Source organism: Diabrotica virgifera, chromosome 7, assembly GCF_917563875.1.
Source record: "Diabrotica virgifera virgifera chromosome 7, PGI_DIABVI_V3a".
Taxonomy (NCBI): Eukaryota; Metazoa; Arthropoda; class Insecta; order Coleoptera; family Chrysomelidae; genus Diabrotica; species Diabrotica virgifera.
Genome location: NC_065449.1, coordinates 53,527,191 through 54,680,623, shown reverse-complemented (window position 1 = coordinate 54,680,623; position 1,153,433 = coordinate 53,527,191). Strand labels below are relative to the sequence as shown.

The 1,153,433-nt window shown below is 32.7% G+C and overlaps 1 protein-coding gene across 4 annotated transcripts; it reads left to right on the top strand.

Moving 5' to 3' along the window:
• The first annotated feature begins 185,317 nt into the window (after nucleotides 1–185,317).
• Nucleotides 185,318–888,247, top strand: LOC114334647 (uncharacterized). 4 transcript variants are annotated; one of them, XM_028284740.2, is made up of 7 exons: nucleotides 185,318–185,413; nucleotides 371,246–371,296; nucleotides 750,763–750,792; nucleotides 840,641–840,689; nucleotides 856,876–857,023; nucleotides 869,642–869,793; nucleotides 878,554–888,247. In XM_028284740.2, the coding sequence occupies exons 1-7, from the start codon at nucleotides 185,397–185,399 to the stop codon at nucleotides 878,872–878,874; spliced, it is 768 nt and encodes a 255-aa protein (XP_028140541.1). In that variant the 5' UTR covers nucleotides 185,318–185,396; the 3' UTR covers nucleotides 878,875–888,247. The 4 variants fall into 4 exon arrangements, with proteins under 4 accessions (XP_028140541.1, XP_028140556.1, XP_028140562.1 ...); XM_028284755.2 differs by lacking the exons at nucleotides 185,318–185,413; nucleotides 371,246–371,296 and adding an exon at nucleotides 526,386–526,731; XM_028284761.2 differs by lacking the exons at nucleotides 185,318–185,413; nucleotides 371,246–371,296 and adding an exon at nucleotides 526,386–526,735.
• The last annotated feature ends 265,186 nt before the right edge of the window (nucleotides 888,248–1,153,433 follow it).

Genomic DNA, 1,153,433 nt, shown 5'->3' with positions numbered 1-1,153,433 from the left:
TCGGCAAAACCCACTTTTTACATTCCAAAACTTTAATTTTTATTAGAATGCTGCCATTTGATAAATTTCTCCTAGTTTTCTGTACAAATAATAAATGTTAGTTCATAATATGAATATGGTATGTCTCTTCTCACAGCTTCCATGAATCCATTCCATCCTAAAATACCGAGAATGTCTCTGCTTTTCCCTTAGAGCCACATGAGATCAGGCACAGATATGAAGTCACAGTTTCAGTTGGTGTTAACATTCCCTTCGGATCTTGAAACCTTGAGGTTTTGTCCTTTGAAAATGTATTAGTTGAACAGCTCTCTGACTTCCATAAACCTCAGGTGCGGGTTTAGTTTTTAGCCGAGGAATGGATTAGTTAGGAGCTATTGCATGTTTTGGTACAATACAAAAAATGCCACCCATGACGTAAACAGTGTGGTATCCGTCGGTTTTATGTACGTTAACCCTTTTTGTCCCAATGCTGCATATTATATATGTTTTTGAAAAAGTGGGTCTGTATTCCCAGCCGCCTTATATATATTATACGTTCAAGGTGTTATGGTCTCAATTTACCAAAGCCGAAAATATGCGTTGCTTATAAAATTTTAGACTCATTGGTGTCCCAATCCCACAGAAATATGTCCGAAAATGTTAGATTATTGTTCCCAAAGCCTCAAAATGTTGGCACCTAAGACAGGTCATGCGGACCCATTGCCGTATATATTTGTTCACATATTTTAGATATATGCTATATTGTAGCACTGGTGGCAACGCTTATAGGTAGCTGCTAGAAGGTGAAGCGTTTGTAGCCACAGAAAAGACCAGAAAAAAAGAAGCAAATCGAGATACATGTGTTTAAGATGCGAAGTTGGCCTTATCGTAGTGTCATGTTTTGAGGAGTTTTCGTACACCTGTTGTGTAAAGCACGGCTGGTCAATTTTCTGCGGATCGCCTGCGATTGCTGACACTTCCAGATAAGCAACGCGCTTGCTCAAAGTCTTGTAGCGACAGTAATGCCCAAATAGTTAGTCTCACCGTTCTTTGAAGGGCTAGCCGTTTTTTCTATAAAAAGTACGGCTCAAGAAAATAGGTTGATGTAGTTTCCTCTTTGGGGTTTTGTTCATCCTATATAGGAGCTGTTCGCCTGGAAGTGTCAGCATTCGCAGGCGATCCGCAGAAAATTGACCTGCCGTGCTTTACACAGCAGGTGTACGATAAACGCTGATTTTAACGTACATATAATCGACGAATGCCACACTTTTCATCTCATATGTGGCATTTCTTGTATTGCACCAAAACATGCAGTAGCTCCTAAGTAATCCATTCCTCGGATAAAAAAGAAACCCGCGCCTGAGGTTTATGGAAGTCAGGGAGCTGTTCAACTAATTCATTTTAAAAGGACAAAACCTCAAGGTTTATCAGAAATCAAGATAACAGATCCGAAGGAAATGTTCACACCAACTAAAACTGTGACTCCATCTGTGCCTGATCTTCTGTGGCTCTAAGGGAAAAGCAGAGATATTCCCGGCCTCTTAGGACGGAATGGACTCATGGAAGCTGTCACAAGAGAGATACCATACCTATGAACTAACATTTATTATTTGTACAGAAAACTAGGAGAAATTTATCAAATGACAGCATTCTAATAAAAAATAAAGTTTTGGAATGTAAAAAGTGGGTTTTGCAGAGACCGTAAAAAATTGGCAATTTTCAACTTGTACTTTAGACCGAACGGTTCGTCTGAAAAAAAAGTAAGTAGTGATATTTGTAGATAATTTTAAGTACTTTAATTTCTGTTAACAAACCATTTACTAAAAGTAAATAGTTTTCAAGATTTGAGCAAAAAAGCGGAAAAAAGCTGAAATTTTTCGCTTTTTTCGCGATTTTTTCAATGTTCCGGCAAGAAATTTTGTCCGAAAACCTCATATTCGGATTCAGCAGCCCAAAATCCATATATAATGAAAGAAATCAGAACTACCCCAAAACTTTCCCAGTAAAAACACAATTTTACTGCATCACTATGAATGAAATAATCTTAAAAATTACACTTGTTATTTAAAATTATCACTTATATGTTTGTCTTAGTATTTACCTAGAACCTTCTACAAAAGCTAAATATAAATGTTTGGACCCCCGCGGAGTTTAAACGACCTAACAAATTTCGGCGGCAGAATACCGATCGCGTTTTATCTCTCTACCGTATTGGAATGCGTGAAACACAGGTACACTCACCTGCAAAATTGATTTCAATGTGTTTGTTTAACTTTTAATTAGAACAGACGACAAAAGGACGACGGAGAGAATGTTACCTGGTCTGTTTGAGGAACAAATAAATATCTTTTTAATTTAGTCTGTCATATTAAGGATGGGTAGGTATAAAACAAATTATTTTACGATTTATGCCCTTTCTTAGGAAACTCATTTATTGTATTAGAAATTTTTCAACCAGCACGTGCGTTGTCTCCTCGGTCTTCTTTTTCGATCTAATGTGTCGTATGCGTTAAGTTTGTGATGTAAATCTGTGATTAGAGATTTACACCTTCAAACGTAAAGGTACGTATCCATACAAGGGTGAACCCCGCTCCGTGTAGCTGCTCGAATGGATACGGCATGCGCTCCCCTAGGAGAGATATGCCTGAGGTGGCATACTTTTTTTTAAATGTTTTGTAATCGATAATCGATAGAGTTAGACATGTAATAAAAATCAAAGTCAGTGCTAGGGCCATTTACATAATTATAACATTAAAATCAATGGGAAAATCCCAATATTTGGCTGTATACCATAGTTTAAAAAACTCATACAGAAGTAAAAATTTCAAATTGTATTCTGGTATAAAATCGTTTATTAAAAACTATCTAAAAAGTCATCCAAATGGATTGTTAAACGTTTTCGTTCTAATTCAGAACATCTTCTGTGCATTCTGCAGAGTAGTTTGAAACTAGCACACTATTTAAAGTGGTAACCACATAATATATGGTTTACATATTATATATTAATAGAATATGTTGACTACAAGTCGATGTTGTTAGATATAATAGAATACATGCCTAAAGGGCAACATGCTTCCCTGCTCGAAAATGCTAGATACTTGCCAGTTCAATGGGCACAGACCAACTTGCCAGTTCAATGGGCACAGAGTTGGTCTGTGCCCATTGAACTGGCAAGTACCTAGCATTTTCGAGCAGGGAAGCGTGTTGTCCTTTAGGCATGTATTCTATTATATCTAACAACATCGACTTGTAGTCAACATATTCTATTAATATATAATATGTAAACCATATATTATGGGGTTACCACTTTAAATAGTGAGCTAGTTTCAAACTACTCTGCAGAATGCACTGAAGATGTTCTGAATTAGAACGAAAACGTTTTACAATCCATTTGGATGACTTTTTAGATAATTTTTAATAAACGATTTTATACCAGAATACAATTTGAAGTTTTTACTTCTGTATGAGAAATATAACATGAGAAAAAATAAATTGTAAAGTATTACATGTACCATCTCACCCACATACATGTGCGTAAGATGGCATACTATTGAAATAAAGGCACTAATCTCGACATAAGTCACAAATAAATTTTTTTGCAGTCTTGGGTACACCGGCATATTCGGAATATGACCACTTGCCACAAATTTGGCATCTCAGTCAGGTTTCTTGAGAACGAGCTAATGAAAAGAGTCACTCGTCACTTGTCTCAACTTCGATGGAATCGATTTTGTCGGTTCGAATTCCTCTTAAAACGACCCATAAGTGTAACGATAAAATCCAATCATATAACAAAATTAATGCAGTGTAAAAACGCATAAGGGTGAGATGGCATAACTATGCCATCTAATCCACCTACTTACTATGCCACCTTAGGCAACATTGCAATCAGGCCAATCAGACCGTTTTTTAACCTAATTTTTCTTAAGCACATTTTTAAGATATAAATCGATGCAGGCGTGATAGGCATGAGGTAAAAGAACATCACAAAATTTAAAAATATAACTTAAGTGTAAAGACTCGCGAATTATAATGTAATACAAAAACAGCCAATAAATATATTGTCCTACTTATTAAGCATTCCAAAGGCTACTGCTGTCATAATAAAACTAACAGCAATATTGACAAATTCTAACTTGAGGAACTAAAAACTGTCACACTAGGCACCAAATTTGAAATAGTTTAAGAAAAACGCATGATATGCCATCTCTGCCAGTATGCCGTCTCAGGGATATCTCCCCTACATATAAACCGCAATCCGTTTGAATCGAAGAGGGTGAGCGCCGAGTGGAGTTCATCTATGTATCCACTACGTGGAGCTGCTACACGGAGCGGAGTTCACCCTTGTATGGATACGTACCTTAACACCTCTTCAGAACATGGTGTTTTTTTGACTGGGGACACTGGGATGCCGTTCGCTGAACCACTGGCGATATCTAGATTTTAGGGGCGTTACTGGAGGAGCCAGCTTCCAGAGCCGTCAAAGGAGAAAGGCTTATGGTGAATATACGATATTACTTATTACTATAGTTTAAATTAATGAATTTAATTTTCAAAATCGCGTTGAGGGCTTCTGTGGCTGAATCCTCCCTATGGATACGTATAATTTGCAAGTATGGTTGGGAAACCAAGAAACACCGACTTCTCCCTGACTTTGGCAAAGCTCGAAGTGAGCTATTTAATCTAACGATTTATGCGATAATAAAGTAGAGTAGCCTCCAGGATATCAATGTATTGATCAGGGACAATGGTCAGCAATTTAGTCGGTAGGTGTGGTAGTTTGCTTTTTGGTTTTCTGATGAATACATTACCAAAGGCCAAAGAATGAGCAGGTAGTTTTAAGGACGTTTTGGGCTCTGAAGTTTTGGCCGTTTATGATTTTTGTAGTGTATCTCCTACTCAGAGAGGCGATCCTCTTATGTATGGACTGAATTTGTTTGATAGTTTATGTACCTATGTGTAGTTTACTTTACGCAGTATGTTCGCATGGTAGTGACTGAGTAGGGCATACACGTTAGCCCTATATGCAATCAACGGCCGTATAAATGTTTTGTATAGTATTTTTACTACAAAAGCGATATTACGTAGGTCAAAATTTTTGACGTAAGAGAGCTGTCAAAACATTAGAATGTGACTTTTCATTATTGCCATGTTTATAATAAACATGGCAATAATGAAAAGTCACCTTCTAATGTTTTGACAGTTCTCTTACGTCAAAAATTTTGACCTACGTAATATCGCTTTTGTAGTAAAAATACTATATGTGTGTAAAACTGTACGAGTATGCGTCCGGCCGAATTTTCTACAGAGACTGTTGAGTAAACCAACTCTCCGTCTGACCTTGTTAAAGGGTTTCGATCAGATCTTGATTCTAGCTTAGTATTTTGGCAAATACCACGGAGTTTGAGTCAGTCAGTCTAAGGTCAGGTCAATTTTTTCTTCGGCCTCTTTCTCCTTTCACTTTCGCTTGTATAACCAATCACATCAACTCATATTTTTCATTTCTTAGTATGTTACCAAAGTAGCTCATTTTTCATTATTTCATAGTGTTCAGTATTTCTTTTTCTTTTTTCATTTTTCTTAATATCTCCGTGTTTGGTACGCGTTGTGTCCATGATATTTTCCACATTCTTCATGAACACCACATCTCAAAGCTGGCAAGTCTTTTTTCAGTTGCGTCCCGAATTGTCCAAGCTTCAAGTCCATATAAAAGGACAGATCATACGTAGCATCTTAATACTCTAGTTAATTTCTATTTCCAGTTTTCCATTCCGAATTTCATGGAAGAACCTGAGAGAATGGTTTGGATGCAGCTCAAAACAACTATTTAGAGCCACTGCCTCAAAAATTAAAGTAGCTATGATGATTGCCAACCTCCGTAGCGGAGATGGCACCTGAAGAAGAAGAAAAAGAAGAAGTTTTCCACTGCATAATACTGTTTTCATCTTATTGAAAGCACTTCTGGCCATCTCAATGCGTCGTTTTATTTCGAGGCTGCGGTCCCATTGTGCATTTAGCTCACGTCCCAAATAATTGCATCTAGGTACTTTCTCTAAAGCTTTTACAGGAGCGGGACACCCTCAAAAAAGCGCTTAGTTTTCGAGATACTGACCACGGACGGGTGAATGGCTAATTTTATTCATACTTTATATTTTCGAGGGTGCTGAAAACGAAAATGAAGTTTATTTTGAATTTTATGTTGGGGAACATTGTCAAAATCGCAATTTTAACCTAAAAATAAAAAAAATGAAATCACTTTTTTTGCGTTTACCGCTACAACTCTGTTCGATTTTAATATTTTTTTCTGAAATTTTTACAGTATATAGCACTAACATTTCTGAAGACAATGGTACCTCAAGCATTCATAAGCTTGAAAACCTCAATGGTTTTCAAGAATAAAGAACAAAGAATAAACAAAGAACTAACAAAGAATACAAAAGTAGAACTAGAAAGAGAAGTTAATTTGGATAACACATGGAGAGCCATAGAGGAAACAATGACGGATACAGTTAAAAAAGAATTAGGTTATAAACAAAAACTACAAAAGAAAAGTTGGATGACTGACGAAATCCTGGCAATGTTCGAAGAAAGAAGAAAACATAAAAACCAAGGGAACCGAGACAAATATCGAGAACAACAACAACGCATAAGAAGAGAGATAAGAACGGCAAAAAATAAGTGGCTAAAGAAACAGTGTGAGGAAATGGAACAGTTACAAAAACTACATGATGACCACAACCTACATAAGAAACTAAAGGAGGTAGCTGGAATATACAGAAAAAAGAAATTTTCTAACTTAGAAAATGAACAAGGAAAAATGGCACAAGATGATAGAGAGAGAAAACTCATATGGGAAAAATACATCAAAAATCTCTTTGCAGACGAGAGGCCTGAGATAGAAGTCGTTCAGGAACAAGTGATAGATATTAACAACCTATCTGGTCCCGAGATCACAATTGAAGAAATTACTAGAGCAATAAATACCTCGAAAGACAGGAAAGCAGTTGGACCTGATAAAATTCCTGTTGAGTTACTCAGATTGTTAGATGAAGAGGGAATTACGATACTCCAAAGATTTTTCAACAAAATCTATAAAAAAGGAAAATTCCCTGTCCAATGGCTTGTATCTACCTTTATCCCTTTGCCAAAAAAGAACAACGCAACAAAGTGTCAAGAGCACCGACTGATAAGTCTGATGAGCCATTCTTTAAAAATATTCCTCAAAGTTCTTCACTACAGAATCTCCACAAAATGCGATAAGGTTATTGGTTGCTCACAATTTGGATTTCGAAAAGGCCTGGGTACCAGGGAAGCACTAGTTGCAACCCAAGTGCTAGCTCAGAACTGCTACGATCAAAGGAAAGATGTAATGATGTGCTTTATAGATTATGAAAAAGCCTTCGATCGAGTACAACATCATAAACTCGTACATATACTGAAACAACTCGACATAGATCAAAAAGACATTCGTTGCATAGAGGCTCTTTACTGGAATCAAACAGCTGTCGTCAAGGTGGACAATGAAACAACGCAAGCTCAAAAAATTCTCAGAGGTGTAAGACAGGGATGCATTCTCTCCCCACTACTGTTCAATCTATATTCAGAAAGTATCTTCCAGGAAGCTCTTGAGGAATGCGAAAGCGGCATCAAAGTGAATGGTACCTGGGTCAATAATATACGATATGCGGATGATTCGGTCTTAATAGCAGACAATATAGAAGACCTCCAAAACCTTCTTAATAAAATTGGAGAGCATAGCGAGAACATGGGACTTAGCATCAACATAAAAAAGACAAAGTTCCTTATAATCAGCCGTCAATTATGTCAACATCAAAATGCAAGACTAGCATATAACAACCAAGATGTAGAGCGCGTAAGAAAGTTTAAGTACCTGGGAACCTGGCTATGTGAAGACTGGATGTCGGATATGGAAATTAAATGTCGGATAGAAAGAGCCAGAAGTGCATTCATGAAATTCAGAAACGTCTTTACGAACTCTGACTTTGACCTAAACCTAAGATTAAGATTCACAAAATGCTATATATGGTCGGTGCTTCTATATGGCATGGAAGGATGGACTTTAAAAATAAACACAATGAATAAGCTAGAGGCATTTGAGATGTGGATCTATCGACGAATCCTTAAAGTTGCCTGGACCGCAAGAATAACAAATGAAGAAATCCTGAGAAGAATTGGTACAGAACGACAACTGATGTGCACAATTAAACAGAGAAAAACGGCATACCTGGGACACATAATTAGAAATGAAAGATATCAGTTTCTGCAAACTTTAATTGAAGGAAAGATCGAAGGAAGAAGGGGAGTGGGCAGGAAGAAAATGTCATGGCTCCGTAATGTCAAACAATGGACAGGACTAAAAAACATAGGAGACCTAATACATACTGCAAGGGATAGAGAAAAATGGTCAAACGTGATCGCGAACATCCATTAGTGGATTGCATAAGAAGAAGAAGAAGAGAGTACAAAGAAGTTTTCTGGTTTCAGATCAAATTGTTTTATAAAAAAAAAAATAGTGCAACTTTTAATGTCGACATTAGAAATCCCCAATATACGCTTATTTTTCGAGATAATGACCATGGGTAGAGAATGGCTAATTTTGGTCTTAGATTATGTTTTTGACCGTGATAAAAACGAAAATGAAATTTATTTTAAATTTTAGGTGGGGGAATATTGTCAAAATTGCAATTGTACCCTAAAAATAATAAAAAAAATTAAATCACGTTTTTTTGCGTTTAGTTCGCTACAACTCTGGTCCGTTTTAATATTTTTTTCTAAAGTTTGTACACTATAATATATCGCTCACTTTTTTGAAGATAATGGTTTCTGCTTTAAGCTTTAGTCTTATTCTAGTAAAAGTTATGAATCTTTTAAAGTACAAGATGCAGATTCGTGAATTGCAGCGGTCCCATTGTGCATTTAGCTCACGTTCCAAATAATTGCATCTAGGTACTTTCTCTAAAGCTTTTACACGAGCGGGACACCCTCAAAAAAGCGCTTAGTTTTCGAGGTACTGACCACGGACGGGTGAATGGCTAATTTTATTCATACTTTATATTTTCGAGGGTGCTGAAAACGAAAATGAAATTTATTTTGAATTTTATGTTGGGGGAACATTGTCAAAATCGCAATTTTAACCTAAAAATAAAAAAAATGAAATCACTTTTTTTGCGTTTACCGCTACAACTCTGTTCGATTTTAATATTTTTTTCTGAAATTTTTACAGTATATAGCACTAACATTTCTGAAGACAATGGTACCTCAAGCATTCATAAGCTTGAAAACCTCAATGGTTTTCAAGCTTATGAATTTTTCAAAGGAAAAGGTGCGGATTTGTGCATTGCAAAGTTTAATCGCAAAAGTTGTGTGACGAAGTTTAAAATTTAGCTTCTATCACGTTTATGTTAAAGTAGAGAGCACAAAGAAGTTTTCTGGTTTCAGATCAAATTGTTTTATAAAAAAAAAATAGTGCAACTTTTAATGTCGACATTAGAAATCCCCAATATACGCTTATTTTTCGAGATAATGACCATGGGTAGAGAATGGCTAATTTTGGTCTTAGATTATGTTTTTGACCGTGATGAAAACGAAATTGAAATTTATTTTAAATTTTAGGTGGGGGAATATTGTCAAAATTGCAATTGTACCCTAAAAATAAAAAAAAAATTAAATCACGTTTTTTTGCGTTTAGTTCGCTACAACTCTGGTCCGTTTTAATATTTTTTTCTAAAGTTTGTACACTATAATATATCGCTCACTTTTTTGAAGATAATGGTTTCTGCTTTAAGCTTTTAGTCTTATTCTAGTAAAAGTTATGAATATTTTAAAGTACAAGATGCAGATTCGTGAATTGCAGCGGTCCCATTGTGCATTTAGCTCACGTCCCAAATAATTGCATCTAGGTACTTTCTCTAAAGCTTTTACACGAGCGGGACACCCTCAAAAAAGCGCTTAGTTTTCGAAATACTGACCACGGAGCGGTGAATGGCTAATTTTATTCATACTTTATATTTTCGAGGGTGCTGAAAACGAAAATGAAGTTTATTTTGAATGTTATGTTGGGGAACATTGTTAAAATCGCAATTTTAACCTAAAAATAAAAAAGAAATGAAATCACGTTTTTTTGCGTTTACCTCGCTACAACTCTGTTCGGTTTTAATATTTTTTTCTGAAATTTTTACAATATATAGCTCTAACAGGTCTAAAGACAACGGTACCTGTTTCAAGCTTTTATTCTTATCCTGATAAAGGTTATGAATTTTTCAAAGGTAAAGATGCGGCTTTGTGCATTGCAAAGCTTAATCGCAAAAGTTGTGTGACGAAGTTTAAAATTCAGCTTCTTAATCACGTTTATGTTAAAATACAGAGTACAAAGAAGTTTTCTGGTAAGTTTTAGATCAAAATGTTTTGTAGAAAAAAAAATAGTGCAACTTTTAATGTCGACATTAAAAATCCCCAATATACGCTTATTTTTCGAGATATTGACCATGGGTGGAAAATGGCTAATTTTGGTCTTAGATTATGTTTTTGACCGCGATGAAAATGAAAATGAAATTTATTTTAAATTTTAGGTGGGGGAATATTGTCAAAATTGCAATTGTACCCTAAAAAAAAATTAAATCACGTTTTTTTGCGTTTAGCTCGTTACAACTCTGGTCCTTTTAATATTTTTTTTCCAAAGTTTGTACACTATATATCGCTCACTTTTTTAAAGACAATTGTTTCTGCTTTAGGCTTTTAGTTTTATTCTAGTAAAAGTTATGAATCTTTTAAATTAAATGGGTTTTAAGGTGCAGATTCGTGAATTGCAAAGTTTAATCGCAAAATTTGACTGACAAATTTGAAATATAGCTTTTAATTCAAATTCAAAAATAAAACATGAGTACAAAGAAGTTTTCTGGAAAATTTTTGGATTAAAATGTTTTATAGAAAACAAATGGTGCAACGTTTAACATCTACGTTATAAATCCCAAAATAACGCTAATTTTTCGAGATACTGATCATTGGTGGTGAATGGCTAATTTTATTGGAATAAGTAGTGGATAGTCCATGAATCAAAATCTTTATGATGCCGATAGGCGCTTTTACCATAAGGGTGGTTGCCACCCCTTCTCGGGGTGGAAATTTTTTATTATATTTTGACCACAAGAGTTGGTAACAACATTCATTATAAGCAAACAATGTTCTATACAATTTTTGATAAAATTAATAGTTTTTGATTTATTCGCTATCGAAAGTGTTAGTTTTATATCTAAAAAATCAATGTTTTTCGATGGTATACTCATTTACGATTCACTAAATTTTTGCCGTAGAACAAATTTTATCAAACCAAGTTTTTGGGAATTAAATTACCTATAATTTCATATTTGAACATTTTTTCGTATCTCCGATGTTAATCTTTCTATTCTGAAGATAATGAAATTTTTACCAAATTTGCAAACATTCGTTATTCGCTTTAATCTTCAGTTTTTTTAAAACTAATCACTCTAAGCCAGTCAAACTTCTAGATTCTATTAATAATACCTAAATAAAGAAGAATTAATAAGGCCAATGACTAAAAACATCGCTAATTTACATTATTATGCTTCCAATTGGATTTCTCCTTTTTTTTTTCAAAAAAATATATTGATTTTTGAACCGTAACTTTTTTATTTTTTATCTTATAAAGCTCGTTAAAGAATAATTTTGTAGGTTTTTACAAGATCTATAAGACTATTAATATAAAATCCTTTTAAAATTCTCAGTCACAAAAAAAGGTGGCATTAAAAGGATTGGTAAAGATGGTTTTTGCATGATATTGTAAGTTTTAATTGTCAATAGCTCACTCAATTTTTACCGTAAAAAATTTTTTGCAAACCAAGTTCATGGGAATTAAGTAGGCTACAATTTCATATTTAAATATTTTTTCGTATCTCTGATGCTAATCTTTCTGTTGTGAAGGAAAGGGCATTTTTTACCAAACTACAAAACCTCGTTATTCGCTTTTAACTCCATTTTTTTAAAAACTAATCATTCTAAGCCGATCAAACTTCTAGAACCTATTAACAATACATAAATCAACAAAAACCAAATCAGGTCAATGACAAATTTTAATCAGGGTGGTGATTAGGAGGTTGTTTACGATCACTTTTTTGCTGAAAAAAAAATAGGGACTGGCATTCTTTTCATCATAAGTCACTTAATTTTTTTAGCTAGAGATTTTTTATTTCTGGAGATAAATATATTAAAATACTTTAAATTAGTTTCAATAAGTTATCTTCGAAAAATGCATAATGTTCCCGTCCTTTGACTTTGAAACTACAATATTTAGTATTTGACGAAGATGAGCCAACATATAATAAAGTATACCTCGATTATCTTATTGATCTTAAAGCAAATAAAAAAAGCGGTTTTGTTTATTTTTTCAAAAGGTACATTTTTGTTAGGTAAAGTTGTTTTGATAAAACGAAAACTTTTTGAGTTATTAGCAGAAAACTGATTAAGAACATTGATTTTTTCGATATAAAACTAACACTTTCGATAGCGAATAAATCGAAAACTATTAATTTTATCAAAAATTGTATAGAACATTGTTTGCTTATAATGAATGTTGTTACCAACTCTTGTGGTCAAAATATAATAAAAATTTCCACCCCCGAAATGGGGCTGCAACCACCCCCATGGTAAAAGCGCCTTTTGGCATGATATAGATTTTGATCCTTGGACTATCCACTACTTATTTTCAAATTTTCAAGCAAATCGATTCATTCTGTAAAAATTGCGAGGTTTCGACCTATTTTAAGCTTCATTACTTGGACTAATGTTAATTTGTATTATTTTAAGTTATTTTGTATGGCAAGTTATTTATTCAATTATGTCTTTTAATAGCTAAAAACAGTATTAAGTATAATGAATAAACATTTAATTCTGGTTATTTTTTTTATTTTAATCTTGACGAGTAGGAAACAAAGCAATATTTACTGCATAGGAATAATAAAGTAATAAAATATGATAATCCTGACTTGTTCCTCGACATTTTCACACTCCCACATTATCTTAAAAATTGTTGTCCATTGAATAAAAAATGTACATATATCATAAAAATGTGATATGGAGTTAGGGGTAATTAGGTAAGGACAGATAACAATCTTGTTGATAATTAAATACCTTATGTTTTAGTTGTTATTAGTCTCATATCCATTTCTTGGTCCATATTTACTCATTATTGAATTTCTATCCACATTTACGTTAAAGTTGTTAAAAATCAATATCGTCCCTTAGCTTACAACACCGCTCAAGTCGAAAATTAACGGTTTTGATATATACATACCGTTGGATAGGTCTGCTCATTGCGCATCTAACCATTTGTCACATGATTTAGATTTCAATCAGATGCCGTAATTCAAAAAGTAGTGACACCGCGCAAGTCGTCAACACCTGTATCATGGTCAACACCGCACAAGTCGCTCTGTGATTATATGTTTGTACGTGAGTTTTACTGCTGAAAAGTCTAGTATCTATCCAAGAAGTTTTTATAGAAGATTAAGAGGTAAGCTATATAATAAAGTAATGTTTATTCATTTACGCTTATTAATATAGAAAGAAATGATAATAAAATAACGTAAGCGGTGTTTACTAACGGTATTTTTTTAACTTAGGCGGTGTTTCAAAAAGTAGTTTTTTTCGTCTCCTGTAAAGTTGGTAAAAATGACTTATGCGGTGTTGTTAGCTAAGGGACGATATTGGATTTTGATGTGCTTATAAGGCCCAGAAGGCGCAGAGTATATCTCACAGTGGTTGAAATTGCTAAGACAATAACTTTAATTAATTACGCTGTACGTCGCCGCCGTACAGCAGAAATGTTAAATGTTAGTCGTGCTGCGATAAATAGAGTATGGGCCAGATATGAAATGAGATTATAATCATCGTGCAAGGTCGACTACAGTTAGAGAGCATCGACTTTTACAACTATTGTCAATCAGAGATCGTCAAAGTATTGTTCGAACGCTACAAAAGCGAGCGCTTTTTGGATTCCACAATTCAAGCAACTCAGGCTTTTGGCGGAGGTTCGATTATGGTCTGACTTGGTACTAGTTAGGCCGATGCCACATTATGCGTTTTGACCGGATGCGGAGAAGACGCATCCGTTTCCAACGCAACCGGACCGACCTGTCACACTATGCGTTTAGTCTGGTGCAGTTTGTAAGCGCGTACCGATGACTCAAAACGCATCCGTTTCCAACGCAACCGGACCGATCTGTCACACTATGCGTTTTCACCGGATGCGGCGGAAACGCATCCGGTCAAAACGCATAATGTGGCATCGGCCTTATTCAGCGAGTGACGATGACAGCAGAGCGGTACATAAACGAAGCTCTTCAACAACATGTCTTATTTTATCCGTTAGAATTTCTGAATGCTTAATTAATTCCATTACAGAAGCCAGTGGAGAGTCCAGATTTAAATTTTTAAATCATTTTTAAACAAAATTCATGTAAGTCTCACTTTCCGCCAACACCGTACTTATGCCCATAAATTTTATTTCTTTTTATTATAACTATAAGATAGCTTAATTGTTCTTCTTTCATGTCCATTTTGTAAAATTTCATTTGATGCATTACTTAAAGAATTATATTAAAATAACTCAACCGTGCGCGCTTCGCCGAACGCTAGTGTTATATACAGTGCGCCAATGTTTGTGAGAAGGGTGACTTTAGCATTATAAATAAAAAAATTATAGAAGCTATAGATTTAATTTTAGAAAAATCTTTATAAGATAAGGTTTTTTGTGTAGAATATTCTGAATTTTTTAGTGGTCGATATGGGGGACATGAAAGGAGCCTCCACGTAGATTGTGATCACTTGTGAATACAATCGGGCGTCCCCTGGAAACGAGTAATGTCGGCTATTCCTTTCAACACCGGTGCACCAACAACACAGATGCAATCAAAATCAAAACGGTCTTTATCAAGGCCATTTTTGATGACGACCTCAATTAATATTGAAGGACTATCAGCAGATAAAGAAGACCTATTGTCTAATATGTGCAGAGAACATGGTGTCGATGTTCTACTGGTTCAAGAAACCCATAGAGGTACTGCAAGCCGCAGACCAAGGATTCGGGGTATGAAACTCATACTGGAGAGACCACACGACCAATATGGTAGCGCAGTCTTCGTCAGACCAGATATCGACGTAGCATCCACATCTCTAACAGATCAAAATGACATCGAGATCCTCACAGTGGAGATAAACTCCTGTACAGTAACGTCAATCTACAAACCACCAAACGCTGACTTTGCTTTTGAGGAACCGAATAACTTTCAATCACAGCAAATCAAATTCGTACTGGGTGACTTCAACTGTCACAGTGTCGCGTGGGGTTACAACGAAACAGATTCCAATGGCGAAGAACTAGAAAAATGGGCTGAAAGCATGAACCTAAAACTTATTCACGATCCAAAGCAGCCTGCGTCGTTCAACAGCGGAAGATGGCGCAGAGGTTACAACCCAGACAATATATTTGTCAGCGACAGAATTGGAGACCAGGTGACAAAAATCGTTGGAAGCGCCCTCCCAAAGACACAGCACAGACCAATAATTTGTCTTTCCAACGCGGCAATCAGATACGAAATTGTTCCTTTCAAGAGAAGGTTCAACTTTACTAAAGCAAAATGGGAAAAATTCTCTGAAACATTGGATCAAGAAGTTTCCCAGCTAGAACCTTGCCCTGATTCATACGATAAATTTGTAGAAATCGTAAAGCAAGTATCACGGAAATTTATCCCTAGAGGTTGTCGAACTGAGTACATAGCGGGGCTCAATGAAGAATCTAAACCCCTACTTAAAAGATACGAACAGCTATATGAAGAAGACCCTTTCTCGGAAGCGATAATACAGGCTGGGGACGAAATGTTACATGCGATATCCGCCAACAGAACGGAAAGGTGGTGCAAGCTGGTCACGAGTCTGGACATGAAACAAAACAGCAGACGTGCCTGGAAGCTGATTCGGAATCTTGGCAACGATCCCGCTGCTCCGGCAGTCAACATGACAGAAGTCACACCCGATCAGATAGCCCATCATCTTCTAATGAACGGTAAGACGACATCAAGAAAGAACAAGGTGAGAGCTCAACGGAATATCGACGAAGAAAGAGATGTTCTAGGTACCTCTTTTTGTCTAGAGGAGATGAGAGGCGCGATCCATCAAATGAAAGATAATAAAGCGGCTGGCCTGGACGACATACGAACAGAGCAAATAAAGAACTTTGGACTAAAAACCGTAGAGTGGCTCGTAAAAATGATGAATTGCTGCATCCGTACATTACAAATCCCCAAAATCTGGAGAAAAGCTAGAGTGGTAGCCCTCTTAAAACCAGGGAAGGATCCGGCGGATACAAAGAGTCTTAGACCTGTATCTCTCTTGTGCCACCTTTTCAAGGCCTTTGAAAGAATGATACTGAACCGGATCGCAGAATATGTGGAGACTAAAATTATTCCAGAACAAGTAGGATTCAGGCCCGGAAAGTGCTGCTGCAGTCAAATTCTTAATCTCACCCAACATATTGAAGATGGTTTTGAACGGAAGGAAATAACAGGAGTAGCGTTCATAGACCTAACTGCCGCCTATGATACAGTTAACCATCAACGGCTACTCGCAAAACTCTACGAAACTACAAAGGATTTCCGACTAACAAGGTTAGTGAAATGTCTCCTCCAGAATAGACGCTTCTACGTAACGCTCCAGTCCAAGAACAGTCGGTGGAGGGACCAAAAAAATGGGCTACCACAGGGAAGTGTCCTCGCGCCGATTCTATACAACATATACACCAACGACCAACCCATACACCAACAAACAAGGCAATTTATTTACGCTGATGATACAGCGGTGGCAGCTCAGGGAAGAACCTTCAATGAAGTCGAAGTGAAACTGACAGATGTCCTGGGAGACTTAGCTCTATACTATGATAAAAACCATCTGAAACCCAATCCCACAAAAACCCAGGTATGTGCTTTCCACCTGAGAAACAAGCATGCCCGAAGGTCGCTGGAGGTGGAATGGCGTGGTCAGATGCTGGAACACAACAAGACGCCAAAATACCTTGGCGTCCGTCTGGATAGAACTCTGTCTTACCGATACCACTGTCAAGATGCCAAGAAGAAAATAAGTGCCAGAAATAATATCATCCGCAAGCTAACTAATACAAAATGGGGAGCACAACCACACACTCTCCGCACTTCTGCCTTGGCATTATGTTTTTCGGCCGCGGAGTTTGGAGCACCAGTATGGGCAAACTCTGCTCACGCAAAGAACGTCGACGTGGCTCTAAATGAAACGGTCCGTATATTATCGGGCTGCCTGAAACCGACACCTATCGAAGAGGTATACCCCATTGCTGGAATTGCTCCACCACCTATCAGGAGGAAGGTCACGTCAGAGGTAGAACGAAAAAAGCAGGAGACGGACCGAAGACACCCCTTATATGACCACCAAACTCAGCCAAGCAGACTAAGATCTCGGAAAAGCTTCCTGAAAACATCAAGATCCATCCCCGAAGCGCCAGAGACGCGCCGAATACACCTATGGCAAGCGTCAGCTACCACGACACATTTTCCTCCCTCAGAGGAAATGGCTGCTGGACACAATTTACCGTATCCGACTTGGAAAGCGCTAAACAGACTAAGAACCGGCGTTTCACGTTGTGCTAGTAACCTGAAAAAATGGGGATACCAGGAGGACGATACCTGCGACTGTGGCGCGGTTCAGACCAGCCGGCATCTGCTATCATGCACAGAGATGAGAGAGACCTGCACAGAACAAGACTTAATTATAGCAAATGACAGGGCCATCTATGTGGCCAACCATTGGAAATACAGAATTTAAAGTTGTTGGTGTTCCGGACACGGAAAGTAAGTAAGTAAGTGGTCGATATAGTTTCTTTCTAAGATTTATATTTTCGTAAATATTAAAAAAAACACTAATTTCGCAGTTCATTTGTTTAATAAAAAATGATGCACCCACTTCTGGATTAGAACTTTTTGATATGTTGTTTATTGAACATTTTTAATCAAATTACAAAAATTCATCTTGTTTGATTTTTTCCGTAGTCAAAATCTCTATTGACTCACTCACCTATGTAGATAAATTTGTCACAAGAATTTGTTATTGACGCCACTTGCCCCCAACAAAAAAGATAAAAACACGAAAGTTTCAATGATCTTTATGTGTATTTACCGAAGTACCCGGTGCACTATTTATTTAGTCAAACATCTTTTTTTCGAATGTTTACATATGCACTTATAGAAGTTCACTGTACTGGCTGCTTAAATAGGACAGGTTGTTTGTACCTTTAGTTAAATCGATGTATGTCGATATAATAAAAAAATGCTCCATGTACTATAAATAACAATTTTCTATATTCTGAAAAATCGTTTGAAAATTAAATAAAATTATAGAAAATTAAAATCGTTATAAAATATAAATAATATTTGTAGTCGGTAAGATTTTTTGTAGGTCTTGGGCCCACACTTAAAAACAATAATTACCTCCCTCATATGCTTTTTCTGATGAGGATCTTTCAGTGCGTCACAGTTTTTCGATTTCTTTCCAACGCGTTAAATTGCATGTGACAGGAAAAAACGCACGTCGGTGATTATATTTCGTCGGTGACATTTATAACATTTATTCTAGTTGTCAATAGATGGCTCTATGATCGAAATAATAGCTATTTGTATAACAAGGGAGGAAAGTGCTTCTTTTCCTCCCGAGAATGAAGTTTACTGTCCGACGCGTAGCGGAGGGCAGTAATCATTCAAGGGAGGAAAAGGAACTTTACTCCCATGTTATACATATGGTTTTTCCACCTTCCTCAAATAACAAGTCATTTTAGCATTTTTACTTAATTTATTTATGTAACTAACCAACAAAATTTATTAGAACTAAAACTAGCAAGTAGGTACAATAAAACTGTCAACTGTCAAATATAAGTCAAATTATTAATGTAAACATTGTTAAATCAGAATAACAATTTTACTGTTTTTTACCATTCTGCAAAATACAGAGTGTTTTTAAATAAACGTTAAAATGTATAGATACTTACGTAATAGAAAATAGATATTGTACAGGGCGTCAATAAGTTATATTTCATGAATGAAATACCATGACGTCACTTTTACTTTTCCTCCCTAGGGAGGAAAAGTACAACTTTGCTCCCTACAATCAGGTCCGGAAAAGTATACTTTTGGTAGAGGTAGGAGGAAAAAATTATTTTCGAATTATATAATATATCTACGAATATAATCTGTACATAAGACTATACAAATCAAAGAAAATACCATTTTATAAATGCAATAAACAGAATTGATTTGTTTTTATTCCAAATTGCAAATAAAATTTGACAACTGTCAGATTTAACTAAAGTGTCATGCCACTAAAATGTATATTATCACGGACTTACCTTTTTTTCTATCATTTGTGACGCACTGAAAAATGCTCATGAAAAGAAGCATAATACTTTTTTATTCAGTTATTTATGTCGCGTCGTACTAATTCGTTGGTTATTAATTGCTTCATCTTCCTCAGGAACAAATTACCAAATTAACTAACAATTGGGTACAAAGTTGAGTTTCACAATATGTATTATAACTTACGAAATGCTGTATTTTATTTCATGAAGTATAATATGAATTATATAGGAAAGACTCCAGTGATTTTCCATTTTCTTTATACCGTCCGAATACTATGATTCTGGAAGTTATGTAAAATAGGCGTTTGTTTCGTCAATTATCTCTTTGTTCGAGCTGATTTTTTATTCGCGAGCCAAGTCGTTAGATTTGGGAACACATAATAGCCGGAGATCAAAAAATAAGGAAAAAGAAGAAGTCGGATGGAAAAGAAGTTCGAAGCAACTCATGAATTGTTCCCACCATCACAATGCTTGTGAGCCAGTAAGTTGTTTGTAGAAACAACTCTTTTTTTCTTCTGCGTATGAACTCGTTTCTCTCACCGTGTACCTGCTTTAGCAAACCACACAAAATAGCAGCATGGTATTAGTAGACAATGTATATAGGTTGATAGGTAAGGATAAACTTTAACTCGAGAGGAATACATTGTTAAGTCCCTGTTTAGGATTGTGGTCCTCTTCAGGGTATGCGTTGAATGATTGGTGTAGGCAGCAAAAGCAAACAGTCCGAAAAAGCGCTGGAGCAAGATGTCTGGGTGGCTTGCAGGATGCTAGACGGTGTTTTCCAGCTGACTGTGAGAAACCAGAGAAGAGAGAGCGATTTGGAAGATGGTGTTCTTTCCAGAGATGACAGTCCATGCTTTGACCTCGGCCACAGTCCCTATAAACCATTATACATTGGACAGGCAAGCCTGCAGTCTTCGTCGACGGTTAGAAGGTGGCTTTGGACACTGCATGGTCAGTGAGCGTTCGAGTGTGAGAAAATAGTTCCGACTATTTCCTCGGGGCGAACAGGTATAATTGTGCAATGAAGTTGTTAAACCGCAAAAAACCACCTTCTCCCTGTTCGGGAAAAGCAGTATGGAATGGCCGTGGACTTTTATAGCCGTGCAAAGAGATTATTCGGGAGAAGATACTTGAACGAACCGTTATTTCTATGAATGGTAATTCTGAGCCAACGAGGGCCTTCATACAACTACTTCGGGATATTTCCGCATTTTTTCGGCAAGCTTTTTTTGAATTTTTGTAATATTTACAATCTGTCGTTAACTAAGAACAATAGGTAAATTATTTGACAGAAATTCAAAATTTGGCCTATAGAGCAGGGCTTCCCAAACTTATTTGTACTGTGACGCCCTTGGGACTTTGCTATTTTTTGCGACGCCCCTCAACCCGACCACCAATAATATTTACAAATTTTAGTACTAGCCTAGTAACAGGTTATACGAGTAGTTATAACAATAACACTATTTGAACATTTATAATTTTTATTAGAAATTAAGAACGAAATCAAAACATAGGCACAAAAATAAAAAGGGATATTTATTTATGTAACTGGCTGGTTAATGTGAGGGTTGTGCTTGCTTTTTTGAGTACAGCTTATGAAACCGGGGCTTCAGTTTGGAAATTGCCACTCTCATTTCTTTTCTACGTTTATGTTTGACCTGTACTTGTTTTTAATTATTACTGCAACTGCCCGTTTCGCAGAGATACGAAATCGCAAATGGTAATAAAACCTTTAATGCAGAAGTACTGATGGCATGATATTCATGAGAAACTGAGCTACAAAAGCTTTAGGCTAGAATCACAGGACAATTCTGTCAGTTGTTCTTTTTCCTCTGTTGAAAGTGTCGATTATGTGGATGACTGGAAAGGGTTTCTGACCCAGTCATATTGTTCCAGATCTTCGGCAAAATATTTCTCAAAGTGTTCGCTCAATGATGACATGTGTTGCGTAAACATATTTTTTAAAGAGGGGTCGAGGATTTCTATCGATTTTTCTTGTAGAATACCTTGTAAAGCAAGGAAATAGTCAATTTTTTGATATTCTAATTTTCTCTTCCATAAGAGCAACTTCTGAAACCCAGTAATTTTATCTGCCAATTGCAGGATATGAGTATTGTTTACCTGTAAAGACTTATTAAGCTCATTTAATTTTGCCGTCACTTGCCGTCATTCTTTCAACATGTAAACAAGTCAAATCCACATCTCAGATGTTACCTAGGGCAGATTAGCTAAATATTTTAAACATCCATATTTAATGTAGCTTTTTAAACCAATGTTTCCTTGATGGACTTCTTTTACTGGGCTTTGACCCACATATTTTTATTAAATACTATCTTGGTGGTTAGCATGTACATTGCACGCAAGCACTGATGATGACTGGTAAACCAGTCGAAAACTAGTTATGTGATTTTGATATGGCCCTTTTGAGGGTTTTTAAATATACCTTTTATACAGGATTTTAATGTTTTTTTGTATTACATTGTATACAGCCAACCACAGGAAAACTTTTTCCTTGTGAATTTTTATCATCTAATTTCTTAAATATGTCCAGAGGTACCTATGCTAATTTTATTATAAACTCTGAATTAATAAAGTTTTGCGCAATATTATGCGATTCTGTATGTATGTAGATATGTGTAAAATTAATTTCTTAATTCGTATACATGTGCGAGTACGTTTCCTTTGGACAGCCAACGAGAGTTGCATTAATAAATTAAAGGTATTTCTTCACAAAGTTCTTGGAAAGTCTTGTTTTCACGGGTCGTGTGTAGTTCACCACTTTAATAATGCTATCCATCACAACACTTAATTCAGGTGTAATCAGTCCATTTTACACTTGGAGCCTTGGTTTTGATGAGAGCTTGTAGTCCTCCATACTATCCAGGCATCGCTCGGGCACCATCCATTCACACGTCTACACAGTTATCCCAGTTAATATTATTTTCAATCATAAATAAGTTTAAAATATCGAATAGTCCGCGCTGACACGCGACGCCCCTGGAACAAAGCCGCGACGCCCCAGGGCGTCGCGACGCACAGTTTGGGAAGCCCTGCTATAGAGGAAGAAACAGCGATCACTCTATTTATATAAATTAAATTAAAACAAGTTTAATTATTACTATAAATTATTCGACTCTTCTTGCTAGGTCCAATATTTTGAATCTTTTCAAGCGTCGTACATAATTATGATCATCAGTGAGGTTGCGGGCTAATTTGTTTGGATGCGATTATAGTCTGATTCTAAATATTCTATTATTACTGTTTTTATGGATGGTACATTGACGTCTTGCTCTATCACATATTTTGTCACGTACCAAGCGGCATTCAGCATTGTTTTAAGGACTTTGTTCTGGAATCCCTGCAGTATTTCTAGGTTTGTTTGACTGGCTGTCCCCCAAAGATGGGTGTCACAGGTCCACACTGGTTTTAATATAGCTTTATACAGGGTGTCCCGAAAAGATTGGTCGTAAATTATACCACACATTCTGGGGTCAAAAATAGTTCGATTGAACCTAACTTACCTTAGTACAAATGTGCTCATAAAAAAAGTTACAGCCCTTTAAAATTACAAAATGAAAATCGATTGTTTTCAATATATCGAAAACTATTAGAGATTTTTCATTGAAAATGGACATCTATCATTCTTATAGCAGGAGCATCTTAAAAAAAAAATATAGTGAAGTTTGTCCACCCCATCAAAATTTTATGGGGGTTTTGTTCCCTTAAATCCCCCCAAACTTTTGTGTACGTTTCAATTAATTCATTATTGTGATTCCATTAGTTAAACACAACGTTTTTAAAACTTTTTTGTCTCTTAGTATTTTTTCGATAATCCAGTTTTTATCGAGATGCGGCTTCTTTTTTAATATATTTACATAAAAATTTTCTGGGGGTTTTGTTCTTTGAAAGCCCCCCAATGTTTGTGTACGTTCCAATTAAACTATTATTGTGGTACCATTAGTTAAACACAGTGTTTTTAAAAATTTTTGCTTCCTAGTCTTTTTTTGACAAGTCACCTTTTATCGAGATATGGCTTCTTTTTCAAAATATACCTAAAAATTCAAAGTATAAATAAATTTTCAGATTATTAACAGGTCTCTATAATCGTACTTAACCATACACAAATATGTGGTGGATTCGACAAATATTCAAAATATGTCGATAAACACTGGCTTATCGAAAAAGTACTGAGAGGTAAAAAAGTTTTAAAAACATTGTGTTTAACTAATGGTGCCACAATAATAATTTAATTGGAACGTACACAAAAGTTTGGGGGGGTTTAAAGAAACAAAACCCCGATAAAATTTTTATGGGGAGCACAAATTTCACTTTAATTTTTTTTTTAAGATTTTGCTGCCATAAGAATGCCACGTGTCCATTTTCAATACAAAATCTTTAAGAGTTTTCGATATATGAAAAAAAATCGATTTTCATTTTGTAACTTCAAAGGGCTGTAACTTTTTTTGTGTGCACTATTGTATATAGCTAATAGGTCTGGATCCCGCGTATGAAAAAAAAGTTGATTAATAGCAAGCTGAAAATTTGTTAATAGCTTAAGGGTGTCTAGTCGGATAAACTTTGATATATGGGAACACTGTAACAGGGGCAGTTTTAATTGTGGAACAGGTTAAAAATTTGGAACGGTCAGAACACGAAAATGGCACATTTATTTTGTCCGACAGAACAGACATAAACTCTCCGAACAGAGATTAAACTCTCATGCAAAAATCAGACTGCTATTTATCACCTGTCATAATTCCTGTCATTTGACATATTCTACATGTTCCACTCATTAAAACGCCAATTTGGTGATAAATAGCAGTCTGATTTTTGCATGAGAGTTTAATCTGTGTTCGGAGAGTTTAAGTCTGTTCTGTCGGACAAAATAAATGTGCCATTTTCGTGTTCTGACCGTTCCAAATTTTTAACCTGTTCCACAGTTAAAACTTCCCCTGTTCCAGTGTTCCCATATATTAATGTTTGTCCGACTAGACACCCTTAAGCTAATAACAAATTTTCAGCTTGCTATTAATCAACTTTTTTTTCATACGCGGGATCCAGACCTATAAGTAAGGTTCAATCAACATATTTTTGACCTCAGAATCTGTGGTATAATTTATGACCAATCTTTTCGGGACACCCTGTATATCAGCAAATTATTTTCAAGAGATTGTTGAGGTTTACGACCGATGATCCAGTACATTTCTCGGAATTATATTCCTAGTTGTTTTCTTTTTGTGAAAATGTGCTTTTGCCAAGTTAATCTCCTATCAAGGTGGATTCCTAGTAGTCGAGGAAATGAAGCATTTTGGCTCGCAATTTTTTCGTCCAGCATGGATCTACTTGAAATTTTCACATAAGGTAGGGAATAGTCCAAGGATCATTTTATATATCATGCCGCTGTACGCTAAAACCTTGGGGGGTGGTGGCCACCCCATCTCGGGGGCGGGAATTTTTTATTACATTTCAACCATGCAAATCGATGTAAAAAGTAATTATAAGAAAAAAATGTTTTTTACATTTTCTTCGTAAAACTAATATTTTTCGAGTTATTCGCGTTTGAAAGTAACAGTTTTTCGATGAAAAAATCCTCGAGGTTTTTTGAGAATACCTCGAAAAATATGCATTTAATCAAAAAAACTGTAGATGTGAAAATTGTATCTTTTAGTAAGACAAATCAAATTCTTTTTCTGAAATATCTTTAAGACCAATACAAACCGAGATACGGCATGTTAAAAGTTAGCTTTTTTCGTCAAATGCATAATTTGAAATATGCAACTTTGGATTTTTCTAGGAAAACTTAAATCATCTTTTTTCAAGTATACAGTTAGGACTTTCCAAAAATAATAATAAAAAGTTTCTAGCCTCAAAATTAAGCGACTTATGATTAAAAAAAAGGTCGGTACCTGCTTTTCTCTATGAAAAAAATCAGTGAAAACAACCCTCTAACTACCCTCCTAATTAAAAATTGGTCAACTTTCTGTAATTCCTTTTATATTTATATTATCAATACACCCAAGAAGTTTGACCTATTTACAGGGTCTAATTCTAGAAAAATTGGAGTTTAAAGAAAAATTAATTTTTTGGAATTTCCCATTTTTTACATTTTACTTCAAAATATCTCCGAAAATACTGGAGATACGAAAAAAATGATGGATTACTAAATTGTAGCCTTTCAAATAACTAAAATTTCATTGTGCATATATATTTATTACTGTAAACAGTTAGCGAGATATAGCTGTTTAAAACCTCTATTTACGAGCAAACACCCCCTTATCAGAGCCCTTTAAACCCACCCTAACTAAGAACTAAGGGATCTTATGGAATTTAGTTTACACAGTCTTATAAATCTTCAAAAATCCTACAAAGTCATTTTTGAAAAGACTTTTTATCGCCAAAAATGAAGGAGCTATGTTTATAAAACGAATTTTTTTTTTCGAAAAATTCGGATAGTCCGCTTATGGATAATTTTCAATGTATGTATAATACCACAGAACCGGTTTGTATACTGGAAGATGACTAAAAAACTATTTGTATTTGTATTTGTACATATTTGTAAATTCGTATTTTTGTGTAAATAAATGTTTTTGTAATTCTTTAATTCTACTTTTTTTCTGTATAGATCTATTAAAATATCTACTTATAAAAACTGTAATGTTATTAATGGTCGTTTTTAAGGGTTGAAATATTATGATATTATATCCTAAAGTATAAAACAATCATTATTTAACCAATCAAAACCAAATTTTACCCATATAAAATTATTTTATCCATATATTAAAGTTTAAAATGTTTTTATATAATTTTTGACAATAAGGGGTAGTTTATACCCCTAAAAATAATAAACGCCCTTAAGCATGATATAGAATGTTAAGTACAGGGTGAGATGATCCTAATCCCAAATTTTTATGTAAATCGATGCAAGCCGAAATTATTCTTTTAGTATTTAGAATTTAGAAGTAAATTTTTTATATATAGCTCCAACAAGGTTGGTTTTAAGGGTTGAAATATTATGATAGTATATCTTAAAGCATAAATCAATCATTATGTAACTAGTAAGAACCAAATGTTGACAATATTAAAGTTTAAAATGGTATTTTATAATTTTTTACAATTAGGGGTAGTTTTCACCCTTAAAAAACCAAAAGCGCACAACGGCTCAATATAGAAAATAAACTAGACGGTGTAATTAGCCTAATCCCAAATTTTTGTACAAATCGATGCTGGACGAAAAAATTGCGAGGTTTTGCCATTTTTTCAGCTTCATTTCCTCGACTATAGGTATTTGACAGTATCGGTTTGTGGGAGTTGTGTTTTGTTCAGAGTTACAGATGGACATGTTTGTTTTTTCATGGTGAATGTTACATGGGTGGATTTACTCTTATTTGTCTTTATATTTCATTTTTTAATCCATCATTGGATATTGTTAAGGCTTTTTGAAGGGTTTTGGATGCTGTTATTGGAACATGTGCGGCTGGTACAGCGGTATCATCAGCAAAATTTGCACATGTTGTTCTTCTACTTGTAGGTAGGTCAGCAATGTAGAGCATGTACAATATCGGTCTCAAGATATCGGCAACAGTAATAAAAAAATTCTTGAACTTATGCAGATGCATGCCTTGGTACACTTGTTCAACAGCATTATTAAAGCAGAAATCATATCACGAGAATAAACCTTTGGCTTAACCTTTGTAATGTAAACCAAGAAAAGAAATGCAAGAGTGGTTTTGTGAAAATTGTAACGGAATATACAAAGACCGCAAGTCCTGTTCATCTTTCTAATCCTAACTCTCTTCCCCCTTATTTCCTGTTTCTCTCTTTTTAATTTCCAATTTTCATATTTATTTACAACTTACATTTGTAAAATAATTGCTGTTACTGTTACCAAATTACGCAGAGCATTACATACATAAGATTTTCATAAATCATACCTAAATATGTTTTAAACAGTGCATAAATAATAATGTAATATCTACCAGAACTTGTATAACCCGCAGAGTTCATGCTCATTTCGACCATGGTGAAATAGTCCAGATCAATTACAGAAAATCAATTGATTCTCCGTGTGTAACTAGTTATAACGGTTAAGCTGTAATAAATGTGTTGCTTACTGACAAGTAACTTGGGACCCCGTGGTGATATCTACAATCAGGTTGAATATCAACGAGCTATCAAACGATCGATTGTCAACGAATCTTGGGAGGCCGCGGCCGTGTCAACAATTGTTTGCCACCCACAAATGACTGACAGTTATAATGGACATCAAAAGTTTAATTGAAATATTATTGTTTAGAACGGAGTCGATTACATTTATATATGAAAAGTATATTTGATCTTTCAGTACGAGGAATGTAACTGTCCCAAGTTTGGTATTATTTTCATAACGGTACTTTGTTCTATCGAATTTAATTACATATATCATACATTTTAAAACTAATATTCTATTTATTTTATTTTTTTGTATCAGAGACTGAATGTCGCTAATCCCTGTCCATTGCCTTATATTTCGGAGCCAGGACATTTTCTTGCGTCCTATTCCTCTCTTGCCTTCAATTTTACCCTGGATTATAAGTTGAAGGAACTGGTATTTTTGGTTTCGCATGATGTGACCTAGATACGCTGTCTTCCTTTTCTTAATGGTTTCGAAAAGTTGGCGCTCTTGGTTGATTCTTTTAAGGACATTTACATTTGTGACTTTCACCGTCCATGGTATCTTTAGGATACGGCGATAAAGCCACATTTCGAAGGCTTCTAATTTGTTTATATCCCTCGTTTTGAGTGTCCATCCCTCTACTCCAGGGGTGGGCAAAAGCCTGCCCTTTTGCTTATTTTATCCGGCCCATTAAGAAATCCTGCAAGCAATTTTTTAAGAGCGTAGGCGCAATGTTTTTTAAATGCATTCATATTTTTCGATTTCTGAGAAAACTAATAAATATTTTTGAACAATTTAAATGCAGAATGAAATATTACATTATTACTGAGGGCCGAAAGTCCCTGAAAACTTCTATAATGTTTATCACAGAGGTGAAAAAAAAAAGAGAACTTACGTTATCATTTCCAAGTATATTCCCTTTCTCCTTGCTGTCTTTCTCCTTTTAATGATGGTCAAAAGTTCTCTGTTCCTTTTCCATTCTGTGCAACACCATTTCGTTCGTAATATGATCGGTCCATGGTATTTTCACAATTCCCCTAAAAAGCCACATCTTAAAAGCTTGCAGTTTTTTCATTAAGTCTCAGCATTAACAATCCAATAAAGAAGAATAGAGTGGACATAACATTTGTATTATTATCTCTGTTATTTATAGCGTTCTCCGCCTTCCGGATGCCAGTTTCCAGCTTCGTTCGTCATTGCATTCGTCAGGGTGAAGGTTCCTTTCCGACATTGCCTTCTGAATACCGCCTAGCCAGGATTGTTTTGACGTTCCTTTCTTCTTTCTTGTCCTTGGCGTCCATTTTAAAATTTGTTTTGGCAGCCTGTGGTCATCCATTGACGTCATACATGAACATACCAGATCAGTTGTTGCCTCCTTTGAATTTCATCTATGATGGTTGATTTGACATAACATTTTACCATCCGATATCAGATTTGCAGATTGAATCTTTGGTTACTCAAAAATTTCCTCATCTTCAAAAAGGCTGTTCTTGATTACTCTATTCTTGATCGAATTTCTGAAGTTCATTTTTTATCTGGATCCTTGTTATGGCTTAATATAAATGGACCATATTAAAAATTTCGTAATTTTACTGGGAACAAATTGTTCGCATGTACATACCAGAAAGACAATTTATTATTATTAACATTCAAATGTCTTTCTCCAAATTCTTTAAAATGATACTTATAGTATTTTTGCCAAAAAAATTTCTTGGGCAGAGAAAAACCTCCACCAAAAACATTAGCGAACATACTGGGTATAGTCCTCCGGCCCGGGAGACATTTTGAAAATTTCATTTTGCCCCGTGCTTAAAAGTCCCACCCCTGCTCTACGAGTACTCCATATAGCAGCACCGACTATACGTAACACTTAGTAAACCTTAATCTCAGTTGAAGATCGAACTCTGAACAGGTCAGTACCTTCCTGAATTTTACGAATGCTTGTCGAGCTTGCTCAATGCGACATTCTACTTCCCTGTCCGATGACCAGTCTTCAAAAAGCCACGTTTCCAGGTATTTAAATTTGCTCACTCGTCCGATAGATTTGGTATTCAGTGTTACGGTAGGGTTTTCAAGTGCATCCAGGTTTCTGGAGATGATCATGAATTTGGTTTTTTGGTATTAATCTCTAATCCCATTCGCTTACTGTATTCTCCGATTATAGTGACAAGTTGTTAAATATCGTCTATGTTATCACAAATTAAGACACCGTCATCAGCATATCTTATGTTGTTGATCAATACTTCATTCACTTTGATTCCCATCTCTGCATCTTCCAAAGACTCTTGAAATATGGCTTCCCAATAAGTAAAAGAGGAGAAAGCACACAGCCCTATCGAACACCCCTTCTTATATGTATGGATTTGGATATAGAATTGTCTATTTTTAATTGTGCCGTTTGAACCAGTACAAGTTTTCAATGCATATTATGTCTTTTTGGTATATATTAAGTTTTTTGAGGATCTACATTAGCTTGTGGTAATGGACACGATCAAACGCTTTTTCGTAATTTAAAAAGCATAGAAGCACGTCCTTCCTCTGGTTGTAACAATTTTGGACCAGCACCTGTGTTGCTACTATTGCTTCTCTTGTTCCTAAACCTTGGCAAATCCCGAACTGAGAATCACTAATATCCTATTCACATTTTTTGTATAATCTTTGATGTAGTATTTTTAAGAATATCTTTAAGGTGATACAGTAGCGATCAACAGGTAGCCAAAACGCGTTCCAATATTGCGGCTGTAATTTTGAATATTTTTTCGAGATATTTGGCACACGTATTCGTAATATAATAAAGAATGGCGGTACAGAGCCCAATTTAAAAAATATATTATTATGTAGAAATTACTCTGTAATTAAATACAATATTAAAAAAACGAGACAGTACCGCCATTAAGAAGATAAAAAAATACACTTTCTTCAAATAAACTTTTTTATCCGATGCCTAGATTTTGTGTCATTTTGGAACTACTAATGAAATAAGAAATTTTAGTAGTTCCAAAATGACACAAAATCTAGACATCGGATAAAAAGTTTATTTGAAGAAAGTGTATTTTTTGTTCTTCTTAATGGCGGTACAGGCTCGTTTTTTTAATATTGTATTTAATTACAGAGTAATTTCCACATAATAATATATTTTTCAAATTGGGCTCTGTACCGCCATTCTTTATTATATTACGAATAAGTGTGCCAAATATCTCGAAAAAATATTCAAAATTACAGCCGCAATCTTGGAACGCGTTTTCGCTACCTGTTGATCGCTACTGTTTTCTCTTAAAGTGTGACTTATTAGGGTAATGAGTCTGTGATCCTCACCTTTTTGCATTGATTTTCTTGGGTAAGGGAATAAAGGTAGAGCGTAACCACTGTTGAGGATACCAACCAGTTTCATAATAGTTATTTATGATATAAGTGTTAAAAGTACAATTTTAAGGCACGCATGTGAAAGTTTGCAGAATGAGCGAAGCGAATTCCGCAATTTACATGAGTGCCTTAAAAATGTACTTTTTAACACGTGTATCATTCAATATTTTTTCTACAAACGTTATTTTATAAAATACAATATTTTTGTTAATTGCTGAAACCATGAAACCTATGACGTTGTAAAAGGTAGAACTGGTTGTCTACACTCGAGGGGAATGTCTAAAAATTCTTAGCGAAAATATTATACTGTTACATAAACTTGTTTTTTCTAGAAACGCGTTAAAAATGCAATAATACAGTTTTAATTAAATTTTAAAAAATCTTTTAAACCACCTTTTTCAAATTGCACAAGTTGTACTATTAATATTAATGTTAATAAATGAAATATAAATATTTTGACGTTTCACAATTTGACAATTCACTTTTAACTGAAGTGCCTTAAAAATTTTAAAGCACTAGTGCTTTAAAGTAGCATTTTTAACGCTCTTATGGAGTGCTGGAAAATTGCATTTTTAACACGGTTGTAGAAAAATAAAATTAAATATTTTGTGTAGTGCTGAAATTCTCCTTTAATATTGCCTTTTCTATATCCTCTTTAGTGATTGACAGGCCAGTAAGCTGGTCGTTGGTATAAACTTCACCCATGGGTCTTTCTTCATGGAAGAGCTCCTGTATATATTTTCCCCATATATGAATTTTCTCCTTTTCACCCAGCACTATCTGGTTATCGTGATTAACTATGGTAGGATTTTTCTCAAAAGTGGCTTATTCTCGAAAAAATAAATTTATTCTGTAATTTTGAACCTCTCTATATTTATATACCTACGTGTGCATCCACTCATGGTATGTAGCAACTAACACTCCTGATGCGGATCCGCACACACTTAATGTTGCATTCTGCTTTAGCGGCAATGTAAATTAATTACCAGCAATTATAAATATCCAGTTAATTGCTCTTCATGCTTGTTTAACTATTAGTACAACATCTTTAAATGTTATCTCATCATTGAACAACTTTATCTTTTAAATCTTGAGTAATATCTTATTCATCAGTGACATATATTACGTTAACAATAAAATTAATACTAATATGTACATACGTATATACCATCTTTAAGGTTCCTTGATGGTTTTGATTCAATGAATACTTATGAGTTCAATGTTTATGAAAGGTCCGTTATAAGATGAAGATCCAATAGAAAATAATTAGGCATACTGTGTCCACTAAAAGAAAGCAAACGCGGACCCGGAAGAAGAAGACATTCAAGAAGTCTTCACTCCTATTTCGATCTCTCAGCGTATTTGCTGTAATTTTTCTCGGTACTCTCATCTCTACCGTTTCCAGTAGTCTTTATGAAAATCATATAGGCATCACTCTACTCAATTTAGCATATAAAGTACTGTCCAACATATTGTACAAAACAATAGTCCCATACGTCGAACGAATAGTATCTTTACATTGTGACAGAATCTTGAGAAAAGTAGATGGCGTCGACACCCATCAGATATTCGTGGATTTCAAAGCCGCATACGACTCAGTAACTACATACTGTTATATTTCTATTTGATATGAAAATTAAATTTTGATAATTATAAACAAAATTCAATTTAATATAAAATATTTTCAATTTTCTCAACCACGGGCATATAAATTTAGAACAACCTGTATACAACAAATTGTTATATTTAATTTTAAGAAGTGATTAAACGAAACTCGGGACAATGCGCTTAGAACAAACAAAGTGAATGGCGCGTACCATTATCGTTGTTCGCGGAAGGTTCGATCATTAGCCTATGCTAAATAAAACTCAAGTGAAATCGATAATAGGTCATTATCGTTGTTCGCGGAAGGTTCGATCATTAGCTTATGCTAAATAAGACTCAGTTGAAGTAGATAATAGATCATTAAATTTTGTAATTAGTAGAAAGTAATTTTAGAATGGGAATTAACTATTTTTCTTTTGAAATCCATTAAGCATATTTAGAAAGATTAAAAATTGGTTTTGAGGAATACTGCGAATGAGAGTTGGTGGTGGAAGTTTGATTTGTGAATCTGGAAGGGCTATTTAGAAAGTAGGGGAATGAATGACAAATAGAGATCAGAATGTTTTGAGCTGTCGAGAAGTGAAGTCCAGTAGTAGACGGTAGTGTACGGAGAGTGAGAAAGCCGGTGTAGTTCCGTGAGTGTGGAGTATCTATCGTGGAACGAGAGGTAGGCCAGGTTGAGAGTAAAAGAACCTCCTTGAGCCAAGAGTTCCCGGTAGCTGATTGCAGTTTCGAAAAAGGTAGAACACAGCATCACGACAGAAGCAGGAAACGAGAGCTATACGAGCTAGTTTCAGAGGAGAACATTACTGGAAGCCAGGACGAGGTTTTGATTGCAGCCAAGGATAGCAGGAAACGGGTTTTGTGTGAAGACATTCTCAGTTCACCAGAAAAAGGTCAGTCTCATTTGTTTGGACATGAATGTATGGGTTTTTCGTATTAAATACCACATTTAAAATTGAAGAAACATAATCAATAATATCAGAAAAGCTTCATCAAACTTAAATAGAATTGTTGCTAATAAATCATAATAGTTAAATGTTAATAAAAACTTTCAATTGGAAACCAAAAGGAAATAAGATTCCCATGTGTAAATGTTATGTTTAAGAATAATAAGATATAGCAAATATTAAGCAGTGATTGCCATTTAAATAAAATAAACAATATTTTGATTACAATTGTAACCCATATGTGTTATTATTTTACTCTTTTCTTTCCTATCCCGATTAGGAACCATTGAGAAATACTTAGAAGCCACGTAAGTAAGTAATTAATTTTATAAAAAGCCCTGAGATTGAAAACATATTGATATGTGATCTGGTAAATTAATTAGATTATTATTAATGCATTGATTAAATTAAATGACATATAAAAATATTATCTCATATCAATAATCAAGATCACATCAATACATATAAAGTTCTCCTGACTATGGTAGAATTCCAAATACCGCTTACTGGAGTTGTCATGAGACTGAATAGCTCATGAATGTAAAGTCCTGTGTCATAGACCACTTAAAGTGATTGTTGACAGAGCGATGACACATGACATGGGCACGAGGCTTCATGGCAGAGTAGTAGCTTAAGAACCAGACCATTGTTATGTTATATTATTATAAAGTTATTATCATTTTAATAAAGTACGTACTACAACAATAGACATTAAATGTTATTACTTGGCGCAGTCTTGTGGTACACGAAACCAATATGGAGTTTAGATTCCCTTAACAATTATCCTTTGAAGGTAACGTGGCTGAGAATTTTTGACGATTCAAGCAGACATCTGAAATTTATCTCGTGGCGAGTGGCAAGTCGGAGAAGGAAGACACAATAAAAATTGCTCTGCTCTTAAATTTCTTGGGAGATGAAGGGCTTGATGTGTTTAACACCTTAAAGTTAACTGATGTGCAGAGAAAATCATATGATACAGTATTAGTCCAGAGAAATAAGGTTTTTCTCGTGACACATCCCCCTCCAGGCCGAAACCAAATTTTTTGAGTAGTATGGACATCTATATTATTAACCTATATGTTTCCTGCAGCCGATTTTGATGATATACATAGTTATAAACAAATGAAGATCGAAAAACGGTAAATTATCGCTTTTTTCGTCTATTACCAAAAAGTTAAGCACTTTAAACAAATTTGAGAGTAAGAAACTCATAAATCGTATAAAAAACTTCAATATGGCATTCGCTGAATATGTCCAACCTTATTGGTTGCTTAGAAAATTGCAAAATAAATCATAAATATTGAGTTTTTATAAATATTCGTAACTTAGGTAAAAATTTACTTAGAATCTTCTTATTACACGGAATGCCGAGACTTCTTGTACTTAAATTATATTTTAAATTTCAAAGCAATTGGTCAAATAGTTTAAACGTTATTTAATTTATTTTTCCCAAATTCATTTTTTTTGCAACACTATAAGTCAGAAAATTATGAGGTTACAATAATACTTCGGACAGTTTAAGAAAGAAGAACATCTATACTATTACCATAATTAAAAATAAATGACAAAAAATAATTTTAAACAGTGTAAAATTATTTTGCAAAAACGTCCATTTTTTGCTTACTTATAAACAATTAGAATAACTTTTTAACCGTTACCCGTAGAAAAATTATTTTTTCATATTTAGAAAGACTGAATTTTTATACACATTTAGAAAGAAAAACAACTGTTCTAGGACAGTTAAAGACAAATTTAGCCCCCCCATTTTCTCAATTCACATGTTTTTGCAAAATTATTTTGCAATATCTATAATTATTTTTTGTCATTTTTTTTAAATTAAATTAATACTGTAAATTTTCTTTTTTCATAAACTATCCAAAATATTACTGTAACTTCATCATTTTCTGACTTACAGTGTTGCAAAAAAAATTAATTTTAGATAAACAAATTAAATAACTTTTAAACTATTTGACCAATTGCTTTGGAATTTAGGTTATAATTTCAGCACCATAAGTCTCAGCATTCCATGTAATAAGAAGGTTCTAAGTTAATTTTTACATAAGTTATGAATATTTATAAAAACTTAAAATTTATGATTTATTTGGCAATTTTCTAAATAACCAATAAGGATAGACATATTCAGCGAACGCCATATTGAAGTTTTTTATACGGTTTATGAGTTTATTACTCTCAAATTTGTTTAAAATGCCCAATTTTTTAGTAAGAGACGAAAAAAGCGAAAATTTACTGTTTTTTGATCTTCATTTGTTTATAACTATGTATATCATCAAAATCGGCTGCAGGAAACATATAGGTTATTATTGTAGATGACCATATTACTCGAAAAATTTGGTTTCAGCCTGGAGGGGGATGTGTCACCAACACGATATTTTTTTTCCTTATTTCTCTGAACTATATTAACTGAATTAGAGAAGTACTTCACCCCTAAAAAGAATGTGATTTACGAAAGATTTTTGTTTTACAATAGAAAACAAGAGGAAGGGGAGCTATTTGATACTTACCTAACTGACTTAAATAAATTGGCAAAAAATTGTGAATTTGGAGATGTTTTAGACTCAATGATCAGAGAGGACTAGTTTTGGGAACAATTAATAAAGATCTACAAGAAAACATGTTGCAGAACCATGAGTTAACTTTACAAAAGGCAGTAGATATACACTGTGTCCGTAAAGTATGGAACAAATTCTTTTTTAGCTAAACAGAGCATTTTAAGAAATAATCCTGAAACACTTCGATTTTTGATTTTAATTTACCGTATTTTAAAACAATATTCTAATATATAGGGTGAATTACTTTCGAGTAATGACGTCACCGTCATTTTTTTTAAATAGAACACCCCCATTTTGTCTCAATTTTCGGATTACTCTAGCTGAGCTGATTCCAAAAATGTATCACATGTTGATTCAAATTGGTACAGGGTGGACAAAAATACAATAGATTTGTGTGTGTTCATACAGTAACGCGTTAGTTAAATTAACAATATTTTCAAAAATACTTATTTTATTTTTGATATTTTAATTATATTTTAATTTTAATTAAGTTTTGATATTGTTTAGTTGAATATTTTAATTTAATATCAAAAATTAATTAAACTTTAATAATATGAGCATACACAAAACTATTGTATTTTTGTCCACCCTGTACCAATTTGAATCAATATGTGATACATTTTTGGAATCAGCTCAGCTAGAGTAATCCGAAAATTGAGACAAAATGGGGGTGTTCCATTAAAAAAAAATGACGGTGACGTCATTACTTGAAAGTAATTCACCCTGTATATCAGAATATTATTTTAAAACACTGTAAATTAAAATCAAAAATCGAAGTGTTTCAGGATTATTTCTTAAACTGCTCTGTTTAGCTAAAAAAGAATTTGTTCCATACTTTACGGACACAGTGTATGTAGGGCATATGAAATTTCAAAAAGTCAGTTCAAAGACGTTCAGTCAAGTCAAACACTTAATATTCATTCTGTAAAAGGGAGAAATGGTAATCAAATGACAAGGGGAAAAGCTTCAAATAACAACTTTAATGCTGGAAGAAACGGAAGATGGGAACAAGAGAAGAACTCAAGGAAAAATAGTCAGTGCGGGAAATGTGGTCGTGCTCATGAGTTCCGAAAGTGCCGGCATTTGGTAAAAGGTGTAATAAGTGTTCGTATTATAACCATTTCGGGAAAATGTGTAACAACAGAGTTGTACGGGAGGTTCAGGAGTTTCAAGAAGTAAATATGGAATGTGAACAAGAAAGAATGGTGGTAACTTCAATTGAGATAAACGAAATCAAAGAAAATAAGGAGTGGTCTGAAAAGTTAGTAGTTGAAGAATATGGAATAGACTTTAAAGTAGATACAGGTTCACAGGTAAACATTATTTCAGTCTACTACTTAAATAAAATCAATAAAAAGAATGAGATGTCAGTGCAAATTGAGGTTAGAAGCTTATGGGGGATTTAAAATAAGACCTCTTGGTACCATTACACTAAAATGTTTGTTTAAAGGAAAAATATTTCAACTAGAATTTGTTGTAGTTAAAGATAACCTTATGCCAATTTTAGGTTTAAAATCATGTTTAGATTAAATTTAATACAAAGAGTAGATAACATTGACTTGAACATAACAAAAAGTGAATTCATTAAGCAAAATAGTGATGTATTCATTGGATTAGGTAAATGTCCTCAAAAATGTAAACTAAAACTTAAAGATAATTGTGTTCCTGTAGCTAAACCACCACGAAGGGTCCCTTTAGCCATTAAAAAGAGATTAGAAAATAAACTTTTAGATTTAGAAAAACAGGGCATCATATCTAAATGTGAGGGTCCTACGGAGTGGTTGAGCAATTTAGTTATCGTTGAAAAGCCTGATAAAACGTTAAGAATTTGTTTGGATCCTAAAGATTTAAACCAAGCGCTTGAAAAGGAATATTGCTTAATACCTACTATTGAAGAGATATGCAATAAGTTAAAAAACAAATGTTATTTTTCTGTTTTGGACTTTAAAGAGGGATTCTATCAGGTTCAGTTAGATGAAGAGTCCAGTAGAGTTTGTGCATTTGGAACTCCCTTTGGAATTTGGAAATTTGATAGACTTCCATTTGGACTAAATATTGCCCCCGAATTTTTTCAAAGAATTAACTTAGAGAACTTTGGTGATATTGATGGATGTCTAATATATTTTGATGATCTTTTGATATTTGCGGATAGTCTTAAAGAACATGATGGAATCCTTAATAAAGTATTAGAACGTGCTAGAAATATTAGAGTAAAATTTAATTCTAATAAGATACAATATAGAATGTCTGAAGTTAAATATTTGGGAAATATATTTGATAAAAATGGTATGAGACCTGACTTAGATAAAATAAAACCTATTTTTAATTTAAAAGAACCCAATAATAAAAAAGAGTTACAAAAAATACTGGGCATGATCATTTACCATCGCAGTTTTATACCAAACTTATCGAATGTATCAGCCCCATTAAGAGAATTGTTAAAAAAGAATACACTTTGGGTGTGGACTAAAAATCACACAGACTCATTAAATTTAATAAAAAAGTTAATTTGCTCACCACCAGTTCTTGCAAATTTTGATGAAAATAAGTCAATAATAATTCAAACAGATTCAAGTCAAAAGGGCGTTGGATGTGTATTACTACATAATCATAAACCTGTATCTTTTGCTTCTAGATCTTTAACTGATTGTGAAACTAGATTTAGCCAGATTGAAAAGATTTTCTTGTACTAAATTTCATAATTATATTTATGGTAGAGAAGTTAAGGTATTCACAGATCATAAGCCATTGATATCGATAATGAAGAAAGGCATAGCCGAAGTGGATTCTCCTAGACTACAACGTATGAAGGTAAAATTATTAAAATATGACTGAACTGTGGAATATATGCCAGACAAGGAAATGCTAATAGCTGATTTGTTGTCTCGGAATTTTGTGAAGGAAAATGTAGAAGATGATGCTTTTGTAACAGAAATAGTGCATACAGTAAATATAACAGATGAAAGGAGAGAGGAATTTATAGCTGAAACTAAACAGGATAAAAAACTTCAATTGATTAAAGATTTTTGTGAAAAAGGATGGCCGCCATGCTCTTCGAGGGTACCTTATGTAGTAAAAGATTATTTTAGTATTAGGCATGACATCTACACATTGAATGATTTGATATTTTATAGGGACAGAGTTATAGTTCCGGATTCTTTGCGGCCTAGGATGTTAAAGTTGCTTCATGAAACACACTTTGGGGTTACAAAGACACAGCAAAGAGCAAGGCAAGTGTTGTTCTGGCCAAATATGAATAAGGACATAGTGGATTTGGTTAGAAATTGTGTTCATTGTGAGAGATATCACAGAAGTAATGTTAAAGAGCCGTTAATATTAAGAGAAATTCCAGAACTGCCATTTCAAATGCTAGCGGCTGATATTTGTGAATTTGGAGGAGCATTATATTTAATTGTAATGGATTATCTCACAAAGTGGATTGAAATTGCTCCGTTGCCATCCAAAACATCCCAGTCCATAATAAAATCATTTAAGACCATGTTTGCCACTCATGGGATTCCTTTGGAAGTCGTATCGGATAATATGCCTTTTGGCTCTAAGGAATATAGAGAATTCTCTAAAAAATGGAATTTTAAATTTGTGACATCTAGTCCTAGATATCTTAGAGCAAATGGGCAGGTTGAACGAGCTGTTCAGATAGCTAAAAATATTCTCAGAAAATGTAGTGATGTTCAGTTAGCCTTATTAGAATATAGAAACACACCACTGTTAGGATCAGATAAGTCCCCAGCACAACTCTTGAATAGTCGTAGACTTAGAAGCAAATTTCCAGTATTACAGGAAACATATTTACCAGAACAGGTAGACCTAAAAAGTGAAAATAATAAATTGGATAACAAAAGAAAATTGTACAAGCACTACTATAATAGAAATACAGTTGTAAGAGAAGAATTAAGCGAAGGCGATAACGTGGTTATAAGAGAAGATGGGCAATGGAAACCTGCTGTGGTCAGACAATGTTTACAAGAGCCAAGGTCATATGTGGTTGAGAAAGAAAATGGAACATTGGTAAGAAGAAATAAATATCACTTGAGACCATCGAGTAATATGCCTAAACATCATATTAACTTAGAAGATGATTTTGATCATAATCAGAGTAACAGACCGTCAACATCAACGACCTGTAAGAGTGAAGTACCGAATCAGTTTCCTACCAGAAGTAAAATAGTAATTAAACCCCCATCTCGATATAATGATTTCGAGATGTACTAGTTTTTTAATCAGTCAGTATTATTATTAGTCAAAGGTAGTATTAGTATTTTGTAATAATTTTTTTCTGGGTTCATTGCTGTAAGTTCTTTGTTTTATTGGAAGGGAAAGATGTCATGAGACTGAATAGCTCATGAATGTAAAGTCCTGTGTGATAGACCACTTAAAGTGATTGTTGACAGAGCGATGACACAGGACATGGGCACGAGGCTTCATGGCAGAGTAGTAGCTTAAGATCCAGACCATTGTTATGTTATATTATTATAAAGTTATTATCACTTTAATAAAGTACGTACTACAACAATAGACATTAAATGTTATTACTGAGTGAAGTTACACTCACAGGTGAGACGCATGGTCAGAGAATATACAGGAATAAAAGGGTTTGTGGGACAGCCGTTGCAACTTTAAGTTGTATAGAAGTTTCAGGGAACCTCTCTCTCTCCTGTCGTTTCCCCATTACTGAGGATCGTGATTTCTTCCAATATTCCTAACAATGTTTCTCCATTGGTCTCTATCTTCAGCTGCTCTAAGAGCTTCGCAGAATTAGTTTCCAGCTGAATGCTTTATTTGGTCAGACCATCTAGTTGGTGATCGTCCTCTTGATCTTCTTCCCGGAACGATTCCAGAAACAATTAATCTCTCCAAACTGTCGTCACCTCTGCGAACCACGTGACCAAAGAATTTCAGAATTCGTTGCAGACATATTGTGGACAGCCTTTTTTTAATATTGAGTTGGTTTAGAATGGAAACGTTTGTCCTATGAGCTGTCCAAGGTATGCGCAGCATTCTTCTCCAGCACCACATCTCAAAGGCATCAATTTTTTGGCGTTCGCATACGCGAAGAGTCCAAGTGAACCTGAAGTTGTAAAATTCATTAAGGTTGCACGTCTTAGCTTGATAGGGTATGTAACCAGACGAGAGGAACGTGAAACAGACAGAAAAGCTTTTGACCGAATCATAAACCATAAATGACCGCGTCGCATCGGGTTGTCCCATCGCGATGGGACAACGAGCCAGAAGGTCAGAAGGCCGTGACCTCGGTATTAAGACAACTTAGAGGACGATTTGAAATTTATTGGAGTTAGAGCACGGAGAAGGGTTGCTAGAGACAGTGGTGAATGGAAAATTGTTCTGATGAATTCTTTGGCTAATAACGAGTTCTTTGCCACTGATGATGACGACGATAATTTTCATGTGTAAAATCTGTTGATTAGGATTGACAGGTAAATAAATTCTATTAAATCGTTTTTAGTTATTGGGGGTTCTTGTTATACACGTATTCGTATTTTTGGGTTTCACTATTGATCATTATCAGTTTTCCGTTAAATCTCTGGATGGGTACGTCGATGGCAGATTATTGAGTTAGTTTTTTTAAAGTAATATAATATTTGGAACATAATATAAAATAAATTATAAATGATAAAAATTTCGATATATAGTATTTTTATATTCTGTTTTATTAAAATGGAGCATTCACTATAGAAAACTAATCCTTAATACATATGCCAGATTTGAATATCGCAATGGTATGCCCAGTATGAGTTTACATACTTTGTATTAATTTGTTACTGATTGGTCAAACCATTAAAAGTCTATCATGTGAAAAATAGTTAGAACATTAAATTTGGTAATAAATAATTATTGTCAAAGCAACCGTGTATTGTGAGCAGAAAAAACCTTATTTACAATTCAAAATTTATTTCAGAAATGAATGTCTAGAATCTAGACCAAGAAAACACAGTTAGGGCCTAATTCAAAGATTTCGAATTGAAAAACAAAAAAGAAATGAATATGAAGACTTTCTGACAGACATTTGCAGCATAAACGAAATAAGTATTACTAATAAATGTTCCCTTACAAAGAGCAATACAAATACACTTTTGAAAACACTAGAGGACAAAGATCTATCTATCTAATCAGCCCTAAAGATCCATCCTTGATTATAGGTCTCCTCTTACTTCTCTCATGCCTCTCTATCTTGGGCAATTTGCATCCATTTTGACCCAGTGTGCTTCTTCAGGATATCTGACCATCGCATCTTTGGCCTTCCCCTTTTTCGTTTGTGGTTCCATGGTCTCCAATATATAATCGTCTTAGTCCATATTTCATCCTTCTGCCGTAGGATGGGTTCGGCGAACTTCCATTAAGCTTTGCTACTTGGATTGAGACATCTTTAACTTTTGTTTTGTTATCGATCCATTCGTTTCCTTTCCTGTCTGATAATTTAATGTTCAGAATTTGTCTTGTCATGGATCTTTCTATCTTTGCTATTTTGTCCATATTTTCCTTTGCAAACGTCCATGTCTGAGAGCCATATATGAGGATATATCCTAGATATATATACTCTTTTACTTTTTCTATTCTTGTCTGTGCGACTGTAATTATCAGTTCTTCTTGTTGATTACTTAGGTAACTTTTTGAAAGAATGCTATATAATAGAATTAGCCAAACAATACTTCAACATATACCTGTGGAACAAGCAGGATTTCTCATAAAAAATCTTTTAAATTAAATGAAAAGCTTACAATATATACTGCAGAATTAATCGCCATATTAGAAGCTCCTGTATATAAGTAATATGAAAATTACAGCAGAATCATTTGCAATTTGTTCTGATAGTAAAAGTGCTATTATGAAAATAAAAAATATCCACCAAGTCAGTAGTAATTATATTTTGACCAATATAATTATTAAACTTCATGAATTACAAACAAGAAAAATCAATGTATCATTAGTTTGGACTAAAGGACATTGTGGAATAAAAGAGAATGAAGAAGTGGACGAAGATGCTATAAAGGAAGTAGAACAGGAGAGCTTTTAAGCTATAAGTGTCCCTACAGTGAAATTGCCTGAATACCCATAATACTAGCAGAATGGACAGAAATGTATAGTAACAGTCCCAAAGGAAAATTTTATAAAAACATAGTTACCAAGCCTCTTGGCCAGTCTTGGTTCTCAAGACTGTCGGGAAGTGTTTTCGGGACTTCTCTGTTTTGTGCACGTTAAGGTTTAACCATGTTTTAACTCCCCAGTACAAATTTAAAATAAAATTTAGTGATTCTCCTAATTGTTCATGTGAAGAAGAAGGTACAGCGGAGCACATGATCTTAGGCTGTTTTAAAATAATAAATGAGGTTAAAGTATTAAATGAAGAAATGGCCAAAATACCCAAAATCACCAGACCATATAAGCTAACTCAACTATTAAGAGCAGAAGATTACAATATTTATCAAATTTTGTACAAACATATTTTATGTATTAGATTAAGTTTATAACCTATAGTTTTTTTCCCTTCGTGTTAAGCCCTATGTCTATCCGAGTTCCACCTGTCTCGTCCAAATGCTCTGATCGACCCTGAGCGTCAAATTGTGTCCTAGTCTAATATCCCAATTTATATTGGAAAAAGACAATAAAAAAATGAAAAATAAAAAATTAAAAATAATAATAATAAAAAAAAATGAGTAAATAAACAAATAAACAAAAAATAAAAAAAAAAATACAACGAAAGGTAATAATTCCAAATAGAAATAAAAATCATAGAAAAATTAGATATAGGTATATAAAACGGTTCTTTGTAACATTGGAGCAGGATTGTAATTGGATACCTACCTAAACAAACCAGTAGAAAGCAGGAAGCACTCCTTTAGAGCTTCCGCATAAATAATACAAACAATTCCAAAAAGGTAAGATGGCGATTGGACATTGACTCCGAAGCCAATAATGCTCAAACACAAACACACACACACACACACACACAAGCAGGATTTCGACCAAGCCGCAGCTGCACAGACCAAGTCCTAGCGCTGACTGACTATATAGAAACAGGCTTTCAAAAATAACTAAGAATATCTACTGTTTTCATTGATTTATCAGCAGCGTACGATACCGTGTGGAGACAAGGTGTAATATATGAATTAATGCGAGCGATTCCATGCAGAACGATTACTGATGTCATTAATACAATGCTATGCAATAGAAGTTTTCAAGTCATCATGGGCGATAAGACCAGTACCCAAATGTAACTGAACAATGGGTCTCCCGCATGGATCGGTGCTGGCCTCTCTACTATTTAGCCTTTATATAGCAGACATGCCTGGAACCACATCAAAGAAGTTCGGGTATGCAGATGACTGGGCACTTGCTACGAGCCATGAAGAATTGGAAACTACTGAGCAAATATTAACAAATGACCAGGTTACCCTCGGGAGATATTTACGTCACTGGAGATAACAGCCCAATACCTCCAAGACGGAAGTATCATGCTTTCATTTAAACAACAGATTGGCTAATTACCAATTAAAAATCCATTTTGAAGACAGACTCCTCAATCATACTAAATACCCAAAATATCTAGGTGTGACACTCGATAGAACGCTAAGCTTTAAAGAACATCTTACAAAAGACGACTGCAAAACTTAGAACACGCAACAATATTCTACAAATGTTATGCGGTACCACAGGAGGTTCCTCAGCGACTACACTTAGGTCGACAGCGCTGAGACTCGTGTATCCCGTTGCAGAGTACTGTGCATCGGTATGGCTCAACAGCTCACACACCAAACGTGCTGATGCCCTACTAAACCAGACTTTGCGTATTATATCAGGTAAAATCAAGTCCACGCCAACGTATTGGCTACCAGCACTAAGCCACATAGCCCCCTCACACATCCGTCGAGAACATGCCCTTGTCAGTGAGTATAGAAAAATTAACGCCCATCCTGTGCTCCCCTTTCACGTTGGTATTAACGACAGAGTAAGGCTACGGCTCCACGGGCGATAAATTTACGCTAGCAGTCAACGACGGATCCAGAAACCTTACAAGGAGGGGGCAATGAAATAAAAATTTTCTCGTCACTCGCGTACGCAGGATTCTTTTTCGGAATGGGCTGTTACTTTATTTTTCTTCATGTAACATGTCCTTTCAGAACGTTGGTTACTGTCATAGCTATCTTAATTTTATTCACTGTCACCCTAAATCAACCACGAAGTGTTTCTTCGTCCTGCACTGCTTTTGCCTTCTATTTTCATTTGCATAATATTTTGTAGCAACCTATATTTGAAACTTTTCATTACATGTCCAAAATACTTCACTTTTCTCTTCTTGATGCCTTCTATAATCTCAATAGTCTTGCTGAGACGTTCTAGTATTGTGGAGTTTCGAATCTTCTTCACCCAAGATACTTTTAAAATTCTTCTATAGAACCACATTTCGAAAGCCTCAAGGCGATTTAGGTAAGTAGATCTATTTTATTCACAGTCCGAGACTCGACACCATACAGTAAGACCGAGAACACATACTTTGGAGAAGAAATTCTGTTTTATGTTTCAATCCGTTATTCAGTTATCAACAGGACACAAAACCCACTATTTATTTTTAATTGTAATTATTTCTTTCTTAAAAAAAGGCGGCACCAGGCGAAGTCTCAAGGAGGGGGCAATTGACCCCATTGACCCCCCCTTGGATCCGCGCCTGCTAGCAGTAGCCGTAAAACTAACTTAAGGTTCCGCGGAACGGATTAGGAATAGCCGAACTGAACCGACTACGCACAAGTCCTGTAGTCGGTTCAGTTCGGCTATTCCTATTCCGTTCCGCGGAACCTTAAGTTCGTTTTACGGCTACTGCTAGCGTAAATTTGTCGCCCGTGGAGCCGTAGCCTAAGAAGATTAAAAAATGATCACTGGGGAAGTTTTTAGAAAGAAATGGAACATGATATATATGGTCTGCAAAAGGAAATATGGCGCTTTATAAGAGGTCAAAGAACGGACGTAAAGGAACTTATAGAACCAAAATACATAGAAAAGGATACATGCATTGACTATCACTATCTAAAGCTCTATGCAGACGAAGAACAAATGACGCTAGAACCGGAAACATCAGAAATTACCACAAATGAAAAAGTTAATGTAAGTACACAGGAAGATCGAAAAACACTTGAAAATCTGAAGAACTAAAAAACTGCAGCTAAAGACGGAATACCAAACAAATTACTGAAATATTGTGGAGCAACAATGACAGAACATGTGTGATGGATATACCAACACCAGCGTGAAACTATTTTTGGCTTCCGAAGGACTACCTACCAAGACTGAGGAACTAAGAAAAATTCTTATAGAATTTAATGATGCCTATGGAATTAGTCCAGCTGAGGTGGAAGCTGATCTTGTTGCTTATAGGTCCTTTCTAAGTCCAGAAAGAGTCATACATCTACAAAAATCAAGGTAATGTCACCGAAATTATTATTCTACTAGCCCTCCAAGACGAAATTTTTAAATAACACGACGTGTTCTGAGGAACTAGAAACCTCGAATAATTTTAGTGATGACAACTTTAGTATGGTTCTGATTAATATTCGTTCTATAAGAAATAAAACTGACGAATTATTTTTGTTTCTGGAAGAATTAGGATTCCCCCGATAGTTGCGGTTACAGAGCACTGGCTTGAAGTCAACGAGCCTTTTTTTGTAGAAAAATATACCACAATTGCTAGGTATGATCGTCCAAGTTCAGCTCATGGAGGCACCCTAATTCTTTCTAGAAATAATGATTTTTCTCTGATTACAAAATATGACTTTCTGTTAAATGAAGCCTTCTTTGAGCTTTCCCTAGTTTATAATAAAAATCTTAATCTTTACATTATTTGCATCTATAGATCACCTGACTCCCCTGTGGAACTATTTTTTCAGAACCTGCTAAATTTGTTAGATGACTTGCCTCATAGAAGCAGAAAAATTCTATGCGGGGACTTCAACATTAATTATGATGCTGCTTGTGCTACCCAAATGTCCTTGGTCAACATATTTGAATCATATGGTCTCTCAATGCACGTTAATTCTCCTACAAGGATTACAGTATTTACGAAGTTTAACATCTTCAGCAAACCCTCCTCGAAAACCCGACGTTTAGGTAGGATTTTTTCCGCTCGGAATTTTCATAAATTTCAAAATTTATGCTTAACTTCTGAGTGGCATTTTCCTTCTGCGAACGTGGACTATAATTTCAACGATTTTATAGAAAAGCTTGTCTCTATCTTCAATAATGCATTTCCTTTAATTTCAATTAAGCCAAAGCATCACAAACCCTGGGCTTCCAAAGGTGTCCGCATATCAGCCAAAAATATGCGCTCACTATTGTATATCAAGAAATTTGCTACCAACATCTCTGTCACTCAATATATCACCAAGTACAGGGTAACCTATCTAAAACTCATCAAATCAGCTAAAAAAGCCTACTATCAAAATCGTATGGAAAGCTCTAAAAGTGTTGCAAAAGAAACTTGGTCCATAATAAACGATCTTCGAAATAGAACTCACGCAGTTCAAACATTTGCCCTTCCAGACCCGGAAAATCTAAACGAATATTTCGTTAATGTGAGTAAAAATATAACTTCTACTATTTTGCCACAAAAAGATCCCATTTCCTATCTCCCCAATTCAGGAGTGTTCTCGAATTCATTCTTTTTAAGACCAATCGATATATCTGAACTGATCCAAACTATCAATAGTATCAAAAGCAAATCATCCTGTAGTACTGATGGACTATCCATAAAAATCTTCTCAAATCTCACAGAAAATGTGTTGGAAATCCTCGTCTCACTAATTAATGATTCCTTTGAAAGAGGCAAATTCCCAGAGTGCCCAAAGATAGCCATTATTATTCCCCTTCATAAGGGTGGTGAAAAATCTAATGCTTGCAACTATAGACCTATTCCCTTACTACCGGTACTTTCAAAAATTCTCATAAAAACCCGTCTTATGTCCTTTCTCATTGATAACAACATCTTATCACAAAATCAGTTCGGCTTTTTAACTAATAAATGTACCACCGATGCCTTGTTTTCTGTGCTTCATGAGGTTTACCAAGCACTAAACAATAATCTTTATACTGCCACTGTTTTCTGTGACTATGCCAAAGCTTTTGATTGTGTAAATCACATTTTGATTAAAAAACTAAATTTCTATGGGATTCGAGGTATTTCTTTGAATTGGTTCCAATCTTACTTGAATAATAGGAAACAACTAGTTAGAGCAAATGATACTGACTCTAGTCTCAAAAACATTGTATGTGGAGTACCACAAGGTTCAGTATTGGGTCCTCTACTGTTCCTTATCTTTATAAATTACATCACTAACTTAAAAATCGATGGAAAAATTTTTCTTTTTGCTGATGATACCAGTATCACTTGGAGCAACTCAACTATTGCATCTCTTCATGATAAAAGCCTGGTCTGACTCTAATTTACTCTCTTTTAACGTGGATAAGACAGTAGCATTATCCTATAAAAGTGCTCTTCAACCCCTGCTTGTTAATAACAGCCAGATCTCTACCGTTGATTCTGTAAAATTTCTTGGTATTTTTTTAGACAGCAACCTCAAATGGTCCCTTCATATCGATTTGTTAAGTAAGAAACTCGCCTCAGCCTCCTATGCTATAAGATCTGTTTCGAAAGAACTCAATTTAGCATCTTCTAAACTAACATATTTTTCTTTGTTCGAGTCTCATCTTCGATATGGTCTTCCTTTTTGGGGTTCTAGTACAGCTGCCCAATTAGATGTTATTTTTAAATTACAAAAAAGAGCAATAAGGTATCTGTTTGGCCTCAGAAGAACAACACATTGCAGAAGTTACTTCAAAGATCACGGCATTTTAACCCTTACATCTTTATATATTTTATAAACTGTTTGCTTAATTCGTAAACACATGCATGTCTTTCCAGCAAGGTCTCGTCATGACTACTCCACCAGAAATTCAAATTTTGATGTCTATTTACCGATCCCGTCCTCTGAGTTAGTAAAGAAATCTATATTATAATCCGCAAAAAAACTATACAACAATCTTCCTTTACAACTCAAATCTGCAACATCTTTCCCCAAGTTCCGTAAAATGACAAAAGCTCATCTATCTAAAAGACCATATTATTCAGTAGAAGAGTTTCTTAATGACTAACTAAGAAATTACCGTAATGTACAAGTAACCAAACTTATCTATATTTGGGTGTCACATGCAGCAGCTTAAACTTATTAGTTCCTATGTCTATAAATAGTTTACTTTGTTGTACTTATATTCACTTTGCAATTTCTATAAATTGTTGCAATATATCGATTTTGTTTTTTTTTCTTTACTTTATTAACTTATTATATTTTGTATTTATGTATATTTTTTTATATTGACAATTTATCAAATTTCAGAAAATTGTATTTGTTATTGTTATTGTTAGATGTTATTTATTTATTTTTTTCTGACTTTAATTAAGCTTTGTCCATAAAATTTGTATTTTCAGTGACAATAAAGCATATTTCTATTCTATTCTATTCTAACAACTAATAACAACCTGCAGAAACTGTTCTATCCCAGTGGTCGGCAAAGTGCGGCTCCGGAGCCGCATGTGGCTCTTTTCGGTTCTACATATCAACATTTAAAAAAAAATTGGATTTTGCACCAAAAATTTTGTAAAAAATACAGTGTTGTAGGAAATAAAACCCTACAAAACGAAAGAAAATAGAAGTTTATACGATAATTAGAAACGAAGGTATATGTCGCCAAAAAATGAAAAAACACATTTTAATTTTTTGGGGGGCTATGGATGGGACTAGGAGTTTAAACATTTTTTTGGTCAAATACTTTTTGATGTAGAACATGTGGTTCTTTTATTTTTGGAATATCGCTGGAAGCATTTTTTCAATATCTTAATCGACTGACTAGACGCTTTAGTTTTATTTCCCGTAATAAAAGGTTGCTGAACAAGCAGATTTGGCTCACAATTTTTTTTAAATTGTTGTAATGTTCATATTTGACTCTTTGGCTAAAAAGTTTACCGACCACTGTTCTATCCCAAGGACAGTGAAGCAAATTCTGATTCATTGCCACTACTATTACGAAGGAAAAGAAGAACATATGGGACATCATATAACATAAAACCAGCTTAACTATAAACACCAAAAGATATTAAATTATTTAAAAGATTTTACTCTGGGCTAATTAGCAAAATACAAGGAAAAGTTATTTACCAGCAATTTTATTGCTGGAGTCGAATCTTATTATTGTATGTATTAATAATATAGATATGCAAAGTCCGCAGATAGTGTGCTACTTTTTTTATAAACAAAATGGTGTCCGAAAATCGTGTTTTTTTTTTTTCAATTTTTGCTCAATAACTCCAAAGATTTTAACTTTAGACCAAAAACACTCAAATAAAAATTCACCGCAATTAAATTCTGCATAGAGACGTGTTTTTTCCGATTTACTTCGATGAAAACTTTCCCCGGAAAAAGCGGGTTTTCCAACAAAATCTTTAATTTTCAACTAAACTTTTAGATAAGTAGTTGTTAATAAATAATTAAATAACTTGGAAACGTAAAAGCTCTTTCCGTATGTATTATAGTTCCAGAAGTCTATGGAAATTGAATGAACAGTTTAGCAACAATTAAAATGTTAATTAAAAATTTACGGTCGCTATAATAACGACAATAATTATGATGCATAAAAATAACTATGATTTTTTCATAAAAAGACACTATACCTATCTAATGTACTTTACAGAATTGAAATTGGACTATCTAAGCGGCCTCAGGAATATTTTAAAATTATAAACAATTTTTTGGTTTAAAAACAAATAGAATATCTCGGGAAATATTAAACTAAATTAAATTGTGAAAACGGTATTCGAAAGACAGCGGCAAAACTCTTCTTTTAAAAGAAAAAACGTTTAATTATAACGAGTGGTTCCTGAGATACAACCGGTCAAAGTTGACCGGAAGTTACGGCAAAGATATAAAAAAGAGTATCATAATTTTCAAACCATTACCGTTTTATTTTTGTCCTCTTTCTCCACACCAATCTTCATATCTTTAAAATCCTCATAACATATATTATTATAATAAAAACTATCAATAATACGTGTGAAAATTGCCAAAAATAGCAAAATTCCAATCAAAATTTAGGTTGGAGAAAATGTAACCCTCAAAGTTCAAAATCGGTATACGTTAACAAAATGCATTTTCTCGGCTTCCCATGGAGCAATTTCCTTCATTCTTTTTTTGTTCCTTAATAACTCGAGTAGAGCCATCGAACTAACGCATTATTAAATGTCAAGCTTGCTTTTGTTTTGTTATAATAGATTAATTTATTTATAAGAACAGAAAATTACATATTTTTTCCAGTTGTAGGCTTTTTTTAGATAAACTTACTACAAGTGTACCTTTTAAAGTTAAAAACATAAATATTCTCATTTGAAAGCTGTATAATTATTTAAACAAGTTTTATTTAAACAAATTAAAATATTGTGTTATAATAAATAAATTAATTTATTATAACAAAACTATTATAACAAAAAAAGCAAGTTTGACATTTAATAATGCGTTAGTTCGATGGCTCTACTCGAGTTACTTAAGAACAAAAAAAGAATGAAGGAAATTGCTCCATGGGAAGCCGAGAAAATGTATTTTTTTTAACGTATACCGATTTTGAACTTTGAGGGTTACATTTTCTCTAACCTAATTGTTGATTGGAATTTTGCTATTTTTGGCAATTTTCACACGTATTATCGATAGTTTTTATTATAATAATATATGTTATGAGGATTTTAAAGATATGAAAATTGGTGTGGAGAAAGAGAACAAAAATAAAAAGGTGATGGTTTGAAAATTATGATCCTATTGTTTATATCTTTGCCGTAAATTTCGGTCAACTTTGACCGGTTGTATCTCAGGAACCACTCGTCATAATTAAATATTTTTTCCTTTAAAAGAAGAGTCCTGCCACTGACTTTTGAATACCGTTTTCACAATTTAATTTAGTTTAGTATTTCCCGAGATATTCTATTCGTTTATAAGCCAAAAAATTGTTTATAATTTTAAAATATTCCTGAGGCCGCTTAGATAGTCCAATTTCAATTCTGTAAAGTACATTAGATAGGTATAGTATCTTTTTATGAAAAAATCATAGTTATTCTTATGCATCATAATTATTGTCGTTATTATAGCCACCGTAAATTTTTAATTAACATTTCAATTGTTGCTAAATTATTCATTCAATTTCCATCGGCTTCTGGAATTATAATACACACGAAAAGGGCTTTTACGTTACCAAATTATTTAATTATTGATTAACAACTAGGTACTTATATAAAAGTTTAGTTGAAAATTAAAGATTTTGTTCGAAAAACCCGCTTTTTCCGGGGAAAGTTTTCGTCGAAGTAAATCGGAAAGAACACGTCTCTATGCAGAATTTAATTTCGGTGAATTTTTATTTGAGTGTTTTTGGTCTAAAGTTAAAATATTTGGAGTTATAAAGCAAAAATTGAAAAAAAACACGATTTTCGGACGCCATTTTGTTTATAAAAAAAGTAGCACACTATCTGCGGACTTTGCATATCTATATTATTAATATATACAATCATAAGATTCGATTCCAGCAATAAAATTGCTGGTAAATAACTTTTCCTAAAAATGGCCTATTCTCCGATAATCAGCCCAGACTATTTATGTTTATATACATTTATTGATGGGGATTGTATGCTTCTAACTAAATAAAAAAAATATATAAATATACTACACAACTTATAAGAATTGTGCCAACCATCTATTAGTCCTATATTGCTCCATTTTAAATTGTCGTTTTTATTGTAATTTCAGAAAGCTTTTACGCTCAATTGGACGTATAATAAATGGATATGTGTGTGACTGGGTATTGAAGTCTTAAAGGCAATGGGTTCGATTACCATTTCGCCTCAGACCATATAAATTTTCACGCAAATGCTTCATCTGATACGCTAAACGCCTGTAAATTTGCATACACGATGTATATAAATTAAATCTTTTAGCATTTTATGAGATTTATTAAAGTAACGTTATCGTTCCACACGACATATTTTATTTAACACCACTCAACAAGCTCTTCTTCTTAAAAATATATAATTACATGCAGTTCCTTCGTTTCGTAAATCATGGCTAATCAACAAGTTATAGAATGGTTTATTAATGTTTTCGTGTATCCATATCCATGTTAACACGATATAAGCCGACAGAAAAGAAATACATTATTTTTTAAATCTCTTTCAAATTTTTGTTTCTGCGAAAGGTATCTAGGTGTCCATTTCCCTAAACTTACTTAAAAAACCGCATAAGTTTTGCACCATCAAAAATTATACTAGTAATTCTATTATACTTGTCTTCACACTTTTAATACTTATAACATCAATACTGTGCTGGTTACTGTCTTCTTCTGCGTCGTTTTGAATTGAAATCGCTTTGAAAACATTTGTATTTTTTCTCATTGTGAATAAGTCCTTCGTGCTGCATTTTGTCAAATGCCTTACTAATGCCTAGGAATTCAGTAGCAGTGTATTTCTTCTGTTTTAGCCGCTCTGTGATGTGTTCGGTCAACAAGCGCGTGATACACACGCAATCTTTAAGTACGCGGGTTTAAAGATCGCGGACTCACTCGGCTCGCCGTCGGTGATACACGGCAGACTTAAAGTACGCGGTTTTAAAGATCGCGGTCGCCGTCGGTAGCAAAAAATTTAGAAACTGTCCTCGTGGTTAAATTTTTTATTTTATGTGTACCTAATTTTGCTGAAATCTTATGTTTTTTAGTAGAGTTTGATTATTTTTTTTATCAGGTTTTGTTAAATAGAAGAATAATTTGATTTTTTTTAAGCGTGGTAAGCTGTCAAAATCATGATGTGAAGTATAACACTTGTAATCAAGTATATTCAAATGGGAAATAAGCCACAATTTTACCTAAAAATGATTTTATTAACGTTTCGACGCCCAAGTCGGGTGTCGTTGTCAAAATACAAAATAATACTAAATAAATAAAAATGTTGTTGCTTAGTAAAAAATTCTTCTAATAATTTATTTAATCTGACTCATTTATATCGGCAATTCAGACACGTATTATACATTTTAAAGTAGACGACTTTAAAATGATATTGCCAATATTGATGAGTTGCGTTCCTGGGACGACTTTACTAAAAGATAGTTCATTCGATTACATGAAATCAATCCCAACTCAAGAATATCCGTCACAAAAAATCATAGCATGTAATCTGTCTTTAAAAAGACAACCAAATGCAACGGTGGCACTGAAATTCTCGCGTTAGAGATTCCATAGTAAATCACGAGGGAAAACCAGGAAAAACCTCGTGATACTATCCCGACATCGTAAGTATTTGGGTTTACATTTAGTTTACTCTCAAAACTAATACCAAATTCTGACTTGATATTTTAAATTTTAAATAATACTAAAATACTAAATATGTACTAACTCGATATGTTACTGATTTACTAATTGTGGTATTTTCTTTCTATTGACTTCCTCCTTTAATATGGGTAACCACATCCTACTGCATTCTACCGAGGAATTTGCGACACAATTGGTTTCATTTAGCATAATTAGAGCCGCTTCTTTGATTTTTCTCTTTTTACTATCTGCTTCTTTTAGGACTATACTTGAATCTCTCCACTGAACTCTATGTTCATTATCCCATGCGTGTTGACATATTTGAGATCTATCAAATTCTCTATTTTTTATATAAGACTGATGTTCATTTACTCTAACGTCTATTGGTCTTGACGTATCACCTATATAAAATTGTTCGCATTCACAAGGTATTTTATAAATACAATTCTTTGTTCTTTCTTGTTCACTGTTAGGTTTAGTTTTAGATAGAATAAATCTCAAAGTGTTTGTTGTTTTGAATGTTGTTGATATGTTGAATTTATTTCTTATTGTTTTAAGTTTCTCGGATAGTCCTTTTACATATGGTATTGATATTTTCCTCGTATTATTTCTTGTGAATGTTGTAGGGTCCCGTTTTAAGTTGTTCTGTTCCATTCGATCCAATCTTGACAATTCCTTATTTATAAACGATATGGGATAATCATTTTTTAATAAAACAGATGTTAACAATTGTTTTTCTTCTAAAAATGAATTTTCGTTAGAACAAGTAATTTTGGCTCTATCATATAAGGATTTAATGATTCCCTTTTTAACGTTGATGTTATGATTTGATTTGTAATTGAGATATCTGTTGGTGTGTGTTGGTTTTCTATACACTTGAGTCTCATATCCAGTATCCTTCTTTGAGACCAAAACATCGAGGAAAGGTAGGGTGTTATTGTATTCCTTTTCCATTGTAAATTTTATTGTCTCTTCTTGATCGTTTATAATATTCAGGAACGTATCCAACAATTCCGATCTATGAGGCCATATGGAAAACACATCATCTACATATCTCCACCATACTGTGGGTTTTAAATTTTGTTTAGAAATGATATTAGTTTCGAAATCCTCCATAAATATATTAGCCAATAATGGAGATAAAGAAGAGCCCATTGCGAGACCAAAATTTTGTTTATAGAATTCATTATTTAGTTGAAAATAGGTATTATTAGTACATAATGTCAATAACTCCATTATAGCTGATACATTTAGTCTTGTCCTAGTTGTTAATGTATTATCATTTTCTAATTTCGTTTTGATTAAGTTTAAAGTTTTATCTAATGGCACATTTGTAAATAAACTGTTTATGTCAAAACTTACTAAAATAGTATTTGGATTAAATTCAATATTTGATAATTTGTTTAAAGAATGTTGTGTATCTTTTATAAATGTGTCATTATTATTTGCAAATGGTTTTATAATATTTAATAAAAATTTTGATAGTTCACTACAAGGAGAATTGATGGTACTACAAATAGGTCTAAGTGGAATATTTGCTTTGTGAATTTTCGGTACTCCATAAAAATGTGGTGTCTTACTGTAATGAGGTGTCATTAATTTTCTTTGATAGTACGTTAGGTCATTTTTAATAGTCATTTTCTTAGGTAAAATTGTGGCTTATTTCCCATTTGAATATACTTGATTATAAAAATGCCACAAGAAAATAGCTTCAGAACAACATTATAGCACTTGTTTTTGATCTATTTTAATTTAATACAAGGTAGGCATATACAAACAAAATATCATAGATAAGATGGGAATATTTTCATCAGGAGGATAAAACAGCCTATAAATAATTAGGTTTACTCAAAAACAAATAATCAAAATAATTTAGTATAGCTTAAAATAGTGTTTAACAGTTTTCTCAAAACTTATAAAATGTAACTTGTCTCCTTTCAACAATAAACGATTGAATTATTTCTAGGCAATTTGCTTAATTAGTGAAAATATAAGTGTAACTTTAAACGCAATAACATGATGGCTCGAGGCTCGTGGCTCGTGGCTCGTGGCAGTGATACACGTACGGGTTACGAGTAAGATTTCAAACTTGTTGGATCGACGGCGTACTTACTCGGCGGACTTAAAGTACGCGTACTTGCGGTGATACACGCGCGAAAAAGTTCGCGAGCCATAAGTTCGCGTACTTACTCGCGTGTGTATCACCCCATAATACTTGTAGCTCAATATAGTGTTCAGTTCTAAAACCAAATTTTGCTTCCGGTATCATGCCTATTGTTTCAGGCTCTTCAAATTATGCTTCCTGTATCGTGCCTATTGTATCAGACTCTTCTTGTTTTAACCTAGTCAGTATTACCCTCTCTGTAAAATTGTTTATTGATGACGAAATGTTCCAATTTTTTCCTGGTTTCGAAGCAGTACCACTTGTGCTTATTTCCATTTCTTAGGAAATCTTCTTAGTCCGGGCATCGCAATTATGATTTGGGTGATGTAAACGATTAATTTCCTTGGAAGATTTTTTAGTGCCCTCTTCGTGACCCTATCTGATTCTGGTGATTTTTTGCTTTTAGGTATTTAATTAATTTAATTATTCTTTTGATTTCTTCTAGGAAGGTGAGTAATGCCCATCTCTCCTGGGATTTTTGATAATATTCTGTGACTACGTTCCACTTCTTCTATGAAATATATAACTTCATCCTAATGATAGCTTAGCCTGAATTGTCTTTCAAGGGCTTTTGTTATTACATCGGCTTTTTCTTCTGTTGTTTACAATATCCCATTTTCTCCGTCTAGCAGTGGAATAGGTTTGTTTTCATTTCTTAGCATCTTTGAGATCTTCCTTATAGCCGGCTTGTTTGAGTCTAAATGTTGAACAAACTTATCCCAGCATTTGCTCCTATATTCTTGTAGCTGTTTTCTCACCCCCTGTTTGGTTGGTTTGCTTCTCGTCTTACTTCTGGATTAATAGTTCTCTTTGCTCTTTTTCGTAGTACCTATGTCCTGGTTTTTTATATATTCTATTGACCCTTCGGTTGCAATTACGAAGTTTGTAGGGTAGCCTGTATATGATCTGTGTGGGTAGTCCTGTATTACAGTGGCGTGCGGTGACATTTTCGGAAGAGGAAGCGATTCAATAAGGGTTTAACAAATATTTTCTTACGAGGGTCGAGATCAAAACATATACCTACTTAATAGGTGTATACCTAATGTATTACCTGTTAACTTATATCGACTAAAAACAAGAACTACAAAAAATTAGGTATAGTGTTTAACCCAGTCTGAGAGACATGCACACGCCTTGAGAATGAGATTCGGGTGATAAAAATTCATTGAGGCAAGGAGGATTTACTCTTATAAGCGGGCGTCACTCCATCCCGCCCCAATGCTTCATACTATCCACTTCCCCTCCGATAGCACTCTGATGCGCTATATGGGCTCTCTATCAGCAAAGTGCTTATTATGTGGGAGTCCTGAATACAAGGACTCACAAACGAAATCCTACCCCGATCAATGCAGGTTAGTGACTCTAGTGACTTAGTATATCGTATATCTAATGACTTATCATCGATCTGTACTGCTTGCTCAGGGTCGAGTCCCTGCTCCAGGCTTGGTTTCTTTAAACTTAAAAAGAAGAGTTCTATTCAAAATTGTTTTTATATTCAGATTTCGAATCACCTTCCATAACACACAACTTTCAACAATATGACACTTATTTACTTATACTTGAGTCATATTCTCTTAACAACCAATGCAAATTTTTTGTCGATAACATCGTCGTAAAATTTTGGATTTTCTGATAATTGTTTAATAAATGCATTCAATGGATAATAGGGCTAACTTGGAAAGTCTGTCTTCACTTGTAAAATTTATTGTAAAACTTTTGATGCGTTTTAATACTGAAAAACTTCGTTCAACTGATGCACTTGTAGCTGGGATAGTTAGTACCTACTACTTAATTCACACAACTTGCCCACTTCACACAGAGACTGATTTAAACCAGTAGTATTAAAAAAAATCAACCGATTCCTAAGTATTTCTTTATCACTAATTTCAGGTGTTTTATAAATGACATTTAACTGAGAATGCAAAGCTAGATTATCAAAAAAAATCATAATTTAATCGTACTGAATTAAATAGGTACATACCTCTGTGGGAGATTTTAATGAATTATAATTAGACATATTAAAATTACATAATTCTACATATTTTATTTCTTTAAAATTTTCAAAGTGATAATTCATTTGTTGTAGAATATTATCAAAAATTTCGATGTATAATCGTCGATAGGTCTCTCTTTCGCCGACAATATCAATCATCATTATTTTTCTTTTAGGTTCGAAGCCCATATTTTCAGCTTTATCCCAAATATTTTTAAACAGCTCATTTTTTTAATCATCATAAGTCATCAAATTGTCTTACACAAAATGCAATGTCACTTGACTTCGTCTGTAAAATGTCGTAGGTACTATAAAATATCAGTAAAAGGAAAAATCTCAAAATGTCAAAAAAATATTAGTAAAAATATTAAGCAAAAAATTGAAATCGAGCCATTTGTACCTAAATACCTACCCCTTATAGCAGCAGTAACAGACTCCGCATCTCGTTTTCGAATCGGAAGCGGTCGGACGAGCGCTTCCAGGCGTATCAAAATTCGCGTGAAAGGAACATGACTAGCGAGTGAGGTTATTAAACCCTGACCAATTTTTGAACGGGACAAATGCATGACAAGCAGCGGTTTTGACATGCGCTTCCGTCAGGACCGGACTGAATCGTTGAATTGTGTGCTTATTTCAGACCGTTCGTATGCGTTCAAATTTTAATAATGTTTCAATGCCTATTAGTTACATAATAGATTACTTAGATTAGGGAAACATTGTTGATAATTAAATACTAATTAATAATATATGTATTTTCTTATATGGAAGTAATAGGGAAGCGGTGCTTCCCCCGCTTCCATGGACCGCACGCCTCTGCTGTATTATGTGTCTGACCGTCTGACTTGCAACGCTGTAGTCACAAGAAGGCAAGGGAAGATTACTTATCTGTAGAGTAGTGTAGAGGGAGTTGGCGCATCTTCCACAGTTTGTTATTTTTTTATATTTTAACAAATTGCGGCTATTACAAACAGCATGAACTAATGATCCGATACAATACGAAGAAATAACATACCTATTCTGTTTTTATATTCCCCAGAAGTTACTTTTAAGTGTATAAAGTTACAATAAGACAAAACAATGCGCATTAAAAGGTAATATAAAAATATTACAAGTAATTCTATTATACTTGTCTTCATACTTTTATTAGTCGTAACATCAATACTGCGCCGTCTACCGTCTTCTTCTGCCAGTCGTTTCGAGTTGAAATCGCTTTGAAAGCATTTGCATTTTTTCTCGTTACTACATAAAATCAATTGTAGACTTAACAATGCGAATATGTTTTTAATTTAAACGGTATTGTTCGTAGTCGTTGCTGTACGTGTCATTCGGTAAGCCACGGTGTTAACTTTCTTTGAAATCTCCGTATTGGCTCAAGATGGCTGACTTTGTTAGAAAATCGACTGAGTAATTAGGGTTTTATTTTACACCGTCTTCTTCTGTGTTTGCGTTGGAACGAAGACCAAGTATGTAAACGTTATGTAATAGCTGGGAGTTTGCTGTAGGTCAGTTAGGTTAAAGAATTTATTTGTTTTTTGTTTTTCTGTTTGGATATTTATCTTCGATTTTATTAATCTTGGCAGTTTTTAAAACATAGAAAATTCAGAAATGGGTAATCGAAATTTATCAAATGGAAAGCACGGTATGTTTGAAGTAAATAACATAACGGCAGGCGGTAGGTACCATTTCCTCAAGTTTCGTATCTGTGCTAGCTGTTCTGGACTAATAGTCAAGTAATATTAATTTTATAGACAGAAGACCCAGGCAACCAAATAACGTTCACAAAACGTTGAAAAGACGTCATAATAATCACCAAACCACGTCAGTTTGTCACGTTTTTTCGACGTCGAAAGTCACGTGAACACGTCCCACCATAACTGACGTCATTTTCATCACGTTTAAGTAAACAAATTCCATCATCTTTGTAGTTTGTCGAGTTTGTCCTCACGTGCTCATCAGCTAAGCGAAGATCGGACACCTTGACTTCACCATACTGAAATTACTATTTGCCATGAAATCGGAAAAAATACATATATTTAAAAACATCGTCTCTAATAAAATTTTGTTTACATCTACTTAATGGGTTTGGTTCCTGTAGCCTGGTGAACTACTTGAGTAATAACTACAATAAGCGACATTACAACATGTCTTGTATTCGCTTGTTTTTATACATTTAGTTTTATGTTCCATTGTAAAACTCACAATGAACCGTTTATTTCAAGCACGTCAACTGCAGGTTATTGATTTAAAACTATATAATTTTTATTGTTTTGTTTAGACTATTTCAACGGTTCAGACTATAAAATTTTAACACCCTTAAATATTAACATGGTTAACTTAATAGTTTTTTTGTTTTAATTTTGTTTTATGTATGTTTGCGGAAATTGAGTTTTTTCTTAAGTAGTAAAAAAATTATACATATTAGCCTTGATTATTTTGAATGCTAATCATTTCTTTACTTTATTCAACTTTATAACTTCTTCTTCTTCTCCTTTTTCTTCTTTAATTTTATAAGTAATTCTGCTTGTTCATTGGTGGATTGTGTCATATGCATAACCCACGTTATTATAGAGATTCAGTTTAGTACAACGCCCGCCGTTTTATTGTCCAGTACCCCTTGCTATTTGCTTTTGTTTCAGAATTTTTAAGAGTTAGTCATGCCTTACTCTGTCAAATCCCTTTTCATAATATATAAAGCGGGCTTACACATCTTTATTCATATCCAAACTGCGTTGCGTTAATACGTTTAAACAGAATAACGCCTCTCTAGTTCCTAGTTCCCATTCCATTGTGAAATCCTAACGGTGTGTTACTTATGCTAGGATCTATTCTTTTTAAATACGGTTGTGTATAATTTTTAACTATGGCTCCGAAACATCAGACATGGCTTTAATTCATCAAGCCCAGAACAGAGAGAAATTTACTATATTGATCGCCAACCTCAATAGAGAAAGCAATTAGGAGGAGGGATAATTTTTAAAAATAATTTCAGAGTATGGCTCATTAAACTGTTTGTTCTATGATCTTTCTTTCGCTTTCTTTTTCTTAGGGATTGCAATGAAAATAGAAGTAAGACAATTATCAGGTATATCTCCTGTTTCATAGGCTGCATTAAAAATTTTGTAAGTATGTACATGTATATTCTCTTTGTTTAACAATTTTAATAATTCAACCGGCATCTTGTCCGGACCAGGAGCTTTTCCATTTTTCATACTTGTGAAAGCCCACTGCTCTTTAATATAATAATGGACGAAATAATAGAAGCAGTACGTAAAGGTCATGGTTACAGAATGGGGAACAAAGAAATCCAAATATTATGTTATGCAGACGACGCGACGCCACAAATCTCCGATACAGAACACGATCTCCAAAGATTAACACACATCTTCAATACAACAGCCAAGAAATACAATATGATAATATCAGCAGAAAAAACCAAATGCATGACAACGTCTAAATACCCACTATGATGTAAAATCGAAATTGATGGGAAAATAATAAAGCAGGAAGCAAGGTTTAGATATCCGGGAATAGATATAAACAGAGATGTTGAAGAAGAAGTAAGAAAACAAAGCTTAAAAGCAAGTAAAGCGGCGGGATCTCTTAATGGCATAATATGGAAGAACAAACACCTAAGACAAAACACAAAAGCAAGAATCTATAAAGCAGCAATTAGACATATATTGACATACACGGCGGAGACAAGACCTGACACATCTAAAACGAGACGACTACTAGAAACAACAGAGATGAAAATACTCTGACGAATATCAGGAAAAAGTCTGTTGGATAGGGAGAGAAGCGAAAACATAAGAAGATCATGCAATGTAGAAGATATAAATGGATGGGTGACAAAGCGGAAAAAGGAGTGGAACGAACACATTGGTAGAATGGCAGAGGATAGGATAGTACGAATAGCACGAGATAAGTCACCAAATGGAAGAAGTATTGGCAGATCAAGAAAAAATGGTGCGATAACTTAAACAATTTAGGAGGCTAATATTGAAGAAGAAACAGGCTTTAAATCCTACATACAAGAAGAAAGAAGAAGAAGAATACTTGTGAAATATACTTCATAGTACATACTTCAGTATTTATTCATTTATTATCATTGGTCTGCTAACTGGTTCTTCTGATATTGCTAGACCAAGTCTTTCATATTGAAAAAGCTATTCTATTTATTCTTTCGATGTTCGTATTTTTGTTTCGTTATCTGATACTATTTGCCCGTTGCCGTCAATTAGTGTATTTCCGTTCCTGAAGTGTAATTCTTATAGCTTTCTATTGCACAGCATTTCTTATTAAGAGATTTTCCCTTGCTTTCCTTATTTTCTTTAGAATTTGTCTGTGTATATTTACAGGGTCTAGGACGCTTCATCGCCGCCAATTCATCGCCGCTCTTTCGATACCGCCAATTGATCGCCGGTCGATTCATCGCCGGCCGATTCAACGCCAGTCAATTAATCGCTAACTGATTTATTTCCGAATTTCCGACCAGTTTTCGACAGTTACATCTATTATTTATTTTTAATATTAATTCTAAGAAATGAGCTAACCTTACCTAACACTACATAAATGTGAACATATATATTTCTACAAAGGCCATTTAACACTACAAATTTAGTAAAATTTAGGGGAAAAGTAGAAATAGAACAGTAAATATAATAATATTTTTTATCCTTTTAATTGTCATAAGTTTTGAACTGAATTTAACGTCGTGTCGTGTCATCTCCATTATACAAAATCAACTGACTAACTGGCGATGAAACGGACGGCGATGAAATGGAAGGCGATGAAATGGAAAGCACGGCGGTGAAATGGACTGGCGATGAATCGGCGTCATCGAAAAAGCAGCGATACGGCGATGAAACGTCCCATTCCGATTTTTACACATTTAGTTTTGTCTACAGTTTTAATAATCTTTATGTTCTCCATTAACCTAAGTATTTCATCGGCCATCCAGTGTTTTTTCCTCTTGCTGGCATTTTTTATTGAGTTGCACTTGGCGCGTGGTATCCGTCGAGAGTCGGTAAGATCAAAAGTGCGGTATGGGCCTGTGTGACGAGATCCGAGCGCATCCGTGTTTTAACAGACTGAAATCAGAAGTCGTTTTTAGGAGTTTTTGGCCAAAACATGGAATGAATGAACGTGAACGAACTTATTTTTGATTTTTTAACCCGGGAGCAGTCGGGCCGTTAGAAAATATCTCACATTTTATCATTTTCGGTGATAAATTGATGAAAAAATTTGCAACATTGCTTTCCACTCGTAAATGCCTCGAGGATGATCGTAGTAATGCGTGAAAATTTTTTTTAATTTTTTTTTGCGAAAGCAAAAATAGCAAATACTAATATGAGGAGAACGGAATGATGGACGGAAGAAATACCTAAGCACAAAACACACGGAAGATTACGAGGCATACAAAGACAAAAGGAAAGAGGTTAAAATAGCGGTGAAAGCAAGAAAGGAAAGGTCATGGGAGAGATTTGGACAAAAAATGACAAAAAATTATAGGGAAATCCAAAAACTCTTCTAGGGCGGATTAAAACAACTCAGACAAAAGAAAGAGCACACGATGCCGAATATAAAAGACAAGAATGGAAACGTACTAACAGAAGAAAAACATATAATGGAAAGATGAAGAAAACATCTCAAACAGCTAACTCATGCAGACACGGACAACATAGGGGAGATACAAGAAAGGAATGAAGAACAACAAGCGGAATCCATAACAAGAGAGGAATTAGAGAAAGCAATAGAAAGAGTAAAATTGCAAGCACCAGGCAAGGATCATATCACCCCGGAAATGATAATATTCATGGGGACAGAGGGAATGGATAAAATTCATGGGGACAGAGGGAATTTATGGCTTTTTTTTAGAACTAATTAGCGTTAAAATTGTTAGAAATAGATATTTTTAACATAACAAGTAAATAAAAATATTATAAAATAGAAATTTGTTTTAAATTCGTATTTAAAATTGTATTGTGAGATTTTTTCTCTACGCGCGACTACTTACGTGACAGAAGTGAGCGCGACTGCTCCCGGGTTAAATCTATATCAATACAGTGCGTCCATAAAGTAACGCACAGATTCATTATTTCGTAAACCGTCGACTTTAAAGAAAAATCCCAAAACAGGTCGATTTTTATTTTTAAATTAAGTACAATTATTTGGCATACATATCGTACTAGTGACGTCATCCATCTGGGCGTGATGAAGTAATCGATGATTTTTTTAAATGAGAATAGGGGTCATGTGATAGCTCATTTGAAAGGGTAATTTAATTAAATTTTTTTTTCAACACCCTGTATAAATTATTATGATAATGTTTATATTAGTGAATAGAGAATTGAATACCCTTTTAAATGAGCTATCACATGACCCCTATTCTCATTTAAAAAAAATCATCGATTGCGTCATCAAGCCCAGATGGACGACGTCACTAGTATGATATATATCCCAAAAATTGTAATTTAAAAATAAAAATCGACCTGTTTCGGGATTTTTCCCTAAAGTGGCCGGTTTGGACGAAATAATGAATTTATGCGTTACTTTATGGACGCACTGTATAAACCAACAACCAACTTTATGGAATTTTACAGCGCCAGAGCATAAGAACAGGAACGATAAAATATACGGTACATGGGACCATATAAAAGGATAAAGAATCAATTAAAGGATAGTACTGTTTAGAGTTTCAAAAACAAGCGAGTAAAATAGTTAAATTAAACACTACACAGACGGAACGACGCAGACTGTCACGGACAATGGGAAGACCTCTGTCTGCGGTGCGTTGCCATCCGTGCTCGTCGGTGGTATGTGAGGATCCGTAGAATCGCAGACCGTGGGAAGGAGGTATTACGTCTTTTAGGTTCTTATGTTTGCATCCTGACCTTTTTTGTAGTTGGCACTAGTTCTTTATCCCTTTATTAAGGTTAAATTTTGTTTTCCTGTTACTTAATGTAGAGAGGCCGATGTAACCTAAATTCAGCAACAACTGGATTGTGATCAGAAACCACGTCAGCACCTGGATACGTCTTTGCAGATTTGATAGAATTTCTATATCTTATTCCGATCATAATATTAGGCTATCTGGTTTCTTACAATCTTATCCTCTGTATCATGAGGTGACTTCCAGGTATATAATATTCTTGGTGGAAGCTGGTGTACAGTTTTTTTATTACCATTTTCTTTTCTTGGACAAATTCGGACAAAGATTGAAGGAAAACGGAGTCCCGGTAGGCGCCAGATTTCATGGCTTAGAAACATCGGAGACTGGACCGGCCTTGATTCAACATATTTGTTTAGAGCCGCATTGGACAGAGATAGATCTGCCAGTGTAGTCGCTAACCTCCACTAAAGGAGACAGCACAACAAAGAGAATAAACACCTTCATTTATAGTAGAAAAATTACAGTGCGGATATATTTTATTATCTTCTTATATAATTTGTAATACCATTAGATTAGTGCCAAACAGTTATTGTCCAACGGTAAGATTAAAAGCTCCTATTTCTATTAAAATTTGGTACATAATACAGTAATATATCTTCATTAAAAAATTTGTAATCTTACTTACTGACAAATTTATGAATAATTTCTGTTGTATTTATTCAGGATTATTGTGATACTATAACATTAGCCCAAATTTATTAACTTCTGTTCTTGGTGTGGTACATATAATAAGCTTAAAATACTAAATTATTCTCAGTTTTATCACCCAACTTCTAGAAACTAAATAAAGATAATATAGTTCTGTTGGGTTATTAATTAAATTAGACAGTTTTTGTATTTATGACTCTTAGTTCAGTCGATGAGAGTATTTGCTACATATTTCGTTCTAATGTATCAATTTGCTTGATATTTTCACAGTAAGTGGGGAATAGCTAAAGAAACAAAGCAGTGGCGGCTCGTACCACTTTAAGAAGGTAGTGCCACAACTCGGGCAGCCGCCAAAATTTTTAGTGACGGATTCACGATATTGTCAAAAAAAGGTATACTGACAACAAAAACTAAAAAAAATATGCGCGGATACTTTTATCTTATGTACATATCTTAAGTTTATTGATCTGAGGTGCCAAGCAATTGTCCAACATTGATCAAAACAGTTCCGTAAATTAATTAATAATAAAAACCTCTTAACCTACCACCAGCATTTACTGCTGATAGTGCTTGAAAATTGTTATTACGATTTAGTCTCTATTTACCAATTTATAAAAATAATACTATTTCATTATTCACACACATGCACAAATTTTTGTAATGTCACTTTTAAAGTTTACGATATATGAAGTTCATTCTTCTATTTTTTGGTTGCAAAGTTTTCAATGACTTTATAATTAAAATTATCAATACAATTTACAAAATGCTTTTCTGCAGATAGCATACCTAAAGCACTAGGTTTCGATGTAAACATCGAAAAACAGCGTTCTGCTTCAGATGTTGATATAGGAATGGTAACTAAAATACTTAAAAGTTTAATAGTTTCTTCAAATGTGCTTTTTGAACCTTCCCTCTACAATAAAACCGATAGCGAAACAGCCCCAGAGGTAGTACTTAATTCGTCTCGCTAATACAGTACCTACTTCTAATTCAGTTTTAAACCGAGTTTTGCTTAAAAATTAAAATTGTCTCCAGTCTCCATGGTTCATCAAGAAATGATTCGGAGAACTGATGCTTATAAGCAGAAAACTTCTCCGACATAAATAAATTAGAAGCAACTAAATGTCCGGAGAAGGTAGACCTTTGAAAGATCTGGTACTTTGAATAATATGAACCTTTAAGTCGTTGTCTAATTCGGCGCTAAAATTGACCAGCTCCTTAAATATGCCTCTATTTTCTGAATTTTCTTTTTCGTCGTGACCTCTTAAAGCTAACTCGAAAGCTCCACAACACCTTATAACATTTGTAGTTTTTTTTCTAGCGAAAAACCACCAAAAAAAATTTTAAAATACTAATCTTTATTGTCAATTAATAAATTAAACTTAAGAAATAATCAAAATATTATCAAAATACCCACGATCATGATGCACCAAAGTTTAATTATAAATACAAAAACTTTTTAACAGAAAATATACATAATAAAAGCGACAAACCAGCACGTAAAGAAACTCAAAATAAATAGACCTGGCTTCATACCCTCGTGCCTGGCACAGAGATTCTAATGTTAAGGTATACTAATAGTCCAATATAGCTCTTTCTCTGTCACTTACATATAATGCTCGTAAAATCTTTCTCTCTTTACTCGTGCCAGTACTGACTTCGGCGCGAAGGAGATTCTCCTGTCGAATATTCTCCGCTGTCGGCAGGGATTGTATTGCGCCCATAGTTGCCATATTTTATATAATTTATGAAGATCAAAAGAAATACACACAAAAAAATTAATAGGAATTAAAAAGTTTTGAAGATAAAAAATATGTTTATGGATAGTTAGCAAGGTAGTGCCATGGCTCTATGGCACTACCTCACGGGCCGCCACTGAAACAAAGTATTCTTCTTCTTTAAGTGCCATCTCCGCGACGAAGGATGGCTATTCTGACCTTCCAGGTAGCTGCTCTGAAAATTCGCGTTCAGCTGCAACCAAACCATTCTGTCAGGTTCTTTAATCAGGAAACATGTCTCCTTCCTACGCTTCTATTACCCTCTATTTTTTCTTGAATGAAGAACCTTAATATGTTATATGTTTTGCCTCTCATCACATGTCGTCCGAGATATTGAAATTTCATTTCTTTTATTGTGTTTTCAATTTCCCCATATCTGGCTATTCTCCTTTTAACACTTCTATATTTTTGACTCTATCTACCTATAAAATCCCTAACACTCTTCGAAATGTCCACATTTTAAACAAACGTGTTAAGTTGATTTATTGCATTTCGGTTTAATGTTCATGATTCAGCTCCGTAGTAAAGCACACTGTGTCTGAACAAAGTCTTCAATATGCCAAAATATCCTTTTATCTTGGGGGAGGTGCCCACCCCTTCTCGTAAGTAAAAATTTTTTGGGCAGAAAACACCCTGAAAGTCGTTAGAGGACCTAATTATATAACAAATTTTTTTTAAACTCAATACTTTTTGAGATATTCGTAAATGAAAATTTGCTACTTCTTTTTGACAAATAACACCATTCGGTTTTTTGCGAATAAATTCAAAACTATGCATCTAACGAACAAAAGTATATGAAACGTTTTTGTAGCTTATCAAAAACAGTGAGACTTTCACTGTGCGAGATGTGATAGATTAAAGGAGACCCTTTTTGTGAAAGCTCGAGTCGGTGCATCAAGCTTCAAATAACAAAAAAATGGTATATTTTTCGGGTATAATGCTGAAGACACTTTTTATAGTGCTTAAAAAGGCTTTTAAAATTAGCACTTTTAAATGTCGACCACATTCAAACTAAGCGAGAGAGTGCAAAAAATATTGATCCCTCATATATTTTGAGAAATATGAGCAGTATAATATTTAACCCCGCATCCACCAGAATTTAAATACATCTTTTTTATTTTAGTGTTACTTGTTACTTCTATGCGAAAAAACGTAGACTAGTTTAAAAGTCATGTAATTTGAAAAAAATAAGATCGAATTATAGAGCGTATTTGAAAATTTTCTTAAAAATCTGCCCTTTTCTCTGTGTAACTCGAAAATGATAAGAGATACGAAAAAATGATTTTGCATAAAAACTGTTTTGACAAAAATTTTGATTTTTTCATTACTGTAGAATAAAAACTGACAGATATATCACTACTTCAAGTTAGATTAATAGCGTGAGTTTCACCTTTCTTGCACCTTTTAACACTTTACCTTTTAAAAACTATTTTATAGTCCTTCAAATTTCCTTAAAAAATTGATATGGTATCTTTAAAATGGTACCTATTATTGTAAAAAACCAAACAGGAACAAATGATAGTGGCGACAGTCATGAAGATTAGAATAAGTTAGTGACATGACTGTTTTATAAATGTCTAAAATTTTTTATATATGTCTTTACATCTTTTATATAAATTTTATTTTTTTTCTGCAAGATCATCTATTCTTTTCTCTAATTTTATATTTTTCATAAGTAGCAGAGGGATAAATTTAAGCAATGTAAAATTAGAAAAATATATTTTTACCGTAAAAGACAAAAAAAGTATAAATTTCTTGTAAATTAGGAGATAAATAAATAAGTGATATGTTCAAAATGTATTTTTAATTATTTTATTTTATAAAGATAGCTTCAAAAATTTAGGATATAAATGGGAGGTAATATTCTATATTTAATATTGTTCTGAAGCTATTTACCAGGCAACCAAATTACGTTTACAAAACGTTAAAAAGACGTCATAATTATCACCAAACAACGTCAGTTTATTACGTTTTTTGGACGTCGAAAGTCACGTGAATTTGTCCCACCATAATTGACGTCATTTTGATCACGGTTTAAGTACGTGATATTAAAAACGTAGTTTTTACTTCGTTCCTTTAGATATATTTTTAATTTTATGGTTTTAAAAATACAGTCTTTATTCGTCGTTTTAAATTTAGTCCATAGGCTAAAAGTAAAACCAAATGAAAGGCTCTCTAAAATGCATAGAATTACAATTCCCTCAATTCAACATATATCTTATATATAATTTTCACTTTTTATATTTACTTACTGTGTCAAAACTGAAAAAACATATACTAATATATAATTTATTAACAAATTATCCATCATAATATCTTAATTATTAAATCAAAAAGAATCATGAACAACTCATTGTTGGGAATGTCTGTATAGGTACCTACAGTAGTACATGAGTTTCATTTTTCTTCACCAGCTCGCATAGCTAAATCTTGTAGACTGCTCTGAAGCAAGCTTAGAAAGCTAAAAATTAATTTAATTAAACTCGATAACTCATAATTAGTTCATTAACCCTCGTAAGGCGGTGCTTAGATTCTTACGTAAACGACGGTGCGGGATGCATTTGCACCCCATCCGTACATCCATTGTTTTTCATATGTGAACGTCGGGGAAATTGATTTGAAAGGTAAATAGGACTTGCTTATTATACTATGAAACATAATTTTACAAACAAAGTACTCATGTCTTCTTAAAAAAATTATTATCGTTGCAAGACAAACACATGAAATTTTTCACAGAGTGAGCAACACAAAGTTTTTACACACAATACAGTTATGTCGGGACTTTCTGTCTTTTTTCTGTGACATGACATAAGTAACACCGACGTTGTCCCGTAGCTCTGTTAGCTCCAGGTGGAACATCAGAAACGTCCAATTCAGGATATGAAATTTTCATCATTTGCACCCTACAGTCATTTTTTCAAAAAAAGGACTTAAAACGCAAAATGTTTTAAATGCTGTAATGGGTGGAGTGCGTTTAGAATTGAACTTAATGCGAATAAAAAACTGGACAAAAATCAAAAAAATTTATTAAAAAAGATCGGTGAGAAAAACGATGTCTGGGGTGCAGGTGCACCCCGCACCGCCTTACGAAGGTTAACAGAAAATAAATACCAAAAACAAAAACATAACCTTAAAACGTTTTCAAGAAGAACTACTACATTAAACTAACTCATCTGAGCAAAAACGAATAAAATTCTCTTAACTAAAACGTTTCTTCAACTAAATATCTAAATGGAAAGTCTTATTTTACATCACAAAGCACGTAAACAATAAATGAAAAATTTCTTATGGCCATTTAACGTTATAAACGAAAGTCGATATAAGTGATATAAATTTTAAGCTCCTCCCAATTTTGTGTCGTCAGAAGGCAAAGCATGAAATGAAAACGTTTGTTGAACGTATTTTAACGTCATTAATCTTACGTATTTAAAATCACCTACAAAAGACGTCTATATGACGTAATGTTCAAACACGTGTATATATTCAACCAAAAACTGACGTTTCCTCGACGTTATTGACGTCACTTGGGTGCCTGGGTTCTTTGTGCCACCTTATGCAATTTATGTACTATTTTAGTTTAGAAATAAGCCACAATTTAAGTGGAAAATTAAATGTGTTGACGTAACGACGTTATCAAAATACAAAATATTATTAAATTAAATAAATTTTGTTTATGTTGTTTGGTAAAAAAATTCTTCTAATAATTCAGTTTTATCTGACTTATTCATATTGACAATTCAGACATTATACTATACACTTTAAAGTAGACAATATTGCCAATATTTAGGAGTGGCGTTCCTGGGACGACTTTATTGGAAGATAGTTTTAAATATTTTTAATCTTTTTTACTATCTTCTTTTGCTTTCACTCACTGGAGTATCTATATTATTCAGGATTTTATTTCGGTTTTATTTAATTTATTAAAGTCATTAGCTGATTAGTAATTTATTTTATGAGATATACATGTTCAAATATCTCGTCTAAGCTCTACATTTAGTGATTTGAGAGGTCATTTCAGATTTTACTAGTAATATAATTTGGTATTAATGTCAGAATCTTAAATCAAAACTATGAATTAATTTTTTTATATAGTTCAGTCAAAATTTATATAAATAATTTATGAGTACAAGGTGCCTCATGCACAGGGATAATTATTTGAAAGATAGAAATAATTAAATAAGATAATATTGGGAATACAAGGTATTAATCACATATATACTATACATGGTGTTCACGAACACTGTTCTTTTGCAGACTGTAATCAGTACTGGCATTAACCTGTATTTGGTCTCTTGTTAGTATCACTATTTGTTTAATCATATCACTATTCTTTTGGTGTATATGTTACCGGCCAAACCCGAGTTCAGGACAAACTAGGTTGTCCTATCGCGCGTAGGCTAAACTAGTTTATCCTGATATAAGTACACACACTTCAGGCCAAACTAGTTTATCCTGATATAATAAAGACTCATACTTCAGGATAAACTAGTACGGATTTTTTTTTTTTATTTTTTTTTTGGGAGGTGGGAATCGTCTCAAGACCGTCTGGGAAGGTGTCCCAGGTGTGTCGGATTCGGTCCATCCTATCTGTATCACGGGCCGCCTACCGACTAAACCCACCCCCTCTTTTCTCCAGCCGACGGGTCTGGGACCGCCCTTAGCGAGCATATCTGACCCGTCGACCTTACTCATATCTCCCCTCCGGCACTCCTAGCGTGCATTCCATGAATCAGTTGGCCCCCAGGCCGACCCCCCTCCCACGCCCCGCACCAGGCCAGTCAGCGAAGCGACCGTCTGGTGCAACCCGTGCGCAGGTAGGGCGACAAGGAGGCCCCCAATCCCGGATGAAAATATCCAGAAGATGTCAGTTGGCAGTTACGAGCAACTCCAGTCGTTCATATGCACTCTTTCCATCTATGCACTCTTTCTCGTCCGCCCCTTCATACTTTCTCTCATTCAACTCCAATTATTCATACTTTTATCTATGTACGCTTACTCATCCACCCATTCAATTCGGAAATTAAAATGGGACAGTCTGTGTAGGTCGGATGTAAAAGGTCCTTCCGCACTGACTGTCTCAGAAAACGATACAAGACATAACACAAAGGGGGAAACGAGAGTGAAAAAGAGAAGAAAAGAGCAGAGATACAATGAGAGAAGAGAAAAGAAAGAGAAAAGACGTAACGAAAAAGGAAAGAAAAAAGCAAGGACAGTGAAGAAAGAAAAGATAGAACACATAGACAGGAAAAACCGAAAATAAAAAATTGTTCGAAAGAAATCTTAACTTATGTAAATAAAATTAAAGAGGTAAATAAATAAAATACGATAAAATAAATAACTAAAAATATGAAAAAGTAAAATAAGTAAATAAAAAAATAAAAATAAAAAATAAAAATGGGCAGTCAGCGTGGTTTGGATGTAAAGGGTCCCCCCCTGGCTGCCCGATCACAACACAAACACATTTTAAGAAAATAAATATAAAGCGGTCTAAAACTACTACGGCCTAGTCTAAACCAATTTAGCCGAGTCGAAAGTAATTTAGGGAACATGTAAGGACTTTTACATGCGGGGAATTCCCAAATCACGTCCCAACAGGGTTACAAAAAAATTATACATCGATATATTGTATCGTATGATACACGGAATGAAGATATTGATACATGCCATAAATCAATATATTCTTGTATAATTAAATAATATAAAAAATAATAACTAAAAGGATGAGGTTTTCTCCAAAAATTAAAAGAAAAGATACACTTACGAATAAAAGCGAGTACGAATAATTAATATTGTTTTCACCAATTTAAAAAAAATGTGAAAATGTTGAATTATCCCCGTCCGTCTGTCCGTCCGTTCGTCCGTCTGTCTGTTTGTCCGTGAACTCAACTCCTCCTCATTATACGAGGTAGAGTGACAAATGAGATGTCAAATGAAAGCTTATAATCCAAGGATGGTACTAAAGGTGAGGAATTTGACCTAGGCTGTCTGTCCGTCCGACCGCAAATATAACTCAATATTATTGTTTGTTACGAATAATTAAAATTTTAATAAAAATGATTATTTTTTCAAGAACAAAGTATTTCATTCAATTTATTATTTATATTAAGCCGTACTAGTTCGTTGCATTACTTTCTTCTTCTTGAATTTTTCCGATTATGAGTTTGCCGTTTTCGTCTTCCATAGCATTCTATTCTCCCAGTCGCCACCTCTGAGGTCTCTATCTATCATAGCATTTCCTGTGTGAGTTTTCCATCTCACAGCAGGTCTTTGCCTTCGTCTTCCTTCCCGCGGGTTCCAGTCCAGTAATCTTTTCGGCCACCTGTGCTCCAGCATTCTTTGTACATGCCCGTACCATTTCAGGGCTCTACTTTTACTACCACACCTTTTTTGAATTGAGCATTCTACTTCTATTCTGTTTCATATTTCCTCTGTTCTTATTCTATCCTACCTGGTGATTTTTAGACACCTTCTCCCTTCTCATAAACTCCAATTCAACTATTCGTATTTTATTTCGTATTATTGTTGTCACTGGCCATTCTTCCGCTCTTGTAGGGTAGTATTCAGCACTATGCCCTTAAAAATCCTTTTTTGTTTTCTTTAGTTAGAGTATTCTTCCATATCACTCCATGTAGTGGGTTCGTGGCTTGTTTTCCCCGTACTATTTTCATTTCTATATCTATCATACAAGTGCCAGCTCGGTTTATCATTTACCCTAAATACTTAAAAGTCTTACAACTCTTAATAGTGTCTTCTAAACTTACGTTTAAATCAGCAACCAGTCTCTAATCAATTACTTTCGACTAGACTAAATTGGTTTAGACTAGGCTAAACTAGTTTATCCTGATATAAAAACATACACTTCAGGATAAATTAGTTTAGCCTAGGCCAAACTAGTTTATTCTGATATAAAAATATACACTTCAGGATAAACTAATTTGGCCTAGGCCAAACTAGTTTTTTCAGATATAACAGACTACATCTAACAGAAGAGATTAATCTGGTGCGGACATGTCCTAAGAGCAGACAGCGTGGAGCCTGATAGGAAGGAGGAAAAGAGGCAGATCCCGAAGATCAGCATCAGAGATGAAGTGTACGCAGCAATGGGGAAAAGACATCTAGACATCAACTGGAGGAAACGGTTGAGTGAAGGAATACAGTGAATACAGTGGAAATTATTAGTATATATAAAAAGAACATAAATTAGTTGAACAGTTTATTTTTTGCTGATTTATTTACCCCAATTTTCTCGTACTATAAACCCTAATAAAGATACGAGAACAACTACTATAAAATAAATTAATTTAAAATTTGATAAGACAAATGTGCAGACAGTGGTAAAACGCGTGAGAACACGAGACCCAAAATAAGAAACCAGTGGTTGTATAATGATTTTGCAATTCCCCTTTATTTATGACACAATATCTCTACGGGAAGCTAAAGTTTTTAAATACCTGGGCATAAATATCGTTTATATGGGTCGAAGCCGAAGCCCAATAAAAAATCCTCTCGATCGAATAAGTATTGGGTGCCGCCGCAAACCCACCACTCGTAACTTTCTTCAAAGTTTGCGATTTAAATAAACTTTCTCTACAAAAATAGAGCAACTAAAAATGTTATTGCTTTACCCGGCAACCACAGGGTTGGCCAATCAAAGGAGTCCACTGTGATATTGGATTTTGTAAAAATGTTGAAATAGGTCGATTTACATTCCCAGGGGGGCAATATGATATAGCACATTATTAGACACGTATTTCTCTGGAGAATTCAAGCATCCATTATTTCTATTTTGCTTGTGTTATTGATAAGTTATTTCCGTCACGTCAAAAATTACATTAAAATGAAATTTGCGACATTTATAGGACACTGTATTAAATATACTAAATGTATCAAATAAAATAAACTATATTTTAACTAATCAGATCATAATTAAAAACAGCTTACTCATCAGCTATACACTCTGAGCTTCGATGGTGTCGCTCCTAGCGGATAACTATTCAACTTTCACCGGTATTTTTTAAATTTATTATTTAATTGTTATCGCTTAATATTTACAACGCTAAAAAGTAATTAAATTGTAATAGGTTTTTTTAAGATTTTGCCAAACATTTTGACGTTCTATTGATGAAATATAAATTTTTTCTTCGGATACTTTCACAATTATCGTGTAGATGGCGCTAAGATTAGATAGATTAATTTATAATTACATATTACGGAACATTAAAAAAACGTAAATTCAGTATTTAAAACGTAACTATATTTAAGATAAAAATATATACCACAGCTTTGACCAAATAATATTTTTTATAATAGATGTTTTTAATTTTAATTTTAAATTAATCACTTTGATATTTATGTCAAATTTCCGGTAAACGTTTACAGACTTGTCACTACTGGCGCTCGCGAATTTATAAATATCCCCTCTACGTACGAGCTCACAGCGTATAATTTAATTAATTAAATGTTGAAAATGATATCCACTAAAGTCTACCGTCTACAACGGACTACATTCATGCACTATTCGTCGTCGTGTTTCTTCCAATGAAGCCGGAATGGTATTATAAATCTTGCTTTTTAAATAGTCTCATAGAAATATTGCTGGCCATTCAATCAAACCTCTTCGTTCAATCCATAGCCTAGGAAAGTGTTGATTGAGGTACTATCTCCTTATCTTTATGCTATAATAAGGCGGATCTTGTTGGAAACACAAAGCACCTTCTGAGTACCTGTCATCGTTTTAGATTATATAATATTTACTTTGTTAAAACTGGATCTACTGTGTGTTCTAATAATCGTAAGTATGCTTCTGCGTTAAAATTTTGTAGCAAAAAGCCTAAATAACGGACAATCAATTATTGACTATACTATTAGTGCAAAAAACAGAAAGGAGCTCGATGAGAGACGTAAGGGTGTGAAGAAGCTATGTAATAGGAAGTCACCACTACCTACTGGAAACTACATTTAACAGCAAAAGAATATGTAACATCACATTATTTCAAGGAAGTAAAACCGGGATTATGTTTTAGCCCTTCCATGAAGAATAAATAAGACTCTCACAACACCGACAGGAACCACCTCCAACCCTCTGAAGTCACAAGAGACAAGCCTAAGTCTCTAATATTTATAAGGAATTTTCTGCACCTCCAGGAGGTCAACTTAGTTGGCGGTCAGCACCACCTTTGTGCTAACTTCACCGATAAGGATTTTCGGTGTATGCTACGAGGAACACTTTTGGGAGCCATATCTGGTCTAGCGGGTTTGTTTTGGGAACATTATATAGGTATTTACAGTGCTATAGTTATTCGCCGATACTATTTTATACTTTTTTATTAATATCCAGAACATTCACCTGATTCACTCTCATATACCGTGACTATATTTTTATTTTGTATTTATTTTTTTCTCTCTTAATATCACCTATAATTTAATAGCGTTCCTACACCTGTATGACTCTATGTAATAGAAGATAATTTGGGCCCAAATAACTTTTTTCCCATACAGCAGTTCCTTACATTTATTGTTTTTTTAGCATTACTATTAGGCTTGTTTCTCATTTTTTCTTTTGATAACCATATATTTTAATATTATTAGTTTGTTCCTTGTAATTTAAATTCATAATTTTGCTTGCGTAACTTAACTTCATTTGCATATTAAATTAAATTCAATCCCTAGTCACTATCCCCTCAGGATAGCGTTTAGTTTCACTCTTTCAATTTAGGAACCACGAGTCAGAAAAAGGATCTTTGCATCCAGGACTACGTCGTCGGTTCAATTAGGCTGGTTGGTCGTCCAACTCATTGAGTTATATATTTATATTGTTTATTTTAGGTAGGTATTTTGATTAGTCATTTTCCTGTAATATTTAACATTGCTGTACGTATTACAATCGTACGATTATTTGGTGAAGGTTGTTGTTTAACCTAGATGTAAGTTGGGGGTACGCTCCATATAAGAGCTATTCCAGTACTAATGTAATCATAGTTTTCAGATTTATATTTTCATATTTATATTCAGATAGGTAATTATTTCGAATTGTCATTTTAGAGTCACATAGTTTCACTTGTCGTAACTCAGAGGTTGTCAATAATCTACGTAGTTATTTAATAAATATTTATTGGTTTTTGTATATCAATTATTTTTTTCCCTCATTTTTGAATTTATTGATTTAATATATTGAATAGTTCACAGCAGTGCAAGGTACCTGGAAGCTTGGTCCATCCCAAATTCTGGCGCCCGCAACTTAGTCTATTTTATTTATCTCCTATATTCTTCTATTTTTATTATATTATTATATTTATTCTATCTATTTTCTAAGCATCTCTTTTTATATTCATATTTCCTTTCTAGTCATTATCCCTCTTTATTTTGAGCTACTGTTCTTCGACAGGCATGCAAACGAGCCGTATTCATCCTTGAGTGTCAAGTTGTCATTCACTTGCATATCTAGCTAGCCTTACTCATCTCATCTTATCATTTTCTTTCGTTCTACAAATACTACTGCAAAGTAGTATTTTGTTACAAATAGAAAAAAAAGTACAGAGGATAAGAATAAGAAACACACGGAAATTATCTTAAACTCAGAAAAAACAAGGAAAATCGGATATAAAGAGGAGTTAGAGAAGAAAAAGAAAAAATAAGGAGAAATAACAGAAATACTAGAAGGAAGAGCAAAATTTTAGAAATGCTATGATCAATACAGCAAAACTACTATGTGGGAACACAAAAAATAATAGGAAAGAGAAACGGACATTACGGTGCAATAATGAGCTAAAAATCGAAATAAAAAAAGAAGAAATTTCAGAAATAATACATATAAGACAAAATGACTAGTGACAGGAATATAAGAACAGAGACCACAACACAAACAACAAAAACGGCAAGAGTAAGTGGTTGCCTCCGAGAAACAAATATCTGACCACGGAAAGCAAAATAAAAGTATACAAGATAACAGTAAGACCTATCCTAACATATGCAGCGTAGAAAAGGACCGATACAAGAAAGACGAAACAACAAATCAACAATATTGAAATGAAAGTATTAACATCAATAGCGGGCATATCATTAAGAGACAGACAAAGCAACAGAAGTATACGCGAACAATGCAAAATTCAAAACATTAAAAGGTGGATAAAAACAAGAAAGAAAAACTGGAACGAACATGTAAACCGAATGGAGCCAGATAGATTAGCGAACATCTGTAAAAACAACATGCCGTATAACAGAAGACCCGTTGGAAGGCCGCCGAAAAGGTGGAAAGACAATGTATAGTCAACAACAACGGAAACAGAATAAGAGGCAGGAAACAGGAGTAATCCTAGTCGCACGAAGAAGAAGAAGAAGAAGACACAATGAAACAAAAATATGAAAGACACAAACTACAGATGAGAACTGACTACACAAACTACAAACAATGAGAAAAAAAAAAGCTGGGACAATTTCGGAGAAAAAATGGACGAAAACAGTAAAGAAGATGTAAAATAGCTTTATAGAACATTAAAAAATCTACGAAACGGAACAATATTCACCGATGACAAGGATATAATGGAAATATGGAGAGATCATTTCAAATAATTGTTGAACGGAGAGCAAGGAAAAGCAAAGAAAATGAAATCAACGTAATTGGCGGATTAGAGGGAAACACCTAGGAAATAAAAGCTATACAGGAACAAAAATTAAAGGATCAATAGGAAAGATAAAGGCTAGGAAAGCTTCTGGGAGCGATGAAGTTAGTCCAAAAGTGTTGAAATATGTAGAAGAAAAAGCAAAAAAAATATTGTCCATCCTAAATCTAATAATAAGAAGGAAAATATATTGCCTACTAGAGAATGGTTAAATGCAATAATTGTACCAATACACAAGAAATGTAACACTAGATACTGTGCTGGAGGTACACTCGTTTCCTTTTTATGTGTACTAGTAAAACTATACGAAATAATAATAGAAAGAAAAAACAGGAGAGAAATAGAACACAAACTACAGGACGTATAAAACGGATTTAGAAAAGAATTATAACACACAAGACCATGTATTTACTATGCACCATATAATAGGGAAAGCCTTAAAGAAGTATACATAAGTTTTATAGACTTTGGATAAAGCATTTTATTCAATCGAAAGGAAAACCATATGGGAAAGCGAAAAAGAAACAAGTAAGCGAAGAGCGAAGACCTGATAGAAGCAACTAAAAGTGCATGCATGAAAACAATAAATATAATAAGAACACAAAATAGGCAATCGCAAACAATTGAAACAACGCAAAGAGTTGTAAAATAGTGAAAGTAAGAAAATTGCAACCTTAAATGAAACAATTCTTCTTCTTTTGGTGCCTATTCGTTTCGAATAATGGCGATCATTCTGGCTATAATTATTTCATTAACTGATGCTTATAATAAATTAGTTGTTGTTGTGGAGAACCATTTCCTCAGGTTCTTTAACCATGATATTCTTCTTCTTTCCAAATACTTTGCCTTGAAGCAGGGCCGCATGTAGGTCAATTGACGCCCTAGCTGGACAATTCTCTAGTTGCCGCCATTCAAACATCTATCATTTCTGCGAAGAAAAAATCGCAAGCAGAATTTTTATTTAAATAAGAATACACTAAAAATGGATTTAAACTACGATGTTTATATACATATTATATAGGTAACAGAAACACTTATCATTCCAGTTTGATTTCATCAGAGATTTATCTTTCTTGATTTTTCTTTGGCAAAATCATCTATCATGTCCTCATAATTTATCGCCGTTGTTAAGTCATTTTCTATGGACAAAAACGTTCTTGCGTCATACTTGATTGGAATTTATTTTTAATTCTTGACATTTTCAAAAATGACCTTTTAGCGGACACGTTGTCAACTGGGATGCACAAATAAATGCGCAAAGCAGTGTCAAAATTAAGGAAAATATCTTTCAATCCGTCTTTAAATATTTAGATATGTCAATTGGTGATTTTATTGTGGTATCCAAATGACCCTTTAAGTGAATGCATTCATATATGAATGATGTATCTAGGTCAACTTTATAAATTTGTATCAGATTTTCAGCTTCTTTAATAATTTCTTCATTGGTTAATTTAGGCAAATCTGTTATAACACGAAAACGTTGATAAGATTCCAGACGTCTATTCAGGTTTCTTATCCGAGTGTCGATTATAATATATAACGTGTGGATTTTAATCTCATCACTAGCTGAAAAGTTTAGTTCATCACCGGCCCCCTCGTTAAATTGGATTTTTTTCTCTTTCTTTTTTCTTTATTATGTTTTGTTTGGGCACATTTTATTGGCTTCATAAATAGCAAAATTATTTTTGATTGAGATAAAGTAATTTGAAAGAGCTTCATACTCTTTAACGACAGAACCTAGCAGTGGCGTGCTGGAACTTTTCAAGCTGCCCGGTGATTTTATAGTAAAGCGGCCTCCCATCCTCATTTTACCTTCTATTATCAGGATGTTTTATTCGGTATTTAAAAAAACAAAAATATAAATTATTGTTGAATCAAACATAAAACTTTGAATTCAATGATTTTTTTCTTAATTTGCTATATTTTTTTATTTAAGAAAAGTAAATCTTACAAATAATAATTGACATGCATGACAATATTGTATGAAGTAAGGCAAAAACCATAATTTCCTAAATAAATATAATATGAATTTGATGTAATTAAGGTACAAGTAAAATAACATTGAGAATTTTTCAATTATGTTGGAATCAAGTTGCATTTTAGTAAATCAATTATACAAGAGAGTACAAATACAAGTACAGTGCAAATACCTTAATTTAACAATATTTAAAATGTTAATACAACGCAATAATCTAAATATTCTTTTGCAAGTATTTTATAAAATAATTACTTAACTCTCGATCAATAATTTCCGCATTAAAATAGATTTTTGAGCAAATTCGTCGATTATTTCATCATTTTTAAGCTTATACAAAGCTTCTTTTTCTATAGCCATTAGCATAAAAGTGATCTTGTGTTAAAGTACTACTTAACCGATTTTTTTATGTATTTCAATGTTGAAAAGCTTTTTTCGCAAAATACTTGTGTCACTGAAAGAGTTAATAAATGCTTTATACTATAGGTACTATTTAAATTTGGATAAGCACACTGACATAAGTTGTATTTATGCAAAACAGCGTAAGAACAAGCTATACAATCTTTACACTTTTTAGTACTACACGGAGGTGAGGTTTTCACGATATCAACATTGTCATTTGTTATTTCGTGTTCATTATCACTTTAGATTAATAATATCATACTTCATATTTTCTGTAGGCTGAACATATTTATCATTAACTCCATCTTGTATAATTTTGCAAAATCCTATTTTTAATCCATTTATCAGCAAAATCCATGAGTTCTTCTCTAATTGCAGTCGCAGATATGGTAGGATAAAACTTTCTAATTTTTCAGTAAATGATTTAAATGCCATCAAAGGTATACCATTTTGTATTGTATCAAAATTTCTAGGATGTAGAGTGCTTATATCATCATAAAACGATTTGATTTGTCTTGATCAAATCGTTTTTAGATACTTTCAATAATTCGGTCAAAAATTAGCAAGACGTTTTTCCATTTTTAATTCTGCAGAATACATACATGTTTAAAGGAAATTGGAAAACCATATATACTTGTATGTATGAAAATAAATAATATTATCTGTAGCAATCTATTTATGTACATATATTATATAGGGTGAGGCAGATAACTGGCCTATTAGAAATATCTCGAGAACTAAAGGCAACAGAATCATGAAAATTGGACTGAAGCGGTTTTGAAGGATGATCTATTAAAAGAAAATATTTTCATCTCTTTTCAACTTCCGGTTATACCGGAAGTTGCTTATAACTTCGTTTTTTTAAATGGGACACCCTGTATATTTTTACATTTTTAGATTCTCCTCAATATCTTCTTTCTTAAAATATGAGGTTTTGTAATATTATACAGGGTATTTTAAAAGATATTTACGTTTTTTATTAATTTCGTAGCAATATTCACACCCTGTAGAATTGTAATAGTTTGACAATAAAAACTCTGCTTACGTTCAAGTGATTTTTAATATAGTCTACTATTGTTAAGAATCATTAGTATAGCTAATTTTGAAATTTTAGTATACAGGGTTGGTCGAAACTCGGAATGAATATTTTCTGAGTTTTCTTAAATGGAACACCCTGTATTTTAGTATTGTAATAAATTGATATTTTATGGTACTTTTTTATTTTATAAGTATTCCCTATACCTAATTGCTTTAATTTGTGAGTTATTGGTGATTCAAGCTAAACATTAATTGCAACAAAAAATACGAAAAATTTTATTAGGTTGGCCGTGAAAAAATTCTGTCAAAAATAATTTTTCAGAAATAAATACATATTAATCCAGACTGATCCTTAAAATTACCAATAATGGTTTAGCAATCAAAATACCTACGTAGTTAAGATTGTTGGTGCGATTAACAATTAAGCACAAATTAAAGCAGTTAGGTATAGGAAATGCTTAAGAAATAAAAAAGTACCATAAAATATCATTTCATTACAATACTAAAATACAGGGTGTTCCATTTAAGAAAACTCAAAAAATACTCATCCCGAGTTTCGACCAACCCTGTATACTGAAATTAAAAATTTAGCTATACTAATGATTCTTAACAATAGTAGACTATATTAGAAATCATTTGAACGTAAGTAGAGTTTTAGATGTCAAACTATTACAATTCTACAGGGTGTGAATTTTGCTACGAAATTAATAAAAAAACGTAATTATCTTTTAAAATACCCTGTATAACATTACAAAACCTCATATTTTAAGAAAACAGACATCGAAGAGAATTCAAAGATCTAAAAATATACAGGGTGTCCCATTTAAAAAAACGAAGGTATAAGCAACTTCCGGTATAACCGGAAGTAGCAAATAGATGAAAATATTTTCATTAAATAGATGACTCTTCAAAACCCCTTAATTAAAATTTTCATTATTCTGTTGCCTTTATTTCTCGAGATATTTCTAGTAGGCCCTTTATTTGCCTCACCCTGTAGAGACTATAGAGTCTTACTCATTTACTTAAATTGTATTTCACAATTAAAAAAAAAATTGATTTTTTTTAAATGTTTTATTATTTTATTAGCAAAATTAACATCCGATTAGAAATTAAAAAAATATTTTTTGTTACATCTAAAACTTTTTGTGAAAACCTATTTGACCGGCCTCAAGAGGCCGCGGCCTCTCGGTGATTTCACCGATTCATTTATATGGCCAGCACGCCACTGGAACCTAGATCCATTGCAGGACTCTGGACATACTTATTGGATAGGTTCACTCTTTCTAAAATATGTTGCCAAAACCATTTCAAAAGTGTCCATTTTTTCAAATATAGACAATGCTTGATGTTTCACAGCTTCAGTTTGACATTCGTCGTTAGAGATATTAAAAAGCGTATTTTTATTTCGCTGAAGCCAGTGTACCTATAACGCTTTGGTTGCATCCGCCCTTGCGGACTAACTAGCTTCACTAAGAGATTTCACAACAGGTGATTTTAAGTTGTCTGTCTGTCAAAATTTTCCATTTATATTATAATGTGGAAGCCAAGAAAAATATGTATAATTCTTGTAAAAAATGGAAAAGCAAGTGGCGTTCAGACATGATTCTGGATCTGGATCTGGATAGAGTTTATTTGTAGCAACTAATACATAATAAATAAACCCAGTTTCTCACTGAAGTTGTTAGGCAAATATACTACAACTTGTGCGTGAGGGTTAAATTTTGATTAGTTAAAATTTGAATATTAAATAACATTAATTTATCTTATAGGTTAACAAAAAAAAAAAAAGGAATCAAATATAGTTTTTTTCCATCATCTGACTTCAATTTTGGGCTCCTCTTCTAACCTAATTCAGTTACTGTTAAATTTTATTTATGGGACCTCCGAAAATCTCTCATAATATTCAAGAAAAGATTGCAAAAAATTTCCGATGGGATTCTTCTGACGAACTTCGTTTTCTATAAGAGTTATAATTACTTTTTGAAGGTGTTTTATCCATTTTTACCATAATTTTCACAATTTGAACATTTTTAAGTGACATTTGTAATAAATCATTTTTGAAAATTTTAAACATTTTTTTTCTGCTGCTAAAGATCCTACCAAATTGAGAAAATGTCCAGAGCAAGGTACGTACTCAGCAAGTGTATTGTGATTTTTTATTCTGCCCTGCAGTCCTGGATATTTGCCAGACATATTGAATGCGTTATCCACTTCTATTTCATTGATGGATGTACTTAAATGTTATTCGATTTTAATTTTTATATAAAAATATTTTTTTGTACAGTATTTTGCCGCCCTTTCATAATTTGCCGTTCTAGGCAACTGCCTATATTGTCTAATGGATAAAGCAGCCCTGCCTTGAAGGATTATTTTCAGTAATCTGTATTTAATGCCGTTTCTTATTATGTGTACGAGATATTCTAACTTTCTCCTTTTAATCGTGAACATCACTTCTCTTTCTTTCCATATTCTTTGTAGTACGGTCTCGTTGGTTATCTTGTCGGTCCATGACATCGTTAGGATTCGCCTGTATAGCCACATCTCGAAGGCTTCAAGGTTTTTCTCCATCGCTTCAGGGAGTGTCCAGGATTCAACTCCGTAGTATAATATGAAACATGAAAGATGAAACAATGCAACAATCGCAAAAACGCAACCTTAAATGAAACTTTAAATGAATTAATTGTAGTTTCAATATTACAATTATATTTATAATTTTTTCGTAGTGTCATTATTTCCACTGTAGATCTAATTTGGTTAAGCAGTAATTTTTTTTCTACGTAGTACAAGTCTATTTTTTGAAGTTTTTGATTCTTAGTTCGTAATATTTATTTCGTTTTAACTAACTCCTGTGCTAAGAAATCCTAAAATAGACATGGAATGTTTATAGAGATATCCTTGGTTTAAAAAGCCATGTAATACAAATACACACATATACATTGTAGCAATCTGCTTCATGTACAACATGTAACTGAAAATGACTACACATTCAATTTAGTCATTAAAATATGATTACTTAACTACATTTGTAACTATAACGTCAGTTCAACAATAAACATTGTGAGCCGATGTGTGCACTATAATACAACCACTGGGAGCCGAAGTAGGAGCAAATTAGCTCCCAACAACAATTTCTTGCAAGCAACAAAGCTCTTATCTCTCTTTCAAGCAACCCCGTCGACCTAATGAAATTACTGCTTCATCTCACACACAACAATACTCTTCGTAATATTATAGGTCTGTGACATAGACGGAGGCATAATTTTGCTTTAAATATACACTAAAAAAAATCAAGAAAAAAGTAAAGTAATGTTAGGAATACGCCAGAATAGCGTAAACTACAAAACAGAATACCAACAAGACAATTGAAGGTGGTAAACGACAAAATATCATATATTTATATCGATAGGTTCAACGTCAAAAAAACTGTCAAAGTGTTTAGACAAATTTAAGAGTTCCTCCGGAAAATTTGTAGATTTAGTTAGTTCTAAAATCTTTTTTCATTCAACTCAAATCGATTGTGAAGTATTAAAGTGTGTTTCAAGAGATTCTACAGAGTGTTTAGCCGATTTTGTTTGTTTTTCCGTATATTTTAAGTTTTGTTATTTGACAACTGTACTGTAAGTAGAAATTTTTTTATATACTTATATTTGAACGTCGTTCGTGCCCCGGGATGTCCGTGGGCAAAAACGGAAAGGATCCACCAGATCCTGGTGTAGAAAATATTGGGTTCAGAGATGAGAGCGATATAATTATGCAGACAAATGATTTAAATCAGAATAATTCTCATAGTGAATGTTTAAATGATACTAGTAAAAGTACTAATGATACCATAAACTTGACATCTACTTCAAATAAAACAAATACTATTCAAAAAAGTCAGGAATTTAATTCATCTAATCGATTTAGTTTAAATGATACTGGTCCGTTTTTTATATTTGTTCAACACATAAATTTGAGTATCGGTCGTTTGCATCCAATGAAACTTGGAGAAAAACTACTTTCGCTATCTAGTTATGATAAACATATTATTGAAATTGTTAGTGTAGGTAAAAATCGCATTAAAATTCAAGTCAATTCAGGTGCTGTTGCGAATAAATTAGTAGTTGAAGATTTTTTCGGAAAAAATAACCTAATTGCATATATTCCAAATTATTTAACGAAAAAAAAGGGTCTCGTTCGCGGAGTGGACACTACTCTAACTGAGAGTGCACTACTTAATACTATTAAATCTAATATTCCAATAAAAAAAGTTCATAGAATGACTAGAATAGTTCAAAGTGACGGTGTATCAGAAAGAGTTCCTAGACAAATGGTTATTATTAGCTTTGAAGGTAAATTAATTCCCCAATATATTTACATCAACAAAGTTAGGTGTCCAGTTGAAATATATGTTAGTCCTGTTATGCAATGTTTCAACTGTCTTCGTTATGGCCATTCAACGACTCAATGCAAGTCAAAAAAAGATGTAAGAAGTGCGGTAATGAAGGTAACACTGATTGTCCCGATAAATGTACTACATTTTGCGTTTATTGTAAAAATAGTAGCCACGAGTCAGTTTTTAAAGAATGTCCCGAATATTTAAAACAAAAAAAGACTAAAGAAGCTATGGCTAACTTAAATATTTCATTTAAAGAAGCCGAAAAAGCTCTTGAAAATCCATGTTATTCCAGTTTAGTCCAAAAAAATAAATTTGCACCTTTAATGACCTGTGACACAGACTTTCCTCCATTAAAAAGCTCCTCCCCTAAACCCTCGAATTCCACCACTACTTATAAAAATAATAATCATCTGAATATAGCCCCCCCTAACGATAACCCCCCCAAAAAAAGGAAGACTACTGATACAACTCCTAATTTTCCTCCTGTGCGTAGGGAATACCCGACCAGTTTCTGTTCGGGATCTGTATTTCAATTTGGAAACCATGAGCCCCGTAATGAATTTGATATATTTATAGGCCAGCTCAGTGCTTCACTCAAAAATTTAATCAAACAGAGTATCCTTGACTATTGTAATTCTTCATCAAATGTAGAAACTAATTTTAAAAATTACGAAATTGAATTAGAAAATAAAATTAAAGATATTATAGGTAATATTTTTACATAATTTTAATGGCTGACAAAAGTATTAAAATTATTCAATGGAATATTTGTTCGCTAAATGCGAACCGATATTCTTTACAGCAATTACTGTTTGAAGAACGTTTTGACATAGGTCTTTTATCAGAAACTTGGTCAAAACCATCTGATACTGTTTGCTTCAATAATTTCAATGTAGTTAATAAAAGTAGAATTAGAGGATATGGAGGAGTTGCCATAATTTTAGCAAATAACATTATTTATAATCCCATTTCATTTGTTAACAATTTCAATCCTAATTTAGAAGTTTGTGGTGTAGATATTAAAATTGACCAAAAAATGTATACTATCCTAAGTGTGTACCGTCCATCAAATGTTAGAGTAACAGTGCAAGATTACGTTAGTCTTTTTTCTCAAATTAGCAATGATTGTATTATTACCGGAGATTTTAATGCACATCATGATTATGGGGATCAAATTCATGTTGCGTCGATGGTAATATACTAGTAGAAGCATTAGATTTCTTTCCCAATTTAATTGTTGTTAATGTCGGGTCGGCTACTAGAGCTACTCCTCCAGGGAATATGAAATCTGTTGTAGATCTTACTATTATATCCTCTAGTTTATGTCCATCCTTTGACTGGACTGTTCTTCCAGATACCTATGGATCAGATCATTTTCCAATTAGACTTTCTATGCAGAATATGAAAATTGAAAATAGAACTTCTATATCTTCGGCTAAATGGTCGATGTCTAATGCAAACTGGGATAATTTTAGAAACAACGTAGAAAGTGCCTTCAGACACGAACCAAATAAAAACCAAACAAACGAAATGATTTTCTTTTTATTAGATTCTATTACTGATGCAGCCAACAAATCTTTCAAAATTATCAAACCGTCAGTCAAATCTTTCAAATCGCCGCCATGGTGGGATGATGAATGCCTCACTGCTTCTAACGCTAGAAAAAATTCCTTTAAAATTTATAAATCTAATCTCACCCTTTCAAACTTTATGGAATATAAGAAGAATGAAGCTATATGTAAACGAACTTTCCGCTCAAAAGCTAAATCTAGTTGGGCTCGGTTTTGTTCCTCACTTACTAGGCAAACTTCACCTTCAGAGCTTTGGAAAAGGGTAAACAAAATTCAAGGTAACAAAAAGTACACCGCTAATGATGAATGTATGGTAGAAAGGCTCTTTACAAAAATCTCTCCGGATTATGTTCATTTACCACTATTTATGCCGAGCATCTCTACTAATGACCACTTTTTACTAACCCCCATTTCAGCTGACAAACTTAAAGCAAATATCAAGAGTTCTAAAAATACAGCCCCTGGTATTGACGGCATTAACTATAGTATGCTATTAAACCTACCTGCAATTGCTATATATTATTTGTGCAAAATATACAACAATATTCTACTTAAAGGAGATCATTGTGACGCCCTCAAACAATGCCTGGTTATTCCTATACCCAAACTAAACCAGCGTACCGACTTAAGGCCTATCTCTCTCATGTCCTGTTTGCTTAAAACATTTGAACGAGTTATGAAAAGCAGATTAGAATGGTGGTGTGAGAACAAAAATATATTTCCAGTGTCTCAGTATGGCTTTCGTAGGAACAAGGGAACTATTGATTGTGTTTCTCAATTAACAACTGATATTCAATTATCATATTCAAATAATAATTATCTATCTGCCATTTTTCTTGATATTTCTGGGGCTTATGACAACGTCAATTTAAATCTATTTTTCGAAAAACTGAAGCACATAGGTATTCCACCTTTGTGTGCTTATGTATTAGTAAACCTATTCCTTAATAGACAGGTATTTATTAGATGTAATGATAGATTGATTGGCCCAAGAGTAGTGCATCAAGGTTTACCACAAGGATCAGTCCTCAGTCCCTTGTTGTTTAATCTATACACTCTAGATCTCCACAGTATAGGAATTAGATGCAGTATATTACAATATGCAGATGATTTCTGCTTTTACAATGTGAATAAGTTGTACCAACAAAGTATTAATTCAACTAAGATGGTACTGGGTGATGCAAGAGAGTATTTTTTTAAACAAGGATTTGACCTTACTGCAAATAAATCAGCGGTGGTGTTTTTTACGCGACATCGCTTACCAGTTATGACCAGCATCATGATTAACAACCTAAGTATATCCGTTCATAAGCACTACACTTATCTTGGTATTACATTGGACACCAAGTTAACATGGGATGAACACATTAATAAGTGCTTAATAAAATGTGAGAAAAGTTTAAATATTCTTAAAGTAGTTAATCGCTATCGATGGGGTGCTGACCCTAAAATTATTTTAATGTTTTATCGTGCATATACCAGATCCATTCTCGACTATGGAAGCATTTTATATGGATCTGCCACAAACAGTCGCCTTAAAAAACTAGATCGCATTCAATATAAGGCTCTGCGGTTAGTTCTAGGTGCGCCCAAGTCTACGCCTATAGAGAATCTTTTAGCTGAATCCATGGAGCCTCCTTTACATTTAAGACGACTATTTTTGGCTGAAAAATTTATTCTTAAATGCCAATCTTACAACCAATCTGAACTACTACAAAAAATATGTGACATCTCTGTTTCTAATCTTGTCGACAAATGGTGGCACAACAGGAATTCTCCTATTTTAGCAGTAGCATACCCGAACGTTTCTCAGCACCTAAACAGTCCAGGTGAATTAACTTTCTTTAAATCGAGTTTTAATATATCTTATGCCAATGTTAATGTTTGGTTCCCAAATTTTGACAGTGAGAATCCAGTTGACTTTCAGCAACATATAGCCAAGCTTGATAATCCATGCAGGATTTTCACGGATGGTTCAAAATCAAGATTGGGAGTTGGATGTGCTGTATATATTCCGGATCACCAAGAATCCTTGATGTTCAAGTTAGATAAACAATGTTCCATATACTCTGCAGAAATGTTCGCGATTTATCAAGCTCTAGAATGGGCTGTCAACAAAAAAATTTCTAACAAGCAAGTTGTAATTATGTCAGATTCAAGATCTTCGTTATTAGCTCTAGAAAACACACGTAGACATTTATATAAAAATAGCCTTGTCGTCAAAATTTTAGAAAACCAACTAAAGCTACTGGAAAAACAGACTTCTGTAACTTTCGTCTGGGTAAAAGGGCATATTGGTATTTCCGGTAACATAAAAGCAGATTTTTTTGCTAAAGAGGCAATCTTAAAAGGATCGGAAATAACTTGGCTAGATAGAAGCGATCTAACAGCTACTCGCAAGAAAAGTTTGAAACAAAATTGGGATATTGAGTGGCACGCTTTCTGCAATCGAAGCAACAATCTCTACACCAAAATTCATCCTAGTTTACCTACTGAGCCTTTTGCTATCAGAAGTTATCCCAATAGAAATATATATGCCATGTTTATTAGATGTCTCTTTAATCATGCCACTGTCAAGTCATACCTCTATAGATTTAACCTATCCGAATCAGGGCGCAGAGCACGCCAAATAGAATTCTATTTTACTGACGTCACAAAGTAGAATTTCATAATGGGAGAATCGACGATTGCTAGGCAACGTGACGTCACTAAAATAGAATTCTATTTGGCGTGCTCCCGCACCAGATCTTTGCGATTGCAATGGATATGTTGACGATATTAATCATTGGTTGTTTGGATGCAAACATAATGATGTTGCAATTAAGTTTTTGATGAACAATCTGGTTCAAGAAGAAATACCTTTCCCACAAAATAATGCTTCTCTTTTATATTTGTCTCGTAGAAATTCTAAAATTAAACAAATCATCTGGGAGTTTTTAAAAAGGACTAAGAGGAAAATTTAACTTGCACTGAATGAGTCCGGTTGAATGTGTTTAGCAATAATTATTGTTTTTTTATGTTTATCCTTATTATGTAATATTGTCTCCCTGTGAAAGTTCATTAAGTAGATTTTGCAGGGAGGTAATAAGAATAGAATTATATAAAAGTTTATATTGAAGAAATTAAAAAAAAAAAAATTATACAAAACAATATGTATACAAAAAAAATGTATAAAAAAAATTAAATCTTAAAAAAAAAAAATAAATAAATAAATAAATAAATAAATAAAAAAAAGTATAATAAATTATAAAAAAAATAAAAAAGAGAAAAAAAAATTAAAAACACAAAGAGGGTGTAAACCTCCGCGGGGTTGATCCGGGTTGAAGCCTTATCGCTGTGTAAAAAAAACATATATTTATTAGCATTTAGTATTAGTATTTAGTATTAGCATGTAGTTTTTTTTTGTCGATTTAATTATTTGTAAATTAATTTAAGTTGGTTAGGGCCATGAATGAGGAGTATACCTACTGGTCAATTAAATGTTTCCACTTCTACATATGTATGTATGTATGTGCGTGCATAAGTATTATATGTGCGCACATGTACCTAATGTATTATGTAATGCAATGTATTATATTTGGGATATTGTAGCAAACAGTAATTTATTATCTATCGTGGCTGAATGGATCAAGTAATCCAAAGCCAATAAGGAAGAAAAAAAATATATCGGTAGGTTAACATATTTAGTGTTTGTACTTATTTTTTAGTGTATTAAGTGAAATAGGAAAGTAAATGTAATTTGCGGGAACTATAGGTTTTCACGGACTGTGTTTTGTAATGATAACATTTTTTCTCTCTTTCTCTTATGGCGCTACAGTCCAAGTGGAGCTCTGATCTTCCTCAGTATCCGCCTCCAAGCATTACTTTCCTTGGTTCAGCATCTCCAGTTCTTCACCATATCTTTAGTGTCGGTTCTCATTTCGTCTACCCACCTCTTCTTTGGTCTTCGTACTGGTCGACGTCCCACCATAGTTCCCTCTAAGCGTTCTAATAGATGTTCTGTTATTATCCATTCTTATAAGGTGACTCACCTAACGCAATCTTTATATTTTTGCATAATTTGTTATAGAGGGTTCTTTGTAATATTGATATAGCTCGTGGTTGAACCTTATTCTCCACATCCTATTGCCACATATGGGTCCCAATATCCTTTGTTTATCAGAAACAACTATGGGTCCCAATATGCTTTATTTATCCTTTATTTATCAGGACACGACGGTATAATTGCCGAGCTCTTGAAAACAAGCAAAACAGTAACAATCCCTATACTAACAAAGCTATTTAATAAATGTCTCCATAACAGCAAGATCCCTAAAGACTGGAACGAAAGTATAGTAATACTTTTACACAAAAAAGGGACAAATGTGACCAACAGAATTATAGACCTATATCGTTGCTCAGTCAAGTATAACTATTTATGAGAATTATTAACAACCGGTTGACCTACAAAATGGACAGTTACCAACCAGTGGAACAGGCTGGCTTCCGCAAAGGATATAGTACATCAGACCATCTGCTGACAATGAGAACATTGATAGAGAAGGCAAATGAATACCAACTACCCGTATTTCTTGCCTTCGTAGACTATGAAAAGGCGTTTGATAGTATCGAGATGTGGGCCATAGAACAAGCTATTAATAATTGTAGAATAGATTCGAGATATAGACAGCTAATACATAATATATTATGAAAATTCAACTATGATAGTACAACTAGACGAAAATACAAATCCCATCCCCATTAAGAGAGGTGTGAGACAAGGAGACATAATATCGCCAACGCTTTTCAACCTAGCCCTAGAAGACGCCTTCAAAACGACAAATTGGTTAACCTATGGCATTAACATTAATGGCAAGAAGCTAAACCACCTCAGATTCGCTGACGACATTGTGATTATAGCGAGCTCATTCGTGGAACTGCAAATTATGATGGAGGAACTCGCAGGCAGCTCCCAATACGTCGGCCTGAAAATGGACATGAGAATAACAAAAATAATGACAAATACAGTTGACCCCAGACGTATAACTATAAATGGCAGTGAGATATAAAAAGTCTAGGAATATAAAATATCTACCTAGGCCAAATCCTGATACTTGACAAAGAGAACCAAAGTGCGGAAATTACTAGAAGAGCAAGACTAGCATGGGCAGGATTTGGAAAACTTAGTTGGATACTTAAGAACCGCAAAACACCTCAATACTTGAGGAGCAAAATATTCAACCAGTGCATCCTTCCTATCATGACATGTGGATGTCAAACCTGGACCCTAACCAAGGCAAATGTGAATAAACTAGCCACAACAGAAAGAGCAATGGAAAGAGCAATGCTAGGTATACGACTTTCGGGTAAGATCAAAAACAAAAGTCGAGGACATAACAACAAAAGTTGCCAAACTTAAATGGAGCTTCGCAGGCCACACTGCTAGACAAAAAGACCAACATTGGAATGCAACAGTACAACATTGGAGACCTCACCAAAGTAAACGACCGAGAGGAAGACCACAGATGAGGTGGGTTGATGATATTAAAAGAGTAGCCGGAACAAATTGGAAATATGTTGCTCAGGATAGAGACCGATGGAAGGAGTTGGGAGAGGCCTATGTCCAAACGTGGACGATAGAAGGCTAAGAAGAAGAAGAAGAAGAAGTATCGGCCGACCTCACAAAGGATGGAGTGTCAACCTTCCATAGAGGTATCAATTAGCCAATGAACAAGCAAAATTGCTTATAAAAAGGAAGAAGACGAAGAAGTGTTTCCATCTTTCTGCGCGATACGTTGCTATTGGTCGTATGGTAGTTTTTTATGTTTTGAAGTTTACTTCACTATTACTCTGAGCTAATTAGCAAAATTCATGGAAAAGTTATTTACCAGCAATTTTATTGCTGGAATCGAATTATAAGATCCTATATATTAATAATATAGGTATGCAAAGTCCGCAGATAGTGTGCTACTTTTTTTATAAACAAAATGGCGCCGACAAATCGTAGTTTTTTCAATTATTGCTCTATAACTCCGAAGGTTTTAACTTTACAAGAAAAACACCCAAATAAAAATTCACCCCAAATAAATTCTGCATAGAGATATGTTTTTCACGATTTGCTCCGACGAAAATTTTCCTCGGAAAATGCGGGTTTTCCTAACAAAAACTCTAATTTTCAAATAAAGTTTTAGGTAAGTAATTATTAATCAATAATTAAATAACTTAGTGACATCAAAGCTTTCTTGGTATAGATTATAATTCCAGAAGCCGGTGAAAATTAAACGAATATTTTAGCAACAATTCAATTGTTAATTAACAATTTACGATCGCAATAATAACTAAAATAGTCATGATACATTGATCAAACTTATAAAGATTATAAAGATGAGATGCTTATTTAAATTTTATCGACAAAATAAAATTTTTTCTTTTTTTTGCATAATCTATAAAGTTTGAAAAAAAAATAGTTATAATACGCTGGTATAATTAGTAAAGTACAAAGAAAGGTTATTTACCAGCAATTTTATTGCTGGAATCGAATTATAAGATCCTATATATTATTAATATAGATATGCAAAGTCCGCAGATAATGTGCTACTTTTTTTATAAACAAAATGGCGCCGACAAATCGTATTTTTTTCAATTATTGCTCTATAACTCCGAAGATTTTAAATTTACACCAAAAATACTCAAATATAAATTCACCCCAATTTAATTCTACATAGACGCATGTTTTTTCCGATTTGCTCCGACGAAAATTTTCCTCGGAAAATGTGGGCTTTCCCAACAAAATCTCGAATTTTAAAATAAATTTTTTGGGCCAGTAATTATTTATTAATAATTATATAGTTTGGTGAAATAAAAGCTTTCTTGGTATAGATTATAAATTCAGAAGCCGGTGAAAATGAAACGAATATTCTAGCAACAATTCAATTGTTAATTAACAATTTACAGTCGCAATAACAACCAAAATAATCATGAGACATTGATCAGACTTAGAAAGATTGTTAAGGTGTGATGCCTATTTAATATTTTGTCGACAAAATATACATTTTTCATTTTTTTGCATAATCTTTAAATGTTTTAAAAAAATTGTTATAAACAAATTAACATTTCTCAGAAATTGTTTATTATATTCTAATTTTAAAAAATACTTAAAACTCGTATTTCATAGGTCTTGAAAATGAATGCTTTAAAAAAATTTTCCAACCATTTGCAAAAAAGTTATGAAACAGCAAAGTAAACATACGATTTCTTCGTTGTTTATAATTTGTTTTAATTGTTTCAAAGCTTAAAAGTGAGTCTATGGTACAATCTAATTACTTAAAAAGAATGTCAAAAATTAGTGCAATGGTTATATTTTAATCAAAGATTAAAAATACTTTTTGTTGTAATTTTTAGCGCAAAAGTATGCCTGATACAGAGTCGGAGCTAAAATGTTCACTCGAAGCGACTGACACACAGCATGTATTATTTATAAAAGTGTACGTCTCGCGCGGCCGGTCGTCGCTCCGAGTGAAAATTTTTGGCTACAGTACTGTATGATTCTACTTTCGTGCGTGTAAATTACAAAAAAATATATTTATAATCTTTAATTAAAATATAACTATTAAACTGATAATCGATTTTTTTTTGTAAGTAATTAGCTTGTACTTTAAACTCACTTCTAAGCTTTGAAAGAATTAAAAAAAATTATAAACACCGTAGCAATCCTATGTTTACTTTGCTGTTTCATAACTTTTTTGCAAATGGTTGCAAAAAAGTTTTAAAGCATTCATTTTCAAGATATTTGAAATGCGCATTTTAGCTATTTTTTAAAATTATAATATAATAAAAACTTTTTGAGAAACGTTAATTTGTTTATAACTATTTTTTTTAAACATTTAAAGATTATGCAAAAAAATAAAAAATTTATATTTTGTCGACAAAATCTTAAATAGGCTTCTCATCTTTATAAGATTTCAAAGTTTGATCAGTGTATCATAATTATTTTGGTTATTATTGCGACCGTCAATTATTAATTAACAATTGAATTGTTGCTAAAATATTCGTTTAATTTTCACCAGCTTTTGAAGCTATAATCTAAACCAATAAGGCTTTTAAGTCACCAAACTACTTAATTATTGGTAGATAATTACTTATCTAAAACTTTATTTGAAAATTAAAGATTTTGTTGGGAAAATCTGCATTTTCCGACGAAAATTTTCGTCGAAGCAGATCCGGAAAAACACGTCTCTATGCAGAATTTAATTACGGTGAATTTTTATTTGAGTATTTTTGTTGTAAAGTTAAAATCTTCGGAGTTATAGGGCAATAATTGAAAAAAACACGATTTTCGGGCGCCATTTTGTTTATAAAAAAAGTAGCACACTATCTGCGGACTTTGCATACCTATATTATTAATATAATATATAGTCATAAGCTTCGATTCCAGCAATAAAATTGCTGGTAAATAACTTTTCCCAAAAATGGCCTATTCTCCGATAATCAGCCCAGCCCAGACTATATGGATGTCTTTGGATCCAAATCTTGCGAAAGAGAGAAGTATGCTTTGTTTATTTAAATAATTATTTTATTTCAACTTCGGTTGATGTACATAACTAATTTCTTAACTTATTTTATGTTTTACTATTTTTCTTCTAAAAATAACTGGCGCTCAACTCTTTTATCAACTAAATATCATGTTTGATTTATCAATTATCTCTTATTGGTATTCAAACGCAATAGCTAATTAAATCATAGGCACATTTAAAATTTCTATGGTTCTGTGCCCGCTAATAAGTTTATACACCATATTTGTGAGTTGGCAACTCCTGACTTACGTTCTGTCATGTCAGTCTCCGATTAAATAAAAAGGGAAGGTTTTTATGTGAATCAACATCTATTTAACATGATGTTTCTCTCCAAAACTGATTTTCTTCTTCTTCTTCTTCTTCTTCTTCTTCTTCTTCTTCCTCTTCTTCTTTTTCTTCTTCTTCTTCTTCTTCTTCTTCTTCTTCTTCTTCTTCTTCTTCTTCTTGTAATAGGACTATGTCCTGTTTTTTCTGTTACAGTCTCCGCTGCGATCCGGAGCTCCAGCTCTGGTACCATCGTTTTTTGGGTCTTCCTATGGGTCGCTTGGTGTTATTCGCATTATTATTCTCCACGTACAGCAAGCAATCCAACAGTGCGATAAGTATTTTTTTTATTGTAAAGCTATAGGCAGGATTTGCTTGGTATATTAAAATCGTATTTCATTTTATTTTTAAATGTTAAATAAATATAAATATTTCATTCTATGCTTTATTTGTCCCTTCCAAGATGCATTGTTCCCTTTTTAAATTAAGATAAAACGAATTTACACCTGAGTGACTGAGTTAGACGAAGGCACATATTGGCACCCAACGTTCAAATGGGTCGTCGATTGTTACAAATTTTGTAAGTTGCTTGTATAGAGCTTTACTAAATCGACACTATCAATTTGTATTTCGAGTACCGGTCATAGGCGTACTTTTGGGTAGGGCAACGGTTATTTTATCTCATAACTGTTTTGTATTTAACCTTTAAATATTTTTGACACAGGATTATTAAATTCTGAGGTATCATAGTACTAAAAGGTATTCTTGCTTTAAGTCGATAGGATGCACCGTTTTCTAGAACAATCGATTTGAAATTTTTTGTTTTTTGAACTTGAAAAAAAATTGAAAAATTTTCAAAATAAAACGGTGTATTTATTCGACTTAAAGCAAGAGTAACTTTTAGTTCTAGAATATCTCATAATTTAATGATCTATTGTCAAAAATGCTTCAAAATTATAGACGAAACCGATAAAGCGATAAAATTGACCTACTGTCCTACCCAAAACGGACCTACCCCGTTGACCTACCCAAAACGGACGCCTATGACAGGTACTAGAAATTCGCAATTGTTTAAATCGATTTATTTCTGGAAGATAAATAAACGTACTAGTCTTCGTTTTTCCAAATAGTTTTTTTTTGAAAATTGTTTTCAAATTCAAAAACGAAATATTTTCAATTCGATTTTTCTAGAAAACCGTGAATCCTACAGACTTACAGCAAGAGTATCTTTTAGTACTAGAATTCCTCAGAATTTAATAATCCAGTGTCAAAAATACACAAAGGTGAAAGACAAAAAAGTTATGAGGTAAAATAACCGTTTCCCTACCTTAAACGGACGCCTATGACCGGTACTAGAATTTCGCAATTAATGGAATCGATTAATCTCTGGAAGATAAATAGGCGTACCAGTTTTCGTTTTTCTAAATAGAAGCGTGCTAGAGCTATTTAAAAAAAAACTAATTAAAAGACGCCATATTTAAAGAGCTCTAGCTCCCTTACATTTTCGAACTAGATGAATTGGGTTATATTATCTTCAAACTATCTGAGGAATCTCTGGTCTTAGTTTGTCGCAAGAGTTTTCTGTATACGTACTACTGTACATTTTTTGTATCGTTGAAACAGAGATTTTATTGGTTGGGTACTTATTACTTATGCTATACCTTTTTCAGTTTTTTCCACGACAGAAAACCCTTTTCAAATGTATTGCACTACGTCTTCTTAGGAACCTCTGGACATTCCCTGATCCGCGCTACTGTCTTGCAACATTAAAATGCCTCTGTTACTATTAATTTATGTTATCAGTGGGAGCATCAAAAGCTAGCTTGAAAATAAAGTAAAGCAATTTAGTTAACAAGCTGGCAAAATCTACCTTTGTGTAGTGTCGCCGCATAATTTGGCTTCTTCTCTGCTTCTTCTCCTACATGCTGCTGCCTTCGGGTCGGGAAGGGTAGCTTTTAAACATAATTAATAGCCACTTAACTTCGGACTTTGTTCCGGCGCCTTTACAGCTCTTTAAAAGATACGAGGAATTCATCGAATTAAATAATAAAACAAAAAAAAACTAAACTGTGGACTGTGATGTTTGTCAAATGTTCCAATACAACGAAATTATTTCTTATTATTCGTATTTTGTTATGTGTATTATTATTCATATTCATAAATTATTATTCATAAAAAGCTTAAGGAGACTGCTGGAATATACAGAAAACGAAGACCAACTATTATAGTTAATCAGGATAACCAGATAGTGCTAGGTGAAAAAGAGAAAATTCATATATGAGAAAACTATATCCAGGTGCTCTTTCATGACGAAAGACCCATGAGTGAAGTTTATACAGACGACCAGCTGACTGGCCCTTCAATCACTAAAGAGGAAATAGAAAAGGCAATATTATATTCAAAAAACAATAAGGCACCTGGACCTGATGAAATCCCTTCAGAAATACCCAAACTACTAAATGAAAGGGGAAACTTCTTTCAGCACTACATAAAATATTTAATTTTATTTATGAAACTGGTTGCTATCCTCAACAGTGGTTGCTCTCTACATTTATTCCCCTACACAAAAAAGTCAATGCAAAAAGATGTGAGGATCACAGACTCATTAGCCTGATGAGTCACACTTTAAACATATTCTTAAAAATACTACATCAAAGATTATACAAAAATGTGAATGGGCATCAGTGATTCTCAGTTTGGGTTTAGGCAATGTTTGGGAACAAGAGAAGCAATAGTAGCAACACAGATGTTGGTCCAAAATTGTTACGATCAGAGGAAGGACGTATTCCTGTGCTTTTTAGACTACGAGAAAGCGTTTGATCGTGTCCAACATCACAATTTAATGAAGCTTGATATAGACCAAAAAGACATAAGATGCATTGAAAACTTGTACTGGTATCAGGCAGCACAATTAAAAATAGAAAATTCTATATCCAAATCGATACATATAAGAAAGGGTGTTCGGCAGAGATGTGTGCTTTCCCCTCTTTTATTTAACATTTATTCGGAAGCCATATTTCAAGAGTCCTTGGAAGATGCAGAGATGGGAATCAAAGTGAATGGAGTATTGATCAACAACATACGATATGCTGATGATGCTGTCTTAATTTGCGACAACATAGCAGATCTTCAACAACTTGTCACTATAATCGGAGAATACAGCAAGCGAATGGGATTAGAGATTAATGCCAAAAAGACCAAATTCATGATCATCTCCAGAAACTTGGATGCATTTGAAAACTCCACCATAACACGGAATACTAAGTTCATTGAGAGAGTGAGCAAATTCAAATACCTAGGAACGTGGCTTTTTGAAGACTGGGCATCGGGCAGGGAAGTAAAATGTCGCATTGAGGAAGCTCGACAAGCTTTCGTAAAATTCAGGAAGGTTCAGGAAGGGAACCTGCTCAGAGTTCGACTTTACACTGAGACTAAGGTTTACTAAATGCTACTTGTGGTCGGTGCTGCTTTATGGCATAGAGGGCTGGACACTCAAAACGAGGGATATAAACAGATTAGAAGCCTTCGAAATGTGGCTTTATCGCCGTATCCTAAAGATACCATGGACGGCGAAAGTCACAAATGTGGAAGTCCTTAAAAGAATCAACCAAGAACGTCACCTTTTTGAAAACATCAAGAAAAGAAAAACGGGGTATGTGGGTCACATTATGCGAAACGAAAAATACCAGTTCCTTCAACTTATAATCCAGGGTAAAATTGAAGACAAGAGAGAAATAGGACGCAAGAAAATGTCCTGGCTCCGAAAAATAAGGCAATGGACAGGGATTAACGACATACAATTTCTGATACACATTGCAAGAAACAGAGAGTTAATGGAAAATGTGATCGCCAACATCCATTAGTGGATTTGCATTTGAAGAAGAAGAAGAATTCATATTTTGCTTCATAGTCAGCTTTAAAAATATGAATTTCCGATTGCATAGTCTATAAAGTTTTGGCCTATATAAAACAAGACAAGTAACATTTAATATTAGAACATTGTCATTTGAAAAGGTGTTGATGCTCAATTTTAAAATATTTAGATATCTTTACTATCAGTCCTTCTCTTGTTTCTTCTATCAGCATATGTTTTGTTGATATTTATCTTCATTCCGTTTTCAATAAGTACGTCTTACCATATTTCGAAATTATTCTGAAGCTATTTTTCAATTTTTGTAATTATACTCCAGGGTAATAAGCTAGAAATAGACCATGTTCGGGACACTTAAAGAGCCAGGTAGCTGACTACTTTTTTAGTTATTGCAGACCTATACTAAGAAAACCTACCTGTTTCCTGCCTAGAGTTCGTGTCCGTTTTTTTGCACCCCATTCAAAAGTTAAACAATTGATATAAAACTACAAAATATAATTTTTTAGAACATTGACAAACCTTCAAAATTCCGGTTTTTGAAAATTAAAAAGTTAATTTGTTGCTACGCAAATTGCAAAATAAGTGAAAATCGTTATTTGTTAATAACTTTTAATAAAACTACTTTAGAACTTTAGTGTTATACCCAAAGTTGTGTATTGGGGTATTTAACAAACCCTCAAAATTTGAACAAACCACTTTAATAAAATTAAAATGGTAAATAGTTATTTAAATCAGAAACTTTTCGTGTTGAAACTTCTTTCTGGTACATCCTTAATCTGCGACTTTTACCATTTATAAGACCGCAGATGACGAATATAGAAAACAAAAATGACTTCACATCCCGTTCACATTCCGTTTTCATTCGTCTAGGAAAAGGACAGAAAGAAAAGGTCTTAATTTTAATAACAAACTCAACTCTAGGATAAAGCAATATTGTGTTGATAAACATTCTGAATTTTGTATTATTTCTTTTAAAGACAAGAAAAATAACTCATATGTTATATTAAATTGTTACAGATCACCATCTGGTGATTTAAGTATTTTTTTGAATAACCTCGAAGGTATTTTAAATTATTTATATAAACCAAATATACGTTTTGTAATATGTGGTGATTTTAATGTAGATACCAGAAATATGACTAACGACCATGTTAATCTACTCAATGTTTTACTGAATTTTAATATTAATTTTAATTTTTAATCTTGTTAATTGGCCAACTAGGGTCACGGATACCAGCGTTACAACATTAGACAATGTATTTGTAAATTTCTCGAACTCCGGCTTGTCATGTGTACTTGACAACACTGTATCAGATCACAGAACAGTTTTGGTGGAACTTGACTTTGAAACGGAATTGTCATACTTTATGCAAAAAAGACAATTTGGTGAGGACTCGATAAATCACTTTATCGTTAACCTCATTAACGAAAACTGGAATAGTGTTTATGGAATCTTAGACACTAATCTAGCATTTCAAGCTTTTATAAATATCTTTTTGTATCATTTTAATAATAGCTTTCCATCAACAAGGAAAAAAATCAAAACAACTAAAAATAAATGGATTAATAGTGAAGTGCGAAAATCGAGTTTTGAATTAAGAGATTTACACGCATTATCAAGAGCAGTACCAATTCTTAGAGATTTTTATCAACAACAAAGGAAAAAACATAGAAAACTTTTGACCAAAACAAGAAAAGATTTTTACCAGAAAATCATTACTTCGTCTGATAATCCTAATAAAATCGCGTGGAAAATTGTCAATGATTTTTCAAAAAGTGCTAATAACAATGCTAATACTTGTTTAATGTATGATGACAATAATATAATTACAGATCCCCAAGAGGTAGCATGCACTTTTAACACATTTTTTAAAAATACACCCATTGATATCGTGTCGAAAATTCCATGTAATACAGTAGACAAAGACATTCAGTCAATTATTACAGATCATGAAAATTTCTTTCAGTTGTACCCATTTACTGAGCAGGAACTGATCGAACTCCTGCAGTGTAAACTTAAAAACAAATCCTCTAGTGGTTTTGACGAGATACCTGCATTTTTGGTGAAAAAGGTTTTACCTTTTATAATCAGTCCTTTAACTTATCTCACCAATTTGTCTTTTTGCAATGGGGATTTTCCTAATTACTTAAAGACAGGCAAAGTAGTTCCCATTTAAAAAAAAGGAGATCTACGACTGGTCAGCAATTATAGGCCTATAACAATTCCCAGTCTTTTTAAAAGTTATTTGAGTATGGATATTTAAAGAGATTAAATGGATATCTAAAAAACAATAATATCATAACTATAAATCAACATGGTTTTCAAGACAATAAATCTACTAATACGGCAGTCCATGCATTTTATGCTCATTTAACCAGTTTGATTGATGCAGGCGAATGTCCTATTGGAATATTTTGTGATCTCAGTAGGGCATTTGACTGTGTCAACCATGAAATATTATTTAAAAAACTAAAACAGATAGGTATTACAGGAAATTCTTTACAGTGGATTATGTCACTTCTAAATAATAGACAACAATATGTGAGCCTGCAGATGAGGATCGAGGATTGTGTGACCAGTTGTAGATCTAGTCTTGTTACTACAAACATGGGTGTTCCCCAAGGATCTATAATAGGACCAATTCTCTTTGTAGTCTACATTAACGACATCGTACAAGTGGACAGAGCGGTAAATTTCACTATATATGCGGATAATACGTCAATTATTCTATCAAACAAATCCAACGTAATCCTACAACATCAATGTAATGATTTTCTTTCATCTTTATATTCTTGGTTTTGTGATAACTCGTTGCATCTTAATGCAGAAAAAACGCAAGTTATACATTTTCACAATAAACAAAAATACCTTCAAAATCTTCAGTTTATTTTTAACAACATGCAAATAGCTACGGTCTCGTCAGTCAAGTTTTTGGGAATAACGATTGACGAAAGTTTTGATTGGAAGTTGCATTGTGGAGCGGTTGTTTCGAAGTTGAGTTCCATTAATTATCTAATTAGAAATTTAAAATATGTTTTGACGGAAAATCAGCTAATTATGATATATTATGCACTCGTGGAGTCCAGGCTAAGATACGGGATATGTTTTTGGGGTATGTCTGGTTATGCAAATGGTATTTTCGTCATACAAAAGAAAATATTGCGTTGTGTCGCTGGTGTCTCCCGACTAACTAGTTGTAGAGAATATTTTAAAAAATTTAAAATTTTAACATTGGCGTGTCTATACATTTTTGAATTATATGTTTTTATTTTTAATAACTTACATCAGTTTAAAACGAGTGGTGATATGCATAATTTAAATACCAGATATTGTAATAAACTTTATATATCATTTTCAAAAGGTAACATTAAATTTAAATCGCCTAGGGTATACGGGCTACAGGTGTTTAATCATTTGCCCACAGATGTAAAGTCCACCAGTTCAATAAATGTGTTTAAGAGGAATCTTAGGCAATTTTTGTGTGAAAAAGTGTTTTATACAGTCGAAGAATTTTTTAGATCTTAGATATTAGCTGTATTTCATTTAGTTTATAAATTCATTTCATTTTATGTCTTGTTTAGTCTAGTTTAGTGTTTAGTTTTTAGCAATGTATATTTATGACTAATTCTATACAAACTATGTTTGTCAGAAAGAAAATAAAGAATTTGAATTTGAATTTGAAACTTCCTAGTACTCAAATCTGAGTAAAGGTAGAAAAGTAAAAGATGGTTTTACTTGTTTTCGGTGCATCCCTCTGAATCGAACACAAGCAAAACCATCTTTTACTTCATTTCTTGATATTTCTATCCTGTTCCTTATTTCTGTTGTTTGATAATTTTTCTCTGAAATCCAGATTCCTAGGTACTTGTATTTATCAACCCGTTCAATCGGTACATTTAAAAAAAAATATGCTTGTTTGTATGTTTTTTTCTTGGTTATTATCATGCATTTGGTCTTTTTTATTTTCATTTTAGTCCATGTTCTTTACAGAAACGTAAATATTATCGTAGGAACGAAAAATTCTCTAAAAACGTACCTGTCGTACAGTAAAATGTTTTATTTGTCGATGAATGCTTTAAAACGCAGTTATGCATACACCCTACATGCTCAACTTGAAATTTGAAAAATCGTTATAGATTTCCAAGAAAAAAATTCTCATTTCAATTATTTTTTACGATGGTCGATAAGCGCGTCTCGGAAGGCGCCATACCTTGACACTGGTAAGTTGTTAAAATCACTGTTTCACGCTTTATCTCATCATCACTGCCGATAAATCGTTTTGCCTTTTCCAAAGAAGAATTTTATGTTTTCTGTTAGGGATACTTAATGACTTCTGTAACGGAAGCCTTTTGAGTAGTAGGTAGCTTAGATTTAGGATTTTTTGGGCTTCTCTATGTTGATCGATTGATTGTAATCAAATATACCCAACTACCATAAAAAATAAAAAGAGAGTTATTAGATGGTAAGTAGAAACTGCCTAGGCTATCTAAAATCTTGGTGATTAGATGTTTTACGATTTTGTTTAACTTTTTATAGTTACATTTACCGCTGAAGAAGTCATAAAATGAATGTTAATTTTGGTTTTAGATATTTTATCAGCCAATTTAAAATGAAGGCACAGTTATATCTAAATAGCTATTAGCTATAAACAATATTTAAAACGATCTGCATGCCGTGTATATTTCGGTACTTAGATTACAATCAGTTTTGATTCAATAAAATTGTGTTTTGACTAGGAAAGTTTTGGGGTAGTTCTGATTTCTTTCATTATATATAGATTTTGGGCTGCTGAATCCGAATATGAGGTTTGCGGACAAAAGTTCTTGCCGGAACCTTCAAAAAATCGCGAAAAAAGCGAAAAATTTCAGCTTTTTTCCACTTTTTTGCTCAAATTTCGAAAACTATTAACTTTTAGTAAATGGTCTGTTAATAGATAATAAAGTACTCAAAATTATCTACAAACATCACTATTTACTGTTTTTTTTTTCAGAAGAACCGTTCGGTCTAAAGTACAAGTTGAAAATTGCCAATTTTTAACGGTCTCGGCAAAACCCACTTTTTATATTCCAAAACTTTATTTTTTATTAGAATGCTGTCATTTAATGGATTTCTCCTAGTTTTCTGTACAAATAATAAATGTTAGTTCATAGGTATGGTAATATGTCTCTTGTGACAGCTTCCATGAGTCCATTCCGTCCTAAGAGGCCGGGAATGTCTCTGCTTTTCCCTTATAGCCACAGAAGATCAGGCACAGATGGAGTCACAGTTTCAGTTGGTGTGAACATTTCCTTCGGATATGTTATCTTGATTTTTGATAAAGCTTGTGGTTTTGCCTTTTAAAATGAATTAGTTGAATAGCTCCCTGACTTGCATAAACTTCAGGCGCGGCGTTCCTTTTTTATCCGAGGAATGGATTGCTTAGGAGCTACTGCATGTTTTGGTGCAATACAAGAAATGCCACATATGACGTGAAAAGTGTGGTATTCGTCAATTGTATGTACGTTAAAATCAGCGTTATCGTACACCTGCTGTGTAAAGCACGGCAGGTCAATTTTCTGCGGATCGCCTGCGAATGCTGACACTTCCAGGCGAACAGCTTCTGTATAGGATGAACAAAACCCCAAAGAGGAAACTACATCAACCTATTTTCTTGAGCCGTATTTTTGTAGAGATAACGGCCAACCCTGCAAGGAATGGTGAGACCAACTATCTGGGCCTTACTGCCGCTACAAGACACAAGACTTTGAGCAAGCGCGTTGCTTATCTGGAAGTATCAGCAATCGCAGGCGATCCGCAGAAAATTGACCAGCCCTGCTTTACACAATAGGTGTACGAAAACGCTGATTTTAACCCTTTCTATGGCAGGCCTTAATTTGCATGTTGGTCCTTCAATCCCAAAGGTTTTGTCATGCTTAAAGTTCTATTGCCTTATATATACGTTGCATATAAATAAACAAATAAATGACCAAAACATGTTTTTTAATGAGTTTTTTTAATCAACTTAAAGATTTTCTTTTCAAAAGTACTCATCAGAGAGCAATAGAAAAAATAATGTAATGTTAATTAACATTAACAGTTTTCTTTTGTGTGGTACTCCTTAAAACATGACATTACGCAAAGGCCGACTCCGCATCTTGCACACATGTATCTCGATTCGCTTCTTTTTTTTCTGGTCTTCTCTGTGGCTACAAACGCTTCATCTTCTAGCAGCTACCTATAAGCGTTGTTACCAGTGCTAAATATAGCATATATCTAAAATATGTAAACAAATATATACGGCAATGGGTCCGCATGACCTGTCTTAGGTGCCAACATTTTGAAGCTTTGGGAACAATAATCTAACATTTTCGGGCATATTTCTACGGCATTGGGACACCAATGAGTCTAAAATTTTATAAGCAACGCATATTTTCGGCTTTGGTAAATTGAGACCATAACGGCGGCTGGAGACCATAACGGCGACCATACGGCGGATGGGAATACAGACCCACTTTTTCAAAAACATATATATGCAGCGTTGGGACAGAAAGGGTTAACGTACATACAAACATACAATCGACGGATACTACACTTTTTACGTCATGGGTGGCATTTCTTGTATTGCACCAAAACATGCAATAGCTCCTAACCAATTCATTCCTCTGCTAAAAACTAAACCCGCACCTAAGTTTTATGGAAGTCAGAGAGCTGTTTAACTAATACATTTTGAAAGGACAAAACCTCAAGGTATATCAGAAATCAAGATCCGAAGGGAATGTTCACATCAACTGAAACTGTGACTCCATCTGTGCCTGATCTTCTGTGACTCTAAGGGAAAAGAAGAGACATTCTCGGTATTTTATAATGGAATGGATTCACCGAAGCTTTATGAAGAGACATACTATATTCATATTATGAATTAAAATTTATTATTTGTTCAGAAAACTAGGAGAAATTTATCAAGTAACAGCATTCTAATAAAAACTAAAGTTTTGGAATGTAAAAAGTGGGTTTTGCCGAGACCGTTAAAAATTGGCAACTTTCAACTTGCACTTTAGACCGAACGGTTCGTCTGAAAAAAAAATAAATAGTGATATTTGTAGATAATTTTAAGGACTCTAATTTCTGTTAACAGATCATTTACTAAAAGTTAATAGTTTTCGAGATTTGAGCAAAAAAGCGGAAAAAAGCTGAAATTTTTCGATTTTTTCAATGTTCCGGCAAGAAATTTTGTCCGCAAACCTCATATTCGGATTCAGCAGCCCAAAATCCATATATAATGAAAGAACTACCCCAAAACTTTCCCACTAAAGAGCTCGTAGAGTACAAATTGACTGAATCATTTAGTAAAAATCTTACCGCAGTCTATTTACAAGTCAGGCTTTTCTGTCTGGAGATTTGGCAAAAAAAAACACAAGAAAAAAAAAACAGAAATCTAAGAAAACTAAGGGCGGAGAGCAGATCACCATTTCACCAGATCGCGATTCGATTTACAAAAAGTTCGATTCGGTTTAAAATTTGATGCGGTTTAAAATTCAATCCGATTTAAAATTTGACACGAGTTAAAATTTGACCCGATTTAAAATTCCATTCGATTTAAAATTTGATTCGATTAAAAATTTTGTTTAAAATATACTGGATTTAAACTTTTATTTGATTTTTTGATTAGATTTAAGATGCGATTGGATTTAAAATTTGATTCGATTATAAATTCGACTCGATTAACAATACGATTCGATTTAAAATTTGATTCAACTCATAATTAGATGCGAGTTAAAATTGGATTCGGCTTAAAATTTGATTTAAAATTCGATATTTACTATCGAAAAGCATTTGACTGCGTTAACCATCAAAAGATGTTCGAAATTCTGAGAGCAACTGGAATTGACGAACAAGACTTGCGATTTATCTCAAAACTATACTGGCACCAACCTACAACAATCGAAATAGAGCACACAATATCCGAAGATATACGAATTAGACAAGGAGTGCGACAGGGTTCCGTCTTATCACCGCTATTATTTAATCTGTATTCAGAGAAGCATTGGACGAAGTCAAAAATTAACGAAATTATACGTTATATAATTATATATCAGATACGCTGATGATATCGTCCTAATAGCAGCTTTTTCTACTTGTGGTGCATTCTCCTTTAGTGGAGGTTAGCGACTACCCTGGTAAATCTGTCTCTGTCCAATGCGGCTCTAAACAAAGATGTTGAATCAAGGCCGGTCCAGTCTCTGATATTTCTAAGCCATGAAATCTGGCGCCTACCGGGACCCGTTTTCCTTCAATCTTACCCTGGATGATCAGTTGCGCGAGGCGGTACTTTTCGTTTCTCATTATGTGTCCCAGGGAGCTAACTCTTCTGACTTTAATGATTTTTAGCAGTTCCCTATCTGTACCTATTCTCCTCAGAACATCTTCGTTGGTGGTGTGGGTTGTCCAAGGTATTTTCAAGATTCTTCTATAAAGCTAGAGTTCAAAGCCTTCTAACTTGTTCATCAGTGTTGTGTTGAGTGTCCAGGCCTCAGTTTCATACAAAAGTATTGACCACACATAGCAATGCAGAAAACGACATCTAAGGCTGATATTAATGCTAATGTTTCAAAATAAGCTTTTAATTTTGATAAACTCCTGTCGGGTTACCTCTATTACGGTAACTATTAACTGTAGAGGTTATTATTTATTGCTCTTACTTCTTTTTTATAATCAAGTTGATTGTTGAACCAGCAACCAAGGTATTTGTATTGGCTTACGTATTCAAGCTGTTGGATATATTGGAAGAGATAAATTTTTGTTCCTTGATATTTTCATAACTTTGGTTTTCGCAGTATTGATCATCATCCCCATTTTTTCACAACTCTCGGTAACCCTATCCAACAGTATCTGCAGATTATGGCAGGGCTGCTTTTTCCATTAGGCAATATAGGCAGTTGCCTAGGGCGGCAAATTATGAGAGGGCGGCAAAAATACTGTACAAAAAATATTTGTAAATTAAAATTAAAATCGAATAACATTTAAGTACATACATCGTACATCCATGAATGGAATATAAGTGGACATTCATTTCTAGAGAACAAAATGCATTTTCTTAACACTATTCACTCAAAAAGGACAGAAGTCGTGAATTTAGGGATTATTGGGCCGTCGACAAAACCGCAAAGGCGGCGGCGCACTACTGTTCTATAATTTTTTTTTAAACTGAATCTTTTTGGGTTATTCGTGGTTGAAAATTTGCCATTTTCATCGAAAAATGTCGCCTTTTCGGACGGGTTTTTGCGAATATCTTACAAATTATGCATCTAACGAAAAAAACTATATAAAACATTTTTGTAGGTTATGAAAAATCAAAGAGATTCGTTTCTTCATAAGTCTTCTAGTGATAACATAAAAGGAGATATGGTAGGTGAAAAAAATTTTTTTGTGCATGCTCAAATGGGTGTGTTTAACTTAATAACAGAGAAATGGTCGATTTTAAGGGTATAATGCTATCAATATTTTTTGTAAGTACTGCCTGAAAAGACCTTTAAAACGACCGCACTGTTAAATTTCAATTACATTCAAACTAAGCGAGATACGGTGCAACAAAAAAGGATGACTAATTTATTTTAAGATAAAATGCAAAGTATGTATATTTTAACCCCTCATCCACCAGATTTAAATGCATCGTTTTGCTTCAACAATACCTTTTACTATAGTGTTATTTCTATGTCCAACAAGTTGGACGGGTTTAAAATGTGTAGTTTAAAAAAATAAGATTAAATTATAGAGAGCATTTTTATTTTTTTTTTAAATCTTCATTTTTCTCCATGTAACTCGAAAATAATAATGAGACACAGTAATGAAAAAAAAAAAAAATGAAATTGTTATCTAAAAGAAAACCTACATTTTTGTAAGGTATATTTTACGTATCTCTTATCACTTTCGAATTACATGGAGAAAAAGGAAAATTCTTAAGAAAATTTAAAAATGCGCTCTATAATTTGATCTCATTCTTTTCAAAAACCATTCATTTTAAACCCGTTTAACTTTTTGATATAGAAATAACACTATAGTAGAAGGTATTCTAGAAGAAAACCGATGCATTTAAATTCTGGTGGATGAGGGATTAAATATACTTCTCATTTTTCCTTAAAATACATTAGTCATAAGTTTTTTGCACCATATCTCGCTTAGTTTGAATGTAACCGAATATAACAGTTCTCATTTTAAAGTTCTTTTCAAGCACTACAAAAGGTATTTGTAGCATTATACCCCTAAAATCGACAATTTCTCTGTTTTTTAAGTTGAATACACCGATTTGAGCATGCACCAAAAAAATCTTTTTTCACCTACCATCTCTTTTTTTTATTAAAACTAGGAGATTTATGAAAAAATGAATCTCTCTGATTTTTCATAAACTACAAAAATGTTTTATATAGTTTTTTTCGTTAGATGCATAATTTTTATGGTATTACCAAAAAAACAGTCTCCGAAATGTGTCATTTTTCAATGAAAATGGCAAATTTTTAACCACGAATAACTCAGAGTATTGAGTTTTCAAAAAAATTTATAAAACAGCTTTGCTTAGAATTAGGTTCTCTGGCCATTTCCCGTGTTAGTTTGATAAAACAAATTTCCACCTCCGAGAACGGGTGGGAACTTAAAAGCGTCATAGGATATAGCGTAGACTTTGTTTCTTGAGCTATTCCCTACTTACAGTGTAAATATCAAGTAAATTGATGCAGTAGGATGGAATTCGGAGTATACATGAATATATTCACTTAAAGGTTCATTTGGATACCACAATAAAATCACCAATCATGAATAATTGACATATTTAAATATTTAAAACAGAGGGGATTGAAAGATATTTTCCCTAATTTTGATATTGCTTTGCGCATTTATTTGTGCCTCCCATTTGCCAACCAACGTATCCGCGAAAGGTCATTTTCGAAAATGTCAAGAATTTAAAATAGTCATGAAAATAATTTACTGATGATTTTTCCAAAGAAAAATCAAGAGAGAAATCTGATGTGATCGAACTGGAATGACAATTTTTATGTATTCTTATTTAAATAAAAAAATCTCCTTGCAATTTTTTTTTTCGCAAAAATGGTACATGCTTGAAGGGCGGCTATTGTAGAATTGCCTAGGGCGTTAATTGACCTAAACGCGGCCCTGGACTATGGTCCGCATCAGTCATTAATACCGTGTCATCTGCATAGCGGATGTTATTTACTCTCTGACCGTTTATCCTAATTCCTTCTAAAGAGTGCGATAAAGCGTTCGCAAATATTACCCCAGAGTAGACGTTAACAGTATGGGTGATAGCACACAACACTGTCTTACACCTCGTTGTATTTCAATTAGCCTTGACTTGTTAACATTGGTCTTTATGATTACTGTCTGATTCCAATAAATAGACTCTATAATTTTAGAATCTCTTTTGTCGACTTCGATGTCGTTCAATCTTTCTATCAAGGTCTTGTGCTTCACTCTATCGAACGCTTTCTCAAAATCTATAAAACAGACAAAAAGGTCTGCTTGCTGATCTTTGCATCTTTGTGCCAGAGTTTGAAGGCAGAATATTGCTTCACGGGTTCCCATACCTTTCCTGAAGCCAAATTGTTCTTGGCCGGTGACCTCGTCACATATTTTATATATTCTGTTCTGTATGATTCGCAAGAAAAGCTTCATAATGTTATTTAATAGACTTATAAGGCGAAAGTCCTGGCATAATTTTGGCGTTCTTCTTTTTAGGCAGCGGTATGAAGACGGATTCAAGCCATGTTTTAGGGATCGCCCCTGTATTGTAAACGTTATTAAATAGTCCAAGAAGAAGGTCTAAGTTTTCCTCGTTGATTAACTTCAATAGCTCAGCTGGTATTTCATCTTTTCCTACAGATTTGTTGTTTTTTAGTTGACGTAGAGCATACTCCAGTTCGGACTTCAGTATTGGAGGAACTTCGTCGTTTTCTTTATTTAATGTAGGAGGTTCTCTGATGTCATAGAAGAGTTCCCAGTCTTCCTACATGTTTATTTGTTCTTCAGGGCTTGAAATCATTTTGCATTCTGCGTTGATTAGATTATTTGGTCCTTGTGAGATGTCGTGCCTGTGAATATTCCTTGAGTTTCTTATAAAGATGGAAGTCATCATGTTTTTTATATAAGTTTTCGATCTATTCACATTGTTCTGTTACCCATTTTTCTTTTGCAATTTTTATTTTTTTGTTTAATGGTTCTATTTATTGCTGTGTCTATTGCTTTGTGCTGTTTGCATTTTCTTCTTTCATACATTAAATCCAATATTTCCTCTGTCATCCATCTTTGCTTCCGTGGTCGTTCTGTGATCATTTCGGTTGCCGTTGCAAGGGCGTGCTGCCTAATAGCAGCAACGCACAAAAACTATAAAACATAATAAATACGGTAGTTCTTCTAGTTTCACAGATATTAGAGTATAGTGCTTGAAGTCCAGATTAGTGTAACTTATTAATTTTTTTTGTCTGTAAGAGAGTAAATCCTGTTAAGAATATATTCAGTTTCTTAAAGAGAAAATGTTTTCTAGCGACCAGTATATAACCACTGAAATGGAATACATTTAACATCTAAACACGAAGTCAAATCAGTTGAAAACAATATAATTTTTGATTAGCTGTGCACCGACTCTTAAGGCGAGCGTTGGCCTTTGGTAATCTATACGGCAGGTTGTTCAATAGCCGTGTATCGAAATATCCAATACCTTAAGAATGCATTAGGTACATTAATGCAGCGTTGTCAAGCTGGATTATTTGTTACGTAAACGTTAAAAAAAAAGACAAAAATAAAAATTGGAGTAACACAAATTCTTCATTTATTTCGTTTTTCTCCATTCCCTTCAATTTTAGTTTGAGATTAAAAATTAAAAAAATGATTTATTTTGATAGATATGTTTCATATTTTTATATATTTTGTAGATTCGATAACCTCCTTCTCTCAAAAATAAAACTGAGGGTAAAAAAGACAATAAAATTCAAAAGATTTAAGGTGGATACCTACTCAGTAACTAAAGATAAACGAAATGGGTGCTGAGGCTTCAACTTGTATAAATAACACCTTGGCTACCGCAATGTTAAAAAAGTTCCCTACGGCCACGAATCTCCCGTTTCTATGTTTTTGGGACAACTAGGGTGTGTCACAAGGCTGTTATCAACAACAACATGAGACACAAAATTTGTGTCTCACAGCATCCAACGTGTTAAGAAATGAAAATATTAGCATTAGAAATGAAAAACACTGAAAATGTCAATATTATGTGAAGCAAAATCAAAGATTCTGTTATAAAAATACAGAACGAAACTCTACAAAAGAAAGAAGGAAGCCGAAAATCTTGGATGACACAAGAAATACCGGTAATCATGAAAAAAAAAGAAAAAAAAAAAGAAAATATAGAAGATAAATACAGATAAATGCAGAGAAAAAAATAAATTAATAATGAATAAAATAAAAGAGTAATCTAAATCGTATCTCCCTGTCTAACGCCCCTTTTGATAGGTATGGGGTGTGTATTCTGTTCAAGTTGGATCGTAGTTGTGTCCTTACTGTATATATTAGAGATTAGTTCTGTATACCTGTAATATACTCTGCTATTGTGTAGTGATTGTTTCACTGCCCAGTGTTCTATGGAGTCGAATGCCTTTTCCAAATCTATAAATGCCATATATATGGGTATTTGGTAGTCATTTATTTTCTCAATAAGTAACTTCATTGTCAGTAGATGATCACATGTACTGTAGCCTTTTCTGAATCCTGCCTGTTCTTTGGTCTGATAATTGTCGAATTTAGGAGTTAGTCTGTTGGTTAATATTTTAGTTAACAATTTATACATAACATTAGTTAACAAAGGTTATACTATACATGCAAGAATATTCAGAAAGTGTGAAGCGGACATGAATAATAGAGTGTTTAGTTTTCGTAATTGCTTCGGAACAGTAGAAGCTCTGTGTAGTTTCACAACTCTTACACCTTTTCATCTTCAACATAACACCTTACTTCTTCCACACGACCTTACATCTTCAACATAATATTCTCATTGAATCAGCAGTATCATAGACGGAAGCTAAAAAACTACCATCCCATCCAAAGCATAACTAAAATTATTATATATAAAACGTTGTTGAGACCGGTGGTCACATATGGGGCAGAAACATGGACTCTAATGCAGAACGATTAAAGACTTTTGGGAGTATTCGAGTGTAAAATACTCCGCAAAATATTTTTAACAATAAACCACCAATGGCAGTGGCGCAAAAAATATAACTTTGAATTATATCAACTTTCTAGTGAACTAGACGACGCAACATTAAATAAATTTTACTTTAACTATAAAGTGATTTCTTTCACGTTTTAAGAAATTTTCTCGCTTAGCTTGATACGCATGAATTAGTAATATCAAGCTCTTTAAAATATGCAAAAATATACAGGGTGTCCCCTTTAACTTAAATAAGTTGAGGATATTTTCGGTGGATCTGGAAGTAGAAATATGCTTTATTGTCACTGAAAATTCTACAATTTTATGGACAAAGCTTAACATAGTTTCACGAAAAAGATATACATAACAATAACAAATACAATTTTATAAAATTAGATAAATCGTCAATAAAAAAAATATAAACAAGTTAAAAAAGTGAACTAAAAAAACAAAAACCAATATATTGCAAAATTACTATAAATTGCAAAATTGAACATACAACATAACATAATAAAACACAAACAAAGGAACTAATAAGTTTAGTAGAGCAGTAATAAGAAAATATGGTGACATGTGACACTGTACTTTCATGCAAAGTTTTTTAAACATCGTCTTTTTGGTTTCTAAATTACTTAGTTCCATACTTCATCAATTTCTATATATGCAATTTGGTTACCTTTTGCCATACCAATTGGTTACCAATCATAACCAAATTTATTTTATATATCGTTGCTTAAAAGAAACTGAAAGCTATAATGCTTCTTCTTCTTCTTTATTTGTATTTTTGCTTGTTCATTGGCAGGTTGTTGCCTCTATGGAAGATTGTCACTCTATCACTTGCGCGGTTAGCCGATATTTCTTCTACCACTTGATGATTTACCTTTGCTATTTTAACTACTCTTGTGTCCGTTATTCTACTGATGTGATTTTTCCATTCTTTTTTCACTCGTTTATACCATTTGCCTTACATTTTGTTCTGATATCACCACTCTTTTTTTGGTCTCTCAGCCTGTTTCCTGTAGTTATTCTTCCATTTCTGCACTCTCCAGCATTATCTGTCATTTGACTGTGTCGGGTCTTGTTTCTGATGCGTTTTAGACTTTTTATTGAGAGTCTTTTTATTTTTTTTTAGTGAAAGATTTTTTATTGAAAATTGACATGTATCATTCTTATGGCAGGAACATCTTAAAACAAAACTATAGTGAAATTTGTCCACCCCATAAAAAGTTTATGGGGATTTTGTTCCCTTAAACCCCCCCAAACTTTTGTGTGCGTTCCAATTAATTCATTATTGTTATACCATTAGTTAAACACAACGTTTTTAAAACTTTTTGCTTCTTAGTATTTTTTCGATTAGTTAGTTTTTATCGAGATGCGGCTTCTTTTCAATATATTTACGTAAAATTTTTATAGGGGTTTTGTTCCTTTAAACCGTCCAAATGTTTGTATACGTTTCAATTAAACTATTATTGTGGTACCATTAGTTAAACACAGTGTTTTTAAAACTTTTGTCACTTTTTGTCTTTTTTTTTTCATGTCACCTTTTATCGAGATGTACCGCTTCTTTTTCAAAATATACCTAAAAATGTAAATTATAAATAAATTTTCAGATTAAACAGGTCTCTACATATGTATAATCGTACTTACATAACCATATACAAATATGTGGTGGATTCGACAAATATTCAAAATATCTCGATAAACACTGGCTTATCGAAAAAGTACTAGGAGGCAAAAAAGTTTTAAAAACATTGTGTTTAACTAATAGTGCCACAATAATAATTTAATTGGAACGTACACAACAGGTTAAGGGAACAAAACCCCCATAAAATTTTTATGGGGTGCACAAATTTCACTTTAATTTTTTTTAAGATGTTGCTGCCATAAAAATGTCACATGTCCATTTTCAATAAAAAATCCCATGAGAGTTTTCGATATATGAAAAAAAATCAATTTTCATTTTGTAATTTCAAAGGGCTGTAATTTTTTTTGTGTGCACTATTGTATATAGCTAAGTGAAGTTCAATCAACCTATTATTGACCCCAGAATCTGTGGTATAATTTATTACCAATCTTTTCAGGACACCCTGTATAGTATTATTAAAGCATCCTGTTAATCTATTAGCTCTTTGTAATTGATTTTTTACTTCTTTTTCAACGTCTTGATAACTGGATAGTGTAATCTCAATGTACTTTATTTCCATTACTTGTTCAATGCTAACTTCATCCACTTCCAGTTTACATCTTTTTGGTTCTTTACTGATTATTATTGTTCTAAATTTTTCGAGTTGAATTCGTCATGTTAAATTCTTTTGCTGTTGTATTAGATAATGTGAACTAGTCTTTGGAGGCTGTCTCCATTTTGGGCTATCAATATTGCATCGTCATCATGCGTTACAGAGAATTTTAGTTTCATTATTTCCGATTCTGTATCCTCTACTTTTATCGACGCTATTCAACGAAAACTTTTCGTTTATAAATTCGCAAAGTGTGTGTGTTATTGCGTTGCCGCTCCTGCAACACTTAGAGCAGATTTATCGATGGATTATTATGTAGTTTTGTCTTCTGAATCCAAATCTGAAAACGGCATTTCGATATCTCTAACCGTATTCGCGATAATCGACCTCAAAGTCTAAAATGTGACGTCACAATCCTTTTATTTTCTGTCGACACACTAAACGTCAGCTGAAATCGTTGCTAGTAAGTAGGCTAGTTTTTTAATCTGAATTTGTTAAGCAAAGCATAGGTTATTTACATTTGAGTTTGACACTTCGTGAATGTCAAACTAAATTTTAAATTCAGTATTAATAAAATATCAATGACATTTGATAGTGAATTTAATTATTATATAAAATAAATAAGATGTTCAAAAATACAATTTGAGTATTTTGAAAGCAATAATTTATTAACAATTTTAAAAACGTTTATACGAGTATACGGCCTCCTCTTTAATGGGAGTATCTAATGATAAATGGACTGTTCCATTTCTTATGTAATGAAAATTGTTATAATAGTCGGTTCGGTAAACTCAGACACAACTGGCTAGTGCTTTTAATAGGTAATTTTTTTGTTTTTGCAAAAATTGGCAAAATTACTAATTATTTAGTAATTATTAACTATTTAGTAATTTTTTTTGGCAAATTGGCAAAATTACTGACTAAAATCACTAGCCAGTTGTGCGAATCGACTATATGAAATCTTGTTTGGAGTAAAAAATTATGGTCTGATATATGTGCAATTACATCCTTCTAATGGAAATTTTTTTTGAAGATTTGTTTCAAATTATGCATACCAAAAACATGTTCATTTACAACTCTTGTATTTTTAATTTGACGAAGAAAAGTTATTCTTCATAAAAAGCTCTTCATGGTCTAAGATTTATGATGCAACCATCATATATCAAATTTTATTAATTTTATACGAGGTATATAAAAAATATGAATTTCGATCAAGAGTAAAGTACCTTTATAGTTCACAACATTTAAAATAGAATGATATAATTGCGCATTAAAACATAATTTTTAATTCTAAACAACTTTTCATAATAACAATTTTCCGTATTATGAATAGTGTGACCAACTCCAATTCAGTCGAATCCGGGACAAGGCTGAAAAAAATACCAGAAATCCGGGACTTTTCATTGAAAATCGGGCCATTTTTTTTCAGAAGACGATAATTAAAATACAGGAACGAAAAAAAGTCCAGCGTTTTAGTTTTCGTAGAACTATAATACCACGATATAAAATGCATGCGTTTTGGATGTGGTATTATTAGTATTACACTCTAGAAATTGTCCACTTTTTTTCGTCCCGCCAATTCAATTTGATGTGAATTCTTATGAGAATGTATCCAAAATATCAAAATAAAATGTTACCAAAACTTTGAAAATTCGGATGGCCCGGAAGCCTTGTCCGGGACGCCGGGACACGACTTCGTAATTCGGGCCATGTCCCGGATTTTTCGGGCTAGTTGGTCACACTAATTATGAATTAAAATACGCAAATAAACAAAGTTTTCGTTATGATAATGCTCGCATTTTCAGCTTGTTATGACTGAAGTCGTAATTGTATATAATATTAGAAAGGATGAATTGCAACCGAAAAAAGTTGCAAATTTTGATCTTATTGAATAGTTCGATACCATATTTTCTATCTTATACTTCTATTTGACCACATATAATTCTGAAATGGAGCGAACAAAAATATGATATAAAGAAAATATGCAAATTAGTTAAAAGAGTCAAAACGTTCTCACGCTAAACATACTATCTATTTGTAAATTTATAACGAGACACTTTGTATGGTTATATAAAATTAATACACTTAATATCGAAAAAATATATCTCAATCTCTTTTGTAACGTCAACGTAATATCTAAGAATATTATTGATTAGTAGTAGAAGTAGTAGTAACTGAACTGTCGGGATTGAAAATTTCTCAAATATTAACTGCATTTCTTCAGTCGAAGACGAAGATTCGGTGTACGAAGAATTTTTTACGTAGGCGGACTAGGACTAAACACTTACTTATCTGTCTACTCTTTAATTATCTGAAAGCCCTATCAAGTTTAATGTTTCTCAGAGTTCGGAACCTTTTGTCAACGTTGCCAAATACACAAAAATATTTAAATTAGTATTTTTGTTACGTGTAGGTTATATTTTATCAGAATTTATTACGTTATCAAAGAACAGGGAGTGAAAAAGTGCGGAGAATATAGGCTAATAAGTCTAATGAGCCATAGATTAAAACTTTTTCTTAAAATTATACATCGCAGAATATACAATAGGATGTTTCAGTTTTTAATCGCTATACCGCGGAAAACTTGCCTTTGGGGTATATAAGTAAAATACAAAGTAAAATAAAGTTATATATTGAACACCCAGCTAGCGCATCCCACTAAAAACAGAAATCAAGATATTTTTCAATTATTTTTACAATTTTTAGCCAATAATATTTGAACGTGCTATAGTGAAAACTGTTAAGTTAATAGTTTAAAAAATGGGAAATAAATTTGAAACAGACAATATTTTAATTTGCGGTAGCGCAAAATACTCAAAAATTGTTAAAATTCACATATTAGCACCTTAAAAGAAGGTGTGGTCTAGTTGGGTGTTATTAGCACAATCGATTTTTTGTTCTTTTACTTTACACTCCATTTAATTGCAATAGAATTATTATTATAGTGTGTTTAAAGTTATAAAGGATATAAATAAAACAACTTATAATTTTAATAACATGTTTAATTGAAACAAAAAGGAAACCAAATTATGGCCAAACAATGTCAACAAATTAAATGAAATTTTGACTTTTGAAAGAGTCTTTCACTCACTATTTCTGAGTGGGTACGTTGAAGCTGCGCTTGCTGTCAAACTTTGGCATCGAAGCTCTGGATTCTACGGCAGATCTTATGAAACCATCTCATTACTTAGCACCGACGACTTTTTTTTAGATGCTTCAGTCACTAACTTGACGCAGTGTTCCACGGCTTGAGTATGACATGGAAATTTTCCAAAGTTCAAATCCTCGGGTGTTTCACCAGCAGTGATTTTAGCCCAAACTTCATCATCAGAGACTCTCCGTAACAGTGATGACGGTGTTATTTCAGTGGTGTTCCAATCAAAAAATAATTCAGTAGAGTCAGTCGGATGGAAGGTGATTTTCGGAAGTCGAAAAACCCTAATTGTTTCTGTTTCTGTAGCTAACATTCTTGCTTTGATTATTCTTCGCAATCCTAATTCTCTTATGTGTTTCCTTTCATCCGCTATCATCCTCAGTAGCAAATTTTCTGGGTGGGAAAAAATGCATTTATTTCGATAACAGGATCAACTACTTTAATCAAATTCTCTGGTAAAAATCTGGTTGATTTGATAGCCTCAAAAACGTGTTCAGGTCCATCTGTTAGATATTTGTTGTACTTTATTTTAAACCATATAGACATGTATGATTTAAAAATGAAGGATACTAACAATTTATGTTCAACGGAAGACGTTTCCACACTTACATACAGTCTCAAAACTCTGTTAGCTGTAGTCAACCATCGAGAGTGGGAAAGTGGACCCGGTTCTCGAACAGATAAGTCCACAGGGAGTTGCCTGACTTTATCGCACAAGTTATGTCTAGAAGATACTATTCATCTTTACTCAAAAGATTGCGATTAACTAGTCCTCCTAGTGGTTAGGAACGAGATGGTGTCATAAGATCTGCCGTAGCATCCAGAGCTTCGATGCCAAAGTTTGACAGCAAGCGCAGCTTCAACGTACCCACTCAGAAATAATGAGAAAAAGACTCTTCCTAAAGTCAAAATTTCATTTAATTTGTTGACATTATTTGGCTACAAATTGGTCTCTTTTTTGTTTCAATTAAACATGTTATTAAAATTATAAGTTGTTTTATTTATATCCTTTATAACTTTAAACACACTATAATAATTCTATTCCAATTAAATGGGAATAAAAAATAAATAAGTAAAAGAACAAAAAATGGATTGTGCTATTAACACCCAACACACCATACTAGACCACACCATACCGCAAATTAAAAGATATTGTCTGTTTCAAATTTATTTCCTATTTTTTAAACTATTAACTATAGTATATTGTACAACAAGAGAGAAAAAAGACATATTTCTCACGAGCGCAGAAGTTTGTTGGCACGAGCCGAGGCACGAGGCGAGTGTCGCAAATCAAGCGAGAGAGAAATATGTCATTTTCTCTCGTGTTGTACACTGTACTTTTTCTATGGATGCGTTTTTGTCAAGAGTTAAAACTTCAAAATTAAATAATTTAGGTGCTTTTAGGTATATTATATGCCTAAATTGGAATAAAATACATATATACACATAGGTATTTAATATTCTTAATATTTATATACTTTATTTATTTAAAGTTATAATTTACAGTTGAACAGTATTATTAAAGGGAATTTTTGATAAGTTTTGACAAGTGTCAACACATTTTTTTTGACAAAAATAATTGTGTTTGTATTGTGCATGTTACCATGGAAATGGCTATCATATGTATGTAAACCGGCGGTGAACCCGTGAGAAAAAATATTTCTCACTGCAATGGCCGACTTTTCTCACTGCCTGAGAAATTGTTCGTTTTGAATGTATGTAAGTAGTGAGAGAAGTTGCACATTGTATAGCATCCATAGAAAAAACAGTTTTCACTATAGCACGTTTAAATATTATTGGCTAAAGATTGTAAAAATAATTGAAAAATGTCTTGATTTCTGAAAAAAACTAAATTTTAAGTATAATGCGCTAGCAGGGGGTTCAATATAACTTTATTTTACTTTGAATTTTACTTGTATACCCCAAAGGCAAGTTTTCCACGGTATAGCGATTAAAAAATGAAACATTATTGTTTTTTGACCCACCCTAATATACGAGCTATGCAAAGAGAGAATACTAGACACACAGTTTAGATTCATGAAAGGCGTAGGTACGAGAGATTGGAGAGATGCACTGTTTAGTCTACAGGTATTATTCCAAAGATGCAGAAATATGACTTGCGATATTTACACCTGCTTTGTGGACCACCAAAATCATTTAATACAGTTCAACACCTAAAAATAATGGATGTTCTAAGAAAAGCCCAAATGGATGATAAATACCGGCGTATATACAAAATTAATACTGGAACCAATTAGCCACAATTAGAACAAATCTTGGAGATGAACCGGCGGAAGCGATCCAGATTCTGCGAGGCGTTAGACAAGGATGTATATTTTCACCTATATTATTTAACCTATATTCAGGGAAAATATTTACTGAAGCCTTGGAAAATTCGAAGATGGAATACTCCTAAATGGAGAATGCCTGGACAACACTCTCTATGCAGACGACACCGTTATTTTTGTAGACAATTTGAATAGTTTACAGCAACTAATAAACAAAGTAAATGAAGTACGTGAAAAATTTGGATAAGTAAACATATTAAAAACTAAATTTATGAGGATCAGCAAAAATAAAATTAGAGACGTCCAACTGCTTATCAAGAATACACCAGTGGACTGAGTTAAACAGTATACCTATCTTGGAACAATAGTAAACGAACAATGGGATTACTTACAAGAAGTAAAATGGAGAAGGCTAGGAATGCATTAAAAAACATGGACAAACCCTTTAAAAGCCACAACCTTAATCTGGAGATAAAAGTAAGGCTCCTACGATGTTATATTTTCTCAATATTATACCTACTACTGAGTTGAAACCTCAGAACTCAGTTAAGAGATGGAGAAAAAACTTGAAACTTTCGAGATGTGGCTACAGAGGCGAATTCTGAGGATATAATGGACGGACAAGATAACCAACAAGACCTTACTACGAAGGATGGGGAAAGAAAGAGAAGTGATGTATACGATTAAAAGGCAAAAATTAGAATATCTCGGACACATAATGAGAAACGGCACTATATACAGATTACTGAAAATAATCCTTCAAGGGAAAGTATTTGGAAAGCGAGGACTTGGAAGAAGAAGAATATCATGGTTAAAGACCTGAGGAAATGGTTCTCCAAAACAACAACTAATCTACACTCAAGGGCACAAAATTCCGCCACCCAAAATTTTTGATTAAGTTTGACAATCTATAACTTTATTATTTGTACTCCGATTTTCAAAATTCTTGCATCAGTTTATAGGTACGTGTGTTGGTGTCGTTTGATATTATTTCGGTTACAAAAATTTATTGTTTACATGACATTATACGTGAGTGAATGGAAGCGTTATTATTTCTCCTAATTTTAAAAAACTCTGTGGAAAAATTGGAGGGCTGATTTTGTTTCATACTCCTTTTGTATTATCCTGAAGGTATTACTTCACTACTAAACTAAGGTTTTGTTTTTTGAATTATCCAAATATCTCTTTTTTTGTAAGAGCTGTAATAAAGACACTGCTTTGAAGGTTTATTTATTTAAAAATATCAAACGCACAAAAATTAACAAAACAAAACAAAATTAACAACAAAACAAATCAATTCAAGAGCGGATACGTCCACCTCTTGCAGCAACGACTGCTCGCAATCTGTTTAGCAACGAATAAAGATGTGTTATCCTTGCCTGGGGAATAGCCCGATATTCCTCTACCAGGCCATAACGGTACCAAATTTTCTGGAGGCCTAGGATGACGGAAAATATATTTTTTTAATTCATCCCATAAATACTCAATAGGATTGAGATCTGGGGTGCATGCGGGCCATTCTAATCTTATCAATCCAACCTCTATTTTATGAGTTAATCAGTGTTTTTATTTACAAAAAATTGTACAGCTCTTACAAGAAAAGAGATATTCGGATAATTCAAAAATCAAAATTTTAGTGATGCCTCCGGGATAATATGACAGGACTATGAAACCAAATCAGCTGTTCCATTTTTCCACAGAATTTTTTAAAGTTAGGAGAAAATACAACTCTTTCATTCACCCCTTTACATATAATGCCATGCAAGTAAATTTTTTTTTGTTACCGGAATAATACCAAATGATATCAATACACGTACCTACAAACTGATATTCCAATTTTCTGGTTTTGATTGTATTTAAGACTTGCATTTATTTATTCATCTTTCCATTTCTTTATTCATAGCTTTAGATCTCTTGTGCAGACCACTTTTCTCATTTTGTTAAAATTCGCTGTAGCCTTTTCTATTCTAATTTTAATCTCCTGGAAGTAATCATTTGTGGAGTTGATTATTGTTTCAAGATATGCATGTTGGTCTACTCGTTCGCCATTGGTTCCGTTTATGAGGAGATTCTCGGTATTTCTTTGAGTTTTAGATATTCTCATAAACTTTGTCTTCTTGATGTTCATTGTTAGACCGTATTCTTGGCTATATATCGCTATTCTTTAACCAGTCTCTGAAGATCTTCAATATTTTCGACTAAGACGACAGTGTCATCCGCATATCTAATATTGTTAATGGGAACTCCGTTCACCTTTATTCCAGCTGTTTCACCCTCAAGAGGGGTGAGGTTTTTTTAGGATCTCTTCTAGGCATTAAAGAGAACTGGCGGCAATACGCATCCCTGTCTCACCCACGCTTTATTTCAATTTCCTCTGACAGCTGTTTCTCTGACTGCTATATTGGATATAAATGCACTCAATTTACTTAATTAAAATTTTATATTTCCAACCGTTTTTCTTCTTCAGCTTGTTTGCATCCACTTCTAGTCAAAGGTCTCCCAATGAGTTCTCCACTATTCATTGTTTTGTGATATTTTGTGCCAGTTTCGTTTCTCTCCACTTTTGCTTTGATGTCGTCTAGCCACCGTTTTTGTGGTCTTCCTCTACTACGACTGTGTTCTCGTGGTCTCAATGTAAAATGTTTCTCGTCCACCTTTCGTTGTTTTATGGTGATAAGTGTCCTACCCAGCAGAGGCGTAACCAGGATGATCCTAAGGTGGTTACATCTACTTGAAGATTTCTGGGGGGTATGGAATAATAATGGTGTTAAGCGTATACAGTGTGTCCAGAAACCCTACCGACAAACAAAGACATGAGATTTCTCAGGTAATTTTACGACAATTTAACCAAATTCACCTAGTACGAAAATGCTTCCTTCCTAAGGGAGTTAGAGCTCTTTGAAAATACCACCAGAACTCTTCTAGTTAGAAAAACAAAAATTGGTACGCATTTGGTTGCGAATTTATAGTACCGGTCATAGGCGTCCGTTTTGAGTAGGGTAACGGTTATTTTATCGCATAACTTTTTTGTTTTTAAATTTTGAGCATTTTCCCCTTTGGATTTTATTAAATTGTGAGGTATGCTAGTATTAAAAGGTACTCTTGATTTAAATCAATAGGACACACCGTTTTCTAGAAAAATCGATTTGAAAATTTTCCGTCTTTGGAATTTGAAAAAAAATTGAAAAAATTTAAATAAAAAAACGGTGTATTTTCCCAACTTGAAGCAGGAGCAACTTTTACTACTAGAATACCACATAATTTAATAATCTAGTGTCAAAAATGCTTCAAAATTAAAGGCAAAAAAGTTATGCGATAAAATAACCGTTGACCTACCTAAAACCGACGCATATGACCGTTACTAGAAATTCGCAATTAATGAAATCGATTCATCTCTGAAATATAATTAAACTTATTTTCGTTTTCGTTTTTCTAAATATTTTTTTTTATTTTTTTTTAAACTTAAAAAAACGAAAAATTTTCAAATCGATTTTTCTAGAAAACGGTGTATCCTATCGACTTTTCCTCAACAAGAGTACCTTTTAGTACAAGAATACTTCACAATTTAATAATACAGAGTCAACGACGCTTAAAAGTTAAAGACAAACAAGTTATGCGATAAAGTAACGGTTGCCCTACCCAAAACGGACGCCTATGTAAATACGCATACCAATTTTTGTTTTTCTAAATAGAAGCGTTCCGTGGGTATTTAAGAAAAACTAATTACCAGACGCCATCTTCAAATAGCTCTAGCTCCCTTAGGAACCGTTTTCGGACTAAGTGAATTGGGTTAAATTGTCTTAAAATTATCTGAGGAATCTCCTGTATTCGTTTGTCGGTAGAGTTTCTGGACACCCTCTAGAGCTCAAAGTACATCCAAAAGGGGGGGGTTATTACCCCCAAAACCACCCCCTGGTTACGCCTATGCTACCCAGTTCCATTTCATTTGCGCAATTTTTCCAATTACATCTTCCACCTTGGTCCTGGTTGTTCCACTTTGTTTTCCAAACTTGTTTCCATTAGGCAATAGTCACTCGAACCCTGCGGGCTTTCGTGTCTATTTCCAGACAACAAGTTTTCAAAAAATTGTCTCATCATTTTCAATTTATTCTCAGTATCTTGTTATATTAATGTTGAGAAAAGTATTTTCTATAGAACTGCCTATTGTTCAGCCTACATTCCATTTCAATTTTTGTGTTTGTGGTAATAGGCTATTGATTATATTCAAAATAAGATAGCTAAAAGGAACTACAACGTTAAGTGGGTTTTATTATTTCATATGGTCAATGCACATCTATATATGAAAAAACCGCGGAGTGCTACCATTTAAAGGGGTGCGTTTTTGAGAAATGAGTGAATTAGTCCCTGGGCACAGGTTACATTAGGGTGAGTTCTATGCACTTTTCGTACAAACATATCTTCATAAAAATTGTTCCTGGTTAAATTTACTATCTAAATATCACTTTTTAAAGTCAATGATACTTTTTTTTACAAAAATATATTCAAAAGAAAAAGCACAAAGAAACCCAAAAGAAAGAAATTTTGTTTTTTGTCCCATAACTTTTGTCCACGAGGATATAGGTATAGACATTGCTTTAGAGAAAAAAAACCTACATATTTCTTCTTTAAAATGTTGTTTAATAGAGGTTATTAGGATTTACAGTTTTCGAAATATGATTTTTCAAAGTCCGCCACTCACAGCAATTTTGGGCAATTTTCCTTGTTATTTTGCAAATATTTTTCTGTAACTTTTTCTACGTAACTTTAGGTATATACAATGGTACACGTAATAGAAATAGAAATCAATTACCTTTAAAATGGTCTACTGTATAACGTTGTACGACTTTTTTTTAGAGATTATGGTTTTTCAAGGTTTTATACTTTTAACGATTTTTTATAATATAATATAAAAATTAAATAATATTATTATATAATATATTATATATTATATAATATTATATTATATATTATATAATACCTAATATAAAAAAATATCATTTTTTACGATTATTTTTGAAATTTCTCATTGTAACTTTTTTTCTTCTACATTTAGGTATATATTATATTATATAATAAATAAAGCTTATTTACTTTCATGGTGTATTTCAAAAAATTCAAAAATACAAAAAACTACAGATATTATTTTTCAAAATGTAATAAGTACTTGCAACGATTTTTGATTTTAGGATTATTTTTTAAATTTCTCATTATAACTTTTTTTACTTGTACATGAATATACTATATATTGCTCAATAAATAGGGCTTACTTACGATCTTTAAAATGGTGTATCATCTATATTTAAATAATGGAAACCGAGTGATTCTTTGATATTTTTTTACCTGTATTATTTAAAATTATTTCTTTTACAAAAATTACATAAACATTAGTCTTAGAAAACATCACTTTAGTTAAAATTATTTAAACGTTGACATTTAAAAAAATTTCAAAATCAAAGTCCATCTCTTCGTTAGCATTAGCTTCAATATCTTCCTCTGACACCTCAGTTATCTTAGAGTTCCCACAATTAGTACGCATTCACATGCATCTTTGCAGAATATTGAACAACTAATTCCTATCTTCCTACAACCGCAGTTTTTTGTACATCCCTTGGTACATTTACTTGGCTATTTTTTCAAGCAAAGCTTGTGGTGCAGGAGCTTTGACAGTAAATATTTGAAGTTTGCCCGGCCGAGTCAAGTGGATCCAAAGTATTACCTATAAAAAATAAGATTTAATCATAACACACAATCACATAAAAAAGTTATAATGAGGAATTTAAAAAATAATCATCAAAAATCGTTACAAGTACTTATTACATTTTGAAAAAGCATATATTATTCAAAAATAATCCTAGAATTTTTTATAATACACGATTTTAAAGTAAACAGAATAAGCTTTCTTTTTTATTATATAATATATACCTAAATGTAGAAAAAAAAAGTTATAATGGGAAATTTAAAAAATAATCGTAAAAAATATAAAAACTCGTTAAAAGTATAAAATCTTGAAAAAGATAACCTCTTTAAAAGAAGTCGTACAACATTATACAGTAGAACATTTTAAAGATAATTGATTTCTATTCCTCTTCATGTACCATTGCATATGCCTGAAGTTGCGTATAAAAAAGTTACAGAACTATATTTGCGAAATAAAAAGGAAAATTGACCAAAATTGCTGTGAGTGGCGAAATTTGAAAAATCATATTTCGAAAACTGTAAATCCTAATGACATCTACTAAACACCATTTTAAAGAGAAAATATGCAAGTTTTTTTTCTGTAAAGCAATGCCTATACCTATATCCCCGTAGACAAAAGTTATGAGACAAGAAACAAAATTTCTTTCTTTTGGGTTTCTTTGTGCTTTTTCTTTTGAATATATTTTTGTAAAAAAAAGTATCTTTGACTTTAAAAAGTTATATTGTAGCGTGATTAGTGTAATTACTTCTAATTACAATAAAACTAGCGGTTCGTAATTTATATACGACTTTATTTATATAAGTTACAGACGAATTTATCTTATACACTAAACTTATTCACAAAATATGCCCGTATTTATACCCAGTTGTTATTCTGGAACAATCGACTCCCATCTCGAGCTATCGGCTTGTTCCGCCTACGTGACGTACCTTCCAGAATTCTCCGGCGAGGCCTAGCACATCCGATTACGTCATTCTCGAGGTGTTTACTGTTATACGGGGATCGGCCAAGATTTCTCTTCCGCTACACTGCTCCCCTCTTAAGATCTGAGCGTTTTGATCAGCAACTCTAAATGAAGGCCCAGGATGGCGGAATCTACACGACTCTCCAGCTCTGCATACACCCTTCAAGAAGAAATAACAGTCTACTGTCTTTGAAGGGTACGACATCTTCGGGTTCATGCAACACACAGTGATTTGTACACCAGTTCCTCTGAAGACCACTTCAAGCATGCTTCTCACAATCTTCCAATCCAGATTTTCTACTGCATGGCCTATATTTGGCTTTACCAAAAATAGGCCATGCAGTAGAAAATCTGGATTGGAAGATTGTGAGAAGCATGCTTGAAGTGGTCTTCAGAGGAACTGGTGTACAAATCACTGTGTGTTGCATGAACCCGAAGATGTCGTACCCTTCAAGAAGAAATAACAGTCTACTGTCTTTGAAGGGTACGACATCTTCGGGTTCATGCAACACACAGTGATTTGTACACCAGTTCCTCTGAAGACCACTTCAAGCATGCTTCTCACAATCTTCCAATCCAGATTTTCTACTGCATGGCCTATTTTTGGTAAAGCCAAATTTTTGATGTCATAATTACACACGATTTTCTTCAAATTAGTTAGAGCACGCCATATGTTCTCGTAGCTTGGCGTGTCCGTATAAGACTTTCTGGTCACCATATACAGCAAAGATCGAGGACCATCTTCCAATCGCAGTACTCTTCCAATTTTAGGCTGCTGATTTCTTAACTCGTCCAGGCGGCCGAACTTTCTATTGAATACGGACGATATTCCTTTAGTCATCTCGAGGTCTTGGGCAACACAGTGGGCCAGAGAGACGTTTTCTGGAACACCAAACAGATCTTGCTGAACTTCTGTGGTCACGCCGAATCTAGCACTCTTTCTCGCTGCGTAATTTGACATAAATTGATTAAAACTTGGCTGTGCGACATCTTTCATCTCCTGTTGGAGGACTCGTGCTTCTTCTGTTTCATTTGAGCCAGCATATGGTGCAAGACGATTTATGTGAATAACTTTTGGTTTACCGTTTGGCAACTTCTTAATTCTATATATTACGTCATTTATTTTCTTCTTAACTTCATATGGACCTTCCCATTGTCTTTGCAGTTTAGGACATAAGCCTCGACGACGTTGCGGATTATAAAGCCAGACAAGATCACCTACTTCGAAGCTTTCATTCTTGCATCGAGAATCATATTGATCTTTCATTCTGTCACTGGCTATCTGGATGTGTTGTCGGGCAAGTTCATGAATGTTGTTCATTCGTAATTTCAGGCGGTCAACGTAGTCTTCGCCTGCAACATGTTCCTCGGAAGGTCCGCAGCCAAACTCTAGGTCGCAGGGCAACCGAACTTCACGACCCAACATCAGGCAGGTTGGTGTTTGACCTGTAGTTTCATTTACGGCCGAGCGGTAGGCCATCAGGAATAAATGAATGTGTTGGTCCCAATCTCGCTGATGTTCAGATACAACTTTGGACAAGTGTTTACCCATCGTTCGGTTCATCCTCTCGACCATCCCATCTGATTGAGGATGCAGGGGTGTTGTTCTGGTCTTATTGGCACCAATCAATTTACAAACGTTTTGGAAAAGAGCTGACTCAAAGTTTCGCCCTTGGTCGGAGTGGATCTCCAAGGGAACACCAAATCGGCTAAAGAATTCTTTAACAAGTACCTCTGCAACGGTAACAGCTTCTTGATTTGGTAATGCATAGGCCTCAGTCCATTTTGTAAAATAATCCATGGCTACCAGGATGTATTTATTTCCAGCATCGGTTTCTGGAAATGGACCTGCAATGTCGATAGCTACTCTTTCCATAGGACTTCCAACATTGTACTGTCTCATGGGTGCTCTCTTTTTACCAACCGGACCATTACCGGATGCACACAGTTCACATTTTCGGCACCATCTTCTTACATCATCTTTACAGTTCACCCAATAGAACCGTTCTCGAACCTTTTGCAGAGTCTTCGTAATACCAAAGTGTCCACCTGATGTACCGTCATGCAACTGACGCAATACTTCTGACACTTTACTTTTAGGTACAATTAACTGAAGCTTAGATTCTGTACCATCACCGTTCTCAAAGGTTCTGTACAGAAGATCATCTTTTAGTACCAGGCAATTCCATTGGCTCCAGTAGGCCTTGACTTCTGGACTACATGCACTAATGTTCTGCCAACTAGGTCTCTCACCTTGCCGCATCCAATCCAATACTCTTTTTATACATGGATCATCTTCTTGGGCGTCTTGTAACTGTTGGGGCTGCCATTGCTCATTAATTACGGTGGTTCGTCTCACGGGGCAAAATCGTTCCTCTAATTTGGCACAGTGATTACAATTTGCACTGCATGGTCGTCTCGAAAGGGCATCAGCATTTGAATGAACTCTTCCGGCCCTGTGTTCTATCTCATAATCATATTCTTGAAGTCGTTCCAACCATCTTGCCATCTGGCCCTCTGGATTACGGAATTGTATGAGCCATTTTAGAGCAGCGTGATCTGTTCGAAGAAGGAACTTTCTGCCGTACAAGTATTTATGGAAATGTTCGCAAGCCTTCACTACACCCAGCAGTTCTCTTCTGGTAACGCAATAGTTTCTTTCTGGTTTCGACAGGACTTTGCTGAAATAAGCGATGACTTTTTCCTGTCCATCCTGGATTTGTGAGAGAACAGCTCCTATGGCACTGTTGCTAGCATCGGTATCCAAAACAAATTTTCCTGCCTGTCCCGGGTAGCTTAATATCGGTGCACTGATCAGAGCCCTTTGTAGTTGTTCGAAAGCTTTTTGACACTCCTCACTCCATGTATATTCTTTGCCCTCCTCCGTCAACTTTGTTAGGGGCTTGGAGATATTGGCAAATCCTTTGACAAATCGTCGGTAATATGTACATAGGCCAAGGAAACTTCTAATTTCATGTTTATCTTTTGGTACTGGCCAATCTTTAATTGCATCAATCTTTTCAGGATCAGCTGTTACACCATTACTCGATACAATATGTCCTAAGTACTTAACTTCTCGTCGAAACATGTGACATTTCTTCGGACTTAACTTCAAGTTCGCTGCCCTCAATCGTTGAAAGACGTCTATTAGATTCTTGGCATGTTCATCAAAGGACCTTCCAACCACAATTACATCATCCAAGTAAACCAGGCATGTTTTCCATGTTAGACCTCTTAAAACTGCCTCCATTAATCTTTCAAATGTGGCAGGGGCATTAAATAAACCAAACGGCATAGCCGTAAACTGCCAAAGCCCTGATCCTATCGAAAATGCGGTTTTCTCCCGATCGGCTGGCTCCATGTCTACTTGCCAATATCCACTTTCTAAATCGAGTGTGGAAAACCAACGAGAACCGGAGAGAGTATCCAATGTATCGTCTATTCTGGGCAAAGGATAACTATCTTTTTTTGTTACCGCATTGAGCTGGCGGTAGTCGATACAAAAACGCGTTGAACCATCTTTCTTCTTTACCAGAACTACTGGTGATGTCCATGGACTGTTCGATGGTTCAATTACCCCTTGTTTGTCCATATCCTTGATAATCTCTTCGGCTTCATCTCTTTTCGCAAATGGAAGTCGTCTAGGCCGTTGTCTGATTGGCTGAGCGTCTCCGGTATTTATTTTATGCGTTACTATGCTTGTTTTTCCCTTATCCTTCGTGTCAATAGCAAAAACATCTTGATACTCTATCAGCATAGATGTCACTTTTTCCGTTTGTTCATGATCAAGATCTTGGCATCTTTCAATGATCATCTCAACAAGCTCCTTTGGATACTTCGCCTTCGATGATTTCTCATTGGTATTCACAGAGCAAATTGAAGCCACGGGAACACACTGCCCGATCAAAGCTCCTCTACTTAACTTGATAGCAGTTTCCCTTAAATTCATAACTCTTACAGGGATCACATCTCGAACTTTTACCAAAGTTTTCGCCGTTAGGAACTCGACATTATCCACATCTTCGACCATCCTTAAACTTCCCTCTCGGCAGTGTCCATCAAGCATGGTCATCAGAATTTTCTCACTATTACCGGGTATGGTTACGTCGCATGTAGTAAGTAAGCGGATGACATCTTCTTTGTCGTCGTGAAAGGGCAACTCTTCACCATTGATCTTGAGAACTCCATTTTGAACATCCAATATTGCCCCCACTTTCCTTAGTACGTCCATCCCCAATATGAATTCGTCGGAGATCTCGGCAATTAATACTTGATGTTCAACTGTGGTCTGGCCAATGGATACTGACATATTAGCCTCGCCATATGTATTAATTAGCTCACCAGTCGCTGTTCTAAGCTTTACTGTTGCAGGTGATAATTTATTATGGTCTCGTACTACATCTGGACGTGCGATAGTTCTCGTTGCACCTGTATCCACCAAAAATGATCTACATCTATTACTGATACGACCTTCGATGTATAAGTTGTGGATTCCACCGGAGGACGTAAGGTTGACAGTTACTATGGGGGCTCTAGTTCTCGAGGTCGGCAGTTGCCCCTTGGTGTCGACCCGCTCTAGTTTTCCGACGGCTGTACGATCTTCTTACAATTACGACGAATGTGGCCTACGTCTCCACAATTCCAACATCTAGGCTCGCGTCTCTTTGGCATCTGATTACTTAATACTCTCCGTATCATTTCCTCCAGACGTTCATCGTTGTGTTCGTCACTTTCTTCAATGGTTCTTACTCTATGGCCTCGTGAAGTTTGACTAGCCGTTTCGTGTTCCAATGCAATAGCAAGTGCTTCATCTAAAACTTTCGGTCTTGCTAGTCGTAAAGCTTTCTGTAGTTCATTATCTTTCAGCCCATTGACGAAGGTATCTACTGCAATTTCTTCTAAAACGCTGTCTGGCACCTCTGGATAAGCCAACCCCACACCTGACACCAACTGTAGCGTGATTAGTGTAATTACTTCTAATTACAATAAAACTAGCGGTTCGTAATTTATATACGACTTTATTTATATAAGTTACAGACGAATTTATCTTATACACTAAACTTATTCACAAAATATGCCCGTATTTATACCCAGTTGTTATTCTGGAACAATCGACTCCCATCTCGAGCTATCGGCTTGTTCCGCCTACGTGACGTACCTTCCAGAATTCTCCGGCGAGGCCTAGCACATCCGATTACGTCATTCTCGAGGTGTTTACTGTTATACGGGGATCGGCCAAGATTTCTCTTCCGCTACAATATTTAGATAGGAAATTTAACCAGAAATAATTTTTATGTAGACGTGTTTGTACTAAAAGTGCATAGAACTTACCCTAATGTAACCTGTACCCAGGGACTAATTCACCCATTTCTCAAAAACGCACCCCTTTAAATGGTAGCACTCCGCGGTTTTTTCATATATAGAGATTCATTGACCATATGAAATAATAAAACCCCGTTAACGTTGTAGTTCCTTTCTATAGTGCATAATCAATAGCCTATAATCTTTTTTTCAATTAATAATATAATAATAAATTTTAATTTAGTTATATATTCTTTATTTATTCCGTCATTATACTTAAAAGTTTAATTGTATATTATAAACCGAAATCAAAAGGTGTGAGGTAGGTGGGAACAGAACACAATACGTCCAAAGACTATACAAGACGCGCCTTTAACGTATAAGGTTTTCGGTGTCCAAAGGTATTACTCGAGTCATTCGTAAACGATGTAGGGAACAACATGACTAAGCGCCAACAATGGCTATTGTTAGATCGTAATCAGATCATAATCTCTCATGTTAATAATGGGTCTTACTGCTAAATGTGATAATGCTTTTGTTTTGGGTTATAAGTCACTTTTAAAACGACTGAATAAAAGGAACCAGTTATATGAAAAGAGCACTTTTTACTTTTTGTGTAACTACAAAAGTTTTTGTGAATAGTAATTTTAATATCCCTGTTGAGCTGCCCCCCCACTTGCAAAAATTAAAAAACAGATAGCGCTGATTTATGAGCTATTTATGAGCTTTCATATTCCGCTAATTAGCCGAAATAACTCCTATAGCTTGTATATGATAAGAATAAAGAATAAACTCTTAAATCACGCACATTTCGATTATTGAGCTACAACTCCTTCGCAAGAAAACCACCCCATCTTCCCGGCATAAGAGAGAGGTATACTTAAAATTTATTAAATTAATTATTTGGCAACTACATATCGTGTAATAATTTATGAGCTCTAAAAATTTGCGCATTTAGATCAATAAATTGCAATTTCTTTTGTATAGTGCAGTCACTGAAGGTAAAAATCAACTATTACTTTCAATTTCGGTGAACCTTCATCGATTTTTACGAAAATTGGTGAGTGGTTAGGCAGGCCGCACATCAAAGAAACATGAAACGTAAATTACGTTTCATGGAAATAAACCACTGCTAAACAAATATACGTCCGGCCATTTATGAAACTCTCCGAAAATAAAAATGTGTCATGAGCATGAAACACACTCGTTTCATTGGTAGGCGGACTTTGAGATTTGTTTAGCAGTGTTTTCTTTTCATGAAACATGTTTTACGTTTCATGTTTCATGTTTTTCATTTCATGTTTCTTTGATGTGCGGCTTACCTTAGAGGATACCCCACGAAACAAAGGTGACATGGTGCCACCTGGCAAGTTTAACCTGAGGGTGGATACCGCCCCCTCACGGGTGAAAATTATTTTATTAAAAATAACTCCAAAATTCCATAAACGGACAAGTTATAAGCAGAATGTGTTATATAAAGTTATTAAAATAAATCAATACTTTTTGAGTTATTAAAGATCAAAGATTTTAATTTTTCGTGAAAAAAATGCATGTTTTAAAGCGATTTTTCGTAAATCACGCAAAAATTGTAAGTTTTTACAAAAAAGTTATCATTACCAAAATTAAAGCTTTGAAAACCCTTTTATTATTAATTCAAAGTGAGGTATAAGTAACTGAATGTATTTTTTTTTCGGCGAATACTTAAATCTAATTATTCAAGCCAAATTAACGGGAAAACGAAGAATTTTATAAATATGCTTAGTATACATTTGTCAAAGTACTCAGAAATATCTTTAAATGACCACCGAAGGAAGTTGACATCATCAAAACTAAGCATGTGAACATGAAAATAATAGGACCCTTTCGAATTTTTTAGGAAAAAGTGAAAAATAAAACGAACGTCATTTCCACACAAATTAAAATCTTTAGAAATCCCTATACGACTTTCTTTACTTTAGCATAAGTAATGACCTTAAACATTTTGACCGATTTAGAATGCATATTTTTAAAAAATATATATATGATTTCAAAAATCATTTTTTTTTCAAATTTTCGTAAATTATTTGCTTTTGATAATAACTCCAACAATACTCGATACACGTAAAAAATGATACAGAACGAAATTTTAGTGTTTTTATTAGCAAAGATTTTACTTGTCTTTTGATTTCTGTATGAATCAAAATAACCAAGATAGAAACGTTTAAACCTAATTTTTACTGCGAGAACAATGTAACTGGAGCCCTTTAACCTATTATCCTAAAAAGTAAAGTATTTGAAAGAATAAATGTAATACAGTTTTATAGCTCTTTAAATTACCTTTCAAATATTTCGATGTGCCTGATATAGTCGAAGCGAAGATCGGTGGAATATGCGCATTTTATCAATGAAATTCGATATTTTTAAGATATTCCAGAAGCCGCTATAGATAAAATGTTTTAACGACCTATTCATCATTCAGAATTACTCAACGGATATTAGTACAGTTAAAATAATTAAGACGATAACCGGACAACATTGATTTAATGAGTAAAATTTAGTTTTTTTTTACTTTAATGACAAAAAAAGCAAGCCCATTAGCAGAACCCAATTAAAAATTATTTTGCACATCATATTTGAAACATTATTTGGTTGAAAAATCTCATTTTTGTTGGCAAAAAAAATATATTAATTTGTTTGGACTAAATTATAGTTGTGCTTATCTTAAAAAGGATATGTTACTATCAACATTCGCACAGTGTTGCCAAACTGAATTTTGTTATTTTGGGTGTAAATTTTTTCCACGGATCTCCGAGGGTACAATACCGTAAAAATTAACAGAGTTATTAAAAAAAACAATAACAATTTTTTGGGAAAATTTTTGGAGTACCTATAAATTTTGATGCTATCAACTTCTTCTGGAGCTCATTTGATAAGTATTTCTAAGTACTTTGACAAGTATTTAGTAAGTGTTATAAAATGCATCGTTTTGCCGTTATTTAAGCTTGGATCCTTAGATTTGAATACTCGCAGAAGAAAAAATTACATTCAATTACCTATAACTTACTTTAAATTAATATTAAATGGTTTTTCAAGTAAGGAGATTATTATATTTTTTATTAACTTCAATTTTAGTGATGAAAACTTTTTTGTAAAAACTTACAGTTTTTGAGTTATTTAAAAGTTTACGTTTTTAAGTTATTTAAATTCGATATAATCCTGAGGTCGTTGTAGCCTATCTTCTTTGATTTCGGGACATGCATTCATTGATCATGTCGTGCATTGTCGAATGCTTTATTATAGTCAACAAAACACGCATATATATCCTTATTGACGTCCAGGCACCTTTGTATTAGTATATTAAGTGAAAAAAAGAGCTTCACGAGTTCTTAGGCCTTAATGTCTTTATCCAATTTATGATATATTCAGTTATAGATGACTTTCAGTAGCAACTTTAGCACATGGGAGATCAAGCTAATGGTGCGATAGTCGCCGCATGTTCTTGCGTTTTTCTTTTTAGGGAGACAAAAAATAAAGACCCACGTTAATCTCTCTTTGGGTAATATGACTGAGCTATAAATTTTGTTCAATAAATATACTAAAGCTGGATTTTTATTCATGATTATGCCTTTGTTTTTAAAATTTTGTGCAATCTTTAGTTACAGGATATGCATTCCAGATTACAATACAATAACTTTACTAATGCATTTGGATACAACACGATAAATAAATATATTCTTTCACAAATCTGTATAAGTGAACGCATGTTAATATTTTATAGTCGCCTCGTCGAAAAGACAAAACAGTTCCGATAACATCGTGTATTTGAAAACTTCAAAAAAATCTGCACTAGTCGTATCCCATCGCGGTCTGTCATACTCTAAATAAATTACAAAGTGTTTAATCGCGGTTTGTTAGTCACAAAGCGGCAGCAATATGCGGCTTGTCGAGTTATCATCCTCTTTGGACAAGCGCATTACCATATCTAATCAAGAACAGAGAGAGCCACGAGGAGCCGGACTACGATGGACATCTCCTGACCACTGAACAGTGACGCCAGCAGTAAAAGGAAGAGGGGTGTTCTTTTAGTATTTGGACGGTATTGGTTTCTTAACATGTATTGTTATTTCAAAATCATTTGTTAATGCTTTTTCACCAACAGAACCGATTTTTTATCTATATAAATAAAAATGAATATTTGTATGTATGTATGTATGTATGTATGTATGTATGTATGTATGTATGTATGTATGTATGTATGTATGTATGTATGTATGTATGTATGTATGTATGTATGTATGTATGTATGTATGTATGTATGTATGTATCTATGTATGTATGTATGTATGTATGTATGTACCTTCTTACAGACTCGCAAACTATGCATTTCATCATATGATGACCTTAATCAAAGTTGTTGTACATGATCCTGGAAAGGTTTCTGACTTGGTACGACAAACATAAGTGAAAAGGGGGCTTGTCCCCCATAATTATTTTTAATTTTTTTGGACAAATTGGTTTTTCTTAATTTCGTATGATGTAAAACCAAAATATACATTCAACCTTAAATTTTCACTTTTCTATCTACAACCGTTATTTTTAATAGACATCTAAATATTTCCTCTTCTATATAAATAAAAATGAATGTTTGTATGTATGTATGCATGTATAAAAATGAATGTTTGTATGTATGTATGTATGTACCTTATATACTCGCAAACTATGCATTTCATCATATGACGACCTAAGCAAATTTGTCGTTTCCCGGCGGTGGCGGGGGTGGAGGCGGTGGGAGTTTTGTCGAGGATCGACGAAATTAACGAATTAGAATTAAATAAACTGTGCGATATTGTAAGATTTGCAGTTTAAAAGTAGTTAGAATTTTTAAATGTGAAAGTTCTAAAAATTGTAGAATAGAAATGAATTCCAGTGACGAAGAGTTACAGCTTTTTTTATTTGTTTATCGTAGATAAACTATTGTATGAAACTGTGCGTGAAAGACAGGATATGCATTTTTAAATTCTTTTAACATCGACTTATTGTCGACATTGTTGTAGCCGAAATGGCATAATTATTGTAAAATGAAGGTCTTTTGACCTATCTATGTAGCTAGTTCCAACTACTTTGGATCTAAAGTTTCTACCACCTGATGATGGACTGATTGGTCCGAAAACGTTTGTGTGATTTTGTACTATAGATGTATCCACTTTTATCCAATTTGGATAATTTTAGATAAAATTTTAATAAAGATTTATATACCATTTACCTACAAGCGAAGTTTTACTTCGTAAGTTTATTGTAAGATTTGTTAAAAGTAAAGATGGCTTTAGCCGGGGGTGGCTGGGGTATACCTAGATACAAAAAGATGCATAGACAATAACGAAAATATTACAATAGAATATAACGGGAAGCCGAAATAAAGGAAGGTTCAGAACGAGATGGGTGTTTGAGTAGAAGACGACTTGAAAACTATGAATGTAAAACAATGGATAAGAAGGACAAAAGGAAGGTCTAAATGGAAGGCAGGCAAATACCCATCCATGGTAAGGATGTCAAAAGAAGAAGAATAATTAAAAATACATATACCACTTAATTTTCTCACTTTTATCACCTACCCCTATTTTTTAATAGCCATATTAGTAATTTAATAATTTTTAACTGTGTTCGATAATTGACCAATTAGTCTAAGAGCTAGTGAACCCTCCGAATAACGGTCGTCCTGTAAGGCTAGAAATTTTTCTAGTGATAATTCATAGCACACCAAGGCTAAAAACCATGACCTGGCAGGCATCAGGGGTGCACGTGTATCTACCAGGTGAATCGAAGAGTGCAAATTTAGGGGGTAAAATAAACTTTCTCCTGTAAGGTTTAAATTTAAGCACGTGTTTGAGTAAGTCATTTAGAAGAAATGTGTACAATGACAGGCGATTCCGAAGAGCATAAGACCTTGCCAGGCGAGGGGAAAGATTAGGGGTTTTTCCTAAAATTATTCTTTTTGCATCGAACAAATTTTTTTAGGTTATTTGAATCATTTCAAACAGAAAAGGTCTTTAGTAATTTTTCTCTTAAGTTAATGGTTTTTGTTATATAACCGATTGAAAATTTTGAAAATTGCGAAATCGGCCATTTTTATTCCTAAATCGGACATTTATCTAAAAATTTCAAAGTTGCCAAGGTAGGTAGATATTCTTTAAACATTGATTGATGAAATCCCAAAGAGTTTTTTGCAGTACAATATCGGAAACGCCTTTGTTTTTTAATTGCTAATCAAGCGGGCGCGACACTGTAGTATAAGTGAGGACGTTTGAGTTGGCATAAATTCATTATCTCAAAAATGGGCAAATTTCAAGAGAAATCTTCAAACAGGTCGATTTTTATTTTTAAATTAGGACTTTTTGGCATATATATAATACTAGTGACGTCATACATCTGAGCGCGATGACGTAATCGATGATTTTTTTAAATGAGGGTAGGGGTTGTGTGATAGCTCATTTGAAAGGTTATTTAATTATCTATTCAATAATATAAACATTAACATAATTATTATACAGGGTGTACAAAAATTTTTTTTTTACTGAATTAACTTTGATTAAATTTGACAAATAGAAGAAAACATTTTTTTGTACACCCTGTATAAACATTTATGTTAATGTTTATATTACTGAATAGAGAATTAAATAACCTTTCGAATGAGCTATCACACAACCCCTACTCTTATTTAAAAAAAATCATCGATTACGTCATAACGCCCGGATGGATGACGTCACTAGTATTATATATATGCCAAAAAATCCTGTCAAAAAATCGACCTGTTTGAGGATTTCTCTTGAAATTTGCCCATTCTCGAGATGAATTTATGCAAACTCAAACGTCCTCACTTATACTACAGTGTCGCGCCCGCTTGATTAGCAATTAAAAAAACAAAGGGGCTTTCGATATTTTATTGCAAAAAACTCTTCGGGATTTCATCAATAAATGTTTAAAGCATATCTACGTACCTTAACAACATTAAAATTTTTAGATAAATGTCCGATTTAGGGTTCAAAATGGCCGATTTCAATCGCTTATATAAAAAAAACCATTAATTTAGGAGAAAAACCACTAAAGACCTTTTCTGTTTGGAATGATTCAAAAAACCTAAAAAAAATTGTTCGATGCAAAAAGAATAATTTTAGGAAAAACCCTAATCTTTCCCCTCGCCTGGCAAGGTCTTATGCTCTTCAGAATGGACTGTCATTGTACACATTTCTTCTAAATGACTTATTCAAACACATACTTAAATTTAAACCTTACAGGAGAAAGTTTATTTTACCCCCTAAATTTGCACTTTTCGATTCACCTGGTAGATACACGTGCACCGCTGATGCCTGCCAGGTCATGGTTTTTAGCCTTGGTGTGCTATGAATTATCACTAGAAAAATTTCTAGTCTTACAGGACGACCGTTAGTCGGAGGGTTCACTAGCTCTTAGACTAAATTATTATGACTAGACCAGTAATCTCCGCCAGGCGTATACCGGTGTCACTTCTTACTCAGTAAACAGCAATATTATATTTGTTTATGTATGTATCGAGCGTAGTAGTGACGTTTTTAAAAGTTTTTTGGGAGTTTGCGGAATAAACTTTGACTGTCCATGTTTCGGGCAAGGAAAATTAATCGTGCATTGAAAAACCGCTATGGTTTTATATTTACGCACTGCAAAAAATATTGCTTATCAGAATATACGTAATATTTTTAAGTATTTTTTTTTGATTTTCTGTTAATTTTTATTTTTTGAACTTTGACACATTATTGTTTTATTTCTAAGGCGGTACGAAGTTCGACGGGTCAGCTAGTCTATTATAAAATGAGTAAGGAAGAGTAAAGAAGTAAGTTGCGGGAACATAAAAAGTTGATTATTTGTTATTTACATAAATATCTTGTAATGAATAATTCTACTATGCAAGAAAAAAATACATTTATAATAATGTTTACTGTTATGCCATTTCAAAACATTTATTTATGACATTATTCTGTTCCTCCCGACCACTTATGTACTCTGTTTTCGACCGGCTAACTTAAGTCTTTCCGCTTCAATAGTCCTTTTCCATCCTTTCAACTTCTCCTTCAACATTTCCTTGCTCTCCTCTACTGACACCATATCATCAATACTAGGATTAAAGTAAGGTAGGGACTCATTTTTATTAGAAATAAAAATAGCCCATAAATTTATACAGAATTTCGACGCCCCTGTACAAGGGATCACGTAGTACTTTTAAGGGGAATGTCACTGATTGGAATACCATCGGTATTTAATTGGTGTGAGAACTGGTCTGAGAGACAATATTGACGTATAGGACTAAACAAAACAGATATAATTAATTAAAATCCTGAACGATATGTTGTTTCTTTGTCGCAATTTTTAGTTACCTCAAAAGCATATGTCGGTTGCAGATTACAATTGTAAAGACGTCTAGTCGTTTTTGTTTATCGCAACTCAGACAAAGATAAATGAACGATTTTTGGTCACTGACAATACCAATATAAAAAAGTCAGTGGATGAAGACAGTTTGAGTTTAAGAACGGGGTTGGCCTCAGAAACGTTATTAGAGAGTATTTTTTTGCTAAAAATAAATGGCAAAGGAAAAAATGTACAAATCATAGAACTTACATACATACCATAGAACTAGAAAGGTGTAAAAACAAAAAGTAGTAATGCATTTCTCTACATTTTTTTACGGGAACTAATCAACAAGAAAAGAGTAAATATTTCTTGTAACAATTGAAAAAGGTATGTAAGACGAAGTTATAATGAATATATTATAGGACATGTAGGAGAATATAATATTATAGCACATGTATACGGCTCTTCTCAGAGCCTACATTGACAATGATGACCATAAACATTGAGGGTATTACTTGTAATAAACAGGAAGTTTTGTCTGAACTATGTAAAATTCACAAATGTGATATATTATGTATACAAGAGACTCTCCGTGACATATCAGCACATAGACCTAGAGTTGAGGGAATGCAGCTTATTAACTTATCATTGAACATCCAAGTGTAAAACACGGAAGCGCCATCTTCGTGAGGAGAGATATTGATGTAACATCAGCTGAAAAAACATGCTACAACGACATTGAAATTCTGACCGTCGATATAGGAGCCTGCACAGTGACATCTGTGTAGAAACCACCCTGGAGGGACTTTGTTTTCTCCCCTCCAAAAAATTTCGCTTCTCAAAAAACCAGATTCATTTTCGGGGATTTTAATAGTCATAATGTTCATTGGGGCTACATAATGTTCATTGGGGGGTTAATATCTGTCGCTCTACCTACCAGATTCCAAAACTTTGGCGTAAATCAAAAGTATTAGCCCTTCTGAAACCCGGGAAAGACCCCGAACTACCGAGTAGCTACCGTCTAATATCTCTCCTATGCTATTTGTATAAATTGTATGAACGCTTAATTTTGAACCGCATCCAGGAAAAATTAGATGCAAAACTAATCCCACAACAAGCAGGCTTCAGGCCAGGTAAATCATGCACAGGCCAAGTGCTGAACCTAACAGAGTACATAGATGAGGGATTTGAGCAGAAGGAGATAGTGGGAGTGGTCTTGATATACTTCACAGCGGCCTATGATACGATAAACCACAGAACCTTACTAACTAAGATCTATAACACTGTGCTTGACTGTGACCTGGTAAATATCATTAGATCACTGTTATGTAATAGACGCTTCTACGTTGTGCTAAATGGAAAGAAGAGCAGATGGAGAACCCAAAAATATGGCCTACCTCAAGGAAGCATTCTAGCGCCGTTCCTATTTAACATCTACACCAACGACCAACCAATGTACCCCCAGACTGAGAGTTTTGTTTACGCTGACGACCTTGGTATCGCCGTAAAGGGGAAAACACTCACACAAGTAGAGTCGACAATGAATGAGGCTTTAAACATGATGTCAACTAACTACAAACAAAACTCATTGAAGCCAAACCCTACTTAAACCCAAGTATGTGCATTCCATCTCAACAACCATCTATGAGAAACAACCTTCTCCGCAAAACTTGTAGGAAGCAAGTGGGGTGCAAACCCCCAGATCTTAAAGTCAACAGCTGAGGCCTTATGTTTCTCAATAAGGGAATATGCTTGTCCCATCTGGGGTAGATCTAGACACGTAACAAGTCACCACGGCGTTAAATGAAACATGTAGAATAATTACCGGTTGTATGAAGCCTACCACTCTACCCCTACTGTACCGGGCAGCTGGATTCGCATCACCAGACGACCGTAGATGCGCCTCACAATATGTGGAGAAGTTGAGGCAAACTTTCGATGAAAGGCACCAATTATAGGGGTGTGACGAACCGCCAGGAAACAGCCGACTTAAATCAAGGAAACTCAAGGGACTTATGAGAAATGTCAGCGTCGAACCACCCGAACTGTTCCCCCTACATCCAGAACGACCTAATGGAATGAACCTGGACTGGAGATACTGGAGAACCTGGCGGACACTCAACCGCATACGTACAGGTGTTATTAAATGGGTCATCAAGACAGATAACGACGCACTTTGCGAATTTGGGGAAATACAGAACGTGGAGCACCTGAGAGTATGCAGCCTTTGCCCATCACAGTGCACCCTCGATGATTTATGGCTCGCAAATACAAAGGGTGTAGACGTAATCCGATACTGGGCAGAAAAACTGTAATCGGATCCAGACACGGAAAAGTAAAGTAAGGACATGTATTAACCCATTCGCTATCAATCGAAGAGGACGGAACTTGGCTAGGAGCCAGTTTGTTGAACGGCACCTAACTGAAGTAACCGTATCACTCGCTGGCGCGTGAACGACCCCTGACTGAAGTAACCACATCACGCGCAGGCGCGTGATCGGCAGTGAATATCTTAAAGTATTTTTTACTTTTACGTGAGAAAAGGACTATAAGAAATTATTAATGTTAAGTCCATATCTATTATTTCTAATAGATGAAACAATAGAGAAGTTTCACGGAGATATTCTTTGGTACTGAAAATATGCTCACCACAGGATGCCCACAGGATATATATAGCTGACCAATTGAACTTTTGTATTCTTATTCTTCTTAAAATACCCTCTCTTCAATGGAGGTTGGCTATTACAATATTGCAAACTCTTCTCTGTCTTCAGCTGTTCTTATTAGCTGTTCAAAATTTGTTCTGTCTATTATGGGATATTTTTAAGCCACGATAGTCTTTTCCTTCCTAGTCTTCTCTTTCCTGGATCTTCCCTTTCATTATTAGTTGAGCTTGTTGGTACCTATTATTTATTAGTATGTGGCCTAGGTATGATGTTTTTTTTACTTGCACTGTGTTTTACAGTTCTCGTTTCTTGCCAATTGAACTATTCAGCATTCTCAACTCAATTCTCTTCAATTTATTAACGGTTGATGTTTTAAGGGTTCACGTTACATAGATAACAGTCGACCAGACGTAGCATTTTGATAAACGTAGTCAAATTTAGAATTTTATTCGAGAGTCACATAATAGTCTTTTGATTTTTTCGAAAGAATTTCTGATCTGTTGTATTCTCGATCTTATTTCGAGATCAGAATTTAGACTGCTATCGATCAGATTTGCTGTATTTTCATTTTTTCGTATTAACACCACATTGATTTTCTTAATATTAATTTTCAAATCAAATTGCTCACAACCAACCAAGTTGGTTCTATTGATAAATCGTAAACTTAAATCGGAAACCGCAATCAACACCGTATCATCGGCGTATCTGATACTGTTGATATTTACTCAATTCACCTTGAATCCATCCTCGGTAATGAATATAGACTTAAACAAATTTTTTTTAATTTAGTAGATCAAATACTGAGTTAAATTAAGCATTTGTGGAATTTATTAATGAAATCGGGATTGTAAATTGGGATAATGAAAATGTTTCGAAAGTAATCATTTTAGGTTATATTATATAGGCTCGGTGGTGCAGAGTACATTTAATCAGTCCTATGGCTTAATCAACAGAAGACAGTTAGATAAAATCTTAAAAAGCTTTAATATCCTCTTAAAATTTCTCTGATTCGTAGAAGCAACAATGGACTCAACATTAGCAAGGATCTACATGTATAATGAATTTACTGAAAACTTTTAAGTAGGATACAAACCAGGCGACGATCTAGCCCCGACTCTGTTTAACGTAGGTTTTGAATTCGTAATAAGACACCTGAATATTGGAAGAGTCAATTTCTTTACATACAAATCAGTCCAATTTGCCACCAATATCAATGACATTAGCTTCAGCAAAGCGCAGGAGTTGAAGATTAAAATCTATAAAACCATTATTAATAAATATGTCGTTTACTTTAATATCCTTATTAGAGTCTGCCATAGGGATGGCGATTTTTGACAAAACACCGGTTTTCGGTTATACCGGTTTTTTCTTGCTTACGGTTTAACCTGGAGGTTATAACCGGCCAAAAAACCGGTTTTTCCAAAAACCGGTTTTCGGTTTTTTAATCCAATAGGTTGCAATGTTACATTTACAATGCACTTTAGTTTGCGATACTCTCAATATGATCAAAATTAGTACTATCGAAAGAACATCAATACCAATATAAATAAAACACAATTTTTAATAAACCATTTTATTCTATTAATTATTTTATATTATATTTATTTATTATTTTATTATTATCCTATATTTATTAATTATCATTATATATAATATAGCGTAAGATTAATATATACATATTGCAATAATATACAATTTAACCCAACCATTTCAACTTATAAAAAATTTCCCAGACTTTTTCAAATGTGATTTAAAAAAAATAATATCAACATAAATATTTTACTTAAAAATAAATTGGATAATGCAATTCATCTTTTATTTTTACTACCATCAAAAAAATGTATCATGTATTTCTTTTAACACGTTTGTATATTTGTATAATAGGTACATTTTAACTTATTTAATACTTCCTGTATGGGTGTATCGTTTTGAAAACGTAGGGAAATCCTTGGAGATTCGTATTCGTAATCGGTAAATCGATATTCATAGTCAGAACATTATTTTTGGTAATCAGAAAAAGTTATTCACCCACTTTCAATGTCAAGAGTCAAGTGGGAAAAATAGATGATGTTTGCGTCTACTTCAATCAGATCACTTCTTACGTAAATATTATGATTACAAATACCTTTTCAACGAAATATTATAATAAAACTTAATTATTGTTTCTGGCTGATGTGAGTTTGCACTTTCAGTTTGCTTCTGTATTTATAAAATAAAATTTGAATTATGGTTTTGTTTGGAATTCAGTAAAACCTCCGCTAACCGAAACCGTTTTAACCGAAACATCGTTTAACCGAAATCACATGACAGTTTCAATAATTAAATTAAAAAAGCAATAAAATTAAAGAAAATTAACATGTTTAGAGTCGTTTTTTAACAAGTTCTTGTATTTTCTTTTGTGTTTTCCTTTGACAATGATGTTTTGCAGTTATATCTCTCTAATACTATGTAATTTGATAAAAGAAGAATACAAAAAACAATGTTATTTTTAACCGAAATTCTTGTTATCCGAAATGGAGTCCCCCCAATTATTTCGGTTAACGGAGGTTTTACTGTAATTACTTGAGAATAATAATTATGATTGGGATCCAAAATAATACCTAACCTAATCCTAATCACCGTAAAACCTAATAATCGGTTTTTACGTTAAAAAGAAAAAAACCGGTTATAACCGGGACAAAAAACAACCGGTAAAACCGGTTATTGCGAAATAAAAAAAACGGTTTTAGGTTAAAACCGGTAGGTTTTTCCCATCCCTACTGCCACTGCTTCTGCGAAGGCTTTTTCTACGTATAAGTAAACAACATTGAATAAAGTATACAACCTTACCTTACTCCCTTTTTTATATCCTTCGGATGACCAAGCGGGGGAAATTGTGACCCCAGCGTATGTTTTTCTTGAATAAATTCAAAAGTATTTTCAATTTTTAACTCATTATTTTTTTATTTGACTTTAATATCATTCTAGATATCCTCATATTGTGAAATAAAAAAAATTCCCTATATTTTACGAATAAAAAATATATTCTGAAGTTGATGATTAGTAAAATACCGTCTATTATGTGTAATTCTAAGTAGTTTTACGCTAATGACGTCGACTTTGCAAAGTAACAAGACACTTACTCAACATACACACTACACATGACACTAATACTCATGTTGTGACTGGCTGAATGACATAAAGTCCATGCCATAAAAAAAATTAAAAAAAAATAAAAAAAAAATAAATAAAAAATAAATAAAAAACTTTATTTTTTTGTTAATTGTCATTTTTGACATTTTTGACATTTTTGACCTGGGGTCATTTTTCCCCCTTGGTCATCCGTGTAACAAAAAATGGTTGGTCATCGGAAGGTTAAGAAATTTTCCGTTTCGTTGAATTTTTGAAGACGTAGGTACTGTTGTTCTCTTGATCCAATACATATTGGCGAGAACTCTTATATATCCTTGGTATCCAATCCCAATTTTTGTAGAAATCTTAGCATTAGCTCCTATTTTACGTTATCCAATGCTTTCTCATAACCGATGAAATAAAGAAAAATATCCTTTCTTTGATCTAAACAATCCTGTATTCATGTTCGCATACTAAGAATAGGCTCTCTGGTGATCAATTCCATTTTGGAAGCCAAACTGACTCCAGCCACTGACCTCTTCACATTTCTTAAATAATCTTGTTCTCAAGAAAAGCCACAATTTAACTTGAAAAATGTTTATTGGTGGCTCAATTTTTTTAACCCAAAACCATTTTTCAAGTTAAATTGTGGCTTATTTCCAAATTAGAATAGTAAATTACGTGAATATCACAAAGAAATAGCATCAGAACAAAATCTCAAGAAAAGTTTTAAAAAGTGGTTCATTGGGTTTATTAGTCGGTGGTCCCTGCAAAATTTTGCACGTGGCATTTTGGGTAGGTTGCTCGTATAGTAGATGTCGTTAAAGAGCTTCAGAATAAGGTCTAGATTTTTGTCATTACTACTACTTAGTACCTACTATAATTTTTTCTTCATTACTACTAAAATTTACTACTCATAGTAGGCGATAAATAATAAAGGTGGACAATTAAACGTCCCAGTCGCAATTTAAAAATAAAAATAAACTTGCCCATGCTTTTTCTCCATCTTTATTAAATATAATATACTGCCCATAGGTAATTATATTTTAACTATAATTTATTGGTGAAGCAGCACTTTCACTACTTTTGATACATCAAGAAGCTCTCTCCTCTACAAATACTACAATGTTTCCATAATCGGTAACGTTAAAGTATATATACTTAAGTTGTAACATCAATTTTAAAGTATCACTTTCAATTGGAAAATTTAAAGCAAATAAAATAAATTATATTACACTCACATAAAACGGCTAATTAGTCGATGTACTTGAGGCCATTAATGTGTTTGTAGTTTTATGAACATTACGAGGACTACTACATAAGTTTTAGCATATTTATGTGATGGGGTTGTTGCTTATATTACTTTAGTTGGTAGCTTGCGCGAAATTCACTCCTTGTCTTACCCTCGTGTCGGCTTTTGTCTGATGTTCTATGTTTTTTGCCTAAGTGTAGGGCACAATTGTTGTTGCAGTTGTTTATGCACTTCACATCTTCTATAGTTAGCTGGATGGTTTCCCTGGCAGTTTATGTTTATGCACTATCCGTTTTCATCTCTTATTTTTCTTGAGCATTTCTTCGTTAGGTGTGGTCCAGAGCATTTAAGGCAATGTGCAATTTTTCTGCAAGAATTTTTTGTATGGCCATATCCCTGGCCTCTTGCGCATTGCCGGATTTCTCTTTTTGTTTAGGGAGCTTCAATTTTTACTCTGTTGTGTGCTAAAATTGTAATTTCTTATATTTTTTTATTATTGTTTTTAGGCTTGTACTCTGTTGTGTGCTATAATTGTAATTTCTTATATTTTTTTATTATTGTCTTTAGGCTTGAGATCTATAAAAACATACGTAGTGACGATTTATTTATTTTGTGTTTGATATTATTATGTTAGTCACTTCATGGTCCAATTCTTTTAAGCTATTTTTAATCTCAACAGCATCAGGTGAATGGTTAAGACCTTTTATGACTATTTTGCTTTAGTCCATAGGTATGGAACTGGGTTTCTTTCTCTTCTAACTCCTTTATTACAGGCTAGTAATGGTCAGCTTAATTAAGTTGGATCTTTACTGTGTCTGTGCCTATGCTCTTTATTATTGTATACTCGTTATTTGTGATTTTTTTTAATAGGCGAAGCAATAAACCACTAAAATCGGCCTTACCTCCGAAAAAAAAAAAAAAAATAACGACAAAACGGATCTTAATATTTCTTTTTGCATTCGATTCGTGAATGCGCCAGAAAACTTTGTGACCCTGAGCCATGATATAATATTGAAAAACTGCATACAAAAAATGCATTCTTACAGTGCATCTCAAACAGACAATAAAAAAAATTCAGAACTCGTCAAGTATGGGCGGAAATGAGTTCAATTTTGTTACTTGGGGGTTTTTGGAGGCGCTGAAAACGAACATGATGTCGTAAGGGATCTCCAGAGTACCTAATGCCCAGGGTACCCACAGTTTACCTCGTTTTGTGGAGTTTTCGGCATATTCATTAAAAAATTAATTAGTCAAAAATCATTAGTGGGGTGTTTTTGGGGTCGCTAACGACCAATATGACATCGGAAGTGATCTCCGGGGTACCTAGTGCCCAGGGTACCTACTGTTTACCTCGTCTTGTGGAGTTTTCGAAAAAAAATTATTAAAACATTAGTCAAAAATTATTACTCGGGGATTTTTGTGTCGCTGACCACGAATATGACATCGAAAGTGATCTACGTAGTACCTGGTATCCAGGGTACCTACTGTTTACCTCATTTTCTGGAGTTTCCGGCAAATTCATTAAAAAATTAGTCAAAATTTATTACTTGGGGGTTTTTGGGGTCTCTGACGACGAATATGACATCGGAAATGATCTCCGAAGTACCTGGTGCCCAGGGTACCTACTGTTTACTCCTCTTCTGGAGTTTTCGGCAAAATAATTAAAAAATTAGTCAAAAATCATTAGTCACGAGATAAACAGTAGGTACCCTGGGCACCAGGTACTCCGGAGATCACTTCCGATATCATATTCGTCATCAGATACCCCAAAAATCCCAGAGTTATGAATTTTGACTAATTCTTTAATGAATTTGCCGAAAACTCCTGAAAACGAGGTAAACAGTTGGTACCCTGGGCACCAGGTATTCCGGAAATCACTTCCGATGTCATTCGCCGTTAGCCAAAACCTCCGAGTAATAGTTTTTGACTAATTTGTTAATGAATTTGCCGAAAACTCCACAAGACGAGAGAAACAGTAGGTACCATGGGCAGCAGGTACTCCGGAGATCACTTTCGACGTCAAATTCGTTTTCAGCGACTCCAACAATCCCGAGTAACAAAATTGAACTTATTTCCGCCGATAATTGACGAGTTCTGATTTTTTTTTATTGTCTGTTTGAGATGCACTTTAAGAATATATTTTTTTATGCAGTTTTTCAATATTATATCATGGCTCAAATGTATAGGACGTTTTTTGCTAAGAATGAATGTTTTTACCAATTTTTGCAGTCTGAACATAAAAGAAATCCCCCGAGATAGAGTGGCAACCACCCCCATGGTAAAAGCGCCTTTCGGCATCGTATAGATTTTGATCCTTGGACTATCCACTACTTATTCTCAAATTTTTAAGCAAATCGATCCATTCTGTAAAAATTGCGAGGTTTTGTCCTATTTTAAGCTTCATTACTTGGACTATAACTCTAGGTATTGGAAGGGCAAGAGATTTGCATAAAATTAGGAAGTTATGGCGGAAACCAGTTCAGACGTCAGACCTGGGACGTATCAGTTTACAAAAAAAATATCAAGTCTTTAGAGAAGTCTTGGAATAATGTAGTACCCTGTAAGGAAACTAACTGTTCACGAATTAATTTAAATTTTATAGGTTATTAGAATGAATGCGATGAAATAAGGAAAAAAACAAGAGGGTAAAATAAGTGCCAGGAACATTCACACGTAAGATGAATACGTATTAAAATACGTATTAATTACTTTAGTCTAGACAAAATACTTTCACACTTTAAGTACACATACAATCAATAACGTGTATGGGTAGTATCATGTTAAATTACATTTGTCTTTGTCCGTACTCACGTCAGATCGTAATTGACTGTGAATAATGCTCAAATCTCACCTCAACTTTATATAATTTTAACAACATTCAGGGTTGTCTTGAGAACTTAAGTATTTTAACAAAAATTGTAACTAATAATAATGTTCTGACAATTTCCTTGCAGCATTTTATTGTAATTAATTCCTGAATTAATCCTGAATTAATAAAATATGGACCAACCAAACTATGAGAGATGCTTAAAAAACTTTTCGAAAGATGTCTAAATGGAAAAAAAGTATCAGATGAATGGCTAACATCACATATTACTCCCATACATAAGAAGGGACTTAAAAATAACCCCAAAAACTCTAGGAGAATCGCAGTCATCAGCACCATTGGAAGATTATACTCCAGGATATTAAGAAATGGAATAGAACAAAAAATTCAAGGAAGGCAAGCGGAAGAACAAGCTGGTTTTCATGCGGGACTTACCTCTTCACTTAAAAAATAGCACTAGAAAAAGAATACAGATAAATCAGGAAACCCACTTCGCTCTTATCGACCTAGAAAAAGCCTATGATAGTGTCCCCATAATAGAAATATGGAAGTCAATGAAAGACATCGGTATCGATGGAAAACTCATACAAGCATCTAAAATATTGTATGAGACCACTAACACCAGAATCAAAAACGGCAAAAATTTCACTGAGGCATTTAATACTTCAAAATGCCTCCGACAAGGATGTTGTCTATCTCCCACTCTCTTTAAAATATACCTTAACCAATCCTTACAGAGGTGAACAAAGGCAGTAAAACCGATGGGACTGAAAGTGGGAGACGACTCCCTATTTACATTATACTTTACGGACGACCAAGTTGTTATAGTCCAAGATTAAGATGACTTAAGCTATATGATACGGAAGCTAAATGAACATTACCAACAGGCAGGATTAGTAATAAATATGGACAAGTCAGAATACTTCATAGCGGGAAACGAAGACATTGAAAACCTACCATTGGAACAAGGACATATTGTTGGTGTGAAACAATGCAAATATTTGGGAGCTACATTTAACAAACGAGGAAATAGTGAAGATGAAATACAACATAGGATCAATAAAAGTATAATCATCACTAGATCCCTCAATTCAATTTTATGGGAGAACGATATCAGGAAGGAAAAAAAGAGTATATGAAAGTATAATGAAGAGCGCTACAATGTACGGTGCAGAAGTTTGGGACATAAGTGCAAGAAATAAAAAGAAGCTACTTAGTACAGAAATGGACTTTTTGAGGAGAGGTTGTCAGGTTTCGAGATTAGAACATGTAAGAAATGAAACAATTAGAGAACATATGAAGGTGGAAAAACTATAATAGACGATATTGAAAAGAGACAGCTGACATGGTTCGGTCACGTTAAAAGAATGAATGAGACTCGCTGGTCGAGAAAAATGTTAGAGTGGGTCCCACCGTATAGAAGAAAAAGAAGACGACCACGGAGAAGCTGGAGGGACAATATTCAGGAGGCAATGCATTTGAGGCAATTAGATGAAGATATGTGTTACGATGGAAAAAATGGGAAGCTGGGTATGGAGAGGCGGCGACAGCCGTAGAAATCCATTATATATATTTTATTGTCATAAAGTATTTTGGTTAGGAAATAAGCCACAATTTTACTTTACAATTAAGTTTATTTGACATTTCGATTTCCACTTCGGAAATCGTTCTCCAAATGAGAATGAGAAACCATTCTCTGTTTCTTTTATATTTTCTTCTATTTTGTTCACAGCTTTTATTTAGTATGATTTATTTTATTTTGGGACTCTTCTGGTACCCTTCTTTTTGGCTTCTAAAAACGTATGTGTTCCATTCTCTTTATTTCGCGCCATTCTCCATTCTTACCGTTGCTATTATTTGTTATGTTTGATATGACCCAGTAATGATCCAAATTGCAATTCGTGCCTCTATATATGACGTCTGTTACTGAAGTAGTGGCCATTTTGTAGATATTAGTATGTACACGGTCTATTTTTATTAAATTCGTTATACTAAAATCACAATAAAGATGCACTAGAAGTAAACAAACCAACACGTTGAATGTTACGAGGGGCACTCCCAAATCAGGATTTACAATGTATATATGTTACGGGCAATGATGTAAATTGGACATTGACGTTAAAGACCGGGCATTATCGTGAATGTCCATTTCCCCCGGTTAATGAGGACAATGCCCGGCCATTAACGACAATAACATTAGCTATTGGCCAATATTGAAAAAAAAAATAACCTAAAATTAGAGTTGTTATCAATAACTGGTCAACAACGACAATGGCCAAAAGGAAATGGCCAATGTTGATAAATAAATAAAATTAGGTATGATGTCCTATTATTTTTTTTATATAAGATAGCTTTTGAGGGCTACTCATTTTTATTTTGACAAGACTTAGAACCATAATATTTTGTAACCCCTTTTACATGAATTTACTACGAGTAATTTCAGCACGAGCACAGAAATGAAGCAAATAATTAACATAACCTATCTTTTAGTCTAAATTTCAACATTGACCGATTAACAACGGGCATTGTTGGCATTGACCGGACAATGATGGAGAAGTTATTAAGAATTTAAAATTATCATCAATGTCCAGTTTCTATGGACAATAACGTTAATATCCGGCCATTGTCGACAATGACTAATTCAACGTGCCATGGTCGATATTGACCGGTTATTAACGTTATTGGCCGGATTTACGTTATTGCCCGTAACATATACATTTTAAATCCCAAATCATGATTTACAAAGTTTATACATTGTAAATCATGATTCAGGAGTGCTTCTCGCCACATTCAACCTGTCTTGGTTCGTTTATATCTAGTACCTACTATTTTATTTTGCTTTTAGTATAATACCACATATTATATGTACTTTCTATACTTATTATTTTCTATCTTATAGCACAATTAATTTTATGAAACAGCCCCACGCATGGAAGCCATTTTATGAAACACGACAAAGAATGGAAGTCATATGGGGCCATTTTAATGTAAGACAAAAGATAGCCCCTGTTGTTTTATGAAACATGACTAATTAAGAATTGGACAAAATTCGTGCTACATAAGTTATTAAGTACCTCGGTTGCTACTGTCTCAGAGATTTTAGGGAGTGGATTCTTTAATAGATGTTATGATATACTCTTATTAGCTTAGAAAAATTAGAAAGATAGAAAAATCGAAATATGGATGTGAAATAAAAAAATAAAGAAAAAAAATATTGGGCGCCACTGGTTACCTAAGGAACCAGAATTTATACAAAAAAACAAATATTAAAAGAAAAATGGTATTAAATCAAGATAAAACAAAGAAAGATAAATTAAAATATATACATAATATACAGAATATTATAACGTAACTTACCTCATTTATTCAGAATTCTATACTCAGTCAATTTTTAATGTTCTTACGATTAAAGAGAGAAGGGAAGAAAATAAATTATATGTTGAAAACCAAACATTATTTATTAAAAACAAAAAAAATTAATCTCTGATCTCTCTGTTATAATTAGAGACCAGATTACCAATTAATCAAAGATGAAACGAACAGTTTTACAAATATAAAAATTATACCTTAACAATTAGTGTCCTGGCTTCTTCCTCGTAGCTTGATTCGAAAGTCCAAGGCGCTATTGCACTCGCGAAACACTTACTTCACTGTCGTTAATTACAGCAAACAGCAAACAGTACATTGTTTATAAACAAACATTATTATAGAAAAATTCAGCTTTCACTTGAAGATAAATAGTTTAGAAGTTCGTTAAACTGGATCAAATTTTACTTTTGCTCGAATAAAATTATTTAGTTAGACTCGAACGTGATTATTGAAAGTTCATTAACTTTGATCAAAATAAAGTATGTGAGAAACTACATGTTTTAACTGCATTGTTAAACATAGCAATGAGAAAATTGAAACTCTTCTCTCATACTTCTGGTTCTGACTGCTTAAAAGAAATTAATGGATACCAACATTGGTATAAAATGGTAACGACGATTTGCTTAGAAACAGCGGGAAAATCGCCGGGGTTCACGATACACCATCACATTCACCGGGCTAGAATCAGCCCAATGGAACTCAACTCCATGACGATGGCCCTAAGGGAACCAAAACTCAACTTAACTCGATGGTGGCCCTCGTGGAACTCAACTAAACATGATGATGGCTTCTACTGAACTCAACTGAACATGATGATAGCTTATACGGAACTGATCACTAGGACCGCTAACTCGATCCTTCTAAAACTTGGGTTCCTCTCCCAAAAAAAGGTGACTTCCTACTTAGACCAATAGGAATCATACCAGATATTTCCCTACCAATCAAATGGCCAGAAAAACTCTCAAGACATCCCTCGAACGCCATGATGGTTTTACCCTCAACCAATTACAATTACTTAAACTTCGCAATAACAAAATCTCTCGAGTTTACACGAAATGCGATGAATCACTCATACAATTACAGTTAGTTTTTAGAACCAATATTTAAGAGCTGAAAAAGCAATCGACTAATCCTTCCTGCTCTAATACAACCCTCAATAAATTTTTGTCTGAGAAAGTCATAAAAATCTTTCATCTTCTAGACTGCAACAGTCTAGAGCATAGCAGGGGTTCTTCTTGTAGCTATTTGGATATACCGACGAACATATAACCGACAAACCAAAACTGTAAATATCATAAAAACCTTTTAATACTCTGAGTCCCTACTTAACGTGGAACCTCTTTGAAAAATATTCTGTTTACAATTTTGTAGGATATAAACAATTTGGGGCACCTTTGTACACCAATTTTCAAAGAATTGTACGAACAACGAAACAAAGCATCCAAATCCGTGAGAAGTGGATAACGCCGGAAGATCGATATACAGGGCGTAGCGAAAGTATTACTGGGTCGAAATTTCAAATATTTAAACGGAGGACTTTCAGCGTGTTTCAATCTGATGGCCAAGTTAAAATATTTTTTATCGTTCATACTGATACTTTTGTTACCTGATGCTTGCAGGAAATATTTATGGAGCAGGGAAAAGGTTTTAACTAACTTTTTAGTCCATGTGGTGAGACCGCTTCCGTCTGAAAAACATTTCTAATTCGGTTTCTCTGCGGATTCATATTCAAAAATGTCCCCTTTAAACAAATCTGAAGGGCGCTGGACGGAATTTTTGGCAGAAATTGTTTAAACAATTTTTTAAACAATAAGATCACTTTTTATTGCTCCAAAAAATACATTTTTAGGGTTTTTGGGTCATTCTAAACAAGAAAGGTATCTTGTGATTTTTAGGTGAGAGGTGATCTCGAGTTATAGGCGATTTAACAAAATTTTGTAAAATATAATAAATTTTATCAAAGTATTTGCAAAGTTTAGGCCACACACAGTGCAAGTATGTGTATATGGTTGCCTTCGGTGACAATGAAATTATTATATTAACAATATTTTGAACTGTCAGTATTTTTATTTTATCGTTTTTATTGTTTAAAAAACAATAAAGTCGAAAAGATGTCCTCAGCTGAGGAGAAAGTAGTAATAATAAAGATGTTTTATTCAGGCAATAGTTTGCTTACTGTCAGAAATAGTAACGTGTGGCCTTACTATTACGCACTTACTTGCATGTATGGCAAATGTATTCTATTTTTCAAAATTTTGGACTCTGTTTAAATCGTAGAACAATTTTAACTTTTGTTTTTAATACAGATTTTAATCCTCTACAAATAGTTTCTCATGACTTTTGATGTAAAATAATTAGGGAAGCAGGAATTCAACAATTTAGAATTTTACATTGAGTTTCCTATGGCCCGTTTTCTAATTCACCACCCGGTATGTTATTGAAATTAAACAAATTTGTAGTAAAAATTATTCGTTGAAAACCCTCTATTATTGCTCTGATATCATTTTATTGTAAAATTATCAGAACAAAGTTTTCTGGTCATAACTCCCAAAAGAAATATTTCGATCAGGAAAAAAATAACCCTCGATGTTTCGATCAGAAATCAATAAAAATAAAATTACTAGATTTAATGGAAAAGTAAACATTTCTAATAAATAAATGATCTAAGACGGTACTGTGCATTGTTCAATAACTCACTCCTCTCCATTAATTCGAAATTTATCTGATGGCGAACAGAAGGCTTTGCGTGCGAATTTTAATAAAACGAGCCATGATTATGTCTCGATTTCTGCCATACTTAATACTTCAGTGTAAATAAATGTCAAGAAGTTATTTGCTTTTCTTATAATATATACGGGGCCTGGAGGTCGGAATGCCAAATTAGTCGCGGATTCGGAAATACCTGCACACACTCAAAACGACGATTTGGCCCATTTATTGTTTTTTTTTTATTAGCTGCTAACGACACGCTTAAAATTAAGTATTCAAGGTAATATCGGTGAAAAGGCACAAAATATGCATGAATTTCCAACATGTACAGTTGTGCGAATATTATCTAATCTTATGGAAGCCTAGGACGCCACGTCGTTCAGTTTGTCCTGGACAATTCGCGATAAAAATTCTGATACTCCCTAATAATTTTATGATTTATATTTATTATTTTTACAATTGATTAAAGGAATTTTTATTATTTATTTATTATTTAGATTTTAACCAAATTATGAATTAATTATTTAGTTTGACTTTGAATTCTTTAAAAGGTAACAAAAGTATGCTTTGTTGATACGTTAGCAGGTAGCGTTAGGAGCAACCATAATAGTATGTTTTGAAATATTTTAATATAACATAGTTTGCTTAAAATCTAAATAATAAATAAATTAAACAATTCCTTTTTAGAACATAAACAAGAATATAAATAGAAATAAAGCTGCAGGAGAAGATAGGATTACCACAGATATGATATTAGAAGGATGTAAGGAACTCATTGCAATTGTAACTAAGCTTATAGACAGTTGCTTACACCAGTAACAACAAATCTAAAGTAATCTTATTACACAAGAAAGGTGATAATCGAAAGTTGGAAAACTACAGGCCCATCAGTGTACTGTCACACCTGTTTAAAACACTCACCAAAGACATAACTCCCCGACTAACAAGGAAATTAGATGAATACCAACCATATGAACAGGCAGGTTTTAGAAAAGGCTATTCAACTTCCGATCACCCCAAAAATATTAATAGAAAAATGTAACGAATACAAGTTTCCAGTTTTTATAGCATTTGTAGACTACGAAAAATCTTTCGACACTATAGAACACACGGCCGTAATAAACGCAATGCAAAATTGTAGAACAGACAGCAGATATATTAACTTAATAAAAGAAACTATGAACCAAGCTACAGCTACCTACTACCTAAATGAAAATGAATAGACGAACCCTGTACCATTAAACAGGGGAGTCAAACAGGAAGACACTCTATCACCCAAACTTTTCACCTTAGTTTTGGAGGACGTGTTTAAAAATCTAAATTAAAAATATAAGGGAATAAACATCAATGGCTGCTACCTCAATAATCTACGATTTGCGGATGAAATAATCCTGATAGCTACTGACCTACAAGAACTGCAAACCATGCTTTTAGAACTACACACAGAATCTTCTAAAATAGGACTGAAAATGAATTTAAACAAAACAAAATCATGCACTCCGAAGAAGCCGTGACAATAATAAACGACAAATTTATAAAAAAAGTTGAACAATATATATACTTAGGACAAAAAATAATACTAAATAGGGAAATTCAAACGGAGGAAATAAAAAGAAGAAGAAAGTTGGCATGGGTAGCATTCGGCAAACTAAACTATAATATACTCAGAAATGAGCAAATTCAACTACATCTTAGATCTAAAGTTTTTGATGCATGCATTATTCCGATATTGACATATGGGGCACAAACATGGACAATCCCAAAATAGAATATGAACATACTCAGAGTCACTCAACACGCGATGGAAAGAGCAGTGCTTGGCATATCACTTAAGGACAGGAAAACAAACACATGGATAAGACAGCAAACCAAAGTCACCGATCTGGTAAAAAATCAATAAAATTGAAATAGGAATACGCTGGACATGTAGCTAGGAGCGATCTAAACAAATGGCACAGAACAATTCGAACCTGGAGACCATACCAACACAAAAGACCCAGAGGCAGACCTCCTATGAGATGGACAGATGATGATCTGAAACGAACTGCCGGGAAAAATTGGCTACAAGTAGCGTACAACAAAAAACAATGGGTTGAATTTGAAGAGGCTTATGTTCAGATGTGGGCGTGAATGGCTAGACGAAGAAGAAGACCTGACGTATTACCGGCATTGGTTTTGGTTTTTAATATGTTCAAAAACGTACCCTATCGAAAGCCTTTTCGTAATCCATGAAAGCCACATAATAATGTTTACGTTGCGTTGGTCATGGCACTTTTGGTACATTTAAGCCAGAAAGGCTTAAGGTAAAAAACTGGGTTTCATCTCCTTCAGAATCACTTCCTATTCTTCCATGAATAATTCGGAGAAAAACTATGTGGCTCGTCAAACTAATTAATCTTTTTGTCCGCTCTTCCTTTGGAATTGCTATAAAAACAGATTTCAGCCATTTCTCAGTATGACGTTGGCAACCATCATGTTTACAAGTTCTTTCCCATTCTCTACCAACGTTATGCACAACGGTTACAACCACTCTCTATCGGCTGCTGCGCTAAATAATAATTCTTTTACTGTGGTTTCACTTCATTGTCTTTAATATTACGCAACCATGAAAGTTTTTATCGACCAATCCATCTCTTTCGCTCCACTTTTCCTTGTATTATAAGGCGAAGTAGATGGTATATATTTAGGTCCTATAATTATATGGCCGAAGTATTCTGTTTTTCTCCTCTTTACGATGTTTATGAACAGACATTATGAATTCATCATTTGAAGAACGTCTTCATTGGAAGTGTGCGAAACCCACGATATCTTTAAGATTCGTCGACAGCACCACAATTCAAATACTTCTAATTTGTTCAGTATTGTGGTTTTTTTACGTCCAGTCTCACAACCATACAATAGGACAGACCATACATAACATTTCAGGAGCTTCTTGCGAATATTCATCAACAGTTTTTGTTACATATAACTGATTTCCAGGTCATAAAAGCCTTACGTGATACTTAGATACTGGATATTTCTCTTCAATAGAGTCACAATTTACATTTAATCAGCTTCCAAGGTATTCAAAACGGTTTGCCCGTTCTATATCCTCTCCAATAAGAGAAAGCAGACGATCTATTTTAATTTTTCCAACTGCCATCCACTTTGTCTTTGAAATATTGATTTTTAGGCCTCTCCGATAACTTGCTTCACTGACTGGATTTATTAATAAATTGATATCTTGTAAATTTTCTACAAGAATGGCTGTATCGTCAGCATCTGATATTGTTGATTACTTTTCCGCCTAGTCTTACTTCCTCTTGTCTGTCATCCAAAGCATCCCTAAAGATTTCCTGAGAGTACAGATTAAGAAGACTGAGAGACAAAACACAACCCTGTTGTACTCCACGTTTGATGAGTAGCTTTTCAGTGCAACTATCTCCAACAGTATTATAAACATCATAAAAAAGCTTAACTAGAGCCTGGTGGGATGTTGTCTGGTCCAGGTGCTGTCTTAGTTTTGGTTGATTTTATAGCATAAATGATACCACAAGTACCGTAAAACGGGGCTACTTGAAAATAGCGGGGTAACTTAAAAAAAGGCGCAATCACCTTTTTAAGTAAGTGCTGTCACTGAGCGATTCGCCCGATTTAATCATATCCAGTGCCACTTGACAAGGCATGCCTGCCCACGACTAATCATTGTTGTTTATGCTTGCTGTGTTTATCGGTGTTGTGTAATATGAAAAGAGAAATAAGTATCACAAAAATAACCATTTTTTTGTGACCTGAATACTTCCATTTGCAGAATTGCCATTTTTATGGGTAACTTGTTAAGATTTCGTTTGCCTAACTTGCATTAATCCCTAATCTCGAATCTAATCTTTCTTTAAACCTAATTTAAATTTTGACACCAGTGGTGGCGACTTTTTAATTTAATGTCACATTAGGGGCTATTTGAAAATAGTAAGAATTTATAAAAGAAAAGTCGGAAGCAGATCCTATCAGAATTATAGTCAAGACGACTTAAACAATACCGTGTGAAGGTATGAAAAAGGAAATTTAATGCAACTAAGCGAAGAATACAATATACCATAATATGTAACTTTATATAGAAAAATTAACAATTTGGATCTCCAAAATCCTGATCATCCTACTGCGTTATCAGATCCAGATGAAAAAGCCCTTGTTAAAGCTATTGGTAAGGCTTCAGAATGGGATTTCCCCTTTAAGCCCTCCGACGTACAGAGTTTGGTTGAAAACTATTTGAATAGAAAAGGTGCGCACGTAAAAACTTAAAAATAATCGACCTGGTGCAGATTGGATGGAGAAGTTCCTAAATCTGCACAAAGAACAGCTGTCGAAGAGAATGTCGCAGTCGATTAAACAAAGACGAGCTAAAGTCGACCATAATTAATACATATTTTGATAGTTTGTCAAGAGTATTAGAAGAAGTGATTCCCGAAGCAGTGGTCAATTACGATGACTGCTAAAAACCGTGTTTTTTTATCGATTTTAATGAAAATCAGACACAAGAGGTTTTTATTTCATTTTTATATTTCAATCAGCCCCTGCAAAGGGGTTATTTAAAATACTACGTGTTTAAAGGCTTACTTTCAAGTAACCCCATCAAGGGACTACTTAAAAATTAATAATTAATATTATTTTTGCAAAAATGGAGAAGCCAGATCACTTTTTTAATAAGGAAAAATTATCTATAGAACATTTCGACCATCACAATAATTTTTACTTTCAAAAAAACATTTAACTTATTTGGTGGCAGAACGAAGTTACAGAAAAGTTTTATCAAGTAGGCCCGTTTTACGGTATCTAATTATCAAATTAATTTAAAATAGAAATAGATTTAGTTTCAAAGAATTTTTTTTCTACCGTAATAAGTTGTATAAAAGTCAAGAAAATAAAAAATATACATTAATCCAACTACAACATAAAATAAAATTATGAGATAAGCATAGAAACTCAAGCATTTTAAAACCCTTAAATAAATGTCTAATCTTTTATATTTGTAAAACTATTATCCAATTATAAGTATCAGCATAACTTGGCACTATTATAGCTATAAAATTCAATATTCGTTCATTCGAAATAAGTGCCCCGCTCGAAATGAATTAATGCCATTACTCCGTACAGTCTCTGGCACTAAAACAGAGTTTTGAGTAGAAAATGGTTATCGTCGTTTTGAAATAACAGTTTGGTAGTGTATGCTCACCCTTGTAAAATGATAAATACTGCTATTAAAGTAACCGCAGAAGATTCTCGGCAAAGTTATTGCAATAAAACTCAAGGATGCTTTGTTTATTACATTACCGAGTCTATAAAATTAGTAGCATATATGTTACTCTTACATATAAATCATATAATTAACATAAAACAATGTGACTTTATTTAACAGTGCAATTGAAAAAGATTACAAACATTATTTGGATCTTCCCATTTCTCCATTTTCCATTTTTATCAGACCTATGATATTGATTATATCGGAAATTGATTTCAAGCCCTGAAGAATAAATAAACATGTGGGAAGACTATATAAAGGAACTCTTCTATGACATCAGAGGACCTCCTACATTAAATAAAGAAAACGACGAAGGTCCTCCAATATTGAAGTCTGAACTGGAATATGCTCTACGTCAACTAAAAAACAACAAATCTTTAGAAAAACATGAAATACCAACTGAGCTATTGAAGTTAATCAACGAGGAAAATTTAGACCTTCTTCATGGACTATTTAATAGTGTTTACAATATTATACAGGAGCGATCCCTAAAATATGTCTTGAATTCGTCTTCATACCACTGCCTAAAAAGAAGAACGCCAAATTATGCCAGGACTTCCGCCTTATAAGTCTATTAAATAACATTCTGAAGCTTTTCTTGCGAATCATACAGAACAGAATATATAAAAGATGTGACGAGGTCACCGCTCAAGAACAATTTGGGTTAATTTGGCTTCAGGAAAGGTATGGGGATACGAGAAGCAATATTTTGTCTTCAAACTCTGGCACAAAGATGCAAAGATCAGCAAGAAGACCTTTTTGTCTGTTTTATAGATTTTGAAAAAGCGTTCGATAGGGTGCAGCGCAAGACCTTGATAGAAAGGCCAATGGCCAATGGCCAAGGTAACACGTCAAGACCAATTGAAATACAACAAGGTGTTAGACAGGGTTGTGTTTTATCACCCATAATGTTTAACGTCTACTCTGAGGTAATATTTGCGAACGCTTTATCGCACTCTTCAGAAGAAATCAGGATAAACGGTCAAAGAGTAAATAACATACGCTATGCAGATGACACGGTATTAATGACTGATTCGGACCATAGTCTTCAGATACTGTTAGATAGGGTTATTGAGAGTTGTGAAAAAATGGGGATGAATATCAATACTGCGAAATCCAAAGTTATGAAAATATCAAGGAAAAAAAATTTACCCCTTCCAATATATTATATGTGAAACACCAACAGCTTCAATACGTAAACCAATATAAATATCTTGGTTGCTGGTTCAACAATCAACTTAATTATAAACAAGAAGTAAGAGCGAGAATAGAGGTAGCCCGACAAGGTTTTATCAAAATGAAAAGCTTATTTTGTAACAGTAGCATTAATATCAGCTATAATGTCGTTTTCTGCATTGCTATGTGTGGTCAATACTTTTGTATGGAACGGAGGCCTGGACACTCAACACAACACTGATAAGCAAATTAGAAGCCTTTGAACTCTGGCTTTATAGAAGAATCTTAAAAATATCTTGGACAACCCACACCACCAACGAAAATGTTCTGAGGAGAATAGGTACAGATAGGGAACTGCTAAAAATCATTAAAGTCAGAAAAGTTAGCTACCTGGGACACATAATGAGAAACGAAAAGTACCGCCTCGCGCAACTGATCATCCAAGGTAGGATTGAAGGAAAACGGGGTCCCGGTAAGCGCCAGATTTCATCGCTTAGCAATATCAGAGATTGGACCGGCGCTGATTCAACATCTTTGTTTAGAGCCGCATTGGACAGAGACATATTTGCCAGTGTAGTCGCTAACCTCCACTAAAGGAGAAAGCACCATAAGAAGAAGAAGATCGGACCTATAATTCTTTTAAGCATTTTCTATTCGACTATTCTTAATGAAGTTTTGGGAATAGGCTCTATGTACTTACCTCCTAATTCAAACTTTACTCTATCCCGATATATGCTTATCATTTTCAGGGTTAAGCACTACCCCTTACTGCCAAAATTTAATAAAACTAGTTGTAACGTAAGTCAAAGTACTTTTTAGGCTTTTAGAGTTTGACGAAAATAAATATACATAGGTGTTTTTATACCTTAAGTCATTACTGTTCGTTGGCTGAATAATATAACTCGTATAAACCATCCACTTTGATAATAAAATGTGTAAAAAAGGCGATTTATTATTATTTTTAATTAACTTAATATCTAATTGAAATCAAATTTAAATCGGTATTTTTGTTCAATGCTATGTTTCATTTTTTCCTGACCTTAATTTTGGTCATAGATTGAAGTACTGTTTTCACATGCACACTAGGGTGCATCGAAAAAGGCGAAAAATTTTTTTTTTGCGTTGGGAAAGTAATACCTTACAAAACTTGCCCAATCAACTGTTAAGGATTTTGGTAAATTTTTTTCGAAATTGGAAAATATCTTCTGCCCCCCAAGACAATTAAAAATTGTGAAAAAATGTTAACAGACGAAAAAAATTTTTATTTCGAAACGAAAATGTTGCCTAACACACTATTTAGTATTTTAGTAAAATTGCGTTGAAATAAAAAATATTTTCTCCCCCCACTGCAACTAAAAATTAGAAAAAATATATTAAGTAATATGCGAATTTCTTTTGTAACGAAAATGTAATACCTTATAGAACTTGTATTGAATAAATAAATTCGGTTTAAATTGGAAAATATTTTCTGGTTTGACAAGGCAGTTAAAAATTTTACTTAAGAAAAGTATATTAAAACATTCTTTTTATAACAAAATAGCCTAACTTATCCGTCTCCCTGACGTCACCCAAGTTTTTTAATACTAAAATAAATATAAAGCAAAGTACAAAATTAGGTATATAAATAATACAAAAAAATATGGTAAAAGCATTCTATTCGAAGATGTCTTCCGATTTAGCATTAAAGTGAGGCATAGTTTTTCTAGAATCAATTCGAGTTTTATAAATCCATCCCTTGAATACGCTCCACAAACTGCTAGAGGAGCTTGTGTCACAAGTTTGACACATCGTTCTACACATTGTTTGTGGAATTGATACTTCTCAATCTCAATGTTAAAAGGGTCTAAGTTAGGATTTTTAATAAAAACTCGCAGATTGTCACTCGAAAATCTAGAGAATATAGGTTGTTCTGTAAGGTGATATTCTTGTTAGTTAATTAACTCAAAGTAGTCGTTTGAATCAAACTTTTTATAGGAGAAAGTTTGAAGACCCTCACGTTTTTTGATTTGGTCACTGGCAAAGTTCTTTTGATGTCCAAGGGGTAGATCATTTGAATGTCGCAGACATACAAACCACTGAAGCGGTTTTTAAGATGTTCTTCCAACAGCCGCATTACTTTATCATGTTAAGGGTATCACCCTTAACATCACCCTCATATTTACGACAGTTTCGTCACATGCAATAGCTGGATTTGATACTTTCTGATATACCAGACAGCGGATACCCATATCCGAAATATTTGCACCCTGGCTCATGCACAAGTGTTATGTGTTCTTCCACGATCGATTGACCATAAAACTTGGTACTGTTTTTACTTGAGCTAAAGTTTTTTCTTTGCGTCGGTAACTGTCTTCTTTTACCGTTGTTCTCTCAGATTACATTTGTTTTTGTTTTCCCTATCAATCGAGCTTATCACCATTTTTCTGGGACCTCTTTGATTTAATAGAAATTCGCGCTCATCCAGAGGCACTTTTTGAGATTTGCTACAAAGACAATTAATCAGAGTGTCACATTTGAATGCTGCAAGATCGAAACGTGTAGTTTTACTTTTGTTCTTAAAGCATTGAAGTTTATTTTTGTAAAATTCACTGTTTTGCCTGTTCTTAAATGGTTTCATAAGTTTCATATTATATTTGTCATGATAGGCTTTTAAAAGCTGAATAATTCTTGTATGTTAAATTATTGAAATTAAATCCTTTTTCCATATTTACTCCAATTTAGTTGTAACTTGTTCGGCAATACCAGAAAATTCTGACTCTTTCTTGCTGAGTTTTTTATCCTCTTGCAACCACAAAATTTCATCGCTTGTTTGTATTTCGGTAAAACATTTTCGGGTATATTTGATGGTTGCCCAAAAATGGGACGGTCCACAGCACACCTTGATTTTATTCCCCATGGTCCTGGTTTATCTATTTTAAAAATCTTTAATTTACAAACAACAATAATAACAAAGTAAGGCATCGCACCAAACATAAGTGAAAATTACAAGCACGGACTCACGAAGCGGGACATTTCAAATGGGTTGGGGAGACTGAAAAACAAATAAAAACTTTTTCACGCTATTAGATATAACATTTCCAACTTTAATTTTTCGATGCACCCTAATGCACACCCTCCACGTAAAGCATCACTAAATGACTTGTCCGATCCTTCTACAGGTGCATGACGCGCTGTACCTTTTTTTGCAGTTAAAAAAATTAATTCTAGTAATTCCTGCGGCGCAGGTGAATTATGCATTTTTATGGGCTGCAAATACCCATTAACATTATTTCGTCCCCAATTAATTGGATTGAGAGCTTTATCGCCTAGCCAAATATGAATTTGGTAATAAACTCTCTTAATGTGCTTATACATAGCATCTAATGTATGTAGGTACGAACGATGCCAATTTTATAGCAGTGATTTTCACCAGCAAATGTGAAAAGTGAGTAGTGAGTGGTGAGTAGTATACCGAGATCCTATTCTCATATCCTTTAAAATTCGTAAATGCTCCAAAATTAAAAAAAAAGTTGTTTAGTTTTTTTACCATAACTACTTTTATTTTAAAGATACCGTATACATTTAAAAACAAAAAGTACACGTTTAAGACAAGCATACGAAAGTTTGCAGAATGAGCGATAGCAAGTTCTGCAATTCACATGAGTGCCTTAAAAATATACATTTTAACACGCATATCATTTAATATTTTTTCTACGAACGTAATTACAGGACAATATCTACAAAAACTTTTACTTGAACTTGACTGACATTCCATTTTTATATTTTTTTGACATTATATCAAAATTGTCTATACGGTCAATACGAATTGCAGTGCTATAAAATTTTTAAAGCACTAGTGCCTTAAAGTAGAATTTTTAGCGCTCGTATGGAGTGCTAAAAGTTGCATTTTTAACACGGTTGTAGAAAAAGTAAATTTAAATCATTATCAAACCACAGTGATTACATAAATTTAAAATATTTAGTCTTTAAAATGTAAAGGGTTATGGGGCGAAAGAAAGGTTATTCGTGCTATCAATGTAACTTAAAGAAGTAATAAATATCTCCGACAGTTTTTATGTACAGTAATGAAGAAATTTAAATAAATTCTTTGTTAATAAAAAACCCTACGTTTTTGTACTAAATAATTTTTTCGTATCTCTTATCATTTTCCAGATACGTGGAGAAAAATGCAGATGTTTGCCTTTAAAAAATGCGCTCTCTAATTTTATTTTGTTCTTTTAAAAATCATGCCTTTTACTAGTCCAACTTTTTGAGTATATAAATAATATTAAAATAAAAGGTATTTGTAGAAGGAGAACGATGTATTTAAATTCTGGTGGATGCGTGGTTAAATATACCTACTGCTAATTTTTTCATAAAATATATGAGAATGATCAATCTTTTTTGTACCGTAAAATTAATGGTGACTGAACTACCAGAAATCTTTGTAAGTATAATATTTCACCACTTATACTAATTATGAATTTTTCGGTTTTTATAATACACTAAGCATCAAAATTAACGCACCACCTTAAAAATGGGATATTTTTATGTCTCAAATTTCCTAAACCTGTTTTCCGATTTTAGTGATGTTTTTAATATGTTATAGCTTTATTCTTCAAGAATATCTATGTAATAAATTGTTGCCAAACAGATAAGTGTCATTGTATACCGGGTGTAAAAATTATAGTGTGTTTTTCCTCAAAGTTTGGAACACCCTGTGGAATATTCTAGCGTATATAAAATATTGAAATTAAAATTCAACTGTAGCCTTAGGCTTTTTTAACATTTTGCTTTTTGATTAATTCGCTTATGTTTGATAATAAAATTTTTAGGTACTTTAACAACTAGCAACGTTCTTCATCAATACAGTGTGTTTCTAAATAAGTGCGACAAACTTTAAGGGGTAATTCTGCATGAAAAAATAATGATCGTTTGCTTTATAAACATATGTCCGCAAATGCTTCGTTTTCTAGATACGGGCTGTTGAATTTTTTCTTACAAACTGACGATTTATTTATTGCTCCAAAGCCGGTTGATATATGCAAATGAAATTTAGTAGGTTTTAAAAAGTAGTTATTGCGCATTTTTTGACATACAATTAAGAATTTTATATTTACCATTGGAATGCAACGGGTCATATTACCCGGTCATATTACCTGTATGCATGCCAATGGTAAATATAAAAATTTCTTTGCATATCTCAACGGGTTTTAAAGCAATAAATAAATCGTCAGTTTGTAAGAAACAAATCAACATCCCGTATCTCGGAAACGAAGCATTTGCGGACATATGTTTATAAAGCAAACGGTTACTATTTTTTCATGCAGAATTACCCCTTAAAGTTTGTTGCACTTATTTAGAAACACCCTGTATTGATGAAGTACCTAACTAGTTGTTAAAGTACCTAACTTTTTTATTATCCAACATAAGCGAATGAATCAGAAAGCAACATGTTAAGATAGCTTAAGGTTACAGTTGAGTTTTACTTTAAATATTTTATATACGCTAGAATATTCCACAGGGTGTTCCAACCTTTGAGGAAACAACACACTATCATTGTTACACCCGGTATACAATGACACTTATCTGTTTAGCACCAGTATTATTACACCGATATTCTTGAAGAATAAAGCTATAACATATTTAAAAAATCACTAAAATCAGACAAGAGGTTTAGGAAATACGAGACATAAAAAATGTCCCATTTTTAAGGTGGTGCGTTAATTTTGATGCTTAGTGTATAATATTTATTACATTCGCAGGCATTAATGTTATTTTATATAGTTTTATAAGTGTAAAAACTATTTCAGTCAAACTGGGATGATTGATGTAGTTCCTTCTTTTCTACATAGTCGTATTTTTCGAAAGTTATCTGAACTATTGGGACGAATGGGACGAATATTTTGAAAAACTCCTAAATGAGGACAGGGCGGAATTTTTAAATAACAGTGATACCAGCAATGTAAATATCTTAGCCTCACCATTACGGGTAACAACAAAAGAAGTAGAAGAAGTATGTAAGTTTTTAAAAAATAACAAAGCACCAGGACCAGGGAACATACCAGCTGAACTAATAAAATATGGCACAACAAAATTATATGAAAACCTGGCTAAACTCTTTCAAAGTTGCATCAACGGAGCGGAAATCCCAGAAGAATGGAAGACATCATGGATATCCACCATACATAAAAAAGGCAGACGGGATCAATGTGACAACTACAGAGGCATCGCTGTAACGAACTCGATCAGCCGAATATACGGAAAACTGATTAAAAATAAAATCGAAAACGAATATAAAGATATAGAAGCTGAAGAACAGGCAGGATTCAGGGCAGGGAGATCAACGGTTGACCATCTGTTTTGTATTACACAGATTATTGAGAAGAAACTGGCTGTCAACCAGGAGGTGCATCTGTTATATGTGGACTTAAGAAAAGCGTATGATAGCATCCCACAAAACAAACTATGGGAAGCATTAGAGAAAACCAATATAAGCGCAAATTTAATAACAGCGACGAAACAATTGTATACCAAAACTGCATCAAGGGTGAAAGTTGGAAGCAGGCTATCGAGAGGATTCCAAATTAGCAAAGGCCTAAAACAAGGGTGCTGCCTTTCACCGACATTATTTAAGATCTACCTCGAACAAACTCTAAAACTTTGGAAACGCAAATGCAAAACATGGGATTACCGATCAGCAACAATACAATATACACTTTGTCATTTGCAGACGACCAACTTGTACTAGCGCAAGACTACGATGATATAGAATATATGACAAGGAAATTAATAGAGGAGTACAAAAAAGGTGGTTTGGAAATAAACATAAAGAAGACCGAATATATGTGTATCGGTGGGACACAGCAGGACCTTACACTGGGGAATGGCGAAATTATTAAACATTGCGACGCATATAAATACCTTGGTATGACCATCACACAAGAAGGAAGCGTAGACCGGACGATAGAAGAAAGAAACAACCAGGGAAGAAAAGCAATTACCCTTCTCAATAGCATCCTGTGGGACCAGTCAATATCAAACAACAACAAACATAGAATATACAATACAATTGTTAAGAGTATAATCACTTACAGCAGTGAAGTATGGCAAATAAAAGAAAGATACAAGAGAAAACTTGAAGCAACAGAAATGGATTTCTGGAGGCGCTCAGCAGGAAAATCAAGATTAGAAAGGGTAACCAACAACAGAATTAGGGAAATAATGAATGTGAAACACACAATAGTAGATGACATTAGTACCAAACAGCTTAGATGGTATGGACACGTACAAAGAATGTCCGAAGAACGACTCCCGAAACAAATCCTAACGTGGACCCCTCATGGTAGACGAAAAAGAGGAAGACCCCGCCTGAGTTGGAGAGAAGGCATAAATCGAGAAATGAGAGAAAGAGAATTGGATGAAGACCTTTGGATGGACCGAAGTGAATGGCGACTAGGCATCGGAAGACGTAGGAGAACGTTTTAAAACCGATATATATATATATATATATATATATATATATATATATATATATATATATATATATATATATATATATATATATATATATATATATATATATATATATATCTGAACTATAGGATAAGTAGTCACTACCCCTAAATTATTGCCAATAAATTGGACTACTATCAAATGAATGGGAACATCGAATACGAATTTTCGTAGTCGAACGTAGGTGTTATTCAACCCTGTTATTCTCTAGCAGGTTATAAACTAGTCAGTCTAGTAAAGTTTTTATCTGTGTACTGGCGAACAATAGATATATTTCGTCCCACATACAGTTAGGAAGTTTTGAGCTATAAATGCGGATAACTAATGCTCGAGTGAAGTTAAAAAGTTAGTTTTGTTGAAGAGTTCGGCAAGTACAGGGTAATCTATATAATTGGCTTTGTTATGTTGACCACAAACAAAACCAGACAGAGAAGTAGAATCTACTATGCGGTAAGGTAGGTTATGGTCAGTGGCGAGATCAATACAGGGAACACTGCAGAAACAAACAACTATTTTTTATAAATACTTTATTTAACGAGATCTTTATTGTAAAAAAATATTTGAAATCATTCCTGTTCCGAAGCAAAAATTGGATTAAAATTTTATCAAAATAATTTATTTATTAAAGCTTAAACAACACATTAGCTTTTTTATTCTTTTTCGTTATGCCTCTGAGATTTTTACGAATGCCTCTCCCCCTCAGTCCTTGTTCCTTCCTGAGGATGTGGTGACGTTAAGGTCGGTTTACATATGCGAGCTGAACTGTTTGCAAACGTATATTCGTATAATTTATACGGCGGGAAGAACCGCTTGCGAGCTTTTCGTTCGTCCCTCGTCACGAAGCACACAGCCTGTCGGTTTTTGGGACGAACACAAAGGATATTCGTAGTTCAATTTGGACGACGTATGCAGCGATATTGTCTGTACGTGTCGTCGCATCGATATTGTGTGAATGACGTGTTCCCTCCTTGACTTGAAATTGATAAGAAACGTGAGAAATGCAATATAATCAATACACAAATTACATTGAATGAATCATTTATATAAACTTCGCACAAGTGCTGATCGTGATGAGTTTGCGATGAGTTCGCTGTAAATATATTTTCAACGAACTGTACGCGAGCACTACGAGAACAGTTCCGCTCGTATTTGTTTATCTAGCTGTATATGTATGTATGTAGTCCAGAAAGCCACTGCGCATCCGCTAGGAAAAATATTCCGATTCGGATTTTTGCTCAGAAAGGACCCCTTTTAACAAATTTGCGTCTTACCAGGTCCAAAAGTGGGTCAAAATTTTTCTAAACGTTTTTTTTTGTTTTTTCCTAAAATTATTTTTTTGCATCGAACAAAGTTTTTTTAGCTTTTTTTGGATCATTTCAAACAGAAAAGGTCTTTAGTGACTTTTCTCTAAAGTTGATAGTTTTTGACATATAAGCGATTAAAAATTTAAAAATTGCTAAATCAGGGACGAAATTGGCGAAAGCGAGCGCTTGATTGGCAACCGTTGCATGTACATATATGTAACATGCGTAAATATACATATATGTGCGGAAAAATATTTCGATTCAATTTTTTTTTTCTTCACCATATTGCTTGAAAATATCCCCTCTTAACAAATGTGTATGTTGCCAGGATCAAAAGTCAAAAAGTTTTTTAAACGTTTGTTTTTTCCTATAACTAATTTTTTTGCATTGGATTTTAAGTGACTTTTCTGTAAATGTGATAGTTTTCGAGATATAAGCGATTGAAATTTTAAAAATTGCAAAATCGGCCATTTTTAACCCGCAAAAACTATGTGAAATACCAAAAATTTCAATGATACCAAGGTACGTAGGTATTCTAAGAATATCGATTGATGAAATCCCGAAGAGCAATCCCGATGCAGATGCAATACAATATCGAAAACTCCTTTGTTTTTTAATTGCTAATCAAGCGAAAGCGACACTATTTTCAACGGCTGCATGTGTATAATATGTAATCGGAGATCATTTTAAGTTTAAAAAAAGTGTTTAAAATTTTCTTTGACACATTTTTGACCCTGGCAACATGCAAATTTGTTAATAGGGAACCTTTTTAAGCAAGATGGTGAAAAAGAAATTGAATCCAAATATTTTTCCGCACATATATTTACGCATATTACATATATGTATATGCAACGTTAAAAATAGTGTAGCGACTAACTATTTAGTGGGAAATAAGCCACAATTAAATTGAAAAAATAATTTTATTAACGTTTCGAAGCCCAAATCGGGTTTAAAATTAACCCAACGAAACCCGATTTGGGCTTCGAAACGTTAATAAAATTATTTTTTCAATTTAGTTGTGGCTTATTTCCCACTGAATAGTTAATCATAAAAATGCCACAAGGAAATAGCTTCAGAACAACAGTGTAGCGACCGCTTGAATAGCAATTAAAAAACAAATAGTGGAGTCACTGAAGGTGGATATGAGCTATTACCTCCGATTTCGTTCAACCTCCATCGATTTACATGAAAATTGGTGAGTGGTTAGAGGGTATCTCAAGAAACAAAGGTGACATGGTGTTAACTTGCGCTTTTACCCTGGGGGTGTAATTCTAAGCAAAATTTGTTATATAAAGTTATTAAAGTAAATCAAAACTTTTTGAGTTATTAAAGATCAAAAATTTTAATTTTTCCTAAGAAAAATGCATGTCTTTAACCAATTTTTCATAGTTAACTCAAAAACTCTAAATTTTTACAAAAAAGTTATTATTATCAAAATTGAAGCTAATAAAAAATTAAATAAACTCTTTACTAAAAAAACCTTTTAAAATTTACTGAAAGTGAGTTATAGGTAATTGAATGCATATTTTTTTCGGCGAGTACCCAAATCTAAGTATTCAAGTTTAACTAACGGGAAAATTATGCATTTTATAACATAAACCTATTAAACATTTGTGAAAGTACTTAGAAATATCTATCCAATGAGATACCGAACAAGTTAATAGCATTAAAATTTATGCTCCAAAAATTTTTCAAATTTACTCTTTTAAAAATTTTTCCAAAAAATGTTATCGTTTTTTTTTTTAATAACTCCGTTAGTTTTTAAGATATCAGGTTCACTGAAAAACCGTTTGAAAGGTAATTCCAAGGACTTTTAAAAAGCGTTAAATTTAATCTTTTAAACCCCTTACTTTTTTAAAAATCAAAGATTAAATGGCCACGGTTACATGGTTCTCGGTATCTTGGTATCTCGGTTATTTTTCACGCTACAGGAATGGAAAAAAGTTCATATAATATTTGATATACAGTGCTAGTCAAAAGTCCGTACCCCCCCTCGTATCTTTTGAACGGTTATACCTATAATAGTGAAATTTGGAGGAAGAAAATAACCGGACGTAAGCTTCTTAACTAGTCATGACAGGTGACGTAATAGTGACAGATGACGTTACAGAGCCACTGTGACCGATAATTTTAAATGGGACCTTATGGCAAGTGATACCTCGTTTGAAAGGTATTGAAAATACCTATTCAGTCATACTAATTTTTTGAGTTTAAGCTAATTTTGATGAACAAATGAAATAAATATAAGATTGTAGTTTCGCATTTAATTAATAAAAATTCAAAATTCCGCCTATGATTACTTGTCAAACAGGTTGACGTTGACGTAAAAACTACTAGAGAATTAAAAAACGTCAACTTTTTTGCCAAAAAATTCATAGGCGGACATTTGAATTTTTATTAATTAAATTCGAAACTACAATATTATATTTATTTAATTTATTCACCAAAATCAAAGTCAACCTAAACTCAAAAAAATTAGTATGACTGAATAGGTATTCTAAATACCTTTCAAACGAGGTATCACTTACCATAAGGTCCTATTTAAAATTATCGGTCACAGTGGCTCTGTAACGTCATCTGTCACTATTACGTCACCTGTCATAACTAGTTAAGAAGCTTACGTCCGTTTATTTCCTTCCTCCAAATTTCACTATTATAGGTATAACCGTTCAAAAGATACGAGGGGGGGTACGGACTTTTGACTAGCACTGTATAAAAAACTAAAATTTGGTGATTTACCATTTTTTGTATATTGAGTATTTTTATAGTTATTATCAAAAGAAAGTGAAAATGACGATAATTTGAAAAATTCTAATTTTTTTAAATTATAACTTTTTTTCAAAAATATGCATTCCAAACCGGTAAAAATTGTTAAAATCATTACTTATGCTAATACAAAGAAATGTTTGTAAGGATTACTATAAATTTTAATTTTTGTGGAAGTGGCGTATGTTTTATTTTTCACTTTTTCCTAAAAAATTCGAATGAGTTCTCTTAGTTTCATCATAACTTGCTCAATTTTGATGCTATTAACTTCTTCTGGAGCTCATTTGTTAGGTATTCTGAAATAATTTGATAAGTGCTTAACAGGTATGTTTTATAAAATGCATCGTTTTCCCGTTATTTAAGCTTGAATACTTAGATTTGAGTAATCATCGAAAAAAATATACATTCAATTACCTGTAACTCATTTTGAATTAACATAAGTTTAGTACTTTAAGTAAATAGTGTATTATATTTTTTATTGTCTTCAATTTTGGTAAGAATAACTTTTTTGCAAAAGCTAATAGTTTTTGAGTTATACGTGAAAAACAGCTTTATAACATGCATTTTTTTACGAAAAAATAAAATCTTTGATCTTTAATAACTCAAAAAGTATTGATTTATGTTAATACCTTAATATAACAAATTTTGCTTAGAATTTGTCCCTCTATCGATTTACGGTATTATTTTGAATAAAATAATTTTCACCCAAGAAAAGGGGTGGCATCCACCCCCAGGGTAAAAGCGCAAGTTGGTATCATGTCACCTTTGTTGCTTGAGGTATCCTCTAACTGCTCACCAATTTTCATGAAAATCGATGGAGGTTCAACGAAATCGGAGGTGAAAACCTTCAGTGACTGCACTAAAAGGGGTTTTCGATACTGCATTGCAAAAAGCTCTTCGGGACTTCATCAATCGATATTCTAGAATATCTGAGTACCTTGGTATCATTGAAATTTTCGGTGTTTTACATAGTTTTTAAGGTTTAAAAATGGCCGATTTTGCAATTTTTAAATTTTCAATCGCTTATATCTCGAAAACTATCATAATAATTGTCTACTTTAAAATGTATAATACGTGTCTGAATTGCCGATATAAATGAGTCAGATTAAATAAATTATTAGAAGAATTTTTTACTAAGTAACAACATTTTTGTTTATTTAGTATTATTTTGTATTTTGACAACGACACCCGACTTGGGCGTCGAAACGTTAATAAAATCATTTTTAGGTAAAATTGTGGCTTATTTCCCATTTGAATATACTTGAAAACTATCATATTTACAGCAAAGTCACTTAAGATATTTTCTACTTGAAATGATCCAAAAAACCTAAAAAAATTGTCCAATGCAAAAAAATAGTTTTAGGAAAAAACAAGCGTCAAAAATTTTTTTTGACTTTTTGATCCTGGCAACATACAAATTTGTTAATTGGGGATATTTTCAAGCAAGATGGTGAAAAAAATTGAATCTAAATATTTTTCCGCACATATATTTATGCATGTTACACATACATGCAACGGTTGCCAATCAAGCGCCCGCTTGATTGGCAATTAAAAACAAAGGGGGTTTTTGATATTGTATTGCAAAAAACTCTTCGGGACTTTATCAATCGATGTTCAAATAATATCTTCTTACCTTGGCAACATCGAAATTTTCAGTTTTTCACATAGTTTCTGAGGGTTAAAAGTGGCCGATTTCCCAATTTTTAAATTTTTAATCGCTTATATGTCAAAAACTATCAACTTTAGAGAAAAGTCACTAAAGACCTTTTCTGTTTGAAATGATCCAGAAAACCTAAAAAACTTTGTTCGATGCAAAATAATAATTTTAGGAAAAAAACAAAAAAACGTTTAAAACAATTTTGACCCCTTTTGGACCTGGCTACATGCAAATTTGTTAAAAGGGGTCCTTTCTGAGCAAGATTGTGCAAAAAATCCGAATCGGAATATTTTTCCTAGCGGATGCTAGGCTTTCTGGACTAATGATATTCGACGTATGGTTGCTATCCATTCTTCCCACTTCTGCGCGGATAATGCTGCCTCTGAGAGAAAGAGATAGGAAGAGAGATGTAGTAACAGGAGGTGTTCGACATTTGTTCTGATCATCGAAGTGGCGATTTTCCTAAAGTTCCTGTATCATCTACTTTTCCTTCAATTATCAACCTCTCCAAAGCTTCCCTTCAGAAACGGCAAATATCTCCTCAACAACCTGCCAAAAGGCAATAAAGTGTGTTTAGTATGGGTGCCGGGTCATGAAGTGGTGCATGGGAATTAGCGGACAGATATGTTGGCAAAGCAACGTTCGAGAGAAACCTTTGAAGGCCTATAAAAATCAGGATCATCAAAAGAAATGGATAGTCACTCAAGGGCAAATCCAGTCTAAAAAAATAATCAAGAATATAATCAATTATATAAATTAAATCTAATAACATAAAATTATATTGTTGTGAAGTTATTTTTTATTAATGTATCTTAATAAAATATTAAAACAAATCAATTTGTTTAAACAATTTTTTTATAACAAATAATACAGTAATATACATACAGTGCGGTGGAATAAGTGTTGCCCCCCCTGTTAACTTGTTTATTTTAAGAATATAAGCAAAACGCTTGGACAGGTCGATTTTTAAACTAATCATAGTATATCATAGCATCAACGTTTCGAACTTTACGCGATCCCTCTTCAGGTGACAGGCATAACTTTGATTTTTTTAAATGGTAAAGTACATCATGTGACACCTCATTTAACAGATTTTAAAATACTGATTTCAAAAATGTGTAACACTTTAATCCTTTTCGAGATCGCAGGCCCAAAATTTCGGTCGAACTCTTTTTAAACGCATTTATTTTTTTCGAATTCTGAGAAAACTAATAAGTATTTTTGAAAAATTTAAACGCAGAATGAAAGATTAGATTATTACCGAGGGCTGACATTCCCTTAGAATAAACAAAAAGTTTCTTTTGAATGATATATTTGAAATTAAAAATCACACTAAATTTTCTCTTTTTTCCACCACTGTGACTTATTAAAATAAACATTATAGGAGTTCTCAGGGACTGTGGACCATCGAGAATACTGTAATATTTCATTCTGAGTTTAAATTTTTCAAAAATATTTATTAGTTTTTTCAGGATTCGAAAAAAATTATTGCATTTAGAAAGAATTCGACCGAAATTTTGCGCCTACGCTCTCAAACAGGATTAAAGTATTATACATTTTTGAACTCAGTATTTTAAGAGCTTTTAAATGAGGTGTCACATGATGTACTTTCCCATTTAAAAAAATCAAAGTTATGGCTGTCACCTGAAGAGGGATCGCGTAAAGTTCGAAACGTTGATGCTATAATATACTATGGTTAGTTTAAAAATCGACCTGTCCGAGCGTTTTGCTTAAATTCTTAAAATAAACAAGTTAACAGGGGGGGCAAAACTTATTCCACCGCACTGTATAAACAAATACAGCTTTCAAATGAGACTATTTATATTAAGAGCATTAAAAGACAGATACACGTTTTAGTAGGGGAGGAAAGTATGCTAAATTTGCAGTTACTCGTGCAGTTGAAAATATGCTAAAATTGCAGATTATTGCGCCATGTATATATAATTCGATAAAATATCTCGAATAAAAGTTGCTTACGCAAAGAATTCAAATCTGCAATAAAAATTGGGACCCTATTTAAGATTTTAAAGTAAACCCCCACCCCTCCTCCGTGGGAGCGTGTTTGGTGCCATTCGATAGATTTTTCAAAAATATTGAATACTTGTATTTTGTAGTTTTTCAGTTTGATGTTCATTTCGCGAAATATCGGGGGGTTCCTATTTAAAATTTTAAATTTACCCCCACCCCTCTCCGTGGGAGGTCGTGTTTGGTATCATTCGATAGACTTTTAAAAAATATTAAACAGGCATTTTTTAGTTTTTCGATCTGACGTTTATTTCTCGAAATATTCGCTTTCAGGTTTTTGAAATGTACACTGTTCTGCATGTACTTAACTTACGTTATCTTAATCTGACGATTTCGAGTTTTTCGGATAGATTTTTTTTTCGGCCCCCCTTAACGAACTCCCCTGCATTAAGAGCCAATATATGGTAGAGATACATTTTCAGGGTACAAGGTTTCTCCCCATGTGATATTCTGATGCGCTCGAGTAACTGCAAAAATCCCCGCTTGGGCTCCCCTACCATTTAAAAAGTTTTTCTAAAAGACTACGTTATTTTAAAAAATATGTACTTTTATTTTGTTATAAATAAATAAATTCATTTGTAACAAATCTAAAGCGTTATTTAGGTGTCTCTACTAGACTTACATCGGATTAAAAAAGAAGAAAATTGCCCCATAGGGCTTTTCAACGCTTCTCATTTGTTTCGAGATTTTGTCATATGTTGTATAATCCGTGTATAATATTGGCATACGACACATGGCAGAAGCTCGAAACAAATGAGAAGTGTTGAAAAGTCATATTGGAAGGCACGAAAATTCATTTTTTACGTGTACCGATTTTCACTATGGAATTAAATTTTCTTCAACCTAGTTTTTTTGGTATTTTCCAAGCGCAATACCGATCGTTTTTATATATTATAAATATTTTGAAGATATGAAAATTTTAATAGAAAGAAGCTGCGAAAAAAGCTAATCGTTCAAAAGTTACCTATTGTTTATAACTTTGTCGCAAATGCCGTGCAACTTTGACCAGTTGTATCTTAAAAATCACTCATCTTAATTCAAATTTTTTTCGTTTAAAAGTAGCATCGTACTGAGTTTTTTCCAATGCCGTTTCCTGAATTTAGTTTAAACTAATATTTATTGAAATATTCTACTTGTTTATAAGCCACAAATGGGTTTATAATTTTAATACATTCCTGAGACCGCCAACATAATTATATTATAATACCATAAAGTATGTTGGATAGTAGTTGGAGTAATCTTTTCTGTGTAGAAAAATGGCCAAACTCCTATATGGTCAAGTTTTTGTGGTGCAAGATTTTAAAAAATTTCATTTTTTTAAGATTTAGATTGTAAAATAATTATGCAAAATTTAATAAATAGATTTCAATGAAACTTGGTGGACTATTTCATTATAATATAACGATTTTCTAGTCGAATTATGAAGGTCCTAAGGGCAGTTTAAGTGGTTGAAAAACATTCAGTAAGAAAAGGGTTGTTTCCCCCTTTTTCATTTATTGCTATTTTTCAGCTAGGATAATAAATTAAAACATTTTTTAACTATCGTACCTTATAGAAAATTCAGTTATCGCTATTTTATTTCTGGACGACTTTGCTCCAAAATGAATCGTTTAAAAAATATAAGCAAGGAACGCAGAAAAAAAAACGTTGTTTTTAGTTATTTTTCTTAGTTATTTTTATTTTTTTATTAACGATCATTTTATGTGTTTCATTCTAAACATCCTTATTGCTTTCATACAAACTATATATTTTTATTTTAAGGTAGTTGGGCAGTCAATGTAATAGCGTAATAAATAAATAACGTAATTTCTTATACAGAATATGTAGAATGTAGATCTATGTATTTGGTACAAATTATATTGTCTTATCTCATATTGCGATTTTCGTCCTATGAGATTTAATAAAGATTTGTTTCTCGTAAAGAGTGCCTTATAGTGCAATATCACGCAGCTTTGACACGCTCCATGTAGTACCGATGGTATCGACGATAAACTTTCATATATGCGACTGCGAATTGCTGATTGCGCTATAAGTTTCTTAAAATTTCGACAGATATGTTGAATTCACTTGGAGGCAGAATTGTCAGAAAAAATATAAAGACTCTCATTCACACTACTAAACATTATATTTGACCCAGTATAGACCACAAATCCAATATTTATTGCCTCCTAAGTAGTTCTTATAAACTAAGCTTCTTAAGAACTTGCGTGAAAACCTGTCGATTTCCCTTCTGTGAAACCCTTAAAATTTTCAATATATCTATAATTATCGAGGAAATAAATTTCCTGAATAAGAACTTTACCGAAGAAGTTCTAAACGGTCCACATTCCAACACCTGAGAGGCCTTAAAAAGTTTCTGTTCTTCTTACAGGAATATATACAATTACGCACCCCCAAAAACAGAAAACTTCACCAACCGTCAATTCTAACGCAATCATTTTTTTTTTCAACCACGAAAGACTCTTGCTCGTAGAGTTTACAGAACCTAGAGTGCATATCAACGAAAACTTGAGTAATAAAATTTTAAATAAGTTCCGTCTTTAAATAAGTGAAACGTCCAGGTAAACTGTCATAGGGTGTCATTCTTTTCGTAGGGCGAATATGGGGACCTATTGGGTTGTGATTATTAGGTTCTAAAACCAAAAACATTTAAGTAAAATTCTTGATTTTAGTGGGGACATTCCATTTTTAATTTAATTTTCCATTTCCAACAATCGTTTATTCAGATTATAGCGCCATCTCTCCATAATTCTAAAAAAATGTTCGAATAAAAGTTGCTTATTTTTACGTAAAGAATCCAAATCTGCAATAAAAATTTGGGGGTCATATTTAAGATTTTAAAGTAACCCCCCACCTACGTGGAGATCGTGATTGGTACCATTCGATAGATTTTTCAAAAACATTTTGAAAGTTTATTTTGCAGTTTTTCGATCTGATGTTCATTTTGCGAAATATCGCGGGATTTGTATTTAAAATTTTAAATTTACCCATCACCCCTCTCCGTAACGTTTAGTACCATTCGATAGATTTTTGAAAAATATTGAAGTCGTATTTTTTAGTTTTTCGATCTGACGTTCATTTCGCGAAATATTCGCTTTTATTTTGTGAAATTTTTGAGTCACCCATTTCCTTACGACCCGCTCAAATCGTCAGATTTTCGAAATATAAGGTTAGATTTTTTTTCGGGCCCCCCTTAACGAACTTAGCTGTGTTAAGAGCCAATTGACACAAAATCTCAAACAAAAGAAATGGAAGATATACAGCATCCATCTTTTAGTCTTGATTTATCTCCTTCCAATTATCACATTTTTGTGGTAATTTAAGTGGTAAGCATTTGTGGATATACTTGCCAATAAATATTTTCTGGACCACATTATATATTTCAATATAAGTTATATGTTATAACGTAACAAGAACGTTTTTATTATATTAGGAACTTGTTTTTTAAGTTTTGTTAATTCCAGCAAATTCCTTGTCTTCAAACATAACTTGCGTTTAGTATTTTTTATTTGCAATAGAAACAGCGGTGACAACAGTCGGATTTGCAACTAGTTAAACTTTATTATCAAATCTTCTAAAAGGACCGAAAGAGCATCGTAATGCAAATGTAATTGATTTCAATGTTCATAAAAAAAATAACTTGTGTATCAATGTGTAAGTATGACTCTGTATGTGGGCGAAACGAGTGGGGATAGGGGTAGCGGAAAGAAGATGAACAAGAAGGCATAGCGACGCCGACGTCGCGACGTCGACGACGTTGTTGTAGCGGGTCAGTCAGTGTGCCGACGTTTATCGACCGACTCGCGTCTCCATCCGGTCGAAAAAGTTCGACCACGCGGCTCGGACCAAATGAGGCCTCCATAGACACATGAACCTAAATATAAGGTAGGTTTTTTTGACAGTGACTAAAAATGAGGAATATCCTATTCCCCCAAAAAATTTTCCCGAGCGAGCGTATATTAAAGTTTAAATACCGCAAGTTTTAAAGTGTTGTAGAGTAAGGTTTGAAACATTTTTACAACTTTTATATGAACAGCTTTTATGTAACAAAATGTTAAAAATACTTGAAGACTACTTTTAAATCCATTTAACTGAGAACTTTCCATTTTGGATTTTTTATTGAACTAATGAGATTTCCCAAAAAGATACCGCAAATTTTTAATAGATATTTCACCAATAATATGAAGATAATTTTTTAAATAGATTCAAATACTTTTCATCTAGTATTTATGACAATAAATCACTATAAATTTTGTATACAAAATATTAATTCGGCCTACCGTAAAGGCTTACAAGTTTTCCGAGAAGAAAAAGCCGTAATTTTCTTATTAAGATTGTTATTAAAACCACAATATTATTAGATTAAATAACAGATTATATGACAGATTTTTTCTAGAGACTCAGTGAAATGCTACTGGGACCAATAACTTGGGGCACTAAACACGGGGCAAATGAGGCATCCATAGACACATGAACCTAAATATAAGGTAGGTTTTTGACAGTGACTAAAAATGAGGAATATTATATTCCCTCAAAAAATTTTTCCGAGCGAGCGTATTTTAAAGTTTGAAGATCGCAAATTTTAAAGTGTTGTAGAGTAACGTTTGAAATATTTTTACAACTTTTATATATGAACAGCTTTTATGTAGCAAGATGTTAAAAATAATTGAAAACTACTTTTAAATCCATTTAACTGAGAGCTTTCCATTTTGGATTTTATATCGAACTAATAAGAATTCCCAAAAAGATACCGCAAATTTTCAATGGAGATTTTACCATTAACATGAAGATAATTTTTTAAATAGAATCAAATACTTTTTAGCATTTGTGTTATCTAGTATTTATGAAAATAAATCACTATACAATTTCTATACAAAATATTAATTAGGCCTTTCGTAAAGGCTTACAAGGTTTCCGAGGAGAAAAAGCCCCAGTCTTCTTATTAAAAATGTTATTAAAACCACAATATTATTAGATTAAATAACATATTATATGACAGGTTTTTCCTAGAGAGTATATGAAATGCTACTGGGACTAACAACTTGCAATGCGTCTGACGAAAAACTATAAAAACTTGAAAATGAGAACACAAAAATTGTATTAAAAAACTATTTTTTCATCTTAAAATTTTCATTATAAAACATTTTCATTTCGGCAGATCGCGTACCTAGAATAATTATATTTTTTATGCTTTAATTGATTCGAAACACTATTAGAAATCATAATTTCACTATGAGTATATTTCCAAAGGTGTTTTATTACACAACTACACAATTTTAAATTTCGTTGCTACATATTATACCTCGGCAGCTATGCATTTCAGGAAAAAATTGTGAATTCAAAAATGTTTTGTAATTCGAAATATTATAAAAACTTATAATTTCCCTATTAGACCAGTGCGCATCTGAAAAAATATTAGGACGTTGAGAGGTGACTCATATTTTTTTTGCAGAAATTGCTTGAAAATAACTCATATAATAATATTTCAGTTATCCTCCCATTCAAAAAGGTCCGGAACATTGTTTAAATAATCAAAATGTCAAAAAATAAAGGAAAAATTCGATTTTTTTTGTTAGTTTTTTGATTACAACTTTAAAAGTATTCATTTCCGAGAAAAGTTGTACTGACATAAAAGTTGCGTAATTAAATTTTCTACAATATAGGATTAGTTAAATATTTCAAAAATTGCCACCCTTGTTGCAAAATAGCAAAAATTAGGAAAAAGACAAAAATAAAAAGAAGTATTCGCATTTTACGTTTTTCGACCATTTATGCTACATATAGGACCTTCATGTTTTACCCAGAAAAACTTTATGATATAATAAAACAATACTGTGAATTTCATTAAGATCGGTTTAATAGATTTTGCAAAATAAAATTTGCAATCAAGCATTCGCAAGAATAATTAATTTTTTCAAAATGTTGAGGACTGAAAATAAAGCAGACAGCAAGTTGAGTTTTTTTTACGTGTAGACGAATACTGTACCTATTTGCAATTTGCAAAATAAAAATCGGTTAACCGCCACGTCAGGAATTTTTTTAAATAAACAATAATTTTTGCGGATAGTTTGCTCTGATTGGGCATACCAATGACCTTTGATAATGATTGATAAATTTTAATTTTTAGTACATTTCGATATAAATAATAAATTTGTTTATTGCAAAATTAAAACACATACCCATATCCTTTGAAATACCACTTTTTTTAGCAAAAACTTTCTTTGTTCATTTATTTTAACTAATAGAATAAAAGTTTATTATTTTTAAACATATGCAATTTTTTAAACAATATTTTACAAACAATAATCAAATTAGTTTGATTTTTGTGAAAATAAAATATTAAAATACAACAAAATATAGAGTAAGAAAATCATATATTAGATAAAGATTGGAAGAAATTTTGATGGAAATCAACTTGTGTGAATCGAACACCGCTGTCCTGCGCGTAACACCAAAATTTATTGTTTATTTAAAAAAAATTCCTGGCGCCATAGTAGTTAATCGATTTTAATTTTGCGAATTAGTCCAGAGAAATAAGATTTTTCTCGTGACACATCCCCCTCCAGGCCGAAACCAAATTTTTTGAGTAGTATGGACATCTATATTATTAACCTATATGTTTCCTGTAGCCGATTTTGATGATATACATAGTTATAAACAAATGAAGATCAAAAAACGCTAAATTTTCGCTTTTTTCGTCTATTACCAAAAAGTTAAGCATTTTAAACAAATTTGAGTGTAAGAAACTCATAAATCGTATAAAAAAATTCAATATGGCATTCGCTGAATATGTCCATCCTTATTGGTTACTTAGAAAATTGCAAAATAAATCATAAATTTTGAGTTTTTAAAAATATTCATAACTTATGTAAAAATTAACTTAGAACCTTCTTATTACCCGGAATGCTGATACTTCTTGTACTTAAATTATATTTTAAATTTCAAAGCAATTGGTCAAATAGTTTAAAAGTTATTTAATTTGTTTATCCCAAATTCATTTTTTTTGCAACACTACAAGTCAGAAAATTATGAGGCTACAATCATACTTCGGACAGTTTATGAAAGAAGAACATTTATACTATTACCATTACTAAAAATAAATGACAAAAAATAATTTTAAACAGTGTAAAATTATTTTGAAAAAACATGTCGATTTTTTGCTTACTTATAAACAATTAGAATAACTTTTTAACCGTTACCTGTAGAAAAATTATTTTTTCATATTTAGAAAGACTGAATTTTTATACACATTTAGAAAGAAAAACAACTGTCCTAGGACAATTAGGGACAAAGTTAGCCCCCCCCCAATTTATTTAATACACATGTTTTTGCAAAATAATTTTGCAATATTTATAATTATTTTTTGTAATTTTTTTTAATTAAATTAATACTGTAAATTTCCTTCTTCCATAAACTATCCAAAGTATTACTGTAGCTTCATCAATTTCTGACTTACAGTGTTGCAAAAAAAATAAATTTGGGAAAAACAAATTAAATAACTTTTAAACTATTTGACCAATTTCTTCGAAATTTAGGGTATGAATTAAGCACCATAAGTCTCAGCATTCCGTGTAATAAGAAGTTTCTAAGTTAATTTTTACATAAGTTATAAATATTTATAAAACCTCAAAATTTATGATTTATTTTGCAATTTTCTAAGCAACCAGTAAGGATAGACATATTAAGCAAACGCCATATTGAAGTTTTTTACATCGTTTATGAGTTTCTTACTCTCAAATTTGTTTAAAATGACTATTTTCTTAGTAATAGACGAAAAAAGCGAAAATTTACTGTTTTTTGATCTTCATTTGTTTATAACTATGTATATCATCAAAATCGGCTGCAGGAAATATATATAGGTTATTATTATAGATGTCCTTATTACTCAAAAAATTTGGTTTCGGCCTGGAGGGGGTTGTGTCACCAATAGGCTATTTTTTTTCGTTATTTCTCTGAACTAAATACCAAAAATGAAAGGTACAGTATTCTTCTATATGGAGAAAATAATTCAACTTGCTATCTGCTTTATTTTCAGTCCTGCAACATTTTGAAAAAGTGAATTTTTTTTGCGAAAGCTGGATTGCAAAATTTATTTTGCAACATATTTTGAACCGATCCTAATCAAATTTATAGTATTGTTTGACATAAAGTTTTTGTGTGTAAAAGATGAAGGTCCTAACTGTAGCATAAATGTGTGAAAAACGTAAAATGTTTTTTCGCAATTAATGCTATTTTGCAACAAGGGTGACAATTCTTAAAAATTCTAACCAATCCTATATTGCAGGAAATGTAATTACGCAACTTTTATGTCAGTGCTACTTTTCTCGGAAGTGAATTCTTTGAAAGTTATAATCAAAAAACGAAGAAAAAAATCGAATTTTTCCTTCATTTTTTGACATTTCGATTATTTAAATAATGTTCCGGACCTTTCTGAGTGGGAGGATAACTCAATTATTATTATATGAGTTAATTCCAAGTAATGTCTGCAAAAAAATTTAAGTCACCTCTCAACGTCCATCTCAAAACATATGCGCCCTGGACTATATGAGTATATTTCCAAAGGTATTTTATAAACAAATATACAATTTTCATTTTCGTTGCTACATATTATATCTCGGCAGATATGCATTTTAGAAAAATATTGTGAATTCAAAAATGTTTTGTAATTAAATTTACTGCAATAGAATTAAAATGACTACGACAGAATTAATTGCAAATTAAAAAAAAATAATTATTATTATTGCCAAAGTAGTAAAAATCTTTAAAAATGGTCAAAAAGCAATATTTTTTAAGAATATTTTTCAGTTAAGCGCCACATAGAACCTTCGAACATTTATACTGGCAAGCTATTTAATAAAAAAAAAACACTGCACAGAATTTCAGCATAATCAATTGGGTAGATTTCTCAATAAGAGTTGGCTAAAAAGTGCTGGAAAAAAAGTTGTTAATTTTCAAAATTATGCACTCATTTCAAGGGCATTTAACTTTTGAAATAAAATATGAATAATTAACATCCATTGAACAGGAGAGGCTAGGGATTTTTTAAACAACTGTGCAATTTTTAAGCTCATAAATAAATATAATAACTTTTTCAATTCTCAATTAGCATTTTGTTTCTAAACTGATATCGACCACGTGACTCAGAGCAAATGAGGCCTCCATATACATATTATGAACCTAAATAAGGTAGGTTTTTTGACAGTGACTGAAAAAAACGGGATATCTTATCGCATGTTGGTTGCTTTCCTCTAAAAAATTTTTCCAAGCAAGTATACTCAAGTTTTAAAATGTTTTAGGGTAAGTTTGGAAATATTTTCACAACTTTTAATTGAACAGATTTTATGTAACATATTAACTTCTTTTAAATGTCTGCTAATTGCGTTTTCTTATTTTGGATTTTACATTGAACTAATAAGATTTGTCAAAAAGATACTTAGTATTTCGAAAGAGACTTTACCATTAAAAATGTCTAAAATACTAAAAATTGACGAGAGGCCTAGGGCATAGGTAAGGATATCAATTTCAGCCGACTTAAAAATGAAAAATCACACGTTCAAAATTTTTTTTAATTGGGGTTCCATGAGTTAACACTTTCAAATATAACAATTTTAAAAGCGCTTAATTACGTTTAAATGAATATTCTCTTGCAAAATTATGTCATGTTTATTATTTGTGGTTCGTTCAGTTATAACCTCAATGTTAATAATTATATATTGCAGTAGTTTTTATCAATCAAAGTCAAGTAATTTTTAGTTTTAAATTTTTTAAATATTTCGATTTTGAATAAAAGTTATTCTGTTTAAAAATATCACAAGGAAAAAAATTCCTGTACTGGCTGTATACCATAAATCACAAAAAATAAAAACTTTATATTGTAAAAGGTATATTTAAAATCCCTAAAAAGGTTGATGTCATGTGATGCCAGGGGTTAATCTGGAAATATTTTTAACATCCTTTAAAATCAGATAACATAATGTAACCCCAATTGTTTAATATCAATTTAAGGGTTTTTACCCGTACATTTTGGTGGCTTAAAGCATGAAAACCTGTGAAAATACTGATGATGGAATATTGATTCCGAAAACGTTTTGTTGTGATACAGCCCTTTTTAGGGATTTTAAATATACCTTTTACAAGATGAGGTTTTTATTTTTTATTCTGTTTGTTTACTTACCAACTTACAAAGTGTACAATTGTTTAAAAAATTTCATAGGCTCTCCTCTTCAATAATTAGGTAGAATTTTATTTGAAAGCTTGACTGTTCTTTTATATGCAATAAAAAATTCTAAAAATTTTTTGTTGGCTGTGCAATTGTACATATTTTTCAAAACTAATATATTTTTATTAAATTTAAATTGCAAAATAATTTGGGGAAAACTAATTGAGCGAATGTGCTTAAATTTTATATAATGTTTTTCATATTAAACAGATTATCTGGGTAAATTTTGAAAGTTTTAAGTGGCTTTTAATATCTGAAAAAGATTATTGAAAAACATTAAGAGGATCGGTACCTATTATCGGCTGCAATGCTATTCAAATGGGGATTCATTTTTTTCGAATCCTGAGAAAACTAATAAGTATTTTTGAAAAATTTAAACGCAAAATGAAAGATCACGTTATTAGCGAGGGCCGAAAGTCCCTGAGAACTTCTATAATGTTTATTTTAATAAGTTACAGGGGTGAAAAACTAAGAGAAAATTTAGTGTGATTTTTAATTTCAAATATGTCATTCAAAATAAAAATTTTATTTATTCTAAGGGACTTTCGGCCCTCGGTAATAATTTAGTCTTTCATTCTGCGTTTAAATTTTTCAAAAATATTTATTAGTTTTTTCAGGATTTGAAAAAAATAAACACAATGCCGTGGTAATATTTTCCAAATCTATCTTTGTCTTACAACGCACTAAGCCGAATATAATATTGTCAGCATATATTGTCAGTCAGACACTGACAATCAGTGACAATTTTAAATATTTGACATTGCATCGGGAATATGTTGAGTTATTGATTAAATATTATTAAAATATAGTGTATTTGATAAATAATTGATTTAAGACGTGAACTTAATAAAAAGTTATTTATTGTGTATTATTTGTGGAAGATCCAAGCAGAGAATACATCAGGAAAATATATTCTGTGATCCAAGTATTTTGTTGTTAAAGATGTTCAAAATTGGAAGCGTTCCATAACAATATATTATTAAAAAATCACTTTAACACTTTTCCTCTTTTCTCGATTGAGTATTAGTCTTTGATGTACAAATAAATTATTACAATCACTGAATACATAGTTAGTGAAAAATTATCACATTTATTAACTGAATTAATAATTTCCAATTATAAAAATAACAGTTATCCAAGAACATTCAAAACCCATCTCTTTAAATTAATGATGACATTTTCAAGTAAAATGACATTCTAATAATGTTTACATATCCATACCAGTGTGAATTTTACTACGCGTAATTTGCCGTGTAAAGACAGAAAAAGTAGGGATACACGTAAAATATTTGCGAATTATGTACCCATAGCCTTAATGTTAGATCCATTCTTCATTAATTTTGCAATATTAATAATTTATTGGTTTTCTTGTACATTATGTTGTATTGTGTGTTGAGTAATTGTCTTGTTACTAAGTAAAGTCGGAGTCATTTTTAAACATTGAAGATTATGTCGGATAGGCGTATTAGATTTATATTTTATATTAAACAATTTCAGATATTTCAGGTGTTTCGGTTTTATCTCCATATTTAACCATAATAAATACTTTGCTTCCTGTGTTTATGAGATCATCATTCATTTATTTATTTCATGCAATAATCTAGTTAGTCATTATATAAAAAAGAATAGGTCTGCTTTAAGTTTGATGCAAACCAAATCGATTTTTAGAAACTTTACTTACTGTTATAGTTTTTTTATTTTCCATTATAAATAAGGGAAAATTTTAGTTTCTATTATTTAGATTTTTCCATTCTGTTTAATGTTTTCAGAGACTTGCCATTATTTCGTCTATTTCCGTTTGAGCAGAAATAATTCTCTACTATAAGCACTTTCTTCTCAGTTTTGAGAATCATTTTCACTACGGTTTTAATACTAGAGCAGTGTTAATAGCTATGACAGATAAAGCCAAACAAATAAATATTGTATGTATTGCGTCTGCAATTATTTCACAGCCAGCCGTCTAAATTTTGCTACTGTTTATTTTGGCGAATACCGTACCTTGCAGTACTCATATTCTCGTTTTTTTTCTAGCTAAATAATCTATCTGATAGTGATGTGATAAATGGACTTTCTATAATTATCTCTTTTGAAAACACGCGTTACCAATCGCATATCCTGCAATTCCAGCATGCTATCTCTAGCATCATCACATTTCCAAAGATAATTTATTTCTTTATATCCTATTTATGTATATCTTCAACAATAAACTAATTTAACAAAAATATTGAGCAAATCTATTTAACTTCTGTAGTATTTTTCTGTATAAAAATAGTTAACACCCAATAAAAAAATATTTAAAAAATACTTTTGCAGATTTTAAACTATGTTCAGAACATAAAACCGGTACAATGAAATAAAAAAAATCATTGTTTGTTATTTCATCGTAAAGCTTTTGTATTTTGTACTTCTTTGTATTAAAAGAACAGCTGTTTTTATTATTAATATTTTGCTAATTTAATTATGAATACCGTTTGTTTTAAAAGTAACGCATATATAAAATTAACTATTTGTCAATTCTTCAAGACCTTAAAATTTGTCGTTCTATATTTTTAAATATACAGGTTTGACCACTCAAAAGAGACCTGCTATTGGACAAAATTCATTGTATTTTGTGAAAATGCTAAAATATTAACTTTATTAACATAAAATATTAACATCAAAACGAAATTTGTGACATCAATAGAAAACTTTATTAAATATACCGTAAACAGAATAAAGTAAATTTTAAATTAATAAATTCCTAATTTATGTTTACTGATCAGCTGTAATTATTTAATGCAACTATAGATTATTTGCATAGCTATACACTATTCGTCGTCTTAACTTTTCGAATGAAATAGGAATTTTAATCAATCCTCTGACATAATTACAAGAAGACAAGACAGTGATATGACTCTCGGCATATTATAAAACTTCCGCAGTTAGTTAGGATGCCATTAAAGAAAAGCGGACTTGCTTAGAAAGAAATAGGTCATAAGAATTTAATGTGTAACAAGATCTGAGACAGGGATTTCCAAGGTCTACAGTGCATCTTTGGAAACAATAAATTGTATGGAGGTGCAAGATAAGACAATACAGTAAGTTTTCAAAAATGAAGATAGTTTAACTTTTTTAAGAATAAACAACAGAGAGATTCAGGAGAGCATCAAAAGAACAACTTAGGAAGCAAAATATTCTGGACTGAGCAGTCAAGTAAAACAAAAGAAAAAAGTTTACAGAAATAAATAATTTAATTTTCAAATCTTTATGTAACTTTCTTATATCTAATAGTTTATAACTTTTAAAACAACTTTGCATTTTAGATAGAAGACTAAAATGTTCTTGGATCAAATACTCCAAGCAATTAAAGAATTTACATTTCGTTCAAATTTCTCGAAAACTTACAAAATACTCTAAAGACCTTCTGCAATATATATCTATTTTATAAACAAAATTCATCAGTATTAAATTAGACCACTTCATCATCATCCGAGCATACATATTTTATCACTTGTATCAGAATGCGAAAACACAACCATACTTCATTTTAGTTCATTCCATTCCTATTCACTATTCACCATTTAAGATTCAATTGAAAAGTACTTATTATAGTTTACGTGCATCAGTATAACTAGTTTATGGTGCAGTGCCAAGTTTTGCTCTTAGGCCAGTCAAACTATGTACCTATATCCTGTTATAGCTGAAAATATTTTAGAAAGTTCAGAAAATAGATTTACGTACAATAGGGTTTAGAGGAAGTAAGAGAGTCTTTATGGAGAATTTTAGAGCTAAGAAACATTCCACATAAAATAATTTCGATTATAAAGTCACTGTACACTGAGGCGACGTGCAGCGTGAGACACAATGGGATCAACAGTGACGAATTTGACGTACTTGCTGGAGTCAGACAGGGATGCGTGCTTTCTCCGTTTCTGTTTAACATAGCTCTAGACTATGTTCTCTCCAAACTAGACTTCGACACAAAAGGGATACGATGGACGTTAACCACACGCCTAAGTGATCTGGAATATGCCGACGATATCTGCCTGTTAGGACAAAGGTTCCAGGATGTGGCCGACCAATTGGAAACACTATCCACTGAGGCAAATAAAATAGGTTTAAAAATCAATATTAGTAAAACCAAATCCATGAGAATAAACGCAAGGAACAACAAGCTATTTAATATTGACAACATGCAGATTGAAAATGTGGAAAACTTCACGTACCTTGGAAGTGCCATAACAGAAAGCGGAGGTACAGAAAACGATATTCGTATAAGGATACGAAAAGCTCAACAAGCATTCAGCATGCTTAACCCTGGTTGGAGGTCTGGGGAATATACTACAAGGACAAAGATCCGAATATTCCAGTCAAATGTTATATCTGTTCTACTCTATGGATGTGAAACCTGGAAAGTGACAAAATCCCTTACAGACAAATTGCAGGTCTTTGTTAATAAATGTCTACGAAGAATTGTGCGTATTTTCTGGCCAAACACCATCAGAAACGAAGATCTGCTACACCTGACCCAACAAAATAGGGTAGAAAATGAAATAAAATCCAGAAAGTGGGGGTGGATAGGTCACACACTCCGAAAAGATAGTTCCAGTATTGCAAAAACTGCCCTAGAGTGAAATCCCCAAGGAAAAAGAAAAAGAGGTCGCCCAGCACAAACTTGGAGAAGATCCATCATGGACGAGGTAAGAAGTCAAGGAAAGTCTTGGAATGAGGTGAAGGCCCTAGCGCAAAATAGAACCCGATGGCGCGTTTTCACTGAAGCTCTATGCTCCACTTAGGAGTTCAAGAACATTATATATAAGAAAGTCTTTGAAAACACCTACAATGTTGGCAAAAAATTAGTGAATGTAATATGAAATCGTAGAAATGACGTTTTATTCGACGAAGACGTAAAAATAGATATACAGCAAACTCGTAAAAAAGATTAAGCAAGCCAAATAGTGAGAACTCATGTAAATAAATAGAAGACATCAAAAAAAAAACACGACAATTTCAATTTTCACAAGAAACTTAAATATCCCAGCAAACAGACCGACGTGTTAATGACGTGAATTTTGGGTACATTTGTCACCAATATACGTAAATTTCTTACGTGAATTTTACGTGAAAATTTGGTTGGAATGTCAAATTGAAAATACGTCTTTAAATTACGTGAATAACTCGTCTTCAATAGACGTGTTATCTACCTTAAATAGCAATAAAATGTTTCGGGAAATTCACGTTGCAAACACGTGTCGATTAACGTATCTTTTAGGGAACGTATATATTAGTTTTCACGTGAAAGATACGTCCTCGGTTCACGTAAATAATTCGACCACAATTAACTTACGAATCACGTAACTATTATCCTCATATGATATAAATAAAACAAGGATATAAAGTATTAACAATGTATGTATTTATTTAGTACAATTTAGAAACTTTAAAACATTTGTCTTGTATAATTATTATACAAGATAATGCACCAAAAATGGTACCGACTACCGACACATTAAAAAAGATGCAAACACAGCACAGGTCACTTTTTATTTCGAGGAGGACACTTCTTGTTTTTTTCTAATTGCACTTCCACCCTCAAGCAGTGAGGTAAACGTTAATACGAAAGACATTATTATAAATAAACCCGCCTAAAATAAAACGAGGGAAAGAAAGCTCTTCACGTTTCACTTTTTGTTGTAGTTGTGAGAAATGTGAAATGTGATATGTAATATGTGATGGAAATGTGAGAAGCTGATATTAGAGGTTATGATCATCGATTCTAAAAATCGATTATGTTTAAATTACAGTTAAACTATTCTACTTCCTTTAAATTAGTATTACATATTTTTTTTGTTTTTAAATTTCTTCTACTATTAACTAATTGGTCTTACTAAAAATCTATTTAAATACCAGAATAATAATATAAAAAAATAATCCTATCGAAACGTATTATTCGATAAATCGATTAATTTAGTTTTCGAACCAACTATGTTAGTCACGTGATGGTATTTAAAGGAGAAAGGAGTGGTAGTACGTCATCACCGCGCGCGATTTGAAAATTAGACTCAACATTATTTTAGCTCCTGTGATATTTTTAAAGAAAAAAATAGCAAAAATAGCTTTAAATCAAGGTTGGATTGAAATAGTTATGCTAAATGATTTTAAAAGTAAAATCATAAATTTTTGTTTAAATATTGGTATTATTTACATTACTTTTACGTGAAATACATCTAATTATTCGACGCCCATAAAATACAGTGAGTAAAATTCAAGCGATACGTATTTAAAAATGTTGTAAAATTTTGTTTTCCAAATATTTCTCAAAATTTAGCCAAAGGAAGTTATTTCTGTTTCGTGATTATTACGTGAAATAAACGTACCTTTGCGATGTAACCGACATTCACACCTACTATACAAAACATGTACTATATTCGTCATTATGATTTTATATTATTCTAATGTAAAACATGTATAAAGGAAGCACTAATATAGAGGTGAATGATTTGGCAGTGAAATACGTTTTTTTCCCGTCATAAATCACCGAGTTACGTATTCGTTGAAATTTGCCGTAAATTTAACGTAATCATCACGTAACTGGTCACAAGTCTGTTTGCTGGGATACCTCCGCAATTAACAAACTTAAAAATGGTCAAGTACTTGAAAAGGCAGACGGAAAAATTTGTGATAACGCAGATTTATATTTATATTATCAGATAGAGAAAATTAATAGTGAACTGATTTAATTAATAATCTTAGACACACGGACCATACTATTATCTTATGCCACAGCCTCCAGGGCCTCCAAGAGTTATTGGATTGCGTAAACATAACAGGAAGAGAAACGGATCTAAAAATGAAAGCGTCAAAGGCAATCTTACTACAATGATTCCCTACAGATATATCAACAAAACTTTGAGAGAGTTACTCACTTTAAACTGGAATGCTACATTACAGACCAAGTAGATCCAAGTAAAGAGACCAAATGCAGAATTAAAGTGTACCTACCTCGCACAACATTTTGTTAAAGTGAAATAAATTTTTCGGCAACTATCGCTTAAACTTAAAATTACGTCAAAGTATGATCAAATGCTATATTTGTTCAGTGTTGTTACATGGCTGCAAAACCTGGACCCTGAAGGCTGATACCATTAATGACCTAGAGACATTTTAGATGCTTGAGTGGTAGAATAGAGGCATGAATGTTCAGAATACCCTGGATAGCGATCCAGACTAAGGAAGCTGTGTTAAATAGAGGAAATACCATTCGTGAGTTGTTGAAAACTATTAAAATAACAAAAAAGATATACCTAAGTGTCAAAGTCATACTTTTATTTTATTTATTCTTGGATATTTCCTGACAGGCATGGGACAACAATTCTTCACCAAAAATGATGTATTACCCAGAGGTCTTCCAGCGCTCATTTAATACGTTCAATTTGTTTATCCCCCACTCTGCATACTTTTTGAATCAACAGTTTTATTCTCTTAATATTTTTGCTTAAAAATGATAGCTAGTATAATTATATTTTGCTTAAAATTGAAGTTCTCAAATTTATGTCATTGCATCGCAAATTCGATTTGTAGGAATTTGCGATGCATTTTTGGAAATTATTCTGGTTTAAGGTTTATTTTTCGGGTGTAACTACAACGACATGTATGCAAAAAATTATTTTGCATCGCTGATTACAATTGTTGAGTTTAGTGAGATGAATGTAGTATACCTTTTTTAAGTAAAAATAATAGGGGAATAAAAGTTTTGATTCAAAAACTATGTAGAGTGGGTAATAAAAAAATTGAACGTATTGAATCAGCGCGTGAAAGTCGTATGTGGCGCCCTCTGGGTAATATATAATTTCTAGTGGAGAATTTAGATTTCTCGTCCCAAAAAACCCCCGCTTGCCAAATTTCGCGTTGTTATCCCATGCTTGTCAGGAAATAATCAAGAATAAATAAAATAAAAGTTTAACTTTGACACCCTGTATTTCGATTATTATCAACTTTCGTACTAAACTAAGTTAGGTTAAATCCACCCATTTTAACCTCAGGAATCTAAGGTTAAGCTATGGCCCATTCGTTACCAAACACCCTGTATATAGGAACTATAAAAAGATATAACGTTAAAATACAGCATTTCTACAAACATGAATTTGGTGGGAAAGATATTACCACTGCAATCAAGTGAAATCTTCAGGAGGACATGTAACCCGGGCCCCAGAACCGAATATGATAAAAATAATTTTAATAGCGCAGCCAGTGGGAATAAGAGGATGGCACAGAACAAAGCTTAGTTGGATAGACAGCGTAACACAGGATGCTTAGAAGATCGGTGCTGCCAAATGGAAAAGCCAAGTAAGGAACACAGTAGAATGATGCAGAAAGCCTGAACAGGTCAAGGCTCTTTAACGGCTGTAGTACTGTGATGGTGATGTTTAAGTAAATTATTATTCAAAATTTCTTTTTAGGAAATTTGTTGAAGAAAACAAGCATTTTTTCTGGACAAGTACCCCTGCCGAAATTGATTTAATGATTACGATTATAAGTGAAATTTAATAAAAAAATTTCCTCTTGGTAAAAGGTATATTAGTTTAAAAAGCCCTAAAGGGCTACAAACATATAAACAAAACGTTTTCGCTCTGCAACAAGAGCATCATCAGCGTTACAATAACATGGCGAGCCAACCAAAAAATACAAAGGTCAAAGCCTTTAAAAAAACAGACAAAAGTCTTATATAAATGAATACATCGAAAAATCCAAAGGATGGATAAAAATTCCTAAGGATACGGCCCTAGGGCAACATATGACTCCCAAGAGGTTGCCTGCCACCTCTTATAACATAATGACCTAGTTACCTTTTGACCCACTTACCACGTGTGGGAGTCATATGTTGCCCTAGGGCCGTATCCTTAGGAATTTTTATCCATCCCTTGGATTTTTCGATGTATTCATTTATATAAGACTTTTGTCTGTTTTTTTAAAGGCTTTGACCTTTGTATTTTTTGGTTGGCTCACCATGTTCTTGTAACACTGATGATGCTCTTGTTACAGAGCGAAAACGTTTTGTTTATATGTTTGTAGCCCTTTAGGGCGTCTTCAACTAATATACCTTTTACCAAGAGGAAAATTTTTTATTAAATTTTACTTGTAATTAATGGTATGCAAACTACAGGAAGTTCTTCCTTGTGGATGATTACGATTATGTTGCTCCATATTAGTCAACGTAAGCTATTTTATAAAGTGTTAAAGTTAATAATATCTCCCCCTGTCTCTATTCTATTGTAATTCGTATTTTATCCTTAAATATTTGTTATGTAAGATAGCTGGCCTACAGATATTGTTTTATTGCTTACGCGGCAACTTTACCTTCTAGTAGGTAGCAAGAAGGAGCAGATCTATCAATCTGCATTTGTATTGTGTCGGAGGCAATACGTTTCAATTAATTGCTAAGTCGATTGTCGATTGTCGATTGCTGGGCGGTTGCTAGTGCAGGTTGGTGGGAACGCGGTTGTATTTACGCCTCGACTCGAGTAGGTACTCTTTGTAATTTGCATTCCAATGCTGGTGGTACCTAAGCGAGCCAGCTGGTAGTCCGGTTAAAATATATTGGCGTATAAACTAATTATTGTTGCAGGTTGTATACAGAGCCTATTTTACTTCAAATTAGGCCCGAGGCACTACACACCTTTTGGGGCCCTAAATATAATTTCTTTCTTTCTTTCTTTCTTTCTTTCTTTCTTTCTTTCTTTCTTTCTTTCTTTCTCCCCTTCTTTGTACCCGATCAGGGTGTCGGATTTGGGATCGCTATTTTAATTTACATTCACCCATCTCTTCCATTCTTTTCTGTTTCCCCCATTATTTTTAATACCTCGAGTGATTTTTCTTTAACTTTTCCCGCCTCTACTATTTGTTGTATCCATTTTTTTCTTGGTCTGCCTCTTTTTCTTTTTGCAATGTTCCTTGCTTCGTGGATTCTTCTCGTAATTCTGTTGGGTTGCATCCTCATCAAATGCCCATACCAATTCATTTGTCTCTTTTTTAGTTTATTCATTATTGGTTCTTGGTTGGCCATTCTCCTAATAGTCTCGTTGCTTAATCTATCACATTTTGTCTTTCCAACTATCCTTCTTAAATGTCTCATCTCCATTGCATTTATTCTGCTCTTATATTTTTCCAGAATTGTCCAGTTTTTACTTGCGTAGAACACAGTCGGTATCACTATTGTGTTATATATGTTTATTTTTGTCTCTCTTGCAAGTTCTCTTTTCCCCAGTATTGGGGCTAAGGCATAGTATAACTTGTTTGATTTCTTTGCTCTATTTGTTATTTCCCAGTCTATTTTTCGTCGTTAGTAATGATACTTCCGAGGTATTCGTAAGTTGTAACTATTTCCAGTTCTGAGTTTTTGCATTTTATCTTTATTTCATTATCTTCTTTGCCGTTGATTATCATTATCTTACATTTTCCTCGTTTAATTCCATTTTTAGCTCTTCTATTTCCTCTACCCATATATCCATTACTTTCTACATTTTGTTCTCGGAATCTGCTATTAGTACTATGTCGACCGCATACATTAAGGACTCTATTGTTACCGGTTGTAATCTATGGTATCCTATTATTGTCTGTAGTTGGTTGGTTCTTGCTCTAGTTTTTCTTATTAATTCATTCATTACGATTATGAATAGCAAAGGGCTGAGACTATCTCCTTGTTTAGTACCTCTATTCAAATTAAATTCTTCTGATCGTTCCCCTGCTATTTGTACTCTTTCTTTTACCTCTTTGTAAGTACTTTCTATAATTTTTATCAATCTGTTTGGTACATTTATTTTCCTCAAGCATTCCCCTACAATTTGCCTTTCTATCGTGTCAAATGCTGCTCTTAGGTCTATGAATGCTAATACCAGTTTTCCCCCCGTGTCTAATATAATTTAACAATAGTAATAATAATACTGCACCAGAAATTTAAATTTTTATGAACAATAAATAAAATGTATACCTATTTAAACAATCAAACATTGTTTAATTATAATTCTTATTGTTATCATTTATCATTTCCTGTTCGTAAAATAAAATAATTTTGAAAATCTATTTTGATATTGTAATAAAAAATTTTTGATGATATTTCCGGGCCCCGTTAAAATACGGGCCCGAGGCAGGTGCCTTACCTACGGGCCTAGTGGTAAAATAGGCCCTGGTTGTATATTAAATTTTTATATAGTAGGTACTTTTGTGAGCACACATTCTGATACTAGCGACTAGAAGTCTACAAAAGCATATTTTGAGGTGTTAGATAGAGAAAGTGAAGTTACTTGAAGGAGAATAGTCAATATAAACTACAAGGGAACGAGTTTTTACAACAAAAAAAAAAGAAAAAGAAAAAAGTGATCATGAAACAAAAAATGGAGAAAATAATTTTAACTATAGAGGTATGCCAGAAAGAAAAGAATAAAAAACAAAAATCAAAATAGAAAACTTTATAAAAAATGAATCAGGGATAAAAACAAAAACAAACCGATCAAAAAGAATACAAAATAATATGTTCATTGAATTTAAAAATTTTGAAGAGAAATTAAAAGTACTGAAGTCCAAAGATAAATTAATACGGTATAAACGGCACCGAGTATATAAAACAAAGTCACAGTTTTCCATGCGCAAATAACGGCAATTCATCACTGCGTGAAAGAAATAGAAAGGCAGGAAAGAACTTTCCGTTCAGTTGCCATCTTCACAGATAGTCAGGCAGCGCTTAAGGCACTCAGTTCTGTAGAGGTCAATTTTAGGCTAGTATGGGATTGTGTGTGTGCCTTAAATAAACTAGGAGACCGTAACAAGGTTACGGTAGTCTGGGTACCGGGGTACCAGGGTCAAAAGGGCAATGAAAAAGCAGATGAAATGGCCTTGTTTGGCCATTCGTTGGACCGGAACCCTTCTGCGGCGTTGCAACGGCAGTGACAAGAACGGCTACAAGAAAGTGGGCAGCTCACAAATCTTTGGAATGATGAAGGAATTCACCAGGATAAAAACAGGCGAAACAGTTCATTACAGAACATTCGCCAAAATTTACGGCTGACTTAATAAGCAAAGACAGGAAAACAGTCAAAGCCATAGTAGGTCTGCTAACAGGGCACTGTAAGCTGAATAGGCACTTAAAGCTGATGTGATAGTCAGATGATTACCTGTGCCGATTCTGTCAACTGGACGAAGAAACATCAGAGCACATTCTATGTCAGTGTGACAGTCTGGCAAATGTCCGGTTCTTTGCATTAGGAGAAGAAAATCCAACGGCAAATAGCTACATGGAAGGTTCAGTCTCGAAGCTATTAGACTTTTTAAAAAGGGTCAGGCTAGAGAATGTTATCTAGGATGAGAGGACCACAATACATCTGAAAAGGCCGCAGTGGAATAGGCCAGACGGCCACCTCTTTAAATCTATATAAAACAATGTGACCTGACACTAAAAGAGATAGAAAAACTAGGAAAACTTAGGAAGAAAACTGCAAACGAAAGAGCAAATGAGAAAAGGACAAAAATCGGTTATGCAGGGGCGTAACAGAGGCCCCCGCAGCATGATGCTTGCGGGGGGGCCCAATATGTCAGAGGCCCCATCTTGTCGTCTACTATATGTAAAAATGTGTTATTGTTATATTATTTTACGCATACATACGCAACGTTTTTTAAGCAATGCAGCATTGAAAATGAAGTTGCCCATCAACGTATCGTATGTATGTATTGTATGTATTAATAAAATTTTAGATATATTACCTGATAGTAGTGTACGAAGAAAGTTGTCCATCTCATAGAATAATACTATGTAATAATGTAGTCGTTTATTAATTTTCTTTCTATTTTATTCTACATCAATATAGATGAAAAATGTAAGTTGTCATAATTCCTGCTTGAATACACTAATAGCCCAGTAAATGATCGTTTTGGAGTGTAATTATCAGCGTCACGACGTATTTGCTTGGCAATTTGGATTTAGATTCTACTTATCCTAAACTTCAAAGTGGGACTTGTGCCGTTGGTCGCTTTGACTTGGTGGGTGAAAGTCACCCCTTCTCGGGGGTAAAAAACATACGTGTAAAATAAGTCCGAAAATTGATAAATTGACTCATCATAACTTTTGTTCTATAGAGCTTCTTTATCTAAGTCAATACTTTTCAAGTTACTTGCGAGTGAAAATTTTTATTTTTCAACAAAAAAACCACGTATTCAGGAGGGTTTTTCGCAAATAACTCAAAAACAACTCAAATCAACAAAAGATAAGTATATTATCGAATTAAATATTATCGAAAAATTATCGAAAAAATATTTTTAGCAATAATGTAGCTTATAAAAAAACAAACAAAAAATGGTGTACCTATTCATGAAGTCAATCGACACAGTAAAAGCAAAGTTGTAGCTCATGAAAAAGTGTTCTTATTCGTTCAATTTCAAATCGAATATTTCAACGTGAAATAACCAACAAGCGAAACATTTTCGGGGAAAACTCATTGAAGCTTTTTTTAATGTTTAGCTTTATTTTTATTTTTTATAGCATTTTATAGCAAGCTTCTAGCATCAAAACTAAGCAAGTTACGCTCAAAATAAAGTTGGTCAATTTTTATGCTAAAAAAAAACATGAAAATCTCCCCCTACGGGGATCGGTTCAAAGTTCTTATTTTTGACAAAAGTTAGTTTAATAGTAAAAAAGTTTTTTTATTTTAGAAAAATGCTCTTTTCAAAATAATTTAAAAAGTATTAGCAAGGGCGGATCCAGAGAGCTGCCCCTCGAGGATTTAAAATAATATAAATTTAAATATTTGCAGTTAAAATGTTTTTAGTTTCAAACACATATCCCTCTTGCTACGAGAAAAAATGTTTTTAGCTTTGTACTGAACAGTATTAAAGGTTGTGATGAACGAGGTAAAGTGTAAGGTAACCTAAGCTATGCATGTATCATAAAAAAGTTCATGGCTCCCCCCGAAAATTGATAGTGATATGTAAAAATGAGACGAGTGAATATAAATATGATAATAGAAACAGAAAAAACTCCATTTGAGGACAACAAACAAGGAGAAGACTATTTTAAAAATGGCTACAGGGAATGTAAGAGGCATAAGCGGAAAAGAAGTAGAACTGGAGAAAAAAATATAAGATAATAAAATTGAGGTAGTAGCTATAACAGAAACAACAAGAAAGGTAGAGGAACAACGATATTAGAAAACGGAACTTAACTAATATACAGTGGATTAAAGAGAAAAATTGAGCTCAGGCAGGGGTAGCATGCATGGTAAAAAAGGATCATCAATAAAGTTAGGAATTGGATATATTTCAATGAGTGTGTACTTAGAGTAGAAATAGGGATGTCCACAAAGGAAGCAATTACAAACATAATTATGTGTTATGGACCTGATGAAGATGTAACAAAAAACAAAAATGTTGAGTCCTGAGAAAATCTTCAAGAAATAGTAAATGATTGTACAGCGAAAATAGTAATTACAGGAGATAAGAATGCTAGAATGGAAAAAGAACTAGAAACGTGGAACGATGTTGTAGAACCATACGCAGAGAGGGAACTTCAAATATAATGGAAAACTATCACTTGAATTCTGTTTAAACAATAATATGATGACCATGAATACACATTTCCAGCACAACAATATACATAAGATCACAAGTAAAGTCATATCAAAAAACGAACAATCAATTATTGACTATACTATAGTGCAAACAACAAAAAGAGCTAAATAAGAGACGTAAAGGAGAGAAGAAACTATGAAATAGAGAGTGATCACTACCTACTAGAAACTACATTTAACAGCAAAGGAATAGAAATTACAAAGCAGAGAAGACAAAAATGAGAATCAGATGTAAGGAGAAATGAACAAAGAAGGATAAATGAGAGAAATAGATAAAAGAAGAATAGGGAAAATTTAGAAGTAAGAGGAAAGAAAAACGGACACCAGGTTGGAATAAGGAGGTAAAAACCGGAATAAAAAAAAAAAGAAAAAATTGTGGAAAGAATATCGACATTATGGTTATGAGACTATTTTCTTGTGGCATCTTAACGCAATATACTATTTTTATTGAGAATCCGAACGTAAAATAAACTTAATTTTAAAATAAAGTTGTGGTCTATTTCCAACAAAAGTAGTAAATTGAATATCTACAAGACAAAACGCAACAAGAAATGAAAGAATCGTATACAGCTGCATTTTCAGATCTTTGATCGGTTTACTACACGTTTTTGTAAATTACTATTTTTGAGAATATCATTATCTTGGTAAATCTGCTCATTTAACATTAATTATAAAGTTTGATTTAAATATTATCAAGTATCAAAATTAAAAATTGAAAAAAATCGGAATTTTTTGTTCAGAACTGTAATAAATTCGCAAAGAATCGAGCTAAATAGCAGGACTTTATCTCCTCAATCTCAGCCTAGTTAAAATGATTAATACAAAGAAAATAATTTGCCGAAAGAAGACAAACGAAAAGGCTTTACTCTAATTTCATTGCTGACTCTTTTCAACAAAACCGACCAACAAATTAAAATTTTCAAAATGAGTGGCAGAATTTAATTACTGATGCGTTTCGAAAAGTTGAAAGTGAGTGAAGGATTATTGTGAGAAATACCATTTATCATGCACCAAATCGTGTGGCGAGGGTGTCAAAAGGCGCTTTCAACCTCTCAGTGACGTAGCAGGTAATCTTCTGTTAAATTTTTATTACTCTATAGCTCTAGATAATTTTTATTTTAGATCTTAGATCTATCCAAGTTCTTAGTTATTTTTTTACATAAATATATCTTTTTACCTAAGAAAACTTTTTGTCAAGGTGCTGCTGTTTATTCAAATCTATAGATAAGTTCTGTTCAGTTTTAGCACCGTTAATTGGATAGGTTTACGTGGTCTAATTTACCCAATATTCAGCATTTGTTTGTTTCAATCTTTCTTATTCTCAAATTTTGATCCTACTCTTGTTGTATTCTGTATGCACATCTACTTGTTCTCCTATAATAGATGCTAAGTATCTAACATATCAATGGCACGTGGATATATGAACTCAACAGCAAATGGAAAAACTAATATAGGATGTTAGAATGTTAGAAATAAGACAATGGAAAATGGACATAGCGGTACTTGCTGAAACAAAGAAAACATGCCAAGAAAACGAAATAATAAAAGAAAATAATCATCAATCAAAAACGAAAGATATACAATGAAAAACGATGTAAAAACATGAAAACTGAAATGCACTTAGCAGGAGAAGAAGCCGTTGGAAAGGAAGATGACCAGATAAATTATGAAAACAAAAAATTACATTGGTGGACAATAAAGATAGAAAATCAAATAAAAGAAAATAAGAAATTAAGAAACCTTACCAAAAATGGTTATACAGGAGATCAAGAAAACGGAAGAGATAAACTAAATCTAAATAAACTGAAAGAGATAAAAAAAAAATTTCACATAAAATGTGTTCCTAACAAACAAAGAAAATGACATTTACTAAACTTAAATCCAATAAGTACCTTCCACTTATTGGATTTAACTTTAATAAATTCAATTAAGTGCATTAAAATTGCAAAATAAGTATTTTCATAATAGGCCTGGATCCCGCGTACCAAAAAAAAGTTGATTAATAGCAAGCTGAAAATTTGTTAATAGCTCAACGGTGTCTCGTCGAACAAACTTTGATGTATGGGAACAGGGGAAGTTTTAATTGTGGAACAGGTTAACGTCAGACTACGAAAACGTCCCATGTATTTTGTCGGACAGAACTTTCAATTGATTTGTTACCCTTTCATTAAACTCTCATGCAAAATATCAGACTGGTATTTATCACAAACTGGGCATTTTATTAAGTCCGACACGTAGAACATGTCAAACGACAGGAATTATGACAGGTGATAAATAGCAGTCTGTTTTGTGCATGAGAGTTTAATGAAAATGTAAAAAATCAATTGGAAGTTCTGTCTGACAAAATAAATGGGACGTTTTGGTAGTCTGACTTTCCAAATTTTTAACCTGTTCCACAATTAAAACTTTCCCTGTTCCAGTGTTCCACTACATCAACATTTGTCTGACTAGACACCGTTAAGCTATTAACAGACCTATAAGCTTCTTCGATCCTAACTCGACTTCTACGCATACTAATCAGCTTTAGGCTTAATTCATAGACTTTCAAAGTTTGTTAGATTACTTTACCTTTATTTGTATTAAAGTTATACCCGTTTGGAGTTATAATTTTCTGAAAACAGTTGGACATTGATTTGTTTATAAGGGTTTTAAACAAAGGGCCTAGCCGAGTAAGATGATGAAAAATGCCCCCAACTCGATTCGAATTCTATATAGGTCACCGTTTAGCACATATAGAGAAACTCACTTTCTGATATTTTTAGCACCCTAGGTGGTCGCGTGACCCACCTAGAGCCTAATTAGGCTTTTTATGTTTTTATTTTTTATCTTAGCCGCATCGAGAGCTAGCAAAAAACTTTAAATAAAAAAGTTGTAGGTTTCAAAAAGTTCTGTCCGAAAAAAATGATTTTTTTTTATTTTTGTCGGGAAATTTAAATTTTAGAACGATTTAAAAATTTTTAAATAAGTATAAAAAAATAACTAAAACATTCGTTTTCACGAAAAAGTACTAACGTGTATTTTTGCATAATGTATCACTCTGAATTTTTTCAGATTTTTAAAATTGGTGAAACGTACTTTTAAAAATAAAAAACCGCATTTCTTTGTTTTTTTTTTCGCTTTTTGATACAATTTTATACATGGTGTTTAAAAAAAAGTAACACCAAACTGAAAAACCATTGAAGTTTGTTTTATAAAAAATTTTTGTAATGTCATCCATTTTCAAGATACAGGACGTTGAAGAAAACAAAATTTTACAAATTTTTTACGATTTTGCCGAAACTACTGGCAACATTGTAATAAAATTTGGCAGGTTTTATGAGGTAGTTTTATGAGGTAGTGCATTTTTTGACATACAATTAAGAATTTTATATTCGTCATTGGCGCGCATACGGGTAATGGTCTGAACATTTTAAAGAAAAAAAGATAGTACGCCACTGACATATTTCAAATTAACAATCATTTTTGAATTCTTAGTTGCATTTGTGACAAAAAATCTATCTTTTCTTTTTTTCATACGACACGCCGTTTTCATGCAAAAAATAAAATATCGTAATACTTCCAAAGTATTGTAATGTACTAGTTACGAGTTACGAAGTCTTTATGGATGTACGAGTTACGAGTTTTTATGGATGTACCGGGTGTCCCAATAAGAATGGCTCTCGGCCATATCTCAGGAACCGTTTATAGTAGAGCTTTGAAATAAAAAATTTTATAACAAAAGTTGCCTCAGTAAAAGCCTGGAAATTATTTTCATAATTGTGGGACTACCGCTAGAGGGCGTAATTGAATATCAAAAATTTAAAAATCTAAATTTTACAAAATTTTCCTAATGAAGAGGCACTGAAAATCCGATCTTCGTATTCTTCATAAAATTCTACGCATATTTGATTTAACAAGTTTAGGTCTACCTTTGGAAATAAGAGGTGGGTGTGAGTGGGAACCTTGTTATGAAAAACTGGCTGTGAGTCCGGTTCTGCTTAATCAAATTTTGCAAACTTGGTCTTGTTGAAGACAGATATTTTTCATCAATGTAAAAGTTATGATTTCGAACCAACTTACTGAGTAATATGCCAGCTAGAAGGCGTTATTCAATTTTTTTCAGAAATCTAGTGTTCCTTGGAAAATATTAAATACAAACATGCATTTTTAATACCATATTACAAAATTAGACAAAATTAGCAACAGAATAGCTAAAACCGCATGTTAATACCTTTTTTCTATCTCGAGATATCTTACAAAACGTGTAAATTTAAAAACATAACTGTTACTGTCACCGGTAAACGAAATTCATTAAAAGTAGTGTGCTATGGAAACAACAAAGAAACATTTTCTAGCTGTCAACGTATATTAGGTCTTTTCAACGCTTCTCATTTGTTTCGAGCCTCGTTCATATCTCGTATATGAATATTATACACGGATTATACGACATATGATAGAGGCTCGAAACAAATGAGAAGCGTTGAAAAGCCCTATTACAAAGAAATAAAAACAACTATTTAGTGATGACATAAACGTTCAAATTTTTGCCCATCATTTTCGTTGCAAACATTTACTCTTTCAAGAGTAGATTGAACAGCAGTCTCAATTTCTGCTCTCGATATGCTTTGAATGGCGTTTAGTATTCTCTGGATAATGTATTCTAGAGTAGTGTATGATGGGCAACAATTTGAATATTTAGGTCGTCACTAAGTAGTTCTTTTTGTTCTGTGTTATATTTAATTTTAATAGTATTGTTTCTCTTTATATTGTTGTTTTAATTAATTATATTTTTATACGTTGACGTTGATAATGTTATTTTGTTTTTTTCCACAGCACACTACTTTTCATTAACTTAGTTTACCGGTGATAGTAACAGTTATGTATAAAATTTACACGTTTCTCGAGATATCTTGAGATAGAAAAAAGGTATCGACATGTTGTTTTCGCTATTCTATTGCTAATTTAATCTAATTTTATAAAGTATGATTAAAAATGCATACTTGTATTTAATATTTTCCAAAGAAAACTAGATTTCTGAAAAAAATTAAATAACGCCTCCCAGCTGGCTTATTACTTATTAGGATGGTTCAAAATTATCACGCTTACATTAACGAAAAAGATCTGTCTTCAACAAGACCCAGTTTTCAAAATTTTATTTAGCAGAACCGGACTTGTAGCCATTTTTTCATAACAAGGTTCCCACTCACCCCCACCTCTTATTTGCAAAGGTAGAGTTAAACTTGTTAAATCAAATATGCGCAGAATTTGATGAAGAATACAATAATCGGATTTCCATTGCCCTTTCATAAGGAAAATTTTGTAAAATTTAGATTTTTTATTTTTGATATTCAATTACGCCCTCTAGCGGTGGACCCACAATTATGAAAATAATTTCCAGGCTTTTCCTGAGGCAACTTTTGTTATAAAATTTTTTATTTCAAAGCTCTACTATAAACGGTTCCTGAGATATGGCCGAGAGCCATTCTTATTGGGACACCCGGTAAATTGTATAGAAACTTAACATATGCAGTAGTTTGAATACTTTGTAGGGTTAAGATGTTTTATTTCTTGCATAAAAATGGCGCGTCGTATGAAAAAATGGGAAGATAGATTTTTTGTCACAATTGGAACGAGGAATTAAAAATGGTTGTTAATTTTGAATATGTCAGTGGCGTACTATCTTTTTTCTTTAAAAAGTTCAGCCCTATACCCGTATGTGCGCCAATGTTGAATATAAAATTCTTAGTTGTATCGTTGATTGAGGTATGTTGTATTTCAAAAAATGCACAATAGCTACCTCTTAAAACGTGCCAAATTTTATTACAATGTTGCCAGTAGTTTCGGCAAAATCGTAAAAAATGTTTAAAATTTTGTTTTCTTCAACGCCCTGTATCTTGAAAATTGATGGCATTACAAAAAATTTTTATTAAACAAACCCCAATTGTTTTACAGTTTTTTAACTATCCTAGTGACGGTGTTACCTTCTTTTAAACACCATGTATAAAATTGTATCAAAAAGCGAAAAAAAAAAAACAAAAAAAATGCGGTTTTAATTTTTAAAAGTACGTTTCACCAATTTTAAAATCTGAAAAAATTCAGAGAGATACAATATACAAAAATACACGTTATAATTTTTTTTTCGTGAAAACGAATGTCTTAGTTATTTTTTTATACTCATTTAAAATTTTAAAATCGTCCTAAAATTTAAATTTCCCCCCAAAAATAAAAAAAAAATTCGGATATAACTTTTCGAAACTTACAACTATTTTATTTAAAGTTTTACGCTAGCTCTTGATGCGGCTGAGATAAAAATAAAAACATAAAAAGCCTAATTAGGTTCTAGGTGGGTCACGTGACCACCTGGGGGGGCTAAAAATTTCAGAAAGTGTTGGGGGCATTTTTCATCATCTTGCCCGGCTAGGCCCTTTGAGTAATTAACATTTTTTATAGGTACTCTAATTATTAACAGTATTGATAGAAAAACTCAAAAGGAACATTTTAAGCTCAGTAAAATGGTCGTAGGTTTAGTTTTGGTCAAGATTTTTGATCAAGAAGTTTTGTATAGGGAAATGAAAAGATGCTGTATTTTAAAGTATTTTAAACTACAAAGAGAAGTAGGGATATGAAGAGATGGAACTTAATGCAGTTCGACTAGCAGGTACGCCCGAGAATGACCACTGGACACTCAAGAAAGGATTCGGCCAATTTGCTAGCCCGCCAAAGACAATAAATTAACGAAAATGACAATTATGACTAGGAAAGGAAATATTAAGATAATTTTCAGAAAATAGGTAGAATAAACATAATAATATAATAAAAATAGGATAAATTATGGGCACCAGAAGAGGGCTAACTAGGTTAACACTCTTCCAGGTATCCTACACTGCTATAGAGTATATTAAATTTGTAAATTAAAAAAAAAAACAAATAAACAAAATAGGGAGTTAAAATAAAAAAATATATTCAAAACAACTGACAGTTTAGTAAACTTAAAATATATTACTTAAACTTTTAACATCGGCGTTTAGCCTGTTCAATATTACTTTAACATAATGTAGATTGAACTATAATTTCAACCATTATTTGGTTCTGGGACTATTTAGCAAATATTTGAATTCACTGATGATGGACTGATAGGTCGGAAAACGTTCTGAATTGGACACATTTTATTCAATCAATTGGGATTTTTAAAATTTTTAATACTTATTTATTAAAAGAATAGACGAATAGACCTATTACATAGAAGTGGTTTTTACTTCATGTTAGAGTTTTTTAACTATATGGTATACAGCCAACCTAGGGAACTACCCCTTTTTTAGTTTAAAATATCGCTTATTAAACATCGGCCAAGTGTCGCTTTACAAATTTAAATTTTAATCAAAAACCATGTATTTATTAGTGATGTCTTGATTTCAACTAGTGGGCTAGTTTCAATTACTTCGGAGAATGTAAGTATTTATTTACTAAATGGTTTTTGCTAACAGTAACAAATGTAACCTTTTGCATTCATTTTAACTTGTAAATACTTCATTTACTTCATTTTAGGTCACTGATGATGATCTGACTATTTATTTTTAAGAGTCTTGAGTAGTAGGCTCATAAGTGTGACTGTGACTTTCATCAATGAAATATTTTATAAAAAATCCTTTTCATAGTTTTATAGAGAACGCTAATGTAATTTTTATCATACTCATAAAGTTCTTTATCCACAAGTTTTAGCCGACATAGGAGACGAAAAGTTCGTTTTTAACCCCTAAGCAAATAAGTGAAACCTTCAGCCGCGTGGTAGAGGATTTATAGGAAGAGAACAAAATGAATAGAAGTCGTTCGTGACTGCGGTTGGTAATAAAACGGTATAAAGGGTATACAGTTCAAATAAATTGCTGTAAGCAGGTAATGAAATGATATCACTGTCGTGTAACAAAGTTTATTACAACGTATGTAAGTAAAGAATCTAAAGGCAGCCGTAATTTACAGACTATGGTAAATTAACGATTTTACACAAAAAAGATATATAATTTGTTTTTTTTTATTTAGCTAATGCCTCGACAACTAATGGCCATTGGCATGGTAGGTAAGGTGAATTTTTGCAGTTAGGTACCTAGTGTCGTGTGTAGTGTGTGTGTTGAGTAAGTGTCTTGTTACTTTGCAAAGTCGACGTCATTGTCTTTGCAAAGAGACGCTAATTGTATCCGAAAGACTGCGGTCCCTCCGGTGATTACCGATCCCACAAGGACATAAACTATTTTCATTTATTAATTTATAGTAAACGAAAAATTTCTGACCCTGGTGAGATTCGAACTTACGACCATTCGGACCTTTCGATCCAAAGGTAGGCGCTCTTACCACTGAGGCAAAGAGAGGGCATAATTTGTTTTAACTGATTTAAAAAATTCAATTAATTATAATTATAGTCGAGGAAATGAAGCATTTTGGCTCCCAATTTTTTCGTCCAGCATGGATTTACTTGAAATTTTCACAGATGGTAGGAAATAGTCCAAGGATCATTTTCTATATCATGCTGCTGTACGCTAAAACCTTGGAGGTAGTTGCCATCCCATCTCGGGGGTGGGAATTTTTTATTACATTTTAACCATGTAAATCGATGTAAAACGTAATTTTAAGAAAAAAATGTTTTTTACATTTTCTTCGTAAAACTAATATTTTTCGAGTTATTCGTAGTTGAAAGTAACAGTTTTTCGACGTAAAAATCGACTTTATTAGAGGGTTTTTTGAGAATAACTCGAAAAATATGCATTTAATCAAAAAACTGTAGATATCAAAATTATATCTTTTAGTAACATAAACGAAACTGCTTTTCTATAATATTTTTACGACTAATACAAACCGAGTTACGGCATGTTAAAAGGTAGCTTTTTTAGTCAAATTCATAATTTGAAATAATCAAAGCCAAATAACGGGAAAACTTTGCATTTTTCCAGGAAAACTTACATGATGTTTTTTCAAGCATACAATAAGATCTCTCAAAAAAAATAATAAAAAGTTTCTAGCATAAAAATTGAGCACCTTATGATAAAAAAAATCGGTACCTGTTTTTCTCTACGAAAAAAAAAAACAGTGAAAACAACCCCCTAACTACCCTTGTAACTTAAAATTGGTCTTCGCCTTTCTGTAATTCCTTTTATATTTATATTATCAATACACCCAAGAAGTTTGACCAATTTAAAAGGCCTAATTTTAGAAAAATTGGAGTGTAAAAAAATTGATTTTATGCAATTTTTCATTTTTTATCATTTTCTTCAAAATATCTCCGAAAATACTGGAGATACGAAAAAAATGATAGACTACTAAATTGTAGCTTTTTTAATAGCTAAAATTACTTTGTGCATAGATTTTCGTTACAATGAACAGTTAGATATATCTGTTTAAAACATCTATTTACGAGCAAACATCCCCTTATTCGAGCCCTTTAAACCCACTTCAATTAAAAATGAAGGGATCTTACGGAATTTAATTTACACAGTCTTATTACTCTTCAAAAATTCTGTTATTGAAAAAACTTTTTATCGCCAAAAATGAAGGAGCTATGTTTATAAAACTATTTTTTTTTCGAAAAATTCGAATAGTCCCCTTATAGAACATTTTCAATGTACCTATATAATACCACAGAGCCGGTTTGTATACTGGATGACTAAAAAACTATTTGTATGTGTATTTTTATATATTTGTAAATTCGTATTTTTGTGTAAATAAATGTTTTTGTAATTCTTTAATTCTACTTTTTTTCTGTATAGATCTATTAAATTGTCTACTTATAAAAATTTCAATGTTATTAAGGGTTGTTTTTAAGGTTTGAAATATTATGATATTATATAGTAAAGCATCAAAGAATCATTATTTAACCAGTCAAAACCAAAATTTACCTATAGTAAAGTTTACAATGTTTTTATATAATTTTTTACAATAAGGGTAGTTTACACCCCTAAAAATAATCAACGCCCTTGAGCATGATATAGAATATGAAGTACAGGGTAAGATGATCCTAACCCCAAATTTTTATGTAAATTGATGTAAGCCGAAATTATTCTGTTAGGATAAGTAAACTTTTCATATATAGCTCCAACAAGGGTGGTTTTAAGGGTTGAAATATTGTGATATTATATCTTAAAGCACAATAAAATCATTATGTAACTAATAAGAAGCAAATGTCTATTTGCATACATATTAAAGTTTAAAATATTATTTTATAATTTTTTACAATTAGGGGTGGTTTTCACCATTAAAAAACCAAAAGCGTACAACGGTTCAATATAGAAAATGAACTAGAGGGTGAAATGAACCTAATCTCAAATTTTTGTACAAATCGATGCTGGACGAAAAAATTGCGAGGTTTTGCCATTTTTTCAGCTTCATTTCCTCGACTATTATAATGTCCAGATGAATTACCTAGCGATCTGATAAAGTTGGTCAACGAGAAAAACTTGGACATAATAGTAGAACTTATCAACGCTATCTATACTAGATGATTAGATAAATGTTGACATCAGCATTTGTGTGTTTGCCAAAGAAGGTCAATGCCAAAGAATGCAAGACTACAAATTGTGTCGCTAATTCCTCGGTAGAATGCAGTAGGATGTGGTTACCCATACTAAAAGAGGAAGTCAATAGAAAGAAAATACCATGATTAGTAAGTCAATAACAGGTCGAGCTTGTACAGATTTTATATTTTGGTATTATTTATATATCTATGTATTATTAATATTATTTATAATTTAAAATAACATATGTACATATTAAGGTCAGAATTTGGTATTAGTTTTGATAGTAAACAAAAGCAAGACCTAATACTCACGATGTCGGGATAGTATCACGAGGTTTTTTCCGGGTTTTCCCTCGTGATTTACTATGGAATCTCTAACGCAATAATTTTACTGTCACCGTTGCATGGGGTTGCCTTTTTAAAGACAAATCACATGTTATGATTTTTTTGTGACGGATATTCTTGAGTTGGGGTTGATTTCATGCAATCGAATGAACTATCGTTCAGTAAAGTCGTCCCAGAAACACAACCTATAAATATTGGCAATATCATTGTAAAGTCTTCTACTTTAAAATGTATAATATGTCTGAATTGCCTATATAAATGAGTCAGATTAAATAAATTATTAGAAGAATTTTTTACTAAGCAACAACATTTTTGTTTAATTCATTAATATTTTTTATATTTTGACAACGGCATCCGATTTGGACGTCGAAACGTTAATAAAATCATTTTTTTAGTAAAATTGTGGCTTATTTCCCATCAAAACTAGTCAATTACAAGAATATGAAATTGGAAATAGAATAAAAGCAGCCACAAGAACATATATCATTCCCTGTATAAAAACTTAAATAGAAAGGAAATAACAAGGAAAACCAAAATGGTAATATTCAAAACAATTTACGTACCAATCACTACATATTATGGAGCAGAGAATTGGGTATTGAACGACAAACAAGATAAGAGATTGAAAGCCGCGGAAATGAGGTATTTAAGAAAAGTCGTGGGAACTAGGAGAACCGATAAAAGACGTAGCGAAGATAATAGAAGAGAATTAAAAGTAAAAACATTAAATTCATTAAAAGAAATTAAAATGGACTGGGCACTTATTTAGAATGAACGACAACAGACAAATTAAAATGACATGGGAAGCGAGGCCGAAAAACAGGAGAGGCCGACCAAAGAAAACGTCGAATACAAGTGTGATGTAAATATTGAACAATAGAGTAAAATCGTGGCAGGAAGCCAAAGAATTAGCTAGGGGCCGAAAAAAGTGGTGTAAGTTCGCAGAGAATAACGTGTAAAAAAGACACCTCGACACCTTCCGGTATAAAAGGAACATCGATTATGTATGTATGTTATAGCCTCCTAATTAATCCTTTTGATTATACTTTTGAAAGTACGTATCATTCTAGCAAAACTTTGTAGTCTGGGCTGATTATCGGAGAATAGGCCATTTTTGGGAAAAGTTATTTACCAGCAATTTTATTGCTGGAATCGAATTATAAGATCCTATATATTAATAATATAGGTATGCAAAGTCCTCAGATAGTGTGCTACTTTTTTATAAACAAATGGCGCCCGAAAATCGTGTTTTTTTCAATTATTGCTCTATAACTCCAAAGATTTTAACTTTACAACAAAAACACCCAAATAAAAATTCACCGTGATTAAATTCTGCATCGAGATATGTTTTTCCCGATCTGCTCCGATGAAAATTTTCCTCGGAAAATGCGGGTTTTTCCAACAAAATCTTTAATTTTCAAATAAAGTTTTAGATAAGTAATTATCTACCAATATTTAAATAATTTGGTGACTTAAAAGCCTTCTTGGTTTAGATTATAGTTCCAGAAGCTGATGCAAATTAAACGAATATTTTAGCAACAATTTAATTGTTAATTAATAATTTACGGTCGCAATAATAACCAAAATAATTCTGATACACTGATCAAACTTTGAAATCTTATAAACGTGAGATGCCTCTTTAACATTTTGTCGACAAAATATAAATTTTTTATTTTTTTGCATAATCTTTAAATGTTTAAGAAAAATAGTTATAAACAAATTAACGTTTCTCAGAAAGGTTTTATTATATTGTAATTTTAAAAAGTAGCTAAAATGCGCATTTCAAATATCTTGAAAATGAATGCTTTAAAACTTTTTTGCAACCATTTACAAAAAGGTTATGAAACAGCAAAATAAACATACGATTACTAAGGTGTTTATACATTTTTTTAATTCTTTCAAAGCGTAGAAGTGAGTATAATGTACAAGCTAATTATTTACAAAAAAATATCGATTATCAATTTAATGGTTATATTTTAATTAAAGATTATAAATATATTTTTTTGTAATTTACACGCGCGAAAGTAGAATAATACAGCACTGTAGCTGAAATTTTCACTCTGAGCGACGACCGGCCGCGCGAGACGTACACTTTTATAAATAATATATGCTGCGTGTCAGTCGCTTCGAGTGAACATTTTAGCTCCGACTCTGTATCAGGCCTACTTTTGCGCTAAAAATTACAAAAAAAGTATTTTTAATCTTTGATTAAAATATAACCATTGCACTAATTTTTGACATTCTTTGTGAGTAATTAAATTGTACCATAGACTCACTTTTAAGCTTTGAAACAATTAAAACAAATTATAAACAACGGAGATTTCGTATATTTATTTTGCTGTTTAATAACTTTTTTGCGAATGGTTGGAAATTTTTTTTAAAGCATTCATTTTCAAGACCTATGAAATACGCATTTTAAGTATTTTATAAAATTAGAATATAATAAACAATTACTGAGAAATGTTAATTTTTTTATACCAATTTTTTTAAACATTTAAAGATTATGCAAAAAAATGATAAATTTATATTTTGTCGACAAAATATTAAATAGCCATCACACCTTTATAATCTTTCTAAGTTTGATCAATGTCTCGTGATTATTTTGGTTGTTATTGCGACTGTAAATTTTTAATTAACAATTGAATTGTTGCTAAAATATTCGTTTCATTTTCACCGGCTTCTGAATTTATAATCTATACCAAAAAAGCTTTTATTTCACCAAGCTATATAATTATTGATAAATAATTATTGGCCCAAAAAATTTATTTGAAAATTCGAGATTTTGTTGGGAAAACCCACATTTTCCGAGGAAAATTTTCGTCGAAACAAATCGGAAAAACATGCTTTTATGTAGAATTAAATTGGGGTGAATTTTTATTTGAGTGTTTTTGGTGTAAAGTTAAAATCTTCGGAGTTATAGAGCAATAATTGAAAAAAATACGATTTTCCGGCGCCATTTTGTTTATAAAAAAAGTAGCACACTATCTGCGGACTTTGCATACCTATATTAATAATATATAGGATCTTATAATTCGATTCCAGCAATAAAATTGCTGGTAAATAACTTTTCTTTGTACTTTACTAATTAGACCAGCGTATTATAACTATTTTTTTTTCAAAATTTAAAGATTATGCAAAAAAAAAAGAAAAATTTAAATTTTGTCGATAAAATATTAAATAAGCATCTCATCTTTATAATCTTTATAAGTTTGATCAATGTATCATGATTATTTTGGTTATTATTGCGATCGTAAATTGTTTATTAACAATTGAATTGTTGCTAAAATATACGTTTAATTTTCACCGACTTCTGGAATTACAATCTTTACCAAGAAAGCTTTGATGTCACTAAGTTATTTAATTATTAATTAATAATTACTTACCTAAAACTTTATTTGAAAATTAGAGTATTTGTTAGGAAAACCCGCATTTTGCGAGGAAAATTTTCGTCGGAGCAAATCGTGAAAAACATATCTCTATGCAGAATTTAATTGTGGTGAATTTTTCTTTGGGTGTCCTTGTTGTAAAGTTAAAATCTTCGGAGTTATAGAGAAATAATTGAAAAAAATACGATTTGTCGGCGCCATTTTGTTTATAAAAAAAGTAGCATACTATCTGCGGACTTTGCATAACTATATTATTAATATATAGGATCTTATAATTCGATTCCAGCAATAAAATTGCTGGTAAATAACTTTTCCATGAATTTTGCTAATTAGCCCAGAGTATTGGGTATTATTCCTAAGTTGCTTAATAAAAAGTGACAAAACACTGATTTATTTTAACCCTGACAATTGGAGCCAACGTGCTAAAACAAATCAAAGTTTAGTCCTATTATTCCTAAAAAACAATATATCTGCTCTTCGCATGAAACAGATTGAACTGATGATATTAAAATATATCGGGGTTGTTTGCACCATTATGCTCTACATAAAAAAGTCTCGATAGACCTATAACTCTGATAAACAGAGTAGTGAAAACGAGCGTTCATTAAAAGGAAAAAAGAGGCTTTTCAGCATTCGTTTATTTTGAGTGTTTCCAATGTGAATTCCGACTGTATGATCACACGTCCGGTAGTCCATTAATTAATTTTATAGGCCAGGTTAGTAAATGTTGGATAATAATGACAAAATTTACTAGTTATGAAACATTTTCTTACATTTTTAGTTGCATTAGTGTTTCCTTGTTAATCTAACGTTCGTAGTGAAAAACTGAGATCTTCCCTTTATTTCTATTGGAGTTGGTTTCAATACATGAATTTCTTTATAAGTTTCTTTCCTATTATTGTGGTTGGCGATCATATTAGCAATAATAACTTTTTTTACGGCAGCTCTAAACAAATTGGCAGATATCTCTTAATACCGCTCTCGGAGATTTGGGTGCCATGTTCTTCTTTGGCCTAGACTTCTACTTCCGGCGATCTTGTCTTGTGTTATGAGGTTTGAAATGTTATACATACCTTCTATGAATGTCTATGAATGTACTGTCAAAATAGTACAACTGTCAAATTATTATTGTTTTTGTTATTTCTGTGCTTTTTCATTCGTTAAAAAATTATTTCATTTCTTCTTCGACAAACCTAACTTATACATAATACTCGTCGGTAGATCCACATCTCAAAAGCCTCCAATTTTTTCATTAGTATCTCTGTAAAGGTCCAGCTCTCCATCCCATACAGCAGTGTGGATTATATGTAGCAGCGCATTAATCGGATTTTAGGTTTGAATATGATATTTCTACTACTGAGATTTTTCCCTACCATTAATTTTTCAATGAGTATTCTTAATTCTTTGTTTATATCCCTTCTTCTTCTTCTTCTTCTAATGGCGCTACAACCCTTTGTGAATCTTCGCCTACTTAACAATGTTCTTCCATTCTGCCATGTAGGATACTTTCCTTCGCCACTTCCTGATGTTCATGGTTTTAAGATCCCTCTCTACGTCGTCTATCCATCTTTTACGGGGCCTTCCTCTTGTCCTGTTTCCTTGGGGCTTCTATCGTTGGATTACTTTTACAGCTTGATTATCTGGCATTCTTTTTAGGTGACCAAGCCAGTTTAGACATTGTGACTTTACAAATTTAACAATATCTGCGCTCTGCATTAGCTCATGCAGCTCGTGGTTCATTTTAATTCTCCACAAAGCATCGCTACATTGGGTTAAAGTTGGCTCCCAAATAGGTAATATTTTTACTGTTTCTAACGTTACTCCATACGCTCTAATGTTCATTGGTTGTAACTCCGATTTTCTGACAACCATAAATCGTGTCTTAGACGTATTAATTTTTAATCCATAAAAGAATCCATTTAAAAATTTATCAAAAAATCAAACCAGACATAGCTGCTCGGGGAGAGGCCAGATAGGAGAAGGTTTGTTGGACGGTCTAGAAAAAAGTGGAAAGATGCAGTCAGAGAAGATCTAGAGAAAATGGGAGTGAGACAATGGCAAATAGTGCCACAGCCACAGCCGACACATTATTTGTGAGGATTTTTTTGTGGGGATTTTTTGTCCGGTGATTTCTTGTCCAGGGATAATTTGTGGGGATTCTTTGTCCGGGATTATTTGTTTGGGGATTATTTTTCCTAGCTTCAGGCCGAGAGGTAGGCCTAGAAAAAGATCGATTGATGGCATTAACCAGGATTTCAAAGACATAGGAAAATACGAGAATGGGAAAAACAAGCAAAAGAAAGGAAAACATGTTCAAGTATAGTCAAGCAAGCAAAACATACATAATGCCGAAAAGATCTCCTAAAAAAGACAAACAACAAAGTAATATTGTAGATATATCGTTTAGAACTTTTGAGGAGTTATGCGTGTGGCTGGTCTCCACACCATGTAAAACTTTAGAGCCTAGAAACCCCAACGAGCGACCATGGCCCCCCATGGTCTGTCAGTGGTCACAGATGATGATGATATTAAAATTATATTGCCAAAAGATTATCTTTAGAATAAAGTTAGTTTCATGTAAATTTAAAAGAATCATTTTTGTTTTATTCCATTTGAAAGATAGTAGTAATAATAATATCGTAAGACATTTTTGCCGGGGAGATCCTTTCGGACAGTTCCGGCGCCATTTACATATTTAACCCTGTTTCAAGTAACTAGTGCCGATGTACACTAGCCCAAGGGGACCGACGGCTTTACGTGCTCTCCGAGGCACGGTGAGACGGCTCGTGTCATTATTGGAAATGAAAATGGTTTGTCTTTGGCAGGGCTCGAACCCATGTGCACTGGCGTATGAGGCCAGCGAATATGCCGTTACTCCACGGCCGCTCAAGATAGTAGTAGAGGATAAGATATAAGGTCGACCTTCACCTATTTGTTTAACGGATAAAAATCTAATGGGTTGCCCGATCTAATTTTGTTCTAACTATAATTAATTAATAATTAAAAAATGACTTTTTTTAGATTAAAAAAATTTTTTTGACCCGGACAGATATTATTTCAGATTTCTTGGATCATTCTACACAAAAAAAGATCTTTTCTAATTTTTCTCTAAAGTTGATCGTTTTTGAGTTATAAACAATTTAAAACCAAAAAAAATTACGAAATATGACGATTTTCAAGGTTCAAAAACACAAGGAAAAAATATCATTTTTGTAATGATCAAGTACTTACATAAATTCAAGTTCAAACCTTTTTCTATTATATTTTTATATTTTCTTATCTCGATAAGAATTTTAGCCATGTTTTATTCTAAAATATATTTTTTAATTTTTAATAAGGAAGGTTTCTTATGGGGAGGCGGGCATTAACAACTAAAAAACAATGTTTCAGAATGAAATAAGTCCAAAAGACTTATCAGGAACTAATAGAATAAGGTTTGAACTTGCATTTAAGTATTTCGCAATTTCAAAAATGATATTTTATACTTATGTTTTTGAGCCCTGAAAATCGTCATCTTTCGTTCTTTTTTCAGTTTTAAATTGTGTATAACTAGAAAACGATCAACTTTAGAGAAAAATTACAAAAGACCTTTTTTATTTAGAATGATCTAACAAATTTGGAATAACATCTGCCCGGGTCGATTTTTTTTTTAATTTATTAAAAAAGTAATTTTTTAATTATTAATTATTTATAGTTAGATAAACAATAGTTGGGGCAACCCTTGTTTTTTGTAATTGTTAACATGCTAAATTACATATCCAATAATGTTTATCCATTAAACAGATAGGTAAAGGTCGACCTTATATAGTATCTTAGACTATATTTACACCTTTTAAAGATACCTTTAACAAAAACACCCTTTATACATATACTGTTTTATTTATATGATTCTTACACCTCTGATGACTGACCTATTATATTCGCCAGTCGATTTCTCTCATATTTACAAAATTCCAGAGGTGACTAACCCAACTAGCGATAATAACAGGAATCGATTTCAGGAAGTCTGTGTTGACGTTTTGAAACACGTTTCAGTCATTTCAATGATTTCCATAAGTGGCGGGCACTTGTTTATACGTAGTGGTCGTAATTAGAAGCAGCCGTCAATAACTCGTCGATGAAGCTATCAATTCACATCATATCAAATCGGACGGATCAGACGGATCTGGCCGGATCGTCGGGCTCGAATTTACATACTATGTGATTTATTTATTCTTGTTGTGATGGGAACAATGAGGTGTGCTAGCTGCAGTAAGGTAGTGGGTAGGGTCCGACGAAAATCAGTTATTAATCACTATTCACTTTCGTATTGTTTTATTGTGGTCTTCTGTGTGGTAAAGGATGATTTGTGGTTTTTAAGAAATGCCTTGGGGTAGCATGCTATATTCTTTTTTAAGAAAACAACCGTTGTATAACGTTCTTATGTATTTAACGTGCAGGTTTTTTGGAACCAAAAATAATAATTAATACATTAAATGAATAATAAACAAATACACAGAAAATATTACTGAAGTACGCATATGTTTCTTGAACTACTTACTAAAATAGTAATTTATTTAATAAGTTCCGAAAGTAATATTTTACGGGATGAGTAGAAATTTCCAGGATCAGCCTTTGGTTCGTCCTGGAATCTTGCAAATTCAATAAAATTACTTTAAGATAATGTTACGTACCATATATTTTTTCTACAGGCGTTTATTATATTAAAAGGAATTTCTATCGATACATTACATAGAAAGAAATGCTAAAAGTTTAATAAATTACATTGTGCTTCCTGCAGAAATGGATATTATCAAAAATAGAAAAACGGAAAAATTTGCGAAGCACTCAACGCAAGCTAGTTGTAGTCGAAATGACTACACAGAAAAATGAATACCTAGTCGATAAAACATAATGTACACTAAGATAAATATTAAGAAGCTGAAAAAAGAGAAAGAGAAAAATGACTATATAGAGAAGAAATAGATGAGGAATTACAAACAATAGAGCTGGAAAGACACCAATCGGATATGGAAGAAAGATGAAAAGCACTAAAAGAAACACTGTGTAACACAGCAGAGAAAATTTTCGGAATAAAGGCAATAAATAAATATGACAGGAGAACAGACTGGTGGAGCCAAGAAATAAAGAAAATAATAAAGAAGAAGAGGTAAGCTTAGAAAAATATCAACAGTGTAGAGATGAAAATAACCAAGCAGAATATATTGAGAAACGTAATAAAGCAAAGACAGCAGTAAGGGAAGCGAAAAACCTGAGTTAGGTAGAATTCGGAAGAGAATTGGAAACAAATTATAAAACAGATAACAGAAAATTCTGAAATCGCATAAGGAGTTTAAGAGGGAAAAAAGGTAGGGAACAGAAAAATAACCATTTCAAAATATAGAGACTACAGAACTAATGGAAGTATGGAAACAATACTACGAAGATAAATTCAAACAAGAAGAAATAGAGACAAATGAAGCAGGAAGAATTAGACCAGAAGTGGAAGAGCAAGAGGAACCAGAGAATATAAGAAAGGAAGTATTGAAAGAGAATATATAGAATATTAAAAATGGAAAATCGACAGGAGCGGACCAAAAAGATCCAGAAATAAAAAAATGGATGGGAGAGAAAAAGGAGAGTATTGGCTAAAACAGATGTGCAAGGAAACATGGAGTACAGAGAAAATCCCAGAAGACTGAAAGGAAAACATCGTGTTACCAATACACAAAAAAGGACAACATAATGAATGTGAGAATTATAGAGTAACATGCTTGTCACCCGTCGAGTTCAAGGTATATACGAGAAATATAGAAAAGCGTAAAAGATTAGTGATAGGGAAAGAAACGCAAGACGAATAGGCTGCATTCGGATCAAACCGTTAAACAAACGATAACGTATATATTATAAGGGATATAAAGTGCTCGTCAAAAGTTAGGGATATGGAATATTATGCTCATTTTCATAGTTGATTTTTTCCTGAAGAGATTAACGGATTCCGCTATTTTTTTTATTATTTTAGATTTTTCTTTTTAGTATTTACACAGTTTTACAGAGGTTTACTCAAACTTCTTTTTTGTACTCATACCGGGTGGAAGAAAAGAAATGTTTTTCTTATGTTAAGTTTGTGCCACCCTGTAGGGAGGACGAGGTACAAAATTTTAGTATTCATCGAAATCGTATTGTAGTCTTATGTTTTGTAAACGTTTTCTTTTTTGAATGTCCTTGATATCTTTAGAAGCAAACAAGATAGGTGGTTTTACTCTTTGGTGTTATAACTAAAACAAAACTAAATTAACAATAAAAAAATAAAAGTTTACAAAACTTTAAAAACAGAAAGAAAACAATTCTTATCGACACATTTGTCGACCAGGTAAGCGGTATGCATAGCGTAATATAAGAGATAAGAAATTTTTTAATGGAGGCCCTGTGATGTTTTGGGGCAGATTTTCCTTGAGAATAAGTATGTACATATTTGATGTCTACGTGAAGGCTCTGTAAATAGTGAGAGGTACATTACACATATTTTTTTCTTTAAATACTCTGTTCCTTTCGCACTAGATGTAGAAAATAATTTCATCTTAGTGGTATGATAAGACATGGCCTCTTAACGTATCGCATGTCGTCAATTAAAACACACACTAAAGAATAAGACCGTCTAGTTTCTTTGTTATTAAAGATATCAGAGAAATTAAAAAAATAAAATATTCGCGAAATATGGACTACAACATAATATCGATGTATACCCACCTTTGTGCATTTTCCTCCCTACAAGGCGTCTCAAACTTTTGTTTCGGTTAAAATACATGTTAAACTACAAAACAGTCCATTTTCTTTGTTTCTAAAGATATCAGGGATATTCAAAAAACAAAATGTTCACAAACATAAGGCTACAATACGAATCTGATAAATACTCACAATTTTGTACCTTGTCTTCTCTACAGGGCGTCTCAAACTTAACATAAGGAAAATATTTCTTTGCTTCCACCCGGTATAAGTACAAAAATGAAGTTTGAGTAAACCTTTGCACAACTTTGTAAATACTAAAGAAAAATTTAAAATAATAAAAAGTAGAATCCGTTAATCGGTTCTCGAAAAGGTCACCTATGAAAATGAGCATAATTTTCTATATCCCTAACTTTTGACGAGCAGTTTAATAGAGAGACAACGGGCTGTTCTATTCTACATTTGACTTTTTGTCCTCAACTTAACCTCTAATGTATCCAGCGTCCTATATATTACGATCGTCCTATATGCGTCCTCCACATGTTGAAAAGTATCACATGGTTGAAAAGTCAGGATATCTAGAGGTTAGGGCAGAATAGTAACTTAAAGTCATGAGGTAACATGACAGTGCCTGCAGGCGGTCAAGGGCAAAGCTGAATTTCTCCTCTTTCGCCATATCTTCTGCAAACTCTTCTTCTTCTTCCATTATGTGACCTTAAATAAACTCGTTTATAAACATATTGCCTAACCCTTCTGAATACGTTCTTGATGCCACTTCAATTTCGATTTCCCATGCTTTTGGAACATGGAAATCTCCTGATCACCAAACTGTTAACCAGATAGGTTATATCCTTATAGATTCAAGGCATTCTTCCAACCTCATGGACGTCAGAATTAACCGAGATCCGTAGATAGTGACCACTTTCTTGTAATTGCAAAAATTAGAGGAAGATTATCAAACCTAAAGAAGGATAAATATGTTAAACAAACCATAATTAATGTGAATAATCTGAGTATAGAAACCGTTACGAGAGGGTATGAGACAAATGGCTAATGGAATGGAAAAACTGACGGCAGGATAAAATGTGGAGAAAAAACGAAGAGAAGATTACACAGAAGAATAAAGAGCTAATTTGAGGAGCAACAGTTATAAAAAGTAGAAGAGCTAAGAAACCAGAACGAAACTCGAAAGTTCTAAAGAAACCTGAATAAAATGAAAAAATGTTTACCTAAGCCAAGAATAGTGACTTGTCAGGATGAAGAGGGAAATATCTTAAACAATATGGCCTCGGTCCTAAACCGATGGGTTGAATTCTTCGGCACAAAATTTAATTGCCATCATATCGATGAAGCATCACCCTAGCTGATCGAAATGATTGGAATTTACTCAACCCAAACAAAAGAGCACCTACTATTGTGGAGGTTATCCAATATTGTTCTGAAGCTATTTCCTTGTAGCATTTTTGTAATCAACTACATACTCTAAATGAGAAATAAGCCACAATTTAACTAAAAAAAGAAAAAATAATTTTTTTGATTAAATTGTGGCTTAGGTATTTCCCATTTAGAATAGTTGAGGTTATCCAAGCCATTAAAAAGCTTAAAAATAATAAATCAGCATGAACTGATCAACTTTGCACTGAGCTCTACAAAATGGTGGCTACACCCTGCTAGAGATACAGTATAAATTTTTATTTCTTTTCTAGTAAAATGAGACCATATTCTGTGGTTGGTCTCAAGTCGTGATATGCCTGTTACATTGAGATAACTATACTGGGGCAGAGGTATAACCCTGTTAACAACTGCTTGCCAAATACTAACATTGTCTACGATAGGCTACAATTTTATACAGTGGGCATAATAATTGGAAAATACCAGACTGGTCTCACTTCAGGAAAATCAACAATTGACCAGATTCATTCATAAGACATTCAATGAGAACAGAGACTCTAACACTGACGCTAAAATCCGCAAATAAACTCAGAGTTACACAACGAGTCATGTAACGTGCAATGCTGGGCGTGAGCCTTCGAGACCACATAACCAATAAACCAATAAATCAGGCAAACTTCAGGCGTTTATGACGTCACCGAAAGAATCACGATGCTTAAATGGAAGGCACAGATGGATGGTGGATAAGACAAATCATGGAATAAAGTCCCAAAAACTATAAAAGAAAGGGCCAGAGTAGCTCAGGCGATAGGATGTCTGACTTCCACGCAGGTAGATCGGGAATCGAATCCCGACGCCGCCGGCGACAACATCTGCACCGCATGTCAGACATTTGTATGTACAGATTCACTGTACGGAGGATAGGGCCAATACAAACTTAATGAGAATTTTCTTGACAATGTTGCAGCTCTCAACGACAACGGCTGTGAAGGTAGTATTAGGCTAGATAGGTACTTTTAGAGGATTATCTGGTGATTAGAATCAGTTAACCATACTGATTCTGTTTGAAACTGAGATTAGGCATTTTTACAATGTCTGAAAGGTCAAAGGTCTACTCAGCCTGAATAAAATGAGCATCTTAGGTAAAACCAGGGGTAATAAGAGGCGGTTGAAGCGTAGCACTGGCCCTGCTACCTTCCCTGTATACCGTAAGCCCTAGAAATAGCAGACTTCTTCTTCTTCTTCTTTTTCTTCAGTCTGTTTGCATCCACTCCTGGACAAAGGCCTCCCTATGAGTTCTCCATTCTTCTCTGTCTTGTGCTATTTGGTGCCAGTTTTTCCCCATTTTTGCTTTGATGTCGTCTAGCCATCGTTTCTGTGGTCTTCCTCTACTACGACGGTACTCGCGTGGTCTCTAATGCACAATGTTTCTCGTCCACCTTTCGATTTTTTGTCGTGCCACGTGTCCTACCCAGTTCCATTTCATCTGCGCAATTCTTCCAATTACATCTTCTACCTTCGTCCTGCTTCGCACGTCTTCATTTCTTTTATGTTCCCTCAGAGATACTCCTAACATAGCTCTTTCGATCGCCCTCTGTGTCGTTCTCAATCTATTGGCTGATACCTCTGTAAGGGCTGCACTCCACTTGCGATTTGTAGTCGCGGCGACTAAAAAATCGCTGTCGCAGAAAATCTGGTGGGAGTGGTGGGTGCCTCCACTTGTGATATTTAAGTCGCAGAATTACGTCAGTCTTGCAATGGATAACATCGAAACTACTTGTGTTATCGCTCTTTTGCCTCGGGAGAGAAGTAAACGGTAGAAATTAATATAATTATTTATACAGGGTGTCCAAAAAATGTTTTTTAAATTAAATTAATTGGTATAAAAAGATGCATGTATGTAATTTGTTTAATTCTAAATATATTTTATTCGTGCGAGAAAACATAAAAATGTTTTATTTAAAAAATAAACATTGATTTTCGCTTAAGCGTAATGTTAAACTTCCAAGAGGCAGGTGGGTGGCAGCTCTAACATTGAATTTAAGCGAAAAGCAATATTTATTATTTGTCAAATAAACATGCACATGTATTCCTGTTTTCTGACAAAAGTAAAACGAATTTTGAATGAAATAAGTTACATACATTCTTCTTTTTGTCTCAATTAATTAAATTAATAAAGTATTTTTGGACACCCTCTACAAATAATTATGTTATTGTTTGTATTAATAAATAGAGAGTTACATACCCTTGCAAATGAGCTATCACATGACCCCTATTCTCATTTAAAAAATTCATCGATTACGTTATCAAGCCCAGATGGATGACGTCACTAGTATGATATATATGCCAAAATATGGTAATTTAAAAATAAAAATCTACCTGTTTCGGAATTTTTCCTTAAAGTCGCCGGCTTAGGAAATAATGAATTTGTCCGTTACTTTATGAACGCACTGTACATTTAAAACACATTCAAAATTTTGACAGGCGACATTTTGCGCCTTTCCCCTGAGTGAATAGAACAATTGTTTTAGTCAAAATGCATTAATTTTGGAATAAAAATTTTTAAAATTACATTTTTTTTATTTATACGCCGAATCCATTTATTAAAAAATTCACGTACATTTGTCTCGTTTGCGAGATCGTATACATTTGTATCTTGTTCCAAAAATTGTAGAATTGCTGAATTTATCTGAACTCATCCAACAAGTCTGGACAAAATATTTATATTAACAATATCATGTAACAGTGTTTCTATGAATCAACTGTCACTTCCGCTGAATATATGGTATATAAATAGGTATATGAAATAATTATGATGCATGCCTATGCTGGTCCGTATGATCCATTTCGATCGAGCGGCAATCGCGTCGCGGTAAAAAGCGTTTTTTTAATCGCTGTGATTATTTAGTCGCAAATGGATTGACTCGTATTTGAAACAATGTGTTCAATATTCGCGACAAAACAATCGCGCGACTAAAATCGCAAGTGGAGTGCAGCCCTACGTGTCATCGTCTCCATTCCATAGGTCATAACTGGTATAGTTCGAGAAATTTATATTGTGAAACAGCTTTAAGGTCGGCAAAATTTGGTATTCTTTGTCAAAGATGTTTTAAGAGGCGGTTCGTTTGATGACATCTGTTTTTCACACCCACATAATCGGTCCCCTCAGACATTTACAAGTTTTACAAAACTTTTAGTTCAGTAGTATGTCTTACTGGAGTATAGGTGTGTGATTTAAAGCTCGATAATGGAGTGTAAAATGTTGTTTAATTTAAGATTAATTAATTAATTAATAATTAATTTTAGCACATACGATATGTCCTGCTTTAACGGTATATCTAAGTGAAAATAAATATTTTTAATTAATCACCAGAAAAAACAACCAGCCTCCGAACTATATTAAAGGGGAACTGGCAGGACTTACAAATCTGACCCGTTTCACTGTATTGGTTACTTAAACTATAGAATACAACTATCTAATACCTTTTTTTTAGATTTATTGGTTTTTTTTGTTTTTCAGCACATCACTGGGCCTTCCTACTGCTGCCCAAGTCATTCAGATTCTTCTAGTTATTTCTGCCGGTTGATTTTGTTTGCCTAATTTGATCGTGTGACCTAGGTATATATATTATTCGACACTTTCGATCTCACTTCCATCTAAGTCGATTGTGATATCTTGATTTGTCATCATTTTTGTTTTATTCTAGTTCATTTTTAAACCGACTTTTTCAGATTCTGTTTAAGCTCCTTTAGCATATACATTAGTTCTTCTGCATTGTTGTTTATGAGTAGGTACAATGTCATCGGCAAATCTTAGATGACTTAAAAATCTGCAATCGATCTTAATTCCACGTTATTTCCAATTTATTTTCTTGAACACGTCTTCTAATGCAAGAGTAAATATTTTTGGAGAGATAGTGTATCCCTGTCTATCTCCTCTCTCCATTCTTATCTATATCTAGAATCAATCCTTGCGTTATTCGTTCCTTCTAATACGGCCCAGAGTTCTATGGAATCGAAGGTCTTATTGTAATCCACAAATGCCAAATGAAGAGGTTAATTGTATTCGTTATACTTTTCGATAAGTGTCCTTGTTGTCTGTAGGGGTTCTATGGTACTATAACCTAAGCAGAATCCCGCTTTTTCTACAGGCTGGTAACTATCGAATTTATTTGATAGTCTGTTATTAATGATTTTGGTAAGAAGTTTGTGCGGATGTGGCAACAGGCTTATTGGTCGGTAATTTTCGAGTTTGTGTTTGTCTCCTTTCTTGTCTAGTAAGAGTACCTGCGCATTTTGCCAAGAGACACTTCTTGTTCATTAATATTTTAACTGCCTCCAAAATTGTTTGACCTACAGCTGTAATCATCTCCTTTGTTATTCCGTCGTCTCCAGGAGTTTTTCCATTTTTCATCTGTTTTCAGGCAGTAATAAATTCCTCGCTAGTAATTTCTGGTAGTGTTTCAGATCCTACATTTAGTATTCGTCGTTCCATATCGTAGGTTTCAGGTTTTGCTACACTGGACGAGTATAATTCTGTATAGTAATCTTCAACAATGCTTACTATGTCATATATTACTATATCATTTATAATGATTCCATTTTTATCTTTTATCTGATGTACTTGTTGTCGGCCTTTGCTATTTAGAGTCTTTAACACTTTCATAGTCTTGTTTTTCTCTATAACATTTTAAATTTTTTCGGTTTTGTTGTCTCTGATGTCTTGTCTTTTTCTCGTTCGTATTGCCTTATTAAGTTCTTTATATTCTGGTGAATTTCGATCCATGCAGCTTCTGTCCTTAATCATCTGTTGTGTTTCTGTCTTTAACTTATTATTTTTCGGTTTCGGTTGTATGGGTTTTTTTGATCGCAGTCATTATACTTGTTCATATCGTTTCTTCCAAATCATTTATATCTTTTTATTTTAATTGTTCTATTGACTTTGGTTAGACTCAATATGTTTCTGGTAATTGATTCTGTTTTACATAAGTTCTTTAATTGTTGAGGTTCTTTTTTGCAAGATGAATTTGTTTCTTTCTAATTTTTTATTGATGACTATTTTTGCTCTTACTAATCTATGGTCACTTCCGAGACTGAATTTATAGTGTACCGATATATCCTTTACTATATATGTTCCTGCTATAATCCCAAATTAGCGTTAGCGGTATAAAACGGGAGACTATTATTTAAACTATAAAAGAAGCCGAGAACGACCACCGAGTAGATGGACCAACGACGTGAAAAGAGTAGCGGGAAACTGACTAGAAGCAGTCCAGTATAGAGAACATTTGAAGAAACTGAGGGACGCCTATGTCCAGCAGTGGACGCAATCAGCTGAATAATAATGAGATTTCTTTTAAAATACAATATTATTTTGCGTTGTAATAAATTGCAGTTTAGTGGGCAATATCAGTTTGTATAAAAATTTTGTGGATTCATATTTTAGGTCCTCTAAGTAATACTTCCCGAATTTGTTCTGCTTTGATTGATTTTTATAGAGAGAAGTATAGTCCAGGAACCGAATCTTTTCACCTCGTAATTTTTACAGAATGAATCAATTTGCTTGGAAATTTGAGAATAAGTAGTAGATAGTCCAAGGATCAAAATTTATATGATGCCGAAAGGCGCTTTTACCATGGGGGTGGTTGCCACCCCATCTCGGGGGTGGAAGTTTTTATTATATTTTGGCCGCAAAAGTTGATAAAAACGTTCATTCTCAGCAAAAACGTTCTATACATTTTTTTGTATTCATATACGATTCATTCAATTTTTGCCGCAGAAATAATTTTTTCAAAGCAAGTTCTTGGAAATTAAATAACCTACAATTTCATATTTAAACATTTTTTTGTATCTCTGACGCTAATCTTTCTATTTTGAAGAAAATGGCATTTTTTACCCAACTACAAAAATTCGATATTCGTTTTTAACTTTAGTATTTTAAAAACTAATGATTTTAAGCCACTCAAACTTCTACAATCTATTATTAATGCATAAATAAAGACGAATGAATAAGGCCAATGACTAAAAACACCACTAACTTACATTATTGTGCTTCCAATTGGATTTCTCCTTTTTTTTTTTAAATATATTGATTTTTAACCGTAACTTTTTTATTTTTTATCTTAGAAAGTTTGGTAAAAAATTATTTTGTAGGTTTTTACAAGATCTATAAGAATATTATTATTAAATCTTTTAAAAATCCTCAGTCGCAAAAAGAGGTGACTTTGAAAGGGTTGGTAATCATTGTTTTTGCATGTTATTAAAAGATTTAATTGTCAATAGTTTACTGAATTTTTGCCGCAGAAAATTTTTTTGTAAAGCAGGCTCTTGGGAATTAAATAAGCTACAACTTGATTATTAAACATTTTTTCGTATCTCTGATGCTAATCTTCCTATTCTGAAGAAAAACCAATTTTTCCAAACTACAAAAATTCGTTATTCGCTTTTAAATCCATTTTTTTAAAAACCAATCATTCTAGGCTGGTCAAACTTTTAGAACCTATTAATAATACATAAATAAAGAAGACCAAATAAGGTCAATGAATAATTTTAATTAGGGTGGATATTAGGGTGGTTGCTTCCGATCACTTTTTCGCTGAAAAAAATAGGGACTGACATTCTTTTCATTACAAGTTACTTAATTTTTGAGCTAGAGACTTTTTTTTCGATTTATGGAGATATATATTTTTAAATACTTTAAATTAGTTTGAACAGGTTATCCTCGAAAAATGCATAGTTTTCCCGTCTTTTGACTTTGAAACTACAATACAACTAAACAACAACAACTAAAATACTACAACTACAATTTAACGAAGAAGAGCTAACATATAATAAAGTGTAGCTCGATTACTATTGGTCTTAAAGAAAATAAAAAAAAGGGTTTTTTATTTTTTCAACAGGTACATTTTTGTTAAGTAAAGTTGTTTTGATAAAACGAAAACTTTTGGAGTTATTAGTAGAAAACTTAATAAAAACATTGATTTTTTCGATATAAAACTAACACTTTCGATAGCGAATAAATAGAAAACTATTAATTTTACCACAAAAATATATAGAACGTGTTTTGCTTTGAATGTTTTTACCAACTTTTGTGGTCAAAATATAGTAAAAAATTTCCTCCCCCCAGATGGGGTGGCAACCACCTCCATGGTAAAAGTGCCTTTCGGCATCATATAGAATTTGATCCTTGGACAATCCACTACTTATTCTCAAATTTTCAAGCAAATCCATCCATTCTGTAAAAATTGCGAGGTTTTGTCCTATTTTAAGCTTCATTACTTGGACTAGTAGTACCTTTGCAATGGGCATGTGATTGGCATACTACACCTAGCTACATCCTTAAACCCTCATGTACAAATGAGTATTCATATTCTTGGAAAAAATAAAATATTTTAATTTCGAAGCCACTGGACTGTTTTAAGGATTAATATTCTACCAATTATTTCTAAGACGATGTATCGTGTCTTCGACGGACAAATCGACGCAGTCTTATTCATCGAAGCCACTGACGGGTCGGCTTCTCCCTCTTTATCTTCAGAAAATAATTTCTCTGAAGACCAACCCATCGCACCGAGCTATAATTAAAGCATTTAAAACGTCGTATAATCATGAGTTTATGAGTTCATATGAAAATTATATCAAGTATTAATACAATATCAATCAAGCTAAATGGTATAGGCGTAATTTAAGCAACGTAATCAAAAGGTTCGGCTTAAATATGGGAAGATTTCTGTCAATCACTCGCTCGGGTAAAAATAGAATGATTTTTATGTCGCATAATTTACCAAATTGAGGGTTTTTTTAACTGAAAAAAATAGAATTTGATCTTATTTTTTAATGTATTAAAATATTTTACATAAAGCCATAAAACAAATTTACAGGCGTTACTGACCTAGGAAGTAGAACAATGCGAAATATTAATTAACAATAAAAAAAATATAAAATTTTTTTAAGAAACGCTCTTCTTTATTTACGAGTGACTGAAATTAAAAATATTATAAAAAAATCAACTATAAAAAGCAAAAAAAAATTCAAACTCGAACGATTATTCGAAAAAAAAACTGTTACAGAATAAATATACAAAAATCTCACACATTCGTTAAAAAATTGAAAAAATCTAACACATTCGTTAAAGAAAAGCGCGAGGCTCGAAAAATAAAAGAGTATCTATCTACAAACCTTTTACCAAAACCAGTTTATTCGATGAAGACGCCCTCACGCTTTTCTGTAACGAATGTGTTAGATTTTTTCAATTTTTTAACGAATGTAAAATTTTTATATATTTAATCTGTAATATTGTGTAGCAGTTTTTTCGAATAATCCTTCGAGTTTAAACTTCTTTAATTTTTTGGTTTTTATAGTTGATTTTTTTATAATATTTTTTATTCACTCGTAACTAAAGAAAAGCGTTTCTTAAAAAATTTTTTATATTTTTTTATTTTTATTATTTTAAGTCTTACATTTTTCAAACATTAAAATATATCGTCATGTTTATTAAAATATATACAGTGATGAGCTGTCTGATGAGAGATTTTTTGGTTTTTATAGTTGATTTTTTTATAATATTTTTTAGTCACTCGTAACTAAAGAAAAGCGTTTCTTAAAAAAATTTTTATATTTTTTTATTTTTATTATTTTTAGTCTTACATTTTTCAAACATTGAAATATATCGTCATGTTTATTAAAATATATACAGTGATGAGCGTGCTAATAACCGGCAAAATAGCTCAAAAGATGAAAAACATAATACATTGCGAAACAAAAAGAGATGAAACTAGTGGAGGTGGAAATTATCGTTTTAAACGTATTAATTAACATTACATTACATAGTTTCCCACCTTTAGACGTATCAGAGGAGTATGACAACTGTCCCTGTGACAGTAGAATGTTATAAAATACTCCTGTCACAGACGTCTAAAGGTTGGAAACTATGTATTGTAATGTTAATTAATTCGTTTATAACGATAATTGCCACTTCCACTAGTTTCATCTCTTTTTTTTCGCAATGTATTATGTTTTCCATCTTTTGAGCTATTTTGTCGGTTATTAGCGCGCTCATCACTGTATAAAACATATGATATTCACACATGAAAAGTAGTCGGAATTGCCAAAAAGGTAGTCTATGAAATTATGTATCGTTCATATAATTAGCTACAATCTATAAAAGTTTCAAGTTTCTTCATTGTAAAAAACAAGAGAATTTAAGCATTTTTCATTAAAATCGGTTTTTTTTATTTAAACAATTAATAAACATAAAAATTTTTTTTATTGACTATTCGTGTATTATTCCCGCGAATGCATATGTCTGCAAATTTTCATTCATTTGCACTGAAGAAATGCAGTCAAATTAACGTCTAAAGATTCGACCCAAACGATTGAACTAAAGAAAAGCGTTTAAAAAGTGAAACCTTCATTTGCACATTTAGAATAAACATTTAAAATGTGGACATATCGAAGAATGCTGAGAATCTCCTGGACAGACAGAATAACCAATGAAATAGTACTAAGAAGAATAGAGAACAGCAGGGAGATACTGGATTCCATCTAAATCTAAATAAGAAAACTACAATATTTGGGTCATATTACACGTGGTGACATAGGAACTCCTGAAATTAATAATGCAGAGAAAGATTTAAGGAAGGCGGAGCATTGGTACAAGAATAATATCCTGGCTGAGAAACCTAAGAGAATGGTCTGGATGCAGCTCAACTGAACTCTTTCGGGCTGTAGTAACAAAAGTTAGAATAGCAATGATGATTGCCAACCGCGGAGATGCCACGTAAAGAAGAAGAATAAGCGTTCAATAAATGGGGAAGGAAGGAAAATATTAATCAAATTAAGTTCTCAATCCAGCAATCCAGTAGTACAGAAAGCGACAATAAATATCGTTCTCATACCACCAGATTGACAACAGATAGAAGCACTCTAATTACTACTTCCGCGACTTTAAAAAATTATAAGTCATACGGGTGCCGAGACAAACATTAAGATGAGGGAATTTTAAATAATTCACGTCCCATCTGCTCGGCGTGGTAAAGTTCCAACGAGAAGCTTTCCTAAGTACTCCACAAATACTCTGGGCTAATTAGCAAAATTCATGGAAAAGTTATTAACCAGCAATTTTATTGCTGGAATCGAATTATAAGTTCCTATACATTAATAATATAGTTATGCAAAGTCCGCAGATAGTGTGCTACTTTTTTTATAAACAAAATGGCGCCGACAAATCGTATTTTTTTCAATTATTTCTCTATAACTCCGAAGATTTTAACTTTACAACAAGAACACCCAAACAAAAATTCACCACAATTAAATTCTGCATAGAGATATGTTTTTCACGATTTGCTCCGACGAAAATTTTCCTCGGAAAATGCGGGTTTTCCTAACAAAAACTCTAATTTTCAAATAAAGTTTTAGGTAAGTAATTATAAATCAATAATTAAATAACTTAGTGACATCAAAGCTTTCTTGGTATAGATTGTAATTCCAGAAGCCGGTGAAAATTAAACGAATATTTTAGCAACAATTCAATTGTTAATAAACAATTTACGATCGCAATAATAACCAAAATAATCATGATACATTGATCAAACTTATAAAGATTATAAAGATGAGATGCTTATTTAATATTTTATCGACAAAATATAAATTTTTCTTTTTTTTTGCATAATCTTTAAATTTTGAAAAAAAATAGTTATAATACGCTGGTCTAATTAGTAAAGTACAAAGAAAAGTTATTTACCAGCAATTTTATTGCTGGAATCGAATTATAAGATCCTATATATTATTAATATAGGTATGCAAAGTTCGCAGATAGTGTGCTACTTTTTTTATAAACAAAATGGCGCCGGAAAATCGTATTTTTTTCAATTATTGCTCTATAACTCCGAAGATTTTTACTTTACACCAAAAACACTCAAATAAAAATTCACCCCAATTTAAATCTACATAAAAGCATGTCTTTTCCGATTTGCTTCGACGAAAATTTTCCTCGGAAAATGTGGGTTTTCCCAACAAAATCTCGAATTTTCAAATAAATTTTTTTGGCCAATAATTATTTATCAATAATTATATAGCTTAGTGAAATAAAAGCCTTCTTGGTATAGATTATAAATTCAGAAGCCGGTGAAAATGAAACGAATATTTTAGCAACAATTCAATTGTTAATTAAAAATTTACAGTCGCAATAACAACAAAAATAATCATGAGACATTGATCAAACTTAGAAAGATTATAAAGGTGTGATAGTTATTTAATATTTTGTCGACAAAATATAAATTTTTCATTTTTTTGCATAATCTTTAAATGTTTAAAAAAAATTGTTGTAAAAAAATTAACATTTCTCAGAAATTGTTTATTATATTCTAATTTTATAAAATACTTGAAATGCGTATTTCATAGGTCTTGAAAATGAATGCTTTAAAAAAAATTTCCAACCATTCGCAAAAAAGTTATGAAACAGCAAAGTACATATACCAAATCTCCGTTGTTTATAATTTGTTTTAATTGTTTCAAAGCTTAAAAGTGAGTCTATGGTACAATCTAATTACTCACAAAGAATGTCAAAAATTAGTGCAATGGTTATATTTTAATCAAAGATTAAAAATACTTTTTTTGTAATTTTTAGCGCAAAAGTAGGCCTGATACAGAGTCGGAGCTAAAATGTTCACTCGAAGCGACTGACACGCAGCATATATTATTTATAAAAGTGTACGTCTCGCGCGGCCGGTCGTCGCTCAGAGTGAAAATTTCAGCTACAGTGCTGTATTATTCTACTTTCGCGCGTGTAAATTACAAAAAAATATATTTATAATCTTTAATTAAAATATAACCATTAAATTGATAATCGATATTTGTTTGTAAATAATTAGCTTGTACATTATACTCACTTCTACGCTTTGAAAGAATTAAAAAAATGTATAAACACCGTAGTAATCGTATGTTTATTTTGCTGTTTCATAACTTTTTTGTAAACGGTTGCAAAAAAGTTTTAAAGCATTCATTTTCAAGATATTTGAAATGCGCATTTTAGCTATTTTTAAAATTACAATATAATAAAAACTTTCTGAGAAACGTTAATTTGTTTATAACTATTTTTTTTTAAACATTTAAAGATTATGCAAAAAAATAAAAAAATTATATTTTGTCGACAAAATGTTAAAAAGGGATCTCATGTTTATAAGATTTCAAAGTTTGATCAGTGTATCATAATTATTTTGGTTATTATTGCGACCGTAAATGATTAATTAACAATTAAATTGTTGCTAAAATATTCGTTTAATTTGCATCAGCTTCTGGAACTATAATGTAAACCAAGAAGGCTTTTAAATCACCAATTTATTTAAATATTGGTAGATCTTATCTTTAACTTATCTAAAACTTTATTTGAAAATTAAAGATTTTGTTGGGAAAACCCGCATTTTCCGAGGAAAATTTTCATCGGAGCAGATCGGGAAAAACACGTCTCTATGCAGAATTCAATCGCGGTGAATTTTTATTTGAGAGTTTTTGTTGTAAATTTAAAATCTTCGGAGTTATAGAGCAATAATTGAAAAAAACACGATTTTCGGGCGCCATTTTGTTTATAAAAAAAGTAGCGCACTATCTGAGGACTTTGCATACCTATCTTATTAATATATAAGATCTTATAATTCGATTCCAGCAATAAAATTGCTGGTAAATAACTTTTCCCAAAAATGGCCTATTCTCCGATAATCAGCCCAGACTAAAAAGAGCAAATGAATTAAAACATGTATAAACATTTTTAATTTCTTTGCAACCTGAAAATGCAGCAGCATTTTACTCTAGTTAAATCAGAGAGTACAGGAAGAGTCTATACCGGTTTGGGGCGGATATGGGACTACTGATGAGTGAAAAAAAGTCCTCGAAACCGGTATAGACTCTTCCTGCACTCTCCGATTTAACTAGAGTATAATGCTGCTGAATTTTCAGGTTGCAAAGAAATTGAAAATGTTTATACATTTTTAATTCATTTACTCTTTTGTGGAGTACTTAGGAAACTTAAGATGGGACGTGAATTATTTAAAATTCCCCCATCTTAATGTTCGTCTCGGCACCCGTATGACTTATAATTTTTTAAAGTCGCGGAAGTAGTAACCAGAGAGTTTCCATCTATTGTCAATCTGGTGGTATGAGATCGGTATTTATTGTCGTTTTCTGTACTACTGGATTGAGAACTTAGTTTGTTTCTTAGAAGATGTAGCTACGATATCCGTGACATTTCTTTCTTTTCAATCTGGGAAGACACATATCGAGGTACTTGGTTGAATTCGTGAGAAGAGGATAGGGGACTACGGATGAGGGAAAAAATCCCCGAAACCGGTATAGACTCTTCCTGCTCTCTCCGACTTAACTAGAGTATAATGCTGCTTCATTTTCAGGTTGCAAAGAAATTGAAAATGTTTATACATTTTTGAAAATAATAATGTTGAAAATATTATATCACGTTTCCTTAGAGATCGGACTAAAGATTAACATGAACAAGACGCAAATAATGACTGATCTGGTGCTAAATCGTAATATTGCGAAAAGTTTTAGATTTAAAATATTGTTTATTATTTTTATTTCAGTTATTTCAATTGTTTAATTATAGTAAACTTTGTATCTGGGGCTTTTCGTCTTCCCCGTTTTACGAGAGATATCGCTGATTTGCGTCTCAAATGTGGAATTATAAATATAATTATAAATAAATAAATAAATAAATAAATAAATAAAATAAAATTATTGCGTACGCGGTAATTTCCCTTAAATAAGGCAGTCTGTTAGTAGTTGATTCAGAATTGTGACTAAATAGCTCCATTGATAACGCCTAGGAGATGGAGATGGTGGTCCCACTCTGAATCAAATGAAAATAATTTCCTTTCCCCCTTTTTCATCTTTACTCCGATTTTTGAGTAGGTACTTAAAACTATCTTCTGGCCCTTTTCCTATACGAAAAGAAAGTAGATACGTGACCGTGTCCTTTCTGCTTTCTTCTATATTCGTCATCGCCGTGCTTATAAATTGTAACAGCCGGAGATTTAGGATGCAACCAGAAAGCAGTTTCTTTTAACGAAAAGTCTTTTATTTAAAATATTGTTTATTATTTTTATTTTAGTTATTTTAATTGTTTAATTATAGTAAACTTTGTATCTGGGACTTTTCGTCTTCCTCGTAATATTGCTGTTGATGGAAAGGATATTGAGCAGACTGCATCTTATAAGTACTTGGGGCATAAAATTTGATATGGGCAGAGATATCCAGACATGTGAGGTCCCACGTCGCATAGGCTTAGCCTGGGCAGCTTTTGGTAAGCTGTCATAGGTACCTACGATTATCATAGTTTAAAAAAAACTTACAGAAAAGTAAAAAAAATTCAGTGTAAAATGGTATACATACTTTATTTTTTTAAAAACTTAGTTCATCCAAATGGATTATAATTCTCCAGAACATTTTCGGTCTAGTCAGACCATCATAAGTGAAACATTTTACCACTCAACCCTCATGTTACATGTTTATAATAGTAAATTGTAAAACTGAATTAAAACTAGGTCTATGTTAATATATTCGGTTTAAGGGAACAAACAAAAAAATGGTGCATACAACGAGTGATACTGACCAATTATATAAAATATTTTGGTCAGGCTTACTTACAATACAGGGTGGTTCATCTTATTCTCCTCGGTGTCTGTACGGAAAACCACTTGATATTTTAAAAAAATTTCTTCACAGTAATATACAGGGCCATTAATACTACAATCTAAAAATAATGTGAATTATACAGGGTGCTCCAAAAAAGAGTGGTATATCAAAGTTTTATTTTTTCTTATGGAATGCCCTATATATGATGACATTTTTGAATTGACCTTAAAAAATAAGCTATACTTTTATAAGGGTTCCCTATACCTAAATACAGGGTGTTTTGATTTATTTCGATTTTTATGAAAATGTAAGGTTTTAGAAAAAAATAAATATCTACGAATCTAAGAATCAGTAACAAATTCCTTCTTGGATCTTAATAATAGACTATTTAGCATACTTAAACATATGCTTACTGCAACAAAATTTCTTACAGGGTGGTTAAAATATGAGATTGTTCTATTAACAAATTCAAGCTGTAATAACTTACTTAATTTAAATGGAACACCCTGTATCTTACTAGTCTATCGCGTAGAAAATATACTTATCTTTCAATTTGTATTAGGGTTTCCTATACCTATCTTTTTACAGGGTGGTCAAAATATTAGATTGTTCTATTAACAAATTCAAGCTGCAATAACTTACTTATTTTAAATAGAATACCCTGTATCTTACTAGCCTATCGCGTAGAACATTTATTTAGCTTTCAATTCTTATTAGGGTTTCCTATACCTATCTTCCTTCATTTGTTAAATATTTAAAGATTTCCTAATTTGCAAGCTTTAAAAATTAGAATTAAGTAAATATGTCGTGGTTACATATGTACAACACATCACCAACACCGGCAATATACTTAGACATGATACTGTCAATAATACAATTTTCATTGTTATCATGTAATCACACAGAGTGTTGTATTAATTTGATTTTGGCCTACATGTGACATTGAATAATATGTTTATATTAAACTGCATACCCTATATTAGATGTCGTATTCTGGAAGATACTTAAATTATAATTCATTCCGTATAAGTATTTTCCATATCTTAAACCAACGGTTATTAAATAAATTTAAGAAAACCACTTTTTGTTTGAATCTTTGAATCGCAATTACAGACAATTAAATGCAATAGCTACTATGACGAAAACGAGCCTATTGTACAAAAATATGTAAAAATGGGCATTTACAGAATAACATGGGAATTAACATTTACAGAATAACATGTGTATTGAGAATGTTTACATGGAATTGAAGAGATTTTAAATATCTTCCATTATAAAGAATAGAATATCGAGTATGTCATTTAAAATAAGAACACTATGTGTGATTAAATGATAAAAATATGAATTTTATTAACGAAAGTATCTTGACTAAGATATTTAAGTATATTGCCGGTGTTGGTGATGTGTTGTACGACATAGGTACTTAATTCTAATTTTTAAAGCTTACAAATTAGGAAATCTTAAAGTATTTCAAAAATGAAGGGAGATAGGCATAGGAAACCCTAATAAGAATTGAAAGCAAAGTAAATTTTATACGCGATAGATTAGTAAGATACAGGGTGTTCTATTTAAAATAAGTAAGTTATTGCAGCTTGAATTTGTTAATAGAACAATCTAATATTTTGACCACCCTGTAAAAGATAGGTATAGAAAACCCTAATATAAATTTAAAGCTAAGTAAATTTTCTACGCGATAGACTAGTAAGATATAGGATGTTCTATTTAAAATAAGTAAGTTATTACAGCTTGAATTTGTTAATAGAACAATCTCATATTTTGACCACCCTGTAAGAAATTTTGTTGCAGTAAGCATCTGTTTAAGTATGCTAAATATTAATATCCAAGAAGGAATTTGTTACTGATTCTTAGATTCGTAGATATTTATTTTTTTCTAAAACCTTACATTTTCATAAAAATCGAAATAAATCACAACACCCTGTATTTAGGTATAGGGAACCCTTATAAAAGTATAGCTTATTTTTTAAGGTCAATTTAGTAATGTCATCAGATATAGGGCATTCCATAAGAAAAAATATAACTTTGATATACCACTCTTTTTTGGAGCACCCTGTATAATTCACATTATTTTTAGGTTGTAGTATTAAAGGCCCTGTATATTTCTGTGAAGAAATTTTTTTAAAATATCAAGTGGTTTTCCGTACAGAGACCGAGGCGAATAAGATGAACCACCCTGTATACAGAGTGGGCCAAATAAAAGGAGCCACCCCGATATTTGGCAGTATTTATTAGATTTTAAGAAAATAAAAAAACAGGTCAATTTTTGATCTAAGGGGGACACATTTTTACGATACATACATCTGTCATTTGTCAACTCCCTCCCTTCCACTTCCCCCACCCCTTATTTTTAAATAGGGAATAGGGGTCGTGTGCTAGCTCATTTGAAAGGTTATTCAATTCTCTATTCAGTAATATCAACATCGAGTTAAAAATGTATACAGGGTGTCCAAGAAAAATTATTTTGAATTAAATTAATTGACACAAAAAGAAGAATGTATGTAATTTATTTAACTCAGAACACATTCTACTGCTGACAGAAAGCAGAAAAAAATGTTTTTTGATAAATAGACACTGCTTTTTGCTTAATTTTAATGTTCAAGCTTCCACCCATCTGCCTATTGGTAGGTTGAATATTGAATTTAAGCAACAAACAGTATTTATTTATCAAATAAACATTGTTTTCTGTTTTTTATCAGCAGTAGAATGTATTCTGAGTTAAATAAATTACATACATTCTTCTTTTTGCGTCAATTAATTTAATTTAAAATAATTTTTGTTGGACACCCTGTATAAATTTTTATGTCAATGTTGATATTACTGAATAGAGAATTAAATAACCTTTCAAATGAGCTAGTACACGCCTCCTATTCCCTATTTAAAAATAAGGGGTGGGGGAAGTGGAAGGGAGGGAGTTGACAAATGACAGATGTTTGTACCGTAAAAATGTGTCCCCCTTAGATCAAAAATTGACCTATTTTTTTATTTTCTTAAAATCCAATAAATACTGCCAAATATCGGGGTGGCTCCTTTTATTTGGCCCACTCTGTATACAGTGCGGTGGAATAAGTGTTGCCCCCCCTGTTAACTTATTTATTTTAAGAATATAAGCAAAACGCTCAGACAGGTCGATTTTTGAACTAATCATAGTATATCATAGCATCAACGTTTCGAACTTTACGCGATCCCTCTTCAGGTGACAGGCATAACTTTGATTTTTTTAAATGGTAAAGTACATCATGTAACCTCATTTAACAGCTTTTAAAATACTGATTTCAAAAATGTATAATACTTTAATCCTTTTTGAGATCGTAGGCCCAAAATTTCGGTCGAACTCTTTTTAAACGCATTAATTTTTCTCGAATTCTGAGAAAACTAATAAATATTTTTGAAAAATTTAAACGCAGAATGAAAGATTAGATTATTACCGAGGGCTGACAGTCCCTTAGAATAAACAAAAAGTTACTTTTAAATGATATATTTGAAATTAAAAATCACACTAAATTTTCTCTTTTTTCCACCACTGTGACTTATTAAAATAAGCATTATAGGAGTTCTCAGGGAATTTGGACCATCGAGAATACTGTAATATTTCATTCTGCGTTTAAATTTTTCAAAAATATTTATTAGTTTTTTCAGGATTCGAAAAAAATGATTGCATTTAGAAAAAATTCGAACGAAATTTTGCGCCTACGCTCTCAAACAGGATTAAAGTATTATACATTTTTGAACTTAGTATTTTAAGAGCTTTTAAATGAGGTGTCACATGATGTACTTTCCCATTTAAAAAAATCAAAGTTATGGCTGTCACCTGAAGAGGGATCGCGTAAAGTTCGAAACGTTGACGCTATAATATACTATGGTTAGTTTAAAAATCTACCTGTCCGAGCATTTTGCTTATATTCTTAAAATAAACAAGTTAACAGGGGGGGCAACACTTATTCTTATTAAACCGCACTGTATATGCCTCATATGTATATATTGTTATGATCTGCTTCTTATTAATTTTATATTAATTATTATTTATTTGATTAATTATTTAATTGTCGCAAATCATACATAAAAATGAATAAAAAATCTCAGGGTGCCTTTTTATAATATCAAGAAAATGTCTAAATTATCTTACGTTATACTTATCTTCTCTTGTGGGTTCAGTATCTCTTAGTTGATCCTAATCGGGATAAAATAGGGAAAAGAAATAAAGCAAAATATAAAATAAACATACAGAATTGTCTTTTATTTATCAAAATCGATACTCTAAAAATCTATCAAATCTAAAACCTGTGGACACAGATGTCCGAATGAAATTTCTACCATTTAAATTTATTCTAGTTAAAAAAAAACAATTTATCGGTTTGTTCCCGATGACTTTGGTACAACAAAATAAACAAAACCAAATTATGTATTCGCAAGATTAGCTATACTTCCTATTTACTTTTTGAAATATTGGAATTTTAATTCCTACGCTTTTTACTAAAAATTTTAGTTTCCGAACATAAATAATATCTTTCACATAAGTTGACTGACCTTTTGCTTCACTCACTCTGATGTCTTTTCGTGACCCAAAACAGCTCTCCCTCGTTGGCTATGTTAAAGGCTACTCATCAAAGCCCTCTCCGTTCTCCAGCTACAAAACTATCAGCATACCAGCACCAATTCTCCAACGAGCCAAAGCCTCTTTTGACCAGTACTCGATTCACACAAACTCCGAAAATTCTCTGCTGTCCTTCTCACAATAATACAGAATCAAAGAGGTATTTCGTCTCAATTTGATCTGTATCTCGTTCCACTTTTCAGCACTATTCTCCACTATCAACAAACACTGGTACTTGCTAACTACTTATCCACGAAAACGTCGACTGCTCCTCAGCGATGCCAAAAACATAATGCCTTCTTTTTCAAATTCACTCAACATTCAAACCACTTTTCCCCTTCCAACTTGCCAAGAATCAGAAACATTTCTCTTTTCCATTCGACAAACAAACAGTCATTTTCAAAATTATTCCGACCATCCTAATTACTTTCGGGGAACCCTACAATATTTACTCGGGTTGAAACAAAGATATTAAAATTCCAAACTTTCTTTTAAACCATTTTCTAGAAAATGATAATTACCTCTACCTGTGGATTCTATAGTTCCCGTAGTAAACAATCTTTTTCCATTTTAAACCTAAATACATCGTCCTTTTCACTTTAATTATTCACAAAAGTCTTTAATGGTTCATCGGAAAGCTAATTAAAAAAGAAATCCACTTACATCCAAACTAAATTCTAATAAATATTTACAGATCAATATACAGGGTGTATCAAATTTATGCGCCCACGTTATTTAAAAAAAATTAAATTAAATTTATTTTGCCTTTGATTGATAAATTGAAAACACAATAATATATTATGCCTCAAAAAGAAAGTCTTTGATCAGTATGTGTTACCTGTACTCACTTATGAAGCAGAAACATTAACACTCACAAAAAAGGTAGTGAACAAGATTCCTGTATCTCAGAGGTCTATGGAGCGCCACATGAAAGGTGTTTCCCTGACGGACCGAATCCCAAACGATGAATTACGTAGTGGAACAAAAACAGCAGACACTGTCTAAAGAATCGCGTCGCCAAAGTAAAATTGAACGGAACTCAATTCTCATTTAAAAAAAATCATCAATTACGTCATCACGCCCAGACGGATGACGTCAATAGTATGATATATGCCAAAAATCATAATTTAAAAATAAAAATTGACCTATTTCGGGATTTATTTCCATTCACGAAATAATGAATTTATTCCATTTGGCTTTGCCACACTGTATACAATTACGAGTCCGGTACTGCCTTCCTATCAACTAACATTTCCCTTATTTTTTAAGTGTTTTTGATAGTTTTACATGTTAAAATTATTGTAAGTGCTTATAAGTCGGCTTTATTCGACTCAACGTACATTAGAAAGACATTCCAATTGACAATACGTGTAATCACAGAAAAATTATTTGATGCCGACGCAATAATTGTTCGAGTTTCTCTAAATTAGTACTTTAATGGTAGTCATCGAAGGAGTTCTTCATTAAAAAGACTTCGTGTTAATGGTTTTCTCATAAATTTTCAATGACGATAATTTAAATTAAGTATTAAGCTAAATTGACTCAGGTGGTTTTAAAAGACATTTTTGTGATTAAAGGACTTTTCAAATACAGTATCCGCCAAAATAAACAGTAACGGATATAAAAAAATATATTAATGAATTAATTTTTATAATACATGGTGCATCATGGCGTTCAAAATGTGCATCATGGCGTTGCAAACAAGCTTTATAACGTTTCTGAAGATCATCAAACATATTTACGAAAAGTGGTTGCTGTAAATGTTGAAAATAAGTTATTATTCTTTGCCGTAGTTCTCTAACAGGTCCTGGCGGATTTTTCGAGCGAAATATGGAATTATTCATTATACTCCAAGTGTAGGCATCAGGTGGTGTTAAATCCGGTGAATGAGGTGGATCCTCGAAATCTGTGCGACAAGAAATTATTCTGTTACAAAAATGTTCACGAAGCAAATTTATGGAGCGTTCGGCTGTATGGCTTGTTGCGCTATCCTGTTGAAACTATGGCTTACGGATTCTTAAATTACGCGCACGACAAAAGGCCTTTAAATCGCTGATAAAAGTATCACAATCACAATATTATGTCTGTTGTATCGCCTTGTTAAAATGTTGCTGATATCTTTCTGACGCTTGTTTTAAACATATGCCATTATTCCGACCAATTCCGTATGAGCGGAAATAATGTTCTACTAAAAAAAATTTTTCTTCTGTAGAACGAATCATAATGACAAAGATGTTAACCGTAACGTAATGTCAAACTGACTATTAATGACAAGCATAGCAAATATGATAAATGCAACTTGCGTGCTCAATTTCACAGCCTTCTTAATTTCGGTGCTGGTTATTTTGGCGGATACCGTACATGACTATGTTTATTCGAAAAAAAAATCCGGATACAATTAACGCACTATTCTCATTTTTAAAAACTATTATAAATCTTATAACAAATTTTTAATATACAATGCGTTGCAAGATATTGTAGAAATCCATCTCGTTTGGAAATTCAAATGAATTGGTACCTATATTAACCGGTAGATACAGATAGGGTTTGCCAAATAAACTATAAAAATATATCGATGTTTACATCGGGTCCTTTCAGAATAGATGTAGATAATCAAACAACCGAAAAAACCATTCGGACAAACTACATTCTTCTTCTTTTAGTGCCTATTCGATTCGAATATTGGCGATCATTCTGGCTATAATTATTTTATTGACTGATGCTTTAAATATATTAGTTGTTGTTGTGGAGAACCATTTCCTCAGGTTTTTTAACCATGATATTCTTCTTCTCGTAATTCCTCAATTTCCGAATACTTTACACTGAAGGATTACCTTCAGTAATCTGTATTTAGTGCCGTATCTCATTATGTGTCCGAGATATTCTAACTTTCTCCTTTTAATGGTATACATCACCTCTTTTTCTTTCACCAATCTTCGTGATACGGTCTCGTTGGTTATCTTGTCCGTCCTTGATATAGACGGACAAGGTAACAAACCGTACAAACTACATTAACAATTACAAATTCATATTATTCCAATTTCCAATTATGCATATTTCCTCCTCTTTCTTATTTTGGCATTATAACCCTAGATGGGTATTTGCCAGTCTGGTTAAGCCCTTTCATTTAAACTCTCTTGTGTATAGTTTTCAGGTCGGCTTCAAAGTCATCCAACGATCTTGTTCTGGGTCGGCATTTTTGTCTTATAGAGTTCTTTTGTTGAGTTCTAAGTCCAGATATGTAAAGGCATCCACACGTTAGATGGTATAGTTGCCCATTGCAATATTTATTTTCTTTGTCATGTGTTATTTTGACGGTCATGTACTTGGTTTTTGTTTCGCCTATTTTCTTGAACATTTTCATTAGTCGTTGTTTGCTCCTACTGATGTAGCTACATCATTTACATATTCAGTAATTTGTACTGATTGGGTATTTATGTGACCTGTTACATTGCCTCTCCTTTTTCTTCGTGATATTCTGGTAGCTTGTATTCTCTTCTCGTTACAAATTTCCTTGTATAAATATAACCTCATAAAAATAAAGATATCCCATTATCTTGGAAATAAGAAATTGTCAAATTGTGTACGATTATTTATTGAGCTAACGGATTATAAATTATCAAAAATAAAATTAAGGATATAATGCTTTATGTTACCAATATGATGAACAAAAAAAAACAGTTATTGCTAAATTATCAAACATGAAAAAGGAATATGTATTGTTACATCAAACAATGAAACAGTGTGCAGAGTAAAGCAAATTTAAATTTTTTGTTCTGTAATTTTTTTTTCTTCTTTGATACAAAAATACCCAAAAAACATAAAAACGTAGATTCAATAATTGATTGGCAAAAAAACTACTAAGCACACATCCAAAGTTTCATAACAATCAGCCGTGTGATGGATGACCGAAGTTATCTTTAACGTTTGAGTTAAAGTTAAGATTACTCTTAAGAAACTCTTACTACTCAAGTTAAAATTACTCTTACTACTTAAGAATAAAAGAGAGAAATAACATTTGACTAACAAAGTTTGAAGTAACAAAGAGAAATATAAGAGAAATATAAGAGAAATTTATGTAGAAATAGTACAAGTTGTAGTGAGTAATGTAGAAATAGTGAGTAAAGTATCTTAAAGTAAAAACCTCCAATTTTGTAAATTAAGAAATTTGCTTCAAATAACATTAAACGAGGTTTTTTTAAGTTTTTGTACAAAATGTGTTGGTTTAGTACATTTTGTGTCACTATTGCAGTTATTCCAGTGCATTTACGAAAATTTCTCTGGCAACAGTGCATATGTTTATAAATTTCAACTTACGTATATTCAACAATTATATCTCGAGTTGATTTTTGTATGATTTTTAAACTTGTATTACCTTTTTATTCTTAAATTATTAGCTTTACTTTTATTGTTGATTATTATTGTAATCGTATTATTACCTACGAGTTTTTAATTTTTATTTGAAGTCTATTTATTTATCTTTTTAATTTTGCAGTGCTTTATATTTGATAATAAATTAATATTAACATGCCGCACAAAACCCTAGGACCATATGAAGCAGCGTTCTTCGTTGAATATTCACTTGATTTCTATCTAAAAACAAGTCAAAAGATGAACTAACCTTATGTAAATATCCTTACATATCTACAGAGTTATCTCATAACTTGAGATTTAACGTCGGTTATAAAGTGACAGTTGATATACCAGATAACTCAAGAACTGTCAAGAAATAACGCAAGTAGTTAAGTTAAATATGATACATCACACCAATTCGAAGATTATAACTTAACTACAGGATAACTTTACGTTAAAGATAACTTCGGTCATCCATCGCACGGCTGATTATCTTGGAACGAACAAATGACTGAAGCAAAGATAGTGTGAGTTTTTCGTCTTTAAAAATGTCTTCGACGGTGTCAATAGGATACAGGTGTGGAAAATAATTTTAAGAATATATGGGATAGCACTAAAATCAATGATAAAATGAGAAAAGTATTATTAGAGAACTTATTCAAACATTTAGCAAATCTTGAATTTGTGGATGATATTTGCATGATAACTGAACACAGGCATAATAGTAAAAACAAATTCAAGTTTGCACAGTACTCGAACACGGTGCGATGCCTAACAAACACAGGGAAAACTAAGCTTTTTAAAAATAATAAACACCTAAATAATAAAATTATGACAAACGGTAAGGAAGTAGAAGCAGTACACAAGTTAACATATATTTGAGATGAATAATTATGGAAAAGAAAGGGGGGACTAAAAAAGATATACAGACAGGAATAAAAAAGGACCAACAATGCATTCAACGCTTTAAATAAAATTTAGCAAACAAAGAAAATACTGGAAACAATAAAAATTAGAATTTTATTTATGTAATTATTATTATAGATTAAAAATAATAAAGCTGCATCAAACTACACTATTTTACCGAGCAGAAACATGAAAACAGCTCGAAACTACAACAAAACAACTACAAACTTCTGTAAACAAATCTTTAAGAAAAATTCTGAAAATATACGAACCCAACAGAATAACTAATACAAAACCATGGTGTTGTTCTGAAGATATTTCCTTGTGGCATTTTTATAATGAACTATTTTAAATGGGAAAAGAGCCACAATTTTACCAATAAAATGAATTTATTAACGTTTCGACGCCCAAGTCGGGTGTCGTTGTCAAAATACAAAATAATAAATTAATTGATTTTAGTCGAAACGTTAATAAATTCATTTTTTTGGTAAAATTGTGGCTTATTTCCCATTTCAAATAGTTCATTACAAAACCATGGGATAGAACGAAACAAAGCTAACGTACCTATATACTACAATCAAAGAAAAAAAATGAAAATGGATGGGCCATACTTTGTGGAAAGATAAAAACAACATAGCGAGACAAGAACTTGAATACCAAAGAGAGGGGGACGACAAAGAGGAAGACCACACAACAAATATAAAGGACTATAAAGATAATACGAAAAAATTTTACTAATAAGGGGTAAAGTCAAAGACATCAAGAAATAGAAGAGATTGGAAGCAACGGTTGTCAATTTTTGGTTGGGCGCCAAATGGTACTCTTCGCCGATGTTACCGGTTTTTATTGAAGGTATGCGAAGGTAAATAACTAGTTTTATTTTCTACCAAACAAAAAAATAATAATAAGAAATCAAAAAAAATCGGAGAATTCACAAACTATTTATTCTTATTAACCAAAACTAAAAAAATTCATATTAATCTTAATTGAAAATATAAAAAAACCCAAAAGGAAAAGGTAAAAAGCTCAACTAAAGTTTATATTTGCCTCTAAGAATATTCTTTTCAGCGTACACCCATATTATAATTCTTAAAACTATGAAATATTATATTTAGGTACTATTTACAAGAAAAAAATACAAAACCGAGATATTTGTCAGACTGCTGTATGGTGTGGTGGCTTAGACAGGCAAAACAACGTTCTTTTAAGAGAAGTATTGGTTTGATCCTACCTTATGTTTTTTTCGTCGATGTTATACACGTGGATGATGTCGTACTGCATTTATATACTTGGATACTTCACAGATATACAGGTTATATAAATATCGACCCTGGACAAGGGTGTTTCAAAAAAACTCACAACATCAAAATGAATTGGAGAGAAAGAAAAATTGCTGGCCTTAAAGATAGCGTATGGCCAAAAAGAAAGGTCTTGGGGACCTAAATATCCAGATATTTTAAATCCTTGCTGAGCAAGACAATCGTCAACTTCATCAAATTGAATATTTCTTAATTAGTTATCTGGATTACTTCTGATTAAATATCCTCAAGGAGTTTCATAGGACAATACTAACTTGTCCTCATGAAGTGTAAATCAAAAGTGAGCAAGATATGACACTAGACAGGTAAAGACAAAGAGATGACCCTTACTAGACAGGTAGCAATGTATACCCAAAAGCCTACTTCATGCCTGATTTTCTATATGATTTCGGACTTAAAAATGGCTTGATAGCCGCTAATGTTCAAGACAATATAGAAGCCTGATTTTTATAATTGTTTAGGCCAGTACTTGTGACAATAAAGCAAAAATTATGACAATCTTATTTATAAGAATCGTTTCTAGTTGCTTAGCGACTTTTAACCCGTAACATCTAAAAGACCGTATTTATGGTCTACATATCACTCTTTTATTATGACTGCAAGTCTAAAAAACACTAATTAGATTCTTTGAAAACTATTTGTCAGGTTAACTATTTTTGAAATAAGCCACAATTTTACTAAAAAAATGATTTATTTATTTGTCAGGTGATCAAAACTTTCATTATTTCAAACCACACATATTATTGTTTCTACGGTAATTTTGACTAAAAGAATAATAAATAAAAAAATATGAAAAAAATATTTTTAAGAAACGCTTTTCTTTAGTTACGAGTGACTAAAATTAAACATATTATAAAAAAAACAACTAAAAAGCCAAAAATAAAAAACATTGAAAAATCTAACACATTCGTCAAAGAAAAGCGTCGTTTATTCCTCATCGAATAGACGGTTTTCGCACCATGCTTTTCTTTAACGAATGTGTAAGATTTTTTCAATTTTTTTTTATTTTTTAGTTGATTTTTTTTTATAATATGTTTAATTATAGTCACTCGTAACTAAAGAAAAGCTTTTCTTAAAAATATTTTTTTCATATTTTTTTTTGTTTTTTAATTTTTAGTCTTACACTTTTCAAACATTAAAATATATCGTCATGTTTATTAAAATATGTATAAAATAAATGATGTACAAGCATGAAAAGTAGTCGGAATCGGCAAAAAATTTGAAATTTTATTGTTTATTTATGAAGCATAACGTAAACAATTAACGTAAAAAGTGAAATTATGTATAGTTCATATAATTAGCTACAATCTGTAACAGTTTCAAGTTTCTTTATTGTAAAAAACAAGAGAATTTAAGCATTTTCCGTTAAAATCGTTTTTTTATTTAAACAATTATTAATAAACAAAAATTTGTTTTATTGACTATTCGTGTATTGTTCCCGCAAATGCATATGTCTGCAAATTTTTAGTCATTTGCATTGAAGAAAAGGCAGTCAAATTAACGTCCAAAGATTTGATCCAAACGATTGAACTAAAGAAAAGCGTTTAATTAATTAATACGACAAAACGAATTCTAATGTTAATTGTAGCACAAAACATCTCTACCGGTGGTTTTTCTAAGACTACGATAAAAACACGAATTTTTTGAATTCAAGTTTTGGTTGAAGTTTTGTTTCGTATCGTATTGAAATTTGACATGAATAAACGCCGATTTATATATAAACAAATATATGAGCGTTCAAAATTTGAAACTTTATTGTTTATTTATGAAGCATAACGTAAACATTTAACGTAAAAAGTGAAATTATGTATAGTTCATATCATTAGCTACAATCCGTAAAAGTTTCAAGTTTCTACTTTGTAAAAAACAAGAGCAAATTTAAGCATTTTCCATTAAAATCGTTTTTTTTTATTTGAACAATTAATAAACATAAAAAAAAATTTATTGACTATTCGTGTATTGTTCCCGCGAATGCATATGTCTGCAAATTTTCATACATTTGCATTGAAATAAAGTCAGTCAAATTAATGTCTAAAAATTTTATGCAAACTATGAAGTAAAGAAAAGCGTTTAAAAAGAAATAATATTTAACAAATATTCAATGCACGCTGAATCAGGTGGAACTTATGTAAATATTTTTAAACGATATATACACAGAAAAAACACCCAAATTTATTATAACTTACAAATAAGAAGTTATATACATACAGACATGTTCGGACAACTCAATGTCATATTTAAATGTTTCGAAAATAAAAGTTTTTATAATCACTGTATCAATAAATAAAGCAAATTACGTTGAGGTGAACCTGCTTTCAAGCAGTTATTTATTTAAATATTCAGCTGTCAGCTACCAACCCATTCAATTCTGTACTATTGAATAGAAAACATATCCTCAATGAATCTTTCAAGCACCCACCACAGTTTTAGTTGATCATTTTTTCCGCGGTGACTAGTAATACAAAGGATCTTACCAGAACATCATTACAACAATTAAATATAAAATAGAAGTAGGTTAAATGCTCGAATATATGGAATTGATAGGAATAAAAGGCAGATTTCGAGCATATAGTTTAATCAAATCTTGCCAAGTATACTTTCGCTAACTTAGCATCATCAGGGGCATCTGATATAAGCCAAAAGAACGCCATTGTAACAAAAGAAATAAGTGGAAAAAACTTTGACAAGAAATCAAAGTTAATGTTAGACAAAAAATTACAATAACGTAGACTTACTTCCTCGAAACAGGAAGATATCCCAGCAAAATGTAGATAACATTTGTATGGCAAGAACGCAACTTAAAAAATTTTTGCAACTAATGAATAACATTAAACACACACTGGACGAAGGACAAACAGATCAAAAATTAATTAAAATTTGCCGGATACTACATCTTGGCAAGAAAAATGTAAGAACAATGAATGACAGTTCCTTTTTTTTGGCGGTAGTGTTCAAATAAGTGATAAGTGACCAATGACAACTGATGTGACTTTGATAAATATTTTTATAATAATAATAATAATAATGTTTATTAATTTCACAGTACAAGAATTAAATAGATACATTTTAACTTTATATTCTACGTTTTACATTATTACATTCTACATTTTAACTTTACATGTTAATCCTGTAAAATAAAGAAACATTTACTCACTACCCGTTAAAACCTATTGGTCGAACACGGGGATAGTGTGTGACAATGTTTAGTTATTGAATATAGTATGTGTATACTAAATGCCAAGGTACAAACATTCTATTATCTTACATGTATTAATTTATTTTCTTTTATTTTTTTATATTATAAATAAAGGAACTGGGTAAATTTAACAAACCACTGTATTGCAAACATTCTTTTTTTTATCATTTTTTTTTATTTTTTTTAAATTTCATTCACTTGTTAAGTCAATCAAATAACTTATGTACAATATTACGATCAAGGTTCAATACATACTTTTTGAATATAGATTTTACCATACTTAATGAATTAAGAGTATTAAAATATATCTTGTATATGTTCGGCAAGTGATTAAATAATTTTGGAGCAAGATACATGGCAGATCTCTGTCCTATTGATTTTTTAATATTTCCCAATTGTACGTGTTGGTTGGTTTTAGTGCGAGTCTCATAGTGATGAGGTAATGTATGAAGGATATGTTTATGGTTGTATATGTATAATACCAGGGAATACATATAAAGTTGCCCCGTATCCATTACGTTAGTATCACAGAATAATAAATGAGACGGGTATGTCATTTTTTTGTTAATTATTATTTTCAATATTTTTTTTTGTAAGATGTCGACTTTCTTTAAATAAGTTTTTTGTACACCGCCCCACCCAAGTATTCCATATCTAATTCTAGATTCAACTAGTGCATAATATAATATTTTTAAATATTTTACATCTATTTTAGATTTGAGAAATTTGAACTTTATAACCAAGGCTCTCAAACACTTTGTTATTTGATCTGTGGGCATCCCACCTTAAATGAGAGTCGATTAAATGAGAGTCTTCAATATTGTGTACAGTCACTACATAATGAACTGTATATTACAAGAATTTAATGCAAATTAAACTCCGAACCCAAGTACAACGAAACAGTAGCACAATGCAAGCCAAAGAATGAAATTAAAAGTGATTAAGAAATATAAATTTGATGATGGTTAAATTGTGTAATCCAGTTCGCAAATTCAAACTTGTCAAAAAAATTAAATTTAGTTGTTAATTGGCGACAAATGAAGTGGACATGGAATGGATGTGAGAACTGGATATAATACATGATATATATGATTGGATGTATACTTTAAAAGATTCATATTAAGTAGCAAATATATTATAGGAAGAAGAAGGAAATTAACCTATGGATTTGAATTGAATAATACTTAAAAATTAAAAATTAGAAATTACTGAAGTATGAAATATGTACCACTGTTTAGTCATAATATCAATACCAATACAGGTTCCTCCATTCTACATGATAGCAGTAGGGAGAAGAACTACTTGGAATTAGACTTGTTTTCTCTCTCATTTTCTTAATACTCAGTTTAATTTAAATTGTACCAAATTTAAACCAATTTTCAAAAATTTTATTACAGATTTACCTCGCAGGAGACCCAGCTCGGCTGTGTAGTTTTCCTGATATGAGTCTATATACATTAATAGTTAAATATTTCTTCACAATTTTCAAATTTGCTCCACATTTAAAACTTCTTATATCATCGGAATCTTAATAGAAAAATGTAACGAATACAAGTTTCCAGTTTTTATAGCATTTGTAGACTACGAAAAAGCTTTCGACACTATAGCACACGGCCGTAATAAACGCAATGCAAAATTGTAGAATAGACAGCAGATATATTAACTTAATAAAAGAAACTATGAACCAAGCTACAGCTACATACTACCTAAATAAAAATGAATACTCGAACCCTGTACCATTAAACAGGGGAGTCAAACAGAAAGACACTCTATCACAAAAACTGTTTACCTTAGTTTTGGAGGACGTTTTTAAAAATCTAAATTGGAAATATAAGGGAATAAGCATCAATGGCCGCTATCTCAGTAATCTACAATTTGCGGATGACATAATCCTGATAGCTACTGACCTACAAGAACTGCAAACCATGCTTTCAGAACTACACACAGAATCTTCTAAAATAGGACTGAAAATGAATTTAAACAAAATAAAAGTCATGCACTCCGAAGAAACGATGAAAATAATAAACAACAAAGTTATAGAAAAAGTTAAAGAATATATATACTTAGGACAAAAAATAATACTAAATAGGGAAATTCAAACGGAAGAAATAAAAAGAAGAAGAAAGTTAGCATGAGCAGCATTCGGCAAACTGAACTATATACTCAGAAATCAGCAAATTCAACTACATCTTAGACCTAAAGTCTTTGATGCATGCATTATTCCGATATTAACATATGGGGCACAAACATGGACAATCACAAAAAAGAATATGAACATACTCAGAGTCACTCAACACGCGATGGAAAGAGCAATGCTTGGCATATCACTTAAGGACAGAAAAACAAACACATGGATAAGACAGAAAACCAAAGTTACCGATGTGGTACAAAAATCACTAAAATTGAAATGGGAATACGCTGGACATGTAGCTAGGAGCGACCTTAACAAATGGCACAGAACAATTCTAACCTGGAGACCATACGAACACAAAAGACCCAGAGGCAGACCTCCTATGAGATGGACAGATGATCTGAAACGAACTGCCGGGAAAAATTGGCTACAAGTAGCGTACAACAAAAAACAATGGAAAGGAAGACTTGAAGAGGCTTATGTTCAGATGTGGACGTGAATCGCGAGACGAAGAAGAAGAATATATCATCAGTGACATACAACTTGTTATACAGGCTTATTTGCGATCAATTGTCTTACTGCTGGCACAAACTAAACTTTCCCTCTAAAATATTACCCTCTTTGAAATTTAAATATTTCACCCACACAACATATTTTCGTAGCCCTCGCTGTTTGTCGTTTGATCTTAGATAACGCCTGACACTTTGATTTGCTTTGTCCATTGAATTCAGGTTTGACTAAACAGTGGTACCATAATATTTCATATTTCAGTAATTCATAATTTTTAATTTTTAAGTATTATTCAGTTCAAATCCATAGGTTAATTTCCTTCTTCTTTCTATAATACATTTGCTACTTAATATGAATCTTTTAAAAATTTAAAGTACATCCATTCCATGTCCACTACATTTGTCGCCAATTAACAACGAAATTTAATTTTTTTTTGACAAGTTGAATTTGTGAAATGTATTACACAATATAACCATCATCAAATTTATATTTCTTAATCACTCCTAATTTCATTCTCTGGCTTGCATTGTGCTACTGTTTCGTTGTACTTGGGTCCGGTGTTCAATTTGCATTAAATTCTTGTAATATACAGTTCACTATGTAGTGACTGTACACAATATTTGTCAAAGTCACATCAGTTGCCATTTGTCACTTATCACTTATTTGAACACTACCGCCAAAAAAAAGGAACTGTCATTCATTGTTCTTACATTTTTCTTGCCAATATGTAGTATCCGGCAAATTTTAATTAATTTTTGATCTGTTTGTCCTTTGTCCAGTGTGTGTTTAATGTTATTTGTTAGTTGCAAAATTTTTTTAAATTACGTTCTTTTCATACAAATGTTATCCACATTTTGCTGTGATATCTTCCTGTTTTGACGAAGTAAGTCTACGTTATTATAATTTTTTGTCTAACATCAACTTTGATTTCTTGTCAAAGTTTTTTCCACTTATTTCTTTTGTTACAATGGCGGTTTTTTGGCTTATTTCAGATGCCCCTGCTGTGGGAGCACGCCAAATAGAATTCTATTTTAGCGACGTCACGTTGCCTAGTAACCGTCGATTCTTCCATTATGAAATTCTATTTTGTGACGTTAGCAAAATAGAATTCTATTTGGCGTGCTCTGGGATGATGCTAAGTTAGCGAAAGTATACTTGGGCAAGATTTGATTAAACTATATGCTCGAAATCTGCCTTTTATTCCTATAAATTAAATTAAATATAAGTTGACGATTAAATGGCAATTGAATTATGTGGAGCCATGTTTATTTATATTGGTAAATTTTTCGTGCGTACCAACTGTTCGTCGCAAATATTTGCCTGCTCGAAGTAAATTGTGCTAGTGTGGACGTGTTCGTCGCATAAATCGAACGCAAGAATTTTCGACGCACACAACGCCCACGCTCCATCGGTTATCGTTTTCGAGCGAAGATCAAATAATTTAAGCACCGCGTCCTCACTGGTAAAAATTTGCGACGCAAATTCTTGCGACGAACCATTAGTTCAATACGCACGAAAAACTTACCAATGCGGACGCGTCATTAGACTTATGCATGGTTCTCTAATACTTTACATGGTCATGGAGTTATCCGTGGGCACGTCTCAGTCCAGATTTGTTTCCTTTATTTACCCTCATTTGATCACCTATTCGTAGTCCAGTACTGATTGACATATTTTGATTATCCATCTTTAAATAATTATTCTTCCGAATCGTGTAAGGGATAGATAGTTTTATGCATTTGATTGATAAAGAAATCCAATGAAACTGGCTAAAACTGCCCATAAAAGCGTCATTATTAAAGTCTTCTTCTTCTTCAGCCTGTGTTTGTCCACTGCTGGATATAGGCCTCTTCCATTTGCTTCCATTGATTTCTATTGACAATTCTCATCCACTGCTTGCCCGCGACTTGTTTGATATCATCTCTCCACCTCTTCTGCAGTCTGCCTACTCCTCGCCTGTTCTCTCTTGGTGTCCAGTTTGTTAGTCTCTGTGTCCATTTTTCGGGATTATCTCGGGCAATATGTCTGACCCATTGCCACTTGAGTCTTGCTATATGTTCTGCGACATCAATAATCTTTGTTCTTTCACGAATGTCAATATTTCGAATTCTGTCTCTCAAACTAATCCCTAGCATGGCCCTCTCCATCGCTCTTTGGGTTGTACTGAGCTGCTCTAAGGTTTTCTTTGTAAAGGCCATGGTCTCCAGTTCATATGTAGTTACAGGTAAGATGAATTTGTCATAAACTCTGCGTTTTAGACACATTGGTATATCTTTATTCTTCAAGATAAAGCTCAACTTGCCGAAAGCTAGCCAAGACAATTATTGTATGCATCTTTTTATTTCGGCTATTTGGTTTGCTTTGCCGATTTTAATGGTATGTCCAAGATATATACAGTGGCCTACATTTTCAAGACTGACGTTGTCAATAACAAGATTAGTTTTTAAATGACTCATTATTTTTGTTTTCTGAAGTTTCATTTTGAGACCTATTTTATTTGACTGCTGGTTTAATTCCTTCATCATTTGCTCCAGTTCCTTGATATCTGTATTGAATAATAACTATGTCGTTCGCAAACCTCAAATGACTCAAACGTACACCATCAATGTTTACACCTTTTTCCTACCAGTCGAGCGGTTTGAATACATTTTCCAATGCTAACGTAAAAAGTTTTGGTAAAATAGTATCACCTTGTCTAATACCTTTACTAAGGCGTATTTTTTCGGTTTTTTCGTCTTTATTGATTTTGATGTAGAATGTGGCCTGTTCATAAATGTTTTTAACGAGTGTAGTGTACCGTTAGTCTATTAGAGCATCCCTTAGGGCTGACAAAAAGGACCAGGTTTCAATACTATCGAAAGTCTTGTGAAAGTCAATAAATGCCATATGTAAAGGTATGGTCGAAGCGAAGATCGGTGGGATATGCGCATTTTATCAATGAAATTCAATATTTTTAAGACATTCTAGAAGCCGCTACAGATAAAATGTTTTAACAACCCATTAATTATTCAGAATAAGTGGACGGATATTAGTACAGTTAATTTAAAGTTTTTTCTACTTTAATGACAAAAAAAGGAAGCTCATTAGCAGAACCCGATTAAAAATTATTTTGCACATCATATTTGAAACATTATTTGGTTGAAAAATCTCATTTTTGTTGGCAAAGAAATATATTAATTTCTCTGGACTAAATTACAGTACTGTTTATCTTAAAATGGATATGTTACTATCAACATTCACACAGTGTTGCCAAACTGAATTTTCTTATTTTGAGTGGAAATTTTCCCAGCGATTTCCGAGGGTACAATACATTATATTTTGTGGTTTAAAAAACACACAAAAACCACATTATTAAAGTATAATATCAATTAACAAAAATAGTGGTGAGAAATCTATAGCTTGTCTTGATATGTTTAACATAAATAGCTTACATAAAAGCAGTAGTCACTCCCATGATCATAATGCAGCAGCGGCCATATTCAATATTCCGGAGACTGAAAGTCATTCCATCCCACAACACATTTTAGTGGTTATGAAACATGTTTAACTTTCAACAAGTCGTTACGAATTTAAACAATAAAAGAAGTACGCACAGTTAATTAAATATTTACCCAAGATAGGTTCATGTGATACTAGTCGACACTACATCGTCTATGAATACTGTTAAAAAAGCTCATCTTACACTCGATAACAATTCTTGTCTCTGGGTTTGGGTCTGATGAAATAGAAGACGAATTTTTAAGTGAGTGTGTTCGGTACAATCAAAGAAGGCTCAGTCAATAGTTAGAATAAAAGAAAAACGGGACAAGCACGTGGCATAAGATATTTTCGTACTTGTTTGAAATATATAGAAATAGCAAAGAAAACAAAAAAAAGAAGGATCTTTCAGAGCATACTGCTAAATATTACTCTATATGGAGCGGAAGTATGGCCAATGCAGGGCCTCTTTTACCACTAGGTCCATGAGGCACCTGCCTCGGGCCAGCATTTTAATGGGGCCCGGAAAGATCACTAAAAATTTTTTTATTGCAATAACAAAATAAATTTTTAAAATTCTTTCATTCCATTTATTTAAAATTGCGTTGGACCAATTAAGCGGAGATTCAAAATAAAAAAGGATGACGTCAGTAGAAGCAAATGATTTTTCAGGGAAAATGAATACGTTAGAGTTAGAGTCTATTTTTATTAGGATGATTTGGAATAAAATTTGGGACCTAGTAAATGCAACCATAAAAAGTTACAGTAGTGTGTGAACTTTACAATAGCTTAATCAAATTATGTACACAGAAAAGAAGACAAAAATTTTTAGAAATTGAAACCAAAGCTAAAAAATTATAGTAGATACCTGAGCTTTTTATATAAAGACGAGCTTTCCAAAGGACGGAAAACAATTTTTCCGTCCGAGGAAAAGTTCTCGAAACGATTTTTTTAAAAGGACGAAATTTTTAAAATAAATATTTGTTTACCTATTTTGTGATACTTTAATTATGCAACTATCTATAAGAAAAAATGCTTAATTCTGGAACCGATATTTTAAACATCTTGTTCACAGACCATAGTGAAACAGTAAACTTAAAAGCTATTACCGAATATTATGTATGAGAATTATATCGATATGCCCTATATGCCCTCGATTATTCAATATGCCCTTGGTCTCTTTTTCTTTCTCTTCCCCCTTTAACTATCCCTTCCTTAACACAGTCTAACTTTTTTCATTTCCAATTTTCCTTCATACATTTTTCCAAACACAAAGTTATATTGCCATCCCTAACACAGTTTACCTTCTTTCTTTTCCAACCTCCTTCATTAAAACTTTTACCAACCACAGAGTTACATTGCCATGTTTCGTGTCTCTGGCTTTTTCGGTTCCCCTAGCACTTCTTGCTCTAGTTATTCCTTTGTTTTTCAACACTATTCATTAATTTCCCTCGACAATATTTCAATCTGTTACTCCGTTACTAACTATAAAATTTCAAATTTTCAGTTTACCAATTCAGTGAATCAGTTCATCTAGATTTTTGCTTCATATCAACAATAATCCCAACTTTCAACCTGGATTACATAACTATCATTCCAATGTACACTCATATGCTAACGATTTTGTTTGGTTGCCTCCTATGTTATAAATCATTAACTTCATCTATTCCGTTTCAAAAATTACACTTATTTGACACATAATATACTTTACATTTCTGATATTAACAATCATGTTATTCCCTCTTTATCTAGATTATTGTTAATCATAATTTTAGTTTATCTGACATTCTAACATCTTTTAGGTTATTATCATTAAATAGGTACATACCTTTCTTTCAGTAATTTAATTAAAATCATATTTTTCAAACTATCACATCAGGCAACCAACTTTTCTTGTTTTTAATCTGCTTTTGCCAATCACTCTGCTCTCGTTAAATCTTTTACAGTATTATATATTTCATCCATTTCAATCTGTTTACTCCTTTACCTTCTATAGATTTCAAATTATCAGTTCACTAATTCGGACAATAAATTAAATTAAATTGTTTTTTCAATTTGTTAACAACCATTACAACTACAATAATAGGCAACCAACAATATTCTTTCTATTTTTACATCAGTACTCTTTTATTTTTACAACATTACTATGTACCTTACTTTTATAGGTCTTTAAGTTGTTCACATTGAATTAATTTTCTTTCACTTTTTATTTCAAACTAAATTAAACTTTCGTCTTCTTTCAAAACTGTCATCAGTCACGTCACTGACTCTACTATGAGTAATATTTTTATCAATTTAACATGAACAACAGTTCTTTCTGTAACAGAGTAGCCTTTTCGACTTTTTCATTAAAATTCTAATTTATTATAATTTAAATTTTAAACTAAAAGGGAAGTTCCCTAGGTTGGCTGTATACCATATAGTTAAAAAACTCTAACAAGAAGTAAAACCACTTCTATGTAAATTGGTATATTTATTAAAACTTAAAAAATCCCATTGGATTGAATAAAATATGTCCAATTCAGAACGTTTTCAGACCTATCGGTCCATCATCAGTGAATGTGCATACTTGCTAAATAGCCCCAGAACCAAACAATGGTTGAATTTAAAATTCAATTTACATTATTTAAAAATAATATTAATCAGGCTAAACGCCGATGTTAAAAGATATCGCCTATGGGAACATGGTGAAACCCTACCAAAACCTCAATCAACCATCTTAGGCCAACTTTGACTATCATAGTTAATTTAGTTATCATCATTAAGTTTTAATAAATATACCAATTTACATAGAAGTGGTTTTACTTCTTGTTAGAGTTTTTTAATTTAAATTTTATTTTAATACAGTTATTAATCTACATTCAGTTTAACTAATAATCTAAATTCTAAACAACACTATTTTAAATTCATAACCAAAAATTGACTATCTGTCTTGTCATGTCGCTTCTGTCTAATAATTGGATTGTCATCTCCTTCACCTTTTTTGGTCTGTGTCCATTGAACTGGCAAGAACCACGATTTTTTATCGAGCAGGGAACCATGTTGCCCTTTGAGCACTCCTAATACATTTAATCCTTTAAAATCGACTTTGAGTCTCTATAAATATTATATAGTTATCATGTAAACGATATTTCTCGATGTTACCAATTTCATAAGGTTGCTAGTTCCATGTACTGGGTAGAACGTAAGTATTACCACATTTTTTCTTCAACTAGTCACAATTTTAACCTTTTGCATTCATTCTAACGTGGAAATACTTCGTTCTAGGCACTGAAGATGATCTGATATAGATTGAAAACGTTTTGCAAATCCTTTTGGATGACTTTTAATAGTTTTTAATAAACTTTTTTTTATACCATTGTACAAACGAAGTTTTTACTTCTGTATGATTATTTAATTATGGTATACAGCCAGCTACTGGGTATTTTCCCATTGATTTTGTTTTAATTATATCGGTGTTGATGATTTAGAGGAAGAAGTGGCACATTTTAAAGAACTTTGCAGCACATCTAATATCTTACAAAATCCGCAAAGTATGATGATCTATTTTATTGAAAATAACATCATATCGACCTTTACAAATGAAGAAACGTTGCTTACAATTTATTTAAATATAGATACCCATTAGCAATAGCAACGCTTCAGATGAAAGATCTTTCTCGGTACCTACTGAAAAGAGTAAAAATTCGTATTTAAGAAATTCTCTAAATCAACAAAGTCTGTCGTTTTGGCTATTTTAAATATAGAAAATGATATATATGTATTACAACAAATTGATACAAATAGTAGGAAAGCCTTGGGTGCTAAAATTTGCAGTTACTAAAGCGTCGTGGGGACCTGTTGGGTTGTGAAAATTAGGTTCTAAAACCAAAAAAAAATTAAGTTAAGTTTTCCAATTTAGTGGGATTTTTCATTTTTTAATTTAATTTTCCATTTCCCAAAATCGTTCTTTCCGATTATAGCGCCATCTATCCATAATTCGAAAAAATGTCTCTAATAAAAGTTACTTATTTTTTTGTAAGGAATCCAAATCTGAAAAATAAAAAATGGAGTATTTTATGGAGTATCATATTTTAAAGTAACTCGTGTCGTGTTTGGTGTCATTCGATAGATTTTTAAAAAATATTGAACACGCATTTTTCAGTTTTTCGATCTTATGTTCATTTCGTCCATTTCGTTTCATTTCATTTATAGCTATTTAGGAGCCCGAAGATTGTGTAGTGCCTCGGGCTTGATTTGAAGTGAAATAGGCTCTGGGCCAATGACACCAATACGGAATAAAATACGAACAGTTAAGTTGGAATTTATGAGAAGATGTATACAAATCATCAGAGAGAATAGACTAATAACAGAAAAATATGGAACAGAATGGACTCAATTACAAAAAAGTTGCAGAGCCCTGCAATTGTACGGACATAAAAAGAATGCCAGAGCACAGGTTTCCGCAAAGAATATCGGACTGTGGACCGTCGGGAAGAAAACAGAGAATAACCAGCTAAGAGACCTTCTTAAAGTGCCTATCCGTTCTGGATGTTGGCAATCATTATGGCTATCTTGACTTTGTTTACAGCAGAGCCGAATAGTTCAGTGGTAGGCGTATTATACCACTTTCGTAAATTTTGAAGCCAGGAAATGCGTCTTCTTCCCAGTTATCTTTTACCATTTACCTTTCCTTGGAAAATCAGTTAAAGCAGGCGGTAACGTTCTTTATTTCTCATTACATGTCCTAGATATTCTAATGTTTTAGTTTTGATTGTCATGAGAATTTCACTCTTTCCCCATTGTACGCAGGACTTTCACATTAGTAATTCGGTCAACCCAGAATATACGTAAGATGCGCTTATAACAACGATTTTGAAAGCTTCGATCTGATTCATTGATGCAACAGTTAGTGTCCACTCTTTTGTTCCGTAGAGCAGAACTGTGAATAATGTAGCATTTCAACAGACGGTATTTTGGTTTAAAAGATATATTTTGACTGTTGAAAATGGGTCTCATTCTAACGAATGTGGCTTTTGCTTTTTTTATTCGCTGTTTAATTTCTATTGAGTGGTCCCATTGGCTATTTAAATTGGTGTCCAGATATGTATAATATATACTGCTCGACTCTTTCGATATTCTGTTGGTAGTGTTGGTGGATTTTAAGTTGAGCGTTTAGTATTGTTTTTTTAGTTATTGTCATAAATTTGGTCTTCTGTATATTAAGAGCTAGTCCGTATCTGTTGTTCTGTTATGCGATTTGTTAATATCTGTAAATCATTCAGATTATCGGCAAAAACTATGGTGTTATCAGTAGTAATTGCACAAGAGCTCTAAAATTATTGAATTTTTCCCGAGTGACACTTTGACAATTTTAATTTCACGAGCCGAAGGTGAGTGAAATTATGTCAAAGTGTCACGAGGGCTAAAATTCTATATTAATTTTACAGATCGAGTGCAATTTGTTGCGATTATTTCATGAATAAAACTGTTAAAAACCAAAATTTTATTGTAATTTATTTATATAAGTACAAATTAGTATAATTAAACACACAGTTGTTATAAATATTAATTTGACGGTTGAAAGTCATCACTTTTATAATTTTTAAAACATTAATTGTCATTAATGTCACTGAATGTATTTTTTTGTAGCAACGAAGGGCATCTGACGTAATATACTTGACCACGGGAAATTATCAAAAATTATCGATTTAACTTAGATTTATGTAGCTTTCTATTGGTCAGAATCTCATATGAATGAAATAATCAGTAGTAATTGCACAAGATCTCTAAAATTATTGAATTTTTCCCGAGTGACACTTATGTCTAAAGTGTCACGAGGCCAAAAATTCTATATTAATTTTAGAGATCGAGTGCAATTTGTTGCGATTATTTCATGAATAAAACTGTTGAAAACCAAAATTTTATTGTAATTTATTTATGTAAGTAAAAATTAGTACAGTTAAAAAAACAGTTGTTATAAATATTAATTTGACGGTTGAAAGTCATGACTTTTATAATTTTTAAAACATTAATTTTCATTAATGTCACTAAATGTATTTTTTCGTAGCAACAAAGGGCTTTTGACGTAATATACTTGACGACGGAAAATTATCAAAAATTATCGATTTAATTTAGATTTCTGTAGCTTTCTATTAGTCAGAATCTCCTATGAATGAAATAATCTGCATAATATCCAATGTTATTCAACTATTCACCATTTATTAATATTCCTTCATTCAGAATAAATATTGTGAATAGCAGTGGAATTAAAGTACAGTCCTCTCATACTTCTCTTGTCGTACTTCTATTGCAATTTTATCAGCTAACTGGTCTTCTATTTTGATTTTGGCCGTTTGATTGTAATAAATGTCCCTGATAATTCTCAGATCTTTGTTGTCAATTCCAATTTCCTGCATTAGAGCTATTAATTTTTCATGTTTTACTCTGTCAAATGCTTTATGGTAATCTATAAAGCATACGTATAGCTTTGAGATGGAAAACTATGATTGGACTAGATAGGAAATGCTATGATAAATAGAGCCCTCAGATATGGCGAAAGGGAGACTACAGTGCTGTGGAGGATGAAAACGGCCAACTTATAACGCGAAAAAGCCGAAAAAGAAGACAATTTAGGTATATATAATATATCAACTGATAAAATTAAAAAAGTACCATTAAACGCTCAAAAATTATACTATTCAACGTCATTATTTCCAGTTTATTTCAAATATAAAAATATCATAATTCAATTTAACCAACAGTATACCATTTCATTAACAAACTCTTTGCTCAAACAATCCTTTAAGACAAATTTTGAAGTCAAATAACGTCAATAACCACTTTAAAAACAACTTTAGCATAAAATCTCCTTTTAGTAAAGTGGACTTTTTTTAGTCATTATGAAATCGGTCGTAAAATCTTATTTTGGCTTAAAAATTTAAGGAAATGGTTTAACTCAAGTTCAACTCAACTATTTACGACAGCTCTTAATAAAGTTAGAATTGTTAGAATCACCAAGATTCTAACGACTCTAGAATCAACGTTAGGAAACTTTAAGAAGAACAAGACTGTCTTACAACGGCGGATCCAGCAACATTGCAAGGTGGGGGCAATGAAATACAAATTTTTTCGTGACTTGCTTTCACAGGATTTTTTTTCGGGATGGGCTGTTATTTTCTTATTCTTCATATACCATGTCCTTTCAGAACGTTGCGTTGGTTACCATCATAGGTATCTTAATTTTATTTATTGCCACCTCGAATCAACCATGAAGTTCTTCTTCGTCCTGGACTGCGTTTGCCTGCTATTTTCACTTGAATAATATTTTGTAGCAACCTATATTTGGCAACTCTCATTAAACGTCAGAAATAATCCGGCTATATCTTCTTGATGCTTTCTATAACCGCAGTAGTCCCCAAATGACGGTACCTCTATCTGTACCCCAGGCTGTGGGTGAAAAAACGTGATATAATTCAGGAATTTTTGAAACCTATCAGGTGTTGTAAAGGCCGATGCCAGGAATAACTTCTACTAAAATGTAACCAAAAATATTGTGCGCTTTTTTTTTAATTGAGATTTTCATTTGTTAAATTTGCAATTTTTAATGATTTTTAATTTTGTAGCTTAGGATATTGACTTTAGAGAAAAACTTTTTAATAGAAAGTTGTAGTAAATTAAAACACCTACAATTAGAGCTATGGTAAGTTTAATTTCGTTAATTGGTTATTGCAAAACAGCCTGCGAAAAGTCCAAAATGGCCGTTTTTTACAATTGCATTATTTATTGTACAAATAATTTTTTTTATTTTTTAAAGCTTTAAATTTAAGATCTTTCAATTCCTAACATAAAAAAAAAATTGTACAACGAGATTAACGAATTTGTTGCTTAGATATTATAAATTGTTTATCACAAGAGGTCAAATGTCGAAGGCTATAACTTTTTGAAAAAAAATCGTAGAGAGTTGATGAAACATCCAATCTCCTTCTAAAGAGTTATATTTTCATATTCTGATGTAAATAAATGCGTAAAACATTTTTAAACCTCTAATTTTTGGGTTTGAAAATAAGGGGGCAAATTTCGTTACAAACATTTAGAGCTGAAGCGGCCCTGTACATCCTATGAGTTTTTAACTTACAGATTTTTGTTGCTGAAGATGAAACGAAGATTTATAAAAAATAAAAAATTTCTACGACCAACTGAAGCCGAGATAATTTTTGGGTTTGAAAATAAGGGTGCAAATTTCGTTATAAACATTTAGAGCTGAAGCGGCCCTGTATATCCTATGAGTTTCTAACTTACAGATTATTGTTGCTGAAGACGGAACGAAGATTTATAAAGTAATTAAAATTTTCTACAACCAACTGAAGCCGAGATAATTGTTTTTTTTCTTAAATCGTAGTGCCTTTATTTATAATAATTAAGAAATTATTTTACAGTTATTGACTAAAAATAGACTTATATTATCTTAAAATAAAAATTATTATAAAATATAATTACATTTAATTATTAAAAATTATTTTTAAAATCGGTGCTTTTGCGAGCGGCCGAATTTTGCAAATCGCCCGGCTGGATTCAAATCCGCGCTCTCGGAGAATTTTTACGTAACTTGTATTAAATTTTGACAGAAAACAATTTAATAATATTACCATTATAATATACAGTCTATTTACCACTGTATTTGTTTTTCTTGATAAACTTTTATATGTGAAATCCAAAAATAATAGTCACTACAAGAAGAAAAAGTTTTATGTTGTATATTATAGTAAGAAGTAACATTATTATTATTATATTTATATAACAATGAAAAAATTAAAAATATATTTCATATATATATGTATCATTTTTGTAATATTATTTCTTTAGAAATGAAATTTCACATATAAAAGTTTATCAAGAAAAACAAATACAGTGGTAAATAGACTGTATATTATAATGGTAATATTATTTAATTATTGTTTTCTGTCAAAATTTAATACAAGTTACATACGTAAAAATTTTCCGACCGCGCGGATTTGAAGCCAGCCGGGCGATTTGCAAAATTCGGCCGCTCGCAAAAGCACCGATTTTAAAAATAATTTTTAAGAATTAAATGTAATTAAATTTTATAATAATTTTTATTTTAAGATAATATAAGTCTTTCCTTAGTCAATGACTGTAAAATAATTTCTTAATTGTTATAAATAAAAGCACTACGACTTAAGACAAAAAAACAATTATCTCGGCTTCGGTTGGTTGTAGAAAATTTTTATTTTTTTTATAAATCTTCGTTTTGTCTTCAGCAACAATAATCTGTAAGTTAGAAACTCATAGGATGTACAGGGCCGCTTCAGCTCTAAATGTTTATAACAAAATTTGCCCCCTTATTTTCAAACCCAAACATTATCTCGGCTTCAGTTGGTCGTAGAAATTTTTTATTTTTTTATAAATCTTCGTTTCATCTTCAGCAACAATAATCTGTAAGTTAAAAACTCATAGGATGTACAGGGCCGCTTCAGCTCTAAATGTTTATAACGAAATATGCCCCCTTATTTTCAAACGCAAAAATTTGAGGTTTAAAAATGTTTTACGCATTTATTTACACCAGAATATGAAAATATAACTCTTTAGAAGGAGATTGGATGTTTCACCAACTCTCTACGATTTTTTTTCAAAAATTATAGCCTTCGACATTTGACCTCTTGGGATAAACAATTTATAATATCTAAGCAACGAATTCGTTAATCTGGCTTTACAATTTTTTTTTATGTTCATTTTAAAGCTTTAAAAAATAAAAAAAATTATTTGTACAATAAATAATGCAATTGTAAAAAACGGCCATTTTGGACCTTTCGCAGGCTGTTTTGCAATAACCAATTAACCAAATTAAACTTACTGTACCTCAAATTGTAGGTTTCTTAAATTACTACAACTTTCTATTAAAAAGTTTTTCTCTAAAATCAATATCCTAAGCTGCAAAATAAAAATCATTAAAAATTGCAAATTTAACAAATGAAAATCGCAATTAAAAAAAAAGCGCACAATATTTTTAGTTACATTTTAGTATAAGTTATTCCTGGCATCGTCCTTTACAACACCTGATAGGTTTCAAAAATTCCTGAATTATATCCTGAAATCGACCTATTTTTCACCCACAGCCTGGGGTACTGGGTCTAGGACGTTTCATCGCCACCGTTTCGATACCGCCGATTCCATGCGGCCAGTTCATCGCCGGCCGATTCATCGCCGGCCCATTCATCGCCGGCCGATTCATCGCCAGTCAGTTAATCGCTATCTGATATATTTCCGAATTTTCGACAGTTACATTTATTATTTAGTTTTAGTATTAATAATTAGGAATTCTAGGAAATGACCATTCCCGTTGCTATACTTAATCTCTTAATAGATTTTTAAACTTTTATAATATAAAATATATTATAATGATTATTTCATTCATAGGAGATTCTTACCAATAGAAAGCTACATAAATCTAAATTAAATCGATTATTTTTTAATCATTTTAACTTCCAGTCGTATAGTAAGATATTTGATCACGTGTTTAATTCTGTCCAATCAGATTAAAATTATACTGAGAATTGTCTACTGTAGAAAATTACCGATAGAATTTTTTTAAGTAGATTGTTTCTGTTTAATGGCAACCAGTTTCCTAGTTTTGACAACTGTCACATTTAAGAAAATATCCATAATATACGTATTAAAAAACAATCTTACGAATATCACACGACAGTAAGAATAAATAAGAAAATAATGCTTAATTTTACTCAAATTTGTTGTCATTGGGCAATAGCCACTCGAGCCCTGCGGGCTCTCGTGTCTATTGCCAGACAACAAATTTTCGAAACACTGTCGCATTATTTTCAGTTTATTCTCACTCTCTTGTGATATTATACTCGATAATTTTTGATAATTTCCCCTCGTCAAGTATATTACGTCAGATGCCCTTCGTTGCTACGAAAAAATACATTCAGTGACATTAATGACAATTATTAATGTTTTAATTGATCAGATAATTTTAATTACGATCAGATAGCTCAGTGCGACTAGCGGCTGACCCGCATTTCACTTCGCCGTGAGGTACGAGAGTTCAAGCCCAGCCCAGGCCATCGGAAAACAAAAAGGCTAACGCGTCAGTATAAAATTCTAAATATGAATCTAGCGCTTAGACCTGAATATGCGGGCATCTGATCGACCTATGAGGGAGCAGTACGGCAAGGGATAAGGGCTTGCGGCTCGGTGAAACTCCCCCATAGATCCCTACCGAAGGGCGTTGACGCCTAAGAACGGTGTATATACATACATTAATGTTTTAAAATTTATGAAAGTGATGACTTTCAACCGTCAAATTAATATTTATAAAAACTGTGTGTTTAATTGTACTAATTTGTACTTACATAAATAAATTACAATAAAATTTTGGTGTTAAACAGTTTTATTCATGAAATAATCGCAACAAATTGCACTCGATCTCTAAAATTTATATAGAATTTTAGAGCTCTTGTGCAATTACTACTGATAATCTTTTAAATTTCACGGTCAATATTTCCAACCAAGAGAAACTGTTTCTTAAATTCGAAAAGAACCCAAAATTTCTGTACAAAAATTTAGGGGAAGTAGAACAGTAAATATAATAATATTTTTTATCTTTTTAATTGTCAAAAATTTTAAACTGAATTTAACGTCGTGTCGTGTCATCTCCCATAAAAAAAAATTAATTGACTAACTGGCGATGAAACGGACGGCGATGAAACGGACGGCGATGAAATGGACTGGCGATGAACCGGCGGCATCGAAACGGCGGCGATGAACCGGCGGCGATGAAACGTCCCATTCCGGTCTTTGTCTCTATTCCGAGATCTTTAAACTGCATTCCCTGCTTGATTTTACATCGTAGTGGGAATTAGATGTCAAACATTTGTCTTTTTCTGCTACAATTATCATGATTAAATATTTAGATGGGAAATAAGCCACAATTAAATTGAAAAAAAAATTTTATTAACGTTTCAAAGCCCAAATCGGGTTTCGTTGTCAAAATACAAAATACTACAAAAATAAACAAAAATGTTGTTGCTAAGTAAAAAAAATCTTCTAATAATTTATTTAATCGGACTCATTTATATTGGCATTTTGACGTATATTATACATTTTAAATTAGAAGACTTTAAAATGATATCGCCAATATATTTACAATTATCATGTTGTATTTTTTGCTTGTTGTATTATAAATGTGTTTTAATCTTTCGAGATCTTGTTCAGTCTCGGTGATTAGTGCAGCGCTGCAGCGTGGTATATATAGCATATTATTTGGATAGCTCTGTTTTTCATTCTGGATGAGACTTCAAGATGGAAGTCTTCAACTCTTAAGGAACCTGGAGAATCTGTGACTGTTGATTGAGAGAATATTCAACGAACCAGCATTTGTAACAAAATTAGTAATATTTTCAGAAAAATATGAAGAAATAAAATATGGATGGAAAACCTAATAGTAATGGTAAAGTTAGATAGTTTAGATAGTTAAATGGTCATCTTAATTTAATTTACGATCTAAATCAAATTTTTTAAATTGTCACTGTAGTAAGTTTAATACGATTTTTACCTTTTTATTATCATTGGATGACTTTAGTAATATTATTTAAGTTAGTTAAAATGTTTTTGACTTATCGCGCGTTGAAATCTAACTGCTACAGGATTTTTGGTGCATTTTTTTACATACTATTGGCTGGGAGAAATAACACTAGTTGCGTTCGCGGGTAGAGTGGACAAATTGTCGCCGACAATTTCTAACCTCACTTAATATAAATAATACCGTTAATAGATAAATATACGAGGTATATTTACTTTTAATTAATATTAATAACTAATTATTAAATTATCTCTATCTATTAGCCTTGCGACATCCAATATTGGACATAGGCCTCCCCTTCGCTCCTCCATCTTTCTCTATCCTGAGCCATGTGAATCCATTTTGAGCCGGCTTGGTGTTTTAGGTCATCTACCCATCTCATCTGTGGTCTCCCTCTCTTTCGTTTATATGTCTATGGTCTCCACTCTGTAATAATTTTATTCCATCTTTCGTCTTTTTGTCTAATCGTATGACCGGCGAATTTCCATTTTAGTTTAGCTGTTTGACGAGTAGCCTCTTTAACTTTTATGATATTTCTTACCCGGGAATTCCTTTTTCTATCTGACAGTTTTACGTTGATCATTTGTCTTTCCATTGCTCTTTGTGTTTTCGCAATTCTGTCCATATTCGCTTTTGTGAACATCCATGTGTGACATCCATATATAAGGACCGGAAGAATACATTGGTCGTAGATTTTCGTTTTTAGATATTGAGGGTATTTTTTATTCTTCAATATGAAGCTGAGCTTACCAAACGAGGCCCACGCTAACTTCGTTCGTATCTTTATTTCTGCTGTTTGGTTGTCTCTATTAAATTTTATTATTTGTCCCAAGTATATGTATTTATTCACTTCCTCTATTTGGTTTTGTTTAACTACGATTCTTAACTCATCTTCTTGATTTGTTATCACTTTTGTTTTGCTGTAATTCATATTTAATCCAACTTTACTGGCTTCTTGGTCTAGTTGTTGTATCATTATTTGTAGTTGTTCCTTGTCTGTAGCGATAAGGACGATATCGTCAGCGTATCTTAGGCGATTTAAGTATTGGCCGTTAATAATGATTCCATATTCTTCCCATTGTAATCTCTTGAAAATGTCTTCTAGTGCTTGGTTGAAGAGTTTCGGCGAAATCGTATCTCCCTGTCTAACGCCCCTTTTGATGGGTATGGGGTGTGTATTCTGTTCAAGTTGGATCGTAGTTGTGGCCTTACTGTATATATTAGAGATTAGTTCTGTATACCTGTAATGTACTCTGTTATTGTGTAGTGATTGTTTCATTGCCCAGTGTTCTATGGAGTCGAATGCCTTTTCAAAATCTATAAATGCCATATATTGGTATTTGGTATTCATTTATTTTCTCAATAAGTAACTTCATTGTCAGTAGGGTACATGTACTATAGCCTTTTCTGTATCCTGCCTGTTCTTTGGTCTGATAATTGTCGAATTTAGGAGTTACTCTGTTGGTTAATATTTTAGTTAACAATTTATACATAACATTAAGCAAGGTAATCGGTCTATATATTAAATTATACTAGTATCTATTAACGATATTATTTATATCATTTTAAAGTGCGCATGCGTTTTGCTGCTAATTTGTCGAAGACTAGTCGCCGACAGGCACCCGCGGACGCACTTTATAATTACAGGTCATGTGGTACACTCTGAGGGGATCACTCAAAATAGAATTCTATTTTAGTGACCTCAGGTTGCCTAGCAACCGTCTATTCTCGCATTGTGAAATTTGTTTTGTGATGTCAGCAAAATAAAATTCTGTTTTGTGTGCTCCCACTCCTGATGTCGCAGGGGACGATCTTATGTGTATGCTCTATCTGTAATTTTCAAAAACAAGAGGTTATTCAAAATTTCACTATTTTGTGCTAACGTAGCAATACACTAATAGAAATTTGCTATAAATACTCTATATGGCAGAAAAATACGAAAAGATTTTAAGGCTGACAGCCGAAGCATGACGTCACGACAGTCATATTATTGATTGTAAATAAAGGTTAAAAAGCCAGAATTTGCCCAATCTCAAGCCTTTTGAAGTTGAAATATTGCTTCATCTACTGCTTTTTCTGCTTAAGTATAGTGTTTTTAAGATAATGGCACCATAATTCGGTCTTAAATTTCTATGAAATATATTTATTTAGTGGTATTCACCAAGCATAAGTTAGGAACTTTTGCGAACAATTGTATTTTGTATAATGAAAATGGTAATATGCTTTGCCCCGGATTGTAAACATTATAGTGAAAGAGGGATATGTAAATTCTTTGTGTTTTCAAAGGATCTGGTTGAAAGAAGAGATGGATGTCATTACTAAGGTATGAAAATATAGCGAAGAAAAAGAGCTACACTTAAGGCCCGTGTGGGACGGCTTACAAATTAGGCCACTATAAGAAGCACTGTCAACATGTTATATTCCCTCCATGTCATCGCTCTCAGCGGATAAATGATCCGTTAATTTTATCCAGTATTTCACTGCTGATGCTATCTGTTTATTTGTTCGGCTTCTTCCAATTCAACTTAAAATCTTTTTAAATTATCTATGATCTTGGACTTCACCTCTAGTGGATTACCTTTCATCTTCATGCATTATGCAAAATATTTAGCCGATAGTAAACACGGATCACATTATAAAAAATATATATATTAGAACCACCCTGTATAGCAAGTGGTGCCGGATGATAAGGAATGTTGAAAACAAACACTAATGGTGGTTGAGTACACAACTAACACCGGTTGACCACTAGACTTGGCTTCTAAACCGCTAAAAGTGTTTGTCTACGCTTTCTTATTTCAAGCTTACTGCTACAAGCCATTCTCGGAAAAAATGTCCATAGCGTTTGTTTGAAAGACAAATTTATTTATACACGCACTTATTGGACGATAAAAATATTTATTTGCCTTCGAGAGGGCATCGAATTTTTTTGGATGCACTAAGCGGATTGCATTCATTCATAAAAGTCGGAAGAAGAATATACTGTTAGTGGACCCAGTTTTGGTGAATTCTAAAAGGAATACAACGTACTCGTATAAATATAATAAATTTTTGAATTTGACTAGTATAATACCATATAATTTTTGGAGACGTTGCTCCTGTAGTTGCTTTTCTATCATGTTCATTGGACATCGATCAGTAGTTTAGTGTGTTCCATTTTAGAGAGATCTTACGAATCTTCAATCTTCTTCTCCTTCTCGTAGAATTACAACTCGGGGTGGGTCTTGACTGACTGCAGTCTCCTTCCATCTCGCTTCTCCTTCCAGAACACGATTCCATCTTTAGCGATGTCCATTATAGTTGGGTCAATGGGTAGCCCTATTGTTCTTAAATCTGACCGTATGCCATCTCTGCATAGCATTAGTAGACGTCCTTAGGCCCTTCTTCCTTTCGGGACTTCCTCCCAGATTAACTTGGCAAGGCGGATCTACGAGCCTTTGTCCATTATCCTTTGAGATAACGTGGAGGCTGTGTTGTCCTATTGTCGGTCTTAGGTTAGGTTCTAGAGAATACAGAAGTTCAAATAAAGGAATATAGAAGAATTCAGGAATATAGAAATTTAAATTAAATAGAAGCAGAACAATGAACCGCCTATATAGAAGAACTATATAAGGAAGATACTATAATATCTGAAGAATAGGAAGAAACAGGAAATGAAGAGGAATCCAACATAGACACAGAACTAGAAATCACAAAAAAGAAATAAGGAATAACATACGTAAATTAAAAAACAGAAAAGCACCAGGACCCGATGGGATACCAAATGGACTCCTAAACTACGGAGGAGAAACATGAATCGAAAACATAGAGATCCTCTATCAAGAAATAATATGTAGCCAGCGTGTACCAGACCAGTGAAGGACGAGTATAACAATACCTATACACAAAAGAGGAAACAGCAAAGACCCTAGCAACTACCGTACCATCACCTTGCTGGGCACAACTCTTAAACTTTTTACAAAAATACTTGCCAATAAAATAAATGAAGAATACACAATTCGTAAGGAACAACAAGGTTTCCGGAAAAATAGGTGCACAATAGACGCCATATTCATAGCCAGACAAATTGCTGAGAAAGCACTGGAATATAATAAACCTGCATTTATGTGCTTTATCGATCTGACTAAGGCCTTCGATTGTGTAAGATTGGAAGATGTGCTAAGATTGCTAAAGGAGAAAAATTAGTCCAACAAGATGATAAGGATAATTAAAGACATTAATACGAAGAACAAAACCAGAAAAAAAGTCGAGAATAAACTAACATCGGAAGTAGAAATCAACTCGGGAATCAGATAAGGGGATAGCTTGAGCCCATTGCTTTTTAATTTAGTCATGGACAAAATCATAGAAAACATTAAAGGTACTGGAAAAGGATATAAGATGGCGGAAAAACAAATAAAAATCCTCTGTTATGCTGACGACGCAAGCTTAATCTTCGATAACGAGGATAACCTACAGCGAATGGCACAAACTTTCAATACAGTGGCGAAGAACTACAACATGAAAATATCAACAGCCAAGACAAAATCCCTGGTAGTGTCAAGGGAACCCATAAGATGCAAATTAGTAATTAACAACGAACTAATTGAACAAGTCTCGAGATTCCAATATCTGGGAATCGAAATATGTAGTTATGGAGATGTTAAAGAGAGCGTCCGAAAGCAAGCAAATAAAGCCAATTACGTGTCAGGATGACTGAGGGATGTCATCTGGAGAAAACAAAGATATGAGGCTGGAAGGGAAAGTACGCATATACAAATCATGTGTAAGACCGATCATGACGTACGCGACAGAAACAAGATGTGACACAGCAGAAGCCAAGAGGATACTGAGAACATCAGAAATGAGAACGTTGAGGTCAATAACTGGGAAAACACTGAGAGACAAAATACCGAACGACAGAAGAAGATATCTCTGTAACATACAAGATATAGTACGGTGGGGAAGACAGAGATGACGAGAGTGGAATCAGCATGTGACGAGAACGGACAGAGAGAGAATAGCCCGTATAGCCAGAAATTCGAAGCCAACAGGCAAGAGACCAATAGGAAGGCCCTTTAAAAGGTGGCGAGATAGCTGGCAGTCAACATCACAGCTACGAATACAAGCTCAAAAACGGTAAGGAACAGGCCAAGAGGCCTATTATAAGAAGAAGAAGAAGAAGGTTAGGTTCTATGCCAATTTTTGCGTTGGAGTCTCCACAGATTATCTACATGTATTGTTTAAAAATTACAGGGTAATTTCAGAACTATGGTGGCTGGACACTGAAAACATAATAATAAACAAGGCGGTAATTTTCTTATGTGCAAACCAGACAGGAAAACACGAATTCGGAACAGGTTTAGTGGTCCAAGAAGAATACCTAAACAGTGCTATAAGTTTTACGCCCATCAGTGAGAGACTGTGTTATATTAGACTAAAAGGAAAATATGTAGTGCAATATCGCAATTATATCAGCATATGCTTTGAGGCAAGATAACCACGAAGCAATTAAAGGCAACTGCTATGAGCAACTCGAAAGAACGCTTGAGAGAATCCCCAAATAACACATGAGCCGTGTAGTGACAAATGTCGTATAGAATACGAGCATGATATTGGCAATTAAATACGAGAAGCGTACCTGATTTTTTGTGATCATTCACAAGAACAAAATTATGTCCAAATTTGAAAAATGCCCTCACTGCCACAATTTTTGTTTCCTATTTTTTTCTTTGTTTACGTTATATCTGATTAAAAAATAAGACCCAGCTCAATTTTAACCATCCACCCCCTTTTCCCTTCTGCCACCACCAGAAACGTCATTTTGGATGGGTCCCAATGGTAGGGGAGCCCAAGCGGGGATTTTTGCAGTTAATGAGCGCATCAGATGATCATATGGGCAGAAACCTGGTACCCTGCAGATGTACCTCTACCATATATTGGCTCTTAAAACAGGGAAGTTAGTTAAGGGGGACCCGAAAAAATATAACTATCCTTAAAAATACTCGAAATTGTCAGATTAAGATAAGGTAAGTTAAGTACATGCAAAAGAGTGTATATTTCAAAAATCTGACGATTTGAGCGGGGCGTAAGGAAATGGGTGAGTCAAAAAGTTTTACAAAAAAAGCGAATATTTCGTGAAATAAACGTCAGATCGAAAATCTAAAATTATACTAAACATGAACCCTCCACGGAGAGGGGTGGTAGGTAAATTTAAAATTTTAAATACAAACCCCGCGATATTTCGCAAAATGACATCAAATCGAAAAACTGCAAAATACACTTTCAAAATGTTTTTGAAAAATCTATCGAATGGAGCTATATATGTCCTAGACCTCGGCTCCTTTTTCTTTAATAATAATAAATAATAATAATAATAAAAATGGTACTAAACACGATCCCCCACGGCGGTGGGGAACCCCACTTTAAAATTTACTTTACCATACTTTAAAATCTTAAATGGGACTCCAAAATTTTTAATGCAGATTTGGATTCTTTACGTAAAAATAAGCAACTTTTATTCGAGACATTTTTAGACATAGATGACGCAATAAACGGAAAAAACAATTATTGGAAATAAAAAATGAATTTAAAAAATGGAAAGTCCCCGCAAAAATTCAAAATTTTACTTAACTTTTTTTAATTTTAGGACCTAGTAATCACAACCTAATTGACCCCCATAACGTTCGAGTGACTGCAAATTTAGCATACTTTGCTCCCCTACCACAAATGACGGTCCCAAAAACCCAAAAACCAACGGGTTCTTGGAGATTTTCCCAATTTTATAGACATCAAAATAGATCAAATTAAGATTTTTTTTATAGATTATATATTATAATTTGAAGTAAATGAGTGGGTCATTTAAAGATAAGAGAGACACGTTCAAACCCCCAACAAATTCCCTCAAAACCCCCATGTGTTTGGGGGGTTTGAACGTGTTTCTCCCATTTTTGAATGTCCTAAAGAACTTAATTATTTTAAATTATATAAAACCTACAAAAAACCCTGATTTGAACTTTTTGTAAGTCTCTAAAATGGGGAAAATTCACAAAACCCCATAAAGAACCAGTTTTTCGGATTTTTGAAGGTGGAGTACCTTACACAAAAATCTGAAAAATATTGAAAATATAGATTTTGATAAGATACACAAAAAAAATTAGTCCTGCAAGCATCTAAAAAAAAAGGACACTCGACCAATGGATCTATTAAAATACACATTTGTAAAAGCCTCAACTACGCGTGAATTTTTAAAAATATTCAAATTGATTGCATCCCACCTAAATTAACGAAAAAATGGCATTTCTGCGTTGGAGGAAGGGAAAAGCAGGGCCGGACTGGCACATAAAAAAGGCGCCAACCCAAATCCTAAAAAAGGCGCCAGACCCCCCCCCCCCTTCTTTACATCAAACTTTTTTCAAATCCTAACGCATGTATTTTCAAGTAACGCTATAAATATTACTTGTGATTTTTTTAAGTTTATTTTAATTTAAATCCATAAAGTAATTTACTATTTTTATTGGAAATAGTAAATTATATTAAGATGCCATAAAAATATAGCTTCTATCCCTTTTACTCCGTTACATTTTTGGTGATCTCTGGAGATTTAAAACAAATTTTTGAAAAGTTTCAGTAGTAATTTTTCAACTGCTTCTACAGAGGAATCTACTGGTTCAAAAACAATTAACAAAAATCATGATTGGTGTTCAATATGTCACTTTTTGAATCTTTTCAAATTTTTAGAGCGCTCTAACACTCCATATAATAGAAGAGTAAACCTAGATAAAATATCCGCAACCACACGGTGTCAGGCGATCCGTGCCTGAGTGGTGAATGACCTAGATCAAACAGCCGCAAACGGAGCCCTCGGAGAACTGACGAAACCCTTTGAAATTTGAAATTCAAGCCTTAACGTGGGTAAGTGCGCACTGTCTCGCCGGACAGTATAATTCGCCCCTACTCATGGGAACTATATGGATAAGTATTTAATGACGCAGGAAAAAATGAAACAAAACGAAGGGACAATGGAGCGAGTCACCGGTGGTGATGCAAGCTGGAACAAGCTATGAATGAGATGATAATATTGTGTTCATCAGTAGTGAAGGGAACAAAGGGAAAGTACTCAGCGAAGAAGAAAAGAGGAAGGAGACTTCGGAAAAAGGGGATCTGTTGGAAGAATTCCGGTCAGGGGTAGGGAACTGAACAAGACGGAGCTTCCAGCGGATGCAACCTTGCAAATGATCTCCTCACTTGAGGAGAAAAGATCTAGAGAGAAGGAGTAGAGTTCCGAAATAACGGCTATGGTAAGAGCAATGAATAAACTTACCAGAGTTACAAATAATTTAGTGAAACTAATGTCCGACCATAAGAACACAAAAGTCGAAATCAAGAATGAGGTAAAAAACCTTAAAAGAGTCACCAAAGACATCTTCTTCTTTTTGTATAGACATGACTGTCTGTTTTTTCAATGTGCCTCTAGTAAGTTGTCGTTCCATCGTTTTCGTGGTCTTTCCACTGGTCGTCTTCCTATTGGAGAACCGTCTCGCGCTGTCCTTAAACTATCGAAGACCACTGTCCACCGAAGACATGGAGGGCACTTTCAGAGAAGTCGCCCTCGGCAGCATTGAGAACCGAAATATAATAGTGGAGAAAAGCGGTGAGGAAGGAACGACTAAGAGGCAGCAAGCGTGTCCACAAAAATGGACTTCGAAGAGCTCTTTCCCCAATAACTTAGTGAAAGAAAGATACAAATTATCGTAACGGTCCTAAACTCAAGAAAAAGAGGCTTTGAAAAAATTAACATTATAAATTCGAATAGGAAGAAGATCACTTTACTTTACAGTCGTCAAACAGGGAAGAGGAAATAATCCTCCAGGAGAATTAGTAATGGTCTTGGAACCTGGACTTCTAGGTGAAGGGGAAACGTCCAACGACCTGATTAGGAAAAACCGAAACTGGTAGTAAGTGCAGTAGGTACATACAGACCAAGAGACCTCCCACTTAATTCTATGATCACAATTACAAGGTAGAGTCAGGAAAAAGAGAACCGGGGAAATCGTCAGACTATTTTCATGATCCCTGTAGAGAAAGGGGTGACGGAAATGGAAGGGGACAAGAGACTACTGGCAATTATCTCCAAATTATTGAGGGAAGACATAGAGACACTGGAGACCAGAGAGGCGTCCCTAAGAGTATAGGGGGGGCTACAGAGGTAGGAACCTCAGGAAGCTCCTCGAAGTCACTTTTATGGGTATGGACTTCCACCTCGCGTTGGAGGAGTATCAACGTGGTGACGCAGAAGGTGATCGTGAAGGGAGGTGGAAAATCCTACGCCGAGTTGCTAAAGCTAAACAAAGGCAGTGCAGATACGAGGAAGAGTCAAATTGGTGTCAAAAGCGCTAAGAAAATTAGGTACAGGGACCTAAAGCTCGAAGTGGCAAGGAAAGAACAGGCCGAACACCTGAAGAAGATAAGCGTGGCCCACACGGAGGAAAAAGTAGTAGAGAACGTCCGGGGCTATCAGGACCAGGTGGATATATTTAATATAGACAGTGATGTCAAAAAGGAAGAAATCCTGAGACAGGTTCGCAGGTATACCGGCAGCAGAAAATCACATTAAACTCGTCTCTATAAGGGAAAGAAGGTAACACAAACGTCACAGTCAGACTGACGCGCATCGCAGCCAAAAAAGCACTGGAAAAAGTACATATTGGCTATAATTCATGCAAGATACGAAAGAGAGACTGCATGTCCAGCGATGCTTCAGATGCCTACAGTTCGGTCATGGTAAAACCGACTGCAAGGAAGAAAACAGAGCGACTCCTGCTACAGATGTGGCAAGGGAGGCCATCAGGTACGAGAGTCCAGTAGTGAGGCGACTTTTTGCCCCACTTCAGTGCCCGGAGTATAAATGGGATGTAAATGATTAATGGGATGTTACAATATCGGCAAGCTCTTATTTTTAAAGGATGCATCTCGAATTTCTTAAACATTTATACCAAACATTAAAATGGCCACTTTTTGCGCATTCTGACAAAGTTGCGTTTCTACTACGCCCACGGGCTTCATTGTGTAGGATTCTAGGGCGCAGCACTCCTACATGTATAATGTAGTTATGGAGCGCAGAAGACTGCACTCATATATTTTAGGCCAATTGTGAGATGTAACACTCTTATATTATAATAGAAAGAGCGGATATTGATACCTACGAAAGGCGCCTGAATCGTAAAATTGGTCTTAGAGGGCGCCGCGCGTCGCATCTAAGCCATTTGATTATCTAATACCTGATACAAGTTGACAATTTGTATTTTGTTGTACCCAATGACTTCATTATTTAGGATACAGGGGCGCAACAATCCTATATGTATAATATAGTTATGGAGAGCAGAAAACTACACCTGTCTATTATAGGCCAATTGTGGGATGTAACACTGTTTGTATCAAGTATCAGATAATTAAATGGCTTAGATGCAACGCGCAGCTGCCTCGAAGACAATTTTTATAATAGTAACAGCGGAAATTGATACCTACGAAAGGCGCCCGAATCGTACAAATTATCTTCGAGGGCGTCGCGCGTCGTATCTAAGCTATTTACCTATTATAATAGAAACAGCGGATATTGATACTTACAAAAGGCGCCAGAATCTAAAAATGATCTTCGAGGGCGCCGCGCGTCGTGTCTAAGCTATTTATTATAATATAAACAGCCGATATGGATACCTACGAAAGGCAAAGGAATCTAAAAATGGTCTTTAAGGGCGCCGCGAGTCGTATCTAAGCTATTTATTATAACAGAAACAGCGAAAATTATTTATACCTACGAAAGGCGCCCGAATAGTAAAAATAATTTTCGAGGGCGGCGCGCGTCGTATCTAAGCTATTTATTATAATAGAGACAGCGGATAGTGATACCTACAAAAGGCAAAGGTATCTAAAAATGGTCTTCAAGGGCGCCGCGAGTCGTATCTAAGCTATTTATTATAACAGAAACAGCGAAAATTATTGATACCTACGAAAGGCGCCCGAATCGTAAAAATTGTCTTCGAGGGCGCCGCGCGTCGAATCTAAGCTACCTATGTATTATAATAGAAACACCGGATATTGATACCTACGAAAGGCGCCCGAATCGTAAAAATGGTCTTCGAGGGCGCCGCGCGTCGTATCTGCGCTATTTGATTATCTGATACCTGGTAAAAGTTATACTTTGTTGTACTCACTGGCTTCATTATATAGGTTTCTATAGCAGTTTCTGTTTCTTCATTAAGTAAAAACAGTTTTTAGGGGAATGGTTGCCACATTGTCTTTGTGTAAAGGTTAAAAAAAATCAGCGTTTAATTTTTTTAATGGATTTTTAATGGATTTTTTTAACTAACGAAGGCAAAAGGCGCACCGGCCCGCGGGCCGGTGGGCCGGCGGCCCAGTCCGGGCCTGGGGAAAAGGGTGGAAAAAAATTGAATTCTGGGAGTAGCCTATCCGCTGTGAGCTCGTACGTAGAGGGGATATTTATAAATTCGTGAGCGCCAGTAGTGACAAGTCTGTAAACGTTTACCGGAAATTTGACATAAATGTCAAAGTGATTAATTTAAAATTAAAATTAAAAACATTAATTATAAAAAATATTAGTTGATCAAAGCTGTGGTATATATTTTTACCTTAAATATACTTACGTTTTAAATACTGAATTTGCGTTTTTTAATGTTCTGTAATATGTATTTATAAATTAATCTTGGCGCCATTTACATGATAATTGTGAAAGTATCCGAAGTAAGAAATTAATATTTCATTAATAGAACGTCAAAATGATTAGCAAAATCTTAAAAAAATCTATTACAATTTAATTACTTTTTAGCGTTGTAAATATTAAACGATAACAATTAAATAATAAATTTAAAAATTACCGGTGAAAGTTGAATTAGTAACCGCTAGGAGCGACACCAGCGAAGCTCAGAGCGTATATCCGAGAGTACCCTTTGTCAGTTTGTTTAACTATTGTGAACTATCAAAGCGTACGTATTTGACTTGACATTGGTCACTGAGCATGTGCCACCTACACCGCGAATGTCATCTGGCGATTCTATTTTTTAAAAATCATAATGAAAATTTGTATCATAATGAAACCCATTGAGATGAAGGTATTGAAAATGTAATTGATATATTAAAGTATGAGAGTAGAAAGACACTATAGTAATATTTGTATAGTCGATTCGCTAATTTGAGACACAAATGTCTACACTAAAATCACAATAAAGATGCACTAGAGATAAACAAGCACGAGGAGCACTCCCCAATCAATATTAGACCAGGGTGCATCTGTAAAAATATTAGTACATCTGGACGTTGAGAGGTGACTCATATTTTTTTGCAGAAATTGCTTGAAAATAACTCATATAATAATACTTGAGTTATACTCCCACTCAAAAAGGTCCGGAACATTGTTTAAATAATCAAAATGTCAAAAAATGAAATAAAAATTCGATTTTTTTCTTCGTTTTTTGATTATAACTTCAAAAATATTTATTTCCGAGAAAAGTTTTACAAACATAAAAGTTGAGTAATTAAATTTTCTATAATATAGGATTAGCTAAAGATTTTAAAAAGTGTCACCCTTGTTGCAAAATAGCGATAATTGCGAAAAAAAAACATAAAAAACAAGTATTCGCATTTTACGTTTTTCATCCATTTATGCTAAATTTAGGACCTTCATATTTCACTAAGAAAAACTATATAATATAATAAAACAATACTATAAATTTCGTTGAGATTGGTTTAATGGATTTTGCAAAATAAATTTTGCAATCCAGCATGTGCAAAAAAATTCATTTTTTCAAAATGTTGCAGGACTGAAAATAAAGCAGATAGCAAGTTCATATTTTTTTCCATATAGAAAAATACTATACCTTTCATTTGAAATTTGCAAAATTAAAATCGGTTAGCTACCAAGGCGTCAGAAATTTTTTTAAATAAACATTAATTTTTGGTGCTACGCGCAGGACAGTGGATAGGTTTGCTCTGATTGGGCATTCCAATGACCTTTGATAATGCAAAATAAAAACACTTACTCTGTCCTATGAAATAACACTTTTTTTAGCAAAAACTTTCTTTGTTCATATATTTTAATTTAGAGAATAAAACTTTATTATTTTTAAATATATGCAATTGTTTAAACAATATATCACAAATAATAATCAAATTAGTTTGATTTTTGTGGAATTAAAATATTAAAATACAACAAAATATAGAGTAAGAAAATAATATACTAGATAAAGATTGGAAGAAATTTTGGTGGAAATCAACTTGTGTGAATCGAACATCGCTGTCCTGCGCGTAGCACCAAAAATTAATGTTTATTTAAAAAAATCCTGACGCCGTGGTTGTTAACCGATTTTATTTTTGCAAGTTGCAAATAAAAGGTACAGTATTCTTCTATATGTAAAAAAATCAACTTGCTATCTGCTTTATTTTCAGTCCTGTAACATTTTGAAAAAAAGTTATTTTTCTACAACCACTATTCAAAGTGCACTTTTCTGCACGGTTTTATGTTAGCAAACTTGATATTTTCTCACAGTATAAGATATTTGACATTAGTGTGCAGAAAAGTGACGTTTCTGTGCCGCAAAGTGACGTTTCTGTGCCGCGAAGTTCTTTTCTGCACAGTTGACTACCTCATTCTGAGTAACGTTATATTCTGTTTACATCCGTGGACTACCGCATTCTGAGTAACGTTATATTCTGTTTACATCCGTGGTTAAACTTTAGACAAATATATAACCTATAAGACAATTATTATATTTAACTATAGCATAGAAACTAAATTATGGATGTTACAACTGTTTTATTTTACAATTTTATTCTTATTAAACATTTTATAATTATCAAATAACCAATAAGGATCTAGGAACCTGTGCAAGAGACGTCGAATGAAGTAGGTTTTATGTAAATCCGTGACTGCATAAATATAATGTCAATAATGTGTAATAATTGTTTAAATTTAAACAAATTAAGGCAGTGCATTAATTTTTTAACTGATTTCTGTGCAATTTATTTAGGTATAAGGAATTTAAATTGATTAGTAGGTATTAATTAAATACAGTTTAAAATTTATCACATAGGTACCTATTATAATTAATCGTCGTTTGGAAATTGTGATTTTTATTTTTAGGAAAAACTGTGCTTGTAGAAAAAGTATAGTGTGAAACACGTGCAGAAAGGTAATTTCTCACTCGTTTGAATTGCGGCACTCGCTTGCGCTCGTACCGCAACTTTTCAAACTCGTGAGAAATTAGTACCTTTCTGCACTTGTTGCACAATATACTATTTCCTAACTAGTGCGGAAAGTGATACTTTCACGCAGCAGACTGCCGTTGACCCGAACGACGCGATAGCGGAGTTCGGGCAAGCAGTCGAGTGCGGGGAAGACACTTTCCGCATGACTTAGGAACAATATTTTTTCTAGAGCCGTACGTTTGGAAAAAAAGCCACAAAAATAGAGTTATATCAATTTTTATTTAGGAGTGAAAATACACAAATTAATTCTTTGACAAGGTTGTCAACACCAAACTTTCAATATAATGGGTTACCACGACGACGATATTGGTTTCCATGACGACGATTCAAAACCATTGTAATTGTCTACTGATCTGACTTTTAAAAATTATCTCAAAATAATTTTATTTCATCGAATTATCGCGCTTATTTCATTAAAACATGAACAGAATAAGATAAATTTGAAATAAAATAGTAAATAATATCTAAATATTAGTTTATTGCATGTATTATAATATATTATAATGCCATATTACAAGGTATTTTACTTTCCCGTACGCCGTGCGTGAAAATTTACTTTCACGCACGCCGTGCGGGAAAGTGCAACTTTCAGAAACGAAATGCGTGCGGGAAAGTGGCTCTTTTAGCACGGCCGTAGAAATAGTATATTACTTTATGAGGCGGAGAAGCATGACTTTTCTTGACGCGCCCGATATTACGCGCCGAACGAAGTGAGGCGCGTAATAGAGGGCAAGTCAAGAAAAGTCGCTTCTTTGCCGAATAAAGTATACTATTTTTTCTTCAAACGTAGCAATTTTCAACCATAAATAGTACAATTCATACGCTATTTTTACTCGAAATTAACTGTGACAACTATCAAAGTCGTCTAGATGTTAGAAATTAAAATCATTAAGTCATGATTCGCCAACATCGGGAATGATTGCTGAAAGTTGTGCTCGACCATCAGTATCATCAACAATTACCAATGCGTATCAAGAGTCGGGAACATTTTTGCACGGTTTCAATTTTGAAAATGCCTCATTAACTAATTATACTTTTAATATTACTATAAATAAAAATGATGTTTAATTGTTGTTAATGACATTTGTATTGTTGCTTTGTGACATGTTTCATATTGTTGCCATGACAACATTTTTCCCTCCGCCGTTAAGAAATGGGAAAAAAAAACTGCTGCCGGCGGAGACATCAAACTTTGACAGGATCAAGTTAGATAAGTAATGTCATCATTATTTGACGTTTGAAGAAAAAATAAATTTTTTTGCGAAAGCTAGATTTTAAAATTTATTTTGCAAAGTATATTGAACCAATCTTAATAAAATTTACAATATTGTTTTATTATAACACATAGTTATTCTGCGTAAAATATGAAGGTCATAAGTGTAGCTGGCTTCAAATGGTTGAAAAACGTAAAATGCGAATAATTGTTTTTTATGGTTTTTTCGCAATTATTGCTATTTTGCAACAAAGGCGACCATTTTTAAAATTTGTAGCTAATTACATATTGTAGGAAATTTAATTGCGCAACTTTTATGTCAATGTAACTTTTCTCGGAAGTGAATACTTTCAAAGTTATAATCAAAAAACGAAGAAAAAAATCGAATTTTTCCTTCATATTTTGACATTTTGATTATTTAAACAATAATGCCAAGTTTCTTGTAAAAGGTATATATTAAAATACCCTAAATAAGGGTCAAAATACAAAACGTTTTCGGATTAAGGAATCCATCATCAGTGTTTAAAAGCCCTAAAATTAAGTATAACCTAATTAAATGAGATAAAAGTTAAAATTGACAGAGGTTTTCAAGAACAAGAGGTCATACTTACAAAATTTGCATGCCTGATGTTCCGGACATGTTCTAAACAATGTTCCGGACCTTTTTGAGTGGGAGGATAATTCAATTATTATTATATGAGTTAATTCCAAGCAATTTCTGCAAAAAAATATGAGTTACCTCTCAACGTCCATCTCAAAACAGATGCGCCCTGGACTATATTTGGAAGTGCTCCTCGAACATTCAACGTGTCGTGTCTTGGTTTGTTTATTTCTATATAGTGCATTTTTATTGTGATTGTAGTGAAGACAGTTATGTCTTAAATTAGCGAATCGACTATAGATGGGAACAACTAATATTTGGACTGTAATAGTTCTTGTCAGCAATTATAATTATAAGTGATCGAGTATAATTGACAAACACAAATACTTCTTAAAAGCGAAATTTACTGGATAAGACTAAAATAATTTAGAAAATATCAAACCATGAAGAAATTAATTAACGACAAGAATAGGCTTGAGATCTATAAAATGACATAATGACCTCACTAACAAGAACATATACATGTAGTCATATACAATTGCTAAAACTATGCTTTTTAATTAATTGATCTGGCCATCTAGTGTACACGTCACCTGCTGTGCAATATTATTTGCATTTAATAATACTTTACGTTGAATGTCATTACAATCATTTGGCAAAGGACAACAATATTATAGACCAGGGCGCATCGGTAAAAATATTAGTACATTTGGACGTTGAGAGGTGACTCAAATTTTTTTGCAGAAATTGCTTGAAAATAAATCAATAATAATATTTGAGTTATCCTCCCTCTCAAAAAGGTCCGGAACATTTTTTAAATAATCAAAATGTCAAAAAATAAGGAAAAATTCGATTTTTTTCTTCGTTTTTTGATTAGAACTTTAAAAGTATTCATTTTCGAGAAAAGTTGTACTAACATAAAAGTTGCGTATATAAATTTCCTACAATATAGAATTGGTTAAAAATTTAAAAAATAGTCACCCTTGTTACAAAATAGCAATGATTGCGAAAAAATCATACAAAAACAAGTATTCGCATTTTACGTTTTTAAACCATTTATGCTACACCTAGGACCTTCATATTTCACCCAGAAAAACTTTATATACATTAAAATAATACGGTAAATTTTATTAAGATCGGTTCAATAAATTTTGCAAAATAAATTTCGCAATCCAGTTTCGCAAAAAAAATTCATTTTTTCAAAATGTTACAGGACTGAAAATAAAACAGATAGCAAGTTGAATTTTTTTTTGCTTATAGAAATGTACTGTACCTTTCATTTGCAATTCTACAGAATTAAAATCGATTAACACCACGGCGTCAGGAATTTTTTTAAATAAACGTTAATTATTGGTGCTACGCGCAGGACAGCGGATAGTTTGCTCTGATTGGTCATTCCAATGACCTTTGATAATGATTGATACATTTTAATTTTTATTACATTTCGATGTAAATAAATAAATTTGTTTATTGCAAATTAAAAACACATTCTATCCTTTGAAATAACACTTTTATTAGCAAAAACTTTCTTTGTCCATATATTTTAACTTAGAAAATAAAAGTATATTACTTTTAAATATATGCAATTGTTTAAACAATATTTCACAAAAAATAATAAAATTAGTTTGATTTTTGTGGAATTAAAATATTAAATACAACAAAATATAGAGTAAGAAAATAATATATTAGATAAAAATTGGAAGAAATTTTGGTGGAAATCAACTTGTGTGAATCGAACAACTCTGTCCTGAGCGTAGTACCAAAAATTAATGTTTATTTAAAAAATTTCCTGACGCCGTGGTAATTAATTGATTTTAATTTTGCAAATTGCAAATGAAAGGTACAGTACACTTTTATAAGCAAAAAAAATTTCAACTTGTTTTCTGCTTTATTTTCGGTCCTGTAACATTTTGAAAAAATGAATTTTTTTTGCGAAATTTATTTTGCAAAATCTATTGAACCGATCTTAATGAAATTCACAGTATTGCTTTACTGTATCATAAAGTTTTTCTGGGTGAAATATGAAGGTCCTAAGTTTAGCATAAATGGTTGAAAAACGTAAAATGCCAATACTTGAGTTTGTATGTTTTTTTCGCAATTATTGCTATTTTGCAACTAGGGTGACTATTTTTTAAATTTTTAACCAATTCTATATTGTAGTAAATTTATTTACGCAACTTTTATGTTAGTACAACCTTTCTCGGAAATGAATACTTTTAAAGTTGTAATCAAAAAACCAAGAATAAAATCGAATTTTTCCTTAATTTTTTGCCATTTTGATTATTTAAACAATGTTCCGGACCTTTTTGAGAGGAAGGATAACTCAAATATTATTATTTGATTTATTTTCAAGCAATTTCTGCAAAAAAATTTGAGTCACCTCTCAACGTCCATCTCAAAACAGATGCGCCCTGGACTATTAGTAGATATTGATTTTATCTTTTTTGTATCTAAAAAATAATATTTTGATACGGCTAATATAATGAAGTAATTTGACAAATTATCTAAACAAAAGATACGATCAATCCTTTTAAAAATATATTACGAGGACGATTTATGGTATCTTTCCAAGAAGACGGAACAGCCTCGAGATTTTTTTTGAGATTTACGTGAAGAAAATACCAAAATGAGGAAGTTTCATAATAAAACGTTCAAACATTTTGATTGGTCTTATCTAAATGAAAAAAGTATGCATGTTTTCAGCGTCCTTCCTTGATGTGAGCATTAAGATGTTCGCATGGATTTTATATTTCCGTAGGAAATTAGTTGCGATAATTGTTATAACAAATAAACAAATTCCGAGCTTGTTTATTCAATTATCATCATCAAAAACATTCCAAGAATTCATTTTAAATGAAGTTCAAATTAAATTTATGAAATTTAAATGAAATTAAATGATATCGTTCTCAAGATTCTTTCAAAGTTTTAATTCAAATAATTATTTTCATACCAGTAAAATTTTTACCACTGCGTTGTTCAGAATGTGCATTCATCCGCGAAATTCAGAAAAAAAAAATGATTGCAGTCAGTGGTGTAGTGAGCATGGTCCTCGCATGGGCCCGCTCCAATGCGCTTTTTGCTTCTTTTTTTTTTTAATTTAATGGGGAATTTTAAACTACACAAGTACACACTAGAAAATGTCACTACATACTTAATAAATTTTAATTTTTGCGCAGGTACTAATAAATAAAAACGAAGAATACCTATTCATCAAAAAATTTGAAAACAAAATTTATTAAGATACACAGGGAACGCTATTGTAAGGTTCCTTACTCGTTTTACCTGCTTACCAAAGCCCAAACACTTTTTGCAGTTTTAATACAAGAAAGTTATTAATCGAAATTAATCGTTACCGCTTCACAAATTACTTTACTTATGTATTGTTTTACTTACTTGTGTAATATAAATGTAATATAAATGTAAGATTAGTTGGTCCAAAGTGCTTATTTTTGAAAAGGCTGTAGTTAAATGGGCTTAAACGAGTCACTCATCACGAGTGTATGCAAATTTTGAACAGCCATATGTGGCCACACCTTATGTAACCAATTGTTGTCTTTAGAAAAACAAACAGTCCAAAATATTCACAATAGTAAAACCTTTATTCTTTTACTAGTTGAGATTTGCGGTATCACCAATAATTTTAAAGTTATTTTGAAAAACAATTTTTTTTTCAAAATAAAAAAGTTTGAATTTAAAACAACTTTTTTTTTAAATTAACACTTTGAACCGATAAAACTTATAGATCATAATATAAACAATACATAAGTCCAGTATCTTGTGAAGCGGTAACGATTAATTTCATTTGGGATGCTAATTAGGGGGTGATTTTTATGATTCTTTTTACCAAAAAAAGGGACCAACTTTATTTTGAGCGTTATATACTTAATATTGATGCTAAAAACTAAGAAAAAAACAAAAATTAAGCTTTTTTAAACACTTTAAAAACATAACCTAATTAGAAACGAAAGATACCAGTTTCTGAAAACCTTAATTGAAGGAAAGATCGAAGGAAGAAGGGGAGTGGGCGGGAAGAAAATTTCTCGGCTCCATAATGTCAAACAATGGATAGGGCTAAGAAACGTACGAGACCTAATACATACTGCAAGGGATAGAGAAAAATGGTCGAACGTGATCGCGAACATCCATTATTGGATTGCATAAGAAGAAGAAAAGGAAAAAGAAGAAGATAGCTATTTATTTTAGGTTAGATATTAGCCTATTTTATTATTAATCTTCTTCTTCAACTGGCATCTTCGCGACGAAGGTCGGCAATCATCATAGCTATTCGGATTTTGGAGACGGCTGCTCTGAAAATTTCATTTGATGTTCATCCGTACATCTGATTCGTACATCTAATTCTGAATATGGGTGCCTTATCAATAAAGCCTTATCATATTTTAAGGGTGAATTTCAGGGTTAGTAATGTCAATAATTAAAAATAAATACTAGTATTAGATAGCTCCACAGATAATTAACATGAGAGCAGAATTTGCATTAGAAAGTTAAGATAAGATAAGATGGATAAGAAAGTTGCAGAGAAAAAATGAATTAAGATGGATAAGAAAGTTGCAGAGAAAAAATGAAGAGTTCACATATGACATTCTTTTTTCTCCCCTGAAAAGTTTGCAGTTTCAGCGTTATGGCACTAATGAAGTCGGGATGCGATTTAGTTTCTTTCCATCGATATCAATACCCTTTGAGTCCCAGTCTAATCGTGGGACTCTAAAGTGCCTACTCCATGACCTTTATAAATAGTTTTGGCGACAAAGTATCACTGTTAATTTTTATCTTCTTAGTGATGTAATGAAGGTTTACAGTTGTTATTTCATTTTTGTGTGTATTTCGACATATTCGCATACCTATACCTATGGTCTATCTGCATTCTAGTTGTTTGGGATATCTTTGCAAAAAATGTCCACTTCTTGTCTTTTAATTATGTCCTTCATACTAACTATCCTAGTCATTATCATGGTTTTATTAATAGTACATATTTAGAAACAATGATTTTCAAAATAACAAAGGTTAGCCTATTATAGGAGATAAACAATTTATGTAAACAATTTTAACCACTACTTAACGTGTGCACTACAGACCTTTTTGGAGCATTTTATTTAGTACAATAGTAAATTTTTTGGCAAAATTCATAATATATTTATTCATTGTGGAGCAATTCGGATGGAATGGTATAATTTGGTAAAAGTAATTTCAAGAAGTGATGACGGCGTTAGCCTTAAAGTTGTTACGGAAAAACCTAGCAAGAGTAATTGAAATAACCACAAATTGAAGGGTCACAAAGTTGAAATCTATGAATATTAATGAGTAAAGTATAGTTATATGAATATTAAAATACCTTGACCCAGAATCGAAGAACAAAACCAAGTTTTATTCATTGCTATTAAATACTAAAATAGAAATTTTGGCGGAAATGTCAGAATGATAAAGCGAGCAAAATGAGTATTTAACAATTTAACATTAACATTTAACATATTTTGAAACCATAACATGTTTTTAAAAGAAATAAAACTTATTTTTAAAACAAATATAAGTATTTAAATGAGATAATAATAAACGATGGTATTATTAATTTAGTTTTTATTAGGATTTTGTCCTACTTCTGCAGGAATACACTTTCGATTAAAAGTATCCGAACGATTTTGTAAAAACAATATTGCACTTGATATAACAATATGTGCAAACAATATACGAACAGAAATATTTATATCTCATCTGTTTGCTACTGTATACTAGTCTGGGCTGATTATCGGAGAATAGGCCATTTTTGGGAAAAGTTTTTTTTAAAAGTACTTTTTTTATAAACAAAATGGCGCCCGAAAATCGTGTTTTTTCAATTTTTGCTCTATAACTCCAAAGATTTTAACTTTAGACCAAAAACACCCAAATAAAAATTCACCGCAATTATTTTTTGCATAGAGACGTGTTTTTTTCGGTTTACTTCGACGAAAACTTTCCCCGGAAAAAGCGTGTTTTTCCAACAAAATCTTTAATTTTCAACTAAACTTTAAGATAAGTAGTTGTCAATCAATAATTAAATAACTTGGTAACCTAAAAGCCCTTTCCGTATATATTATAATTCCAGAAGCCGATGGAAATTGAATGAACAGTTTAGCAACAATTGAAATGTTAATTAAAAATTTACGGTCGCTATAATAACGACAATAATTATGATGCATAAGAATAACTATGATTTTTTCATAAAAAGACACTATATCTATCTCATGTACTTTATATAATTGAAATTGGACTATTGAAGCGGCCTCAGGAATATTTTAAAATTATAAACAATTTTTTGGCTTATAAACAAATAGAATATCTCAGGAAATATTAAACTAAATTAAATTGTGAAAACGGTGTTCGAAAGACAGCGGCAGGACGCTTCTTTTAAAAGAAAAAACGTTTAATTATGACGAGCACTTCCTGAGATACAACCGGTCAAAGCTGACCGAAATTTACGGCAAAGATATAAACAATAGGATCATAATTTTCAAACCATCACCTTTTTATTTTTGTCCTCTTTCTCCACACCAATTTTCATATCTTTAAAATCCTCATAACATATATTATTATAATAAAAACTGTCGATAATACGTGTGAAAATTGGCAAAAATAGCAAAATTCCAATCAAAAATTAGGATGGAGAAAATGTAACCCTCAAAGTTCAAAATAGGTATATGTTAAAAAAATGCATTTTCTCGGCTTCCCATGGAGCAATTTCCTTCATTCTTTTTTTGTTCCCAAGTAACTCAAGTAGACCCATCGAACTAACGCATTATTAAATGTCAAACTTGCTTTTCTTTTGTTATAATAAATTAATTTATTTATTATAACCCAATATTTTAATTTGTTTAAATAAAAATTGTTTAAATAATTATACAGCTTTCAAATGAGAATATTTATGTTTTTAACTTTAAAAGGTACACTTGTAGTAAGTTTATCTAAAAAAAAGCCTACAACTGGAAAAAATATGTAATTTTCTGTTCTTATAAATAAATTAATCTATTATAACAAAACAAAAGCAAGTTTGACATTTAATAATGCATTAGTTCGATGGCTCTACTCGAGTTATTAGGGAACAAAAAAAGAATGAAGGAAATTGCTCCATGGAAAGCCGAGAAAATGCATTTTGTTAACGTATACCGATTGAACTTTGAGGGTTACATTTTCTTCAACCTAATTTTTGATTGGAATTTTGCTATTTTTGGCAATTTTCACACGTATTATCGATAGTTTTTATCATAATAATATATATTATGAGGATTTTAAAGATATGAAAATTGGCGTGGAGAAAGAGGACAACAATAAAAAGGTGATGGTTTGAAAATTATGATCCTATTGTTTATATCTCTGCCGTAAATTCCGGTCAACTTTGACCGGTTATATCTCAGGAACCACTTGTCAAAATTAAACGTCTTTCCTTTTAAAAGAAGCGTCCTGCCGCTGTCTTTTGAATACCGTTTTCACAATTTAATTTAGTTTAATATTTCCCGAGATATTCTATTTGTTTATAAACCAAAAAATTGTTTATAATTTTAAAATATTTCTGAGGCCGCTTAAATAGTTCAATTTCAATTCTGTAAAGTACATTAGATAGGTATAGTGTCTTTTTATGAAAAAATCATAGTTATTCTTATGCATCATAATTATTGTCGTTATTATAGTGACCGTAAATTTTTTATTAACATTTTCATTGTTGCTAAACTGTTCATTCAATTTCCATAGACTTCTAAAATTATAATATATACGGAAAGGGCTTTTACGTTACCAAGTTATTTAATTATTGATTAACAACTACTTATCTAAAAGCTTAGTTGAAAATTAAAGATGTTGTTGAAAAAATCCGCTTTTTCCGGGGAAACTTTTCGTCAAAGTAAATCGGAAAAAACACGTCTCTATGCAGAATTTAATTGCGGTGAATTTTTACTTAGGTGTTTTTGTTGTAAAGTTAAAATCTTCGGAGTTATAGAGCAATAATTGAAAAAACCACGATTTTCGGGCGCCATTTTGTTTATAAAAAAAGTAGCACACTATGTGCGGACTTTGCATATCTATATTATTAATACATACAATAATAAGATTCGATTCCAGCAATAAAATTGCTGGTAAATAACTTCTCCTTGTATTTTGCTAATTAGCCCAGAGTATACATGAATTTCAGGTCTTTGACAATATCAGATCCAGATTTCAAAAAATGCAATATTGCAATGAATCAAACACAAAGAAGCAGATCAAATACAAGTTTTATACAATCGGAAAAATGAAAGATTACCGATGAAGAATAAAGAATAACCATGGACGATCACATCAATCACTTATTTTGTATTTGTCATCTTTTTCTATAATAAACGTTTGTTATTTATAGAAAAGGACAGCAAATACAAAATAAGTGATTGATGTGATCGTTCATGGGAATTCTTTCATTTTTCCGACTTTACAAGATTTCGATCCGAGTGGTCAAAAAATTGTTTTAAACAATTTAATTGTTTATAAATTGTTCATAAGGCTATAGCTCATAAACCAAGAAGGAAATAAAAATGTTTTTCAAATAAAATGTATTCCTTAATAAAAAATAAAGAAATGGCGTTTACTAAACTTAAGTGTAACAATTATTATAACTCAAGATATTATAAAATTGTTGCATAATGTAAATTGCAAATTGCAAAATAGGTATTTTTCAAAGCTTTTTCGGTCGTAACTCGGCTTCTATGCATGCACATGAGCTTTACGAGGTCTCATTTTAAAGCTTAATATATAGACTTGCAAGCAAATTTTATTAAATTACTTCTACTATCGTCTGTGTTAAAGTTATGTCCGTTAGAAGTTACAATTTTCTTAAAAAATTTGTACATTAATTTGATTATAAGGGTTTTTAGCTTTGAGCAATAAGGATTTATGCTTTAGTTAACTTTACTGATAGAAGAACTTAAAAGGAACATTTTGAGTTCGTAGGTTTATTGTTAGCCAAGATGTCAATATTTTAATAGCGCGCTCTAAGGCGCAAGATCGGCTCACAGCGAAAAGGCTCGCGAGCCAACCTCATTCTGGCAATCTGAATGTTGGCAATCATTCTGTCAACTCAAAAAGGAAATACTGATCAAATATAGGTATACATGTTTTACATCATTATTGTATGTTCGTAGTTTTGTTTTATATTTTTTCTAAATTTTTTTATAATTTTTTAAGAATGTTTAATTGGCAAATATTTTTTATTGCCGTTTGAGGCCGCTTGAGGCGCTCAGAGCAACAGTGGCCTAAGCCACAAATTAAGCATTTTTAGATTAATATATCAATAAAAGGAGCAACATTAAATCTTCGGATTAACAAGGGTCTACACAACATATCTCTATACTTGGCTAAATGGCGCTATATAATTTGTAGCGCCATCCCATAAGCATAATGTAAATACGAATGCAAAATTGCATTTACCTAAAAACTTCGTTTTTGGGGTTAGGCCACTGTTGCTCTCAGCGCCTCATTTATTCATTTGTACAGTGGAACCCCGATAAGTCGGCCCCCGATAACCCGGAAGTCCGGCTAATCCGGACCGATTTTCATCAGATAAACATTTTGATTTTCAATATTTTGTATTTTGACAAGGACCCGATTTGGGCGTCGAAACGTTAATAAAATTATTTTTCAATTTAATTGTGGTTTCCCATCAGACAAACCATTTAACAATAAAAATGTACGTAATATAATATTTGAGAGATAATGTGTATGTGTGTAATTTGAATTATACAATAGTAAAAATGACTAATGTCTGTAGTACCTATTCCTTTTTATTTCAAACTGTCTTAGCATTGTTTAGGAAAGACTATTTAAAAAATTCTTTTATAAACAATGGTCTTTAGTTTTCACTGTTCTTAAATAACATAACATCCTTTTGACTGTATTGTGTGTCTTGTATTGTTCGCTTCAGTTTGCTTAAGTTTGTGTTTGGTGTTTTTTTTAGTAATTTTGATGTGTAGGTACTGTGCATATTTATAAATATATTTCGTGTTATTTCAATTCTAAGGGAGTTTATCTGTAAGTATACTGTACTTTATTAATTTTTACCATATTCTCCGGCTATCCCGGATTTTCGATAACCCGGATCGGCCGCGGTCCCGATTAATCCGAGTTATCGAGGTTCCACTCTACTACTATTTACAAATAGTACGGGATCCGAATATAGGTCGATTTGTACCCATCTGTTTGCCGGATGAAACATTGTTTTTATTAAATTTCATACACAGACAAATATTTCTAGCATGGGTTGCCTATCAGAATCGTGTCATAGCTATGCTTAAGGGGGGCCGTAGGGGTCGAAACCAATATTTTAAGCACATTATTTTTAAAGTATGGTAGAAATATTATTTAGTACAATTCATGGATTATCCAAGAAAAAATTCAAGGAAAAATATTGTAAAATAAGCCTACGGTGGCAAATTTTTAAAGACATCTCAAAAAACAATGCATTTGCGGTGGACATCAGAACTTATCAATGGATCATAGACCAGGGCGCATCTGTAAAAATATTAGCACATTTGGACGTTGAGAGGTGACTCAAATTTTTTTGCAGAAATTGCTTGAAAATAGCTTAAATAATATTATTTGATATGTCCTCCCTCTCAAAAAGGTCCGGAACATTGTTTAGATAATCAAAATGTCAAAAAATGAAGGAAAAATTAGATTTTTTTCTTGGTTTTTTGATTATAACTTTAAAAGTATTCATTTTCGAGAAAAGTTGTACCAACATAAAAGTTGCGTAATTAAATTTTCTACAATATAGAATTGGTTAACGATTTAAAAAATAGTCATCCTTGTTGCAAAATAGCAATAATTGTGAAAACACCATTCAAAAACAAGTATTGGCATTTTACGTTTTTCAACCATTTTTGCTACATTTATTACTTTCATATTTCACCCAGAAAAACTATATGATGCAGTTAAACAATACTGTAAATTTCATTAGGATCGGTTCAACAGATTTTGCAAAATAAATTTTTCAATCCAGCTTTCGCAAAAAAAATTCATTTTTTCAAAATACTACAGGACTGAAAATAAAGCAGATAGCAAGTTTAATTTTTTTTCTACTTATAGATGTTTACTGTCCTTTCATTTGCAATTTGCAATATTAAAATCGAGTAACTACCACGGCGTCAGGAATTTTTCTAAATAAACATTAATTATTGGTGCTACGCGCAGGACAGCGGATATTTTGCTCTGATTGGGCATTCCAATCACCTTTGATAATGATTGATACATTTTAATTTTTTTTACATTTCGATATAAATAAATAAATTTGTTTATTGCAAAAAAACACATATTCTATCCTTTGAAATAACACTTTTTAGCAAAAACTTTCTTTGTTTATAAATTTTAACTTAGAGAATAAAAGTTTATTATTTTTCAACATATGAAATTGTTTAAACAATATTTCACAAACAATAATAAAATTAGTTTGATTTTTGTGGAATTAAAATATTAACACACAACAAAATATAGACTAAGAAAATAATATAGTAGATAAAGATTGGAAGAAATTTTGGTGGAAATCAACTTGTGTGAATCGAACACCGCTGTCCTGCGCGTAGCACCAAAAATTAATGTATATTTTAAAAATTTCCTGACGCCGTGGTAATTAATCGATTTTAATTTTGCAAATTGCAAATGAAAGGTACAGTACACTTCTATAAGCAAAAAAAAAGAATTTAACTTGCTATCTGCTTTATTTTCAGTCCTGCAACATTTAAAAAAATGAATTTTTTTTTGCGAAAGCTGGATTGCAAAACTGATTTTGCAAAATCTATTAAACCGATCTTAATGAAATTTACAATATTGTTTTGCTATATCACAAAGTTTTTCTGGGTAAAATATGAAGGTCCCAAGTGTAGCATAAATGGTTGAAAAACGTAAAATGCGAATGCTTGTTTTTGTATGGATGTTTTCGCAATTATTTCTATTTTGCAACAAGGGTGACTATTTTTTAAATATTTAACCAACTCTATATTGTAGGAAATTTAATTACACAACTTTTATGTTAGTACAACTTTTCTCAGAAGTGAATAGTTTTAAAGTTATAATCAAAAAACCAATAAAATATCGAATTTTTCCTTCATATTTTGACATTTTGATTATTTAAACAATGTTCCGAACCATTTTAAGTAGGAGGATACCTCAAATATTATTATATGAGTTATTTTCAAGCAATTTCTGCAAAAAAATTTGAGTCACCTCTCAACGTCCATCTCAAAACAGATGCGCCCTGGACTACCATGGTAAACAAAAATTCAAAAAGATTTTATTGGCTTTTGAGTTTTTCGAGGTAACGCTGTCGAGTTTTTTTAGTTTTCTCGAATTTTGGCTTTTTGATATCACTCAGAAATCAAAACAACGAATTTCTTTTGCAAAAAGAATGAAAATCAACATATTTATTATTGTTAAAAAAAAATAGGCATAAAACAAAAAATATCTCGACAGCATTACCTCACGGAATGTCTAAACAAAATTCCAGGTGGGTTGGTTAAGTAGATTTGAGTTACAATGTCTACAGCCTTTGAAAAAACAGTTTTGAGAAAAACGCGTTTAAAGTATTATCAACTTTTATTTTCATTTTTTTGAAGTTATACTTCTTTACCGGCGATAGAGGGTGATTTTTTTATATGTTAAAACCTATCAGCCCGGCGCATGCGCATTATAACTTTGTTCTGATTGGATGTTCAAATGACATGTCAAAAATTATCTGATATGGCAGCTGTGGTTTGGAAGTAAAGGTAAAAGTAAACAAATGTATTATATATTAGTTTTATTGTTGTGAGGACAGAAACAAAAAAGTTTATAATATTGTAGTGACTTTTAAATAGTTTTTAAAAGCAACAGGTACGTAATAATTGTTAATGTATCATGGGTATAAACCTACCTATTTGATCTGCCAAAATACATAGTATGTAATACTTTTATTTATATAATTTGATTACCATCAAAATTTCTATCAATATTCACCTAATATATTGTTTTTTTACTCTATGTTTTGTTGTATTTTTTCAATTCTAAATCATTTCAATTCAAAATTAAAATAATTTGATCAATTTTCAAAATATCAAAATATCACAAGTTTAATCCGTTTAGTTAGTCGATCTTCGTAAATAATGACACATAGTGTCGGTGGCTAAGCGGAGAAGGCGAATGAATTCCAATACCAACCGCTCTTATCAGCGCTGGTTCGAGTCCCAATAGAAACTTCCTTTTTTGTTTTTTTTTTAATACATTTTATGATTGTAAGTATATTTATTATATAATTGTATTTTCAGAAAATACGTATTTAGTTAAAAAATTTTTCGACAATTAATGTTCAGACATCATTTGTGGCTTGTTTAATGTGTTTGTGTGTGTTTTATTCTTTTATTATTTTAATTTTTGGCCCTGTTCTAATAAAAATGTTTGAGAAGTAGTAAGTATAAATTAGTCTAATATTTAAACAAAATATAAATAAAAAGTATATTAATTTCGTTTAAATCATATAATAGAAGTATAAGTTCTTACGTGCGTACAAAGTACACACACACATTCTTTTTTTGTCTGTTAAATCGTAAAGTGATGCACACCGGAATATGTTCTTGAATCGCGGGGTAACAACAACCACGATAACAAACATTGCGCAAGAATCCAACTCTCATAAGCGCACTCTTGATGATATATAACTTCACCAGAAATCGAGTCTTCTTCAGCAGAATGCAAGTTGTACATTGACCCTAAAATTCCGCAAAAAATCAAGAAAACTAAAACTGTTTCAACGGAAAGTAGTAGTAACTCTGCATCACTGCTACTAGAACCCGCAAAAACGTTTATTGAAAATCATTTTCCATCTTTCGTTCTTGATTACAACCAACTGGATATGCTTCTAACTAACATTACCGGTTCTGCTGATCCCTATTGAGTATCATTCAAGAATACACAAAAGATTACGTCAGTCTAACTGATATGTTCACAAAAGTATATTTCCTCTTAAAAGATAAAAGTATAAAGCGCAAATTAACGTCTATTAAGAAGAAAATGTATGCTCAGCTTGGTAAAGAAATTTCTTACTCTGACAGTGACACTTCTCAATTAAGTCCAAAATAAAGTGTTAAATGCGTGGAACCGGGAGTGCCAAAATTCTGTTTCGAAACTAAAACTGATTAAAACTGACATTTCTCCGTGGCAACCGACAGCAATAAACAGAAAATCCCAAATAATCTCATGGCATCTCGAACAGCTTGCAAACGTTACTGGGAAAAAACTTTGATTACAGAAAACTAATAGGTTATATATATCTTGTATCAATATGTTGTACAAAATTTAATCATGTAAGTACTAGGTATTACCATTGTTATATTACTAATATTTTTATACATTGTAAATTATAACCGTTATGTCGCTAATATCCTTCGGGAGGATGCGGCTTTGTTTTGAAGAAAAAAATATGTAAAAAAAATAAAAGCAATGTTTCATCCGGCAAGCAGATGGGTACAGATCGACCTATATTCGGATCTTAGACTAAAACTAGTTTTATAAAAAATACCTGCAGGTAACTCTAAGCACAGTGACCACCGTGTACGAATGTTTTATTTGTTTATGTTGCTAGCGTATGGTTGAACATTATGTCATTACAAAAATTCACAGTTCATCAATGATGAGCTGAGGTATGCTAGCTGCTTGTTTGTTGATTGTTATCAGATACACTCAGAGAAAATCACGGAGACATTAAAGTCAGTATATGCAGTTATAGACTAGGAGCCGGTATAGCTGAAATTGCTAATCATTATAGGCACGATAAGACCCTATAAGTTAAATAGTAGAACCTAAAAGAAAACGTATGAACACGCCCTCACTTTTCAGTGGTATATGCGTCAACAGTGGCGCATCAAACTTTCCACTTATGAACGGAATAAATATAAATTAAAAGATACTCACTCCCAGCGTAATTTCAAACCACCACCCCCTTATTACTTCCCCTACCATCAAAAACTTCATTTTTTCTTTTTATTTTTTTAGGTGGGATGCAGTCAATTTTAAAATTTCAAAAAATTTACACACATAGTTGAGGCTTGAGGCACTAGGCTTGAGGGTACATAACTTTAAAAATATTGTTTTTTTTTTAGATAAAAAGCGTATAGCATTTTTTGAATTGCAAACATTAAATTTCTAATTTTTTTCAGACTTTTCCGTAATATTCGCCATCTGCAAAAATCCAAAAAACCATTTTTTAGGGGATTTTTGCGGGTTTGAAAGTGTTTCCCTATTTTTAAATGTTCAAAAGGATCCAGTTACTTCAATTTACATAAAACCTACAAAAACACTGATTTGATATACTTTGAAGTCTATAAAATAGGAAATATCCCCAAAAACTCCCTAGAACAAAAGTTTTTCGGATTTTTGAAGGTGGCGAGCCTTACGAAAAAATTAAGAAATATAGTGTTTAATAAAATACGCAAAATAAAAAAAATTAAAGCACTCATGGGAGTGCCGATAGAAGTGAAAACTTCTTTAAAACATCAAAAAGAAGTGCTACACCTATATTATGTACGCGTTTCGTACGTTTTATGCTACTTATATATACATACACATGATACTATAAATAAGAAGGTAATATATTGCGCATCCTCAAGGGAGTGGAAGTCGTGACGCAACTGGAGACCGGCAAGTTCGTAATGGTCCGTAACGTCCGATTAGTTTGAATTGTTCGTGGTTGTAAGATAATATAAGTGTATTTTATATTTTATCTTTGTAAAAGTGAGATGTCTTTTATAAACAAATAACACAAAAAATTCTTTTAATATTAAAAAGGGTTCAAGGCAGGTTTTGTTTATATTCGATTCAGAGTTGGACTACCATCTCCATATAGCAACTATTTCAGCATCCTTATGCATCATCAGTGAAGATTATGCAGTCACAACTCTGAAGGGAATATAAACATTCTGCCTCTTTTAAGGCAAAACATCGCGATGCAATGAACGCACCTTTTGAGACGCAAATCAGCGACATCTCTCGTATTACGAGGAAAACAACGAAAAGCCCCAGATACAAAGTTTACTACTTTTTAAACAATTACAATAATTGAAATAAAAATATAATAAACAATATTTTAAATCTAAAACTTTTCGTTAATAAACTGCTTTCTGGCTGCATCCCATATCTCCGGATTTTACAATATATAATCACGTAGAGACGACGAAAATAGGAGAAAGCAAATAGAGGACACTTAGGCCACGCATTTACCTTCTCTTCGTCTAGGAAAAGGACCGAAAGACAGTTTCTAAATACTCAAAAACTGAGTAAAATGAAAAAGATTAAAAAGGGTTCAAGGCAGGTTTTGTTTATATTCGATTCAGAGTTGGACTACCATCTCCATATAGCAACTATTTCAGCATCCTTATGCATCATCAGTGAAGATTATGCAGTCACAACTCTGAAGGGAATATAAACATTCTGCCTCTTTTAAGGCAAAACATCGCGATGCAATGAACCCACCTTTTGAGACGCAAATCAGCGACATCTCTCGTATTACGAGGAAAACAACAAAAAGCCCCAGATACAAAGTTTACTACTTTTTAAACAATTAGAATAATTGAAATAAAAATATAATAAACAATATTTTAAATCTAAGACTTTTCGTTAATAAACTGCTTTCTGGCTGCATCCCATATCTCCGGATTTTACAATATATAATCACGTAGAGACGACGAAAATGGGAGAAAGCAAATAGAGGACACTTAGGCCCACTCTTTTAATATTATTTTGCTAATTGAATAATTTCATGACAGAATGCATACAAATCGGACGTATTTGGGCTACGGGAAGATACTATCTGGTTATTTTTAGTATCATGTACATACACATAATATATATATATATATATATATATATATATATATACGTACGAAATTTAGTTCGGCAAAGTGATGACGGTCGCAAACTCAATACTTTTTCCCAATCTAAAAAGTGCACAACGTCCCTAAAGAAGTTTTCACTTCAAAAATTTATTTCGTCGAAGCAATGACGGTCGCTAATTTAATACTTCTTCACCATCTAAAAAGTGCACAACGTGCCTAAAGAAGTTTTCACTTCAAAAATTTATTTCACCGAAGCGATGACGGTCGCTAATTCAATACGTCCTCTCCATCCAAAAAGTGCACAACCTTTCTCAAGAAATTTTCATTTCAAAAATTAATTTCGCCGAAGCGACGGCGGTCGCTAATTCAATACTTTTTCCCCACCTAAAAAGTGTATAACATCCCTAAAAAAGTTTCGTTTCAAAAATGTATTTCGTCGAAGCAATGACGGTCACGATGACGGTCGCTAATGCAATACTTTTTCTCCATCTAAAAAGAGCACAACGTCCCTAAAGAAGTTTACACTTCAAAAATTTAGTTCGTTGAAGCAATGACGGTCGCTAATTTAATACTTCTTTCCACCTGAAAAAGTGTAAAACGTCTCTAAAGAGTTTTCACTTCAAAAAATTATTTTGCTGAAGCAATGACGGTCACTAATTCAATATTTTTCCCCATCTAAAATGGGTACAACGTCCCTAACGAAGTTTTCACTTCAAAAATTATTTCGTCGAAGCAATGGCGGTCGCGATAACGGTCGCTAATTCAATATTTTTCCCCATCTAAAAAATGCACAACGTCCCTAAAGAAGTTTTCACTTCAAAACATTATTTCGTCGAAGCAATGACGGTCGCGATGACGGTCGCCAATTCAATACTTTTTTCCCATCTGAAAAGGGCACAACGTCCCTAAAGAAGTTTTCACATCAAAAATGTATTTTCGTCGAAGCAATGAAGCTAATTCAATACTTTTTCTTGATCTAAAAAGAGCAAAACGTCCCTAAAAAAATTTTCAATTCAAAAATTTATTGTTGTCGAAGCAATGACTGTCGCGATCACGGTCGCTGATTCAATACTTTTTCCCCATCAAGGGTACAACGTACCTACAAAATAGGTTTTACATTTATTATAAATTTAAATACTCCTACACAATTTATATATACATACACATAATAAATATACGTACAAAATTTATTTCGCCGAAGACGTGACGGTCGCGATGACGGTCGCAAAATAAATCTTTGTTCCCCACCCAAAAATAGGTTTTACATTTTTTTAAATTTAAATACTTCTATAGAATATATGTTTACATACACATAATATAGATACGTACAAAATTTATTTCGCCGAAGAGATGACGGTCGCAATGACGGTCGCGAAATAAATCCTTTTTCCCCATCCTAAAATAGGTTTTACATTTATTTTAAATTCAAATACTTCTATATAATTTATATATAGGGTGAGGCAGATAACTGGCCTATTAGAAATATTTAGAGAACTAAAGGCAACAGAATCATGAAAATTGGAATGAAGGGGTTTTGAAGGGTGATCTATTTAATGAAAATATTTTTATCAATTTGCCACTTCCAGTTATACCGGAAGTTGCTTAAAATTTCGTTTTTTTAAATAGGACACCCTGTATATTTTTACATTTTTAGATTCTACTCGATGTCTTCTTTCTTAAAATATGCGGTTTTGTAATGTTATACAGGCTAGTTTAAAAGCTAATTACGTTTGTTTATTAATTTCGTAGGAATTTTCACACCCTGTAGAATTGTAGTTGTTGGATATCAAAAACTCTATTTATGTTAAAATGATTTTTAATATAGTCTACAATTATTAAAAATTATTAGTATAGCTAAATATTAAATTTTAGTATACAGGGTTGGTCGAAACTCGGAATGAAGATTTTCTGAATTTTCTTAAATGGAACACCCTGTATTTTAGTATTGCAATGAAAAGATATTTTATGGTACTTTTTTATTTCTTAAGCATTCCCTATACCTAAATGCTTTCATTTGTGCTTAATTGTTAATCGCGCCAAGAATGGTAACTACGTAGGTATTTTGATAGCTCAACCATTATTGGCAATTTTAAAGATCAGTCTAGATTAATATGTATTTATTTCCGAAAAATTGTTTGTTATTGAATATTTTCACGGCCAATCTAATAAAATTTCACGTATTTTTTGTTGAAATTAATGTTTGGTTTGAATCACCAATAACTCACAAATTAAAGCAGTTAGGTATAGGGAATGCTTAAGAAATAAAAAAAGAATGTGTGTGTACTTTGTACGCACGTAAGAAGTTATACTTCTATTATATGATTTAAACGAAATTAATATACTTTTTATTTATATTTTGTTTAAATATTAAACTAATTTATACTTACTACTTCTCAAACATTTTTATTAGAACAGGGCCAAAAATTAAAATAATAAAAGAATAAAACACACACAAACACATTAAACAAGCCACAAATGATGTCTGAACATTAATTGTCGAAATTTTTTTTAACTAAATACGTATTTTCTGAAAATACAATTATATAATAAATATACTTACAATCATAAAATGTATTAAAAAAACAAAAAAGAAAGTTTCTATTGGGACTCGAACCAGCGCTGATAAGAGCGGTTGGTATTGGAATTCATTCGCTTTCTCCGCTTAGCCACGGACACTATGTGTCATTATTTACGAAGATCGACTAACTAAACGGATTAAACTTGTGATATTTTGATATTTTGAAAATTGATCAAATTATTTTAATTTTGAATTGAAATGATTTAGAATTGAAAAAATACAACAAAACATAGAGTAAAAAAACAATATATTAGGTGAATATTGATAGAAATTTTGATGGTAATCAAATTATATAAATAAAAGTATTACATACTATGTATTTTGGCAGATCAAATAGGTAGGTTTATACCCATGAGACATTAACAATTATTACGTACCTGTTGCTTTTAAAAACTATTTAAAAGTCACTACAATATTATAAACTTTTTTGTTTCTGTCCTCACAACAATAAAACTAATATATTATACATTTGTTTACCTTTACCTTTACCTCCAAACCACAGCTGCCATATCGGATAATTTTTGACATGTTATTTGAACATCCAATCAGAACAAAGTTATAATGCGCATGCGCCGGGCTGATAGGTTTTAACATATAAAAAAATCACCCTCTATCGCCGGTAAAGAAGTATAACTTCAAAAAGTAGCATAAAATATCATTTCATTACAATAATAAAATATAGGGTGTTCCATTTAAGAAAACTCAGAAAAGACTCATTCCGAGTTTCGACCAACCCTGTATAGTACAATTCAACATTATCTATACTAACAATTTTTAGCAATAGTAGACTACATTAAAAATCATTTGAACATAAATAGAGTTTTTGATGTCAAACTACTACAATTCTACAGGGTGTGAATATTGCTAGGAAATTAAGAAAAGAAACGTAATTATCTCTTAAACTACCCTGTATAACATTACAAAACCTCATATTTTAAGAAAGAAGACGTCCAGGAGAATCCAAAAATGTAAAAATATACAGGATGTTCCATTAAAAAAAACGAAGTTATAAGCCACTTCCGGTATAACCGGAAGTAGCAAATCGATGAAAATATTTTCATTACAGACACCACTCTTCAAAACCCCTTCATTCCAATTTTCATGATTCTGTTTCTTTTAGTTCTCGAGATATTTCTAATAGGACTTTTATCTGCCTCACCCTGTACATATATATATATATATATATATATATATATATATATATATATATATATATATATATATATATATATATATACATACACATAATATACATACGTACAAAATTTATTTCGCCGAAGAAATGATGGTCGCGATGACGGTCGCCAAATAAATCCTTTTTCCCTATCTTAAAACAGGTTTTACATTTATTTTAAATTTAAATACCTCTAAGGTATTAATGGTATTAAGGTCGCAATGACGGTCGCGATGACGGTCGCGAATTCAATGCTTTTTCCCCTATCCAAAAATCGCACAACGTGCCTAAAGAAGTTTTCACTTCAAAAATTAGAGCTGCAGCCATCTCCAAAAAAAGCTATACCTATGCATTTTTCCAAAAATTTTTTTTTTAAATTATGTACATTCAACCTACGGGTCTATAAAAAATAGCCGTGTTTTGTGAAAGCCTCAACTATGCGTGTAAAGTTTTTGAAATTTTAAAATTGATTGCATTCCACCTAAAAAATAAAATCCAAAAATTAAGTTTTTGATGGGAGAAGAGAGAAGTGGATGGTGAGTTAAAATTGCGCGGAGTCTCATTTTTTAATCAAATAGAACTCAATAAAATGAAAAAATTAAATTCCGGGAATTAGGAAGCATATCTTCTAATTTATTTATCCCATCCATAAGTGGAAAGTTTGATACGGCACTATCGACCCATGTGCCACGTAAAAGTGACGGCACAGTGTTCATACGTCTTTTTTTAGGTTCTACCTTATAAATTATAGTCTCTTATCGTGCCTAAAATGATTAGGAAATTTCACCTATACCGGCTCTTAGTCTATTTTCTATATATAATATTATGCAGTTAATTTTGTTTATTTTCGCTAGTCTTCCACCGATTTCAATTACCGGAAAAAATATTTACCTAAAACAGGTAATTTCATTTTTACGATCTTCAAAGTGTTTAGTTTGGCTGTTTTTTTAAATGGGTAAGGAAAAAGGTCTGTTATTATTGGTATTTTTACTTGCCCCTTGTTTGACTTTCTAAGCGGTATCCATACACAAATTTCAACTTCAGTCAAGTTCTTTAACAAACAGATCTCTTTGTTATGTATGCGCTAACTAAACCAATTATACTCATGATATCCTGTAGGTTACACCAAAATTTTAAAATCATTTGTAATAAGAAAGGAATGAAATAAAAGACGTTCTAACAATCAATTTATTCACCTCAAACGACCGGTTTCGCTGTCTATAAAGCAAGAATCATATTATCATGCCCGCACCGTTCCGGCAAGTAGCGTTTCGTTTCCGAAAAATATTAATTTTAATGGATTTAAATATGAACAATTCATACTGTCCCGAGAGTATAGTATCAGACAACTCTTTGTAAAATCAGGTTTGTCGGAGACTACGCTACGTGCCGGAACGGTGCGAGCATGATAATAATATGATTCTTTCTTAATACGCAGAGCATTATGAGGTCCCGGTAACAGTAAACTAAAAAATGATGCCGGATTAAGGAATTATTTTAGAAGTAAGCACTGTCATACTTTTTTGCTCAGTTATTACTAAAAGAGGATGATGGGTAGGATGGATTTAACTGTATTAACAAATAAGTTGGCTGGATCTCGAGGGGAGGTGGTAATTATAACCAACACAACATTAATCCAAAGTTATGGTTTGTTTTTGATGTGTATTTAATTGCAAGTTTTCGAGTTGCTTGGCAACGTTGCTTTGGGCTGTCAACGGTAACGCATGACAGGTAACCAAGAAATGGAAGGAGGGTCATCTCTCATCTCTGTATAAGATATTTTATAATAAATTAATGAAAGTAATAAAGTAAAGTTTAAACAAGATAATGCAGAAGTAGCAATGGGCAAGTATGGGCACGGCGAAAGAAATGAACGAGGGCAAAGACTGCTCAACTCCTTACACAAGGAAAATTTATCCATGATGAACTCTTTTTTCGATAAAAAGTCTCAGCGTAAATGGACGTGGATAAGCCCAGATGGCAGTGTCACAAATGAGATAGATTTTATCATAACGAATAGAAAAGAAATAATTAAAGTATAAAGGAAAAGATTCCTCTCATTGGCTGTATACCATAATAAAAAACTTACTAAGGAAGTAAAACTTCACTTGTAGGTAGATGGTATATAAATTTATTAAAAATTTTTATCTAAAAAGATCCAAATTGGATTGACGTGGGTACATCACTAGTACAAAAAACACAAACGTTGAACACATCATCAGGTTGAAAACTTCAGATCCAAAGTAGGAACTAGCTACATAGTTAGGTCAAAAGACCTTAGTATTACAAGCATTAGGCCATTTCGGCTACAACAATGTCGACAATAAGTCGATGCTAAAAGAATATAAAAATGTAATGAGACTATAATGGAGTCTTCATCTTGGCTTCAAACTGACAGCTGTCAGTTATATTTTAAATTACTATTCTAATTGGAGAATAAGCCACAATTTAACTTAAAAAAATATTTTATTAACGTTTCGACTTCCACTTCGGACGTCGTTGTCAAAATACAAAATATTAATAAAAATAAACAAAAATGTTATTGTTTGGTAAAAAAATTCTTCTAATAATTTAATTTAATCTGACTCATTCATATTGGCAATTAAGACATACAGTATGATGCAAATGAAAGGAATAAATTCGTTGTTTCGCAAACCCGCGACCTTAAGGAAAAATCTTGAAACTGGTCAATTTTTATTTTTAAATTACCATATGTTGGTATACGAGTATATGTCATACTAGTGACGTCATCCATCTGGGCGTGATGACGTAATCGATGGATTTTTTTAAATGAGAATGGGGGTCGTGTTCTAGCTCAATTGAAAGGTTATTTAATTCTCTATTCAGTAATATAAACATTTACATAATTATTTATACAAGATGTCAAAAAACTTTTTTTTAATTTAAATTATTGGACAAAAAAGCAGAATTTATGTAATCTATTTAATTCAACATACATTTTATTGCTGTCAGAAATCAGACAGAAATGTTTATATCACAAATAAACATTAATTTTCGCTCAAATTAAATGTTCAAACTTCCAAGAGGCAGTTGGTAGGGATGGGAAATAAATATCGGTTATAACCTAAAACAGGTTTTTTCTTTTGCAATAATCGGTTTTTCCGGTTGTTTTTTGTCACGGTTATAACCGGTTTTTTCTTTTTAAAGTAATAACCGGTGAAAAACCGGGTAAGTGGAGAAAATACTGAATTTAGAGAAAAAATGTGAAAATTTTTCGCCCATCGCGCGAAAATGAGAAATTTTAAGCTGACTAAAACCGATTTCACAACACTGATGACTGATTGCTATACTGATATGGACTGATATCCATTCGAATGGAGTATCTCAAACTTAAGCGCAATGTATTTGTAACCTATTGGGTTATAAAGAGATTGGCTGAGACTAAAAAAAACCGAACACCGGTTTTTGGAACAACCGGTTTTTTTGACCGGTTATAACCGGCAGGTTAAACTGTAGGTAATAAAATCCGGTATAACCGAAAACTGGTGTTTTGTCAACAACCTCCATCCCTAGCAGATGGCTGGCAGAAGCTAGTGAATTCAATCGAAAACCAGAACACATTTAATCGAAACAGAAGACAGGGTTCGAGTTCTCTGAAAAGACCATTTTTATTTAATGTGGTTAACATAACCATCTGAAAAGAGGATAATTACCATTTTCGAAAAAAATTATTTTTAAGGGATTATTTCATGATGAATTCTGAAGGGAGCTATTTTGTCGGAGCTATTTTGTGTGCGGGATATTATGTCGGGGCTGTTTTGCCGGAGCTTTTACGACGGGGCTATTTTGACGGGGTACCGTGCTGCCCGACATTCGTGACCCATAAAGAAAAATTAAGCCAAGATACCAAAGAGTTAATAAGTAAAAGAAGACAACTGACGGAAAAAGGCTCTAACTACACAACACTGAAGAAATTAAATAAAGATATCCACCGATCAATCCGAAAAGACATAAGAGAAAACATTACAAGAGAAATAACTCAAATAATTCAAGAAAACAAAAGTTTAAAAGTTTTCCGGCGAAATACGAATAACATTGGCAACAAAAATATGTACAGAATAAAAAACAAGGACAATAGCATTGCTACGGATAATACCGAAATCCTTAAGGTTGTCGAATCATTTTATCGCGAAATGTATGAGAGCACCAACGCAAGGCAAGATCAGCCCCTGCCCAAAATCACAAACCAGGGATCAGAATTAGTGCCAGAAGTAACACCATACGAAGTTAAAAAGACACTTTCAGAAATGAAAAATAATAAATCCCCTGGCGATGACGGAGTAGTGATCGAGGCAATCAAACAAGGTGGAAATAGAATTATCTAGGTTTTGGCCAAACTTTTCACCAAATGCATTTACCAAGGAAAAACCCATTCTTAATGGAACAATGCAGTCATTGTTTTATTGCACAAGAAAGGTGGCATAACAGATCTAAAAAAAACTACCGTCCTAACAGTCTACAATCACACATATATAAACTTTTCACAAAAATTGTCAAAAAAAGACTGGAGGCTAAGTTAGACTTCTATCAACCTAGAGAACAAGCTGGGTTTAGATCCGGATATAGCACTAACGACCACTTACTGGTAATAAAAAACTTGATAGAGAAGTCAGCGGAATACAACAAACCATTGGCACTGATATTTGTGAACTACGAGAAAGCGTTCGATACCATAAACCAGCAGAACATGTTAAAAGCATTGACAAAATGCCGAATAGGCCATCGGGTTCACGATATTGTCAAAAAAGTTATAAAAACAAAAATTAAAAAAAAATAGGCGCTGATATGTTACCTTGTGTATCTGATGTATATTTATCTGAGGTGCCAAGAAATTGTTAAAAATTTATCAAAACAGTTCCCTAAATGCATTCACAATAAAAATCTCTAAACTTACAACCATTATTTACTGCTAATATTACTTAGCTTGTATTACGATCTAATCTCTATTTAAAAAATTATAAAAATACTATTTCATTATTTACACATATGCACAAAGTTGTGTTAACCTTCCGATGACCAACCTTTCTTTGTTACACGGATGACCAAGGGAGGGAAAAATGACCCCAGGTCAAAAATGTAAAAATGACAATTGAACAAAAATGAAGTTTTTTTTAAATTTTATTTCATTTTTTTTAAGGCACTGACTTTATATCATTCAGCCAGTCACAATATGAGTATTAGTGTCACGTGTAGTGTGTATGTTGAGTAAGTGTCTTGTTACTTTGCAAAGTCGACGTCATTAGCGTAAAACTACTTGGCATTACATATAATAGACGGTATTTTACTAAACATCAACTTCAGAATATATTTTTTATTCGTAAAATATGGGGATTTTTTTTTATTTCAAAATATGAGTATATCTAGAATGATAGTAAAGTCAAATAAAAAAATAATGAGTTAAAAATTGAAAACACTTTTGAATTTATTAAAGAAAAACATAAGCTGGCGTCACAATTTCCCCCGCTTGGTCATCCGAAGGTTAATACCACTTTTAAAGTTTACGATACATCCTTCTTGTTTTTTTTTGGTTGCAAAAGTTTTCAATGACTTTATTATTAAAATTATCAATACCATTTACAAAATGCTTTTCTGCAGATAACATATCTAAGTCGTTTTTCTTTCATTGTATTTTTAACTAAGGTTTTAATTCGTTTTAACATCGAAAAACAGCGCGTTCTGCTTCAGATATTGATATAGGAATGGCAATTAAAATGCTTTATATTAATAGTTTCTTCCAATGTAATGTTTTCAATGTTTAATAGTACTTAATTCGTCTCACTAATACAGTACTTCTAATTCAGTTTTAAACCGAGTTTTGTTTAAAAATTAAAATTGTCTCCATGTTGTAACATGCTTGTAAACAGAAAATTTCTCCGACATAAATAAATTAGAAGCAACTACATGTCAGGAGACGGTAGACCTTTGAAATATCTGGAACTTTAAATATTATGAACCTTTAATTCGTTGTCTAATTCGGTGCTAAAATTGACCAGTTCCTTAAATATGTCTCTATTTTGTGAATTTTATTTCGTCGTGACCTCTTTAAGCTAACTCGAAAGCTCCACAAAACCTTATAAAATTTGTAAAGAAAAACCACCATAAGAGTTTTTTAGTATACTAATCTGATTCATTGTCAATTAATAAATTAAACTTAAGAAATATTCAAAATATTATTTATACTACACCCACGATCATGATGCACTAAAAGTTTAATAATAATATAAATACAAAAACTTTAACAGAAAATAGACATAACAAAACCGACAAGCCAGCACTTAAAGAAACTCAAAATAAATAGGTACTTTTGTGCCTGGCACGAGATTCTCATTTAAGGTATACTAAATAATCCAATATAGCTCTTTCTCTGTCACTTATATAGGATGCTCGTAAAATCTTTATCTTTTCAGCCGTGCCAGTACCAATTTTGGCTCAAGATTCTCTAGCCGAATAATCTCCGCTGTAAGTGGCAGCGATTGTACTACGCGCACAGTTGCCAGATTTTATATAATTTATAAAGATAAAAAGAAATACACACAAAAAATTAACAGGCATTAAAGATTTCAAAAATAAAAAATATGCTTCTGCATAGTTAGGAAGGTAGTGCCATGGCTCTATGGCACTACCTCACGGGCCGCTACTGCATTTCTACATATCTAAAACATAGCTCAAGCTTCTAAAAGCAGCAGCCCTCGTACAATTTCGTACAAACATTGACCATCAAACAAAAGTAAAGAATAATTTATGCATACTTTGGCGAGAAGCAAACAAGTGGGAGTTGGTATATTACATTACGTCAATAAAAATTTTTATTTCTAGTAATTGTACGAAAGAAATTTAGATGTAAGCTTTCTTCTTGAAAATATCAAATATTTTAATAAACAACATTCTTGTTTTTATTGCCTAAATTCTAAGTAAATATATTTAAATCAACTACTAGGATTTAGCACTTCGATAAAACAAGGATTCCCAAGTAATATATTCAATTTGAAGACGGATCTTCAAAATGACATTCATTTCAGCATTGTAATAAAACCATGGCGCTAGTGACGTTTCTGGCCAGACGGCGCCGGCGCCCGATGAATGATTTATCAAAATGATGTTTAATAACATGTCAATATAATTAATAAGGTAAAATAACTTTTAAATGAGTATAATATGGAATAACCAACAAAGGAAGATGTGAAAAATACCATAAACAAATTAAGACTAATAAATATCCAGCAAGTAATACTATTAGCAAAACATCTTTACATGGTGGTCAATCAGTTATGAAATCTTAGGAAAATATGGCCTAAAAAATTATCGATGGACGACTGTGACGGTTTTCTAGAATTCTGTCCTTTTTCACACTATGATATTACGATGTGTTTGGTCTTTGTTGTTATAGAACACACTAGTGAGAAAGAACTGCAGATCCTAAAGCAAAGTTTCCACATGATAAAGGTGGTATCACTACGTAGCACCATGTAATTAAGACGATACAAAATAAACAGCACTAAGTGTCTTTAAAGTAGGTACAACCGGCTGAAGATGGATAAAGGAGTATTGAAGTGTCAATATATGATGCTGTATCCTGTTAAAATCACTTAGTCTCTCCTACTCAATCCCTATCTTAAGCTCCATGTTGGTACACAACGGTAAACTGAGAAATATCTTCTTCTCATTGTATTGATTTGCGTGTTGAAATGCTTTGTAGAAATGCTTACAATGAGTGTCCCCGTTTAGGATTTTGTCCTCTTCAGGGTTTGTGGTGAATGTATTGTGTTGGATCGCAAAAGCAAACAGTCCGAAAAACGCACTGGGGCAAGTGTGGTGTTCCTGGTGTTCCTGGGTTAACTGTTTGCGTGGAGCTTTACCACCAGTGGATTTTCGGGCTGTTTGCTTTGTACGAGCCATTATTTCCGCGTTCATATACTAACTGCGAATCTCAATGTGGTTTGTTGTGCTTCTTCTCATTGTATTGATTTGCGTGTAAAGATTGAAATGCTTATAAACCTCACTGAATATTGGTTGATATAGTCTTAATGGAAGGTGGGGTCAGGCCTAACGAAAAAGGGTGTTTTGTTCTTTAGAAGAATAGGAAGTTGAGCGAAGGAATAAAAATCCTCGCTTGCTAAACGCAATGTGAATAGAAGAGCTAATGAGACACCCGGACGGTTTTCAGAACATCAACTCAACAATTATGGAATTTGGAACCTGGAATATGCGAACCTTCTTAAAGGCAGATATGAATAACTTGGAAAGAAGTGGATTTGTTTGGCAGAGGAGAGTTGAAATATTGACACTATAGAAAATCAGATTGAAGAACCAGTGCGAAATAAAAATAAATTCTTATTATACTACTTTGGAAACGAAACTAGACAATGTGAAAGAGAAGTACGTATAGTAACTAAGTGACTGAGAAAATCCATTATCTCGTTTACATCAATATAAGACAAAATATTGACCATAAAACTCTGAGGAGAGGTTGCAGAGGTTGCTGAAGAAGAAGAGGTGGAAGATTATATAAAGATCTACAAGAAGAAACTAGTAAAATTTAAAGAAACGATGCTGTTGTAGCCATAGGTAATTTTAATGCTAAGCTGTGAAAGGAAAGCACTTCTGTAAACATATTTGGAAAACATTACATATAAATTTCAGTATAAAACATACTGCATGCAATAAACTAGTCCTTATAAGAAAATGCAAATAACTAACTTCAATTCGATCCAAGTCAACTAGATTTTTAAAAACTTGACTTTTTCTATAGTTCTTTTCAGTTATCATATCATTATTTAGGTGGCTAACATGGGAATTTATTTTTGTCTTTTAATACTAGTAGAAAGAATATCAGTATTAAACGTTTAATACTACACTTCTTCAAGTGTCAATAATAGACAAAATTAGGGACTATTGACTTCCATTTGATGAAATACATATTAAGAAATCTATAGGGATGATCGGGATCGCTGATCAAATAGAGAATTAGATTGGAAATTTTCGTAATACCTATAACTCGAGAAATAATGATCCACAATATTCAAGAAGTTCGTCGTCATCGTTGCAACCAATCGCGGATACAGGGGGGATGGACCCCCCTATTGTATTCAGTCTATAAGTATTTTTTTATTATTTTTTTTTTTTTTGTTAGCTATAAACTTTAATCCATCAGTACAACACTAAAGTACACGACAACCGCTTCCAAAGAATTGAAAGAAGCCATAAAATCTAGTAAATCACCCTTCTATGAAAAATAAGCATTTGTTTGGGTACCGGTGGAACCATAAACAACGGAAATATTTTTCTCAATTCAAAGAATAACAAAAATAATATTTTAAAATGCAAATACATTACACTGGGTATAAATTTTATCTCATGAAAAGTCACGTTTCAAATTTGCGATACAATAAAGATATAAAAATTTGTATTTTATTAGATAATCCATGCGTACTTACCTACCAATTGATGGTAGAAAGGTTAATCTATATGGTAAAGAACGACCAGTGAGATTAATAGTCGTGAATTGTCTATCAATCCTTTTGATACCGTAGGTATCAGGGATTATATAGTGTATTTTATCCTTAGAGTAAGTGAGGTAAGTCTGCCCCCCTCCTATTATGAATTTCTAGATCCGCGCCTGGTTGCAATTACTACCAAGAGGCAGATGGGTGGAGGTTTTACATATAATTTTAGCAAAAAATAATGTGTATTTCTCAAATAAACACTTTTTTCTGTTTTCTGACAGCACCAAATTGTATTTTGAATTAAATGAATTGCATAAATATTATTTGTGTCGTATAATTTAATTCAAAAATTATTTTTGCCCACTCTGTATAAATAAGTATGTTTAATTTTTAATTTTTATCTGAATACATAATTGAACAATCTTTCAAATGATCTAGCACAGGATCCCTATTCTCGTTAAAACAATTTATCGATTAAGTCATCACGCCTAGATCTATAATGCCAATAGTGTGATGTATGTCAATTATTTCATAATTTTGTCCCTCACTATTGTATATCTAGAATATTTTTCACTACTCGTAATCAAACACCTTCACTTCTGGTTTTATGACAATTTGTTTATCAATTGTAATATAACTATATATATATATATATATATATATATATATATATATATATATATATATATATATATATATACATAAACAATTACTTTTTTAAATGTTAATGGTCCACTTTTAATTTATGAACCAATTTCAAGACGGTTGGATTAGATTTTGAAACTCTATAGTTAGATATTAGCAAAAAATTAAAAATTACAGTAAAAATGTTTTAAGTAATCTGCCGTATTAATAAAAAAAATACTATTACAAAGTTTTACCACCTTGCAGCACTGGGTTTCTTTAGCCTCCATGGCAAATTCAAATTATTACCATTTATGACGTAAATGAAAATGTAATGATGTTTACCATAAACTTATCCAAACAGACAGTAAAATTAATAAAACAAATTTTAAACTATTTTTATGGCTTAAAGAGGTACATAAACGTCGATAGTTTTTAAATTGTGAATGTGACACGTAGTAATGATGAAAAACTGGAACTGGAAGAAGACGAACAACCAATTTTAGAAGTATTAGTAATAAAAAAAGGAGGACTGGCACATAGGATATACAGTATTTCGAAAACCCACACACAGTTAATTAAAAATTAATTAATTATATTGACGATTGTCAAATTTTAGTAAATTGTATTGTTATTATTTTGTTTTCATGACTTTTTATAAGCTTTGTCGATAAAATTGTACAATTTTCCATTACAATAAAGCATATTTCTATTCTATTTTTATCCTATTCTATCAACATATACTTACAGGATTATAATGCAAATCACCATTCTGCATAAGTACACTGAACCAAAAAAGTACGTAAATATAATGAAAAAAACATTGATTCAAAAACGGGGAGCATTAATTTTCGTCAAAAGATCAGTATCATTGATCCAATATAAGTAGATACATTAACTAATGCTCAAAAACATTAATTTTTATGAATTAGTACGTTCATTCAATGTACTTTCTAGTTAAGAATCAATGTATCGGTACATTGAATCAATGTATCGGTACATTGAATCAATGGATCGGTACATTGAATCAATGTATCGGTACATTAATTCTTAACTCGAAAGTACATTGAATGAACGTACTAATTCATAAAAATTAATGTTTTTGAGCATTAGTTAATGTATCTACTTACATCGGACCAACGATACTGATCATTGGACGAAAATTATTGCTCCCCGTTTTTGAATCAATGTTTTTTTCATTATATTTACGTACTTTTTTGGTTCAGTGAATGTTATCTTCGTGTATATTTGTATATAACTTACAAATAGTTAATAAGTAAACAAAATGACGACTTAATATCTACATAAATATTACAAATATAGGTTGAAGCAACGATTTTTTGCCGATTCTCAAACTAATGTTAAGTAATATCTATAAGTTTAAAGAAAAAGAAACATATATTTTTAATTAACACAAACAACTTTTTATAATGTAATTTGGAAAAAACTGAATAACTAAATATAACAGAAATTGATTCTTCTTATAAAATATATAAAAATATATTTATATTATATAAAAATGTATACCTGATATCGTGAAAATAAATACATCTACAATAACATCCCGATAAATAGAACATCTCTCTGGGATTAATTGTTACCACCCATACAAAAAACAAATGGGTGAATGGCATCTTTCTTTGATTTCAAAAATCTAATATGATCTTCGACTTCTTGCTGGGTCTTCCCGATGTAAGAATGATTACTGGAAATCTCTGATGGCACATTTTATTAGTTCGTACAAAATATCGATGTAGAACCCAAAGAATAACTGCATGTTAGCCATCTACAATTTATATTAATAATTATTATAAAAAAAATAAATCTAAATAGTGAACATAGTTGTATTTTTGGGTATCACTTTTTTTATAGAAATATTTTAATTTATCCTGAAAAAAATTGCTAGATGTTGAGATGTTTATTTTTACTTTGATAGATACTACCGACTGCAAGAGTTAATAATATTTTTCAATTATTTACGGTTTAATCACCTAAAGATTTAATTTACTAATCTTTTATAAGATTATACCATTTAGAAATATTTTCAAATGGTTCATATTTTCTTTTACCTATGTGTCGAATTAGCTTTTGAAAAATTTACAGACAACAAAAATTAATTCTTCTTCTTCTTCTTAGCCTTCTATCGTCCACGTTTGGACATAGGCCTCTCCCAACTTCTTCCATCGGTCTCTATCCTGAGCAACATATTTCCAATTCGTTCCGGCTACTCTTTTAATATCATCAACCCATCTCATCTGTGGTTTTCCTCTCGGTCGTTTACTTTGGTAAGGTCTCCAATGTTGTATCGTGGCATTCCAACGTTGGTCTTTTTGTCTAACAGTGTGGCCTGCAAAGCTCCATTTAAGTTTGGCAACTTTTGTTGTTATGTCCTCGACTTTTGTTTTTGATCTTACCCAGTCGCTCCTCTTTTTATCTGACAGTCGTATACCTAACATTGCTCTTTCCATAGCTCTTTCTGTTGTAGCTAGTTTATTCATATTTGCCTTGGTTAGGGTCCAGGTTTGACACCCATATGTCATGATAGGAAGGATGCACTGGTTGAACACTTTGGTCCTCAAATATTGATGTATTTTGCGGTTCTTAAGTATCCAACCAAGTTTTCCAAATCCTGCCCATGCTAGTCTTGCTCTCCTATTAATTTCCGCACTTTGGTTTTCTTTGTCAAGTTTCAGGATTTGGCCTAGGTAGATATATTCCTGGACTTTTTCTATCTCACTGCCATTTATAGTTATGCGTCTGGGGTCATCTGTGTTTGTCATTATTTTTGTTTTCTTCATGTTCATTTTTAGACCGACGTATTGGGAGCTGCCTGCGAGTTCCTCTATCATAATTTGCAGTTCCTCGAATGAGCTCGCTATAATCACAATGTCGTCAGCGAATCTGAGGTGATTTAGCTTCTTGCCATTAACGTTAATGCCATAGGTTGACCAATTTGTCGTTTTGAAGACGTCTTCTAGTGCTAGGTTGAAAAGCTTTGGCGATATTACGTCTCCTTGTCTCACGCCTCTCTTAATAGGGATGGGATTTGTATTTTCGTCTAGTTGTACTATCATAGTTGCATTTTCATATATATTATGTATTAGTTGTCTATATCGCGAATCTATTCTACAATTATTAATAGCTTGTTCTATGGCCCACATCTCGATACTATCAAACGCCTTTTCATAGTCTACGAAGGCAAGAAATACGGGTAGTTGGTATTCATTTGCCTTCTCTATCAATGTTCTCATTGTCAGCAGATGGTCTGATGTACTATATCCTTTGCGGAAGCCAGCCTGTTCCACTGGTTGGTAATTGTCCATTTTGTAGGTCAACCGGTTGTTAATAATTCTCATGAATAGTTTGTATACTTGACTGAGCAACGATATCGGTCTGTAATTCTGTAGGTCACATTTGTCCCCTTTTTTGTGTAAAAGTATTACTAGACTTTCGTTCCAGTCTTTAGGGATCTTGCTATTATGGAGACATTTATTAAATAGCTCTGTTAGTATAGGGATTGTTACTGTCTTGCTTGTTTTCAAGAGCTCGGCAATTATACCGTCCTGTCCTGGAGCTTTATTATTTTTTAGTTCTTTTAAAGCTCTTTCTATTTCGAATCCCTTTATATTTGGTAGTACTTCTGATCCCACGTTTTTTATTTTTCTTTTGACGTTCTCCTTTGTTGATTCATTAGGCTGGCTTTGCGAGCTGTACAAGCTTTTGTAGAAGTCTTCGACTATTTTTGTTATTTTATATTTGTCCTTCTCTTCCTTACTATTGGCGTCTTTAATTTTAATGATTTTTTGAACACCCAATGCGGGTCTTAGACATTTTAAGCCTCTGTTGTTTTCAATGACTCGCTCTATTAAGTTCTCGTTCCATTTTTGTAAGTCGCGTTTTAGTTCTTTTCTAATTGTTTTATTAAGTTCTATGTATTCTTGAGTATGGCGTTTGTTTTGCGTTAGTAGTTGTCGTCTTTCCGTCATCAGTTGTTTAGTTTCGTTGCTTATTTTGTCTTCTTTAGTACTTGTTTTCTTTGCGACCTGTAGTCCGGCTTCGAGAAGGTTCTTATTGATGTTTTTGTTAATTTCGTCAATTTCATCTTGATTATGTGAAGGATCATATTTGAACTTATCCGCTAAGACCTCTCGGAATTGCTCTTCATTTGTTTTTACTTTTAAAGGCATCTATTCGCGTTGTTTTTTTTTAAATATTCTTTTCCTCTCTTCTTTCATGTTAATATTTATTTTTGCTCTAACTATACGATGGTCACTACCCGTTGTTACGTTGTTTATTGTTGTTACGTCTTCGAATATTCTTTTGTTGTTTGAGAGAAAATAGTCTATTTCATTTTTGGTGGTTCCGTTAGGTGCAACCCATGTCCACTTTCTGTTAGGTTTCTTTTTGTAGAAGGTATTCATAATATACATGTTTTCTTGTTCCAGAAATTCCATAAGTTTTTCTCCCCTTGTGTTTCTTGTGCCGAATCCAAAATTTCCAATCTTGCTTTCAGAGTCTTCAATCTTACTTCCAATTTTGGCGTTAAAATCTCCCATTATTATTATTTTGGATTCTCTGTTGGTGTCTATAGCTTTTTTAAGATCTTCGTAAAAAGTATTTATTTCTTCATCAGTTGCCTTTTCAGTTGGAGCATAAACTTGCACAATCTTTAATTTGGTTTTTGGATTTAGTTTTAAAATCATGTATGTAACCCTGTCTGAGATGCTGTCAATTATTTGAATTTGTGATTTTCTCTTCTTGTTGATTAAGAAACCTACTCCACCGTATGTATAGTCTTCATTGCCTTTAGAATAGAGCCTGTTGCCTGAATGTAAGTCCACATACCCTTCACCTCTTCTTTTAACTTCTGATAGTCCCATTATATCCCAATTCATATTCCCTAATTCCTCTTCTAGTTCGTAGAGTTTTTCGTCTTTTGCCATGGAACGGATGTTGTAAGTTGCTATATGGAGTTGTTTGTTGTTCTTCTTTTTCAATGTCGACTTGCCTCCCCCAGAATCCTCGAGGCAGACCGTTATTTCGGTGTGGGACTGTGGAATAAACTTCCTACCCACCTGGGGTATCTTCCGTATATCTGTTGAAACCGACATTTTTGATTTGTGGAGGTTTTGGCCATAACCCACCACGCTGGCCAGACGGGTTGGTGGGTGGGAGGGGATATTAGGGAAGGAATTTGGGGTTTGGATAGGATAATACGGAGGTTGGGGCCTGGTTACCTCTAAATAGGAAATGGAGGAAAAAAACCAGGAGCTCGCGTGGGCAGGGGCGCTAAATCCCTGAAGTAAGTCTGCTCTCTATCGGGATCATAGAGGGGTACCTACCCGCTACCACGCAAAAATTAATTAATACTAAATAAATGCAGGATTGAATAATGAAATAGGTACATACTTACATTCCGTAATGGGTAATCTTTTCAAATAAAAATTTATTTGTTTTATTCTTGATATGACTTTCACACCGAAGAAAGGAGATAATTCTTTCGAAATTATTGCTGTCCCATCTATCAATAAGTCCATTTCCAAATGCCACTCCAAAGTCCATATCAATCTGCAAAAGTGGAAATAGAAGTACAACTTATTTTTATAGAAATCCAACAAAATAATTTATAAATAGTTAAAAATATATGTAAATACATACCTTAGAAAAATCAACCAAATCACTAGTGCCAAACACCGCTCCTCAGAGTCTGCAGGGTGACTGTCTGCTAGGAGGCTGCAACTGCTGTCACGTGATTTTTTTACCCCAATAAAAACACTTATAGAGTTTTAAGAAATGTATCGGTTTATGTGCAAGATCATTGCTACAATGAATTGATCATTGATTCAGGTATATTACATTAATACAATGATTGCGTTACATCAAAACAATGTATCGAGTTATTAATCAAAGTCGAAAACATTGATTTGATGTTACGAAAACAATGATTCAATAAACGAGTTCGTAATTTAAAGAACACTGTACATTAGTGCAACGTTTTATATTCATTAATTCAACCGCATAATCCTGATGTATAATTTCATATATATATACAATGAACAAATTATTAGTATTATGAAAAAAGTCATTGGATAGATAAAAAGATTCATTTAAATAATGATTCTGTTCATTATTTTTTAATGAATAGAATTACACTGTAATAATGAATATGGTCGTTACTTAATGACTACATGTTTATAGTATTAACGAAATTTTCATTGAATCAATGTAAAAAAAGTCAATGATTGACGTTCATTGGTACTATGTACAATATTTTTTTCAGTGTACGTTCAGTCATCAAAACTATAATTAAAAGATTCGAAAGCCTGATAGACGAAAAACATAAAAATGAAGAAATGCATAATGAGAAAACAGCGTTAAGAAAACGGCTTCTTAAAATACACCAGAATGCTCAATAAAGTAAATAGACGAAAAACCATCCCATCCCATGATAAATATAAAGGGTACAACAGCGAAAACAGGAAAAGTGCCAAGAAAACACAAAATAGAAATGATAATACCGACAAAAAATATCAACTATTTAACCATAAAAACAAAAATATCGTTAGAAAATCAAGAAGTATACGAGAGTTCATGTGGGGACTGCGACACATCTTGCATCGGACAAACAAATCGAATAATTTATATTAGACGAGCAGAACATCGAAAAAATCGACGGATAGAAAAAATGTTGTTTCTTGCACAAAATGAATCTTGAAAATACAATAAACCTGAACCAACAACGATGTTATCTAATATTGAAATCAAAAGATAACGTGAAAGCAGAGCAGGAATAAAAATAAAAAAAATCCAACAATCTAAAGCAAATATAGGGATGGACTCGAGCCGAGCCAAGCCGAGCTTTTGAAAAGCTTGTGCTCGGCTCGAAATTTCGAGCCGAGCTCGAGATAGAAGCTCGGCTTGAACTTCGAGCTTGCAGGTTGAGCTCGTGGCTCGTGCCGGCTCGGCTCGAATAGTTCGAGCCGAGCCGAGCCGAGCTCAAAAACATAATAATGAATGTAAAATATAACATTCGTAGTAATTTTTTTTACTTATAATAGTCAAATATAAGAAATAATAAGAAATTCACTAAATGCTTTTCACATAATAGCTACATACTCTGTCATAGTAACGTTAGGAGACAAGAAGAGCGAGATATTTTTTTTCTTAGATTAATGAACAAATAGGAGAAATTAAAAATGTTTATTTCACAGTTTGTCTTAATTTCTGTTTAAAAAACTATGATAATGTATGATTTTAGTGTTCGTCCTGAAATAATGTCAGTCTTTTTAAAATAACCGGATTTAAAGGAAGCCAAGAAAATAGTTTTATCGCTGAGAAACTATATAGGTAGATATATTACGATAGTTTAATATAAATTTCAAATAAGATGGCATATTTGTATTAAGTATTATGACAAGATAGTGGATGAATTGTTTGATAACACCCGGATTTCGTATAGTGTAGTGATAATAAATAATACAAATAACAATAAAAAGTAAAGTCTAATACGACCAGACTAATCCATAAATAATCGGAGTAGGAAAAAGCAGCATATTTTATGAAAACATTTTTTTAAATATCAATATTCATATGTACATACAGTGTGGCCAAGCCAAATGGAATAAATTTATTATTTCGTGAATAAGCGCTTTTGGAAAAAAAATCCGAAACAGGTCGGTTTTTATTTTTAAATTACAATTTTTTGGCATATACTCGTATATGATAGTAGCTCATTTGAACGGTTATGAAATTCTCTATTCAGTAATATAAATATTAACATAATATACAGGGTGTCCAATTTTTTTTTAATTAAATTAATTGACACAAAAATGAGAATGTATATGTAATTTATTTAATTCAAAATACATTTTGCTACTGTCAGTAAACAGAAAGAATGTTCATTTGACAAATAAACATAGCTTTTCACTTAAATTCAATGTTCAAGATGCCACTCACCTGCCTCTTGGTAGTTTGAACATTTAATTTAAGCGAAAAGCTGTGTTTATTTGTCAAATAAACATTTTTTATGTTTTCTGACAGCAGTAAAATGTATTGTGAATTAAATAAATTACATACATTCTTCTTTTTGTGTTAATTAATTTAATTCGAATTTTTTTTTGGACACACTGTATACATAATTATGTTAATATTGATATTACTGAATAGAGAATTTAATAACCTTTCAAATGAGCTAGCACATGACCCCTATTCCCATTTAAAAAAATAATCGATTACGTCATGACGCCCAGATGGATGACGTCATTAGTATGATATATGTAGGTATTATATATGCCAAAAAATCGTAATTTAAAAATAAAAATCGACCTGTTTTGAGATCTTTTTCCAAAATCGCTCATTCACGAAATAATGAATTTATTCCATTTGGCTTTGCCACACTGTATAATACTATTGGTAATATTGTAATGTAGTACCTACCACCTAAAAGGCCTGCATAAATAAATAAAAAATATAAATAAAAAGTATCAAGTATTTTATTGTCTTATATTACTAGATTCGCATAAAATAAATCTTTCACTAAACTTAATACAGATGAGTTGTAACTCTTTTTTTTTAATTTAAGTAACTAAAAAACCTGTGTCACCTGAAAAATATTTTTGTACACTTACAGTCAATTATAAATAGGTACATAGTATCTCCATTAACATTTTATATCGGAGATACTATTTAAAAAAAAATTACATTGTTAATAAAAATCATTTACAAGAGGAAAGGAGGAAAGTGTAGGTATATATTTAAAAATAACATTATAACTCTATTCTTACCAAATTATACATATACGACTCTACTTCAACAATAAATAAAATTAAACCTAGAACTAATTTAAACGATTAAAATTAAAAAAAAAATTGTTTTACACATTTTTCAAAATTGGGTTTTCTACCCAAGAGTTTAGACATAAGAGGCACTTAGCCGATTCATTAGTCAATCTATTGCGTTGTTTTCGAATAATTAAGCCAGCTTTCGAAAACAATCGCTCAGATGGTACGGACGTAGCAGGAATACTTAGTAAGTCTCTGGCCATTTCAGCAAGAACAGGAAATCTTCCTTTATTTACCTGCCACCACTTTAAAATATCTTCGTTGCCAGTACTTTGCGGGAGTGCTATGTAGTCATAGAATTCAGTACTTAAGTCTTTTGGTTTTGTTATGACCTTTGATTGATAATAGCTTTCGAAATTGATTTCAAGCTCATCTTGTACTTACATGACCACCGACGATTCAGATGTACTTTGCGTTATATTTTCTACAGCTTGCTGATTTCCTTCATACTTTTTTAACAGTTTTTTAAACACTGAATACGATTCGTTCTTTAAGTCCCTTCCCCAAAGTGAGTTATCAAATGCTTCAAGTTTATGTCTTGGGTCTAAAATAAGTACTGCACAGTAAATCCAATTTGTTTGTCTGTAATGTTTTAAAATTTTATCTCTGGCCTTTTGAAATGCAGTTAAAAGTTGTTCATCTACACAGGAACGATTCGGTTTATCGTCAAGCAACTTTGATTGTAATTCGATTTTGTCTAACAGTATATTTAAACTGACTATCACTGATGGAAGCGTTGCGTATTTGTCTCCTCCAAGGTTTTCGCTTACTATTTTAAACATCTTTAAAAATTTACAGACGGAAGCTAACATCTGCCATTCGTTTTGGTGTAGTCGAAAATTGTTTAATTTATTGACACTGTCGCTTGCACATAGACAGTCGATCCCCTTTTTTAACTTTAATGCGACATCCAACATATCATGAGTGGAGTTCCATCTTGTTGGAACATCCAGAATAGGTGAAATCTGTGTAGATGCCCCAACAGTTTGGCACGCACTTTTAAAACGGATCCGTAATTTTTCAGATTTTTTTATTTTCTTAAATATATAACGAATTTTATCCAAACAGTTAGTTGGTGTTTGAATATCTTCATCTAGAACATCGTTGTGTTCGAACTCAACCTCTTCATCTACGTTACTGCTTTCTTCATCTTCAGCCTCCCCTCCTACGTCTTCTTCTATTTTCAGAGATTTTAAGCAATCTTGAACAGCCAAGTTCAGAATATGTGCTACACATTTAAAATGTTGATTAACGTCATCAAAAGAAGGAATAAGCTTTTTTAACTCCTGCATGAACGTTGTATTTGCTGCAGTGTTGTCAACAGTTATGCCTTGAATTTTCGATGTGATGCCATAGCTCTGCAAAGATTCATAAAACAACTTGGCAATATCTCTCCCAGTATGAAGCCCATGTGAAGGTGAGAAATCGATAACTACAGACTGGAGTTGCCAATGGTCATCAATAAAGTGGGCGGTGATCCCATAATAAGATTTTCCATTAATTGCCGTCCAGCCATCAATGGTAAAAGATATTCTTGATGTGTTTTGTTGTAGTATATGCATAACTTTTTTTTGATCCTGTTCAAAACGGGACACAACCATTCTCTTTAAAGCTTTTCGTCCAGGCAGGTTTATTCCAGGTTTGATTTGATCGAAGAAGTTCCTTGTTGCTTCGTCGTCAAAAAACGAAAAAGGTAGGTATTTAGTGGCCACCCAATCAACGATAAAGTTTTCATCTTTAGGTTCATTCACGGATTTCTGCAATAAACATAAACGAGTGTAAATTACTTGATATTTGAATGTAAATTTGAATTATTTTTAAAATAAAGCTATTATTTTATTGTATTTATTTTGCTATTTATTATTTCCCAGCCAACATGAATTCACACTAAATTACCAGAGCCCGCTAATAGTTAAAATAGGATTGGAGGTCGTTGGGTAGGTACAATGAACTGCACACTAAAGGGATTACCGAATTGGGCGCTGAATTTTTTGAACTTTTTTTTTGGTTTTTCCATAAATAAACAAATTAAATTGACCTAGTCTTTTAGAAAATTATGAAATATAAAATATTTTAATTATAACTTTTATTTGTTCTTTAAGTCAATATCATTTACATTGTTAAAAAACTAAATCATTGAGAAAAGTAGTAATAGATAATGAGAAATTATCTAATTGTTTAGAATTATTATAGCAGCCCAGCGGGTAAACAAAATTATTTTTACCAACTTTACGGCAATTGAACCAACAAGAATATTAGCAAGAATAAGGAGACAATGGTTGTTAAGTGTTAAATGTTCTTTACGTATTTTATATTTTAATTTTTGGTTCCTTTCAGACTTTTGTAAGCTTTGGTTTCAAACAACACAAAAATAGAAGTAATTAAAAACTAAATTATGGACGAAAACGGCAAGAATTACTTGTCGCAGACGGAAAAGTTTTATAAAAGTAAAATGAAAGTGATAAAACATGGTAAAAAACATAAAAGGGAGTTTGGGTGTGGTACCAATTATTAAAGATAAAATGAGATAAGTTTAAGGTGGTTATGGCGCGTACAATGCGCAAAGGTACCATTTCATCCAAAAAGCGAAAATGTGTGTCGCACCTGGAGCTAGTAAGAGAGGAAGAAGAAGCCGTTATGGTAAAGTTAGGAATGACATGGCGGTAAAGAATATTTATTCTGATGTGGCTCAAGACAAAAAAGGCAAATATGTATAATGATGATGATGTAATAGAAGAGAATATATTAGGCTATTGATTATGTTCAAAATAAGATGGCTAAAAGGAACTACAACGTTCACGGGGTTTTATTGTTTCTTGTTTCATATGGTCAATGGACCTCTAAATATGAAAACACCGCGGAGTGCTTCCATTTACAGGGGTGCGTTTTTGAGAAAGGGGTGAATTAACCCCTATGAACTAAGGTGCATAGTATGAGTTCTATGCCCTTTTAGTACATACATTTCTACAGCAAAATTGTTCGAAATTAAATTTACTATTGAATTATCACCTTTTAAAGTTTAAAAGTGTTTTTTAAAAAATATAATAAAAAAATGCAAATTCATCCTTCCTCTTTAAAATGACGTTTGGCAGAGGTCATCGCTTATAACTCGACAACAACTAATTTTAGACAAATATCACAAGAGACCTTTTTTGCTCAGAATTATCCAAAGAATCTAAAAAGACCTTAATACTATCAATTTCTTTACAGGGCTTCTCATAAAGCATTTATTTTACCATAATTTGTTAATAACAATTAAACGGACCATATTTGGGCTTCCAGACCACTTCCATTGGATTCAGCGACCCAAAAAACTTATAATACCACCATTAAATCACGGGGAGCTCGAACTTTCCCACGGGACCCCCTCTGTTGCGACTAGACAATGGATCTCGGATTTGCATTTTAGGTTAAGTAGGTATATCAATTTTCATTATAATTAATGCAATTGTTAGTACTGAAAACTAACAGCTTAAAATTTTATAATTTTACTCAGTTTGACAACATTGTTTAACGTTAAGCAATTATTTAATGCCAAATATTTATCAGATTATTACATCGACCAAAATTTTATTAAGAAAATTCCCAAAAAAACTGGTTATGAACAAAAAATTTTATTACACTTTTTTTTCCAACAATAATAAATAAAAACTGAAACATCATGCAAAAAAATAATAAAATATTATTTTTGAATATTTGCATTGTTTTGGCACATCGAAAACTTTGGCGTTAATACTTTGAATATTGACATTACAATAGTAAAATGTGTTCTTACCTTAATTGTTAAGAAATTATGAAGTGGTCCAGCTTTGCTAGTTCCAGGTTGAGAGAGCTTTGGAAAAATAGTACCATATTCCTTTGGATGTTTACTTAATAAGTGCCTTTTTAAAGTAGTTGTAACGGAAAGTTTTACTTTAAACTCACTTTTAATTTTTCGTTTGTTACATAATTTGCATGTCGCTAATTTGTTTATTTTGTCAATAATTTTAAACTCAAAAAAGCATGTAAACTTGCTCCGAAATGTCGAAGTTTCGTCAAGAGTATAATCGCCGCTAACGCTTTCAGTCGACTTAGTTGACACTTCACTATTTTCACTTGGACTTGGAGAAGGAAGATTTGTGTCCATAAAACTATCATCACTATCGTAATTAAACATTTTAAAAACGCGAAAAATTTGGAATTAGGTTCCTAAACAGAAATGGACGAACAGCAACTTCAACTTCTTTCTCAAGACTGAAAAGATTGTAATAACTATTAGATTTCTTTCCTACTACCCGTAAAATACAAACGTGCTAGTTTTCTTAAAATCGGAATTATTTTCTTAATACCTACAGATTTAGCAAAGTTTATACTGAGAAATAAGTTACAATAAAACATTCAACTGTACAGATTAACAGTAAATTTCTATTGTTAAATTCATATCATTATGTCCAAAACCATTCAAGTATGGAGGTACGAGGTAGAATCCCAATTTTATAATCCTCCATAAACTTAAACTGCCTCTTGTAACCTTCTTAAGAATTTGTTTATCAAAAAGACTAACTTCTAGGAATGCGAATATTTACATTTTACCATAACAAAAAAATATGTTCATTAAAATTTTTACCTCTTCCGAGTAACTATAGTAAAAATGAGAAGTACATAACTGCATTTTATAAATCCTATTCAAATATTTAGTGACGATATTAGGGATAATCGAAATGCAAGAATATTATTTAAAAAAGAATTTATACAGAGTGTCCGTAAAATATGTAATAAATTAGATACTTCCTTAATCCTTTTTAAAAATATCTGGAATTCGTGGAGTTTTAATTTTAATGTTCTACCTTCTACCATAAAATTTGATTATACAGGGTGATATACATTAAGCTGATATGTATGAGGTAAATGTACACTCTGTACCTACGTTGTGACATTTTTAGATCGAAAAAATGAGCTGATGTTAAAAAGGTATGATACTTGGGGTCTAACGGACAGAATTTCAAAGATATGCGCTATGAAAATAAATTTTATTGATTTCAAATTATTAATCTAAGAATTTGAAAGTAATCCAGTAATTGATACATGACTTTATCTTAAATTTTCACACTCCCACGTCTTCCAATCCACCTGTTCGGAAAAATTTCGTCTACGTACCTTGGAACATCTACAGCATAATGCGGAGGCGCAATATCCTATTAAAACCATAAACTTTCATCAAAACCTCCAGGATTAATTCTACTGGGAAATAAATAAATTAAAGTAGGTGCGAGATACCCCGTTAAAGACTGATGTTATGCGACTCGTTTCAATTACCTTTGAAAAGTAGGGTCCGATAATTGTTAGCCCACATATTTACCTTTTGCAGGTATTGTGTATGAAGCTGTTATATTTACAAAAAATCCGATGGCGTCATCACCTTTATGTGTATCACTCTGTGTAATTAAATTTGGTTGTAAAATGTAGATCATTAAAATTAAAAATCGACGTGTTTTAGATTTTTTTCAAAAGACTTTTAGTTTAGGAAATATCCCATTTATTTAATACATTACGGACACACTGTATATTGCAAATACATATTTGTCGTCTAAATTACTTATTCTCAAACAAAAGTATCAGTGGTATCAAAAATAAATAGAAAAAATATTAGAGTATTAGCTAAAATATTGACAAGCTCGTTAAGGAAAGCTCGGCTCGTTTCCAATTCAGCTCGGCTCGGCTCGAAAAAAATTTGGCTCGGCTCGAAGCTCGGCTCGCAAGAAACAAACAGGCTTGAGCTCGAAGCTCGGCTCGTCAAACGAGCCGAGCCTCGAGCCGAGCCGAGCTAAGCTCGAGCTTGTGTCCATCCCTAAGCAAATAGATGACGTTAAAAGGCTTCCAATAATATGGAAAACGGTGTTTAAGAAAAATATAAAAATAAATCAGGCAGCAAGAGATTGACAATGACAAGTACGAACTAATCGAAACGTCGTCAATATCTCATCATATTATAAAGCATAGCAATAATTAAACCATTAATCCATGTTAGTGTAAATGTATTGTATAGTTCCTTTTTATATCTTTATTACCCTGTACACTGTACAATTAGGTAGGTATAATGCTACGCTGCTGTAGAAATCGAAGGGAAATTACTGCAAATTATATTTATCGATAAACTTGAAACATATCTGAAGAGAATGAGTGGCGACTAAAGGCAGGTTTACATGTATCCAGTAACTGGCGCCAGTCGCACTGGAACCACAGTGCTGGCATGCCATGGTAGTGGCATCATGTAAACGCTTTTTTGCTCCAGTCCAGCGCTGTCTGCCAGCGCTGTCTCGAATAGAAAGCTGGTCTATTTTTCATGCCAGTGGCCCTCGTCTGCGTCCCCTTTAACCCGGTGCCAGTGGTTGTAGACACGTGTAAACACAGCGTTCCAGTCGCTGGCGCTGTCTTACCTGTGGTTTCAGTGGCAGTATTAGGATTTTTAATAAGAGTGCCAGTGAGATTGGCGCCAGTTACTGGATACGTGTAAACAAACCTATCCAGCGCTGTCTTAGTCAAGCACTCGCATTCCAGTGAGACTGGCGCCAGTTACTGGATACTGGATACGTGTAAACGTTACTTTATTCTTTTCAGATACCAACGATCTCCAAGTACGACGAGCGGTAGTATGAGTGGCGACATTCAGAGCTATCTTGGTTCCGTTTAGGCTAGTATGAAATGTGTGACAAGCTGTCACACTGTACGGGATCAAGAACCTTGCAGAAAGTCTACGATTGAACCCAAGTCAACGCTAAACCTGTAGAAAAGTGAAATAAGAGGAACGTGTAACATTTAGGAATTGATACCTTATCTTGAAAATCTACAAGTAACTAAAAAAAAGATGTTCTATCACAAACTAACTCTCTAACCCTTCCAGGTAGCTCGAGAATATATGGAAAAGGTAGAGGTCATTTTAATACGGCTGAAGGCAATGTAGTTTCCTGTCCAGGTACAAACAACGGAAGTGTAATTGAAAGTTGAAATAATTATTTCATTAATATCATATGAATCAGTATTTAGATACAACGCAGTTGATGATCAAGTAATATCTTTCAAAACGCAACCATCAAAAGGAAACCAAAGAGGATATCGTATGTCGGTTTTCTGTGTGCAATACAATTTAGCAATGATCACTCTCTCTCTCGTTTAGCACCATCTAGGAAATTATCAGGCATCAATTGCAAAACTTACCCTGGTGCAAACTATGGAAGTGATCACCAACATGTTTTGATTTAAAGTTATTTACAAGAAAGACTCAAAATAATCAGCATCCTAGACCATTCAAAGATGGAAGACTTTCAAAGGGATCTAGAAGATCAATTATACAGAATAATTGGGTATAGTTAAAAAACAAAATAATAGAAACTTTAAAGGGTAATATCATACTGAGTACTACAAAGCATAATCCATGGTTTACTGATGATAATTTTAAAATAATTAAGTGCCTTAAAAAATGGCAAATTTGATTAATATCACTTTCATCATCTATTTGAGGTTTGAGCTCAAAATTTTAAACATGAACAGTGTAAGGCGAAAAAAGATATCTACAGACCACAGATTGGTAAATCACTAAAAACGTGGCGGAAATACCATAAAGGTCTAATATATTACCATATACAAAGAGGATCTAAATTATGGAATAAATTCATTTTCTCTAAAATGAACGACTTTAGAGAAAAATCCCGAAACAAGTCGATTTTTATTTTCAAATTACAATTTTTTGGCATATATTTCATACTAGTGACGTCATATATCTGAGCGTGGTGACGTAATCGATGATGTTTTTAAATAGGAATAGGGGTCGTGTGGCACCTCATTTGAAAGGGTGTTCAATTATCTATACAGTAATATAAACATTAATATCATTATTTATACAAGGTAGCCAAAATAATAATTTTTGAATTAAATTAATTGACGAAAAATGAAGAATGTTTGCAATTTATTTAACTCAAAATACATTCTATCGCCGTCAGAAAATAGAACAAAAAATGTTTTTTTTTTGCAAATAAACATTGCTTTTCTCTTAAATTAAATGTTCAAACTGCTAAGAGGTGGTAGGTGGGAGGCTGTTTGTGATTTAATTTAAACGAAAAGAAATGTTTATTTGTGAAATAAACATTTTTTTCTATATAACTGACAGCCGTACAATGTATTTTGAGTTAAAAAATTACATACATTCCTCTTTTTGTGTCAATTAATTTAATTCAAAAATTATTTTTTTGGTCACCCTGTATAAATAATAATATTATAGTTTATATTACTGAATAGAGAATTGAACACCCTTTCAAATGAGGTGCCACACGACCCCTATTCCCATTTAAAAAAATCATCGATTCCGTCACCACGCTCAGATGGATGACGTCACTAGTATGAAATATATGCCAAAAAATTGTAATTTAAAAATAAAAATCGACTTGTTTCAGGATTTTTCTCCAAAATAGTCCATTTTAGAGAAAATGAATTTATTCCATAATTTAGATCCTCTCTGTATATTAGTGCGCTTTCAATAAGATGAAAACAGTACCGTGCAAATTAGAACTAGAGTATTGAGATGCTACGTATTCTCTGTCCTTTTATATAGAGTTGAAGCCTGGATAATTACGGACGCAGCTGCAACAAGACTTGCCAACGTTGAGATGTGGTGTTATCAAATGGTAACATCATGGATGCAACACGTAACAAACACGGAAAAATTAAGAAAGATGTAAAAATAAAAAAGAAATACTAGGTATGAAGGAAAGAGAAATGAGCTCCTTTACTTACATATTAAAAAACGAAAAATATGAGTTGATGCGACTGGTTATACAAGGGAAGGTGGAAGGAAAAAGAGAATCAGGGGGACAATGCACATCCTGGTTGAAAAATTTAAAGATTTAAAGCAGTGGAGTGAAAAAACAACAATAGAACTCTTCAGAAGAGCTGCAGATGGAGTAAAATGGATGGATGCAGAGTAAAATGGGACAATGATCGCCAATGCCCTTACAGGATGAGGCACATGAACAAGAAGATGCTCATACTTATAAAGATTTTAATAAAGCAAAAATATTACGTAAGATAACATAGTTCTAATAACCGACGGCTTAAAGGAAGCCCATGAAATTGTGCAAGAACTGCAGCGAGTTTCTCAAAAAGTAGGGTTGGAAATAAACTTTGGGAAAACTAAAATGATGACCAATTTAATACCTAGCGGACCATTGGAACTAGAAAACTGCCATATCGAAACAGATGATAAATACATCAATCTGGGCCACGAAATAAAAATACGTAGAGACAACCAAACATGCGAATTATCTAGAAGAATAGCTTTAGGATGGGCAGCGTATGACAAACTAAGAGACGTGTTCAAGGAAAACATCCCAATTAAGCTAAAAACAAAAGCAATTAACCTGTGCGCACCTCCGGTGCTTACTGATGGAGATGAAACATTAAAATTGACTAAAACATCAATAAGAAAATTACAAGTAGCACAACGAAAAATGGAAAAATCCATGCTTGGACTAACTTTGAGAGACAGAATACGAAATGATGAGTTACGGCGAAGAACTGAAGTGGAAGACGTCATAAAATGCATTACGGAGTTAAAGTGGAAATGGTCAGGACACTTCGAAAGAAGTGTCAGAGAGACAACAGATGGTCAAAGAAGATTTTGGAGTGGCGGCCAAGGGCAGACAGGCGAAGTCGTGGAAGACCAACTACCAGATGGACCGACAGGGCCGTGTGGTGCTATGATGCGGTGAGGCAGCCGCATCAGGCGGCATCACAAGGGGGCGGCATAATCAGTAAAATCAAAATACAAATTGAACCATTCAATAATTAAAAGTATATATAGGACCAAGTGTCAGCCGAAAATATTTAACTGGTGAAGGTTTAGCAGACCTTATTTTGACAAATTTGGAAAAAATAGTTCTTGATTTAAAACGGCTCAGAGGACAAGGTTATGATAACGGGGTTAATTTAAAAGGAATAAGAAAGGGTGTGCAAAACAGAATATTTGAAAAATATCCGAGGGCGTTTTACGTACCCTGTGCATGCGACCTTAGTCATAAATGACGCAGCGTCTTCTTCTACAGAAACAAAAAACTTTTTTTTGTATTATACAAGAACTGTACACTTTTTCCTGGTTTTACAAAGCGTTGGGAAGTTCTGAGAAAAACATGTTTCACAACTAACACTAAAACCGTTGAGTACTACTAGATGGTTAAGTCGAATAGATGTATTGAAACCTCTAAGATTTCAATTTTGTGAAATACATAATGCCTTATTCGAAATAATAGAAGACGTCAACAATAATTCAGAAACTAAAGTCAAAGCACGAGGATTAGTAAAGAATATTAAAAATTATAAATTTATATGCGGTGTAATTCTTTTGGCATGATATTTAATTTTATATAAATTCAGTCTCGAAGATGTTGCAATATGTCTATATATATGACTATAAATTTGTCAGATTGTGCAAAAATGTCAGAAGCGATGGAAAAAATGAAAATTTACTGACAATTTGGCTATGACCAAATGAAAATTACTGATAATGAAATTGCAGAAAATCTTGTAAATTAGTTCCGAATTTCCTGCTGAAAACGAATATTGAGGCAAGTGAAAAATGCGTCAATTTGATCTGTGGATTAGCTCTCAACAGAGAACGATAAATTTAAAGTAAATTTTTTCATCTACATTTTAAAAATTGCCTTTAATTCTTTTATTGATCGATTTTCGCTTTTAGAAATTCATAATAAAAATTTTAAATTTTTATATATTTTTAAATTGAGGGAAATATAATAAAAGGGAAAGATGATAAAATACTATAAAAATACTAGAAAATACTCATTCAATACTTTTCATAGAAAAAGAATCGGATATAGAGGCAAATGATTTTCTAGAAGATTTATTGCATGATTTATCCCAAATGATACCATACTCCATAAAACCTTTAGAGGTTTTGATTTGTACCAAAATAACCTAATTTCTTTATACCCAAATATAGTTGTATCACTAAGGGCCGGTATTATCTGTTCCGATTAAAACCCGGTTAGAGGAATTTTGTCATGCGTGATGCAGAAAGTACCGGCCCTAAGAATTTTATTAACACCTTCTGTCTCGGTAGCTGGGGAAAGAAGTTTTTCAAAATTAAAAATGATTAAAAACTATTTACGAAGCTCCATAAGACAAACAAAACTAAAAAAATTAGCACTTATTTCAATAGAGTCCTCACTAGCTGCTACTTAAGACTACACCAATCTGATTGATGAGTTTGCCAAAATTAAAATCAAAAGGATAACATTGTAATATTCATAAATGTTATTTAGTGTTAATATGTACATATTATTTCATTTAATTTAAAGTATGTTTTGTTTTTAAAATTAAATTTTCGTTCATTTTGTGTAATTTACTTTAATAAAAATAAATACTTACGAGTATTAAGTTTCAATAATATTTAGGGGGCGGCATTTCGAAGACTTGCATCATATTGAAAAGATGTACCGCACGGCTCTGTGGACCGACGACATTAAAAGAATAGCGACAAACTGGATTGCAGCTATCCAGGACAGAGAAGAGTGGAGACATCTTGAGGAGGCCTATATCCGACAGTGGACAAATTTGGCTGTGTGATGATGATGATCAATGATTACGTAAGAAGTGAATGGAAATGTTTTACACATAAGTACCATTTGTCAGAAACAAATTTGCATATCATTTAAATAAACTTATAAAAGTCTAAAATAGCAACAAAAAGATTAGAACCGTTTTGGTCATTAGCACTTTTAGCAAGATACAAAAATATCTAAATCAGGATCTACAACTTTATTGATTATCGGCTCGATCCTCTCTAATAACATTAATAAATCTATTATTTGCGCTATTATTTTGTCTTATAAGTTGGTACTTAACACCCATGTGAGAATAAAATAGTTATCCTCAAGTTCTTCTTTTTTTCGCATATCAATATTTGCATTTTACCTCTTGGCGCCTTAAATATCCTTGAATGTATTATTTGAATTATAAACAAAATCAAGTAATAACAAAGAATAATGTATGCATATTTTGCCGGCACAAGCGAGCAAGTAGGAGTTGGTATATGACATTACGTCAATGATAACCTTTCTTATAATATATTGTAGTAATTGTTTGAGAGAAATTTATGTCTCAGTTTCTACTAAAAAATAATAAATAAATTATATAAAAATTAATCCACCAACAATTTAAAACATCTTAAAACTTTTAATTGAATTTTAATGACTATTTTTCTACAACCGTATTAAAAATGCAATTTTTAGAACTCCATACGTGCGTTAAAAATGTTACTTTAAGGCACTAGTGCTTTAAAATATTTTTTGCACGATTGATCATTTTTGACTGTTTACCGTGACAGATTTTACGTCAGTAGGTGACATTTACTAGCAACTCGACGGTAAGTAATCCAACTCGACGGTAAGTACTCCAACTCGACGGTAAGTAATTCACTTACCGTCGAGTTAAAAAATCTCTTAGTTTTAATTTATTTTTTGAAAGAATAAAGAAAACTAACGAATTATTTATTAATATTGAAACTTATGGTAAAATTTGTTAAATTATTTAATGAAATCCCACTTGTTTGGGCTGTGGTTTCACTTCTAACAGAAACTCCTGCAGAATCGCACACATTAGTAGTATTCAACATTTTTTCTCTTCAAATACGCGATCAAAGTTGAAAACTTGGAAATATCAATGCCATCATAAAGAAAAACGGTGGATTTAATCATTGAATATTCTGCCCAGAGGCTTCCAGGAGCTTTCAACTGCATATGTCTTTGAACGAAATATGCCAATAGAGTCTTTTCTTCGATTCTTAAATTCTTGCTTTCGCACCATTTTTTAAAACTTTGGTAGGCATTTTGATAACGGATTTTGGATTTTTCGGGAATAATTGCGGAACACCCTTCTTCCCAAGCCCGTTCAATTTCTTCAAATTCACTTTCGCTCATATTTTAATTTATAATACTCAAAATTGTACTTAAAATTATTGACAACTAAATAAAAACTCAATTCTCCATTGTTGTTATGCACCCTAGTTAGTGCAAAAAACGTTATAAGCATGTCGAACGTTAAGAGTAACCGATCTCAGACAATAATTGGAGTCGTCGCTCCGCTCCTCCTCCAAACAATTGTCTTCTATCGGTATAAAACCCTTACCGTTCTCCATACTTAATATACTATTTAAGGCACTGCAGTTCGTATTGACCGTATAGACAATTTTGATGTAATGTCAAAAAAATATAAAAATGGAATGTCAGTCAAGTTCAAGTAAAAATTTTTGTAGATATTGTCCTGTAATTACGTTTGTAGAAAAAATATTCTATGATATGCGTGTTAAAAAGTACATTTTTAATGCACTCATGTGAATTGCAGAACTCGCTATCGCTCATTCTGCAAACTTTCATATGCGTGCCTTAAACGTGTACTTTTAACTCTTGTATCATAAATAACTATTAATTTGCATTAGTTGCATTGCTAAGTTATTATGTGAAAACTGCTGGAACTAGACAAGCCAGCTCTAAAAAACATAGAATCATAAAAATAGAAACAATAAGATATTTTCAAAGAATTAAGGTAACGGCAAAGGTATCTCTTTCAAATGCTTTCTCAACAATCTTCTTCTTCTTCTTTTTCTTTTTGTATAGACATGACTCTGTCTGTTTTTCCAATGTGCCTCTAGTGAGTTGTCGTTCCATCGTTTTCGTGGTCTTCCCACTGATCATGTCCCTATTGGAGAACAGTCTCTCGCTGTCCTGACTACCCTATTTGTTGTCATTCAGCTTATGTGGTCATTCCATTCTATTCTTCTGTTCCTTAGCCAGTTATTAATGTTATCCACCTTGCATCTCCGTCGTATATCTGTACTTCTAGCTCTGTCCCATATAGTCTTACCATGGATTTTTCGAAGGGTTTTCATCTCCGCTGTTTCGAGCAATCTTTTGTCCTCTCTGTGTTGGGTCGTGTTTCTGCGGAGTATGTCATTATTGGTCTGATGACTGTTTTGTAAATTCTGCCTTTCATTTCTTTTCCGATATTTTTATTTCTCCATATTGTGTCATTCTTTTCTGACACAGTCAGATCAGTACCGTTGATTCTGTAAAATTTCTTGGTATTTTTTTAGACAGCAACCTCAAATGGTCCCTTCATATCGATTCGTTAAGTAAGAAACTCGCCTCAGCTTGCTTTGCAATAAGATCTGTCTCAAGGGAACTCAATTTAGCATCTTCTAAAATAACATATTTTTCATTATTCGAGTCTCATCTTCGGTATGGTCTTCCTTTTTGGGGTTCTAGTACAGCTGCTCAATTTGATGTTATTTTTAAATTGCAAAAAAGAGCAATAAGGTATTTGTTTGGCCTCAGAAGATCTACGCATTGCAGAAGTTACTTCAGGAATCACGGAATTTTAACACTTCCATCTTTATATATTCTAGAAACGGTTTGTTTAATTCGTAAACACCTTCATGCCTTTCCAGCAAGGCCCAATCATCTTTACTCCACCAGAAATTCAATCTTTGATATTTATTTACCGATCCCATGCACTGAGTTAGTAAAGAAATCTATATTATATTTCGCAAAAAAACTTTACAACCATCTGCCTTTACAACTTAAATCTGCAACATCTTTCCCAAAATTCCGTAAACTGACAAAAGCCTATCTATCTGAAAGACCATATTATTCAATAGAAGAATTTCTTAATGAATAACTAAGAAAATTGGGTTTCATACGCAGTAGCTTAAACTGTCAATTCCTAATGTTGTATTTTAGTTGTTGTAAGTATGTTCAACTTTCAATTTGCAATGTATATAAATTTTGAAATTAATTGTTTTTGTCTTTGGTTTTATATCTTATTTACTGTATATTGACGATTTATCTAATTTTATTGAATTGTAGTTGTTATTTGTTTTTTCTTGTTGATATTATTTTTCTTTTGACTGTATGTAAGCTTTGTCCATAAAATTGTAAAAATTTTCAGTGACAATAAAGCATATTTCTATTCTATTCTATTCAGGCAACCTGCGGCTCTGTTTGCTCTATTCACTTGATCTTCCACTTCTGTTTCGAGTCTTCGATAGCTAGATAGTGTGATTCCTGGGTATTATTATTCTCAACAATGAATACCATAATATAAGTGTGTGTTTTTTGTTCCTGTATTTTTTATTAGCTGCCTTTTAATGAAAATTGCATCTTTTGTTGATTCGTCTTGCATATAACCAAACGGATTATCTGATAAATCTGTTTCTTCACGCATCCGTCTGTCACTTATTTTCTTCCATAATTTTATGGTGTGACTAAGTAGTTTTATGACTCTGCAGTTTTTGTATTTTTGTTTATCTCCCTTGTTTAAGTCCAAAGGTAATAATATACTGCTTCTCCATTCGTCTAACATTTGTTTGACTTGCATAATTCAATTAAATAAACATATAGTCCTGTCGCCAGGGGGGGTACAACGGCCTCCTTAATTCAGATGGACTTACCCAAGTTTTTTTTATATATTTTGACCCGCAGAATACGAATTTTTTGGGTAACAGTTGATCCGGATGTCGATAAGATTGGTATAGACAAAGAACTTGAGGAATTACATAACAGCGATTTATCGCAAAACAAAACATCTTTTTGTATTTTTTGGGTCACTTTAAGCAAAAAATATTCCTACAAGTTTTTTCGTAGAATGCATAGTTTTCGAGATAACCGCGGTTGAACTTTCAAAAAATCGAAAAATTGTAAATTTTAAACCCGAATAACTTTTGATTAAAAAATAAAGTGGCAATTCTGCTTACCGCATTTGAAAGTTTAAGTCAAATTATATCGGTTTTGATTATTTGCATTGCTAAAAATTTATTATTTTATTGTTAAACAAAGCTGTAAACTGTAGTAAACACCTAGTATGTGAGTGATGTTTTCTATGATTTCTCATTTAAAATCGAACGAGTAGGTAGAGTAGCTACAAGTGCAAGCGAGGCAATTTCTACGTAGCATGCGTTAAAACGCATGTATTAGGCACGGGAAACCTATGTGTTTATAGATTAGTTTAACAATAAAAAAATTAATTTTTAGCAATGCAAATAATGAAAACCGATATAATTTGACTTAAACTTTCAAATGCGGTAAGCAGAATTGCTACTTTATTTTTTAATCAAAAGTTATTCGGGTTCACAAATTGCAATTTTTCCATTTTTTGAAAGTTCAACCGCGGTTATCTCGAAAACTATGCATTCTACGAAAAAACTTGTAGGAATATTTTTTGCTTAAAATGACCCAAAAAATACAAAAATATGTTTTGTTTTGCGAGAAATCACTGTTATGTAATTCCTCAAGTTCTTTGTCTATAACAATCTTATCGACATCCGGATCAACTGTTACCCAAAAAATTCGTATTCTACGGGTCAAAATATATAAAAAAAACTTGGGTAAGTCCATCTGAATTAAGGAGGCCGTTGTACCCCCCTGGCGACAGGACTAATATTATCCAACTTGTTCCTGCTTCTCCTAAAGTTATCCATACTTCCCCAATAATATTATCTGGTCCAACTGCTCTACTTTTAGGTAAGGTAAAGTTTTCATCCTAATAGCAACATTAATAATATTGAAAAATATTACTAAAAGATTTTTAAATGAAAACTTTTTGGTCCATTTCCTTGGTAACACCTCCATGCCTTCTACAATTTGCAAGCCAGATGGATGCTGAAACGAAAAAGACAAGAGGGAATTCAAAATCTTACAATTCACGACCCCGTCTGTTCAGCTGGTAAATTCCAGCAGAAAATGGACCTAGTTACTCAAAGGAGAAAAGACCAATATAAAAATAAAATAAAAATCCCATTTTTATTCAGTTGCAATGCGAAGGCAAAACAATCTTATTTTTCACTTAGAACAGGGAGCACAGACCAGCACTCTTAATCGACGATTTTTGACTCTTGTTGGAGTCATCCTCGGAGAGGCATAGGCCTGCTGCTCTCTACTCGAAGTGACCAACCATGAAAGCTTATCCCCCCACATTGCAACTGGCATGTATGGAGTAGGTGACTAGCGGCATCTAGCAACTGAAAGGTACGGTAAAATTTTCATCCTAATAGCAACATTAATATTATTGAAAAATATTAAAAATATTACTAAAAGACTTTTAAATGAAAACTTTTTGATCCATTTTCTTGGCTTGCAAATTGTAGAAGCCATGGAGGTGTTACCAAGGAAATGGACCAAAAAGTTTTCATTTAAAAATCTTTTAGTAATATTTTTAATATTTTTTAATAGTATTAATGTAGCAACATTACATTACAGTACGATTAATTACAAAAATTAATTACAAATACAATTCAGAACGTTTTCGCTCCAAAGAGAGCATCATCAGTGTTCTTGCATCCATAATCTGGATTTAACATTGAACTCTATAATGTAAGACATTTCATAATAAAGTTAAAGTGAACGTTAAATTTAAAGTTGGTACCTTTAACAATGCAGTTGTTATATGTAAAGGTACCAACTTTAAATTTAAAGTTCACTTTAATTTTATTATGAAATCGAGCGTTAGTCGACATTTAAACGGTTTTTACCGATGTATTTTTGGGGGCTTAGAATGTAGAACTTGCAAGAACACTGATGATGCTCGCTTTAGATCGAAAACGTTCTGTATTGTATTTGTAGCCCTCTTTTGGTGTTTTTAAAAATAAATATACCTTTTATGCAAAAGATTTTTCTTCAAATTTATGGAAAAAAGTACTCTCGGTAGCGAAACGAATATACAGTAAAAAAATATTGGATGAAAACACCGTTATTAAACAGTCCTCGCTCTGACATGGGAAAAAATTTATTAAGAGAATCATTAAAATCATGGCACTATTTTACAGTAAATATCACCTGTGCTCATTCCTGTTGGTTGGCTATCATGCATTTTCTTTTTTTCTAGTAGACACATTGCTCTTATGGATGCTATCTTATGGTTTCTTCATCTATTCCCACCTTTTCCGCAATTTTTTCAATTGCATCCTTTCTCTTAAATTAATAAAAACATTTTTTTTTCGTCCGAGAACCTGATGTATTTTACAGAGTTCGCCATTTTTATTTTATAAGTAAGTTACTGCGATAGCAAAATTCTTGAAGCAATCTATCTACTGCGATCGAAGTGGTATGATTCACAACGAAGAAAAGGTGACAGTCAAATCACGCCTACCTAACAGTCGCTGTGATAACAGTGAACTGCTATGTGAAACTGCCGCTTTAGAAATTTGAGCGTTATTTTATATTACTCGTACGACTGTAGTTTTTAATGCTTTCTTTCTCAAAAAACTGTTTTCTTCTAATACATACCATTTTTCTTTAACGACCTTGGTGGACCAAGAGACCTTTTATTTAAAATTCACATTTTTGCTTATTATTTTCGTTCTCAATCTTGCTTCTTCTACGTTTTGATTTAACTTCATTCAGTCTGTTTCACGTCCTTTATGTATTCGATGAGATTCAAGCTAATTTTTTCTTTACGTCATTTTTGGTATAGGTATATATTAATAACATACCAGAACTATCGAAAATATGAACTTAAAAAATAATAGAGTAAGTTAATACGAAAATTCAAAGAAATAACGAGAATCTTTCAGTAAACGTAACCAATGTCGAAATAGTAGACTAATAAACAAATTATCTTGGAATAATGATCAACTGCATTACTGATTGCATCCAGTAGGTAAATCAATATCAGAATAGAAAAACATAAAGCAAATTTTAACAAAACGAAAAGACTGCTCTGGACAAGAGATTTGAAATTGGAGCGAAGAGTTAGGTTGGCTAGGTGCTACTTTTGTCGATTTTGTTTTATGTAATGGAAGCTTGGACCTTAAATGTGGCATCAATGAGAAACTGAAATCATTCGAGCTGTGGATGTGTAGAAGAATGATATCGTGGACAGAACGTGTTACAAACAAAGAAGTTCTGAGAAAAAAAAAATAAAGAAATGTTTTAAATACAATCAAAATCGGAAAATTAGAATATCTCGGATATTTTACACTTAGAGAGAGATACAACTTACTCCAATTGATTATGCAGGGAAATATTCAAGGAAAAAGGATTGGCTGCGCAGTCTGAGGAAATGGTACGGATGTACATCAAATGAACTTTTCAGAGCAGCCGTCTCTAACGTCCGAATAGCTATGATGATTGCCGACCACGGTCGCGGAGATGACACTTGAAGAAGGAGTCAATACAGAAATGAATAAAGATACTAAAAAAATGTACGACAGCAGGTTAATCTTATTGCTTAAAAAAAACTTCCACCTATTTAAACGCTTTTAGATAGTTCAATCGTTTGCGTCAAATATTTAGACGTTAATTTGACTGTCTTTTCTTCAATGCAAATGAATGAAAATTTGCAGACATATACATTCGCGGCAACAATACACGAATAGTCAATAGAAAAAATTATCTACTCTGTCATATTATGTATCAGTTTTTAGTTTGTGAAAACTGTCATTATAGATAGCACTGCGTGAAGGGTTTAAAGTGTGCGTGAAGTAACAATGTATTTTAAATGGGATTTACTTTTCGCACACTTTCAATGGATTTTTTTGGCACACTTTCATATAATCCTTAACTTTCGCGTTGTCATGGTGATGGCAATATGAGCAATGACTTACAACACAATTAAAGGAAAGGAAAGTAGTTAGGATTTTTAAATGTCAAAGTTCTAATAATTGTAAAATAGAAATCAATTCCAGTGACGAAGAGTTACAGTTTTTTTATTTGTTTATCGAGGAGTAGATAAAATATTGTGTGAAACTGTGCGTGAAGTACTTTTTGGGAACTTACGCGAAGTATAAACAGCACTCGCACCGCAGTCGCTCGTGCTCTAAACATCGCGTGCGTTCGCAAAAAGCATACTTCACGAACTGTTTCATAAATAAATATTATCTACTTTATCTCATATTATGTATAGGATTTTAGTTTGTGAAAACTCTCATTATAGATAGCAGTGCGTGAAGGATTTAAAGTGTGCGTGAAATAACAATGTATTTTAAATGGGATTTATTTTTTCGCACTGTTTTTGGCACACCTTCATATAATCAAATATCCTTAACTGTCGCGTTGTCATGGTGATTACATGTGAGCAATAAATTACAACAAAAGTTTTGACAGTTTCGTGGTTTGAACGCAGTCAGAATTTTTAAATGTCAAAGTTTTAAACATTGTAGAATAGAAATGAATTCCAGTGACGAAGAGTTACAGTTTTTTTATTTGTTTACCGTAGATAAAATATTGTATGAAACTGTGCGTGAAGTAGTTTTTGCAAACTTACGCGATGTATAGCACTCGATCCCCTGTCGCTCGTGCTCTAAACATCGCGTGCGTTCGCAAAAAGCATACTTCACGAACCGTTTCATAATAGTTATTTATGAAACAGTTTGTGAAGTATGCTTTTTGCGAACGCACGCGATATTTAGAGCACCAGCGACAACGGAGCGAGTGCTATACATCGCGTAAGTTCGCATAAAGTACTTACTTCACGCACAGTTTCATACAATATTTTATCTACTCTTCGATAAACAAATAAAAAACTATAACTCTTCGTCACTGGAATTCATCCCTATTCTACAATTTTTAGAACTTTGACATTTAAAAATCCTAACTACTTTCAAACCACAAAACTGTCAAAAATTTTGTTGTAAGTCATTGCTCATATTGTCATCACCATGACAACGCGAAAGTTAAGGATATTTGATTATATGAAAGTGTGCCTAAAAACCCATTGAAAGTGTGCGAAAAAGTAAATCCCATTTAAAATACATTGTTACTTCACGCACACTTTAAACCCTTCACGCACTGCTATCTATAATGACAGTTTTCACAAACAAAAAACTGATACATAAAATGACATAGAGTAGATAAATAACTATTTTATGTTTATTAATTGTTTAAATAAAAAAATTTTTAATGGAAAATGCTTAAATTCTCTTGTTTTTTACAATGAAGAAACTGGAAACTTTTACAGATTGTAGTTAATTATATGAACTGTACATAATCTCAATTTATACGTTAATTGTTTATGTAATGATACACAAGGAAAAACTTCCTGCAGTTGTAGAGAAGTATCCATACTTACTCAAATGTGGTCTCGAGGTAAACCAATTACAAAAAACTCGAAGATGTACCACAAGGTTATTTATTATTGTTAAAAAACATATGAAAGGACGCGTTTCGGCTTTAAACAAGCCATCATCGGCTTAAATACAGGACAAAAACACCTGACCTGACACCTGACCGGCTCACATGATGGTTCCTCTACATGCGGAAGTTCTTGAGGATTTTACAATACAATAATAACAAAATGCTATTAATAGCTAATTATTAATGAAGAAATGTGTACATCTATATATTTTATAATGTAAACTAGCTGATTCTTCCTCCTTCCTGTTTTTCTGGTCAGTCCGTTGTTTTTGTCCTGTATTTAAGCTGATGATGGCTTGTGTAAAGCCGAAACGCGTCCTTTCATATGTTTTTTAACAATAATAAATAACAGTTGGCTGTATATCTACCATTAATTACAAGTGAAATTTTTCTTCTTGGTAAAAGGTATATTAGTTTAAAAAGCCCTAAAAGGCTACAAACATATGAACAAAACGTTTTCGCTCTGTAACAAGAGCATCATCAGTGTTACAAGAACATGGTGAGCCAACCAAAAAATACAAAGGTCAAAGCCTTTCAAAAAACAGACAAAAGTCTTTTATAAAAGATAACATCGCAAAATCCAAAGGATGGATAAAATTCCTAAGGATATAGCCCTATGGCAACATATGACTCCCACACATTGTAAGTGGGGAAAAGGTAACTAGGTCATTCTGTTATAAGACAATCTAGTTGCCTGCCACCTCTTATAACAGAATGACCTAATTACCTTTTGACCCACTTACAACGTGTGGGAGTCATATGTTGCCATAGGGCTCTATCCTTAGTAATTTTATCCATCGTTTGGATTTTGCGATGTTATCTTTTATATAAGACTTTTGTCTGTTTTTTGAAAGGCTTTGACCTTTGTATTTTTTGGTTGGCTCACCATGTTCTTGTAACAGTGATGATGCTCTTGTTACAGAGCGAAAACGTTTTGTTCATATGTTTGTAGCCCTTTAGGGCTTTTTAAACTAAAATACCTTTTACCAAGAAGAACATTTTTTATTAAATTTCACTTCGTTTATGTAATGCTTCATAAATAAACAATAAAGTTTGAAATTTTTTGCCGATTCCGACTACTTTTCTTGTTTGTACAGCATATGTTTTATACATATATTTTAATAAACATGACGATATATTTTAATGTGTGAAAAGTGGAAGACTATAAAAAATAAAAAAAATATAAAAAAAAAATTTAATAAACGCTTCTATTTAGTTACGAGTGACTAATATTTAAAAAAAAATAAAAAAAAAATCAACCAAAAAGCAAAAAATAAAAAATCTCACACATTCGTTAAAAAATTGAAAAAATCTAACACATTCGTTAAAGAAAAGCGTGGGGCGAAAACCGTTTATTCGATGAAGACGCACCCCACGCTTTTCTTTAACCTTCGGATGACCAAGGTGGTAAATTTTGACCCCAATGTAGGTTTTTATTTAATAAATTCAGAAATAATTTTTTCAATAATTCAAAAAATAAATTTTCAATGTTAAACTGATTATTTATTTATTTAACTTTAATATCATTCTAGATACCGTCATATTTTGTAATAAAAAAAATTCCATATATTTTACAAAAAAAAAAAAAATTCTGAATTTGGGGTCAAAGACGAACTCACTTGGCCTTCCATGTTCCAATTTTGTATTAAGTAAATACCGTCTATTATGTGGAATTGTTTGTAAGAAACATTCCAATATTGAAAAAAGTTGTTTGTTAAACCTGTGGTGACGTAAATAAGTGTATATTTAAAAATTTCTTTAGATCTATGTTCAGAATGATGATTCCTGTTTTGGTTCAGGTGTGATTGAAATATGTTTTACTAATGTTTATTTATCATTTATTGAAACAAAACTAATATTATTTACGAATACATTATTTCATTTCTTAAAACAACTTATTTCTTTTGTCGGTTGTCATTTTTGACTTGCGGTCATTTTTTACCCCCGTTGGTCATCCGTGTAACAAAAAAAGGTTGGTCATCGAAAGGTTATCGAATATGTTAGGTTTTTTCAATTCTTTAACGAATGTGAGATTTCTTTATTTTTTGCTTTTTGGTTGATTTTTTTATAATTTTTTAATTGTAGTCACTCGTTACTCGTCAAACTAAAAAAAGCGTTTCTTAAAAAAATTTTTTTCATATTTTTTTATTTAAAATTAGCACTTAAGCTTTAACTTCTTTCAAATAAAGATTTTATTGATAGCAGTCAGCTAATGGTATTGCCTTTGCTCTAAACGTATTTCTATTTATTCAATCAGATATAATTACATCATCGGGAGCCGTAAATTCTTGATACGTTGAAGTGATTCCTTTGTAAAGCTTTATTAAGCTGACGCTTAACTCCGTACGCATACCTACAAGTGTTGAATAGGCTTCTGAGTGTCTTTTATAATTTAGTAACGTACAATAAAATATTTACAAGTAAATCCATTGAGAAGGGAATATGTTTGGAATATCATTGGAAAATATCGATTGTAGTTTTTTATTGTACACAGAAAATAGTTAGTCAATCATAAATGTATTTATCTACGACTGATACATAATATATGTATTATACTTGTGGTGTTTGCAACATAATGCCATATAATAATCCCTTAGGGATTAATAATGCGGGATTAATAGCTATTAATCCCTCCTAGTCCTGTCGCCAGGGGGGGTACAACGGCCTCCTGTATTCAGATGGACTTACCCAAGTTTTTATTATGTATTTTGGCCCGTAGAACACGAATTTTTTGGGTAACAGTTGATCCGGATGTCGATAAGATTGTTATAAACAAAGAAGTTGAGGAATTACATAACAGCGATTTCTCGCAAAACAAAACATGTTTTTGTATTTTTTGGGCCATTCTAACCAAAAAATGTTCCTACAAGTTTTCGTAGGATGCATAGTTTTCGAGATAAACGCGGTTGAACTTTCAAAAAATCGAAAAATTGCAATTTTTGAACCCGAATAACTTTTGATTAAAAAATAAAATAGCAATTCTGCTTACCGCATTTGAAAGTTCAAGTCAAATTCTATCGGTTTCGAATATATACATTGCTAAAAATTTATGTGTTTATTGTTAAAAAAAGCTATAAACACATAGTATTTCCCGTGCCTAATACATGCGTTTACATGCATGCTACGTAGAAATAGCCTCGCTTGCACTTGTACCTACTCTACCTACTCGTTCGATTTTAAATGAGAAATCATTGAAAACATCACTCCAGCACTAGGTGTTTATACTTTTGTTTAACAATAAAATAATAACTTTTTAGCAATGCAAATAACTAAAACCGATATACTTTGACTTGAACTTTCAAATGCGGTAAGCAGAATTGCTATTTTATTTTTTAATCAAAAGTTATTCGGGTACAAAAATTGCAATTTTTCGATTTTTTGAAAGTTCCACCGCGTTTATCTCGAAAACTATGCATCCTACGAAAAAATTTGTAGGAACACTTTTTGGTTAGAATGGCCCAAAAAATACAAAAACATGTTTTGTTTTGCGAGAAATCGCTGTTATGTAATTCCTCAACTTCTTTGTTTATAACAATCTTATCGACATCCGGATCAACTGTTACCCAAAAAATTCGTGTTCTACGGGTCAAAATACATAAAAAAAACTTGGGTAAGTCTGAATACAGGAGGCCGTTGTACCCCCCCCCCCCGGCGACAGGACTATCTGGCACAACAATCACAAAATTCACGACGGAAACAAAATAATCAACCTCAAAAAGTGTCACTGTCAAACGAATAGTATATTTGACAGTTTGTGTTGAGATGGACGAAAATGAAGAATCTTTTAATTGTACACCACCAGAAATTGTAGAACTAGCTACAGCAACAGCATCTACCTTAATACCTTATGTAAATATTTGTATTAAAAACTCTACTAAAGTTAATGATGATTCTCAACCAATTCAGTTTATTAATTGTACTATTACTAATTTTAATGTTTTTAACAAATAAAGTTGTTCATTAAAAATCTTAAATTAATTAATTTGTCGTAGATAAAGTAGAGTATACTACTCGCAATAATGGCTCTCATTCCCTTGGAATGTTACTCCCTCGCCCCTAACGCGGCTCGGTTCGTAAATATTCCTCGGGAATAATAGCCTTCATTATTGACTCGTGGTATAATCTACTGTTAAAGGACACGAAGAGATTATCATAAAGCAAGTGTGTACTTTATTCGTTGCTTTAATAGGCTATAAACATTTAATCCTTATTATTTTAGATATAAATCAGCCAAGGAAAAGGCGAAGAAAACCAAATGCTAAACCACGGGTAAAAATCATAACATCGTATGTGAAATATTTAATATTTTGGAAATAAACAATAGTGATTGTAAAAATAAAAATGTATACCATTTTTATTCAGTTGCAATGCGAAGGCAAAACAATCTTATTTTTCACTTAGAATACGGAGCGCAGTCCAGCACTCTGAGTCGACTATTTTCGACTCTTATTGGAGTCTCATCGGAGAGACGTAGGCCTGCTGCTCCATACTCTAAGTGACCAACACCGAGAGTTTATCCCCCACACCGCAACTGACGTGAATGGATTAGGTGACTAGCGTCATCTGGCAATTGAAAGGTAAAGTTTTCAATCCTAATAGCGACATTAATAATATTGAAAAATATTAAAAATATTACTAAAAGATTTTACTTAATAGATTTTTTACTGAAAACTTATTGGTCCATTTCCCTGGTGACACCTCCGAAGCTTCTACAATGTGCAAGCCAGATGGATGCTGCAGTGAAGACAAAAGGGAAGGAATTCTACACTATGCAATAGGGATGTTCACAAAAAATTAAAAAGTCATTTCAAACATGTAAAACGATTAAGAAACACCCTAGGAATAATTGTCCAAAATTTCAACAGAATTGAAAAAGCCTTTCTACAAAAAATCTTTATTAGAAATCTAGCAATATTTTAAATTTCAAGAACGCTTCTCTATTGGCCTGACGTCACTAGTTGCATACCCCAAGCGCGCGCCATTCTCATAGTGTTACTGTTTACCTGTTTGACGTTTCAGGTCATTTTATTTTGTTCTCTTCTTGTTTCATCAGGGTTAAAGTGGAGTTTTATAGTGAATTTGTTTAGTTTAAAGTGGATAGACTGTTTGTAAGGACATATTTTGGGTTTTACAAAAATAAACAAATAAAATGGAAGAAGGTTTTCAGAAAGCCGATTCGTATAAACTACCGACTGTAGTGTAGATGTAACAATGGTGTATGATTTATTGGCATCTTTTAAAAAAATAATTTTACCACAGCTTTACTGAGTGTATATTCCATATAATTTTCCATGTCTTCTTTAAGCTAAAAAAATAAATGCTTAATACTCCACAAAAAAAATAGAGAAAGTTGTATGCATGCATTGTACGCATGCATATTGTATACATACATTGGCTGGTTATTACTTTACCTTGGTTAGGTGTATTAAAAATATTTTTATTCTTCTTCACGTGCCTTGTCCGTTGTGGACGTTGGCTATCATCATGGCAATTTTAATTTTATTTGAGGCGTTTCTGAATAACTCGGTCGGTTTTTGTCCAAATCATTGGCGTAAGTTTTCAAGTCATGAGTGTCTTTTCTTCCGGGTCAGCGTTTGCTCTCTATTTTACCTTGCGTTATCAGTTGGAGTATACGATAATTATCATGCCTCATGATATGACCGACATATTTAAGATTTCGTTTCTTAATTGTAAAAGAGATTTCTTTTTGTTTTCCCATTCGACGCAATACCTGTACGTTGGTGTGGGTCGCCCAGGATATTTTGAGGATACGTGGGTACACCCACATCTCGAATGCCTCTAGCTTAATGTTTCCATTATTGTCCAGGCCTCTGCGCCATATAGCAAGACCGGAAATAATAACATTTTAGCAGCCGCATTTTTAGTGGGAGAGATATTATGTCGCAATGGGTGAAAATATTTCTCATGCATGTTGTTAAATGTTGCTATGTCCTTTTCAACTCTAGATCTTATTTCGGTTGTTTCGTATTTCGAGTTGACAACTGTTCCAAGGTAAAAAATATTTTTGAACTTGGGTATTATACATTTTCATTTCAACCAATCTTTTCACTAAATTATTAATGATTTTAATATAATATAAAGTCATACCTACATCCACATGTAGTTATTTCAAGGTTTACTTTTACTGTATGTATTATTAGAATCCCGTTTTTAGGAATATCCCAGTATAAGGAATACAAATTTGAGGTCCCGAAACTTTTTCATTTACTCTTTAAGGGGGTAGGTGCAAAATATTGGTCCAATGCTATTTAAATTCATTCATTTTTTCGAATCCTGAGAAAACTAATAAGTATTTTTGAAAAATGTAAATGCAGAAAGAACAATTACATTATTACCAAGGGCCGAAAGTCTCTGGAAAACTTTTATAATGTTTATTTTATTAAGTTAGTTCTTTAAGTTAGTTATTTTAAGTTCTAGCTGCAACAAACCATTTCTTTTTCTGTTTTAAATTGGCTGGAACGGTAATAAAAATCTTGTCAGAACTGTTTTTGATGTATTTACACACCCAGGAACAAAACACCACTTATTTGGCTTTATTTTTAATAACTAAATACGTAAAAAACTGCGCACATTCAAATACACTGAGTAAATAAGTATACAAAACTAGTCGTCGATCAAAGACGTTACCACTGCTGACGTCACAGACCGTAGCCTCGCTGCAGGGTACCGTTTTTCTAGCCTCCAAGAAAATCAACATTATGAACTCATTTATCTTAAAAAATATACATTTTTAAACATTTTTATGATTGTTACGTTTTTATATACCTTGTAATCTATTGAATTTAACTATATTTAAAAATTAGTGAACATCTCTATTCACAACCCCCGTCTGCAGCTTGGTAAAGTTCCAACGAAAAATGGACCTAGTTACTCAGGCAAACAATCTTATTTTTCACTTATAATACGGAGCGCAGTCCAGCACTCTGAATCGACGATTTTCGACTGTTATTGGAGTCTCATCAAATAGTGATTGTAATTAAAATTACATATTTTTTGTTTTGACTTTTTGATATCCCAACCAAACTTCGGGGTCAAATTCTACAATTATAAACATTGATATAACTTATAAAATTTTGTTTAAAATTCTTCACAGTTCAAACTTACTTTTCCTCAATCTTGAAGGCAACATACAAACGCAGAGATGACCTTCAAGAAGTTACGGAGTTCTTGTCGTCCAACTAGTCGTTTATTTCTGGGTAATAATAAATAATGTAATTAGTAATAATTGTAATATTTCTAGCTAAGTGAGTTTTTGAGTTAAATGAAGGTAGATAAACAACGTCTTGCTTTACTTAATCTCCGAACTCACAAAATAACGTAACAACTGCTATCAGAAGTGAGAAGAGAAGAAAGCTACTTTGGAGAATTTGCGTTGTCAAAATAAGAAGCAAGACTACGATCGAGGAAATTCGAGATATGATTTCCGCAATGGAAAAACGGCAAGAAGAAAAAAAAAGTCGACAAGAATCTGAAAAGAGACGTCGTCAGGATAATACAATTGCTCTTGAGTCTTTTATCAAAAATAGAGGCCTCAGAAGTGAGTAGAAAAGATATGAAAAAATATCGAAGAGCCAAGAAAAGATGTGATTAAAGAAATTCAGGAGACAAAAGAAGACACGATTAAAGACGAGAACTCGTAAAAATATCCGCCTAGAAAATAAAAAGACCAATCAACTGAGAGATGAAGGTAAACCAGAAGTGATTTCCCAAGTAGCCCAATAAAAACATTTTAGCTTTATTTAAGGATTATAAAGGTTTTATTGTGGTAAATAAGAAAATAATCGTTTTAAAGTTACCTTGTAGATATACTATCAAAATTTTAGAACTGTTAAGCATTTGTCACTAGTTTTAAAGTATCTAATAATTGTATCAAATAAGACTAATTAATCTTAATAGATAATTTGTCTTATTGTAGTTTTAAAATAGGTTACTCTCAGTTCACTTTAAAGCTATTCAGTTTTATGAAGAACTTCCGGACTGTTTGGTTTTATTATATTCTAGTTTGTTACCTTTTAGTTTTATTGCAGTTTTACAGATTCTCCTAATATGACTAATAAAACCTATTATTAAAACTACTTAATCTTAAGACTATTATCTCAGTAAAACATATGCCTTAAAACTGTTTTTTAGTTTTCTTTAAAGTTGCTTTCTTAAAAGCAATTAGTAGGCTATATTAAAACCAAACGCTCTTGACTGGATCAATTTGGTTATCGTAAAGACTAAACTACGCTTATTGTTAGAAACAATAAAACTAAACTCATCCCCTCTTCTTTCATGTCCAAAATGGTCGGTCATTTATTTTAGAGAGAAACAGTGGTGTAATGTGTTGTAAAATAAGTCGCAAATACTTAAAATATAAACGAACTGGTCATTTTAAAGGAAAAATACCACATACACATCACTACGACGCCTCGATTTTAGGTTAGATTCACATTAAAACCGAGTGGCATTATTGACAGCAGCATTAAAACTAAACGGTTTTAATTCCAAGGCAACCTTGTTTTTATGTAGGAAATATGCTCTTGGAAAGGTATAAAATAAAACCAGTTGATCTTAACAACTCTCTGTCGATAGTCCAAATAGTTATAATTGGATTTCAGCCATATTGCTTTCTGGAGATGCTGAAAGCCATGATAGATTACAATATAAGGCTTGCATAAAAATTATAAATAAGCGACCTAAAGACATAAATTCGATTTATTTTAACATTAAAACATTAAAATTGCAGATAAAACTATTTTTCTTTCAAATTAATATTTTTCGGATTAAAATTTTTTTATTATTTTTATTTTTTAATGGCTAAAAGTCAGAAATTTTAGGGCGCGTGAGTTATTTAGACCTAGTTTTGTTAACATTATCAATAAAGTTCGTCGAGCAAGTGTTTTTCTACCTTGAGAGTCCGAAATAACCAAGTAGTTTTTATTATTTTATGGTTACAAATACTTATCTACCTATCATAACACATGTAAAAATGTGTTGGCCTATATGGAGTATATGGGTTTAAAGAATCATTTAATGTGGTAAATTGTCTTTAAGAGTCTCCACTTAAGAAACCTTTTTAAGTTTGCTATAAAACTGCCTGCACTTAAAGTGTCTTTTAACATGGTTTTAAAAGCACCTTACAGCAGCTTTAAAACTAGTTTCTTATGAAAACACAGTTTTAAGAAGGTTTTTATTTTTGGTTTTATTGACCTCTTTCAGAGTGGGCCCTTTTATGCTGAAAGCGGTTTTATTGCAACCTTAAGGTTTACTTAAAAACCAAATGGTTTTAATTTTAGTTTTATTCTACAGTTTTAAAGCATCCATAAAAGACTTAATAAACCCGTTCGGTACTGCTTGGGTTGTCCTTCTGTCAGCTGAATAATTAAGCCTTCTACATTTGACCTCAAGACCTTCTGGCCAGCGTAAAAGAATTGTCAGAAGGAAATGTAAAGCGATTGCAGAAATTAATGTATGAGCAAATGAGTAGATAGTAACAGCTCTCTAATATTGGGACTGCTAGGTAAAGCTGTCAAAATCCACCAAAACATTATAACAAGCAGGCGAATTCATTAAAACTGAAAGTAACATCTACTTCAGAAGAAAATTAAATGATCTTACTGACAGCCCAACATCAAAGAATAAACAGTGACAACTTTAATAAGGCAGACACCAAGACGTCTCCCATTTGTCAAACACAAAAGGCTTTTCCATTCTTGAAGATAGGTAGAAAGAGAATGTGTCTTCTTTATTGGCATTGGTAATCAAGAAAGATGGTTCCACAAGGTTCTACCCAGACTACAGAGTATTGAATATCATCACCAAGAAAGACACCCGTTGTCCCGAGTTGAGGGTACCCTTAGGACATTGGCTGGATCAAAATGATTTTCCAAAGTGAATCCTAAAAGCGACTTTTTCTCAGGCCCGGCCCCAGGGGTGGGCGAACTGGGCAGCTGCCCAGGGCGGCGAAATTTAGGGGCGGCAAATTTTAGAGGACAGCCAATTTTTGAAATTGAAGAAATAATAAATTATGTTTTTAATGTGAAAAAAATCAATATTATGAACAAGAGCGGCAAAATACAACTGTTAGAAACGAGAATTAAATAAGTGAAACAATAAAAATTGCAAGGTTCATTCGACGGGAAATCGACAACACCGTCTTCTTCTTCATCGCATAATAATAGTGAGATCAGAACTAAATTAAATTCAATTAAAATTAAATTTACTGAAAATGGATATAATAATTGGAAACATATGGCTAAAGCTTTGTCCAGCCACGCTAATTCTCCAGCTCATCTACAGTCACAGCGACAGTGAGAGAACTAGCAATTAGACTAGAATCGGGCAAAACCATAGACGAAGAAACACAAAAAGTTCTAAATTCAGAAAGTCGTCTTTGGAAAAATGTAATAGAATGACTTACATCAATAATAGAGTTCTTAGTACAATAGTTTCTTCCATTGAGAGGCAATTCTGATAAACATTTTCGTCAAAACAATGTAAATTTTTTAAAGCTTGTTGAGGTCTTTGGAATATTTGATTCTATTTTACAAGAGCACATTAGGACAACAACGAATGTTAGTAACAAGCAGCATCACTACTTGGGAAAACGTATTTAGAACGAAATTATTCAGCTCCTGCATGATCAAATCAACAATAAAATTTTAAACTTTTTGAAATCAGCAAAGTAGTATAGCATAATGTTATATTGTACACCTGATATTTCTGGGGTGGAACAGATGGCTATTGTTGTACGTTTTTTCGATTTAGATTCCTGTTCACAAAGTGTTGAAATTGCAGAACATTTTCTTGGATTTGTGCCTGTACTGGAAACCACTGGCTTGGGACTTACCGAAGTTATTTTGCAAGAACTGAATAAACTGAAAATATTGTACCTTTGTAAGATATGAGAGGAAAAGGATATGATAATGGGGCAAATATGAAAGTGAAGAACTTTTTGTCCCATGTTCTAGCCATTCACAAAACTTAGTCGTGAAATATGCTGCTAAAGCCGCACAGTTTGCAGTTTCTATCTTTTCCTTAGTGACAAAAATTTACAACTTTTACTCAGCATCTATTCATCGTTGGGCTATACTAAACTTATATTTCTAGCATAGCATTGAAACATTTGTCCACAACTAAATAGATGGGAATTAGATGAGAATTTAAGCAATTACTCCGATCAGATACCAAATTGAAGAAATCTACGATGCTCTTGTAGAAATCACTGTCAATAAAAACAACGATAAAATGGTTGCTCATGAGGCTAGCTGTTTGGCAAATCAAATCCGTGATTTTACTTTTCTTTGCTTTGTGGTTATATGGCATGACATTTTACTTCACCGTAGTCAGCAAATCACTGCAGAGTATTGATATGGGAATGTATCAAGCTGTCAGTTTATTAGAAAAAACTGAAATCCATGTTAGGTCTCTCAGAAGTGATTTAAAAATCCAGGGCTATTTGACAGACGCAGAAGTTATGCATGTGTTATCAGATAGATGTTTTATGATATGTGATGCTTTATCTTTTGATGAGTCGAAAGATCTAAATCATGCTGATCTAAAATATGAACTGAAAGTAATTTCCACGATTGTGAAGCCCAAGTTGCTTTGAGGATTTTATTAACCCTACAAGTGACAGTGGCCTCTGGAAAGAAAAGCTTTTCAAAGCTAAAACTAATAAAAAGTTACTTTTGATCAACTATATCCCAGGAACGTTTGAGTACTCTAGGGCTCTAGCGACAATCTCTATTAAACACGAAATAGCTGAGTCCCTGGATCACGGAGAATTATTAAAAGACTTTTCCCGTGCCAAGATAAGAAGAGTGTTACTTAATTAAAAAAGTAGGTGTGGAACTATGGATAAAGTTAATGAGTTTTTGGATATTAAAACATGTTAATATACGGTAATGTAGTAAAATCCCATGAAAATATTGCAAATATATCTTTTTAAGCGTGTATCGTTCAAATAAAAGAGGAAATTGCATATTAAATAATTTAGCACAAAGCATACATCAATAAAAATACAATCTTGGTAATCCTCTGAAGGATGGTGGTGAGTCATGTGTCTACCAAGTAGGGGGGGGGGGCGGGCGGCGTTCGCCATCTTGCCCAGGGCGCCAAAATCCTAGGGCCGGGCCTGACTTCTTCTTCTTCTTCTTAAGGTGCCGAGGCCGTTTGTCGATCGTTGGCTCTCATGTTGCCCAGCATATTAACAATCATTGTCCTATTTACAGCCGCACGAAATAGTTCAGTGCTAGTGTTCCCAAACCATTGGCGTAGGTTTTTAAGCCAAGAAGTTGTACGGCGGCCCACACTTCTTTTTCCCATTATTTTACCTTGCATGACAAGGTGAAGTGTGTCATATTTTTCGGGGTGACGCCATAATACAATAACAGAAGATATGACATGGAGCAAGTAGGCGGGGCCAACGTAGCTACGTCACTCTGTGCGTAGATCAGCATTATATTCAGTGTTGTCGTATAGTAAACACTGTTTATTTTTGTGTTTAAAGTGAATTTTACTTATAATTTGTTACACTTTTATCAAAAATATTATATTCATAGTTAGATTTGAATAGTCCTTAGGAGATGCGATCATAAATATAATAATTGAATAAGAGAACTTAAGTAATAAAAAAATATAACAGATGGGCTTCATGACTATCGCAGCTTTAACTTTTTTTATCATTTAACACATTACAATTTTATTGTTACCTTTATTTCATCGTCAGTACATGTATTATACAGGGTGTATAATACATGTATTATATATAGGGTGGAAGGCACTTATGGAATAAAATTATTTCTGTCCTTGTTTTAAAAAATTTTAAAAAAGGCTGAAACCTCTTCATTTTTATATATAAATGTAGGCTTTTTAAACCTTAATTTAAATTTAAACAGGGTGATTCACGCAAGCCTGGTATAGTTCATAAGCTTTATTTTTAATGGAACACGCTATATATTTTTATATTATTAAAAGCTACTTAACGACCTGATTTCAAAGACCCATATTATGTATGGTGTATTATGAATAATACAGGGTGACATTTTGAAATTACAGTGTATGGAAATCACTTATGGAAATTATAAAAAACGCTAGGATACGTCAACTTTTAAATTTAGATATGCTCTCTTTAAACATTAATTAAAATATACGGGGTGATCCACACAAGTCTATCATAGTCCATGATCTTCAATTGTAATGAAACACCCTGTATATTTTTATGATTTTCGAATTTGCTAAATAACTTCATCACAAAAAAGTGTATTGTACAGGGCCTATTATGAATAATACAAGATGAAATTTTAAAATTATATAGGTTAAATTTTCGTTAAGATATTAAATAAGTACCTACATAAAATTTTGAAATTATCTATTAATTTATCATACATTAAATAATAGTAAAGTCTGTATATGATAATGGTATTTTAGCTAAATAAAGACATATATTTTCTAAACTAAGTATAAATAATATTTATTTTTTTTTGTTTTGTAACTTTAATGTCTTGACAAAATTTATGAATAATTAAAAAATTTCACCTTTTCAAAATTTCACCTTGTATTATTCATAATAGACCCGAATAATACATTTTTTTTGAGATGAAGTTATAAAGTAGCTTCTAAGCACATAAAAATGTACAGGGTGATCCATTAAAACTAAAGATCATGGACTATGCTGTACTTGCGTAAATCACCCTGTAAATTTAAATCTATGTTTGTGAAGCGCCCATTTAAATTTAAAAGTTGACCTGTTCCGGCATTTTTTATAATTTCTAATATAAGGACACAAACAATTTTATTCCATAAGTGGCCTCCATAGTTAATAATTTCAAAATTTCATCCTGTATTGTTCATAATTCACCCTACATGATATAGTTAGTTGAAATCAGGTTGTTAAGCAGCTTTTAAAAATATAAAAATATATAGGGTGTTCTATTAAAAATAAAGCTTATGGACTCTGTTTGACTTTTATGAATCACCCTGTAAATTTAAATTTGTGTTTAAAAAGTGCAGATATTTATTTAAAAATAGACGAATATCAGCGTTTTTTATAATTTTTCGAAACAAGGACAGAAATCATTTTATTCTACAAGTGCCTTCCACACTGTATAATTAGACGTATGTTGCCTAATAATAAAAAAATCATGTTTCTGATTGATTTTTATTATTAGAATATGTTCTCAATAATTATATTTAATCATACTAAAGAAAACAGCACTTCTAGAAAGTTTCACAACTGATATTAAAAGCTAAAATCTCCAAATCATAATGGCAATGCATTCGAAATTTAAAGGATCTACTCACAACGTGACGTCATGCGCGACCTGAACGAAATTAGGAACGCTCCATATCATATCTTGGATTATTGTATCATGGGGTGACGCATTATATGATCAAAGTATTCCAATTTGCGCCTTTTAACCGTATTCACTACTTCGCAACTTTTATTCAAACGTTGTAAAACCCTTTCGTTTGTGACTCTTTCTACCCAACTGATCTTCAGAATACGGCGGTAGACCCACATCTCAAATGCTTCTAGGTTTTTTAAAAGCGATTCTGTCAGGGTCCATGCTTCAACACCGTAAAGTAGTACTGGGAATATATAACATCGAACCATTCTTATGCGAAGTTCCAAATTTAGATCATGACTGCACAGGATTTTCTTAAATTTCATAAAACTTGTTCTTGCTTTGGCAATTCTGCTTTTTATTGCTGTACTAGGGTTCCAGCTTTCATTAATATGAGTACCCAGACATACAATATTACTTACTCGTTCAATTGAGTCATTTCCGATTGTTACGTTATAGTTATTATTATTTACGGCTGCCTGTTTACTAATAACCATAAACTTTGTTTTTCTTGCATTGAGTTTGAGACCATATATCGCGCAGAATGCCACCATTCGGTTTAATAACGCTTGAAGATGTTCAATTGATCCTGTCAGTAACAAGGTGTCACCTGCGTATCTGATATTGTTCATAAGCATACCATTAATGAGTATTCCCTCTTTTTCGTTTTCCAACACTTCGTTTAAGATTGTTTCAGCGTAAAGATTAAACAACATTGGTGACAATATACAGCCTTGTCGAACTCCACGCTTGATTTTTACTTCTTCAGAGCACTGATTTCCAACCCTAACACATGCAGCCTGGCCCCAATACAAATTTGCGATTATTATAATGTCCCTACCGTCCAGACCAAGAGTTTTGAGAATATATAGCATTTTTCATGGCGAACTTTATCAAAGGCCTTTTAAATCAATCGCGCACATGAAAACGTCATGATTTACATCTCTGCATCTTTGAATTAAAACTTCGGTTGCGAATAGTAAAAGCGACTACATATTGGCAACTTGCAGTCCACTTTCAACGTCTCTCTTCGGAAAGGAAAATAAAGTGAGAGGCCAATAGACTAAGATGGGCAGGACATGTGATATACAGTAATGACAATCTCATTATAAACAATGTGTTTTGGGAAAGACCAGATGGGAAAAGAACTATGGGACGGTCTAGAAAGAGGTGTAAAATTGAAGTCAGATAGAATGGGGAGAAAGTGAGAGTAAGATAATGGGAAATAGTGACACATGACCAATAATAATGGAATTACATGCTAATATCATATTCAATAAAAAATGGAAGTAAGTTAAAATGAAAAATATAAAAGAAAAATACCTGGAGTTTCATATTATGTGTTTTAAATTTTTTAGTAGATACCAGTATTTATTATTGAATTGACTTTTTTATCATTAAATATAACGTTTTTTGTCAAAAATAAGTTTAAAAGGGTGTTCCGCCATACGTATCGCTTTTTTTAAAAATGCTTTAAAGGACACTATTTGTTTCTTTAATTTATTAACGCAGTGGTGCTATAAATTCGTCGAAAATATCACAAACGTGTGAGAATGAACTGCATTTCTTGGAATACATAGAAATAAATATTTAACGTGTACTACGGTTTTACTTCTAGCACGATAAAATGCTTTTTACAATGCGACTTGGAGTGTTGGAGTTAAGTGTTGGATTGAATTGCTCCCGTTTAGTCATTAATTTAATAGTGTAATATTAAGATTTACAATAGAGAAACGTCAGAAACGTGACAAATTAATAAACAAACAAACAGGATCATTGTGTTGACGAACAGAAAACAAATAGATTAAATAAAAATTGACTTGATAATATTTATAATAATTATTATCCGTAGTGATAATTATATTTCCTGGTGGCATATGTAACAGTGAATCATTTAGAAAATTACAAATTCTTTTCACCCAAAACTTTTCTTAATGAGAAAATTAAAACATATTACCTGTTACAACTTTGTAACATCGAAAAGAATATTTCTTTGTTTATACGATCTTAATATAATTTATCGCAACTTCTACTACTTTATACAAGTGTCCAGACATCTGACCTTTGCAACTTCTAATTAACTCGAATATGAGAAAAGTCCAGTTAAATTACTAATGCATTGGATTTCCCGTATTTCCGATGACTGTCGCAAACCTTTTGACCTGGAAATCTTTACGCTCTGAACACAAATATATAATCTCCATCCCCAGTTATTTCTTCTTTTTCACACGTTTTTAGCCTCCATAAAAACAATTTATAGCCTAAATTCATCATAATCTGGATTAACATAGCTGTGATTAGAAGCTCAAGTTCAGTTCGCCAAAACTATTACTTTTGCTTAAAATTTAAATCAATTAAGTATTGATTTCCTCCCCGTTGTAAAAGTCTAAAGAAGCCGATTTCTTATGTTGCTCATTCAGTCAGATCAGTTAGATACCACTCGCAGAGTCAGTTGGTCGCATTTAGCACAACTACCAATGTAGTATCCACAATTGTCTTGTTACTCTCTTACGTCCATAGTTTGGACAATCTCACGTTTATGACGCGAATTATTGTCGATTCTCACTATCACGTTTAAGTTTGGCACTCAGAACGCGGTCCTAGTTTACTCACGGTTCGCTAAGACATAGTAAAGTTGTGTAATAAAATTAGTAATCGTTATTATCGTACAGTTTTTGTAAAAGTGTTTTATGTTATAAAATAAAACATTTATCTCCATTTATTATTCATTTCAACACCGATTTACACCTTGCTTTGATTCGACAAAGATAATCAGAGTCTTCGTAATCAACTACTACAGAAGCTGGTTCCCAACTTATGTGAAGTACTACAGACATTCACCAAGTCAATTTACCAACTGGTTAAGTGTTCTAAACATTACCTTACAGTGTAATCTAGAATAAAATCCATACTCATAATCACTATCGTCGGTATCTTTGTTTGGATTGTAAATGATGACTAGATTAATAGCTTCGATGTAATTTTCACTTATCCAACATTCTGCTAGTAACTTTTTACATATTTACACACTGTTTTTTAACACATTTCAGCAGTAGCTAGTATTCACTGCTTTTTGCCATGTTTCCAAACTGCTGCGTCACTCTAACCGTTACGTCCAATATAGTTCGTTATTGTAGTACTAAGTTAAACATGTTCCCAAATATATTCAATAAGATTGAATTTACAATGATAAGGGGGTAGTCTTAACACATTATATCCAAAACTATGTATAATCTCGGCTGTTATAACTATTTTTGGTTTTTCATTCCTTTTGTCTGACTGTAGTAATTATGTGTTAAAAGAATCCTAAGGGAGTAAAATATTTTAATTCGTTAACAATTATTTTATTGTATGTACTGTCCAGGAATTTATCGGTTACTTATTTAAAATTTCCGAATGGTTTGGGACATTATGCAAAACTGTAATAGATGGTACATGTAAACTTGAAAGCAGTTTTTCTTTTAACCATTTCAAAAACATCTACTCACTCGTGTTATTGTGATAATCAGCCGATGTTGATTTTGACGAAAACGCAAGATCCGCTCCATCAATAAAATGTTTTTTACCAGCAGGCAATAATTATATGTCTCTTTTCCTCAGCATCGGCGTGCTTTATGGATTTTATCCTCTCAATCTAAAAGATCAATCTTAAAAAAAACTAATTGAAAATTTTTCGTTCTGTTTTTAGAATAAATAAAAAATATTACTTAATATTTTGCAGATCCCATATAGATGGTCTGGGCCTCAGATTTTGCAAATTTCGGCTGACAAGGTAAGTTTATATTTATTAATAAGCGGCCGCTTAAAAAAATTAAGAACCTAAACCAAAACAGGAACTTAACACCATAATTACTTACATAATTTCCCATTACCGATAGAGAGAATAAGATAGCACAGTAAGAGATGTTAAGATTTAGGATTTAGCACAGTATCTCTGCAATTGTTATTTTACAGAGATTTTGTCAACAAAAGCATCCATCAACACTTCTGGATACTTGTAAGAGGCCTGGACAGTTGTATCGGAAGTAGTGCATTGTAAAGGATTAAATATAGCTTCACAACAAAACAGGAAATTAATATACAAAAAAGGAGGTAGGTTACGAGCACAGTGGTGTCATTTTGTCATTCACATTTTAGTAGTTTATTTGGTATTCCGTCCTGTCCGGGGATTTTTCTATTCTTTAATTCCTGGAGGGTTGATTGTGTGTCCTGCGGTTTGATTTCAATGTTCTCATATATTATTATTTCTGGTTTGTTCAACAATTCCTCCATATCTTCTATCTTGTACGGTTTAGTGAGATAATCGGTATATTTTTCGTTATTTGATTCGTGCCAAGTAGTTAATTAACTTCTTTTCTTTGTGATCTGATTCATCTCCTTATCTATTTTTGTAGACCATTGTAGTCGTTTTTCCTTCTTTTGGAAAATATTTGCCAGTATTGGTTTTTCGTTTGTTTCACCAAAGTCAGCGCTCGTATCTTGTTTTTTGGTATTCAGGGTACGATTCTGGAGTTCTCGCTGATCAGTATTTAAGATAAGCCTGTTTCCCTTCTTTACGTTTTCGTTTGAAATCATCTGGACAGAACCATGGAGTTTTCCTTATTGTTCAATTGCTGTTACTATGAACTGTTCTGGTGTCAAGAGCTTCACATGTCGCATTTTTAATGTTTCTCAATATTTTTACACGGGGTAGAGAAATATTGAGATTTGTTGTGTACTCTTCGTACATAAGATTGTTAAAAAAATTATGCCTTTGAGATGTGGTACAAAAGAAGAATGCTTTGCATATCTTGGATATGCAAACATTTGGATCGGAGAAACATTTCTATTCTTAACCAACTCTGTCCACAATATGTCTGCAGCTAATTTTGTAGTTCTTTTGTCACGTGGTTTGCAGACATGACGATAATTTAGAGGGATTAAAAATGAATAACCATTTTCAATTTCGTTGCAACACGAAACTACAGCCGCATCATATTCTAGTTCAATCAGAGAGTGCAGCAAGCACCTCTCCGGTTTCGAAACTTATTAGTCTCTCATCAGTAGGCACATATGCTGCTCTCTCTGACCCAACCAGGACAAACCCCGGCATGCAGTTAGAGGGATTAATTGTATCTGGACATGTTCCGGGGAGAAGACCAAGAGGACTATCACCAACCAGATGGTCCGACCAAATTTAAAGTTCAGCGTGCTAATCATTTTGAGAAACTTTTAGAGCAGCTAAAGATAGAGATCAATGGAGAAAATTTGTTGGGAGTATTGGACGAAATCACAAATCCTCAGTAATGGGGAAACGAAAAGAGAGAGAGATATAACTATTAAACTGGATATTGTTTGCTACCTGTATTCTTTACTCATTAATTTTCTTCTATTGCCGTCAAATAATTACAACAAACATATCATCTGTTTTAGAACGACAGAAAGATATACTGTAGCGGATAGCTATGATATATTCATCTAGAGATACTGTATTTAAATGTAATAAAATAACAAATAGGAATATTGCAGTTACCTTCTAAAATCTAGACTATACTAAAAAACTACACAATATATATATTTTATATTTACACTTCACTTCTAAAAGCTCTTCACCAAATTATAATAAATTGAACTCCTACTTCATCATCAACTACTGCTCTTGTACATTCTTTTATTAACAAGGTAACCTAACCTCATATTTCGCAAAATAATTGCGACTAACTCACTAACATTCTTGGAATTACCCTCTTAACCTTGCTCACGTATTTAAATACGCGCGATACTTAACCATGAAAAGTTAAGAGAATTGAAGCATAGAATTTAATTGCTTCTTGTTACTTGAACTTTGTTCTTTGTCAATATTGTTTGACTCGTGGAATTATCTCGACATATACCTACTTATGCTCAAAAATTAAACAAATTAATATTTAATAGTCTTCGGATTAAATTTGAACAAAAAAGTAGAAATTGGTGCTTTGTAAATATCTCAAAAAATAATTTATTAGTGACAAATATTCCTCTAAAAATGTACGTTTTTTTATTGAGATATTTCAAATATTGAACTTGATTATTTCATTCGCAGGAGATTCTGACCAATAGAAAGCTACAGAAATAAAAATTACAGCGATTATTTTTTAATGATTTTAACTTCCAATCGTGTAGTAAGAGTTTTCATCACATGTTTAATTCTGTCCAATCAGATTATCGTTACATCGGTAATTTTCTGCTGTAGAAAATTACAGTGGGAATGTTTTTAAGTAGATTGTTTCTGGTTAATTGCAACCAGTTTCCTAGTTTTGACAACTGTCACATTTAAGAAAATATCCATAATAAACTTTTAGTTCTGCATCTAATGTTAAATTGCCAAAAAGAGAACACAAATCGGCAAATTTAAGCGCTCGAGTTTACTTCGATAAGATTATTTCATGTAATACAACTAGTGTTGCCCAAATTCAAGACCAAGAGGAGACTTAGACAGTCTTGGTCTTGGTCTTGCGCCAATACACCTGGTCTTGTTCTTGGTCTTGGTATTGCGCTCTCCGTCTTGGTCTTGGTCTTGGTCTTGCAGCAAGAGTCTTGCAAGTCTCGAAGTTACACATTAGCCTATTGCTATTCTTTAAACGTTACTTTAGATTTTAGAATAACGTAGGTACAGTGCACAGATTCTAAAGGTGCCGGTGGGGGACGCCGTCTATTCGCAGTATTATAGTCGGTCTATGTGAGAGAAAGTATTCAAAATCATGAAATAACAAATTTTATATTATTTGTTATTTCATTATTTCGAATACGTTCTCTCTTTACACCGATTATAATACCATAGACGCCATCCCCCACCAGCACCTTTAGAATATGTAAACTGTAACAGAGTAGATACTTTTTAATCTTGAATTATCATAGCCATGGTAATGAGTAATGACCAACAAAATTAATAAATGTCTAAACTGACATTGGGTAAGGTATGAACTCACGGTCTAAGCGATCCGTGCCTATACTCTAACTAACTATATACCATGGCCCACGGGAGACAGTCTGTTTCTTAATAAACGTTTGCATTTAATAAGCTTACATGTGCTAAAACATGGTTAAAATACAAAAAACCAAATTAATGACAAAGTTGACTGTATTTCAAAGAACATTATCTGTCTAGAAAAGGATTGATCGACCCTCACCTTATATGAAATGGAATAAAAGGGTTATACAATTTGTCATTTATTTAAATAAAAAGTAAAATACAATACAAATTAAATTACAGAACAGTACGCAATTGCTTTGGCTTTACTTTATCTTTATATTAATTTTTTTTACCAAGAATTAATACAAAGATTCTTTTATACTCGTTACTATCCAATACTCTAAGTAGGATATTGTTGTGTGTGTCGAATGTCGAATGATGAGTTTAAATTCCTTTATCAAAGATATACATATCGAAAAGGTAACATAATCTGTTTCGTGATTAACAACGCGACATATATGTCGGTGTCATAAACAATGCCAAAGAAACTTATTGTTCATTATGTTATGTTCACTAAGAAATAGACTGTTATTTGATAGTTAGCCGCGCTTTTTCACCAAATTTTGGTTTGTTTAACCGATATCGCACACCCAGCACAAACGATGTTTAGTTTTAATAATTTGGCCGACAAGATTTATTATAGGCCAGGAACCGAAGCTTTGCACTTCGCAATTTTTACAGAATGGATAGATTTGCTTGAAAATTTGAAAATAAGTAGTAGATAGACCAAGGATTAAAATCTATATGATGCCGACAGGCGCTTTTACCATGGGGGTGGTTGTCTCCCCATCACGGGGGTGGAAATTTTTTATTATATTGTGACCGCAAAAGTTGATAAAAACATTCATTCTAAGCAAAAAATGTTCTATACATTCTTTTGATAAAATTAACAGTTTGCGATTTATTTGCCATCGAAAATGTTAGTTTTATATCGAAAAAATCAATGTTTTGATAGGTATATCATTTACGATTCATTCAATCTTTGCCGTAGAAAAAATGTTTTCAAACCAGGTTCTTGAGAACTGAATAACCTACAATTTTATACTGAAACATTTTTTCGTATCTCTGATGTTAATCTTTATATTCTGATGAAAATGGCATTTTTTACCAAGCTACAAGAAATCTTTATTCGCTTTTAACTCCTGTTTCTAAAAACTAAGCATTCTAAGCCAGTCAAACATCTAGAATTTATTAATAATACATAAATAAATAAGAATGAATAAGGCCAATGACTAAAAACACCGCTAACTTACATTATTATGCTTTCAATTGGATTTCTCCTTTTTTTTTTTCAAAAAAATATATTGATTTTTTAACCCTAACATTTTTAATTTTGATCCTAGAAGTTTGGTAAAAAAGAATTTTGTAGGTTTTAATAAGGTCTATAAGGTTATTAATATTAATTCTTGTTAAAATCCTCAGTCGCAAAAACAGGTGACTTTGAAAGGGTTGGTAAAGGTGGTTTTTACATGTTATTACAAGTTATAATTGTCGATAGCTCACTCAATTTTTGCCGTAGAAAAAATTTTTGCAAACCAGGTTTTTGGAAATTAAATCGGCTACAATTTCATATTTGAACATTTTTTTGCATCTCTGATGCTAATCTTGCTATTCTGAAGAAAAGCAATTTTTTCCAAACTACAAAAATTCGTTATTTGTTTTAACTCCATTATTTTAAAAACTATTCATTCTAAGCCGGTTAAACTTCTAGAACCTATTAATAATACATAATTAAAAAAAAAAGACCAAATAAGGTCAATGAATAATTTTAATTGGGGTGGTGATTAGGGTGTTGCTTCCAATCACTTTTTCGCTGAAAAAGAAAAAGGGACTGACATTCTTTTCATTATAAGTTACTTAATTTTTTATGATAGAGACTTTTTTTATTTCTGGAGATAGATATTTTTATTACTTTAAATTAGTTTGAACAAGTTTTCCTCGAAAAATGCATAGTTTTCTCGCCTTTTGACTTTGAAACTACAGTATTTAGCATTTGACGAAGAAGAGCCAACATATAATAAAGTATAGCTCGATTACTATTGGTCTTAAAGAAAATCTAAAAACACGTTTTGGTTTATTTTTTCAAAAGGTACATTTTTGTTAAGCAAAGTTGTTTTGATAAAACCAAAACTTTTGGAGTTATTAGCAGAAAACATATTAGAAACATTGATTTTTTCGATATAAAACCAACACTTTCGATAGCGAATAAATCGAAAACTATCAATTTTATTAAGAAAATTATAGAATGTTTTTTGTTAAGAATGAACGTTTTTACCAACTTTTGTGATTAAAACATAATAAAAAATTTCCACCCCTACTTATTCTCAAATTTTCAAGCAAATCGATCCATTCTGTAAAAATTGCGAGGTTTTGTCCTATGTTAAGCTTCATTACTTGGACTATTATATTTTATTATATTTTTTGTCAGCTAAGCTAAGATCACTGGGATTCATGGGAAAAACTGGAAGAATGTTTAAAATGTTTTATTTTTACATTGTAGTTTTATGACCTCTGAGTACGTATCAAATGTGCCAAGTTTTCTTTTAATGGATATTTTGATTGGCTATGTATGCTTATGGTATTGTTCGTAATGCGCTTAAGTCCAATTTTCCAAATTTTTGTTACATATTTTTTTGCGTCTCATAGAGCCTCTATGCATCTAAGCATATACCCGAACTACTATACTCCCTAAAACGACATTCGGTCCTAACTGCAAGACGCAAGAGTCTCGCAGGGTCAGTCTTGTTCTTGCTCAAATCTTGCACGGTCAGTCTTGGTCTTGGTCTTGCTAAAATTAGGCGGTCTTGGTCTTGCGAAAATGCAAGAACAAGACCAAGATTTTGGGCAACACTAAATACAACTGTATTTATAAATAATTATTTCATCTAATTCTAATATCTTCATCTAAATATTTGCTAAATTGTGCTGTTCACTTTGATAAGTTGAAAAATGTGTGTCACATTAAGCTATTAAAGAATAAGTAATCTTCTATTTCCTGACTATGTTGCCCTAATTGCTTCGTTTCTTGCAATGCTACGATCTAAAAGTTATATTTTCTAAGTTCAAGTATCATTTGCTTAAATTTTCCTTCTTTGTAACTTCATCTGATATAACTTGTTGCTATTTGTATTACTTCGCTTAATTTTATTATTATTATTATTTTTTGGTTTCGCCTTTTTTCTCTTGTGTCCTTTTTCTTTGCCGTGTCGTCTTTTTTGTTGTATTGCTCTGTTCCTTATTCTTTATTAGTTTTTTTGGCCTAATTTAGTTTTTCCAGCTTTTCTCTTTCACCACTCCATTCCCATGCTTCATTATCGACAATAGGGATGTTCACTAATTTTTAAATATAGTTAAATTCAATAGATTATAAGGTATATAAAAACGTAACTATCATAAAACTGTTTAAAAATGTATATTTTTTAAGATAAATGAGTGGATAATGTTGATTTTCTTGGAAAAACGGTACCCTGCAGCGAGGCTACAGTCTGTGACGTTAGCAGTCGTATCGTCTTTGATCGACGACTAGTTTTGTATACTTATTCACCAAGTGTATTTGAATGTATGCAGTTCTTTACGTATTTAATTAGTAAAAATGAAACCAAATAAGTGGTGTTTTATTCCTTGGTGTGTAAATACCTATAAAAACAATTCTGACAAAATTTTTATTACAGCTCAAGCTAATTTAAATCGTAGAAAGGAACGTAAAAAAGAAGTATATTATGTAGATATCAATAAAAACCAAGCTTTTCTCTTGCAAAAATTACTTCTTTATTGTAAGTTATGCATCTTTTCCTAAATAAATGGGTTTTTAAATTAAGTACTCATTTTTACCCAATTCTATGGTATGTTTTAGATTTAGGTTAGCTTGGTTATAAAAAAATAAATTATAAAAATTCTTAATACCTACAGTCGAAAACTTCGTATTTTAAACTTCTAAATATCTGTTTCTAAAAATCCAGGCAACGAAATGGGTTAGCAAGAAACTTTTTACAAAAATAACAAGTACCTATATAGTTTATGATCTTTCAATTTGTCTGGAGGTTTAAAAGATTTGGTGTCCATAATATAGTAATAAAGTAGTTACCTATTTATTACCGATATAGGTACCCTATAAACTAGACATCATTTAAATTAGTAGGGCAAAATCTATGCAAATGCTATTTAAATGCATTCATTTTTTCGAATCCTGAGAAAACTAGTAAATATTTTTGAACAATAAGTTTCCTTTGATAGCCCAATAAATGACCGTTTTGGAGTGTAATTTCCAGAGGCAACTCCGAATTGTATGAAAATTTGGATTTAGGTTCTACTTAGCCTCCACTTCAAAGTTGAATTTGTGCCGTTGGTTGCTTTTACTTGGAGGGTGACATTTACCCCTTCTCGGGGGGTGAAAAACGCGTGTTTAAAATAAGGCTTGAAATGGATAAATTGACTTGTTTTAAGCACCTTTTGTTCTATAAAGTTTTTTACTTAAGTCAATACTTTTCGAGTTATTCTCGATTTAAAATGTTGATTATTCGACAAAAAAAACTACGATTTCAGGCCGTTTTTCCCAAATAACCCAAAAAGTAAATATTTTATCGAAAAAAATATTTTTAGCAAAAGTGTAACCTATAAGAAAACGAAAAAAATGGTGTACCAGTAAAGTCTACAAATTGAGTAGAAGTAATCTAGTCTAATTCCAAATCGAATTATTCAACGCGAAATCACCGAAGAAAGAAGCGTTTTTAGGGAAAACCTTATCAACATTTTTAAAGTATCGAAAAAAAGCTTAATATTTGTTTTTTACAAAAGTTTACAGCGTAAAAAATAAACGAGTTACACTGAAAAAAATGTTGGCCCTTTTTTTCAGTAAAAAAAATCGTGAGAACCTCCCTCTATTTAGCACCCTAAATGAAATTAATCGTTTGACTTTACCATCTACATAATATGTAAATTTTTAGAAATTTTTTTTTTACTATAAAACCAAATGTTTTCAAAAATAAGCACTTCAAACCAATCAAATTTACAGATCATATAAACAATACACATACAGTTAATATATTATATTAACTGTAGCACTTCCAACCAATCAAACTTACAGATCATATAAACAATACACATACACATACAGTAGGAAAAATGAAAGAATACCCATGAACGGACATATAAAACACGCTGTATTTTCCTCTCACCGTGTCACACAAAAAATGGGCCAGCGCAAGTACATGTAATAATTATTGTTACATGTACTTGCACTGGACAATTTCCTTTGTGACACGGTGACAGGAAAATACAGCGTGTTTTATATGTTCGTTCATGGGTATTCTTTCATTTTTCCGACTGTATAATATAATATATTAACTGTATGTGTATTGTTTATATGATCTGTAAGTTTGATTGGTTTGAAGTGCTTATTTTTGAAAACATTTGGCTTTATAGTAAAAAAAAATTTCTAAAAATTTTTGAAAAATTTCATTTTTTCAAAATAACTTAAAACTAATTAGTAATAAGAAAAATCTTAAAGAGCAAAAAAAATGTAGGTTTTGCTATTATAAATATGCTAGTTTCATTTTGTTTCTCCGCAAGACAAAAACTGGTTAAGATATGGCTGTTCAAAATTTGCATACACTCGTGATTAGTGACCCATTCAAGTTTTCTCAGTTATAACCCTATCAAAAATAAACACTTTAAACCGGTGAGACTGACATATCATGTAAAAAATAGATAGGTAAGTAAATTGTTTGTAAAACGGTAGCGATTAATTTCATTTGGGGAGCTAAACACGGATAGATTTTCATGATTTTTTACAAAAAATAGAGGGCCAACTTTATTTTGAGCGTAACTCGCTTATTTTTAATGCTAATACTTTTGTTAACAATTAAATTAAAGCTTTTTATAAACACTTTAAAAAAGTTTAAATGGATTTTTCCCGAAAAGTGCTTAATTTTTCGGTGATTTCACCTTGAAATATTCGATTTGGAATTAGACTAATAAGAACGTATTTTTCATGAGCTACAACTTTGTTTTTATTTAATTGATAGACTTTACTGATACACCATTTTTTGGGTTTTTTATAAGCTACATTTCTGCTAAGAATATTTTTTTCGATAAAATATTTACTTTTTGAGTTATTTGCGAAAAATCGTCTAAAAACGTAGTTTTTTTTTGTCGAAAAATCAACATTTTCAGTCAGCAAATAACTCGAAAAGTATTGACATACGTAAAAAACTCTATAGAACAAAAGTTGCTTAAAATCAGTCAATTTATCCATTTCCGGTCTTATCTTGAACGTATGTTTTTTCACCCCCGATAAGGGGTGACTGTCACCCCCCAAGTAAAAGCAACCAACGGCACAATTTCAACTTTGAAGTGGAGGGTAAGTAGAACCTAAATCCAAATTTTCATGCAATTCGGAGTTGCCCCTGAAAATTACACGGTATCGCCGAATTTCCCGTTCATTTACTGGGCTATGAATGAAATATTTGAAATTAAAAATCACACTAAATTTTCTTTTTTTTTCAACCCTGTACCTTATTAAAATAAACATTTCGCTACTCTGTGGTTGATTTATTTCTTTACAAGATGACAAGAAATCAGACACCATTGTTACATGAACAGTAAGAAGGTTAAGGGTTAAGCGAATCAGCTATTTTAAAAGCTTTCATTTTATTTATTTATTTGTACCACCCTTTAGTCTATCCACTTTAAACTAAACAAATTCACCATAAAACTCCACGTTAGCCCTGATAAAACAAAATACAAAATAAAATGACCTGAACTAACGTCAAACAGGTACCCAAAGGGAAAAAATACTGTGGACATGGCTCGCGCTGGAGTATACGAATACGACTAGTGACGTCAGAAGCGTTTTCTTGAAATTTAAAATAATGCTAGATTTCTAATTCATAGACAGGCTTTTTTAATTTTCTTAATATTTCAGACAATTATTCCTAGGGTGTTTCTTAATCGTTTTACATGTTTAAAATTACTAATAAATTTTTTGTGAACATCCCTATTAAATCTCTATATCATACCTAGTCTTTAGTATTTCTCAGGTTTTATAATAGTCAGTTTTACATAAATTTGTGACTGATAATATCTACACTACTGTTACATCTGCGCTTAGTGGTAATTTGTTCTTAAACGCACACTAACAACCAGGTAATAATTAAAAAACAAAAACAATAACACAATTTTTCCATGTTAACGCCGTCCCTGAACAAATTGAATGCATTAATTAAGGAGTGTTTAGCCAGCGGCGGCCATTACATTTCGCATGGTGGACTTGATAACGTGTTAATAATTCCAGCTTGACATTATTACTACTATTAAGTATGTTTCAGAGTACTCAGACTTCTTTACCTTGGTGAAGAATCACTTTGCATTTGTCTCAGCGCCACTCCTGTTTACTGCTTTTCATTTGCACTTTGTGTATTGTTATTTGAGAAAGTAAAAAGTAACTAACCCCCGCAAGATTCATAACTAAAGTTCGGATTTATAGGCAACAAAAATTGAAGAAAAAGGCGCCTATATAGGCAAAGATTTTTATTAAAAAAGGCAGGAATATTAACATTTAGCCAAAATATAGGCAATAAAGGAATATAACTTATTATTTATTGTACAAAGTGAATTAACGTAATATTAACTTAAGGCAGGTATATTTACACATCATAATCATAACATTAGTATAAATAAACTAGTAACTAAATAACTGTTAATTAATAATTAAACCTTGTAACCACTTAAAATTTTATCATTAATAGAAACAACTAAATGTTTTTCAATATTTTCGGTCTTAAAACTATGTCTTCGATCACTTAAAATTAATTTGTACATTGAAAACGAACGTTCGACATCGACAGATGCAATTGGAGCATATTTCAGAGCGGATAATAAATCTGGCATAATTTGTAATTCCTCGGAAAATGTCCCAATCAAAACTTTAGCAACATTAGATAAAAACGAAAAACCTTCATTCTTGTCGAAAACATATTTCATTTTTTTTAAAATTAATTGACCGTTACTTCCATGTGCCGATTTAATTTTCGTCTTTAAATTATCTATTAATTTTACTGACTCACATAAATTTATAACTTGTTTTTCTAATAAGGTAATTGTGGTAACTATTAATTTATAATTGTCATTGATATAAGCGAGTTCCTGTTTCAATTTGGGATTTTTTAATATTTTTTTTGCTTCTCGAATGGTTTCGGAAATATCATCATCAAATTCTGACATAACTAATTCTATTTAATTGCAGTGCTCAAAGTAAAAAAAACTGCTTCGAGCCAGTTTCTCCACCTTGTAATTACTGGTTTAGGTGGCAAAGGGACACCGGGAAGTCTTTCTTTATATATTTGCACCCTCAACGGAGCCTTTACAAAAACTTTTTTCATAAAATTTATAAAATTATTTACCAACGGAAAGAGATTTCTTATTTCTTCAGCAATTCTATTTACCCCGTGGGCTACACAAGTGCAATGAATTAAATTAGGATAAAAATCTTTAAATTAACAGCAGCTTTTAACATATATGCCGCAGCATCTGAAAGCATTAAAACTATTTTATTCACTGCTATAGGGTTGGGTAAAAAGAGGTTTGTTAAACTATCTTGTATAAATCGACTTATTGTTAAATTGTTTGTTTTTTACAATTCTTTAACGGCAACTAAATAAGGTTTTCTCGCAAAGTTTTCGTTCAAAATTCCAATCATTAAATTAGCTATATACCTGCCGCATACATCTGTCGTTTCATCCACGATAATATACAAAAAATTGCCCTCTAACTCCCGCTTAATTTTTGACATACATTCCACATAACATTTTTCCACAGTATGTTTTCTCAATGTACTCTCGTCCGGTAAGGATTTATTAAGATATTTTTCGAAAAAGTATTTAAAACTAGGGTTATTAACTTTATATAGAGGAATGTTGGATGCAATCATCATCTGCCATAAATCAAATTTAAATGCGTCTTCCTCCTTTTTTTTTTTTTGAACTGCTTAAACTATCCCGCAGAGATATTTGGGCTAACTTAGAGGAATTTAATTTTTCCAAATTACGTTTATGAAGTGGGGTTCCACAATGCTGGTCAATAAAGTACTTTTTCTACTTGAAATCTGAGAATTAAAAAAAAATAATTAGAATTCTAAAACCGCTTTAGAATTTAGTTATGTTGTGGGACGAGAAAAAAAGAGAAAAAATAAAACTTACCGATTTGCCGCATGGTTTACAAAATGCTCCATCTCCTTCTAGAGAAAGCTCCGAATAAGGTGCGATCCATAGCCTTAATTTAGATGTCATCTTTTCACACAAATGTCTAAAACGTTTTAAAACGTGTTCTTTGCTTTTCGGTATACGCAACAAAACTAAACTAGGATATAGCAATTTGTGACTAAACTCTGATACAGTAACCGACTGTACAACTGATAATAAACTAATAAAGCTTAGGGATTTCCAAATAGTTAACCCTCAAGTCTCGATCAGGTACATTTTCCTAGAAATCTGTTATATAAACAAACCATTGATATTTTATTATTGACCCAAAATTTTATTATAGAATGGTTTAGTAATAGAATAATATCATGGGTAGTACCATGAAATTTAAAAAAAGGCACAAATAGGCGGAATTTACGAAAAAAGGCAAAAAGTGCAAATGCAAAAAACAATTATAATAGGTAACATAGGCAAAAAAGGCATTTGGCCTATAATCCGAGCTTTATTCATAACGCATGGTCTAAAGTGTATTAGCGTTAAAAAATTGATTTGCAAATTAAAATTTTGGTTGGGAGTCGGTATTATAAGAAAAAAAGGTAAATATTAAATGGATCACGTACTGATCGACAAAGGCATCAAAATGAAACTGATACCAAAAGACAAAAAGAAAATAAAGGAAAAGAAGTGCATAAATAAACCAATTCGATTGGCAACAAAGGAAGAGCAAGAAATGTACGGAGAAACAATGGAAAGTTAATTAAAAAAGATATAAATAGAAGAACAGACGGAGAGCAACTGGGAAATCATAAAGCAAGTACTGAATAAAGCAGCAAAACTATCAAAGGGGCGGTTTAAGGGAACAACATTTTTATGTGGTGCACAAACACTGTAATTGTTTAAGATTTTCCTGCCATGAGAATGACATATGCCCATTTTCCATAAAAATTCTCTAATAGTTTTCGATATATTGGAAAAAATCGATTTTCATTTTGTGACTTCAAAGGGCTATAAATATTTGTAGGTGCACAAGGTTTCACCGAACTATTTTTGGTCCCAGAATATGTGATTAAATTTATAATCTGCCTTTTTGTTACACCCTGTATATGTATTTAAATCTAATTAAGACATATTTAATTACATATTTATTAGTGTAAATATACCAGTGGCTATGTAGGCGGCAAAAATATTATATTAAGTAGGTAAACGTATGGCACTTTTAAATAGATTGGAGAACACTAGGGAATATCTATACTAAAACAAATATCCTGTTTGACGTAAATCGCACCGATTCAAATATGTTATGATCAGCGATAAATGGTTCGTCAAATAATACATTATTGAAAAACTTTCCCCTTGATAATAAACCTAAATTGTAATCTAATTTTCCATATTGACGGATGATCCCCCACAAAATGGCATACGAACTTTCTATTTCAAAACGTGTCCACTATTTCCATTGTATCCCTTGTCACCAAAAGTAATGTATAGATTCCGAATAACCGATAAAATATGTGAAAACACAATTGGTAAAAGGTAATTTGGGCTTTATATATAACAATTCTTTATAAGTCACTCGTGCCTTGCCCTTTGTAATGATAATACGGCCTCGACCCGTTTTAGGGCCACCTTTTCTGGACCCTAGCCAATTATAGATTCGCTATGCTTTGCTTTCTATCGAACATTTGCACCTTTATGCCTCTATTTTCTATTTCCGAAGCTACTGCAAGTAGAAAGTTCAACAGTATTGCATCAAGGTTTTATATAAAATCATATAATGTTAAATCGAATTCAAAAATATTTTTGTTTTTGACATAAATTTTACTTCACTCAAGAATACTTTATTTGCAATTTATAGTTAAGTATACTAGTCCAGAGAAATAAGATTTTTCTCGTGACACATCCCCCTCCAGACTGAAACCAAATTTTTTGAGTAGTATGGACATCTACATTAATAACCTTTTTGCACGATTGATCATTTTTGACTGTTTACCGTGACAGATTTTACGTCAGTAGGTGACATTTACTAGCAACTCGACGGTAAGTAATCCAACTCGACTGTAAGTACTCCAACTCGACGGTAAGTAATTCACTTACCGTCGAGTTAAAAAATCTCTTAATTTTAATTTATTTTTTGAAAGAATAAAGAAAACTAACGAATTACTTATTAATATTGAAACTTCTTAGGCCTATAGCCAACATTTTTTCTCTTCAAATACGCGATCAAAGTTGAAAACTTGGAAATATCAATGCCATCATAAAGAAAAACGGTGGATTTAATCAGTGAATATTCTGTCCAGAGGCTTCCAGGAGCTTTCAACTGCATATGTACTTGAACGAAATATGCCAATAGAGTCTTTTCTTCGATTCTTAAATTCTTGCCTCCGCACCATTTTTTAAAACTTTGGTAGGTATTTTGATAACGGATTTTTGATTTTTCGGGAATAATTGCGGAACACCCTTCTTCCCAAGCCCGTTCAATTTCTTCAAATTCACTTTTGCTCATATTTTAATTTATAATAATCAAAATTGTACTTAAAATTATTGACAACTAAATAAAAACTCAATTCTCCATTGTTGTTATGCACCCTAGTTACTACCTAACAACCAAAGTATCTATCTTGATAAAATGAATGAAACTAGTCAATATGACGAAAATGTTTAATTTTATAATTTATAATGGTATCAATCGTGCAAAAAACGTTATAAGCATGTCGAACGTTAAGGGTAACCGATCTCAGACAATTATTGGAGTCGTCGCTCCGCTCCTCCTCCAAACAATTGTCTTCGATCGGTATAAAACCCTTACCGTTCTCCATACTTAATATACTATTATGTTTCCTGCAGCCGATTTTGATGATATACATAGTTATAAACAAATGAAGATCAAAAAACGGTAAATTTTCGCTTTTTTCGTCTATAACGATAAAATTAAGCATTTTAAACTTTAAGAGTAAGAAACTCATAAATAGTCTAAAAAATTTCAATATGGCGTTCGCTGAATATGTCTATCCTTATTGGTTGCTTAGAAAATTGCAAAATAAATAATAAATTTTGAGTTTTTATAAATATTCATAACTTATGTAAAAATTAACCTAGAACCTTCTTATTAAACGAATTGCTGAGACTTCTCGTGCTTAAATTATATTTTAAATTTTAAAGCAATTGGTCAAATAGTTTAAAAGTTATTTAATTTGTTTATCCCAAATTCATTTTTTTTGCAACACTATAAGTCAGAAAATTATGAAGTTACAGTAAGACTTCTGACAGTTTATGGAAGAAGAACATTTATGCTGTTGACTTAATTAAAAAAAAATTACAAAAAGTAATTTTAAACAGTGTAAAATTATTTTGCAAAAACACGTCGATTTTTGCTTACTTAAAAACAATTTTAACAACTTTTTAACCGTTACCCGTAGAAAAATTATTTTTTCATATTTGGAAAGACTGAATTTTTATACACATTTAGAAAGAAAAACAATTGTCATAGGAGAATTAGGGACGAAGTTAGCCCCCCTTTTTTTAATTCACATGTGTTTGCAAAATAATTTTGCAGTATTTAAAATTATTTTTTGTCATTTTTTTTAATTAAATTAATAGTATAAATTTTCTTCTTTCATAAACTATCCAAAGTATTAGTGTAACTTCATCATTTTCTGACTTATAGAGTTGCAAAAAAATTAATTTGGAAAAAACAAATTAAATACCTTTTAAACTATTTGACCAATTGCTTTGAAATTTAGGGTATGACTTAAGCACCAGAAATCTCATCATTCTGTGTAATAAGAACGTTCTAAGTTAATTTTTACATATGTTATGAATATTTATAAAAATTCAAAATTTATGATTTATTTTGCAATTTTCTAAGCAATCAATAAGGATAGACATATTCAGCGAACGCCATATTGAAGTTTTTGATACGATTTATGAGTTTTTCACTCTCAAATTTGTTTAAAATACTTAACTTTTTGGTTATAGACGAAAAAACGAAAATTTACCGTTTTTTGATCTTCATTTGTTTATAACTATGTCTATCATCAAAATCGGCTGCAGGAAACATATAGCTTATTATTATAGATATCCATACTAGTCAAAAAATTTGGTTTCGGCCTGGAGGGTTATGTGTCACCAACAGGATATTTTTTTCCTTATTTCTCTGAACTAAACAGAAAGTCCCCAAAGGCTTATCATAAAATAAAACTGCAAATTCTGGAACTTATTTATGAAACTTATTAATAATTATTCTGGAGGCTACATTACGGGCAGTAGATGGATAGAGACAGAGCAAATATTTTTTTATTTATCAGATTCACTAAGACCACCATACTTTTGGTATGCACCTCACAGTCGCTGTAATTCCAGCGTGAGCAAATCTTTTGATCCTATTTTGTAAATATATCTTTAATAAGAAAAGAAAATAATCGTTTTCGTTTTGATTCAATTCGAGTCTCTTGTCATCCTCTGACACCGTGTTTCGGGATCTCTACCCCTTTTCAAAGAGGCTATGCAAGTAGACTGAACTGAATCAACTCGAAACGAAGAAGAACTGCATGTATTAAAATATCTGCAGCAGAGTGTGGTTAGACTGTCCTCTAACGGGGAATGACAAAATAAATAAAAATAAATTTCGACCACGAGTCAGGATTCTGTTAACCGAGATACGATAGTACCAAGCGGCGCCGCTAGGAGGAGCACTCCAACAATGCGTCTCAGAATACTTTAACGAAACGTGGTCATTTTGTACTCTAAATCGAGTAAGGTATGAAAAAGAAAAGAAAATAATCGTTTTCGTTTTGATTCAATTCGAGTCTCTTGCCATCCTCTGACACCGTGTTTCGGGGTCTCTACCCCTTATCAAAGAGGCTATGCAAGAGGCTATCTTTAATATTGTGAGGATAACACTCTTCTTTGCTATACCTTTGACCATTAGATCACTGACACATAATATATTCTTATTTATGTTACCGCCATGTTAAAATTCACGTTTTCTGGCTATTAAATCCAAAATTTTTATTACTACGTCGGCCAATCATTAAGTAACCGCTCTCTTAGTGATTCCTTTTATTTGCTAATTCCAAGAAAGTTTCTAGTATAATATTGATCCAAAGTACCAGGCTTGTTGAAGTTGAATTGAATCATCGCTTTGGTCCAGAAAAAATTGATTGGCCAATATATCTAAAAATAATTACCAGTACAAGTAAGGCGCACATCCTATTATTTCACCAACCGATGTATACTACCCTTAACGGATTCTTTGGGCTGTTGCTTGAAGAATTCTTTTACAGCATTTTGCACTGATTCGTCTTACTTAAAACACCTGAAATTAACCTTTTTTTCAGTGGTCCAAAGATGTAAAAATCGCAAGGCAATAAATTGGGATTATAGGATGGGTGCTCTAATATCTTCCTTTTCATTATTTGTAGATCTTCTTTCACTGCTTTGGCAACATAAGATCGAGCATTGTCGTGTAAAAGAATGACATCACGTGAGAGCTTCCCTAGATATATTTGTCTTATTGCTTAATGGAGCATGTTCAAAGCTTTATTATATTAGTCTGCGTACTCTAGGTTCTCTAGATTCTGTAAACTCTATGAGCAAGAGTCCTTCATAGTCGTCAAAAAATGTTAACATGACCTTACATAACATGATCTTCTCCAGAAGATTGAAGTTATTTTGGAGGGGAGAATTTGAGTTTTTCCAAAGTATCGATGGTAGCTTGTTGAATGGGGTGATGTGAGAGGTAATGACCAAGATTCGTCGCGAGTAATTATTATTGACGAAAGAAACTCATTACCGTTTTGCCTGTATTTCATGAGATGTTGCAAAAATAAACCCATTCGCAAGTTTTTTGGTCCTCTGACAAAAGGCAAGGAACCCATTGACACAAACTTTGCTATAACCCAGTTCGGGTACGATATTATATACAGATACTATACTCACACCGTTTTCTGAAACTGCCCTAATTGTAAAATTCGACGATATGCCCCAATTAGAGATGCATCAAGTCAAACTAGTTTGATTTTACTCAACAAACTTGACTTGACTTGAAAATCAAACTTTTTGTGTAAAAAAGTTTGACTTGACTTGATTTCGATATCTTTAGGTTTGACTTGAATTCAAACATCTTCAAACAGTTTGAAAAGTTTGAATATCACGCAACGTGTTTATTTTCAATTTTAAATGAGACCGCTTACGCCTTTATTTGTTCAGTGGCGGGTCAACGGGGGGTAGGGGAAATTCCCCCCTCCCAACGAGGTCCAAAAAATTTGTTTGACAATTTTCAATAAAAATAGAAATGTATTGGCTGATACGATATTTAAACCGCAGACAGACAAATAAAACTCAATAAACGCGCCAGTTAGGATAATTATTAAGAAAACTTAATGCATATTATACATTAATTTTTTTAAAATTTAAACCCAACATTTGTAGCCTGTATTCGAAAAAAATTTAAATTGTAGATATAAAACCATATAGTCCTGGATCGAGCGTACCAAAAAAAATTGATTAATAGCAAGCTGCAAATTTGTTAATAGCTTAACGGTGTCTAGTCAGACAAACTTTGATGTATGGGGACACTGGAACAGAAGAAGTTTTAATTGTGAAAAAGGTTAAAAATTTGGAACGTCAGACTACGTAAACGCTCCATGTATTTTGTCGGACAGAACTTCCAATTGATTTGTTACCATTTCGTTAAACTATCATGCAAAAATCAGACTGGTGTTTATCACCAACTGGGCATTTTAATGAGTGGAACACGAAGAACATGTCAAATGACAAGAATCATGTTGGTTAATAATAGCAGTCTGATTTTTGCATGAGTTTAATGAAAGGGTAACAAATCAATTTGATGTTCTGACCGACAAAATGCATGGGACCTTTTCGTAATCTGACGTTCCAAATTTTTAAACTGTTCGACAATTAAAACTTCCCCTGATCCAGTATTTCCGTACATCAAAGTTTGTCCGAGTAGACACCCTTAAGCTATTATCAAATTTTCAGCTTGCTATTAATCAATTTTTTTTGGTACGCGGGATCCAGGTCTAATAACCCTATGGTTAGTTTTGAATTTTAAAGAAATACCAACGAATATACAGCAATACTAACTTTTGTATTGTGGTACATATTTTCGAGTGAACTAGCAGGTTGGTACCACATGTTTTTTCTAACTGGCCCTTTAAGATAAATAAATGCCTTTCTTAATAAAAGAAAGTCATAAAAATTCCAAATCATTTTATTTTGAGCTGCCCATTGAAAAACCAAATAGTCTTATTTTATTGTAACCCTTAAGGGCATAGGCGTAACATGTCGCTTATTAAAATGTTCAATGAGTTTTAAATGTATCAATTTTTTTCAAATCCTGAGATAACTAATAAATATTAAAAAAAAAAATTTTAACGCAGCATGAAAGATTACATCATTTCTGAGGGACGAACATCCCTGAAAACTTCTATAATCTTGATTTTAATAAGTTACAGGGGGCGAAAATAAAAAGAAAAATTTAGTGTTGTTATTAATTCCAAATATTTCATTCAAAAGAAACTTTTTATTTATTCTAAGAGACTTTCGGCCATCGGTAATAACGCAATCTTTCAATCTGCGTTTAAATTTTTCAAAAATACTTATTAGTTTTCTCAGGATTCGAAAAAAATAAATATCTACATTTAAATGTTTTACTTTAATTTTAATTTAAAAATTATTTTTCAAACTCTTTCAAACTAGTTTGACAAACAGTTTGAATTTTCAAATCTGTACGATTGACCAGTTTGACTTGACTTGAAATATTTGTCAGAAGGATTGACTTGAGTTTGACTTGAAATTAAGTCAAACTCAAGTCAAGTTCAAACATTCAAGTCAAACTTGTGCAACTCTAGCCCAATCAAGCCTTCCATACATGCCATTTTTCTGTGTATTGATGCAGTACTCAATCCACCTGATCGTCGCTTATTATTCGTCTTCTTCTTTCACTCTAAAATTTTCGACACCATTGCTTGACATTTTGATGAAAGCAAAAGATGCGTTTCTCTACAGTGCTTGCATTCGCGTATGAATTTGCAAACCCTCAGCACACAAAAATTGAATGACCGCACGACCGCAGGTTGGTTATATTCCGACGTATTTTTAGTTTAACAACAAACGCCATTTTTAAGTCACAATACTTAAAATCGAAGTCAAATACAAATTATAGGAACTGATCAGTGATAAGGGTGACGTTTACAAACATAACTAACATTGCAAAACGACAAATGGCAACAAATGAAGAAGTCCTACTTTTCAAATTTTTGGTTTTGAACATAAATAAGATTGTCCTCTAGTTTGAACTGAAAATAGATATAGCCCAATAAATGACCGTTTTGGAGTGTAATTTTCAGGGGCAATTGCATGAACATTTGGGCTATTATAAGATTATAAGCAACTTTCGCTCTATAAAATTTTTTACGTAAGTCAACACTTTTCGCGTTATTCGCGATTGAAAATGTTGATTTTTCGACAAAAGACGTTTTCAGACGGTTTTTCGTAAATAACTCAAAACTTAAATATTTTATCGAAAAAAATATTCTTAGAAAAAGTGTAGCTTATAAATCAACTAAAAAAACGGTGTATCAGTAACGTCTATAAATTGAGTGAAAGCAAAGTTGTAGCTCATGAAAAATACGTTCCTATTCGTCTAATTATAAATCGAATAATTCAACGCCAAATCACCAAAAAATTAAGCACTTTGCGGAAAAAGGTTATTAACATTTTTAAAGTATCTAAAAAATTCTTTATATTTGTTTTCTAGAAAAGTTTCTAGCATCAAAAATAAACGAGTTACACTGAAAAAAATGTTGGCCCCTTATTTTGGTAAAAAAAATCGTGGAAACTTCCCTCTATTTAGCACCCTAAATGTGTATGTGTATTGCTTATATGATCTGTAAGTTTGATTGGTTTAAAGTGCTTATTTTTGATGAAAAATTGGTTTTATAATAAAAAAAAATTTCTAAAATTTTTTTAAAAATTTCCTTTTTTCAAAATAACTTAAAAAGTATTAGTGATAAGAAAAATCATAAAGAATAAAAAAACATAGGTTTTGCTATTATAAATATGCTAGTTTCATATTATTTTTCTGTAAGACAAAAATTGGTTAAGATATGACTGTTCAACATTTGCATACACTAGTGATTGGTGACCCGTTCAAGCTTTATCAACTATAACCCTTTCAAAAATAGGCACTTTAAACCGGTAAGACTGACATCATATAAAAATAGATAAGTAAGTTAATTGTTTGTAATGCGGTAGAGATTAATTTCATTTGGGGAGCTAAACACGGAGAGGATTTCATGATTTTTTTACCAAAAAAAAAAGAGGGCCAACTTTATTTTGAGCGTAACTCGCTTATTTTTAATGCTAGAAACTTTAATAGCCAATTAAAATAAAGCTTCTTATAAACACTTTAAAATAGTTTAAATGGGTTTTTCCCGAAAAGCGCTTAATTTTTCGGTGATTTCACCTTGAAATATTCGATTTGAATTAGACGAATAAGAACATATTTTTCATGAGCTACAACTTTGTTTTTTCTCGATTGAGAGACTTTGCTGATACACCATTTTTTTCGGATACTTTCGTATACTCAGGATACTTTTTTCGATCAAATATTTACTTTTTGAGTTATTTGCGAAAAACCGTCTGACAACGTAGTTTTTTGTCGAAAAATAAACATTTTCAATCGCAAATAATTCGAAAAGTATTAACTTACATAAAAACTCTATAGAACAAAAGTTGCTTAAAATCAGTCAATTTATTCATTTACGGTCTTATCTTGAACGTATGTTTTTTACCCCCCCCCCCAAGTAAAAGCAACCAACGGCAGAATTTCAACTCTGAAATGGAGGGTAAGTAGAACCTAAAACCAAATTTTCATGCAATTCGGAGTTGCCCCTGAAAATTACACGGTATCGCCGTATTTCCCGTTCATTTACTGGGCTAATAGATATTTATGTCTATTGGCGTTTAAGTACAATATCCTACTTAAATCTGATATCATACCAAAGTACTTTTAGAAGAATCCACTACGATTTCGTGTGGTGTGTCTTTAGATGAGATTTTTCTTTCTTGTCGTAGTTTAAATATATATTATTAGAATACGGGTTATAGGAATATCCCGGTTTAAGGAATAGAAAATTAAGGACCCGAAACGTTTTTACTAACCACCAGTGATCGGTTATTAGAATATCCCGGTTATAGGAATACTTTAGCTTGGCACGAAGGCTATTCCAATAAACGGGTTCAGATTCAACTGTATTTAAAAAAAATGCTCCTAAAACCTTCCTTAAGTACCTACTGTATACTGAAAAAGTTCGTATTTAAGTCATAATATTCGCTAAAAAATATTGAGAGAGAAATAATACTGACTGATTTTCAGTAACTACAATAACCACCGTTTCTAAATACATAATATACCCAATAATCTGCAAAATCCATATGGAACTTGTTTGCACCGAAGGATTTCGTGATTATTAAAACATGAGCTAAACCGGCCCTGATAATAATCCCCAGTACTGGATTGGTTTATTTAGAAACAAAAAGGGAGGAGGAGCTTATTAATTCATTGGTTTTACGTGATTTGAATTCAACGTGTATTGTTATTATTACTAAACATGGCCCACTTAGTGTTGCGCTGCATGTCTGCTGTTTATGGAAGTTTGTTAGTAAATTACTGATTTAATAACAATTAGATAACGCATGAGCAATATGTACTATGTACAGAATTGTATAAAGATTAGTCACTTTTATTTAATAAAATAAAACGATAGGAGGTTAAAACAAACTTTACTCAAAACCAAAAAAAAACTAAATGCTTTAAAAGACAGGACTTTTTAATCAGTTTTCACTAATCAGTACTACTATAAGATATTGGCTTCAGTGTTACTAAATCGATTACTGAGGAAATACAGCGATTCAACTGATACAAGATATACAAAGGAAATTATTGGCGATTACCAGTGCGGCTTTAGGCCTGGAAGATCAACAATCGACCAAATATTTACTATCAGACAAATGCTAGAAAAGTATTGGGAGTATAATAAAGACGTACAATAGTTCTTCATAGACTTCAAACAAGCATATGATTCCATAGATCGCTTAAAACTGTGGAGTGCAATGTTGCCTCCTATTCCAATTCCTTTTAGACAAGACGAAAACGGCAGGTTCGTTGGAAAAAATATACCCATGAGATTTTTTTGCATAATCATATTCGTGAGACATCCCAGAATAAGGTTCAAGAAGTCGCAAACGTAAAAAGTGGTCCAAATTTTCTTTTTCAATTTTTTTTTTCAATCAAATTGCAAAAATCAATATTTTCGGCTTGAGCACATTTTTTAGGTTCCACATGGACCATTCTGGACAAAAAAGGTCTCTTATAATTTTTCTCTAAAGTTGCTCGTTTTCGAGTTATAAGCAATTTAAAATTGAAAAAAACGAAAAATGGCGATTTTTAAGGCTTAATAACTCGGTTAAAAATTATTATTATGAAATTCAGAAAGTGACCAAATCAAAGATTAAAGCCTCACGACTACACGATCCTGAAGAAATTTGTGTCATTAATTTATTACCAAGCTGTTATTTTTAATTATAAATAATGAGCCGTAAAATCACATTGACGCTACTGTAAATGTGAGTGCGAGTAAGATGCACCATTAACTGCCGGAATGGCATCTTTCTCGCACTCATCATTGCCGGCCGCCTAATAAGTGCATGGCGCTTATTATTTTTACTTAAAAATAACAGCTTAATGATAAAATAATGACAAAAATTTCTTCAGGATCTCGTAGGGCTGGCTTTAAACTTTTATTTGGCCACTTTCTGACTTTCATAATAATAATTTTTAACCGAGTTATTGTTATTAGGCCTTAAAAAATTTTCGTTTTTTTAAATTGTAAATTGCTTATAACTCGAAAACGAGCAATTTTAGAGAAAAATTATAAGATACCTTTTTTGTCCAGAATGGTCCAAAATATCTAAAAAATGTGTCCGGGCCGAAAATACTGATATTTGCAATTTGATTAAAAAAAAATGAAAAAAAAAATTTGGACCACTTTTCACGTGGGCGACTTCTTGAACCTTATTCTGGGAAGCCTCACGAATATGATTATGCAAAAAAAATCTCATGGGAATCTCCCGCCGGTTTCGACTTGTCTATTTGCATAAATTGGAATAGGAGGCAAAACTTCAAAGGCGTTCGTCATAAACACCGAACTCAGACAGGGAGACCCACTGTTCCAATTATTATTTAATCTAGCATTGGAATATGCACAGAGGCGGATTTGAAGATCTGGGCTATGAGCAATTTGCCGCCCAGAAATGCATAAGTCCAAAATATTCAATTTTAGACTGTTGATGGCATCTGTTGGCATTATCCAGAAGGTATGTACGGCTCTTGTTTTAAAAGTTAAAAGTTTTAAAAGGTAAAAATGAAATATGCATAAATCCAATAATATTGAAGACCATTTGAAATCCGCACATGTCCCACAAGTCCGCTCTTATTAGTAGCCAAACCGTTCAAACGTATTGATGCTGTTCTGATGTTTATACAATAAAAAGTCTTTTCATTGTAAACGGGTGAATACCTACAGGGTACAGATAAGTAAACATTTTATAATTGTATAGGGACTTGTGCAATTTTCACACTATATTTAATTAGTACAAGTGGAGTTATGCAAAGTTAGTTTTTTGTCTCTCCTCTAAAATCAGGTATTTTGTATTTATGCATTTTTCACATTCGGCCGACGTCATTTAACTTTGGATGAAATGAATAGGGCTGTGGGCCTTCTTCAAGGTGGCATGCGGCAAAATAATGTAGCTAAGCGCATGGGAGTCTCCCATGCGCTTAGCCCAAGTGTTATAAGTCATCCCAAGTGTTATAAGTCAATTGTGGCGACGTTTTTGCTCCTTATTAATGAACTTATTTAAAGTCCAGCCGAACCTCATCCAGACCGTTAAGGGCCAACCACTAGAAGACGACCAACAATTGCAGCACATGACTTGTTTAACAACTTGCAGCGGGCACACGAGATAGTCCTAGGCCGTGATACTGTAAGAAATCATCTCCATGAAGCCAATCACCATAGTAAAAGGCCAATGAGATGTCCACCTATTCCCAGAAGCAATCGTTCTGCAAAATTAAAGTGGTGTCAAGAATATAAAAACTGGATGCAAATAATTGGGCTACAGTTTTATTTGTATTAAATATACATTTAGTTGTGCTTAAAGGCATTCTCGATATTTTTGATATTTCAACAAATTTTGTTGTAGATTAAATACTGTTAATCAGTACAGGTCGATTATTATTAATTCAAAACAACTAAAGAAGAAATTTCGTCTCTTTCAAAAAATATCAATACGGTTTTCCGTTGTGTGTATTTCATGTTTTCATGTTCATAATTTTTCGCTGAATGCGGAACTCTGCAGCATTGTTGGAATCAATGACTATGATGATAATCAGCATCAATAAAAGCATCATTTTAATCTTGTGTGTATTCGTACACCGAATGTTGACAAGAGAGCGTAAACTACCTACCTACATTAATTTATAAAGTTAGTATTTTTCATTAACTTCGAAGAACACTGTTTAGATATTTCACTAATCACCTTATTTGCCAAAATTCCGTAAGATTTATTTAAAAAAATTACTCCGTTATTTGACGTATGTTTCCTAATTATATATGTGACAATAAAAACAGCAAAGATATTTAAATATTTACTTTTTATTACTCACACTTTAATTTTGTTTACTATTTCATACAATACTAAAGCTATGAAATTTCGAAATATCTTAATATAGACAAGGCGAAAACGGCGGGTTCGTTGGGAAAAATATTCCCATGAGATTTTTTTGCATAATTACATTCGTGAGACATCCCAGAATAAGGGCCAAGAAGTCGCCCACGTGAAAAGTGGGCCAAATTTTTTTAACAATATTTTTTTAATCAAATTGCAAAAATCAATATTTTTGGCCTGGACTTTTTTTTAGGTTCTTGGGACCATTCTGGATAAAAAAGGTCTCTTATAATTTTTTTCTAAAGTTGATCGTTTTCGAGTTATAAGCAATTTAAAATTGACAAAATCGAAAAATGGCGATTTTCAAGGCTTAATAACTCGGTTAAAAGTTATTATTTTGAAAGTCAGAAAGTGACTAAATCAAAATTTAATGTCCCCCCTACAAGATCCCGAAGAAATATTTGTCATTATTTTATTATTAAGCTGTTATTTTTAAGTAATAATATTGAACGCCATGCACGTGGTAGGCGGCCGTAAATCTGAGTGCAAGTAAGATGCACAATTGGACTGCCGGAGTGGCATCTCTCTCGCACTCACAATTTGCGACCGGCTACCACGTGCATAAATAGTAATAAAATAATGACAAAAATTTCTTCGGGATCTTGTATGGGTAAACTTTGATTTAGTCTTTCATAATACTTTTAACCGAGTTATTAAGCCTTGAAAATCGCCATTTTTCGTTCTTTTTTCAATTTTAAATTGCTTATAACTCGAAAACGATCAACTTTAGAGAAAAATTATAAGAAACCTTTTTTATCCAGAATGGTCCAAAGAATCTACAAAAAAATATTGTCCGGGCCAAAAATATTGATTTTTGCAATTCGATTAAAAAAATTGTTAAAAAAAATTTGGCGCGACTTCTTGAACCTTGTTCTGGGATGTCTCACGAATGTAATTATGCAAAAAAATCTCATGGGAAAATGTTTCCCAACGAACCCGCCGTTTTCGCCTTGTCTAATATTACGCTAACAGAAGCGTAAATTATTATTCGAAAAGCATTATTACACTTTAGAATGCATTGAATTTAGAATGCAGAAAAATATGCATTGTTTCGGAAAAATTCAAACAAGCTTATATTTTTCTAAAACTTTTTTTGTTAGTTTATATACTTGTTAAAGTAAAAAGTTCTACGCGCAGATTTGGCCGCGAATTGTTTATTAATTGTTTAAACAATAACTTGTTTTGTATAAATAATTTTAAAAATATTGTTACATTCATCATTTTATTTTGATTAAATATGTTTCTATTTTGTTTTTGATTATGCTGAATCCGAATATGGCACTGCAATTTGAAAATTCTTATACAGAAGCTCGTATACAGTATGTCTGCGTAGCTAGGAACCACATGGAAAACTTTTTTATTATCGATTTTACGAAAAAAACTTATTCCTCATAAAATTCTCTGGATAGTCAAAAATCTAAAACTCAACCATCAGATATCAATATTAATATCAATTTTATCAATTTTATACAAGTTATGTCAAACATATGAATTTCGATAAAGCGTAAAATACCTTTATATCCCAGAATATCAAAAAATGATATTATGAAAAGTTGTTTGAAATTAAAAACTATGTTCAAATACAATTACATCATTCTAATCGAAAAAAAAACATTTCAATTTTTTCTCAAATTACGGATACTCATCATCATTTTATTACAATTATGATAACTATTTTATTATCACTTTTACGAAAAAAAGTTATTCTTCATAAATGTTCTCCCTGGTCTAAAATCTAAGATACAACCATCAGATATCAAACTTTTTTAATTTTATACGAGGTTTGTAAAAAATATGGATTTTTCTTAAGAGTTATGAGTTTCCAAACAACTTTTCTTAATAACAATTTTCGATATTGTGAAATGTAAAGGTATTTTACTCTTGGGTGAAATTCATATTTTTTGACATACCTCGTATAAAATTAATTAAATGTGAAATTTTATGATTGCATCTTAGATGATATACAATGCAGAGTATTTTATAAAGAATAACTTTTTTCGTAAAACTGATAATAAAAAAGTTATCAATAGGTTCCAAGTAACGCAGACATACTGTATAAGAGCTAAAAAAATTTTTTTGCTAAACATTTATTATTGTTAAAGCTTATTATTAAATGTATTTTAGGTAGGTTTTACAGAAAAAAGCTTTGATCACTTTGTATAAGTAAACAATTTTTTAGTTAATAATTTTCGGTTTTTTTATTACATATTTGTTATCTTTCTTAATTTTCTCAAAAAGAAATAGTTTATTTCATTTATAAAGTAAAATAATTTAGTGCATTTTAAAGATGCATCCTAAGCTTTAAAAAAGCACTTATAAAACTCTAATAGATCTGTTCAAACTTGAGTAATACCGTCTTAAATTGGTGGTAAATCTATAAAACTACGAAGAATTCAAAAATTACATTTTTTGAGACGTCATATCATTTGAATTAAATTTTTGATATTTTTTTTGAATGAAACATCATTTAGAAAGATGCTTGAAAAGTAAGTTGTGTAAAATTGAGAGTTTTATAAGAAAAATTGTATTAGTTACACATTTTTAAATCATTTTTAAACAAAATTGATGTAAGGCTCACTTTCCGCCCACACCGTACTTATGCCCATACATCTTATTTATTTTTATTATAACCATAAGATAGCTTAATTATTCTTCTTTCATGTTCAATTTGTAAAATTTTATTTGATCAATTAGTTAAAGAATTACATTAAAATAACTCAACTGTGCACTTCGCCGCACGCTAGTTTACAGTGCGCCAATGTTTGTGAGAAGGGTGACTTTAGCGTTATAAATAAAAAATTACAGAAGATACAGATTTAGTTTTAGAAAATTCTTTATATAAGGTTATTTTTGTAAAATTTTCTGAATTTTTCAATGGTTAAGTCAGTTTTTTCTAAAATTTATATTTTCGTAGTTATGTAAAAAAACATCTAACTTCTTAGTTTATTTGTTTAATAAAAAATGAAGCACCCACTTCTCGAGTAGAACTTTTTTATATGTTGTTTATTAAACATTTCTTAATGAAATTACAAAAAGTTGTATCTTGTTTGATTTTTTCCGAAGTGAAAATCTATATTCACTCCCCTAATTCTGTCTCACAAAACTGAAATCAAATGTGGAATCCAAAAGAAAGATAGATGAAGTAAAATATAAATAATATACTTAGGTCTAAAAAGACTCGCTGTCAACGGTGCTTTAATACGATATTGGAAGTAATGATTAATATAACAAATTTCATACAACATAATTTGATACAATATAATCAACATGAATACTTGACAACTGTCAAATAATAGCAAAACGTAATATGGATCTAAAAAGAACTAAAAATAATATGGAGGAAGCAAGAATGAAATGCGAGAAAAAAAATTAGTTCCCACTCATGACACATCCCCAAATTGAAAAAGCCTGATATGTTGTTATACACACTTATGACAAATAATGAATGAAAAATAAGAACTTTTATATCTTTTACAATATATTTAGTATGTAGTCGAAATAATGAAGTGTATCTCTTTTTTAGTTGTTCCATTGGGACTTCACTATGTCCACTTTCTTTGAAGTTTCTTATCGGAAAAAGAATTCACTGCAAACAGTCTTTTTTTCTTCCATAAATTTTAAGAATGTTTCTCCGCTATTGTTTCTACAATAGAGGTTTCCCAAATTTTACGTTGAAAATGCTAAGCCATAAAAGCATTGTGAATATACTATCAACACGCTAAAGAAATTCCAATTTTAGAGAACAAAACCAACAGTTCAGCATAAACTTAAAGAGTTTTAATCTGTCGAACAATATTTTTGGATTTCCATAATATTATAGAAAATATTTTTTATATATGTATATATACACCGTTATTAGGCATCAACGCCCTTCGGTAGGGATCTATGGAGTATCACCAAGCCGCAAGCCCTTATCCCTTGCCGTACCGCTCCTCCATAGGCCGATCCGCCACCAGTTTATTCCAGACCAAGTCGTAGATTCTATATAGAATTTTATACTACGACGTTGGCCTTTTTATTTTTCAATAATCTCCGAACCTCGATCGTAAGTCCACTAAATTTGTCAATCGAGCGCGTCTCAGTGTACTGAGCCGTCTGACCGACGAAAATATTTTATAAAACCATTAAGAGGAAACAGTAGCGATCAACAGGTAGCGAAAACGCGTTCCAAGATTGCGGCTGTAATTTTGAATATTTTTTCGAGATATTTGGCACACGTATTCGTAATATAATAAAGAATGGCGGTACTAAAATTTTTTATTTCATTAGTAGTTCCAAAATGACACAAAATCTAGGCATCGGATAAAAAAGTTTATCTGAAGAAAGTGTATTTTTTTGTTCTTCTTAATGGCGGTACAGGCTCGTTTTTTAATATTGTATTTAATTACAGAGTAATTTCCACATATTAATATATTTTTCAAATTGGGCTCTATACCGCCATTCTTTATTATATTACGAATACGTGTGCCAAATATCTCGAAAAAATATTCAAAATTATAGCCGCAATCTTGGAACGCGTTTTGGCTACCTGTTGATCGCTACTGTATCACCTTAATTAAACAGCATAATAAGCTTTTTCCTGGTTTCCTCAATGGTTTTTTATTTAGTGCCACAAATTTTCTATCAGTGACAAGTCGAGACTGCTGGGAAGCTATTCCAGAAGTGGTATATCACGGTTTTCAAAAAATATTTTTTTAAGGTGTGGCAATCTGCGGCCGTCCTGTTGGAAGACAAAACTTTCCGCTGATTTGACTTATTTGAAATGAATTTTCCATAATCGGTAAAACAGATTCTCTTAAAGTTTCAAGTATTTAATATTCCATTGATAAAAAGCAACTTTTTCACATATTTAGACCATACACTATACCAGACCATGAAGAATGCAGGAAATTTAACTTTTGTCTTGATGCAGTCATGCTTAAAAGCTTAATTTTTTTCTGCGAATAACGCGACTGCTACTGCCTCCAATATACACTTCATATCTGGACTCATCACTCCACTGTATTGCATCCACATCCTGAATGTGTCGAATACTGATGCTCTTTTGACCATTTTAACCTATTTTTCTCTTGTTTTAACGTTAAAAGCAGATTATTCTTTGCCTTGAAAAAAATGAGGTTTTTCAAAAAAAAATCCGTACAATTTTTTGTTAAATATGTATACTTTGTAAGTAGTAAATCCTAGTTTGTGGGATTCCCAGTAATATGTTGATCTAGAAACGTGTGTCCCAACAACGTTACTCCACAAAACGCTTAACTATGAATAAGTTACACGTCACGACGTGTAATCGTCGTCGATTTTCTCGTCGCAATCGTCGTCGCGACGTCGTTTTTCTCTATATAATTCGTCTTAATTCCCTTCTATATGCTTCGTTCTTTTTACGTTTCCTACGTTTCTAGGTTTTGTGATGATCAAACCTGAGGTTTTAAATCTTCTAACTATATTTCTACACTAATTGCAACATAGTCACGATTTCCGAATTGGATTTTCCAGAATTAAAAAATTTATTAATGATTGAACAAATTTTCTCATTGATAATTTTACCACCACCCATTTTTAAACTCACAAAACGCAATAAACTTTATAATATCACAAAACACATTTGAAACTAATTGACAATCATTGCTCGTATGCCATTTTTCTACAGCTAGCTCTGGTTTTGAGATATTAAAAAATCAACTTTTGTTGATGAAGTGAATGAAAAGCCACAATCTAGCGAATCTTTTTCTTTCCTTATTGTGGAAAATAAATAAAAAAACTATAAGGGTAATGTTTCGATTTCCAAAGTTTTCACTGTATTCCTCCACTCAACATTTCTCTCTAGTTCTTTCTGTTTTGCCCTTCCTACACATTTCTTTTTTCCATTGCATCGTCCACTTCATCTCTAAAAGATATTCTTGAATGTTAATAAAAAATGCCATAATAATTAATATGCGAACTTAAGAAAACTGATTAAATTAAAGCTGAATAGATTATGATTTGTTTAGGTTAATTGCCATAAACCTCCAATAATTTCTAATAGTCGAGGAAATGAAGCATTTTGGCTCGCAATTTTTTCGTCCAGCATGGATTTACTTGAAATTTTCACAGAAGCTAGGGAATAGTCCAATAATCATTTTCTATATCATGCCGCTGTACGCTAAAACCTTGGGGGTGGTTGCCACCCCATCTCGGGGATGCGAATTTTTTATTACATTTTAACCATGCAAATCGATGTAAAGAGTGGTTCTAAGAAAAAAATGTTTTTTACATTTTCTTCGTAAAACTAATATTTTTCGAGTTATTCGCGCTTAAAAGTAACAGTTTTTCGTCGAAAAAATCGACTTTTTTAGAGGGCTTTTTGAGAATACCTCGAAAAATACGCATTTAACCCTACGTTAGGCGCGTCGTTATTGCTGACAAGCTTAGGCGCGAGGTCTACGATTGTAGACCAATAGTTTTTTGTCGTATAATACCGGATTTTGGCAAAATTAACAAATTAGTGGTTAATAACATGTTTATTTATGTTCGCACTTTGATGTTAGATATGTTTTGTTCCTTGGCTTTTCTCATTTTGACAGTGGTAAAATTAAAAACCAAGTCATGATTTTTTGGGTCTTTATTCGCAAGTAACTGAAAATGGTCACAAAAATAAGCTCAATTTAGTAAAAAACACAAAATATTTTTTATCTTTGAACTTATAGAATGACCAATAGGGATAAATAATAAAGAATAGAACTAAAAAGTAAAAAAAGAACAAAACTATTAAATGGTCAAAGTGGCACAATTTTAGTCCGTCAAATATTCAGTGCAAATATCCCCAAAATGATCCTTAAATGCAAATGTGTCACATCTTTGGCATGCCCTTCTTGTTGACATATTGCAAATTCATGCACAAATACAACTTCGTCCCACGTAATTTGTTGGAATATTAGGGGAAGGGGGTACGACTTCTTGAACTCAGAGCAGTACGCGAGCTCGTCGTCTAAGTTCTCTTAGCAGGGAAGGCATAGTTGATCAATATTCAATTTGCTGTTTGATTAGTTCCCATGCTAAGTTTTCAATGAAGTCGCTTCTTGAAACATTTTCATTTATGTTATTAGCTTTATATACACAGCAGGCTACATATTAGCTTTATATATACAACTAAAAACAGGAACGCGCTTAGTCGCGTGGTCTACGGTTGTAGACCAGTGATCTTTGAATAATGGTAAAAAAATAATGCAAACAGATCGGCGGCGTTTAGCAAACTGAAGAGTAAGTTGGAAGTATTAGTGACAGCTACTAAGCAGAATGGGGGCGTATGTGCAGTTTTATGCAATTGGCGACAACTTAAAGGAGAGTGGTCTACGATTGTAGACCACGCGCCTAACGAAGGGTTAATAAAAAAAACTTTAAATGACAAAATTGTATCTTTTAGTAAGATAAACTAAATTCTTTTTCTAGAATATCTTTAAGACCAATATAAACCGAGATACGGCATGTTAAAGGTTAGCTTTTCTCGTCAAATGCATAATTTGAAATATTCAAAGCCAAATAACGGGAAAACTTAGCATTTTTCGAGGAAAACTTAAATAATCTTTTTTCAAGCATACAATTAATCCTTTCAAAAAATAATAATAAAAAAATTCTACCATGAAAATGGAGCGAGTTATGATCAAATAAAGGTCGGTACCTGCTTTTCTTTACGAAAAAAATCAGTGAAAATAACCCCCTAACTACCCTCCTAATTAAAAATTGGTCTTCACCTTTCTGTAATTCTTTGTATATTTATATTGTCAATACACCCAAGAAGTTTGACCTATTTAAAAGGCCTAATTTTAGAAAAATTGGAGTTTAAAGAAAAATTGATTTTTTGCAATTTCGTATTTTTTACCTTTTACTTCAAAATATCTCCGAAAATACTGGAGATATGAAAAAAGTGATAGACAACTAAATTGTACCTTTTATAACGATTCAAATTATATTGTGCATAGATTTCCATTAGAGTGAACAGTTAGCGAGATATAGCTGTTTAAAACCTCTATTTACGAGCAAACTCCCCTTTATTCGAGCCATTTAAACCCACTCCAATTAAAAACTAAGGGATCTAACGGAATTTCTACGTTAGATCCTTAACGGATCTAAAGTTACATAGTCTTATAGCTCTTCAAAATTCCTTACAAAATCATTTTTGAACAAACTTTTTATTGCCAAAAATGAAGGAGCTCTGCTTATAAAACCAATTTTTGTTTCGAAATATTTGAATAGTCCGCTTATGGAACATTTTCAATGCATGTATAATACTACAGAACTGGTTCGTATACTGGAAGATGACTTAAAAACTATTTGTAGTTGTACTTCTACATATTTGTAAATTTGTATTTTTGTGTAAATAAATGTTTTTGTAATTCTTTAATTCTACTTTTTTTCTGTATAGATCTATTAAATTACCTACTTATAAAAATTGTAATGTTCTTAAGGGTGGTTTTTAAGGGTTGAAATATTATGATATGTCCTAAATCATAAAACAATCATTATTTTTAGCCAATCAAAACCAAATTTTACCCATATTATTGGTTACAATGTGTTTATATAATTTTTGACAATAAGGGGTAGTTTACACTCCTAAAAATAATCAACGCTCTTGAGCATGAAGATAAAATATGAAGTACAGGGTGAGATGATCCTAATCCCAAATTTTTATGTAAATCGATGCAAGCCGAAATTATTCTTTTAGGATAAGTCAATTTTTTATATATAGCTCCAACAAGGGTGGTTTTAAGGGTTGAAATATTATGATAGTATATTTTAAAGCATGAAACAATCATTACGTAACTAATAGGAACCATATGTTGACAATATTAAAGTTTAAAATGTTATTTTATAATTTTTTACAAGTAGTTTTTTTAGCGGTAGTTTTCACCCCTAAAAGACCAAAAGCGTACAACGGCTCAATATAGAAAATGAACTAGAGGGTGAAATGAGCCTAATCCCAATTTTTTGTGCAAATCGATGCTGGACGAAAAAATTGCGAGGTTTTGCCATTTTTTCAGCTTCATTTCCTCGACTATAAGGTGGGCCAACTGATATATGAAGGGGCTCGTACGTAGGGGATTTCCCAGCCTACCCTAATTACGATATTGTTGATGACTCTATATAAAGGTATTTTTGTAATTATATCATCTTCAACAACACGTTACCAATTTTGTATTAATTAATTTATAACAATAGATTGAAATTATAAAAATAGATTGCCACTAATTTTCAATTAAAAAAGTTTAACATACTTGTCTTCTATTTGTGATTTTTTAAGCAGGCCGCTGTACATTTCTAATATACTTGTTAGCAACTTGACAGTAAAAACAACGAGATGTTTCAGCGGTTTCAGACGCAAAAACCGTGGGAAGAAAAAACAAAAACTCATTTTAATTTCTTCCGAAACGAAGGTGTCAGTTTAAACGCTTTGTTTTACAGGTTTCACGGATTGATATGACACTGTTGCCAAATATAAAAGAAATAAATTAATTCATTTAAGAATTGAGTATTTATATTCCAATGTTTTTTCAAATAATTTCTGAGCGTATAGGGCATTAAAAATGATACTACGATCGTAAGAGTTTTCTTCCTCTTTCTCTCTCTCTCTCTTTATCTACTGCCGTCCCTCCTCCTGAAGGAGTATATGGAGCGCACTTGCGCTACTTAGCCAAAAGTGAAGTGAAGGATCACTGATCAGTAGTGCATCCTGTTGTTTTATTCCTTCGAAGTTTTCTCTGCAAGTCTTTTCCATTCTTCTCTATTTCTGGCTCTCTGTTTATTAGGCCTGGATCCCGCGTACCAAAAAAAGTTGATTAATAGCAAGCTGAAAATTTGTTAATAGCTTAAAGGTGTCTAGTCGGACACACTTTGATGTACGGGAACACTGGAACAGGGGAAGTTTTAATTGTGGAACAGGTTAAAAATTTGGAACGTATGTATGTATGTATCGGTTTTAGAACGTCTTTCGACGCTGTCCGATGCCTAACTTCCACGTCCTTCTATCATCCCATTGGCCATCTCTAAGATCCCTTGTACTCATTGCTTTGGTTACCCCTTCTTTCCATGTCTTTTTGGGTCTTCCTCGTTTTTTGCGGTTTGGTGGTACCCACTGCATGATCTTTTTGGGCAATCTTGTGTCTTCCATTCTTTGAACATGACCATACCAAATCAACTGTTTCCTCTTAATGTCTGTTGTTAAGTAACCATCTATTCCAATTTGTCGTCTTACTTCCTCATTTCGAACTCTTTCCCTACGGGATATACCTAACGATATTCTAAACACATTAATTTCTACAGCTTCTAATTTTTTCCTGTTGTTCTCGGTTATTCTCCAAGTTTCTGCTCCGTAAAGTAGGCTGCTTTTAATAAGTTTTTCATAGATATTGTATTTTCGCTGTATTCCTATTTCGGAGCTCCAAAGTATTCCATTTAGGCAGCCAATTGTTCTTCTAGCTTGTGTTGCCCCTTTCTTTATTTCCTCATGTCTTTTCCCGTTCTATCGAAGATTACTCCCAGGTACGTGTATTCACTACAGGATGTGATTTCTTCATTGCCTCTAGTTCGATATTGGGTAGCTCAGCTCCTATGGGTAGGTATTTAGTTTTTTCCACATTAATTTCCAAGCCCCACTGTTCATATTCCTCCTTTAGTTTTCTTGCCATATACTGTAGGTCGTCTTCATCATTAGCTATGATGACTTGGTCATCAGCAAATTGTAAGGTATATAAACAAACCTCTCCGAGGTCTATACCCATACCGTGGCATTTACGTTTCCACTGGTTTAGTGCTTTTGCAACATATATCTTCAACAAAGTTGGTGAAATACAGCAGCCCTGGCGCAGACCCTTGTTAACTATGAACTTTTTAGATAGTGTGTTGCCAATTTTTACTTGTGATGTAGAATTTTCATATAGATTTTTTAAGGCTTTGACTAGAGTGTATCTGATGTTAGTTTCTTGTAGTGATTTCCACAATTTAGTCACAGGAACGCTGTCGTATGCTTTACGGAGGTCAACAAACATGAGATGGGTCTCTTGATTGGTTGCTGATTTTTTTTCAATGAATTGTTTTAGGTAGAAGACATTATCTGTGCAAGTCCTTCCAGCGCGGAAACCAGCCTGTTCTTCTTCTTCTTGTTCCCTACTTCTTGTTCATTTACAGCTTTCTTCACCATGTCAACTCCCACTACTATCTCTTCGCCTTCAACGAATACTTCTGTTGGTGATTGTGTGGTATATTCGGCTCTACTTTCTGTTAGCAAACTCTCGTAGTATTCTTTCCATTTTTCTGTTGATCTTAACTGAATAGAAGTAGTATTTCTTTCTGTGTTCTTTATTTTGTTTAAAAATTTCCATGTCTCTGAACACTTCCTTCCGCCTATGTAAGTGTTGATCTCTTGGCATTTCCTATCCCACATTTCTTTTTTTGCTGCTGTTACTGCTCTTCTTGTTGTTCTTCGTAGGTCCAAATATTTGTCTTTGTCTACTTGATGTTTAGTACTTAGCCACCGTGCGTACGCTTTCTTTTTCTCCATTATTAGGTTTTGTATGTCTTCGGTCCACCATAGCTTTTTACTGTGGCGCTCGGATTTTAAACCAAGCGCTTCTTTTGCGGCTGTTTGCATACTGTCTATTATATTTGCGTACACTTCTTCCACGGATACATTTTGGATTATATCTTCTAATTTTTCATTTAGTCTTCGTTGATATAGTGTTCTCGTACTTTCATGTTGTCAGCTGTCCAAGTTGTAATTTGTTGTGTTAAAAATTTCTGTGGTTTCAGGTGGTTCTTTTGTTTTCTTGGATCTAAACGGAAAAACTATTTCGGACTTTACCATAAAGTGATCTGAATCACATGATACTCCTCTATATACTCTTGTATCCATTACTTGTTATGTTGTATTTTGTTTTGTAATCACGTAATCTATGATCGATTTTAAATTTCTGGTTACCTGAATCCATGTATATTTGTGTATCTCCTTGTGTTTAAAAAAACCGTTTTGTTATTTTTAGCTGATGGTTTTCGCATATTTGAATTAATCTTTCACCATTGTCATTTTGGGTTATTTCTCCATGTGGACCTACCACTTTGTTGTTTACTTTCTGTCCGACTCTACTATTCAGATCTCCTTGTAACCCTTATAGTAGGGTTATATTTTTTTTTGTACTAAAATTTGATTGATGAAAGAAAGGGGTAGTGAGAAACGGCTTAACAAGTTAAAATTAGAATGAAGATAACAAATTATTTATGAGGATGAGGATGAGACGTAAAAGCTCAGGAAGTGGAGATCGGCTTATTTTCGTGCTGTTGTTTAGGGGAGAAAGAGATAGTGATAATGGAAGAAACCAGAAAAATTAAAAAGTAATGAAATACTAAAAAGAAAAGAACTGACCTATGATCAATAAACCAAAGATGGGCGCCAGAAGTAAATGCCTTTTAGAGCCTTTACTTCGTTGATAGAACAGTGTGGGAGACTAGAAAAGAGAGAGAGAGAGAGAGAGAGAGAGAGAAATAAGGAGAAAGATATAAACAAACCAAATAACTTAATCCTGAAATAAAATATTATATGAATCCATATAGTTGCGAGATATCAGGTGCAAGTGAAATGATACAAACCCAATAGGTATACCTTATTTTTATTGTGTAAAAAAAAATACCTAGATATATGTAAAGTAAGATTTTGGTAACTAATGTATATATATATATATATATATATATATATATATAATGTAAAATTTCTAGCTAAAAATATAAATAATGTATAATAATGTAAAACATTGGCTTGCAAGATGAATATATAATAGTAAAATTTAATTAATAATATAAATAATGAATATGAGTAATGTTAAAATTTTGGTTGCCAAGATATAAGCAGATAACGTAAAAGTTTCCGACTATTAAATGATTTCTATGAGTTTACGTTTCTTTCAGATACAAACAATAAAGAGACAGAAAAACAATAGTGAGTGCTAGTCAACAGAACCAGATGATATTCTTCATAATACCGTATTAATATACTTGTATATTATCTACCACAATACCTAAGTTATTATGTAATGAACCCTATAGAGACCAATGCTCTAGGTCTATAAGTACTTATGTTCCCTTACATGCATTGAGATTTAGATGAAAAATTGACAAAATATTATTTGTTGTGTAGACACAACCGATAGTAAAAGATATGATAAGGGAAGTTAAAAAATAATCTAATGCTTAACAACAAATGTAGAATAAATATATAATATATTGCGGAACACAATTCGGTCTATAAATGAAACATTAATTAAGTACACTTATCTTTGTTCCAATCTAGATGAAATTCCTTCAGCTCTAATTCCAAGTGTTGGCTTATGGACGTGCCGGTTTATCAGACGGTAAGCGGCTCTATGAGTATACACATCTTAGGGAAGATTTACGTTCCAGATAATTAATAGGAATGTTATTCTTAGTGCATTTTCCATATAAGTTGTCTTTGTGGGATATTAAAAGCTTGGTTCTATTTTATAATTCTCTAGGTACGGCTAAAAAGAGAGGTTCTCATTAGGTATCTAGAAATTTTTTCCTGGATACAAGGTGAGACAGACCGGTTACAAAAGATAACCGAACATATTCTTCCACATAAATGGGAAGGTCATTTATCCAAAATGAAATTACATTATTACTTAAGTAATATATTTCTAAAAGTAGCTTTGCTAGATTTGACTTTTTAAGGTATAAAATTATTCATTTTGATATATGTGTTTCCTAAATTTCCAAAAGAAATTTTAAAATAAAATCACTTACCAGACGTTCATTTTAGGTATATTATATCTTTACAGATATATTTAGCTTGCCTTGTAATTGCAATTCCAAAATAGATTTATTGAATCTCTCCTATTCTTTTATGTATACGTCTGCCGGTTTTTCTCCAACACATATTTGTCTTTATTTGACCTTCTTAAGTCGTTGGTTAGCTAGCACTAATTCTGTTTTCATTTTTCCTACCTAGATCGTAAGGTAAACTTTTTGTTATTCGATGTTAATTATTACGGTTGTCGGGAGTGGCTACTCGTAAACGTAGCGGAACGCTACATTCCCCCTCCACTCGATATAATTTTCCTTCAGAAAATTATTCTGGCAAAAACCAAAACGAAGTTTATTCTTGGCAGGGTTAGTACTTTAATATGGGTCAGGAGTAGTAGCTCCTAGCAGTTGTAGCTGTAGTTACAGTCACAACCACTCCACAAAGTTAAAGATAGGATTAGTACATCAACTAACTAATCTAATCTAACCTAAAACATTAATTTTGAATTTGGCTCAAAGTGGGTAAACATCCACATTATACCACATATTTACACAAGGGAAATAAAAGGCAACACTTCTCATGCTTCCGAGCATGGAAGAGTGCGGGCACAAAAGTATGACACACTTGTGTGGATCCAACACAAGAGTGCATCAAGGTAAGTTCCCAAGATTCCGGAACCGGTATGGTTTACGGAGATCGCGAGAAAGGAACTTTTCCTTCCTTAACGTAGACAAGGACTAGTCTGATGATCTGCATCCAGACTTTATTTACGAATGAACCGTATACTAGGTATCTTAAAGTTCACTAATAGTTATTCTTGCTGTACCATTACTTACATCAATTAAACTTATTAAATCGTTCACATTAAAGGCTTAGATTACACGTAACCCCAAATTGTTATCAACGTGAACTAAAGGTACTAGAAAAAAATATTCCTGACTAAAACAAAGTATCCACCCAACTACATAAAGAACCATTAAATTTGGCCTTACTCACTATCGGACTCACTATCGATTTGGATATTAGCACCTAAGTTAATCCAAAGATGAACACAAAATTTATTGTTGACATATTCAACCGAGAGTAACCAGGATATTCTCCAACCGATTCAAAACATGGTATCAAAGATAACTTAAGGTAAGGAAATAGAGATGTAACATAACTCTCTTAGGTAAGATAAGATAAGATAAGATAAAGTGAAGTACGATACGCTAAGTTAAATATATTATATATCCAATGCAGATATAAACCAGGTAGTTAAGAATGCACAGCAAAACAAAAAATGGACAAACAAAACAGTTCCACAAATGGATAGCCATTATCGTATCCATCCAAATATGGTTCCGTCAGTATAATTCATAATCCATTCCCGAATTGACTTAATATAATCACAGGTAATAATCATTGAAAGGTAACCTAAAGATAACCTAACTTAATATCTGCATCCGATAAATCTATAGCCTAAGGCTACAGCTTATTTCAGTGTACGATACACCAAAACGTTTGATAATCAGTGTATTTTTATACTAACACATGTATAAGCATCAACACAAGTAAGTTCTTAACTAAAATTTCTCAAAGGTAAAACTAAAATTTAAGAACCAAAATCAAACAATTTCATCTGAAACCGTATATTTATAGATCAGTTCCTAAAATCAATGACAGAGGAGGTCCGAACTGGACTACTATAGTGGACCAATGCGTAAGAAAACGAAAACCAAATATTAGAGTAGTCACTAAACAACAGCTAATGAATGTATTTTCCAAAATTATTGATATAACAACCATCAACGAAATTAATATTAAAGGTATTGGGTTATCGCCTTGTACAAGAAAAAAATCCATTTTATAACTTGATGAAGACTTAATCTATGCTACAGAACCGAAGATGGTCAACGACCATATTCGCCACATAGCGACTCCAGGTAAAAGTACATCCATCACAAAATATAGCATGGATTACGAAATCCGCTAACGATCTAGTCCGGAATTTGATCAACGAATTCGAACCCACGTATTATGCTTAGATACACCTATATACCCATATACAACAAAATTTACTAATAAAAGTGAAAAGACAATATTTAAAAGCAATTTACCTATAACAGTCTAATATTTTAAGAAGTGATAATAATGGAATACCCTGTATAATGCATTTATTACACCAGACAAATGTTATGACATTCCCTGTGCAAACGCTGAGTCCATAATATATGTGAACAACTTAACTATCAAAGGTAAAATCAAGAGCAGAGGTAAAAATAATAATTACCAAATAGCAAAAATAAGAGTTTTTTTAGGAAACTAGCAAGTTGCAGACTGCGATAAAAGGTTCCAAAATTAATGCAGAACGCAAGTTAATACCTAATCATCCTCTGAGGTCGAGGACTCAGAATCCATGACTGTTTTATCAGGTAGGAGATCTTTGACATGAAAACGACCAATTCGTTTATTGGACGAATTGTCTTTTAGTTCATAGACAAGAGGCGATATGACTTTTAAAACCGTACATGGAATATACTTCTGACAAAATTTCGCCGCTATGGCATCATTTTTACTTGATTTCACAAAATTTCGTTTTAGGACTCGGTCTCCAGGATAAAAACGTAACGGTCTTTTCCTTAAATTATAATATTTCTGGGAACGTAAATAAGAAGATTTCAATCTCTTCCGAATATCGGCAAATATAGGGGGTAGGTTTTGGAGATCCTCTAGTCGATGAAGATTCTCAGAAACTTGTGGTAAAGTAGTTGCATTATCGGAAATTAAACCAAAATAATCGCCTGAGAGAGGAACATTTCGACCAAAGTTAAGATACGCGGGAGAACATTTAGTGACCTCGTGAGTGGAAGTCCTTATGGCTTGGGCAACAGAATGAATGTATTGATCCCACGACCTATGGTCCTCAAATGTATAAGACCTTAAAGCGGTAACAATACTACGATTTACACGTTCTGAGTGGTTCGCTTGAGGGTGATATGCAGCATTATAGAAAATCTTCTGCACCCTATATTTGGACATAAGAGTCTTGAAAGCGTTCGAGATAAATTGGGGCCCATTGTCACAGGAGACAATTTGAGGAACACCAAATACTAAAAATACTTGTTCTTCCAAATACTTAATAATTGCTGGGACTGTGGCTTTCCGAAGAGGGCAAACCAAAGGAAATTTGGTGAAATAGTCCACTACTACGAGACAATAAGTATTTCCTGTATAGCTACGAGGGTATGGACCAATTAAATCGAGAGAAATCATCTGCCAAGGGAAATTAATATTTCTAAAAGAACCCATAAGACCAGCTTGTGGTAAGTTACTTGGTTTACAAGTAGCACAAACTATGCATTTAGAGATGTACCTTTTAATGGATTTGCGCATGCCAGGCCAATAATATAACTCAGCAATACGGTGGTAAGTTTTATAGAAACCAAAATGGCCAGCAGTAACTTCGTCATGACACATACGCAAAATATTTTCCCTGTTTGGCGTAGGTACAACTATTTTCCATTCGGTCATATTCGATAATACCTCAACAGGACTTAAAATGTGTTTGTACAGCACATTGTTCTCCACCTTAAAATCGGGATATCTTTGTGGGTCTTGAGTAACCTTATCGACCATATTTTGATACCACGCATCAGGAGTTAATGAAGATAGATCTAAAACATTAATATCAAAAACACGGGAAAGAGCATCAGCAACCACTACTCCGGCTGCCTTTCGATGGACAATCTTATACGAATAGGCAGTCAGTTTACATATCCATCGGGAAAGTCTCTGAGAAGGGTTTTTCATGCTGTGAAGCCATACCAAAGAACTATGGTCCGTAATTATCGTGAAATTACGACCCTCTAAATAATAACGAAAAGCTTCTAAACCCTGAATAATAGCTAATAGTTCTTTCTCCGTAGTCGAATAGTTTTTCTGCGCCTTATTCAGTTTCTTACTTGTATAAGCTATTGGGTGTTCAGAGCCATCTTTCACCTGAAATAGCACGCCACCAGAAGCGGTGTTAGAACAATCGGTCATCAGATAAAAATGTTCGTTAAAATTAGGTGAGATCATGACTGGAGCGCTCGTTAGTGCATCTTTAACGCGCCTAAACGCTTCATCGGCCTCAGGAGTCCAAATAATCGTTTGGCCTTTTTTCCTATCCTTCAGAAGATCAGTAAGGGGTGATAGTAAGGTAGAATAAGACGGAACAAACCGACGATAATATCCACACATGCCTAAAATTCTGCGAACTTGGGTGGTAGTTTTTGGGATGGGAAAATCTCTTATAGCGGCGACCTTTTCAGGGTCTGTCCTAAGACCCTGGTTATCAACCATATAGCCTAAAAACTTCAAACTTGGTCGACAAAATTGACATTTATCAAGATTAACCGTTAAATTGGCCTCTTTTAACCGGACAAATAATTTATTCAAAATTTCGATATGAGTAGAAAAATCCGGGGTGACTACCAAGATATCATCAAGATAATAAAACACGTAGGGCTCTAACTGAGGACCTATTACTATATCCATGAGACGACACATAGTTTGGGGAGCAGATACTAACCCAAAAGGCATTGTTACAAATTGAAACAATCCTTTACCATTGACGGCAAAAGCGGTATATTTCCTACTTTCAGTACTAAGAGGTATTTGTAAAAAAGCTTTTGAAAGATCTATAGACGATATGAACTTGGAGTTTTGAAGTTTGCTCAAGATAATATCAATTCGAGGGATCGGGTAAGCATCCCGATTTACTGTGATGCTGTTTAACTTACGTCCATCAAAACAGACCCTAAATGATCCATTCTTTTTTTTCGTGAGCCATAATGGACTACTATAGGAAGAGGTAGACGGTTCGATGATATTAAGTTTAAGCATTTCATCAATCTCTTGGTCTAAATCTTTTTGCCACGCTTGGGGTATCGGATATTGGTATTGCCTAAATGGTGTGGGATTATTCACTTCAATAGAATGGGAAAGCAAGGTAGTACGGCCTAACTTATCCGTAGAGGAGATAGAATTAAACTTGGAGATAGTTCCTTGTAACTGATTTTGTTCCTCATTTGATAAACTAGAAAAATCTTGTACGGCATTCAAGCTCGAAATATTAAATGAAGATATAGACATAGAAAAATCAGAGCAGTTAAGTGTGCTATTAAAAACATTAAGAAAGTCCATTCCAAGGATAACTGAATTTTGCACTGAGGGGATAACATAAAAAGTAACATTTCTGCGTATATTCGCTACAGAGACTTCTGTTACGAATTTTCCCGTGATGGGTTGTACAGTGCCATCAGCAGTCGATACTTGAAGAGAAGAAATCGGGTTAACTTTGACTTTATCGTTGTCTATTAAACGAAGAGATAAAGAACCTAGTAAAGATATGTTTGAACCACTGTCCAGAAGTGCTAAACAAGATTGACCTAATATGTCGATAGGGAGATACGGACGATTATCGTTATGTTTCCTAACTAATAGAGAATTTAAATCTAAGGTTGTTTTATCAATCACTATGGTGTTGCCAGAAAATTGAGATATAGGTAGACAGGTATCTCCTTCCTTAATTTTTCTGGAAGAAGGTAAAGGTAACGGAATTAACGCAGAGTTAAGTTCTTGTTCGAGACCAGGAGATGGGAGATTTAATGAAGATACTGAGAAAGAAACACTATCATTATCTGATTCGACATTAAAGGGTGTCTGCTTCAGAAAACTTAATCTTGAGATAGGTTGTTGTTTGAAGTTGTTGTCTTTTTGGACGAAATACCTTTCCCTTTTCGACTTTCGACTGGTAGAAGGTACGGGAGGGCTTGACGTGTTGAGTCCTGTATTGTTTATGGAAGTTACGGAATTCCCTGATGGAGAGACTGTCAGAGGAGGGCTCAGGGTACAATCCTCTAAACGACCGTTTCCCTGACAATTCCTACAGTTGGGTTTAGTGGTATTTTCAAGGCCACACCCAAAACAAAAGGGACGCAATCTGGGGTTTGGGCATGCAGAGAAGGCATGTCCCTGAGTATAACAATTCCAACATACGATCGTGGAGGTAACGGTAGATACATTGTGTTTCGGTACTTTATTTTGCCATGATCGATTTCGTGAAAAGGAATTCTGACTAGAAGACGGGAAAGGACGAGACGAAACTACAGTTGAGGGTTGATTAGACCAAGAAAATGTTTCTTCTAACCGCTTACATTTTTCCGTAAGTTCGTCGATACTACGGATTTCTACAAGAGCTAGTTGAGAGTGATATGAGGGTAACAAAGATTTCATGATGATTCTTACCTTTTCGGATTCCGTGAGAGGAATGTCAAGACGACTACACAACCCAAGGATGTTGTTGATAAACATAGTAACGGGTTCATTCTGGAGTTGTTTCCGCTTTTTAATGTCATCCAAAAGATCATCTTGGTAGGAATATGGTAGGAAATCAGCTTTAAGTTTTTGCACCAGATCTTTCCAGCAAGAAAGGTTAGAGCGATTATTCATAAACCAAGTGAACGCAGGACCGGTAAACAACTCAGCGGAGGCTGCAAATAAGTCATCCTCTGGAATACATCTAGAGATTCGCAAACATTCAACTTTCTCTAAGAAAGCGACAACAGTATCACGATCACCTGTACCAGAAAAAGAAATACCCCATTTATGAACTTGGGTAGATTTAGAAAATGGGAAGGGTGACGCATTGTGTATGGGTGCATTTGGAGTGGAGGTAGCAGCTGGGTTTCCCCGAGCATCGAGGTCACCTTCAATATCCAAGATTTTGACTGCGACGGTTTTCTGGTATAATTCCTGTTCATCGGTATCACACTCTAAGCGACTTACTCGTTCAGATAAATGAGCTACTCTAGACGACAATCTAGCAAAGGTAGGATCCAGTATTGTACCCCTGAATATCCCGATTTTCTGGGTAAGGTCTTTCAGTGTGTCCTCAATCTCCTCCTTATGTTTGTCAAAGGGAATACAGGAGGAAGAAATTTGCCGAAAACTCCTATTTTCCTTCTCCTGCCGCAGAGCTCCACGCAATATTTTGCGTTTAGCCTCGACGGTAGGATATTCAGTAACATCAATACTTCGGATTTTAAGCTCGTAATCTAACTCTTTTACCAGTAAATGATCAACTTTAAAAGTGGACATTTTAAAAAAAGAAACTTTCAGTATCAAGACAAAACACCCCAATGAAGTTTAGATAGATAAACTCAATAAAAAAATTTTACAACTGGCACAAAGCCCGCAAATTTAATCGCATACAGTAATCTAAAATTGAGATAGAAATCAGAACCTAATAAACATATACCTATAACCCAAAATATATAATTGTGTGGATACAAGTGCCAGTACAGGATATCATAATAATTATAAGATACCAAAAAATATGTAACGTATAAAAATGTAAAAATTCAGTTTATTAAATATTAACGTCACCTTCAATAAACATTTATATATTACCTTTTAACTTATGTTCGTATACCACCCAACAATTAATGCTATATCCTCAATTCTAAAATAATTTCCCTTACACCTGTATACTCTCTCAAAAAAAAAAACAAAATGATACACTGCTACTATCAACTTTTTCTTTTTTTTTTTATTCCAAAACAACAAACAAACTGTAAGTGATAATTCGCAATAACCAAATTGAATAAGAGAATGTAGTGTAACTAACACTAAATCACCACCTAAATGAAAAACAACAGTCCCACGTTGGGCGCCACTTTGTAACCCTTATAGTAGGGTTATATTTTTTTTTGTACTAAAATTTGATTGATGAAAGAAAGGGGTAGTGAGAAACGGCTTAACAAGTTAAAATTAGAATGAAGATAACAAATTATTTATGAGGATGAGGATGAGACGTAAAAGCTCAGGAAATGGAGATCGGCTTATTTTCGTGCTGTTGTTTAGGGGAGAAAGAGATAGTGATAATGGAAGAAACCAGAAAAATTAAAAAGTAATGAAATACTAAAAAGAAAAGAACTGACCTATGATCAATAAACCAAAGATGGGCGCCAGAAGTAAATGCCTTTTAGAGCCTTTACTTCGTTGATAGAACAGTGTGGGAGACTAGAAAAGAGAGAGAGAGAGAGAGAGAGAGAGAGAGAGAGAGAGAGATAAGGAGAAAGATATAAACAAACCAAATAACTTAATCCTGAAATAAAATATTATATGAATCCATATAGTTGCGAGATATCAGGTGCAAGTGAAATGATACAAACCCAATAGGTATACCTTATTTTTATTGTGTAAAAAAAATACCTAGATATATGTAAAGTAAGATTTTGGTAACTAATGTATATATATATATATATATATATATATATATATATATATATATATATATATATATATATATATATATATATATATATATATATATATATATATATATATATATATATATATATATATATATAATGTAAAATTTCTAGCTAAAAATATAAATAATGTATAATAATGTAAAACATTGGCTTGCAAGATGAATATATAATAGTAAAATTTAATTAATAATATAAATAATGAATATGAGTAATGTTAAAATTTTGGTTGCCAAGATATAAGCAGATAACGTAAAAGTTTCCGACTATTAAATGATTTCTATGAGTTTACGTTTCTTTCAGATACAAACAATAAAGAGACAGAAAAACAATAGTGAGTGCTAGTCAACAGAACCAGATGATATTCTTCATAATACCGTATTAATATACTTGTATATTATCTACCACAATACCTAAGTTATTATGTAATGAACCCTATAGAGACCAATGCTCTAGGTCTATAAGTACTTATGTTCCCTTACATGCATTGAGATTTAGATGAAAAATTGACAAAATATTATTTGTTGTGTAGACACAACCGATAGTAAAAGATATGATAAGGGAAGTTAAAAAATAATCTAATGCTTAACAACAAATGTAGAATAAATATATAATATATTGCGGAACACAATTCGGTCTATAAATGAAACATTAATTAAGTACACTTATCTTTGTTCCAATCTAGATGAAATTCCTTCAGCTCTAATTCCAAGTGTTGGCTTATGGACGTGCCGGTTTATCAGACGGTAAGCGGCTCTATGAGTATACACATCTTAGGGAAGATTTACGTTCCAGATAATTAATAGGAATGTTATTCTTAGTGCATTTTCCATATAAGTTGTCTTTGTGGGATATTAAAAGCTTGGTTCTATTTTATAATTCTCTAGGTACGGCTAAAAAGAGAGGTTCTCATTAGGTATCTAGAAATTTTTTCCTGGATACAAGGTGAGACAGACCGGTTACAAAAGATAACCGAACATATTCTTCCACATAAATGGGAAGGTCATTTATCCAAAATGAAATTACATTATTACTTAAGTAATATATTTCTAAAAGTAGCTTTGCTAGATTTGACTTTTTAAGGTATAAAATTATTCATTTTGATATATGTGTTTCCTAAATTTCCAAAAGAAATTTTAAAATAAAATCACTTACCAGACGTTCATTTTAGGTATATTATATCTTTACAGATATATTTAGCTTGCCTTGTAATTGCAATTCCAAATAGATTTATTGAATCTCTCCTATTCTTTTATGTATACGTCTGCCGGTTTTTCTCCAACACATATTTGTCTTTATTTGACCTTCTTAAGTCGTTGGTTAGCTAGCACTAATTCTGTTTTCATTTTTCCTACCTAGATCGTAAGGTAAACTTTTTGTTATTCGATGTTAATTATTACGGTTGTCGGGAGTGGCTACTCGTAAACGTAGCGGAACGCTACATCCTGCTATGATCACTTCCCTAGTACTTCCAATTTTAGTAATTTCGTCATTGATTTTCTCAAAGAATTCATCTTTAATAGCATAAGGCTGATTATCAGATACTGCATATATACCGAGAAGAGTGACAGGTTTTTGGTTAATTGCCATGTTGATTCTTATGATATTTTCATCTACGGCATCAAAATCTGTTATTTTTCGTGGATTTTTTTTATGTATCATTACGGATACATAAAATTTGGAACGTCATGCTACGAAAAGTTCCCATGTATTTTGTCGGACATAACTTCCAATTGATTTGTTACCCTTTCGTTAAACTCTCATGCAAAAATCGGACTGGTATTTATCACCAACTGGGCATTTTAATAAGTCCGACAAATGGAATATGCCAAGTGACAGGAATTATGTTGGTGATAAATAGCAGTCTGATTTTTGCATGAGTTTAATGAAAGGGTAACAAATCAATTGGAAGTTATTTCCGACAAAATATTGTTATATAATTTTTATGGGAAAAATTTAGAAAATTAATTCATGTTAAAGACCACGAGATCATAGATTTTCATCGCCCTGTATATGACCAAATATTGTCATCATCATTCTCTTTGCCTTATCCCTATGCGGGGTCGGCTTCCCTAATTGCATTTCTCCATACAATTCTATCTTGAGTCATATCAATATTAATCCCCTTTACCAACATGTCCTGTCTAATCGTCTCCCCCCACGTCTTCTTTGGTCTTCCTCTCCAACTCCTTCCAGGAATCTGCACTTCCGCAATTCTTTGTATTGGCTGAATATCGTCTCGACGTTGAACATGACCAAACCATCTCAACCTATGCTCTCTCATTTTGCCATCAATTGGTGCCACACCTAGGCTTCCCCTAATATACTCATTTCTAATTTTATCCTTCTTTGTCACTCTACTCAATAATCTAAGCATTCTCATTTCCGCCACATGCATTCGTTGTTCCTCTTTCTTTTTCACTGCCCAACATTCAGTTCCGTGCATCATAGCCGGTCTTATGGCAGTTTTATAGAATTTTCCCTTCAGCTTCATTGGAGTTTTTCTGTCACACAACACACTACTCGCTTCTTTCCACTTCATCCATCCAGCCCTAATTCTACTGCATGCATCTCCATCTATTTCTCCATTAGTCTGTAATACCGATCCAAGGTACTTAAAACTATTGCTTTTTACAATCAGTTCACCATCCAAAGATACCATGTTATTTGTATTAACTCCATCTTTAAATGAACATTGCAAATACTCTGTCTTTGTTCTACTAAGTTTTAAACCTTTTTCCTCCAGAGATTGTCTCCACTGTTCCAGTTTTTGTTCTAAGTCTCTTTCACTATTTCCTACTAACACTACATCATCAGCACACATTAGGCACCATGGAGTGCTACTAAGCATTCTAAATGAAAAAACACCGAAAAAAAATGAAAACTAATGAGAATAAATAAGGACTAAGCACCGAGCCTTAGTGCAATTCTACTTTCACATGAAATTTTCAGTCTCTCCCACACCTGTCATAACACTAGTCGTTACTCTCACATACATATCCCTCACAATCTTTACATATTCACCAGGGACTCCTTTCTTATTGAGTGCCCACCACAGAATCTTTCGAGGAACTCATGTACTTTCTCAAGATCAATGAATACCATGTGAGCGTTCGTTTCTTTATTCCTGTATTTTTACATATAAATGAAATCCATTAATTGTCCTATAATGAAGATTGCATCTGTTGCTGATCTGCTCTGCATACAGCCAAATTGGTCCAGTGCAAAAGGAATAGGCACTTAAAAAATCAAAACAAAGTACGAGACTTACTGAATTTAATAAAGAGTCCGATATTGTATGATTTGTAAAAGTCATGCCTAGGACTTTATTCAGAAACAAGAAGATATAAAATCTCAACAAAGAAAATCTTAGAATGAAAGACGACAGGAAGACGAAAGAAAGGAAGACCTAACAAGATGGGGGAATGACGCTGAATATGACCTGAATACTATGAACGTAAAACAATGGAGCCCAAGAGAGGTCTGAATGAAATGACAGCCGTACAAGCAAAGACCCATCCAGGATTAACATGTCAAAAGAGAAATAAAAATATATGGTTAATTGTATTGAAGTACCTTTTAAATCAAACTTAATTTGTAGTGTCTTCAGACGTGTGTATTACACACGTCTAAATACACACAAATAAAAAACTATCAATTTTTTTCTAAAAAAATTTTTAGGGTTTATTAAACAATTTTTTTCATCTTTCGCAAAAGAATGATAGGTTTGTATGACTGATAATATTCTTAAAATATTTTTCTCCACAACTTTTTTTTAATGTAACCATTATTTATATATTTTTATGATCGGAATAATAGATCAATTCGACAACATTGCAAGAAAAGATAAAATTTAAGAATAATAGAAATAAAGAATGAAACAAGGATCGACAGCTGTCACTCGATGGGTTGCCGTTTTTTTGACTGGCAACATCTTCTTCGAGGTGGTCCTCTGCGATGTTCTGCCACTTGACATCTAACTAAAGGTAACTATTAGATTTATGGACATCGCCGTGAACTTGGAAGTGAAGAGATTTTAACGTTTTCGAAGAAGGGATGTTAATTTTATGGTATTTGTTTCATAAAAAACGTTAAAGCATCTATTAGGCATCATTATTTTCTAGTATATCTACCGGGTTCGAATTGCAACAAAGGTTTAATCAGCGGCGCGCTGGTAAACGTTCAAACGGTGTCATTCTGATCCTAAAATAGAAATACATATGATTATTTCATTCATAGGAGATTCTGACCAATACAAAGCTACAGAAATTAAAATTAAAGTGATTATTTTTTAATGATTTTAACTTCCAATCGTATAGTAAGATATTTTGATCACGTGTTTAATTCTGTCCAATCAGATTAAAATTATACTGAGAATTATCTACTGTAGAAAATTACCGATAGAATTTTTTTAAGTAGATTGTTTCTGTTTACTGGCAACCAATTTCCTAGTTTTGACAACTGCCACATTTAAGAAAATATCCATAATATACGTATTAAAAAATAATCTTACGAATATCACACGACAGTAAGAATAAATAAGAAAATAATGCTTCATTTTTACTCAAATTTTTTGTCATTGGGCAATAGCAATAGTCTATTGCCAGACAACAAATTTTCGAAAAACTGTCGCATTATTTTTAATTTATTCTCACTCTCTTGTGATATTATACCGGATTATTTCATTCATAGGAGATTCTGACCAATAGAAAGCTACAGAAATCTGAATTAAATCGATAATTTTTGATAATCTCCCGTCATTAAGTATATTACGTTAGATGCCCTTCGTTGCTACGAAAAAATACATTCAGTGACATTAATGACAATTAATGTTTTAAAAACTATAAAAGTGATGACTTTCAATCGTCAAATATTTATAAAAACTGTGTGTTTAATGGTACTTACATAAATAAATTACAATAAAATTTTGGTTTTGAACAGTTTTATTAATGAAATAATCGCAACAAATTGCACTCGGCCTCTGAAATTAATATAGAATTTTTTCTCTCGTGACACTTTGACATAATTTCACTCGCCTTCGGCTCGTGAAATTAAAACTGTGAAAGTGTCACTCGGGAAAAATTCAATAATTTCAGAGCTCTTGTGCAATTACTACTGATAATTTTTGATAATATCCCGTCGTCAAGTATATTACGTCAGATGCCCTTCGTTGCTACGTAAAAATACATTCAGTGACTTTAATGACAATTAATGTTTTAAAAATTATAAAAGTGATGACTTTCAATCGTCAAGTATTTATAAAAACTGTGTGTTTAATGGTACTTACATAAATAAATAACAATAAAATTTTGGTTTTGGACAGTTTTATTCATGAAATAATCGCCTCTAAAATTATTATCGAATTTTTGCCCTCGTGACACTTTGACATAATTTCACTCCCCTTCGGGTAGTGAAATTAAAACTGTCAAAGTGTCACTCGGGAAAAATTCGATAATTTTAGAGCTCTTGTGCAATTACTACTGAAAATTTTATTAAATATCTCCAATTATTAACAAAAAAGTGTGTAAAATAAACTATATCTCTAACTCTAACACAAATAAAGGAGATTTTTTTTAATTAATCGCCAATATAGACAATAACTCCCTCTCTGTACTTTATTCTTTATAAGGATGTGTGGCCGTCGTGGTGTTAGACGTATGTAAAACTTCCAATTTTTGTGAAAGTGCTGAGATTCTGATATAAACGAACTTCCCCGGTTCTAGCGTCTCAAAAGAGACATGCTGTAAGAAATACTGAATGGCTATAAATCAAAAGAAGACCGATATGGTCCTTTTCACCAAAAAAAAAGGATCACGGGCTTAATACCCCAAGGATTCTAAACTGCAGTCTAAACTACTCTGAAGAGGTGAAATATCTTGGTATTACCCTTGACAGGGGGAGCTACTACTCCTGCTACATGCAGGCTCAAACTCATTTAAATCTCCTAAATTGTAAAAAATGGATAACCATTTTCAATTTCGTTGCAAAACGAAAATACAGCCGCACCATATTCTAATCCAATCAGAGAGTGCAGCAAGCACCTGTACCGGTTTCGAAACTTATTAGTGTCTACTCTCTCATCAGGAGGCACGTATGCTGCTCATTCTGACCCAACCAGGACAAACCCCGGCGTGCAGTTACGGATTGCAACGAACTAAATGGCATAGATGCCCTAGCGGCAACTGCTAGCAAAAGACTAATTTTCACTCTAATGCCATATAAAACGACATAATGTTACTCTACATCCCACTAGACTGAAAACAATAGGAACCTTCTCTGGTTACACTTCCGAAGCTTCTACAATTTGCAAGCCATACGGATGCTGAGACTAAAGAAGATGAGGGAATTTTACAATTTATAATTCACGTCCTATCTGCTCAGCGCGGTAAAGTTCCAACGAGAATGGTTCTCTTCGTACTCCAATCAGAGTAAACATGTAAATAAAAAATGAATAAACATTTTCAATTTCGTTGCAAAACGAAAATACAGCCTCACCATATTCTAGTCCAATCAGAGAGTGCAGCAAGCACCTCTACCGGTTTCGAAACTTATTAGTCTCCCAGCCGTGCAGTCCCGGATTGCAACGAGTCTCTGATTGGACTAGAATATGGTGCGGCTGTATTTTCGTTTTGCAACGAAATTGAAAATGGTTATTCATTTTTGATTTACATGTTTACTCTGATTGGTGTACGAAGGGAACCATTCTCGTTGGAACTTTACCGTGCTGAGCAGATGGGAGGTGAATTAAGTGTAAAATTTCCTCATCTTCCTTAGTCTCAGCAGCCGTATGGCTTGCAAATTGTAGAAGCCTCGGAGGTGTAACCAGAGAAGGTTCCCATTGTTTTCAGTCTGGTGGGATGTAGAGTAACATTATGTTGTTTTATATGCAATTAGAGTGAAAACTTAGTCTTTTGCTCCTAAATTGTCTTCGACAAACCCTACAAAATCGAAACAAGACAACATAGTTAGTCATTACATTACATATACACCGATGGTTCCAAAACGGAAGAAGGCTCAAGACGCTGGATACTCTCCAAATCACCGAACCTTTGTATAAAATGGGGCATGGGTAAAAATGCCAGCGTAGTCCAGTCTGAACTGGCTGGTATTTTTATAGTCGCAAAAGAGATAACCCGAAAAGGTATAGTTGGTGAAACCATTATAAACTACACTGCTACACTGATAAGCACTACTAATCCTTAATATAACTCGTGTTACATCAGGGTTAGTAATGAAGTGTCATGAGTCACTAGCCCAAGCTTCGGATGGTAACATCATCTTGAGGTGAGTTAAAGGACAAAATGAAAATAAAGGTAACCGAATTGCTGACCAGCTAGCTAGTAAGGCAGCAAGCCTAATACTCTTATGGCTTGGTGATCTTTTTGGCTGGTCAACTACACCAATCGCGGAAATTGCAAATGTCAGTCCCAAACTCAAACCGTGAAAAGATCGGAAGAAGGATCAGGATGTAGGCTTGCCAAGGTAATACTAAGGAATCTTGGGAAGTTAGCATCAGAAAAGTACTTGGGAATGACCAGGAAAAACTTACGTTTGCTAGTTGGTTTTTTAAATGGCAATTGTGAACTAGGTAAACACCTCCACACACTGGGGCTAACAGACACACCTCTATGCAGGAAATGTGAACGAGACATAAGAGAGTCGTCAATTGGTGGTTTTTTCAACTTCCTGTAAATGACAGGATGGACAATGAGCTAAGGACGACAGCTCCTGGGAGTATGAACAATGGCTCAATTGTGGTCTAAGTGCTGTGGGACTTGCACTCTCACCTCTACAGATACAGACAGATCTTCTTAGGGATGTTAATTTTATGGTATTTGTTTCATAAAAAATTTGAAACATATATTACAGTGGGGGGAAAAGTATGCTAAATGTGCAGTTACTCGAGCGCTTTGGGGACCTATTGGGTTGTGAAGAGTAGGTTCTAAAACCAAAAAAAGTTAAGTATAGTTTTCCATTTTAGTGGGGACTTTCATTCAAAAAACATATTAAAATTTATTATTTTTATAACGCAAACAAATTAAGTAGTTTGTCAGTTTGATAGTTTGTTTACATATTGAGAACTGTTTGACTCGCCATTGGTCACCGCGCGTGTGCCACCTTCATCGCGAATGCCATATCGCGATTCTATGATTAAAAATCTGTATCGTAATGAAAATCTGTATCATAATGAAGTTCATTATGATACAGGTAGTGCATTCATAATTGAGTATGAGAATAGAAAAATAAATATTAAAATTGTATTAGTTACGTACAATAATTATTAACAAAAGTAGTGTATTAAAAGTAGTGTCCCGTGTGGGATGCGGGCCGCTAAAAAGAATAAACCCACAGTATCTCCTACTGGTCGTAAGAGGCGAACGCAGGAGCAGCTGACCGCTCTCCTTACCCAACATTCCATCTCGTCCCATACCCATTTATTTACCAAGAACCTATCTCAGCCACACCCCGAGTGTCGGATGAGTCCTCTTGACCGTGTTTGAGTGGAAGAGGTCCTTTTTGCGCGGGGGGTGTGTGGCATATACATGTCGCGCACCCTACACACAAACTGCGTAACTTGCGCCTCTCCCCATTCACACACTCCTAATTTCCTCAGGTAGCGGGTAGAGACTCGTCTATAAACCCAATAGGTGATAGTCCTACTTCAGGTATGCGACCCTGCCCACGCGAGCCTTGGTATATCTACTATGTCCAAACAGAAGATACCATTGTCCTTTCCTACTAACCCTGTTTAAACAAATTTCCTTATTAGCACTCCCAAACAAAGGGGAAGGCAACGGGAAACCACCCCTTTATTTCACCCACGAAAGTCTATGATATGAGCAATAGCTGCGAGGCCTCGGATGATGAGCTTCGCGATCCGGATGGCACCCGGCGCATCTTCTCGTCCGGGGAGGAATGTGTGAAATCAGTTACCGGGCATGTAGACGTGACTCATCAGGCTTTACATGCGAAATGTGCTACTGGTGAAAAACAAAAACTTAATAACCGCAAACCATACAACATAGCTACATGGAATGTCCGTGGTCTTTTACAACCGGGCAAACAAGCTATTCTGGAGAAGGAACTGGAACTAACCAATATCTCTGTGGCCGGGCTCTCTGAACTTCACTTCCGTAACGAGGGGCACTACATAACTAATTTGGGACATTTCATGTGCTTTTCCGGCAACACTAACAAAAGTATCAATGGTGTTGGCTTTTGGGTTTCAAAATCTCTTTCTCCTTATATACTGGGATATCAAGCTATCAGTGATCGTATAATTTCCTTAAAACTAAATGGATCTCCCTCTATTGTCCATTTGATTCAGGTCTATGCGCCGACCTCAACTGCTGATGATGATACAACTGAATCTTTTTTCAACGAACTGGAATCATATCTGCAAAATATCCCAAATAAAGAAATCGCTATCATCATGGGTGATTTAAACTCAAAAATCGGAGTTACTATGGCTGACGAACATATACGAAATATTGTGGGTAGATAAGGAATAGGTGAACGTAATTCAAGGGGAGACCGCCTTATCCAGTTCGGCGTTAACAATGACTTGACAATAATGAACTCTATGTATAAGCACCACCCCAGAAGATTGTACACTTGGATCTCACCTAACGGACGACACTGAAATCAAATCGATTACATAATGATTACACATCGCTGGAAAACATCTATTAGCCAATGTAAAACACGACCTAGCGCTGACTGCGGCTCTGACCACCAACTTCTTTTTGCAACTCTAAAGCAAAAATTTAAGGCATGTGCTAGGATCCGAAACAAGAGGATATCAAAAATAAAAGATACACAACAATTTAAAAGCCAATGTAATGAAAGATTCGAAAATATTTTACCAACTATCGTCACTCATGATTCCGAAAAGATTTGGTTATCTTTTAAAAATACCTTGATACAGACCTTGACTGACTGCGAGGCACAGTCTAATGCCGTCTCAACCGGACCAAAAAAAGTGTGGATGTCTGCAGATACTTTTGACCTCGTTGAAGAACGTAGAAAACTTAAAATTGCTGGAATCGAGAACCCTCTCAGGAATTCCCAGTACCGATAGCTATCTAGAGCTATTCAGGCTGCTTGTAGACGAGGCAAAAACAAGCATATAGAGAAAATCTGCAGAGAAATTCAACTACATGCCGACACAAATAACACCAAAGAACTCTTTGATAAAGTCAGACTACTCACACGTAAATTCAAGCAGAAATTGGTTTTGAAATTTGATAAAGTCTATCAAAGATGATGAAGGTAATATACAGACGGATTTGGACAAGGTTATTGATGTTTGGAGGGCGTATTGTAAGTCTTTATACGCCAATACGGACCAGATGCCAGCGGACACCCCGTTTGTACCTGACTGCCAGACCTCCACTTTCCATTCTCCTTCAACAGAGACACACCACACTAGTTTTGATCTGAACCTGACATACTTTTTTCCGAGGTGGAATTCGCTTTAAACTTAAGTTAAACAAAGCAGCAGGATATGATCTCATTAATGCAGACGTCTTGAAGCATCTTCCGGAATGTGGAGTGAAAATATTACATCGATTGTGTAATGAAATATGGCACACAGGCGTCTGGCCTGAGGATTGGAGAAAGACCATAATCATACCTCTTCATAAGAAAGGTTCAACAAATAATTGTAACAACTACAGGCTATTAGGTCTAATATCACACGCCAGTAAGGTGATCCTCTACATACTACAACGACGTCTAGAAAACTTCATAAGTTGGCAAATAGCACCTGAGTAGGCTGGATTTGTAAAGGGCAGAGGTACTAGAGAACAAATCCTTAATGTAAGAAACATCATAGAAAAAGCCAGAGAATACCAGATCCCGATATTTATATGTTTCGTCGATTATACAAAGGCCTTCGATAATGTTAGATGGGACAAACTATGGAACATATTGACAACAATGGGTGTACCTAAACACTTGACTCACCTTATTAGCAAACTGTACCAAGATAACCTGGCATATATTCGAATGGACGGACACCTGTCTGACAAATGCACTTTGGAGAAGGGAGTACGCCAAGGATGCGTTTTATCTCCCTTATTATTTAACATCTATTGGGAGTTCATAATGCGCAGAGTCTTGGATGGTTGGGAGGGAGGAGTAAACCTAGGTGGTGTTAAGATATCTAACTTGCGTTTCGCAGACGACACTACACTTCTAGCCTCTACTCCAGAAGAAATGATTGAATTATTAAAAAAACTCGAGGTAGAAAGTGCTAAATTTGGACTCATGGTTAACTACAACAAAACTCATGGTTATTGATCGCCAACAACAGTTTCCTGAAACCCAAACTATTGCGGGATGCGAGGTAGTCTCATCTATGATATATCTTGGAGCTCTAGTTAACAACACAGGCAGTTGTGAACCCGAAATTAGAAGACGCATTCAACTAGCAAGAGCAGCAATGAGTGAACTAAACGGGGTCTGGCGTGATCGTCACATTACTATGACAAACAAAAAGAAACTCGTTTCAACTCTGGTCTTTTCCATATTTTACTATGCATGCGAGACATAGACAGTCAAAGAATCAGATAGACGACGTATAGACGCCTTTGAAATGTGGACATGGAGACGCCTGCTTCGAATTCCATGGACGGCTCGCCGTACAAATATCTCGGTTCTGGATGAACTTAAACCGGATCGGCGTCTCTCCAGTACCGTTTACTCTAGAATTTTAAAGTTCTTTGGTCATATCCATCGAAGTGATCACAAAATGGAGCGGTTGGTGGTCCAAGGAAGGCCTCAGACTCAACGCCAACGCGGAAGATCTCCACAGCGATGGGCGGACATTACTAAAAAGCTTCTCAACAAACAGTATACTGAGGCAATACATGTAACTGATGACCGCGACCAGTGGAGAAATATTATCAGTCAAACTGTCCGAGCTGCTGAAGCCCAATTATGAACCACAACACATCTACTAAGATGTTAATGACTATGATGATGATACCACCAACTCTAACGAAAATGTGAAAAAAGTTAAAATTTATTGGCAATTTTCTCACTCAAATTTGGCACTCTCTCAGGTTTCGCAGCCACGATATTCTGCGTCTCCCTATGCTTCTCTTTTTTGAATCTTTCCCTGCATAATCAATTGGGGCAAGCTCTATCTCTCTCCACGTGTAATATGTCCGAGATATTCCAATATTCTTGTTTTGATGGTATTTAGGATTTCCATTTCTTTATTCATCTTTCTCAGAACCTTTTTGTTTGTGACGTGTTCTGTCCACGATATTTTTAGAATTCTGCTGTACACCCACAGTTTAAATGATTCTAGTTTTTCATTGATGCAGTATTCAAGGTCCAAGCTTCCATTCCATAAAACAAAGTCTAGAAAAAGTAGCACCTAGCCAACCTAACTCTTAGCTTCAAATTCAAATCTCTTGTGCAGAGCAGTTTTCTCATTTTCTTAAAAATTTCTCTAGCCTTTTCTATTCTGATTTTGATTTCCTGTAAGTAATCTCCTGTAAAGTTGATCATTGTTCCAAGGTATGCATATTGGTCGACTCATTCGATATTGGATCCGTTTATGAAGACATTTTCGTTATTTCTTTGAGTTTTCAATATTCTCATAAACTTTGTCTTCTTGACATTCATTGTTAGCCCGTATTCTTGTTCAAACTCTGCTATTCTGGTCACCAGCCTCTGAAAATCTCCAATGTTTTCAGCTAAGATGACAGTGCCATCCGCATATCTAATGTTAATGGGAATTCTATTTACCTTTATTCCAGCTGTTTCACCCTCAAGAGCTTTTTTCAAGATCTCTTCCGAGTAGGCATTAAAAAAATTTGGCGACAACAGGCATCCCTATGCGACAACACGCATTCCGCCATTATTTCGCCTAGATGCAAATAAGAATGATCGGACAATTATAGTACGTCTCCTAATGAGGCTTGCAGATTTTGTCAGACTGAAGAAGAGACGGTGGAACTTTTTCTGTGCAAATGCCTAGAGTTGAATAGAATAAGGTTGAATAAACTAGAGTATTATCAACTGGAGCCCTGCGACTACTACCCTATCGTGGTAGTGTCACCAAAGGCCATAATATACTTTCTTAAAAATGCTGGGCTGAAAGGACAACCTTAACCTAGGGATCAGCCGCAATAGACCACTTAGGTCTAGTGGAAAGATGGTTGAGTGTCAAGTCATATTGAATATAACCTAATCTTTATTTTTAAGTATGCAACAAATCTTTAAAAAACCGCTTTACAAAACAAAATTTTAAGTCTTTTCTCAGCGCCTTAAAATGAGATTACGTATTAGGTAAATAATTTTTGTCATATGCGTAGCAATAATTTGACCTATTTATTTAAAACAATATTTGAAGTATACATTAGTCATTACATATTTTATAATATAGTAATTACAAAAATATTTTTAGAAATATATTTCTTGGTACTGGTAAGCCAGATATTTTCTTTACAAAACCAATATTTACAGATCTCTTTTTTCTAATCCTTCTTATCGTTATTAGCATACTTGTAGAAAAGTAGAACACGTAGTCACATACACGTTAAATGATCTTGTTACCTTTTTTTACACAAAAAAACATATAAAAAATTTCAGTACAATTTACTAAACGGAATTTAATAACTCTACCGAATAACGTCTCATTATGTAATTTGTTCTTTTTTTGACTAAAGCAAGCGGCGAAATACCAAAAAAAGTCATGCTGTTATTACTGGAAGACGTCGAAGACGAAAACGCACAACTGGGGAAAGAAGTGTATTTGAAAGACTTAATCGGAAAAGGAAACGGAATTTCACATGAAAAAACAAATGACAATGGCCACAGAATAATTCAAATCGCAGCAACACTAACTATGACTTTCTATCGAAAAAATTTGAACATCAAAGAAAACATAGGGCAACTTGGAGACACCCGTCTGGCAGTCAGAATCAAACCTACCACGTCCTAGCAACCAAAACCAAAGTACTGAAAAAATTGGACACGAGATCTTACAGAGGGGCAAACGCAGACACGGACCACTTTCTGGTAATAATAAAAATTAACGCGCTCAGGTAGAAAAAAGATATCAAGCTAAAACAAAGTCTAATAAATGGAACCTAGAAGCATTGGAAGAGACTGAAATAAGAGAAAAATTTGAACAATAGATGAATGAAAATATATCCAACCTTATGAGTCCACCCACAAATATATAAACGAAAGAGGCCAAAAATTAAAATGTAAAATAAATGGAACCGTAACTGAAGTAATAGGAAAGAGAAAAACAACAAGAATAAATCGTACCAGAAGATTGGTACGATCAAGACTGCGAAACATACAGATCACTCCGCCAGAATGACATGGATCAACAAACCGGCAGAACAAAACAGAAAAATACAAAATAGTGAGAAACACAGCCAACGCAACAAATAAAAAGAAGAAAAATGACTGATCACATGAAAAGCTGGAGGATATTGGAAAAGAGTGAAAATATCATAAAATAAAACAATTTTACAAAAAAGTCAGAGTAGGGATAAATATATAATTATATTAAAATATAAAATATAAAAATATTATTATATAATTATATTAAATATATAATTATATTAAAATATAAAAATATGTAATACAAGCTCAGTGCAAGGACAGGAAGTAATGGAAAAGAGTCACGAGAACAGCAAAGACACACAGCAAGCTATAAATGACATAGAGGAGTAATCCACCTGAAACAAGAATGGGATTTTGAACGCCATAGTCTTAGATATAATCTCTAGTCATTGTAATGCTTCATGAATGAATGAATGAATGACTGCTATCAACTAAATAGGCAACTGACGATCTGAAATGAAAAGTGCAGTCAATGAATCGTGGTAATACATATAACTAACAGTATATAATATATATTATATGAGAAACAGACCGCCAAATACCGAATGAGCTAAAACAAACGACACTGAAAAACTAAAGCTTTATTAAACATGAAAAATTAAGTAACAACATTTCAAATAATGCGAATTTTAAGATGTCTATTACAGTGGCGGCCGGTCAGGGTCGGCAGCGTCGGCAGTGCCGACCCACACATTTATAGATATAGATTTTTTAAATATTTGTATCTGTGAAATAAAAAAAAATCTATCAGATAATACAGACTAAATTTTATTCATGGTTTTTAAAAGAATTTGATCAATCCGAGCGTTAAGTGATCCCTGCGCATAACACACTTCTCAAAAAATGAATGATCCGAGCCATTCATCTGACTTTTCGGCTAGCCGTCCCTAATTCATCCGTAGCTTGACAATTTACACGTAAAACTCAACGAAATAACAAGTCGATGAGCAAGCGAACATTACTTCTCTCCGTGGGCAATAGCAGATACGGCATGGCAGGTTAAGCGGCAAGTACGGCACATTTCGGTCTGCCGGACGGTGTTTCATTTGGAAGCATGCATCGGCAGAAATTGTCAAAAATAATCACGCCGTTTTACGTCGTTTAATTGATATTGTAATTTTTTTAAGTTGTCAGGAATTATCATTTAGTGGACATGATGGATCGAAGCATTTGTTAAAAATCAAAGTAATTATAGCTAATTAATAAAATTGTTTTAGAAATACCTATTTACTTTCTGATTCGAAGTGTATTCGTAATACAGAATGAACTAATACATAGAATCAAATAGTTACATTTTGAATAACGTTGTTAAATCTGAGATTTAGAAAACCATTTGCTTTTCACTGAAAGTAGATGAAACTTCTGATTATCATGTCATTCACAATTATCAATTATTGTTGTTCGATACGCGTTACGTGGTAATATTTATGAGAGGTTTTTAGCTTTTAGAGATGTGAGTAAAAGCAATAAGGCAGAATATATTTTTAGTGTTTTAAAGAACAGATTAAAATTTTTTGATATCAAAAATAAATTGGTAGGGCAAACTGGGGCAATCTTATGACGGCGGTGCTGTGATGAGTGGTGAATTGAATAGTATCCAGGCAAAAGTTAAAACTATTGCATCACAAGCTTTATTTACTCACTATTATGCGCATATAATGAGTTTAGTTTTACATGATACGTGTAAAAAATAAAGAATATCGTCTTTTCTTGCCAGTTTAGCTCACCTAAACGGATTACTGCTTTAGAACAAATTTGTTTCGAAAAAAAAGCGAACAGTTTGTCAGACGCAATGAAATTTTAAATCTCGGTTAGTTTTATCTAAGCAGATTATCTCTTATAGTTTTAGTATCTGTAGCAGATTTTCGTGAACAGCTTTTGGAAGTTTTTGATTTTACATATTATCGAATGCGATGATTTTGAAAGTGGCGATACATCGATCCGTGAAGCAATCGGTTTGAGATTAAATTATAATTACTCTTTTAATATTCTTTTAAATGAGGAACTTTTTTGCAAAACTGCATAAATCCGCTTTTCAAAAATTTTCAGGAGACGTAAAAATGTGCTGTAGCTGTTGTACTAAAACTTTCGAAATTTCTGAGACCGTAATCAATTGAGGTTAGATTTATTAGAGAAATAAAACGTTAATTATCATTATTTTTATTGATTTGCATTAACAAAATATAGCCATGTGTCTGCTGGAGATATCGCGTTTTGTAAAAAAATATGGGCACAGTGTGGCATGGCGTGGCTACGCTACACACTGTCAGTGTGTCAGTGCGACCCGTGAATAGTTTTAGAACTAACGAATATTATATTTTGTTTCACGAATCAACATCTAATTCTAGAAGATACTTTTAAAACCAAACAAAAATAGTAGACGGATAATTCTGCAGACCGGAGGATTTATGCAGTTTTGTAACACAAAAACTAATTTTAATGGTTAGCTAAAGAAGGAGATGTTAAGTTTTGTATAAAAAAAGACTGGACATGGAGTAAAGGTTTTTGAGTGGATTAATTAAGTTTTGTGGAAGCAACGTGATTGTTAGGCTCATTTTAAATGGAAAATATTAAAAAAAAAGACTAAGTTTTCACTCTAATGGCATACAACATATCCCACCAGAATGAAAACAATGGGAACCTTCTCTGGTTACACCTCCGAGGCTTCTACAATTTGCAAGCCATACGGATGCTGAGACTAAGGAAGATGAGGGAATTCTACAATTTACAATTCACGTCACATCTGCTCAGCGCGGTAAAGTTCCAACGAGACTGGTTCCCTTCATACTCCACACAGAGTAAATGTAAATCAAAAATGAATAACCATTTTCAATTTCGTTGCAAAACGAAAATACAGCCGAACCATATTCCAGTCCAATCAGAGAGTGCTGCAAGCACCTCTACCGGTTTCGAAACTTATTAGTCTCTCATCAGGAGGCACATATGCTGCTCTCCCTGATCCAACCAAAACAAACCCCAGCGTGCAGTCCCGAATTGCAACGAACGAAATGGCATAGATGCCCTAGCGGCAACTGCTAGCAAAAGACTAAGTTTTCACTCTAATGGCATACAACATATCCCACCAGAATGAAAACAATGGGAACCTTCTCTGGTTACACCTCCGAGGCTTCTACAATTTGCAAGCCATACGGATGCTGAGACTAAGGAAGATGAGGGAATTCTACAATTTACAATTCATTTAAAATATTAACTTTTAACACATGAGACTTATACACAAGATCTAGGGCAGGCCAAACTCTCGAAATTCAACAAAACATGTATTTTAGCCGGAAATGGATTTATGCAGTTTTGTAAAAAAGCTCCTCAAATATTTTTAAGACAGAGCTTGCCCAAGATATTCCTTGTTGTTCAAAATCAGTCAACTGACATTATTTATTCCCAAAATAGAATACGAAAGCTGGTGAAAAATCTCAGAGATTTTCGTAATGATAGTAGTTTCCAATATATATGCAGTGACGTTTTGGATTCGCTTGATATTTCCGAACCACCCCAAAAAAGACAACGACATGATACATATCTCGAAAAACGAGTAAGTATATCTTGAAATTTTGGATAGCTACTATTATATGCAAATAGATACTCGTTTTTCGAATTTTAAAGATTTGCAAATTTTTGACCTCTTTGGCGATTTAAAATTTGAAAGTTACCTTCGCCAAAAATTTCCAAGATATGTATTATTATAAGTTAGGTACTTAAAAATTATTCTGGTCCAAATATTTTCAGAAAGTGGGATAAGGTACACAATATGTATGTATAATTCTATGTAGTAAGTACTGCAATTCATTACAACAAACTGTTTATCAATTTTCTTATTACCATCAATTTCTGCCTCAAATAAACGGGATTTACCTTGTCTCAAAAGAATCAACACGTATTGTCGAAACACCATGAAACAAGAGAGAATGTCAAATACATCAAATAAAAAAAAAGCAAAAAACAACAAAGTCTCCTATGATGATTTAAGCCTTTTAGTTTGATGGTATACCTATATGAGGAGACAAAAAAACCTTGCCGACCCTGTCTCCAAGGCCACGAGCCGCCACTGGTCTATTAAGCTAGAATGACCATTTCATAAGGCAGCCATAAAAATTACCCCATATTTTTTTGCTATTTTATTGCTAATTTATTACGCAAATTAAAAATGTATTGCTTCATCCCCTTCAGAGAAACAGGTGGCCATTCCAGCTTAATATTAAGCTAGAATAGCCAACATTCACATATCCGGAACGAAAGTAAATAGAGAGTTGCTTGCGGTGGCTTATTTTATTTCTAATTAATTGCTAATTTATTACGCAACATAAAAATTTATTGCTTCATTCCCTTCAGAGAATCAGGTGGCCATTCCAGCTTAATATTAAGCTTTTTTTTGGATTGAGGTGGAACGCTCTTAGCAGACTAGGGAAGGTGTCCCTAGTACTGTTGGACTCGGACAGGAGAGGAGAACACGCTAGGGCCCACAGACAAGAGTAGGTCCATGCGTCCCGCGTGCCCCCCATAACCAGCCGTCTACCAACTAAAACCACCCCCTCTTCCGACCCGGAATATCCCTGGACGTGTTCATTAGTGAACGATACATGGGGATATCCCGCGCAGTCTATGTAAGTAGGGCTAAAGGTGAAGATTGGCATAAGCCCTTCTATACTATTCTCGCCTTCCTAGAAACGGAGAGGCGGATAGGGGGGAGGCCTTTGAGGATAAACTCATAAAAAGAAAGGACAGGCTCGCCTACCTAAGATCAGCAGACGGACAGGGGAGGTCTGTGGATAGTGAGCTGAATAGTAGTATAGTATTAGCTATGCTATTCTCGCCTGTCTGAAAATGACACGCGGATAGGGGGAGTTTACGACTGAAGGTGGGTAATATTAAGCTAAAATAGCCAACATTCATATATCCGGAACGAAAGTAGATAGAGAGTTGCTTCCGGTGGCCTATTTTATTGCTAATTAATTGATAATTTATTACGCAAAATAAAAATTTATTTCTTCACCCCCTTCAGAGAAATAGGTGGCTATTCCAGCTTAATATTAAGCTAGAATAGCCAACATTCATATTTCCGGAACGAAAGTAGATAGAGGGTAGCTTCCGGCGACATACTTTATTGCTAATTAATTGCTGAAAGATTGGGTATACAAGACTTTACAAACTCACCCCTTCAACCCCTACCGTTATCATCATTCTCCGGAATCCACAAAAAGTGAAAATAACCAGTTTAAAGACCTAAAACCAAGTGGGTATTTTTTCTAATTAACTGCTGCAGGTCTACGCCAAAAACGAATTTTTTGCTTCATCCCCTAACGAGAAACAATGGCTACTGCGGTTTAATTATTAAGCTGCAATATCCAACACTCCTATTTCAGGAACGAAAGCAGATAGAGGGTCGCTACCAGCGGCATATTTTATTGCTAATTAATTTCTGAAGGATATGGTATACAACAACTTACAAACTCACCCCCTCCAACCCCACCGTTATCATCATTCCCCGGATTTCACAGAAAGTCAAAATTACCAGTTTAAAAACCTAAGACCAGGTTGGTATTTTTTTCCTGAGCAACTGCTGCAGGTCTACGCGAAAAACGATTTTATTGCTTCATCCCCTAACGAGCAACAATGGCTACTGCGGTTGAATACTTAGGTTACAATACCCAACAGTCCTATTTCAGGAAAGAAAGCAGATAGTGAGTCGCTTCTGGCGGCCTATTTTAGTGCTAATTATTTGCTAATTTATTACGCAAATTACAAATTTATAGCTTCAACCCCTTCAGAGGTACAGGTGGCTATTCCAGCTTAATATTAAGCTAGACTAGCCAACATTCATATTCCCGGAACGAAAGTAGATAGAGGGTAGCTTCCAGCGGCATATTTTATTGCTAATTAATTGCTGAAAGATTGGGTATACAAAAAATTACAAACTCACCCCCTTCAACCCCTACTGTTATCATCATTCCCCGGATTTCACAAAAGGTGAAAATAACCAGTTTAAAAACCTAACACGAAGTGGGTATTTTTTGCTTATTAATTGCTACAGGTCTAAGCCAAAAATGAATGTTTTGCTTCATCCCCTAACGAGCCACAATGGCTACTGCGGTTTAATACTTAAGGTTATAATACCCAATAGTCCTATTTCAGGAAAGAAAGCAGATAGTGAGTCGCTTCTGGCGGCATATTTTATTTCTAATTAATTGTTGAATGATGGAGTATACCAGAATTTATAAACTCACCCCCTCCAACCCCTACCATTATCATCGTCCCCGGATTTCACAAAGAGAGAAGATAACCAGTATAAAGACTTAAAACCTTCTATCTGCTTTAGTTCCTGAAATAGGAGTGTTGGGTATTGTAGCTTAAGTATTAAACTGCAGTAGCCATTGTTTCTCGTTAGAGGATGAAGCAAAAAAATCGTTTTTAGCGTAGACCTGCAGCAATAAATTGGCAAAAAATGCCCACTTGGTTTTAAGTCTTTACACTGGTTATTTTCACACTTTGTAAAATCCGGGGAACAATGATAACGGTAGGGGTTGGAGGGGGTGAGTTTGTAAATTCTGGTATACCCCATCTTTCAGCAATTAATTAGAAATAAAATAAGCCGCCACAAGCGACCCTCTATCTGCTTTCTTTCCTGAAATAGGAGTGTTGGTTATTGTAACCTTAAGTATTAAACCTTAGTAGCCATTGTGGCTCGTTAGGGGATGAAGCAAAACATTTATTTTTGGCTTAGACCTGTAGCAATTAATAAGCAAAAAATACCCACTTGGTTTTAGGTCTTTAAACTGGCTATTTTCACGTTTTGTGGATTCCGGGGAATGATGATATAACGGTAGGGGTTGAAGGGGGTGAGTTTGTAATTTCTTGTATACCCAATCTTTCAGCAATTAAGCAATAAAATATACCGCCGGAAGCTACCCTCTATCTACTTTCGTTCCGGAAATATGAATGTTGGCTATTCTAGCTTAATATTAAGCTGGAATGACCACCTGTTTTTCTGTAGGGAATGAAGCAATTAATTTTTATTTTGCGTAATAAATTAGCAATTAATTAACAGTAAAATAGGCCACCGGAAGCAACTCTCCATCTACTTTCGTTCCGGATATACGAATGTTGGCTATTCTAGGTTAATATTGAGCTGGAATGGCCACCTGTTTTTCTGAAGGGGATGAAGCAATACATTTTTATTTTGCGTAATAAATTAGCAATCAATTAATTAGCAATAAAATAGCCCACAGGAAGCAACTCTCCATCTACTTTCGTTCCGGATATATGAATGTTGGCTATTCTAGCTTAATATTAAGCTGGAATGGCCACCTGTTTCTCTGAAGGGGATGAAGCAATAAATTTGTATTTTGCGTAATAAATTAGCAACTAATTAGCAATAAAATAGGCCACCGAAAACAACTCTCTATCTACTTTCGTTCCGGATATATGAATGTTGGCTATTCTAGCTTAATATTAAGCTGGAATGGCCACCTGTTTCTCTGAAGGGGATGAAGCAATAAATTTCAAATTTGCGTAATAAATTAGCAATAAAATGGCAAAAAAATATGGGGTAAGTTTCATGGCTTCCTTATGAAATGATCATTCTAGCTTAATAGACATAATTTTAAGTTTTGCTTCTATATAAAATGTGTTCAAAGTGCTCGCCATTGCGTTCCAAGCAGTACTCATAACCCTTAACAAGTCTAAGAGCTAGTGAACCCTCCGACTAACGGTCGTCCTGTAAGGCTAGAAATTTGTCTAGTGATAATTCATAGCACACCAAGGCTAAAAACCATGACCTGGCAGGCATCAGCCGTGCACGTGTATCTACCAGGTGAATCGAAAAGTGCATAGTTTAGGGGTAAAATAAACTTTCTCCTGTAAGGTTTAAATTTAAGTATGTGTTTGAGCAAGTCATTTAAAAGAAATGTGTACAATGACAGGCAATTCTGAAGAGCATAAGACCTTGCCAGGCGAGGGGAAAGATTGGGGGTTTTTCCTAAAATTTTTTTTGCATCTAACAAATTTTTTTTAGGTTTTTTGAATCATTCCAAACAGAAAAGGTTTTTAGTGATTTTTCTCTTAAGTTAATAGTTTTTGTTATATAAGCGATTGAAAATTTTGAAAATTGCGAAATCTGCCATTTTTTGCCTAATAATTTCAATGTTGCCAAGGTACGTAGATATTCTTTAAACATTGATTGATGAAATCCCGAAGAGTTTTTTGCAATAAAATATCGAAAACCCCTTTGTTTTTTTAATTGCTAATCAAGAGGGCGCGACACTGTAGTATAAGTGAGGACGTTTGAGTTTGCATAAATTCATTATCTCGAGAATGGGCAAATTTCAATAGAAATCCTCAGACACGTCGATTTTTATTTTTGAATTAGGACTTTTTGGCCTATATATAATACTGGTGGCGTCATCCATCTGGGCGTGATGATGTAATCGATGATTTTTTTAAATAAGAGTAGGGGTTGTGTGATAGCTCATTTGAAAGGATATTTAATTCTCTATTCAGTAATATAAACATTAACATAATTATTTATACAGGGAGTACAAAAAAAAATTTCTTCTATTTGTCAAATTTAATCAAAGTTAATTTAATAAAAAAAAATTAAAAATAAAAAAAATCATCGATTACATCATCACGCCCAGATGGATGACGCCACGAGTATTATATATAGGCCAAAAAGTCCTAATTCAAAAATAAAAATCGACCTGTCTGAGGATTTCTCTTGAAATTTGCCCATTCTCGAGATAATGAATTTATGCCAACTCAAACGTCCGCACTTATACTACAGTGTCGCAACCGCTTGATTAGCAATTAAAAAACAAAGGAGTTTCCGATATTGTATTGCAAAAATTCTTTGGGAGTTCATCAATCAATATTTAAAGAATATCTACCTACCTTGGCAACTTTGAAATTTTTAGATAAATGTCCGATTTAGGGTTAAAAATAACCGATTTCGCAATTTTCAAAATTTTCAATCGCTTATATAACAAAAAATATTAACATAAGAGAAAAATCACTAAACCTTTTATGTTTGGAATGATTCAAAAAACCTAAAAAAAAAATTGTTCGATGCAGAAAAATAATTTTGGGAAAAACCCCTAATTTTCCCCTCGCCTGGCAAGGTCTCATGCTCTTCAGAATCGCCTATCATTGTACACATTTCTTCTAAATGACTTGCTCAAACACATACTTAAATTTAAACCTTACAAGAGAAAGTTTATTTTACCCCTAAACTATGCACTTTTCGATTCACCTGGTAGATACACGTGCACGGCTGATGCCTGCCAGGTCATGGTTTTTAGCCTTGGTGTGCTATGGATTATCACTAGACAAATTTCTAGCCTTACAGGACGACCGTTAGTCGGAAGGTTCACTAGCTCTTAGACTATAGCATGTTATTAAAAATAGGCTGCTGCATTCTTCTGAAAAAGGTCAAAAATTTTTCACGGAGTTAATCAATAGTTGCCGGTGGGTTTTCTGAAAAAATGGCTTGTTTCAGCATACCCCATAAGTAAGCATCAAGAGTTGTTAGATCAGGTGAATGAGAAGGGTAAGGATAATTCGTGTTACCGGAAATTACGCGGTCTTCAAAATTTTCTCGAATCAAATCTAAGAATGCTCTCGTGTTATGACAAGTAGCCCCATCCTGTTGGAACCATTGGGTATTTAACTGTATGTTTCTGGCACGACAGAATTGTCTCAGATCAATAAAAAATGGTGTCAAAATTTGTTCTCTATATCGCACTTGATTAAGTGTAGCGGGTCTTCTACGCTCGTCTTCCACGAGGTAAGGGCCCAATAATCCATTACCTGACACTGCGCACCAAATCATTACACGGTCTCTATGAAGAGGTTTCTCTACCATGATGTCTGGTCGTTCAAAACCAAGAAAACGATTTATCTGTCGATTGATAAATCCATTCAGATAGATGTGAGATTCGTCTGTAAACCACACATAAACCATAACATAAACATAAACCACAGAAAAAAATAGGGGTTGTTCATAAACCATGGCCAAGACTGAAGCACAATAAACAACTCTTGATTTCTTGTCTTGTCTTGTCTTGTCAAGTGGTGCCCAATCTGTATTTTATAGGGAAAACCACCAATTTTCTTAAACATTCTTCGGGAAGACGTTTCAGTCAAGTTCATTTTTAGAGATGTTCTGCGGAGACTTCTTTTTGGTGATTCTAACACCTGTTGAAACAGCCTTCCTTGATTCGCATTTGTTGTCACGGTAACTGGACGACCAGTACAGCTTTTGCGTTGAGTTAGAACGCTTCCTGTTCGTCGAAATTTTGCAAAGACTCTTAACAAGTCCTTATTAGTCGGTACAGGCTTCTGAAACTATTCCCGAAACTGATTGGCAACCATTAACAAACTAGGTCCATTTGATCGTCCATTCCCGTATGAGCGGAAATAATACTAAATAATAAATATTTTTTCTTGCGTTGTAAGCACCATTTCGAATCTTTTTGACAGTTTGTTAGAATAAACAATGTTTAAAAATACCATGACAACTATTGTCACTTGTTTCATATGACGCGATTATATTTCACAGGCTTCCTGATTTCAGTGTTCTTTGTTTTGGCGCATACCGTAATATTTTAGAAAATAGCAAAAATTGTAAATAAGGGCAATTTTAACCCCTTACAAACAAAAACTACACATTTTAATCATATAATTTTTGAAGATCAGAGTAAGCTAAAATTACTTGCAAAATTTCATCAATATCGGTACGGTTCTTTAGAATTCTGAGGTTTTACAATATTTCACCGTGAAAGAGTGCTATTAGCCCTTTTATCCGTATTCATTCTCATAATACTCAGAGCATAAATTTCCTAGTTGTGTTATCGGTTTATGGAATTAAATTAGATTTCTAAATTTAGACGGATTTATATGGATTAGTGAGAACAATCGAGAACGAGGACACTTAGAATTATTATTAAAAGTCCTCTTCTACGAGAGTTTTGCTAAAAAGAATCAGAACATACGGAAGTATTGTGTATTGTACGAGAGTGAATTGGAAAGATTTCATGCTAGTGCATAAGTGGCATTACTATAAATAACTTATTTATTTGTTATATTTTGAACACTTTTTGAAGAGAAATGAATCTGAAAACATGGAATTTGCTTTAAATTTAAAATTGTTGAATAAAAGTAATCAAGGTTAGCATTTTTTGATTACTAAAATGCATTTTGTAGCCAACAAATTTTGAGAAGCGAAACTGTTGTGCAGTTACTTCTCGTTCACTTCTTATTTTATAAAACTTTCAAAGACTACAAATTATTGCTTAGAATAGAATAGAAATATGCTACGCCTTGGTAATTATAATTTTCGTAGAGGGGCATTGGTATCTTGGTAACTGGAAGATGGCTTGATCCACGTATATGTTAATCAGAATCTGTAACTCACGTCAATTATTTTAAATTTAACAGACTTTTTTTACAAAATTTTTACCTTTTTTATATTCCATAAACACAGGTTTCCACTGCGCAACCAATATTGGGGGGTCGGTCCATGAGAAAATTTTTAAAAATTACAGTTAAAATGGTGAGTTTAACGCACTTTTCACACACTTTTAAGTGCCATAAAGACACTCAAAACTTATCGTTATTAAAGTATTTTTATTTGTCTAGTAACGAAAAATAAGCAATTTTTTTAAATTCTCGGGGAGGGGGCATAGCCCCATGGCTCCCTCTCTAGATCCGCCCTTAAGAACAAGTAATATTCAGTATAATATTTTTCTGAGGCCATTTGTCTGTGGCATGTTAGTACCATTTAACTATTTTTACTGGGAATAAGCCACAATTTTACTTTAAAATAAGTTTATTTTGGCGTTTCGATTTTCACGTATTTTGATAACGATTTCTGAAGTGGAACTGGAAACGTCGAAGTAAACTTATTTTAAAATAAATTTATTATATCCAGATTTAGCTATACGGCCACCACTCCCTCTAAGGGGGAAAATTCACTCATCCCAGATACCTAGGGTATCAAGAGGATTGAGCTCTGGTGGGACCCTTTCCGTGTTATCGAGCCCTAGGTGACTTGATACGCCGGAGTATCTTCCAAAAATTTTCGTATCTGGACGTCGAAAGTAGCACAGCTTTCTGCATAGTCCTGTAAAGATGTTCATTTAGATCCAGCTTTTGATGTTTTCTATGGGGTTCTTCGGAATGACTCCAGTAGTTGAAAGAATAATAGGTACTGTCTGGGTACTTTCCATTCTCCATGGTCTCCTTATTTGTATTTCGAGATACTTGGCGATCTTTTCGTTGTGCTTAACACGCTGATAATTTTGGTTAGGTATCGCCACCTCAATTAATGTTGTTTGCCTAGTATGTTTATTAACTAGTATGAGATCCGGTCTATTGTGTGCCACTGTTTGGTCTGTGAGCACAGTGCGATCCCAGTATAGCTTCTGGTTGTCGTTTTCAAGCATTATATAAGGGACGTATTGATAATAAGGTAGATGGTCGGTTTGAAGAAGTCCAAGTTTTTATACCTAGTTCTTGGTGAAGAAACTTTTCTACTGAGTCGTGGCGTTCTTTGTAATGAGTTCCGACAAACGCCTGGCAGCTCCCCAGGTAAGATGTTGAATGGATTCTTGGGCTTGACATCCATATCGGCATTTGTCGTTTTGTACCTGAGAATCTGTGACAATGTACCTCAGGTAATTTCTAGTTGGTATAACCTGATCCTGAATGGCAAGTAGGAAACCCTCTGTCTCGGGAAACATCTTTCCTGATACCAACCAATAGTACGACGCTCTATTGTCGACATATTCTTAGTTGACCTCATTGAGATGCCGCCCATGCAGAGGTTTACCCATCCATATGCGCATTTTTTCTTGCTTAGATAGGTGGGTTATGCGCGTTACTTGTTCCATCAGTTTAAGTGGAATTGAATCATCTACTGCGCAGATTGCACGATGTAAAGTTGATGTTTCAGCCTGTGCCTGAAAATAAGTTCTAAAGCTAGCAACTTGTTTATCCAATTGTTCAACTATGTCCATGAGTCCTCTTCCCCCTACATACCGCGGTAATATTGTTCTCGTTGTTCTCTACTACACTGCAGGATGATGTTTTTGCGCCTTTGTGAGAAGTGTTCTTGCTTTCCGCTGAAGACTTTCTATATCCGTTTTTGACCACCTGATAATACCAAATGAGTAGCTAAGCGCGGAAAAGACTTACGTATTTAATGCCTTAAACAATTTTTTACTATTAAGATATGACCGATTAAGCTGTCTTACCCTTCGTACAAACTCAAAAGTTAGTTCGGTTTTCATTTGCTTATGGCCAATTTTCCGCGCTTGCTTTACACCGAGATATTTATACATCTCATTTTCATGGCCTCGATGTTTTCTACAGTTTTTAGCATCTGATCTAGGTGTTTTCGAGTGGAAGACATTAAGTTTAAATCATCCATATACAACAAATGGTTAAGCTTCACTACAACAGTATTATTTTTGATATATTATTATTTTTGATGCTAAAGCTCAAGTCAGTGGAATTCAGTAGCTGCAATAGTGGGTTCGACACTTCTTCAGTGGTGAAGGGTCCGTATAAGGAATATTATTGTAATGTTAACAGTTGTTCGTCGTGTCTGCAGTCCATCCAGCATTGTTGTTATGCGTAACTAGCGTTAAACTCCCCAATTTCCTCAAAACTCATGAATTTTTTCTTGACTTGGGTATGCTTTATTTTCATTTTCTACAGTGGAGTTAAGTTTCCTATAAATGCCTTCTCTGACTGCTCAAAGAATATATTGTCACATTTGTCACATTTTCGGTTGTTACTGACTTTGTATCTCCTTAGACGGCCTGAATAAACGGAAAGTTGTTGTTTTTAATGTGTCTAGGCAATGTTGAGCTGTGTTGTTTTCTGGATCATGCTGTGAGTGTCTCTGAGTATTTCGCATCATTTCTTCAGCACGCATTTCTAATTAGTTTTCTACTCGTTGTTCCTCGAATATATTTCGTTATTTGACTAATGCCCCTACGCAATGATTCAATTATTCTTTGCAGCCGTTTTCCCAAGGTGCATTTCTGTCACCAGTCGTTCCGTTTTTAGTACCCCGTCGCGCGTCGTGTTTTTATCTTAATGCCCATTACATTAGCAATTGCTGTTGCTGCACAGTAGATTAGCATATGCAAATATTATAATATTTGAGGTTCTACGACATAATTGGGTAGGACTTCAGTGTTCATAATTTGTAAGAGCGCACCTTATTTATTACAAGAGTTTATTCTTGGTAGCAGTGGTCTGCTAAGTGGGTTTGTTCCACTAAACTAAACTATTGTACGCCTCGTGCCATTTCGTTTAAGAGGCTATCGCGCAACTCGTTGTTGTTCTCATGTGTGTTCTCATGTCGAGTTTCTTGTATGGCAGGCTCAGGAATCTGCTCATGTGTTTCGTTAGGGACTTGATCCACAACTAGCTCTTGGTTATTAATCTCCCGTTTGACTTCGATTTTGAAGGCGTCGCGTCTAGCCTCAGGGATAAGATTATTTCTGATGATTACCTGGTATTGGTCTGCTAATCGTTGTTCAGATATTTGAATATTTGGGTACTCCGTGCAAAATTCGGCATACAGTTGTTTTCGCTAGCCGATTGTGTCTTGACCCAGGTTTTTCACCTTATAGTAAAAGCGGAAAATGTTTTTAATATTATTATTATTGTTATTTCTAGTAAAAATATTAAATTGGCTGTTTAATTTTCTAAATTCCAGTTATCTATATTCCCTACAAACTCAATTAGTTTTAGGTTAACCATTTAATTTTTAATAAATTTTGTTATCGTATTTACACATTGTAACAAATAATAATCAATAAATTTTATGAAGTGTTAAAATTACTATAACATACATACATCTTCTCTTACTAAATATCCCAATATTTCTTATCAATAGTAATACAATATTTATGACGCCAGAGAAACCCAGATGGATTATTGTAGTTTTGTTTACTATTACTTATATCTCTGGGATTTTTATTATTGACAATAATATAATATTTATAATCCAAAATATTGAAAATGCTTTTGCCCTTCTATAGTCGGTTAGAGACGTGTCAAGGTTGATTCAAGTATATTATGTTCTTAAAAATTATAAACTTATAAAATATGATTATATAAACTTACAAATTATTTTTTGTGTCGTACTTAATTTTGGAAATAGAATTTTCATATACATAAACTGTTTTGTCTTAATGTCGTCTGCAATTGTGTGACCTACTTTCATTATTTCTTTGATACGGTTTTTTTGAACTCACTTGTTTTTAGTTCTGTCCTTGACTTTCCATCCAAACTATTCGTTTCCTCCTTGTCTAAGTCCAAGGCAATCTTCTCCAACATCACATTTCAGATAAATACATTTTTTGACATTCTTATGCGCAAAGGGTCCAAGTTTCTGCACCATATAGAAATATTGAGATACAAGGGCACTCTCCAATCTCATCTTGATTTTTTGAGAACTAAATCTGTCTTTCCAATCTTTAGTTAGGCGACTTTTCTGATTCGATATCGTATTTTTTTACCATACCAAGGTGTCTCCGAACTTCTGCTTCGTGTTTTTTTAAATAATTTTAAGACCAACTTGAATGCTTTTAAATTTAACGCAAGATATATAGGATTTTTTGTTAATTTGATGCTACCTATACATACATAAGTTTTGTATGATCAGCAAATCTTAAATTGAAGATTTGTCTACCAACCACCTTTACTCCACCGACCCATCTTTCTAAATATATTCTCATGATATATTTACATAAATATTATATGTCAGGTGACAAAATGCCTCGTAATCTAATCACCCTCTTCGCTGTGAATTGACTTAAGGAATTTCTGATTTAGTCCTACTGTTGTCATATTGGACTGGTACAGATGTAGTGTCACCAGGTGTACCTAATTAATGGAAGTAAAACGAAACACATGTATATGAGCTGCAATAAACGAAGCAGAGACAGGATCGGTCAGAAGATCACCATCGATGACTTTAACTTTGAGCGCATTATAGAATTTATGTATCTTGGAACAACAATAACTGAAATCAAGTATTCTAAATGGGAAATAAGCTACAATTTAACTAAAAAAAAAGAATGTGTGTACTTTGTACGCACGTAAGAAGTTATACTTCTACTATATGATTTCAACGAAATCAATATACTTTAAACAGTTTCTCTACTACTTTCCAAAAATTTTTATTAAAACAATACCAAAAATTAAAAAAATAAAAGAATAAAACACACACAAACACACACAAACACATTGAAAAATGCCACAAATGATTTCTGAATAATAATTGTTGCCAAAAATTTTAATTATATACCTATTTTCTGAAAAAAATTATATAATAATATACTTACAATCATAAAATCTATAAAAAAATAAAAAAAAATGATATAACTTGCATGGGGCATGAACCTATTTCCCGTGGATCCCGCCGTACAAGAGTCGAAGCGATTTCAAACTGCACCACCTTCTGTGTATACGTCATGTGGGAATATACACAAACTGAACAACTTTTTGACATCTTGTTTATATGAATTTTTATTAGTTTGCTTTTTGTCGAATTACAACAATCGAAATACAACAATATATAGAGTAAGAAAACGATACATTAGATGAAAATTTGTAGAAAGTTTGTTCGTAATCAGATTATGTAAATTAAAGCATTGCCTACTAGGGGTATAGCATAGCAAGTACTAGGTAAGTACATTATTTTTTTTACATTTTCCAAATAGGTATGAAGATAATTTTTTATTGGAATACAACTGAAACATTTAGAATTACGTACCTGTGGTTTTTCAAAACTATTTAAAAAGTCACTATAATTATAAATTTGATTTTATTTCTGTCCTCACAACAATAAAAACTAATATATTATACAACATTTTTGTTTACCGATAACCTCCATATTGAACAATTATTGACAGATCATTTCAACACCCAATCAGAGCCCGTATAAAGACTAATACCAAACTGTCGGTGTGCGCATGCGCGCAGATCAATATAAATTCACCCTCAATCTCAATCGCGCCTAAAACTTCAAAAATGATTTTATTAACGTTTCGACGTCCAAATCGGATGTCGTTTTCAAAATAAAAAATATTAATAAATTAAACAAAAATGTTGTTGCTTAGTAAAAAATTCTTCTAATAATTTATTTGATATGACTCATTTATATCGGCAGTTCAGACATATATTATACATTTTAAAGTAGAAGACTTTAAAATGATTGCAATATTTATGAGTTGCGTTCCGAAAGATGACATGAAATCAACCCCAACTCAAGAATATCCGTCACAAAAAAATCATATAATCATAAAAATCTGTCTTTAAAGAGACAACCAAATGCAACGGTGACAGTAGAATTCTCGTATAGTCGGTTCGCTAAACTCAGACGCAAATGGCTAATGATTTTAGTACGTAACTTTTTTGTTTTTTGCCAATTTTGACAAATTTTGCAAAATTACTAAATATTTAGTAATTATTAACTATTTAGTAATTATTTTTTTGGCAATTTTATCAAATTGGCAAAATTACTAGCTTAAATCAGTAGCCAGTTGAGTCTGAGTTTAGCGAACGGACTATATTAGAGATTCCATAGTAAATCATTTTAGTTAAATTGTGGCTTATTTCCCATTTAAAATAGTTGATTACAAAAACGCCACAAGAAAATAGCTTCAGAACGACAATAACTGAAGAGAATAACGGATCGCAAGAAACAAACAGAAAATAGTATACAAGCCGGCAAAACATATCTGTATGCCCTTCAAAACCTTATAAAATCGAAACAACTAATAAGGCGTACAAAGATAAAACTATATAAAACAATCATACGACTCGTAGTGATGTATGGCAGCAAAACGTGGACGATTAGAAAGACAAACGAAGCAGCAGGACAATATAGAAAAAGAACTAATAAAGAGTTAGAAGAACTATACCCAGACACAAACATAACAAAAGAAATAAAGTCAAGAAAACTTCAATGGGTAGGACAACTCAGAAGACTATTCCGGTGGTGTGTGTTGACGGAATTAATTAAAAATTAGTGTAACAACGAACAGTAATATATTTATTTATTTTGGGTGAACAAGCGTGGTGTTTTGCTTATATCTCGAAAGGGTATTATTAGCGAGAGCGAGGGTGTGTCTGAATTGTTCGCATGCTGTGTGGAGACTGGCTTGCCGGACCACCAACTATTATGTCAACTGGTTTGCGGTTTTGCGATAATGGCCAGAAGGGCCATAAATTACTGCATCTGCCTTTTAAAAGATGAGAACATTTTTGTATTTTAAGAAGTTGACATGAAGAGTGTGGCAATCTGGCATCGTAATCAATTAGTGATTCGTTGAAAAAACATTAATTTTATACAATCTGTTTAGGGATGAATTTTCGTTTCTTGAAAGCAACGGCCTTGTTGGCCTATGGTTTGTGTATTACATGTGAATTTTAAATGACTAATCTTGTTTCGTTTTGAGAAAAGTTATTAAAAATTAAAAAATAAAATTAGCAAAAATAGTAATTAAAGTGTATCGGTATAAGACATTCCGACTAAAGAAAAGTAAGGCTTGATATGGGAAGAAGTCCCAACTGGAAGAAGACTCCGGTGGCGAGATAATATAGTAGGAGACCTGAAAGCTATGGGCGTGAAGAATTGGATGGAGGTTGCTCAAGACAGAGAAGAGAGGAGCCATGTTGTCGAGTTGGCTAACTGAGTATCTTTTTTATATAATATAGTTCCCAACTTGGCAAAGTCTATTCTGTACACTTCACTGGATACAAAATTTTTATTTCTGGTAAAGACTCTTCACAATCTTCTTCTTCTTCTTCTTCTTCAGGTGCCATCTCCGCTACGGAGGTTGGCAATCATCATAGCTATTTTAATTTTTGAGGCAGTAGCTCTAAATAGTTGTTTTGAGCTGCATCCAAACCATTCTCGCAGGTTTTTCAGCCATGAAATTCGTCTTCTTCCGATGCTTAATCTCCCATCTATCTTTCCTTGAATTATTAGTCGCAGGATGCCGTACTTCTCGCCCCGCATCACATGTCCGAGATACTGTAGTTTTCTTTCTTTAATTCTAACTTCCTTCTCTTTACTTATTCTTCTTAGTACTTCGTTGTTCGTAACTCTATCTACCCAAGAAACCCTCATAATTCTTCTGTGTGTCCACATTTCAAAGGCGTTAAGTCGTCTAATTGTCTCTACATTTAACGTCCATGATTCCACTCCATAGTACAGTACACTATATACGTAACATTTTGTTAGGCGTACTTTAAGAGCTAATGTTAAATCTTTGCTACATAGGACCTTTTTCATTTTCATAAAATTAGATCGTGCTTTTTCGATTCTGACTTTGATTTCTGCAGTGTAGTCATTATTTTCTGTTATAAGCGTTCCTAGGTAAGTGTACTTTTTTACTCTTTCGATCTGCTGGCCCTCTACTATCAAGATTTCGTTAGTATTATGGTTGTTTTTTCTAATTTTCATAAACTTCGTCTTTTTGATATTGAGAAATAGTCCGTACTCCCTACTACACCTTACTATTTTACTCATGAGTCTTTTCAAGTCTTGTAAACTATCGGCTATTATTACTGTATCATTTACTCTTATGCCGACTGTTTCATCTTTCAGATTTTCTCGCATTACCTCTTCAGAATAAGCGTTAAATAAGAGAAGTGATAGTATGCAGCCTTGCCGGACACCTCTCTTTATTTCCATTTCTTCAGATGTTTCTTTTTCAATTCTTACTATTGTTCGCTGATTTTAACAGAGGTGTATTACTAGTCTTAAATCTTAAATCTATTTGTTAGTTATTTCTTTAAAATTGTTTGTTTTATTTGCGCCTTGTTCAAAATTCTATTGCTTTTTAAAGGTATTCAAATTGGCCGATACTATACTTGAGTCTTCTAGTGGCGACTCTTATGCATTAAGTCTCTTTGTTTTCTTTAGCCGCGAATTTTGCAATTTATTTTATTAAATCGTTACATCATTCCCAAATTGTGTTTGATTGACACCCAATCAGGGAGTCGTTCCTTTATTTTGTTACATTGGCGCTCCATATAGGGTGCCTTCCCTATAATTTGAATTTGTTACACACTCAGTACAAGTGAGTTTAAGTCGAACGGTTTTTAAATATTTATTTAATAACAGTTTGGCATATCACGCAACTTGGTTGCGGTAAATGTATTTGAAGTAAGGGTTGAAAAATCGGAATATCGATTAAATAATATCACTAATGGAAAAACGACCTGCGTAAAATAATGCAGTAAATTTTGAGACGTTGTAACAATGTTAAAACCAGTGTATAGGAGTGGAATCACTAATAATAATTATACAGTGCGGTGGAATAAGTGTTGCCCCCCCCCCTGTTAACTTGTTTATTTTAAGAATATAAGCAAAACGCTCGGACAGGTCGATTTTTAAACTAACCATAGTATATTATAGCATCAACGTTTCGAACTTTACGCGATCCCTCTTCAGGTGACAGCCATAACTTTGATTTTTTAAAATGGTAAGGTACATCATGTGATACCTCATTTAATAGCTTTTAAGATACTGATTTCAAAAATGTATAATACTTTAATCCTTTTTGAGATCGGACGCGCAAAATTTCGGTCGAACTCTTTTTAAACGCATTTATTTTTTTCGAATTCTGAGGAAACTAATAATTATTTTTGAAAAATTTAAACACAGAATGAAAGATTAGAATATTACCGAGGGCTGACAGCCCCTTATAATAAACAAAAAGTTTCTGTTGAATGATATATTTAAAATTAAAAATCACACTAAATTTTCTCTTTTTCACCACTGTGACTTATTAAAATAAACATTATAGGAGTTCTCAGGGGCTTTGGACCATCGAGAATACTGTAATATTTCATTCTGCGTTTAAATTTTTCAAAAATATTCGATAGTTTTTTAAGGATTCGAAAAAAAAATGATTGCATTTAGAAAGAATTCGACCGAAATTTTGCGCCTACGCTCTCAAACAGGATTAAAGTATTATACATTTTTGAAATCAGTATTTTGAGAGCTTTTAAGTGAGGTGTCACATGATGTACTTTCCCGTTTAAAAAAATCATAGTTATGGCTGTCACCTGAAGAGGAATCGCGTAAAGTTCGAAACGTTGATGCTATAATATACTATGGTTAGTTTAAAAATCGACCTGTCCGAGCGTTTTGCTTATATTCTTAAAATAAACAAGTTAACAGGGGGGGGGGAGCAACACTTATTCCACCGCACTGTATATCATTGGATCCTAATCGTTTAGGTCTCGACTAACTCTAATCAACTATTTTTCAATGGGAAATACGGCACAATTTTACAAAAAAAAAAATGATTTTATTAACGTTTCGACACCCAAGTCGGGTGTCGTTGTCAAAATACAAAATAATACTTTATTATTAACAATAATTAGGAGTATTATTGTGTATTTTGACAACGACACCCGACTTAGGCGTCGAAACGTTAATAAAATCATTTTTTTGGTAAAATTGTGGCTTATTTCCCATTGAAAAATAGTTGATTATAAAAATGCCACAAGGAAATAGCTTCAGATCGACTAACTCTGTCTCTCAAGTGTAGGTATGTAGGTACCTCGTATCTTAAATATAAATCTGAAAGTGAGTTTGGCAGGTACAAATAAAAGATGAAAATTACTAATCATATTTATTATACATTAAAAAATGAATTTTAGTGTTATTATAAAAAAGAAGCCAAAGGAAAGCAGGAGCATTTGAGTATAATAGACAATCATTAACCGAAGGATTACCGGTATATGCAATCCCCCACTTGTTGGTCAACAGTTACCGGTGGAAGGTCCTTCATTGCACTTCATTACCCTGGAGCTGATAAATTGTTTCCGAAGATGGAAGACCTAAATTAGTAAACGGCAATGGGTTGTGTAAAGCTGCAATATGACTACCACATGTACTGTACTTTACTGAGCCATAAAGTATCTTTAGTATGATAAGACTGATCCAAAATATGGCATAACCCAGACATCCAAAATGAAAGTTATCCTCCAACACCAAATTGTTCTATATGGTCCACATAATGTTCAGAAAAAAGTCACACAAATCTGAGCGTCGGGTTTGGGGGGAGAGGGGGGAGAAATCGGTAAATTCGTAGTTTTTTGCGTTTTTCGTCAATATTTCTAAAACTATGTTAGCATGAACAACCTTCTATACAAAAATGTTCTACATTAAATTTGAAATAAAAAAGGTCCATTGCATAATCCTTCTAAAATGAACGGTTCCAAAGTTACAGAAGTAGTATAGTATAATTGTCCCAAGAAAAGGCCTAACCAGACATCAAAAATAAAATTTTCCTCCAACACCAAATTGTCCTATATGGTCCACATATGGTTCAGTATAAAGTTACACCATTTTGAGCGTCCGGTTTGGGGGCGAGATGGGGGAGAAGTCGGTAAATTAGTAGTTTTTTTAAGTTTTTCGTCAATATTTCTAAAACTATGCTTTAGCGTAAACCATATTCTATACAAAAATGTTGTACATAAAATTTAAAACAAAAAAGGTCGTATACATAATGGTTATAAAATCAACGGTTCCAGAGTTACGGAGGGTGAAAAGTGAAGGTTTTCGATACTTTTTAAATTTTTTGGGCAATTGATGATGATTTTGGGTGGTAAGGTTGACGTTTCATCAAGGGCTTATCAATAACATACCATCAGCCACTGAAATAGCAAATTTGATTTATAAAACCCAATCCTGTTAAAGAAAATCAGTAGGAAATTGCCCAGAAAATATAAAAAATATCGAAAACCTCCACTTTTCACCCTCCATAACTCTGGAACCCATGATTTTATAACAATTATGTGTAGGACTTTTTTTGGTTAAAATTTTATGTAGAACATTTTTGTACAGAAAATTGCTTACGCTAAAGCATAGTTTTAGAAATATTGACGATAAACGTTAAAAAAGAATGTGTGTGTACTTTGTAAGAACGTAAGAAGTTATACTTCTATTATATGATTATAAACGAAATTAATATACTTTTTATTTATATTTTATTTAAATATTAAACTAATTTATACTTACTACTTCTTAAACATTTTTATTAAAACAGTGCCAAAAATTAAAATAATAAAAGAATAAAACACACAAAAACACATTAAAAATGTCACAAATGATTTCTGAACATTAATTGTCGGAAATTTTTTTAACTAAATACGTATTTTCTGAAAATAAAATTATATAATAAATATACTTACAATCATAAAATGTATAAAAAAATAAAAAAATAAAAGCATCTATTTAGATTTGAACCAACTTATCAGCGCGGTTGGTATTGGCGTTGTATTGGGGTTCATTCGCATTAAACGCTTCGCCACGGAGACAACATGTCATTATGTGCGAAGATTGACTAACTAAACGGATTAAACTTTTGACATTTTTGAATTGCACAAATCAAATTATTTTGATTTAGAATTGAAAAAATACAACAAAACATAGAGTAAGAAAACAATATATTAGGTGAATATTGATAGAAATTTTGATGGTAATCAAATTATGTAATTAAAAGTATTACATACTATGTATTTTGGTAGGTTCAAATAGGTAGGTACCTATGATACATTTACAATTATTACGTACCTGTTGCTTTAAAAACTATTTAAAAGTCACTACAATTATAAACTTTTTTGTTTCTGTCCTCACAACAATAAAACTAATATATTATACATTTGTTTACCTTCATATTGAACAATTATTTATTATTGACAGATCATTTCAACACCCAATCAGAGCCCGTATAACGACTAATACCATACTGTCGGTGTGCGCATGCGCGCAGATCAATATAAATTCACCCTCAATCTCAATCGCGCCTAAAGAAGTATAACTTCAAAAACTACTAATTTACCGAATTCTCCCCCATCTCCCCCCAAACCGGACGCTCAAAATGGTGTAACTTTTTACTGAACAATATGTGGACCATATAGAACAATTTGGTGTTGGAGGAAAACATTTACTTTGGATGTTTAGATTAGGCCTTTTTTGGACCAATTATACTATACTACCTCCCTAACTTTGAAACCGTTCATTTTAGAAGGATTATGCATGGAGCTTTTTTTATTTCAAATTTATTGTAGAACATTTTTGTATAGAAGGTTGTTTATGCTAAATCGTATAATTTTAGAAATATTTACGAAAAACGTAAAAAACTACGAATTTACCGATTTCTCCCCCCTCTCCCCCCAAACCCGACGCTCAAAATGGTGTGACTTTTTTCTGAACATTATGTGGACCATATAGAACAATTTGGTGTTAGAGGATAACTTTCACTTTGGATGTCTGGGTTTGGGTCTAGTTATACCATACTACTTAGACAGATCCTAGGCTGCCAATTCGGCCTGTTCCAGTAACTCAAGGCTCCTGGATTAATGCTGTATATGTAGCTTCATTTGGAATCTTCTACAAATGATACATACAGCAGTATTGGCATGTTGAAGATTAACCTGGATGAATTTAACGATTGTTACCTTTTGGTGGACCTTATGAGAAAGAAGATGCTTCCTTTTTCCCCAACTTTCCGGAGAGTTTGGATGTTCTCTACTTACTTCTTTTCTTCGGCCTAGATTGCTATGAGGAAAAAATGTCTCCTTTCTCCTGGCATCCTTTGGTCTGATGGTGATCTCACCGAAAAAATTTAATTTCTCCAAGGCTGAAAGAAAAGTCTGAAATTTAATTTCTCCAAGACCTTTATGAACAGATCGTCTATTGAGAAATCCTAGGTATTTCATAGACCAAATTTCTTGCAGTAGAGTTCTTTACAATCCTACTCCGCCATGCCCCGATTGATCTTCCTTAGTCTGTTGAGAATTTTTTTCAGCAGACATTGAGGTATCTCGTAACAGACTATAACAGACTTTTTCTTCATTAGGTATGTATGCAGTGCATATACCAATTGGCCATTTGGAGCTTGTGTTCTCAATAAATGTTACCTGAAGCAATCCTAGCCGATGTGAGCAGCCGTAGAACTTAACTTCTGGTCTGTCTTCGGGTAGATCCTCGGCGCTTGCAGGATCGCTTTCTGCAACCTCCTTAGATTATCATTATCTATTAGTTCTACTGGGTACTCAGTGTGGATTATTCCAACCAAGGTTTTGCTAGTTGTAGCTTGGTAATTTACCCCCTCAGTTCGGGATCGTTTTATTTGGGCACACTTAGAAGTACTTGTATCTTGTATTTGAGCTGTTCAAAAGCTTTTGAGATCAAGCATAAAGCTTTTAAAGCTTTATCTCAAAAAATCATAAAAGCTTTTAAAGCCCTATCTCAAAAAATCATGAAAATTAAAATTCACTAAAAAATCTTTAAAGCAATTTTAGTGCACAATGATATTAAACATATTTCCTCTGGAGGGATATTATCTAATTAAAGTATTACATAAAATATTACGTTTTATTCGAATGTTTGACGTAAAAGTGTAAACGTTCCTCCTGAAATATGTGTGTCCTGACGTAATTTTTAAATATTGTTTTTATATACATAAATTTTAAACGGCAAATTATCACATAAATTTTATTAGCAAGTGCATATCCTTACACCCACATAAAAATATTTAAAAAGTTGTTTAAATGCTAATTCTTAATAATCGTCCATAACTGATTAATTTATCGTGACTATGAAAATTTCAGAATATCAATAGGTGTCCATATAGACACCAAACTTCTTGCAGATAGTGTAGAAGTCATTCCTTGACGTATCGTCCCGCCGTTAATAAAAAATTTACTATGGGACGATTGCGCCGATGTTATCTAAAGTGCGTTCAGCTGTGGGCACGATTGCGCCGAACTGATTCAAATGATCCATAATCTTTGGATGTGATTGCGCCCCCTTCCGTTGTGACTTAATATCTTAATGTCTTTCTTGTTGTGACAATACTACCGCTGCCACCGCACCATAATGCATTAATAGACGAAATAAGTTAGGTATATAATTAAAAATGGAACGAAAATATAATATGGGTCATTCCACGAATATTCCAATATTTTACTGTGCAACATAAGAAGTACGAAAGTAAATGGCGCTAATAATTATTCCAATAAACAACAATGTAATTTGCAATTTACTTTCGTTCTTCTTATTTTGCCCAGTAAAATATTCGTTGTCGAACTAATCCAAAAGAGGCGTATGTTCGTGGGATAGGGTATATAAGAATTTATTTTAAAAATATACACTTATAGTACATTCTTTCACGGTTTTTGCTGTAGATTTTAAAGAATCGCTTGGAATAACATGAAATTTGGCATACGCATAGCTAACATGTCAACGAAAAAAAAATGATATTGTGCAGATGTGTGCTTTTGCCCTGTGGGTGATTTTCACCCCCTCTCAGGGGTGAAAAATTGTATGTTCGATATAAGTCCAGAAATCGATAAACTGACTAATTCTAAGCAACTTTTGTTCTATAGAGTATTTTCACCAAGTCAATACTTTTCGAGTTATTTGCGAGTGAACTTGTTCATTTTTCAATAAAATAATCACGTTTTTAGACGGTTTTTCGCAAATAACTTAAAAAAGTAAGTATTTTGTCGAAAAAATCATTTTTAGTAAAAATATAGCCTGTAAAAAAGTGAAAAAAATGGTTTATATATTAGGTCTCTATACTCAGTAGAAGCAGAGTTATAGCTAATGAAAAATAGGTTCATATTCGTCAAATTCCAAATCGAATATTTTAACTTGAAATAATCAAAAAATGAAGCACTTTTTGGGGAAAACTCATTCCAACTTGTTTAAAGTGTTTAAAAAAGCTTTATTTTTGTTTAATAAAAACATTTCTAGCATCAAAAGTAAACAAGTTACGCTCAAAACAAAGTTGCTCCCTTTTGTTTTGACAATAAAAAATCGGGAAGATCAACCTTTAATTAGCAACTTAAATGATATTAATCATTTTCGCTTCACAAGTTACTTTACTTATGTTGTGTTTATATGATCTGTAAGTTTCATCGGTTCCAAATGCTCAATTCTGAAAAAAAATGGTTGTGAAATAAAATTTTCAAAATTTTTAATTTTGGAGAAAACGCATGTTTTCAAAATAACTTAAAAATTGTTAGAGATACCAAAAATCTGAAACAATAAAAAAGTCGGCTTGCTTTTCTGGATATTTTGTATTTTTTTGTATTTCTGTAAGACAAAAATTGGTTAAGATTTGGTGTATCTAAATTTGAATACACTTGTGATTAGTGAATTTTTCAAGCCCTTTTAACTACAGCCCTCTCAAAAATAAGGACTTAAAACCAATGAAACTTACAGATCATAATATAAACAACACATACAGGATTAAAGAAACTACTTGTCAAGTCGTAACGATTACGTTCATTTTAGATGCTACTTAGGGGGTGATTTTCCCGATTTTTTTACCAAAAGGAAAGGGACTAACTTTATTTTGAGCGTAACTTGTTTATTTTTGATGCTAGAAATGTTTTTCGTAAAACAAAAAAAAAGCTTTTTTTAAACATTTTAAAAAAGTTGAAATGAGTTTTCCCCAAAAAGTGCTTCATTTTTTTGTTATTTCAAGTTAAAATATTCGATTTGGAATTTGACGAATATGAACCTATTTTTCATTAGCTATAACTCTGCTTCTGCTAAGTATGGAGACCTAATGTATACACCATTTTTTTCAATTTTTTACGAGCTATTTTTTTGAGATTATTTTTTTCGATAAAATACTTACTTTTTGAGTTATTTTCGAAAAACCGTCTAAAAACGTGGATATTTTGTTGAAAAATAAACATGTTCACTCGCAAATAACTCGAAACCTGTAGTATTGACCTGGTGAAAAAACTCTATAGAACAAAAGGTACTTAGAGTTAGTCAGTTTATCGATTACCGGACTTATTTTGGACATATTTTTTTTACTCCAGGAAGGGGGTGAAATTCACCCCCAGGGCAAAAACACACATCTACACAATATCACTTTTTTCGTTAACATGTTAGCTACGCGTATGCCAAATTTCATGTCAATCCAAACGGTTGTTTAAAATTTAGAGGTTTTGCAATATTTTTCCGTTAAAGAACGTACTAATACACTTACGAATTTATATCTAATACGTACAAAACATTTTGAATTAAGATCACTACACCTTATTAATTAAATTAAAATTGAATGACTGGGAAAAGGAATGTATTTTTGAAGTGTGTAAAATTTCTTAATTTCGGCTTTTAAAGCCATCTTCGGAGCTCTGCTACAATGAAATGTCTATTATATATAAGTAACTAATTTTTAAAATTTAACAAAGTTTTAACTTAAGTACGTCAATTGTTTATAGTCTAAGAGCTAGTGAACCCTCCTACGTACTCCTCTAACTAACGGTCGTCCTGTAAAGCTAGAAATTTTTCTAGTGATAATTCATAGCACACCAGGGCTAAAAACCATGACCTTTCAGGCATCAGCGGTGCACGTGTATCTACCAGGTGAATCGAAAAGTGCAAATTTAGGGGGTAAAATAAACTTTCTCCTGTAAGGTTTAAATTTAAGTATGTGTTTGAGTAAGTCATGTAGAAGCAATGTGTACAATGACAGGCGATTCTGAAGAGCATAAGATCTTGCCAGGCGAGGGGAAAGATTAGGAGTTTTTCCTAAAATTATTCTTTTTGCATCGAACAATTTTTTTAGGTTTTTTGAATCATTCCAAGCAGAAAAGGTCTTTAGTGATTTTTCTCTTAAGTTAATAGTTTTTGTTATATAAGCGATTGAAAAGTTTGAAAATTGCGACATTCGCCATTTTTAACCCTAAATCGGACATTTATCTAAAAATTTCAAAGTTGCCAAGGTAGGTAGAAATTGTTTAAACATGGATTGATGAAATTCAAAAGAGTTTTTTGCAATACAATATCGGAAACGCCTTTGTTTTTCAAAGTGAGGACGTTTGAGTTGGCATAAATTCATTATCTCGAGAATGGGCAAATTTCAAGAGAAATCCTCAGACAGGTCGATTTTTATTTTTAAATTAGGACTTTTTGCATATATATAATACTAGTGACGTCATCCATCTGAGCGTGATGACGTAATCGATAATTTTTTTAAATGAGAGTAGGGGTTGTGTGATAGTTCATTTGACAGGTTATTTAATTCTCTATTCAATAATATAAGCATTAACATAATTATTTATACAGGGTGTACAAAATTTTTTTTATTAAATTAACTTTGATTAAATTTGACAAATAGAAGAAAATTTTTTTGTACACCCTGTATAAATAATTATGTTAATGTTTATATTACTAAATATAGAATTAAATAACCTTTCAAATGAGCTATCACACAACCCCTACTCTCATTTAAAAAAAATCATCTCGATTACATCATCACGCCCAGATGGATGACGTCACTTTTATTATATATATGCCAAAAAGTCCTAATTCAAAAATAAAAATCGACCTGTCTGAGGATTTCTCTTGAAATTTGCCCATTCTCGAGATAATGAATTTATGCAAACTCAAACGTCCTCACTTATACTACAGTGTCGCGCCTGCTTGATTAGCAATTAAAAAAACAAAGAGGTTTTCGATATTTTATTGCAAAAAACTCTTCGGGATTTCATCAATCAATGTTTCAAGAATATCTACGTACCTTGGCAACATTGAAATTTTTAGATAAATGTCCGATTTAGGGTTAAAAATGGCCGATTTCGCAACTTTCAAAATTTTCAATCGCTTATATAACAAAAACTATTAACGTACGAGAAAAATCAGTAAAGACTATTTCTGTTTGGAATGATTCAAAAAATATAAAAAAAAATTGTTCGATGCAAAAAGAATAATTTTAGGAAAAACTCCTAATCTTTCCCCTCGCCTGGCAAGGTCTTATGCTCTTCAGAATCGCCTGTCATTGTAAACATTTCTTCTAAAAGACTTACTCAAACACATACTTAAATTTAAACCTTACAGGAGAAAGTTTATTTTACCCCCTAAATTTGCACTTTTCGATTCACCTGGTAGATACACGTGCACCGCTGATGCCTGCCAGGTCATGGGTTTTAGCCTTGGTGTGCTATGAATTATCACTAGAAAAATTTCTAGCCTTACAGGACGACCGTTAGTCGGAGGGTTCACTAGCTCTTAGACTATTAGTTACCACTATAGAGAGAGGTATCCCATTTTATGTGTTGAAAAAAAAATTCGTAAAAAATTCCTCATGTACTTGTACTTTTAGCAAAATTTGGTTGGAGGTTAAATTGGTATGGTATATTTAAAACATCAAGAGTAAAAGTAAAAACATCAAGAAGAGAACAAAAGACTTTCACAAAAATACATTAAAAATTTTTGATCATGGTAGGGTTCAAAAACCCACCAGTTTAGGCAACTGGCAGTATAAAATTAACCGACAGCAGGCTGAAACAGGATCTGCTATTCTTAAATGTTTTTCTTTTGGGAATTAGAGTATTTAATTTGTCAAATTTAAGAAAAATTGAAATTAAAAAATGAGAAATGTACCAAAGACTCTCCGAAATTTATGCAGTTACATAAATCACGTTTTTAAAACATATATACATGTTAAAAAATTACTGAAGGTCCAAAATAAATAAATTGACAAGTTATCCACAAAACAAAATTCAAATTCTTTTTTAAATATAAAGAAGAAGAAGAAACTTGATGGTAAAATGTTATCAGTATGGTAAAGTTATCAGTGGATTAAATTTGTATCAAGTGATTGAAAATGTACAAATTTTAAATAAAATTTTTGGAACTTTCTTGTTTTATGGAAGAAAAATATGTTAAAAGACTAATTACAAAATTATTGTTAGTCCAGGGCGCATCTGTTTTGAGATGAACGTTGAGAGGTGACTCAAATTTTTTTGCAGAAATTGCTTGAAAATAAATCAAATAATAATATTTGAGTTATCCTCCCTCTCAAAAAGGTCCGGAACATTGTTTAAATAATCAAAATGTCAAAAAATGAAGGAAAAATTCGATTTTTTTCTTCGTTTTTTGATTATAACTTTAAAAGTATTCATTTCCGATTAAAGTTGTACCGACATAAAAGTTGCATAATTAAATTTTCTACAACATAGAGTTGATTATAAATTTAAAAATTAGTCACCCTAGTTGCAAAATAGCAATAATTGCGAAAAAAAAAACATACAAAAACAAGTATTTGCATTTTACGTTTTTCAACAATTTATGCTACACTTAGGACCTTTATATTTCACCCAGAAAAACTTTATGATACAGTAAAACACTACTGTAAATTTCATTAAGATCGGTGCAATAGATTATGCAAAATAAATTTTGCAATCCAGCTTTCGCAAAAAAAATTCATTTTTTTTTAAATGTTACAGGACTGAAAATAAAGCAGGTAGCAGGTTGAAATTATTTTCGCTTATAGAAGTGTACTGTACCTTTCATTTGAAATTTGAAAAATTAACATCTATTAATTACCACGGCGTCAGGAAATTTTTTAATAAACATTAATTTTTGGTGCTACGCGCAGGACAGCGGTGTTCGATTCACACAAGTTGATTTCAACCAAAATTTCTTCCAATCTTTATCTAATATATTATTTTCTTACTCTATATTTTGTTGTATTTTAATATTTTAATTCCACAAAAACCAAACTAATTTTATTATTGTTTTGAAATATTGTTTAAATAATTGCTTATGTTTAAAAATAATAAACTTTTAGTCTCTAAGTTAAAATATATGAACAAAGAAAATTTTCGCTAATAAAAGTGTTATTTCAAAGGATAGAGTATGTGTTTTTATTTTGCAATAAACAAATTTATTTATTTATATCGAAATGTAATAAAAATTAAAATGTATCAATCATTATTAAAGGTCATTGGAATGCCCAATCAGAGCAAACTATCCGCTGTCCTGCGAGTAGCACCAATAATTAATGTTTATTTAAAAAAATTCCTGACGCCGTGGTGTTAATCGATTTTAATTTTGCAAAATTGCAAATGAAAGGTACAGTAAGTACACTTCTATATGCAAAAAAAATGTCAACTTGCTATCTGCTTTATTTTCAGTCCTGTAACATTTTGAAAAAATGAATTTTTTTTGCGAAAGCTGGATTGCAAAATTTATTTTGCAAAATCTATTGAACCGATCTTAATGAAATTATCAGTTTTGTTTTACTGTATCATAAAGTTTTTCTGGGTAAAATATGAAGGTCCTAAGTGTAGCATAAATGGTTGAAAAACGTAAAATGCAAATACTTGTTTTTGTATGGTTTTTTCGCAATTATTGCTATTTTGCAACAAGGGTGACTATTTTTTAAAATTTTTGTCCAATTCTATAATATAGGAAATTTAATTACGCAACTTTTATGTCTGTACAACTTTTCTCGAAAATAAATACTTTTAAAGTTATAATCAAAAAACCAAGAAAAAAATCGAATTTTTCCTTAATTTTTTGACATTTTGATTATTTAAACAATGTTCCGGACCTTTTTGAGAGAAAGGATAACTCAAATATTATTATTAGATTAATTTTCAAGCAATTTCTGCAAAAAAATTTCAGTCACCTCTCAAAGTCCAAATGTACTTATATTTTTACAGATGCGCCCTGGTCTATGTTGTCAGATAATATTAACGTTAAACAGATCTGCTTAAGAGTAAACAGTAGCGATCACCAGGTAGCAACAAAATATAACTTCGGGAGATAGTATCATAAACTTTGGCAACAGTGGTAATCTTTGACATTATCTAAGATTAATATTTTGACAATATAATAGTCGCGCTAAATGGATGTAATAGAAAACGATTTTATTATTAGTAAATAGATATTTATAAAAATAAACCAAAATAGGTGAAAATTTTATGTTAAGATAGGTATTTAGAAAGGTATTTGCATGAAATATCTAATAATAAAACAATAATAAATAATCATTTCTTGTTGTGAAGTGAAACAAATTTCGATTTTCGCATAATTTTGGCACGGTTTTAATGGACTTTTTCTTGGAAGGATTTCACTTTATTTTTCGTTTGATTTACTTTTTCCATTTTGTTAAACTATTGATAATATTTTTAGAATAAAAAATCCTCCTAAAACTTTATATACTCGCATTAGAATTCGAAATATTTTTACGAGGCCAGGGTAATAAGACAAAAATATACCCTGTTCGTGACACTTCAGCAGCCAGGGTAATGAAGCGTTTGTTCGACAGGTAAAACCTATAGGAACAAATTGTAACTATTTCCTGCGTAGGATCTGGCGGCCATTTTTATTTATAAACAATTAACTGTCAAAAATGGCATTTTCCCCTTCTTTTTTAAAATCAACGGAAAGCAGAGAAACTTATGGTTTTTTTAGTACAAATATCTTTGAGATTATGGAAAAAGCTTTAAAATGACATATCGCAAAGTTTGATATATTTTTTATTGTTAATATAATTGCGAAAAAAGGTCGGAATTGCAAAAAAAAAATAATTTCGCAATAACTGTTGTAAAAATTAGTGTACAGCTTTGAAATTTTTGTCAAATGAGGATTCTTTGGTGCTTAATATGTGATAAAAATTTTAAAACTATTCATTCAATTGTTTAAAATTTTATTCAAATTGTTTATCCCAGAGAACATTTTTTTTGCAATAACATAAGTCAGAAAAAAATGACGTTAGGACCATTCCAAAGATGTCCAATGAAAGAGCAAGCTACATTTTCAATATGGTTTAAAAGGTGAATAAAAAATGTATTTATTAGTAATAAATAATTATGCAAAATATCGTCAATTTTTCTTTACAAACTATTTGAATAACTTTTTCCAAAAAAATTAACTTTTTTACCCTGTTTTAAGTGTACAACTACCGAGTAATGTTATTTATGTCATAATTGATAAAAAATTATAATAAATATATATAATTTCTTATATAGCATAATAAAAAGTTTATAAGAAAAGATTTACGATACTTTTGCATAATTATTTATTACTAATAAATGCATTTTTTATTCACTTTTTTTAAACCAAGTTGAAAATATTTATAGCTCATGCTCTTTCATTTGACACCTGTGGAATGGTTCTAACGTCATTTTTTTCTGACTTATGTTATTGCAAAAAATGCTCTCTGGGATAAACAATTTGAATAAAATTTAAACAATTGAATGAATCGCTTTGAAATTTTTATCACATATTAAGCACCAAATAACTCTTATTTGACACAAATTTCAGAGCTGTACACTAATTTTTACAACAGTTATTGCGAAAATAATTTTTTTTGCAATTCCGACTTTTTTCGCAATTATATTAACAATAAATGAGTATATGAAACTTTGTGATGCGTCATTTTAAATCTTTTTCCTTAATCTCGAAGATATTTGTACTAAAAAACCATAATTTTCCCTGTTTTCCATTGATTTGAAAAATAAGTGAAAAATGTCATTTTTTGACACTTAGTTGTTTATAAATAAAAATGGCCGCCAGATCCTACGCAGGAAATAGTTACAATTTGCTCTTATAGGTATTACCTCTCGAAAAACGCTTCAGTACCCTGGCTGTTCAAGTGTCATGGAAAAAACCTTATTACCCTGGACTATACGTAAAATATACTTACCTACCTACATATAACTAAAACTCACAATTAACAACAATCCATTCTTTCAAAGAGGCCAACAACTTATACAACAACAACAAATATATAATAAATTAACTACCAATAAACACTACTTTCCTATGAAACAACAAAAACGAATTCTTAAATTAACACACTACTGCACTGAACAGATATCGATAAAGATGACAGAACAGTGCTCTCCAGAGCACGCCAAATGGAATTCTATTTTTCTGACGTCACAAAATAGAATTTCATAATGGGAGAATCGACGGTTGCTAGGCAACGTGACGTCACTAAAATAGAATTCTCTAGAAAAACTTTATAGGTACAGTGTAAGTTTTATATGATAAGTCACCTATCTCCTTCATTCACCAGGCATCTCAAAATTTTAGAGCATGTCACAGACTCCCTTCTTCCACTTAGGTTTTCAAATTGTCAAAAGAATAATTACAAATTTGTTATAAATTAATAATAATTAATGAAAAAATTAAGAAATTGAAAAATAATGAATTAGATTTCATGAGGTCATACTTCTTAATCTAACGTCTCTCACAATATTTTAAGAGGCTACAGTAGCGATCAACAGGTAGCAACAAACGCGTTCCAAGATTGCGGCTCTAATTTTGAATATTTTGTCGAGATATTTGGCACACATATTTGTAATATAATAAATAATGGCGGTACAGAGCCCAATTTCAGAAATATGTTAGTATGTGGAAATTACTCTATAACTAAATAAAATATTGAAAAAAGGAGCCTGTACCGCCATTAAGAAGAAAAAATAATAAACTTTCTTCAAATAAACTTTTTATCCCATGCCTAGATTTTGTGTAATCTTGGAACTACTAAAATTTTTTATTTCTAACAAGAAATTGAACCTATTGTAAATAAATAACTAATTAGGCAACATAGAGAAATTATCAGTAGTAATTGCACAAGAGCTCTGAAATTATTGAATTTTTCCCGAGTGACACTTTGACAGTTTTAATTTCACGAGCCGAAGGCGAATGAAATTATGTCAAAGTGTCTCGAGAGCAAAAATTATATATTAATTTCAGAGGTCGAGTGCAATTTGTTCCGATTATTTCATGAATAAAACTGTTCAAAACCAAAATTTTATTGTAATTTATTTATGTAAGTACCATTAAACACACAGATTTTATAAATATTTGACGATTGAAAGTCATCACTTTTATAATTTTTAAAACATTAATTGTCATTAATGTCACTGAATGTATTTTTTCGTAGCAACGAAGGGCATCTGACGTAATATACTTAACGACGGGAGATTATCAAAAATTATCGATTTAATTCAGATTTCTGTTGCTTTCTATTGGTCAGAATCTCCTATGAATGAAATAATCGATTTAATTCAGATTTCTGTAGCTTTCTATTGGTCAGAATCTCCTATGAATGAAATAATCACTGTCATTTTGACAAACCTGCGTCAGATTTTCTCTAAGAGGGCCCGTTCGATTTCTTGTTAGAAATAAAAAATTTTAGTAGTTCCAAGATTACACAAAATCTAGGCATGTGATAAAAAAGTTTATTTGAAGAAAGTTTATTATTTTTTCTTCTTAATGACGGTACAGGCTCCTTTTTTCAATATTTTATTTAGTTATAGAGTAATTTCCACATACTAACATATTTCAGAAATTGGGCTCTGTACCGCCATTATTTATTATATTACGAATATGTGTGCCAAATATCTCGACAAAATATTCAAAATTAGAGCCGCAATCTTGGAACGCGTTTGTTGCTACCTGTTAATCGCTACTGTAGCCTCTTAAAATATTGTGAGAGACGTTAGATTAAGAAGTATGACCTCATGAAATCTAATTCATTATTTTTTAATTTCTTAATTTTTTCGTTAATTATTATTAATTTATAACAAATTTGTAATTATTATTTTGACAATTGAAAACCTAAGTGGAAGAAGGGAGTCTGTGACATGCTCTAAAATTTTGAGATGCCCAGTGAATGAAGGAGATATATGACTTATCATATAAAACTTACACTGTACCTATAAACTTTAACAACATTGTTATCGAGCGTTTTAGAGGTAAAATATAAGTTTCATATGATAGATAAGTCACATATCGCCTTCATTCACTACGCAACACAAAATTTTTGAGAATGTCACATACCTCCTCCTTCTTTCCTCAAGTATTCAAAATTCATTCTTGTTTAAAACAAGCATTTTGATTTTTTTTTCGATGGGACACTCTGATCAAAAGCTATCGAATTTTTACCGTTAAATGAATACAAACTTTATTTAAAAAGTTGATATCTCGCGCGTAACTGACATTCAAAATCGTCGGTCGCTTCAAGCGTTATTTATAAGAGGACGGTTCATTCTACTCAAAAAGTGCTAATACAGATTTTTGTGAAAAATGATGTATTCATAATCATTTTAAGAAAAAACCAGCAATCTAGATATTAAACAAAATTATGGTGTTGGTATGGTTTTTAATAAGTCATCAAATATTTTGACGTTTAAAAATATCAATTATTAGCAAGTCAGTTCGTTTGGAGAAATTGTTAAATATATGGTTTATTTAACTGAAACGCACAAGACTGAAATTTTACAAATGCTTGGATATGGAGATAGAGCAAGAACACAAATGGAAGTTACGCATCTGTTTAGAGAAAAATATCCCGATCTGCCACCGATATCGCAAAGTACTATAAGTAAAATAGAAAGATAATTTAGGGAAAACGGGCATGTAAGAAAAACCAGTACTCCTCGACAAACTGCTCTTAGTGAAGATATCAAAATGAATTTAATGTACTACTACCTGTTCAAGAAAATCCTAATGCCTCTACCAGGCAGATATCTAATGATCTTGAAATTAGCCAGTCGTCAGTAGCACGAATTCTTAAAGCACATAAATTGCATCCTTACAAACTTACAATCCTGCAGGAATTACTGGAAGATGATCCTGAGAGAAGACTGCTGTTTAGTGAACATATTATGAATCAACTAGACACGGACAACATTCTAGTAGAAAACATTATATTTTCTGATGAATGTACGTTTATGTTAAATGGTGAGGTAAATCGACAAAATTGTCGATATTGGACGGATGAGAAACCACGCTGGATGAGGGAAGGCCATACGCAGCGACCAGAAAAAGTGAATGTGTGGGCAGGGATCGTAGGAAATCAAATTATAGGACCAATATTTTTTGCTGAAACTCTCAATGGAGCACGATATTTGGAATTCTTGTAAGAAGAATTAGTACTGCAATTGGTTAATTTGTTTCCTAGCCCTGTACATGCTAATGTTCCAAATGGAGACATCTGGTTTCAGCGCAAGATGGTGCGCCAAGCCAACAAAAATGTTGAGGATCTAAAAGCGCGAATAAGAAATGAGTGCAGATCAATTTCACCCCAAATCATTAGAAATATTCAAAACGAATTTCGATCGCGTTTATAATATTGTCAAATAGTCAATGGACAACATTATGAGCATTTGCTTAATTGAAATAATTAAATTTAATTATTTGATTACTTGTTTTTCATAACTTTATTTTTTATTATCTTGTAAATGGTAGGGAATAAAAATTTGAAATTTTGCAGTTATGTATAGCTTTTCACACGCTATCAAAATAGCTATCAAAATGACAGTGTTGCCATTTAATAAAATTAACGATGACGTCATATCTCTAAATTGGGACACTCTGTATACATTATTATTGTATGTCAAAAATTATAATTTGAAATACTAATCGACGGGTCTGAGCATTACTCAAAAAGAAACAATTAGTATTTGAATTATTGAATTTATTCCAAATTACAGACATAACTTTGTAATTTTTTATTATCTTGTAAATGGTAAAGATTAAAAATTTGATATTTTGCAGTTATGTATAACTTTACACACCCTATCAAAAGAGCTATCAAAATGAGAGTGTTGCTATTTAAGAAAATCAACGATGACGTCATATCTCTAAATTGGGACATCCTGTATACATTACTATTGTATGTCAAAAAGTACAATTTGAAATACTAATCGACGGTTCTGAGCATTTTTCAAAAAAACAATTAGTATTTGAGATATTGAATTTATTCCAAATTACAGACTCTCTCTGTATAATTATAATAAACTGAACCATATACGTATACAAAAACAATGTTAGCTAATCCACACACTCCTAGAGGGATAAAATTTTTGCATTTCATTATGAAATTGTTTGCCACCATTTTGTCAAATGTTAGTTACCGCCTCTGGACTTATCACGGCAGCTTATATATTATGTACAGCAACTTTCTATAAATAATAACAGCGTTGACTTATATTATTTCCTTATGTATTGTTTTGACTAGGTACACCTACTGCTGAAAAAATATAAATATCAAAACAATAATTTTAATATTTCTTTTTAACAAATTGCTCAAAGATTTCGGTGCCTCCAAGAATGTGGTAAAAATTAATATTTTATCGAAGTATTATGTAAAATTCCAAATTTAATGCCAAGGTGTATTGAAAATTATTGTTGTACGCCTCCATGTTTTTAATAATTTAATAATACTTAAAGTCATCAAATTGATTGTAAGTAGAATCTCAGGTTACATACAACGTACAATTTATCGAACATCAATTCATCTCTGATCATAAATAACAAATGAAATTTAAAGAAAATGTCATCAGCTTATAAATAAAATACCAGTGTAGTGGGTAAGAAACAATAGGAATTCCGTCAATTGTTTATGCTGGTTTTGTTATTTTAAGAGATAAAGTACAAAATATGTTGAGAGTAAATGTTTAAATAAATATTTGTATAAACTTTTTAAAGTTTAAATAATATATTTATATGGAATTACGCCGCAATTGATTGTATTAAAAATTACATTTTTAACTACTGCTTGACGTTTTGATCTCCACTGTGGAAATCGCCTTCAAAAAAGATTATTTCAAAAAATAGTGAGGTGTGTTTTTACAGACGAAAGTTGTTGGCAAAATCTATTTCATCTATATGAAATATTTTGAAAATCACAGGGAAATTAATTTGCTCTAGCTGGCTGTATACCATAAATCACAAACAAATTTATTAAAAAATCCTTTATAAAAGGTATAATTATTTAGAATAGCCATAGAGTCACAGAGTCAAAAACAAGAAAAAGTCATTATCATCAACGACGCTATAACTATTTCTTAACTTTTGCCGAGTTTATTATTGACTAAGAAGTTTTTCGGTCCTGTGCAATTATTTCCCATAGTCTTACTCTCATTTTCTCCATATCCTGTAAGCCTGCATATATCCATTTTTTGGTCTGCCCTACTAGTCCCCAGTACATCGTTCTTTTTGGAAGATGATTACAAAAGTCTTAAAAATGGTCTTAACTGCTTTGTTTGCGCGAGTCTACCACTTTCTGAAAAATTTCAGAGTGCAGGTTGGACGCGTTTCCGCGTCCCGCATCATTAACATATTTACGTTGTCGGACTAAGAAACGCGGCTGTAAATTTTTCGGACACGATATCGACAATTTTTTTAATTAAATATAAATTCTTTAAATTAAAAATTAATTAAGAGTTTTGAAATAAAAAAATCATAGAGTCCGACACGCGCAAGATGTCACTCTAGCGAGGTAGTTTTGTTATTACAAAACTCTTAATTTTCAATTTAAAGTACTTATGACTAAGTTTTCAATCGAATAGCGCATAAAACAACACCAAAAATGTTGCTTTACATCCCACCAGATTGAAAACAATGGGAACCTTCTATGGTTATACCTCCGAGGCTTTTAAAATTTGCAAGCCATAACGGATGCTGAGACTATGAAAGATGAGGGAATTTTACAATTTATAATTCACGTCCCATCTGCTCAGCTCGGTAAAGTTCGAGAATGGTTCCCTTCGTACTCCAATCAGAGTAAACATGTAAATCAAAAATGAAAAACCATTTTCAATTTCGATGCAACACGAAACTAGAACCGCATCATATTCCAGTTCAATCAGAGAGTGCTGCAAGCACCTCTACCGGTTTCGAAACTTATTAGTCTCTCATCAGTAGGCACATATGCTGCTCTCCCTGACCCAACCAGGACAAACCCCGGCGTGAAGTTACGAACTGCAACGAACAAAATGGCATGGATGCCCTAGTGGCAACTACCAGCAAAAGACTAAGTTTTCAATCTAATAGCACATAAAACAACACCAAAAATATTGCTCTACATCCCACCAGATTAACAAACAATGGGAACCTTCTCTGGTTACACCTCCGAGGCTTCTCAAATTTGCAAGCCATAACGGATGTTGAGATGTAAACTTGAACAAATTAGTTTCCTTGACAATAAATTTCTTTTGTAAATAATCTTCAATTTCCTTTCTTCAGTATATTAAATAGCAATAATGTGTATCTGATTGATTTGCCAGGGTCAATAAATGAATATGTGAAGTTACTTTTGGATTTTATTGATTAACCTCTCTTAGATCCTTGGAAAAGTGATTCATTGTTGCACAGCTGGAAGAAATTAGGGGAGGCCTATGTACAACTTTGGATGCAGAAGGCTGGATGATGATGATGATGATGTTGTTGCACAGCACAGGACTTACGCCAGACAGAGCTACTCAATAACCTTTGTAAGGATTACACTTGACTAGTTGCCTAGTTGCCACTAGAGCATCCATGACATTTCGTTCGTTGCAGTTCGTAACTGCACGCCGGGGTTTGTCCTGGTTGGGTCAGAGAGAGTAACATATGTGCTTCCTGATGAGACACTAATAAGTTTTGAAACCGGTAGAGGTGCTTGCAGCATTCTTTGATTAAACTGGAGTATGATGCGACTGTAGTTTCGTGTTGCAACGAAATTCAAAATGTTTATTCATTTTTTATTTACATGTTTACTCTGATTGGGAGTATGAAGGGAACCATTCTCGTTAGAACTTTACCGCGCTGAGCAGATGGGACGTGAAATGTAAATTTAAAATTCCCTCATCTTTCTTAGTCTCAGCATCCGTTATGGCTTGCAAATTTTAGAAGCCTCGGAGGTGTAACCAGAGAAGGTTCCCATTGTTTTCAATCTGGTGGGATGTAGAGTAACATTTTTGGTGTTGTTTTATGTGCTATTAGATTGAAAACTTTGTCTTTTGCTAGCAGTTGCCACTAAGGCATCCATGCCATTTCGTTCGTTGCAGTTCGTAATGCAAGCCGGGGTTTGTCCTGGTTGGGTCAGAGAGAGCAACATATGTGCCTCCTGATGAGAGACTAATAAGTTTCTAAACCGGTAGAGGTGCTTGCAGCACTCTCTGATTGAACTGGAATATGATGCGGTTGTAGTTTCGTGTTGCAACGAAATTGAAAATCGTTAGAATTTCAACGATTGTTGATGTTGCAACAAATTTGTAAAGGATAATTGCAAAGCATTCATCAAAACAATTGGAGAAAATAAGAATCGAATTACAACTAGTATAAAACAATAATCATAATCATGATCCGGAAGCAGAAAACCTATTAAAAAGACAAGTCCTAAGTCACGGGATAAAACGAAAGGCTGAAGATGACTTATTTGAAAAACCTTCCAAATTAATTAGAAAAGAATTAAATAATGACAATAATTTAACCAATTTGACAACAAATAATTTACATTGTGCAAAAAAAATCTTTTTTTTTTTATTAATTTTATTAATACAAAATTTAATAAATACAACAACCACATGTTATCGCAACTTGAATATGTTAAAATATTATCAAATTATTATAATTTTTGATATTAGCTTTTATTTTTATTGGACTATGTATAATTATATATCTATTTAATAAAGTTATTCTATAAATGTATTTTTTTCCCTTGAGATGTAAAATTATTTTATAGTAACAATTAATATCCCATGAGCCGAGCTGATATATTTTATATCGGGCAGTTTTAATCTTTGCGCCGACTTGGGACATTTTTAAAAGACCTACCTTTCTTGGGCCGAGATAGGCACTGCCTGATAGGATACATAAGCATGAAACATAGACTAAAAATATGTAGGGACTTCGAAAAGTCACATATCTTATATGTATACATGCAGAGGCGTGCGGTCCATGGAAGCGGGGGAAGCGCCGCTTCCCTATTTATACGTCGATATAAGAAAATATATTATTAATTAATATTTAATAATAAAAAATTTTCCCTAATCCAAGTAATCTACATATTACCTAGGCAATAGGCATTGAAAAATATTAAAAATTAATCGCGTACGAACGAACTCAATATGCACACAATTCAACTATGGTCCACTCCTGACAGAAGCGCATCTCAAAATCGCCGCTTGTCGTACAGTTGTCCCGTTTAAAAAGTGGTCAGGGTTCAATGACCGCACCCACTAGTCGCGCGAATTTTGGTACCATGGAGGCGCTTATCCTATCGCCTTCGCGAAAGTGAGATGCTCCGACTGTTAATGCTGCTAAGGGGTGCTTAGGTATTACATACATTCGCTTAAAGAATATTTCGATTTAAATTTTTTGCAGAGATTTTTCCTTTTACTGATCTTTTATTTGACATTTTACAGAAATCAAATGGTATTGCATTTTGTATAAGACAAATTGATGACTTTATTAATACGATAATTAAAAAAACGAGAGCAGTTTAAAAATATTTGGGATAAAACTGAACATGGGGTTTGAACATAAAAGAAAAATAATGAAGATTGATAATTTCGGAGACAGAGAGACAGAGAAAACATAGGAAACAAAGAGACCTTTTGATAATATTCTACAACGAATGAATTCTAGCTTTCAAAATTTCAACGATTTAAAATTTGTAGAATTATATATATTATATAATCTTAATATTTCTAATTATAATTCATCAAAATTTCCCACAGAGGAATTTATTTCATTACGATTAAATAATGAAAATTTTTTGATATCCCAGCTTTGCATTCTCAGTTAAGTGTCATTTATGAAACAACTGACATTAATGATAAAGAAATACCCAGAAATCTGGGATTTCTTTATAACTACTGGTTTAAACAAGTCACTGTGTGAAGTGGTCAAGTTGTGTGAATTAGTACTATCAACTATCCCAACCACAAGTGTATCAGTTGAACGAAGTTTTGCAGTATTAAGATGCATTAAGAGTTTCAAATTAAGAGTTTAAAAGAAATTCAACAAGCGAAGACAGACATTGAAAGTTAGCCCTATTATCCATTGAAAAAGACTGCATTCAACAATTATCAGAAGTTGATAGGAGAATAGACCTCGAGTATAAATAAGTGTCATTTTAGTGAAAGTTGTGTGTTGTGGAAAATGCCTCGGAGTATAAATTTTTTTTTTAATTGGATTCTTCTTTAGAAAACCAAGCCCGGCGCGAGGACTCAAGGCCCGAGCTAGCAATACAGATCAATGATAGGTCACTAGTCACTAGAAATAGCGGGAATAGAGTGCCTCACGCATTCACGCGTCACGGATTTAGTGTGTGAGTCCTTGTACGCAGGACGTCTCACATAATTAAGTACTTTGCTGATAGAGAGCCCCTGCGCATCAGAGTGTTATCAGGTGGGAAGTGACTCGACCCTCGACCCTTAAGAAAATAATTTTATATCCTTATTGAATCGCTTCCCCTTTCAAAAAAGTCACCGCACGCCACTGTATATATGTCTGGGGAAACTAGCACAGAGTACAGTGGAAAGATGCATAAATGCTTATAAAAGAAACAGAAAATTTAATCACAAAGGCTGTTCTTATCTTACTTAATAAAGAAAAATGTGTTTTAAATCCATCAGCAGAATGTAACAGGCTTTGGTCGCCAATACTAAATGAAGAAGTCAATAACAAAACTATACGAATAATAGCAGATTATGATTAAGAAAGTCGAAGACATAACATCATCTGCAATCATACATAAAACATTATGCTACACACCATACACAAACATAATAATCGAAAACACATACACATACCCACAGTTTATTACACAGTTCTTTAATAATTAATAGATCTGATCACTCGTACCAAAAAAAAGTTGATGAATAGCAAGCTGAAAATTTGTTAATAGTTTCACGGTGTCTAGTCGGACAAACGTTGATGAAGGGGAACACTGGAACAGGGGAAGTTTTAATTGTGGAACAGGTTAAAAATTTGGAACGTCAGACTACGAAAACGTTCCATGTATTTTGTCGGACAGAACTTCCAATTGATTTGTTACCATTTCATAAACTCTCATGTAGAAATCAGACTGGTGTTTATCACCAACTGGGCATTTTAATAAGTAGAACACGAAGAACATGTCAAATGACAGGAATCATGTTGGTTAGTAATAGCAGTCTGATTTTTGTATGAGAGTTTAATGAAAGGCTAATAAATCAATTGGATGTTCTGCCCGACAAAATACATGGGACGTTTCCGTAATCTGACATTCCCAATTTTTAAACTGTTCCTCAATTAAAACTTCCCCTGTTCCAGTGTTCCCGTACATCAAAGTTTGTCCGAGTAGACACGCACCGTTAAGCTATTAACAAATTTTCAGCTTGCTATTAATCAACTTTTTTTTGGTACGTGGGATCCAGACCTATAACCTTCTTTGAAAAATATTTCCGGAGTGGAAATAATTGGATATAAATGTAATTTTCATTGCAATGAATGAATTGTGGCTTAATCCCATATTATAAAACAAAATATTTAACTTTTTATTCCAATTCAAACCTTTTTCTAGGCTACTAAAAATAAAATTATAGTTGCTTATATCAGTTTTCAATTTAAACTCCCTCTTTCCTTCTTAATGTACACCAATGATGTACTTTTTAATGATAAATTAATTTTTAAGACAATTTCGTAGATGAATGTGTGTAGGTCCTTGAAAATGATATATTCTAGAAAAATGAAACTTTAAAAAATATGAGACAAGATATGTGTAAGATATATTAATCATCTTTTATCAGTGACTCGATCTTTTGTTTCTTCATTTAACGAACCTTATTATCTCAATTTATTTACATATTTTAATAATGTCCCCCTTATTGTACAAAAATAAAATCATACAAACATCAGTCATTTTGTTGTTCTTATGTCTTTATTCTCTTACGCACAAAAATACAAATACTTGACATTTGATAAAATCATAACATAAATTATGAACATAATATTATAGCTTGAAGAAACTATAAAAGAAGTTGCACCAATTAAACACTTAAGTATAAAAGGCTGTGTATCTACTGAATCCTATGCTTTTCAAGATGTATTCTGAGATTGTATTCAAAAATGCGCTTAAAAGTGCATGAGGTGGCATCAAAGTAAACTCAATTGTACATTGATGCAGAAATTTAGATATGACGACAACAAAACACAATTACAGGTATTTAGAAGGTACGCAGCCATTTAACTGGGTACCAGCTGAAGGAGATCAGTTTAGCTTAAAAATCAACCTCTCAAAAACGAAGATATTAGTAAAAAACCTGTAAATTACCAGAGAACGGCAGATCTCATCCATTCATATATCATCCATCCATTTTGGTCCAAGGGTGTTGATTTTAGGACCCTTCCTATTTAGGGTCTGTTTTTTGTTCTCGTCCCCAAAACTCCCAAAAACTTTGAAAATTTAAGTCCGACCTTTGCGGATTCTAATAGTACTGATCATTACCTTTCCAACGCATGTCTAATTTTGAAAATCGGTTATATGGGCCATTCCACGAACATACGCCTGTTTTGGATTACTTCGACAACGAATATTTTACTGTGCAACATAAGAAGTACGAAAGTAAATGGCGCTAATAATTATTCCAATAAACAACAATGTAATTTGCAATTTACTTTCGTTCTTCTTATTTTGGACAGTAAAATATTCGTTGTCGAAGTAATCCAAAACAGGCGTATGTTCGTGAAATAGGGTATACCATTCAAAAGTTACCGAGCTCAGAAATATAACTCAATTTCTATTTAAAAAAGGGAAAATGTTTGTGGATATGTATGTATGTGGCTGTAAAAGTTAAACCGATCTAAATTTTTTTCTGTGTTTGAAGAGGGGGTCAGGACCGATTCAGAACCGGAGTAGTTTGTGACTTTTGACCACCCATAAGCCAGCTATAGGACTTGGTAGGTACAAAACGCCATATTTTTTTGGGGAATATATCTTCGGTTCAAGAAGAGACTGGAGAACCGCAAATACACCAAATCAATAGCGTTGAGCTAAGCTTTCAAATGGTATTTAAACCGTAAAGATCAGACATACACACTTTACACACGGCTCAGTACCGCTGAATAACTGAAAAACGAAACTTTGAAAATTTTGGTTTTTCGATAATTACTCAAAATTTCAACCTACGAATTGCGCCAATAACTGAGCGTATTTCCTATGGAAAAACTAAAACTGATTTTCAAGCTCAATAATTCCTGTAATAGCTTCAGTTATCATACTTGATCTTAGATGCATCAGATACTAATTGTCAATACGTTTCAAACTCATGTTTAGTGCTCAAAATCGGTTAAGCCGTTTAGAAGTTATTAAGCTACAAAAGTATAATAAAATTAACGATTATTCCCTAAATGGTTTATGTTGTTGTAGTGGTTACGACGCTAAATTTGATCTGGCAACGGGCAATCCGAGTTCATTAACCGGCCATCCCTATAATTTTTTTCAATCTATTTCGAATAGAAAAAAATCTAGTGTACATTCGATGGACACTAGATCATTTGGGAGATAATGCGACAAAGGCGACCATTTATAAAGCTTAACGTGTAATCGAGAAAAGTTGCATTCAACTTCATACATTTAATTTATAAAAAAACTTCTGATACAAGAATAAAAAACCGCTAAACGCCGTAAAAATGAATGGCGCATACAATAGTCCAGCTACAAAAGATCTGATATGAATATTACGTGGCGCGAAAATGTATTTCCATTTTGATTCAAAATAAAATTTTAGTTTTATTTTAAAATATTTTTCCATAATATTTGCTAAATTCGAAATAAACGCGCCACAAAAGAGTTTCAAAATTCAAATTGTATCAAAGTAACTCTTTTGTGGCGCGTTTTACTTCAAATTTAGCAAATATTATGGAAAAATCTTTTAGAATAAAACTAAAATTTTATTTTGCATCAAAATGAAAATACATTTTCGCGCCACGTAATATTCATATCAGATATTTTGTAGCTGGAATATTGTATGCGCCACTCATTTTTACGGCGTTTAGCGGTTTTTTATTTTTGTATAAATAATGTAACAAAATAATTATTGACCTACCCTCGTATACCAGCTCCCGTCTCCGCACAGACAGAACACTATCGATGTTTCGAGATACGCCGATGCAGCGCCGATGACGTGCAAGCGGTCGAGTCACATGGACATAGCTGGAGATATACAGATATTTCTGGAATATCTGTATCGCATATATAAATAGGACATATTTGTAAATAGAGTTAGTCTTAAGCTAAAGTGTATAAGATAAATTCGTCTGTAACTTATATAAATAAAGTCGTATATAAATTACGAACCGCTAGTTTTATTGTAATTAGAAGTAATTACACTAGTCACGCTACAGTTGGTGTCGGTGTTCGGTTAACTTAGTGCGATATAAATAAGTGAATTACAGAGAGACTTTAAAAGACTTTTGAACTTTATTCGTCGGGAATAACCGGAGTGCGTTAATTGTTCGGTATTCGGAAAGACTTTAAAAGACTTTTGGACTTTATTCGTCGGGAATAGTTAAAGTGCGTTGATTGTTCGGTATTCGGAAAGACTGTTAAAAGACATTTTGGAAAGTACGTGTGTGCCGACCAAAGATGTTGCTACAAGAACTTACAGTAAAACAGCTCCGTGAACAGCTAGAGGAACGGGATCTGGACAGCAGTGGGCTCAAGATAGTCCTACAAGCACGACTCGAGGATGTCCTCACGAAGAACGGAGAAGACCCAAAGACGTTCCACTTCCAGTCAGCAGAACAAGTAATCTTATCGAAATTAAAAACTGTTTCTGAAACGATTGATGAAACTTCTAGAAGAAGCGACGAGAAACTTGAAGAAGTTAGTAGACAGAACAACGAGAAATTTGAAAGTGTTTCTCAAAAGATCGATGAAACTTCTAGAAGAAGCGACGAGAAACTTGAAGAAGTTAGTAGACAGAACAACGAGAAATTTGAAAGTGTTTCTCAAAAGATCGATGAAACTTCTAGAAAAAGCGACGAGAAATTTGAAAGTGTTTCTCAAGTAATTAAAGACGTTTGTAGACAGAATGACGAGAAATTTGAAGAAGTTTCTAGAACATTCGATAAGATGCAGAAAAGTGTAGAGACCGTAGAAGAAAAGATCAAACAACTAGAGAGCATGATAACCGATACAAAAGTACAACCATCAGTTAATGCAGCAGCGTTAGATCCGGTAGTGAAAGATGAACTACCGAGAGACGAAGCGTCGCATAATATGAGATTCAAATTACCACCATTCGATGGAAAGTCCTCTTGGTCCATATATCTTAGACAATTTGAAGCTATTGCGACCGCCAATCATTGGACCGAACAGGAAAAGGCGGTTTCCTTGACTGCTGCTTTGCGAGGTGATGCTGCAGATGTATTAAGATCAATTCCTAAGGGTCAAGAAAATTGTTACCAGACCTTGTTCACTCGTCTAGAAAAACGCTATGGAGATGCTCATCTACAACAAGTATACAAAGCACAACTGCGAAGTAGAAGTCAACGAGCAAGTGAGAATCTGCAAGAATTTGAAGCAGATGTGGCTCGTGTGGTGCGGTTGGCTTATCCAGAGGTGCCAGACAGCGTTTTAGAAGAAATTGCAGTAGATACCTTCGTCAATGGGCTGAAAGATAATGAACTACAGAAAGCTTTACGACTAGCAAGGCCGAAAGTTTTAGATGAAGCACTTGCTATTGCATTGGAACACGAAACGGCTAGTCAAACTTCACGAGGCCATAGAATAAGAACCATTGAAGAAAGTGACGAACACAACGATGAACGTCTGGAAGAAATGATACGGAGAGTATTAAGTAATCGGATGCCAAAGAGACGCGAGCCTAGATGTTGGAATTGTGGAGACGTAGGCCACATTCGTCGTAATTGTAAGAAGATCGTACAGCTGTCGGAAAACTAGAGCGGGTCGACACCAAGGGGCAACTGCCGACCTCGAGAACTAGAGCCCCCATAGTAACTGTCAACCTTACGTCCTCCGGTGGAATCCACAACTTATACATCGAAGGTCGTATCAGTAATAGATGTAGATCATTTTTGGTGGATACAGGTGCAACGAGAACTATCGCACGTCCAGATGTAGTACGAGACCATAATAAATTATCACCTGCAACAGTAAAGCTTAGAACAGCGACTGGTGAGCTAATTAATACATATGGCGAGGCTAATATGTCAGTATCCATTGGCCAGACCACAGTTGAACATCAAGTATTAATTGCCGAGATCTCCGACGAATTCATATTGGGGATGGACGTACTAAGGAAAGTGGGGGCAATATTGGATGTTCAAAATGGAGTTCTCAAGATCAATGGTGAAGAGTTGCCCTTTCACGACGACAAAGAAGATGTCATCCGCTTACTTACTACATGCGACGTAACCATACCCGGTAATAGTGAGAAAATTCTGATGACCATGCTTGATGGACACTGCCGAGAGGGAAGTTTAAGGATGGTCGAAGATGTGGATAATGTCGAGTTCCTAACGGCGAAAACTTTGGTAAAAGTTCGAGATGTGATCCCTGTAAGAGTTATGAATTTAAGGGAAACTGCTATCAAGTTAAGTAGAGGAGCTTTGATCGGGCAGTGTGTTCCCGTGGCTTCAATTTGCTCTGTGAATACCAATGAGAAATCATCGAAGTCGAAGTATCCAAAGGAGCTTGTTGAGATGATCATTGAAAGATGCCAAGATCTTGATCATGAACGAACGGAAAAAGTGACATCTATGCTGATAGAGTATCAAGATGTTTTTGCTATTGACACGAAGGATAAGGGAAAAACAAGCATAGTAACGCATAAAATAAATACCGGAGACGCTCAGCCAATCAGACAACGGCCTAGACGACTTCCATTTGCGAAAAGAGATGAAGCCGAAGAGATTATCAAGGATATGGAAAAACAAGGGGTAATTGAACCATCGAACAGTCCATGGACATCACCAGTAGTTCTGGTAAAGAAGAAAGATGGTTCAACGCGTTTTTGTATCGACTACCGCCAGCTCAATGCGGTAACAAAAAAAGATAGTTATCCTTTGCCCAGAATAGACGATACATTGGATACTCTCTCCGGTTCTCGTTGGTTTTCCACACTCGATTTAAAAAGTGGATATTGGCAAGTAGACATGGAGCCAGCCGATCGGGAGAAAACCGCATTTTCGATAGGATCAGGGCTTTGGCAGTTTACGGCTATGCCGTTTGGTTTATGTAATGCCCCTGCCACATTTGAAAGATTAATGGAGGCAGTTCTAAGAGGTCTAACATGGAAAACATGCCTGGTTTACTTGGATGATGTAATTGTGGTTGGAAGGTCCTTTGATGAACATGCCAAGAATCTAATAGAAGTCTTTCAACGATTGAGGGCAGCGAACTTGAAGTTAAGTCCGAAGAAATGTCACATGTTTCGACGAGAAGTTAAGTATTTGGGACATATTGTATCGAGTAATGGTGTAACAGCTGATCCTGAAAAGATTAAAGCAATTAAAGATTGGCCAGTACCAAAAGATAAACATGAAATTAGAAGTTTCCTTGGCCTATGTACATATTACCGACGATTTGTCAAAGGATTTGCCAATATCTCCAAGCCCCTAACAAAGTTGACGGAGGAGGGCAAAGAATATACATGGAGTGAGGAGTGTCAAAAAGCTTTCGAACAACTACAAAGGGCTCTGATCAGTGCACCGATATTAAGCTACCCGGGACAGGCAGGAAAATTTGTTTTGGATACCGATGCTAGCAACAGTGCCATAGGAGCTGTTCTCTCACAAATCCAGGATGGACAGGAAAAAGTCATCGCTTATTTCAGCAAAGTCCTGTCGAAACCAGAAAGAAACTATTGCGTTACCAGAAGAGAACTGCTGGGTGTAGTGAAGGCTTGCGAACATTTCCATAAATACTTGTACGGCAGAAAGTTCCTTCTTCGAACAGATCACGCTGCTCTAAAATGGCTCATACAATTCCGTAATCCAGAGGGCCAGATGGCAAGATGGTTAGAACGACTTCAAGAATATGATTATGAGATAGAACACAGGGCCGGAAGAGTTCATTCAAATGCTGATGCCCTTTCGAGACGACCATGCAGTGCAAATTGTAATCACTGTGCCAAATTAGAGGAACGATTTTGCCCCGTGAGACGAACCACCGTCGTTAATGAGCAATGGCAGCCACAACAGTTACAAGAAGCCCAAGAAGACGATCCATGTATAAAAAGAGTATTGGATTGGATGCGTCGAGGTGAGAGACCTAGTTGGCAAAACATTAGTGCATGTAGTCCGGAAGTCAAGGCCTACTGGAGCCAATGGAATTGCCTGATACTAAAAGATGATCTTCTGTACAGAACCTTTGAGAACGATGATGGTACAGAATCTAAGCTTCAGTTGATTGTACCTAAAAGTAAAGTGTCAGAAGTATTGCGTCAGTTGCATGACGGTACATCAGGTGGACACTTTGGTATTACGAAGACTCTGCAAAAGGTTCGAGAACGGTTCTATTGGGTGAACTGTAAAGATGATGTAAGAAGATGGTGCCGGAAATGTGAACTGTGTGCATCCGGTAATGGTCCAGTTGGTAAAAAAAAGCACCCATGAGACAGTACAATGTTGGAAGTCCTATGGAAAGAGTAGCAATCGACATTGCAGGTCCATTTCCAGAAACCGATGCTGGAAATAAATACATTCTGGTAGCCATGGACTATTTTACGAAATGGACCGAGGCCTATGCATTACCGAATCAAGAAGCTGCTACCGTTGCAGAGGTACTTGTTAAAGAATTCTTCAGCCGATTTGGTGTTCCCTTGGAGATCCACTCCGACCAAGGGCGAAACTTTGAGTCAGCTCTTTCCAAAACGTTTGTAAATTGATTGGTGCCAATAAGACCAGAACAACACCCCTGCATCCTCAATCAGATGGAATGGTCGAGAGGATGAACCGAACGATGGGTAAACACTTGTCCAAAGTTGTATCTGAACATCAGCGAGATTGGGACCAACACATTCATTTATTCCTGATGGCCTACCGCTCGGCCGTGAATGAAACTACAGGTCAAACACCAACCTGCCTGATGTTGGGTCGTGAAGTTCGTTTGCCCTGCGACCTAGAGTTTGGCTGCAGACCTTCCGAGGAATATGTTGCAGGCGAAGAATACGTAGACCGCCTGAAGTTACGAATGAACAACATTCATGAACTTGCCCGACAACACATCCAGATAGCCAGTGACAGAATGAAAGATCAATATGATTCTCGCTGCAAGAATGAAAGCTTCGAAGTAGGTGATCTTGTCTGGCTTTATAATCCACAACGTCGTCGAGGCCTGTGTCCTAAACTGCAAAGACAATGGGAAGGTCCGTATGAAGTTAAGAAGAAAATAAATGACGTAATATACAGAATTAAGAAGTTACCAAACGGTAAACCAAAAGTTATTCACATAAATCGTCTTGCACCATATGCTGGCTCAAATGAAACAGAGGAAGCCCGAGTCCTCCAACAGGAGATGAAAGATGCACCACAGCCAAGTTTTAAGGAATTTATGTCAAATTACGCAGAAAGAAAGAGTGCTAGATTCGGCGTGACCACAGAAGTTCAGCAAGATCTGTTTGGTGTTCCAGAAAACGTCTCTCTAGCCCACTGTGTTGCCCAAGACCTCGAGATGACTAAAGGAATCTCGTCCGTATTCAATAGAAAGTTCGGCCGCCTGGACGAGTTAAGGAATCAACAACCTAAAATTGGAAGAGTATTGCGATTGGAAGATGGTCCTCGATCTTTGCTGTATATAGTGACCAGGAAGTCTTATACGGACACGCCAAGCTACGAGAACATATGGCGTGCTCTAACTAATTTGAAGAAAATGGTCTGTAATTATGACATCAAAGATTTGGCTTTACCAAAAATTGGCCATGCAGTAGAAAATCTGGATTGGAAGATTGTGAGAAGCATGCTGGAAGTGATCTTCAGAGAAACTGGCGTACGGATTACTGTGTGTTGCATGAACCCGAAGATGTCATACCCTTCAAAGACAGTAGACTGTTACTTCTTTTCTAGGGGTGTATGCAGAGCTGGAGAATCCTGTAGATTCCGCCATCCTGGGCCATCTAGAGTTGCTGATCGGGACGCTCAGATCTTAAGAGGGGAGCAGTGTAACAAAATAATTATTGACCTACCCTCGTATACCAGCTCCCGTCTCCGCACAGACAGAACACTATCGATGTTTCGAGATACGCCGATGCAGCGCCGATGACGTGCAAGCGGTCGAGTCACATGGACATAGCTGGAGATATACAGATATTTCTGGAATATCTGTATCGCATATATAAATAGGACATATTTGTAAATAGAGTTAGTCTTAAGCTAAAGTGCATAAGATAAATTCGTCTGTAACTTATATAAATAAAGTCGTATATAAATTACGAACCGCTAGTTTTATTGTAATTAGAAGTAATTACACTAGTCACGCTACAATAACTTCTCTAATCTGCTCTACTTTGTAGAATATTTACCGAAGGTTTGTACTAAACTGTAAAATGTATTCTAATAAACGGGTAGGTACCGGCTAAACAACATCAGATATGCAAATGACGCCATAGTATTTGCGGACGATCTAGAAGACTTACAAACCTATGAAGCAAATGACTTATAGCCCGATCAAGGAACACAAAACTTTACAAAAACCTCAAAAAAATTAAAGGAAGGATGAAAATTTGGGAATAGGTAGTTGAAATTGTCTATTATTATATAAGAAAAAGTTTACAATTCTAAACCGTCTCCATTTTACAAAAATAGGGAAATAAGGGTTGGTTTTTCATTAAAAGTGCTGTATTTCGGAAAATAAGGCAATAATAACAAAAAATTTTATTTAAAAATCATCAAGGTACTTTTATCCTAAAGGACACAGAAGACGTACCATCCCATCATTATTATTTTTATACCAAGAGAGAGTTTATGGGCTCACCAAGAAGGCCCTTATCCAGTTGAAAGTGGGTCCAGCTTTTGCGATCACTCTTTCTACTACGGTTTGGTTGACGTGTAGGGTTAACCTCCTTTCATATTTTTCTTGCTTATTATCATCTTGTCTACTTTATTTATAAGGAGTCGATGTTGTTGACTGTAATAATAGCACGGTCAAAGAACAATCTGACCTCAAAAAAAAAATAAAGGAAGGATGAAAATTTGGGAACAGGTAGTTGAAATTGTCTATTATTTTATAAAAAAAAGTTTACAATTCTACACCCCCTCCATTTTACAAAAATAGGGAAATAAGGGTTGGTTTTTCATTAAAAGTGCTGTATTTTAAAAATAATAAAATAATAAAATAAAATGTAACAGTGAAAAATAAAATAGTCATCAGAGTGATTTAACCTTAAAGATTGGTCTTTAAATTTTTTTTTAGATCTCGATTATTTTATGAGATATAGCCTATTTTTAATAAGGGTTGAAAACCAAAAATTTTTAAAACGGTCTTATTCGGTTAGTTTTGTATCAATGAATCTGAAAATTGGTGAACACACTATTTACAGATCTATTAAGGGCTTGAAGTTAACATTTTCCAAAAATTTTCAAAAAAAATTTACGGCCAGTGAAAAAATTTTGGAAATTTTTTTTTTAATTTTTGGAAAAAGAACTGAAAACTTTGGTTTTTCTTGTAAGTATGTACTTACCTGAACGAATTACATGCGCGTGCACGTATCCTATATTATTTTGTTTTTGAATTAAGTTAATAATTTGAAAAACTATAATTTTAAAGTACATACTTGTATTTTTAAGTTAATTATTTCAATATAAACCTATAAAATGAAAATATATCAAAATTTCTCAAAAAAATATTTCTTTTACTAAATATTTATTAGGTTTTCTAAAGTTCATTTAAAAATTAAATTAACTTAATTAAAAATAAATGTACTCTATTAAGAGGCTACATCAGCGCGTCAATATTTTTTTTCGATAGTTCTCCGAACTTTCAACAGTGCGGCAACAGTGTGTCGGCAGTACTACAGTGTCAGTGACACTATACACTATACTATCAGAAACAAAGGCACATAATTGTGATAACAATAATTATTATACTCATAGGCGCGCTAAATGTTGTCATGTCAGTCAAGGTCGATTTCTTGTTATAGATAATCGTTTTTTAGTAATTTCATTGTGACACAAAATCTAGACATGGGATAAAAAAGTTTATTTGAAAAAACTGTATTTTTTTGTTCTTCTTAAAGCGGCACAGACTCGTTTTTTATATTTAATTTAATTTTAGAGTAATTTCTACATACTAACATGTTTCTTAAATTGGGCTCAGTACCACAGTTCTTTACTATATTGCGAATATATGTGCCAGATATCTCTACAGAATATTCAAAATTAAAGTTGCAATCTTGGAACGCGTTTTTCGCGCGCTGATGTTGCCTCCTAAGTTATAAAGGATCAAATGAGTATGAAGTACTAAAATGATAAAAGGTGCAATGAAAAATCGTTTATTGTATATCGAACTGGATCGTCACTGTTTACATTTAATTAATTAGTCTAAATTATTCAAAGATCATTTTCATCTTCGTCTAATCTTCATCTTCGTAAAATTTGTGTCTGAATCAACTTCATTTATAATAGAATCAACTGTAAAATCATAATTTTGGGTCTCTTGGCAGCTACCATCTAAACTATTATTACCAGTTTGACAACTTCCGCATGCAGCATGAAAACGTTTCTCCTTGTTTTTAATACATATTTTTGTCTATTTACATTCTAATTTCATCACAGTCCAAAAGCATTTTGTGTCTATCATCTTTTCTTTCTTAACTTACACTTTTTAATGTTTTAATTCCATTTTGACAATTACAATTTTTTCGTTATCACATTCTAAATGTTTTTCACAAATAAAACAAGAATTATTATTATTTGTTTCACTGTTCGCACTCATTGTAAATATTTACACAATTATTTTATAACAAACAGATCACTTTTATTGATAATAAGTTATAAATTCAAAAGACAGCCGAAAACGATAACAAAACATTGCAGCGTGAATATTGCTCCAATTTTTTAGGTTATGTTCGTCTACTCAGTCTACTGTGTTTAGGAAGCGCGCCGTTTTCTCTTGTAAGCAATTTTTTCACCTGTGTTTACGTGCCCCATATATTTTTATCTTTGCAATAGGCCTAATGTAAATATATGTAATATGTTATTCAAGCCTTTTTTAATATGTTCCCATATTTTCATTTAAAAAAAGGCTTTCAGAAAAGAGTGGCATCGATTTTATTAAAACATGACATTTTTTTGTAGTTGTTTATAATAAGTGAGCCTTATTTAAAAAGTATTCTATGCATAAGAAAAATGGATATCGCTTTCGAAAGAGTACATTTTCAAGTACCTACAAGCATATTTTTAAAGTTTATTATGAATTTTCAACAAAGATATTATTGATTGAAATCTTGAAAATTGACTTAAAATAAAAATCAAAAAAATATCCATTTTTTATCGCCATACAAATTTTTATCCTTTAAAGTAACGTTGTGCAATTTTAAATCCAAATGTTAATTAGCCATCTTAAAACGTAAGTCTAAAAGGAATTTTAATTTAAATGATTATGTAAATTTTTGTGACAAAAAATATATGTTGCTCTCAAAACTTGTATTAGTATATTTTAAAACATATTTTTCTAAATTAAGTAATTTGTAATTCACAATGAAAATATATTCACGTTAAAATTGATATTTTTCTAAAGGTATTGTGTTTTTTTCGTACATTTTATTGTTTGATAAATGCCCCAAATTATCGATTTAAAAGTTAGTTAATTTTAAAATCTGACATTTTTGTTGCGCGCGCAATTCAAATAAGCGCCCCTGTTAAGTACTTTAAAAAGGGCTATAGGTTAGAAACGAATCAAGATGCAAACAAAGTTTTTAGTCAAAATGTTAGGATAAAAGTACCTTGATGATTTTTAAATAAAATTTTTTGTTATTATTGCCTTATTTTCCGAAATACAGCACTTTTAATGAAAAACCAACCCTTATTTCCCTATTTTTGTAAAATGGAGGGGGTGTAGAATTGTAAACTTTTTTTTATAAAATAATAGACAATTTCAACTACCTGTTCCCAAATTTTCATCCTTCCTTTATTTTTTTTGAGGTCAGATTGTTCTTTGACCGTGCTATTATTACAGTCAACAACATCGACTCCTTATAAATAAAGTAGACAAGATGATAATAAGCAAGAAAAATATGAAAGGAGGTTAACCCTACACGTCAACCAAACCGTAGTAGAAAGAGTGATCGCAAAAGCTGGACCCACTTTCAACTGGATAAGGGCCTTCTTGGTGAGCCCATAAACTCTCTCTTGGTATAAAAATAATAATGATGGGATGGTACGTCTTCTGTGTCCTTTTTATGGTGTTCAATCCTGAGTCTCGAACGAAGATATTTGGAGAAGATTGGAAGCATTTGAGATATGGCTATGTCGGACAATATTTAAGATCCCGTGAACTGACCGAATCAGAATTAATAATGTCCCCAGAAGAACGAATAAGAACCGAAAAACACTGACGACCATCAAATCTCGAAAATTATACCTATAATTCGGACACATTATGTGAAATTAATCCAGATATGCCCTCCTACAAGCCATCCTGCAAGGAAAAATATTTGGAAAGCGAAGTCCAGGAAGAAGAAGAACATCCTGGTTAAAGAACCTCAGAACCTGGTTCAGCATAACATCCATTTTAATACTTAAGTATTTCTCATTCAAGTTTTATAACCTCTATCACTACGCTGTATTCGCCTGTATTTTTGCTATTTTTTTAAGTTATAATTATTTAGGCACGAGGGTGAATTTTTACATTCCGTGGCGCATGCACACACCGATGGTATGGTATTAGTCGCTATATCTTTTAAGTTATGTAGCGCAAATAAGGTGTGCGTGAAAAAAATATATTATTAGTAGACTTAGGCAAATATGCAAATAAAAAAGTATGAAATATGCGCATAAATATGCAGTATTTTATGCAAAAATATGCAGTATTTTATGCAAAATATGCATATTTATCTAGAAAATGTGCATGTAATAAAAAATATTTACAATATTTTTTTATTTATAAAAATACAATATTATAAATACATAACATATACTTGTTATGTTAACTCGTGGACATTTTTTTCTTACTTCCTCCGCAACTCTGTTTATTCCATGCGCTAAACAAGTGACATGTATTAAGTTTGGATAAAATATTTTTAAATTTTGTCCTGCTTTCACCATATATGGTGCGGCATCAGATAAAATAACCAATAATTTATCATTAGGCACAGCAGCAGGAAGAAAAAAGTTTGCTAATGCTTGTTGTAGAATCCGTGATATTGTTAGAGCGTTGGATTTTTCCACTTGCTTACAGGAAATTAAATACGATTTTGGAAAGGTTTCATCGCTAAGTACACCAATTAATAAGTGCACAATGTATCTTCCTGACGAGTTAGTGGTCTCGTCCACACATATGTAAAAGTAATTATTACCTATTTCGGCTTTTATGTTGTGGATAACTAAGTAGTATAACAAATTGACATTATTTCTCTTTAGAGTTCGTTCACTGGGAATGTTTTGTTTGCAATATTTTTTTAAAAAAGGACTAAAGTTTTCATTAGATAATTTTGAAAGCGGTCACTAATGCACGACACAAGTCTTCGTTAAAAGTTTCTTGTTCGGTTTGTTTTTGGGAACTTGACTGAAAGCACTTGGACACTGAAGGTTGATATTTTTCACCGGATGTGGTTTTTACTTTTTTAGCTAAATGTTTCGCGGTTCTGACATGCTGATTTGAAATTTTTTTTTCAGGTGAAATCTAAAAAATAATATAAATATTCTATAGTTGTACCCATTTTTAAAATCTAAGATTGTAGAAATAAACTAAAAATGAACCGTTTTTGCATAACAATTAAAATATTTAAATTCAATCAAATAAAAATCGGTGTTATAATCTTGAAAATGTCAAGAAATGACTGTGCAAGAAGGAAGAACCCCCAAATATTTAAAAGAGGCTCTTGGTCTGTTCTGTTTACATACTGTGTTTACATACTTCTGTTTACTTGGTCTGTTCTGTGTACATACAGAAAAGATACTGTGAGCATAAATTAAAAGCACTTAATTAATTAAGTCCAATATATGATATGTTTTTGTTTTTAGCAAAATTAAAGCAAACTATGATATTGTTAGAAAAAAAAATATTAGCGACCTTTCAGTAGACTATTGAATGATTTGAATTTTAAATAGGTATCCTATTTTTTATCGCAAGGAGTTTAAAAAATGCTTGAAAAAAGCAAAAATACATCGATTTATTGCAACATTATCTCCAATTTTAAAATCTTTGTTTGTACCACCGTGTAAATTTTTAAAATAAAATAAAAAAATAATACGTAGTATGTACTTACGGTTTTGCCACAACATGAGCAATAAACTTTATCCATATCCATAGATAGCTCTTTGTAGGGTTTTATCCAAGTTGAAACATTGCTTATTTTCGGCATTTTCAAAGCACAATAATTATTCACAATTAGAAATACACGTTGTTTACGCCTCCAATTTTACAACAAAAATGAAACCAAGTAAAACTGACCGTCAAAATAAAAATTTTTACCTACGGACATAAGCTGGCAAACACAAACCCTTAATTCCAGGACAAAACGTGACAAAACTATAAGCCGCTGTCTTTTATTAGTTACTATACCAAGAATTTGATTATAAAACAAAATTAAATATTGGCATTTTCATGCTATCTGTGAGTTTGAATATAAAAAGATATAGTAACACCAAATTCTCAAATTATATGCACTTTATGCTCATTTTTATAAAAATATGCAAAATTTGACATTTTTGCATTTTTTATGCATTATATGCAAAATATGCAATTTGCATATTTGCCTAAGTCTAATTATTAGTGTTTTTAGTAAATATATTTATTATAATTTTTATGTCTGTGGATTTGTCTTCCTCCTAATAAGTATTATTAAAAATGTTTATTTTCCATTAATGTATCTGTCAACAAAAAATTCCACAAGGAAAAAGTTTTCCTGTAGTTGGCTGTATACCATGTAATACAAAAAACAGTAAATTCTTCATAAAAGGTATATTTAAAATCCCTATAAAGGGCTACATCACAATCAGAACTAGTTTTCGACTGGTTTACCAGTCATCATCAGTGCTTACGTGAAGTTTACATGCTAACCACCAAGATATAATTTTACAAAAATATGTGGGTCAATGCCCTATATACGTGGTCCGTTAAGGAAAGCCCTATATACTTTAACCGATGTTTCCTTAACGGACCACGTATATAGGGCTTTGACCCACATATATATATTTTTGTAAAATTATATCTTGGTGGTTAGCATGTAAACTTCACGTAAGCACTGATGATGACTAGTAAACCAGTCGAAAACTAGTTCTGATTGTGATGTAGCCCTTTTTAGGGATTTTAAATATACCTTTTATAAAGGATTTACTGTTTTTTTTCTGTCAACGTGATTGTAATTATCTCCGAGAAATGATCGACTGAATACAAAACCGTAGTAGCTGATCGGTAGAGCATTCGCCTAGGGATCGAGAGGTCCCTTGTTTAAATCCGGACAGAGTCATATCCTTTTTTATTTTAATCTTTTGTTTTTTTAACTTTTGGTATTCTATTTGTTCTTTTTAAAATTAGTTTAATATTTAAATACAATACAAAAAAACTATTTAAAGTAGATAGGTATATTGATTTCGTTGAAATCATAATATGAAGTTAGATTATATTATAATAGAAGTATGACTTCTTACGTGCGTACAAAGTACACACGCATTCTTTTTTATTTCTCTTAACGAGTTTATATCAGGCATGCATAAGCTCTGATTCATATTCTGTTTTGATAATACTATTGACTATCCTTTTCTATAGCTTGTTTTACACACTATCTTGAATTTTATTACTACTTTTCTGATTTCTGTAGATATTCTTTCTCTCAGCTATTTAAGGCCTTCATTGTTTTTGTCTATCTGTTTTAACTTTTTTTTTTTCGTAAAACAAATACTTTTGTATTGTAGGTGAATTTATGTTGAATACACGACTTCCTACAGAGGTGGGGTGGGGGTTTACTTTCGGAAAAAACGTTTGTACCCACTGTTTGGTTTTAGGACCTAATCTTCACAACCCAGTAACATAGGTCCCTTAACGCTTTAGTAAGTGCAAATTTAGGAAACAAGGCTTCTCTACGATCATAAATTTTTTAATAAAATCTTGAATACTTTTTAGTAAAATATATCGGATAAATTAGACAAAATAAAAACAAGTTAAATCCAGTAACTATATTTGCTAATAAATACCAGTTAATATTATTTATACGAAACAATAATTTAAAAATAAACTCGATGACAAAATCAAAGAAATATAGGTGAATACAATGGAACTTTTCAATTAATTGAGAAACTACACAATTAGATAAAATTCATTGAAAATTGCTGAGTAAGATTGAATGAATGTTTATTGTTTTAAAATTCGCCGTGCCCCAAAGATTAGCGACAAATCATTTTTATAATCATATTATGATCGTCTAGGCACCAGCCAATTTCCTTTTTTCTTGAAATATCTAGTTCTAGATAATAAATAATCTGGGTAAGTATGTTGATCAAAATAGAAACAATAGGTACTAGTTTAAACTAGTTATACATAAATTCTCTTTATAATCTGTTATGTATTGAAATTTTTGCGCTTAAATATTTGAAAATATTAGTTTGTGATATGTTGCATTTCTTCTTCTTCTACGGCACTACAGCCCAAATTGAGCCTTGGCCTCCTTTATTTTTTGCCTCCACCCTTGCCTGTCTGTGGCTGCTCTTCTCCATACACGGACTCCTGTATGTATCCAAATATGTTGTATTTGCCTATCTTTAATGTCAATCTTTTCCCCTTTTAGACGAAGCAACGAAGACTAAAAAGCCCAAAACCTAGGAATTTTGTACAGTAAGATGAATCGTCATGCAATTTGCATTCAATTCGAGAGAGTATCAGGCAATTTTGGAACTAAATTGATCTCCGGCAAAAAATTTTGTGCACGAGAAAATGCATTTTCAAAGTGCATCTCGAAGAGATGGAAAATGTAAAATTTAGAACTCAGGAAATATTGACAGAAATGAGTTCAATTTTTATATATGGGGGTTTTGGAGGTCAGTGAACACAAATTTCATGACGGCGATGGTCCCCAAGGTACCTGGTGCCCAGGGTGGAGCTCGTCGCCTGGGACGATCGAATAATTCGCAAGACGATCGAATAATTCACGAAATGAAAATTGGATCGAAAAACTGAAAAATACGCTTTCGATATTTTTCAAAAATCTATCGAATGACACTAAAGACGACCCCCACTCTATCCCCTGGTGGTGGGGTGGGAATAACTTTAAAATATTAAACGGAAACGCCCATTTGGTATTACAGATTTGGATTGCTCACGTAAAAATAAGCAACTTTTACTCTAGAATTTTTTTCGAATTGTGGATAGATTACGCTATAATCGGAAAAAAACGATTTATCGTGATACCATAGGTAAATTATAGAAACGGTCTAATATCTCGAGAAATACACTTCCAAATAAAAGACCAAAAAAAAACGTATTTAATATTTTTCAAGAACCTATCGAAAAACATCAAACACGACTTTCCACTCCACCGCCTGGAGGTGGGGTAGTGGTAAACTTTAAAATATTAAATGGGAATCTCCATGTTTTATTACAGATTTGGAGTCCTCATGAAAAAATAAGTAATATTTATTCGAAACATTTTTTAGAATTGTTACTAGATGGCGCTAATAAATAGTGTTTTTCCGATTATAGCGCCATCTATCCATAATTAGAAAAAATGTCTCGAATAAAAGTTACTTATTTTTACGTAGGGAACCCAAATTTGCAATAAAAAATGGGGGCTCCTATTCAAGATTTTAAAGTTACACCCTACCCCACCTCCAGGGGGTGGAGTGGAGGGTCGTGTTTTATGTTATTAGATAGGCTCTTAAAAGATATAAAAGACGTATTTTTGGTTTTTTATTTGGAACTGTATTTCTGGAGATATTAGACCGTTTCTATAATTTACCTATGGTATCACGAAAAAAGGTTTTTTTCCGATTATAGCGCCATCTATCCACAATTCTAAAAAATGTCTCGAATAAGAGTTGCTTACTTTTACGTAAGCAATCCAAATCTTCAATAACAAATGGGGTTTCTATTTAAGATTTTAAAGTTACCTCCACCCCACCTCCAGGGGGTGGAGTGGGGTGGTCGTGTTTAGTGTCATGCGATAGATTTTTGAAAAATACTGTATTTGGTTCAATTTTTTGACCCAATCTTCATTTCGCGAATTATTCGATAGTCTCGCGAATTATTCGGTCGTCGCTGGCGACGAGCTCCACCCTGGGCACCAGGTACCTCGGAGACCATCGCCGTCATGAAATTCGTGTGCAGTGACCTCCAAAACCCCCCAAGTAATTAAACTTATTTCGGTCAATATTTCCTAAGTCCTATATTTTTTATTTTCGATCTCTTTGAGATGCACTTTAAAGATGCTTTTTCTCATGCACAAAAATTTTTGCCGGAGATCAATTTAGTTCACAAAATTTCCTGACACTCCCATGAATCGAATGCAAAAAGTTGCATGACGATTCATCTTACTGCACAAAATTCCTAGGTTTAATGCTTCGGTGCCTCGTCTATTTTTCTATAATGGTTGAATTAGTTTTATTCGTTATTTTAAAGTTGTGTTAGTCCACGGGTATAGACTATATCGTAGTCTATTTCTAAATCCACTTTGCAATAATTCTTTTAATTCATGTTCCTTGTTTGATTTTAATCTCGTTTCTTTCATGAAGTTTGGAAGTGACACTAAGTATTGTTCTTTATCTTATTGCTCCGTTTTTCTTTGAAGTTTGGCGATCCAAATGGCAATTGTAGCTTTGGAAACTACATACTACATACTATACCTTCTAATATGATTCGGAGTAATTCATATATAACATATTGACAAAGCTGATACTGGAAAGGAGACCAAGACATGATGCCTACCGAAGCAGAAGTCGTCCATCAACACATTGGACTGATGATCTAAAACGTTGTCATAGGAATTGGATGCAAGAGGCATAAGATCGAAACAGATGGAAAGTTATGAGGGAGATCTAGCAGTGGACAAGCGAAGATTGAATGATGAATTCATATCGTTCGCCTCTCAACACACGACCGAAGTATTGGGTAACTCTTCTCTTTGATCATGCTCAGCGTTCGGCTGTTTACTTACACCTCAAAGGCACCAATCCTTTTCTGTGTTTTAGAGTTCATTCTACAACTTTCACGGCCATAAAAGAAGAAAAAGAAAACATAACATCTGACCATTCAGATTCTGAGCTCCAGACTTAGATCTTATAAAAAATGTTTTCATGTTCATAAGTGTTTTTCTCGTTTGTTGGAGGTGTTTTTGGATTACTCTAGTTTCTCCCAATGTTGTTGGACTTATTCCTACAAAAACCCTTCTTAGAAGCAGTAGCAGACTCTAATAAGAGTATTAAAGTAAACTGCGAATTTATTAACAACATTAGGTATACAGACGACACAGCGATATAGAAGATCTTTAATGCCTTTTAAATGATCTAACTATTGCAAGTGAAGCTTTGGGTTTGAAAATAAATATCAATGAGACCAAAGCAATGATTATATTGTGTAGAAATAATTACCCAAATGCAAAGATACGTAACTGGAGAAGAAATTGAACAAGTCAGGCAGTTCTTATACTTATGTTGTCTCATAAACGAGAGTTGGTACTATGAGATTAAAACAAGAAACAGAGTAGAACAAGCAGAAATGATGTTTTTAAACTTCGTAAATTTCTGACTGTTGCGATTTCAACATGAGGCAGACGATGCTAAAATGTTAGGTTTCGTCAGTGCCGTTTTATCCATTGGGCGCTTGGGGTGGGCCCCGGAGTGGCCCGTAGGCACCATTCCTTTTATTAATAACAAATTAAAGTCCGCTAAATAATCGAGGACCATATTTTTTAAATAGAGAAAAAGACTACGAAATACCTGCGATTTCGATATGGTCTGATTTTAAGACTAATAAATAAGAACTGTGACAACTTTTAAAGCAAAGAGGGATTTCTTAGAAAATTGTAAAAAAATGTATGAAGCTAGAGACAAAGCTTATTATAGAAGATTAAATATAAGCAACTCTTATAGAGTAAAACCCAATGGAGGCAAAGAGAAGTGTTAAAGCTGTTTATTGTTACCCGTGCAAATTATTTTCAATTGAAAAAAATAGTTTAACTGATTTTGGATATATTTTAACCACTGGAAATATTTGAATAGTTTACTCAAATCTCAAGAAGAAAGTAAATTTCATCCGAACTCTATGGTTATATTAATAACAATATCATCAGTTGGAGTTAGATGGATCATCAGATAAATTGGAGTTGTAGATGCTGGCTTGAAAGAGCAAGTAGAACGCGAAGCTGACCATTGAGTAAAGGTCCTAAGAAGAGTTGTTGTCACCATTAAATTATTTGCTTCTCAAGGACTAGCTTTTCGTTGATCCCATTAGAATTTAACGAGTCGTTATAAGGGAAATTACTTATGTTGTCTTGTATACTTTGCTTTTGACAACTTCTAAGCTGAGCATTTACAGCGGAATGCGAATAACGAAAAAGGTTCAGTTGGCTATCTGTCTGACCAAACTTGCAATGAATTCCTAGAAGCGATGAAAACAAAACATGTAGAAACTTTTAACGCTGTAAATGCTTTACTTAAAAACTACGGATCCATCAAACATATTTTTCCAGTTAAGCAATAATAGGGACAAAAATTCAGCAGTTATACCTTTGAGACAGGTTAACTTGGATACTCTATTGACACTAATTTGGGAAAGGATTTTAAAACGAGTGAATGCAACAAGCAAAACGTTAGAAACTGTGGACTTGAACGTGTCAACTGGAGTAGAATTAATGACATTTGAGCTTTATTGGAGACGTAAGAAATAAATTAAGCGAAATTGAACTAGAAGCCAAAAATATCATTTGTGAAGGCAATAATCACAAACATATTCTATATAATTGGCCTTCAAAAAACAAAGAAAAAAACATTTTCCGATGAAGCAATTGAAAGTTATACAATTTTAAAGGAGCAAGAGATATTCAGAATTGAAGTACATATCTATTTAATGTTATATGCCACAATATTTCTCAAGATCTTTTAGAGAGAATATAATGCTACAAAGATGTTACATCAGATGTTTTTTTATGCTAAATAAAGAAGAAGTCAAAAAGAGAATTAATATTTTATGCGAGGAATATAAAAAAGATGTTGATGAAACCAAAGAGAACTTGCATAATGAAATTATTGATTTTATAACGTTATGCCAACATTTGAATAAAAATTTGAGAATTTGGTGTCATCCAGGATGTAAAAGCAACTTTTGCCAATTTTTTACTTTACTGCAAGTTTATTTGACGATACCAATTTCTAATGCGTGAGGCGAGCAGTCTTTTTTGGCTTTAAAAAGAAGAAAGATACATATATTGAAAGTCAAAGGTTCTAAACCTAGACGCATTATCACTATAGTATTATAAAAAATGAAGAAGTGGAGCAACTAATTTTTGATAGTATTAATAAGGCATTTTGCTAATGCAAACTGCCTGCCAAGAAAAAAAGTGAGCTAATTTTTGTCTTATATATTTTTTAGAATATGTTTTTTTGTTTGTCATTGTTGTTCTGTAGAACTTTCTGTTTTTTTTTATATATTTTTAAATGTATTTTTTGGAATATTTTTACGGTTGCTATTTTTCTCGTTTGTTTTAAAACTCTTTTTTAACATTTTTAAAAGTGTATGGGTTTTACAATAAACGTTTTTAGTTAATGCAGGTTAATGCACGTGTTTTTTATTAAAAAAAATTGACAACGAATAGCAATGAAGGGGGCCCCTAAATCTCTAGTGCCAGGGCCCGAAGTTAGGTTAAACCGGCACTGGGTTTGGCCTGTTCGCTTAAAAGCTAGATCCATTACCTAATTTAAAATTTTTGAAATATGGTGACTGCGCCGATTGCTTAGAATATCATGGAAAGACAGGATTAGAAATGAGGAAGTATTAACAAGGGCGGGAAAAGTAACAGAACTTCATAGAGGAAGATAGGGTAAGAGAGGTCTAGGTTAAACATAAAATGACATATAGCACCTACAAAGACAACGTACGGTGGCCGACTATGCAGAAATTAGCGGCACCATAAGAAGAAGAATATCAATTAACTAAATGCCCAAGCTGTTTGAGGGAACAAAGGGCCTAGCCGGGTAAGATGATGAAAAGTGCCCCCAACTCGATTCGAATTCCATATAGGTCACCGTTTAGCATATACAGTGAAACTAACTTTCTGAAATTTTTAGCCCCCTAGGTGGTCATGTGACCCACCTAGAGCCTAATTAGGCTTTTTAAGTTTTTATTTTTTATCTCAGCCGCATCGAGAACTAGCGAAAAACTATAAATAAAAAAGTTGTAAGCTTTAAAAAGTTCTGTGCGAAAAAAATTTTTATTTTAATTTTTGGTGGGAAATTTAAATTTTAGAACGATTTTAAAATTTCAAATGAGTATAAAAAATAACTAAGACATTCGTTTTCACGAAAAAAATATATAACGTGTATTTTTGCATAATATTTCACCCTGAATTTTTCAAATTTTTAAAATTGGTGAAACGCACCTTCAAAAATAAAAAACCGCATTTTTTCGGTTTTTTTTTCGTTTTTTGATGCATTTTATACGTATTTCTCAAAAAAGGTAACATTGTCACTGGAGCAGGTAAAAAATTTAAAAAGAATTGGGGTTTGTTTATTAAAAAATTTTTGTAACACCATCCATTTTCAAGATACAGGGCGTTGAAGAAAACAAAATTTTACACTTTTTTTACGATTTTGCCGAAATTACTGGCAACATTGTAATAAAACTTGGCGGGTTTTAAGAGGTAGTTATTGTGCATGTTTTGACATACAATTAAAGGCAAGCGTCCACAGGTCCGCATCGTACGCATCGGACGCATCGTACGTATCGGATTAATTTTTCATACTGCGTCCACTGTATCGGCAGCGATCGGATTGCCGATGCCACTACCTGCTAGGGTAGAAAAATTCCTAAGGTAGACTTTAAAATTTGTTGTTTATTTATTTATTGGTTGTTTATTTAATTTAATAATTAATTTATGCATATTAACTACATTTATTAGTATGATAGTTTAATGTATCTGTTTAGTAATAGAAAATCCACAAAAACGTGTTGAACGAAATATCTACAAAACGAAACATGCTAGGTACATACAACCGATATTAAAAGAAAGCCTGTAACATTTACTACAAAATGCAATACTAATATACAATATACAGGGTGTACCATTTAAGACAGTGAAAAAAGTTGTATTTGCAAATAGTGATCACGTTGTATTTTATATTGATATACCTAATATACCTAATATAAAATAAAAGTTAAAACTGAGTTTATTTGTTTTATTACGAAGAAGATCATTATCAAATGCAAATTAGCCGTAGATTAGCTCCCACTGGGCCAAGCGAAATTCCGAACAGAGTGCGTCCACTGGTCGGCATTTCGAATGATTCATCGGCACGCATCGCAAAAGTTGCCTCTCGAAGGAACCCTTCGGCATTACCGATGATACGATCCGTACGATGCGGATTAGTGGACGCAGTTACATAAGTTTTTGTACAAGGCAAACTAAAATCCGTTGCGTACGATGCGTGCGATGCGTACGATGCGGGTCTGTGGACGCTTGCCTTAAGGATTTGATATTCATCATTGGCGCGCTTAGGGGTAATGGTCTGAACTTTTTAAAGAAAAAAAGATAGTACGCCACTGACATATTTCAAATTAACAATCATTTTTAAATTCCTCATTCAATTTACGATAAAAAAACTATCTTTTCATTTTTTCATACGAGGCGCCGTTTTGCTGCAAAAAATAAAATATCTTAACGCTTCCAAAGTTTTCGAATTAGTTTGTATAATGGACGTACGAGTTTACGTACAGTAGGAAAAATGAAAGAATACTCATGAACGAACATATAAAACACGCTGTATTTTCCTGTCACCGTGTCACACAAAAAATTGACCAGCGCAAGTACATGTAATACTTATTGTTACATGTACTTGCACTGGACAATTTTCTTTGTGACACGGTGACAGGAAAATACAGCGTTTTTATATGTTCGTTCAGGGGTATTCTTTCATTTTTCCGACTCTATGTAGATGTAGAAACTACTAATAGAAGTTCGAATACTTTGTAAGGGTTAAGATGTTTTATTTTTTGAATAAAAATGGCGCGTCGTATGAAAAAATAGGAAGATAGATTTTTTATCACAAATTAAACGAGGAATTCAAAAAGGATTGTTAATTTGAAATATGTCAGTGGCGTACTATCTTTTTTCTTTAAAAAGTTCAGACTATTACCCGTATACGCGCCAATGATAAATATAAAATTCTTAATTGTATGTCAAAAAATGCACAACAACTACCTCTTACAACTCGCCAAGTTTTATTACAATGTTGCCAGTAGTTTCGGCAAAATCGTAAAAAATGTGTAAAATTTTGTTTTCTTCAACGTCCTGTATATTGAAAACGGATGGGATTACAAAAAATTTTTATTAAACAAACCCCAATTATTTTTCAGTTTTTTACCCATTCTAGTGACGGTATTACCTTTTTTGAAAAACATGTATAAAATTGTATCAAAAAACAAAAAAAAAACGAAAAAATGCGGTTTTTTATTTTTAAAGGTGCGTTTCACCAATTTTAAAAATTTGAAAAAATTCAGGGTGACATATTATATAAAAATACATGTTATATATTTTTTTCGTGAAAACGAATGTCTTAGTTATTTTTGAAGTTATACTTCTTTACGGGCGTAATGACGGTGAAATTTTATATGGGAAAACCTAGCGACCGGGCGCATGCGCATTATAACTTTGTTCTGATTGGATGTTCAAATGACATGACAAAAATTATCCAATATGGCAGCTGTGGCACAGCTGTGGGACTGTGTTTGGTTATAATGTATGCTTGTTGCGTTTTAAAATTTGTAGGAAGAGAAACAACAAACAAAAAGTTAGTTAATGGTTATACTGCCTTTTTAAATAGTTTTCATATTATATTTTTGGACTTATTTACATAGAAGAGATGATTGTTGCATGCCAATGTGAAAGCTCATCAAACTGTGCCTAGTATGAGTGCCGCAGATCTCGCTTATTCAAAGCTAAAGAATCTTTCACTGGTAAGTGTTTTATAAATAGTTGATCAAATTTTGTTATGATATTTGAACATAGCCACTTTGCACGACGCAAGTGATTGCGAAATGTATTAGTCGTTATACGGGCTCCGATACCTACCTTGAACCTACCAAAATACATAAGTAGTATGTAATACTTTTTTTTACATAATTTGATTACCATCAAAATTTATATCAATATTCACCTAATATATTGTCTTCTTACCCTATGTTTTGTTGTATTTTTTCAATTCTAAATCATTTCAATTCAAAATCAAAATAATTTGATTTACATAAGTTAAAAATGTCAAAAGGTTAATCTGTTTAGTTAGACGATCTTCGGACATAATGACAAGCTGCCTCTGTGGTGCAGTTTTAATGCGGGTGAATCCCAATACAACGCAAATACCAGCCGCGTGGTAAGTTGGTTCGAATCCCAATAGGAACTTTTATTTTTTTATTTTTTTTTATACATTTTATGATTGTAAGTATATTTATTATATAATTTTATTTTCAGAAAATACGTATTTAGTTAAACATTTTTCCGACAATTAATGTTCAGAAATCATTTGTGGCATTTTTAATGTGTTTGTGTGTGTTTTATTTTTTTATTATTTTAATTTTTGGCACTGTTTTAATAAAAATGTTTGAGAAGTATTAAGTATAAATTAATTTAATATTTAAATAAAATATAAATAAAAAGTATATTAATTTCGTTTATAATCATATAATCATATAATAGAAGTATAACTTCTTACGTGCGTACAAAGTACACACACATTCTTTTTTTTTATAATCATTTAAAATTTTAAAATCGTTCTAAAATTTAAATTTCCCACCAAAAATTAAAAAAAAAATTTTTTTCGGACAGATTTTTTTAAAGCTTACAACTTTTTTATTTATAGTTTTTCGCTAGTTCTCGATGCAGCTGAGATAAAAAATAAAAACTTAAAAAGCCTAATTAGGCTCTAGGTGGGTCACATGACCACCTAGGGGGCTAAAAATTTCAGAAAGTTAGTTTCACTGTATATGCTAAACGGTGACCTATATGGAATTCGAATCGAGTTGGGGGCACTTTTCAGCATCTTACCCGGCTAGGCCCTTTGCTAAAATCGCGAATTAAATTGAAAAATATTTTTTGATGATCATGAGCTATATAGAAAGCACTCTTTTAGAAGGTTCTTCCGCAATATTATAAGTATAGATTGGAAGCAGATACACTAGATCTCAGACTATACTGCCACAATAATACTAACTAACAAAAAAAAAATTAATTCGTGAATAATCGCCTACCCAGCATTTTTTAAATTTCATTTCCTCGTAATGATACTTTCTATGTTCCAGTATTTTCATTCCATCAATCTTTTTTTTTATTTTATTATCTCTCTGCACTTATACCTATATATGAAGATATTCATCCTGGATATTGGTCCGTTTTAATCAATTCTCTGATACACACAATTTATGATTTTTTATTGTAAATTAAAATTAAAAGAATTTTTAGTTAAACCTTCAACACTTTGTGATAAAAGATATCCTACAAAATATACAATACACACTCGAGTTGTACCTAACCCAGTAATTAACTTTTCTAGGAAATATTAATTTATATTACGAAATAATTATATAAAACTAAATTAGATGACAAAAATCAACGACATATTGGTGCATACAACGGCAGTTACCTGAGAAATTCTACATTAGATAAAATCAATTGAAAATTACTGATTAGAGTTTAATCAATAGTCCGTTCTTTAACGGTAAAATATTGCAAAATCTCTAAATTTTAAAGAACCGCTTGGATTGACATGAAATTTGGCATACACATAGCTAACAAGTCAAAGAAAAAAAGTTGCCGATATGTGCTTTTGCCCTGGGGGTGGTTTTCACCCCCTCCAGGGGGTGAAAAAATATTCGTCCAAAGAAAGTCAGAAAATGGATAAACTGGCTAATTTTAAGTAACTTTTGTTCTATAGAGGTTTTTCACTAAGTCAATACTTTTCGAGTTATTTGGCAGTGAATATGTTCATTTTTTCAGCAAAATAACCACGCTTTTAGACGGTTTTTCGCAAATAACTCAAGTATTAAGTATTTTGTCGAAAAAACATTCTTAGCAAAAATATAGCCTGTAAAATTTTTTAAAAAATGGTGTATATATCACGTCTCTACACCTAGTAGAAGCAGAGTTATAGCTAATGAAAAATAGGTTCATATTCGTCAAATTCCAAATGGAATATTTTAACGTGAAATAACCAAAAATGAAGCACATTTCGGGGAAAACTTATTACCACTTATTTCAAGTGTTTAAAAAAAGCTTCATTTTTGTTGTATAAAAAAATTTCTAGCATCAAAATTAAACAAGCTACGCTCAAAATAAAGTTAGTCGCTTTTGGTTTTGGTAAAAAAATCGAGAAAATCACCCCCTAATTAGTATCTTAAATGAACTTAATCGTTACAACTTTACAAGTTTCTTGACTCGTGTATATGTTGTTTATATGATCTGTAAGTTTCATCGGTTCAAAGTCCTTATTATTGAAAGGGCTGTAGTTAAAAAGGGTTGAACGAGTCACTGATCACGAATGTGTGCAAATTTAGAAACACCAAATCTTAATCAATTTTTGTCTAACAGAAAAACAAAAAAATACATGATATTCAGAAAAGCAAATCTGACTTTTTTTTGTTTTTCGAGATTTTTGGTATCTCTAACAATTTTTAAGTTATTTTGAAAAAAAGCATATTTTTCAAAATTTAAATTTTTAAAAATTTTATTTTGAAACCACATTTTTTCAAAAATAAGCACTTTGAATCGATGAAACTTACATATCATATAAACACAACATAAGTAAAATAATTTGTGGAGCGGGAACGATTAATTTCATTTAAGTTGCTAATTAGGGGGTAGTCTTCCCGATTTTTTTTGCAAAAACAAAAAGGGACCAACTTTATTTTGAGCGTAACTTGCTTAAATTTAATTCTAGAAACTTTTTGTAAAAACAGAAATAAAGCTTTTTTTAAACACTTTAAAAAAGTTATAATGAGTTTTCCCCAAAAAGTGCTTAATTTTTTGGATATTTCACGTCGAAATATTCTATTTGAAATTTGGTGAATATGAATATATTTTTCATTGGCTATAACTCTGGTTCTACGAGATCCAGAGACCTAACGCGTACACCATTTTTTTACTTTTTTATAAGCTATATTTTTGCTAAGAACGTTTTTTCGACAAAATACTTTCTTTTTGAGTTATTTGCGAAAAACCGTCTAAAAATGTGGTTATTTTGTTGAAAAATGAACATATTCACTCGCAAATAACTCGAAAAGTGTTGACTTGGCGAAAAAGCTCTATAGAACAAAAGTTACTTAAAATTAGTCAGTTTACCCATTTCCGGACTTATTTTGAACATATATTTTTTCACCCCCAAGAGGGGATGAAAGTCACCCCCAGGGCAAAAGCATACATCGGTTCTTTAAAATTTAGAGCAAAAACCGTGAAAGAATGGACTACAACGTTTATTATTGTTGTAAAGATCTCCGTATTCCAGAGGTTATCCATCAATATTGTTTTTGTTTATAAGATGGCTCCAAGTCTGGGCTCCAGGCTCCCCTTTTTAATATCTTTTTTTTTAAAAGACTGGTCAAAAAAAAATCATTTTTATTTAATGTAAAAAGTGAATCTAGTGCCCAGGTCAGCCCAACATGTACTTATATTTATCTGATTACTCATATGATCATCACGAAACTATCACTAACTATCACAATTTTTGTTGGAACAACAATACACAACAACTTGTTATGATCCAAAATAATTTTTTTTTGCTATCAATTCGCCTATCAATTTTCATAGCCGAAATATAGGCTGTCTTCATCGTAAATGTGACGCACTGTATAATGCCATATCAATTTTCGATAGCAGGATATACAGGGTGAGGCAGATAACTGGTCTATTAGAAATATCTCGAGAACTAAAGGCAACAGAATCATGAAAATTGGAATACAGGGGTTTTGAAGGATGATCTATTAAATGAAAATATTTTCATCTCTTTGCAACTTCCGGTTATACCGGAAGTTGCAAACCTTCGTTAACCTTCGTAAACCTTGCAAGTTATACCTTCGTTTTTTTAAATGGGACACCCTGTATATTGTTACATTTTTGGATTCTCTTCGATGTCTTCTTTCTTAAAATATGAGGATTTGTAATGTTATACAGGGTATTTTAAAAGATAATTACATTTTTTATTAATTTCGTAGCACTATTCACACCCTGTAGAATTGTAGTAGTTTGACAACTAAAACTTTACTTACGTTCAAATGATTTTTAATATAGTCTACTATTGTTAAGAATCATTAATATAGCTAAATTATTAATTTTAGTATACAGGGTTGGTCGAAACTGGGAATGAGTATTTTCTGAGTTTTCTTAAATGGAACACCCTGTATTTTAGTATTGTAATGAAATGATATTTTATGGTCCTTTTTTATTTCTTAAGCATTCCCTATACCTAACTGCTTTTATTTGTGCTTAATTGTTAGTCGCACCAACAGTCTTAACTACGTAGGTATTTTTATAGCTAAACCATGATTGGTAATTTTAAGGATCAGTCTGGATTAATACGTATTTATTTCTGAAAAATTATTTGTGATTGAATATTTTCACGGCCAACCTAATAAAATTTTACGTATTTTTTGTTGAAATTAATGTTTAGCTTTAATTACCAATAACTCACAAATTAAAGCAGTTAGGTATATGGACTACTTATAAAATAAAAAACTACTATTAAATATCATTTCATTGCAATACTAAAATACAGGGTGTTCTATTTAAGAAAACTCAGAAAATATTCATTCCGAGTTTCGACCAACCCTGTATACTAAAATTTCAAAATTAGCTATACTAATGATTCTTAACAATAATAGACTATATTAAAAATCACTTGAACGTAAGCAGAGTTTTTAATGTCAAACTATTACAATTCTACAGGGTGTGAATTTTGCTACGAAATTAATAAAAAAACGCAAATATCTTTTAAAATACCCTGTATAATATTACAATATCTCATATTTTAAGAAAGAAAATATTAAAAAGAATTCAAAAATGTAAAAATATACAGGGTATCCCATTTAAAAAAACCAAGTTATAAGCAACTTCCGGTATAAACGAAAGTTGCAAAGAGTTGAAAATATTTTCATTTAATAGATCATCCCTCAAAACCCCTCTATTCCAATTTTCATGATTCTGTTGCCTTTAGTTCTCGAGATATTTCTAATAGGCCAGTTATCTGCCTCACCCTATATATACATCGTTTTTGTTTAAGTGTGTTTTTGTTTGTGAATTTTTGTTTCTGATGGAAATATCACAGCAAAGAATTATTCAAAAGAACCTAAAACAATTGCTAAATTGAAATTAAAATGAGCATTAGATTCTCTACAAAAACACCATATCCTGGACCTGGATATATTCGAAGTAAATCCTAAAATACCAGGCAAGAAAAGTTGACAGAGTATTAAGAAATAATATCAAAAATGAATAACCATTTTCAATTTCGTTGCAACACGAAACTACAGCCACATCAATATTCTAGTTCAATCAGAGAGTGCAGCAAGCACCTCTACCGGTTTCGAAACTTATTAGTCTCTCATCAGGAGGCACATATGCTGTTCCCTCTGATCCAACTAGGACAAACCACGACGTGCAGTCACGGATTGCAACGAACGAAATGACAGCGATGCCCTAGCGGCAACTGCTAGCAAAAGACTAAGTTTTCAATCTAACAGCACATAAAACAACATTAGCAAATGTTACTCTACATCCTACCAGATTGAAAACAATGGGAACCTTCTCTGGTAACACCTACGAGGCTTCTACAATTTGCAAGTCATAACGGATGCTGAGACTAAGGAAGATGAAGGAATTTTACCAATCAAAAATGAATAACCATTTTCAATGTCGTTGCAACAAAAAATTACAGCCGCATGATTCTCGTTGGAACTTTACCGCGCTGAGCAGATGGGACGTGAATTATAAATTGTAAAATTCCCTCATCTTCCTTAGAGATGGAAAAAATGGCTAGATCATAGAATAAATGGAGCAGTATTGTATAATTAGGGATGATGACCAAAAATATAAATGCATGGAAAAAATTAAAGGAAGAACCGAAATCCCACCAATCCAACGCCTGAGATATCAAAAGCTTATGAGAAGAAGAAAAAGAATTTGATATTAATTCATAATTGTTTCTCCTATTGTCTTACGTCCCATTACCTTATATGTTTAGTTTGTAGCTTTGCAGTGACTTCTTTAAGTAGCGCGAGTCGCACGACGAATTCTTTGAACGTACCAACCGTACAGGCAAAAAATGTAATTTTCATTTTTTGACAGTAGCTTTCCAAGTTCATTATTTTAACGCCCTCCCCTCAGATGAAAAAGCGATAAAAATCCTTCCAGATCGATCAGATCCAGATAATCAGCGACTAAATTATAAAAACTCAATTAGATTATCCGATAAAATTAATTGATTGGTTGACTTCCCTGTTAAGGAAGGACAATCATAATTGTCCTATCTTACATTTCGAACATTTGTACTAATTGTAGTGGCATTTTCTGGCCGCTGATCACAGTTTAAAGAAGAAGAATAAGAAAAAAGAAGATATTAGGCTTCTTGACACGTGACGTGGGCATATCACTGTTTTTTTTTATTTTGATCGCACAAAAACGGGTGGGTTCGAAAGAATCAAAGGGAGGGAGCGTACAAATGTTCGAAATGTAAGATAGGACAATTATGATTGTCCTTCCTTAACAGGTAAGTCAACCAATCAATTAATTGTCCTTCACATTACATTTCGAACATTTGTACTAATTGTAGGCTGTTGAAAGATTAAGCAATATTGTGCGATAATTAAACAAAACTACATTGCAATCCAAAAATCGATACTTTACATTTTTTTTATTAGGAACTTTACAAAAAAAAGAAATATTAGAACAATTAAGAGTAATGTTTTTAAATAATAAGAAAATTACTGTTCTTATGTAATAATAATAATATAAACATATAATTACCAATGTATAACAAACAATAAACAAACGCAAAAGCATATAATATGGACTAAACAGACAATATAGTTTTTGCAAAGAGTCCGTAATCTTTTGCTAGAAGTTTATTATAAAAAATATTAAATACTTGAGAATTTTCTGTCAATCCCGCCGTCTCTCTAATAGTTTCTATACTTATTTAATCTAGCCCTAGCTCCTGCTGACGTAGATGCTTGTCTAACACTATACCCTTTAAAAATATTGGTGTCTATGTTACATAATTTTAAAACATCTTTTAGCCATCTACTCAAAGTCTGCGTAGATGCTGCTTTATATGGTTTTTTTATTGTTATAAACAACTTGTCCTCTGATTGAAGATGAATGTTTTTAGAAATCTCTAAATAGTGACATAAAGTCGATGCTACACACAACTGTGGTTTTTCTTTAAAATAGAGAAATCTTAAAATAGGTTGATTTTTATTTTTCGAAGAAGTCTTTATCCTATCTGGTATCAAAATCGCAATTTTATCTTGATCCATGAAAATATTTTGAATTTTTATTAGAGATAGGGATTGCAACCTGTGAGCTGTAGTCAGAGCAATCAACATTACAATTTTGCAAGTAAGTTCTTTCAAGGAAAGACCTGTGGAAGGAAATAATGTTTCTAAATAAAATAATACTGGTTGAGGGTCCCAAGTAAATTGATATTTGGGCAATGAAGGTGTTATGGACAAACTTCTGATAGAATGGACTGTAATATATTATATTAAAAACTTCTTGTATTCAGCTAAAAAATTAATTACAAATTGTTAAAAAATGTGATTTTATATTATGACAATCAATCTAATAATTTTAATGACAATCTGACAAATATATGTTGTGTATTTTTGATGCTTGTTTTTTTCCCGTCATTGAGCAAGGGCGGAACTGTCTATCCAATAATAAATAATACTTTTCGTCCATACTCCCCGCCTTGAACAGCTCCAAGACCGTTCAAACACAAATCACCTAAGTTAATGAGGAACACTAGAAACAAGTCTCAGCTAATGGTAATGGACAAATTTTAGTTATTCCTCGTTTATAAAGTCCATGAGCGGTTTTAACAGTTACCACTCGAATTTCACCATCCTCACCAGGGTGAACAGACACTATTCTTCCTAACTGCCACTGACAAGTGGGCAAATTGTCAGATTTTAATAGCACTAAAGATCCGACTTGAATGGTGGAAGTACTACTTCTCCATTTATGACGTTGTTGGAGATCATTCAGGTAAATCTTTGACCATTGCTTCCAAAAGTCTTGCAACAATTTCTGAATCAGTTGGAATCTGGACAATTGGTTTATTTTTATCTCTCCTTGAAACGTATGATCAGGGACAGCGGTCATCGGTCTTCCGATTAAAAAATGTGAGGGAGTTAAAGGAGTGTAATCGTTAGGATCAGATGATAGAGCATATAAAGGACGTGAATTCAAAGTGCCTTCAATCTGAATTAAAAATGTACAGAATTCTTCATAAGTTAGAAGGGTTTGACCAATAATACGAGATAAATGATATTTTACCCCTTTTATATTACTTTCCCATAATCCCCCGAAATTTGGAGTACTAGGAGGAATGAAATGCCATATAATATTCTGAGCTGCGCAAGAGGTGACAATTTCATCCTCTGATTTTCTAATGAAATCATACAAAATTTTTAGTTCATTTTTGGCACCTACAAAACTTGTACCGTTATCTGAATACAGATGCCCGGGTTTACCGCGTCTAAAAACAAATCTTCTAAGGCCTGCCATGAAAGCTTCAGATGTCAAAGAACTAATTAATTCTAAATGTACTGCTTTCGTGGCGAAGCAAATAAATAAACATATGTACGCTTTATACGTTTTACATCCGCGACCTTTTCTATCCTTTAATGTAACTGGCCCTGCGTAATCTAATCCAGTTATGAAAAAAGGTTGTGATATATTAACACGATGTTCTGGCAAATCAGCCATAATCGTAGAACCAGGTTTGGGTTTAAACCGATAGCATCTAATGCAATTCCTTACAACTGTTTTAGCTAGGGACATTCCCGCAATTATCCAAAATTTTTGACGAACTGTCGCTAACAAGAGTTGTGGACCTGCATGTTGAAGTTGCACATGCTCATGTCTCAATATTAGTTTGCTTAAAACATGAATCTTATCTAATAGTAAGGGATGTTTCCCATCATAATTCCTAGAAGATTTTCTAAGACGTCCTCCTACTCTCAATAATCCAGTTTCATCTAGAAAAGGCGTTAAAGGTAATAATCTACTCTTTGACGAAAGGTCTTTACCGTTATTTAATAATGAAATTTCTTCAACAAAACTTTCTGTCTGAGCTAATCTAACAAGAAAAACCTCTGAATCAGTAAATTCGATTGCTGAAATCGGGGCATACCTTCTACTATTAGACTTTGACTTTGAATTATTAACAAATCTTCTACAATAAGCCATAATTCTAATTAATTTGTTCAGATTCGAGTATTTATAAAAAAGTGAATTAAAATCATTTTTTATAGAAACTAATGCCTTAGATTTCTTTCTCATTTCAGGAAGGTTTGATATATCAAGTAAATCATAGAACTTAGTTTTATCAAAATCTGTTGATAAAAATTGAGGGCCATTAAACCAGAGCTTACAGTGAGCTAATTGGTCTGGCAAAATTCCTCTACTACCAATATCTGCAGGATTCTCAGACGAGCTAACATAATTCCAATTTTCAATTGTAGTACATCTTTGAATTTCTGCAACACGGTTTCCAACAAAAACTTGAAGGTTTGCTGGGTCATTATTGAGCCAATGCAAAACAATTTGTGAATCACACCAATAATATGGAGTGTACTGAAAAGTAACAGAATCTGAAACAGATTTCATAAGTTGGACCAATAATAAGCTACCACACAATTCTAATCGAGGAATAGTCAATATTTTGACTGGGGCGACCTTAGTCTTAGCACATAACAAATGAACATTTATAGAACCTTGTGAATCAATGCATCGAGTATAAATTGTTGCACAATATGCGTATTGTGAAGCATCACTAAATCCATGTAATTCTATTATTTTAGGTTTATTACTCAGAACGCACCGTGGAATTCTTAAATCATTTAAGTGACATAACTTAGACTGGAACTTTTTCCATTTATCACACAAATCAGAGGGGACTTCGGAATCCCAATCAAGTTTTAACGACCAAAGAGATTGAATCATAATTTTTACTAGGATTATACAACAACTGGCTAAACCTAAGGGATCATAAATTTTTGCGATTGCAGAAAGCATTGTGCGCTTCGTTATTTTTGATAAAAGATCAGGGTTTTCAACATGAAAACTGAAAATATCTAACTTACTAGACCATTGAATACCAAGAGTTTTAATACACTCGTGATCTCCTAAATTAAGTACTTTTAAAGGATCGGAATAATCTTTAAAGTGATCTAATACCAATTGGCTATTTGAAGACCATTTCCTTAAATTAAAACAAGCTGACTTCAATATTTTGACCACTTCATCACATCTTTTAATAGCTTCAGCCTCACTTGAAAATCCAGTAATGAGATCGTCAACATAAAAATCTCTCAGAATAATTTCACTTGCTTCAGGAAACTTGATTTTATTATCAAATGACAATTGCTGGATACACCTAATGGCTAGATATGGCGCACTGGCCGTGCCATATGTTACGGTTTTTAAATTATAAATTGAAATTGGCTGAGAAGGACTATTCCTCCAGACAATTGTTTGCATTCTTCTGTCATCGGGATGAACAAGTATCATCCTATACATTTTGCTGATGTCGGAAACAACAACAACTGCATGTTGTCTAAATCTAATCAAAATACTCAAAATATTATTTTGAATTGCTGGTCCTGAATATTGGATATCATTCAATGACTTCCCATTAGTCGATGGGGCAGAACCATTAAAAACAACACGGAGTTTGGTTGTCAGGCTTTCATTTTTGATAACACCATGATGTGGTAAAAAATAATTAGGTTCTGTGGTGCCTTCCGCATCTAAATTATAATCAATTGACATGTGATCTAAATCTAAATATTCTTTCATGAAATTTAAATAACCATTTTTAAGTTCGGGACATTTCTTAAATCTATCCTCTAAATACAATAATCTTTTAACAGCTAATTGTTTAGAATCGCCTAGGACAGAAGGATGTTCCTTCCAGGGAATTTTAACAATAAATTGACCAGTTTCTGATCGAGAAAATGAATTTTTAAAATGATATTCAACATAAACATCATCCTTTGAATAAGAAATATGAGACTTTGGCTCTTCAACAGACCAAAATTTCTCTAATTGTAAATCATCACTACTAAATATTTGTGAAAAATGACATCTAATATGATTTTTTGTTGGATATGGAACTTTACCAACCACAATATAACCAAAAACCGTATTTTGGAGGGAGGGTAAATTCTTTCCAAGATCTATGCGACCAACTAACATTATATCCCAAAACAAACTAGCATCAAGTAACATATCTACCTTACTGCTTACATTAAATGAATCATCTGCCAAAGTTATATTAGGGGGTATTGAGAAATTTGAGACATTAAAAGTATAAGTTGGCAAATTCTCAGTAATCTGTTGCACCACTATGCAATGTAAATTTGACTTAAAATTGTTTAATATAGAACCAATTTTTAATTGACATTTTTTAATTAAAGATGAAACGGAATTATTAATTCCTGAAACACAAATATTTGCTCTATTTGTGTCTAAATCGAGTTTATTAAGAAAATCCTCTGTAATAAAACATGATTGGCTCCCTGAATCTAGGATTACTCGTGCGATATGAGTATTTCCGTATCTATCATATACTCTAACTTTAGCAGTACTCAACAGTACATAATCATTATTTGAACAATTATTTTTTAAAACAATCTCATTTCTATTAACATTATTTTCTGAAGTATTAGTTGACAACTTAACTTTATTTGGTTCATTCTCGGAATCATTGTTCGGGTTGAAATTAATTGAACTGTTTTCTTTAACATGAATATTAGATGGTTTATTTTCATGTAAAAGAGAACTGTGTTTGGCTTTACATATCTTACAACCGAACGATTTACATTGTTTGTAGGAATGTCCGATACATAAACAATTTCGGCATAAATTTAATTGTTTTATTTTATCCCATCTTTGGGCTACTGAAAGTTTAAGAAATTCTTCACATAGGTAAATCAAATGATTTTGTTTACAAAAATTACAACTTCTGCTTTTACTAGTTAGCAGAGATCTAGAGCGTTTATCTTGGTAATTAGATTTATAATCCGGTTTTGTCACATTGCTTAACTCTATAGTTTCCAAAAAATCAGCACGATTCTTCAAGAATTCAAGAAATTCGTTTAAACTTGGCAAAGAATTATCTATTTTTCTTTTTTCCCATTCCCTAGAACTAAATTTATCCAATTTACCACTTACCAAATACACCATAATAGCATCCCAATGTTCAGTCGGTAGTTGAAGTGATTTTAAAGCGAATAAATGCTTTTTAACTGAATCTATCATGCTTCTAAGACCTAATGCAGATTCTTTATTTAAATTTTCAATCTCAAAAAGAGCTTTTAAATGATTGTTTACTAACATCCGAGAGTTGTCAAATCTGTTGCATAGAGTCTGCCATGCAGAAATGTAATTTTGTGCAGAAAAATCTAAACTTTGTATAATTTTCAATGCATCACCTTTTAAACTCGCACGTAAATAATGATATTTTTGAATATCTGCCAATACTTTATTATTATGAATTAACCCTTCAAAAGTATCTTTAAACTCAATCCACTTCAAATAGTCCCCATGAAAGACAGGTAACTGAATAGGAGGTAATTTGACACCTTCTAATCCACTATATTCATGGCTTATGTCTAACCTTTTCGACTGTGAACTGGATAAATCGGAACATTTTCTTTTTAACATCGTTCTTGCTCTAGACAAAGTTTTTGAAAATATAGTATCTAATCGTTGTCTTTTCGCATACTCTTGTTGAATATCTTGATCCTGACAATTTAATTCAATTGACATTTGGATTTCATCAAATTCAGTAAACAAACTTTCAGTTCTTTCTGTATTCAATTCTATATGCGAAAAATGGTCTTCGCTTAAATCATTAATCGCGATATTTGTCATCGACTCTATAAATTTAATAAAATTGTTTAATCTTTGTTCAATTATATCTCTTTTGCGATATAATTGACGAAAATCAGAAGCTTTCATAGGCATTTTTAGCTTTATATTAATCAAAATACGTAGCAAATAATATTATTTAATTGTACGAACTCAAAAATCAACGTTAAGCAATCAAGTAATAAAAGTCAAATCTAAATCTGTCTTTTATCTAATAATCAAACTTAGCCGAATATTGGCTATGGTCCTATAATCATTTATATTTAAATAAATCCAATAATAATAGCAATATCTACTAATAATAATCAGAAATCGTATAGCATTCCACAAACTAATACTCCAAATCAACTCAAATACATATTTGCATACACACAAAGGTGTACAAATCAATCTAATAAGTAATTATTTTTTAGCTAAATAAAATTATAGGTTATAAATCAACTATTCAATGCGCAAAATCAAAATTTTTAATTGAACCCCAAAATCCTCAAAAATCTAATAATTTATTGGCACTTTGTTGAAAGGAAATAAATATGAAGGATAAACAAAGAACAATCAAGATAATAAATGGAAAAACCTCACATTTAATTCAATCGGCAGAGCGGATCCAATCTGGCTGAATCATAAATTCTTCAAAAACTAATAATCTTCATACCCATCTGGATCTATTAGACCATTGTCTCAATCATCGGGTTCGATCGGACACAATTTTATGCTTCTCGGGCTCGAAGGTACCAAATGTTATGGACAAACTTCTGATAGAATGGACTGTAATATATTATATTAAAAACTTCTTGTATTCAGCTAAAAAATTAATTACAAATTGTTAAAAAATGTGATTTTATATTATGACAATCAATCTAATAATATTAATGACAATCTGACAAATATATGTTGTGTATTTTTGATGCTTGTTTTTTTCCCGTCATTGAGCAAGGGCGGAACTGTCTATCCAATAATAAATAATACTTTTCGTCCAGAAGGTTTGAGATTATATATACTTGTGTAAAATTTTTTAAACATGTTTTTATGATTTTCTGGTATATCTATTATCAATGCCAATGCAGCTCTATGAATGTTGGTAGAGCTATATGTATAATCCTGATCTACGATATATTTAATAAAATTAATAATATTTGAGAATTCATAAGCAAAAGGGTCCATATTTTTTCTATACTATACCTCCACCTTCTCTTGAAAACTGTATCATGTAAATTTAGTTTTTTTTGTTGTAATAGATGCAATCACAATTGCGATGGAATGCTCAGGAATACCTTTTCTTAAAAAATCTTGCCTGACAAACATGCGATAATCAGGGTAAGATGTTGGTGTCCCGGATATGAAAGCCTAAAAGGGTTCAAAATTAAATTTTTATCAGGTCCTAAAATTATCTTTTTGCCTGATATCAGTTTATTAAAGGTTGGTTACCAAATCTGATTTGGCCATTCTGCTACTACCACAATTCCTACTGCTTTGTCACATATGATTTTTTCTAAAACTCTTGGAATAATAGCAAAAGGTGGAGTAGAAAAGCATAAAATTTTAATCCATGCCAATCTATAGTGAAGGCATCAACTTTCTCCGATTCGGGGTCAGGTTTCCAAGATACATACCTTGCACATTTTTTGTTAAGATATGTGGCAAACAAATCGATTTCTGGAATATGAAGCTGCTTAAAAATTATATTAACACAATTATCACTTAAAGAATACTCTGTTCCTATTTTCAAAGATCTTGACTCTGAATCAGCAATAATATTTTCTTTTGTACTGATATAAGATGCAAGTATTTTAAATTTCTATTTTCACAGTATTGCCAAATTTCTCTGCAAATGTTGTTAAGATTAGGTATTGCACACTCCCCATCTTGTTAATACAAGATACAGCTGTTGTGTTATCTATTCTTAGCAAAATATTACAATTCCTATATTCCTTGGAAAAGGATTTCAAGTCATTATATGCTGCCAATAACTCAAGAACATTTATATGTAGTTCTCGCTGTTCATAACTCCAAAAACCATGAGTTTTATTATCATTACCGCATGCTCCCCATGCTAAAATAGATGGATCACAAAATATTTCAAGTACATAATTAGATTCTTTTATATTTTGTTCACTAATTGGTATGTTATGTACCTAACCACCAATTGAAATCGTTTTACAAGTATTTAGGTATGGTCATTTTTGTGTTAAAACTATTAGTTTTAGAAAGAGCAAGCCACTTTTCTTCTTCTAAATTTTTTAAGTATAATGTTCCATATTTAACTGAAGGACAAACTGCTACCAACTGACCGATTAAAGCTGCAAATGATCTTATCATACATGTACTTTTATTTTTGATGGTCTGAATACTATTAATTATTTTTTCTTTTTTGTCAGCAGGAGCAAAATATATCATTTTATTAGAATCAAACGTAAAACCAAGAAAAGTTATAATTTGTGTGGGTGAAAGTATACTTTTTCTTTATTTATAGTAAATCCCAGGCGGGAAAACATTGAACAAGTTTCAACAATATTTTCTTTAAATTTCAAATATGATTTTGAAATCAGTAAAGTGTCATCTAAAAAAATGACAGAAGTAAAGCCTCTTGTTTTTAGATTGTTTAAGGCTGGTTTTAAGGTTTTCGTAAAAAATATAAAAGGCGAGATATTCAAACCAAATGGTAAGCAGTTGAAATGATAGAATATTTTTGTACTCAAATTTTAAATATATTTTTTTAAATTTTCATGAAGGGGAATAGCAAAATAGGCATCTTGTAAATCTACTTTTGCCATAAAACAACCCTTGAAAATGAGCTTGAGAACTGACCTATAGTCTTCCAACTTAAAATGTGGGGCTTCTATAAAGCAATTTAACTGTTTTAAATTTAAAACAAATCTATGACTTTCGTCCTTTTTGGGCACTAGAAAATATGAAGAAAGGAATTGCTCTCTTGTATGTGAAGAAGGAGAAATAGCTCCCTTATCAAGTAATTGTTTTAGAGCTAAATCATACGACTCATTTGGGTCTATGAAAAACTTTTGGTGCTCTCTCTTGAGACGGTGTTGTTTTAAATAAAATATTAAAACCTTGGACCCAAATTAAAACTTTGATGTCTGAAGTAATCTTTTTCCGGTTTTTAAAATAATTAGCCACATTTCCTGCTGATTTTTTATTTACCTTTAGTATGACCTCCTGGTTGTTCTGGTTGGGTTTTGGTGCTGTTGTCTGCTCGACTGTTTGTATCTCGATGTTGGTTGAGGATGATTTGGGTAGTGGCTTTGTCGAAATCTTGGTCTGTTTGAGGCTGGATTGAAGTTTAAACTCTGCTGATTGAAGTTGTTAGATTCTGGAAGAACTCTTGTTGTATGCTGAGTGGTAAAAACAGCTTGGCGTTGTGGCGCAGTCTTCGGACAAAAAGTGGCTTTTTGTGGCTTCATTATAGAGCTGACTTGAAAAACTGCCGATCTTGCATCTTTGCTTTCTTTCAATATTTCAATCAAATTCTCCCCAAATAAATATTTATCTATAGGTTGCTCGTCTAATAATTTTTTAAATTTTAAATTTAATGAAGAACTGAGCAAAAATCTTCTGTGCAAGGACATCTTATAAAACACTTCTATATTGAAGTTTATGGAATTGGCATCTGTTTCGATATTCCTTTTTTTTTTTTTGTTTAATCCTAATTCGACCTCTTTATAAAGGGACATAATACTTGCAGCTAAAATTGTTTGCATAGTTTGCAAGTATTTATCTTCCCTAATTTTATTTTTATCTTTTATGGCAGATAAAACCTCAGAATTCAACTGAGGTGGGCAAAGTCTTTCGCAGTTTGTAGCAGGTAAGAATTTTTCTGTAAGTTTACCCACAATACTTTTGTCTAAGCGTTTGGAAAGAGAATAGTTTAGCCTTTTTGCTACATCTGGCAACATTTCAGAAGCATTAAGGTTAGTTTTTGATGGGTCTTCCCCAATTAAGTTAATCATATTTAGAGAAATAGATTCTTTCTGTGTAAGTACCTCTCTAATGAAAAAATCTTCTGTTTGTTGTTGCGACTCCTCAATAAGTACTGCTGGTTGTAAAAACAAAATCCTCAATTATGCTCAAATTGCATTGGATCTCATTGTCTGTATTATTTAGTGAAACTGACGGGCTATGCACCTCCACAATGGTTTCTGTAATATTATTTTTAATATTTTGACAAAACCAAACAAAAATTTAGTGTAAGTAAACTTGCTACGCTTGAAAAGTGAAATCAAGGTAAAATGTACAAAAAAATATTTAAATAAATATTATGTATTGTATTTTAAATTTCTGGGCTACTATAAAATAGAGCCTAAGAAATAGGAGCATCTCAAATAAATCATAAAGATTTTCTGGGCTATTAAAACATACCCGCTCCCCTAGTATTATTGTTTGAAGACAAGCCAAACACAAATTTTGTGTAAGTAACTTGCTATTCTTGTGATGTAAATTCGAAGTAAAATATGTAAAATTAGTTAAATAAAAATATATTCCATTCTATACTTCTGGGCTAATATAAAGTGCCTCTGAGAAATAGAAGCAGGTCACATAATCATAAAGATTTTCTGGGCAACTTAAAAGTACCCTCTGATTTATTGTTATATCCTTAATTATTTAGTCTGTATTACTTTGGACTACCTCAAGGCACCCTTATTGAGACAAACAATATAATTTTTCTTTGCAAAATGTGACGTTTTTGCATGTCATTTATGTTAACCCATTTTCTACGAAATAAACATTAATAGGAAAACCAGTGCAGTCCGGCAACATAGTGCCTGTTTTTTATTCGAACAGGAAGATGGAGAAAAAACAGGTACTATGGCAACAGAAAAATATATTGATAACAACAAAATAAAAGTCTCCATGTTTGAAGTTGATTAAAATTGTCGCTTTGTAAATATTTAATAAATATAGCTATTTATTCACGCTAAATTTAATTTAACTACCATAAGAAAATCAAAAAAAATATCATATAAATACCTGAGTCCTTTTCATCCATTTTCTCTCTCAACTTTAGCAATTTCTGTTGCAACTCTTCATATTTCCGCCGCTTTCGGGATAAACAATCACTCTTTGATGACCTTTTTTGGCATTTTAAACGCTTTTTAACAATTTTTATAAAATTATTTCGAACACGCGTGTGATCAGCCGCGCACAGAAAAAAACAGTGATGTGCCCACGTCACGTGTCAAGAAGCCTAATATCTTCTTTTTTCTTATTCTTCTTCTTTAAACTGTGATCAGCGGCCAGAAAATGCCACTACAATTAGTACAAATGTTCGAAATGTAATGTGAAGGACAATTTTAATTTGTAAGCTTTGTAAAAGATTGCAAAATTTGGGTAGCGCGTCTACAATTTGCTAAATTTTTAGAATACAACAAAATATTAACCCAGATTTTCTGGATACTGTTCTTTTTACTAATGGGGCAACATTTTCCAGACGAGGAATATTTATTTGGAAAAATAATCATGTGTGGGATTCTGAAAATCCTCATATCATGCATATAGGGCAGTCAATGAGGTTATTTGGCTCTGAATTCCATCCTAATACATCAATCAACTTGATATTTTTTTACAGTAAGTAGAGAATAGCTCAAGAAACAAAGTCTACCCTATACCAATGTGCGTTTTTACCTTGGGGGTGGTTCCCACACCTTCTCGGGGGTGGAACATTTTTTGGTTAAAATAACCACGGAAGTGGCTAGAGAACCTAATTCTAAGCAAAAACTGTTCTATAATTTTTTTTGAAAACTCGATACTTTTTGAGTTATTCGTGGTTGAAAAATTAGGTATTTTCCTTGAAACATACCTTTTCGCAAGATTTTTTGCGAATACCTTAAAATCCATGCATCTAACTAAAAAAACTGTATAAATCATTTTTATAACTTATAAAAAAACAAAGAAACTCGTTCCTTCATAAATCTTCTAGTTATAATAACTAGAAAGAGATATGGTAGGTAAGAAGAGTTTGTTTTTTTTATGCATGCTCAAATCGGTGTATTCAACTTGAAATAACAGAGAAACGGTCGACCTTAGGTGTATAATGCTTCCAATATGTTTTGTAGTGCTTGAAAAGACCTTTAAAATAAGCAATATAAAATGTCGATTAAATTTAAACTAAACGAGATATGCTGCAAAAAAATTGATGACTCATGTATTTTAAGAAAAAATGAGAAGTATAAATTTAACCCCTCATCCATCAGAATTTACATGACCGTTTTCCTTCTAAAATACTTTTTATTATAGTGTTGTTTTTATGTTCAAAAAGTTGGACGAGTTTAAAATAAACGGTTTTTGAAAAAAAATAAGATCAAATTATAGAGCGCATTTTTAAATTTTCTTAAAATTCTTTATTTTTCTCCGTGTAATTTGAAAATGATAAAAGATGCGAAAAAAGATACCGCACAAAAATTTAGGGTTTCTTTAGATAAAAATTTTGTTTTATTTTTCATTACTGTATCTTTTATCGAAATAACACTATACTAAAAGGTAGGTACTGTAGAAGAAAAACGATGCATTTAGATTCTGGTGGATAAGAGGTTAAATGTACTTCTCATTTTTTCTTATAGTCCTCAATTCTTTTGCAGCATATCTCGTTTAGTTTGAATATAATCGACATTTAATATTACTTATTTTAAAGGTCTTTCCAAGCACTTCAAAAGTTAGTGGTAGAATTATACACATAAAATCAACCGTTTCTCTGTTATTTCAAGTTGAATACACCGATTTGAGAATGCACCAAAGAAACAAACTCTTCTCACCTACCATATCTCTTTTTGCATTATAACTAGAACATTTATGATGCAACGAATTTCTTTGTTTCTTTATAAGCTACAAAAATGTTTTATATAGTTTCTTTAGTTAGATGCATAGTTTTTAAGTTATTCGCGAAAAACTGTTCGAAAAGGTGTTATATTTCAATGAAAATAGCCAATTTTCAACCGCGAATAACTCAAAAAGTATTGAGTTTTCGAAAAAAAATTATAGAACAGTTTTTGCTTAGAATGAGGTTCTCTAGCTACCTCCGTGGTTATTTTAACGAAAAAACTTTCCACCCCGAGAAGGGGTGGGAACCACCCCAAGATAAAAATGCACATCAGCATAGGGTAGACTTTGAAATAGGAGATATGTAGAGTAGAGGCTATTTCAAAAATTTCACTAAAATCCATGCAGTATGATAGAATTCGGAGGTAATATCCTATTCTTGCTCCCATTGACTGGCGTAATAGAGAGAAACCCATTTTCAGCAAGACTTTAACTTCAACATTTGATATGGTATAATATGTGATTATTTAACAGGTCTTTTTGAACTGCCTACCAATTTAAATGGCCCCCTGTATTTAGATTTTCTTCAAGATCATTTACACGAATTATTAGAGGATATATTTACCTCTCGCCATAAGGCAAAACATGTGGTTTTTGCAAGACGGGTTACTACCAGATTATTCATTATTAGTTCGTCAATACTGAAATCAGCAATTTTCACATCGATGGATTGGTGGTGAAAGTAAGTTTGCTTGGCCAGCAACAGATCCTGATTTCAATCCTTTGGATTTTTCAATGTGGCCACAAATGAAGGCATTAATTTACAAAAATATTAATTCTCTTTTATGTATAATCTAACGTTTCTTTGATTTAATTTTACCTTTATTTCACCCAAAAAGTTACTAGCGCCCTCTTTTAGCGATGCTAAATTAAAGTCTAAATTAGCAATCGTCGTGCCAAATAAAATTGTCAAGGTATAAATATAAATATTGACCGCATTCAACATTATTGCCAAAATTAAAATCCATATCTAAACATTACACCGGCTATCTCGGAAATTAGCAATATTTGTATAAGACATGTTAGACAAAATCATCATATTTTGAGATCTGGAATCTACAACACAGATATTGTATTTTTAATGAATCACTCTGTAGACATAGATTGTCGCTTTTCAGTGACTTCTTCAAATAGCTCGCTTTACACAACTTACTTGAACGTATTTGTTGAACGTACCAACCCTAGAGACTAAAAATTTAATTCCCATTTTTCGGCGACGGTAGCATTCCAAGTTCATTATTTTAACGCCCTCCCCTCAGATGAAAAAGCGATAAAAATCCTTCCAGATCGATCAGTTCCAGATAATCAGCGACTAAATTCTAAAAACTCAATTAGATTATCCGATAAAATTTTAATTTGTAAGCTTTGTAAAAGATATTCCGAAAATCGGGCATGCGCGCCAGCCGGAAGCACACAGGTAAGGGTAGGTGTGTATACGAGTGAGTAAAAGAGTGGGGCAATGATTCGTTTGGATCCACGGCCGCCTAGCATTGTGTTATCACCGTTACCGCTGGAACGTATACGTACGACGTAGGTTTGTATTACGCTGGCTCTATCTGTTCCTCTCGAGCTTTTCCAAGTCCAAGTGACCGAGTGCTGCTTTTAAATGAAGTTGCGTCTTTTGGTGAGTTTTTCGTATTGTAAAAGAGCGCGCTCTCGTGCCGCTTTGCGACGGGTAGTTTGAAAGTGTGAGGCGCCAGTTACTACAGGACGTGCTTTTCTGTGTTTTTTCTTTGGTTTGGCAGTTTTCTAGGATGTGTTTGAGTGATGCTACTACTGGCACCACTCGTCCTTGATCTACTGGATGCAACCATATGTGTAAGTGAGTAGTTTTTCTATATTTCCAAAATTCCCTAAAACGTTGACAAAATCCCTCTAAAATATATTTATAATTGACATAATTCTTACTAAAACTTCAATTAAAACAAAATACTGAATAACAACAAAAAAATGCAATAGAAAACTAGAAAAATATCCTAAATAGTGCACCTTACAGCTATTTATATGTGTAAGTGAGTAGTTTTTCTATATTTCCAAAAAAATCTTTCAGAATTGACAACATACCTTTAAAATACCCTTATTATTGACCATTTAAAACTTTAATGAAACCAAATACTATCTAAAAACAAAAAAATACAATAGAAAACCAGAAGAATATCTTAAGGACGTAAGCGCAAAATTTCGCGCCAATGTGTTTTAAATTCATTCATTTTTTTTCGGATCATGAAAAAGCTAAAAAGTATTTTGAAAAATTTAAACGCAGAATGAAAGATTATATCATTACTGAGGGCCGAAAGTTCCTTAGAATAACCAAAAAGTTTAGTTTGAATGAGATATTTGAAATTAAAAATCACACTAAATTTTCTCTTTTTTTTGTCACCTCTGTAACTTATTAAAATAAACATATCAGAAGTTTTCAGGGACTTTCAGCTCTCGGTAAGGATGCAATCTTTCATTCTGCGTTTAAATTTTTCAAAAATGCTTAGTTTTCTCAGGATTATATAAAAAATGAATGCATTTAAAACACATCAGCGCGAAATCTTGCGCCTACGCCCTTAAATAATAATATTGCACCATATATCTAATTAAATTGATTCTAATAATTCAATTTATCAATTAAAGTGTACTTGAAGCTGTAATTAATAAATTTTAAAAAAGTGTTTTTCAAAATTCACATAATGCTTTTAAAATATATTTCTTATTGACATTATTCTTACCAAGAACTTAAATTTAAAAAGTACTGAGTAAAATCAAAAATACAATAGACAACCAGAAAAATATCTTAAATATTGCACTATACAGCTAATTAAATTTCTGTGCTGATAAGTAAAAAGGTCTTAAGTCAAAGATATCGATTTTGAGTCAGTTGTTTAAGTAGGTACGTTAAAAAAATTGATAAATAGTAGAGTCGACCCATTTTCATCTATATTTTAAAATTATTATCTATTAAATTCAACTTAGCGTTGAAATTCAATGGCTTTTCATCACTCTTTATCAATTTTTAAAACTTACTAAAAAACCTAGTCAAAAATATTTTTGACTTACGACCTTTTTACTTATCAGTACAGACTTATTCTAATGATTTAACTTATCAATAAAAATATACTTGAAGCTGTAATTAATCAACTACAATAAACAAAACAAAATTAAGCAAAAATGTTTCGACATGATTTTTTCGAATTAATTTATATAAAAAAAAATAAAATAAAATTGTCTTGTAATCGTTGTTATCGATTTTTCAATTCATAGTTGAACCGGCTAATAATAAATGTTGATAAACACAATAACGTAATAAATTATGTAACCATATTTTTGCTGGAAAACATTTAAAAAGTATATATTTTGATCTTTTATTATAAACATTATCCACATTATGTTTACAAAAATAAATTACAGAGTAAAGGAAGATCGATTTAAAATACGAATAATTTGTATTTTAAATCGACCTTCCTATACTCTTTAATTGATATTTGGGGAAATAATGTGGATAATATGTTTATAATAGAAGATCAAAATATATTTAATTATGAAATGATTTATTAATAAAATGATTTTGATTTTGATAAGTACAAAATACGGTCAATTTACTGCAATCAAAACTAAACAAATAAAATATTAAAACATTGTATCTGGGACATATAAAATCTGGGTCAAAATGTTAACAAAATATCAAATGATGAGATTCCCCAAACATAAATCAATATTATCGAAATTTTGATGAATGTTCTTGTCGTACTTGGCGCATTGTCTATATTTTTTTGGTGCTTAGGTACCTATGTGCTAACTTATGCTAAGTCATAATTTTCGTCAGCCATTTTGATTTTCTTCGTTTCAGTAATTTTGTCAGGAATACCTAGCAGCTTCCGTATTGTTTGTCAACTTGTTTCTTCTTCATCAAGGTTCATTTCCGTGACTGAGGTCGGCAATTATCATAGCTTTTCGGACTATATAGACGGTTGCTCTGAAAAGTCATTGGATGTACATCCATACCATTCTCTCAGGTTGAGCACCCACGATATTCTGAGTCTCCCTATGTTTCTTTTTCCTTGAATCTTTCCCTGCATGATCAATTGGAGCAAGTTGTGTATCTATCCACGTGTAATATGTCCGGGATATTCTAGTTTTCTTGTTTTGATGCTATTTAAGATTTCCACTTCTTTATTAATCTTTCTCAGAACCTCTTTGTTTGTGACGTGTTTTGTCCACGATATTTTCTGAATTCTTCTGTACAGCTACAACTCGAATTATTCTAGTTTTTTCATTGATGCCGTGTTATCCAAGCTTCTGTTTTATAAAACAAAGTCGAGAAAACGTAGTACCTAGTCAAACTAACCCTTAACTCCAACTTCAAATCTCTTGTGACGAGCACCTTTCTCATTTTATTAAAATTTGCTCTATAATTTTAACCAGACCCTTTCTTCATATCTTAAAAATTGAATTCCAATTTTTAATATTCAATTATGTCTACTTGAAACTTATAGCGCTTATAGTTTTTTATGCAACTATTTGCTTAGGTGAGTATTTTTTTATATTTCCAAAATACCCTAAAAAACTTTTTTTCACAATTGACAAAATACCTTTAAAATATACTTATTATTTACACGGTTCTTACCAAAGTTCCATTAAAAAAATGTCTGAATAAAAGCAAAAAAAATACAATAGACAATAAAAAACATATCTTAAATATTGCACCATAGAGCTATATAATTGAATTTATTCTAATGGTTTTAATTTATCAATAAATATGTACTTGAAGCTGGCATTATTAATGAGCTAGAATAAACAAAATTATGCAAAAATGTTTCGACACAATTTTTTCGTATTTCTTTATATTAAAAAAAAAAATAAAAATTGTCTTGTAATCGATGTTTCCGATTTTTCAATCGAAAGTTGAACCGGCTATTTTTATAATAAATGCTGATAAACACAATCAACTTTATATAATTATTATGTAACTATATTTTTGTGGAAAACAAATTTAAAAAGTACATTATTTTGATCTGGTGTTATAACACAGCTATACTACTTCCCCAAATATCAATTACAGTGTATGGGAAGATCGATTTAAAATACGAATTAAACGGTTTTGATAATAAATCATGTATTGGATGATAAAGTACAAAATACGGTCAATTTACTGCAATCAAAACTAAACAAATGAAATATTAAAACATTGTATCTGGGACATAAAATCTGGGTCAGAATGTAAACAAAATATCAAAATGATGATATTCCCCAGACATAAATCAATATAATCGAAATTTTGATGAATGTTCTTGTCGGATTTGGCGCATGGTCTTTAGTTTTTTGGTGATTATTTGTTAACTTATTCCAAGGCAAAATATTCTTAATCCATTTGATTTTCTTCATATCGGTAATTTTATCAGGAATACCTAGTAGATTCCATATTGTTTGTAATCTTTTTTGGTTGTCCATAGATAATTTGTTGTCCATAGAATTTTAAATAAAATTTTACTTCAATTAGTAGCCTCTAAGTGAGTACTTATTTTTTCTTTGATTGATTTTGACCACATCATTTCTTCATATTTTTAAAGTTCAATGCCACTTTTTAAAATTTAATTATGTCTTATTAAGACACTTTTTTAATAAGTCTACTGTATATTTAACTTTAAGGTCTTTGCAATATATTCTATTGCTATTGCCATTTATCTAAGTGGATGATACGGATGAGAATTTGTGTACCGAAGTTTGCTATAAAATTCAATTAATTCAATTTTAAATATACTTTTTCTACAATCACTTGATAAAGAAGACTTTTTTGCTTGTCAATGGCAACAAAAGTTGACGTTTACTGACTACCGTCACGTTATCGCTCTAGCGCGTAAAGTTTGATTTTACGCGCGTTGTCCGTAGCAACGTACAACCATACAATAAAAACACATTGAACATTCAAACTGAAAGATATAAAAATTAAGTGATTGTAGAAAAAATGTTATATGTATTACAAGCTCAAAGTGACATTATTGCTTTCGAGTAATTATCGCTCTCAAGCAATAATGTATCACTTTTCGTTCTTAATACATAAATAACCATGATGATAGTATTTTTTGAATTTATAGTGTTTGTTTGATTTAGTGTTTTTTCTACATTGATTATTTTTGTGTCATATTTAAATCCGGGATTTATGGTTACGGAAAACAAGGAAGACGAAAAGGATATAACAGTCGTAAAAATGAAAGATTACCCTTGAACGATCATATCAATCACTTATTTTGTATTTGCTGTCTTTATCTATCACAAACGGTTGTTATTTATAGAAAAAGACAGCAAATATAAAATAAGTGATTGATGTGATCGTTCATGGGTAATCTTTCATTTTTCCGACTTTAGTTACTTTAAAGAATAGGCAGAAGTAGAACCATTACAAATCAGATAAACTCTTTATATAAAATATATATTACATGCTAAAACACATTGATATTGCGTATTGTATACAATTTCCTAAATTTTTTCTTATTCTTAAGTTTCCATCTTCTAAAGGGTGATTGATTAGTGGGATAAAGCTCAATAGATCCGCTATAGTAGTAATAGATAGCAATAAATGTTAATAACAAAAATTGTGGCTTTTGGCAAACTTTGAGCTTCACATTACAAAATTAGTTAGAATGTTACAGGTTGTTCGCTAGCACAATGGCAGACCAAACTTACGTTTTTTTTTTTTAAATGGAACATCCTATATTTTATTCTATATTCGAAATTCTGTTAACTTCTCCATCACAAAAATATAAAGGTTTGTTATGTTATACAGGGTATTTACAAAGTTATAACCAATTTTGTATGAAAATCTTACTAAGTTCAACTCCCTGTATAAATAAACATAGGCACAACAGCAATTGTTTATTAATGCCATATTTTTTTATTTATTGTCAAAATTTTCAAGAATTATTGACATTGCAAATTTTTTTATATCAAATACAGGGTGAGTCAAAACGCAAGTACATTATTTTCTCAGTAATGTTAAATAGAACACCCTATATTTTATATCATTATTGAAAAGTAACATTACCGTACTTTATTTTTATATAACATTCCCTATGTCCAAATTTATTAGTTTTCGAGCAATTTTCAGGGCAAATTATTTTAGGTGTATAAATTTATCTAAATAAGTCATGACCGAATTGACAATTAACGATTACTGATTATCAATCCGGTAATCAATGTAACAATGTAGCAAATAAAGAAGTAATAGTACATTGTTTACCGGGTAGGAAAAGCTTAACATTCCTGGACGACTGTGAAGATTGCTAAGTCGAGGCGCAAGCCGAGACTTAGCAACACAGAGTCCAGGAATGTGGCTTTTCCTACGAGGTAAACATACTATTTTTCCGCAAATCGTTAAAATTCGACAGATATTGATTGATTTAAAAAAAACGCGATAATTTTATTCCCAAATAAATGGTGCTTTGAAATTCCTAATAAAATTACTTGGGTTACTATGGAAACGTATTGAGGTTGAATTGTTAAACTTGACGCTTATAAATTTAATTGCTGGTGTTCTCGAAAGTAAAATGATAAGTGATGATGAAATTTCCATTCCTGGGACTCCTCCAGAGCTGGTTGAGGCAGTGAATACTGCTTCATTAGAATTATTGCCAAAGAAATCAAGAGAAAAGTACGAAAATGCATACAGACGTTTTATGGATTATCGCATGAGTAAAAATACGAGTTCTTTCTCAGAAAATGTTGTAATGGCATACTTCCTAGACCTTTGTTTAAAGATGAAATCTTCAACATTATGGGCCAATTATTCAATGCTGAAGTCAACCCTTGCACTTAAACACAATGTAGATATATCTACATACTCAAAACTTCGTTCTTTATTGAAACGGCAAGCTCAAGGTTATAGGGCAAAGAAATCTAAGATTTTAACGAAGGAAGAAATTGAAAAATTTATCCAGGAAGCTCCAGATAAAGAAAATTTAATGATTAAGGTAATTTACAAGGTTTTAATAGCAATGTGTTTTCTATCATTTATGTAGAACACTAACAACTGTACGGAAATATCATTTCCTTACAGTAAGGAAATGACATTTCCTTACAGTAAGGAAGTCCTGACTTTTTCTTCAAGAAATTTTGACAGGAATGTCAAAATTTCCTGGCGATTTGCGGAAAAAATAATTTATTAGTAATACATTCTACAAAAAAAAACACAACCAAAACATGCAACATTTTGAAACAATTAAAAACTTCTTTTTTATGTAAATGTAACAAATAAGAAAGAAAATTAGTAATAAATTTTACAAAAAAAACACACAAACACAAAATATAACATTTTGTAAAGACAATTAAACACTACTTTTATATGTAAATGTAACAATGTAACAAATAAATAACGAAAAATAATTTTTTCTACGAGCGTGCAAAAATGTCTACTTTCGCGCACGCATTTTAGTTTAGAAAGTTTCACTTTCCGCACGCGTGTTACTTTTCCGCAGGCGGTTTTTACTTTTTCGCACGCGTGTTAATATTGGCTTTAAAGCAATTATAATACATGCAATAAACTAATATTTAGATATTATTTACTAATTTATTTCAAACATATCTTATTGTGTTCCTGTTTTAATGAAATTAACGCGACAATTCGATGAAATAAAATTATCTTGACATAATATTCGAAAGTCAAATCGGTAGACAATAACAGTCGTTTTGAATCATCGCCATGGAAACCAAGATCGTCGTCATGCTAACTAATTATATTGAAAGTTTGGTTTTGACAACCTTGTCAAAGAATTAATTTGTGTGTATTTTCATATTAATTTAATTAATTGATTAAGATTTGGTAATTTATTAAAGACTTAGAAAAAATATTGTTCCTAACTCTTGCAGAAAGTCTCTTTTCCGCACTCGACTGCTTGCCGAACTCCCGCTTCGCGTCGTTCGGCAATCTGCAGTCGCGTGCGGAAAAGAATGACTTTCTGCACTTGTTAGGAAAATAACTATATCAGTAATACATTTTGCAAAAAAAACATGTTAGAAAAAAATTAGAAGCTACCTTTACTAAATTATTTTTAATATTGAATTACATAAGGTTTTCAAAATTACCTCCTAACACATTTATGCACGCCTAAAAGCGATCAATTAATGAGCTACTTACTCTACGAAGCATTTGTAAATTCACATATCGAAATACACTTTGTATTCTATTTTTCATCTCATCCCTTGTTGTTGGAGGTATTTTATAAGCTTCATTATTAACGTAACCCCAAAAAATCAGCCCAGTTTATTAAATTTTGGTGATTTGGGTGGCCACGCTACAGGTCCATTGAAAAATGAAAATATCTCGAAAACTAATAAATTTAGACAGGGAATGTTACCTAAAAATTAAAGTACGGCAATGGTACTTTTCAATAGTGATATAAATACAGGGTGTTCCATTTAAAATTACTGAGAAAATAATGTACTTGCGTTTTGACTCACCCTGTATTTGATATAAAGAAAATTAGCAATATCAATCATTCTTGAAAATTTTGACAACAAGTAAAAAAATATAGCATTAATAAACCATTGCTGTTTTGCTTATTTTTATTTATACAGGGAGTTGAACTTGTTACGATTTTCATATAAAATTGGTTATAACTTTGTAAATACCCTTTTATATTTTTGTGATGGAGAAGTTAACAGAATTTCGAATTTAAAATAAAATACAGGGTGTTTCATTAATAATTGTCCATATAGTAACTGGGGAAACCTTAGCACAAAATACGAAGATCTAACCTAAAACAGTTAAATAAAATGTGGTTCCTCACTGAGTTACAGGGTGTTTTATCTAAAAATTTAAAAATTATTTTTGCTCAGCAATTTAAAACTATTCGACGTATCCTTTTCATACTTGGAAGGAAGTATACGTACTATACAAGCTACTAAATTATGTTAAACAAACGTTTTGGCTATTACCAGAGGCGTACGACGGGGGAAATTGAAGGGTTGACCCTTTCCAAATTCTACGCCACTGGCAAAATGGCTATTTTAGTTCAATTTTTGGATTCTCCAATACTTTCCAGGAAAATAATGTACTCTTCATTCGTAACGATAAAGTCATTAGTTTTCGAGATATTTGAAGTTAAAAATGAAATGACACGGTTATTTTGATCAGTGTATTGTGTCGCTTTATTTTTAATTTCAAATATCTCGAAAACTAATCATTTTATCGTTACGAATGAAGAGTATATTATTTACATAAAAACTATTGCAAAATCAAAAAATTACACTAAAATAACAATTTCGTCAGTGGCGTAGAATTTGGGAAGGGTCAACCAGCCACTATCCCCTGTCGTACGCCTCTGGTAGTAGCTAGAAACGTTTATTTATCTTAATTTTGTAGGGTGTACAGTATCTACACTTTCTGACAAGTATGAGAAGGATATGCCAAATAGTTTTAAAGTACTGGGTACAAATAATTTTTATATTTTAATCATATGAATCATATAAATTAATCAAAATAACTGTGCCGTTTCATATTTAACTTCAAATATCTCGAAAACTAATGACTTTATCGTTACCAATGAAGAGTATATTATTTACGTAGAAAGTATTGTAGAATCTAAAAATGGTAATAAAATAGTAATTTCTCAAGTGGCGTAGAATTTGAGAAGGGCCAACCATTCACCATCCCCTGTCGTACGCCTCTGGTAGTAGTTAGAAACGTTTGTTTATCATAATTTCGTAGAGTGTCTAGTAGTTGCACTTTCTGCCACGTATGAAAAGGATACGTCGAATAGTTTTAAAATGCTGAGCAAAAATAGTTTTTAAATTTTTAGATAAAACACCCTGTAACTCAGTAAGGAACCACATTTTATTTAAGTGTTTTCGGTTAAATCTTCGTATTTTGTGATAAGGTTTCTCCAGTTACTAAATGGACAATTATTAATGAAACACCCTGTATAAGGTGTTCCATTAAAAAAAACGGTTTGCCACTGTGTTATCGAACACCCTGTAACATTCTAGCTAATTTTGTAATGTGAAGCTCAAAGGTGGCTAATATTTTTGTTATTAACTTTTATTGCTATATATTACTATAGCGGATCTATTGAGCTTTACCCCACTAATCAATCACCCTGTATCGAAGGTTGGAATCAATATGGTAAGTTGCAGCAACTCTAAATAGTTGTAAGAGCTTAGATTAAACCATTCCCATAGGTTTTGCAACCAGAAGGTTCCTCTTCTTCCTAAATCTCTTTTACCTTTTATTTTGCCCTCTATAATCAAACGCGGCAGACTACAACCAGGACCTCTTACTATATTCCGAAATATTCAAATTCTACTGGAACTCTTGAATAATCGACGTAAACATACTCAAGGTAAACGTTATTTTGACTAATTTTTTATATTTTTGTCATTAGTTCATAAATAATATCACTCAGATAAGAGAAATTATTTAGAGTGTATTTGAGAGATAGAAAGAAGATATATAAATGATGAATGGCAGAATTTCAAGAAAAGATAAAGAATTTCCAAAGTCGTCAACAAACATTGAAAAAGTTTATTAGCCAAAAAATGATTTATTGAATTTTTCTTTCAAAATTATAACAAATGATTAGAACAGAACAGAAAGATACCGCCCACTTACAAGTCAATTACCGAACCATAATATGGATGTAGCACTATGAGAATCCGTAGTGCAACAATATTAGAACTCATAGTGGTGATCATAATATCAAAGACTAAAAAAGCAACCGGAGCAGAGCTAATGAGTACTTCTAAAATTTGGAGGTCTATTGTTAAACTTAAGAATGCTATTTCTGATAAATCAATGTTAGTTAAATACTATAATCTAACAGATATGCCTAATTCGCTTTACCGGTCATATGACAAAATTTTAGATGTTAAAATATAAATTTCCGCAAATATATATGTTTCGAAAAGTCATATATTGCTTATTTTAGCTCTAGTTTAAAGTTTATGGTTACATATTTTGTTTAGATATTTCTGTTTTAGTATCCTTTTTATTAAAATATGAAACTAAGAATGTCTGTCTAACGAATAGAAGTTTAAGGTTTTCGTTAATAGGGTAATAACTTCACCCTTATTTTGTACGATAAATGATCAATATTTTTAAAATACCTAAAAAGTAGGTTAACATAAAGCAATACAATAATTGCTCTAAAAATAGTATTTTCCTTTAACATAAAGTTTTTTTCAAGTTTGGTATATTTTTAAAACATGTCATAAAAACATAAAACTCTTATTTAGACAGAATTGAAGCTGGCTAGAAGGCACTATATTTTGGCAGAAAAAATAAGGGGGCAAAACAAATAATAATAAAAAAAAATAAATAATAAAAAGAATTTGAAAATAAAACTCTGAATATAATAAATTTTTGTTTATTATTTTTATTATGGAGCAATTAAGATTAAGACTTGCTTTATCGAACTGAATTTGTAACCAAGGAAAACGATTGTTGTAAGCAAAAAAATCTCTTTCAAGCTCACAAGCTTTCATTAAGCAGTTTTTTAAATTAGTTTCACAACACGATTTAGCCAATAAATTTTAAGAACAAAAAAATTGTTGATTGTTAAATTTGGCAGTTTTGAAAAAGTGTATCATTAGACTTTCATTATCATTTCCCTCTATTAATCCTGCCTTTCCCATAACTGATTTATGTCCTTTAATATCATTCCCTACTTTGGCGTTTATGCCTATACTTACTATTTTTATGTATATCTCGTTTGTATTTACTATTCACATTATCGTATGTTGCTTGGAGTTTCTGATAGAAATCGTCCTTTTCCTCATCATTTTCGTTTGTAGCGGTGTAAACGTTAATTACTAATATATTGTGTTACCTTACAGCTCTCTCGTCCATTTTAATTCTTTCAAATGTTGCCTACCACTATAATAAAACATTATTCCCTTTTTTGATACTTATCATTATTGCAACGTCTTTTTCATGTTTATCGTTTTCATTTATGTTTTCTGAATACATATATCAATTCCTCTCGATCTCCTATGTGTCTATTCCATGTCCTCACTTCTCCTCTGTTATTAGTTGTTAAACTTTATTTTAACGTTCTTTCCCTCCCTTTCCCAATGTTCTTGTAATTTCTCCCAGGTTCTCGTTTGTACATATCTTCTATTTCTCAACTATTTTATAATTTATACTTTGTTGATGCTTTTTTCAAGTATCGACAGACTTTCGTGATGATGAAAATAATTTTGCATCTTATCATGATTTCTTCTTTATCAGTGGGAGTCACTCCTTCCGTATTTTTAATTTCCCTTGTTGTCTTGTATGCTCTCTCTCTCTCTCTCTGTTTCTTTCTCTCTCTGTCTCTCTCTCTCGCTTTCTGTCTCTACATATAATATATATTTAATATTTTTAAATAATTTCAGTAAATCTGCTATATTGAAATAAAAAAAAAATAGATATAATTTATCTGTTCATATCAGATTACTTTAATGCCGTGGAAAAATTGGTTGTAAACACAAGAGTACTTTGGCTATCAGACGGTACTGAGAGATAATTATCATTGTTCTATAAGCTATAAATAACACCCATCTGAGAAAATTTCATTAATTGTGTTTATTTCATAAATGAACTAAGTGTATCTATAATAAATAGCTTTGCACCTAGAGCAATACTTATTAATTGGTACAATAATCATTGCATTTTACTACCGATAACGAAATCATTTTGGGACTTACATACTCGTATAAAATTTGCTTATAACGTACTTATGTCCTAAAAGTTTTGGCACAATATTCATTAGCTTTAATTTTAACAAAAACAAAATAATAGCGAGTTGCCTCTGGAAACAAAAGGATGTTTAAATTGTCTACTGTCAGTTAAGATTTATTTATTTTGAAGTTTTCGTTTTAGGATGTAGAATGAATTAGAAATATGAAAAAGTATGTATACCCCAGTAAATAAACGGGAAATACGGCGATACCTTGTAATTTTCAGGGGCAACTCCGAATTGCATGAAAATTTGGATTTAGGTTCTACTTACCCTCCACTTCAAAGTTGAAATTGTGCCATTGGTTGCTTTTACTTGGTGGGTGACAGTCACCCTTTCTCGGGGGTGAAAAATCATACGTTCAAGATAAGACCGGAAATGGATAAATTGGTTAATTCTAAGTAACTTTTGTTCTATAGATTTTTTTATGTAAGTCAATACTTTTCGAGTTATTTGCGATTGAAAATGTTTAGACAAAATAACCACGTTTTCAGACGGTTTTTCGCAAATAACTCAAAAGTAAATATTTGATCGAAAAAAATATCCTTAGCAAAAGTGTAGATTATAAAAAACCGAAAAAAATGGTGTATCAGTAAAGTCTATCAATCGAGTAAAAACAAAGTTTTAGCTAATGAAAAATACGTTCTTGTTCATCTAATTAAAAATCGAATATTTCAAGGTGAAATCACCGAAAAATTAAGCACTTTTTGGGAAAAGTCCATTCAAACTTATTTAAAGTGTTTATAAAAAGCTTTATTTTAATTGTTTATAAAAGTGTCTAGCATTAAAAATAAGCGGGTAACGCTCAAAATAAAGTTGGCCCTCTTTTTTTTGTAAAAAAAATCATGAAAATCTCCCCGCTTTTAGCTCCCCAAATAAAATTAATCGTTACCGCTTTTCAAACAATTTATTTACTTATCTATTTTTTATATGATCAGTCAGTCTCACCGGTTTAAAGTGCTTATTTTTGAAAGGGTTATAGTTGAAAAAGCTTGAACGGGTCACTAATCACGAGTGTATGCAAATTTTAAACAGCAATATCTTAACCAATTTTTGTCTTACGAAAAAACAAAATGAAACTAGCATATTTATAATAGCAAAACCTACTTTTTTTACTCTTTAAGATTTTTCTTATCATTAATACTTTTAAGTTATTTTGAAAAAAGGAAATTTTTCCAACATTTTTAGAAACTTTTTTTACTATAAAATAAAATGTTTTCAAAAATAAGCACTTCAAACCAATCAAACTTAGAGATCATATAAACAATACATATACAGTTAAAATAAATGGTAAAGCGGTAACGATTAATTCTATTTAGAGTGCTAAATAGAGGGAGGTTTTCACGATTTTTTTACCAAAAAAAGTTTTTTTTCAGTGGAACTCGTTTATTTCTGATGCTAGAAACTTTTGTAAAAAACAAATGTAAAGGTTTTTTTAGATACTTTAAAAATGTTAACAAGCTGTTCCCGAAAAGTGCTTAATTGTTCGGTGATTTCGCGTTGAATTGTTCGATTTGGAATTAGACGAATAAGAACGTATTTTTCATGAGCTTCAAATTTGCTCTTACTCAATTTATAAGACTTTACTGATAAACCATTTTTTTCGTATTTTCATAAGCTACACTTTTGCTGAGAATATTTTTTTCGATCAAATATTTACTTTTGAGTTATTTGCGAAAAACGGTCTGAAAACGTAGTTTTTTTGTCGAAGAATCAATATTTTCAATCGCAAATAACTCGAAAAGTATTGACTTATGTAAAAAACTTTACAGAACGAAAGTTGCTTATAATCTGTAAATTTATCCATTTCCGGGCTTATTTCAAACACGCATTTTTCACCCCCCGAGAAGGGGTGACTGTCACCCCCCAAGTAAAAGCAACCAACGCACGGCACAAATTCAACTTTGAAGTGGAGGGTAAGTAGAACCTAAATCGAAATTTTCATGAAATTCGGAGTTGCCACTGAAAATTACACTCCAAAACGGTCATTTATTGGGTTACTAGAAGTTGATTGGGCGACTACTCGAAGCTGAAATCTGTCGAATATTTCAAAACAATTCACGCAGAACCATTTATATAAAAATAACAAAGTGCGAGCAGCGAATACCTTGGCTGAATCTACCAACATGTGGAAAACCACGTGCATTTACTGCAGACTACTTCACAGAAGTCGGAGAGATTGACGATAAGAGCAAAATACCAGCTTGGAATGGAGACTAGAAGATTGGCTTGTCAATACAGATCTTCTAAGAGTACGATATCGTTGAAATTGAGGAGAAATTGTTTTAAATATCGAAAGAGGCCTGTGCCCCAAATACTCTCAAGAGGCAACTCCTTCAGACCTAGCATCATACTATTACTTAAGAGATATCCAAAACTGGCTTCTACAATACCAAATATCCTTTGTTTCCAAAAACGATAATCTTGCAAAAGATAATCTTCGCCCAATAGAGGATTTTTGGGCTTTACTGTTTAGGAAAGTTGATCATAGAGACTAGAACTAAGAAAATTGATTGAAATGCGCCCAGGACTTCATCAAAGATATTCGAACAAATTTGCGTCTAGTAGAGAAGAATGGGCACTCCCCATAATTTGATAGTTTAATTTAGTTAAGTATTGAGTTGTAAGTTATAATAACTAGTTAGTATTTAAATAAATTTATTCATTAGCAAAAAAAATCGATAAATACATGTATTTTGTTCCAAAACTTTTTGTACATATTGTATGTTAGTATAATTTTGTGTGTAAAATTTACATGTGTGGTGTTACTAGAAAACTTTTTCTCTCATAATGCCATAGTATTCCTGTCTTTTTCCTTTTTTAAGCTACTGGAATACTTCTCCATCGATAGCTACATAAAACAATTATTTAACTGTGAAAAAACAAGTCAACAAGGCAACCATAATATAGGGATTATGTCGACAGGATGGACCTAGGAAGAATCGCGAAGTAATCACAAACACATAAACCCAATACCTTCTTCTTCTTCTTAAAGTGCCTATCCGTTCCGGATGTTGGCGATCATCATGGCTATCTTTACTTTGTTTACCGCAGCGCGGAACAGTTCAGTGGTAGTGTTGTTATACCACTTTCGTAAATTTTGAAGCCAGGAAATGCGTCTTCTTCCCGGTCCTCTTTTACCAGTTACCTGTCCTTGGAGAATCAGTTGGAGAAGGCCTAACGTTCTTGATTTCTCATTACATGTCCTAGATATTTTAATTTTTTTGTTTTGATGGTTATGAGAATTTCACACTCTTTCCCCATTCTACGCAGGACTTCCACATTAGTAATTCGGTCAACCTAGGATATACGTAAGATGCGCCTATAACACCACATTTCGAAAGTTTCGAGCCGATTCATAGATGCAGCAGTTAGTGTCCACGCTTCCATTCCGTAGAGTAGAACTGTGAATATTTAGCTTTTCAACAGACGGTATTTTGTTTTTAATGATATGTCTCGACTGTTGAAAATGGGTCTCATTCTAACGTATGCTGCTTTCGCTTTTATTATTCGTTGTTTAATTTCTGTCTAGTGGTCCCATTGGCTATTTAAATTCGTACCCAGATATGTATATTGCTCAACTCTTTTGATATTCTGTTGGTTGACTGTAAGTTGAGCGTTTAATATTGGTTTTTTACTAATTGTCATAAATTTGGTATTCTTTATGTTAAGAGCTAATCCATATCTGATGCTGACTTCTGTTATACTATTTGTTAATATCTGTAAATCATTCAGACTATCGGCGAAAACTATGGTGTCATCTGCATATCTAATGTTATTCAACCATTCACCATTTATTAATACTCCCTTCGCACAACCGTCTAAAGCTTCCTTAAATATCCATTCATAGTAAATATTGAATAGTAGTGGAGATAAAATACAGCCCTGTCGTACTCCTCGTTCTATTGCAATTTTATCAGTTAACTGGTCTTCTAAACCCAATACCAAAAGACCACTACCAAGACCCCTGAAGAAGTGGTGTCACTGCTGGACATTATCACAAGAGATGGAATGACAGAAATACAAAAAGAAAAAGGCTTCAGAAAAGATCTGTTGTCCGACATTATTCGCGTACTTTATTGTCATTGGAGATTGTTGCTCCAAGACATTGAAATTCTTTAACCACTTCGAGGTTATGATCGTTTAGACAGAGTGACATTCTACCTTATTCACGATCGTTCCTCTTTTGAAACGACCATGTATTTTGTTTTGTCTTCATTCTGTACAGAAATATAATAAATATCATGATAATCTTCAGGAAATCTTAACTAAATACATGCAGAATTCGTTAACATAGTTCAACAGTTAAACAGTCAATATTCTTCGTTTACACTTACTTTAACATGTTTATATATATTTAAAACCAACCAGATTCCATAAGATTGAATTGATTAACTCAGGTATTCCAATTTTACCAAGATATTTACATCGACTATGTGTGCAAAATAATTGTAACAGTTAAAACGGTCATTAAAAGTCCTATGAGCTTTTAAAAGCTTCATTTAGTCTTCAATTATAGTAAATAAAGTCAGTCTGTATTTACTAGTCGAACCAGTATTCTTGGTGAGAAGCATATTTAATTGCAAAAAGATGTGTTTAACACAAAACTGGACTTAATATTGACTCTACTTTGAAAGTCGGTACGAGTATATTGAAGGCGATATATAATTAAGAAATCATTCCTACAAAATATTATACAGTTGGTAATTCGAACGTTTTTATGCTTTTAAAACTTTTGATTTCCTGGTCAAATAGGCTGAAGAAAGTGAGTGTTTGTGTGGCATTTGAAATCGCTTCAGGGTATAATTTCTTCTTCTTCTACGGCACTACAGTCCAAATTGAGCCTTAGCCTCCTTTATTTTTTGCCTCCATCCTTGCTTGTCTGTGGCTGCTCTTCTCCATACACGGACTCCTAAAAGGGCTTGTGCGTCGCTGTTTACTGTGTCTTCCCAGCGCTTTCTTGGCTTTCCAACCGGTCTCTTTCCATGTATTCTAGCATTCAGTGCTCTTTTTGCTAGCCTATCCTCTCCCATTCTTATCACATGTCCGGCCCATTGCAATCTTTGTATTCTAATGAAGTCTGACAGGGGTGCTTCCTTATAAAGTTGATAACACTCGTTGTTGTATCGACTTCTGAAGATTCCGTTTTCCCTCACAGGTCCTAGTATTCTCAGTACTTTCTTTTCGAATGTGTCAAGTTTGTTTTTGGATGTTTCCTTCAGGATCCATGCTTCACTGCCATAGCATGCTATTGGTCGAAATAAGGTTTTATAGATCCTCATCTTTGTATTTCGGTGGACACTTTTAGACCGAAATATATGGGAGAAAACAAAATAAGCTCTATTTTCCTGCGTTATTTACTTCGGTATTTTTCCATCTTCTGATCCGTCGGCATATATTTCTACTCCCAGGTATGTATCCTTTCCAGCCAACCGTTTCAATGCCATCTTCATGTATAATGTTTTGTGGGACTATATTTCTTCTCGTCTGTATCATTATTTTTGGTTTTTCTGTGTTAATTTACAGATCTAGACTTTTTGTTTGCATTTTTAACTCGGCGTATGTTTCCTGTGCTCCTGTTGATGTTCTACTCATAATATTAATATCATCGGCATAAGCGGCCAGTTGAACCGTTCTGTTGGTCAGTAGGTTTCTTCGTCCAGTTTGCATTTGCCTAACCTCATACTCCAGTGCCAGGTTAAACAAAGTTGGGGCCAGCCCATCTCCCTGCTTTAGTCCCTTTTTGCTTTAGTCCTTGCGAAATTTTGAAGAAGTCTGTCCGGTGGTTTTGTATTCGTACACATGCCTGATGTTCATCCATTGTGGCTTTAATGAGTCTAATTAGCTTGTGTGGTATTACCAATTCAGCCAATATAATGTAGAGTTTGTTCCTTTCGACTGAGTCGTATGCCTGTTTGAAGTCTACAAACACGTTGTGAACATCAATGTCTTTTTTGCATGATTTACGCAAGATCTGTTTGACTGTAAATATTTGATCCAGTGTCGATCTTCCCCGTCGGAAGCCCGTGTGATACTCTACAATAATATTTTCTGCTAGTGGTTGGAGGCGCTGGTTTATAATGTACGTGAGGACTTTATATGTTTTACATAGTAGAGAAATTCCACGGTAGTTTTTGCAGTGGAGTTTGTTTCCTTTTTTATAGATCGGGCATACTATACTTTTCTTCCAGTCGTCGGGTATTTTCTCTTCTTGCCATATGTCTTTGATTAGCGCGTGGATGTGACTTGCTAGGTGGTCGCCACCTACCTTATACAATTCTGCTGGTATTTCGTCAACTCCCGGAGCTTTATTGTTTTTCTGGGCCTTAGTAGCTTCGAGAACCTCCTCTATGGTTGGAATTTCTACTCCAGTCTCTACTTCATTTTCTTCTACGTAGTTCGTACCCATTTCATCATTCATGTCCACTTGTGTTCCAAGTAGAGTCTGAAAGTAATGGTTCCAGGTTTCTGTGACTTTCTGTTGGTCACTGATTATTTGCCCACTTTCATCTTTACATAGACTTGTTTGAGGTTTATACCCACTTTTTATCTTTTGTAGATATTCGTAAGCCCCTTTAATTTCGTTGTTTTTGAAATTTTCTTCCATTTTTTCTCCTTGCGAAGATTAGTCCCGCGTCATTACCATTAAATGCGGGACTAATCTTCGTTGGAGTTTTACCACACTGGACAGGCAGGAAGTGAGATGCCACTATTAAGATCTTCCTCGGCCTTCTTTGCTCTGGCAATTCGTTGGTTTGCAAATTTTAGAAACCACCAGAATATTGGTCCCCATAATTTTATTTTCGAGACTATTTTTAATTTCAATAAAAGTAAAACTATCACTTGTAAAATTTATGTATACCTACATATTTGTATTAAATGCCTTTTTCCATTGTTTTATAAAGAATTTGCAATAAAACTTTTTCCGCCACAGCAATAATCGATTTTTGCTTTATCATCATGATTTGGCATCAAATATTTTACAAGGTAAAATTTTTACTACCTTGTACAATAAAGTATTTGTTTACTAATATGGTAATACATCGTTTTCTAGAAAAAACGATTTGAAAATTTTTCGTTTTTTGAAATTTGGAAAAAAAATTTCGAATAAAGAACTATTTAGAAAATCGAATACAGGTACGTTTACATATTTATCTTCCAGAGATGAATTGATTTCCTCAACTGCGAATATCTAGTACCGGTCATAGGCGTCCATTTTGGGTAGGTGAACGGTTATTTTACCGCATAAATTTTTGTTTTTAATTTTTAAGTATTTTTGACACTAGATCAGTGGTGTCATGGTGTGGGAACGCGTGGGAACGCCGTTCCCGCACTGGTTAAGAAAAGAAAAAAATAATAGAGAATTTAGGTTTTGTAAACAAAAATTAGCAGTGCGTTCCGGTACTGCGTTCCCGCACTGCTAATTTTGCCATGACACCACTGCACTAGATTATTTTTAAATTGATTTTTCGAGAAAACGGTGTATCCTACCGACTATTTTTTTAAAATCAAGGGTACCTTTCAGTACTAAAATACATCACAATTTAATAATTAAGTGTTAAAAATTCTTAAAAGTTAAAGACAAAAAGTTATGGTACCCATGTCAAATCACTCAGGCAAAAACTTTTGGATCTCTGATTTTTCTGAAACTTGGTGTATAGCTTCTGCGGAACGTAAAAATAAGATATTTAAGGTCAAAAAATCTTCTTCTTTTTTTCCCAAAATGTTATTTTATGCGATTTTGCAGTGCTTTGGTGTTTATTTAAACAAGTTTGCATTTTCTATCTTAAAGTATCAATGGAAAACATAATATTTTAATAGAAGGGACTCAAAAATGTCATTATAAGGCATTATAACAAGTTATTTTGATTCAAAACAAGTTTTTGATCAAATTTTATAGTGTAGAAAAGGTTAACATACCGTTTTTTACATTTTCCTCCATTCCCAAAATACATCATAATCGATTCGGCTATTTGCCCACAGATCGCCAAAACATATGACTTTAAGTGGTTAGAAGGATTTGAATAATTATAATACCAAAAAAGTGCAATATATCAGACTCAAAAGTATATTAGTCCAGTCGGGAAGCATTTGACCTTGCATGCCGAGCTGCCCAAAATTTTATGCTTCTAATATTTAGATAAGTCAATAGTAGCCTAAATTTAAAATCGCAAATGAATTCCTCCGTTATGTTAGCCGCCATCTTGATTTTAAAGGAGAACTTGTTTTGCTCAATATCTCCGCTATTTTTAACTTTTCGACAAAAATGGTGGAAACTTAAATTGTTCCAAATAAATCATATTTACAATTATTACAATTTATTTTTAACAATTTTTGTTGTGAGGTCGATATTTTCCGAGTTAACTGTACTTACACTAGACGCCTATATTTTTGACTATGATATTGCAAGGAACTTTTTTGGTATTGTAATATAATTCAAATCCTGTTAACCAATGAAAGTCTTATGCTTTGGCTATCTGTGGGAAGATTTTTAGCCAAATCGATTATGATGTATTTTGGGAATGGAAGAAAATGTAAAAACGGTATTTTAACGTTTTCTACACTATAAAATTTGATCAAAACCTTGTTTTGAATCAAAATACAGTCGGAAAAATGAAAGAATACCCATGAACGATCACATTAATCACTTATTTTGTATTAGCTGTCTTTTTCTATACATAACAAACGTTTGTTATAGACAAATATTTGCTGTCTTTTTCTACAACAAACGTTTGTTATTTATAGAAAAAGACAGAAAATACAAAGTAAGTGATTGATGTGATCGTTCATGGGTATTCTTTCATTTTTCCGACTGTAACTTGTTATAATGCCATATAATGACACTTTTGAGTACCTTTTATTTAAATAATGTTTTCCATTGATACTTTACGATAGAAAATGCAAATTTGTTTAAATAAACACCAAATCACTGTAACATTGCATGAAATAACATTTTGAGAAAAAAAGAAGAAGATTTTTTGACCTTAAATATCTTATTTTTACGTCCCGCAGAAGCTGTATATCAATTTTCAGACAAATCGGAGATCCAAAATTTTTTTTGATCCAAAATTGAGTGATTTGAAATAGAATGACCCTTATGCAATAAAATATCCGTTGCTCTACCCAAAACGGACGCCTATGACCGGTACTCACAATTGATTATTAAAAAAAAAAACTAAATACAATGCGCCATTTTTAAAGAGCTTTATAAGCTGTTTTATCTCCCTTAGGAAGTATTTTCGGGCTATGATAATTAGAGAAAATTGTCTTAAAATTATCAGTAGTAATTACACAAGAGCTCTAAAATTATCGATTTGTATTCCGAGTGACACTTTGACAATTTTAATTTCACAACCCGAAGGGGAGTGAAATTATGTTAAAGTGTCACGAGGGCAAAACAAATCAATAATTCGAGCTCAAGAGTAAATCGGTAAGATTATTTCACGTTTAAAACTGTTTTTTTTTTTTAACATTTTAAATAATATTTTATTGATATCTCCACCTGAATATTTGCTAAACCTGTTTCTTGTTGTTCTCTGTGACAAAGTGTAAAACATTAATTGTCATTTATGTCACTGAATGTAATTTTGCGTAGCAACGAAGGGCATCTGACGTAAAATACTTGACGACGGAAAATTATCAAAAATTATCAGTAGTAATTGCACAAGAGCTCTGAAATTATTGAATTTTTCCCGAGTGACACTTTAACAGTTTTAATTTCACGAGCCGAAGGCGAGTGAAATTATGTCAAAATGTCACGAGAGCAAAAATTCTATATTAATTTCAGAGGTCGAGTGCAATTTGTTGCGATTATTTCATGAATAAAACTGTTCAAAACCAAAATTTTATGTAATTTATTTATGTAAGTACCATTAAACACAAAGTTTTTAGAAATATTTGACGATTGAAAGTCATCACTTTTATAATTTTTAAAACATTAATTGTCATTAATATCACTGAATGTATTTTTTCGTAGCAACGAAGGGCATCTGACGTAATGTACTTAACGACGGAAGATTATCAAAAATTATCGATTTAATTCAGATTTCTGTAGCTTTCTATTGGTCAGAATCTCCTATGAATGAAATAATCGCTGTAATTTTCATTTCTGTAGGTTTCTATTGGTCAAAATCTCTATGAATGAAATAATCTGAGGAATCTCCGGTCTTCGTTTGTCAGGAGAGTTTCTGGACACCCTGTAGCTATACTCCTCCTCCTCAGCCGTTTCCTCATTGCTGAGTGTCGTGATTCCCTATAATACGAGCAACTATCTCTTTCCATCGGCTTCTGTCCTGAGCTTCCCTCATGGATTCAGATAATGTTTTTCCACTGGTTTTCTGTACTTGATCCGTCCATCGAGTAGGTGAGCGACCTTTACTTCTGCGCCCTTTACCGTTTCCCGAAATTGTAAGTCTCTCAAGATTATCATCACTTCTTCTTGCAATATGGCCGAAAAATTTTAAGACGGTGGAGAGGCAAATAGAGAAAAGTGGAGTCTGAATATTAAGCTCTTGGAGGATTGAGTGATTTGTTCTGTGTATTGCGTCCATGAGATCCGAAGCATTCTTCTCCAGCACCACATTTCAAAGGCGTCAATCCTTTTTCTGTCGTCCGATTTCATTGTCCATGTTTCGGATATGTAATTAAATATGGGAAAAATTAAGGCACGTACCAATCTTATTTTGGTGTTCTTCGACAAGGAGCGATCTTTCCATATTTTCGATAATCGACTCATAGCGTTTTTGGCCATGCCTATTCTCCTACGTATTTCTGTTTTACAAGATCATGTATTACTGATGTAGGATCCTAGATACTTGAACTCGTTAACCACTTCAAACTGGTCTAAGGCTCCTGTTGTCTGAAGTGAATTTGAATAATCTACTATCATAATTTTTGTTTTTTGTTTATTGATCTTGAGACCACATATATTGCTTTCGGCTTCCACTAGCTGCAGCAAGCTGGACATTTCTTCTTCGGATGCAGTTATTAATGTTGTATCATATGAATATCTGAGATTTGAGATCTTCTTTCCTGCGATATAAATACCGCCATTCCATATGTCGAGTGCTTTTCTCATTATATATTCCCCATAGAAATTAAAAAGACTTGGAGGTAGAATACATCCTTGTCGGACTCCCCTACCTATTTTAAAAGGATCGGACTTATGGTTTTCAATTCTTATTCTGGTTTCACTGTTCTCATATAGGGCTTTTCACCAGAGCTGACAGATGATCAGGAACCCCCATTTCATGTAGATATAGACGTACGTACCCCTGTACCTATAGACGATCTAAAATGTGTATGCGTGGTTTATAAGTATGAGAATCAAGTATACATATTGAAGTGTATAACTGGTCGTATTTCGACAATAAAAAGTGATGCAACTCTTATTTATTTAAACGATTTAAATTTCTTCACTTGTATGATACTTTGTTGACACATGATGGAATTTGTTTTATTTTAAGTTATGTAAATGTTTTTATTTAAATCCTGTATATTATTTCCTGTTTTTATACAATATTTTATGTCATCATATCAATTAAATTGCATTGGAATGTAGTTTTGTTAAAATATATGTTGAATGAATCCATCCGGATACTAAGTACTTAAGGAATACTGGATTCTGTGAAAAACCGGTAAATTCTCTTTATATACTATATGATAATTTGTAAGAAAAATATTTTCTTGCTAATTATGGCCAGAGTTTTCTAGACATTTGGTTGGTAGGTTCGACTTTAGACCTGGTAATATTAATAGAATATTTTGATTGTTTAGGAGATTCCTACTATTTGTATTAATGTTGACGATCCCGATCCCCTTTTATTGTGGAAGACTTTAATATTCACCTTATACTTTAGTCATTTGTTGCAATCAATTCGTATATCAAACAATATTCTTTTTCTTCTTCTTCTTCTTCTTCTTCTTCTTCTTCTTCTTCTTCTTCCTCTTCTTCTTCTTCTTCTTCTTCTTCTTCTTCTTTTTCTTGACTATTCATAGCTGTGATCTTGACTGTCAGCTATATCCATCTGCGAGCTATATATTAATCAATACATAAATATTTAAATGGAAAAAATATTACTCGTTACCTATATGAAAACTTCAGGACGTGTATTGTATACAGTTTGGGTTTAGAAATGAGCTGGGTACACACTTTTTGGCTTAAATGTACTTCTCCAAAAGAGCCGCGACCAACGTAAAGCTGTATGCATGAATGCATGTTATGATGTACCTTATAAAAAGCCTTTCCGTAATCGATTAAAGGATTGCGAAAAGGCTTTTGATAAGGTACAGTATATCATGCTTGAACATACTAAGAACCAAAGGCATTGATGGTGGAGACATACGGATCAGCGAAAACCTGTAATGGAAGTAGAAAGCAATCGTACGAATTGATGGAAGATTAACCGAGGAAGGTTACGTTCAAAGCCTGCGTTCTATTCCTTTCGACAGCTTCTTACATTTCATAATCTCTCCAGAGCTTTAGAAGGTTACATAAATTGTAAATATAATTAACATAATTAGGTTTTCTGTGCCAATACTTTGCCATAAATACTTTTTTGACAAACAAGGAAATGAATTTCAATGCTTGGGAATGAGTTTCGCCTTCTTCAAAAATGCTAAATTCTGAATCTTGTAACTGACGATCACTTTTGCTTGTTAGACCACTTTGCTTTAAGCTTTATTTTTCTTAGTTTTAACACTACGTTTCGGTTCAATACGTAACAACACGGTTCAAAGCTTTGATTAAGTAAAAAATCAGTGATTACATTTAGATCAAATTTAGATCAGTAAAAGATTTATGTGTTTTAACGTTTATGACAACTTGTTTGCTTCTTCATAGGTTGCTTCTTCTGATTTCATGCCAGTTTAATGGGCATTAACTTCATGTGCTGGTTTTAAACCGTAAATGGTGTTAATCAGTGATATGTACCCCCATTTGGGTAAATCGTATATGATCCTTTTTTGCTTTAATCGCTTCGAAATATTATTAGCAATGATAATTTCACTATGCGGACACTTAAAACTATGGGCTAAATTTTTAAATAAATAATTTTTGTGAAAAAGATGAAAAATTTCAATTTTTTCTTCTTTTTTTTTCGTTGCTATATTTTGGCAGCTATGCATTTTAGAACAATTTTCTGAAGATAAAAAAGTTTTGCAATTAAATTTTCTACAACGTGAAATTTCAAATGGAGTGCTAATTAAAAAAGTTATTTTTATCATTGAGAAATTAGCAAAATCCATTAAAAAAGTGTAAAAAATTAATGATTTTCAATAATTTTGTTCAGGTATTTCAAAGCCTCATAAAACCTTCAAAATGTATCCAGAAAATTGTTCTAATATTAAAAACATTACCTAAATTTAAGCATGGTCGTTATTTTTTGTAATCTAAATTAAAAAAAAATATTACAGAGGCAACAACAAACTTTTAAATACTATTTTTTTTAACATGGAAGGGCATTTATGCTTTAAAAAAAATTTCGATTCGTAATAAAATAATGATAACAAAGTTCTAAATTCTGATTTTTTTTCTTTATTAAATTATATGGCAGGCAATAATAAATTTATTCCAGCTGTTAATAGTAGGAGGTATAGAACTGTTAATGTTGTATGTTTCTCTTAATAATTTTCCCAAGCATATTGAATCGATTTATATTATTTATAATATTAATATAGATTATCAGAATCGGTAGTATTTATTTGTTCTGAATTTATTCTGAAGATATTCGCTTACTTTAGTATAATACGATATAATTAGTATTAAATTAATAGCCCTCATTTGAATAAATAAACGTGAAATAAAAATTTCAAAAAAACAAAAGGGAGTGTATATTATATTGAATTTAAGGGAATAAAAATTTTATTTTATTTGTTTTATTATTCTAAATATATTCGCTTACTACAATATTAAATGAATACCACCTCATTTGAATAAATAATGGTTTAATAAAAATTAAAGAAAAGCAAAAGGGAATGTAAATTATATTGCATTTAAGGGATTGAAAATTTAATTTTTCGAACAATATCGAGATTTTATGAATTTATGATGCGTTGATAATAACTTTGAATTCATTTATCAGTAATTTGTATACAGACAATACATTTCTGATCAACAGTACACGTTCTACCTTTAACTCAAATCTGAATAAATATAATATCTGATTTTATAATCAACGTTCTTGTATATTACAATTATTCGCTACACCCCTTCCAAAAGGGGGCGATAATCTTTTGGGCTCCTGGTCCTCCTCTATTAAAATTGGTGTATTGGTAGCTACTAGTATGCAAATTCTTTGAAAGAAACATCTAACCCTTACCCTTCAGTTAAATGATTTGTCCGTCAGTGGCGTACAGGACATCAATTTAGGGTATATTTCATAAAATATTTTAAATTTCACATACACAATAACAACCGAATGAAAGTTTTTTTATTTTATTTGAAGTTGTTGGATACTAACAAAAAATCTAGTTCTATTTCAACAAAAAAATATTACCACACTGTATTCGTATTTTAGGAAATACATAAATACAAATAACTCATGTTTTATAGTTTTCTCATATAATTTTTTTTTTTCTAAAATAGGTGGAATATATCATTTCTCACAAACAATAGAAAACTATCTGACGAGGAGCAGAAAAGTAATGAAACCCACTTTTTTTATTCCTTGTTGTACATATAAACCACAACTATCTTGGCACAATGATTAATCATACAAACGATCACTCCACAGAAATCAAAGTTACAGAGTACAAGAGAATTGAAATTAGACTTCGGAGTTAGCCTAGCAAGGTGCTATATTTTCTCCACTCTGCTCTACGGAATAGAAGCGTTGACCCTTAACGCGATGACTACTAAGAAGCTAGAAGCATTCGAACTATGGGAGAATCCTGAAAATATAGACCGAGCATGTAACAAAAAAAAAGTCACCAGAAGAGTTAACAAAAGAATGAAAATAATGGAAACCATCAAAACACGAAAGCTGTACTGGTGGTGATAACATGTTTTTTAATTGATTATACAAAGTAATATCCAGGACAGGAGAAGCAGGAACAGGAAGGTGAAGCATCTCATGGCTGCATAACTTAAGGAAATGGTATGGATGCAAATCAATCGAACTACTCAGAGCGGCCGCATCTAAGGTTAACATAGCCATGATTACTGCCAAACTCCGTCGCGGAGATGGCACCTAAAGAAGAAGATACGTAGTAGTCAATACCGTTTCGTATAGAATCCATCGTTAGCTTGTGAGTTTTTACAGTTTCTTCTGTGATGGGCCTTCAACACATCTCAAGAAGTATGTAGTCTCATGTTTCAACTGATTTTGAAAAGCTGTCTTCTGCAACTGTCCAGATATCCCCTGCCTATCATATGATTGGCACAATGAGTTTCTGTATTTCTGTAAAATTTGATCTGTTTTTGTTTTATAATCTAGATTTATTTTATTAACTTTGCATATACTACCTACCGAAGATATATAGATCAAATACTCCACGAAAAATGTAAGGCAACTACGAAAAACATCAACAACAAGGATCTAGCTTCAATTTACGACGACTCAAAGAAATGAGAAAGAGTAGGCCACTTAATTAAGCTCTCTAATACCAACAAATGCCCCATTATGAATATCCGATCACGCACATACGCAACTCCATTGTAAAAGTTTTTCAGATAGGTAGAGAAATGAAACCTACTAGGTCTGGATCCCGCGTATGAAAAAAAAGTTGATTAATAGCAAGCTGAAATTTTGTTAATAGCTTAAGGGTGTCTAGTCGGATAAACTTTGATATATGCCAACACTGGAACAGGGGCAGTTTTAACTGTGGAACAGGTTATAAATTTGGAACGGTCACACCACGAAAACGGCACATTTATTTTGTCCGACAGAACAGACTTAAACTCTCCGAACAGAGATTAAACTCTCATGCAAAAATCAGACTGCTATTTATCACCTGTCATAATTCCTGTCATTTGAAATATTCTACATGTTCCACTCATTAAAACGCCCATTTGGTGATAAATAGCAGTCTGATTTTTGCATGAGAGTTTAATCTCTGTTCGGAGAGTTTAAGTCTGTTCTGTCGGACAAAATACATGTGTAGTTTTCGTGGTGTGACCGTTCCAAGTTTTTAACCTGTTCCACAGTTAAAACTGCCCCTGTTCCAGTGTTCGCATATATCAAAGTTTATCCGACTAGACACCCTTAAGCTATTAACAAATTTTCAGCTTGCTATTAATCAACTTTTTTTTCATACGCGGGATCCAGACCTATACTACATCCGAACTAATAGTCGATAGACATTAGCAATCCAAACAAGGTTATAACTGGAGACGATATGCGGATTAGATATTATTTCTCTTATAGCCTCAAGTCAGCCTCAGGTATTGCATTTTGCCGATACCACCCATATCTGTGAAGAATCTGTCATCTGGAGAGACACCTACTAAGAGACTAACAAGCTAATAATTATCCACTATGCCTAAAACCCTGGCTTACAGTAGAATTCGTCGCTTTCAATATTCTTGTTATCCGCTTTCATCGCTTTTTGGTTTTTCATATAGACAAGTGTCATTTACAGGGTACTATCAGCTGTGCCTGATTTTTAATGAGTTGTTATTCCTCTATACTCTATACCTCTTGGATTTATTGGGCATAGGACTAGCTGTATCCGGTGTAATGCTATTCAGTTCACCACACACTTAAAGATATACATACACGATCAAAATATTTTAATTTTCTCTTTTAGATGGAAAATTATTGCTCACGTAGTTTCTGTATGATGCTCAACACTTATATTTGCAAAAGATTACGTTTTCAATCTAATAGCGCATAAAATAACATCAAAAATATTACTCTACATCCCACCAGACTGAAAAACAATGGGAACCTTCTCTGGTTACACCTCCTAGGCTTCTAAAATTTGCAAGCCATAACGGATGCTGAGACTAAAGAAGATGAGGGAATTTAACAATTTATAATTCACGTCCCACTCTACGGCATCCCTGCCATTTCGTTCGTTGCAATCCGTAACTGCACGCTGGGGTTTGTCCTGGTTGGGTCAGAAAGAGCAGCATATGTGTCTCCTGATGAGAGACTAATAAGTTTCGAAACCGATAGAGGTGCTTGCTGCACTCTCTGATTGAACTAGAATATGATGCGGCTGTAGTTTCGTGTTGCAACGATATTGAAAATGGTTATTCATCTTTGACTTATATTTGCGTTTAGTCCAAGACATCTTAAAAAATCGTCATTACAACCATATTTCAAAAGCTTCTGATATTTTGATAATATTCTCAAGGTCCCTGATTCACTTCCTTACAAACTCACTTTACTCAGTTCTAAAGTAAACAACATCTAAAAATAAAATCAGATCTACTTTGCGGTTATAACAAAGAATAATGTAAAGGTAAATAATAAAATACAAATAAAGAATTCTCTTAATCGATTATTGTTATTTTGTTATTTAAACGTATTAGTAAAGGTAATTTCAAGAAGAACTCTATGGTCTTTACTGCTGCTTATTCTAACACTATACATCATTAACCTCTTTGGTTTGAATAGTAATCTTTGAATAAGCTAGTACCATGTTATGTAATGTTAATCTTTATTTCCATGCAACAATGTGTATAAAAATCGTATATTGGACAGAATTTTTACATTGTAAAGACATGGTGTGCAACGTATATCATTTTCCTTGGTTAATTTCCACGTTACAATACAACGGAGTTTCTGCAAGAATCATAAAACATATTTGGATAAATAAGTAACTGTAAACCAATACAATGTTAGTTATTAACAATAAAATTTTATGATGATGAAGTATGCAGTGGGTTTTGTGCTTGAATTGATTAATATGCTACAGAACGTCAATCGATTTTTGTTACGGTTACAATACCCCACTGTGAGAAGGAGAAATACCCAAAGAAGAAAAACTTTAAAACGCACTTTTTAAAAGATTATATATTATATAACTACTCCTAAGCATCTGTCGTTTTGAGTATAACAGAATAATTGCTCATTTACTGAAGAACAGTAGATGAGTTTAGTTTTGTGTCCTTTTTCTCTGTAATAACTCTTCTTATAAATGTAGGTGAGATAACAGATAAACTATAAATTTAATAATTGGGTATTTTTTTGAATATAGAGTCAATACTCAATTACAAATATGGAGATGTAAGGAAACATTTAAGGACACAAAATACCGTGATTATTGAAAATATGTACTTGCATGATTCGTGGATTTCGAAAAAGGGGTTTGGCCATTAAAATAAACTCGAACCAAACCAAACTTTAAACCCTAAACTACGATAACTGTGGGAACTAACATGACGAACCAACTATATCCAGACATACAAACAAATCACGAATAATAATAACTATAACGACTTTTATGTAAATGAAGACATTTCTTTGTAATAATCGTCTCAGTCTAGAACTAAGACAAGGAATGGTTAACTACCATCTTGGGTGTGTACTTCTATATGGTGCCAAATTATGGACATTAAAAGTAGTCGAGGAAATAAAACTGAAAAAATGGCAAAACCTCACAATTTTTTCGTCCAGCATCGATTTGTACAAAAATTTGGGATTAGGCTCATTTCAATCTCTAGTTCATTTTCTATATTGAGGCGTTGTACGCTTTTGGTTTCTTAAGGATGAAAACTACCCCTAAAAAACTACTTGCAAAAAATTATAAAACAACATTTTAAACTTAAATATTGTCAACATTTGGTTCTTATTAGTTACATAATGATTGTTTTATGCTTTATGATATACTATCATAATATTTCAACCCTTAAAACCACCCTTGTTGGAGCTATATATAAAAAATTACTCATCCTAAAATAATAATTTCGGTTTGCATCGATTTAGATAAAAATTTGGGATTAGGATCATCTCACCCTGTATTTCATATTCTATAACATGCTCAAGGGCGTCGATTATTTTTAGGTGTGTAAACTACCCCTTATTGTCAAAAATGATATAAAAACATTGTAAACTTTAATATGGGTAAAATTTGGTTTTGATTGCCTAAAAATAATGATTGTTTTATGCTTTATGCTTTAGATAATTTAATAGATCTATACAGAAAAAAATAGAATTAAAGAATTACAAAAACATTTATTTACACAAAAATACGAATTTATAAATATGTAGAAGTACAAATACAAATAGTTTTTAATTCATCTTTCAGTATACGAACCAGTTCTGTGGTATTATACATGCACTGAAAAAGTTCCATAATAGTATGGTATAACTAGATGCAAACCCAGATATCCAAAGTGAAAGTTATCCTCCAACACCAAATTGTTCTATATGGTCCACATAATGTTCAGAAAAAAGTTACACCATTTTGAGCGTCGGTTTTGGGGGGAGAGGGGGGAGAAATCGGTAAATTCGTAGTTTTTTACGTTTTTCGTCAATATTTTTAAAACTATGTGGTTTAGCATAAATAACCTTCTATACAAAAATGTTCTACATTAAATTTGAAATAAAAATGGTTCTATGTATAATCCTTCTAAAATTAACGGTTCAAAAGTTACGGAGGTAGTATAGTATAATTGGTCCAAAAAAAGGCCTAACCCAGTAGTCCTGTCGCCAGGGGGGGTACAACGGCCTCCTTAATTCAGATGGACTTACCCAAGTTTTTTTATATATTTTGACCCGCAGAATACGAATTTTTTGGGTAACAGTTGATCCGGATGTCGATAAGATTGTTATAGACAAAGAACTTGAGGAATTACATAACAGCGATTTCTCGCAAAACAAAACATCTTTTTGTATTTTTTGGGTCATTTTAAGCAAAAAATATTCCTACAAGTTTTTTCGTAGAATGCATAGTTTTCGAGATAACCGCGGTTAAACTTTCAAAAAATCGAAAAATTGTAAATTTTAAACCCGAATAACTTTTGATTAAAAAATAAAGTAGCAATTCTGCTTACCGCATTTGAAAGTTTAAGTCAAATTATATCGGTTTTGATTATTTGCATTGCTAAAAATTTATTATTTTATTGTTAAACAAAGCTGTAAACTGTAGTAAACACCTAGTATGTGAGTGATGTTTTCTATGATTTCTCATTTAAAATCGAACGAGTAGGTAGAGTAGCTACAAGTGCAAGCGAGGCAATTTCTACGTAGCATGCGGTAAAACGCATGTATTAGGCACGGGAAACCTATGTGTTTATAGATTAGTTTAACAATAAAAAAATTAATTTTTAGCAATGCAAATAATCAAAACCGATATAATTTGACTTAAACTTTCAAATGCGGTAAGCAGAATTGCTACTTTTATTTTTTAATCAAAAGTTATTCGGGTTCAAAAATTGCAATTTTTCGATTTTTTGAAAGTTCAACCGCGATTATCTCGAAAACTATGCATTCTACGAAAAAACTTGTAGGAATATTTTTTGCTTAAAATGACCCAAAAAATACAAAAATATGTTTTGTTTTGCGAGAAATCACTGTTATGTAATTCCTCAAGTTCTTTGTCTATAACAATCTTATCGACATCCGGATCAACTGTTACCCAAAAAATTCGTATTCTACGGGTCAAAATATATAAAAAAAACTAAGTCCATCTGAATTAAGGAGGCCGTTGTACCCCCCCTGGCGACAGGACTACAGACATCCAAAGTAAAAGTTTTCTTTCAACACCAAATTGTTCTATATGGTCCAGATATTGTTCAGTAAAAAGTTACACTATTTTGAGCATCCGGTTTGGGAGGTTGACGGGGGAGAAGTCGGTAAATTAGTAGTTTTTTTACGTTTTTCGTCAATATTTCTAAAAATATGATTTAGCAAAATCAATGTTCTATACAAAAATGTTCTACGTGAAATTTAAAACAAAAAAGGTTCTATACATAATTGTTATAAAATCAACGGTTCCAGAGTTACGGAGGGTAAAATGTGGAGGTTTTCGATACTTTTTATATTCTTTGGACAATTTATAGAAATTTTCTTTAACAGGATTGTGTTTTGTAAATAACATTTGCTATTTCAGTGGCCGATGATATGTTAGTGATAAGCCCTTGAAGAAACGTCAACCTCGCCACCCAAAATCATCATAAATTGCCCAGATAATATAAAAAGTATCGAAAACCTCCACATTTCACCCTCCGTAACTCTGGAACCGTTGATTTTATAACAATTATGTATAGCACCTTTTTGTGACTTTTTTCTGAACATTATGTGGATCATATAGAACAATTTGGTGTTGGACGATAACTTTTACTTTGGATGTCTGGGTTATGCCATTATTTGGATCAATTATATCATACTAATAAGCGGACTATTCGAATATTTCGGAAAGAAAATCGTTTTATAAGTATAGCTCCTTCATTTTTGCCGATAACAAGTTTTTTCAGAAATGATCTTGTTGGATTTTTAAAGAACTATAAGACTGTATAAATTAAATTTCGTTAGATCCCTTACTTTTTAATTGGGGTGGGTTTAAAGGGCTCGAATAAGGGGGTGTTTGCTCGTAAATAGAGATTTTAAACAGCTATATCTCGCTAACTGTTCACTGTAATAAAAATCTATGCAAAATATAATTTTAGTTATTAAAAAGGCTACAATTTAGTAATCTATCATTTTTTTCGTATCTCCAGTATTTTCAGAGATATTTGGAAGTAAAAGGTAAAAAATACGAAATTACAAAAAATAAATTTTTCCAAAATTAGGCCTTTTAAATAGGTTAAACTTTTTCGGGTATTCACAATACAAATATACAAGAAATTGCAGAAAGGTGAAGACCATGTTTTAATTAGGAGGGTAGTTAGAGGGTTATTTTCACTGATTTTTTCGTAGAGAAAGGCAGGTACCGACCTTTTTTTGATCGTAAATCGCTCTATTTTCATGTTACAAATTTTTTATTATTATTTTTTGAAAACTTTAATTGTTTAATTTAAAAAGTTTTAATTTAATTTAATTAAAAAACAATATTTTAAGTTTTCCTCGAAAAATGCAAAGTTTTCCCGTTATTTGGCTTTGAATATTTCAAATTATGCATTTGACGAGAAAAGCTAACCTTTAACATGCCGTATCTCGGTGTGTATTGGTCTTAAAGGTATTATAGAAAAAGAATTTAGTTTGTGTTACTAAAGGATACAATTTTGCTTTTAGCAGTTTTTTTATTAAATGCATATTTTTCGAGGTATTCTCAAAAAACCCTCTAAAAAATTCGATTTTTTCGACGAAAAACTGTTACTTTCAAGCGCGAATAACTCGAAAAATATTAGTTTTACGAAGAAAATGTAAAAAACATTTTTTTCTTAGAATTACTTTTTAAATTGATTTACATGTTTAAAATGTAATAAAAAATTCCCACCCCCGAGATGGGTGGCAACCACCCCCAAGCTTTTATCGTACAGCGGCATGATATAGAAAATGATCCTTGGACATTTCCCTACCTTCTGTGAAAATTTCAAGCAAATCCATACTGGACGAAAAAATTTCGAGCCAAAATGCTTCATTTCCTCGACTAAAGTATCGATTCGAAGAATTAATTGGAAATGTGGGTTCATAGACAAATGCCGAAGATACCTTGGACAGCAAGAAAAACTAATGAGAAATACTAAGGAGGGTCAAAGAGATGGAGAATTACTCAAGACTGTTAAACACCGGGAAATGTCTTATCTGGGACGTATAATGAGAGAAAATCGATATAGAATACTACAAAACTGATCCCAACAGTCCAAATATAAGGCTGAATAAGTGTAGGAAGAAAATAACTTTTTTGGTTAAAAAACATTTGCGAATGGACTCAGAAATCAAATGCAAGACACTTATCCCATATTGCAAAAGGTCAGGATACTTTCATAATGGTGATTGCCAACGTCCGATATTTCTGATATGGCGCTTGAAGAAGAAGAACGAAACATTAAGAATATAATATCAAACAAATGACACACATTCAGGAAAGTTAAGTAATGTGGAGATTTTGTGAATGTCTGCTCATAATCATCGCAAAGGGGAGAAAATCAGAATACTTCAGCCTATACGTAGAGGACCTAAATAGCGTCTACTTCACTGTATAATATTAGGAAAAGTGGAGGGAAAGAAATGGATTAGTATAACAGTAAAAAGTAAGTTTACTTATGTGCCTGCCATAACGATCTTGTTGTGTATACTAAAAATTTTAGTCGTTTAGTCTTTTACAAGTCTTTTCTGCGTGTATTTTTTGTTGTGATTCTATTATCTTTTCATTCTGTCGGTTTATTTTTAGAAATATTCATTCGTTCCATGCTCTTTGTTAGATTTTTTTTATTTCGCTTATTTATTGTTTCATAGTCCAAGTAAGTTTCAAGCTTTTAATCTACTCAGTGCCTATTTTACCACTAGGCCCGTGAGGCACCTGCCTCGGGCCCGTATTTTAATAGGGCCCGGAAAGATAAAAACATTTTTATTATAAAAATTTATACCATTTATAAAAATTTATAAAATATTTATAAAAATGTATACCATTTTTATTCAGTTGCAATGCGAGGCCAAAAATGTCTTAATTTTTACTTATATTAGAGAGCGCAACCAGCACTCTTAACGACGATTTCACCTCTTGTTAGAGGCTCTTCAGAGAATGCATAGGTTACTTTTCTCTAATCCAGTAAATTTTTCGACATATTAGTCCCACACTGCAAGTGAGGTGAATGGATTAGGTGACTAGCGTCATCTGGCAAATGAAAGATAAAGTTTTTCAATCGTAATAGCAACATTAATAATATTGAAAAATATTAAAAATATTACTAAAAGATTTTTAAATTGAAAACTTATTGTTACATTTCCCTGGTGACACCTGCAAGGCTTCTACAATTTGCAAGCCAAATGGATGCTGCAGTGAAGACAAAAGGGAAGGAATTCTACACTATGCAATTCACAACCCCCGTCTGCAGCTTGGTAAAGTTCCAATGGAAAATGCACCTAGTTACTCCACGGAGTAATACTACTTTAAAATAAAAATGTATACCATTTTTATTCAGTTGCAATTCGAGGCCAAAAACGTCTTAATTTTTAATTAGATTAGAGAGCGCAACCAGCACTCTTATCGACGATTTCACCTCTTGTTAGAGGCTCTTCAGAGAATGCATAGGTTGCTTTTCTATAATCCAGTAAATTTTTCGACATATATTAGTCCTACACTGCAACTGAGGTGAATGGATTAGGTGACTAGCGTCATCTGGTAATTGAAAGATAAAGTTTTTCAATCCTAATAGCAACATTAATAATTGAAAGATAAAGTTTTTCAATCATATTTCATATTACAAAACAAAATAAATTTTCAAAATTCTTCCATTTTACGAACAGGAAATGATAGGTATCTAGGTAAATAATAAGAATAAGAGTTATAATTAAACAATGTTTAATTGTTTAAGGGCATAGGAGCAAATTGTCGCCTGTCAAAATGCTCAATGTATTCGAAATGTATTAATTTTTTTCAAATCATGAGAAAACTAATAGAGAAAGTATTTTTGAAAAATTTAATCGCATAATGAAAGACTACATTATGACCGACGGTAGAAGTATCTTAGAATAAACAAAAATTTTTTTTGAATGAAATATTTAAAATTAAAAATCACACTAAATTTTCTCTTTTTCACCCCAGTAACTTCTACCATCCTTAATATTTCATTCTGCGTTTAAATTTGTCAAAAATACTTATTAGTTTTCTCAAAATTCAAGGAAAATGAAGACATTTAAAACACATTGAACATTTTGGCAGGTGGTATTTTGCGCCTATGCCCTTAAATATAAATTTTATTCAAATTTTATTTATCGTTAATAAAAATGAAAATTTCTGGTGCGACCATATTAATTAAATTTATTTAAAAAAGTTATTATTATTAAATTATATTTAGGGGCCCGAAAATTGTGTAGTACCTCGGGCCCGATTTGAAATAAAATAGGCTCTGAATCTACTGCTTATTGATTATTTCATATGAGAACCCCAGAGATCAAAATTCGTGTGAAATAAACGGCATTTTCCAATTCATGAAGGATTACCAAGTCAGACGAGTCAAGGTGATTTTATCATAATCACATTTCAAAATATAAGTATTTGGCTCTCATATCTATGTTAGATACTATTTATTTATTTAATAGTTATCAATTGTTTATGACAAATTGATGTTCTTAAAATATTAATTGGAGCTGTATTATGGATTGTTTATAAATAATTAATTCGCATGAAATTTCATTAATCAATATCACTTAGGTATATCAAAGTCAAAGACAGAATTGTCATCATTGCTTTTGTAATGAAGGACAAAATCGAAAATATAAGAAATTTCTGGGACAAATACAATGAGAAAAATCTGTATTATGTATTTATTTTATACGGGCATTTCCAACTTAAGAAATGAAAATAGGAAAAGTACACGATATAATTTTTAATATTTTCTAAATTGATATGAATACATAAATATGCCAGTTTTATTATTGTTTATGAATAGGAGAAAACAATGTGGAGAAATATCTTATGAATAAAAACTGAAAAAAAACTTAAACTACACTGTTGCAGACTGTGTAAAATATCGTCTAATCATATTTCTTTCTCGTAATACTGCTCTGTATATGTATGTATATTTCTTTCTCGATAAACATATTATTTTATTAAATGTGCCTCTGTACTCTATTTTTTTGCAATTTTTACTTATCGACAAAAAAATCGAGTTTTGTTAAAAGTAAAAATGTAGATTATATGAACTCATAAATCTGCAAATCCTGCCATATACAGGGTGTTTGGTAAAGAATAAGCCATAGCTTAACCTCAGATTCCTGAGCTTAAAATAGATCGGTCGATTTTAACTTATCTTAATACCAAAGTTGATAATAACCGAAATACAAGGTGTCAAAGTTAAACTTTTATTTTATTTATTCTTGAATATTTCCTGACAGACATGGGATAACAATGCGAAATTTGGTTAGCGGGGATTTTTTGGGATGAGACATCTAAATTCGCCACCAAAAATGATGTATTATCCAGAAGGCGCTACATACGTCTTTTAGCGCTCATTTAATACGTTCAATTTTTTTATCCCTTACTCCAAGTACTTTTTGAATAAAAATTTTAATTCTTTTAATATTTTTACTTAAAAAAGGTATAATACATTGATCTCGCTAAACTCAACTGTTTTCAAGATAAACGCATTTTAATCTGCGATATAACATATTTTTTTGCATAATATCATTGTACCTAGTTAGACCCGAAAAATAAACTGAAAAACATGATATATGTGCTAGTTCTCATATTTATGTCATTGCATCGCAAATTCCATTTGAAGAAATTTGCGATATATTTTTGTAAATTTTTATGAGTTTGTTATTTTTCGGGGGTAACTACAATGATATTATGCAAAAAATTGTATTGCCTCGCAGATTTAAAATGCGTTTATCTCGAAAAACGAGAGTTTAGCGAGATGAGTGTAGTATACCTTTTTTAAGTAAAAATATTAATAGAATAAAAGTTTTGATTCAAAAAGTATATAGGGTGGGTAATAACAAAAATTGAACCTAATAAATTAGCGCTGAAAGGTACAGAAAGGCGCCCTCTGGGTAATACATCATGATTGGTGGCGAATTAAAAATTTGGTCGCCCCCGATTAAAAAATTTCGTGTTATTATCCCATGCCTGTTAGGAAATATTCAAGAATAAATAAAATAAAAGTTTAACTGTATTTCGATTATTATCAACTTTCGTACTAAGGTAAGTTAGCTTAAATCGACCTATTTTAATATCAGGAATCTAAGGTTAAGGTATGGCCTACTGTTTACCAAACACCCTCTATAAAATTGGATTGTTTACATAATATCTACTGGTGCCAACACTTTCACACCTGCACATAATATATCTTTTATGTATATTATTTACATTATACAATATTTGAATCGCTAAACCTTAGTCGGCAGTTAGTTAAGGTCAAATTGACCCTTTTATATCTATTCCAAAAAAATATTATTTATGGCGCAGATTATCGGTAGAAAACAATTTGAATCGACACCTACATGACTTTTTATTTACACAATTTCCAAAGTGATAATGTATGCGTAACCCATATATGTTAAAATTCCTTTTATAGCTAAGAAGAAATAATTTGAGCATTACACCTATATCTTTTATCGTTCTATTTTTACTAAAAGGTCTTAATAGTCAATCATAAAAAACGTTTTATTACGTTTGAATTTACAAACTAGAAGGCCATAAAAAATCTCCAATTTTCACCTTGCTTAAGATCCATATAGTGGATCCACAATGATTATTTTTCTCTCTCCTTCTCTCACTCCCTTTCTCCCTTTATCTTTCCCTCTTTCTGTACCTATTAAACATACATACTCGACATAGCAAAGTGGTCAGTTAGACTAAGTTTCCTAAACAAATTTTAAAAAGAAAGGTGTTTGTAAAATTAACTGTGCTCGAGTAAAATAAAAATAGTTAAACTCACAACTCACGCTGTTGCACGTCAATTACAATAATTACACTAAGCGATCGAAAATATAAATATTGAGCTAAAGTTTTTTTTATTTGAACTAGTATAACAATCAAGTTTACTGTTTAGTCAGATTTAGTCTATAACTATTTTGGTATTCACTGAGATATTCTTCCAATATGTCATTATACGGATTAACTAGGATGAAATAAATCGTGAACAATGTAATTTTCCACCAAACTTTTGTACCTACATACAGAATTTTTATAAAACAAGACATTGCTGATAGTTTTAATCCATTTAATCATTGGTATTAATAGTTTTTATTAAATAATACAATATATGGTACATCGACACTTTTTCGATATCTTTGTACAAGCGAAAAACATTAGTATGTAATACCATTTAAATCAGTTTTTAATATTTTTACCAAATGCTTTTGTTGTAATATGTGATTATTTGAAAAGTTATTAATCTTATCAATTTGGGAAAAAAATTGTACTCAAAATTATTATTTGCCTGATATTATGAAACTCCATATTGTACTATTTATAATTAGATGACTAAACTATTATTTGTCTCAAGTGTTACAATAAAGTTTGATAACTGTCTCAGAGTACACAGAGTACATTAGAGTGCTAGCTGATCCGACAGACGTCGTTTGGTCTTAGCTTTATGCAGTGCAATAGAAAACCAATATTATATGTCGTCAGTTTAACTTGGACACTGGCGCAGTACAATCTAGGTAAGGGGTTCTCAACCTTTTTGAGTGGTGTACCAGCTACAGTTATTTTTATTATTTTTGGTACCACCTATATTTTTAAATTGTATTAGTATTTCGGAAATATGGGCTCATGAACTTAATAGTAAAATTGATAGAGACGCTACCGATGAGCAATTAATTTACTGCATTCAAGCTGCGAGAGATAAAATACTGAAACACTATAACAAAACTAATTGGATATACTGAAAAGTAGTGGCATTTTCCTCTTCATCTTGGGAAAAGCTTTTATAATCAGAGGCAGTACAAAAATTGGAACAAATATTTAAAGCTAACTACTTTAATAAATCCCAGAATGATCTACATATAGAATCCAATACCAGAGCCAGTACTTAGTCTGAAAAACGAAGATAACGAATTTGATTTAGATATTACTTACCTATTTAAGAAAGCTGATAATGATAACTTACAATCTTGGAAGTATTAAATTGAAAGAGACTTAAATGAGCCTAGGTCAGAAGATTCTGAGAATATACATATACTTGATTGGTGGAGAAGACACGAAAATATCTACCCGTCATTATCGAAAATGGCCAAGGATTTTCTCGGATCGCCAGCAACATCTGTACCTGCGGAAAGGCTATTTTCAAGAGCAACTTTAACAATAACAAAGCCGAGAAATCAGCTAGGCATTGACTCCATAAGAAGTGTTATCTGCCTTAAATCATGGCTTATCAATTCCGATTTAAAAATGTACTAAATTTCTTATTTAAAATAAAATCTAGTTTTTATTATTAGGTATTTCAAGATATTTCAAGATTTCTTGTTTTCTTGACAAGAAATCTTGGTATTGACATAAAATTTCTGGTCTTGTCTTGAAATCTAAAATTACTTCTTGTCTTCATCTTGTCTTGAAATCAAGACAAGCTCTTGAAATTTTCAACAAGTTGGTGACCCCTAATTTAAATATTCAGTCTTCTTGCAAAGCCTCTTTGATAACGGGTAAACCTAGAAACACGCGTCAGAGGATGACAAGAGACTCGAATTGAATCAAAACGAAACCGTCTATTTTTATTTGGTATATATTTGTATTTTCCAAAGATTTCTTACTATTTACTTCCCGTAAAGGTTGAGTATTGTACATAAGTCCAAAGGTCATGCTTCTTAAATTTTCTTTAAGGAGCTTTAAATCATAATTATAGGTTACATATTATGTATACTTATATTGTGCAAATCCAATATTCTTTCGAATGAACATCCAGTTATGCTAATGATTTTTGCGTCGAAACCCATCATAAATGATCATTTATTATTCCACAACATCATTTTATGTTTTTATAGGTTTATTACTGCAGTAAAAGGAGTCATTGTTATTTATAATTTTTATATCACCCATATATTTCATATAAATCTGCGTAAAGAGTACCATACCCAGAAAAAATTTGATTTATTTGGAAATTGTATTTGCCTGAAGCAAATATAAATAACTCGAAAACCTTAATTTTATACTATTAGCTTGTTTGGATCATAAATACAAGGTGATCTATTATATCTCTAAATTTGTTGATTTAATAGTTGTTGTTCTGTTTGGAAGATTAACGCACAAAAATGATTTGAATCTGAATTAAAGTGCAATCCTGTGCATTAAATGCACATTCATTCTCGATGGGTCATACTCCAAATTATGACTACAGACTAAAAAGACTGTTTTTAGAAAACATGTTTCACTAAAACCACACAAAACACCTTAAACAAGAGTGGACACTGAGAATTTAAGTGGTACACTATTCTCTGTCTTGAGCAGTCTCCATCCAGTTCTCTACGCCGATAGCTTTCAGGTCTCCATATTATCTCGTCGAGAGCCTTTTATTATGTTGGCGTCTTTGTATAGTTCATCGAGCTCTTTGTTAGTTCTTATCCTCTATTATCCTGCTACTTCCTTAAGCAGAGGCTCAAAGATCTTCCTTATGATGTTTCTTTCCCAAACCTGTAGTCTCTCTTCGTTTGCCTTTATTATTGTCCAAATTTCGCTGACATAAATCACTACGGGTCGTATGATCATTTTATATAATAAATATATTCTTCTATGGATGCTATACAATGTGCAACTTATCTTACTACTTACATACATTCAAAACAAACAATTTCTCAGGAAGTGAGAAAAGTCGGCCATTGCAGTTAGAAATATTTTTTCTCACGGGTTCTCCTACGATTTTCCATACATATGATCGCCGTTTCCATGGTAACATGCACAATACAAACACAATTAATGTTGTCAAACAAAATGTGTTGAAGCAAAACTTACCAGGAATTACCTTTCAAAACGGTCCAAAAATAACTGTTAATTGGAATTTTAAATAAATAACGTATATAATTTTAAGAATATTAAATACCTACATGTATATGTATTTTATTTAATTTTGAAGTTTGAACTCTTGACGAAACCGCATCTATAGAAAAAGTACAGTGTACAACACATGAGAAAATGACTAAAGTCGGAAAAATAAAAGAATACTCATGAACGAACATATAAAACACGCTGTATTTTCCTGTCACCGTATCACAAAGAAAATTGGCCAGCGGAAGTACATGTAATAATAATTATTACATGTACTTGCGCTGGCCAATTTTTTGTGTGACACGGTGACAGGAAAATACAGCGTGTTTTATATGTTCGTTCATGGGTATTCTTTCATTTTTCCTACTGTATTTCTCCCTCGCTTGATTTGCGGCACTCACTTCGTGCCTCGGCTCGTGCCAACAAACTTCTGCGCTCGTGAGAAATATGTCTTTTTTCTCACTTGTACCGGGTGTCCCAATAAGAATGGCTCTCGGCCATATCTCAGGAACCGTTTATAGTAGAGCTTTGAAATAAAAAATTTTATAACAAAAGTTGCCTCAGGAAAAGCCTGGAAATTATTTTCATAATTGTGGGACCACCGCTAGAGGGCGTAATTGAATATCAAAAATTAAAAAATCTAAATTTTACAAAATTTTCCTAATGAAGGGGCACTGTAAATCCGATTATTGTATTCTTCATAAAATTCTGCGCATATTTGATTTAACAAGTTTAACTCTATTTTTGCAAATAAGAGGTGGGGGTGAGTGGGAACCTTGTTATGAAAAAATGGCTGTAAGTCCGGTTCTGCTAAATCAAATTTTGAAACCTGGGTCTTGTTGAAGACAGATCTTTTTCTTCAATGTAAGCGTGATAATTTTGAACCATCCTAATAAGTAATAAGCCAGATGGGAGGCGTTATTTAATGTTCTTCAGAGATCTAGTTTTCTTTGGAAAATATTAAATACAAGTATGCATTTTTAATCATACTTTATAAAATTAGATTAAATTAGCAATAGAATAGCGAAAACCGCATGTCGATACCTTTTTTATATCTCAAGATATCTCGACAAACGTGTAAATTTTATACATAACTGTTACTATCACCGGTAAACTAAGTTAATGAAAAGTAGTGTGCTGTGGAAAAAAGAAAATAACATTTTCCAGATGTCAACGTATAAAAATATAATTAATTAAAACAACAATATAAAGAGAAACGATACTATTAAAATTAAATATAACAAAGAACAGAAAGAACTACTTAGTGACGACCTAAATATTCAAATTGTTGCCCATCATACACTACTCTAGAATACATTAAACAGAGAATACTAAACGCCATTAAAAGCATATCGAGAGCAGAAATTGAGACTGCTGTTCAATCTACTCTTGAAAGAGTAAATGTTTGCAACGAAAATGATGGGCAAAAATTTGAACATTTATGTCATCACTAAATAGTTGTTTTTATTTCTTTGTAATAGGGCTTTTCAACGCTTCTCATTTGTTTCGAGCCTCTGTCATATGCCGTATAATCCGTGTATAATATTAATATGCGAGATATGAACGAGGCTCGAAACAAATGAAAAGCGTTGAAAAGACCTAATATACGTTGACAGCTGGAAAATGCTTCTTTGTTGTTTCCATAGCACGCTACTTTTCTTAAACTTCGTTTACCGGTGACAGTAATAGCTATGATTTTAAATTTACACGTTTTGTAAGATATCTCGAGATAGAAAAAAGGTATTAACATGCGGTGTTCGCTATTCTGTTGCTAATTTTGTCTAATTTTGTAATATGGTATTAAAAATGCATGTTTGTATTTAATATTTTCCAAAGAAAACTAGATTTCTGAAAAAAATTAAATAACGCCTTCTAGCTGGCATATTACTCAGTAAGTTGGTTCGAAATCATAACTTTTACATTGACGAAAAAGATCTGTCTTCAACAAGACCAAGTTTGATTAAGCAGAAAGTTTGTAAAATTTGATTAAGCAGAACCGGACTCACAGCCAGTTTTTCATAACAAGGTTCCCACTCACCCCCACCTCTTGTTTCCAAAGATAGACCTAAACTTGTGAAATCACATATGCGTAGATTTTTATGAAGAATACGACGATTGGATTTCCAGTGCCCCTTCATTAGGAAAATTTTGTAAAATTTAGATTTTTTAATTTTTGATATTCAATTACGCCCTCTAGCGGTGGTCCCACAATTATGAAAATAATTTCCAGGCTTTTCCTGAGGCAACTTTTGTTATAAAATTTTTTATTTCAAAGCTCTACTATAAACGGTTCCTGAGATATGGCCGAGAGCCATTCTTATTGGGACACCCGGTACAATATACTATTTTGTACGTCTTGTCATTTGTTTCGATTTTATAAGGTTTTGAAGGGCATAAATGCATCTGTTGCCGGCTTGTGTCCTGTGGTTTATTTCGTGCGATCCGTTATTTTCTTAAGTTATTTTTGTTCCATGATACTTAAATTCTTTAACGTGCTCAAAGTTAAAGTCATCGATGGTGATAATTTGACCGATCCTGTCTATATTTTGGTTATTTCAATTTACATTCATTGACCTTCGGATGACCAAGCGGGGGAAATTGTGACCCCAGCGTATGTTTTTCTTTGATAAATTCAAAAGTATTTTCAATTTTTAATTCATTATTTTTTTATTTGACTTTAATATCATTCTAGATATCCTCATATTTTGAAATAAAAAAAATTCCCTATATTTTACGAATAAAAAATATATTCTGAAGTTGATGTTTAGTAAAATACCGTCTATAATGTGTAATTCCAAGTAGTTTTACGCTAATGACGTCGACTTTGCAAAGTAACAAGACATTTACTCAACATACACACTACACATGACACTAATACTCATGTTGTGACTGGCTGAATGACATAAAATCCATGCCATAAAAAAAATAAAAAAAAAATTAAAAAAAAAAATTTTTTTGACATTTTTGACCTGGGGTTATTTCCCGCCCCCCCTTTGTCATCCGTGTAACAAAAAAAGGTTGGTCATCGGAAGGTTTAGAGCCCCATCGACTATGCTTCCTTCTCGAACCTGACAAAAGTCTCCTTCATCCTTTATCTGTTGTTTCCTATTAGAATTATTAGATCTATATCGTCTGCAAATGTTAAAAGTAAGTTTGGTCTTTCTCAATAAAATAACTCAAAATTTTATTTCAATGTTATTCCAAGTTCAAACGAAATCAATTTTGTTTTTTGTTTTTGGTTTTTGCCTTCTCTATTAGTCAGAAAAACTCTGTTGCTTGCTTAAGAGCAAACAGTAGCGATCAACAGGTAGCAACAAACGCGTTCCAAGATTGCGGCTCTAATTTTGAATATTTCGTCGAGATATTTGGCACACATATTCGTAATATAATAAAGAATGGCGGTACAGAGCCCAATTTTAGAAATATGTTAGTATGTGGAAATTACTCTATAACTAAATAAAATATTGAAAAAAGGAGCCTGTACCGCCATTAAGAAAGACAAAAAAATACATTTTCTTCAAATAAACTTTTTTATACCATGCCTACATTTTGTGTCACATTGGAACTACTAAAAATCGATTTTTTTATAACAAGTAATCGAACGTCACTGACTTATCAACATTTCGCGCCTATGTGTATAAAAATTATTGTTTTTGATAGTAGAAACGTCACTGTCAGTGTCGAATTACCGACGCACTGTTGCCTCACTTTTGAAAGTTCGCAGAACTTACGCAATCTTAGACCGCGTTTGTTGCTACCTGTTGATCGCTACTGTGTGCTCTTAATAGCAAGGGAGTAAACAGAACAGCTCTAGCTTATATGGCAAAACTTGCAATAAAGGTTGCCTAAGCATAGGAGCATTGACAGTCAGGTCAGAATATCGTGCTGTTTTATTTTCAACTTTTTTTGGTATGAGTTTTCTTTTTCTGTCTCAAACTGTCTGTTAAACTTATCTAAAATGATACTTTTTTACGATACTTTTCCACGAAAGATAACATTAAAAAGTTTTGTGTTATATGAGCGCTATTTGAATTAATACTTTTTTAATACGTTTTTCACCGGAAACTAGCATATCTTCTTGTCACGAGTTCGAATGATACTATTTTTACCAGAGCTTTAATTTTGAATTGTGACATATTGTTTCTCTCCATCCACTGAAAAATTTTTAGGTTGCGATATTAAAGGTTTCTGAGAAAAAAGATAATGCATAATGCATTTGTTGGTGAGATAAAGACCAAAATTAATTTTTTAAAATTTTTCATAAAATTTTGAACGTGATTTGCGGTATTATAGGTCTGGATCCCGCGTATGAAAAAAAAGTTGATTAATAGCAAGCTGAAAATTTGTTAATAGCTTAAGGGTGTCTAGTCGGACAAACTTTGATATATGGGAACACTGGAACAGGGGAAGTTTTAATTGTGGAACAGGTTAAAAATTTAGAACGGTCAGACGTTTTAATGAGTGGAACATGTAGAATATGTCAAATGACAGGAATTATGACAGGAATTATGACAGGTGGTAAATAGCAGTCTGATTTTTGCATGAGAGTTTAATCTCTGTTCGGAGAGTTTAAGTCTGTTCTGTCGGACAAAATAAATGTGCCGTTTTCGTGGTCTGAACGTTCCAAATTTTTAACCTGTTCCCCAATTAAAACTGCCCCTGTTAAACAGTAGACCCTTAAGCACAGACACCCTTAAGCTATTAACAAATTTTCAGCTTGCTATTAATCAACTTTTTTTTCATACGCGGGATTCAGACCTATTAGTTTATGATTGACTCAAAGCTTTACTTTGCTTATGCCTTTATTTACTACCTTAGTCCCAAATGTAGTTTAAATTCTTATTTATTTGCAGTCAAATATTAGGTGCTATGTGGTTGTTCTTCTTCTCTTGCCGTTAATGTGCTTTCTTCTAATAAATAATATAGAAATATACAGAAATATGATTAGTAAAGTCAAGCTTCCATAAAAATTATATTGAACTTTAATTTAAATAATCCTTGTGTAATCCTTGTGTTACGCCCATGTTTGAGCATGCGAACGGAGTTAGGCCAACGCGTGCTTTAGACCGAATTTGAATAAATCGCGGTGCACTGTAAAAGGGTTGCCGTTCCGTTGGATATCAATTTGTCTGCTCTTGTACAATTTTATAGCATTATTATTAAGTGTTGTGTCGTTACGTTTGTATTTAAAAAACCTTTTAGAGCCGCGTGGTACACGATCTGCCAACATTTATACAAAAGATAATATGAATTATTTTAAAATAACGTTAAAAAGACATTCATCTAATTTTTTTTCAGGTGTTAAATCATTGTCAAAATATTTGGCAAAATGTTTTGATTTAAAAAGACTGTTTCCGTAGGTACATATTATATGGTACTATTTCTAAAAAAATCTTTTGATAACGAAGTAGATTATCAGTATTAAAAATGCCATTGTTACTACATATTACCAGAAATAAACTAATACCCAATACAAGACTAAACAAGCAAGATTGAATGAATGACGGACATACCACAATAAGATTTTTACTAAACTAAAAATAAACCATAAACGAATACTAATAAAATAATAAACAAAAAGTAGATACGTTTGTACGAAACATTTCATGAAATTGAAGATCTACAAAAGAAAAATGATTATTTAAATATACATCACTTTACATAGAAAAATAAAAGATATACTTAAGACAGACCTAAAATGTCAGGAAGAAGAACAATTATATCAATGTAAAAGAACAAAGTCTAGACAAATGGGAAAAATGTGTGTAGAAATTTTTCGATGAATATCAACAACTACAAATAAAAAGAATGGCTTGAGGCTAATGTAGCTATAAGGGCTGACAATAAACATACTTAAAAATAATAAAATACCGATGACAGATGAATTCCGCAGAAGGACTGCGAAGATTAGTTCTGACTGGGAGGGTCAACAATAAAACAAATCTTTATCCTAAGCCAAATTTTAGAAAAGAGTTGAGAATTCAACAAAGATGTAGGTATAACAACCAACATAATACAAAAACTTTTTGTCGATATTAAACAAGCGTATGACTCTATAAACAAGAATATACTGTGGAGGGTAATAAGTAAAAAATGGAGTGAAAATTGGCTAGAAAGTTGGTAGGATTAGCCCAGATATGAATGCAGAGTTCATGTGCACTCATCAGAATTGGCAGAAGTACATCAGATGAGTTTCAAATGGAAAAATGTCTGAGATAAGGCAATCCACTTTTCCCCTTGTTATTCAACCTCTCTTTAGAGCAGGCAGTGAGGAAAGCACAACCAGAATTACCAAATGGCTTCACTACCCAGGGAGCGAAGGTACTGTCAGCTTTTGCTGACGATATCGGCACAATTGCACAATCCACCAGAGATGCAAAAGAAGTTTTTATCATTTTTGAAAGCGGATCCAGGGAAAATTATCTTAAGGTCAACAAAAATAAAACCAAGACCAAGTACATGGTAGTTACCAAAAATTTTAGGCAAAACATTTCGATAAATGATTTAGTGCAGTAATTGAAGCTTTCTAGCTCAGAAATTTTTTACTATAAACCAATTTACATGAAATTTTGGAATTAGGCTTATCCTACCCTTAACTTCAAAAGTGATATTGACCCGAACTCCGTTTTCACCCTGGGGGTGGTTGCCATCCCTTTTCGGTGGTGGATTTTTTTTTTCAAAATAATCTCAGATATCGGTAGAATCTGAGGTTATTATGAGTATAATCGAATTTTAAGCAAAAAATGTTGTATAAAGTTTTTTCAAAAACACAATATTTTGAAGTTATTGGCAATTGAAAATTCGGAATTTTCTCACGATTTTCAACAGTTTTTTGCAAATATCTCCAAAAATATGCATTTTAACGATAATATTATAATGAATAAAATTGTGGAAGGTAAAAAAAATGAACAAACTACTGGTTTTTTAATGAGTGTTCTAGGTGCAATATTAACCGATATCGTGAAGATCAAAGCCGTTTTTTATTTTGTGTGAAATTTAATCGATGTCTATCGATTAAATCTATAGCGGAGAGCGAATAAATTTTATGCATGCTAATGAGAAAGGATTTTATAGTGCTTAAAATAAGCTTTAAAATGAGCACTGTTAAAAGTCTTTTGTACGTAAAATGAGTGAGCTGTAATGGAAAAAAGAGGAAAATCTAATGGTTTTTCTTAAATCAATGAATTTCATAAGTGCCATTTCCACCAAAATTAAAATTAATCGTATTCCGTCTAGAATTAACTTTAACATAAAGAGTTTGATGGATTCTAGCAGTTTCGCTGCTTTGGAATTTTTGGAAAAAAATCACGATTAAAAACAAAATTTCTAATTTAAAAAAAATCACCTTCTTTTTATAATATCTCAAAAATAATGAAAGATACGTAAAAAAGTGTAATAACAAAAAATAGGTTTTTTTTTTTGACAAAAATTTTGGTTTGTTTTTCCTATCACACAAAAATTGAGGAAGATATGATTGATTAAAGTGAGCGCGGTAGCTCAACCACAGTCTCTCTCGAGCCATTTGACCCTTCACCGTTTCAAAATAAAAGGTCTTTCACTACATATTATAATGAAAAAAGTTGTAGCTCTTTTAATTACCTTCAAAATGGTTTTTATAAGTTGTAATAGCTTCAAAATTGAAGTAGTTATGGCCCAAAAACTAATCGTATTTTTTTCTACTTAGTAAACTAAACATTTTTAAATGTATAATCATACATATTCAATGTTTTCATTTAGGGGTAGTTTTAAGGGGTTGTTTTCACCCCTTAAAAATAAAAAACGGAGTTTGGGTCAATTTCACTTTTGAAGTTAAGTGTAAGATAAGCATAATTCCAAAATCTCATGTAAATCGGTTCATAGTAAAAAATTTCGGAGGTAAAAACATATTTTACGCTTTAATGACTGCACTAATTACTATTTTCAAACTGCCAAAGAATTCAAATAGATACTAGTAGTGATATCAGCCTAACACAGTTATTAAAAAGATCAGCTAGAATCATGTCAACAAATAGAGCGCATTACTCTCTACTGACGCTACTTAATCAAAATTGGTCACAAACCCAGCTGAAGCAAAGGTATACAAGAATATTTTGCCCCATAATAATGTATGGAAGTGAGACGTGCACTCTGAACTAGCGTGAAACAACAAAAATATTAGTCATAAAACGGAAGATCCTCTGGACGATTTTTAGGCTTTGTAGAGACTAGATAACAGAAGATTCGAGACAAAGGCACAACTAGGAACTCGCAGGATCAAGGAAAATCGTATACGATGGGCAGGACATGTATAGAGATCGAATAATGGACGTCTACAAAATACAACCTTCTGGAAAAGGTCTGATGGCAGATGGTCAGTTAGCTGTCCAAGAAAAAAGGGGAAGGATGCAGTAACGAGTGGTCTACGTAAGATGAGTGTACAACAATAAAAGATTATTGCACAATATCGATAAGAGTGAAGGAAAGGAGTAAACGTGGCCAAAACTCACTTATGGTCGATTTCTCATACCTGCGTTAATCTATGGTTCAGTTGACTGAGGTTCATGGGTGAACGTCGGTTTTGTTTGGAATGCATTTCTCATTGCCAGTTCACATTCTTCAGCTTTCGAGAAATGCCAATAGATGGCAAAAGGTAAAAAACTATCACCATTTTGTACAACCTTTTTTATGCTGTTTTTGGATAAAGTTAAATTTGCTATTTATAGTCAAACAGTAATTTTAATAATTATAAATAAATGTAATAAAAACAAAAATAATGTTATCGTTTATCGTTAGGCTTAATATACATAATAAAATAGGTTATATACCGCAATACGCAATAATACAACGCATGCGTAATCTTGAAATCATCTGAATGGGTTTGAACGGCCGAATTTCAGCGTTCAAGTTGAACGTAGTTTAAACTGCCATCGATTGAACGTGAATTGAGAAAGACGATTTTGACTTTAAACTAACTGACGTTCACTAAAAGTTCAGGTTAAACTGGAGTTAAACTCGATACGAGAAATTGGCCCTTAGAGTTGTAGAGCCAGGAAAAAAGAAAATTGTAGATGTACATAAAGAAATGTTTAAAGAGAAATGTACAACATAATTATTCTAATGAGCAAACTTCTGGAGATATTTTTCTGACTATGATTCAGCCTTCAGCCACACATTTACAAGAAATTTATTAGACACAATTGAATCACGATTGTTTATTGATTCTAAAAAAGCATTTGACAAAATATATCGTAAAAACTAGCTATGGCTACTACTAATACCGTGTAAAGATCTAGTAACTTAAATTCAACAATGAGTACTTCGGCGTAAAAAAGCTTCTAATTTTCCAGATCATCAATAGTCTGGGCTGATTATCGGAGAATAGGCCATTTTTCGGAAAAGTTATTTACCAGCAATTGTATTGCTGGAATCGAATTATAAGATCCTATATATTAATAATATAGGTATGCAAAGTCCTCAGATAGTGTGCTACTTTTTTTATAAACAAAATGGCGCCTGAAAATCGTGTTTTTTTCAATTGTTGCTCTAGAACTCCGAAGATTTTAACTTTACAACAAAAATACTCAAATAAAAATTCACCGTGATTAAATTCTGCATAGAGACGTGTTTTTCCCGATCTACTCCGACGAAAATTTTCCCCAGAAAATGCGGGTTTTCCCAACAAAATCTTTAATTTTCAAATAAAGTTTTAGATAAGTAATTATTTACCAATAATTAAATAATTTGGTGACTTAAAAGCCTTCTTGGTTTAGATTATAGTTCCGGAAGCTGGTGAAAATTAAACGAATATTTTAGCAACAATTCAATTGTTAATTAATAATTTACGGTCGCAATAATAACCAAAATAATTATGATACACTGATCAAACTTTGAAATCTTATAAAGATGAGATGTCTATTTAACATTTTGTTGACAAAACATAAATTTTTTATTTTTTTGCATAATCTTTAAATGTTAAAAAAAAATAGTTATAAACAAATTAACGTTTCTCAGAAAGTTTTTATTATATTATAATTTTAAAAAATAACTAAAATGCGCATTTCAAATATCTTAAAAATGAATGCTTTAAAACTTTTTTGCAACCATTTGCAAAAAAGTTATGAAACAGCAAAATAAACATACGATTACTACGGTGTTAATAATTTTATTTAATTCTTTCAAAACGTAGAAGTGAGTTTAAAGTACAAGCTAATTATTTATAAAACAATATCGATTATCAGCTTAATGGTTATATTTTAATTAAAGATTATAAATATATTTTTTTTGTAATTTACACGCGCGAAAGTAGAATAATACAGTACCGTAGCTACCCGCCCACATACACAACTCGCGCGAGGTAGAATAATACAGTACCGTAGCTACCCGCCCACATACACAACTCGCGCGAGTTTAAGTGTGTCAGTCGCTTCGAGTGAACATTTTATCTCCGGCTCTGTATCAAGCCTAGTTTGGCGCTAAAAATTACAAAAGAAAGTATTTTTAATCTTTGATTAAAATATAACCATTCCACTAATTTTTGCCATTTTTTGTGAGTAATTAGATTGTACCATAGACTCACTTTTAAGCTTTGAAACAATTAAAACAAATTATGAACAATGGAGATATCGTATATTTATTTTGCTGTTTCCTAACTTTTTTGCAAATGGTTGGAAAATTTTTTTAAAGCATTAATTTTCAAGACCTATGAAATACGCATTTTAAGAATTTTTTAAAATTAGAATATAATAAACAATTTCTAAGAAATGTTAATTTGTTTATATCAATTTTTTTTAAACATTTAAAGATTATGCAAAAAAATGAAAAATTTTTATTTTTTCGACAAAATATTAAATAGGCATCACACCTATATAATCTTTTTAAGTTTGATCAATGTCTTGTGATTCTTTTGGTTGTTATTGCGACTGTACATTGTTAATTAACAATGGAATTGTTGCTAAAATATTCGTTTCATTTTAACCGGCTTCTGAATTTATAATCTATACCAAGAAAGCTTTTATTTCACCAAGCTATATAATTATTAATAAATAATTACTGGCCCAAAAAATTTATTTGAAAATTCGAGATTTTGTTGGGAAAACCCCCATTTTCCGAGGAAAATTTTCGTCGGAGCAAATCGGGAAAAACATGTCTCTATGTAGAATTAAATTGGGGTGAATTTTTATTTGAGTATTTTTGGTGTAAAGTTAGAATCTTCGGAGTTATAGAGCAATAATTGAAAAAAATACGATTTGTCGGCGCTATTTTGTTTATAAAAAAAGTAGCACACTATCTGTGGACTTTGCATACCTATATTAATAATATATAGGATCTTATAATTCGATTAAAGCAATAAAATTGCTGGTAAATAACCTTTCTTTGTACTTTACTAATTAGACCAACGTATTATAACTATTTTTTTTCAAAATTTAAAGATTATGCAAAAAAAAGAAAAATTTATATTTTGTCGATAAAATATTAAACAAGCATCTCATCTTTATAATCTTTATAAGTTTGATCAATGTATCATGATTATTTTGGTTATTATTGCGATCGTAAATTGTTAATTAACAATTGAATTGTTGCTAAAATATTCGTTTAATTTTTACCAGCTTCTGGAATTACAATCTATACCAACAAATCTTTGATATCACTAAGTTATTTAATTATTGATTAATAATTACTTACCTAAAACTTTATTTGAAAATTATAGTTTTTGTTAGGAAAACCTGCATTTTCCGAGGAAAATTTTCGTCGAAGCAAATCGTGAAAAACATATCTCTATGCAGAATTTAATTGCGGTGAATTTTTATTTAGGTGTTTTTGTTGTAAAGTTAAAATCTTCGGAGTTATAGAGCAATAATTGAAAATAATACGATTTGTCGGCGCCATTTTGTTTATAAAAAAAGTAGCACACTATCTGCGGACTTTGCATACCTATATTATTAATATATAGGATCTTATAATTCGATTCCAGCAATAAAATTGCTGGTAAATAACTTTTCCATGAATTTTGCTAATTAGCCCAGAGTACAAATCAACTATATTTTAACAACTAAAAATCCAAGATAGCTTATGTCTCTTTCAAAACTAAAAATTCCGTTTAATCTTTGTAATTTAAGATCGCTATAACTACATAGTATATTTAACGATTCTGTGTGTCAAATAAGCTCAAAGAAGCTTCTAATTCATGTAGGTATCCATATTCACATCACCATTAAAGTTTTACTAGATATAAATGGTTTTAATAAAATTTAACAATCATTGTAATATATGTGCAACTTTGAATTTGTTACAGTCTATTAAATATCTGTGTCAATAATCTTTGTAATGGAGATACGTTAATGTAAATAAATCACCGAACAAGAGCCATCAATGTCACCTGGGTATTCGCGACAGTAAGAGGTGTTTAATAATATTTATTTGCAAAGTCTTTGTGTCTATAGTAATTTATTAAACATTACATAATAAAATATTTCATTTAGTTGGTACAAAATCGGCGTCATCATCAGCTTTTTCTTTTTTACTTTTGCTAATAACATGTCTTTTGTTTTCTCTTTTGATGCGATATTCCCTGCAAAATGGTGGCTTCTGCCATTAGGCGAGATAATACAATTATTTGGAACTTAAGAGAACTGGAAAGAACTTTATGCTAAATCCTGCCATTTTAGTCCTGTCGCCAGGGGGGGCACAACGGCCTTCTTAATTCAGATGGACTTACCCAAGTTTTTTTTATATATTTTGACCCGTAGAATACGAATTTTTTGGGTAACAGTTGATCCGGATGTCGATAAGATTGTTATAGACAAAGAACTTGAGGAATTACATAACAGCGATTTCTCGCAAAACAAAATTGGGTAATTTTAAGCAAAAAATATCCCTACAAGTTTTTTCGTAGAATGCATAGTTTTCAAGATAACCGCGGTTGAACTTTCAAAAAATCGAAAAATTGCAATTTTTGAACCCGAATAACTTTTGATTAAAAAATAAAGTAGCAATTCTGCTTACCGCATTTGAAAGTTTAAGTCAAATTATATCGGTTTTGATTATTTTCATTGCTAAAAATTTATTATTTTATTGGTAAACACACCTAGTGCGTGAGTGATGTTTTCAATGATTTCTCATTTAAAATCTAACGAGTAGGTAGAGTAGCTACAAGTGCAAGCGAGGCAATTTCTACGTAGCATGCGTTAAAACGCATGTATTAGGCACAGGAAACACTATGTGTTTATAGCTTTGTTCAGCAGTAAAAAAATTAATTTTTAGCAATGCAAATAATCAAAACCGATATAATTTGACTTAAACTTTCAAATGCGGTAAGCAGAATTGCTACTTTATTTTTTAATCAAAAGTTATTCGGGTTCAAAAATTGCAATTTTTCGATTTTTTGAAAGTTCAACCGCGGTTATCTCGAAAACTATGCATTCTACGAAAAAACTTGTAGAGATATTTTTTGCTTAAAATGACCCAAAAAATACAAAAATATGTTTTGTTTTGCGAGAAATCGCTGTTATGTAATTCCTCAAGTTCTTTGTCTATAACAATCTTATCGACATCCGGATCAACTGTTACCCAAAAAATTCGTATTCTACGGGTCAAAATATATAAAAAAAACTTGGGTAAGTCCATCTGAATTAAGGAGGCCGTTGTACCCCCCTGGCGACAGGACTATTTAACTAAAATCCACCAAAAAGTCCTGTGCATTAAGCTTTCCAGTCGTTTAGTAAGATTTTTCATCACGTGTTTAATTCTGTCCAATCAGATTATTATACCACTGAGAATATTCTAGTGTACATTACTATTGTGGGAATAAAGAGATATTTTGTTTCTATTTAATCAAAACGATGTTTCCTAGTTTTGACAACTGTCACATTTAAGAAGATGAACCATAATAAACTTTTAATTCTGCACCTTATGTCAAATTATCACGAGGACAATACGAATCGACAATTTTAAGCGCATGAGTGTAATTCAGTAAGATCATTTCATGAATAAAACTGTATTTGTGAATAATTTTAACTAATTAATATAATTCTTTATTAAGTATATTATAAATGATATCTTAGTCTGAATATTTGCTAAATTGTACTGTTCACTTTGACAAGTTGACAAACATTAATTGCGATAAATGTCACTGAATGTCTATTTATGCATGAATTTTGTATGTAAGTATTAAGAGGAAACAGTAGCGATCAACAGGTAGCGAAAACGCGTTCTAAGATTGCGGCTGTAATTTTGAATATTTTTTCGAGATATTTGGCACACCTATTCGTAATATAATAAAGAATGGCGGTACAGAGCCCAATTTGAAAAATATATTAATATGTGGAAATTACTCTGTAATTAAATACAATATTACGAAAACGAGCCTGTACCGCCATTAAGAAGAACTAAAAAATACACTTTCTTCAAATAAACTTTTTTATCCGATGCCTAGATTTTGTGTCATTTTGGAACTACTAATGAAATAAAAAATTTTAGTAGTTCCAAATGACACAAAATCTAGGCATCGGATAAAAAAGTTTATTTGAAGAAATTGTATTTTTTTGTTCTTCTTAATGTCGGTACAGACTCGTTTTTTAAATATTGTATTTAATTACAGAGTAATTTCTACATATTAATATATTTTTCAAATTGGGATCTGTACCGCCATTCTCTATTATATTACGAATACGTGTGCCAAATATCTTGAAAAAATATTCAAAATTACAGCCGCAATCTTGGAACGCGTTTTTGCTACCTGTTGATCGCTACTGTATCACCTTAAAAAATATTCTTACGAATATCACACGAAAGTAAGAATAATTAAAAAAATAATGCTTCAATTATATGCTCCAAATAATACTCGAGCCCTGTGGGGTCTCGTGTCTATTGCTAGGAAACAAGTTTTCGAAAAATTGTCGCATAATTTTCAATTTGTTCTCACTTTCTTGTGATAGTACTGTTGATAATTATTTGTTCCCTTACTTTCCCGTCAATATTATTATCACTAGTAGGCGATTGATTATGCTAAAAAAATGAAGGTAAAAAATAACTACAAGGCTAAAGGGGTTTTGTTGTTTCTTATGGTCAATAGAGCCCCAAATTTAGAAAAAATCGCGGGTTTTCCAAATTCGGAGATCCGTTGACCATACAAAATAATAAAACACCTTTAACGTTGTAGTAGTTCCTTTCTAAAGTCCTTAAATTATTGAGGTTGATTTTGTAGTGATTTTTTTTATATTTAATACCTTTTAAAGGTGAGGAATTCCTATAAACAGGCAAAAAAATTATGTCAAAATAAAAAAAACAGCGACTTAAAAAAACTTTTCTGGTCACTATTCTCTCTCTTAAAGAATTTAGTTTTATCAGTATTCAACATTCCAACAATTACTGTGAATCCACGTAAAAACATGCTATAAATTTGGTTCTTAACCTTTTTTTAAAGTAAAACCGTGCTTTGGTATAAGTAGATGTCAAATTCTTTCGATCACATTAAATGAACTTGTTGGAATCGCTTGAAAATAACCGGGTAGTTTTAAAAATAACTTACTATTTTCAAGAAACCAACATAAATCACTGGATTAGCAGCAAATTATGTGTCAAAACAATCTTCGCATCACTCTACGATTTCTTAAAAAAGTATCTAAAGAATTAAAACAAAAAATGGGTATTGTATATTTTTCAGGAATTTATTTTTAACATAATATTTAAATTTCTATTAATGATTTTATTTGGAGATCCAATAAAATCATTTTTTTGGTAAAATTGTGGCTTATTTCCCGTTAAAAGTAATTGATATAAAAATGTCACAAGAAAATAGCTTCAGAACAACATTTAAATTTCTCCTTAACTCTATTTAGTCCAGAAAGCCACTGCGCATCCGCTAGGAAAAATATTCTAGTTCGGATTTTTTGCAAAATCTTACTCAAAAAGGACTCTTTTTAACAAATTTGTATGTTGCCAGGACCAAAAGTTGGTCAAAAATTTTTTAAAAGTTTTTTTTTGTTTTTTTCCTAAAATTATTTTTTTTTGCACGGAAAAAAGTTTTTTTAGGTTTTTGGATCATTCCAAACAGAAAAGGTCTTTAGTGACTTTTCTTTAAAAATGATAGTTTTTGACATATAAGCGATTAAAAATTTAAAAATTGCGAAATCGGCCATTTTTAACCCTCAAAAACTATGTGAAAAACTGAAAATTTGAATGTTGCCAAGGTAGGTAGATATTGTTTAAACATCAATTGATGAAATCCCGAAGAGTTTTTTGCAATACAATATTCAAAACTCCTTTGTTTTTTAATTGCTAATCAAGCGTGCGCGACACTATTTTCCACCGACAGTATGGTGCAAATGAAAGGAATAAATTCGTTGTTTCGTAAACCGGCGACTTTAAGGAAAAATCCCGAAACAGGTGGATTTTTATTTTTAGGTTATGATATTGTGGCATATATGGTATACTAGTGACGTCATCCATCTGGGCGTGATGACGTAATGATGATTTTTTTAAATGAGAATAGGGGTCGTGTGCTAGCTCATTTGAAAGGTTCTTCAATTCTCTATTAGGTAAGTAATATAAACATTTACATAATTATTTATAAAGGGTGTCCAAAAAATTTTTATTAAATTAAATTATTTGACAAAAAAGAAGTAGAAGGACACCCTGTATAAATAATTATGTAAATGTTTACATTACTGAATAGAGAATTGAAGAACCTTTCAAATGAGCTACCACACGACCCCTATTCTTATTTAAAAAAAATCATAGATTACGTCATCACGCCCAGACGGACGACGTCACTAGTATACCCTAGTATACCATATATGCCACAATATCATAACTTAAAAATAAAAATCGACCTGTTTCGGGATTTTTCCTTAAAATCGCCGGTTAACGAAATAACGAATTTATTTCTTTCATTTGCACCATACTGTCGCGACATGTCGGTGGAAAATAGTGCCGCGCACGCTTGATTAGCAATTAAAAAACAAACGAGTTTTGAATATTGTATTGCAAAAAACTCTTCGGGATTTTATCAATCGATGTTTAAAGAATATGTACCTACCTTGGCAACATTCAAATTTTCAGTTTTTCACATAGTTTTTGAGGGTTAAAAATGGCCGATTTCGCAATTTTTCAATTTTTAATCGCTTATATGTCAAAAACTATCATTTTTAGAGAAAAGTCACTAAGGACCTTTTCTGTTTGGAATGATCCAAAAAACCTAAAAAAACTTTTTTCCATGCAAAAAAAAAATTTTAGGAAAAAAACAAAAAAAAAAACGTTTAAAAAATTTTTGACCACCTTTTGGTCCTGGCAACATGCAAATTTGTTAAAAGGGGTCCTTTTTGAGTAAGATTTTGCAAAAAATCCCAATTAGAATATTTTTCCTAGCGGATGCGCAGTGGCTTTCTGGACTAATTAAACAATCTAGTTGAGATAGACATAAAACTGTTTTAAAAAGCTCCTACAGTCTATTCGCATAAGCTATGCACTAGATGTAAACATGAGTTGACAGTCGCAGCAATGGATGTCGTCATCAGGAACATAGAGACGACTATTTTTTGGCTTATAAACAAATAGAATATCTCGGGAAATATTAAATTAAATTGAATCATGAAAACGGTATTGGAAAAAAAGCGGCAGGACGCTTCTTCTAAAAGAAAAAACGTTTAATTGTGAAGAGTGGTTCCTGAGATACAACCGGTCAAAGTTGACCGACATTTACGCCAAAGATATAAACAATAGGATCATAATTTTCGAACCATCACCTTTTTAGTTTTGTCCTCTTTCTCCACACCAATTTTCATATCTTTAAAATACTCATAACAAATATTATTATAATAAAAACTATCGATATTACAAGTGAAAATTGCCAAAAATAGCAGAATTCCAATCAAAAATTAAGTTGGAGAAAATGTAATCTCAAAGTTCAAAATCGGTATACGTTAAAAAATGCATTTTCTCGGCTTCCCATGGAGCAATTTTCTTCATTCTTTTTTTTTTGTTCCCAAGTAACTCGAGTAGAGCCATCTAATTAATGCATTGTTAAATGTCAAAGTTGCTTTTGTTTTGTTATAATAATTTTATTTATTTATTATAACAAACATTTTTAATTTGTTTAAATAAAAATTGTTTAAATAATTATACAGCTTTCAAATGAGAATATTTGTGTTTTTAACGTTAAAAGGAACACTTGTAGTAAGTTTATCAAAAAAAGTTTACAACTGGAAAAAATATGTAGTTTTCTTTTCTTATAAATAAATTAATCTATTATAACAAAACAAGAGCAAGTTTGACATTTAATAATGCGTTAGTTAGATGGCTCTATTCAAGTTACTTGGAAACAAAAAAAAAGAATGAAGACAATTGCTCCATGGGAAGCCGAGAAAATGCATTTTTTTAACGTATACCGATTTTGAACTTTGAGATTACAAGATTTTCTCCAACCTAATTTTTGATTGGAATTTTGATATTTTTGTCAATTTTCACTCGTAATATCGATAGTTTTTATTATAATAATATATGATATGAGCATTTTAAAGATATGAAAATTGGTGTAGAGAAAGAGGACGAAAATAAAAAGGTGATGGTTCAAAAATTATGATCCTATTGTTTATATCTTTGCCGTAAATGCCGGTAAACTTTGACCGATTGTATCTCAGGAACCACTCTTCACAATTAAACGTTTTTTCTTTTAGAAGAAGTGTCCTGCCGCTTTTTTTCCAATACCGTTTTCATGATTCAATTTAATTTAATATTTCCCGAGATATTCTATTTGTTTATAAGCCAAAAAATTGTTTATAATTTTAAAATATTCCTAAGGCCGCTTAAATAGTCCAATTTCAATTCTGTAAAGTAAATTTGATAGTAGCTCTGGATCCCGCGTATGAAAAAAAAGTTGATTAATAGCAAGCTGAAAATTTGTTAATAGCTTAAGGGTGTTTAGTCGGATAAACTTTGATATATGGGAACACTGGAACCGGGGCAGTTTTAATTGTGGAACAGGTTAAAAACTTGGAACGGTCACAACACGAAAACGGCACATTTATTTTGTCCGACAGAACAGACTTAAACTCTCCGAACAGAGATTAAACTCTCATGCAAAAATCAGACTGCTATTTATCACCTGTCATAATTTATGTCATTTGACATATTTTATATGTTCCACTCATTAAAACGCCCCTTTGGTGATAAAAAGCAGTCTGATTTTTGCATGAGAGCTTAATCTCTGTTCGAAGAGTTTAAGTCTGTTCTGTCGGACAAAATAAATGTGCCGTGTTCGTGGTGTGACCGTTCCAAATTTTTAACCTGTTCCACACTGATTGCCAGTTGCCATTAAGTCATTGAAATGTGATCAACTCAATTTGGATCCCACGTGTTGGGAAACCTGTATACCTTACCTTAGGGCATTATCCTGTTTGCCATGTGACCATCACAGGCCTTTTTCTTGAAGTATGCACTTTTAAGGCATCTATATTTTATGTAAAGGGTTTTTACCCAGATATTTTTCTTTTGTGGCTCAGCTAGCATCCAGTTTATCGAACACTGATGATGATTTTTTATAAAAATCGAAAACGTTTTGTTGTGATGTAGCCCTTTTAAGGGATTTTTAATAAAAAATTTTATACCTTTTACAAAGGATTTCTTTCCAATTTTGATAAAAAAAAAGTTCGCTTCCAAGGAATATACAGCAAGAGATAGTTACGGGTTCTCGAGTTATCCAGGCAGCACAAAGGAGATCGCCGATATTGGTGTCTTCAACAACAAAACTGAAATATTGGGAATTCGCAACATATGCTATTTTCAGACGAAACCAGGATTCGTGTAAAATCAGATGACGGACGAATTTCTGTATTTAGCGAAAAAGGAAGACAAACAAGAACGGAAACTGACAGATCTGTTGACAGATATAAAGGAGGAAGTGTCATGTTCTGAAGAGGCCTTATGATCGGTAAAATAACTCGTTTAATTTTCATCCAACTAACTTGAACAACTCGCAGGTATGTTGTTTTGGTTGTAGAACCTGTAGTTAGAATCTGCAAAGCTGCAATGATAGAAAATTTAATTTTTATGCGTGATAGTGCACCTCCACATACCAGTAGAGTGACTACATATTTCTTTGAAGCGGTAAATGCCACTGTTCTGGAGCAGCCTGCTTGCTCACCCGACCTTAACACCTTAACCCTATAGAGCTATTGCATATGATTAAAAGAAAAATTAGAGTTCGTCGGAATAATCCATAAAACACCGCATGGATAGTACAAGCTACTCTTGTATAATTGAACAACCTACTGCAACAAAGTATTGACAATTTGATTATGACTGTGCCTACGCAAATTGAAGCTTGTATATTATGGACTAGGGGTGGTAACACTGACTACAAAAAACATAAATAAATAAAAACAATTTAAACATTATTCGTTTTATATTTATTTTTTTATGGTGTTGTCTTTAAAAGACATAGTTTAAATAACAATTATTATGGAACAAGAAGAGTACTATTTAGAATATTATTAATAAATCATAAATATAGTTAGCTCCAGTTTGTTTGTTAAAATAGAACAAAAAAAAATGTTCATATAAATAATTGGTTATATTTTATTACCACTTAAATAGACAACACTTATAGTAAAGTATGTTACATATTTCAATCAAAAGTTGTTTTTGTTTGTAAAACAAATCAATTGTGTTAGATGATCTGAATTCTATTTGTAGAACAGGTGCATGGTGCATTGACTCTTCCGGATGTAAAAAATGCTTCTGGTTGTCTAAAGATACGTCAGTCAATAGTATTTATTTGCCACTCGTTTACTGTATTTATTTTAAAGCATTCTTTTTAAACAAAATCGTAAAAATCTGCTTACTCTCTTCATATTGCATTACATCACGCGGTTGATTCCAGTATGGGACTGGGTTTATTTTGGTATTTTTTTCTTCTTGCATTAACCCGTTATATTAGGATTCTATAAATAGATTTCTCGCAAAATAATACGTATATCACGTGAACACTTTGTTTACCTGCTCACTTATATTATCAATTATTATTATCCGCAGAACAATTGCTTCGATTTCTCAAAGCTTATCAACTTCTTTCATCATTACCTTTTACTTTTTCATCTTCCTACTTTCTTGCTAGGCTGAACTTCGGGTACCTTCTTATTGGATGTCTAGGTTAAACTGATCAACCTTTCTCCCATTCTATTTACGTGGAAATTGTACAATCTTTGGACATAGGCCTTCCCAATCATTTTCCATTCTTCTCTGACTGTCGCTACAGCTATTCACCTAGAGCCCACGTGCTTCTTGATAACATCTGCCCATCTCATTTGGGGCCTTAATTCGCTTCGTTTATATTCCCACGGTCTCCAATTTATAAGAATTTTATTCCATCGATCTCCTTTTTGTCTTATATTGTGTCAGGCAAATCTCCATTTCAATTTTGCAACTTGTTGTCTAATATCCCTAACTTTAATAACCCTAAGGAAACAAAACTTCGTACATAAACATATCCAACAACCCACATTATGGTGGAGATATAGATGATGTATTCTTCATTTGGCCTCACAGACTAGACGCATTGAATACATTTCTGATTGACATGAACAGTAAAAAAAATTCAGTTAAATTCACGATGGAGCAAGAAAGAAATAACTCACTTCCGTGTACGCATGTGTTAATTATAAAAGAGAATACAGTATATGCAACCAAAGTTTAGAATAAAGATAGTGATGATTCATATCATTTGAGGAAGCAACAAAACAACATAAGCAATCTAGAAATGCTCACACGAAGGGATTTAAAGATGACAACAATACCATATTATATAAAAACTTTTTCAGAAAAATGTAAAAAGACATAAAATAAGTAAATTTTTACAACATTTACAATAACCATTTCATTGCATTTAAGTATGTACTGCATCAGTCAACTTACTAATTTTTTTCAAGACTTTTTTGTAAATACTATTATATTCTTAAATTCAAAACACAACATTTTTCACCGTGTAATATAAACAGACCTTGCTCAATAAATTATTAAATATGCCTAATATTAAATCTTATTTTTATGTGCAATAACTCTTTCTAAATTTCTATTGTTTTAAAATAGCTTGTCATTATATACTTTGGAAGACAACGATATAATAAGGTTGAAGGAAATAGTACATTGTTTACCGGGTAGGAAAAGCTTAACATTCCTGGACGACTGTGAAGATTGCTAAGTCGAGGCGCAAGCCGAGACTTAGCAACACAGAGTCCAGGAATGTGGCTTTTCCTACGAGGTAAACATACTATTTTTCCGCAAATCGTTTAAAATTCGACAGATATTGATTGATTTAAAAAAAAACGCGATAATTTTATTCTCAAATAAATGGTGATTTGAAATTCCTAATAAAATTACTTGGGTTACTATGGAAACGTATTGAGGTTGAATTGTCAAACTTGACGCTTATAAATTTAATTGCTGGTGTTCTCGAAAGTAAAATGATAAGTGATGATGAAATTTCCATTCCTGGGACTCCTCCAGAGCTGGTTGAGGCAGTGAATACTGCTTCATTAGAATTATTGCCAAAGAAATCAAGAGAAAAGTACGAAAATGCATACAGACGTTTTATGGAATACTAATAATTTTCTATCATTTATGTAGAACACTAACAACTGTACGGAAATATCATTTCCTTACAGTAAGGAAATGACATTTCCTTACAGTAAGGAAGTCCTGACTTTTTCTTCAAGAAATTTTGACAGGAATGTCAAAATTTCCTGGCGATTTGCGGAAAAGTAATATTAATAATCAAATTACAGTTTTTCTGACACTACAGACAATTTATAGAGATATACAATATTATCACTATTACACTTAAAGGTAAATTAAAAATTATGAAAAAAAAATTTTAAGAAACGCTTTTCTTTAGTTACGAGTGACTAAATTTAAAAATATTATAAAAAATAAACTAAAAAGCAAAAAATAAAAAAGAATTGAAAAAATCTAACACATTCGTTAAAGAAAAGCGTGGCGCGTCTTCATCGAATAAACGGTTTTCGCCACACGCTTTTCTTTAACGAATGTGTTAGATTTTTTCAATTCTTTTTTATTTTTGGCTTTTTTGTTGATTTTTTATAATATTTTTAATTTTAGTCACTCGTAAATAAAGAAAAGCGTTTCTTAAAAAAAATTTTTTCATATTTTTTTATTTTTTACTCTTTAGTCTTACACTTTTCAAACATTAAAATATATCGTCATGTTTATTAAAATATGTATAAAACATAATATGATGTACTAACATGACTAACATAACGTAAACAATTAACGTAAAAAATGAAATTATGTATAGTTCATATAATTAGCTACAAGCTGTAAAAGTTTCAAATTTCTTCATTGTAAAAAACAAGAGAATTTAAGCATTTTCCGTTAAAATCGTTTTTTTATTTAAACAATTATTAATAAACATAAACAATTTTTTGTTGACTATTCGTGTATTGTTCCTGCGAATGCATATGTCTGCAAATATTTAGTCATTTGAATTGAAGAAAAGGCAGTCATTAACGTCTAAAAATTTGACCCAAACGATTGAGCTAAAGAAAAGCGTTTATTTAATACGTCAAAACAAATTCTAAGGGGGGTTTTTCTAAGACTACGATAAAAACACGAATTTTTTGAATTCGATTTTTGGTTGAAGCTTTATTTCGTATCGTATTGAAATTTGACACGGATAAGCGCCGATTTTTATATAAACAAATATATGAGCATTCAAAATTTGAAACTTTATTGTTTAATTATGAAGCATAACGTAAACAATTAACGTAAAAAGTGAAATTATGTTTAGTTCAGAATATAATGTAATAGAATTATAGTTCATATCATTAGCTACAATCCGTAAAAGTTTCAAGTTTTTACAGTGTAAAAATCAAGAGAATTTAAGCATTTTCCATTAAAATCGTTTCTTTTTTATTTAAAAATAACAATTAATAAACATAAAAATTTTTTTTATTGACTATTCGTGTATTGTTCCTGCGAATGCATATGTCTGCAAATTTTCATTCATTTGCATTGGAGAAAAGGCAGTCAAATTAACGTCTAACGATTTGCCGCAAACTATTGAACTAAAGAAAAGCGTTTAATAAAAACAGTATTAATTAGACATTTAACTAATAAACCAGCAACTTTAAGGCTAATCATATAGTTTTATAAATTAACAAGTCGAAACAATTCAAGTATGTATTCTCATCTAAGTAACTCTTCTTCTCATTCTCGTGCTGGCTCCTCTAATGAAGGCTGGCTATGATCATTGCAAATTCGTCTCTATTTTCTGCATTCTTAAAATCGTCTGTGTGTTTAAGCCGGTCCAGCCGCGAATGTTTTTCAATCAGGATATTTGTCGTCTACCAGGACCCTTTTTTCTTCGATTTTAATGGGTACTCTAATGTTGGCACCATACTTCGCTATATGCTATTTGTTATGCGGTTACGCTGTATGCGTCCAAATATTTGTCCTTTGAGGTGTGTCAAAAACCGACAACTGGACGGGTAGGCGTATTTGCTATTCGTGCTTATGCGTTATGCGTGCGAATAGACGAATGAACCCTCCACACTTCGTCCTATGTGGCCGAATAAAGCACATAACAAATAACACATATCGAAGTGCGGTGCCGCCATGAGATGTTGAAAACAAGACTAGAATATCAAGAAGTGTAGATTTTTATAACCAATGTTTTGTAATGGTACGCTCTGTAATGGTGCTTTGAGTTTACAGAGAAAATATAATAATGAGCGCACTGAAAGCAAAATATATAAGTATTTGTCAAATAAAAGAATAAAATTAGGACGATGGTTGACATAAAAGTAGTGAGCTTGGTAAAATATATGTATCCAATGACCTCGTTGCTCAATCTCGGGAGCGCTATCAGGGGGAATATGAATACAGATGATAGATAGGTAGCAGATAGATAACATTTCGACAAAAAGAAAACAAGACGGTGAAAATTGAGATGAATCTTTTTGATAATATAGAACGTAAAAAAATGAAAAAAATTGAATTCTGAGAGTGAGGGCATTTTGTCTATCTTAACGGGGGGTGCCCTTTAGGAGAAACAAATTTTTAACAGTCAGTAGTAAAAATTAATGAGGTTTAAAATTTTATAGAGTTATACGATCAACAAAAAATGTATGGTAATTTTTCTGCAGCCGGTCCTGTAGGTTTTACATCGGTATTACATTGTTTACTCGAAATACCTAGTTATTTTCTAAGGAATTTACTAGGAAAAGTGCATGTTGGGATTCTTGTAATAATATTTATTTAAAATAGAAATTTAAACGTAGAGGTGAGGTTGGTATTTGCCATTTATCACCTCTGAACCCTTTAGCTAATGCTTTGTGTTCTATGTAATTTTAAAACAGAAAAGTACCCGCTATTAAAGTCACAAATATCAAATAAAACTGGTGGTAACGCTTAAAGCTATTTAAAGACTACAACATTCACACGTAAAAGCTCATTAGACTATAATATTTATGTCTTAATATTGTATAAAGATAAAGGGTATAGAGTATAGAGTATAGAAGGTTCACAAACCATAGTGCCATAGATTAATTAATTTGATGAGCCGTGGACTCAAAGTATTCGTTGTTATATTTCACTCGCGCATATATATCAAATTAGAAGAAGACCTGAGCAAAGCTCGACTTGGATTCAGAGCAGGTCTCGGAACTAGGAAAGCACTTTTCAGCGTGCAAACTCAAACACAAAGAGCGAGGGATGTAATGCATGCGATACTTACTTACTTTCCGTGTCCGGAACAGCAACAACTTTAAATTCTGTATTTCCAATAGTTGGCCACATAGATGGCTCTGTCATTTGCTAAAATTAAGTCTTCTTCTGTGCAGGTCTCTCATCTCTGTGCATGATAGTAGATGCCGGCTGGTCTGAACCGCGCCACAGTCGCAGGTATCGTCCTCCTGGTATCCCCATTTTTTCAGGTTACTAGCACAACGTGAAACCCCGGTTCTTAGTCTGTTTAGCGCTTTCCAAGTCGGATACGGTAAATTGTGTCCAGCAGCCATTTCCTCTGAGGGAGGAAAATGTGTTGCGGTAGCTAACGTTTGCCATAGGTGTATTCGGCGCGTCTCTGGCGCTTCGGGGATGGATCTTGATGTTTTCAGAAAGCTTTTCCGAGATCTTAGTCTACTTGGCTGAGTTTGGTGATCATATAAGGGGTGTCTTCGGTCCGTCACCTGCTTTTTTCGTTCTACCTCTGACGTAACCTTCCTCCTTATAGGTGATGGAGTAATCCCAGCAATGGGGTATACCTCTTCGGTAGGTGTCGGTTTCAGGCAACCCGATATTATACCAACCGGTTCATTTAGAGCCACGTAGACGTTCTTTGCGGGAGCATAGTTTGTCAATACTGGTGCTCCAAACTCTGCGGCCGAAAAATATAATGCTAAGGCAGAAGTGCGGAGAGTGTTAGGTTGTGCTCCCCATTTTGTATTAGTTAGCTTGCGGAGGATAATATTTCTGGCACTTACTTTCTTCTTGACATCTTGACAGTGATATCGGTAAGACAGAGTTCTATCCAAACGTACGCCGAGGTATTTTGGCGTCTCTTCAATATGTTAAGTGAGATTAAGAATTTGACTGCAGCAGCACTTTCCAGGTCTGAATCCTACTTGTTCTGGAATAATTTTAGTCTCCACAGATTCAGCGATCGGGTTCAGTATCATTATTTCAAATGCCTTGAAAAGGTGGCACAAAAGAGAGGCAGATATAGGTGGCAAGCGTATGCATGTTTCATTCATTTGGAGAAGGCATTTGGCAAAGTTCCACATGGGAAACTAATCGATATCCTAAAAACATCAGGACTCGATGGTAAGGATATACCTAAGACTGATCTCAAACCTATATCTCCAACAAAAAGCAACAATGCTATTCGAAAATGAAATGTCCAAGATCTTTACAGTCGGAAAAGGAGTTAGACAGGCTTTCATAGTGTAACCAGCATTATTTAACATATTCTATAAAAACACCTTTAGAGAGGCTTTGGACGAACCAGAATAATAAACAGTATTATAATAATAATCAACAGTATGTAGACGATACAGAATTGCTGGCAGATAGTGCGCAGAGGCTCCAAAGGATGATGGATAATGTTGTAGAAGCGCGTAATAAATACGGCAAAAAACTAAATTGTAAGACGACAAAAATAATTATCATTAGTAAGAACACCAACATAAACGCCCAAATTACAATAAGCGATACACTGTTAGAAACAGTGGAGAAAATATACTATTTGCGCTGCAATATTAAGGACGCTTGGGATCATAGCTACGAAATAAAAACTCGTATTGAGAAAGCCAGAAGATCTTTTAATGGCCTTAGAAAGATTCTACAACTTGCCTTTAAGTATCAATATACTTTAAGAATTCTTAAATGCTACGTATTTAGTGTCCTCCTCTACGGAGTAGACAGCTAAAACCATCTACGGAGTAGAAACAGTCTTACAGAAGAGAGCTTAAAACAATTAGAGGCATTTGAAATGTGGTGCTATCCCCGTGTGTTAAGGGAAGGGTCTCATACAGTTGATTGATAACCACTACAGAGAATAGGAGTAGGGGTCGACAAGACAAGAATTCTTGTCTTGATAACAACTTCTTGTCTTGTCTTGAGAAAAATCAAGAAATTTAAAAAAATCTTATATCTTGTCTTGACTCAAGAAATTTCAAGATCTTGAAATTTCTTGGTCACCCGTCCGGTGATTCCCCGGCGACCTTTTTATTTCGTTGCGTGCTAATAAAATAAGCATTTTGTATGTTTTGCACATATTCTATACTTAGCTGTCCAGGATTTCATAAAAGTTGTTGAACCAAATCGAAACAGTTTACGACATCGAAAATGATTTTGATAATTTGGAGGATGAGATCGAAGTAGAAAATGATATAAGTAAATGATACCGCTTTAGATTCCAACTCTCCTGTAAGAAAAATTTAATAATACCTTGTAAAAAAATCAAAAACTCAAATGCAACTTAAATTTTACAGTGCTTGCGAGGCCATAAATTATAAGATGACTATGCCATAATTAGATGTGCCTACAAAATCGCATTTAACTTTCGAGATTTAAGCGATACATTTTGCGATAACATCGAAAATCTAAATCATTGCAAGATATTAGATAAATAATGGATTCTGGTCAGTAAATTTTGTTAGTATCTGAGAAGCTTTAAAGCACGTTCTTCAATACTCGATGGGGAAAATATTGCACACTATGCACACTCTTATCTAATAATAAATTTGATAGAGACGCTACCGATGAGCAATTGATTTACTGCATTTGAGCTGCGAGAGATAAAATACTGAAACACTATAACAAACTAATTGAATGTACTGTATAGTTTTTATTTTGGATCCTCGGTATAAAGTACAGTCATTTTTCTCTTCATATTGGGGAAAGCTTCTACAATCAGAGGCAGTAAAAAAATTTAAAGAAAGAAATATTTAAATATTTACAGCTAACTACTTTAATAAATCCAAGAATGATCTACAGAATCCAATACCAGAGCCAGTACTTAGTCTTAAAAAAAGATAACGAATTTGATTTAGATATTACTTGCCTATTTAAGAAAGCTGATAATGATAACTTACAATCTTGGAAGCATGGAATTGAAAAATACTTGAATAAGCGTAAGTCAGAGGATCTTAAGAAGTATATTTGATTAGAGATGAAGACACACAAATGTCTACCCGTCATTATCGAAAATTGCTAAGGCCTTTCTCGGAACGCCAGCAACATATATTATGTACTTAAGAAAGGCTATTCTTAAGAGCAGATTAGCAGATTTAACAATAACAAAGCCAAGAAATTGGCTAGGCGTTGACTCCATAAGAAGTGTTATCAGCATTAATTATTCATGTCATCAATTATATATAAGTTTTAGAGTTTTCATTTTTAGTCAAGATATTTCAAGATTTCTTGTTTTCTTGACAAGAAATCTTGGTATTGACATACAATGTCGTGACAAATTGAAATCAAGACAAGATCAAGACAAGATCTTGAAATTTTCAAGAACTTGGCGACCCCTAAATAGGAGTGACAGATGCCATAGAAAGAATTATGACCCTTAAGTGGAACTGGGCGGGGCACATAGCTAGAATGTCGGATAACAGATGAACACAGCGAATAATACAGTGGAGACCAAGATAAAAAGCGTATAGAAGTAGAGGTCGTCTGCCAAAAAATGGTCTAATGACATAAAACGGGTCGACAGAAATTTTATGCAAACAGCACAAAACAGAAATACATGGAAAAGACTGAGGGAGACCTATATCCAGCAGTGGATAAATCCTGGTTGAATGATAATGACAGTTGATTCTATAAGGCAAGATTGAGGACAAGAAAAACCCTAGACGTAAACGTATATCCCGGCTGGCCAATCTACTTGGAGCTGCTGTGAATATAATAAGATGGGTCATTGTGGTGGCCAACATATCTAGAAGTACCTTTTGAAGAAACAGTACCTTTATTATCCTACTGGTTTCTTAAAAATGATGGTAAATTAATAAAAATAATCCCTCACCTTGTATTGTTGAAAATTTTTAAGTTATCTGTACTGACTAGCTGCCTTTCCAGGTTTTGCATTTTGTATGGGTTGCTTTACTTTACTACGGAGGATAAAATGTGTAGGTATTGTTCTTCTTTACTGATATCTTGTTCATTTTCTCACTCTTCATCGAATAGTTGCATAATATATTGTTCCCACATTCCTCTATTTTATTATCTTGTGTAATTATTGCTCCATCTCGTATGGTGAGTCTGTTTGTTTGTCTGTAAATGCCTGTAAGTTCTTTCTGTCATATGTAGGTTTATGATTTTTTTTAGCGTATGACTTAACGACATCACAGAATATATTTAGATTTATGCACTATACAATGCATCACAAACAGATGTCCAGTTTTTTTATATATTTGATTGACCCTTCGGTTGCCATTACAAAGTCTATAAGGTCGCCTGTGTATGCTCTGCGTGGGCAGTCCTGAACAATGTGTCTGATCGTATGTCTTGCAGCGCCGCAGTCACAAGAAGGCGAGGGAAGTTTACCCCATCTGTAGAGGGAGTCGGCGCTCTTCCACAGTTTGTTCGAATTCGATTAAGGGCTGCCAAAATCTTACGGGGACGTTCAAATTCGCCAGGTTTTTCTATGATGTCCGGTAGCCTATGGTAATGCGGATCTGTCTTACTTTCCCAATCTTCTCTCCATCCCCAGGGTATTTCGGGTATTTATTGTATTTCAACAGCTTGTTATTAAAATACACTCTCAATTCTCTGTTTGCCAGCTTGTTGTTGAGATGAAAAGCTGATACTTCAGTTTTTGTAGTACTTGGTTGTAGTCTCCATTTCTTAAGATATTCGCTGAGGATGGATAGCTCATTCGTGAGAGTGATTTCTGTAGTTTCTAAAGATCGGTGGCTTGTTGCAAGGGTCCAGTCGTCATCATATCGAAACTTCCGAGATTAGGTTTTAGGCATGTCAGCAATATAGAGGCTGAAAAGTAAGGGGCCAAGGACAGAACCCTGTGGAAGGCCATTGTTAAGTTATATCTGTCTACTCGTCTCCTTTCCCATTATAACCTGGAAGGCTCTGTTTGTCAGCATGTTGTCAATGAGGTTAATTATCTTTCTGCAGGGGATAATACGGGCCAGTTTATATATTAATCCCTGTCTCCAAACAGTATCATATGCTGCTGTTAGATCTATGAATACTGTTGCTGTCTTTTGTTTCTTTTGAAAAGTAGCTTCTATAAAAGTTGTTAATGACAGCACTTGGTCAGTACAGCTTCAATGAGGGCGGAAGCCAGCTTGTTCATTGGGGACGTTTTATAGTATCCTGTGACTAATTCTGTTGAGGAGAAGCTTTTCTAATAGTTTATATACCATGCTGAGTAGAGCTATGGGGCGGTAGTTTTCTGGCTTATCTTTGTTCGCTTAAGTGAGAAATGAATGTTACCTGACTGAAGTATATCATCAAAGAACATTGCAAGCCACTGTTTCGTGTATGCTCCACTATGTATCAAGAACTCAGGATGGATACCATCAAACCCAGTTGCTTTACGGTTTATGGTATAATGGTTTATGATATAATGTTTAATGATGATATGATATTATAATAATAGGTTTATGATATGATGTTTGTTGATACGTTCTTCCAGGTCATGGCATTCCTTTTTCAATCATATTTCCTAAGCCTTTCTTATTTCTTATAAAGATATGATAAAATACACTATTATTATTATTATTATTAGTTTCAACTTATTTATTTCTTTACGCAGTAAATATCTCTGGCGTTCAACACTTAGCATTTAAAAATTTTTAGATTTCAATAATATTAGACTTTAAAAGAATGAAATCATTCTTTTTGGAGAGCTCTCCTCGAGGGGTACCTACTTTTAACAAATATAATAGTAATATATCGTTTAAGGGGAAAGGCGCAAAATGTCGCCTGTCAAAATTTTCAATGTGTTTTAAATGTTCAATTTTTTCGAATCCTGAGAAAACTAATAAGTATTTTAAAAAAATTAAAACTCAGAATAACAGATTACGTTATTACCGAGGGCCGAGAGTCCCTTAGAATAAATAAAAAGTTTCTTTTGAATGAAATAGTTGCAATTAAAAATCACACTACATTTTCTCTTTTATTTTCAACCCTGTAACTCATTAAAATAAACATAATAGAAGTTTTCAGGGACTTTTGGCCCTTGGTAATAACGTATTCTTTCATTCTGCGTTTACATTTTTCAAAAATACTTATTAGTTTTCTCAGGATTCGAAAAAAATTAATACAGTTAAAACACATTGAAAATTTTGACAGGCGACATTTTGCGGTTTTCCCTTAATCGAAATATGTTTTACTTTTTATTTCATCAATCTTTTTTTTGTTTGTTTGAATCTCGCACACAGTAAATTAATTTGGTATATTGTAATATCTATTTTTACAAATATTATGCAGCATATTAATTGTTTTAATATATTTTGTTTTAACTTATTAACACAAAAAGTCCAAAAGTCCAAAAAGTATAGACAAAAATTATGTTGAATGTGATATCATTTTATATTTTTGGTTATTAGACGACACTGACGGAACTTTAAGAAAAAAACAAATACAAATATTAGAAATTATCTAATACATTCTCTTTTAATAATAAATCAATAAAATTAGTGTGTTAAGTTCTAATTTTGACGTAATTCGTTAATTTCCATAGATTTCGTGGCCTAATGGTAGTTTTGTTACGTAAAGAAGAATTCTTATGCAAATTTAATATGTTCAAAGGAACAATAAATCTCCCAAATACAAGAAATTAGTTGCGGGAGTTCAACTCTTGTTGTTGACTGTTGTTTAGATGTCGGTGACATAAATTTATGTCTGCAAATTAATTGAGCCATCGTAAGAAGTCAGCACTTAAAATTCTTCAAAGCATTTTTTTGGAATAATTAATTTTTTAGTGTATATTAATAAGACATAAATGGAAAGTTTTTTACTTTATTTGATTAATATTAAGAAACATACCATAAATGTCACCAATACATATTTAATTCATGTACTAAATTGATTTAACCCTGCTGTCCTGTTCGGGTCTATTTGACCCAAAAAATAATTTATTTCTTATTTTACAAATTGTTACGCGGCGAAACGATTTGGTGTTTCGTGACTTTATTACCTAATATGAGGTCTTTCAATTGCATATGAGATAAACAATCAACTTCCTGATTTTTTTGATCAAATGAAATAATTGTTACCTAGGGTACGTTAGGGTTAATATGACCCACGTATTTAAACCGTTAAAAATTACCTGTGTATGTGTGTTTAGTTGGCAATATTCTATATTGGCAGCACCTGTGTGTTTGTCAGCAGGATGCGTCTGTAACTAAAAACAGGTTTCTGCAAGCTAGAACTTGGACGGACAGCATGTCTTTGGAACCAACTGAAAAGACATGAATAAAGTTGGTTTCCAAGCATACATTGGTCCTTTATTTTTAGCTCGAGTTTATAAGTCCCATGGTGAATCAACTAAAAGTTTGTGGAATGAAGAAACAGGTCGTAGTATATTTCAATCAACAATGTCGCTTGATATATTTACAAAAAGTTTGCAAGTAATACGTTTTGATAACAAAACTACTAGACAGGATAGGAGACGTTTTGATAAACTTGCTGCAATACGTGAAATTTAGGAAACATAGGTAGAAAATGTACCAAAATTTTTTAACCCCGATGAAAATGTTACCGTCGATAAGCAACTAGTTGCCTTTAGATGCCGCTCTCCCTTCAAATAGTACATTCCAAGCAAGCCAGCGAAATATGCTCTAAAATTGCAGATCTATACAGGAATGCGTGTGGTGTGACTTGGAAATAGTGATTTGAAAGGCCACAATATTACGTGTAATAACTTTTTCCATCGGAAAATTTAGGACAATTTCTTCTAACACAAAGTAGATACAGTACCGGGGACTATAAGTAAAATAAACCTCAACTTTCAGAAAAAATCGCGAATAAAAAAATTCATAGCTCGTCTTTTTTGCTTCACGCAAGATACCACTGTTGTATTCCTAAAAATAATAAAAATGTTGTTCTTATGAGTACTTTTTATCAAATGAAAAAGCCCCAAATTATTTTAGATTACAATTCCAATAAGGGAGCAGTGGATACTCTAGATGTCTAGATTAGCTTGTTGGCACGTATACATGTGAGAAGAGATAAATCGCTGGCCAATGATTGTTTTTTATAATCTGCTGGACATTTCTGCCTACAATGCGTTCGTGTTGTAATCAGTATCAGTAAATTAATATCCAATGGAATACCAATAAACTGGCAAAACGGCGAATTTTTCTTGAAAAAACTAACGAAACCAGTCATCATTTCCAGAAAAATATACCAATTACTAAAGGCTCTCACGAATTGGTAAAAAGGATACGAGCAGAAACAAGTAGATAAGATGGAAATGCTAGTGAACCGTATATGGACAATCTAACTCCGCCTGCTAAACGAGCACGCTGTAAACTTGCCCTAAAAACGATAACAACAGTAATTATTATGTTGTATATATCATAAACATATTTGTAAAATCCATTATTTTTATTGCTGTCCCAGTTGTACTGACAAATTTTTGTAGATATTTGTTACTAGGCTTTTTTGAAAGAAAAAATACCTTTTATTTTTGTTAATAAGGTTTAATTTACATTAACAACATAATTTTTGTTTCATTAACTATAATTTCTTGTTATTAAAGTTTTATTTATCACCATTAGCTTATTTTATTTCGATTAAGGAGCGTAAACCATAATTGGGTCATATTGACCCGAACAGTACATTTGTGTAGTTGACTCGAACGGGACAGCAGGGTTAAACAAGCAAATGCAGAAAAAGGAAAATTCAGCAATAGCATAGTTCGTTGATAATATACCAAATTCGATGTAATTATAAAATTGGATTGGATTGGGCAACGTGGCATTAGATAGAAAACAAAGTGTTTTAATTTTCGCTTGCATTTTACCCGATTTTCGCGTGGTGCAGCGAACATTGAATGCTGAGTGAGTGAAAAAGGAAAGGTATAAACTGTGCCCTACCTAATGCAAGAATAATATAAGTAAAAACGGTAAAAAATAGTATAAAATACTAAACGGACAAATAAAAGTGAGGTTAACAGCTAACAGATAAGCTTATAAACACTGGCGAACGCTGGTCAAATTTCAAGCGGTGTTGCCGGATTTAAAAAAAAATAGAAACACCTGCCGAAAAACAAAAGCAATTTTGGTGCGTGGATAATTGGGCATACCTCCGCGTGGTTGAAACGGGTGTGCCCAGTTAACGCTACGTACAAAATGGCTGAGAACGAGTATAGTGTGGACGAAAAGACAAGAAAAAGAGGAGATGAATCGGAAGATGAGGCAGACGATAGCAGAAGTAAAAAAGTACATCGGTCGCCTGGGAATGATAGGCAACTAGAAAAAATATTGGAGAGCCTAAATATTATCACAATGGAAATAAGGGAACTAAGAGAAGAACAAAAAGAGTACAGAGCGGAAATGAAGGAACTCAGACAAGAAAATGAAAAGCTGAAACAGGAAAACAGAGAAACCCAACAAAAAGTGGAAGAATTGGAAAATAAAATAGACAGAATGGAAAAGGACAAAAGACGAAATAATATAATACTGCAGGGAGTAGATATGGATACCTACGATCAAAACATAACAAAAGATAACGTCCAAGATTTTTTATGCAATGCACTAAAAGTTGAGACAAAAATAAAAAGCGCAAGAAAAATTGGAAGTAAATCCTGCTTGATTGAGCTCGAAAATGCAACGGACAAAGAAGAAATTATGAAAAATAAAGGCAAATTGAGAGACATAAAGGGAAAAGAAATATATATTAATGACGACATGGACAAAAATGAACGGATGATACAGGGTAAAATCAGAACGAAGGCAAAAGAGGCTAAATTGGAAGGAAAAAACGTCAAGGTAGGATTTCAAAAAATAAAAATAAATGAGGAGGTATGGACATGGAATAAACATCAGCAACAACTCTTAAAAATAGAAAACCAAAACAGAAACCAAAAAAACTAAACGACGTAAATGAAACGGTAGCAACAACGGCAATGGACAAGGAGACGATTGGGATTAAAAACAAGAAAATGAAAACTAATTTGGGAACATGGAACGTAAGAGGCACTTATGAAACGGGAAAACTTAAAGAATTAATTAGAGAAACAAAAAGATATGAAATAGATATATTAGCTTTACAAGAAACAAAACAATTAGACACAGAAATAGTAGAAATAGATGATATAGTATTTTTTAAAAGTGGGGGGAATAACAGATTGCTAGGAACAGGCTTTATCATACAGAAAAGATGGAAAACCAGAGTGATGAATTTCAAGCCGATATCAGATAGAATGTGCACAATCAGGTTAAAAGGGAATCAACGAAACATAAGCATAATAAATGTACATGCACCAATAGAAGACGCCACCGAAGAAGACAAAGATGCATACTATGAGCAACTAGAGAGAGAATATGACAGATTACCAGCATTTGATATCAAAATAGTAATGGGAGACTGCAATGCTAAAGTGGGAAAAGAGGATATATATGAAAATATAACAGGAAAATACAGTAAACACGATGTATCAAATGATAATGGTCAACGAATTATAGGTTTTGCCACAGAAAGACAAATGGTAATAAAAAGCACATACCAACGCAGAAAAGATATACATAAAGGAGCGTGGATTTCCCCTGACAAAAGGACAATAAATCAAATAGACCACATATTAATAGAGAAGAAGCACGCCCATAATATAATAAATATAAAAAGTATGAGAGGAGCGGAATGTGACTCAGATCACTTTTTGGTAAGAGCAGCCTATAGAATAAATGCTAATATAAAGAAAGACAATCAAAGGGACAAAGAAATCAAAAAACAATTCAACACAGCAATACTAAAAGATAATATGACACAGAAGAAGTACGAACAACAAATAACCAGCAGACTAAACGAAGAACCAGAAACACTAGACCCGGAAGAAAAGTGGGAAAGCATAAAAGAAGCAGTTTTAAACACCAGTAAAGAAATATTAATTAAAGGTAATAGAAAACAAAAAGCAAAAGAATGGTATGATGAGGAATGTCAAAAAATAGCAGAAGAAATTAGAAAAATAAGAATAAAAAACTTAAGAAATAATAGTGACATTAGCACACAAGAATATAGAGAATTGAAGAGAATTATGAAGAGAACATGCAGAAATAAAAAAAGAAAATACAACGAAGAAAAACTCAAAGTGATAGAGGAAAAATTCCAAAAAAAGGAAATAAGATCCTTTTACCAGGAAACAAGAAAAATGGAAAGGGGATATCAGAAACATAACCCATATATGAAAAATGAGGAAGGAATATTAATAAATGAACCCGGGGAAATAATGAGAAATTGGCAAACTTATTTTACACAACTTTTAAACAAAAACGAAGAAGAAAGGGGAACAATCCAGGAAATTGAAGATGACCATATAGTAATAGAAACACCTACGAGGGAAGAAATAGAAAATGAAATAAGAGGGCTAAAAAACAATAAAAGCCCAGGAATAACGGAAATATCGGCGGAAATGATAAAGGCAGGAGGAAAAAGACCACACAAGGAGATACATAGCCTGATAAAAAGTATATGGGAAACAGAAAGAATGCCAGGAGAATGGACCAGGGCAAGGATATGCCCCATACATAAAAAAGGTGATAAAATGAGATGTGAAAATTATAGAGGTATCGCGTTGCTAGAAGTCGTGTACAAAATATTGACAAACATCTTAAGAAAAAAGCTGAATCAATACACGGAAAAGATATTGGGCGAATATCAGGCAGGATTCAGAAGTAATAGGTCGACGACAGACCAAATATTTGCGTTAAAAGAAATCCAAACTACGTGCTACGAACATAAAATAGCAGTATACGTCCTGTTCGTCGACTTTAAACAGGCCTATGATACGGTAAAGCGGCAACAGATGTACGCACTAATGAAAGAAATGGGCATACCAAGTAAAATCGTCAGGATGGTAAAGATGACTATGGATAACTCCACAAACGAAATAGCATGGAAGGGACATAAATCAAATAATTTTGAAACAAAGGAAGGATTAAGACAAGGAGACCCACTATCAACGACTCTTTTTAATGTAATACTGGAAGGAATAATCAGGAAAAGTAAAATAAGCACACAGGAAACGATTTTTAAAAATGGTCACCAATGTATTGCATTCGCAGATGATCTAACATTATTATCGACAAGTAAGAAAGAGCTAACAAAATTAATGAGCAATATAATAAAACAAGCCAAACCTTTTGGTCTTCTCATAAATAAGGAAAAGACAAAATACATGATAATGGGAGAAACAGATAAAGAAAATGAAGACAATTTCACATTAAAGATAGAAGGAGAAAATGTATGCGCATTTAAAAGAGTTTCAGAATTTACATACCTGGGTGTAAAAGTAGATGAAAAGGGACATGGGGAAGGGGAAATAAAAGCAAGAATAGCAAAAGCAAACAAAAAGTATGGAGCATTGCGTCCATTAATGAAATCCAAAGATGTGTCAAGAAAAACAAAAATAAGAATCTACAAAACAGTTATCAGACCTACAGCTACATATGCATGTGAAACATGGGTGCTTAAAAAATCAGAAATAGACCTTTTAGAAAGATGGGAGAGGAAAATACAACGAGCAATATATGGAGGCGTGAAAATAGACGGTCAATGGAGAAGAAGAAATAATAAGGAACTTGAAGAACTATATAATGAACCAAAAATAACGACGGCAATCAAAGCACAGAGAATCCGATACTTAGGACACATAGAAAGAATGGGAAAGGCGAGAATGCCAAAAATGGTTCTATTACGTAAGCCAATACAAAAAAGAAGAATAGGAAGACCAAGAAGGAGATGGAAGGACAGCATATATGAAGACTTAAAACAAAGTAATATTGTAAACTGGAAAGAAAAAGCTTTGGACAGAAAACAATGGAAGGAAGTGGTGAAGAAATGTATGGAAAGACTATAATGTTAAGTGTAGTATTAAGTGTTTTATACAAACAAATGTAATATTGTATATATTATAGTAGTATAGGATATAGCATTATATATAAATATGTAATAGTAATTGTAAGGAAAAATTAAATCTTTCAGCCCTAGGCCTTCACGGCCTGTTGAGCTTAATAAATAAATATAAAAATAAAGGGGAGCGCCACAGATGGAACAGATTTTTGAAAATTATGTAAGTAGATACTTTTGCCTAAACTCAAGGCGAAAGAAAAAAAAGATTAAGGAATATCAACGGACCTTGATAAGGACCTCTTCAGCCAGTCTTTTTAACAAAGTCCATTATGGTCTTAGGTGACACTTCTACCAAGTCGTAGGATTCAAGTTGAAAATGCTCAAATATCTTGAGTTTAAGAGTTGGATCCTATCCAACTCTGGGCAGTTGCACAGAACGTATTCCACCGTCTCGTCATCAGTGTGACAGAATCTGTAACTCGCAATTTCTGTCAGTTCGATCTTGTTGATGAGCCACTTGAGGTGACAGTGACCTAGTAGATCTTTAAATCTCTCCTTCGCAGGGTTATGTATAAAAGCCTTCGAATGTTTGAGACCCATTTGTCAATACCAGTAGTAGGCCAGGAACCGAAACTTTTCACCTCGCAATTTATACAGAATGGATCGATTTGCTTGAAGATTTGAGAGTAAGTAGTGGATAGTCCAAGGATCAAAATCTATATGATTCCGAAAGGCGCTTTTACCATGAGGGTGGTTGCCACCCCATCTTGTTGGTGGAAATTTTTTATTATATTTTGACCGCAGAAGTTGATAAATACATTCATTCTAAATAAAAGATGTCCTATATATTTTTTTTGATAAAATTAACAGTTTTCGATTTATTCGCTATCGAAAGTGTTAGTTTTGTATAGATAAAATCAATGTTTTTCGATATACTTACTCATTTACGATTCACTCAATTTTTGCCGTAGAAAAATTTTTTTTAAACAATGTTCTTGGGAATTAGATAACTTACAATTTTATATTTAAACATTTTTTCGTATCTCTGATGCTAATCTTTATATTCTGAAGAAAATGGCCTTTTTCACCAAACTACAAAAATTCGTTATTCGCCTTTAACTTCAGTTTTTAAAAACTAATCATTCTAAGCCAGTCAAACTTCTAGAATCTATTATTAATACAGAAACAAATAAGAATGAATAAGGCCAATGACTAAAAACACCGATAACTTACATTATTATGCTTTCAATTGGATTTTTTTTTTCAAAAAAATATATTGATTTTTGTACCGTACCTTTTTAATTTTTTATCTTAGAAAGTTTAGTAAAAAATCATTTTGTAGGTGTTTACAAGATCTATAAGTCTGTTAGTATTAAATCTTTTTAAAATCCTCAGTCGCAAAAAGAGGTGACTTTGAAAGGGTTGGTAAAGGTGGTTTTTGCATGTTATTACAAGTTTTAATTGTCAATAGATCACTCAATTATTGCCGTGGAAAAAATTTTTGCAAACCAGGTTCTTGGGAATTAAATAAGCTACAATTTCATATTTAAACATTTTTTCGTATCTCTGATGCTAATCTAGCTATTCTGAAGAAAAGGCCATTTTTTTCCAAACTACAAAAATTCGTTATTCATTTTAACTCCATTTTTTTTAAAACTAATCATTCTAAGCCGGTCAAACTTCTAGAACCTATTAATAATACATAAATAAAAAAGACCAAATAAGGTCAATGACTAATTTTAATTAGGGTGGTGATTAGGTGGTTGCTTGCGATCACTTTTTCGCTGAAAAAAGATGGGGACTGACATTCTTTTCATTATGTCACTTAATTTTTGAGCTAGAGACTTTTTTTATTTCTGGAGATAGATATTTTTAAGTACTTTAAATTAGTTTGTACAAGTTGTCCTCGAAAAATGCATAGTTTTCCCGTCTTTTGACTTTGAAACTACAATATTTAACATTTGACGAAGAAGAGCCAGCATATAATACAGTATAGACTATTGGTCTTAAAGAAAATAAAAAAAAAAAAACGGTTTTGTTTACATTTTCAAAACGTACATTTTTGTTGGGTAAAGTTGTTTTGATAAAACGAAAACTTTTGGAGTTATTAGCAGAAAACTTATTAAAAACTTTGATTTTTTCGATATAAAACTAATACTTTCGATAGGGAATAAATCGAAAACTATTAGTTTATCAAAGAAATGTATGGAACGTTTTTTGCTTAGAATGAACGTATTTACCAACTTTTGTGATTAAAATAAAAAAAAATTGCACCCCCGAGATGGGGTGGCAACCACCCCCATGGTAAAAGCGCCTTTTGGCATGATATATATTTTGATCCTTGAACTATCCACTACTTATTCTCAAATTTTCAAGCAAATCGATCCATTCTTTAAAAATTGCGAGATTTTAAGCTTCATTACTTGGACTATAGTTACGTTTCATCAGTTTCACCTAGTCGGATATTGTTCGGCTCTACTTATTGCGATTCCAATGACCGATAATGAGCCAATGAATATTTCGTTTGCGCCTCTCCTGGCAAGTAGGTCTTTTTCGTTCCTTTCAATACCAGTGTGTCCAGGACCCCAGAGTAAACTTGCTTTGTTACTATTTCCGATGCTAATCAGATTCTGAAGGCAGTTTTAGACAAGGAGTCTACTCGATATGATTCCAGTACCTCAAATGCAGCCTGACTATCCGGCATAAGCCTATAGTACTAAGAGGATACAGTTACTGTTTAGTAGTTTCTACAGGAACATCTCTGTAGCATAAATTTCCACTCAAAAGATAACTATTTACGTGGATTTGACTAAGGTTTAGCCTTGGTGTCTCTCCGTATACACATAGCTTATACATAGCTATAACTACTTCATCAGTTTTGGAGCCATCAGTATTCGAACATGGATCCGCCATTATGAGACTCGTTTTTCACCTCTTTCTGTAAGAAAGACGACGGAAAACGACTTTTTCAAGCTACATTTAGGTAGCATCTGCATTCATCTGGTAACATTTTTGGTGATTTTCAATTTGATCCCGATATCTTTGTGCTCTGCTTCCTGGCCTTAGCTACCTTCTTTATGCTATCATCATCGCCTTCTGCTTCATCCATATATGTATGTAACTAAGAGAGGTCAATCATGAGCTCCATGTGAGTTGCATATTCAGTATTACTTCTAGATATTTGACCTCATTCTTCGCTTTGACAGACTGACTACTACTTATTTACTAGGATTGAGTTTTTCCCTGTTCGCACCACCTACTAAGAATATTTGTCCTATAAGGTTAGTGTAGATTACCTTGTAAAGTTCTTTCTAGTGTATATTACATTATTTTCCTTTTACCATAATTACTAGATCATCTTCATAGGTCTGCACTTCTATCCCTTGTGCGTCAGGGAATGAGATCACGTCTACCACCAGGAGTGACCAAGAAAGCACTTCATCTGTGGACATTCCTTAGCTGTTTTAGCCAATATCCCCTCTACTTGTAGGTCAGTTAGAATCAGCCTACTTTAGAGCATTACTTTGATCCCGTTGCATACGGTAGCGGATATTCCTTTTGATGCTATTCCATTACCAAAAGAATTTGATAGTGCTTTATTAAATGCGACTTTTATCTGGAAAGGCGGTTAATGCAATATTTCCATTATTTTTATAAATACTTCATCTAGTGCTGTTTCTGTCGATTTTCCTTCTTGATATGCATACTGGTTGCCATTGAGAGGATGATATCTCAATTTCTGTCAAGAATATGTTTTCAGAAATGATGTAAGCGTCATTGGTCTATAGGATTAAGCCAAGGGTTGTTTTGTCGTCCTATTTTGTGTTTATACACCAACAGTGTTATACACCAATAGTTATTTATACAGTTGTCTAAGTCTTTGGTGTATAACCTAGTGATATGCTAGCCCTTAAGATCTTGAATTTAAACATGTTTTAGTTCTACTGCTATATTATAGCGAATGTAATGAGTTTCATGTCAAAAAATCATGACTTATGAAGGACAGAAACTAATTTTTTAAGCCTTACTCTTTGCCATTTAACATTTCATGCAAACTCACAAAAAAATGTCCTGGACATTAATGGGTTTTATGTTTTGTCAAGTATGAGTTAAAAAAATACTTGGAAACTCAAAGATATTGTTTGAGGAACTTTACCGATTAATCGTTGCATGCTTGTCGGTACTTTATTTTTTTTTATATTTATGTGTTTTTATCATAAATATTGGATTATCTCCCTGTATAGTTAAAGGCGCCAGTAAAACAGACGTCTGAATCAAGAAATCAAATTTATTTGACTTGAATAATTTGAATATTTAATTAGCTAAATTGTGTGGGAGAAAATATTTTAATCATCTTTAGAATCAAATACTTTTTCGTAATTTGTCAGCTTGAGGATTTTGAAAAATGTGATATATTGCTCTCGTAGAACAAGTTTTTAGATATGTGAAGTACGAATTTTTACATATTTTTGAAGGTCGTTCATGACTGTGTTTTGATGGAGCACATTTTTTGACGGTGCCATTTATAAACACACTCTGAGCTTCCTGGACGTAAAGGGTCCTTCAAATGTTTCAAGGTGCTAAAATATTATGTCTGTAGTTTTACAGTTACATATTTCATTACATAATATACAGGATGTTCCACGACAAGCTTACAGAATCTGCATATTGGAAACTACTTACACGATATTTTATGAAAAGTGATTTATGGGGATAACAAATGATAGAGGTGGTTTTATGGGGAGTGTGTTATGGGGATAAGTTAGAGAAAACACTTTGACAGGCATGCCACTTCTGATTACACCAGCAACTTTGTTATTTTAAATGGAGCACCCTGTATATTGAGGCAGGGCGACACAGTCACCGATTCTTTTCAATCAGGCTCTGGAAGATATTTTTAAAAGATTAGAATGGGAAGAAAAAGATAAAAATTTGCAGACAACGCTTGAACCATCTAAGGTACGCTGATGACATCGTATTAATAACCGATAAAAAGAAGAATTGTTTGAAATGATGAAAGAACTGGACGTAGAAGCTGGACAGATTGGCCTTAATATGAATTATATTAGCACGACCAAAATCATAACAAATACAGATGAGAACATCACAATGAGGATCGGACAAAATGAAATAGAACAAGTTCACGAATATATATCTGGGTCAAATTATAAAACTTAACAAGGAAAACCAAACAGCAGAAAAGTCAAGTTAGACTGACATGGGCTGCATTTAGCCAGCTAAGCTACATCCTAAAAACAGACGATATCCACAGCATCTTAAGACCAAAGTATACAATCAATGCTACTCCCTGTTCTCATTTATGGTTTAGTTACCAAACGGGGACGTTTACAAACGCAAACATAAACAACGTCATAAAAACGCAAAGAGCAATGGAAAGAGAAATGTTTCACATAAGACTAATGGATAATAAAGAGAAACGAGTGGATAAGAGTTGAGTTGAGAAATCAATAGAATTCGACAAGCCCATGTTCACATGCTTTGTAGATCTGAAACAAGCATTCGACAGAGTACGATTAAAGGGCGTGCTCAGTATCCTTGAAAAGAAAAACATAGGTCAGAGGTATAGAAACATAATCAAAGAGCTCAATAGATCCAACAAAACACGAATTAAAACCACACACGGGCTCACGGAAGAAATCAAAATCAATGCAGGCATTAGACAAGGGGACAGCCTCAGTCCATGCCTATTTAATTTAATAATGGATTAAGTTATAGGTAGTGTTAACATAATGAATCAGGGATACAAAATGGGTAACCGAACCATGAGAATGCTTTGCTACGCAGATGATGCAATCTTAATAGCCGAGAACGAAGATGACTTACAACGCCTACTACAAAAATTCAAAATAACCGCCGAAAAGTATAACCTGACACTATCCAAAGAGAAAACCCAATCGATGGTAATATCCAGGAACCCAATTAGATGTAAGTTAGTAGTGGACGACCATATAATCGAACAGGTAATGGATTGCAGATACTTAGGTGTGGAAATATCTAGCGACAGGCATCTGTGGCAAGAATCAAAACATCAGGCAATGAAAGCAGCGAGAATATCTGGTTTCCTGAGGGATATAATCTGGCGGAATAAATATATGAGCACCGAAAGCAAAGTCCGCATTTATAAGACATGTGTTAGACCCGTACTGACATACGCAGCTGAGACAAGGGCCGAGACAACAAAGACCAAACAGATAATGAGAACAACAGAGATGAAAACCCTAAGATCCATAAGAGGTATCACACTCAGAGATAGAGTACGAAACGAAGACACATTGAGAGAGCTAGGCGTTCAGGACGTAGTGAGATGGTCAAGAGCGCGACGACGCATGTGGAGGGACCACGTAGATCGGATGGACCCTGAACGTATGGCGCATTGGGCGAAAACACAGAAGCCCAACACCAAGCGACCCATAGGAAGACCCAAAAAACGATGGTACGAGAGTTGGAGCTCCGGATCGCAGCAAAGACTGTAACAGAAGAAACAGGACATAGTCCTATTACAAGAAGAAGAAGAAGAAGAAGAAGAAGAAGAAGAAGAGTGGATAAGAGAGAAAACAAGGGTTAGGGATGTTAGATAAGAAGTTACAAAATTAAAATGGATATTTGCAGAACAGAATATAAAGACAAAAAGAAGACCGATGGAACAAAATTCTTATAAATTGAAGACCGTGGAAATATAAAAGAAGCAGAGGAAGGCCCCAAATAAGATGAAAAGATGATACCAAGAAGCACGTGGGCTCTAAGTGGATGACTGTAGCGACAGAGAGAGAAGAATGGAAAAGGATTGGGGAGGCCTATGTCCAAAGATGAACCGAAGAAGGCTAATTAGATAGATACACCCTGTATATTATGGTATTTTTAGATTCTGCATAAGATTCTAGACAAAATTTGTATAAGGTACTATACTTAGATCAAATATACAGACAAATTTCACATTGGAGATAGAAGGCGAAAATGTATGCGCATTTAAAAGAGTTTCAGAATTTACATACCTGGGTGTAAAAGTAGATGAAAAGGGACATAGGAAAGGGGAGATAAAAGCAAGGATAGCAAAGAGAAACAAAAAGTATGGAGCATTGCGACCATTAATGAAATCTAAATATGTCTCAAGAAAAACAAAAATAAGAATCTACAAAACAGTTATCAGACCTACAGCTACATATCGTGACCCGTCAAAATAGCCCGGTCAAAACAGCCCCGTCAAAAAAGCCCCGTCAAAATAGCCCGAACACAAAGTAGCCTCGACAAAATAGCCCGCAAACAAAATAGCCCCGACAAAATAGATCGCACACAAAATAGCCCTGGTCAAAACAGCCCCGGTCAAAACAGCCCCGGCTAAAATAGCCCCGGCTAAAACAGCCTCTTATAAACAATTACATAATTATTTATACAAGGTGTTCAAAAACTTTTTTTTAATTTAAATTATTTGACAAAATGGAAGAATGTATTTAATTTATTCAATTTAAAATGCATTTGACTGTTGCCCGAAAACAGAAAAAATGTTTATATCATAAATAAATATTGATTTTCGCTTAACTTAAATGTTCAAACTTCCAAGAGGCAGGGAAGACAGGACTCGAGTTCTCTGAAAAGACCATTCTTATTTAATGTGATTAAGATAAACATCTGAATAGAGGATAATTACCATTTCCGAAAAAATGTATTTTTAAGGAATTATTTCATGATGAATTCTCAAGGGAGCTTTTTTGTCGGGGCTATTTTGTCGGGGCTATTTTGTCGACGGGCTATTATTCCGCGGCTATTTTGTCTGCAGGCTATTTTGTCGGAGCTATTTTGTGTGCGGGATATTATGTCGGGGCTATTTTGTCGGAGCTTTTTTGACGGGGCTATTTTGACGGGGGTACCATCGAAAACGATTTAATAATATCGTCGTCAATGGTATTAAAAAACATATTTCTTTAAAAAACAATAATTTCTAAAGATTCTTGGATTCAGTATAAAAACTAGAGAGGAACAATGTCTATAACACATAAAATATTCAAGCTGGAAGTATATTTACTTAAAAATACTGATTTTGAAAGTTTTCGAGATCTTCTAACGACACTAGAAAGAAGCAAAAGCTATATATAGTCGATCAAAGACGCGAGCTGGAAGTATGTTTTGTTAAAAAACAATAATTTCTAAAGTTTCTTGGATTTACTATGAAAACTAGAGAGGAACAAATACCATAGTACATCAAAAATTTAAGCTGGAAGTATATTTAGTTGAAACATAATGATTATCAAAAAATTTCGAGAGCTTCTAGAACACTAGAAAGAAACAAAGGTTACTACAGTCCATTAAAGACGCGAGCTGAAAATATACTTCATTAAAAACAATAATTTCTAAAGTTTCGTGGATTCCGTATCCACGAAGAGAAGAAATATAAAAGTATAGAGAAGAAATTTACATTTATAGTACAGCTACATTCATTAAATATTCAAGCTGGAAATATATTTGGTTAAAAAAGAATGATTCTCAATGTTTTCGAGAGCCTCTAAGGACACTAGAAAGAAAAAAAAAGGTTACAGTCCATCAAAGACGTGAGCTGGAAATATAATATATAATTTATATTTCTAATGTTTTTTGGATTTACTATGAAAACTGGAGAGGAACAAAGACATCAAAAGTTCAAGCTAGAAGTATATGTAGTTAAAAAAGAATGATTTTTAAAGTTTTCGAGACATTTTAAGGCAATCTCTCGTAACTGCAACGATAAACAACATAGGTAATCAAAGCAATGAGGAGAAACCAAAAATAAATGAGGAGAAACCTAAGATGATGGCATCAACACCCAATAATAAAGCCAGAAACATCGGTCATCAATTCACGGTTGATAAGTCTACCTTTGAAGTGGTGGACAAATTCACATACTTGGGCTCCCTGATCACCAAGAAGAACGTCATGACGGAATAAATCAAGCTAAGGATAATCCTAGTAAACAAATGCTATTTTGCATTTAGTATACATATGGCTAGCACGAACTTAAGCTAAAAATCAAAAATAACCATATATAAAACCCTCACGATGGAATAAATCAAGCTAAGTATAATTTTAGCCCACAAATGCTACTTTGGATTAAGTAGATATATGAGAAGTAGGAAGCCAAAAATTAAAAATAACCATATGTATATAACACCCTTATATAACCAGTGTTGACATACAGATCGGAGACATGGATCATTTCCTGAGAGAAATATTCGGTAGCATCTGTAAAAATGGTGTTTGGATGAGGAGGTTACAACTACTAGATATATCACAGATACAAACGTAAATATTGGGTGGTAAAGACGTAGTATCTCTTATAAAAAGAGGAAGACTAAGATAAGCAGGGCATCTAGCAAGATCGCAGCAAAACAACCCTCCTAGAAGAATCCTTATGTCACAACCTGTGGGAAGTAGAAATAGGGGTAGTGCAAAACTCAGATGGAAGGATGGTGTAGATAAGGATGGTAGAAAAATAAGCGCAGCAAACTGGCAACAGTTGGCAATGAATAGAACTGACTGGTGTAATAGACTTGGGAATGTCGAGACTCTTTTATAGAGCTGAAGCACCATTGATGATATAGCAAAGCTTTTGCTGAAAGATATAAACTTTTGCACAATATGTTTCAAAACCGTTTGAATATATAGGGTGAGGCAGATAACTGGCCTATTAGAAATATCTCGAGAACTAGAGGCAACAGAATCGTAAAAATTGGAATGAAGGGGTTTTGAAGGATGATCTATTAAATGAAAATATTTTTATCTCCTTGCTTATAACTTCGTTTTTTTTTAATGGGACACCCTGTATATTTTTACCTTTTTGGATTCTCCTCAACATCTTCTTTCTTAAAATATGAGGTTTTGTAATATTATACAGGGTATTTTAAAAGATATTTACGTTTTTTTATTAATTTCGTAGCAACATTCACACCCTGTAGAATTGTAATAGTTTGACATTAAAAACTCTGCTTACATTCAAGTGATTTTTAATATAGTCTAATATTGTTAAGAGTCAATAGTATAGCTAATTTTGAAATTTTAGTATACAGGGTTGGTCCAAACTCGGAATGAATATTTTCTGAGTTTTCTTAAATGGAACACCCTGTATTTTAGTATTGTAATGAAATGATATTCATGGTACTTGTTTATTTTATAAGTATTCCCTATACCTAATTGCTTTAATTTGTGAGTTATTGGTGATTCAAGCTAAACATTAATTGCAACAAAAAATACGTAAAATTTTATTAGGTTGGCCGTGAAAAAATTCAATAACAAATAATTTTTCAGAAATAAATACATATTAATCCAGACTGATCCTTAAAATTACCAATAATGGTTTAGCTATCAAAATACCTACGTAGTTAAGATTGTTGGTGCGATTAACAATTAAGCACAAATTAAAGCAGTTAGGTATAGGGAATGCTTAAGAAATAAAAAGTGCTATAAAATATCATTTCACTACAATACTAAAATACAGGGTGTTCCATTTAAGAAAACTCAGAAAATATTCATTCCGAGTTTCGACCAACCCTGTATACTAAAATTAGAAATTTAGCTATACTAATGATTCTTAACAATAGTAAACTATATTAAAAATCATTTGAACGTAAGTAGAGTTTTAGATGTCAAACTACTACAATTCTACAGGGTGTGAATGTTGGTTACGAAATTAATAAATAAACGTAATTATCTTTTAAAATACCCTGTATAACATTACAAAACCTCATATTTTAAGAAAGAAGACATCGAAGAGAATCCAAGAATGTAAAAATATATAGGGTGTCCTATTTAAAAAAACGAAGTTATAACCGGAAGTAGCAAATAGATGAAAATATTTTCATTAAATAGATGACTCTTCAAAACCCCTTAATTAAAATTTTCATGATTCTGTTGCCTTTAGTTCTCGAGATATTTCTAATAGGCCCTTTATCTGCCTCACCCTGTATAGGATGTTCCATTAAGAAAAACACAACTTTTAGTTGATTTCGTCGTTCTGATTGACCATGTATAATCGAGCGGCCGTGGAGTACCGGCAATACCGCTGGCCTCATACGCCAGTGCACATGTATATATGAATATTTTGAGGTTAGGAAAGTGTCTATTAATTAATTGCTTAGTCTATCAATTAAGGTTTAAAATGGGACCTTGAAAAGCTCATTTGCGTGCGTAGAAGCCGAGTTACCATCGATAAAGCGTCAAAGAATACTTGACAGTGAGCTGATCTAGCGCCTCATAGCGCGCCATTAAAATATCGATATCTTGGAAAAAAATAAGCCATTAAAAAATAAATTGTTGCTTTTGAGTTCTTCTATCATTCTTCTTAATTATAGTATAAACGTTTATAGCTCAAATTTGCTTGAAACCCTTATAAACAAATTAATGTACAATTTCTTTAACAAAATTATAACTACAAACGCGTATAACTTTAAAGGAAATGAAGATAAAGTAATTTACCAAACTTTGTTTGGATGCATATTAACCAGGCTTTAAAATGAGACCTTCTAAGTCTCGTTTGCATGCGTAGAAGCCGAGTTACGATCGATAAAGCTTCGAAAAATACTTATTTTGCAATTTGCATTGTGTACTAACTTTACGATATCTTGAGTTCTAATTGTTTGGTTTAAGTTTAGTAAACGTTTTCTTTTTTCTAACAATAAAACACTGAAAACGTTTGTTTTCTATACCTCCACAAAATTTATTATAACTAAGTGACTACAGCCGTTTCGGCAGAGTGCCTTTCTCAAGTGATATAGTTTACATCACATTGTTTGATTTGCTTGTATAGGATAAATTGCTATGTGGAAATGCGTTCAATGTGTGTCCCCGTTTAGGATTTTGTCCTCTTCAGGGTTTGTAGTGAATGTGTAGTGTTGGCAGCAAAAGCAAACAGTCCGAAAAACGCACTGGGGCAAGCGCCGTGTCCTGGTGTTTTTGGATCCTGGGTTATGCCGGACGGTGGTGTCCAGAAGGCTAAGAAGTCAACAGAGAAGAAAGTTTGATGGATTGTTGTTGGTTCCATAGACATTTACGTGTACTGTCCGTGCTTTGCTCTCGACCAGTCTCCCTAGAAACCATTGTACAACGACAGGCGAACCTGCGTCCCTCGTCGGCGGTCAGGAGGTGGCTTTAAGCGCAGCGTGGACAGTGTGCGTTCGAGTGGAGAAAATAGTTGCGGCTATTTTCTTGGGACGAACAGGTATAATTGTGCAATGGAGTTGGGAAACCGCAAAAAACCAATTTCTCCCTGTTCGGGGTAGGGAAGAGGAAATGTTAGAGGTGGGTACGGTAGGCTAACGGGGTAGCCTCAAGGATGTTTTCGTACTCCACCGGGAGTTCGTCAATGCATGTTTGCATTAGAGCGGACGGTACATGAATCTTTTTGCGTTTGGGCTTTCGGTGGAGTACGTGGCCGGAAGATGAACAGAAACATTTGAGAGATTCTTGAGTGTCGGAAGGGGGGCCATTGATTACTTTGATTGTGAAGTTCCTGTTCAGAGAGTTTATTCTCTCGGTGATTTTGGGGGTGTTCGAGATGTTATGGATTTCGTTTGAGGGATATCGCCAGTGCTCATAGTTGCATCTACGCAAGATTCTACGTTCTGTCCTCAACAACCTCTCTTGTTTTTGTCTTGAACAAAGAGAGTAGATACATGATTTGTACTCCATGACGGGTAGAATAAAGGTCTTGTAAGTGTGAATGAGAGTCTTCTTGTGTGTCTTGCCAATTTTTCCCGAGAGAGCGTTGAGAAGTCTGGCCCTGTTCCTTACCCTATCTAAAGTTGCCTTTAGATCTGCGTCCCAGTTGAGAGTCCTGGTGAACAGTACTCCCAAATAGTTCGCAGTCGGGCTAACAACAAGCCTTTCTCCCAACAGTCTCAGTGGATATTGGTCGTCTTCATTGGCTATGATTCTATTTGACACAGAAGGGGCGCGAAACACAATTGTTGTTGTTTTGTTCGCGTTCAGCGTGACTCTCCACTTACAACACCATTCGCCGACGCCGTCCAACAGAGCCTGGGCTCTTCTGAAGAGGAGTCTTGGGTTGTATCGAGAGGTTGTTGAGAGCAGAGTCGTGTCGTCTGCATAGAGAAACAGCCGAGTACCTGGGATATTTTGGTTAGTGATGTCGCTGTTGTAGATGATGTACAACAGCGGTGCTAGGACTGAACCCTGGGGAACTCCAGCTTGTGGAGTGAAGGGGGTGGACTTTTGATCGCCTATTTTAACTCTGACAGTACGGTTGTGGAGGTAGGAGTGTACAATTTTGGTAAATTGCAATGGTAGCCCGATGTCCAGAAGTTTCCGAACAAGCCCGTCGTGCCAGACCTGGTCGAAAGCTTTCTGCACATCCAGAAATGTGGCTATGGCGAATGAACCATCGTTGATGGTTTGAGTAACTTTGGTAGTGAAATCTATTAATGCATGTTTAGTAGATTTACCTGACTGGAATCCGTATTGGAATTTTGGTATGATATTGTGGTTTTCGAGAAAGTCATTGAGCCTCTCTTTTAGGATTAGCTCAAGAACTTTGCCCAGAGTATTGATTAATGAAATTGGTCTATAGGATTCCACGTCGGAATTATGGAGTTATTCTGTTCTGTTTCTATTGTAAACTCAATATTATTATGAATCCATAAACTTTCTAGATGTAACGATTTCCAGACTACACAACAAACATGAGTTCTCCGTATATCATAAACCTACCCATACTGACACAACTATACACAATTCATCATCCCACCCTACATAACACAAATTAGCAGCCTACCATAGCATGATACATAGACTGACAGAAATTCCCATGACAAAAAATAACTTCGAGATAGAACTAAACATCATTAAACAAATAGCAGTAAACAACGGCTATAACGAACAAACAGTTAACAAAATTTTAAACCAAAAACTCCATAAGAAAGCCCTGAAATTAGTGTATCCACCACCACAGAAAGAACCCAGTACCTTCTGCTCTCTCACATATACTGGCAAGATAACAACAAAAATAGCCAGATACATAAAAAAAAAGGAATAACACCAGCTTTCAGAACTAACAACTTAAGCAAATATATTAAGAACAATAAAAGCCGAAAGAGAAAGCAACTACAGAGTGGTGTGTACAAACTAACTTGTGGTGACTGTCCGAAAACGTACATCGGTCAAACTGGCAGAACTTTTGACAAACGGATAGCAGAACACAAAAGGGCATTCAACAATAGAAAAACAGACACTTCTACATACGCACTTCACCTTCTAGATCATAATCATTCTTTCAATGAAGAGTTTCAAATTCTGCATATTCAAAATAAAGGCCTTAAGCTATCTTTTTTAGAATCTATGGAAATTAATAAACTGAAAAATACAGATATAATTCTGAATGACCAACTCGAGACAAACAGCTCCCCACTCCTCAACCTCTTCAGTTGAAGACTTAAAAAGGCAAACACATTGTAAACTATATCACTTGAGAAAGGCACTCTGCCGAAACGGCTGTAGTCACTTAGTTATAATAAATTTTGTGGAGGTATAGAAAACAAACGTTTTCAGTGTTTTATTGTTAGATAAAATGAACTTCCATCAAGTAACGGTCGAATCCATCAATTGTTTTCTTCTTTGTTTTTTATTTTATATTTCTTTATCTCTTTTAGTTTATGAGGCAGAGACTTATAAACAATTAAATTGTTTATAACAATTTTTTAGACCACTCTGATCGAAATCCACCCTCGAAATTTGTAATCAGCAGGCAAAAATCAATAAGATATCGTTGAGTGTGTCTATCAGAATTAAAAAGGACACGGTGACGCCTCTGGCGCCTAAACTAGATACACATGAGTTTTGTTATAAAAATTTTTTCGTGTATCCCATAGTTTAGCCGTAATCAAAGAAAACCAGAGGTTTGACGCACCCTATATACCTTACCAAAAATGCTGCATTTTATGAGAAATTATTAACTGATAAAACTTCTCATCTGTACCTCTAATCTACGTGCGTTTACGTTGTTTATTATGTGGCGGTAGTAACGAAATAGACCTAATGAACTGAGTTGACTCTATTCGGCTTTAATGGATGAAACTTTCACTAACTAGTTTTATGGCAAGGAGCCTGCTTGAAATATAATCAAGTAACAAACTAAATCAACTTAATGGTATAATCACTGCGTTGGTTAAGACGTTTATATATTCAACGAGCAACATAAACTTTCTAGTCCTTATCTCCACCAGTTGTTAAGTTGGCACCACTTGAAACGTAACCAATATCTGAAACAAAAATATAATAACAATAATAGATTAATTCACTAAGCTTGTTCTAATCTTCGGGCAGTCCCACAAGAAGATGTCCGCTTTATCGAGGTATTTGATAAACCGCCTTATATGGATATTTTCACTATTAATTAAGATAAGTATGGTAGCTCCGTAATAGTTGGGAATACTCCGGTATCTTAATGATAAGATCGGTTTAAATTTTGTGTCTTTATTCAGTCTCGATAAAGAGGGGAAAATTCAAATGTTACTTTGTAAGCGGTGTAATTTAGAAGTAAGATTAGGAGGAAGAAACAATTCTAGTTGATATGATCACAGCCATCTTATATATTGTATCTCGGAGAAGTACATGGTAATTATTTAAGGGTAATTGACAGAAAGTATTGGTACAAGATTTTAGATAATTATAGAAAAATAGAGTATCAGTTTTCGATAGAAGAGAGATTAGTTATTAGTGATAAATCTCTTTATCGATTTATTGTCATTATTTAAGGATTAATCTTGTCAATATCCCGTTTGAAGTAATAATTTACCTTGAATAAGCAATACATAGGAAAAAGTGACAATAACACTTTAATTTTAAAGTAAACATCCGGAAATATCTATAAATTTGTTACAAATAATTTAAAGGGATAAAACATATAGATCAGGCTATATTTGTTTTAGGTTGGATAAATCGAATATTATATTATTTTTTTGCTTTAATCGCTTCGAAATAGGTTTAGAAATGGTAATTTCACTATGCAGACACTTAATAAGGTAAAATAAATTTTTCATTGAACAGTTTGCTACAAAAAATTAAAAAATTCAATTATTATTTTCCTTTTCATTGCTATATCTCAGCAGCTAGGTATTTTACAAAAATGTTAAAACAAAATATGTTTGCAATTAAATGTTATACATGACAAAATTGATTGCAAATTGAAAAAATAATACATAATTGTTTCAAAATGAGTAAAAACCATTAAAAAAATTAAATGGTAAATATCAATCTCTTTCAATAATATTTTTCATGTATATAAAAGCCTAATAGAACCTTTCAAACTTACTCAGAAATTCTATTACATTAAACAAATACACTACACAAAATTTCAGCACAATTAACCAAGTTGTCTTCGCAAAATAATTTTGCAACCTAACTTAAATAAAAAAAAGATATTGACTTTCAAAATTATGCAGAGCCAACCAAAATGTTTTAAAAACTAAAAATGTTTTTGCATATAAAAGGGAATTCAAGCTCAATTTCAAAAAAATTCGCATCATTGGTAGGTATCTGTTGAATAGGAAAGTCTATTGATTTTTTTAAACACCTGTACAATTTTGAACTAATAAACAAATAGAAAAGTTTTATTTAAAATTTAAAGAATATAAAAATTGAAAAATTTAAAAAGATTTAAAAGATTTAAAAAATTAAAGACTTGCAGATTAAAAAATTAAAGACTTGCACTTAAAGATTTAAAAGAGAAAATTGCAGTTAACAGTGTATATTCATTTATACAGCAAATCATGAAAAATAACTAACTAAACGCTTTTAAAAGTATCATATTTGAAAGTTTTAATTTACGGGACCCCAATTAATAAAAAATGTTTAAAATTGGTTGACTAGAACAGCGGTTCTCAAACTTTTTTAGTCGCGGCACCCTTGTAGGGCTAAAAATATTTCGAGGCACACCAACCCTTGAAGCGATTATTTGGGAAACGACAAAAAATGAAAAAAATACTATTCTGAGGCTCATTTGATTTCAATATAAACTTTATTTCAGATCAATAAAATACAGTACATTTGATATTCAAATGTTTCGATGATGTTTTCATTATATCCTTTATAATTATGGGAATCTTTGTAAGTTTGACCCTCAAATCCCTTGACACTTGAAGTTTACTACTGTATTTTTTGTTTTTAATGTAAGCATATGCGGAGAAACTGTAAGACTCACAGAAGACTCACAGAAAAAGTCGATGTGACACACACAAGTTATTTTACTGCAACCTTGCCAACATCATTATTTTCTGAATATATCTGCATCCAAAACTCTCCTTGGCTTCCTTTACGGTATTTGAGTTTTAAACTGCTATCTTCGCTGATCTCAAGTAGATTTTGAAAAACTTCATTTGTCATTCCGACATGTTTATTTTTTGGGTCGCACGAAAACGGGTCCATCATCCAGCTATATAAGTCATCTGAGTCAATGTCAGGAAAATAGTTTACAATACTTTCTTCCAAACCTTGCATATGAGCAATAACAATTTCAAAGAAGTTCGTTTCAGGATTGATTTCATTTGTTATAACAAATTCCTGTAATCCAGAGAAAGTACAAATGGTCAACATGTTTCAATGGTCAACGCAGGGTGCCGCGTCACCCACTTTGAGAACCTCTGGACTAGAAGCTGAGATAATTGCAATTTTTAAGCGCGCCGCTGGTTGAACGCTTGTTTCATTTGTGAGACTCTATTTTTAAAATTTTAAATTAACATTTAAAAGGCAATAATTTAAATCTACTAAATACTTGACACAAAAAAGGTATTTGCTTAAAAATGGACCTCAAACTAATGGAACTAATTGACCAATCTTAATATTTTTCTTATTACGCGTCTTTCACTGAACTTTCGATAAGAGTTTAGCCAAAAAATGTTATTAAAACTTGAAAAGAGTTATTCTGTTTTTTTATTAGCCTAAAAATTGTACAGTTGTTTAAAAAATTCGCAATACTCTTCTATCCAACGGATTTCAATGGTAAAAATTTTATTTGAAACTTCATGCCCTTTTATAAGTAAGAACATATTCAAGTATATATTTAATGAATTTTTGTTGGCTCTGCATAATTTTTAAAATTAATAACTTGTTTTCAAAAATTTAGATTGCAAAATTATTTCGCGTAAATTACTTGATCGATTATGCTGAAATTTTATATAGTATGTTTTTTATATTAAAAAGGCTCTGGTTAAATTTTGAAGAGTCTATCTGGCTTTTAAATACCCGAAAAAGATTATTGAAAAAACATTATTGGTTTTGACCTCTTTTTAAGTGATTTTGCTAATTTTAGCAATTATTTTTTCAATTTTTAATAAATTCTATCTTATAGGAAATTTAACCAAAAAACTTTTTTGTCTGCACAACATTGAATTTTTCTGATTTTTTCATAATTATTGTTGGTCAAAATACTTTCACAAATGAGGGTATTTTAGAACAGATACGGCCTGATCTCAATTTAGCAAAAAAAAATTAAATATTCTTACAAAAGACTATCTAATAGCACATAAAATAAAACCAAAAATATTACTTTACATCCCACCAGATTAAAAACAATGGGAACCTTCTCTGGTTACACATCCGAGGCTTCTAAAATTTCACGTCCCATCTGCTCAGCGCGGTAAAGTTCCAACGAAAATGGTTCCCTTCGTACTCCAATCAGAGTAAACATGTAAATTAAAAATGAATAACCATTTTTATTCATTTGTAATATTCTTACAAACTTTATAGACGAAAAAATCTCAATTACCAAATTATACTTAATACCTAAAATATTTCTATTTATGGTCAAACAGAAAATGTTTTTTAGAAGAATGTCAGCAAATAGAATCTACGAATCTACAACTTTAGAAATCCTTAGTTCTTCTTACTAGGGGTCAAAGTACAAAAACCTTAATAGTTTATTGGCATATAAGTAGAATGCTTCTATGAATTCAGTTTTACCACGTAAAGATATACAAAGATTAGCTTACTAGCCATTGTCTGTCGGGAAGTTCACAAAAGTTTCCGGAGAGATCAAAGACAAATATACTTTTTCCTTATTTCGTATGAAATTTAACACAATACCTTCTAAGTACGTATTACAAGATTTATTATAGGCCAACTGTATCGCAAATACTTTGAATACTTTATTTTATTTGCTATTAAAGGATAGAAGCAACATATAAAAGCTCAAGCTGTATCAAATTTGTGAAATATTGCCGTTTTTGAGTTCAATCAAAATGGTGCTGATATTCTAAGTAATCCATCTAAGTAATCTAAGTAGATCCAAGATATTACTAGAATCTGCAAACCTACAATTTACTTCTTTTATCATTTTGTTGAAAGAAAGTATTAGAAATGCTTAGTCCTTCTTAGGAATCAAACTACAAAATCTAAATACTTTATTAGCATATAAATCACATCATCGTCATGGCGTCTTCACTCCTACTACTGGAGTGATTGTCGCCCTCTTTTAGGGCTCTTCCGCAGTGGCGTACTGAGCATGGTTCCGCGGAGCCAAGGCCCGGGCCCCGCAGGGGCCCGATCTAATGCGTTTTTTGCTCCTTTTGTTTCTAATTTCATGGGGACATTTTGAATTACACAAATACACACTACGAAATGTAACTGCTTAATAAATTTTAATTTTTGTGTAAGTACTTATTAATAAAAACGAAGAATAACTATTTGTCAAAAAATTTGAAATCAAAATTTATTAAGAAACACAAGTTGTAAGGTTCTTTGGTCGTTTTACCTGCTTGCCGAAGTCCTTGTTTAAAGACTAACCGCCGGTGCCTGCCTACACGTGCTAACTCAAACACTTGTATTTTTTAAATTAGCACGATCCATGAATAAGTTGTAGCTAAACTACAAAGTTGCAAAAATTCGGAAACTGAGATATTCAATGCAAGTTTTATACGGTGAATCATAAAAATAATCCCAATACAATAGGCTAGATGCTCGATACTCGTGTTATACAATGTGAGTTTTTATTGGGCGGGTGGGCCAACACCTCAACTGGAACCAAGGCCCGTTGATATATAGGTACGCCACTGCTCTTCCGATTCCCCATTCGTTCCTGATTTTGCTTATGGTTTGTCCATTCTCTAATGTCAGTTAATGTCAGTTAAAGAATCTTCTATGACAGCTTCTATAAATTCAGTCAATTTTACTACTTAAAAATAAAGTATACAGGAGAGTTATATACCTATACAAACATTACCTTGCGATTACACTGTTTGTTGGGAAGTTCAAAAAGTTTCCCGGCAGATCAAAGACAAATATACTTTTTCCTTATTTCGTATGAAATCCAACACAATAGCTTAGTACTTATTACAAGATTTATAGCCCGACTGTATCGCAAATACTTCGAATACTTTATTTAATTTGCTATTATAAAATTTTCCACACCTGTAACTACTATATAGATCGTAAATCAGTAGTGGCCAATATCGTTAATGTTTATTGCATAAACTTTACTGTTTTATTTGTTTAGCGTATTAAAATGCATAGTTCGGTATATAGATTCGATTATAAGGTGGCGTTACAGTATTGATTTGATTTGATCACGCCGAAACAAAAGACAAGACATATATCATCTGGAACGTTTATTTCCCCTTCTTTTTAAATGCCCAACCTTTATTCAGTGTGGGCGATCTTTATAGATATTCGCACTGATAGAGATTCGCACAGAGACCAGGAGACCAGACAGACCTTGTCCTGTTGTAGTTACGTCATGAGTAAAAAATGTATTGAATCTGGTTCGGAATTGGTTTTCGGAAACCAGTATATCCTCCTGAGACCTGACCTGAGCTTTTTATTTTTTTTTATTAAATAATAAAATTCGTATGATTTTTAGTATAAAAACACATGTAAATTTTTCTAAATTTTTATTTTTTTGCTAAATATGAAAAAAATTATGTTCATTCAACAGTACATCAGGATTGCATCAATACAAAATTGATCAATGATTCACAATAAACTTTTGTTTTACCCTTGCAACCTGAAAGCTTGCATTCAACAGATTTTTTTTTAACTCGAATGCCATTGCAGGCATTTGTTGCATCTTTCTTTTAGTAGAAGTTTGAAGTGATTGTCTAGGATTGGAACTATTTCTAGTTACCAATGTTGAAATGTTCCCAAAATTAGAATTTTCAGAAATGTTATCTTTAAGCAGCAACTCAGAAACAGCTATTTTAAACTCCAGAAACAGCATAACGGTTTTATTAGCACCACCGAGTTACTTATGGTCACCTCTGTATAGAATCCAAAAATTGGCAATCGCAAGGTCAAATACGTGAAACATGGTTTTGACTGTCCATTTATTACTTCTAGTTCCCATTCGATAATAACTGATCATCCTGTCAATTAAATGTATTCCCCCATGCATTCACTGTATATACTTTTTACCAATGTTTGGTCTAGGTACCTCATCATATCGGGACTCTTTTTTTGACCGTTGCTTACATTCATCTGAAGGTTCTATTTGCAATGCAGTTGACGCTAACATAATTGATTTCATATCATATCATTGGACTATGTTAATTCTTCCCTCAGATCTTACATCCTGCTCAGAAGAGCCACGACCCAATCGAGTCATCACCTTATCCGATGTTACATGAATTGCATTTGGTATTCTGGATCCCATTGTTATACCACACATTCAAGAAGTCTTTCATTGTCAACTTCGAGCCTTAAAATATTTTTTCTTAAAATATTTTTTATTACCAAAGACAACCGAGACAAAAAAGTCTGATGAAATATTTTATGTATGCCCAAGGACCTGACGTCCATAAAAATGGACATCCCTGTTTTAGATAAAAAACTAACTTCAAATGGTTTGATAAGACAACTACATCACATGAATACATTTATAATATCCTAAGTTTTATTAGACTAAGCAACATTAAGTTAATAATATAATAAAATTAGCTACTTACCATAAATTGTTTTCCTACAACTACCCGCCATTTTTGGCACTTACGATTAACAGGTTAATTAAGTTAAAATGTGCTCATAGTAACTGTTGTTAGGTTCACTTGTATGTACACTACGATGGACCGTGGGACTCGGCGCTGTAAATTTAGTTCTTACCAAAAAATATATAATACGTAAATGTCCATTTAATTGGACATCAGGTCTCAGGAGAATATGGCGTCAATTCAAATTAGACACTGGCAAAACACAATACAGGATTACATTTAAACTTAAATCATCATCTTCTTTGGATTTTACAACTCTTCGTGAGTCTTTACCGCGTTTACTATTGTCTTTCATTGGTTCCGGCCTGTGCTACTATGGTCCATGGTCTCACTTCCATCTTCTCCAGATCTTCTCTGACTGCATCTTTCTACCTTTCTCTAGGCCGTCCTGCCGGTCTTCTACCGTCCGGTCTTTCCTAAAGCACATGGCTAATCAGTCTGTAGTCATTAATCCCTACCACGTGGCCTGCCCATCTTAGTCTATTGGCTTTTATGTATCTCCCAATATTTCCCTGCGCGAAGGGAGTCTCTAATTCATTGTTGTATCTGCTCCTCTGTTCATTTGTCACACTGTCCCTGCAAGAAGCGTATATAACTCGAAGGATTTTGCGTTTCAATACTAAAAGTTTATTGATTTCTTTCTTTCTCAACGTCCATGTTTCACTTCGGTGTTACTGCTGGTCGTATTATAGTTTTGTCCATTTGGATTTTAACATGTCTTAAGATAAGCTTGGACTACATTAGATGTTGAACGGCAAAGAAAGATTTATTCCCCGCCAGTATTCGTACTTCAACCTTCAACATATTCTCCTATGTTGTCACTGGTAATTGTCGTTCCTAAGTATTTGAATTCTTTGACCAACTCTAAGTTATGATCTTTTATGGCAATGTTTTGTCTCATTCGCTGTCTTTCCTCTCTTGATACAACCATGTACATATTTAGATTTTCTTCGTTTATTTTCAGGCCTACTTTTAGTGTTGCTTCTTCAAAATTCTAAACTGTATCCTTAACTTTCAGTGTTGTCTTAAATACTGTATTTGTTAGATTTAAAAAGAAACCACCATAGGATTGACCACCATAGATTGGTTTTAGAAAATTATCTGTAAATTTGTCATTACCATACGGTTATAATTAAACATTTCGATACGGTGTTGTCACAAAAAACATTATTTCCCGAAAACCTCTTTAGTTTATAAAATATATACCATAAATGAAGCATGTATGAAACAGCATGTAGTTGGCTTTCAAAAAATTATAAATAATATAACCTTCCAGACCTTGTAAACCAGTTGATCCAAATTATTTAAACATTTAATTCAATTTGCGTTATCTCTTACTTAATTAATTATAACATAACAAATATATTTATCAATATCAGTGTTTATAAACATTAAAATTTTACACATATTTAAATTAATAAAATTTTCCTCCATGTGCACACATCTTATCATATTGGGTGTTATTTACAATAAGATTACAATGTAATCCTTTAAACTACTTTGTAGAATTACGTTGTTATTTGGAAGCAGAGTCTATTAAACCCTGTCTCGTGTGAATTTGCTTATATAATTTTGTTATAAAAAGATATGAAGGCAGAAATCTCCCTCTTAATTCGAAAGGAATAAGAGAAATACATTAAGGAGTACAGTTTTATCTGAGAGAATCATGACCATCTTCTTCCTCAACAAGGTTAAGCCAATGAGCTAGATATGTTACATGAATTAAATTGCTATAGAATATCATCTTTGAGTTCTGTGCTGCCTTTACCATATAGGTCGCTTAACATTAATATAACTTTATTACATAATATAATTTCCAGTAGAAAATAACGGGGCAACTCATCATCAGTTTTCTCCAATTGATTTGACGCAGAAAGGTAACATTTATTTTTTACATCTTCGTGTAAAACCCCTATCATTAAAAGTGTCATATAGTGCCCCACGAATCAGTACCTTCGTCAACTAAAAAAATAAATCACGTTATCAGCACCAATTATTCGACCTAGTCTTATGCTCTTATGGTAGAAAATCCCGATATATTTTTTTCTTAAGGTACTTTCATCAGGAATGTTATATTTACGATATTTCTACAAAAATGAGGTTAAGGTGAGTTTGTTTACTTTTAAAATTGTAATTCCCGAAGATCCTGATCCAGCCGTCGCAAAGAGCCTGATTAAAAAGTTGCTCCTCGGTTTTGAGAGTCCCTAATTTGAGAGTCCCTAAGTACTGCGCCATTGTCAATTGCCATTTTGAATTAGGCCCTTTAAAAGTTTTTCACACTTTTTGTGATGAGAAGGTATCTTTGATACTTATCGATTAAAAATTTCCTATCAGAAGAAATCTGAAACAAAAAACCAAAGCATGAAACATGCCTTGACAATAATTGCACTTATCCTAAAATGCAAATAGTTTTGTACAATTTTAGAGCAAGCTCGACAAAATAATTTTCCTTCATCAAGCTTTAATTCAGGATATGGCTGAATCGAAGCACTTAAGATGGAAATACACATGCCTGTTGCTAGCACAATTGCATACCAGTAACTAGCAAGCGCCAGCTACTGCACTCAAACTGGCAAGTGTGAACGTTTACTAGCATGGCAGTTTCTGGCATGCTAGCTAATCGCAAGCAATTTGATTTTTCGTGTCAGTAGCGTGCTGTTTGATGCAACACGCATGCGTGGGAAGTGCACAGGCATGTGTTAACGCACATGACAGCTACTGGTATTCCAGTAGATTTTGAAGTTTAATTTCGTTTTAAGTTTTTGTTTAATTCACGTCAAATACTCTCCATTTTCGCTTTAAGAAATTCAAAAAATTGACTTTTTAGTACTTTTCGCGTGGAAATCAGTAGGGTGGGTCGGTTCTCTTTGTTATGCCTGTAGTGAAGAAAGTTGCCAAATGGTCTAGAATGAATAGTGATATTTTTATTTTTTTTTTATTTTAATATTCAGCCCGACCCCTAAAAAATTGAAAATTTAATTCTTACATCAATGAAACCTGATGGTTCAAACGACTAAAAATAGCTTCAAATGCATTTTAAAAAATACTTATTTAATTTAAACAACCTTAAACCCCACCGCCAGGTAAATTTGTCCAGGTCCAGAAGGACCCCTAAGCACTCTACGCCTACATCGTCTACCTTTGACTGCAATAGACTGAACTGGATTATCGAGTAGAAAAGGAGGAATGATCGCTAGTGCAGTGCTTGAAGATATTAGATTGATATTCAAAAATGACAAGTCTATGTAATAGACAAGTCTAAAGATCGACAAATAAAAAGGCAACGACTTGATTTACAAAAAAAACATAAAGGATGATGCTAGTCTGCAAGCTCTCTATTTTGATGGTCGCAAAAATCAAACTTTTCACATTCAAGAACGTAAAGTGTTATTGAAGAAACCTGGTAGCGACTATATAGGGCACGTAACACCTCAAAATGGTACTGCAAAGACCATAGCATCAACGATTTTTAACTATTTAACAGAAAATCAGCTGTCAATTAGCGAGTTGACTGCTGTTGGCTGCGGTGGTACTGTCGTTAACACTGGGCCTACGGTGGTGTAATACATTTTATGGAATTGCGAGTACGTTATAAATGACCCTTGCAATGGAAAATATGTCAACTACATACAAACGAATTGCCACTGCGACATTTGGTTAGATATCTGGACGGAAATACCACAGGATCTGTATCATTCTCGTGTTCTATCGGCAAACTTATTGAAACTTATGAGCGATTACCTGTTGTGTGCTACGAAAAATTCAAAGTTGAGTTGCCTGAGGTAAATTTAAAAGAACTAAGCAGCAATCAAAAATATTTATACCAGATGTGCACTGCCATATCTTCCGAAAACTGTCCAAATAATTTAGCGAATAACCCTCCTGGCAAATTATCTCATGGAAGATGGCTAACTACGGCGAATCGTATCTTGAGGGCTTACATTGAAGTAAAGAATCCGCCGCCTCTTTTAAAAATTTTAACAGAGTATATTCTGCGAGTATATATGCTAAGGTTTGGTTTTTAATAAAAACTGTACCAGTGTGTACATTTGGAACTCTTCACCTTTGGAAGCTAATTGAATATTCCAGATATTTAAGTGACGAACTAAAAGCTGTAGTTAACACTGTGATTAAACGAAATGGCTTTTATGGCTATCCTGAAAATACTTTACTAACGATGATCTTTGACTCAGTCATATAAGAAAATTAGGATACAAAAGGATATTAAAGTGCAGATCGAAAGCGAAATGAAATCTTATAAATTTGAATAACACTGCTAGAAAATTGGAAATTCCCAAGTTCAATAATTTTGAAGCGGAATCCTAGATTGATTGAATAAATTGGCAATAGTGCAGATAATCGGAGAAGCTAATGATCAAAAATCTGGCTGATGAAGACATTCAAGAATTTATTAAAACTGGTTGTTATCCAGAAGGAGATTTATGGAAGTTATCCTGCCATACACAGGCTGGTCAAAGAGGTGTCAAATTAGTGACGGAAGCATCTTTGGCCGTATGTTGGTTTACTAATAGGGATGGTTAAATACGTACAATTATAGCATCTAGAAGCAAAATGCCAAAGTTTAATAGCAAATCAGAAATTGCTCATATGGTTAGGTGGAATTTTTTTAATTATAAATAACAAAGAGATTCGTTCCTTCGTAAATTTTCTATTTATAATACAAAAAGAGATATGGTAGGTAAAAAGAGTTTGTTTTCTGGTGCATGCTCAAAGTGCTCATGCTTTTGTAGTGTTTGAAAAGGCCTTTAAAACGAGCACCGTTAAATGTCAGTTACATTCAAACTAAGCGAGATATGGTGCAAAAAAATATATGACTAATGTACTTTAAGGAAAAATGAGAAGTACATACATTTAACCCCTCATTCACCAGAATTTAAATGCATTGTTTTTCTTTTGCAATACCTCTTAATATAGTGTTATTTCTACTTTCAAAAAGTTGGACGGGTGAAAAAAATAAGATCAAATTATAGAGCGCATTTTTAAATTTTCTTAAAATTCTTCCTTTTGCTCCATGCAATTCGAAAATAAAAATGTTCTATCCCCGAGAAGTGGTGATCCCATGATAAAAGCGCCATAGTATATAGCAGCGATTCTCAACCTGTGGGGCGCGCCCCCTAGGGGGCGCGCTTTTAGTAATGGGGGGGCGTGAGCATATAAAGAAATACACCAACATCATTAACTAATCTACTAAAATCAAAGCAAAACAAAATTCTGACAAAATAAAAAATAAAATACACATGAACACTGAATAGGAGTTATAATCATAAACAGCACTCAATACCAAAAAGTAAGATTTTACTGTTTTTTGTCAAAATTATTGAACGAGGGGGGGCGCGGTGAAAATAATTTTGGAAGATTGGGTCGCAAAGGGTAAAAGGTTGAGAAACGCTGGTATATAGGATAGACTTTGAATTAGGAGATTGGGCTTTGGGCTACTCCCAAAATTTCATTACAATCCATGCAGTAAAATGCAAATATTGTAAACTATTAATTTCTCAGAAAGTATGACTAATATTCTATTGATTTATGCAATAATCTATAGTGTGTCCCCAAACATTTTCTCAAATGCGGGAATTAATGATGCGTAGAACCATAAAATATTTTCAAGTATACAAGGTGTTTCTAAAATATCAAAATAACGAGTAACTTTGTTATTTTTATAGAATGCCAGTATCTAGTACGATAACGATAATAGATCGGTACGATAAAGTTCTCGGGCGGCCCTTCCGTCCAGCGTTTTTTTTTTCGAATCCTGAGAAAACTAGTATTTTTAAAAATTTAAACGCAGAATGAAATATTACTTTATTACCGAGGGTAGAAAGTCCCTGAAAATTTCTATAATGTTTGTTTTAATAACGTACAGAGGCGAAAAAAGAGAAGAGGAAATTAAGTGTGGTTTTTAATTTTAAATATCTCATTCAAAAGAAACTTTTTGTTTATTCTAAGAGTCTTTCTACATTCGGTAATAATGTATAGTCTTTTATTTTGTTTTTAAATTTTTCAAAAATGCTTGTTAGTTTTCTCAGGATTCGAAAAAAATTAATACATTTAAAACGCATTCAACATTTTGACAGATCATATTTTGAGCCTATGTTCTTAAGAGAAAAAAAAATGATTAAAAATTAAAGAACTCTCTATAGCAAATAAGGAGATAATAAAAGACGGCAACCATACAAAATAACAAAATATTCAAGTATACTTCAGTCATTTATTTTTGCGGTTTCGGCTAAACATTGTAAGTGGCAGATCATTAAATCTGGTAGCTGCATAACAAAAGGACGAAAACTGTTATTAAAACTACTTTATGAATAGCATTTTATTTAGTCAAATTATTTTAATGGCACTAAACAAAGTATACATATTATACAACAAAAAATAAACCTAGCCCGTGTCTTTTATGATCAATGGTCATAAAATGTCATTCATTATAGTCCGGGAGATAATGTCAAATTTTTTACGATGATTTTGGCACGGATTATTTGGTGGTTAGTACTTGTCTGATAACGAAAATTTCTGTCAGCTGGCGCGACTCTGTCTGTTTTTATTATACTGTGGAATTATTTTTATTATTTATTTTCCTGGTATTTATTCATTTTATACGCCGGTATTTGGGCCAGCTACACATAATTTTTTAATAAGTTTTGGAACAACTGGCTATATAAAAAAAACAGCCATGCCAAAATGCTCCGGTCAAATTTGACGCTATCTCCCGGACTATTATAATTTAATTTGCAACATTAAAATGTAAACAAACAAAATCTTTCATGCATTGACACACTTAAAAGGTCAAAAACTGCTAAACCTACCGCGAATATGAAGACTCTGCGGTTAAAGTAAAAGTGAGGATTGATTACCAACTACCGCTATTAAATTATAATGATTTCTGAGATGAAGTATTATTTTTCATTGTAGTTTCCTCGAAATTTATTTATATATTTACACCTTAGTGATAGGAACTTAACGAGTTTTCAAGTTAAAGTCCAAGTTAAAGTCCATTATGGTTGGAATATCCAGTAATATAATAGATATAACATTATGGAAATGTATACACTTTAACCACCCAAAAATAATAATTTCATTCAGGACAGAAAAATATGTAAAATACAAAAGTTATTCGATTTTTAATTGTAACCTTTCAAATGAGCTAGCACACGAACCCTATTCTCATTTAAAAAAAATAGTCGACTACGTCATCACGCCCAGATGGATGACGTCACTAGTACATATATGTCAAAAAATCATAATTTAAAAATTAAATAAGTTTTATATTTTACATTTTTTTCTAGTTCTGTAAATAAAGCAGTTTAGAGGGGCTCAAAATATAGTGAATAACCCTGTACATTCATTGGGGCCGACCGACCGGCTCTGTCCCGTCATACAGCTGACCGACTATAATAACTTTTATTTATATTCAATTTAGAATGAATGTACTGATTTTCAGCCTTAGTATATGGATTTAATCACCTCCGCAGGTAGGCAACTTTGAGAAGCTGTCAGTACCACCTGTTCTACGTTTCGCTTGACCAACCGCAGTATGTTTCTCTACACAATCACAGTAATCAACTTTGAAATAACTCGCTTTAGTAAGTTCAGAGAAATTTTTCAGCGCTGCCTCTTGGACTATTAGGGCGCATGCGCATATTACGAGAAGAACGATACAATTTTCACCAACTGGAACTCGAAGGAAAGATGGAGGGTAAGAGAGATCTATAGGACGTAAAAATATATTAGGGCTTCGTAATATTCCCCAATGGACAGGAATCTACAGCTACGAAATTCTTGTAATACTGCTAAAAACAGAAGAATTTAATCATGACTATCTAACCTCTCACCCAACAAGACAATTTAGGGTAGACGCCTATGCAGAAATTCACTGTACCTTGAGAAGAACTCAGTAATAATGCTTGTTATATGCATATTATCGATAAAGACAGCATGTTTTATTATTTATCAACTTTTATTATTTGTTTTGTGTACTCTTCCAAATTTGCTTCAATACTCTTCGCTAATATGTTGTATTGCGTATCCGGCAAGGCTACTGTCGTATAATTTGAGCAGTCTTGCCTATTTACATTTTGTATACCGGAGTCATCTTTGTCAATATGTAGGTATTTCATCCCTCTCCCATATAATTTTTATGAGCTCGTGTAATTCTTTTATGATGAATACCTTGCCACTTTGTCTATAGTGCCACATACTAAAATTTATATATGAAGCTCAACCGTTTATATATTTAACACAACTTTTTTCAACCAAAACTTTCTACATACATACACCTTCTTTGCGACTAAGGCTATATAAAATTTTAAAAGCAATGTAAAGATAACGTGAACAAGCTATTTAAACCCACATAATAATTTTTTATATGATTTTATTATACCAGAATAAAAAATTTAGGAGAAATTTAGAAGCAATAAATTTTACCGTGACGTTCTTAGGAAATGGGTAGGAAGATTTATCGAAATTTTCTTGTGTTACGTTATAAAGGTTAATCTTAAAATTAGGTACAGCTATATTTAGATTTAAAGTGTAAAATTAAGTCTACGCTGATGAGAGTATTTTAAGGATCTTTATTTATCGGAAAATAATTATTGGGCGCTTTATTTTCTACTGAAAAATTAGTTTAAAAAACTTAAAAAATTGAGGCTTATTCCCAAATAAAATGGTAAATTGCGTAAGACGTCACAAGGAAATAGTTTTAAAACAATATTAGTTAAAGACGACAGTTGACGGAAAAATACAACTCCAGCTACACCACAATCAGTGGCGGCTCATGATTTTTACAATAGGGGAGGCTATACCTTACTCTAAAATATCTAGACAAATTTGCACTAACAAAAAAATGCGCCAAAAAATGTAATGTAAGGCCCCATTTTTTGATCATTTTTTATTTACATTTCATAATATCATCATATTTCATAATTTCATAATATCACATCATTTTAAAAATAATTAGTCTAATTGTAAAAGTTTAATACCAAAGTTTGTGTCGTTTATTTGTTAACAATTCCATCTTTGTAAGTAGATATGCATATCAAAATAAATACCTACAGATTTGAAGTTTTGCAGTCCATACAGGTTGACGGTTCACATTTTTTTAGATACTCAACTGAATTTTTTTATTCTTAACGCGACCTACTGCGAATCTAAAAACATGATAAATTACCGATATTTTGCTTTGAGTTACAAATATCGGAAAAAGTTATTTGAACAAGTTGTTCCAAATATTATTCGAACCCCAAATACCAAATTTCATAACAAAATTCACACTTTTAGTTTTTTCATTATTTTTAGTCAGGACCCTAAAATTCGTTGTCTCGAGATGCACGCAACGGCAACGGAGCCGAGAAGCTAGTTAGCCTCCGTTGGTAAATCTCCGGGCAGCGTGTGATGGTACCGTAGATGCCACTGTTAGGCTACGGCTCCACGGGCTGGAAATTGACGCTAGCAGTAGCCGCAAAAGGTTCCGCAGAACGGAATAGGAATAGCCGAACTGTACCGACTACAGGACTTGTGCGTAGTCGGTTCAGTTCGGCTATTCCTATTCCGTTCCGTGGAACCTTAAGTTCGTTTTGCGGCTACTGCTAGCGTCAATTTCCAGCCCGTGGAGCCGAAGCCTTAGGAGACCGGGTCTCCTTAAACGCCTGCCGCGCTGCGCGAAGCATTAACAACGGAGCCTGGCCGGCTTCTCGGCTCCGTTCATGCATCTCGGGATAGACCAGGGTCCTGCCTACAATAATAATAAAAAAACTGGACGCAATCATGCGTTCTAATGCTAATGCTCCGTGCGTATGGATATTTAGTGATAACATGGAATTTACACGTTGTATAATAGTGAGAGTGCTTGTTGTTTTTCGCGATTCAAGATAAACAAAACAATGTAGCGTGTGTAAAAAATTTATGGGGAGGCTAAGCCTCCCTTGCCTCCTCTGACGAGCCGCCACTGACAACAATGAAGAAATTAAATAAAGATATGCACCGAGTAATCCGAAAAGACAGGAAAAAATAATACACCAGACAAATAACTAATGCCCGGTTGCACCAACATGTCTTAAGCTTAAGACGTGTCTTAAGCTCAGTTTACGAAACGTACGAGTTGCACCATTGAGTCTTAGATTAATTTTCAGCTTACCACAATGGATTGTCACGTGCCGACGTGAGATAAGAATCGAAAATTATGTTGCAACGCAAGTGAGCCTTAAAGCAGCTCTATCTATAAGCTGAGCTCGGCTAAGCTTTTTTTTTGACAGGTTGAACGCTCTTAGCTGACTAGGGAAGATGTCCCTAGTACTGTTGGACTCGGAAAGGAGAGGAGAACATGCCAGGGCACATAGACCAGAGTATGGTCCATGCGTCCCACATGCCCCCCATAACCAGCCGCCTACCAACTAAAACCACTCCCTCTTCCGACCAGGAATATCCCTGAACGTGTTCAGTGGATGAACGAAACATGGGGATATTCCGCGCGGTCTAAAAAGGATGTCTGGAGATATCTTACGTGTTAAAAAATAGCTAATAGCTAGAAGCGGCAGGCACATAGCAGGAAGTCTGTACCTGAAGTTTGAATAACTGAACCCAAAGCACCTGCCTAAAAGCGGGAATCGCTTGTGGAATAGGTCCTGGCTCAAAAGTTACACCCAAGCAGCGGAGAAACGTAGCTAGAAGTGTTATGATCGTATCTGTGGTCCTGGATCAGGGATTCCTCTCAAGAGGGAGAAAAAATTGTCTTTAGAAAAGAGAATTAAGGTGTTAGAAATCTGTATTGGACCACCATAATATTTTTTTTTTGTTATATATATTTTTTTGGCTAAGCTGGGCTAAGCTGGAGCTTAAGATTTGGTGGTGCAATTAGGCATAAAAGAATTCAAGAAAATAAGAGTTTAAAAATTTTGAGCCGAAATACGAACAACACATATGTAGCAAAAATATATAACTACAGAATAAGAAACACAGATGAAAACTTGTTCTTCTGATAGTTACAGATGTTATAATTTTATTCAGTTTGTTTGTCATCACTTTGGTCGTTAATTTTAGTGTTGTGTTTAATAAATTAATTCTTCTGTAATTCTCTGGGTCCGATTTTTCTCTCTTTTTGAAGAGAGTTATTAGGATCCTTGATCTCCATTCTTGTGGTATTCTGTTCTGTTCTAATATTTTTTGGATTAGTTTTAATAGTCGCTTAGTCAGATCTTGTTTTCCGTACTTTAGAAGTTCATTCGATATAGTCTGTCCTCTCCTGGTGATTTTATATTTTTTTAATTTCCTTAATGCCTCCTTTACCTCTGCTTCCTCAATGCCGATTTCTTCATTTGTTGTCACATCTTGTGTTGGTGGTTCATTATCGTCACCTTTAGCAAATAGAGATCGTAAATAGTATCCCCTAGTTTCCTTCTGAATGTGTAACGTTTTTATTAGTTCGTTTACCTCTTTTATTTGTCCTCTGATCATTCTCCATATATCCATTGAGTTCCGTAGAAGTCGTGTTCCATCTGTTTTGAGAAGCTCTCCCAGTGTTTCCTTTTTATTTGTCTGAGTAAAGTGTTCGTTTAGTTTTTGATTTCTTTATAGTGGTTGTATGCCTGTTGTGTTTGAATTTGTTGTGTATTGTAAAAAGGCTTTCTTCGTTTCTTCACATTTTATTTTCACTTCCTCTCTAAACCATGCGTAACATGTCAAGTAACAAAATAGTTCATAACGTCGCATTGAGAGTCTGTCACTGTCATACTTCTAAAGTTCTTTCACCTTTCATTTCAGTTGACACTCAATTTTCAACATGTGAGGTTCATTCCTTGCATATCACATCCACGTGGGTTAGAGTCCTGTGTTGCCCTGGGTTATATCCAAGAATATTTGCAACATCCATTTATTTTAATAAAAATATGTAGGATCATTTAAGATCTTAAAACTTTTAAAGGATTCTTACCCATAACTTTTTGTTCGCTCACGCATGCATGCTATTATAAGTATGGCCTCTGTCAATTCTTAACCTTAGTCAACTTTTATAACATTGTCTATTATTAATTAGGTTATACTTACTATTTTAGGTCTTAACACCGATGATGGATTAGGTACCTATTAATCCGAAAACGTTTTGTTTTGTGATGTAACCCTTATTGGGGTCTTTTAAATATACCTTTTACAAAGGATCTTGTATTTTTTTCATGCAGTGTTCTTTTTTGATATATTATCCCGAACAGGGAGAAGTTGGTTTTTTGCGGTTTCCCAACTTCATTGCACAATTATACCTGTTCGTCCCAAGAAAATAGCCGCAACTATTTTCTCCACTCGAACGCTCACTGTCCACGCTGCGCTCAAAGCCACCTCCTGACCGCCGACGAGGGACGCAGGTTCGCCTGTCGTTGTACAATGGTTTCTAGGGAGCTTGGTCGAAAGCAAAGCACGGACAGTACACGTAAATGTCTATGGAACCAACAACAATCCATCAAACTTTCTTCTCTGTTGACTTCTGGCCTTCTGGACAACACCGTCTGGCATAACCCAGGATCCAAGAACACCAGGACACGGCGCTTGCCCCGGTGTGGTTTTCGGACTGTTTGCTTTGCTGCCAACACAATACATTCACCTCAAACCCTGAAGAGGACAAAATCCTAAACGGGGAAGCACATTGAACGCATTTCTTCTAAACATTATCTAGACAAGCAAATCAAACAATGTGGCATGGTGGCATGGCATAGATCCCTGATCTGGAAAATATTGATCAACTTTACTAGTCAGTCATTTTTATTTGGATTCACATAAACTGTCATATTTGAAATATAGATAGTGAATAAAAAGATTCAATTTTTTTAACTAATTTTGATTTATCTTGTATAAGCTATAAAACTCAAAACAACGCGTAATGTAAATATATAATTATATACTATTGTGTGCATATTTGGGTGTCCTACAGAAAACATTAGATAGAAACTATACGATATTTACAGTTTGAGAGAAAGCGAAATAATAATAGGAAAGTACGTAGAATATAATAGAAATTTGTTTAATATGAAGAATATGTAAATGAAAATCAAATAAAACTAAATTATGTCCTTTAAATACAAATAAATAATATTTATTGCTCGAGCTCATTCCTTTTTCGTCGTTTTACGTTGGATCTTTCAATACAAAATTGCATCAAACTTTGTATCAATCAAAGTTTCACAATGGTTTTTTATTTTATAGAGACATAATTTTAATAAAATGTGGAATGTTACTTTAGACAGGTGGCTTTTGTCAAAAAAAGTTGATTTCATACCTACAAGCTGAATCTTATTTTTGTTGTTGTCTCAGTTTGCTACGTTTAAAAGTACCGAATTTCCATGGCAACTTATTTATTTATAACAATTTTTAAACAAATTATACCTAAAAAAAAACTGATTTCTCGCTTCGAATTTTTTTTAATTTGGGTTATTTTAAGACAAAAGTTTTTTTTCCTTAAGTTTCTATGACTGCGGAGCTTGGGGTCCATTCGCCCATTTAAAAGACAAAAGTTATTCTAGTGATTTTTTCGTAAAACGATTACTTTAAAAGAAAAATGCAAATAAACAATGTAAAACTCCAAAAAAGCAAAATTTTAGCGTTTTTTAAGGCCATTATTTAATAGGTTTGACTTTAAGTGTAAAAATATAAAAAATATGGGATGAAAGGTTAAGTCAAGCAGTTTCAAACGAGTAATTCTATTTTGATCTTGTTCATTGCAAAAGTCAGTTGAAAATATCCATAAACAACTTGATATATGGAAAAGGCCAATCAAAATAAGGCGAATATAATATACTAATATACAGTGATGTAGCAAAAGAAATCAGGGCCAAAGAGGGTGTAGCCTTACTAGTAGACCAAAGATACCCAAATAACATCAGAGTGTCAATACGTATCAGAAAGGATTGTCGCAGCAATTACGGAATTAACGGAATTAGCAGCAGGAATTAACGAAATATTTATACAGACAAAAAATATCACAAAAGATTGCTGAGAATGGAATACTAGAAAACGATAACGTCGAGGAAAGCTCGGAAAAACTCAAAAGTAGCATAACTAATACAGCAACAGAATTACTGGTAGAGAGGAAAGTAACGAATACTTACCTTATAATATATCAAAAAAGAACACTGCATGAAAAAAATACAAGATCCTTTGTAAAAGGTATATTTAAAAGACCCCAATAAGGGTTACATCACAAAACAAAACGTTTTCGGATTAATAGGTACCTAATCCATCATCGGTGTTAAGACCTAAAATAGTAAGTATAACCTAATTAATAATAGACAATGTTATAAAAGTTGACTAAGGTTAAGAATTGACAGAGGCCATACTTATAATAGCATATAATAGCAGGGATCTATCGTTTTTAGGTGTTTTTATATGGTATGCATTTCTAATTTCTTCTAAGCTTTGTGGTGTTATTTGTATTTAGACTGGGTGATACTCATTTTTTCTATTGTTTCTATCATTTTCATTGTTTTCTTCAAAATATTCTGCCCATCTTTCTAATATTTTATGTTCTGCGGTGACCATTTCTTCATTTTTATATCTCACAAAAGTGGAAGCCCTTATATAGGAACTCTCTTATGTTTTCTTACCTCTCTATAGAATGTTTTAATTTCGTTATGTCTATGTTCCATTTTCATTTATTTCCAAAACCTGAAACCTATTTCTTATTTCTAGTTGATATTGTCTTCCCCTATTTGCCTCTACCAGGGTCGCTACATCCCACTTTTATCTTTGTTTGTTTATTTTTTTTTGTGTTAAAATTCTGGTTCTGAGCTTGGCTTTCACGAGAAAATGGTTCGAGTGGCTATCTGGCCCCCTCATAGTTCTTACGTCTATTAAGCTGCTAGAATGTATTTCATCAATTAAAACATGATCTATGTATTTGATCATTATTTGTCCTTCCGTCGTTTGATCTACATATTGCCTTGCTAACCTGTTTGCTAGAAAATTTGGTGCTTTTGATAATTAGATTAGCTGCAACTTGTGGTTTTCCTTTGTCATTTATAACGTCACGTAGACTATATATTTTTGCCACTGCTATTACGTACTCTTCGGTACCTACTTTTCCGTTTATATTTCCTAATATTATTATTAAAATCATGGTCAAGAGTTTTTATCTATAGTTGATTTAGAGAGCTCTTCAATTACCTTTTAGTATTCTCTGATACTTCTTCGGTTCGTCATTCTTAAAGATTTGCTGATATAGACTTTTATTGCTTTGCCAAAAACGTAATAGTAAAAGAATGCCAAGATCAACAATCTTCTATTCCACGCTCTTCGATTTGCTTCGTTTCATGTTAAGTAATTTTTGTTTTTGTTCTTTTTAGATTGTTCCTTCCATGTATGTGGAAATCTTTCCTTTCTCCTTTCTCTATAAGGCCATTTTACATGCAAATAAAACAAAATCATTTTTTAAATAAATTTTTCGGAATGTGACTGGATTATAGAAAATTAGACAGCTGACAGCTCCAATTATACGACTTTTAAAGTTGAAATATTTTCATATAAATTAACGATAAAATAAAGTATAAATCATTAGTCTTATTGTTAATAGTTATTTAACCAACAAGTGTATTAATAGGGGCGATTAACAATTGAGATATTTTAACGCGTGAGCGGAGCGAACGAATGTTCGAGATTGTTAATCGCCATTTTATTTCACGAGTTCGTTACAAAACTTTTCCGTCGACCGTACTTTTCAGAAATAAAAATATCTTAGTTTAAATTTTTATTTACTTAACGATAAACAACAATTTTTTCAGCTTTCATTAACTTTATTCAAAGTTTAATTTTTCTTAGTGGTAGTTTTATTATTGTAAACATTAATATTCGAAATAGTACAATTACTGAAATTAAAGGAAGGTGTTGATAAATAATTATCTGCTGTATAGTATTTTGACAAATTTATATGTAAGTCTTCTTGGACCTCTGTAAATTCTGTGATAGAAGAAGAAGCGGTGGTGCTGAAAGAAGTACTTTGATAAGGTTTAGTGGTATTTTGTCCCAAGAGTTTTTCAGCCGTCTCAAGTTTATTCTGCATAGAATTATCTCTTAACAATGTATGTTGTGTTGCCTATAATGAAATCGTTCATTAATAGAAAATCATTCATTAATAGGGGTCATTAATCAATGATTTTGAGGGTGTTAAAATTCATCATAAATGGACGGTCGACGGAAAACGGTTTATAAGGGACTGCGAAAGACAAAGTACGATATCATGCAAACAAAAGTGAAATATCATCAAGAAATTTTGTACTAACAAAAGTAAATTGTTGAGTCGGAATATATATTTCATCAGCCTGAAAGAATTCGTTAAAAGAACATAGTACCTACTCACAAACTTACTTTATGAGTAAGTCTGATTTTGATTTCTTTAACCCATTTGAAATAGACTCACACATGCCCATTTAAAATGGACTCACCCATTCATTTATTTTGAATTTATTTTCATATACTTACGTGAGAAAATAATACTAGACGAAGAGTACTTGTTGAATCTCTTGATATATTAATCATCATCATTCCCTTTGCCTTTATCTCGATGCGGGGTAGGCTTTCCTAATTACAATTTTCCATAAGTTTCTATCTTGCGTCATATCAACATCAATCCCCTTTACCGACTTAGGCTCCTGACTAAGCGTTTCTCCCAGGTTTTCCTCACCTGCTTCCTCCAGGAACTCGCAATTCGGCAATTCTTCGTATTGGGTGATTAAGGTCTCGACATTGAACAAGACCAAACCATCTTAATTTGTGCTCCCTCATTTTGGCGTCAATTGGTGGCACCCTAGACTTTCCTTTAAATACTCATTCCTAATGTTATCCATTTTTGTTACTCCACTCATCCATCTAAATTTTCTCGTTTCCGCTACATGCATTCGCTGTTACTCTTTATTTTTAACTACTTCTTCATATTATATGAATGATGGATCTATAAAAATCCGTAGTCTAATACAATGAAAAGTTTAGTCTCATATAACTTGCGATGTAAGGACTAGTAAAACGAACATTTGAGGGGTCTAGATGCAAAACCGGACATTTCCACTTTTTGGTCAAAATTAGATGAATACGCCTCTGTAATCTGTGATTAAAAATCCATATATTAACAATTTGATAACGAGCAAAATTGGACAGTTCCTAGTAGTAATTCAGTGTGAAAGAATTGGTTCAGATGCAAAAGTGGGCTTTTCCTCCAATTTGAGATAGGGAACCGTAAAGTTGTAAATTGTTTTTTTAGTTTTCTCGGAATGACATAAAGTGGAAATGTCCGGTTTTGAATCTAGACCCCTCATTGATAAAAGTATAGATTAATTTGCACCTCATTGATAATTTTTATAAATAATAGGTCAAATTTAGTCGAATCAGTAAACAGCTCAATAAACACACGCACACTAGTCGCCAGATTCATGCTATGTCAACTTTTATGTTCTACTTTTTTTATTGCTTAATTCATTAGAAATTGTACTTTTTATATACCCATAGTAAAGTAGAGTCAAGGTCGCATTGCATATTGTGATGTTTATTTACCCCAAATTAATAATTAATAATGCTGATCGTTTATCTTTTAAAACAATACCAGGAGCTTATTTTTATATTTATCAATAACTACATATATTATCCCTTGTATGAATCAGTCAGAAACATTCCAAATTTTTCTTAATAAGAAAATAAAATAGTATTTTATGAAACAGTTCGTGTTTATGAAACAGTTCGTTTTTGCGAACGCACGCGATGTTTAGAGCACGAGCGACAGTGGAGCGAGTGTTATACATCGCGTAAGTCCGCAAAAAGTACTTCACGCACAGTTTCATACAATATTTTATCTACGATAAACAAATAAAAAAACTGTAACTCTTCGTTACTGGAATTCATTTCTATTCTATAATTTTTAGAACTTTGACGTTTAAAAATTTTAACTTCTTTCAAACCACAAAACTGTCAAAACTTTTGTTGTAATTTATTGCTCACATGTCATCACCATGACAACGCGAAAGTTAAGGATATTTGATTATATGAAAGTGTGCCAAAAAACAGTGTGAAAAAGTAAATCCCATTTAAAATACATTGTTACTTCACGCACACTTTAAATCCTTTACGCAATGCTATCTATAATGACAGTTTTTACAAACTAAAAACTTATACATAATATGATATAGAGTAGATAAACATATTTATAGTACCTATGAAAATATTTTAGAAATTCTTATTCTTAAGCTTATTACAAAGTATTTGAATGGTGTGGTTATCTCTTCGGCTCAGGTAGAAATTAATAAATTTTAATCTATTGTACTTTTAATTAATATAGCTGCTATTCAGTATGTATATTTCTAGAAATTTTAACGATATTACTCAAATACATACGACTTTGTAATAGGATTAAGATACGGTTTTCTACAATATCTTGAAAGGTACTATACCTTACAGTGTAAAGTGTAATAAAGGTCAAACCGGCAAACAGGTGTATGTTCTCAAAGAAATTGAAAGTGTGTAAAAAAACTTTTAATAATCAGCTAAGTACTTTCAGCACATAACGTGCCATCATCAGAGCTTCGTCCTCTTATAAATCCTTCATAGAAGAGTAATTGTTAAAACTCACATGATAAATCATGGATACTGGGCAAAAGCCACAGATATTGGGTATAAAACCCTTAAAATTAAAAGTTATCACATCTAAATGCTGTTCACGTGAACTCACAAGGGTTTGACGCAGCCATGTTGTAATTTTAAAATAAAAAAAAGAATTTAGATGTGATAACTTTTAATTTTAAGGGTTTTATACCCAATATCTGTGGCTTTTGCCCAGTATCCATGATTTATCATGTGAGTTTTAACAATTACTCTTCTATGAAGGATTTATAAGAGGACGAAGCTCTGATGATGGCACGTTATGTGCTGAAAGTACTTAGCTGATTATTAAAAGTTTTTTTACACACTTTCAATTTCTTTGAGAACATACACCTGTTTGCCGGTTTGACCTTTTTTAGAAGTGTGTACAAGTCATACAGTCTGTTTCAATTAAAGTGTAATAGTCCGACCAAGCGGGCTACTTATTCGGAGTAATGAATCGTGAACCGTGAATGGCTGAAACATCTTTGGTACCGTAAAATGTGGTGTAGTTGATCGATTTTCAACTTCAACTAAAGATATTTTCTAGATAACAAAATAAAATGTATCATATATTTTTGCATAATATGTGTATAGGTCATAACTTTAATTTTAGTAGAAAAAACAACGGGTATTTTAAAAAACCAAACTTAGAAAAAATAAATTGCTTCTTTGGTCAACTTCGCCCCGAACGAGGTGAAATTGACTGTCTATGGTTTTACTTAATACAAACGATTTTTAGTTAACATTTTTAGTTAAGGGGTGAAGATAAACACACTAAAATGATTTTAAATTATAATAAACATTTTAATCAACTTTTTATTACATAAAGAAAGTTACTTATTTAAAATTATATGCAGACAAGTCCAAAACAAAATACAGCTCGCCTCTTCGGCAAATTTTTGGCGCATTTAATACTTTTATGTTACTTAGAGTAGAGGAACATTGTCTTCGTCAAGAATATCAGGCCATATAAATTTTCCCAATTTTGAGAGTTTTAGGAAATTAACATTAGCTTTGTCATCTTTAATCGCTGAAATGTGTCCTGCAAAATGTTTAATATATATTCTTCTGAGTTTGATATTCTATTACAACCCATGAATTTGCTTCTATATTATTAATGTGAAAGTATTCTGTTTCCTTAGCAATATTACTTTGAATGTCTGCAAGTTCATGGTCTTCTTTCCTTATGCTTATACACCCTCGCCATTTTACAAATTTAATGTCGGTAAGTAGGTAATTATCTTTAAAAATATTTTACGCGTCAGCTCCCGTCCGCGTTTCAAACTACGAAAAAATAAAGCATCGTCGATTCAATGTAGGTCCTGCAAGTTTTGACCTGATTGATGGACATCTTCACCCCGGCGGTCAACTTCGCCCCAAATTTAAGCGAAAAGTGCATAAGTTGACAAATTTGAAGATTGTAACGAAACTTCAAAATTCATTCAAAATTAGTAACTGGTATTTTTATTTACAGTTAATGATTCGTTGAAATATTACCAACAGTTGCCAATAATATTTTTAGTATAATGATTTTTATAACAAAGTTTAAGAATATTCATTTTCTTACAAATTAAGTTAATAATTTCGAGGCCGCGTTTTTGGCATATACAAGAAAAAAACTCTTAAATTTTACATAAAATATGTTCGACATACATTTACAATGAACAGAATTATCATAAAATTTACTAATATTAATAACCAAAAAAAAAATAAGCATGTTGGAATCATTTTCGAACTTTTCAGTCAAATTCACCCCAGGCTGCGGTCAAATTCACCCCAGCGGTCAGCTACACCCCATTTTACGGTATGTGCGATCTTATAGGAAAGTGAAGTACGAATATATCTTCGGTATATTCGTACCCATAGTCTGGAATTAACGGAGGTAGAAGTATTATCAGTGAGTAATGGGAACACAGGAGATAAGGTCGGTTCCCCATAGTATTTGTTAATGTCTACTGCAGTTGTAGATAAGGAATCAGGAATAAACAATTACAGACCCAGACCTACAAATCCCGAAAATAAGACCTATTGCAAATCCCCGGGAAAACATTAGATGGCCGGGACACCGTAAGCTTTAGATGGCTGCAAGAATCAGAAATTCACAGGAGACAAAAGTTATCATAAATCCTACAGTATAGTAATACCACACAGCAGAAATTTACATTTCATATTTTGTTTTAAGTTTGTTGGAATTTAGTTGTATACAAATATACCTACAACGAAATTCCAACTTGGTCTACGTGCGAATATAGGCGTATAATGTTAAAAAATCTTCTTAAACCTTATTGTTTATAAATTTTTGTTTTATTTTAACTTCCACTGTTATGATTAGGTTACAGTTACCGAACTAAAAACCTACATAATAATAAAGAAAATCCAATACTCTTCAAAATGATTACGCTGGTTTTGTTATAAACTATTTTAATCGATAGTGTATGATGCAATACGCTTTTGCGATTGATAACATTTTACGTGAGTACGTGAGAATTAAAATAAATTAATTTCGAGAGCATTGACAGCTTCACATACATTAATTAGCTAGTGCCTACTACCAACAAAACAAGCAAAGTGACTAAAAGACGAATAAACCTTACAAATAGGGTATATTGGACCCAAAAACAATTGTACTCAAGAAACAACCAAAGAAAAACTAAATAATATACAATACACTGCTTAGGCCGATCCTCACCTATGAGGCATAAACATGAATTAACTCAGAAGGATGAACTACTTCTGGGAATATTCCAGCGTGAAATGTTGGCAAAATATATAACTTACAATTAACCTTTAACTACCCGCGCACCAAGTTATAACATAACTACACGCGTGGCGTACTTTATACGCCACAAGAAAATACACTTAAAAAGGGCGGATTTGTTTATTTTTTTTAAATACACTTGATTGTTTGTTATAAACCTTATTCGGCATCAGTGAACACTTAGAGTTCCTTCTCAGTAAGCCACTTGGGATTTATGACTGGAATCATGGAATAACTGGATTCCATGATAAATAAAATTACTGATAACAAATTTTTTGAAATGTGATTTTTTACAGGTGATAAATTATTGTTTTTAAAGAAAAATATATTTTGTGCCATAATGACTAAAAAACAATAGAAATATATACTTATATTACGACTTTTATTAATATAATCGTGACGTATATTGTCCACCACCGGAAACAACAAATAATAAACTGTAAACTACAATCTTCCCAGAACGCCAATTATAATGAAACTAAAACCAAATTGTAAAGCACATTCCAGTGATAGGTTAGGGAGATAAACAAGGTCAAAAATTAATTTTTTTAAATATATTTGCAGTAGAATTCTTATATCTGGCGTACAAAATACGCCAGCGCGTGTAGTTAAAGGTTAAGTATCTCTCTCTAACGCCTTCCCTCCTTATGGGGTATTGGGCGCTCTTGCGTTTCTTAGCCAAAAGTGAAATATGGCTGATTGGCTGGATCAGCGCATCATCCTTTTCTGTTTTATTCTTTCGAAATTTCCTCTACAAGTGTTCTCCATTCCTCTCTGTTTCTCGCTCTCTGTTTGACTACTCTCTATCTCAAGCCAATTCTTTCATGATCTCTTGTTACAGTTTTTCTCCAGCTATTATCAGGTCTTATTACAGACTCCGCCAATTCTCGCATTTACTTAAATCACCCTTTTTTGGTATCTTAATGGTTACACCCTTGTTCCATTTTTTGGGAGCTCCTCGTCGGCCCATATCTTGTTAGAGTTTGTGTAGCATTTCTACTGATTCGTTTGCGGTCGGCCTTGATTAAATCTATCGGTAGGTTGTCGCTTCCAGCGACTTTGCCATTTTTTAGTTGTTTCAATGTGTTTTGTATTTCTTCTTTCGTAATTTCATCTGTCCTAATGTTTAATTCCTGTATTACATTATCTTCGTCTATATCTGGTGTTGCCTTCTGTTTGGAGTATATCTCTTCGAAGTGTTCTTTCCATCTTTGTATTTTTATGTTCTGCTTTAACCAACAATTAAGTATACCAACTATTTAATCAGCGAGACGTCATAATGCTTATTAAAACACAGCCGCTTAGATAGGTTGTGAAAAAACAATAATTATGTAGAAAAAAATCTAGGTTGGTTAACTTAAAATAATATTTTTTTTCGATAATAAAAGAGCTTTTATCTATCTAAAGTTCATTTAGAAGTATACCAAAAGTTGTTATTCAGTACCTTTTGCAGAGCAACGCTTTTGGATAGTATGTTTACTTTTTAGGTTTCTTGTTATCTAGTGCTAGTAACAACTAAATAAGGATTATCGATAGGTTGAATGTCATCAGGTAATATGGCAAGCCTAACAAGTAAATCAATAACAAAAATGAATAGGAAGATAACCCAAAATTCAGTATTATCATCTATCCATATAATGTATCCACTGATTGACGCAGACCTATACTTCTAGACGTTTTCAAGTTATTATATATTTTAGGGTTGCAATTTGGTTAGTCACTACCCACAATCTTTTTTGTTTATCTGTGTTTTTTCTTCAGTTCCAACTAAATTTATTTTACTGAAATTTTCACACTTAATTGTCTCTTTTATAGTGATATTCCCTACTTATCCTATAAGACTGAACATGATTGATTAAAAATGTAAGCATATGTATAAGCAATAAGCATATTATACGTCATGTCATATATTTTAAGAGATATGTAGGTCAAGATCTGGTCTTTACTTACATAAACTGCGCGTCATAGAAAACGGGCACCCTAAAAAATGGGTCATTTTTGATGTGGCGTATCTCCTAAACCTGTTGTCCGATTTAAGTGATTTTTTGAATATGTTATAGCCCTATTCTTTGTCAATATCCCTGTATTAATATTTTTGCAAAACAGGTAAATTTTCATTGTATACCGGGTGTACGAATCAAACTGTGTTTTTATACCCTGTGGCATATTCTATTATTTATAAAATACTGAAATTAAAACCCAACTATAGCCTCAGATTTTCTTAACATTATGTTTTTTGATTCATTCGTTTATGATGGATAATACAAAAGTTATGTACTTTAACAACTAGGCATGCTCTTTATCAGTACAGGGTGTTTCTAAAGAAGTACGACAAACTTTAAGGGGTAATTCTGCATGAAAACATAATGACCGGTTGCTTTATAAACATATGTCCTCAAATGCTTCGTTTCCGACATACAGGATGTTGAATTTTTTCTTAAAAACTGACGATTTATTTATTGCCCTAAAACCGGTTGAGATATGCAAATGAAATTTGGTGGGTTTTAAGACGTAATTTTTGAACATTTTTTGATATACAATTAATAATTTTTTATTCACCATTGGCGTACATACGAATAATATGATCGGTCATATTACCCGTATGCGCTCCAATAGTGAATATAAAATTCTTAGTTGAATGTCAAAAAATGCCCAATAACCATCTCTTAAAACTTACCAAATTTCATTTGCATATCTCAACCGGTTTTAAAGCAATAAATAAATCATCAGTTTGTAAGAAAAAATTTAACATCCCGTATCTCGGAAACGAAGCTTTTGCGGATATATGATTATAAAGCAAACTGTCATTATTTTTAATGCAGAATTACCCCTTAAAGTTTGTCGAACTTATTTAGTCCCTGAAACACTTTAGACTTATAACACCCTATACTGATAAAGAACATGGCTAGTTGTTAAAGTACATAACTTTTGTATTATCCAACATAAGCGAATGAATCAAAAAACACAATGTTATGAAAACCTGAGGCTATAGTTGAATTTTAATTTCAGTATTTTATAAATGCTAGAATAATCCACAGGATGTTGCGAACTTTGAGAAAAAAACACAGTTTGATTCGTACACCCGGTATACAATGAAAATTTACCTGTTTTGCAAAAATATTAATACAGGGATATTGACAAAGAATAGGGCTATAAAATATTCAAAAAATCATTTAAATCGGACAACAGGTTTAGGAGATACGCGACATCAAAAATGACCCATTTTTTAGGGTGCCCGTTTTCTATGACGCGCAGTTTATTTGGTAATCGCTCTTGACATATTTGGTAATCGTATTAATTTCCAGTTACGTATTTATTAAAAAAAAAAGTGCAGAACCACAACCAATAATAAATCAGCAATTAGCTGACCCCTCACATTACTTTCTGTGAATATGAAGAATGTTAATTTCAATGAATATTTAGCTATATATGTTCCTGTAATTAATTTCCATATTTACAAGAAATATCAACCGTAGGTGTCAGCTTAATACGTTAAGGTCCTGTATCTTTTTCGGTATCAAGTTACGTTTACGAAGGTTAAATTGAGGTGCACAGTTAATATTACTTACCTACCACATAAGAAGTCAATTTTTATCAGTTATGACTCAGCAAACATTATATACCATTGCTCTTAATCACGCAATTTAGAAAAATATGAATCAGTTAAGTAACGATTATATGAGTCTTTTCAAAAATATGTAAAACGTGAGTACGTTGACAGTTTATGAAATAATGATCTACTGGCAACTCGACAACGTGAAGTTAAATATCTGATAAAAGTTGTTTAAAATAATTTTTTTCTATTTCACTGTTGATTTACTACTCTACAAAAAAAATGACATCACTATTAGTCACAAATAAGGAACAATATTTTAAAATAGTATCTAATAATTCTCATCATTATTTATGGACCTTGTTTGTACTTATTATTGCAATCGCCGTTTTGGCAGGCGAAAAGGGGCAAAGAGACGATTGCGCCGATGTTACCTGCTATAATCCGTTCTCTATAAAGCATCCTTTAAGCTATAGGCACGATTGCGCCTACGAAAAGGGGAAAAGAGACGATTGCGCCGATGTTACCTGCTACAATCCGTTCTCTATAAAGCATCCTTTAAGCCAGAGGTTCTCAATCTGTGGTACATGTACCACTGGTGGTACATATCATTATTGGCGGTGGTACACAAAACACAGAAAAAATTAAAATAGTAGTACTTAGTAAGCATTGATAATACAATTTAAAAATATAGGTGGTACAAAAAATAATAAAAATAAGTGTAGGTGGTACATCACTCAAAAAGGTTGAGAACCGCTGCTTTAAGCTATAGACACGATTGCGCCGACATACAGGAGATAATTGTTAGGTATTTACAGCTTTATTCTATTTCCGTAAAGTCATTAATAACTACGTAAGTCCGTAAGTAAATATTCTTGATTTAAAATCTAATATTCTAGTTCCTATAATAAATTTTAATATTATGTTAGTTCCATTTTTAATTATATAACCTAACCTATTTCGTCTAAAGCACTACTGTTCGGCGGTACAGTCGCACAAGGAAGACATTAAGATAATATTACGTCATAGGCGGCACAATCATACCCAGGGATTAAGGACCATCTTAGTTCGTTTGGCACAATCGTGCCTTCAGCTAAATATGCCTCAGATAAAATCGGCAAAAATCGTCCCAGAGTGCGAAACCAAAGTTCCTATATTACGGATAAAGTTGCAGCTAGAAGATTTGGAGTTCGCAGACGACATTTATTTCTTAACCTAACTACCATATGTAGAAGAAGATCGATAAGCTTGCAAAAGACTCCAATGTAATGGGAATGGGTCTTAAGATAAAAACATAAAAAACAAAACTCTTAGAAACCAACAACCAAGAAAGTAAAATTAAAATAAGTAGGAGACAAATAGAGTAAGTAAATAACTTTACATAATCTGGGATCTGGGATCAATGGCATCAAGGCTGCATATAACTCCTTAAAGAAAATCTGGATCACCCTCGTTATATCAGAGTTAACAAAAATTAAAATATTTAACAGCTGTGTAGGGCAAGGGCGGATCCAGGGAGGGGGCCATGGGGGCCATGGCCCCCTCCGAGAATTTAAAAAAATATAAATTTAAATATTTGCAGTTCAAATGTTTTTAATTTCAAACACATGTAGAAAACAGAGGGGATACATATGTTTTCTGGACTAGAATTGAACAAAGACAGTAACAGAAGCTTCAAGAATGACATTGGATGTTTTAGAAATCAAAATGTTGATAATTTTACAAAGTGCCAATTCCTTGACAGCCATCAAAATCGTATCAATTTCCATATTCTATATACACAAAGAATAAAAGAGAAATAAACCGTTACTTGGGTCACTAGCACTAGTACTTAGAACAAAGGAGTTGGTTAGTATTTTCGCACAGTCAAAAGGAATTGTTTTACAAGTATTGCGTTTTATTTTTCTAATGAAAAATATGGTCACAATAAAGGGATGACAGCCCAAAGCCTTGTCATGAAACCTTAAACATCTTTCACTAAACTCATGACCAAAGACGGAGCCATACAAACCCATGAAAAAACATCATACCACAAGGACTGCGTTCAGCTTGAGCTGGATTTTCTACAAAGTTATCGCAACCCTCAAAAGTCAGTCATTAACCAGATAGACTCCCAGAGGTCTAAATAGATACAAAAAAAAATAAAGAAAGACTACGACCAATAGTAGGGTCTATAGTGTTCTTATCTTAGGTCGACAAAATATTCCTCTCTAAGAGACCATCGTGATAATGGCCTTCTGCTTCTGGACGAAGATGCTGGATCTAGCAATGAGGGGAATTGTTAAGGTTTAAAATTGCATCAGGAGATAAGACTCTTAAATAACACCTATCCACAGCATCTTCCTAAGCAACATACATAGTAGCTTTAGTAGCACCAGTCATAATCAATTAATAACATGCTGTGGTGAAGAAATAATTGAACAAATAATGAATCAGGTTCAAAGTGCAAATTATTACTCTGTTTGTCATATTTGACGAAACGACCGACGTATCCCACGTGGAACAGCTTTCTCTAAATTTGAGATACATACACAATAACAACATTCGTGAAGACTTTGTCAATTGGCGCTTATTAGAACCTAAAAATAATTAGTGAAAATCAAGAAAGAGGGAAAGAACAATGCCTGACAAGAGAAGCATTGGGAAAAATAATATTAAACTTGTTTAAAGAACTGCACTCGGATCCGAAGAAAAATGTGTAGGAAAAGTACCTTAAAACTCACCATTGTAATCCTAATTTTTAAAAATTACCCCCGTACTTACGGTACCTCTCCCCAAAAAAAGTTCATGGCCCCTCCCGAAAATCGGTCCTGGATCCGCCCTTGGTGTAGGGTCTATTATTATAAGAATAAAAAACCGCTAAACGTCGTAAAAATGAGTGGCGCATACAATATTCCAGCTACAAAAGATCTGATATGAATATTACGTGGCGCGAAAATGAATTTTCATTTTGGTGCAAAAGAAAATTCTAGTTTTATTTTAACCTTTAACTACCCGCGCATCAAGTTATAACAGAGCTACACGCGTGGCGTACTTTGTACGCCACAAGAAAATACACTTAAAAACAGCGGATTTGTTTAATTTTTTTTTAAATACACTTAGTTTTTTGTTATAAACCTTATTCGGCATCAATGAATACTTGGAGTTCCTTTTCAGTAAGCCAATTGGGATTTATAACTGGAATCATGGAATAACTGGATTCCATGATAAATAAAATTACTAATAAAAAATTTTTTTAAATGTGATTTTTTACAGGAGAAAACGTATTGTTTATAAGGAAAAATATATTTTTTACCATAATGACTAAAAAACAATTAAAATATGTATATTATAATACGACTTATAGTAATATAATCCTGGGGTATATTGTCCACCACCGGAAACAACAAATAATAAAATGGAAATTACGATCTTTCCAGAACGCCGATTATAACGAAACTAAAACCAAATTGTAAAGCACATTCCAGTGATAGGTTAGAAAAATAAACAAGGTCAAAAATTAAATTTTTAAATATATTTCCAGTAGAATTCTTATATCTGGCGTACAAAGTACGCCAGCGCGTGTAGTTAAAGGTTAAAAGATTTTTCCATAATATTTGCTAAATTTGAAGTAAACGCGCCACAAAAGAGTAACTTTGATACAGTTTGAATTTTGAAACTCTTTTGTGGCGCGTTTGCTTCAAATTTAGCAAATAATATGGAAAAATCTTTTAAAATAAAACTAGAACCTTGTTTTGCATAAAAAAAAAATACATTTTCGCGCAACGTAATATTCACATCAGATATTTTGTAGCTGGAATATTGTAGTATGCGCCACTCATTTTTACGGCGTTTAGCGGTTTTTTATTCTTGTATCAGGAGTTTTTCAAAGTTATTTATAAATTAAATGTATGAAGTTGAATGCAATGTTTCTCGATTACACGTTAAGCTTTATAAATGGTCGCCTTTGTCGCATTACCTCTTAAATGATCTAGTGTCCATCGAATGTACACTAGAGTTTTTTTTCTATTCGAAATATATTGAAAAAAAAATATTGGGATGGCAGGTAAATAAACTCAGATTGCCCGTTGCCAGATCAAATTTAGCGGTAACCACTACAACTACATAAACCATTTCGGGAATAATCGTTAATTGGATTATAATCCTGTCTAACAAAAGTCAAGACAGTAGATACGGTTCAGAAAAAGAAAGAAATCTAGATCAAATCTATTAAATTATTTAGGTTCCCTTTCAAATAGTACTTTTATAAACTTAAGGTTACATTTTATTACACTGACAATTACCTTCAGGTTCGTAACATTCTAAATTCGTAAAGTTTTTATCCAGGAAATGTATACTGCAAATGTAATCATTTTATTTTATAGGAAATAAAAATATATCTATTAATTTAAATTTGCATCGATAATATATCACTTAAAGTAACTATTAGGAAGCATTAAATAAAAAAAAAACTGACACAGACAGATAGTTGCTCTTGAACCTGAAAACCCGAAAACAATATTTAAAGGCTACGGTTTATCACAATTCGAAAACTTCCTCATTTATATTCAAACTGATGAGAATGAGAAAAAGATAAAGTCAAATAGTTAAAGAAAAATATAAAAATAAAACGTATGAAAAACTATCTTACCCTTGACAGGGGTCTCCAATCACACAATATCGATCTTCAACTATATACTGTTTAACGGAAAACAAATTTAGATCGTGAAGTATTCTTTTTATAAAAAAAATTTGTACAGTTATCGTGGTGTGTGGTCTAAACAGTATCTAGGAACATTTGCAAAAGAAACGAAAACGTGATGAAATCGAAATTGACCAAACTAACGGGAGATTTTCGGTTACTTCTTTCAACGGCGTAACCAGGATGATCCTAAGTGGGGGGGTTACAACTTCAAAATGGCTTGATTTGTCAACAACACGTAATGGTGTTAAGCGTATAGAGCTCAAAGTAGATCCCAATGGGGAAGGGGTTATAACCCCCCAAACCCCCCTGGTTACGCCTACGACTTCTTTTGAGAGATTGGGTGCGTTCAGACGACCACAGCGGCTGACTCCCAGCAGAAATCGGCTGAGTGGTTGTATCCAGCCGTGATAGGGAAAACTTAGTAAATCTCTCAGCGGCTGACTTCCAGCGGTGACGTCTGACAGCTACTGCTGGCTCAGCTGTCCAGCCGCTGTGGTCGTCCGAACGCACCCATTATCTTCTATATTTGCAAACAAAGCCACCCACGAAAATCTGTAGATGGCATTTGCACCAGAATCAAAACTATAGATGAATTATTTACTTGAACGGTAGTGAGACTTGTACTATAAAAGTGAGACAATAGATACTGCTCAGAAAAAAACATCTAAGGCAAATCTATTGAATTTAATGTTACATTGTATTCCTTATCATCAGTAGCTCGAAAACCCTTTTTGGGTCCTGGCTTGTTCTAGGATTTTCCGCCATTCTGTTCTGTTTCTTGCTTTTTTCTTCCAGTGGGTAATCTCAAGTGTTTTCAGATCTGGTTCCACTTGTTCCATGTATCTAAGTTTGGGTCTTCCCTTTTACCTTCTCCCTACTGGTGCTTGCTTCATTATATATGTTTTGGTGTTTCGGTCTCCAACATTCGTTCAACATGGCCCATCCAGCGCAGACGCCCGATCTTTATGGATGTTATGACGTCGGGTTGGTTGTATGCTGCGTATAGTTCAAAATTATATCTTCTGCGCCATACATCATTTTCTTTCACCCCCTTTATATATGTGTCTAAGGATTTTTCGTTCAAACGTACCTAATAAGTTCTCATCGCTTTTCGACAGTGTCCATGTCTCTGATCCATAATATAAGGACCGGTTTTATCAGGGTTTTGTATATTTTGCATTTGGTTTTTCTCGTGGTGTTGTTAGATCTTAAAAGTTTAATGAGTCCATTATATGTTTTATTAGCAATATGTATCCTTCTCTTAACTTCTTCGCTGACATAGTTATCTGCGGTAACTAGTGAACCTAGATATGTAAAATGCTTTACACTTTCGATGTTATAGTCTCCTGTACATTGTATTACTCTGACAATTACCTTCAGGTTCTGAACATTCTAAATTCGTAAATTTTTAATCCAGGAAATGTAAACAGCAAATGTAATAAATAGGAAATAAAAATGTATCTATTAATTTAAATTTGCATCGATAATATATCATTTAAAGTAACTATTAGGAAGCAGAAAATAAAAAAAAACTGACACAGACAGATAGCTGCTCTTGAACCCGAAAACTCTTAAAACAATATTTAAAGGCTACGGTTTATCACGATTCGAGAACTTCCTCATTTATATTCAAACAAAACAATAACGCGAGACGCGCAACCGGCAACAACGATTTCTTTACAAATGGGCGTTGCATTAAATTATCTAAAATTACAAGTTAACATACACAACAATTGTGATTCGAAAAAGTATTAATTAATCACTCAGATAAGTTGTATTTGAAATTCTAATTAAGGACTAGCCATTTTATGCAAATGGAGAAGTTGGCGATGACATGTGTCACACGAACTGAGTACCTACTTCATCAAAATTGCAACACCTCACATGACTTTTTACTTCTGTATCCAAGGTAGCGATCTGAAAGATTTAATCAGTTTCGTTGCATGTGAGAGCTTTTACCTTTAATGCAACGACAAATATAAACATCACAATACTTGATAATGAACGGTGCAGAAGTAATTTGCATTGACAAAATAAATATCATTTGGTGACGGTACTTAAAGAGTACCGCTGTTAACATTGAAATCATAACTAATGGTGCTACAAATTAAAAAAATATTGCAAACTTATAGGTTTTATCCCTGCTTTTCATTTATTTTAATGCCATCTATGATTTCTTTATCCACTGGGAGGGATGGCATGGAGGGAATATGACTGTCGACAGTGTTTCTCTTGGTGGCATAATTTGTAAGCCGTCCATGGACGATAAATTCGGTTCTTTTTCTGCACTATATTTTCTTACCTTAGTAATGAAATCCACCTTTTCTTTTCAACCAGATCCTTTGGAATCACAAATAATCTACATATCCCTCTTTCACTATAGTGTTTACAATCCGGGGCCAAGGAATTCTTCATCTAAATCGGGGCAAAGCACCATTTTGATTATACAAAAATACAGTGGCTTACAAAAGTTCCTGACCTTTGCTTGGCGAATATCGCTAACAAACTATATTTCATAAAAATTTAAGAATGAATTATGGTGGTAATAACAGCAGTAATTACAGGAGAGCTCTAAATTTATCGATTTGTATCCCGAGGCACACTTCGACAATTTTAATTTAGCGACCCGAAGGGAAGTGAAACTGTGTCAAAGTATCACGAAGGCAAAACAAATCGATTATTTAAGAGCTCGAGAGAAATTCGGTAAGATTATTTCATAAATAAAGCTATCTTTTTAAATCATTTTAACTAATATTATATTGACATCTTCGCCTAAATTTTTACTAAACCTGTTTCTTGGTGTTCTCTGTGACAAGTCGTAAAACATTAATTGTCATTATTGTCACTGAATGTATTTTTGCGTAGCAATGAAGGGAATCTGACGTAAAATACTTGACGACAAAAAATTATCGAAGTTGTTTTTCGAAAATTTGTTGTCTGGCAATAGACACGAGAGCCCGCAGGGCTCGAGTGGCTATTGCCCAATGACAACTAATTTGAGTAAAAATGAAGCATTATTGCTTCCCGCGAGCTACTTGATAACATCAAATATAGAAAAATGGCCTATTTTGGACACGTAGTAAGGGGAGACCGGTATAATATTCTTCAACTTATTATGATGGGTAAAATCGAAGGACGCAGAGGAATTGGTAGAAAGCAGGCCTCTTGGTTGAAGAATATCCGGGAGTGGACAGGAATAAAGAAAGCAGAACACCTATTTAGAATAGCTCGAGACAGAGACAGTTTCGCCATGTTAATCGCCAACGTCAAGGGGACTTGACAGGACACGTTAAGAAGAAGAAGTACAAATTAGTACAATTGAACGCACAGTTGTTATAAATATTTGACGGTTGAAAATCATCACTTTTATAATTTTTAAAACATTGTCATTAATGTCACTGAATGTATTTTTTCGTAGCAACGAAGGGCATCCGACGTAATATACTTGACGACGCGACGGGAAATTATCAAAAATTATTAGTTTAATTTAGATTTCTGTAGCTTTCTATTGGTCAAAATCTCTATCAATGAAATAATCTTAAAAACACTACACTTAAGCAGAAAAATCAGCAGAGGAAGCAACATTTCAACTTTATAGGATATAAAAAGGTTTGAGATTGAGCAAATCCTGGCTTTTCGACATTTGTTTACAAAGTGATAATAACAAAATGACAGTCGTGACGTCACACTTCGGCTATCAGCCTTAAAATCTCTTCGTATTTTTCTATATTTAAACTATATTTATGTATGTATTATATCAGAAATTTTCTACCATAATGTTCAAATTTGACCAATTCCTTCTAATTTCTGGCCAGCATCCTTGCTTTTGTTCATGTTGTTCCCCTTTTTTCGAATATGTTTCCTATGGTTTTATCCCATGTTTGTTGCGGCCTACCTTTCTTCCTTCTTCTTGTAGTTTTTGCCTGATAAACTTCTTTCACCGGTTTTGTATTCCCCATTCTCTTAAAAGGACCCCATTAACCGAATTGTCTTCTTTCTATTTCCAAGTTTGATTCCATTTCCCAATCTTCTCTTATTTGAGTGATCCCTAGTCTATCTCTTTTGGTAACTCTTCAAACTACTCTCATATATTTCATTTCTACTGCCTGTATTTTTTTTTGAAGTTATACTTCTTTAGACGCTATTGAGAGTAAAATTTCATAATACTGCGCGCATGCGCACACAGACAGTATGGCGTTTAGTTGCTGAATCTTTCAAGTTATGTATAAATATATCAGTGCAAGAAAAGGTGTAAAAAGAATATATTAGTGTTTTTAGTAAATATATTTTTATAATTTTTGTGTCTTTGGATTTGTCTTCCTCAGGAGTAGGATGAGTATTATTAAAACATTTTATTGTATATTTATTATACTTGTCTGTTTGTTACCGTGAATTGTCATTAGATACGTCCGAACCGACACAGACATAGTTCTCGTAGCGTATTTGGTATAGCATTCAGCCAGAGATCGAGAGGTCTTGAGTTCGAGTACGGAGCAATCCTATACTTTTTTTTTATATTTTTTGAGAGCGGTAAGCACAAAATTAGTTTGGTGTTTAAAAAAATTAAAACAGACTGTTTAAAGTATATTTATTTTTAAGAAATCATATAATAGAAGTATAACTTCTTACGTGCGTACAAAGTACACACACATTCTTTTATTTCTATAAATTATTTCTGTTTCCTGTCTTCCGTTGTCTTCTAATTCTACATCAGCAGTCACTTCTGTCGTCCTTTTTGAATAGCAGCTTTTAAAAATATAAAAGTGTTTCATTAAAAATAAAGATTATGGACTATGCTGGGCTTGCGTATATTTAAATTTATGTTTAAAAAGCGCACCTTTTATAAAAATCGACGGGCCTCATCGTTTTTTATAGTTTTTTTTTAAATAGAAATAATTTTATTCCATAAGTGTGTCCCACCCTATATATAAATAGCAAATAATAAAAACAAGTATTATTAATCTATTAAACGTCTACTAATAAATATTTACGATGAAAAAATAATATACATACTGCCATACTGCTTACACAATTATTCTGCATTATAAAAGTGCAATTTTTTACGTTATTTTTTAGCGTTATTACCTTTTTTTCTTACATAAATACAACAGATTATGATAATAACTTTTTTATAAATGTTTTAGATATAAAACTGAAATATATTAATGATGTTATAAATTGGTATGGCAAAAACAGAATATAAATTTAATTTTGATAGCTTATTATGAGTTGGGCTGCCGTTAATTTGTTTTTAATATATAGTTTTGTTCATAATTAAAACGTAGTAAACATAAAAACGTGAATTTATTTAGGCAATATAATCTTTACGGAAGCACGTGTTGAAGTTTTACAATGTTATTTCCGCAAGAAGGTGTATTCGAAGAGGAATATGAATATTTTTGTCGTGGTATCTTATCAAACGATCAAGGAAACGCTAAAGGAAAGTAAAAAAAAACATCTTCTTTTTGTGTGGACATGACTCTGTCTGTTTTTCAATGTGCCTCCTAGTGTAGGAAACAGAGGTTGAAAATGACCTTAAGACTTTCATATTACACGAAAAGTTGAGACAAACAGTCCATATAATGCACAAAAAATTTTAAGACGATTCGTCAATTAGTTTAAATTTTATTCAATTTGTTTATCCCAATGAACTTTTTTTTCGCAATATTATTGTTCAGAAAATAGTAATGTAATAGCAATTCTGTGAAAACCACATGAAAGAAGAAAAGTCATGATTTCATAGTATTTTTAAAAAATTATTAAATAGTCATTTTTATTATTCCGAAACCATTTTATTAAAGTAGGGTCACTTTTAGTTCATAAACAATTTGAATAACTTTGTTAATATTGACTGAAGATTAAAACTACTTTGGGATTTAAAAAGCTGGTATTTTTATACGAATTTTCAAAAAACACTTTTTGCCTAGGTTAATTACGGTCAAAGTTAGCCACTTTTTTTTATTTAATTGACAGCTACTTTGTTTATAACAATTAAGCAACCCAACTAGCGCCATTTCGGAGTTGAAGGTTATAGTTTATGTGTAAAAGTTTGAGTAAACTTTAAACTTCAACAGAGTTGTTAATAAAGCTTTAAAAATAACGTTCTAACGAAATCGATTTGTGGTCGGTGGAAATGAATTATTAAAATCGGTGCACTCAAAAAATGAAACTGATTCTTCAAACATATGCTGCGATTAATATCTCCAGAGCTTGTTGATGGATTTTGATCATAATTTTTTTAAATTGTATGTACTCGTAGTCTTGTAGAGTACGTTATGTATGTAAATCCCCACTTAACATTTCAAAATGTTAGGAGGAGTTCCTCTTATCACTCAGGGATATGAAAAATAGATTACCACCGATTCTAAGACCTACCGAATATACATGTATAATTTCATAAAAATCGGTCAAGCGGTCTCGGAGGAGTATGACAACTAACACTGTGACAGGAGAATTTTATAGATGTAAATATATAGATGGGTATTAACAAATAGGGGTTGGTGATGGAAAAGTGTAAATTAAGGGTTGTATGTATTTTTTAACCCTACATCATATAAAATTAAGATAGACAATTTTGTCCAAAAAAAATAAAAAAAAAATGTCAAGGGGCAACCCCCCTTATAACTTATGGGTATGAAAAATAGATTAAAACCTATTCTCAGTCCCATAGGATACACTTGTAAAATTTCATAAAAATCGGCCAAGCCGTTTCGGAGTAGTATGGTAACTAACACTGTTACAGGAGAATTTTATGTATATTGAAGTAACTGTGAATTAAATAATAAAAGTGGCTAACTTTGACCGTAACTAACATAGGCGAAAAGTTTTTTGAAAATTTGTGTAAAAATACCAGCTTTTGAAATTCCAAGGTAAATTTATTCTACAGTCAATATTAACAAAGCTATTCAAATTGTTTTCAAGCCAAAAATGACTCTACTTTAGTAAAATGTTTTTGTAGTTACAAAAATTACTTTTTAATGATTTTCCTCAATAATTTGAAAACAAGACTATTGTTCTTTCATAGAATTTCTATATAATTATTATTTTCTGAACAATAACATTACAAAAAAAAGCTCTTTGGGATAAACAAATTGAATAAAATTTAAACTAATTGACGAATCGTCTTATAATTTTTTGTGCAGTATATGAACTCTTTGACTCAACTTTTTGTGAAATATAAAAGTCATAAGGTCACTTTCGCGAAAGTTATAGCAAATTGTTTATTTTCGAAATTTTAGTTTTATTTTGCAATTTTCGAAGCAAAAATGATCGGGCCAAAATTAAAAAACTGCCGTTTTAAACATTGGCTCATCTACTAAAAGAAAAATACTATAAATAAGATATTTAATTATCCTATTTTTACCTGTAGCGATTTAAACGAAAAAACTGCCATTTTTGACCCTTATTTGTTAATAATTAAAATTCTCGTCTGAACTGTGACGGGCATTTTTGTATGTATAATGTATTAGATATATAGTACCCATAAAACCCATTTGCAACCTAGCTGCCCAAGTGTCCCGACAAAAACCTTATTTCCCTGGAGTAAATGTATAAACTTTGGAAATCATGATTTGAGATTTACAATGTATACCTATACATTGTACTTATTCGAGACATTTTTCGAGTTATGACAGAGGGCGCTATAATCGGAAAAAACGATTGTTGGAAATGGAAAATTAAATTAAAAAATGGAAAGTCCCCACTAAAATAGAAAATTTGACTTAATATTTTTGGTTTTAGGACCTAATAATCACAACCCAATAGGTCCCCATAACACTCAACTGACTGCAAATTTAGCATACTTTGCTCCCCTACCATAAGAAAAGCAGAAAATAGAGGCGAATTTGCGATGGATATAGGCAACTTTCATTATTAGAGTCGGCAGTAGAAGAAGAAGAAGTATTATACAAGCTATATTATAATATAATACAAGTTCTAACGTTGCAGCCATATATAAAATTTTTGATGTCTTTCTGTCAAATGTCATATTATGTTGTTTATGTAGTGTAATAATTTACTACGTAAACCAAAAGACATCGCACACATCCTATGGAAAATATAATGTCACTCAAATAAAATAAAATTTACATGAATAGATTCGTCCCGAATTTACGATTATTTCTTATCATTGCGGCAACTCTGTATTTTGAATATTAAGAGCATAAATTGATAAAAATAAATCTAACCTACGTGTGTCAGAGAGAGAAAAAATATTTCGTAATTCGGTTACTCCATAAATCTTTCTGAGGGATTAAGGCAGAGGTTTACTCTTATCTTATCCTATTATAATAATTGATAATAAAGTAGCTATAATTTGGTCAGTTGTACCGCCTCTAATTGGCTTAAGTTAATGGTAAATAGACTGTTTTCAATAGCCGCTAGACTAATATTATTTATAAATGCCAGTTTTATGGACTTCAAAATGCGTTTTCGATAAACTTAAATTACAATTACCGCCCTAATTAAGGAAAATTCAGAGTTTGCACAACGGTATTAAATAATTGATATTTCGGGACGAATCTATTCATGTAAACTTTATTGAATTTGAGTGACATTACATTTTCCATAAGATGTGTGCGGTGTCCTTTAAAAGTTATAAAAGGAGGTGCTACTATTCTTAATAAATATGTACTTCTGTGGCTTGGTTCTAAAAGGACCAATGTTAAAATCTTTACATTGGAGAAAACTTTAGTTGAAGTTTTTGCCGAAAATATTTTTATTTATAGCAACACTCTAATGCAGGCTGTACTTACCAAAATTTGCCCAGAAGATAATATATTTGAACAGAATAAGACTGTGTTTTTATTTTTTTTCTAGATTTAAAAATTTCGAAAAAAAAGATGACATTGGCCATTATAACTAGAACAATTATAAACATAGTGACTCAATACTAGTAGTTTATTATGTAGCAACATAGTTAATTGTAGAAAAAAATAACAGAAATTAAAATTAATAATAGAAAGAAACAAATGGTAGTAAAAGATACATAAAAATAAAATTAACATTATTAAATTAATGGAAGTAACTGTTTCAAGAAACTTTCGTTATTCTGAAAAATCACTTTCTTCTTCCGGAGTTTCATCTGGAAACTATTTCACGATATTATAATTTGCAATTATTTGTTCGTGTGCTCTGGTTTCCTTCCTTATGTCTTAACAGTTGGAACTTCCTTTCCTGTTCTATAGAATTTGCTATCAACTGGTTTTATCCAGAGCTAGATAACTCTGCGAAAAGAATTTGTAGCGCCTCTTGAGTAAATTTTTCAAAGCACTTGTTCCGACATGTGCCTTTAGTTGCTTGGCTGGTATTGTTTTTCTCGAAACAGATTTATAAAATGTATACATTGGCCCACTGAATATTCCACTAAATAACTATGTCAGTAATTGATAAAGTGTCAAGTTACGGAGACCTAGACAAAGAAGTGAGAAATCAAGTACAAAAAGCAAATAGATTGGCAGGATGCCTTAATAATACTATATGGCGAAACCTACATATTAACACTGAGATGAAGTCAAGAATTTATAAAGCCAGTGTAAGACCAATAATGACATATGCATCAGAAACAAGACCCGATACAGCCACAACACAAAGACTACTGGAAACGGCAGAGATGAGAGTACTGAGAAGAATTACAGGAAATACACTGAGAGATCGAAAGAGGAGCGAATATACTAGAAGACAATAGAACGTACAGTGTATAAACGTATGGACACTAAATAGAAAAAAAGAATGGAACAACCACATAACCAAAATGGGGGAGACACGTGTGGTCAAAATAGCACGAGATAAATCACCAATCGGTAGAAGAAGTATCGGCCGACCGCGCAAAAGATGGAGTGACCACCTTCCATAGAGGTATCAATCCGCCAATGAACAAGCAGAATTGCTTACAAAGAGAAAGAAGAAGAAGTAATTGATAAAAGGGCCAATGTATATATTGGCTCTAGTGTTCCAGTATTAAAATATTCCACTAAATAACAATGTCACTCATAAATAAAAGGGCCAATGTCAAGTTTGGCCGTTTTAACCGAGACTGATGTGAATTATTTCATTATGACATTGGCCACCATTACATCAATATTACGGGTTTCTGGTTGAATTTGACATTGGCTGTTTTAGCATATAAAAATATGTATCGAACTATGTTTAATGCACTGGTTTACTCAAAACAGCAAAAAATTGACATTGGCCCTTTTAGAACCAAGCCACAGCTGTAACGTTTAACTTTAAAGAAATACTACACTTATATTTGGATCATTTCTATCTCAGTAGGCAGATATACTCCTCAATCCGGATTGTCACTTAAGAAGAATCCAAAGAGACCTTTGACCGTGTCTAGACACCGCAGACGGTTAATGGTTTCATTAAATATGTTTTAGTCGGTGTCGGTATCATATTCCGCTAGTCAAAGCAACCGTTATTTTTTCATGTTAATATGTCTAGATCCTGTTAGTATGTTGGTGGTCGACTCATTTGAAGAGGTAATATAGGTCAGAACGACTTACCTAATATAAACAAATAGAAAAGGTCAGTGTAACATTACACCTATAAAATTTAAATATTAATAGACATCTGAGCGTAGAAGTACAAGAGAAAGTAATCTCAAAAATCTTTTTTATCAGCCACAATGCCATATTACATCGTAAATCGTAAAAATAAACAACTGTAAAACCAAATAAGGCGAGATCCAATGTTTTTATAAATATTTTATTCAAAAATACCTAAGATAACTTTAAACACAAATCTTTCATACTCTTGTACATTTTCGATAATTTTGAATAATTTAGAATCGTAGTCGAGGATGTTTCTCGCTTTTTAAAAGGTGGAATTCTTATATACTTTGTAGTTCCAATGTGTATGTTTATCACTAATGTTCTTGGGAAGACTAGCCGATACGTAAACTTGATATTTTAGTAGACAAACCGCAGTCAGTATGTATTATATGTGTTACTTGTTTTAATATGCGACATCTAATAAGCTATTTCCGTATTTCACTCGTGTACTGAGCGTACTCTTAAGAAAAAACCAGCAATACAACACTTACAGCGTATTACACCACGAAAACTTATTTATAATATTTTATGTGACTGCAAATAAGTAACTTTAAACAATACGAGAAAGAAGGAATATTTGTCCATGTAAATAATTGTGCTCTTTGAGCTGGAATTAGAAGTAGTCATTAGAAAAACGAAGGATGCCTAAGGATGCTTCGGTGTTACGTGTTCTCTACTCTTCTTTATGGCTTGAAAGCGTGAACATTAAAACAAGTCCATCTGAATAAGTTGACCGCATTTGAATTTTGGTGTTACAGAAGAATCCTATGAACATCATGGATTCAAAAAATGTCCAACGTGGAAGTAACTAGAAGGATAGGAAATGAAGGGGAAATAATATTAACTATCAAAAGACGAAAACTTGAGTACTTAGGACATGTTGTTATGAGAGGGCAAAACACTCATTATTACAACTTATTATGCAAGTAAGAATCCGAGGAACGCGACATGTGGGAAAACGAAAAATATCCTGGTTTAAAAGGATATGGTTCGAATGCATTAGGGCAGAACTATTTAAAGCGGCAGTCAACACGGTCCACATAGCCATGATGATTTCCAACCTTCGATAGAATATGGAACTTAAAGAAGAAGATTGGAAAAATGAACAGATCGTCGGTATACTGCGAAAACCAGGTAAATGACAAATTTTAAAATATTGAGTTAAGTATACCAAAATTCTCAGCTTTTTACGCTCTACATACAGGTAAAACCCAGTAAATGATACGACTTACCATTCAGCAGATAATTTGTGTGATAAACAAATAAGTTACACGTAACCAACTTTTCATTTTCAAATAAAACAATATATCGCTACTTACTTTCACAAAATTAAAGTTCTGTTGCATGTAAAACCAAGTAAGCGCACATATATTATTTTGCCGGACAACAATATATTTCTACTGCTGTATACCATATTCAGTAAAAAGGTGATAAATGTCTTTAATACATTTTACATGTATATTTTATTAAAATTCCTCATTCATATCGAAGGTAAAATAGATAGTATCGACTATGTTTCTTTGAATGGTCAAGAGGTACAGGTATGTGAGAAGTTTTTTTTGTAAGGCACTTTGTATATCAGCGTCGTTAATGCAAGATGTAAGAAAAATGAATATGCTATGTTGTTATGCAGATACGGGCAAAAGAGGCAAGCATATACTGCCAAATAAAACAAGCAATGAAAACCTAAAAATTATGAAGGCTCACATTGAGTCTTTTCCAACCATGGTCCCACATTATATTCGCCTAAGTTCGAAGCGTAGATATTTGGACAAAATTGTGAGTACATTACAACCTGCCATATCCGAACCTGTCATATCCGGACCTCCCCATATCCGAACGGTTCTGCGCCGTCCGGATCTACCGAAATCTACCGAGGAAGGCAGTCCTGCTGTTGAACAACGCACTAAAAGAAGAACTAAAATATGGCGAAATAATGTATTATATAATCTATAAAACGTGTCTATCGACGAAAGTTATTGACGGCGTTGATTGAATGTATGAAGGAGAAAACGTTTCAGAGACTATAAAAGAAGTAGTGGTCTTGATATCCGGATTTTTTCATATCCGGATCGGTCTGTCGCCACATTGATCCGGATATGGCAGGTTTGACTGTATAAGGAAAATGTATCAACATTATATAAATGATTGTCAGCTGAAGAAACCGGAAGGTATTAGCGAAATTACATACCGAAGAATATTTTCTAACGACTATAATTTAAGCTTTTCTGTCCTAAATAAAATCATTATTTAGTTGGTAATAAATAATATTTATTAGCCCTATCATACTATGATATGGCTAATCCAACTAAGAAACCGGATTTAGAAAACAGTTACAGACAGCATCAGAAAAAAAAAGAAGTATGGAATCTCTAAAAACGAAATGATAAGAAAAACTCTAATTAACAACGGAATTTTGATCCAGAGGCTATACTACAGATTCCAGATTAACTGGACAATTCATATATTCTTATTTACCAAATGTAGCTTACCGTTTTACCTGGTCATAAATTAACGGTAGACGAGGAAATTCTGAAATAGAAAGCATTATACTCAACTAGTTATCAAAACGTGTTCCAGAATCTGTAAGCAAGTGAAATAAGTGTATTTTCTTATACCTGCAGAGGACAGTATTGTAACATAAATTTTAGAGTCGGGACATTCTTGTATGGAAGTTAACTCTATATATAGCAGCATCTAAACCGCTAGAAATCAGATCTCTCTATGGCATGCCAGATTACTTGCCTGTTTTTTTCAAAATGGAAGGGAAACTAAAAATGTCAAGGCAAAAAATTTGTGTAGAACCATACAAGTGTAAAGATTTTAAATAGGTACTACGACTTTTATGATTTAAAAAAATTGTCACACACTCTAATTAAAAACCGATGAAAAGACCAAAACGGCGAAAAAATAATATTATGGTTAAAGATAAAAAGATGAGATTCGTGAAAAAAGAGACAAACAGAATCTGTTTCAATTATGACGCGTCACCAAGCTTCATTTCCTTATGAGTTATCAACTAACATAAGCATGCTTATGTTAGTCGATAAAAACTTAAGCAACATTATGATAGAACTTCGCCAACTAGCATAGCAAAAAACAGAGATTTGTTACAGCTTTTTGATAAGGGAGTGATACCGGAGGAATATAGCAGGTGGTATCGTATTTTACGATGCCAATGGCATCTTGTCAGATCCTGCTTTCAGTGACTAATCTGACGAGTAATACGCGTAGTAATATTATTTTCTTGTATCTATAACACGTTCAAAATAAATTTGATTTTTCTGTAAAACTGCCTATCGTTTATGTAAATAATATTCATATAACTACAAACAGCTCTGAATAAAATGTTCAGGGAGAACCAGTTAGATGTTATAATTATCGACTAATCCCTTAAAAACATTGCTATTAACTAGTTAAAGTCTCTTATTCCGATCACAGAACTACAAAATATTATATTTGGTTTATTATATTTGTTATAAATGTGTTATTTTAAGGGTAACTGATTAATTTAGATTTACAAGTAAAACCAGGTAAGTGACCGCATCTCCATCTTAAATTTAGGTTTAATCAGCTAGGTGTCTTAACTTTTTCAAACTAATGATAGAATATCATTTCTGATATATGCATCTTTCACTAGAATATCGAATATCAAACACAAGTTGTCCCTCTTAATTCAAAATGAAACACTAAACTTTAAAAACGTTTTTTTCTCGGTTTCGGTATTTCGGCATTTACCTGGTTTTCGCAGTATACCGACGAGATAAATTAAGAAGAATGATGGGCCGAATAATGGAAAGAGCAAGAAACGGATAGGACGTTCCTAAACAATGGCAGGAAGCCTACATACATCGATATATAAAAAAGAAAATAGAAAATAATGCGAAAACTACAGGACAATATGCGCCATCGCTACAATGGGAAGATTGTATGGCAATATTCTCAGGAACAAAATATAGAAAAGTATAGAAGGTAAAATCGGCGAAGAGCAAGCAGGATTCACAGCAGGAAAATCATGCCCAGATCATATCTATAAAATACAACAGATAACAGAAAAGAAAGGAGCTAAGAACAGATATATACACATGGCGTTTATATACCTTAGGAAGGCATACGACACCGTGCCAAGAAAAGAACTACATAAAGCAATGACAAAAATACCGATACGAGCTAACCTAACACAAGCAATCAAGAATATAAATTAATAGAGGAAATGAAGTATATATAAAAATCGGAAACAAGATAGTTGCCAACTTCAAAACAACGAAAGGACTACTATAGGTATGTCCGACATCATCAACTCTATTTAAAATATTTTTAGAGCACGCACTAACAACTTGGAAGTCAAGTAGAGTCAAGTAGTGTAGGGGTATGGGAAAACCGATAAGGGACGATCATTTCTACACATTGTTTCGCAGACGACCAGGTGGCGATGGCTCAAGATGAGGAAGATATCAGTTACATGATAAGAAAACTAAAAAAGGAATACAAGAAGGTGGGACTGCAAATAAATATGAAGAAAACGGATTACTTAGCAATATCGGAAGAATGCGTTAATTTGGAAATTGAAGAAGACGTAGAAACAAAAGGAACGGAGAATTTTAAATATTTGGGTTTTATAATCTCTAAGAACGGAACAACCGAAGAAGAGATAAAAAGTAGATTGGAACAACCAAGACCTTGCATAAGACAAATACATAGTGTAATCGGGAAATGATATACCAAACGATATACCAAACAACAGTACGAAGTTTCATGACATATGCAGCAAAAATTTGGGCCAAACAAAGAGAAAACAAACAAGGGAGCATTCTAGCGACCGAAATGGAATACTGGAGAAGATGCTGTGGTCTGACCAGAAGAGAAAAATAATATCAAATGAAGAGATAAAGAGGAAAATTTCGGAGGAATTGCGGTAAACAGCACAATAAGTAGGATGTATGGGAAACTTATTAAGAACAAAATAGAAAATGACTATAGAGATTACGAAGCAGAGAAGCAAGCTGGCTTTAGAGCTGGGCGGTCCACAGTAGACCACCTGTATTCGATTACGCAAGTTATTGAGAAAAAACAGCCGTTAATAAAGAAGTTCACCTGGTATACGTAGACTTACAAAAAGCATATGACAGTGTGCCCCTCAGCAAACTATGGTCAACGCTACATCAAACCAACATTAAACATGGTCTTATTAAAGCAGTCCAAAGTCTGTATAATGGAACGACTGCAGAAATTAAAACTGGATCAAGGGTGTCTGAGGGATTTAAGGTCACGAAAGGATTAAAGCAGGGTTGTTGTATTTCGCCTACCCTTTTTAGAATTTATCTGGAACAAGCACTCAAGCTGTGGAAAAGAAAATGTAATGGCATGGGAATCCCTCTCAATGACGACACAACACTATACACTTTATGTCTCGCTGATGACCAAATTCTGATTGCTCAAGATCATGACAACTTGAGTTACATGACGCGGAAGCTAATAGAAGAATATAATAAATGGGGTCTCGAAGTCAACATTAAGAAAACTGAAGCCATGTGTATTGGAGAAACAAAGCAGTCCATTACATTAGACCATGGGGTAGAAATTAAACACTGCGATGAATACAGGTACCTGGGCATGAAGATAACTCAAGATGGAACACTCGATGCTGCTATAAAAGACACAAACATACAGGGTAGAAAAGCCATATCCATGATGAACGGCATTCTGTGGGATCAGACAATATCTAAAGCGAACAAACAGCTCATATATAGTGGCATACTTAAGTATAATCACATATGGCAGTGAAGTTTGGCCACTGAAACAAAGAACGGAGAAAATGTTACTAGTAACAGAAATGGACTTCTGAAGAAGAGCAGCAGACAAACCAAGAAGAGATCGGATACCAAATGAGAGAATACGAGAAATGATGGGAGTCACGCATACAATAATTGATGACATAAAAACAAAACAACTAGTACGGTATGGCCATGTACAGAGAATGCCAGATGACAGGATCCCTAAGCAGATTTTGGCATGGACACCACAAGGGAGAAGAAAAAGAGGAAGGCCGAGAAGAAGCTGGAGGGAGGGAATTGAGAAAGAACTAGAGGAAAGAGAAATCTCTCCAGGTTTATGGTTAAACAGAGAAGAATGGCGGTTAGGCGTCGGAAGGCGTCGGAGAACGCTGTAAACCGATAGTAGTAGTAGTACAGATAAGGAGAAGAATGAAAGTGGAAAATATGACCTGCACTATATAGAAGAGAAAAGCCTAAAATGGTAGGGCCATGTACGCAGAGCAAAAAGTACATGGATAAACAAGGTTGCAGAATGAAGCCCAAGAGGAACAAGCAGGAGCAGGACCGAGAAGATAATGGGAAAATGAAGTCGACGAAATCATGTCAAGGAAAGGCTTGGGAGACAGAGACTGGGAAGATTGTAAAAAATGAAAGTCTATAGAAGATGTTTGGCTAGCGGAAGGAAAACGGTACGATACTCCAGGGAAATAAGTTAGAAATAGATCATGTTCGGGACACTCAAAGATGCAGGTAGCTGACTACGTTTTTAGTTATTGTAGACCTATAGGAAGACCTGTTTCTTGCCTAGAGTCCGCGTCCGTTTTTCAGTTATTAACAATTTAGTGCAAAGATCGCGATTTTTTCGATTTTTTGCACCCCATTCAAAAGCTTAATATTTGACATAAAATTACAAAATTTAATTTTTTAGAACCTTGAAAAACCTTCAAAATGCCGATTTTTGAAAGTTAAAAAATTAATTTGTTGCTACGCAAACTGCAAAATAAGTGAAAATCGTTATTTGTTAATAACTTTTACTAAAAATACCTTAGAACTGTAGTGTTTCACCCAAAATTGGGTATTGGGGTACTTAACAAACCCTCCGAATTTGAGACAAGTCCATTAATTAGTTTAAACGTAATTCTATTTGTTTATCCCAGAGACCTTTATTTTGCAATAACATAAGACAGAAAATAATGAAGACAGGGCAATTCTGCGTATGCCAAATGAAAGTAGAAAAGTGATACTATCAAAATGTACTAAAAAAGATAAATATGTAGTTAAAAATACTAATGCCAAATTTTTAAAATTTTGTAGTTTATAAACATTTTGAATAACTTTAAAAATATTTTCCGTAGAAAAAATCATTTCACATATTCAAAATGCTGACATCTTACACCAATTTTTAAAAATGTAGTTCGATTGGTGACTAGTCGTGGTAAGTGAAGGGAGAGCGCTGGGAGCCGACAAATGCACGAGTTCAAAAACTAAAAAAGGCAACTTAAAACTACATACTATCATTTTCTGTATGTAATTTTTCTGAACATTACAAATATTCAATATGTTTAGACATTTATCAATTAATAAACAGTCTAATTTGTTTAACCAATTTTTTAAAAAATTATTTTTTCCCAAAAATATATGTTTTTAATTATACTATCATTATTAATCATAGAAAAAGTTAAGGTATACTTTTATAAATAAATTATCTTCAATAAATAATAATTATCTAATACAAATCATTTATTTATTAAAGTGTACTTTAACTTTTTTTATGATCATTAATGATACTATGATTAAGAAAATAGATTTTTGTAAAGAAAATATTTTTTCAAGAATTGTTTAAACAAATTAGACTGTTTATTAATTAATAAATTTATAACCAAGTTGCATATTTGTAATGTACGTAGAAATAACATACAAATTAAAAAAAGAAAGATCAAAATTAATTGAGTTGATCCGGAGATACAGAAAATTGTATTTGCTTGAAATGGCTTTTTCGGTATTTTAACTCAGTGGATTTGTAGGTTCCCCCTAGTAACAGTTTGAACTACGTTTTTGAAAAATTGTAGAGGGTGCTGTGAAGATACAATGTTTGTGCAAATTTTTCAACAAAAAATACAAATCCCATTCTTTAAAATGGAATTAATAAGATTCCTTAATTATTATAAACAAATTAGCGTGAATTAAGAAAAAAACACATATGCTAACTTTGTCCCAAATGAACCGAGGCTAAATTTCTTTATTTAAAAATTCGTGTTAAAATACTAGCTTTTCGAATATACAAATATGTATAAAAATATTATTTCTACAGATAATATTTTTAAAGTTATTGTAAATGTTTATAAACTACAAAATTTCAAATTTGGCATTATGATTTTTGGCTATATTAATTAATTTTTTTATCTTTTTTTAATAAATTTTGATACTACCACTCTTCTACTTTCGTATAGAAATTGCCCTATGCGTACTTAGAATTGCCCTATGTTCATTATTTTCTGTCTTATGTTATTGCAAAATAAAGGTCTCTGGGATAAACAAAAATAATAACTTTTAAACTAATTAATGGATCGGTCTCAAATTTTGAGCGTTTGTTAAATACCAAAATGTAAAACTTTGGGTGAAACCCTAAAATTCTAGGTTAAAGTTAGTAAAAGTTATTAACAAAAATCGATTTTCATTTATTTTGCAATTTGCGAAGCAACAAATTGACTACTCTATGTCATGTTATGTATAAGTTTTTAGTTTGTGAAAACTGTCATTATAGATAGCAGTGCGTGAAGGATTTAAAGTGTGCGTGAAGTAACAGTTTATTTTAAATGGGATTTACTTTTTCGCACTGTTTTTAATTTTCGCGTTGTCATGGTGACAATCCTTAACTTTCGCGTTGTCATGGTGATGACAATATGAGCAATTAATTACAACAAAAGTTTTGACAGTTTTGTGGTGTGAAAGTAGTTAGAATTTTTAAATCGCAAAGTTCTAAAAATTGTAGAACAGAAATGAATTTCCAGTGACGAAGAGTTACAGCTTTTTTTATTTGTTTATCCTTATCGTAGATAAAATATTGTATGAAACTGTGCGTGAAGTACTTTTTGCGAACTTACGCGATTTATAGCACTCGCTCCGTTGTCGCTCGTGCTCTAAAAATCACGTGCGTTCGCAAAAAGCATACTTCACAAACTGTTTCATAAATACTATTTTAACATTCAAATATCGAAATTTTGAAGCTTTTTTAATGTTTTTTCTACAACCGTGTGAAAAATGCAATTTTTAGCACTCCATACGAGCGTTAAAATTGCTACTTTATGGCACTAGTGCTTTAAAAAAAAATTTAAGGCACTGCAGTTCGTATTGACCGTATATGCAATTTTGATGTAATGTCAAAAAAATATAAAATTGGAATGTCAGTCAAGTTCAAGTAAAAGTTTTTGTAGGTATTGTCCTGTAACTACGTTTGTAGAAAAAAAATTGTATGATATGCGTGTTAAAAAGTACATTTTTAAGGCACTCATGTGAATTGCAGAACTCGCTATCGCTCATTCTGCAAACTTTCACATGCGTGCCTTAAACGTGTACTTTTAACACTTATATCATAAATAACTATTAAAAAATCCAATTTTGTAATTTTATGTCAACTATTTAGCTTTTTAATGGGGTGCAAAAAATCGAAAAAATCGCGTTTTTTGCATTAAATTGTTAATAATTAAAGAACGGACGCGAACTCTAGGCAGGAAACAGGTAGCTTTTCTTCTTATCGGTCGACAATAACTAAAAAAGTAGTCAGCTACCTGGATCTTTGAGTGTCCTGAGAAAATCTTTATTTCTCTGGTCTACTAGGGGATCGAAGTATAGCTCTCACTTTTAAAGATTAGCGTTCCAATAATTACATTGACAAAAACTGCCTTCTAAAATTTGCAATTTTCACTGTTAAGAAATTTTTCGACACCCTGTAGATATGTGCATTCATAAGGCACATTAAATTAATATATTAATATTCAACACGATTCCAAATTGATTGGTTATGTTATAATACAAAAATAATTTATTCAAAATTTGCATTTCACACTGACGCCGAATTTGAATTGTAGATTATTTATATTTTGATTTAAACATTGGGAAGATTTTGTAATGTTCCGTTACGATATTTGTCTAGAATTAGAATATTTTATAATATATTTACCATTTAACCAAATATTTAGTACACATCGTTAATATACCAAACATTACATAAGTATTAATGCTTCCCTATTGAATACAGAAATCTATAATTTTACATATTTTAATAAATTTAGAATCCTTGGGAATCTCTCTTTCACTACCAATTTCCCGCATCTAACGAAGAACAATTTGAAACTATTTTTATTGGTGATGTAAATTATAAAATGGTGGTAGTTCTATCAGCATCGGTACGTCAGAAATGCAATTATATCGAACAGATATTTTCAATAAATCACATGGCTCCGACCAGAAAAAATTTAAATGTTTAAATTTTTTCTGGTCGGAGCCATGTGATTTATTGAAAATATCTGTTCGATATAATTGCATTTCTGACGTACCGATGCTGATAGAACTACCACCATTTTATAATTTACATCACCAATAAAAATAGTTTCAAATTGTTCTTCGTTAGATGCGGGAAATTGGTAGTGAAAGAGAGATTCCCAAGGATTCTAAATTTATTAAAATATGTAAAATTATAGATTTCTGTATTCAATAGGGAAGCATTAATACTTATGTAATGTTTGGTATATTAACGATGTGTACTAAATATTTGGTTAAATGGTAAATATATTATAAAATATTCTAATTCTAGACAAATATCGTAACGGAACATTACAAAATCTTCCCAATGTTTAAATCAAAATATACTGTTATAATTATTTTGAGTAAAGAATTTTTTTATCACTGCACCAGTGTATAGCCATCGATCTGTTCATATCAAAATAAAAAGGTAATCCCTGAAACTACAACACTAAATTACTAGCCACTGAGATGGAGTTTTCGGGGAGATCAGAAAAAAAATCAATGCTAGAACGCATAAGAAACGACAAAATTAGAAAACAAATGGGAATAGCAAGAACTATAATATAAATGACATCGAAAGACAACAGCCAGTATGGTACAGAGACGTAAGACGAATAGAGGAAAGAAAAATCACAAAAAAAGTGTCCCACAGAAAAACAAAAACGAGGAAGACCAGCAAGCACAGGGATAAAGGGCATCAATAAGCGATGTCAGAAAGAAATTTAAGAGAAGATTGTCACAATACCACAATAGAAAGGAGTAGCGATTAGGAACGGAAAGGCGTTAAAACGCTATAGAATCGGTTTAATATATCGCACCTCCGCTTAAAGAGTGTCATAAGTCAAAAAAGCAAAGTTTCGAGAAAACGACGTTTAAAGTTTGTCCTACAACATTTTCGGATTTACATAATTCAAAAAGTATTAAAATTAGAATAATAACTATCTCAGTTAGTTACAATGGTTTTTAAAGCTCTGTAAAATAGCGCATTAAGTATATTAAAAATATTAAAAAAAATTTTTTTTTTAAGTTGTGACACTATACACATAAAATTTTTTTTTATGTAATTATGTTTATTTACTGTTGTTCTGAAGCTATTTCTTTGTGGCATTTTTATAATTAAGTGTTTTCTATGGGAAATAAGCCACAATTTTACTAAAAAATGAATTTATTAACGTTTCGAAGCCCAAATCGGGTTTCGTTGTCAAAATACAAAATACTATTATTAACAATAGTATTTTGTATTTTGACAATGAAACCTGATTTGGGCTTCGAAACGTTAATAAATTCATTTTTTAGTAAAATTGTGGCTTATTTCCCATAGAAAATAATTAATGTTTATTTACAATCTACAATCTACATCATTAAAAGAGTATGTTTGTTCCATGTTTTTGGGCACGAAGAACAGACTTCCAATGATGTCTCATCTTATTCTATTTATGTTTAAGTTTTAAAATAGGTCCTGAGGCCAGGTTCTATCTAGTCTCCTTGTGGCAGGGCCATTATGGAATAATTCCCTTACTAACTCATTGTCATGGTGAATGGTACGCTCATTTTGTGACTCCGTGGCTCGATGAATTTCTTCTCTGATGAAAGGTATATTTAAGTCTTCGTGAAGTGTTTGATTAGTTACGTACCATGGTGCATCCACTATTAATCTTAGAACTTTAGACTGAAATCGTTGGATGATATTCAGTGATGTTGACTTTGCACAGTCGCAGAGGTATAGTCCGTAGTACCAAATAGGTTTGAGTATTGCTTTGTACAGAAGAATTTTGTTTTGGATGTTGAGTTTTGATCTGCGTCCAAGGAGCCAATACATTTGCCGGAATTTCCAGTCTAGTTGTCTTCTTTTGGTCTGGATATGTTTTTTCCAAGTCAGACGTTGGTCAAGATGGAGACCAAGGTATTTAGCGTCTGTTACTGTTGGTATTCGTACATTTTCCATTCTTACAGGTGGGCATGTGTTGTAGCGGTTGGTAAACGTTATTTGAGATGATTTTGTTTTATTTACTTTTGTTCGCCATTTTGTGTACCATTCACTGAGTATGTCCAGATAGTGTTGCAGGTCTTGTAAGGCTTGTATGTGATCTTCGTTTACAGCTAGTATTCCTACGTCATTAGCAAAGGAAGCGATAGAAGTATTATGAGACTCTGGTATATCGGCTGTGTAGAGTGAGAACAGCAGCGGCCCGAGAACACTACCTTGCGGAACTTTGGAGTTAATAGGACAGAGGCTGGGTTGTTGGTCTTTGAATTTTACTGAGAAATATCTGTTTGATAAGTAGGATTTGATTAGGGGGAAATAGTTACTAGATAGTGCTAATTTTACTTTGTAAAGCAGACCTCTGTGCCAAACTTTGTCAAACGCTTGTGAGATATCTAGGAATACAGCGTTGCAGAATTTCTTTTCTTCGAGAGTTTTTGATATTTCATTTACTATTCGATGGACTATGGACTTGTTGTGTAGTAGAGTGATTTTGCCGAAAACCAAACTGATGTTCTGGTAGTAATGTTAGGAATTCATGATCTGCGTATATGCTTTGTAGCAGCAATCTTTCAAAAACTTTGCTAACGATTGGGAGTAGGCTGATGGGTCGATAAGATGTTACTTCATTGGGCGCTTTGCCTGACTTAAGGATCATTATGATTTCTGCAAATTTCCATATTTTTGGAAAGTATGATAAACTTAGCATGCGATTAAATATTACTGTTAGCATAATAATGGTCTTACGAGGAAGTTGTTTTAGTACTTGTGCCGAGATTAAGTCATAACCTGGAGACTTTCGTGACTTAAGTTTGGTTATTTCTTTCTTGACTTCTATAGGAGTAAAACTTTTGATTGGAAGGGACATTTGACATGTTGCGCTACTTAGTTCTTCCACTTCTTCATCAGGGTCTGGTGGCTCGGTTTGAAACACACTTGTAAGATGTTCAGCAAAGACGTCCGCTTTTTCTTTGTTGGAACGAGCCCATTCACCATTTGGTTTATAGAGGGGAGGAATAGCTATGTTTGGTTTTTTGACCTTCTTAGTCGCCTTCCATACCGTCTGATCATTTGCCGATAAAACCGATTTAATTTTTTTTGAATTATGACACTATTTGAGCGGAGGTGCGATATAATGAAAGGGATGTTTCTAGTTGTTCTTTTAACACAAACCTTTAAGACTTGGATTGTTGGAGTAGTAAACTAAATAACAAAACATGCATCTTACGTTTTACAGAAAAGATTGTCGCATAGGACAAAAAGATTCATACTTTAAGAGATTACATATGGATTGCAATAATATAATAATTCTTCATCGTGAGAATAACAAATTGAAGAGAAAATCCTGGCTTAAGCCTGATAACTTTCATATATTTATTAATGAAAATCCCCTTTACCTAATTATTTATCATAACTTTTAATTTCCTAAATTACCTTCTGCATACTTTGATGAGCCATTGCTTTCCGGATACTCTGATACTCATTACCGAAAAAAAAGAGGTGAGGTATTTGGAGGTTCAACATGATGAACGATTTAACTTCACAAAACATATAAAGAGTTGTTAAGCTGATGAAAAGAGCTCCACTTTAGCAAAAATAATGCCAAATATTGGGAGGCCTAGTTTATACAGAAAGAAGATGTATTTAGACATAGTAGCTCTACAGTATTACACTCTACAATGTTGTATATAGGGTACCACACCCGCAGTTTGGGTGGCAGAACCAAAAAGAAAAAATGGAAAAAATAGAAAAGATGATAAAGTACAAAGATAACAACTACTAAGGGTGGTAACTACATACAGGAAAACATCAGGCTAAAAAGTAGAAAAATAGTGTGAAACAGAAATGAAGATGACAGGATGATGCAAAACATTGTGTTGTAGCATTCATCGATTCAGCTAGGTAAGGGAAGAGCTGGTAAAAAAAGATCACATAAGGTAGCAAGGTTCACACCAGAAAACATTATAAAGTAGAATATGGAGTTACACTCGGAGTTACACTCGATAAGAATAGTCCTGGGTATGTCCTAGCTAGAAGATAGAGGTGTCTATTTAGTGAGTAAGGTAAGTCCCACACTACCCTAGAGCTACCCTGGAGCTAGCGTGAGCATGAGACTCACCTCTTAAAAAATGGCCACATGCGAATGGCCAAATCGTAATGATGTCCAAATTTTGCCTATACCACTTGAATTTCCATGTAGAGGGCCGCTTTGGATTTTAGTAATAAAAAAACTGTCAACGTAAAGTTTAAGTTTTTTCTAAACTACAGATTGTCCTGTATACTACAGTATTGCGACTATGACAAAAATTGTTATGAAAATATTTTGTTAACTCCTGAAAGTTTAGTTTCCTATTTCTAAAAGTAATACGCTATAATGATTGGTATTTTTTAAACAACTTAATTAAAATGTCATTATTCAGTTATTTCTTCTCTCCGTAAAAGACGGCATATTGAACAATAATTTATTGATAGTTAATATAAGCGAATATTTTACGACGTGTACAGTAGCGCAATTAATTATATACTTTTCATTTGATAAATAGGAAAATAATAAGTAATGGATGGACGCTAGTACACTGGGTATATTATCGACATATTAACAAGGTATAAATGTGTCTGCAATTACCGATATAATTAACTGCCCGCTTTGTGAACGGAGCGCGCTTTATAAATATGTGATACAACATGAAATATCATTAAATCGAATTTACAGAGAATTATTGTTGATGTATTTGATGGATAATAAAAAACCCTAAAAACTAGCGTTTTATTACTTCGTACAATTTGATATTCTTCTCTTCTTTTCTTCTTCCTGTATAGACATGACTCTGTTTATTTTTCAATGTGCCTCCAGTAAGTTGTCGTTCCAACGTTTTTGTGGTCTACCCACTTCTCAGTGATTGTCTTATTATTGAGGCACTGTCTCTCACCGTACTTACTACTATTTGTTGTCGTTCGGCTTATGTGGTCATTCCATTCTACTCTTCTGTTTCTTATCCAGTTATTAATGTTGTCTACCTTGCATCTCCGTCGTATATCTGTACTTCTAGCTCTGTCCCATAGTGTTTTACCATCGATTTTTCAAAGTGATTTTATCTCAGGTTTTTTGAGCAATCTTTTTGTCCTCTCTGTATCAGGTCTTGTTTCTGCCGCTTATGTCATTACTAGCCTGGTGACTCTTTTGTAAATTCTGCCTTTCATTTCTTTTTCGATATTTTTATTTCTTCATATTCTGTCATTCAGTCAACGTGCGCCACTGTTTGCTCTATTCGCTTGATCTTTCACTTCTGTTTCGAGCTTTCCGTAAGATAGTGTGATGAATAGATATTTAAACTGCATCAGTTGTTCTGTTATCTGACTACCAGCTCTAATTTACATCTTATTGGATATGCTGTTATAATCAAGTATATTCAAATGGGAAATAAGCCAAAATTTTACCTAAAAATGATTTTATTAACGTTTCGACGCCCAAGTCGGGTGTCGTTGTCAAATTTTTTTTGACAACGACACCCGACTTGGGCGTCGAAACGTTAATAAAATCATTTTTAGGTAAAATTGTGGCTTATTTCCCATTTGAATATACAGTGGAACCCCGATAAGTCGGCCCCCGATAACCCGGAAGTCGTCCGGCTAACCCGTACCGATTTTCATCAGATAAACATTTTGATTTTCAGTTCATTTGTATTTTGACGACACCCGATTTGGGCGTCGAAACGTTAATAAAATTATTTTTCAATTTAATTGTTGCTTATTACCCATCAAAATTGTCGAGTCAGTATATGGCAGTGTCCGTGTTTAAAAGATATTTCTGCTTTATACATACGGCGAGCCATATGGTTTGTTTTTCGTTGTTTTAAGGTGAAGGGATGATGGGCTTACTAGCCCACTTGAGATTGAAACCTATGATAAGAATGTATTGCAGTTTTAAGGAATGTGTAGATATTGGATATTATGTTTTTAAGTCAGTCGAGTTTGTAACATTCTTCGGATAACATCCAAATAAAAACTTTGTTTTAAACTACACTTGCGTATTTTTAATAGGGGTAATTTTCTGTAATCGAAAGTTATTTTCTATAATTTAATTTTGAACCTATAGGGATCTTTGCGTGAAGTAACTCGTGGACATCCCAACGTAACAAAAATAATTAATTATCAGATAAACATTTCAACAATAAAAATGTATGTAATATAATATTTGAGAGATAATTTGTATTTGTGTAGTTTGAACTATACGATAGTAAAAATGACTCATGGCACACGCCGGCAGAAACAACAGGCACCTGTCTGTAGTATGTATTCCTTTACATATTTATATCAAACTGTCTTAGCATTGTTTAAAATAGACTATTAAAAAAATTATTTTTTAAACAATGGTCTTTAGTTTTCACTGTTCTTAAATAACATAACATCGTTCCGATTGTGGTGACTGTATTGTGTGTAATACACTCTTGTATTGTTCGCTTTCGTTTGCTTACGTTTATGTTTGCGTGTTTTTAGTAATTTAGATGTGTGGGTACTGTGAATATTTATATATATATTTCATGTTATTTCAATTCTAACGGAGTTTATCTGTAAGTATACCGTATTTTATTAATTTTTACCATATTCTCCGGCTAACCCGGATTTTCGATAACCCGGATCGGCTGCGGTCCCGATTAATCCGAGTTATCGAGGTTCCACTGTACTTGATTATAAAAATGCCACAAGAAAATAGCTTCAGAACAACATGCTCTTATAACCATGCATTTTGTCTTTTTTTGGGGAAATTAACATGTTAAATTTTCTGGCGGTTATATTAAATTTATTGGTGCAGTATACATTGTAAATCATCTTCACTTCGAGAGATTAGTATTGCTTCGTCTGCATGACAAATTATTTTAAGTTGTTTTTTTCCCATTTAGTATCCTTTTCTAGTTCTTACTTTTTTATTATTTCATCCATGAACAACAAAGGACTCAGGAAATACCCCTGTCTTATTTCATTGCTAGCTTTCAATTGGCCCAGTTAAAATTTGATATTAAAATTGTTAAATATTTAAATAAAACACATTGTAACTTTAGTAAGGAGCCACATTTTATTTAAGTGATTTGAATGAAACCTTAATATTTTGTGCCCAAGAATCGACAGTTAAAATATTTCCAATTATTAATGAAACACCCTGTATATGACTAGAAAATAAAAAACTAAAAAAGACTAAGTGCAATATAGGAAAATATAACTGTGTAGTAAAAGTACTTCAGGTGCAACGATTTAATAATTCCTAGAAATCTCCGATGAACTAGACAACAAAAAAAAGTCCGTTTATGATCCATTCTTAATATGACAGCTTTAAAATTTTAGAAAGAACTTCATTCATAGTCGCATCAATGGTAATTCCTTGTGTTAAAGGTACAACTTTTCAATGGAGGTTCATGAATTGTTAAATAGAATTATCCAGTATTTAAAAAGAATTAGAAGCTGTGCGGAAGTCAATATTTGACAAGTACTGAGACGTTTTAAAAAGTAAATCATTTTGTCAGTAGTAGTTAATAGTAGTAAGTACTGAATATATTATGTTTTCAATAGTTGGTTTAAAGTTTTAACTATAAATGTTATTGGACAGGTCAATGACTTTTTTTTAAAGATGCAGTAAAACGTATTAGTCCAAGTATTGAAGCTTAAAATAGTACAAACCCTCGCAATTTTTACAAAATGGATCGATTTGCTTGAAAATTTGAGAATAGGTAGTGGATAGATAGTCCAAGGATCAAAATCTATATGATGCCGAAAGGTGCTTTTACCATGGGTGTGGTTGCCACCCCATCTCGAAGGTGTAAATTTTTTATTATATTGTGACCGCAAAGTTGGTAAAAACATTCATTCTAAGCAAAAAATGTTCTATACATTTTTTTGATAAATTTAATAGTTTTCGATTTATTCGCTAGCGAAAGTGTTAGTTTTTTATAGAACAAATCAATGTTTTTAATAGGTTTTCTGCTAATAACTCCAAAAGTTTTCGTTTTATCAAAACAACTTTACCTAACAAAAATGTACCCTTTGAAAAAATCAACAAAACCGTTTTTTTTTTAATTTTCTTTCATACCAATAGTAATCGAGCTATACTTTATTATATGGTATTAATGCTGTTCTTCGTCAAATACTAAATATTGTAGTTTCTAAAGTCAAAAGACGGGAAAACGATGCATTTTTCGAGGATAACTTGTTCGAACTAATTTAAACTATATAAAAATATCTATCTCAAGAAATAAAAAAGTATCTAGCTCAAAAATTAAGTGACTTTTAATGAAAAGAATGTCAGTCCCTATTTTTTTCAGCGAAAAGTGATCGAAAAGAACCCCCTAATCACCATCTTAATTAAAATTAGTCATTGACCTTATGGAAAAAATGGCTTTTTCTTCAGAATAGAAAGATTAGCGTCAGCGATACCAAAAAATGTTTAAATATGAAATTGTAGCTTATTTAATTTCTAAGAACTTGATTTGCCAAAAATTTTTCTACGGCAAAAATTGAGTGTGCTATTGACAAATAAATCTTGTATTAACATGCAAAAACCACCTTTACCAACCCTTTCAAAATCATCTCTTTTTGCGACTGAGGATTTTAAAAAGATTTAATATTAATAGGCTTATAGGTCTTGTAAAAACCTACAAAATTCTTTTTTAACAAACTTTCTAACATAAAAATCAAAAAGTTACGGTTAAAAAATCAATATATTTTTTGAAAAAATAAAACGAAGAAATCCAATTGGAAGCATGATAATGTAAGTTAGGGGTATTTTTAGTCATTGGCCTTATTCATTCTTCTTTATTTATTTATTAACAATAGATTCTAGAAGTTTGACTGGCTTAGAATTTTTTTTTAAACTGGAGTTAAAAGCGAATAAGGAATTTTTGTAGTTTAATAAAAAATGCCATTTTCTTCAGAATAGAAAGATTAGCATCAGAGATACAAAAAAATGTTTAAATATGAAATTGTAGGTTATTTAATTCCCAAGAATTTGGTTTTAAAAAATTTTTTCTACGATAAAATCGAGTGAATCGTAAATGAGTATATCGAAAAATATTGGGGCCATTCCATTTCAAATCACTCATTTTGGAGCAAAAGAAATTTTTTGATTTTTTATTTTTTCGATATAAAACTAACACATGTCATTCGATAGCGAATAAATCGAAAACTATTAATTTTATCAAAAAAATGTATAAAACATTTTTTGCTTAGAATGAACGTTTTTATCAACTTTTACGGTCAAAATATAATAAAAAATTTTCACCCCCGAGATGGGGAGGCAACAACCCCCATGGTAAAAGCGCCTTTCAGCATCATATAGATTTGGATCCTTGGACTGTCCACTACTTATTCTCAAATTTTCAAACAAATCGATCCATTCTGTAAAAATTGCGAGGTGAAAAGCTTCATTACTTGGACTATATTATTATTTGATGTATCTGCCAATAGTAACCTAGCGTAGCTGAATGATACTAAACTAATGTTGGCTAACTAAGATTAATTCTTTTCTTATTCTTAAAAAAATACAAAATCTTTTTATAAGCCTAAAAAAGCAGAAATCTTATTGGTTAAGAAATAGTTACGATCATAAAATGTTTCTCAAAAAATATAAGACAAGTAGCAAACTTATAAGAAAGCTTTGAGATGAAAGATCAAATTTTTCATTTGAATTATTTTGATACAAATTCAACTTTGATTTTCATTTTCTTTTTTCTTTATTTTTTTTCGAGTTTTTTACATAGCTTGCATACGTTCTGAAATTTGCAGGTGAAAACCTCTTCTTCAGATACCATTTATGAAGCAATATATTATGGCCATTTTGACTTTTGAAACAGCTGTTCAATAGAGTTGATTTACGTACATCCAAAACATCATCATTCTCTTTGCCTTATCCCTATGCGGGGTCGGCTTCCCTTATTGCATTTCTCCACACAATTCTATCTTGGGTCATATCAATGTTAATCCCTTTTACCAACATGTCCTGCCGTATCGTCTCCCCCCAGGTCTTCTTTGGTCTTCCTCTCCTACTCCTTTCAGGAATCTGCACTTCAGCTCTTGTTCGTATTGGGTGATTAACGTCTCGACGTTGAACATGACCAAACCATCTTAACCTATGCTCTCTCATTTTGGCATCAATTGGTGCCACACCTAGACTTTCCCTAATATACTCATTTCTAATTTTATCCTTCTTTGTCACTCCACTAATCCATCTACGCATTCTCATTTCCGCCACATGCATTCGTTGTTCCTCTTCCTTTTTCACTGACCAACATTCAGTTCCATAGATCATAGCCGGTCTTATGGCTGTTTTATAGAATTTTCCCTTCAGCTTCATTGGAATTTTTCTGTCACACAACACACCACTCGCTTCTTTTCACTTTCCACTTCATTCCACTTTCTACTTACGTACATCCAAATCACTCACTTAAATTGCGAAGCCAGCATATTATGTATTCTGTAGAATACATATTATGTATTCTGCCTATTCTTATTTTGTCCGCTATTTGAATCTGCATACTGCATATAAGCAGTATGAGTTTTCGTATTGTAGATTTTTTCTACCGTTATTTCTACCTCTTTTTCTTCCCACATTCCTCTTTACATCACATTATTGCTGACTCTCTTAACCATGATAATTTAAAAGTTCATATGTATACCCACATTATAAGAGTTAGATTTTATTATTGCTTCTACGATTGATGTCCAAGCTTCGACACGTAAAAAGTGTAGTGAATGCGTAAAATTTAAGTAATTTTCTTCTTGATCTGTTTATCCACATTGCTCTAGATTTTTGTGTTATTGATGGCTTTACTAATCCACGTTAAGTTTGTCTTTTGAATTTTAAACAATAGCCAGTGCTCCTCACTACAATCTGATATTTTGATCATCAGTCTCTCCATGTCATATTCTCAGTAATTATATTAATCTGTCGATTGCGTAATGAATTGCCTCTTGGTTATATCAAGTTGTGACAGCCTAAATATTGTTACCTTGCTGCTTTCATTAGCTGCGAGCCTGTGTCAGATAAACGGCTTCATGTAAGGATTTTCCTACCAGAGTCTTTATTGCGTCTGCCCATCTTGTTGGAGATCTCCTTCTTGGTCTTCGACCCTCTACTAACAATAGTTTCGTAGTCTTGATTCTTTTGGCTATGCAGCTGAAGTAATTTAGGTATGCGCTGTTCACTTTTTAATACCCCGTCTTTTATACCTTTCAAAAATTGATTTTTTTATGTTTATTAGGCAATCTGCTACAACATATAACCAGTGACCAGTGATTGTGACCAGCGCCACACATCTCTATAGAGATAATATTAAATTACTGTATGTACACACTTTAACTTAGCTACTGTAACAATATTAATGTCTGTGCGGTAAATCTAATGGTGTCTGTCTCTTTAACCGTTTTGTTTCCTGACTGTTATCTAACAAATTAATTGCAAGCACATTCGGGTGGCTTTCAAGACGTACGATGTATTTTGCACTTGTCTCCACTATCACTTCACTGACGGCTTTCGTTTCCAGATCGTTGTTAATATCCCTGTTAGTAACAAACCACGGAGCATCGATGATTGAACGTAATACCTTGGACTGGAATCTCTCAATTATGGATACATTTGACTTGGATGCTGTTCCCCAGAGCTGCAGACCATATGCCCAGACTGATTTGAATATTGTGTTGTAGACTAGCAGTTTATTTCTTGTCGTGAGCTTAGACTTACGCCCTAGAAGCCAATAATGCTTACTAAATTTTATTCCCAGTTGTTTACGTTTGTTCCATATATGGGTTCTCCAGGTTAATCCCCTGTCCAAGTGCATGCCCAGATATTTTACAGAGGTAACTGAGGGAATTACCTTATTATTTATTGTTACTGTAGGTGATTCACTGTGACATTTTGTAAAAACAATATGGTTTGATTTTTGCTCATTCAATTTAATTCACCAATTTTGTGCCCATGTATTTATTTGATTTAATACTCTCTGGAGTTTTGCAGCAGCTTCGATGGAATTTTTGTGTACTGCTAGGATTGCAGTATCGTCTGCAAAGGTGGTGGTCGTTGAATCACTATTTGTGGGTAAGTCGGCTGTGTATAAACCAGATACAGTTGTGGTCTCAGAACGCTTCCTTGCGGTACCTGATCTGATGGGATATAGTTTTGTATCTTCTTCAGGTTCCTTCCCCTATTGGAGGTTGGAAATCATCATCGCTATTTTAATTTTATTGGCCGCACTTCCGAATAATTCTAATGAGCTGCAACCGAACCACTCTCTCAAATTTCTTAGCCAGGATATTTTGCGTCGTCCTGGGTTTCTCTTCCCTTGTATCTTCCCTTGCATAATTAACCTAAGTAATACGTACTTCTCGCCGTACGTACTTTTGTATAGGTTGACTCAAACTTCACTCTAAAGTATCTTTCTGATAAATACGACTTCAGGAGTGTATATAGTTCCTCTGGTAAGTTATTTTTCAGTTTATATAACAGTCCTTGATGCCAAACTTTATCAAAAACCTGGCTAACATCGAGGAATGCTGCTGAATAGTAACTATTTTCTTCAAATGTTTTGTTTATAACGTTGACCACTCTGTGAACTTGTTCGACGGTACCATGCTCTTTCCTAAAGCCAAATTGATGGTCGGGTCAAGAATTGATAGGTTGATTTTGTGTTCTGTCCAGGACACGCGTGGAACTCTCCTGTAGACCAATATTTTGAAAGCTTCGATCTTACTTCTTTAGTTGTTAGTGCTTCTATGTTTCAGCTGCGTATGTTGCTAGGAGAAAATAATAAGAGTATTACGATTATTTCATACTTTAATTAATATAGTTGTTGAGGTTTGGGCCATTCCTCCCCTACCATTACGAAATACCATTTACAAATGGCTAATTGCGAAATACTATCGACGCCAATACGAAAGCTAAATTTCTTTGGAGTCACTTCTTAGAGTTATTTTTATTTGGATTTTTAGACTCGGTGTCTTTCTCTTCTTAGATCAGGCAAGACTCGTTAGCCCCTGGCACTTGGTCATAAGGCCTTTGTACCATATCTTATTTTTTTCTTTAAATTCTAATAAGTTCTATGGCCAACAATTTTCTGGTAGTTTTGGGATCTCTTCTGGTACAAACCTCAGTTTACCAGTGAATTCCTGCCTTAATCACTTAGCATACTGCAGTGGCATAATATGTGTATGGCAGTCTCTTCTTCCATTTCGCACTGCACCATCGTGCACTCACCTTACCTAGTTTGTATACAGTGGCGTGCGGTGACATTTTTGGAAGAGGAAGCGATTCAATAAGGGTTTAACAAATATTTTCTTACGAGGGTCGAGATCAAAATATATACCTACTTAATAGGTGTATACCTAATGTATTACCTGTTAACTTATATCGACTAAAAACAAGAACTACAAAAAATTAGGTATAGTGTTTAACCCAGTCTGAGAGACATGCATACTGCACACGCCTTGAGAATGAGATTCGGGTGATACAAATTCATTGAGGTAAGGAGGATTTACTCTTATAAGCGGGCGTCACTCCATCCCGCCCCAATGCTTCATACTATCCACTTCCCCTCCGATAGCACTCTGATGCGCTATATGGGCTCTCTATCAGCAAAGTGCTTATTATGTGGGAGTCCTGGATACAAGGACTCACAAACGAAATCCTACCCCGATCAATGCAGGTTAGTGACTCTAGTGACTTAGTATATCGTATATCTAGTGACTTATCATCGATCTGTACTGCTTGCTCAGGGTCGAGTCCCTGCTCCAGGCTTGGTTTCTTTAAACTTAAAAAGAAGAGTTCTATTCAAAATTGTTTTTATATTCCGATTTCGAATCACCTTCCATAACACACGACTTTCAACAATATGACACTTATTTACTTATACTTGAGTCCTATTCTCTTCTCAACCAATGCAAATTTTTTGTCGATAACATCGTCGTAAAATTTTGGATTTTCTGATAATTGTTTAATAAATGCACTCTTTTTCAATGGGTAATAGGGCTAACTTGGAAAGTCTGTCTTCACTTGTAAAATTTATTGTAAAACTTTTGATGCGTTTTAATACTGAAAAACTTCGTTCAACTGATGCACTTGTAGCTGGGATAGTTAGTACCTACTACTTAATTCACACAACTTGCTCACTTCACACAGAGACTGATTTAAACCAGTAGTAATCAAAAAATTCAACCGATTCCTAAGTATTTCTTTATCACTAATTTCAGGTGTTTTATAAATGACATTTAACTGAGAATGCAAAGCTAGATTATAAAAAAAAATCATAATTTAATCGTACTGAATTAAATAGGTACATACCTCTGTGGGAGATTTTAATGAATTATAATTAGACATATTAAAATTACATAATTCTACATATTTTATTTCTTTAAAATTTTTAAAGTGATAATTCATTTGTTGTAGAATATTATCAAAAATTTCGATGTATAATCGTCGATAGGTCTCTCTTTCGCCGACAATATCCATCATCATTATTTTTCTTTTAGGTTCGAAGCCCATATTTTCAGCTTTATCCCAAATATTTTTGAACAGCTCATTTTTTAATCATCATAAGTCATCAAATTGTCTTATACAAAATGCAATGTCACTTGACTTCGTCTGTAAAATGTCGTAGGTACTATAAAATATCAGTAAAAGGAAAAATCTCAAAATGTCAAATAAAATATTAGTAAAAATATTAAGCAAAAAATTTAAATCGAGCCATTTGTACCTAAATACCTACCCCTTATAGCAGCAGTAACAGACTCCGCATCTAGTTTTCGGAATCGGAAGCGGTCGGACGAGCGCTTCTAGGCGTATCAAAATTCGCGTGAAAGGAACATGACTAGCGGGTGAGGTTATTAAACCCTGACCAATTTTTGAACGGGGCAAATGCATGACAAGCAGCGATTAGGAGATGCGCTTCCGTCAGTACCGGACTGAATCGTTGAATTGTGCGCTAATTTGAGACCGTTCGTATGCGATCAATTTTTAATAATGTTTCAATGCCTATTAGTTACATAATAGATTACTTAGATTAGGGAAACATTGTTGATAATTAAATATTAATTAATAATATATGTATTTTCTTATATGGAAGAATAGGGAAGCGGTGCTTCCGCCGCTTCCACGGACCGCACGCCTCTGTGTATAGATGATTTCTTATACGGCAATGTCCAGTCATAATTTCAGTGACCGTTTTGATCTCCCGTTTATTGAGGTTCAGTGTTAGAGAGTTTTTTTTATCAATATTCTTGATTATTTTTCTAGTTTGGATTTGTCCTTGAGTGGTTCTTCTTTTGATAATTCCTTATCAGCCATTTCTGAACCTCAATTTTCGTAGCATCTTCTGTGATGCCACAGAATAGTTTTGAGCCTTCAAAAGTTTCTCTCGAGCCTTGTTTTGCCAACATATCTGCTCGTTCCTTCCCTTTATGACCCGACACCCTATTAAAGACACTCTATTGTCTGTTGGCAGATTGTTGTTGTTGATCCATAGTAAGACGAAGAGTTTCCTGGCCGAAAAACCTAAGAGTGGTATAGATCTACCTCAGTAGATATTTTCAAAGCAGCCGCCAATAAGGTACTGATAGCTGTGATGATAGCCAACCTCCGATAGGAGAAGGAACTATAAGAATCCAAATTATTGACGAGATCTTTGCAATTTCTCACCAGTTTTGATTTCGTGAATGGGTTCTTTACTACCAGAATATACTCGGTGTATTTGCTCTAATCACAGTCTTTTGACTAGCACGGCATCTTTTACCTGTGCAAATGGTCTCACCAAATTGTGTCTGTTCTGTAAACTCCAATATTAGACCAGGAAGGATCTGTTTTTAGGTGGATGTGAGAGGTGGCATTCGGATTTTTGCGGATAAAGTTAGGTGATAACTTCGTTAATAATAATTGACTTATGCTCCTTCTCAAATATGCCCGAATAAAAAAAATAAAATATTTAAAAATTTCAAAATATTTCGTTTTTTTTTCTTTGCTTATAACTTTAAAACAATTTATTTTGGAACAAAGTCGTAAAGGAATAAAATAAAGATAATTAAATTTTCCATCAGATACGATTAGTTAAAAATGTCTTAATTTAACACCCTTGCTGCACAATAGCAATAAATATAAAATAAGGGGACAAAACAAGCCTGTCCTTATTCAATGTTTTTCCATCACTTAGGTTACACTTGGAACCTTCCTAATTCGCTTAGAAAATTTTTGTAATGTGCTAAATCCGTCCACCAAATTTCATTAGAATTGACTTACTAGATTTTGCATAATAATTTTGCAATCTAAATTTTTTTTTAAATTAAAATTTTTTAAAATCTTGCACAACAAAAACTAGAACATACAAAGATTTGTCAATTTTTTTACATATAAAGAAACACTCCACCTATCTAATGCACTTTACATAATTGAAATCGGATTATTTAAGCAGCCTCAGCAATGTTTTAAAATTATAAACAATTTTTTGGCCAGGAGGGGGTGCTACGGGCTCCTTTATTTAGATGGACTTACCCAAGTTTTTTTATGTATTTTGACCCGTAGAACACGAATTTTTTGGGTAACAGTTGATCCGAATGTCGATAAAATTGTTATAAACAAAGAACTTGAGGAATTACATAACATCGATTTTTCGCAAAATAAAACATTTTTTTTGTATTTCTTGGGTAATTCTAAGCAAAAAATGTTCCTACAAGTTTTTTCGTAGGATGCATAGTTTTCGAGATAAACGCGGTGGAACATTCAAAAAATCGAAAAGTTGCAATTTTTGAACGAGAATAACTTTTGATTAAAAAATAAAATAGCAATTCTGCTGAAGAAGTTTTATTTATTTGCATTGCTAAAAATTAATTTTTTTATTATCAAACAAAGCTATGTATTTGTTTATAAGCCAAAAATTGTTTATAATTTTAAAGTAAAGTGTATTAAATAGGTAGACCACCTCTTTATATGTAAAAAAATTAGCCAACTTCTAAATGGTCTACTTTTTGTTCAGAAGGATTTTAAAAAATTTGAACTTTTTTAAAAACATTTATATTGCAAATTTATTATGCAAAATCTATTAATTCGATTTTAATGAAATTTGGTAGACCATCTAAGTAAGTTATAAGAATTTTCTAAGCGAATTACTAAGGTTTTAAGTGCCACCAAAGTGGTTAAGAAACATTGAATAACAACAGGCGTATTTTGCCCCCTTATTTTGTATTTATTGCTATATTGCAGAAAAGGTAATACCTTAAGACATGTTTGACCAGTCGTATATTATACAAAATTCAATTATCCTTATTTTATTTCTCTACGACTTTGTTCCAAAACGAACTGTTTTAAAGTTATAAGCAAAGAAAGCAGAAAAAATCGATGTTTTTCGAAATATTTAAATATTTTAATTTTTTTATTAATGTTCCGGGTATATTTGAGAAGGAGCATAAGTCAATTATTATTACTGAAGGTGTCACCTAACTTTATCTGCAAAAATCCGAATGCCACCTCTCACATCCAAAAATACACGTTTTTTTTACAGATTAGTCCTGGTCTATATGGGTTGTATTTTCAGTTCGTTCTTTATATCCCTATTCCTTATTTTTTTTTGGCATACACATTAGTGATTCAGCCAGTTACAAGTTACATATTTTATCCCTAACTAACCTAAATAATCCTAACTACCCTAAGCGAATATCCGAAATCCGAAAGATTTTAGTATCGTCGTAATAACTTCATATCAGAGCCTGAACCTTGCTCTCTTGTTGGTCATTAGTACCCATGATTCACTGCCAAAAGTCAGAACATGTCTATGAAGTGCTTTAAACCCAGGAATAATACAAAGATAATTTTTATTGCAATTAACAATGAAGGAAAAATAAATGATATGCATTATTGTTTTGCAAAAGCATAATACTCTTTGTAAAACGCACATTTGTTCTTTTAATTATCTTATATTAAAAAAATTATACTTCTGTTACATAATGTATTCTATTATAACTACTACCCAAATAAGATTGGTATTTCATACATTGCTACTTTTGGCAGATTTTAAATACATACTTGATTTAGTTGTCATTCCAAGTTATTTCAAGGATTTACAAGGATTGTATATTTTATGTTGTCGCTCTTTTCACACGTCTCATCTCGACCAGACTATATAGAAAATAGTACCTAAGCTAGGTACCCAACTCAGAACCGTAATAATTGTCGAGTGACCATCAGGTAAATCCAGGTAACCGGATACAGTGCCAAAGTCGGATGACTTTATTATATATTTCTTTCGGCAAATAATCTAACTAACACCTTAAATGGCCCTTTCTTAAAAATCGCACCAATAAATTGTTTTCGGAAGACAGCTCACTTTAATGGACACCCAAAACGTTGATGGTGATAAAGGCAAGGCTCGAGATTTTTGCGTCAACGGAGAAGATAAAATCTGTAAAATGAACAATAGATTTTTGGTTTCTTTTTCTTTTAAAATAAGATAGTAAATGTCTAGTGAAAGTGTTGTAAGTCTGTGTTAGATAGTTAAAAGTAATATAGATTTAAATAAGAAAGTCGAAGAAATATAATATATAAAACTTTTTTTTAGTTTTTTTATTAAATCAATTTAGAAAATAAATAAATTATTGTAAACACAGTACAATAAACTCTAATTTATCAAGATTTGAAATTTTTTACCTATGTTTGAACTGTTAGAATTCTAATTAAATTAAGAGGTGTCAAAAATACATTGTCAACGGTTTTTGATTTGCTATTAATAATGATTGTAATTCCAATCAAAAGCCACTTGAGACAAATATCTCCAATTCAAAAATGACAAATGCTGTTATGGATGTCAATTGGAGTACCAGGGGACTCCAGGTATTGGCTGCAAATAAATATAAGAAACTGTATGGCTTGGAGGCAAGAAACGCTGTCATGAACTATATGTATTACGTTTATTCCCAAGGTAAGCCCAAGGTAAAAGTTTCAGACGTCTCATCGTGTCTTATACAATTTATACAACCCATAGTCTATCTAACACCAAGGAATCTCAGCTGATAAAGCTAACCGGACAAGAAGAAATATCACAAGACAAGACGAGATAACCGTTCACAGTATCAATCTCTTCCAACCTGGTCTTCATGTAACGAGAGTATAAATACGGTGAAATGCCAACTTTTACTGAAAAATTCTTATAGGCAGACGACTTAAAGCGTCACATCCAAAGGTTTAAGCTTTAAAGAGGTCGAACAGAAATTGGAAGCTACCCTGAATTTGATTTCCAATTTTATTATTATGAAGTAAATTCGCTAAGACTAAATCCAACCAAAACTTAAGTCTGCGCTTTCCCTGACTGCGACTGATCAAAAGGAAACTCAACATCACCTGGAAAAACACATTGCTAGAGCACATCGAAAGGACAATGTACCTCGAAGGGAGTCACGCTAGTGACTAGACCGCTCTTTAACATACAGGTTGCATTAAGAAAATATCCGAAATAAAGTGGATGTGCGCAGCATTTTTTTAAGGAAACTTCGCAATAGTAAATCGGTAAATCACATTACTAAGATCAACAGCGCAGGCGCTATGTTTCTCAACGGCGGAATACGCATGCAAGATATGGAAGAGATCTGCGCACTCCAAAAAACTAAATGCCAATCTGAACGAAACTTGCAGACTCATTATCGGGTGTATGAAGCTCTCCCTCTGGTTAGACTGTACAAAGCTTTAAGCTTCTCAGTTCTCGACTCACGTACAACGGCTCATGAGTTCACCGAAAGATCCAAACCAACCTTCGACAACCGCCACGTCCTTTTTGGAGCCGAATAATATCCTGGCTGGCAGACTAAAATCAAGAAACTGTTTCCTTAGGCCAGCTTGCTCATTCGGAGTTCAACTCAAGTTCAGCGCCGTAACCGAGTTCAAGGCATGAAGTGCGTTGTACGGTGGTACGTACTTCATACCTTGAACTTGTAATGGCGCTAAACTTGAGTTTAACTCCGAATCAGCAAGCGGGCCTTAGCGTCCTGCTGCTAGACAAACCACTACCCTGTTATCCACGATTTCAAGCGACTGGTCGACGTGGCGCATGCTGAACCGTTTAAGAACCGGCGTAGCACTGACCTTCAGTCAAAACTTACTAGATGGTATATGCTGAATGGAAATGACGACAAGTGTGACTGCAGTACATAGAACATTTACTATCCTGCCCAAAGTGCCCACATAGATGCACTCTTAATGACTTATCAACAGACACCAACTAGCATTGGACACAGCCCAATACTGATCTTAGAAATAATAGTTTTTTGGACTCGAAACAGTAAAAAATAAGTTTTATTCCTTTACCGTCATTTTTAGGAGGCCATTAGGATAATGAAGGCATGATATTTGTGAACCTTCTATCCCACTTGATCACTGTTTTATTCTTTACTGATAGTATGGTATAACTAGATCCAAACCCAGACATCCAAAGTGAAAGTTATCCTCCAACACCAAATTATTCTATATGGTCCACATAATGTTCAGAAAAAAGTCACACCATTTTGAGCGTCGGGTTTGGGGGGGAGAGGGGGGAGAAATCTGAAAATTCGTAGTTTTTTTAAGTCTTTCGTCAATATTTCTAAAACTATGCGGTTTAGCATGAACAACTTTCTATACAAAAATGTTCTACATTAAATTTGAAACAAAAAAGGCCCTATGCATAATCCTTCTAAAATGAACGGTTCCAAAGTTACGGAGGTAGTATAGTATAATTGGTCCAAAAAAGGCCTAACCCAGACATTAAAAGTAAAAGTTTTTCTGCAACACCAAATTGTTCTATATAGTCCAGATATTGTTCAGCAAAAAGTTACACCATTTTGAGCGTCCGGTTTGGGGGAGGGGGGAGATGGGGAAGAAATCGGTACATTAGTAGTGTTTTTAAGTTTTTCGTCAATATTTCTAAAAATATGCTTTAGCGTAAACAATGTTCTATACAAAAATGTTCTACATCAAATTTAAAACAAAAAAGGTCGTATACATAATTGTTATATAATCAACGATTCCAGAGTTACGGAGGGTGAAAAGTGGAGGTTTTCGATACTTTTTATATTTCTTGGGCAATTTATAATATTTTTACTGATTGAAAGATATTTTCATTAACAGGATTTGCTATTTCAGTGGCCGATGGTATGTTAGTGATAAGCCCTTGAAGAAACGTCAACCTCACCACCCAAAATCATCATCAATTGCCCAAAAAATATAAAAAGTATCGAAAACCTCCACATTTCACCCTCCGTAACTCTGGAACCGTTGATTTTATAACAATTATGGATAGGACCATTTTTGTTTTAAATTTTATGTAGAAGTTTTTGTATAGAACATTCTTTACGCTTAAACATAGTTTTAGAAATTTTGACGAAAAACGTAAAGAAACTACTAATTTACCGACTTCTCCCCCCAAACCGGACGCTCAAAATGGTGTAACTTTTTACTGAACAATATGTGGACCATATAGAACAATTTGGGTTGGAGGAAAACTTTTACTGTGGATGTCTGGGTTAGGCCTTTTTTTGGACCAGTTATACTCTACTACCTCCGTAACTTTGGAACCGTTCATTTTAGAAGGATTATGTATTGGGAATTTTTATTTCAAATTTAATGTAGAACATTTTTGTATAGAAGGTTGTTCATGCTAAACCTCATAGTTTTAGAAATATTGACGAAAAACGTAAAAAACTACGAATTTACCGACTTCTCCCCCCTCTCCCCGCCAAACCCGACGCTCAAAAAGGTGTGACTTTTTTCTGAACATTATATGGACCATATAGAACAATTTGGTGTTGGAGGATAACTTTCACTTTGGATGTCTGGGTTATGCCATTTTTTGAATCAATTCTATCATACTAAAGTTTAATATTATTGGAGCTCAATCACAAAAAATCTGTGAGTGCAGATTGTCAAATATATGGTGACATTCGGTGGATTGTTTTGCTGTTGACTGCGCAACGTGTGTGGAGCGTAATATCATAAGGCCAAGTTAGTGTCACTGTATATTTGACAAACTGTATACAAGTAACTGCACACTATCTACACAGCAAGCACCATTTATATTATTATGTACCTTCCAAGTATTTTACATTCCAAATTAGTTGCATCGTTCATTAAAGTCGGTATGCAGAGTCATTTCAATAGCTTGTAAGTACAAAACGACAAAACACAAACAAAATATAGAATAATAATATAAAATACAACAATACTTTATTGTATTTATATTGTTAAAAGTTGAAAGAAATTGCTTCGGCCTGTGTATGGCGCGGACACGCTTAATATTGAATTATAGACACTCGGAATGTACCGACGAGCATCGTCTAAACAAAACCTCTTCTAGTATATCGGCACTATTAATACTATCAGAAAATCTATAAATTATATTTTATGGCTATACCACGACTACAACATTTAATCCGAGGCACGTTTACTTCATTTGTCGAACAGGTGCCAAGGTGGGGATGAAATCTATTATGAAATCGGAGATTACATTGAGTTTTCTTTAGCTACAAATCGTTTGGTAGCTTCCCATTTCGAGGAGGCACTCAACGTTAACACCGTGTTTTATTCGTTGGAGATTTACAGTTCGATTTGGTACTGTGGGAAACAACAGTAAAGCTTACGATTATTTAGTATTAGTCAATATGAATTCATTAGGATAAAGTAATAATGATATCTTCTTAAAGCTTAATTGTAAAGGTATAATAAAAAAGCAATATCTAGGAAAAACTATAAAAAATAATTACTCCCAAAGGCTGTTAAAATATAAACTGGCTGTTTTATCTTAATAATTTTGGGAAATATAGACAGGTTAATTATTTAACCTTGTACTGCATACCTATATGGTATATTCAATACACTTCCGATGTGTCAACTAGAGCAGCGATACTCAACCTTTTTTTTCCCTGGGCCACATAGTTAAAGATAGTGCCACAGCGTGCGGGCCGCAATCTAGGTGAAGTAATATACAGTATGATACAAACAAAAGGAATAAATTCGTTATTTGGTAAATTGGCGACTATAAGGAAAAATCCTGAAACAAGTCGATTTTTTATTTTTAAATTATGATTTTTTGACATATATGTTATACTAGTGACGTCATCCATCTGAGTGTGATGACGTAATCGATGATTTTTTTTAGATAAGAATAAAGTTCGTCTGCTAGCTCATTTGAAAGGTTATTCAATGCTCTATTCAGCAATTTAAACATTTTTTGCATATTTCATTTTTGAATATGAAGATTCGCACAGGCATGATGAAGCAAACAACGTGAAAAGCAAGTAAGCGCAACTTATAGTTTTCGGTGTTAATTTCCAAAATTCTCAATATTGATTTGCGTCTCTTTTTTCTTTAAAAATTGCCTCCAGATTTGTATCATCTTTAAAATCAATTAGTTCATCTGACAACTTTGCGCTATTAAATCCCAATGCCGCAAATTGTGTAGTAGCGGCTACTTCTAAGTGCCGGGGATTTTCCATTAATAGAAGATATTTCCTAATTTTTCGCAAATCATTAAATCTTTCCTGAAATTCATCGCTCAAGAAAACTAAGTAATATTAGAAATAGTAGCAAAGTTTTCTGGAGATACATCAATTCCATCTTGTTGACTTTTTACCAGGGTCCCCGCTTCCATATGTGCAAAGTGTGCAATGCACACGGGCGCCATCTTTTAAGGGCGCCAAAACCCGGGGTCAAAAATTGCAAAAAAAACAAAAATTAATTTTAAAATAAAATTTAAGAAATTAAATAGGATTAAGTATACACACGAAATTTTATTAGTATATCATCCGGTTACTGCCGATTCCCATTTGCGAGAACATGTCGAAAGTCAGGCATTTTAATTTATTTTGTTATTGTTATGATTTTATTCTGTTGGTTTCATGTTGATATTTTAGTCTACAAATAAATGTCCATTTACTCACGGTTTTTGCTGTGAATTTTAAAGAACCGCTTATATTGACATCAAATTTGTCATAGGTATAGGTACATAGCTAACAAGAAAAGGAGTGATATTGTGCCGATGTGTGCTTTTGCCCTGGGAATAAAAATGGTGTTCTCAAGGGAGTACGCCCGAGAATACCTAGGTGTATTTTTTGGGGTGAAAAAACATACGTTCAAAATAAGTCCGGAATTGGATAAACTGACTAATTATAATCAAATTTTGTTCTATAGAGATTTTCACAAAGCCAATGCTTTTCGAGTTATTTGCGAGTGAATATGTTCATTTTTTAACAAAAAAAACCCGTTTTTAGAGGGTTTTTCGCAAATAACTCAAAAACTAATTATTTTATCGAAAAAAATACTCTTAGCAAAAATATAGCTTACAAAAAAGTGAAAAAAGTAATTTATATATGAAGTCTGCAAACCCAGCAGAAGAAGCAGAGTTATAGCTAATGAAATGTAGGTTCTTATTCGTTAAATTCCAATCTAATATTTCAACGTGAAATAATTAAAAAATTAAGCAGTTTTCATGAAAAACTCATTAAAACTTCTTTAAAGCGTTTAAAAACTTTATTTTTGATTTTTAAAAAAGTTTCTAGCGACAAGAATACGCAACAAGCAACCTTGTATTGGACCATTTTTTGATAAAAAAAATTGTAAAAATCATCCTAATTAGCATTCCAATTGAAATTAATCGTTACCGCTTTACCAGTTACTTTTATAATATGTATTATTTATATGATTTGTAAGTTTTATCGGTTTAAAGGGCTCATTTTTGAAAAAATTTGAAAAAAAGGTAATTTTTTTTAATCTTGAAAAAATTCCTTTTTTCCAAATAACTTAAAAAATTATTAGTGATACCAAAAATCTCAAGCAGTAAAAAAATGTAGGTTTTGTTGTTCTGATTATTTTGGACTTTTTTATTTTCCTGTAAGACAAAAAGTGGTTAAGATATGGCTGTTCAAAGTTTGCATACATCGTAATGCCGTTTAAAGTGACTCATTAAAGCCCTTTTAACTACAACCTCTTCAAAAATAAGCACTGTCAACCGATGAAACTTCAGATCATATAAACCATACATAAGTAAAATAACTTGTGGTGAAACAGTAACGATTAATTTCATTTGGGATGCTAATTAGGGGGCGATTTTCACGATTTTTTTTACCAAAAAAAGGTAAAGCATTATTTTGAGCGTAACTTACTATTGATGTTAAAAAAAACTATAGCTTCTTTTAATAATTTTAAAAAAGTTATAATGAGTTTTCACTGATAAGTGCTTGATTTTTTGGTTATTTCACGTTGAAATATTCGATTTGTAATTTGACGAATAAGAACTTCCTTTTCATTAGTTACAACTCTGCTTCTGGGTCTCAGATTTCATAATATATGTATAACAACTTACACCAATTTTTTCATTTTTTTATAAGCTATATTTTTTTCATTAAAATACTTTTTGAGCTTTTTGCGAAATTCCTTCTAAAAACGTATTTTTTTTATGAAAATTGAACATATTTACTCGAAAATAACTTGTATTGACTTAGTGGAACAACTAGAACAAAAGTTGTTTAAAATTAGTCATTTTATCCAATTCCGGACTTTTTTGAACGTATGTTTTTTTTGCTCCCGAGAAGAGTGAAACTCATATTCAGGACAAAAGCACACATCGGCACAATATCACTTTTTTCTTTGACATGTTAGCTTTGTGTATGCCAAATGTCATGTCTATCCAAGCGATTCTTTAAAATTCGGACGTTTTACAATATTTTATCTTGAGTGGATGGACTATAAATATGACTTCTAGAGTTCAGTTTTTTGGTTTCTTTCAAGCACCTACCTACCTTCAAAAAATAAATAAAAAACATGATCCAAACTGCCTTAAGGGGCGCCAAAATCCTTTTTTGCACACAGGCGCCAGTAACCCTTACGGGGGCCCTGCTTTTTACCAATGTCGAAAAGTTATACAGATTTTTTATATTAATTTCCTCGATATACTTTTATCTTTAGCTTGTCCTCGAAAGCAAATACTTTATTCTTTAACGGCCAATATAAAAATTTTTAGGGGGGGGCCAAACGTGAAGATGTTGCACATTACATTTTGTATATTTCGGATGACAATATATAACGTAAGCTCTCTCTATAACGAACACGGATATAACGAGGTTTCGCTTATAACGAGGTACATTAGGTGTCCCATGAAATTCCTATTGAACTATAACGCTCTATAACGAGGCATATTTGGTTATAACGAGGAAAATTTAAATCGAAGAATACTTGTCTTTACCTGTTTTTAGCGTTGTAATGGTCATAAATAAATAAATGCCCCAACTACCTGTACATAGAAATGCCCAACATCTGTCTTATTATCGAGGCCAGTGCTATAATAAACTCGGCCACCTGTAATAAACATCTGCCTGTTTATCGACCGATATTGAATACTATAGGAAATTTACAGTTTATGGCGGCGAAGTCTCATTGTTCACTGTTCAGGTTGACCATCGACACATAATAAACTACGTAAGAGGCATCAAAAGATTTCAATATTATTATTGTTTGATATAACGAGTTCCGCTTATAACGAGATAATTAATTCACCATTTCAGTTCTCGTTATAGAGGGAGTCTACTGTAGTTTAAACCACCTAAAAAACCTAGTTTGAACCCTGTTGTGAGGAATTATTCATACATTTAAACACTAGACCAAGTTTTTAAATGGAAATGTCATGGGTACCACAAAAGTTGAGCCTCTCTTTAAAACCCGTTTGAAAAGAATACAATGCTTGCAAAGCCTTCCCTTCAACTTTGGCGAGCAGACTAACCAAGAGTATGTGTCGAACCAAGTTTTTACTTTAAAATCTTAAAAAGGAGCCCCCTTTATTTTTGCAGATATAGAATCCTGTATGAAAAATAAGGCACACATATTCCAAACATTTTTAGAATTGTTGATAGATGGCGCAAATAAATCGCATTTTCCGAATATAGCGCCATCCGTCAACAATTCTAAAAAAGTTCGAATAAATGTTACTTATTTTTTGAGGAGGAAACTCAATCTGCAAGAAAAAACGGGGGTTCCTATTTAAGATTTTTAAGTTAACTCTCACCCCATCTCCAGAGTGTGGAATGAAAAATCCTGTTTGGTGTCATTCTATAGATTTTTGAAAAATATTAAACACGTGGTTTTTAGTTTTATTTGGAAGTACATATATTTCTCGAGATATTAAACCGTTTCTATAATTTTGCTGTGGTATCACGATATACCGTTTTTTCCGATTATAGCGCTATCTACCTATCCACAATTCGCAAAATGGCTCGAATATAATTTGCTTATTTTTACAAGGAAAATCCAAATCTGCAACAAAAATTAGGGGTTCCATTTAAGATTTTAAAGTTACCCCCCGCTCCACACCCAGGGGTTGAAGTGGTGGACTTGTTTAGTGTCATCGCATAGATTTTTGAAAATTATTGAACACGTATTTTTCAGTTTTTCGATCCGATGTTCATTTCGCGAATTATTCGGCCTTTCCGCTACTTTTGGGACACCCTGTATATAACACTCATTCATCATGAAAGATCACCTGTTTTTCATTTAAATAAAATTGTTCTGTTCATCATAATGCACACTTTAAAAATAATCTGCTTACTAAAAAAATACTTTTGCAAACTAAAATTTGACTATGTTCAATAAATTTTAAAAATTATTTTTCAGTATGAATTTTTTCAAAATATAAAATATAATTACTTTATACCAGTTGTTAAAGACAAATGGCTCATTAGTGATTATCGATCAGAGATCGGAATTCTTGCTGATATGGTTTTTTTGCAGTATAAATGATTCATTTAATTTGTAATTTTGGGTGTCGATTACAGTGTATATGTTTCCCACGCCTCTAATCTCTGTCAATGTTTTCGTTAGTAGCATACCGTGATTGTGGGAAATGTGTATTATGCACATTCCATACAGACCACCGTCGCAGACACAAAGATTTTCTGTTAAACTATTAATAACTACCCAATATGTGAATTTTTTTTATTAATAAATATGTTGTTTCCAATTTATCTCTCAAAATTATCCAATAATGTTTTGACAAAAATGCGTTTATGTAATATAAATTTAACTTTTTTCTTTCCCGAACAGCTAGGGGGGGGGCCACGGCCCCCCCCCTGCCCGTGTGTATGGGCGCCTATGTTAACGGCGAAATAATTTTATGTTTACCTTTTAATTTGTAAGCGACGTAAAGTTCGCCAAGTTTCCTGGTATGTCGCAAATAAATGCTAAAAGCCACCACCAACTATCTTACTCAAGATCAAAATAATTTGATCGTTTACAGAGCCCTTAAGTTAGCCTTCGGGCCACATAAAAAACTCAAGAGGGCCGCATGCGGCCCGCGGGCCGCAGGTTGAGTATCACTGAACTAGAGGCTTCATCAGTTTTTTATGTTATTTTATTTAGCGGCTGTATTTCAGTGGGGTTTTGTGTATAAGCAAAGAGTACAATACATTACAAGCTGTAAGTAACAATAATTAATTTTTCCGCAAATCGCCAGGAAATTTTGACATTCCTGTCAAAATTTCTTGAAGAAAAAGTCAGGACTTCCTTACTGTAAGGAATAGTACATTGTTTACCGGGTAGGAAAAGCTTAACATTCCTGGACGACTGTGAAGATTGCTAAGTCGAGGCGCTAGCCGAGACTTAGCAACACAGAGTCCAGGAATGTGGCTTTTCCTACGAGGTAAACATACTAGTTTTCCGCAAATCGTTTAAAATTCGACAGATATTGATTGATTTAAAAAAAAACGCGATAATTTTATTCCCAAATAAATGGTGCTTTGAAATTCCTAATAAAATTACTTGGGTTACTATGGAAACGTATTGAGGTTGAATTGTCAAACTTGACGCTTATAAATTTAACACTAACAACTGTACGGAAATATCATTTCCTTACAGTAAGGAAATGACATTTCCTTACAGTAAGGAAGTCCTGACTTTTTCTTCAAGAAATTTTGACAGGAATGTCAAAATTTCCTGGCGATTTGCGGAAAATGATATTTCCGTACAGTTGTTAGTGTTCTATTTATAAGCGTCAAGTTTGACAATTCAACCTCAATACGTTTCCATAGTAACCCAAGTAATTTTATTAGGAATTTCAAAGCACCATTTATTTGGGAATAAAATTATCGCGTTTTTTTTTAAATCAATTAATATCTGTCGAATTTTAAACGATTTGCGGAAAAATAGTATGTTTACCTCGTAGGAAAAGCCACATTCCTGGACTCTGTGTTGCTAGCAATCTTCACAGTCGTCCAGGAATGTTAAGCTTTTCCTACCCGGTAAACAATGTACTATTTACAAACAAACATTTCGTTGATCAATGTATTCAATTACCTAACTCTTTGGTCGCAACTAAGAAATCTGCGGATTGCCACTGTAGGATCTGATTGGACATTCCCCATTAGATCAAGGGCGGATCCAGGGAGGGGGCCATGGGGGCCATGGCCCCCTCCGAGAATTTAAAAAAATATAAATTTAAATATTTGCAGTTCAAATTTTTAGTTTCAAATACATGTATATCTACAAAACAGGAGATAAATATGTTGTCTGGACTTGAATTGCACAAAAGCAGTAACGAAAGCTTCAAGAAAGAATGACATAGGATGCTTTGCAAATCAAAATGTTGATAATTTTACCAAAGTGCCAATTTTCAAAACGACCTTGGCAGCTATCAAAAGCGTATCAATTTCCATTTCTGTACACATAAAGAATAGAAAAGAAATGAAGCATTACTTGGGTCACCAGCACTTAGAACAAAGGAGTTGGTTGTTACATTCGCACAGTCAAAAGGGATCGTTTATCAAGTAATGCGTTTTATTTGTCTAACGAAAAATGTGGTCACAATAAAGGGATGATAGCCCAAAGTCTTGTCACGAAACTTTTAATATCTTTCGTCAAACTCATGGTCAAAGACGGAGCCATACAAACCCATGAAAAAACATCATACCACATGGAGTGCGTTCAGGTTGGGCTGGATTTTCTACGTTATTGCAACCCGCAAAAGTCAGTCATTAACCAGATAGACTCTCAGAGGTCTAAATAGGTACAAGAAAATAGAGAAGGACTACGACTAATAGTAGAGTCTATAGTGTTCTTAAGTCGACAAAATATTCCTCTAAGAGGCCATCGTGATGATAGCCTTCTGCTTCTGGACGAAGATGCTGGACCTAATAATGAGGAATATTGTTAAGGTTTAAAATCGCATCGGGAAATAAGACTCTTTAACAACACCTATCCACAGCATCTTTCCGATCAACAAACATTAGTAGCACCAGTCAAAATCAATTGATAACATATTGTGGTAAAGAAATAATTGAACAAATAGTGGATCAGATTCACAGTGCAAATTATTACTCTCTCATATTTGACGAAATGACCGACGTATCCCACATGGAACAGCTTTCTATAAATGTGGGATACATACAGAATAACAACATTCGTGAAGACTTTGTCAAGTTCGTTGACGCTTATCAGAACATACAAATGATAACTGAAAATCAGAAAGAGGGGAAGAACAATGCCTGAGAGGAGACGCTATGGAAAAATAGACTTGTTGAAAGAACTGCACTTTGATCCGAAGAAATGTGTAGGAATCTTTACTGACTTGAATAATACTTTAATACCGATAAGTTTTGAACGTCTTTATGGCACTCAAAAGTGTATGAAAAGTATCTACCTTAAAATTAACCATTCTGAACCACATTTTTAAAAATTATCCCCAGATCCTCAGGTACCGCTCTCCAAAAAAAAGTTCATGGCCCCTCCCGAAAATCGGTCCTGGATCCGCCCTTGCATTAGATGTTTAACCGTTGGTCTCGCAGCACCGCAATCGCAATTTTAAGATGGTACTTTTACCCAACTGAAAAGTGAGTCGAAGCGCCTGTCAAAATTTGTTCTTATTCTGATCAGTGTGGTTCAGATAAGTCTTGATGGTCGGAACCTTCGTGCTTGGTCGTACTACATTCTCCTTGCTTCTCCTATTCTTCTAGTCAACGATCGGTTATCTTGAAGTTCCTTTCAATTAGAATTCTTGCAGAGTCTAGAGGATTATTCGTGAATAAGACCTACTTATGTCTGCTTGTGGTGCAAACGTGGGAACGGAGCACAGGATCGGAGTTATTTTTTCTATACTCCCTGACGAAGGCATGTTCTTGGTGTTCATGTGAGCCAGTTCGTCCCAGTCCCTGTTATCCAGTGCTGGTAGCCAGTACGTTGGCGTGACAGTGAAAGATTGAATGTGCCTGATATAATATGCAAAGTCTGGTTTAGTTGAGCCAAACTGGTGCACAGTACACCGAGAGAACAATTTCTTTTCTCGTAAAACACCGATTTCTTTGAGCAATATTTCTTAAAAGTTAACATATCCTATTAACTTAAACATACCGGTTCACATATAAAGAAACGAGTTTTTTAAACACAACTCAATAATTTCTTACAGATAATTTCTTCAATACATACTAAGAAATGCATTAATGGGTACATTTAATTTTCTTATCCTAAAGTTTTTATTTCTTAAATTGAAAACTACAAATATTTTGCAGTATAAGAAATATAATGTTAAGTTAATCCATAATTATATTTGTGAACAAGAAATTTTCTTGCAATCAAATAAATATTTTAAACCACAAGAAATAATTCTTCAGAAATACCCTCTGTAGTAACTGTGGTTATAAAATAAAAACTTTGTCATTAATGCCGAAATGTTACTTGCAAAGAGATTTTCTTCCACAAAAGAATTGCGCAGATTAACTATTTATGATTTAGTCGTCAGTGTTTCTCAAGATGGCGTGATATGTTCATGTTCATATAGATGGATGTTGGATTTATTGTTGTTCTTTAAAAATTAACGGATATTTTGAAGGTACGTACATATAGGTATTAAATAATGGTAAATTGAGTAATTTAAGATGTAATAATAATATTGTTGCGTATCCGAATGGTTAAAAAAGAAACATAATAGTATCTTTATATGCTTTTTAGGTATAATGATGGACGACTCTGAAATAAAGGAGCTTATTATTCTAACTGGGAAATATGCCACAATTTAAAGCTGGGACAGAATGATATAATATATAGCTTCAGAACAATATTAAGAAAGGAGTTATTAACCAACTGCGAGGCCTTCCAGAAATGGTAGAACTTCATACATGTAAGTACCTTTTTAAAAATGTGTATACTTATGTATCAACTATAATAGGTTTCTTGAATGTATCGCCTTCTATAAAAATATACAATACAACGCTATATCAAACATGGCGGTTGCAACGCTGAGGATGTTTTCTGTTAATTTATTTGAGATAAAGAAATTAGTTAGTCTAAAAGAAATATATGTTTATGGTTAAGAAATGTTATTGCCGAAAACCGTGAATTAGTTAATATGTATTAAATGACTTAGATGTAAACTAATAATACTTTCCCGTAATAAAATTTCTTAATGATTAGGTATGCTGTCTCTTTTAGATTATAAGAAAATTACATATTATTATGTCTGCTTCAATGTTTTACATTGGTTGTATTTTCCCTCTTGTTTTAGCTAAACAATGTTTATTGTGTGGCTTAATATTATACAGATAAATAATTAATATTTCATTAACAAAAAGAAAAAAATAAACAAAGATGTGTAGGTTAAATAATGCCATGTTTGAACTAAATATGATTGATTATTATTAGTATAATAGTTCTTATGTGGGGCCGTGTATTTGTTTTTTTTTGTATTTCCTAAATTTGTCAAAATAAATATCTATAGATATATTTATAAAAATTTTTTATTAAAGTAAGTTTACTCTTTCTACATAACGATTTTGTTTTAGTGAATTGCTGATATACAAAGTGCTGTTAACAAAAGAAGGAAAATTTGAGGAAGTTGGATTTGCCTCTCCATCCTTTTATTGTTGTGTAGAAGCCAGTGGTTTTAAGAGTGGAGAAAATATTTGTATGTAATAATAACGTTTTATATCTTGTTTTATTAATAAATAATGATTTTACCTTAACACAATGATTTATTTCGCCGTATGTAATATCACTTTATTTTCAAGAAATATTAACTTAACTCTAAATATACGTTTATCTCTGCGAAATATATTTCTTAACATTAAATACACTAATTATTAATAGTAAAATAATAATATTCCTTACTAAGAAATATTATTGCTCAGAAAGAATAATGTTGTAATGTGTAGAAAATATATTTTTATGACTAATAAAATTAATTAACATCAAGTGTTTTCTGATAAATGAGTTTGAAGTTTGCCAGAAAGTGATAGTTCAATCATGTTTAAGATATATTTCTTTGGCTATAGTAGAATTTATTTGAAATATTTTAAAAAATTATATCTTACATACAAAGATATATTTCTTAGGCAATATGCCAAGTCGATCTTTCTTAAATATTAATAAAGTTTCTTTATGTCAAGAATTTTTTTCTCTCGGTGTACTCCGCAACGGGATACAAGAGTCCCAGTGCTGTCAAACTAAGTGTAGTTGCCGAGAAACTCTATGTGGTACCGCATAAGTTTTGCAGAATATTATTTCATGTCTAAGTTTTGCAGTCTTCTTTGTAAGATGTAAGATGTCTTCAAAGCTTAGCGTTCTATCGAGCATCACCCCTAGATATTTTGGGTATTTCGTGTGACTTGAAGCATGAGAAGTACCCCCCAGAGACCATCAAGTAGTTGTAACCCCCCACTTAGGATCATCCTGGTTACACCTCTGATTGGCTGAGGATAGTGTTGCCCAAAATCGGTCTTGGTCTTGCAGTCTTGGTCTTGTTCTTGCGTTTTAGCAAGACCAAGACCAAGACCAAGACCGCCTTATTTTAGCAAGACCAAGACCAAGACTGACCGTGCAAGACTTGAGCAAGAACAAGACCAAGCCTGCGAGACTCTTGCGTCTTGCAGTTTGAGTGTCGTTTTATGGAATAATACAGGGTGTAGCAAAAATACAGGTCATAAATTTAATCACAAATTTTGGGATCAAAAACAGTTCGATTGAACCTAACTTACCTTAGTACAAAATGTGCACATAAAAAAAGTTACAGCCCTTTGAAGTTACAAAATAAAAATCGATTTTTTCCAATATATCGAAAACTATTGGAGATTTTTTATTGAAAATGAACATGCGGCATTCTTAAGGCAGTAGTATCTTAAGAAAAAATTATAGTGAAATTTAGACACCCGATAAAAATTTTATGGGGGTTTGGTTCCTTTAAACTCCCCCCAAACTTTTGTGTACGTTTCAATTTGATTATAACTGTAGTACCATTAGTTAAACACAATGCTTTAAAAACTTCCTTGCCTCTTGGTACTTTTTCGAAAAGTCAGTATTTGTCGAAATATTTTGCATATTATTTGTCAAATCCACCACACATTTGTATATGGCCACGTATATGTTATGTTCATCTGTGATATGGCTAAGTACGATTATGGAGACTTGATAATAATAGGAAAATTTATCTAAAAAGGGGTAGTTCCCTGGATTGGCTGTATACCTTATAGTTAAACAAACTGGAACATGAAGTAAAAACCACTTCTATGTAAAAGGTGTATTTACTAAAAATTTTTAGAATCCCACTGGATTCAATAAAATGAATTCATCAGAACGTTTTCAAACCTATCGGTCCATCCTCAGTGATCTAAAATCAAATAAGTAATCCCACTATTAAAATTGAAAAGATGGTTGAAATTGTGAAAGTTAAAAAATGTGGTTATGATTACTTACTTGAATACTTGCAAAATAGCCCCAGAACCAAACAATGGTTGTGATTATAAATAAATATACATTATGTTGAAATAAATTTAAAATGGCTAAACGCCGATGTTCAAGGATTAAACCTCTGGGAACATGGTGAAACTCTACCCGAGGACCCAATCAACCATCTTCGGTCAACGATGACTACTAAGTGTCAAAGCTATGTAAGGAAATGCTTGATGTGACATTGACAGTTAAGGAAGAAGGTAGTCGATTTTCTAGGATATTTAAAAAACAAAGTCATGATCCAAGACGAAGATATGGTAAAGCTTTTAATATCTGAAATTGTCTGTTAATTAAATCTATTGTTTTTTAAAATTAAAAGATAATGTGTTTTACAAAATAAAATTATTTTAACTGTAGGTAACTACAAATTGACTGTATCAAATAAAATTAACCTGATCAAAACATTACAATATGATAAAGTGAGCTGATAAGTAGTAATAACAGAAATAAAATTAAATAAGTGGTGTTATAGAAGAAGTTTTAAATTTTGAAAAGGGATATTATTATATCAAGAAATTTATATGTCCACAGTATGTGTATTGATGGTTGTATAGGTAGAAGGGAAATTATTGTTTGGATGTAGGTGCAAATTAAAAAATTTATATAGATTGGAGTTAAGATAAAGTCAATCTGATAGTAGAAAATGTGATTCAGGAATGCAATTATTATGGACCAATTTTTATGAAATTGAGAAAATTCTTGTGACAAACTGGTGAATATGTAAAATTGATAATAAATAATTGTAGGATAACAGGTTGCCCAGTTGATACAAACTAAAATTTAATTAGTATAGAAAACAATAGGTGTAATGAATAAAATAGAATTAATAAAACAAAATTAAGAGAATGAATATTGTTATAATTTGATTAAAGAATGACTGAGTTTAACTGTGATAAATGAAATAAAGTGATGAAATGTTAGATGTGGAGATAAAAAATATATTTGGAAAAGGTCAAAGACAAAAAGCAAAGGAGTGTGATGTAGGGTCAAAGCATAGGTGAAATGAGTGAAAAAGAAAGATTGGAGAAGTTGGGTATGAGGGTTGAACTGAATGAAGAAAAGAAATGAAAGAAGTGTGAAAAGGGGGTATGGTAAATTAATTAGGTTTTGATTAAGAGGAGTTCATGTGGTTAGTAATGATTAGTATGTGTAAAGGAGTTTGGAGCCAGTAAGGGAACGAAGAAGATAGTTGACAGTGGGTAAATAGGATGAAGAAGATAGCAGATAGGATAGGAAAAGGGAAGGTATAACAAAGTAATAGGAATTATGAAAATAATTGACGGTGAATGGGGACAAAATTGCGGTTAAGGGATGTTTGTCGGTTAACACAATTGGGACTTTTCTTTAGGTCTTTGACAATTTCCAAATCCTCGTATAAGTCTAAACGGAGTGTATTTTTTTTGTTGAATGTTGTGTATCAACTGGACCCCATCAGGAATCTTAAGTTCTTTTCCCAATTTTTCGTTTATCAAGTCTAAATCCCTTCTATCCACACTCAAATCTATTAAAAATAAAATCAAAAACCAACACCTCATTTTTAGTAAAGCAGATAAGGGTAACTGCCTTGTTATTTTAGACCAACAACTATACATCGACAAAGTCACATCTTTCCTATATAACAATAATTTTAATCTTCTCCCTGTTGATCCTTCAAAATCTTTTGTTTCAAAAATGAAAAACAATCTTAAACAGTTTACTGATTTCTTCTCTGAATATGAAGCACCTTACACCAAAATTCCGTCTAATCCACTCACTCCCAGGTTATACGGTTTACCAAAGATACACAAGGTTGACATTCCCATTCGTCCCGTTGTCAGTTTCATCAATACTCCAGTCTCTATTTTATCCAAATTCATTCTTAACATTATTAAAAATTTTATTAACTTCACCCCACAGTTTACTGTTTTGAATTCTCGCCAATTAGTTGAAAATCTTCAACTTGTCAATCTTAATCCGAATATCGTCATGCTTTCTTTTGATGTTAGCAATTTATTCACTTCAGTCCCAAAAAATGAATCGATTAGTCTGGTCAACTCGCTTCTTTTAAATAATTCGGTGACCTCCACTACCACTTCGTCTATTATAAACATTCTCAAAATCTGCCTATCTCAAGATTACTTTGTCTTCAACAACAACTTTTATCAACAACCATATGGTTTAGCAATGGGAAGTTGCTTATCCCCTTTCTTAGCTGATGTCTTTATGGATCACTTAGAATCCAATCATATCACAAAAAATCCAGAGATATTACATTGGTTTCGTTATGTAGATGACATTTTAGTCCTCATATCTGGTAACTCCGACTCAGCTCACAACTTACTTCATAAAATCAATCTAATCCATCCTAAAATCACTTTTACCATGGAACTAGAATCTTCTAACTCCATTAACTTCCTGGACATATCTATTACCAGACTATATGACCACTTCAACTTTGGTATCTACCGTAAACCTACACAGACTGATCACGTTATCCATTCCACTTCTAACCATCCTCTTTCACATAAACTTTCTGCATTTCGTAGTTTTATACATAGATTAAACTCTATTCCTCTATCTACAACTGAATTTAACAAAGAACTGAACATCATCAAACAAATTGCAGTTAACAATGGTTATGACCCAGACATCATCCATAAACTTCAACAGAAAAGAGAACTTAAGTTACTTCAACAATCCGCTTTCTCATCATCTTCCACAACTACTCCAATTTATGCCTCCTTGCCGTTTAATAACTCCAAATTATCTGAAAGAGTCAAACAAATCATTTCTAATTCTTGTGATAACATCAAAATCTCATTTAAAGTCAATAATACCCTCAATAAAAGCTTAACACCAAAGACCCTATCCATTATATGAGCCGTAGTGGGGTATACAGACTCTCTTGTTCAGACTGCGATGCTACCTACATTGGTAGAACTTATAGATCTCTTTCCACCCGATCGGCAGAACACAGTAAGAGAGATACCACTTCAGCTTTTTCACACCATTTAAAAGTCAATAAACACGAACTTAAGATTCCTGATGGGGTCCAGTTGATACACAACATTCAACAAAAAAATACACTCCGTTTAGACTTATACGAGGATTTGGAAATTGTCAAAGACCTAAAGAAAAGTCCCAATTGTGATAACCGACAAACATCCCTTAACCGCAATTTTGTCCCCATTCACCGTCAATTATTTTCATAATTCCTATTACTTTGTTATACGTTCCCTTTTCCTATCCTATCTGCTATCTTCTTCATCCTATTTACCCACTGTCAACTATCTTCTTCGTTCCCTTACTGGCTCCAAACTCCTTTACACATACTAATCATTACTAACCACATGAACTCCTCTTAATCAAAACCTAATTAATTTACCATACCCCCTTTTCACACTTCTTTCATTTCTTTTCTTCATTCAGTTCAACCCTCATACCCAACTTCTCCAATCTTTCTTTTTCACTCATTTCACCTATGCTTTGACCCTACATCACACTCCTTTGCTTTTTGTCTTTGACCTTTTCCAAATATATTTTTTATCTCCACATCTAACATTTCATCACTTTATTTCATTTATCACAGTTAAACTCAGTCATTCTTTAATCAAATTATAACAATATCCATTCTCTTAATTTTGTTTTATTAATTCTATTGTTTTCTATACTATATTGTTTTCTATACTAATTAAATTTTAGTTTGTATCAACTGGGCAACCTGTTATCCTACAATTATTTATTATCAATTTTACATATTCACCAGTTTGTCACAAGAATTTTCTCAATTTCATAAAAATTGTTCCATAATAATTGCATTCCTGAATCACATTTTCTACTATCAGATTGACTTTATCTTAACTCCAATCTATATAAATTTTTTAATTTTCACCTACATCCAAACAATAATTTCCCTTCTACCTATACAACCATCAATACACATACTGTGGACATATAAATTTCTTGATATAATAATATCCCTTTTCAAAATTTAAAACTTCTTCTATAACACCACTTATTTAATTTTATTTCTGTTATTACTACTTATCAGCTCACTTTATCATATTGTAATTTTTTGATCAGGTTAATTTTATTTGATACAGTCAATTTGTAGTTACCTACAGTTAAAATAATTTTATTTTGTAAAACACATTATCTTTTAATTTTAAAAAACAATAGATTTAATTAACAGACAATTTCAGATATTAAAAGCTTTACCATATCTTCGTCTTGGATCATGACTTTGTTTTTTAAATTTCCTAGAAAATCGACTACCTTCTTCCTTAACTGTCAATGTCACATCAAGCATTTCCTTACATAGCTTTGACACTTAGTAGTCATCGTTGACCGAAGATGGTTGATTGGGTCCTCGGGTAGAGTTTCACCATGTTCCCAGAGGTTTAATCCTTGAACATCGGCGTTTAGCCATTTTAAATTTATTTCAACATAATGTAGATTTATTTATAATCACAACCATTGTTTGGTTCTGGGGCTATTTTGCAAGTATTCAAGTAAGTAATCATAACCACATTTTTTAACTTTCACAATTTCAACCATCTTTTCAATTTTAATAGTGGGATTACTTATTTGATTTTAGATCACTGATGATGGACCGATAGGTTTGAAAACGTTCTGATGAACTCATTTTATTGAATCCATTGGGATTCTAAAAATTTTTAGTAAATATACCTTTTACATAGAAGTGGTTTTTACTTCATGTTCCAGTTTGTTGAGGAAAATTTATATTTACATATTTAGGTATATTTTAAACCATATTAAAAAAGAAGTCACATCTCGATAAAATGTGCCTTATCGAAAAAATACACAGAAGCAAAAAAGTTTTAAAAACACTGTGTTTAACTAATGGTATCGCAGTATTAGTTTAATTGGAACGTACACAACCATTTGGGAGGTTTAAAGGAACAAAACCCCCATAAAATCTCTACGTAAACATATTAGAAAAGAAGCCGCAACTCGATAAAAACTGCCTTGTCGAAAAAATACTAAGAACCAAAAAAGTTTTAAAAAGATTGAATTTAACTAATAGTATCACAATAATAAATTAATTGGAACGTACACAAAAGTTTGGGTGGGTTTAAAGGAATAAAACCCCCATAACATTTTTATGGGGTGCACAAATTTCACTATAATTTTTCTTTAAGATATTCCTGCCATAAAAATGCCACATATCCATTTTCAATAAAAAATCTCTAATAGTTTTCGGTATATTGGAAAAAATCGATTTTCATTTTGTAACTTCAAAGGGCTGTAACTTTTTTATATGCATATTTGTACTAAGGTAAGTTAGGTTCATTAGAACTATTTTTCGTCCTAGAATAGGTGATTTAATTTATGACCTGTATTTTTGTTACACCCTGTATATTAGTTCGGGTATATGCTTAGAGACTATGAGATACAAAAAAATATGTAACAAAAATTTGGAAATATGGATTTATCCGCATTATAAACAATACGATGAACATACATACCGAATTAAAAATATGAACACTTATTTATTGGATACGTACTCAGAGGTCATAATAAATTATTATACAATGTAAAAATAAAATATTTCATTCTTTTCTAATATCAGACGACGCCTTCGGTCCGAAATTAATTACAATTGAGCAATTGTCTAGATTTTGAGAATAGCAAACTTTCATAAAATAATCTTCTTGTGTTGTGTGTATAACAATATCGCATTGAAACTTTTAAAGAAGTATGTCGCCTATAAGGTGATAAAAATATAATACGAATACCATATTCACTGTTACGGACAACCACTCAATTGTTTTTTCTTATCCATATCGTAAAGACTAAACGTCCTACTTTTTGCAGGGTGTGCAATTAGATATTAGATCAATCGGCCAAACAAACTTTTTTGCTGAAAAAGCACTAGATAAGATAATGCCTGGCTACCATGTATAGACCATTCGCGCACGGTAAAATGTTAAAAAACCTTCAAATTTCAAAAAAAGAGATATTTATTATTATATAAAAAGAGATATTGGCCGATGTGTGATTTGGCCATTGTTTTTTTATTGTTAATGAAGAACTTATGAGAGGATGGGTGATCGGACTGCATTAAAAACTAAAAAACAATGTTTTTTAAAATGAAATAAACAAATTACTTATCGACAACTGATAAATAAAGTTTAAACTTCAGTTTAGGCACTTCGAGATTTCGAAAATAATATTTTTTTCCACCTACCTCTACCGAAAGTATACTTTTCCTCCCTAGGGAGGAAAAGTAAAAGTAACGTCATATGTCATTCATGAAATATAACTTATTGACGCCCTGTATAATATATATTTTCTATTACTTAAGTATCTATACATTTTAACATTTATTTATAAAACACTCTGTATTTTGCAGAATGGTAAAAAACAGTAAATTGTTATTTTGATTTAACAATGTTTACATTAATAATTTGACTTATATTTGACAGTTGACAGTTATATTGTACCTACTTGTTCGATTTAGTTCTAATAAATTTTGTTGGTTAGTTACCTAAAATAAATTAAGTAAAAATGAAAAAATGACTTGTTATTTGAGGAAGGTGGAAAAACCATATGTATAACATGGGAGTAAAGTGCCTTTTCCTCCCTTGGATGATTACTGCCCTCCGCTACGCGTCGGGCAGTAAACTTCATTCTCGGGAGGAAAAGTAGCACTTTCCTCCCTTGTTATACAAATAGCTATTACTTGTGTTTTTGAGCCTTGAACATCGTCATTTTTCGATTTTTTTCGGTTTTAAATTGTTTATAACTCGGAAACGAATAACTTTAGACAAGAACTACAAAAGACCTTTTTTGTTCCATATGATTCAAAGAACCTAAAATAAGTCTGCCAGGGCTGAAACAATTGATTTTTATAATTTGTTTAATTTTTTTTTAATAAATATAGAAATAACTCAGAAATTACGGCATTTCGGTATAGGAAATATTACATGAAAATTAATTAGTAGTTATTATGGTTCAAAATGCAAAAATATACTGGGTGTTCTATTCGAAATACTAAAGTTCATTATATTTTCAAAAAAACGCAAGATCTGGTAACAATCTGTAATTACCACTATAATATCGGCCGCATTAGACCTTTACTCACCAAATTCTATAAAAATCGTTCAAGCCGTTTCCGAGATATTTGAGGCGTTCCATACATAAAACTCACTCTTTATAAATATTATATAATTAAACTGCTTGTATTACTTTGTATTAATTCTTTTAAAAAAAAAGTCAATCTTAAAATTTTCAACTAATAGCAAACAAAAATTTTCAACTAATAATAGTGTCAAAACTATTGCGTACTGTGCTGTAATTTAATTTGTATTTTTTTTATTTTTTATTTGAATAAATGGCAAATTGTAGAACTCTTTTATTCCATTTCATTTCATATATCTAGTGTGAGAGTCCATCAAACCCTTTCTAGACAGATAATGTTCTTTAAAATACAGTCTAGATAAGTTTATGTCATTTGTTTGATTTTTTGTGTTTTCACCATGTTTTAGCACATGTCAGGTTATTAAATGCAAACGTTTATTAAGAAACAGACTGACTCCCGTGGGACATGGTAGATAGCCCAGTTAGTTAGAGTATAGGCAGGGATAGTTTAGATCGTGGATTCAAACCCACCTAATGTGAGTTGTTTATTAATAAATAGCAATATGCTAGTGGGTAACTGCGAGACTTGCAAGACTCTTGCTGCAAGACCAAGACCAAGACCAATACTGGGAGTGCAATACCAAGACCAAGACCAAGACCAGGTGTACTGGTGCAAGACCAAGACCAAGACTGTCCAAGTCTCGTCTTGGTCTTGCATTTGGGCAACACTAGCTGAGGAATATCAGAGATTGGACTAACCTCAGTATTGAACAGATATTTCACGTTGCAAAAGATAGGTAAGTGTTTAAAGAAGTGATCTCCAATCTTCGTTAGAAGACGACACAATAAGAAGATGAAGAGATATTGGTCGATACGAGGAAAATAAGTTTTTTGGTTTATATAATAATTACTTCACGCCTCACGCCATAATGACTTTGACTTTTGTTATTGTCTTCACAGTTTGTTCAAGTAATTTATTCCTACTTATTTTTTTCGTAATAAAAGTCAAGATACATAGTAAGTTTAATGGCTGTATTATTTTACATTTTGTAGTAATAGGCAAACAAGAAAGATATTAATGTAAAGTGTGAAATTTAACACTTTATTTTTTGTGTATTTTGATCCGTTTGTTGTAAAAGATAATAGTTACTTTTTTCGATAAAAAATTCAATCTCTAGTTAAATATTCGACGGGTTACAAGCGATTAAGACATTAAATTGATGTTTGTATAATATCAGAGTTATTTTTACCTCAAACAATGATGAATTGACTTTTGTTGTTAGACAAATACAATCTGTAGGGGAGTCATTTGCATATTTTCGCTATTATTTAAGTTTGTAATTTTCGGCAGGTCGTATATCAAATTCGGGGTTGATGATTTTGATTTTAATGATATAATTTTGCAAAACAAACTAATTGGCTGATTAAACTTGTTTTCCTCAAAAGATAAGATCATTTAATACTTATACATGATTAATTGCTTGTTTGTTTGTACAACTAGAAAATACCAGAGTCTGGGCACGATTTTTTATTTCAGTACATACTTTACACTGAATTAGTGTGGAAAATATTTGTATTCACTCTTTATTTTTGTTTTTAGCGTTATTATCGCATTTTTGTTTGACACTTTCATTTATTGGACACCACATAGACAATACATTTATGGTTAATAAAATTGTATTTAGTCAAGTCTGATCTCTAAAAACGAAAGGAACAAGCTGAATCTTGTTGAGAATGTCAATACTGGGACTCTATGAAATATGTAAAAAAGATTGTCACTTTTGAAAACCCCCGGGCTTTTCCCTAAAATCGATTTACCGAAAATGTGTAACCCGTAAAAAAAAAATAGCCTGTCACTTGCGGAGTGCTGACAGAAGTAAAAGCTTCTTATAGATTCGATTATATTCGATTCGATTCAATTCGCTTCAATTCGTTTCGATTCATTTTAATTCGATTCGATTCGAATCTATTCGATTCTATTCGATTCGATTTATTTATAGCTTTTAGCTATACTTATATTTTTAATAATAGTAGACTACCTATATTAAAAATCATCTTAATATAAATAGAGTTTTTTATATCCAACTACTACAATTCTACAGGGTGTGAAAGTTGCTACGAAATTAATAAAAAAAACGTATTTAGCTTTTAAAATACCCGTATAACATTACAAAACCGCATATTTTAAGAAAGAAGACATCAAGTAGAATCTAAAAATGTAAAAATATACAGGGTGTCCCATTTAAAAACACACAGTTTTAAGCAACTTCCGGTATAACCGGAAGTGGCAAATTGATGAAAATATTTTCATTAAATAGATCACCCTTCAAAACCCCTTCATTCCAATTTTCATGATTATGTTGCCTTTAGTTCTCTAAATATTTCTAATAGGCCAGTTATCTGCCTCACCCTATATAGGGTTGAAACCACCTCGAATCCAGTCTATAATAGAAAATTCTGAATTTGTATCTAGTTTTACCTTAAAAATTTGTCGGACTATATTATTCTGAAAAACTGAACAAGTCAACCCCTATAGGTTTGAAACCACCTCGAAGCCAGTCAAGAATAGAAATTTCGGAATTTATATTTAGTTTTAGTTAAAATTATGTAAACTCATACATAAGTAAAAAAACTCCAATTTGTACATTGGTATAAATTATTTTATTTAAAAACTTCTTAAAATGTCATCCAAATGGATTGCAAAACGTTTTCGATCTAATTAGATCATCTTCAGGGCATTCTGCTGAGTAGTTGAAACTAACACACTATTTAAAGTGGTAACCTCAAAATATATGGTTTACATAGTATTAATTAACAAAATGTATTGAATCCAAGTCGATGTTTATGAATTAAATTGTATAAATGCTCAAAGGGCAACATGGTTCCCTGTTCGAAAAAATGCTAGGTTCTTGAAAGTTCAATGAGCACAGACCAACAGTTGGTCTTGATTCATGGCTTCTGCATTTGTTTGCTGTTCTATTTCCAGATCTTTCTATCTATCGTAATTGTCCTGAACCCTATTTTAACCTCTTTCTGCTTCTTTCTTTTGTTTACTTAAATCAATATTAAAATAAGTTTTTGTAAATATTGTCAGTATTTTTCCAAGAAAAAACATTGTAAAATTTCAGTAAAATATTATTTAAAATATATTTATTATTTTTATATTTGAAGTTAACTACTACTTAAGGCGTATGTAAATTTTATTGGTACCAATAATTGTAGTTTTGTACAAAATCTACATAACAATTTGTGTTCGTCTATAAAAATGTCTCGCGTGCTTAAATAAACATCCGCTAAACAAAAACTGCTGATTCTCTCTTCGATTTTATGTCACATATTTGAATAAACATCGTTTTGTTACCAAATACGGAGGTCCCTATGGTATCCATAATTGTTGTTTAATTTCTTATTGCACCTACGTGTTCTGTCGTGTCTAAGAGAGTATACTTTACATTCGTTTCAACTGTAGCTAATGTTAGTTTCCAGTTAAAACATCTCAACAATTAAATATTAATTAAGTTCTTAACACCTTGTATACGGGCTATAATGATGTTCATAGAAGAGCTGTTACCTCCACATATCTGCACTGTGCGACTTTCAATGTAGGAATATTTAATAAAACGTTGAAGGCTTAGTAGTCCAGGGCGCATCTGTTTTGAGATGGAAGTTGGGAGGTGACTCAATTTTTTTTTGCAGAAATTGCTTGAAAATAACTCAAATAATAATATTTGAGTTATCCTCCCACTCAAAATGGTCCGGAACATTGTTTAAATAATCAAAATGTAAAAATATGACGGAAAAATTCGATTTTTTTATTGGTTATTTGATTATAACTTTAAAACTGTTCATTTCTGAGAAACGTTGTAATAACATAAAAGTTGCATAATTAAATTTCCTACAATATAGAATTGGTTAAAAATTTAAAAAATAGTCACCCTTGATGCAAAATAGCAATAATTGCGAAAAAAAACATACAAAAACCAGTATTCTCATTTTACGTTTTTCAACCATTTATGCTACACTTAGGACCTTCATATTTCACCCAGAAAAACTTTATGATATAGTAAAACAACAGATTTCAGATCGGTTTAATAGATTTTGTAAAATAAATTTTGCAATCCAGCTTTCGCAAAAAAAATTCATTTTTTTTAATGTTGCCAGACTGAAAATAAAGCAGATAGCATATTCATTTTTTTTTTTTGCTTATAGAAGTGTACTGCACCTTTCATTTGCAATTTGCACAATTAAAATCGATTAATTACCACGGCGTCAGGACATTTTTTAAATAAACATTAATTTTTGGTGCTACGCGCAGGACAGCGGTGTTCGATTCACTCAAGTTGATTTCCACCATTTCTTCCAATCTTTATCTAATATATTATTTTCTTAGTCTATATTTTGTTGTATTTTAATATTTTAATTCAACAAAAATCAAACTAATTTTATTATTGTTTGTTAAATATTGTTTAAACAATTGCATATGTTTAAAAATAATGAACTTTTATTCTTTAAGTTAAATATATGAACAAAGAAAGTTTTTGCTAATAAAAGTGTTATTTCAAAGGATAGAATATGTGTTTTTATTTTGCAATAAACAAATTTATTTATTTATATCGAAATTTAATAAAAATTAAAATGTATCCAATCATTATCAAAGGTCATTGGAATGCCCAATCAGAGCAAACTATCCGCTGTCCTGCGCGTAGCACCAATAATTAATGTTTATTTAAAAAATTCCTGACGCCCCGTGGTAGTTAATCAATTTTAATTTTGCAAAATTACAAATGAAAGGCACAGTACATTTCTATACGCAAAAAGTTTCAACTTGCTATCTGCTTTATTTTCAGTCCTGTAACATTTTGAAAAATTAATTTATTTTGCAAAATCTATTGACCCCATCTTAATGAAATTTACAGTATCGTTTTACTGTATCATAAAGTTTTTCTGGGTGAAATATGAAGGTCCTAAGTGTAGCACAAATGGTCAAAAAACGTAAAATGCGAATACTTGTTTTTGTACGGTTTTTTCGCAATTATTGCTATTTTGCAACAAGGGTGACTATTTTTTAAATTTTTAACCAATTCTGTATTGTTGGAAACTTAATTACGCAACTTTTATGTCAGTCCAACTTTTGTCGGAAATGAATACTTTTAAAGTTATAATCAAAAAACGAAGAAAAAAATCGAATTTTTCCTTCATTTTTTGACATTTTGATTATTTAAACAATGTTCCGGACCTTTTTGAGAGGGAGGATAACTCAAATATTATTATTTGATTTATTTTCAAGCAATTTCTGCAAAAAAATTTAAGTCACCTCTCAACGTCCAAATCTACTAATATTTTTACAGATGCGCCCTGGTTTATAGATAGTTGATGACTTAAATGTGGCGATTATGTTAATATGTAATAAAGTTTACTCTTTTGCAATTTTCATGAAAAATTTTTGTGTAAATTTGAGCAACTTTGAGCAAAATCTAATGTTTAAACTAGTTTTTATTATAAAATATAAATTTCTGCAACCATGTTCATGCACAAAGTAGAGTAGGTATCAGAAGAATATTCAACAACGACTCGCAAGTAGACCGTACACACAAATACATACGGATCCAACCAAAATTTTGAAAAATAGAATATATATCACCCTATTAAAATTTGAAGAAAATAATTTTTTGGCTCCACAACCTGATAAAATAGCTTAAATCCAGAACCAGACTTTTACACAGCACCAGGAAAGTTAAAACGCATTGCTGTTATACAGGGTGTCCCGAAAAGATTGGTCTAAAATTATACCACACATTCTGGGGTCAAAAATAGTTCGATTGAACCTAACTTACCTTAGTACAAATGTGCTCATAAAAAAAGTTACAGCCCTTTGAAGTTACAAAATGAAAATCGCTCTTTTGCAATATATCGAAAACTATTAAAGATTTTTTATTGAAAATGGACATGTATCATTCTTATGACAGGAACATCTTAAAACAAAATTATAATGAAATTTGTCCACCCCATAAACAATTTATGGGGATTTTGTTCCCTTAAGCCCCCCAAACTTTTGTGTACGTTCCAATTAATTCATTATTGTGGTACCATTAGTTAAACACAACGTTTTTAAAACTTTTTTGCCTCCTAGTATTTTGTTGATAAGCCAGTTTTTATCGAGATGCGGCTTCTTTTTCAATATATTTACGTAAAAAATTTATGGGGGTTTTGTTCCTTTAAACCCCCGAAATGTTTGTGTACGTTCCAATTAAACTATTATTGTGGTACCATTAGTTAAACACAGTGTTTTTAAAACTTTTGCCTCTCAGTCTTTTTTTCATAAGTCACCTTTTATCGAGATGTAGCTACTTTTTCAAAATATACCTAAAAATGTAAATTATAAATAAATTTTCAAATTATTAACAGGTCTCTATAATCGTACTTTACCATATACAAATATGTGGTGGATTCGACAAATATTCAAAATATCTCGATAAAAACTGGCTTATCGAAAAAGTACTAAGAGGCAAAAAAGTCTTAAAAACATTGTATTTAACTAATGACGCCACAATAATAATTTAATTGGAACGTACACAAAAGTTTGAGGGGGTTTAGGGGAACAAAACCCCCATAAAATTTTTATGGGGTGAACAAATTTCACTTTAATTTTCTTTTAAGATGTTCCTGCCATAAAAATGCCACATGTCCATTTTCAATAAAAAATCTCTAAGAGTTTTCGATATATGAAAAAAAAAATAGATTTTCATTTTGTAACTTCAAAGGGCAGTAACTTTTTTGTGTGCACTATTGTATATAGGTAAGTGAGGTTGAATCAACCTATTTTTGACCCCAGAATCTGTGGTATAATTTATGACCAATGTTTTCGGGACACCCTGTATAGTCGCTTATTGAATTGATACTTTTTAAATACGTTTTTCAACTGAAACTAGCTCATCTTCTTGTCACAAGTTCAAATGATACTGTTTTTACCGGACCATGAGCTTTTATTTTTAACTGTGACATGTTGTTTCACTCCATCTATTGAAATATTTTTAAGGTTGCGATATTACAGTTACAGTTCTCTGAGGAAAAAGGTCATACGCATTGCATTTTGTTGGTGAGAAAAACGTCAAAATAATTTTTTTTCGGTTCATGCATTTTTTAAGGGGATATACAACATGGAAAGTTATCGTAGCAGTAGATAAGTATTGTCAGGAATATTTTGACAATACCTTCAGATATAAGGGAAAATGTAGTAAAGATTACTCATGTTTTATTGGCTATTTTTGTCGATATATTTTCAAGTCTTAGATTGCCACGTTAACAGATTTTTGAAGTTATACTTATTTACTATCGAGAGTAAAATTTTATAATGCCGGGCGCATGCGCACACAGACAGTATGTAGTTCGTTGCTAATCTTTCAAGATATGTATGTATCAGCGCTGTCAGCGCAAATAAGTCATTAAAAGGATATATTAGTGTTTTTAGTAAATGTATTATTTATTATAATTTTTGTGTCTTTGGATTTGTCTTCCTCGGGAATAAGATATCTTATAATAATAGTAAGTATATTTAAAGTATTTTTGTATACGTCACTTGGTCTATTAAATTTGTCAGTATGTATGAGAAATCTTCTAACCTGTCAAAGCAAAGGGGATATAGCTCAGTGGTCGAGCATGTGACAGGAGATCGAGAGGTCCCGGGTTCAAATCCCGGACGATTCATATTCTTTTTTTTTAATTTTTGGTATCGTTTTTTTAAAAGGGGTGGGTAAGATAGTTAGTTTCTAAAAAAAATTTAAATAAAATACAAAAATAACCTGTTAAGTATATTTATTTCTTTGAAATTATATAATAGAAGTATAACTTCTTACGTGCGTACAAAGTACACACACATTCTTTTTTTCTCTTGAAATGAATTGCTGATCATATTAAATATGACCAAAATGCCTATACCAAAAGTCCTACGCTGAATTACCCAACGAAAGGAGGGAGGTTATTACCAATTTACCAACAGAAATGCTTTTTTAGCCAATGCCACATCCCAGAAAAGTTTTTTACCGAAACACATTCTGCGGTACTTAGGTACTTGAACGCAGATGTGTGGAAACCACCAAAAAAACAAGAAAAAACAAAAGATAATTTGCTCTATCAAGAGGAAATCTTAAAAACTTTAACGATGAAAATAGTGAAGACCTCTGGATTACCTTCTAGATAAAGAAGATCGAACGGATATTTTTTAGCGGCACATTTCAAATCAAGCAATGATTTTTTCAACAAAAAATGTTTAAATAATGTCAGATAAATGTGTTTTTTACCAAAAATTGCTCATTTTGACTATCTTTATCCATCATAACACTCTACAAACTTAATTGAATCACACGATACCTTCTAGAGTCTAGAGTACAGATATTACCAAAAAATTAGTTTTTAACTCTAGTTAGGTACCTAGTCATTGAATATCTCTGTTCTTCATTTATTCTTCATCTCAATAATAGCTCTGTTATTTTATCGAAAATGTTTTCTGATATACAATCATCGTTATTCCCCCTGACCCTTCATTTCTATTCACTTTTCAAAATCTATTCGCTAAATTTTCTATGGTTATTCTCATTCGGAAGACGCACCAATTAACCAGTTATAATAATATAACTAAGATTAATAGAAGTTTTTGGTTCCAATTTCATCGTGCTTCCAATTTTTAAACACTTTCTCGTCATGCCAATTAGCCAGCGGCTTTGTACCTTGTCAGCATTTTTTACAGCTCGAGGGGGTAAGGAACAAAATCAAATAGACAATAAAATATTAATGGTCACCTGTCACCTCAGTGGGGGACTTTCTTACCTACCAGTTATTTTACAGTTTCTCTATTTATAAATGCGCCCGTAGTACCAAAGTGGTATTTCGTAAAAAGGTACTTGTTGCAGCGTGCCCTGCCACGTTGGCCATATACAGGGTGATTTGGCTTTAAGCAATTTAATATAGACTAACGTTACCCAACTCAAAGTTTTATATTTTAAATTAAGACCCAAATATTTTGGAATTAATCCATTGATATACAGTGTGTAACAAAAACGCAGGTCATAAATTAAATCACATATTCTGGGACCAAAAATAGTTCGATTGAACTTAACTTACCTTAGTACAAATGTGCACATAAAAAAAGTTACAACCCTTTGAAGTTACAAAATTAAAATCGATTTTTTCCAATATATCGAAAACTATTAGAGATTTTTTAGTTAAAATTGACATACGGCATTCTTATGGCAGGAATATCTTAAAAAATAATTATATTAAAATTTCTAACCCCATAAAAATTTGTTCCCTTAAACCCCCCCAAACTTTTGTGTACGTTCCAATTAAATTAATATTGGGGTACCATTAGTTAAACACAATGTTTTAAAAACTTTTTTGCCTCTCAGTACTTGTTCAAGAAGCCAGTGTTTATCGAAATATTTGTATATGGTTAAGTACGATTATAGAGACGTGTTAATCTGAAAATTTATTAATAATTTTCATTTTTAGGTATATATTAACATAATATTAAAAAAGAAGCCACATCCCGATAAAAGGTAGTTTACCGAAAAAATAATAAGAGCCAAAAAAGTTTTAAAAACATTGCGTTTAACTAATGTTACCACAATAATAGTTTAATTGGAACATATACAAACATTTGGGGTGTTTAAAGGAACAACACCCCCATAAAACTTTTATATAAACATATTAAAAAAGAAGCAGCATCTCGATAAAAACTGGTTTATCGCAAAAATACTAAAAGGCCAAAAAGTTTTAAAAACATTGTGTTTAACTAATGGTACCACAATAAGAATTTAATTGAACGCACACAAAAGTTTGGGGGGGGGGGGGCTTTAAGAGAACAAAACCCCATACAATTTTTATGGAGTGTACAAATTTCACTGTTATTTTATTTTAAGATGTTCCTCCTATAAGAAAGCAGCATGTCCATTTTCGATAAAAAATATCTAATAGTTTTCGATATATTGAAAAAAAATCAATTTTTAGTTTCTTCACTTCTTACTTTTTAGTAACTTCAAAGGGCTATAACTTTTTTTGTGTGCACATTTGTACTAAGGTAAGTCGGGTTAAATCGAACTATTTTTGGTCCCAGAATATAAGATTTAATTTATGACCTACATGTTGTTACACCCTGTATATTTAACGTATTGTCAAAGCGAGATTCTTCTAGCACTAACTCACTAAATAAAAGAAATAAAATTATAAATTTGGCATCATAAACTCCTAAACATTGCTAAATTTTTTAATAAACACCAATAAGATGCTTAAGAACATTACAATCAAATGAAACAATATGAGCAACTTTCCTCTAGCCTAAATCATTACTAAAAACTGGAGATTAAGAGCAAACAGTAGCGATCAACAGGTAGCAACAAACGCGTTCCAAGATTGCGGCTCTAATTTTGAATATTTTGTCGAGATATTTGGCACACACATTCGTAATAATAATATAATAAAGAATGGCGGTACAGAGCCCAATTTCAGAAATATGTTACTATGTGGAAATTTCTCTATAACTAAATAAAATATTGAAAAAAGGAACCTGTACCGCCATTAAGAAAGACAAAAAAATACAATTTCTCCAAATAAACTTTTTTATCCCGTGCCTAGATTTTGTGTCACATTGGAAGTACTAAAAATCGATCTTTTTATAACAAGAAATCGAACGTCACTGACTTGGCAACATTTCGCGCCTATGTGTATAAAAATTATTACTTTTGATAGTATAAACGTCACTGTCAGTGTCGAATTACCGACGCACTGTTGCCTCACTTTTGAAAGTTCGCAGAACTTTCGCAATCTTGGACCGCGTTTGTTGCTACCTGTTGATCGCTACTGTGTGCGCTTAAGGGTAAACCGGTAAAGTCAGCACTAGGTATTACTTATGTTCTAAAAAAAACTAGAAGTCAGACAATTAGGAATGCACGTTATAGATTTAATGACATCATAACCCACCGGTACAAACTTAACGGCAAACAAATTCAACAAATTGTTCCTCATAATATATTAGTTTTTTCGCTACCGTCATGTTTGGCAGGACAGCGGTGTTGCCAAATAAAAAACACATATTTATTTACCAAAGCTGCTACAGCCTACACTGTTTCTCTTTGTCTTTAAGAGTGTGAAACAAAACTGTTTTTACTATAAGTGCCAAACTTGACATTGTACGATATAAGGTTATGTAAGATGTTTGTTTGTTTATTTTTTTTCTTTTTCTTTTATGGCCTTTGTGAGCTGTGCCCATTTTGCCAGCAACATTTCTTAAAATTAACGCCTAATTAAACCTACCCTACAACAGACCAATCAAGGATAGGGCAGGGAAAGTGAAGTTGGTGAAAAAATAAACTGTTGTTAAAATATAAACTAAATAAATAAAATATAATTTGAAAACAATAATTTGACATTATATTTAACCTGTAATATTATGACAGACGTCAGTTACCATTTACCATATGACGAAATATATAATAATGACGTCATATATAATCGTCACTATTTCTAGCCAATAAAATGCTCGCTGTAATAGGAATGACATGTCAAAAAATCTGATTATTCGCTATATATTTTTTCAAATTTAGAATATGGCAACAAGGGGAAAATTACGTGCATTCCTTTTTGTTTGACTTCTAGTTTATTAATTTATTGTATAAATATTATCCTGATGTACCATCAGTTACACTATACCCTGATTTTCACTTGACTAACTCGAAGGGTTTCTTCCTCATGAGTTCCCTAGCCAGATCCGTGTTGTCAAGAAGCTAGATGGTCTCAACACTGACGTGTTGAAAAAGTCGTTGTTTGTGACTCTTGCCAAATTTTTTAATGGTCTTGTTAACTATATCCATTTGGAGGTCCCTATGGAGGTCATTGTTCCTGTAGTACAAAGGAACGATCACCATGGTCCTTAACACTTTGTTTTAGAATCGCTGGATGATGTCTAAATTAGAGACTGTTATTAGCACAATCCTATAGATGGATGCCATATGTTCATATAGTTTTTAGAATCTGTTTATAAAAAAATAATTTGTTGTAGATTGATATGGTAGATTGTCTTCTAAATAATCTGTCTAAATATTGATTTAATTTTTTCCTTGTCCACTGGCGGGCATAGATCTCCCTCATAATTTTCCATCTATTTCGATTTTGTGCCTCTTGCATCAAGTTTTCTGGAAAAAATTTGGATCAGTCAGTCATGTTGTTGATCATAGATGCAAACTCAAGAAGAGAATTAGAAAATAAATCAAATGAAGTATTAATAAGAGTAAATGATTGGATGAATAAAGTAAAATTAACAATATCAGATTCAAAAACAACATATAGTTTAATAAAAGGAAATTTAGAAAGAGATCCAATTATAAAAATTTGAGGGAAAACAATAAAAAGAAAAATGGAAACAATATATTAAGTATTATAATAGACGAATAAAAATTATTTACAAAACACATGAGTTGTGTCTGTGAAAAGGCAACAAAGATCATGCATAGCATTGCCAGTCTAGCACAGAAGAAATTATATAGAATTTCGTTCCGACAGATGAGAATATACCTAAGTACAATACTTGCATCAATTGTAGGGTACGGTTCAAGTGTATGGGCACATAGATTAATAAATAAAAAAAATGCAGAAAAATTAAATAGAGCTCAGAGAGGATTTCTTGTAAGAATAACGGGAGCATTTGGAACAACTGCAACACAGGCACCCACAGTTTTAACTGGAGTAATGCCAATGCATTTAGAAACACAAAAAAGAGTTACTACGATTGCTAGAGCCAAGCAGTCTATAGGAGCAGTAATGAACCTCTTGTCTAATGCAATAGTAAATTCATGGGAGACGAGAATTACATTATATAATTCCATTATTTTAAACTGTCTTTCTCAGTGTATATCTGTCTGGGGTCTGTGCTACTCAAATACTCTAGAACAAATTCAAACTAATTTCTTTAAGAGACTGCTGCATCTACAAAAAAATACCCCCAATACTTATGTTAGGCTAGAAGTTGGCCAAGTTCACTTAAAATACTTAATTTTTAAAATATCACTTAATTGGCTTGAGAGAATTTTACTTATGGACTCCTCTAGGTATCCAAGAATTTGTTATAACCGTCTTCGTCAGCTATGTTACAATAATGACAATAATGAGAATTATAACTGGGTAGTTCAGCTAAAAAATTATTTTTCTGAAATTGATGCAATAGAAACTTGGGAAAATTTATCATGGGGGTTACTGAGGCATCAAAGAAACGGTTTGTTATTAAAAATGAAAGAAAAACTCTTCCAAGAAGACTTATCAGCATTAACAAGTTCTCGCTATTCTTTGTACTATAAACATTTCTCACACAATAGGCAACCGCAAAGCTATTTACAAATAAAAACTCCCATATATATTACAAGACTTTATTCACAAATCAGACTTTGCTCTAAACTTTACATAAAATTTTATTATAAAGGGATTTCGTATCACATCGACCAAACTGAAAATTGTTCAATATGTAATTTACACAAATTAGAGACTCTTTCCCACATTTTGTTGGAATGTCCATTATACTCGTGTTTTAGATCACCCCTTATCAACGGCGGATCCAGCAAACTTGCAAGGAGGGGACAATGCAATAAAAATTTTCTCGTCACTCGCGTACGCAGGATTCTTTTTCGGTATGGGCTGTTACTTTATTTTTCTTCATGTACCATGTCCTTTCAGAACGTTGGTTACTATCATAGCTATCTTAATTTTATTCACTCCCACCCAAAATCAACCACGAAGTGCTTTTTCGTCCTGGACTGCGTATGCCTTCTATTTTCACTTGCATAATATTTTGTAGCAACCTATATTTGAAACTTCTAGACTTCTAGATTACATGTCCAAAATACTCCACTTTTCTCTTCTTGATGTCTTCTACAACTATAATCTCAGTAGTCTTGCTGAGACATTCGAGTATTGTGGAGTTTCAAATCTTCTTCACCCAAGATACTTCTAAAATTCTTCTATAGAACCACATTTCGAAAGCCTCAAGGCGATTTAGGTAAGTAGATCAATTTTATTCACAGTCCAAGACTCGACACCATACAGTAAGACCGAGAACACGTACTTTGGAGAAGGAATTCTGTTTTGTTTCATTCCGTTATTCAGTTGTCAACAGGACACAAAATTCACTATTTATTTGCAATCGTAATTATCTCTTTCTTAAAAAAAGGCGACACCAGGCGCAGTCTCAAGGAGGGGGCAATTGACCCCTTTGACCCCCCTTGGATCCGCGCCTGCCCCTTATTCGATCATTTGTAGAGAATACCGAGAGCTTTTTTCTGTTTTTAAATACAACCCATTCTCCCACTGAGATTAAGGAACTGTGTACATTTTTTATTAATGCACTCAGATTGCGTTCATTTATATTAAATGAATAATTGTAACTAAATCTCCATTAAGCGTCGACTATTTATGTGTAATAATTTGTACTCAACCTCTTGTTATATGATTTTTCATTAGAAACAATAAACATATCTATCTATCTATCTATCACAAAAAAGAGCATGTAATTATTGGCTAAAAAAAGAAAAATATGAAAAAATAATACAAATAATAGGATTAGATATAAGAAATAAAAGAGAATTAAAGTAAATAATAAATAGAAAAAGACAAAATGAATGGGAATATTCAACAAAATCTAGACGTTTATACAATTTTATACCAATATTAGAAAACATTGCTAAGTATTTTAATCCAAAACAAGGTTTAGTACACTTTTTAACAGGACATGGACCGTACCCAACATATTTGGAAAGATTTAACTTAAAAGATGATGCATATTGTGAATGTGGAGAACTAGGTACACCAGAACATATAGTGTTACATTGTGAAAATACTATAGAAAATGAAGAACATAAAGAAATGAGAGGAAGATTAGAAAGAATTGAAATGTTTTGAAATATTAAACAATCTAACAGAAATAATATCTAAAAAACAACAAGTAATCTATAATAATAGAAGAAGACAACAAATAATCCAACCCTGATGAAGTTGAGTACGATAAAGTTAAAATAAGTAAAATAAAATATAAATTCAAAAATAGATATTTACAATTATTATAATAATAATAATTCAATATAAAATAAATAAATAAAAATAATAATTCAATAAAAAATTCATTAAATAAAAAAAAGACTACCAACTCTCTTCTGAAAATAGAGGGACTGTCTTTATAACTAAGAAGGGAGTTGATGGTACCAAAAATATTTTAACAAATGTATATTGTTTATTTAAATTTGTTAAATGTATTTGTTAAATGTAATTAATAGATTATGGCAAATTAATTAATAAATTGTAAAAATAGATTTAGTTGTTTAGTAAAAAATGTAAAAATATAAAAAATATCTGTAATCCCATCAGGAAAAACGACCTGGATTAGTCCCTAGAGGCCAGGTCATATGTATAAACAGTAAATAAATAAAAAAAAAGTCCATCGTGTTGGTGGACGATCTCTATCCGCTTTCTCCATTTGCGATCTGTCATTCAAGTTTCGTAACCTATCCAGATTTATTTCAGTGTTGATATTATCTCTATAGTATCAGCTACTTTTGATCTTCGTCGTAGCTTGCGGTTTGGAATCATGTGTGGTCGAAAAATAACCCAGACAAGTTTGAAATCTTGTCTGGGTTAGTGCATAACATAGCACCCTCCATCGTTTTTTGAGCCACACAGATCTTTTGCACTGTTCGCTTATTATGGTCAATGTAAATTAACACCGGCAATACACATTGATTAAAGGTTTTCCTTTTGACATATGGGGAAGTCGGTCGATGATAAAACATGGTTCAACTTTTTGAAGGCTGCCCAAGTCAGTCTATACAACGGAGAAGCTCAACGGTTTAATTATTTTTTCCTATGCGTATATTTTTACTGACTAGAAGATATATGTCATCTGGGTTTTAGGTTTATTGATTTTCATTTTCCCTTCTAAAGAGAAAAGGTAGAACAATCTGATTTAGAAGTTCTTTGGTATCATCTATCCTATCATCTATTAGCAAAATATCTCTAGTAATAATAATAAGCTAGTCTTCTACAGCTGTCACCGTTTCTCGCATCCTAATTTCCAGTTTTTAAATCTCTGCTGGGTATTGCACCCTCGACATCTTTTCTCCAGGACCGTCTTGGTCTACATAGTTTTCTTTTAGTGGACAGAGCAAATTTTTCTATCTTTTTTAGCCATCTCTTTCCAGGTATTCTCTGCAGATGTCCATACCAGTTTAGTCTTTATAATCACACTATTATCTACCAACCTCAGGTGGCTAAGCTTCTATCCGTTCATATTTATGCCTTTGTCGGTCAGATTTTTTATATATCTATTTATATTTATATATCTATATATTTAAAAAGGGTGATAAAAAATTAGTACAACATTATCGTCCAATATCACTTATTACCAGCCTTGCAAAAATCTTTGAAAAGGCATTAGCCGAACGAGTTAATCAATATCTTAAAAAGTTTAACCTGCTTTCTACAAACCAATTTGGTTTTAAAAAAGGATATTCCACTTCAGATGCTATAACATCTGCTACTGATTATTTATATAAGATGCTGGACAGTGGTTCTCCTACTTTAGCAATATTTTTAGATTTAGCGAAAGCATTTGATACTGTTAGTCATCAACAGTTATTAAGTGCTTTGAGCGATCTTGGAATAAGAGGAATACCATATTTACTATTTCAAAGTTATTTAAAAAATAGATTACAAATTGTCAAAATTAATAACAAACTTAGTACTGAAAGAACCATTGAGTATGGTGTGCCTCAAGGTACTGTTTTAGGCCCTTTATTGTTTTCAATATATATAAATGATCTAGCGGCAATGAAAATAAATGGAAAGATTATTTGTTTTGCTGACGACACAGTTATACTTTACACTATTAATTCTTGGAATGAACTTAAAACTTTGGCAGAAACAGAAACTGTAAAGGTTCTAGATTGGCTAAGTAGGAAACTACTGACAGTTAATACAGATAAAACTTACTTTATACCATTTTCAATATATAAAAATAATTTACCCGAATTCATGGAATTAAATCTAAACTATAATAAGGCGTAAATTAAAATAAATAGGAAAGAATACATAAAATATTTAGGCGTTTATATAGATTGTCACTTGAAATGGGATATACATATTGATATGGTATGTAAAACTCTAAGAATGATACTATACAGATTTAGATATCTCAGCAACATTCTTGATTTATCTTTCTTAAAGATGGTATACTATTCCTTAATAGAATCACGTCTTAGATATGCCATTATAGCATGGGGTGGAACATATTCCTCACATTTGATTAAACTCGAAATACTTCAAAGGAGATTTTTTAAAATAATGTTAAAAAAAACTCGCTTATATTCATCAGAACTTCTTTATCAGCAAGCTGGTGTTTTTAAAATTAGACAATTATATTTATTAAACATAATTTTGCATACATACAAAAATAAACAAATATTGAAATCAATAGATCATAATTACGACACTAGAAGAAAACTTCATGACTATGTAAAAATTATTAGTAATTTTAAATCAATTGGTAATAGCTATTTGTATAACAAGGGAGGAAAGTGCTCCTTTTCCTCCCGAGAATGAAGTTTACTGCCCGACGCGTAGCGGAGGGCAGTAATCATTCAAGGGAGGAAAAGACACTTTACTCCCATGTTATACATATGGTTTTTCCGCCTTCCTCAAATAATTTCCTCCTTTTTTCATTTTTACTTAATTTATTTATGTAACTAACCAACAAAATTTATTAGAACTAAAACTGACAAGTAGGTACAATATAACTGTCAACTGTCAAATATAAGTCAAATTATTAATGTAAACATTGTTAAATCAGAATAACAATTTACTGTTTTTTACCATTCTGCAAAATAGAGAATGTTTTTAAATAAACGTTAAAATGTATAGATACTTACGTAATAGAAAATAGATATTGTACAGGGCGCCAATAAGTTATATTTCATGAATGAAATACCATGACGTCACTTTTACTTTTCCTCCCTAGGGAGGAAAAATATTTTCCTCCCTAGGGAGGAAAAGTACAACTTTGCTCCCTACAATCACGTCCGGAAAAGTATACTTTCAGTAGAGGTAGGTGGAAAACATAATTTCACATACTATATTCCTAAAATATTTAATTATGTACCCGAAATTTATAAAATATATTTGAGAAAAATAAACTCATTCAACATGATTAAATCCATTTTTAAAAAATTTATTAAGAACACTGGAACTGAATTTTTGAATGCGATCTTTAATTAAATTTATAATATAACTACTAATATATAATATATTTGTTATGCATTATGAGTTGTTATGAGTTATGTATTGTTAATTTTTAATATTTGTTATGCGTTTTTGTATTGTTAATGTTTAATATTTGAATAATGTAATCCCTGAGCACAACCTCTGGTTCTTCAGGGAATTTCTTCTTTTGGTTTATTTACTATTTATTTATATGTGAAAATATTTAACTTAAAATTAATTTGTAATTATGTTAGTATTGAATTATTCTATTATAATATTGTTATATATGAGAGCATAATGAGAAGTAAATAAACATTATTATTATTATTATTATTATTATTCCAAAAGTGTTGTGAATAGTTTTGGTGACCCCTGACGTACTTCACGTTGTAATCAGAATTTTTGAGTTTGAAGATCACCCACTCTAGCGCCTTATGTGTTAAATTCGAACACATTGTGTGTTCGATTATTACCAGAGAGCGGCAGTTCTCGCCAGTGGCGCACACCTGCACCCCCTACACGCGTCACTATATATACACGAAATTTTCGATTTTCTAAATCTGACTGAAATGAAAATTGGGCTAACTTCCATCTTAAAGTTCAGGAAAAGACTCATCCATTCATATGTCAACCATCCATTTTGGTCCAAGGGTATTGATTTTACGCCCCTTCTTATTTAGGTTCTGTTTTTCTTTATCGTCCCCAAAACTCCCAAAAACTTTGAAAATTTAACTCCGACCTTTGCGGCTTCTAATAGAAGCGATCATTACCTTTCCAACGCATGTCTAATTTTGAAAATCGGTTATACTGTTCAAAAGTTACCGAGCTCAGAATTATGAGTCATTTTTTATTTAAAAAAGGGAAAATGTGGATATGTCTATATGTATGTATGTGTGTGGAAAAGTTAAACTGATCTGAATTTTTTTTCTGTGTTTGAAGAGGGGGTGAGGACCGATTCAGAACCGGTGTAGTTTGAGAGTTTTGACTACCCATAAGCCAGCTATAGGACCTTGGTAGGTACAAAACGGCATATTTTTTGGCGGTATATATATCTTCGGTTCAAGAAGAGACAGGAGAACAGTAAATACACCAAATCAATAGCGTTGAGTTAAGCTTTCAAATTGTTTCTAAGCTGTGAGGATCAGACATACACACGGCTCAGTATAGCCGAAAAACTGAAAAACTAAACTTTAAAAATTTTGGTTTTTCGACAATTACTCAAAATTTCAAAATACGAATTACGCCAATAACTGAGCGTTTGTAGAAGGACTCTAGACGAATCTAACGGTGTATACCTTATATCCAGAAAAATTCGAATTTTTAAGTTATAGGCTTCATAAGTATGATCAAATCTATTTCTTATGGGAAAAACGGTTTTCCAAGCTCAATAATTCCTGTAATAGCTTCAGTTATAATACTTGACCTTAGATGCATAAGATACTACTTGTCAATACGTTTCAAACTCATGTTTAGTGAACAAAATCGGTTAAGCCATTTAGAAGTTATTAAGCTACAAAAGTATAATCGGACAACATATCCTTCCATGATTACGTTAGGCTTTACAAGAAAATTTACCATAAAGCCATAAAAGCCGCCAAGGAAATTTATTACAATGCGAGGCTGGCTAAATCAGGTAATGTTGCTAAGGAAACGTGGTCTATCGTAAATGAACTGAGAGATAAGACTTCTTCTCCCACCATAATCCCGACTTCTACTGAGACCCTGAACAATTACTTTGTAAATGTGGCAAAAAATTTAACAAATACTATACCTCCTTCTCAGGATCCGATTTCATATCTTTCTCATAGGAATGTAAATAGTTTCTTTTTTACACCCATAGTATTAGGTGAACTATGCTCTACAATAAATGCCATTAAAAATAAATCGTCATCTGGGACTGATGGCCTCACTCTTAAAATGTTTTCTGCTCTACCTGATTGCACTTTAAACCATCTTACTACTTTAATAAACAGGTCATTCGAAACTGGAGTTTTTCCAAGCTGCCTTAAGACAGCGATAATTATTCCTATACATAAAGGAGGCGATAAAGATCTTGCTTCGAATTATCGCCCTATTGCACTCCTGCCCACGTTGTCGAAGATAATTGAAAGTCTGGTAAAAAAAGAATCTTATCTTTTCTGTTGAAATACAAATTGCTTACTCCACATCAATTTGGATTCCTGAGTGAAAAATGCACGAATGATGCCATGTTCTTCCTTTTCGATCATGTTTACTCCAGTCTAAACAACCATCACTCTACAGCAACAATTTTCTGTGATTTCTCTAAAGCATTCGATTGTGTAAACCATAACATCTTGACTGACAAATTACAGCACTATGGATTTAGGGGAAATGCTCTTAAATGGCTTAAATCATATCTTAATAAAAGAAGTCAGTTTGTAAGGGTTGACACGAAGACGTCTTCTTGCATGCCATTAGAATGTTGGGTACCTCAGGGTTCAGTTCTAGGTCCTATATTGTTTCTGATATACATAAATGACATCTCTAGTCTGAACATTAAAGGTAAAATATGTCTCTTTGCAGATGATACTAGTATTACTTGGAGTAACACAGATATTATGGATCTTCGCGATACCATAGCTACAGACCTAGTCACCATTAAATCGTGGTGCGATTCGAATCTCCTGTTATTTAACGTTTCTAAAACCAAAGTCCTACCTTACAACAGTATGATGCAACCTTTAGTACTTAATAACAACAGTCTAGAGGTAGTTGAATCGGTGAAGTTCTTAGGGCTTATTGTGGATAAGTCTCTAAAATGGAACTTGCACATTGATGCCTTACACAAAAAATTAAGTTCTGCTTGTTTTGCGCTAAGATCAGTTGCTACGGAAATGAATTTGTCAACATCTAGGACCGTTTGTTATGCCCTGTTTGAGTCTGATCTTCGGTACGCGCTTCCATTCTGGGGTACGTGTTGTGCGACTCAATTTGAGCGTATTTTTAAACTACAAAAGAGAGCTCTTCGTTACTCCCTGAGACTCAATAGCAGAGATCATTGCCAAGAATTCTTTAAAAAATTTAAGATATTAACTCTTCCTTCTTTGTTTGTTTTTGAATCCGTTTGTTTAATCCGCAAACATGCATCAGAAGGTCCAGAGAGACCCACTCATAACTATCCCCTTAGAAACGTGGATCATAATCTTTATCTGCCAACCCCACGGTCTGAGCTGGTTAAGTGCTCTATACTATACAATTCGAGAAAAATGTACAATCACCTGCCATCTAACATCAAATCTATTGCAGCATTTCCCGCTTTTCGCAAGGCCTTGAAAGCTTATTTGCTGGAGAAAGCTTTTTATACAGTGAATGACTTTTTTATAAACGATTTGAATTCAGCAAATTGACTTGTAGGATTATTACTTTCGAGTACTTGTGTACATATTTGCAGCGGCATAGAACTTTTGATTTACTTTCCCTTTCCCCTTTCCTCGTTTGCCTTCTTTTTGCTCTGACGTTGTATACATATTGTTTGCAAAATTTTTAATTTTTTAATGTGTACTTAATAACTGTAAAATTATATTAAGTAGTATAACTCACGCCATTTACTTGGTGTCTGTTTCTGTTTTTGTTTTGTTTGTAGTTTTTTACTATTTTTTGTTTTTTATTGTATTTTTTATTTTGTATAAGCTTTGTCCACAAATTGTTAAAATTTTTTGACAATAAAGCATACCTTACTTACTTACTTAATCCAGTTAACGATTATTCCCCAAATGGTTTATGTAGTTGTAGTGGTTACGACGCTAATTTGATCTGGCAACGGGCATCTGGCTAATTTGATCAATATTTTTTTCAATCTACTTCGAATAGAAAAAAAAATCTAGTGTACATTCGATGGACACTAGATCATTTGGGAGATAATGCGACAAAGGCGACCATTTATAAAACTTAACGTGTAATCGAGAAACATTACATTTAACTTTATACATTTAATTTATAAATAACTTTGAAAAACTCCTCATACAAGAATAAAAAACCGCTAAACGCCGTAAAAATGAGTGGCGCCTACAATATTCCAGCTACAAAAGATCTGATATGAATGTTACATGGCGCCAAAATGTATTTTCATTTTGATGCAAAGCAAAATTCTAGTTTTATTTTAAAAGATTTTTTCATAATATTTGCTAAATTTGAAGTAAACGCGCCACAAAAGACTTTCAAAATTCAAACTGTATCAAAGTTACTCTTTTGTGGCGCCTTTTACTTCAAATTAAGCAAATATTATGAAAAAATCTATTAAAATAAAACTAGAATTTTGTTTTGCATCAAAATTAAAATACATTTTCGCGCCACGTAATATTCATATCAGATCTTTTGTAGCTGGAATATTGTATGCGCCACTCATTTTTACGGCGTTTAGCGGTTTTTTATTCTTGTAATTTATACACCGATAGTCAATTCCGGATTCTATCCAGGCTTCCAATATTTTTGTTCGTTTATTGTATCGAAGGACTTTTCATAATCCACAAATATTAAAGCTAAACCAAAAGTAAATACTGAGGGCTTATAAGAAAATTTGAACCTCTACTCTGATAACAGAAGATATTATTTAATACAGACTACTTTTGTTGTTATAAGGTAGCAGTATTTTTTATTGTTTAAGTTTTATTCTTAAATAAATACACTGTACAAAGTACAAGTATCGTTGTATATATAAGTGATGGTTGTTTACGCTCTAAGGTTTAAAAAAAGATAAAAATTATATAATTTTCTGACGTAAATATAGCAATTGCTGTACAGACTCGCTACTTCAGATTTTTATCTCAATTACTATTGTAAGTAAATAATCAATACGGACAAAATTCTTATTAGAGTTTTTGATAATGCATAATCACTCACAGATAAAAATTGACCATTTATCAAGTAGGTACAGTATAGGTGTTTTGTTTTGTGTTTACTACCAACAAATTTAAATACTATAATTTGAAGCTAAAATTATGAAATTTTTTGTTTATCTTCCAGTTTTATCATTATATTAAAAATTGGAAAATAGTTTCAGAATAGTAAAATCATGCTGACTGTAGACTAAACAAGTGTCAGCAAAAGATCTAATTTAGCGTCAGCAACAATTATGTCTTGCATTTCTTCCCTTTTAGACTTTCATTTTATTTCTCACATTTTTGTTAGTTTTTTATTTGTAAAGTTCTAACTTTAACTTATCCTTCCGATAAGCGCTCTCACCAAACTAGAACGGTCGTGAATATCTCAGACATACGCGTTTCTATTTATTTAATATTTAAAGCAATAATATTAAAACACTGAAAATAACACTAATATTAAAATATTTTTCCACCTACCTCTACCGAAAGTATACTTTTCCTGACTTGATTGTAGGGAGCAAAGTCGTACTTTTCCTCCCTAGGGAAGGAAAGTACTTTTCCTCATTATTCCTCCTCATTCTCCCCTGAAGGGAAAGTACTTTTCCTCCCTAGGAAGGAAAAGTAAAAGTGACGTCATGGTATGTCATTGATGAAATAACTTATTGACGCCCTATACAATATCCTATTATATATTACGTAAGTATCTATACATTTTAACGTTTATTTATTGTTATTTTGTATTTTGCGGAATGGTAAAAACACTAAATTGTTATTTTGATTTAACAATGTTTACATTAATAATTTGACTTTTATTTGACAGTTGACACTTTACAGTTATACTGTACCTACTTGTTAGTTTTAGTGCTCTAATAATTTTGTCAGTTAGTTACATAAATAAATTATTTAAAAATGAAAAAATTACTTGATATTTAAGGAAGGTGAAAAAATCATATGTATAACATGGGAGTAAAGTGCCTTTTCCTCCCTCGAAGAGGAAAAGTAGCACTTTCCTCCCTTGTTATACAAATAAGACTGATGTAGGAATGAAATTAATATCTAATAATATAATATAAGTAAAAATCTTAACCTATAAGTTTTATAAGTTTAAATTAATGTAAGTCAAGAAAGCGAAAGAGAAAAGAAAAGAAGAGACAAAATGATATATAGCGATATAAAGTTTAAGTTAATACAAGTCGGTTAAAATACTGGCAACTGGTGAAAACAGTAAAACATAAAACTGTGGAAAGAAAATGGTCATCAGCTATGAGGGTATAAGATCTTCAGTATACATTGAAGACACAACAGAGGCTTTATTTTTAATTGATCCGAAGAGTAGATCAGTAGCGGCATGTCTTTGCATGTTTTATAGATTATTAGGAGGTATTCCATAACGTGAAGCACGACAAACTTATAAATCTGCTCAAACAAATTGTGCTAGATGGAAACGACATAAGGATTAGCAACAACTTGTATTGAAACCAGTCAGCTCTCACAACAGTCGGACAATTCTCAAAGGACAGGGTCAGACAGGGTCAGACAGGGGTCTGTACTGTCGCCACTCTTGTTTAATTTATATTCTAAATCCGTTTTCCAAGAGTCCTTCGAAGATATAGAAATAGTAATAAAGGTGAATGGAAAACATATCAATAACATCCGATATGCTGAAGACACGTTTCTCCTTGCCAACAAAGAGTAAGAGTTCTTAATCAAAAAAGTCAATATCATAAGTCAAATCCACGGTCTCAAAAAAAAAAAGGATAAAGACATCAAATTTAATGGTCATCAGCAAATGTGTCAGTATAAAAATAGTAAATAGATTTAAGTATTTGATACGCTGGCTAAAGGGTAAATGGATTCCTGATGATGAAATCAAAATTAGAATCGAAATAGCAAGGAGTACGTTTTTCAACAAGGAAGCACTATTCCGCAATAAAGACCTGATGGCGTGCCGGTAAACGCTAGGTCTTCTTCTTCTTCTTCTTCTTTTTATATAGACATTACTCTGTCTGTTTTTCAATGTGCCTCCAGTAAGTTGTCATTCCATCGTTTTCGTGGTCTTCCCACTGATCGTCTTCCTATTGGGGAACCGTCTCTCGCCGTCCTTACTCCTCTATTTGTTGTCATTCGGCTTATGTGGTCGTTCCATTCTACTCTTCTGCTTTTCACCCGGTTATTAATGTTGTCCACCTTGCATTTCCTTCGTATATCTGCACTTCTAGCTCTATCCCACAGCGTCTTACCATCGATTAGGTACTGTCTACATTGTTCTAAGGAGTTTAGGAGCAAACGTTAAAAGCAAGAATCATATCATGTCTGGATTTTTTAAGAGGTGGTTGTACTGGCAGTTATTAAAAATAACATGTATGGAGAGAGTATCAAATGATCAAGTGATAGAAAAAATTAATAAAAATAAGTAACTATTGATAACAGTTAAATAAAGCTTATTTTGGCTATATCTTTAGAAACGAAAAGTATGGTTTTCTGCAAATTATCATTGAAGGAAAAATTGAAAGAAGACGGGGCATCGGTGGTTCCCTCGGCTGCTAAATTTACGCTACTAACTCGACATCACGTAGGCAAGTATTATACAATTCACACACGATAGAGAAGAGTTCCAGTTAGGGATGGCGGTTGTTGACAAAACACCGGTTTTCGGTTATACCGGTTTTTCTTATTTACCGTTTAACCTTGCGGTTATAACCGCTCAAAAAAACCGGTTATTCTAAAAACCGATGTTCGGTTTTTTTAATCAATAGCAGATGCGCATTAGGTTACAATGTTAAATTTTACATTGCACTTTATTTTGCGATACTACATTCGAATCAATATCTATTATCGATATCGATACTATTGAAAGAATATACTGACACCAAGATAATCAATCAATATTTAAGCGGTTCAAAATGGATTGAAGCAGGGCATATCTGGATTCATTTCTCATAATGTGTCCAAAAATTGTATTGAGGACCTCATTCTACGTGAACTCGTCAGTACACGAGATCTTAAGTATTTTTCAATATGGAAACATCTCAAATGTTTCCAATGTTCGGCACCTATCTTACTTCAAAATCCATGACAGTCCCAGACAAATGTAGCATTGCCAAATTTTTACTTTGGTACCAAAAGCAGGGCTGTGGCTTTTAGAGGAGGCCATATCTGGTTGAAGGTGGATCAAGCTTTTCCCATGAGCGCTTGTTGGTCCATTTTTCATTCGTTATGGTGCCGAGGTAGTAAAGAGATTCGTTGTTTAGCGTAGATTTGACCTTCCATTATCTTTTTCTTGCTAATTGCCATGAACTTTGTGCTCTATATTTACAGTAATCCACAATTTTGGCACGCTGATGAAAAGACAGTCGATCTATATTAGTCAAATTCATGTATATCGTCTAGCCCATATTAGGTTTGAAGAATAATATACATATGCACTAACTGTCTACAGCTTATAGATACGTTTATATCAGACTATAGACGTTTTTCTGTAAATATATGAGGGTGGATTGATATAATTGACCCCATAATTATATAAAAAACTTCCCATTTTTTCTCTGAATTCATTATTTTTTCCAGAGGTAACTTCTCCGGTTTTTCACCGGTTATTTCTTTTAAAAGAAAAAACCGGTTATAACCGTGACAAAAAACAACCGGAAAAACCGATTGTTGCGGAGTAAAAAAACCGGTTTTAGGTTATAACCGGTAGGTTTTTCCCATCCCTAATTCCAGTTGATGCTCGCCAACTTCCGATGAGGAGACTGTACATGAAGAAGACGATATTCACGTTATTCAGCAAAGATTTATGTTAAAAATAGCGCTAACGCCTATCCATTATTTTTTAGGCCAACAGTTACTATATAATGGGCATTAAAAATAAGAATAACTTAAAAATCAACATAATTCAATAAAGTCTAAAATGGTGTGATAATTATTGAGTAGAGATATTTTAATAACTTCATTTAGTAGGCAGTTAACAGCTGTTTTAACACAAAATTTTTGGTGTGCATTAAGCCTCTTAGGATCTTATATTGTTATTTTTTATTGATTTTGGAAGTATGGCGCCTGTAATGGGTTTAATAGCACGGCTTTGGTTGACTGTGTAGAAATTTCAGGACGGAAAATAAGTTCGCGTGTTTACCTGCTAACCCGCCGTTCTTCATTTAACACCATGACGGAATAAATGACAATTAATGAAGTTGCACAAACATGCAGAGGCGCTGATTATCATCATTTCGACACGCACCTTCTTGATCATACAGACATTGCGATCCGTTAGGCAAATGGCTTTATCTCACAGAATGTGTTGTTTAAACAAAATCGGTATGACGTGTGAACACATTAACGGGTTGAATAGCAGAATAAATGAGAGATTGGAAAACACGATCCTGATCAGATACATTGTATCAACTAAGGTTTGTCGCGACAGTTATGAAAAAAATTCAATTTTAAAAAACAAATTAATTTTTTATTAAATTTTATTTATTTTTCTTTTATTCAAGTTCAATTTATGTTGATATATTTGTAAAATGTCGAAAAAGTCGAATAATTTTTTCTGTGGTGGCTCTCACGTTGCATATTTGAGAGTTTCTATCACCTGGTTGGATAATTTGTGATATTTATATTTCACGACCATTTGTGGCCTAATATCTAAATATCTTCTTCTTCCTTTTTTATATCAGCAGTTTAGTTTGTTCATTAACGGGTTGTTGCCTCAATGGAAGCTTTTCACACCATCTCTTACGCTGCCAGCCAATACTTTTTTTTATCACTTGGTGATTTGTTCCTTGGTATTTTAAGGACGTTTCTGTCCGTAATCTTATTGTTGTGGTTGTTCCATTCCCTTTTTCTATTTAGTGTCCACTCGTTTATACCCTGCATATTACATTTTGTTCCTGACCTCGTCACTCCTTATGTACTCCGTAATTTTTCTGAGGCTTCTCATTTCTGTAGTAGCACTCTCTGTATTTTGGCTGTGTTGGATCTTGTTTCTGATGCATACTTGAGTTATTATTGGTCTTATACTGGCTGTATAGATTCTTGATTTCATCTCATAGTTAATGCCTGGGTTACGCGATACAGCGTTGAAGGCATCGTGCTAATCTATTTGATCTCCGTACTTCATCTTTTACTTCTTCTGTAGTTCTTTTTTAACATTTGTATAGTTCATTAACTCCAGTTTATATATCATTATGTATATTATGATTATATGTATTTAATTGTTTTTGTATATTTGTATTACACTGTCCAGCTGTAGAAACGGAAAATAAGTAAGTGATCACAAGTAAGAAGTACAAAAAACAACTAGATTCGCAAAATGCCTTAATGCTACTTATAAGGCCAATATAAGACTAATAATAACATATGCATCAGACAATCCAAGACATAGGAAATGCTGGAAACAGCGGAAATATGAATACTCAGGAAACACGGTGAGCTACCGAGGAGGGAGTGACGAGAATTGAAGAAGATTTAATATACGGGGTATAAACGGGGGGACCCTAATGAACAAGACAAATTACTTATAAGATGGAAGAGAAATGAGTTAATATTTTCTAGTTTCTTAATAGCATACTGAATTTTGCTTTAATATAATATTTTAGCTTTCTTTACCTACTTGATGCAATTACCTTGAGCATAATGATCTTTTTTTCGTTAGGTCTCTCAATTCAATTCATTGTATTGTACCTCTCTATTTAAGGTATCTACTATTTATATTCCATTTAAATATCTAGAATTTTGGATACTTTATCGTAAAATTGGTATTTGAACATTTTTATAATAATTTTTTTTTCTTTGTTACAGGGTGCCATTATTTCCATTACGTAATGCATGGTGAGTTATTTTAATGTTAAGTATATTTTTGTTTCTGTTATTATACACTGTTAATTTGTATTTAAATGTGTATTTTATTATAACTTTTAAATTATTAAAATAATACCTTACAACAGAAAGAAAAGCTGGGACACAAAAACTAGTAATGCCTTGCAATGCCAATAAATCAATCTGGGAGACCTATCGCCATTTGAAAGATCAATGCCCAATGGCCCAGATAAAACTAAAAGAAGATATGTATCGTATTCGGTTTCAAATTAAGATCTTTTCTTAATCAAGATTTAGGTAAAAAGGAATGATTTTTTCGTGAAATTATTGGTTTAATGTTACGGGATCTTTGTAAAAAAATGGAGAATTAAAATTAAAAAATCAGTGTATATCAATTTCACCTGTAAAAGAAAGTGATATCAGCATATTAGAATAGATAACATTCAGGTCCCTGTAACAATTTCTGCAAAATACCTAGGACATTTGGATAAGAATCTGCGTAGGAAAGTTTACAACAAAAAGAAGAGAGGAGAATTCAACAAAAAATTTAGGAATATGAACTGCATCTTTCGTAGAAATTCTAAACAATTATTGCCAACATACTACTCATTTAAAAACAAATACTAAGACAAGTATGGACATACGGCGCACAGCTAGGAATACGCCTAGGTCAGAGAAATAAGGAAAAAAATATCCTGTTGGTGACACAACCCCCTCCAGGCCGAAACTAAATTTTTTAAGTAGTATGGACATCTATATTAATAACCTATATTTTCTCAACCGATTTTGATGATATACATAGTTATAAACAAATGAAGATCAAATACGGCAAATTTTCGCTTTTTTTCGTCTATTACCAAAAAGTTAACCATTTTAAACAAATTTGAGAGTAAGAAACTCATAAATCGTATAAAAAACTTCAATATGGCGTTCGCTGAATATGTCTATCCTTATTATTTGCTTAGAAAATTGGAAAATAAATAATACATTTTGAGTTTTTAGAAATATTCATAACTAATGTAATTAACTTAGAACCTTCCCCGGAATCCCTGAGGCTTCTCGTGCTTAAATCATACCCTAAATTTCAAAGCAATTGGTTAAATAGTTTAAAAGTTATTTAATATGTTTATCCCAAATTAATTTTTTTGCAACACTATAAGTCATAAAATGATGAAGTTACAGTAATACTTTAAATAGTTTATGAAAGAAGAAGATTTATACTATTAATATAATTAAAAAGAATGTGTGTGTACTTTGTACGCACGTAAGAAGTTATACTTCTACTACATATTATGTGATTTTTAAGACAATACCAAAAATTTAAAAAAATAAAAGAATAAAACGCACACAAACACATTGAAAAATGCCACAAAGAAAAAATGATTTCTGAACGATAATAATTGTTGGCAAAAATTTTAAATACGCATTTTCTGAAAAAAAAAATTATATAACAAATATACTTACAATCATAAAATGCATAAAAAAATAAAAAAAATGAAAGCTTGCATCGGGAATCGAACCCGCGAATTTTGGGGCGCTTTGATTCGTAATCGAAGCCTAGACTCACTCGTCCAATTCCACATTATTTGTCATGTGGAAAAATAGGGCAACTGAACGTTTTACTGTTTGACAGTTGTTTTGAATATAATTAAATTATGTAGTTTAAATTTTGTGGAAGAAAATATTAAAATATAACAAAACAGTAAGAAAACAATATATTAGATGAAGATTGGTAGAAGTTTTGTTGGTAATCAAATTAAGTATGTAAATCAAAGCATTACATACCTACTAGATAAATAAATCTACGCCAAAAAATCATAATTTAAAAATAAAAATCGGACCTAATTTGGGATTTCTCTCTAAAATCCCCATTCTTGAGAAAATAAATGTACAGTAGAGCGTCGATTATCCGAACGTCGATCAACCGAACGACCGTTTATTCGAACTATCGACTCCCGCGTCCCGCACTCGAATACCGAGCAAGCGTTAGTAATTGACGCTTAAAATATCTTCAATTTTCTTCAATATTGTATCCAAAAATAATTATGTTGTTGCAAAGAGTGCACTTTTTTGTTTAGTTGCTAGTTGTCATTATCACGATATAAATAAATATGTAGGTATATAAATATGGCTTTTATTCACTTGTGGATAAATATGTATGACTATAAATATGTATCAATATATTGCAGTTCGATTATCCGAACAAATCGGTTTTTCGAACACCTATGTCCCCCAATTAGTTCGGATAATCGACGCTCTACTGTATTCCAACCTAATCCAAATGATGTATAATTACAATATGATTATAATAAAAACTACTTACCAAATTAGAATGAGTTTTCCTTGTCCAAAATAGTCCAAAAGTCCAAAAATATAGGTATATGAAAACTATTTAAAAAGGCAGTATAACTATTAACTAACTTTTGTTTGTTGTTTCTTTTCCCACAAATTTCAAAACGCAACAACCATAAATAATCAAACTACAGCTGTGCCACAGCCGCCATATTGAATAATTTTTGACATATCATTTGAACATCCAATCAGAACAAAGTTATAATGCGCATGCGCCGGGATCATATGTTTTAACATATAAAAATTCACCCTCATATCGCGCGTGAAGAAGTATAACTTCAAAAAAGATGACAAAAAATATTGCAAAATTATTTTGCAAGAACATGTGAATTAAAAAAAGGGAGCGGGGGCTAACTTCGTCCCTAATTGTCCTAGAACAATGGCTTTTGTTTCTCGATGTGTATAAAAATTCAGTCTTTCTAAATATGAAAATAAATTTTTCTACGGGTAACAGTTAAAAAGTTACTCTAATTGTTTAAAAGTAAGCAAAAAATCGACATGTTTTTGCAAAACATTTTACACTGTTTAAAATTACTTTTTGTCGTTTTTTTTTTAATTAAGTTAATAGTATAAACGTTTTTCTTTCATAAACAGCCCGAAGTATTACTGTAACCTCATAATTTTCTGACTTATAGTGTTGCAAAAAAAATGAATTTGGGATAAACAAATTAAATAACTTTTAAACTATTTGACCAAATTGCTTTGAACTTTAAAATATAACTTAAGCACAAGAAGTCTCAGTATTCTGTTTAATAAAAAGGTTTTAACTTAATTTTTGCATGAGTTATGAACATTTATAAAAACTCAAAATTTATTATTTATTTTGCAATTTTCTAAGCAACCAATAAGGATAGACATATTCAGCGAACGCCATATTGAAGTTTTTTATATGATTTATGATCTCCTTACTCTCAAATTTGTTTAAAATGCTTAACTTTTTGGTAATAGACGAAAAAAGTGAAAATTTACCGTTTTTTGATTTTTATTTGTTTTTAACTATGTATATCATCAAAATGTCGGTCTTGACGGTCCAGTTAGCTGGGGCTCAGTCGATCGACAAGTTTAGTGGATTTGCGATTTGCGGTCGCTGGTTCGAGCCTCAGCTAGGTCATGAAATTTATAAAAGGCCAATGCCGTAGTATAAAACTCACAATAGAGGCTACGGCTTGGTCTGGAATAAACTGGCGTCTGATCGGCCTATGGAGGAGCGGTACGGGAAGGGATAAGGGCTTCCGGCTTGGTGATACTCCTCCATAGATCCCTACCGAAGGGCGTTGACGCCTAAGAACGGTGTATACGTATCATCAAAATCAGCTGCAGGAAACATACAAGTTATTAGTATAGATGTCCATACTACTCAAAAAATATGGTTACGGCCTGGAGGGGGATGTGTCACGAGAAAAATCTTATTTCTCTGGACTAGCCAGTAAAAATAACATTGAAGTAATACAGAGGTCACAGGATAGGATACTAAGGAGTAGTGTTGATTCTCCTTGGTAAGTAATTATCTGAAGATGGAGACAGTAGAACAAATAACTTCCAAAGGCGCCAGAAGACGTGAATAATTTCTACTTTAACATGTGAATATCGAGGTCATCCAAGTCATCGACAACACAAATATAGAAAGAAGGCTCAAAAGGACAAAACCCTTCGAGTTAGTGAAGCAAAAATAATAATTTGTGTAAAAACAGAGCATTGTGAGAGATGAATATATGGTTTGTTCAACAGTAAATGGTTTGAATTCAATTAGTGCGGTCGTAAATATTATTAAATTTATCTGACCTGGCCCATTGTTAAGACCCACCCGGAGCGATAAGCAAACGAGGTACACAGAGTTGGTCTTTTGACAATTACACTGACTAGACGGCATAATAAAGCCTAAAATAAATTTTACCTAAAACCGGGCCTTTTATACTATTTTCGGTTAATCCGGGCTGTTTATAGTGGTAACTAATTGAACTTAACCATTTACTGTTTAACATACCATACCTGTGTAAAGCGTAAATGTTACTGCAAGTTACTACCCATAGAAACAATACTCAATGAAACTATAGTTTTTACAATGACACCAATAACCCTTTAGGTTAGAATAAAACTGCTCATATATCTTCTTGATCAGTTTGTAGTACAAAGTACCTCAGCTCGTTAGAATGATAATAAAAAATAAGTAGCTTTACGGGATTTTATGTACTCACCAGTTTTTAGGGGTTCAAAATGGTTTTTATTATTATTTCTCACAGTTTTTTGTGTACTCATATGTCTTTCAATGTATTAGATAAACTAAAGCGATATGCTACACTGAATTAAAATCTAAAAATAGATCCTTTGTAATAGGTATATTTAAAATTCCCCAAATGAGGGTTACATTAAATCACTGAACAATTTCGGATTAATTAATCCATCATCAGTGTAAAATAAGTAAAACTTAATTAGATTTTTAGTAACATTGATGATGGTTGTTTTAGGGGTATATTTTAGAGCTTTTAGGACATTGATGCTGGATTTTTTTAGTTCTAAGACGTTCTGTGATTTAATGTAACCCTTATTTAGGGAATTTTAAATATACCTTTTACAAAAGATCTCGTATTTTTGTGATTTACGGTATTTTATTTATTTAGCGTATGGCTCAATACATGCAATAAATACAATAATAATTGTAAAAAACGTAAGTACATAATTCAAAAATACAAACATAAGCTCATATAAAAACGAACATAGACAAAATACAGATAAAATATAAGATAATACAAACAGATAAGGTTATATCTTTAAGTCAAGTTGAGCTATCCATTCAAGGCCTGCAGGCGTAGTTTTGAAAAAGTCTTTTGGGTCCCCTCGGTATGCCCTCAATTCACATGTCACTACTATGTGTTGGATGGTATGATCTGGAGCACCACAGTCGCAGCTGGAGGTAGGCTGTTTTCCCCATTTATGTAGGTTGTGTGAGTATACTGCATGTCCCGTTCTAATTCAGTTTAGGCTCTTCCATATGTTTCGTGGCTGGTCGAAGCCATCAGGCTTTTGGACTGGGTCAATAAGGTTGGATACTTCAGGTGAGGCTTCCTCAGACAACAACGTGCGCCATCTGGAGGTAACATTGAAATCATCTGCTGTTAGCTGTTGGGCTGTTTTTATGGGTGGTTTTCTGGATGGGAGTCGGTTTGCTACTAAACTCGGGATGTCTTCATGGATTGGTAGTTTCAAGTTACTATTTACTTTCGAATACTCCGTTATCAAGGCCTTTTGTCTTCGTAGAATAGGCGGAGGTATATGGCTAAGGGTGGGAAGCCAATATAGTGGAGTAGTCTTGATGCAGCCGCTAATCATTCTCATTGCTATATTAAGCTACGTATCGACTATCTTCACATGACGACTATTTAGCCAGACCGGTGCACAGTACTCTGCCACAGAGTAGACCAAACGGTATAGAGCCAGCTAGAGGAATTTTAATTTCCTCGTGAATTTTTGAATTAAAATCTTTTTCAAACTAGTTACTTACTTACTTAAGCCGTCCTCTTATACCTTACGGTGTCGAGGTAAGTGGAGAAATCAGACGTCTCCATACCTTTCGGTCAGTAGCTAGTCTTTCTGCTTCTCTCCATCCAATATTTCTTTTTGCGCAAGCCTTTCCAATATTTGCCTTCCACGTTCTTGCTGGCCTGCCTCTTCGTCGTTTGTTGTCAGATACCGCTTTCCATACCCTCTTTACAGTTCTACCTTCACTCATTCTCGCCATATGTCCGAACCACGATAACTGTTTCGTTTCAAGTCTGTCTAAGGTCCTTCCAACCCGCACCTGTCACGTATGTCTTCATTTCTTATACGATCACGTCTGGTCACCCCGGATACCGCACGTAAATATCGCATTTCGCATGCTTGAATTTTACTACGGATGTTGTCGTTCACTGTCCACGTTTCACTACCGTAAAGTAGCACCGGCTCGTATACAGTTTGAAATACTTTCATTTTTGTTTTCAGGCTTACTTCTTTCTTCCTAATATAACTTTTATTTAGGGCATAGTATAATTTTGTTGCGCTCATTACCCTGCTGTTTATTTCTGGTTCTATATTTCCTTGCCCATTCGTTGTCGATCCTAGAAACTTGAAGTCCTCTACTTGTGTAATGGTCTCATTATTCAGCTTTACATTTATATTTTCTTGAGTTTTAGATATTACTAAAGCTTCTGTTTTTTTAATATTTATTTTCATCTTCATTTTCATCTTTATTTTCATGTAGTTATTAAACTGTTATTCTATTATTATTTTATTTTCAATTATTAAATCTATTATTTTCAAACTAGTTATTAAATTATTTTTTCGCCGTTCCTTCCACAGATTTTCCGATGTTTATATTTTAAATTCAATTTAGCTCAGATTGATATTTGAGAATCCGTAAACCGTAATTCTCTAAAATGTTTAATGATAACATATCAGGCCGTTAGTTATTATCAGCTTCAGCTTCATTTAGTTTAATAAGCCAACATAATTTTCGGCGTTTTCGGTAATGAAACACTCGATAGAGTTGCAATTTAAAAGCGATTAAAACAGCAAATTGCAACACGTTTTGGCAAAAATTTCATTTCGAAATTACAATATACTCCACATCGCCACACACGTTGTCTTTCCATTGGCGCTAACTAGTTTTTAATGCAGTTTTACGTCCATTGGCGGAGAAAACTGCGAACGACAAAATTAGATCTGAAGGAATTTTTCTTGCGCCTCTTATTCCTGTCTTTTTTTTTTCTTTTTAATTTATTGACAGTGTTTTGACAGTTATTATTGCATGTAAAAATGCGAAAATTTTCATGAACACAGGGAATGTATATCTGTGAGCTATAGGGCAGTCAATGAGGGTATTTGGCTCCGAATTCGATCCTACCACATCGATTTACTTGATATTTTCACAGTAAGTAGGGAATAGCTCAAGAAACAAAGTTTACCCTATGCCGATGTGCGCTTTTATCTTGGGGGTGGTTCCCACCCCTTCTCGAGGGTGAAAAGTGTTTTGGTTAAAATAGCCACGGAAGAGGCTAGAGAACCTAATTTTAAGCAAAAACTGTTCTATAATCATTTTTTGAAAACTCAATACTTTTTGAGTTATTTGTGGTTGAAAATTGGCCATTTTCATTGAAAAATGATACCTTTAAGGACGGATTTTTGCGAATACCTTAAAAACTATGCAACTAACAAAAAATTATATATAATATTTCTGTAGGTTATAAAAAACAAAGAGATTTGTTCCTTCATAAATCTTCAGTTAAAATACAAAGAGGGATGTGGTAAGTAAGAAGAGTTTGTTTTTTTGCTGCATGTTCCAATCGGTGTATTCAACTTGAGAAATGACAGAGAAACTGTCGATTTTAGGTGTATAATGATACTAACAAGTTTTGTAGTGCTTGAAAAGACCTTTAAAGTGAGCAATACTAAATGTCGATTACATTCAAACTAAGCGAGATATTCTGCAAAAAAGTTGAGGACTAATGTACTTTAAGAAGAAATGAGAAGTATATTTAACACTTCATCCATCAGAATTTAAAAACATCGTTTTCCTTCAACAACACTTTGTATTATAGTGTTATTTCTATGTTCCAAAAGTTGGACTGGGTTAAAATTAATGGTTTTTGAAAAAAAATAAGATCATATTATAGAGCGCATTTTTAAATTTTCTTAAAAATCTTCGTTTTCCTCCATGTAACTCGAAAAAGATAAGAGATGCGAAAAAAAGATACCACACAAAAATGTAGGGCTTTTTCAGATAAAAATTTCCTTTTTATGTTTCATTACTGTGTCTCTTATCATTTTCAAGTTACATGGAAAAAAAGAAGATTTTTAAGCAAATTTAAAAATGCTCTCTATAATTTGATCTTTGTTTTCAAAAACCATTTACTTTAAAACCGTCCAACTTTTTTAACATAGAAATAACTATAATAAAAGGTGTTGTGAAAGGAAAACGATGCATTTACATTTTGGTGGATATGGGTTAAAATTACTACTCATTTTTTCTTAAAATACCTTAGTTTTCAATTTTGTTTGCAGAATATCTCGCTTAGTTTTAATGTTATGGACCTTTAGTATAGCTCATTTTAAAGGTCTTTTGAAGCACTACAAAAGGTGTAGGTAGCATTATACACCTAAAATCGACCGTTTCTCTGTTATTGCAAGTTGAGTACACCAATTTGAGAATGTACCAAAAATAAAATTATTTTCACCTACCATATTTTTTTTTGTATTATAACTAGAAGATTTATGAAGGCTAGTATCTCTTTGTTTTTTATAGCCTACAAAATGTTTAATATATTTTTTTAGTTAGATGCACAGTTTTTAAGGTATTCGCAAAAAACCGTTCAAAAAGGTATTATGTTTCAATGAAAATGGCCAATTTTCAACCACGAATATCTTAAAAAGTATCAAGTTTTAAAAAAAAAATATAAAACAGTTTTTGCTTAAAATTAGGTTCTCTGTCGAATTCCGTGGTAATTTTAACCAAAAAATTTTTCACCCCTAATAAGAATTCTGAGGTAATATCCTATTCTTGCTCCCATTGACTGGCGTACTAGGGTCTGATGCATAATCTGAGACTAATAAATGTCACACCTTTGCCTATCCACTAAATTCCTACTCATCGCGTTTTGGATAGGATAATCTACTTGTAAGAAGTTTATTATCATCAGGAACATCACAGTTCGTTATGGGCCAAAGTTTTCTTCACAATAATCCTGCCTTCGCCCCTGTCGCTAGCAAATTTTAATGTTCCCCATGCTCTCCAATCATTTTCTAGGTTGACTCGATACCTAAGTATCAGTCTTCCTCTAGCTCGTTCTCCCATCGGCCCTTTTCGGTCAAAAAGTATATCTAAGGAGTGCGACCTTAATCAATTTTACAATGTTAGATTCCCCGAAGCTTCTATGTATGCAACAAACTCACAAATACGCTGTTTTTACGCCTCAAATCTTGCTGTTTTATTCCTTCATAATATTCTTCTTAGGATTTTTTGCTTGAAACGTTTTACTTCTTGGCTCTTCTGTTTAATTGATCACGTTTCTGCTCCATATGTTGCTGGTCACTGGTCTTATCGCTGGTCTTAGCACTGGTCTTATTAGTAATTTACAGACGGTCATTTTAATTTTTCTGGGTAGTTTTGAGTCCATTTGTCTTCTCAAGCCATAGTAAGACTTATTGGCAACCACTATTCTTCTTTTCATTTGTTTGCTGATGGACTCTGAATCAGCGGGAAACAACAAAATTACTGGTACTTGAAAGAAAGATACTGCGGACTATCAATGGGCCTTGCAGAGAAGAGACAACAGGAGAATGGAGAAGAAGACACAATGATGAACTCCAGACAATATACGGAGATGAAAACATAGTACGCTACATTAAATCAAACAGAATACGATGGGCGGGTCACGTACTAAGATCAAGTGACGAAAGACTTCTAAACGCCACATTCTGGGAAAGGCCCGATGGAAAGAAAGAGATGGAAGGACGCAGTAGCCAGCGATCTACGCAAAATGGGAGTACAGCAATGGGAAATAGCTGCTCAGGACCGACAACAATGGAGGGAAATAGTAAACGCGGCCAAGACTCACATAGAGTTGTAGAGCCAAATGATGATGAATGATGATGATGATTTGTTTGCTGATGCTGATCGTCAATTATTATTCTTCTAGTTGTTTGGTTGATTGACCCAGTACAACATATACATTTGGTCTTTTGGGCATTTATATTTGGTCCCGTTTTCTGTGCAAATGCTCTTAACCATCGGAGTGTATCGGTCAGAGACTCTGTACTTAGCTATGTCGATATTATCTGCACATCCGACAACTTGCACATATTTGTTAGGGGTCTACGTCTACCCTAAAATACCGACAGCTAAAATCCCGACATCCACAATCCCGACGGCCAAAATCCCGACACGCCAGAATCCCGACAGGCCAAAATCCCGACAAGCCAGAATCCCGACAGGTTTGATAAGTTTCTTTTTAACATATAATTACATTTATTTCTTGTTTTTTGTTTATGGCCATCTCTTTTTTATCTTTTGTTACTAAAAAAAAAGTATTTTGTATTAAAAGTATTAAACAAAAGTCGGAATTTTTACTTATGCAAGGATTGTTGCATGTCGGGATTTTGGCCTGTCGGGATTTTGGCGTGTCGGGATTCTGGCGTGTCGGTGTTTTGGCCGTCGGGATTTTGGCTGTCGGGATTTTGGCTGTCGGGATTTTGGGCGGCACCGGACAATACAGCTAGAGTCCTGGCTATTTAGTTTGTCTAAGAGAAATATCATGGTTGTGTCGGCCGTTATCAAAGTGGACTCGGACTCTCTTCTGCAAGGAGCTTCTACAGCCGTCAGCCAGTGTCACCGGTTAAAGAGTGGCGATCAACTCATTGATTATTGACCACTCGCCAGCAGAGAATATTACCGCAGAATCAGTGTCTATCAACGGTTTATCGATGCCAACTTTTAGGCTGTAGAAATGTTTCAGCATACTGAGCTACAGCTAGCGCGATAGAATGGCAAGTTGCCGACTCACGGCTTTGAATAGAGAGGCTAATGAAGACAGTAAGTAACTTGTTTCGAATTTGACACGTTTGCGGATCCGCGCTGCTGGATCCAGGACGGTTTGCTAATTCCAGCATTTAAAAAAGAGCGCTGAATCTAGTAAAAATAAAATACATGCGTGAATTTAAAGATACATATATAGCCCCGTGTTCAAGCACTTGTTTGTTATCGAATATTGGGATTAAATATTTATTAAGATAATTGAAGTAAACTGTTGACAAATTCTATTATATTCTATATATTTTTTTATTTAGCCTAAATACCTCAACAACTAAGAGCGCGTTCACATGACAGTTATGACAGCAAAAGCTAAAGCGTATATATAAAAATTCTATACGCAAAAGCGTATATATAAAATTTTACGCGATGAACTTGATACCATAAAGAGTAAAAACAATATAATACACAAAGACATAGAGAACCAAAAGAGACTCGTGGAGGTAGTTAAAGAGATCCCCGCATGTTCAAGAATTGAAAAAGTCCTGGCAAAGGATGGCATTGCGAATCAGGTGGGCTTCATGAAAAACGAAGACGGAAATTATATAGAGACGCTGAAGAAAACCTTACGAATGTTCACATAAGCGCATTTTCCTGGCTCATCCACCATTACTAGCCTTTCAGTAAAACCTGTGCTTTTTAGATTACGAGAAAGCGTTTGATCGTGTCCAACATCACAAGTTAATGCAGATCCTCAAGAAGCTTGATATAGACCAAAAAGACATAAGATGCATTGGAAACTTGTACTGGTATCAGGCAGCACAATTCAAAATAGACAATTCTATATTCAAACCCATACACATAAGAAGGGGTGTTCGGCAGGGATGTATGCTTTCCCCTCTTTTATTTAACATTTATTCGGAAGCCATATTTCAAGAGTCTTTGGAAGATGCAGAGATGGGAATCAAAGTAAATGGAGTATTCATCAACAACATACAATATGCTGATGATGCTGTCTTAATTTGTGACAACATAACAGATCTTCAACAACTTGTCACTATAATCGGAGAATACAGTAAGCAAATGGGATTAGAGATTAATACCAAAAAGACCAAATTCATGATCATCTCCAGAAACTTGGATGCATTTGAAAACTCCACCATAACACTGAATACTAAGTCCATTGAAAGAGTGAGCAAATTCAAATACCTGGGAACGTGGCTTTTTTAAGACTGGGCATCGGACAGGGAAGTAAAATGTCGCATTAAGCAAGCTCGACAAGCTTTCGTAAAATTCAGGAAGGTAATGACCTGCTCAGAGTTCGACCTTACACTGAGACTAAGATTTACTAAATGGTCGGTGCTGCTATAGGGCATAGAGGGCTGGACACTCAAAACGAGGGATATAAACAGATTAAAAGCCTTCGAAATGTGGCTTTATTGCCGTATCCTAAAGATACCATGGACGGCGAAAGTCACAAATATTGATATCCTTAAAAGAATCAACCAAGAACGCCAGCTTTTCAAAAACATCAAGAAAGGAAAAACGGCTTATTTGGGTCACATCATGCGAAACGAAAAATACCAGTTCCTTCAACTTATAATCCAGGGTAAAATTGAAGGCAAGAGAGGAACAGGACGCAAGAAAATGTCCTGGCTCCGAAACATAAGTCAGTGGACAGGGATTAACGACATACAATCTCTGATACGCATTGCAAGAAACAGAGAGTTAATAGAAAATGTGATCGCTAACATCCATTAGTAGATTTGCATTTGAAGAAGAAGAAGAATTTGTTCAAGAAAACTTTCTATAGCGGACTGGCATCTGTTGAATGAAACGGCAAGGCGGCAGAAGGTTACATGGAACAAATACCCTGTGGTGGATGGAATTTATCCAGCCCTTCTGCATCGATGGATGTGATCTCTTTTCATCGAAGTAAAATCGTCAAAGCTAGTTTTGCATGGAGACACATTACCACAGCATGAGAAAGGCTAAAAGCATAGTAGAAGTCAAAGATATAGCGATGGAGTCTATAGATATTTCTCTATCTCCACTGTTATCTACCAACTTTTTAACCAAGCTCTCCAGGGAAGATTTTTACTGTCTGGACTATGCTAAGTACTTGTCAATTTACTTGACAATAGTCAAAAGACGCAACGTAATCTCGAAACGAATGCAGCTCACTCTGGAGGACGTCACTAGGTGGTATAAGTATGAAGGCCTAATGGGCAGTTCACAAAAAAACCACATTTGTTGGCTTTACTGCAAAAGAAGAGTACTACGAGGACTATATCCACTGGTATTGAAACTAGCGGAGATTCCATTTGTAAGTTAAGCCAAGTACTTAAGTAAGTAAACGATGCAAGTAGACTGCATTAAATTACAGTGTCAAACCGAGAATACTAGGAAAATGGAAAATTTTACCACCGGTAAAATAAAGAAATGTAAATGTTGGATCTATGAAAAGTGTTTGTTGGTTCCTACGAAACAAAACTGGCGATATATCCGAAGATTTATTGGCAAACAACTTCTTACAGGTACAATCCCTGGCACTATCTCTAACAAATGGGTCTACCCCAAAATCCCGACAGCCAAAATCCCGACAGCCACAATCTGTAAAGTTTCTTGGTATTTTTTTAGATAGCAATCTGAAATGGTCCCTTCATATTGATGTGTTAAGCAAGAAACTGTCCTCAGCTTGCTTTGCAATAAGATCTGTTTCAAAGGAAATGAATTTAGCCTCTTCCAAAATAACATATTTTTCTTTGTTCGAGTCACATCTTCGATATGGTCTCCCTTTTTGGGGTTCTGGTACGGCTGCCCAATCTGATGTTATTTTTAAATTACAAAAAAGAGCAATAAGATATCTGTTTGGCCTCAGAAGAACAACACATTGCAGAAGCTACTTCAAGGATCACAGGATTCTAACACTACCTTCTTTATATATTTTAGAAACTGTTTGCTTAATTCGTAAACATCTACATGTCTTTCCAGCAAGACCTAGACATGACTATTCCACCAGAAATTCTACCTTTGACATCTATTTACCGATCCCGTCCAGTGAGTTAGTAAAGAAATCTATATTATATTCTGCAAAAAAACTTTACAACCATCTCCCTCTACAACTTAAATCTGCAACATCTTTCCCCAAGTTCCGTAAAATGACTAAAGCCTATTTATCTGAAAGACCATATTATTCAACAGCAGAGTTTCTTAACCAATAACTAAGAAAGTACAGTATTCTTATTTATAAGTATAATCTTAATCTATATTTGAGTGTCATATGCAGCAGCTTAACTTAACTTATTAAATTTCTTAAGGTAGATTATGCAATAGATTGTTACTGTTTTTTTTGTTTATCTTCATTATTTTTATTTATGTAGACGATTTATATCATTTTAGTAAATTGTATTTGTTATTTGTTATTGTTCTTATTTACGATTCTTGTAAGCTTTGTCTATAAAATTGTTAAATTTTTCATGACAATAAAGCATATTTCTATTCTATAATCCAGACGCCCAGAATCTCGACAGGCCAAAATCCCGACATTTTGATAAGTTTGTTTTTAATATATAATTACATTTATTTCTTGTTTTTTGTTTATGGCCATCTGTTTTTTATTATTTTGAAAAGGAAACAATAAATATTCAAAATGTAGTGGTCGGAATTTTTACTTATTCGAGGATTGCTACATGTCAGGATTTTGGCCTGTCGGTATTCTGGCGTGCCGCTGGTTTGGCCGTCGGGATTTTGGCTGTCGGGATTTTGGGCGGCACCGGTGATAAGTAACCTGCCTACTTTACTTGCCTTCTTACTGGCTTCATGTATACCGGCCTTATCTTCTGAGCTGTAATGAAGCTTGAAGATTGACACCTTTTCTGTGTTATTTCTGTATCGCTTTGCAATAAGGTGGAACAATGTTTACTGCAAATTAGTTTGCCTCTATTTTATAGTATTTACGTAATATGTATAGTATATAGTATAAATTATTTTAATAAATAAAGGTTTTTATACACTTTTGACACACTGTTTATTCTACACCCAAGCATAAATCGTAGGTGCCGTGCATGGCTCGTAGAAAATGAAGACATTAACGTTTTTGTTTAAGTCGGATTGAGCGGTTTAACCAACAAATGAATGATTCTGTTGCCGCCCGCTAATTATAGCAATAATATTTTCTTTTCTTTATGAGCTTCGTATTTTACACTGCATTTACCGGAACGCGTTTTTTAACTGTTACAGATTAACTTTTACAATTTAAATAGGATTTTACAAAACAACAACCATCAATATTTTTACTTTTTGAATTTTATCCCTAGACGGAGACAGCTTGCCTAATTACTAAAGTTTCTATCTTAAGATACGTTAATATGTACTAATTTTCTTCAGGAACATTTCTTGACTAATCGTTTTTCATCACTTAGTAGATAATCAACCGATTTTATTTTAACTTACATGCACCAAATTGAAATCTATCTTGCTAATATGTAGTCCAGGGTAATAAGGTTTTTTCCACGACACTTCAACAGCCAGAGTACAGAAGCGTTTTTTGAAAGGTAATACCTATAAGAGCAAATTGTAACTATTTCCTGCGTAGGATCTGGCGGCCATTTTTATTTATAAACAATTTAGTGTCAAAAACGGCCTTTTGTCATTTTTCTTAAATTAATGGAAAACAGTAAGACTTATGGTTTTCTTAGTACAAACAGGGCCGTAACTACGATTTTAGGGGCCCCGGGGCAAAGGTGATCTGGGGGCCCCCTGCCGGGGGGTCTGGGGGTTTGCCCACCAACGGAAGGCGGGGTCCGGAAAAATGTCGGCTATTTAACCCCTTGAAAACGCATTTTAATGAATTCTATGACTGAAGTTTCTTGAACCTACATATTGCTATTTTAGTTGACCAACACAAAAAATTTTGAAATCACCTTATTTTTTATTCGCTTTAAAAAATTTAAAAGAAAAACAACAAAATGAACAGATAGTAAAACAAAATGAGATAATCTAATGAAACAATAAAAACAAAATTTCTTGAAACTTCAAAACCGAATGGAAAAATATGAAGATATGAAGGTTTATTTAGAGAAAATGAAGCAAGAGGTAAATCAGATTGTTGAGGAGATACAGAAAATTGAAAAGGTGGAAGAAAAATTCAAGAATGCGGTAAAATTCGATATGGAAAAAGTGGAAGAAAAATTGACGGAGATAGGAAAATGTCAAAAAGGAGGAGACCGTCGGGAAGTAATTGTATACAGCTCTAATGAGAGCAGAACCCTATTTGACGAGGATATTAGAAAACGATATTTGGTACCTTCAGCAGTGACACTCTCGAAGGCGAATACCCTCACTGCTGTTAGATTTATTATGCTGTGGTACTGGTAGGGCTGATTCCAATGTGCTCATTCCATCTTACTTACCCTTACCTTTCTTTTCAATATGTGGTACCATGTGGTTCCGTTCACGTACCAAGATGTGGTCTGGGTAGATTGGTTAAGACCAAATAGCTGGGACCGGGGCCGCTATTCCGGTTGCATTTTAGTTTTTATTTCACCAAAATAACTAATTTCCTTAGTAACAATTTATATCTTTACGAAAGGTCTCGGGGGCCCCAGCTTAGCCCGGATACCTCTTCCAATGGCATTTTAGGTTTTATTACGCCGAAATAACTAATTCCCTGTGTATTAATTTAAATTTTTATGTTAAGGTCTTGGGAGCCCCAGCTCAGCTCAGGCCTCAGGGGCTCCTTCTAAGGGTTCTGTTCCAATTGCATTTTAGTCGAAAATACTAATTTCTCCTGTGAAAAATTAAAAAACTTTATGTTCAGTTCTAGGGTGCCCCTGTAAGGTCTTTTTAAAATTGTGTCATTTGAAAATATTTCGTTGGGATCGGCTTTTAAAATACATATTTTTATTTTCCTCGTTAAACTCTATGCACGGTCAAAAAAAGGGCACCTGCGGGGCCCCCTTGGCCGGGGGCCCCGGGGCACCGCCCCGGTTGCCCCAATGGTAGTTACGGTCCTGAGTACAAACATCTTCGAGAGAATGGAAAAAGCTTTAAAATGGCGTAGCACAAAGTTTAATATACTCATTTATTGTTAATATAATTGCGAAAAAAGGTCGAAACTTCAAAAAAATTTATTTTGCAATAACTATTGTAAAAATAAGTTTACAGCTTTGAAAGCTTTGCCAAAAGTTGGTTCATTCTTTGGTGCTTAATATTTGACAAAATCTTCAAAGCGATTCATTCAATTGTTTAAATTTTATTCAAATTGTTTATCCCAGTAAAAATTCTGTGGAAAAATTGGAGGACTGATTTTGTTACATATTCCTTTTTTATTATCCTGAAGATATGCTTAAGATTTTGTTTTTTGATTTATCCGAATATATCTCTTTCTTGTAAGAGCTGTACAATTTTTTGTAAATAAAAACACTGATTGACTCATAAACATAAATATCTTAAATATAGGTTTAATTGATACGATTAAAGTGGCCCGCGTGCAGCACAGATCTCAATCCCATTGAGCATTTTGTAATGAATTAAAACTCGCTATTCGCCCTCATCCTAGGCCTCCAGAAAACTTGGTACAGTTGTGGTCCTGGTTGAGGAATATATTGCCAGACAAGGATAAAACAGCTTTATTCGTTGCCAAACAGATTGCGAGACGTCGTTGCTGCGAGAGGTGAACATGCCCGCTATTGAATTGTTTTGTTTTGTTGTTAATTTTGTTTTGTGTTGTTAATTGTAGTACGTTTGATATTTTTAAACATTCAAAGCAATGTTTTTATTTACAGCTTTTACAATAAAAGAGATATTCGGATAATTCAAAAAACAAAATCTTGGGGATACCTCTAGGATAATACAAAAGGAGTATGTAACAAAATCAGCCCTCTAATTTTTCCGCATAATTTTTTAAAATTAGGAGAAAATACAACGCTTCAATTCACCCCCGTATAATGCCCTCTAGCAAAAGTTTATTGTTACCGGAATAATAACAGACGACACCAAAATATGTACCTACAAACTGATGTAAGAATCTTGAAAATCGGAGTGCAAATAATAAAGTTATAAATTGTCAAACTTATTCAAAAATTGCGGGTGGCGGAACTTTGTGCCGGTGAGTGGTGAGTGTATTATGTATTCTGAATATCTCGAATTCGAATTCTGAGAGAAAAGATTAATATTTCATACTATTCGTATTACTGTTGATAAAATAAAATAGATCATGAGAATTGTCTACATCTGCCTGCAAGGTTCCGACATAGGACAAAAATCGCAAAATTGTAGTGGAAGTACAACGAGCATCAAGGTTATTTACATATGTTGTATACAATAGGGACTAATTTTCATCTTCCATAAAAAAGGCCCTACCTAAGTATGTGTAACAGAGTGATAAAATTTATTATCACATAATTCAATCACGTCTGTGCAAACCAGACTATTTACAGTCTATTTTGGTGAACCCTTTTAAGTTTTGTTTACATAATACTTCCCACGTTTGTTTATCAAGTTATTGTATTATTGCACCTGAGTTGAGTCACTACGAAACGCAAACAACAGCGAGAATAGCACTTGCAAAATTGCATTATACATACACACATACATACATAGAGTACCACAGACTCCCTTTTTAGTCCATTCACTCACGGTAAAATATTGGAATACCTCCAAATTTTAACGAACCGCTTGGATTGACATGAAATTTGGCATACACATAGGCTAACATGTCACAGAAAAATATTATGCCGATGTTTGATCTTGCCTTGGGGGTGAGTTTCACTCCTTCTTGCGGGTGAAAAAACGTACGTTCAAAATAAGTCCGGAATCGGATATATTGACCAATTCTAAGCAACTTGTGTCCATCAGGGCCGCCCAGAGCCAGGCCGGGCCCCGGGGATGAGACCCGGCCGGTCCCCCCCCAAACCCAGTTGAACGAAAATTCCCAAAAATCTGATAACTCATAAACTGGGACATGTAATAGTGAACACTCATGCTATTGACACAGGAAAGAAGAAAATTAAAACAGTTTTAACAATTAAACTTTGTTTTTAATTATTTACAATAGAACTGTTAGTTACAACATAACTTTTCTTGCTTGCATATCCGCAAAGTTTTGGATCACGTGGTCGAAATCAAGAGTTTTTGCAAGTTTCGACTCTATGCTTAACAGTCCCAAATCAGATAATCGTTGTTGACCCATAGTAGATCTTAAACAATTCTTAATTCGGCTCAAAACACTAAATGATCTCTCGGCCTGAGCAACGGATACTGGTAGGCAACAGAATATGCGAAGAGCAATGCACACATTGGGGAAAATATTTGTCACATTAAGGGACACGAGCTTGTTCAAAAGTTTTGCTGGTTTCAGCGACGTATCTGAGATGTTTGATTTACTAACAGTTTTCAAGTAAATCATTTCATCAACTAGATCCCTGCTTACATCTGAATTGTACTCTTCGGCGAATCTTACACAACTTTCTGAGATCGTATTCTCGTCCATTTCGTTATACTTCCTACGCGCAATGTATTCCCGATATATTTTTATTAATTGTAACTTATGCAAAGAAATAATTTCTTGCATATTGCCTTTTCCAAATGCATAATATTCCTATAATAATTTCATAATTAAAACCGCAAGCAAATTCAATCTGTTGTAAAATATTTTGATAAAAGGAATTTTTTTAAATTTGCTAACGGCCGGGCCCGGGCCCCCTTGGACCCCGGGCCCCGGGGATTTTGCCCCCCCTGCCCCCCCTCTGGTCGGGCCTGTGTGTCCTATAGAGTTTTTCATTAGCGCAATACTTTTCGAGTTATTGACGAGTGAATTTGTTCATTTTTCACCAAAAAAATAATATTCTTAGCAAAAAATATTTTAAAAAATAAAAAAGAAATAGTGTAGGTAGGTATATATCAAGTCTGTACACCCAGTAGAAGCAGAGTTGTAGCTAATGAAAAGTAGGTTCTTATTCGTAAAATTTTAAGTCGAATATTTCAACGTGAAATAACCAAGAAATCAAGCACTTTTTGGGGAAAACTCATTACAACTTAAGTGTTTAAAAAAATCTTTATTTTTGTTCTTTTTTTTAAGTAAGTTTCTAACGTTAGAGGTAAGTAGGTTACAGTCAAAATAATGTTTTGAGATTTTAGTTGACAAAAATCATGTTTTATCCTTTTTTGGTAATAAAAAAATCGTGAAAGTTACCCCCTAATTTGAGAACTGAGCATTTTGGACTGATAAAACTTACAGTTCATATAAAAAATACATCTAAGTAAAGTAACTTGTGAAGCTGTAATGAATAATTTCATTTGGGATGCTAATTAGGGGGTGATTTTTACGATTTTTTTTACCAATGAAAAAAGGGCCAACTTTATTTTGAGCGTAACTTATTTATTTTCGATGCTAGAAACTCTTTTGAAAAACAAAAATAAAGCTCTTTCTAAACATTTTAAAAAAGTTGTAATAAATTTTCCCAAAAAAGTGTTTAATTTTTTGGACACTTCACGTTGATATATTTGATTTAGATTTTGACGAATAATAATCTATTTTTCATTAGCTACAACTCTGCTTATACTGAATCTAGAGACTTCCTGTATACACCATTTTCTTTGCATTTTCATAAGCTATATTTTTGCCAATTTTCTTTGGTAAAATACTTACTTTTTGAGTTATTTCCGAAAATCGTTCTAAAAACGTGTTTTATATGTTGAAAATGAACATATTTACCCACAAATAACTCGAAAAGTATTGACTTAGTGAAAAAACCTTATAGAACAAAAGTTGCTTAGTCAGTTTATCAAATTCCGGGCTTAATTTGAACATATATTTTTTCACCCCCGAGAAGGGATGAAACTCACCCCCCCCCCCCCCCGAAGGGATGAAACTCATCCCCAGGGCAAAAGCAGACATCGGCACAATATCACTTTTTTTCTTCGATATGTTAGCTATCTATGTGTGTGCCAAACTTCGTGTCAATAAGCGGTTCATTCAAATTTACAGCAAAAACCGTGAGTAAATGGACTATTTTCCTAAAAGCGTACGGGGTTGTCTCAACTGTCATTCACCTTTCTTATCGCGTTTGATATAATTCTCAAAAAGTAGAACGACGCATACCTTGTTTCACATAATATTGCCTCTCATTTTATTATCAAGCGATAAACATAATCCGACTGTTTATCTACAAAAAAGAAAAGATTTTATGGGGAATTGTTGATAGAAGTTTACGTTTACTTCGCAGTTGGTATCTAAGAATCTGATTATATTAGGACCATATTATATTTCTTGCTGCAATTGTGATAAAAAAATAAGACAAACTCTAACATGAAGTAAAACCACTTCTATGTAATAGGTATTTATTAAAATCTTAAAAAATCCCAATGGATTGAGTAAAATATGTCCATTCAGAACGTTTTCGGACCTATCAGTCCATCATCAGTGAATTCAAATACTTGCTAAATAGCCCCCGAACCAAACAGTGGTTGTAATTATAATTCAATCTGCATTATGATGTTGACAATGACGTCGACTTTGCAAAGTAACAAGACACTTAATCAACACACACCCTACACATTACACCCCTGAGTTAGTGATAAGTTATAGTCTAAAAAATCATTATGAAATTGACTGGCCAGTTGGTTGTGAAAACCAGTGCAACTAAAACACAAAACAAACACAGTTTTTCAATATTACAAAATCATAATGTAGATTGAATTATAATTACAATCCATTTTGAACCAATTGAACCGTTGTTTGGTTCTGGGGCTATTTAGCAAGTATTTGAATTCACTGATGATGGACTGATAGGGCCGAAAACGTTCTGAATGGACATATTTTATTCCATTCATTAGGATTTTTTAAGATTTTATTAAATATACCTATTACATAGAAGTGGTTTTACTTCATGTTAGAGTTTGTTTAACTATATGGTCGGTATACAGCCAACCCAGGGAACTATCTCTTTTTAGAAAAAAATAAGAATTGATTGCGATGTTAAGGTTTGTAATATAGGGTTTTTTAATTTTATTTTAATTATACTTGTGGCAAAATCGGATATCTAACACACGTCTAATATTATTAGAATGTCATTTACAGATAAGTAACATAAACGACCTTTATAAGGAATTAAAAAATTTAAAATGTTGTTTCCCAATAACCTTAATACTTTAATACACTGGAGTGCAAAATTAACCGGACACCTTAAAAATGGGTCATTTTTGATATCTCGAATTTCCTAAACCTGTTATCCGATTTTAGTGATTTTTTTAATATATTATAGCCTTATTCTTTAGCAATATTGCTGTAATAGTATTGTTGCTAAACAGTTAAATTTTCATTGTATACTGGGTGTATCAATCAAACTGTGTTTTTTTCTTAAAGTTCGCATCACCCTGCGGAATATTCTACCATCTATAAAATACTGAAAATAAAATCCAACTATACCTTCATGTTTTCTCAACATTTTGTTTTTTGATTCATTCGCTTATGTGGGATAATCAAAAAGTTGGGTACTTTAAGAACTAGTCATGTTTTTCATCAATAGAGCGTGCTTTTAAATAATAATTGACAAACTTTAAGGGGTAATTCTGCATGAAAAAATAATGACAGTTTGCTTTATCAACAATATGTCTGCAAATGCTTCGTTTCCGAGATAGGAGGCGTTAAAAGTTTTCTTACAAACTGACGATTGATTTACTGCTTTAAAACCGGTTGAGGTATGCAAATAAAATTTGGTGGGTTTTAAGAAGTATTTATTGCACATTTTTTACATACAATTTAGAATTTAATATTAACCATTGGCACGCATACGGGTAATATGAGGGCTTATATTCCACCGTACATATTTGTATATGGTTAAGTACGTTTATAGAGACCTGTTAATAATCTGAAAATTGATTTATAATTTACATTTTTAGGTATATTTTGAAAAAGAAGCCACATCTCGATAAAAGGTGACTTGTCAAAAAAAGACTAAGAGGCAAAAAGTTTTAAAATCATTGTGTTTAACTAATGGTACCACAATAATAGTTTAATTGGAACGTACACAAACATTTGGGGGGTTTAAAGGAACAAAACCCCCATACAATTTTTATGTCAATATATTAAAAAAGAAGCCGCATCTCGATCAAAACTGGCTTATCGAAAAAATACTAAGAGGCAAAAAAGTTTTAAAAACGTTGTGTTTAACTAATGGTACCACAATAATGAATTAATTTGAACGTACACAAAAGTTTGGGGGGGTTTAAGGGAACAAAACCCCCATAAAATTTTTATGGGGTGGACAAACTTCACACTATAATTTTGTTTTAAGATGTTCCTGGCATACGAATGATACATGTCCATGTTCAATAAAAAATCTTTAATAGTTTTCGATATATTGAAAAAAATCAATTTTCATTTTGTAACCAAAATATTTTGTAATATACTTATACAAAGGTGCCTGAAAGTCAATTAAGTTATATATGCGTGTTTTATTGACTATAATAAAGCATTTGACAAAGTACGACATGAACAATTAATGCATGTCCTGGAATCAAAGAAGTTGGACTACAATGACCTCAGGATTATATCGAATTTATACTATAAGCAACGAGCAAAAGTAGGTGTTAACGACCAGCTGTCAGAGGAAATTGAAATCAGACGTGAAGTGAGACAGGGATGCGTATTGTCGCCAATTCTTTTTAATGCCTACTCGGAAGAGATCTTGAAAAAAGCTCCTGAGGGTGAAACAGCTGGAATAAAGGTAAATGGAGTTCCCATTAACAACATTAGATATGCGGATGACACGGCCATCTTAGCTGAAAATATTGGAGATCTTCAGACGCTGGTGACCAGAATAGCAGAGTTTGGACAAGAATATGGGCTAACAATGAATGTCAAGAATACAAAGTTTATGAGAATATCGGAAATCAAAGAAATAACGAAAATCTCTTCATAAACGGATCCAATATCGAACCAGTCGACCAATATGCATATCTTGGAACAATGATCAACTTCACAGGAAATTACTTACAGGAAATCAAAATCGGAATAGAAAAGGCTAGAGCAAATTTAAACAAAATGAAAAAAGCGTTCTGCACATTTGAAGTTAGAGCTAAGAGTTAGGTTGGCTAGGTGCTACGTTTTCTCGACTTTGTTTTATGGAATGGAAGCTTGGACCTTGAATACTGCATCAATGAAAAAACTAGAATCATTCGAGCTGTGAGTGTACAAAAGCTGAAAATATCGTGGACAGAACACGTCACAAACAAAGAGGTTATGAGAAAGATGAATAAAGAAATGGAAATCCTAAACACAGAGATACAGCTTGCTCCAATTAATTATGCAGGGAAAGATTCAAGGAAAGAGAAGCATAGGGAGACGCAGAATATCGTGGCTGCGCAACCTGAGAGAGTGGTACGGATGTACATCAAATGCACTTTTCAGAGCAGCCGACTCTAAAATACGAATAGCTATGATGAGTGCCGACCTCCGCTGCGGAGAATGGCACTTAAAGAAGAAGAAGATGACATTAAGCAGATTGGAGGACACAACTGGAAACAAGTGGCGCACAATAGAAAACACTGCATTGAATTGGGGGAGGCATATTATGTCCAAAATAGGATTACTTAATTCTGAAGAAGAATATGTCATTTTCTTAAGGGTGTGCATGCTTCACAGGATGCGTTCGATTCTATTGCTTGCTTGCTTACAAAACCGAATACTTTACCTATATAATCCACATATTCTTTGACTGTTTAAGTAAAGAGCTCAATCTAATGAACTGTTCAGAAAACAATTAAACATCGAATGAAAGCAAATCTGACATAATGTATCTGCACCTGACTCTTATGTTCCTACACCAAGTTGTACTTTCTTACATTGTTGTAACATTGATGTCTTTCTTTGTGATGGCCAAAACACGAAGGTCGAATAATGTTAAGAATAGCTGTATTAGAAAATGTCAAGGAGTCTTTAATTACAACTTAATACATGGTCCAAGAGCTGTGAGACATTTTTGAGTAGGTATTTTAGGCAACCTGAAAATTTTTCAGGTGACTCTTCCATGATAGCCTAATACAAAAATGCCGGTCTGGCTGGAGGGTAGCGGTTATTTTCCCCAAACATCCCCCCCAAAGTTAAAAAAAAGGGTAAAAATTGTTATTACAAAAAAATATCATTGACGTGACTTTAAAGTAAATTTAAATATTCGAATATAAAGAAAATAAACAGGCCAGGCGATTTGAGGGCGATTTTAACTCTGCAAGATACTTGCATGGGCGCCCCAGGATTATTTTCAGGGGGATGCATCTGAACTTCAGAAGATTTCATCTGAATCTGTACATACTATTAACGAGTATAAAATATACAACTATACATGCAAAGCTATGCACATTCCTTCCGGACAGGGAAGTACAATTATTATTTTGACAGGGTATTTTTTTAATATCAAAAATATTCTAAAAAAGACAGAATTTTTTTTGGTGAAATTTTCCAACTGCCATGTGATCAAACAAATTACGCGTACATATAAATGAAAAGCGCTATAGGTAAGCAGCAGTGTGAGAAAGAGCGTATACCGATAGCTGTTTGCGTTCTCTGTTGTACCTGAGCGAGTCCGTTCGCTCTAGAAAAATCACGTGACCTGGCGATCCCCATGTTGTTGTGTCTCGAAACGTTAGAGTAATTATTATATATTATAGTTTTTTAAGTAACTTTTTCTTAATTAAAGGAAAATAATACGTACTATACAATAGATTTTGCAAATATGATAGAAAAAGGACAGATTTATTATTATAAATATATAGGTAGAAAAGTATAAAAGTATAAACTAAATTAATTCTGTGTCCGAATCTTGTACTTCTTCTTCAAATTCCTCATCTGTGCTTAAATATTCACTGGCTTCTTCTTCGTCAGACTCCCCTCGAGATTCCTCTTCTACCTGATCTGTAAATAGTTGTAAATATGTATTTAGAATTAATTAAAACTTAATGTATACTAATACTTAATTACTTTTCCTTATATTATAAATTACATCATGTTTTTTATTTCTTAGTATATGACCAAAGTAGCTCATTTTTCCTTCCTTCATATTGTTGAGTATTTTTTTGACTTTTTATCCTTATTAATGTTTCCGTGTTTGTTACGTGTTGCGTCCATGATATTTTTTTACATTATTCGATAACACCACATCTCAACAATGGCAAGTCTTTTTTCAGATGCGCCCGTGATTGTCCAGGCTTCGACTCCGTGTAAAAGGACAGAGGATAGGTACGTAGCAACTCAATTAATTAATCACTAATTAATTTTTAATTAATTCTAAATATATATTACAACTATTTGCAGATCATGTAGAAGAGGAATCTGAGTCTCAAGGGGAGTCTGACGAAGATGAAGACAGTGAATATTTAAGCTCAGATGAGGAGTTTGAAGAAGAAGTACAAGATTCGGACACAGAATTCAATTTAGTTTATACTTTGATACTTTTTTTACCTATATCTTTATAATAATAAATCTGTCTTTTTCTATTATATTTGCAAAATCTATTGTATAGTACGTATTATTTTCCTTTAATTAAGAAAAAAGTTAAAAGTAAACACCATCTATCTATCGCCCGTCGGCAAATTCAAAACAAAAATATAACTCCAGACCATCTTTGACCACCTTTAGTCCCAGACAAATTAATATATGTATTTAATATATTTTTACCCACCAAAAATGAGATGTTTTAATCAAATATTGCTTCAAATATAATCTGCAGAATAATTTTGAATCAAGTTCCGCTAATGAACTTGCTTTTTTGTCCTTAAAAGTAGAAAAAAGTTTCAATTCTATTGCTTAATATTTCATCTAAATATAATCGTCTAACAATTTTAACTGTACTAATGCCCAAGTATACATTTTCAAGTGTTAAACTTGATTGATTTACAATGAGTAACCCGGTTGTAAAAATACCGGCGTGTGCTTAATCAAAGGGACATTGATTTACCTCGAATTTCATAACAATACAAATGTTATCTGTTTGAATTTGCCGACGGGCGAAATATCTATGGACCCGACTCTACTTAAAAAACTATAATATATAATAATTACTCTGACGTTTCGAAGCACAACAACATGGGATCGTCAGGTCACGTGATTTTTCTCGAGCGAACGGACTCGCTCAGGTACAACAGAGGACGCAAACAGCTATCGGTATACGCTCTTTCTCACAATCCTGTTTACCTATAGCGCTTTTCATTTATATGCACGCGTAATTTGTTCGATCACATGGCAGTTGGAAAATTTCACCAAAAAAAGCTGTCTTTGTAGAATATTTATTTTTAATATTAAAAAATACCCTGTCAAAATAATAATTGTACTTCCCTGTCCTGAAGGAATGTACATAGCTTTGCATGTATAGTTGTATATTTTATACTCGTTAATAGTATGTACAGATTCAGATGAAAAGTTCAGATGCATCCCCTGAAAATAATCCTGGGGCGCCCATGCAAGTATCTTGCAGAGTTAAAATCGTCCTCAAATCGCCTGGCCTGTTTATTTTCTTTATATTTGAATATTTAAATTTACTTTAAAGTCACGTCAATGATATTTTTTGTAATAACAATTTTTACCCTTTTTTTTAACTTTGGGGGGGATTTTTTGGGAAAATAACCGCTACCCTCCAGCCAGACCGGCATTTTTGTATTAGGCTATCATGGAAGAGTCACCTGAAAAATTTTCAGGTTGCCTAAAATACCTACTCAAAAATGTCTCACAGCTCTTATACTAACAGTTGAGACTATCCAACTCTATAGCAAAGTATTAATTATTTTAATTGCAATACCTAGTTGTTAATAACATTTTACTTGGCATAAAATTCCAGCGAGGACAGTTATATTTATATATTGATTGTCCTGTTTGTTTCAAAAGTTCCAGCTAAAAATGAACATGTCAATGTTATGTCAAGAGGACTTGATAGGAAATTCCTAAAAGCCAAAAGTCATGACACATAAATTGAACAAAACAAATTACTTTAACATTTACTCTAACAAAGAATTCAATGCGCAAATATTATGTTTATAAGGAATCAAGATATTTATTTTCAATTTGGTACGAGGTAAGATTTGCATTGTCCATATCCGTCCTAGTCAATCTGTGTTTGCATTGGCTCCATCAATGAACTGTGGCCTTTATTTGACAAACGCCAGACAGAAAAAAATTGGCAACAATTGATGTTTACATTAGATGTTTGCGGTTGTTATATAAGTGAACAGTATTATCAATTGGCTTAACAATTCTTGAAAGGTATTTCGAGTATCAGTTAGAAGAAACGGCAATGTCTTCTTTATTTAGCTTGAGTCAATATTTGCATTACTAAAAATGAAAAATATAAAAAATTGAGACGTCTAAAGTTTACTTTTTATATTGATCTGATGTATATTTAGTTTACTATAATAAAATATTGTTTATTTAAAAAGTATTGGATTTCTTATATATTAGTATTAGGTAATAAAATCGTTACCTAAAGATTATATGATTTAGGTAAGTACACTATCCTCTATTTTTTCTGATAGTTTCATTAATGACGTTAACAATTTGCATACCAGATTTATGTAAATATGTCTGTATTAAATAACGATATCAAATATTTGCGTATATTGTGACCTACTACGTATTAAAAACATTCACCAGAAATTATTCTTCTTGTGGTGCCATGCCCAGAGAAATTATTAGTAAATAAAAATCTTACTTTTAGCATTAGAAAGGCGAAAGGGATTTACGAAAAAATAAGAGGGACGATTTCTTCTATTCTTAGTCTTTTTTGTGAAACTACTTCCGGTCAAGACTTTGTTTCTGGTATCATATTAATTTTATTCTTAAGATTATTCTTATGGTCCTAAAAATCGTAAAACTAAAATTTTCTTTAAGATTACGAGCAATAAAATTACTAAGTAAAATGATAATAATAAAAAGCAACATAATGAATCGGAAAGATTTATATTTAAATGCTACTTCTACATCATCAATGGCGCTGTATCCCTATTATAGAGCCTCAGCCTTCCCACGCTTATTTTGGCAGTCAGTCCTACACATTGCCAAAAAATTGCCAGTTTGCTGCGCTTATTTTTCTGCATCTTCGTCTACACTATCCCTTCATTTAAGGTTTGGCATACCTCTTCGTTTACTTTCCACCAGCTATGATATAAGGAATCTAAAATGGAAAGGAATCTAAAATGGTTTACTTCCTACCTATAGAATAGAAGACAAAAAGTAAAGATAACATCTAATGGACTTGTAAACGAATCAAACTCATTGGATATCCATTATGGTGTCCCTCAGGGTAGTGTATTGCGTCCTCTACTTTTTATAGTATTTATTAATGATATAGCTTTGGTAACTAATTCACTGACTGGGGTTAACATCATCAGTTATACGGATGATACCAACATTCTAGTCACAGGAACATCTGATCAAAATTTGCAAAATAAAACTACACAGATACTATCCACCATCAACAGTTATTTATTATCCAACAAACTAGTTTTGAATGAAGAGAAATCAAAGTATATGATTTTCACGTCAAATAATTTATTAAACCATCAAGCCACTATACAAGCAGCAATAGATAAAACAGACTGCACGAAGTTGCTGGGGGTCCTTTTAAACAGTAATTGTAAATGGTCAAACCACATTTCTAATTTGAAATCCAGATTAAGTAGCGCATGTTATGCATTGAGAATTCTTGTACGTCTCTTTAATACATCAATATTAAAAACCGTATACTTTGCCCATTTTTACTCAATAGCCAAATATGGCATTGAAGTCTGGGGTTATACCTCTGAATTAGAGCAGATATTCGTACTTCAGAAAAGAGCTATTAGGATAATGTATCAAATGAAATTTAGAGATTCTTGTAGATTCATCTTTAGACAAAACAATATTCTTACAATTCTTGGTCTGTATATATTTTCGTGTATAATGTATTTACATTGCAAAATTTATGAATTTAATAAATTTCAATTTAACCATGTTTATTCAACAAGATTCAGAGACAATCACTTTATGCTTCCACAACATCGTTCTGTTTTGTTGGAAGGTAGCACACATTATGCAGCTATAAGTTTCTTTAACAAATTGCCAATAGATATACGAATGAATTTACATCAGCCAAACTTTCGGAGGTGTGTACATCAATATATTTGTGAGCTAGAGCCATATTCTAAAAATAACTTTTAAGTATGTTTTATCGTATTTATTAATTTATATATTTTTAAGATGTATGTCTGTAACTTTGACTTGTCTCATACATGTACTTTGTATAATGTCGCATGTGATCAATAAATTTGACTTGACTTGACTTTAATCTTCAAAGAAGTTTGTTCTGCTGCGATTCTGCTCGATCTCCTGTCCATCTTAATCTTTTTAATTTTATGAGAGATATCACATGTTTCCCACCAGATATTTGTTTGAATCTATTGTATATTTCATGGTTGTATCTCCTTCACCACATACCGTTTTTACAGATGCCACCAAATATTCCTCTCATGATTCTTCATAAGTAGAATAAAAATAACGCAGATCTCCAAGACAGATCAAAACCTCTTGTTCATATTTGAGACAAACCTCAACAATCATGAGAGGAATATTCGGTGGCATCTGTAAAAGCGGTATGTGGTGAAGGAGAGACAACCAAGAGATATACCAAAGATTCAAACAGATATCTGGTGGGAAAGATGTGATATCTCTAATAAAAGTAAGAAGATTAAGAAGATGGACCGGAGATCAAGCAGGATCGCAGCAGAACAACCCTCTTTGAAGATCTCTTATATCAAAGACGGTGGGAAATAGTTGATGTGGTATTCCAAACGTTAGATGGAGGGATGGTGTGGACGAAGACGCAGAAAAATAGGTGCAGCAAACTGGCAACGGTTTGGCAATGGACATGGCTGACTGGCAAAATAATAGTGGGAAGGTCTAGGCTCCACTGTAGGGTTACAGCGTCATTGGTGATGATGAAGCAGCGCTATAGACCAGTTTGAGATCTGTAAAAAATCATTTAGTCAATAATATTGACATTATGTAGAAAATAATTAAAAATGCAATGACATAGTATACAAATCACTTTGGGAAAAAAGAAAGAAGATTAAAAGAACTTGTTTGACGAAGAATGTGAGAGTGACTTAAAATTAAGGAACATTATGATAATTCTAATTTATTATCGAAATAGGAAATTTTTGTTACAAGTTTATTTATTGTTATTACTGGAAATGCCCCTCTGATACTCTTAGTCAGCGGCAGCAACCCCTAAAATGATGTTATACCGACCACGAAAATTAACTTTCAGGTGAATGACGAATTTTGGTCATTCTTTATGGTCTCGAGGTCGCTGAATCCGAATATAAAGTTTATTTTTATTTAAAATTGGTGGAACATGTTCAAAAATTAAATTTTATGAAAAAATGCGAAAAATAATCTTGGATGATTTTTCAACTTTAACTCGCTGTATCTTTGGTTGCTGTAAATATTTCCTTTCAAAAATGTTATTGTATTATCCCCGAAGTATTTAGATAACAATAAGATTGGTCTGAGATGTTTGAGCGAAGTAAAAGAGGCGTTGTTAATTTTTAAACATTTTCTCGTCTGATTTCGTTAGTTTCATGTTTACTTGACTCAAGTTGGGTGACAAACTTTTTAGTTTATAATTTTAACCAACATAGCATTAAAACATAAGTCACGAAGAAGTTTTTTGCAAAATTTCAAGTCAAATATGCAACAGAAAAAAAGTTATGTGACTATAGACGAGTGGCACTCCCCAAAAAAACGCTTATTTCTCGAGATACTGACTACTGTGCGGTGAATGGTTAATTTTGGTCATAATTTAAGCTTTTGATGGTACTGAAAAGAAAATGAGGTTTATTTTGAATTTTAAGTGGGGAAACATTGTCAAAATCGCAATTTTACCCTAAAAATGAAAAAAAAAAATGAAATTTTTTTGCGTCTAACTCGCTACAACTATGTTCCATTTTAATATTTTTTTCTGAAATTTTTATAGTATATATTTCTCACCTTTCTGAAGACAATGCAACCTGTTTCAATTTTTCAGTCTTATTATAATAAAAGTTTAAAAGTTTTTAAAGTAAATGGTGTAGATTGCTAAATTTCAAAGTTTAATCGCAAAAGTTGAGTAACAAAATTTGAAATTTATCTTTTTGTCCAAGTTTATGCTAAAAAGTACAAAAAACAAAACGTTTTATAGAAAAAAAATGGTGCAACTTTTAATTTTAAGAAAAATTGCGATTTTGACGATGTTCCCTCAGTTAAAATCCAAAATAAACCTCATGTTCGTATCATCAAAAACTTAAAGGATGACAACAATTAGCCATTCACCACACCGTGGTCAGTATCTCGAGAAATAAGCGTTTTTTTGGGGAGTGCCATTTGTTTATAAAGTCACATAACTTTTTTCCTATTGCATATTTTGGCTTGAAAGTTTCCAGAAAACTTCTTCATGACTTATGTTTTAATGCTCTGTTGATTAAAATGACAAACTAAAAAGTTTGTCACTCAACTTTTTTAAGTAAACATGAAACTAACGAGATCTAACGAGAAATTTTTTATAAATTCACAACTCCTCTTTTAATTTTTTTAAACATTTCGGACAAATTTCATTGTTATCCAAATACTTCAAAGATGATACAGTAAAATTTTTGAAAGAAAATATTGACAGCGCCCAAAGATACAGCGCGTTAAAGTTGAAAAATCATCAAAATTGATTTTTCGCATTTTTGCTTAAACTTTGATTTTTGAACATGTTCCACCAATAGGGCTTCTCATTCAGTCATTTGTTTCGAGCTTCTGTCATGTGTCACATAATATTAATATATCTACGTCATACGTTATTGGTATATACAAAGATACAAACCAAAGACGCATGACGTAGATATGTTAATATTATGTGTAACATGACAGAAGCTCGAAACAAACGACAATCGATGAAAAGCCCTATTCTAGATAAAAATAGACTTCGAATTCGGATTCACCGACCTCAAAACATAAAGAATGACCAAAATTTGCAATTCACCTATTATGGTCGCTTTTTCGATTTCTAAGCCTCAAATGAGAGGTGTGCCGCTTGCCTATCTCTGGAACCCTCTGTTCAATTGTTTTTCTTGCTAATAGCAGAAATTATTGTAGGTACTGAAATATCGGTTATGAATAATTTGAAATTATTAATTTTGGGAGCCTCCACAGGTTCTTAATAAAGAACAGTACCCGACATTCCTCGGATATTTAATTTCGGATTAAGTATACTTCTAACACCCGAAAAATTTATTTAAATTAATCGAATTCTTCGTCTATTAGAATGTAAGAATAGTCATTACGATGCATATCAAACAATTTTGATTGGGATATAACTTACCGAATTGAAATAAAAGTCAGTAGGAACACTTATTAAACGGCAAGTAACAACATGAAAGTTGGTATATTTATAGTGTATTCATGGCAGTCGATTTGAATAATCGAAGAAGTAGCGGTAGGACGACCAGAGAACTAACGACAATGGGTGTGTTCGTAATTAATTAAGAGTGTCATTAAGGAAAAATTAGGCGTCAAATAGATACCTACAAGCCAGCGAGCACACGAGACTTACAAGCTTTCTTTTATCCGATGCATTTTTATTCCAGTAAAGCACAAAGAAAAAATGTAATAATTTGTTTATGTATGACATTAATATTCTTGACTTAAGCGTAAATAATATAGTATGTAACTAGATAAATACTGTGGTAACTGTTGGTTTTTTAATCAAAGAGATATATCAAATGTTTGAATAGCTTATCTTACGACAACGGTTTGATCTTTACGGCCTATAATTTTTATAGGAAAAAATATGGTATTTGCTTGAAAACATGGTAAACTAATAGTAATCTTGACTATATATGAGCCAATATTTCACCCAAATACCAACCTGTTGTCTTTATGATATGATATCTAAGGTATGTTGAAATAGAAACAATTTGAAGACTATAATTTTAGTTATAAAAGGCTCATTTTCTTCGATTTATGTTTACCATTGCGTATTCTAATATTGCGAGTTTATTTACGCATCTTTTTTGTGTCACAAGATAGTTAATATACGAGGTGTTTGAAATCAGCTTATTTGTAGCAAAATATGCCAATTAAACCAATATTAATAAAATGCTGTAAGAAAGGACGCAGTGTGTTAGACGCAGGTTCTTTGCTTATTCCTATTGTCTTGGTTTTCTTAGTTGAGATTGTCATATTAAATTATTTTGCTCTTACGTTAAATCTGTGGACTAGTTTTTGCGTACTAACGATACTAACGCTCCCATACACATACCCGCATAAAACACTTGGGGCATAAAACTTCAACCCTCAGATCTTCTCAGCCAAACTGTTCTCTACAACAACAGGGTCAAGTATATCAACCTCATTTTTTTGACAACACATATCCTCCTTAAAACCTTATCGGTTATAAACTCTTTAAAAACAACGTTCTTAATAATCTTTTTTTAAAACAATTTCATTGTGCTTTCATTATAAGGTATACCACATTCATCTAGCTAAACTGTTTTCGAGATAAACGCATTTTAAACATGCGATACAACATAATTTTTTGCATAATATCATTGTAGTTAGACCCGAAAAATAAACTTGAAACCATAATAATTGTGTCAGTTCTCATATTTATGTCATTTCATCGCAAATACATTTTTGTAAATTTTTATGGTTTTAAGTTATTTTTCGGGTGTAACTACAATGATATTATGCAAAAAATTATGTTGTATCGCAGATTTAAAATGCGTTTATCTCGAAAACAGTTAAGTTTAGCGAGGTGAATGTAGTATACGTTTTTTAAGTAAAAATATTAAAAGAATAAAAATTTTGATTCAGAGAGTATATAGAGTGGGAGATAAAAAAAATTGAACGTAGTAAATGAGCGCTGAAATACGTATGTGGCGCCCTCTGGGTAATACATCTTTTTTGGTGGCGAATTTAGATTTCTCGTCCCAAAAAACCCCCGCTTACCAAATTTTGTGTTGTTATCCTGTGCCTGTCAGGAAATATTCAAGAATAAATAAAATAAAAGTTTAATTTTGACACCCTGTATTTCGGTTACTATCAACTTTGGTACTATGGTGTATTCCACGAATATACTACTGTTTTGAATTACTGCGACAACGAATATTTAAGTGTGCAACATAAGAAGTACGAAAGTATTTTGCTCTAATAATTACTCCAATAATTAATAATATAATTTGCAATTTACTTTCGTTCTTCATATTTTGCTCAGTAAAATATTCGTTGTCGCGATAATCCAAGAGGATCGTATATTCGTGAAATGGGGTATAAGGTAAGTTAGCTTAAGTCGACCTATTTTAACCTCAGGAATCTAAGGTTAAGCTATGGCCCATTCTTTACCAAACACCCTGTATATAAAATCAGAGTTTGGTGGTAATTTTGAAAGTAAATTGAATGTAATACCAAATACTTACCATGTCGGGATCGTATTATGAGGTTTTTTCCTGGTTTTTTCTCATGACTTACTATGGAATCACTAACATGCGAATTTTACTGTCACCATTACATGTGGTTGTCTTTTTAAAGACTAATCACATGCTATGATTTTTGTGACGGACATTCTTACGTTAGAGTTGATTTCATGTAATCGAATGAACTATCTTTCAATAAAGTCGTCCCAGGAACGCAATTCATAAATATTGGCAATATCAATTTTAAAGTCGTCTACATTTACATGTATAATATATGTATGTCGGAATTGCCGATATAAATGAGTCAGATTAATGATTAATTAATGAGAAATTATTAGAAAAATTTGTTTACTAAGCAATATAAACAAAATTTATTTAATTTATTAACATTTTGTATTTCGATAACGACTTCCGAAGTGGAAGTCGAAACGTTGAAACCTCAATAAATTTTATTTGTGGCTTATTTCTAAATAAAACAGTAAATTGCATAAGATGGCACAAAGAAACAGCTTCAGAACAATATTTAAAAAATGACTGATTTGTTTCTCAAAAAAAATTGTGTACTTCCTGGATACCTTCATTACTAACATGTCAAATTCTGCGAATTTTAATATCTTTAACAATAACGAAGTGGCACCAAATTGCTCGCTGTTATGACTCATAGTTGTCCCGGTTTAGCATATTTCAGACACAGCCATATCATCGGATCGTACGCTAAATGGGCCAACGTAAAAAACGATCAACTGGAATATTAAAGTCAACACTCTACTAAGCCAAAGAATTTAATACACTTCCTTTCTCGGCATGTGACTGACCTACATTGTCATCTTTACGTATTTTGAATTCTGGAGTTTTCTGCAATAAAATTAAAAAAGGATGTTGCATCTTTAATAGCGTGTTTAAAAACAGTTTATGTGTATAAAGAGATTATTCGGTTTTAAAAATTTTGTTTTTTAATTTTTCTTCGCTTTTAGATGGTAGGGGAGCCCAAGCGGGAATTTTTGCAGTTTCTCGAGCGCGTCAGATTACATGGGGAGAAACCTTGTACCCTTTAAATGTACCCCTACCATATATTGGCTCTTAATACAGGGGAGTTCGTTAAGGGGGTCTGAAAAAAAATTATCATTATAAAAACTCGAAATCGTCAGATTAAGATAAGGTAAGTTAAGTAGGTACATGCAAAACAGTGTACTTCTATTTCAAAAAACATCAGATCAAAAAACTGAAAAATACACATATTCAATATTTTTGAAACATCTATCGAATGACACCAAACACGACCCCCCACGGAGGTAAGGTGGGAGGTTATTTTAAAATCTTAAATAGGAGCCCCCATTTTCGATTGCAGATATAGATTCCTTTAGTAAAAAGAAATAACTTTTATTCGAGACATTTTTTCGAATGATGGATAGAAGGCGCCATAATCGGAAAAACCATTGTTGGAAATGGAAAATTAAATTAAAAAATTATAGAATAGAATAGAAATATGCTTTATTGTCATGAAAAATTGTACAATTTTATCGACAAAGCTTATAAAAAGTCAAGACAACAAAACAAAAACAATCCAATTTACTAAAATTACATAAATCGTCAATATATTTACAATAATATCAATAATAATGAAGTTAAACAGAAGTAGTCAATTGCAAAATTTAAGTAAATTGCAAATGCATAGTCTACCTAGTAATTAATAAGTTTAAAAGTTAAGCTGCTGCATATGACACCCAAATATACACACAAAAAAATGATAATAAAAATACTACTTGTGCAAAGGGTACTGTAATTTCTTAGTTATTGATTAAGAAAATCTTCTACTGAATAATATGGTCTTTCAGATAGGTAGGCTTTTGTCAGTTTACGGAATTTGGGGAAAGATGCTGCAGATTTAAGTTGTAGAGGGAGATGATTGTAAAGTTTTTTTGCGGAATATAATATAGATTTCTTTACTAACTCAGAGGACGGGGTCGGCATATAGACGTCAAACGTAGAATTTCTCGTGAAGTAGTCATGATTAGGTCTTGGTGGAAAGACATGTAGATGTTTACGAATTAAGCAAACAGTTTCTAAAATATACAAAGATGGAAGGGTTAAAATTCTGTGATCTTTGAAGTAACTTCTGCAATGTGTTGTTCTTCTGAGGCCAAACAGATATCTAATTGCTCTTTTTTGTAATTTGAAAATAACATCGAATTGGGCAGCTGTACCAGAACCCCAAAAAGGAAGACCATAACGAAGATGTGACTCGAACAAAGAAAAATATGTTATTTTGGAAGATGCTAAATTGAGTTCATTCGAAACAGATCTTATAGCATAGCAAGCTGAGGATAGTTTCTTCCTTAACAAATCGATATGGTGGGACCATTTAAGGTTGCTGTCTAAAAAAATACCAAGAAATTTCACAGAATCAACGGTACTGATCTGGCTGTTATTAAGAGGTAAGGGTTGAAGGACTCCTTTATAAGACAATGCTACTGTTTTATCTACGTTAAACGAGAGTAAATTAGAGTCAGACCAGGTTTTTATTGTAAGTAGATCAGAAGTTATAGTAGCATGAAGAGTTGCAATATTTGAGGTGCTCCAAGTGATACTGGTATCATCAGCAAAAAGAAAGATTTTTCCATCGATTTTTAAACTAGTGATGTCATTAATAAAGATAAGGAAAAGTAGAGGACCCAATACTGAACCTTGAGGTACCCCACATACAATGTTTTTGAGACTAGAGTCTGTATCATTTGCTCTAACCAGTTGTTTCCTATCATCCAAGTAAGATTGGAACCAATCTAAAGAAATACCTCGAATTCCGTAGAAATTTAGTTTTCTTATCAAAATGTTATGATTTACACAATCAAAAGCTTTGGCGTAGTCACAAAAAACGGTGGCAGTGTGAAGATTATTGTTCAGTGCTTGATAAACCTCATGTAGTACAGAAAAGATGGCATCAGTGGTGCATTTATTATTTAAAAAGCCGAACTGATTTTGTGATAAAATGTTGTTTTCAACTAGAAAGGACATAAGTCGGGCTTTTATGAGTCTCTCAATAATTTTGGAGAGTACCGGTAGTAGTGCAATAGGTCTATAATTGCAGGTATTAGATATTTCACCACCCTTATGAAGAGGAATAATGATGGCTGTCTTCAGGCACTCTGGAAATGTACCTTTCTCAAAGGAATCATTAATTAATGAGATGAGGACTTCTAACACATTTTCTGGGAGATTAGAAAAAATTTTTATCGATAGACCATCAGTACTACAGGAGGATTTGCTTTTGATACTATTGATTGTTTGGATCAGTTCAGATTTATCGACTGGTTTTATAAAGAATGAATTCGAGACCTTTCTTGAATTAGGGAGATAAGCAATGGGATCTTGTTGTGGCAAAATAGTTGATGTAATATTTTTACTCACATTAACAAAGTATTCATTTAGATTTTCAGGGTCTGGAAGGGAAATTGTTTTAGCAGTGTGGGTTTTATTTCGAAGATCGTTTATTATGGACCAAGTTTCTTTTGCAACACTTTTTGAGCTTCCCAAACGGTTATGGTAGTAGTCTTTTTTAGCTGATTTTATAAGTTTAAGATAGGTTGCCCTGTACTTGGTGATATATTCAGTGATAGAAACGTTGATAGTAAATTTCCTGATATAGAGAAGAGAACGCATATTCTTGGAAGATATTCGGATACCTTTAGTAGTCCAGGGTTTGCGATGTTTTGGCTTAATTGCAATTAAAGGAAATGCTTTATTGAAGATACGGACAAGCTTATCCAAAAAAGTACTGAAATTATTATCCACGTCCATAGCAGGAAAGCGCCACTCAGAGGTTAAGCATAAATTTTGGAAATTACGAAAGTTCCGGGTGGAAAAAATCCTGCCTAAACGTCGGGTTTTCGAGGAAGGTTTGCTCAAGATATTAAACTTCGTATAAACTGCTTCATGATCAGATAGTCCAGCATTAATAATTGTAGAGTGGACATCAAGGGGTGAAAAATCTGAGACAGTATAATCAATTATGGTAGATGAAGTTTTTGTAATCCTTGTAGGAGAATCAACGTGCATTGTTAGACCATACGATTCAAATATGTTTACCAAGGATATTTGTGTAGCACTAGCAGCAGCATAATCAATGTTAAAGTCCCCGCATAAAATTTTTCTACTTTTATGGGGCAGGTCATCTAACAAATTTAGCAGGTTCTGAAAAAATAGTTCCACGGAAGAGTTAGGTGATCTATAAATGCAAATAATATAAAGATTAAGATTCTTATTGTAAATTAACGAAAACTCAAAGAAGGCTTCACTTAGCAGAAAGTCATATTTTGTTACCGAAAAAAAATCATTGCTCGTAGATAGAATTAGGGTGCCTCCGTAAGCTGAGCTTGGACGATCATACCTAGCAATTGTGGTGTATTTTTCTACAAAAAAAGGCTCGTTGACTTCAAGCCAGTGCTCTGTAACCGCAACTACCGGGGGAAATCCTAATTCCTCTAGGAACAAAAATAATTCATCAGTTTTGTACCTTATAGAACGAATATTAATCAGAACCATGCTAAAGTTGTTATCACTAAAACAATTTGAGGATTCTAGTCCCTCAGAACACGTCGTGATGTTTAAAAATTTCGTTTTGGAGAGGCAGCGGAATAGTAATTTCGGTGACATTCCCTTGATTTCTGCAGGTGAATAATTCTTTCAGAAGTGAGAAAGGATCTGTAAGCATCAAGATCAGCTTCCACCTCATCTGGACCAATCCCATAGGCATTGTTAAATTCCAGCAGAATTCGTCGTAGATCTTCAGTCTTAGTGGGAAGTCCCTCGGAAGCCAAAAAGAGTTTAACGCTTGTATTGGTAAATCCATCGTAAAACACTGAAGCTGGTTGGTCGTGTAGATAAGCAAGATGAAGTTTAATGGCTTTTAAGATATCCGGTTCCCTTAATCTGGCTAGAAGATATCGACTATTCGAGTTATTGGTTAATCTAACTCTTGGTGGGGTCAAAGGATCCAGATTTATCGAAGGTTCTAAAGTATCCTTCTTAATGAAATTTACAGGCGAATGAAACGGATTCTTAGATTTTTAGATAATTGAAAGTCCCAACTTTATGGAAAACTTAACTTGCCTTTTTTTGGTTTTAGGACCTACTCGTCACAACCAAAGAGGTCCCCACAACGCTCGAGTAACTGCAAATTTAGCATACTTTCCTACCCTACTATACAGGGTGTTTCATTAATAATTGTCCATATAGTAACTGGAGAAACCTTAGCACAAAATACGAAGATTTAACCTAAAACACTTAAATAAAATGTGGTTCCTTACTGAGTTACAGGGTGTTTTATCAAAAAATTTAAAAACTATTTTTGCTCGGCATTTTAAAACTGTTCGACGTATCCTTTTCATACTTGGTAAGTGGTATAGGTACTGTACAAACTACTAAATTAGGTTAACCAAACGTTTCTGGCTATTACCAGAGGCGTACGACGAGGGAAAGTGAATTGTTGACCCTTTCCAAATTCTACGCCACTGGCGAAATTGCTATTTTAGTTCAATTTTTGGATTCTCCAATAATTTCTATGAAAATAATATACTCTTCATCTGTAACGATAAAGTCATTAGTTTTCGAGATCTTTGAAGTTAAAAATGAAACGACACGGTTATTTTGATTAATGTATTGTGTCGCTTCATTTTTAATTTCAAATATCTCGAAAACTAATCATTTTATCGTTACGAATGAAGAGAATATTATTTACATAAAAAGTATTGCAAAATTAAAAAATTACACTAAAATAGAAATTTCGTCAGTGGCGTAGAATTTGGGAAAGGTCAACCAGCCACTATCCCCTGTCGTACGCCTCTGGTAGTAGCTAGAAACGTTTATTTATCTTAATTTAGTGGGGTCTACAAAACCTACACTTTCTGCCAAGTATGATAAGGATACGCCAAATAGTTTTAAGGTATGTACTGGGAAAAATATTTTTTAAATTTTAATCATATGAATCATATCATAAATTAATCAAAATAACTGTTCCGTTTCATATTTAATTTCAAACATCTCGAAAACTAATGACTTTATCGTTACCAATGAACAGTATATTATTTACGTAAAAAGTATTGGAAAATCTAAAAGTGGCACTAAAATAGTCAACCTCCAGTGGCGTAGAATTTGAGAAGGGTCAACCATTCATCATCCCCTGTCGTACGGCTCTGGTAGTAGCTAGAAACGTGTGTTTATCATAATTTAGTAGGGTGTCTAGTAGTCGCACTTCCTGCAAAGTATGAAAAGGATAAGTAGAACAGTTTTAAAATGCTGAACAAAAATAATATTTAAATTTTTAGATAAAACACCCTGTAACTCAGTAAGGAACCACATTTTATTTAAGTGTTTTAGGTTAAATCTTCGTATTTTGTGCTAAAGTTTCTTCAGTCACTATATGGACAATTATTAATGAAACACCCTGTATGTATTAGTATTTTTATTGTTTTACAATATGAAATTGTTGTGTTATTAAAATTTTCCGAATATAATTACCATCAGTTACTATTTGCTTATTATTTTTTAAAATATGTTGCTTATGAAATTCAACATAGCAGGTTTTTTTGTCTTTAAAGGATTTTGAAGGATTCAAAAGTACAACAAGAGACAAGAATATCAAAATGCTCTGCAAATAAAAATCAACACAACCAGAGAGGAAGTAAAGAAATATTAGATATAAGTCCTAATATCAATTGATATAAAAATTTGACCTAATTTAGACCAAATATAAAAAATGTAAGAATTTGACCATCTTCCTTGTTAAAGTCATAAGCCACGGTACTACACAAACACACTTATATCATGTAAGATGGCGCCAGACTGCATTCTGTTTTCAAATCAAAGCAATTAATGCTTTCAACGGTTTTTTATTATTAGACGAATAAATTTCAGAATGGAGGACACACACACAAGAGATACGATACGGTATTTAAAGTAGTGGAATTTAATTAAAATTTTTTCAGGTAATTTGATAATAGAAAGTTATTTCGGAGTGAGTCGTTGTTGAAATTTCCTTTTTCAGATGTGTTTTTATGTTTTTGGGAAACTAGTCGAATTTATGTACTAGGTGCCGAAGTCTCTTTATATCGGTCAATATTTATAGTGCAGTCACTGAAGGTAATTGAAAAGAAAGTTGCTCGTGGCCAGGAAGTCCCTCTGATGTTTGTAGACCTTAGAAAAGCATATGATAGTGTCCTGCTGGTTAAATTATGGGAGGAAATGGGAAAACAAATCTAAATATAGAATTGGTTGAAGCGGTAAAAACGTTGTACTATTGCCCACAAACAACAAGAATTAAAACAAGAAATCTTATAACAGATAACACCTGGATTCAAAGTAACTAAAGGACTAAGGCAAGGATGATGTAGCTCGCCAATACTATTCAAAATGTACCTCGAAGCGGCACTAAACAAATGGAAGAAAAAATGTACGAATATGGGCATATTCGTACTAACGGACTCAACTTTGTAGACGCTTTGCTTATGTGGAGAAATCAGGGACAGAGAACTGGAGGACGATCTATGGAATGACAGAACGAGATGGAGATTGGAAATCGGAAGACGTCGAAGAGCGTTGTGAACCGATATTATATATAGGTGTACTGAAGGTTGTCACCTCCGATTTCGTTTGATCCACTTTCATTATAAGTAGTTAGAGGACACCTCAAGAAACAAAAGTGACATGGTGCCAACTTGCGCTTTTACTCTTCTGTCTGAGGTGAAATTTATTTGATTAAAAATAACCCCATTAATCGAGAGAGGCATAAATTCTAAGCAACATTTTTACAAAGCAAATCAATACTTTTTGAGTTATTAAAGATTAAAGATTTAAAATTTTCGTGAAAAAAGCATGTTTTAAAGTGGTTTGTCATAAATAATTCATAATTTATAAATAATTAATTAAAAATAATAAAGATAAAAAATAATTGAGACAAAAACGTTTAAAGCCTAAATTTTAGTGCGAGGACAATGTAACTTTTACAAGCATTAAAAAATAAGTGAATTAAAAATTAAATTTAATACTATTTTATAGCCCTTAACATTACCTTTCAATTGACTTTGGATGAACCTGATATCATACAAATTAACGGAGTTATTCTAAAAAAACAATAAAAATTTTTTTGAAAATTTTTTGGAGTATTAATTTTGAGGCTATCAACTTCTTCTGAAGCTCATTTGATAGGTACATGAGTACAAATGAAAAGTAAGTATATGCATTGATTGAATTTGGGTATGTAATCAAGGGTACATGTAATCAAATATAAAATGCATCACACCCCTCATAGACAGAATCAAGCTTACAAATTTCGATAGGAGTCAACTCAATGTATCGCTAAATATAAATGCAAACTTTCCCCATGGACAAACCACCCATTAACTATTGACTTAACACTAACAAAGTATCCCAAATTAACTACAAATCCCACAATAATTAAAAATCTATTTATAAAAATTCTAGACCACTATCCTAAGTATTTGCAAATCTTTACCGACGCCTCTAAAACTCCAAATGGTCACGCTGCTGCCTACTACTCTAATGAAAATTCTTACAGCATATCAATACCTACAAACTGCAGTATTCTTACAGGCGAGACTACAGCTATTTTGGAAGCCCTAATCTTTTTCAAGAAGAGTAATACGATGAAATGCATTATCATAACAGACTCATTAAATGCATTATTAGGGCTGAAACAAATGTATACCAAAAGCCCTATTTTACAAAGGACAAAAAATGAACTAGAAACACATCGAGCATTATGAAAGGAAGTGGTTTTTATCTGGGTACCTTCACATGCAGGTATATATGGAAATGAAAAAGCAGATGAATTGGCAAACAAAAGTCAAATGAGCGCAAATCATACAGCAAAGTTGAAAACATATCCGTATACCGACCTGAAGAACCTGGTTAAAGTCCACTGTACTAATACATGGCAAAATCATTGGGAAAAAATATGAAGCAAATTAACTGAAATCTACCCAAAAATAGACGTTGTCCTGGATAATCCCTCTAACAGAAGAAACCAAGTCAGTTATTATTAACCGTCTAAGAATTGGCCATACTGCCTTAACACACAAATACTTAATAACAAAAGAACCACCACCAATCTGCCTTAACTGCTTCGATCCACTGACTGTCAAGCATATCCTGCTTGAGTGTCCGCAATTCCAGGAAGAAAGAAGATCCCATAGAATCACAGATGATGACCTCAAGACAATCCTTACCAAAAAAAATTTCATCAGTGTTAACATATTTAAAAGACATCAAATTGTATAACTCTATTTAATGTAATATTTTTGTGTTTAAATAAAAAAAAATGCATCGTTTTCCCGTTAGTTAAACATGAATAATTTGATTTGAGTACTAGCCTAAAGAAAAATATACATTCAATTTATTGGATTTTCTTAGCTTCAATTTTGGCAATGATAACTAGTTTTAAGTTATGTATGAAAAACCACTCTAAAAAACATTTTTCCATGAAAAATTAAAATATTTGATCATTAATAACTCAAAAAGTATTGATTTATTTTAATATCCTCATCTAACAATTTTTTTTTTTTGGAATTGATCTATTTATCAATTCATGGGGCTATTTTTAATACAATAATTTTGATCCCCTAGAATGTGTGGCACCATGTCATTTTTGTTCCTTGAGGCATCCACTCACCAATTTTCATGAAAATTAATCAAGGTTCAACGAAATTGGAGGTAATAGCTCATATCCACCTTTAGTGACTGCACTATGAGTCGTTGTTGAAACTTCCTTTTTCAGATGTGTTTTTGGGAAACTAGCCAAATTTATGTACTAGGTGCCGAAATCTCTTTATATCAGTCAATATTTATGAAGTTGTTTACTTATGAATATGGCGTTGCTTCGATTCCTTTAAAAAACTTTACCAATTTGTTTAAATATACAAAGATATATCTTATGTAAAATGACCATATATTTCAACAATATTAGCATCAGAATAAACACCAGTGGATTTTAAAACTTTCAACAATATTAGTATTAAGTCGACTTTACATTACATGATTTATCATGTGATTTGTCATATGATTTGGTCATGGAGTAAAATTTACATGTTTACACTGTGTGATTTGTCATATGATTTTGCCATAAGCATTGTGTTTTATCATAAGCATTGTCATGCGGCTGGTCATGGGCAAAATCATATGATAAATCACGTGATAAATCATGTAGTGTAAAGTCGACTTTAGAATAAACACCTGTGGATTTTAAAACTTTCAGCAAGCAATTTATAGAAATGTACAAACACATACAATAAAAGAAAAATTTTTAATGCATAGTAAACAATCTATAATAAGACTGAACAGCAAACTATCGAAGTCATCAATATTACGGACTATATACGTCGGAATTTCGTAAAATTTTATGGTTTATAAAGAAACTCGAAATCATAATTGCATACTCCCTTGAAAAGCTGCCTAAATTATTGTTTTAGTTGAAGATAGGCGTAGAAGTTCTGCGATTTGTGAAAACTTTAAAAGGGAAACTTAATTCTATCATCCCAGATAAGTGACAGACACAGAGTGTTTTGTAATAATTGAACTTGAGTAGGTAATGTTTTATTTTGTCGATGTCATGAAGGAAGCTTTACCTTAAGCAGTACCTTAAGCGTTACCTTCATTACAGTGCAGTAGATACAATAACAAATCCGTGGGGCCCGATTAGTAAATGTTGGTAAGCGAACATTCAGATGAAGACATAAAGCAACAAACCTAACCCCATGAAGATACAAAGCTGGTCCAAAATTTATCTCATCTAACCCTCCTGCACATCTGAATTTTTTCACGAAAGCGTGAACTTTGTACACTAAAGCAGTAAAGGTTTGTTTTGCTCTCTTAAAAGACAAAAATATATGTGGATAGGGACCAAATCAAAAATTAGACAGTAGATTAGGTGAGAGGTTTATGCTAATGTGCAGTGGTACTCCAATGCAGTGACACTCCAAACCGCATTTTTCACAGCCTCACACGGCTCATATTTTCCAAAACTGCATTGCAGCAATTGATTTTTAGAATTCAGGAGTAGCCAGCATACAGTGTTAACCTAAGCCCAATCGAGAATTTATGGAGTGAGTTAAAACAAAGATAATGAACTTGGATTCCTTGTCCTAAAATCGATTTAAAAGCTCACTATTGAGATAAAATATTCATTTAAAATCTAATTATCAATCCAGATTTTAGCATTCGCTGATAAAGTAAGTCATTAAAATAACTAGGAAAAAACCGTAAAGTCGTAACTGAGCTAGCGATAGCAAAAACATACACAATGGCTGGTATATAACGCGTAGTCCAGAAAGCCACTGCGCATCCGCTAGGAAAATATTCCGATTCGGATTTTTTGCACAATCTTACTCAAAAAGGGCCCCTTTTAACAAATTTGCATGTTGCCAGGACCAAAAGTGGGTCAAAATTTTTTTTTTGTTTTTTTCCTAAAATTATTTTTTTTGCATGGAACAAAGTTTTTTTTTGGGTTTTTTTGGATCATTCCAAACTTCTCTTCCTTACTTCTGTTAGTAAGCGAACATTCAGATGAAGACATAAAGCAACAAACCTAACCCCATGAAGATACAAAGCTGGTCCAAAATTTATCTCATCTAACCCTCCTGCACATCTGAATTTTTACACAAAAGCGTGAACTTTGTACACTAAAGCAGTAAAGGTTTGTTTTGCTCTCTTAAAAGACAAAAATATATGTGGATAGGGACCAAATCAAAAATTAGACAGTAGATTAGGTGAGAGGTTTATGCTAATGTGCAGTGGCACTCCAATGCAGTGACACTCCAAATCGCATTTTTCACAGCCTCACACGGCTCATATTTTCCAAAACTGCATTGCAGCAATTGATTTTTAGAATTCAGGAGTAGCCAGCATACAGTGTTAACCTAAGCCCAATCGAGAATTTATGGAGTGAGTTAAAACAAAGATAAAGAACTTGGATTCCTTGTCCTAAAATCGATTTAAAAGCTCATTATTGAGATAAAATATTCATTTAAAATCTACTTATCAATCCAGATTTTAGCATTCGCTGATAAAGTAAGTCATTAAAATAACTAGGAAAAAACCGTAAAGTCGTAACTGAGCTAGCGATAGCAGAAACATACACAATGGCTGGTATATAACGCGTAGTCCAGAAAGCCACTGCGCATCCGCTAGGAAAATATTCCGATTCGGATTTTTTGCACAATCTTACTCAAAATGGACCCTTTTTAACAAATTTGCATGTTGCCAGGACCAAAAGTGGGTCAAAATTTTTTTTGTTTTTTTCCTAAAATTATTTTTTTTGCATGGAACAAAGTTTTTTTTAGGTTTTTTTTTGGATCATTCCAAATAGAAAAGGTCTTTAGTGACTTTTCTTTAAAGTTGATAGTTTTTGACGTATAAGCGATTAAAAATTGAAAAATTGCGAAATCGGCCATTTTTAACCCTCAAAAACTATGTAAAAAACTGAAAATTTGAATGTTGCCAAGGCAAGGTAGGTCGATATTCTTTAAACATCGATTTATGAAATCCCGTAGAGTTCTTTGCAATACAATATTCAAAACTCCTTTGTTTTTTAATTGCTAATCAAGCGTGCGCCACACTATTTTCCACCGTTGTTGCATGTGTATACAGTATGGTGCAAATGAAAGGAATAAATTCGTTATTTCGTAAACCGGCTACTTTAAGGGAAAATCCCGAAACAGTTCGATTTTTATTTTTAAGTTATGATTTTGTGGCATATATGGTATACTAGTGACTTCATCCATCTAAGCGTGATGACGTAATCGATGATTTTTTTAAAGGAGAATAGGGGTCGTGTGATAGCTCATTTGAAAAGTTCTTCAATTATGTATTCAGTAATATAAACATTTACATAATTATTTATACAGGGTGTCCAAAAAAAGTTTTTAATTAAATTATTTGAAAAAAAAAGAAGAATGTATGTAATTTATTTAATTAAAAATACATTTTACTGTTACCCAAAAACTAAAAAATGTTTATTTCACAAATATACATTGCTTTTCGATTAAATTCCATGTTCAAGCTAGCTCCCGCCAGCCACTTGCCCCTTGGAAGTTTGAACATTTAATTTAAGCGGAAAGCAATGATTATTTGTGAATTGATTTGTGAAAGCAGTAAATCGTATTTTGAATTAAATAAATTATGTACATACATTTTCCTTTTTTTGTCAAATAATTTAATTTAATAAACATTTTTTGGACATCCTGTATAAATAATTATATAAATGTGTATATTACTGAATAGAGAATTGAAGAACCTTTCAAATGAGCTAACACACAACCCATATTCTCATTTAAAAAAATCATCGATTACGTCATCACGCCCAGATGGATGACGTCACTAGTATACCACATATTCCACAATATCATAACTTAAAATAAAAATCGACCTGTTTCGGGATTTTTCCTTTAAGTCGCCGGTTTACGAAATAACGAATTTATTCCTTTCACTTGCACCATACTGTATACACAAATACACATACACATGCAACGGTGGAAAATAGTGTGGCGCACGCTTGATTAGCAATTAAAAAACAAAGGGGTTTTGAATATTGCAAAAAACTCTTCGGGATTTCATCAATCGACGTTTAAAGAATATCTACCTACCTTAGCAACATTCAAATTTTCAGTTTTTCACATAGTTTTTGAGGGTTAAAAATGGCCGATTTCGCAATTTTTCAATTTTTAATCACTTATATGTCAAAAACTACTAACTTTAGAGAAAAGTCACTTAGACCTTTTCTGTTTGGAATGATCCAAAAAACCTAAAAAACTTTGTTCATTGCAAAAAAAAAATTTAGAAAAAAAACAAAAATAAAAAACGTTTAAAAATTTTTTGACCCACTTTTGGTCCTGGCAACATGCAAATTTGTTAAAAGGGGTCCTGTTTGAGTAAGATTGTGCAAAAAATCCGAATCGGAATATTTTTCCTAGCTGATGCTCAGTGGCTTTCTGGACTAGCAGGTCTTACTAATAATTACCAAAATTTTAAAACTCCGATAATCTTTACCTATAGTATAGTACATATTATGTTGACCACGGAAACAACATATCATTAGAAATAAATAGAAGTACGATATTAGTAAACAGGTTTTAAGGGAGTAGTGCGAAAGATGGAGAGTAACATCTAACCCAAATAAAACACAACTTATACTCTTTGGACATCTCAACACCAGCGCCTACCTTCGGGTATCCAAAGGTTTTACTGAAATACAGATAGTTTGGATATAAATATTATGATTAAAATTAAAAAAAAAAGTATGATTTGCCAGATATAAATATAATCAAATGATCGTTAGACATCAATTTCTGTTTTTCTAATGATGCATAAAATTAATCTAAACTGAAATTTCCGGATGATGCTATTACTTTATCAGTTTCGGTACATAATCCAATACTACTTCTAGATACATTGGTTTTTTATACTAGTATATCTATTAATAATTTATAAATCGCACATCCCGTTAAAAAGTGTATTAACTCAAAAAAATTCATTTTTGTGTTAATCTCACTAACAAAATCATATTTTTCCTCAAAAACCTGTAATATCGCAATTAAAAAAAAATATTTTAGTAGATGAAGCGAAACGAGTATGTCACAATTAAAAATCAAAACTCATCGTCCGGCAAAACAGTATCATTCAAACTTGTGACAAGAAGATGTGCTAGTTTCCGGTGAAAAACGTATCAAAAAAGGTATGAATTTGAAAATCGACTATATTACACCAATGAGTTTTAAAGTTTCTGTTGGTAAAAAGTTATCAAAATACAAAACATTAATAAATGAAACAAATTTTGTTTTTGTTGTTTAGTAAAAAAGTTCTTCTAATAATTTAATTTTATTCGACTCATTCATATTGACAATTCTGGCATATATTATACATTTCAAAGTGGAATAATTTAAAATGATATTCTCAATATTTGTGAGTTGCATTCCTGGAACGACTTTATTGGACGATAGTTCATTCGATTGCATAAAATCAACTCTTACTTAAGAACAGTCGTCACAAAAGTCATAGCATCTGTTATCTGATTTGTCTTTAAAAAGACAACACAGCCGCACAAATTAATAAAGCAAACACATCAGCAGAGATGCAAGGTGACCGATATTAATAACTGAGTAAGAAACAAAAGAGTAAAATGGAACGTCCACATAAGCCGAATGATAACAAATATAGTAATAAGTATGGCAAAAGACAATTCTCCAATATGAAGGCGATCAGTGGGAAGACCACGAAAACGATGGAATGATAACTTACTGTAGGTACATTGAAAATAAAAACAGACTGAGTCATGTCTAACAAAAAAGAAAGAAGAAGCATAACTACCACAAGACTTTACCACTACATAAGTACTTCAACAAAGGGATGATGTAAAATACCTAGGTATGCACTTGGACCGCAGATTAACGTGGAAGAAACACATATTCACGAAAATAAAACAGTTGGGTCTGAAACTCAATAAAATGTACTGGCTGATAATAAAAAGTTCACAACTGAGTTTGTACAATAAAATTTTAGTATACAAGGCAGTGATTAAGCCAATATGGAGCTATGGTATTCAACTCTGGGGATCTGCTTCGAGATCCAATATCGACATTCTGGAGAGATTCCAATCGAAGACCTTCCGCATGATGCATGATCACAAATGCACCGTGGTACATGCCCAATGAATTCATCAATCGTGATCTTCAAATGAAGACAGGCAAACAGAAGGCTAAAGAGTTACACTCCAAGCGACCTACCAGCAAGATTTTAAATTTTAAATTTTCAAAAATATTTTATTTATTAGAGTTTTATTTATAGGGTTTTATTTATTATTAGAGTCACAAATAATTTTTGTTAAGTACTAAAATTATGATTTCATAGGATATTGTCACTGGACAGTCTCCTGCAAGTCTTATTTAATTTTTAAATAATTTACTTATTGTAATCATTATTACAGATTGTAAATAAATGGGATGTTAAAAAATAATATATCATAAATATACGTAAAATAATGGATAAATCGATAATTGACATAACAAATATATTAATCAACAAAATTTATATCACATGTCGGAAAAATATCATAGTTTCATATTTTTCCTTCCAGTAATCTCAACAAACCCTTTAGTTCCTAACCCTTCCGCTTTATTTCACCCAGTTGACAGACCGTTTAAATAGTGTAAGGCCATAATCTGTGAAGTATTTTTGGTAATCTTATTATTGCCAGCTTGGGAGCTTTGTGCCGTGACCGTATAAAAGGATAAGGTAAATCATTATTATAGGGATCTTTTGGTACGTCATTCACGGGACTATTACTGTCGGACGATGAAAGGATTATACTTACTTTGTTTACTTAATGGACATTGAGGTGGCAGTTGGCAGGGATTGTATGATTTAGAGTATGGATGTAATAGTTAAATAAGATAAAGATGTTTTTGTGAGCCAATGAATCATTTATATAAGGGATTTGCGTTGGTGGCTTTTTGATGGTAAGCGTTGAGGTAGGTCCAGTGAGTGGATGGTCTGCATCTTTATATATTTTTTTATATCCGTTATATCAAGATATTTATACAATATAAATATGACAATTTATCTCATAAAACCAATATATTTAGCAAATGATAATAGTTCTTCTGAAATTTGAGATCAATATAATTTAGTTCAGTATACTTTCAGAATATAAATGATCATGATACATAAATACTTATGATTATCATTCTTGGGAAGTATAAAGAAAAGCGATAGAGTTATAATAAAAAAAAAATCGACTAAAAGTTGGAACTGTACACAATGAACACAAGTATGGTTATCCACCCTATATCACATGTACTGTTGTGCTATATATAAGTAAGTAGTAGTTTGCCAAAAGCTGATATTATGTCCATTTTTGCTACTTTTCAGGAGAGCAAATTTAAATTTCTACGACGTCCATAAAATCACAATTTTAGAAATATCATATTTGGCTTTGAGTTTAATTTTCTTACATCTATGCATATGAGTTTACATATAACCTAGATACAAATTTCATAAAAATTTTCTGTTAATTTTGCAAAATGTCAAAAATTTACGGATTTAAGTGCACATATCAGCTTTTGGCAAACATCTTTTAAATAATTCTTTATTCACCACTGGCGCACATACGGATAATGGTATAAAGTTTACATAAAAAAATACGCTACTCGAATATTGTTAATTAAAATTCATTTTTAAATTCCTCCTTCAATTTGCGACAAAACATCTATCTTCCCTTTTTTTCATACGATGCGCCGTTTTTATGCAAAAAATAAAATATGTTAACGTTTACAAGACATCGAACACTTACGTATTAAATTTTATGAAAACGGCGGGTCGCATAAAAATAATGAACATTAGATATTTTGTCACAGATTGAACGAGGAAGTCAAAAATGATTTTTTTTTAATTTGCAATATCTCTTTGACGTAAGTACTATTTTTTTTAATTCAATGGTGAATATAAAAAAGATTCAACACCCTGTATCTCGTAAACTTTTCATGTAGTTTTATTATTACCCTTAATTTTAAAAATACCCTGCATTTTAATAAACAATTACCCCTTAAAGTTTGTCACACTTATTTCGAAACACCCTGCATATAAAAGGTAGCCCTCCATTCAGTGAGTTTTTATGTTTATTTAAATATATAAAAATAGAGTTAAACATTTTTAAAACAAATCTTTATACAAAATAAAAAATACTGCGCCTAAAGAAACAAAGTTCAATAAAAATATAGAAAAAATGTCTGTCAAAAGCTGATAAATCCACTTCAAGTGTACATATCTGCTTTTGGCATGCGCAATATTTTACGAGTTACAACTGAGAAGGGTACATATCAGTTTTTGGCAAACGTTGATTTGGTCATGTGGACATATCCAGATTTAAAAATGGAGGGTAAACTACATTTCACAGTACACTGGTCATATCTGCTTTGGGCAGATGGAGCATATAATCACACACTATCAACTGGCATAAAAAGGTGCAAATCACAAAAAGTGGACATATCAGCTTTTGACAAACGGCCACAGAAATGTATATTTGTTCTCGTTCAGCTAAGACGCGCCGAGTAATATATCGCTTGTACTATTTCGGCGACTTTTAAGCAGTACTTCCGGTGGCAACTCTGGAACCGGAAGTTCTAAGACAGGAAGGCAGAGTTCTCACTACGTATTCCTGTCCATTCGCGAATGTTCTTGAGCCGTGACATCCGATTCCTTCCAATTTACTTCATTTGAATATTTCAGTCTAAAAACCTAGTGTTTAAAACGATAATGGAAAACTACCCACTTTATGACTTAAAGAAGTGGATAAGAAATAAAAGAGTGGGGAGCAATAAAAATGATGTTTTGAAGAAAACGCTGCAGATCAACACTAATTAACAAACTGTGAAATGAACGAATTAGAGAACTAATTAATGTGAAGAAGTCACTAAATAACGAATAGAAAAACCTAAATTACTCTGGTAAATGGAAAAAGGTATCTCACTCAAGAAGTTGTATATGACAAGAAGTAATGGCGATTGGGTTTTGATAAATGACAAACAGTGCATTCTGTGCGATATCAAGGATAAGTAAGTACGTAAGTATATTAAATTAAGTGATTATTACCGTCTACAGCATGCATGCTATCAGATTATACACCACTTGACTCCAATAATTTGAAATCATTTTTTAGTATGAATGATAACAAAAAATTTTCAATAATTTTATTCATGAGTGCCCCAATCAAAGGAAAAGAATGCCCAAGGAGAAAAACGCAATGCGAAAACTACAGTACAGAGCGATATGCCTAGCCCAAGTTAGCTGTAGACTATATACATCTATAATAGAGAAAAGACTCTGGGAGTACGTTGAACTAAAACTGGAAGAAGCACAAGAAGCATTTAGGCCAGATGGGCAGGCAAATAACAACATACATATTAACAAATATAATAGAAAAAAACAATAGAAGACGGAAAATAACGATACTTGATCTCTATTGACCTAAAGACATATTTTGATTCGACTAACCAGAAAAAATAGGAAATATCTGGAACAACTCGAAATACCTAAAATATTAATCAGAATTAAGACAGTCAGAAAAGCGATCCAAGTGGAAGGCCTAAGATCCAATGAATTCAAAATAAACAAAGGATAAAACATTGAGATAGTTTAAGCCCATTGTTGTTCCTCATATTAATGGACAGTGTTATAAAGAACAGCTAAAGAAGAAAACCTACATATAGTAATTGGATACGAGTAGGGATCCTGCAGGATCTTGCAACCAGTAAAATTACAGAGTTTACTCTATTTAGATGATATAGTACCAACAATAAAATAAAATCAGGGCCGCGTTTAGGTCAATTGACGCCCTAGGCAATTCTCTAGTAGCCGCCCTTCAAACATGTACCTACCACTTTTGCGAAAAAAAAATTGCAGAAATTTTTATTTAAATAAGAATACACTAACAATGGATTTAAACTACGATGTTTATATACCTATAACAAAAAAATCGTCACTGCAGTTTGATCACATCCGAGAATTCTTTTCAAAAAGACTTCAAAAAAAATTTTTTTCTTAACAAAATCGACAAATTGTTAACACGTTCTTGCGTCATACTTGATGGGAAATTATTTTTAATTCTTGAAATTTCCGAAAATGACCTCTCAGCGGACACGTTGGCAACTGGGATGCACAAATAAATGTGCAAAGCAATGTCAAAATTAGGGAAAATATCTTTCAATCCACTTAGTGCAGTCATTGAAGGTTTTCACATCCGATTTCGTTGAACCTCTATCGATATTCATGAAAATTGGTGAGTAGTTAGAGAATACCTCAAGGAACAAAGGTGACATGATGCCAACTTGCGCTTTTACCGTGGTGGTGGATGCCACCCCTTCTGAGGGGTGAAAATTATTATTTTTTAGATAATACCATAAATCGATAGAGACACAAATTCTAAGCAAAATTTGTTATATAAAGTTATAAATATAAATCAATACTTTTTGAGTTATTAAAGATCAAAAATTTTATTTTTTCGTAAAAATGCATGTTTTAAAGCTGTTTTTCACGTATTACTCAAAAACTATAAGCGTTTACAAAAAAGTTATTATTACCAAAATTAAAGATAATAAAAATCTGAATACACTCCTCACTTAAAGAACTAAACTAATGTTAATTCAAAGTGACTTATGGGTAGTTGAATGTATATTTTTTTTCGACGAGTAGGTACGCAAATCTAAGTAGGTACATATTTAAGGTACATAACGGTAAAATAATGCATTTTATAAAATATTCCTGTAAAATATAATGAATTCAACAATTTTGACCGGTTTAGAATTTATATTTTTGAAACAAAGTTATAATCTAAAAATACTCAATATACGTAAAAAGTGATATATGTATAACCAAATTTTAGTTTTTTCTGTATCAAATATTTTACCTTATTACCATTTCTGTAGGGTAAAAAATAACCGAGATAGAAACGTTTAAAGCTTAAATTTTGCTGCGAGAACCATGTAACCGGGGCCATTCAACCTTTTATTTTTAAAAAAGTAGGTGGTTTAAAAGATTAAATTCAACGTGGTTTAATAGCCATTAACATTAACTTTGAAAAGAGTTATTTAGGCAAACCTGATATCGTAAAAATTAACGGAGTTATTAAAAAAACAATAACTTTTTTGTAAAAGTTTTTAAAAGATCAATTTTGAAAAACATTTGGTGCATAAATTTTAATGCTATCAACTTGTTCGGGGGCTCATTTTATAGATGTTTCTAAGTACTTTGACAAATGTTTAATAAGGTTATGTTATAAAATGCATCATTTTATCGTTATTTAAGCTTGAATAGGTACTTAGATTTGGGTACTCGCCGAAAAAAATATACTTTGAATTACCTATTATAACTCACTTTTAGTTAATATTAGAAGGTTTTTCCAGTAAGAAGTTTATTTCATTTTTTATTAGCTTCAATTTTGGTAATAACTTTTTGGTAAAATCTTATAGTTTTTGAGTTATTTATGAAAAATTGGTTAAAAACATGCATTTTTCTCACGAAAAATTAAAATCTTGGATCTTTAATAACACAAAAAGTTATTTTAATAACTTTATGTAACAAATTTTGCTTATAATTTGTCGCACTATCTAATTTTGGGGATATTTTTAATAAAATAATTTTCACCCCCGAGAAGAGGTGGCATCCACCCCTAGGGTAAAAGCGCAAGTTGACACCATGTCACCTTTGTTCCTTGAGATATCCTCTAACCACAAAGCAATTTTCGTGCAAATCGATGGAGGTTCAACGAAATCGGAGGTAATAGCTCATATCCACATTCAGTGACTGCACTAACTCTTCTTATGTCAATTGGTGATTTTATTGTGATATCCAAATGACCCTTTAAGTAAATGCATTCATGTATGAATGATGTATCTTGGTCGTCTTTATTTTGTATCAGATTTTCAGCTTCTGTAATAATTTCTTCATTGCTTAATTTTGGCAAATCTGTTAATAACACGAGAACGTTGATAAATCAGTCGATAAGATTCCAGATGTCTATTCAGGTGTCTTATCAGAGTGTCGATTATAATATAGAATGTGTGGATTTTCATATCATCACTAGCCGAAAAGTTTAGTTCATCGGCTTCCTCGTCAAATTGAATTTTTCTTTTTTTCTTTCCTATTTCTTTATATGTTTTATTTGAGCACAATATTTTGACTTCCTTGCGGCAAAGTAATTTGAAAGAGCTTCATACTCTTTAATGACAGAACCCAGATCCATAATTTTTATATACAAATATTTTTTATACAGTATTTGAGCCGCCCTCTTATAATGTGCCGCCCTAGGCAATTGCCTATATTGCCTAATGGATAAAGCTGCCCTGAATAAAATACAAAGGCTGGTGAATTAGCGGACTGAAGAAATAATAAAAATAAAAATGGAGGTGAACATAAATAAAATCAAAACGATGATAGTGAATTAAAAGAAAGGCCAAAACAATCAGGAGATTAAATGTAATGGAACAAAAATGTCAACGTACGAATATATGGTCAGCATTTTGACGGCTAACGGCAAAATAGGGGCGGAAAGAACAAACTGAGGAAATAAATTTACTCGATTATAATATGCTATTAATACAATACTAGGACACAAAGATGCAAAACTGAAAGTCAAGATAAAAATTGACAATACAATAGCAAGACCAATAATAACATACGCAAGCGAAAACTGAACAATTCAGAAAAAAAAAGAATTTATGTGTACTTTGTGTGCACGGAAGAAGTTATATTTCTATAATATGATTTCAACTAAATAAAATACTTTAAACAGTTTATTTTTATTCTATTTAAATATTAAGCAAATTTTAATACTTACCACTTTCCAAAAATAAAAACGACATCAATTGTCCGCATTTCCTTTCGATCTCTAGTCGAATGCTCTATCAATACACTACGACGGTACTGTTTACACGGTTTCTCGGACACTATGTGGTTGAATCAGTTGTCGGTCGTATCTCGTGGTTGAAAAACCTCCGACAATGGTTTGGGATAACCTCCGCGGAGCTGTTTCGCAGAGCAGTCAACAAAACAATGATAGCCTTGATGATCGCCAACATCCGGACCGGATAAGGCACTGAAGAAGAACAAGAGGAAGACAAATCCAAAGACACAAAAATTATAATAAATATATTTACTAAAAACACTAATATATTCTTTCCACGTATTTTTTGGACTGATATATACATAACTAAAAGATTTAGCAACGAAGTCCATACTATCTGTGTGCTCATTCGCGCAGAAAAATAAAAATTCACTCCGAATCGCGCCTAAAGAAGTATAACTTCAAAAATATGAATCAAAATGAAACATTTGAGAAAAATGTGCGGAATAGCAAAACGGACAGGATAAGAAATAAAGACATTAAACAAATGACGAAAGAGAAATCCATTAGTAAGAACATAAAATAGCAGCAAATATCATGGTTCGGACATACCTATTACTAGAATGAAACCAGAAATAAGTACCAGGCAAATACTAGAATTGAGAAGGAAATTAGGAATGAGGAAAATGAGGAGAATGAGGAAAGAAATGAGGAAAGGAAGAACAGGAATCTCAATTCGACATCTGAGAGGGTAAAAGGATATGAGAATTAGAAGAAGAGGAGAGTGCCTAAATCTGAGAAAATAATAATTTTGATATTTGAAATGGGTATGGAAAGCCACTCTCAAGTGAGTAGATGTGTTAATATTTTTGTAAAAGCAGAATTAATTAAGATATTAAATTAATACAAATGCATCTGTTTGAATATAATCAAGTTATTAAAGAAAAAACGTTGAGCCAATATTTTAAAACCATATCCAATCCAATTTAAGAAACTAATTTAATAATCTAACGGCTCATCCAAAAAAGATAAAAGTTTAAAAGGTGCAGTTTTAAACGATGATGTTCAAAACCACCCATGCAGTCATAAAAGGCCCAATTCTCAACCCTGCAATTATGTTGCGCCATTTACTCCCAGAACTAATAACTATAATCTGGGCTACCGCAATTAAATATTGTATTTTGGCACATAATGTGGGGTCGGTCGTTTCCCGGTTATAGCTTAATTTGGGGATGAACTACACAAATAATAGAACATTAATTAATAGGCTCTACTTTTCAAATTTCCTAATAGAGATTGATGTGTGCTGAGTGACAGGGCGGTATAGTCATATTTTAAAAGACGGACGCCACATATTTATCAGGATAACACAACAAGACGTTTTTATTTTGTCGACTAAGTAAATTTTTTTTGAAAAATTTAGGTTCTTAAGGCGGGTTCTCATTAGTCAATCTCGTTGATCAATATCCTTGATTCTATGCTATAGAAGAAAAATAGATTTATATGAACGTCGATTCAGCGATATTGTTCTATCATATGGTGTTTCAATAAAAGTGAAAAGCCTTCCTACTTTTGATAGATCAATGGAAATGATTCTATCAAATAGAACAATGGTTGACAGTGAGAACTAGCGTTCAGTTGCGTTGACGTGTATTTTGTGGAGTTAAATAGTAAGCATAATATGAGATGAGGTTAAATTCTTTGTAAAAACCATAGACATATTATAATTTCGTGAACAGTATCAAATTTTAAATGGAGAGACAACCATATCTGCAAGTTTCTTTAACTATACCAGAGAGAGGAATGCTATGGATAATTAGGAGTGAACAATATAAAAATATAATAAAGCGGGAAAAAAGCTATGAAGCTAATCGTTTTGGAATGGAAATAGAAATCCTGACTCTAAACGATATTAAAAATAAAATTAAAAGTATCCGGACAACCTACAAAGTTGAACTGAATAAAATATTAAAAGCAAATAAAAGTGGTACAGGAACAGATGATCTGTACAAACATAAACCACCATAAATAAAAACGTTTAAGAGGTGTTTCCGTTGCAAAAGAGAGTCAGAGATGTTTTTGTTTTCCTGTTTTTAAGTACGTTTTTTAAATATTCACACCCAATGGGAACGCCAGCATGCACAATTTTCTTCTTTGCAGCCATTATTAAAGTTAGCACTTTGTAGACTGGATTCAATAACCTTGAAATAGTGTGAATTTGAATTCTATGTTCAGTTGCATAGAATCAACGCTATTGCTCAATGAGGTTGACTAATGAGAACCCGCCTTTAGAAACTTGACAAGAACACACTGGCCGATAAAAAAGCTACAGAGGAACTGGATTGTTTGTATTAAATTCATTTTGTTTGATTTTAAATTTGAGAAACTAAGCGTAGACATATGGTGATGAAATTTGATAAGTGGTGCTGGTATTGTACAATCTACTAAGTTATGTTAAACAAACATTTCTGGCTACTACCAGAGGCGTACGACGGGGAACATGAATGATTGACCCTTCCCAAATTCTACGCCACTGGCGGAATTGCTATTTTAGTGCAATTTTTTGATTCTCCAATACTTTCTATATAAAAAACATACTCTTTATTCGTAACCATAAAGCTATTCGTTTTCGAGATATTTGAAGCTAAAAACGAAGGAGCATAATAAATTACTCAAAATAAGTGTGCCTTTTCATTTTTAACTTCAAATATCTCGAAAACTCATGACTTTATCGTTACCAATGAAAAGTATATTATTTGCATAGAAAGTATTGGAGAATCTAAAAATTATGCTAAAATAGCAGTTTCATCAGTGGCGTAGAATGTGGGAAGGGTCAACCATTCGCTTTACCCTGTCGTACGCCTCTGGTATTAACCACAAACGATTATTTAACATACATAATTTAATAGGATGTACAGTACCTACACTTTCTGAGAGGTACTGATCACCACAAAATATTTTATGTCACTCATAATTGAAATAGTAAAATCATAATTTTATTGTAAATTATTGATTATGTTTAATTATATTTAATCTGTAATTATTATGCTACTATTGCGGTTGCATCTATTGTGCAATCCAATACTCGACATGCCAAAGTTCTTATATATAACAAATTAACTCCCATTAGCCATCAAGCGATCGATCCATTACCGAAAAATTTGATTAACTTAATATTTATGTTGGAACACACTCTTTAATTTACTTTATTTAGGCAGTAGGTACATCGAACTAGGTATTTGATTAACCTCGTAAATTTGACTAATGAGCGTCTGACAGGCCTAAATGATGTTAAACCCGTATATAATCAAGATTGAAAGAAGATCAGAACCGGAGCTGCCAGTTTTAAAAGCGAAATTCCTAATCTAGTGGACACTTATAATTATGAATTTAAACAGGAGCTCGAAGGCATTTAGGATGATGCACGAGACGGGGAACCAAAAAAGGGAACTACGGTAATACCTCGACTTACGCTACCCCGACTTACGCGAACTCAGAGTTACGCGATTTTCAAATCTTATCGATTTGTTATTTGATATGCGATTTTAAATTCTTGTCTATTCATTATTTAAGCGCCACACAATCGTTTAGTTATCGATGAGATAGAATTACCACCCACGCACTATTCAGGCGCGGATACAGAGGGGGGTCAACGGGTCCATGGACCCCCTATTGCATTTAGTCTATAAGTATTTTTTTAATATTTATTATTTTTTTCTGTCAACCAGAGCTCAATTCTTTTGATACCGTAGGTATCTGAGATGACTGAATTTTATCCTTAGAGTAAGCGTGAGTCGTTTGGCTAAATCTGGGCAATAAAATATTTGCGGTACGTCTGACCCCCTATTAAGAATTTCTAGATCCGCGCCTGGCACTATTGCTCATCCAATGTATTATACATGACTTTTCACACTGAATCAGCGATTTTATTTTGTATTAAAATAGGTATTTCTTATCTACAGTTTTGCCTAATGGAGTGGGTGTTTATTACTTTTATAAAGGGATTTTTTGTTTTATATCTAAGAAGACTTGAAAGAGTAATAATGTCATCCAAACGAAGTAAAACTGGCCTGGTAAAAGACACAGTCAAAAAAATTTAATAGCTGAGAATAATCTGCGATAACCATAACAGTCAACAATTGAGAGATTTCTGACTAACAATAGGATTTTGTTAATTATTATGATTTGTGAGTAAGTGTGCTAGCAAAATCATGATGTTAATGATTGCTGGAATTTTAAAAATTACCAAACTATACTGAAGCCTTGCATTTTATCTTATTCTAAGAAAATTAATGATTCCCCCTATCGTCGTACAACAAAAATATCACCTGGAAATTTTATCTAAAATATGCAACCAAAAAATTGGGTACGACAACTTGATTTATGAGGTCCCTAGTGAAAATTTCAACTATTGCAGTCTCTGTTTCTCTCACCAGCATTATTTTGCTTTCTCTATGCCTCCCTTTCTCATTCTAAAACACTATTTATCTCACTCTTCTGCTGTGCTGTGCTTACTACGTTATATATTTTATAGTAATTACCTATAATTATTTTACCTATAATTACCTATAATAATTACCTATTATTATTTCCTAAATTCTCTTTTAGGATTTGTCTTTCCTAGAAACCCCTCCAAATTATTTTTTTTTAATTTGGGTTATTTTAAGACGAAAGTTTCTCTAGTACCTACTTGTTTTGTAAAATGCTTACTTTAAGGGTAAAAGGCAAATAAACAAATAAAATGATAAAAATTTCAATTTTAGCGTTGTTGGGGACATTTTTCAATAGGTAGGACATCAAATAAAAAAAAAACAAAAAGAGGAGATGAACAGTCGCTATAAAATATCCATAAAAAGCCTAGGCTTTAAAGCCTAGGCTTCTAAATTTTAACGTTTCAAACACATTGATTATGTCTTACCCACGACAAGCTGAATCTTGTTTTAGTCGAAAGGATATGATGCTACAATATGTATTACAGTAAAAAGTTTTGATGTTGTTTTAAAGCATTTAAAAAATATATTTTAAAAGTTTACTTAAAATTATCTAATGGAACCTGCTTGTTTATACCAATTTATCAACAAATATCAGAAGTTCTTCAAGTGTATATATCCCGAAATGCAACCGTAAATCAACTTCTTTTATGGATATTTTTTTGCAATATAAAATGAACATAAAATTGTACATCAAAGTAGGGCTTCCAATCCCGCAATACCGAGATCTCGATATTGCGGGATCCCGCGTCCTTTTCCAATCCCGCGTGATGCGGGATTACAGGCGCGGGATCCGCGGGATTTGCGGGATTTGCGGGACTGAAAAAAGCGTACATTACTGCTGTAGCTACGCTCAAAATTATCAAAAAACTGTCTTTACGCCTTATTTTACAACGACGTAGAAATGTGACTGCACTACTAATTTATCTCCAAAAGCCTCGTAGTTACCAAGCGTCGTGGTCGTGTGACGATGAAACTTTTCCTCCCACCGAAAAGTTTACTTCGGAAAGAAATTAATGATTTTGTAACGGGAATGAACTTCAGCCTTTCAGAATGAAGCAGCTGATCAAGTAAGAAACCGTGAGAAACGATGTAGAGGTTCCATCATCGGGTTCCAATCTTGATATTACATTGCAACAGGAGTTAGAGTTTACTATATAGTCAGCATGTAAAATATTTACTTTGCCCGTAGCCATCTCGAGCTAATACACTTGAGTCCATTATTAAAATATAAATGACTCTCTATGAATCTGGGGAGTCAATGGGAAAATATCTTACATTTACATATAAAGCCTAAAAAGGAACACCGGAAGCCGAAAGGGCATTTTCTGCTGCTGGCTATGTTGCGTCTAAATACGCAGGAGTTTGGCAGATGACAGTTTAGATTTAGATATTGGCTCGTAGGTATGAATAAAAATGAGAATGTAGTTTATACTCCAAATTTTGGAGTACATACTCCACGCGGTAGTATCTACTCTTATGTACGGTGAGTAGAAACTCATCACATCAACATATTTTTATTCATATGAAATGTATTATAAACTTATACTTAATGCTCATACTCATGAGAACGTACTCGGAGTTTATACTCCTGTTTTTATTCATACCATCCAATTTGTTGTGTTCCTTTGCAAACATTTTCAATTTAAAGCTTTAGCTAAATAATAGTAACTTATAACTAAGTAATATAGCAACTAAATTAGTAAACTATATTAATTTTCAGTTGAAAATGGATTTTTTTGGTTGAGTTTTAAAATTTTGTTGGTGTATTTTTTGAAGAAGATAGATTTTTTGTTTTTTCAGTATTTGTTACTGTTTGAATATATTACTATATGAAAATTGAAAATATGACTATTTTCAATATGCGGGATCCCGCAAATACCGAGATCCCGCGGGATTGAAAATTCGTAGTCCCGCAAATACCGAGATTGAACTCAGGCGCGGGATTGGAAGCCCTACATCAAAGCAGTAGTTTCAAACTGATCGAGTCAGGCTGTTATTTAAACTCGATATTCAACCTATTAAAGAGTTGCCTTGAAAACTCTAAAATTTAAGCAGAAAGTAAGCATTTTATGGAAAACTTACTGTTTGTGAAAAAAGCAATTTTTATAATTTGTTTAAAATTTTTTTTACATAAATAGGTTGCCATGGAAAATTTTCGATTATCTTTTGAACATAGCATATTGGTATCATAATCTATCGATTAAAATAGAGTTAAAGCTTTAGCTTGTGAGCATGAAATCGACCTTTTTCAAGCCAATCGAACTTTTTCATCGAAAAGCCACCCGCCTATTTCCTTTCGTATTCTTTACCATTTTTTTTCATTTTTCGAAATCAGACATTTAACTCTTTCTCTGTTTTTATTTTTAATTACCTTCTCTATTATTTTGTTTCTTTTTTATTTTATTTTGTACTGTTTTTGTAAGCAATGTACACTAGAACCAAACTACACCCATCAGAAAAGTCTAGGGACATTTTTATAACATAATACAATTTATAAAAATTAATTCATGTGGTCGTTTAATTTCAATTATTTAATTTTTGAATAAATTTAACAGAAGAGAAAAAAAATATTAACATTTTATCTCTGTTGACATGTATCAAAAAGTTCTTTTTTATGAAATTACTTTTGTCGTTTCTTGTGTTGAAGAACAAAGAAGAAACAAGTAACTTAAAAATAAACAAAAATTTTAGTAATAAAAGTAAGAGTAACTAAAAAGTATTGGTGCTACTATAGTATGCGGTCTACAGTCGGGTTTCTACTACAGCTTGCCGTCTACCGAGGGATGCGGTGTAAGTACAAGCTGAGATGATAAAGATATTAACTTGTAAAATTACAATATTGATTCTTCTTATTTATGCGTATTATTAACTTTGTAAAGAAGGATTTTGTTGGCTATGTACACGTTCTATCGGTACGTCTGCTAATCACCATAATCTTTTCTCAGAAGGCTTTGAACACAATAATGAAAGGCTCCAGTAGGTACTAATAAACATTACAATAAAATATAATCTTTATTATAATGCAAATTACACCGTAATCTTTTCCAGGATATACGAAATCCTTCGATTAGAGGTAGGTAGATCAGACCCACGGGGTAAACCCAATACTATAATATAATGGTACCAAACTATTGTTATAAACGGTTTAAACATGCTTATTAATAACTCTTACTTATTTGCCTTGACACCTCGCATTTCTCCAATAGAATAGCTTTCACTACTTTTTATAAAAGTTGCCACCATGAAGACATCAACGGTAGGTAAGTTAGTCAGATTGACCTTTTGAAAAACCCTCTTCCGTCATATTATGCGTTTTAAACTCTTTACAAAGTAGCACTCAACTTTATCAATTTCAGTTTAAAACTAAGCTGATTGGAGAACTACTTATTACAATATATAAGATGAACATAAATAATACCTAGGAATTTTCCATTAAAGACGATTAAAATGTAATATACCCGTGATACCTACCCTAATCGCGTTGTTTCCGACTGCTAGGCCCGGTTGACCGTGGCCCGTGACGTCGAACCAATAGAAGGACGTTCAAGAGCCTCCTAAGATATTTGAATTTTATAGCATTTTCAAAGCGTCGTAATTAGCGTACGGGTTAAAAATATTTGTTTTTTTCGCATGCGAGCGTTTTAAGATCATGTTATCTTATGTTTTTTAATATCATTTTAATATTTAAAAAATTATGCAAGTTCCCTACAAGCAATTTCTGCAAAAAAATATGAGTCACCTCTCAACGTCCATCTCAAAACAGATGCGCCCTGGACTACTACTGATCACTAAAAATCGATTATTATTTTTATTAAAAACAATTAAAGAAGAAATTACGTCTCTATAAAAATATCCCTAGACTCATCCGATGTGTGTACCTATTTGTTAACGTGTCGTACGGTCCTGAAGCAAGTTGATGCATTCGAACAGTCAGTGAGTTGGCCGTCATCTACTTTTCGGTGATGGGTGATGGGTGATGGGCCGCTAATGGGCTACCGCCAACTGAGTGACAACACGAACAAACGGTGATTGGAATGTATTTGATATCTTTTATTGAAGGTAATTAGAACTTCGTGATATATCAGTTGAGAGAAAAGGCAACAACAATAAATCAATTTAGAATCTATAGCTTTAGAGATTCCGAAATAAAGTTGGGGAATATTGATATCACCTAATTTAAATGGAAAAATGCCTAGCTGAAGTTTATGTTAATTTTAAGCTGAAGTTATTAAAATAAGAATAATAAATCAAAAAATATTACATATGTGAGTTGCTGTTTCAATTTCGGATTTTTTATATATTTTTTGCTGCTAGAATAACTTCGGAAATATCATCAACAAATTATGACACTACTAATTCTATTTCATTGCAGTGTTCAAAATAAGAAACATCTCATAGAGTAAGGCACGGCCTACTATTAGAATGTTTGCAAGAAGCCGGTTTAGATGGAAAATATATCAAATTACTAAAAAAACTTGTACTGGAACCAAAACGCCAGAGTTAAGATCGAAGGTTCCGCATCCGCCGAAGTGGAAATTAGGAGGGGAGTTAGATAAGGATGTGATCTGTCGCCCTTGCTGTTTAATCTTTACTCCGAGTTTCTAGTTAAAGAAAGAAAGAGACACTGGACGATTCCAAGGATGTAGTCAAGGTGAATGGCGTAAATATCAACAGCATCAGATACGCTGATGATACGGTGTTGATTGCGGATTCCGATCTTGGGTCTACAACGACTCATAGACAAGACCAACTCGACCTTTGAGCAATTTAATTTAAAAATAAACATTAAAAAAAAACAAAGTGATTTCAATCCGAAAAAACCAAAACGAACTTCAACCTTGCACAATAAATGAACACATTTTAGAGCAGGTCCATAGATTTAAATACTTGGGATGTTGGATCGATAGCAGCCTAAATCCCGATCTAGAAAAGAAGGAACCGGCTAGAAAACCTTTCGAAAAAAATAAAAAAAAAACTGCTTTGTGATTCGACGAGGTTTATCAAAATGGTCTGGTCGACTCTTCTATATGCAGTTGAGACATGGACCCTTAAAACATCAACAGTAAAAAAATAAGAGGCGTTTGAAATGTGGATCTGCTGGATAATCCGCAAAATTTCATGGGGCTCGCATACCTCAAACGAAGAAGTGCTGCATAGAATAGGCAAGGAAAACCAACTTTTCAACACAGTGAAAGTTAGAAAAACATTATACTTATACTAAATTTTAATAAGAAATCCACTGCATGTAAACAACGATCTTACTTAATAAAGGTGTTTAAACTGTATCTACTCGTTACATAATAGCGTTGTAGTATTATTAAAATCACCTGATCACTTTTTCTCTTTTCTCGATTATTAGTTCTTATTTTATGGTATATAAATTATTTTAATCACTGAATAAATATATAGTGAAAAAATAATGCTATTAATTAAATTAATGAACAATTTACGCCATTATACAAGTAACTGTTATCCAAAAATATTCAAACACTAAACCAAATAGCCATCTCGTTCGTTGCTGGTGACGACATCGCTGTCAATCACTGTTTACACCTAGTGCATAAGCCATGCGAGTAAACTGTAGGCCATATACTAAGAAACAGTAAATACCAATATGCTTAACTTTTAGTGAAAATAAATATCGAAGGAAAGAGAGGACTACGAAGAAAAAGACTATCGTGGCTCAGAAACATCCGACAATGGATAGGGCTAAATGAACAGCTAATAAGAACAGCTGAAGACAGAGAAGAGTTTGCAATTGTAGTAGACAACCTCCATTGGGGAGAGGGAGGGCACTTTAAGAAGAATAAGTTTAAAATAAAAAACTATATAGAGCCATGTTTCCACCTTGTAATTACTGGTTTAGGTGACAAAGGGTTTTTCTTTTTTATATTATATTCACCCTCAATGAAGACTTTACGAAAACTTTTTCCATAAAGTTTATAAAATCATTCATCAACTGAAACTTATTATAGGGTTGGGTAAAAACACTTTGTTAAACTATATTGTATAAACCTACTTATACTCTGTTCCGGTAAAGATTTATTAATATGTTTTTAAAAAGGAACTTAAAACTAAAGTAATTAAACCTGACAAATAAAAAAAATTAATAAAAATAATTAGAATTTTAATACCACTTTTGAATTTAGTTATGGAATAAGGAAAAGAGGAAAAATAAAACTTAGCAATTTGCTACATGGCTTACAAATTGCTCCATCTCTTTCTAGAGAAAACTTTCGAATATGGCCAGATCCGTACACTTAACTTAGAAGTCATCTTCCAAAAAAATATCCGAAAAATATCCTTTTTAAAATGTGCGCCAATATTTATGAGTTTCGATCCTGAGATTTTTTTTTGGCGTAGTGGAACTATAGTGGGACGTCCGCCACTAGGAAGACCAATGAAGAGGTGAATAAACGAGTTGAGAACCGATGTCAAAGAGATATGAGGGTGGATAACTGCATTAGAGCAGCCAAGGAATGGAATGCCAATGCCTGACTTGGCCTGTATCTCCATAGGGGAGGGAGAGCTTAATAAATAAAAAAATTAAAAATAATTCGTGATAATCAGACTTTCTCCCCCTCTCTCTCTCTCTCTCTCTCTCTCTCTCTCTCTCTCTTCTCTGTCTATCTTGTTAAGGATACCTTCCCTTTTGTTTGCTACCTCTAAATACTCTAAGATTTAAAAGTTGGGAAAATATTAAAGTAGTTTAAGAAAAAATATGTAGGTGCTATACCAAATCGTGTGTAATATACCTTCCTAGATATTAGTATTCATAAATTATAAGTACCAATTTACTACATTACATAATTTAAATCGCCCATCTGACAAACCCATTTGAAGACATTTAAATGTTTTGTCTGGATTTTACCATCAACTTAAAAATAAAAAAGTAAATTAAAATTCTAATGTCATTACCGTTGTCGCCTAGATATAATGATGTCACACTTACAGACGATGAATCGTTTGTTTTTGACGCTTCTGCCGCTCATACTTTAGACAAATTATTCGGTTATCTGATACATTAGCCGAGTCTGTGAGTGAGTCGTAGGACGACAAGAAAAATTGGAACGGATCAAAACTCTAATTAGTGTCTTGGAACTCATCTTAAATTTACACAATTCTAGCTTTATGTGTGTTTTATGCTATAAAGAATTCTTTTAAGATTTACATAAATATAATAAAAACTGACAAATTTTCGACACCAAAGTGAAGATATGGAATAAGTAATTATAAAATAGCCACTGTCGTCAAAAATATATTTTTTATAAGATCGATGTTTTAAGCCATAAAACTGTTCCGGAAATGAAGATCGATATTATGTTTTTTAAATTATTGAGTAGGATATCAAAGAATGACAAATTTATAGACATTAAACGAATAATGTGTTGATCGGAAGACCGAATTTTTCTTCATCTTTTGGTGATTTCTGCATCCTCATTACATATTTAGAGTATATTATGTTGTATAATAATGGTGACCGTATGCAGCCCTGTCTATTTCCTTTCTTTATTTTGAACGCATTTAAATAAATTCCGTGTACTTTAACCTTTAACTTTAGCTGATAATATCTTATTAGGTTAACTAGGTGGTTAGGCATCCCATTTTACTGAATTAAAAGCCTTTGTGTAATATACGAAACAGAGCAGCATTGGTGTATTGTATTCTCTCGCTTTTTCTGTTATTTGTCTAGTGTTCCGTATCTGCTCACTCATTCCTTTTCCTGCTAGTAATCGGCATTTATCTTCGGCTATCTCTAGAAGTAGAAAGTTGTTTAATTATATGTAGCAGGACTGTGATTGCATAAGGAATAAGATATATTGTTATGTAAGCATGGCTACTGCAGTATATCCTGTATTCTCAGATTCTGATAAGTAGATTTTTGTGTGTGATTTTTTAGTTTATAATATTCTTGATCTCTCTAGTGTGTTTCTGTTTGACCAAATGTGTCTACGTTTTGTCTTATTAGTTCTTTCTCCATTATGTTAAGTTTACCAGTTTGAAGAAGACCTCTTATGTTTCATGTCTCTTTATTCATTGATTTTCTTCTTTATGTGAGAAAAACATTATTTATAATATTTGTAATTCAATATTTATAATAAAACTACGAATCAGACTGGCCTGGGTAGCATTCCGTAAATTAAACTTTTTCTTCCTAACGTCACTATCGCCCTATCAAGTCACCTTGACGTTGGCGATTAACATGGCGAAACTGTCTCTGTCTCGATCTATTATCATTATTTATAATATTTATAATTCATTATTTATAATAAAACGACGAATCAGACTGGCCTAGGTAGCAGTCCGTAAATTAAGCTTCTTCTTAACGTCACTAAGGCCCTATCAAGTCACCTTGACGTTGGCGATTAACATGGCGAAATTGTCTCTGTCCCGATCTATTCTAAATAGTTGTTCTGCTTTCTTTATTCCTGTCCACTCCCTGATATTCTTCAACCAAGAGGCCTGCTTTCTACCAATTCCTTTGCGCCCTTCGATTTTACCCATTATAATAAGAGAATATTAAATCGGTGTCCCCTTACTACGTGTCCAAAATAGGCCATCTTTCTATATTTGATGTTATCAAGCAGCTCGCGGGCAGCATTTGCTCTCTTAAGGACTACCACATTTGTCAGCATAGCCGTCCATGGTATTTTCAGTGTAGGTACGTCTGTGCAGCCACATTTCAAAGGCCTCCAAATAATTATTGGTGAATATTTTTAATGTCCATGCTTCGACACCATACAAGAGGACTGTGCGCTTTCGAGAGAATTATGCGCTTTTGAAGTTGAAGTTGCAAGTTATCATTACAGAAGAATGACCTCATTTTTAAAAATGTCGTGCGGGCTATCTCGATTCTACATTTTTTTCTCTTTATCTGGATCTAGTTGTTCAGTAATATGGCAACCAAGATATTTACAACTGGGTACTCTTTGAATTATATGACCATCAACATATAATCTTGAATCTTGATTGGCCAAACGGCTAAATACCATGTATTTTGTTTTTGAACAGTTTATGTTTAGGCCAAACTCTCTTCCCACTGTGTCAATAGCATTTAAAAGGTGTTGTAATCCATTCATATCATCACTTAAAATTTTTAAAAACAAAAAAACCCGCAATATCTTCGAAACGCGAATTTTTAACCAGTGTATACTTCCTGTTTTCACATATAGCTCCCAAGTTGGGACACTTACAAAGGAGGATATCGATAAAGTGGCAAAAGCGCAAAGCTTCATGGAAAGACAAATGCTGCATATAAAACTTACTGATCGCAAAAGAAACGCCTGGATCATAGGAGTAACCAAAGTGAAAGACGTTAAGGAACAGGTGGCAAAACTCAATTTGAAATTTGCAGGTCCCCCCTTCCGACAAGCAGATGAAAGATTAAACAAGCAAATAATCTAATGGCGACCATGGGAACATAAGAGAGGAAGGCCTCAGATGAGATGGAGCGACGACCTCAAAAAGCATGCCGGATCCAGATGGATGACCACGTCGCTGGTAGAGACCAGTAGAAAAGAGAAGAGAAGGCCTATGTCCAAAGATGGATAGATTAAGGCTCGTAGATAGATAAAAGAATCAATATTATACAAACCTAACTCCCATAATCAAATGCAGATAAAATTAAATGGAAAACTTGAAAACTAACACAGTCTATACCAGTACAAAGAGGAGTTAGGCAAGGTGATTAAGCCCACTGATATTTAATATCATAATGGACAAAATAATACAAGCAGTACGTCAAGATCATGGTTACAGAATAGGAAACTAAGAGATCCAAATAATGTGCTATGCAGACTACGCTGCACTAATCGCCAAAACCGGTCATGATCTCCAAAGATTAACGCACATGTTAATACACCATTTAAAAAATACAATATGATAATCTCAGCAGGAAAAACCTAAGGTATGACAACATCGAAATACCCACTAAGATGTCAAATTGAAATGGGAAACTAAGTCTAAATATCTAGGAATAGATATAATTAGGTATGGAGATATCAAAAGTTAGATTTCGAGATCTTTAAACATAGTGACTTTTCTGAGAAACCCGATATTTCCGAGAAACATCATAAGTATTATGCGGATATTACTGGATTTCTGTATGATGTGGAGATTAAAAACAGTGGTGTGTTACATGTTACATTGTACAAAATTACACAATAGAACAGATAAACTCAAAATTAATCCTACCAATATACCAAATTTGCTGTATAATGATTGTCTCTTCTTAAACCGTTTAATTTTAGATGATATATCTATGGTAATTTGATGGACTATTGTGTTTCGTACGAGAGATCAATTAGATTTGAGATAAGTGTTGATTATCTAAACAGACATAAGTGTCTAGCAAAACAGACGATTATCCAAAATTTCAAACAGTATAAAAAGTATCGCACCAGGTTGCTAGTCCACCTTACGTGGTTGTTAACAATGTTCGCGTAATATTAGTGATTACAGGTTTATAAAAAATCATGCAAGATTTTAGTAGTGAGCATAACGTATTGTGAGGTCGTAGTTTAAGACTGGCCTAATTGTCGATATGAAATAATTCAAATACTTCAGGAACATTACTTCGCTTTCGGGCGAAACATCTGAAATAGACGCCTGAACAGTGAGAGATGTCGGCGGCGTCAGGTCTATACAATTTTTTCAGCGGTCCATGGGTGACTAGACCTTATCACTGGCGTCTACATGTACTTTACAAATCGGTTTTAGGAGTATTTATTTCTTTCAAAATGTCTTGTGCCATTCATAGTATTGCAAAAGCTCGAACAGATCAATGGGTAAATGTGCCGGAAAAGTGTATGAGTTTTTTGGTGTTCTAGTGGGTGAAATTTTGGAATGAAATCAAGCTGTTACTGTGGGTAAGTTTTTTCAAAGAAATTTAAAATGGAAATCTCTGTAGTTGGCTTTACACCGCAGTTATAAAAACTTATGATTTAAATAAACACTTCCCATGTAAAATAATATGTAAAATTTTTTATTAAAAAAATTTAAAAATATCCAAATAGATTTCTAAAATTCAAAACGTTTTCTATGACTGGATGGAACTAGCCACATTACTTGACCCCAGTCAATGGTTAGTTCCATCTACTGATGCCTATATGTTTTCATTGATGATGGTCGTCCGATAGGACTATAAACGTTTTGAATTTTATAAATCTATTGGGATATTTAAAAAAAAATTTAATAAAAAATTACATACCATTTTACAATGGAAATGTTTACTCCAATCGTAAGTTTTTATTGAAATACTTTTTGACAGTTTGTGGTTTGTATTTTATTCTTTAGTATTTATCAATACAAGTTTCATTGTTGTTTTTCATCGCTTTTGCTAACGGTATTTAGTTTGCCTTCCACAATTTCATGCTATCAATGGTAACACGTTTTATCGACTGACATTACCAAATTTCGCTCAATTTTCTCGCTCTCACCCCGAACCTTCTACTATTTTGTGACAAAGCATGTATATACTAGGAAAATGTGAGCATACATTTTAAAAGCAAAGAGTTTAAACTTTGATTGCCAAATCGCTGTACGGAAACCAGATCTAAACTGCATTTAAACGGACTTAGTTGGCCTCGATTGTGTAAGAAAATAGCCATATTTTTTGCTTTGTAAACTCTTTCATTCTTTCAAACCTTTCATTTCTTTCCTGATATTTTTACTTCTGTATATTGTTTGACTTAAGCATCCTGCAGCTCTGTTTTCTCTATCTACTTGATCTTCCACTTCTGTTTCGAGCTTTCCGTAGCTAGATAGGGTACCTAGGTAGGTATATAAACTTCATCACTTTTTCTATTATCTGACCCTCCAGATCAAATTTACATCTTAGTGGATTCAATGTCATAATTCATAACCATGCATTTTTTTTGGGAAATATAATGCTAAATTTTATAACGGTTGTATTCAATTGGTGCATCATATTATGCTATAAATCCTCTTCACTTTGAGAGATTATAATCGTATGCATCGTCTGTTTTTTATTTGATGTCGTTTGTTTTTTTGACTAAAGTATTAATATCATTTTGGAATTATTTATAGTTGTTGTAGGCCTGTCGCGTTGTTTTGTATTGTAAAAAGGCTTTCTTCTTTTCTTCACATTTCGTCTGTCTTCTCTTTCTCTCAAAACCATGAGGTTTTTTTTCGATATGTTACTGTTCGTTACTTCCCTCCCTTGAGGTGCTTCTGTTGTTCTGGTAATTGTTAATTTTGAGTTTTTCCCAGACTTCTTCGATGTTATCGTTTTCTGATATTTCATTTTCAGCAATCTTCTCTGATATTTTTTTTCTCTATAAGTATTCCGTATGTTTTTCTTCGACTTTGATTTTTGTTTGCGTTGTTACCGTTCTTTTAGTTGTGATTGGTTTCATAATGATGTTTATCATCAATTCTCTATCTTCGTTTTAAACAAAAATTCTCGTTACGTTTTTTCTTTACTCCGGGCATTACTTGGTTACCTATTCTTGCGCTAAAATTCTCCATTATTATTTTCTTCGTCATTCTTTTCCTTTCTTATCTTTGTTGTTACCATTCTTCCTGATAGTATTGACACTCTTTGATCTAATTTTGATGCCTTTGGCTACACTTTGTCCTGTACTTTGTTCCTGTGCTTTTGCTACTCCACTGTCTTTTGTATTCTCTTTCTCAGTGTCTGTGTATCTTTGTTTCTTTTTCAATACTTGGGTTATTGTACTGTATTATTTGTTTCTTTGACCAGTATTCGTTTTTATGATTGGTAGGTGCTAATCTTGCCAATCACCTTCCACATTTTATCTAGACTTGGGTCCAGCTGTGGTAATTGCAGAGTTACTCGATCTATATCGCAATTACTCCAGGCGGTGTTGTTTAATTTCCAGGTACGTATCCATACAAGGGTGATTCCCGCTGGGGTAGCAGCTCCACATAGTGGATATGTTGGTCATCGCCGCTCGGCGCTCACCCTCTTCGATTCAACCAATTTGAGCAGCTACACCGAGCGCGGATCACCCTTGTATGGATACGTACGTAGAAGGTACTACAAATAGAGTTTGCTTAGTTGGCATGATTGATAAAATATATTGAAAGCTCCTAAATATTTCATAGTCGAATTATATCAGAACTTCTTTTATTGAGATAGTAAGTACTATATCTTATGAAGTGGGAAATTTAAACAATTTGGCCAAATTAAAAAAATAATATATTGTTTCAATTAGAATTCTTATATTACAGTTATGAAAAAAAAAACGTTTTAATGATTTGTCAAGTATTTTGAAGATTTACTTAAGATAATCGAAATAATTTTAAAAATGCACACTCCAAGCGTCAGTTTATAAACAAGTGTGATTTTTTCACGTACTGCTACAATAAGTGTTTTCGCCTATTGTTTTAAAAATTTATGGATTTCTGACTTTTTCCTGTCACTTCTATCATTTTATACTTTTGATCTTCTCATACCTTCACGTGGCGCATGATGGCTACCATGATGACCATAGTGACTTTAGACAACACGGCTGCTATACAGGGTAGCGAGAAAGTATGGAAACACGGTAATTTCTCGGAAACCGCTTAAACGATTGTTATAAATTTTGGTGGATAAGGGTATTCTAATACGGCCGATATTATAGTGGTAATTACATTGTTGTCAAATCTTTCGTTTTTTTGGAAATCTAATGAACTTTCTTATTTTAAACAGAGCACCCTGTATATTTTTTGCGTTTTGAAGTCCTTAAGAAATACTGATTATTTTTTATGTTATATTCCCTATACCTAAATGCCATAATTTCGGAGTTATTGCTACTTTTATTTAAAAAAAAATTAACAAATATAAATTTATTTTTTTGAACAGGGTAGATATTATTTTAGGTTCTTTGAGTTATTGGGAACAAAAAAGCTCTTTTGTAATTTTCCTCAAAAGTTAATCCTTTCCGAAATATAAACAATTTAAAACTGAAAAAAATCGAAAAATGACGATTTTCTGGGTTTAAAAACATAAGTAAAAAATATTATATTTGAAACTATGAATTGCCTACATTCAAGTTCAAACCTTATTTTATCAGAAGCCGATAAGTGATTTGGTCTTATTTCATTCTAAAACATTATTTTTTAGTTGTTAATGGTGCGCGATAGCCCGTCCTCTCATTAGCTTTATTAACAATAAAGCGATAGCTTTATTGTTAGCTATCGCTTTATAGCTATCGCTTTATAGCTTTAATCGATAGCTTTATTAACAATTAAAAAAAAAACAATGTTTTAGAATAAAATATGCCAAAAATTCCTATAGGGATCTGATAGAAAAAGGTTTGAGCTTGAATTTAGGTACTTCGTAATTTTAAAAATGATTTTTTACTTGTGTTTTTGAACCATGAAAATCGTCATTTTTTGATTTTTTTTCATTCTTAAATTGTTTATAACTCGGAAACGATTTACTTTTGAGGAAAATTACAAAAGACCTTTTTTGTTCCCAATGATCCAAAGAACCTAAAATAATGTCTACTTGGGCCGAAAAAATTGATTTTTATAAATTGTTAAATTTTTTTTTAATAAATGTAGCAATAACTCAGAAATTATGGCATTTAGGTATAGGAAACATCACATGAAAAATAATCAGTATTTATTCAAAACGTAAAAAATATACAGGGTGTTCCATTTAAAATAAGAAAGTTCATTAGATTTCCAGAAAAACGGAAGATTTGACAACAATGTAATTACCACTATAATATCGGCCGCATTAGAACACCCCTACCCACCAAAATTTATAAAAATCGTTCGAGCGGTTTCCGAGAAATCACCGTGTTTCCATACTTTCTCGCTACCCTGTATAAAGTTCGTTTTTTCCATTTTGTCATGGATTTTTATTTTCTTCAACAATTCATATTTTGAATTTTTATCATTTAAAAATGAATAACCATTTTCAATTTCGTTGCAAAACGAAAACATAGCCGAACCATATTCTAGTCCAATCAGAGAGTGCTGCAAGCACCCCTACCGGTTTCGAAACTTATTAGTCTCTCATCAGGAGGCACATATGCTGCTCTCCCTGATCCAACCAAAACAAACCCTAGCGTGCAGTCCCGGATTGCAACGAACGAAATGGCATAGATGCCCTAGCGGCAACTGCTAGCAAAAAGACTAAGTTTTCACTCTAATGGCATATAAAACAACATAATGCTATTCTACACCCTACCAGAATGAAAACAATGGGAACCTTCTCTGGTTACACCTCCGATGCTTTTACAATTTGCAAGCCATACGGATGCCGAGACTAAGGAAGATGAGGGAATTCTACAATTTACAATTCACGTCCCATCTGCTCAGCACGGTAAAGTTCCAACGAGAATGGTTCCCTTCATACTCCACACAGAGTAAATGTAATTCAAAAATGAATAACCATTTTCAATTTCGTTGCAAAACGAAAACACAGCCGAACCATATTCTAGTCCAATCAGAGAGTGCTGCAAGAACCCCTACCGGTTTCGAAACTTATTAGTCTCTCATCTCAACTTATTAGTCTCAGCATCCGTATGGCTTGCAAATTGTAGAAGCCTCGGAGGTGTAACCAGAGAAGATTTCCATTGTTTTCATTCTGGTGGGGTGTAGAATAGCATTATGTTGTTTTATATGCCATTAGAGTGAAAACTTAGTCTTCTTGCTAGCAGTTGCCGCTAGGGCATCTATGCCATTTCGTTCGTTGCAATCCGGGACTGCACGCTGGGGTTTGTTTTGGTTGGATCAGGGAGAGCAGCATATGTGCCTCCTGATGAGAGACTAATAAGTTTCGAAACAGGTAGGGGTGCTTGCAGCACTCTCTGATTGGACTAGAATATAGTTCGGCTGTGTTTTCGTTTTGCAACGAAATTGAAAATGGTTATTCATTTTTGATTTACATTTACTCTGTGTGGAGTATGAAGGGAACCATTCTCGTTGGAACTTTACCGCGCTGAGCAGATGGGACGTGAATTGTAAATTGTAGAATTCCCTCATATTCCTTAGTCGCAGCATCCGTATGGCTTGCAAATTGTAGAAGCCTCGGAGGTGTAACCAGAGAAGGTTCCCATTGTTTTCATTCTGGTGGGATGTAGAATAGCATTATGTTGTTTTATATGCCATTAGAGTGAAAACTTAGTCTTTTTATCATTTAATTTTCCAGTGTTGTTTGTTTAGAGCATACCTACTCTAGTTTAAAATAACAGCACAATCTAAAACTAGATAAGAAATCTCCTAAATTATGATCCGAATGAAAGGCTAATAAATATGAGTTGGATATAAATTACAGCCTTTTGAGGAACAAACAGGTTTTGTGTTAAACTGCATATGTATTATAAAAAAAATTGATTCTAACCTACAAATATCACAGCAGTATAACTTATAATAGCACTTTTATGTTAATATCTTATTTAGTTAAACAAACACAAGCAATAGATGAACATTAATAATTTTGAACGATGTGGGAAGGATCTTTGATAAGCAGGTCGTACCTATCTGAATTTTTTATGATTCATATTTGAAATTCCTTTACTAAGTTATGAAACAATTTTAACATTCTGAATTTTGATTTACACCCATAATAATGCTGTTTTAAAAAGTAAAACACTAGTCCTACAGTGTATTTCGCAAGGTATTAGGCACTCATTTGGGTGTTTTAGTTCGTTTTATTGCTATATACGCTCACGGCCAAAAGTAATAACGCTTTATTTCAGACATAAATTTGTTGTTCTTTAAACGGAATATTAGATTTTTTTCTGAAAAATATAATTTATAGGACATTTAAATTTTTTAAATAGATATTTCAGTGGGCATAGTAGAGAAAAGAATTGTGAAATATTTACTATGATAGTGGAACAGATTTGTATGATAATGTGAGAATATAGTATCTGAAATATTAGCTGCTGTAGAAAATTTTATTACAGAAAAAATTCCTGCTATTACGAGTTTAATCGGCTAGATATAAGATGAGTAATGTAGAAAATAGCTAATATATTTTAAATGTAAAGTTGTACTTGATCTTTACATAAATACGTTTATAAGAACGATCAAGATATGTTCAGACTACATGTTAAATAACACCGGTGAAAGAACGCATCCTTGTCTCACTTCTCTATCGATAGAGATTACCTTGATCAACTCGTCATACACTTTAATGTTGGCAATTTGGTTGTCTTATAATGATGTTCAAGCCACGCTTGATGTGCATTTTAACACGCTGCAATCGATGTAATATTCAAACAATAACATAGAAGATCTACCCAGTCCTCCAAATGCAAAGAAAACGTTGTATGGTGTAAGTTCTGGGTGCGCAGTGACAAAATTCTAAAAAGTGGTATAGCTTACCAATTACTTTCGTGCAGTGTTGTGAGTTCTCATTGTAAATAAAATACAGTTAGTTATAATTAGAGAGCGGAATATATGCAACACAACAGTACCAAAATATGCGCATATATATGCATTAAATTTACTACAAATATGCAGGTATTTTTTCTAAATTTGTCTAAATATGCAAATGCATATTAAAAATACTCAAAAATAAAACAATAGGTATATTAAATATAAACATTTATGTTTAAAAAATTCAACCTACATTTATGTTTAATACATATTTATTTTTCACATAAAAACAAATGAAATGACACACAAAAACTGATATTATAATTAAATTAAGAATCTAAATTATAGTATGAATTTATAATCAAATATTTTTCAAAATTTTCAACTAGCAACTTTTGCCTTCTATCACTAAACGTGTTTGGACACAGAAAAAGTTCGTTCTACATCTACTGATGTTATAGGACAATATTTTAATTTAGGCAGTAAACTAATTTGCCAAGTCGTAAGATCTTCAGAAAAGTTGCCTTCAAAAATACGTACAACTTTCCTCATTTAAAAAATGAAATGTGAAAATGAATGTAACTTACGATTTTGGAACAGGCCTTGCAAAATACTTTGTCTCCACTTAGCTTTAACTCGGGAAAACACTTTATCCAAGCACTTTTTTGAATGGTAGACATATTTAAATTTAATATAATATACCAATCACTTCAAAAACACTAAATCCGATACAACGTTTACTTTAAACAAATGTTGGCCGGAAACTGACAAAATAAATATTAGACCCTTAAAAGCAGGTAGGTACCTACGACTTGCTACGCTAATAAAATAATATTTTTCTGGGAACACCCATAATTGTTAAATTCAGGTAGTAATGGGAAAGTCCAGATAGATAATAATGAGCGATAGATAGATAAATAACGAGCTCGTTCATATCGAAGTTATAAAATTCCAACTAAGAGAGGAAAATTTTAAACTTTTATATAATTTATTTTTAAAATATGCAAAATAAATCGTGTTTAGCTTAAACATGCAATGTTGTGTTTGTTGTCTGAAAATATGCAATATATGCATCTATATGCACTTTGCATATATTCCGCTCTCTAGTTATAATATACTGTGAGACAATACTTGGCAACAATGATATGAATTTGTTAAATACGTGTGTCTCAGACTTCATTTCTATCATCTGCGTACCTCGCGGCTTTTCACTATCTTTGGCCAAAGTAAACAGAGTTTTGAGTTTGTGGTGAAATTATATACGAATAAAACATAAACACAACAGTAAATAAACTCGGTAACAGTAAAAAATTAAAAAAATTGGTGAGGTATTTGCTGTGCCGAATTATGTTTATCCCTGATCTGAACCGAGATAGTCTTGAAACTTAAGAGAGATCCAAAATAGCACCAATTTTAAAGTAATAAATATAAAAAATATACTAACATTGTTAAATCTATTACACTTAAAAGATAACAGCTCAAGTTGTACGATTTTTATTACAAAAGTTGGTACTATAGCTATTCCCGTTATCCTCGTCAAGAGTTTCACAATATGTAATAGTATTGAAAAGTTATAGCCTATTAAATACAATGTTGCATTATTCATTATATACTTCAAACATAAAGTTTTATATTAAATTCATGTAAAATCCTAATATCAATTTAAATATCCACCATACACTCAACAATAAAAAATATGACATATGTTCAGTTTTATTACGGTTTAATATGTATTATAAGTCTCATTTTTCTTCTGAACGTTTTTACTAAAAGTATCATTTAAAAACAGTTAGAAATCGGGAAAAAATGAATTATTTTTTTCATCGTTTTAATATACATACAGATTCCATTTTCAATAAGCAAACAGAGAGTCGAAAATATAGTTTTACAACTATCTTCCGAACGATCTCAAACACCGAAAATAACAAAAGAATACAAGAATAAGAGACAACTTTGTTGGGAAACGATTTTATCGCCGAAAAGCTCAAAAAGAGTATGGACTTCATGAAAAATGGAAAATGGCCTGGGATGGATGAAATCCTAATAGAGCAGATAAATTACTTTGGGCCAAAGGCGAGTATTTGATCTAATTAAAACTAGCGGCTTATGTAGCAAATTTCAAAATTGTGCCGCACATCAAAACTGCAAATACCTAATAGCTACAATGTGATATCCCTGCCCCTGCCATGCCATTTGTATAAACTAGATGAACGCCTTATTTTTAATTGCATCCAGGCATAATTAGATGCAATTCTCTCTCTCTCTCTCTCTCTCTCTCTCTCTCTCTCTCTCTCTCTCTCTCTCTCTCTCTCTCTCTCATTTGGCGCTACAGGTCAAGTGGGGCCCTGGTCCCCCCAGCATCCTCCTCCTGGCGGTATCTCTATCCCTGGCTGCTCTCCTCCAGTTATCCGTCTTAGTATCAATTCTCACACGTCGCCAGATTGGCAGACAACCGATGGACAAAACGTATTGTCGAGTGGAGACCACGAGAAGAAGCACTACGGAGAAAACGGCATGGTATATACCATAGAAGAAAAAGCAGAGGTGATGAGGTCCACACTAGAAAGAGAATGCAGGCTAAACTACCACCCAGACGAGGACGTAGAAGAAATCAAAGAGCAAGAAGAAAGACCAGAAGATCCAGAAGACATCATCCCCCCAACATCACCGGAAGAAATAAATGAACATATAAAAAACAGTTCACCGAGGAAAGCGCCTGGTCTAGATGAAATAACAAAGAGAGCCCTAAAATACTTGCCCATAAGAGCTATAGTGTACTTTACAAGCATAGTGAACGCGATACTAAGATATAAAATATTCCCAAACAGATGGAAAGAGGCCCATGGTATTATGATTCCAAAACCTGGCAAGAACCACACGTTCCCGCAGAACTACAGGCCAATAAGTTTACTCCCAGCGATTATCAAGATAGTGGAAAGAATTATTCTCAGCACACTGCAAGCGGAAACAAACAGACTAGAGATAATCCCTGAAGCTCAATTCGTATTCAGAGCAGAGCACTCCAGCGAGCTACAAGTCTCAAACTAACTGAGTACATAGCAGCTGGATTCAACGATAAGCAGTACACTGGAGCAGCATTCCTGGATGTAAGCAAAGCTTTCGACAGAGTATGGCATAAGGGGCTCATATATAAAATGCGAGGTTGTGGGTACAGCGGGGCGATGACAAGGCTGATCTCTTCGTACTTGGGCGGCCGGAGTTTCAGGGTTCGGATAGGACAAGTCCTGTCCGAGCTCGGAAGCCCGGAGGCTGGAGTACCACAGGGAGCAGTCCTGTCACCTCTGCTGTACACAATATACACCGCAGACGTACCTAGATCACCAGGTACCCTTATGAGTCTCTACGCCGACGACACAGCGATAGCGGCCAAACATAGAAACGTAGATATATCAGTGACAAACCTGCAAACAGCGTTAGAAGACATCGAGGAATGGAGTATAAAGTGTATAAAGAGTATAAAGTAAAAAAGACACAAGCGGTACTATACAAGAAAGGAAGACAACAGCCAGAAGAACAATTGACGGTGCAGAACAACCGCATCGAGTGGAAAAATGAAGCCAAATACCTGGGAGTCATTATGGATAAAGGATTAACGTTCCAAAAACACGTAGCAGCCACAGTCCCGAAGGCCAATACGGCGAGAGCAACATTAAGAGGACTCACAGGCAGAAAAAAATAAATATTAAGACTAAAAACGAGGTTAAGATTAATAAACAGCATAATATTACCGGTATTAACATACGCATCTCTCGCATGGGGACTAGTAAGCAAAACTCACAAAAAGAAGATAGTTCACAACAGCAGCCTAAACGAAGCAGCCAAAGTCCCGAGGTACGTAGCAGAAAGATTCCTGTTCAGAGAGCTACAACAGGTGAGAGTCACCGAAATGATGACAGACAAGGCAAGGGTCAAATTCGCGGAGCTGGAACACCACCCAAGCCCCATACTGCGAGAGATGCTAGGGTATGACGCATTCCACCGATGGAAGCGCAAACGTCCTAAACAGCAAAGAGTGGAATAAAGTAAAGGAAATAAAGTGAGACACACAGAATAAAGAGAAAGTAAAGTGATAAAGAAACAAAAATAAAAAAATAGTAGATAGTTCGTAGCTCGAAACACCAAGTGTCGAAGAAACACGTAACCCAAGCGTAGGTCCAACCCCACGATCAGGTAAAGGCAGCCCTTAAAAAATAGAAGAAAAAAGCGTAAGCCACCAAAAAGAATTAAAAAAAAAAAACAAAAAAAAGGCGCAAGCCACTAAAAGATATTTATAAAACATAAAAACAAAAAAATACTTGAGCATTAAGCCTATGTACTGAGCTCAGTGGGGCTTGGTACAATGACTTGGGGCCCAAGAAAGCAATTTTTAGTTAAGCGGATAAGTAATTAGAAGATAAAGGCATAGAGCGCTTCACGCTGGCCTAGTTTTGAGTTCGATTAGGGCACCACTTTGGAATCTTATTACCCAGGATTCCATTGTGAAGAGCATTTGGCTACGATAGTTGTGTCCCCATCGCGCATCAGCGTGCTATGGGGGGAAAAGGGATGGCCAGGGACATTGGAGCGAGGTGGGGTGATCCCTGTTTTTTACTCGGGTCAAAATACCTCGCCCCAATGAACTGTTACATCCTAATGTACTTTTTCGATAGGGTGGACATCTCCCACAGGTCGGGTTAAATCGAATTGCTTGCTTGAGAAGCACTACGGAGCAGAGGACGAGCACCAACCAGATGCGCTGACGATCTGAAGCGTATTGTCGGCAACTGGATGCAAGCCGCACAAAACAGAGAAAGATGGAAAGAGATGAGGGAGACCTATGTCCAGCAGTGGACGAGTACGGGTTGATGATGATGATCAATTCTCACTTCGTCTATCCACCTCTTCCTTGGTTTTCCTACTGATCGACGTCCCACCATAGTTCCACTAAGCATTCTACTAGGCTACTATGTTCTACAATTAGACGCAACACTAATTCCAAAATAAGCAATCTTCAGGTCAGGCAAATCCTGAGTAGGCCAAGTACTGAATCTAATAGAGTACATAGAGGAGAGATTTTATAGAAAATCACAGCGGCATACGATACAATAAACAATAGAACCGTGTTAACTAAGATCTATAACACTGTGCTAAACTATAATAATTTAGTAAAGATCATTAGGTCATTGACAGATAATACCTCTTCTTCACGTCGTGCTAAATTGAAAGGAGAGGAGATATTGAACTCAAATAAATGAAAGCAGAAAGCGTTCTGGCTTCGTCATCATTTTATATCTATACGAACGACCGGCCAATGTGCCTCCAAGCTAAAAGCGTTGTTTACGTTGACGATCTTGGTATTGCTGATTGCAGAAAATTTTTCGAAAAATTCATAAGACTGCTGTGATTCTCGAATAGAACTCAAAATTCCACTACATTTAAATACAATTAACATGAAGTAAAACTCTCTAGTGTAGTTGGTATATTTAATAAAAATTATAAAACATTTTAAAAATCCAAACGGATTACGTTCATAACGTTTTCGGACTTACAGTCCGTTTGGATTTAAAAATTTTTTTTTATAATTTTTATTAAATATACCAACTACACTAGGGAGTTTTACTTCATGTTAATTTTATTTAACTAGATGGTATACAGCCAACCTTCGGGTATTATCCCGTTTTATTTTTCCACTACATTTATCAAAATGCTATTTCAGGTCGACTCTCCTCTATACAGTTGAACGTGGACTCGTGGACCCTTAAAACATCAACGGTAAATAAATTGGAAGCCTTTGAAATGTGGATCTATCGGAGAATCTTCAGAGATTTCTGTGGAAGACTTGCCACCATATAGTCAACATGTGAACAAGTCAATTTTGGGCTAAAATGGTACCTGGAGCATAATACATTGGATATTTTATACATCCTTATTTAAGTTCACATATTTCATCTGTTTCCATGACGGATCAATTGTAAAGGGTTTTAACCCACATATTTTGGTATTTTGGTGGTTAGCATGTTAGAATCACGTAAGCACTGATGACGATCGGTCATCCGATCGAAAACTAGTTCTGTGATGTAGCCCTTTTTAGGGATTTTAACAAATATACCTTTTATAAAGGATTTTATTCGATTTTGTAATAATACATTGGATATTTTATACATCCTTATTTAAGTTCACATATTTCATCTGTTTCCATGACGGATCAATTGTAAAGGGTTTTAACCCACATATTTTGGTATTTTGGTGGTTAGCATGTTAGAATCACGTAAGCACTGATGACGATCGGTCATCCGATCGAAAACTAGTTCTGTGATGTAGCCCTTTTTAGGGATTTTAACAAATATACCTTTTATAAAGGATTTTATTCGATTTTGTAATATATGGTATACAGCCAACTACAGGAAACCTTTTTCCTCGTGGATTTTTAAAAAGAAAGGTTTAAATGAAGAAAACAGGATGGACAGAAATGACATGCTAAAAAAAGTAAAGCATACCGATCCCTGAAAAGAAAAAAGTTGAGAAAGAAAAATGATTTAAGACTGTCCTCATGCCAAACTATGAAAATTTAGGACACTAAGCTAAGAAGGAGTCAAACGTATTTAAGATCTAATCCGTTTTTGAAAACAAGTCTGATTAAAGCGTAAATCTTAATATCAGCTAGAGTTGGCTTATAAGGTGGCGGTTACATTGGATGCGAGTTCGTACGAAAATCCGATCGTACGAATTCGTAAGAATAAGTCCGAAATCATCAGAATGAATCAGATGCGTACAATGTTATACGAGAAATCGATTGTATTTAATAGTATTGTGGTGTTCAGCTGATTATAGTCACAAAATGGATCTCGAAAAGTTAATGATACTAGTCCGAGAAACATAATCCTTATGGGACCATAAAAGTAAACAATACAACAACCTAGATTTGAAACAATGTGAAAAATCTGATATATCGACGAATAAAGTTTCGTACAAATTCGCATCCAATGTAACCGCGGCCTAAGACGATAATTCATCCGAAGCTTTTCTTTTTTGGAGTATTAAAACGTATCTGGGGATGAAGACAGCTCTTCAGACTAGTATTTTAAATAGTTTTCCCGTTATGTGAAATATCTTGGTGTAAAAATTACCCTAGTACTTACCTTATATAGTAGAATCTATAATAATTATAATTTTGACGCATACATTAATATAAATTTTCTGATTGCGCTAATGTTCCAACAATATCATTATAATTTCTAAACCTTCTAATATTAAATAGCACGATAGGCTAAAACGTACATTCGTCATTACTAGTAGCTGATATTACACTAATAGCTATATAATATACTAATAGCTCAACATATATATTTGAATATAAACGCCATAAAAATTATCTAAATGGTAGTAAAACAAGAAGATTACAAATTTAAAAAAATGGTTTTAATTTTCATTCATCTAAATTAGTAACAAATGTATAAATTAGCACCAACTCTAATTGGATTCATTAAAATCCTTCTAGTTTAATCTGACATCAGTATAATGTGAGAAGTGTGGTCAAAAACTGTTTTGATATTCAATCTAGTGTAAATCAAAACTGACGACTAAATAATAGACCAGGGATTTTATTAATAGAAACACATTTATTAAGTGACTACTTAGATGTTTTAATGCTAATTAATTTCAAATTTTTACAAAAAATATTAATATTGCTGCGACAACAAAGATTTTTTTGTACCATATCAAAAAAATAATTTTATAAATTGCCAGTTCTAACCCTTGGATAAAGTGTGAAGGAAAGATTATTCTCACGATTTCTTTATTTTTTTTATTGATATTGACTGATTATTGCAGTCAAAAACATTGTAAGGAATTGCCTCGATTCCCCAACAATGTATTTACCTCAGCATCTCGCATATTTCGTCTTGCCAGCAAGTGTCCCCAAATTTGACTTGTCCGGAGATTCTCTGTTAGCAAGTGCGCCGACACCAAAAAAAAAGCGATACAACATCACTAATTAAAATATCGGTTTATATTTTTGTTGTCTACTCTCCCACCGCAGCCAATTTTTTCATTAAATTTAAAAATAGTTAAGATTTAGAAAAAAAAATTAACAAAATCCAAAAAAAATTAATTCAGATATGTATAATACAATATTCCAGTTAACAAAATAAAAACCAATAATCCGTCGTTTGTCACCATTAATCCCTATATCCTAAAGATAAATAACAGTTTGTCAACGAAAAATCCATTCGAACAAATTAATGTTCGTCGACGAATTGTACATTCGATGAATTGTGCATTCGACCAACTGTTTGTCGACCAAATGTTGTCGACTAATTTTCCGTCGACGAAGTGTTCTCGACCAACTTTCCTAGACCCCAATCACACATATTATAAAATAAAGTCTAACTCTGATACAGTTTGCACTTTGAAGCTCTTTTGTGGCGCGTTTTACTTCAAATTTAGCAAATATTATGGAAAAATTTTTCAAAATAGAACTAGAATTTTATTTTCCATCAAAATAAAAATACATTTTCGCGCCACGTAATATTTATATGAGCTCTTTTGTAGCTGGAATATCGTATGCGCCACTCATTTTTACGGCGCTTAGCGGTTTTTTATTCTTGTCATAATACACAATAAAATACACGAAGAATTAAGAATAAGCGAGCTCAAAAAGAGCGATAGAAAACACACATAAAACTACAGAGGTATCAATTTGCTGAATACTATCCTGAAACTTACGGTATCAATTTGGTGACTACTATTCTGAAAATTTTATAAGAACGAATAAACCAGTTCATAAACTTAGCAGATGAATAAGATTTTCGTACAGGAATATCGTGTACCGACGTAATATTCGTTATCAAACAAAGGTTACAAAGAAATCATTAGATTACAATAGACCCTCATTTATATGTTTGATTGACACGAAGAAAGCATTTGACAGAGTAAGACTTTAAGATTTAATGCATCTCTTGTGGAATAAAGAGACTCGCTGGACTGCTGGACAATGTAAAATTAATTGAAAACGTCTATGAAAACATTAAGATGGAAGTCAGAATAGATGGACAACTTACGAAACATATAGATACAAGTAATGGAATGGGAATTTAGGTACTAGGGGGTTAACTAAACGATATGCTATTTAATATAATCATGAATAAAGTTATAGAGAGCCCGAATAAAAGAAGATAAGTCAGAATGAAGAAGACTTAAATTAAGTTCTCTCTTACGCAAACGATGCAATATTGATAGCCCAAAAGGAAGGTAGCCCTCAAAGACTCGTTCACATATTTAATAAAAGAGAAAAATAATTTAAGGTGACGATTTCAACTCAGAAAACAAGAAAAGTAGTAATCAGTAAAGAACCAATAAAATATAAACTGAAAGTCGATAAAGTAAGCATTGAACAAATAAATGAAATAAACTACTTGGGGATTATACTGTCCAGTTATGGAGACGTTGAAAAAGTAGTAAGAGATCACGTACAAAAGCAAATAGATCAGCAGGATTCTTTAATTACAGTAATTAAGATTTAACCGATACGTTAACTGTGAGACGAAATTCAGAACCTATAAGGCCAGTATAAGACTATTAATGACGTTTGCATCAGAAAGAAGATCCGATTCAGCCAAAACACAGACAGTGATGGAAACAGCAAGAATGAGCATACTCAGATGAATTACAGGACACGCTGAGAAACCGAATAATTAATGACGAAATCAGATCAAAATGAAATTGGCAGGGAAAGAAATTAATTAAGTGGGAACAAAACTAGCAGTATGATTTGTTTTAGATTGTTACATAATAATATTCTGCTATTATTCTGTCACATTGTTTGTGATGTAAATACATACATCTCTAATAGTAATAATAAAATACTGCTTTATTATTTCATACATAGTAATATTTTGTTTTTCTTTTATTTTCTTAGTAACTAGTTTAAAGTTAAAATCGGTAAGCAGGAATCTATATTGCCATTAATTCCTGATGTTCCTAGTGCCTGCCTAAAATCATTTAACAATAAATTTTAGGATTTTAGGAGTAGCGTTTATTTCTGTTATTTTTTACCTGTGTGTTACTTTTCTGTTAGCGATTTTAGGTTAAAAATGATTTAAATATATTAACACAATGTAATTGCTATCAATTCCCACATCACCGATTGGTAAATTCAATCAAATGTGATTGCTTTTACATGATAATTCTCTAGTAATTATGTCTGATACTTACTTGTATTTATTCACTGGTCTATTAGTTATGATATATTAGAACACAGAGGGTTCTATTTATTAGTTTCACATATGATATGATATCAATATAATTTTCAAGCACGTTCAAGTAACTGACATGTGTTTCTGTTTATTTCAGGATATTAAAACAACCAGGAAAGGCTATTTTCTATTTGTTTACTATAATGGTAAGTACACATTATTTGCAAATCTAATATTAAATATTTAAACAATAATTTTATATTAACTTTACTTTACTTCTTCGTGTCTGGATCCGACTACAGTTTTTCTGCCCAATATCGGGCTACGTCTACACCCTTTGTATTTGCGAGCCATAAATCATCGAGGGTGCACTGTGATGGGCAAAGTCTGCATACTCTCAGATGCTCCACGCTCTGTATTTCCCCATATTCACAAAGTGCGTCGTTATCTGTCTTGATGCCCCATTTAATAAGGTTCTGTTTTACAGGGGCAATACCTGTGTGTATTCGGTTGAGTGTCCGCCAGGTTCTAAAGTACAGGTTCATTCCATTAGGTCGTTCTGGATGTAGGGGGAACAGTTCGGGTGGTTCGACACTGACATTTCTCATAAACCTTTTCCTTGATTTAAGTCGGCTGATTCCTGGCGGTTCGTCAAACCCGTATAATTGGTGCCTTTAGGGGTGTCTAGATCTACCCCAGACGGGACAAGCATATTCCCGTTGAGAAACATAAGGCCTCAGCTGTTGACTTTAAGACCTAGGGATTTGCACCCCACTTGCTCCCTACAAGTTTCCGGAGAAGGTTGTTTCTCGTAGAAACCTTTTGTCATGTGCTTTGACAGTGGAATTTATTCGTTAGTGACCGGTCTAGTATCACTCCAAGATATTTGGTCCTATCAGTATGTTCCAAGCGTTGCCCTTCCCAAGAAACATTCAGTTTTACATGCGCCAGGTGGTTGTTGAGGTGGAATGCACATACTTGGGTTTTAGTAGGGTTTGGCTTTAAAGAGTTTTGTTTGTAGTAAGTTGACATCATGTTTAAAGCCTCCTCCATTGTCGACTCTACTTGTGTGAGTGTTTTCCCCTTTAAGGCGATACCAAGGTCGTCAGCGTACACAAAACTCTCAGTCCCAGGGTGCATTGGTTGGTCATTGGTGTAGATGTTAAATAGGGACGGTGCCAGAACGCTTCCTTGAGGTAGGCCATTTTTTTTGGGTTCCTTATCTGCTCTTCTTTCCATTTAACACAACGTAGAAGCGTCTATTAGACAACAGTGATCTAATGATATTTACCAGGTCATAGTCAAGCACAGTGTTATAGATCTTAGTTAGCAAGGTTTTGTGGTTTATCGTATCGTAGGCCGCTGTGAGGTCTATCAAGGCTACTCCCACTATCTCCCTCTGCTCAAATCCCTCCTCTATGTGCTCTGTGAGGTTCAGCACTTGGCCTGTGCATGATTTACCTGGTCTGAAGCCTGCTTGTTGTGGGATTAGTTTTGCATCTAATGTTTCCTGGATGCGGTTCAAAATGAGGCGTTCATACAATTTATATAAATGACATAGAAGAGATATCGGACGGTAGCTACTCGGTAGTTCAGGTTCTTTACCAGGTTTCAGAAGGGCTACTACTTTTGATTTATGCCACGTTTGTGGAATCTGGTAGGTAGAGCGACAGATGTTAAATAGATCGAGCACCCATTGCCTCGCTTTTTGCCCGAAGTGTTTTTTTTTTATATTAAAAGAGGTTATAATAAAAGCTTATATTTTGAGGGGGGTGGTATATCTCGAAAAAGAACGATTTTATACCCACAAGCTGAAACTTATTTTAATCGATAGAATTTACCAATATGATAATATATAAAAGTTTACCGAAATCTTTTCTTGGCTATATTTTTTAATTTGTAAACATTTTTAAACAAATAAAAAATTGTTTTTTTTTCGCTTCAAAACCTCTTTTTTCAATACAACTTAGATTATTTTAAGACGAAAGTCGAAAGTTATAATAAAGTTATTATTGTTACTAAAAATAAGAAATACAAGAAAATGACAAATGACAAAAAAAACTGATGCTTAACGGACAAGCAAATTGTACCCGAAGCAATAAAACACTAGAAAATATTTAAAAACCTACATTATCTTATCTCATAAACGATCTTCGGAATAAAACTCACACAGCTCAAACGTTTTCCTTTCCAAACCTTGAAAATCTAAATGAATAATTCGTTAATGTGATTAAAAAATAATATAACAACCTACTTTGCCACAAGATCCCATTTCCTATCTCCCTAATTCAAGAAAGATCTCCAATTCGCTTGGAATTCTATTTCTTTGACTTGGTTCTCACTTGGATAATAGGAAACAAATAATTAGAGCAAATGATACAGACTCCAGTCTCAACAACATTGTTTGTGGGATACCACAAGGTTCAGTAGTGGGTCCTCTACTTTTCCTTATCTATTTATTACTTTTTATCTACTTATTAATGACATTACGATTTTAAAAATCGATGGAAAATTTTTTCCTTTTGCTGATGACACCAGTATTACTTGGAGAACTCAAATATTGCAACTGTTCATGCTACTATAACTTCTGATCTACTTACCTGGTCCTACTCTTATTTACTCTGTTTTAACTTAGATAAAACAATAGCATTATCCTATAGAGGATCACTCCAACCTTCTTAATAACAGCCAGATCAGTATCGTTGATTCTGTAAAATTTATTGGTATTTTTTTAGACAGCAACCTTAAAAAATCTATCCTTCATATCGATTTGTTAAGAGACTAGGCCTCAGCTTGATATGCAATACGATCTGTTTCGAGGGAAATCAATTTGGCATCTTCCAAAAGTACATATTTTTCTTTGTTCGAGTCTCATCTACTATAAGGTGGTCTCGCCTTCTATAAGGTCTTTCTTTTTGAGGTTCCGCTACAGCTGCCGAACCCGATGTTATTTTTAAATTACAAAAAAGAGCAATAAGGTATATGTTTGGCCTCAGAAGAACAACACACTACAGAAGCTACTTTAAATATCACGGGAATTTAACACTTCTTTTTTTATATATTTTAGAAACCTGTTTGCTTAATTCGTAAACACTTACAAGTTTTTCCAACAAAACCTAATCATGACAACTCCACCAGAAATTCTACCTGTGATGTCTATTTACCGATCCCGTCCACTGAATTAGTAAAGAAACCTATATTATATTCTACAAAAAAGCTATACAACCATCTCCCTTTACAACTTAAATCTGCAACATCTTTCCCCAAGTTTCGTAAAATTGTTGAATATCGTTGAATACCCCGTTGAATATCGTTGAATTGGGGTATCCAATCAAGGATATTATTCAGTATTGAATAACTAAGAAATTACTGTACTCTTATAGTAGTATTTTTTTTATATTTGATGTGTTTCAGCAGCTTAAACGGGGTCCGGAAAAATAATCCCCGGACAAATAATCCCGGACAAAAATCCCCACAAATTATCCCTGGACAAAAAATCCCCGGACAAAAAATCCCCGGACAAAAAATCCCCGGACAAATAATCCCCGGACAAAGAATCCCCGGACAAAGAATCCCCACAAAAAATCCCGGCGAAATATTCCCCACAAATTTTTTTGGACAAAATATCCCCACAGAAAATCCCGGACAAACATCCCCAAGAAATATTTGCTGCCGAATGAATAGTTCTCCAAAACTTTTCCCGAAATTTTACCAAATTTCGAATTTCAATTCCATGCTGAAAACTTCAAAAATTTACATGACAAAAGAGTGAGTTTTTTCAAAAATCGTGGAAGATATAGGGAATGAGCTAAGGCTCCGTTCTCATGACAGGCGCGTATCAGTTACATTTAGGTCATTAAAACCATGTGAATGGCCTCAAATAATATGTATGTAGTTGTAATCTCGTCTTATCAAAACGCGCGTTTAGCGCCTGTCATGAGAACGGGGCCTTAGCTTATTCCCCATATCTTCCACGATTTTTGAAAAAGCACAATCCTTTCTCATGTAAAATTTGAAGGTTTCAGCATGGAATTGGAATTCGAAATTTAATAAAATTTCGGGAAAATTTTTAGAGAACAATTCGACAGCAAATATGTCTTGGGGATTTTTTTCCGGGATTTTTTGAGGGGATATTTTGACCAAAACAATTTGTGGGGATTATTTGTCCGGGATTTTTTGTCCGGGGATTTTTTGTCCGGGGATAATTTGTGGGAATTTTTTGTCCGGGATTATTTGTCCGGGGATTATTTGTCCTAGCTTCGCTTAAACTTAATAAACTTATTAGTTCCTAAGGTTAATTAGGTATTATCGAATTTGAAATTTAATTAAAGTTTGCAATAGATAGTTTTTGTTTTGTTTCATTATTTTTTATTTTATAATATTGACAATTTATGTAATTTCAGTAAATTGTATTTGTTATTGTTTTTGTTCTGTGACTATTATTTGTAAGCTTTGTCTATAAAATTGTAGAATTTTCAATGACATTAAAGCTAATTTCTATTATATTCTATCTTTCACTTAAAATTAGGTTGAAAACATATTTAATTGGAGTATCGGACCCACGCAAACTGCTGCTATCGGAGTGGAAAGAGCCACCAACTGACTTATCGACTTATTTTTAGAAACAACAGACGTAATATCAATTCCTTTTGTGTAACCGAAAGTGCAGCGTCAATTAAAAAGTTGCACAAAAGTTACAAATCAGTAAAAGCAGGTCGCTGTAAGTTGTAACGAGATCGGCGATTATATCTTTTGTTTATTGGGCGCCATGTTAGCTGAATAACCGACAAGTGGCCTTATAAGTAAAACAATTATAATTACGATGGTTGATGCCGCGAATGGCAAAAGGGGAGAATGTTGTGTGCCACGGCTCACAGGTGAAATGGATGGTTAATTGGGTGTTGCAAGTTGCACTCTTTGGGGGAAACCATGAAAGGTGAGAGATACGTGCGTTTGGTGGGAAGGCTGCGTCAAGAATGGCGCCATCAGTCTACGATAAGAAAGTTTACAACAATACGGAAGTGGATTAAGAGAATATGTTAATATCTCTTATGTCTGTTTAAGCAGCAAATTTTTATTATTGTTATTCAATACGATTTTCCTATCATTTATAACAACCAACACATAAATATATAATAATTAGTGAAAATACTGATATGTTTTGTACACACTTCTGACAAATCAAAGAATGGGAACAGAAAAGTATTTTTGAAGGGCGTGAAGATTTTTAATTTCCTAGCCAAACACTTTTGATCTTCAGAGCTATGCTACAATAAAAAATCTCTAATAAGTTACTAAATTTAGATTGAACAAAGTTGAACTTACGTCAAAGGTTTATACCACTAAAATGAGAGTTGAGTTGCCAAAAAATCCTTGTTTCTTTTATTAAACACTTTGGTAGATGTAATCTTCTTCTTTAGCCTGTTTGCATCAACTCCTGGAGAAAGTCCTCTCCATAAGTTCTCCATTCTTCCCTGTTTTGTGCCATTTGGTGCCAGTTTCTCCCCATTATTGCTTTGATGTCGTCTAGTCATCGTTTTTGTGGTCTTCCTCTACTACGACTGTGCTCGCGTGGTCTCAAAGGTACCTACAATATTTTTCATCCACCTTTCGACGTTTTGATCATTTCATTTGCGTAATTCTCCCAATTATATCTTCCACCTTGTCCTGTTAAACACGTCCTCATTTCGTATATGTTCCCTCAGAGAACATAACTCGTTAGATCGCCCTCTGTGTCATTCTCAATCTATTGGTTGAAACCTCTGTGTCTGTAAGTGTCATCGTCTAAATTCAATAGGTCATAACTGGTAGAATACTACTGTTGAATACCTTTTTCTTTAGATTTATTGGCATCTTTTTGTTTTTAAACTCATCACTGAGTCTTCCTACTGCAGCCTAAGTCATTCGGATTCTTCTAGTTACCTCTGCCGTTTGGTTCTGTTTGCCTCGTTTGATTATGTGACCTAGGTACCTATCAACCATGCTAAGGGAAGAATTTGAAGTTTTGTCTTTGACTAGTAGGCGCAAATTTGTAATGGCAATGATTTTATATAAAATAATTAATAATATTTCAGGTACAATTGATTTACGAATGCGGATACCATTTAATGTTCCTCGAAAAGCAACGAGATATCAGTTGTTGTTTGGAAAAATAAGAACATCTGTTTGCTCTCCTCTAGAGGCCATGTTGAAACTAGCGAACAATATAAATTTAGTAAAAAACATTGATTTTACAATGTCAGTTGGTTGCTATAGATATATAGTGCAAGAGCACTTTAAACTAGTAGATGGATAATAGATATCATTAGTCTAGCTGTTTTTGTGTTAAAGTCTTCTATATCTGCCTATCAATAGTTGTGCTAATGACTGTATATATTAGTTATATTTGTTATATAAAGTTTATGATTATAACTGTCTATGTAAAAAGGTTTTAGGACCTGTTTGGATTTTTATAAATAAATAAATAAATAAATAATATACTCTTCGACACTTTCGATCTCACTTCCATCTTAGTCGATTGAGATATATTGATTTGTCATCACTTTTGTTTTATTTAAGTTTATTTTTAACCTGGCTTTTTCAAATTCTTGTTTAAGCTCCTTTAGCATGCTGAAATACTTAATTAATATTTATAAACTACTTTGTGGGGATTGTAACATGACTTAAGAATACAGAAAAATTAAACTTTCGACAGCACATTAAATTTGACAACCATTCCTTTTCCCAAATACAGTACAATCTTACATGATCTACCAACTATAAATTATAGACAAATGAATGTTGTAGAAAGCGTCGAGATATCAAAAGAAGTAAAACTAAAACCTGATTTTTTGCAAAAATACACAAATCAGTCTCAATTGCAACTACAAACCTCTGTTTAAATTATTGTGGGAGACTTTAGGGAAAGAAGTATTATCCCATGCAAGCTAATGAATGTTTTTAAATTTTTTCATGAAATATTAATTTATCTTTGTAATTGTTGCTTTCACAATTTGTTCATTTTAAGAAAGAAAGTTTTAAAATTTAATTAAAATTTGTACAGTTCCATCATATTAATGTACGTAAATCTGCTCAACTAATAATACCGTAACCCTTAACTAGCATCAAATATTGTCCTGTACAAATTAAAAGGATCGGATTTTTATTTTTTTGGGTACCTAACTTGTCAATTGAATTATTTTGGACCTTCAGTCTCCTTTCATCATATATTTAATTAAAGAAAAAACAAGATTTATGTAACTTAATTTCAGAAAATCTTTAATACATTTCTTAATTTTTGAATTTCAATTTTCTCAATTTTTTTCACTATTCAAATATTGTAACTTCCTGTATATAAGACAAGAGTAAGAAACCGCTATACGCCGTAAAAATGAGTGGCGCACACAATATTCCAGCTACAAAAGATCTGATATGAATATTACGTGGCGCGAGAATGTATTTTCATTTTGATGGAAAATAAGATTCTAGTTTTATTTTAAAAATTTTTTCCATAATATTTGCTAAATTTGAAGTAAAACGCGCCACAAAAGGATAACTTCGCGCCACAAAAGGATAACTTTGACACAATTTGCATTTGAAGCTCTTTTGTGGCGCGTTTTACTTCAAATTTAGCAAATATTATGGAAAAATCTTTTAAAATAAAACAATAATTATATTTTCCATCAAAATAAAGATACATTATCGCGCCACGTAATATTCATATCAGCTCTTTTGTAGCTGGAATATTGTTAGCGCCACTCATTTTTACCTTGTATCAGGAGTTTTTTAAAGTTATTTATAAATTAATTGTATGAAGTTGAATGCAACGTTTATCGAATACACGTTAAGCTTTATAAATAGTGTCGCATGTAGGGATATTATGCGCCACTGGCGAGAACTGCCGTTCTCTGGTAATAAGTTTTTAACGTACACCATACACAAAAACAACGCTAACTTACATTATTATGCTTCCAATTGGATTTTTCCATTTTTTTAATTTATTGGTTTTTAACCCTAACTTTTTTATTTTTTATATTAGAAAGTTTGTTAAAACATTTTTTTGAAGGTTTTTATAAGATCTATAAGACTATTAATATTAAATCCTTTTAAAATCCTCAGTCGCAAAAAGGGGTGACTTTGAAAGGGTTGGTAAAGGTGGTTTTTGCATGTTATTACAAGTTCTAATTGTCTGTAGCTCACTCAATTTTTGTCGTAGAAAAAATTTTCGTAAACCAAGTTCTTAAGAATTAAACAAGATACATTTTCATATGTAAACATTTTTTCGCATCTCTGATGCTAATCTTTCTATTCTGAAGAAATGGGCATGTTTTACCGAACTACAAAAATCGTTATTCGCTTTTAACTCCAGTTGTTTTAAAATTAATTGTTTTAAGCCGGTCAAACTTCTGTAATCTATTAAAAATACCTACATAAATAAAAAATACGGAATAAGGTCGATGACTAATTTTAATTAGGGTGGTAATTAGGGGGTTGTTTCCGATAACTTTTTGACTGAAAAAAATAGGGACTAACATTCTTTTCATTATAAGTCACTTAATTTTTAAGCTACAGACTTTATTTTTTATTTTTGAAGATAGATCTTTTTAAACATTTAAAATTATTTTCTATAAGTTATCCTCGAAAAATACATAGTTTTTCCGTCTTTTGACTTTGAAACTATTTAGAATTTGACGAAGAAAAGCTAACATATTATAATAAAGTACAGCTCGATTACTATTGGTCTTAAAGAAAATTAAAAAAAAAACACTTTTTCTTTTTTAAAAGGTACATATTCGTTAAGTAAAGTTGTTTTAATAAAACAAAAACTTTTTGAGTTATTAGCAGAAAACTGATTAATAACATTGATTTTTTCGATATAAAACTAACACTTTCGATATCCAATAAATCGAAAACTATTAATTGTATCACAAAAATGTATAAAACATTTTTTGCTTACAATTAAGGTTTTTACCAACATTTGTGGTCAAAATATAATAAAAAATTTCCACCCCTGAGATAGGGTGGCAACCACTCCATGGTAAAAGCGTCTTTCGGCATCATATAGATTTTGATCCTTGGACTATCCCCTACTTATTGTCAAATTTTCAAGCAAATCGGTCCATTCTGAAAAAATTGAGAAGTGAAAAGTTTCAGTTCCTGGACTAATTATACATTTGGAGCTCTATAACTTCTGAACGACTTAACTGATTTTAATGAATAAACATGAGTTTGAAACGTATTAACAAGTAGTATCTCATGCATCCAAGATCAAGTATGATAACTGAACGTATTACAGGAACTATTGAGCTTGAAAAACCGTTTTTCCCATAAGAAATAGATTTGATCATACTTATGAAGTCTATAACTTAAAAATTCGAATTTTTCCAGATATCAGGTATACACCGTTAGATGCAACTAGAGACCTCCTACAAACGCTCAGTTATTGGCACAATTCGTAAGCTGAAATTTTGAGTACTTAATTGTCGAATACCAAAATTTAATTTTTTTTAAATTTTAATTTTAATTTAACCAAAAATGTTTAATTTTTCAGTTTTTCGGCTATGGTGAGCAGTCTATATGCCTCAACTTCATAGCTTAGGCACCATTTAAAAGTTTAACTCAACCCTATTGATTTGGTGTACTTGCGGTTTTCCTGTCTCTCCGTGAACCAGGGTGTAAAAAAAATACAGGTCATAAATTAATTCGCATATTCTGAGACCAAAAATAGTTGGATTGAACCTAACTTACCTTAGTACAAATGTCCACGGAAAAAAAGTTACAGCCTTTTGAAGTTACAAAATGAAAATCGATTTTTTCCAATATATCGAAAACTATTAGATATTTTTTATTGAAAATGGACTTGTGGTATTTTTATGGCAGTAGTATTTTGAGAAAAAATTATAATGAAATTTGGACACCCCATAAAAATTTTATGGGGGTTTGGTTCTTTTAAACCCCCCAAACTTTTGTGTACGTTCCAATTTAATTATTATTGTAGAGCGATTAGTTAAACACAGGTATTTAAAAACTTTTTGTCTCTTAGTACTTTTTTCAAAAGTCAGTTTTTATCGAGATATTTGAATATTTGTCAAATCCACCACATATATGTATATGGTAAAGTACGGTTATGGCGACTTGGTAATAATATGAAAATTTATTTATGATTTACATTTTTAAGTATATTTTGAACCATATTAAAAAAGAAGCCACATCTCGATAAAAGATGCTTTATCAAAAAAATACAGAGGCAAAAAATTTTTAAAAACACTGTGTTTAACTAATGGTACCGCAGTAATAGTTTAATTGGAACATACACAAACATTTGGAGGGTTTAAAGGAACAAAACCCTCATAAAATTTGTATGTAAATATATTAAAAAAGAAGGCGCAACTCGATAAAAACTGCCTTATCGAAAAAATACTAAGAGGCAAAAAAGTTTTAAAAATATTGAATTTAACTAATGGCACCACAATATTAATTTATTTGGAACGGACACAAAAGTTTGGGGAGTTTAAGGGAACAAGACCCCCATAAAATTTTTATGGGGTACACAAATATCACTATAATTTTTCTTTAAGATGTTCTTTCCATAAGAATGCTACATGTCCATTTTCAACAAAAAACCTCTAATAGTTTTCGATATATTCATAAAAACGATTTTTATTTTGTAAATTCAAAGGGCTGTAACTTCTTTTGTGTGCATATTTGTACTAAGGTAAGTTAGGTTCATTCGAACTATTTTTGGTCCCAGAATATGCGGTTTAATTTATGACCTGTATTTTTGTTACACCCTGTATAGTATATACGCATACGCCTAAAAAATATGCTATTTTGTATCTCTCTAGCCCTCTAGCTGGCTTACGGGTAGTCAAAAGTCAAAAATTACACCGGTTCTGAATCGGCCCTCACACCCTCTTAAAACACAGAAAAAAAATTCAGATCGCTGTAGCTTTTCCACACACATACATACATACAAACATATTTCCCCTTTTTAAATAAAAATTGAGTTATACTTCTGAGCTCGGTAACTTTTGAATGGTATAACCGATTTTCAAAATTAGACATCCGTTGGAAAGGTAATGATCAGTATTATCAGAAACCGTAAAGGTCGGACTTAAATTTTTGAAATTATTGGGAGTTTTGGGGACGAGAACTAAAAACAGACCCTAAATGGGAAGTGCCGTTAAATCCACACCCTTGGACCAAAATGAAGAGTTGACATATGGATGGGTGAGTCTTTTCCTAAACTTTAAGATGGGATTTGGTCCAATTTTCAATTCAGTCAGATTTAGAAAATCGAAAATTTCGTGTGTGTATATATAGTGTCGCTTGTAGGGGTATTGTTGTTGGGGACACTTGTGTGCCACTGACGAGAACTGCCGTTCTCTGGTAATATGTCAACTGTGATTTATTGTGAAAAAGAGGAAGCATCTAGACAGGGAAGTATCTTTCTGTCTGAGTCAACTATCAGTTTATTCTTCATTCTTCCGGTTCAGCTGGAAGGTTTTTGAAACCTTACCAGGCTCAAAATTATTTTAACGTGTTTTTTGAAAGTTCCATGTGCTGTCCTGTATGTGCTTATCAGTAATATTAGTAATAATAGATAGTATTAAAATTTTCAACGACCAAAGGTTTTTTTTATAAAAAAACAAGGATATTTTGGCAATTCTAAAATGGAATCTCTCTTTTTAGTGGTACTATTTTTTTTGCAAAAATCAGAATGTTACCCCTCGCATCCACCTCAATACAGATCCGCCATGGTCTAGTTTGCGACCCAATTTTCCATAATTATTTTCACCGCGCCCCCCCCCCCCTCGTACAATAACAAAATATATCATATGCAATAACAGTGTACCTTAAGCATTTTGACAAAAATTTCAACACCGATTCGGAACAGATTGTCTCTTTTCGCGGGAAGTTCCGAGTTATTTTGAACATTCTCGGTCGTCTGCCTGCATCTCCATCTTCTCAGTTCTGACTCTGACCAACTAGTCTTTGTCTTAGTCGAGTCAGTTCAGGCAGTACTTCTGTAACTGTTAAATTTATTGTGGATGTGTACATATTATGTTCTAGTTACACCCTGTTTCGGTCAACTTTTCTCTGCAGAACAAGCCCAAGGAAGTCAGTAATTTACATTAAATTTTTTGATAATTAGTATTCATTAGTATTAATATAGTGTTAATTAGTATTAATTTAGTATTCAATGCTCTTTAATTATAAATCCTTGTCAGTGTTCCTGGGTATTTTATTTTGTCAGAATTTTGTTTTGCTTTGCTTTTAGTAAATTAGTCAATGTTGGTGTTTTTTTATATACTCACGCCCCACCTCCATTACTAAAAGCGCGCCACCCTAAGGGGGCGCGCCCCACTGATTGAGAATCACTGGTCTAGGTGAAAAATACATTTTTGAACCTAAAGAACGTTGTTTAGTTTGTTTGAAATAAAATGTCATTATACTGATTACAATGTTGAAACTTACAACTCATTTTATACATACAGTTCTAGTGCTTCTTCAGTTACATTATACAAATCTTTCTTTAATCCAGGTTAACCTGTTGTATTTGGTCCTTCGTTCAAAGGAAGTGCAGAAGTGAACATACAATTTTGGGGATGGATTTGATTGCACTTAGGAACCTTACTGAATAACATTTTTTTAGATACCTTTCATAATAGATTTTAAAGTACCACAATTATGGTAGTAAAACTCTTCACCTTAGATAATAATCATGTCTGGGGATTTCGCTTACTTGAAATAATATCTTTTTGAGGGCTCAAATTTAAAGTATTGTTGACAAGTAGGCTTAAGTTTGATCTATTGCTTCTTGTTTCCAGTCAAGAACTTCTACGTCAACGCCTGATCGTTGAATAGCCGCATATTTTTGAATATTTTGACGTCATGATTTTTGATAATTTATTGTTTCTTATTCTCGTTTTAACAAAGTATAAATAAACTGTTTGGTGGTATGAAGGAACGGTCTCGTAGGGGAAATATTAATTATTGTTCTTCTTCATTGTTTTTGTGGGCACATAGTAGCGCGCAGTATACTAGTAACTTTGTAGTAACAATTAGCGTCTCTTTGCAAAGACAATGACGTCGACTTTGTAAAGTAACAAGACACTTACTCAACACACACACTACACATTACTCCCCTGACTTAGTGATAAGTTATACAATTACGTGGCTAAAGGTTCTAATTCTAAACCAAAGCCAGAATCAGAGAAAAAAAAACTTTGTAACATAACAATCATGGTTTTGTTTTTATTTTGGCCGTTACCTATATCAGCAAAGGGCCTAATCTTCTTAATATGCGATATATCTACATTTTATAGACCATAAAACAAACATGGCGCTCGTTTACATCTGGTTTAAGTCTTTTAAATCAGCTCCATTGGTCCGTAAAATAAGTGTAAGGCTCCGTACTAAAGCAATTTTCTGTAGACATTTTGCCTGACATAGTAACCTGACAGTAAGCGTCAGGATCTGGAATTTTGGAATTTGGCAAATTTTTCTGGCAATCAAACGAAAGCCTAAGAACTTCCTTTTCTGCTGATTTTAGAAATGGGAAAACACTTCTTTTATGGGAGTTGGGAGAGCACTTTTCTTGAGGGCTTGAATTGCTTGTAGGGGAGAGTTGGACAAAACGGGATACCATTCTTGTTTATTTTTATTACGGAAAAAATGTTAAAGAAATTATCATATTATTATTTTTTATAGGTATAACATTTATTGAAGTACACAATTAACATATTTTTAGCTATTTTTAATGACTGGAAAATAGTAAAAAAAATATTTAATTAAGTCCTGCACATCCCGTTTTAGCATACCACGCCACGGTTGGTTGGATGAAACGGGATAGGTTCACAATATTTAATTTTTTGCATAAAATTATCTAAAAAGTATATCTAAGTAGATATAAGACTGCAAAGCAAAATTTATCTTTGAAAAAACAATATCTTTAGTAGTCAGAAACTTAAAAATAGGCCTTTTTTATTGCAAAATGACAAATAAGACCTTTTATTTAGGACTAGGTACGTATATCACAACAAAAGTCACATATAAAGATGTTGTTCTTTTCTGCAGTATGAGAATACGCTTTATCGCTATTTAAAAAATTAATAGGCCAACAAATAAATAGGTGGATAAAACGGGACATAAAAAACTGTATCCCATTTTATCCAACTTATAAGTGTCCCGTTTTGTCCAACTCAGACATTTTCCAAAACAGAAATGACTCCTGCCTAAACGAGAAACTAAAATTAGATAGACTACACATTAGAATATTCGTTAATGAGTGCTTAATTAAATGTAATAGTCACCGGAATTATATGTTTAGATATGTAGGCAAGATAATGTAGAAAACAACGCACTTAAAAGTACAAAGTACAAAAAAAATAGAGTCAAACAATTCTAAACACAGCAACTTTTCATCAAATAATGGCATCGAGGTAAAACGAACTGAGAATCTTAAAATGGCGACTGAGAACAAGTTTTCGTCGTTGTTCGATTGATAGCAGCACTAGATGGGTCTCTAGGCTAGGTATCCCGTTTTATCCGACTATCCCGTTTTATCCAACCCTCCCCTAACTATTGTTTTCCTTGTTAAAATTAAGAAGATCTAATTGTGTCGAAATATTTGTCATTTTGTAATTACAGCTTTTAACACATATGCCGCAGCATTTTAAAGTATTAAAAATATTTTATTCACTGGTATAGCATTGGTAAAAAGATATATGATAGACTCTTATCTACTTAAAGTTAAATTGTTGTTTTTTTCCAATTCTGTAACGGCAACTAAATAAGCTTTTCTCGCAAAATTTTCGTTCAAAACTGCTTAAACTACTTCGCAGAAATATTTGAACTTCAGCAACTCTATTTATCAAGATATTCCTTTCGGAAAATCGCTGATTTCTGGATAGACCACTCTTAATTCATTTCGTTCTTAGTTCATTTTCGCTATTTTTTGTGACATTATACAAATTCATAAACGCATACCTCTTCTTCTTTTTGTGTAAACATGACTCTGTCGGATTTTCCTTGTGCCTCCAGTAAGTTGCTCTTCGATCGTTTTCGTAGTCTTCCCACTGATCTTTTTCCTATTGAGAGACAGTCGCTCGCCATCCTTACTACTCTATTTGTTGTCACTCGGTTTATGTGGTCATTCCATTCTATGAAGGGTTTCCATCTCTGCTGTTTCTAGCATTATTTTTGTCCTGTCTATGTCAGATCGTGTTTCTGCCGCCTGTGTCATTATTGGTCTGATGACTGTTTTCCAAATTCTGCCTTCCATTTCTTTCCCGATATTTTTAATTCTCCATAATTGTTTCATTCAATCAACCTGCGCGCAGCTGCGGCCCTGTTTGCTTTATTCACTTGATCTTCCACTTTTTTTTTCGAGATTTGCGTAGCTAGATTGTCTGATGACTTGATATTTAAACTTTATCACTTTATCTGACCGTCCAACTCTAATTTAACCTTAGTAAATTTGCTGTTATATTGATGCATTTTGTCTTTTTTTGGGGAAACTTACATGCTAAATTGTTGGGCGGATATGTAAATTAGTGCAGCGTACGTTGTAAATCATCTTAACTTTGACAGATTAGTACAGTGGAACCTCGATAAGTCGGATTAATCGGGACAGCGGCCTATCCAAGTTATTGAAAATCCGGGTTAGGCGGTGAATATGGTAAAAATTTATAAAACACGGTATACTTACGGATAAACTCCATTATAATTGCAAAAACATGAAACACATATGCACAGTAGGTACATCTAAATTATGTACAGTTGTATACAGTATTGTTAATTCTTGGTAAAAACTTGGTCAAAATGTTTGTTTTGTCTAATGAAAATCGGTCCGGGTTAGCCAGACTTTCGGGTTATCGGAGGCCGACTTATTGGGGTTCCACTGTATTGCATTGTCTGCATAGCAGAGTATTTGAAGTTATTTTTCTTCCATTTGGTATCCTTTTTTAGTCCTTACCTTTTTATTATTTTATTCATGATCAGGTTGAACAATAGAAGACTCAGGGAACCCCTCTCTGTATTATCCTATTGCCAGCTTCAATTGAGTCAGTTAGTTCTTTATATATTTTTACCTTTATTGTTTTGTTAAAAAAACCTCAAGAAAAAGAAAAAATCTAATGAAAACAATGTTTACACAACTGTATGTAATGTTTCCCATTTAGTGCAAAGAAAGTAATCTTTTTTCATTTATACAATAATAATCAGTGCAGCACGTTAATAATTGTAATATCGTCGATATAAGCTCCTTAGTTAAGCTGCCCTACGTTTATACTGCAAGATTTGTACGAGTATATTTAGCACAAATAATATTTGTCCAACCAACCATGTTACAATTTTTGAGCTATAAGCAATACTTAGATACCTATGAATATTTTTTCTCTATTGTTTTAGATTTTGATCGTCAAAGAATCCCATGAGCATGGTCGATGCAATCATAACTGTTTCGGACCAGTAACGAGATTAAAAATCTACAATGAACTATCACATGGGTATCTTCACGTCAATGGTTCCAACGTAGTCACAACAGATGAATCAGATGGTAAGTCGTTCTAAAAAAGATAATATTATGTAAACCTTTTTTATTACTATTCCAATATCCCTAGCTACTGGGTATTACTGGCCTAGGTGTAAAAGACACTTATAAATACCACCGGATTTGTCAATATTTCTTTACTACCCCTATTTTTTGTTACAGTTTACAATTTAAATGCAGATTACACAAATGCTTTCTCTTACTGTTCACAAACGTTGGTTGCTTGTATCACTGCAAAAAATCTAACTTCCCACCATAGTAAGATCCCACCATCTAAATAATGAGATGAGACCCCATACTTCCTCGATCGTATCACCCAAACGTTATCCTCAATGGGTCAGCAAGTGCCTGGCCAGTATATTTTCGATATTATTTAATAGTTTACTGTGTATTGCGATGTTCTAGAGTAATGATCATTTTGTCATGAGAATCATTTCTGACACATGTTAATTTATGTTGATGCTTTTTTTTAATATTGTAATTCTATAATAAGAGTATCTTAATTCTCATTCCTAACTTAATTTATCAAGTTTCTATCTTGGGTCGTACCAATATTAATCACCTTTAGACACATACCCTGCTTAACTGCCTTCCCTTATCTTCTTTGGTATTTCTCTCCTACTCGTTCCAGTAACCCCCAGATCTTTGTGTTTGGTGATCATACTCATTCACATGATATACTCATTCTTAAGATGATCCTTTTTGTTTGGTCATTCTTATTTCCGCCACAGGCATCCGCTGTTCCTCTTTCTTTTTAATCGGAATTTTTCTGTCTCACAACACACCACTCGCTTTCTTCAACTTCATCCATCCAGCCCTAATTCTACTGCATGCATCTGCATCTATTTCTTCATTACTATGTAATACCGATCCTAGGTACTTAACTTAAAACTATTACTTTTAACCACAATTTCACCATTCAAAGATCCAATATGATGTGAGCAATTCCATATTTAGATAAAGCACATATTATGCCCATTAAATCCAATATTAATGGAGTTAAATCATCAATTAGCTCACTTATATTTTATGACCTAATTATTTTCAAATGTACTGTTATTTAAACAATGTTTATACTTACCCTCTACTTACGTTCGACTAAAGTAGCCAATATAAGTATAGGGGACTATAGCAAGGGGATTTTCTCCACTCTTATTAAGTAATAAAATAAAGGCAATGAACAGTAATAATAATATACATTCTCATTTATGTTACTGTAGGTGGTGCACAAAATAGTGTACTAAAGTATAGCTGTAAATTTCAAACCTGAATATTATTTTTTTTTACATTTTGGCTTCCATCATAACATTCTATTTCACTGAATATAAAATAGTTTATTAAAGTAGCACTTTACCGCACAAAAATGACACTTTACTATGTAGTAATTACTCTGACAATAAAACCGAGGTTCTTAAAAAATTATTTAGATATTTAAATATTAGATTATTGTAATTATTATACACTTTGGAAGAGCCATATAAAATAGATTCGGTTTTTCTAGTAATAGTACCTACACATTAAAAGAAAATCCGATACAAGTACGGTCAATTTTAGATTTAAAAAAAATGCTCTTTCTCAAGAATCTAATTTCTATTACTATATCAAATCAGGTAATTGTTATTCACCAACCATTATATCGCTTCCTGCTCTCCATACATAGATTTCGAAATATAAGGTTTTCTTATTCTGTGACAATTGCGGGCTTGCTGGATTACAGAAATTTCTTTAAGTTTTGAAAGAAAATGGTCACCTCTCAGTGAAGGAGTTATACATTACAATTTATCAGAGGCCAAAACTACAGAGCCCAGAACACACAGGCTTATAGCCCAATAAATGACCGTTTTGGAGTGTAATTTCCAGGGGCAACTCCGAATTGCATGAAAATTTGGATTTAGGTTCTACTTACCCTCCACTTCAAAGTTGAATTTGTGCTGTTGGTTGCTTTTACTTGGGGGTGACATTTACCCCTTCTCGGAGGATGAAAAACGCGTGTTTAAAATAAGGCCGGAAATGGATAAATTGACTTATTTTAAGCACCTTCTGTTCTATAAAGTTTTTTACGTAAGTCAATCCTTTTTGAGTTATTCGCGAATTAAAATGTTGATTTTTCGACAAAAAAATCTACGTTTTCAGACCTTTTTTCCAAATAACTGAAAAAGTAAATATTTTATCAAAAAAAAAATATTTTTTGCAAAAGTGTAGCCTATAAAAAAACAAAAAAATGGTGTACCAGTAAAGTCTACAAATTGAGTAGAAGCAAATCGAATAATTCAACGCCAAATCACCGAAGAAAGAAGCGTTTTTCGGGAAAACATTATTAACATTTTTAAAGTATCGATAAAAAGCTTATTATTTGTTTTTTACAAAAGTTTACAGCATCAAAAATAAACGAGTTACACTGAAAAAAAAAGTTGGCCCCTTTTTTTTTGGTAAAAAAAATCGTGAAAACCTCCCTCTATTTAGCACCCTAAATGAAATTAATCGTTTGACTTTACCATCTATTTTAACTGTATGTGTATTGTTTATATGATCTGTAAGTTTGATTGGTTTGAAGTGCTTATTTTTGAAAACATTTGGTTTTATAGTAAAAAAAATTTTTCTAAAAATTTTTGAAAAATTTCATTTTTTCAAAATAACTTAAAAAGTATTAGTGATAAGAAAAATCTTAAATAGTAAAAATATGTAGGTTTTGCTATTCTAAATATGCTAGTTTCATTTTGTTTCTCCGTAAGACAAAAATTGGTTAAGATGGCTGTTCAAAATTTGCATACACTCGTGATTAGTGACCAATTCAAGCTTTCTCAATTATAACCCTTTCAAAAATAAACACTTTAAACCGGTGAGACTGACAGATCATATAAAAAATAGATAGGTAAGTAAATTTTTTGTAAAGCGGTAGCGATTAATTTCATTTGGGGAGCTAAACACGGCGAGATTTTCATTATTTAAAAAAAAAAGAGGGCCAACTTTATTGTGAGCGAAACTCGCTTATTTTTAATGCTAAAACTTTTGTTAACAATTAAAACAAAGCTTTTTATGAACACCTTAAAAAAGTTTAAACGGGGTTTTCCCGAAAAGTGCTTAATTTTTCGGTGATTTTACCTTGAAATATTTGATTTGGAATTAGACGAATAAGAACGTATTTTTCATGAGCTACAACTTTGTTTTTATTTGATAGATAGACTTTACTGATACACCATTTTTTTGGGTTTTTTTATAAGCTACACTTTTGCTAAGGATATTTTTTTCGACAAAATATTTACTTTTTGAGTTATTTGCGAAAAACCGTCTGAAAACGTAGTTTTTTTTGTCGAAAAATCAATATTTTCAATGGCAAATAACTCGAAAAGTATTAACAAGCGTAAAAATCTGTATAGAACAAAAGTTGCTTAAAATCAGTCAATTTATCCATTTCCGGTCTTATCTTAAATGTATGTTTTTTCACCCCCGAGAAGGGGTGACTGTCACCCCCCAAGTAAAAGCAACCAACGGCACAATTTCAACTTTGAAGTTGAGGGTAAGTAGAACCTAAATCCAAATTTTCATGCATTTCGGAGTTGCCCCTGAAAATTACACGGTATCGCCGAATTTCCCGTTCATTTACTGGGCTATTATACCTGCCTGTAGGGATGGCACAGCCACAGTTGCCCTTAATGCGTTTTAAAGTCAAACTTCTATAATCAAATATTTAAAATTTTCTCAGTAATATTCAACCTCTTCACAATTAAATAAAAAATAATTCTGAACCGTTCTAGCATTAAAACCGTTTCTCCTCTGACCACCCTCTGAAGATGATCTCCTCCGTAATACAACAACCACCACTGGCTACTATCAGTGATCAACGACAAGTGCCACCGCCAAAAACACACATCCTAAAGAGGCGACAAAAGTCACCTAAAACAGAATTCACAAAAAATTCACCATTGAATTTAATTCAACACCACAAACCGAACTACAATGATGATGAAAGGAATGACAACAAAAGCGAAATTTTCCCATTTAAACTGGACTAAGAATTACACGAAATTTTAGACAACTATAATACAACAAAGGATTCCTTATAGGGATGTCCACATCTTGAGTACCTACCAATTTAAATAAGGTTGAAAATACACGAAAAACATAAAACATTAAAGGAATTGGAATATTAATAAAAAACAGTTGCCCACTGTTTGCACGTGAATACAATGTTTGAAGGCTTTATAGATTACGAGAAGACATTTGACAGAGTAAGGCACGCCCAACTCAATACAATTTTGGAATAAAAGCAAATACACAAGCGATATATAAGAATAATAAAACTTATAACCAGAGAGCGCACATAAAAATAAGTCACAAACAGTCGAAGAACATCAAAATTAAAAGAGTACTACCACAAGTGTGTATTCTCTCTCGATTACTATTTAACTTGCACTCGGAAGTCATTAAGCAAGACGCACTGAACAACGAAACCACTAGTGTCATAACAAACGGAATTCCTATTAATAACTTGAGGCATGCGGATGACACCTTGTTCATGACAGAGAATATTGAAGATTTGCGGAAAATAGTTCAAGTTTTCATACGGCAAGGTAACATCATCGTCTAAACATGAACCTAGATAAAACCAAGTTTCTAATTTTTACTAAATATAAAGTTCGACATTATTCACGGCAAAAATATCGGACGTATTTTATATAAAAATAAATATCTTGGGGAACATTATAATTTATATCTTATCCTATAAATGGAAAAAATGATTTAGCAAAGGAACTGACAACCAAAATAAAAAAACCCATTTATAAAAATGAATTAAATATTTGACAATATAACTGATTATAATCGTAAAAATTATACTCCTATAGAGTATAAAGACAGCCACTTTAAATAAAGCCATGATGAGAAGAGAAGAATTCTGAGAATATCTTAACGTAGATAGAGTCAGGAATGAAGACTTGCGAACACTTTTAAAAGAAACAGAACTAAATAATGAAAAAAGATAAGGAAACTGCAATACCTTGGCTACTTGATAAGAGGAACAAAATACCAGCTTATGCAGAATGCCATGCACGGAAAAATTTTAGGAAAGGGTAGTGTAAGGAGACGTAGAGGTTGTCATGACTGCGCAATCCCAAAGAGTGGTTTAATTACTCGTCTAATCACCTTTTTAGAGGAGCACTCAACAGTGTTCAAATAAACATGATGATAGCTAACCTTCGAAAGAATTCGGTAGTCTAAAGAGAAAGAAACCTAAAGCTTTTAGGAAAGAGTATCGTTAGGAGACGAACATCGTAGCTGCGCAATCTTAAAAAGTGGTTTAATTACTCGTTTAATCAGCCTTTCAAAGCAGCACTAAAAGTGTTCAAATAATCATGATCATAGTTAACCTTCGAAATAATTCGGCAGTACCAAGGAAAGAAACCAGAGTATTGTTAGGAGATGAATGTCATGACTGCGAAATCTCAAAGAGTGGTTTAATTATTCGCCTAATCAGCTTTTTAGAGCAGCACTTAACAGTGTTCAAATAATGATGATGATAGTTAACCTTAGAAAGAATTCGGCAGTACAAGAGAAAGAAGCCTAAAGCTTTTAAGAAAGAGTAGCGTTAGAAGACGAATGTTATGGCTGCGCAATATTAAAAAGTGGTTTAATTACTCGTCCTATCACCTTTTTAGAGCAGCACTCAACAGTGTTGAAATAAACATGATGATAGCTAACCTTCGAAAGAATTCGGTAGTCTAAAGAGAAAGAAACCTAAAGCTTTTAGGAAAGAGTAGCGTTAGGAGACGAACATCGTGGCTGCGCAATCTTAAAGAGTGGTTTAACTACTCGTCTAAACAGCTTTTTAGAGCGGCACTCATCATCATCAACCCGTACGCGTCCACTGCGGGACACAGGTCTCCCCCAGCTCTTTCCATCTGTCTCTGTTTTGTGTGAACATGTGGTTCGTGGGAGTCCTCTGCTCCGTGTGTTTCTTTTCGTGACCTGCACTCGACAATACGTTTTGTCCATCAGTTGTCAGACAATCTGGCGACGTGTCCTACCCAATTCCGCTTTAATTACGCAATTTTTTCGACAGCGTCTGTTGTTTTTGTTCTACGACGTATTTTGGAATTCGGTCCCTCAGGGAGACACCCAAAATCTGGCGCTCCATAGCTCTCTGAGTTATGCGAATCTTGTTCATTACCTTTTTTGTGAGTGTTAATGTTTCCGCTCCATAAGTGAGTACAGGCAACACACACTGGTCAAAGATTTTCCTTTTCTGCTGTTGAACACTATAAAGTGCTGCATAAGCAGCACTTAACAGTGTTCAAATAATCATGATGATCACCTTCTAAAGAAGTCGGCAGTTCAAGAGAAAGAAGCATAAAGCTTGCAATAAACGGGCTGAAGGACTTTTATCATTAGTGCTTTTTACAGGGTTTTAGAAAATAATATTAATCAGATTAAAGCACAATTTTTACAGAAGTAAAAATAGAATAATTTCGAAACAGTATTAAATTAAAGGAGATTTTTTCTCACCTCCTTTCTTCTTTACAATATTCAATATTGTCTGTTTTTAAAATATCTTGTTAGTTAGGTTATTGGTCGATCATCAACATTTATTTGATCCATCTTATAATATCCTTACGTGCTTTACTTCTAATTTGCACGTTCCATCCATTTCCTTATGTAAACCCATTCATTTATATTTTAAATTTCACATAATTTTCATGTCTTCGCTCTTCTGTTTTTAACAGTTAAGGTCTTTCCAGGTATTTTCTATTATCCAATGTTGGCATAGCTATAGATTTCAGTAATTAACATCAAAACGTTATTTTTGTTAAAATTATTGTGAGTTAAAACCGTTACTCCGTAAAAAACTTAATGTACTACTAATCAAAAGTATTGTTTTTACATACATCCTGTAAACAATGCATAAATGTTCAATTGGCATTTATCCTAACTGTTCTTATTGGAAACAATATTGTTAACCAGTCATTGTCAAAGTAATAGGTAATACGGAAAAGTTAACAACTATCTAAACATGTAGGTACCTAAACACAACAAAGACCGGTAGTTGGCACGTATTTTAAATAATAAAATATCAGTAATTTTCATTTTATGATTAATATGTCACAATAATATAGCTTCTGCTCAATCTGAAAGTAGTGATTTTGGTTTGTTCTAAAGTACTAAAAAATTATTACCTGCCATTTTAGGATGGCTATGTGATTAAATACACTTTTTATTCCTACTTACGCAATGAGCAAAATACAAAGAAGATAGGATATCTTAAAAGTTGTTTTGCTCTTGCTGTTCTCTGATTTTGTATATTTTAATTATATTTATAAATTCTACTCTCATTTATAGTTACCATTATCTTTGATTTTATTCCTTGCGTTTATCAGCATCGTTATTTACATTTCTCCATAGGTTTCTATCTCAGATAAATCATCAATTCCCCTCACAAGTATGCTCTGCCTAAGCTTTTCTCACCCGTTCCTATTTTCTATTCTTTTCTTTTAATTGTTACTTTGGAAGCTGCCATACGAAAGATTTCTTTGGCTGAGCGGTTAAAGTATCTCCTCAGGTCTTTTATCAGTTCTGGAGTTCTTCTAATGATTTACTCCCTGTTCTTTACCTTCCAATATTATTTGAAAATACCGAAGTATTGTATATCCCCTTGATCAATGTTTAGTAATTATTCTTTTTGTGTTTTTACGCCACTGAGGCATTTCAAAATAAAACTCAATTTTGAAGTCTTCGGTTAATTTGTAACAACCAAATATTTTTTCTTTTTTGTAAGCGCCTTCTCTTTCATATGACGCTCCGCTTTTATGCAAAAAGGAATAGAACATGTTAACACAGATATTTTCATTTCCTTAATACATTCTCAAGAACTACCTAATACTAGAACATTAAACCAGAACAATAACAGAAAGAACCACTAATACAATTTTAACTAGGCGCAAATCTACAAAAATTGTTCAATTTTAGCCTCATTTCTTGTCACAATCGTGCATATATCCTGGTAAATTTATTATTTATTTTTGTAAAAGGTGATTCAGTTAAATTCACTAAACTTAACAGAGAGGTAGCTTTGGCAATGCTGATTAAAAGTTCTTATTCCTCCATGACTTGGCAGTCAATTATTTTTGAGGTATAGAGCTTCAAAATGTCGGTTTTAGTACATTTTTTAAAATCATGATTTTGGGATTTTTTTTTGACAGGTAACCAATAAGAAATATCATTCTTATACCGTCTTCGTGTATATAGGGTTTCAGGTGCTGTATATTGAACAGGATTATAAAACCGCTAAACGCCGTAACAATGAGTGGCGCATACAATATTCCAACTACAAAATAGCTGATATGAACATTACGTGGCGCAAAAATGTATTTTTATTTCGATGGAAAATAAAATTCTAGTTTTGTTTTGAAAGATTTTTCCATAATATTTGCTAAATTTGAAGTAACTCCCGCCACAAAATAGTAACTTTGATACAGTTTGCATTTTAAAGCTCTTTTGTGGCGCGTTTTACTCCAAATTTAACAAATACTAGGGAAAAATCTTTGAAAATAAAACTAGAATTTTATTTTCTAATAAAATGAAAATACATTTTTGCGCTATTTAATATTCATATCAGCTCTTTTGTAGCTAGAATATTGTATGCGCCACTAATTTTTTACGGCGTTTAGCAGTTTTTTATTTTTGTGTCATGGTCATGACTTTTTCAAAGTTTCTTATAAATTAAATGTATGAAGTTAAATGTCATGTATCTAAATTACAAGTTTAGCGTTATAAATGGTCACCTTTGTCTCATTATCTCCCAAATAACCTAGTGGTTACGACACTAAACTTGTGATAGGATCATCCGAGTATACAGGGTGTTAGTAAATAAGTATGAACAATTTTAAGCGCTGATTCTACATAAAAAAATAATGCCGGTTTGTTCTATAAACATATGTCCGCAAATGCTTCGTTTGCGAGATACGGGGTGTTGAAATTTTTATTTTAAACTACCAATTTATTTATTGCTCTAAGACCAGTTGAGCTATGAAAATAAAATTTGGTGAGTTTTAGGAGGTAGTTATTGTGCATTTTTTGACATACAATTGAGAATTTTGTATTAATCATTGGCGCGCATACGGGTAATAGTCTGAATTTTTTTAAAGAGAAAAATAGTACGCCACTGAGATAACGCTAAACTAAATTTTATATTTCAAACTAAAAATTATTTTTAAATTCCAAGTTTAATTTTTGATAAAAAACCTTTCTTGTCTTTTTTTCATATGATGCACACTTTTTACGCAGAAAAATAAAAGATCTTGGCCCGTATTTTTCATTTCTTAATACATCATCAAGAACTATCCAATATAATAATAGTAAATAGGAACAATAACAGACAATATTACTAATAAGATTTCAACTAGGTGCAAAGCTGCAAGAAATGTTTAAAACGATCTTCTTTGCAGGTAACAGAAGAATTTTATATTCATCATTGGCGCGCGTACGGGTAAAGGTCTGAATTTTTTGAAGAAAAAAATAGTACGCCACTGATATATGTCAAACTAAAAATCATTTTTGAATTCCTCGTTTAATTTACGACAAAAAATCTTTCCTGCCTTTTTTCATACCAGGCGCCGTTTTTATACAAAAAAATAAAACATCTTAACGCTTACAAAGTATTTGAGGTAATTTCCATATACATAGAAACTTAGTTCAAATACTTTGTAAACGTTGAGATTTTTTTTTTTTAATAGAAACGGCGCCGCATATGAAAAAAGTCAGGAAATGTTTTTTGTCGTAAATTGAACCAGAAATTTAAAAATGATTTTTAATTTGACATATCTCAGTGGCGTACTATTTTTCTCTTAAAAAAATTCAGACCATAACCCGTACGCGCGCCAATGATGAATATAAAATTCTTCGATAACCTCTAAAGGAGCTTTAACATTTTTGTTGTAGCTCTGCACCTAGTTAAAATCTTATTAGTAATATTTTTTGTTATTGTTCCAGTTTAGTATTATTATATTGAATATTTCTTGATAATTTATTAAAAAAAAAATGAAAAATACGCGCCAAGATGTTTTTATTTTTCTGCATAAAAACGGTGCACCATATGAAAAAAAGGCAAGAAAGGATTTTTATCATAAATTAAAAGTGGAATTTAAAAATAATTTTTAATTTGAAATACCCCAGTGGCGTACTATTTTTTTCTTAAAAAAATTCAGACCATTACCCGTAGGCGCGCCAATGATAAATACAAAATTCTTAATTGTATGTCAAAAAAAAGTAACTACCTACTAAAACTCACCAATTTTCATAGCTCAACTGGTCTTAGAGCAATAAATAAATTGGCAGTTTTAAATAAAAATTTCAACACCCTGTATCTCGAAAACGAAGCATTTGCGGACATATGTTTATAGAGCAAACCGGCATTAATTCTTCATGTAGAATTAGCTCTTAAAATGTTTCATACTTATTTACTAACACCCTGTATATACATATCCCAGTATTTATTTTTCAATATAATTCTTTGTGACCATCAAAAGTACACTAGATTTTTTTTCTATTCGAAATATATTAAAAAAAAATGTTGGGATGGCCGGCAAATGAACTCTGATTGCCCGATCAAATTTAGCTACGTAACCACTACAATTACAATCACTACAACTTTCGGCGATAATGGTTAAATGGATTATACTTTTGGAGCTCGATAACTTCCAAACGGCTTAACCTATTTGATCACTGAACATGAGTTTGAAACGTATTGACAAGTAGTATCTGATGAATTCAAGGTCAAGTATGATAACTGTAGGTATTACAGGAATTTTCCCATTGGAAATAGATTTGATCATAGTTATGAAGCCAAACATAAAAATTCAAATTTTCCCAGATATGAGGTGTACACCGTTAGATGTGTCGCTCAGTTACTGGCGCAATTAGTAGGTTGAAATTTTGAGTAATTGTCGAAAAACCAAAATTTTCAAAGTTGGTTTTTTCGGCTATACTGAGCCGTGTGTATGTCTAATCTAGACCGCTTTTACACCATGTGAAAGCTTAACTCAACTCTATTGATTTGGTGTATTTGTGGTTTTCCTGTCTCTCCTTGAACGTAAGATATATACCCCCAAAAAATATGCCATTTTGTACCTACCCAGTCCTATAGCTGGCTTATTAGTTGTCAAAACTCACAATCTACACAGGGTCTAAATCTCCTCTGACCCCCTCTAGAAACACAGAAAAAAATTCAGATCGGTGTAACTTTTCCACACACATACATACATACCCACAAACATTTTCCTTTTTTTACTTAGAAATTGAATCAGATTTCTGAGCTCGGTAGCTTTTAAATGGTGTAACCCATTTTCAAAATAAGACATACGTTGGAAAGGTAATGATTAGTACTAGTAGAAGCCGCAAAGGTCGGAATAAATTTTCGAAATTTTGGGAAGTCTTGGGGACGAGAACGAAAAATAGACCCTAAATGGGAAGGGTTGTAAAATCCACACCCTTTGACCAAAATGACATGTGGATGGTTCACATGTGGATGGGCGAGTCTTCTTCTAAACTTTAAGATGGGATTTGGCCCAATTTTCATTTCAGTCAGATTTATAAAATCGAAAATTTCGTGTTAGTGTCGCATATAGGGGGATTGTGAGCCACTGGCGAGAACTGCCGTTCTCTGGCATGTATATTATACAAGTATGTATTATTTAAGTGGACTAAAAACAGTTTGAATCTCTGTAATTCAGAAAGAATTGATTTCTGAGTCTTTCGGCAATAAAGACTTTTGATCAGCATAACGAAAGCGCCATCTTTGCAACTTTTAGTCTATTTAACTGTAACTACTTTTACATACAAAAGTACCGGGTCCCTTTGAACTCAAATTGTCGATCAATTTTGTATTTTACTTTTAATAAGGTGTTATCCATCAAACTCAAACTTAGCTATACTGCTATACTTAGCTAATTATCATTAATCAAATTTACGAAAATAAAAAGCAGGTATCGAGCACTGAGTTTTATTAAATCTTAAGCTTGCTCAAGTATACTTTCGCTACTAAAGCATCTTCAGGGACATTTCGTCAAAAAAGGAAGGTATCCTCGAATGTCATTAACATTTGTCTGAATGGTGGCAACATATAACATATACTTAACATACACTAGATGAAGGACAAGCAGATAAAATTCGATTGCCGGTACTTAGGTACTTCTACGTATATTGAAGATGGAGGTACAATTGTACCTCATTGTACAATGATACGTAATTGTACAATTGTACCTCCATCTTCAATATATGTAGAAGTACCTAAGTACCGGCAACCGAATTTTATCTGCTTGCCCTTCATCTAGTGCATGTTAAGTATATGTTATATGTTAGGTTAAGTTGACACCATTATTTATTTTTTGCCGAAATGCCCTTGAAGATGCTCTAGGAGCGAAAGTGTACTTGGGCAAGATTTAAAAAAACACATTGCTCGATATCTGCCTTTTTTCGTAAATTTCATATATTCGAGCATTTACCACTTCCTATTTTATTAATCAAATTGTTTTTGCTTTACGTGCATTGGTAAGATTCTTGTAGTAAAGTTTAAAGATTAACACCATATTTTAGTTATATCAAAAAGCATAACTAATTATAATTTTTCTTTTCCAGGTATTTTATATAAAATTTCGTCAGGACGAAATTTCTACTTGTATGATATGAGGGCGGAAAAGTTTATTTGTTGGCGAAGTCGGAGACCTCGTGCGACGAGGGAATTACGCAACAAAGCACGACATAGAATGCACAGCCCTTTAATAGCAAGGGTAAGTAACTTATGCTATGCATATCAAACTATAATACTATCATATCACTAAAATCTATGCAATTTATTTTACACACATCTAATATTAGTGCAGTCACTCAAGGTTTTCACCTCCGATTTCGTTGAACCTCCATCGATTTTCATGAAAATTGGTGAGCAGTTAGAGGATACCTCAAGGAACAAAGGTGACATGATGCCAACTTGCGCTTTTACCCTGGGGGAGGATGCCACCCGTTTTCTGGGGTGAAAATTATTTTATTAAAAATAATACCACAAATCGATAGAGGGACAAATTCTAAGCAAAATTTGATATATTAAGTTATTAACATAAATCAACACTTTTTGAGTTATTAAAGATCAAAGATTTTATTTTTTCGTAAAAAAATGCATGTTTTAAAGCTGTTTTTCACGTATAACTCAAAAACTATTAGCTTTTATAAAAAAGTTATTCTTAGCAAAATTGAAGACAATAAAAAATTTAATACACTATTCTCTCAAAGTACTAAACTAATGTTAATTCAAAGTGAGTTATAGGTAATTGAATGTATATTTTTTTCGATGAGTACTCAAATCTAAGTATTCAAGCTTAAATAACGGGAAAACGATGCATTTTATAAAATATAACTGTAAAACACTTATCAAAGTACTTCAGAGTACCTAACAAATGAGCTCCAGAAGAAGTTAATAGCATCAAAATTAAGCAAGTTATGATGAAACTAAGAGAACCCTTTCGAATTTTTTAGGAAAAAGTGAAAAATTAAACATACGCAATTTCCACAAAAAGTAAAATTAATAGTAATCCTTACAAAAATTTCTTTGTATTAGCATAAGTAATGAGTTTAACAATTTTCACTGGTTTAGAATGCATATTTTTGAAAAATGATATAATTAAAAAAATCAGAATTTTTAAAATTATCGTCATTTTCATTTTTTTTTGATAACTATAAAAATACTCAATATACGTAAAAAATAGTAAAAAACCAAATTATAGTTTTTTCTATATCAAATATTGTACCATTTTTACCATTTCTGTAGGGTGAAAAATAACCGAGATAGAAACGTTTAAAGCTTAAATTTTGCTGCGAGAACCATGCAAACGTGGCCATTTAATCTTTGATTTGTAAAAAAGTAAGGGGTTTGAAAGATTAAATTTAACGAGTTTTAATAGCCTTTGTAATTACCTTTCAAACTGTTTTTAGGTGAACCTGATAGCTTAAAAATTGACGAGTTATTAAAAAAAAAGGATAACGTTTTTTGAAAAAATTTTTAAAAGATGAAGTTTGAAAAATTTTTGGATCATAAATTTTAATGCTATTAACTTGTTCGGTATCTCATTTGATAGATATTTCTAAGTACTTTCACATGTTTATGTTATAAAATGCATCATTTTTCCGTAATTTAAGCTTGAATAGTTAGATTTGGGTACTCGCCGAAAAAAAAAATGCATTCAATTACCTATAACTCACTTTTATTTAATATTAAAAGGTTTTTTTAGTAAGGAGTTTAGTTAATTTTTCGTTAGCTTCAATTTTGGTAATAATAACTTTTTTGTAAAACTTATAGTTTTTGAGTTATCTTTAAAAAATCGGTTAAAAAAATGCATTTTTCTTACGAATAATTAAAAACTTTAATCTTCAATAACTAAAGTTTTGATTTATTTTAATAACTTTATATAACAAATTTTGCTTAGAATTTGTCCCCCTATGTAATTATGGGGTTATTTTTAATAAAATAATTTTCACCCCGAGAAGGGGCGGCATCCACCCCCAGGGTAAAAGCGCAAGTTGACACAATGTCACCTTTGTTTCTTGAGATATCCTCTAACCACTCACCAATTTTCATGCAAATCTATGGAGGTTGAACGAAATCGGAGGTGATAGCTTCAGTGACTCCACTATATTTATTGACGAAACATAATAAATAGAAGTAACTGTTTTTTGGTATAAAGCACGTAAAGATTATTATTATTAGATGATAATTAAGTAATTTTCAAGTTTCTTGACATAAAATGTAAACGGTGCTAAAATTCGTTTCTGTTTCTTCCCCACAAAAAAAAAACAAAAGCGAAAGTAGGTACAGGCAGAAAAGACCACTTACACCGATTAATAAAATTAAACAAAAGTCGAATATTTATAATATTTTTTTAAAATTTTTCTTGTATTTTTTTTACTTATAATACTGGTATTTATTGAATGTGCTACTTATCTATAATTCGGTCAGATGGCTTAAGCGGGCCAGGCGGACGAATTGCATTCACTTCACTCTGAATGATCCACCGGATCCATGGTTCACACCCTTGCTAGAAAACAGAAATACTAACATAGTAGTTTAAACCGAGAGTGAGTATCGAGAATCATCTCATGAAAAATCGTGGAATATAATTTACTAATAATATCTGAAGGTTTTCACTTAAGTCATAGTATTCAAATTATGCATGGCACAACTACATCTAAAAATCGTCAAACATTAGCTGAACTGGATGCAATTACCTATTGAGAATTTTTTTGTTTAACCATTAAAAGATAAATAAACATTTATTTTTTCTTCAATTACTTTTATTAATTTATTATTTATGATTGCTATTTAAACGGAATATCCCAGTTTTCAATTTCAATTTGATGAAATCTCATAAGTAATTTACGATGAAGTAAACAGTTTTATAACAATATATTTTAACACTACGCTATAATAAACAATTGCATTTATCTGGGTATTTCCCCGTTGGTGTACGAGTATTGTATTGTAATACCTCAGCAATTTAATATGCAGTAGGTGGTATTTTTACTATATTTTGCCTACTATTAGGTGTCATTGGACTTTAAAATATTTCCAGACGAAATTATATATCTACAGATTTGATATTTACTACTAAACAATAATTATTGTACCTATTCTTATGAACTAGAGCTCTAGTCGTAAAATTTTATATTTATTATAAAACAATTTTTTTATAATTTTCCTATTCTTATACTATGGCATGCATGTACTATCCTCCCTTTTTTCAATAATTGTTCTGCAAAATTATTTTTCATGTTCTTCCCGTTCTCGTATATTTCTATCTTTATGTATTATTATTATTGCTCTAGGTCTAGATGTTCAAATTTCTCTCATTTCACCGTCAATTTGTTCATAGAAATCACCTTTTTCCTCAACTGTTGCATCATCATTTACTCCGTAGATCCCCACGATTAACCCCATTATTTGTATCCCCATATGTCTATGCTGATTGGTTCTCACGTTTTGATACTATTTTCTTAGCTTTTTCGGATCAGAATAATTCGCACTCCTTGTTTTCGGACCTACCGCTAAAGAAATCGTCAAAATGAGATTTTAGACCTCTGTCTTTTTTTCAGCTATTACAGCTATGTCCACATTTAGTTCTTTTATACCATATGTTTCTTCTTCTTCTTCTTCTTTTTCTTCTTCTTCTTCTTCTTCTTCTTCTTCTTCTTCCTTCTTTTATGTAGGCTTTAAAACCTGCTTCTTTTTCAATATTATCCTCCTAAATTGTTTAAGCTATTGCACCATCTTTTTCTTGGTCTGCCAATACCAATACGTCCATTTGGTGACTTATCTCGTGCTATTCGTACTATCCTATCCTCTGCCATTCTACTAATGTGTTCGTTCCACTCCTGTTTCCGTTTCGTCACCCATCCATTTATGTCTACTACATTGCATGATCTTCTTATGTTTTCGCTTCTCTCCCTATCCAACAGACTTTTCCCTCATATTCGTCTGAATATTTTCATCTCTGTTGTTTCTAGTAGTCGTCTCGTTTTAGATGTGTCAGGTCTTGTCTCCGCCGTGTATGTCAATATAGATCTAATTGCTGCTTTATAGATTCTTGCTTTTGTGTCTTGTCTTAGGTGTTTGTTCTTCCAGATTGTGTCATTAAGAGATCCGGCCGCTTTACTTGCTTTTAAGCTTTGTTGTCGTACTTCCTCTTCAATATCTCCTAAACTGGTTATATCTATTCCCAGATATCTAAACCTTGCTTTCTGCTTTATTATTTTCCCATAAATTTCGATTTTACATCGTAGTGGGTAATTAGATGTTGTCATACCTACATTTGGTTTTTTCTGCTGATATTATCATATTGTATTTCTTGGCTGTTGTATCGAAGATGTTTGTTAATCTTTGGAGATCGTCTTCTATCTCGGCGATTAATGCGGCGTCGTCTGCATAACATAATATTTGGATTTCTTTGTTCCCCATTCTGTAACCATGCTGCTTCTATTATTTCGTCCATTATTATATTAAAGAGCAGTGGGCTTAACGAGTCACCTTATCTGACTCCGCTTTGTACTGGTATACACTGCGTCAGTATTCCATTTATCTTTTAGGTCTGGATCCCGCGTATGAAAAAAAGTTGATTAATAGCAAGCTGAAAATTTGTTAATAGCTTAAGGGTGTCTAGTCGGACAAACTTTGATATATATGGAAACACTGGAACAGGGGAAGTTTTAATTGTGGAACAGGTTAAAAATTTGGAACGACCAGACCACGAAAACGGCACATATATTTTGTCCGACAGAACAGACTTAAACTCTCCGAACAGAGATTAAACTCTCATGCAAAAATCAGACTGCTATTTATCACCAAATTGACGTTTTAGTGAATGGAACATGTAGAATATGTCAAATGACAGGAATTATGACAGGTGATAAATAGCAGTCTGATTTTTGCATGAGATTTTAATCTCTTGCATACTCAAATAGGTCTCTATTTGCCTGTATTCGATTATGAAAGTAGATGTTTTCGATGGTTTGTATAATATTGATTGATATGTTTCTTCTATACAGTAAATGTAGGATATCTTCGACTTGGATGCGATCGAAAGCCTTTGTCAGGTCTATAAAACATAGATATACTGGTTTATTGTACTCAATGGCCTTTTCTGTGATTTGTCTCAGTACAAATACGGCGTCTACGCAGGATCTTCCGGATCTGAATCATTGTTGTTCATCTGATAAAGTTGTTAGTTTATTGATTTTGTTGGTTAGGACTTTTGTGGTTAGCTTAAGTGCGGTAGAGCAGTAGATTTATACATTTATAATTTTTGGGGTCTTATTTGTCTCCTTCCTTGAAATATCATGTGCAACTTTATTTATTTTCTTTGATAGGCCTGGAACCTTACACGTACTACATGCCATTTCCCATTTCCTTTGCCATTTTCGTTGCCTTTTGATCCATTCCTTCCCGAGACTTTGGTTAAGGTTTGTAACATTTAACATCTTGTTTTTTATGAATTGTTGGAGAAGTTGGCCCAAAACTCAATCCCCATGTTAGAGTACCAGAGTTTATTCTCAAAGTGTCGTTCTGTTATACAGCTTGCTTTCAATACAATTGATACATTCAGTCTATCTAGTAATCTAGTCTATGCATGGAGGTATTCAATCTATCTGTTTTAAAACAAATTCTAACAAAACTTGATCAACAAATCTGTTACTAGTTGGAAAATGGAATCCAGTAGATAAACTTTGGCTAAAGAATAAAAAACAGAATCCCATTGTTCAAAAAGAGGAACAAATTTTTTTATCAAAATTTAAAAACTTTAAAAAGTCTAAAAGACAACACAAAAACACATAAAAGTTTGGGTGCAAGCATCCATTCATCTGGACAGGGATGATGTAGCAGGCAAACTGATCGGTCTGACAAAATTGGACCATATACGTTATACATTTGTACATTTTTCAATTCATCCATTTGTCATATGTGTGTACAAACCAGATTAGTCTTTTGCAATTAATTCACAAATAACACGATATAAAATAATATTATATTAAAAACTTTATTGGGACCAGATTCCTTTGCTCCAGCATCCGATTGGCTTGCATTTTTAGAAGCCACGGAGGTATAACCAGAAAATGGTCCCAATAAAGTTTTTAATTTAATATTATTTTATATTCTATTAAGTTAAAAACTTTGACGTATAATTCAGTCAATTTGTACTCTACGAGCTCCCTAGTGGGAAAGTTTTGGGGTAGTTATGATTTCTTTCATTATATATTTATTTTGGGCTGCTGTATCCGAATATGAGGTTTGCGGACACAATTTCTTGACGGAACATTGAAAAAATCGCGAAAAAAGCGAAATATTTCTACTTTTTTTCCGCTTTTTTGCTAGAATTTGGAAAACTATTAACTTTTAGTAAATGGTCTGTTAACAAAAATTAAAGTACTTAAACTACTCTACAAATATCACTATTTACTTTTTTTTCAGACGAGCCGTTGCGTTCAGTCTAAATTGCAAGTTGAAAATTGCCAATTGTTTACGGTCTCGGCAAAACCCACTTTTTACATTCCAAAACTTTATTTTGTATTAGAATGCTGTCATTTGATAATTTTCTCCTAGTTTTCTGTACAAATAATAAATGTTAGTTCATAATATGAATATGGTATGTCTCATGTGACAGTTTATTCCACCCTAAGAAGCCGGAAATATTTATGCTTTTCCCTTAGAGCCACAGAAGATCAGGCTCAGATGGAGTCACAGTTTCAGTTGGTGTGAACATTCCCTTCGGATATGTTATCTTGATTTCTAATAAACCTTGAGGTTTTGTCCTTTCAAAATGTATTAGCTGAATAGCTTCCTGACTTCCATAAACCTCAGGCGTAGGTTTAGATTTTAACCAAGGAATGGACTGGTTAGGAGCTACTGTATGTTTTGGTGCAATAAAATAAATGCCACCCATGACGTGAAAAGTGTGGTATCCGTCGATTGTATGTACGTTAAAATCAGCGTTATCGTACACCTGTTGTGTAAAGTACGGCTGGTCAATTTTCTGCGGATCGCCTGCGATTACTAACACTTCCAGAAAAGCAACGCGCTTGCTCAATGTCTTGTAGCGGTGGTAAGGCCCAGATAATTCGTCTCACCATTCCTTTCAGGGTTGGCCGTTTTCTCTACAAAAAGTACGGCTCAAGAATATAGGTTGATGTAATTTCCTCTTTGGGGTTTTGTTTATCCTATACAGAAGCTGTTCGCCTGGAAGTGGCAGCATTCGTGCTTTCACAGTGCATCAGTGCTTTACGCAGCAGGTGTACGATAACGCTGATTTTAACGTACATACAATCGACGGATACCACACTTTTCACGTCATAGATGGCATTTCTTGTATTGCACCGAAACATGCAGTAGCTTCTAACCAATCCATTCCGCGGTTAAAAACGAAACTCGCTCCTGAGGTTTATGGAAGTCAGGGAGCTGTTCAACTAATCCATTTTAAAAGGAAAAAACCTCAAGGTTTATCAGAAATCAAGATAACAGATCTGAAGGAAATGTTCACACCAACTGAAACTGTGACTCCATCTGTGCCTGATATTCTGTGGCTCTAAGGGAAAAGCATAAATATTCCCGGCCTCTTAGGATGGAATGGATTCATGGAAGCTGTCACAAGACATACCAAATGAACTAACATTTATTATTTGTGCAAAATTTATCAAATGACGCATTCTAATAAAAAATAAAGTTTTGAAAAGTAAAAAGTGGGTTTTGCCGAGACCGTTAAAAATTGGCAATTTTCAACTTGCATTTTAGACCAAACGGTTCACCAAACGTTTAGACTTTAGACCAACGAGAAAAATAGTCAATAGTGATATACCTATTTGTAGATAATTTTAAGTACTTTAATTTCTGTTACCATACCATTTACTGAAAGTTAATAGTTTTCGAGATTTAAGCAAAAAAGCGAGAAAAAGCAGAAATTTCGCTATTTTTTCAATGTGCCGTCACGAAATTTTGTCCGCAAAGCTCATATACGGATTCAGCAGCCCAAAATACATATACAGTGAGCACGTAAAGGTTGGAATAAATTCATTTTCTCGAGAATGGACGATTTTGGAAAAAAATCCCGAAACAGGTCAATTTTTATTTTTAAATTGCGACTTGCTGGCATATGTATCATACTAGTGACGTCACCCATCTGGGCGTGATGACGTCATCTATATTTTTTTTAAATGGGAATAGGGGTCGTGTGATAGCTCATTTGAAAGGTAATTCAATTTTCTATTCAGTAATATAAACATTAATATATTTGTTTATACAGAGTGCCCGAAAAAAATTTTGAATTAAATTTATTGACATAAAAAGAAGATTGTGTGTAATTTATTTAACTCAAAATACTTTTTTACTTCTATCAGAAAATAGGAAATAATGTTTATTTGACAAATAAATAATGTTTTTCCTTAAGTTCAATATTAAAGCCGCCACCCACCTTCCCCTTGACAGTTTCAACATTTAATTTAAGCGAAAAGCAATGATTATTTTTCAAATAAACATTTTTTTTTGTTTTCTGAGAGCAGGAAAATGTATTTTGGACTAAATAATTTACATGCATTCTTCTTTTTATGTCAATAAGTTTAATTAAAAAAATGTTTTTTTGTACATCCTGTATAAATAATTATCTAAATGTTTATATTACTGAATAGAGAATTAAATTACCTTTTAAATGAGCTATCACACGACCCCTATTCCCATTTAAAAAAATCATCGATGACGTCATCACGCCCAGATGGGTGACGTCACTAGTATGATATATATGCAGAAAAGTCGTAATTTAAAAATAAAAATTGACCTGTTTCGGGATTTTTTTCCACAATGGTCCATTCTTGAGAAATGAATTTATTCCAACCTTTATGTGCCCTCTGTATAATGGAAGAAATCAGAACTACCCCAAAACTTTCCTAGTCAAAACACAATTTTATTGATTTAGTACAGAAATTTTAGTTTCTGTATATTATACAAACGTTTTTTGTTACAGAATTTCAGCAACCCAAAGTGTCGATTTCAAGACCTGGTTGCAGAAGGTGGTGTAGGCTACGTCAACCTCGCCCCAGCTTTCAACCGCAGCCTGCTGATGAAATTCAACAGTCGAGGAAGATTTGTTACCCAAGAATGCACCCCCTCTACGAAGGAGGTTCGGAAAAGGCATCTCTGTGCCAAACAAACGAATTTTCTCATCGATGACGGAGATGCTTGCGAATGCCGCGAAGCGGAACGTCACTTCTGCCGGGCTAAGTTTGCGAAGATGAAAGAATTCAGAAGCGTTTGCAAAACAAGTAATAGAATTAATGGTTTGTAGATAACAAAGTATTGTTTTTTAATAGTAGTGGGTCAAAGTAGGTTGATTCAAATCTCGAGCAATCACCATGGTAAATTTAATTTGCTATGTAATTGTGACAACTGCCCTTTCTTAAAAATATTAAATTCAACAGACAACCTTTACACAGAAACCCTTATACTCTTTGCTATAATAATGCCGTTGCCGACAGAAAAATTTAAAATGCATCTTGCTCGAAGGACCAGAATATTTATAGGAAACATTTTGGATTTAATTGGACTGCATATTTGCTAGTTAACAACTTTTCTTGAAGTGAAAATGTCAAATATTTATTCCATAGCTTAGAGAGATAGATTTAGACTGACTAATTTTACGGTTAAGCAGCAACCTCCCGTTTAGCGACGCAGTACCGAGTTACACTGCGAATGCATCTAAAAAAATCTGAAATATGACTTCTACTGATTACAAAAAGATATGTCGGGATTTATAAGAAGACAAAGACAAGAAATGAGTGCACACATGTGAATAGATTACTTGAAAAAACTATACTCAAAAGACCAACCGACAACAGCAAAACCAGTAACAATGGGAATTACAACTGATACACAACCAATAATTAGCACAGTGAAAATGAAGGAAGCACAAAGAAAATTAAAGAACGGACAATGGAACAATCATGACAGATTAATTAGCACAGCTCATCAACAAAATATTACAAGAGAACAAAATACTTTAAGAATGGAAAATAAGGGTAATAATCCTGATGTTTAAAGTTAAAAAACAAACAAAAAACTATAGACGAATCAATCAGTTCCATGCTAAAACTAATCACCAATTTTTTTTACCAAATTGAAAAACTAGAGAATATCACTTAATAGGTTTTAACATTGTTGAAACTATTTTGATATACTCGATTGGCTCATCTGAGACACAACTGTCTACAGTCCGTCTAATTTACTTACCGTTGCACGTCATTATTTACGTTAGAGATCTAAGGTTACATTGTTGCCCAATTACAAAAAATTCTTGAATTCATTTTAAATCAAATACATCAAACAATTTTTGCGGAAGTGGATTATACAGCAAAACAAATTAATATTCAATGTAAATAAATAAAAACTTTAGAAATAGAAAACAAGAATTAAGTTATAATCTTACATTAAAGTACATAATAAAAACAGTAAATATAATGAAACAAATACTTATATAGTATTTTTACTACAAAAGCAAGATTATGTAGGTCAAAATTTTTGACGTATAAGCACTGTCAAAACATTAGAATGTGACTTTTCATCATGGCCACGTTTATGTCATTACTTGTTAGAGATATTTTATTTGTTTTTGTTCACTAAAAAAACAATATCTATAATTATTTATTCTAATTAATGATGTCAATTGGTTTTCATTACTTGCCGAAATATACTTATTAATTAAAATATTATCATAGTGTAGGTATAATAATTAAAATAGATTACTGCAACCAGCAACATTGAACGTACGTAGGAATGTCTAAAATATTTAACTAAAATTATTATTTTTTTTTTGGAATATTGAACTTAAATAATTATTTTAGAAAATTTATATTATTGATAATAATAAATGTTATTGGTTATTTAATTAATATAATTCTAAAATTCTCAATGTAATCGCGATTACGTTTTTCTTATTAAAATATTATACCATGTGGATGCTTATTCAAGATCGAGAAGTTCCGTGTTGGTGTCGTATTTTTGCTGTGCTACACAAATTTCAATTCTAGAGTTGATGTTATGGAATATCATTATTTTCGTTAACATTAACAAATATTTTGGCATATCGCACCATTAATGCAAGACTATCACAACTCAAAAATTGCCATTTTTTGTTTTTTTATGAATCTGTAATGGTAATGGGTAGTCTAACTAATGAAAGAGTATTATAACTCAAAATTTAATATAAGACATTATTAAATAATATTAATGTTAATTTATAATACTCTGCATTATGTTAGACTACCCATTAACATTACAGATTCATAAAAAACAAAAAATGGTAATTTTTGGGTTGTGATATTCTTGCATTGATGGTACGATATGATTAATATATTTCGGCAATTGATGAAATCCGATTGACATCATTAATTAGAATAAAGAATTAGATATTATTTTTATAGTAAACAAAAACAAAGAAAAATATCTGACAAGTAATGAGATAAACGTGGCCATGATGAAAAGTCACATTCTAATGTTTTGACAGTGCTTTTACGTCAGAAATTTTGACCTACGTAATCTTGCTTTTGTAGTAAAAATACTATAGTAAAGACTATAAACAAATATGAAGTGCCATCAACGCAACTGTCAAATAAATGTTACCAATTTATGCCAAAATATCACCTTCGTTCGATTATAGTTACAGTGTATTCCGAATAAATGTGCTTCATAAAATGCTTTATAATCCATTTATACAAATTAAATGAAACATATTATTGTGTATTTCTTTAAGTAAACATTAATAGAAATCTTTAAATATTATTTCTACGCGTATATAATAAAATATGCCTAGTGGCTGTAACGCCAGTGTACTCGGCAAAGTGATTCTAAAAAAGAACACACCTACCGCCTAAATATTTCGTGTTGGTATCATGTGACGTCTCGGGCTATGACGCGGATGACGTGCAACGGTAAGTAAATTAAATGGAGTATACACTACAATCACAATAAAAATGCACTATATAGAAATAAACAAACCAAGACACGTTGAATGTTCGATATGATTTGGGAGTGCTCCTCGTGCTTGTTAATTTTTAGTGCATCTGTATTATGATTGTAGGGTAGACAGTTGTGTCTCAGATCAGCGAATCGACATATCTTATATTAATGAGATATACTCTGGTTTCTTTTAATAAAGTCTTCTCCATTGTATGTAGGTTATTTACACGTGTACGTGCGTCTAGGTGGTAGTTTATAGAATGTGTTTCAAGTGTTTGCATCAAGATACTCATTGCTTCGCTTCCATGATTGGTTTCTATCAGTCCATGAGGACCAATATGTTTTCCTCCTTTTCCCTCGCCTATCTCTTCATTGAAATCTCCCATGACTATAAGCATTTCGGTTCTTCGTATGTCTTAGTATATTAAGCTATAATGTTGCTGTTAAATTCTGCAATTTCCTATCATTATGCTCTGCTGTAGGTACATAGTTGTTGATATATTTAGCTATACTTTTATGTGTGATTATACCGACTTTAATTTTTATATTTACCATCTTCTGATTTTTAATAATATACTCCGTATTATTCTATGTAACAACAGCTTGAGTCAGGCCACCTCTAAAGGTTTCATTTCTCTTATTGAGCGTCGGAGTTTTCCTGATTGAACCATAGTCCCAACTTTCCAAGTGGGTATCCTTTTCACAAGATTCGTATTACTTTTTCTTATAGGTATGTTATTAGATATTTCACAGGGATTTTGCATATTAACGATCTAGGAGGCCCTGTGTTAATGGGAGCAACCTATCTTGCTGGATCTTGGTCTTCGATGAACATGACCAGTTATGATTGTAATAGAGATAACCATAGGGATCGTTAGTGTAGTGGCTTCTCCTTGACTTCTACATTCTTATGCCGTTGACCAAAATACTTAATTTTCCTCCTTTGGAGCAGGTTTCATAGACCCAGGATCAAAAAGTGCCCTACCACCTACGAACTCGTCGTCGACTTTCTATTCTACGTAGAGGTGCAGATTCGGATTTTTCCTTAATCGAGATTAAGATCTTTCGGCGATTCCTAACCTCTCCAGAGCTTTATGTAGATATTCTCTCCCTTCAGTCCTGATCCCCGAAGAGATTGCAGTGGTCACTGGAATTTCGTGTATTGTCCGTCTCCAAAGGTCTGTCTCTGGTCATTTCTTTTAACTCATGGATAGGTCTGCTGCATATGCCTGTAATTTGGTTGATCTATCTTGGGAATCTTCTTCGTGATTCTCGACCTTCCATGTTTTCTACGTCTGCTCTCATAACATTTCCAAAGTATTTTAATTGTTGGAGATGGACTTTGCTTGAGAGCTGGAACGTTTTTCTGCAACAGAATATTTCAGTAGCATCTGTCTTCTTTCCGATTGTCTCAGGGTCCAAGATTCATATCCGTATATCAGTATTGGGAATATTAAGCAGTTGATTAACCTTATTTTTAGGGTTCTAGAGATTTTGACTTCTTTAAAGCGGTACTGAGGAATTCCAACTTCTTTGGAACTCCTGCAGATGGGGGATTTTTACTAGATAGTTGGTTTAATTAGGAAATACAACATTTTTATATTGTCACTTCAGGATCATAAATATCATGAATTGAGCTTTATTATCTAGATATTAATCTCTTCTTATAATAACTTTAGTACTATAACCTTAATTCCAAATCAGGTATTTCCAAATTATTTTATATGAGGGTAAGATACCGTGTTAAGTAATCTCATTTTCTAGAAACACGGAATTAAGGCTGATATTTACAACATGGCGCTGAATTTATATTATTTTTGTTTGACTAATAAAACACTATCAGTACGATCCGTATATTTCGAAACACGAATTTTAAGCCGAGTAGCAACAAAACAATTGTAAATTATCTTAAATTGTCACAAGTGATCCTTGAAATATGTATTTTTTTAATTCAATTTATAAATAAGAAGCATAATGGGTATTTACTTAAAGAACCGTGTGTGAGATTTGATATGGATCCAAGTGTTACTAAAACCGTAAAACACATTATCCTAAAACGGGAAGAAATAAAATGGAAACTATGAAAAGTATATTAACCATTAACCAATCAGACTACCATGTATAGCAGAACGGACTGAAATGGAAAGGAATCACTGAGATTGTCAACGGAGCGAATTTTTACATGATTTAGCACCCCCCTGGAGGATCATAGAAAGGTGAACCTCGAAGGTTAAACCGAGCTTCACCAGTTAACCAGAAAATATATAATAGTACAAAGCAAAAGAACACGGTTATCACCCCTTGTTACTGTGTAATTAATAAACATTGGGCGGTAGAAATTTTATTGAGATGGTGATACAATGATAAAACTCTTAACACAACGCGGTTAGACCACTACATAGTAAAATTACCACGGCACTGATCGTAGTTCCCCCGGAAGGGTGGACGTTTTAGTATATGTGTGTTAAATTTCCTTTGGACTGTGTCTTTTTACCGACAATTCACCGAAAAAAGCGCGACGCTCCACAGGGCAATAAAAATAGGATACAGAGGACATAAATTAGGGTTGGTATTAGCTTAAGGATTATAAATAACAAATTTTGAGGGAAATTTCGCTATTTCACGCTGCGTTGAATCTATACCACATTGCGTTGAATCTCGTCTTCAGTTTTTGTGTGTTTTCTGTTACATTTTTGTATTTTACAAAGCTTGCCGCGCCACCTTCCGGCGGATTTCTTTTGAAGGAAATATCTAATATGAATGGATGATGAAATGGATAACCGAAAAATAATTGTTCTGGTGTGGCTGTTATGCGGTCCGTTTGTTTGGTATTTATCAGTTACTTAACTGATTTTTAACAAGTGGGAAAGAAAAAGAAAGGTATATTACAGGCTAGATGGAATAAGAGACGGTAGATTAAAAATTAAAATTGCAATACGCTGTGTTACCATAAACGTTGAAAAACAGCTTGTCTTTAGAAAATAACATAGCTACATTAATGAAGATGAGTAGACTGCATATCTAATTATCCATAGTATTCTGATCTATCAAGCTTTTACTGTTTGACTTGTAAACCACTTCTGAAATAACATGATTTTGAACTTTTTTCTCAGAAAATCCCCGTTTTTAATTTAAAAATCTATATATTGTTCAAAGCAAATATTATTTTAATAAGTTTAATTATTTTGTCGTGTTTTGATCAAAACAATGAGTATCAAAAATTATAATAATCAATTTAAAAAAATACAGGATCGTAATTTCAAGATAATTTGTAAAGCGTACAAGGTTTTTAACATCACATTGGCTCTTATTTGTAAGTTTTTGTTTACAAACTAGTGTAGTCATTAAGTTAAAAATTTTATATTAAATTTACAAAAACTAAGTTTTTTCATCTATCCATATATTACAAAATCCACTGATAATGTAACAATTTAAAATTGCTTTAAAAAGTTTGATATTAAGTAATTTTCTTATCTAAGACTGAACGTTTTCAATTTAACATTGGTAAACAGTTTGGGATGAACTTGAAGACAAATCAGGATTTTTGATAATGTATTAATAAGTACCTACTCTACCTACTAGGGCAAAATTTTATCTGCAAATTCAGAGAAATGTATGCTCAGGAGCTTAAAAGCCAATGTTACAATTAGTAATTTGTTTGGGATGAAATCTTTAACCAAATCAATTAATATTATTAATTTTTAATTACTGTCGACCACGTCCCTTTATTACAAAGATCTTCTTCCCAATTAACATCAAATATCGATTACATATTTATTAAGATGAAACAAATGAGTGGAAAAATTTAAAATGAATTATTGAGACCTTCAGCGCTCTAATCAATTACGGTCTTACATGAAAAGTCAGGCGTACCTTTATTTTAAAATTGTTTTTTTAATTGTTGGAATAAAAAATCCTTTTTCTATCACGACACTGCCCCGTGTCATATGAGCATTTTAGGAATTACTAAAATTCATGAATTAGAATTCGAATTTTTGGAGCATCCAATGTATTCACCAGATTTGGCCCCTAGAGACTTTTATATGTTTCAATGCCTAATGCGGGAAAAGCGTTTTTCTTCAAAGGATAAGCTCGTAATAACGCAAAACTTATTGAAGAGCCTACTATTTTGTTACTTATGTTAAAGCAGGTAAATTGTTTGGCATGAACTCGTTAATCAAATCAATTAATATTATTAATTTTTAATTACGGTCGACCACGTCCCTTTATTACAAAGATCTTCCAATTAACATCAAATATCGATTACATCTTTATTAAGATGAAACAAATGAGTGGAAAAATTTAAAATGAATTATTAAGGCCTTCAGCACTCTAATCAATTACGGCCGTACATGAAAAGTCACGTGTATCTTTATTTTCGAATTATATTTTTGGAATTTATAACTGGCTCGATCTCATGAATTAAACATGTCTTTAGTGATAATTCTGTGAGAGAGTTGCTCGCATTGATTAGGGCTTTGAAAACTTTATAAGCGATCTTAATAATAGTTTAGGATGTGTTGTATCAGAGTGATTGTAAGTGTATCACAGGGGAGGTCTCGTTAGTGCTTGTAAACATTGGCTACTTTACATATAAATTGTGTGGAATTGACCGTTATTTACAGCTTAATATATTTGGTTTAGGAAATCAGTTATGTTGCTTCTTTGGGTCTTACGTTACGTAAATACTTACTTATCCAGTAGACTACTGTAAATCAGTCATTTATAATACAATTCATTACAATTACAATAATTTAAAGTATTTATTTCTTTCATTTATTTAAACTTAATTGGTCCTCTTCTAAGGTGTCGAGAATTCCGTCTAGCTCTTAATGAACTTTCTCCATTCTTTCATTTCTTTTATTTGAGTTATATTTTCTTGCTTCTATGTTCCATTTCTCTAAGTTGTATTTCAGTTTTTCTGCTGTTTCCGCAGTAATTAGTACTTTGTCGTCTGTAATTTTACACATCTCAGCGTTTATCATTTGCATTCTGTTCTAACCGACGCAATATTTTTGAAAGTTTTCTTATATTCTTTCACTATCTCATCTATTACACTTATGAATAATACTGAGCTGAGACTTCCCCCTTGTCTAACTCCTTGAGTTGTTTCAAATGGTTCTAACTTCATATTTAGCATTCTTATTGTACTTGTTGTTTTCATGTATGTACTTTTTGTTGCTTCTATTAGTTCTTCACTTACTTGTCTCTTCTTTAGGCTTTCGCATATATTTTTTCTTTTGATTGAGTTGAATATTAATAATAGTTTAGGATATGTTGTATCAGAGTGATTAAGTGTAACTTCCTCTATACTAAACAGGACAGATGTACAAGTTTTCTGTATATTTTGCTTTAAGTGAATTGGATTTTTGATCGATTTTAGCAGAATTCTAGAAAACTGTTGGGATTTTTCTTCCATTTGCTGGTTAATCCATAGAAACCTACGAAAATGTAGAGCAAACAAAAGTACATACTATTTCTCTCATACGCAACAAAAAAGCTGTACCTCGGGGTACGAAATGAAAACAGTTTTATTAGCTTTTTCTGTCGTTACAGCTATTTCTATAAGCGCATTGAAAGTCATTGAAAGACTACTCCTATACTACATTTATTTCCAAGGTAAGCTCAAGGTCACAATGTCCGTTGCTGTGTCGTGTCGTCTCAGCTTTTCAGTGGCTAAAAGAAACGGTAAATTAAAAATGAGAAGCTGTGACGACACGACACAACGACCGATCTGGTGTTTGCAACTATGACCTCGAGCTTACCTTGGAAATGAACATAGTATAGTTAGAATATTCACGAAGATAATTACAGCAAGGTCCTTTATAGTAATGACACGAAATTACGAAATGATTAAAGACGTAACTGCAAACAAAACAATCAACTCCAAGAGAAGCATTGTTTCACCTTGTGACTACTTATACTAGCTCATTACTGTGTCCAATTCCTAGTAGACAATTTTGTTTATTCAAACTTTCTGACCCAACCATTTTCTCTACTATAGAGCTCTTGTTATAACTTTTTTCCTCTAATTTTTTTAGGGACAATACTTTTAAGAAAGGGCACAAAACTAGTAACTTACAGCTTTATCAGTATTATTGTACTTACAAATAGCAATGGCTTTAGTAATTTTAATTTCGCTAATTATGTAATATAAGTTGTTACCAATTATATCAAAACGTATTACCATAATAACACTAAAAACATCAATCTACTGTGACCGTACTATAAAAATTATATATATTATACTGTATGTATTTGTACAAATGTTGAAAATCTTTTATATATTAATTTATTTTTCTATAATTTAATTTTTGTATTATTTTGTGAATTATCATCATTTAGGTTATGAATGTAAAATGTACAGTATTTTTTTTAACCCCTATGGGGTTTTCCTTAACACAATCTAACTTTTGTATATTATTATTTATTTTTATGAATACGCATATGTTTGCACCTTTAATTGTCTTAAATAATCCATGTTTTAATGGTATCTAACAAAACAACAAACAATTGCAAAAATACCAAATAATGACTGAGGCCCCAAATGTAAGGAAAATTTTGATAAACGAAAAAATAATATGTCTATCTGTTGTTATATTATATTAGCCTCATTATTGTTATATAAGATCTGTAGGCATTGTCTTTAATTTATACAATACATTCCAACTCGTATGCATTTACAATAAAATTATAAGAAATTGCAATCTTGTTTTTATGTTAACCTCTCCTATTTACTTCAAACATACAGGGTTGGGCAATGTAGGGATTCGAACTAACAATCCTTGTCTCCAAAGGTAGGCTCTCTAAACACTGAGTACATACTATGATATTGAATTGTAATAAAAATACAATAAAGACAAAACATTTTATGGAAGCAATCATGAAACTAGGATTTTTATTAAATCTAATGAACTTTTATGGGTTAATAGTTTCTAAAAATTTAGAAGTTTATAAATTATTTTTTATCGACATATAACCCGTTTAAGAATAAGAATTTGAAGGAAGAGTTTATAAAGATAAATTTATAACGAACTAGTTCATAAACTCGAAACGATAAAAAAATAAATAAAATAAATAAAAAAGTAAATGAAACAAAATATAAAAAAAAATCTAATAAAAAAATAATAAACAATATAAACAGAAAAAAAAGGTCTAAACATAATAAAAATGAAAATTATAAAAACAATAATACAAATAATAAATACTGAAAACAAAAATAAAATCACTGTATGCGAAACTGGATAATACTTGAAAAATATAACTTCTGGATACGAAACTTAATAATAGTGGAAAATTATACAAACAGTCATATGTGATTTGTAAGGCTACCAAATTGCTTTTAAAATATTAGGAATATTAATTCAAAATATTAATATTAATATAATAGTTTTATTTAATTTTTTGTCCTAAGAATCAAAGCCAAATATGAGACGAATTCAGGGCCGCGCCGTCCATAAGGACGAAGATGGGCGGTGCCCCCCAGCGCCATATTAGGAAAACGCCGGTAGGTGCCGAAAAATTTTTTTGACAATACAATTTTTGACAGAAATTACCAGAAATATTAGTAATATTTTATTATCTTGTAAAATTGAAAGCTTACCAATCGTAGGTAAATATAAAAATAGCATTACCTGTGGCATTAGGTTGCTCCCATAAGTGTACGAACCCTTATTTCTCTCATTAAACAGAACTATAAATTTGTTTAAAAAGAATAACCAATGAGGAAGTACTAACAAGAATACAGAACAGCAGGGAGATACTGGATTCCATCAAAATAAGAACACATCAATACTTGGTCATATAACACGGGATGACAGATATGAACTCCTAAAATTAATTATGCAGGGAAAGATTTAAAAAAGGCGCAGCATAGGTAGGAGAAAAATGTACTGGCTGAGAAACTTCAGAGAATGGTTTGGATGCAGCTCAAGTAAACTCATTCGGGCTGTAGTGTCAAAAGTAAGAATAGCAATGATGATTGACAACCTTCGTCGCGGAGATGGCACGTAAAGAAAAAGAAGAATAAATTTGTTCTCTGATAATGTAATCGTTGTTTTTTTGTAAATATTTGTAGTAGTATTCATAACAACTCATCGTTATATTACATACTTTCCTAACACATATAGTCCATTCACTCACGGTAAATTATTACAAAACCTCAGAATTTTAAAGAATCGCTTGGATTGACATGAAATTTGGCATACGCATAGCTAACATGTCACATAAAAAAGTGACATTGTGCCGATGTGGGCTTCTGGCTTATGGGTGACTTGCGCCCTTGCTCGGGGGTGAAAAAATATATGTTCAAAATAAGTCCGGAAGTTGATAAACTGACTAATTCTAAGCAACTTTTGTTTTATAGAGTTTTTTCACTAAGTCAATACTTTTCGAGGTATTGGCGAGTAAATATATTAATAAAAAAAAATACATTGTTAGACAGTTATTCGCAAATAACTCAAAAAGTAAGTATTTTATCGAAAAAAACATTCTAATCAAAAATACAGCTTATGAAAAAGTGAAAAGAAACGAGGTCCGAGGTCCGTAGACTCAGCAGAAGCAGAGTTGTCGCTAATGAAAAATAGGTTCATATTCGTCAAATTCCAAATCAAATATTTCAACGTGAAATAACCAAAAAACGAAGTACTTTTTGGGGAAAACTCATTGTGTTTAAAAAAAGCTTAATTTTTGTTTTTTTAAGTTTCTAGCATATTTTTTTGCAAAAAGCAAAAGTTTTTGGTGAAAAAAAGTGAAAAATTAGTCGTTATCGCTTCATAAGATAAAACAATACATAATAAGGGGATGGTTTTGACAATTTTTTCGCCAAAAAAAGAAAGCAACTTTATACTGCATACCCATTCACTAAGTTGTAAAAAAACTACTTACAAAGGGTGGAGGAAAGGGGCGCCTAAAATTACTTGCCCCGGGGTGCTTGAAAGCCTTGGCGCGGCCTGGACGTATTAAGTGTAATAGAAAAATGTGTTAATGAATATTGCGTCAGTGCGCCAAAACTACGTATAGCACAAATAAGAGTGGAGCGTTCAATGAGAGGAGTAACAATAAAAGACAAAATTTATACGAAATAGAACCAGAGTTACAGATGTTGTGCAGAGAGCTTACAGATTGAACTTGAAACGGGCTGGCCACGTGGCAAAGATAAAGGATGGCATGTCGATACGTATGTTAACCGAAGTGAGACCAAGAACAAGTAAATAAAACAGAGGAAGACCACCTACACAATGGCAAGATGATCTGCAAAAGATGAAAAATTGGATCCATACTGCATATTATTATAACCGTGCACTTTTGATACAAACAGGGGAGCCCTACATATATCCTGCAGTAAACTTAATACAGGCTAATGAAACTGACCATTATTCACTATAATATACCATGTTTGCTATAACGGTATAAGAATACGATTTTATAGAAAAATGCTATATAAGACTAAACGAGGAGCAGACTTTCAAATCGCACTTTGTCCATATTTTCACATTTTGACTTAGAGGTGGCATTGGATTCATCAAAACATCATTTATTAATTTACATACTCCTATTAGACATTCTAAGCGCACTATTCCTATATTTTTGGCTTTAAAAATCACCTAGACGAACAAATCGAATTTTTTCCATTACCGAGAGACAAACAAATAGCACTATTTTGACAAAATGCGATTCGTTTGTCTTTCAATGTTATTTTACCATGTAACGACTTTATTTTGCATTTTATGTGACAGATATTTTAACAAAACGTCCTGTTTTTTTACATGGCTTGAGCATGAAGCAGGAAGAGATGAAGTAGAAATAAGTTCCGTATTGACTGACTTTCCAAAAAAAAAAACTGATTTAAGAAAGCACAAGTCTGCAAGCTAGGCTCTGATTGGATTTTGTCTGACATAAAAAATGCAGAACTTTTACTCAAAAAAGTTATAGGCATCAGAAACCAAAAGAATAATCATAACTCAATGCAAACAAACTGCTGGGAAAATAAAATATTGTAGTTATTGTACAAAACGGAGGTTTTGTACCGGAATAATGACTCTTTTAAAAAGGTTTTTAAGTTTACTTCAGCCAAAGTAACATAGTTCTGTTAAGAACTAAGTGCTGTTAAGAAGAAAAGCTGTGAAGATGTAGAAGAAAATTGCTGCCTTCTGGATGACGACATCCATGTCATATGATTTTTTTATTTTCTATATTGCTTTCCAAACACGCAGAAATGCTTCTTTACTTCATATTTTTATTTTAATCATTTAGGGACAATCAAATTATATTTTGTCCTTTAAAGACAATCAAATGGCGTTCTGTCCATCAAAAAAGATTTTTTTTGACAAAACTAATAAAGTCTGTTGTTACTTATAAACAGGGCAAATTGTTGTTCTGAAGCTATTTTCTTGTGGCATTTTTACAATTTTAACTATTTAGAATGGGAAATAAGCCACAATATTATTAAAAAATGATTTTTATTAACGTTTCGACGCCCAATTCGGGTGCCGTTGTCAAAATACAAAATACTATTGTATTATAATATAATAGTATTTTGTATTTTGACAACGGCACCCGATTTGGGCGTCGAAACGTTAATAAAAATCATTTTTTAATAATATTGTGGCTTATTTCCCATTCTAAATAGTTAAAATACTAATAATTTTTAAGTTAATTCCATTAAAGATTCCATTTATTTTTCAGAATTAAAAAAAATGTTTTATTTTGCATCCAATTTTTTTCAAAAATGATCACTTTGAACCAATGAGACTTATAGATAATATAAACAATACATAAGTAAAGTAACTTGTGAAGCGGTAACGATTAATTTTATTTGGGAAGCTAATTAGGGGGTGATTTTCGCGATTTTTCTACCAAAAAATAAAAAGTACAAACAATATTTTGAGCGTATCTCATTTACTTTTAATGTTAGAAGTTTTTAAAAAAACAAAAATAAACCTTTTTTAATCACTTTAAAAAAGTTGAAATAAATTTTCCCCGAAAAGTGCTCCGTTTTGGGTTATTTCAAATTTAAATATTCGATTTGGAATTTGACGAAGAATAATCTACTTTCCATTAGCTACAACTCTGCTTCTACTAGGTCTACAGACCTCACACATACACCATTTTGTTCAGTTTTTTATAGGCTATATTTTTGCTAAGAATATTATTTTCGATAAAATACTTTCTTTTTGTTGTGTTATCTGCGAAAAACCGTCCAAGAACAGTTTTTTTGTTAAATATGAACATATTCACTCGCAAATAACTTAAAAAGCATCAACTTAGTGAAAAAACTCTATGGAACAAAAGTTACTTAGAATTAGTCATTTTATGCAATTTCGGACTTATTTTGAACGTTTTTTTTTTCACCCCCGAGAAAATATTTTTCACCCCGTATATCCCAATTTTTGTAAAATGGACGGGATGTAGAATTGTAAACTTTTTCTTATATAATAACAGACAATAATTTCAACTACATATTCCCAAATTTTCATCCTTCCTTTATTTTTTTGGAGGTTTTCGTAAAATTTTGTGTTCCCTTATCGGGCTATAAGTACTTTTTGCGAAACTAGACAAATTCACCTACAAACTCCACTCGATACCGTTTTCGTGAAAGCATTTTCCGTGACAGGAGAGAGTTTGTAATGTGAAAGATTAAATTCAGCGTGTGTTAGGCATACATGTTTCAAATGCCTCATACTTGTTTCCAAAACTCAAAATCGAAATTTTATGTTATAGGTTTTGAAGATTAGGTTTTAACACCGAAACATAGAAAGCTGTCAATGGAGGTGATAGATTCTATTGATCTTATAATAAAAGTAAAAATGGCAAAAATCCCTTCTTCTTCTTCTTAACGTGCCCTATTAGTCTGGGCTGATTATCGGAGAATAGGCCATTTTTGGGAAAAGTTATTTACCAGCAATTTTATTGCTGGAATCGAATCTTATATGATTGTATATATTAATAATATAGATATGCAAAGTCCGCAGATAGTGTGCTACTTTTTTTATAAACAAAATGGCGCCCGAAAATCGTGTTTTTTCAATTTTTGAAAATTGCAAAAACACCCAAATAAAAATTCACCGCAATTAAATTTTGCATAGAGACGTGTTTTTTCCGATTTACTTCGACGAAAACTTTCCCCGGAAAAAGCGGGTTTTTACAACAAAATCTTTAATTGCTAAACTGTTAATTAAATTTCTATCGGCTTCTGGAATTATAATACATACAGAAAGGGCTTTTACGTTACCAAGATATTTAATTATTGATTAACAACTACTTATCTAAAAGTTTAGTTGAAAATTAAAGATTTTGTTGGAAAAACCCGCTTTTTCCGGGGAAAGTTTTCGTCGAAGAAAATCGGAAAAACACGTATCTATGCAGAATTTAATTGCGGTGAATTTTTGTTTGGGTGTTTTTGGTCTAAAGTTAATCTTTGGAGTAATAAAGCAAAAATTGAAAAAAACACGATTTTCGGGCGCCATTTTGTTTATAAAAAAAGTAGCACACTGTCTGCGGACTTTGCATATCTATATTATTAATACATACAATAATAAGATTCGATTCCAGCAATAAAATTGCTGGTAAATGACTTTTCCTTGTATTTTGCTAATTAGCCCAGAGTATATCAAGTTCCCTTGACGTTGGAGATTAACATGGCGAAACTGTCTCTGTCTCTCAAAATGTTTCTCAATGCAAAAATCTCACAATGTTTAATTATTTAACAACTTTTTAGAAACTTACTTCATATGCCTGAACTGATCATATCAATAACGATCTTCTGAATTACCTACGTCAGAAATCGTGACGGAATTGACAGACATTTAAAAAAATATCAATATAATGGTACCTGCCAGGTGCCATACACTATAGCAATACCAATATACCGATGGTTGAGAACCATAGGGTTCCAAGCGACATTTTATACAAAATCGGTTTTTGTAAAGGATTCTATTTAATAAAGAATTTTACATCAAATTATAATTTGAAATAAATATGTTGAAATGTTTCTAGGTAGCCATTACTCCAGGGTAGTAAGCTAGAAATAGACCATGTTCGGGACACTCAAAGATCCAGGTAGCTGACTACTTTTTTAGTTATTGTAGACCTATAGGAAGCAAACCTACCTGTTGCCTACCTAGAGTTCGCGTACGTTTTTTACTTATTAACAATTTAGTGCAAAAATCGCGATTTTTTCGAATTTTTGCACCCTATTCAAAAGATAAATATGTAGTTGACATTAAATTACAAAATTTAATTTTTTAGAACATTAAAAAACCTTTAAAATGCCGATTTTTGAAAGTTAAAAAGTTAATTTGTTGCTGCGCAAACTGCAAAATAAATGAAAATCGTTATTTGTTAATAACTTTTACTTAAACTACATTAGAACTTTAGTGTTACACCCAAAGTTGGGTATTGGGGTACTTAACAAACCCTCAAAATTTGAGACCGATTCATTAATTATTTTAAGAGTTATTTTAATTGTTTATCCCAGAGACCTTTATTTTGCAATAATATAAGACAGAAAATAATGAAGATGGGACAAATTTGCGTACCGATGCCAAATAAAAGTAGAAAACTGATGCTATCAAAATATCTAAAAAAAGTTAAAAAAATTATCTAATATAGTCAAAAATCCTAATGCCAAATTTGCGAACTTTTGTAGTTTATAAATATTTAGAATACCTTTAAAAATATTGTCCGTAGAAAAAATCATTTTAGGTACATATTAGAAAAGCTGGTATTTTACACGAATTTTTAAAAATGTAGTTCAATTGGCTACTAGTCGTGGTAAGTGAAGGGGGAGCTGGGAGCCGACAAATGCACGAGTTCAAAAACTAAAAAAGGCAACTTCATTCATTTTCATCATTTTCTATATCTCGGGATCTACTGAATATATTTTGATCGTTCTTGTTTTAATTTGTATATAATTTTTCTGTACATTACAAATATGAAATTTGTCTAGACATTTATTAATTAATAGACAGTCTAATTAGTTTAAACAATTTTTGAAAAAATAATTTTTCCCAAAAATCCATGAGTTTAATCATACTATCGTTATTAATCATAGAAAAAGTTAAGGTATACTTTAATAAATAAATTATCTTCAATAAATAATTATCTAATTAAAATTATTTATTTATTAAAGTGTAGTTTAACTTTTTCTATCATCATTAATAATAGTATGCTTAAAAAAACAGATTTTTGTAAAAAAAATATTTTTTCAAGAATTGTTTAAACAAATTAGACTGTTTATTAATTAATAAATTTATAAGCAAATTGCATATTTGTAATGTACGTAGAAATTACATGCAAATTAAACAAAGAAAGATCAAAATCCATTGAGTTGATCCGGAGATACAGAAAATTATATTCGTTTGAAATTGCTTTTTCGGTATTTTAACTCGGTGGATTTGTAGGTTCCCCCTAGTAATCGTTTGAACAACATTTTTGAAACATCGTAGAGGGTGCTGCGAAAATACAATGTTTGTGCAAATTTTTTAAGAAAAAATACAAATCCCATTCTTTAAAAGGGCATTAATGAGATTCCTTAATTATTATAAACAAATTAGCTGAGAATTAAAAAAAACATATGGCTAACTTTGTCCCAAATGAACCCAGGCTAAATTTTTTATTTGAAAATTCGTGTTAAAATACTATCTTTTCAAATATATCAAAAGATTGTTTCTACGGACAACATTTTTAAAGTAATTATAAATGTTTATAAACTACAAAATTTCATAAATTTGGCATTAGGATTTTTGGCTATATTAATTATGTTTTTTATCTTATTTTAACATATTGAGATTGTAACACCCTTCTACTTTCATTTGGCATACTCAGAGTTGTCCTATCTTCATTATTTTCTGTCTTATCTTATTGGAAAATAAAGATCTCTGGGATAATCAAATAGATTAACTCTTAAACTAATTAATGGATCAGTCTCAAATTTTGAAGGTTTGTTAAATACGCCAATACCCAACTTTGGGTGAAACACTAAAGTTCTAAGGTAGTTTTAGTAAAAGTTTTAGTAACAAATAACGGTTTTCCCTTATTTTGCAGTTTGCGTAGCAACAAATTAACTTTTTAACTTTCAAAAATCGGCATTTTAAAGGGTTTTCAATGTTATAATGAACCAGTCTTTTGGATCTAGCTGATAACCAAGCCACACTTGAACTTGGTAATATACCCGAAAAAGATGTTGATGAGCAGCCGCTGAGGTTGGAGGAAGAAAAGATAACTGCACTTCCTTTTTATTTCGAGTATTTTTAAAGAGACATACATATCGAAACTTATCTAAGCACGTAGTTTCTTAGGCGCTCCATACATAGAGAGAAGAAAGCTAATTCCGTTGAAAATAACTTCTTGTGGAGTTGAATTAGTTTTTTTTAAAACTTCAGCACATTCAAGTAAATTTTGTTTTTCAAACATTTTAAAAACAGTCGTTTTACCCCTCCTGAAAAATGCAGATATATCACAGCCAGTTATTGCGTGTAAAAATAGTATATATGATTTTGATACTTTGCAAAGGAAGATAAACTTTTCGATTTTTTAGCTCGGGTCGGATTTATGAGGACTTTTTAGATTTCATTTATGACGGTATTTTGAACAATCCTGCCAATTTTCAGCTTGATGGTAATTATTGTAACCTCACTCCTATTTTTGAGTCTAACTAGACCGGTCTAATATATTACTAGTAAATAAGTTCAAAGAGGTCAACAAGCTTCTTTTCCTATGCTTTTTGGCTCTCACAAAAGCGTTTGAGAGAGTCCAACTCAAAGACGTAATCTAAATCATGAATAAAAAAAAACGTCAATTAAAAACACATAATAATCAGAGACACAGTTGCAAAAAAAAACAAGAATAAAAACGGAACAAATGGATAATAGGTTCCATTTTGGAATTGTAAACATTAGCCAAAAATTTATTGTAGGTGTAAGTACATATTTGCTATTTTATAATAATACATGAAAAAGTTATAATCTTTCGATCAATAGAGCACAAACATTCAAGTTTAATAATTATATTGTAAGATATCAAAATATTTTAAAAACTTATATTAAGTAGCAATTTCAATACTTACATTCTACGTACCTATTGACTAAATATAAACAAGTCTCGACATAAGTACCCTACACGTTTATAAATCAGGCGGAAAGTGAATACCTACATAAAATGTGTGATTGTGGATTAACTCTGATGGGTATCGTATATTTAATACTTTATGGGGTCCTTATATGTGCAAGAACGTGCCAATAGCAAAGCTAAGGGAGACGATACCCCAATATAAAAAAGTTGCTGCTAAATTGTTCTCTTCTTATTGTATAACTTAAAAATGTAACTTTCCCAAATATTATTGCATAATTTCGTATTCTTTGCTGGTTGTGCCTAATGTGTTTATATTCTTAACTCCGTCTATTAAACATATTCTATGTAATTTTTGTGATATAAAATTTAAAAAATATTTTATGATTTATGTTTCTTTAGGAGTCAAATTTTCGAAAAAGAAAAGTGAAAAACAACATATCAAATTAAAGAGGCTGTAGAAAATAAATATATTTTATTTTAAACTAACGAATACATATTAAGTTGATTAGTGTGTATTCGTTATGCTATGTGATTGTTCCCACAAGCAAGAACAAGAAATTTCAGGAAAATGAAAGAGTATCAGAAAGGAGGTTTCGCCAAATTAAAAATTATCCAGCATCCATGTGGCTTGCAAATTTTAGAAGCCTTGGAGGTGTCACCAAGAAAATGGACCAAAAAGTTTTCAATTTAAAAATCTTTTAGTAATATTTTAATATTTTTAAATATTATTAATATTGCTATTAGGATTGAAAACTACTTCATCTTTCAATTGCCAGATGACGCTAGTCACCTAGTCCATTTACGTTAGTTGCGGTGTGGGGGATAAAGTCTCGGTGTTGGTCAAATGGATTATGGAGTTGCAGGCCTACGTTCTCTCCGATGAGACTCCAACACGAGTCGAAAATCGTCGATTCGGAGGGCTGGACTGCGCTCCGTATTCTAATTGAAAAATAAGATTGTTTTGTCTTCGCATTAGGGATGGCGGTTTTTGACAAAACACCGGTTTTCGGTTATACTGGTTTTTTTGCTTACGGTTTAACCTGGCGGTTATAACCGAACAAGAAAACCGGTTTTACCAAAAACCAGTTTTCGGTTTTTTTAATCCAATAGGTTACAATGTTACATTTACAATGCACTTTAGTTAGTGATACTTCACTCGACTCGATACTCGATATCAATATAATCAAAATTAGTACTATCGAAAGAACATTAATATCAATATAAATAAAACACAATTTTTAATAAAATCATTTTATTCTATTAATTATTATATTTATTTATTATTTTCCTAATATTATATATTTATTGATTATTATTCAATATAATATAGCGTAAGATTAATATATACATATTGCAATAATATACAATTTAACCCAACCATTTCAACTTATAAAAAATTTCCCACACTCTTTCAAATGGGATTTAAAAAAAATAATATCAACATAAATATTTTACTTAAAAATAAATTTAATAATGCAATTTATCTTTTATTTTTACTACCATCAAAAAAATTTATCATCTATTTCTTTTAACACGTTTGTATATTTGTATAATTACATTTACATTTTAACTCATTTAATACTTCCTGTATGGGTGTATTGTTTTGAAAACGTAGGGAAATCCTTGGAGATTCGTATTCGTAATCGGTAATTCGATATTCATAGTCAGAACATTATTTTTGGTAATCAGAAAAAGTCATTCACCCACTTTCAATGTCAAGAGTCTAGTGTGAAAAATAGATGATGTTTGCGTCTACTTCAACCAAATCACTTCTTATGTAAATAGTATTATTACAAATACCTTTTCAACGAAATATTATAATAAAACTGAATTATTTTTTCAGGCTGATGTGAGTTTGCACTTTCAGTTTACTTCTGTATGTATTTATAAAATAAAATTTGAATTATGGTTTTGTTTGGAATAATTACTTGAGAATAATAATTATGAATGGGATCCACAATAATACCTAACCTAATCCTAATCACCGTAAAAACCAAATAACCGGTTTTTACTTTAAAAAGAAAAAAAGCGGTTATAACCGGGACAAAAAACCAACCGGTAAAACCGGTTATTGCGAAGTAAAAAAACCGGTTTAGGTTTAAACCGGTAGGTTTTTCCCATCCCTACTTCGCATTACAACTGAATAAAAATGGAATTTTTATTTTATTTTTATATTGGTCGTTACTTCTTTGAGTAACTAGGTCCATTTTCTGTTGAAATTTACCAGCTGAACAGACGGGGTCGTGAATTGTAAGTTTTTGAATTCCCTCTTATCTTCTTCGCTTCAGCATCCATCTGGCTTGCAAATTTTAGAAGCCTTGGGGGTGTCACCAAGAAAATGGACCAATAAGTTTTCAATTTAAAAATCTTTTAGTAATATTTTAATATTTTTAAATATTATTAATATTGCTATTAGGATTGAAAACTACTTCATCTTTCATCTTTAAAAATTATTATAATAGATACGGATTAAATTGTAGGTGGATATCAGTGCGGCTTCCGACCTAATAAACCAACAACGGACCAAACCTTTAAAGTGGGGCAGATGCTTGAGAAAACTCTAGACGCGGTGTCCACATCCACCACATATTTATCCATTTCAAGACTGTATACTATTAAGTTAATAGATATGTATAAATTTCTACTAGCCATGATGGAATTCCAAATACTGCTCCATCTCATTCAACTAACTGAACTTATATACTCACAGTAGCATCGATCACGGTCGGAATCCAGAACGAACTTTGAAGATTCTTCTATTAAAAAACATGGACTAAGACAAGGTGATGGGCTATGATATATTTTGTTTAGCCTTGCTCTTCTTCTTCTTCTTCTGCTTCTTCTTCTTCTTCTTCTTCTTCTGCTGCTTCTTCTTCTTATACTAGGCCTCTTGTTTCTGTTTAACTGTTTAACTGTTCTTAACCGAACAGGTCACATCTTGTTTCTATCGCTTACGTCGTAATCAATCTTACACATGATTTGTATATGCGTACTTTCCCTTCCAGCCTCATTTCTATCTTTTTTCCAGATGACATCCCTCAGACAACCAGACACATAATTGGATTCATTTGCTTGCTTTCGGACGCTCTTTTTAACATCTCCATAATAGTCTGGGCAGATTATCGAAGAATCGACCGTTTTTGGGAAAAGTTATTTACCAGAAATTTTATTGCTGGAATCGAATTGTATGACTGTATATATTAATAATATAGGCATGCAAAGTCCGCAGATAGTGTGCTACTTTTTTTATAAACAAAATGGCGCCCGAAAATCGTGTTTTTTTTCAATTTTTGCTCTATAACTCCAAAGATTTTAACTTTACACCAAAAACACCCAAATAAAAATTCACCGTAATTAAATTCTACATAGAGATACGTCTCTCACGATTTACCTCGACGAAAATTTTTCCCGGAAAATGCGGGTTTTTCCAACAAAATTTTTATTTTTCTACTAAAATTTTAGATAAGTAATTGTTCCTCAATAATTAAATAACTTAGTAATATAAAAGATCCTTTCGTATAGATTATAATTCCAGAAGCCGATCGAAATTGAATGAACAGTTTAGCAACAATTAAATTGTTAATTAAAAATTCACGGTCGCTATAATATCCACAATAATTATGATACATAAGAATAACTTCGATTTTTGTTTCAAAAGGCACTGTACTTTACGGGATTAAAACTGGACTATTTAAGCGGCCTCAGCAATATTTTAAAATTATAAACAATTTTTTGGCTTATAAAAAAATAGAATATCTTCGGAAATAATAAATTAAATTAAATCACGAAAACGGTATTGGACAAACAGCTGCAGGACGCTTCTTATACAATAAAAAACGTTTAATTGAGATGAGTGGTTCCTGAGATACAACCGGTCAAAGTTGACCGGCATTGATGGCAAAGATATAAAGAATGGGATCATAATTTTTAAACAATCACCTTTTTATTTTTGTCCTCTTTCCCCGCACGAATTTTCATATCTTTATAGTACTCATAACATATATTATTATAATAAAAACTATCGATATTACGAGTGAAAATTGCCAAAAATAGCAAAATTTAAATCAAATATTAGGTTGGAGAAAATGTAATCTCAAAGTTCAAAATCGGTATACGTTAAAAAAATGCATTTTCTCGGCTTCCCATGGAGCAATTTTCTTCATTCTTTTTTTTTGTTCCCAAGTAACTCGAGTAGAGTTATCCAACTAACGCATTATTAAATGTCAAAGTTGCGTTTGTTTTGTTATAACAAATTTATTTATTTATTATAACAAAATTTTTTAATTTGTTTTAATAAATATTGTTTAAATAACTATACAGCTTTCAAATGGGAATATTTGTGTTTTTAACGTTAAAACGTACACTTGTAGTAAGTTTATCTAAAAGAAGTCTACAACTGGAAAAAATATGTTGTTTCCTTTTCTTATAAATAAATTAATTTATTATAATAAAACAAAAGCAAGATTGACATTTAATAATGCGTTAGTTAGATGGCTCTACTCGAGTTACTTGGGAACAAAAAAAGAATGAAGAAAATTGCTCCATGGGAAGCCGACAAAATGCATTTTTTTATCGTATACCGATTTTGAACTTTGAGACTACATTTTCTCCAACCTAATTTTTGATTGGAATTTTGCTATTTTTGGCAATTTTCACTCGTAATATCGATAGTTTTTATTATAATAATATATGTTATGAGTATTTTAAAGATATGAAAATTTGTGTGGAGAAAGAGGACAAAAATAAAAAGGTGATGTTTTGAAAATCATGATCCTATTGTTTATATTTTGTCGTAAATGCCGGTCAACTTTGACCGATTGTATCTCAGGAACCACTCATCACAATTAAACTTTTTTCTTTTAAAAGAAGCGTCCTGCCGCTTTTTTACAATACCGTTTTCATAATTTAATTTTATTTAATATTATTCGAAATATTCTATTCGTTTATAAGCCAAAAAATGTTTATAATTTTAAAATATTCCTGAGTAAAGTACATTAGATAGGTATAGTGTCTTTTTATACAAAAATCATAGTTATTCTTATGTATCATAATATTGTGGTTATTATAGCGACCGTAAATTTTTAATTAACAACTCAATTGTTGCTAAATTGTTCATTCAATTGCCATAGGCTTATGGAATTATTATCTATGCGAAAGGATTCTTTTACATTACCAAGTTATTTAATTATTGATGAAAAATTACATCTAAAATTTTAGTTGAAAATTAAAAATTTTGTTGAAAAACCTGCATTTTCCGGGGAAAATTTTTTTTCGAAGTAAATCGAGAAAAACACGTCTCTATCCACAATTTAATTACGGTGAATTTTTATTTGAGTGTTTTTGGTGTAATTTTAAAATCTTTCGAGTTATAGAGCAAAAATTGAAAAAAAAAACGATTTTCGGGCGCCATTTTGTTTATAAAAAAAGTAGCACACTATCTGCGGACTTTGCATACCTATATAAATAATATATACAATCATCATAAGATTCGATTCCAGCAATAAAATTGCTGGTAAATAACTTTTCCTTGTATTTTGCTAATTAGCCCAGAGTATAACTACATATTTCGACTCACAGATATTCGAATCCCGAAACTTGTTCAATTAGTTCGTTGTTAATTACCATTTTACATCTTATGGATTCCCTTGACACTACCAGGGATTTGGTCTTAGTCTTAATATTTTCATGCTGTAGGTCTTCTACACTGTATTGAAATTTTGTGCCATTCGTTGTAGGTTATCCTCGTTATCGGAAATTAAGATCTCATCGTCAGCATAACATAGGATTTTTATTTGTTTTGCTGCCATCTTATATCCTTTTCCTGTACTTTCTATGTTTTCTGATGTTTTCTATGACTTTTCCCATTACTGAATTAAAAAGCAATAGGCTCAAGCTACACTCAAAAAAAATTAGTTCGTAATATTGATTAACAGTGATTATTGAATAGTATTTCGTTGTAACAACAATTTAATTTTTTGTTTCAACGAACTTTTAGACATTGATGAATGTATTTGGTTATTGTCACAATGATTTGAATAATAATTGTGAAAATAGCTAGAGTACATTAATCAATAACATTCAATTTATTCAGCCAATAAGTTAGTTTCGTATAGGTATTTAATAAATAATGTTAATTCTGGTAGTGACTCACTTTCTTGATTTCGTAGATGATAAGCAATTACCTTGGTTTATCGTGACAACGTACAGATTTTATTAAATCAATGTACAAATGTTGTTAATATAGAGTAATATTTGATTATTCCATAAATGTAAACTGATTGTTGTGACAACGAATGCATTAATCAATCTACTGCTGCGTTTAATAACCACAATCACCACGTTCATGGTAACAATAAAAGAAGTTGTTGAAACAATAAATGTTTTGCTTGACCAATTGAAATGTAACGGCTTTTCCTTATCATGATACCCAGAGCTTCTCTGTGTTATCATTGTTAAAAAAAAATTATTTGTTAAACAATGCTGTTACCTCTGCCGAAGTGCCGAATAATTTCATTTCGTTTCCAAGTGTAGTCCGTACTTTAAGGAAGTTTTCGTGTGTCTATTATCGTATTCAGTTTTTTCGAATCCTGAGTAAACTAATTAGTATTTTTGAAAAATTTAAACACACAATAAAATATTACACTATTATCGAGGGTCTGAAGTCCCTGAGAACTTCTGTAATGAATATTTTAATAAATCACAGGGGCGAAAAAGAGAAAATTTAGTATGATTTTTAATTTCAAATATGTATACCATTCAAAAGAAACTTTTTGTTTATTCTAAGGGACTTTCAGCCCTCGGTAATAATGTAATTTTTTATTCTGCGTCTAAATTTTTCAAAAATACTTATTAGTTTTCTCGGATTCTAAGTATTTTCTAATATGGAAACATCTCAAATATTTCCAATGTTCGGCACGTATCTTCGTTCAATATCCAGGATTCAGCACCGTAAAAAGGCCAAAAAACAGACAAATATAGCATTCCCACATTCTTATTTTGGTACCACAAGCAAGGCTATGGCTTTTAGAGGAGGCCATATCTGGTTGAAGGTGGATCAAGCTTTTCCCACGAGCGCTCTTATATACCGGTTGTTGGTCGATTTTTCATTCGTTATGGTGCCGAGGTAGTAGAGAGATTCGTTGTTTGGCGGAGATTTGACCTTCCACTAGCTTTTTCTTGCTAACTGCCATGAACTTTGTGCTCTATATTTACAGTAATCCACAATTTTGGCACGCTGATGAAAAGACAGTCGATCTATATTAGTCAAATTCATGTATATCGTCTAGCCAATATTAGGTTTGAAGAATAATATACATATATATATATATATATATATATATATATATATATATATATATATATATATATATATATATATATATATGTACTAACTGTCTACAGCTTATAGATACGTTTATATCAGCCTATAGACAATTTTTTTGTAAATATATGAGGTTGGATTAATATATATTGACCCCACAATATATAAAAAAACTTCCCTTTTTTTTCTCTGAATTCATTATTTTTTCCAGAGGTAACTTCTCCGATTTTTCACCGATTATTTCATTTAAAAGAAAAATCCGGTTATAACCGGGACAAAAAAATAACCGGCAAAACCGATTGTTGCGGAGTAAATAAACCGGTTTTAGGTTATAACCGGTAGGTTTTTCCCATCCCTACGCCTGAGGTGGATATGGTATGTAATCAGGTCATAGAAAAGTGCAACAGTCAGGTTTACTCCTGACAGGAATATTGTACTAAGTGAGTTTAAGCATAAATGGGGGTCACAATACAATTTGAAGAAATATAACTGCTAAGAGATACTTCCATTAAAACACACGAAAGTACTTTAGAAACAAAATTTAAGAGTCAAGTGGTCAAAAAATAAAAAAGCTCAGAAAAATATATCAATTTTCTAAGCCAAGTGTCAATAATTTGTTTGTTTTTATTTAACTTCGTGGCCAAAATTATACGCAATTTAAATTTTTTACCTTATATTATGGTGCATAATAGACCCTACATTATATCGTTTGTTAAGATCAGGTTAGAGCGTTTGAAAATACAAAAACATATACGGCGATTCATTAAAAATAAAGGTGATGGACTTAAAAGACTTGTGTGAATCACTCTGTATATTTAAATTTGTGTTTAAACAGCGCACATTCAAATTTAAAACTTAAAAATTACAAGCGTTTTTTATCTTTCTAAAATAAGGACACAAAATTTTTTATTCCATACGTGGTTTTCACACTGTACAATTTCACACTGTACAGTTTCATGTTGTAATATTAAAATAATAGACCCTACATTATACCGGGTGTCCACTTATATTTTCCCCCATTTTAACTGACTATAACTTCTAAACGGCTTAAGACAGAAATATGCGGTTTTCGACGAAATGTTTTATTTTAGTAAAAGTTTTGTCTGAATGGATTGAATTTTTTATATCGCTTTCAAATACGAAAAGAAAAATGGCGGATTTAAAAAAAACGTTGTTGACTTTTTTTAATGGAACACCCAGTATATTTTTTTGTAAATTGAAAGAAAGGTCATTCACCTATCCACTGATATAAAGTTTTTCAAAATCGGTTGTCAAATTACTGAGTAATTAATTTTTAAAATGAGCGGTGAAACGTGGCTATCACATACCTAAATAACATAACTAAGCAAAATGATATTATGATATGTGATTTCCACATTGCATCTTTCATTTTAAAAATTATTTGCTCAGTCATTTGACAACCGATTTTAAAAAATTTAATATCGCTGGATACGTAAATGATTGTTTTTTCAAGCTACAAAAAAATATACTGGGTGTTTCAATAAAAAAAGTCAACAACGTTTTTTTTTTCCAAAAATCCGCCATTTTTTATTTAAAAGCGACATAAAAAATGGTCATTTACCTAAAAACTTGAAAAAACGGTCATTTCCCTATCCAACGATATAAATTTTTTTAAAATCGGTGGTCAAATGACTGAGCAATTAATTTTTAAAATGAGAGATGCAATGTGGAAATCACATAACATAATATCAATTTGCTTAGTTATGTTATTTAGGTATGTGATATCCACGTTGCACCTCTCATTTTAAAAATTAATTACTCAGTCATTTGACAACCGATTTTGAAAAACATTATATCGCTGGATAGGTGAATGGCCTTTCTTTCAATTTACAGAAAAATATACTGGGTGTTCCTTTAAAAAAAAGTCAACAAAGTTTTTTTCAAAAATCCGCCATTTTTCTTTTCGTATTTGAAAGCGATATAAAAAATTCACTCCATTCAGACAAAACTTTTACTAAAATAAAATATTTAAGTGGAAACCCCATATTTCTATCTTGAGCCGTTTAGAAGTTATAGGCAGTTAAAATGGGGGAAAATATAAGTGGACACCCGGTATAGTGCGTTAAAATCAGGTTGTTAAGGAACTTTTAATAATTTAAAAACATATAGGGTATTCCATTAAAAATAAATCTTATGGACTATGCTAGACTTACGTGAATCATTCTGTAAATTTAAAGTTATATTTAAGAAACGCACATTTAAATATGAAAATCAACGGAATCAAGCGTTTTTTTTTAATTTCTTGAAACAAACACGGAACTATTTTATTCCATAAGTGGTTTTCACCCTCTATAATAAGTCAACTAAAAATTGAGTATTATAGTAGGGTCCTATCTAAATTACAATTTAATTAGTGGGGTATGTCGTGCAATATATAGGTTAAAGTTTATTTATTGAGTTTGTGTCTTTTAGAAACAGAAATAAAATTTTTTTGTAACTTGAACAAACTGTAAATCATGAAACAGTTATAATTTGTCTAGGACTAGAATATTAAAATCCTTTTGACTGGGTTTTTAAAATTACAATTAGATACTAAAACTTTTATGTAATGTGTATAATTATTTGTGGCAATAGTGTTAGAACACTTTAAGTTTTCAGGGTAACAATTAACAATAAACAGAGGAAGCTACACCTACCTGGGGAAAGAAATCCCAAAAAATATAACAAAAATAATTTTTACTATTTTCACTTCACATGTCTGTGTAATTTTAAAAGATGCGCCCTTTTTGAATTAATTTACCTACGTCCGAGTACTTGGATAATGGATTACCGGCATGGCTTTCACGAGTCACACTAGCAAGCCTAAACAATAAGAGGCCATGGGGGGTCACCTCCCGCGATCAGATTCGACCTGTCACCTATTTCATCCTCACTCAATCCATAAAGACCTTTGGTAAAACCACGAAATCTCCAGAAATTACTTTATGAATCTCTTCGGTCGGTATATGTCGCAAAAGAAGATGCCGTTTGATAAGCCTTTATTTATATTTTATATTTATTTTTCCCAACAAGGTATACGAAATGTGATAAAGTGAATTCTGTGTGGCGCCTTCTATTTCAATACATTTTATCTTGATATTTATTGCTTGCCATTTAGGTAGTAAAGTAACTATTGCTATTTAAATTGTTTATTTAGTTTAAAAATATGAATATGCTCTAAAAGCGGTATAGCCGAACTAACAATATTCTAATTCGAAGATATTCATGACAGACCAACAGAACAAGATATAATGGACATAATCCCATACCTAAAGAACAATAAAACTCCTGGAGTAGATAAAATAAGTACAGAAACGCACTTCATCTTTAAGTGCCATCTCCCAATCGGAGGTTGGATATCATCATCACTATCTTTACTCTAGCTACAGCTGCTCTGAAGAGTTCTATTGAACAGCATTTAAATTAGTTCATTAAGTTTTTCAACCATCACATTCTCCTTCTCCTTACACTCCTTTCTCCTGTTATCTTTCACTGTATTATCAATCTTAGCATTTCAAATCACTGCCCCCTAATTACGTGTCCCAGATACGGTAGCTTTCTTATTCTTATTATGTTTATCACTTCGTACTCTATGCCCATTTCTCGCAATACTTCCGTGTTAGTTTTCTTCTGTGTCAAGCTATTCTAAGCATTCTTAGTACATTCTTTCACTTTTTTTGCTGTAAATTTTAAAGAACCGCTTGGATTGACATGAAATTTGGCACACGCATAGCTAACATGTCAAAGAAAAAAAGTGATATCGTGCCGATGTGTGCTTTTGCCCTGGGGGTGAATTTCACTCCATCTCGGGGGTGAAAAAATATATGTCCAAGATAAGTCACGAAATAGATACACTGACTAAATTGAAGCAACTTTTGTTCTATAGAGTTTGTTCACCAAATCAATACTTTTTGAGTTATTTGCAAGTGAATATGTTCATTTTTTAACAAAATAACCACGTTTTTAGACGGTTTTTCGCAAATAACTCAAAACTTAAGCATTTTGTCAAAAAAAAAATTCTTAGCAAAACTGTAGCCTAAAAAAAAGTGAAAAAAAACGGTGTACATATATTAGGTCTCTATACCTAGCAAAAGCAAAGTTGTAGGCAATGAAAAATAGGTTCATATTCAAAAATTCCAAATAGAATAATTCAATGTGAAATATCCAAATACTAAAGCATTCTTGGGGAAAACACATTACAACTTTTTTAAAGTGTTTAAAAAAGCTTTATTTCTGTTTTTATAAAAAAATTTCTAGCATCAATTGTAAGCAAGTTACGCTCAAAATAAAGTTGATCCCTTTTGTTTGACAAAGAAAATCAGGAAGATCCCCAATTAGCGACTTAAATGAAATTAATCGTTACCGCTTCCCAAGTTACTTTACTTATGTTGTGTTTATATGATCTGTAAATTTCATCGATTCAAAGTGCTAATTTTTAAAAAAATTTGGTTTTAAATTAAAATTTTTAAAAAGTTTCATTTTGAAAAAAATGCTTTTTTTTCAAATTAACTTAAAAACCGTTAGAGATACCAAAAATCTTAAACAATAAAAAAAGTCAGCTTTACTTTTCTGAATATTTTGATTTTCTTTGCTTTTCTGTAAGACAAAAATTGGTTAAAATTCGGTGTTTCTAAATTTGCATACACTCGTGATAAGTGACTTGTTCAAGCGTTTTAACTACAGCTCTTTTAAAAATAAGAACTTTGAACCGATGAAACTTACAGATCATATGATTAATACATACGGGAGTAAAAAACTTGTGAAGTGGTAACAATTAAGTTCATTTGAAATGCTAATTATGGGGTGATTTTCCCGATTTCTTACCAAAAAAAGTGACCAACTTTATTTTGAGCGTAACTTGTTTACTTTTGGTGCTAAAATTTTTTTTTAAAAACAAAAATAAGCTTTTTTTAAACACTTTGAAAAAGTTAAAATGAGTTTTCCCCACAAAAATGCTTCGTTTTTTGGTTATGGCACGTTAAAATATTAGATTTGGAATTTGACGAATATGCACCTATTTATTATAACTCTGCTTCTACTAGTTATATTGACCTAATATATACACCATGTTTTTAATTTTTTACGTGCTATATTTTTGATAAAAAATTTTTTTCGACCAAATACTTACTTTTTGAGTAACTTGCGAAAAACCGTCTGAAAACGTGGTTATTTTGTAGAAAAATTAACATATTCACTCGTAAATAACTCGAAAAGTATTAACACGGTGAAAAAACCTTATAGAACAAAAGTTGCTTATAATTAGTCATTTTATCCATTTCTGGACTTGTTTCGAAAATATATTTTCACCCCTAAAAGTGGGTGAAAATCACCCCTAGGGTAAAAGCACACATCGGCACAATATCACTTTTTTTTTGACTTGTTAGCTATGTGTATGCCAAATTTCATGTCAATACAAGCGGTTCTTTAAAATTTAGAGGTTTTGCAATATTTCACCTTTAAAGAACGTACTATCTTCTATATAACATCACATTTCAAATAACTGTAGTTTATCTTTGTGTTCTTGCCTTAGTGTCCAGCTGTCAAGTCCATATTATAGTATCCAAAATATGTAACATCTCTTGTTCTCAGTTCTAATCTACGGTCTTTATTGCGGATAATTGTTATTTTTACAAATGCACTTGTTGTTATTTATATCCTCGCCCTTATTTCTGTTGTTTCATCATTATTTTCTGAAATACAGGTTCTTCGGCGTTTGTATTTATCAACTTTTTCTATTCTATCGGTATATATCCCAATGCACTATATTTGTTTGCGTTTGTATGTTTGTTTTCTTTGTTATTAACATATTTTTCGTCTTTTTTATTCGCTTTTAGTCCATATTTTTTACAGAATCTGCTTACCTTCTTTAGTAGGTATATTTGAAGTTTTTCAGGAGAGCATGCCATATTCACTGTATCACCTGCATATCTTGCTAATAGTTCTTCTTTTCACTTTCAGATGGTAGTATTTCTTTAAAAATGGATTCACTATATACAGTGGTGTTAAAAAGTCCTGCATCACCTAAGCGCCTTATAGTTTTTGAGGTTTAACACAAGTTTTTTGTATATTTTTGCTAATTCATTTTAAGTTTGTGCTTGTAATTTACATTATCGGTATACTTACTAACGTTTTTTTTAATTACTAGCTAAAAATTCTACAAAAAAGATTAAAATAAGCTGATTGAAGGTATTTCCCATAATCCGAGAAATTATGTGGTGATTATTAAGTCGTTAAAGTACTATTCAATTGAATCTTAATGACAAATTTGCCACATATTTTGACCATATGTATAAACACTGTAGTTACCCTAACACATTTATTCGCTCTTTGATTTTTGATAAAAAGATCAAAATGTCATCCCAGACCAAACAAACTAAATTATCGAACGAAAAGCGTTTTGAAATTATTTTTCACCATAAAAACGACAAATCTAGTGGCGAAATAGCATCCGCAGTAAACTGTAATTAATCTACAGTAATTAGAGTCATTTAGAAGTATGCTGAGTATGTTGAACAAATACCAAAAGGGATATAATAACACCGATTACTCTGGAAAAGTGGGATGGCTATTTCAAGCAGTTACTAGTAGAAAATAGAGAAGATTTTATTAAAAACGAAGATCACGAAAGTTTCAATGTAATTGTCAGTGGCTCACCGATTCGGTTAAGACTGGAAGAAGTACGAAATGCATGCAAATCCCTAAAAAATAGAAAAGCGTCAGGGCCTGGCGACATAGCACCAGAACTGCTCAAATACGGTAGCAACACCCTGTATGAATACCTAAGAGATCTATTTAATAGATGTATGAATGGCGAAGTCATACCAAAAGAATGGCAATTGTCTGTAATTTCTACAATACACAAGAAAGGCAGTAAAAATATATGCGATAATTACCGGGGAATATCTGTCACAAGCACCATCAGCAGAGTTTACGGAAAAATTATCAAAAATAAAATAGAAGAAGAATACAAGGACTTAGAGGCCGAAGAGCAAGCCGGTTTCCGCGCTGGCAGATCCACCACTGACCACCTATATTGTGTAACACAGTTAATAGACAAACAAATAGCCTACAATCAAGAACTGCATTTAGTGTTCATAGACTTAAAAAAAGCATACGATACTGTACCACAAAGTAAACTTTGGGAAGCCCTCGAAAAAACTAACATCAGTCTGAACCTCATTAAAGCTGTAAAAAATCTATACCAACATAATATAGCAAAAGTTAAGCTAGGCAAGGAAATCTCGTCAGGATTTGAAGTGAATAAGGGTCTTAAACAGGGCTGCTGTCTATCGCCGACACTATTTAAAATATATTTAGAGCAAGTTTTGAAATCCTGGAAAAGGAAATGTAAGAATATGGGTATACCGCTAAATGATGATAACATGCTATACACTCTATGTTTTGCGGATGATCAGATTCTTATGGCCCAGGATTATCACGATATTGAATATATGACCCGAAAAATCATAGAAGAGTACCGGAACTGGGGTTTAGAAGTGAATACCAAGAAAACGGAATATATGTGCGTTGGAGGTATACAGCAGGATCTAGCGTTGGAAAATGAAATAACTATTAATCACTGTCAGGAATATAAATACTTGGGTCTTACAATTACACAAGATGGAACGTTGGACAAGAATATCCAAGAAAGGTGCACACAAGGAAGGAAAGCTATCGCATTATTGAACAAAATCCTATGGGACCAAAGTATCTCCAAAGAAAATAAACGTAACATCTATAACAGCATTGTTAAGAGCATTATAACATACAGCAGCGAAGTTTGGCCACTTAAAGAAAAATCCGAAAATATGCTCAGAACAACTGAAATGGACTTCTGGAGAAGATCTGCTGGTATATCAAGAATACAAAAAATCAGAAATACAAGAATATTGGAGATAATGGATGTAAAGCATACAATAATGGACGATATAAAAACAAAGCAACTAAGATGGTTTGGCCACGTACAACGTATGGAAGAAGACAGATTACCCAAGCAAGTGCTACGATGGGCACCAAAAGGACGGCGGAAGAGAGGAAGACCTAGGAAAAGCTGGATAGAAGGAATCCATAGGGAAATCGGAGAAAGAGGCTTGAACGAAGACATGTGCTACGATCGAGAGCAATGGCGATTGGGAATCGGAAGACGTCGTAGAACGTTATAAACCGATTATATATATATATATATATATATATATATATATATATATAAGAAGTATGCTGAACAAGGAAAAATCGACGACAGACCACAGACCGCGTATTTGGTAAGGTGACGCAGGACTTTTTACCACCACTGTACATTGAATAGTAATGGAGAAATAATACAACACTGACTAACTCTTCTCCTTGAAATTTCTGAACTGAATTCGTTATTCATTACAATTTAATTTGTTGTTAAAGGTTTGCAAAAACTGCATAAAAGTTTGCAAAAACTGAAATAAGCCTTTCCACCCCTAGAGAAAAAATTTAGTACCTTCTGCTTGATTACCTACATAGACAAGAAAAATATCAACTAAAATAGCCAAATACATAAAAAATTAAAGGAATAAAATACTAGCTTTAAGGACAAACAACAACTTAAGCAAATATATTAATAACAACAAAAGCCAGAAGAAAACACCCTTACATAGTTTTGTACAAACTTACATGTCGTGACTGTACAAATACTTACATCGGTCAAACTGATAGAACTTTTAATAAATGGATAGCAAAACACAAAATGGTTTTCAATCAGAAAAACAGATTCTACGTACGCACTTGTCCTTTTTCTTCTTCTTTAGTCTATTTCTATCTAACTTTGGACATAGACAATACTAGAAAAAAGTTGGATTTCTACCAGCCCCGAGAACAAGCTGGCATCCGCTCCAAATTCGGAAAAACGATCACCTTATATTTACTCATATAGCCTTTTTTCTATTCGGATTGTCCAATAAAGGCCTCTCTCTCATTTCTCGCCATTCATCCCTATTGTGTGTGAGGCGTTTCCACATTGGTCCTGCGACTCTTTTGATGTCGTCCCTCCAGCGCATTTGAGGTCTTCCTTTTGGTCTCTTCGCTTCGTACGGTCGCCAGTTTCGATAGAAACATCGATAGAATATAACAGATCACTGGTACTGATCTTCGTAGACTTTCACAAAGCCTTCGACACCGTGAAATAAGACAGTATTATAACTGCTCTGAACAATAGTAGAATAGACTAGCGGTTTACACAGTTAGTACCAACATTGTACCAAAACGCCACAATGCGTGATACCACCAGAGAAATTCATATCAAGCGAGGTGTGAGACAGGGCGACACTCTCTCATCTAAATTATTTATAACGACCCTCGAATACGCCTTTAAAATGCCGAAGCGGGATAATAGAGGAATAAAAATAGAGGGGCAATACTCAATCATCTGCATTTTGACGACGATATAGTACTTATTACTGAAGATTAGGGTGAAGCACAACAAAAATGCTACAAGAATTAGAAGACCTATCTTCAACAGTAGGTCTCAAAATGAACCTCAGTAAGACTAAATGTATGACAAATTTAGTTCCCAGCAAACATCTAACTATCCAAAATCAAGTAGTAGAATTGACAGAAAAGTATATACAGGGTGAGTCACCACTAACGGGACGGAAGATTACAGCGAAATGGTAAAAGATTTGAAACAATTTTTAAATTAGTAGTTTGTAAGTTGATAAAATCTACATTTCAAAATTATTTTGAAATATACAGGGTGTCCCAATAAATGGCGGCGTATCAAAGTTAAATTTTTTTTTATGAAAGACCCTATATTTTATTGCATTTTTTAATTGTCCGCAAAAATAAGGTATAGTTTCATAAAGCTTCCCTATACCTATGTACAGAGTGTTCTGAGTTATGTTGACTTTTCTTACAACGTAAAGTTTTAAAAGAAGGCTTATTCTCAAGTTATTTAAGAAATTAAAAAAAATTACTTTTACATTTAAATATTTGGATATTGGTTGAATGTATTTCATGATTAATTATTACACATTTATTTACAGGGTGTTCAAAATTTACAGTTTCATTATATGATTATTCTATGTGTCATATGATTCTTATTTTAAATGGAACACCATGTATATTAATAAATAATTATACTAAACAATTTTACATCTTTTGAATGGTATATGGATGTCCTATACCTAGGTCTCATAGTTTGTGCGTAATTTACAATTATTTAAATTCTTAATCTGTAAATCGATTTCAAAACACAATATTTATGTAGTTAATTAATGGCATTGTATGACATTGTCACCTTATGACAGTGCGGTCTGGTTTTATTTTATAATTAATGTATTCCATGATTGATTATTACACATTTATTTACAGGGTGTTCAAAATTTACAGTTTCATTATTGGATTATTTAATGTGTCATATGATGTTTATTTAAAATAAAACACCATGTATATTAATAAATTATTGAACTAAACAAAGGTTCCTCTTTCGAATGGTTTAGGGATGTTCTATAACTAGGAGTCATAGTTTTTGCGTAATTTACAATTTTCTTAAACGGTAAATTTATTTTAAAAATAATATTTATAGTCACTCTCGATTTTTAAACTCTACGAAATAAATGTTTCTTTACTGTATCATAATGAAATGAAAATGATGTCTATTTACTAGACCATTACTATGAAAAGTAGGTATATTGGTCTGTATACAATACATTAAAAAATCAGGATCTTCTATAAAGTCTAAAGTCCATAAACGATAAGTTAAATATTTATCATAATCCTGTTTGGTATAATACTGGTGTAGTTGAGTTTTATATGGATAATAGTGGTTTCTCTTAAGTATTCTAACAGTCGTTTGACTGATTTACAATTCACCCGAAATTTTTTCTTTACTAGTATTTGGGTTTTCCGTAACAGAAAGCAGGACATCACAGGACATAACTGGTTTATTTTTATTTAACTTTCCGTATGCAACATTACCAGTAGCACGGAATCTATTGGAATCTCTCAAAAACGTCCTTTTTGCATGGGTGTCTTCTCTCAGGATACTTTTGAGCGTAAACTTAAGAAGGTAAGATACAATTTTATAAACACTCCCCAATGCAAAGTACCATGTCTACTCTTTCGTAGATAACGTGATTATTCATTTTTAGGAACAATTAAATTTGAATATCATACACGGATGTTTATATTTTTAATAATTACCAGACCTTACTGTCATAAAACGACGATGGCATACAATGAGATATATCTTTTGTTTTAAACTCGATTTACAGATTAAGAATTTAAATAATTATAAATTACGCAAAAACTATTAGACCTAGGTATAGGACATCCATATACCATTCGAAATAGATGACTCTGCTTAGTATAATGGTGTAAAAATATACGTGGGGTTCCATTTAAAATAAGCATTATATGATACATTGAATAATCTAATAATGAAACTGTAAATTTTGAACACCCTGTAAATAATTGTGTAATAATTAATCATGGAATATATTCAACCAATATCCAACTATTTCTATGTAAAATATTTTTTTAAATAATTTCTTAAATAACTTGACAATAAGCCTTCTTTTAAACCTTTACATTTTAAGAAAAGTCACCATAACTTAGAACACTCTGTACATAGGTATAGGGAAGCCTTATGAAACTATACCTTATTTTTTGCGGACAATTAAAAAATGCAATAAAATATAGGGTGTTCCATAAGAAAAAATATAACTTTTATACGCCGCCATTTATTGGGACACCTTGTATGTTTAAAACTAATTTTAAAATATAGCTTTTGTTAACTTACAAATTACTAATTTAAAATTTTTTTCAAACCTTTTACCATTTCGCTGTAATCTTCCGTCCCGTTAGAGGTGACTCACCCTGTATATCTCGGTCATGAAATCAGAATAAGCAAGGATAATCAGACCTGCGAATTTAAACGACAAATAATACTTGCTTGGGTGGCGTATGGTTCACTAGAAATATTTAAAAGCAGCATCCCGATAGCTATGACACGGACGACATTTGACCAATGCGTTCCTCCTATTATGACATACGGAACAGAAACTCTCACGATCACAAAAACAACAGCGCTAAAAATGCGAGTGGCACAAAGGCGCAAGGAAAGATCGATTCTCGGCGTGACAAAAAAAGACAAAATAAGGAACCGATACCTAAGAAAAATAACATGTATCACTGATGTCGTCGAACGTATAGTCAAGCTGAAATGAAATTGGGCTGGTCACGTAGCGAGACTAAAAACTCAAGATTGACCAGAAAACTAATTGACTGGCGCCCAATAGAAGATAAACGCCTCAGAGAACGACCACCAATACGTTGGATGGACGAATGTTTAGGAAATGGCAACAAGACGCACAGAACCGTGGAGAGTGGCGAAAAATGGGAGAGACCTATGTCCAGCAGTGGAGGAAAGAGGTTGAATGATGATTGAAAACAAAATTTGTCAGGGTTTTATTGTTAGATAAAAGTAAAGTTATTTTTTAAACCATTACAATCTTATCCAGTAAAAACCACTCGTACATTCCTAGCATTTAAGTTTTACACACCACCTTGAACATTTTTACCGTTTCATAATTGAAAGATATATAGTAGCACAAATGCCACACCGAAAGCTGGCGTAGCAGGATTTCAAATGCCGAGTATTTCCGGACGGCCCTGTGTAGGTAGTTGGGGCGCATACCAACATACTCTGGGCAAATTAGGAACAAAACAAGGAAAAGTTATTTAGCAGTTATTTTATTGCTGAAGTCGAATCTTATGATTGCATTTATTAGTAATATCAGTTTGCAAAGTCCGCAGTTTATAAACAAATTAGCGCTCCAAAATATCCTTTTTTTTTTTCAATTATTGCCCTCTAACTTAGAAGATTTTTACATTAAACCTAAAACACCCAAAATAAAATTCACCACGATTTAATTCTGCATCGAGATATTAATCGAACAAATAGTTTGGCAACAATTAAATTCTTAATTAAAAAATGAAGTAAAGGACAGGCGTACTCTCAATCATTTATTGTAACTTCCGACGACCGGTTTCGCTCTCTAAAGTATGCAGAGCATCTTCAAGTCAACGGTTACAAGTCACTAAATGTTACAAATAAAAAACCAGAGTTAGAGCAATGTCTGGTTGTAACAGATTAATTAAAAATTTACGGTCACAATAATAACCAGAAAAACTATGATTTTCGTACAAAAAGGCACTATATCTATCTAACGTACTTTATAGAGTTGAAATTGGAATGTTTTAGCGGCCTCATGAATGTTTTAAGTTTATAAACAATTTTTTAGCTTACAAACAAATAGAACATGTCGGTAACTATTAAATTAAATTAAGAAAACGATATTGGAAATGACTTAGCAGGAAGCTTCTTTTAAAAGAAAAAATAATGATTTGCAAGGACTGGCTCCTGAAATACAAGCGGTCAAGTTTGAGCGGCATTTGCGACGAAGTTATAAACAATAGGATGGTAATATTCGAACCATTACACTTTTATTTCGGTCCTCTTTCTCCATACAAATTTTCATATCTTCAAGTGACTCATAAACTCATAATATAATATATTATAATGATAAAAACGATCGATATTACTCGTGAAAAATACCAGAAATACCATAATCGCAATAAAAAAATAGGATGATATAAACAATAGGATGGTAATCTTCGAACCATTACATTTTTATTTCGGTCATCTTTCTCCATACACATTCTCATATCTTCAAGAGACTCATAAACCCATAATATAAATATATTATAATAATAATATCGATAGGTATTACGCGTAAAAAATACCAAAAATATCAAAATCCCAATCAAAAACTTGGTTGAAGAAGATAGAATTTCAAAGTTCAAAATCGCTAAAGGTACGTTAAAAAATGCATTTTCTCGCCCTCCCATAGAGCAATGTTCTTCATTTTTTTTTAATCCGAAGTAACTCGAGTAGCGCCACCTAAGTAATGCATTACTATGCCCAAAACGCTTTATTTTTGTTAGAACAAAATAATTTTAATAACAAAATACAAGCTATTTTTTTCTCAGAGACACCGAACAAGAATAGAGAGCCGCAGAAACCTTTCAGTCTGTCGTCCGGTAAAAAAAATATTAACAATTAATGTTAATTTGTTTAAACAAAGTTTGTGTTATACAGCTTTCAGATGAGAATATTTTTTTAATTTTGAACGTTGAATATAGGAAACAATAATATGTAGTTTTATTTTGTAATACATAAATAAATTAACTTGTTATAACAAAAATAAAGATTCTTTGGCATTTAGTAATGCTTTAGTTAGGTGGCTCTACTCGAGTTACTTCGGACTAAAGCAAATACATATATTTTTTTTAAGTATACGTTAAAAATATGTACTTAAAAATATTTTGAACTTTGAAATCCTAATTTTTGACCGGGGAAAAGAAGAAGGGGCAGACCTAGAAAGGAATGGATGAAACGAGTCCAGAAAATTGGAACTAAGAGAGGGAAAACAGTGCAATAAATGAAGGAAATGGCAGGAGTCCGGAAGGCGTGAAAGAAATGGGTAAAAGATGGATAGGTGACAGTAAAGTGCGACGTTCTCATTGGTCATAAGGACAACGAGAAGAAGAAGAAATCCTATTTTCTTAAGCATAAAGCATATTTTCTTCTTAGAAGCATAAACCAACATATCAATAACAAAAATAGACATAAACATATGAGATCAAATAAATTTAAATAAGAAAATTGTGAAAAATGAAAGAAGTAGCGTAATTCACTTGCAGACATCACAGATCCATTTATCAATCTCTGGACCAGCACAATCATAATGAGCCCACACATTATGCACTTAATATAGTTTTTCCACTGTTATCCGTGGAAAAAATATTTGGCAAATCAGAATCGGCAGTCGGCAGAGCCAGGAGATTCTTGACTCAACAATGGATCGGGCTCACTGTCTGCATCAAACTGGATAAGGTCCTGTTCCTCAGAGTCTTCTTTTTCAGAATTAGACTAACATAGTTTTTGATTTATATTTTGGTAGTTTTGGTATTTTTCTCGAATAATAGAGATCGTTTTTATTATTATAAAATGTTATGAGTGAATCTCTTGAAGACAAATATGAAAATTTCTGTGGAAAAAGAGGACCAAAATAAAAAGGTAATGGTTCGAAGATTACCATCATATTGTTTATAACTTAGTCGCAAAATCCAGTCAACTCTGACTGGTTGTATCTCAGGAACCACTCCTCCTAATTAAGCTTTTTCTTCTTTTAAGCTTTTTTAAAAGAAAAAAAATAACAACCGATTTCTTTCCAATGACGTTTTCTAATTTAATTTAGTCTAACAGTTACCGAGATATTTTATTTGTTTATAAGCCAAATTGTTTATAACTTTAAAACATTCCTGAAGCCACTCAAATAGTTCAATTTCAATTTTTCAAAGTACGTTAGACAGGTATAGTAACTTTTTTTACGCAAAATCAAGTTATTCTGATGTGTCATAATCTGGTTATTATTGCGACCGTTAATTTTAAATTAACAATTTATGTTTTGGTTAACTATGTGTTCGATTGTTACCTGTTTCTGGAAAAAATTTACTGCAAAAAAGCTATGCCGACACCAAGTTATTTAATTATTGATAAATAAATACTTTCCTAAAATTTTAGTTGAAAATAAATGATTATGTTGGAAAAACTCTGATTTTCCGAAGAAAATTTTTGTCGAAGGAAATTAAAAATCAAATATCTCTGTGCAGAATTAAATTTCGGAGAATTTTATTTTGAGTGTTTTTGGTTAAAAGTTACAATCTTTGGAGTTAGAGAGGAATAATTGAAAAAAAAGATGATTTTGGAGGGCTAATTTGTTAATTAACAAAATAGTGCACTCTCTGCGGAATTTGCATACCAATATTACTTACATATTTTACGTAATCTTAAGATTCAACTCCAGCAATAAAATAACTGCTAAACAACTTTTCCCAAAAATGGTATTTTTCTCGATAACTTGCCCAGACTATGTAGGTAGTTGGGGCGCATACCGAGTAACATGTCACCAAACTAATGTGGAATTTTATACCTTGTGACAACCCTATTTATAAAAAAAAATCCAAATATTCTTTTTCCGACGCTTAACTTGATAAACGAGATATTTTCATTCTATCTTAGGAAGGTAATAAACTTTTCTAACAGCTTTATTATAGACTTATAAAACCTCTGAAGGAGCTTAGCACAAACATTAAGTTACAAACAATACTGTAGATCATCACTAAAAACTTAAATAAACCGGTTAAGTGCAGTAATATCGTTCATTCGTCTAATTAACTGGCAGTAAAATTTAATATGGGGTGATTCTTGTGAGAAATGATCCGAAACAATGTATTGTTCGCATATAATCCGAGAGCCATTTTCACAGAAATAACTTGATATACACACTCACCTGCACTAAAAATGGACACTCTTTGAATTATTTATAAAATTGTCGAAACTCCCTTTCCTTTTTGTTGTAACTTTTATCGACTATTGGCATGCTCTGATAGTGGGTTTTAAGGTATATTTTAAACAGGACGTAAAAATTTTATTTGATAAGAGAACTATACAAACTTAGTGGGTGCGACAGGGAGATGCGCTGGCGTGTCTCCTTTTCAACATAGCTCTGGAAAAGGCGGTTAGAGATGCCCAAATAGATAACAGAGGAAATATTTTTAATAAATCATCCCAAATTTTGGCATATGCAGATGACGTGGACCTAGTTGCCCGCACAACACGCAAGCTAGAAGAAATGTATACCACCTTCTCAAATGCCTCAAAAAATATGGGCCTGCAAGTAAACGAGGAGAAAACTAAGATGATGGCACCAACACCCAACAATAGAACTAGAAACATCGGTCACTAATTCACGGTTGATAACTCTACCTTTGAAGTGGTGGACAAATTCACATACTTAGGCTCCCTGATTACCAAGGAAAACGTTATGACGGAAGAAATCAAGCGAAGGGCAATCCTAGCAAACAAATGCTATTTTGGGCTGAGTAGACATATGAGAAGCAGAAACTTAAGTCAAGAAAAAAAAATAACCATATATAAAACACAACCAGTGTTAACATATGGATCGGAGATATGGACCATCTCCAAGGCAGATGAAAACCTCCTGCTTATATTTGAACGAAGGAATATTCGGTGTAATCTGTGAAAATGGTGTTTGAAGGAGGAGGTACAACTACGAGGTATACCACAGATATAAACATATATTTGGTGTTAAAGACGTAGTATCTCTTCTAGTAATAGGAAGACTAAGATGGGCAGGACATCTAGCAAGATCACAGCAGAACAATCCTCCTAGAAGAATCCTTATATCACCACATGTGGGAAGTAGAAATAGGGGTAGGCCAAAACTCAGATGGAAGGATGGTGTGGATGAGGATGCCAGCAAACTGGCAACGGTTGGAAATGGATAGGACTGACTGGCGTAATAGACTTGGGAAGGTCGAGGCTCTTTCATAGGCCTGTAGCACCATTGATGATGATAATGCTAACTTACAAATTAATAAAAAAAAAAGAATGTGTGTGTACTTTGTACGCACGTAAGAAGTTATACTTCTACTACATATTATGTGATTTTTAAGACAATACCAAAAATTAAAAAAAATAAAAGAATAAAACGCACACAAACACATTGAAAAATGCCACAAAGAAAAAATGATTTCTGAACAATAATAATTGTTGGCAAAAATTTTAAATAGGCATTTTCTGAAAAACAAAAATTATATAACAAATATACTTACAATCATAAAATGCATAAAAAATAAAAAAATAAAAACTTGCATCGGGAATCGAACCCGTGAATTTCGGGACGCTTTGATTCGTAATCGAAACCTGGACTCACTCTTCCAATTCCACATTATTTGTCATGTGGAAAAATAGGGTAACTGAACGTTTTACTGTTTGACAGTTGTTTTGAATATAATTAAATTATGTAGTTTAAATTTTGTGAAAGAAAATATTAAAATATAACAAAACAGAAAGAAAACAATATATTAGATGAAGATTGGTAGAACTTTTGTTGGTAATCAAATCAAGTATGTAAATCAAAGCATTACATACCTACTAGATAAATAAATCTACGCCAAAAAATCATAATTTAAAAATAAAAATCGGACCTAATTTGGGATTTCTCTCTAAAATCCCCATTCTTGAGAAAATACATGTAAAGTAGAGCGTCGATTATCCGAACGTCGATCAAGCGAACGACCGCTTATTCGAACTATCGACTACCGCGTCCCGCACTCGAATACCGTGCAAGCGTTAGTAATTGACGCTTAAAATATCTTCAATTTTCTTCAATATTGTATCCAAAAATAATTATGTTGTTGCAAAGACTGCACTTTTTTGTTTAATTGCTCGTTGTCATTATCAAGATATAAATAAATATGTAGGAATATAAATATGGCTTTTATTCACTTGTGGATAAATATATATGACTATAAATATGTATCAATATATTGTAGTCCGATTATCCGAACAAATCGGTTTTCCGAACACCTATGTCCCCCAATTAGTTCGGATAATCGACGCTCTACTGTATTTCAACCTAATCCAAATGTATAATTACAATATGATTATAATAAAAACTACTTACCAAATTAGAATGAGTTTTCCTTGTCCAAAATAGTCCAAAAGTCCAAAAATATAGGTATATGAAAACTATTTAAAAAGGCAGTATAACTATTAACTAACTTTTGTTTGTTGTTTTTTTTCACACAAATTTTAAAACGCAACAACCATAAATAATCAAACTACAGCTGTACCACAGCCGCCATATTGAATAATTTTTGACATGTCATTTGAACATCCAATCAGAACAAAGTTATAATGCGCATGCGCCGGGATCATAGGTTTTAACATATAAAAATTCACCCTCATATCGCCGGTAAAGAAGTATAACTTCAAAAATTACAGTAAATTAATACCTAATCAATTATCTTCTGAAATAGAATAAAAATAACAAGGGCACATATACAAGTTACTTCTCGATTTAACTAATATTTTGTATTACCTCCAGCTCTTCTGGATATACTATTAATTCAGTTTAACACTTTATTGTATGGTATCGTTTCCACTCCTCTAAAAGAACCACTGTGAGACGGCCTACAGTTAGAAGAGCAGGTCCCCCGCTTCGAATACTTGGCTACTACTGCCAAGCCAGTACCAAACATGCTCGATGAGATTTAAATATAAACTATGCGCTGGCCATGCCATATGGCTAATATCAACTTCATTTATGTATTCTTTAAAAATGCGCGCGGCATGAGGGCCTGCACTGTCATGCATCACCGTGAAGTTTTCTCCAGTAAATGTTACATATGGGACAACATAAATTTTCAGTATTTCATTTATATACCTATCCGTGGTCATAGTTCTCCTAGGGACAATGTACAATTCTTTATGGGCCTCCGAAGATATAACAGCCCACACCATAATTGAATCCCCTTGAAAACCTAAGTGTAACACTTAGGCTAAAAGTGCACTCGGCATATCGTTCACTATCTCTTCTTCAGACTTCTCCGCGACCATCCGGGGAACGTAGACAAAATTTTTGGAGTCATCAGTAAACATCACATTGTGTTCCCTCGCTTTTTATATTATCTATCTAGTGTTCAATATCTGCTCAAGCGTTCCTTTTTCTGGTACGAATACGCATTTATCTTCAGCTATCTCAGAAAATAAAAAGTTCATAAGCTGTTCGTTGATTATAATATGAACAGCAAATCTGCTAAGATCATAGCTGGAGGGTCAGATCATAGAATAACTTAGGGAGTTTAAATATTTGGACATTCACACTATCTACCTACAGAAGGCTCGAAACTGAAGTGGAATATCCAGTAAATAGAGCAAACAATGTAGAAAGATACATGAATAAAACATAATGGAGAAATAAAAATATCGGGAAAGAAATAAAAGACATACCAAGAATGACATACGCGGCAGTAATACGACCCGACACATGCAAAAATAATGCTAGAAACAGCAGAAATGAAAACACTTAACAAATAGATGGTAAGGTAAGACACTATGGGAGATGCAAAATCAACGACTGGGTGAGAAATAGTAGGATGGAACGACCACATAAGGGGAATGACAACAAATGGAGTAGACAACAAATAGAACAGTAAAGGCGGCGAGAGACGGTTCCTTAATAGGAAGACGATCAGTGGGGAGACAATAAAAACGATGGAACGATAACTTACTGAAAACACATTAAAAATGCATGCAGAGTCATGTCTATAAAAAAAGAAGAACAAGAAAATGAAAGAAATTAATAAAGTTAATATTAATTAATACTCTACATTTCGCGGATGACCGTAGCCATCCGCGATAAGTCGAAGTAGCAACGGATAAGGAAGATTTAGACTTCATGACGAGACGGTTATTTCAAACAAATGAAGAGTGGGGCCTTTCTGTAAATAAAAACAAAACGCAATACTTATGCATCGGGACTGAAGTAGAATATCTAATATTTAACGAACAAGAAACAATCAAGAACTGTGAGGAATATGTATTATTGTGGATCAATCTATCAATCAAAGATAGAATAAAAATTTTACTTTTTCTTAATATAACGCGGGCACATAAATTTGATCCACCCTCTATATTGATTTGTAACTATTTAGTATAAGTAGTTTTTAAGAAGTGATTTATCGTTAGTAAGTTTTTCCCTGAAAAATAGAACACATTAGGAAAGAAAGTGATATGAATAGACCATAATTGTTCAGGGTATTTGGAGATTATAACGATGTTTTGTTATGCACGAGGGCAAAGCCACATTAATTAGTTCTTAGGAAAGTAATGTAAAGAAAGTTTGGAATTTTAAATATGTTTGTTTAATGATAGGAATATTTAGATAATTTCCGGAAGGTCGTAAGTTTGGGTAGGAATATTTTTGAGAGAATGACTGTTTGTTTTCAAATAAAAAAAAGAAGGTGGGGAGATAAATGTTTCTGATTGGCTAGGCACTTTGGAATGGGGAAAGTTTTGTTAGGAATGTTGAGATAGTTTTGGAAAGAGGAACTGATTATGATATTGGCATCGCTGAAGAGCAGTCAACGTTTTCGTGGATAGTTAGATAGCAAGTACCAGTGGGTGTTTTGATAGTGGAGAATAGAGCTGAAAAGTGGAACGAGAGTCAGATCAAATTGAGACGAAATACCTCTTTGATTCTGTATTACTGTGAGAAGGAGAGGAGAGAATTTTTGGAGTTTGTGTTTTGTTGGAGAATTGGTGCTGTTATGCTGATAGATTTGAAGCTTGAGAGCGGAGAGGGCTTTGATGGGTAGCCTAACATAGTCAACGAGGGAGAGCTGTTTTGGGTCAAGAGAAGACATCAGAGTGAGTGAAGCAAAAGGTCAGTCAATGTATGTGAAAGATATTTTTATGTTCGGAAACTAAAATTTTGAGTAAAAGTATATGAATTAAGATTCCAATATTCCAAAAAGTAAATAGGAAGTATAGGTAATTTGCGAATACCTAAATTTGTTTGTTTAGCTTGTTTTATCAAAGTCATCGGGAACAAACCGATAAATTGTTTTTTTAACTAGAATAAATTTAAGTGGTAAAAATTTCATTCGGACAGCTGTGTCCACAGGTTTTAAATTTGATCGATTTTTAGAGTATTGATTTTGATAATAAAGTTCTGTATGCTTATTTTATATTTCTATTTAATTCCTTTTCCTAATATTTTTTCCCGATTATAACCAACTAAGAGATACTGAAACCACGAGAGAAGATAAGTATAACATAAGATAATTTAGATATTTTTTTGTATTATAAAAAGGCACCCTGAGATTTTTTATTAATTTTTTTGTATGATTTGCGACAATTGGATAAGTGATTAAATAATTAATTGGAGTAATCAAATAAAGATTAAGTGATATTAAAGTAATAAAAAGTAGATCATAACAGTATATTTGGGAACAACCATCAACAAGAGTGGGCACACCGAAAAAGAGATAGAGCAAAGGATCGTGAAAGAAAAAGGGTGATTGGATGCCTAAACACGATGCTATGGTCAAAAGAACTATCCAATCAAAGAAAACGTCTTATCTTTAATTCCATCTTTAAAAGTATAATGCTCTATGGATGCGAAACATGGCAACTTACTAAATCCCTGGAACGACGCCTACTTGCATTGGAAATGGACTTCTGGAGAAGATCGGCTAGAAAATCAAGGCTTGAAAGAATACAAAATGACCAATTCAGAAATATAATGGGAGTCAAGTCAACCATCATAGACGAAATTCAAAGAAAACAACTGATTTGGTATGGCCATGTAGAAAGAATGGACGACGACAGACTGCCAAAACAAATTCTAAAATGGACGCCAAGGGAAAGAAGGAAGAGAGGAAGGCCGAAACAATCCTGGCTAGGCGGCATTCAGAAGGCAATGTCGGAAAGGAATCTTCACCCTAGTGAACTAAACGACCAACGAAGCTGGAAACTGGGAACCGGAAGGAGAAGAACGTTATAAATAACCGGGATAATAAAAAAAATATTAATTGATACTTAGTTATTTCGTGAATCCAAATTTCATTGGTTAATCCGTATTCTCGAGATAATGCTGGAAAAAAGTTAAAAAAACGAGACTGGTTAAAAAATAGTGTTCTTAAATTTTATAGAAGCGAATAAACACTTTTTAACGTTCCAGTTTTAACTGAAAGATTTGATTTTATGCACAAAGGTTAAAATGAAAGATTGGCATTGATAAATAATTCAATAATCAGGTACTATAGAGCTCCATGACTATAATGTGAAAATTGTTTGTAGCCTGTGAGAAGCTAAGTTTTTCATGTTTATTTCCTGTAATTAGGTAGTTTTAAGTATTAAGTCGCTTTAAATATTTACTCGAATGATTTTAACGACGCTTTTAAGTTGAGTGTAACATTAACATTGTTTAAATTTCATTGTCTGCAGCATCATATAAATACTAACATAAATTGTACTAAATAAATTCGATACGGTTTTGGCAGTAAATAATGACGTACATAATTATTATTACTTTCTTTATATTTTAGAAAGTCCACTTTAGTTGCTGGAATACATAAACTTACGTGCATAGAAATCGGCCCACCTAAACATTTGGTCATTTTTGAAGTCTCGTATTTCCTAAACTTGTTGGCCGATTTAAGTGATTTTTTTAATATGTTATAGCCTTATTCTTTAACAATATCGCTGTAATAATATTATTGCTAAACGGTGTTATTTTATACCGGGTGTAACAATGATATTGTGTTTTTTCCTCAAAGTTCGGAACACCCTGTGGAATATTCTAGCGTATATAAAATATTGAAATTAAAACTCAACTGTAGCCTTACGCGTTCTTAATATTTTGCTTTTTGATTCATTCGCTTATGTTGGATAATAAAAAAGTTAGGTATTTTAACTTAGGTTCTTCATCAATACAGGGTGTTTCAAAATATGTGCGACAAACTTTAAGGGGAAATTCTGCATGAAAAATAATGACCGTTTCATTTATAAACATATGTCCGCAAATGCTTCGTTTTCGAGATACGGGATGTTGAATTTTTTTTACAAACTGACGATTTATTTACTGCTTTAAAACCGGTTGAGATATGCAAATGAAATTTGGTGGGTTTTAAGAGGTAGTTATTGCGCTAATTTGACATACAATTAAGAATTTTATATTCACCATTGGCGTGCATACGGGTCATATTACCCGGTCATATTACCCGTATGCACGCCAATGGTGAATATAAAATTCTTAACTGTATGCCAAAAAATGTGCAATAATTTCTTCTTAAAACCTACCCAATTTCATTTGTATATCTCATGCGGTTTTAGAGCAATAAATAAATCGTCAGATTGTACGAACAAATTCAACATCCCGTATTTCTGAAACGAAGCATATGCGAACATATTATGATTATAAACCTAACGGTCATCATTTTTTTTATCATGCAGAATTACCCCTTAAAGTTTGTCGCACTTATTTAGAAACACCCTGTATTGATGAAGAACGTTGATAGTTGTTAAAATACCTAACTTTTTTATTATCCAACATAAGCGAATGAATCAAAAAGCAAAATTTTAAGAAAGCCTAAAGTTACAGTTGTGTTTTAATTTCAATATTTTATATATGCTAGAATATTCCACAGGGTATTCCGAACTTTGAGGAAAAGACACACTATCATTGTTACACCCGGTATAAAATAACACTTACCTGTTTAACAATAATATTATTACAGCGATATTGTTGAAGAATAAGGCTATAACATATTAAAATAATCACTTAAATCGGCCAACAGGTTAAGGAAATACGAGACTTCAAAAATGACCAAATTTTTAGGTGGGCCGATTTCTATGCACGTAAGTTTACTTTCGTCACTTTCGCTTGTGATAAATCTAATTATTTTTTACAATTAGATTACATTTATCTATAAGTTTTTATCTTGCCCACACCAATATCAATCGCCTTTTCCGATATGGTCATGTGTAAAGATCTCTCTAAACATATTCTTGGCTGTTAATTTCTCTCCTATTCTTCCCAGAAGTTGTCAAATCAGCAATTCTTCATTATTCTTAATTAATACCATATTTCTGGACCTCGGAGGTAAACTATGTCGACATGGTGTTATTTTTAATCTGTTCCTCTAATCCACTTATTTTATTAGTTGGATTATATAAAATGGTATTATCATTAAAATATGGTCATATTGTCTTTCAACCAATTATGAGATATATCAGATTTTTATTAACATCCTAAGTGATCCAAACTTTGTTGCAATCAAAAGCTATGAGTTATTCCACGAATATACGACTGTCTTGGATTATAGAGACAACGCATATTTTAGTGTGCAACATAAGAAGTGCGAAAGTAAATGGCTCTAATAATTGTTCCAATAATCAACTATGTGTTTTGCAATTTACTTTCGTTCTTCATAGTTTGCACAGTAAAATATTGGTTGTCGAGTTAATCCACAACAGACGTATGTTCGTGGAATAGGGTATAAACACAGTTGCTTGAAATGACATAGCGTAGTCTATCTCCGAGGTCCAGATTTATCTATGCTCTCTAATTTTGGCATTAATTGGTGATACCCCTAGACTTACTTAATGTCATCATCAATGGCGTTACAACTCTTCATCAGTTTTTGCCGCGTTTACTATTGCCTTCCAAGTCTGTCACTCCTGCGCCCCTATTCCCAGTTCCTCACACCCATTTTGTCCAGATCAGATTTGACTGCATCCTTGGACCTTTTCCTAGCCCTTCCTACAAACCTTTTCCCATCTGGTCTTTCCTAAACACATTTTTGATAATGCGATTGTTGTTACTGCACACCATACGTTCTACCATCTCAGTATGTTGTCAGGTCTTTATATAGGGTGTCCCAAAAGTAGCGGAACGGTCGAATATTTGGCGAAATAACCATCGTATCGAAAAACTGAAAAATACGTGTTCAATAATTTTCAAAAATCTATCCAATGACAGTAAAGACGACCCCCACTCCACCCCCTAGAGGTAGGGAAGGGGTAACTTTAAAATCTTAAATGGAAACCTCCAATTTTTATTGCAGATTTGGATTTCTTACATAAAATGAAGTAACTTTTATTCAACAATTTATTGTAAATATTTATTCAACAAAAAACAATTTATCCTGCTACCATAGGTAAAATATTGAAAATGATCTAATATCTCGAGAAATACACTTCAAAATGAAAACTCAAAAAACACGTGTTATATTTTTCAAAAACTTATCGAATGACACCAAACATGACCCCCCACTCCACACCCTGGAAGGGCCGGAGGGGGGGCTGGGGGGTTTTGTGCATTTTTTATTGCAGCTTTGGATTCCTTATGAAAGAATAAGTAACATTTATTTGAAACATTTTTTAGAATTGTTAATAGATGGCGCTAATAAATCGTATTTTTCCAATTATAGCGCCATCTATCAACAATTCTAAAAAATGTTTCGAATAAATGTTGCTTAGTTTTTCATGACGAATCCAAACCTGCAATAAAAAAGAGGGGTTCTTGCTTTCTCTTCATTTACTTTTAGATCGATAATAATTAACGTAGCTTCTTCAAAGGTCCAGACAATATCCTGGACTTCTAATGTTGATTGTGCTACTGCATCTATATCATCGGCAAATGCGAGAACGATGTTTTTTCCCCCGAATATCTTGGTGTGGTTTGATTTTCGGATAAATTTTTCTAAGAACATATTCTGAGGTCTCGTTAAAGAACAATGGGGGCAGCGGATCTACCTGACTCACTTCAAAAATTGCGCGGAAATTATTTTGCAGTTTTTCGTCATATTATCCTAACTTGTGTAAAGGAGTTAATTACATACATTAGCGTTACTACAGCTCATTTTTCAAGGAAACCCAGCACTATTTTATTCTATGGTCTTGGGAGATTAATTATTTTTTTCCTTGGATTTATATTATATGACTACAGGCCCTTTATTTTACATTATATTATCCTACACTTAATACATAATCCCTATCCTACTTACTTATCTTACTTAATTTAGAATCATAAGCCTGTTTAAAATCTATAAAGATCTGATGTAAGTCTTGACTACACTCCCAATACTTATCTAGCATTTGTCTAATAATAAATATTTGATTAATAGTTGATTTTGAGGCCTGAAGTTAGATTAGCACTCACCAACTATTTATTCGCTTATAGGGTAGCAATATTTTTAGTAAATCCAATTCCTTTTAGTAGTCCAATTCAACACGAACAATTCGAAAGGATCTGCCTGGCAAAAACACCATACGATATTATTATCATACTCCATCTAGACCGGGCTGTATCGTCGCCGCCGCTAGTGAAATTATTCCGATTCGATTTTTTTGCACAAACCTCAAAAAGAGGTCCTATAACATATCCAGAGGGTGCCGGGTGGTGCCGTGGTCGATAAATTGGTTAAACAATTTATTTTAAACAACTTCACAAAAATATTTTTTTCATCTCAAACAATATTTTTTTTAAATAATTTGGATCATTCTGAGCAAAAAAGGTCTCTTGTCATTTTTCTCTAAAGTTGATTGTTGTCGAGTTATATGTTAAAAATTTTAAAAATGCGAAAATGGCCATTTTCAAGGCTTAATATCTCGAATAAAAATTATTATTATGACATTCAAAAAGTGGCCAAATCAAGTTTCAAACCTCTTCTTCAAGGTCCTGAAGAGAATTTTGTCATTATTTTATTACAAAGCTGCTATTTTTAATTATAACGATTAGCGCTATAGTCCAACTGTATCGTCGACCCCGTTAGCGAAACTATTTCGATTAGATTTTTTTGCACAAACTTACTCAAAAAGAGGTCCTTATTTATAACACATCCACAGGGTGCCAACAAAAAATTGTTTAAACATTTTTTTAAACAAATTCACAAAAATAATTTTTTTATTGCGAACGATTTTATTTTATATAATTTGGGATATTCTGAGCAAAAAAGGTCTCTTGTGATTTTTCTCTAAAATTGATTGTTGCCGAGTTATATGTCCATTTTGGCATTTTTCAAATTTTAAGTCACGTATAACTCGACAACAATCAATTTTACAGAAAAATCACAAGAGACCTTTTTTGCTTATAATGTCCCAAATTATCTAAAAAAGATTTGGTTAAAGTGAATTTTGTGAAATTGTTTAAAAAAAATTTGTTTAAACAATTTTTCGACCACGGCACCGCCCGGCACCCTGTGGATATGTTATATGGACCTCTATTTGAGTAAGTTTGTGCAAAAAAATCGAATATACTCGAATATATATCGAAACGCTGGACTATAGCGCTAATTGTTAATAATTAAAAATAATAGCTTTGTAATAAAATAATGAAAAAAGTCTCTTCAGGACCATGAAGCAGGAATTTGAAACTTGATTTGGACTCTTTTTTAATTTCATAATAATAATTTTTAATCGAGTTATTAAGCCTTAAAATGGCCATTTTTGCATTTTTCAAAATTTTAATCGCATATACTTAACTCGACAACAATCAATTTTAGAGAAAAATGACAAGACCTTTTTTACTAAGAATGACCCAAGTTATCTCAAAAAAAATTTTTCAAAATAAAAAAATAATTTTCGTGAAATTGTTTAAAAAAATAGTTTCAACAATCTTTCGACCACGGCACCGCCTGGCATCCTGTGGATATGTTATAAGGACCTCTTTTTGAGTAAGTTTGTGTAAAAAATTCGAATCGGAATAACTTCGCTAGCGGGGGCGACGATACAGCCCGGTCTAATCCAAGTATGTCTATTTGTATACGTTGTTTTTCTCAAACGATATTGATAGTTTTTTTTCAGTTTTGTAAGAACTTGTTTAAAGGTTTCATTTTTCATGAAAGTTGTTCTTTATGTCTGTTACTATCTAAATTTTGCACTATGCTGTTTCTTAAGTTGTTAGAAACCATTATATGTTTTGATATTTATTCATTTGATATTTTTCACGTCAATTCCAATAAATAGTTATCACTCAGTGGCATATCTTCTATTTTTATGTTAACAAGACACATTGAGCAGATTGTTTACTATATTTACTGTTTCTTGTTGCAAAGAGATTACAAAACATTGAAAATCTTAACTAATTTCACGGACTAAGTATCTCACGAAAAGTATTAGAAGAGCAACCGTTAAGCGTTGGCGCATTGGCGTTTTTTAAGTTACGCCAATGATTCTCACTTAACTGTAGAAGTGGTCGTTTGAAAACTGCGCCCTGAAATTACCATTTGCCGTCTTTAGCACCTAATACCTACCTAGTTGCCGAGCTTTAATCAAAAATTACGCTCTTTTTACCTCAATATTTATTACCTACCGATCTTCTAACCACGATAACCAGTCCAAAGAAAAAAAAAGAACCCACTAGGTAAAGCCTCAATGAATATAGGTTAGAAACTAGTTGAAATATAGCATTAGAGACGAAAATAAAGGGATATATTTATCGACAAATTCTAACTCTTGATAAGAATCATATCTTTTAATATACATTATACCTAACATATAGGCCTGGATTCCGCCTACCAAAAAAAAGTTATTAACCCGGCACCTGCCACGTGGGGTGCTACCAGCACCCCATAACACATTCTTATCAAATATTTGGTATTTCAAATTTGGTAACCGTGCTGTGCGTCATAGTAGCTTTCTATAATATTATATAGCATAGATGTGTTAGCGTTTGAAGTGGTTATTTAGTGTTATTCTGAACTTGTAGCTCTAAATTCGAATTTGGGTGTCATCATCTGGCACTTTAAGTTTTAAATTTTTTTTGTAGTTTTGATAAACAGATCAAATTTACATTTTTTATTGAAATTACTGATTTAAGTTATTAATGTCGACTCTATACACACTAAATCTTAATTTTTTTAGATATTTTACTTGACTTCATTTATTATGGCTTGGTACTTGCTGATTTGCTTATAACACCTTTTTCATTTTATTTTTTATCTTTTATAATATATTAGTGGCTAATAAGTTAATCAAACATGTTTTTTTATATTCTTGTGTTACTGAACACATTATTTTGTTTTTTAAACAAGTAGATCACAGAAAATTTTTAAGGGGTGCTGTGAGCACCCCACGTGGCAGTTGACGCCTTGAAAAGCCACGTGGCAGGTGCCGGGTTAATAGCAAGCTGAGCATTTGTTCATAGTTTAACAGCCCATTCACACTTGTCGTGTGTCGGATTCGTATATTAAATCAGATGTCGGCGTTGTTCACAGTTCGAATAATCGGTTGTCGCTTGTCAATTTCGAAGCTGGTGCCACTCTACGCGAGGGAACCGTGAGAATGTTATGTGTAGGGGAGCCAAAGCGGGGATTTTTACTCGAGCGCGTCAGATTATTACATGGGGAGAAACCTTGTACCCTGTAAAAGTACTTTTACCATATATTGACTATTAATACAGAGGAGTTCGGTCAGGGGGGGGGGGGCGAAAAAAAAATCTGTCCTTAAAAGTACTCGAAATTGTCAGATTAAGATAAGGTAAGTTAAGTACATACAAAAGAGTGTATATTTAAAAAATCTGACGATTTGAGCGGGGCGTAAGGAAATGGGTGAGTCAAAAAGTTTCACAAAAAAAGCGAATATTTCGCGAAATGAACGTCAGATCGAAAAACTAAAAAATACGTCTTAAATATTTTTTAAAAATTTATCGTTTGCTTATCGAATGATACTAAACACGACCCACACGGAGAGGAGTAAGGGGTAAATTTAAAATTTTAAATACAAACCCCGCGATATTTCGCAAAATGAACATCAGATCAAAAAACTGTAAAATATACTTTCAAAATGGTTTTGAAAAATCTATCGAACGGTACCAAATACGACACCCCACGAAGGTGGGGTGGGGGTTTACTTTAAAATCTTAAATGGGAGCCCCCATTTTTTATTGCAGATTTGGATTCCTCACGTAAAAATAAGTAACTTTTATTTGAGACATTTTTTCGAATTATGGATAGATGGCGCTATAATCGGAAAAAACGATTGTTGGAAATGGAAAATTTAATAATTAAAAAGTGGAAAGTCCCCACTAAAATGGAAAATTTTACTTAACGTTTTTTGGCTTTAGGACCCAATAATCTCAACCCAACAAGTTCCCATAACGCTCGAGTAACTGCAAATTTAGCATACTTTGCTCCCCTACCAAAATGTATGTATAAGAAGATCAGCATTTTTAAAAGTGCCGATAAGATCATGAATCCTCACAAAACAAAACTAGGTTTACCCATTATATTTAATGTTCTTAGATATGGTACTCCATAACAGATATGTCTTTGGACGGATGTTGATAATTGTTTTTTTTTGTAAGCATTTATTAACAATCAGAATTACATATTCTATGAGTTAATTTGATAACAAGTACAATAACTTATATCAATGTAGTATTGTACACTAAAATGGCGTTATGAGGTACATCACCCAGCGGTTTCACCTCAGTTTAAGCGAAGATCTATGGGCCATAATCTTCGCAATCTTCTGTTGTTTAGTGACTGCAGTAATGGTAATATTAATTGGTTGGGGTGGCCTTCCAATTTCTCGTGGTGTCTGTTGGCTCTTTCTTGAATTACTGTGCTGACTAACGGGATGTTTAGGTCTGTATGAAGGGTTTGGTTGGAAATGTACCACGGGGCATTTGCGATGGTGCGTAGAATTTTTGATTGAGTTCTTTGGATAATTTTTGTGTTTGATTTGCTGGCACAACTCCATAGTTCTATACCGTACGTCCATATAGGTTTGATGACTGTTTTATAAATCAGCAGTTTGTTCTTAATTGAGAGTCGAGATTTTCTACCTATAAGCCAATTAATTTCTTTCACTCTTAACTCAGTTTGTTTCTTCTTCTTTAAAATTTGTTGTTTCCAGTTTAATTTAGAATCAAGATGAAGCCCCAGGTATTTGACGATATTCTGTTGTGGTATGTTGACTTGATTAAGGTTAATATTTGGGCATTGGTCTTTCCTTAGTGTGAAAGTTATATGTATTGACTTAGTTTCATTAGCTTTTATCTTCCATTTCTTCAAACACTGTCCAATTTGGTCTAGGTGTTCTTGAAGTTTTAATACTGCAGCTCTTGGATCCTCTTCAGTTGCAAATATTGCTGTGTCATCAGCGAAAGTTCCAATGGTGGTTTGTGGAGAGGTTGGTAAATCGGATGTGTACAGTACATAAAGAAGTGGACCCAACATACTACCTTGTGGAGCTCCTGATTGAATTTTGTTACGGTTTGATAGTTCATCCTCCACTTTAGTTTCAAATTCTCTGTGATTTAGATATGATTTTAATAAGTCAAAGTATTTGTTGGGTAGGGATTTTTTGATTTTATAAAGTAATCCTGGGTGCCATACATTATCAAATGCTTGGCTGATGTCCAGAAAGGCTGCTGTGCAATACTGTTTATTGTCCAAAGCTCTATTAATTACATTTGATATGCGATAGCATTGTTGCACTGTAGAATGACCTTGCCGGAATCCAAATTGGTGTTCTGGGATCCAGTTTTGGAATTCTAGGTCGCTCATAATTCTTTTAAGTAACAGTTTTTCAAGAAGTTTTGACATTATTGGCAGTAGACTTATTGGGCGGTATGATGAAATATCCGTTAAAGCTTTACCAGGTTTCGGTATCATAATTACTTGGGCAATTTTTAGTGATATAGGCCAATAATTAAGTCTTAAGATTGCATTTAATATGTACAATAACTTCATTATACCTTTTTTAGGAAGTTGTTTTAGCATTGTTGCTGTTATGAGATCAGTGCCTGGCACCTTCTTTTCATTCAAATGATTAATTTCATCTTTGATCTCCTTCGGTGTAATTAAAGTTAGTCGCTCTCGTTGATTAATTGGTAAGGCTAGTTCCTGCTCTACTTCTTGTACTTGGTCATTGTCGTTTGGCTTGAAGACTTCAGTTAGATGTTCAGCAAATAAATCAGCTTTTTCTTTGTTGCTTTTTGCCCATGGTCCTGGTGGTATTAAGTTTTTCCGAATTGGAGGTGAAGTATTTATTGGTTTATTTTTGTTTTTGATTGGTTTCCAGAGTTATCTTGACGCGAAAGGTTTGATACATAGTTTTCAAATGAGTTGTTTCTCATCTGCTGTAGAGCTGTTTTTAAGTTTCTAGTTTTGATATTATAAATTGTCCTGTCATCTGGTCTGTGTGTTCTTTGCCAAATTGATCTGTCTTTTCGTTTTTCTGCTACTAGTCTTTTTATTTCAAGAGGAATGTTGGTTGAATTTTTTTTGTCCAGGTTAAGGGGTAGACTGTTTGGCAGCATTTTGAAGTAAGTTGATTAGATTATTAGTTTCTGTTTCTATTTGTTCGGGATTTTGCATTTTCACTAGTAGATTTACTTCCTGTTCTATAATTAGCCGGTATGTGTCCCAGTTTGTTTTGAAGCTATGCAGTCGAGGTGTTGGTTTTTTGATTATCACCGTTGTGCTAATTGTGGAAATTATGGGACTATGATCTGATGATAAATCAAAACTTGGTACTACATCTGTATATCATTGAGATATTCCGTTTGTAATAAAGAAATCCAATAGGTCTGGTGTTTTATTTGGATCGGTTGGCCAATATGTCGGTGATGCCGTCGATAGGAATGAGTAGCTTTTATCCTGGATAACTTTTGCTAGCTCTCTGCCTTTAGTGGTTGTTAGGCGTGAACCCCATAGCGTATGTTTACAGCTGTAATCTCCACCTGCTATAAGTTTTGGCCCTAGAGTTTCGAAAAAGGGAGAAGATCTTCTTTTGTAAGTCTATGCCTGGGCGGAAAATAAATTGCTATGACAGTTATATCATATGGAAGAGTTTGTATTTTTATCTGATAATTGATAATTGTAGGTACATTCATTGAAATATATACTAAAAACGATATTTAAAAACTAGACTAAACATACATAATAGCATGCATAATATACAAGTGTGTAGGTAAATAAGTAATTTCCTAAAATTGTTTATCTGAGGACGGTATGACACTAAAATGATTCTCTTCTCTAATAAAAATCTGACAATCTGATTTATGGGAACAAATTAGGTGAATACCCAATTACGAAGTTTCAGTTCAATATCATCTTTCTTCTTTTTACATAGGCGGTTCTTATACGTGATCTAATTCAATTTAAATATAATAATGACAATGAAATATCAACTATGATATCTTCCACATCAGAAAACAGAAGGGTATATTATCTGACAATATGACCTATTTAAAATTGTATATTGTTATATGTATTGTATAATTATTTATCATTTAAAAATCCACCCGTGTTGAGCTGCCCCCCCCACTTGCAAAAATTAAAAAACAAATAGCCCTGATTTATGAGCTATTTATGAGCTCTCATATTCCGCAAACTAAAAATTTTGAGCTCGTTCCACTGAGCAGGAATTTAATACCCTAGTGGGGGGGGCTGAGTCAGCCCCCCCCACTACTTAAAAATAGGAATATTGAATCGGTTTTTGCGGCAGAATTACGAGCTATTTATGAGCTCTTGAAATTATATAGTTTCGATTTTTGAGCTCACCCCCTTCACCCCCAAACAACCCTTTAATTGATTTAACTTAAGAGAAAGATGCTGAGAAAACTTAAAATATATCGTATTGCGAATATAATTCCTATAGCTTATATACTCTAAGAATAAACTATTAAATCAAGAGCATTTCGATTATTGAGCTACAACCCCTTCGCCAGAAAACCACCCTATCTTCCCGGCTTAAGAGAAAGTTGTATTTAAAATGCGTTAAACTAATTATTTGGCGACTACATATCATTTAATAATTTATAAGCTTCCAAATTACGCGCATTTAGATCAGTAAATTGCAATTTATTTTGTATAGTGCAGTCACTGAAGGTAAAAATCAACGATTACCTTCAATTTCGGTGAACCTTCATCGATTTTCACGAAAATTGGTCAGTGGTTAGAGGATACGTCAAGAAACAAAGGTGACATGGTACCACCTTGCGCCTTTACCCTGAGGGTGGATACCGCCCCTTCTCGGGGGTGAAAATTATTTTATAAAAAATAAATGCACAAATCAATAAAAGAACAAATTAAAAGCAAAATTTATTATATAAAGTTAATAAAATAAGTCAATACTTTTTAAGTTATTAAAGATCAAAGATTTTAATTATTTGTGAAAAAAATGCATGTTTTGAAAAGGTTTTTTGTAAATCACTGAAAAACTTTAAGTTTTTACAAAAAAGTTAATAGTAGTTTAATTCGTATAGCTTATATTCTAAGAATAAACTCTTAAATCACGCGTCTTTCGATTATAGAGCTACAACCCCTTCGCAAGAAAACGACCCCATATTCCCGGCTTAAGGGAGAGTTGTTCTTAAAATAATTTAAATTAATTATTTGGCGACTACATATCGTTTAATAATTTATGAGCTTGCAAAATATACGCATCTCAATTATTGAATTGCCATTTTCTTTCTATAGTGCAGTCACTGAAGGTAATAATCAACTAGTACCTTCGATTTCGGTAAATCTCCATTCATTTTCACGAAAATTGGTGAGCGGATTTTGATACTATCAACTTTTTCTGCATCTTATTTTTCATAGGTATTTCTAAGTACTTTGACAAGTATTTAGTACCTAAGTGTTATAAAATGCATTTCTTTCCCGTTATTTAAACTTGAACCCTTAGATTTTAACAGTCGCGGAAAAAAATATACATTTAATTACCAATAACTTACTTTAAATTAACATTAAAGGGTTTTTCAAGTAAGCAATTTATTATATTTTTTATTAGCTTCAATTTTAGTGATGAAAACTTTTTTGTAAAAACTTACAGTTTTTGAGTCATTTATGAAAAATCGCTCTAAAGCATGCATTTTCTTTCCAAAAATTAAAATATTTGATCTTTAATAACTCAAAAAGTATTGATTTATTTTAATCACATTATGTAACAAATTTTGCTTACAATTTGTCCCTCTCTCGATTTGTGGGGTTATTTTTAATAAAGTAATTTTCACTCCCGAGAAGGGGTGACATATACCCCAGGCTAAAACCCCAAGTTGTTATTGTCAATTCGTGAAAATAAATGGAGATTTACCGAAATCGAAGGTACTAGTTGATTTTTAACTTCAGTGACTGCACTATAGAAAGAAAATGGCAATTCAATAATTGAGATGCGTATATTTTGCAAGCTCATAAATTATTAAACTATATGTAGTCGCCAAATAATTAATTTAAATTATTTTAAGAACAACTCTCTCTTAAGCCGGGAATATGGGGTCGTTTTCTTGCGAAGGGGTTGTAGCTCTATAATCGAAAGACGCGTGATTTAAGAGTTTATTCTTAGAATATAAGCTATACGAATTAAACTACTATTAACTTTTTTGTAAAAACTTAAAGTTTTTCAGTGATTTACAAAAAACCTTTTCAAAACATGCATTTTTTTTAACAAATAATTAAAATCTTTGATCTTTAATAACTTAAAAAGTATTGACTTATTTTATTAACTTTATATAATAAATTTTGCTTTTAATTTGTTCTTTTATTGATTTGTGCATTTATTTTTTATAAAATAATTTTTACCCCCGAGAAGGGGCGGTATCCACCCTCAGGGTAAAGGAGCAAGGTGGTACCATGTGACCTTTGTTTATTGACGTATCCTCTAACTACTGACCAATTTTCGTGAAAATCGATGAAGGTTCACCGAAATTGAAGGTAATCGTTGATTTTTACCTTCAGTGACTGCACTATACAAAATAAATTGCAATTTACTGATCTAAATGCGCGTAATTTGGACGCTTATAAATTATTAAATGATATGTAGTCGCCAAATAATTAGTTTAATGCATTTTAAGTACAACTTTCTCTTAAGCCGGGAAGATAGGGTGGTTTTCTTGCGAAGGGGTTGTAGCTCAATAATCGAAATGCTCTTGATTTAATAGTTTATTCTTAGAGTATATAAGCTATATGAATTATATCCGCAATACGATATATTTTAAGTTTTCTCAGCATCTTTCTCTTAAGTTAAATCAATTAAAGGGTTGTTTGGGGGTGAAGGGGATGAGCTCAAAAATCGAAACTATATAATTTCAAGAGCTCATAAATAGCTCGTAATTCTGCCGCAAAAACCGATTCAATATTCCTATTTTTAAGTAGTGGGGGGGGCTGACTCAGCCCCCCCCACTAGGGTATTAAATTCCTGCTCAGTGGAACGAGCTCAAAATTTTTAGTTTGCGGAATATGAGAGCTCATAAATAGCTCATAAATCAGGGCTATTTGTTTTTTAATTTTTGCAAGTGGGGGGGGCCAGCTCAACACGGGTTAAAAATCCCCATTCCCTTCAGAATTAAACTCTATCGAAATCTTATCATTTACTTTTTCCAATATCAAAAATCTCTGTTGATTTTATATGGCATCACTAGCCCCGACCCCCGACAAATTAATATTAACAGCACTATTCATATACACAGGCGAGCGAGATCCGAGATCCGACACAATTTTGTCGTCGACAACAAAAAATCGTTTTCCGATAAGTATGAAAAGCTCCATATAAAATGCTCTTCCACTGGAACCTCCGATTAGAATACGGATCCGACACACGACAAGTGTGAACGGGCTGTAACGGTGTCTAGTCGGACAATCTTTGATGTACAGGAACACTGGAATAGGGGAGGTCTTAATTTTGGAACGTGATTTTAATTGTGGAACGTGTCATCCTGACAAGTTTATGATTGTGAAAACTAACAGTTTGTTTTTAAGTTTATTCAATAGCAAACTTTTGAAACTAATATATGAAAAAATGTTTGTCCGACAAATATGTTGGGCATTTAAATAAGTCCGACACGTAGAACATGTCAAATAGCAGGAATTATGTTGGTAATAAATAGCAGTCCGATTTTTGCATGAGATTTTAATGAAAGGGTAACAAATCAATTGGAAGTTCTATCCGACAAAATACATAGGCCGTTTTCGTAGTCTGACGTTCGAAACCTGTAACATCTTCCACAATTAAAACCTCTCCTGTTCCATTGTTCCCGTACATCAAATTTTGTCCGACCAGATACCTTTAGGCTATTAACAAATGTTCAGCTTGCTATTAATAAAAATTTTTTTGGTACGCGGATCCAATCCTACTAATACCCACCTAGTTGTCGAGCTTTAATAAAAAATTACGCCCTTTTTACCTCAATATTTATTTATTACCTACCGATCTTCTAACCACGATAACCAGTCCAAAGAAAAAAAGAACCAACTAGGTAAAGCCTCAATGAATATATAGGTTAGAAACTAATTGAAAGTGATGAACTACAGTGATGAGCGAGCTAATAACACTGGTCAACAAAAAAAATTGAAAAAAAATGAACAGACACTCTGATGGGTGTTCTTTACTAATTTTGGGTCGCTGAACTCGAATATGACCTCCGTTTTTTCCATCACCCTCCATTTTTCCGCTCCCCCCTATTCTTGCCAAAATAGTGGTGAAATAGGTAAATTTCGTTTAATTTGCTCATTTCGCCGCGATAAATGCCAACTTATAGATTAAAATTACAGTAAAATAATGATTAAGGTTATGCCCAACGATAAACATAATTGGGGATCCGAGGGGGCGAAAAAAGGGGAAGAAAGGGATATTTTTCTGAAAAAAACGTAAAAAATCAGCATTTTTCAGTATTTTTTTTGGAAAAAAAAGCGACATTACAGGCCTTTTGCCATTTTTTACACCTTACCAATACCCCCCTTGAACCGCCTTGCATCATCATATCTCTCTTTTTCACCCTCCCCCCCTTAAAGCCCCCTCGTTCTTCAACAAGAAAAAAAAACATAAATATGGATGTACAAAAAAAAAGAAGTTACCTATTTATATGAAACAAACTCTCCTGTGGTTTTGATTGTATCTGAGAATTATGACAAAAATATGATTAGACAAGGTGGAGGGGGAGAAAAAGTATTGAAATTAATCATAAGGCTAAGCAATCAAAAAGTCTGAAAAAAAAACATACCTGCATCTACTTGGAAATTTTTCTCCTTTTGTAAGCGTCCTCCGGTATTTCTCGAATTTGAGTCCAACAGTAGTCCGCCAACATACTAGGGTTCCATTTTTCAGCGTATCTCTTCTCCATTTGGGCAATCTGCTGATGAAATCTTTCACCATGCTCGTCCGAAACGGCTCCACAATTTGCCGGGAAAAAACTCAGGTGGGAGTGGAGAAAATGGACTTTCAATGACATATTAGCAAACACATTATCTCCGCAAATTGATTTCGTTGTGAACGACTTTACTGCGTTTTCCACACAATTACATTTATACTTAACTTAATGTTCTAATTTCAAGACTGATTTGTCAACTACTGTTACTGTTATTGTCTTTGTTCTAGGATAAGTTGTATTTGTCAATTTCAAAATGTTCTAGCTCTCAATTGTTAAATGAGAGCAAGTCATTTTATTCTTTATTATTGTTTGTTATGTATTTACCAATTTTGTACCTACTAGATCTTATTTTTCTAATTTGTGTGACATTTTAATTTAATTGTATCATGTACTAATGGACTTCGGTCCGTAAATAAATAATAAATAAATAAATATTGCAACCTAAAGCCTTGTAAGATTTAAGTAGCTCATCAATTCGTTGTTGATAGTCATCTGACCTTTTGTTTCCAAGAAAATTGCGACAAACAAAAACAAAAGATTCCCAGGCTCTTTTCTCTTTTCTTGACAAACTGTTGGAGAAAGCATCGTCATCAAATAACTGTTTAATCTGGGGTCCCACAAATACGCCTATTTAGAGCCTTAACGAATTGTTTAAAAAGGCCCAGCTTAATGTGAAGTGGAGGTATAATGATTTTTTTTTTGTCTACTAAGGCACCAAAAGCGATGTTTTTACAACCGGGAATATCATTCACGCGCAAGGGCCAGTCTTTTCGCACATAATGTTGATCTTTAGCACGGCTGTCCCATTCACAAAGAAAGCAACAAAATTTAGTGTATCCAGCTTGCAATCCAGTTAATATTGCCACTACTTTGAGGTCAGCACAAACATTCCATTGATGATGATCGTAACTACTTTTTTCCAAAATTTTTCTTAGATTGTCATATGTTTCCTTCATACTGGTTGCATAGGCAACAGGGACCGATGGTAGATCATTTCCATTATTAAGTAAAACCGCTTTTAAACTAGTTTTTGAGGAATCAATGAAAAGTCTCGAGTTTTCAGATACGTATGGTATTTTTAGCTCAGTCATTAGTCCTGCAATGTTGTTACAGCTAATTAAATCTTCATCATCATCATCTCGCGAGAAAAAAGAAATGAAGGCGGAATTTCATTTTCTGAAAAACGTAATATTGACATCTTTCTGCAGGAGATTTTTCTGCTGAAGTCGTGAACCAAGAAGCTCAGCTTTTATTTTAGGCAGGTCTAAATCGCAAACTAAGTCGTTCAATTCCTCCTGAGTAAAAAGTTGTGGTTCGTTCGAACCGTTAGGCGTGTAGTCTCCATCTTGGCTCCCATGTTAGGTCTCCTCTTCCAGTGGTGACGCATTCTGTTCAGTTGCTGATTCTTCATCATCTAGGGTGTAGTTTACGGGTGGTATGGGAACAGGCAGCATATTACTATGTTCCACGGGTCTAATTGCCGAAGGGATATTCGGATAAGTGATGGTACGTTTCGATTTTCGCGAAAATCCAGATATTTTCGTCATACAAAAATAACAGTCCTCGGCATGAGAAGTGGGCTCACACCAGACCATTGGTACAGCGAAGGACATTGGACGTGATTTCCCACGTAACCACGAACTTAAATTAGTGGAACAACTATTGCAACATAATTTTGGGGCCCATGGCTTGTCTTGATCCCCGACTTTGCAACCGAAATAATGCTCATAAGCTTTTCGAACCATCTTATTTAAAGGTCTCCTTTGATTCTTAAAAGTTACTTCTCCACAAATATAACAGAAATAATTCACATCATTCTTACAAAAACGCGGCATTGTAACTCCAAAAACTTTACAAAGAAATGTACTTCAAGCACAGAAAAAAAACACGTGTGCTAAACGCAAACACCTCACTTTTAAAAACTTCGAGACAGTCTGTCTCGAACAACACGCTCACTGCAACTGACAGGTGCTTGCTTGCGAATTCAAGTAGTGTAAAAGAGAGAAGGGGGGGGGGGTGAAAAAGAGAGATAGGAAGGTGAAAGGGGTAGTGGGAAGGTGTAAAAAATGGCAAAAGGCCTGTAATGTCGCTTTTTTTCCAAAAAAAATACTGAAAAATGCTGATTTTTTACGTTTTTTTCAGAAAATACCCCTTTCTTCCCCTTTTTTCGCCCCCTCGGATCCCCAATTATAAGTTGGCATTTATCGCGGCGAAATGAGCAAATTAAACGAAATTTACCTATTTCACCACTATTTTGGCAATAATGGGGGGGAGCGGAAAAATGGAGGGTGATGGAAAAAAACGGAGGTCATATTCGAGTTCAGCGACCCAAAATTAGTTAAGAACACCCATCAGAGTGTCTGTTCATTTTTCCATGTTGACCAGTGTAATCGGCAAAATAACGCAAAAGATGGAAAATATAATACATTGCGAAAAAAAGAGATGAAATTAGTGGAGGTGGAAATTATCGTTATAAACGTATAAATTAACACTGCATTACATAGTTTCCCACCTTTAGACGTATCAGAGGAGTATGACAACTGTCACTGTGACAGTAGAATTTTATAAAATTATCCTGTCACAGACTTATCAAGGTGGGAAACTATGTAATGTAATGTTAATTTATACGTTTATAACGATAATTTCCACCTCCACTAGTTTATAATAATAATACTTTATTTCCTATTTGACAAATACAATTTGTATAGGATCAAAGAAGAAACGCTTTTCTTTAGTTACGAGTGACTAAAATTAAAAATATTATAAAAAAATCAACTAAAAACAAAAAATAAAAACAATTGAAAAAATCTAACACATTCGTTAAAGAAAAGCGTGGTGCGAAAACCGTTTATTCGATGAAGATGCTTTTCTTTGACGAATGTGTTAGATTTTTTCATTTTTTTTTTTATTTTTTGCTTTTTAGTAGATTTTTTTTGTAATATTTTTAATTTTAGTCACTCGTAACTAAAGAAAAGCGTTTCTTAAATATTTTTTTTTCATATTTTTTTGTTAACTATTAATTTTAAACGATAGAGGTAAGTATAAGTTTGAATTTATAGGTTGAAAATTATATTCAAATTAACTAATTTTATCTTCATATTTAGGACTTTCATAATTATGACAAATATACTTAAATTCGAGAATTTAGGAAACAAAATCTTTATATTACTTGTGTGGCTTTAATTTGAAAAGTTTATAATTTCACCTGATACTCTAAAGGAGCTCATATAACGTATTAACTGTAAAGTAATTCCGTAAGGGACGGCCCTGAAGTTTACAGTACCTTTCAAATTGATCACTCTGAAGATAATCTACTAACGGTGGTACCTTAACTTGATTAATAAATAATATTTTTATGTGTGGATACGGGCGCTGGGTTCCTTCAAAACATTTATTGTGAGATTTAATTGAATGGATGAATTTTGATACCCCATTTGTTACAGGTACTGTTATTTTTTACTCTAAAGGTGGTGCGATTGGTACAAATTGACGCCTAATAGAGCTAAGGTAATTTTCAATACATTTTGATTTTAAATCTCTACAAAGAAAAGGTTTAAACTTGTCAGTAAACTAATTATTTATTAGAAAGTCTCTCAGCATATAGATTTATTTCAAGATTTAAACATTTTTTTAAAATAAAAATTAGTGATAATGTAGTTTTTAAATAATTTTTGAATTAGATTAATACGGAGAATAAATAAATGCTGTACAAAGTTTATTCCAGATATTAAAGACACAAAGAACAGACCTGAACTATAGGCTAAAATATTTACTAAAGAGACTATATTACAAATAATTAAAGATTAACTCAATAAAATTTTTTAGAAAAAAAATAATCGACTGGATGACCGACGAGTTTCTTATGTTAATGGAAAAGAGAAGGATCATTAAAACTGAAGGATCGGCGAAACAAGATATATATGTCAAGATGCACAATGGAATACAAAAGAAAATAATAGGGCAGTCAATGAGGGTATTTGGCTCCGAATTCCATCCTACTACATCGATTTACTTGAAGTCTACCCTAAGTAGGGAATAGCTCAAGAAACAAAGTCTACCCTATGCCGATGTGCGCTTTTATCTTGGAGGTGGTTCCCATCCCTTCTCGCGGGTAGAAAATTTTTTGATTAAAATAACCACGGAAGAAGCTAGAGAACCTAATTTTAAGCAAAAATTGTTCTACAATTATTTTTTGAAAACTCTATACTCTTTGAGTTATTCGTGGTTGAAAATTGACCATTTTCTTGGAAAAATGACACCTTTTTGGACGGATTTTTGCGAATACCTTAAAAACTATGCATCTAACAAAAAAACTATATAAAATATTTCTGTAGGTTATACAAAAAAAAAACAAAGAGATTCCCACTTCCCACTAACCCACTTGTGCCGTATTTTGTTAACGGGCGACCATTAGATTCAGTGTTCTCGTATAACGAACTTGGTGTTATCGTAAACAGCAGTCTAACGTGGTCCGACCACATTACTTCTATTTGTAAACGTGCGAACTCCAGACTATATCTTATTCGGAGGTGTTTTGCGAGAGTTTCAATGCAGTCATTCTGTAAACTTTACACTATTTACGTAAGACCGATTCTTGAATACGCTGGTCAAACGTGGCATCCTGATTTGGTTCGAGACAAAACATTGTTGGAAAACGTCCAAAGAAAAGCAACTCGAATTCCATTGGGACTGAGAAGACTCTCCTATGCAGAGAGACTTAGTATGGCCAATCTAACTTCCATAGAACTTCGTCGACAACGTGGAGACTTAATAACCACTTTTAAAATATTAAAATTCAGTTTCGGAAATCTCAACGAAATGTTTACTATAAACCAAGATGAACGCCTCAGAGGTCACCAGTTCAAACTTAAAAAAGAGAACTTTTCTACGAGATCAAGGCAGAACTTCCTACCAAATAGAGTGTTCGAGAGTTGGAATAACCTTAGTGATAACATTGTCACGGCCCCCTCTACTAACACGTTTAAAAACAGACTTGACCGTTTCTTATTATAGCTGAACTATTTTATTTTTTTTATGTAAACAAAAATTATATCTTTTTTTTTGTTTTATATTGTATCTACTAGTAGGTTAGTTATGTAATTTCTTTGTTTTTGGGCATAATAGGGACTTGTCCCTCTGCCCTTGCTTATGTATACCTAATAATAATAATAAATAATAATAATTCGTTCCATCATAAGTCTTCTAGTTAAAATACAAAGAGAAATATGGTAGGTAAGAAGAGTTTGTTTTTTTGCTGCATGCTCAAATCGGTGAATTCAACATAAAATAACAGAGAAACTGTCGGTTTTAGGTGTATAATGATACCAATAAATTTTGTAGTGCTTGAAAAGAGCTTTAAAATGAGCAATACCAAATTTCGATTACATTCAAACTAAGCGAGATATTCTGCAAAAAATTGATGACTAATATATTTTAAGAAGAAATGAAAATTATATTTAACCTCTCATCCATCAGAATTTAAATACATCGTTTTCCTTCTACAATACTTTTTATCATAGTGTTATTTCTATGTTCAAAAAGTTGGACTGGATTAAAATGAATGGTTTTTGAAAGAAATAAGATCAAGTTATAGAGCGCATTTTTAAATTTTCTAAAAAATCTTTCTTTTCCTCCACGTAACTCGAAAAAGATAAGAGATACGAAAAAAATATACCACACAAAAATGTAGGTCTTTTTCAGATGAAAATTTGCTTTTTACTGTTCATTACCGTATCTCTTATAATTTTCAAGTTACATGGAGAGAAAGGAAGATTTTTAAGAAAATTTAAAAATTCGCTCTATAATTTGATCATTTTTTTCAAAAACCATTTCAAACCCGTCCAACTTTTTGAACGGAAAACGATGCATTTACATTTTGGTAGATGGGGTTAAAATTACTTCTCATTTTCTCTTAAAATACATTAGTTATCAATTTTGTTTGCAGCATATCTCGCTTCGTTTTAATGCAATGATGGACCTCTAATATAGCTCGTTTTAAAGGTACATATTTTCAAGCACTTTTTTGCATTTTTTGCATAGAACTTTTTTTTTGCATAGAACTTTCGACATAAAAATTCACATGCTTATACGTTACAATTATTTAGTATCCTCCTATACGGTATAAAGCCTCTCTGGCCTCTCAACGGTATAAAGCTGGAAAAATAATTGGACAATAGATAAAGATACGAAAAGTACAATACCTTGGCCATGTGATGAGAGTAGCAAAATACCAGCTTTTCAGGATATGAATGAAATATAATTTTTGAGATTTAAGCTAAATTTACTAAACCTTAAATAAAGGGAGATAAATTACCCATTAGAGGGAGACAAATTGCGTTCTTTTACAAATTATAAGTTTAACAACTGATCTTTATAGATTATTTTTAGATGCCTTTAACCATTATTTTCTTGGTAAGTAATCCCTTCCCTGTTAGTAATGTATTTTTTTCAACTTCATCTTTTTCATTATCTTCTATTAATATTTCCACACATGTCTTTTTTGAACGAACTAGATTATTTCTAGGTCCTCATTCAATGCCTTAATTTCGGCATTCATCTCTACTTTAACTTCTCCGAATATCTTTATTATATCCGAATACCATTCTCAGTACACTTCATTCCCGCATATTTAGTATTTTAGATGGCTGCCCCTTTGGATATGCATCTATATACTCTGTCCCCCTATGGGTTATAGTAGAAACTTCTTGATAATTAACTTGATATACTTTTTGAAACCGGTTATAGATACGCTTTTCTTCTCTTCTGATGCGTCTATACTTCTTTTTTTCTCCGTGTGCGACCTGTTCCACGAGTTCTTTGATATGCCATGTTTATTCTGTGTGTTGCCATCTCGCCGGAAGAAGAAGAAGAAAAAAGAAGAAGAAAAAGAAGAAGAAGAAGAAAAAGTAGAAGAAGAAGAAGAAGAAGAAGAAGAAGAAGAAGACGAAGAAGAGTTTGAGGCAAATTATTCGTATTTTGAGTGGCTACATTTTTTATAAAGATGGCTGGTTGCAGGATTACTGTTTCATTCCCAAACTTGGAAGACCAGTCCTTTTTATTAGGACTCCTTAGTCAAAGGATACTTTTATTAAGGCGCATAGTGTAATACGAAGTAGTAGGTAGTAGGATACGTTAGATTACGGTATCAAAAGTATTACACAAAGACATTAAAATCGATATACATAAAGAAAGAAATCAGATTGAAATGGAATAAGAACGAATAATGTATCAAATAGACAGAGGCAAGGAAAAAACATACTTAGTAAGTTATTAAAAGGCAACAATTAGTTTTTTAAGCAAATGATTTATACTTTATTAAACAATAAACGTCGTAGTTTCAGATTATACGATACATCTCTTATGCGTTCATAAATTACAACAACTCGTTGTCAACTCTTGACCATCACCAATTAAATGCTTTTTTTTGTGTTTACATAGGTACTTATCGGTCTTTAAATTAAATCCGATAAAAATCTTGATTCCAATCTCTACCAACCTCAACATCTCCTTGAGTTTTTGTTTTATAACCATTGACACTGAAGTATTTGCCTTTTTAAAATTACTTTTCTCATAAAATCATAAACAAACAAAAAACCAGACAGTACCTACCTTGAATAAGCTCATAATTTTTCAATACTTTATTTCAACGGATAGTTTGTAAGGCGATCGTATAAAATGATTAATAATAGGTACAAAGTGTCAATGTTAATTGTTTGTTAACAATAATATGTATAGGTAGCGTATGGGGTATTCCAATCGACGATGATATGTGCAAATCTATTTAACAATTATTGCTTTGTGCCCTTATTTAATCTTAGCCTTTTAGTTGTCAGTATTTAACCGCTTAACGCACACATTTATTTGCAAAAATACGTCAAAAAATTACCTATTTATTTTATTACAGTAAAATAAACTACGAACAAGACTATTGTCACTAGATATAATCTAAAGTAAAAAAACGCATATTTTTTCAGAAAAATATAAAATATCAAATACTCTCATGCGCTCACCCGAGTTAACTCGGTCGTCACTTTTTACATACAAAATACTACAAGTAAGAGAAGAAACTCGCAATTATTCAAGAATAATGTTAAATATTGCTAACAGTGTGATACACTCTACAACAAGGGCTTACACACAGAGGTATGTCACAGTCAGGGCAGAACGTGACGTCAGCAAAATAGAATTCTACTCATCGTGATCCCACCCCAGTCGGCAGTCGATCGTAGAAAGTTTAAAATTAGAAACGAAAAACAAGTGGGCACGGGAGCCCATATAAAAATTTTTAGGGGGGCCAGATGTGAAGATGTTGCAGATTACATTTCGTATACTTTGGATAACCATATATAGTTTAAAGCACCCGAAAAGCTAGGGGGGCCACGGCCCCCCTAGTACATACAGGGCCCCAAAGTATATACAGGGTTGTTCTGAAGCTATTTCCTTGTGGCATTTTTATAATTAAGTATTTTCTATCGGAAATAAGCCACAATTTTACTAAAGAATGAATTTATTAACGTTTCGATATATAATATAATATTTATTTATATCGAGTTAGTACAAATTTTATATTTTAGTATTACTTATTGTATATATCTATGTATTATTAATATCCACAGAGAACGGCAGTTCTGACCAGTGGCGCACAACACCCCTACATGCGACACTATATATACACGAAATTTTAGATTTTCTAAACCTGACTGATTTTAAACTTGGGCTAAACCCCATCTTAAAGTTTAGGAAAAGACTCGTCCATTCATATGTCAACCATCAATTTTGGTCCAAGGGTGTGGATTTTACGGCCCTTCCCATTTAAAGCCTGTTTTTCGTTCTCGTCCCCAAAACTCCCAAAAATTTCAAAAATTTAAGCCCGACCTTTGCGGCTTCTGATAGCACAGATAATTACCTTTCCAACGCATGTTAAATTTTGAAAATCGGTTATACCATTCAAAAGTTATCGAGCTCAGAAATATGACTCAATTTTTATTTAAAAAATGGAAAATGTTTGTGGATATGTATGTATGTATGTATGTATGTATGTATGTATGTATGTATGTATGTATGTGTGTGGAAAAGTTACACCGATCTGAATGATTTTTTCTGTGTTTCAAGAATGTGTGAGGGCCGATTCAGAACCGGTCTAATTTTTGACTTCTGACTACCCTTAAGCCAGCTAGAGGACTAGGTAGATACAAAATAGCATATTTTTTGGGCGTATATATCTTAGGTTCAACGAAAGACAGGAAAACCGAAAATAAACTAAATCAATAGAGTTGAGTTAAGCTTTTAAATGGCGCATAAGCGATCAAGCTGAGATATACACACTGCTCACCATAGCCAAAAAACTGAAAAATTAAACTTTGAAAATTTTGGTTTTTCGACAATTACTCAAAATTTCAACCTACGAATTGCGCCAATAACTGAGTGTTTGTAGAAGGACTCAGGACGCGTCTAACGGTGTATACCTTATATCTGGGAAAATTCGAATTTTTAAGTTATAGGCTTCACAAGTATGATCAAATCTATTTCTTATGGGAAAAACGGGTTTTCAAGCTCAATAATTCCTGTAATACGTTCAGTTATCACACTCGATCTTGGATGTATCAGATACTACTTGTCAATACGTTTCAAATTCATGTTTGGTGATCAACATCAGGTAAGCCGTTCAGAAGTTATAGAGCTCCAAATGTATAATTAGTCCAGGAACTGTAATTTTTCACTTCGCAATTTTTACAGAATGGATAGATTTGTTTGAAAATTTGACAATAAGTAGTGGATAGTCCAAGGATCAAAATCTATATGATGCAGAAATACGCTTTTACCATGGGGTGGTTGTCACCTCATCTCGAGGGTGGAAATTTTTTATTATATTTTGACCGCAAATGCTGGTAAACATATTAATTATAAGCAAAAAATGTTCATTATACATTTTTTTCATAAAAATTATAGTTTTCGATTTAGTGTTTATCGAAGCTGTTAGTTTTATATCGAATAAATTACCAGAGACCGGCAGTTCTCGCCAGTGGCTCAGAAATACACCCCCCTACACGCGACACTGTTATATGCACGAAATTTTCAATTTTCTAAATCTGACTGAATTGAAAATTGTGCCAACTCCCATCTTCAAGTTAAGAAAAAGACTCACCCATTCATATGTCAACCATCCATTTTATTCCAAGGGTGTCTATTTTACGGCCCTTCCTATTTAGGGTCTGTTTTTCGTTCTGGTCCCCAAAACTCCCAAAAACTTCGAAAATTTAAGTCCGACCTTTGCGGCTTCTAACAATACTGATCATTACCTTTCCAACTCATGTCTAATTTTGAACATTACCAGAGAACGGCAGTTCTCGCCAGTGGCGCACACCCACACCCCCCTATACGCGACACTATATTATACACGAAATTTTCGATTTTCTAAATCTGACTGAATTGAAAATTGGGCCAACTCCCATCTTAAAGTTCAGAAAAAGACTCACCGATTTATATGTCAATCATCGATTTTGGTCCAAGGGTGTAGATTTTACGGCCCTTCCTATTTAGGGTCTGTTTTTCGTTCTCGTCCCCAAAATTCCCAAAAATTTTAAAAATTAAGTCCAACCTTTGCGACTTCTAATAGAACTGATCATTACCTTTCCAACGCATGTCTAATTTTGAAAATCGGTTATACCATTCAAAAGTTATAGAGCTTAGAAATGTGACTCAATTTTTATTTAAAAAAGAGAAAATGTTTGTGGATATGTATGTATGTGTGTTTAAAAGTTAAACCGATTTGATATTTTGAAGAGGGGGTCAGGGCCGATTTAGAACCGGTGTAGTTTGTGACTTTTGACCACCCATAAGCCAGCTATAGGACATGGTAGGTACAAAACAGCATATTTTTTGGCGTATATATCTTCGGTTCAAGAAGAGACAGGAAAACCGCAAATACACCAAATCCATAGCGTTGAGTTAAGCTTTCAAATGGTGTCCCAGCTGTCAGGATGAGACATACGTACGGCTCAGTATCGCCGAAAAACTGAAAAACTAAACTTTGAAAATTTTGGTTTTTCGACAATTACTCAACATTTCAACCTACGAATTGCGCCAATAACTTAGCGTTTGTAGAAGGACTCAAGACGAATCTAACGGTGTATACCTTATATCCGGGAAAGTTCGAATTTTTAGGTTATAGGCTTCATAAATATGATAAAATCTATTACCTGTGGGAAAAACGGTTTCTTAAGATCAATAATTCCTGTAATAGCTTCAGTTATCTTACTTGACCTTAGATCCATCAGATACTACTGGTCAATATGTTTCAAACTCATGTTTACTGATCAAAATCGGTTAAGCCGTTTAGAAGTTATTAAGCTATAAAAGTATAATCCAATTAACGATTATTCCCGAAATGGTTTATGTAGTTGTAGTGGTTACGACGCTAAATTTGATCTGGCAACGGGCAATCCGATTTCATTTACCGGCCATCTCAACATTTTTGTTTCAATCTATTTCGAATAGAAAAAAATCTAGTGTACATTCGATGGACACTAGATTATTTGGGATATAATGCAACAAAGGTGACCATTTATAAAGCTTGACGTGTAATAGGTAGTGTGACCAACTCCAATTCAGTCGAACTCGGGACAAAGCTGAAAAAAATACTTAAAATCCGGGACTTTTCAATGAAAATCGGGCCATGTTTTTCAAATATAGAACTTTAATATCATCATTTTATTGATAATTTAACATTTTTATGTTGACAATGATATTTTTGTTTTGATTAAGCAACAATTGATTGTAATTATAACTACATTTTTCTTAGTTTTTGACGTTTCGACTCCCAATCCGGAAATCGTTCTTAAAAAAGGAAATTTTTTATGTGGTACTAGTATTACAAGGAGCACTGAACGCTAGAATGCTGGAAAAAAGACCGGTTGGAAAGCCAAGAAAGGGCTGGGAAGACACAGTAAACAGCGACGCACAAGCACTTTTAGGAGTCCGTGTATGGAGAAGAGCAGCCACATACAAACAACAAGGGTGGAGGCAAAAAATAAAGGAGGCCAAGGCTCAATTTGAGCTGTAGCGTCGTAGAAGAAAAAAAAATTAGTACATATTACATTCCAGACATTGTCGACTTTTTTGCGTCCCACCAATTCAATTTAATGTGAATTCTTAAAAGAATAACGTATTCAAAATTTCAAAATAAAATTTTACCAAAACGTTGAAAATTCGGATGTCCCGGAAGACTTGTCCGGGAAAGCGGGACACGACTTCGTAATTCGGGCCATGTCCCGGATTTTTCGGGCTAGTTGATCACACTAGTAATAGGGGAACATTGCATTCAACTTCATACATTTAATTTATAAATAACTTTGAAAAATTCCTGATACAAGAATAAAAAACCGCTAAACGCCGTAAAAATGAGTGGCGCATAAAATATTCCAGCTACAAAAGATCTGATATGAATATTACGTGGCGCGAAAATGGATTTTCATTTGATGCAAAACAAAATTCTAGTTTTATTTTAAAAGATTTTTCCATAATATTTGCTAAATTTGAAGTAAACGCGCCACAAAAGAGTTTTAAAATGCAAACTGTATCAAAGTTACTCTTTTGTGGCGCGTTTACTTCAAATTTAGCAAATATTATGGAAAAATCTTTTAAAATAAAACTAGAATTTTGTTTTGCATCAAATCAAAATCCATTTCCGCGCCACGTAATATTCATATCAGATCTTTTGTAGCTGGAATATTTTATGCGCCACTCATTTTTACGGCGTTTAGCGGTTTTTTATTCTTGTTATTTATAATTTAAACATATTAAAGTCAGAATTTGGTATTAGTTTTTTGAAAGTAAATTAAATGTAAGACCAAATACTTACGATGTCGGGATAGTATCACGAAGTTTTTTCCTGGTTTTCCCTCGTGATTAATATGAAATCTCTAACGCGAGAATTTTACTGTCATCGTTGCATTTGGTTGTCTTTTTAAAGACAGATCACATGCTATGATTTTTTTTGCGACGGATATTCTTGAGTTGGGATTGATTTCATGTAATCGAATGAACTATCTTTTAGTAAAGTCGTCCCAGGAACGCAACTCATAAATATTGGCGATATCATTTTAAAGTCTTCTACTTTAAAATGTATAATATACGTCTGAATTGCCAATATAAATGAGTCAGATTAAATAAATTATTAGAAGAATTTTTTTACTTAGCAACAACATTTTTGTTTATTTTAATAGTATTTTGTATTTTGACAACGAAACCCGATTTGGGCTTCGAAACGTTAATAAATTCATTTTTTAGTAAAATTGTGACTTATTTCCTATAGAAAATACTTAATTATATACAGGGTGTCCCAAACTAATTTAGCCACGCTATATCTCTTAAACGAATAGAGATTTTCGAATGGGACAAAAAGTGGTCTATTCTACTTGTAATACACTTTAATATGGCGTAAAAAATAATCCCCTAAATATTCATCCCTTAGTTACAACCCCTAACTTTAATTATATTAATAGCACCCTGTATATTTTTTTATAATTTTGGATGTGGTCTTCTATCGTCTATTTAACACATTTTTTGAAAATAAAATCGGTTCGTAAATAACGAAGAAAATATCAGTTTAGTTTTGATAATTATTATGTCAGATAATTTATCCAAGCTATATTTCTTGAACGAATAGGATTCTCGAATGGGACAAAAACTGATCTATTACATTTGTAATGCACATTAATATGGCGTAGAAAAAAAATTATCCCCTAAATATTCATCCCTTAGTTACAACCCCTAACTTTATTTTTTTTTAAATAGCTCCCTGTAAGTTAGGGATGAATATTTAGGGGATGAATTTTTTCTACGTGATATGAAAGTGTATTACAAATGGAATAGATCAGTTTTTGTCCCGTTCGAAAATCTCTATTCTTTTAAGAAATATAGCCTGGAAAAATTAGCCTGGGACACACAATTAACAAAAATAAACTGTTAGTTTCTTAGTTATTTACGAACCGATTTTATTTTTAAAAAATGTGTTGAATAGACGATAAAAGACCACATCCAAAACTATAAAAAATATACAGGGTGCTATTAAAAAAATGAAAGTTAGGGGTTGTAACTAAGGGATGTCAACAAAATTTGTGTACTTTGGAGAAATAGTTACAAATTAATATAGCAGACGAAGAGAACAAAATAGATAAACGGTTGTTAAATGATACCAAAGCAGTATAATCATTAAACGCACTGTTGACGTCAAAAACACATCATGCAACGAAGCGAAGATTCGAACTTATGAAAAAATAATTGAACCAATGGTATTGTCTGCATGTGAAACTTAGACAATGAATCAGAAAGAAGAAAAAAAAAAGATTTTGGGAGAGGAGAATTTTGAGAAAAGTTTTTGGTGGTATAAAAAAAGCTGACGGGGAATGGCGCATAAGAACAAACTAGGAGCTACTGAAGCTGTATAAGAGACCCAAAATAACACAGGACTTGGACAAAAAGAGTTAGACAGTTGGGACATGTTTTATGAATGCCAACAGAGAGAAACGTTCTAAAATTTTTGCAAGCAGAAGAACAATAGTGAATAATTTCAGGTTTAAGAGATTTGGCAATCTAGTGATATTTTTAGTGTATAGATCGTTCAATATTCCGTGTATTGCAATTTCCGTCTTTGATAATATATTCCTTAGTAGTTTGTCTTTTCACTTTATTTTTGTTCTCCTCTTGGTCTGCGTATTATGGGTTTCTAGTTACATTTCTTAGGATATTTTCACATGTCTGTGTCTTCTACGATATCATAAAATGCTACTTTGTCTTCTTAAATTGCTTCTTCTGTATGAGCGTATCAGTTGTGTATCTATGTTTGTTTGTCTCTTCTCTATTCTGATATAGTATATTATCCTTTCGTTAACTATTTCAAATTGTATTACTTTTTTCCTTATTTGTCTATTCATTATAAAGGTCCCAGTTTTTTCATGGTCGTTTTCTCCTGAATACTACATCGTAAAACATTGTTCTCGAGTTTTCCTTGATTTTTATATGGTATGTCCTGCAGTATCGGCTTTATTCTTTTCTTCTTATTACGTTTCTTTTTTCTTCTGTCTGCCTTATTTTGTTATTTTCACTAGTCTTTTCTAATTCTGGGTCTCTTGTCTTAGTCGTCATAATCACAGGTATCATTTCTACATTCCTTATTAGTTTCTCCTTCGGTTCTCTATGGTTTTTCGGTCATTTTACCATTACCCTTATCCGATGCCGCCTAAAATCCCGACAGCCAAAATCCCGACATGTAAACTATTATGTATTTTGAAAGAAAAAATTATTTAAACACTTCATTTTATAATATAAAAGCTATATTTACTGAAATGGAAGGTTGTAAGTGACATGATAATCTCTATTATATGAAAGAAAGCTTGAATTCACGATTTGATTATACATTATTGGACTATATATTGGCAAAAAAAAATTAATTCATATACCCCTGTTAGAAATTCTGTTTAGAAAATTAGTTTATATTAAATGGTAAATACTTTAGTTTAGTAACAAAAAATAAAAAACAGATGGCCATAAACGAAAAACAAGGAATAAGCGTAATTATATATTAAAAAGAAACTTATCAAACCTGTCGGGACTCTGGCCTGTCGGGATTTTGGCCTGTCGGGATAGTAGCTGTCGGGATTTTGGTTGTCGGGATTTTGGGGTAGACCCATCCTTATCACACTTCTATTACGTTCTGTTAACATTTAGTATCATATTTACAATTATTCTACTTTTGTTTTATTTCCCTTACTTTTTTCTTCCTATCGGATATTTTTTAAATAGACGGTATTTTATATTTATTTGTCATTAATATATTTAAGAGCGTAGGTGCAAAATTTGGGGCTAATGCTTTTTAAATGCATTCACTTTTTTCGAATCCTGAGAAAACTAATAAATATTTTTGAAAACTTTAAACGCAGAATAAAAGATTACATTATTACCGATGGTCAAAAGTCCCTGAAAACTTCTAAAATGTTTACTATAAAAAGTTACAGGAGTGAAAAAGAAAAGAAAATTGAGTGTGACTTTTATTTCAAATATCTGATTCAAAAGAAACTTTTTTTATTATAAGGGACTTTCGGCCCTCGGTATGAAATAATGTAATCTTTCATTCGGCGTTTAAAAAAATTAATGCATTTAAAAAGCAGTGGCCCGAAATTTTGCGCCTGCGCTCAGTCTATTTATAGGTTTTTAAATTGCATGTTATTGATTTTTGCTAGAATATATTAAAAAAATAGGATATGGAAATATTTAAACCAGAAACTGCGAAAACGGTCCTGACATAGGTACTCATAAGACCACTAAGTTTCCACCTCCCGCTGTATGACTGATATAGAGATATTTATCTTAACGTTACCGATATCTCTCATGCTCTGCGGTAATTATGAGACCCTGGAATAAAGATAAATTAAATATTTTGTTTGAATGGGAAAATTTGATTTAGATAATACCGCTCTCTTGTGGTACAATGGCTGTTTGGATACGTGTTTCGGAAGGATCGTGCTTTACCTGTAGGCAGTCTGTAATTAAATTTAATATTTCGTTCACTCTACACTTGTTGCTGAATACAGAGATACTATCAATGCGCTGATGATTTTGTGGAAAATAAATAAAACTTATATGAAATCAGCAGATGTTAAGTTTTTGTATAGAATAGTGCACATTTTTAAATACTAGAATATATTCTATCTCCATATTTCTCTATTTTTCTATATATTATATCCGCCAACATCCATAAAAATCTTCTCAAATCTCGCAGAAAATGTGTTGGAACTCCTCGTCTCACTAATTAATGATTCCTTTGAAAAGGGTAAATTCCCAGTGTGACTAAAGATAGACATTATTATTCCTCTTCATAAGAGTGGTGAGAAATCTAACTCTTGCAACTATAGACCTCTTGCCTTACTACCGGTACTCTCCAAAATTATTGAGAGACTCATAAAAACCCGACTTATGTCTTTTTTCATTGATAAGAACATCTGATTCCAAAATCAGTTCGGCTTTTTAACTAATAAATCTACCACTGATGCCATGTTTTCTGTGCTTCATGAGGTTTACCAAGCACTAAACAATAATCTTTATACTACCACTGTTTTCTGTGACTATGCCAAAGCTTTTGATTATGTAAATCACGACATTTTGATTAAAAACTAAATTTCTATGGAATTCGAGGTATTTCTTTGAATTGGTTCCAAGCTTACTTGCATAATAGGAAATAACTAGTTAGAGCAAATGATACTGACTCTAGTCTCAAAAACATTATATATGGAGTACCACAAGGTTCAGTATTGGGTCCTCTACTGTTCCTTATCTTTATAAATGACATCACTAATTTAAAAATCGATGGGAAAATTTTTCTTTTTGCTGATGATACCAGTATCACTTTAGCAATTCAATGCCGGGAAAGGCACCCCTTCACCCCCCGGATCATTCTTTAATTTTTTTAAGTTACTTTCACCTTTTTAATTTGATATTTGGATTATTTTGGCCTGGTCACCCGATCCAAAAAAAAAATAACTTAATATGAAAAATGTACCACTATGCTTAAGGTATCTCGGGCTCAGAACAGCTATAAATATTTAAAAGAATTTGTAATTGAATTCAAATTAAATTCTCAAATAGTTCTTAGGAGCAAAACACTATGTACTTTACTTTGATATTGCCATACTCCAAACAAAAAAAATGTGAACTCGTCCAACCATAAAAACGTGCTCACTCCAGAACTAGACCATTGAATCCATACTCATTCTAATAACCCAAATTCTACGGAACGTCCTCCTCGATATAGGGACGCCGAGAATGAACCAAACCAAAAATTTGACATCCAGAACAATGAAAAGCTCTAGATACCGGTACCAGGTAGGTAGTCCAGAAAAATATATTAGTATGAAATACTAATATTTGGCAACTTAACAATCCATCCAGAAATCCTTAATAATAAGGGTTTATCTTAGACTACATTCATCAGTAACATCCAGAGGATTAGGCAATTTAAGCTTTAATTCAGCCTCAAAAGACAGGCCACACGCCCTAAGCTGATTGGTGATTTCTCCAAAAGAAAACGAAAGACAAAAAATTACCTTAATGATGGAAAAAACGAAGCTGGAAATAGGTTCTTTCAATCTGAACAATCTAACACAGACTGAACAACTAAAGCTCCGAATAAAATTGTTTAAAATAATTTATTTCGATCTATTAACGGAACCAATTAATCCACGAAAATTGGCCGTGCCTACTATGACGACAACGGCTAAATAAATTTTGAAAATGTGAGAAATATATACATATATTGAGAAGTTTGAAATTAAACTTAAACACAAATTACACATGTGTCATTAATGTTTACATTAATTGTAACAATAGAGCACTTCAGCTAATTATCCTAGAGAAAATAGACACCAGCTGGAGTCCAAGGATGAAGAGATACTCATGGCTCCAAAACTTATGGCAATGATTCGGATTGAACTATTCAGATCTGCCAAAAACAAAGTTAGAATAGCCAGGTTAATTTTCAATATACTGGATCGGACAAGGCACATGAAGGAGAAGATTGATTTCAGGAGTTATTTAAAGGTTATTTAAATATTTTCACCAACGAAAAGAGGTTGCTCTCACATCTGGAATAAAAGCGCACATCCGCGCTACATAACTTTTTTCTTTGACACTGTTTTCAGTGCTTATTTCAAAGTACATGGCAATTGATGTGATTCTTGAAAATTCTGAAAAAACAACCGGGAAAGAATGGACTAAAAATATTTAAAATATTAGATTCAAATAATATTTTCGTTCTTTCACTAAAAATGCTAACCTATGTCGTTATTTGTGGAACACCCCGTATAATAAACCATTTCACTGCCAAATCGGCACATATTTTTCGAAGATCGTTAAAATATTCATTTGTCGTACATTATCGAAAATGAGTTTTAGCAACATATTGTGGCTGTAAGTGCCTTCGAAAAAAATGCCCGAAATAAATTGCTAAGAATAAAAATCGGAAGCGAGTGAAGTGAGCAGGCCAAAGAAAAGAAATAAGCCGTTTCAAAGCACCCGACATGTTAGCCAGAAAATTGCATTTTAAATTTGTATACACCCAGTGCAATCTGCTGCGCTATACTCTTAGTCCTTTCACTCACGGTAAAATATTGCAAAAACCTCCAAATTTTAAACAACCGCTTGGATTGACATGGAATTTGGCATACACATAGCAAACAAGTCAAAGAAAAAAAGTGATATCGTACCGATGTATGCTTTTCTTTTGGGAATGAGTTTGACCCCTTCTCGGAGGTAAAAAAATATATGTTCAAAATAAGTCCAGAAGTTGATAAACTGACTAATTTTAAGCAACTTTTGTTTTATAGCGTTTTTCATTAAGTCAATACTTTTCGAGTTAGTTGCGAGTGAATGTGTTCATTTTTCAACAAAAAAGCACGTTTTTAGACGTTTCTAGACGTTTTCAAGACTAAGTATTTTCTCAAAAAAATATTCTTAGCAAAAACATACCTTATGAAAAAGTAAAAATATTGTGTAGAATATGAAGTAGGTCGACTCAGCAAAAATAGAGTTATAGCTAATCAATATTAGATTCCTATTCGTCAAATTCCAAATCGAATATCGCACCCCGCTCAAACAGTGTCACAACTCAAAATAAATGAAAACTGTTTTATTGCACCAACAGTATATTATAATAACTACATAACAGTAAATAATACTACAAATTCCTATCTCAAAAAGTTTTACGTCTTTGGTTCACGTATTTATCGTTAGATGACATTAGTGTGATTATATGGTTAATCAAAATTAACGATGCACCGAACATATACAGTGTCACATATCGACTTGTGCAAGGCAGTTGTCCATCTAAGATCTTTATAAAACGTCGTTTGTCGAGTTAAGACGGTATATTATGTGACTGCTTTATTCAAAACAGTTTGCGAATGTGCTGAAGATAAGTGAAAACTTTATTTTTATTTTTGCAGTATTTTTTATTTAATTTTGTTACTTATATTTAAAGTTAGATAATTAAAAAGTATAACTCTGTTAACCAGATAATAATAATGATATTATATTCTGTACTGCTAAAGTTACTTTAAATAAACAATGTTTCGTAGATTTTTCGTTATTTTATCTGCATAGTGACACAGCTCAAAAAAATATATTTTTTAAAAATATTTTTAGTAGACTTAATACGCTATTTGTTAGAGCTTAAAAAATCTTTGTAACTTACTAAAATAGTTATTATTCTTATTTTAATCATTTTTGAATTAAACCCGGGAAAGTTCTAGCACAAATTTAAAAACTTGGTTTTCCAGATAATTTGCTTTTTTGACTTATGACACTCTTTGAATGTAGGTGAGGTATTTAAACGTAAAATAGCCAAAAAATTAAGCACTTTTCGGGGAAAACTAATTAAAACATTTTTAAAATGTTTTACAAAAGCTTTATTTTTATTTTGTAAAAAAAATTTACAACATAGGTTACGCTCAAAATAATGTTGGTACTTTTTTGTTGGTAAAAAAATCGTGAATATCACCCCGTAATTAGCATCCCAAGTGAAATTAATCGTTACCGTCTTACCAGTTACTTTACTAATGTATATAATATTATCTGTAGGTTTAATCGGTTCAAAGTTCTTATTTGTGAAAAGGCTGTAGTTAAAAGGGATTTAATGAGTCACTAATCACGAGTGTATGCAAATTTTGAACAGCCATAACTTAACCAATTTTTGTCTTACAGCAAATAGTCGTGAGTTCGAATCTCACCAGGGTCAGGAATTTTTCGTTTATTAGAAATTATTGAATGAAAATAGTTTGTGTCCTTTTGGGATCGGTATTCACCAGAGGGACCGCAGACGTTCGGATACAATTAGCGTCTCTTTGCAAAGACAATGACGTCGACTTTGCAAAGTAACAAGACACTTACTCAACACACACACTACACATGACACTAGTTACCTAACGGAAAAATTCACCGTACCTACCATGCCAATCGCCATTAGTTGTCGAGGCATTACCTAAATAAAGAAAACAAAAAAATCCATAATATTAAGAAAAACAGAACCTACATTTTTTACTCTTTGAGATTTTTGTTATCACTGATCATTTTTCAGTTATTTTCGAAAAAACGGATTTTTTTTAGATTAAAAAACAAATTATTTTTAAAACAAATTTTTTTCAAAAAGAGCATTTTGAACTGAAACTTACAGATCATAAAAACATTATTTAATTAGAGTAAGTTGTGTAGCGGTAATGATTAATTTCATTTGGGATGCTAATGAGGGGGTGATTCTTACGATTGTTTTTTTACCAAAAAAAAAACAACTTTATTTTGATCATACTTGACTTTTGATACTAGAAACTTAAAAAAAACAAAAATAAAGGTTTTTTAAATAAAATATAAAGGAAAAGATTCCTCTCATTGGCTGTATACCATAATAAAAACTTATTAATGAAGTAAAAACCTCACATGTAGGTAGGTGGTATATAATTTATTATATACCACCTACCTACATGTGAGGTTTTTACTTCATTAATAAGTTTTTTAAATACTTTAAAAACGTTGTGATTAGATTTCCCCGAAAAGTGCTTCAGTTTTTGGTTATTTAACGTTGAAATAATATTCGGTTTGAAATATGACGAATAAGAACCTACTTTTCATTAGCTACAATTCTGCTTCTTCTGAGTCTACAGACTTCAGATATACACCGTTTTTTTTTGCTTTTTCATAAGCTATATTTTTGCTAAGAACATTTTATTCAAAATACTTAATTGCCGAGTTATTGGCGAAAAACCGTCTAAAAACGTGGGTTTTGTAGAAAAATGAACATTTTCACTCGCAAATAACTTGAAAAGTATTGACTTAAAGAAAAAACTCTATAGAACAAAAGTTGCTTAGAATTAGTTATTTTATCTAATCCAGGAACGTATTGTGAACGTATTGTGAATTATATTTAACGTATGTTTTTTCACCACCGAGAAGGAATGAAACTCACCCCCAGGTCAAAAGCACACATCAGGCCAATATCACTGTTTTTGTTTGACATGTTACCTAATGTGAATTCTAAATTTCATGTCAATCAGCGGTTCTTTAAAATTTACATCAAAAACCGTGAGTAAATGGACTATGCGCTATACTCTATATTATGTATGGTTCTGAATTTTTGATGAGTACAAGGTTAGGGCAATATTTTTAAGCAGTATAAAGGAAGAAAAATACAAAACAAAGTTGCAAATTTTTTTGGACATGTCAAGTAACGTTTTAAGGTATAATCGGTGACATAAGTTAGATGGCATTTTTAATTATTTGGAAGAATATAATTTTGATTTGTGGATAGTCTTTTATTTTTGTTGATGGTGTGCAGTTTGGTATGTAGTATGCGAACGTATTGCAGCATTAATGAGAAATGGAATTCAAAAGTAATTGTGGGAATATAAAAAGTTTAATGTTTACCTTGTCAAACTCAGGACAGCTATTAAAGTATTACTCAAAATAATCTACGACATCCCTGCAAGTAACAAATGTGGTAAAATCAAAGTCTCGCTATAGAAAACAGTAAGTCTTTTTCATAGAATACAACAATGCTTTCGATAAAGTCCTCAATAAACAGCTAATGGATGTTCACAAAACAAAATAAATAAAGTACAATGATCTTCGAATTATAACGAATATATAGTACAAGCAGCGGAAACAGAAACGCATAAATGAACACACTTCAGAAGAATTCGAAATTATAAGAGGTACGACAGGGATGTGTATTGTCGCCACTACTGTTAAACGCATGCTCTGAAGAAATTATGAAAATAGCTCTCGAGGGAGAAACAACTAGAAGTTCTAGTCGTTTGTCGTTATTTGCATTATCAATATAACGTAAATTTATAGGTCTCTATTGATAATTTCTCACTTCTACTAGTTTCTTCTCTTTTTATTGCACGACGTATTAGGTTTTCCGTCTTTTCCGTTATTTTTCAAGCAAATATAATGAAATTTATAGGTTTCTAATGATAATTTCCCACCTCTACTAGTCATCCCTCGTTATTTCACAACGTATTAAAACGTGCACTCATATGTATATTTATGTTACGGTTGATGTGATAAATACGGTCTGTATTAATAATTACCGGTAAATATTAATAGTAACCGTAGCAGCTGGTCAATGTGATTAATAATGCCTTTATAATCAGATTTACCGGCTATTATTAATACTTCCCTAACAATTCTGGTTAATGTAATAAAAACGCATTTTGGGCTTCACTATTGCTTATTTATGAAATTTGATAATAAAGTTATGCCTGGTTGCACCAACAGATCTTAAGCTTAAGCCGTGCCTTAAGCTCAGCTTACGAAACATACGAGTTGCGCTATTGACTCTTAGATCAATTTTGAGCTTGCCACAATGGATTGTCACGAGGATTGCATAGATAAGAATCGAAAATTATGGTGCAGCGTAAGTGAAACTTAAAGCGACCATATCTATAAACTGAGCTGGGCTGAGCTGGAGCTTAAGTTTTGTTGGTGCAACCAGGTAATTAACACTTAAACAGAATTTATCAAGAACAAAACTCAACTAGACACCTTATAAGTAAAACCAAACGCATATACACGCATTAGGCTTTAAGTTACTAGACTATAATTACTTGTTTTTATGGGAAAGGCTCTTGTGGCACTTAGAATTACAAAGAATGCTTAATTTTTTGCATTTGCAGCGTTTATAATTGCATTTGCCACTACGATTGTAGTGGCGGAATCCTTGACTGCCTAAATTCGAATTTTTGTGAACGCATTCAATGAGACTTATGTGAGTATCTGGCGCTTCATTAACTGAAATAAGTATTATAGCTTTTCATCTATAACAGAAATAATAACGGCAATAATGTTCTGGCTATCTGCCTTAACTATATCAACTTCTGGAATTCGCACTCGAACACCTTGACCTACTTTTTCAACAGGGAATCTATCATTGGAATGCTTTAAGATTCTGTCAGATTCTTTTACAAATGACTAGCAAGATCCCGAGTCTCCTGAATTTTCTTTTTAAGTTTGGTCAATTGCAGTTCCATCTTCTTCGTCTCCCTCATGTGCTTTAACGCCAATACTGGCATTGTCATCCTCACTTACAAAAATGATCGCACACGCATTATGTTCCATTGAGCTGTTAGTGTTACGTGTATCTTCAATATTCGCTAACTGTGAATCCTCGGTTGTAATGTTGAGTTACATATCACCACGATGCTTTGCTCCATCATCAGCGTCATCAGAATGATCTGCTATTATGGCTTCTAAATCTTCTTCTGATTTCGGATAAAGTTCCAGGAGGTAAGGATGGTTTTAATCCTGCTTTAGCCTTATGTATTTAATACATAAAAAGCGAGGTGTGAGACAAGGGTGTATACTGTCACCAACCCTGTTTAATCTCTATTCCGAAGACGTAATGAATAGAACACTCTCTGAGCAGTCCATAGGTATTAAAATAAATGGTGTTAGATTAAACAATCTGAGACTTGCCGACGACACCGTTCTGATCGCAGAAACACTTGAAGAGCTACAGACATTGGTGAATAAGATAGCAGACTGCAGCGAAGAATATGGACTAGCTTTGAACATAAAGAAAACTTAATTTATGGTAATATCGGAATCAACACGAAATGTCCAAAATTTATATTTACATAGTGAAATTATCGATCGAATTAGCAAATAAAAATATTTAGGCACTTTTGTAAATGAAGACAATGATAGCTAAGCAGAAATCAAATAAGAATAGAAAAAGCCAGATCCATATTCACTAAAATGAAGAGAGTGTTCTGTGGAAGAGATTTGAGCCTCGAAATGAAACGTCGCCTGATGAGATGTTACGTACTTTCTGTGCTGTTCTACGGAATGGAGTTATGGACTCTGAAAAAGATTGATATCAAAAAATTGGAGACATTTGAACTGTGGATGTATCGCAGAATCTTGAGAATATCATGGACGGAGAGAGTCACAGACTACAGTTTGATTAACACTGTGGAATACCCTATGCGCCGTATTTAGCTTTGGTATGTCGCAGTGACTAATAAACCTCCATACACTCCGCAAGCTTCTACGCACTTAACGGTATTAAAATTTATCACATTTACCGTTCTAATCCGGGAATTATTAATAATTACCGGTCGATGTGATTAATTCTGGCATATTTATTACTTTTACCTAGCTATTCGGTTTGTATTAATAATAACCGGTAATTATTAATAATTTCCAATTAATCATACTTACCGTAACATTTATATCAAAATCATATTGACGGACGTACCTAGCAAAAACATAACTATTCATAAAATAAATATAATAGTACCTACTTCAAACTCTAATGGTTTACATATACATTGTACCTACTTAATTATTTATGTAATTCTTTGAGTCTTTTATCGATTCTTTAAAGAGTCTTCTTCTTCTTCTTCTTCTTCTTCTTCTTCTTCTTCTTCTTTTATATAGGCAGTACTGCCTGTTTTTCTTTAACGGGCCTTTCATTCTGCCCCTAAATTGTCATTTCATATTTTCCTTAAGTGTCCTATACTTCTTCTGCCTAACGGTGACTTGTTCCTGGCTATTATTTCTACAGTCGAACCCGCTTATTGGAATAGCTTTCCTGCCAGCAAAAATATTCTTATAACCGGGATATTCTAATAACCGATCATTGGTGGCTAGCCGTAATAAGTGTACCGAATAAACGTAATAATAGTACATACTATGGTAATATGTACCTATATGTATATAGAAAATACTTAATTATAAAAATGCCACAAGGAAATAGCTTCAGAACAACAATATATGTATATGGTTTTAGGTCTTTTTATGTCAATAATACAATAGCGTAACGTATTTAAAAATTAGAAAAATTTACAATGGTTTGGCCATCCCGAAAACGTTTTGTAACTTTACAAGCGATTAGGATGGGCGAACTGTTTCTTAAAAATTTTATAACATTTATAACAGGCAAGAAGGTGGCAATATATATAGTTTGTAGACAAAGGAAATTATTTTACGGCTGAATTTGTCGGTAAACGATTGAATTGGTACTCATAACAACGCAATAAAATATTTATTGCCTATCTGACAAACCCAAATAATATAAATAAAACAGCACTACAGGCCTTCGAAGCCCTTGGCGAGAAACCATAATACAAGACATAATTTAAATTTTTAGGAAATTCGAAATTGTAGGCAAAAATTTATTCGTTGACCTAAATAATATTCTAATAAGCGATCTTATTTTATCAATACGTATTCCAATAAACGGATAAATTTATTAAGGAGTAAATGGAAATATTTCGGGACCTCGAATTTATATTCCATAAACCGGGATATTCCTATAACCGGTACTCTAAGGGTTCGACTGTATCCTTGATTCGGACATCCTGCTTCTGTTTTGATTCCACTCTTCTTTTCTGTTCTTTACCCAGGTATTTATATTGCCTACCCTACATATGCGTCTGATTTCCTCACTTCTTACCCTGTCCTGTAGTCCTTTTCCACCAATCCTTCTTAAGATCATCATTTCGTTGGTCTCCAGATGTCTTCGTGTTTTGCTTGTATCTGGTCTTGTTTCGGCCATGTAAGTCATAACTGGCCTAATAACTGACACATATTAGGGCCTTTGTTTCCAATCTTAGGTGTTTGTTTTTCCAAATTTTAATGAATCTTAAGTCAAATAAATCCTTTTTCAGTCTGATTATCAAAAATATGTACTTAAACGTACAATGGTAGATTTAGTAGAAAAAAGTGAATTAAAAGTATAATAACAAGGTATGGCATGCTGGTATGCTCTTTAAACTAAAGAAAACCTTCCCCATCCTTTTTATCAAATCCTAAAAAGCTATATTTCCAACCGACATTTCTTAGTCAAGCAGGATAACGAATACACAAGCCGAAGACCAATAAAAGCCGGAGTACCACAAGGAAGTGTCTTGGGACCGATATTGTACTTGCTCTACACTGCTGACCTACCCACAAGTAACATAACAACGTGTGCAACTTTTGCTGATGACACTGCTGTACTAGCCTCTCACCATGATCCAAATACAGCGTCCAGAACCCTTCAGAAAGACCTTAATAATATACAAAGATGGCTTAAAAAATGGAAGATAAAGGCGAATGAGAGTAAATTCATCCATGTAACCTTCACCATGAAAAGACAAACATGTTCATCTGTAACACTAAATGAAACGCAACTCTCACAAACCGATACTGTCAAGTACCTAGGAATCCATCTTGATGGGAGATTAACTTGGCAAAAGCATATTTTTACAAAAAGGAAACAACTAGGAATAAAATTCCGAGAAATGTACCGGATCATCGGTCGTAAATATCAACTATCTCTTGAAAACAAACTGCTGATATATAAAACTATAATAAAACCAGTGTGGACCTATGGTATCCAACTTTGGGGGACAGCCAGTCAAACTAACTTATAAATACTGCAGAGATTCCAGAACAAAGTCCTTAGAACAATGCTGAATGCCCCTGGTACGTGCCAAACTATGTGATAGAGCAAGACCTCAGTGTTCCATCCATAAAAACAGTAATAACAGAATATTACAAAAAATATTCCAAGAGACTAGAATCTCATCCAAACGAGTTAGCCAGCAACCTCACTGATGACCACAATGATGTACGACGCCTGAAGAGATTCACAGTAGCGGACCTAGCAAGAAGATTCGAATAATCTGTGGTAACTAAACTTATTTTAATTTGTTTTAATTTAATTTATGTAAAGAAGCTGATCACTGGATCTCCCTCTACAGGTCAAATTTTCAATTTTTGTCAAATAATTTACCTATTGTTCTTAGTTGAGGACAGATTGTAAATATTACAACATTAAAAAAAAGTATAATAATTGTATTCACCTAATAATAAATAACTACATAACCCTCATAATTTATTACAGATAGTACAAAAATTTTATATCATCAAGTATCTCAAGTGGTTCCTTAATATTGTTTAGTCCATGTGGTGAGACCGCTCCCGTCTGAAAAAAATTTCTGATTCGGTTTATTTGTGGATTCCTATTCAAAAATGCCCCCTTTAAACAAATCTGAAGGGTGCCGGGCGGAATTTTTGGGCAGAAATTGTTTAAACAATTTTTTTAAACAAATACAAAAGATCATGTTTTTTGCTCTGGAACATATATTTTTAGATTTTTTGGGTCAATCTAAACAAGAAAGGTATCGTAATTTTTCTCAGAAATTGATAGTTTCAGAAAATACGCATTTTCGAGGCTTAAAAACTCATATTTAAATTAGTATTTTTGAGGTTGCCAGATACTTAGATTGAAGATTGAACATAAAGCTTCAAGATTCTGAAGAGTGATCGCGTCTAACTTTAATTTATACCGTTGTTTTTTAATTGTTAAATATGCGTGTTTATCCGATTTTTTTGCCGGTGCGGCGCGCTCCATTTCAAAAAATCTCCTATTTTCATCCGAAAAATGTTTTTTCTAGATTCTTTGGGAGATTCTAAATAAAATAAGTTTCTTGACATTTTTCTCAAAAGTTAATCGTTTTTAAGTTATAACCGATTTAAAATCCGAAAAATAACAAAAAAACCCATTTTCGGATTTTAAATCGCTTATAACTTTAAAACTATTATTTTTTTGAAAAAAAATGTCAGGAAACTTATTTTATTTAGAATGTCCCAAAGAATCTAGAAAAAATATTTTTCGGAGGAAAACATTAGATTTTTGAAACGGAGCGCGCCGCTCCCGCAAAACAATCGGATAAACACGCATATTTAAGAATTAAATAACAACGGTATAAATGAAAGTTAGACGCGATGACTCTTCAGAATCTGGAAGCTGAATATTTATTCTTCAATTAAATTATCTGGCAACCTCAAAAATACTAATCTGAATATGAGTTTTTAAGCCTCGAAAATGCGTATTTTCGCATTTTTCAGATATTAAATCGCCTATTACTCGAAAACTATCAATTTTTGAGAAAATTTACAAGATACCTTTCTTGTTTAGAATAACCGACAAAACTCAAAAATATATGTTCTGGAGCAAAAAAAACGTGATCTTTTGTATTTGTTTAAAAAAATTGTTTAAACAATTTCTGCCCAAAAACTTCGCCCGGCACCCTTCAGATTTGTTTAAAGGGAACATTTTTGAATAGGAATCCACAAATAAATCGAATCAGAAATTGTTCCAGACGGGAGCGGTCTCACCACATGGACGTAAAAATTAAAATAGATATATTTTTAAAAGAAGCTATCACGACAAAATCAGAGATTGTCCATCTGACCAGTATGTGATAGGTACATTATCAAGGTCGAGAGAACATAAAAATAAATAAAGATATATTTTAGTTTATTCTAAAATAAACTGAACAATAAAAGAACAATATTTTGTTTTATTTACACTTACAATGTTGTACACTGTATTTGCTGGGAATTACACATTGCAATATTTTAATTGAGAATAAGTTTATTTGGACGTTTCTATTTCTACTTAGGAAATCATTCTCAAAATAAAAATTAAAATTAATTTAAAGTTTTTATTTCGATAACCATTTACGACGTAAAAACAAAAACGTCATAGTGCTGAACTATATTGTAGTATTTTTGGCTTCTATGAGAGAGTTAGGTATTATAACAGTATGGTATGGTGTAAATGAAAGGAATAAATTCGTTATTTGGTATGCTAGCAACTTTAAGGAAAAATCTTGAAACATGTCAATTTTTAATTCTAAATTATAATTTTTTGACATATGTACTGTTGTGCTCTGTATTTCTCTCTTTTATGAGATTGATGAGCAAATTATAAATATAATTAATTACTCAATTATTTTAATTACTGCTTATGTAAATCAAAGCCAAATTTAAATTAACTTTTCTAATAAACTTTATTCTCAGGACTATTTTATTTTGATGCTTTACCTTTGGTTTGTGGCTTCTGGTATCTCTAGTCGCTTACTCCATCCAGAAAAAAAACAGGGAAATTAAACACACTCAATGTCATATAAATGTTAAAAATATTATTTATTTATCCAATATACCATAAACATGGGATTTAAAAAATATGCTAAAATCTAAATTTGTTGCAACTATTTCTCATCTATTAAATTAAGCTTAAGCTTTAATTCGGATATCTCCTATGTTTTAACAAAAAAATTTATTTAAATAATTCGTTATATTTATTCTTACAAATTTTAATAAAATTTACTTTTCTCTTTTTTTTATTGATTACTTATTTCTTCTTTAAAATTTGGAATGACTAATTATGTTATAGAACTGTTCAATACAAAAATTACGCAAATATGTTGTGGATATAAACAAAATCTCTCCGTTTAACAAATGATTTGACTAACCTTTTTGTTTCTTCTCTACTTCTTTTCCCGGATTGCGTCGTCCTCGATTCTCGCACACGTACTCTTGGATGTTGCGAAAGGTCCCTCTCGTCCAAACTGCTTCACACACAAACAAACGGGACTCGCTCGAATTCTCGACTCAGTTTTCTCTCTGCTCGGTATCTTGTGCAAATAAATATCAATCGGCTACTCATTCTAGACAGAAACAGGAATCTTCCTCGGACACAGGAAAATGAACTTCTCAAACCGGTCAACGATTTCGTTTCAACTTGATTCTGCTCGCAAAGGCCAACTTCACCACTTTAGCTTTTCAAAACTGGACTGATGTCTTCAGATATTAATTTCACAGTGCCTATTTTTCTCTCGTCAAAATTAGACTCAACACTCTTATCCCTTCCATCCATCATTTTCCACTAATCACCAAACATCCTTTCTACCCAATACACCCATATTATCATTTCTTAAGAAACGATTTAATTTGTATACAACTTTCCAATTTGTTAAATTCTGGGAGACATCAAATTACTCTCGTTGCTAAACAAAAAGCCTTACATTCTAAAATCAATAAATTTTTCTACCGCTTAACCTTCTTCGATTTTTTTTATAAAATGTCTTATTGTCCATTGCAAAGCGAAATAAAACTGTATTGTCTACTCTGACCGCACCATTGTTTTAGTCCGTTCAAAAACCCATTAAAAAAAACCACCTTCTTAACGATTTCACTATTCTGCGAAAACACTGATTACTCACGAAATTATCCTATTACAATTTTTGGTCATATACAGGGCGATGAAAATCTATAATTTTCGTGGTCTCTGATAAATTTATTTTTTTTAATTTTTCTCAAAAAGAATTATACAACAGTATCTTACTAGTGACGTCAACCATTTGGGCGTGATGACGTAATCGATGATTTGTTTTTTAATAAGAATAGAGGTCGTGTACTAGCTCTTTTGAAAGGCTATTTAATTCTCAATTCAACAGTATACACATTAACATAAATATTTATACAGGGTATCCTATAAAAATGTTTTTAAATTCATTGACACAAAAAGAGAAATGTATGTGATTCAAATACACTTTACTGCTGTAAAAAAAAAGAAAAAAATTATTATTTTACAAATAAACATTGCTTTTCGTTTAAATTCTAAGTTCAAAGTGCCAAGAGGCAGGTGGGTGGCAGCCTGAACATTGAATTTAAGCCAAAAGCAATGTTTTTTTCTCAAATAAACATTTGTTATGATTTCTGACAGTAGTAAAATGTATTTTGAATTAAATAAATTACTTACATTCTTCTTTTTGTGTAAATTAACTTAATTTAAAAATAACTTGTAAGTAGATAAATAATATGTTTTTTATTTAATGTTATTTGTGAATTATAAATTCTTGTAAATATTAAATAAAACATAAATTAACTGCTTTTATTTAAAATAAAGTGTTAAAATATAAATAAAATAAAGAAGACGTAACAATAAATTACCCTTTAACTCATTCCCATACTCACCACCGATATTGTACCATTTGCACTGCAAAAATAAAAAGTCAAAGTTACTGTAATATTTTATATAAAAATGTAAACAAAATAAATCAAAAATATCTCATTCAACACAAATACATTCATACATAAAATATATACTATACAATATACAACCAATCAATAAACGCTAAGAGAATGACATAATCTATATTTAGTCTAGACGCAACATAGGGGGTCCTGTGGCACTTTTAGGTCGCCGAAATTTGATGGTGGTATTATAGGTTTTTTGGATCGCTGAATCCAATGGAAGTGGAAGCCCAAATGTGGTGCGTTTAATTGTTATTAACAAATTATGGTAAAATTAGATGTTTTTCAGGAAGTAGTAGAAGCCCTGTAAATAAATTGATAGTGTTAAGGTCTTCTCTGGTGTATTTTTGGTCGCTGAATCGAATGCGACTAGTCGCGATTACTCAAAATGTGTTCATATTTTGATAATAACAAAATAATTGTTTATTCGCCGAAAAGCTCGAAATGCGCTATCTACAGCAAGTTTGTAGTTTTTTTCATAGTATTTTTATACGCTAAATCGATTGCCACTAGTCGTGATAGCTTAAACCACGTTCCGACTTTGTTATTAATAAATTATTGCAAAAATAACGCTTTATGGTACGTTCACTCACGATTTTTGCTCTAGATTTTTAAAAACCTTTTGGATTGACATGAAATTTGGCACACACGTAGTTAACATGTCAAGCAAAACAAATGATATTGTGCCGATGTCTACTTTTACCCTGGGGGTGAGTTTTGCCGCTTTTCGGGAGTGAAAAAAGAAACTTTTAAAATAGTTCGGAAGTGGAAAAACTAATTAATTTTTGCTAAGCAACTTTTGTTCTATACAGTTTTTTCACTAAGTCTATACTTTTCGAGTTATTTTTGTTTTTTTTTGTTGAAAAATCAACATATTCACTCGCAAATAACTCGAAAATATTGACTTGGTGAAAAAACTGCATAGAACAAAAGTTGCTTAGAATTAATCAGTTTATCCAATACCGGACTTATTTTAAAAGTTTCTTTTTTCACCCCCGAAACGGGGTAAAACTCACCCCCATGGTAAAACCACACATCCGTACAATAACACTTGGTTAGTTTGACATGTTAGCTACGTGCATGCCAAATTTTATGTCATTCCAGGTGGTTTTTTAAAATGTAGAGTAAACGTGCTATAAACCATTATTTTTGCAATAATTTATGAATAATAAAGTCGGAACGTGGTTTAAGCTATCACGACTAGTGACAATCGATTTTGCGTATAAAAATACTATGAAAAAGAAAACAAACTTGCTGTAGATAACGCATTTCGAGCATTTCGGCGAATAAACAATTATTTTGTTATTAACAAAATAAGAATATATTTTGAGTAATCGGGACTAGTCGCATTAAATTCAACGACCAGAAATACACCAGAGAAGACCTTAACAGCAAATTTTACCATAATTTGTTAATAACAATTAAACGCACCACATTTCGGCTTCCAGACCACTTCCATTGGATTCAGCGACCCAAAAAAACCTATAATACCACCATCAAATCGCGGCGATCTAAAAGTGCCCAGGGGACCCCCTATGTTGCGACTAGACTAATTAGAAACAGTGGTAAAGAATTATAAATAAACTAAAGCAAGTTACCAATTCGCCTGTAGAATATCTGCTTCACTACGGACTGAAGAAGACGGATGAAATTGTTGCAGTTCATGTTCTGCAATTGATCTGCATTATTTTTGTTTACAAATATTTATTCCACACTATCGCACATTAAACCGCACATTAAATCGCACATTACCACACATTAAAGGTGGTCCTAATACATATTGTATATTATTACACTTTAATCCAGTAGAACCAAAAATTCACGAAAAATAATCCGTATATAAAATTCCTCGGTTCCACCTTAACCGACGATGGTGCAACATAAACTGGACGAGCGAAATTAAAAACTATAATACGATGATTTCATTAAATGAACAGTTCTTTATCTATTTCGTTAGTAATGAATCATTTGTAGGTACACATACCAACATTTTAGGGAGACATTCTTATACAAAAGTACTGACAGTACATGAAATTTTGTTATTCTATTATATTCATTTATGTTAAATATCTATTTTGTGTAAAGTATGTGTATAAGTACCTGTGCCGGGTTTATATGATGTAAGTATTCCATAAATAATTTTACCCATTATACGTGTAGGTAGGTACTAATATTCTTCTTGAGTATAAATTTAAAGAATATTACACCGCATTTAAAGAATATTGAAGAAGCTATGACGTTGAGTAACAACAGCAAACAATGAATTGAATGTTTTAATACCTAAATATAATAAATTATTATCTACTGCAGCTCTGATGGGTTCTATTATTGTTTTTTCATTCCACTGCTTTAAATTTTTCATTCGGGATGTGCATCGTCTCCCTGACCTCTTTTTTTCTTTTACCTTCCCTTGTATAACCAATCGCATTAATTAATATTTCCCTTTCATTATTTCTTTAAAAAAAATTCATTATTCTTTAGCATGTGACCAAAGTCGATTAATTTTTTTTGTCATGGTAGTGAGTATTTCTTTTTTTTTTCATCTTTATTAACTGATATGTCCATGATATTTTTCTGACTCTTTGATAACACCACATCTCAAATCTAGCAAGCCTTTTTTCAGATGCCTCTGTAATTATTGTCCCGGCCTCAACTCTATATAACAGGATCCAGAATATATTGAATCTCAATACTTTAATTTTAATTTCTATTCCCAGTTATTTGTTGCATATTACTGCTTTCCTTTTAGTGAAAGTGTTTCTGGTCATCTCAATGCGTCGTTTTTTTTTCTGTCAAGTCTACGGTCCCATTGTCCATTAAGCTCATATCCCAACTATCCCAAGTAGTTGTATCTGAGTACTGTCTCTAAATCTTTTCCCTCAACATAGATTCTTTCGTGTTCAATCTTGTTGTTATTAATAGTCGCGATGGGCTTTGTATTTAGAGCCATTCAATACATCTTGCACAAAATCGGAACCCCTTCTCTTCTCTGTGCATGTGCAAGGAGTATCGTATCATCTGCGTATCTTAGATTATTCACTTGTTAATTGATGCCTTCATTCACGTCTGCTAGGGTCTTATTCATTCAACATGTCTTCTGGGCTAAAAGGTAAAATTGGCAGTACATATCCTTATCCTACTCCTTGTCTTAGTGATATCTCCTTACTTTTATTGGTCTACTCATATTATGGCTTTCTGATATCGGTATAAATCAGTAATGATTATCATATCCCGTTTATCTAATTCTGTGTTACATTTGTAGGTCTCCTGTTTGTAGAGTAAGAGTAAAGAATGCCTTTCTAGTGCGAAATCCTTTTCTTCTAGTTGGTTTCCTGGTATTCTGTCGTTAGCCTTTTATGGACACTTTCATAATATATAACACACGTAGTAGGAATTTTCAAACATGGTCAAGCTGGGCATTCATCAAGCTGGGCATTCATTAAGCTGGTCATTCTATATTTTTCATATTTCATTACACTGAGTTTTTTGAGCAATGGGATGAGCATAAATATATACAAATCCAAATACATAAATATATAATATGTATGCTCCCCTACCAAATACATATACATATTATGTATAATGTAAGTATATGTATTTGGTAGGGGAGCCCAAGCCGGGATTTTTACAGTTACTCGACCACGTCACATTATCACATGGGGAGAAACCGTGTACCCTATTGTACCTCTACCATATATTGGCCCTTAATACAGGTGAGTTCGTTAAGGGGCACCCGAAAATAAAATCAATCCTTAGAAAAACACAAAATCGTCAGATTAAGATAATGTAAATTAAGTACATGCACAACAGTGTATATTTCAAGAATTTGACGATGTAAGGAAATGGGCAAGTCACAAAATTTCACAAAAAAGCGAATATTTTTAAACACGACCCCCACGAGAAAATGTGGGGGTAAATTTAAAATTTTAAGTAGGAATCACGAGATATTTCGTGAAATGAACATCAGATAGAAAAACTGCAAAATGCACGTATTCAATATTTTTGAAAATTCTATCGAATGACACCAAACACGACCACCCACGGAGGCGGGGTGGGGGTTAGTTTAAAATCATAAATAGAAGCCCCCATTTTTTATTGCAAATTTGGATTTCTTGCGTAAAAGTAAGTAACTTATATTCGAGACATTTTTTCGAATTGTGAATAGATGGCACTATAATCGGAAAAAACGATTGCTAGATCTGGAAAACTAAATTAAAAATGGAAAGTCCCCACTTAAATGGAAAACTTTACTTAACATTTTGAAGTTATACTTCTTTAGGCGCGGTGGGAGTAAATTTACATGTGCGCGAATTCATCAAAAGTCTTGGCCCTGGGCGCAGCTCAAACGTTATACGTGCTCTGATTAGGTAATTACAATGACCTGTCAACAATTGTTCAATATGTCGGTTATTTTATTAATACGTCAATGGTTATGGGTAAACAAATGTTGTATACATTAGTTTTTATTGTTATGAGGACACAGACAAAAGCAAGTTTATAATTGTAGTGACTTCTTAAATAGTTTTTAAAAGCAACAGGTACGTTATTGTAAATGTTTCAGTATTGTAATAAAAAATGCATAGGTATGTACTTACCTATTTGGAAAATGTATGTACCGATCTAGTAGGTAATGCTTTGATTTACATAATTTGGTTACCAATAAAATTTCTTTCAATCTTTATCTAATATATTGTTACCTTACTTTATGTTTTGTTGTATTTTAAATTTTAATTTCACAAAAATCAAAATAATTTGATTAAATTCAGAACTGTTAAACAGTAAAACGTTCAGTTGGCCTATCTTCCCACATGACAGGTACGTTTACGTGGCTAAATGAGTAGATGATTCGATTTTAAATCTAAACAACCTAATAAACGAGGGTTCGAATCACAATGTAAGTTTTTATTATTTTTTTATATATTTTACGATTGTGAGTATATTTGTTACCTATATAATTTTTTTCCCGAAAATGCGTTTTTAGTTAATATTTTTGTCAACAATTATTGTTCAGAAATCATTTCTTTGTGGCATTTTTCAATGTGTTTGTGTGTGTTTTATTCTTTTATTTTTTTAATTTTTGGTATTGTTTTAATAAAAATTTTTGGAAAGTAGTAAGTAATAAATATAAAATTATTATTCATTTATAAGTACAAAATTGTCCAGTATTTTTAAGTGTATACTGGACAATTTTGTACTTATGAATGAATAATAATTTTATATTTAATTACGTGTCTAAAGGTTATAAACCAAGGCCAGAATCAGAAAAAAAATAGTAAGTATTAAAATTAGTTTAATATTTAAATAAAATATAAATAAACTGTTTAAAGTACATATATTAATTTCGTTGGAATCATATAATAGAAGTATAACTTCTTACGTGCGCACAATGTACACACACATTCTTTTTTGGTTTTAGGACCCAATCTTCACAACCCAATAGGTGACCAAAACGCTCGAGTAACTGCAAATTTAGCATTTTTTTTAGCAAAATAAAAAACCAACATTTTTAGTGTTATTTTGCATCCATCCATAATTTGCATACCTAAAATAAATGTATTAACTAACTAAACGTTTAGCTACAAAGAAAAGAGCTCTTTTCGATATTTTAATGAATTCACCGATAAATGATTTATCCCTTCAACCCGAGAAGCCAATTTAGAAAATTTAATTGACCCGATTGGTTCATTACCTAATATATTTAATAAGGTGTCGGCAATAATTATCACCCGGTATATAATAAATCAACTGAAGCAATTATAACAGTACCACGATGAAGCAATGCTATTATAACGACAAAATATTTTTACCGGGAGTTGTCAAAACAAATTAAGACGTGTTAAGGTAACACTTAATACCTTTGACGAAAGTTAATATCGGAAACAAATCTAAACGGTAATTAAAAATGTTATCCCAGAGGCGGGGCAGATGTAAAATATTAATGTTAGAGGCAGTCTATCCATTCCTACCCCTTTAATAATTCTTAATTAATTTGCAATAACTTACATTTTTGCAAAATTAAAAACACATAACTTATAATACCAATATTTTAATGACCAGGAAATCAGTGGTGTCATGGCAAAATTAGCAGTGCGGGAACGCAGTGCCGGAACGCATTGCTAATTTTTGTTTACAAAACCTAAATTCTCTATTATTTTTTTTCTTTTCTTAACCAGTGTGGGAACGGCGTTCCCACGCGTTCCCACACCATGACACCACTGCAGGAAATGTTAATAGGTATCTCCAACATAAATCATACTAAAAGCGAAGCTAACTTTATTGGAAGAAGAAAAAAAATCAACATAATATGGCTATGGCATGTTGTTGCAGACGCCATTGAAATGTTCTGTTGGAGGCGAATGTTACGAATTCCTTGGACCGACCGCAGGACAAATCATTCAATTTTAAGAGAGCTAAAGGTTAGCCAACGACTCTCCAGTAAAGTCCATCTCCAACAATTAAAATTCTTTGGACATGCTATGAGAGTTAACAAAGAAAATATGGAAAGACTCATTTTACAAGGAAAGGTGGAAGGCCGGGGACAACAAGAAACATCCATAACAAAATGGATGGATGAGACTACAGGAATATGCATAAGAGCTATATGTGTTTAAAAGAAATAACCAGAGAGAGAGAGAGAGAGAGAGAGAGAGAGAGAGATCTTTGGTGACGGACAATACACGACATGACGTCGACAGGGAGCTCACTCACACACACACACACCCTCCCTCCTGGACGTGAAGGAGACCACACTTCCTCCGGGGGATCAAGATTGGAGAAAGAGAGAGAGAGAGAGAGAGAGAGAGAGAGAGAGAGAGAGAGAAATATATATGTTATTAGAAGAAGATTATGAAATTGGCAAATACCAACACTCATTTTTTTTTCATAAAAAGGTGTTTTAAATTTAATAGCTGTTATATAGTAAATGAGGTGTGTTCATCACGAATCTATGTTCAGTTTTTTCCAACACGTCAGGTTTTTATTGAAAGTGTGTTGGAAATTTTTCATAGAAATTACCAAAGATATTGTGAAACTATATTTAACAGAAAATTACACTGCAAGTTTAAGTTGTTCACAAAAAAACAATCTACGTTACATCACCGTTAGATTTTCAAGAGCAAACAGTAGCGATCAATAGGTAGCAACAAACGCGTTCCAAGATTGCGGCTCTAATTTTGAATATTTTGTCGAGATATTTGGCACACATATTCGTAATATAATAAAGAATGGCGGTACAGAGCCCAATTTCAGAAATATGTTAGTATGTGGAAATTACTCTATAACTAAATAAAATATTGAAAAAAGGAGCCTGTACCGCAATTAAGAAAGACAAAAAATACACTTTCTTCAAATAAACTTTTTTATCCCGTGCCTAGATTTTGTGTCACATTGGAACTACTAAAAATCGATATTTTTATAATAAGAAATCGAACGTCACTGTCTTGTCAACATTTCGCGCCTATGTGTATAAAAATTATTGTTTTTGATAGTATAAACCTCACTGTCATTGTCGAATTACCGACGCACTGTTGCCTCACTTTTGAAAGTTCGCAGAACTTTCGCAATTTTGGACCGCGTTTGTTGCTACCTGTTGATCGCTATTGTGTGCTCTTAACAAAATCGTTCTCTATTTACGTTAAAATTGAGTTTTGTAGTTTCCTGTTTGTGAATTTCTGTGAGAAACTTATTCTTCAAGGTCCAGCAGTAATCAGCTATCGTTCTTAATATCCCATCTTCGTTGGTAACGCCTCACCATCTCCTTTATATTTTTATGGGACCTCTCTTTTTGCTACTCGCTGACAGATCTAAGATTTTTGGGAAAATCGTGAAGAACTGAAGGAATTGAAACCCTTGATATCGCAGAAGTAACAGTCGCCTCCATGGTTTTTTGGTTCCCTCCATACCATAGGAATGCCGAAGGGAAAGAGCTACGTACATAGGTATCCCTTTTGTCTATTTTCTCAGTAATTCGTGGAGCTTACATTTTGTTAATGAGATTATGACGTATTAGCTAAAAACACAAAATCACAAAAATCATTTTGGCCTGTAAATTGAAACTGTACGTGTAAGAGGCAGTTATAACCAAAAAACAGGCGAGTCTGAAAAGATAACTGAAAATAGTGAAATAAAATATACATATTAATGTTTAACTTACATAATATACTTATACTTATTCTGTCTATTGATTATGCCTTATTCTTTTCATTCTATTCACATAAGCTTACTTTTGTCTCTTTTGCTGGTCTCTATATTTAGCCTCTATAAGATTATTTTATCGTCATCCCCGCTAAATGGACAATCCTTTTGGGTCTTGGACTTTTGGTTGCAGGATTATTCTCGATTCTGACTGTTTCGTGCATTTTTTTCTACATTGGTTTTATTTTTAAGGTTTTCAATCATTTTCTGTTTCTTCCATCCTTTTCAAACGTTCCTTCCAACAAAGCCGTCCTGCTTTATAGTCCGATCAAGGCGATCAAAGAAAAATCTGACCCCAAAAAAATAAAGGAAGGATGAAAATTTGGAAATAGGTAGTTGAAATTGTCTATTATTATATAATAAAAAGTTTACAATTCTACATCCTCTCCATTTTACAAAAATTGAGAAAAATGTCCCCTCTTGAAGGTGAAAAATATACATTCAAAATAAGACCCGAGTTGGATAAAATGACTAATTCTAAACAACTTTTGCGCTATAGAGTTTTTTCGCTAAGTCAATACTTTTCGAGTTATTTGCGATTGAATAGAAAAAAACATGTTTTTTTACGGTTATTCGGAGATAATTCAAAAAGTAAATATTTTATCAAAAAAAAAAATTCTTAGCAAAAACATAGCTTATAAAAAACTGAAAAAAATGGTGTATGCATGAGGTATGTAGACCCAGTAGAAGCAGAGTTGTAGCTAATGAAAAGTAGATTCTTCTTCGTCAAATTCCAAATCGAATATTTTAATAGGAAATAACCCAAAACGGAGCACTTTCGGGAAAAATTCATTTTAACTTTTTTAAACCGTTTAAAAAAGGTTCATTTTTGTTTAGCAAAAAACTTCTAACAATAAAATAAGTGAGTTACGCTCAAAATATTGTTGGTCCCTTTTATATTTTGGTAAAAAAAATCACGAAAATCACCCCCTAATTAGCATCACAAATAAATTTTATCATTACCACTTGACAAGCTATTTTGCTTATGTATTATTTATAAGATCTGTAAGTTTCATCGGTTCAAAGTGCTTATTTTTGAAAACGCTGTAGTTAAAATGGCTTCAACGAGTAACTAATCACGAGTTTAGGCAAATTTTGAACAGCCATAGCATAACCAATTTTTGTCTAACAATATAACAAAACATCAAAAATATTCAGAAAAGCAAAACGAACATTTTATTACTCTTTTAGATTTTTGGGATTACTAATAATTTTTAAGTTAATTCCATAAAAAATTCCATTTTTTTCAAAATAAAAAAAATGTTTTATTTTAAACCCAATTTATTTCAAAAATGAGCAGTTTGAACCAATGAAACTTATAGATAATATAAACAATACATAAGTAAAGTAACTTGTGAAGCGGTAACGATTAATTTTATTTGGGAAGTTAATCAGGGGTTGATTTTCGCGATTTTGTTAGAAAAAAATAAAAAAGACCAGCAATATTTTGAGCATAACTGACTTACTTTTAATGTAAGAAGTTTTTTTAAAAAACAAAAATAAACCTTTTTTTAAACACTTTAAAAAGTTGTTTTCCGTTTTTGGGTTATTTCAAATTGAAATATTCGATTTGGAATTTGACGAAGAAGAACCTATATCTCATTAGCTACAACTCTGCTTCTACTGGGTCTATAGACCTCATGCATACATCTTTTTTTTTTTCAGTTTTTGATAAGCTATATTTTTGCAAAGAATATTTTTTTGGCTAAAATATTTACTTTTTGAGTTATCTGCGAAAAACCGTCCAAAAACATGTTTTTTTTTGTTAGAAATGAACATATTCACTCGCAAATAACTCGAAAAGTATTAACTTAGTGAAAAAACTCTATAGAACAAAAGTTACTTAGAATTAGTCATTTTATACAATTTCTGACTTATTTTGAACGTATATTTTTCACCCCGTATTTCCCAATTTTTGTAAAATGGAGGGTATGTAGAATTGTAAACTTTTTCTTATATAATAATAATATAGACAATTTCAACAACCTATTCCCTAATTTTCATACATGCTTTATTTTTTGGAGGTTTTCGTAAAATTTTGTTTTCACTGATCGGAGTATTAATGAATGCTACGATATCTGGATTCTGGTATATCTTGTCAAATATTAAATTTAAAGAATAGAGAAAGACTGTATAAATATTTAAAGACTTTTTATAGAACGAAATTGGTTCTCTTTGAGCATTTAGTACGATAAATCAATATTACCAGCAAAACAGTAACCATCATCAGGAAGGCAGTACATTCACTAGAATAAACATACCAGCTAACATATGGCATTATATCTAGTATTCCTAACAAAAAAAAAAAAAAATAATGAGAAAAGAGAGGACCGTGCTTACACTTCCTAAAAACCCTTAGGACGACTGTCTATGAATTTTCTCCTGATTGGGTATTAAAATTAAACGGTTAATAAATTAAAAGCTTAAGTTTGGTAAGATTTGGATCAAGATAAAGGCCTTATATGAATATTGATGCTCCAAATCTGATTACACTTCCCTTTTCGATTAACAGAGAAAGAAATTCTTGTACCACGCAATTGTACCGGATAAACGACGTGGAAATCAAATATAACTCTTTAAATACAGTGGATTTCAGGATATAAATAAACAAAAAATTGACATAAATATATTATACAGTGTATCTACGGATGGGGTGCCCAAAAGGAAAAATTTTTTATTTTCAATTTTAGCGAAAAATGTCATTCTTGATAAAAAGTTTTGCTTGTTATAAAACCAAAATGCTCTGGATCTTCCACAACCATTTCTTGGAGCAGGCTATGTGATGCACCATGAGTATTTCGTCTTAAAATCCACGGTCGGGTCCACCACCTTCGTTTATTTGTCTTTTTGTTTGATTTGGCGATTTCTTCTCGAATTGCATAACAAATTAATTGCACACCTACATTAGGAATTTCACGTGACGCCATTTTGTACTACAATTAATTCAACATTCATCGACTGTCGTTTAAACCTTTTTGCTTTCGGCACAGATCGAATTCTGGTCGAACGATCCAAATCGTCGAACCCAGATCGACCCGTGAAAACGCGCGTTAAAGGCACATTTTCACGGGTCGATCTGGATTGAAAGATTTAGATCGATTATTAAATCGAAAGCAAATTGAATATGTAAACCATAAATCAATTAGGCCGTTCGGCGGAGTGAGTCGATTCGACGAAAGTAGAAAGACTGTCTACTTTTGATAGGCAATTGTCGCCGACTCGATGTCAAACGACTGGAATCGAATTTGTAAACACCTCGTCGAATAGAAACACAACGTACCGAAAGCTGAGTAGAGTACTTCTAGCGTGTATGAAGTTGTTGTTTTTAGTGCCACAAGCTATAATTTTGGGAAAAAAGGACTGAAAAATGGTCAGATGCAGACATGGCAAGATTTTTGGATGCTTATCAAAACTATGATCTATTATGGAATCCACAAACCGAGCTTTATCGCAATCTACAAGCGAGGCGACAGCATTGCAAGCAATTCTACAACATATGAATAAACCCAAAATGTCTGAAAATGACTTGAAAAATAGTTACGCATAGCTGTCTCCAGTGGCTAGAAATCGAAGAACTATTTGCAATTTACTTGCCGGTAATGCTTCACGCATATTTGTATCGTTCTTTTTAAATCTTCCCAGCAGTTTTTTCTAAAAGTTCTTTAAAATGTGCATTATCTATTCTTTGATGATTTCTTTAAGCCTCTGGATCTTCCACAACCATTTCTTGGAGCAGGCTTTGTGATGTACCATGAGTATTTCGTCTTAAAATCCACGGTCGGGTCCACCACCTTCGTTTATTTTTCCTTTTGTTTGATTTGGCGATTTCCTCTCGAATTTCATAACAAATTAATTGCAAACCTACATTAAGAATTTCACGCGACGCCATTTTGTTCTACAATTAATTCACCGACTGTCGTGTAAACCTTTTTGCTTTTGGCACAGATCGAATTATGGTCGAACGATCCAAATCGTTCAACCCAGATCGACCCGTGAAAACGCGCCTTTACCTTAGTACAAAAGTTGATAATAACCGAAATACAGGCTGTCAAAGTTAAACTTTTATTTTATTTATTTTTGAATATTTCCTGACAGGCATGGGACAACAACACGAAATTTGGTAAGTTGTGCTGGTATTGTACAATCTACTAAATTATGTTAAACAAACGTTTCTGGCTACTACCAGAGGCGTACGACGGGGGAACGTGAATGGTTGACCCTTCCCAAATTCTACGCCACTGGCGGAATTGCTATTTTAGTGCAATTTTGTGATTCTCCAATACTTTCTATGTATAAAATATACTCTTTATTTGTAACGATTAAGCTATTAGTTTTAGAGATATTTGAAGCTAAAAACGAAGGAGCATAATACATTAATCAAAATAAGTGTACCTTTTCATTTTTAACTTCAAATATCTCGAAAACTAATAACTTTATCGTTACGAATGAAGAGTATATTATTTGCATAGAAAGTATTGGAGCATCTATAAAGAATTTTATTTTGTAAACAAACGCAAAAGTTGGATATGTGAGAGAAAATCTCACGGGCGACCATCCGCGTACAAAGCTACCTAGCGACCAATGTCGGGTTAAACATGTTATAATATACATATTATATATATTTATTTAAATCTACAGATGACTATTACAAAAGATTAGAAAAACGTTCATTAATTTTCACTAGCTTTAAAATCTCTTTCAGAAACTGTGACATTATAACAAGAAAAATATGACCTTGCCCACTAAAATCGGCCACTGTCGAGTCCCAGGGGCAGCTAGAGGGCTAAAAAAACAGCTATAGGCTACTTTAAGGTAAAATAATATACTAACATTTAAAAAAAATCCGCAGACACGTTTAAAAAACATCCGTATTTTTTAAATTTTGCTGTGATAATAGGGAACTTACACATTTTTTTATTACATAATAATGTTCGGTTTTGTATAAAAATGAGATTTCCAAAATTTCACGCTTTAAAAACTCATACTCGTAATAACTTAGAAGTACAAATCTAAAGTCTCCTTTATCTTAAAATAGTTCAAACGACCCGTGACGTCACAGAGTTTGACTATGTGGTTCAGTTTATGGTTATATTTACGTATATTCTTCTTCTTATTCTTTAGTTTATTGGCCTCCACCTACTTGTCTATTTAGCCAGATCGTCGTCGGGGAATAAAGGAAAAATATTTATATTCTAATGACTAATGACATTTATCGTATATCATTGTAATAAAATATAATAGTTTGTTGAGATTGCAGTTTGATACAGTTTTTGAAGGAAAGAAAAGAAGGTTTACTATTGAAAATAAAACCATTTTGTAAAAGTACAAATTTTCTATGAATAGTTCAAACGATCAAAAACATTTGTAACGTCACATAACTGTATTTTCTACTGACGTTTATAATGTTTAATTTAAAATTATATATACAATTGGTGTAGAATGTAAACATACAACCCTGTGACGTCACGACGCGTTTTAGGGTGGCTGGTATAAGTTGAATTTTTGTCGTCTTTAGAGGCAAAACGAAAGACAAAACTTTTTTATTTTTGATACAGGTTCTAAATTATGTTCTGTTGTGATTTATACTATTTTTTTCGAATTTAAAATTTTATGCAAGTTCCCTATTGAATGTTTTATATTATTTCAAATAGTACTAACATTTCCCACTGCTAAAGCTTATTCAAATTATACAAACATATATACTTGAAGATAATCTTATCTAAACGCTTTAAAAATTTGTATACTTCCTTTACTGTTAGTTTTTTTTTATACCTAATCCCAAATAATTTATTCTAGATCAAAGATTAGTCTTATCCTACGATCAAATTATAAATATATGCAGCGTTAAAATCAAATAAACATATTGGATGCCCGCAGTATGTAAATCGGTGAGCTTCGTACGAAAATTAATGTCACAAATTGGCCGTTTAAAGAGTAACAACGTCTGCGTCTATTTAGAAAGTTGATTGATAGAGGTTTCGTGTACAAACCGATTGATCGGCGTGTAATTTAACACTTCCTACGGCAAATCTTGCCTCAACTGTGCGGGTAATTGTCCGTAACTAAGGCCCAAGCCGGCCCACATTGAACCATTCAATTTATTGGATTACCATAAAAATATTCTTGTTAACGCCGCACCGCGAATGTTTGGAAGCACGACGTATGGTTACGTTCTTTAACTATTGATATTCCTTATGAAAATTACACAATTAAGTATAAGGAAAACAGCAATAATATTAAATCCCTTGTTTGGAAAATAGAAAGATAGAAAGATGTAAACAATATACATTGGAATTATTTAAAGATGATAGGCAACAGGATACGATATCTAGACTTAATTGTATCTCAAACGAAGAAATAAAAAGAAGAACAGGAAGGATCTACAATACCATAGATCAGCGGCGGCTCGTGGGTCAATCTTCAGGGGGGTCATTTTGGTTTGAAAACTTCAAACTGTTGATTTTTTAAAGTATTTAAAAGATCTTTTAGCATTTATATTTTAGATAAAAAATACAGACTTAGATAAAACTCAATACTATTTACCCTAGTTTTCCGAAAATTAAATTTGTCTTTTTTTAGAGTAAATCTTTTAAAAAATATAGGAAAAATGGTATGAACAGGTTATTGACTGATATATAGATAGGAATATTTATAGTATAATAAATTGTAAATTTATTAAAACGAAACTTACTTTAAATATTTTTATATTTTAAGTCAATTCTTCTATCCTTTAGTTCTGCAAAATAGTCTATGACCTTCTCATTGAAATTTGGAATGCTCTTGACAAGCGTTTTCTCGATGCTCAGCATAGACAAGGCACTAAGTCTAGGTTGTCCCATCGTATTACGCAGGAATGTTTTTACTCTTTTTAAAGTAGAAAAACATCTCTCACTTTCCACGGTTGTCATAGGGAGTGTGCACAAAATATTTAATAACTTCACTGCTTCAGAAAATGTTTCAGACAAATTCATGTTAATAAAAAGCTGAAGTATGGCTACTGCACCAGCACTATTGCGAAAATCCTCACGACAATATAAGACTTCAAGTTCCGATTTTAGTTTGGAAATATTCACTGTGGGATAATTAGCCGTCACCATTTTTAAAATATTTTGCGGAAAGTTGGTAGTGTATGCTTCAAATTTCTCTATGTAGAATAACTGTGAAATCATGAGATGATCATTGAAACTAAACCTGTGATTTATTTCAGATATAATAATATCACAAATTTCAAGTGCAGTTCGTCGCTTTGGATCCTCTGCAGTAGTTTTTCTTTTTTTTGCTGTTGATGTGCTTGGTACTTCTGATTCCAAAATAGTATTTCTAATTATTTGGATATTGTTGTTAAAAGACAGGATACAATTTTTGACAGATATAACATCAATGTCTCGCATTTGCAATTGTTTAAACAATATATCAACATGGGGCATTATTTTATGGAAAAAATTTAACCAAAATAAAAAATGCTCATCTTCCAAATGTCTTTTTAAACCAGTTGCTTGATTTATATTGTTACCATCTTGCTCCTCATCAATAATTTCCTCTAAGCAAGATTTTAAATCATCTTTATAAGTGTATACAATTTCAACACATTTTGTATTGAAAGCCCATCGAGTAGGCGCAGCTTTAGGTAGCCTTACTTTAACCACTCTATCCAGAACCATCGTACGTTTTGGAGATCGGCCGAAAAAGGACGAAAATCCGTGTAAATTTGCAAAAAATATTTTTATCGGTTTGTGTTGACTCGCCGCTTTTTGGAGGATAAGATTAAATTGATGGGCATAGCAGTGAATGAAGTGTGCATTTGGGTATATTTCTTTAATTTTTGTTTGTACTCCTCCCAGTTTACCGCTCATGACTGATGCACCATCGTAACTTTGGGCAATCAATTTTTCAGGTGCTTCATTAATTTTTAATAATTGAAGTTCTTCCAATATTACATTAGTTAAATGTTGTGCTGTAGTACCTAGGGGGTTAACAAATTTCCAAAATCTTTCATGTACAATACCAGTTAATACATATCGCAATATGATAATCATCTGCGTTTTATTGGAGCTGTCTGTGGTCTCATCTACTTGAATGGCCACAAAATTTGTCTGGCCAATCTCCTTCATGATATGAGTATGCACAATGGCTAACATTGATTCTAAAATATCGTTCTGAATTGTTTTCGATGTTCCTTTAAATACTGTACTTTTTTCAATGTGTTCTTTAAACATTAAATCCAGTTCAGAAACAAAATCGATAAGGCCCAGAAAAATTCCACGATTATTGGAGCTGTCACTTTCGTCATGACCGCGCAATGCAATTTCGAAAACTCCACAAAATTTTACACAGTCGATTAGTTTGTTTAAAATATACCTATTTTTAGATACCAATTCATTAAAGTCATGCACAGATTTACGATATACACTATCAAGTTGCTGTCTTATGTTAACACGTCCTAAACTTGCGTAACTCATTGATGAATTTATATGAGTAGTTGAAGAGGCATGTTTTGTAATTTTCACTTTTAAATGCTTAATGTCAGTTACTCCATTTTTCGCCCATACAGCGTCATTCGAAAACAGTAAACACGGATAGCAAAAAAATGCATTTCTCACACTGCAGCCACAAATCCAATCACACAAATTGTACATTGATTCTTTAAAATATCTTTGAATGTCCTTACCCCTATCCTTTGTTGTTTGTTTTAAATTCATGTTTGGTTTTGGTCGACCACTTTCTTTTTTCTCAAGCCGCCGTTCATAATTTAGTGTTCCAGCAGATTTTAAGGCAATTATTTCGTCAACAACACTCATCTTGTTTTTGTTACAATCACAAAAAAATCCAACAAAACAAAATAAATTACGCAAATACGCCGCGATCGATATAGACCTGCCGTGAAGTGCGGTCAGCAGACGGTAACTAACTAAACGTGAGGCCGTCGACTCTACTAGAGGTATACGACGGAAAGGTCACTCCCACTCTCGCCCACGAAATTGCTATCTGCCGTCTCTTTTCTATTTTACATGCATTTGTCCATAAGCCATAAGAACTGTATATAGACAATTTAAAATACGGCCCAGCCACGGGCTTGTGTATAGCGCGAGGCGCGACGTTATTATATCTATTATATTTGTTTTGCCAATGCAGACTGCTGAGAGAGAATTTTATATTTCAGAGTGAAGTTTTAGATAAAAGATATTTTTAATAAAATTGGTATTTTTATGAGATTATTTTAGGGGGGTCATTGACCAATTGACCCTAAGGAGGAGCCGCGCTTGCCATAGATACAATAGAATCCAAACAGCTTTTATGGTACGGGTATGTAATGCGAATGAATGATGAACGATGGCCAAAACAGGCCTTAAACTATGTTCTATGGAATAGAAGGAGGAGAGGAAGACCAGCACTGGAATTGCGAGAAGGAATCAGAGGAATAATGAGAGATAGAGCCATAAACGAGGAATAATGGACCGACCGAAAAAGGTGGAGATCGAAATACGGGATGCAGCAGAGGCTGTAGGACTCCCGTAGATATATAGGCGACAGGAAACATAGAACTATGTAACAGTATAGAAATTGGATGCAGTATAACAATAGAACATATCATGCATGCAGTAAAATTAGTAAAAGATAATAATGCTAAAGGTGCTGACGAGATACCAGCAAAAGTTAATAAATTAATCGCAGAAGATCACATAGATATACTACAAGGCTTATACCATTTATACTATAAGACTAAAACAACATATTATACGAACAGCCGTCATTCCAGGAGAATGATTCAAGTCAACATTCGTAACTTAACCGAAAAAAGCTAACGCTAGAGAATGCTATGTACACCACTCCAACAGTTTAATCACTCTAAACTCCTCTTGAAAATTATATATCAAAGGATTTTCATTAAAGTTTATACCAGTACAAATACCCCAGACTGTGGGTGAAAAATTATTTATTGTACGAATATTTTTTTTATTTTTTTAAAGCTTTAAAATGAAGATCTTTCAATTTCAAACATAAGAAAAATTATAACGCCAGATTAACGAATTTTTTGCTTAGATATTATAAATTGTTTATCCCAAGAGGTCAAATGTCGAAGGCTATAACTTTTTGAAAAAAAAATCGTAGAGAATTGTTGAAACATTTAATCTCCTTCTGAAGAGTTATATTTTTATATTATGATGTAAATAAATGCGTAAAATATTTTTAAACCTCTAATTTTCGGGTTTGAAAATAAGGGGGCAAATTTCGTAATAAAAATTTAGAGCTGAAGCGGCCCTGTACATCCTATGAGTTTTTAACTTACAGATTATTGTTGCTGACGATGAAACGAAGATTTATAAAAAAATAAAAAATTTCTACGACCAACTGAAGCCGAGATAATTTTTGGGTTTGAAAATAAGGGAGCAAATTTCGTTAAAAACATTTAGAGCTGAAGCGGCCCTGTACATGCTATGAGTTTCTTACTTACAGATTATTGTTGCTGAAGACAACACAAAGATTTATAAAAAAAATCAAAATTCCCTACAACCAACTGAAGCCGAGATAATTGTTTTTTTTTAAGTCGTAGTGCCTTTATTTATAACAATTAAGAAATTATTTTACAGTCATTGACTAAAGAAAGACTTATATTATCTTAAAATAAAAATTATTATAAAATATAATTACATTAAATTATTAAAAACTATTTTTAAAATCGGTGCTTTTGCGAGCGGCCGAATTTTGCAAATCGCCCGGCTCGCTTCAAATCCGCGCGGTCGGATTTTTACGTAACTTGTATTAAATTTTGACAGAAAACAATTTAATAATTACCATTATAATATACAGTCTATTTACCACTGTATTTGTTTTTCTTGATAAACTTTTATATATGAAATTTCATTTCTGAATAAATAATGTTACAAAAATGATACATATATATGAAATATATAACTATATTTTTAATTTTTTCATTGTTATATAAATATAATAATAATGTTACTTCTTACTATAATATACAATATAAAACTTTTTCTTCTTGTAGTGACTATTCTTTTTGGATTTCACATATAAAAATTTATCAAGAAAAACAAATACAATGGTAAATAGACTGTATATTATAACGGTAATATTATTAAATTGTTTTCTATCAAAATTTAATACAAGCTACGTAAAAATTTTCCGAGCGCGCGAATTTGAAGCGAGCCGGGCGATTTGCAAAATTCGGACGCTTGCAAAAGCACCGATTTAAAAAATAATTTTTAATAATTAAATGTAATTATATTTTATAATAATTTATATTTTAAGATAACATAAGTCTTTCTTTAGTCAATGACTGTAAAATAATTTCTTAATTGTTATAAATAAAGGCAATACGATTTAAAAAAAAAAACAATTATCTCGGCTTCAGTTAGTTGTAGAAAATTTTTATTTTTTTATAAATCTTCGTTTCGTCTTCAGCAACAATAATCTGTAAGTTAGAAACTCATAGGATGTACAGGGCCGCTTCAGCTCTAAATGTTTATAACGAAAAATGCCACCTTATTTTCAAACCCAAAAATTATCTCGGCTTCAGTTGGTCGTAGAAATTTTTTATTTTTTTACAAATCTTCGATTCATCTTCAGCAACAATAATCTGTAAGTTAAAAACTTATAGGATGTACAGGGCCGCTTCAGATCTAAATGTTTTTAACGAAATTTGCCCCCTTATTTTCAAACCCAAAAATTAGAAGTTTAAAAATGTTTTACGTATTTATTTACATCAGAATATGAAAATATAACTCTTTAGAAGGAGATTGGATGTTTCACCAACTCTCTACGATTTTTTTTCAAAAAGTTATAGCCTTCGACATTTGACCTCTTGGGATAAACAATTTATAATATCTAAGCAACAAATTCGTTATTCTGGCTTTACAATTTTTTTATGTTTGGAATTAAAAGATCTTCATTCTAAAGCTTTAAAAAATAAAAAGAAATTAATTGTACAATAAATAATGCAATTGTAAAAAACGGCCATTTTGGACTTTTCCCAGGCTGTTTTTCAATAAGCAATTAACAAAATTAAACTTACCATAGCTCAAATTGTAGGTTTTTTAATTTACTACAACTTTCTATTAAAAAGTTTTTCTCTAAAAATCAGTTTCCTAAGCTGCAAAATTAAAAATAATTAAAAATTGCAAATTTAACAAATGAATATCGCAATAGAAAAAAAAGCGCACAATATTTTTGGTTACATTTTAGTAGAAGTTATTCCTGGCATCGTCCTTTACAACACCTGATAGGTTTTAAAAATTCCTGAATTATATCACTTTTTTCACCCACAGCCTGGTGTAAAAGCGGAGGCAGACAAAGTGATTCGATATATCCACTGCTCTTTAATATAATAATGGACGAAATAATAGAAGCAGTACGTAAAGATCATGGTTACAGAATGGGGAACAAAGAAATCCAAATATTATGTTATGCAGACGACGCCGCATTAACCGACAAGACAGAAGACGATCTCCAAAAATTAGCTTCTTCTTCTAATATATCTATAATATCAGCAGAGAAAACCAAATGTATGACAACATTTAAATACTCATTACGATGTAAAATTGAAATTGATGGGAAAATAATAAGCAGGAAGCAAGGTTTAGATATCTGGGAATAGATACAACTAGTTATGGAGATTTTGAAGAAGAAGTACGAAAACAAAGCTTAAAAGCAAGTAAAGCGGCGGGATCCTTAATGACACAAACTGAAAGAACAAACACTTAAGACAAGACACAAAAGCAAGAATCTATAAAGCAGCCGTTAGACCTATATTGACATACACGGCGGAGACAAGATCTGACGCAGCTAAAATGAGACGACTACTAGAAACAAGAGAGATTAAAATACTTCGACGAATATCAGAAAAAAGTCTGTTGGATAGGGAGAGAAGTGAAAACATAAAAAGAGCATGCAATGTAGAAGACATAAATGGATGGGTGACAAAAATCAAACAGGAGTGGAACAAACATATTAGTAGAATGGCAGAGGATAGGATAGTACGAATAGCACGAGATAAGTCACCAAATGGACGAAGAAGTATTGGCAGACCAAGAAAAAGATGGTGCGATAATTTAAACAATTAACGAGGCTAATATTGAAGAAAAAACCGGCTTTAAACATAAAAGAAGGAAGAAGAAGAAGAAGAAGAAGAAGAAGGATTTTCATAAAACTGGAGCAAGATATTCTTAACATTCAGTTTGGTTTCAGAAACGCAATGAGTATACAAAAGCCCTTGTTTGTCCTTATTATATTGGCTCAAAGCTGTTTGGATGTTAACCAGCTTCTTTATATCTGTTTCCTTTACAACAAGGCAGTTGACAAAGTCCTACAGAATTGTCTCCCGTAGCCCCTTTAAAGTAAAAATCTGGATATGAAAGATATTATAATAATATCAAACCTTCACTTAATCAAGTTGCAGAAGTATAACAAGGGGTAGGGCAGGGATGGATTCTTTCTCCATTACTCTTTAACCTATATTTAGAATGGACAGTTCAGAAATCACTAAGTAAACATCAAGAGAAATTAAAGTCAAAGTAGAAATTATAAATGACATCAGATATGCCGATGATACGTTAGTACTTATAGAGTCTGTTGAAGAATTGCAGGTTCTGATGAATAATATTATAAATGGTAGCGAAGAGGCCGAACCTATTTTAAATATCAAAAAGATGAAACTCATGATCATCGCAGAGACACAACAAAAAGAGAACAAGAGACGTTATGGTTTAGGGACGAACTCGTTCAAAATGTGGACAGATGTACATACTTGGAATCAGTCGTAACCGAAAACAACCATTATACACAGGAGATAAATCACGTATAGGAAAAGCCTGATCAACATTCAAGAACATAAGAAAAGTACTTTGCAGCAACGATCTGAGCCTGCAACTCAAAGTACGACTACTGAGACATTATGTATTTTCTGTGTTCTATTATGGAAAAGAAACTTGGATAGTGATGAGCAAAACAAGAACAAGACCAAGACCAGGCTAGTCTTTTTAGTAAATACGTACATATTTACCATACCTATTTATAGACCTAATACTATAACGTAATAACTAAACCTAATGGGGAGTTATAAACGCTTAATTCTGTAATTTGTTATCTTGCAGTTCTTTAATTTTATTTAAACTACATTGCTCTCGTAAAACGAGTTATTCGCACTTTTTATTTTCACATATTTTTGGATTGAATACCCATTATGACATTTAAAAAGTTGAAAATATTCGGATGTGGGTAGTAAAAACTAGAATTTAAAACGCACTGAAATGATGCGCATGCATTTCAAGTGCGGCACATACTATTTGTACTACTGGCCCATTCTGGGGAAAACCTAGATTCTTCCAAGCAGTTTTCAACTATGAAATCAGTAAAATTCTTTACACGTTTGTCATCCGGGATTTTCACAAATAATTCAACTTCCAACTTTCGTTGATTGTAAAAAATTAATCCAAAAAATAATTTTAAAAATTTCCCAGTAACGGAATTTTTGTCATTATATTCAGAAACTGAACCTAAGCTTTGGATTTTGCGATACCAAGCTTGACACATTACAATCGACAACCAGTTATTTTTTATTCAGGCCACAATGCTTTCACAGCATTGTGAATCCCTTTTCAAAATCTATTATGATATTTTTGTATTCATTTTAAATTTAACGACCTACATTTTTCCTCGATTATGCGAAAAGAATTGAAATAAGTGTCAGTATTTTTATTAGACACAAAAGCGAAAACTACTAGTACATAAAAACCGTTTTTAATTGCATTATTTTTTAAATGGATTACCCTGTATATAATTACATTTTTTGTCTTAAAAGTAATTTCAATTGTCCTTGAACTGTCGCCGTTTGAAAACTTGCCTTCTGGACACTTTGAAGGTTGAGAAAATGCAAACCGTTTGACTTAATCAAAACGACTTAAAAATATAACCAAAATATTATGTATTTTAAAAATTCGATATTGTTTAAGGTTTCTTACAATGTCAGTATATATTATTGAACTAAAAAAATAAAGTTAAATAATAAAAACCAATTTTTCTCAAAAAAGTGCAAGAGTCTTGCAGGTTGGTCTTGGTCTTGCGTGGTCTTGCAAGGTTCGGTCTTGGTCTTGGTCTTGGTCTTGGTCATGTTTTTGCAAGCTTGGTCTTGGTCTTGGTCTTGCAACCAAAAGGCGGTCTTGGTCTTGGTCTTGGTCTTGGTCTTGCTTGGACCGCAAGACCAAGACCAGTATCGCTCATCACTAAACTTGGGCACTAAAGAAGGATATAAGTAACAGAATAGAAGCATTTGAGATGTGTGTTTATAGTAGAATTTCGAAAATAAGTAAGGTCGATAAGGTTACGAATAACGACATTTTAGAATGAACAAGGAAAAGAAGGTGATAAATACAATTAAAATAAGAAAATTGCACTATTTGGGTCATGTAGTGATAGATGAGAGGCCATATACGTTGCTGCAGATCATTATAGAGGGAATGATACTGGGCAGAAGAAGTATTCGCGGTGTGCAAGTACTTGGAAGGGAATTGAGAAACGACCGTGCGCGAATAGCGGAGAAATATTGCAACTTTCTTAAATAATTCATATTGTCAATTGAAATTGTCAAATTGACGTACATTTCATATCTACTGTCATTGAAGAAGAAAAATTATATGTTGATCCACAATATTGATATGATATGCCATTATTATATAAAGGTAAATTTAATTAATTTTATTTTGCTTGCAGTACTGCATTTTAATAACTAATTTTATTTACTACATACAATTGTTTACGTTTTAATAACATAACCTGAATCTTATTTTTTCTTATTATTTTTTTGGACTATGGCCTTGACAATTATCCAGTAACCAGGACTAATATAATTGGCCAATATAATTAAAAGTGCGACTAAAGTTGCAGAGCGTAGAAATAGGTGTCGCTTTGCCGAACTTGCACGGTCCCAATGGGCTGACAGCGTATATCTTGCCTAAACAATTTGAGACTGCTACAATTGTTACTATGTCGAGCTATTTAGAGCAGCAGTATCAAAGGTGAATATAGCCCTAATAATAGCCAGCATCCTTGGCTGCAATGGAGCTATAGCAAATAGTAAATATGCTTGGACATTTTTTCAATTTTTAAATTAAGAGTAAACAGTAGGGCGTCATCAATATTTTTGTTTTTCGAAAGTTCTGCGAACTTTCAACAGTGAGGCAACAGTGCGTCGGTAATTCGACATTGACACTGACATTTATACTATCAAAATTGTTATTAAGGTATTGTCGGTTCGCTAAACTCAGACACAACTGGCTAGAGATTTTAGTAATTATTTTTCCAATATGGTATAATTGGCAAAAAAATAATTACTAAATAAAAATATTGAATGGGTTGCATATGTGAGTCCATATTAAATGTAGTAATGAAACAAAGACTTACTCACAATCATTTAATTATACTTTGACGACCGGTTTCGATCTCTACATTATTCAGATCATCTTTAGGTCGGCGTTACAAGTAGTTAAATGCTACAATTAAAGAAAACCATAGTTAGAACATTGTCTGGTTGCACAAATGTTAATAGAAAGCTAAACCCGAAAACATTTTTTGAAATAAAGGTTTGCAACTGTTGACATCTCAGAAATTCGATACATACAAATTCACACTTATGAATAACAGATACTCATAAGCATGCATAAGCAAATAGATGCTTGCAGTTTATGAATATTTGTTGAAAAAATTTTTCAATTAAAAACTAATGAAAATATTAATCAAAATTAGATATGCTTCCAAAATTCAAAAAATAATAATAATAGATAGTAATATTGCTCTGATCTACTTACATGCCGTTACAAGGGATGCGTTGCCACTTAGTTGTTAACATGTTAATACGTCCAACTTATGCTAATAGATTAGCTGGGAGAGGTATAGGGCAAGAGGTATAGGGTTTTGCCCTATACCTCTCCCAGCTAATCTATTAGCATAAGTTGGACGTATTAACATGTTAACAACTAAGTGGCAACGCATCCCTTGTAACGGCATGTAAGTAGATCAGAGCATATTACTATCTATTATTATTATTTTTTGAATTTTGGAAGCATATCTAATTTTGATTAATATTTTCATTATTTTTTAATTAAAAAATTTTTTCAACAAATATTCATAAACTGCAAGCATCTATTTGCTTATGCATGCTTATGAGTATCTGTTATTCATAAGTGTGCATTTGTATGTATCGAATTTCTGAGATTTCAACAGTTGCAAACCTTTATTTCAAAAAATGTTTTCGGGTTTAGCTTTCTATTAACATTTGTGCAACCAGACAATGTTCTAACTCTGGTTTTCTTTAATTGTAGCATTTAACTACTTGTAACGCCGACCTGAAGATGATCTGAATAATGTAGAGATCGAAACCGGTCGTCAAAGTATAATTAAATGATTGTGAGTAAGTCTTTGTTTCATTACTACAATTACTAAATAGTTCATAATTACAAAATAGTTAGTAATTTTGCCAATTTTGGCAAAATTGGCCAAAAACAAAAAAAGAACACCGACTAAAATCAGTATCCATTTGTGTCTGAGTTTAACGAACCGACGTTACCAATGGTATTATAAGGATAATAACGCTTGAGGTCAATGGTGTATATACCGAGGGCCTTTGGCCCGAGGAATATACGTTGACCGAAAGCGTTATTATCTATAATACCCGTGGTGCCTTAAACGTTTAATGTCCGACTAAATTATTCTTTATATTTAAAAAAATAGAATGAATTTTGAATTAATTAGTTTTCAAATAAGTACATTTACCAGCAATAATCGTAACGTAATTGTGGTAACCATAGTTTTACTTAGGTTGTTATTTGTCAACTTGACAGTATTTAACTAGTTATTTAAATTTAATGCCCTTTAAAATCCATACGGAAAAATTTCCCGTAACTGGCTGTATACCATTAATTACAAAAATTGAAGAAAGACTTCTGTGTAAAAGGTATATTTATTAAAACCCCAATAAAGGGCTACATTAAAAGACAGAACGTTTTCGCTCTAAAAAGAGCATCATCAGTGTTCTAAGCCTAAAATAAGTACAACCATAATTAGTGAAGACAAGAGTAAAAAAATTTAAAAGTTGACCAAGATAAAAAGTATAACCTAATTTTTTATCTTGGTCAACCTTTAAATTTTGTTACTCTTGTCTTCACTAATTATGGTTGTACTTATTTTAGGCTTAGAACACTGATGATGCTCTCTTTAGAGCGAAATCGTTCTGTCTTTTAATGTAGCCCTTTATTGGGGTTTTAATAAATATACCTTTTACACAGAAGTCTTTCTTCAATTAATGCCCTTTAATTTTAATTTAATTTAGGGCATTATATCATTCTTAACTGACTTCGAAATCATGTCATGATTTGTCAAATAATAATATACCAGTCGGACATTAACAATAATTTTTATACTCATAGGCGCGCTAAATGTTACCGAGTCAGTCACGTTCGATTTCTTGTTATAGAAAATCGATTTTTAGTAGATCCAATGTGACACAAAATCTAGGCATGGGACAAAAAAGTTTATTTAAAGAAAGTGTATTTTTTTTTGTCTTTCTTAATGGCGGTACAAACTCCTTTTTGCAATATTTTATTTAGTTATAGGGTAATTTCTACATACTAACATATTTCTAAAATTGGGCTCTGTACCGCCATTTTTATTATATTACAAATATGCCATGCACAAAAATGTGCCAAATATCTCGACAAAATATTCAAAATTACAACCGCAATCTTGGACCGTGTTTGTGGCTACCTGTTGATCGCTACTGTATACTCTTAATATAACCTGACAAACAAAAAAATTCAATCGCATGCCAAGGATTTCCATGCCATTTGAAATAATTTGAATATGGAACTTGCACAAAAATTATATTCCAGAAATATTACTGATAAACGTTATTTAATGCTGTTAAAAGAACCCCAGTTTCCAAAAAAACTCATATTTTATTATTACTAAATAAATATTAGCAAATAAAACTGCAGAATTTAAATTATTCTTTCAACAGGCGGAATCGTTTGTGACGTCAGACAGTTTGTTGGTCGTCCCTATAAACGGGCGTAAGCGATAAGTATGGCAACGCTGCAAGGGGATGCATGTCTCATTCCCAACGAACTGTCAATACTGACAGTTTGTTGCTTATTCCATCTAGAATAAATAAATAAATAAATAGTCATATAAAAGTATGTGTTAATATAAATAATATGTGATAAATATAGTTAGAATTAAAAATATAAGGTCCTTTGTAATACTATAGTAAATATTGGTGCATTGCAGCAAAGAAATAAACATAAAATAAGTAAGTAAATACCTTGTATAGTATATGTAGATGAAAATAGAGTCTGATTTTTATGCTCACATTAAAATGAACGATACAATATTTAGTCCTGTCGCCATGGGGGGGGTACAACGGCCTCCTTAATTCAGATGGACTTACCCAAGTTTTTTTATATATATTGACCCGCAGAATACGATTTTTTTGGGTAACAGTTGATCCGGATGTCGATAAGATTGTTATAGACAAAGAACTTGAGGAATTACATAACAGTGATTTCTCGCAAAACAAAACATCTTTTTGTATTTTTTGGGTCATTCTAGTCAAAAAATGTTCTGACAAGTTTTTTCGTAGGATGCATAATTTTCGAGATAACCGCGGTTAATCTTTCAAAAAATCGAAAAATTGCAGTTTTTGAACCCGAACAACTTTTGATTAAAAAATAAAGTAGCAATTCTGCTTACTGCATTTGAAACTTTAAGTCAAATTATATCGGTTTTGATTATTTGCATTGCTAAAAAATTATTATTTTATTGTTAAACAAAGCTATAAAAACCTAGTGCGTGAGTGATGTTTTCAATGATTTCTCATTTAAAATCGAACGAGTAGGTAGAGTAGCTACAAGTGCAAGCGAGGCAATTTCTACGTAGCATGCGTTAAAACGCATGTATTAGGCACGGGAAACACTATGTGTTTATAGCTTTATTTAACAATAAAAAAAATTAATTTTTAGCAATACAAATAATCAAAACCGATATAATTTGACTTAAACTTTCAAACGCGGTAAGCCGAATTGCTACTTTATTTTTTAATCAAAAGTTATTCGGGTTCAAAAATTGCAATTTTTAGATTTTTTGAAAGTTCAACCGCGGTTATCTCGAGAACTATGCATTCTACGAAAAAACTTGTGGGAATATTTTTTGCTTAGAAAAACCCAAAAAATACAAAAAGATGTTTTGTTTTGCGGGAAATCGCTGTTAAGTAATTCCTCAAGTTCTTTGTCTATAACAATCTTATCGACATCCGGATCAACTGTTACCCAAAAAATTCGTATTCTACGGGTCAAAATATATAAAAAAAACTTGGGTAAGTCCATCTGAATTAAGGAGGCCGTTGTACCCCCCTTGGCGACAGGACTAATTTGTTATATTGTATTTGTGTTGCTTTGATCCACTGAGTTTATACGAGTTTATCCACTGAGTTGCTTTGATTATTATTGCATATAAATATTATCAAAGCACAGATAAAAAGAAATATACAGGAACGAAATCTATCTAACATTTTCAAAACACAATGTTTTTAAGTACAAACAGTTGTTTCTCTTCCAGTGTTGACAGTTCGTTATTCTCTTTTCCTGGAAGGAGCACCGTGACGTCACATAGCTTTTCGTGTTGTTTAAAATGGATAGCTGGTGATCACAACTTTAAATATTCATTGTAAATTAAATATTGCAATTTGAGGGTTGATATTTGGTATGCGTTGTTTCTACATGTAGACAAATACAATAAATAAATAAATAAAAAATGACAAGTTCCCTATTTGAAATAAAACAAAAATTCTGGAAAAGAGGCACATAATCTACGATATGCCTTTAAATAATACTTATTTTTATTCTCATTCTTTTTGTCCTTTTTGTATTAGGCATTAGATATCTTCTTGTCTGATTTAGACTTTAATCGTGTTTATGCCGTTGACCGTCAGCTATCTCGCCATCTTCTAAAGGGTCTTTTAGTAGTCTGATGTCTGTTGATCTTAAATATTCTACTTGAAAGTCAAGTAGCAGATGTCGCTAGGCACCTACTCCATAACGTCAGTTACAGTGAGAGGACAACTCTCGGAGGTTTGTCACTTGGGACAGGGAACAGCAAACCTACGCCTCTCTGATGATGCCTTCAACAAGAGGCGAAAATCGTCTATTTAGAGTGCTGGTTTGCGCTCTCTGTACTAAGTGAAAAATAAGACAGTTTTGCCTTCGCATTGCAACTGAATAAAAATGGTACACATTTTTATTTTTACTATTCTACTTTTCGGGCTATTCTCTTATAATTTATTCCTATAACATGCTGGTTTCATTTTCCTCTTCCCTGTTTTCCATATATAGTGTGCTGTATTTTTCTGATGTCTCTTGTTTGATTATTTGGTATTATGTCGCTTAATATATTTTACCATTCATTATTTCTGATCTTTTAATCATTACTTGTGTTTCTTTTTTATATTATATTGTTTATTTTATGACCTACAGCCTTTTTGGCATTACACGTAATTTATATATTTGTACCTTCTCTTCTCATCTAATCTTAAAAATCATTCTCAAAATAAAATTTGAGAACGATTTTCGAAGGGAAAATCGAAACGCCAACGTAAGCATAGTTTAAACTAAAATTTTGGTTAAGATTAAATCCCAATAAAAATAGTAAATTATAAAAATGCCACAAGTAAATAGCTTCAGAACAATACAATAGAGACCAACAAGTCACATAAGCAAAATAAGTAGGTATGTATCGCTACCATACTATGGCTATGGAAGAAAGGATAATCTAAGTTATTATACAATTGGAAAGAACGTAAAGAAAGTCCAGAATGACGAAGAAAAAATTAAGAAGAATGGAGTAGAGCCCCGACTAAATAAACTCGAGAGATAAATGAAAAAAGCAAGTGGTATTCGAGAGCCAGAAAAATGGAGTTAAATTATAATTTGATTCTAAAAGAATGAGAACTGGGAAAAATATAAGGTTAAATAGAACAAGATAGAGATCCTGAACAAACCAAAATGAGCACCAGTTGATTTAATTTTCAGCAAATTAAAAAATCTGTAGGTGAACTTAATTAAATTTAAATTTTCTGTGCATTGAGAGTTAATTTAGAAAAAAAATTAATTTTCAAGTGTGGACTTAAAAAATATAACAAAAAGGCATGACAATAAAAAAATGCTCATAAATAAAAAAGTATAATATTCAATGGTAACTCGGTTTTATCTGAAATTTTTATGACCTTAAATTTAAAGAAATTATCATTTATCTGCTTTAAAAGGAGCACTTTTAATTACCACTGTGGAGTTTTATTGAAATATTTGAAATTTTTCCTTCGTCGGCGAGTTTGATTCGAATGGTGGTCCAATTAGATAGACCAACCCCAAATTGGGCTATTTGACGTATTTATGAGTTTGTAGGGTAGTTTCTAGGCTGATGGCTCTCTTTGGAAGCATTTATCGTTAATAATATATATCATAACTGTCAAGTTAATAAGGGTAACGTGAAGTGGACAAGTGTTATTTATAGTTTTCAAATTGGGGCTAATTACTGGGGTCAAGTCGAATCAAAATTGAGAAATTAGACGATAAGTTGTATCGTTGTACCTAATATATAAACTTAGCCTAATGTTAATACGTTTAAAATTATGAGTCTAGATTTATGCGGTGTACAAAAATTTAAAATTACAAATATTTCAGGAAAATTTAATATAATAAAAAATATAATATACCCCTGAAAACGAAAAAAAAAAAAAAAAGAAAAATCGAAAAATTACTAAAAAAATGTTTAAACTAAAATATCTTGAGGGGGGAGTCAACAGAAAAGGCGGACTATCTCGTGGGTGTCGAAATGTTTGCTGCATGATGGATTTTTATTAACATTTAAGCAAAAGAAGCAAATTTATTCATTCATTTTGAAACTAAAAAGACGATGGACTACCCCAGCTAATTGAAATAATATTCGAAAATATTACCTCAATCATCCATGATAGCCATCGCTACACCCTTGCTTAGCTCAGTCTCTCAGGGTGTGTGTTTGTCTTGTCCTAATCTTAGATATGAACTATGAAGATTCATAGAAGCAAACAAAACAATAGTTTTAACTAATCATGTTTATTGTTCAAAAAAATTTAATAAAAATGTAACTTATTAATTGCATTAACAAATATATTCAAATTCTTGCCAAAAACTAACAATTCTGGATTATACTTATGGCTTTTGGTAGCTGATGGTATCGATGGTATCTTCTTGATGTCGAATGGTACTGCTGTTGACTTCTTGTAGACCTGGGGAGATGTTCGGCCCTTGGTCCCTGCAGCTGAAGATGTTGGGTGCTGTAGTCTAGATTTCATGTTCTACGTTCTTGTATCGCCGTAGTTCCATCACCAGTGAGGTTGACTTGATGCTCCCGAAGGGAGAAAATGTTGATTTGTTCCCAAAAACTAGAAGAGTAAAACACATATCAACAATCAAGAAGTTAATAACCAAAGTATGCCAGTCTGCCATTCTTTAATCCAAAGAGTAGCAGATGACAAGAATAAATTAAATGGAAATAAGATGAGAAGAATAGTTAAAATTTGATTACTAAACGTGCATATAAATATGTAAATTAAAAAGATATATTTAAAACTAAAATGTCAGAACACATGTTCTGACATTGGAGGTTAGTTTAGATATAAAAAATATTAGAAAAAGCTGTTATAAGAAACTAGGTATGCATGGAAGATAATGATTGTAATTAAAATATGATAATATGTATTCTTACCCCAAGAGAATGATAAGTATGGAAATAGATAGCTATTATCAGCTCTGTAATTGCCTTTTATAAGATTACCACCACCACCATTTTGAGAATTAAAATGACAGCGTGAAATGTAGGAAGTTAGGTATGTTCCGTATTAAGACAGATACCCACAGAGTAAGAATATACGGGGTACGTTCAGAATGATGATTTAGATTTTAGATGAAAATATATATATTAAATAGAAGATAATATAAGAGGGTAATAAAAGAGGATAATAAAAGAGGGCGCCAACCAGTTTTTAACGAAGAAAACAGGTAAAACAAATGCAAGAAAATTATTGTTAACGAATTATTAAAGAAAATAGAATAAAATAATTATTTAAAAATAAAATATCAAAGATGTGACGTTTGTAACGTTACAATTTCAATATTGTGAAAAAACTACGCATTGTAAATGAAAATGTTTAACAGAAGACTTTCTTGAAAATACTTCTTCTTCCTCTTTATAATCAATTCTGCTTGTTCATTGGCTGATTGTTTGGCGGGTTGGCGGACCTCTGTGGAAGTATGTCACTCCATCTTTTGCTCGGTTGGCTGATACTTCTTATTCTTATTTGTGTTTTGTCTGTACCGGGTCTTGTTTCTGATGCATATATCATTATTGGTCGTACACTGGCTTTATAAATTTTTGACTTCATATCAATGTTAATATGTCGTTTCGCCTTATAGTGTCATTAAGACATCCTGCCAATCTGTTTGCTTTTGTACTTGATTTCTCACGTCTTTGTCCAGGTCTCCGTGACTTGAGAATGTAATTTCAAGGTATTTTGTTAGGCCATTAAAATGTTACATTTTTTAGGCCATACCTTGCATTTGTTAGAGGAGTCAATTTTATTTCTTTAATGTGTAAGTGGTATCAGTAGAAGCTTAAGATCAAGTTTTTGGGGTCGCCACCCTTATCCCCCTGCTGCCATCTTGGAAATGGGGTGCAAAGGGGTTTCGCGCTATATCTCGTAAACTAACAACCCTACGGAAAATCTAATTAAACATAAAATGTAGCAAATCAAATTTTCTACAATTTTATTTGTATTACTTTTTATCGTCAAGTGACCAACAAAAAAGATAAAAACAAAAATAAGTCAAAAATTTTTAACAAGTTTCCTTTTGGAGGTTATGACTTTTTTTCAGTTCATTTTAAAATAAAATAACAGTATATCAGTTTTCTAGAGGGTTTTCAGCAAACAATTTTCACTATAAGGTTATTTAATTCTATTTGTTTATATAGGTTTTACAGCGCTCCAAACTTGACCAGATGCTCGAATGCTCACAGGGATACAATAAAAAAACGTTAGGCTTACTTTTCTATCTATATGTATTTCTTATTCATACAATTTATTATGATTTTAACATTCCTATGCTATAATTAATGTATTTTTGACCTTTCTGCCCACTATAAAACTCATAACCCTAAGCATATATGAAAAGGCCCAAGAAGTTGTTTGAGGAAAAATTCGCCGGTGCAGAAGAAGAATGACGCAACCGCAAAATGCAAAATTCTTAAGAAGAACTAAGAAACGATTTTTGATATCAAAATCCTAAAGTTTGATCAAAATTAGCCATCCACCACACCGTGACCAGGATCTCGAGATATAAGCGTTTTTGGGGGTGTGCCGCTTGTCTCTGAAGTAACATAACTTTTTTCCTATTGTATATTTTGACTTAAAATTTTCCACAAAAACTTCTTTATAAATCATGTTTTATTGCTGTGTTGGTTGAAATTATATATCATAAAGTTTGTCACTCAACTTTTTAAGTAAACATGAAACTAACGAAATATGGTGACAAAATGTTTTAAAATTAACAACTCCTTTTATAATGCGTTTAATCATTTTGGACAAATTTAGTTGTTATCTACGTACCTCAAAGATTGTAGCACTTAGAAATAAGGGGGAAGATAAAAGCTTGGAAAATTTAGATACTGCTTAAATACAAAAGGGTCGAGAAAACTAGGGGATATTTCTAAAAACTACTTTGCTACGGCGGCTCGTGTTTTGGTTGGAGAGCTAAGGTTGTGAGTTCGTTAAGAAGAAGTTAGGGATTAGGGAATATTTACTACTATCAAAAATTTAAACAAGGGTACTTACAGATATCCTGGGGTGTTAAATATAAATCCTGGCTATATTTTGTTAGGGCGCCTTACCAGGAGTTTTACTTTCTATGATCATCCAACATCTTAAAATTTGACTCTAAAAAGCTTTTAAAGTTTGTGGTTAAAATTTTGCCAATAGGTTAGCGGTAAATAAACAGGACAAAATACACAGTTATGGCATTTATTGAAAAATTATTCCTTGAGATAACAAAACTTTCAGATTACATAAAAGATTACCTGTAAAAAAATACATCTACTTTTCTGAACATAGGTTATGGTGCACCAAAAGATAAACAATAATATTATTGCATTGACGATTTGATATCTGACTTAATTATGACTTGTATAACTGACTGATTGACCTAATTATGACATATATTATAGCATTTGCATTAAAACAAAAATTTATATTCATTCAGGGAACAATGTTTACATTAAAGAATTACTGACTACTCCTCGTAGTACTTAATTATTGAAAATAACAACAACTATGTCACCTGTCAAATATCATTCCGTAAATCTTTTATTTTTAACTATTTCAAAAGGTTTCAAAAAGGATTTTAACATTAACTTACAATTATGTCTTTACAATAATATTTTAATGATGGAAGCAAAATTATTCTTTGTTCTGTTCAACAATTTACTTTTTCATTTTTGTATTTTAAGTTCCAAAAAGATTTATTCACAATGGTGAATGTTGACATGACACTTGACAGCACGTACGTAGTTCATACGTCACTCGAAGGGGAAAATGTCAATGGAAAATTACTGATTGCACCATATACCATTATACCATGAAAATACCATAAAACAAAAGAAATTTGCTTATTTACCTCGGGAAATAGGTTTTCTAATCCAGGAGACGGGAGGCTTGGGTTTAATTCATCACTACGATATTAGTACTATGCCGGCTTTCATAAATACATACGCAGTATTTTTACAAAGCGTATATTACACTTTTACCATCAAAAAAGGAACTGCTACACCATCAAACTGATGGTACACCTACTTAACAACAACACAGAAGAACTTTGATAGATCCCATTTACTTGGAAATTCTTTTTGCGTCGCCAAAAAGCCGGTTACTCACTATCGATGTTTACTGATTCACTACCATTGTAAGAATGCCTGCTTTCTTCTCCGTCTCCTGCCAAAATTCCTTGATCCTGTCACTACGTAATTTCCGGCTTCCGTTCTTCAGAGCCAATTACGAGCTTCGATCTTTGTACCAAATTCAAACAAACCAATCAAATTGATTTTCAACATTTCTTCTAGAAAGTTCATCTACGCATTAGAACTGTACTTTTGTCAGCACTTCTTACAAATTCTGTTTTTGCGTCTCAAATAAACAGGAATCTTGTAACACATTGAAATGTTGCGCAATACTTCGTAGATGTATACAGGTGCGGTTTTAGAAAATTCCTTGCAATCTGAATTTAAGTAAAAAACTGAATAAAAAAATTTGGACTTCTTAGAGAGGGATTGTAAAATCTATACAAATCTAAAGATCATATTTTCACTGGTTTTTTAAACGCTACACAGCCTCCTCCGAAAAGAGAAAGCTCGGATAGCTATCCAGTTTTCGATAAACCAAACAAAAATCAACCATGACTCCTTGAGTGAGGCTAAACAATCACATCAAAATTTTTTTAGATGATGGCTAGTGGGGATTAAATTAAACAAACAAACGTTAGGGATTGGGCTAGCGTACCATCGATCGCCAGACTCTTTAAAGTCGAGTAGACTGAAATGTGTAATGACTCTAAAATGAACTGTAGGTGACAAGAGTTTCTGTGCCTTGGGGAAGAAGCTAACATTGTGCCCTGTGTGGACCTCGCTGACATCCACAACAGTAACACAAGTGAAATATCAGGGCAGGCACAGCCTTGTCACCTCGTTGCCTAACCGCGAGCGGTTTTCGAGAACTAAAAAAAATCATTTGAGCTCTAGGCTCAGCAGATCTGCCTAAACTCCACTAAACGCCTAGCGAGTTTCAGGGAATTTTGTTGGCAACGGTTCAGCAAAAATGAGGATTTAGAATCTCCATTCTAAATACCTCAATGAGACAACGTAATCTTAACATTTGTCTCAAGTCGAGATCGGTAACTTTATGTTAAACGTCTCACAGGGAATATACTCACTTCAACAACTAGACTAAAATAAAAGAAGACTAACAAAGGGGGATACAACAACAATAAGGGCCAAATCACAACAAATTCATACAAGGGGGTATACGACAACAACAGGGACCAAAAGACGACATACCAAAATCAAAGAGAATATCAACTTCTTATCAAGACTAAGGGAACTGAAGAACAATACAAGGGGAACATGGAATAGGGGATCAGGACTAAGGGGATGACATATTATCTCCATCAGATACAAAAGGTTTTAAGTCTTTAACATGCCATTAACCAAGATCAGAACCATTTAAATCAGAGAGACGATACACCACTGGTGACAACTTTTCACGGACTGTAGCTTCAATGTACCTCGGTGCTAGTTTAGACATAAACTTGTTAGCAGCATTAGACAGGACTTTATTCCTTTTCCATACTCTATCTCCTACTTGGAATTGGACTTCTCTTCTTCGTAAGTTGTAACTTCTAGCGTTACGTTCATATCCTTTTCGAAGATTAGCCCTGACCTTTTCGAAGACTTGACTTAATCCTTTTACTTCTGAAGCATACATATCACGGTTACCAGGAATAATTTCTAGATCTTGCTTCCGTTGATCGTTTTGATCAACACCATAGTAGTTTCCACTCAGGGGAACATGACGGCCATAATTAAGGAAAGCTGGGGTGTATCCAGTTACTTCGTGCTTTGCGGTATTAATAGCTTGTCTGATCTTTGCTAAATTCTTGTCCCAGTCTACGTGGTCTTTTATATGCATACGGATTGCTGTTCCAATGGTTTTATTATTTCTCTCCACAAAATTACATTGTGGTGCATACACGGGGCTAAACCATACTTTCTGAACATTATACCTACTACAGAGATTAATTAGAAGAGGGTTGTTCAGATTTGAGGCATTATCACAAATCACATACTGGGGAACACCAAACATCAGGAAGACATTATCTTCCAAAAATTCAGTAATACTCTTAGCCGTAGCCTTCCTCAAAGGATGGACTAAGGTATATTTACTAAACCAATCAGCAACCACTAATAACCATGTATAACCTTTTTTAGAACGAACAAAGGGACCTATCAGATCAATGGCAACTATTTGCCAGGGGAATTAGGCTTCTCTCTGCTTACCCATTTTACCTAAAGGAGCATGATTTGGTGTTTTCTGAGCACCACAAACTTTACATGATCTGACAAACTTAAGCACATCACAACGCATTTTGGGCCAATAGTACCTTTCTTGAATACGGGACAAAGTTTTATAGAATCCAAAGTGAGCACACGTAGGTGGCTCATGACAAGATTGCATTACTTCTAATCTTTGGGGTTTGGGAACTAAAATTTTCCATTCAATATCATTAGTCTTGAAAGAATTGGGGGATGGGGCATACTTGTAAATGAAATCATTTTCCACTTTCCATTGTGGAAAATAACCAGGGGAACGGAGTATCTTTGATCTTAAATCATCGAACCAAGGGTCTATTCTGTCAAGATCTATTTCTAGATAATCAACTTTTTGGGCATCTTTGGGTGTATCATTGGTATGAGCTCGAGATAAAGCATCAGGGATTAAATGGGATGTTCCTTTTCTATGAATCAAATCGAAGGTATGTTGTCTTAGGCGCATAGCCCACCTGGCTAATTTGCCTGTAGGATTGGACAGTTTATTCAACCAGAGAAGTGAATGGTGGTCAGTAATGACCGAAAACTTAACTCCTTCAATATAACCTCGAAATTTCTCGATAGCGAAGATCACTGCGAGACATTCTCGCTCTGTAACTGAATAATTTCTTTCAGCTCGGGAAAGGGACCTACTTGCATAAGCTATAACTTTTTCTTCACCATCAATAGTTTGAGTCAAGACACCACCAAGACCAGTGTCAGATGCATCACATTGCACAACAAAGGGAAGTTCGAAATTGGGTTGGGCTAAGATAGGGGCAGAAATTAGGAGTTCTTTAATTTTCAAAAAAGCTTTTTCAGCTTCACTAGTCCAAACTACTGGTTGTTTTTTCTTTCTATGACCTTTAAGGAGGTCATTAATAGGGGAGGCTAAACTGGAAAAATCTCTAATGAAACGACGATACCAGGAACACATACCTATAAATCTTTTAATTTCAGTAGAATTAGATGGCCTGGGATAATTAACCATAGCTAAGATTTTTTCAGGATCTGCTTTAAGGGAATTGTTACCAACTACATAACCAAGATACTTCAATTCAGATTTAAAAAAATCACACTTATCGATGTTAATGGTCAAGTTTGCTTCTTTCAGTTTATCTCTTATAATTTTCAACAATCGGATATGTTCTTCAAAAGATGGGGTACACACTATGATGTCATCTAAATAACAGAATATATAGGGTTCAAATTCAGGGCCAAAGATAGCATCAACAAGTCTTTGTTGAATCTGTGCACTATTACACAAACCAAAAGGAACAGAAGTGAATTGAAAGGAACCTCTACCAGAAACATTAAAGGCTGTCTTTTTCCTAGAGTCAGGATGCAGCGGGATTTGCCAAAAGGCTTTTCTTAAATCAATGGAGCTAATGCATTTAGCTCCTCTAAGCAACGAAAGAATTCTGTCTATTTGGGGTAAAGGATAAGTATCATGAACAGTGACTTCATTCAATGAACGACCATCAAAACAAAACCTATATTCACCTGACTTTTTCTTTACTAATAATATGGGACTTGACCATGGGGATTGGGCTGGTTCGATTACTCCTAATCGTAACATTTCATCTAACTCTTCATGTAGTATTTTGTTCATATAAGGGGATAAAGGATATTGTCTTTTCTTAAATGGCTTTGCATCACCAGTGTCAATAACCATTTCAATTTTATTGGTTCTTCCAATGTACTTGGAACTAGAAATTTCCTCAAAAGAAGCGACTGTGGAATCTACTAAATTTTTTTCAGTGGGAGAAAATGAGTCTACAGAATACAAAGTTTCTGTTTTCTCTTCCTTTTGGGAAGAATGCCATGTTCCATCTCTAAAATTCAACAACACTGAAAATTTATGCATAAAGTTACTTCCCAAAATAAAACTATGGGGAACGGAGGGTACGACAAGAAATTTCACTACTTGGGAAACACCATCAGCCTCAATTGGAAGATCAATAGTACCAACAACTGATTTTTGAGAACCATCTGCTAAGCAGACGTGTTTACAGGGAGTAGAATTATATTTAATTCCTTGGGAATCCAAAAATTTAACTCCAGCGGCACCTACTACCGATGTGGTGCAACCACTGTCTAAGAGGGCGACAAAGTTTTTAGAAAAGATAGAAATACTAACATGAGGACGACTGTCACAACCTTTCTTTCAAAAAGAGGGTTAAGTATGTTTTGGGGGAATTTGTCGGGCTTAACTCTATATGGAGTGCAACTGCCGACTGGCTGCACACTACCTAGTTTTTTTTGACACATACAGGAGGACGTTCTCACTCCTTTATTACCACAACGAGAACAAGACATTTCTCTGTCTGTACAATTGCGAGAAATGTGGTTGGGCTTACCACAAGTAAAACAAAAAATAACTTTTTTAGGGTTGTCATGTGTTTGGTAGGGTTGTGGAGGGGGTTGCATTGAATGAGGTTGATAAGAAGAAGACTGATTTCCATACGGTTGATAGGGAGGGGATTGCATCAACGGAGGTGGATAAGAAGAAAACTGATTTCCTTGGGGTGGATGAGAAGAAGAAGACTGATGTCTTTCTGGTGGATAAGAAGAAGAAGACTGATGTCTTTCATCAGTATCTACTGGAGGATTGGGTCTCTCATTTCTCTGCGTAGACTTGGATTTCTTAAAGGGACGATCTTGCTTTTCTCGTTTGTCTCCTTTGGGGTTATCAGGCTTGTCTTGTTTATCAAGTACCTGAAGCTTCTCTTGGGGTTTTTCTGAATCCTCTAATGAAATACCAGCAAGACCTTTTGTAGTTTGAAGCAGGGGCAAAACATTTTGCTCCAAACGTTTAACAGTTATGACTAACATTTCGACAGTGGGAAAATCTTGAAGGGCTACGAGTGGAATATAATCCACCAAAATATTTTTTCTTAAAATCTTTACTCGTTGGGCTTCAGACGGGTACTCTTCTAAACGTTTAAAGAGATTCTCCATGATTGCGGAATAAATAGTGATTGACTCAGACTTTTTTTGTTTTCGACCTTTAATTTCATCAAGGAGATTATCATTATAATCTGGGGGTAGGAAAGCAGTTTTGAGAAGGGTTACCAACTCATTCCAACTGTTAACTGTATTTCCAACACTCCTATACCAAATAGCAGCGTTTCCGTCGAATAACTCAAAAGCTGATCTAAACAGGACATCATCAGAAATATTTCTGGATCTAGCAGAATCTCTTACTTTTTCTAAAAATGTGGGAAGGGCTTTACTCTCACCATTAAATTTGATATTTAAATCAGAAACTCTAACAGGAGTTGAAATTTGTATAATAGGGGCTGAAACTGAACTAATAGGGGCAACGGGGACTGAAGTTGTACCACTAGTCGATGGGACGGACACATTGTCAGATGTCTCTTCCTTTTCTAAGACATCTCCAGTCAACATCAATAAATCCATCTTATAGTTGTCAATAACTTCTTTTATAGCTTCTTCTACATTATCAGGGAAATTTTCCAATCTGAAATCCAGATGACTGGACCTTGTTTTGAAACGAGCAAAGTCAGCCTTTGATGACTGTGCACTCATTGCCCGCGCAGTACTTTGCAAATCTGCTAATATTGACTGGATTGTAGGCAACTCTTGATCAGGATCGACTACATTTTTAGTCAAATCAATGGAAGATGAGATGGTCTCTTTACTTAACTGACCTCTCAACAACTTACGTTTTTCTTCAACAGTCTTATTTTGGACATTAAAACCTCTTATGAAAAGTTCATAAGATAACTCATCGGTTTTCAGATCATTAACTTGGGTAGACTTCATTTTTAAAACTGGGGTGAAAGCAACACACAGGGGAAAGACCAAAGGGAATAGTAGAAAGTATGACTTTCGGACAAAAAACCGTTTCTATTTATCAAACGAACACAAACCTCACTTGCACTCTCACGCAGCCAGATCCTAACCTCACTGACTTTGTTGCAACTTCTGCTCTTGGTCTGCAATCACTCAATAAACAAAAGAGGGGTCAATAAACTATTCGTCAAAAAATTCACACTCCACCACTGACACGGACTAACAGGGAATAACACAAGGGTACACAAAACAAACAGGAAACAACAGACTCAAAATATTTTCAGACAAAACAGGGATAGACAAACACAAATAATATTGAAACTTGCTTCTCGAATGAGCTTACACGGGATAACACCAACGACGGTTCTTGTTCCAATAACTAATGGGAGTGTTCCTAGACAACTAAGCACACTTCCTTTATCACGAGTATTACACTTGTGATCTATTCTGGTACAAGAAGGGAAAGACAAATAGTAATTGGACTGACTAACTACTTTACTTCACGGATACACTCAAACTACTTCACAGGCAGACTCCAACTAACCTTTGGTATCTTTATGACACTGACAAAGCTAGATTAGTTGAGAAAAAAAAATAATGGGACAACTAGACAACATTGGGACTAAAAACTCAAACGGAAACTACACAGACTATACACATATACTCAAATGACGAACAAAAAAATCACAAAAACAAGTTTTTCTGTAAAAAATTGTTAATCAATTATGAATAAATGCACAAATACAACTAAAATGTTATACTTTATCAATAGTTTCAATATTGGAATGTTCAACGCTACTTATATAGACTACTTGTCTATACAATCAATACTTTTTTTAAAAAAAATTTAAATATTGCTTTCACCATGGGTACTGTATTAACATCTACTATAAGTACATACATAAAAACAATGTTAATACACTACAATGAGTACATATTTACACATCCTATTGAAAATTTTATACCACTTCGTAACGTTAAAAAAATGTAGGGGCTCTTGGGCTAAACTATGTTGCGATACTGGTTGTGATAGTAGAATCGGTCTCAAATCTGGGGCAAGGAGAGGAAATTAAGTTGAAAAACAGTTGGGACTAACTAAAAAAATGTAAACTGCTTGGGAACAACTTAACGATATGACTGGGGGGTGAAAAGAGACTGGCCTCACGTCTGAGGGTGCTATTTTGTAGCGCACAACTGGACACTGAAAGAGGCAGAAAAATGAATCGGCTCCACGTTCTAGGGCGACATTTTGTAACGCTTAGAAATAAGGGGGAAGATAAAAGCTTGGAAAATTTAGATACTGCTTAAATACAAAAGGGTCGAGAAAACTAGGGGATATTTCTAAAAACTACTTTGCTACGGCGGCTCGTGTTTTGGTTGGAGAGCTAAGGTTGTGAGTTCGTTAAGAAGAAGTTAGGGATTAGGGAATATTTACTACTATCAAAAATTTAAACAAGGGTACTTACAGATATCCTGGGGTGTTAAATATAAATCCTGGCTATATTTTGTTAGGGCGCCTTACCAGGAGTTTTACTTTCTATGATCATCCAACATCTTAAAATTTGACTCTAAAAAGCTTTTAAAGTTTGTGGTTAAAATTTTGCCAATAGGTTAGCGGTAAATAAACAGGACAAAATACACAGTTATGGCATTTATTGAAAAATTATTCCTTGAGATAACAAAACTTTCAGATTACATAAAAGATTACCTGTAAAAAAATACATCTACTTTTCTGAACATAGGTTATGGTGCACCAAAAGATAAACAATAATATTATTGCATTGAGGATTTGATATCTGACTTAATTATGACTTGTATAACTGACTGACTGACCTAATTATGACATATATTATAGCATTTGCATTAAAACAAAAATTTATATTCATTCAGGGAACAATGTTTACATTAAAGAATTACTGACTACTCCTCGTAGTACTTAATTATTGAAAATAACAACAACTATGTCACCTGTCAAATATCATTCCGTAAATCTTTTATTTTTAACTATTTCAAAAGGTTTCAAAAAGGATTTTAACATTAACTTACAATTATGTCTTTACAATAATATTTTAATGATGGAAGCAAAATTATTCTTTGTTCTGTTCAACAATTTACTTTTTCATTTTTGTATTTTAAGTTCCAAAAAGATTTATTCACAATGGTGAATGTTGACATGACACTTGACAGCACGTACGTAGTTCATACGTCACTCGAAGGGGAAAATGTCAATGGAAAATTACTGATTGCACCATATACCATTATACCATGAAAATACCATAAAACAAAAGAAATTTGCTTATTTACCTCGGGAAATAGGTTTTCTAATCCAGGAGACGGGAGGCTTGGGTTTAATTCATCACTACGATATTAGTACTATGCCGGCTTTCATAAATACATACGCAGTATTTTTACAAAGCGTATATTACACTTTTACCATCAAAAAAGGAACTGCTACACCATCAAACTGATGGTACACCTACTTAACAACAACACAGAAGAACTTTGATAGATCCCATTTACTTGGAAATTCTTTTTGCGTCGCCAAAAAGCCGGTTACTCACTATCGATGTTTACTGATTCACTACCATTGTAAGAATGCCTGCTTTCTTCTCCGTCTCCTGCCAAAATTCCTTGATCCTGTCACTACGTAATTTCCGGCTTCCGTTCTTCAGAGCCAATTACGAGCTTCGATCTTTGTACCAAATTCAAACAAACCAATCAAATTGATTTTCAACATTTCTTCTAGAAAGTTCATCTACGCATTAGAACTGTACTTTTGTCAGCACTTCTTACAAATTCTGTTTTTGCGTCTCAAATAAACAGGAATCTTGTAACACATTGAAATGTTGCGCAATACTTCGTAGATGTATACAGGTGCGGTTTTAGAAAATTCCTTGCAATCTGAATTTAAGTAAAAAACTGAATAAAAAAATTTGGACTTCTTAGAGAGGGATTGTAAAATCTATACAAATCTAAAGATCATATTTTCACTGGTTTTTTAAACGCTACAAGATGAGACAGTAAAATTTTCAAAAGGAGATATATACAGCGACCAAAGACACAGCGAGATAAATTTGAAAAATCATAAAAATTAATGTTTGGCATTTTTGAATAAAATTTGACTTTTAAATATGTTCCACCAACTCTAGATAAAAATAAACTTCATATTCGGATTCAGCGACCTCGAAAACATAAAAAATGAGCAGAATTCGTCATTCACCTTAAATTTGATTTTTGTGGTCGGCATAACGTAATTTTAATTAAAGTATTGTTTTTATTGTATTCATATGAGAATTAGAGAATCTGGTCAACTTTGGAGCGCTGTAAAACCTAGATAATAAATAAAATTAAACAACTTTATAGAGAAAATTGTTCATTGAAAAATCCTCTACAAAATAGCTATTATGTTATTTTATTGCGAAATGAACGGAAAAAAAGTTATAACCTCCAAAAGAAAACTTCTTACAAAATTTTCTCATATTTTTGTTTATAACTGTTTTGTTGGTCACTTGACGATAAAAAGTAATAGATGTAAAATTGTAGAAAATTTAATTTGCTACATTTTATGTGTATCTAAATTTTCTGTAGAGTTGCTAGTTTAAGAGATACAGCGCGAAAGCCCTTTGCAGCCCTTTTTCCAATATGGCGGCTGGGGGACAAGGGTGGCGACCCCAAAAACTTGAACTTAAGCTTCTACTAAACCCCCCTACCACATTAAAAAAATTAAATTGACTCCTCTAAGAAATGCACACTAAATGTAACATTTCAATGGATTATATTTCCATTACTTATTTAATACTGATACCATCAATTTTAATTTTACATCTGATAATTGGTCCTTTACTGATTACTATGGTTTTAGTTTTCTGAGATGAAATTGTCATATTGAATTATTTTGATTTTATGTTAAATCTGTGCAAGGCTGTCGCCAGCCAGCATGATAAGGGGGTGGGGGCAAGTTGGGGCAAACATTGGAAATTAGAAAGCAGATAATTATGTAAATATGTATTCTAACTCATAGACACTTACAGTCCGTCTAATTTACTTACCGCTGCACGGCATTATCTACGTTAGAGATCTAAGTTGACATTGTTGCCCAATTGCAAAAAATTCTTGAATTCATTTTAAATCAAATACATCACATAATTTTTGCGGAAGTGGATTATACAGCAAAACAAATTAATATTCAATGTAAATAAATAAAAACTTTAGAAATAGAAAACAAGGATTAAGTTATATACTTAGGTTAAAGTACATAATAAAAACAGTAAATATAATGAAACAAATACTTATAGTAAAGAATACAAACAAATATGAAGTCTCATCACCGCAACTGTCAAATAAATGTTACCAATTTATGCCAAAATATCACCTTCGTTCGATTATAGTTACAGTGTATTCCGAACAAATGTGCTTCATAAAAACGTTTTATAATCCATTTATACAAATTAAATGAAACATATTATTTTGTATTTCTTTAAGTTAACATTAATAGAAATCTTTAAATATTATTTCTACGCGTATATAATATAATATGTCTAGTGGCTGTTATTCCAGTGTTCTCGGCAAAATGAATCTAAAAAAGAACACACCTACCGCCTAAATATTTCGTGTTGGTATCATGTGACGTCACGGGCTATGACGCGGATGACGTACAACGGTAAGTAAATTAGATGCAGTATACTCCATTTTTATAGAAAAGTTGTTAATTTTAAAAGAATTAAAAAAAAACAAAAATATGAAAATTAATAAAAATGATTTAAAACATAATCTCGCATTTTTTGCAAATCTGTCAACTACTTTATTAATAAAATCTTCCGAATGTTCAAGTATATACTTTCGGTACACGCTCATCATTGCAAGACCATTGAGCCAACTTTCTACCATAGTGCTTTTCAACCAGGTTTTAATCCTTCTTAAGCTACTGAAGGATCATTAAACAGTAGACGTCGTGCAAGGTAAGGCAATCAAAATTTTTAAAGCTATCCTCGTTTCGCGAAAAATGTTCAGTCTCTTTTAGAACACCTATTTGTGCCGTTGACTCAGATTTATCCTGCCATAGTTTTTGCCAAAGTTCAATTTTATTTTTAATATTCGATAATCCGTAAAAATGGGAGAAGAGATGGCAAGCTTCAGTGAGATCTTTTAGTGACATTGTAAACATTTGAACTGGGTGCAATTTAGATGATGCAAATGGCGGGGTTTTTTATTCAGAAAAAAGGAATTTCAAGAGAATAAATTGTGGAGTCCAAATATGGGACTACTCAAGATCTCCGCCAAAATTCTGATGGGTTTTCTGCTGTATAATTTCTTCGATTCAACCCTCTCCCAGCAATACCCATGACTTTATATCCTTCTCCACTACGATTTTATCTGCAAGTATATTGCCATCTCTCATAATTTCATATGTAACCTCTTGCGGACTATCACGATGTTGTTTTATCAATAGAAATAAGCGTTTAATGTGCTGGGATCCCTTAACCGCATCCAAAGTTACAGACTAAAGTACGTTTACGACTGGTTCCATCATAGCTGAATATTTGGCTATCAAAATAAGAGTCAGAATGAACGTCACTTTAGAAGCTGTAGCTGTACCATTGTAGAAGCTGTAGGTATTTATGTAAATAACACTGGCACTACTGGCAGTAAACAGATAAATTTTTTAAGTTGGGAAAACCAAGACGCGATAATTATTTTGAGACAAGCTATACCACTGTTTTGTTTTTACATAAAGTTTTTAGCGGCATTATCAAACGACCTTGTTTTTAATTACTTACTTTTTAGTTGTAGTTATTTAATATTTCTATTTTTTAATTTTGGCGAATTTGGCAACCCCCATGAATCTGTGGACTAATCTTTGCAGACTATCTTCATCTTGGGCTATCAATATTGCGTCGTCTGCGTAACAGTGCAACCACGTATTTTTACCTCTTTGTTTTTTCATTCTGTATTCTCTTTCCTTGTTGACGTTCTTGATTATATCATCCATGAATAAATTAAAAAGCATTGAACTCAATAAGTCTCCCTGTCTTATTTCGCAGCCTATGTCTATAGGTTCTGTAAGTTGTTCATCTATTCTAACTTCCATTTTGTTGTTTTGGTAGATGTTTTCAACGGTTTTTATATCTAGGGGACTTCTTTATTATACAGAAGATTGATTACATACATATTACATTTGAGCCTTAATCTGTCAAATGCCATTTTCAAGTCAATATGTCAGACATATAAATGCTGGTCTATTATACACTAGTGATTTCTCAGTAATTTGCTTTATGAAGATTATGCTTTATGGCAATTCTGGAATATACTTACAATAATTAGAGTCGGACACCAAAGAAATCAATGTAGACCACGAAATACTCTCACATATGATTTACAGACGACATACTTCTGATAACAGAGAATTTAAAAAAGACTGGAACTATACTTAGTGAGTTAGATGTCGCCTGTAAGGAAGTTGGTTTGAACATAAATGGTGGAAAGGCATAATACATGACAGATCTAATACCATGCGAAAATCCAAAGTCGACTACAACAAAATAGCATTAAATCATAAATATAACTACTTAGATCATGAAATTGCCAAGGACAATCGTAGGCACTGCTGACAGCAAAGAAAATTCGCTTTATCATGGGACGCTTATGGAGCTCTATCAGACATCTTCAAGAGCAACATGCCGAATTGTTTGAAAAAAGAAAAGGTTTAATTCATGTGTGCTTCCAATCATGACTTCCAGGAGAATGGAACTGTCCTTAATTGGACTGACTCTAAGAGACAGGGTTAGAAACGAGGAAATTAGAAGAAGGCGAGGTGTCAGATGTCAGAGAATGTATAGTAGAGATGCAGTTGAACTTCTTCTTAAAGTTCCCTCTCCTATCGGAGGTTGGACATCATAATTGCTATGGTCACTTTGTTGGCTGCTGCTCTGAATAGTTGTGATGAACCATTAACCAAGATAAACCATTCTCTAAGGCTCCTCAGTCAGGAGATGCGGCTTCTTCCTATGCTTCTTCTTCTTTAGATCCTTCTTTGCATAATAATTCTCAGCAACTCATATTTTTCTCCTCTAGTAATAGTGTGACCGAAATATTCCAGTTTTCTAGTTTTTATAATTTTCATAATTTCTAACTCCTTATTTAAAAGTCGTAGCACTTCAACATTGGTGATCCTTTGAACCCACTGAATTGTCAATATTCTTCTGTAACACCACATTTCAAACGCTTCTATTCTTATTATGTTTTGTCTCTTCAATGTCCAAGCTTTCATTCCGTATAGCAATATAGAAAATATGTAGCATCTTAGAGCCCTCAATCTGAGAGGCAACTGAAGGTCTTTGTTTGTAAGCAGTGTCTTCATTTTTATAAATTCTTGCCTTGCAGTTTCAATTCTGACTTTAATTTCTTTCCTTTGGTCATTTTTGTCATCAACCCAGGTTCCCAGATATTTGTATGTCTTAACTTTTTCTATTTGGGTTTGCTTTATCATTAACCTTTCAATTCAATGTTCTGTTTTTGAGACAATCATAAATTTAGCTTTTTTCTTGTTTATTTTTAGTCTCTATCGAATGCAATAATCGTTAATTCTTTTTAGCAATTCTTGTAGCGATTCCAGGGTGTCTGCCATTATAACGGTGTCATCATCGAATCTTATGTTATTTACTATTCTTCCGTTTATAGAGATCCCATCACTTAGCTCCGCTATCGCTTCCTGAAATATGGCTTCACTGTACAGGTTAAACAGTAGCGGCGACAGAACACAACCCTGCCTTACTCCTCTCTTTATATCAATATTCTCGGATTCTTGTTCTTCTATCTTTATGTTGGCCTTTTGATTCCAATACAGATTGATGATAATTCGTAAATCTCGTCTGTCTTTATCTCTGTTTTTCAATAATTCTATTAGTTTTTCATGTCGGAACCTGCAGAACGCTTATTCGAAGTCGATGAAACAGTTGAACTAGGCGGGCTATATGGCCAAAATGAATGATGGGAGGTGGACCAAAAAAACTGCAGCATGGAAGCTACGAAACAGACGAAGCAGATGTAGACCACTATACAATGAACAGACGACGTCAAAACAATCGATGGGAATTGTCTGGAGGAAGATCAATACCGACAGAACTGAAAGAAATTGGAAAGATGATGAATAATATTAAACTTATATTATCTGCCATCTAGGGTTTGATTTGATTCGACCAAGACACGTGTTGACCACTACAATCTAAGTGATTAAGACATGGGCAATCTAAATTATCGTTCGTTATTTAATTTTGTTCAACTTTGTTATCTATTTTACTGTGAAACAGTTCTCAATTTGCAACATTTGAATGCCATAATGAGCACTATCCCTTTTATTAAACGTTGCTTTAAAAGCGTATTGGCTGATAAAAATTTAAGTACCTATTTGTAAGTCCGGTTTGGTCTCTTTCTGCCTGGTACTCGAGGATAATTAACTCGGCACTTCTAAGTCGTTCAAATTCTCGTGACAGAAAAGTTAAAATTGTCTCTAAATTTGATATGTTAAATAGTAAAAGCTTAAATAAATATTTAATAATCCACAAGGAAGAATTTCCTGTAGCTGGCTGTATACCATTAATTACAAGTAAATTTAATAAAAGAAATTTCTTAGTAAAAGGTATATATTTTTTAAAACTCTTAAAAGGGCCACAAATATCACAGACCGTTTTCACTTTCTAAAGAGAGCATCATCAGTGTTACTTCAAATAAGTATAACCGTATTAGTGAAGACAAAAGTTAAAGTTAAAATATTGACCAAGGTAAAAAACAAAGTTTGGTTATACTTACAGGCTTGACATGCTCAGCCACCCAAAAACACAGAGAGAACCTTTTAAATGTTGACTAAATGTCTTACATTTTAAATTAATTGTAAAATGCTAGAATCCTAAATGTAATAATTAATTAAATTAATTCAGTTAAATTAATTATGAATTCCTAGAATCCTGGATTTCATAATTAATTTAACAATGTAAGACCTTTAGTCAACATTTAAAAGATTTTAGCCTTTGTATTTTTGGAGGTTTCAGCATGTCAAGCCTATAAGTAAAGGGTAATTCATTTAGAGGTACTTTTTTAAAAAAGAAATAACAATGAAAAAAATTAATTTTATTTAAAAATCTTTATTGTCGTAAAAAAGAACCATTCCTTACAATTACTTCTTAAAGATAATTTCTTTCAAATATTGACCATGACTGCGGTCTGATGCATTCTGAAGGTCTAATTCTTGATGACGCGTTCGAGCTTTTCGATTGGTATTTGACCAGTGACTCGAGTAATACTGGCCTCCAATGCCTCAATCGTAGCCGGTTTATTCATGCAGACTATGGGCTTGGGGTAGCTCCAGAGGAAAACCACCAGGCGTGTGATGTCACAGGATATAGGCTGCCAAGTCACTGGCCCGAAGCGTGAAATAAATTGCTCACCGAACCGTTTTCTAAGTAAAGCCATGCTTTCACGGGATATATGGCAGTTGACGCCATATTTTTGGAACCAAATGTCACTTAAACTACGAACTTCAATTTCTGGTACCAAATAGTCCATTATCATGGCGCGATAATGGTCTCCATTCACAGGAACATTCTGGCTGGTCCAAGACATGGACCGACGAAAACACCGGCCCATAAACCACACCAAACAGTGGTTTTTTCTGAATGTATTGGCAACTCTTGAACCTCTTTGGGTTGCAAATCAGCCCAAATACGGGCATTTCGTTTATTCACGTTCTCATTAAGCCAAAAACGGGCCTCATCGAAAAAAAAATTTTTTTTGCTCTAAGCGCACGAAACACATTCCTCATCGAACGCCTATTTTCGTAATACAGCTAAATATTTTCTAGACGTTGTGCCGAGTTAAGTCTTTCTAAGACGAAATGTCAAACAATATTAAATAAGAAAGCAGCTTTAGGTGATACCATTCATGCACGATCTCCCAACAAATCGTCACCAAAAAGGTACCTCTAAATGAATTACCCTTTATAACCATACTTTATTTTTACCTTGGTTAACATTTTAGCTTTAACTTTTGTCTTCACTAATACGGTTATATGTACAGTGGAAATTCGATAACTCGGATTAATCGGGACCATGGCCGATCCTGGTTATCGAAAATCCGGGTTAGCCGGAGAACATGGTGAAAATTAATAAAATACGGTATATTTACAGGTAAGCTCCGTTATAATTGAAATACGACTGTACTAATACACACAATATGGTCACAATCGGAACGATGTTATGTTATTTAAGAAGAGTGGAGACCTTTTTTAAAAAAGAATTTTTTAAATAGTCTCTTAGTCTTTTTTAAACAATGCAAAAACACTTTTAAATAAATAAAGGAATAACAGGTGCCTGTTGTTTTCGATAATTCGAGACAATGAACATCGCTCCGCCATGAGTCATTTTTACTATCGTATAGTTCAAATTACACAAATTAATCGTATAGTTCAAATTACACAAATTATCTCTCCAATATTATATTACGTACATTTTTGAAGTTATACTTCTTTAGGGACGAGGGTAAATTTTTACATTCCATGGCGCATGCGCATACCAACACTATCTTATTAGTCGCTCAAACGTTATACGGGGTCTTATTGGGTGTTAAAATCATCTGTCAATAATTGTTGGATATTATGGATAAACAAACGTTGTGTATATTAGTTTTTATTGTAATGGCAGAGAAAAAGCAAGTTTATAATTGTAGTGACTTTTTAAATAGTTTTTAAAAGCGACAGGTAAGTAATAATTGTAAATGTTTTAGTATCCTAAAAAAAAATTACATAGGTACCTACCTATTTGGAAAATTTAAAATGAACATACCAAAATAGTATTTAATGCCTTGATTTACATAAGTTGAATACCATCTAAATTTCTGTCAATATTCACCTAATATATTGTTTTATTACTCTATGTTGTGTTGTATTTTAATTCAATATTCTACAAAAATCAAAATAATTTGGTTAAATTCAGAACTGTCAAAAGTTTAAACCGTTTAGTTCGTCGATCTTCCCACAAAATGCATGTGCCTCCGTGGGTAAAAGTGTAAGGTGAATGAATTCCAATACTAACTGCGCAAACATATGCGCGTTCGAACCCCAATAGAAACTTTTATTTTTTTGAAGTTATGCTTCTTTACGGGCGTAATGACTGTGAATTTTTACATGGAAAAACCTAGCGACCGGGCGCATGCGCATTATAACTTTGTTCTGATTGGATGTTCAAATGACATGTCAAAAATTATCCAATAGAGCAGCTGTAGCGCAGCTGTGGTTTGGTGGACGGTTTGGTTATGTCGTTGATTGATAAATATAGAGTGATTGTTATACAGCCTTTTTAAATAGTTTTCATATTATATTTTTGGACTTATTAACATGCTTGTTGCAAGTCATTGTGGAAGCCTAAACTGTGTGAGTGCGATTTTCAATCGCAAAATTACTGATAAAAACCTATTCGCTCGAAGAGGTAGAGTGTAGAGATTCTCTACACTAGAGAACTGTGGATAAACATCAATCAACCGGGACGATTTACGATCTCACTTATTCAAAACTAAAGACTCGGAAAATCCAGTACTTGGAGTCTTTTATTACTGTCAATGATTACAGGTAAGTGTTTTAAAAATAAGTTAATTAAATTTTGTTCCTACATTTGAGCCACTTTACACATTGCAAGTAATTGCGAAATTTATAGCACAAGTTCTTGCAGCAAAAACTTCTGCAATCAGTTGCAACTTGTAACTAGATTTCTGCAATAAAATGATTACAGGGTACAAGTAATTGCAGAAGCTGATATGAAATAGACAGAAATTTTGACCTAACCATAAATTTTAGGTTATGTTGTTTTTATAAATTAAATGTGATTTTTTGAGTAGAGTTATCAGATATTAGATTAAAAATGTTAGATTATTGAGAAAATTATAATATGTGTTATATATAACAATTACAGAAAGAATTGCATGAACATGTTCTCTTTAGCTGCAACTTCTTGCAGCAAGAAGTTGCTGCAAGTAATTGCACCTTTTCTGTGCAATTCTCGTGTGACACGATGCAATTTCAATTGCTGCAAGAAATTGCGCAATTACTTGCATCGTGTAAAGTGGCTATCTCATACATTCATATAACAATATTTTACATAAATCTATTAATTTTAGACGAACCAGCTTATTTAGAGGACGAAAATCATCCTGATCAAGTTCCATCACAGGAAATGGTACGCAAGCCTCAAAAAAGTGCGTAGGTAACATGATGTTGAAAGAATGAGGAGATTGGAAAAGAAAGAAGTAAACTGAGAGTGAGTAAATCCAATAAACACATTTATCTTATGTTTTTCAAGTGGATATAACAACTGAAAAATAAATAATGAAGAATAATTTAATATTTTGATTTTTTGTTAAAAAATATTCTCAGTTGAGTACAGTGCGTTGGTAACATACTGTCTCCTTATATGCAATAAACCATTAGCTCATGTGATGCTCCAGCTACAATTTGCTTAATCCATATTTTATAACTTTTCCTTAGCTTTTCGCTTTCATGTATCACATTGTTGTTAGCATTAATGGTTCTTATTTAAGTCGAGCTGCAATGCCACTTTTTTTGAATAGCGTAGTTAACCATATATTATCTGGTAAAGTATCCAAAAATGTTTCTTACGAACTTGGTGTCAGTGTTCTGCTAACTGCAAATTATATTCATATTTACCAGTTTTACGTGGACTCATTTAACTTTTCTCTATTGTTTGAGAATAGTCCGTCCGCTATAACTTTTCCCATGCGGTACGATTCATTTTCAATCAAATTAAGTCAAAACAGAAAGTGAAACGTATGCCGATGTATGTACTATATAGTATACAGTATACAAAATGTATATACACATCGACGTTCGTTTCAATTTATGTTTTGATTTAGTTTGATTGAAAATGATTCGTACCGTATGGGAAAAGTTATAGCGGACGGACTATATCTGCATAAGTATGCTCTACAAATTCTACATAAATCACTCTGTTTATAATGATCAGCTACTGCCCAAAAATTATTAAATGAATTGAGTCATTCTTTTTTTTTTATATAATTTCGATTTACATTTAATGTTACATTTATCGTTACATCGAGGTCCCAATTCTCTCATTTACGTTCATTTTACAGTTTTTCTAGTGTATTCTTGGTCAGAGTTCCTCAGTTTCTTCAAAATATTAATTTTGAAAACACTTGGATCTCTTTGTCTCTCCTTTCCAAGATTTTTCTTCTTTGGGAATTTTTACTTAGCAGACGTATCTAATAATAAACTAATGCCTTTGATGCAGGAAGGGGTTTCCGCTGTTGATGCTTCTTGAACATGTAATCCACTGTAAACATCAGATATAACAGTGGAAGTTAGTTCACTCGTAAATTATATAGATGTTACAATGTGTTTATAAAAATATTCATCAATAATACAAATTTATAGTATTGTAACATTGGTTACAAAGTTTTTCCACCGAGTGATTCAAAATTTGCACTTACAATGAGGTTATTTTATTAAAAAACTTTATATTTAGGTACATAAGATAGGATAAAAGCTTTTAGATCAAAATGAAAGTTGTCCTTTGTAGATATCATTTAAGCAATAGTTGAAAAACATTATAAGTGGAGTTACAATGTTATTCATATCAGGTGTAGTTGTGATCTAAAATTTAAATTGGATTAATTTTTTTTGTAGGCTATACAGATAAATCAAAAAGTAAACATAGAGGACAATGATGCATTAGAGACTGGCATATCATCTCATACGGACAACACCGCAGGAGAGTTTCTTTTTATATTTGAACAATTCAGCTTCGCTTCAAAGAAAGTTGGACGCCTTGAAAAAAAAATTTAAACTCACCGTTTGGACTTACGGAAGATATTGAAAATGCTATAAAGTAGGGATATTATACGGGATTTGTATATACTTTTGTAAATAATATATTGTATGATATTTTAAAAGAAAATAATGAGTACCACCAGTGTTACTACAAATGGCTAGTAAGTTTACTAAATAATTTTGCCAATTTTGTAAAATTGACAAGAAAATAATTACTAAATAGTTAGTAATTTTGCCAATTTTCGCAAAATTGGCCAAAAACAAAAAAAATATCTACTAAAAACACTAACCAGTTGTGTCTGAGTTTAGCGAACCGACTATAACTCTTGTTAAATTAAGGTTGAGTTTACACTTTTGACTTGCCTACAGATTTAAAAATATTTTTGTCATAATATACAGTATGTCCCTGTAAGTTGGAACCATAATATGGAAAACTTTTTTATTATTCATTTTACGAAAAATGGTTGTTCTACATAAAAGTTTCTGCAATATCTAGAATCTCTGATTCAACTATCAGATAGTAAATTTTTATGGGTATTACACAGGGTATGTCAAAAAAATATGAATTTCACTCAAGAGAAAAGTAGCTTTATTTTTACAATATTGAACATTGTTATTATGAACAGTTAATTGGAAATAGAACTATATTCTAATATGCAATTACATCCTTCTAATTGAAAAAGAAATTAAAAATTTTTCTCAACATATACAAGGTGTCCCAAAAGTAGCGGAACGGTCGAATATTTCGCGAACTACACATCGGATCGAAAAACTGAAATACACGTTTTCAATCATTTTTAAGAATCTATCCAATGACATTAAATACGATCCCCCACTCCACCCCTTGGAGGTGGGGTGGGGGTCAACTTTAAAATCTTAAATATAAACCCCCAGTTTTCATTATAGATTTGGATTCTTTATGTAAAAGTAAGCAACTTTTATTCGAGATATTTTTTCGAGTTATGGATAGATGGCGCTATAATCGGAAAAAACATTTATCGTGATACCATAGGTAAATTATAGAAACGGTCTAATATCTCGAGAGATACACTTCCAAATGAAAAACCAGAAAATACGTTTTTAATATTTTTCAAAAACCTATCGAACAATACTAAATATGTCCCTCCACCCCACCCCCTAGAGGTGAAGTGGGAGGTGACTTTAAAATCTTAAATAGCAACCTCAATTTTTTATTACAGTTGTGAATTCGTCATGAAAAATTAAGCAACACTGATTCGAAACATTTTTTAGAATTGTTGATAGATGGCGCTATAACTGGAAAAAGACGATTTATTAGCGCCATCTATCAAGAATTCTAAAAAATGTTTCGAATAAATGTTGCTTAATTTTTCATGACGAATATAAAACTGCAATAAAAAATATAGGTTGCTATTGAATATTTTAAAGTTACCCCCACCCCACAGCTAGGGGGTGAGGTGGAGGGTCATGTTTAGATTTATTCGATAGGTGTTTAAAAAATATTAAACACATATGTTTTTGTTTTTTATTTGGAATTGTATTTCTGGAGATATTGACCGTTTCTATAATTTACCTATGGTATCACGATAAATTGTTTTTTCCGATTATAGCGCCATCTATCCATAATTCGAAAAAATGTCTCGAATAAAAGCTGCTTACTTTTACATAATGAATCCAAATCTGAAATAAAAACTGGGGGTTTCCGCTTAAGATTTCAAAGTTACCCCCACCCCACTTCTACGGGGTGGAGTGGGGGTCGGGTTTGGTGTCATTCGATAGATTTTTGAAAATTATTGAAAACATATTTTTTAGTTCTGCGATACGATGTTTATTTCGAGAAATATTCGACCGTTCCGCTACTTTTGGGACACTATAATCAACATTATTTTCTGTTATTTCAATTATGATAACTTTTGTTATTAATTTTACGAAAGAAAAATTATAGAATGTTCTGCATGATCTAAAACCTAAAATATAACCATCTTATAGCAAATATTACCGATTATGTATGAGGTATATAAAAAAACTCTTTTTTATGACGACAAAGAAGTATAACTTCTTACTTGCGTACACAAGTACACACACTCTTTTTATTTTATTTTTTTATACATTTTATGATGGTAAGTATATTTATTATATAATTATTTTTCAGAAAATACGTATTTAGTTAAAATTTTTTCCGACAATTATTATTCAGAAATCATTTGTGGCATTTTTCAATGTGTCTTTGTGTGTGTTTTATTATTTTATTTTTTTAATTTTTGGTACTGTTTTAATAAAAATTTTTGAAAAGTAGTAAGTATTAAAATTAGTTTAATATTTAAATAAAATATAAAGAAACTGTTTCAAGTATATTAATTTCGTTGAAATCATATAATAGAAGTATAACTTCTTACGTGCGTACAAAGTACACACATATTCTTTTTTATTGTTGAAATGTTTGTCTGATGAAAATCGGTCCGGGATAGCCGGACTTCCAGGTTATCGGGGGCCGACTTATCGGGGTTCCACTGTACTTATTTTAGGTAACACTGATTATGCTCTTTTCAGAGAGCGAAAATGCTCTGTGATGTTTGTGGCCTTTTAAGGGTTTTTAAAATAAACATACCTTTTACTAAGAAACATTTTTTTATTAAATATTTAATGGTTTTAAAATAAAATGTTACTGTTACAAGTCTGTATCAGCGGATCTTTATCAAAGAATCAATTTCCATTAGAACTTATCATAAAATCAGAGCTTCATGTAGGATGTTCCCGAATAACATAAATTTTCAGTGACCAGAGCATCTAACACATTCCTTTGAACTTTCTCAATTTTTTCACTGTCGGATTACGAAATGTTCATTGCAGCTACAAGTGTCATTGGCGTTTCGATCTTGAATTTCATGTACTATATTGTTAATTAATATTATTCATACTTTTTCTTTGAGTATAATATATCTCCAAAATATTGCATATTTTTAAAATACGTAGTTTAAAACAAGAAATTTATTATTTTAAAATTTGAGGAATTTATCCGTTAAATAAGGAATATTAATATTTTATGCTTTTAATGATTATTATTTATTTATTAAGCTCAACAGGCATTGAAGACCTAGGTCTGAAAGATTTAATTTTTTCTTGCAGTAATTACTATTACATATTATAATATTTATAACACTATATCCTATTATACTACTATATTATTCAATATTACATTCATTTATATAAAACACAATATTCCTTATAGTCTTTCCATACATTTCTTGACCACTTCCTTCCATTGTTTTCTGTCCACAGCTTTTTCTTTCGAGTTCACAATATTACTTTTTTGTAAGTCTTCATATACGCTGTCTTTCCATCTCCTTCGTGGTATTCCTATTCTTCTTTTTTGTATTGGTATACGTGACAGTACCATTTTTGGCATTCTTTCCCTTCCCATTCTTTCAATGTGTCCTAAATATCGATTTCTCTGTGCTTTGATTGCCGTCGTTATTTTTGGTTGGTTATATAGTTCTTCAAGTTTATTATTATTTCTTCTTCTCCACTGACCATCTATTTTCACGCCTCCATATATTGCTCTTTGTATTTTCCTTTCCCATCTTTCTAAAAGGCCTATTTCTGATTTTTTAAGCACCCATGTTTCACATGCATATGTAGCTGTAGGTCTGATAACTGTTTTCTAGATTCTTATTTTTGTTTTTTTTTTGAGACATATTTAGATTTCATTAATGATCTCAATGCCCCATGCTTTTTGTTTCCTTTTGCTATTCTTGCTTTTATCTCCCCTTCCCCATGTCCCTTTTCATCTACTTTTACACCGAGGTAAGTAAATTCTGTAACTCTTTTAAACGCGCATGAATTTTCTCGTTCTATGTCCAATGTGAAATTGTCTTCTTTTTTCTTATGTGTTCCTCCCATTATCATGTATTTTGTATTTTCCTTATTTATGAGGAAACCAAACCATTTTGATTCTTTTATGTTGCTCATTAATTTTTTTACCTCTTTCTTGCTTGTCGTTAATAGTATTAGATCGTTTGCGAATGCTATACATTGATGGCCATTTTAAAAATCGTTTCCTGTGTATTTATTTTACTTTTTCTAAATATTCCTTCCAATATTAGGTACATTAAAAAGAGTCTTTAATAGTGGATCTCCTTGTCTTTATCCTTCCTTTGTTTCAAAATTATTTGATTTATGCCCCTTTCACGCTATTTCCTTTGTGGTGTTATCCATAGTCATTTTTACCAGCCTGACGATTTTACTTGGTAGTATCTAGTATCTCTTTCATTAGTTCTTGATGATGAAGATTAAATTAATTTAATGATTAAAGCTCAGATTATAGACAAAATGCCTTTTGCCAATTTAGCTAATTCTAGGTGTTTTTTAACATTTTGTCTTTTTTCCTAGCTTCACCTATTTGTGCCATTATTTAATTGTTAAAAAAATTAAAATTTAATTTTAATTTAATGCAGCTAGCTAGATATTAAGATGCTCACGCATCTAGCCTTCAGTAGTAGTACTTCTTTCTACTGACAATTAGATTCAATGATGACAATTTTGTCGAAAGGGCTTAGCTAAAGAAATAAATACTTCTTACACACTTTGATAGACTATTTTTTCACTTCCTTTATGCACTAATTTTGTTTTGGTGTAAGATGATCTTGATGAATAAATTAAATAAATACAAAATAATTAATAAAGGTTTAAACGTCTGCCTATGGTTATTTCTCAAAAAAGTTGATGTTTTGGACGATTTTATAAATATTATTAATAAAATTTAAATATTTTAATGTTATTTCATTATTTCGAATACTTTCTCTCCATACACCGACTATAATACTGCGCATAGTGCGCATAGACGCCATCCCCCACCAGCACCTTTAGAATCTGTGCACTCTAACAATTTGTATCATGTATTACCACATTTTCAATAACGCTCGTAGGGTGCGTTCACTACGGAGACCAAAGGGTGGTATCCTAGCCTAGAGCATGGTATTGACCATTCCAGGTCACGTGACTTTCGACACCGTTGCTGAGGGGCAAACATTGTGTTTTTGCTGTTATTTTTGCTATTTTCTCGTTTTACTATAAAAAATCTGTGGTTTTAACTAAAAAATTTCAAATATTGGATATAGGACACCCTCGTAGGGGATGCAAAAACCCGGTATAATCAGAAAATCAGTTTTCTTGGCCCATATCGTCGTTCTGTTTACAGTGTATTGTGATTATAGTGATTTAAAACATTTCGGTCTTTAAATGCGGCTGGTATTATAAAAAAACTTACTTTATCTCTTTTACCTTTACTGGAACACTTTGAAACTAAACAAAACGCTGGTATTTTAATCATATTCTTAAATTAAATAATGGTTTTCTACACTTAACCTAGTTTGTTTACAATATTTTGCCCATCAGTCGCTGTCAAATGACGTCACCCTGGAATGGTCTATTGTACTCTTCATATTCGTGAATTCTCTCGTTTCAAATAATGTATTTATTTTACCTGGCGACCGAAACTATAGTATCGATCGCTATGTAAAATAAATGCATTATTTTAAATGCGAGAATTCACAAATATGAAGAGTACGATACCATGCTCTAGGCTAGGATAACATCCTTTGGTCTCCGTAGTGAACGCATGCTTCTCTCATCGTTGCTTTGTTTATGGTTCACCGCACACTCAAACCCCATATTTTCCACTATTTTTGAAAAAACGCACACTCTTTTATTATGTAAAATTTAAAGTTTTCGGTCTGAACCTGGGGAAATCAGTTGGAATACGAAATTGGAATTCGAAATTTGGTAATCAAAATTACAATTCATGCTTAATCTTAATTGCCAATTATTATTTTTGTACCGAAAAGCGGCTTCATATATATTGCCATACTCTTATGTACTGAGGCAGAAAAACAATTGCATGCATGGAGTGCGTTCACTGAAAAACTTTTGAGAACTATTCGGCAGCAAATATTTCTTGGCGATTTTTTGTCCAGGATTTTTAGTGGGGGTATTTTGTCCAAAAAAAATTGTGGGGATTATTTGACCAGAATTTTTTGTGGAGATTATTTGTTCGGGGATTATTTGGCTGGGGATTATTTGTGGGGATTATTTGGGGGGATTTTTTGTCTGGGGATTTTTTGTCCAAGAATAATTTTTGGGAATTTTTTGTCCGGGATTATTCGTTCAGGGATTATTTGTCATAAGTTTAACTGCCAGCTGCTGAAGCTCAATGATGAACCACAACATACATCTGTTCAGATCTTAATGACTATAATGATGATGTGATGTCGTAAAAATCTATTTTATGATTATAAATTGAAAATTCGTCTAGTTCTTCTTCATTGGCGATGGAGTATGCAATTCTGCGAGTATTTTCTTTTTTGATTTGTTTATTGATTTTGCTTTTGTCGCTTTCACTGGGGAACACACTTTTTGTTGAGTAGAATCTGACACTTATTTTTCACTAATTTTTGGCGTCTGAATCTGAGAATAACCTCAGTTTTTGTCTATCACGTCAACTTTTTAAACTGAGGTGCCCATTGAGTGTCCATGTCTCACTTTATGAGGTGCCTATGCTTTATCTTGATCATCAAGTTTCACTTTAAAATAGGCAAAATATGCTTGTCTGACAAATGTACTGATGTTTGTCCTTTGACTGAGAATGGTAAAACTGCCACATATATAACAAAACGAATCAGGACTGCTTTGGCACTTACGACGTGTAGGAGCAAAGGTAGCCATAAGGAAACATTTCAGTTCAAACACACTAAGTAGTTCTATACACTTCAGTAACGAAATACTAAATACTGCTAACCGACACACAACGTTTCACCATTGCCACAATATAACAGACGTAATTGAACAGGCAAGTCTAGACCAGTTGCAGTTATCAGCACGTCATTCCTCCACCCACATAGAAAACGAACGTGACGTGATAGAAGAAAACTCAAAACAGTTTTGAAACCAGCATGCGTAATTCTATAGAAAACAGCTAGAAAATCTAACTCAACACTAATTGTCTTTCAAATTGTTCCCCAGTGATTCATTTTTAAAATTATGTTATCAGCTACTAGATATTAGGGAACTAATGGTTTAAAAGAATAAACATAACGTCAAAATTAAACTCTATTTCTACGCCAATGTCCAACTAGTACCCAGTATTATTAAATATTATTCAAACGGACACAGTTAAAAGTTTGGTGGACTTATTTACACTTGTATTTACTACCGATGCGCCTATTGTAACGTATTATGATAAAATGAAGTGTAAATCATTTTTGATGTGTGAACATTTTGCTCCTCCACATAAATTTTTATATCTCTTTGTGTAACATTGTAAATTTTATTGACTCGTTTGGTATGTCGAAAGTGCTTTTTGTTAATTAAGGCGTAGTAAACAGATCTACGAAAACTAAAAGGTTGATAATTCGGGCTTTAAAACAGCCGTTCGAGGGTGGTCTTGATAGTATTTTGATGAATGATAATATATTCCCAGACTAAAGACAAGATTAACGATAAATTGTATGCATCTAATTGGAATATTATATCGAACACGATATAAATTACCAGAAGTCACAATACTTAAACAAGCGATCACTATTTGATAGTTTGCAATATAGCATTCTGCATAAGAGTGAATGGAAGTTTAATTAATAACATTAAGAACGCCAACGATACAGTCATAATAGCCGACAACTTGAAAGATTTAGAAAGAATAATGAACAAAATATTAAGATATAGTGTGCTTTACGATAGCGATGGGAAAAATCTACCGGTTAATAACCTAAAACCGGTTTTTTACTTTGAAATAACCGGTTTTACCGGTTGTTTTTTGTCCCGGTTATAACCGGTTTTTTCTTTTTAAGGCAATAACCGGTGAAAAACCGGATAAATATTACCTCAGAAAAAAATAATGAATTCGGAGAAAAAATATTGTTTGCTTAAATTCATCAATAATTATAAATTCTTGATTTGTTTTTATGTTCATATTCGTTAATGTGATGATCTGAATTGTCTATTTTGATGAACTTGAAAATAAGCACGTCTTGTTTGCTGAATTGGGAACTCCTATTAAAAATACATGTTAGTATCGATCAGCTGTGCAGTCATAGTTGTATTATTATAATAAAGCTATACGTACACAAATGAGTCTATGGAATAACTTAAAACAATGAAAAAAAAAAAGAATGTGTGTGTACTTTGTACGCACGTAAGAAGTTATACTTCTATTATATGATTATATGATTATATGATTATAAACGAAATTAATATACTTTTTATTTATATTTTATTTAAATATTAAATTAATTTATACTTAATACTTCTCAAACATTTTTATTAAAACAGTGCCAAAAATTAAAATAATAAAAAAATAAAACACACACAAACACATTAAAAATGCCACAAATGATTTCTGAACATTAATTGTCGGAAAAATTTTTAACTAAATACGTATTTTCTGAAAATAAAATTATATAATAAATATACTTACAATCATAAAATGTATAAAAAAAAATAAAAAAATTAAAGTTTCTATTGGGATTCGAACCAACTTACCACGCGGCTGGTATTTGCGTTGTATTGGGATTCACCCGCATTAAAACTGCACCACAGAGGCAGCTTGTCATTATGTGCGAAGATCGTCTAACTAAACAGATTAACCTTTTGACATTTTTAACTTATGTAAATCAAATTATTTTGATTTTGAATTGAAATGATTTAGAATTGAAAAAATACAACAAAACATAGGGTAAGAAGACAATATATTAGGTGAATATTGATATAAATTTTGATGGTAATCAAATTATGTAAAAAAAAGTATTACATACTACTTATGTATTTTGGTAGGTTCAAGGTAGGTATCGGAGCCCGTATAACGACTAATACATTTCGCAATCACTTGCGTCGTGCAAAGTGGCTATGTTCAAATATCATAACAAAATTTGATCAACTATTTATAAAACACTTACCAGTGAAAGATTCTTTAGCTTTGAATAAGCGAGATCTGCGGCACTCATACTAGGCACAGTTTGATGAGCTTTCACATTGGCATGCAACAATCATCTCTTCTATGTAAATAAGTCCAAAAATATAATATGAAAACTATTTAAAAAGGCAGTATAACCATTAACTAACTTTTTGTTTGTTGTTTCTCTTCCTACAAATTTTAAAACGCAACAAGCATACATTATAACCAAACACAGTCCCACAGCTGTGCCACAGCTGCCATATTGGATAATTTTTGTCATGTCATTTGAACATCCAATCAGAACAAAGTTATAATGCGCATGCGCCCGGTCGCTAGGTTTTCCCATATAAAATTTCACCGTCATTACGCCCGTAAAGAAGTATAACTTCAATAAAATGGTTTTGTGTACCTATCTTGCTAAAAAATTTACCTGTGTGTAAAAAATTTACCTATGTATAAAAAGTGATTTTTTCGGAAATACGACAAATTTGCAAAAATATTATATACCCGTGCCGCCTAACCCTCTGTACTTTTATTAATCTTCCAAATTTTTCCCACGTCAGTGTATTATCTATGACAAAATTCATTAAGAGCATAGGCGCAAAATTTCGGACCAATGCTGTTTAAATGCATTCATATTTTTCAAACCCTGAGAAAACTAATATATATTTATTGAAAAATTTAAACGAAGAATGAGAGATTACGTTATGGCTCAGGGTCGAAAGTGCCTGAAAATTTCTATAATGTTTATTTTAATAAGATACAGGGGTGGAAAATAAGAGAAAATTGAGTGTAGTTTTTAATTTCAAATATCTCATTTAAAAAAACTGTTTGTTTATTCTAAGGGACTTTTGTGCAATCTTTCATTCTGCGTTAAAATTTTCCAAAAATATTTATTAGTATTCTCAGAATTTAAAAAAAATAATGCATTTAAAAAGAATTGGCCCAAAATTGCATCTACACTCTTAATGACCTTATTTCATTTTGTTTGATTTTCTTGGATTCCATAATGATTCTAATACTATTTTTAAGATCATTAACATGTCTTCTTCTTTATAAGTAAAAATGGTAGCTAACGATGCGTTCTTTTATTTGCATATTGTGACCATTTAAACCAGTTTTCTCTAAAATGTATAAGTAACGTTTTATAAAAATATGTTTTTCACTTTTCAGGTTTTTTTTATTTACACAAATAAACCCGCATCAACCACTAAGGGTTATTAACGGGGGGACATAAACAAAATTTTCAGGATTATTTACAGAAAAAAAGCCAAATCAGCTGAATCTCTTCATGGATTGTTCGTCAGCTATCCCTCATAACTTTTTAGACCAAATACATATTTTTTGTATACGAAATACGAATATACGACTGTTTTGGATTATCGCGATAACGAATATTTTGGTTTACTGTAAAGAGACCGAAATCATTAGTAGTCTGGGCTGATTATCGGAGAATAGGCAATTTTTGGGAAAAGTTATTTACCAGCAATTTTATTGCTGGAATCGAAGCTTATGATTATATATAATAATAATATAGGTATGCAAAGTCCGCAGATAGTGTGCTACTTTTTTTATAAACAAAATGGCGCCCGAAAATCGTGTTTTTTTTTCAATTATTGCTCCTTAACTCCGAAGATTTTAACTTTACAACAAAAACACTCAAATAAAAATTCACCGCAATTAAATTCTTCATAGAGAAATGTTTTTCCGATCTGCTACGATGAAAATTTTCCTCGGAAAATCCGGGTTTTCCCAACATAATCTTTAATTTTCAAATAAAATTTTAGAGAAGTAATTATCTACCAATAATTAAATAATTTGGTGACTTAAAAGCCTTATTGGTTTTGATTATAGTTCCAGAAGCTGGTCAAAATTGAACGAATATTTTAGCAACAATTCAATTGTTAATTATTAATTTAATGTCGCAATAATAACCAAAATAATTATGATACATTGATCAAACTTTGAAATCTTATAAAGATTTCGCCTATTTAATGCCTATTTAATATTTTGTCGACAAAATATAAATTTTTTATTTTTTTGCATAATCTTTAAATGTTTAAAAAAATAGTTATAAACAAATGAACGTTTATCAGAAATGTTTTATTATATTCTAATTTTAAAAAATAGTTAACATGCGTATTTCAAATATCTTGAAAATGAATGTTTTAAATCTTTTTTACAACCATTTGCAAAAAAGTTATGAAACAGCAAAGTAAACATACGATTATTGCGTTGTTTATAATTTTTTAAATTCTTTCAAAGCGTAAAAGTGAGTTTAAAGTACAAGCTAATTACTTACAAAAAATATCGATTATTAGTTTAATGGTTATATTTTAATTAAAGATTATAAATATTTTTTTTTTGTAATTTACACGCGCGAAATTAGACTAATACAGTACTGTAGCTATGTATTATGTATTATACCCGTCCCCTTACACAACTCGCGCGAGTTTAAAGCGTGTCAGTCGCTTCGAGTGAACATCTCCGGCTCTATATCAAGCCTACTTTCGCGCTAAAAATTACAAAAAAAGGTATTTTTAATCTTTGATTAAAATAGAACCATTGAACTAATATTTGATATTCTTTGTGACTAATTAGACTGTACCACCTACTCACTTTTAAGCTTTAAAACAATTAAAACAAATTGTAAACAACAAAGCAATCGTATATTTATTTTGCTGTTTCATAACGTTTTTGCAAATGGTTGGAAAATTTTTTTGAGGCATTCATTTTCAAGACCTTTGAAATACGCATTTTAAGTATTTTTAAAATTAGAATATAATAAACAATTTCTGAGAAATGTTAATTTGTTTATAACTAGTTTTTTAAACATTTAAAGATTATGAAAAAAAAATAAAAAAATAATATTTCGTCGACAAAATATTAAATTAATATCTTTATAATCTTTCTAAATTTGATCAATGTCTCATGATTATTTTGGTTTTTATTGCGACTGTAAATTGTTAAGTAACAATTGAATTGTTGCTAAAATATTCGTATAATTTTCACCGGCTTCTGCAGTTATAATACATACCAAGAAAGCTTTTATCTCACCAAGGTATTTAATTATTGATGAATAATTACTTGCCCAAAAAATTTATTTGAAAATTCGAGATTTTGTTGGGAAAGCCCACATTTTCCGAGTAAAATTTTAGTCGCAGCAAATCGGGAAAAACATGCCTATATGTAGAATTAAATTGGAGTGAATTTTTATTTCAGTGTTTTTGGTGTAAAGTTAAAATCTTCGGAGTTATAGACCAATAATTGAAAAAAACACGATTTGGGGGCGCCATTTTGTTAATAAAAAAGTAGCACACTATCTGCTTTGCATACCTATATGATTAATATAGCATCATAATATTCGACTCCAGCAATGAAATTGCTGGTAAATAACCTTTCTTTGTACTTTACTAATTAGACCAGCGTATTATAACTATTTTTTTTTCAAAATTTAATAATTATGCAAAAAAAAGAAAAATTTATATTTTGTCGATAAAATATTAAATAAGCATCTCATCTTTATAATCTTTATAAGTTTGATCAATGTATCATGATTATTTTGGTTATTATTGCGATCGTAAATTGTTAATTAACAATTGAATTGTTGTTAAAATATTCGTTTAATTTTCACCGGCTTCTGGAATTACAATCTATATCAAGAAAGCCTTGATGTCACTAAGGTATTTAATTATTGATTAATAATCACTTACCTAAAACTTTATTTGAAAATTAGAGTTTTTGTTGGGAAAACCCGCATTTTCCGAGGAAAATTTTCGTCGGAGCAAATCGGGAAAAACATATCTCTATGCAGAATTTAATTGCGGTGAATTTTTATTTGAGTGTTTTTGTTGTAATGTTAAAATCTTTAGAGTTATAGAGCAAAAATTGAAAAAATACGATTTGTCGGCGCCATTTTGTTTATAAAAAAAGTAGCACACTCTCTGCGGACTTTGCATACATATATTATTAATATATAGGATCTTATAATTCGATTCCAGCAATAAAATTGCTGGTAAATAACTTTTCCATGAATTTTGTTAATTAGCCCAGAGTATAGACCGAAAGTAGTAGACCGAACTCATTAGACCGAAAAGCACTTTACCGAAACCTCACTAGACCGAACAGCAGAATACCGAAAAGCAGTTCTTTTTACTTGTCGCAGTAAAAGAGATAAGACTAATGTAATTACAACTAAATGTTATTTGGATGGTTATTATAAATAGTTAAAATGGTGTTAACATCACTCTACCCTTAATTTATTTTTACCGTCACTAATTTGTTTAACGGATGAAAATTATTACATATCAGACTGTACAGAGTAACAATTTACACAGTCTATATATAAAATAATACAAAAAAAATACAATAAACAAAAAGACAGATATACAAAATCTTAGCATACTTTACTGCAAACTTTTTAAATTTATTTACCATTTCAGTCTAATGCTGTTCGGTCTAGTGAGGTTTCGGTAAAGTGCTTTTCGGTCTAATGAGTTCAGTCTACTGCTTTCGGTCTAACTATTTCGGTCTTATTGTCGTGTACCGAATATTTTAGTGTGCAACATAAGAAGTATGAAAGTAAATAGCTGTAATAGTTATTCCATTAAGCAACAATGTAACTTGCAATTTACTTTCGTTCTTCATATTTTGCAAAGTAAAATATTCGTTGTCGAGATAATCCAAAACAGTCGTATATGAGTGGAATAGGGTTTATAAGATTTTTACGTGCAATCAAAGATTTTTTACAGATAGACTAGTGTAATAGTATTTCAAACATTGGCAACAATGTAGTATGTAGTTGTTTGAAAAACTATTTTATTTATATTTTCAAATTAATATATTCATAAGAATGTTACCAAATGCATTTTCGAGTAAAGCACTTTACCGTTAGTCAATTTATATCCAAAAAACGAATGTTTATGTATTAATTGTATAAATTAGCACTTTCCAAATTTAAGTTAGTTTTATATTTCACTTTTTATTTATGCATCGTGTCACATTTATCTTTTTCGTGTCTAAATATTAGTTTTGGAATTATTAAATAATAAAACCAAAGAAGTGAGAGTAGATTTTAACATTCTTTTATCACTAGAATGTATAATATAAAATTTTAATTTGATTCTCGAAAGATGCAGCATAGAACGAAAAAAAAATGTCGAAGAATATTTAAAAAAAAACAATCTATGTCAGTGACCATAAAATTTTGTACCAAGAACATACTGAATACCCTTCATGATTATCCCTTTCTTGAATGAATTTTCCAATGTTTCCAATGGATCATGGCATGCCATGAATTAGGTTATTAATAAAATATTAAGGTATATTCTATCACACATCACACTTTCTCAACAGTCACAATCAGTATTTTCAATCTGGCGACCTTGTTAACCCAGATATGCCTAAAAGTTATCTTAAAATATTTTTAATATTTTTCTTCAAATGTACAATACGTGTTATGTAAGGTAACAATAGCACATTGTATAACAAGGAAGGAAAAGGCACTTTACTCCCATGTTATACATAATATGGTTTTTCCACCTTCCTCAAATAAGTCATTTTTTCATTTTTACTTAATTTATTTATGTAACTAACCAACAAAATTTATTAGAACTAAAACTAACAAGTAGGTACAATATAACTGTCAACTGTCAAATATAAGTCAAATTATTAATGTAAACATTGTTAAATCAGAATAACAATTTACTGTTTTTTACCATTCTGCAAAATAGAGAGTGTTTTTAAATAAACGTTAAAATGTATAGATATTTACGTAATAGAAAATAGATATTGTACAGGGCGTCAATAAGTTATATTTCATGAATAAAATACCATGACGTCACTTTTACTTTTCCTCAGTAGGGAGGAAAACTATTTTCCTTCATAGGGAGAAAAAGTACAACTTTTCTCCCTACAATCAGGTCCAGAAAAGTATACTTTCGGTAGAGGTAGGTGGAAAAAACATATTTGTCGTTAAAACAAAGTATGTACGTAAAATAAGTAAAAAAAATGCTGTACAGAATATGGTAAACCAGGCATACAACCTACTATTAGGTTTGGGTATACATAGTATAAAACAAAACATTTGAAATTTAAGCATACGTTGCATTTTGAACACCTTATTTATGAAATATTATGGCACAAATCATGTTATCGAGTTCTTTTTTCCTGTGGAATCACCAAATGGTCTAGTCGGTCATAGCAAATTTAGACGTTTTCATTGGCAGATCGATGACCTAATCTAAATTAGCGTCTTCTAAATTATAACTGATCCAATTTTGTAAGAAATAGTCCGTTCTTTAACGGTAAAATATTGCAAAACCTCTAAATTTTAGTGAACCGCTTGGATTGACATGAAATTTAGCATACACATAGCTAACAAGTAAAAAAAAAAGTTAAATTGTGCCGATATATGTGCTTTTGCCCTGGGGGTGGTTTTCACCCTCACTTGGGGGTGAATAAATATTCGTCCAAAGAAAGTCAGGAAATGGATAAACTGGCTAATTTTAAGTAACTTTTCTTCTATAGAGTTTTTTCACTAAGTCAATACTTTTCGGGTTATTTGGCAGTGAATATGTTCATTTTTCAACAAAATAACCACGCTTTTAGACGGTTTTTCGTAAATAACTCAAATAGTAAGTATTTTGTTGAAAAAACATTCTTAGCAAAAATATAGCCTGTAGAAAATTTAAAAAAATGGTGTATATATCACGTCTCTACACCTAGTAAAAGCAGAGTTAATGAAACATAGGTTCATATTCGTCAAATTCCAAATGGAATATTTTAACGTGAAATAAACAAAAATTAAGCACATTTCGGGAAAAGTTCATTAAAACTTATTTAAACTGTCTAAAAAGAGCTTCATTTTGTTTTTTTTTTAATTTCTAGCATCAAAATTAAACAAGTTACGCTCAAAATAAAGTTAGTCTCTTTTGGTTTTGGTAAAAAAATCGAGAAAATCACCCCCTAATTAGTACCTTAAATGAACTTATTGTTACGACTTCACAAGTTTATTGATTCGTGTATATATTGTTTATATGAGCTGTAAGTTTTATCGGTTCAATGTCCTTATTATTGAAAGGGCTGTAGTTAAAAGGGGTTGAAGGAGTCTCTGATCACGAATGTATGCAAATTTAGAAAGACCAAACCTTAATCAATTTTTGTCTAAGAGAAAAACAAAAAAATCCATGATATTTAGAAAAGCAAATCTGACTTTTTTTGTTTTCGAGATTTTTGGTATCTCTAACAATTTTTAAGTTATTTTTAAAAAAGCATATTTTTCAAAATTTAAATTTTTTAAAATTTTACTTTGAAACAAAATTTTTTCAAAAATAAGCACTTTGAATCGATGAAACTTACGGATCATATTATAAACACAACATAAGTAAAATAATTTGTGGAGCGGTAACGATTAATTTCATTTAAGTTGCTAATTAGGGGGTGGTCTTCGCGATTTTTTTTTTGCAAAAACAAAAGGGACCAACTTTATTTTGAGCGTAACTTGCTTAAATTTAATGCTAGAAACTTTTTGTAAAAACAGAAATAAAGCTTTTTTTATACACTTTAAAAAAATTGTAATGGGTTTTCCCCAAAAAGTGTTTAATTTTTTGGATATTTCACGTCGAAATATTCTATTTGAAATTTGGTGAATACGAATCTATTTTTCATTGGCTATAACTCTGGTTCTACGAGATCCAGAGACCTAGCGCGTACACCATTTTTTTACTTTTTTATATGCTATATTTTTGCTAGGAACGTTTTTTTCGACAAGATACTTACTTTTTGAGTTATTTGCGAAAAACCGTCTACAAATGTGGTTATTTTGTTGAAGCATGAACATATTCACTCGCAAATAACTCGAAAAGTGTTGACTTGGCGAAAAAGCTCTATAGAACAAAAGTTACTTAAAATTAGTCAGTTTATCCATTTCCGGACTTATTTTGGACATATATTTTTTCACCCCAAGAGGGGGTGAAAGACACCCCCAGGGCAAAAGCACACGTCGGCACAATATTACTTTTTTTCTTTGACATGTAAGCTATAAGTATGCCAAATTTCATGTCAATCCAAGCGGTTCTTTAAAATTTAGAGCAAAAACCGTGAACGAATGGACTATAAGGGCATCCGTCACAGCTTTAAGTCGATTTCTAGGATCCCTTTCACGTTGCCAAAACATTCTCCTCCAAGGAATGTTGACATATCACTCAATAGTAGAGTTCCCAGAAAAGCTTTGATTTCATACTCCCGAACTTCTTGTTGGCGATCCTTCTGTGAAGCATATCGATTAGTTGCTGACGGTATAAGCTTTAGTATAAGTCACTTATCAACGAAAAGTCAAAAACATCCAGCGGAATGCTTAGAATCATATTTTGGAAGTTCATTTTTCAATACATTGACCTTCTCTCTGCACGTTTTCTTTTTCCTAGTGATATGTATTTTTTCTTTGATCTTTTACCCATCCATTTATCTCTCAGCTCGGTGAATGGAATGTTTTATTGAGAATCGCCTTAACAATAACAATATGCCTTCGTCATTATTTTGCAAATATATTTGAGGACGAGTTTATAATTGCGAGCCAGCTAAATTACTATTCATTGCCTTTATATCTCTATCATCAGCCTTTGTCTGTTAGAACATCACATGTAGTTACTGGAGACTCCAAAGCAATACTGTCTACAATTGCTACTAAATTTTCATGATTCTCCAACATACCAAGCGCATCCTCCAGTGAAAAGCCCCTAATAATAAATAGCATGGTATTTTCCTGGCGTACAATATTTTGTACACTAAAATTAAATAACCCAACGCATATTGTAGAATAAAAATTTAATCAATTTCTAAATCTAAATTGAAATATATACGTGTTCTCTATCAGTATGTACAAAAATATATATATTTTCTGCATACATATTACAAAAATTTAATTTAATTATGTAGCAAATCGTTTTCCAAATTCAACGGTATTATAAAACTTATAATCTTTGTCACAAAATTATCGCCAGATATCACAAAGTGGGCAATTCACAACTACACCTTATGGTTGGTTAGGATTTACTGAAAGCATTTAAGCTGTTACCAAGACAAAGAATGTGCATATATGTACAGTTCAAAACATGTTTATGGTGTACAATTTATTGTACGTCAGGCACATCTGGGTTAATCAGTAGTTCGTTTTTTCTTCTCTCTATATGTCCTATCCATCTCAGTCTGAGCTTTAATAGATATAACTATATCTTCTCCCTTTATTATGTCTCTTAGTTCATGATTCATTCTTCTTCTCATTTTTCTGTTTTCCATTGTTATAGGACCCATAATTCTTCAGAGGATTTTCCTTTCGAATATTCTAAATTTTTCTTCAACTTTATCTGTGAGGCACATTGTCTCAGTTGAATATGTAACTACTGGTCTGATTGCAATTCTGTGTTTTTTCAGCTTTGTATTTCTAGATAAGTGCTTGTTCTTCATTAGCCTATGATATCTTCAATATGTTTTGTTGCCTGCTAGTATTCGGTCCGTAGGGTAAGAACAGAACAAATGGGTCGCGGTGGAGGTGGAGGTGAAGGTCGCGGTCGATGTCGACATCCATGTAAAACAAACACATTGTAGTTAATGGAAGAGAACAGAACAGGTCAGTCGCGGTGGAGGTTTAGCGCGATGCCATTCAGGAGGATGCCATCGATGCTTTTTAAAATAAAAAGAGTTTGTTTTACATGGATGTCTACTGTGCGGCCTACAAAGATGCTTCCCTGTGATTCGTCCGTTTGAAGACAAGTTGTCGCTGCGCGATCTGAGTTGATACTTTTTATATAATCCCTTTTTTGTATTCAGTTTATTTTTGAATTTCTGAAGTAATTAAATTCAGTAAATTCTATCATCAGCAGATCAAGAAGGGAGAATTGTAAGAAACCAAATAGATTATGTATTGATTAGACAAAGATACAAGAACGCAATTATATCTTCAAAAACCTATCCAGGTGCCGACATAGGATCAGATCACAATCCAGTAGTGACCAAAATTAGGCTCAAAATGAAAATAATAAAACGCAGAACAACAGATGTAAAAATCGATACAAGTAAACTAAGAAACCCACTCATAAAGCAACGCCTGACAGATGAAACTAATAACCGTTTAATGAATGTTAAAGAACAAATCCAACAAAATACTGAAACAGAGACAAAATGGTTATTAATAAAGACAGAAATAGATAAATGTCAAAAAGAAATTCTTACACCAACCAGATACAAAAAGAAACAATGGATGACGGAGGAAATCTTAGATTTAATGGAAGAAAGACGTCAGCATAAAAACAAAGATAATCAGATGTACAAAAATGTGGATAAACAAATAAAATCCAAAATTAAACAGGCTAAAGAACAGTGGTTAAAAGAACAATGCGCAGAAATAGAAGAACACCAGAAAAGACATGATAATTTTAACACACATAAAATAATTAAGGAATTAACGCAGATCAACAGAAAAAGAAAACCGGGAATACTAAAAGATACAGATGGGAAACTTGTGTTGAGTACTAACGAAAAATTAAAGAGATGGACAGAATACATAAATGAATTGTTCAAAGACAATAGAACAGAGCAGATGGAAGTCAAAGTAGAAGATGATACGGTTTTGAAGATATTAAAAGAAGAAATTAAATCGGCATTAAAAAACAGCAAAAATGGTAAAGCAGTAGGTCCAGACCAAATCCCAGTAGAAAGCTTAAAATGTATAAATGATGAAACCTTAGACATTATCGTAGACTTGTTTAACACAGTGTACAAAACAGGAAACATACCAAAACAATGGTTACTCTCAACCTTTTGTGCTATCCCTAAAAATACAAACGCTAAAGATTGCAGTGAATACAGAACAATATCATTAATAAGTCACATTCTCAAATTATTCTTGAAAATAATACATGGTCGTATAAACAAAAAACTAGAAGAAGGAATAGATGATAGTCAGTTTGGGTTCAGAAACGGACTAGGAACCAGAGAGGCGTTATTTGCTTTTAATGTGTTAGCTCAAAGATGCATGGACATGAATGTGGATGTGCATGTTTGTTACGTTGATTTTGAGAAGGCTTTTGACAAAGTAAGACATGAAAAATAAGTCCAAATTCTAAAGACAAAAAAACATAGACAAAAGGGACTTACGAATAATAACAAACCTTTACTGGAATCAAAGAGCACAAATTGTAATAGATAACGAACCCAGTCCAGAAATTGAAATCAGGAGAGGAGTTCGGCAGGGATGTATTATGTCTCCATTACTCTTTAATGCATATAGTGAAGCCATTTTTGAAGAAGCATTGCTATCTCAAAGTGAAGGAATAATAATTAACGGAAGATCTATTAACAACATAAGATATGCAGATGACACCGTGATTATAGCAAGCTCTGCTGAACAACTCCAACTACTACTGAACAAAACAAACAATTTCTGTAAAGAATATGGACTAAAAATGAATATAAAAAAGACGAAATACATGATAATAACTAAGAAAACAAACATACAAACAAGCATACATTTGGGAAATGTACCGATAGAAAGGGTTGATAAATACAAATACCTAGGAACCTGGATTTCAGAGAAAAATGATCAAACAACAGAAATAAGGACCAGGATAGAAATAGCAAGAAATGCGTTTGTAAAAATGAAAACAGTTCTCTGCAACAAAGACCTTAGTTTAGAACTGAGAGCAAGAGCTTTGAGATGCTACGTGTTCTCGATACTACAATATGGACTTGAAAGCTGGACATTAAAGCAAGAACACATAAATAAGCTACAGTCATTTGAAATGTGGTGTTACAGAAGAATGCTTAGAATAGCATGGACACAGAGGAAAACGAACACGGAAGTACTGCGAGAAATGGGTAAAGAATGCGAAATAATAAACACAATAAAAATAAGAAAGTTACAATATCTGGGACACGTAATGAGGGGACCACGATATGAAATGCTAAGACTGATAATACAGGGAAAGTTAAGAGGCGGAAGGAGTATAGGAAGAAGGAGAGTATCATGGTTAAAGAATTTAAGGGACTGGTTTAGATGCAGTTCTATAGAACTCTTTAGAGCAGCGGTGGATAGAGTAAAGATAGTGATGATGATATCCAACCTCCGATTAGGAGACGGCACTTGAAGCAGAAGAAGAAGAAATTCTATCATCACTTGACTGACACAACATCGCAAAATAACAGTCTTCTTATCATTCAAATTTCATTAAACTACTTCACTTGAGAGTAATTCTAGCTCGACTGACAGCGCAGGTGACCTCCTTGCTATGTGCTGTCGACATCGACCGCGACTTAACTAGTAGCATCCACCGCGACCTACACCTCCACCTCGACCCTCTTGTTCTGTTCTTACCCTTACTCTTTCGCTTCTCTTGTTTTTGCCATTTACAATAATTATTCCCGAATACATATTAAAATTTTTGAACTCTTTCAAAAGTTTAGTTTTCGATCTTGATTTTTCTCGTCTTGCTGTCTTCTCATCTACAGCAGAATAGATATTTTGGTTTTCCTTTGGTCATTGCTAGACCTCTTTTCTGTGCTTCATTTTCCAAGGTTGTTACTGCTTTTTTAAACTTTCCTGGTCCCTTTCTGTAAGAAATATGTTATATGCATATATGCTACTCGTTCTATTTGTGTTGACGGGTGGGCTATAATTCCTTTAATTCCGCTTAACTTGTACTGATGATTATAGTATGTTATAGTAGGGGAGGAAAGTATACTAAATTTGCAGTTACTCGAGCGTTATGGGAACCGATTGGCTTGTCAAGAGTAAGTCCTAAAACCAAAAAAAAGCTAAGTACAGTTTTCCATAAAGTGGGGGACTTTTCATTTTTTAATTTAATTTTCCATTTCTACCAATCGTTTTTTCCGATTATAGCGCAACCTATCCATATTTCGAAAAAACGTCTCGGATAAAAGTTACTTATTTTTACGTCAAGAATCGAAATTTGTAATAAAAATTGGGGGCTCCTATTTAAGATTTTAAAGTAATCCCCCACACCAGCTCCGTGGGATTTTTGAAAAATATTGAATACGTGTATTATGCAGTTTATAGATCTGATGTTCATTTCGCGAAATATCGCAGGGTTCTTATTTAAAATTTTAAATTTAGCCCCCACCCCCCTCCGTGGGGAGTCCTGTTTGGTATTATCCGATAGATTTTTGAAAAATATTGAACACGTATTTTTTAGTTTTTCGATCTGACGTTCATTTCGCAAAATATTCGCTTTTTTGTGAAACTTTGTGACTCGGTCATTTCCTTACGCTCCGGTCAATTCGTCAGGTTTTTGAAATATACACTCTTTTGCTTACTTTATCTTAATCTGACGATTTCGAGTTTTTCTAAGGTTAGATTTTTTTCGGACGTCCCTTAACGAAATCCCCTGTATTAAGAGCTAATATACGGTAGAGGTACATTTACAGGGTACATGTCTCTTCCCATGTGATAATCAGACGCGCTCGAGTAACTGCAAAAATCTCCGCTTGGGCTCCCCTACCATTATGTGATGAATGATATGCGTACCTTTTTGAATACAGTTTGATATAGTGAATATTACATACTATATTTTATTTAAATTTGGAGAATAAGATTGAATGTTTATAAGCGAATTAAAGTGTAAGTTATGATATAAGTAAGTTATGGTTTATAACAGAAGATACGAAGAATAAATAAATGTTACCTGTTGGTACCTGATGTAATAGGAAAGCTTATTGAGTTGTTTATATCTTAACAAAGACGTACACATAACAATAAAAGTATAAAGAATTTGAGCAATTCTTTATTAATTTACGATAGCCTCTTCATCCAATACAAAAACATTTTGTAAACCTTGTTACCTTGTTAAATCTGCGGGATCCCATATAACGTTTAACAACTCTATGTAGGAAGAATACTATAACCAAAAAATTTTATGATCGTTTTTAAACTTCAATAATAAAAAGATCCTTAGTTTTGACATGTGGCGCTTGGCTTTATTCTATTTTGTAGCATCATAAAAAGTATTTGATTTAAAAATTAAGTGTCGTTAGCCCAGTAAAGGAACGTGAAATACGGTGATATCATATACTTTTTAGTGTCACCACCGAATTGCATGAACATTTGGATTTAAGTTCTACTTACCCTCAACTTCAAAGTTGGACTTGTGCCGTTAGTTGCTTTTACTTGAGGGAGAAAGTCACCCCTTCTCGGGCGTGGAAAAATATACGTTTAAATTAAGTCCGGAAATGGATAAATTAACTAATTTTAAGTAAAGTATAGAGATTTTTCACTAAGTCAATACTTTCCGAGATATTTGCGAGTGAAAATATTTATTTTTCAAACAAAAAAACCCGTTTTCAGGTGGTAAAATTGTAGCTTTATAAAAAAACGAAAAAATGGTGTACCTATTCATGAAGTCTATACACCCAGTAAAGGCAAAGTTCCCAGTAGCTCATGAAAAAATATTCTTTCTTATTGATCAAATTATTCCAAATCGAATATTTCAATATAAAATAACCAAAAAATTAAGAAATTTTCGGGGAAAACTCATAACAATTTTTTAAAGTGTTTAAAAGAAAGCTTTATTTTTATTTTTTATAAAAGTTTTTAGCATCAAAACTAAGCGAGTTACGCTCAAAATAAAGTTGATTCCTTTTTTTTTTGGTAAACAAAAAATCGTGAAAATCGCCCCCTAATTAGCATCTCCAATGAAATTAATCACCGCTTTACAATTTACTTTATGTATTGTTTATCTGATCTGTAAGTTTCACCGGTTCAAAGTGTTTATTTTTGAAAGGGTTCTCGTTGAAAGGGCTTGAACGAGTCACTAATCACGAGTTTATGCAAACTTTGCACGGCCATATCTTAGCCAATTTTTGTCTTACAAAAAAACAAACATTTGTTTACTCCTTGAGACTTTTCGTATCACTAATATTTTATAAGTTATTTTAAAAAAAGGTATATTTTTCAAAATAAAAAAAAATTTATTATAAAAATAAATGTTTACAAAAATAAGCACTTTAAACCAGTCAAACTTACAGATCATAATATAAACAATACAGGATAAATTAAATCGTAAAGCGGTAACGAATAATTTAATTTGGGATGCTGAATAAGGGGAGACATTCACACGATTTTTTTTTGCAAAAAAGGGGCAAATTTTGTAAAGAGTGCAACTCGCTTTTAGTTTTAATTTTATAAACTTCTATAATAAACAAATATAAAGCTTTTCTTGAACATTTTTAAAAACTTTTAATGAGTTTTCCCCGAAAAGTGCTTAATTTTTTATTATTTCAACTTATTCAACTTTACTTTTATTGGGTCTATAGACTTCGTAAATACACTATTTGTTTTTAGTTTTTTTTAAACTACATTTTTGCAGTCAACATTTTTTCGATAGAATACTTACTTTTTGATTTATTTGCGAAAAGCTGCCTGAAAATATGTTTTTTTGTTGAAAAATAAACAAAGTTGCTTAGAATTAACACTCCAAGGTTTAGAAGATTGGCTATAACTTTTTATAATCTGGCGTTGGTATACTTATAACCTATATACCTTGTTACTATTTGAAATAAAGTTTATAGCCTAAATTTTGTTAAAAAATTGAATGTTTTGCTTTCTAGCGGATTTGCACTCACAGGCTTAATCCCGTGCAAATACGTATACTTCATCTAATTTACTTACCGTTGCACGTCATCCGCGTCATAGCCCGTGACATCACATGATACCAACACAAAATATTTAGGCGGTAGGTGTATTCTTTTTTAGAATCACTTTGCCGAGCACACTGGTATTACAGCCACTAGAAATATTTTATTATATACGCGTAGAAATAATATTTAAAGATTTCTATTAATGTTGACTTAAAGAAATACACAATAATATGTTTCTTTTAATTTGTATAAATGGATTATAAAGCGTTTTTATGAAGCACATTTGTTCGGAATACACTGTAACTATAATCGAACGAAGGTGATATTTTGGCATAAATAGGTAACATTTATTTGACAGTTGAGGTGATGACACTTCATATTTGTTTATATTCTTTACTATAAGCATTTGTTTCATTATATTTACTGTTTTTATTATGTACTTTAACGTAAGATTATAACGTAATTCTTGTTTTCTATTTCTAATGTCTTTATTTATTTACATTGAATATTAATTTGTTTTGCTGTATAATCCACTTCCGCAAAAATTGTGTGATGTATTTGATTTAAAATGAATTCAAGAATGTTTTGTAATTGGGCAACAAAGCCAACTTAGATATCTAACGTAGATAATGATGTGCAACGGTAAGTAAATTAGACGGACTGTATTTAATTATGTAGCATTATTGTACTTTAGAATCTCTTAATGCTTGGGAAATTCTCTCAATTCGTTTTTGTTAGGCTGTATACAAATACCCTGGTTAATATTGTGATATATGCACAATAATGGCGGTGATGGCCGTTTGTAATCTTTTATGGCATGCTAAATCTAACGGGTATGAACGTATTTTTCTTTAATAGAAGTGAACAGTTAGGTTTGTTTGGTAAAAATAAGCATAGCAAATGGAGCAACTATGTTAAATTTACCAACAAATATTTGACAGACGGCGGCTTGCGGGAGTGAATATAGTACCACCACAGGATCGACCTCCAAACAGACCTCTCTCTCATGTCATTTCCCCATTACTGAGGATCGTGATTTCTTCCAATATTCCTAACAATTATTTTCCATTGGACTCTATTTTCAGCTGCCCTAAGAGCTGAGCAGAATGAGTTTCCAGCTGAATTCTTAACTTGGTCGGACCATCTAGTTGGTGATCGTCCTTTTGATCTTGACCCAGGAACGTTTCCAGAAACAATTAATCTCTCCAAACTATCGTCACCTCTGCGAACAACGTGACCGAAGAATTACAGAATTCGTGGCTGACACATTGTGGACAGCCTCTTTTTAATCTCGAGTTTGTTTAGAATGGAAACGCTTGTCCTATGCGCTGTCCAACGTATGCTCAGCATTCTTCTCCAGCACCACATCTTAAAGGCATCAATTTTTTGGCGCTCGCGTGCGCGCAGAGTCCAAGTCTCTGCCTCGTATAGAAATATTGAGAATAAAAGGGCATTCACCAGTCTTTTCTTGACATTTTGAGAGACAGATCTGTTTTTCCAAACTTTAGTTATGCGACTCATCGCATTTTTTGCCAAACCAATAAGTCTTTGAACTTCTACTTCGCAGTTACCATGGTTCGTTATACTAGACCCGAGATAGACAAAGTTGTTTACTATCTGATATTCCTGTAACATGTTAGTCAGATGAATAATGTCGAATCTGTCGACCACCAATATTTTTGTCTTAGCTTTATTGATTTTCAGACCAACTTTAAAGTTTTCGTACTCAAATCTTCGCAGGAGATCAAACATTTCTTGCTCATTTGCTGCTATAAGTGTAGTGTCATCAGCAAATCTTAAATTGGAGACTTTCCTACCAGCTACTCTTATTCCACCGGCCCATCCTTATAAAGCCATCCTCATGACATGTTCACCATAAATGTTGAATAAGTCATGTGACAACACGCATCCCTGTCTAACACCTCTCGGTCTTGAATTGGTTTGAGAACTTCTGATCTAGTCGTACTGTTGCTATATTGGACTGGTACAGATTTTTAATAAGTGTCACCAGGTGCATTGGTGTGCCAATTTCTATTAAAATTGACCACAGATTTATCCAGCTTACACAATCAAATGCCTTTTGGTAGTCAACGATGCATATAATCATGGGTACGTGAAATTCTCTAGACTTTACAATGAGTTGTCTCAGGTTCAGGATTTGTTCCCGTGTACCTTTACTATTTACAAACCCCGCTTGTTCCTGTGGTTAACAGACCAGGATACCGTAAATATTGCGAAAAACGGCAAACAAGATACTTTTGTAAGTTTTGCAAATCGTGGCTTTGCATTGAGTACATTACTGCCTTGTGTTGAATGCGCCGAACGAAATCAACTTTTAATTTGGGATCAAATATTCTTTGGGTCGATTTATTTTTTAATTTGTCTTTTATTTTCATACCCTTTTTATTAATATGTGTCCGTTGAATATTTTTCATGAGAAACAATGTCAGAAATAAAATAGTGTGTTATAAATGTGTTTTTCTTTATAATTGGATATATAGTTGGTTAAAAACTGATTTTTCCAACCCTGTAAATTTCAAAGTGTTAGTAAAATAAAATCTTTTTTCACGTTTTGTATATTTTATTCTGTGACGTCATCATTTATTGACGTCACAGTCGAGTTCTGCGTTGCTAATCAGTTTATTTATTAACAAAAATTAAAAATTAGAAAAACGTCTGTCATTAGAAAAGTCTCGCCCAAATAATAAATTGAAGAACCAGAATTTGTCACAGCGATTGTGAAAACTGAAGATTAGTATAACAAAATATTAGATATAATCAACAAATCAACCTAGAATACCTGTTGCTCTTACCTATAGTGCGTAAAGAAATAAAAGTTTGTATCAGGTTACTCTTTTTTTTTACGTACTAAATAGAAACTCGAAATAATACAGTCCATTCAACAACTCCAGTAAATTCACCAAAAACCCCAGAGAAGACAAGGTGGTTGAAGATTCACAAGAACGAAATACTTAACACAATTCAATCTCAAGCCGTCTGCCTTTTCTCTAATAGTTTTTTTTTTTGCTGAATTGCCTACAATAAATATAATAAAAATGAAAAGGAGTATCAATTTAACCAATCTGAAGGGATTTCTTAAAAAAAAAATAAAAAAATGAACTTTATGATATTTGAAATTTGTTTCTGATAATCTAGTTTCTGATAGACCTGTTTGCTAGTCCAACTATCTATCCGCCGTCCGATGAAGTGTCAATTGATGCATATCCGGACTTGTTTTGAATGTATGTTTTTCACACCTAACAAGGGGTGGCTTTCACCTCTTTAAGTAAAAGCAACCAACGGCACAAGTCCAATTTTGAAGTGGAGAGTAACACGGAAAATTACACGGTATCGCCATATTTCAGGTTCGTTTACTGGGCTAAAAGCATTTGATTTAAAAATTAAGTGTCGTGTATGATTAAGAGTCGGATATTTATGTCTTCGTGCTACTTGTTCGCTTGGTGATGGCCCGTCGCCAAAACCAATTATGGAGCCAGTAAACTCATAAAGTTTCTTAATATTATCGTTATATATCAAAAGGTCCTCATTCCATTCAAAACTAATCATAAAACTGGACGTTTTAAATATATAGCCCAGTGAACTCAAAACAAGCGAATAGAATTAATAATATTTTGAAACTGTTTTAAAACTCGGATCCAACAAATTTTCATTTTTAAACATTAAAAAACCAAAATACTATTAATCATAAAAAGAAAACAAATAAAAACCAAGAAACGCAACAACTAAGTTCAGAGCTTACTAGCTTCCTTCAAAATAAGTCAAATTTAACGTTTTATCATTTCAATGGTAAAGTGGATACTTAATAATTGTAGGTAATGGTAAAAGTGTTCTCCAATGACCGTAACAATTTATCTTTCAGTTTGCACAAAAAATACTGAAAGACATTGTAATTGCTAGGAGCTACTCTCTGGCATCTTAAATGTCCCGCTCCCGCTCATCTAAAATATGCCTTAACACCAAATAGGCCAAATATCCCGCGTACCAAAAACAGTTTATTAATAGCAAGCTGAAAATTTGTTAATGGCTTAACGGTGCCTAGTCGGACAAACTTTGATGTACGGGAACACTGGACCAGGGGAAGTTTTAATTGTGGAATAGGTTACATGTTTCGAACGTCAGACTAGGAAAACGTCCCACGTATTTTGTCGGACAGAACTTCCAATTGATTTGTTACTCTTCTGCAAAAATCAGACTGCTATTTACCACCAATATAATACCTGTCATTTGACATGTTCTACGTGTCGGACATACTTAAATGACCAACATATTTGTCGGACAAACATTTTTCATATATTATGTAGTTTTCTATTGAATAAACTTAAAACAACCTGCTAGTTTTCACAATCATAAACTTGTCAGAATGACACGTTCCACAATTAAACCTTTCCCTGTTCCAGTGTTCCCATATATCAAAGTTTGTCCGACTAGACACCGTTAAGCTATTAAAAAAATTTCAGCTTGCTATTAATCAACTTTTTTTGGTACGCGGAATCCAGGACTAGTATATTTATTTTTCATTATCTCTCTCTCTCTCTCTCTCTTGTCGTTTTCCCATTACTGAGGATAGTGATTTCTTCCAATATTCCTAACAATGTTTCTCCATTGGTCTCTATCTTCAGCTGCTCTAAGAGCTTGACAGAATGAGTTTACAGCTGAATTCTTTATTTGGTCGGACCATCTAATTAGTGATCGTTCTCTTGATCTTCTCCCCGGAACGTTTCTAGAAACGATTAATCTCTCCAAACTGTCGTCACCTCTGCGAACCACGTGACCAAAGCATCGCAGAATTTGTTGCAGACATATTGTGGACAGCCTTTTTTTAATATTGAGTTGGTTTAGAATGGAAACGTTTGTCCTATGAGCTGTCCATGGTATGCGCAGCATTCTTCTCCAGCACCACATCTCAAAGGCATAAATTTTTTGGCGCTCGCATGCGCGAAGAGTCCAAGTCTCTGCTCCGTATAGAAATATTGAGAATACAAGGGCATTCACCAGTCTCATCTTGATATTTTGAGAGATAGATCTGTCTTTCCAAACTTTAGTTAGGCGACTCATCGCATTTTTTGCCATACCAATACGTCTCCGAACTTCTGCTTCACAGTTGCCATCGTTAGTTATACTAGACCCGAGATAGACAAAGGTGTTTACTATCTGGTATTCCTGTAACATGTTAGTCAGTTGAATATTGTCGAATCTGTCGACCACCATTATTTTTGTTTTACCTTTATTGATTTTCAGACCAACTTTATTGCTTTCGTGCTCAACTCTTCGCAGAAGATCAAACATTTCTTGCTAATGTGCTGCTATAAGTGTAGTGTCATCAGCAAATCTCAAATTGGAGATTTTCCTACCGGCTACTGTTACTCCACCAGCCCATCCTTCTAAAACCATCCTCATGACATGTTCACCATAAATGTTAAATAAGTCAGGTGACAACACGCATCCTTGTCTAACACCTCTCTCGGTCTTGAATTGGTTTAAGAACTTCTGATCAAGTCGTACTGTCGCTATATTAGGCTGGTACAGATTTTTAATAAGTGTCACCAGGTGCATTGGTGCGCCCATTTCTATTAAAATTGACCACAGATAGAGTTTCACGATATTCGATAAAAATATCGATATTGTATTGATATCGTATCGAAAATCAATACGATACCGATACAATACATACCTTAGCAATATTAATGTCGATACGATACTCATTATCTGAAATCAATACAATACTCTTGTATTGTCGATACGCTTCCCTCGATAATATTGAAAATATCGATATCGAGAAAAAAATAAAACGCCACAGTTGTTTGATTATATTTTGTGGAATCATTATTTACATAAAAGTATAAGTGATCTGCAACTCAAGCATCAGAAGCTGTTAATTTTACACTTAAGTGCCTTAATTTGAAACCCCTGAGAGTGAGTAAATGACTATTATGCTTACACTGTTTATATCATGTGGCATTTGTGGCAATATTATGGAAGTGACTGATGATGACGCAAAAATTTTTTCAACAAATACTGAATTGCGATTTATTGCGAATTTCCGGGGGTTTCCCTATCTTTTCAAAAGTAGTTTTTAAACAATACAGAATTGGTATTAGTGTCTAAGTATTAGTCGAATTTCAAACATTACAAAAAAGCATTCAGCCATATTCAATTTTTATCAGAATTTATAAGTTATAAGAAATATTCGTAATATTTTTAGAATAATGTCCATTTGCCAAGCATGCAAAAGTGGGCATAAAAACCTACACAGCTCAGATGTATAATCCTTTTTATGTCGATATTTTATCGAGTATTGTATCGATATCGTATCGAAGTCAATATCAATACGATATTTTTATAAGAAAGTATTGTCGATATCGATACTCGATACGATACTTCATTGGCATAACCAATACAATACTCAATACTTAAAAAGTATCGATATTGTATCGTATCGTGAAGCTCTAACCACAGATTTATCCAGTCACAATCAAATGCCTTTTGGTAGTCAACGAAGCATATAATCATAGGTACTTGAAATTCTCTAGACTTTTCAATAAGTTGTCTCAGGTTCAGGATTTGTTCCCTTGTACCTTTACCCTTTACAAATCCCGCTTGTTCCTGAGGTATTTGGTAATGTAGATAGGTTTCATCAACTCAAATCTCATAACAGCAGTGGAAAAACTATATGATAACGCCAACGCCAAAGTTAAAATAGGAACGAATGTTTCCAAAGGTTTCGTAGTAGACAAAGGACTGAAGCAGGGATGCTGCCTATCGCCGACACTTTTCAAAATATATCTGGAACAAGCATTGAAACTTTGGAAGCGGAAATGCAGCGGCATGGGTATACAATTAAATAATAACAACCTGTACACTCTATGTTTTGCTGATGATCAAATTGTGATTGCTAACGAATATGACGATCTGGAATACATGACTCGAAAATTAATCGAAGAATACAAAAAATGGGAATTAGAAGTTAACATAGATAAAACAATGTACATGAACATCGGTGGCAACGAGCAGAGTCTAATTTTAAATGACGGACAACACATTAAGTACAACAATAAATATTCTTATTTAGGAGTAGAAATCACGGACGACGGCAAATCAGATCAGGCTATAAAAAAACGAAACATTCAAGGTAGAAGGGCCATATCGCAACTAAATAGTATTATTTGGGATCGACATATATCCAAAAAAAATAAACATCGAATATACAACACTATTATAAAGAGCATAGTAATGTATGGAAGTGACGTGTGGCAATTAAAGACAACTACTGAAAGAACACTACAAGCCACGGAGATGGATTACTGGAGACGTGCCGCAGGAAAATCAAAACTCGAAAGAGTTAATAACCAACGTATACGAGAGATTATGGGAGTCACACATACGATTGTCGAAGATATAAGAGTACAACAATTAAAGTGGTATGGACATGTGCAGAGAATGCCAGAACACCGTCTGCCCAAACAGATTCTAGATTGGTCACCAAATGGAAAAAGAAAAAGAGGCCGACCCAGAAAGAGCTGGAGAGAAGGAATAGACAGAGAGATCCGAGAGAGAGGTTTAGACGAAGACCTTTGGGAAGATAGAGATGCATGGAGATTGGGCATCGGAAGACGTCGGAGGACGTTTTAAACCGATTATATATATATATATATATATATATATATATATATATATATATATATATATATATATATATATATATATATATTTATGCACAGATATCAAAGTGAGGTCCTGACATTACGCGCACTTAGTGAGGACCGGTAGAAAACGTAGACATAATCGTTTCAACTCTTCATAGTGACCTTGACAAGTAAATAGCAATTAAAAAATGACGAGTATACACAAAAAAAATTACGTATGTGTGCCCCGTATGGTTCAAGTATATTGCCACCCAAGTGAGGCCATTATACGCAGCTATTAAAGTGAGACTGTATATACTTTTTCGTTATGCGCACAAAATGAGGACAACTTTACGTGTATATTTCCTTACAGCTCATCAAGTGAGGACCATACAGTGTTGTCGATAAATATGAGATTAATCGTTTCTACTGCCTTTTTCTGTATAACACAGTAAGAATTATTATTGTTTCGATGTTTCAGTCACTTGTAGTTATAAGAAGGATGTGGACTCTTTGTTCTTGCTCGTACTGTTTGTTAATTTTATAACATTTTAGTACCTCAGCATTAAATCACGGTAGCCTTATCGGAGACTAGCGTTAATAAAGAAATAGTTTTATATTTTTTAATAATTTACGTTAAAGATGGATAGGAAAGCAAGAATTTTGAAAATAGCGTTAGTTGAGAACAATAATAATCAAAATGGAGGATACAGTGATAGTTCAGTTATGTGAAATTTATATTGAACTTAATATATAAATATAAAAGCCCGACTTTTGATCTAAGGGGAACACAGTTTTTACGGTACATACATATCTGTCATTTGTCAACCCCCTCCCTTCCATTTCCCCCACCCCTTATTTTTAAATAGGAAAGAGGGGCGTGTGCTAGCTCATTTGAAAGGATATTCAATTCTCTATCCAGTATTATTAACATTGACATAATTATCTATACAGAGTGTATTTTAGTATAGGTACTGTTGCCCCTGTCGATTTTCATTTTGAAATGACAATTTTCCAACCTTAATTTTAGTATACAAGATGATTTACTTAATTTAATTAAACTTAATGTACCTTTTTTACTGACTTAATTTTACAGTTATTCCACTAGATGGCAAATACAGTGAATATGTGCATATGTTTTATTTCGAATAATCATTTTAAAATAGTTTTAGTTTTCTATTTTCTCTGAAAATTGTTGCAAGCTTCTTGTTCTTATACTTAAAATCATGTCACTACAAATTTATACGAGACTGCATATTAAGAGTATAGAAAGTATTATAATATATGACATACATGCTTTTTTCCATTTATTGAAGATATTTCACCTTATCCTGAAACAATGCAATGTGACCAAGTGTCCTCAACTAAAAAAATATATCCCACTATTTTGATATTAAATGTATAGTTTGTACTATAAACCGTATTGAAATAGATTGCAACATGTGTGTGTGGTTGGGATATTGACTGCGAAACCTAAGGCTTCATTCGCCTAATCATATTTACCTTTGATTCTTATAACAATAAATAAAATTGATTAACATTTTATATCAATATTATTAGTGTTTTTAAACAATATCAGTATGATCTATCAGTATGATAAAGTCAAGATAAACAATACTATAACAGAAAGCTTTGAGGTCAAACAAGGACTGCGACAGGGTGATCCATTATCGTCTATAATGTTTAGCATATTACTAGAAAAGGTTATACAGGAAGCAAACATTAATAGAACAGGTCTGATCTACCACAAAAAACATCAGTGCTTGGCAGTCGCAGACGATTTGGTAATCTTGGCTAGGAGCAAAATAGAACTTATAGAAACACTCATGAAACTCGAGGAGAGGGCAGCAACCAAAGGATTGTATATAAATGAAGCAAAAACAAAGTATATGAAATGGACAAATAAGCAATTCGTTTGGGGGCAATACATAACAATGACAACAGCGAAGGGAACACAGTATAAATTCGAAGAAGTTGAGAGATTTGAGTACTTAGGAACTGTCTTCACAAGAGATCCTAACTGTGAAGAAAAAATACAAAAGAGAATTATGTCGGGCAACCGCGCTATATTTGCTTTTAATGGGTTGTTAAGAAGTAAACATATATCACGAAGAGCAAAACTAAGAACTTACAAGACCGTAATAAGGCCGATAGTAACGTATGCTTCTGAAACATGGGTCACAACAAAAAAACATCAAGAGTTGTTATTAGTTTGGGAGAGGAAAATACTGCGCAAAATCTTCGGTGGGAAAAACTTAAATGGACAATGGGTAAGAAGAACAAATAAGGAACTAACTGAGCTCTATCAAGATCCTAACATACTAGCAGTAATTAAGGCGCAAAGACTTAGATGGTTTGGCCATGTGCAGAGGATGATTCCATCTAGAATTCCCAGAATGGTACTATCTAGTGCATTGGCAGGGAAAAGACGAAGAGGAAGACCGAGGTCACGATGGAGTAATGGAGTTAGAGAAGATATGAGAAGAATTAACTTAAGGAACTGGGAAACAAAAGCGACTGACAAAAGGGAGTGGAAAAGAATAGTACATCAAGCCATGGGCCTACTAGGCTCGTAGTGCTTACATATTATAATATCAGTTTTCTAATATTATCCAGTTCCATATCCAGTTCCGAATCCAGTGGTTATATTTCTTCCGTATTGTTTAGTTTCGCTTCCAGTGATTGTATTTTTTTCTTGTTTTTTTTTAAATATTTATTTATTATTTTATTACTATATTTTTTTATTGTGCTCATAATAGATTGCAACATTGTCTACAGACATGAATGCAGTAACAATAAATAAAAAAATCGGAGATCCACACCCCGGATTTGAAATCGAAACCTCTGCTTTACGAATCCGAGATCCGAGGTCTACCCACTAGGTCACTAGGCTATCGCCCTTAGACAATATTTTTTCCTGAAACGGGGAACTTTTAAAGCCGGGTCTAGACTATGTAACAAAACATGCTAATAACAAAGTTGTACAACAAATTTGTTGTACAATTTTGTTATGTAACTTGTTATAATATAGCATGAGTATCCAGACTATATAACAAAAAACAAAACAACAACATGCGCATAAATTTTGCAGCATTTCAGATGGATAGCTGGTCGGTTAGGTAGTATATAAAATTGCGTCATATAAGTATGGAGGATCTCTTCATAGCAACAGCAGCTTGTGTAATATTGTGGAGGCGACACCGGCGTGTTAAATTAATATTTTGGATGTGTCCTTCATTAGCAGCTCGAGCAAAATATAGGTAGTGGTACAGCTCCTTCAGCTGATCTGGAAAGAGATAACATAGACCCATCGACAGGAGACATTAAATGTGATGGCAGTTTTAAAAACTTCTTAAGAATAGAAAGTTCTGATTTTGAATTTCTTATAAATGAAATCGGCCATAAAATAGGCAGGAAAGACATTTCGAGATGCAATTCCAGTAAGAGAAAGATTAACAGTTATATTATTAGCAAAGTATATTTTTTAACCTTTTTACTCATTGTTTCAGAGAGGAAGTATAACATTTCTGTAAAATTTAATTCCTCAGTATTATCGTCTTCACCTGTTCATGATTGAGTGTCACTGTCTGTTTGAATTGGTGTAGCTGGAGAAGTAGCGGATGTAGGTGTAGTAGACGGAATAGAAAGGCTCAGATATATTGTATGATTGAGTGCCTGTTTGAGTAGCTGATGAAGCAGTCTGCATCTGTGTAGCGAATGAAGTGAATGTTACAGGTTTTATGTCTGAACACTCTGCTCTGTAGAGAATAGTATTTATGTCAAATTTAGAGTTGATTTGCACCGATTTGCTGTTAAGGTTCCGCGTACTGCTTTTCTTTTGTTGGCTTGAGTTATAGGCGTACGTGCATTAGTTTTAACTACAGTTTCTGTATCTATTTTCACTTCTATTTCAGTCTATTCATCGTGTTTTTTATTTGTTTTTTAAATCAATAAATGTAGCTCATCCCATAGCAGTCCCATAATACTCGTTACTTACGAAATAGCTCAATTAAATGAGTAGTCAGTTCTTTCGACAATTTCATCGCGTAAATAACCCTACGTGAACAGAGCAAAGAAAAATCTAGCACAATCACTCCAGAATGAACAAGGCGATATGACTCCAACGGTTGCTGCTCGCGTAGGTACTATGCCAGAGAAATGTTTCAATAACATGTTTTTAGGTGTAGATCAGTCGCGGTGCGGTTTTATAACTTTCTTTGATGTTTACCGACATCTGTTGGATAACATAAAACATGCTATATAACCAGAAAAATGTTATACAACACTGTGTTTTAAAACTTGTTTATTTAAAATTTTGTAACAAGTTACAAAACTGTGTTATTTAACATGTTTTGTTACATAGTCTGGACCCGGCTTAACGGTAACTTCTTATAGGTAATACACTACAATTTCTGAATATTTTTTCTGAAATCTATCGAATGGTACCAAACACGACCCCCACGTGATGGGGGGGGGGGGTTACTTTAAAATCTTAAATAGGAACTCCTTTTTTTATTTCAGATTTGGATTCTTTGCGTAAAAATAAGCAACTTTTATTCGAAACGTTTTTTCTAATTACGGATAGGCTATAATCGGAGAAAACGGGTGTTGGAAATGGAAAATTAAATTAAAATATGGAAAGTCCCCACTAAAATGGAAAATTTTACTTAACTTTTTTGGTTTTAGAACCTAATAATCACAACCCAATAGGTCCTCAAAGCGCTCGAGTGACTGCACATTTAGCATACTTTGCTCCCCTACTATATATGTATTATAAATAATATGCGAAGTAATTATTAACCCAAACAACCATAATTCAACTTTTATTTACTAATAAAGAACTGGACGAAAGTGTCACATCAGCTTTTATGAAACACATGAATATTTCCATAAAAAGGTAAGTGATCTGCTTGAAATCGATATTCCCAAAATCATCTAAAAATTGTTTATACTTGAGTACTTTGAGACTTGTATGAAATGTGAATACCGAAATACGATTAGGAATCTCCATTATGTAATTTTTAAATAATACATAATTCTTAGGAAATGAAAGGTATTATACAAACGTGTTAAAAAATACTACCTACTGAAATTTTTTGATGGCAATAAATGATGAATTGGTTTATCGAATTTATTTTTAAGGTGATACAGTAGCGATCAACAGGTAGCCAAAACGCGTTCCAAGATTGAGGCTGTAATTTTGAATATTTTTTCGAGATATTTGGCACACGTATTTGTAATATAATAAAGAATGGCGGTACAGAGCCCAATTTGAAAAATATATTAATATGTGGAAATTACTCTGTAAATAAATACAATATTAAAAAAACGAGTCTGTACCGCCATTAAGAAGAACAAAAAAATACACTTTCTTCAAATAAACTTTTTTATCAGATGCTTAGATTTTGTGTCATTTTGGAACTACTAATGAAATAAAAAATTTTAGTAGTTCCAAAATGACACAAAATCTAGGCATCGGATAAAAAAGTTTATTTGAAGAAAATGTATTTTTTTGTTCTTCTTAGTGGCGGCACAGGCTCGTTTTTTTAATATTATATTTAATTACAGAGTAATTTCCACATATTAATATATTTTTTAAATTGGGCTCTGTACCGCCATTCTTTATTATATTACGAATACGTGTGCCACATATCTCGAAAAAATATTCAAAATTACAGCCGCAATCTTGGAACGCGTTTTCGCTACCTGTTGATCGCTACTGTTTCCTCTTAAGTAAAATATGTCATTTGGATATTTTTTTAAACTCGATAGATCCTAGGGACATGTCGGTAGATCGGTAGGATCATCACTTTTGGGAGTTTTGGGAATATCCCAATTGACAACGCAATATACACCGACGCCGTCTACAACGAGCGACGAATCAGAGATGCCAGATTGGGGTACTTTCGCCCATTTTTAGGGTAATTTGAAAGCACATGGGAAAATTTTTATAGGTTGAATTGGTTGGGGAATTTTTCGGGAGGAAAATTGAGCAAACTGAATTGCAATATAAATGTATGTAACATATAACATTATATTAACATTATAACCTATCGAGTATTTGCTTCAGATTAAAAAAACCGAAAAATGGTTTTTGGAACAACCGCTTTTTTTGACCAGTTATAACCGTCAGGTTAAACCGTAAGTAAAAAAACGGTATAACCGAAAACCGGTTTTTTGTTCAACAACCGCCATCCCTACCTTGGTTGTTACAAATACAGTTCGCTGGAATAAGTTTTACCCCCCTTATTAACTTATTTATTTTTAGCACATAAGAAAAACGCTCGGATAGGTCGATTTTTAAAATAATCATAGTATATTATAGCGTCAATGTTTCGAACTTTACGCGATCCCTCTTCTTCAGGTGACAGGCACAACTTTGATTTTTTTAAATAGGAAAGTAAGTACCTACATCATGTGACACCTCATTTAAAGGCTTTTTTCTACAACCGTGTTAAAAATGCAATTTTTAGAACTCCATACGTGCGTTAAAAATGCTACTTTAAGGCAGGGCCGGTTTTAGGGTTCTGAGCGCCCCTGGCAAAATAAAATTTGGCGCCCCTTCATATAAGAATATACAAATTTACTGCAAATATAAAAAAATAGGAAAAAATCAAAATTTTACCATAAAGAACTATGTAAAAATATATTTATTTAAAAAATAGTGGTTTTAGGGTTCTGAGCGCCCCTGGCAAAATAAAATTTGGCGCCCCTTCATATAAGAATATACAAATTTACTGCAAATATAAAAAATAGGAAAAAATCAAAATTTTACCATAAATAACTATGTAAAAATATATTTATTTAAAAAATAGTAGGATAGTTATTACTTATAACTTATCCAACATAGGGCATAGCATAGCGAGCACATTTTAAGTTCAAGCGACGAAGAAGCGAGGTAATAGATAAATGCACATTATCAACAACCAGTAAAAAATGTGTATAAATAACTATTTAGATGGAAAATAAGCCACAATTAAATTGAAAAAAATAATTTTATTATCGTTTCGACGCCCAAATCGGGTGTCGTTGTCAAAATACAAAATACCACTAAATTAAACAAAAATGTTGTTGCTTAGCAAAAAATTCGTCTAATAATTTATTTAATCTGACTCATTTATATCATTTAATGTGTATAAATCTTCTACAAGACCAAAAAACATGTTGATTGTGCGCAAGATATAGCTGCATCCCCAATAACTAAATTGAGGGAGTGGCATCCACTTAGCATAAAATAGCATGCGGATATTCTTTGCAGACGCGAGCTTGTACATCTTTATTTTTTCTCTTCCTTTTAGAGCCGTTGTGATATCCTTGGCCTTACAATCATCTATGCAAATTCAAATAAAATCATTCATTATTTTTTTTTATTATCTCATGAGCTTTTTATTATCTCTATGACTCGATACCTATAGAACCAAGCTATGGTTTTAGGTATCGAGTTACTAGGACAAACAATATGCTGCATACTAAAATTAAACCCGGTACTGTGGGATAAGAACATCAGTATAAAAACAAAAAGAAGAATATAATATAACACCATGACAAAAAGTATTCTGAATAATGGGTGTGAAAATTGAATAAAAAATACGAAAACCAAATGCAAAATAAGAGCAACAGAGATCGAATACCTAAGTAGAAGCTGTAGAAGGGATAGAATAAATAACATAGAGATTAAGAAAATAATGGTAATGAATTCAAGGGATAATAGACAACATAGGACAAAAGAGATTAACCTGGTACGGATATGGCAGAAGAGCAGACCAAAATCGTTGATAAACAGAATAACAGATTGGAGCCCGATAGGAAGAAGGAAGAGAGACAGACCCCGAAAATCTTTTAGAGATAAAATGGACGAAGCAATATTAGAAAAGAAACCTGCAGGACTGGAAAAACAGAAAGAACTGAAAATAACGGTCAAGTGAAATAATACAGGAAAAACTATGGAAATCCAGGGTGGTCAAGAAAAAACAGGATGTTTCTAAATAAATGCGACAAACTTTAACAGTTAATTCTATATGAAAAAAAGAATGTGTGTGTACTTTGTATGCACGTAAGAAGTTATACTTCTATTATATGATTATATGATTATATGATTATAAACGAAATTAATATACTTTTTATTTATATTTTATTTAAATATTAAATTAATTTATACTTAATACTTCTCAAACATTTTTATTAAAACAGTGCCAAAAATTAAAATAATAAAAAAATAAAACACACACAAACACATTAAAAATGCCACAAATGATTTCTGAACATTAATTGTCGGAAAAATTTTTAACTAAATACGTATTTTCTGAAAATAAAATTATATAATAAATATACTTACAATCATAAAATGTATAAAAAAAAATAAAAAAAATAAAAGTTCCTATTGGGATTCGAACCAACTTACCACGCGGCTGGTATTTGCGTTGTATTGGGATTCACCCGCATTAAAACTGCGCTACAGAGACAGCTTGTCATTATGTGCGAAGATCGTCTAACTAAACAGATTAACCTTTTGACATTTTTAACTTATGTAAATCAAATTATTTTGATTTTGAATTGAAATGATTTAGAATTGAAAAAATACAACAAAACATAGGGTAAGAAGACAATATATTAGGTGAATATTAAGGTGTAAAATAAAAGTATTACATACTACTTATGTATTTTGGTAGGTTCAAGGTAGGTATCGGAGCCCGTATAACGACTAATAAATTTCGCAATCAATTGCGTCGTGCGAAGTGGCTATGTTCAAATATCATAACAAAATTTGATCAACTATTTATAAAACACTTACCAGTGAAAGATTATTTAGCTTTGAATAAGCGAGATCTGCGGCACTCATACTAGGCACAGTTTGATGAGCTTTCACATTGGCATGCAACAATAATCTCTTCTATGTAAATAAGTCCAAAAATATAATATGAAAACTATTTAAAAAGGCAGTATAACCATTAACTAACTTTTTGTTTGTTGTTTCTCTTCCTACAAATTTTAAAACGCAACAAGCATACATTATAACCAAACCATGCACAGTCCCACAGATGTGCCACAGCTGCCATATTGGATAATTTTTGTCATGTCATTTGAACATCCAATCAGAACAAAGTTATAATGCGCATGCGCCCGGTCGCTAGGTTTTCCCATATAAAATTTCACCGTCATTACGCCCGTAAAGAAGTATAACTTCAAAAATAATGACAGTTTGCTCTATAAGCGTATGTCAGCAAATACTTCGTTTCCGAGATATGGGGTGTTGACATTTTTCTTACAAACTGACGATTTCTTTATTGTTCTAAAACCGGTTCAGCTATGCAAATGAAATTTGATGTGTTTTAAGAGGTAATTATTGCGCATTTTTTGACATAAAATTAATAATTTTATATCTACTGTTGAAATGGTGTGAATTTTTTTAAACAAAAACATAGTATGCCACTGAGATATTTCAAATAACAAATCATTTTGGAATTACTCGTTCAATTTATGATATATACAAAAATCTATTATTCCTTTTTTTCATACGTCGTTCGTGCAGTTTTTATGCAAAAAGTGAAAAATCTTAACGCGTACAAAGTATTCGAAATAAATTTCTATATATTCATATTATGAAAAAGAATTTGTCAATTCTAATTCATATAGATATACCTGGTTTGTTTTTTTTTATTTCAAATTACACACCCACGGACACACGACAATGTTGATAAAGCAAAGTTTACAGAACAGGAAGACAAAACTATTTAACCATTGAGGCTATAATGACAAGCAGCAGTATAATAATATCACTGACTATTCATAAATTTGTTGATACTTCGTAAATCTGATCTTCGTGTATTTTAAGTATGTATGTATAACATTGTAATACCATAAAAGTGATAGGTATTACCTGACAAATGACCTTTAAAAGCCATAACAATTTTTAGGTTGCATTATTTTTATTAGAGAATTTTTGTGAGCTAGAAATAGTTTTCTTATTGTTACAATTATTTAATATTAATTGTCTTAGGAGTAATATTAGCCCAAAGATAATCTATAAAGTCCAAAAAAATAGTGAATGTAAAAAATATTATATTTTTTTTTTGTTTAGCTAATGCCTCGGCAACTAATGGCCATTGGCATGCTAGGTACGGTAATTTTGAACAGTTAGGTACCTAGTTTCATGTGTAAGTAGTGTGTGTGTTGAGTAAGTGGCTTGTTACTTTGCAATGTCGACGTCATTGTCTTTGCAAAGAGACGCTAATTGTATCCGAACGTCTGCGGTCCCTCCGGTGAGAACCGATCCCACGAGGACAGAAACTATTCATTTATTAATTTATAATAAATGAAAAATTTCCGACCCTGGTGAGATTCGAACCCACAACCTTTCGGATTTTTTCGATCCAAAGGCAGGAGCTCTTACCACTGAGCCACGGATAGGGGCAAATATTATATTTATATATCAGCGTCTCTCAAAATTTGGCGCCCCCAAATTCTGGCGCCCCGGGCGGTCGCCCGGCTCGCCCGCCCCTTTATCCGGCGCTGCTTTAAGGCACTAGTGCTTTAAAATTTTTATGGCACTGCAATTCGTATTGATCGTATAGGCAATTTTGATGTAATATCAAAAAAATATAAAAATGGAATGTCAGTCAAGTTCAAGTAAAAGTTTTTGTAGATATTGTCCTGTAATTACGTTTGTAGAAAAAATATTGCATGATATGCGTGTTAAAAAGTGCATTTTTAAGGCACTCATGTGAATTGCAGAACTCGCTGTCGCTCATTCTGCAAAACTTTCACATGCGTGCCTTAAACGTGTACTTTTAACACTTATATCATAAATAACTATTGAAATACTGATTACAAAAATTTATAGTATTTTAAGCCTTTCTGAGAGCATATGCGCAAAAATTTCGCTCGAATTATTTTTAAATGCGTTCATTTTTTTCGAATACTGAGAAAACCTTAAGTATTTTTAAAACATTTAAACGCAGAAAGAAATATTACTGTATTATCCATGGTCGAAAATCCTTGAGAACTTCTATAATATTTACTTTAATAAGTCACTGGAGTGAAAAAAAATAGTCTGATTTTTAATTTTAAATATATATTACAAAAGAAACTTTGTGTTCATTATAAGGGACTTTCTGCCCTCGGGAATAATGTAGTCTTCTATTTTGCGTTTAAATTTTTTAAAAATACCTATTAGTTATCTCAGGATTCGAAAAAAATAAATGCGCTTAAAAAGAACTCGACCGAAATTTTGCGCCTACGCTCTCAAAAAGGATTAAAGTATTAAACATTTTTGTACTGTTTGAATTTATGCGACGATTGACGATCCACTGTTTTAAAGATTGGTTGAACAGATGTTGCCAGTTGTATGGTCCTCACTATGTGTATCGTAAGTTATTCAACAGGGCATAGAATATACATGGTTAGAAAATATACGCCAAAGTCAGCGCCTCTATGCGGAAAATCTCTGAACTAAAAATTGATGTGGACCATACAAAGTGAGGACCCACTTTTTTTTGTAAAAAAACAGTGTTTGCTATCAGTACATGTCTACGAAAAAGTCTTACATTGATTGACTAAGTGAGGTCCGTATACTGGACCTCACTTTGTACAGGACCTCACTTCAACCGCAGTTTCTTTTGATATGTGGCTCACTTCATACGCTGGGAGTAATATATATATATATATATATATATATATATATATATATATATATATATATATATATATATATATATATATTTATGCACAGATATCAAAGTGAGGTCCTGACATTACGCGCACTTAGTGAGGACCGGTAGAAAACGTAGACATAATCGTTTCAACTCTTCATAGTGACCTTGACAAGTAAATAGCAATTAAAAAATGACGAGTATACACAAAAAAAATTACGTATATGTGCCCCGTATTGTTCAAGTATATTGCCACCCAAGTGAGGCCATTATACGCAGCTATTAAAGTGAGACTGTATATACTTTTTCGTTATGCGCACAAAGTGAGGACAACTTCACGTGTATATTTCCTTACAGCTCATCAAGTGAGGACCACACAGTGTTGTCGATAAATATGAGATTAATCGTTTCTACTGCCTTTTTCTGTATAACACAGTAAGAATTATTATTGTTTCGATGTTTCAGTCACTTGTAGTTATAAGAAGGATGTGGACTCTTTGTTCTTGCTCGTACTGTTTGTTAATTTTATAACATTTTAGTACCTCAGCATTAAATCACGGTAGCCTTATCGGAGACTAGCGTTAATAAAGAAATAGTTTTATATTTTTTAATAATTTACGTTAAAGATGGATAGGAAAGCAAGAATTTTGAAAATAGCGTTAGTTGAGAACAATAATAATCAAAATGAAGGATACAGTGATAGTTCAGTTATGTGAAATTTATATTGAACTTAACATATAAATATAAAAGCCCGACTTTTGATCTAAGGGGAACACAGTTTTTACGGTACATACATATCTGTCATTTGTCAACCCCCTCCCTTCCATTTCCCCCACCCCTTATTTTTAAATAGGGAAGAGGGGCGTGTGCTAGCTCATTTGAAAAGATATTCAATTCTCTATCCAGTATTATTAACATTGACATAATTATCTATACAGAGTGTATTTTAGTATAGGTACTGTTGCCCCTGTCGATTTTCATTTTGAAACGACAATTTTCCAACCTTAATTTTAGTATACAAGATGATTTACTTAATTTAATTAAACTTAATGTACCTTTTTTACTGACTTAATTTTACAGTTATTCCACTAGATGGCAAATACAGTGAATATGTGCATATGTTTTATTTCGAATAATCATTTTAAAATAGTTTTAGTTTTCTATTTTCTCTGAAAATTGTTGCAAACTTCTTGTTCTTATACTTAAAATCATGTCACTACAAATTTATACGAGACTACATATTAAGAGTATAGAAAGTATTATAATATATGACATACATGCTTTTTTCCATTTATTGAAGATATTTCACCTTATCCTGAAACAATGCAATGTGACCAAGTGTCCTCAACTAAAAAAATATATCCCACTATTTTGATATTAAATGTATAGTTTGTACTATAAACCGTATTGAAATAGATTGCAACATGTGTGTGTGGTTGGGATATTGACTGCGAAACCTAAGGCTTCATTCGCCTAATCATATTTACCTTTGATTCTTATAACAATAAATAAAATTGATTAACATTTTATATCAATATTATTAGTGTTTTTAAACAATATCAGTATGATATATCAGTATGATAAAGTCAAGATAAACAATACTATAACAGAAAGCTTTGAGGTCAAACAAGGACTGCGACAGGGTGATCCATTATCGTCTATAATGTTTAGCATATTACTAGAAAAGGTTATACAGGAAGCAAACATTAATAGAACAGGTCTGACCTACCACAAAAAACATCAGTGCTTGGCATTCGCAGACGATTTGGTAATCTTGGCTAGGAGCAAAATAGAACTTATAGAAACACTCATGAAACTCGAGGAGAGGGCAGCAACCAAAGGATTGTATATAAATGAAGTAAAAACAAAGTATATGGAATGGACAAATAAGCAATTCGTTCGGGGGCAATACATAACAATGACAACAGCGAAGGGAACACAGTATAAATTCGAAGAAGTTGAGAGATTTGAGTACATAGGAACTGTCTTCACAAGAGATCCTAACTGTGAAGAAAAAATACAAAAGAGAATTATGTCGGGCAACCGCGCTATATTTGCTTTTAATGGTTTGTTAAGAAGTAAACATATATCACTAAGAGCAAAACTAAGAACTTACAAGGCGCAAAGACTTAGATGGTTGGGCCATGTGCAGAGGATGATTCCATCTAGAATTCCCAGAATGGTACTATCTAGTGCATTGGCAGGGAAAAGACGAAGAGGAAGACCGAGGTCACGATGGAGTAATGGAGTTAGAGAAGATATGAGAAGAATTAACTTAAGGAACTGGGAAAAAAAGCGACTGACAAAAGGGAGTGGAAAAGAATAGTACATCAAGCCATGGGCCTACTAGGCTCGTAGTGCTTACATATTATAATATCAGTTTTCTAATATTATCCAGTTCCATATCCAGTTCCGAATCCAGTGGTTATATTTCTTCCGTATTGTTTAGTTTCGCTTCCAGTGATTGTATTTTTTTTCTTGTTTTTTTTTTGAAATATTTATTTATTATTTTATTACTATATTTTTTTATTGTGCTCATAATAGATTTCAACATTGTCTACAGACATGAATGCAGTAACAATAAATAAAAAAATCGGAGATCCACACCCCGGATTTGAAATCGAAACCTCTGCTTTACGAATCCGAGATCCGAGGTCTACCCACTAGGTCACTAGGCTATCGCTCTTAGACAATATTTTTTCCTGAAACGGGGAACTTTTAAAGCCGGGTCTAGACTATGTAACAAAACATGCTAATAACAAAGTTGTACAACAAATTTGTTGTACAACTTTGTTATGTAACTTGTTATAATATAGCATGAGTATCCAGACTATATAACAAAAAACAAAACAACAACATGCGCATAAATTTTGCAGCATTTTAGATGGATAGCTGGTAGGTTAGGTAGTATATAAAATTGCGTCATATAAGTATGGAGGATCTCTTCATAGCAACAGCAGCTTGTGTAATATTGTGGAGGCGACACCGGCGTGTTAAATTAATATTTTAGATGTGTCCTTCATTAGCAGCTCGAGCAAAATATAGGTAGTGGTACAGCTCTTTTAGCTGATCTGGAAAGAGATAACATAGACACATCGACAGGAGACATTATGTGATGGCAGTTTTAAAAACTTCTTAAGAATAGAAAGTTCTGATTTTGAATTTCTTATAAATGAAATCGGCCATAAAATAGGCAGAAAAGACATTTCGAGATGCAATTCCAGTAAGAGAAAGATTAACAGTTATATTATTAGCAAAGTATATTTTTTAAACTTTTTACTCATTGTTTCAGAGAGGAAGTATAACATTTCTGTAAAATTTAATTCCTCAGTATTATCGTCTTCACCTGTTCATGATTGAGTGTCACTGTCTGTTTGAATTGGTGTAGCTGGAGAAGTAGCGGATGTAGGTGTAGTGGACGGAATAGAAAGGCTCAGATATATTGTATGATTGAGTGCCTGTTTGAGTAGCTGATGAAGCAGTCTGCATCTGTGTAGCGAATGAAGTGAATGTTACAGGTTTTATGTCTGAACACTCTGCTCTGTAGAGAATAGTATTTATGTCAAATTTAGAGTTGATTTGCACCGATTTGCTGTTAAGGTTCCGCGTACTGCTTTTCTTTTGTTGGCTTGAGTTATAGGCGTACGTGCATTAGTTTTAACTACAGTTTCTGTATCTATTTTCACTTCTATTTCAGTCTATTCATCGTGTTTTTTATTTGTTTTTTAAATCAATAAATGTACCTCATCCCATAGCAATCCCATAATACTCGTTACTTACGAAATAGCTCAATTAAATGAGTAGTCAGTTCTTTCGACAATTTCATCGCGTAAATAACCCTACGTGAACAGAGCAAAGAAAAATATAGCACAATCACTCCAGAATGAACAAGGCGATATGACTCCAACGGTTGCTGCTCGCGTAGGTACTATGCCAGAGAAATGTTTCAATAACATGTTTTTAGGTGTAGATCAGTCGCGGTGCGGTTTTATAACTTTCTTTGATGTTTACCGACATCTGTTGGATAACATAAAACATGCTATATAACCAGAAAAATGTTATACAACACTGTGTTTTAAAACTTGTTTATTTAAAATTTTGTAACAAGTTACAAAACGTTGTTATTTAACATGTTTTGTTACATAGTGTGGACCCGGCTTAACGGTAACTTCTTATAGGTAATACACTACAATTTCTGAATATTTTTTCTGAAATCTATCGAATGGTACCAAACACGACCCCCACGGAGGTGGCGAGGGGCAGGGTTACTTTAAAATCTTAAATAGGAACTCTTTTTTTTTATTTCAGATTTGGATTCTTTGCGTAAAAATAAGCAACTTTTATTCGAAACGTTTTTTCTAATTACGGATAGGTGGCGCTGTAATCGGAGAAAACGGGTGTTGGAAATGGAAAATTAAATTAAAATATGGAAAGTCCCCACTAAAATGGAAAATTTTACTCAACTTTTTTGGTTTTAGAACCTAATAATCACAACCCAATAGGTCCCCAAAGCGCTCGAGTGACTGCACATTTAGCATACTTTGCTCCCCTACTAGATGTATTATAAATAATATGCGAAGTAATTATTAACCCAAACAACCATAATTCAACTTTTATTTACTAATAAAGAACTGGACGAAAGTGTCACATCAGCTTTTATGAAACACATGAATATTTACATAAAAAGGTAAGTGATCTGCTTGAAATCGATATTCCCAAAATCATCTAAAAATTGTTTATACTTGAGTACTTTGAGACTCTTGTATGAAATGTGAATACCGAAATACGATTAGGAATCTCCATTATGTAATTTTTAAATAATACATAATTCTTAGGAAATGAAAGGTATTATACAAACGTGTTAAAAAATACTACCTACTGAAATTTTTTGATGGCAATAAATGATGAATTGGTTTATCGAATTTATTTTTAAGGTGATACAGTAGCGATCAACAGGTAGCCAAAACGCGTTCTAAGATTGAGGCTGTAATTTTGAATATTTTTTCGAGATATTTGGCACACGTATTTGTAATATAATAAAGAATGGCGGTAAAAAACCAATTTGAAAAATATATTAATATGTGGAAATTACTCTGTAAATAAATACAATATTAAAAAAACGAGTCTGTACCGCCATTAAGAAGAACAAAAAAATACACTTTCTTCAAATAAACTTTTTTATCAGATGCCTAGATTTTGTGTCATTTTGGAACTACTAATGAAATAAAAAATTTTAGTAGTTCCAAAATGACACAAAATCTAGGCATCGGATAAAAAAGTTTATTTGAAGAAAGTGTATTTTTTTGTTCTTCTTAGTGGCGGTACAGGCTCGTTTTTTTAATATTGTATTTAATTACAGAGTAATTTCCACATATTAATATATTTTTTAAATTGGGCTCTGTACCGCCATTCTTTATTATATTACGAATACGTGTGCCACATATCTCGAAAAAATATTCAAAATTACAGCCGCAATCTTGGAATGCGTTTTCGCTACCTGTTGATCGCTACTGTTTCCTCTTAAGTAAAATATGTCATTTGGATATTTTTTAAAACTCGATAGATCCTAGGGACATGTCGGTAGGATCATCACTTTTGGGAGTTTTGGGAATATCCCAATTGACAACGCAATATACACCGACGCCGTCTACAACGAGCGACGAATCAGAGATGCCAGATTGGGGTACTTTCGCCCATTTTTAGGGTAATTTGAAAGCACATGGGAAAATTTTTATAGGTTGAATTGGTTGGGGAATTTTTCGGGAGGAAAATTGCGCAAACTGAATTGCAATATAAATGTATGTAACATATAACATTATATTAACATTATAACCTATCGAGTATTTGCTTCTGATTAAAAAAACCGAAAAATGGTTTTTGGAACAACCGCTTTTTTTGACCAGTTATAACCGCCAGGTTAAACCGTAAGTAAAAAACCGGTATAACCGAAAACCGGTTTTTTGTTCAACAACCGCCATCCCTACCTTGGTTGTTACAAATACAGTTCGCTGGAATAAGTTTTACCCCCCTTCATTAACTTATTTATTTTTAGCACATAAGAAAAACGCTCGGATAGGTCGATTTTTAAAATAATCATAGTATATTATAGCGTCAATGTTTCGAACTTTACGCGATCCCTCTTCTTCAGGTGACAGGCACAACTTTGATTTTTTTAAATAGGAAAGTAAGTACATCATGTGACACCTCATTTAAAGGCTTTTTTCTACAACCGTGTTAAAAATGCAATTTTTAGAACTCCATACGTGCGTTAAAAATGCTACTTTAAGGCAGGGCCGGTTTTAGGGTTCTGAGCGCCCCTGGCAAAATAAAATTTGGCGCCCCTTCATATAAGAATATACAAATTTACTGCAAATATAAAAAAAATAGGATAAAATCAAAATTTTACCATAAAGAACTATGTAAAAATATATTTATTTAAAAAATAGTAGGATAGTTATTACTTATAACTTATCCAACATAGGGCATAGCATAGCGAGCACATTTTAAGTTCAAGCGACGAAGAAGCGAGGTAAAAGATAAATGCACATTATCAACAACCAGTAAAAAATGTGTTTAAATAACTATTTAGATGGAAAATAAGCCACAATTAAATTGAAAAAAATAATTTTATTATCGTTTCGACGCCCAAATCGGGTGTCGTTGTCAAAATACAAAATACTACTAAATTAAACAAAAATGTTGTTGCTTAGTAAAAAATTCGTCTAATAATTTATTTAATCTGACTCATTTATATCATTTAATGTGTATAAATCTTCTACAAGACCAAAAAACATGTTGATTGTGCGCAAGATATAGCTGCATCCCCAATAACTAAATTGAGGGAGTGGCATCCACTTAGCATAAAATAGCATGCGGATATTCTTTGCAAACGCGAGCTTGTACATCTTTATTTTTTCTCTTCCTTTTAGAGCCGTTGTGATATCCTTGGCCTTACAATCATCTATGCAAATTCAAATAAAATCATTCATTATTTTTTTTATTATCTCATGAGCTTTTTATTATCTCTATGATTCGATACCTATAAAACCAAGCTATTGTTTTAGGTATCGAGTTACTAGGACAAACAATATGCTGCATACTAAAATTAAACCCGGTACTGTGGGATAAGAACATCAGTATAAAAACAAAAAGAAGAATATAATATAACACCATGACAAAAAGTATTCTGAATAATGGGTGTGAAAATTGAATAAAAAATACGAAAACCAAATGCAAAATAAGAGCAACAGAGATCGAATACCTAAGTAGAAGCTGTAGAAGGGATAGAATAAATAACATAGAGATTAAGAAAATAATGGTAATGAATTCAAGGGATAAGAGACAACATAGAACAAAAGAGATTAACCTGGTACGGACATGGCAGAAGAGCACACCAAAATCGTTGATAAACAGAATAACAGATTGGAGCCCGATAAGAAGAAGGAAGAGAGACAGATCCCGAAAATCTTTTAGAGATAAAATGGACGAAGCAATATTAGAAAAGAAACCTGCAGGACTGGAAAAACAGAAAGAACTGAAAATAACGGTCAAGTGAAATAATACAGGAAAAACTATGGAAATCCAGGGTGGTCAAGAAAAAACAGGATGTTTCTAAATAAATGCGACAAACTTTAAAGGGTAATTCTATATGAAAAAATAATGACAGTTTGCTCTATAAGCGTATGTCAGCAAATACTTCGTTTCCGAGATATGGGGTGTTGTGTGTGTGAAAAAATGGCTTGTATGCGAGTCCGTTAGCCACAGATTTTTATTTTATTTTTACCTATGATATGGGGTGTTGACATTTTTCTTACAAACTGACGATTTCTTTATTGTTCTAAAACCGGTTCAGATATGCAAATGAAATTTGATGTGTTTTAAGAGGTAATTATTGCGCATTTTTTGACATAAAATTAATAATTTTATATCTACTGTTGAAATGGTGTGAATTTTTTTAAAGAAAAACATAGTACGCCACTGAGATATTTCAAATAACAAATCATTTTGGAATTACTCGTTCAATTTATGATATATATACAAAAATCTATTATTCCTTTTTTTCATACGTCGTTCGTGCCGTTTTTATGCAAAAAGTGAAACATCTTAACGCGTACAAAGTATTCGAAATAAATTTCTATATATTCATATTATGAAAAAGAACTTGTCAATTCTAATTCATATAGATATACCTGGTTTGTTTTTTTTTTATTTCAAATTACACACCCACGGACACACGACAATGTTGGTAAAGCAAAGTTTACAGAACAGGAAGACAAAACTATTTAACCATTGAGGCTATAATGACAAGCAGCAGTATAATACTATCACTGACTATTCATAAATTTGTTGATACTTCGTAAATCTGATCTTCGTGTATTTTAAGTATGTATGTATAACATTGTAATACCATAAAAGTGATAGGTATTACCTGACAAATGACCTTTAAAAGCCATAACAATTTTTAGGTTGCATTATTTTTATTAGAGAATTTTTGTGAGCTAGAAATAGTTTTCTTATTGTTACAATTATTTAATATTAATTGTCTTAGGAGTAATCTTAGCCCAAAGATAATCTATAAAGTCCAAAAAAATAGTGAATGTAAAAAATATTATATTTTTTTTTTGTTTAGCTAATGCCTCGACAACTAATGGCCATTGGCATGGTAGGTACGGTAATTTTGAACAGTTAGGTACCTAGTGTCATGTGTAAGTAGTGTGTGTGTTGAGTAAGTGGCTTGTTACTTTGCAATGTCGACGTCATTGTCTTTGCAAAGAGACGCTAATTGTATCCGAACGTCTGCGGTCCCTCCGGTGAGAACCGATCCCACGAGGACAGAAACTCTATTCATTTATTAATTTATAATAAATGAAAAATTTCCGACCCTGGTGAGATTCGAACCTACAACCTTTCGGATTTTGTCGATCCAAAGGCAGGCGCTCTTACCACTGAGCCACGGAGGGGGGTAAATATTATATTTATATATCAGCGTCTCTCAAAATTTGGCGCCACCAAATTCTGGCGCCCCGGGCGGTCGCCCGGCTCGCCCGCCCCTTTATCCGGCTCTGCTTTAAGGCACTAGTGCTTTAAAATTTTTATGGCACTGCAATTCGTATTGATCGTATAGGCAATTTTGATGTAATATCAAAAAAATATAAAAATGGAATGTCAGTCAAGTTCAAGTAAAAGTTTTTGTAGATATTGTCCTGTAATTACGTTTGTAGAAAAAATATTGCATGATATGCGTGTTAGAAAGTGCATTTTTAAGGCACTCATGTGAATTGCTGAACTCGCTGTCGCTCATTCTGCAAACTTTCACATGCGTGCCTTAAACGTGTACTTTTAACACTTATATCATAAATAACTATTGAAATACTGATTACAAAAATTTATAGTATTTTAAGCCTTTCTGCGAGCATATGCGCAAAAATTTCGCTCGAATTATTTTTAAATGCGTTCATTTTTTTCGAATACGGAGAAAACCTTAAGTATTTTTAAAAAATTTAAACGCAGAAAGAAATATTACTGTATTATCCATGGTCGAAAATCCTTGAGAACTTCTATAATATTTATTTTAATAAGTAACAGGGGTGAAAAAAATAGTATGATTTTTAATTTTAAATATATATTACAAAACAAACTTTTTGTTCATTATAAGGGACTTTCTGCCCTCGGGAATAATGTAGTCTTCTATTTTGCGTTTAAATTTTTTAAAAATACCTATTAGTTATCTCAGGATTCGAAAAAAAATAAATGCGTTTAAAAAGAACTCGACCGAAATTTTGCGCCTACGCTCTCAAAAAGGATTAAAGTATTAAACATTTTTGTACTGTTTGAATTTATGCGACGATTGACGATCCACTGTTTTAAAGATTGGTTGAACAGATGTTGCCAGTTGTATGGTCCTCACTATGTGTATCGTAAGTTATTCAACAGGGCATAGAATATACATGGTTAGAAAATATACGCCAAAGTCAGCGCCTCTATGCGGAAAATCTCTGAACTAAAAATTGATGTGGACCATACAAAGTGAGGTCCCACTTTTTTTTTGTAAAAAAACAGTGTTTGCTATCAGTACATGTCTACGAAAAAGTCTTACATTGATTGACTAAGTGAGGTCCGTATACTGGACCTCACTTTGTACAGGACCTCACTTCAACCGCAGTTTCTTTTGATATGTGGCTCACTTCATACGCTGGGAGTAAATATATATATATATATATATATATATATATATATATATATATATATATATATATATATATATATATATTGTTATATTTCTATTTGATATAAAAATTAAAATTTGATAATTATAAACAAAATTCACTTTAATATAAAATATTTTTAATGTTCTCAACCTCGGGCATATAAATTTAGAACAACCTGTATACAACAAATTGTTATATTTAATTTTAAGAAGTGATTAGAATAAGCGTACGAAACTCGGAACAATGTGCTTAGATAAACAAAGTGAATGACGCGTACCATTATCGTTCTTCTCGGAAGGTCGATCATTAGCCTATGCTAAATAAAACTCAGTGAAATAGATGATAGTTCATTATCGTTTTTCGCGGAAGGTTTCGATCATTAGCCTATGCTAAATAAGACTCATTTGAAAGAGAGAATAGGTCATTAAAATTTGTAAATAGTTAGAAAGTATTTTAGAATGGGAATTAAATATTTTCTTTTGAAATCCATTAAGCATATTTAGAAAGATTAAAAATTGGTTTTGAGGAATATTACGAATGAGAGTTGGTTGTGGAAGATTGATTTGTGAATCTGGAAGGGATATTTAGAAAGTAGGGGAATGGATGACAAAGTGAGAGCAGAATGTTTTGAGCTGTCGAGAAGTGAAGTCGAGTAGTAGACGGTAGTGTTCGAGGAGTGAGAAAGCCGGTGTAGTTCCGTGAGTGTGGAGTATCTATCGTGGAACGAGAAGTAGGCCAGGTCGAGAGTAAAAGAACCTCCTTGAGCCCAGAGTGTCCCGGTAGCTGATAGCAGTTTCGAAAAAGGTAGAACACAGCATCACGACAAAAGCAGGAACGAGAGCTATTCGAGCTAGTTTTTCAAAGGAGAACATCACTGGAAGCCAGGACGAGGTTTGATCGCAGCCAAGGATAGCAGGAAAGGGTTTTGTGTGAGGACATTTTCAGTTCACCAAGAAAAGGTCAGTCTCATTTGTTTGGACATGAATGTATGGGTTTTTCGTATTAAATTCCACATAAAAAATTGAATAACATAATCAATAATATCAGAAAAGCTTCATCAAACTTAAATAGAGTTGTTCCTAATAACTCCTAATAGTTAAATGTTAATAAAAACTTTCAATTGAAAACCAAAAGGAAATAAGATTCCCATTTGTAAATGTTATGTTTAAGAATAATAAGAAATAGCAAATATTAAGCATTGGTTGCCTTTTAAATAAAATAAAAAATATTTTGATTATAATTGTAACCCATATGTGTATTTTTTTTACTCTTTTCTTTTCTATCCCGATTAGGAACCATTAAGAAATATTTAGAAGCCACGGAAGTAAGTAATTAATTTATAATTCGCCCTGAGATTGAAAACATATTGATATGTGATCTGGTTAATTAATTGGATTAGTATTAATACATTGATTAAATTAAGTAACATATAAGAATATTATCTCATATCAATAATCAAGATCACATCAACTGTCGTCCAACGTGGAAAGCATTGTAAAGTATTTCTAGTGGCAAATTTGAAGGATAGAAAGAGTAAAGCCGGTATTTGAAAATTTATATGCCTGTGGTAAAAAGTGAGATACTTACATTTGATAACATAAAATTTTAGATCTCTTTAGGTACAAATTTTACATAACTGATTTAATATTTTATTTTTACGATATTTACATTTGATATATTTATTGACAATTTATAATATTTGGGTAAAAAAAAAGTCGTATTGGTAACATACTAGTAAAATTTCATATTTGGCGGGGATAATACTTCTTGAAAACAAATGTCTGTGACAAGAAGCCAAAGCAAGGATAACAAAAAACAAAAAGAACATTCAGACCAAGAAGATATTTTAGACACGACAATCATGGCATCAGAACAGCAAGAATTATCAGGAATAGATAAACTATTACAACTGATGCAACTCCAGTCACAAAAACTGGATGACAATCAAAGAGAAACAAAACAAGCAATGGATGAAGCAAAAAGGACAATGGATAAAAATCAGGAAGAAACATCAAAGAAAATGGATAAAGTGGATCAAAAAATGGATGAAACACAAAAAAAATGGATGAAACACAACAGAAAATGGATGAAACAAAAAGAATAATGCAAGAAAATCAGAAGGAAACAAAACAAGCCATAGAAGAGAACAACAAGAAAATGGAGGAACGCATAGAAAAGTATGAAATGAAAATTAAGGATCACATGAAAGAACAAGAAATGAAAATTCAAAATAAAATAAAGGAGATAACGAATTGCCAGAAAAAAGAAATGGAAAGTTTGGAAAACAAGTTGCAAAACGCTATTCAAGCAGACATAGAAGAAGTGGAAAGAAAGATTGCGGAAATCAATACTCAACAAAATGTCGGAGAAAGAAGAGAAATGGTTATACATAGCACAGATGACGTGAAGATAAGGTTTGGCGGGGACGTAAGAAGATTACACCCAGTGCCGTTCATAAATAGCATGAAAAAGAAAATACAGCACATCGGAAATTTCGAAACAGCAAAAGAAACTATCAGAAACCATCTCAAATATGAAGCAAGCCTATGGTTCGATAGTAAAGAAGAAGAATTCGGCAATTGGCAACAATTTGAACAAAAATTTTTGAATTATTTCTGGGGAAAGGTCCAACAATTGGAAATTAACAAGGAATTGCAAAATGGGAAATACAATGATAGGATGGGTGTATCAGAAAGGACATATGCTTTGCAAATTTACAATAATGCAAAACATTTACAATATAATTACTCATCGGAACAATTAGTCGAACTGATTGCAAGACATTTCGAGGAAACGCTGGAAGACCATATCACATTGCAAAATTACAAAGACATAGATAGTTTATGCCAATTCCTACAAATAAGAGAATCACGTCTAAGAGAAAGAAAATCAAGAAGGTCGCGAGAAGATTACAGGCCCCGAGAAACACAAGATTACAGAGATAGAAATCAAAATAGGAGGGACTATACAAGACGAGATTTTAATCCCAGAAGGGAAAACGAAAATATAGACAACGGAAGAGGAAATTATGAACAAAGAAATAGGCAATGGAATGAGGACAGAAATCGAGAATACCAGAATAGAAACACCACACGCTCAAATCAAGAAAACAGAAATAATGGTAGACAAAATGAACAGGGATATCGAGAAAACCGAAACAGATCCGACAGACCAAGAGAAAATAGAAGAGAAGTAAATAATACCCAGACAGATGAATATGACGGAGAGAGACATTATGACGAAAATATAAACAACGATGAGCAACCGGCGTCTTTTCACGACGGCGCTCACTAAAAACCAAAAATCAAACAGGAATCTTTTGTCACCCCAAGGAGTTTATTAAATTGGCAGGAAACAACGAAAAGAAAAATGGAGTTAATTTAAAATTTGTGGATGGATTTATCAACGAGAAACCAATTAAAATTATGATAGACACTGGATCTGAAATAACATTGGTCAACAGAAAACTAATAGAAGAAGTTAACTTAACAAATTTAATTTATAAAATACCTAGGGTAAATTTAGTGGGCGCAAACAAACGGACATTGGCAACTATAAATGAGGGCATACGAGTAATGGTACGACTGGGCAAGAATATGTATGCACTACAATGTGTAATAATGCCAAACATGTCACATGACATGATAGTAGGAGTGGACGAATTGGCAGAAAAACATGTAGTGATAGATTTTAAAAATAATACGATGAAACTAACAGAAGAAAAAGAAAAAGAACAGGACAAGGAACATGAGAAACAAAATACGGACGAATCAGGTAAAGAACAAACAGTGGAAATGAATTTGGCAGCGAAGCAAGGACAAAGAAAAAAAAGGAGAAGAGGTCAGAAAAAGATAAAAGAAAATGAAACCTGTGGCTCCTCAAAAGAAGAGTTGAGCCCAGAAGAAGAAAATTTGAGAGTATCAGAAACAAAGGAAACCTGGGATTCCTCAAAAGAAGAGACGGGCTCAGGAGAAGAAGAAATAAAGCTAAAAAATGAAAGTGAAAAGAATATGATTGAAACAGTGGTATTTGAAGAGGAGGTATATGCAAACGAGGATGCAGAATGCACGGTAAACATGTGTGAAGAATCTGAGAAAAAAGACAGAAAATTGATATGTGGAGAAGGGAAAGAAAAAGAATTGCGGTTGATGTTAAGAAACTACGAAAATTTGATCAATGAGGAAAACAGAGTGGCTAAAAAGTACGCACATTCATTTGAGGTGAAAAACTTGGGAAATTTTCGATCAAAGACTTACCCGATTCCATACAAGTATCGACAAGAGGTGAAAGAAGAAATAAATAAAATGTTGGAAGATCAAATCATCGAAAGATGTGATTCACCGTATGTTAACCCGATTGTGATAGTAAAGAAAAGCAGTGGAGAATTGAGATTATGTTTAGATGCCAGGAATATCAACCAGCACACTGTATCACAATATGAATCACCTCTAAACATCGAGGCCATTTTTGGAAGAATCACCGGGTCACACATATTTTCGAAAATTGACTTAAAACACAGTTTTTGGTTGATACCGTTAGCTGAAAAGTGTAGAAACTACACCGCTTTTTCTATTGATGGTATTGTCTACCGGTTTAAGGTAGTGCCGTTTGGATTACAGAGTGCTTGTGCTGCACTCGTCCGAGCTCTACATACCATTTTGAATCGCCACGAAGATTTCATAGTTCATTATATCGATGATTTATTAATTTTTTCACAAGATACTCAGAGTCATCTGAAACACATAGAAATAATTCTGGAAGAATTGGACACAGCGGGATTGAAATTAAACATTGAAAAATGTCAATTTTTTCAAAAAGAAGTCATTTATTTGGGTTTTCAATTGGACACCAAAACAGTAAGATTATCCGAAGACAGAGTCAAGCTCATAGATGAATACCCAAGACCAACGAATTTGAAAACATTGAGAGGTTTTCTTGGCACGATTAATTATTTTAAAAAACTGATTCCCGATTTGAGCCAAAAGGAAATCCCTCTGATAAAGTTGCTTAAAAAAGGAATAAAATGGAATTGGAAAGAAGAACAGGAGGAAGCTTTCGAAACATTAAAACGAGAATTCGCAAAAGGAACGAAAATATACCACCCCATTTACAATTTACCTTTTATACTCCGAACTGATGCGTCCATACAAAAATTTGCAGGAGTTCTGTCTCAAATACAAAACGACCAAGAAGTGCCGATATGTTTTATATCGCGAGTGACTAAAACACATGAGAGAAAATATAGTGTTACAGAATTGGAGTTTGCCAGTGTACTATATTGCGTAAACAAATTGAGGTTTTACTTATTGGGAGCAAAATTCACAATCGAAACAGACCATGCAGCTTTAGTACATATCATGAAGAATAGATTAGTAAATAATAGAATACATAGAGGCATTCTATTATTACAGGAGTATGATTTTGAGTTCCGATATATAAAAGGAAAAGACAACATAATAGCCGACTCTCTAACACGGGATGAGGACACGGGAAAAAAGGAAACAATTACTCTACAGGTGGGACTAAATAGATTAATACAAGAAGAAGGGATATATTCGTTAAATGAGATAAGGACAAACCAAGAAGACCTAGAGGAAAGAGAGAAAAGAAGAGCGGAAGTAGAAAATGACATATATTTTAAGAGAATAGACGGAAAGGAACTATATTTAGTGACACAGACATTGGCCGAAAAGATAATAAAGAAATTACATGAGGACAATGGGCATATCGGTAGCAGAAAAGTTTGGCTCGTTTTTAGGGAAAATTACATCAGCCGACAGGATTACCGCATTGCAAAGGAAATTACCCAGAAGTGCGATGTATGTCAAAAATATAAGAGTCGGAATTTCAAAAACGAAAATGTTGCCAAAAATATTGAAGCCCGAAACAAACTAGACATTGTAGCAATAGATATGTTAAGCGATCTAATTATGACCACTAAAAGGAACAAACATATTCTGGTAATGGTGGATGTGTTTTCAAAATACGTAAAATTATATAGTTGCCGCACCACAAAGGGGGAGGAAATATTAAGAAAAATCGACAATTTTATAGCCATAGTAAGAACACCAAAAAAGATCCTACTGGACAATGCAACGTATTTCCGAAATGATCGTTTCAAGGGACAACTTCGAGAACGAGGAATAGAGACAAATTTTGTCAGCATCAGGCATCCACAGAGTAATCCTTCGGAACGATTCATACAGGAAGTGACGAAATTTCTTCGCATTGCAACAGATGGTCAACATCGCCACTGGGACAGGAAAATGGCGGAAATAGAAAGGTATCTAAATACAATTCCGAGCACAGTAACAAAAGAGACCCCAGAATACATCATGAAGGGTGTATTGCCGATAAGGCCATGGGAAGACCAAGAGCCAAAAGAATATCAACAGGTGATTGAAACCGTACAGAGAAGATTACGGCGAAGCAACGAAAAATATATCCAAAGACAGGAACAAAATAGAAAAAGAAGACCGGTGACTTTCCAAAAGGGTGAAAAAGTACTCGTGAGGGCATTACGAGTATCAAATCTTCCTGGCGGCATTTGCGCAAAGTTGATGCCTGTTTTCGAAGGCCCGTACATCGTGAATAATGAAAATGGGATAAATAGTTATGAGTTGAGGCACAGGAACTCGGAAAAGATCCGAGGAATTTATAATATTCACGATGTATACAAATATCACGAATAAAAGACAGAATTACATGAAGTAGATAGTAAGTTAGGATATAAGACGTAGATTAAAGTAAGGAAATATACAGGGAGTTGGTTTTGCCTCGAGAAAATTTATTTAAAAATGAAGATAAATTTTATCGAATACAAGGCGGGGATTTGTTATATTTCTATTTGATATAAAAATTAAAATTTGATAATTATAAACAAAATTCACTTTAATATAAAATATTTTTAATTTTCTCAACCTCGGGCATATAAATTTAGAACAACCTGTATACAACAAATTGTTATATTTAATTTTAAGAAGTGATTAGAATAAGCGTACGAAACTCGGAACAATGTGCTTAGATAAACAAAGTGAATGACGCGTACCATTATCGTTCTTCTCGGAAGGTCGATCATTAGCCTATGCTAAATAAAACTCAGTGAAATAGATGATAGTTCATTATCGTTTTTCGCGGAAGGTTTCGATCATTAGCCTATGCTAAATAAGACTCATTTGAAAGAGAGAATAGGTCATTAAAATTTGTAAATAGTTAGAAAGTATTTTAGAATGGGAATTAAATATTTTCTTTTGAAATCCATTAAGCATATTTAGAAAGATTAAAAATTGGTTTTGAGGAATATTACGAATGAGAGTTGGTGGTGGAAGATTGATTTGTGAATCTGGAAGGGATATTTAGATTTAGAAAGTAGGGGAATGGATGACAAAGTGAGAGCAGAATGTTTTGAGCTGTCGAGAAGTGAAGTCGAGTAGTAGACGGTAGTGTTCGAGGAGTGAGAAAGCCGGTGTAGTTCCGTGAGTGTGGAGTATCTATCGTGGAACGAGAAGTAGGCCAGGTCGAGAGTAAAAGAACCTCCTTGAGCCCAGAGTGTCCCGGTAGCTGATAGCAGTTTCGAAAAAGGTAGAACACAGCATCACGACAAAAGCAGGAACGAGAGCTATTCGAGCTAGTTTTTCAAAGGAGAACATCACTGGAAGCCAGGACGAGGTTTGATCGCAGCCAAGGATAGCAGGAAAGGGTTTTGTGTGAGGACATTTTCAGTTCACCAGGAAAAGGTCAGTCTCATTTGTTTGGACATGAATGTATGGGTTTTTCGTATTAAATTCCACATAAAAAATTGAATAACATAATCAATAATATCAGAAAAGCTTCATCAAACTTAAATAGAGTTGTTCCTAATAACTCCTAATAGTTAAATGTTAATAAAAACTTTCAATTGAAAACCAAAAGAAAATAAGATTCCCATTTGTAAATGTTATGTTTAAGAATAATAAGAAATAGCAAATATTAAGCATTGGTTGCCTTTTAAATAAAATAAAAAATATTTTGATTATAATTGTAACCCATATGTGTATTTTTTTTACTCTTTTCTTTTCTATCCCGATTAGGAACCATTAAGAAATATTTAGAAGCCACGGAAGTAAGTAATTAATTTATAATTCGCCCTGAGATTGAAAACATATTGATATGTGATCTGGTTAATTAATTGGATTAGTATTAATACATTGATTAAATTAAGTAACATATAAGAATATTATCTCATATCAATAATCAAGATCACATCAATATATATATATATATATATATATATATATATATATATAGATAGGTTTTTAATCTGTTTTTGATGATATGCAACAAGATTTTACTAGCATGTGTTATTAGTGACAGTGTGCGGTAGTTTTCACATCTGGTAGTAGTTCCTTTTTTGTGTAGCGGGATATAAATTGAGGTGCACCAATCAGATGGCTATTTTCCTGAATTCCAAACAGCGACACAGATAGAATGGATGATATATATTCCTTTGTCACCTAGTAACTGTAGTATTTCACATGGTATTGAATCAATGCCTGGGGATTTATTTCTCTTTAGTGATTTAATTGCATCTTTGACTTCAGCGAGTAAGACAGTAGGTTCTCTAGGGTAGTCAGAGGGCCACTGATGTTCTGCTGATACCTCGTTATTTTTATATAGCTCGTCACAATAGTTTCGCCATGTTTCCAATATTTCGTCAGTATCGGTCTTTAGATTACCTTCCTTATCTATTACAGACCACGCTTGAGGTTTAAATTCTCTGGTAAGGAGTTTGATCTTCTTGAATAAATCCCTCGGTTCATTTCGACAGCCACGTTCCTCTATATCTCTGCATATTTGAGAGATGTAATCAGCCTTGTCTTTGTGGCACTGTTTTTTGATTTCTTTCGATAACGCTCTGTATTCATCGTTTGTTCTGTGTCTAGTTGTGTGTTCTTTTCTGCGTTGAATCACAGTCCACGTATTATCGGATATCCATGGCTTACGACCAGTGGAAACCGCATGCCTCACAGTCTTTTGCAGCCTCGATTACCTTATCTTTGAAATAAATGCAAGTGCTCTCAGGGTCACTATCTACTTGGTCTAAAGAGAGAGCTTCTTCTAGGTTGTGTTGGAAGTCATTGATTTTTGATGGATTTAGAGACATGAATTTTCTCTGGGGTCTTCTTTTGGGAACTTTAAAACGAAGTCGAACGTTCAATACCAGGAGTTGATGATCGCTTCCACAGTCTGCGCCAGGATATGTTTTACAGTTGATGGACGACGACTTCCATCTTGATCTTATTAGGATGTAGTCTATTTGATTCCTTTTTCGTCCATCTGGGCTGCGCCATGTGTATAATCTCCGTGGATGATGTTGATATAACGTGTTTGTAATTGTAAGATGTTGTTCTACACAGAACTCCACTAGACGGTCGCCATTCTCATTTCTTTGTCCCAGTTCATTTTTGCCCAGCACTCCTTCAATATTTTCATTAGATGACCCCACTTTGGCGTTAAAATATCCTAGAATTATGATGAGTTCACGATTCGGAATAGCGCGAACAGTTTCTTCTAGACGACCATAGAACCTGTTGATGTCTTCTTCTTGTGCGGCTGTTGTAGGAGCGTATACCTGGACACAGTGTAGGGTATTGGTGGATATCTTCATTTTAAGGGATATTATTTTTCATTATCTAAAGGTACAAAACCAAACTTTATTTATTCTTTATGGAGTTTCTGCTTAATTTTCGATGTACACAAATACAAAATAAATATTCACTAAATAACAGACACAACATTTTTTGGTTGACCTATCGATGGCTTAGTGTGAAAACCTCGTATCTCATTAAATTACAATTTTACAGGAGAGGCAACAAACTGATTTTCTGCATAATATAACCTAAAAACAAAAAATATTAGATATTGCTATTAAACTGGAAATACAAATATTAACTATGAAAAACACGTAAATACCCTTGCAGTATATAGGTCTGGATCCCGCGTATGAAAAAAAAGTTGATTAATAGCATGCTGAAAATTTGTTAATAGCTTAAGGGTGTCTAGTCGGACAAACTTTGATATATGGGAACACTGGAACAGGGGAAGTTTTAATTGTGGAACAGGTTAAAAACTTGGAACGGTCAGACTACGAAAACGGCACATTTATTTTGTCCGACAGAACAGACTTAAACTCTCCGAACAGAGATTAAACTCTCATGCAAAAATCAGACTGCTATTTATCACCAAATGGGCGTTTTAATGAGTGGAACATGTAGAATATGTCAAATGACAGGAATTATGACAGGTGATAAATAACAGTCTGATTTTTGCATGAGAGTTTAATCTCTGTTCGGAGAGTTTAAGTCTGTTCTGTCGGACAAAATAAATGTGCCGTTTTCGTGGTCTGACCGTTCCAAATTTTTAACCTGTTCCACAATTAAAACTTCCCCTGTTACAGTGTTCCCATATGTCAAAGTTTATCCGACTAGACACCCTTAAGCTATTAACAAATTTTCAGCTTGCTATTAATCAACTTTTTTTTCATACGCGGGATCCAGACCTAATATAGAGCCTTTGCCCAAGTAACTATGATAACCTCGTATATCTGGATATACGTGTTTTCATCTCAAATGAGGTTGTGTTTATTATTATTTACGAGGTTTTCATTTTTCGTAGCTTATTGCACACCTCCAAATACTAGGTTGATACAAATGATACAGTACAAATCTTTTGATTTAATGTTCATAAAATGTTTCTGTATGCAGGACTACCTTTTGCTGTTCACAAAAAACATTTCTCCAAGTCGAATCTCTCAAACAAACACTCCAAATTAAGTACAAAATTCTTGGTTATAAATATACGTGGTATTCACACTAAATCAAGAGAGCAATTGATATACGTGGTTTCTTTTTTCGGCTGTAGAAAATAGTCTAGTGTAGGTATTTGGATTTTTTCTAACCGTTGTAAATCGTGAGATACAAGGTTTTCAAACTAAAACCACCAAAATGCTATTTTCGAAAAAAAAAATGAGATACGAGATTTTCACACTAAGCCATCGCTATGTACTTAATTATTATTATTATATATTTGGATTATTTTAAGTAGTTGTTGGAGTTTTTTCATTCCAATAACTAGCTCCAGTTCAGTTATATGTTAGGTAAAACTTCTTAGTGTCTAACATATTATGTATGTATACGCATTTTTTAAATACACTAAACGCAAAAAGTAAGGCATGCTTTTTTAAACAGAAAAAAAGTTTAAAAATAATTTTTAATTTTTAGCAGAATGTTATAATACCCGTATATCTTCTTCTTTAGGTGTCTGCAAACCCATAACATTTTAAGTTGAAGCACGTCTTTGCCGAAAAAAACAAGAAACAAAACGTTGCTAAAGGGACCGTCCATTAATCACGTGAGGCTCGAAAGGGGGGGGGAGAGGTCTTTAAAAAATCACGAAATTTCACAATCCACGTGATATACGGGGTCTCAAACCTCACACTGTATCACAAAGGGGGATTAAAAATGCTAAAAAAACCTCACGTGATTAATGGACGGTCCCAAAGCAGAATATTTATGTTGGACATTTCTGTTCGAGATTTTGATCTGTGCACTATGTCTGCTTGAGTTTTCAATAAGGAGGTGCGTTTTTACAAAAAATGAGTAATATAACGTCAGAACAAGCAGCCCAAATTGTAGGTTTAATTGGAGATGGCCGATCGCAGCAGTATCTTGCTGAAGTTATGGGAATCCACCAATTCAGCGCTTCAAGAGCTTTGAGAAGGTATAGAGAATGTGGAGGATACCCCAAAAAACCAGTTCCAGGACTTTTCAGGTTCCCGAACCCAGCAGATGTACGTTATTTACATCTGCAGACTTTGCGTACACATCATGTTACAGCTAGACAACTACAAAATGATCTTTCCACAGCTCGTTGCCTGTAATGTTCGATTCGTAAAGTGCCAATTCGGTTAGAAACAGATTAAGGGAATTTGTAATCAGAGTCAGAATGACTGCTATTGCTCCACTGTTAACGAGGGCACACCGTATGTCACGTTTAAGTTTTGCACCAAAACATGTCGATTGGGATATTAACGACTGGACTAATATTCTTTTTATTGATGAGTCAAAATTTACACGTTTTGGGTCCGATAGACAGTTTCCACTCTCGGATCCACAAAGTGAACATTTAACCCCCCAGCAAAAAGAATATTATTGCAGTCACTAATATCTCAATCGACATGTTCTGGTGTAAAATTTAAACGTACCATAAAAAGCCTTCGTTAACAGTGGAGCAGTAGCAGACATTCTGACTCTGATTCCAATTTCCCTTAATCTGTTTCTAACCGAATTGGCACTTTACGAACCGAACATTACGGGCCACAGGCTGTGGAAAGATCATTTTGTAGTTGCCTAGCTGTAACATGATGTGTACGCAAAGTCGGCAGATGTAAATAACGTTCATCTGCTGGGTTCGTGCACCTGGAAAGTCCTGGAACGGGTCTTTTTGTGTATCCTTCACTTTCTCTATACCTCCTTAAAGCTCTTGAAACGCTGAATTGGTGGATGGATTCCCATAACTTCTGCAAGATATTGCTGCTATCGGCCATCTCCAATTAAACCTACAATTTGGGCGGCTTGTGTTGACGTTATATTACTCATTTTTTGTAAGAATGTACCTCTTCATTGAAAACTCAAGCAGACATAGTGCGCAGATCAAATTCTCGAACACACAAAGTTAGAAAATAAATATTCTGCTTTAACAACGTTTTGTTTCTTGTTCTTTTTTCGGCAAAAACACGCTTCAACTTGAAATGTTATGGGTAGAGCTCGGGAAATATGCACTTAAAAAACCCTAAAATATGCATGCAAATATGCACAAAAAGCGGTTGAAATATGCACTAAAATATGCTTTTATGAATTTAATGCATATAAATAAAAAACGCAGCAATCTTTGTATTGAAATTATTTAATTTATTTTATGTAAAACTCACAAAAATATTTATTGAAATTTTTACATCATTATATTCATATATTCTTCATATTCATCAGCATCATCATTATTCTTTATTATATTGTTATTAAAGTTAGAACTATATATTATTAGATGTTTTTCTAAATTTTCTAGGGAAAAACTGTGCCGTATATCTGATAATAATTGTTTATACGCGGAAAAATTTCACCCCTGTTGAGCTGGCCCCCCACTTTGTAGAGATTAAAATACAAATAGCGCTAAATTACGAGATATTCATGAGCTTTCATAGACTGTAGATTAAAAATTTCAGACTCGTTACACTTGGTAGTAATTTAATATTTTTGTGGGGGCTAACGCAGCCCCCTTCCACTACTTAAAATAGAGATATTGAATTGATCTTTGCGGCGGAATTTAGAGCTATTTATGGGCTTTAGAAGTGATATAGTTTAGATTTTGGAGATTATCACCTTAACCCTCGAACAACCCTTTAATTGATTCAACCCAAGAGAAAAATTAAAATATATCATATCGAGGATATAATCCGTATAGCGTATAAATTCTAAGAATCAACTTTCAAAACACGCGCATTTCGATTATTGAGCTTACAACCCCTTCGCAAGAAAACCTCCCTATCTTCCCGGCTTAGGAGAGAATTGTACTTAAAATTAAAAAAAATTAATTATTTGGGACTACATATCGTTTACTAATTTATGAGCTTGCAAAATATGCGCATTTCGATTATTGAATTGCAATTTTTTTCTATAGTCCCGTCACTCAAGTTAAAAATCAACCTCCAAAAACCTTCGAATTCGGTCAACCTCCATCAATTTTCAGGAAAATTGGTGAATGGTTAGACGATACCTCAATAAACAAGAGTGACATAGTGCCAACTTGCGCTTTTACCCTGGGGGTGCATGCCAAACCCTTTTCGGGAGTGAAAATTACTTTATTAAAAATAACCCCACAAATAGATAGAGGGACAAATTTTAAGGAAAATTTGATAAGTTATTAAAATACTTAAATCAATATTTTTAAGTTATCAAAGATCAAAGAATTTTATTTCGTGAATCGTGAAAAAATGCATGTTTTAAAGCGATTTTTCATAAATAACTCAAAATATGCATTTTTAATAAATGCATATGCACTTTTAAAATTTATCCAAAATATGCAAATATGCACTTAATATGCATTTTGCATATTTCCCGAGCTCTAGTTATGGGTTTGTAGACACCCAAAGAAGAAGATAGATGAGTATTATAACATTCTGCTAAAAATTAAAAATTATATTTAAAATCTGTTTTTCTTTCAAAAATTATGCGATACTTTTTACGTCTAGTGTATTACACAAATGATTTTTATCATACACTTACATTTCGATAAACATTTTATAAACCAAAATATTTACTTATATCTAATTGTCGAACATTTAAGCAAAAAGAAAGTAAACTCTGAATTGTGTGCACCAATGTATAAAATGAAAATAAAAAAACACTTCTTTTAGACTGTCAATAAAATATATATTATCAATAAGACGTATTGTCCCTATCACTGTAGGGAAAACTTTTTGAAGTATTTATTATGTTTTAGAAGCTACTGAAACGATTTATGTAGAGCTTTTGTCGTTCTCAAAGGCACATAAATTATAACTTGACAAGAGTATATGTACGTAAGTGTTTGCATTAAGAATAAAGTTTATATAATAAAAGCTCATAAAGACCTCATAAGATGTTTTATCATTCTCATATAAAGACATGATTTTAATATGATTTCTTGGAGAGCCGAACGCTGTGTTTAGTTCTCTGTTTTATTAGTTTATTTATTAGTGGTATTGAACACTAAAGTTGATTCTAAGGGTGACACATGCAAGCATAGTATAGTCCATAAGCTTTATTTTTATTGGAACACCCTGTATATTTTAATATTTTTAAAAGCTCCTTATCAACTTGCTCTAAACGAACTACATCATTTGTAATGGTATATCAATAATACAGAGTGAAGTTTTGAAATTATAAAGTTTGGAAACAACTTATTACAATTAAATTGTTTGTGTCTTTACTTTGGAAAATTGTAAAAAAAGGTGGACACCGTAACTTTTAAATTTAAATGTGCGCTTTTTAAACGTAACTTTTAATGTACAGGGTGACTTACAAAATGGAGCATAGACCTGTTTCAAAAATGTGGTTAAAAACTTCTTGACAAACTGTTAAGACAAAAACCTCCAGGAATATGTCAATCAAGAAAATCCCAAACACTGTTTAATGTGGTAAACCCGTATCGAAAGAGCTGTAAATAGGTAAAAAAATGTGTTATATAATACGTGATAGAACGAAACTATTATTACTTTGGGATTCCGTGTAAAGAGTGCAATAAGAATCAATCAATAAAACTTTTGAAACAAAACATATACATATATTGAATATAAAACAAAACTTTATATTGAACATTGTATTTTGTTGTGTAATTAATAAGTGTTGTTGTTTCATCTACTTAACAACAATTTACAATATTTATTTATTCCGAAATGTAGGCGGCTTGATGTTACATTTTTATCAGATTATTAACACATCTGAACAATATTGACTTATAAGGAATAACACTTGGGTTCTATTTTTACATCAATTGAGGCGCCAACAGGTACTAAATACAATCGTAGCATTACATTCCATTTTTTATGTAAAGTGAGTGATACTTTAAAATTGTTGTATTAAAAAAAATCATATCCAAGCATTACTAAATTTTTGAAAATCAGGGGAATTTAAAATTTATGACGTAAACACAATTTCGATACGTTAACTAAATTTTACTGCAAAATCCGATATGAGTTACATACAATACGTACAAATTTGTTTTACCGTTGATATGACAGTTATGGCTATTACTATTAGTCTAGTAAAATAAAATTACACTAGATGTAAATCAAAATGTAAATTCGTACAGGTTGAAACAAATTTTATATCAAAGTTTAGGTGGGTACAAAAGATATTTTCAAGAAAGTATTCAAATCATATAAGGGGATCATTGTTTAAATAATTAAAAAGGGGTCATTTTTGCAAAAAAAAATAACTTTTTTAACTGCTGAGGTCATTAAATTACTAATCAAGGTCTCTAGGATTATTTTATGCATAGTTGAAGGGTAAATATTTCACATAAGACTTACTAAATTAAATTTGACCCCCTATTTATTTAAATAATTATATATAAAACTTTAAATACCCATTTGAAAAAAAATATTTTTAGCGTTTTAAATAAGCACTATAAAATATCTTATTTTACAGCAGAAGTTGCGCTATGTTATCAGTATTAATAAAAAATAATTGGTCCAAAAATATTTAATATTTTTTGAGATACTGAATTTGTTTATTAAATGTTACTCTATTTTCAATTGCAAAAACACGGTTGTTGCCAAAGAAATATTCACCTGTATTAAATCTTATTTTTTTTTATTTTTATGTATAGTTTCGATAAATGTATTGATAAATTCAAATTTCAATTAACCTTCCCCCTAAAAAGGCATTTGAAAATTATTCAAATTTGTTTAAAATTTGTTTTTTTAATAACGTCGCGGGGATTAAATATTTTGAAATACCGTTTCGATAATTGGGTTCCTGGAAATTTTTCACTAATTAACAAATGTTTTTGTTTTTTTTTTCCTCTTCTTTTTTTTCTTGGAGTTAAATTACTACGGGCCCTTTTAGGGTTAAATTTCATTAATAATGTCGAATCTCTAAGTTGTAGATTCTAGACCTTAAAATATTAAGATTGGTCTAAAATCACTTAAATAAAATGTGGCTACTTACTGAGTTACAGGGTGTTGTATTTAAAAATTTAAAAATTATTTTTACCAAGTACTTTCAAACTATTTGACGTATGCTTATCATGCTTCACAGAAAGTGTGGGTACTTATACAGTCTACTAAATTGTGATAAATAAAAGTTTCTAGCTACTACCAGAGGCGTACGATAGGGGATAGTTAATGGTTGACCCTTCCCAAATTCTACGCCACTGAGGGAATTACTATTTTAGTGAAGTTTTTCGAGTCTCCAATTCTTCCTATGTAAATACTATGCTCTTTACTGGTAACGATTAAGTCATTAGTTTTCGAGATATTGGACATTAAAAATGAAACGGCATAGTTATTTTAATTCATTCATTCATTTATTTTAAACTTCCAATATCTCACAAACTGATGACTTTATCGATACCAATAAAGATATTTACATACAAAGTATTGGAGAATCGAAAAATTTCGCTAAAATAGTAATTACCTCAGTGGCGTAGAATTTGGGAAATGTCAATCATTCACTATCCCCTGTCGTACGTCTCTGGCACTAGCTAGAAACGTTTATTAATCACAATTTAGTAGGGTGTATAATAGCCACACTTTCTGCCAAGTATGATAAGGATACGTCAAATAGTTTTAAAGTACTTGGTAACAATAATTTTTAAATTTTTAAATCAAACACCCTGTAACTCAGTAAGTAGCCACATTTTATTTAGGAGATTTTAGTTAAATCTTAATACTTTTAGGTCTAGAATCTACACCTCAGAGATTCGTCATTCTTAATGAAATTTAACCCTAAAATGGCCCGTAGTAATATAACTCCAAAAAAAAAGAAGAAGAAAAAACGACAAAAATATTTTGTTAATTAGTAAAAAATTCCCAGGAACCCAATTATCGAAACGGTACTTCAAAATACTTAATCGCCGCGACGTTATTAAAAAAAAATTATAAACAAATTTGAATAATTTTCAAATGGTATTTTAAAGGGGAGTTTAACTGAAATTTGAATTTATCAATACATTTATCGAAAATATACATAAAAATAAAAATAATGAGATCTTATGCAGGTGAATATTTTATTGGCAACAACCGCGTTTTTGCAATTGAAAATAGAGTAACATTTAATAAACAAATTCAATTACTCAAAAAATATTAAATATTTTTGGATCAATTTTTTTTATTAATACTGATAACATAGCGCAACTTCTCCTGTAAAATAAGATATTTTATAGTGCTTATTTAAAACGTTAAAAATATTTTTTTGAAAATTTGTTTTTAAAGTTTTATATACAATTATTTAAATAAATAGGGGATCAAATTTAATTTAGTAAGTCTTATATGAACAATTTACCCTTCAACTTTGCAGACAAAAAAACCCGTAGACCTTCATTAATAAGTGAATTACCTCAGCAGTTAAAAAAGTTTTTTTTTGCAAAAATAACCCCTTTTTAATTATTTAAACAATGATCCCCTTGTATGATTTGGATACTTTCTCGAAAATATCTTTTGTACCCACCTAAACTTTGATATAAAATTTGTTTCAACCTGTACGAATTTACATTTTGACTTTTTTTTATTTTATAAGGCTATATATGTTTAGTTTGTGCATATAACAAGCAATCAAATAAAATAAAAAAACTTATACTAATAGGTAGAGTGTTTGCAGATATACTTCTATATATCAAGAAATAACGGAATTTAATATATTTATAATTAATACAGTAGAACCTGTATTATCCGTCAGGGCACCGGACCAAGGGTATGACGGATAATCGAAAAGACGGTTAACAGAACATTAAAAAAATAAAAATTGATAATAAAATTCTCAAATTTTATTTCTGTTTGATGATATAAGAGAAAGGGCCTAGCCGGGTAAGATGGTGAAAAGTGCCCCCAACCCAATCTAAATTCCATATAGGCCACTTTATAGCACATATAGAGGAATTCACTTTCTGAAATTTTTAGCCCCCTAGGTGGTCACGTGACCCCCCTAGAGCCTAATTAGGCTTTTTATGTTTTTATTTTTTATCTCAGCCGCATTAAGAGCTAGCCAAAAAGTTTATTTAAAAAAGTTATAAGTTTCAAAAGGATCTATATGAAAAAATTTTTTTTATTTTTTTGGCGGGAAATTCGAATTTTTAGAACAATTTTAAACTTTTAAATAAATCTGAAAAAAAAACTAAGACACTCGTTTTTACGAAAATTAGTTATAATGTGTATTTTTACACAATCTTTCACCCTCAATTTTTTCAGATTTTTAAAATTGGTGAAACGTACCTTTAAAAATAAAAAACCGCATTTTTTTCGGTTTTTTTTTTCGTTTTTTTGATACAATTTTATACATATTTTTCAAAAAATTTAACACCGTCACTAGAATAGGTAAAAAACTGAAAAATAATTAGGATTTGCTTCATAAAAATTTTTTGTAACGCCATCCATTTTCAAGATACAGGGCGTTGAAGAAAACAAAATTTTACATATTTTTTACGATTTTGCCGAAACTACTGGCAACATTGTAATAAAACTTGGCGGGTTTTAAGAGGTAGTTATTGTGCATGTTTTGACATACAACTAAGGATTTAATATTCATCATTGGCGCGCATAGGGGTAATGGTCTGAACTTTTCAAAGAAAAAAAGATAGTACGCCACTGACATATTTCAAATTAACAATCATTTTTGAATTCCTCGTTCAATTTGCAATAAAGAATCTATCTTCTCATTTTTTCATACGACGCGCTGTATTGCTGCAAAAAATAAAATATCTTAACGCTTCCAAAGTATTCGAATTAATTTTGATAATGGATGTATGAGTTTATTATGTATGTAGATGTAGAAACTACTAGAAGTTCGAATACTTTGTAAGGATTAAGATCTTTTATTTTTTGAATAAAAATGGCGCGTCGTATGAAAAAATAAGAAGATACATTTTTTGTCACAAATTGAACGAGAAATTAAAAACGATTGTTAATTTGAAATATGTCAGTGGCGTACTATCTTTATTCTTTAAAAAGTTCAGACCATTACCCCTATGCGAGCCAATGATGAATATCAAATCATTAATTGTATGTCAAAATATGCACAATAACCAGCTCTTAAATCCCGCCAAGTTTTATTACAATGTTGCCAGTAGTTTCAGCAAAATCGTAAAAAATGTGTAAAATTTTATTTTCTTCAACGTATTTCGTATTTTGAAAATGGATGGCTTTACAAAAAATTTTTATTAAGCAAACCCCAATTATTTTTCAGTTTTTTACCTATTCTAGTGATAGTGTTACCTTTTTTGAAAAATATGTATAAAATTGTTTCAAAATACGAAAAAAAAACTGAAAAAATGCGGTTTTTTATTTTTAAAGGTACGTTTCACCAATTTTAAAAATCTGAAAAAATTGAGAGTGAAAGATTGTGCAAAAATACACATTATAATTAATTTTCGTAAAAACGAGTGTCTTAGTTTTTTTTTCAGAGTCATTTAAAAGTTTAAAATTGTTCTAAAAATTCGAATTTCCCGCCAAAAAATTAAAAAAAAAATTTTTCTTATAGATCTTTTTGGAACTTACAACTTTTTTTAATAAAGTTTTTGGCTAGCTCTTGATGCGCCTGAGATAAAAAATAAAAACATAAAAAGCCTAATTAGGCTCTAGGGGGGTCACGTGACCACCTAGGGGGCTAAAAATTTCAGAAATTGAGTTCCTCTATATGTGCTAAAAATTGGCCTATATGGAATTTAAATCGAGCTGGGGGCACTTTTCACAATCTTACCCGGCTAGGCCCTTTGTGTTCGTGTTAATATTGTCGAATTTGGTTTAAAATATTCTGAAATCTTTGTGCTTCACATTTTGCAAGGGCTGATTTTCTTATTCGGCGTAACATCATGCAATCTACTTTATTGGATTCTTTTTGTCGAGAACACCACTCGATGAATGGTTGCATGTGAGATGCAGCTTTTCTAGCTTCTTAAGCAAATCTTTGTCAGTTGCAAAAGCATCTACGACATCGCCACCGCCAAATTCCAAGCTTGTGTCAGCTTCTAAACCTGTTTAGTCTGCCTCTGTTTTGCCATTTCAACAATTTAATCATCTGTCAGAAATCGATAGTGATTTGCGCCCTCATCACAAATTAACCATTCGTCATCTTTAGGCAACGAAAATAAAACAGTTGATTTAGCCATAACTTCATTTTTTACCGCACTGTACATTTCAGCGAATTTCGTCTGGCTTATCACAATGCTAAAAAAATGAATTGCTGACTCAATTTTTTGCTATGTACTCAATACAACTTATGTTCGGACCCTGACGGTTAACAGAGGTGACGGTTGATGGAGAGACGGATAATCTAGGTTCCGCTGTATAGGTAAACTCTTTTTATTATTTGTTACTTTTTTTCTTTCTAATGGCCTCTATTCCTTACTCTTCTTCGCTACTCATTTCTTTCCATCGTGTCTTCTTCACTTAAACCTCTCTCTCAAGTTCTCTGCCACACACAGTCCTTCCATCTTCTCCTCGGTTTTCATTTCAATCTCAGATGTGATCAAACCATTAGTCTTTTTTCTTGAACCTTTTTTTAAAACACTAGTCACTTCGGCACTCTCCCTAATTAAGTCGATTCTGATTCTGTCCCAGTTCCCTGTTCCAGTCCCCATTCTGGATTGCAGCTGCCCAGGATAGAGAAGGGTGGAGACATCTTGAGGAGGCATATGTCCGACAGTGGACAAATTTGGCTGTGTGATGATGATGATAATCCTGTCCCTTATAGTCTTACCCACCATCCACGGTTATAGTTTTCTTTCAGCTTCCTCCATCTCCTTCTCCTGATTTTTTTTACAGATCACACTTTATCGCAGGTCTCACCATACTCTTGTATATCTTTCATTTCAGTCCTTCCCCGATTTTTTGATTACAGAGTACCCCACTGATTCCCTTTCAGTTAAATCAACCAGCCTGTATCTTATGGGTAATTTATCGCTCTAGTGTGAAATTTTTTGTTAAATATGGGCCAAAGCATTTAAATTCCCCTACTCGACCTAGTTTTCTCCAAGTAATTCAATGTCTCCAACCATTCCTATTTCTCCCAACCAGCGCATAGGGTGATTGATTAGTGGGATAAAGTTAAAAACAAAAATTTTAGCCACCTTTGAGCTTCACATTACAAAATTAGTTAGAATGTTACAGAGTGTTCGATAACACAGTGGCAGACCAAATTTATGTTGTTTTAAATGGAACACCCTATATTTTATTTTATATTCGAAATCCTGTTAACTTCTCCATCACAAAAATATAAAGGTTTGTTATGTTATACAGGGTATTTACAAAGTTATAACCAATTTTGTATGAAAATCGTAACCAGTTCAACTCCCTGTATAAATAAAAATAAGCACAACATAAATGGTTTATTCATGCCATATTTTTTTATTTATTGTCAAAATTTTCAAAAATTATGGACATTGCTAATTTTCTTTATATCAAATATTTTATTCAAAACGCAATTACATTATTTTCTCAGTAATGTTAAATGGAACACCCTGTATTTTATATCATTATTGAAAAGTAACATTACCGTACTTTAATTTTAATATAATATTCCCTATGTCCAAATTTATTACTTTTCGAGAAAATTTCATTTTTCAAAGCAAATTATTTTAGGTGTCTAAATTAACCTAAATTTTAAGTAAGCCATGACAAAATTGAAAATTGACGATTACTGAGTATCAATCGGGTAATCAATGTACCAATGTAGCAAATAAAGAAATAAAAATAATTTATTAGTAATACATTTTACAAAAAAAAAACACAACCACAACATGCAACATTTTTGAAACAATTAAAAACTACTTTTTGATGTAAATGCAACAAATAAACAAAGAAAATTAGTAATAAATTTTACAAAAAACACAAAAACACAAAATGCAACATTTTGTGAAGACAATTAAACACTACTTTTGCATGTAAATGTAACAATGTAACAAATAAAGAACAAAATATAATTTTTCGGTAATACATTTTGCAAAAAAAAACATGTTTGAAAAAATTAGAAGCCACTTTTAATAAAATATTTTTTATATTTAATTACATCAGGTGTTAAAAATTACCTCCTAACACATTTATGAACGCCTAAAAACGATCATTGAATGAGCTACTTACTCTACGAAGCATTTGTAAATTAACACATCGAAATACACTTTGTATTCTATTTTTCATCTCACCCCTTGTTGTTGGAGGTATTTTATAAACTTAATTATTAACTTAACCCCAAAAAATCAGTCCAGTTTAATAAATTCTGGTGATTTGGGTGGTCACGCTACTGGTCCATTGAAAAATGATAATATCTCGAAAACCAATAAATTTAGACATAGGGAAATCCAAAAATTAAAGTACGGTAATGGTACTTTTCAATAGTGATATAAAATACAGGGTGTTCCATTTAAAATTACTGAGAAAATAATGTACTTGCGTTTTGACTCACCCTGTATTTGATTTAAAGAAAATTAGCAATATCAATCATTTTTGAAAATTTCGACAATACGTAAAAAAATACGGCATTAACAAACCAGTGCTGCTTTGCTTATTTTTATTTATACAGGGAGTTGAACTTGTTACGATTTTCATATAAAATTGGTTATAACTTTGTAACTACCATGTATAACATAACAAACCTTTATATTTTTGTGATGGAGAAGTTAACAGGATTTTGAATTTTAATATAAAATATAGGGTGTTCCATTTAAAAAAACATAAGTTTTGTGTGCCACTGTGTTATCAAACACCCTGTAACATTCTAACTAATTTTGTAATATGAAGCTCAACGGTGGCTAAAATTTTTGTGATTAACTTTTATTGTTATATATTGTTCTATCACTATAGCGGATCTATTGAGCTTTACCCCACTAATCAATCACCCTGTACACCGTTATCGACCTACTAATCTTAAATCCTTCATTTAAAAGCTTTTCTCCAAGATAAAAAAAAAACAATATATTGTATTTCAAAAAATTTGATTCAAATTTTATTCTGGAAATTTGATGATCTTCTAGAGGTAATCTGTCTTGTTTAGGACCTCTTTGAAGATGAATTCATATACAGCTATTGAAATATCTTGATGAAAAATGGGCATTGGGCAAGCATTCACCATCATCATTGGCCCCACAGTTCAGATTTGATCTTGTTGTGTTCAGTTAATCCTACCCACTCGTTCTTATTTTTAGCTTTCGTTCTTCAGCATCTAGTATTGAATTATCTTAAATCCTTCCATATTATACTAAATTTACAATCAAGATTTACAATCAGAACGAATCTTGGAGGTGAACCAATGGAAGCGATCCAGATTGTACGAGGTGTTAGACAAGGTTGTATACTTTCACCTATATTATTTAACCTATATTCATAGGATATATTTAATGAAGCCTTGGAAAATTGCAAACATGGAATGCTTCTAAATGGAGAACGCCTAAACAACATCCGCTATGCAGACGACGCCGTTATTTTGCAGACAGTTTGAACAGTTTACAGCAACTAATAAACAAAGTAAATGAAGTAAGTGAAAGATTTGGACTTCAAGTAAATATATCAAAAACTAAATTTATGATCATCAGCAAAAATAAAATTAGAGACGCCCAATTACTATAATACATCAGTGGATCGAGTAAAACAGTATAGGTACCAATCTCGAAACAATAGTAAACTAACAATGGGATCACTCACAACAAACAAAATGTAGAATAGAAAAGGCTAGGGGTGCATTCAAAAACATAGCCAAACTCTTTAAAAGCCACAACCTTAATCTGGAGATAAAAGTAAGGCTCCTACGATGTTATATCTTCTCAATATTATATTACGGAGTTGAATCCTGGACACTCACTGAAGCAATGGAGAAAAAACTTGAAGCCTTTCAGATGTGGCCATACAGGCGAATCCTAAGAATATCATGGACGGACAAGATAACCAACAAGACCGTATTGCGAAGAATGGGGAAAGAAAGAGAGGTGATGTATACCATTAAAAGGAGACAGTTAGAATATCTCAGACACATAATGAGAAACGGCAGATTATACATCAATACGAAACAGTACAATACAATTATACAAAATACAGATTACTACATTCAAGGTAAAGTATTCGGAAAGCGGGGAGTTGGGAGAAGAAGAATATCATGGTTAAAGAACCTGCGGAAATGGGTCTCCACAACAACAACTAATCTATTTAAAGCATAAGTTGATAAAATAATTATAGCCAGAATGATCGTCAATATTCGAAACGAATAGTCACTAAAAGAAGAAGAACAATCAAGATGCAGTAGAAATAAATAAACCAAGACACGTTAAATGCTACTAGGAGCAAATCCGAATCATAATTTACAATGTATATACATTGTAAATCCCAAATCATGATTTCCAAAGTTTATACATTGTAAATTATGATTCGGATTTGCTCCTAGTAGCATTTAACGTGTCTTGGTTTATTTATTTCTACTGCATCTTGATTGCAAATTTAGTATAGGTTCATATACCGCAGTTTTTATCGCCCCTGGGTCGCTTTCCCACTATTTGTTTTTGAGTTGTGATTCTTACTGGTTCAGAGAGTTATATGCGCTCTACATGACTTATCCACCTCAGTCTGTCCAGTTTGATCTATTTTACTACATTAGGGTGTCCGCAGGCTTGATACAATTTTCGAAATTGTATCATTTCCTCCAAATTCCTTCTCGCATACCACCGTATAAATGTCGAATTACTTTTCTTTCATATATTGTCAGTTGCGTTTCGTTCGATTTTGTCAATACACCGGTTGCTATTTATAGTTGACCAGTAGGCTGAACAGAGTTTTATAGACACACATTTTGATTCCCTGGTAAATACATGTGATTTTAGATGATTAAAAAATCTCATTCCAGGACGAAGAAGAATATCATGGTTCAAGATATTGCGAGATTGGTATTGTATTGCTATAAGCATGCTATTCAGGTTGACAGTGAATAAAATTAAGATAGTATCTATGATGGCAACCAACGTTCTCAAAGGACATAGTACATAAAGAAGTAGAAATGTCCGCCATATAGATTCGGTGCTGATACTGTAAGAGCAAGTGAACCCTCCGAGAAACGGTCTTCCTGTAAGGCCAGAAATTTGTATAGTGATAATCCATAGCACACCAAGGCTAAAAACCATGACCTGGTAGGCATCAGCTCTGCACGTGTATCTACCAGGTGAATCGAAAAGTGCATAGTTTAGGGGAAAAATAAACTTTCTCCTGTATAGTTTAAATTTAAGTATGTGTTTGAGTCAGTCATTTAGAAGAAATGTGTACAATGCCAGGCGATTCTGAACAGCATAAGACCTTGACAGGCGAGGGGAAAGATTAGGGTTTTTCCTAAAATTATTTTTATGCATCGAACAATTTTTTTTAGGTTTTTTGAATCATTCCAAACAGAAAAGGTCTTTAGTGACTTTCCTCGTAGGTTAATAGTTTTTCACATATAAGCGATTAACAATTTAAAACTTGCGATATCGGCCATTTTTAACCATGAATCTGACATTAAACTGAAAATTTCAATGTTGCCAAGGTAGGTAGATATTCTTTATACATCGATTTATGAAATCCCGAAGAGTTTTTTGAAATACAATATCGAAATCCCCTTTTTTTTTTTAATTGCTAATCAAGCGGAGGCGACACTGTAGTATAAGTGAGGACGTTTGAGTTTGCATAAATTCATTATCTCGAGAATGGGCAAATTTCAAGAGAAATCCTCAAACAGGTCGATTTTTATTTTTAAATTATGAGTTTTTGGCATATACAGGGTGTCCAGAAACTCTACCGACAAACGAAGACAGGAGATTCCTCAGAGAATTTTAAGACAACTTAACCCAATTCACCTAGTTCGAAAATGCTTCTTAAGGGAGCTAGAGCTCTTTGAAGATGGCGTCATGAAATTAGTTTTTCTTAAATACCTCCAGAACGCTTCTATTTAGAAAAACGCAAATTAGTGTGCATATTTACTTTTCAGAGATGAATCGATTTCATCCGTTGCAAATTTCTAGTACCGGTCATAGGCGTCCGTTTTGGGTAGAGCAACGGGTATTTTATCGCATAACTTTTTTGCCCTTAACTTTTTTGAATTTTTGACACCGGATTATTAAATTGCGAGGTATTCTAGTACTAAAAGCTACTCTTGCTTTAAGTCGGTAGGACGCGCCGTTTTCTAGAAAAATCGATTTGAAAGTTTTTCGTTTTTGGAATTTGAAAAAAAATTGAAAGAACTTTTCAACAAAAAACGAAGTATTTTACCAACATAAAGTAAGAGTAACTTTTAGTACTCGAATACCTCATAATTTAATAATCTAGTGTCAAAAATGCTCAAAAATTCAAGACAAAAAGTTATGCTATAAAATAACTGTTGACCTAACCAAAAGGGACGCCTGTGACCAGTACAAGAAATTCGCAATTAATGAAATCGATTTATCTCTGGAATATAAATAAATGTACCAGTTTTCGTCTTTCTAAACAGTTTTATTTTTGAAATTTTTTTTTATTCAAAAAGCGAAAAATTTTCAAATCGATTTTTCTAGAAAACGGTGTGTCCTACCGATTTAAAACAAGAGTACCTTTTAGTACTACGATACTTCACAATTTAATAATCCAGTGTCAGAAATGCATAAAAGTTAAAGATAAAAAAGTTATGCGATAAAATAACCGTTGCCCTACCCAAAACGGACGCCTATGATCGGTACTAGAAATTTGCAATTGGTGGATTAGATTTATATCTTGAAGATAAATACGCGTACCAATTTTTGTTTTTCTAAATAGAAGCGTTCTGGAGGTATTTAAGAAAAACTAATTACAAGACGCCATCTTCAAAGAGCTCTAGCTCCCTTAGGAAGCATTTTCGGACTAAGTGAATTGGGTTAAATTATCTTAAAATTATCTGAAGAATCTCCTGTCTTCGTTTGTCGGTAGAGTTTCTGGACACCCTGTATACAGGGTGTCCCGAAAAGATTGGTCATAAATTATACCACACACTCTGGGGTCAAAAATAGTTCGATTGAACCTAACTTACCTTAGTACAAATGTGCTCATAAAAAAAGTTACAGACCTTTAAAGTTACAAAATGAAAATCGATTTTTTCAATATATCGAAAACTGTTAGAGATTTTATTGAAAATGGACATGTATAATTTTTATGGCAGAAGCATCTCAAAACAAAATTATAGTGAAGTTTGTTCACCCCATAAAAATTTTATGGGGGTTTTGTTCCCTTCAACCCCCCCAAACTTTTGTGTACGTTCCAATTAATTCATTATTGTGGTACCATTACTTAAACACAACGTTTTTAAAATTTTCTTGCCTCTTAGTATTTTTTCGATAATCCAGTTTTTATCGAGATGCGGCTTCTTTTTTAATATATTTACATAAAAATTTTATGGGGGCTTTGTTACTTTAAAGCCCCCAAATGTTTGTGTACGTTCCAATTAAGCTATTATTGTGGTACCATTAGTTAAACACAGTGTTTTTAAAACTTTTTTGCCTCTTAGTCTTTTTTTGACAAGTCACCATTTATCGAGATGTGGCTTCTTTTTCAAAATATACCTAAAATGCAAATTATAATTAAATTTTCAGATTAACAGGTCTCAATAATCGTACTTAACCATACACAAAAATATGTGGTGTATTCGACAAATATTCAAAATATGTCGATAAAAACTGGCTTATCGAAAAAGTACTAGGAGGCAAAAAAGTTTTAAAAACATTGTGTTTAACTAATGGTGCTACAATAATAATGTAATTGGAACGTACACAAAAGTTTGGGGGGTTTAAAGAACAAAACTACCATAAAATTTTTATGGGGTGCAAAAATTTCACTTTAATTTTTTTAAGATGTTGCTGCCATAAGAATGCCACATGTCCATTTTCAATAAAAAATCTCTAAGAGTTTTCGATATATGAAAAAAAAAATCGATTTTCATTTTGTAACTTCAAAGGGCTGTAACTTTTTTTGTGTGCACTATTGTATATAGGTAAGTGAGGTTCAATCAATCTATTTTTGACCCCAGAATCTGTGGTATAATTTATGACCCATCTTTTACTATAATACTATAATACTAGTGACCTCATCCTTCTGGGCGTGATGACGTAATCGATGATTTTTTAAATGAGAGTAGGGGTTACGTTTTTTGAAAGGTTATTTAATTCTATTCTAACATAAACATAATTCTTTATACAGGGTGTACAAATTTTTTTTATTAAATTTATTTACACAAAAAAAGAAAATTTTTTTGCACACCCTGTATAAATAATTATGTTATGGTTTATATTATTGAATAGAGAATTAAATAGCCTTTCAAATGAGCTATCACACGACCCTTACTCCCATTCATAAAATCATCGATTACGTCATCACGCCCAGATGGATGACGTGACTGTGACTGGTATTTATGCAAACTCAAACGTCTTCACTTATACTACAGTGTCGCGCCCGCTTGATTAGCAATTAAAAAATAAAGGGGTTCTCGATATTGTATTGCAAAAAAACTCTTCGGGATTTCATCAATAGATGTTTAAAGAATATCTTCTTACCTTGGCAATATTGAAATTTTCAGTTAAATGTCCGATTCAGGGTTAAAAATGGCCGATTTCGCAATTTTTTGGTTTTTAATCGCTTGGATGTCAAAAACTACACACACCGGCAAAATTAGCCGAACACCTTAAAAATGGGACATGTTTGATGTCACGAATTTTCTAAACCAGTGACCCGATTTGAGTGATTCGTTTAGTATGTTATAGCCTTATTATTTAAGAATATCTTTGTAATAATATTGTTGCTAGACAGCTAAATATCATTGTATACCGGGTGTAACAATATTACTGTGTTTTTTTCTTAAAGTTTGGAACACCCTGTGGACTATTCTAGCATATATAAAACACTGAAATTAGAACTTAATTATAGCCTTAGGCTTTCTTAACATTTTATTTTTTGATTCATTTGCTTATGTTGGAAAATAAAAAAGTTATGGGCTTTAGCAAAACTAGCCATGTGTTTCATCGATAAATTCTCATAGTAGGTGAGGAAATTATGCTAAATTTGCAGTTAGTCGAGCGTTATGGGGACATATTGGATTGTGAATAGTATGTGCTAAAACCATAAAAAGGTTAAGTTTAGTTTTTCATATATTGTTTTTCATATATTGGGGGACTTCTCATTTTTTAATTTATTTTCCATTTGAAACAACCGTTTTTTTTTTCGATTATAGCGCGATCCATCCATAATTCGAAAAAATGTGTCGAATAAAAGTTGCTTATTTTTACGTAAAGAATCCAAATCTGCAATAAAAATTGGCGGCTCCTATTTAAGATTTTAATTAAATCCCCCACCCCACCTCCGTGGGGGGACGTGTTTCGTGCCATTCGATAGATTTTTCAAAAATATTGAATACGTGTATTTTGCAGTTTTTTGATCTGATGTTCAGCTAGTTCAGCTGAAATCCACGGGAGGTCATCATTGTGACATCGCTTACATCGCTTATTAATTTATTTATTTAATACATCTATTGAATTACTTTAGGTTTGTTTATTAAACTAAGCAGATAATGATGGTAGGGGAGCCCAAGCAGTGATTTTTTCAGTTACTCGAGCGCGTCAGATTATCACATGGGGAGAAACCTTGTACCCTGTAAATTTACTTATACCATATATTGGTTCTTAACACCGGGGAATTCATTAAGGGTGACCGAGAAAAAAATATATTCTTAGAAATCTAAAAAATCTATTCGCTTGGGGGGTAAATTAAAAATTTTAAATACGATATTTCGCGAAATAGACATCAGGTCGTAAAACTGCAAAATACACGTATTCAATATTTTTCAAAAATCTATCGAATGGCACCAAACACGTCCCCCCACGTAGGTGGGGTGGAAGGTTACTTTAAAATCTTAAATAGGAGCCCCCAATTTTTATTGAAGATTTGGATTCTTGACGTAGAAATAAGCAATTTTTATTCGCAACATTTTTTTAAATTATGGATAAATGGCGCTTTAATCGGAAAAAAAAGATTGTTTCAAATGGAAAATAAATTAAAAAAGTAAATGTCCCCCAATATACGGAAAACTTAATTAACCTTTTTCTGGTTTCAGCACATACTATTCACAATCCAATAGGTTCCCATAAAGCTCGAGTAACTGCAAATTTAGCATACTTTCTACTAATATGAGGATTTATCGATGAAAAGCATGGCTAGTTGTTAAAGCCCATAAATTTTTTATTTTCTAACACCAGCAAATCAGTCAAAAAAGAAAATGTTAAGAAAACCTAAGTCTATAATTGAGTTTTAATTTTAATATTTTATATATGCTAGAATATTCCACAGGGTGTTCCAAACTTTAAGAAAAATACACAGTATTATTGTTACACCCAGTATAAAATGACATTTAGCTGTCTGGCAACAGTATTATTACAGTGATATTCTTAAATACTAAGGCTGCAACATACTAAAAGAATCACTCAAATCGGACCACTGATTTAGGAAATTCGTGACATCAAACATGTCCCATTTTTAAGGTGTTCGGCTAATTTTGCCAGTGTGTGTATTAACCTGAGAGAAAAGTCACTAAAGACCTTTTCTGTTTGGAATGATTCAAAAAACCTAAAAAAAACTTTGTTCGATGCAAAAAAAAAATTAGGAAAAACCGTAATATTTCCCCTAGCCTGGCAAGGTCTTATGCTGTTCAGAATCGCCTCTCATTGTACATATTTCTTCTAAATTACTTACTCAAACATATACTTAAATTTAAACTTTACAGGAGAAAGTTTATTTTACCCCTAAACTATGCACTTTCCGATCCACCTGGTAGATATACGTGCAGGGCTAATGCCTCCCAGGTCATGGTTTTTAGCCTTGGTGTGCTATGAATTATCACTATACAAATTTCTAGCCTTACCGGAAAACCGTCACTCGGAGGGTTCACTAGCTCTTAGACTATGAATTTCTGCCGTTGTTTTGATTTCTATATATATTATGAAGGATCCCAAGTGGTATATAAATTTTAACATTCTATCGTGTTTTAATATTGTAAATTTTTACAGCATATAAATAGTCCTGTTTTTATTTTTATGGTTTGACTTTTTTGTGATTGAATAATGTACCTACATACACAATTTTTTAGAAGAAAGACGAAACATATTTTTTTATTTACGTCTCCTTGCCATCCTGTATAAAAATCTTTAGTAGAACGTATACAATGAGAACACTAAAGGTATCCCAAAAGTTTGCGAAATTCTAACCGCACTCGTTACATGCACTTGAATTTTTATTTGTGCGAGTACAAAGAGCATCACGCTTCAATAAATAAAATAATGAGCACTGGGGACTTCCAAAAGACTTCCCTATTCCGCTCCTTGCCGGATTTACCAAAAGATGTGCATAACTACACTAAATGAGCATACAGAAGAGAGGTTTATCGATTTTTTTTCTTTTATATCTTATACTTTCAAGTGTGTCTCAAGACTTTTGATAATACGGATAACGGGGGGTAACTTGATTTTAGGGTTGAATTAAATCAACGGACAACAGTAAAGGGTTTTATTATCGGTTATTATAGTCTTTATGTGGTCCTTTAAGGCCCCTAGTGAATTTTGGGATTAAAAAGTTAAATACCTAGATTAATGTCCTGACTTTTTATTCTTAACTTATTTATTTTCCTTATTCTTCTTTCAGTGCTTTTGTTAATGTGGGCGATTGAAGCTACCAATTTATTTTCATTAAAACGTAACAAAAGAAAGAGCTATAATAACCCATTATATTATTTGCTTTAATTAATACATTCTATGTATATCCATCTCTCCGACTTTACTTTTAACACAATGCAAGTCTTCGTGATTATTTAATTTTTGTCTCTTCTATACATACAGGGTGATTGATTAGTGTGATAAAGCTCAGTAGATCCGCTATAGTAATAGATAGCAATACAAGTTATAGTAATAGTGGCAGCCCAAACTTATGTTTTTTAAAAGGAACACCTTATATTTTATTCTATATTCTACATCTTCTTAACGTCCTTATCACAAAAATATACAGGTTTGTTGTGTTATGTAGGGTATTTACAAAGTTATAACCAATTTTCTATGAAAGTCGTAACAAGTTCATCTCCCTGTATAAATCAAAATAAGTACAACAGCAATGGTTTATTGGTGCCATATTTTTTGTTGATTGTGAATTTTCAAGAATGGTTGATATTGCTTATTTTGTTTATATCGAATACAGAGTGAGTTAAAACGCAAGTACATTATTTTCTCAGTAATTTTGAATGGAGCACCCTGTATTTTATATCACTATCTAAAAGTACCATTGCCGTAGTTTAATTTTTATATAATATTCTCTATGTCCAAATTTGTTAGTTTTCGAGATACTTTCATTTTTCAGAGCAAATTATTAATTAGGTGTCTAACCTAATAATAAATTTATGCCTATTAACTGAACCGTTTTTATGAAACGTATCTTCATCTCCAAATAGTACATTATCGAGGAAATCTCTCTGTCAACTGATTTTATCTAAGGCCCATTCACCAAATAATATTCTCTTTTCAGAATCTTCCTGAATTAAATCTTGGTACTATTGAATGCGGTAAGGGTGCATTCTGTTCTTTGCAAGAATTCTTTGCACAGAGTAGTAAATTAGTTTGTTTGCTTTGAAAATATTTCGTATACTTACTTGTATGTTGATTTTCAGTAATTGCCAGCAACACAGTTATTTCGTTTTCCTCTGTTACAGTACTTTTTGTTCTCCCGTGTTCTTATACATAACTGAACCAATGCGGTTAAAATTCAATCTTTAATTTTTCAAAACTTGCTGTTGTAGGTTATCGTCTTTCAGGGAACCGTTCATGATAAATTCTGACTGATAATAACGCATTTTTATTGCACTCCCCCAATTCCAGATCATATCTACCATTTCATCAACAGAAAATTCATTTTAACTATTTAATAACACAATACATAAAAAATTATGGTGATCCGTCAGTTTTAGACAATTCAGTGATGGCTTACTTAAAATTTGGAAAAATTTAGACACCTTATTAATAATTTGCTCTGAAAAATGAAAATATCTCTAAAACTAACAAATTTAGACATAGGGAATATTAATAATTAAAGTACGGTAATGGTACTTTTCGATAGTGACATAAAATACAGGGTGTTCTACTTAAAATTACTGAGAAAATAATGTATTTGCGTATTGACTCACCCTGTATCCGATATAAAGAAAATTAGCAATATCAACCAATCTTAAAAATTTTGACAATCGACAAAAAAATATGGCATCAATAAAACATTGCTATTGTCATTGTTTTTATTTATACAGGGAGCTGAACTTACGATTTTCATAGAAAATTGATTATAACTTTGTAAATGCCCCGTATAACATAACTTACCTTTATATTTTTGTGATGCGGAAGTTAAGAAGGTTTCGAATATAAAATAAAATATAGGGTGTTTCATTAAAAAAACATAAGTTTGGTCTGCCAATATGTTATCGAACACCCTGTAACATTCTAACCATTTTTGTAATAAAACATTACAAAATTTGTGAGGCTTAAAGATGGCTACAATTTTTGTTATTAACTTTTATTGCTATCTATTATTATAGCGGATCAACTGAGCTTCATCTCACTATTCAATCACCCTGTATAATATCACATTTCTGTATTTTAGTATTTTCTTTAGTTTATACCAAGTTACTTTTTGCATGCATTTATTTAAGTCGCACCCACTTTATTTTTTGCCGCAAAATTCAATAATTATTGATTGTCTTTCAGACGTATTCATTTTTTTTTCGTGTTAGTTTTGAAAATATATTATGAAACCCGAGAAATGCATACATGAAAAATGTATATATTTATTTATAAACAAAAAAGAATTATCAGTAGTAATTGCACAAGAGCTCTAAAATTATTGAATTTTTCCCGAGTGGCACTTTGACAGTTTTAATTTCACGACCCTAAGGGGAGTGAAATTATGTCAAAGTGTCACGAGGGCAAAAATTCGATATTAATTTTAGAGATCGAGTGCAATTTGTTGCGATTATTTCATGAATAAAACTGTTCAAAACCAAAATTTAATTGTAATTTATTTATGTAAGTACAAATTAGTACAATTAAACACACATTTGTTATAAATATTTGACGGTTGAAAGTCATCACTTTTATAATTTTTAAAACATTAATTTTCATTAATGTCACTGAATGTATTTTTTCGTAGGAACCAAGGGCATCTGACGTAATATACTTGACAACGGGACATTATCAAAAATTATCAGTTTAATTTTTATTTCTGTAGCTTTCTATTGGTCAGAATCTCCTATGAATAAAATAATCAGTAGTAATTGCACAAGAGCTCTAAAATTATTAGATTTTTCCCTAGTCACACTTTGACAGTTTTTGTCAAAGTGTGACGAGGGCAAAAATTCGATATTAATTTTAGAGATCGGTCCAGTAGTTTTTGAGTTACAATGTCGACCACCACCTTTGAAAAAAACAGTTTTGAGAAAATCGCGTTTAAATTTTTGTCGATTTTTATTTTTGATATATTTTTTTGCTGCCAAATCGTAAAGTGATGCACACCGGAGTATTTTGAACCGCGGAGTAAATTACAAAAGTGAATGAGAACAGCTGTTGGACGTTTCTCACTACGTCAAGAGCGCTGGCGTGAACCTGCTGTATAGTGAGTCGTAGATAGGTATAATATGCTGTATTGCCGGTAATTTTGCTCCGATCAATCTGAAATTTTCGAAGTATTTACGAAGTTATGTATTTTCATTTAAAATAATAAAAGGAATCGAAAATTTTAAAGTTTTCAAACCATACCCCCTCGCTTAAATAAAAAAAAAGAATTAACTTTGATTAGCTAACTTTGTTTTTTATTATTAAATTTTTTGTATATTTTATTGATTTTTTCATTCATAGGAGATTCTGACCAATAGAAAGCTACAGAAATAAAAATTAAACTGATAATTTTTGATAATGTCCCGTCGTCAAGTATATTACGTCAGCTGCCCTTGTTTGCTACGAAAAAATACATTCAGTGACATTAATGACAATTAATGTTTTAAAAATTATAACAGTGATGCCTTTCAACCGTCAAATATTTATAACAACTGTGTGTTTAATTGTACTAATTTGTACTTACATAAATAAATTACAATTAAATTTTGGTTTTGAACAGTTTTATTCATGAAATAATCGCAACAAATTGCACTCGATGATTTTCACCCTTTACTGTAAAAAAATTCGTTGATCTGATTTCTGAGTGATACCAAAAAGTCAAAAAATGTTAAAACTAAAAATACTCGACAGCGTTGCTTCGAGAATCTCATACGCTAGTAAATGTTTTTGAATGTTTAATTTCACAACGATGTTTGACACGACATGTCGTTTTCACAAACGACGTTTTTTGAGGTGCCTTTAAAAATTTGCCATTGTTGGCTTATTTTTCAATTTTTCCTTGAATTTTTTTAATGTTCTTTGAATTGTACCAAATATGCTTATTTCATTTAAAAATGAAATAATTCTACCATACTTAAAAAAAATTCATAATAATGTGCTTGAAATGTTGATTTTAAATATTACGCCCCCCCCCTTAAGGATAGCAATGAACATATTTTGATAGTCAACCCATGCAAAGCGTATTTGTCTATGTATGTCTATGGATAAGAACCTCGAGGTAACACGAGAGCTCTTTCCCACCGGTAGAGTGGCATGGAGCACGGAGAGACGAGGAAGCTAAGCCTTTACCATGGATGAACTTGTCGAGGAACAAGATTCGCAGGCGCCCGGTCTGGATCAGATATTACCTGAGGCGGTGAGGTTTCTGGGACGGGCGGAGCCTGCGTGGCTTCTGGAGCACGTGCATGTACTGCTGAAAGCACAGACCTTTCCTGAGACTTGGTGGACATCGAAGTTGGTACTGCTTCCCAAAGCTGGGGAAAAGTATCGACCCATCTGCCTTTTTCCGTGCGTCGGTAAGCTGTATGAAATAATGCTGCGGGGTCGTATCGATGGCATGATTGAGAGGTGGGGAGGCTTATCCCCGAGGCAATTTGGTTTTTGTAAAAACAGATGCACGATTGATGCGATCGTGAGTGTATTTGACGCATTGCGCAATTGGGGGATGAACACCGTTGGGCGGCCCCGTTGTTCGATGTTAGGAATGCATTCAATACGCTGCAGTGGAACGAGGTAATGAAGGCAATGGAGGAGAGAGGATGTCACAGGAGACTGTGAACCTTAAGAGGGGACGACTCCCTTTACATTCGCGTACGACCTCGCTGTGCTGGTAGTGGCGCGGGACAAGCCAAATCTTAAATACCGGGTACGGAACGCAGGCGGCGTCGTGAAGAAATGGATGACACAGCACGGACTGAAACTCGCAGCAGAAAAGACTAAAGCCATCATTCTGAAGGGGAAAAGGAACAGGCAAAGTGTGTAACTACAATGAGCAGGGGCGTGTCCAATACCCAAGATACACGTAAAATACCAAGGAGGGACGTTGCACCAGAATGGCAAGTGGGGGAGCACGTGCGGGTGGTGACTCGGAAGGCTGCAAAAAGTGCGGCTGCGTTGGGGAGGGTGATGCCCAACATTGGATGACCCAAATTCGAAAGGAGAAGGTCTTTGCACGGTGTTGTGCAGTATATAGTCCTCTACGCGGCACCAGTCAGGAGTGAAGCGGTAGAGATACAGGCCTACAGGGGGATCATTACACGAGTGGACAGAACAAGTCTGATGCGAGTCGCATGCGCCTACAGGACTGTGTCTGCTGCAGCCGTGTGGACCATCACTGAATATGTTCCGCTTCATATGTTGGTATAGAAAGAAAAGAACTATATATGAGAGAAGACACCTTGAACTCACTATGGCCGAGAGAAGACAGGAAAAAAAAGGTCAATTGAAAGATGGCAGGAAGATGGAACAACACGTAGCATGTGGAACAGTGGACAAAGATGCTGCTCCCGAACTTAAAAGATGAACTTTGGTCACACGCGACTGGATTATTTCCTAGCGCAGGTGCTCACAGGACACGGGTGTTTTAGAGCCTACCTCTCTAGGTTTGTAAAAACTGACACTGGTGAATGGCTATATTGCAGACACCCTGACACTGTTACACACACCATGCTAGAGTGCAACAGATGGATAGTAGAAAGGAACAGAATGGAAAGAGACAGGTGTGAATTTTGTGACAGTACGAGAAATGATTAAGAGAATGATTGAAAATAAATCTGGTTGGACTAGTATACACAACCATATCAGTGTAGTGATCAAGAAGAAAGAAGAAGAGGAAAAACAGATGTACCAACGATAAGGGTGAGAGGCAAATATATTGTAAGTAGAAGTTGTGTGTGTTTTGTTTTATGGCACTGGAACTAAGCCAATTAGCCAGTTTGTAAGTAGAAGGTAGAGGGAATAAGTTTTGATAAGAGGCGAATAGGTGAGTTAGATTGTATGAGACAAACTATGGGAAAGAAGCTCAAAAAAAATATATATACATACAAACAAAAAAACCCAATTTTGGGACCAAAAAAGGGGGAAACGGGGAAAAGGAAGGGCCTCCTGGCTTACAATCTGTGGATAAATGAAGGTAAAGTGCTTCGGAAGCGATGGAATGCTTGCAGCGGCCATTCCGCTTTCGGAGCGCTGGATGGCAGAGGAGGGTCTGGTTTAGCAAGTAGGCATTCGGCGTAGCCTCGGCGACGAGAGAACGTTTTAAAGGACCTCGGGAACTATCGCTGGGGCTACGAAGAATAAATCCTGCACTAAGGTCAGTCAGGCGGCGTTCTGGACGGAGATGTCTATTGAATATTCCACACCCCCTCTTTAAAAATAAAAAAAACTTATTATTTAGGCATTCGTTTTTCGCAATTTTCTTCACGTTAAAACTTAAAATTGTTCAAAGCAGTGTTAAAATAAACTCTGTTTTACAATAAATGGCTTGATTGACCATAATTTATAAAAAAAATAGAAAAATTCTAAATATTCGATATTTTTTCATGAGGGTAAATAATTGCACACATTAAAATTGTTTTAATTTTATTATTAATTGCTTATTGTTTTTCTTTCCATCATACTATTGTCTCGTAAACTGTCTGTATAATTAATAGTGGATAACGTATTTTAGTTTAATGGCAGTATTAGTCTCCATGTATTCTGATTTTCGTAGTATAGCTGTATTTTAGTGAATTTCATTCGTAGAACAAGACAATACACATAAACATTTAATAATATACTTCAAACACAGTCTACCACATATTTCTAAATAGAACAACATGGGTAACTCTTATCTGTCTCTTTTACTCTAGAACATTAAACAATAAATTTTGCGAGCTATTAGTTGGTTCAAAAGACTCTCCGCAAAAATACTTTTGACCACTTTATTCTGTCTCTGACTTCGTTTTCGTCTGGTGAATCTGATTTCGTAAACAAGTACATGAATCACCTGGTCCAGGTAAGCACTAATTCAAGCTTTACTTCGAATGCAAGCAAAACTCCAGAACTCTAAAAATATTGGTTTCAATATAAATTTCAGAAACCTTAAAGTACGTAAAGAGAGCAGATCGTACAGGGGCGGATTGCCAAATTTGAAAAATAATTTTATTTGCAATTTTATTTCTTGTAAATTTACTGTTTCTAATTCATTATTTCTTTAGGTATAAGTCCATTCACTCACGGTAAAATATCGCAAAAACCTCCGAATTTTAAAGAACCGCTTGGATTGACATGAAATTTGGCATACATATATCTAACATGTCGAAAAAAGTGATAGTGTGGCGATGTTAGCTTTAGCCCTAGGGGTGATTATCACTCCTTCTCGGGTGTAAAAAATATACGTTCAAAACAAGTCCTGAAATGGATAAACTGATTAATTCTAAGTAACTTTTGTTTTATAAAGTTTTTTCACTAAGTCAATAATATTCAAGTTATTTGTGAGTGAGTATGTTCATTTATCAACAAAAAAAAAAACAACGATTTTAGATGGTTTTTTGCAAATAACTCAAAAGGTAAGTATTTTATCGAAAAAAATATTATTGGAAAAAATATAGCTCATAAAAAAGTGAAACTAATGGTGTATGTATAAGATCTGTAGACCCTGCAAAAGCAAAGTTGTAGTTAATGAAAAAGTAGGTTTTTATTCATCAAATTCCAAATCGAATATTTCAACGTGAAATAGGTAATCAAAATATGAAGCACTTTTCGGGAAAAATTAATGACAACTTTGTTAAAGTGCCTAAAAAAGTTTTTATTTTTGATTTCTAAAAAGTTTCTCAGTAAGCATGTTACGCTCAAAATAAAGTTAGTCCTTTTTTTGATAAAATAAAATCACCCCTAATTAGAATCGCAAGTGAATTTAATCGTTACCGCTTCAAAAATTACTTTACTGACAGTATTGGTTAAATGATCTGTAATGTTCATCGGTTTAAAGTGATTATTTTTGAAAGGGCTGTAGTTGAAATGGCTTAAACGAGTCACTAATTACGAGTGTATTCAAATTTTGAACAGCCATATCCTAAACACTTTTCTCTTACTGAAAAAAGATTCCAAAATATTAATCCCTGTTTAACCATAGACCTGGAGGGGTTTTTCTTTCCTCTAGTTATTTTTAAATTCCCTACTTCCAGCTTGTTCTCGACCTTCATCTTTTTTTTTTCTTCCTTATGGTGTCCATGCCAAAATCTGTTTAGGGATCCTGTCATCTGGCATTCTCTGTACATGGCTGTACCATACTAGTTGTTTTGTTTTTATGTCATCAATTATTGCATGTGTGACTCCCATCATTTCTCGTATTCTCTCATTTGGTATCCGATCTGTTCTTGATTTACCTGCTGCTGTTCTCCGGAAGTCCATTTCTGTTACTAGTAACATTTTCTCCGTTCTTTGTTTCAGTGGTCCAAACTTCACTGACATATGTGACTACACTTTTAAGTGTGGTATTGTATATGAGCTGTTTGTTTACTTTAGATATTGTTTGGTCCCACAGAATGCCGTTCATCATGGATATGGCTTTTCTACCCTGTATGTTTTTGTCTTTTATAGCAGCATCGAGTGTTTCATCTTGAGCTATCTTTATACCCAGGTACTTGTATTCATCGCAGTGTTTAATTTCTACCTCATTGTCTAATGTACTGGACTGATTTGTCCCTCCAATACACATGGCTTCAGTTTTCTTAATGTTGACTTCGAGACTCCATTTATTATATTTATCTATTAGCTTTCGCGTCACTTAACTCAAGTAGTCATAATTTTGGGAAATCAGAATTTGATCATCAGCGAATCATATAGTGTTGTCTCGTCATTGAGTTGGGATTCTCATGCCATTACATTTTCTTTTCCACAGCTTGAGTGCTTGTTCCAGATAAATTTTAAAAAGGATAGTCGAAATACAACAACCCTGCGTCAATCCTTTCGTGACCTTAAATCACTCAGACCTCCTTGATCCAGTTTTAATTTTTTCAGTCGTTCCATTATCCATTATTGAGTTGTTTTCTATGTTAACAAATTCTGGTCCATGTTCTGTTTGGTAATTGTTTGAAATATTTTCTCATTTTCCGTTTTTTTGGTGACATAATGTCTTCTTTCTTATTATTTCTTATATTTTTATTTAATCTCCAACTCTCCGTGCTTCTTCTATCTCCTAGGTAAGTGTTGATTTGTTGGCAGATCTTATCCCATGATCCGTTCTTTTTTTGAGTTATTTTCTTTCTTACTTTGACTTTGGTTTCTTTGTAAATTATTTTATCGTTTTCTGTTTTTACTGATAGGAACGTTTGGTATTTTCGACGTTTATCTGTAATTAATATCAAATGCAATATTCAAAAATAACGATCATAGTGATGGTTCCTTGATTCCTTTTATGAGGCAATAATCTTTCCCATTTCCATCAAGCAACTTAATGAACCTTAATCCGTTACTGGGCAATCCACGATATTTTATTTACTTCGGATTGAAACTCCTTCGACGTTTGTTTTGAACTTTGATTAGACATAGTAAAGTATCATCTATGTAATAAATCTGAGTGGTTTAAACCGGATCTGTTTACTCAGAAATTTTAGGGGTAATGACTGCTGAAACTAAAGTTGATAATATATTGAGATAATTTTACTATTTTAGATAGTGTGTACATTGTATTCAACATTTAAGTAAGAAGTAAACCATATACATCAGATAGGGTCAAAATTATGGAATAAATTAATTTTTTCGAGAATAGGCTACTTTGGAGAAAAATCCGGATACACGCCGGCTTTTGTTTTTAAATTATGATTTTTTGACATATATGCCATAATAACGACGTCATCCATTTGAGCGTGATGACTTAATGGATGATTTTTTTAAATGGGAATAGGGGTCGTGTGATAGCTCACTCAAAACGTTATTCAATTTTCTAGTCAGCAATAGTAACAATAGCACTATTTTTTTTATACAGGTTGGCCAAAAAATTGTTTTTGAATTAAATTAATTGACGCAAAAAGAAGAATCTATGTAATTTATTTAACTCCAAATACATTTTATGGAATCAGAAAATATAAAAAAATATTTATTTAAGAAATAAACAATGCTTTTCGCCTAAATTAATTGTCAAACAGCCACCCACCTGCCTCTTGGCAGTTTGAAATTTAATTTAAGCAAAAAGCAATTTTTATTTTATCAAATAAATATATCTTTTTATATTTTATAACAGCAATAAAATGTATTTTGAGTTAAATAAATTACACACCTTCTTTGTTTTGCGTGAATTAATTTAATTGAAAAAATTGTTTTTGGCCACCCTGTAGAAATAATAATATTATTGTTTATGTCATCACGCCCAAATGGATGACGTCACTATTATGGCATATACGTCAAAAAATCAAAACTTAAAAATAAAATCGACCTATCACGGGATTATTCTCCAAAGTGGTCTATTCTCGAAAAAATAAATGTATCGCCAACCGTCACTAAAGGCATTCATTATTGTACTCATTTGCCCTCATTTGCGACAGTAAAGTAACACTTTATTGTACTGAAAGAAAAATTTTATTTTAACTGCCGCGATTAATCAAATTAACCAAGATTGAATGTAAGTGGTCGATGGCAGTAATCGAATGGCTAGTATTTGAGTGAACTTAAAATTTATTTACTTTAATTATTAAAAAATATTGTACACAATTTGCGATATTCTCAATTAGATTTATGTCAAAAAGTGGACTTTTGTAGTATTTTTTAATTATATTCATATAAACTAAATTAACACTTTACCGCTTTAGTAATTATTCAATATTGATAACTATCGATTACTTATCGATCTTGCAAAAGTTATCTGTCATCACTGTCATGAAATTATTATGACGTCTTAAATTTAAAAAGTTCTTAAATTGTAAATTGCAGGTAAGTGTTAAAACTAAAATCAATATCAAATTATCGTAGAAAGTGAAATTGTAGATAAAATATATTTTGGCATTGTCTAAGCTGTCAAGCTTTCATTGCTTCACTCTTCAGTTTTTCATTCAGGGATTATTAAAATTAAAGATGATTAATTTTATGAAATAATGAAGATAATCAAATTAAAAAAATTGTGTAATGTTATAATGAGATTTTAAAGAAGTTAAATAAACGACAGACTTTTATTCAATTTTTTTTTATAAATTTTATATTATTTTTAAATAATTACACAGCCCAAACTCTTACGTAGTCAACTTTAAGGTGCGAATCATCGGAATTCAAATTCCAAGTTGATTTCAAATAAAATTATGTTGGCGATAAAATTTTGTATGCACCACGTCAGTAAAGACTCTTTATCGAACGAGTCTGATATTACGAGAAGAGCGAGTGTAGCGAGCGACTGGTTTACTGACTTTTTACATAAATAACTATTATTCCATAATTTTGAACTTCTCCAAAGGTAGGTACAGTGTGTCGCTTTGAAGGTGAAGACACCCCTATATTTCGGCTGTCAAAATAAATACAAATTCCAAATTTTGCACAGTCATACAGGTTGATGGTTCACATTTTTTAAGATAGTCAACTGAAATTTAAATTTTAAACGCGGCCTACTGCGAATCCTCAAACAGGGTGAATTTTCGAATTTTGCTTCGGGATAGCGATATCGGAAAAGTTATTTAGAATAGTTGTTACAAATATTATTATAATCCAAATACCTACACAATTTTGTAGTCAGGATCCTAAAACCGATACTTGGCTGTCCCGTGATGAATCTCTGGACAGCTAATTGAAAATACAGAAAAAACTAAAGGTAGACTTCCGCACCACGCGACCGAGACAGGAGACCGCGACAGGCGACAGATTGGCGAGGTCTCCCCACTACTGCTCTCAATGCAATTACAGTGGAACCCCGATAAGTCGGCCCCCGATAACCCGGACCGATTTTCATCAGATAAACATTTTGATTTTCAGTACATATTTTGTATTTTGACAATGACACCCGTTCTGGGCGTCGAAATGTTAATAAAATTATTCTTTCAATTTAATTGTGGCTTATTTCCCATCAAAATAGTTAATTATCAGATAAACATTTCAACAATAAAAATTTATGTATGTAATATAACAATTGAGAGATAATAAGTATTTGTGTAATTTGAACTATAGATAGTAAAAATGACTCATAAGCACAAGCCGACAGAAACAACAGGCACCTGTCTGTATTATTCCTTTATTTTTTATTTCAAACTGTGTTAGCATTGTTTAAGAAAGACTATTTAAAAAATTCTTTTTTAATCAATGGTCTTAGTTTACTGTTCTTAATACATAATAACAAAACATCCTTCGGATTGTGACTGTATGAATACAGTATTGTGGTATTGTTCGCTTCGGTTTGCTTGGTGTAGGTTTGTGTTTGCGTGTATTTAGTAATTAAGATGTGCATATTTATATATATTTCATGTTATTTCTATTCTAACGGAGTTTATCTGTAAGTATACCGTATTTTATTAATTTTTACCATATTCTCCGGCTAACCCGGATTTTCGATAACCCGGATCGGCCGCGGTCCCGATTAATCCGAGTTACCGAGGTTTCAATGTATATCGGGGTAGTGCTGCAGCCCGCGACCGAGACCAGCGACCAACTATCGCCTTTCCCGACCTATCTGTCGCCTGTCGCGGTCTCCTGTCTCGGTCGCTTGGTGCGGAATTCTACCATAAAAGTGCGAATTTTGTCATGAAATTTGGTGTGTGGGGTTATAATAATATTACAACAACTTTTTCAAATAAATTTTTCCGATGTAACTATCGCGAAGAAAAATATCGAAAATTCACCCTGTTTGTGGATTCGCAATAGGCCGCGTTTAAAACTTAAATTTCAGTTGACTATCTTAAAAAATGTGAACCATCAACCTGTATGACTGTGCAAAATTTCAAATTTGTATATATTTTGATAGCCGAAATATAGGGATGTCTTCATCTTAAATTCGACACACTGTAGATATTGAAGTAAAACATACAGTTTATAAAACTAACTTGGCTAAAAGTTATAAATTAGCAAAAAACAACACAGAGACATAGAAAAAAATATACAGGTATACAAAAACTAATAAAAAAATTGAAATAATACAATGAAAAATTGTCCATTTAACAAGACTTTTAGAAAGCTATAAAATTAGATTTAAACTTGTTGATTAAGAGTATAGGTAGTTGCGCAACTTTAAAATAAATCTTTAATTGAAGACGTAATATAATCTCATCTGCCCTGAATACCGAATATCATCCGCCTCATTATATCAAAGGGGTCCGAATAAAAAAGTAGGCAGGTTCCTAATTGGTGTGGTTCCCTTGGTCGGTTCCCACGAGCGTCGAGCGTGGGCACCCACACGACACGTGCTTGCGCGGCTTATCTCTATCGTCTTCGCTCATCTCTCCATTTTTCTTTCTTCTCAGGAATTTTCTTCGTGGTTTTTTAATGAATTGCTTTTTTACGGAATCTTTTGCGGTTTGCATGCAATAAAGCTGTATTTCGAAATATCTAGTTAGAATGTATTAAGTTGACTCCGTTTATACAATGACAAAGATTCTAAAATTTGATACCTCAAAACAAGAAAGAGTTTTAGATGCACTATTTTATTATGAGTATGTTTTTATTTACTTTGCTATCTAGATTAGTGATTTATTGTCTTGTATTTGACATAACAATAGTGTCATTCATTGGGTATTCGTAGAGTACGTAAATCTCTTAGCTGGACATAGGTAACAAACATTAAGGTAAGTATGGCAACTGCAAGAGAAGAAACGTGTATGGAAAATGTATATACAAAACAGAAATCAGTTGGTCTACAATAAATATAAAGACCAAATAAACATAGTTAAAACAATGGTTAAACAAGAAAAACAAAATGCATGGGAAGATTTTGGGAAAAGTATGGAAGAAAATAGAACCCATAATAATAAATTATTTTACCGAGTCCTAAAAAATATGAGAAAGGAACCGCAAATGAAGCTGCAGCGGTTAAAGATCGGAATGGGAATATAATAACTACTGAAGAAGACCACATTATGGAAAGAATATTTTAAGGAAATTTTAAGCAAAGACAAGACAACAGCAGACAGCAAAACAGCAAAGTTAAACAATACAACCACAGAAGAACAAGATGAATAAAATACAACAGTGACTGGAACACGGCTATAATATTGCCTATACACAAAAAAGGAGATTCGAGAGAATGTGGAAACTACAGAGGCATATCGTTGCTCTGTTCAACATTAAAATTCTACGACATTATCATAGAACGAAGCTCCTGAATTTAGTCGAGCCTAGATTAGCAGATATTCAAAGTGGGTTTAGGCCAGCACATAGCATCCAGGACCATATCTTCAATCTACAGCAGATCATCGAAAAAGCCATACTAATAGATGAAACGATATATTTGGGATTCCTAGATATGAAAAATGCTTTTGACATTGTGAGCAGAGAGGAATTATGGCAAAGCTTGACAAATAAGGAAATGGATATGGAACTGATAACCACAATCCAGAGTTTGTATTGCAATACCATAAATCAGGTAAGAACAGGCAATCTTATTTCCAGCAAATTTACGAGTAACGACGGAGTCAAACAAGGAGGGGTATTGAGCCCCCTACTGTTTGTCTGTGTAATAGACGAAGTAATTAAAAAGTGCTGGCAAAAACAAAAAAATATACCATAGGATAGAGAAACCTACGACAAATAAAAATCAAAGCCTGTGTATTTGCAGATGGTATTGTTATTGTGGCAAGAACTCAAAGAGCTCTGGAGGAGAACATAAGAATCTGGGAGGCAGAATTAAAAAATTACAATCTAATAATTAATATGGAAAAAACAAAAGTAATGGCAATATCCAAGTAGGATGTTAACCTAAATATTGAAATCAAAGGCCAAAAAATAGAACAGGTATATCTATTTAAATACCTTGGAATAATTTTAAATAAGACGGGGACACAAGAAGACATCATTCGCCGTATAAAAACTTTTTAAATAATAACAAGGAAAACCAAAATGATTATTTCATTCACAGGAGATTCTGACCAATAGAAAGCTACAGAAATCTGAATTATATCCTATTCCACGAATATACGACTGTGTTGGATTATTTCGACAACGGATATTTTATTGTGCAAACTATGAAGAACGAAAATAAATTGCAAATTACATTGCTGGTTATTGGAATAATTATTAGCGCCATTTACTTTCGTACTTCTTATGTTGCACACTGAAATATTCGTTGTCGCGATAATCCAAAACAGTCGTATGTTGGTGGAATGAACCATAAATCGATAATTTTTGATAATCTCCCGTCGTTACGTATATTACGTCAGATGCCCTTCGTTGCTACGAAAAAATACATTCAGTGACATTAATGACAATTAATGTTTTAAAAATTAAAACAGTGATGACTTTCAATCGTCAAATATTTATAAAAACTTTGTGTTTAATGGTACTTACATAAATAAATTACAATAAAATTTTGGTTTTGAACAGTTTTATTCATGAAATAATCGCAACAAATTGCACTCGACCTCTGAAATTAATATAGAATTTTTGCTTTCGTGACACTTTGACATAATTTCACTCGCCTTCGGCTCGTGAAATTAAACCTGTCAAAGTGTCACTCGGGAAAAATTCAATAATTTCAGAGCTCTTGTGCAATTACTACTGATAATATTTAAAACAATTTACGTACCTATCACTACATATGGAGCAGACAATTGGGTATTGAACGACAAACAAGAAAAGAGATTGCAAGCTGCGGAAATTAGGTATTTAAGAAAAGTCGTGGGAGCTAGGAGAACCGATAAAAGACGTAGCGAAGATACTAGAAGATAATTAAAAGTAAAATCATTAAAGAAAAAATTCATGAAAAAAATTCAAATGGACTGGGCACTTATTTAGAATGAACGACGACAGACAGGTTAAAACGACACGGGAAGCGAGGCCGATAGGGAAAAACAGGAGAGGCCGACCAAAGGAAACGTGGAATACCAGTGTGATGGAAATATTGCAAAATAGAGGAAAATTGTGGCAGGAAGGCAAAGAATTATCTAGGGACTGAAAAAAGTGGCGTAAGTTCGCAGAGAATAACTAGTAAAGAAGACATCTCGACACCTTACGGTATAAGAGGATCATCGATTATGTTATGGCAACTGTGATCTCTCGATGACAGTGGTGTTGTCAAGGCCCCGGACGTTTTTTACTGTTAGTATCTATTTTATTTTAAAGGCATGGGCGAAAAATGTCGCCTGTCAAAATGTTCAATGTGTTTTAAATGTATTCTTTTTTTTCGAATCCTGAGAAAACTAATAAATATTTTTGAAAAATTTAAATGCAGAATGAAAGATTATATTATTAATGAGGGCAGAAAGTCCCTGAAAACTTCTATAATGTTTATTTTAATAAGTTACAGGGGTGAAAATAAAAGATAAAATTTAATCTGATTTTTAATTGCAAATATTTCATACAAAAGAAACTTTTCACTTATTCTAAGGGACTTTCGGCCCTCGGTAATAAAGTAATCTCTCATTCTGCGTTAAAATTTTTTAAAATACTCATTACATAGTTTTCTCAAGATTCGAAAAAAATTAATTACATTTAAAACACATTGAAAATTTTGACACACGTAAAAATTTTGCATTTTGCACCGTTGCCTTAATTTTTAAAATATTCTTTATCTGAAAACTAATTTTAAAATTAAACAGACATATTTTTCCATTATCTCAGGCCAAAAATATTCAAGTATATTCAAATGGGAAATAAGCAACAATTTTACCTAAAAATGATTTTATTAACGTTTCGACGCCCAAGTCGGGTGTCGTTGTCAAAATACAAAATAATACTAAATAAACAAAAATGTTGTTGCTTAGTAAAAAATTGTTCTAATAATTTATTTAATCTGACTCATTTATATCGGTAATTCAGACACGTATTATACATTTTAAAGTAGACGACTTTAAAATGATATTGCCAACATTGAAGAGTTGCGTTCCTGGGACGACTTTACTAAAAGATAGTTCATTCGATTACATGAAATCAATCCCAACTCAAGAATAACCGCCACAAAAAATCATAGCATGTGATCTGTCTTTAAAATGACAACCAAATGCAACGGTGGCACTGAAATTCTCGCGTTAGAGATTCCATAGTAAATCACGAGGGAAAACCAGGAAAAACCTCGTGATACTATCCCGACATCGTAAGTATTTGGGTTTACATTTAGTTTACTCTCAAAACTAATACCAAATTCTGACTTGATATTTTAAATTTTAAATAATACTAAAATACTAAATATGTACTAACTCGATATGTTACTGATTTACTAATTGTGGTATTTTATTTCTATTGACTTCCTCCTTTAATATGGGTAACCACATCCTACTGCATTCTACCGAGGAATTTGCGACACAATTGGTTTCATTTAGCATAATTAGAGCCGCTTCTTTGATTTTTCTCTCTTTACTATCTGCTTCTTTTAGGACTATACTTGAATCTCTCCACTGAATGTTCATTATCCCATGCGTGTTGACATATTTGAGATCTATCAAATTCTCTATTTTTTATATAAGACTGATGTTCATTTACTCTAACGTCTAATGGTCTTGACGTTTCACCTATATAAAATTGTTCGCATTCACAAGGTATTTTATAAATACAATTCTTTGTTCTTTCTTGTTCACTGTTAGGTTTAGTTTTAGATAGAATAGATCTCAATGTGTTTGTTGTTTTGAATGTTGTTGATATGTTGAATTTATTTCCTATTGTTTTAAGTTTCTCGGATAGTCCTTTTACATATGGTATTGATATTTTCCTCGTATTATTTCTTGTGAATGTTGTAGGATCCCGTTCTAAGTTGTTCTCTTCCATTCGATCCAATCTTGACAATTCCTTATTTATAAACGATATGGGATAATCATTTTTTAATAAAACAGATGTTAACAATTGTTTTATTTCTAAAAATGAATTTTCGTTAGAACAAGTAATTTTGGCTCTATCATATAAGGATTTAATGATTCCCTTTTTAACGTTGATGTTATGATTTGATTTGTAATTGAGATATCTGTTGGTGTGTGTTGGTTTTCTATACACTTGAGTCTCATATCCAGTATCCTTCTTTGAGACCAAAACATCGAGGAAAGGTAGGGTGTTATTGTATTCCTTTTCCATTGTAAACTTTATTGTCTCTTCTTGATCGTTTATAATATTCAGGAACGTATCCAACAATTCCGATCTATGAGGCCATATGGAAAACACATCATCTACATATCTCCACCATACTGTGGGTTTTAATTTTGTTTAGAAATAATATTAGTTTCGAAATCGTCCATAAATATATTAGCCAATAATGGAGATAAAGAAGAGCCCATTGCGAGACCAAAATTTTGTTTATAGAATTCATTATTTAGTTGAAAATAGGTATTATTAGTACATAATGTCAATAACTCCATTATAGCTGATACATTTAGTCTTGTCCTAGTTGTTAATGTATTATCATTTTCTAATTTCGTTTTGATTATGTTTAAAGTTTTATCTAATGGCACATTTGTAAATAAACTGTTTATGTCAAAACTTACTAAAATATTATTTGGATTAAATTCAATATTTGATAATTTGTTTAAAAAATGTTGTGTATTTTTTATAAATGTGTCAGTATTATTTGCAAATGGTTTTATAATATTTAATAAAAATTTTGATAGTTCACTACAAGGAGAATTGATGGTACTACAAATAGGTCTAAGTGGAATATTTGCTTTGTGAATTTTCGGTACTCCATAAAAATGTGGTGTCTTACTGTAATGAGGTGTCATTAATTTTCTTTGATAGTACGTTAGGTCATTTTTAAATTTGAATAAAGTTCTATAGATTTTGTTTTCCAGTGTCTTCGTTGGATCCTTCGTTAATTTGGTATAAGGTCCATTTGTAATCAGATCTCTAATTTTGTCCTCATATTGTACTTTATCCATTATTACAGTTGCATTTCCTTTATCCGCTGGTAGGATTGTTATGGAGTCATCATTTTTTAAAGTTTTTAAAGCTTTCATTTCCTCTTTGCTGATGTTCTGTTCAATTTTATTAGATTTTTCTAATTCAAGTTTGCATAGTACCCTATATTGTTCTTTTTCATGAGTTGGTAAACACTGGGATATTTTTTCCACTGCGCTAATTATGTCCAATTTTGGAATAGATGGATGAGTGACAGCATAGTTTAAACCTTTTGACAATATCAAATTTTCCGTTGCATTTAAATGTCTATTTGATAGATTGACAACTATCAAGAATATTATTGACAATAATATTCTTGAGTTGGGATTGATTTCATGTAATCGAATGAACTATCTTTTAGTAAAGTCGTCCCAGGAACGCAACTCTTCAATATTGGCAATATCATTTTAAAGTCGTCTACTTTAAAATGTATAATACGTGTCTGAATTGCCGATATAAATGAGTCAGATTAAATAAATTATTAGAACATTTTTTTACTAAGCAACAACATTTTTGTTTATTTAGTATTATTTTGTATTTTGACAACGACACCCGACTTGGGCGTCGAAACGTTAATAAAATCATTTTTAGGTAAAATTGTGGCTTATTTCCCATTTGAATATACTTGATTATAAAAATGCCACAAGAAAATAGCTTCAGAACAACACCAAAAATATTCAGCTACCAGCTTGTCATATTTTGAAGTTTATTTGTGTCAGCCGAAATAAATACTCATTACTCATTAATAACTCATCAATAAACGTCAAAACATGACAATTAGTAGCTAAATAACGTGTGATCCAAAATTATTGTCACCATAGGTGGCTCTTAACGACAGAGATAGCTATACAATTCATGTCTATTCTTAATTCAGATATACTTTCCAATGTAAGTAAACATTGCATCAAAAGTGGATCCAGGACCGATTTTCTGGAGGGGTCACGAACTTTTTTGGGGGATAAGTACCGGGGTCTGGGAGTAATTTTAAAAAAGTAGGTTTACGATGGTGAGTTTTAAGGCACTTTTCACAACACTTTTGAGTGGCATAAAGATATTCAAAACTTTCAAAGAGATTGTTGTTGTTTGTTTGAGTTTATATGACTGCGGACACTAAATCCATTCGCCAATTTTACTATTTTTTATTTTATTAGTCATTTTTTCGTATCTTATCCTAAAACTAATACTAATATAATAAACAATTCTACTAATAAATAATTATTTTTGTATTTTTTTTAATAATTTTTTATATATATATATATTTTTATTAATTTTTTTCCAAATGATGTTCTCAGAGTTCCACAGCAAAAACTGCAACATTCTTCTTTAGCCCTCTACTTCATTCGAAAGCTATTTTACTATGGACTGTCCAAGTTCGTCATTCATTTTTATCTACATATTTTTTTATATTTTTTTAATTATTATATTTTTTTTATATCTTTTTTTATATTTTTTCTTTCTTTTTTTTTTATTATTTTTTTATTTTTTTTTATTTTTTTTTTATTTTTATTTTATTATTTTTTTTTTATATTTCTTTTCTTTTTTTTTTTTCTTTTCTTTTCTTTTCTTTTTCTTTTAACATATAACAATTTACAAGAAATACTTACTCTATATTTTACAATTACAATTTAAGCTTAATATCTAAAATATGTTTATACAATAGTCGGTATACCAACTCATTATTTTCTAATGTTAATAAATAATTTAAATTAATGGGATGGTGGACATCAGTCAAAGAATACAGTGAATTTAAAAACATATTAACTTTATTAGAGATAAGAGAACAGGTCAAAATTTTGTGTTGTAGATTGCCCAACTGTCCACAAATACATTGTGGACTATCAGCTATATTAATTTTAAATAAATATGATGGAGTAAGACAGTGGTCAAATCTCATTCTGCATATGGTTCTTATCATATCTTTTGTCGACTCCATTTTAGAAAACCAAGGTTTATCCGTTATATAGTTTCTGATTGATCTGTAGTGGTTTCCTGTATTTACGTTTTCATCAATATACCTTTCTTTCCATTCTTTCTTAATCTCTTTGAATAAATTTGATTCAATATCTTTTGGCGTACAAAGATAATGGGTTAATACTCCTTGTGTCACCGCGTTTTTAGCCAATTCATCTACCATTTCATTTCCAGTTATTCCACAGTGGCTTTTAACCCATGCCAACTTAACAGACTTTCCTTGTTGCTGAAGTTCTTTAATTTTATTTATGATATATAATTCAATGTAGTTCACTTTTGATTTAGGATTTATAGCACTAATTTTACTAAGAGAACTTTTACTGTCACTAAAAATTATAAACTTTGAATGATTTATATTAGATAAATATTTTAGTGCTTCCATTATCGCTATTAATTCAGCTGTGTATATACTCATAATAGAATTTAGTTTAAACATTTTACTAATTTTATTACTGCTATCCCAATAGGCACATCCCACACCTTCAATATTTTTTGATGCATCTGTATATAGCATACAATAATCTTTGAACATTTGTGAACTGTCGGGGATAAACACTAATTTTCTTAAAGATATAGGCAACTTGCTATAGTCCCTTAAAAAGTATACCTGAACTTGTTCCATACTATTAAAGTCAATATTATAATTTGGGTTTATGTCATATTTATAAAGTTGTTTATCATATATTGTCATTTTTGAATATAAATCTACCATATTTAGAGTTTTCTTTTTTATCCAATATTTTTCTGTCAAGTCTGCTAAAAACAGTTGATGTATTTTGGAAATTAAACTTGCCTTTTTTTCATACAATTTAACTAAAAGGTTGATGCCAAGTTTTTTTCGTCTTATATCCATCGGCATTTCACAGCATTCAACTTGTAGATTATTTATCGGTGTACTTCTTAGGGCTCCTATACACAATCTAAGGGATTTATTAATGATTTTGTCTATTTTATTTAAATGACACTGTGATGCGTCACTGTATAATATTGATCCGTAGTCGAATATAGCTCTTATATTATTTTTAAATAACAACAAAGAAATATTTGGATCTGCTCCCCAACGTAAGTGTGATACGAATCGAAGAAGGTTTATTCCTTTTTCTGTTTTTTTAACTATATGGTCTATATGTTCTTTCCAGAGAAGCTGTCTATCCAGAGTAATACCCAAATATTTAACATAACTTTGTACAGGATAGGATATATTGTTTATTAAGATGTGATTGGGTATTTCTTTTCGTTTTCTTGTAAAAATACATAATTTGGTTTTGGAATCAGATATATTTAGTCCATGTAATTCACTCCATATTTTAATATGTTTGTCTCCTTCTTCAATGGATTTGACTGCATTTTCTATTTTAATGTTTTCTTGATAAATAACTATATCATCTGCAAATTGTAAAATTTTTGTTGAGTTTAAATTTTTTTCTATATCAGAAGTGTAAATTAAATATAACAAAGGGCTTAATATTCCTCCTTGAGGTAAACCACCCATCGCTAGTCTTGGACCAAATGTGTTATTATTTACCGATATATAAATTTTTCTACAGTCATACAATTTTATTATTTTTTGACAGAAGCATTCTGGCAGACCTATTTGTATCATTTTGTTATATAGTATATTTAAATTAACGTTGTCGTATGCTGCTTCAACATCTAATAAAAGAGCGATTACTGAAGAATTTTTCGTAAACGCTAAATTTATATCTGTTACCAAATGACTCACAGCTTCCACAGTAGAATGATTTTTTCGAAATCCAAATTGTGTTTGTGATAATTTATTGTTTTTTTCTAGCCAACTTTCGAGCCTAAGTTTTATCATTCTTTCCAGTGTTTTTGTTATGCAGGAGCTCAATGAAATACCTCTATAAGATTCTGCTGAATCAGGATTCCGATTTGTTTTGAGAATAGGAATCACCCGGTACTCTCTCCAGTTATCTGGAATATCTTCTGATAACCATATTTGATTAAAAAAATTTAATAGTGTTTCTTTCCCTTTTTGATGTAAATTGGCCAACATAATATAATGTACATTATCTATACCTGGAGAAGTATTTTTCTTATTCTTAAGGCTTATTTCTAATTAACAGAAACTAAATGGAATTGAAAGTGGATTCATAGAGTTTTTTCTTTCCATTACATTAATTTTTGAAAATATATTATCTGGACATAATTTTCTTAAAAACTCCTCAACCCATTCTCCTTCAGTCACTGGATTTACTTGTGGTTTAATAATGTTTTGTAATCGTTTGGATTGATTCCACATATCTTTAATTGGTGTATTTTTGTTTAAAGTTTTACAAAAATTTCTCCATGCATTACGCTTACTCTCTAATACAACTTTTTTGGTTTTCGCTACACATTTATTATAATTTATATAATTTTGTATATTAGACTGTAGTTTAAACTTGCGTAAAGCTAGTTTTTGTTCTTCTATTACCTTTTTACAATTGTCATTCCACCAAGTTTTTCTAAATCGTGGATTAGTCCCTGTTCTCTTCTCCGGTATACATATCTTACAATATTCGTTTAATTTATTTAAAAATTGTTGGTAATTTAAATTATTATCTATTTCCATGAAATTATCAGTGATAGAAGAGAAAAGAGACCAATCCGCTTTATTTATGTTCCATTGGAATTTTGTATTTACACATTCCGCTTTATTAACATTAATATTTGACTTAATAATAATAGCAAAATGATTTGATCCTAATGTCTCGTCCACAACATCCCAATCGAAAAAATGACTAATATTTGCTGAGCATATTGTAAGATCTATTGCAGATTTATTATTGCTATTCGGTCTACGCATCAAAGTTTCTTTACCATTATTTAAAATTACAAGATTACAGTCCTCAATAGCTTCTAACAGATTTTTTCCTATAGTATCTACAGTACTACAACCCCAAACATAATTGTGGCTATTAAAATCACCACCAATTATAAAAGGCTTCTCTAGACTATTAAAAAACTTTTTCCATTCATTTAGAGTGATTTTAAGATTTGGTTTTACGTATATTGAATAAATGTTTAACTTTTTTCCGGATTGAATTTTAATTGATATGCTATTGCACATTATGTCATTAATTTGGTGAAAAGTAGGACTGTTGTAAAATTTTATTAATTTTTTCAAAAGGATGGCTACTCCACCATATCCATCATCTCTATCATTCCTAAAGACATTATAACCAGTAAAGTTAATAAAATTACTTTTTTTTAACCAAGTTTCTGATATTAATCCTATATCTATTTTATTGTCATACAAGAATTTTTCTAAATAACCCTTATTTGTTTTAATTGATCTCGCATTCCATTGAAGAAATGAAACGTTAGCCATCACGAGGTAATAATAATTGTGAAATATTTTTTTTTAATAATTCCAACGTTTTTTGATCTAAATTGTGATTAATTTGATTTAATGTTGCTGAAATAAAGTTTACTATTATTTCTCCTATATTATTTTGATTATCGTTTTGTGTTTGTGTTGTGTTAGAATAAATGGGATTATTAAAATTATAACAAGGCTGACTTTGTATTCTTGGTGTTTGCAAAATTTTTCTGCGTGCTTCCATTGTTTCTTTATCTACACTACTAGAATCAATACTACTTGATCTTTTTCGTTTAGATATTGTATATTTATTTGAAGTATTTTCTTGGTCTTTACTTACTGTTGAATAACATTTTTTATATTTATTATTAGCTTCATAATATGTTATATTTTCATTATTCATAACTTTTTTAATATATTCCTGTTTTTGTCTCTCTGTACAATCTGCTCCCTTGTCAGTAGCGCTGTGTTTTCCTTTGCACAATACACAAAGTAAATTATTCGGATTGGAACAATTAGATTTGTTGTGTTCTTCGCCACATCTTTCACACCTATCTTTTCCTCTACATTGGGCACTTATATGCCCAAATCTCAAACACTTTAAACATTGGATTATTCTGGGTGTATAATTTTCCACCTCGTATATCATTTTTTCTATTATTACATTTTTTGGTATAGACTGACCTTTAAAAGTGACAATTACGGTTCCTGTTTTTACATAATTTGTATTACCATTATCTTGAATCACTTTCCGCATAATTCTTTTTACATGTAATACTTCGAATTTAATTCCAAATCTAGGTTTAATTAATGATAATAAATCATTATCTTCTATCTCTTTATCTACCAATTTTATAACACCTTTCTTTTGAGTAAAAAACGTTGGAATATATGCCTCATACTCTTTGCTTTCAAGAATTTGAGAATCAATTAATTTATTAGCACTAGCAAAATTATTTAGTTCTACCTTGATTTTATTTCTACCAACTACTGTAATTTGTGTGATATTATTTTCAATTTCAGGTACTGCACTTAAAATCAAACGGGCCGTGCCGATCCTGTGTAATCGACCAATGTTACCGTTTTTATTTTCTATGTGTACTATATAAGGTGCATTATCTCCAAATTGATATCTATGTTTTAATCTTAAATTTATTACTTTATTTAAATTTTGCTTACCTGACTTATCTGTTTGATTTAAATTTGTCAAAGTTTCATCGTTATTGCAACTAAATTTGTTACTTACCTCAATAGTACTACTTGTTTGGTTTTGTTTGTTTGTTACCTTATTATTTACTCTATTGTTATTTTTATTTAATTCCTCATATTCCATCATCCCATCTCCTTCCATTTCTACATAAAATTTACCTTTATCTGGAGGTTCGGGTGGTATACCTTCCATATTATTTGTTTCCTGAAATTTAACTTCTAGGCGCTAAATTTCACACTTTCTTACAGATCACTGGTTTAGTACTTCTTTATACTACTCGTAATACTCAAAAAGTTAAGAAAAAACCTTAAAAATTAATAATTTTTAGGAGAACTTCTAAATAAACTGCCTTTCAATTTGACGTTTATTTGACATTGTTTCAAAGAGATTCAAACTAATGATATTCATAAATCGTTATTAAAGTATTATTAAAGTCAGTACCGATTCCTACACATTTCTTCAGACCCAAGTGCAGTTCTTGTATGTAACAAGTTTAATACTATTTTTCCCAATGCTACTCCTGCCAGGCCTTGTTTTCCTCTTTCTTGATTTTCACTAATTATTTTTATGTTCTCATAAGCGTCAATGAACTTGACAAAGTCTTCACGAATGTTGATATTGTGTATGTATCTCAAATTTAGATAAAGCTGTGATACGTGGGATACGTCGGTCGTTTATTAGAGTACCTAATAATTTGCACTTTGACCCTGATTCATTAGTTGTTTAATTATTTCTTCAACACAAAATGTTATCAATTGATTTTTACTGGTGCTACTAATGTATGTTGCTCGTGAAGATGCTGTGGATAGGTGTTGTTTAAGAGTCTTATCTCCTGATGCGATTTTAACCCTTAACAATTCCCCGATTGATAGGTCCGGCATTTTCGTCCATAAGCAGAAGGTCATCATCACGATGGTCTCTTTGAGGAATATTTTGTCGACTTAAGAACACAATAGACGCTACTATTATTGCTCGTAGTCTTTTTCTATTTTCTTGTATCTGTTTAGATCTCTGACAGCTATCTGGTTAATGACGGGCTTTTGCGGGTTGCGATAACTTTGTAGAAAATCCAGCCCAACTTGAACGCACTCCTTGTGGTATGAGGTTTTTTCTTGGGTTTGTATGGCTCCGTCTTTGCCCATAAGTTTGGCGAAAAAGTTTAAAGGTTTCGTGACAAGGCTTTAGGCTGTCATCCCTTTATTTTGACCATATTTTTCATTAGAGAAATAAAATGCAATACTTGCAAAACAATCCCTTTTGAATATGCGAAAGTACCAACCAACTTTGTTCTAAGTGCTGGTGACCCTGACCCAAGTATAACTCTTCATTTCTTTTTTATTCTTTATATGTACAGAAAAAAAAATATGTACAAAAGAGAAAAAAAAAAGAGGAATTGGTCGAAAGAAATATTCATGGCTCCGAAACCTTCGTCAATTGACTGGCTTATCAGCAGATCAATTGTTACATGCCGCACAAGATCGAGAACGATATCGGCAAATTGTTATGGAAGCTACCCACGCCTAAAAATTTGGGCACGGTACTTAAAGAAGAAGAAGATATGTACAGAATATTGAAATTGGTACTATTTTGATGGCTGCTAAGGTCGTTCTAACAATTGGCACTTTGTAAAATTATCAACATTTTGATTTACAAAACATCCTATGTCATTATTGAATGTACCGTTACTGCTTTTGTTCAATTCCAGTTCAGAAGACATATATCCCCTGTTTTTGCATATGCATGTGTTTGAAACTAAAAACATTTGAACTGCAAATATTTAAATTTCAATTTTTTTTAATTCTCGGGAGGGACCATGGCCCCCTCCTTGGATCCGCCCTTGCATTGCAGTGCACGTCAACTTAACAAGAAGTGTTAGGTTATGTAGAGATGTTGGTGGTGGATATATACAGCATCTTGTTTGATTTTATTTATGATTGTTACTTATAATTTTGTTAATTTTTTTTATTTTTGATAAAAGTTCTGTGTTAAAGGTTTTGACTGATTTTTCATGTTTTATAATGTTAATCAAAATTAATTGATAAACCAATGATGTAAATTCAGATTAAAACAAGACATACGTAATTTTTTGCACAGCTAGCTTTGATCCCAATAATTGTAGATCGCTCGTTATTTTTGGCTTGAGAGAATGGAAAAACTCTCTCTCTCCTATGGCGCTACAGCCCAAGCCGGGCTTGGACCTTCCCCGCAGCCGCCTCCAAGTAGCTCTGTCTCTGGCTGCTCTCCTCCAGTTGACCACTCTCAATATCTCTTTAGCATCGGTTCTCTTTTTGTCTATACACCTCTTCCTTGGTCTTCCTATTGGCCGACGTCCCACAATAGTTCCGCTAAGCGTTCTACTAGGTTTGTATTTTTGCATATTTTGCTATGGAGGGTTCTCTGTCATATTGGTATAATTCGTGGATTCTATTTTCCATATACCATTGTCGCAAACGGGTCCCAGTAACCTCCTTTATATATTTCTTTCAAAAGTATTAATAAGACTCAGATCCCAAAACAGCTTTATTGTTCTACAATGCTTGTATTCGCTCAGTCGTGAACTATGGGTGTTGGATATATGGATCAGCAAGCAATACGAACTTAAAATTTTTAGATCGGATACAATACAGATGCTTGAGAATATGTTTAAGTGCAATGTCAGTGCAAAGTGCAAATCCCATTAAATTTACGTAGACAATTTTTAGCTCAAAAATACTGCATAAAGCTAAGAAACACTGAGTCAGACCTTCTAACAAATCTGGCTTTATTAAACATGGAAAACTTAACTATTAAATATTGGAGAATAAAAAATTCACCACCACTAACAGATGCATTCATTGAAACCAGGAATTATACAGATTTACACAACAGTAAATTATTACCAATTTATAAATTTCCGTATAAAACTTTGATAAAAAACCCCAGAATCATAATTCCTAAATATACAGAATCAAATCATTTAAATAATATTTTAGTAAAATCTATACTGAGCGACTTTGTGTATTACACAGTAATTTATACAGACGGTTCTAAAAATCAAACAGGAGTAGGATGTGCTATGTATGTGCAAAATACTTATCAACATAATAATTACAAATTATCTAGTATTAGTAGTATTTTTACAGCTGAGTTTAGAGCCATCGAAAAAGCTCTAGAATGTATCAAAGAGAATAATATTGAAAAAGCTGTGATAATAGCAGACTCCAGATCTGCAATATATGCAATTGAAAATACTGATTTTAGTTCATACAAATCAAAAATTTTATGTAATATAAAAAATAATTTGTCTAAAGTGGAAGTAGTATTTATATGGGCAAAAGGGCATGCCGGTATACTGGGTAATGAGAAAGTGGATGAGTTGGCCAAAGATGCAATAAAAAAAGGTGAGATACTAACTCACATCTTATCGACAGATGCAATAAATGACGCCAAAGTTAGAATAAATAAAATATGGAAAAAAGAATGGAAAAATATTACAAGCATGTCAAAAAATTTATATTTTTCTTTACATCAAGAACTTCCTCCGCCACCTGAATACATATTTAAATATAACCTGCCAAAGCAAGATATTTCTACTATCGTCAGATTAAAAACTCGACACGGGAAATATGAGGCACATCTGCACAAATTAGGAATAATTAATTCATCAGTCTGTTTTTGTGAAAATGTTTCGATTAGAGATTTAAACCATATTTTCTTGGAACGCAAAATTAACGAGAGATATATAAATCAATTATATTACAATTTACGACAAACACAAGTCCATTTTCCAATTAGTATAGAATATCTACTAAGTTGTCATAAAATGGAAATATTTAAATTACTCATAAACTACTTGAAAGAAACAAATATAATCATTTAAGTGAAATACGTATAAATATAACAAAAATAATAAATTGAGGTTAAAATAAAATAAAAATCTGTGGCTAACGGACTCGCATCCAAGCCATTTTTTCACACACACACACACACACACACACACACACACACACACACACACACACACACACACACACACACACACACACACACACACACACACACACACACACACACACACACACACACACACACACACACACACACACACACACACACACACACACACACACACACACACACACACACACACACACACACACACACACACACACACACACACACACACACACACACACACACACACACACACACACACACACACACACACATACACGGCGCCGCATTTGTTGTGGCATCTGTGCTTCAGACTGCAAAGTGGCATCATCAAGTCTACGTACGTTAGGTTGATTCTAATTAGGTGTGGATCAGTAATATATTTCTAATTTTGTTATACCCTCCTTCTAAAAAAAACTACAGGGAAAACTATGATAACATTACTTGTGGCATCAGATGCCACATGTACCTTGAGATGTCATAAATACCACACTTGACACACCATGACTTAATACTTGAATTATGCCCGACATTTTTGGGACAATAAAAAACTAATAAATTACAGAACAAATTCTTGTTTTTTTAACTTTGTCAGTTATTTGCAAACAATTTGCATAAAATCTATGTTATTAATTTATTGTCATTATTATTTATTAGTCGCTTATTGCGGCTCTAATAGTTTTTCAAATAAAACTTTATATCCGTAAATTTTCTCATTTCTAATACTGGATATTTTGATTTGCACTATTCACATTTTTGTTTTCCTGGTAGTACTTCTTCTTCAAATCAAATTTAAAGAAAACCATTACGGATTTTATTTGTTCGGGCATCCATGGGGTTTTTGAAGTGTTTTAAGAGTTTTTACTGACTGCGTTTCTTTTTTTCTTTTTTTTTTAACTTGTGTTTCTTTTTTTGCAGATATTTATTTCTACAATTTTGTTTAATCTATTATTATTTTTTTTAATTCATATCACTCACACCTCTTCTATTGCCGATGATTTTCTCTTTTCTTGATTCTTGTACACCTGCTCTTTAATGTTTGACAATTGAACTAAAAGGTGATGCGAAAAAACTTACTTCTTTACTTACTTAATCAGTAGACTCATTGATACCTTTCGGTGTTGGGCCATTCATTCAATCTTAATCAGTGTCTTAATCTTCTGAGGTGTCGGGAGTTTCGTCTAACTCTCAATGAACTTCCTCCATTCTTTCCTATTGGTGGCCATTTGTGTTGCTTCTTGTCAAGTTTTTCTCTTACTTTCTAGTATCTGCGAGATGTGACTATTCCATTCTTTAATGCTTCGTCGTCTTCTGTTCTTCGCTATTGGTTTTGCTTGCCACACTCTTGATGCCACACTCAAAGAGTACCCATGAACGATCACATCAATCACTTTCCGTGTATTTGCTGTCCTTGTCTATAACAAACGTTTGTTATTTATAGAAAAAGACAGCAAATACAAAATAAGTGCTTGATGTGATCGTTCATGGGTATTCTTTCATTTTTCCGACTGTATGTATTATACATAAGAAACACATGTTCGGATTATCCGTGCTTCTCAATTATCCGTGCTTTTCAATTATCCGTGCCACCTCCGGTCCCAAGGAGCACGGATAATCGGAATTCTACTGTAATTACTGCATTTGTCCATTGTCTGGGTATTACTTTTATTTTCCATATTAGGTTCTATATGCATAGTAATTTTTTTATGAAAACAAATTAAACAAATTATAAAAATTAATTTTTTTTTACTTCTATATATTTCATCATTTCTGGTGCTACTTCATCGCTTCCTGGTACTTCTCTAATCTTTATCTTTCTTATTGCTTCTTCCAGTTCTTCTTTTTCTAAAGTTTCTTGATTTTCCGTGTTTCTCATGGACCCTCTATTGATCTGGCTTTCTTTTTCCATTGTATTCCCTTGCTTTCCATTTAGTATCAGCTCGAAGTGTTCCCTCCATCTTTCCATTATTTTTTTATCGTTTATTATTGTTCCTTCCTTGTTCATTATTTGTTTCACCTTTGTTTCTTTGTTGCTTTTTAGGTTCTTCAGTGTTCTATAAAATAACTCTACAGTTTCTGTGCTGTTTTCTTCCATTTTTTTCCGAATTTTTCCCAACTTTTCTTTTCCTCTTCCTTCACTATCTCTTTCATTTTTGTTCTTTGTCTCTTATAATTTTCATATTTTTTTGTGTTTTGTCTTGTACGTATTGTTTTTATAATTTCTTCTTTTCTTTTATTTATCTTTTCACTTCATCATTCCACCAAGATGTTCGTTTCTCTCTGTTATTGTTTCTTGTAGTCCCACATATTGCATTAGCTGATCTTATCATCGCATTTTTAAATCTTTCCCATTCTTCTTCTATTATTTCTGTTGTTTCGTGTTCATTTTCCATCTCTTTCTCTAGCTCCTCTGTGTACATTATTTTCGTTGATTCGTTGATTCTTCCCTTAGCTTATAATTTTTTTATTATTTCTTTGTGTTTCCTGTTTATGCTCTCATTCCTTTTTATTTCTTTTCTTTTGCTTTTGAATGTGGTTTCCAGTATATAGTGGTCACTGCCAATTTCATAACACCTTTTCACCCTTACGTCTCTTATCCAGTTCTTCTGCTTTTTGCACTATAGTATAGTTCATAATTGATTGTTCTTCTCTTGATTTGACTTCTCTTGTGATCTTGTGTATACTTTTATGCCGGAAGTGTGTGTTCATAATCACCAGGTTATTGTCTAGACCTAGACAGAATTTGAGTGGTAATTTCCAGTTTTGTTTATTTTTTCCTCCCCATAAGGTCCAATGACATTGTTCCCTTTTTCTGCTTCTTTTCCCACTCTAATGTTCATGTCTCCTGTGATCATAATTTTCTCTGTAGGTACAAATATTTATCACTTCTGGGAACTTATCCCAGAACTCATTATTTTCGTTTTTTGTTTCGTCTTCATCTGGTCCATAGCATATGATTAGTTTTGTATTGGTTTCCTCTATATCCATATCTACGTCTACTCTTAGTATATGTTCGTTGTAATATATCCAATTTTTTACTTTGTTGATAATATTCATCTTTATTATGCACGCTACTCTTGCCTGAGCTCTCTTCGTTTCTACCACTTCACTGTATATTAGTAGCATTCCTTTTTCTAATATTATTGATCCTCTTCCTTCCTTCTTTGTCTCTGTTAAAGCTACTGTTTCAATGTTCTTATTTCTAGTTTCTTCCCGCAGTTCTATTGCCTTTCCATTTATACCTCTTCCTCTTACTTTCCATGATGCCATTTTCAGAATTGTTTTGTTTTTTTCTGTGCTTAACTTGTACTTTGTTTTTCCTTCCGTTTGTGTTATTATCTTTAGATCTGTTCATGTCCCTGTACTGTGCCTGTTTTGTTTCTCGTTCCGTCTTTGTGCTTTCTTCGGTTCCATGACATCTCGTAACGCGACAGTTCGTAACCGGACAAATGGTAACGGACAATTCGTAATAGCGACAGTTCGTATCGGCGACACTTCATAACGGCGACAGTTCGTAACTATACAAATTTGTAACGTCCAAATTGAATTATTCTGCTTATTTTTGTTAACGTTGAAACTAACTGTTAAACAGTTATAAATGAAATTATGTTTATCAAAGGTAATACCACGAGTCCTCTAAATTTTATCGATAAATTTTTTTGTTTTCATGAAAACTTCTTTATTTGGTAAAATTACGAAAACAAACCGAATGATAACATCACGAGTCCGAAGGACGAGTGATTTTATCCATTTCGGTTTTTTTGAGTGATTTTACCCTAAATAAAGAAGTTTAAGTATGAAAACGAAAAAATTTATCAAGCAAAATTTAGAGGACAAGTGGTATTTGAAAAGATTATTTTGTGAACCAATATATATTATTAGTAAATACGGGCATCTGTGAAATATTTTTAAGACAACTAGGATCAATGTCTTAAGTAGGTTATAGATAAATTATTTTATGATTTAAAAATGAACCAATTTATTTATTATATTGTTAATACATAAAAAACTGTTTAAATCGAAAATGAACAATTATTAAAAACACAATTTTTATAACTAATATGAGATTTTCCAATGTCGTTCGTAATTAAGGTATGTACGTATTATGTGAAATTTAGGGTACCTTAAGTTTTATCAGGGACGAGACTGTTTTATCAAGGAAGAGGCTGTTTTATCAGTATTACACTCAATGATTGGCTAGAAAGACGCGTGGTGATTGGCTGAAAAAGCAAAAACGTCAGAATTTGACGGGTGAAAAAAATAATCAATTTAATAAATCAGTATCAGAATAAACATTTTTAAAATTGAAGCGTTTATTTGAAAAACAATACATGTCCATTTTAAGAAAATTCAATTTTATGTATTCTTCTCATAGAATAGTAGTTTCTTTATCCATCCGACACATTTAGTTTTGTAAAAATCTATGATGTCCGGAGTAAACTACATAGAACATTTGAATGTTTCTATAGAAAACAACAGATGTCTGGGAAGTTTTTCTTGATTTGCCAAAATTTTAATTTTTGGACAAGTGTTGTTTTTCACAATATCTTAATGGAGATTGTACAAAGAACGAGTGAAGAAAGAGGACTTAACCTCAACATAAATAAAACAAAATGGATGCTGGTCAGCCAAATTCAAAAACCTGCCAGACAATTAAAATAAAAAACCAACTAGTTAAACACGTTGACTCGTATATATACCTTGGAACAGTCGTCAACTCCAAATGGGATCAAACAACCGAAATACGATCTAGAATTGAAATGCCAGAGCAACATTTAACAACATTAATAATATATTCACCCGATCCGACATATCTCTCCTACTAAAAATATGGCTGCAAAAGTGCTATTTATTTCCAGTCTTGCTGTATGGCGCAGAGGCATGGACACTGACGGAAACATTAATGAGGAAGCTGGAGGCATTCGAAATGTGGGTGTATCGACGTATCCTCAAAATATCCTGGACGACTCATACCACAAACGTAGAGGTACTGCACCGAATGGGAAAACAAAAAGAAATCTCTTTCACAATTAAGAAACAGAAACTTGAATACCTCGGTCATATTGTGAGACATGATAAATATTATATACTCCAACTAATAATACAGGGTAAAATAGAAAGCAAACGCGGACCCGGAAGAAGAAGACACCCATGACTTCAAAACTTACACCAATGGTATGGACTAACATCGATCGAGTTATTCAGAAACGCCGCAAACAAAATTAAAATTGCTATGATGATAGCCAACGTCCGCAACGGACAAGGCAAGTGAAGAAGAAGAAAAGTTGTTTTCCTTTACAAAATGTTTACTTAAAAAGTTGGGAATGTCTAAAGACGGTTGCCGGCTTAAAGATTTCATTAATTACTTCATTAGTCCTTTGTCTAGGTATATGTAAATTTAAGGAACAATGAGAGGGATAAACTTTTAAAAATATTGTTAAAAGTTTGTATGTATTTAAATATTTGTTTGTTATTAAGGACTTTTAATATATTATTCTGAAACACGAAATATAAAATGTATTAAACATCTTCATCCCGGTACTGATTCATTAAATTGATAAACATTCAATTATAACTGTAATAACAGTTAGTTTTCACGTTAACAAACATAAACAGAATAATTCAATTTGGACGTTTACGAATTGTCCGTTACGAACTTGTATAGTTACGAACTGTCGCCGTTATGAAGTGTCGCTGTTACGAACTGTCGCCGTTACGAGTTGTCCGTTACCACTTGTCCGGTTACGAATTGTCGCGTTACGAGATGTCTGGTCACGGTTTTCTTCAGCTAGTTTTATGAACTAGCTGGTTCTGCATTGTTTGTTACTTTTTTTATTCTGCTTGTTTTTTGGTTCCATTTCCATTTAATGCCTTCAATAACTATGAAACCATAGCCAATTTTTGTCCTTTTTCCATTAGTCTTTCATTTGTTGCTATCTTCCTAAGGTTTCTTTGTACTTAGGTATTTCTATATTTTTTACTGTTAGGTCACATTCTAAAAATAAATACTCTATGTTGCGTGTAGTTCATTAGTTTACCCTTGGCTTTCAGTATTTTCATTTTATATTTCATTTATTTCAAAGTTATCAAAAATAAGATATTAAAAATAATACAATAAAGGTTAGGATATCTCGAAAACTTGACGTGACACAACAATTTTGACCCCAGATTCACATTCAGTGCACCAACCACCAAAAACCTTCGAGCTTCAGTTGCCCCTGGTTGACCTGTGATATTTTTGAAGTTTACGTACATTGTCATGATAACATCACACACACTACATTATCTTTATAACGGCCACAACAACAACAACAAAAAACTAACAAAGTATAAATCGATATAATTCCGCAAATTAGGTACACACCACTCGCTTCTGATAGCTCGTACCTAATGGCATCATGTTCCAAAGGAGTGTAAATTATTTCATGCACATATTATTTTAATCGTAGGGGGCAGCACTATATACGCAGCGAGAATGATGCCATAACAAATACATGTGTGTGAATGTACAACGATATCATCTTATGGCGTCATACACACCAAAATATTACAAAATATTAAAATGACGCCATCTGTGACAGTATAATGCCGTAGATGCTAAAAATCGACTTCAAATTTTATGGCATCGCGTGTATGATGCCACAAAGCTCGCAGATGCCATAACGTAGCAAAATGCACACACATGATGCCATAATAAATGTAATACAAACACACACACACACACACACACACACACACACACACACACACACACACACACACACACACACACACACACACACACACACACACACACACACACACACACACACACACACACACACACACACACACACACACACACACACACACACACACACACACACACACACACACACACACACACACACACACACACACACACACACACACACACACACACACACACACACACACACACACACACACACAATAAGACTTGTTATCTTTTCAGTTATGGTCCATGTTTCTACACCATATGTTGCTATTGGCCGTATGATGGTTTTATATATTTTAAACCTTACTTCCTTACGGGTCCAAACTCCTGTGACAGAGAGAAGTGCGTTTTGTTGGCAAGCATTATCCGTTTCGGTATTTCTTCCTCGCCGCCATTTTCAGTTATCTGTAAATCCAGGTATGTGAGCTGTCCTACTACTTCTATACTAACGTGGTCTATTGTTAAATTCTGCAAGTTTCTTTGGTTCCTTGCTTGTATTAGGGCT

What these genes read in the sequence shown, in the direction of transcription:
- LOC114334647 (XM_028284740.2), top strand. An exon ending in TGCAAATTTCGGCTGACAAG is followed by an intron (nt 371,297 to 750,762) that starts GTAAGTTTATAT and finishes TCTTTGTTACAG; the next exon opens with GGTGCCATTATTTCCATTAC. An exon ending in TCTATTTGTTTACTATAATG is followed by an intron (nt 840,690 to 856,875) that starts GTAAGTACACAT and finishes CTATTGTTTTAG; the next exon opens with ATTTTGATCGTCAAAGAATC.